Source organism: Podarcis filfolensis (genome assembly GCF_964270895.1).
Source record: "Podarcis filfolensis genome assembly, chromosome: 2".
NCBI lineage: Eukaryota > Metazoa > Chordata > Lepidosauria > Squamata > Lacertidae > Podarcis > Podarcis filfolensis.
Window position 1 is genome coordinate 53,052,879 of NC_139605.1, and position 1,153,433 is coordinate 54,206,311.

The following is a 1,153,433-nucleotide window of genomic DNA, read 5'->3' on the forward strand; positions in this document are numbered from 1 at the left end:
CAGGACATTGTTCCTTCTGGTTCTGGATGCATCTGAAGCCCAGTGCAATGCTAATGGAGAGGTACTTCATGAAATGGGGAAGGACCACAGTAAATATCAACCACTAGTTTGGTTGTCTGCAATGCCAGCCCAAATCTGTGGTCTCTTAACTCTGTTCTCAGAATAAGCAGGAAGACAAAGCCAATTATTTTCTCTGTTTCACCTTCCCCATCTGTTCCACAATATAACTCACACACCTCACTATGAACAAGCAAAGTGGAGAAGCAGCTGAGTTCTGGGGACTTTCTGTGTTGCCAGTAACCTAGTGAAACTACATGTCATGTGGAAAACTTAATTGTCCCAATTCTGTGATTTCCTCAAAAGGAAAATGCAGATGTGGGGACTGCCAGGGAGGTTGTTATTAAACATTTGCCACAGCCAAAACAAACCAGAACAAATCATTTTGAAGAGAAGGGCAGCCTTTGAGAACATTTGTGGATGAGAAACTGTAAATTCTTCTTTACAAACGCCACCTTCACTTGCATCATTTTGGCAAATATGTTTACCCCGGACACAGAGATTTAGCTCTGAAGGCCTTCTGGAGGTCCCACCACTGATAGAAGTGAAGTTACAGGGAACCAGGCAGAGGGCCTTCTCGGTAGTGCCACCCACTCTGTGGAACGTCCTCCAATCAGACGTAAAGGAGATAAATACCGTAACTACACAACTTTTAGAAGACATCTGTAGGCAGCCCTGTATAGGGAAGTTTTTTGTATTTGATATTATTATGCTTTTATATTTGTTGGAAACTGTCCAGAGTTGCTGGGGCAATCCAGTCAGATGGGTGGGGTACATCAATCAATTATTTACTGACAAATGGTGAAGAATCACACTAAAAGCAGGCTGAAGATACCCACTTCATGCTTTGCTTCACTGAATTAGTTCACCCAAAACAAAACAGCAGCATCCTTAGTAACCCTGCTTAGGGATATAGTATGACCATCACAGTGGGGTGCAGTGCAGTCCTGCCTTCAGAAAGTTTACAAGAAGTTGTATATCTAGACCCTAAAGACTTAAGGAAGTCCAGAGTATGACTACAAACAAGAAAAAACATTTTTGTTATGCAAAGACAAATGATTAGGCTCTGTTTACACTGTGGAACTTCCCAGGCAGGAACCAGTGGGGAAGGAAATGCAGATGATGTCCACAGTCTCCATGCATTACTTATGATCCCTGACTTCAGTAGAATGTGAACAGCAAAAATACAATGTTTCCAGATGGCTACTTCTCTGAAAATGTGGCTGTTTGCCCCATCACCAACATCCAAGTGTTGACAGTTAGTTTGTCCGAGGGGGCAGTAAGTGGATAGGGAGGCCCTCACAAACAAGGACAAAAAACAATAATACCCTCTAAATTACATTATGCAATAATGAAAAACACAACTGTGAACATTTACACAGAAAGTCGCATGAAAAAACAGGTAAGCAATTACTTAAGCCAAGAATAGCAAATTATGCTGGCCAACAGGAGGCTGGTCAGACAGATTTCATAAAAATGCGAGCATAAGCAGTACTTGATGTGTATACTGAGAATAAGAGTTGGTTTCCTTGCTAAGTTTATGCTTTACTTGGTTGGAACTAACATTTAGCCATATCCAAACCAATTAGAGGTCTCAAGGAGGTGATCTAGTGCTGAGACATTATGCAGCAGGAATGAGGGGAATGCTCTAACATTTTGATTTCATTAAGGCTGGTATAGCAGCTCGTTTAAACTAAGTCTGTTGCATATTTTTAAAACTGCAAACTATGTTTTGCTTGGCACTGGAAATGTGTTGCAGTGCCTTCTGTAAAAGAACAAAGGAATGGCTTATTTTTAATATCTTGAGATAGCTAAAATGGATAAATAATAGACTCTGTTCAAAGAACAAATGGTACATGCTCACCAGACTTATTGAATGAGCAATTGCGGGGTATTTATTGCATATGGAATGTGTGCATTGTAATCTTGTATCCCTAGACAGATTAATCTAATTTTATGAGGGAAAAGGAAAGATTTAACAGCTTTTTAAAGGTCTAAGATTCTCTGTCCCATGAGCATAGGGGGGGGGGGCAGTTGCCTACCCCAGATCAAGAAAAACAACAGAAATACTTAACAGATCATTCACGTGGGTTCTGTCCCCCCTAACAAAAGTTCTGCCCCCCCCAAAAAAATTGGCTACACCCATGCTCCCTCCTCAGAAAAATAAATGGCAACAGTGCCAGCCTCAGGATTTAATGGGCCCTCAGGCAAGGCAGCCCACACCTAGTAGAGGAGGGATGTGCATATTCAGCATTCTTTCATTCTTTTCTGGGTGTTCCAGGCCTAGAGAAAATGGTGGTTGTCTGAGTGGCAGAGGCCCCTTCCCTATTTGGCACCCTAGCAAACAGCCGCCTTTGGGTGCCACTCCTTGGGGAAGAGGTCCTTTTGCTCTTGCCACCTGCTGATAACCCGAAGAGATTAACCCCGGTCGCAGAAGCCTCCCTTTGAGGGTAGGTGAGCGCTTTGCTGCCGCTCAGACCGAGCCGCGCCGTCTCCCGCCGTGCGCTCCTCCACCTCCCCAGACTTTGACGTCAGGCGCCGGCCTCTCGAAGCGCTGCGGTTGCCCGCTTCAAAAGCAGCAGCAGCAGCAGCATCGCTATAGAAACACAGCTGCAGAAGTAGAGCGCGAGCCCGGGAACCTCGCTGTGAGCGCAGGCGGAGGACCCAGCGCGGGCGAGGAGGGGAGGCGATTTGCTCGAGGTCCTTAAGGAGCCGTGGGGAGCAGCAGCTCCCCTGAAGGGGTCTCCTTTTCTCTGACGCAGCGTTTGGGATTATGAGGGACGGCTTTGCTACTCTCTGGAGCAGGGGTCAGCAAACTTTTGCAGCAGGGGGCCGGTCCACTGTCCCTCAGACCTTGTGGGGGGCCGGACTATATTGGGGGGGGCGTGAACGAATTCCTATGCCCCACAAATAACCCAGAGTTGCATTTTAAATAAAAGCACATATTCTACTCATGTAAAAACACCAGGCAGGCCCCACAAATAACCCAGAGATGCATTTTAAATAAAAGGACACATTCTACTCATGTAAAAACACGCGGATTCCCGGACCCTCAGCGGGCTGGATTTAGAAGGCAATTGGGCCGGATCCGGCCCCCGGGCCTTACTTTGTCTACCCATGCTCTGGAGTCTTAAAACTCCCGCGCCAATTCTCCCCTACTCCCTCACAGCTGTGTTTTTTTCTCCCGCCTTTTTGGCTCCCCCTGCATATCCCCCCCCAACCACACACAGCCTGTCCCACGAAATGATGCTGCGCAGCTGTCGGGGAGTTGGCAACGTGTCCGGCTGCCGCTTCCCTCAAACCTGCTGCGCTTCTTCGGTCTTACTCCGGAGGTGCCTTAATGCGGGAGAAGCGAGGGGCGGAAAGCAAGACGAGCCACAACTTCAAGGCGTACAGAACTAGGCGCCGCCTGTTGGTCTCTTCTCCCCCCCCCCCCCCTTCCTAGTAAGGAGGAAATGCATGAAGGGGAGGGGAGCTGGGACCTTTCCTCTTGCTTGTTCAACAAAAAAAGAAAGAGCAAGCCAGCAACTGGTAGCACTTCAGAGGCAGGACCTAAACTAACGCAACTCTCCCCAGCTTCCTCTCTTATGGAGCACGATTGTAGAACCAAAGGAGGCTGATGCTGTGGAGCCAAGAAAGCTGCCCGCCTGCTCGTGGGGGCGGGAGGCTCTTACTGAGCTCTAATCTTCCCAACAAAGATCGCCTGTGACTTTTTCTGGCTGCTGCTTTAAAGCTAAGGGGTGAAAAGGGGCGGGGGAGAAGACAGGCGGAGAGGAAGAGAAAACAGACAAGAAGTGAACTTTTGACAGACTGGGAAAGGGGTCGAGAGAGGAGTGCGGGTTGCTCCGAACAGCACAGGGACCCCCGAGGAGCGCGGGCGAGATGGGGATGTTTCTGGGCCCCTTGTGACATGTGTTTGCAGGCCCCCTTTCCCGCTCTGCATCCTCAGCCTATGTAGTGGCCATGAACCGGCCGGTGGACCAGGAGATGATCGAGCTGAAGAATTTGGGGCTGGAGAAGCAGCTCGACCTGACGCGGGGCCCGCGAGGCACGTCTGAACGCCCCGTCCGGCTGGAGCGGGCCAACGCCCTGAGGATTTCTCCGGGGAAAGTGCCCGAGATCTTGAGCCGCGTGCGCCAGATCCGACTCCTGGGCGGCCAGAGCGACCCCAAGCTGACCGAGGAGCTGGGCGAGGGGCATGTCTTCAAGCCCTGCGCGCAAAGCCAGTCGACCTGGTGTGATCTGTGCGGGGAATTCATCTGGGGCGTGTACAAGAAGCGTCTGCAGTGCATCCGTGAGTACCGGCCTCCAGCCGCACGTGGCGGCATTTGCCAGGCTGCTTTGCATCCTCGCAGGAGGTTCTGGGAGAAGCAAGAGGGCAAGGTAGCGTTCGGTTCAGGGAGCATAGATTTGAAAAGAAATGGAAGAGAAATAGGAGTAATAAAAGTAAACTAAGTAGTCCAGGATGATGTAGCCCTATCTGGCTTCCGTTACAGGTAGAAATTCAACTGGGATAGCTTCCCCATCACTTCTCTCACTGCTGAAAGAAGCTGTATACTGCTTGTCCTGCAGCTATTAAAAGTCAGAAGAGCTCTTTAATAAGAAAGGCGACAAGCCTATGGCACACAGAGAGAAAGGATAAGTAAAGGACGTATTTTGTATTGGCCCAAGGGCTGCTTGAGAACAATTTGCTTTGGAAAGTTTTTCAGTTTTGGAGGAATTGGGGTTTGGGGCTAAAGAAACATACATAATTATTCTGGTAGCTTGTTTGGATTTGGGTGAAAGTATGCACAGAGTTGCAGCTTTAAGCAAATGGTGGAGCTTAAAGTAGACTGAGGTCACATCCACACCATGCATTTGAAGTATATGGCTTCCCCAAATAAAACTGGGATCTATAGCTTCTTGAGGGTGTGGGGAATTGTAGCTCTGTGAAGGGTGAACTACAGTTCCCAATATTCTTTGGGGAAGCCATGTGCTTTAAATATATGGTTTGGATATGATCTTATAGACAGTGTTCTATGCCAGTGAATGTTCTCACATATTGTATTCCCATACCATTTGAGCATGTGAAGTCCTATGCAGATTTACAGTGTGTTAACTGTGCATGCCATCATGAGTGATGGCTCTCTCAATGTCTGTTATACTGCAACAATACTTGCTTAACAGTAACTGAATGAATCAAAATCTGATTCAGTAATGCCAAGCAACATCCTCATTCTTTTCTACCATTTTGATTACCTGGATCATATTTTGATTTAGGAGTAGGTATGTGCAGACCGTAGGAGAAATTGGAGTCCCCTTCTCTTTCTTCATTTGTTACTGATTAACACAGGCCAGAACTACTTCTGTTTAAGAGCAACTCAGAACATCCCAAATGAATGTTTGCTACAGTCTAATCAGCAGCCCACAATCATCATATTGTGGTGGTACCATCTAAGCTCCGGCTATATAAATTCTCACATGTACTCTGAAGAGCAGGAGTAGTTTTTAAGACTCTCAGAATTCTTCTTTAAAAGGGCACAAGATGGACTAAAAAAAAGAGTAAGGGGGTGGGAATGATTAGAGGTCTCAGACACCAGCAGCTTGCATTTTCCCATGCATGAAAAGGGCTTCCACAATTCTTTCACTTGTTTCTGAAACATTGTTCTACATGGACTTGAACCTGGTTCACGTGTGTGTGTGTGTGTGTGTGTGTGTGTGTGTGTGTGTGTATCACCATCATCTGATTATTTGCACCTAAACACAATAACTCCCACATTGAAAATATTGTTTGTATTGATGTGAGATGATCCACTGTGGATGTTTAACTATAAGCATTACCATGGGTGATAACGAACATAAATATGTGAATGAACATGCTGTCACAGTAGTTACCAGTTGGGGGGCTGAAGAAGACCAAAGGGGTTACGGTCCCAAATTATGACTGTTAAGGATAACATCCAGCCAAGGAAAGCCATCAGATCTTGTGGCATAATTGAAACTATGAATTTAGAAACTTTTCCAATGGCCTAGGGCCTAGCCCTAGGCAATCAACAAGTAGTACCCTGGGGGATCTCCTTAAAGCTATTGCATATTGTTTATCAGAGGACATGTAGGGAAACTAGGTTAACTGAATGAGGTTTGCTTGGGCCACAGATGACTCAGTATCTGTTTCTTCTTCCTCTCTGTCACTGAATCATTCCATGTTGAGAAAATGCATGTGGGAGTATGTGTATGTTCATGAAAGCAGGTGTGGCATGGCCATATCCAATATTCACTTAAATCCCCTATTTTTAAGCCCAGCAGTGAAGTCCTGTTTGGTTTGGTTGGGTTGGATTCTGAGAGAAGGCTACAGGGTGCTTGGGAGACCTTTGGTGTTCTTGTCAATTACATGTGTATTCCATTCCTCTGCTGGCTTATAGTGCCAGAGTTGATTTATTGCTAAGCGGTGACTACTGATGCTCCATGTAAAAGGATGCTCCATGTGAAAAAGAAAACTGGGTCTTTGAAATCAGCTGGGTTCACCAGGTTCCTTTATTCCAATGGATTGGAATTTCTGCCAACCCCATTTTCCAAAAGGATAATTGTGTGAATTGTGTACCAAAGTTGCATGTGTGATAGCCAAGGAAAGCTCTGCTACACCTTTCACTGGGGCATGCACACAGATATTGTGTTTGTGTGTGTGCTTGCAGGATGCTGGACAACAGCTGTTTTATTTCTCTTGTTCTGATAGGCCAGGACCCAGATGATCCTGATTTGTGGCTGCTTATTTTAATGACAGCCTATGTGAATATGTGAAAAACTCAGCCCTTCCTGCCCAAAGTTTGTGCATGTTTGTGGAGCATCAAGGGCTGGGAAGGCTGCCCCTGTTGAATCTCTACCTGATAGGCTCGTTCCAGGGGTGGGGGGGGGAAAGATGGCATAGCTTCTGTCTTGTTAATCTATTGTACATAGTAAGTCTTCTGAGCAGGAACAGTATCATATGTGCAGTCTTCTTAGGACTTGGACTTGCTTCCAAACTTAGTCTGTACCAAGCACAAAGAATGGCTGAGAGTAATTTGATTGGCCTACCCTCAGTGTTCCCACCCTTTCAGCAACTGTAGCTGAAAGGATGTGGCTGCTCTAAACTCAGTGGGTGTGATTTGCAAAGAGCTCCTTAACTGTGCCTCATAGCAGGCTTTGTATCCCTGAGCCTACCTTTGTCTGTATCTTTGTCTCTGGCTGCCATACACCCTGAGAACTTCATTTGTTTTACCCTGTTTGTTCCAGCCACTTTCTAAGATTGCTACCATGTCCTCTGCCTTGTGTCCTTACATTTGGTCTTCCCATAATTTACACTAATCCTGCAAGATTGCCTGTTGACTAACAGTTTTGTATAACGTCTAGCACACTGTTAATGCTGAATAATGTTTAGTTGACTTAGCAAGGGAAACTCCTGTAACAAACTTGTCACATCCTACAAAATGTCATATAAATTGGACCTAAAAACAGAATTGTTACACTCTGAGCGCTTAATTTTTTCTTGCACCTTTGCTAACCTTGATTGCTTTTGTTAAAAACAACAATTGAGTTGAGATGCAGAGGGCTAGAGACAAATTCATAGAAGAATAGTGATGGCATGGAATACTTTGGAGTACTACATCCTAATTGTATAAGGCAGTCCTTCAGTCAAGAGCAGTTCTGATTCTAGAATTCAGGTAGGATTAACAGTTTGGCATTAATTGCTCCCATATAAATTAGAACTCTCATGTTAGTGTTTCATTTTACGTCTAATCTGTTACTGATTACAATTAAAGATATTTACAGTATTGAGAGAAATTATTCCAGAGTAATTAATCCAGAATAAAATTGTGCACCTTAATGAATGGGATACAAGTAGGATAATGGAAGTGCATTCTCCTAATGCCTGTAAAGCAGAGCAGATGTCACTAGAGGGTGTCAGAGTGTTTAAAAGTTCTTTTCCCTGGACAAATCAGAAATAAATCTAACAGTTTGCAGTGTGGAATTGGGCTTCACTGTCTTAAAATAATGAAATTGCTAACGGATTTATTCTGCTGAGGAGCTTCATTTTTTTAAAAAAAATTATCTGAAAAATCATGGTGGCACCTCTTATACTTGCCTGTAAAAGGACTGCTTTCTGTTGCTCAGTACTTGCGCTGGTGCAAGACAATTGGCAACTGCTAGAACCCTGAGATAGAATTACCGTATTTTTCGTCCTATAGGGCGCACCGGCCCATAGGACGCACCTCGTTTTTTGGGGGAGAAATGAATAAAAAAAAATATTCCTGCCGCCCCAAGCCTTGCGCACACCTGCCCGAAGCACAGGGCGCCCTCCGGAGGGCGCCCCGTGCTTCTGGCTGCAGGCTGCCGTCCCAAGCCTCGTGGAGGGCTCCCCGTGCTTCGGGCTGCAGGCTGCTGCCCACAAGCCTTGTGAGCCCACGGGAACTCCTGCCGGGCTTGCAAGGCTTGCGGATAGCTTCCTGAAGCCTGGAGAACGAGAGGGGTCGGTGCGCACCGATGCCTCTCGCTCTCCAGGCTTCAGCGAAAGCCTGCATTTGCCCCATAGGACGCACACACATTTCCCCTTCATTTTTGGAGGGGGAAAAGTGCGTCCTATGGGGCGAAAAATACGGTACCATTTCTCTATGGTTTCGTGTTGTTCAGTATGATTCTTCTTTGTCCTCAGCCCTGCGATGTTTGTGGCTAGTGGCAGGCCCGCTGCTTGATGCTGATACTTTGGGTCAAGGCCCTAAAGTCTAAACTCATTAAATTATATTTGCCTTCTGGCCTAAGAGACTTGAAGACACAGACTGCTTTCACTTTTCATTATTTTCTTCACTATCTTAGAGGCAAAACATAACCACCATTTTATTTTCAGTGGGCAGAATGTATAAAACCTAAGAGTTTACTGTTGTGCAGTAAGAATATGTGCTGCTATAAATTGTGGAAAATAAAGATGGGTTTTGCAAAATATGTAGGTGAGAAAGATATTCATTCACTAATCTTTATGATTTTTAGGTGGAGCCAGTTATTTTCCAGCTCTTGATCTCTGCCATTTTAGTGGTTCATCAAAGAATAAATCTGCCCAGTTACTGCTCCACAGATAAAAGCAGCATTAGATATACTGAAGTAGTTGAACAGGCATATGTATTCAACAGTTGACAGACAGAGTCAGTCTAAAAATGAGTGCATGATGGTTGGTTATGAACTCCAAAGTGATTTGCCTAAGTACAGTACTAAATTCCACAACTGCCATCACCCCTGGCCCTTAGTCATGCTTCCTAGAGCTCTTGGGGGTTGTAGTTCAGCAACTTCTGGAGCGCCAATAATTCCCCAGCCCTGCCCTATCACAGCAAATCCAGTTTGAAAAAGAATGGCTTTTTGCAGTTTGGAAAGTGATGGGATTGAAAAGTGTGGGGTGGGTTAATAATTAATGGGAAGATGTATAAACACCCACAAGCAGATCGGGATGAATGCTTGTTGTACAGCTGCCCTGCAAACAAATCAGAATGAATGTTCAATAAAGACCAGATATACTAATCTGACCTCCATGTGAGCTTTGTGTAATAAGAAAATCAGGAAGATTGCTCAATAAACCAGTTGTCTGGACTGTAGAGATATTCTGCGTTTTTTCTAGAGAAATAATTGCATTTCTCCAGCAACTTGATTGTTTGAATGCTTGGAAAGCACAGTTCCTCTGTAACAAAAGGTTCTTGCTGCAGGAATGAAATTTGGATGGCGCTCAGCTGTTTAGTAAAAGCTGTGCTGTTTCTGCATGAAAACGACATCTGATAATTGTAGCAGACAAAAGGCTCCAATCTACACATAGCATAATGATTAATCAAGTCCTGCTTAAATTGCAGATACAGAAGGGTTTAGCATTTACAATGCTGTATCTTATTACAACAGAGAGAAATCAGTTTTTTTTAAGTCCCCAGGCAGAGACTGGAAATATTTCTGAGGACATGCATTCTCGCAATAAATATATGAGCATGCTTTGTTTGATTGCCAGAAATTTCTGCCATATTTTTTCCTAGTCTGTTTCCATAGTGTTGCTGAACATGTATCTTCTCTGAAAAGTGTGTTGGTCTTTCCATGTTATAACTGAAGACATCTTGCAAATGTGTGTGCTGGCGTCTTTTTTACTTCCTTTTTTTTTTTTTAAGGTAGCATACTTTGAAAGCATATTTAAAACCCCTAATCCTTCTACGATTTTTTGCTTTTGTTGCCTGATGAGGCCACAAGAAAAAAGGGGGATTTGGAGAAGGCCATTTGTGTGGCTGTTCTGTTATCTTTCTGTTTTGCCCAGTACAAGGCCATCCAGATTGTCTGAGGCCTAGGGGAGCAGGGCATTCCCTATGCTGAGGGCGACATTGTGCCTCGACACTATGTGAGTGGCATTAAGCATTCCTCTCACGTGAGCACATATCCTATGCAGCAGATTCAGTCCATCCAAGCAGAAAATAATCAGTGCAGGCTGCCTCTTAAAATGAGGCCTTTATCCTGGCAGGCGGCAGAGTGGCTGCCAGGGAAAGGTGATGCCTTGGGACAGAGGCTCTTTCATGCCTCTTCCTTTGAAGAGAGTGGGGAGGGGAGGGGTAATTTTCTGGTCTGTCTTTCTGCCAAGAGGCTACAATGGCTATGCATTAAAGCAATGCCCTGGAGATAAGAGGCCAGCATTGCGTATTAAGCGCAAAAGACAGAGAAGTTTAAAATGAAGATTCTAGAGATAGTAAAAACGAAGTGTTGACCATGATTCTGGTGTGATCAGGCAAAGGTTAGATAAGCTTTCCTTTTGTAGGGTGAGGGGAGAAGAAAGGCAAGAAAGAAGTCTGCCTTAAATACAGTGGTACCTCGGTTTTCGAGCGTCTCGGAAGCCAAACATTTCAGTTTTTGAACACGCCTCAGAAATCGAACAGCTTCTGCTGAGTTTTTTTTTTCCAATTTTCTCCATTGACTTTGCAGACCACTCTTTGCTCTTCGGTTGTCAAATGTTTCGGAAATCGAACGGTCTTCCAGAACGGATTACTTTTGGCATATGAAGTACAGTGGTACCTCGGGTTAAGAACTTAATTCGTTCTGGAGGTCTGTTCTTAACCTGAAACCATTCTTAACCTGAGGTACCACTTTAGCTAATGGGGCCTCCCGCTGCTGCTGCGCTGCTGCCACTGCATGATTTCTGTTCTCATCCTGAAGCAAAGTTCTTAACCTGAGGTACTATTTCTGGGTTAGCGGAGTCTGTAACCTGAAACGTCTGTAACCTGAAGCACCTGTAACCTGAGGTGCCACTGTACCACTGTACAGTGGTACCTCTGGTTGCAAACAGGATCCGTTCCTGAGGCCCGTTCGCAACATGAGCAGAACGCAACCTGTGTCTGCACATGTGCGGGTTGCAATTCACCACTTCTGTGCATGTGTGTGACGTCATTTTGTGCGTCTGTGCATGTGCGAGCGGTGAAACCCAGAAGTAACCCTTTCTGGTACTTCCAGGTCGCTGCGGGGCGCAACCTAAAAACACTCAGCCTGAAGCAAACGTAACATGAGGTATGACTGTACTAGCCTATCTCACAATATATTTCAGTGCTTATAGAGTAAGCCTTTTCCTGAGAATTAGGAAAAAGGAGGTCCTGAGCAGTTTGAAACCTAATTGACATATTGCTACTGAGATTTGAGTACCATCTCCTCCCACCCCTTCCTGCTTAATAATACCTGCAAAAGTTGTGTGATGTGCAGCAATAGCCTATTTGCTCTCCCCCACACACTGGAGATCTGACATGTGGTGCGTTTCCTTGTGCAGACTAAACCTGTGGGTTCCTTTTCTTCCTGAGCTTTGTCCCCCCTTGCCTTATGGATTGTCTTCTTTTTATTTTCCTTAGACTGTAAGTTCATCTGTCATTACCGATGCCGCACCCTTATCCGGCTTGACTGCAGTGGCCCCAGATATGAAGACAGTGAACAGAATGAAGGCAATGAGCAGACAGTGGAAAAAGACACCAACGTGGTAAGAAAATAGCTGTGAGTCATATACTAGGGTTGCCATATGTCCGGAATTTCCAGGACACGCCTGGGATTTCAAGGGTGAGATCACTGTCCAGGAGGATTTTTTAATTTTAAAAAAAGTCTGGAGTTGTGTTTTTTGTTTTTGGTGCGCCGAGGGCACTGGCTGAGCAGCTGTGCTGTCACGAAAGGAAGGGATAGCCATGGCGCTGTTACTTCTGGCGGCCATGTGTACGACTCTCCTCAGCGGCCTCCAGGCTGGAGCCCCTGCAGGCCCCGCGGCCACTGAAGCACCTGGCCTGCACCACTTCTCCAGAGGCAGTGGAGGCCAGCCACAGCCTGTGGAAGGCTGGCCTGTACTGCTTTTCCAGAGGTGGCAAAGGCCAACCGCAGCCTGAGGAAGGCCGGCCTGGCATTCCAGCAGGAGTGCCCAGGTGAAAAGAGAGCAGGAGGCCAAAGACAGCGAAGGTACAAGAGGGGATGGAAGGAGGGGGCGAGGAGGGGGGCAAAGGAGGGGTCAGCGGCGGGGAGGGGGTGAGCGATGGAGATGCAGAGTGGTGGTGGGGTCCTCCGAATGTGGTGGGGGATCCGGATTTTTGGTCTTTGGAATATGGCAACCCTATCATACATGGGGCTGTAATAATGCAAAGAGCTTCTTTGCACTGAAGAAAATACATCTGGAATAGCCGGAAACACTCCTTTACAATAACTTGAATGCTCACGCAAATTGTGCCAGCCCAACCATTAGGCATTATGAGGTGACTGTCATAGGCAGCTGATATGGGGTGTCATGAAAGAGCAGCAAACATGTATGTATGTATGTATGTATGTATGTATGTATGTATGTTGGAGAGATGGAGAAGTTCAAGAATAACTTGGCTGGCCTTGGTACTATGAACCATGTGGGGGTAGGGGAGACACTATTTGCTGACTTGGCAAGGTGGTTTTTATGTTCATTTGTAACTTTTGTACCAAATTAACACACTAGATGTCATTTTGAGGCTGGAATAGCCAGAACTACTGTACAAACTATACTTCCTTTCTTTTTATAGTGGGTGAGGAACTTTTTTTGGCTCAAGGGCTGCATTCCCTCCTGTGCAGCTTCCCAGGGGCTGTGCACCGCTGGTGGACAGGGCTTAGCAGCAAGAAGTAGGTAGGGCAAGAAATGTGACTTATCCATTGTACAGTAGGTTACATTCCAGCCATGCAAAATTCAGGCACAGGTACACCCCTCTCCATCCAGACAAGCAAGATGCATTATCACACTGCAAGGACACATTCCAGCCTAGCAAAAGCACTCAAAAAGGATGCAGAGCAGTGCCAGTGAAGGGCGTGGCCTGTGGAGGGTATGTGGCCAAGTGAGATTTCCAAGGGTCCTGTATTTGGCCCCTGGGCCTGAAGTTCCCCACCTGTGTTCTATAATACCTTTTGTTCTTGGGACTCATAGATTTGCCAGACTTGGTGCCATATTTGTCTGGTGCTCCCCAAAATGTATATAGGAATATGTCTGAAAGGATAGTGTTTGCAGACAAGCTTATTAAAATCAGGTGTACTTTTTGATGGTTTTCAATTGGTAAGTAAACATGTTGCAGATTACCCTTCAGATTGCATCTGCCTGTAATGAGGCAAGAAGAGACACACACAGAGTGGATTTTTGATGCAATATACAAGTGTGAAAATCCTAAGATGTTCAGGAGCTCCCTACACTCACTCCTGTTCCTTCACATGGCTAGGTTTTCTCTTATCTTCACTCATATTTAGCATTGCATTAGGCATATTATAAATTATGGAGGGTTTATCCCTGGCTGGCTTATCTGCTTAAGAGAATTTTGCTGCTGCCATATGTGGGAAGCCTCTGGTACCTCTCGATAAATGCAGCAATCAGCTTGCATTTTCAAAACAAGACAAGATTTAGCAGAAGAAAGGAGGGGTCCACAGATTTCATCATGGTTCTGACAGATCCAATTCCATCCTGTTATTGGCAGAGCTGCTTGCTGCAGCTGGGGCTAGATGCTGCTATCATGTCCCAGGGGCAGGGAGGGCTGAAAGGGCAAGTACTTAGAGATGCAAGGCCATCAGCCCAGCTGGCATTGCTCGTTGCCAATTAACATTTTGCCACGTGCTGGACTAAACACTTCTGCCATGGAACTACATTGCTTAGCAACAGCTTTTGCAAGCTATTCCCAGGACAGACAGAAACAGACAGACATGCACGTACAAGGGAATTGGGTGGGGGAGGAATCCCTGATTTTTGGCTCAAAGTGTCATCTCCTCAGTGTTCTTCCATCTCGTTGACCTCTTAATACAAACATAGAGTTGGAAAGGACCTTGAGATTCATCTAGTCAACTCCTTGCAATGCATGAATCTCAACTAAAGCATCCATGACAGATGGCAATCCAGCCTCTGCTTAATAACCTCCAATGAAGGAGAATCCACCATCTTCCACTGTTGAACAGCTCTTACCATCAGAAAGTTCTCCCTGATGTTTAGTCAGAATCTTCTTTCTTGTAATTTGGTAAAGGTGTCTTAACATATATTGTTATGAGATTTCCCTCCCTCACTTATCTGTTATAGCCAGAAATGCCTGGAGGTGTGCTATTCATGCTATCTGTTTAGGTCTAGAGCAGCAAAGGGGTGGTGAGAGATTACCACTTACAGAACTAAACACTTTAAGCAACAAAGATTAAAGACTAGATTAACTCGTGTACTAAATGTTATGAGGCAGTGCCCCATCAACCTGAGAGCTCTTCCATAGTGAAAATGATCTGAGAAAGTTCCTAGGTGGAGGCCATAGGCTTGTACTTTGTTTTTTAGAATTCTGCTAAACTCAGTACATAACAGATATGTTCTCTACATGTGACTGTAGTGATGTTTGCACACGTGGCTCTGGGAAATTTAGAATATTTCTAATCTGGCTAGTATAAGGAACATGTGATTGAATTTCTGCCTTTCTCTGTGTCTTGAGGTGGAGAATCTGTGGCCCTCCAGATATTGTTGTACCTGTCATAAATCCTTGAAGGAATACCTTTCTTTAGATAATCCAACGTGCAGTTTACAATCAGAGGAGAGGTCATTCTCATATGCTGTGAAGGTAGCATGGAAGTCCAATGTCAGAGAGGACTTTCTCTGTAAAGCACCCTATCTCTGGGACTCCCTGCTGGGGGAGATCAGACAGTCCTCTTCCCTGGCCATTTTCCAGTGGAATTTGAAGACCTTTTTATTTGCCCATGCCTTTGAAATAAGATAGGTAGTCACTGTAGTCTTTATAATTGTCGTTTTAGTTCTAGTCCTGTCTAGAACTAATAGGAACACTTCACTCCAAAGTCTTTGTGACAGTCATCTCTTACTGTGGCAAATTTCTGTACCCACAAGGCAGAAATCCAGTAAGTTTTATTCTTCCAAGTCTAGAGATCTGTGTGAGGCTTACATGCAGAATTTCTGGCAGCTGCACATCCCTGCCCCTGCGCCCCGCCCCCCAGAAAAGTGGAGCAACGCAACCAAACGGGAAACTGCGTTTTTGCCTTTTAAATGAACCACCCAATTATTAAAATGTTTCTGCGAGACCTACGTCCGAGTAGGTTTACAAATACAGCCGACCAAACCTGCCTATCCTAAACAATATATACAGTATACTTGGAAGGAATTGCCGGGAAAGCATACCGCAACCCTTGAAACTTTTCTCTTTTTTGGCTTTTTTTTTGGGGGGGGGCTGCGTAAGATTAATTTGAGGGCGGCTCTAGGGTGTTGCTATTCCGGGAGGACTCGAAAGGCGCGGGGAGAGGAAAGCCAGTAAGCGTGACTCCACTTCCCGCGTGGCTGGCTTGGGGATGAAATCACTGCGCGGGCCGCTCCCGCAGAAGAGGGAAAGGGCGGGGCCGAGCTTTTAGCCCGCGACGGGAAGGGGGGCTTCTCCCACGTCAGCCTCCCCTGCCTCCGTCCAATGAGGCGCGCGCGTGCGGGGGCTGTATACGTTTCAATCCCAACGGCTGCCAGGAGAGGGAGGGAGAGGAGGCGTCTCCGCCTCCAAAGGGAGCTCGGGAGTCTGTTGCCACTCGAGCAGCCCTCGCCCGGCAGAAGGCGGGGAACTTCCGTGAGGCGGCTCTCGGCCGGCGTGGCTTCAGTGCTTGAAAGAGGGGTTCGCAGGCGACCAACGGACGCGGGCTGCTCCTTCTAGGCGCTGTTTAGGTGTTTATTATCGTTCCCTCCTCCGGTCAAGAGGCAGTTTGTACGGAGAGAAGCCGCGCAGCTCCTCCCCAGCTCTGCCGGGTTTCTGGGCACGCAGACGGCTTGGATTTGTTTGGTCCGCTGGTGTGTGGCGGCGGCGGCGGCGGGGCGGGGATCTTCGGGTCTTCTCGTGAAGAAGCAAAGGGAGCGAGAGGAAGTGGAGGAGAAGCCTAAGCTGGGCATGGGCGAGGGTGACGCGGCGGCCACCACCCCGTCCTTCGAGATGACCTGGAGCAGCACCACTAGCAGCGGCTACTGCAGCCAAGAGGACTCGGACTCCGAGCTAGAGCAGTACTTCACAGCCCGAACCTCCTTCATCCGAAAGCCCCACAAGGAGAAGAAGGTGAGGCAAGCCCCCCCCCCGTCAGTCTCCAGGCGGCTCTAATGCAAAATGCGCGGCGCTTACATCTCGCTGTGTGGATGGGATGGAATCCCACGCGGTGTTAGAATCTCCTTCCCAGGCTCCCAAATCCATAGGGGTTGGCGCGGGGAGAGGAAGGAAGGAAGGCATAGTATTTCCGACCAGCCCACTTCTGTCTCTGTCTCGCGCCCCCCCCCCCAAAAAAAACACACATTAGGTTTTCCATAAACCGAAAGCGGGTGGAAGGTACCTTCGGTCAAACGCGAAACCAGCTGCGGTTAATAACAGTGAGAATGAGTTTCTGTTTGGAACTTCCCTGGAGAGCAGGCTGGAGGGTTGGGAGGAACCGAGCAGGAGAAATCCCTTCATTTTTCTGTCTCCCTGAAGTTAGCTCGAAAACGGAACCAGTTATGTCTGTTCACTGTTTAGGAGCCAAAGACATAGTCGAGAGTACAGGACAGTTGGGGGAGTGGGGGACGATTTAGGTTGCATGCAGTAGCATTTGGGTAGGTAGCTGGTTTATGGGTCCAGGGATTGCGGTGAACAGCAGGGAGCACAATTGTGTTATTTGTAGGGTGGGGCTCCAAACCTGAGCACTAACTTACTTTTGAGCAAGGAAAGGAGAAAGTGCTTATGTAGAGTGTTGATGTAGGCAGAGCTTCACTGAGAGGGCACTGGCTCTCTTAAGTACAGTATGGGATGAGAGCAACATGAATATACAGAGGTGTAGGTTGGCACTGCCTTTGATGGTACTATGCAGTTTGTCCTGCCTGGATGAGTGTGTTGTTTCTCTCTTTTTCTGACTACTTGTATTTTTCACCATATTAGCATGTGTATGACAATAAATTGAAAAGGGGTGAGTTTGGGTTTTTTGCCATTCCATGCTAGCAAAATTGTTCTTCTCTTTCATGTGGTTGCGCCAGATATCATGGGAAAAGAGTCCTTTTGGGAGGAAGACTAATAGTAATGACAGGTGTGGGATTATGTCTTAAAAGGGGTCTGCATCCGGCATCATGGCAGTTTAACAAGCTTTGTTTGAGAATAATGCATGAATGGTCACTTGGGGACAAGATGAGATTACCACATGGTGCTACAATGCGATGACAAGACAGCGGAAATAACTATCATCCATTTTAATTTTACATGGGCCAAGCCCTAGTGTGTGTATCACTGCAAAGACCAACATAGCCAATTGGTCATAAACTTTTCACTCATGTGGGTTTAAGTATGATGAGCTTTGCTTGCGATGATGATATCCTTTATGTGCTGCCACCAAATGAAAGTAACAAAAATGATTCCTCTAGCTTTGGTCTATCAGGGAGCTGCTTTTGGAGCTGCTTTCTTATTCTCTTGAGTGTTTGGATCAAAATATGTGGTGTCTCATACATTTTAGACTAAGCATCCCAGCTTAAGCAAGGAATCATGCAAAAAACCTTGACCTTGGTACTGGCAGTGCATGTGGGGAACTGAAATGTAGCTTTTATCAAATCAATGCCAATAAGTTGTTTGGGACAATATCTGAAATGGGAACCTGCTTGTTTCATCTGGCAAAGAGCATTGTCCAGAGATCTAAATAAGAGAGATCCCAGAACCAGAAGAACCAGTCCTTAATTCCTTAAAGCTAATTCTAGTAGCCTGATATCTTGCTTTTTATAAAAAAGATACAAGCAATTTTGTGATGTTGAAATGCACTTAGCCTTTAGACAAGTCTCTGATAGGATGAAGTGTATACATATGACTGCCTAACAAAGAAGTGAGTGCTCTTGTTAAATTTCCCTTAAAGACATTAGCACTATGAAGATGCAGACTGGCACCATATTAAGAGTGGCTCTCTTTGATTAGTATGGAGGAGGGGTGTTGCAGAAAAAGCAGTTCCGTCAAAGCATTTTCTCTTTCTAGCCTTGCCTTCATGCTACCAGATGCTCCTTCCCAGTTGCCAGTATGCCAAGAAAAAAGGCAGCCTAGTTATTATTGTGTAACCAGGAGCAGCTGAGCCTGCCTGAGGATTCAAAGCAAGTGTGGGGGTGGACACCTAGGTGCAAGTTGCATCCAAAGAGTCTGGGCTTGTTGTCTGCAGGGTGACAACTACTGAGCCTTACATAGAGGGTTGTAGAGCCCAAATATAAAGTGTTCTTTTGTAGATGAGGTGCTGTTTTCATTCTGTCTTAGGTCTGAGTGGAATTTTCTTAATTTCCTTGGACGGTGAGAAAGGAGTCAGTGAGATCAACAGTTAAATAAGCTCTTCTTCTTGAGGTTTTCATGAGCATGACCAACAGATGATGAAGACAAAGTAGAAGCAGACCTGTGATGTGAAATTAGCAACTACAAACCCATTAATATGTGTTAAGCATGATGTGGTTTGCAAGGTCTAATGGGGACTGAAGGCCCTTTACCCTTCCATAGCCTTGGTGTGAAGTTTGGTACAGTATTGTAAAGTTCCACCAGTGAGTTTCCACTCAGGTCCAGGGGGGATATTTGTATCTTTCTGACCTCCACAGGATAGACAAGATGAGTTTAGAAACCCTGCAGTGAGTCCCAAAAGTGCAGCTTGACATGGGATGAATGCACAACTGGAAATGTTCTTTAGCCATGGGTTGTGACTAATACAGAGTTAACTTTTACTGAGATCCAATAACTTTAAAGATCTCAGTATGTAAACAATTCATTCTCTCTCTCGCCCCCTCTCTCCGCCCCCGCCCCCCCATCCAGTGAAAGAGTAAACTATTTTTTTTCTTGTTCCCAACTGGTCTGCTGATGGCTTATGCTGTGTCTGTCTTCATGTTCTCCTGGGACACCAGGGAATGCCCATGTTCATTTATATATGCGGGGAAGGGAGGAGAGACTACCAGGGAGTTGGACAAATAAAAAGTGGCATGTTGACTGTAGCTTATGCTAGTCTTCAAGATAGACATTTGGTATGACCCAACAGGCGTCTTCTTATGCTGCTTATTTCAGTAGGAATTAAGCCCCATGATTCTTTGCTCAACACTGGTATCAACAGGGGCAGAACCCTGGAATTGGCATGGGTTTTATGTTGCTGGCACTTTTTATGGAAATCTGTTGAACCATGAGGACACTAGAGAAGTGTTGAGAATAGCAGTCATCCTTTAGTTCTAAACCTTAAATCCCTTGACCAATACAAGTCCCCCCCCCTTTTCTTTTACTTGAGGTTTTGTCTCTTCTCTCTGGCTCCCTTCCTTTCCTGTTCACATGTGGACTGAGTCACTGAGTGCACAGGCCATCTTCGCTATTGGTTTTTCTTTACATAAAAGCCACATATACCACAAAACTGCTCTAAGAAAAGCACAGCAAAAACAAAAGAACCCTGGCCACAGTAATGCAGCTAAGAGTCCATATTGGACTGGAATCCAGCAGCTATCCTGAGCTAACGTTTCTAGTGTTAGTGTGTAGGGACTCAGAGGGTTCAGTCTTTGCAGGGCATTACGTCTTCATGCTGTGCCCCCTGTTTCAGCAAAGAATGGCACAACCTAGCAGTCCTGCATCACTCACGCTTGGGGGTTTATGTTCTGTTAATTAACTTCTGAGGTTATGGTTTTTTCTTTACTCATATGAGAGCACTCCTGAGGTCAGAACTGATAATGATGATAGCAAAGTCTGCCTTTCTTCATTCTTCATAAAGTAAGCTATTCAGCTGCTTTAACATATGGCACAATCAAGTCCATGAATTCATGTCTTTCTAAATCATGTGTTTTGGAAAGGGTCTAATCTTAAACGGAAGTATGCAGGTGGTAGCAAATCTTATCTAATGAGTCATAATACCAAGCAGAGTGCAGCAGGAGAACTCTCAATACTTATATAAATTTTATAATCATAAAAGTTAATAATTAGTTCCAGAAAAATTCTAGACAATAGACTTCTGAGGCTTCTAGGATTTTAAAAAATTGCATTGTCAGTAGGCTCACAAGTACCGTTAATGGCTACAGACTTGAAATTAATTTTAAATTACGACTTTAATTTCAGCATTGCTCACCACTTCCTGCAGCAAGAGCATATGTTTTTGAAAATACAATTGCAGTTAGGCTATACAAAGGGCCCAATTTCCTTGTGATAGGATCATCCTATTATATCTTTGGTGCTTTTAAATTTTATAATCCTTACTTAATTTATTCTCACAAGAATATGTGGGACAGCTTCTCTGGGGATAACATTCCAAAGATAATGGTGCAGTAACTGAGAATACCTTCTCTTTGGTTATCATCTCCCTTAACTTTAGAGAGAAGAGCACCCGTATAATATCCTGTGGCAAAGACTTCAGTGCATGGGCACATTTTAATATAAAGTGGTATTTAAGGTGCCCACATGTCACAAACCATATAGTGCAGGGGTCAGCAAACTTTTTCAGCAGGGGGCCAGTCCACTGTCCCTCAGACCTTGTGGGGGGGCCGAACTATATTTTTTTGGGGGGGGAATGAATGAATTTCTATGCCCCACAAATAACCCAGAGATGCATTTTAAATAAAAGGGCACATTCTACTCTTGTAAAAACACACTGATTCCCGGACTGTCCGTGGGTCAGATTTAGAAGGCGATTGGGCCGGATCTGGCCCCCGGGCCTTAGTTTGTCTGTTCTTGGTATCTGTGCCTGAGCACACTAGGTCTGAGGTAACACTGCCCATTAGACAGTGTTGGCTCATGTTTATATATAATATAATGATTGTTAAGCAACTCTGAGGTAGTTAATTCTGGATTGCTTCAGTTTCAGTATCCCAGCTGTGATTTATGGCATTTGTACATCATTAGTAAGGTAAAGGGTCAAGGGACCCCTGACCATTAGGTCCAGTCGTGGCTGACTCTGGGATTGCGGCGCTCATCTCGCTTTATTAGCCGAGGGAGCTGGTGTACAGCTTCCGGGTCATGTGGCCAGCATGACCAAGTCGCTTCTGGCGAACCAGAGCAGTGCACGAAAACACTGTTTACCTTCCCGCCAGAGCGGTACCTATTTATCTACTTGCACTTTGACGTGCTTTCGAACTGCTAGGTTGGCAGGAGACATCAAAAAATTGTATACTCTAAATTGTATAATAGGATTGAGTCCTAGAGATGGCTCTTTGTCTTGTAAACAGGATGCCTGTGTCCCAAACTTGACTTGTTTACCTTGTGTGTGTGTTGGGGGAGCAAGAGCTGCCCTTCCCATCCTATCTAGAGCCATCTTCCCCTTTGTTTGTTCCACCCTTGCAGATTTCCTCTTGCTCTTTTCCACAGGATACAGCAACTTCCCATTTTGTTCCTTGGGTCAAAACTTTATCCATAGGAAATGTTCCCCACCCCAATACACCCAGCTTCCCACAATCCAGGCTTTGCTGGATTTGTCAGTTTGCATGTAAGCTCCTGTAGAGTGGTGCATGGCAGGTTTAGACAGATTTTTTTTCTGTAGAACTCACTGCTACTGTAATCTTGTGCCTAGTTAACTGATGAGCAGCAAGAAGAGGGTGGCATTGTTTACTTCCTACGAAACATCTACTTGTTGGAGAGGAAACTAGATTAAATAATTTGCTGGCTATGTCCCATTCCCTGGTAAATATGAAATAAATAAAATCCCAATTTTATTCCTTGGGACTTAGTGTGAATGTAAATGTTTTTCCTGCTGCTGTGGGATGTAGCAGTTGGTATAAGACAGCGGAAGAGTTGATTGGGAGAATGCAAGAACATGTAGAGGGCTTAGGATAATTAGTCGTTCTATTTAATCTGTTCTATCCTCTTGATGCCGCCCTATGTCAACCTAGCAGTTCTAAAGCACGCCAAAAGTGCAAGTAGATAAATAGGTACTGCTCCGGCAGGAAGGTAAACGGCATTTTCGTGCGCTGCTCTTGTTCGCCAGAAGCGGCTTAGTCATGCTGGCCACATGACCCGGAAAAACAGTCTCCGGACAAACGCTGGCTCCCTCGGCCTGTAAAGCGAGATGAGCGCCCCAACCCCAGAGTCGTCTGTGACTGGACTTAACTGTCAGGGGTCCTTTACCTTTTTTATGTCGGAAAGAGCTAATATGGAAGTTTGCTAGGGTCTGTTAAGCAGGATCACAATAACAGAGGGAATAGCATGTTGCCCTTAAGCTGAATATGCTGCAAATCTTTCTATATAGCTAGTATGGCAACTCCTTGTTGAAGGGATATGATAAGCAATTTAGCTCTGAAGGATTCATCTATAGCAGAGCTTTTCAAACCTTTCATGTTGATAACACACTTTTTAGACATGCATAATTTCGTGACACAGTAATTCAGTTTTACTAGCAAGGTAAAGATAAAGGGTACCAACCCTGGGAGGAGCATGGAGAGCATTTGCATGACACATAGTTTGGAAAGCTCTGGTCTTGGAAAACTCTGAAGAAAGTAACTCTTGACCTTGGTTCTCCAGCCATAAAGTGGATTGTGGGGATGGGTTAGAAGCTTTTAAAATGCTTGTAAAATATGAATACTACATAAATGAGTGTGCTGACTAGGCAGATGATTTCAACCATGTAAGTAGAGTATCTCCCCAGGACTCTCTTGAAGAAGTAATTCATACAGATTGTGTTGTGAGGCACACTTGTAGCATGGCGCCGATTCTGTTCTTGATTCTGCTTGGGAAAGGAGGCACCCCATCTCTCTTACTTGTTACAATTATTTATATTACACTTTTCAGGATACAAATCCTTCCAAAATTATTTACAAGTACTATCAATGCATATTAACACTTGCACACAGTAATCAAAATTAACAAATACCAAGCCATAAGAATCCTTCCCACAGGGCACCTAGTAGTGGATGACTCCAGCTGAAGCAGGGGCAGACTTCATTTCACCTTTCTTACTCACTTTCCTGGTATCCTTTCCAAAGGCAGTTGGTAGTTTGCCTTGGCAGGCAAAGAAGAGCAGTTGAAACAGAAGACTGCAAGCACTTCTCCTCTACTGCTTTGTAATATACTACCTATAATAGCTATGGAAGCCATATAAAAGGCATGGATAAAAACAAAACAAAGCAAAATTAAATTGACAGAAAAAATTTATGGTTCCGATGATTCTAGCACGTGGAATATGTGCCCTGTACTTTGAACACATCTAGATTTAGAGGGTACATTGTTGTTTTGCAAGCCATGCATTGTGTGAACCAAGTGGCAATACATTATTCTGTAATTCATAGTGCTCACTAGTTTTATATGGCACAGAAATGGACTTTGTTTCACCACACCTGTGAACATGGCTTAGTGGTATGTGACATTGCTTTAGGAGTAAGAAAATTAATGGAAAGAGCCAGCTAAAAGTGCCTGGGCTACAACTACCTGCCTACAGAGAATGGGATGCTTGGAGCTGAAAGTTCATGGTTTAAATCCAGGGGTGGGAAACCTTTTTGGCCCAGATTCCTATCACTCCCTACTCCCCTGGGCAGAACAACCCATCTGTAAATCACTTGAAGTCATTATAGCACCAAATGATTGGTATGCAGGAGGTCCCACCCACCTGTCAAAGTCCATCACACATTGTTTTTAAAATGTTAGGATGTCAGGCATTGGGAACTGCAGTGCAAGGGTTTTGCCAGCCCTGCGCTTGCCAGTGCCAAACATACACCTGGCAAAGCTGCTTTCTGCAGGAATTTGCTGTGCAGTCAAGTTTCCAATGGGAACTTAGTCACTCAATCAATGCAGCTGTTCTGCAGGGATCAGCTGCATCTCTACCTGCCCCACACTTGACATCACATAGGATGTCAGATGTGGGGCAAGTGGCCATGGTTTGGGAAAATGAAATTGGGACCTCTGCCAGGCCAAATTTGGCTCACGGGCTAGAGGTTCCCCACCTCTGTTTTAAACATTGGAAATCAGAAGGATTTTTCCATTTCAGCTAAATGGTAAAATAAGTTGTCTCTAGATTGACCTGCCAGTAGGCAGGCAAGTTGTAATGTCTTGAGCTATCGCACAGCCAGGTTTTCTAGGCCAAGTACCATTCTTCTGCAAGTATTAACTGTACAACTCTAAATTGTAATGCTGAATTTGGCACATATTCACATGAGGTGTGCCAAAAAAATGCCAGTCTATTTTCCTTTGCAAACAATCTCTCAAGCCACTTAAATTTCAAGTAAAGGTAAAGGGACCCCTGACCATTAGGTCCAGTCGTGACCGACTCTGGGGTTGCAGCGCTCATCTCGCTTTATTGGCCAAGGGAGCCGGCATACAGCTTCCGGGTCATGTGGCTAGCATGACTAAGCCACTTCTGGTGAACCAGAGCAGTGCACAGAAACACCGTTTACCTTCCCACCAGAGCGGTACCTATTTACCTACTTGCACTTTGATGTGCTTTCGAACTGCTAGGTTGGCAGGAGCAGGGACCGAGCAACTGGAGCTCACCCCGTTGCGGGGATTCGAACCGCCGACCTTCTGATCGGCAAGTCCTAGGCTCTGTGGTTTAACCCACAGCGCCACCCGCGTCCCTCAAGCCACTTAAATTTTAAAGGGAGAACTAATTCCTGGGAGTTACTCCTGTGGCTTAAGTATTATCAAGCTATTGCAAAATAGAGCCACAAAGTTGCTAACGGGGCATGTGAAGGGCATGCTGTTGCTTAAAGACCAGCGCTGGCTCATGGTTAATTTCTGTACATGATTCAAAGAGATGGTGCTTTTCTTCCAAAACTCCACACAACATGGGCACAGGTTGCCAACACTATATGACCCCACCAACCTGCCTGTGTGCTGTGCTCTATCTTGGACACCTTCCTTAGGGTCACACCACCAAATGAGGTAAGACTAGTAGTAATGAGAGCCTCTTACCTGGTGCCTTAACTTAATTATTTTTGAAGCACCAGGCTTTTCTCAGGCTGTTAAGATATGATGAAATCTTAGAACTGCTTTTGATAATTTTATCTTCATGCTTCCTTTTCTTGTTATTGTGATTGATGTTTGTGTTCATTTTCTAATTCACAGTATTTTTATGAATATAAATCTTTATCAATAAAAGATGTCCTGGTTTATTTTTTTAGAAGTAGTATACAAGGTCATATAACAAACATTGTCAGTGACTCACAAATGCATTATTATTGCTTGGCTCCCATGTCTCCAGCTAAAATGATTTGTATTATATTTATACTGTGTAGAGGATTGCATATTGCTTTATTCATAGGTCTCCTCTGTGAAGGAGACCCTGGGAGAATAGGAGCTGATCTCTCCCATTTCCTTTTGCTCATGTGGTTACTCATGCAGTGGGAAAGGAAGTGGTTCCCAGTAATCCCTGGAGATTTCTGATTGGTTTTTGGTGAGCTCATCTGGAATTCCCTACAATCTCCCTCCTCCCACTAAAAAGAGTGATGTCAACAGGAAAAGAGGCTGATGCAACCATGAGCAATTCACTTCTTCTGAAAATCTGAAAGAGAAACTGGTTGTGGGTGTGTATGTAGAAGGGTGCTCATTTTGTGCATGTAATTCTAGAGGTATTGTAGAAGGAAGTTTCTCTTCTGTAGAGGAGCTACAATGTACATATTAAAGCAAACTTTTTATTGCACAGATTCCTGGCTTTCAGCGGGTTGAGGGCTATACTGTATTAAGTTACTAATGTCGGGAGTGAATGTCTTTTAAGAAGCTGGCTCTGTTGATCCTTTTGGTTCTGAGAGCCCCATTACCTTTTAATCTCAGTCGGATTCCTGTTTCATGTATTAGCAATGTAAACCATAGTGAGTTTACGTGGAAACCATTTGGAATTACCACCATGGTGCATAATGCCAAAGTACCTATTTGAGGTAGAGCTAGATCCTTGAGATGAAACTGTATCTCAATGTAATTCTCCATAATTCAGTTTGAAGTAAATGTTTGGAAAAGTGTTGCTTCCGTTTCTGCATGTTTGAGAGTAGATGTTTGGCTCTAAATAGAGAACCCTGGTCTCTGCATTAGTAAAGCAAGTACTTCACAAGAAGGGTGGTTGCCTTTTTGGTGTACTGAAGCGGATTTTTTGTATGGTGGCTTCTCTTCATGACAGAGGACCCTCTATGTGTCCTACCAAAAATCAAAAATTATTTTTGCAATACTGTGAAATCCAGTGGATACGGCATTCTATTATTCAAAGGAGGGGGGTTTCATTGTCTGTAAGAATACTTCTTTCATGCCTTCATTTCAGTGCAGGAGGGGACCCAGTGGGTACAAAGAAAGGCCCTTGCAGGCACATGTGTGCCACACTGGTAACTCCTATTGTTCTGAATACCTGTTCTTGCAGCTTCTGGGAATTCAGGGTGTGGTTAGATGCTGCAGTTTGCAGGTACAGCATAAGTCTACTTTGTAGCCTTTTTAATGGTAAGAGAATTCTGATCCTTGGGTGTTGCATATTAATCATGGGTCCAATGTACAGTCATGTTTCTGGGGTGGTGTAACACCAAGCAGGCATGATGTGATTATCAGCCTCTTCTCACACCCACATATGATTTTTTTGCACACAAGGATTTTGTAATCTACCATTCAAAGCTGAGAATGGAAATCAGGAAGTTTTTGTTTCTTGGTATAATGAGTTCATTCAACCCCAAAGCAAGCTAAGGAGTGGTGAGGACTGGCATGTAGAAAGCTTCACCTGAAACCTGTAGTTTCTCTTGACACCACCTCCATAATTTATACAAGGTCTGATCCACTGCACTACTTGATCATTTGTATCTAAACAAATGTTCGTTTAACGTGCCATGAAGGGAAATGAACTATATTTGTGGGATTGCATTGAAAACTAATTCCAGATTACCTGCTCTTCTGCAGGACGAACAGATCGACTGGGACAAGCCAGTTCTGTCCCAAACTGAGATTGAGCAAAGGATAAAAGAATACAACAGTCAGATCAACAGCAACCTCTTCATGAGCTTGGTAAGTTTCAGGAGAGATATAATTCTTAGCCCTTGTATAACTTAGTAAGGTTAAAAGGTAAAGGACCCTTGGATGGTTAAGTCCAGTCGAATTCGACTATGGGGTGCAGTGCTCATCTCCACTTTTAGGCCGAGGGAGCTGGCATTTGTCTGCAGACAGTTTTTTCAAGTCATGTGGCCAGCATGACTAAACCACTTCTGGCACAATGGGACACAGTGACGGAAGCCAGAGTTCATGGAAACAACATGAACTCTATTACCTTCCAGCCGCAGCAGTACCTATTTATTTACTTGCGCTGGTATATTTTTGAACTGCTAGGTTGGCAGTTTTACCTGTATAACTTGGTAGCTGAACTTCGGAAGCCTATGTCTGCATTTGCTGTCCCATCATTGTAATCCTTAAAATGAAAACTACTGTATAGCAATCATCGCAGGCATATTCCATCCCTGTTTTGATGGCATCCTGTATTTGTAGAAAAACCCTGTTCATTCCAAGGTTTGTAAGAATTAACTTTGGCTTCTTTGCCCCTCAGAGACACTGACTTGTAGCCTGTTTTTATTCTTACTTTTACAACCATGTGACCCTCATGCAATGCTTACTGTACTTCTGCTCCTACAGAACAAAGATGGTTCCTACACTGGTTTCATCAAGGTGCAATTAAAGCTGATACGGCCTGTCTCGGTACCTGCCAATAAGAAGGCGCCCTCTATCCAGGACACCAGAAAGTGCTCCTCACGCAGCCAGGCAGTAAAGCGGCGCACCTCATTCTACCTACCCAAGGACACAATCAAGCACCTGCATTTAATTTCTTGTACACGTGCCAGTGAGGTCATTGAAGCTCTGCTGAAGAAATTCATGGTAGTTGACAATCCCCGCAAGTTTGCCCTCTTTGAGAGAACAGAAAAGGATGACCAAGGTACCTGATCTCCCCCTTCCCAGTTTTTTGAGAAGCCAACATGTAACATATTGCAGACTTCTAAACAGCAGCTTGCCTAGTAACCTGCAGCAAATAAAAATTGGTTCCAGTTGGCCAGGAAAGGAAGGTTTTATCAGATGGGAAGAAGTTCATTTCTTTGCTTAGGTTGTTAGAGTGCAGTGAACAACTAACATAAGTGTTAATGAGCAAAGAGGCTAGTAAAATTTTGTGGGCCCTTAATTTTTGCACTTACTTGTGAAGCTGATTTATTAATACATTATCTGAAACCAAGTGATGTAATCTTAGCAATTAGTCCTAGAATAAGAAGAGGTTGAGAGAAAGCAGTCTGTAAATCATACAGAGCAAGTTTGTTCACTTTCTACTGAAGATTCTAAATATAGTTCTGACTTCATTTTTGAAGTTTCTGCTGATGTAGCAGAGAAGCTTTATATAAGACTGTATTCTCATTATTGTTAATTATAGGTCTGTATTAGAGTGTGTCTCATCATTTTATGTTGCTGCTGACTGAGGCAGGCTAGAAGGAAGAAAAGCTGAATCTTCCTTACATCCTCTTTTCCTGACCTGTTCCCTGCAGCACTGCTTACTAAAAGAAATGGAAATTGAAAACTAGTGGATTAACAGCACCCTCTGCTGGCAAAAAATAGACTGCATAAATTAAACAAGGGCCAGTCTGATCTGTCCAGGTGACTGTTATACAGAGTCAGGGTGATTGAGTTCTTCATTTAATCCCGCTTCTAATGTTCTTGTGTGTCAGTATATCTCCGCAAGCTTTCTGATGAGGAGCAGCCCCTGCGTCTCCGGCTACTAGCTGGCCCTAGTGAAAAAGCACTGAGCTTTGTCCTGAAGGAAAATGAAACTGGAGAAGTCAATGTGAGTATTTGTGTTTATGGTTTGTCTGAGGTTCCACATCAAGTTATGTGGAACTGACAAAGCCTATTACATTTCTAAAAATATATTGTTTAACATAATCAGTGAATACAAATTTGTACTCTGTCAGGAAGTTGTACCTTGAACATACATGGTGCACAGCTCTGTGGGTTTGCAAAAATTAGTAACAGCTGCCAGTGCTACGTTATTTTTCTTTTTAAAAAAATTGGGGTGTGTGGGGATGCAATATGTGCTATTTGTCATCTCTTAAAATATTTACATGTGTTCCAGTAAAAAAAAGCCCTTTTGAGTAAAGCTTTCATTCAAACATAGCATTTAAACTGAATTAAATTATTCTAGCCTTTTCCCCAATCAAATAGTTGAGTTTTATGGTTGGAAAAACTTGAAGTCAAACATGCTGAACTGGATGCCAATTAATGCTGGGGATCACAACATCTTTTGATTTAATGTATTTCAGAAAAAAACTACTGCTAATTTATAACTATGAACAAAAGCAGCAGCATACAGGCTATCTGTTCTTGTTTCATGTTGACACATGATACATTCTAATAGATGGGAGCTTGAGGGGTTTTTAAGTTAAGGGCTGAACCTTCATCAAAAAAAGAATATTCTCTAGAGCATGATTTAAAAATTCAAACATTGTGGCTTGATGACACTTTATTGCCCCATTGAAAATGACCCAAGGACTTAATTGTAGAACAAGGCTGACTATAGAGCAGAGCTCTTAAAGGTGATGTTCATGGTAGAAAAAATCTCACATAATGGAATTAATGTGGTAGAACATAGTTCTTGGTCTACTCATAGACGCTGTTGATTAATTAATTCCCTGGGTCTAGAGTGTATAACATGGGAGAATGAATTACAAAAGGATCTGTTCTACACTGTTCATAGGGATGTCTTAGCATTTGCAATAACAAATGCTCACTTTAGGTTAAAATCTTTACTGAAATCTTGAAAATGCTAGTTATCTGTGCAGTCCTGTTTCAGTATTGTTCTTGAATCTTGGAGCATTGTGAAATCCAGATATACCACCCTTATACACACTCTGGCTATTTTTCTGCCTTGTTCTACATGCATACATCATTGACCCCTTGCACCTCTTGCCACAAGTCTAGGTTCCCTCCTTAGCAGTAAAGCTGTGCTTCTATCTGGAGTACCACTGAGCTCATGACTGTAATACTAATACAAGTGCCATCAGCACTGTGGTCACTACTTGCTTTTTCACATTTTTCTGCAGTGGGATGCCTTTAGTATGCCTGAGCTACAGAACTTCCTGCGTATCTTGCAGCGTGAAGAGGAAGAGCATATTCGACAGATCCTGCAGAAATATTCCCATTGCCGCCAAAAGATGCAAGAGGCTCTGGCCACCCGCACACCAGGTTGACGAGGTGCTCCATCCCAGACCCAGCACTCCAGTAAATATAAGATGCCAGATGCAGAGAAGTGGTGAAGCCAAGAAGACTACGAGTGAAGCGATCCTGCGATTGTGTGGGTTGAATGTATCTCTGGAGGGGCGTAGGGTGGGAAAGGGACAACAGGGGTTTGTGAGCCCGTGACTGGTGCATGTGTGTGTGCTCTCCATGGAGTGAGTGGTTAATAGAGATGTTGCATGCATGATGCAATGGGATCAGTTGGGGAAGTAAGGAAGTGCCTGTGGGATGTGTTTGAAGATGAGAATTTGAGTAGCCTTGCTACAGCAGCTACTTTCAAAGTGCCAGGATGCTAATGCCACTTTTATACCTACAGTGTGTCCAAATGAGGTTTATGTGGGCTTGGTGTAAAGATCACTTGAGATTTAACATAAGCAAAATAAATCAAAGTGGCCTCAAATTCTGATGTATTCCCAAGAAGGGAGGTGGCCTTAGCAAGCACCTTCCTTCACAATACCATTTTTGTATTTCTATCAGAATCAAACTTTGAAGGTCCATGGATTGATCTGATATGTTCAATCATGCCTTTATTTGTCGAGATTGATACTGATTCATATAACAGTAAGACTGCTAGCAGAATGGAACTACCTGCCTATATAGACTTTGCTCAGACTATGGTCATACAAAACAATGACGAAAATGTCTGTTGACTCCCATCTCAGATGGATCTGAATGGGATTCAAGAGTAATTGAACCAGAATCAAAAAATGCCAAAGGAAACTCTGATTAGCAGAACCCAAAGAAAAGGTAGAGTTCCTGATTATTTTTCTGATACATAGGAAAGGACATGCAGACCAAAATGCACCATAATTGCAAAACAAATAGTATCTAGAAATGATATTTGGACTATGGTTGATTCCGCAGAAAAAAGGACTATAAAAAACAATATAATATAGAATAGTATGGTAAGAGCAGTGATCAAGGACCCCCAAATAACCCATGAAAGAAGGAACAGAGAGACACTTTTTATTGCCCAGACAGAATTTATTAGTCTCTAGTTATTAAAAATCTGAAAACCAGGGATGTAACATCATCAGGATTCAGGTTTCTCTTCTGCTGAAGGCAACCATAGCTTTGGCCACCTTCCTTTATATGTTGCAATCTCTCATAGACATGCATGAGAGGCATTGGTGTATGTCTTGAAAGGCAACCTTGACTTGGGCACGACCTGGCAGGAAATAAAACCTTCTCTGTGTAGTAGTAGAACTTCATTGGTGGAGGGGGTATTTGTACTGCAATAAGTGTTTTGTTCTTTTTAAAATCCGAAACACTCTGAAACACTCTCCAGACCAGGTATCCAAAGGAAAATGGACCTCCTAGTCTTGGCTGACCCTTCTGGAGAGTAGTTTTTCAAATCAGGACTGTCTTGTTATCTGTCTTGAGAATCCAATGGATTAAAAACCTTGGGGCCTCAAGTTATGAATGGCGCTGCTTGTATACAATTCAATAAAAGATTCAGGGGTGAGAAATGCGTGGTGTAATATGTGTTTGAGAACTACTACTATGTTGGGACAATAAGATCATTCCACAGTCGATAAACTAGAGAAGTATAAGTGGAAAATGCAGTTCTCCCATTAAGACTGTATTCCTGTTCTGTGCTCCTAACTCTGGCCCTTTGCCACCCACCTCTCAGATTTCAACAAGGACATCCAACAGTTGGTATGAAATCAAAATGTAGATATATGATAGATTAGGGTCAAATCAGCGTCCACCACAGCTTTGAATTACAGCATCCTAGGATGGTTTCAGTTTGGTGTAGATGCCAATGAGAGAATTCTAAAATGCAATCCTTATTTTTCAAAACATTTTCTGTTGCTGATTGCCCCTTCTGATACCCAAACTATATTTCAAAGCAAGAAGCAGTTTGTATTAAAAGGTAAAGGACCCCTGACAGTTAAGTCCAGTCGCGATCGACTCTTGGGGTTGCGGCGCTCATCTTGCTTTACTGGCCAAGGGAGCCAATGTTTGTCCACAGACAGTTTTTCCAGGTCATGTGGCCAGCATGAGTAAGCCGCTTCTGGTGAAACCAGAGCAACGCACAGAAATGCTCTTTACCTTCCTGCCGGAGGGATACCTATTTATCTACTTGCATTTTGACGTGCTTTCAAACTGCTAGGTTGACAGGAGCTGGGACCGAGCAACAGGAGCTCACCCCGTCGTGGGGATTCGAACCGCTGACCTTCTGATCGGCAAGCCCTAGGCTCAGTGGTTTAGACCACAGCACCACCCGCATCTCTAGTTTGTATTAAGGTGACTATTGGCTCTGGAATTGAAGCAGAATAGGTGACCCCTAAACAGTTGTTGAGCCCTCAAGACCCCACAGGACATCACATGAAGAAGATGTTGATGCAGTTCTGTAAATCCATGGATTTATTGGTTAATAAGCCTTTTATATCTCCCACAACTGCCTTGGTGCCTGCTTCCAATAATGTTGTCAGGTACATTGGGATCCACAAGCCATTTCATATTACTTATTTCATTTTGCAGATTTATAAACACTTCATAGCCAAAGGTACAATAAGATAAAAAATAAAAAGGCACATTCAAAAAAACAACAAAACTTTCTTTTTCATACCTTGCAGTTCAGGCCTAGGCAGGATAGTGTACTGTACTTAACAAATATCATCTGCAAAACAAAAATCCGATGTGGCCACTGGCTACCAAAGTGGTCTGCTGAAGGCACAGCAAGACTGCACATAAACCCCAGAATATCATAGAGACTCCCTAAGGACCAGAGACAGTGTCATCTGTACCTCAGTGGTGCAAAGTCCTCAGTCCTTGTCAAATTGTGGCCATACAGTTCCTCTGTACTTAATGGATTGCTCTTTGTCAAGCTTGCGGGTTGGGCGCCATCCTGCTGGCAAAATTATTTTTCAGTCCATTAACTTGTGAACTAGATTTTTATAGCCAAAGCATGGGTCCTTTTGCCCTTTTGCATGTGATTCTCACAAAACACTTCAATACGTCTCCATTTTCAACAACAGGAAAATGTATGCTGTAAAAGGACTTAAAAGAGTTACCCAGTTCAAGAACAATTCTGAACTGGATTTGTTTGTCCTTACTAGTGATGTCATAGCCAAATCAGGCTACATAGTGTCTTATGAACGTCATAGGAGCCTGCTGGATGAGGCCAATGGCCCATCTAGTCCAGCATCTTCTGACAGTGGCCAACCAGATCGCTGTGAGAAACCCACAAGCAGGATTTGTGCTCAAGAGTACTTCCCTGACTCCTGTGGTTTCCAGCAGCTGGTTGGTATTCAAAAGCATTACTGCTTCCAAAATGACATCCAGTTCATTATGTGGTTCCCATTTCAGGTTGGTGGTTCATATTATCAAGCTGACAACCCAGTGTAAGAAGGGGAGATGTAAAAGATGAAGGAAAAAATGCCGGTGAATAGGAATTTTTGCATAACTTCGGGTACGAGGGATACATTTTGCCTCTGAAATATAGTGGTACCTCGGGTTACATACGATTCAGGTTACAGACTCCGCTAACCCAGAAATATTACCTCAGGTTAAGAACTTTGCTTCAGGATGAGAACAGAAATCATGCAGCAGCAGCACGGCAGTAGCGGGAGGCCCCATTAGCTAAAGTGGTGCTTAAGGTTAAGAACAGTTTCAGGTTAAGAACAGACCAGAACAAATTAAGTTCTTAACCCAAGGTATCACTGTATACTTTTGGCCTGAAGATCAAAAGAGGTGGATTTTCAGTGCAGCCCTAATAACTGAGGAGAGAGAGAGAGAGGAAGACCGCTGATAATTTTGTTTACGTCTCAGCCTTAAATATATTTTCATGGATGCAGTTTATATTGTTCTGGAAATAGAAATTGGCTTGGATATGCAATTGCTATGAACTTTTAAGTCATTTTTTGCTTCACCTTTCCCCAAACGCTGCATCACACTGCACCTGTTCATTAACATGTTTGTTGGGAATACGTCCCGTTGACTTGAGGTAGGTTTTTCAGCATTGCAGCATAAAAACATATATAAAAATGTAACAGAAATTGGAAGTGTACCAGTGAGGCCATTGAAGCTACAAATAAGTAGGACTGCAAATTTGGGTATTTCTTTGTTAAAATAATTTAATATAGGTAATCTGAATTTCTTGAATGACAGTTTATTTTTACCAGAAAGGTAATTTGTTTGGAAACCAGTTCACATACTGACCTCGCTACTTGCATCAGTCTGCTTGTAGCAGCATTTGCATTAATGGAGGCCAGTCATCCTATTGCCACTTGCTTAGAGGTGTGTCGGAAGTGTAGTTTTTGAGCGCTGGATTCTGATGAAAGTATAATAGCTGTCGGTGTCAATCGTCCTATTGAGAACATGGATCCTGCTTCCCCCACCCACTCTCGCCTATACAGGCAGCCCGCTCTCACCTCCACAGGGGAGCGGAAGTTGCGTCACGCCGCAGCCCCGCTACAGAGCGGCGCTTTCGACCTTCTTTTGGAAGCGGACTTCCGGAGGCGACGGACCTGGAAGTTGCGTAGCCGGGAGAGGGGCGGAGCTTTCCGGTGCGGGGAAGGTGCCGTTGCCAGCAGCCTCCCCGGAGGCACCGGCAGGCTCCTCTCCCTCCCTCCGCTCCCCTTTCCCGGCCATGCGGCCGCTCTGAGCCATGGGCGCCAGCGGCTCCAAGTCCCGGGGCCTCTGGCCCTTCGGCTCGGGCGGGCCGGGCGGCTCCGAGGGGCCGGGCGGAGACCAGGCTCTGGCCCGGGCGCGGGGACTCTGCTCGGCCACCCCCTTCGTCTTCACCCGCCGCGGGTAAGAGCAAAGCCGACTGCTGCTGCCGCCGAGGGAGCCGCGGGAAAGCGAGCGAGGGAGGCCGCCCTGACCTGCCCGTAGACCTTGCAGAGGCGGCGGCGGGGCTCCATCTCAACCCTCCCCGGTGCTCGTCCGCTTTCCTAACCCCTAACCCCTGACCCCGGTGCGACGCAGGGACTGGCCAGGCTGGTTCCTTCTCCTTGCGTCCGCCCCATCCGAGTCTCTGCCTCATCCAGTGGACGGAGATGCGGCGCTGACCTTATGCCAGAGGAAGCAGGCTTTTCTTTCCCGCGGGAGAGGCTCCGCCTGGCGCTTCTGGGGCCGCTTTCTGAAGCCTCCCTTGCGCCCATGGGTCCCTGACATGTGCCGCTTGCAGCTCCCCCCACCCGCAGCGGTGCCCGGAGTCTTCCTCCTCGCTCTCCCCCTTGCAGAAAGCCTCGTGGGCGCATGTTGCAAGTTCGGTAGTTAAAGGGCTCTGCCGGCCTTCTGCTGGTCTCTCTAGGGTTGTGGTGCCCGAAGAGTTTGCCGGGCAAAGGGCGAGATTTTGTTTTCTGCGCGCCATCATGGTGCAAAGAGGTTTCGTGGAGGTAGGGGCAATGTTCAGCTACTGAATATTGGCTTCCAGGTAGTACCTCCTTGTGCATGCCTCCTGGATTTAGATAAGAACGTCTAACGCTCTGTTTTCCTTGTTGCCTGACATTTGGGTATAGTGGTTTATAGTACCTCTTTGCTCCAAAGCTCAGCTGATACTGTTTTTATGTAGATGTTGAATTGCGACCTGAAGTATTTGGCAACAACAGACCATTCTGTAAAACCACCTAGGTGTTTTTTGAGAAATTGAGAAAGTTTTTTGGACCAGTTTGTGGGGATAAGCCTAGATTTATTCCGAGCTTGTAAAGTCACTAGCATAGCAAGAAATGTGACAAGCGCATTCTAGTGGCTGGGAAATAGTGCCTCCATTAGGTCCTTTTGCACTGTTGTTCCCTTGCCAGCTCTTAAATTAGTAAATTTTCAGCTGTGCCAGAATGCCTGCCTTCTTCCAAAGTAATGACTGGCATCTGTATTTCCATTCTAGCTAGGCAACTGGCCAGATGTTGAATCAAATGCCTTTGTTGGCAGACTGGCTGCAAAATTTCTATATCACGGAAACAAAGGTGTCATTTTTCATTTTGAGTTGCACATTTTTGCTATTTTCTATTTTCTCATTCCTCCCCCCCCCCCCCCAATGTATCCTGAGAATTCCTGTGGATTTTCGTACAGTCTGCTATGAATGTGGCAATACAGCAAAGAAATGAAAAAGTTACTGAATTCTGAACACTGCTTTGCTGAAGCAGTTGAGTATGTTAGTGAGGAATGTTCAAATTTAGACTTGACAGAATTCCAGTTTCATAAGCTTTGGGCAGTTGTTTAAAAGTGGCAGAAATACCGTTTTAAACATTCTGTTGTTGGTCAGGAGCTGTTGGCATTTATGTAGCAGGAGTGATTATCCAATCCTGTCAGCATCTTAGCTCCAATAAATATGTTAAGAAATCAATTATGATTAATTATGAATAATTCTAGTTAAATGCCCATTCTGCTTAAGTGCAACCATGACACTTTTCTACGCTTTGGTTTCACCACGCTATAAACTTGTTTTAAATCAAATGCTCTCTCCCTGAGGAGAATCTGACATCTTGTCACTTCAATAGTTCCACCAAGTGTTTTTCTTTTTACTCTTGGCAAAAATTAGTCAGGTTTGTAAGGTAGTCTTCAATATGTGTCTGCACATACTTTGAAATGTTACTGTCTTAGAGCATCTGTTTTGCATACAGAAGGACCCAGAGTCAATTCATAAGATCTCCAAGTAGGGCTGGGAAAGATCTCTACCAGAAGCCTTGGAAAGTTGATGCCCGTCATTGTAGATAATATTGAGCTAGATGATCCGACTTGATAGAACACAGCTTTTTATGTTATTACTGGGATGGAATATGATCTCAAGAATCGCCATCTGTTTGATGGGACAACATTTACTATGAGTTTTGTGGAAAAGTTAATTTGTTCTGTGTAAACTATTAGTGCAAGGGTGGGTGACCTGTGGTAATACTGGTTGGGAGAGTAGGTTGATTAGTAGTAGTATGGTTTCTGCTCATTTTAGGCAACCGCCGTGCAGAATTTCCCCTGCCAGTTAATCTTCTCCTTACTGTAGTGCAAGGGATGAGGAGCTAGCAAATGGGAGGCAGCAACAGCTGCCAGCTAGCTGGCTTGCTACTAGCTCTTAGTCGCAGATTTGAAAAGCAGCTGCTTTTGCTTCTTCTGTCTGAAGCTTTTTCTAAATGTTTTTCATTTCTTCGCAGCTCTATGTATTACGATGAGGATGGTGACCTTGCCCATGAGTTTTATGAGGAGACAATAGTCACCAAAAATGGGAGAAAGCGTGCCAAGCTGAAAAGAATCCACAAGAACCTGATACCTCAGGTAACACAATCAGAAGTAAAAGGGAGGTGTTGCAAAGTGGTTTCAAGCTAACACTTGAGGATACTGAGCAACAAGAGAGTCTCTGAGTTTATACCAAGGGTAGCTAACCTGCTGTCTTCCAGCTATTTCTGGATTCCCATCAACCCCAGCCAGTGTAACCACTGGTCAGGCATGATGGGAGCCGTAGAAATCTGGAGGCCCACACGTTGGTCATTCCCATGTGATTCCTTTGAATTTTCATAGAAGTGGTTTTCTACATTGCCAGCTTTATAGTACAGTAGTACCTTGGGTTACAGACGCTTCAGGTTACAGACTCCGCTAACCCAGAAATAGTACCTTGGGTTAAGAACTTTGCTTCAGGATGAGAACAGAAATCGTGCTCTGGCAGCGCGGCAGCAGCAGGAGGCCCCATTAGCTAAAGTGGTGCTTCAGGTTAAGAACAGTTTCAGGTTAAGAACGGACCTCCAGAATGAATTAAGTTCTTAGCCCGAGGTACCACTGCATTAGTCTACAGCAGGGGTGGAGTGGGGGGGGGGGCTTTAGGCCCTCCAGATGTTGGACTCCAACTCCCATCAGCCCCTGCCAGTGTGGCCAATGCCAGCTTTATAGTACAGTAGTACCTCGGGTTACAGGCGCTGCAGGTTACAGACTCCGCTAACCCAGAAATAGTACCTCGGGTTAAGAACTTTGCTTCAAAATGAGAACAGAAATTGCACAGCGGCAGCGGGAGGCCCCATTAGCTAAAGTGGTACCTCAGGTTAAGAATAGTTTCAGGTTGAGAACGGACCTCCAGAATTAATTAAGTTCTTAACCCAAGGTACCACTGTATTGTCTTCTGAAATACTGGATTTGATTGTTTGTGGGGACACCAGTACCAGCCTTCATCGTGTCCAGCAACAATGGTTGTGTCTGTATTGGCCATCTTGAAATCACTACAGATGCAGTTCTAGGAGTCTTTGTCAACCTTCCCTGGGATTTTTTTTTTAATGGTGACAAAACAACCTAATTTTAAAATGCTTGTTCAAGTTCCTGTATGCAGCAACTGTCACATTCTTGAAAGAACATCAGCCACTTTGAATTTCTGTCTTTTGAGCTAGTGATAAAAGACCCAGATGCCTCATTTCTGGAACTGGATTGTAGTAAATATGAGCACTTTCATAACATTCTATATTGGGTTATTGAGGATTTCGTAATGAATGATGGGAACATAATAAATATTTCATTATTGTTTGAAATGATTTTATCCTGCTGTTTTGCAACCTCATGTCAGCTTAGATCAAATACATTAGTCATATTGAACCAAAGTAATTTAAGACAAAGCAATCCGAGTTTTTAATAATAAGATTACATATCATGGCATAAATTAGCAGGCATATGATTTGCAACGTAGGTGAAATTTGTACCTTGTCGGGATTTAGGAAAGAGCAGCTCCATGCTTCCTTAGGGAAGCAGTTCCACAACCTTGGGGCACTAATTTTTAGGATGAATTACTGTACATCCACACCTGTGTAGGTGGCCCAAATAGATATTAATAGTGCTGTTAGGTACGAATGTTGTTCTTGTAAGATCCCTTCATAGTAGTAAACACCCATGGCCTAGATCCATGGAACTGTGCACTGTGGTCCCAAGAGTTTGAATTTGTGTTTCAAATGGCTTGAGGGAGTATCTGCTGTTGGAAGAGGAAAAATCAAACATTTCATTGGGTATGTCTAAAGTAGCTCATTGAGTCTCAGCCCCTGCTGAAATCATGGGTAGAGTTTGCCCGATCAGTTTACAGTGAGAATGAGAGGAGGCTAAAAAGGCAAGCCTTACTGAACATGAACTGATGTGTTGGGAGGCTTGTGGAACTGCTTCTGGTTAAAATCAGTGCAAAATACTGGTGACTATAGCTGTGTAAATGAGCAGAGGAGAAAATAACAGCTACTAGTGGATAAGAAAGCTGCAGTTGTAATGGACAGTGTTTTGCATCAACAACAAAAATTCAGATTCTTGGGAGTCACAAGGTTCCCTATCATTATAGAGAAGGCAAGGCAGCGCTGCCTCAAATTTTAGTCAGAAAGTAATATGGCTTGTGATGACTTGGTAAAATTGTAGATGACACTGGTTGGTATATGGTAGAATTTCATGCTGGAAACATGATGTGTAAAGTTCTGTTGGTTCTGGGCTCACTTGAATGAAACTCTTAATGATGATCCAGCACTTGAGAAGAGAAGGATAAAGAAGGCTTGTTCTTCTGTTGTCTGTCCTGTATGTGGACACTGCTTCCTTGGAGGTTTTTAAGCAGAAATTGGATGGTCATCTGTCTTGGATGCTTTAGTTGAGATTCCTGCATTGCGGGGGGTTGGACTAGATGACCCTCGGGGTCCCTTCCAACTCTTCAGTTCTATGATTCTGTGCCTATCTCAAGAGCTTCTGACACCTTTTGTTGAGCACTACAATCCCGAAGATAAGGAAAAAGGTAACTTGTTTGTAAAGCAGTAAGTGTAAAATCTTCACTGTAGATGTACCTAAGTATGGGAAGTGTGGAGGGTCAGTTATGGCTGTCATAACCTGGGTTTGATTTTGCCTTGACAAAAGGTTACTCTTCTATCCATCCTGATTGTGGACCTATTGAGCAGCTTGATTCTGTCTTGTAGCTAGCACACCAGGGAATGCATATAGTTCAATTGAAAATACAAGTCTGGTTATCTGGTGCTATTTATAGCCATTAACTATAAAAACCTTCCTGTGGCTACTGTTTCTATAAGCATCTTGGGGGGGGGTGTTCTTTGCTAATGCTTTTATATTATGGACTTCTAGAGGCTTCCATAACATCTTGCATTTGCCATTTTTCAAGTAAAAGTAGTGATGAAATATTTTCACTTCAGCGCTGTGGCTCTCAATATTGCTTGTGGCGCATAATTCTCTTGAGAAGTGCTGGACCAAGTTTGTCAAATACCACTAATGCATGACCAGTTAGTTTTATGAGGCAGTACTTGGAGGTAGCATACCTTCCAATCAATTTATTGTTGGAAGAATCTGAATGCAGCCAGCGTGTCCTAGATTACCACATCTTGACTTAATAAACTGAGATATGAACAAGCGTTTGCATGTTTGCACAAATCTGCTTTGTTCCTCCTTCATGCAAGGAGGCAAACAAGCCAGCAGGCCATTGTTAAACATAGCTTCCTGTTAAATGTCCAAACTGGGAAGTGTTGATTAATGGTTTCCAGTGAAGCCAACTTTAAACCTTCATCTCCTGACCTATCTGTAAGCTATGGTTTACTGCAGCTTCTTGGCTTGTTTGTCTGCTTGTGCATATAGAGGGACAAGGCAGATATATGAAGCTTGTTAGCATCTCCATTTGTTAATCCAAGATGTGATTATCCAAGTTTTTTCACTTGGCCAAATTCATATAAACTCACTTATTAGCCTTGCTTTAATCAGATGAGTTTACTTTCTAGTCCATTGGAAGCTTGGCGACTTTCTCCATTCCATTAGCATTCAGCAAGAATAGAAAACATCTGAATTACTTAAGGCCAAAGTAGATGGCAGCATGAAAGATGATTGGTGGCAGGTTAAGTTGAGTAAATGCCATGATTCTGAGAAGGGGGGATTATTAAAAAAAATCTCCCCTGAATGCTTTTCTGTTCAAATCTCTCCTCTTCCCCCCCTCCCCAGCTGCTATTTAACCTACAGGACAAAACCTATATAGGGACCTAATAACTTTGCAGTGGAAAGGAGGTTCCATTGGAAAATGGCATGGTGGGCAAGAGTTGAACATAAATACCTAATAAAGCAAAACAAAAACAAAAACATTAACTTCCTTCTCACAAACACATTTAAAAGGCCATAGAATGTTTAATTGGCCAAAGGCCTGCTTAAAGAGAAATGTTTTTGCCTGGCGACTGAAGATATGTATTGAAGGTGCCAGGCGAACCTTCCCAGGGAGAGCATTCCAAAAATGGGGAGCCACTGCAGAAAAGGCTGCATTCTCACGTTGCTGCCCTCTGAGCCCCTTGTGGAGGGAGCACACAAAGAAAACCTCAGGTGATGATTGCAGGGTCCAGGTCAGTTCATATGGAGGGAGACGGTCCTTGAGGTATTGAAGTAACTGGCCGTACATTTCCAGCTCATGCAGTTTTCTGATCCTTTATCTCAATTTGTTCCTGTCTAGTTTCTAGGTAGAGTTCATACCCATGACCTAACACAAATAGCCCAGTTGCTTTGGTATGGCTTTTGGGCCAGAAGTCATTAAGCAAGGAACTGTATTAACTCGACTGGCACCATGTCCCTTTATTCCACATCATTTTTAGCCTGATTTCCAAGTGGCATTATCTCATCCTTGTTGCATCTTTCTCTTTACAGGGCATAGTGAAACTGGAGCACCCTCGGATACATGTGGACTTCCCTGTTATCATCTGTGAGGTCTGAGCCATGGAGGGCAGTGTGAACTGTCAGTGTGTGCTATCAAGGCACCTTACCTGCCCAGTTTTACTGTACCTCACGTAAACCAAGCTAGGCAGCCACGTCTCCCTTCAGAGTGATGGATCAAGAGCACAGACGCATGGTTAGCTTTGAAGCTTGTCTGCTAGGATGAGGCGGCAACGGCTACGGCACTGACGGCATCATGGGATCGTATAATCAGGAATAGCATTGGCTAGGGATGTGTGTTGGTAGGACCTGTGTCACGTGAGATGTTTGGCCTTGTTTAGTGACCTGCTCAAAAAAAATCCCCCTTGCTGAATTGAGTAAAATCCCTTTATCAGCCTTAGGTGGCAACAGATTCCAAGTGTCTTGAGACCACGGAGAACCGACCTGCACCTTTTTCTGACCAGGTGGCCTGCTTTCTGAGTTCCCTATCAGTATTCTTTAAATGCTGACAACGAAGTTTCTGTTTATATGCTGTATATGAGAGTAAAGGTGAGCAGTAAGCGGCTTGTGCTTCTCCACCCCTTTCCTCAACGCAACATAACTGAATAATCTAATGCTGTACTGTACTTGGAGGGGTGGAGGATGATAACAGAGCTGTACCTAACAGAGTTGTCTAAGGCAGGGTTCCCTATTGAAACAGACTGATGTGCAAGCCTTGCTCCCCCTCTCTCTAATATCTTCCTAGTGAGTTGCACTATTTCCTTTGCAGGCAGTGTCTTTTTCAACTTCACTGCTTGGAAAATTCCACTGACTTCTTCCTATGCTGTGGCACATCAGTAGAGGCTGTTGGCAGCAGCAGCAGCAGCAGCATCTGAGCTTGCAGTTTTCCTGTGGAGCCTTACCAAACAGGCCACCTCTTAGAAGGCGTTTGTCGACAGGTTCTGGTTTCATTCCAAAGTAGACTTCCTTCTTGTGAATCTGCATCTTGTGACTGGGTTGTATTCAACTGGCTTTTACATGGGAGTATTCCTATTAAAATTAATAGACCATGCTGAATTGGTCATGGTAATTAATTTCAGTGGGTTTACTCTGAGTAAAAAGTGGAGAGTGCAAGGCAGATTCTTACTACTGACATTTCTTTCTCTCTCTCTCTCTCTCTCTCTCTCTCTCTCTCTCTCTCTCTCTCTCATTAAAACAGAAATAGGTAACACTGTCCTTTTAATCCTTAGGTTTTGCTGTTGGCACTAAAGCAACTTATGTTGCTTTGATCAAAATGTTTACCAACCTGATTGTATGCTTCCCCTGCCCCTTTCCTCCAAAGCAAAACAAAACAAAACAATAATGTACTGTGATCTTCCTTTGACAGTCTCCTTGACTCTTTGGATTGGGCCAGGTATTGCCTGATACGGGAGAATGCAGCACACTGTAAAGGAAGGCTACGTGTGTTGGGAGGGCTCTACCCTTTCCCCCAATGTATGAATGTGAAATGTTTGGTTTGTAGGGCCACTTCCCAAACTTGACTTGAAGTGGTACACCTGCCTCTCCTTCCCAAGTTTTTGCTTCTAAGATTTAGAGCTACCTGCTGCTGAAAACTGAACAGGCAAAATCCTGTCAGAGGCACTCTTTATCTTTTGAAGACTGTTTCATATGCAATGCCTGCCTGCCTGCCTGCCTTTTCTGCCAACTCTCAGAATTTATATAAAGCTTTAAAACCGAACTGTGGGCGAGTTAGCTGTAAGAGTTGGTTCATTGCACAGCATATTTTCCTTCCCGGAGCATGTCATTGCCTTTCTGAGCACTTCAGGCATTTGCTACCTCAATGTTTAGTTTAAATTTGCTGGTGCAAAGCTGTGCCTGCCAGCAGCATCAATAAGTTTGTGTCATCTCTTCACCTACATGGGAATCCTTTTTAAGCACTACGAACCAGGTTAGAAGCAGGGTGGAGTTTAAGTGGCAATGTTGACTGAGCTCTCTATTCAGTGACTGTCACATTTGCCTCGCTGTCACCCTTTCAACTGTATGTTGAGGGTTGTATGTTGGGATTGTTCCTTAGTGCACGGTGGCTTCCTGAGTTGCAGCTTCTCTTCCATGCAGAACTTGTGTATTACTATACAGGTGTAGAACTATACAGTTAACCATAAAAGGGTAAGAGCATAAACTATTGGCATTGGCCCCGTGTCATATTTCCATCCTCCATCTTCATGTGTCACTTACCTTTCGGTTGAATCTCGTTTGGGTAATGATGGGAAGCTGGCATCTTTATCCTTCATTGGGGATGGGAGTGTCCACTACCAAAACAAGAGCATCCCGGGGGTGGAGGTGTGTTTGCAACACTCACTGGAAAGCAAAGCTCTGTCTCTGCATTATTGTGCTTAACGAGTTGCAGGCTGAAATCAGTGGGAGGAGACTTCCTTATTCTTGAACAGTATAGTTGACAACAGATATCAAGCCTGCCGTTTAGAAGTTTTGCCCCACAGCTAGTTCAGGAAGAAGCACTTTGCTGTATGTGAGGGTTGTTGCATCTTCACACTAGAGAGTTTTCTCTGTTACATGGGACTTGATAGTCATGAGAGATACTGGGAGTGAAAGGCTCGGTGGTGACACTGTTTGCAATTTCCTAAAATACCCAATTTATGTTATTTCATTAGCTGTCTTGGTTTTGAGCAAGCAAATACCCTGTGGTCAGAAAAGAACTGTGCAATGTTGGCTTTCATTTCCCCCACCACTTCTAGTGCTTATATCCATCCTGCTGGGGACCTCCCTTCTACTGGAACCTAAATGGAGCCCGTCCCCAGAGAAAGCTTCCTTTCTGCCTAGCTTGAAATTTCTCCTAAGATGTAGCAGACTCCCTGGAGCTACCGGCAGCTGCTTTCAATCCATTTCTCTAAAAGGCTGGCTTGCCCACTGAGACTGTAGCTGTGCAGTTAAGACTTCCTGGATTTTATAATCCTACCGATCCTGTCCCTCTCATTGTGCTTTCTGGCAGCCCCATTTCTCTTGAGAGTGGCAGCTGTTGTCAGGCTCGGGGAAGACGGCTTTATACAGGATGCTGATAATGTGAAAGTTGGTGTAAATAAAATATATATATTATCACTATTGTTGGAACAAGCAAAAAGTTCTATTTCCTTTTTTATTACTCTTCTGTGCATATGTGGTTGTGTAGAAGACCCGAACCCACTAGCACTACACTTCCTGCTCCTATAGCATACGGATAGGAACCCTGAAGGCAAATGTGTAAAATATTTATGGTTTGTTTCTCTGCCTTGAAGTGCATTTGTTGAATTTTGTTAAATTTCAATAAAATTATTTGTAAGTCCCAGAACTTTATTTTCTGTTTCTGATTGTCAATTGGTAGCGGATCATCACCCACTAAAATGAAGGGACTGGTAGGCCCTGTTGATTCTAAATGAAAGTAAATATCTTCTGTCTTTGTGCTGCTCTGCTAAGCAAGCTACCTTAAGGCACCCTGCTAATCTTGCCTAATGCTTGACCTTATTTTTCTGAAAACCAGCATTCTTAAATGGTTAGGTTTGTGGCTTGTGGCCTAAATGTATTTCAGACTATGAACTGATTTTTCTAACATTGCCTCTTGACTGTTTTGGAGGTTAAGTTCAAGCCATTGAGTTATGCTTAGAACTCAGTTTGTAAATATAGCAGCCAGCTGTAGCTTAGTCCTCCTACAGCGTCTCTGCAAATTTAAGCTTATCTCCTTATCAAGCTTTACACAACTGTGCTGCCATTGCATAAGGCTGCAAAGCCAAGTGCAGCTGCTTCTACTCTTATTCCAAATACAAATGTCCACCTACAGTCATTCCATTTGGAGTACTGATGGACAAATTTCTGGTGTCTCAATTTTTCAACCATAAACCCATTCTAAATCTGCACATCTATGACTTTAACTCCAAAAAATCATTTTAAAATGTTTTTATCTCAATGTACACATTTCTGAATGTATTTACTCTTAAATTATTATTTTTTACACATTTTAGTACATTTCTTGAGTTGAGAACTGTATCCCAGAGAAATAGGAAATCTGAAGGGATTATTATGTTCCAATAAGTGTATTTGTTTGTGAGGTACAAATTAGGTCAGTTTGCTTAAAAATGAGGACCAAACAATTTTCCTTCCCTGACTTGGAGTAACTAATTACTGATATCAGTTGGAATGATTTTCTATAGAAAGTAATTATTATCAATTGATTATACCAAAACATTGATTAGCTGAAGTCCATTCACAAACCTTGGCTATCACTTGTTGATTGCTGCAGTCTGCAGTTGCTCTCAGTGGTTTGCAGAAAATTGAGTCCCACCACCCAAAATAAAGTAACTTGTCAACCTAAACAGTTCATAGATATATCTGTCTATTTGATCCAAACTTGTCTGTAGGCAGTGGCGTAGCGTGGGGGGTGCAGGGGGGGCCGGCCGCACCGGGCGCAACATCTGGGGGTTAGGGTTAGGGGGCGCAAATCCACGGGTTAGGGGGCGCAAATTACTTGCCTTGCCCCGGGTGCTGACAACCCACGCTACGCCACTGTCTGTAGGATGTAATGGTAGGCATACAGTAAAAAGAGTTATGTGACAAGTATGTATAGTAGAGTCTAGTAGTCTACAAAAGCTTATGTCACAATAAATTTGTTAGTCTTTAAGATGCCACAGGATTCTTTGTGTTTGTTGCAACAGGCAAATACCCTTCTGGAAGTTCTTAGGCACACAGTATATGCAATATAATCAATATGATGTTGAAATATGGGGGCAATCTTATTTTTGATGGAATTGAAAGAGATTATCTGGTTTCAAGGTCTTTCAATCTACTGCTGTAGAAGGTAATTGCTTGGAATTGTAATACGTGGACAAATTCAAAACTTTATTCATGGCAGTGTACAATAGTTTGTACCATTAGAATCGGAATTAGAGTAGGTATGGTGAAAATCAATAAATACTATTATATCAATGATGGGCCCATAACATCCATAAAATGGCACTAAATATCTCTGTAGACATACTGAAATTGAAAACCATGAAATGCTGAAATACAGCTAGATAGAAATTCATCAGTACTTAAACAAAAGGCCTTAACAATTTTAAATAAGGGTTTCAGCTATGTACTCTGAAATTGTGGTTTTGAAATGGGAAGGGAAAAATAATGAGTCATGTTAAAACTATGAGGAATGGATGTTTGATATACACACACAAATATTTTAGGTACCTACTAAGAGCCTAAGAGATAGGGGTAGAAGTTAACATTGACAATGAAAGTTAAGATGTCAGATGTTCATGTTTTTAGCTGTGAGGGTAGTGGGTAATTGGAACTGCTATGTTCTCAGGCCAGGAAGCGTAATATATCAGATAAGCTGCAGCAGTGTAGACTCTGCCACTTCTTTTGTTTTTGCACTGATAAATATTTATGCTGAATTATTTAATTCCTATGACTGATCACATCACAGAAGATAAAAAAACCTACTATGCTAAATCTGGAGACACCTACAGAGCATCTGTCTGTCAAAGCTGCTCCTATAAATGAACCAGAGGGTAGCAGTTCGATATCTTGAAACTAACCAAGCCGGTGCTAATGATTAACTAAAATTCCGAAAGGCCGGAAGTAATAAATTGTGACTTGAAAGCTACATTAAATGCAAGCCTGTGGACCAGGGTGCCCTTTGGCCATTCATATGGTAAATTTCCAGCCACAAGTTGCTTTCACACAATGAAACCACACATATTCCTGGATCTTGACAAATAGGAATGTAATTCCAAACTCTTTCTATTGTATCTCACACCTTAATCATTAGGGTCCCTAGAGCAGCATCTGACCTATTCCAGTAAGGGTTCCTTAGACTTGGTGTCACATTATGACCGTAAGCAGCATGCTAACTTAGAACTGCTTCCAGTATTGTGTGTTGTTTCCTATGGTTCATCTTCGTAATGTCAGTCTGACAGATGGATACACTTACAAGCTAGTATGCCAATCTGTTTTATGAGACACTTCCTCTGGGAATGTGAACTCCGTATAGGAAACCGAATCTTCCATATAGTTCATCATGTGTGGCAAATGCACTTGCCTATTCCAAGTACATACAGAAAAGCAGCTGCGTATTCATTTGTCACCCATCAACTGCACAAGCATTTGTGCAGTTTCCATGCTTATGGGATGTCTGTGCTTTTAATAAATCCCTTCGGGGAGATGATTTGTGAAAGCGTCTGCAAGCATGAAAAATTAAACATTTGAAATGGCAGCGTGTTATGCTCAAATGCTGCTGCTGCCCATAAGGGGGCAGTCTTCAGCTGCTTTGAGTGTCCCCTTCCCACTTCAAACAGCCCTGGCCGCTGTTAGGATTTTTAGTTTAATTTCTGGGTTATGGGAAGGAGTGAGGATTGTGGCTTGGCCCCCATTTAGCCTAGACAATGAGCGATTTGTTCCAACTTTGCTGTGTCCTGTGGTATTTCACCCTCTGCTGAGAGGTTTCCTTGGAATTGTGTAATATGACCAGCTTCTACTAACCAAACCCATCAGTTTCTGGCTGCTGTGGCCATGGCAGCTCTATAATCAAGTTGTGGGCTCTCTTCTCAAGAGCAAAACGCGGTGATGATCAGGAGAGAGCTCTTGTAAAAAAAACTGAAGTGCCTTCTAAGTTACTGCAATGGTGATGGAAAGCTTTTTGCCCGGCACCTCGACTTGGTTTGTTGAGGTTGCTTCCATTCTGCTGTGTCATTAATCATTAGCCAGAGGCCTATTTAGGTTTCAGTAGCCCAGCAAAATGTTCCTTATTTTGGTGTGAGCCAAAGAGACAAAAGTCAGAACTCCTTTTTATTATCATTACTTAAATATTTTTGTGCAAGCGTTTACATTTAAAGAGGATTCTTCTTCAAGCAGATAACACTTGTTTCTTGACAATATAGAAAGCAGTGTTTGGGCAAAGTCAGTTTAAGAGGACAGTCTAACTTCAAAACATTTGCTATGATTTACTATGAGTAAGCTTAACAGCACTCCTCTATCAGCACCATTACTAATACATTAGTGACTCATCTTTCCTCCAAGCTGTTCAAAGTGGCATTTATTATCCATCCATCCCCCCTTCCTATTATATCATCACAATGACCCTGTAAGGTAGGTTAGGCTGAAAGACAGTGACTGGTCCAAAGTAAACCAGGGAGCTTCATGGCTGAGAGGGGATTTGAACCCTGGTCTCTCATGTCCCAGTCCACCACAATAGCCACTGCACCAAACGGGTTTCCTCTATAGCAGGCACGTCCAATTTCCAAGAGACTGCAATCTACTCCCACTATAAAAAAACTATCTGAAGAAGTGTGCATGCACACAAAAGCTTATACCAAGAATAAACTTAGTTGATCTCTAAGGTGCTACTGGACAATTTTTTTATATATTTCGACTGCATCAGACCAACACAGCTACCTACCTGAATATAAAGAAACTGGCAGTGATCTACCCATTGGATTGACCAGAGTTGTTGAGCTTTTGGGGGGAGGAGGTGACCAGGGACATCCCTCAACCAACCTGTAGATCGCTGTTTGGACATCTCTTCTCTATAGAGATGCAATGTTTATCTTAATTTCTTTTGATCAGTTGAAAAGGTGACCCTGGTTGTTATTTAAAAGTATATAACTTAATGCACCATTTACAAGACCATGGGTGACAAAACACTTTTAAGAGGAATTCCTTTCACGTGCCTGCTGGGACATATAAATGCATTATCTAAAAACAAAGGGTGCTTCTTTCTTCAGAACTATTTATATGTAAATATATGCAGATTTAATTGAGGGGTTAAAACTCCTGCTTGAATAAGATTTCTTTAATCAAGTGACAGCTCTATTCCTTTTGTGTTCTTGTAGCTGATAATGTTTGAATTATATACATTTTCTTTGAAGATGCTCATCTCTCCTTCAGATTATGTATACTTGATGTTCATGCAGCTGTGTAAATAGAAGCCTGTTGCTATTTAGCCCAAACCAACCTATTTCCCAAGCCAGGTCAGCACCAGTACATTTCAGTTACAACTATAGGATCAGACTGATACCTTTAGTGTGTAAAATTTCAGATTCATTGTGTTAATCTCCTCGGTAAGTAGTTCTCCACAATGCACTGCCTGGCAATGAAGGTGCTTTCACTCTTATGAGCCTTAGGGATATGATTCTTTTCCTATACTGTATATAGGTTGGCTGGATAGGTCCTATCCATCCTAGGGTTTCAGAGGCAGAAGCTCAGGTAAAACACTGACTTGCAACTTGCTTGGCTCATTTCCTTTAAGACAGTGGTTCCCAGTTAGCTAATTACTGAGGACCCCCTGTTTTCAAAACCTAAGCCCCGGCCCCCTACTTTTGAAAATGTTGATAACTCTCTGGTTAAACCTCTGCAAAGCAGTTTTTAGAACAAAATGTGGGGTAGCCCCTAATATGCCAAAAACGGCAAAAATTTAGTTGGGAGGGAGGCACGGGATGGGGCCGAGCACCCCGCAATTAGTGGTTCCCCTAATTGGGAACCTCTTCCTTAAGACATAATGACACAATGCAAAGTCAAATAGATTTTATTTTTAGTCGTGACAGTTCTATCATTAGCCCAGCATAAATAATGTGACATATATCAGTTTGGATATGGAAGGAATTCTTCACACTCATCCCAAAATGCTTTCTTTGCTTCAGTAATTAAACAAAGGCTTATTGGCATTAGACTCCTGAAGTTTGTAGCTGTCTTTACCCCCAAGGCCTTTTAAACACTTAAAAGGCCGCTGCAGGGCTTGCCAAGGTGAAAGGGCAAGGCATTCCAGGAACCATTAAATAAATTTCAAAATCTCTCCCCCTTAGCTGGGGTCTAGAGAGATGGGAAAGATTTGGCAGGTCTCCTGCTTTGAAGAGTGAAAACCTCCCTTCTCTCCCTTCCTGCCTATCCCCCAACCCTCACTTCAGCGATGATGCACTTTTGGTCTTTCCTGGTGACAAAAGGTTATTCAGTCCCAAAGGGCACATGCTATGCTGTGAGATCAGAGGAAGTGGCTAATTGGGCTCTGAAATATGTTGCCTCTGCAGTGCAAGGTCATATTTTGAGCCTGGAGAGTAACAAAGAAGGGCAGATGATTTGCTCTGAACTGAGACCAGCTGGTGTAGAGTCATCACTGGATCAGATAAATGGCACTGATGAAAGGGTCACTTGGAGACAAATCTGAAGCTGCTGGGGGGGGGGTGTCAGAAAAATAATTCATTGCTGTGAAACCTATTGCCCCAATGACATCTCTCAGCCCTTGCTACTCTCAATGTTCCCTAGAATTTGATTGCCCTGTGTTTTGAGTATAATGTATGGGGCGCTTACCGCTGAGATATTATGTAGCAGCATTAGATATAATTTGGGAATCATGGCTAAAGGGATAGTAGTTAGGACAGGGTTAAAAGGGAGCAGAAGTCCATTTACTCTGCTTCCTTGAAGTTAAGCTGACCCATCCACCCACATGCTGCATAGCCCCATCTTCTGGCCTCCGTAGGACACAGGATTAGGAATGCACAGCATTAATATGCTTGCAAAGCAGTAACTCCAGATTACTCCAGCAACTGAGTGCAGTGTTTGCATGTACACATACTCCGCTATCCAATTTGAATTAAAGGGAAAATATTTTTTGACACAAAATGTGCAGTAATCCTGAATAAAAGTAAATCCCATCAACAGAAACATATTGGGGTAGAGCTCCACGCCGTCCATGTATTTATTTTATTACATTTTTTAATCCCACTCTTCCATTAGGGGCTGAAGGTGGCTTGCAAGTTTCCCCCTCCGTGTCTGGTTTCACCCTCTACCTATTTTATCCTTCCAACAAAATACCCATCTACTGTCCCAGGAAAACCAGGACATCCTGTTTTCTTTTCGTGCAAGAGCACAGCAGCCATTTGAGGTACTGCAATCTTGCCACTGGGGAAACCCAGCCAGATGGGTGGGGTATAAATAAATTATTATTATTATTATTATTATTATTATTATTAGGGGGGAGGATCTCGCACGGGAGCATGGTCTTGGAAGACAGCATCTTGGTTTTTTGGCCCAATGTGTTTGAGGGCATGGCAACAACACTGTGTCGTTGGTTAGGCTGGGAAAAAGCAGCTGGCACTAGGTCATTACTAAGCTTCAGGAATGGGTGGGAATTGGAACCTGGATTGTGTCAGTCTTCATTTGGCGTCTAGCCACCCCCACCCCCAGTAGAGAATGCTTTCCAATTATAATCCTGCTTCTGGTTGTAACAGGCTCTGATGGGACAGAAAGAGAGGAGGGAGAATGGTCCTTCTGCCTTCAATGAGTCACAACACTTAAAATAAAAAGACACCAAAACACACTCACAAAATCGTACAATAATGTGCTTGAGCAGTGTTGTTCCTTCCAAAAACCAAACAATAGATGGCATGGTTTTGTAATTATGATATATGACAGGAACCTAAGTGTAAACGGAGTTGTTGTACAGAGGGAGTGGTTCAGGGGAACACTCTAGACAAATGGACTTGTTATTGTTAAACTATTCTTTGCCTTGCCCTCCTATCTCTGTGAGCATAATTTTTTAAAAATTTCAGCAGCAAATGTTACATAATTGTGATGGGTCAAGCAGTCACGTGCTACATAACCAGAGGACCAGATTTTCTTTCGGAAGAAGTATGATGCTTTCCCAAGTAAAGATATTATCGGTTTGAGTGAAAATGCAGTGCAAACAACTCCACATTCACACGCGTTTGAGGCACGTGCGACTGCGCACACACGCATCACCGCAAACCCGGAAGTGACATGAAAAGGGACAAAAATGGTCCTAAAAGAAGGTGAACACGGGAAATAATGGTGCAGAAACTGCTCCTAGCAATCCCAGGAGCCCTTGCACTGACCTTTGAGGCCTGTGGAGAGTTGAGGTTTGAGCAAGGAGGTTTGGAAGAGTGATTGTGGTGTTTGCAGGCCTTACGGTTGTCATGCGTACAGGATTTCCCAGACATATCCAGAATACAGCTGTCTCTAGCAGTGTCCAGGCGGAAATCAGCCACATGTCCAGGAAAATCCGGACATATGGCAGCCCATGCCAGCTGTTTAAAATATGGCAACCCTAATATACACAATTTCACTTAAACTCGCGGTGCCTTGGAATATCACCACCACATAAATGGGGAGTTGCCTGTAACCGTACAACTAGTTTACAGCCTTGAGAAGAGTCTGTGCAGCAAATGAAAAAACAAATAACTATGGATTGTACCCAAAAAACACACCACTGCCCTGGTAATGTGAAAAGCTACTTAATTACTGTTCTTACCAAGTTGGCTCCAATCAAGTATGCATATGCTATTCAGAGATAAACTCTGAAAGTAGCGTGATGGATTTCACCTGGCTGTGTGCCATCCCTTAGCATAGACCCTGCTTGGTATAAAAGAAAGACTTGTCAACATCAGAGCCTTATCATTTCTATCAAGCTTCAGAGTGGGTGGCATGTATGTGGAATCACAAAAGAGAGGATGTCTACACCCAAGAGAGAATAGAATAGCTCAGGATAATGGTAAATCAAGGCCAAGTTGCTCCAGAGATTCTAGCACAAGATCTTGTGTGGCTACCAGAAAGGAGTTTATATTGAAAGGACAATAATACTGTACTATGATGGTGGCTGTTATATTGTTTTAGGTTTGGTGGTGGTGGTTATAGTGTTATAATATTGATGCAAAGATTATTAGGAAACGAGCACAAAAAAGCATGTTCTTATGGACAGTTAAACTGTTTCATAGAATAACGGCAGAGCTGGAGAGGAATAAAATGTGGTTAGAGAAGTCACAGAGAGCTGCAATTTTCTGGTGTCCCCAGTGCCGAATGAGTGAAGCTGCCTTATGTTGTTGAATGGTCCATCTAGGCCAGTTTTGTCTACTTGGGTTGGCTGTGACTCTTCAACGTTTTCGGCAGAGAAGGCTCTTTTCCTGCCCTGCTACCTAAAATCATAGATATTGAATATAGGGTGCTGATTAAAAATAACAAATAAAAATGCTTTCTTTGGGAGATTAAAGACAGATGCTTAATCACTGCCTTGAGTGACAGCGGTATGTCTGAGGCTCAGATTTCTACCTGCCACCAACACTTCTTTCCCTGACACGATGTTTTTATGATGCCTTTGGGAATGTATTCTGGGAAACGTGGGGTTTATGTAAACCCCTTTTGCAGGGGTACCCCAAGCTTTATTGCTCTTTAACACACCCCATTGCTGTTCTGTTCTTTGTGGGAGGCAAGGGGTGCAGACTCCCAGTGGCCCCTGGTCCCGTGGGCTGATTGGAGAGTGTACTTTGTTACCCTTTGTCTTGGTTCTTTGGACAGAGAGGCTCTATTTATTACGAATTTGGTATAATGAGGCTTCAGTCTTGGGCCAGTGTTCTGCAACAATCATGTTTAACATTCCTTGCGCTGGAGGGGTGCTGTCACTCCCCACCCCACCCTGCCTTTCCTGTGGGGTGGCGTTGCCTCCGCTGCCTCCTGGGTTTCATTGTTCAGCTAGGTCTTCCTGTGACTGAGCTTCTATTTTTCCTCTCCGTGTCATATCCAGCCCAAGCCTCTCCCTTCTGCACTTCCCCTGCTTCTGTGGCATTTACACCCAGAAGGCGCTTGCATCCAGCCACCCTCCCCCAACCCACGCAACCTTTCGGCCCTTCAGCCATTGTTCCAGATGCATTGTTCCCATTCTTGCCTTTTAAGTCAGTCCCGCCAAGCCCCTGCGTGCTTCTGATCCTTTTTTCTTGGAACCCATCCAAAATGTCTGGCTACTGCAGCGGCCAGTGCTGAATCCCTTATTCTCGCCACCGCTCTGTCTCAGTAGCAACTGTAAAAACCTCTCATAACCCAGGAAGTCTCCCCTCCTCCTGTCTTTTCTCAAATACATTTCCAGACTCCTTTTGAGGGCCACACACCTGTTTCCTTTACAAACTCTCCTGAGATTTTGCTCCCCTTTTGTGTATACTATTCTGGTTTTCCAAGGATGGCTCAGGGAAATGGTCTCATCGCTAGTTGTATATCGTATTTTTTGCTCTATAAGACTCACTTTTCCCCTCCTAAAAAGTAAGGGGAAATGTGTGTGCGTCTTATGGAGCGAATGCAGGCTGCGCAGCTATCCCAGAAGCCAGAACAGCAAGAGGGATCACTGCTTTCGCTGCGCAGCGATCCCTCTTGCTGTTCTGGCTTCTGGGATTCAGATTTTTTTTCTTGTTTTCCTTCTCCAAAAACTAGGTGCGTCTTATGGTCTGTTGCGTCTTATAGAGCGAAAAATACGGTAGATACTTTCTTTGCAGAGAGACTGTTAGCCATGACTTTTCTGAGCATATATTAAGCCAATATTTTGGACCATGCTCTCACACAGGGACTAGCCTATTTGAGTGGTATTAATGGAGCAATGAATGTGTTGGCCATGTATTTAGAGGGAGAGCCTGTGTATGGGAGAGATCCTTAGGGAAGTGCAGCGTATACTCTTGCTCACAAAGTCACAGTGTGCACATGGACACACACACACAGTGTGGAGTCCCTGTGTCAAGGATGGTTGGTAAGCAAGTTAACTATCACTGGATTGCCCCCAACTGAAACACTTTTTTCCCCCTTGCAGGAAGAGCGCGCTTTAGGACACAAATGAAGTGTGAGCTATACTGGTTGAGTGTCCCTCAACACTCCAATGCAGCTTTTGCACTTCTAACTGTCTGAAATGGCAAGCCAATTTTGTCCATAAAAATCAGTGAGAGTGATTGAAAGCCGAACTGTGTAGGTGCTGTTTCTTCATCACACAGATAGCTCAATTGGTAGAGCATGAGGATTGTGAGTTCAAGACCCATGTTGGGCAAAAAAATTCCTGCTTCACAGGGGGTTGGACTAGATTACCCTTGTGATCCCATCCAACTCTACAATTCTTTGAGTCAGTGATTCTAAGAATCCAGGAATATGTTTTAATGCATGCTGACAAGACACCGGGAGTGGATTCAGGGCAGCGCGACTGGTTCTGCCACTCTGGATGCCGAGCCTAAGGAGAGCAGCAGGGCATCACAGCTATCATGTAGTGAATGGAGCAGAACGGAAGGTGAAGGGCAGGGGGCGCTGGGTTTTGGCCTTACACGGGGCACCACTGAAATTTGAAAGACCAAAGTCCACCCTGAAGACACTTGATAGGAAGATCACTTTGCAAAAGTGGGATTTGCTTTTACTCTGAGGATCCCACTGTTTATTTAAAGACCATGGAGCCTGTTCCTGCAGGAGTGTTTGAAGCTGTAGGAATACCAAGAGGAGCCTGGCAGCCTGAGTCAGTACAGTCGCACCTTGGAAGCTGAATGGAATCTGTTCTGGAAGTCTGCTCGACTTCCAAAATGTTCGGAAACCAAAACGCGGTTTCTGATTGGCTGCAGGAAGCTCCTGCAGCCAATCGGAAGCCACAGAAGCCCCGTCGGACATTTGGCTTCCAAAAATAGTTCGCAAACCAGAACAGTCACTTCCGGGTTTGCGACGCTCAGGAGCCAAAACGTTTGAGAACTAAGCTGTTCAAAATCAAAGGTACAACTGTAATTTGTGCTGCCTAATGCAGATATCTTGTTTTGAAGTGACTATACCTTGCCAAGCATAGTCACACATGTGACTATAAAAGCTCAGTTTGCCCCTATTCCTAGTTTGCACACTTGCTAGAGTTCCTTGCTCGGGTTATTAATTTTTGCTTCCCTCCCCCTCCCCTGCACTTCTCTATGTGGATTGAGCATTTGGAAGCTAACCCAGGACCCTGTAAAGGAAGAGTAGTGGAAGAAATGAGAAGTGGAACATCCATGATCAGGAGGGGAAAGGTGGGCAGGGGCAGTGCTGGAACATGCCAGGCAAAGATCTGTTTTCCCAACCAATCTCCAATTTGTTCAACTTACATTATTTTCCCCTTTCTGGTTATTCCATCTGTGATGACCCCTGAACAATAAAAGTCACGCCAGGGTTCCCCTGACAGCAGTCCTGCTCCCCATCTGCTCATTTCCTTCCTTCCCCGACTCTCCCTGATGCTTCTCTTCAGGCTATCTTTACTTCACCATCTAAGTTTTTTAAACTTCTAAAAGTTGCACTTGCTCATTGGATATGTGTGATATCACACCTACGTCAATAGCTACTAGCAAATCCAAGGCCTCAACCTGTGTCCACCGCTGCCTCTTGTTGAAGGCACGACTGGTATTTAGTGGCTAGAATGATGCTCTTGGATCAGGGAGGCCTATGTTCAAATCCTGTCACTACCTCTCTACCTCTGTTGCCTCATATAGCTGTTCAGAGAATAAAATGAGGGGGGAGGACGAGGATTCAAAGGTCATAAATAAGATGGATATGCTTAAAGCTGTTGCCATACGAGTTGCAAAGCAGACTGTAAAGGGATTGAAAAACCTGCATTGAAAGCAACGGAGAAATCAAGGAGAATTAATCGAGATATATTCCCTTGTCTCTCTCCTGAAAGAGGTAATCATGCAGGGTGATCAAGGCAGTTTCTGTGCCAAAACAGGGCATTAACTCAGATTAATATGGATCTAGAGAATCGATTTCATCCAAGCATGTCTGGATCTGGCCTGTCACCACCCACCTGAGGACCTTGCCCAAGAAGGGGAGATTAGTGACTGGCTGGTAGTTATTTATATTTTCTGAGTCCAGGGAGGGTTTCTTAAGAAGTGGTTGTAAACACTACCTCCTTTAAGCAGGCAGGGACCACCCCAGGGATCACAAGGAGGCATTAACCACCTCCCTGCCACAGCAGTATCTTCCTTGCAAGTTTTTATCAGCCATGAGGGGCAAGAGCACAGGTATTCGGACCAAGCCAAGCACTTTGTCCATGCCTTACTAACATGAATTCATCCAACACAACAGCACCAGCCATTGTTCTGGACACCTCTTGAGACTCATCTGCTGTAACAGTGGAATCAAGGTCCCGGCAGAGACAAGTGATTTTAGCCTCAAAATGTTTTGCAAACAGGTCACAATGAGCTATTGTTGGTTCTACCACCTCCTTTGGGCCAGAATGCAATTGGCTCAGTACTACCCGGAAAACCTCTATTGAATGCCATAGTGAGGATGCAATGGAGGCAGCACAGCATGCCTTCACCACCACCAAGTAAGCTCTGGCATATACTGATAGCTTCTGCAAATTACCTGTGAGCGCCCAGTTTTCTTCTATCCCAATCTATCTATTCCAAGTACTATATAGTGGTTTGTCTTTCTTTAATAACTGTTTCCTGAACAACCTACTTGTAAGAGCCAAGCTTCAAAAAAAAGGTAATTTGCAGGAAGCGATCTGCAAATTAAACAAACAAGGAAAACAATATCTGGAAGATGTCAATTGCATTTCAGATTCAGACTGGTATCTACAAAGGGGTAGATAAAAAGACACATTTACCTCTTAAAAGGCAGCATCATATGACTTAAACATCCCTGCTTATATGAAGAAATTATTTGAAAATAAAGTAGGGTTTCTTGGGTGGCAGTGGGACATTCAGCATAGTTGAGGTCACCATGATGAAAGGAATAAAAATCAAACCATTTTAGGGGCAGATCAGAGATTTGCTTTGAGCTGAGAAGCATTTTGCAGGCAGTGTCATAGGAAAATTTCCTGTTGACCCGTTTTGAGGGGTGGGATGTTGGGGGCGCAGTGAGTTGGGGGTGTTTCCTTGTCTTCTTTGTGTTCTGTTTTGTTCTGTGCTGTCCTGTCCTGTCCTGTGTGGATGGGAAGGCAAAAATGTCACTTCCTGACTACGTGCCGGAATCAATCTTTCAGCAGCAGAGGAAAGTAGGAAACTTAGAAGACCTGCATAATAGGTTCCCAAAGAAAGGGGCATTATCTCTTGGGAGCCTTGCCTGCTCCAACCACAATGTCAGGGAATTATCAACCCTTACAATGTCCTCACAGTCATTGTCTACGATTGCTTGCCTTGGATGACGCGCACAGGTGAGATTCTGCTGATAAAAGAAGAATGTCATATGAGAACAACACAGTTCAATAAGTTCCTCCATAACCTTCAACTGTCCCAGCAGCAGTTGGAACCTCTGAGGACTGAGAGGAGGCATCTAACACCTTTGCTCCTCCAACACCTGCTTCCAGAGCCCAGGGGCTGGTCTATAAGAGACAACAGAAAACAGTGAGGAAGCCCTGACCTGCAAGGGACTAACACACACCTGGCTGCTTCAAGTCAGTTTCTGGGCAGGAGATTCAACCATTGGTGGAGGAAGGGGGTGCGGTCTGCTCCAGGTGTCATCCCTGGGGGGGGGGGTGACATTGTTGCACCGCCCCCAACTAGCCCTGCCCCCCAGGTGCACAGCATGTGCACTGCTCTGGGTGCCGCAGCAGCTAGCTCTGCCTCTGGATTCAACTGCTACAGACTGGCACTTGCTGGAACATCAGAGAACTAAGAGGAGAAAATTTTATATACCTTTGCCCCGCTCTAGTGCTGTCTATAGAATTGTCTATTTTACTGTATTGGAAGCTGCCTTGATAACTTTTGATTTTTTTTGGTACAGTCTAAATACTCCAAAATAAACAAGACCGACAAAAAAAATCGAAAGCCAGGGCTTAACAACATGCTTTCTGTCTTCCTGCAAAAAAAAAGGTTTTTTAAAAAAATAATAAAATAAAATTCAGGAATTTTATTAAAATTAAGGGAAAGTTTTGTGTAACTCTAAAGCTTACATTTCACATTTTAAAATTTAGTAGGTCCTAATAAATGTGTTGTGATACTGTCCCAGCAGATCTTTGACTCTTTGGCTCCATGCCTTGTTTGAGTATATGTTGTCCAGTGTTGTCTCTCCGCATTACCCACAGAGCTGGCATGGAGCTGAGTTTGAACAGCTGTTCCTTCTATTCCTCCTTGAACCTTCTGGAGGGGTGACTCACTGGCTGTTTCCTTTCCTGAATACAACTCCCGTCCCCATAACCGCCCTGCCATTCAGATACTCTGGCATCGAGCTCGGTCCAAATGTAGGGCAGTTGCCCTTGCACTCTAGATGTTCTTTCTGCAGCGCTGCATCCTCCCGCCTCCCTGTTCTTCCTTCGCCTGCTGTGCCATCCAAAGGCCTGGCCTGCCAAAGAGCCCAGCTGAAACCCTTGAAACTTAAAAGGTGTAAAGGAATAACTGGCTCCCATCGGCACTCATATGTTTGATATATAGTGGGTATGGAGGTATGGAGCTCTGAATGAAATCCACAGGTTTTTACCTAGCCATGCACCTCTTTTTTGGCCTCATTATGCTCCCTCCCCCACAGGTCAAGTTCCAAAAACAATAGCTGTCAAAGAAGGGCAAGGGGGCTGGAATCCCCCCCCCCCGATAATTCAAGCACTGGATTAGATAAATACATGGATGATCAATGGCTAATAGTCATGATGGTTATATGATACCTCCAGGATCAATGACAGCATGCCTCTAAACGCCAATTGCAAGGAAATAGCTGTGGAAGAGTTTTCTTGCCCTCACAATCTACTTGCGGGCTCCCCATTGTCTGCTGTGAGAAACAGGAAGAAGGTCTAGATAAAAGACTTTGGGCTGATGCAGCAAGCCTCTTCTCAAATTCTTTTGACCTTTGCCTGTCTTTCTTTGAACTGCAGACCCTTCTGCCATATCTCAGGCTGCTTTCTAGCCTGCCACTGCAGTTTGAGAAAGCCTCTCACAAGTGTGCAGGACGAGTTGTGTGGTTCTTTGGATCCTGGTAAATCATGTACAAAAGAGATATATGAAGGAAATCTTTCTCCAGCTCCTAGTGGAAAATCCCTAACTCAGCCCTTCCTGGAACAGTCCCTTCCCCTGCCCTGCCAAACCCAGAAGACAAACCTGCCTTTGAACCATGCAGCAAAATCCCCAGTACTGCTCCAGATAGCTGTGCTTTGCTGGCAGTTCCCTCTTCTGCTGATCCAGGTTCTTGAGACGCCAGCCCGGGTCTTGCTCTTCACAGCAGCACTTCCTATACAAGCCAATGGAGTCAAGATCTTCAGTGTAAGGTATGCCCAGTACCATGCCTGAGGCTTTTTCTTTCCTTTCCCTGTAGAGACACCATGTCACCATGTCTACACAAAATTCTAATATTTTGGATCCAAAAATGATATGTTGATGCTGCATCCCTAAATATTGTTGTGAGTTTGTGGATGCCTCAACTCCCCTAAATTCCTTGTTCTGGTGGGTACTGGAGTTTAATTGAGGCTTAACTTCCAGATGCCGGATTTAGCAAAGTGTTAAAATGCAGGCCAAACCAGTTTCCTATTCAGGAAATTGCATGGGAGAAGAGCCATTATGGATAACAAAAGGAAGGTAATGGGTGATTAACAAAGCAAACAATCTGTGCCAGGTGGGTGTGAGCCCCTCCTTTCACAGAAAGATACATGAAGCAGGGTTGCATTTAGGACTGCAGTTGGCTGGGATGTGGCAGAAAATAATGCCAGTCTATAAAACGCAGCAAACTGGAGCAGAGCCTCGGAGAGCCATGGCATGTTTGGATTCAAGGCCACAGCCATGGGAGAAGCAAAACCCTAGAGGAGTGTTAATGCTGTGAGCCCTTCCACCACAGGCTCAGGTTATATATGTGTGTAAATGAACCATATACCATAAAGACACCACAGTCTCTACTGTGCCTCGTTTCCAAAAGGAAACGTGAACCCTGGCTAAGTGTCTGGAATCTCTGGAGTCTCTTCCACCGCTCATGGAGATTGGGGTGGCATGGAATAATATATTCACTAGGGAACCCCAGTGTGACTTACTTCAGAGTAAACAGGCATAGGGTTGTATTTTAAGTTTCTTTTAGTGTAATGGGGAATCTCTGGCCCTCTGTATGTTACTGAACTGCAGTTTCCATCAGCGTCAGCCAGGGAATTATAGTTCAGCAATATCTGGAGGGCCAAAGGTTCCCCACACTGGCCTTAGAGCCTTTAATCCTCTCAGTATAAAGCAGCACAACCTGCTGGTGCTCAGCAGTGTACTAGTTGGGCATCCTGTTGTGCGTCAGAAGGATCTTTATGTCAGCACAAATTCTGGAATTTTCTCATCTGTGTTTGTTTTTTTCTGAGCCCTCTAGAGAATGGGATGTGCTGGTGTAAATCATGAGTCATATCCAGTGTTAGTCATAGAGCAGAACCATCAAAATTAATGGACAGGACCACCTCAGGTAGTAAAACTTTAGCTGGCCTTAACCCAATGTTTCCCATACTCAGTGCAAGCCAGCATGACATCCTCTGTAGGATCCCAATTGAACGAGAGATGTAAACCATATTCCATGCCTCATTCCTTGTTGGAAATCTAGGTAAGGTAAAGGTAAAGGGACCCCTGACCATTAAGTCCAGTCGTGACCGACTCTGGGGTTGCGGCGCTCATCTCGCTTTATTGGCCGAGGGAGCCGGCGTACAGCTTCCGGGTCCTGTGGCCAGCATGACTAAGCTACTTCTGGCGAACCAGAGCAGCACACGGAAACACCGTTTACCTTCCCGCCAGAGCGGTACCTATTTATCTACTTGCACTTTGACGTGCTTTCGAACTGCTAGGTTGGCAGGAGCAGGGACCAAGCAACAGGAGCTCACCCCGTTGCAGAGATTCGAACCGTCAACCTTCTGATCGGCAAGTCCTAGGCTCTGTGGTTTAACCCACAGCGCCACCCGCGTCCCTGGATATCTAGGACTAGGCTCCATATCCCAAACCCACCTTCCTGGATTAAAAATGAAAGACCCAGTCTCTCCTACATTACTCTTTGATTTCCAAGAGTGAAGAGAATAGGCTCTTGATGCCTGAATGCCCACATAGGCAAATTCATACACTCAGCTTTGAGATGGAATATTTCCCTTCAAGATTAAGAATAGGGTCTTACAGGATTGCAGGTCACCTTGCAACAGAGCGGAGTAACCTGCTGCAAGTGGTGTTGTGGGTAGGGAGGGTGGTGCCATATCTTGAAGAATACTGAACCTGCCCTTCCCACTCTCTTTAAAAAATAAATAAATCCATTCTCCAACTTTTCTGTGTGAGTGATTCTGTGATTTTCTTCTCCTGGACTATTCCCCATTCCCCCCTTCCAGCTGCAGTGAGGATTCACTGCTCCTGTACTGCTGAGATTCCTTGTGTGAGTCTATAGCCAAGTAGGTAACTATAGTCAGGAACACTCTGGAAGACTTCATTTCCTTTTAATCTCCTCGTGATCCTGAAAAACACTGCAGAGTTGCATCTTTGGGGCAGGAAGGAACCGAGGCTCAAATGCTGACTCAGTTCTTCTGGCATCGCCATCAGCATTTTGACAAGCAGAGGAAATCCTGCTCTCAGGATACTGAGATGTGTCCTTACCTTCAAACTGAGATCACTGGAATTGCAAGGTCAATTGTAAGTACTGACCAGATATTTCCAAGCGGTGCAGAAGTATTGCAACTGCACTGGCTTGCTGATGTGGTGAATAGGACGTAGGAGATTGGCAGTGATGGTGGGGATATAGATGCGCCAATAGGATCCATTTTATGCCAGGAGTTATTTTAAAATAACAGTACCTTGATTCACTTCAGCTTCTGACTTGTTTGCACTCCCATGGGTGAATGAGAGGCAGAAGGAAGTTGAAGGAGAATCACTAACCTCTGGCAAAAGCATATTCCAGGCCTTTGACTCATCTCTCTTTAATGACAGAAAAATGCTTATTTAAACGGTAGCAGGGGTCTGTCATCATTGGTGTAGAGTGATGCATGAGCTGCAAGAAATGGCTAAGTTAGAGGTTTGCAAGAGAACGTCTAGGGTATCTGCTGAGAAATCCATTGTCCCTTTGAGGTTGAGGCTGAGCAGCTCAAACAGAGGCTCTCAGACTTGTTCTTGGAGCAGTTTTGGTGTTCTGTGGAGACCTGGCAAGAACGTCCCTATTACTCTGGCTTGGGTTCTTTTTCCAGTGGCTAAACCTAATAAAGAAAGCTAATTATATAAATATATTTTCCGCCTTTTGCATGGAAACAAGTTCTTGATGATGCAACACTGAAGCAATGAAAAAAATGTCTACAAGGCAATTTATTATTATTAAGAGGCCGTTAAATGCATATTCAGGATATGGAGAAACTGCAGTGTGGTGTCCTGAGTTGGCTTAAGGAACTTCTGTCCTGAGTTGTTTTTTCTTCTACTCAGTATAAGCAGGAGCAATGCTTGATTCAAAGCTAAATGGGTGGCACCCAGGGCCCACCATCTCAGCTTCCTGCCAACTAAAAAAAAAAAAAAGTGTTATAAGCCAGTTTCCAAAGTTCTAGTTACAGGCAGGTAGCCATGTTGGTCTGCCGTAGTCGAAACAAAATAAAAAAATTCCTTCCAGTAGCACCTTAGACCAACTAAGTTTGTTATTGGTATGAGCTTTCATATCTGAAGAAGTGTGCATGCACACGAAAGCTCATGCCAATAACAAACTTAGTTGGTCTCTAAGGTGCTACTGGAAGGATTTTTTTTATTTCCAAAGTGTTCTCCTGCATTGCCTTCGTTCTTACATCACGGTCTTTTATGTCTGCTATGTCTTATCTGGCACTCTTGCTTCTCTGAATTTCCTGTTCTTGCACAAAGTCTTCACCTGTTTGTTAGGCCCCAGGCAGCTGACTTTGAGTGTCACGGAAAGGCAGCAAATAGTTATCAAAGGTACCTGCCTCAGAATATTTACAGCTGAGACTTAATAGCAAATACTTTCAAACAAAAGCCCCACAATGGCGCCTGTGATCTGCTCAAAGAGTTTAACCAGTTGCTGCAGCTCTCTTAAAAGTAAGCAAGAGTGCTTGACTGGGCTACTTTTAGCTAGTGGGTAAATATTACTGCTTGAGATAAAAGTGCAGTGTACAGTAGTGAGAAATTATAGAGAGAGCAGAAGAGCATCTGTCTGAATGAAAAGGATTCTCATAGACGATTACAATGGAAAAAGGAGAGAGCTTTCTGCATTGATAAAGTCAATCTCCATTTATTGGATAATAAAAGGAGAGTTAAGATGGCACAACATTACATTATTTAGGGAAAGATTCAGTTCTTTCAGTTTCTGAGGTCACACGAAGAAGTTTTCCTTCTGTTTTCTCTAGTCCATAATTTGTGGCTTCAGGTAGAGTCTTTTTTGACACAATCTTAATGCTGGAATCAATTCTCCCTTGAGATTCACCTCATAAATACCATAGAACATTATTATTTAGATGTACATTGAAATGTATGTTTTAAAACTGTAACTGGATTACTGTTTTAATTTGTCCAGATGACCCTCAGGGTCCCTTCCAACTCTACCGTTCTCTCATTCGATGATCGTAAAACAGCCCATTTTAAATTTGGTGGGAATAGTTTTTTAAATAAGCAAACAAAAACAAATAGCTACTGTATGTTGTCTCAAGCATTTACAGCATTCCATTGTTAAAGTTTGGATCCCGGGCTTACATAGATCCAACTCTTTCTGAAAGCTTCTTTAATTGTTCCTTGATCTGGTCATTTGAGAACCAATAGGGAGAACCAATAGGGAGCATCTGGGGACAGCAACAAATAGTGTGCCTAATTAAAAACAAATGACATTTAAACATTGCTTTGGGACTGTCAAGGACAACAGAATACCTTGAATATTCAGAAAAGAATTGGGGAAGACTGTAGTGAAGAAAATATAACTAGTGCAGTATGACTATTGCAAAGTGTTCAATGTGTGTCAGCTGTTAAATACAACTAGGAGACTTTAGCTGGTCTGAAATGGCCACATTACTAATCCAGGTAGCTTCTAGTCCAGGTGGCCTATAAACTCCAACTAGTGAGCATCTTTCCTGCCTTTCTCCCACTTCATTGTGACAGCCTATAAACAAAATTGATCTGAAGAACATGAAAAAGATAGCTTCCCAGGCCTGGGATTCTCCAGCTCTTCCATACAGATAAGGTACACCCCACATATTACATACAACGAATGATTACAGAAACATTTTGCTGTGAAATATTCCTACAACAGCCAATTTTGGTTCCCTTACATTGCATATATGTTTGACACACATCTAGGATCTACATTTACTTTAGTTATTTGTTAAGAATACTTGTACCCCTCATCACATTAGCATGTAAAGCAGACCTAAAACATGTCTGCCAGATGACTGTATACTTGTCCAGATTCTTTCTAATGGCCAGTGAAAATATTTCAATGCCTTATCTGGACCATTTGTTCTAGCCTCTAATGTAAATCATCTCTCCTACCATTTAAACCAGGGATGGAGAACCTATGGCCCTCCAGATGTTGGACAACAACACACATCATCCCTGACTTTTGGCTAAGTTGGTTGGAAGTTGGAGTCCAACAACATCTGAAGAGTCATAGTTCTCCATGGCTGTCAGAATGCTAGTTTTAAACCCTTAAGTCTGACAGCTAGTTGGGGGGGGCTTTAAAAGGGGGGGTTGCATCAGATAGCATTAAATGATGGCAGTTATTACCTCTAGTCTGAAGTGGTAAGGTCCAATAAGAGATTTACCACCTCAATGAGAACTGGGTCTCCAACATGCCAAGGGTCTGGTGCATACATAAGGTGCAGAGCTATGTTCTTCAACCGTGGGTTCCCAGATGCTGTTGGACTACAGCCCCCATCATCCCCTGCCATCTTAGTCAATAGTCAAGGATTATGGAAGTTATAGTCCAGCTGCATCTGGGGCCCATGGTTGAAGAATAGTGGTTTAGAGACCAGCAGTGTAACCCATAGTAGAAGGTGATATAAAGAATACAACAGACACACAGGTGGTGAGATGATTATCGCTTAAAAAACACAGTTTCTCCTATCTGGGATACCTGTCAGCCCAGAGACTATTATCAGCCTCATTTACACCCACCATGAAATGCCTGAAAGCGATCAGAGAAATGTACAAAACGTGCTAAACAGAATTACGTTTCCAGCAGGAGTCAATGCGGGGGTTGTTGTGTGAATGGACATTAAGGAACAGCTCAGGGGGCCCAGAGTGCTGGCTTCGGGGATTAACAGGCACTGTTTCACTCCCTGTTCTGGAATGTCAGCAAGTGTTCTCGTATTTCCTGCTTGTTATGAGCCTGGCTTCCTGCGTTTCTTTGGGATTTTCCTTCGGCTCGGGCGCATGTGGGTTTCCTGTGCTGTCAAGAAGTCAGATGGAACTGTGTGTTATCTCCTCAACATGCTGAGGCTTGTTTGTTGGAAGCAGAGAGGCGCGAAGGGCAGTTTTATTGTGTAACTCAGCCACAGGGGCTGCCACCAGTCACAGGCAGCAAAGACCACACATCTGAGGGGTCGGGGGAAGTTACAATGTCCCTACAAGCCTCCTTCCCTTGGGGAACTGAGCCTTAGGTCATCTGCTTGGCATACGAAACATCCCAGACTTCATTCCTGGCATCTCCAGATATGGCAGGGAGAGACCCCGCTACATGAAACCCTGGAGAGCTGCTGCCAGTCAGTGTAGACAATATTGACCTTGATGGACCAATAGCCTGATTCAGTATAAGGCAGCTTCCTGTCTTCCTACAGTTGGGTGAGGGCACAGTAGGGAACTGACCACTTACATTGAGATGAGAGGAAACACTGACAGCATGATCAACTGCTGCAGGCAGCACATATCTCAGAAATGAGAGATCCTGGGGCTGAGGCCTGCCTGGAGTCGTAGAAAGAATAGATTTCAATGAGAAGGTAAACCAAGCCTTCTCCCTGACCCATGATCAGGAAACACACACAGCTTCTCCCAAATGCCAGAAGGGGCACAGCTGTAGCCACTCAAGGATTAGGAGAGTGAGCCCTGCAGAAACCCAAAAGCTCTTCCTTATTTTACATGTTCCAGGATTCAGATGTAGTACTGAAAACAAGTTCTGGTGATTAATCCTGGTGTACCTAGTGCAAGTTACTCAGACTATAGATGGGAAGAAAACTGAGGTTCTTGGGAGTTTTTTGAAGGATCAAGTGGCAAGAGGAAAGTGAGGGAGACACAGCCACCTTAGGGAGCAGATGTCCGTGGTCAGGGAGAGGTGGTGAGGTGTTGGAGGACAGAACCTGCTCTGCACGTGCATACCCCAGAGCTATCCTGCTGTCATTGGATGCTGTGAATAATGTTGCCCAGTTGCGAGTGCTGAAGGAAGATTCAACTGGCCATGTGATCAGCTTCTGGAATGGGGGAGATGGAGAACTTGTCCTTCACCTCAGGCAGCAAAAAATGTCTTGGGCCGACCTCCTGGAATCAGTGATCTCAAAAGATTGGGCCGACAGGATGCGCTTAAGGGTCCTTCCACTTCCCTGTGCAATCACTGCACATTTCTCTTTTGTTTCACATAGTTCATACACCCTCCAAAGGCTGTTTTTCTGTTTCAGAGATACTGCTTTATCATACAGGCCACAATGTTTTCTCAAGAGGAAATGTAGTATTTCCCTCAGATAATGTATTTATCTCCATTCAGGTTTCCCTGTGGGCTGTGGCTACATGTACACCGCACATTTAAATAATGCGCTCTCTCTCTCTCTCTCTCTCTCTCTCTCTCTCTCTCTCCCACACACACACACCCGCTGCCACAATAAAAGAATCATGGGAACTGTAGTTTACCCTCCACAGAGTTACAATTCCCAGCACCTTTAACAAACTACAGTTGAGAGGGGAAATGTGCTTTAAATGTTTGATGTATATGAGACTGTCCTGGCCCTCATTGCCAGATGAAGAACTCAGACTCCCAGTTCTGCCAAAGACTATCATGCTCAACTCAGATAGGTACATTGGTACAGGTTAGAAGGCTCAGCAGGATTTTCACAGGGCAAAATACAGGCCAAGCAGAAGTGTGGATGAGCTCACAGCCTCTTCCCTGGATCCAGATTTCAGTTAGACCCCTCCCTGGGCTCAGGCAGGTCCTGATTCCACCACCCACATCTTGCTAGGACCCTCGTCAGGGTCCTCCAGCTCCAGCTCCCATTCCTCTGCAGATGCCTTCATGGCACTCATGACAGAGACAAATTCTAGGCCCCACCATGCTTCAATGAACACAACATTTGGGGCATCCCATTTTTTATTTTCAATTCCTTGGTGATCACGTGTGCCCCTGTGTAACAATTGCTCTGTGGGAACAGAGAGCTCATGTGGTCAGTAAGACTATTCTACGCCACGCACACACAAACACAGCAGTGTCTTGCTATTCCGTGACCCTTTTTTTGAGACTTCGTTTTGTTTTAATGCTTTGGAGGCTGTGTAAGCTTCCTAATTTTCCTGAGCAGGAATGTTTCTCTGCCCAGATTATCATTATTTGTTAAGAAAGGGAGGAATGAACAGAAGCATCGTCAGCATTTTGCAGCCCAAGTATGTATCCTCCTTCCACATATTGCAAGAAGATATCACAACAGAGACTTTAAAAAAAGAAGTTTTAGTGTCCGAGGCAAAAGCTGGGCCTAGGGCATACTTGGGTTTAGTTCTCCCTGAGTTGGTAAACATGTGGGATGAAACTCTTCCATCTGTATGTGCTTGCCCAGATGATTAATTGCTCCTCCAAACCAGGATTTATTTCACCCGGGTCAAAAAACCAGTTTGGCCCCCCTCACATGCACATTTGCATACACATGCACACAGGCTAGAAGCATCAATAGCACCCCTCTAGAGGCTTCACCCGGGGCAAAAAACCTGGCTACATTTCACACCCCCACACCCCCAATAGCTACGGCTCTGTCCAAACAATTTAAAAACTACAACAAACCTAGATATAGATAATGAGATATCAGGGTGGTGTGGTCTTGCCAGTCTTCTACATGTGAGGTGTATGTTGAGAAATCCAGCCATGTAAGCCTCTGCCTACACCTTAAGAGGTGGAGAAGAACAGCTTCCTTGGGTAGTGTGTGTAAGAGAGAGTATCCAAATATCACTTAAACTGAGGGCACATTCAGAGATAGTAATGTGTTGCCTTGCATGTTAATGAAAACAGAAGACAGCCAGTTTTTACATTCAAATTTTATGCATGGGAAATGCAAAAAGAAAAGAAAGATTGGTAAGTGTTACATGTGAAAACAGGCTTTCCAAGTTGATGTGGCATTTCTAAATCCCAGATCTGCAGAGGTCCAGTCGGATAACAAAAATCTCCTCTTCCACCTCTTTCCTCAGTGCTTATCAGCCAGGACTTTGAGCCGTCCAGCTCTTTTGTGTGGGGACGAACTTCTGTGCTCCTTCCCAGTCTAGCCATCCCCTTTGAGAGCCCCATTGTGAGGGCAGGCTGTGGCAACTCCTTTATCTGGAGAGATTTGCAGCCTTGCCCAAGTGCATTCATCCAGCCTCTCCCTCCCACTGGGAATTTTATCCTCTGAAGAAGTGGAAAGGACTCAGTCCTTTGAGGAGCCATCTAGCCAGGGCCCCCACTCCTAGAGGGGGGAGGGGGAGCTGTGATCAGATTGCAGATGGGCTGCCTTTGGTTTTCCCTCCCCCATCCCGGATCCGCTATGGAACAAGGCAGAGGAACTGGGGGTCAGACTGAACAGGTGGCTGGGGGTGGGTGGGACAGCAACACTGGTTAGGAAGCCTGTGGTGTCCAACTGAGGCCTCTCAACCAGCAAGCACACTTTGCAAGATCTCTCAGCTTAGGGATTCTTATAAAGATTTCTAGAGGGGTCACCATATTACCCTGTTAACAGCAAAAACAGCAATGGGTCTTGTGGGTCCAGCATATTTATTATGGCATAAGCTTTTGTGGACCAGAATTAACCATCAGACACACACACACACACACACACACACACACACACACACACACTGGGGTGGCGGGGATGATTATAAACAGAGAAGTCAGAAGGAAAGGAAACACAGAAGAATTCAAACACTAGTTTATGTGAGGTTCCAGGTCTGAGTTTTCCTTTATTTTTACCGTTCAGCAGTCCTTTCTCTTTGTGTTTGGTTTACCATCCCACTTACAACCATGAGTGTGTACCTGCAACACACACACTCCCCAGTATGCTTTTTAAAAAACAGAATTTCTACTACTGAATTTTAAGGCAGGAGTTGCCAACTTTTTTTTAAAGCCCATGGGCACATTAGGATTTTTGAGTGCGTGCTGTGGATGCCACCCCTCGGATCGCTTCTCTCCCCTGGATCAGTCAAAACACACACAGGGAGAATGAAATTGTGCACATGCCCGCACTGCTTTTCCAAGGAATCTGTGAAAAAGTCAAAATAATTCATTAGAATTTCAAAAAGCATAAGGTTTAATACAGCAGTGGGAAAGAAAGTCACTTGTCCAAACCTCCTCCTTCAGATGTATCTACTTTCCAAAGGGAAAAAAAAGTTAACCACGCTCACTGCCTCTTGGCCAACAGGACTGTGGGTGGGGAGTCTCAGAGGTTTCGTGGGCATCAAAGGAATGCTGCTCAGGGACCATGGATGCCATGAGCACCACATTGGGGAACCTCAAAATTGAAGGCATTATCGCTAAGTACCAGCGCACTGTTACAGGTGCAGAAGCACTGCCAGAGGGACAGGTGCTAGAAATTTCCAGTTATTTGGATATGCTGTGCCTCTTTGCAGAAATGTCACTGTATCCTGTTGGGATCTAGGAACCTGGAAACCTTATTAGCATTATCATCGTTCTGGACATCACACTGTTTTCTTGGCCACACCTGGTGATGCAGTTTGTTTTTTCGTGTGTGGTGAAAGTATAGCTTTGACGTACAAAATTGAGCCTGTCAGAGGCAAACCCCCTCAGGGGTTTCCTCTAACATGATGCCTGGGTGGAGGAACTTCCTGTGCAGGAAGGAAACGGACGTTCCTGGCGTTATCTGGCTGCTCCAAATAAAAAGTTGGATTTTCCTGCAGTGGTGTGAAACCTAGCAACAAAAAGGCTGCTTTTCTGACAGACTGGCTATACAGTATCTCCAGTCACACACACACACACACACACACACACACACACACACACACAGAAATGTTCTTGAACTGTGTAACAGTCCTGTTCCTCCCGTGGAAGGTGGCAATTGTGAACAAGTCAACTGCCACAAAGAATCTCAGAGGTTAATTAGCACAGAGAAGTCCCCCTCACAATCCGACGGGAGGCTGAGAACACTGTAAGGGACGTGATAAGCAAAAATCAGTGGGTCCTCTCTCTGGTTGTGCCAATATGACACAATGCACCTAACACCGAAGCATGGTTGCTTGCCACCTGTTTCCCTAGCAGGTGAAGGGCCATAGCTCAGGGGAAGAACGTCTACCTTTCAAGGAGAAGGCCACAGGTTCAACCTCCAGAACCTCCAGGAAGGCCTGGGCGAAACTCCAGGAGAGTTGCTTCCAGTCAGTGTAGATAGTACTGAGCTAGATGGACCAATGGTCTGACTGAGTATAAGTCAGCTTCCTATTTTCCTAATCCTGTGCCGTTAACTTGGCCTGCATGCAGCCTCACTGCTATGCATAGGATTGCTTGCTGCAAATCTCACATACTTCCTCTCTTCAGCAGCATCCAGTGCCTGAACACAAGAAGAGCCTGTTGGCTCAGGTCGGTGGCGGCCCATCTAGTTCAGCATCCTGGCCAACCAAATGCCTATGGGAATCCCCAAAGTAGGACCCAAGCTCTCCCTATTTGTGATTCCCAGCAACTGTCATTCGGAGGCTTACTGTTCCCCAACAGTGATGCTAGAACGTAACTGTTGTGCCCAGCAGCCATTGATAGCCTTACCCTCCATAAATTTGTCTAATCCTCTTTTAAAATAATCTAAGTTGGTGGTCATCTCTGCCTCCTGTGGGAGTGAATTCCATAGTATGATTAGGTGCTCTGTGAAGGAGTACATTTTTCTGTCCTGAATCTCCCACTCCCAGCTTCACAGAATGCTCATGAGTTCCAGTGTTACGAAAGAGGAGAAAACCTTTTTGCAATCCAGTTTGTCCACAGCATGGACAACTGGCCTTATGCGCTGCTATTACTTCCCTTTTCTCTAAACTAAAAAGCCCTAAATGTTTCTCGTAGAGATTTCTGTTGATTTAGGGAACTTTTTTATTTCAGATGGAAACTGAGCTGGAATAATTATTTTAAAAAGCACACACACACACACCCCACACATACATACATACATTTTGACTCTAGGATGTCCCAAGCAATTGGTTGGCATCCCTCTGTCTCAGGAGACAATATTATCCAACAAAACGCATAGACTTCATAATCAAAAAAGAAAAATCCCCAAGAAGAGCTTACCACACTCTAAACCCAACCAGTTAAATTTATTCTGCTAGATTTAATAAGCCAAGAGGAACAGAGGGTAAGAAGGCACATAGTCAGATATAAAGGAAAGCTGCAAGCCATGTGTCCACATCGTCTGAAAGTGATTCTACAACGCATCGAAGGTTGTGTCATTGGACACATCCACTGAAACTGAAACTACTGTGGAGTCAAAGTCTCTCCATAGTAAAGTGACTCTCCTCAGTCTTTGAGGACAGACCATTTCAGCAGACCCACCATCGCTACAGGGATGAATTGTCCCCACCAATCCAACTTCTCTAGATGGTGGCCCATCCATGACAAAGGAATGCATTTCGCACATACCCTTACAGTCCATCCCTCACACCACTGAGCAAAGACTACATCGGGAATCAGGATGTGTCCTGCTTGATCTTTCAGACCAACAACCATTCAAGAGAAGCCCATGGTTGTCATAGAGGTCACAAAGTCACAAACTGGCCCAAGAGCAACCTTTGTGTAGATGTTAAAGTCACCCAGAACTATTGGCCATGGTAGAGGCCATCTCTGCCAGTTTGCTCAGGAAGACTGTTAGGAAGCAAGATGATTGACACAGCAGCAGAAGCAGCACAAGACCAGGACACTCGGCAGATAAGCAACCAAAAGCAGTGGAGGTGTCAGAAAAAGAGCATAGAGACCAGCCATTTCCCCAGATGATCATCAGCCTCTCCACTTAAACTGTAGCTCACCCTGCTCACAACCACCAAAACTGAGGTAGTATCATAGTAGCTCCCTGCCACATACCCAACCAAGACATATCTTCACACCATCACCCAATTAAAGTGTGTGCAGCACAGGGATTAGGGTCAAAGATAGCAAATGAAGGACAAACATGACCCACACTGCGAGCCAGAATCTGTTTTCCATACCCATTCAGGGGAACCCCAACAGAACCAGGCTTACCTTCACTGAGGCCACAGGCCTGTTTCTTCCACAGGACCTGGCCACTGGCCAATAATTCCTGTTCCTAACTGACAGTGTCCTTTATCACTTTCCAAGGTAGCAATCCCGCTTTATGTTGTTACTTCAGGATTAACCCCACCACACACAGCCTCGTCAGTACTTATGAGTCAAACCTGAGATAAGTTCTGGGTCCACCATCACGCTCCCAGCTGTAATCACTCAATCAACACAGTGGGTTCCACAAAAATACTCATCTTGCAAGCAGATTAAAAGAAAAAGAAAAACAAAACCCATACACACCTAGTCATACTATCAACTTGAAGCAGTCAGATAATGAAAACTTACTGGCCAGGAAGAGAAGAGTAGATAAGGCACAGGATGGTGCCAGCCACCAGGCTGCTCAGCCCTTCTCTGGTCCACACTCCCAGATGTTAATATCTGTGCCGGTAAAAAACCAGTCAACACAGTGGGAGCACAGAATGCTCTTGGGCCTGATCAGGCTGGTGTCACTTGCAGCATTTTTCCTGGGCTTCCAAAATGAGACACTCTCCATTGACTCCTGGGTATGCTTTCTGGTGAAGTGTGTGTTCTGGTGACAGCATGGGGGGAAAGGAGCCAAACTTCATTGTTGAACAAAACCCAACTATGTGGCATCTTGGCTCTCAAGAGCTGCATTTTCTCCCAATTTCTAGTGGCACTTTGGAAAAGCTCCAAAGCACTGGCCAGTAGGGATGTGCTAATTGTTTGCAATGGCAGCATCCTGCATTGGCATGATGCCCCCTGTTGCCAGGATACTGGGAGCCACCCAGCGAGGCCGACAGGCACATTCCTGGGAAGAAGACTCTCCTTCACAAGACAATGGCTGTTCAGTGAAAGGCAGATTGCTCCTGCGGCAGATGCTTATCTGCAGTCTATAATCAAATGACTGCTCTGAGGGATTCCAAGCTCTGGACATAACAACCGCTTTGTGGTCTTGATAATAGAGCCAGTGCTCCCAAGTCAATCCTTATACCAATTGCCACTGAGAGGGATGGTGTGGGAAGGGGGGTGCCCACAAGTTGTTTGGCCTTCAGAAATTCTTGTTTGGGGCAAAAGCTCTTATAGAACAGTTCCCACTCAAGGCTCCTTGGGAGGCCAGAAATAGAACTTCATTAACTATGAACCCCAGAATTTTGCATTAATGAAGCTCAGTAATAGCCAGCCAGGAGTCTCCATTACCCTCCTCTACAGTTTCTCTTTCTCATGAACTCCAGTCCTACCCCACCTCCATTTCATTATAGCGGCAGTTTTGGGGAAGGGCCGAGCTTAATTGTCTATGCCAAGCCATGCAAACAGGAAAGATGGTTTAAAACAAATAATTTTGATCATATAAAATACTGTCCCTTGCCATTGTTCTGAAACTACATAGAAAGAAAGAAAAACACTTTATTCAGCAGAGAAAGTAAGGCAGAAATGAACGGGGACTCTGATGGGATGGAATAAAGGGGGCAGCTTCAGAAGGTATTGGTACCTCAGGTTACATATGCTTCAGATTACAGACTCTGCTAACCCAGAAATAGTACCTCGGGTTAAGAACTTTGCTTCAGGATAAGAACAGAAATCGTGCTCTGGCGGTGCAGCAGCAGCAGGAGGCCCCATTAGCTAAAGTGGTGCTTCAGGTTAAGAACAGTTTCAGGTTAAGTACAGACCTCCAGAACGAATTAAGTACTTAACCCGAGGTTCCACTGTAAAATGAAGATAGCACTGGTTGCCTACAACATTCCCAGCACTTACCGTAATTGCTAAAAAGAGGGGTGATGGGGTTCAGTCCTGCCTAGAATTAGTGTGGCACAATTCCTGCAACCAAGCTCAGAATCAGAAAAGTCCCCAACTCAAATCTCTCCTCTCCAAGAACTCACTATATGAACATGTCTCAGTCTCTTCACTCTGTGATATGCAAAAATGAGGATAATACTGTATAACAGAGGTAACTTGCCGGGCTGCTGTACACACGATGTATGTAAAGTTTGCTGCACTCTAAACCTTTCATGTAAGTGTACATAAATGATAAGAACCGGGGCAGCCAACATGGGGCTCTCCCGACGTTGGACTACAACTTCTGCCATGCCTGATCATTGGCCGCACGAACTTGCTGAATCTGATGGGAGTTGTAGTCCAACAACATATCAAGTGCACTATGCTGGCTGAGCTTGATATAAATTGTTGCAACCTTTGATCGAGGAGCTTTATTCTCTAATGATATGCACAGTGTGGGGTTGCTGTGAGTGTGTTGAGTTTTGAAGGAAGGGCACTCTGCACATGCCAAGGGGCACTCCTACCAGATTTCTGGTACTGTGCTGGAAATTAGTTCCAGGGCTGAGCCCTGGCAATTTCTACTTTGAATAAAGTCCCGAGCATAGGTGCCAACTCCCAAGGGGCCTGGGTGGGTCCCTGAGTACCCACAAAATTCCCCATGAAGGGGCTGGGCACCCACAAATTTCAGTGCCAGGGCCATGCACACTACATGGCACCCATGGCCCTGGGCACCCTCAGTCGCGGAGCCAAGTTGGCCTTCCTGATCCCGAGTGAGCATCCCCTTGCGAAGAAGAGCTCTGAGTGGCTGGCAACTCAAGCCCCACTCCTCCATAAACCCATCGCCTTTTCCTGTAGAGGCTGGGGGTGGCCGGGGTGGGGGGGTGACTGCAACCGCCTTCGCTCACCGGGGTCTGCGAACTTCCTGGCACCTCGCCTACTACCATATTACATTCCACCCGACTGCTGAGATGTTCGCTTCCCTTTAAGAGGCAAAGCCACACTTGGCATACGGAAAGCAGCTGGATTGTACCAAGTGGCTCCGCTAGGCGGGGGAGCACTCACATCGGACAGTACTGAGGGGGCGGCGGAAACAACGCCATTTGCACCCGAGCGTTGCAAAATCAAAGTGTGCAAGGATATCAGCTCTCAAACGTCTTTCTCGGTTCTTGCTGCTCGCGCAAAAGTCCGCAGAAGGCTTGTTCCATGATGTGCCCCTTCTCCCCCTTTCCTCAAATCGGTAATGGGCTGTCCCTCGCTCTGATCTTTTAAGGGAGAAGCGGACTTGCCGGAGAAGCGGGTGGGTGGTACTGGGCTCATGTGCCCTTTAAGTAGAGGCTGCTCTGCGCCCAGGAGGATATATTGCTTAAGCTGGCAAGGGGGGTGATAAGTTAAGTACCCAGGTGAGTTCGCACAGTGGGGGACCCAGAGAGCTTCCCCGCCCCCAGCCCCAGGACTGTAGGACAATGGAGATGCGGCTCGAGGAGCCCTCAGGGCTGGTTTAGAGTTGGCTGGCAAGGAGTGTCTGAAGTTGAGCAGGGAATCGGAGAGGAGGAGAAGGAGGTGTGTGTGTGTGTTTAGTGTGGTTTTTCCTAAAGTACTTTCTTTCTGCTTAGCTGTTCCTCTCTCGGGTCCCCTAGCGCATCTGTGCAGGGGCAAGTTTTTCTGCAAGACTGCAGATCGCTTTCCCTGCTTGGTTTGGCAAGCCTCCTAGTTGATGAAATGCCCTTTTGAGGAAGCCGAGCCAGTGAATGGAAAATATCTTTTTCTCTCTCGCTTGAACTTATTTCTTCCGGCCCCTTCCTATGTGCACCGCTTGAATATTTTGCGGCGAGTGATTCTGGTTTGCATTTTGGCTGAACATCCCGGTTTCAAGCTACTTGCTTTTTAGTGGGCAGATTTTTTTGCTGGAAAGATCACGCTCGCTCGGAACTCGGAATATTTGACTTGGTGTTTGCGTTAGCACGTGGAAGTGCTCTTGCATCTGTTCTGCTGACCCGGCTTCAGTAACTACTTGGGTCTTGATTTTCTTTTCTTTTCTAGCTAAGTTTTCCCACTTTTTGCTGCTGCCTGTTCTTCTAGCGTTGTCCGATCGCTGCAGTAACAGTCTTTAAAGCGATTTCTTCTTTTTTTCAAAAGTGACTCTGTTAGTTCAGTTGCTGACATCCACATTTCCCCACAACTCTTTCCTCTCAAATGCTATTTGATAGGGGGTTTTTCTTTCCACCAAATAGTTCACCTTGTGAACTTTTCTGTGGGGGGGGACCCCAAAACTTTAGAAGCTATGTTGTTCCTCATCAGCAAGATGTTAAGAGTGTATAATGGGGAAGCAAAATTTTACAAACAGAGGATGACTTTCTTTTTACAAAAATATTAAAATGGTGTTGATTTTAAAATATTAAATATTAAAATGGTGTTGATTTTGACAATACTGAATTTCATGTTAGGAAGGTAGGCATTTTGGTATAAATTTAAAAAAGTGTTCTGATATTGGAGGACCATCTTTTGCTGGGGAAGGCTTTAAATGCAGTTCTTTCAAAGTAGCTCTTGGACTCTCTTTCAGCGGAAGTGATAAGGGTCATCAAAGCTGAGGTCTCACTTGCTTGGCTTCCTTAGTGAAAGGCTTCTGCTGCCAGGGTTGTGATGGGCTAACTTCTCTGTTTACTTGCCCATTTTCCTCCTGAGGCCAATGGTGCTTTTGTACAATCTGTATGCTTGTATAATGGCCCTTTCTCCCTCTAGGTCCACCAGTTAGTCTAGGGTTATGCTGATGACGGGCCTTCAGGGAAAAGAAAGCAGGAAAGTTCTCCTTAAGAACTGCCCTGTCTAGGAAGTATCTCTGCAGTGCTGGCAGGCCTGAAGCCACTAAACAAACAGGCGGCTGGTTTTCTGGACACATGTGTCCCTGCATGCTGATTCTTGAGGCTCTGAGAACCTCTCTGCCAGGTTTTGCTCTGCTCTCCGCTGCTGTTTATTTGATTGTGCCTGCCATGCTTTTGCTAGACTCTGTAGACTTTTCCAACTCTCAGGCCTGTAGCAGATGGTGGGTTACGCCAGATTGCAGACGGAGCTCTGGGAACGGGTATGAAAGTTGGAAAATAAAAGCATGTTGCCTGTTGAGATGCCACAGGTTTTTTTTTAAAGGGGGTTGGGATCATAACAATAATAGCTAAATTCTGAACACTGCCACAGTCATTGTATACCAGACTAGGCCAGCTCTCTGGTGTGTGTGTGTGTGTTTCAATTCCCAATTAGCTCCCACCTTCTGAGTACGATAAAGACTAGTGGAGGGAGGAGTTTTACTGATAGAGATAAAAGTTCTGGTTGAGGAATTCTTTTTTCCTTTGTTTCCAAAGAAGCATTTCAAATGGCCGCCTTTAGCTTATACTGTTGTACCAAGGAGCTTGCGCCTGGTCAAAAAGTGTGATTCTTTTTCCTTACTTTAGCATAACCACACATTTCTCTGCTCTTCTTGTGTCTTCTTTTGCAGGCCTTTGCTCTGCCTGCAACCTTCCACCACCTTGTCCCCAAACCACTTGGAGAGGATGCAGGGAAGCTCTGTGCTGGAAGTGACTTGGTTTGTGTTCCTGGTTGTGGCTGGCGCCCCTGGGCAGGACGAAGAGAAGCCCGCCTTCACCCCCATTCTCACCCGCAGGCCTTTCATTGTTGCTTGGAATGCGCCAACCGAGGAGTGCAAGCCTCGCTATGGTGTCCAGCCAGATCTCAGCATCTTTGACGTTCATGCCTCGACCAATGAACTTTTTGTGGACCAGAACTTGACCATTTTCTATAAAGAGCGCCTGGGCCTCTATCCCTACTATGATGGGGGGAAGGCTGTGAATGGGGGTGTCCCCCAAAACAGCAATTTACAGCAGCATCGGAACCAACTGGAATCTAGTATTAGGAAATACATCCGCACTGAGACAAAGGAGGGGTTGGCTGTGATCGACTGGGAAGAGTGGAGACCCATCTGGGTCCGGAACTGGCAGTCGAAAGACATCTACCGCAATGTCTCCCGTTTACTTGTGAAGGCTCGGCAGCCTCACCTGCTGGAGGACCAGGTGAAGAAGGAGGCTCAGTATGAATTTGAGTCGTATGCCCGTGAGTTTATGAGCGAGACCTTGAGATACGCCAAGTACTATCGCCCCCGGCAGCTGTGGGGCTTCTACCTCTTCCCCGACTGCTACAACCACGACTACAGTAAGAACCAGGACAGCTACACAGGGTGCTGCCCAGATGTGGAGAAGTCACGCAACGACCATCTTTTCTGGCTTTGGAAGGAGAGCACTGCCCTTTACCCTTCCATCTACCTGGAGCAGGTGCTGGCCAACCACACAAATGGCCGCAAGTTTGTGAGGTCTCGGGTAGGAGAGGCCCTTCGCATCTCCCAGCAGCACCATGATAACTATAGCCTACCGGTCTTTGTCTACACCAGGCCCACCTATATACGCACACAGAATGTCCTAAGCGAGGTAAGAAAGCCTTTCCTATCTGGTAAATGTTACTCTGTTGGAATTGGGAAATAGCCAAGAATCCAGGGCCATTGGGGTTGGATTTCTGTCCCATGAAGAGGAGCAGTCTGAAGGACAGGTCAGCCCAGCTTGTGATCCACCCTCCCAAAAGGTAATCCACCTGCAATGTATGGCACTCTCCAGGGGTGTAATAAACTTTCTGGTGTGCTGTCTGCCTGACACTGGAACAATGGGGCTAGGGTGGGAGGCTACTTGGCACTTAGCTGGCCACCAATACCTAGCTGGTGAGCTGCTTTTGCCTTCCTGGGTCAAACGTTGTTCAGACCTGTTATAGCAATAACTGAGATGCATTAGTTTGTGGTAATAACTGATAAGCATGATCAGATAAAGGCTGCTTATCAGAAGCTTTTTTCTGGTCTAATTAGGTCTCCAACCAAAGTTTTGTGGGCTGGGACTGCTCCCAGGAAGCACCTGTGAGCTGTGGTTCCTGTGGAATTGCTGTACAATGGGAGGTGGGAAAGGACTTCTTCTTTATCTTGGTCCTAAGCAAATTGACTTGATGTGTAATGGAAACTTAAGAAGTCTAGGGTGGGGCTGAGGAGGGAAGGAGGCAGCTGCTTCTGTCTGTCTCCCTCATCAGTTGTATGGCTGTGGCAGCACTGCTGCAAGAAAGTGCTGTTCTTTATGGGCATTTAATTCTCCTAGAAAGAATCATTAGTCTGGCATTTTGCCAAGGGCTTTTCTAAAGAATAGGGAGCCATTGGGCTGGATACATGTCCAGCCCACTGGGGACCACTGAGCTGGAGAAGTCGGAAGTTACACTCCAAATTGTTCCTGTGGGTGGGCTTAGTTCTGGAGCACTGAAGCACACAGGGTTGGTAAGGGGATGTAGTCTATTGACCCAAGTTCTGTTGGCTTGAAGAGCATCCAGGCATGCCAACTTCAGAGTAGTCCTTTGCCATGGTGCCACGGCCTTTGGAGTGTAGATCTGTGCTGAAAGCCAAGCTGCATTGCTTCTGCTTCCTGCAGTTTCCCAAGGTAACTTCTGAGGCTACCAGGCACTGTAAGATGCAGCAGGATCATGCAGATGCCCCCAAGGTCTGAGCACCACTGAGGCTAGTGTCAGGATTGATGTGACTGGCTAGTCCATAGGCAAAAATGTACTATCTTCTGTCTTCTGCCTTGGCCCACACAACTTGGGAGCGAAAGCTTTCTGAGATAGTTGGTCCCTGTAACTGTATCGTAATCGGTAATCTATTGCAGTATGATTTCTGTTTCCCTCATATAGGAAAAAACTTCTCTATCCTAGCTGGACTTACAGGAAGCAGCAGGCAGCAATGTAGTGTTAGTGATGTGGGGCCTTGGGGTGGGGGGAATCAAAGGCTCATTACTATTTCTGCAGCAGAGTCTCCAGTGACCTTAAGCCACATGATCAGCATGAAAGGGAAGCTTATTTAGCCACTATGCTCCAAAGCTAAGCATTTTGGAACACCAAAAACACAAGGTGCCTGAGTTTCAAGAGAATGGTGTACAACAGGGGTCAGCAAACTTTTTCAGCAGGGGGCTGGTCCACTGTCCCTCAGACCTTGTGGGGGGGCTGGACTATATTTTTTTGGGGGGAAATAATGAATGAATTCCTACGCCCCACGAATAACCCAGAGATGCATTTTAAATAAAAGGACGCATTCTACTCATGCTGATTCCCGGGCCGCCCGTGGGCTATATTTAGAAGGCAATTGGGCCGGATCCGGCCCCCAGGCCTTAGTTTGTCTACCCATGGTGTACAAGTTATGTTACATGTAATGAGACATTATGAAAAACACAACATAATTTACTCTGAAAGATATTGGAGCACTCCAAATCATTTCCCAAGTATGTGTGCAGAAAACAGTAGATTTAGGTGGAAAGCGTTTTATTGCAACACATCCCCAGTTATTGCTATTTTATCATTATAAGATTGTTGTATAATCTTAGAAGGTGTGTGGCTGGGACTATCCTAAAGGGACCCATCACTTCTGAGTTTGCTACTTACAATAGGAAAGGCACTTAAGCTTCAGGGTGGGGGATTTCCTTCCAGAGTTTCTGACCTTGTACATCACTGGGCTCTGTGATGAGTTTTAAGACTGGACCGCTTCTATATTGCCTTGGCTGGGGTGGGGGAAGTTTCCGAAACAGAATTTTCAGCTGCCCTTACACAACTAGACTTCAGCAATCAGGAGTGCCAGCTTGGCCCCGCAACCGTGGGTGCCCGGGGCCATGGGTGCCATGCAGTGTGCATGGCCCTGGCATTGAAATTTGTGGGTGCCCGGCCCCTTCAAGGGAATTTTTTGGGTACTCGGGCACCCAGGGCCCCAGAGAGTTGGCACCTATGTCAGCAGTTGCAATTACCTTGTAAGTTACTTTAATAAGTTTGCACCTTGCAGATCCGCTGTTTGGAGAAGCAGAGGTGGGCATGATACCTGCACGCACCTTGGGTCTTTCTCTCTTTGAGATCTTGACTTGGTTTCATGCTCTATCTCTAAGCAAAGGCAAGAGCAACTTTACAGCTGAGCATTTTGGAAAAAAATAATAATCTGTGGCCAGTGGTGAGTTCTAGAGCCTCAAAAATGCAACCCTTGCTCGTTATGTGGCTGACTTTGCCCATGGATAGAGTGGAAGTTAGTGAATGGAGGTTTTTATCCCTGCTACTTAGGAATCATTCAGATTAACTAGAGGGTGCTCTGAAAGTAAGCAGTGTAAGTGAAACGCTAATTAAAATGACAAACTTCAGACATGTTTAGGCAAGGGGTAGTAACGCCCAAGTTTTGTATTTTAAAAAAGTTGTTGTTGCTCCTTCTTGCTTGGCAACAGTCACTGATAATAAAATGGCAGCTTTAACCACACATGCCTAAAGGCCTATTCATCCATAGAATACAATTTGCAGTTCCACTCCTCACCCAACCCCTTTGAGCTCTGGGGATGACCTCTGCATTTGGTGTAGCATGATTTGTCCTGGTTGTCTGTACTCTACCAGAGGCATGTTCACAGATCTGCCTGAAAATGTAGATGCTGAAAGTGAGGATGGGGACAAGCCTTCCTCCAAGGACCTTGTGCATGTCTCAATGTGTCCCTGAACTTGCCCATGTTGCATTGGGGAGTGCTCACTGAATGAAGGTAAATCCTCCATGTAATTGGGGCTGTGCTTTACCATTGCTCTGTCTACTATCAGACCATTGCTCAGTCTGGCTCAGTACTACCTTCATGAACTGGCAGCCACTCTCCAGATTTTCGGGTGGCGGGACATTCCCAATCCTTCGTGGAATTTTCTGGCCTACCAACACCAGGTGACACCTGCTTTGTTGTGTGGTGCATGTGCATTGACGGATGGAAAATGTAAGAGGTGGCGATTTTAACTTAAGATAATCTACCACCCTACACTCTTTCTGTATCTTCAGATTCTTGAGAGATTGCATGTAGAGAGGTTCTGACCCTGCCCACTGCAAGTGTGTGACCCTAACAGATTACTTCCATGGAACACGGGTGGCACTGTGGTCTAAACCACTTAGCCTCTTGGGCTTGCCAGTCAGAAGGTTGGTGGTTCAAATCCCTGCAACAGGGTGAGCTCCCGGTGCAATGTCCCAGCTCCTGCCAACCTAGCTGTTTGAAAGCACACCAGTGTGAGTAGATAAATAGGTACTGCTGCAGCAGGAAGGTAAGCGTCGTTTCCGTGCACTCTGGTTTTCGTTACAGTGTTCCGTTTCACCAGAAGCGGTTTAGTCCTGCTGGCCATATGACACGGAAAGCTGTCTGTGGACAAACGTCGGCTCCCTCGGCCCAAAAGTGAGATGAGCGTCACAACCCCATAGTTGCCTTTGACTGAACTTAACCGTCCAGGGGTTCTTTACGTTTTTACCTTTACCTTACTTCCATGGGAATGAAGCCGTCAAGGGCAGGGGGGCTGGGGGGCAGGCAGTCCCTCATCCATTTCCTCCACAGCACCAACAAGAAACTCCCTCACACATGTTGGCCAGGCAAGGCTTTCACCTGTTTCTCTTCGTCAGTCTGAAATGTTGCTTTTATCTGACAGTGCGTATTTTGAAAGGTGAATTATCCTTTCTCTCCACCATAAGGCTGAAACTGGTGTTAAAAGGCACCCCCTTTTACTAAATAATAAGGAACAGTCATAATACAGCAACCTATCCATTCTTGAGCTAGAGAGTATCCTACTAATCTCCTAATATTCTGTATCTGTACTAACTGTGGAACTACCTGGATGTTTCTTTCCAGAAAGATTTGATCTCCACCATCGGAGAGAGTGCTGCTCTGGGGGTAGCTGGTGCGATCTTCTGGGGAGATGCAGAGAACACTAGAAGTCGGGTATGTATGTTTCCGCACCAGCCACAGAGAGACAAGCCAAGAGGGAGCTTCTTTCAGATAAAACGGCTCTTCGATCTCACTTCTGTCAACAGCATGTCGGGTCCTGTCTTAATTCAGCAGGCAGCCCTCTTAGTGGAGCTACTTCTGCAATTTGTTCGGTTTAGCAGCTCAGCATCAGCACAGCCTCTTTTTGGTGGGCTGTCAGAAGAAGAAGAAGAAGAAGAGTTTGGATTTGATATCCCGCCTTTCACTCCCTTTGAGGAGTCTCAAAGCGGCTAACATTCTCCTTTCCCTTCCTCCCCCACAACAAACACTCTGTGAGGTGAGTGGGGCTGAGAGACTTCAGAGAAGTGTGACTAGCCCAAGGTCACCCAGCAGCTGCATGTGGAGGAGCGGAGAATCGAACCCGGTTCCCCAGATTACGAGACTACCGCCCTTAACCACTACACCACACTGGCTCTCACACTTCTCTCTGTCAGGAGAAGTATGGGAAGAGGCATGTGTTGACAAAGGTACTGGCAACGCCTAGAAGTTGCTGAATGTCAGAAGACCCCAGAAAGGCCCTCTAGGGAACGCTGGTGGTCTCAGGTGTGGGACAAATGGGCTTTCTGGACATCTAACATACCACCACAGAGTAGTAAGAGGCATGACAAGACATGATAAATTTGACAGAATTTTGTTTCCCTCTGTAAGTTTTATTAATAGGTCAAGCACAAATTGTGGTCCCCTGGCAACTCATGACTCCCAAGGGAGTGGCTATTTCATGCATCCCTGAAAAGATCTAGCTTGTATTGTATTATGGCTGGTATTGTTTCTCTTTACTGCCATTGCTTTATTTTCAATCCCAGATCCTGTGTTGCCTCTTACATGCTGCACTGTTTATTGTTTTAAGCAATACATAAATACACATACACACGATAGATAGATAGATAGATAGATAGATGATAGATAGATAGATAGATAGATAGATAGATAGATAGATAGATACTGTCAATGCAATGACCATCTGGTACTAGAGGGAGAAGGGTGGCTTTTGACTACTAGTGGCTTTTGGCTTTGAGGGGTACAAAGACACTCTTCCTTGGAGCTTTGCTACTTTGTCCAAGGGAGCATGGTCCCCCCCCCCAAGGCCTCCATAGCACTTCCTTGTATTGAATTCAACTAGTTGCCATTCCAGTGTTGATACCAAGCATATGCATCATTTCCTAAAGAGATGGAACCATAGAGAGATACCCCCTTTGGTGTCCAGAGTACATAATGGGCAATAACTGCTTTCAATGTAAATAGTAGAGACTGAGGCTGTACACAACTCGAGCCTTTCGGTCTTGAGGGAGGCCTCCTTGTGCTGTGAAAGTCCTAGCCTACACCCTAACAGCTGTGGGTAGCCATATTGAGCTGAAAACACTGCCTTCAAGCACCGTGTTTAGCGAAGCTGCTCTGGGAACAGTTCTTCCAAGTTTCCTGCAAGGATGTGAAGCAACCGTACTGACTAGTATGGGGATTGTGTCATCCGGATCTGATGTCTTAAGTCTTTTCAGTGCATCCTCTTGAAAGAGGGAAGTGATAAATTCCCATTACCAAATACAGCCCCATCTGTTCATGCATTATTAATATGTAGGGCATGTCAGCAGAGGGGGCTGGGCTTTTGGCCCTGCCTCCTCCATCGGACCTTCTTCCTCCATGACTGGGTGTCCTGATTGCATGCAGCCCCTTTGCACAAGCAGGTGCTCATGCTCTGAATTTTCTCTGCAGACGAAGTCGGGTGCAAGCTGACGGGGTTGCAGACCTGGGTTCAGGACTTGGAAGCATGGGTCCACACAGAAATGCTCCACACATAAGTAATGTGTTATTAGGGTTTAAGAAAGGGATAAATACTGATCAAGGCAGAAACCCTATGCATGCTTACCAAGAAGTAAGCTCCATGGAAATAAATGGAATTTACTCTCAGATATGTATTTTGGCTCAGAAATCTAAACTGCTGGATTGCAGGATGGATGGATGGATAGAGGCTTCCATTGGACCTTCTTGCATCAGGGATTCAATAAGAGTGAAATCTCACCACCTGGCTATAGCTGCTAGTCTCCCAGTTCCTGTTGCTAATTTTGGATCCTCTCCTCTGCAGGAAACGTGCCAGCTGATTAAAAACTACATAGAGGAAGGCCTTGGCCGTTACATCGTCAACGTGACCACAGCTGCCGAACTCTGCAGCCACGCTCTGTGCAGTGGCCACGGGCGCTGCCGGCGCATTTTCAGCAACACTGACGTCTTCTTGCATCTCAACCCAGCCAGCTTCGAGATCCACCGCAACGCTCCTGGGCAGGGCAAGCAGCTGTTTGAGGCCACGGGGAACTTCTCTCAGGATGACACTGCCTTCCTCAAGGCCCACTTCCAGTGCCACTGTTACCAGGGATGGCACGGGAAAGGATGCAAGGAGCAGCTGAACCCTCCTGGGGGCGGCCCCTATCTTCGCAGTAACCTGGGACTCCAGTTGCTGATAACTCTCTGTCTGCTGGCCTGCTTGCACTAGGCTGCCTCCAACTGGAATCTCTGCGGCCGCAAACTAGTTCCTGGTGCAGCAGGCAGTGGTGATAGGCGGAAAGGGAGAAATAAGAGCCGCCAGCCTCTCGTTTTTATATATATATATTTCTTTAGCAGTGATGTAGCAGACCTACTATTTAAGAGACTGTCCTACCTCTCCCATCTGTGCCACTGGCCCTTTAAGGGGCAAAAAAGTGAAAAAGGACCTTCCCCCCCACTGACAGTATTTCTGTGCGCAGGCGGATGGGTGACTGGAGGTGAGGACTGGCAAAGGTAGGGAGGCTGCCATGAGGCCTCGCCTCTCCTGCCTTTCCCTTGCTGTCCAGAAGTATCTCCAACACAGGAGTCGATTTGGTGCCTTGGGTTAGCTACCCAAACAGAAGCAGGAATTTGAGGGTGGGGAAAGTTGTCGAAGGGTAACCTGGGGGTGGGGAGGAGGGAGGAATACGTGCCCACATTCGGCATTCTTTTGGGAGAGGATTAGGGAGAGGGGTGCTTGGCTCTTCTGTTGTAAGGAGGGAGGGGGGCACGGTTAGAAAATGGGAGTCCTGGAGCCTGCTTAGGCCTCAAGAGAGGTGTGATGGGTTTGGTGGAGCTGCTGTAGTGAGGAGAAAATTGCTGCTGTTTAAAACATGCCTCTTTAGGATAGCCGATAGAGAAGGAGAGAAAGCATTGCCCAGCCAGTGGGGTTTAACCTAGAGAGTAGAAAAGGCTCTGGTGGCGAAAATGCCCTTTGCTGACCGACTGGGTGGGCGGGCAAACAACATTTGTATTGCTCTGAGAAGGGCAGCCGTGGGGTGCGGGAGTGCCATGCCCCCGATCCGTGTGTGGCCGGTGCTGAGTTGGTGCCCTGCATCCGTTACAGGAAAACCAAAAAAGTTTTACCTCAGAATTAAAGACACACCGAGAAAACGTAATTGGCGTTCTGCATTGTGTGTTGGGAGCTTGCTTCGTTGCCCCGAGGGGCCCTTCATGCCAATAAGGAGGCTCCAGCTGTGAGTGGTATTTGCCTTCAGACCCCAATAAAACGTTGGCCGGCTTTTCATTAACACCTCCCCCCATCGTGTGTGGCTTTGTCCTTCTCATCACAGAACTGTGGCTCTGGCTAGTGCTGGTCACCCTCCTGTGACCATCCCTGAGTAGCTGCGCCTAAACCAGATCATTCTTACTTGTCTTAACAATTCCCTCAGCTCTTCCCGTTTTGGGTGCGGCCAGAGAGTTTGGAGACCCCCAATGAAAGAGGCCTGTTGCTGCTGCGGCTGCACCCCCTCCCCTTCTGCTGTTTGTACAGAGGCCATCTGCCAGCCTGGCCTTCAGCTCTCCTTCCCAGTGTTGCTCTTTGTCTCTACTGGAGCAGCAAGGGGCTGCCTCTCCTTGTCCGGACTTCCTGCTCCTTGTAATTAAGTCAACGAGTTTTGGCTGGCAAAGCCAAGCAGTTGCCAAAGTGGAAGGAACACTGGGTGTCTCTGTCAGGGTCATGTGCCCTGCACAGGAGAGCGAGAGGCTGCAGGCCGGGGCGGGGCCTGACTGCCATTGTGTTCCTTTTCTCCCCAAACAGCCGTGTTTCTCCTTGCTTCTCTTACAGCCGTCGGAGGACCTTCTCTGTTTGCCATACAGGGCACACACCCCTCCCCCTAGGCCTTCCACTCCCACTGGTTGTGCTCTGCACCCTCTGTTGTTTTCGCCTGCCTTTTCTTTGAACTCTGATGATACCTCTTGCTTCACTGGATGGAAGACAGAGCAACCTGGTCTTTGGGCTGGTTGAGCTCTCCCACCCCTGATTTTAGGAGTGTATCTAGTTTTCTTTGGCTGCTTGCTTCTTGGCTGATCCTGACTTGTTCATCTCTAAAAGCGATGGAAGAGGCTGGGCATCTGTAGAAAACAAGCTTGGAAATATCGAACCAAATTGTGGTGCTTCATGGGGTTGTCTTCTGTGAGGGGGGATTGCTGCTGGTTTGGAAGGCAGTTAAGAGGCACCTTGGGCTGACTTGGGGAACAGGCAGGTAGAGCTGCGTCAAACTTGCAGCCTCTTTTCTTATCTGCCCTTCAGCTGCCTGTGATCAAATTGGTGTTGAGAACACGGAGCTGCCTCGCACTGAACCAGGTCAGTGGGTTATTTTGCCCAGTACTATTAACCCCAGCTCGTATTGTCAAGCAGTTGGCAGCAGCCAACCTCTTTGTTCTGTTTACCAAAACGTTTTCCAGCAATACATCCAGTTAAGTGATCGAGCTGAGAAATGCTACAATCTGACCCTGGAGCCTCCAGCGCCTGTTTTGTAACTCTGAGCTACAACTCCTCCCTGTTCTCTACCCAGGGGTTGGGCTGCAGATCATCTTCTGCCAAGGGCATGGGGTTTATTGAAATGAAATTCCTGATGTGAGTGGATATTATTTGTTTCACAGTGAAGGAAAAACTTCACTAATCCTCTTGCACATAAAATGCCTCTTGCTACGGTGCCTAAGATGGGTCTCTTGAGAGCAGGCATCTCCCTGTGGCTGCATGCTCTCCTCTGGGATGGCTCTTGGTGGGCTAGTTTTTCTGCCTCCTGTAATTCAGCCTTATGCCTGGCCACTGGCCATGTTGCCTCAGGCTGATTGTTGGGATCCAGCAAAATCTGGAAGGGCATAGGTTCACCATCCCTGGTATAGAAACATAGTGTGTGTTGTCCACGTGCTCTTCTAGGTGAACTGGAAAGTGCTCTGGACTTGCAACCCTACCTAAAACTCCCACCTTAAGACTTCCAGAAATAATGACATCTTGTCCAAAAAACTGAACAGTCCCTGGGCACAGAAGAATGCAAGATGACTCTGGGGTGAGCTGTGGTTCTTGCATTTCCTTGGAGAATGTTTTTTTTAATTGTGAGAAGAGGCACAAGCCAGCTTTAAATCATAGGATTAAGAGGCGTGTACATGTCCAGTGCTATAAATATGAGCATTCCTCTGCTAGCTGAGTTCAGCCAGGGGTACTGCTGTTCACTGCACACACATTTTGATTAGAGACAATCTGGAGGAGCAAGGAGGTACACGGCTCTTCATTTGTTTGTTTTTTTGTCCTTTGAGGTCTTTATTTCATTGCCCCCAGGAGCCTCATAAAACGTGATGCCATATACCTAAGAGCATAAAGGGCAAGTAGGTGCTTGAAAAAAGGCGTAAGATCATGGGTAGACAAACTAAGGCCCGGGGGCCGGACCTGGCCCAATCGCCTTCTCAGTCCGGCCCGCGGACAGTCAGGCGTTTTTACATGAGTAGAATGTATCCTTTTATTTAAAATGCATCTCTGGGTTATTTGTGGGGCATAGGAATTCGTTCATTCCCCCTCCCAAAAAAATAGTTTGGCCCCACAAGGTCTGAGGACAGTGGACCGGCCTCCTGCTGAAAAAGTTTGCTGACCCTTGCATAAGATTAATCTCCACAGATACGGTTCGGATAACTGGGGCAATTAAGCATCTGATTAGACTGCTATTTGGGAAAAGGAAAACAGGACCTATAACAATAGCACAGGAATTTTTCTGGGGGTGGGCACAAAGCAAAATGCTGAAATGGGGGAGCAAGCTAATTCATCCTCCCCCCCAAATGAGAATAGTGTCTGTACACTTTGCCTCATCTCATGTCCTATTAATGCCAGAAACTTTTATTTTTAAAAAAAATCAAAGTGGGTGATAATATTTGTGAGGGTATGCATGAGGACGCTTTGTCCAGAGGCAAATCTAGTCCACTTGTTTCTTTAGACAAATGTGTGAGCTGGGGGATGAGGGAGGTTGGTCTGTTCCATATACCCTTTGCCTGAAAACCAGGAGTGCACAATTTCTCCATCATAGCTTTGGAAAAACAAGGAATATCGCTCCCTTGGGGGTCCCTGTCAAAACATCTACTGTGCGAGGGTCAGTGCTGAACGTCCTCCTGCTTTCCGTTCAGTAGGAGAGCGCCCCCTAGTGCCACAAAGGGCGCCAACAAATCAAAGCTCAGTTCCTATCTCCCTAGGAGGGCAGAGTGTTGCACAACAATTGCCAGTGCTGCTTATGTGGGCAGTTATCTGTAGTTTTTTTCGGAAGCCACAACCAATGCAAGCCTTGGCTTGTCCTTGTGTTTGATTTCTCCAGAGTATATACCAGCCCACGGCTGATCTGATGGCAGGCTGCCATTTCTTTCCCCTCTCTAAATCTTTTTCCCAGGATCAAACATGTTTTCTCCCTTCCTCTTCTTGCTTTTTGATGTGCTCCCTTTCTCAGCCTTTCATGGCTTTCCCCACACACATTTCCATATATTCAAGACACTGGAACAGAAAGCATTTCCCCCGTTTTATTCTCTCTTTTGTCACATTGATTGCACGGTTCCCTCTCTGAGCCTGGAATATGCTTTGTGCTGTCAAGTTCCACCTCTACTTGTCGTAGCCAGGCAGAAACTAGTTGTCTTTTGTTTAAGGCCATGCCAAATTCTTGAGCAGAGACACTTGGAGAAAGGTTACTAAAAGCCATGTGAAATGCTTGGGGATGTGGTGTGCGAATGCTTACAGTTTTAACACTTTGTAGGGAACCAGCCAGTCTATGCACCTACACAAATTCCTAATTCTTACTCTGGATTTATGGATCTAGAATTCTTAATGATTACCCCTGATTCGGTACTCATAGTCACTTAAACGTGAATTGCCACCCGCACTTTGCCCATAGGTATGTATTGAAAAAGCAGAAAACTCCCAGCTTTTATCATTCTTTAACTAGTCATTTTAACCGTCACTCTTTGAAAGAGAACAGTGGCTAAGCATGACAGATATAGATATATATATATCATGAATTACAAAATTATAGGTCACAGTTATGTAGCTAGAAGATGTGTCATTCTGTTTCAAAGGACTAACACAAAACAAATGTGTTCAGTGCACTTTTACGAAATCCGCAATGTGCCGATTCCTGAAGATTTGTTCTGTGGCCAATCCTCTGTATAACACGATCATTTAAAATAAATTCCAATCCCTGTACTTCAAAACAGTTTCTCAAACCCAGCGTGGATACAATCCTGGGTATTTTTAAGTGTGAGCCAGAAGACTTCCTACCCCAGCCCCAAAGCTCTCTTGCTGGGGTGTGTGTGGGTTAATTACAGTGATACCTCGAGTTAAGAACTTAATTCGTTCCGGAGGTCCGTTCTTAACCTGAAACTGTTCTTAACCTGAGGTACCACTTTAGCTAATGGGGCCTCCCACTGCCACCGCATGATTTCTGTTCTCATCCTGAAGCAAAGTTCTTAACCCGAGGTACTATTTCTGGGTTAGCAGAGTCTGTAACCTGAAGTGTCTGTAACCTGAAGCGTCTGTAACCTGAGGTACCACTGTAATTCTTGTTTAAAAGCTTCCTGGCCTGGTCATTAAGAGATCTGTCTCTTAGTTTTGCTCAGTACATGATGACAAAGAACTTCAGGTGGTGGCAATTTTCAAAAGGCGCTTTGATTCAGTCTCCTCAGAGATACTTCAGTTACCCCCCATGAGGTGTGGCAGTGCTGCCTTGGGAGGAGGGAGCAGAAGTAGCAGCCTCTTTTTTTGGGGGGGGGTGTTTGAGAGAAAGGCATACATGGCAGCATCACCATCATCCTGTGAGGTGGGAAGAAGTTATAGCATGGTTAGGAAATTTGTGGCCTTCCAGATATTTTTGGACCTAAACACTTGTTAACCCTGGCCAATGGACGGAGATGTTGTGGCGATACCTGAAAGGCCACGGCTCATCCATCCCTGGTTTAGAGGTCCTTGAAGACAAGCGAGAGCTGATGGTTCACATCCACTGCCTTGAGTTTTCTGAGAGCTAGAGATCAAACCACTGGCACCCCTGATAGCACAATGGCAAATTTCACCCCCTTGTTCTCATGCTGATGTCAATAGCTATGGGAGGTGAATGAAATGCTTTCTCTGTGGGCCATTGGAATCGCCCTCTCCGCTTTCATCATGCTAATGCCACTAAATAATCATCAGCCTTCGCTGCTGTGGCCACTCACAGCCTCGAGTCTGGTACTGAAAAAGGGCTTTGTGTGGCTAATCCTAACCACAGAACAACAGAGAAGGAAGCGAGGGGAAGAGGGGGCCTCTTGCATAGGCATTGCTACCGGGCAGGGGGATGGGAAACCCAACCAGGACTCTTTATGCAGAGCAAAGCAGGTCACCCAGCAGTAAAGCAAATAAATCTTTTCTTCTCACCCACTACCCCACTCACATCCTTGTTTAGGAACATAATATGATCCCTGCTAGATCAGGCTGAAGGTCAGCTATCTGGTCCAGCACCCTGTTCTCACAGTGAGCAACCAGATGCCTAAGGGAAGCCCGCAAACAGGACCTGAGCATCACAGCGCTCTGAACAATTGCAGTTCCCAGCAACTGGCACTCAGAAGCCTATTGCCCCAACAGTGGAGTTGAGTCTTGCTGGCTATCCTACTGACTGCTACCATGCCCACCCACAGTCCCTCCAAGTGTCCCTATTTTCCGGGGACATTCCTGATTTAGAGAAGCTGTCCCAGTTTGATTTGACCCTGGAATGTCCAGCTTTCCCTTAGGGTGTCCCTATTTTCATTGGATAAATGTTGGAGGTATGGAGTTATCCAACCCCCGAGCTGTCTGAAGGCAATCCTGTATAGGGAAGGTTTTTTAAAAAAACGTTTAATGTTTTAGTATGTTTCTATGTATGTTGGAAGCTGCCCAGAGTGGTTGAGGCAACCGAATAAGATGTGTGGCGTATAAACAGTAAAATTATCATTATGGAACGGGATGTCCCTATTTCCATCGGAGAAATGTTGGAGGGTATGCACCCACATTAGCTGCACTGGGTGGGGGGCATTACATGAAGTTGTATATCTGGAGATTTCTTCCCCCACCTTTCTTAAAAAGAAACAGGTGTGAAGGGCCTTCTAAGAGTGCACCTCCAAATCAATGTTTAGTGTGTTACTGAGTGTGCTTGATCCTTATAGATAGTTGAGCAGTCTTGCAGTTCATGTTATTAGGGATCCAGTCGTTCATATGAAAGTGCAAAAGGTCTCCTCGTGCCCCAGTGGAAGACCCCTAAAATGTCATACATGAGGCAACACTGGGTAAGTGGCAGAATGGGTGCTGGAGGGAGTCTTTCTGAGTGCAAACTGGGGAGAAAGGTAGTGGTGTCTGGGGGTTGGGGTGCAATGTGTGGGAGATAGACACAGAGAGACCACATCACTGGGTTAGTAGGTAATGTGCACAACAGCCACCTCCCTCCCTCATATCTAGTTCCAGACAACATACAGTCTGTTTTCTTTAGCAGGTTGTAAAACTGATTCCAAATTACACTTGAAGGTAGAAGCACTACCTACATGGTTTTAAACTTCTTGGGGGTGAGTGGGTTAGTTTTCTACAGATATGCCTCCCTCGATTGCAGCTGCAATCCAATATACAAGGCTGCAACCCTGTATAAACTTACTTTACAATAAACCCCTCTGAACTTAGTGGAACTTCCTTTGGAGTAAAGATGCCTAGGATCAGGCTGTTTAAAATGTTGGTTGAATTAGAGTTTATGGGCTGCCTTAGAAAACAGGAGTCCTGGAGCCTATTTAGGCCTAGGGAGAAGTGTAACTATAGTGGTTTCTCATTTTTTATGTGAGATCCAAATGTCTTTCCTCTACGCCTGCTGCAGGGACATGTTACTCTGCCACTGAGAAAAGCAATACCCTTTCCTGCTCAGTTCATCCCACCTTGCAATTTGATGCAGAAGCTGCACTGCATGCAACCACACCACTGAAACATATATTTCTTTAAAAGTAGTAAAATGCCATGTCTGGACAAAATATAAAGACTTACTGGAGAATAAAACTCCGAGGTGGCTGTCACCCCTGGAGGCTAAGGCTCGGAAAAGAGCCAATATGGAGGCCAACTGGCCAAAATATTGGGAGATAATAGAAAAGGATGGTGACAACTGGAAATTGCAGAGTTTAGAAAAGATGAGAGACAAAGTGCGAGACTGGTTACACTATGCTCAGATTAAAGAAGTGTTTAAAAATGACAAAAAGTTAGGATTCCAAGTGGAAAAGTCAAAGTTAGAAACTGAACTGTTAGAACCTAAGACTAAGGTACTTTCAAGAATGTATAACTTGCTGCTGAAATGGAACACACATGACGAAATGGTAAAATCAACAATGATAAAATGGGCGCAGGATATTGGGTATAATATTATGTTTGAAGATTGGGAAAGGTTGTGGACCTCTGGGCTGAACTTCACTGCATGTAATGCGTTGAAGGAAAATGTGATGAAAATGATGTATAGATGGTACATGACCCCTGTTAAACTGGCTAAAATATACCATTCGTCTGATAGCAAATGTTGGAAATGTAAGGAAAATGAAGGAACATTTTTTCACCTCTGGTGGACCTGCCCTAGAGTGAAGGCCTTTTGGGAGAAGATATATAATGAATTAAAAAAGGTGTTTAAATACACCTTTACTAAGAAACCAGAGGCCTTTCTCCTGGGTATTGTCGGCCAGAGTGTGTTAAAAAAGGACAGAACATTCTTTTTGTACGCAACAACAGCAGCAAGAATATTAATTGCCAAGAATTGGAAAACTCAGGAGCTACCCACTGTGGAAGAATGGCAGATGCAACTGATGGACTATATGCAATTAGCCGAGATGACCGGCAGAATTCGAGACCAGGGAGAAGAAAGGATGGAAGAAGACTGGAGGAAATTTAAGATTTATTTACAAAAATATTGTAATTTGGTTGAGTGTTGAATTGGATGCCAGTGCAGACAATTGTCTACCATTAAATTAGATTTAAGGCTGAATTATATGTCAAACCAAATTAAGATTATTAATTAAGATGAGTTAAATGATAATTTGTTTGAAATTAATTTAATAATGATGTAAGTGTATGCGGGAGGTGTGGGGGAGTCCCATGTAACAATTGAGAGATGTTAAATGGACAATGATAAGTTGTGCTTATCTAATATATGCTTTATTTGAAAACTTCAATAAATATATTATAAAAAAAAAAAAAAATAAAAGTAGTAAAATGCCACCATTCCCATTTGCCCTTTCTAGGTTCTCAGTTATTCTCAGTTATTAAGAAGTGGAAACTTAACTTAGTACAGGGTGTGAACTCCAGCACACATCCTTCCTGTTTCCTTTTTAAAGTGTCAGGCAGGAGAGAGGCTGTTCTTCCCATCCCTAAAAACTGGTAAGAAAGCTACCATGACCCTCTCTCCCTATTTAATGGGAACAGAATACTATACTATTGTTGACATTGGACTGGCACTACTGTGAGTTTAGCAGTGAAAGTGTGTTTATTAAAATTTGTCTGGAAAGCGCAGAGACCAACAGAGTAGGAGGCCTGGAGAGAAACTGAACCCCACGTAGAGTGTTTGCTTTCTTTTTTCCTCTGATCCGCTTGCCAAGAATGTTCGCCGCTCCCCTCTTTCCACCCACCTCCATTTTCAAGCTCTGTCTCATCAAGGGAGATTGCTCTTCACCCACCATAACGTTTATCATTTCAGAAAGGCAAAAATTCCAAGCCCCTTTGTTTTATTGCAGGGGCTGACTGGAATGTTTCCAGCGAGCTGTAGAAGAGAGTCTACTCTACCCACCGAACCCCATACCTAGGTACAGTGGTACCTCTGGTTACAAACTTAACTCGTTCCGGAGGTCCATTCTTAACCTGAAACCGTTCTTAACCTGAGGTACCACTTTAGCTAATGGGGCCTCCCGCTGCGATTTCTGTTCTCATCCTGAGGTAAAGATCTTAACCCGAGGTACTACTTCCAAGTTAGCGGAGTCTGCAAGCCGAGGTGTTTGTAACCCGAGGTACCACTGTATCTTGAAAAATGTCAGGAACCGATCCCTGCAGTTCATTTTTCTGTCAGTTCCCCACCAGGAGAATCTGTGTAGGCCAGCTGTGGAAACACAATAGGGTCACCATTCTGCCTAATTTGTGGGGTTTGTTTGGACAAAAAATTTACAGAAAGTTGTTCTCATAAATCCAACAACTATCGCCTTTCCCAAAGCTCAGTTTCATCATTCTCACTAGAACAGTTCTGAATTGCACAATCTAGGACAAGAATGAGGGAGACATCTACTGGTGACTCCTGTTGCCACAGTCTAGGGATCTTTCCCACATACTCAGTTGGGGTTTTGGGGGTGGGGTGGGGTGGTAGAATAAATGCATATTCATTTATCATTTGCTGCGAAGATACACTGCTGTTGTGTGGACACGTTTCCCCCACCAAATTCTGTTATGATTGCTCAGTCCCTTCTATTACCAGAGTTATGCCACGGACACATGTACTGCAAGCCCAAATGGATCAGATGAAAATGCTATGACCCTTTACATAAAAATATTGGAAGTTTTAGATGCCCCCCTCACCCACCCCACAACTCATCAGAGACTCAAGACAGAGCATGGAAAGTGCCATCATGCTGCCAGGGAATGTTGGTAACAGAGCAGCACCCAGATGTTGGTACTCAGGTGGCTGCAGCTGGGACTTAGGCCAAAAGGAAATCAAACAGCTTATTGCTTGCTTCACTTTAGCCTGGGGCCTGAGGTGGCTGGGGGTGACCGGGCTCCTATTCCTATTTTTGTCCAAATGATTTTTCAGTCCCGCCCATCGCACAAGGTGGAACAGATAGTATCTGTGCGATGCGGTGATCCTGGAATATAAAAGGACAGGAAGTGAAATACATTAGGGTTGGTGCTGTGCATCTAGCGCCTGGAAGTGCTGACATCCTCACAGCCGCAAGAGGTACCTTTGAAGTCGCACTCCAAGGCGGCATCGGGCGGTGCCAGTCTATTCCAGTGCCCTGAAAGGAGAGTGATGATCAGGTGCCCTGAGCAACCTACAGTTCCCAGGACTTTTGCCCAAATCTTCCTGAGAAGGGTAGCTTGTTCAGGGGGTTGTGATTTCCCCCACAGAACTACAGTTCCCAGAGCAGGTTACCAGGATGCTTTGGGGAAGCTATCTTTCTCTATTGTATAACTTGTGTCACATTTTACTGGGGTGAGTAGTTGTTTACAGGACTGCTTCATCCTCCAGTTAGGATGGCATATTCTAATTTAAACTGACATGTTTTAGGGAGCTGGACAAAGGAAAGAAAGAAATCCACTTTGCAAGACTGAATTAGTTCTGGTAATTGAGGTCAGCTCTTCACAGCATAACTGAGCCAACTGGACAATAATTAGCTGGATTGAATCAGTTGTTCCACTTTGCTAATAATTAGAAGCTGATGCTGAGAAACAGGCAGTGTCTAAAGCCGGGATGGGGAACTCAGTGGCCTCCAACTCTCATCCATGCCACCCAATATGGTAAATGGTCAGGGGTGATGGGCAACTGGAGTCCAAAATATTTGGAGGGTGCCAGGCTGAGGAAGGTTGAATTAGTGAGGGATGCGGGTGGTGATGTGGGTTAAACCACAGAGCCTAGGACTAGCCGATCAGAAGGTTGGCGGTTCAAATCCCCGCGTTGCGGTGAGCTCCCGTTGTTCGGTCCCTGCTCCTGCCAACCTAGCAGTTTGAAAGCACATCAAAGTGCAAGTAGATAAATAGGTACCACTCCTGCGGGAAGGTAAACAGCGTTTCCGTGCGCTGCTCTGGTTCGCCAGAAGCGGCTTAGTCATGCTGGCCACATGACTCCCTCGGCCAATAAAGCAAGATGAGCGCCGCAACCCCAGAGTCAGTCATGACTGGACCTAATAGTCAGGGGTCCCTTTAACTTTACTATATTTAGTGTTCACAAACTCTTGTCTTTCTTTTGGGAACACTCTTTTAAAGGATTATGGCAAAGTGGCTCTGAGCATATGCAGAGTGCCTTTCAGTTGTGCACAGAACAACCCTTTTGTTTAAAAGCTGCGAGAGACTGTACCTAAATTATTGCTTTGGGAGGACCTGTCGTTTGATAGCCCAGATGAAATTGGTGGATTGTAGCAACAAGGGAACGTTCTGTATATGTCAAAAGGTACTGCATTCATTTTGTGTAATTGAAGGCTGAGTCCAGCTGTTGGAAAATTTCCAGGGCAGAGTCTGCCTCAAATTAAGCCTCCAGTGGCAGGAAAGACCATCTCAAAGCTTAGACTCAAGTTGCTACTTCTCCACCCCACACTCTTGTAACTAACAGCTACATTAGAAAAAGGAAAATAACAGGTGCTGCTTTCCCCCAACTCCCATCATTTATCACAATGCAGGATGAAGCTGTGCCTGTTGAACTCCTGCCTATCATACAGCTTTTTAGAGTAGAGCAGAAGTTTCTCGGGGATTAGAAAATATATATAGTTAACCCTAGGTGTGTGAACTGAAGTCAGTCTAATATTTGTGGCTTCAAACACAGCACAGTACCCATCAGGTCACTCTCCCCATTGATTGCCTGCGTCTTTTATCACTTTTAAAATGCTGCCTCTTTGAATTGCTCACTTTCGATTGCTCTGCCCCATCCAAGCTCCCGTCGAGCAGCTATCGGTGCAGGTGAGAGATCTGAACGGGAAAGTCATTGGCTTGCCTTTGTGAAATTTAAAATTCTAGTAATTTCTAGGTTTGCATATACAGTAATTGCTTATAAATTAACACACGGATTTTTTTAAAAAAATAAATATCTGGGCTTGGATCTTTTGAATACCCCGTGATGCTCCTGTGCGTAGTATTTTTTTCCTAAAGACCTAGTTTGGCGAGGCTAAACCCCAGCCGGCCATTCTTCTGCTGCTGCGTCGCCCGTCCTGGAGAGGGAAGAGTTAAGCCTCCACGATCCACAGCTGCACAGCCCGGGCTTTTGCCTCCAGAAGCTGCAGAGCTTAATTGTTTCCTTTCGCCGAAACCCCTTCCGCCCCCTCCTCGGAGCCCAAGCAAGCGGGACAGGCTGCATAATAGAAACCAGACTCCGAAGGAAAGAGGGATTTGTTCCCCCGCCTTGCGCCTCGCCCTCCCGGGTTGCCGGCGTGGGATCGCTGCTGCCCTCTGCCGATCAGCGCCCCCCACATGGCCCCGACCTCCAAAACAGCGCACCCGGGAGAGAAAAAGAGAACGATTTCCCTCTCGACCCTCTTCCTGGAAAACAGAAACGGGCGGCGCGGAAGACTCGTATGGCAATATAACTTTACACGTGTACAGTGGTTGCGTCGGAATTCTGAATCCTTCACTTTCGCGGTGAAGGCGGCAGAGCTCCGGTCTCCATGGGGGTGCAGCATAATAGTCGGATCTGCCTGCTAGATTTACAACAAGGGCATCACGAGAAACGCTTGGAGCAACACCCCCGCCCTACCCCGGGTCTCCTACCCTTTCTTCCTCATCCACCCCGCCTGTCCCCGCCAACTTTCCCTTCCCCTCCCGCAAAAAGGCGCCTTTAAATCCCACCCATGAACGCGTATGAAGCTAGCGAGCACCCACGCGCCCCCTCCATCCTGTATTGGAAGTGACGTCCCCCCTCTCCATCCCCATTGGCCGAAAGTTTGGGAAAGGGGCGGGGTTGGGGAATATTCCGCTTCCCCAGGAGCCGGTAAGTCTCTCTTTTTTTAAATGTGCGGTATTTTTTCCTCGCACGTTTCCTGGCGATTAATTCCCATCCCCTCTTCTTCGCGGGAGCCGACCGCCTTCACGGTAATGAAACACTCCCACCCAAAATTTCTGGCCGGTTGCTCCAAGCGTCTGCCAGTGAATTCGGAATTCTGCAAGACCTCTTGTCCTGCGCTGCATGAAACAATATGAGTTGTTTCATAATTCAAGAGGGGAATGGTTTAGCAATCATTTTTAAAAATCTGCTTTAATTTTTTTTTTAATTTAAAAAACCGCACTCTTAATTCTGGCTTCAGTCACCAGTTTCTCCAGCTAACAAGGGTGGGAAAGATTTCTGATCAAACTTGGAAATAACTGTCTGATTACACAGTTCAGGGCTAGATTATTCATGGTACTTAGATTTTAAGAGTTATGCAACATAAATGAGTTTCCATTCCTCAGCCTTTATTCTCTGTCAAAGTTTACATTTGAGCCTTGTTGCTGAAAGCCTGAAATACTTTGCAAAGCCCCCCTGCGCATCTATAAATAAAAATAAGGAAATTGCTGATGCATCACTTTGATCTAATTGGCATCTAAATTAGATTCCTTAAGCTCAGAATTAGAGTGCATAGAAAAAGGCCACCATACCATCTGTCTGCAGTGATATGGGCAGGGAGTGTCAATGCTTTGCTTGATTACATCTCATAAAGTTCCACAAGACACTCATTTTTGCTGCAGCTCTTCCAGAATTTATTACTCTACGAATGTTTCATCGTCATGATCGCCAGGACCAACAGTTCGTAGACTATCTCCCTGCTCTTATGCCTGTGAGTGTCTTCATATTGTAGTGGTATTGTCCTGGGAGCTTGTTTTCTTCCTTCCTACTCTCTTCCCCCTGTGATCCAGCTCTGTCACTGGTGGTCAGTGATTGCTAATGACTGGCAGGCTCAAATGATCTCACATGACTTGGTCTTGCTATAGTGAATGGGATTAAGTGCTTGAACAGCCTCCTAAGTACCAAGGAGGGAAAATGCTTTCAAAGAATGGCAGCTGGGGGTGCAATATTAAGATGAAATACATTCTTAATTATCCATTCCTACATAACCTATTCTTTCTCAGTCACCTGTACTTACTTTTCCTGTCAGTGCTGTACTTTATGCAAACAAGTAGCAAGATGTCCACCTAGCATCTGTAGAAAATGATGTGATTTTCCGCCCCCCATGTTTATCTCAGATTGCTGTTTGAAGTGGGAGGGTGGGTTTCAGAACTGTTTGATTATAGAATCTGTGGCAACATTATTGACTCTTACAATGCAACTAACGGCTCAAAGCTTCACTACAGAGCTGACTGTATTTTTAGGCAGAGAGAGCTGATTGCCTCAATAGAATCATAGAATCATAGAATCATAGAGTTGGAAGAGACCACAAGGGCCATCGAGTCCAACCCCCTGCCAAGCAGGAAACACCATCAGAACACTCCTGACATATGGTTGTCAAGCCTCTGCTTAAAGACCTCCAAAGAAGGAGACTCCACCACACTCCTTGGCAGCAAATTCTACTGTCGAACAGCTCTTACTGTCAGGAAGTTCTTCCTAATGTTTAGGTGGAATCTTCTTTCTTGTAGTTTGGATCCATTGCTCCGTGTCCACTTCTCTGGAGCAGCAGAAAACAACTTTCTCCCTCCTCTATGTGACATCCTTTTATATATTTGAACATGGCTATCATATCACCCCTTAACCTTCTCTTCTCCAGGCTAAACATGCCCAGCTCCCTTAGCCGTTCCTCATAAGGCATCGTTTCCAGGCCTTTGACCATTTTGGTTGCCCTCCTCTGGACACGTTCCAGTTTGTCAGTGTCCTTCTTGAACTGTGGTGCCCAGAACTGGACACAGTACTCCAGGTGAGGTCTGACCAGAGCAGAATACAGTGGCACTATTACTTCCCTTGATCTAGATGCTATACTCCTATTGATGCAGCCCAGAATTGCATTGGCTTTTTTAGCTGCCGCGTCACACTGTTGGCTCATGTCAAGTTTGTGGTCAACCAAGACTCCTAGATCCTTTTCACATGTACTGCTCTCAAGCCAGGTGTCACCCATCTTGTATTTGTGCCTCTCATTTTTTTTGCCCAAGTGCAAGACTTTACATTTCTCCCTGTTAAAATTCATCTTGTTTGTTTTGGCCCAGTTCTCTAATCTGTCAAGGTCGTTTTGAAGTGTGATCCTGTCCTCTGGGGTGTTAGCCACCCCTCCCAGTTTGGTGTCATCTGCAAATTTGATCGGGATGCCCTTGAGTCCATCATCCAAGTCGTTGATAAAGATGTTGAATAAGACCGGGCCCAAGACAGAACCCTGTGGCACCCCACTAGTCACTCTTCTCCAGGATGAAGAGGAACCATTGATGAGCACCCTTTGGGTTCGGTCAGTCAGCCAGTTACAAATCCACTGAGTGGTAGCATAGTCAAGACCGCATTTTACCAGCTTCTTTACAAGAATATCATGGGGCACCTTGTCAAATGCCTTGCTGAAATCAAGGTAGGCTACATCCACTGCGTTCCCTTCATCTACTAGGCTTGTAATTCTGTCAAAAAACAAGATCAGGTTAGTCTGACATGACTTATTTTTCAGAAATCCATGCTGACTATTAGTGATCACAGCATTCCTTTCTAGGTTCTCACAGACTGTTTGCTTAATGATCTGCTCCAGAATCTTCCCTGGTATTGATGTCAGACTGACTGGGCGGTAATTATTTGGGTCCTCTCTTTTCCCCTTTTTGAAAATAGGGACAACATTTGCCCTCCTCCAGTCTGCCGGGACTTCACCTGTTCTCCAGGAATTCTCAAAGATGACTGCCAGTGGTTCTGAGATCACATCTGCCAGTTCTTTTAATACTCTTGGATGCAGTTCATCTGGCCCTGGAGACTTGAATACATCTAAACTAGCCAAGTATTCTTGTACTATCTCCTTAGTTATTCTGGGCTGTGTTTCCTCTGCTGAATCATTTGCTCCAAATTCTTCAGGTCGGGCATTGTTTTCTTTATCGGAGAAGACTGAGGCAAAGAAGGCATTGAGAAGTTCAGCCCTTTTTGTGTCCCCTGTTTGCATTTCACCATCTTCTCCTCTGAGTGACCCTACTGTTTCTTTGTTCTTCCTTTTGCTACGAACATACCCATAAAAGCCTTTTTTGTTGCTTTTAACCTCTCTAGCAAGCCTGAGTTCATTCTGTGCTTTAGCTTTTCTGACTTTGTGTCTACACGTGCTGGCTATTTGTTTGAATTCATCTTTGGTGGTTTCCCCCCTTTTCCATTTTTTGTACACATCCTTTTTAAATCTTAACTCAGTTAAAAGTTTTTTAGATAGCCACCCTGGCTTCTTTAGGTACCTTCCATGTTTCCGTCTCATTGGTATTGCCTGAAGTTCTGCTTTTACTATCTCCCTCTTAACAAACTCCCAGCCATCATGAACTCCCTTTCCTTTTAGTATTACTGTCCATGGGATCTCACCCAGCACTTCCCTAAGTTTTATGAAGTCGGCTTTCTTAGACACATGCAAGGAAGAGGGGACAGGTCCACAGCCCTTTCTCTTATGCCCTCTGGCTGTGCCCTTCCTCTGGGGGACAGTTACCTATGCTAGACATGTCCAAAGTCTGTTTTGGGGGCCTAATTCGGCCCCTGTGGCAGTTTATTTCTTGGGGTCAAATCCTTTGAAAAGCTCAACAACTTTGGTCGGCCCTCACACCGCATGTTCACTTCATCAAATCTGGCCCTCTTTGGAAAAATTTTGGGCACCCCTGACCTATGCCATGTGACTTGTTTTGCATTCCTGTAACTATGCTGCTGTCCCCAGGTGTGCTGGAGGAAGCTCTCCCACTGCTGATACTGAAACAAGACCACGATCTCTCGCTCCATACATTTAAAGCACTCTCATGCCACTTCAAACATTAATGGTTTCCCACAAAAGATCCTGGAAACTAATTTGTTAAGGGAACTGAGAAAGTAATACCGGTACCTTTCAGGGCTGCTGTAAGGATTTCTGAGGTAATGTTTTGTTGAAATGCTCTGAACACTTGAAATGTGCTACATCAGTACTATTATTTGATCCCTGTTTTGCCTTGATGCTTCCCTTTTTCACCATAGGAGATTTAACCTGCATTCAGAGGGTCCTGTCTATTTGCACACATCCAGCCTCCTCATTGTGAGGGCCGCCTCTGTAGAATGACCCTGCAATGATCCAGAAGAGGAAGAACGTGATTCTGCTTGAGGATGGAAACAGAGACATTAGCCAAACCTGCTAACCAAAGAACTGGCAGTCCAAGGGATAAGGATCCCTTTGCCCACTCGGCCGACACTATCAAAATGTTTGTCAAAGTCACTGGATAAGCAAAGACCAAAGGTCAGTCCCAGCAACATTTCCATTGTAGGGCTCTGACATGTATTTTCTGCTTGGTTTGCTTCTGGAAGAATCTGGAAACAGAGGAGGAAAATTATGAAGACCAACAAGCTCTCCTCTGTTATAGCTTCTTCCTCTTGAGAGATGGGGTAAGAAGAGCAAACTGCTGACTCTGATAACTTCTTTCCCTGCTGCCTCTCTGCTGAGGTTACTTCCTCATTTGCTGGAAGGGACATTATTCTGCCAGAAGCAGGTGGTGCTGAAAAGGAGGTGAAAGCCTAGAGCAATTTCCAAAGGTATCTTAGGAAATCGGCTTCAAAATGGCAGTTATTACAGCATACTTGACACTGTGGGTCTGCTTGCTGGATGTTTTCTCAGTGGCTTGGAGCCGTCGAATGGCTGGTGGAGGCCCTATAATACTGGATCACCCATTCATCACTGTCTGGAATGCTCCCAGTCAAGAATGTGAAGAGAAATACAGAGTATCCCTTGACTTGGGGATTTTTGATGTGGTTGCCAACCAGAACGAATCATTCACAGGGAGCGACATTACCCTTTTCTACAGCCACAGGTTAGGATATTATCCATACTACACTGAGAACGGCACAGCAGTCAATGGGGGCAGCCCCCAAAACGCCAGCCTCAATAGTCATCTTTGGAAGACTTGGCAAGATATTGAAAAAACAATTTCGGAGGCAGGTTTCAAAGGTCTGGCGGTCGTGGACTGGGAGAGCTGGCGTCCCTTGTGGGTTCGCAACTGGGGCTCCATGCAGATCTACCGGAATAAATCCATAGAGCTGGTGAAGGAGCAGCACCCCGACTGGCCTGCTGATAAGGTGGCTAGGGAAGCTAAGCGAGAATTCGAGCAAATGAGTCGGGCGTTCATGGAGCTGACTTTGGCGCTTGGCCGAAGCCTGAGGCCGGAGGGTTTCTGGGGCTTCTATGGCTTCCCTGACTGCTATAACAATGAATACAAAAGCACCGATTACACCGGAGAATGTCCAGAGATTGAGAAGCAGAGGAATGACGAATTGCAGTGGCTGTGGAACCAAAGCCGAGTTCTCTATCCCAGCATTTATCTTCACAAAGAGCTCAGATTCCTCAACAAGACTCTTGAGTTTGTCCGTCATCGAGTCCAAGAGGCATTCAGGATAGTGAACCAGACGGGGAATGGAAGCATCCCAGTCTTGCCTTATGCTTCCATTGAATATCAGTTCACACAGACACAGAGCTTCCTGTCACAGGTAAGCTTTCCCAGATGTCCCAATGCAGAATACGATCAATCTTTGCCAATAAGTACTTAACCTGAAAACACAACATGGAAGTGGGAGATACTTCTCTGTCAGGATGCTTGGAGAATCTTGGCTTCAGTGTGTGCAGCTGCCATTAAGAATCTGCTACAGTGATTTTCCTGGGAATGAGTGGTAGCCATGTCAAATATTTCTAATATTAATATTAATATTCTAATATTTCATTTTGAGAAAAACACTTACCCCAACATGTAGATGTTCATAACATTTCTCCTGGTTAAGCAAAAAAGCTGCTGTTGTTCTCCCTTTTGCAACTGTTTCTGGTATATGTCACACTTTTATTTTTGGTGAGAAGTATTATGAAGGCTCTTGTTTTTCAATAAGCCAATGTTGAAAATTCTTGTGTTTTCGAATGTTGTTATGTATTTTAATTTTCCCCCATTTTATAAGTAAATATTATGAAAGAAAAATATCCAACTATTCCTATTTCAGATTTCTTTTAAGAAAATCGGGGTTTTTTTTAAAAAAAAAATTATAAATGTTGATGTTGTGTCAGTAATGAAAATGTACTGCAAAACCTCAAACTAGCACAGTCCCTGCCCAGCAGACTTTAGTTTGTCAGTAATGGGCAGGACTAAGGAGAAGATAAGCTTTGATTTGGGGTGTAGGGAGGTGGGGTGAGGAAGTTTTGGAAGGAAGGCTGTAGAGGAGTTAGCTAGTGATAGGCATGGAACAAGTGAATCTAGGGGAGCCCAGGAGAGCCTTTGCAGAGGGAAGCTATTTTAAGAATGAATTTAAAGGAAGAGATGAAACACTGCCATGGTGACACAAGAGAGGGGGAGAGGTTCTTCCATATACTTAGTAGGGAGCAGCAGGGAAATGAGCCAGAGCTTTATTTCAGATCAGGCTTTTTCAAGACACCATTCCTCCCCCTCCCACTGCTTCTTCTACCCTTTTCTCACCTTGTGCCCCTTTCATAGGGAAGGTTTGGGGTGGGTGGTGACTGCAAAACCCAGGCTCCTCTCACGCTATTTCCACATAGCGAGCATCTCCTCGCAAGCAAGCTCTGAAAAACACTTCTGCTCCCCCTCCCCATGCCTGCACAGAACAAAGTCAGTGTGAAAACAGGCCAGTATAAATATCGTATACTAAGAAATATTCGCGTAATTAAAAACATATGATTCCCTCTTCCTGCTGAGCATACTAAGCATATTGCTGTACAATGTTTCTCGTATTTAAATTTCCTGATCTGTACTTCCAATTTTGTAAAGTGCTTTGAGGTTTTTTTTAATAATCAAGAGGTGTTTACATTTATTAAATAAATAATAATAAATAACATATTCCAAGAGATTAAACCAGTGGCAAATATAGGTTTTTGTTGAATCCTGCATTTTGTTGTTCCGATAAGAGACGAACAAACTTCCCTTCTCAATGAATTTGTGTTCTCGTTGCCTATCCAATTAACTCAATGTGCCAGTGGATGGCTCTGTCATATTGTGAGCCTGGCTGCTGTTAGCAAAGTAATCACCATCTCTAAATCATTTTCTAGTACACTATACTTTACATATCCAAATAATTTTACTACAGGATCTTTAGAGAGAGGGATCGTTTTAGCTGAGGCTTTCTGAATTTGCTGAAATGGAGAGAGGACAAGAGAGTGATGAGCAGCAGGATTTGTAGCAGCGAAGGCAGGATGTGACCAGAGCATGGATGAGAGGAGGAATCAGGTGGTTTCTAAGAATGTTGAAGAGGAAGGAGCATCAGCACTGGGCGATGACTTGACCGTGGAGGAATTTGAAGATGACTCAAAAAGCATTGCATGCCTGGGAGACAGGGGCATGTAATAATAATGCTGGCATGTCCACGAGGAAGTGTCAGATCAGAAAGATATCTTGAGACAAGTGATCCGATAGAAGCAGATGGATTTGAAGGTCATCCACACAAAGGTCAATTAACAAAGGAGCCACTGAGGAGAAGGAGTTAGATCTCCAAAAAAAAGGTTTATTTTTTAAACACTTTGTTAAAGGCAACAGGCTAAATGTTTAATCACTGATCATTTCCTGATTCCTTTCCTAATACATAATCCTAAGTATGGCCAAGATACCCAGAGTGTTGCTGCTTCTGTCCATAACCCATAGTGTCTTAAGGAGGGGTGGGGAACATGTGGCCATCCAGATGTTGCTCAACTATAACTCCCCATCACCCCTGGCCATTGCCATGCTGGCCAGGGCTAATGGGAGCTAGAGTTCAATAAGTCACTGTTTCCTCACCTCTGGTTTTAATGGACCAAGAAGGACCCAATGATGGGCATGCAAATCCAGATGTCAGAGAAGAGACTACTGGTGAACTCACTGTTTTTGCTCTGCTTGTTCTGCAGGAGGACCTGGTCCACACCATTGGTGAGAGTGCTTCTCAAGGTGCTGCTGGGGTCATCTTGTGGGGGAGCACAAAAGACAGTAACAATGAGGTGAGTGACGCAGAGGAGCAGGATTGGGAGTGGGAACCAGTGTGGTTCATTGGTTGGAGTGTCGGGAGCCTGACTGTTGAGTCCCAGGTTCAGATCCTCATTCAGCCATGGAAGTTGCTGGGGGGTCTTGGAGCCAGTCACAGTAACTTGGCCCAACTTACCTTGCAGGGTTCTTGTGAGGATAAATTGGGGGAGGGTGGAAGAACTTTATGTGTTATTCTGGGCTCCTTGAGGAAGCGTGGGATAAAAATGAGGCCAAAAAAGTGAACCAGTCAGGGGACAGCAGCAGGATCCTGTAGCTATGGAGCAGAGTTTTGTTTTGTTTTCTTACAACCAAGCAGTACATACATTTCTCTCTGCTTTTGTACATCAACCTGTGTGTTATGGTAGCAGCCTTGTGGTTGTGAATAAATCTGTGACCATGAGGTGCTCAGACTTGCAAGTCCCTTAAGAGAGAGGTGAAGCATCCTTATCTTTTGACTTGCTTTTCTCCTCCTTTACCAAATGATGGGAAGCCCCAGTTTAGACTGGCGAGTCTACGTTGAAGGGGACAGTCCTGAATGTGCCTTGGAACCTTATTGCCTCTTAGCAAAACTTTTTATATTCACAAATGTATAGGTTAGGATGCTGGGATAGGATGCCGTTATTAGCTTGGATGGGGTTAGTGGTAGTCCTTTTGCATCATCAAGTCAGCTAGCCAGCCAGGCTTCTTTATTTATATTTATAAAAGTCTGCACTGCCACATCACAAATTATCAGGGTGGTATACAAGGTTAAAAACATAAGACACCGTTAAAAAATGAAAATACAGATTAAGGTCATGAAGGCGAATGGCTAATTTTGTTAGTTCTGTGATTAGGTGTGTGTTGATGTTGGTCTCACTTTGTGAGTAACTCATGGGGGACTAAATATGGGGCTTGGAGATCAGGCAGTGGCAGGAGGAATCCTCCCATTCATGCTCTTAAAGGTTTGGTCCTACAACAGCAAGGATGTGTTGAAGGAACTTGGCTGTTGCCCACTTGGAATGGGAAAATGCTAACTTTCTTCCCCTGGACTTGGTTTTGCCCCTTTCAGGAAGCCTGCCTCGATGTGAAGAAGTACGTGGACACTGTCCTTGGTCCGTACATTGTAAACGTGACCAGCAGCACCAGGCTGTGTAGCCAGATTTTGTGTTCAAAGAACGGCCGCTGTGTGCGGCAGGACGGGCACCTCGATGCTTTTCTGCACCTCACTCCGGCCAGCTTCTCTATTCAGAGGCATTCAGAAGAGCCACACTTTGTTGTCAGCGGTCAGATGTCAGCCAAGGAGCAAGTCCAGATGGCCAAAGAATTCGCATGCCAATGCTACAGTGGCTGGGAAGGCTCGCAGTGTGAGAAAAAGTCAACTTAAGAGAGAGAGGCACCTTATCTGTTTGCACAGGCACTTACCGTATTTTTCGCTCCATAAGATGCACCTGACCATAAGACGCACCTAGTTTTTAGAGGAGGAAAACACGGAGAAAAATATTCTGAATCAAATGTTGTACTAAACTATTTAAAGCAGCAAAGCGGGCAGCTCCTGTCCGCTTTGCTGCTTAAAAGCGAGCCTCAAAGGAGGGAAGGAAGGAGAGCCATGGATCCTCCACTTGCAACTGCAGCGGGATCCCGCCGCCGTCCATAGGCATTCACTCCCCTTACTTTTTAGGAGGAAAAAAGTGCGTCTTATGGAGCGAAAAATACGGTAATTGCCAAGGAAAGCTGCAGGAAAGGCACATTGCACCAGCCTGTACTCCTTAGGGATATAAAAATCTCTTCTCTCTCTCTCTTCCCTCACCACTACACACTTATGAGAGGATCTCCACATGTACCTTCTGGTCAACATGTGCTTATACATACTTTCCCCAGAAGCACATACTTGGCTTTCTCCTGAAATATGCAATCTACTCAGAAGTAGACTGAGAGAGGGAATGCTTTTCAGGCATGGCTGCACTATAGGACACCGCTTGTCCTTATAAAAAACTAACAATGTGCATGCGTATCAATAGACCAGTGTGCATGTGTTTAAATCAAACTGTTAAATGCCTATTAGATACATTGCTGGCCTGCCATTGCAATATTTCACAACACTCTGTTCTATCTCACATATGACTTCTGCTCTCCAAGAGCCCTCCTGGATGTCTTCAGGAGTAGACTTTGTGTTTCAAGCAGGAGATCTGAAATTATTCTCAGACTTGTTAGTTGTTAGGACTGTGGAGAAAGGCCCTGATTTGCCCCACCATTTCTCTAAGCCAGTTTGTCAAGTATCTCCTGCCAATTCTCTTCAGTTTTAAGGAGGGTACCTAAGACGCCTACCTGAGAGACTACAGCAGCCTCAACACTGGCCCCCTTGGTCAGCAGTTGTCAGAAGTCACTCCCTCAAGAAGACAAGGGAGAGAGAACCTTTAGGAAAGCTTAGCTGCCTCTGCGTTCCCTCCCACCATCCGGGATTCAGACTGGACTTTATGCAAAGCTGATCATCTTTGTTGTCTATTCATAAGTAAATTAGAATCATATTGTAATGGCTAGACCAGTTTTAGAGCCACAGTGTCCTGGTTTATTTTGTTTTCTGTTTTGACCTTCTGCCTACTTTTCCTTTACCTTTTATAAAGATTTAATAAAGTTTCCTAAGCTGACCACTGAAGTGTGTGTTATTCCCAGCCTCAGAGTTTTAGAATCCCCACGTGTCTTATATTGGCATCTGACTTTCTCAGGAGACCATGAAGGAGTGGAGGTGGAAGGTTATTTTGCCTACCTGGGTTCCACCGTAACCATGTGCCTAGAGATGCTTGGAATTTATGCTACTGAAAGTTTAAGATCAGTGTATAAGAGACCAGCATGCTCTTCCGAGATCTGGGAAGGGCTCAGGGAGTGTGGGCTGTCTTTACACTCTGAGTAACTTACAAGGGAACTGTCTGGGATATGCACAGTGCCCTTGGTCTCAGAGTTCTTGGGTTTGAGGAAGTTAGGGGTGGTCTGCCAGGGAAACAATCAAGTTGCTTTGAGCTTGGACCAGGGTAAGGCAGCTGGAAGCTAGTCCTGATTTCTCTAGCAGTTTGTGAACCAAGGAATGCCAGGTGCAGTGGCTTGGGACCTTTTGAAAAGCAATTGCTTTGGTGCATCTCAGGTTACTACCCATTTGGGCTACAAGAGTAAGTGGGAGGGGGGGGGTTGGCAGGCAGCTACCAGAGAATAAGACCCACTGGCAACACAGCAAGGCTGTTGTGTTGCAGTTGAATAAGGACAACCTTCCTCAAGCTGGTGCTCTCCAGATGTTTTCGATTCATGGGCTGGCTGGGGATGATGGGAGTTGTAGTTCAAAACATCTAGAGGGCATCAGGTTGGGGAAGGCCGAATTAGGACAGCAGATTGAATGTGGTATCCCAGCATATAGTTTTTGATGTATGATCCTGCTTCCTCCCCAAGTCGAGAGGAACTTCAGCTAGAGCCTCTATGATATTGTTAGATGTAGCAATATCATATTTATGAAACTGAGCAGGCACAGTAGTATATGACTCTAACTGGGGGTTTTGGGTAGTAATTCTTAGGCCATTAGTCAGAAGAAGCCACTCTTCATGCTTCCCTGCATGTAGTGCTAGAGGCTGGATCTTTTTTAAAAGTGGTATACTACATGTCTAAACTACTGTCCGTGTTTGCATCTGACATTATCTGTTAGAACCTGTTGCACATAAATACATCTGCAAATGGGCACTTCTGTTCCATGCTGCACCTTCCTCACCCCTCCCAACACTTTTTGGATACGAGGGCCACATTCACCCTTGGCTAACCTTCCATAGGCCACATACGAGTGGTGAGTATGGCCACTTTTGCATGCATGCACCCACAAGACACACCCGCAGCCTCCTCTCCTTAGCTAATCCATGCAGATCAGCTGAGAGGAGGGGTAATGGCCCCCTCTCTGCTCATCAAAAGATCTAATTACCTGGGAAGGAGCAACCTGCACCCCCGTCAAGGTTATGCTCTTGGTTTTCCCCATCCCAGTGTTGTGTCTATTTTTCCTGCTACGCCTAAAATCAGTATGGTCATGGAGGGGGAGTCAGAAACATTTGCTTGTAGAAGCAGATCAGGCTCCCAAACTAGGGTTAGCCACTCTTGCATTACTTATATGGGCAGCCCATTCTCAAATAACTTGTGATGGGAAAGCTCCTGGAAGTGTTTGTTCTCCTGAAAATGCACCTCTTGTACGAAGTGAAGTACCAGGCATTCATTAATGGAGGTAGAGTGACAGCAGGCCCCTCCCGGATATCCTACTGTGGAAGTGCAAGTTCTTCTGAAATTCTTCTGAAATCCTGGAGATCCGAGTAAAAGCATGCACGTCTACACTAACCCTGGGAAACAATGAGAAAAGGTCTTTCCATCCTTCTTAAGAACTGAGTTTGGGAAAGGACATACAATAAACTTAACTATGTATGAGTACTTTCAGTATGTAGCTGAAATACAATGCAGTGCTTTAAATGTGTGCTCCTTTGAGTTAAGTGGGGCTTACTCCCAGGTAAGTTTGCATAGGATTGAAGCCTGTATCACGAAGGAAAACAGAAATGGTGTAACTGATCCTTCAGGAAATGTTCTCCACATCCTGCCATGGTTTTCTTATTCTGTAAGAAAAACTAAAAACTAAGTAATAATATTTATGTTGTACCTAATTTTACTAACGTATGCTTACTAAATCTATTAAGTCTATGCTAAATTGAACAGATGCCTCTTCCAAGCAAAACAAGGGTTTCAAATGGTCTCTCCAACTGCATAGCGGACAGTCGAATTTCATCTCTTCTGGGGATCCCACGCGCACAATATGCATTAATCTCCCCTTCACAAAGCACGCGCGTCTTCCGAGTGCACACATGCTTCTAGTCGCGCGGTTGAAAAAGCCAAGACGCGATTTGCGGGGGGGGGGGGGGGAGCGGGAGGCTCTCCTGAGGAAGAAATTTCTTAGCCGCTACACGGCGCTGTGGCCTCCAGAAGAAGAAGCTGGGCGTCTTTCTTTCCCGCCTCTCCTCGACTTGTGCGTAAAGGAAGGAGCGAGGGCGAAAGCGGGGTAGTTCTGCTCTGCGCAGCCGGAGGAAGCGGGGGGAGCTGAGCGCGCGGCTGAGAGCCCCTGCCGTTCGCTAGCATGTCAGTATCTCTTCCCGCCCCGTCCCCGCTTAAAGCGCTCGCGGAGCCGGGCTCGCCATCATTGCACAGCCGGGGATGCGCCCGGGTCGGAAGAGGTGGTGCCGGGGAGGTTACGCCTGGTTGAAATCCCCTCCAGCGGGAAGCAGGGCTCTCCACGGGGCGACACCCCCCATTCTCTCGGGGCGTGGGGGGGGCAGAATCGCGTGCCCGATTTTAGGGTGGCCCCTACGAGCGGGGGGTGGGGGACCGGCCCGGCGGCGTCTGTCCTGTGGCATCTCGGAGGAAGCAGGAGGCTGTGTCCATAAAAGGGCTTGGACCTCTTCTGGCAAGGAGGAGAGGCTTCTGCGGGAAGCGGGCGAGGACACCCGTCCCTCCCTCCCTCCTGGGATCCAGCTTAGTGACTCAAGTTAAAGACTTGCAAGAGTTTCTTAGTCCAGTACTGTATTTGCGCGCAGGCACGAGTGAGCGAAAAAGAAAGGAAAGGGGGAAATAATATTAGATGCCCGCTTCTCCTTAGGGGGTGCCTCCTGGAGAGCGGCCCCCGGAGAGGAAAGGCCTGCCGTTAAGGAAGGGAGCGCCTTCCCCGGCTGGCCGCCCCTTAGATCGGTGGAGGCGGCGGGTTTCTAGCGCGCTGGCAGGAGCTTTGCTGACACCTCGCGTCGCTTCTTAGAAAGCTCTTTCGAGCTGCGATTCTGCCCTAGGGGAGGCGGACGAGGGACGCCAATCCACCGGTCTAGGAGCCAGAGAAGGGGCTGCTGGCAGTTGCTTGGAGCAGAAAGAGCGAAAGGGAAGGGATGCAGCAGGGCTGACCATCGACCTCAGCTGAGCCACTGCACAATGACTAACATCCGCTCAGAGTTCAAAGGTGGATTCCCCAGGGAACTGAAACAGAATATTCCCGCAGGTGCACACGGGACAAGGCAACTGAAGTGCTTCCTCCCTAATATCTAACCCACCCACCCCATTACTGAAATGGGTCGCTCTTGTAATCTATCCATATTGCGCCAGAGGGGCTGTAGCATCCTTGAATTATAATAATGAGTCTCAGGAGAGAGGAGTACCATGTGTGTTGCCAGTGCAAGGCACACTGCCTCCTCTATCATCCTTGGATTTGCCTTAGGCAGGGCTGGAGGATATTACTTTGGGCATCAGCCATTTATTAACCAGTACCTCTTCCTCTCAGCAGTGAACCCATCCCTAAACCCTGCAATGTGTAGGTGGCTTTTTATTGGAGTTTTTGTGTTCCTTTCACTAGGAGGAGATTGAGAACCAGTGTGCAATTCAGTTCTCTTTATAGATGTACACCTGAGAGGCAGCAACCCTATATACTTACTCGGCAATATTCTGACTAAGCATGCATAGGATTCGAGTGCATGTGTGAATGAATCTGAGTTTAGTTCATGTAGTTCATTTTAAAAAAAATTTAAAGGCAGTGCATGCTAAGGCCTCGAGGAGGACCAGGCATCCATTTGGAAATAAGTGGGATGTGAGAAGCACTGGCATGAACTCACCTTTCCTCAGCATTAAGTTGTTTATAGAAGTGACCTTTGGTCTCGACTCTTCCTGTGGCTGAAAATATTTTATTAGGGTTTCCCTGGGCTTTGGTAATTTTAACTGTGATCTATTGACTGTCCTCTCTTTTGGGTCTAGACAGTGGTTTTTGCAGCATGACTCTTGGGCAGAATAACTAGTAGAGAGGGTTGGGGATGGAAATCCCATAAAGAACACTGATACATCCGTTCACCCATGGGAAAGGATGTGTTGTTGGCTGGCAGATCCCAATTTTACTAAAGAGGGCCAAGCCATCTCTTGAGACTAACCCAACCACAGGTACAGGCATCCAGGACTTGAACTGTTTCTCTCTTGCAGAGACCTAGTTCTGATTCTCCGCTGCCCAGTGCTTTGGATGAAGTGCATGTGAACTGCTTGCATAATCAGGAAAAAATAATAATATGTGAAAGGGACTCATAAGTGCACCAGTACTAAAGCTTTGTATTATTAGGTCCCTTCCAACACTACATTTATATGATTGTATGATTATTATGTATTAAATTTGTATACCACCCTTCCATCTAAAGATCCAAGGGTGGTTCACAACAATAAAAGACAAAATGAAAATACCAAATCATAACAAACCAATGAACTCCCCACCTTCCACAACACTTATAAAAAGCCATAGAATGTTAATCAGCTGAATGCCTGGTTGAAGAGAAACTTTTTTGCCTAGTACCTAAAGATATGTAATGAAGGCGCCAGGCGAGCCTCTCTTGTAGAAGAGGGTAGCCTACTGTGATACCAGTGAGGCCAATGGACACTAACTAGGGAAGGTATGGCCAAATAGCCTGTCTGTTGAAGCTACACAGCCACTATTCCCCACATCCTTAGTGGGCTGTATCCTAGTGAGTGGGTTGCAGGCACACAAATTTAGGTCCATTTGAAAAGGGGTTTGTGAGTGCTCCAAAATAGGATGAACATTTCATTTTATGCTTTTGTAAGATTCTCCCTTACAAAAAAAGGGTAATTGCAGTTCAGTGAAAGCAAATGTAAAGTGGGGCAAATACAGTGGTACCTTGGTTTGCAACCGTTTTGGATTACCACCACGTCAAACCCTGAAGTGTGTGTCCCTTTTTTTGGATTACAACCTTTTTTTTCTCCTTTTTTATTACAACCATTTTTTATTTTTTTTTGAGGCCCCATTGGCGAAAGCACGTCTTGGGTTACAACCTGTTTTGGTTTACAACCGGACCTCCGGAACGGATTATGGTTGTAAACCAAGGTATCACTGTAAATAAATCTTAACTTCACATACATGCTCATGGGATCTGAATTGGGGTTGACTGAGCAGAAGCAAGATTTTGGGGTCATTGCTGTTAGCTCAACTAAGATGTTGAGCCAGCCTGCAGCAGCTATGAAAAAGGTGAATTGCATGCTGGGTTAGGAAAGGGAAATAAAACTGCCAATATTGTAATGTTGTTATACAAATCTGTGGTGCAGCTACACTTTAAATAATACCGTGTACAGTTCCTTCACCTCAAAAAGAGTATCATAGAGCTGGAAAAAGTTAAGAAAATGGAAGCCAAAACTGCTCTACAAGGAAAAGGTATAACATGTGGGGCTTTTTTTTTTTTAGCATAGAGAGAAGGTGAGTAAAGGACAGATGTGATAGAAGTGTATAAAATTATGTATGGGGTAGAGGTAAACTAAGAGAAGCTCTTCTCTCTTTCGTAATACTAGAACTTGGGACTGTCAATGAAGTTTAATACTGGAAGGTTTAGGGAAGATAAAAGAAAGTACTTCTTCACATAACACATGATCCAGTACTGTATTAGAAAATCAGATATAAAAAGCTATGTGCCAAATGTAAAAACCAGGGTTACAGTTGCCAAAACGGAATGTCTAGTTGCCATTTTTGGGCCACATTGGCTTGAAAGACATATCTTTCACCACGACTTTTTGGTTCCTGAAATTCATTCTGATTGTGCAGATAAAATATAATGGGTATAATTCTACAGGATGTGTTGCTATTGTGTGAAAACAGGCAAGACCCAAGGATCCCCAGGCATGCACCTCCAGATGGTGGAGACATCAGGCGCCATTCTGGGGGCTGGACATCTTCACTTGGTCGCATGTGAATTTTGAACACTGGACACGCATCTTTAAACTATGGAATTTGAGCCCCCTAGATATAGTGCTAGCCACCAACTTGGATGGCAGAAGTTCGTTGTAACTCAGCCCCATAGAAAGCACTTAAAGGGGGCTTCATTACGACTGACTTTAAGACTACATTCTTGTACCCAATTTCTTGGGAGTAAACCCCGTTGCTCAATGAATTTACTTCTGAGTAGGCATGTATAGGATTGTGTTGTCAGTGCCTTTTGTCCATTGAGGCATAGTCACGATTCCCTTTTGCTTGGTTATGTTTCCCATCCGACAATGGGTAAACAGCAGTTCCACTTATTCAGAGCTCTATGAATATATGAATGTTTTCTGTGTCCCCAAAAGGAATATGACTGTTTCCCAGAAGTCAGGATCTGGAAGGGAACTGAAACTTAATTGGTATTTTTAATTCCATTGCAGGAAAAGCTGTGTTGGGTACATTAATAGTGGTAGGAAACAGACCACCGCATTGCCTGTGGACAGTCTAACCACCTTGTCTTGTCCCCAGTTTCATGAGTTTTGTGACCTTTTACCAAGGAGTGTTTGTTGGTAGCAGGTGCGTCCCAAAATTACCTGAGACACAGAGCAGGTTTGTTTCCTCCTTGTGTTGCACTATGTGTTGACACTGGAAGACAGCACAGGAGAACAAGGCTCTGTGCTTTGAGACCTTGTAAACAACATCCTTCCTGTCCTTTCTGGAGACCGGGCAGGATGAATGTCTTCATGGCAATGTCCTAGTTCTGCCCAGTGGATTCCCTGGCCTCCTCACCCCACCCCAGTAGGCCTGGTTTCCATCTATTACTCTAGTAACATAAGCTCCGTTTGGCTCTGTAGATCAATCCACTGTTGACATTGAATAAGCCAAAATTTATATGTTCATAGAACTGGTGTGCAGGTATAACAGCTTGGAAACATGCCTCTAATCAAGAAGGTAAAGTACCTGTACTAGCAAAAGGGGTTTTGTGCTGTGGCAAGAAGGCATAGAGAACTGAAAATCAGAGGTGGGGAATTTGTGGTCCTCTAGATATTGCTGGACTCCGACTCCCTTCATCCCTGACCATTGGCCACACTGGCAGGGGCTGATGGGAGTTGAACATCTGGAGGGCCTCAAGCCCCCCCCCCACTCCATCCCTGCTGTAGACTAATGCAGTGGTACCTCAGGTTAAGAACATAATTCGTTCTGGAGGTCCGTTCTTAACCTGAAACTGTTCTTAACCTGAAGCACCACTTTAGCTAATGGGGCCTCCCGTGCTGCTGCTGCACAATTTCTGTTCTCATCCTGAAGCAAAGTTCTTATCCCGAGGTACTATTTCTGGGTTAGCAGAGTCTGTAACCTGAAGCATCTGTAACCCGAGGTACTACTGTGCAAAGGCTAGTCTGGGTTACTACCAGCCTTTTGCTTCAGCAGCCTCATTTTGTGATGTGTGGAGATGGAAGTATTGGGGAGGAGTTAAGGCACGGTAAGCAGCAAGTCTAGTTTGCCTTCCTTGCCCACCTGCTTTCTTTGCTGTTGGATGGTTGCTAGCCCTGCTCCCTTTCCTTTCTACTCATGATAGAATTGCTGTTGCCAAAGTGAGTTGGCTGGATGTTTATTGGGGCTGGCTTCTCAGAATCTAAATGGGTCCATTTCTCCCCACCGCCACCACCCAAAAATAGAGTTCTTTGATACTTCAGCCTGCACTTGGACCTAGGAGCTGTAGTGGTTGAAGGCATCTGTTTGGGAACCCCATAGACGAAGTCTGTGTCTGCTGCTTTGTTGTTGTTGTTGTTTGGATGGGTGCCAGCCTTTGGCTCCTGTCAGGGCTGGGCTGGGCTACTCAGCACACAATTTACATTCCAAGACCTGGGTGTCAAGTAAACAGACAGCTCACTCTTTAAAAGAAGAAATGAGCTGTAGGCGCATCTGTAGCTTCCTGTCATGCTCTTGCGAAAGTAGACGGTTTCCCTTGAGCCTTAGCATTGCAAGCAGAATCTCCAAAGGAGGGAAGCGGCACTTCAGGCAGCTCCCATTTGCCACAGGTATTTGACACTTCTTTTCTTGTGCTGGTGGTCTTATTGTGGAGCAGGGGAGGGGAGCCTGTGACTCTTCAAGTCTAGCTGAACTGCAGCTCCCATCAATCCTGACCACTGGCAATGCGGGCTGGGGCTGATGGGAGATGAAGTCGAACAATGCCTGGAGAGCCATGGGTTTCTCATTCTGTTATAAAGGGATCCTGTAGCAAACATGTATACTGTGCTCAGACAGCTGTACTAGAGGAACAGGCTATATAAAACTGGGATGGACGGGATATAAAGTGTGTAGGTTTGGTGCCTGTTCAGAATTTTGAAAGTTTGGGACCAGGGTATCATATGGGTCAGGCTGTCATGTGGGCCTGGTTCTGAGAGGCAACGGTAGAAATTGAGGAATGAGGGATGCTCTGCTGGCTGTTGTTAAGATGGATAGAATCTTCACCTCACGCAAGGAGCGATTCTCATCTAGTGCTTCTCTAGTAGGTATGGATGAATGGAATTAGTTCAGCCTCTTCTTCTCTTCCTCCAGGATGTGTAGAGTGTGTTGTTGATTTTAGCAGGAGGGGTAGGGAATCCTAGTGCCCAAGTTGGCAGCAGGATGCTTAGAAATGGAAAAAGGAAACACTGTGTGACATTTTTGGGTGGTATTGCTAGTGAAGTGTTGTGATGACACTGCCGGCTTATTTCCAGAGCCAGGATCCTTGAAAACAAGAAATCCCCTGTAGCAGTGCGTGCCTTGGATATAGAGGTTTTTGTCAGAAAAGCTACTTGGACCAGAACTTGCAGGCCTGCCTGGTAACTTGGAATTTAGCACAAGTAGGGCTTATCAGTCTACCTAGGGGTATACTATTTTCTGATTGCCCTGTTCTCTGCTAGAGTGCTTTCCAAAACGGTCTGTGAGTGATGCAACAGAGGTCATTCACGTATGGTGCGTTAATTACTTTTCTCATCTCTTCTTCAAGGGAGTCTTGTATAGTGCACACAAGGCAGGTTGTATGATTTTTATTTATTTTCTGACCTCTGTGTCATTAATTTAGTCATGGAATTCAAGGCAGTACAGTGGTACCTCGGGTTACATACGCTTCAGGTTACATACTCTTCAGGTTACAGACTCCACCAACCCAGAAATAGTACCTTGGGTTAAGAACTTTGCTTCAGGATGAGAACAGAAATCGCGGCAGCAGGAGGCCCCATTAGCTAAAGTGGTGCTTCAGGTTAAGAACAGTTTCAGGTTAAGAACAGACCTCCGGAACGAATTAAGTACTTAACCCGAGGTACCACTGTATGTGCATGGTTTACAGGCAGTCACTCATCCAGGCAACGTGGCAGCCTATATAGCTCCAGCAAGGTGATAGGCTCATGTGCCTTCACACCATACCTCAGGGCTCTTCCCTCCAGGGCGGCTTATGACAAGTGCCTTTTCTGTGTATTCTTGGACACCTGATGCTGAGCAAGCTCCCAAAGCAGTTGAACACCTGGTGCTTAAATCAATTTGTAATGCAGATGCAGAACCTACATGGGCGAGAATGTAAATTCAGGTTCCCTTTAGCAGTCTATCCCTACGTTGGCAATGCTCACAGGTGACAAAGGTAGTCCAGAGCAAAATTAGAGGCGTTTTTGTGTGTGCATATCTGTTGCTTGAAGGCAGCCTTCACCCGGGGCGGAGGAAGGGGGGTGCAGTGGGACCGGGTGTCTTCGCTGAGAGGGGTGACATTTGGTGCGCTGTCCACCTGCAACGCCTAAGCCTACCCTGAGCCGTCAGGGGAAGGGGGGGAGCTGTGCCACTTTGCCGGCGGCATTCCCCCCTTCCCGCTTCATTTTGACACCTTGGGGGAGGCTTGGGAGTCATGGGTGGGTGGCGCGCTGAATGTCTGCCATGGGCGGCTTGCTCCACCCCTGTGAGTGGCTCGCTCCAACCCCGGCTGCAGGGCGCACATGTCACTCCCTGCACCCAAGCGACTATCCCACGCCTGGAAGGGCACCCCCACTCCCCTCGGGAGCGGGCCCACCCTAGGCAGTGCAGGCATATGCTCCGCCGCTGCCTTCACTAACCTAGTGCCCTGCAGATGTTTTTGATCGCAACGCCTGCTAGCTCCAGCCAATGGGGCCATGCTGCGTGGGGCTGATGGGAATCACAGCCTAAAACATCTGGAGGGCAACAGGATGGCAAAGGCGGTGGAAGCTGGCATAGTGCATGGTTAGAGAACGAGCTGTGGTTGGCAAACCAGTGAAAATCTCGCCTTACCAATCATCACCTCTCTCAGTTTATTTGTATGTCCCTTTCCCTCAAGAGCTTCCCTAAATGGCTTAAGATACAGAAGAAAATAGCAAAGACAGCAGTGCATAGCAAAAGGTTAGTATCAGCCTATCAAAAGAGTTCAGCAGTAATTTTACATCAATCTTTATGTCAATCACAAACTCATTAGGTGGCCTTAGGCAGGCCATTGCTTTCTCAGCCTCAGCCACCCCCCATATGCCCCCAATCTGTGATGCTGGGATAATAAAACTGGTCTACCTTACAAGGCTGTTGTAAGGGTTACTTCAGTGGAATTCATGTGAAGCATCTGGAAAAGTGCCTACGTACTTAGTATGCATAATTAGTAATAAGCATGAGTAATTGATGTTTGTGAGAGGTGATTGAAATAGTTTTAGACCGTTGGACTGATTCTCTGCCCTGGTGGGAATGCACTCCTGTGACTTGAGTGGGCTGCAACAACTTTGAAAAGATGTACATTAATTCTTTTTGGTGCACAACCAAATTTTGTCTTGAGGAGCAGTCCTTGCCAGTAACTGGAGGCACAAGTTGTGGTGTTCTTAGCCTTTATTGAGAAAACTCTTTGTACGAGACACTTCCTTCCCCAAACATACGGCTTTTCCAGTAATGTCATAGAGCACCTTTGCAGAAAAGGTAGCACGGGCTGTGTTGAAAACTTGTGTGAGGGGGCTACATCTAGCCTCTGAGATGGAACTGAGTCATCTGCTGTTTGCGGGTAAATGAGAGCAGACATATGCAATCGTGAGGACTTAACTGTTCATGTCTGCAGATGCAACACAGCATTGTCAAAATAGCATTCTCTAAACTCAATGCTGCAGTAACTGGATGATGCTAAGGCTCTAAAGCAATACCCTAGAGTTCCCTCTGCTTACGTGGCTCTAGGATTTGCCCCCAGCTAATGTCCCTGTCGTGAGAATCTCCTCAGCCCACCTTTCGGAGGGCATGTTCTGTTCCTATTTCATAACCTGAGTGCAGTGGCTGCATGGTATAATTTCATAAGCTACTTCATAAAGGGTTGTGAAAGGATGATTTTTTATTGTTGTCTCTTGGGTGTTTTTTTCATCTTCCAGTGTGGCTCCCATTTGGAGGCTGCCTCACGGGTTTAGTGAGAGTCTATATGATAACGTTGAGTCTCACCGTATGGAAGGTATGGAGAGCCAAAGAAGAAAAAGTGAGGGGGAAAAGAATGAATGAGAACATTTTTCTCTCCGCAGTCTCCTCCATTTCCTCCCAGGCAGCCTGGAGAGAATTCTCTGTGCTGTCTGAAACATCGGAGAGATGAAGAGTTAAGGGGACAAAACTGTGTAAATGGAAGCCCACCTTCCCTCTGTCACATGAACACACGAAGATACCTTCATATCATTGCCGTCTGACTCAGTATTTTCTATATTCTCAACTTTCCAGGGTTTCAGGCAGTGGTCTTTACCAGCCCCATCTATGAAGATTCCTGAGTTGAACTTGGGAACTATTTTATGCAAAGTGTGTGCTCTGTCACTGACTTACTATACCCCTTGCACTTGTATGTACCCCACCACCACCTCCAAAAATATATAGAGAAGGATAGAGTTGTGACTAGACTTGCTAACATTCACTGGGGGGTCGGGGTCCTGCTCAACACAGCTGCCTCTCAGCAAATTCATGAGCCAACCAGAGTACAATGAGATTAATACAATGTTTGAACTCTCACTGTGGGCTGACTCTTGAAACCATTTGAGGCTCATCTGTGACATTCTGGACTGGTTAGGGGAACGTTTCAACATACCACCTGCTTGCAATTTGCCAAACCTATAGCTGAGTCCCCTTCTGGGAGATTTTGGAGGAAGTGGCACATTGCATTATGGAGACATGTGGAAACAGTTGCTTGGCCAGTTCCCACGTGCTCCAGATGAGACAAATGTGGTGATGTAAGGTGGTCCTTGGGATCATTGCTTCCATTTTGTGTGGAAGATTACGCTGGATTTTTATTTTTTTAAAGTAAACAGCCTTTCACAGTTTGGGCATGTTATTGGTCGATGCACATTCTATGCAAATATTCACTTGAATGATCTGCAGTGTAGGCAGATGCAAAGAGAAGACAACCTATGTTGCATATTTAGGTGCCATCTCTTGAGAGGAGGTGTGACTGTCCTGAAAGAAGCCACCGAGTACCTAAGCTATATCAGAGTACCTTCAATTTTAAACCACTCTTGAATCAAGGTCCCAACTGGACTGTTGTAAGAAGGGTAAAGAAGCCAAACAGAACCTGAGTTTTCTTCTAAAGTGGATTGCTCTTCACACATAGCTTAAGAAGTCGTATCTGTCTGCAGTCTGGCTGCCCAGGAATCTCCATGGCCATCATCATCTCATGGAGTACAGAGCATACTCCCATAATTGTGAATTAAATGTGGGAACATGTTGGCAGTTTAGAAACTCGTAGAGCTTGAGTGGGCCTTCCAATGGACAAGGGATGAGTTGCATTCAGCCAGACTGCACTTACATGAATATAGTAAGTGAACCATGTTACGTACTTCTGTTCCTTGGGAGGGTGTACACCATATTTCTGTATGACTGAATCCTTTTCAGTCCCCAAGGGAAAAATAAAAGCCGAGTTTCAAACAAGCATTTATAAGAATTGGCTTATAGTCTATACTGATTCCCAGATGTTTTTATAGTAGAACTGGATTGGGAAACTTGTGGCCTTCCAAATGTTGCTGGACTCCCAACTCTGATCAGCCAAAGCCAGCATGGCCAGTCTTCAGGAACTGTGGGAGTTGGGGAGCCACAGTTTCTCCAGCACTGTAGCAGAGGATGCAGACTAGATGTCTTGTTACGCATGCCCCAAACCGGCACTTGGTAAAAGACCAAGTGGAAGGATAGCCAATGCAATGCCCTCCTAATGTTGTTGGACTACAACTTTTCATCAGCTGCAGCCAGCATAACCAATAGGGGTGTTGGGAGTCATGGGCTACAACATTAGAATCACATTGCCTTGGCTATCTGTGCCTTTGTAAGACCAAGAGCTAAGGCTGTCTTGGCATCTGCAGCCCTTTGCTTTATGGGATGATTACAGAGGATGTAATCATCCTTCCGCTTGGGTTTGATCCTGGCAAGGTGAGGTTTCCCTGCGAAAGGGTTAGTAGGTCTCTTGGAACTGATTGTGCACTGCAAACACACTTCATTGTGTTTGTGCTTTCAGGAGTGAGTCAAGCTCCCTGTGTCCCATGTAACGTTTCGCCGCTTGGTCCTCTGGTGGTGAGAAGAATGGGGTCTGTTTCAGAGATGCTCACAGCGGTGCCCCTTCACCAGAGGCCCGATCTCCTAGAGGCCTGTGCCGACCTCATCAATGAAGAGTGGAAAAGGAGCAGGACCTCCCGCATCCACTCCCTGCAGAGATCCAGCAACAGCTTCCCCATGTGCCTGGTGCTGATTAGGACCCAGAGGTCAGTGGAAGACACCGCGGAAGGGAAGACGGCCAAGAGTCAGTGCCAACTCCTGGGGCATGCCAGGCTGTCCCGTGTGGTTGGCCAGCCCAAGAGCTTGTTTGTGGAGACGGTGGTTGTTGCCAAGGCCCTCCGGGGAAAGGGCTATGGCAGGAAGCTGATGGAAGCTGTTGAGCAGTACGCCAAGTCCCGCAGCTATAGGCGCCTGCACCTCACCACCCACGACAAGCAGCAGTTCTACGCCCACCTGGGTTACAACTTGTCCAAGCCAATTCAGTGTGCTGGATTCACGAGTTCCCTTGTACCTATGGAGTTTCTGGAGAGCTTCTCTCCCCTTCAGCAGGACAAGGAACTTCCCACAGGGTCTGGGAAGCGTGAACCAAGTGCATCTTGCAGCAGGAGATGCGGAGCAAGCCTTCCTCCATTGCCACCCTCAGCACACCTTTCCTCATTCACGGTTTGCTCAGCAGCTTCTCCTCCCCCACCACCCCCATTGCTTCCTGTTCATTCTTATCTGCCAGCAGCCGCCACCATTTCTCCCCCTCCCCGCCTGCCAGCTTCTGTAGCTTCCCACAGTTCCTCTTCCCAGGCCATGAATGCTTCTGTTCTGCCCTCGCAATCAGCCACCATGCCTCTTTTTGCTGCAAACCTTCCTCCCCCTCCCCCGCCTCCTCTTCCTCCACCTCTGCCCATGGCCCTTTCGGCAGGCCATCCCAATTCCTGCAAATCTGCCTCTTCTGACCCATCGGGGGACAAAGCCCAGAACCAGCTGTTTCTAGAAACGCCGTATCGTGACCTGAAAGGGCGGCCCATATTCTGGATGGAGAAGGACATCTGACCCTTTCACCATGTGCCTGTGTGAGTGTGATGAAGATGAAATGACGGCTGAAGGAGCAGAGATGCTGAGAAGAAAAGCTCAGCTTCAGATCCAGTGAGATGGGCTATGAGAGAACTATTCTAACACAAACAAAGCCAATAGATTCTATCTTCCACGGTTGTTTTTCCCAGAATTCTTTTCAGACAAGAGCCCATTTTCATGCCATAAAAATGTGAAATTTGCTTAGACAATGATCTATTTTGGATATACTTTCAAGGCCATCCACTGTCCCCCATTGTCTTCCAGTGGTGGTTGCCATAGCTGAGTGGGTGGGCCTGTGCTGAGGCTGCCTTGCCTTCAAGTTTGATGTCATTTTATCAATAAAGCACCTCTGAAATATCTGAACCGTCTCCTCTGACTCTGCAGCGGATGCACAGATAGGTGTATTTCAGAGCCCATGGAATTAATGCTAACAGAAGTCAGTGCAGATGCAGGCATTTGTTGGAGGCAACAGTGTCCCCACAAAGATTAGATAAAACCGAGAGAAAGACGTATTTTGGTAGGATAATGTCAGAACAGGCCGGACCTTCACAAACGCACACGATTCTAATTTGAAACCTCTAGCATTCTTTGGCCTCTTGGTCTGTTCTGGGAAGCCTGCATTCCAGAAATATGAGAAATATGTTTGTAATAGAATGCTTGCTTGATTGCAAAGGTGTTTTTTAATGGTCAGGTTAATGACATGGTCTGAGGCAGAGATCAACTTCATAGCCTAATTTAACTGTCGTGATGCTATCCTCTTAATAGATGAGGTAATGATCACAGTTAAAATGAGCCCGGTGAAATGAGTGTCCCTGATGGTGGGCTGGATTCTGCTAAATAGCTGTGCTGTTGGAAGCCAGCTCAATTAGACCTGCTAGCATAACGGGGTTCTCCTTCCTTAAGCCATGTTCTTAAATCAATGGGGGGGGCAGGATAACCACAGCACAGCATACAGGGGCGGGGGGAGAAGGGAGATTGCTCTGTCAGGGCATTTATGTTTGCCTGATGGAACAATTTCTTTAGCAATACGTTGAATTCCAACCAATGTGTAGTACTTTCCTCTCACTCTTGAGCAACCACTATGAGGCCCAACAATTTGGAATTACAGGATCGGGTTCCTACAGTGAAGGACACATGTTAAAAACTTTTAGGAAAGTCAAGTCTCTCTCCACCCCGCCACCCAATTGTGTGTGTTTAAGTGAAGGTGCTCACTGTTCCTTCTGTGACTATTTGTTCTTAAGCCTGTGGTTTCATTTCATTTCAGTAATTTATCATCATCAATTATTTGTATGCCATCTTGCCATAGTTAAATTTTGCTCAAGGCAGTATCCCACTTCTAAGGCAGTTTCACGCTTTACATGTTAGGAACATCCCTCTATATATTAATTGTGTGCCTTTGCAGACACGTGTTGGTCATGTGCAGATGCCACATATTTGCAGGTAAGGTTGAAATCATTTGCAGACACATGTTAAAACTGTAGTGCGTGAGATGGCCCTAATACTCTTTCTCCTTCAGTCTGCTTGTAGGAAGCATACTTGCTGTTTCTTCTAAACTAGCCTGGCTCAGCTCTTGCTATTATAAAATACATTCTCCATTGAGGGGGACAGTCAAAAGTTTGACATCTGTTCCATGGAGCGCAAAGCTAGAAAATAAATGCCATAATTTTGTGGAGAATTACATCCCATGTCCTATAGTCACAATAGCATAATACAGTAAGAGTAATTAAAGACTTTGTACAACCATGAAACTATTTTATCACAGAAATTTAATAAGTCTCAGTCTGATGCAACTTCGAACTTCTACTATATATAAACAATTATTATTATTATTATTATTATTATTATTATTATTATTATATTATATCATTACATTTACGACTTCAAAATCTTGACAATTCCTTCTTAAGAATGCAGAGCCCAAGCCCATTTGGAATTTCCTCCTTTCCAGCCTTGGAACAGCAGTCCTGTGGATGCAGCTGAGAAAAGGCTGCTGTAGGAGAGAGTGCAACTTTTATGTGTCTGTTATCAAACAACAATTCCACATGCAGGCTATTGGATGCTTGATCACAGATGCTTTCATTTCTGCATTGTGCATTGTATGCTGAGGTTTCCATTAACTGAAAAAAATCTCCAACTCATACCAAGTATTGACTCTTGCAAACCCTTACCCGAAACTGTACAAATGGCATTGCAGGTACAATGCAACACAGCTGCCAGCTTGTGTATTACCATCTACATTGTTCAATACATTTTCCTATGAAGCATTTTCATTTAAGTACATGTGAAGAAGCCTGCTTATATTTTTCCAGTAATAATGCTTGAAACCACACCAGTAGCTTTGTCCCTTGTTTCTTGGAAGAGACAATAGATCTGTGTGGTTTGCAGGATTCCCACATTTTATTTCCAAAAGTCTGGTCACCTTGGGTTGTTTTCCTCTGTACCTACTACTACTACTACTACTACTACTACTACTACTACTAATTGAATTTATATACTGCCCTATACCTGCAGGTCTCAGGGCAGTTCAGAGTTCTAGTTCCTCAAAGGAAAATGAAGTCCCCCCCCCAAAAAAAACCCCTTATACAAAGTTCCTCTGATCATACAAATAAAATCACGAATGTATGCTCTGAACACCTCTCCTTTGTATGTAGGGATTGTTCCTCTTCTGTGAAGGTGTTGTGGAATCTGACACTTTCTGCCAAAGAAATTGACCATGCCACAAGTATTACGCCTTCAATGTTTCATCCTTCTCTGCACATTGTAGGTGATTTATGTGGCATGAAGCAATGGAAATGGACAGCAAGTCAATAGTAGGGTTCATTATTTGCATGCAGATCCAGGAGAGCCACTGCTAGTCTAGAGATGGACAACACTGAGCTTCATAGACCAATTGTCTGATTCTAATTCTAAAGCAGCTTCTTACATTCCTAAGGGGAAGGGATACCCTTGATTGCCTGACAGACAGAGCAGCTTCAGCTCTGCTTCTTAAACCCTTTGCTGGGCCTGTTCACATGAACCGTTCACTATGATGGCTGTTGCACATGCACAGAATTGGCCACATAGCTAGTTCAGCTAGTTCAGTTCACATCTGGCCAAAACATGGTTGATCTGTCTGAATTCTTTATTTATTTATTTATTTATTTAATAAATTTTTATTAATTTACATCAAAAAGCAAAAAGAAAACATATTAGTTTCACATCAAATTTTTCACAACTTATTCCTTTTCTGGACTTCCTTCAGCTTTTCCATAAATCATCCATAGTTATTATTTATATTACACATTTCTTAGTTTTATATTGACATTATTTATATCTTTCTTTCTATTCCCTTTAGACAATATTTCTTAATTTTTCACAGTGCTTCTTTAAATCCCATTAGCGTTATCTGTCCCTCACTTATATATTCCAGGTATTCCACAAATTTCCCCCAGTCCTCGATGAACTTTTGGTCTCTTAAGTATCTAATCTTTCCTGTCAATTTATCCAACTCCGCATAGTCTAACAGCTTCATTCTCCATTCCTCCACAGTCGGTATTTCCTGTTGTTTCCATTTCTGGGCCAGTAGCACTCTTGCTGCTGTTACTGCATATTGCACAAATTTACAATCCTTTCTTTTTATCTCGTTTCCTAATATTCCTAACAGAAAGACTTCTGGCTTCTTTATAAATGTATATTTTAAAATCTTCTTCAATTCATTATATATATTTTCCCAGAAGTCTTTCACTTTCTTACATTCCCACCACATGTGATAAAAAGTACCCTCTTTATCTTTACACTTCCAACACTTGTTACATGTCTTATACATTTTTGCTAATTTTACGGGTGTCATATACCATCTGTAAAACATTTTCATGACATTTTCTTTTATCGTCATACATGCAGTAAATTTTAAACCCTCCTTCCATAGTTTTTCCCAATCCTCAAATTGTATGTTATGACCCACATCTCTGGCCCAGTGAATCATTACCGACTTAACTTCCTCATCCTTTAAATTCCATTCTAATAACAACTTATACATTTTGGATAAAGTTTTTCCATCATTATCTATAATTTCCATCTGAAATTTAGAATCCTTGTCCGCATAACCATGTTCCTTACTATCTTTTCTGAACATTTCGTTAATTTGGAAATAATGCAACCTGTCTGAATTCAGTCCAGTTTGTGTGTGCTGATCTGATTGTATGAGACTTGAGCACAGGCTGAAATAGCAACATGGACTATATAGCAACATGGACTATATAGCTTTAACAAGTTAAATAAGTGTGGGGTTTTTTAAAAAGTCACAACACAACAAGCTGCATTTTAAAAAGGTCAGTCCAGATTACAGACCAGAGTCTTTCTTGGCTTCACACCTTTGCTCTTTCGAACCCATCTCCTACAAAAGTACACATCACTGATGTAGCTGGGAAAGCCTCATGCTTTAAGCACCATACACAGAAGACTGATAAGGAGATTGCTCCAAAAACTAACATATCCAGACCCTGCGAGCATCATCTGAGGCTCTTCTCTGAGTGTCCCCTAAAGACAGGTTCAGAAGGTGGCAATTAGGGAGAGGGCACGCCTATCTATGTAATGCTCTCCCCATTGAAACCCTCCTGGTACTAACTCACGTCTTTGGTGCCAGGTTAAAACCATCGCCTACATCCCAGAATATGAGAAATATTTGATGGAATATAATTAGGCTTATATGTTTGGGGTTGCTTTTTAGTTGTAAATAATGTTATTATTGTTTTCTTTTTAGGGATTGGTTTGGGGGTTGTGTGTGTTATGCTTCTGAATTATTTCAGTTTATTGTTTTATTATTGTTGGGACCGATTGGTTTCAGGTGAAAAACAAGTTAAATAAGTCACAACACAACAAGCTGCATTTTAAAAGGTCAGTCCAAGTCATCAGACTCTGAAGCACGTGAATTGGCCTGTGTAACTACACATTAGCAGCTATTACATGTTCTTCTTCCTCCCACACTTGGTGCCTTCCACAGTGAACTTGGCAAACTGCAAACCATTTTGAGTTCTTGTTTACTTCTACAAAAACCTGTAGATTTAAACCTACCAAGCTGTCTGAACAATCAGGCAAGGAAAAATAATTTTTTGTTATATTTTTATTTTTTTTACTTTCTGGTGCAACGTAAGTCAACAAAACATGATTTAGTTAACCATGACACTTGATTAGGGATCTTTTACCATAAGAGCAGAATCAGCTTTCTAACCATGCTGCCATGAGGTGGCTGCCCTGAGGCAACCATACAGGTAGCAATTGTTTTGAGTCTGGCTCAGTTCTACTGAGTAACTCGTTCTGCCATGATATAGCCGCCCCAGATAGAAATGGGGTGCAGTAGGTGATGATGTCATCAATTTGGGTACTAACAATGCAGCTGGGCTGGTCACATCAGCACTTCTGGCTCAGATGTCCTGTGGAATGAGAAGAGCGGACTGCCAGGTTATGGAGTGAGCGCAATTATTTATTCAGTATACTTCCCTCTCTTCTGCCTGAAGGAGCTGAAGGTGACAAATATTATTCTTATGTTACTTGTGCTATTTGTAAGTCCATAGTTGCAATTTATTCCACTTTTCAGCGTGCAGGAAACTCAGCCTACTAATAATGGGAGGGAGGATTCAGTAAAGTGATCCCTGTTGCCAGCTGTCTGCTCTTAAGACTTCATAGTAGAGAGAAGCAGGATGTTTTCCTGCATGTAGATTAGCACATCAAAATGTTTCGGTATTGTTAGAATGGTGAGACTGTATAATTTGGTTCGTTTCTACTTTTCCTATCCAACTCTCCCATACAAAATTCCTCGATAAACAGATTTTTCTGGTGGGAAGTTGGCTGGGCTATGATTGGTGCTTTTATATTCACCAAATTCAGCAATATGTAATTTAAAAAAACCAGAATAATGCACGCCCTAGCCTTGATCAAATTGTTGCAGTTGTAACATACTAATCTTCAAATCTTCTTCCCCGTGAATGGCGACTCTTGCTTCTACTCCTAGGCTAACATTACCTTCATATATTCTTTAATCCATATTGCTGTACACACCTGGTTCATTAATACATCACTCCTGAGTCGAGGTTATAAAAGCTGGTGAATTATGCAAATCAGCATGCCTGCTGAGAAGGAAATGGTGGAAATGACAAATGAGTTCTTTTGAACTGCACAAAGCCCAAAAATCTGTTTTCAGCATCAGAGCTGAGCTTTGAAATAACATGAAATAAGCATTTGAGAGTCTTGTTCTCACATTACAGTACTGAGTAACCAAAACCAGCATCTATACTTTAGTGATTTAAGAGTTGTAAGGGTAAGGATTCGACTCCAGCACTTCCCATTTTACATATTAATGTTTTAATTATGCAAAGGGGCTTTTTCAAGCCTGGGAGTGTGATTTTGCTGTACAGCAATGTCCAATTCCTGGTTGTCAAGTCCCATCTCTGAGCATGTGAGGCTATTTCTGACAGCTCACTTAATATGATAATTCTTAGCTTGTATGCCCAGGGGTGCACCTATGGGATGGTGAAACTGGCCCCTGCAAAAATCTCCCCAGGTTGCTCTGACCAAGAGAGTTAGTTGTGTGGGTCAAAAGTCGCAAGAGGCAGATTGCCTGGATGACAGAATCACCTCAGAAAAAATTGAGATACTGGAGTAGAGGGGGTGATTTTAGACAAATAATGCGGCTATTGCGGTAAAGTGGGTTTTTCAGGGGGAGTGCATCAATACAGCTCCTTGCCAAGGGCGCAAGAGACCCTTTTTTGTTTCACCCCTTCTGTGCACTGGGCACTTCAATTTCTGAGTAGATTTGCATAGATCTTTTCTGCAATAAGGAACACTTTACACACTTAAGTGAAGCCAAATATCCTTAGTAAATTCAAAACTCTTGAGACATCTAGCAGTAGCTTTACACCAAACTGTGGTTAGAAGAAAAGATGGAGAAAGGAAAATAATGCTATGATTTCTATGCATTACCATAAACATGAAGATCAGAGTGCACATCATAGCAGGAAAGAGGCTAAGAGAAAGGACATTTTGTCACACCTGTTCCACTAAAAGGAAATATTGCAATGCAGAGAGATGATGGCTGGGGTTTTCCATGCTGACTCAGGAAGCAGAATGATCCCAAGATGATGGCATGGCAGTAAGCTTATCTAGTCCCAAGATGATTGCAAAACCAGTCAATGAATTGGCCTGTCTAATAAAGTTTGAGTTTGAACCCTGGTGTTCCTTTGCAGGGAGGGGGTGGCCTGGGGGTTTGTGCATGATGACCTGTTGGCTTCAGAGTGGCCACGTGGTTCTGATCCTAAGCCACACCTGATTCAATGGACAGGCTGGCTCAGACAATATGCCCTATTAATTAATTAGCTTGTCTCTAGTTCAGAGGCTAGCTAGCTAGTCAGTAGTTCAACTAGGGAAGGATCCTGGCATGCAGTTTCTTAGGTGTTATTCTAATCCTCCGTAGTGCAGTGTTAGAGTGGGAAATGAAGCCAGGGGGGATGACACAGAGCAAACAAAACAGAACCAACAAGTGGAAGCAGCCCAGTTGGTGTTTTGGGCTTCTCCATTGTGGAAAAATACCTGGCAGCATAGATGCCTGTGTAATCCAAACAGCTTCTGTTCCCAAGTAAGGTGACTTTAGGTAAGTTTACACATCAGCCAGTACAGCCAGCTCTCCGCTTCCTGGTGTTCAGCCTTTCCCTCTCCTTGGGTTTACCTCATGAATTTATCTTCCTTAAAACTTAGACACATAAGACACTTACCCCAAGATACCTTGATATTCAAGGTAAGCAATCCCATTTGGAATCCATGTCAAGCCCAGATATCCAAGTTAAAAATACAATTTTAAATATTGTGAGGCTAGTTGAATTAATTATATTTATGTTCCGCATTTTCTGAAGGCGCTCCAGGTGACTGGCATGGTTGCCTCATCCCTGTAAAATCCGTGAGACCTTGTTAGGCCTCCTTGTATGGTGGTTTGGGCCAAACCATGGTCACCTGTCACATGATAGCAGGTGCAGCCCCAGTGCCCAATTCAGAAGGAAAAATGAAGAGCGCAATCTTAAGTTTGCAGCTGCAGGTTTAAATTTTAATCACTTCACATAATATGGTTCCAGGTAATTGCTGAATAGCATTCTTGTACACCTGTCAGAGCGGCCTATGGAGGGTGGGCCAGTTCTGGATCCAACCTGAGGGGGCCAGACCCGCCTACCCCACCTCCCTGGGCAGGGGAAGAATGATTTCCAAAGCCACCCAGTGATTTATGGGGAGCATGGATTCAAAACTGCCTTGCTTACCTTGGCACATCATGTCACCTTGGTAAGCAGATTTGAACCTGGCTGTCCCTAGCCATAATCTGAGCCTAACGGCTACACTACCCTGGCCCTGTGTGTCAGATATTGAAATTCAGGGGAAGATCTTACTCTGTCTTTCCCCTCTCCCTGCCAGGGTGCACATTTGTAAACAAAGCAGGAGGGGCCCCAGAAGAGACATTGGCTTCTTACACCCACCATGATCCTGGACAGAACCATTTCAGTCCGCGTCATCTTCCTCCTTGGGGTCATCCAGTGCCTGAGAGGGTATAGCTGGGAGCAGACAACGGCCAGCTCTGTTTTCCAGCAGGAGCCATTTGTGGTGGTGTGGAACTTGCCCACAGCTAAGTGTCGAGAGCAATTTGGGATCACCCTGCCTCTGGAAGCCTATGGCATTGTGGAGAACAAGGACAATGCTTTTCGTGGCCAGAACATAACCATTTTTTACAAGAACAAGTTTGGGCTCTATCCCTACATCTCCCCAGATGGCAAATGGCACAATGGAGGGATACCTCAGAACGTCGATCTGAAGAAGCACCTGGAGACGGTCTCAAGAGATGTTTTGGAAAGCCTGAAGCCTGATTTCCAGGGACTGGCCGTGGTGGACTGGGAGGAGTGGCGGCCTCTCTGGAGGCGGAACTGGGGCCCCAAGATCGTGTATAGGGTGGCCTCTGAAAAATGGGCAAGGAACAGAAGGCCTGATGAACCCCTCACGGAGCAATCCTATGTTGCGGAGATAGAGTTTGAACAGGCAGCTCGGGCCTTCATGGAGAGAACTCTAAAAATGGGGAAGTCTCTGAGGCCACAGGGGTTCTGGGGCTTCTATGGGTTCCCTGACTGTTTCAATTACAACTGGGAGAACGAAGAGAACTACACCGGTCATTGCAACCCCACAGAGGTCCAGTGGAATGATCATCTCATGTGGCTCTGGAAGGTTTCATCTGCCCTCTATCCCAGTATCTACCTCCCACCAAAACTCCCAACATCTTACCACCAGAGTTATGTTCACCACCGCCTCAAAGAAGCATTTCGCGTGGCACAGTTTGGCGTGAAGCAGCCTCTCCCTGTGATCGCATATTCCAGAGTCTCCTACAGACATTCTCCACGGTACCTGACTGAGGTAAGAATTGAGAGGTGCCAACTGCGTACGATAGGCCCAGGCACTTTTCATCAATGGTAGCAAGTGAATAAAGGTTAAGGCTGCAATCCTAAACCCACTGAACCTGGGAGTAAGCCCCACTGAATTCAGTAGGACTTACCTCTGAGTAAACACAGCCAGGACTGAGGTGCAGATCTCTTACCTAGCTGGAAACTTCCTTCTGTGGGGAATATTAGCTGCCACCATACAGTGAGAGGGGAAAGTATTTGATCCCCTGTTGTTATTTTGTCTCTCACAGCTGCAATAAACCTACCATTAAAATTATGGACTGGTCATTTCTTCATCAGAGGGCAAATGGCCAAATTTAGCAGGGGATCAAATACTTTCCCCCCTCACTGTACATTATTCATTTATTATATTTTTATCCTGTCCTTCCAAGGAGCCTGGAGTGTCACAGAAGGGGTATTTCATTACACTGTTCTCATAACAACCCTGTGAGGTAGGCTAGTTAGGCTGAGCGAAAATTATTGGCCCAAGGCCATTCAGTCAATTTAATGCTTCAGATGGAATGTTGCACCATATATATATATATATATATATATATATATATATATATATATAGTTGTTGTTGTTGTTTAGTCATTTAGTCGTGTCCGACTCTTCGTGACCCCATGGACCAGAGCACGCCAGGCACTTCTGTCTTCCACTGCTTCCCGCAGTTTAGTCAAATTCATGCTGGTAGCTTTGAGAACACTATCCAACCATCTTGTCCTCTGTCGTCCCCTTCTCCTTGTGCTGTGCCCTCCATCTTTCCCAACATTAGGGTCTTTTCCAGGGAGTCTTCTCTTCTCATGAGGTGGCCAAAGTATTGGAGCCTCAGCTTCACGATCTGTCCTTCCAGTAAGCACTCAGGGCTGATTTCCTTCAGAATGGATAGGTTTGATCTTCTTGCAGTCCATGGGACTCTCAAGAGTCTCCTCCAGCACCATAATTCAAAAGCATCAATTCTTCGGCGATCAGCCTTCTTTATGGTCCAGCTCTCACTTATATATATATATGTGTGTGTATATGTGTGTGTGCGTGCACGCACGCGCGCAGTCACAGTAACTAATTAATTGAGGCACTTCATTAATGCTGCAGCCAGCTATGAGTGAACAGGAAGCAACTAATTAACTGCTTTAATAGAAAGGTGTTGTCAGGAATGGGGAATCCTTTTGGCCCGGCTGGCAACACCCTCATCTTTCCCCAATTCTGTGCGCCAACTTTGATAGGTGGGTGGAGCAACCCATTTGTCAATCATCTCATAACTATGTTCCTCATGGGGAACTTGGTAACAGACAGTCTGGTAGGCCTGAGCTCACTGCCCATCACTGATGGGTGATGACTTCAACCTTGCTTTCCACAGGAATTGGCTGTATGATCACAAACCCTGTAAGGCACTCAGTCACACAGGTGATCCAGCCCCATGTCAGGTGTGGGGGAATTAGCCTTGCGGGCCAAATGGGGGTCCATCCATCCTGGACCAAATTTGGCCAATGGGCTAGAAGCTGCTGATTAACTGGAATTTCTGGATTTAGGGAGGAGAAAGTGTGGGTGAGCAATAGCTAGAGGAAAATGCTGCATAAACATAGAATAAAATAATGTACAAAAAGGGGTTCACAATCCACATTCCTGTGGTGTCTGGTTAAGCAAATTGGTCAGACTTTTGAAGCATTACAGAAACTACAACTCATGTTTGACCTGAGAACTTAATTGGGCCAGAAAAATTCAGTGAAAATCTATCCGTTGTAACTAGCCAGAAAACCTGCCTAATGCAATGTGCTAATATCACCAAAGTGATACGTTGCACTTCTCATGTAGAAAGCTGGCCAGTGCTAACAGTTCTCTCCTTTTCTCCATTCAGGCTGACCTGGTGTATACAATTGGAGAGAGTGCAGCACTTGGGGCCGCTGGGGTTGTGCTCTGGGGTGACCTCTCCTATTCCCAGTCACCGGTGAGTATCTCTGAAACAATGTCCTATCCATCTATTAATTCATGAACCACCTTTATATGCTTCACAATTACAACATTTCCTGAGAATACTTATAATGTATTCAAATACAGCCATACCGTGAAACAATCATGCAGCAGATTTAAACAATTATATTAAAACTTTTACTATTTAAAGGAAATAAAAAGCTATTTACCTGGCACCAAAACAGGTGCCAGCATCCATGGGGAAAGCATTTGATCGGTGGGATGCCATGGCCAAGAAGGCCCTCTTCCTAGGATATACAGTGGTACTTCAGGTTACATACGCTTCAGGTTACAGACTCCGCTAACCCAGAAATAGTACCTCAGGTTAAGAACTTTGCTTCAGGATGAGGGCAGAAATCGTGCTCCGGCGGCGCAGCGGCAGCAGGAGGCCCCATTAGCTAAAGTGGTGCTTCAGGTTAAGAACAGTTTCAGGTTAAGAATGGACCTCCAGAACGAATTAAGTTCTTAACCCGAGGTACCACTGTACTTCCTAGTTGAGAATCAGCCTGAGAGAGAAAACAGATACCCTCTTTGCCCACCTCATCGGTAGCCCAGCAGCTATTCCCTTACTTTCCAGCTTTGGTGGGGATAGGATAACTTGTTTCTCCCATTCCTCTCCCAATTTTCTTCATACCTTGACTAATGACCATGATCACCTGCCCATGTGGTTGGTTCTGCCTAAACGGAAATGTCTAGAAGCTCCCATCCTCAGTGCCGATGAGTCCAATCCCTAGAATGTTCTGAGCTGTAATCCTAGCTTTCCATCTTCTAGGAGAGCTGCAGGAGCCTCAAGCATTACATCACCACGACGCTGGGCCCATACATCGTCAACGTAACCACGGCAGCACGCATGTGCAGCCGTGAGCTGTGCCACGGGCATGGACGTTGCGTGAGACAGGACCCCGGCGAACTGGAAGCCTTCCTCCACCTGGACCCACAGCAGTGGGAAGAGGAGTCCTCAATGACAGATTTTCCAGATCAAGACATGTTCGCATGGGAACAATTTCAGTGTCACTGCTATCCACAGTGGACTGGAGCCTCGTGTGAGACACCGCTGTGGCTGGAGCCTGTCCTAGGACCGGATTGTAGTCAAGCTCAACAGTATTACAATATATTTCATGCAGGGTATGTCAGCAATGTTGTTGTGAAGTCAAACATCTGTCCTCCTTCCATTTACAATGAAAAGACAGAATTCCAATAACACATCTTTGCAGATCCAGCACTTTACTCCAAGGGCAGTTTTGATGATATCTGTTCTAGACATTTCTCGAATGGGTGACTCCAGTGGCGTAGCGTGGGTTGTCAGCACCCGGGGCAAGGCAAGTAATTTGCGCCCCCTAACCCGTGGATTTGCGCCCCCTAACCCATGGATTTGCCCTAACCCCAGATGTTGCGCCCGGTGCGGCCCGCTCCCCCTGCACCCCCCACGCTACGCCACTGGGTGACTCTTCCGTTTTTCAAACAGAGCAGGGTCTGGATGTAGACAAATAGCAGACACACACATTTTCCTTCTTTGATGGTGCACTATAATTTAAAAATGATCTCAGGTGTAAGCCTAAAGTAAGTGCTTAGGCATTGTTGGGTTTTGAAACTGTAGCCAAACACATCTAGTAAAATAAAGACACACTTGGAAACCCTAAAGAGCTGTAGCATGAGAGCACCTTATACCTTCCGAGTTCGTATGTGATCTGGCAGGTGGAATGCTGGGAAATGGAAGCATTCACTACCACCATGAAAGTCATCCTTGCACACCCTTCCTACACTTGTTAGCACTACAACTTAAAGGAGACAGATGTCTGGAACTTGGTGTCATAACTACCTTTTCATAACCACTCTGTCTCTTTCAGTAAAAGCTATGAGAAAGCAAGTGAGTTAGAAGGCTTCTCTCATTCACTTTTCTCCCTCAGCCTGTTTTTTTAGCACACTTAGCTGAACAACTATTATGCAAGATTCGGGTTCATTTCCTCTCACCTGTGCTACTGCTACAAGGATATTGTGCTTTCCCAGATGAAACTGCAATACTTGGGTGATCTAACTGCCTTTTAAGGTGCTATCAGGGCTGGAAATGACATCTGCCAGAGACCAAGGGGAGCTACTGCCAATTAAAGTGTGGGGCAAGATGGACCAATATAAGGCAGCTACATATGTTTATATGCTGAAGTGTGTGTCTGCCGGTATGTTAGTCTACCCTATGTGAGACCAAAACATCCTGCACCAGATTCACCTAATGAGACCTGCTAGCAGGTGCTTTGGGGCTTACCCCACTCCCCTCCCCTCCCTTCCCCCAATTGGCTTTGGGGGTTGATGAGAACCCAGAACCATGCAGGGAGTGGGGGAGGAGAGGGAAATTGCTGTGTTGGCCAAGCTGCAATGCTTGCACTGGTAGAATGATTGCCATGGTACCATGTTGAATTCTTCCCCTTGACTTTGTGAATTCTCCCAGAATTTCCTGGGAGGCTCTCTTCCAGTTGCCTAACTTTTGAATGCATCTGTGCTGGGTTTTTGACTCCTTAAATAAACCACATGTTTCTTTTTTTCTGTCTCAGCAATTCCAAGTATTGGTGTCACTAAATCTTAAGTTCATAAAAAATGAAGGTTAGAAGACTCAGTGGAGTCCGACATCCTTTGCCAAACATGCTTCCAATAATCCCACAAACAGAGCAAGACATCAACCCACCAACCCAGTTGTTTGTACTTTTGCTATCATGAGATATTCACAAGCACGCTACCCCGGAACGTGGTAGGTTTCAATGCTGAGTTCAATTCCGCTATTATGGCTAATTCCACGAGTTAAAAAGAACCCAGTAAGATCACATCTCAGCCCAGGCTGGCATTCCATCAAGAGAGAAGGGTTTCAGTGCTTCTTCCAAAACAATACATCCAACAGCTTCCAAGAATAATTATAGCATCCCAGCTCCATTAATGCATTTCTTCACAAGACAGGCCACACTGATTGTTGTCCCTTCCCTTCTAATCTTCAAGTAGCTAAAGGAGAAAGTTAAGGATGGTGTTAGAATAACGGTATGAAGATTTAATGGGCTAAAAATGGATTAAACATAACTTCAATAAAAGCATCTTCAAAGCAATTCTTTGTGGTTCTTTAAATAACCATAAAAGCAATGTAAGTTTTGTTTTCTGCTTTATCTCCTTCCAGGATTCTTAGTTTAGGAGCTTTGGATTTTTAAATCTAAATTCTGTCTGTGAAATGCTAAATGATATCAGCATTCGACCGTGCTTGTTTTGGGGGCAAGCCCAACTTGATAGGAACAGTCATTAGTTTAAAAGAGCATTTTCTGGTTGGTTGTGCCTGAAAGGCTACACAATATGTTTCCATATGACTGAATGGGCTTATCTGGATGTTGTAGGGTTGATCATTAACTGGGAAAATGGCAGGCTACTGTACAGCGAGAGCAAGTCATACCACTCCTCTTGTTTTTGCTCTGGGGCTGGGTGTTCTCCTTTTCAGAACTGGAATTGTTCAAGGCTTTTGTAGTGTTTTGCATAATTATTGAATATCATCCACTATACAGTGTCAGCCAGCATATTTTAAGTATCAGATAAATGGCGAGACAACAAATACGGATTCAAATATCAAAGGGTAAACTGAATGCATGACAGTGGGGTTTTATATATATTTGTGGGGTACATTTGTTTTCACACTTGTTTATGTTTGAAACAAGGAGAAAAGTTACCTGAAGACGTTTCTTCTGGTTCTAAGTAGGTAGAATCTGTACAAAATTACATATGGAAATATACAAGTTTGGCTCCCTGGGCAAAAATCTCAGTCTTGCACCGTTCACTGACTCACACTGAAGTGTACTAGTTCAGGTGTTTTAAAATTAGATAAAACATTTGCAATGATAGCTGTGATCGTCCCCTTTGATAGTTTAAGCACTGAAGCCAAGCATCCGGTTTGCAAGCAAACTCAGCCTTCTGCAATGGAGAGCTATGAGCACATCTGTTTAGGGAAGTCTTTAATGTTTGATGTTTTGTTGTGTTTTTAATATTCTGTTGGGAGCTGCCCAGAGTGGCTGGGGAAACCCAGCCAGATGGGTGGGGTATAAATTAATAATAATAGTAATCATCATCATCATCTGCCACTGGCCTATTGCACACAGCTCCCATGGTTGATTGCCTGCTGTTCTGTGAATCAATGTGCAGCCTGCTTCTTTGAGCACATACTTGGGAGATGTCAGATGCCGCTTAGCTGCTTTCTGTTACCATTTTTTTGGGGGGGGGTATCTCTGTTCAGGAGGGAGAATAATCTGATTTTCCATTTCGCTAACCTAAGAGCCGTGGTTGGAATGTTGGGCTAGGACCTGAGTTCAAATCCTCACTCGGCCATGAAGCTGAGTGAGTGACCTTGGGCCAGTCACTCACTCTCAGCCTGATCTAATAATATGGAGACAGGGAGAGCCAGTAACTAAATAAATAAAATAAGGGTTCCATGCTTTCCCTCTTCTCCATACTGACTCCTTCATCCTACCTTCGCTGTTCTTAGGAAACTGTTGCCTTCCTGCCACAGTTGTCTCTCTCTCTCCCCAACACAGTAGCCTTTCTGCATTCTGCCAGTCTGCTCTTTCTTTTCCCAGCACTCACTTAACATAAGCCCCCACTGTATCCTCTCCAGCCCCTCTGTTTGGTCTCTATCTATAGCTCCTCCTTGGGCTCCACTTATTCCTATTTTAAGCTTGAGCAGCTGATATGACAGGCAGAAGCCTGTGTTTACTTCCCCATCAGGTCCCAGGGGGATCTGCACACAGGCCCCTCACAGCTTCTGCAACAGCCACACACAGAGGACTCTGGTTCTAGGGATGTCCAGTGACATTGGAGAAGGTATGGTCTGGGGGTTTTGGGGAGGGGGCGAGAGAGAGTGAGTCGTAGAGAGCGTGTTGAAGTAGGGATAATCTTCTAGTCATTGAGACATGACTCTAGCACCTCTTTGGAGGGCCAGGCTGCAAAACTCGACCAGGAGATCTGATTCTCTTGCCTTCCTGGCGACAGGAGGCCTGGGTCTCAAGCCATGTCACAATGTTCAAAGGACAGAGGACAGCTCGTCTGTCACTGCTGCCGGTGCAGTGAGCAATGAGGGTGGCAGCTGGAAATGAGAGAGAATTTTGGCTGCTCTCGACTTTATGTAGGGGTTGTGGGGGAATTGTTGTCAAGGGACCTGAGCTTATCCTGGCTGGTGGCTGTAGTTGGTGCAGGTCTGAGAAATTCAAAGCAGAGGTTTGAGAGCATATTGCTGTAGCTGAACAGGTTCAAAAGAATGAAACACATTGTGCATAAGAGCCTGATCCTGGCGCAGGCAAGAGGGACGAAAATTATCTTGGTGCAAGCCTATTTGGTTGTGATTTAAGCCACAACTCTCCCCATGCTTGCTAACTCTCTCAGACATGGCTGAAACAAAATTTAAAAAATTCCTTCCAGTAGCACCTTAGAGACCAACTAAGTTTGTTACTGTTATGAGCTTCCGTGTGTATGCACACTTCTTCAGACATGGCTGAGTCACTCCTGCTGCCTTCGGTCCAAGTCATGGAAGCCTGTCATGTGCCGTCCAGTCAGAGTGACCGGCTCCTGACTCAGAGGCAGTGGCTGCTTATTGAAGAGCCTGGTGCAAGCCCCAACACTAAGCCTCCCTCACACCATTTACTCACCGCAGTCCCATTTGCTGCTTCAGGAAAGATTCCACTTTTACCCAACCATGTGGGCCTATTTACTACTATAACCTAGGGGTAGGAGTCACCCTTGTGGCGTGTTGCCTTTGTTGCTTCAGCAATAAAACCTGCTTCAGCTGTAGGACTCTGCCTACGCAGCAGAATATACAGGCCACATAGGGTTTCAAAATAATACAGTTGTGGTGTTTTACAAGACGACCTGCCCTTGAGTTGCCACTATAGGACAATAGGACCTGATTCACACAGACAATTCCTTCTCAATGCCATGCAAATTAAAGCAATTAAAAGTTGCTTCCTGCTCACTCAGCTACAGTGAAGACAGATGTCGCCCTAAAATAGTTCTTTGCGTGCCTATTCAAACACATTGTTGCATGATGATTGAAATGTTGAAAGCAAGACTGCCCTAAATTGTAGTTAGGAACAAAAGCTTTGTTCTGCTTCTTGGTATTCCTGGCATTCCGCACTGTGGAAATGATACATGGGTAATATGGAACTAGCAACCGAAGGGAACATTGGAGAAAGGCCAAAGTTACATTTTAAAATCCTATTTAACTCGATTGCTGCAGGAAATATGATGGGCCCTCAAAATGTAGCTGGATAGTTAATGGGCCCCATCCAGCTCTAGCTGAGCTTGATTGTATGAGAACATCGCTCTCAGATGTGAATGTGTCTCCTTGTCGGAATCAGAAACATCCTCTAAGTTCAATGAGAACCAGATGAACATTTGAACATCAGTCAAATAAACTTGTTACAAACTACTTTTAAAAGCAAAGGAATTGATGTTCAAAGAGAAAAATACTTCCGGAGGCCGAGATGTAAGTTAACTGCATAAAAAGGGCAGTTTGCAACATCCCACCAGAATCTTTCTGCTCAGTCTAGCAGCAAGTGGGCCCAGTTTTCACGCAAACAGCACTGCCTGGACTGTTACCGTTTCAGGAAGGGGTAGCTCACATGGCAGAAGACACATCTGTGGTGGAGAGGGGGCAAGCCTTCCTCCACACAGAAAGCTAGTTATGTCAGTGAAAAGGAGCCCTTCTCCCTCACATCTGGTTTTACCTTTTTCATGGAGTCTTTCTGTATGGAAGGGAACAAGCACATATATGATGCATACATGCACACATACACACACACAGGATGTGCATCATGTCACAAATGCTTTCGCTGAGGCTGGGGTTGGACTAGATGATCCTCAGGGTACCTTCCATCTCTATGGTTCTATGATTCTATGCCCCTTGCATTCAGAAGTGGTACAGCCCAGACATAGGCACTAGTTTTTTACTGCTGAGGTAAATCCAAGTCCCATTAGCTTTGCACAGTGGCAGTATCGTAGCCAATGAGGTTAATCCGAGGCATGATTATTGTTAATTGCCAACTTTTCCCAATACCCTGCCACGACAACTTGGAAAATATATATCACAATCCAAGTCACATTGAAGTATAATCCACAGCTAAATGCTTTATACTCCTTGATTCTGACACAACCAAAGCACTATTCAGAAAATCTTCACATATAGGGTTGAACTGTCCCTCTTGCCATCACATGCCCAACCTACTGGTCCTGCTAACTAGGAATGATGGGAGTTGTAGTCCAAAATTATATTTTGAGTTTTCAAAATACCCATTTTAAACTGTCTTTTATTGACAACCTTAGAATTTTATTTTTTGTAAACCACTTAGACTAGAGGCTCTGTTTACAGCCAAGTAGTACATAAATGCTATTAAATAAATAAATGTTCAACTGTGTGTGACTAGGCATCCCTCTGCAGATGTCTGTTTTCAACTCATGGACATAGGGATCTGGGTTGCTGGGATGTGAGATATTACAGGCAAGATCAGGCAATGTAGCCTGGCTCCTCCTGCCATGCAATTATGTCTACATGTAATAGGCTTCCAACTTTCATAGGAATGCCTCCCATTTCAATCCTCAGTTCAGTTCTTACGGTCATTCACCCTGATTATAATAACCACTCCATTTTACAACCGTATTCATATTATCAATTAACATGGTTGTTTCCTCCCTAACACAATCTAAGGGCCGTGTTATAGCAATTAACATCATGTAGCAATTTGGCCCACGCACAATGTTTTTTTTGAAGGGCTCATTCTTCTCCACTTAACCAAAGCATTTTTATGGTAGCCTTTTACAACTCTACAATTACCCTCTTTTATTTTGATTAATTAACATGGCATTTTCTTTGTCTAGGCACTTGCATAGTGTACAGCCCACCTATTTCACCTATAAAACATGCTTAAAAATGGCAAAAAATCCCACAAAACTAATTTCAGACATGTAATCTCAGCACAACTAATTTTGGGTAAACATATGGAAGGGTAAGAACTTTTCCAGTGCTGCTACTGTGCCTTTAACAGATGGTCAGCAAACAGAAATTCCACAACTGTGGCCTTTTTATTCCAGCAGAGAATCAGAGAGAACATCACATGTTGAATTTCTGTCTTATCCTGTAATTAAAGGTATTTTCCCTGTCTGGGAAAAGGTGACACTGCTGTGCTAAGTGTAATTAGGCCGTCATGTCCTTTGTGTCCTTGAAAGATACGATCCCAAAGTGCCTGTAAATTTGAGCCACGATCTAGCTGGCAACACTTCTGTAATCAGGAAAGCATTCCTGCTAAGGATAAGGTTGCCAACTTAGTCCTCTCCCCACCCTGGCAGGGTGTTGTTCTTTCAGCTACTATTTAACAGGCAGTTGTTCCCCAGGCAAAGTTGTCTATATCTCCAGTTGGTAGAGCATGAGACTCTTATTCTCAAGGTTGTGGATTCAAACCTCACGTTGGGCAAAATATTTTTGCGTTGCAATGGGCTGGACTAGAGATTATCTTCATAGTCCTTTCCAAGTCTACAATTCTCTGATAGGCTTCACCTGTTGAATGTTTACCTGTGTCACCATTAAAGAGTTTGGGGAAGCACAAACACAAGCAAATGAATACAAAGTCAGTAACTTGGAAGATCTATATGCAAAAGCATAAATCTGCTTTTCGAAAGGCAAGGAATGACAGCCAGGTAGCAGTAGCATCAACGTATACAGCTCAGGCTTGCAGTTTCTGCAGCTTGACAAATGAGCCTCTGGGTCATATGGTATGTGTACAATCAGGCCATGGGAAGAGGCCAGTGGTTATATTAAGGTACAGGGGCTTATTACATAGGACAGCGGAGACTGTCCAGGATTCCATCCCTGCTAAAGAGGCACTGGAAATCCTGTCCCTGGATGTGCTGCTAAGCAGTTTAAATGGGGAAGGGCAGAAACACAGCAAGGGTAAGTGGTGCATATTCTCTTAAGTGGCAGAATCTGAAGTATTAAAGTCAGGGGGCTTCAGCTGCCTCAGCCAATTGGGAATGGAAGATGGTCTCAGGCTCACAAGAACCCGAGTGGGTGGGGGGTGTAAGTCTTTGCTAGTTACTGTCTCTGAGGGCCTCGTCTCACACAAAATGGGTAAAGGCAGAGCTGCTGCATCAAACATACCAGCAAGTGTAACAACAGAAAGCACACAGGAGCTCTAGAAAAATGACAATTGTTAAGAGAACAGATAACGGGGAGGGGCTTCTTTGGTATCTACCAAGAGACTTGGTGGGATGGTGGAAAGAGTGAATGGAGACTGGAGAGTGGGGGAAGGGAGGCTCTTATCCTCCTGCACTAGCAGAGCATCAGGTCTTTTCTAGGAAAGCCTTCTTCCTTACTGAAGAAAACAGCAGTGACGCACTTCCACCTCTCATACGCCAAACCACTCTTTCCTGTGCAGACACCATGGCGAAGGATGCTGCTTCCTCCGATAGGGAACTCATTGAAAATGGCATGGCAGAAATAAACTTGCACGCGGTAGAGTCCATCAGTGACCTGCATTATGCATCCGGCGGACGTGAGAGCAGCAGGGTCTCAGAAGGTATGTAGTACCCAGCACCCTGAGTTGAACTCAAGCAACCTCATGCGTGCCCAGAGTAACTAAACAGCAGTTCAGCAGTAGGAAGAAGACCCTAGACCAGCAATGAGCTTTCCCCATGAAAACAGGACACTGTGAGCTGAGGTGGCGCTGGGCTATTACATGGGCTAATATGGGTGGGAAAACTTTTTCAGCCCAAAGGCCACATTTCCTCATGGGCAACTAGCAGGCAGTGAGCAGGGTGAGAGTGGTAGAGGCAGAAGTGGGCAGAGCAGTGGATGCGACTCTAACCTGTATAAAGCAGGCTATATTCCAGTCTTGCAGAAGTCAGAGGTTTCGACACCTCCTCTCACACACATCTCTCTGTCCTTTGATCCAGGTAAGCAAGGCATTGCCAACAGTTCAAGGACACAAGATAAAAGAACTTGAGGGACCAATGAAGGCTGTGGCCTGAGGAAAGCCCCATGTCAGCCAGAAGCCTAAGGGGGCAGTTTGAGGCCCTAGACATGAGCCCCCCTCAGCCTAATACAAATCAACAGTGGCTGCTTCCCCACTCCTGCTCATTCCTCTCTCTCTCTCCCCTTCTTTTCCAGGGGGCAGCCCATCTCAGCCTAACAGCCCATGGACTCCTCACAGCACTTCCTCCAAACATTTCACTTTCCCAAACGAAGAGGACACGTCCTTTCTACCCGTCCAGAATCTCCATCTCCTCCCTGCGTTCACCTGCTGCCCTTGCTTCGGTCCGACATGTTGCCCTTCAAGCTTCTTTGCTCTCCTCGGGGTGCTCGTAGTGGCCAGCCTTGGCCTAGCCACACTGGCCGTGTATCTGAGTGGTAGGTTCAGGGTCTGGTGGGCCATTCTTGACAATAAGGAACTCCTGGTGGGAACTGGTACCTACCACCATGGGGGCCAGGGAAGAGGGTGTCTCTGTGGGACCCAAGTACTTTCATCTGGCCAGTCCCAGGTAACAGACCGTATGCAAGATGAAACGTGGGTGGTAGGAAACTGAGGACCTATCATGCCCCATAGTGGTTCTTCTGGGCAATGCAGGAGAAAGTACCATAAAACAGGTAAGTTATTTGGGCATCCACTGAAAAACATAGGCTTAAAACAGTAGCTCAAACGGCACCCCATTCTGTGGAATCCACAGCACTGTCAAATTTCCAAATGCATATATACACCACAGATCCTGAGCCATTACTTTGTGGGGTACAGAATCCAGCCTGTTCCCCTTGGGCACTTGAATTCTCACCCATCCACTTCTAAGGATGCAACTGTTGTAAACTTATTGTTCTCACATCCAGCTTTTCAGGAAGCTATACCTCAGCTTACATTTTGCGAAGGGTCTGCCACAGATGTGACCTAAGGACATGCTAAAAAGCAGTATCCCCAGACTGAAACAGATTATGCCGAAGTCCAGTGTGAAGTACTCTTGACCAATGCAATAGGAAGTTTTTCCAAACCACCCTTTAGTTACCAGAGGACTGCTGTCCCTCAGCTAGTGGGCCTTAGAATTTGCAAGGGGTTGGACGAGAGGACTCTTGGGGTCCCTTGATGGCACCACAATTGACCATGTAGTCCAGCCCTCAGCTTATGCAGGAAAACCACTACAGCATCCCTACAAAGTGGCTGTTCAGCCCTTGCTTTGATGAAGGAGTCTGTCACCAGATTTATTTATTAAATTTATATACCACCCTTCATCTGAGGATATTAGGGCCATTTACAGATCGCCTGAACGGGAAGTATGGTATTGAGTTATTGAGGTCCAATAATAATATAAACCAAGGTATGTAATCTCCAGCATTAGGATTGTCCTCTGTGGCCTCTGGATTTGGGGGAATCCTCTCTATGTAATGGGGTCCCTCAAACTCAACCAGAGAACGAGTTTGCTCCCTCACCGCTCTGGTGACGGCTCCCATAGTGCTGCTTCATCAACATTCTGTCTGTAAAATATTTCAGACAATTTATATTGGCAGAAGAGCTCCTCAGTTCGCTCCTAGCAAGGCAACGTACGAATCTGATGTGCCTCTTGGTAAACTGCTCTTGAGAATGAGTGTCAAAATGGTGAAAGTTACAGATAGGTAGCCGTGTTGGTCTGCCATAGTCAAAACAAAAAATTTTTTTTTTCCTTCCAGTAGCACCTTAAAGACCAACTAAGTTAGTTCTTGGTATGAGCTTTCGTGTGCATGCACACTTCTTCAGATACACATCTGTGTATCTGAAGAAGTGTGCATGCACACGAAAGCTCATACCAAGAACTAACTTAGTTGGTCTTTAAGGTGCTACTGGAAGGAAAAAAAAATTTTTTGTTTTGAAAATGGTGAAAGTTACAGTGCCTGCGATACACTTCTTCAAATAATAAAACGGAGAGGCTGTTTAGTCACGTGGTTTCTGCTTCTTCTCTCTGCAGTCTTGCAGCGTGAGTCACTGCGTGTCCTTGCCCAGTGGCTGGAGTCCCAGGAGGAGGCCATCCGAGAAATGAGAGCTGTGAGCTTACAGCTATGGAGGCAGCTAAATGCCAGCGATTCAGGATTTCAAACCTGAGAGTCCTACCTTTCAACCCCCCGCAAACATTTTCTTTGGGGAGCCGGATGGGAAAATTGACTCACCGCTTGGCACGCTGAAGACAGACATGTGTTGGTCTAGACTATGCAAACCTTTAAGCAACCTCCCCCACTCACTGGTGGGGTGCTGCCGAGGTTGATGTGCCCTATGGGCAGCACTGGCTGCAGGACTGGAATCTGCCTGAAGAGAGGAGGGACAGGAAGATACTGATGCAGAGGGCCTTTCCTCAGCGCTTCAGATACTCTTTTGCTTTTATTTGAGCACTATTTTCAGTACCTTATTTGCACTATGTTGCTCTACTTTATACCCACCTTTTAATTGTTGCCCATGGGGCACCTTTGCAGAAATGTTTTAATAAATGACGATGAAACCCACAGGCTTCCTTTGCCAAGCTGTGCTTCTCTCTTCAGCTGATCAGCACTAAAATCTGCCCAGGCTCTATCTGGTGAAGAGGGACCGTTGGCCTACAAACTAGGCTTGGAGCAGAGCAGAAGGAACCCTTGTGTTCTATCAGGCTGCTAAAACGGAAGCAGCTCGAATTACCCGTGTCAAACCTCTCTGCAGCCACAACACCTTGCTTTTGTTGAACAATTACATGTAAATGTGACATATGAGCATGCCCTTTCCTTAATTAGTGCCTAATTCCCCCCCCCCCCACTTGACAGTGCACAGGATTCCCGATACTCGTTTTCCAAGACCGTTTCTAAAGGAAAAAATGGGTGTATGGTCCCAATCTGTTCTTCAAGGCAGCTAGATTTTATTTTAAAACAAAAAGGGATAGCTGAAATTATCCGAATTCTACACTCTGATTCTAACTACAGTCATAGCAATGCAGACATATAGACTCCCTGCTTTGATGCACCAGCCCCAAAGTTCACAACTGAACCTGGAGTAAAAAGGATGGCAGGAAGCCAGCAGCAGAATCCCAGGCGGCCCAACCACAAGAGTTAGGACAACCCTTCAGTTTGGCACTAGGCAAGGGCAAATCCTCTTGAGCAATTGCTTTCTGGGAAAAACTACTCAATATGTCTTGCGATATGGGGGTACATATCACATGGTAAGTACTGTAAGTCACTTGGAGACCTTCAGATCGCAAGCGACCAACCAACCTAATAAATAATAATAATAATGCACACATTCATTGTACAGATCTGCACAACTCAGCTGGAGTCGGAGAATGTATGGGAAGGAAAGGCACGGCACAGCTCCTGAGCTGCAAGACGCACAACAGGACACCCCTGGTTAATTCTGCAAATATCTATGAAGCTTGCAACTCTTGAACCCCCAGACGTAAGTTCTATGCCCATACACCACTGCTGATGAGGTCATGTTGATAGGAATATGGCTTTTTACCTACCACTTTATGTTTAATATTTTCTCTCGATTTAAAGCCAAATAGGCCAACGTGGGCATTTTCTGCTGACAACACTATGAAAGTGAGGCAATGTGTTTCAGAGATCAATAGAGCAAGGTACCAGGAGAAAAAGCGTACTTTCCATTAACTTTGCTCTGTGACGATGATGTGCTATGTCTCCAGTCTGGACAGCAAAGGTTTGAAGCTTTACACACACACACACACACACACACACACACACACACACACACACTTATCCTATTTGTGATGACAAAATCCCCAAAAATACATTACAGAGAAGCCAAATGAGGGAAGCAAAATGGTGAGCGGCAGTTCTTCACACTGCCAGATTCCTCCATTTGCTGATTTCCTGGTACTCAAGTGCAAGGCTAGGATTCTGTGCAAGTGAGCACTGCACCAACACAGACTAACTTTAGGCACAGAATTCAACCTCCTAAGAATATGTAGTTGTATGTGAATGAAAGAGAGAGAACAAGCATAGTATATTTTTATACAGGATCTGATCCAAACTAAGTTAGTTTCACCTAAGCCGCGCTGAAATCAATGGAAACATAATACAACTAGCTGGTCCAGATCACTCCTATTATATATTAATCTGGATATCAGTCTTTACAGCTGCTCAAAAGAAGCACGTAGACCATGCTTTGCAAAAAATGATGAGGGATAACAAGAATTGCAGCTGTCAAAGTAATGGGGCCCCTGTATAGCTCACCACCACCACCACATAGCAGACTTAAAATAAATTATGCAATATATGCTTAGAGAATTCAGCTTTCTGAAGGCAGGAGAGCCCACTGAGCAGGGCAAAGCACCACACACCAACTTTACACCAGCCAAATAAGCCACAGGACCCTTCTCCTACAACAGGGGAACATGCCCCACTATAAGGAGGAGCTTTGCCAGGATGGCCAGAGGACAGGCCCTTTCTTTGCCCTGAGGCTTTTCATTCTGCCATCAAAGAAGGAGAAAAGAGAAGCAGCAGCCATGCAAGTGCGGAGCAAAACTGAGCGTTATAATCACGTGAGAGAACAGAATTAAAGACAGTGTTGGGCAGGGTGTCATAGAGAGGCTGCGAAAAATAGCAGCTGCATGAGCAGAGAAGAGGTTCAGCCCCTTTCATGGTGCTGTCAGCCCAGCCTTTAATAAACAACCACACTGATTTTCTAGTGTACATTTCATTCAACCCAAAGGCAAAGTATCTTCAACACCGGAGGGGAAGAACCCAAGGCATCAAACCTCAAGCCGGTACTTTTGCCACCTCCATCCTGGACAACTGCAGTCTTTAGCCTTACAACTAAGCCAGCCTCCTGCACTGGGTACCTCACTGGAAGTTCTCACTGCGGAAGGGGGTGGGAAGATCTAGTCCTTGATTTCACTGCGCACACTGCAATGGCAACTGCAGGATGTGTTCAGCATCAGAGACAGGGGGAAAGATGGGGCTTTTTAAAAAAAAGAATCACTGGCTTAAAAAAGCAGTGGGGAGGAAAAATAAGTCTCCCCACTACCCAACCTCGCTTAGATTTTTTTTTTGTTAAAAAAATAAAAATGGCACCTGCCCATTGCCATCCCGCCACGATTCAAACATTCGAGACATTTAAATATTATTCTGTACATATATAAAAGCCCCCAGACAATGGTGGGGGAGCAGAGGGGGGCATGGCACAAGCCCAGCTTTCGTAAAGAGCGAAGGCAACAGGGCTCCTTTGCCACAGGCTCTCCCTCCACCCACAAGGTTCACAGTGTTCCAGGTCTGTAGCGCATTGGCTTGTATGGAAGGCAGCAGCAGCAGCAGCAAGAGGAGGAGGAGGAAACAAGCCTCCCTCAAAGGACGTCGGCTCGCTTGTCTCGAACACGGCTCCTTGCTTTCGTCCGGGCCTTGAAAGCAGCCGAGTTGTAGAGGTGCTGGTGGGGATGCAGAAAGAGAAAAGAAAGAGATACAGAGGGGGAAATTAGCTGAGGGAACATCAGAAAAACTCTGCCAAATCAGACCAAAAGAGACATGTAGTACAACATTGCATCTGCAGAAGTTGCTAGCCATGCCTCAGGGGCATGGACCCCCTCTCCTTCCCCCCCAGCACCTGGTTTTATTATATTACATTCACACACACCCCTCACCCGCTGCCTAAAACACACACATTTACTGGTTTCCACATGTCACCTCCACACCATCTGAAGACTTGCATTTCAGCCATAATCTGGCTTTGCCACTGCACATTTCTCTAGAGGGCCAAAGTGGTCACATAACCTAAAGGTTGTTACTAGGAAATTGGCTATCTATGGCAAGCTGCCATTGGTGGGGAAAGATGCACACAGGTTTGCTGGTGTTGTAGAGAAGAAAAAAACATTGAAACTTAACAAAGCAAAGCAAGGGAGCTAACGGTAGCAGAAATACTAGGAGCACCGCTGACGTACCTTCTCAAAACGTGATATCTTGCTGGCTTTAATAGCCGCAGCATCCAGCACTAGCGGGGGGCCCAGCTCAAATATCTCACGCAGGAGCTCGTTGTTCTGTGGGCAAGACGACAACACCCATTAAGTAGAAAATCTTGGAGCTGAGAGAGCAGCAGCCCAGGTAGACCAGCACAAAGGCAAGGAATAAACCTTAGGAGCCCCACATGGACTCTTCTGCCCTTACCTGAAGGTGGTGCCTGACCCCAGAGCCAAGAGCCTCTTTGAAAGCATTGTATGTTCTCCTCCTTGCCCAGCTGTCCACATACATACACTCCAGTCCAAACTTGATAGTCTCCTCATGGCACTCCCCATTCTGGAGCAGGGAAGAAAAGGCAGCTGGAGACTCCGTAGAGAAAGAGAAGTTCATCCCACCCCACATCTCACGAGCAAAGCTCAGCACCATGTTGTCTCTCTGAATGCTTCTTAAGAGTGGCGGCTTCATGGACACTACCTCACAGCAGAAGAAAGCTACTCACAGGCATTTCATGCAAGCACCAGCACTACCTCAGTGCCTACTCCAGGGATACTATGCCCTGGAAAGCAGGACAAGAGAGCTGCCCTAAGTGCTCACAGAGAAAACCCTCTACTGAAAGGCTCCCTTCCTCCCTTTCTGGGAACGTGAGGGTAAGCCCATGTGAGACAGATTTTGAAGACCAGGTCATAAGCTTGGAACACATGAAACATTATGGGGGCAAAAAAAAGAGGAGAATGGCTCTGAAACATGCACAGAGTGCATTTTTCCTCAGAATAGTCGCAGTCTGTGCATCACAAAGCTGGAGTTAAAGGAGTGCAATTCTATAAAGGCCCTCAAGTCCCTGCACCTTGTTCTTTTGGGAAATCTAATGGTTGAAGCAATGCGGAGGGAGGAGCCCTCTTCTGAACTAGGCAAGGGCGGCATGAGCCAGGCAAGGCACCTCAATGAAATGCAGCACATCGCGGAAGATGGAGCGCTGCTTGCGCCGGTCGGTCTTGGCTCTGTACTTGTTGCTGTCTGTGGCCAGGGCTTTCAGTTTTGTGCAGAGCAGGTCAGTGTCTTCATAAAAGAAATCCTCCTAGGACCAAAAAAAAAAAAAAAGAGAGAGATGAATGGCGTCAAGCAGAAGCTTCAACTTGCAGGCCACTCAAAAGGCAGCGAGAGGTGCAAAGGTTTTACTTTTTGTATCTGTATCTCACAACTCCTTCGGGAAACTCTCTGTGGCCTGAAATGGGGCTCCCGGCACCTGCTGTCCAGGCATGTACTTTTATCAGTCTTTTATCAGTCCACATCCACTTAAGGAACGGGATCCTATGCCTCCGATCTAGGGATCTGAGGAATTCAATTCCTGTGAATTCCACTGCAACCCAACCTGACTTCCTGGACTAATGTGTAGATTGGAAATTAGTTTACCATTTGGATTTCACACTTATGAATTTTGCAATTCAATGCTCAGTTCAAAAAAACAGCAACAATGTGCTGACATACATTTAGAAAATGTATATTTTAGGATAAAAGGAGTGTTTTGCAATAAAAAGGTGGCTGCAGAAACCAAACGAAACAACTCATGAATATGTACAAAAAGGACAAAGACAAAAAAGTAGACCAATCCACCCCTTCCTCGTATAGACTCACAAGTTTTGAGAGGGACAGCATTTTACTCAAGATTAAATTTTCTAAGGCAGTCTTTTATCAACACAAAGCCAAAGGAGATTGCAGGGTTTGCCTCAAATGATTATCATATCCTAAGACACTAAGAGAGCGTATGTGTGTTCGTGTGCACACAGGGAATGAAACTTGGAAGTTGATAGATTTGGAATTGCTGTGATTATTATTTTCTTCACTGGGTCTTCCAACCAGCTTGCAGGCTTCTCATATGCATCTGGTTGGCTACTGTGGGAACAGGAGGCTGGAGTAGATCAGCCATTGACCTGATCCAGAAGGGATCTTCTTAAGTCCCCCCCCCCAGCTTATTGGCAAAGGCCTCGGGGCCACAAGAAGCCAAGATGAGCCTTGATGGACCAGACCAAAGGCCTATCTAGTCCGGCAACCTGTTTCTCACAATGGGCAATCACAGGGCTCTGTGATACAAAGGCAGCAGACGTTTCTGCTCCCTAGAAGCTGGTGTGCAGTGCAATATTGCCTCCAATAGAGAATGGTCACAAGCAGAAGAGGGACCTCACATGTGTGCATGCAAGTATCAGGAAGTGCTATATCCTACCTCCATGTCTCGAGCCAGTTCAAAGAGCAGTGCAATCGTTTCCCCTGCCACAATCCGAAGGTTGACGTTATCACTGGACAGCATCAGAGGCAACTTGGGTAAGTGACTGTAGAAGGAGAGCACAAGGTAAGAATGTAAGAACAGCCCTGCTTGATCAGGCAAGTGGCCCATCTAGTCCAGCATCCTGGTCTTAGTGGCCAACCAGATGCCCATGGGAAGCTCCTTCCCCATTCTGATGATCATCAAGCCCACGGTGTGGGGAAGCTACTTCCCCACTTCTTTCCCTACACTCAATCTCAACACTCACTTGTCCAGGATCTTCTTGATCTGGGTGCTTGGGCAGATGGTGAGGAGCAGAGACCATGACTGGAGTGCATTGCAATGCAAGGTCTGGAGCAGAGGACTGTGATGAGAGGGCACCAAGCTGGCATCCGTGCTACAGGAACTGCCAAAGATGCCTTCTAGGCAGGCAAGACAGGAAACCAAGTCCTGAAGGGGGTGGGAAGTGATCAGTCAGTTCTCACAGAAACAATAAGAGAAACTAAAAAGGATACAATAAACCAGCAGAGTGTCTAAGTTTCTGGTGAACTACGCTGGGGCTTCAGGGTGGCACACAATCTGGGCTCATTGCTGGCAATCAACTCTGAGGGAGCCAGGTTTGCCAATGCAGGAAAGTTGGGTAGACTGCACCCCCTAAAGTTCTATGATACCCTAAGTGCTTTTTCTTGTTCTCTTAAATTCTAGAAATGAAACGCACACCCCAAAGCACTTACAGTATGTGCTTTCCCCTTGTAAATCTGTTAAGTACTCCTGCGCATGAAGAATGAGTCCATTTTGGTGAATGAAGCCTTAAACAGTTTCAACCTGAATAGATAAGTCCAGCTATGACCATGACCTAATGCAGAGAGCAGCTCATCTTAATCCCACCTCTCTGGGCTGATCCAAAAGGAATTGGCTCTACCAGTAGTGAGGTAGCCAGTCCTCTGTGTAGCTACAAAAGCAATAGCTAAGCGGTATACCAGAGAAGCAGCATGGGATAAAAACTGTGGGTGGAAAAACCAGGAGCTATTTAATCAGAAGGGACTATGGAAGAGTCTCAATAGACTGAGTTATGCAAGGAATCTCTAGTCAAGGGGCTGTTTCTCAATGCAAAATGAATGGCTTCCCTAAAACACTTAAGGGGCTCAATACTTGGCTAACCACTTTTCAGAAAGTAACAAATACTCTCTGAAACAATTTGAGAGCATGGTGGAGTCGGGCACTCTTACAACTAATCTAGACCTGACAAACTCCAAGGATCAGTATTCAAAGACAGGGTGTTGACACTCTAGTCATGAGTAGACAAAAAGGCCCGGGGGCTGGATTGGGCCCAATCGCCTAAATCCGGCCCATGGACGGTCAGGGAATCAGCATGTTTTTACATGAGTAGAATGTGTCCTTTTATTTAAAATGCATCTCTGGGTTTGTGGGGCATGGGAATTCGTTCATCCCCCCCCCCCAAAAAAAAATATAGTCCGGCCCTCCACAAGATCTGAGGGACAGTGGACCGGCCCCCTGCTGAAAAAGTTTGCTGACCCCTACTACTACACCACACCATAGAGGAGGGGAGGGAGATCTAGGTTCTTGCTTCACTGGCTACCGCCTGTCAAGTTAAAGCGTTAGTGTAAGTTACCTCCATGTCTGCAGCAGCGATGTAGCAGCACATCCCAAGAGCAGTGGCACACTACCGGGGGAGACGGAAGAGAAAAAGGAAGACAGGATAAGGCAATGTCAAAGCCATTCCGAGTAGCCATTTTAAGAAACCATTTCCCAGAGTGCCCAGTAACATCTCCCTCCCACAAGGTTTGCTCCGAGGCAGAAGAAAAGAGGTGCTACTCACACTTTGCCGAGCAACTGGGCTGGCCGAGGAGTCTGTGAGGATGGTGGTGAGGAGGGGCTTCAGGCTGCGGAACACCTCCTCCCCCTCGGGCCCCGAGCCCATCTGAAGGCACAGTAGTGTAAGGACAGTAGCAGCAAGGGACTGCTCCTCCCCTTTACCTGAGAGGAGGAAGAGAATAAGCTGTCTTTCCCCCTCATGCAAAATATTCAAAACAGCGCTAGTCATGTGCAAGAAAACAGGGAACACGGGACAGTTATGAAACTTATGAATTGTGGGGGCACAGAGCACCAGAAGCGGCATCTTTTCAGCCCTGGCGCAGTACTGTCTCACAATATTCCAAAGTGGTTTTAAAGGCAAAAGGTTGCCTACAGGATGTAGAACTGGGACAAAGATGCTGTGGCCCTCCAGATGTTGTCTGACTACAACTCCCATCATCCCTGACCATCGGCTATGTTGGCTGAGGCTGATGGGAGTTGTAGCCCAATATCTGGGAGGGTTGCAAAGACTCACCATCTCTGATGCAGAGGGTATTTCAAAGGCAACATCAAGAGGGCAGGCAAGAAGCATGCAAGGTGTTAAAATGAACATAGAGAAGTAAAGCTCTATCCCTTTGCCATATAATAATGGAGATGTCACAGAAACCTACCAGTCCTTCACGGATGGGAGAACGGCAGCACTAACGTGCCTCATTTTGTGAGAGGGCCAGGAAGCCTTGGTTCAAAATTCACAGTAAACCTGCAGCAAGTTGCAGTCGCCCTCTGCTCATACTTGTAACAAGGGGATAATCACACTAGCCTATCTTATAAGGTGGTTGTTAACGATGGATGAAAACTTATGTGGAAATGTTTACATTAGCCGCCCAGAGTGGCTGGGGAAGTCCAGCCAGATGAGAGGGGTATAACTAATAAATTATTATTATTATTATTATTATTATTATTATTATTATTATGCATCAAATATGGTAACTTCACAATCTTTATGCTTAACAGAAGTATCAAATTACAAAAGGACAATAAAAATGACCAGAAGTTACCTTATTTAGAAAAGTATGAAACTGCTAACACAATCCACCCAAACCACTTTCATGCCCAGTTGTTTTCAGTGGGAGAGATTTAATTAAAGCAGGTGCTCCTGCTAAAACCAAATGGGACTTGGAAGTGCTTTGGTTAGGCTGAATCACCTCCGTCTGCATTACATAATGGTGCTGTACTAAAGGTTGCAGAGGCCCACCTTTCTTCAGGCACTTCTCTAAGGAGTCCGTGACGGTGAGCCTGCGTTCCAACAGGAAGTCAAAGAGCGTCTTGGAGGAGAAGGCCAGCCGCAGGCTCTCTAGAGCAACCTGCCGTGTCTTGGCACTGGAAAGATGTCAGAAAGAGAGGGATGGGAGTCATAACAAGAGCCAAGAATGTGCAGTCCTCCTCTCAAGAATCCAAGTTCAGTGCCAAATAAAGTCAGCTCGCTCTGAACGAATTTTGCAGGTTTACTTCATCTTTCTGACCGGTTCAGCAAATTCTTCACCTGCTACAAAACCCATACTGATTCAGTGTGAAGTTAACGGGTACACGGTACGCGCTCTGAACTGCACAAGAGACACACCTTTTTGTGACTGGGGGAGGGCAGTGTGTAGTTCTGAGGCTCAGAACCAACCGCTTCTGCATATCAGGAAATACACCAGAAGTATACATGATATATACCATGTGTGTACCTCCTAATAATTCCATGGTGTGACAGAGATCAGAAGGCACGCTAAGTCAATGACGTTCTGTGGACTGTGCAGACCACCACCCCAGTTCAGAAGTTCACTCTGAATAATCAAGGCTGCATGGCCAGAAGGGCAGCAGTAATTCATACTGTTGTAGTGAGGAGAAGTGCCAAGCACCGTGTGCACTTCTGCCAAGTTCTTCTCAATGGAGCTGCACCCAGCCTATCCCGGTTGGCAGCTTGCCACTGAAGCAGTCTACATGCTAACAGGGAACGCAGTTCTCTGACCGCCGCCTCTTAGGCAGCCAAGTGATGAGTGTTATGTTTCTGTACGTAAGAGCAGCCTTGGAGGAATCAGAACTACTTTCCAGGATTAAAAGTAACTTTTGGGAGGGAAAACTTTAAAGGGGTGGGGGGAAAACAACAACAATCCAGGGAGGACTGAGCATCCTCAGGGGGCATGGAATAAGCTTCCAGAGCCCCGGTTTGGCACAACATCTGAATTTAGCTTAAAAACAGCCTATGAGCCTCACCTCTTGTCCATCACATTGTCAATGCACTCCTTCAGTTTATCTTCCACCTCCTCTTGCTGCGCCTGCTCATCCACTGCTTCACCTCCTGTGGAAAAGCAGAAAAAATGGGAGCAGGGGAGGAAAGCGTCAAAGATTGGAACACCCAGACCCACAGCCTGCAGATCTTGTACCCCTAAAGAAAGGGGAGCAAGGGTTGAAAGTCTGAACAGTGCTGGCAGAAATGCCAGTGGATTCTTTATCGTAGCATTTCAACAGGTTTTATGTTCGAGACGTTTGTTCAACAGGCTTTTGACCAGTCTTGAGTTATGAACTGTCCTGGCAACTGATGTGACATTTAACTGTATCAGCTCAAATGGAATTATACTGTAATTAATGAAGTTTTAGTAACAGCAAAAAAACAACAACACCCACACCCACAACCGTTTTTTTAAACCATCCATGCTTTAAATTGCTTTGTTGAAAGCCACTCTGAGTACCGACTCGGTGGAAAAAATTTCATACAATGCTTACAAAGCGATGTCTCTGGAAGTGTGCCTATTATGTGGTCACATGGTGGGGTATATCACATCCATTACAGCATCCTAAAACTCTTTATGTTGATTCCAAGACACTCCACATACCAGTTTGTTGTGTGAGGTGGTTTTTTTCTTTTCTTTTCTTTTCTTTTGCAAGCTTGTGAATTAGTCTGCAGATGTTATCTGCTAATGTAATTTGCAACCCAAAATAACCAAATTTTGTCACCTTTCCCTGTCTTATGACCTGGAGGAGATTCTAACAAACCTGAACATGTGGTGGAAGTTTTGCTAAAAAGCTCACGTATTCTCCTGTCCCCAATCTTTTTTGTAGAGCAACAAGTCTTCCTTCTCAATGACTCCCCACCCTGTACCCCCAAAATTATCACACACATCCCTCTAAATTCTAATGGGTGAAAAAAAATTCCAGGAAGAAAAAACACTATTGTGCGGAGCTTCCTGAGGTTTGAAAGTAGTGCTTACAAAATCTAAAGTTTTGCTCAATACACAGAAGGCCAGGGTTTCCGTCACTAACTTCTGCCCACCCTCACCTGTCACTTCTTCAGTCACACTGGTCGTCTCACTGGCGCTGCTGTAGTGACTCAGCACATCACTGGCTGCCTCATCATCACTGGCCTGAGACTCCATCTTTGCAATCCGGTGAGCTCCTAAGCGGAAGAGAGGAGAAAGGGTCAGAACAAGTGAGACGTTCACCTGTATGACTTACAGGATGCATGCTGTGTTTCCCTAGAATGCACCCTGTCTGAAGAATGTGGAGCATACCTGTGACCAAGGGGGATTACAGATGACTATTTGCAAAAAAGGAATTTACCATGGTATGAAATCCGCCACTTAACAAGCTAAGTGCCCACTCAAAGTAGACGAGATATTTGCCACACTTCTGCACCTAATCAGAAATCTGGGAAAGCAGGAGCACTCAGACCATTGTCCTATCTAGCTCAGTGTTGTCTGGACTGATTGGCAGCTGCCCTCCAGGGTTTCAGACAGAAATCTTTCCCAGCTGGACACTGAGGTCCAGCTCTGAGGGCTTTCTGGAGGTTCCCTCACAGTGAGAAGTGAGGTTACAGAGAACCAGGCAGAGGGACTTCTCGGTAGTAGTGCCTGCCCTGTGGAACGCCCTCCCATCAGATGCCAAGGAACAACAACTTTTAGAAGACACCTGAAGGCAGCCCTGATTATGGAAGTTTTTAATGTTTGATGTTTTATTGTTTTTAATGTTCTGTTGTGAGCCGCCCAGACGATGATGATGATGATGATTAGATGCCAAGGATTGAACCTGAGACATATATTTTACCATTAAGTTATGGCCCTTGTCTAATCTTCACCATTTGGCAGGACAATGCCGTGGAACCCATATAGATAACCATTTCATTTACTTTGCACTTGTGCAGAAACAGCTTTCTAACCATGTGCCAGGATAACAAAGTCATACCTCGGCTCCCGAACAATGCCTTAGGAGTCGAATGTTCCAGCTCCTGAACGATCGAAAACCAGAAGTGAGTGTTCTGGTTTCCAAACGTGTGTTTTTTTAAGCCAAACGTTTGGCACAGCTTCCGCTATTGTTTCCAGCGCGCCTGCATTTCTGAACGTTTCGGAAGTCGAAGAGACTTCTGGAACAGATTCCGTTCGACTTCCGAGGTATGACTGTACAGACAAACAAGCAACTGCAGAATGGTTTGTTTATATGGGCTCATATGCCCTATCAAGTAGTTCCATGAAGACTGTGATGTGCTGTTGCCTAGTAAGTGATTATCTGTATGCACCCTGACTTGTTAACTGTGTCTGCATTTCCCTTCTAAACAACAACCAAAATGGCACCTTCATTTTAACCAACTATGCTTCTTTTTGTTGTAAAGAACAAGTCTAAGATGCTTCTATGAAACCTCAATCTCACAAGCTCCAGTGAACAATGATACTGTCCAAGACTGTACTGCATAAGCCTTAATGGTAAAGTAAGCTAGGGCAGTTCTGCTGCAGAAAAACTGCAGTCACCTGTCAGGAAAGGAAGGGTGGACAACCCTGTTTTCCCACTCACCTAAAGCAAGACGAGTTGCCCAATCCCTTGACATCCCTGGATAGCTATTAGCCGGCTACTGCCTTTGGTTAAAGTCAGCACTGTCAGCTTTGACACACCCTACTGATAAATGTTCAAGGCCTGGACCAGGAGATAATCAGAACCATATGGAAGGGGATGAAGGGGGCCCCCTTTTAACCCTTTCTGACTTTAAGGGACCAGAGCTTTAAAAAAAATATTTTATTTTCTTGCAGCTTTAACAAGGAACAGAAAAGAGAAAGAAAAAAATAAGCAAACTACTGAAAAAAGAGAAAATAAAAATATACTATTAACAAATTGCCATATGTTCCCATTGCAAATACAATGCCCATCAGCACACAGATTTTAAAATAGACATGCTAGTTAATATAAGTGTTTGATATGTCCAGATAGGTATCTGCATGAGATTGGCACCTATATCAAATATGTTTGAACGTAACCAAGGAAGTAAGGTCTCTAAACCATTGTGTAATAGATAGTGGACAGCAAAAAAGCATAAGTTTCTTAGCCACCATAAGGCTCAAAGTCAACTTTTGTTAATCAGCCATTAATCCCTATATGGTTAAAATCTGGATCTGAAGGAACCATTTGTTCATACAATTTAGGAGAGAGGTATAAAATTCTAATTCACTTCATAAATTCCTGAGGAAATCCAATTTTTTACAAAGTAACAAAATAAAAACTGCCAATATATTTTGTCAAATGATTTTTCAGCACCCAAAGAAATAAGTTGAGTCGGATCCATTCTAGAACTATTTAAAGCTACCAGGAAAAGACGCTTGGGTAAATTCATAGTTATTATTGATTGTTTTCAGAGAGAAATAAACAGAAGTAGCCAAGTTGTGAAGCAAGTGGTTAAGAAAATGGAGTATCGTGGTGAAGGCAAAAACATAATAGCACACTTCAGTCTGTTAGTTTATTTGTTTCACCCATAGGCTATGATAAAATTGCAAAACCAAAACAACCTAGCACTGCCACAATCAATACGCACAGAGCACAACTTCATAAAATGCATGATTAAATTCAGATTGATCCAAATGACTTAGAAGCATAGAGGGGTTAATACTGGGGTTCATTTCAGCCAGGGTTTGACATGACCTTGTTGTAATCTGCAAATAAAATTAATCCTCATCTCTTCTGCAAGTTTAACCAGGGATCTCAATTCTTCAATAAACGGAGGAGGAACTTCCCTCCCCCCCCACCCCACCATTAGTAGGCAGGTAAAGAAATGGCACAGAATAGTCTCAGGTAGCTATTAGCTGGGATTGCTCAGTCGGTAGAGCATGAGACTCTTAATCTCAGGATCGTGAGTTTGAACCCCATGTTAGGCAAATGATTCCTGCATTGCAGGGGGCTGGACTAGATGACCCTTGTGGTTCCTTCCAACTCTAGGATTCTATGATTCTGTCTAGTCTTAAGTTGGGGAAGGAATTGGGTAACCAACTGGGGACTCCAGATTTGCAGACAGAAATACAGGACAGAGAAAAGCTGGACCTGATGCACGTTTACAAGCAATCTATATAGGACCAGAAATGATAGCTATGTAGGAAGCTTGAGGTGATAGTTACATATGCCAAAATCCACCATCAAACCACCTCAGTCCCAAGGGGGATAGGAAACATGCTGAAAATTCAATGTCTATACCAGCATTTTCCAACCTGGTACTCTCTAGCTGTTGCCAACTACAACTCCCATTATTCTGAACACAGGCTGTCTTGGCTAGGGATGATGTGAGTTGTAGTCCAAAACCTCAAGAGGGCACCAGATTGGGGAAAGGTGGTCTACACTATCACCGTTGCTATTTATCATTTGTGTGCAAATTACTTTATTATGCTTCTAAACTTCCTGTCCACCCCCCCATCTTCATCACTGTCATTCAACATTCCTGACAGACTCATGGCAAAAGGAATGACGACTCAGTGCCACAGAGTGTGGCCTTGAATAAACTTGGATTCCAGCAGATGCTTCACAGGTCCAAGTTCACACTCCCAACTGTTGAACTGTATCAGCAGCTAATCAAAATCACACCGGACTGGACCAACAACTGCGTTAATTTCATTCCTGCTGCAGCAGAATGACTTCAAGGGCCGCGTCTGCCCACAGATCGCAGCAGTTGCCTTACCCTGACGGACAGGTGCAAAGGATCCTAGGCAGGGCACCCTGGAGCAGCTGAGCCGCCTGAGAGAGCTCTGTCACCTCAGCTAGCCCCAAGCAGAAGCCAAGGAGGAAGCAGCCTTGGAAGGCAGCCAAGCTGCTACGCTGGGCCACCCGTCCTTCCCCTGCTATGCTCGCAGAAAATGAGATCCATTAGGCTGGATGGAGCCCAAATGTGTTGGTGGGGATTAGCATGGAACAACGAAGATGCTGCCATGATAGTGTCAAATGAGCTACCATAGACAGACAAGCTTTTAATTTATTTATTTTTAAAGCACAGAATGCAAACCCAAAGCAGAACTGTACAGAAAAGCGAGGCTATTGTTACAGCTGGCAGACAATGGCTCAGTCAAACAGCTCAGAACAATTCAACGGCGTTGTTTCAGACGTCATGTTTGTAGAAAAGCACTGCTGTGCCTGATGAAATGTGTTAGGACATCCTGGCTTTTGGGTTGCAGAAGAGACCAAATCTGTTTGCTATCTCCTATTAAAACAGCAGAGTCGTGGAAATGCCGAAGACTGAAAAATACATGGCTAGAAAAGGACAAGGACTGAGGCTTTAGGGTATGGGTCGGCAAACTAAGGTCCGTAGGCCAGATCAGGCCCAAATGCCTTCTAAATCCAGCCCACGGACAGTCTAGGAATCCAGGCAGCCGGCACAGCACATGCACACAATGGTTTTTGCGACGCAGCCAGGCTTGGGGGGTCAAAAGTGAGGCGGGCGGCTGCTTGAGACAAGCCCCTTCTCTGTCCGTCGCGCGCAGCAATCTTTTCTTCTGGGGTGGGAAAAGAGGGAAAAGGAGCCACAGTTTGGATTTCCACCATGGGGCTGCCGGCGGCTGACCTCAGGAAGGGCAGTTGCGGTGGCAGGGGCTTGGAGGCGCCTTGGAAGCAATGCCCGCAGGTGTCTGTGGCGGCGGTGCTCCCCACCAAAGGAAACTCCAAAGCACTTCTGTGCTCTGCTGGGGAGGCCGTTTGTTAGCTACCCAGTGTGAGCCATGGAAAGGTAAATAGCTGCCACCGCCTCGTCTTCCCTCACGTGAGGAAAAGAACGTTTTTGCTTGAGTGGTGCCGGCCTGACTAAGCGTGGCCAACGGCTTTCCCCTTCACCCACACATGCACAAACACTCTCCAGGGCTGACAAGAATGGCATGCTTACCTCATCCCCCCACCCAACCTTACGAGAGAAATAATAACTGTCAACGCATAAAACACAAAGGAAGCAGCGTGGGTGTATGAGGGAACCCCCCCAAAAAAGTCACATTTGGGCAACGTTGGGGTTGGTCCCAATAAGGGTTTTTGCCAAAAATGCAGGTCATAATCATGGCAACATATAGTCCGCCCCCCCCACAAGGTCTGAGGGACAATGGACCGGCCCCCTGCTGAAAAAGTTTGCTGACCCCTGCTTTAGGGCTATGGCAGAACGCAGCAGAAAGAGAGGAGGAAAGGGAATTTGATTCCTGCCCCCTAGCAGCCAGCTAGACTGCAAAATAGCTGGGATGCTAAATGCTACTGAATCATCACCCAAAGCAGCAGGTGTTGCTTGCTGAGCAGGCGTGACATCAAGGGAGCAGCCACTCAAGGGTTAAGAGGCTTCTGGCTCAAAGCCCCATACAAGGAGAGGGCTGCACTGGTGGCACCAGCCAGATGAAAGCAGATTGCTGAGTACACAGCTGGGCCCCACAATGAACAGAGCAGCATGGTGGCACCCAGGAAGGGAGGCTGGAGCAAGCATTCTGCACCGCCAACTCCAGGGGTTGCTAGCTGCCAATAAGGAACGCAGGCACTCCAGCCCCAAAACAGACAACAGGGCAAAGGGTTTCGTCTCACACGGTGTCCCTCGCAAGAACAATAATTTACCAGCAAAACTAGCAAGGGGGGGAGAGATGCATGTGCGAACTTTAACATACTCATCCGGCTGAGGTTGTGTTTATTCAGAGAGGCTGCAAACGCTTTGCTCCGCAGATGCCAAAAAGAACAGTACATTGAGTTCTGCCCAGCTGCAAGCAGAGAGTGGCTTTGCACCATTTGGGGGTTGGGGTGGCTCCTGAAGGCATGTCAGGGCGGTCCTCACCAACACCTTCATGCCACCTAGTGCAGCCTAATCCAATTAAGCCTCAAATCTACTACAGCACAGGACTTCCGCCTTCAGGAGTGTGATTAAAGGCAGCTGTGGCTTCAGACATCAAGCCAGCTTTCCCTCCCTCCCTCCCTCCTTTCCACCCATCCCCATCTGCTTTGTTTAACACCCAGCCTGATGAGGAGTTCTGCATCACTTAAAAGCCACCTCACTATTTTGTGAATCCTAATAAAGTAATTGTCTTCTTACTGGTTTGCAGATTTTTCTAGTGTACCACCACTGCTGCCTCGGCTTTCCCAATGCTAATTGCTGCACTGGGGTTGGGAATTTCACAGAGACTGTTGGCTGGGGAAGAAGAGCTTGCATTTCCCTTTGCTTTGTGCTGATCCTGGTACCTACCTCTTCCTACTATTTAATTTTTAAACACAAACCCCGTGATTACTAATCACATGCATAACATGGTGTGTAGTTAGGTTCTAGTGTAGATCATGTCTAGCACTCTTTTCTTTCACGGCACTCTTCGGCATGTGGTATTTGCCTTGCTAGACCTCTGATATTCCTGTCAAGAGCAGCCCATTGGAAAGCAAAAGGCCAGGATTCTTAGGTGGCAAAGACTTACAAGCTCAGGAGATAAAGATAGACTATGCAAATAGAACAGGCTAAGACTCACAGAACAGAATCCAGCCTATGTTTAACACTCCCACTGAAATCAACAGGATGTAAAAATGCTTAGCACCCACTGTGCCTTGCCCTTGCCTATAGCAAATGTCTTCTGTAAAGCAATACATGGGAGTTAGATAGAGCAGGGATGAGGGACTGCAGGCCTTCAGGTATTGCTGGACTGCAACACCCAACCATTCCTGGCTGCTGGCAATGCAGGATGGAACTGATGGGAATCCAGCATCTCTAGAGGCAGAGAGAGGGAGACTAAAAAATGGATTAGAACCGGCAAGGAAGCCTGTGAGGAAAAGTCACAACAACATTTGGAGAGTGGGAGGGAAACTTACTGAGATGAGTTTGGAAGGCAGCTCCAGTGTAAAAGGCGTACTTGACAAAATACAAGAAGAGACAAAATGGTGGTTTCTAAATGAGGACATTTTTGTAAGGGAACTGGCTTTCTTTTAAGGATACTGCCACAGACCTCTTAAATAGAAAGCATAGAGTACATCTCACCATACAGCCCACCCAGCTAAAATACTGTAATTCAAAGAAATAAAGAGCACTATCCACACGCTGAACTAAAATACCTAGGTGCATAAAAATGTTTTTACCTGGTGTTTAAAACACAACACTGGCCTAGTTTTAAACTAGGACGGGCAACCCACAGGCAGACAGCCACCACCACAGAAAAGGCTTGTCCTCTTAGAAACAAGGGGAGAAAAGAGCAGTTTCAATTATGGCTGAAAACATAAGGAAGCCTGAGATCTGTTTCACGTAGTCCATGCCAGACAGCAGCCTATCTGCTGTATTTTGAACCAAATCAGCCTTCCGAGAGTTCTTTCACCCCACAAACAATGCAAGGCAGTAGCCAAGCCAAAGATGCTACTCGAGCATGGATAACTGTGGCCAGGCTATTGTCGATTGCCACAGTACAAAAAGGCTTCAATTTCCAAAAGGTTTCTAGAACCACAACACATGCTGCAAGCACTGCCTCCACAATAACATTCTAAAAACATTCTAAAAAGACCTACTTGAGCATGGCAGCACCCAGGATACACATGCTTCCAGACTGTTACATAAGCAGTATTAGCTTATATCTGTAGAGAGAGTATTGCATGCTTTCCAGATGACACCACAATCAAGCTGAAAGACAGATGCTGATTCCCAGAGAGTTCCACAGCACACAGGTAAGAAGCAGGTGCTTCTCCCGCTGCTGATGTCAAAAAGTAAACATAAAAGGACTGGGACACTTACAGCTGTGTGTTCTTAGGGACAAACAAATTTGTTTAGTACACCTGTAAAGGTCACAAAGTGCTGTTTCTTTCTCCCTCCCCTACCCACCCACCACATTGTAGGCAATTTTTAAAGCAGCACAGAAAAAAGCACAATGCAAAGCCACCCTTCCACAAATGTATGGTAATTGTTTCCAACCTTCCAGAAAGACTCCGCTAGATAATTTCACTTTATTGTGCCATCCACAACAGAATTTTTTCCTAGATGTCTAGCAATGCTGCTTGGCCCACTGAGCCATACACTGGCCTGGCCTGGGCTATACCAGAAGGTACACAGAAGTCACACAGCGGGTAATTCCAGCCAAGGATTATAATTTTACACAGGGGTTGACCAGCGTGAGATACAGTCAATCCAGGTGTCTACAGACTTTGAAGAATTAAACACAGGATAATAAGGCTACCGTAATGCAAGCCTTCTATAATTGCACACTCTCCCGTATTTGCTCTATTACACCTTATAACTTGAAGATGTCTGGACACAAACAGCTTAGATTGCTTAAAGCAGAGCTTCACTTCTCAAGGTTCTTCCAGTTTCATGTGTAGCAGTAAATAGGAACTACTCAGTGGCGGCCCATGGCTGTAAAATTATTTTCTAGTTGAGCAATGTAAGGTTCCATCACTGGAGGCCCTTAAGAGCCATTTGTTTAAAACTGCCTTCTCTCTATCTCTCTTAAACAGAGGAATTAATTTTAAGCTGCTTATCTGATTTCATAATTTTTACTGGAAATGTTTGTGATTTGAATGACCAACAGTAACACTAATTTGGTAATGTTATTGTATCTAAGTAACAGATTATCGACTACACATTGGAATTTTTTATGCCGGAAGCTGCTTTGGGAGAGTTTGACCCTGAGTTTGAGCCTATTATTTGCTTTAAATAAACACTTCAAAGAACACAGTCGCCAAATGGTTGTTATAAGAAAGCAAAGTATCTGATAAGAGATTTACACCAAGGTATATAACATATGGTTAGCTTCTTTATGGACTTGGAAGCTAGAAAGTTTAACCATCACTCTCTGTAGCCTAGATGTTTCCGAGATACAGTACGAAAACTATGCCAGGACTCTACTATTTCATGCTGTCACCAGACTGAAGGCCCCTCTATGCAGAGCAATTTTAAATTTTTCTCCCTTATTTTCTATGTACAGAGAACTGTCTTACATGTCTGGGGTCACTAACTTTTTAAAGTCCTTGGGCACATTTGGATTTTTGAGCACATGCAATAGGCACCACCCCTAAAGTCACTTCTCTGATCTCCTTCAGATCAGCCTCCCCTCTGCTTCCCCCCCCAGACAAAAAGAGTGCAAACACACACTTTGCTTTTACAAGGGTAAATATCAGATTGAGTAGAATTAATCTGAGCCTTGAAAAGACACAAGCTTGGAAGTAGGTACATAGGAAGCTGCCTTATATACCGAGTCAGGCCAGCTGTCCATCTGGCTCAATATTATCTACACCAGGCATAGGCAAACTCAGCCCTCCAGATGTTTTGAGACGACAATTCCCACCATCCCTGTCCACTGGTCCTGTTAGCTAGGGATGATGGGAGTTGTAGTCCCAAAACATCTGGAAGGCCGAGTTTGCCTATGCCTGATCTACACTGACTGACAGCAGCTTCATCCATCTCATGACCCATCCATGGGGCTATAAGAGAGAGGTGCACCAGGGGAAGATCTCAAGAGCACCATTGCCAGGATAGGTAGGCATCACGCTGGCAACCCCTGATGGGGGTAGTGGTAAATTATGGGATCTCACCCACCTGAAGTGGTATGGACCACAAAACAGGTTTACGACCTCAGTAAGAACTAAGACTGCAACAGCAGTGATCTAACTCTTTGACTTCCATCACAGAACAAACAGGAAAAGCCCAGCATCCAACTGTAAGACAAGCTAGATGAGCATGCAAATGGAGAGAAGGGTGAGCCCACATGCCTGAACTGTTGCTTACAAGTACCCAAGCTATGTTATATAAAAGCAACAAGTCCTAAGCAAGGGCATTCTTTCTTACTAACTGGTCAAAGAAATCAGGAAATTGCAATCAGTTTATCATATGGATTAATCAGATGCATCCCTATTTTCTCCAGGAACTGCTCCAGGGTTAGAAAGTGGCAACCAGAAGATATGGAATAAGCATTTCAGAACAAATGTATGCTATAGGAACATGCAATTACTTCTGTCAAGCTGTGTTTCTTTCCAACCTTCCTCTTATCTGGAAGGCTTAATTTGTGGCTTATTGTTTTCTGTTGCTCAACTGCTATAGGCAGCCCTGTTGGATCATACCAAAGTCCCATAAAGGACAATCTCATGCTACCCAGAGCGGACAACCAGATGCCTCTGTGAAGCCTAGCAGCAAAGGCCAAAGCCACTTCGGGAGTTTCAGGCGCACTTCCACAGCAGGGCAAAACAGGAAGCCTGAACGCATGTGCTTCGCCTCGCACGAAGGGGGATGCATGCACCTGAGACAGAGATACACGTGTCACTTTCGGAAACACCGCCATGGTTTTACGCGTCGGACTAAAGCCCTTTTGGCACTCCGCTCTGAAGTGAAGCGCGGCAGCAGGAAGTGAGAAAGGGAAAGGCGCCTTGGGACGGGATGTGCAACTGGAGAACGAGGAAACAGAAAGCCGGGCGGCTTCTCTGAAAGACCACGTGGTGAGGGGTTGGGGACAGCCGTGCTCCCAATGAGCCCGGAGACCCCCCGGACTCCTCAGAGGGGCCGAGAGCCCCCCGCCCCCTTTGAAATGTCTTCACTGGAGAAGCTCCGCTCGGGCGGCTCCCGCTTCTCTAGTCGAGGCGCGGAGGCTGCCTGGGCAGCTGCCTACTGAGCCCTCCTCGTACCCCGTTCCCACAACAACCCCCGGGTCCTTCCGCCCTGCGGAAGAGAGAGATGGGCAGCAGAGAGACTGGGCGGAGGAGGCGGAGATCTGTCCCGCAGGCGAACGCGCGCCAACCTCGTCCGGACACGCGGCGCAACAGCTGTCCGGGATCCCCGGGCGAAGCAGAAGAAGCAGAAGCGCGCGCGGACCAAGCGCTTGATCCGGATTTCTATTTCTCCTAAGCAGAGTGACTCCGGCGCCCGCCACCCCACCTCCCGGCCAAACCCCGGCCGGAGGGAGGGCGAGAAGCAGCCCCCGACTCCCCGCGCTCACCTCGGCCGCCCCGGCGGGCTCCGTCGCCCCGGCGTGAGCGGGGCATGGCAGGGCAGGCGGTTATCAGGAGGCGACTCTGGGCCGGGAAGAATCTCTGCGCTGCTGCGGGTTGACGGGGCCGGTCGCTGCCTGACGAGGGAACCACGCCGCTTGCTCCACCATCTTCCTTCTCTGGATAGATCACTCGCCCTCTTCCCGCTCCTCCTCCTCCCTCCAAGCGGGTGCCGGTGCCGCCGCCGCCGTGTCCTCTGGGAGCTGGAGTCCTGGCGGGCCCGCCTTGCTGAGCCAGCGCGCTTTGTGACAGCGCTACGGCTGGACTACGAGCCCCATGATGCTCCGCGCAGCTTGCCCCCACCCCCTACAGGGGCTTGCTGGGAAGTGTAGTCCCACGGATCAAGGCGCGCACTAGCAACGCTTGGCGGGGCCCAAACATACTACGACTCCCAGAAGCCTGCGGTCTACGTTTCGGCGCCTGGGCTGGACCTGTGGCTTCGGCGTCGCCCGCGCGCGGCTCGTGCAGAGTTAGGCGCTGGAATGTATTGGCGCTCGCGCTCTCTAGCGGGGAAATGGCGCGAGGGCGGAGGTGGATTAAATTCCACAACTTTATTATGCAGAAGTTCAGGACGGGTTTCTTCCCAACCCGGCGACGGTACGGAGGGAGGGAGAGAGATGCACTTGGCGACCGAGGTGTGGATTTCTCTCAGGTCCCATTTTGTCACCGTACCTTTAGTTTCATTAACTAAAAGGACCGGCATTGCTAAGAAGGAACATTTGTCCTGCCCTGTAATGCAGTGGAATTACAGAGCAGGCTGGCTGCAGAAATCGGAGCACAGCCTCGGCGTGGAGGAGCTGCAAGCATTTGCGTTGCTCCACCCGAAAGAGAGATGTCCGCTTGGATCTTCCTGCGGCAGGAGTCGCACGCCCATTAATGGCAATAGCACTCGTCGTGGTCGCCTTCTGGTGGGTGGCGCCGCTTCGTTTCCTTTCTGAAAATTTCAGCACCTTCCCTTTTAGTAAAGTTGCTACTAGAAGGCTGCTGTCATTTCAGGTCCACCGCACTCTTCAGCCTTTCCGAATATGCCTGTCTTTAATTATATTTCTGTGCCTGTTCCAGCCCGCTCCGTGGCCTCTCTTCCGATGCCCCCACGTCGAGCAGCAGCTCTCCTCCGGATTGACTAAAACTGTTGCAGAATTCTTCTCTTTTTATTCACCATTGGTAAGCACCATTCTCAGTCTGCCCCTCCTCCGCCCATACTGACAACCCTCGGGGGGGGGGATTTCTTTTCAGCTGCTATGTTATGTGAAAGGGCGCTCCGTTGAATTTAGTGGGTCTTTTCAAGTTTGGGTGCTTCCAGACAAGAGTTTGTTGTAGAACTGGCACAGGAACATCTTTGCAGTGTCCGGTGTCACCAAAACGGCAGCCTGTACTTCAATAAATATGTGAACAAATCTGGGGTTCCCTTTACCATGGAAAATCCAATAAATATTTATCACCTGTTACACATCCACAGTCACCGCTGGTGTGAAAAGTCATCATTTCTTTTGTTTCACGGTGGGTGGTTTGTCACAAGTGTGGTGATGTTTCTGGCAGGTGGTCTATACTTCTGTTTTGCTCCTTACCTGGGCACAGGGTTTGTTTCCAATGTGAAACAAAAGACGCTTGTATCCACCTATTGCCACATGCTGAAAGCATGCCTGGATTCAAACAACCTGGTTCGGAAGAGCTATCCTCTCAAGACCTTCACAATGTGCAAGATTACCTTGGAGTCTGTCATCACAGTACATACAACAGACGTACAATAATCCAGTGATCTTGCACAAGACCTCATTATGATAGGTCACAATCCCACAATACATTTAAACTTTTAAAGCACACTGCTTCCCCCAAATAACCCTGGAAACTCTGGTTTGTTAAGGTTGCTGGGAATTGTAGTTCTACAAGGGATAAACTACAATTCTCAGGATTCTTTGGGGGAAGCCATGTGCTTTAAATGAATGGTGTGAGTGCGACAATGATTTCAATACTTCATTGCAGTTGTGCGTTTCCACCTCCTACTTCAACTCCACCAAATCAAATTCCAGATTGATGTAGGTAAATGCCTACATCTTTCACAAAACCTCAGTGTTGTTGTTTTTTTTTAAAAATTAAATGGATATTGCCCCCCCTCCACCCTGCATCCTTTGAAAGTACAAGCCTATTGTGAAGCATGATAACTAAGGACTAGTAACATTTGCTATTGTGTATTTCCGGTGAATTGCATATTTAAAGATGCATGTTTATGGGTACAGAAATAAAGGGCAGGGCTTTCAGAGGGGAGAGACAAAAACCCCAGCCCATGTGTATTCTGTGTGAAGCTCTGCCCATTGGTGTGAATGGCAAGCAGCGTCCATCCCTGGGGTCAGAAGTGCATGCAAGCTAGTGTGTCAATCACACACTGAGAAAAACCAGGCCTGATTGTTTAGACAATTCAACACAGTTCAGTGCCAGATGCATAGCATCCAGTGTCTGTCATGATGGTAAACATATAAAAATGAACTAAATAGTTGGCAACCTAAATGGTGTTCCCATATTCCCAGAAATCTGTATGAAGCCCTTTCTGGAAGTATCCCATGTGTGCATGATAAGATCTAGCTGTTAGGGTGTAACCCCAAACACATTTACTAACTAGAGTGTCTCATTGAACTCAGTAGAACTTGTAAGCAAATACGCTTAGGAACATGCTGTCAGGGTGTACCTCAGGTGTGACATTGACAGTGCCTTTCAACGTTCTACTGCTGCATAACGGAAAGAAACTGAACAGGTTCATGCCCTGTTACTGTTGGAGAAAGTGTTACCTATTGAATTTCTTCTTGTCAGGAGGAAAAGGTGGCTTAAATCTAACTTGGAGTTGCCCTTGTTTTGATTCATGTGTATGCAAATACATTCAAGGAAACAAAATTGGTTGGGATATCTATTTTCCAAATCTACATATTCTCAGCAATAACTTCTCTGTTCCTAGACTGTGTAAATAGCCACACATTTTCTTGGCAGTGCCCCCCTTCGCTTGTTTGTTTTAAAAAGTATTTTTACTTTGCTCTTCTTTTTTAAAGGGCTCTTAGAGCAGCTTGCAACAATCATAAGAAGACAGTCCACGCCCTTGAACTTTCAGTCTAAAAGACGCAGCCCAAAAGGAAAAGGCATTGGGCAGGACAAGGAAAAAAACTAAATTCAGACTATTTCTTACAAGTGTTATTTCAAATAAGTTTGAATAAGAGCTTTCGTCTAGCACGTAAGGTTGAAGCAAGCTCCCTGCAGCTGCTCCCTCTCTGGCCAAGGGTTGGGACCAAGTTGGTCTCCACTTTGGCATGATGTGGGTGTGTAAACAACAGTTTCCCAGTGGACCTTGGTTTCCTGGCCACATGCCTTTAAAGCTGCAAAGTAGGCAGAAAGCAGCAGGTACTGCTTTTCTTCAGATATGGCCTAAAGAACATAGAGCTTTGATCCATTTAAGGTGCGCATCCTCATTCTGTGCCCCCAGGCTGTGCACTTCCTTGTAAGTCTCTCTTTTGCTCTGTTGCCCACTCCTTTAGGGATTCTGCTCTTCTGAAGTGCCTTCTTTTATCCCTTTGTGGATGTGGCTGCCCTCGGCTTGAAGTTCCAGTTATAACCCTGCAAACAGTCTCCATAGGCTCTTGCTCTTCACTCTGTGCTGGCTGTTTCTTCTTTTTTTTTTAGCTTTTTAGCTCCGTTGGGGCTTGTTCACTGGGGAAGGTTTCTGAGAATGTGGGGCGTAGCACCCATCAGGCCACTTACAGGAAGGGGAAGGCTCCTGAGTCAGGGCCAGCTCGGACTGGGTGGGAGCAATTTCCTAACTTGACATTGCATCATACTGATTTTTAAAAAACAAAATAAGTGTTTTGTGTCAGCTGGGACCTGGGGAAGGGGCCAGCCCACTGGTTGAAGAAGCTGGGGGGGAAAGGGTGGAGAGGTACTTAAGGAGGTCCACTCAGATAAGTCTCCCATGAGCGACTGTACCCCAGGCCCTCTAAACTTCTCCCTCCTCCAGAATTATTCCTGACACGTGAGCTCTGGGTAAATATTTGGCCAGTGGGGTCAGGGGGGCTCTGTGCCTTTGCTTCCTGCTGGGATATTCCTGTGTGCACAGCCCAGCCGGCAGATCCATTTAGCCAAGCTGCGAAGGCTGGTCCTGCCGGTGGGAATCATGCAGGCTGTGGGTGCTCTGCTCCTTCTGTTGGTCTGTACCTTCAGCACAGGTAAGAAACTTCTCTCCCATTTCTGAGTATATGCTGACTAGAGGTGGGTAAGAATTCCTGGTGAGGGGCTTCCACTCTGGGCCGCCTCTGAACTGTCAGTATTTTATGGGACAGATTCAGTTGTATACTGAAAATTTAGGTTTGCATGATTACAGTGGATTAAAGTGCTCTAGTGTGACAAATCCCTTGTGGTTTGGAAAGTGATGGGGAAACAGGCTGGAAAGTGTGGAACAAACACTTGATTAACAGGAAGACTTATAAACACTGCAAGCAAATGGTGAATTCTGCGTGTGTGGTTGTATAATTCCCCATGAGCAAATCAAAAACAAATGCGCAGTAAACATTAACCACAGTGTAAGCTTTGTGCATGTGAATTGGAATGGATGTTCAATAAGCAGGCTGTCTGGAAGAGCCTCTAGTCCTGTTGAAGCACACAATCTGAGCAGAGAAAGAGAACTGGCTTGTCTTCCTCCCAACTCTTGCTATCCCAATCTCTCATGTCCCCTCAGAGCTCTAGATAAGCAAGCAAGAAGCAATTGCTAATAGCAAACACAATGGGTGGAACTCAAAATTGTGCTAAGGTGGTTGTTTCATCTGTGCAGGTATTTCTGTTTGCTAGATAGAACAATCTGTCCTCTCCTCCCTCCATGCCCTGCTTTGGGGCTTCTCCAGACTCCCTAACCTCCCAGAGCTGATTTGGAGGGGGCGTGGAGGCACATGGAGGGAGGAGAGAGGGGAACAGCCCCATAGTGCTGGGACTTGTTGCACTGGTTCCGGCTAGAGCAACAACTGAGTTGAATCTGGCCCGACTTCTAGGTAGTGTCTCTGCCTCCCTCTCTCCCCTGGCGGGGCTCAAGAGCCTTTGACAGATTCATCACCAACATTCAGTGGGTCTGAATTTGGCAATGCAGTTCTATAGCTAATGCATGCAAAAAAAATGTACTCAACTAAAATGTGCAAAACCCCCCACATATTAATGAAAAATAACATTAATATTACATCAGGAGAAATTGCTTTCCAAAACTGTGTATATTATGAGAAATTTGCAGATGATTTTTCTTTTTTTTTTTAAAAAAATGCAAAGCAATGTGTAAATGAGGAGAACAGAATTTAAGACTGGGAAAAAATGAGAAATGGAAAGAAACCAAAACTGACAGATTTCTCCATCCCCAGCTCCAAAACTGTCCCTTACTCCTTGGCTTCACAAACTGCTAGAAGATCACATCTTAAGTGTTAGGAGCCCTGCTTGCTTGCTTGTTTCTCTGGATTGTGCCCTGCATCTTCTGAAGCTGGTTGGATTCTCGATTCTTTTCAAGGGGCCAGAGCAATGTGCATTTAAAAAATGTCTTTCCAGGCCAGCGTTCTCCTCTGAATGACTTCCAGAAACTAAAAGCGACTAAGCTAATCCATTTGTCCTACCAGAGGGCGGAGCAGCCCAAGGCCTTAGAAGAGTGTGCACGGGGTTGTGTCTTGTGGCTTGACTGCAGGTAAGAGGCAAAGCCAGAACACTGGGTGCACAAGGGCACAGGAGCTACAGAATCATACCGGGATGAACAGAAGGACCTGTCTTTGGTCCCAGGAGATGGTCTGAAGGCACGCAAGGCCATCACCTTGCTAAAGCTAAGCAGGTCTGGGTCTGGTGGTTAGTGCCTGCATGGGGAGGCCACTTGAGAATCACAGGTAGACTGCCTTAGGTTCCATGGTGGTCGGGGTGGGGAGGCAGGATAGAAATGTAACAAAATTAAAATCTAGGTCTTTGGTTTATCTAGCCTTGGTGGCCTACAGGAAGCTGCTATCTCAGCTTCAGCATCTCTGCCTTCACAGCTGGAATATAGGAATAATATTGACTTACCATACATAGTTGGTGTCAGGACTGCCAAAATAATTTATGAACACAGTAAGACTTTTATGCTTATTATTAGCAGAGGTGTGAGGAGGTGGGCCAGATAGAATTCAAATAATAATGGAAAGCAGAAGCTAGGGTAACTGGGAATCTGTTGTATATGGAAGCAAACGCCAAAATAGGACATGGGATACTCTGATTGCTTTTCTGGGCCAATGAATATTCTGCTGTTGTGTTGCTCCTCCAGAGCCTTCCACTACAACTTGCACAGTAATCGATGCCAGCTGCTGAATTTCACCCAGAATACACCCCACACTCAGTTGCAGAGGAATGTCCACTATGACCTCTACCAGAAAAAAGGTAGGATGGTGCAGACTTGAACTTTGCAAGGAAAGGGAATGTGAGGAATCATCACAAATGTGCAATGGAAGTATGTTCTGAAGTGGCCCTCAGTCAACAGATGTGTTTATTTCAAGACAGAGAAATGACTCTGCTGCAATTTGGAGAATAAAAGTTGTTCAATGATTGGGTGAGCTGTAAGTGAGAGCACTGACTTAAGCAGGTCAAGAGGGAGATGACCGTGGGCAGCAAGGAGCAGGCTAGGGCGGGGGCTGAGAGTTAAAATATCTATTAAGAACCCCCCACTTGTTTTTGTGGAGTATGGGAAAAAGAGGGGGCAACTAACGTTTGCTCTATGCTAATCCGCTTGTGCTATGCCACCTTGGAATTTATCAAAGGACAGAAGTCCATTTACACTGCCCTGCTGTGCTCAGGTGTCCTGTGCCTTTGTGCATGAGCCTTATGAGTATCTCCATCACTTGTCATCTCTCCTTTCCACAGGTTACATAAGGCGCTGCATCATGGGAAATGGGACAAGCTACAGAGGGAACCAGTCAGTGACTGAGAAGGGGAAAACCTGTCAACATTGGGGCAAAAAGACTCCGCACGACCACAGGTAAATCTTTATGAGGGATGAAGTAAGAGTGAAATATCCCTAAAACAACAACATAATACAGGTGCAGTGTAAATAGTGAGAACATGGTCCCACTGTACCCTTTGGTAGTGGCGCCCGTCCTGTGGGAACGCCCTCCCATCAGATGTCAAGGAAATAAACAACTATCTGACTTTTAGAAGACATCTGAAGGCAGCCCTGTTTAGGGAAGTTTTTAACGTTTGATGTTTTGTCGCCTTATTATTATTATTATTATTATTATTATTATTCTGTTGGGAGCCACCCAGAGTGGCTGGGGAAATCCAGCCAGATGGGTGGGGTATAAAAATACATTATTATTATTATTATTATTATTATTATTATTATTATTATTATTTCTTCCCAGGGCTTGTGTGTGTTAGATGAGTTAAGAAATGTCCATTGTTGAACATTGCAGGATCAGGAGCAGGAGTAGGAAACCTGTGGCCCTCCAGATGTTGTTGGACTCCATCTCCCATCAGTCCTAGCCAGTATGATAATCAAAGATGATGGGAGTTGTTTGTTATCCTTCTGTCAGCAGGTTAAGACCTTCATATTCAAACAAGCCTTTGAAAGTGAATGGATTGACTGTGCTGATTGCTGGACTGTTGTCAGGGCAAACTGTATTTTAATTACTTGTACAACTGTGTTTTAACTTTTGTTTTAATTAATTGTGGCTTCAAAATTGAGGTTTCTGTTTGAATAAAACAGAGGGTTGATTTTTGCAGAGAGTTCTAGATTAATTGCTAAAAGGATCCTTTTGGTTTGGAGCATTTGCCTGAGCCTGACAGTTTGCCTCTGTTCTATAAGGTTTTCCCCATCACGATATAATGGTTTGGAAGAAAATTATTGCCGAAATCCTGATGATGATGAGCATGGCCCCTGGTGCTACACAACTGACCCTACAACCCGGCACCAAAGCTGTGGCATCAAGAAATGTGAAAATGGTATGTAGATTGGCTTGAGAAACCTGCATACCACTCACTCGCTGATCCACTGACTAATCTCACAAAATTATTCACAAAGTTACAATTATTGGCAAATATGCATTTGCACTACTGAGGTTTCAGTTTCAAACATCTCAAGGACAAAAAATGTCATTTGAAGCACTGGTATTGCCAGGTTCAATGCTCCAATAATTTTGGAAAAAATAGATCCAATATTGTAGCCTTTCTGGTGAAAGAAGCCAGAGGGATTTTCAAATCAAGTGAAGCCTCTTCCAACATCATTTTTAATTAACTCCATGAACTAGCCCAAGATCTTGTCTCTGACTAGCACTAACCCAGCAGTAGGTAGAATTCCTCAGAGTCAGTAATGAAAACAGCTAGTCTGGACTTTTGTTTCCCCTTTATGCTGAGCCCATGATTGCCATATGGGAACACAATAATGTGGATTAGGAGGACATATTTTCTGGGACAGCGCCAGCTTGCTGTGATTGTGCAAACGATGAGTTGTATTTTACTCAAGAGTGGACCTCCTGAAATCAATGATCATGACTAAGCTAGGTCCATTAATTTTAATGGGCCTGTTCTGCATAAACCTTAGTTGGACACTGCCCAGTTATTTTAATTTGATTGTTTATAACTGAAGATGACCGTGAATTCCCCCTTCGAAATTTAGTCTTGCTACTTGTAAGGTATCTGCTGCAGATTTTGAAGCAACATGCAAGAAGCATTAAGGTTAAATATGGTGCAATGATACTGAGACCTGCTTCTGTCTGATGTCTGGCATTGCCTGGTCTCTCTGCGTGTTTATTTGTGTGAGATGGCGCTGATGGTTATCAACCTACGTCCAGTCTGGTGTCCCCTCTCATCTCACTGCATGCTGGCTCTTGTCAGCTTGCTTTGCTTGTGTTGTCTGATATCTGCTTAGGTCTCAGCAGTCTCATATCTTGTCTCCGTCTGATCCGTCTGCTCAAGTTGCCTGGTGTCTTCTCTTTCTATGTGTACGTTCACATTGCCTTGCATTGGTATCGGTGCTTGCTGACAAGGCTAGCCCAAGACATTTTGCTGCCTAAGGTGGAGCAACAGATCAAGTCAACATGCCTAAGAGCCATGGGTGGCCAACTGATTGTGGCACTTGAGGCAGAAAACCCCACAAGTGCTTTTCCCTTTCCCTGCTGTAGTAAATTAAAGAACTTACCAATCACTTTTGCTGCCTGTTATGTACTGAGCTTGGATCCTAGAACAATAGGCAGGTGGGACCCTAGAACGCAACAACCTGATTGACCTGCAGGAGCAGCCCAATCAGGCCTCAGGAGGAAGTTAATCAGCCAATTAGGTCGGTAGGATTCTAGAATGCAACTACCGATAGGCCTGCAGGAGCAGCCCAATCAGGCTCTAGGAGGGAAGCAGAGTCAGCCAATCACTGGGGACCCATTGTGCAAATAATGTATATAAAGCCTGAGGTTTTGGGTGGAAATTCATTCACTGCAATAAAGAGCATGAAATCACTACGCGACTCCGAGTATATTTCACTGCCCTTTCAGGACACCTCAAACCAGCTGCCTGGGGCAAATTTTCCTTGCTCAGGTTTAGCTCATCTGCTCATGTCTTCTGGGGTTTGCTCGTGCCAGTAACTTTTACAGAATGTGTCCTCTCCTCACCTTTCCAGCTGAGGTGTGAGGTGAGGCTTGAGCAGCTTCATTCTGCAGTGACTCTCTCTGTCTGTCTTTGAATTGCAGTGGCATGTCTGTCATGTAACGGGGAGGACTATCGTGGCTTTGTGGATCACACTGAGTCTGGCAGAGAGTGCCAACGCTGGGACCTGCAGCACCCTCACAGGCACCCATACCAGCCAAACAAGTACTAAGTTCCAGTCCTTGGGAAACATATTAAAGGGCAGGGTAGGGACATTTCACAGCATAAAGTGACTGGGGAGCCCCTCATTATGGAGCTTTTTGGCAGACGTGGGAATCTGCCCATAGGTGTCAACTTTTCCCTTTTCTTGAGAGGAATCCTATTCAGAATAAGGGAATTTCCCTTAAAAAAAGGGAAATGTTGACAGCTATGAATCTGCCCCAAGCTATGTTGGTGCCTCACAGTGAACTACTAGGCTATTATTGTCCGTAAGAGAAATTGGCCAGTGGGTGCATTTGGAATTTTGAGAAAATATTGTTGGTCACAAAATGGCTGCTTTGTAGAGTGTCTGCATAGCACAAAATGGTTCACACATTTAAAAGAGGAGAGGAAAAGGTGTGAGCATGCCCCCCCCAACAATGGAAAAAGGTGCCTACACCAGCCACCGTGGTGCTTGTTGAGAAGGAGAAGCTATTTGCATCTCTCCTTTGTTCTGAGTGGGGGATATCCAGTCCTGACATCCAGTGAAATGTGCGCATATCGGATGGGACATATTCAAATAGGACAGACTGAGACAGAAGCAGGAGCTGCCCTGTTATCTTCCTGCAGGAGGTGCAAATCGAGGTTTGCTGTAGGAGCAAGTGAAAATAGAAACAATGTGCACATGGTTTCACACGCATCCTTCTTCTCTCTCCTGCTGCTTAAAGATACCCCGATAAAGACCTAGATGACAATTACTGCCGTAATCCTGACAGTTCCGAGCGTCCTTGGTGTTACACAACAGATCCAGCTAAGGAGCGAGAATATTGCCACATTCGGAAATGCAGTAAGTCCTCCTGAGATTTCAGGCAGTGGTGGAGCAGGCCGATTGGGCGCCTGGGGCAATGCGTGTGCCCTGCACCCAGGAGCGGGGCCAGCCAGGGCAGGATGCTCCGTGGGGTCTCCAAGGAGTCTGCCTGCCTCCTCCCACTCAGCCGCCCTACAGCTGAGGGGGAGGTGGCAGGCGGACTGCTTGGGGTAGCGTGGAGCCTGCAGGAGCCCAAGCCACCCTGTCATTCCCAGGAGAGACGCGTGGCTCGGGCGCGCTGCAGGCCCTGTGGTGAGTGCCACCCGACATTTTGTCACCTCCCTCAGTGGTGACACCTGGGGGAACCCGCCCCCACTGTACCCCCCTTCTTCCACCCCTGATTTCAGGGTCCACCTGATAGCAACAGTAGGGAGAGTATTGTCTTGAAGGGTATGCTACTGAGTGAAATCTGTTCCTAAGAAAAAATCAGTAGGTTGACCCCTGCCTGCTGGGTTTCCCTCTTCTGCTCACTCTCTGAGGTGGCATTGTCACCACTACTGTTATTAGTGACTTGAGAGCCAAGAAAGTTTGGGCTTGTTTCACCTGCTGATGTGAGAGGACAGGGAGTACAAAGTGTTCTTATGGAATGAAAAGGGAGGAGAGGGCAGAGCAGCCATTTAGCAACACCTTTCAGTTCGATAGAGAAGATTGGCCCCACACAAGGTCCACACAAGAGCCAGTGACAATGAGCTTTGGCAATGATATGTTTGTTCTCAAGGGGAGTTTGCAAATGTCCGTAGAAACTCACACTGAACAATTCTAAATTCACTTAGCAGGGACTCAGCTATAGGTGGTTAAATATGCACAGGTGCCCAAGGTGAAAAATTCCCATTTATCTTCACCTCAGCATCTACCTGATGCATTCAACCTCTGACCCCAAAACTTCCACTCCCAAAACGGGTGATGCACACAAATCTGCATTTTCCTATGAAGTCTGTATAATGCTGTCTTGAAAGTCTAAAAATCAATTCTGAAACTGATCATCATTAATTTAAAAAACATCCAGAATGTAAGCACATGCGTAAAATATCAGTTTTGAAACTTCAGCTGCAACCCTCTCCCACAAATGAGTAACTTGAAATTTTGTTTCACAAGGCCTTTGAAGTGTGTTTAGAATTAGTTTTGTAGCTATGTTTTTTCTGTCTTATTTATGATGTATGCTACTATATTGGTGTGCTAAAATTGGTTTTTGAAATAATTGTGGCTTTGATTTCCTTTTTCCACCCCTGGAAGTAGAGAAGCGCCGACACCTCCCGTCTACAACCAGCTGCTTCAGAATGAAAGGAGAAGACTATCGAGGCAAAGTGAACATCACTGCAACGGGAATCCCCTGCCAACGCTGGGACTCTCAGATGCCTCACCGTCACCATTTCCTGCCTGAGAAATATGAGTGCAAGTAGGTCCTTATTCAGCAACATGGAGGGTCTCTCGAATTTGCCCAGTCCCCAGAAGTTTCAGGTGCAAGTTGAGCCCAGTTAGGAGTCTTTTGGTGCTTCTGTGGGCAGGTGAGGAAGCTGCTGATACTCTGTCTTGCAATATCTAGGGGCCTTAAGGAGAATTATTGCCGGAATCCGGATGGCTCAGAGGCCCCTTGGTGTTTCACTAGCCTCCCCAACATGAGGACGGCCTTTTGCTTGCAGATCAAACGCTGTGCTGAGGATGTGCAGACAGAAGGTGAGAGCTGGATGGACTGGTCTGATGAGCTGGGATCGAGTGGGATCCTTTCAACAGTGATTCTTTCTTTTCTCTTTCTATTCAAGTCTGAGTAGCGCCATTATAGTATAGTATAGTATAGTATAGTATAGTATAGTATAGTATTGTATTGTATTGTATTGTATTGTATTGTATTGTATTGTATTGTATTGTATTGTATTGTATTGTATTGTAATATTGCACCATAAAAAAGCTTTTGTATGTGATTTGGTATTGGAGGGTTTGACAGAGGTTTCCAAGTTTACAGCTACCAAGCATAGAATCACTTAACTATATAAAAGAATAAGTCTTGCTGAAGTCAAACCAACATGGCCTCTGTAAGGCTAAGTCCTGTCTCACGAACCTTTTCGAGTTATTTGGAAATGCCAAGAAGCAAACAGATAGAAGTGGTCCAGCTGACACTTGACTCTCAGTTGCAATTGACTTTCGCAAAGCAACGGCACCGGGGCCCGTGACGCTGAGTCTCCTTTTTAGAGGTCTTCTTGTGGATCAATAACTGGTTCAGAAACAGGAAGCAGTGAGTGGGAATTATGGAAAAGTTCTTCCAATGGAGAAAGTGGAGTCCCTCCAAGATCAGTATCCAGACCTGTGCTTTTTATCTTGTTCATAAATGACCTAGAGTTAGCAGGTAAACAGTGAGGTTGCCAGGTTTGCTGATTAATTGTTCAGGGTGGTTCAACAGCAACAACAACAACAGGGATGGCTTCCTTGGTTCCTCATAGGCATCTGGTTACCCCCTGTGAGAACAGGAGGCTGGACTAGCTGGATAATTGCCCTGATCCACCAGGCTGTTTTTATATCCTTACGGTTTGCTGTGTTAGAGATGATATTGAAGTGTATAGTAGGCAATGGCACTCAGGTGGGTCATTTGTCCTCACAGACTGTTACCATGGAAATGGAGTAGAATATCGAGGCACCGTTAGTAAAACCCGGAAGGGAATCACTTGCCAGAAGTGGAAAGAGCAGTCACCTCACAAACCACAGTGAGTATGTGATGGTCTGTCCTAATGAAAATTTCTCATCCATATGAGTTCTGAAGGTAAAGAGCCTGGTCCCCCCCCCCCCCCGGATTTTGGGGCCTAGCCATCAATTCCTTTCCCAAAAGCTGTAAGCCCTGTACATCCCCAAAATAAATGGGGGGGATAGAATAGAGTAAAATAAAGTGCACTTCTTTGTCATTTTTAATGTTTCAGGTTACCTGAACCTGCCAGCACTGTATTGGTACAGAATCAGTATACTCGGCAGCGTACTACATCCCTGTGTAGCAACAGTGAGGAAGAGGGATTGTCTTATTGTGGGGGGAATCTGTACTAGCACTGGAGAAAGGAGCACACAGCCCTCAAAGAACTGAATTTGAAAAATAAAATAAAATGAGAAGCTCCACAAAATGGGATATTGGAGTGGGATGTTGTAGCCTTGCCAGTGTTTATCACTTTAAAAATTGCGGATAACTACCTGAGTCGCTGCTTCCATATATGAGTGGCTTAGCTTGGCTTTTATTCTAAAGAAAAGAAGAAAACATACAAGAATTAACCCCTTCTGCCTAGTGCACATTATGTTATGTTGCTTGTGCAATTACATTTGAGATGGTATCACTAGCTGTGGGGAAAGAATTGCACAGCCCCCGACAATATAAATATTGTCATTTGTATGCTGGGAAATGCAAATACCTGCTCAATGCATGTGCTCCCAAATGTCTGAATCAACCACAACAAATAACTGAAAGTGGGGTATCTGTTGCATGACAAGGAATTCTTCCAGATAGGCCTTGGGGATTTAGGGAACAAGAGGCAGTCAAGTGTTCATGTGCTGAAGGGATGGTTGTCCTTTCTTTCTCCTAGGGTCTTCCCTGTCATGTTCCCCACTGTGCATCTTGAAGAAAATTATTGCCGCAACCCTGACAATGACAGCCATGGCCCCTGGTGCTACACCATGGATCAGAAAACTCAGTTTGATTACTGTGCTATTAAGCCATGTGGTGAGTCTCTGAGCCAGTGTTGAGAGTTAGGCCAATGTCATGATGAACATGACCCCCCTGTCCTGGTCAGTTCTACCAATAGTGGGCAACTTGTGACCCCTGCCAGCTGTTTTGTGCACTCTATGGAGTGGAGCCTTTGGCTTACCTTGCCTGTTCTGTATTGCTTAGTTTGTAGGTTTGTCTGCAACACAGCAACCCCCTTGGGCATTTTGATATTGGAATAACATTTGACACATACATTCTGTATTTCAGGTTTTAAACCCCAGCTTGACCCCCTACACCTGTTTTGAAGAAGGCCTGTAAAGCACACTGTTGCTCTGTTTCAGCATTCCAAAACATGCAAAAATGATCACATGTGATAGAAGATTGCATGTGGTTGGAGATTAAAATCACCCTGTTAACAGCACTGGGCTGAGAGGAGAGAGTTACACCATTCTTCTCAGTTTAGCATTGAAGCAGGACAATTTCTCCATTACGGAGTTGATCAGCATTAAATCTCTTCCCACAGCTTAGTGCTGTGCTGGACAAATCATCCCATTGCAACAAACAGCAGCAAGGAGAAATTTAACTTCTTCTCTCAGCCCAGTGCTGTGATGGGGATGGATGTGGTCTGTTCCTGAGTATGCGTAGGTTAAAATTGCCCTTTTCTTGCATAGAGTTGAGATGGGGCATCCTGTTTTACTGAGGGCTGGCAGCCACCTGCAGAGACTTGGCAGGATAGATTTGGCCTGCAGGTTCACCAGCCCTGAAGTACATAGTAATCAAATGGTGTACAGAAAGCAAGTGTTGTCTTTGCACATGTAAACCAGCCCTATGTTTCCTCTTTTTAGCCGGTGACAGTAAGCTGTCCAACTTGCTGAACCCGGGTAAGTCTCCTGTGCCTGATGCCTGTGACAGTTGGGAAGGAGGCAGTTCTGATGAGAAGGGAGTGCAGCTGGGCTGGGGAACCTGGACTTTGCCAACAAGCTTTGGAAGCTGAAGTCTCTTGTTTTGCTTTTCACCACTGAGAGCATTGTGCCTGACTTCGCTCTCACATTCCTGGTTGCAGATAACGTGGTCTTTGACCAATGTGGCAGGAGGGACGAACGAGTGCAGCTTCGGGCTCGTATTGTGGGCGGGCGACCTGGGAATTCGCCTTGGACGGTCAGCATCCGCAATCGGTGAGAAATATACGAATGCTGGTGGTAGAGTTCCATAAGGAAGATGAAAAGTTTTCAATGGTCTGGACACCTCTGCTAAGGGGAAGAAATCAGAGTGAATCTGTCCAGCAGGAAGCGCTGATGGGAAAAGAGCCACCTCAGTAATCCAATGGCTTCAAGGGGAGATTTCAGCCCTGTGATACCGCCTCATTTCATTTATCCTTCGTCTTCGTTACTCATCTCTCACTGTGTGTTCCAAGCAATGAAAGCACTGGAAAAGGGAAAGTTCTCAGCAACAGGCTGGCAAGCTGATCGGGTTTTTGTGTATTATATGTCTTACAGGGAATTAGTCCATTTCTGTGGAGGATCGTTGGTGAATGAGCAGTGGGTCATTAGCACACGCCAGTGCTTCTCTTCCTGGTAAGCATTTTATCTGGCTTTTCTCTGACGTTTCCTGCACTATCTCCTTCTGGTGCCCCTTCTGAAAGGCAGTACAGTGGTACCCCGGGTTACATACACTTCAGGTTACATGGTTACAGACGCTTCAGGTTACAGACTCCGCTAACCCAGAAATAGTACCTTGGGTTAAGAACTTTGCTTCAGGATGAGAACAGAAATTGTGCTCTGGCAGCACAGCAACAGTGGGAGGCCCCATTAGCTAAAGTGGTACCTCAGGTTAAGAACAGTTTCAGGTTAAGAATGGACCTCTGGAACGAATTAAGTTCTTAACCCGAGGTACCACTGTACTGTTGTTTTGTGGCAGAGCCTAATTCCTGATACTGCACAGGAAACTGCTGAGGGGCTGCCTTGCTGAAACAATTGACTGTTGGCCAGTCATTTATCCTAGAAGGAAATAGCCTCTGCAAAGGGGGGGGGGGAGGAATGCCATGGGTAAAGAAACACCCTAGCTCAGCTTTCCCCAACTCTTTATGATTCGGACTACAACTCTGGTCAGCCATGCTGGCTAGGGCTGAGGGGAGTGGTAGTCCAAAATATCCAAAGGGCACGTGGTTTGCAGAGGCTGAGCTAGCACAGTTCATTTAAAGCACTCAGTCAACAGCAGCTTCAGTTCCTGTCCCAGAGTTGCATTCAGGAAATGTAAATCCAGTTCAAGCTCACTTTCAAAGGAGGAAGCTGCAAACTGCATTTTTTTTTTTTAAGTATGGCTTGTCTTAATATGCCTTTGCTGTGACCTCTGTTAGCAACAACTAAACCCAAAAAGTAAACTATAAACAAATGTAAAATGTCTGAAAAGACAAGAGCATCGTAACCCAGTACCAGAAAGGCTATACAGATGTACTTTAGAAGTCGAATGGAATCCGTTCCGGAAGTCCATTCAACTTCTGAAAAGTTCGGAAACCAAGGCGCAGCTTCTGATTGGTTCCTGATTGCTCAGGCACGTTGGAAACAATAGTGGAAGCTGCACCGGACGTTCAGCTTCCAAAAAAAAGTTCGAAAACTGGAACACTCACTTCTGGTTTTTGATTGTTTGGGAACCAGAATGTTCGACGCCCAAGGTGTTCAGGAGCCGAGATACGACAGTAATGTCAAAGCCAGTCAAGCCTACCTGAGGAGGGTGTTCCAGAGTTGGGATGCTAACACCAAAGAAGCCCTCTCCTTTGTGCAGTCATAACACACTTATAAAGGAGCTCAAGTAGGGAAGCTGCTACTTAGGATTGCAGTCTTTGGACCCCTATGATAACTGTGTTCCTCTTATTGGCAGTGAAGCTGACTTGTCTGGTTATCAAGTCTGGCTTGGGACACTCTTTAGGAACCCTGGTCCCAACGACCCTGACAAACAGGCCATTCCCATCTCCAAGATTGTGTGTGGCCCCTCCGAGTCTCTTCTGGTGATGCTGAAACTGGAGAGGTGAGTGCCTTTTGGAGATGGGCTCTGTGTCTACTACAGAATGGATGTGGCTTCCATGTTTTGTATCCTAAAACAGGGGTGGGGAATGTTTTTCAGCCTGCATCCCTTTCCTGGCAATGTGCCAATGGTAAACAGTTCCAGAGGCAAAAGTGGGCAGAGCAACAAATGTAAATTCTATCTTTGTACAGCCATCTACTTTCTACACACACCTATCCAGACAAGCAAGAGGCACCCTCAGAATTCAATGACACATTCTAGGCAGGCAAAAACACCTGTGGTGTGATGCAGGGCCAATGAGTGTGTGTGAACTGCAGAGAGGCCAGATAGAGAGGCCTAGATATCATTCCAGGGCCTGAGGTTCCACAGCTCTGTCTGAAGATGTGGATGGATCCTATTTACCCATTGCACTTGCACATTCTTGAATATGTGTACATTGGTTCTTGAGAAGACCACCCTCATTGACACTGGAGAGTCCAACTGGATGCTGTGAAATCTTCAAGTCTTGGAAAGGGAATGATGACCGTCACCCCCCCATAAATGCACACATTCAGCACAGTGAGGTGGGACTGAGCAGTGCATGGAAGACTGAGGGTGTTCCATACCTGCCAGTGCAATTCCACAGCCCAATCTGGGGTTGGGGGACCAGCCAGCCTAGTTGTTCTTATCTTGGGGCCTTGGCATTTAACCTTTATTTTAAATAGGGGCAGGGGCAGGGCCATAGCTTAGTGATGGGCCATCTGTTCTGCATGCATGGTTCAACCCCAGGCATCTCCCTATAGGGCTGGGATGACTCCAGTCTGGAACCCCATTGCCAGTTGAAGCAGACAGAACTGAGCTACATAGGCCAAAGGTCTGGTTCAGTATAAGGCAGCTTCCTATGCTCCTTTTTGTGTTAGGTTAACAGAAAACAGATAATTTTTTATTATTACATCAAAAGCTATATACACACACACTATTATTATAGTAGACGCCAATATTTTTTGTTTGTTTGGCTTGCCTCTTGGCCTAGGTGCATAACACTAAATGATGGCTCAAGTGTAGAGTGCCTCCTACCACCTTGGAAGTTGGGACACCATCTTCTGTTCTTCAGCTAGAATTCTACTCCTGTGGTTCATTCTATGGAGAACTATAGCCTTCAGGGGAGCAGTCTGTGAGGGCAGTGATATGTGCAAGAGGGAGTTGGCAGATGAGAAAGATAGTGATGTGATGTGATGGATGGATTTCAACAGGAGTGTTTAACAGGTGGGACAGGATATCCAGGACAAGGCTAAATTCAGCAGCAGTTTTAGGTTTTGAGGATGTTGTTTCTCCTCTGCCTGATTGACAGGCACCTCCCTTTCCTGGACCTAGCAATGGTGATGTTCTCCTGGAAGCCAAATTCTGAGACTCCTCTTCCCTGGGGAGTTCCAGGGAAATGGGATTGTAATTCTCACCTGTAGTGGATTTCAGTGAGTTGTGTGGTTGTCTCCATATCTCAAAGCTCTTATGCCATGGAATAATGGAAGCACAACAGAAGGAACTTCACTGGTCATCAACAGCCCTTGCCAGAAGTAGGCATCTTACTTACATCACCCTTCTTGAAAGGCTAGCCAACCCTACTTTGCCTCTACTGATAGCTTTTGAATATCCTCCTATCTCAGAAACTGAACCAACCTAAATCAGGAATGGACCTGACCCAGGAATGGCCCTCCAGAAGTGGTCAGACTGTAGTTCCCAGCATCCCTGACCATTGGTCATGCTAGCTGTGGCTAATGGGAGCTGGAGCCCAACGACATCTCCTACAGGATCTGCTCCCTGCTCATAGCTATGTGTAGAAGCTATTGCCACACACACAGAATGACCGTATTTTCCCGTGTATAAGACGCCCCCATGTATAAGACTCCCCCTACTTTTGGGGACCCCAAATTTAGAAAATGGGCATATGCACTATCCGTGTATAAGACGCCCCCAGATTTTTAACCTTATTTTAAAGTAAAAAAAACCTAGCTTATACATGGAAAAGTTCGGTAAGCGTTGCAGTTGCATGAGCAGCCGGCCACAGGCATGACGCTGGCACAGCCAGCAACTTGTAGTGACATTATCTTGGCTCTCTTATTTGAATATTGGTGGTTTTATAGCCTCTTTCTTTCTTCCTGAAGGCCAGCAATTCTGAATCAGCGTGTGGCACTGATCTGTCTCCCCCCTGAGCGTTACATTGTGCCTGCGAACACCGTATGTGAGATTGCAGGATGGGGAGACACCAGAGGTACAGTCTCAGAAAAAGGGCATTGGGGAACAATTGGTGGGTAGATTATTTATTTATTTATTTACTATATTTATACAAAGCCACTCAGTCAGATTGTTATCTGGGTGACTCTGTTTTTTATTTTTATTTTTTATTTTGTATCATTGAAACAAGAGTGGGCAGCATAACAATATTAAAATAATAATAGAAGCAGATAATTACAATGCACAGCACATAAATAGTGGTTCAGGACACTAAAACCTCAGATTTGGGAATTTGTTTTAAGTGTTTATCTGGTGCTTAACTTATCGTATCAAAGGTACCAGGTGAGTCTCTTTGAGAAGGGCACTTCACAACCGAGTGCTACCATTGTGGAGTCCCCTCCCCCAGGCAGTCTACCATCTTGCTTCACTTGGTGGGGGCACCTGAAGAAAGGCCACTGAAGAACATTCAAGGTCCAGGTATATAAATGTGGAAGGAGGCCATCTTTGATCTGACCTGGTCCTAAGACATTAAGCACTTTGAAGGTTAATACTGGCACTTTGAATTGGGACTGGAAATGGACTGAGAACTAGCGCAGCTAATAAAATTCTGGAGTAATATGACTGAATCACTCAGTCCCAGTTAGCAATATTGTAGTCTTGTATTGGGCCAACTAGCAGGGACGCGGGTGGCGCTGTGGGTAAAACCTCAGCGCCTAGGGCTTGCCGATCGCATGGTCGGTGGTTCGAATCCCCGCGGCGGGGTGAGCTCCCGTCTTTCAGTCCCAGCTCCTGCCCACCTAGCAGTTCGAAAGCACGTCCAAGTGCAAGTAGATAAATAGGTACCGCTTTCTAGCGGGAAGGTAAACGGCGTTTCCGTGTGCTGCGCTGGTGCTGGCTTGCCAGAGCAGCTTTGTCACGCTGGGCACGTGACCCGGAAGTGTCTGCGGACAGCGCTGGCCCCCGGCCTCTTAAGTGAGATGGGCGCACAACCCTAGAGTGGGACACGACTGGCCCGTACGGGCAGGGGTACCTTTACCTTTACTATTGGGCCAACTGCAGTTTCTGAACTTTTCTGAAAGGCAACCCCACACACCACACATTTCAATTCTCTGAACAGAACCATGGTCTGGCAGCCACTCACCCTTCCAATTTGCCAGGAACTTCTTTAGTGGCTACTCTCTAATTCAGTCTATTCTCACTTTCCTTCCTTCTGCCACATCAGCTGCAGAGCTTATGTTCCCCAGTCGAATAAAAAGCTTTGATGCATGCTGGACCCACTCACTGGCCCTGCCTCACAGTGTGTGCCCCTTATGACATGGTCCAGCTATACAGGAGGTTGCCTAAGCCAGTTCCTCCTCACCACCATTTGTTGATTTGTATGCCATTTTTCCAGGAGATTGTGCCCAGAGTGGCTCACAGCATATCAAATGAGCAATAAGGATAACAGTTCTAATAATATTATTAGAAACAACCATAATATCAATAAATAAGTACAAAAAGTCAACATTGTATAAAACAATAAGGTAAAGGTAAAGGGACCCCTGACCATTAGGTCCAGTTGTGAACCACTCTGGGGTTGCAGCACTCATCTCACTTTATTGGCCGAGGGAGCCGGCGTGCAGCTTCCGGGTCATGTGGCCAGCATGACCAAGCCACTTCTGGCGAACCAGAGCAGTGCACGAAAACACTGTTTACCTTCCCGCCGGAGCGGTACCTATTTATCTACTTGCACTTTGACGTGCTTTCGAACTGCTAGGTTGGCAGGAGCTGGGACTGAGCAACAGGAGCTCACCCCGTTGCGGGGATTTGAACCGCCAACCTTCTGATCGGCAAGTCCTAGGCTCTTTAACCCACAGCGCCACCCACGTCCCAGTATAAAACAATACAAAAGTTAAAATTAGGCCAACACATTAAAATTAGACTATTGCCAAACACAGAAACAAAAAGTATTGTATAATATACCTGCATCCCATAGCGTGGTTCTGAGACTCTCTTCAAGCATCTAGGGATCCCACCCCCATCTCTCACTTGGGGTAGTTCAGACACTCCTAGACTAGCTCTCACCAACAGGAGCCTTATACCCACCATTATCATAGGTCTGAAGCCAAACAGGCAGCCAATAATTTTCCTTCCACACTAATTTCCCTTCCACACTCCCCCAGCCATCCAGGTTTCAAGCCATAAACAAAGTTTTTTTTTGGGGGGGGTACTGCCCTCACCCTCAGGGCGACCCCCAACCGTTGGTCCTAAGCCTCTGATTCTGCTCCCCATGCAGGCACTGGTAATGAAAATGTCCTCAATGTGGCCAAGCTGCCAATCATGAGCAACCAAGACTGCAATGTGGCTCTTCGAGGCCGTGTGAAGGAGAGTGAATTGTGCACAGCGCCCTTGAACGTACCTGTGGGGGCCTGTGAGGTAAGCAAGGCAGGGTATGTGAGGGGCTGAACTGAGCTGCTTTGAGTGCCCTGATATGTGAGGTGAGACACATATCCTCCTCCTGCTTCTCATGTAGATTCCCAAGAGAAGGAGGGACCTGCAGAGAGGGAAGGAAGACAGGGTTAGGAAAAGGCTATAAAGGTTAAGATCAGTACCAGGAAACAGTCCTCTGAGGGAAGAAGTGGATGAGGGGATCCACAAATAAAGGAACTCATGACAGGGAAAGGGGAGACATAAATACTTGAGCAAATTCTAGGAAGAATTGTGCCTTGTGCCTTGATGGTGTTGCTCTGCCCTACAGGCACTGAGCCATGTTTTGTTTGAACTGAATTTGTCTTTTGTTCTCTGCTTCACACCTGCAGCGTGACTTTGGAGGCCCCTTGGCTTGCTTGACTCATGACTGCTGGGTGTTGGAAGGTGTGATCACCCCCAACCGCGTTTGTGCTCACAAAGAGAAGCCTGCCACCTTCATCCGTGTCTCCCTTTACGTTGACTGGATCAACAAAGTAATGAAGTTGAGCTGAGCTGTGTGGCTGGAACCAACTCATCATGAAGCCTTCCTTCCTCCACAATCACCATCCTTGAGGTCCTTTAATAAGGATCAGTGTTGCCAAATAGGAGGACATTTTCCAAGCCAGGCTGTGAACTTTGGGGGAACATTGTCCTGAGCCTGCCCTTTTGGAACACACAGGCGATGCTTTTGAAACAAATGCTGCCATAACCCAGACACACTTTTCATCTCCTTCTACAGGAATAGCTGTCATCATGGAACCACAGGTATATCAATAGAACAAAACACAACCAAACATATACAGTAGTAATTTGTTTGAATGCAGCACAATCCCATGTATCACAGAATTGTAGAGTCAGAAGGGACTACAAGGATCATCTAGTCCAACCCCTGCAAAGCAGGAATCTTTTTGCCCAATGTGGGGCTCAAACACACAACCCTGAGATTCAGAGTCTCATGCTCTACAACCTGAGCTATCCCAGGTGTATTTAATTTAAAAATCATTTCGAGTCAGGCTTCTACATTGGTTATGTACCTTCCATACAGAAACACACACTTTCAGAAGGTTTGAACAAATAATATTGGTGTCATGCTCTCTCCAGCAGCAACCCCATTGCAGTAGCTCTTTTACACACTTTCCCATCTCTTTGAAGGAAGGTTCCCTCTCTCCCTCCCAGGGACTGTCATATAGGCTGAGGCCACACCGCAGGGTCCATGTCACTGCATCCCCCGCTAAGCAAGGCACCGGGTTTCCTAAGAACTTCCATCTGTCTGTCTTTCTTGTTACAAAATAAGTTTCCATATTGTTGGTATTATTATTATGTCATTAAAAAAGAACTTTGTAATAAATTAATAGTAATAATTCATTCCTTTTTGTCAAAATTCATTGGCTGAAAGAAAGCTTCATTATTCAGGCTTTGTGTAGCCTAATTTTTTTTAACCATTAATGAAATCCTCTTTTTAAGTCCTGACTCCGAAGGGCAACAAACAGTGCGAAGTTGAACAAACAGTTCAAAGTTCCTCTGAAACTATTAATAACAGAGTACAGGCAATACTTAATGCAAAGCATGATGCTCTAACATTGTTGAAGCTCAGTGCATGGCTGACCTTATCAGTGCCTGGGAACTCACAAAGTAACTTACTTTTCCAATGGAAAAGTATACTATACTATACTATACTATACTATACTATACTATACTATACTAATAATATTGCATGCCACCCTAATCTCCAAGTGATGCGAGATTACCAGGGTTCCAGGCACTTACTCAGGATTCATGTTTCCTTTTGTTAATGAGGCACAGTGGAGACTGTGGTGTCTTTATGATATATGGTTATTTACACATACTGTATATTCATAGAATTGTAGAGTTGGAAGGGACTACGTGGGTCATCTAGTCCAACCTCCTGCAATGAAGGAATCTTTTGTCCAATGTGGGGCTCAAGCCCACAACCCCCATTTTATATTTGTGCAGCTGGCTCTTCTTGCCTAAGGGCAGAACCTTACATTTGTCCCTATTGAAATTCATTGTATTAGTTTGGGCTCAGTTCTCCAATACGTTAGGGTCATTTTGAATCTAAATTCTGTCTTTTAGTTTCCCCTCCCAGTTTGGTGTCATCTGCAGATTTGATGAGCACCCCCTCAATGCCTTTCTCCAAGTCATTCATAAAGACATTGAACAACAATAATCGACCCAGGACAGAACCCTGTGGCACCTCATTTGTCACTTTTTCCCCAGGAGGATGAGGAACCTTTGGAGATGGAGAACAGATACAGTTACCACTGTGCTAAATAAAAGACACATCTTTGCATTTCCTGTTTTGGAAAATAGCAACAAGCAAATCTGTGTGCTTTTTTAATACACCAAAGAAACAAAACCCTATCATGATTTGACTGGTAAACTGATCAATCTTATCTGCCCTTGCCTTAGAAAAAGCCCATTGAATATACTAGGATTAAATTCCAAGCATGAATAGGATTGGGCAGTATACATGTGTGTTTCATCAAATATATATACATGTCTGCCATCTCTGGGTAATTGCCTGGCTTTGTGTGTCTTCCATTGTATCAAGATTGTGAACAGCACTGATTTCCACCTCCTCAAAAGTTCAGATCTTTGGAATAGCAGCAACAACCTTGAGCACAGTCAAAAATGTTAATCTGAATGACACAGGCAATGAGGTCTTTTTGCAAAATAAAACAAAGATATTTGACAGTATTAGAAACTCCATTATGAATAAGCTTTGGATGGGTGTAGTGCTGGTGTGGATTTAAGCAGCAGCAGAAAGGCATCCTGTGCAATGAGTAAATGAGTGGTGGTGGATCTCTGAACTAACTTCTATTTTGATTGTCACATGCTGGATTTTGATCTTGTATTAAGAATCTTGCATCTATTTTTAAAGAAGAAATAGTGTGTTGGGGTGGAGAAATGAGCAGCTACAAAAGGAATGACCAACTACAAAGGACTGCATAAGGCTTTTAGTTTGGAGACGCAAACTACGGTAACTTACTGTTAAGGAAATAGAACTTGCTTTTAAAGTGGAACCAATAAAAAGTGGGGGCTGAAGAGAGTCTGAAGGCAAGGTGGTTTCTTCCAGGTGCCAACAGCAGAATTTCCAGCTCCTGCTATTTATTGCCTGAGTAGTAGAGTCTGGGCCACTAACTTTCTTATTCTCAAAACCACCCAAAAGGAGTACCACCCTCACTCAAGACACCTTTGGCAGGAGGCCCTTTGGTATAGTGTATCAACACCACTATGTGAGATAGCAGCAATAAGGAAAGGAGGAGCCTGAAAATCCCATTCATTTACATAGTCCGGCACATGGTTCGTTTGCATGGTCCCCAGCCTATTTAAAAGTATGCTGCAGCCCTGCTAACTCACTCACACTCTCCACTTTAGCTCAACAATTTTGGTTGCTGAAAGTCCTACCTGTACAGCAGTCTGAAAGGATCCGGAGAGATGCCTTCTTCCCAGATCATTACCTTTCTGGTGGCTTTAATTGACTTGGCCCTCGGTGGGCTCGTCTCCAATGGCTTTATAGTTGCAGTGATAGTCATTGAATGGGCTAAATGCAAGACCCTCGCGGCTAGGGAGCAACTTATTCTATCCATGGGTACGTGCAATATCTTCTTCACACTTACTCTGACTGCATTTTTAATTAGATACGGGTTAAAGCCTGAAACCAGCGACGGCGTAATATTTGGCGTATATTACTACTTTTTAGCCTTTGGCCTATTCTCCCGACTCTGGGTCATTGCCTGGCTCTGTGTCTTCTATTGCGTCAAGATAGTGAACAGCACACACTGCCTCTTCCTGTGGTGCAAGCTGAGGATATCACGCCTGGTGCCCTGGCTTCTTGGGGGCTCTCTTGTCATCACGTTTCTTGCGTCCTTCATTGCAATTCAAAATGAGCAATGCAATTCTCTCATGAGCAATGCAACAGTCAACAATGCAAACATGACACAAGGGAAGACAGAAAATAAGCTTGACTGCTTTCTTGAAGGCTTGCTTCTAATTGGTCATACTGTCTGTCCCTTTCTTATACTTTTCCTTTGCTCCATCCTGGTTGTAACCTCGCTCTGTAGGCATGTCTGCCAGATGACAGGTAAAGAATCCAAATTTAGGAGCCCTCAAACAGAAGCCCACGTCAAGGCAGCTGGAACAGTGCTCTTCCTCCTGATTCTTTCCATTTTTTTTTATGTGGCAGAGACCTTGTTTATAACTGGACAAGGTGGAAAAAGCATATTTGCTACTTCAGTGTGTATAACAGTTATAATATCGTATTCCCCTGTGCAGGCTGCCATCCTGGTGTTGGTGAATCCTAAGCTCAAGCAGGCAGCTGCCAGGATGCTTCCAAGACCAAAGCCTTCACAATTCTTAGATGTTGCATTTTGTAAAAAGAGCTGGCTCAGGGGCCCCAAGCCTGGTCAAGTGTAGGGTGTGAAGTGGAGAAAGGACTGTAACACTTGGTTTGCTCTCATGTTTTCAATCAGCATTGTCCTGCTCCTATCATGGCTGCTATTTGCAATGCTGGGAAAGCCCCTTTTGGTTCCAGTCAGTGCTATCCTGCCACTGCGATTCTGATCGGGAAAAGGAAGGATTAATGGTTAAAGCCCCTTGCCCTCCTTGCCACAGTCACAACCAGCCTTCTCTCCCCACCCCCTCCGCAGGGCAGCTACTTTCTTAAAATGAAGCCTGCTACATCTCTTCAGGATCACGGGATAAGGACTCACTGCTGAACAACTTACACCAGGCATTCCTCAAAGTATAAGGCTCATCTAATACAGCAAAACAAAGCAGATGCCACTTACAGCCCCCAAATGAAACCACTCACACATTTCATCAGTTATCGACACCCAAGTCTGGAGAATGACACTTCCCTCTCACACGCCTTGGCTGTTGACTTATACATCCTTACAGACATCTCCTGATCCAAAACAGCTCTTCCCAAGGAACAACATGCCCATGACAGGGCTATGGAGATGGGGAATGGAGACGCTGTCCACAGACTTACTCTGGGAAAACTGTTTCAGGATTAATGATGCCATCCCAAACCTCAGGGGATTGTTCACCTGCTCACCTTCCAACATGATGTCTGCCATCCTCTGCCAGCACTGCCCTTTTGCTTTCTATAGAGGAGGAATGAGCCACAAAATACAAAATGGACAAAAATCTGATGTCAGAAATCTCAATATTCAAAAGGAAGTGGTGGAACACTGAAACCTTCTAGGTCCTAGGACACTGTGTAAATAACCTGAAAATAGCTATCCTGCAGCAAAGGAACTTCAATAGAGACATTGAGACATGAAACCACTGAATTACAATACATCAGGAGTTTTCACCAATATCATTTGTGAACTGAACTGACACAAAGAACTCCTTGCACATTCCATGTGCTTAACGGTGCCATGATATCCACATTTAAAAAAGGGTTTTGGAAATTACCACTGTTAACTATGTAATTATCACTGGCTGAAGTTTTACACTTTTCATTTCCCTCTGACCTTGTTTTTTTTTACGATTGCCCACACCCAGACGTATATTTGTACTGGCAACTGCAGGACAACATGCATAAATGTGCTAGCCTTGAGTCTCTTCACCATTCTTATTTGTTTTTACATGATGTAAAATAAAAGCCTAATTATATCTTGTAGTATGTACCTTATTATGTCAGGAGGCAATAAACATTTTCTGATCCTGAAAAAAAACACCTGTTACTTTATTGCCTCCCTTCTTTCGCCCTTATGAAACAACATATTCATACATTTTCAATACCAGTGGACTATGATGAGTTAAGACTCCCATATACCCTTCCTTCCTTCCTTCCTTCCTTCCTTGAACTCCATTCAGTCTCATCTTCTTCTTTGTAAGGACACTAAAGTCTGTCTCCATCACAGCTTCACCTCCCTCTGAGTTCCTACCATGACCTGCTCCTTCCTCAGAGCCACCTGCTCTCCCTCTGGATCTCAGAAGGGGATTAATGCTTCAGTGAAGGACAGGTCTACCAATGGCTATTAACTGGACAGAATGGGTTGGCTATCACTTTTGTGCACTGTCTGGGGCTGCTAGGAACAGCTGCTTGGCTGCTACTTGATGGAGTCAGAAATTTTTGATCATACGGCACACTTATATTCTTGGGATGGATCAGCCTCTGTGCATCTATGTCTCCCCACAATATTGTGTATGATAGTGTTTCCTGTGTGCCCGAAACACAACATACTGTATTTATTACGTTAGTTTGCTTCCCCCCTCCCTGTCCTTTATGAAGCTTATTGCCTGATCTTGAGGGGCAATTGATGCACAGAGGCAATGTCAGAATTAGATGTTTCAGAAATCAAAGGTATGATCTCTGTAAGTTACTTTCTCCCAAGGATGATATTACTACTACTACTACTACTACTACTACTACTACTACTACTAAACTTGTTAGTCACTTTTATCATACATTTCTATAGGATTTGAAGCCCACTTGCCTGTCTTGGGGTTGTTTTGCCTTTGTATCATGCCTGCCTGCCCACACTGTAAACAGGACAGAACGTAGGTCCTGTTTTCTTATACCTGTTCATTTCATAGGTCCATAAATTTCCTTAGAGCATAAGGCTCTTAATCTCAGGATCATGGGTTCAAGCCCCTCATTGGGTGAAAGATTCCTGCATGGCAGGGGGTTGATCAGAGTTTCCCAAACCTGGGTCTCCAACTGTTTTTGAACTACAATTCCCATCATCCCTGACCATTGGTCCTCCTAGTGAGGGATGATGGGAGTTGTGGTCCAACAACATCTGAACGGCCACAGGTTCCCCATCCCTGTAATAGTGAAATAAGTTAATGTAAAGGTAAAGGGACCCCTGACCATTAGGTCCAGTCGTGGCCGACTCTGGGGTTGCCGGCGCTCATCTCACTTGATTGGCCGAGGGAGCCAGTGTACAGCTTCCGGGTCATGTGGCCAGCATGACTAAGCCACTTCTGGCGAACCAGAGCAGTGCACGGAAACACCGTTTACCTTCCCGCTGGAGTGGTACCTATTTATCTACTTGCACTTTGACGTGCCTTCGAACTGCTAGGTTGGCAGGAGCAGGGACTGAGCAACAGGAGCTCACCCCACTGTGGGGATTCAAACCGCCGACCTTCTGATCGGCAAGCCCTAGGCTTTGTGGTTTAACCCACAGCACCACCCATGTGGTAACCTTATGTCCTGCAGACAGCAGCTGTTGGTGGGATTGGGCAGTCTTGCTTTCCTCACTTCCCAAGTCCGAGGTCCATGCTTATTACTGAGAGGGAGGAGATATGAGTAAGGCAATTCGGGTGAGGAGGTTGGTGCACTCAAGCCACCTGGAGGAGTACACTGAGATCTCTGCTACCTTGCTTCCCTCTCTTGCAGCAACCTAGAGGGACCCTGAGAGGCAGTGCTGTCTTACCCCGCCATATTGTCAGCTCCTGCCTGAAAATATTACTGGAACCAACTTTGATCACTCAAAGCACCACATTTCTCTTAATGTGTTACGTGGCATTTCTCTTCCTCTCTCTGCCCTTTATGAAGATTGAGATCCACAGCTCAAAGTGTGATGGAAGCACAAATGCGGTGCAAGAATTAGACATTTTACAGACCCTAATAAAAGATGCTGTCCTTTGCTATTTGCATTGCTATAATTACAGCTGAGGATCAAATAGGCAAACAGATCCAGTTACCAGTGTGCTAAATTAAATACACATCTTTGCATATCCCGCTCTGGAAAACAGCAACAAGCAAATCTGTGCTTTTTAAGACACTAAAAAACCCACAAGCCTATCATGATTTGCAAGTAAACCTACCAATCAGGAATGCAATCGCAGGTGCACTAACCTTAGAGAAAGGCCACTGAATATAGTAGGATTGGGCTGGACATGTCCCTCTGTTTAAAGATCCAAAAGTTTAGATCTTTGGCATGGCAACAGTGCAGTCAAAATGGTAAGTGAATCACACACACAGTGAGGTCTTTTGAAAAAACTAGGCAGAAGAAACAAAACTACTGGGTAGTATTAAAAATAGGTTCTACATTATAAATATACTGGGTTCATGCAGAACTGGAGTGGAGAATGTGCAGCAGTGCAGAATGTGCAATAGAAAAATGAGTGCAGCTAAGTCTGCTATTGTGATTGTTACACACTGCAATTTGAGCTTGCATTGATCTGTTTTTAAAAGAATAAATACTGTACTGCGGTTAAAGAAATTAGCAGCAGGCAAAGGAAAGGAAAACTTCATTGGAAATAACTGCAGATAGATTTTACTTTGGGGCATGCTGTTGAGGAAGAAGCATTTGCCTATAATCTGGGATCAAATAAAAGAAAAGGCTGCAGAGGCCTGGGAACCAGAAGCAGGAGGGTCTGAGGACAAACAAGCCAGCTGGAATTTCCAGCTCCTCCTATTCTTTACATAAACTCTGGACCACTGCAAAGTGGTTGCCTGTGGCAAGCTTTCTTATTCACGGGGCCAGCAAAATGGAGCAATCCCCCCTCCCCATTTATACAAAGTGGAGTGACAGGCAGCCTCTGATACAGTTTCTGTCCACACTACTATGCCAGATAGAGGCATATGGAAATTATGGAAATGAGCAGCTGGAGAGTCTCATTAATTTATAATTTGGTTCACAGTTCATTTGCATAGTTCCCTGGTCATTCATAAGGATGCTGCAGATGTTCTGTCTCACTTGCACACTGCATCTCAGTGCAGCAACTTTGGATCGGTGAAAGGCCACCTGGTACAGTAATCTGCAAGGATACAGAGAGATGCCTTCTCCTCAACTTATTGCCTTTCTGGTGTCTCTAGCTGTCCTGGCTATCGGTGGGCTCATCTCCAATGGCTTTATTGTTGCAGTGATAGTCACTGAGTGGGCTAAAAGCAGGAAACTTGATGCTAGAGAACAACTTCTTCTGTCTCTAGGTATGTCCAATATCGGCTTCTCGGGTGTTCTGTCCCCATATTTAATTAAGTACTACTTAATCTCTGACTTTAGCAGCCCCTTAATATTACAAATATGCTACTTCATTGGAACCTTTCTCACATTCTCCCGATTCTGGCTTACTGCCTGGCTCTGCCTCTTCTATTATCTCAAGATCGTTAACAACAACTGCTCCCTTTTTCTTTGGTGCAAGCTGAGGATATCACGGATAATACCTTGGCTTCTTGGGGGATCTCAAGCCATCTCCTTGCTTGTTTCCTTCTTTGAACTGCCGAGTACGTATATTAAACCCCAGGGAAGCATTACAAACATGACGCAAGACCAGACAGAGGTTGATTTTGCTACTAATTTCAAAATCTTCTTTTTGATTACTGGTGTTGGCTGCCCGTTCCTGATAGTTTTTCCTTGCTCAATCATGGTTGTAGCCTCACTCTACAGACACGTCTACAAACTGACTGGGAAAGAATCCAATGTTAGGAGCCTTCAAACAGATGCTCACACGAAGGCAGCTGGGACAGTCCTCCTCCTGCTGGTGCTTTCCATTTCTTTTTACGTGGCAAAGATCTTATTTATAACTGGCTGTATTAACAAAGATATAGTTGCCATTTCAGTGTGTATAACAATGATACTAATGTACTCCCCTGTGCAGGCTGCCCTCCTGGTGTTGGTGAATCCCAAGCTGAAGCAGGCAGCTGCCAGGATGCTTCCAAGAAGAAAGCCTTAACCATTCTTAGGTGTTGCCTTTTGTGAAGAGCTAGCTCAGGGGGCCCAAGCCTGGTCAGGAGTAGAGTGTGCATGTTTTCTCCAGCACACAAACTGGAATTGACCCCTCCTATCATGCCTGCCATTTGCCATGGGAAGAAAGGGCCTATTGATGCCAACAGCAGATTTCCTCCCATTGTGGTTCTGATTGGGATGGGGGGGTCATGAGTGGTTAAAGACTCCTGCCCCACCTTGCCCCAGTCACAAGCAGCCTTGCTTCCTCCCCCTAAGTCAGCTACTTCCTTTCTTAAAATGAAACATTAACATCCCTTCAGGCTCATTGGTCAAGACATCTAAGAATTGCCATAGGAGAGACCGAGATTAGAAAACAGCAAAACAAAAACAAAGGAACGTGATGTTTACAGGCACCTCCTGCTCTTGAACAGCCCTTCCCAAGAAACAACATACCTACACCAGGCATCTGTATACCAGCAGCCCCTGTGGCAGACGCAGATGCCATCTCTGTCCACAAATTCACTCTGGCAATACTATTACACAGCCTTAGAATGATGTTCACAACATCAGGAGTTTGTTCACCTCCTCATCTTCCAATGTGATATGTGCGATCTTCTTACATGATATCCACCATCAGAAACTCCTTTCTGCATTCTACACAGGACAAACACACCAGCCTATATGCAAAATAAGAAATGGACAGAAGTCTGACATCAGAGATTGCAATATTCAAAAAGCCTTTGGCAGAATGCTTCTATAACCTTAAAGTTGCCGTCCTACAGCAAAGGAACTTCAAAGGGACACTGCAACGTGTAACCATTGAATCACAATATATCAAGAGTTTCAGTGCTATCATTTGTGGAGTGAACTGAGCCAAATAATTTCTTGTCAATTTGCCTTGTACTTAATGGTGCCATGATATCTGCTTCATAAAAAATTGTTTTGGAAATTACCACTGTTAACCATGTAATTATCACTGTCCAAAGTTTTACATATTTTATTTCCTCTTTTTACTTTTTACGGTCACCACCCCAACATACCCTTGCAACTCAGAATAATTGTATATACATTTTTTCTATAGGGAAAAATGTTTAGGGAAGCTTTTAGTATTTTATGAACTATTGTATCTTCAGGTTTTGTTGGAAGCCACCCAGAGTGGCTGGGGAAACCCAGCCAGATGGGCGGGGTAGAAATTATTATTATTATTATTATTATTATTATTATTATTATTACTACTACTACTACTACTACTAATATTATTACTATTTTTATTTTCTGCCTTACGACTTTTCACTGTTCTTGTTTGTTACAGCATGTCAAATAAAAGTCTTATTATTTACTGATGTGCTTTATTATGCCAACAATCCATAAGCAATTTCTTATCTTGAATAATAAGCCTCTTACTTTTTGCCTCCCTTGTTTCATTTGTATAAATTCATAAGTTTTGCCATTACTGCATATTCCTGCATTTTGAATTCTCACTATGTCATGGTTTTTGCCTTTTCCAAACATTTTGCATACCAGCCTTGAAACTCTACTCACATAAAATTTAAATTCCCTCTGTTATACTTGGACCGTGTGTGTGTGTGTGTGTTTATATGTTAATAAAATATAACAAGGGTAATATGACAAAGGTCAGATTTTGACTTTAGAAATTGTTATACCAAAAATCAGGTACCCTGTAAAGAAAAACAAAGAAAGAAAGAAAGAAAGAAAGAAAGAAAGAAAGAAAGAAAGAAAGAAAGAAGCAAGCAAGCGATCAAGCAAGCACTATTTAATCTGTTTTGGCTGAAGATAATGGCAGAAATCGTAAGTTGCAATCAAATTCTTATTCGTCAACCTTGCCAGCAAGAGCAAGTTCAATAGGCACACCATCCATACATTGGCTTAATGTGGATCATGAAGCCCTATTGTACCTCCTTCAATTCCCCCTTGTCTTCTTCTTCATCTACTTCTGTCCCACACTTTCCCTTCCCTATATCCAGAGTGTCCTATGAAATGGATTTAGCTTCTCCCTCCCTGGAGTTCTCCGATTTCTTCCCACTTCCCCTTGGCAACTGGGCCCCTTCTCCACGATGCCCTCATCTGGGACAGATGACCAACAGTAGAATATTGCATGTCTATAGGAAGGCTAGACCTTTATAATTTCCTTTTACATCAACCACAAGCGTTTCAAACTTTGCTAGGCAATTTGGACGCCTGGAAAGCTACCCTACCACCCACTACTTGCAGATGTTGTTAAACACCAACTACCAGAAGCTTTTGTGGCTCTTTTTTGTGCATCAAATGTCTCCCCTCAACATTTTGTGTGATTGCAGCTCTTGCATGCTCAGAACACAACATATTTCTTACACCTTAGTTTGATTTCTCTCTCTCTCTCTCCCTGCCCTTTATGAAGGTTGTTATGCACATCTCATGGGCCAACAGAAGCACAGAGGCAGTGCAAGAACCAGCTGTTTCAGAAATCTAATAAAAAGTACTGTCCTTTGCCTATTTGATCTTCAGTTGCAAATACAGTGATGCAAATATAGAATGGAATTAGTTACTGCTTTGCTTAATAAAATATATATATTTCCATTTTCTGTTCTGGAAAACAGCACCAAGCAAATCTCTATGCTTTTTAAGACACTGAAGAAACCCAAACCTATCATGTTTTGACAGGTAAACTGATCAATTAGGGCTACAATCTGTGCACGCTTACTTTAGAGTAAGTCCACTAAATACAGTAGGATTAAATTCCATGGTTGCATAGGATTGGGCTGTCTGTGTCCCTTAATTTAAAAACATACTTCAGAAATTAACAACAATCTTGAGCAAAGTGATAAATGTTACTTTGAATGACACGGGCAATGAGGTCTTTTGGCTAAACTAACAGAAGTAACTAAAGCATTTTGCAGTATTACAGCTTTTTCTATGTTATGAATATACTGTGGGTCAGTGGAGAGCCGGAGATACTGTTTATTTTATTTAACAAAATTTATGTGCCCTTGACTGTAAAAAAACCCCACAACCCTTCTAACTGGTTACAAAAATATAAACAAAAAAATTCTCAATAAAAAGTTTAAGAACAAGTATAGTCGTACCTTGGTTCTGGAACGCCTTGGGAGTCAAATGTTTTGGCTCCTGAATGCCACAAACCCGGAAGTGACCGTTCCGGTTTGCGAACGTCCTTTGGAACCTGAACATCCGACGCGGCTTCTGCAGCTTCCAATTGAGTGCAGGAAGCTCCTGCTGCCAATCGGAAGCCGCACCTTGGTTGTCTAACGTTTTTCGAAGTCGAACGGACTTCCAGAACGGATTCCATTTGACAACCAAGGTACGACTGTATGTATTTAAAAGCAGTCAAAATATACTAATTAAAATCGACAGTAGCGAAAAAGAGAAAAACACATGTACAGTGTTACCTCCGGTTGCGGGCGGGATCTGTTCCGGAGGTCCGGTCGGATCCTGAGGTTTCCGCAACCTGAGGACCGCTTCTGTGCATGCACACGCAGTGAAACCCGGTAAAATACTTCCAGGTTTGCCGCGCGCTCATCCCAAAGTTTATGTAACCAGGGGTTACGTAAACGACTGTAACTTCTGTATGTCTGCACAGAACATACAGAACGTTTTAAGCAGGCACCAGAAAGAGCACAGCAAAGGCATATGTCTGATATCAATAGGCAGGGAGTTCCAGTTTAGGTGCTACCACATTAAAAGATCAATTTCTTACAGCTACTGAACAGATATTATGTGGCTTGTGTAACCGTGACAGTTCCACAGATCAAAGCCATCTTGCCAGGATACAAACAAGCTTATTCCCCCTCATCCATCCCAAGTCTGTATCAAGGAATTAGCCCAGGGCCCACATGGCTTCTCCTGATTCAGAACTTCTGGACAAAGAGAGCTGAGGATCAGCATACAAATCACACCTGGCCCCCCAAAGTCCTAATGGCTGCTCCCAGCAATGGGGATAGAATAGTGCCCTGTGATACCCCATATTGTAACCACCAGGGGTGGTCCTTCCATGTTTCAACAGCAGTATTTCCAGTTCCTCCTATTCTTTACCTGAGCAGTAAAATCTAGACCACAAACAGGGTTCTCTTGGGCAAAATTTCTTGTTCCATATAACCACCAAGATGAAGCACCAATTCAATTTATACAAAGCCATTCAATACAGTTTGTCATCAACACCACTATACTATCTAGAAGCATCATGGAAACGGGCAGGCCAAGAATCCCATGAATTTTCATAGTTTGATGCATAGTTCATTTCCATAGTTCCCAACCCATTGAGAAAGTATACTAAATTCAAGCAGGCAGCTGCCAGGATGTTTCCAAAAACAGAGACTTAACAATTCTTAAGGACATTGACACTGGCCACACAGAGAGCATTGTGTTTAAGTTATTGGTTTGGGGTCCCCCCGCCCGTGTTGTTCTGTTAGGCACACAGGTTTCTTATTCCTGTGCTGAAAAATACCAATAACAAGGATTATTTAAGAAAATTCTTAGGGCCAAACTAGAGTGTAATACCTTTCCCCGGCCTGATAATGCCATCAGCAACATAAGGGGTTGATTCTCCTCTTCATGTGATATATGCCATCTGCCAGTTATGCCCTTCTGCATTTTACACAGGGCAGTCTCTATGCAAAATAAGAAATGGACAAAAATCGGACATCAGAAATGGCAATATGCATTTTAACTGTCTGGTACACTGTATACTGTACACTGCAATGTGAATCCACTAGATTACAATACACATCAAGAGTTTTCACTGCTATATTTGTTGACGGAACAGGAAAAGAAAATTCTTAGTACATTGTATTTATTTACCAATGCAACAATATCTGTGACATCAAAAACTGTTTTGTGAACTACACCTGCTGAATACGTAATTCTCATTGTTGGAGGTTTTGCACATTTCATTTCCCTCTAACCTCACATTTTACAATCTCCACACCCAAAATATTTATATATGTACTTGCCACTCAGGATAACATAACATACTTAAATGTGTTAGCTTTTAAACCTATTTGTTGTTCTTTTATCTTGTCAAATAAAAGTGTTATTATCTCCTGAAGTATGTGCTTTATTATGCCAATAATCAACAAACATTTTCCAATCTTAGGGGAAAAACCAGTTAATTTTTGCCCTTCCTTCTTTCATCCTTATAAAACTCATAAGCTTTGCCATTGTTGTATATTCCTACATTTAGGGTTCTCACTGTGACATAGTTGTTGTTGGTATATCAGTGTTTCCCACATATTTTGCATACCACAGTCTTGAAGCTATAATCTTATATGACATTTAATTCCCTCAGGGACCAGTTTGGTAATGTATAGCTTAGTAGATATAACAATAAAAACAAGAAGGTTGAGGGTTTTTTTTTATTTTAGCACCTATTACTCCAAGATCTGGTGTCCTGTAAATAAATAAGAAAGAACTATCCACAAAGCCTTGTAGTTATAAGCAGCAATACAAATTCTTAAGACGTCAGCTTTGCTACGAGAGTTAAGTTCAATTAGACAGTTGACTGTTTGCTGCAGATTTTCTGAAAAGGACCTGCATCGTGGCACAGTGTTGGAACATCTGCCCAGGCAGAAGGTCCCAACCTGAATCCTCAGCATCTTCAGATAGGGCTAGAAACGCCCGCAATCTGACATCCTGGGGAGCAGCTCTCTGTCAACATAGACAGTACTGGGCTGCAGGGATCAAAGGTTTGACTCTGTACAAGGCTGCTTCCAAGGCACCAGCAGCACATCTTTTAAGAATATGCTGAAAGAGGAAAGGGATTCCTGTCAGGGATACAAAGGCTAGATCTATTCCATGGGTAGGCAAGCTAAGGCCCGGGGCCCGGATCCGGCCCAATCGCCTTCTAAATCCGGCCCACGGATGGTCTCGGAATCAGCATGTTTTTACATGAGTAGAATGTGTACTTTTATTTAAAATGCATCTCTGGGTTATTTGTGGGGCATAGGAATTCGTCCCCCCCTTTTTTTCCAAAATATAGTCTGGCCCCCCCCACAAGGTCTGAGGGACAGTGGACTGGCCCCCTGCTGAAAAAGTTTGCTGACCCCTGATCTATTCAATCTGGCAATCTTCATGTGGCATGATGTGTATCTCCACAGGCTGGCTGCTTTTTAATATTTGAGATCCTTTATTTCTCAGCTGGCTGCTGACTTTCAAGGTCTGCTTCCTTAGAAAGGTAATGCATAATCCACTGTGCACTGTTCATAAAGACATCTGCTTCAGCCTCCATTCCACTTACAGCATGATTCTCTTCTGGGTACCACAACAGCCTGCAAAGGGAACAACAAAAAATTATATTTTCGAAGTTCCTGTGGACTACGATGAGCAAAGACTCTCATATATAGCTTCTGTGTACTCCCTTCAGTCCCATCTCCTTCTTTGTAAGGACACTAAGGCCTGTCTCCATCACAGCCACACCTCCCTCTGAAGTCTTGCCATGACCTGCTCCATCCTCAAAGCCGCCTGCTGTCCCCCTTGGATCTTTTTTTTTTTAATAATATTTATTAAGGGTTTAAAGATTACAGAAAAAAAGAAGAATGAAAAAATGAAAAATTAAATACATAAAAAAGAAGAAAAGAAGAAAACAATACAGTAAAACAGAAAAAAGAAAAGCAAGCATTTAAAAACACATCCAATGTTTCCCTATCTTTGTTCCATTTACTTGTTTCATCGACCTCCTCACACCTCCCTTTTTTTGTATTCTAGTTCAATTAGCTGTTTCAGCAAATCCTTTCCATCTTACTCAATTTTTGTTCCATAATTTATCTTAACCCAATCTAACCTTAAATTTTCCACTTTGACCCATTAACAATCTATTTTTACTTAATTCTTTATAACCTTTCTGCTAAAGCCATGTAGCTTCATTCCAGCATCCTTCTAACATTCCTTAATTTTACAGTATTTCTGTAAATAAACTTCCGGGTTAGTGCCATCGGTAATGGCGGAATTCCTCTGAACGAGAGGAATTTGCTCTGTGGGAATCGGGTCTGGCCACGGCGGCGAAGGCGGAGACCCTTCAAAAATCACAGGCGGGTGAAGCCTGTGAACGTGGGATTCGGCGGGCACCTCTTGCGCCTCCCCTACTCGCGGGGAAACCCGTTTTTGGGGATCCGGAGCGAAGTGGGGTGAGCAGCGCGGTGCTTTGAATCGACTGCTTCTTCCACGGAGCGAAGCCGCACAGCCGTTGCCGGAGAGCGCTGACTTTTTCCTGTGGACAATTGGATTTAAAAGTAACTACCCGTGAGTAGAGTGAAGAATTAGAATTTTAAAAGTCTGAATTTGGCAACGAAACGGGGAAGGTTCAAAACAGGAAGTCCGCCTTCCTCTTTTGTAAATAGACTGAAGCAAAGGGCTGCAAGCTAAAGTCTTGGAAAGCCTATTGTAAAGGACTAAATTTCCAGCATTAAAAATAGTGAACTCCCCCTTGGAAGCAGGAGAAGAGGGGGGGAGTTTTGGACTGTATTTGCCTGCAAAAGAGAGGGAAGGAAGCTAAAGCTCCACCGCTCAGAACCTGGAAACGGGCTGCCAAAAAGACTGCCGTACTTTGGAACGTGCATTGACTGTAAATAGATCGTTCGCTGACAGCTAGCAAAATAAGAAAGATACATTGTTTCGACTGTCCTCTTCTGGTTTTAAAAGAAGTAAAAAGTTATTTTTAAAAGAAGTAAAAGTAACGGAAAATTGAAACTAGTTTTATTGTTGCAATTGTGTCTTAAAAGGTGATATTTTGGATTGATACAAATACAATTAGCAACTATTTCCCCCTAGAGGAAGCTTCTGAAACTGTTACAAGAGTTGGACTAGGGGAATTTTCCAACTTTAAGATAAGACTCAGGGACTGTGGGATTGACCTTGAATTACTTAAGTGTTATGGCAGATGGAAAAGAAAAAATAGACCCATCAATCCAAGACAAAACAACAAGGTCTGGGAAGTCTTGGCAGCGAAGAGCGTCAGCATCTGGCCCTTCTGCCTCATCTGCGGCTGTACTAACTCAGTCTAAATCAAGAGGAATGTCATCAGAAGAGGCTTTAGCGCTTGCATTAAGTAAGATAAATGAATCATTGGAACAACTTAACAAGAAAGCAGACGCCACAAATGCAAAAGTGGATGCTGCAGTTACTAAAATTGATTTAAATACAGAAAGCATAAATAGTTTGGGACAAAAGGTGAATACTAACACAGAAACTATTGAGAAACTGATACAGGAATCTAATTCGATACGACAGACCGCAGAGGAAGCCAAGGAAAAAGTTGCTGCTGTGGAATCTAAGGTAATACAATTGGAAACAGAGAGAGTCCCAGACCTACAGAGGCAGCTTCAGGACCATAAGCTGACGCTTTCTATGATCGAGCTCAAGGAAAAACAGACAAATTTGAGGATCAGAGCTGTACCTGAACTGGAGAAGGACAGTTTGATAGACTTTCTCATGCAGGAACTTGCAGAATTTTGGGAGCTGGATTTGGAACAAGAGGAATTTAGAATTGTGAGGGCCTTTAGATTGGGAAGAGGAGGGAAGAAAGAGAAGAACAGAATAAGAGACTGTTTGATTACCCTCCGATCTAAAGAAGAGAGAGACAGAATTTTGGGTTGGCATTACCAGAAGACTTTGGTAATGCAACAGTCAAGAGTGGAAATATTTAAAGATATCCCGAAACATCTTTTGGACCTTAGGTCCAGTTATGGAGATTTGGTTGTCCTGCTGAGAAGGAACAAAATCATCTTCAGGTGGGAATTTCCCCAAGGCCTATCCTTCAGTTTCAAAGGAAGGAAAATAAAAATAAGATCAGTAGAAGATAAAGTAAAGTTTTTGAATAACTACGAAGAAGATCTGCAGAAGGAACTTGGAAAAGAGTCAAGAGCATCGGACAGAAGATCACCAGACAGAGGACTAGAGCAAAGAGGATTGGACAGAAAATCACCAAAAAGAGGAATAGTGGACATTGCAACATTACCTTTTGGACTGGACCGCCTAGTGAATGTGACACCGACACTACTACCAGAAGAAGAGCAGGCATTGGGTGCAGTTGGAGGAAAATTAGAGTAATTACATCATGGCACTGCAAGTACTAAGCTGGAATGTTAATGGACTGAACTCCCCGGAAAAAAGGCGGAGAGTCTTTCATTTACTGAAAAAATAACAATTGGACTTGATTTGTCTGCAAGAAACACATGTGATAAGGCTACACAGGAAGATATTGAGCAACAAAAGATTGGGCCAAGAATTTATTTCATCAGATAAAGTCAAAAAAAGAGGAGTAGTCCTTTATGCAAAGGAGAGCCTATCACCGAAATTTATATTTAAAGATGACCAAGGAAGATTTGTTGCAATTGAAATTCAATCACAAGGAGAGAAATTTTTGATAGTAGGTATTTATGCACCAAATGAAGGAAAATCGGAATTTTTCAAGAAGTTACATGAGATCCTGATGGACTATATGGATTACAATATGATTCTGATGGGAGATATGAATGGAGTGGTGTCTACAAATATGGACAAGGCACTGAGACAGGTAGTCACCAAGGATGGTAGACTACCAAAAACCTTTTTTGACATGACTGAAAATATGGATTTAGTTGACATCTGGAGAACAAAGAATCCTATGGGAAGAGAGGGAACTTTCTTCTCTGAGGCTAAAATGACATGGACAAGAATTGACCAAATTTGGGTAACTAGAGGACTGGTTCCGAAGACTAGTAAAGTGGAAATCTGCCCCAAAACTTGCTCCGACCATAATGCTGTGAAGATGGAAATGAAACTGACGCCAATTGGTTCCTTTAGATGGAGGATGAATGATACTTTGTTTAGGAATGAAGAAGTGACTAAGAAGGCCCAAAAATCTTTGAGAGACTATTTTGAGATAAACATGAATACTACTGTGGAAAAAAGAGTAATCTGGGACGCAAGCAAAGCGGTTATGAGAGGATTTCTGATACAACAGAATGCAATCAAGAAGAGAATTCAAAATGAGAAAAAAAGATAAAATCCTGGAAAAAAATAAAGGAAGGAGAGAAGAAACTGAGAGCGAAACCAAAGTCGTAGGAGATCCTGAAAGAGATAAAGTTATATCAAGTACAATATATGAAAATGATGAATCAGGAAATAGAATGGAAGATTAAACAGATGAGACAAAAGACATTTGAATCAGCAAATAAGTGTGGAAAATTGTTGGCTTGGCAAATGAAAAAAAGACAAAAACTTAATACCATTACGAATCTGGAAGTGGAAGGAAAGAATATACAGAATCCAGTGGAGATTAGAAAGTGCTTCCAGAGGTATTTTAAACAATTATATACACAGGAGACGCAGAAAGAAATGGACATTGATAGATTTTTGGAAACTAATCGACTACAAAAAATCTCTCAGGAAAATAAGTTAATGCTGAATTACAAAATAACGGAACAGGAAGTAGAAGGGGCCATTCAGAACATGCAATTAGGTAAATCCCCAGGACCGGATGGTCTGACTTCAAGATATTACAGATCTCTGAAAGAATGGTTAATACAACCTTTAAAGGAAGTCTGTAATGAAATACTGGAAGGGAAAAGGGCACCAGAGTCGTGGAAGGAAGCTTATATTACACTTATAACGAAAACAGAGACTGAAAAGACACAGCTCAAGAACTACCGCCCCATATCACTGCTTAATGTGGATTATAAAAATTTTGCAGATATTTTGGCTAAAAGATTAAAAAAAGGTGCTAGCAGAAGAAATTCATAAAGATCAAGCGGGCTTTCTCCCGGGCAGACATTTGTCTGACAATATGAGGAACATAATTAATATTTTAGAAAAACTACAAGTGAAGATTAATACTAAAGCAGTTCTGATATTTGTGGACGCGGAGAAAGCCTTTGACAACATTTCTTGGAGTTTTATGAAGAAGAATTTACAGGGGATGGGGGTTGGTCAAGGTTTTGGAAATGGTATAGGTGCAATTTATTCAGAACAAAAGGCTAAATTAATTGTGAATAATGTAGTGACGGAAGAATTTAAGATTGAGAAAGGAACACGACAAGGTTGCCCAATCTCTCCATTGCTTTTTATATCGGTCCTGGAGGTTTTGTTAAATATGATTAGAAGGGACCAATTGGTTAAAGGTATACAAGTGGGAGCTAAACAGTACAAACTGAAAGCATTTGCTGATGATTTAGTATTGACTTTACAGGAGCCAGAATCTAGTACTAAAAGAGTACTGGAACTGATTCAAGAATTTGGTCAGGTAGCAGGCTTTAAGTTGAACAAGATGAAAACTAAGGTCTTAGAGAAAAATTTAACTGTGATTGAGAGAGATAAGCTTCAGAAGGAGACAGGATTAACACTGGTTAAGAAAGTGAAATATTTAGGGGTTAATATGACTGCTAAGAATGTGAACTTATTTAAAGACAACTATGAAAAATGTTGGACGGAAGTGAAAAAGGACCTAGAAATATGGTCAAATTTGAAGTTATCACTGTTAGGCCAAATTCCAAAAAATGAACGTATTGCCAAGGATGCTGTTTCTGTTTCAAACATTGCAAATTTTTGACAAAATGGACTGTTTCAAGAAGTGGCAGAGAGATATTTCTAGATTTGTCTGGCAGGGCAAGAAGCCTCAAATAAAATTTAAGATATTAACTGATGCTAAAGAAAGAGGTGGATTTGCCCTGCCAGACCTTAAACTTTATTATGAATCAGCCACCTTTTGCTGGCTGAGAGAATGGCTGCTTCTTGAAAATACTGATGTGTTGGACTTGGAAGGTTTTAACAATGTATTTGGTTGGCATGCATATCTGTGGTATGATAAGGTTAAAGCACATAAAGCGTTTAAAAACCATATTGTCAGAAAAGCATTGTTTAATGTCTGGATAAGATATAAGGATTTGCTAGAAAATAAAACCCCAAGATGGTTGTCACCAATGGAAGCAAAGGCTCAGAAAAAACTCAATATGGAGGCCAAATGGCCGAAGTATTGGGAAATTCTGGAACAAGAGGGAGATAGATTAAAACTGCAGAGTTTTGAAAAATTAAAAAATAAAGTGCGAGACTGGCTCCATTATTATCAAATAATGGAGGCATATAATTTGGACAAAAAACTAGGCTTCCAGGTGGAAAAATCAAAATTGGAAACAGAATTGTTAGATCCCAAAGTTAAGAATTTGTCAAGAATGTATAACTTGCTGTTGAAATGGAATACGCAGGATGAAACAGTGAAATCTGCTATGATTAAATGGGCACAAGATGTTGGACACAACATCATGATGGCTGACTGGGAACAGTTATGGACCACAGGTATGAAGCTTACAGCATGTAATGCTTTAAAAGAGAATCTAATGAAAATGATCTACAGGTGGTACATAACACCAGTCAAGCTTGCAAAAATCTATCATTTGCCCGACAATAAATGCTGGAAATGTAATGAGACTGAAGGTACATTCTTCCACCTTTGGTGGACATGCCCAAGGATTAAGACTTTCTGGGAGATGATTTATAATGAGATGAAAAAGGTATTTAAATATACCTTCTTGAAGAAACCAGAGGCCTTTCTCCTGGGCATGGTCGGCCAAGTGGTGCCAAAGAAGGATAGAACTTTATTTATGTATGCTACAACAGCAGCAAGAATACTTATCGCAAAGCATTGGAAGACACAAGATTTACCCACCCGGGAAGAATGGCAGATGAAGTTGATGGACTACATGGAACTGGTGGAAATGACTGGCAGAATCCGAGACCAGGGAGAAGAGTCGGTGGAAGAAGTTTGGATCTTAGGAGAGGATTAGATGTACCATGAAGGTCAGGTCTATCAATGGCTATTCATCCGAATAGCTAAATGGAGCCTTCACGTGAAAAGAAACAGACTCAGCATGCTGCAGGTGGAAAGAATGGGTAGGCGATCACTTTTATGTGCTCTCTGTTGACTCGTAGGAACATGTGGTTGGTTGTTATTTATTGGAGTCAGACATTTCTGATCATACTGTGCTCTTATCTACTTTGAATAGTTCGATTTATGTACAACAAGGTCTCACGACAACATGGTGCTATTGCATTTCCCGTGTGTTCTAAGCACAACAAATTTATTACATGCTAGTTTGCATTTTTTGCTCCCCCACTCACTCTTTTGTTATCCACATCCCAAGGGGCAAATGAAGCAAAGAAGCAATGCAAGAATTAGATATATCATGACTCTAATAAAAGATTCTGTCCTATGCCTATTTGATCCTCAGCTGCAATTACAGTGGTACCTCGGGTTAAGAACTTAATTCGTTCTGGAGGTCCATTCTTAACCTGAAACTGTTCTTAACCTGAGGTACCACTTTAGCTAATGGGGCCTCCTGCTGCCTCCGTGACGCTGCTGCACAATTTCTGTTCTCATCCTGAAGCAAAGTTCTTAACCCGAGGTACTATTTCTGGGTTAGTGGAGTCTGTAACCTGAAGTGTCTGTAACCTGAAGCGTCTGTAACCCGAGGTACCACTGTATAATTTTGCAAGAAAAGAGAAATAGTTACCACTAGACTTAGTAAAAGACACTAAATCTTTTTCCATCCTGGAAAACAGCAGTGAACAAATCTGTGTGCTTTTAATACACTAAGGAAACAGAAACCTATAATTATTTGACAGATAAACCTATCATTTAAGGCTGTAATCATATGCACACTGTACATAGAGTAAGCCCATTGAATATAGTATAATTAAATTTCAAGGATGTATAGCTTGGGCTGTTTATGTCCCTTAATGCATATATATACTTTAAAAGTTCAGAGGTTTAGCATGGCAACAACACCCTTGAGTACAATCAAAAACATTACTTTGAATGGTACAGGCAATGAAGTCTTTTGGCTACACTAAATAGAAGAAACAGTAGCATTTGACAGTATTAAAAACTGGCTCTACATTATGAGTATACTGTGTGTCAGTGGAGAGCTGGAGCTGATTTAAGCAGAGCAGCAATTGCAGCATGTGCACTGGAAAAATGATCTCTGAGCTAACTCCATTGCTGTCACTTGCTGAAGTTAGATACTGCGTCATTCAATTGTGTATCTGTTCATAAAGGGGGGGGGGGAAACGACAGATTGATGTCAACAGCTGTATTGGGGTCAGAGAAATAAGCAGCCACCAAAAAATAGTAAACTGTACCGGTGAAGACTTTATGAAACTTTTAAGCTTGGGGCATGAGATAGCTTCCTGTGGTGGAAATAATATTTTTTATGAAGTGGGATAATAGGCTAAAAAGTCATGAGAACCAAAACTAAGAGGGTCTGAGTGTAAGCAAGACGACGAGTATCTTCCAACGCCATTTCTTGATGTTCCTTCCTTGCTTCAAGTGCCATTTCCCCAACTCCTAACACTTTTTCCCTGCAGAGAAAAATCTGGGCCACTGCAGTGGATGCCAGTGGCAAGCTTTCTTATTCATATAACTCCCAAAATGGAGCAACATCCCTGATTCACAAAAGGTTGTGTGACAGGAAGCCCTTCTATACAGTCTGTATCAACACCACTCTCCCAAATAAGAGCCTTGTGGAACTTGGTAGCACATTGATTTACATAGTTTGATGCTCAGTTCATTTGCATAGTTCCCAATGGATTAAAAAGTATGCTGCTGATCTGCTACCATCACACCTGTGCGCTGCATGAACTCAAGAACTTTGGTCAGTCCACCTATACAGCAATCTGCAAGGATCTGGAAATATGCTTTCTTCCAAAATCATTGCATTTCTGGTGGTTGCAAGTGACTGGGTTCTAGGTGGGCTCATCTCCAACGGTTTTATAGTTGCAGTGATGGTCACTGAATGGGCTCAATGCAAGAGTCTTGCAACTTGTGAACAACTACTTCTCTCTCTGGGTACGTCCAATATCTTTGCCACTGCCTGTGAGATTGCAGTCATTACTAATTTCTTAATAACCAACTCAAGCAATGGCTTAGTGTTTCAAACATTCTACTTCTTTGCAACCTTCGTCTCATACACCCGATTTTGTTTCACTGCCTGGCTCTGTGTCTTCTATTGCATCAAGATAGTGAACAGCACCCACACCCTCTTCCTTTGGTGCAAGCTGAGGATATCGCAGCTGCTGCCCTGGCTTCTTGTGGGATCCCAAGTCTTTTCGGTTTTTGTTTCCTTGATTACAATCCCACATATTTCTTTTCAGCTCCAGAGCAACATAGCAACCAACACTTCAAATGTGACTCAAGGAAAGAAAGCAACCCAACTTTCTCGTTCTCTGCAAGGCTTTTTTTTAATGACTGCTTCTGGCTGTCCCCTTCTTGTGGTTTTATTGTGCTCCATTGTGATTGTAGCCTCACTCTACACACATGTCTGCAAGATGACAGGTAAAGGAGCTAGTCTTCAAAGTCTCCAAACAAAAGCTCATATCAGGGCAGCTGGGACAGTGCTCTCCCTCCTGATCGTTTACATTTTTTTTTACGTGGCACATTCCATAATTGTACTTGAAAATATTGAAAGAATCACCCCTGTTTATTCAGTGTGTGTAACAGTGATCCTAATGTACTCCCCTGCACAGGGTGCGATCCTGCTGTTGGCTAATCCCAAGCTCAAGCAGGCAGCAAGGCAGATGCTTCTGAAAACATTCACAAGGAAAAACTAGAAGGTGGGGAGGGGGTTGGCTACTAATCAAGAAACGTTTTCCAATGCTGAACAAATCTGTTAATTTTTTGCCTCCTCCTTTCACCCTTATGCAATGCCTAAGCTTCCTATTACAGTATATTCCTACATTTATGTCGCCCACTTTGCCACAAACCTTTCCCTACCTATTCTGCATAACACAATCTCGCAGCTACAATGATACATGGCATTAAGACCATGGACTCATTTGTACAAGTTAGTATAAATATAATGGATTCTAAAATCCAAATTGTCACAGTGTCATTTTTGTCTGTTATATTCTATATCGATGACCAAAACCTCTTTGCTTCATTACACAGATACCATATGAGAACATAACTTTTAATGTTTTCTTTGACTCTTCCCTTCCTTCTCTAAATTAATCCTTACTCAAGTACAGAGGCTTTTGCTTAATTCCCCTTTAGGTAAAGGTAAAGGGACCCCTGACAGTTAAGTCTAGTTATGAATGACTCTGGGGTTGCTGCGCTCATCTTGCTTTACAGGCCAAGGGAGCCGGCGTTTGTCTGCAGACAGTTTTTCCGGGTCATGTGGCCAGCATGACTAAGCCGCTTCTGGTGAAACCAGAGCAGCGCACGGAAATGCCGTTTACCTTTCCGCCGGAGTGGTACCTATTAATCTACTTGCACTTTGACTTGCTTTCGTACTGCTAGGTTGGCAGGAGCAGGGACTGAGCAAAGGGAGCTCACCCCGTCGCGGGGATTCGAACCACCAACCTTCTGAACGGCAAGCCCAAGAGGCTCAGTGGTTTAGACCACTTTGCCTACTATTGAATGTTCCTAAGTTCCTAACACTTCTGCTCAACCCTAACAATGAGCTCCTTCCTGGTATACCCAAGGCACTAACTGGTTGTCTTGTACCTGGCCATTTTGCATCTCCTGTCATACAAGTTAGATAGAGAAGCTGACCTTTCATTATCTGTAGCTGTGTTGTCAGGTATGACATTGTTGTTGGCATTCCGTCAGTACCAAGAGGCAATGGAGTATGCCTCTGGGATGAAGACAAACCGCTGTGTTAGCAGCACCAAAGTGACCTCTCCGAAGTGCAAGCCTGAGCAGTGTGTAGGGAGGTCCTGGGCTGCCCAGACAACAAGACCCTCTCTCAGCCTTGCTGATGTAGTCTAAAGGAATGCAGAGCAATACCAGTTTGGCTTCAGGAGTTGCTGGAATGGGTAGTACCTCTGATGGGGAATACATTGTGCTCCTTCTAGTGTAGTTTGTCCATGTTTGGGCCCCACCCTGCACTCAGCTCTCACTTGTGGCTTCTGGAAGCTGTCAGCATGCAACTGTGGCCACATCCTGGTAATGGCTTCGAATAGTTGGCTAAACCAGGTGAGGGAAGTCGATGGGTCTCAAGCCCTCAGCGAGTTAGGGACTTTCCCTGCATACGAAGACAGTTATCACAACAGACATGGAAAGAAATGATCATCTAGTACTAATCATGGCAGTGTGTCTACCATTAGGGTTGATCTGTCACCTGACAAACCAAATGTACTCTGAAATATCACCCAACATTTTTTCCAAGGTAAACCGTGCAAATTAGCCCCGCTTCTGAAAAACAGCTAAATCAAACCCAAACACATTACTATCACACATCTCCATATTTAGCATAGATAACTGCATTGATGAGTTGCATCAATGGTGCTATTATTGGTTATTATTTCCTGTACAGAAGCAGTAAAATGTAGGCTGGACAAGGTAACTGTTGGGTTGATTTTTATTTCATTTATTGGATTTATATACCACCCTATACCCACAGGTCTCAGGCCTTTGTAGCTGGTTGACTGACTGAACCCAGAATGCTCACTAATGGTTCCTCATCATCCAAAAAAGAAGTGAGCAGTGGGGTGCCACAGGGTTCTGTCCTAGGTCCGCTGTTGTTCAATGTCTTTATAAAAAGATCTAGATGAAGGAATTGAGGGGATGCTCATCAAATTTACAGGTGACACCAAGCTGGGAAGGATAGCTAATGTCACAAAAAGCAAAATTGGGATTCAGTATGACCTTAACTCACTGAAGAACTGGGCTCAAACTAACACAATGAATTTTAGTAGGGACAAATATAAGGTTCTGCAATTAGGCAGGAATACCAGCTGCACACATATAAGATGAGGAACACCTGGCTTGCCAGTAGTACATGTGAAAAGGATCCAGGGGTCTTAGTAGACCACAAGTGTAACATGAGTCAAGAGTGTGATGCAGCAGCAAAAAAAGCTAATGCTCTTCTAGGCTGCATCAGCAGAAGTATGGTGTCCAGATCAAGGGAAGTCGAGAGTACCGCTCTATTATGATTTGGTCAGATCACACCTGAAGTATTGTTTCCAGTTCTGGGCACAATTTAAGAAGAATGTTGACAAGCTGGAACGTGTGCAGAGGAGGGCTACCAAGATGATCAGGGGTCCGGAAACTAAGCCTTATTGGGAACAGTTGAGGGAACTGGGTATGTTTAGCCTAGAAAAGAGGAGACTGAGAGGTGATATGCTAGCCATCTTCAAATATCTCAACAGCTGTCATATGAAAGATGAAGCAAGCTCCCCCCCCCCACTCCTGCTCCAGAGGCCAGGACTTGAACCAATGGATTCATATAACAAGAAATAAGACTCTGACTAAACATTCCAACTCTACAATTAATAAGGCACAACTATTGTACTAGGTAAGTTCCTTACCAGTTAGGGGCGGGCGGAGTTCCCCAGTAAAGTGGCCATGTTGATGACAGGGCAGCTTTCTGCATGGGCTTTGGGCATCTCTGGGAATCAACCAAATAAGTGGCAGCAAAGTCACCACGAGAACCTTCCAACTCCGCAGCTATCTTCCCCAAAATTGCACTGCACAAAATACAGAAGGGCTACTGAGATGTCTATTTCAGCAGAAAAACTAGGAACTGCGGGGTAACTTCAAATGAACGATTTGTTGCTATAGGCATCTCAACAGCCCTTTTGAGTACCTTGCTGGCAATGTTTATGCCTAGTCGGAATGAGTAAGTAATATGAATGACTAGAAAGAAATTAGGAATCCTATCTATTCATCTGCAGGGCAGTGGGATTATCCTTATGACTGATGTATGAGCTTTAGTTCAGAGCCATTTGATTGGATATTGACCTTCCATATTCACCTATACAAAAAAGAGCAGCTATTCAAAAGTATAGACATGTAGAACCATATTGGTCAAACGAATTGTCTGCATTTCCTTCTGTTCTGTTGTTATCTACATCCCAATGGGCAACTGAAGCAGAGAGGTAATGAAAGAATTAGAAGTTTCATAATTCTAAACAAAGGCATTGTCTCAAGCCTGTTTAATCCTCACCAGCAATCACAGGGATGCAAATACAGAAGGGATATATTTACCACTCTGCTATCTCTGGCACACATCTTTGCATTTTCCTTTCTGTAAACAGCTGCAAACAAATTTATGTCTTTAAAGATACTGATGAAAGAAAAACCTATCCTAATTTGACAGATACAACATATCAATTAAAGCAGCAATCAATCCTGCATTGCAGGGGGTTGGATTAAACAACCTTCTGGGTCCCTTCCAACTCTACAACTCGTAAGTTTATTGTTACCAAGTACAGTGGTACCTCAGGTTTAAGTACTTAATTTGTTCCAGAGGTCCGTACTTAACCTGAAACTGTTCTTACCCTTTAGCTAATGGGGCCTCCTGCTGCCACCGCGCCACCGGAGCCCAATTTCGGTTCTCATCCTGAAGCAAAGTTCTTAACCTGAAGCACTATTTCTGGGTTAGCTGAGTCTGTAACCTGAAGCGTATGTAACCTGAAGCGCATGTAACCTGAGGTACCACTGTACCTCAGTTCAGCTGGAACTTGTTCTGAGGAATGAGGGTGTCCCTGTGGTAAGTCAGGAAAAACCTCTATGGCAGGGATGTCCAACCAGTAGATAGTGATCTACTGATAGATCCCCGGCTGATCCTGGTAGATCGCGGGATCCTTATCGTGTACAAAAAGTCACGGGGGGGGGGAGCAATTCCCTCCAAAAAAAGCTTAACAACTCTGGGGAATTCACCCACCCACCCCACGCACGCTCCTCCTCCCTCCAATGACAATGGGTAGATCACTGCCAGTTTTTTTGTTGTTGTTTTTTTTTGCTGACTGGGAACAGTTGTGGACCACAGGTATGAAATTTACGGCATGTAATGCCCTAAGAGAGAATATTATGAAAATGATATACAGGTGGTACATGACACCAGTCAAGCTTGCAAAAATATATCATTTGCCCGATAATAAATATTGGAAATGTAAAGAAAATGAAGGTACATTCTTTCACCTTTGGTGGACGTGCCCAGGGGTTAAGGCTTTCTGGGAGATGATATATAATGAAATGAAAAAAGTATTTAAATATACCTTCCTGAAGAAGCCAGAGGCCTTTCTCTTGGGCATAGTCGGCCAATTGGTACCAAAGAAGGATAGAACTTTCTTTATGTACGCAACAACAGCAGCAAGAATACTTATCGCAAAGTACTGGAAGACACAAGAGCTACCCACCCTGGAAGAGTGGCAGATGAAGATGATGGACTATATGGAATTGGCGGAAATGACTGGCAGAATCCGAGACCTGGGAGAAGAGGCGGTGGAGGAAGACTGGAAGAAATTTAAAGTTTATCTTCAGAAATATTGTAAAATTAATGAATGTTAAAATTATGTTTGGATTGGCAATAAGTGGTAATTAGCAACAAAAGTTAACAAGAATATGTAAAAAATGAATTGATAAATGGACGAAAATATTGAGTTATAATATGCTATGATATAGAGTTAAGATAGATGAAAAAGGGTAAGGATTTGCTGAATTGATTATGTAAATGGGAATACAAAAGGGGGAGGTGTGAGGAGGTCAAGGAAACAAGCAAATGAACTTAAAGATATCAAAAAATGGATTTGCTTTTTAATTTTTTCCTATCTATTTGTTTTTCGTATTTTGTATTTTTTTTTCTTGTTTGTTTTCTATGAATTTTTGTATTTTTTGTATTCTTTTTCTATTTTTTACTTTTCTCTGTCGTTTTTCCATTCTGTAAATCTCTGTTTTTTGTAAAATCCCAATAAATATTTTTTTTTTTAAAAAAAACAGTTTTTTTTGTACTGGGAGTAGATCATAGTCTCTTGGGAGTTGGAAATGCCTGCTCTATGGTATAAGCCAGTCTTGGTTTCAGCACTTTTCAACCAGAGGCTTGTAGTTTGTTGTTGTTGCTGATCTTCTAAAAACCTAGTGTCACGTCTAATGCAAGCAATGCTTATACTACTACTACTACTGTACCACTGATTATTGCCTGGGGCCTAGGAGCATAACCAAGTGCATCCTTGCATTTCATGGGAGTTTCAAGCTCATCCCTATTTTCAGCAAAGGCAAAAACACCTTGTGAGGATGAGATTTCTGGGATGGTGATGTCCTCATAGCTGAGCTTCAGCCCCGTGGCATGACACTTAACCAATATGACTAATAGTGCTTAGCTTTGGGGGGGGGGGGTTCATGAAAGGGACAGCCAGAACCAGTGACTGAAAAGAAGAGGGTTCAACCCATGTATTTCCTTGGGCAATGTTTGCAACGTTGGCTTTTGGAGAACTGCAGCTGACTTGGTCCTTTGCGGGCTCTTTTGCAATGACTTTATAGTTATAATCACTGAATGGGCTAAACATGGGAGCCTCACTACTAGTTAACATCTTCTGTCCCAAACCAAACCCAATATGTGCAAGACAGTTTTACTGACTACAGTTTTCATTAACTACTGTATAAAGTGTTTAGGAACCACTTGGAGAATTCACAGCATTTTCTATTTGCAGCCTGTCATATTCTCCCCATTTTGGCTCTGCCTCGCTCTGCATCTTCTGTTGTATCAAGATAAGTGAACAATGCCCAATCCTATGCCTGCTTACCCAGAAGAAAATGACCAGAGTAGGGCTTACTTCTGAGTAAACATGCATACGGTTTTTGCCCCTGCTCTGATGTTTCTGTATGATCAGTTCTTTGCATATTGTTTCTCCTTCATTGTACACCAAATGTCTCTCCCTCAACATTGTGTAAAATTGCATTTTCTGTGTGCTCAAATCACACATTCTTTCTTCAACATTAGTGTGCATTTTCTCCTGCTTTATATGAAAGTTGTTATCCAAATCCCAAGGGACAACTGAAGCACAGAGGTAATGCAAGAATTAGACTTTTCAGGCATCTAGATAAAGATACTGCCATCTTTCTTTCTTCTTCTACAGCATTTCACATCCATCTTTGAATATGTTGTTGTTTAGTCGTGTCCGACTCTTCGTGACCCCATGGACCAGAGCACGCCAGGCACTTCTGTCTTCCACTGCCTCCCACAGTTTGGTCAGACTCGTGTTGGTAGCTTCGAGAACACTGTCCAACCATCTCGTCCTCTGTTGTCCCCTTCTCCTTGTGCCCTCAATCTTTCCCAACATCAGGGTCTTTTCCAGGGAGTCTTCTCTTCTCATGAGGTGGCCAAAGTATTGGAGCCTCAGCTTCACGATCTGTCCTTCCAGTGAGCACTCAGGGCTGATTTCCTTAAGAATGGAGAAGTTTGATCTTCTTGCAGTCCATGGGACTCTCAAGAGTCTCCTCCAGCACCATAATTCAAAGGCATCAATTCTTCGGCGATCAGCTTTCTTTATGGTCCAGCTCTCACTTCCATACATCACTACTGAGAAAACCATAGCTTTTACTATACAGACCTTTGTTGGCAAGGTGATGTCTCTGCTTTTTAAGATGCTGTCTAGGTTTGTCATTGCTTTTCTCCCAAAAAGCAGGCATCTTTTAATCTCGTGACTGCGGTCACCATCTGCAGTGATCATGGAACCCAAGAAAGTAAAATCTCTCACTGCCTCCATTTCTTCCCCTTCTATTTGCCAGGAGGTGATGGGACCAGTGGCCATGATCTTCGTTTTTTTGATGTTGAGCTTCAGACCATATTTTGCGCTCTTCTCTTTCACCCTCATTAAAAGGTTCTTTAATTCCTCCTCACTTTCTGCCATCAAGGTTGTGTCATCAGCATATCTGAGGTTGTTGATATTTCTTCTGGCAGTCTTAATTCCGGCTTGGGATTCATCCTGTCCAGCCTTTCGCATTTAACTTAAATAAGGAGGGAGACAATATACAGCCTTGTCGTGCTCTTTTCCCAATTTTGAACCAATCAGTTACCGGTATTCCATATCCAGTAGCTTTTTGTCCCACACAGAGATTTATCAGGACACAGATGAGCTGATCAGGCACTCCCATTTCTTTAAGAACTTGCCATAGTTTGCTGTGGTCGACACAGTCAAATGCTTTTGCATAGTCAATGAAGCAAAAGTAGATGTTTTTCTGGAACTCTCTAGCTTTCTCCATAATCCAGCACATGTTTGCAATTTGGTCTCTGGTTCCTCTGCCCCTTCGAAATCCAGCTTGCACTTCTGGGTGTTCTCAGTCCACATACTGCTTAAGCCTGTCTTGTAGAATTTTAATCCTTAAACCTGTTCCTCACCTCCACTGATCTTTGGATATACCCCTCTTCAAGTTCTCTCCATCACTTTCTGTTGTTTGCTTCCTGCATCCACATAAGCTGTGCTGTTAGTTTTGGATGGTCCAACCATAACATAGGTGATCTTTTTTTAAAAAAATAAATCTTTATTGAGTTTATAAACAAAGAAAATAATAATCAGAAGGAAAATACAAATAGCAAAGGATTTCCCATAAAGGAAAAAGGTAGCATTTAAGTTTACAAACTGCTCAAATCTATGTTCCAGTTCAATTAATCGTAGCTACCTACATATAATTTAACATGCCTATATACAGTGGAACAAACAGAAATTAAAAGAAATGTGAATACTCTTCCTGCTGTAACCATTAGATCCAAACATCGTCTTCCTACTTATATCCATTATTTAATTTCGTCATTATTGTTTTTTTGTATTAATACCATATGTTGTTACTCATTCTTCTAACGTCAGAAAGCCTCTACTATTGCAGTATCCTTGGAGATATTCTCTCACCATTTTCCATTCCTTGTCTACCTCCTTTTCTGAGGCTCCTCTCACTGGTTCCATTTTTTTCGCTAACATTAGATATTTTACCAGTATAGTTTGCCATTCTATCTTGGTTGGTGGTGTTTCCCTTTTCCAGTTTCTGGCTATTAGATTCCTGGCGGTGGTGACTGCATACATGAACTGCCGTCTTATTTTGTTTTTAATATCAGATGTCATTATGCCTAAAATAAATAGTTCTGGTTTCTTAGAGAACATAGGTGGCCTTTTAAAACTGTAGAGTCACCATACTAACACTGCTTTATTCCATTGGCCTGAATCGTCTCCGGCCACATGGCCTGCCCACTTTAGCTTCACGGCCTTTTCCATTACAACCACAACTTTCAGTCTTTCTTGTACCCAATTATTAGTTTTTCTATCTTTTAATGATATTCCTAACATTGTGAGTCCCGTGGCATGTTGTACTATTCTTTAAATTTTCATGTTTCTTTGTGTGTCCAGTTCTTCATAACACATCACAGCTAATATGCACATACAGTGGTACCTCGGGTTACAGGCGCTTCAGGTTACAGACTCCGCTAACCCAGAAATAGTACCTCAGGTTAAGAACTTTGCTTCAGGATGAGAACAGAAATCATGGTGGCGCGGCGGCAGTGGGAGGCCCCATTAGCTAAAGTGGTACCTCAGGTTAAGAACAGTTTCACGTTAAGAATGGACCTCCAGAACGAATTAAGTTCTTAATCTGAGGTACCACTGTATTGAACACTTTAGCTTTTGAATCTAAAGAAATATTTTTATTTTTCATTTGATTCTTCATTCAGTTATTCCAGCATTTCTTGTAGTTCTTGTCGACTTTTTATTATTACAACACCTGCATATCATAGAAAATTTAGATATCTTCTGTTAACACATATTCCTTTTTTTTTTACCACTCCAGCTTTTAATACACCTTCCAAGGTGAATGTAAATAGCTTAGGTGAGTGTAGTTTAGGTGAAAAGCTAACTTCTTGCCTTATGCCTCTTTTTAAAGGTACTGGGTGGGTCTTTACATGGAGATGATATGTTGCTGTTGCCTTATTTCCTATTTTCTTGCAATAACTGGTTATATCTGCTGTCAAATCTGCAGTTTTGTATCACCCACTGTATAGCCCAGGTTTCGATTTTATCGAAGGCTCTCTTTTTTGAAATAGACGAATCCATTGTAAATAGGGATATTATATCCATTACATTTCCCTAACAATATTTTCATAGTTAATAGATGACCTGCTGTCACCTTAAGTCTACTTAATCCTCAGCGGCAATTACAGGAATGCAAATAAAGAATGGATATAGTTACCACTGTGCTTCATCAGGGACCCATATTTACATTTCACTTTCGGTAAATGGTTGTAAACAAACCTAAGTAATTTTTAAGCAGGTGTGGTGGACCTCCAGATATTGCTGCATTACACCTCCCATCACCCCTGAACAAAGCTAGCTGATGGGATCTGTAGCTCAGAAACATCTGGAGGCTATAGGTTTCTCCTTCCTGCACAAAAGAATAAAAAAAGCCTATCGTAATCTGAAAGATAAACACATCAATTACCTAGATGTCTATGTACGCCCACCTAAGAATAAGCCTATATAATGTAATAGGATTAACTTTCAAGTAGACATATTCAGTGAATGGTGGGTGATAAAAACTGCCAATAAATAAACTGAGTTGGACTGTGTCTGTTGACTCAGTATAAGTATAAGATCTTGGAATGGACAGCATCCTTGAGCACTGTAAATTTCTTTACTCAGGATGACAAGTATTGAGGCCCTTTGGGGAAAACTAAAAAGAAGAAATGAAAGTACCTGACAGTATTAAAAGCTTGTTTCACATTTTGCGTGTCCTATGACACAATGCAGGGTTGAGGTTGATTTAAGCATCAATAGGCATTCAGCATAGTAAGTCAGCTGAGAACTGGTCACCAAAATTTATGCTTCCGTAGTTCAACTATACACTACTCCAAATAAGTAGAAATGCTTCTGGTAAAGCTTAAAAAAGTAAAAGAGTGTTTTAACACAGGCCTCTGAGCCAACCCTGCTACTATGACCGTCCCATGCTGGTTTCTAGCTTGCCTCGTCCATTGTGCATCTTTTCATGAAGAAGAAGCAATATTTTGGGGGAGCATGTGAGGAGATGAGCAGCTAGGAACTAGGAAGGTAAAGTGCACTGACAAGGGCTGTACAAGCTTTTGGTTTGGGGCCTGAGAATTTGCTTATGATCTGGGAGCAAATATAAGAATTGGCTGTGAAGTTCCTGGAAACCAAAATGAGGGGGACCTGAGGGCAAGCAAGCCAGCTAACATCTTCTAAATGTGGTTTACAGAGGCGGATTATTCCTTGTTTCAACAGCGGTATTTCCAGCTCCTGTTATTCTTTAAGTGAGCAGTAAAATCTGGGACACAAAGGAGTTGCCTATGGCTAACTTTCTTATTCACATAAACACCAAATTGAAGGAGCAATCCTGATACATACAAAGTTGTGTGACAGGAAGCCCTTCTATATAGTTAGTATCAACACCACTACCCCAGATAAAAGAATTATGGAAATTGGTAGTTTGACACACAGTTCATTTGCATAGTTCCCAATGCATTAAAAAGCATGTCGCTGATCTGCTACCACATTTGCACTCTCCATTTGAACTCAACAATTTTGGCTGGCAAACGACTACCTATACAGCAATTTGCAAGAATCCGGAAATATGCCTTCTTCCCAAATCATTGCCTTTCTGGTGGTTGTAATCGACATGGCCCTCTGTGGGTTCATCTCCAATAGCTTTATAACTGCAGTGATGGTTGTTGAATGGGCTAAATGCAGGACCCTCGATGCCAAGGAACAACTTCTTCTGTCCATGGGAACGTCCAGTATCTGTGCCACAGTTTTGACGATTCCAGCAATAATCATTTACTACTTAAAGTTGGAGTTCAACCACATAACGATGAGAATGATTTATGTCTTTGCAAGCTTTGTCATATTCTTCCGATACTGGCTCCTTGCCTGGTTCTGCGTCTTCTATTGCATCAAGATAGTGAACGGCACCCACTCCCTCTTCCTTTGGTGCAAGCTGAGGATATCACACCTGGTGTCCTGGCTTCTTGCAGTATCTCTAGCTGCCTCCTTGCTCTTTTCTGCCTATGCATTTCATAATATTTCAGTGCAACATCAGAACACCACAACAGCCAACGTAACAAACATGACTCAAGGATACTCATGGATAGAAAGTGGCAGCTCTTTCCAACTCTTCTTTTTAATTACTGGTTCAAGCTGTCCCCTTCTTGTGACTTTACTTTGCTCCACCATGGTTGTAGCCTCGCTCTGCAGACATATCTGCAATATGACAGGTAAAGGAACCAGTTTCAGGAGCCGCCAAACAGAAGCTCATATCAAGGCAGCTGGGACAGTCCTCTCCTTCCTGATCATTTATGTCGCTTTTTACATGGCACACCTATTCATTGTATTTAGATACTTTGAAAAATCAGAACAGAGATTTGGTTCAATAATGTGTTCAGTGGTGCAGGTAATGTGCCCCTCTGCTCACGGTATCCTCCTGGTGTTTGTTAATCCCAAACTCAAGCAGGCAGCTACCCAGATTCTTTCAGGAGCAAAGCCTTAAAAAATATCACAGGTATTTTAAATGTCATAATGGTCATGTAGTTTGCCCTAGGTTGCTTTTTTTGGTGTGTGTGTTTTTTAAGGTAAAGAGCTGACACTGAAGGGCATGGGGAAGCTGGACTGGGACTATGGTATGGTGACAGGTGGCTTCAATCTTTTGCTTCCCGCAGTTTCCAGTCAGCAAGCAAGGAAACCTCAAATTTAATCTGATCCTCAACAGCTCATCCACCTTAAAGAGAACTTTATCCTAGCACTGGTTGACTGAATGATTCTATTATTTTATTTATTATTATTATTATTATTATTATTATTTGAATTTATATACCACCCTACACCTGGGGGTCTCAGTGCGGTTCACAGAATAAAATCAAGATATAAAACCACGAAATACCTAATAAAAATAAAAACAGCAATCCAATAGCGCCCCTCCCCCCATTACCCTGTGAATCTTGATCACTTTGTAATGGCATTTTAAACTAACTAATACTCTATCTTTGAAATGATGCATAGGTAACAACACTGGGTCACTTTTTCAAACCGTGGTTAATGCAAACTCACAACTGTGGACCTTTAAGGTTTTCAGACTATTAGGATATCTACAAATTGTTTTTGAAATACAGGCATTGCAGCAGTTGACACATATGAAAAGAAGAAACAAATGAAATGCTTGTACAGTCGTGATAATTCTATGTATTGCTTTGGACTTTTAAAAATCATTTCTTTAGCGAATGCTGTGCCCACCTACTGCGTCCTTGTGGCATTTGCCCTCCTAGGTGTGTGACATCATACTGGGTTCATAAGGGAAGGGTTAACTAATTGTAAAATGACTAACCAATGGGAACCCAAAGGAAGTGAGTTAGTTAGAGTTAGGGTGGTTGAGAAGACAGTCTGGAGTTAGAAGAGACAGAGAGGATAAGTCTGTGGGTTAGGCTAGTCTGATGTGAGAGAGTGAGAGAATTTGTTAAGAGGAGTCAGTCAAACAGCTGAGATAATCAGTCAGAAGGTATTAGGAAGGTATAGGCCGGTAAAGAAACTAAAGTTAAGATACTGACAGGAATATTATCTGAGAAACCGTAAACTTGTTGATATTTATAAAATAAACTTGTTTATTTGGTTCACTTTTAACAACTGTCTGGACTCAGTGTTTTACCCGAGAGTAATGGGTTGGTAGCAGTGGGGAAGCGAGCACAGTGGTGGCACAGGGATCAATAGACCGTTAAACGTCCAGGGACCCTGTGTGATCGCCACAGTCCTTAACTTTTTATCTGCCTTCTGCTGCTAGCAGTTGCTCCTCCATATAATGCCCCCCGTTCTCTGCCTACACTTCTGTTCCATCATGCTCCAATCACATTTCAGCAACAGTGACATACTCCTACATGTGACACTACATCATATTCAACTTTACAAAATCCTGTCAACATATATGTAAGCGTGTTGTATACTTGGGGATAGCCTTTGCTGTTGTCCACAATTCTGAACAATCAGTATGGTTGAGCAGGGACTGGACCTTTTAGATAGTACTAACTTTTTGCTTTTGGAGTGTGTGTGTGTGTGTATGTGAGAGAGAGAGAGAGAGAGAGAGAGAGAGAGATTACGTTTGGTTCCGCTCAGGCTCTACATTCAGGACCTTTCATGGAATTGAGTCCTCTTAAGAGTACGCAGGTGGCGCTGTGGTCTAAACCACAGAGCCTAGGACTTGGCGATGAGAAGGTCGGCGGTTTGAATCCCCGCGATGGGGTGAGCTCCCATTGCTCAGTCCCTGCTCCTGCCAACCTAGCAATTCAAAAGCATGTCAAAGTGCAAGTAGATAAATAGGTACTGCTCTGGTGGGAAGGTAAACGGCGTTTCCACGTGCTGCTCTGGTTTACCAGAAGCAGCTTAGTCTTGCTGGCCACATGACCCGGAAGCTGTACCACAGCTCCCTCGGCCAGTAAAGCGAGATGAGCGCCGCAACCCCAGAGTCGTCCACGACTGGACCTAATGGTCAGGGGTCCCTTTACCTTTACCTTTAAGAGTATAGATGCATTTTGAGACAATGAGTATGAAAAAAATAAATATGAATAAAAATTGGGCCACCTATGAACCAATAGTGGAAATGGATAACCAATGGAAATTAAAACCTTATGAGGAAGTTGAAGGTTTTGTGAATAATTGGTTGCATTATCAGCAAATTAACAAAATGTTTAAAGATGATAAAAAGAAAAATGGATTTGGATATACAAAATCGAGATTTGAATTAGAACTGTTAAATAACAAGTTAAAATATTATTCAAAATGTATAAATTATTACTGGAGTGACATTTGAAAGATGAAGACGTTAAATCAGTTATGATACACTGGGCTATAGATATTGGTTATAATATACAATTAGAAGATTGGGGGAAATTATGGAAAGAGGGAATAAATTTCACTGCCAGCAGTGCTTTAAAGGAAAATATAATGAAAATGACGTACAGAGATTTACAAGCATGATAAAAAATTGTTTTTATATGCAACAACTGAAGCAAGAATACTATTAGTCCAGCGATGGAAGCAAGAACTACCAACAAAAGAGGAGTGGCAGATGAAACTGATGGACTATGCCAAGTTGGCGAAATTAACTGGGAAAATTCAGAACTAGCAAGACCAGACTTTCCTGAAAGATTGGAAGAAATTTATGATATATTTGGAAGACAATTGCAATCAATTGACATCGCTTGTAGGGTTGCAAAAAGTTTTGTAAGGAGAATTACCGTATTTTTCGCTCTTTAAGACGCACCAGACCACAAGACGCACCTAGATTTTGGAGGAGGAAAACAAGAAAAAAAAATTCTGAATCCCAGAAGCCAGAACAGCAAGAGGGATCGCTGTGCAGTGAAAGCAGCGATCCCTCTTGCTGTTCTGGCTTCTGGGATAGCTGCGCAGCCTGCATTCGCTCCATAAGACGCACACACATTTCCCCTTACTTTTTAGGAGGGAAAAAGTGAGTCTTATAGAGCAAAATATATGGTATATGAATTATTGCGAAAAAGGACTAAGAAGGAATTTATTTAGGATTTGGATTTTATAGCAATAACTATTTAAATAACATGCAAAATCAGAAAGAAAGTTAGAAAACCATTAGTCGCGGTTGACATAAGTCGTAGGCTGTGATAGCCAAAGGTTTGTTATATTAAGATGTTTGGAAAACATGAAAAAGTAGAAGCACAAGGCATTTGTGTGGCTTTCTGTTAGCAATTCTAATGATGTCTGAACTGCCCCTTTGGGGCAAAACTCAGACATCACTTCATCTTCTGGCTACTCCAGGTGATCCTACAGCCTAGCCTAGGCATGGGAAAATAGGTCTGCTAAATCATGGGTGTTCCACAACCTACTTGGCTTTGTAAGAACGAACCATATTGCTCTGCAGGATGAGATGTTAATAGATGTTATGGGACACCAGTTATATTATCTGTGGACCATGTACAGTGGTACCTCGGGCTAAGAACTTAATTCGTTCTGGAGGTCCATTCTTAACCTGAAACTGTTCTTAACCTGAAGCACCACTTTAGCTAATGGGGCCTCCCGCTGCCGCCACACGATTTCTGTTCTCATCCTGAAGCAAAGTTCTTAACCTGAGGTACTATTGCTGGGTTAGCGGAGTCTGTAACCTGAAGCATCTGTACCCTGAAGCGTATGTAACCCGAGGTGCCACTGTACTATATTCTGATGCCTGTGGATATAGGAAACTGATTGTACTAACAGGGGTGCTCTTTGTGCCACCCTCTCCATCGCCCTTCTGTTTCCCTTCGGCTCTTCTGCTATAAAACGGAACACAGTCTTTAAAAAAAGATTTCCTTTAAACAGCTATGTCTGAGAAAGAACATACAAGATTTGAAAGTTTGCAACCTACTTTGTAGGCATAATAGTGCAACCAAAAACGAACTATGGTTTCCGCTGTGTACTGCAGCCGCCATTTGGAATTTACTTAGGAATGCAATACATATGCATTTCAAGTTTAATAACATAACTAGGCTATGCAACACTTCCACGCTATATAGTACATCCATACTATGATTTTGCCCTTCACTACCTGTTTCTTGTTACAGCATGTCAAGTAAAAAAATGTAAAGTTCCTGAAGTATGTGCATTATTATACCAATAAAAAACATACATCTTTTTCCAGTTCTGAACAAGTCTCTTAATCATTTCCTTCCCTTCATTAACCCCTATATAACTTGTAAGCTTCCCCATTACTTCCTATTAATAAATTGTCAATTCCCACTCAGTCATGTTTGGTATCTGAGCCTTTCCCCAATATTTTGCATACCATGATTTTGTAGTAAATTAGCATATAAGACAGGGGTTGCCAACCTCTTTGGACCAGTTGAGCACATTTTGAATTTTGAGAGTGCTGAGGGTGCCTGTCACAAAATGGCTGCCACAAATGTAACACAAAATTAGTGTGTACAGCCATTGCTGCTCCCCTGTCTACCAGAATACCTCAAATTTATAACGGGAAGTCAGTGTGGAGTTACAGATCAAGAACCCTGTTTTATTCCATGCCAATCCTAAACCAAGGCCTAGGCTGCCATCCTGCACCTACTTACCTGGGAGTTAGCCCCATTAAACACAAGGAGAAATACTTCTGAATAAGACATGTACACCATTGTACTTTAAGCTAACTATACAATTAATTCTAAACGAGTGCCTGGACAACAGTTCCCGCACCTACAGAAATGTCTTAAGGTTCATTGCAATGTTTTGCATTTGCTATTTGAGGAGGGGATTCTTTAACACCTAGCTTCGCCTATTGTGTAGTAATATTTGCAGAAAATAACCTGATCTTAGACAAAATCAACACAGGAAAAATGCATCCTGGTTGATATGGAAAAAGAGTAGGGCAAATAGTGGAGATTCCAGGCACTCCAAGGACTCCTAGAAAAACAGAGCAGGAAAGGTACACTAAAAGGGTGAGGGACACAGCAGCTCTTTAGAACCCCAGCAATTCCTGCTGCCTGGTGCTCAAACAACTCACTTATCAATCACAGCTCTAACTTCAATAATTAGAAACAATGACAGGCAGGAGAAGCCAGCCTCACTCATTTTACAGAAATCATTTAGAAGGGTACCTCCCCAGTTGAAGAAGAAGGAGGAGGAGGAGGAGGAGGAGTTTGGATTTGATATCCCGCTTTATCACTACCCGAAGGAGTCTCAAAGCAGCTAACATTCTCCTTTCCCTTCCTTCCCCACAACAAACACTCTGTGAGGTGAGTGGGGCTGAGAGACTTCAGAGAAGTGTGACTAGCCCAAGGTCACCCAGCAGCTGCATGTGGAGGAGCGGAGACGCGAACCCGGTTCCCCAGATTACGAGACTACCGCTCTTAATCACTACACCACACTGGCTCCATAACTTCTTTCTAGGAGGGTTAGAGACATTCATTTTTTAAAAAAGAAGCAGCTCAGAGTCTGGGGACCTTGCTTGCAAGCACCAGTTACAGTCTTTGCAGGCACCATGGTTCCTGTGGGCATTGGGCTGGCAAGACCACTATATGAAATCAATTCATTTAGCTGTACATGGCCTTTTTTACAGGTTAGCAAAAACAGAACAGATTATAAAATGTAGTTTCATCCAAGTCCCACCCCTGCCTTATACTGTTATTTATGACCAAAATGTCCATACAGCTACCATATAGAAAAGTAACCCTGAAATGTTTTCTTTTATCTTCTCTCAGTTCAATCCTTACTTCCCCCTTTGGTACTGATGCCTTGCAACCCAGCCACAGATATTTATTGCTGAAGTCCTCCATAATGTGCTTCTAGCACTAACAGATTATCTTGTACCTGTCCATTTAGCCTCTTTTGTAATGCAAGTTAGATGCTGAAGCTAGTCTTTCCAGATACAGAGTTGTTCAACTTTAGATCTGTTACATATTGCATCATTTTCCTGATACTACAATTTTAAAAGAAACTATGCCACACAGACATGCAAAAAATGATCTTAAGGAGTATCCAAAGTGTGGACAGTTGCTTAACTGAGTGAAAACTGATCAAAGTAGCAATAATATAGTGTACCTAGTACGCTTTGCATAAAGGTAATTTCTCCCCTTCGACTGAAAGGGTAGATACTGAAGCACCAGCACCATCTACTGGTTAGCTTGCTGCTTCTCCTGATAAGAAATCTAATTTAGGCAGGACACAATGGGCAAAAGGAGGCAAGGGTGGCATAGCTCAGGAGTCACCAACCTTTTTGGTCCTCTGGGAACATTTGGAATTATGAGAGAATGCCATCAGCACCACCCCCTCCAGTTGTTCTTTTCTCTTTGTCACCTTCTCAAATCATTTCCCCTCACAACAGATGCACAGACACACACACAGAGAGACTTCGCTTTCCTATGGGGTCCGGGTAAAAATCAGATCCAGAATAATTAAAGCTGATCCTCTAGAATTCCAAGGATGATCTGTGCCTTGGATCCATGGTTTTGTGCCATGGAAGGACTGGAAAGTTCCAGAGCTGTCGTTTTCATGGTTCAGTCAATGCAGACATACACAATGATGCTGGTGATGCTTAAGAATAAATTATGTCATTTCAAGAGGGTCAATTTTACTGTATCCAACTTGCAAATACACGTGTGTGCCTTTGCTCTCTGGCACTTAATTCTCTTTCTCTACTGACTCCTGCAGCACCCAATTTTCCCCTCTCTGCCTCCTCCCTCCACCTGCCACCAGTTGCTCCACTGTCCTCCTCCTAGACTCCCAAATTGCTTTCCTTCCTCTCCTATCCTCTTAGTTATTCTGCTTACCATTCAGCTGCTCAGGTACTGACCTGAGTCTAAGCATATACAGCTGAAGGAGAAAGTGAGAAGCATTACAGTGGTACCTCGGGTTACATACGCTTCAGATTACATACGCTTCAGGTTACAGACTCCGCTAACCCAGAAATAGTACCTCGGGTTAAGAAATTTGCTTCAGGATAAGAACAGAAATTGTGCTCCAGCAGTGCGGCAGCAGCAGGAGGCCCCATTAGCTAAAGTGGTGCTTCAGGTTAAGAACAGTTTCAGGTTAAGAACGGACCTGCGGAACGAATTAAGTACTTAACCCGAGGTACCACTGTACTCTTCTAGCTTCCCCATTCAATTCCATGCACTTTTCCAGAAGGGCACAAAGGTAATCACTCTCACCACCTCAAGATGAATGGGGCAGCAAACCGAGGAAGCTTCACGAACATGAAGTGGAAGTGACTGAGGGTGCTATTCCACCAACAGCAACCAAGCCAGTGATTCCAAGTGTACGGCAGTCAAATATAGAGAAACCTTAATTCCCTGGTGTGTTCACTCTCCATATTTACGAGAAGGCCTCTGTATACCTTTAGCTTTAGGTCAAATGAGAATAAGGAACAACACTGAGGAGAAACCAGAGCAGTTATGCAGATACAATGTGAAAAGCTTGGAAGAAGGGTCCTTAGCATGTTTTGGGAACAGAAGGATTGCACAAGGAACACACACACTCGTCAAAGTATGCATGCTCTCAGATTTGGATTAGTTTTGCGAGAGACTTGTGTTCTACAAACACTGATTGTTTCAATACATTCTGGAAGAGAGAATAGCTCAGCTACCAGGCATGGGATTCCGTTCAAGCAAAAGTGTGAAGATTGCTAACCCAAATATGTGGAAGGCAAAGGATGAGAACTCACTGCACAGGGATACCTCTGGCTCGCAGCACACGGTAATATTCCAGAGCTTGGTACGGAGACACTCGCCGGTCCCTGGCACCCACATACATCAATAATGGCGTGTGCACCTGTAGGAGAAGGAGTGTGTGACTAACAAAAACAAGGCCCTGCTTCTTGCCTGGAGCCAAGTACCAAAATCTGCCTTTTCACTAAAGTAAAAAATAAAAATGCTGTGCCAAGAAAATTAGAACCCTGCAACTATATAGACCATGCAAATGAAGCCAGCGGAACCTAGATGCCTATTTGGCTTCTGCTATTTATAGATATAGTCAAGGGCATCCCTGTTGCCATTAAGGACAATGAAAGGACACACTCCAGAAATCCTATTTCGCTTTTCTTCTGGCTGCTCAAATATCAGGAAGCATTTTTCACGTACAGGCAAGTCTGTCTTTAGCCATAAGGGTTCTCAGGATGCTGAATTCTATACTGCAAATGCAAATTAAGCAGCAGTACAGTTTTGGTGCCAAACTGGGGCAATACACAGAGCCCTACATATGGCACAAAGGGTGGGCTGGGGGATGACCCAACAAAAAACGGCACCTCCTAGAGGGACACATGCTACATCCAATGAACAGTTCCACTAACTGTCTCCTACCTTTGCAGCATGAATTATAGGGGAGCAGAGCAGCATGGCAGTCAGGTCTTCCTCAGTAGGAATCCTCTCAAAGCAGTATGGCAGACCTAGCACTGCATACCTCCTATAGAAACAATGCAGTCCGTTAGCATCATGCCCTCAATCCTGAGCTCTACCAAAGAGCCAAACAAAAAACTATTTTCAGATAGCTGTAGAAGTGACCTTGCTGAGTGGGGCAATGGGGTCAGAGAAGACGAGAGGGTGAATGCAACCTGCATAGTGAGGATTAGTGAGATTGGCTCAAACTGACACAGGAAGGGGACATGGCAGAGAGATGGGTGAATGAAAATGGCTTGGGCAAGGCAGAAAAAAATGACGAAGTTAAGTTCCTTACCAGTCAGGGATGTCAGAGGTCCCCAGTAGAGTGGCCATGTTGATGACAGGGCTTCTGACTACACAGGCTTTGTACATCTCTGGGTATCGAGCAATCAGATGGCAGCAGACAAAGCCACCATGAGACCCTCCCAGCAAAGCAATTCTATCTGGGTCCAGAGGTTCCATCCGTAATGCCAATTTCACTGCCAGCTGCCAGAGCCGAAATAAGTCAAAGTCAGGTATGTTTGCAGGGACTGGTGCAATCCTCTTTCCAAAAAGGCTCAACCAACAGGGGTGGGGAAGGCAGCCCTCAATCCTGAGCCTGTAGCCTATCATATCTACTCTCACATGTGATTCCCCGGCCCCAGCTGACCTCATCCCCCAAAGCTCAGTGAACATCAACTGACTGCACAAGGCAAAGGGTGTCTTCTTGAGGGATGCTGGCAGAGAAATGTCTACAGATTTCTCTGCATGGAGCTGTCCCATTAGCGCCCCTGGGCTCAAGGTCCAGGGGTTTTCTGCTGCTCAAAAATATGTCTCACACTTGACCAAGAAGATCTATGCCATCAGTCAAGCTGGCAGGTATGGCTTTGCCATGACCTCTCACAAGCTGCTGAGATGAAAAGGGGTTGAAGAGAACAGTTTTCATGTGTGCAGAGCCTATAGATAATTTTAGGTGGGCTTTGTGATTACCTCTCCTTCCCACCCCGTAGCATGGTGCACTGTGAGCCCATTCAATGACCCTGCCACTATGCGCTGAACTCCTTACCCCTCAGCCTTCAGTAAGCTGTAGCAGCCCATGGTGTTGGGAAGCCAGGACAGGGACAGAGCCCCACCCATGCAGCCCCACCAGCTGCTAAAGCGGAAATGGGTTGCCTGCTATTATAAGCAGGGCAAACTGATACTCAGTGCCATTATCATCCTTTGTTCTTCTATCATCAAAGCTTGGCCTTACCCCAGGGAATGGGGAAAGAAAGGAAAGGGGCTGACCTGTGTGTCCTCCACATCTTGCACTCCCACATGGGAGATTAGAGACTCGATGCTGGCTTGCCCAAAGCCCAGGGAACCCCTGTAATTCACTGCCCAGAAAAGAAGGCAAAGCAAAGTGTGAGTGGTTGTGGCATCAAGGGACATTCAGGGCTTTCCTGCTCCCCTGAGGTGTGCTTGGCACAGTGAACATGCAGCGCAGGGAACAATTATGTCTGAACATGAAACTATTACAAACCACATGCAAGACAATATCCTGCTTTCAATTTTCTATGGCACACTTACTGGATATTGTTGTCATGTTGGTCCAGTTTACACATAATGTTGCCATTACAATAAACTGATTTGTTGGAATGGAAACAAGCACTCGGCTTGAGTGCTTCTCTACTCCTGGCACATGTCTGGCTTGAGAGCGGATTTCCTGTTTTCCAGGCAAATCACAGTTCACCACAAAATTTGAACCAGGAAACTGGCTTAAGTGCTGCCTAGAAACTGAACTGCAAGCCACTGCCTGGGTTGCAGAGTACAGAAATTTCTGCCTCTGCATACCCTTAGCTTTAGGTCAAATGAGGCTCCATTGTCTTCTCGCACACATAAAACCCCTTCAGGGCCATTTGACAGGGAATTTCTTGTTCTGTTTCCCAACTTCTGCTAGGACACACCAAGACAATCTCACCCTCTTTTTGTCACAATGCATACTAAACTTGCTGAGGTATTTCTCAAGCAGAGTCATTTCTCAAGGAGTAAGAATGAATCAGAAAAAGGCTTGTTTAACCCAGCTCTGCAGAACTGGAAATAACTTCCTGGCTTGTTCATGGCATTTTTTTTCTCAAGGGGGGCAGGTGGGAGGGCTGAGAGGAAATTGGAAATCTGAGGACATCCTTCAAGAAGTCAAATGGCTACTCTTTTTCAGCAAGGCATCCTTCTCCCATCCAATACAAAACTGTACACTGGATTGTTAGACACACAGTAAAATGCATGTGCTGACTCTCTCGCCAAGCCCTCAGGAGTAGCAGCAAGGAGTGTATGTGGGTTTGGGAGACAGGGGTCTTCTGACACTCACCCATGAGCACAGCAAAACCCAACTGGCAGAGACTTGCCATTTTAGGACGCCAACAAGCATCAAAGACAGCATGTGGGCCACCTGGAAACAGAATGTCAGCTTTAAAGGACATCTCCCAATTTGGGGAAAGAGTTCAGAGAAGTCAAGGCACCACCGATCTGTCTTATACCCCCTTCACAATCAGCAGCTGAGAAGTTTATGTTTAGGAAATAAGAAAATAGGCAACAGGTTGGAAATGCCCTCTTTACATTTCAGAATTCAGTCTTAAGATTTCTGCTCTCATAGGAAAAAATGTAAAATGATCACCTTAGATAGGGTCCTAACAGAACGACGAGAAGGAAGCAAAGAAGGATGGGGCCAGCTGTCAGGGCAGGCAGCAGAAAAGAGCTGTGGTGACTTACCATGTGGAGAAACAATAAGGGGAAATGTCTTTTCTCCTCGTTTGTTCCCCTGAGGAGTCATCAACAGGGCTTCAAATGCCTGGCCAGCTGCAAAGAAGGCCACACATTAGCTGTTTGCTGCTGAGTGCCATTTTTCAAACTTCACTACCCTGGGGGAGTCAACCTGCAACCCCAGGGCTTGACAGGCACCCCTCCTCCTCCACCTAGCACCTCCTTCTGCTCAGGGCCCCAAATGCAAAAGAAGACCTTAAGGCAGGCATCCCTAAACTCAGCCCTCCAGTTGTTTTGGGTCTACAGCTCCCATCATCCCTAGCTAACAGGACCAGTGGTCAGGGATGATGGGAATTGTAGTCCCAAAACATCTGGAGGGCTGAGTTTGGGGGTGCCTGCCCTAAGACTTTAACTTACGTTACGAAGGACCATCAGTGCAATATCTTTCCCAATTTTCCTCTGCAGCTCAAACATTACAGTGACATTATCGATGAAGAATCCAGGCTACCCAATGCTGAACTCTTTCATTCCATTTATCTTATTTAACTCTATTTGGGCTGTCCCAGCACTCAGGTCAAGGTGATGAATCTACCCCCCATTTCTACACCAAGCTCAGATTACTCTTTAGTTAGATTTAAAAAACAACAACACACAAAATGAATTAATGAAGAATGCACCTCACCTGTGCAGGAGCCCTGACCATTCCCATAAGCCAGGCTGTTCCCCTACAAACTATACTTATGCCAGACAGCCAAACCTAGTCCCACTTAAGACAAACTTACTGCATAGAACAGAGTAAAGCACAACCAACAGTGTGTGTGAGTCAAGTGCCTGAGGCTCCCTGTTCCTGCATCCTTACTGTACTGGTTATCCTCAGTCGCAGGAGGATGTACTGTGAGAATCTTCCATTCCATATCTGGCAGTACAGAGGCTTCCTCCACACTCGTCCACTGCAGTTCCAGCTCACATCCTGCAGGGGGAAGCACTCCTACCTTCTGCGAAGCAGGTATAATAGTTTGTTACTTAACCTGAAGGACCAAACAGTGTGCTGCACAAGATCTCTTAGCGCTGCAAGTAGCCTATATAGCACTAGCTTTGTCCTCAAATATCTATCTTTGATGGAGTATGCATTTGTTGCAATCCACAAGGGAATTTACACAACTGTTTGTTTCACTAAGGATGCATTCAACTAGCATGCCAAACCATGGTTTGTAAGTGCAAATCATGGCTTGCTTTATGGCTGAACTTATATTATTTCAAAAGTCAGTGTTTGTGATAGGCTGCCAAACCAAGATATCAAACCGTAGTTTGCTGTGTTATGTCAGAATTCATAAACTTCAATTATGGATGTTGCTCTACTGTACCTCTGGAGTCAATTGTTTCAAGGAGAAATGAGTGCTGAGCAAAAGGAAAACTAAAGCAAACAAGCAACTCAAACCCATGGTTTGCCTATGGTGTCTTAACTACAATTAGCACAAACCATGGATGAGCTTTTATTCCAAGCACAAGGTTGATGGGCTCCAGGGCTTAGGCTGAGATTTCTTTCTGAAGGTATTCCCAAGATGACATTGCTTACTGCTTCTGTGTTGCTATATACAGTGACCACATTAAAATGTAATGTTAAACCATAATTTGTATTAGCCACAATTTGTTCAACAACTCACATATCATCTCACATACGAGCAAACAATCCACAGCTTTTTAAAGCTTGGTTTGTTTTCCGGCTGTTCTTCTCTCAATTCCTCTGTAGCCTGTTGAGCATATGGGTGAAGTGGCCAAATAAACCATAGTTAAGTAAGGCTGCTGAATTTGGACATAGCACCAACCACAGATAAAACAAACCATTACTCATAAGCCAGAAATAAACCTTGGTTTCACATTGTGATTTGCTGCTAGCAAACAAACCATGGCTCAGTGTGAACTAGGCCAGTGAAAATCAGGAATGGGAAATCTATGACCCTCCATATGTTGTTGGAGTGCAAATCCCAGCATCCGTGATAACTGGCCATGCTGGCTGGAGTTGGAGTCCAACAAGATCTGGAGGGCTACAGAGGCATATCTGTGGTTTGAACAAAGCTAAATAGTCACACTAAAGAAACATTCACATTGGGTTTTTTGGCTACAGCCTTGCTAAAAATTCACATGCAAGCATTATGAAAAGAGCACAGCATGAAAGCTCACTCTGGCCCCTGTCAATTTTATCAGGTTCCCCTAGAAATAATGGGGAGAGGATTGGAGGGTGAAGCAACCCACACCTTGACCTGCAAGGTAAGTTCCTTACCAGGCTTGGAGGGCAATTGGGAGATGAGCAGCTCACCACCAGGAGGTCCTGCTGAATTCCTAGCAGGGTCCAGCTACCTTCTGGAGTGCCTGGGACGGGTTACAGAGAATACTGCTTAGGAGTTATTGGGGCTGTCAGTGACTCAACAGATCAGCTATGACTTGGGAAGGAGGGGAGAAGGAGGGGGGAAAGAAAGCACCTGGCTTTGAGAGAAAACGTCTCCCTGCTACACTGCTCTTTAAGGGGGAGAAAGAGAATAGAGTGGGTAGGTAGGTAGGCAAATCTAAAAAACTGTAGTATAAACACTGACAACTGGTGAACAGTGGCTTGTGAGTGCTCCATTTGAAGAACAGCCTTTACCAAAGGTGTCATGGGCTTTGAAGACACTTGAACTCAGGACGAAAGGGAGAAACATGCTAAGAGGAAGGCATGTTTGGCAAACTCTCACCATGATCAACTCCTGCCCGGAAACCTATGTCCCCACTGCGGTAGGATGTGTGGATCCAGAATTAGGCTCCACAATCACTTACGGACTCACTGTTAAAACAATGTTAATTGAAAACAATCTTACTCGGCTACGAGTGATCGCCAAAGAAGAAGAAGAAAAGGAGGACGGTGCTCTTTCCCTGGAGAGGGGGTGGGCATAATCCTCAAAAATGAAATAAAATTAAGATATTAAAATGCAAATGTTCACATAGGGAAGGTGGAAAGAGGAGAACTGGTTTTATTGATGAGATTAGATGAGCAGTTGCATACCCAAGTAATACTGGGGAGCAAGGAGCAGCTACTAACATCTAACAGGAACCATGTTCTGAATGGAACAAGTGATGAAAGGCCCAACTCTCCGAAAGAGTCTCCTGGGAGCTGAAGCATAAGCAAAGAAGCCTAGTCATAGGATCACAGAATTCCTTCTCATTCTGAACAGCATAGAAGGATCTGCCAGAGCTTTTTACTGATGTATCTCAGGGCCACATTCGTATCCAATCTCAGTGGGACCCCACAGTGGGATCATAATCTCAATGGAAAACATCTAGGTGCCACACAATTAATGGGTTACAACTACAGATGTAACGCAATGCTGGTTGCCTCATAGGAGAACAAGCAAGCAAGCAACACTCAGGAGGCTTTTTGGCCCCAGCAAGGAAGGATGTGAAATGTAGCTGAGGCCAGTTCTATACACATATAGAAAATATGTACATAGTGAACTAAAGTAGTAGCCTAGCACCAATATTCTAGCGTCATTTGCCTCAAAAAAAAGACCCCTTATAAAGCAAGGGAACTAGATCTGGCACGGATTAGTGGTGGCTGCCTCTTGTTGAGAATGTAAGCCAGCATACAGGAAGTGGAAGAGCTTGGCTGTAGCCTTCTAGCCCCTTCCTTTTCCCTGAGATCTCGGAAATGGGCAGAAACACAGGATATGGGAGACTTCTCAATTAATGTGCCTGGTCTTTGGGACAGATCTCAGCAAACACAATACGGCCCCTGGACTTTGCAAGCTAAGATTTGATTGTACCTTCTGTAACAGTCTTCACACTCCCCACCTCAGTATCCACAACCAGCAGCTCCTGCAAGAGATAATAAAGGAAGGAAAGTGAGGGCTGGAAAAGCGACTGCTCTGTTACAAGAGCCCATGGAAACTTAATAACGTGAAAAGTTTTTTCTCACTTTCCTCCCCCCTACATACATCATCTGAGAGAAGATACAGTGTTCCCCATTTTTGGAACACTGGTAACCTACCACGAAGGCTCCGGTCAGTGGGTGTGCAAGAACCCTCCAAATAACAATGTGTTAACCCAGTCACCAAAGTCAGGGATATGTGATCAAACTTTGCACTAACTAGCAAGGTCCTGAGGCCCCTCCCCAGTTCTGTATCCCGATGGAGAGTCAAAGCACAGAGAACAAGAAAGACAGAGAACATCCTTCTGAGGCAGGAACGACACAGATTGGAACCACAGTATATCCAAAATCTATTGTGTAATCCCGGGGAGAAATGTGCTGTAGCCACTTGAAGAAATGTAACACTCCAAATAGTGTTAACTCCAACTTCCATCAGCCCCAGCCAGCATGGCCAATACAGTGGACACTTGGTTCTCGAACTTAATCCGTTCTGGAAGTTCATTTGACTCCTGAAACCGTTTGAAAACCAAGGCGTAGCTTCCGATTGGCTGCAGGAGCTTCCTGCACTCAAGTGGAATTTGCGTCGGACATTCAGCTTCTGAAAAACGTTAAAAAACCGGAACACATACTTCCGGGTTTTCGGCGTCCGGGAGCCAATTTGCTCGTCAACTAAGCCGTTTGAGAACCAAGGTATGACTGTATTCAGGGATGATGAGAGTCCAGCAGCATCTGGAGGACACAACCTTTGCTGCCTCTGAAGTAATCCAAGACTAGAGAAAGACTACGGGCTCAGTTCCTAGGCAAGGCAGGGAAGAAACTGGGGTAGGAACTGGCAAATTAGTTCCAAGTTTGATCGCATGCTCCTGTCTGTCTAAGGCAGTGAGGGAACTAAAGCCACTGCTGCCTTGAGGCCTCCTGTATGCCAGCCAGCTTCTCAATCACAGTTTCTTCATCTCTGATTTCCAACAGATACTTTTTACACCCTCGTGAGCCTTTTCAGGTTCAGTACACATGGTTCACGTTCCCCAGCTGTAATTAAAGCTTGGCTCTTACATTTCTGAAATGTGTATCAGAGTGGCAAAAGTGCTTTATTAGGACATGGAGAAGCCAAGATCGAATCCCTGTTTAAATACAAAGCTCACTGAGCAGGTCACGACAATATTTAAACCTAACCTACATCATAGGGATTGTTGTGAGTCTTAAAGCTCTGTTCTGAGGTTATTGGTGGAAGACAAACGTATGAAAACACACACACACACACACACACTTTCTCTAAAGCCAATTGTTTTGCATTCACACTACATAAACCTGAACATCTTCCTATACATCCTACAAATTCTCAGGAATGGTGGAAAGCATTAACTGATTTGCAAACTTTCGTTGGCACACCATCTTCACACCCCAAAGTCTTCCCTGCTGGTCTCAACATACCTTTCTACTCCTTTGAGGAGTGCTAAGCAGGACTCGATGGTTGTCAGCAGCCCAACAAAGCAGAGGCAGTGTCCCTGAGTAAATCCCAAAAAACCCTGAAAATGGAGAAAATAGTTAAAGTAAAACATGGCTGAAATCTGGAGCTTTGGAGAAATGTTGGAGAACAGCATCAAACAGATATTATAAAAAGACACTGCGTAGAATACTGTGCATATGGAGATATATGGCTGACTGTAGGACTCTCCATTTTTGGGTAACAAAAGCAAGCCTGAGCATTCTTTTTATATGTGATAGCAGGAGCTGGGTGGTAGGACATGTATGAACTAAAGAGGCAAGGTGATAAAAAAGCAACTCTAATTTTGCATGCTCAGTCTCTGAAATTGAGACTTACCCGATGTGGCAGTCCTGACTACGTCCACCACTGTAGATGTGAGCTTAGTTTGCCAATTGAGCTAAGCAGGAGGGGAAAAAATCAGGTAATGAATACAAAGCAGCAAACTTCACACTCCTCCTCCACTGCATCCCACAGACCAGTTGCTCTGCATCTTTTCAGTAGTCGATTCCAAGCTAATTTCCCTTTCAGCATCTTTCAATAAATGCTAAATTCTACAATGTTTTAATTCTGCAATCAGAATTAGTTGCATTTAAGAACTCTATTATTTTAACGTTTTATAAGAAGGCTATGTTGAACTCAGCTTTTCTACTCTCTAAATGTTTTTTGTTGTTGTTGCATACTCATTTCAAATTCCACAGTTCCTTTGCTATTATGACCTGCCTGCACCCACAGTCCCTTCTCTTCCAATAAACTACCTACCAGAAGTGCCACACTTACCATCTGTAGCTTCAGACACTGGCGATGAGGCCCAAATACAGGGCACTCAAGGTAAAGCAGGCGAGTTCCGTCAGGGCTGAGCCGGGGAGAGGAAACAGCCTCGGAATCTGAGGACAGCAACTCTGCAACCACAGACACAATGCAGTATCAGGACATACAGACCCATCTCATAAAGGCAATTGGCCAGAAGTCCCCAGGTGATGAAATTAGAAAAACATTAACAGTGGACGATCTGAATTCCTTTTCTGAAAAGTCCCTGTAAATTTACCTCTGAGGTTTCTTCTGACAACGCTTCTTTACTCACATTTTGAAAAAAATAAAACATCTAAGAAAGGACAAAAATAGTGACTGAAGAAACTATAGACATCTTTGGAAAGCAAAGTAAGTTTGAAACTAGCAACCTGTAAAAGCAGTGCCAGATTTATGTATAAGGTAACCAAGCTATAGCTTAGGGCCCCACTCTCTTGGGCCCCCCCCCCCAAAAAAAATTAAAGAAAAAAAATCTGGATGTACATTTCCAAAATATAAGATAAAAAACCAAATAAAATAAAACCTACATACAGCAACAGTGTTTTGTGTTGTGTATGGACCTATTAGGTCCATAAATTACCATATAGCATATATTCAACACAAAAAACAGTGACAATTTGTTGTTGACAAAGGACAGCTGGACATATAAAGGGCACCATTACCTTCAGTAGCTTAGGGCCTCATCAAACCTAAATCTGGCCATGCAAACCACATGTCTGATTGCTGAAACATTAGAAGGCCATATCTCTGGACATTTTTAAGTTCCTTTACAAAAGGCAAACTTAAGCTGCAAAACTGAGATTCTGCTGGGCTGCCGAATTCCATGGAAGACTGGGCTCTTCTGGCTTGCACATACACACAGATTGTAAATTTGGCAGTCACTGTTGTTCTTTCTTTGCAGTACTAAGGCAGGAAATGTTTTTGCTGAAATGCTTCCATTTGTGAAGTTACAACAAAGAATCCTTGACATATTTGAATGTGATAGCCCTGACCAACTGTGCAAACATTTGTCACTGTCAGGAAATCCACCCAGGGCTCCAAGTGACTGAGAAGCTACAGGTACACCCCACCACCACCATTGTTGGAGAAATATGGGAAGGAAAGATGCTGCATAGAGAGACAAGAGATAAGCTGCCTCCAAGATGACTTACCACAGCTACTTTCAGAGAGATCGAAGAGAAAAAGGGCTGACCTATGGCAGGGAGAGGGGAATGGGTGAGACGTCTCCAACAGGGACCAGGTTTTTCACCCACCCACCCACCCCATGATGAATTAAATGTTAATCCCTGTAGGATTAAATTTTCACACTCTGCACTTAAAATATAGTGAAGCTGAGGATCTTAAGGCTTTCCCTTCCACCTTCCATTGATTTAGGAAAACCTTCAAGGTTATTTGTTTATATATTTTTCATGGAACAGGCTACTTTAGAGAAGCAGAATGCATTTCCTTGGAGGTTTTCACCAAGGAAAATATGGGCTGGCACCCATCAGGAATCATTTAGATATAGTCTATACTATTTTAGGAAGGTGGACTAACAATTAACCCATTTGGCTCCTTCCAAACCCAAGAATATCACTTCTGCCGATTCTACTTTTTTAGAAATGATCACCGAGATCACTGACTAAGATCTCATCATTGTTCAGGTCATGGTCCCTCCCCCCTTTTGTTTTATTTTCCCCCTCTAAACTGAGCAAAATGCCCTCATAATTTCCCCTGAGGCAGTGGCTGGTCCTGGGAAGGCCAACTGGAGAGCTGAATCCATGGTTTCACACTTAAGAGTCACTGAGACCTTGCCTACCTTCTGTTGGAGCAAGCATTCAAACCCAGTCTGAAGGGCTCGTGCCACCAGCCAACGAACAGGATACCTTTGTCGTCCGGGGACCACAGGGCCTGGTCAGGGAAGCAAAACCAAAATATTAGCCATTCACATCTGGGTGTGCTGCACCATGGGCCAAGCTACGTCTCCATTGTCTCCCCATAAGATTTGCAGAATGTTGCTGCAGCGGCTGAAATGCAACAAGGCTGTTTACTGGGAGATGTTCCAATCTCCAGGGCTCTGCAGGCAGCAGACTACTTTACTGTTACAAGTGTTTGGAAGCAGAAAGCATGGGAGGTATGTATCTGCCTCTGCACATGATGAAGGGTCAGGTGATGGATCTGAGAAAGCAGCATTTTCTCCAGCAGGCTTCTGCTGAGCTCCAGCCTCTAGTGCTTGAACTGATGTTGCACAAATGAATAAACCTCTGTACTCCAGCACCAATTTATTTAAACAGCAACTTTCTACCTTTAAAATTTTAGCAGTATGCATGGTTCCGCCCATTGCAAAGGTGCTTTTTGCATGAAACAGAGAAGATGTGAACTTCTACATTTAAGTGGGGAGCGAATGTGACAGCATCCTGTACCAAACAGATCGTCAACTGCAACAGGCAATGCAATAGGCAACAGGATGGGTTGGGAGATGGTTTGCCTGTTTTTGCCTGTACGTGGAAGCCTCTTTCTGGGCTGAGGGAAAGTTGGCTCTGAAAAAGCACCTTCTAGGAGGATATGGAAAGCCACTGTCGGATTCCTTTGGTCAGTTCAACACTATTCAAAAGCTAAGGGTGCAAAAAGTGCAAGAATCATAAAGAGAAATACAATTTGTGAGCTCAGAACCACCTCTATGACCCAGGACACCTAGTATGACCACTTCATGCATTCTTCTGCAAGCCAAATAAAGCAAATGGGTCAGAGACTTCCTCCTCCCATTTTATTAATTTAAATCTTGCTTCATTATTCTGAAATGCTTGCAATCCATAGTGGCTTGAGGAGTGTCCCATTAAATTCCCATGCTGCATTGCACTAACCTGTCCAGGTGAGATATGCCCTGGGATGCCCTCTAGCACTGAAACTTCACTGGTTTCAACATTCACCACACACAATACAGGGAAGCTTTTATCACTCAGTGCCTCTCCCCAATTGTCATAGTATACAAAGTGCTCCTCCTAGAAAAAAAGCAGAGGGGAAGGTCTTGTGAAGATTCCTGATCCAAATAATAATCAACAACAACAACAGTAATTTATTATTTATACCCCGCCCATCTGGCTGGGTTTCCCCAGCCACTCTGTATGGCTCCCAACAGAATAATAATAATAATAATAATAATAATAATAATAATAATGTGAAAAAACATCAAATATTAAAAACTTCCCTAAACAGGGCTGCCTTCATATGTCCTCTAAAAGTCAGATAGTTGTTTATTTCCTTGACATCTGATGGGAGGGCATTCCACAGGGTGGGTGCCACTACCGAGAAGGCCCTCTGCCTGGTTCCCTGTAACCTCACTTCTCACAGTAAGGGAACAGCCAGAAGGCCCTTGGTGCTGGATCTCAGTGTCTGGGCTGAACACTGGGGGTGGAGACGCTCCTTCAGGAATACACGTATAGAGTTTCCCATGAGAAAGTTAAGGGAGTTGGGTGTGCTTAGCCTGAATAAGAGGAGACTGATAGGAGATATGATAGCCAACTTCAAATGTCTAAAGGGCTGTCACATGAACATGGAGCAAGCTTCTTTTCTCCTGCTCCAAAGGGTAGCAGCCAGCCCAATGGACTCAAGTCACAAGAAAGGAGATTCCAACTAAACATCAGAAAGAACTTTCTGACAGTAAGAGCTCTTCAGCAGCTGAACAGACTCCACTGAGAGGTGTTGGACTCTCCTTCCTTGGAGGTTTTTAAGCAGAGGTTGGATGGCCATCTGTTATGGATGCTGTAGTTGATATTACTGCATTGCAGGGGGTGGACAAGATGACCCTTGGGGCCCCTTCCAGCTCTACAATTCTGATTCTATGACAGAATAAAGATGGTAAAGCATGTGGCATAGTATAAGCATCTCAATGCCGAATAATAAAAAGTAGATACCTTTCTTGCTTCACCTGGCTCCTCTCCTTGGGGGGACCTGCTTTGAGGGAAAAGTGGTTGCCTTTTGGGGCGTCTTCTCTCAGCAACATAAAGGATTTGTGTTTCTGAACTGGACCAGGCAACACACCCAAACTGCTCTGGTGGCATAAGGTCAGATAGGAAAATAAGCAATGATCTTCTTTAAAGGCAAGGGTAAAGGCTGACCCCTCTCACTAAAGCAGAACGCAAGTGGGAAAAGAAGCAGTGCATAATGCTGAACACACAACTATGGGTAACAGGTTGGTTGACTGACTGATCTGATATTTCCCCAAAGCCATTGCAGGGGAATTAGCACTCCTAGTATGAGGCAGCAGCTCCTGCTATTATATAAAAAAGAGAGTGTGTTCTCCTGAGGTCCTAATCAACGGTTAGTGAAGACTAAGGGTGGAATCCAACATCGTGCTAAGGCATTTGCTCTGCCACAGCAAGCATTTCTGCTTGTGCTGATGGAACAATTGCCCCTCTCTCCCCCTTGCACACTATTTTGGGGTTATCCTGACCCCTCAGAGCTGATGGGGGGCATGGGGGGGGAGGAAGCCCCATTGTATTGGTAGGACTTGTTGCATTGCTGATGCAACTATTTGGTTGAGTCTGTCCCAGAGAAAAGCCACAAGTTACTAAACAGTGGTAAATATCAGCCAAAGCTAGTCCTACTCTACTTGTGGGGTTATAATTGTTCACTGTGCCTAAAAAGCAAGCTCCCCCTTTGGGTGGACATTTGATGCTTAAGATGCAAAGAGCTCAGGATTTGCTATCTAAAGGCCAAGCAAAGCAAGTAGGGCAGACAGTAAAATATCAAGTAGCATAGACTGGGTCTCAAATTGTGCTGCATATTTAAATACGAATGTGGCCTCACCAGAATTCTACCTCAGCCTGTTTTCACAGACAGAAACATGTAAAGGCATGTGTGCTTTGTGACCTAGGTGCGTGGCTAGTGTGACATTCACCAAAGCAGTTCAGCCTAGCCTTCTCACTAAGATCTGAAAACCTGGTTCCAGTGAGAGTTAGGGAGGACCTTTTAAGAACACCACCCAGAGATGCCTGAAAGGGCAGTGAAAGAGGAAAGAATATAGCGTAGGATAACCAAATTCTCCTTTGGCGTTAGAGAGAGGATGTTAATAGAAGAAGCATGAGCAAGTGTTGTGCTGGGACAGAGCAGGGCACACAGGACTGAGGGAACATCACTTGCTTTGCCTGCAGAGTAGCAGCATACAGCCAAGCCCACTACTTTTGCCCTTACCATCTGCGTATACTCTGCCATGTTTATCCAGTGCTGTGAGATTAATGCTTCTCACCCTTCCACTCTTGTTCCAGACCTGCTGAGGAACAGAAATCAGAACAGGCCAATACCCACCACTACCATGCAATATCAACAGGCCTGCTACATTTCCTCAAGCACCATAACCACTTTTCCCCTTGACTCTACTGCCAGGACTGAAAAAGATGGGAAAGCTGAAGAGGTGAGGGGGGGCAGTGCCAGATTTTAAGAGACATTTGCCCTGTGATACCAGTCTAAAGGGACTGTGTATGTAATCCCTCACCTTTGGTCTGTTATGTAACCCCATAAAGGCAGATTCCCTAGATGTTTCACACACAATACTGCAGACTTCCTTCCTTCTCATCCGTGTCTGAATCTCAGATTTCATGTTAACAAAAAGGCAATTATCAAGTTATTCTGTTATATCCAGAGGCCTGTAGTAACCAGCTTTGACTATTTATTTCTATTTAAAATATTTATAGATTGCCTTCCTGAGAATTACTCTTTCAAAGCAGTTTACATTATAAAATATAAATAAATAATACAACAGCATCAATTTTAAAATGTAAAATACAAGGTTATTTCTACAAAACACCCCCAGTGAACCAGCAGTTATAAAACAACCCACTCAGCCCACCAAATTCTCCAAACCAAAATTATTATTTTTATTTTAAAACCACAATATTTTATAATGCAGATAATAACAGGCCACAAGCGGATGGCTGTATACAGTACTGTAAAAGTATATTCCTACAAAATTCCAAATACACATACCTGGGTGCAGCAACACTATTCCTACTCTTTCTACACAAAGCATTTAATAAGTCTTTGCAGCACCATCCTTGCTCTGTATTTGTGACGGGTATTGCCTAGCTAGCATGCACTTTACTGTCACACACACCATTTTACCTCTATCACTTCCTGCTTCTGCCCCATTTCCAAGTGATGGGTGAAAACAGCCTTATGCATCCCAGTAGGTGACATTCTGATCAGCAGTCTGTGGCACAGGAGACAGGGACAACATGAGCAGCAGAGCCAGCTCTGAGAGGCATTTTAAACCAAAGGACACCATACTCCCCCCCCCAAAGGCCATCAGTGTTTTTCAGGAGGGATTCAAGCACATGCCAAAACTTTAAGTTTGCACAATTCAAGTAGGTTAAAGCACTTTGTTACCTTAGTGCAACAAATTTTTAAAGAACTTTGAAATTCATTTCCCTGTCACTTTCCTAACATCACAAAGTATGGGATGAGCAAATTGACAGGATGATATATAAACAACCCAAAGTCAATAATAATAATAATAATTTATTATTTATACCCCGCCCATCTGGCTGGGTTTCCCCAGCCTTTCTGGGCGGCTTCCAACACAATATTAAAATACAGTAAAGTCAACTCAGGGTGAGGACTCATTGTTGCATAACTGCCCCCAAAACAAAGCATAAAGTCTGTGCAAGTAAACCAACAGATAGGTCATTTGGTTAAAGCCCATTTATTTCCATCTTCTTTACAGAAAACCCTCCAAGCTGGAAAGGAGCAAAATAGTTTATATGCAGTCCTATGATTCCCATCACTCCCAGTAGAAGACTTTCAGGTTGCACAAGGAAGGATTTTGGCCTGTGACTTGTGGAAACTGATGCCAGTTATAGTTGGCAGTAATAGGGTAGCACAATTTGTCACCAAGGCAAAAAAAGTTATGTTCTCTTAAAGCACCCCCTTGAAAACAACCCATTTTAACCTATCTCGGTTCCTTGGGAAAAGTTGATTATCCTTACTCGGGTTTATATTTTATCTTGTGCCAGGTTATCCCAATCCAAGTCTGGATTGAATTTCTAAAGCATGGTTAGGTATGCTAAGGGCAACTGGATGCTCTACGTACTGGTCCCGGATCTCAGCTGGAACGCCAACAGGAGTAACGGAGACAATTGCTCTGCTATTGTGGTGTAGGATATACTGACGGCTGAAATGCAGCTTCTGACGGCGCCCCAGGTCAGGCTGGCACCACTCTGCAGGAAAGGAGGGAGGTAAGACCGGGTATCTGAGCCTTGGAATCTCCCATCCCAGTGTGTAGTACTGCTGTTTCTGAATTCTATGTGGAAATCTGTGGGAAGCACAAAGTCCAGAAAGCCAGCAAGACACAGACACCGATTCTGCTCCAAGACACCATGATTAAGATAACCAGAGTTCAGAAACGGAGAACTGATCGTAGAGCTACGGGGAGAAAGAGCACCTCATCCAGCAATAAAGGAGTTGAGAATGTGTTATACCAGAATTAATCTTGTGAGAGATGACAGTTAACTGTGTTTAGAGACATTTAGGGAAAGTGCAGCTCATCAGAACTGAAATTGCAAGTAAACAGCACAAGTAACGGGTCTCACTAAAGACTTCTGGAATTGGTAATTTCAAGAGACATTTTTGCTTATCATTGTTTAGAGGTCACACATAATACAGTTATCATCCTCTTTCATGCTGCAAATTCAGCATAAGTGACGTTTTTCTAATTGAGAACAGACACTTGACATTCTACAGATAGCTGGAAATCATTAGCATTAGATACAAATTAGGCTGTGAGATTCTTGGCCAACTTTGCAGCTTCATCTTAACAGCCTCACTGAGTGCGACTGGGACCTAACTTCTACATATGCTCAAGACCCAACTGCCTGGCTTTCCACTCTCACCAACACCAGGCAGAGCAGCAAAAGTGGAAATATACTTATTTTTCTGTGTGACAGAGGAAACTAATGGGAAATATTAAGATAGCAACTTTTTCAATATTTTTGGAGGGTTTGGAGGGCTCTGTTCAAGGCAAGGACACCAGAGCATCATAGCACACTTCACCAGAAGTGCAGCAGCACCTGCCACATTTGGGACCAAGGCTGTCCTAGGGCAGATTTGCAGAGCTGCCACCTCTACCAGAGCTGCCTCTGGGCAAATATGTGTCAGCAAAGGCTTCCTTCAGGTCACAGGGACATAGTTTGCACCCAAACTCATCCTAGACTCCCCTCCTCCACTGAAGGAAAAGAGAATGTTGGACTTTGTGTTAAGCTCTTTTTCTGCAATGAGAAGGGGTGTTGGCCTGCTCTGTTGTAATATTTTGCTACTGCAGGTACTAGGATTAGCCATAGCCAGGTGTATAAAGATGAGTACCGTCAGCATACTTAAAACAGGGGTCCTTATCCTGCACTCTGGAGAGGGGTTTCCCTCTCTCATTTCCCTATCTATATGGCCATCTCTCTTATCTTCATTTCTTACCTACTGTTACAATCCAGCCCATTAAGCTTTCCTCCCTTACAGCTCTTGGTTGCCACATTACTGATCATAGTTCTCAAGAGTTTATTCAGGCTTGAATATTAGCATATTGAAAGAGGTTGCCCAGCCCACTCAGGTAACCCCTCCTGGAGGATTCTACTTCCTGCCAGTAGAGCAAGTGGGCAGTGACAACCCATCCTAAACATCTCTTTCACTGCAGGAAAACTGTCAGTTGCCATGAGATGCTGCAAGGCCTGACAGCACATAGCTTTTTTAACCACAGTCTCAAATCATGTTACTTATAATATTTGGCTCCTAATTTGACATTATTCACAAGTCTCTTACTTTACCATATAAAAAGGGGGCAGCCACTCCCCACCCCCCTTGCATTCAGCATATGTGCTATTTTTTTTTTTCTTTTTATAAATTACACATCATCTTTTAACTTGGAAGTAACTGCAAACTTGAGATGTATGGGCTGGGATGGTGTTATTCTTACACAGTGAAGTCAGCTTTTTGCAGTGCATATGATTACAACACACCTGAGAGTTTCTAAAAGACTGGGCCAACTCCTCTCCTCCGGACCTAAGACAAGGCCCCAATGGAGGCAGGTTGTTGAAAAGGCAACTTAGTTTTCTGACCTCCATGCCATGATACTTCTAATCCCAGAGGTGTAACAGGCAAGAGACGGGGGGGGGGGGGGGAATCCAATATTTTTCTCATCTGCTACCAAGTAAGAGGTGTCCTGGCTGTCTTATGTCAACCTCTCTCTGTGACATAGTTCAAATGGAAGGCCACTGCAACTCCATGTTTAACTTGCTCGGGGTTTGAGATGCCCAAAGCGGACGGCACTGCATATTAATATTTGCTTTTAAAACAATTGATTAACAGCAAAGGACCAGGTATATATATAACCAGACTCAAAAAGCACCAAAAGTCAGATAGTTGTTTGTTTCCTTGACACCTGAAGGGAAGGTGTTCCCACTGGGACGGAGCCACCACAGAAAAGTCCCTGTGTAACTTCACTTCTGGAAGTGAGGAAACCAGCAGAAGACTCTCTGGGTTTATAAACATAGTCTATTCCCCAGCGTGGGCTTGAGTCACTTGCAACATGCTATTCACTACTTTAATTCCATGTGACAGTGTTTTTAATGGAGCAGTGCTGATGCCCGTCGAAAAGAGAACAGGGAGGGAAACTGCCCGCCCATCAACAGCTCAGCCCGACCTCCCACTGGGCTTGTCCACACAACCTCGGCTTTTCTGAAGCGGGGTCCGGGAGAGGAGCGCGCCTAACCCGCGCAACTGGCTCACCCGTGTAGAGGGGCAGGCACTCAGCGGCGCCGCCACAGGCAGCAAACCCGACTCCTACACTGGCATAAGTCACGCGGGGAAACCGGCTCAGCTCCCGGTACAGGGCGCCCAGAGGACCCGACCCCGCTGGAGGCTAGAAGGAGAGAAGAGGCGGCGTTATTCAGGGCAAATGGAGGCGCCTGCCCGGCGGCACCTGCTTCCCCAGCGCTCTCCTCCCCTGCTCCGCAGCCTCACCGCCTCTTCCGCCCGCTCCGCTCTAGAAGCCATCGCCCTGGAAGTTTCCCCGAAGCAGCCCGAGAGGCGCTTGTCCCGGGACAGCAGGGCGGCCACAGCGCACGGGCGGGAAGCGGGCGGTGCCGACAGCCATTGGCCGGGCGGGGAGAGGAGGCGGGGACAGAGCCAGGCCTCTGCTCGCGGTTCCCCCTGGAAATCCCTGCTGGGAAGGCCCAGCCGAAGGGGGGCGGCCTTTCCTGCCCCCGATCCTGCCGCTCCTTTTTTTCCAGGCAGGCAACTAAACTTAAAGATACACGCGAAGGGGAGGCTTGTGTTCGTCACAGCTGAGGGATCGACGGCGCTGTTTCTGATCCCGGTGAGACGCGCAGGATCCCACTGAGAACTGACTGTATCGGGGTCTCCCTCCCTGCCCATAATAAAGGCAACCACAACAACAAAGTTTTGCTTCTTCCTTTTTCTCATAACCATTCACTCACTTCAGCTGACCTGCAGGGTTGCTGGGTACGTGAGAACCACGCTTGCACGCTGCCCTGCCGCAAGCTGCTTGGAAGGGCGAGAGTAAAACAATGTGATGAAGGAAGGGAAACCGCACAGGTGACGAGAACGCAATTACACAGACGCTCGAACACCAGCTACTGTGAATAAAACTCGCTCCTAGCCCCAGACCCCAATCTCCATTCTATAGTCCCCCGCTGTGAACCTGGTGTTATATATATCAGATAAGCTCATGCTGTCTCACCCACAACTGCGCACAATTTAACAAGTCATACTGGTGTGTGCATCTCCCTCAAGACATTTTCTCAACGGAAGGTCAATCCCCTGGAAGCAGCAGCAGAACTAAAGGAAGGTGATGGGATCAGGGTGGTGCTTTCAGCAGCGGTCTCTTGGCAACGTTTCATTTGTTAGAACACTTTCATTTACAGCCTATGGAGAACGCAAAGGATGCAACCAATTACTCTTATGCAGCACTGCTGAAAAAGCAGTGGGATACAGGAGGCAGACTGTGAATATAGGAGATTCAAGTTAAATTGTAGCTCTGTTCACTGGCCTAAGTGGACAATTTAACCAACGGAACACAGCATGAGAATCAACATACATTTTAATCTGACCCAAGCCCTCGGAATAAATATGGCAAAAATACTGGGAAATTGTGGCATGGTTAATCCTACACTATCTTCTATTTAGTAGGAATTCAAAATCTGGTTACTTGGTTCCCAGCACAAATGCAAAGCAGCTATCTTAACAAAGGAATGAGGAACCTTTGGCCCCTACAGGGACACCCTACCTATTGGCCATGATAGATGGGGGTGAGGAGAGCTGGAGTTCAACAACAATGGGAGAGCCACAGGCTCCCAACCCATGACAAAAGTGGTTGTCTTACAAATGGAGGTATTCTTCTTCTTTGGCAATCACTCGTAGTCAAGTAGGATGGTCTTCCATAAACATGGTTTAACAGTGAGTCCGTAAGTGACTGTGGAGGCCAATTCTGGATCCACATGTCCTTCCACAGCGGGGACATAGGTTTCCGGGTGGGAGTTGATCATGGTAAGGGTTTGCCAAACATGCCTTCCTCTTAGTACGTTTCTCCCTTTTGTCGTGAGTTTGAGCATCTTCAAAGCCCAGGAAGTATTAACAATACCCAACTAATCTGTCTTGAAGGCTTTTGGCTACTTCGGGGATTATGTAAAGCAGAACTGAAGGAACAGGTGAACAGGAACTTTAACGGGATGTATTTAAAAAGAATGGTGGTAATTAGTGATACACTCAAGTACATTAATATCAGATGTCCTCCTGTTCCATTTAAGGTTTCTTAAATGGATAGATAAATAAAGAAAAAATACTTGTATTTTCAAGAATTCAAGGCTAATTAGACATTCTATGGCCTTTTAAACTGGGGTGTGTTGTTTTGTTCGTTACTATGTTTTGGGTTTTTATACTGTAAACTGCACTGTGTTTCTTGGATGACGGGTAGTATAGACATTTTAATAATAATAATAATAGGGGAAATTGACAAGGGATAGGACAAAGCCAATGAAAATAACAAGAATGTTAAGTTGGCTATTGATAGTCCACCTCTCAGTTCCCAACAGAAACCAGCCGCAGATAGGGCAATGGGTCTCTGAATTCCCCCTCTACAAGAGAAAGACCAATTGTAGAGTCTACTTCCATGATAATGTATCAGGAAGCACCAGAGAAAAAAGTGCCTGTATATACAAGAGAAAAATGATATAGCAGAGTGTCAAGCAGGAATTTGTCCTGAGACAACACAGCATGAGAGGTTCATATGCACTATGATCAGTTTGGGATTTACTTCCTGGTGACATGTGTACATCTGACATTCCTGGCTCCCAGTACGTTTCCGAGCACAATTCAAAGTGTTGGTGCTGACCTTTAAAGCCCTAAACGGCCTCGGTCCAGTATACCTGAAGGAGCGTCTCCAACCCCATCATTCTGCCCGGACGCTGAGGTCCAGCGCTGAGGGCCTTCCGGCGGTTCCCTCATTGCGAGAAGCAAAGCTGCAGGGAACCAGGCAGAGGGCCTTCTCGGTAGTGGCGCCCGTCTTGTGGAACGCCCTTCCAGCAGATGTCAAAGCGATAAACAACTACCTGACATTCAGAAGACATCTTAAGGCAGCCCTGTTCAGGGAAGTTTTTAACGTGTGATATTTTACTGTACCGTATTTTTCGCACCATAGGACGCACTTTTCCCCTCCTAAAAAGCAAGGGAAAATATGTGTGCGTCCTATGGAGCGAATGCAGGGGGGAGGCAGGCGGGAAAAGCCCCCAAGAGCTGCACACAAGCTCCGTGCGCTCTTGCGGGCTTTTCCACAGGAGGGAGAAGGGACTGACTGGCCGCATCAGTCCCTTCTCCCACCTCCCAGAAAAGCCAGGAGAAGCCGCGATCTCTTTAAAGGAGTTGCGCGGCTTCTGCCGGTTTTGCGGGAGGTGGGTGAATCCCCCCACCTCCCAGTAAAGCCAGGAAAGCCCTGCGCAGCGTCTCCCGGCAAGGAGAGGCTGCACGGGGCTATGGAGTCTTTAGCCCCACACAGCCTCTCCCGGGAGGGAGAGGCTGCACGGGGCTAAAGGGGAAGCCAAAACAGCGAGCGGGATCCATCCTGCTCGCTGCCTTGGCTTGTGCCATAGCCGCGCGCAACCGCTCCGGCAGGGAGAGATTGTGCAGCCTGTACGCTGCTCTTTGGGGCTGGGGGGGAAAAATTTTTTTCTTGATTTCCCCCCCTAAAAACTGGGTGCGCCCTATGGTCCGGTGCGCCCTATGGTGCGAAAAATACGGTATTTTTGGTTTCTATGGAAGCCGCCCAGAGTGGCTGGGGAGGCCCAGCCAGATGGGCGGGGTATAAATAATAAAATAATAATAATAATATTATTATCTGTAGCTATGAGCTGGATGGGAGGAGTTCTGAAGAGCAAATGCAATAGTTGAGCATTACATTCCACAAATCCTCTTTGTGAATTACCTCTTTTTCCTTTGAGTCAAAAAATTGCTAGTCCTGTTATCTCTTCTTCAAAAAAATATCCAGTACTCTCCAATAAAGTTTGTATCTCAGTAGTTGACAAGCCCCAGTTGTTCCCAATCTCTATAAAGAATTACACTTTGCAAGTCAGCCTCTCAAAAGTCAGGAGCGAGCAGTCTTAGACAATCAGGTGTGTTTTATTTACTTTTGCAGCAGGAGTCTTTGTAGTTCACCTGTTGTCCCCAAAGACTAAGGCTAAAGACAGAGATTCAAAAATCAGTACCCAGCACCTGACACCTCCAAATAAGCCACCTGCTATGGTGGAACTACTTATCAGAGGGCAAGATCTGACAAAGTGTGTGATGAAGGTGACCTCTGCCATGTACTTATTCAAGTTCTGGACGACATGAATACCAGAGTAACCAGTCCCTATGGTGGCTGTTTGGAATTGAAGTGCCTTGGATTATGTTGGCTGGCCACGCTGCTTATTAGTGTGGAAGCGGGTTACAAAAGGAGTAGGCCAGCTTCTGTAGTCATCATTTCAGGTGCTGGATCAGCCAGAGTGCAATATTCATGAAACCATCTGCCTCGGCCTCCACACCAGAGAGCGAATGGTTATTGCCTGGATAAAGCAGCATTCTAGAAAGAGACACACACAAATATTAGGTGTAATGCGGTTATTTTTCACACCACTCTCTCTTGCCAGACCTTCTGCCCACACACAATTCTCCCCTCCTGACCCAGTTGCATATATTGCTAGCCTCTTGACCACCACCCCTTTGTCCCTATAGAGCCTACTCTCAGCCAACTCCTTTGCATTATTTGCCAAGTTTGCCTATTATGCTTACCGGGTTGGGACACCCTTGGCCTTGAGAGCACGGTAATACTCCAAGCCTTGCTTGGGGGGTACACGTCTATCTTCCTCTCCTATCACTAAAAGAACAGGTGTCCGAACCTAAGGAGGGAAAAGGGCAAAGATATCAAGGCAGGTGGAAAAACCAAAGCTCTGAAAACAAAGTAGCGAAATCATGGAGTTCTTGGACCAATGGATGTGGAGAGGGAAGGTCAGTGTATATTGTACCTTGTCAACGTATTGCATAGGTGAACAAAGAAGCATCTCTGCCCCTTGCTTGGGATCTGGGAGGGCAGTCTGGTCATACGGTAAGCCAGCCTCCGTCAGGCACCTAGGAGTAGCAGCACAGCAGGTATCAAAACAGAGGGAACGGGAAGCAGAGAGCAGGAATAAATGGAAAGTTCTTCCAGCTGACAGGTGCAGAAAGCGGGGTAAACCCTGTACATTGGGACCAGTGCATTTTATGAAAGTGCAGATTATAAATGGGTAAATAAATAAATAAATTAAAACTATGGAATATAGTGATGGTCACCAACTTGGATGGTTTCAAAGGACAATTCAATTAATTCATGGTATGTGTGTGTTAAGACTATCAATAGCTACTAGCGACGATGGGTGTGTTCACCGTGAGGTGGTACGTCTCTGAATACCAATTGCTTGGAAGTGTTGGGAGAGTGCTCTTGCCCTTGGGTCATGCTTGCAGGCTTCCCATCAACATCTGGTCAGTCATTGGGAGAACAGAATGTGGGAGTGTATGGGCCTTCTTGTGTCCTCATTACAGCAGCCACAGGCATGAAGGAAAAACTGCAGCTGCTCAGGCTGCCTTTGGTACGCACCAGTCAGGGATGTCAGTGCTTCCGACCATGGAGGCCACGTTGACCACGGGATTCCTGGCCACGCAAGCCTTGTAGGTGCCAGGGTATTGGCCGATGAGATGGCAGGATAGGAAGCCTCCATGGGAGCCACCAAACACGGCCACTCTCTGTGGATCCGTCAGTTCCTCCTGTAGCACCTGTTCCACACAGAACTGCAAAGAAGGCAGTGAGTGCAAGGGGGGGAAACAGAACTGCAGCATCTTCCCACCAGTGAAAAAATCTACAGCTCCACCCCCCCCCCCCCGCTTGCCCCGGAAAGGGGGATTGCAACCCTCTTACCTGCACGTCCTTGACATCCTGACTGCCCACTTTCCCTGGAAGGGAGTCCACACTGTCCTGGCCAAAGCCTAGTGATCCTCGGTAATTCACTTAGGGAAGGGAGAAAAACAGGCTCATTGAGATCTCCAGTTCTTTGCTAGAGCTGAGCCTCCTGCTCTCCAAGGAGGTGTCACTCTGCTCAACCAGGTTGCAGAATCACTGGGCAGGAGGATGCTTCCTCTAATCATCATCATCAAACCTTTTATTGGCATCACATACAAACATCCAAAACAAATCAATGCAGAATTACCACTTCCCCAGTGGCACAAAGCATTTGCTAAAAGAAAGGAGGCAGAGCAGTCTATAGTCATAGCTTCCTCTAATGGAAGGATGATACTATGGCAGGAATCTCCAGCTCTCCCTACCTGCTACCTGAACTTGACTACTGTCATTCCTCCTCCAGTGTCATTCCCCTAGCACACCTGTTGAGCAACTGAGACAGACTGGACTAGACAGGAAAAGGCCAAATTATTTGGACCACGCTGCAGTCATTTACCGCTGTCATGGGAGAGGATCCATTGACAGTCCAGTCTCCTAATTGTGATGCCCTATTCAAAGAGAAACTGAGACCCCGGCAGCCCACTGGGTGACTGAGAATGCTCTGGGCCACCACTTACCCAGCAGCACAGCAAACCCCATCCGACAGAGCAGTGCTGGGTACAGCATCCAGCTGGTGGTGAACACCGAGTGTGGGCCTCCTGCAAAGGAGAAGACGGGAGTGCCAGTGAGATGAAGGGCCTGTGCCTTGAATGAGGGGAAGGGAGCGATGAAGACAAAGCACTTACCATGGGGTGACACCAGTAATGGAAACTTGGCCTTCTTTGGCTCCCGAGTGGGCCGGAGTAGGATGGCTTCAAAACTGAGGCCCGCTGTGAGGAAAGACCACAGTTTGCAGATCTGGTGAAAATCAGGCACAAAGGCCTAGATTCAACTAACCCAGTGCACTCACAGAAATCAATGCAAGGGCTCTCACTAGAGCAACAGGCCTTTCCCCCTGTGCTTCCCTCCAATCTGCTGTGGAGGGTCAGGAGAACTTCCCAGAACAATACACAGGGGAAGGAGAGGAGGATAATTCCATCTCCCTGCAATGGCAGATCTAGCGTAAGTGAGTGGTGTCCATTTCCTCCCACAATCTGCATATCACAGCCTCAATGCCCCAATTTCTTCCCCGGCTCAAAGCAGGGAATGAAATTCCTTGATCTCTGGCAATGTCTGTCCAATTCTTTTTCTCTGGCCCCTCACCATACTGGGGGTTGTCCTGTTCTGGAGGAGGCTGCAGGGTACGGACATCCCAAGAGATTTCTTGAATTGGGCTGGCTTCTTCCAGGCACACCCAGTTAACTTCAGCTTCCTTGCCAGCAGGAGGCAGGAAGGCCACCATCTGCAGCAAGAGGACATAGAGAAATCCTCCACCACCACTCGAGCAGATCTCTCTTACTCGGACCGCACCAGGTCACCCAGAACATAAGGAGCAGAGCATGTCCCCTAAATAGCAGCACACGTCAGATATTTGAAAAGAAAAAAAAGAGGCAAGCCCAATGGAAATACCGGGGGGGTGGGGGGAGTCGACGTTGTGTTCTGTCCCTGGACTCTTAATCATCACACATTGCACTGCCGACAATCCTTGACCCTACAGCCTCTGTGCTGTTTCAGCTTTGGCTGTAAAAATCTGTACTATGGGCAACAAAACATGATGCCCAATGCCTCATATTTTGCCCTCATCAGAATTCCCTCCCTCCCCCCAAAAAAGAATCAGTTAAGCATATAATTAACAGGATGCTGCATCCCAGCCACAAAGTTTGTGCAATCACAGCCAAACAAGTTTTTGACATAAGATGAAAAAATAACTTTCCAAGTTGAGGATAAAGGGGCCCCGAATGATTAATTTGATACAGACCAGTTCCTAAGTGAAAGTCTACAGGCTTGGTCTATTTAATATTTGAGTAACCCTAAACAAAACGTAAAGTGATAGAGAGCACAGGAAGTATTATTTTAGAATTACTGCAACAAGCAATTCTGAGGAGTGTCAAGCCCAGGTCCCTCTGCCCAACCTTTGGCCACTGGACACTTACAAGCACGGGAGGGCAGTTTGGAGTGGAGAATCTGGCCACCATCAGATCTCGGTCGACAGTGAGCAGGGCCCAGCTTCCAAGACGGGAACCTAGGTTAGTAAAAGAACAAAGTTTTTCTCTTCTCCTGTATTCTGTGCTCAGGTAGTGTGTGCAGCCCTCACTGCTTTGTTTCTGACCTGGTATGTTAGCATTTGAGCACTGAAGGCCTGGGCAAGCTGGCCTGATACGAGTAAAGCTTTGGGGCAGAGAAAAACCGACTTGATATGCGGAAAAATATATAAAAATGGACGGAATATGCAACAAAATGGGTTGTATCCAGAGAAGTCCTCCTGCTTGTGCAATGGAGGTTCACCTCACTCTCCTCCCCCCATCGGCTCCAGGGCTTGGGGAAACTCCCAGAATAGATTTGGGAGGGGGTTGTCGTCGTGGGGTAAGGAGATAGGGAAAGGTCTGTTGTGCAAACGTAAGTCATTCTGCGAGTGTTATGGCTTTGTTGGATGCATCCAATTTTCCAACTGCTGACGGTTGGAACCTGAACTAAAATTAAGAACGCAGTGTTGGCAGAATTTGGAGGGGGTTGGAGAAGGGGGCAGTGCATGTGAAGCAAAGGTCAGTAGAACAATGGGGGTGTTCACATTGGATGATCAGTGGGCATTAAGAAACTAGGATAAATATATTGGCTTGGGATGCATCTTTCACCCAAATGCTTACAAAGGCAGTATAGCACGATACTAAAAAGGGTGGAGAAAAAGCAAAAGATAAGCAAGTGAGGACACCAGATACAATTATCTCCAACTGTGCTGGCTGATGACAAAGGTCTGAAGAACTCCCTGAACTGCAAGATGGCTTGTCTGTTCTCTTGGAATAGCTTTGCCCCAAACGGATTAAACAAATTAGGACTCACTTCTGCCAGAAGATCAGAGGATTGCAGTGGCAGGACACAGCATAGACTGCTGTTACTGGAAGGAACTAATTATGGAGGGCCAAGTTATGGAGTTTGCTACTTACCCTTGGTCAGAGAGCACACACTGCCGGACACTGTATCAACTACAATCAGCTCCTAGAGGAAAAGACAGCATGAAAGAGATCTACTCTCAGTTGCATCCAGAAAGCACCTTCTCACACAACAAGCTGTCCTGCAATTCATCAATGGGGAGACACACACACACACGAGCAAGGTTCTGCAAGATTTGCACAACAATCACTTCTCCACCGCACTATTTGGAAAGAGCCAAATGTTCAGATAGTGCTATAATCCTTTGCTTTGTTATATGGATCAATGTGAGATCCCCATGAAGCTTAAAGATATTAGATGTGCTGATTCAATTTGCCCGTTGCCAAATAAAGCCTTCGATTGGAGGTGCTCTTTGTGCTTAGTTTGCCCGAACTACCCCTGGCTTCAGTCTGAAGCTCAAGGTACTCTACGCTTCGTTCTTACCTGCCTGCTACGTTGAATTGTGTCCAGCACCACCCTCTGGCTGTCTGCTGCCCAGCAGTGCTCTGACAGTGCTGTGCTATAGATCCCAGTGAATTCACCTGTAAGAGACAAAGCGCCTTCACTGAAACAACAGCTGCCCTTCTGGTGGAAAACACAGGGATGCCCCTGGGCCAGGAAGCCACATGATAAGCCCCTTTCATGGATGCCAGCCAGAAATAGCCCATGAAATTCTGACACCATGGCAAAAAAACAACAAAAAAACCCCAACTGGCATTCCCCAGAGTGGTAAAAATGATAAAAAATAAATTAAATTCTTGTCAATTTCCTGCCCTTTCAGGGTAACAAAAATGATAATAATCTGCCACCTCTAACAAGTGACTTCACCCTGCCTAATGAGAAGGTCAGCCGTGATGCTGTCTCTCTTCATATATATTCCAAGGCCCCCCAATCCCTCTTTGCAGCCAGTCCCCGTGATATTCCACAGCCAGGATCTGCCGACTGGATGTGGATTCTGAATTCCTGAAAAAAACTGGCAAAAGATTCTGCAGAAAAATACTTGCTGAAGACACAGAACCTAATTGCCATTGCTGATTCCAAACTTGAGGCAGGCAAAGAAGCTGCTGCTGTTTCTAATAATAATAATAATAATAATAATAATAATAATAATAATTTTATTATTTATGCTCCACTGGCTGGGTTGCTCCAGCCACCCTGGGCGGCTTCCAACACATATATAAAGATTCCAAGGGGTGCTTCCAGAGACACCCTAACAGAGAAGGTGCCATGAGCAGCCTGAGGTTGGTTTTCATGTTTTCCCAATGCTCAGGTCTTTTCCCTACTGCCCCAGAATCTCCTCTTTTCGTTCCTCCTTAACACCACCTTGTTTCTCCCAAACCATCCACAGCCCTATAGGCAGATTTCACATTCCACACTCCTGTAGTTAACGCAGTGATAAATGTTGGCCATTCTGAACAAGATATGTGACTGTGTGTGATATGCAGTGGTCCTAATATTTGGCTTCGCTTGTTGTTGCACATGGAATGCTTGGCGCACCCACAGGGTTCCATCAGACCCCATCAAACACCCCTGGGAGCTCCAGCACGGTTGTAATACACACCTTGGCTCTGCCGAGGCACAATCTCCACCACGACGGAAGTGAGCTTTGTGTACCAGTCGTACTGGGGGCAAAACAGATCAAAAGGCATCAGAAAAGGTTGTGGCAGTGCACAGCTTCTTGCCCCACAAATATTTTATAGCATCGAGACATGCTTCACGGAGGTGCTGAAGTGGCCTGATGTGATAGTTCTGGGTGGACAATGACAGGCCTTGGTTCTCCTTATGCTCTCACTGAGGAGCTCTGCCTCAATTCCTCTGACCAAGCTCTCCAAGAAGCAACCCTCATAACCCCTGCTAGCAAATATGGATTCCCCACTATGGTTGCCAACAAGGCAGAATTAACTCAGGCTCATCCAGAGCTTTGCCTGATCTCTCACACATCAGTTTGGCAAAGGCCAAAGAGCTCAAGGACTCGTTCACAAAGCTGCCAACAGGACTTTCTGCATGGGGACTGGGCCCACTTCCCTATCTGCAGAAGAGGCCTCCGATTTGCAAAAAAATTGGGCCATATGCAAATACATACAAATTGACATTCTCTTCCACGGGCAGGGAGGAGGACCGAACAATAAATCAGGGGCCACACGCAAGTAATAAGATGTCTGGCAGGCAGAAGGCCAAAAGCTGGAACTTTCCCCATAATTGTGTTTCTGTCTGAGAAATTTGTGACCTGTTGAATTTCTACCTGACACTGCTCTCCCCCAGTGCCAACTCCAAACCAGGCAAAAACCTCAATTTTCATGAGCTGTAACACATTGTGAAGCTGTAATTTGCTTTTCCCTGGTGTGTATGTGACTAATATTCCTCTACAGCGCTCATCAGTCATTCACAACTGTGACTGTACTCCTTCAGCTGCAGCACAGAAAGACAGGAGCCGGCTCATTTCTTACAAAGCAGTGGGTTAGACTGATGCCTCCGCATTTTGCTTCGTAACAACCTTCTTTCTGGAAAGGGCTAGATATTTACATTTTCCAAAATGAAAACTCAAGAGTCTGGGTCCCCTGCTACCTCTGGGCCCAGTTCAGAAGTGTTCCTTGTGCCTTCACCTCCGGAGTCTATATAGAGGGCAGGAGCTTATTCGTCTCTCATGCAAAGACTCAAGGCTTAAAAGCAATACTCACCATGCAGAGACGGCTGCACTGTTGGTGAGGCCCAGAAGCCGGGTTCTCCAGGTACACAATGCGACATTGGTCTGGGCTCAGGCGTGGAGACCAAATGGCTTTGTTGTCGTCTGATAACAGCTCTGCAATGGGAAGGGATACAGTGAATTAAAAGAGGACTGAGAAGTCACTGCCTGGCTGATGATGATGATGATGATGATAAAACAGGAAAACATGTCTCACCACAACGACCACCTGTCAGGTCCACATAGAAGATAGCTGATCTGGAAGGAAAACCACAAAACAGAAGTGGGGCTTACATGGGAGAGCACCATGTGAGACTGGCTAAGGGGGTGGGGACATCTATCTTCTCCCTGCAAGCTAGTGTCTCATTCATCACCCAGACAGGAACATAACAGGAATATTATTATTTTTATACCGACCTTCATCTGAGGATCACAGGGTGGTTTACAATATAAAATCACAAAAATATATAACATAGTAACAAACAAAAACAATTCCCCCCCTGTTTAAAAGGACAGGGTGAAGAACCCTGATGAGGCAGCAGGGTGGTTCCCAAACAGAAAATGGGCAAGTTCTAGAATCGAAAAGGGCCCGAGTCCAATCTGGGCCACACAAGCTCCTCCATAGCCACAAGACCACATCCTCCCTGGCTACAGGTGTGTTTTGCAGGCATACAAAGCACCTCCAACCCCAAAGACTCCAGAATGTTTGTAGGCCCACTCCCCCCCCCAAAAAAAATTGGTCCCTCATCTAATATAGTCAATCCCACTTGGATTCTTACTTGTCCTGGTAGGAAACTTACCTGCGATTGGTGCAGTACCTCAACCCTAGGCGGAAGGGCTCGTGCCACCAGCCTGTGAACACCACCCCAGTGTCGCCTGGAGCCCAGAAGGCCTGGGGGAGAAGGGAATGCCATGTCAGGTGTGGAGAGGCAGGCGGGTGACTCTAGCACATCTCCGGCATGCGGGGTTAAGACAGGTTGGAAGACAAGAGCAGACCCAACTAATATATACCATGGAAACCTGGAATTAAATGGATGGGGAACACTCCCTGGCTCTTGTCTTGGAAGATAATTTTGAAATTATCTTTCCAGGAAGACAGCATCTTGGCTGACAAGCACAGAGTCCTTCCCACTATATCCTAACCATTTTGGCACAGCTATTATAGTATTGGAGTTGGCAAATAACACTTTTGGGGGTGGGGGTAACAGGCAACACCGAGGATGACTCCACATTGTTTCTGTTCCAGATACCAAACATGTGGAAATCTTCTGTAAGTTGCTTTTAGAGACCCTCCTTGGAGCTAGAAGGAAGATTGCAAGTATTTAAAATAAATAAAAATACCCTTATCTAACTGGGTGCCAACCTTCTCCCTCAGTTTATCCTATACTGACCTGCCCAGGGGAGATGTGCTCTGGAACGCTCTCCAGGACCGAAACGTTGTTGCTCTCAATGTCCAATACACACAGCACAGGAGTGCTTTTAGCCACCAGGGTCTCCCCCCAGTCTTCGTAGAACACAAACTGCTCTCCCTAGGAAAAGCAAAGAGAGATCTCTGATGCAGAGGCAGCTCGAGTGACAGCAAAGGGAGTCTCACCTGCCTGGGAGATTGCCAGGGCCTGCATCACTGGTTTTCAACTTGGCGTCAGTCAAGTGCTTCCCACTTCCTGAAGAGTGAGAAGCCCACACACACATTTGCTTACAAACTCTGCAGTCCCACTGCAGGGACATCACCTTTGGAGGCAACTGCTCCCTCAGAGCCAACTGTTCAAGATGCAAGCATTAGCTTTACTGCATTTCAGGTATAAGTGTAATTGGTAGTGCATCGCCTTATGAACAGAGCTGCTTTGAATATGGAAAAAAAATGGCATATGGTGATGATGAAGAGAAACTGAAATAATGGCTCGCAGGACACAAGGCAAAGCAGAAGTTCATTCTACCTTAATGGCTTTATCTCGCCGCTCTGTCTTGGCCAGCTCCTCTTCGCTGCTCAGCTCAGGGGCTTTTGGCTTAAAGAACGACTCAGCCTTGGGGCGCTTCTTCTCCGCCACGTAGAGAAGGTGCGTCTCGGAGTGTGACCAGGCCAAGCAGCCAAATTGGTCTGGGGCAGGGAACAAGATGACAATAGATTTCACTGACTGACCTCAATCAAAAATGCAACGACCAGAAGCATTCCTAGGTTTCCCAAGTCCCCTTTTCAAACAGGACAAAAATGACTTCCCTTATCAGTGCATATCAGGGATATCAGAGAACACCCTACCACCACCAGCACTCCCGAGCTGTAAGGAAAGGATGAATGTTGGGGCCTAGCTATCCTCTTCTCTTGTCTCTTACAAATGGAAACAGAGCTGCAAGGAAATCTCACCGTCCTCGTACACTTGGCCATGCTTCTCCAGGGCTGTCAACTCGATGCTCTTCACCTTGCGGTTCTTTTCCCACACCTGTGGGAGCAGACACATGGCAGATTTAGTCTCTGAACCCCTTTGCTTATGTACCCGGTGTCTTCTCAGAGACCGGACCTATTCTGAGCCACATGAAAGAGCCACAAACTGACCCCTTTCCTTTCAAACAAAAAGAAGCAAAAGCCACTCAAGTCAGAGTGCCATACAACTGCCTCCTGGGTTGGAAGCGTGACGGATAGTTTGAGAATCACTGAGCAAACAGGCCAAATATGAAGCCATGTTGCTCTGGGAATGAAGGGGCAGAGCATCTCTGGAAGGTCTGCCTTACACAGCAGAAACATATTAGAGAGCCAGGGTATAAGTCTCTTCTCTCAGCTTTCTTCAAGCCAGCTATATATACCTCTAGGAACTGTTTCTCTTCGCCTTTGGTGTTGCTAGTCTTTCGTAGAACGGCTTTCTGTGCTCCACTGGGAGAGTCCCGACTGAGCAGCCTAAGAAGGAAAACAGCATGGTTAGCCTAGGAAAGATGGCTTTGGTCAGGCACAGGCCAGGACGAAGAAGGTACCAGAAAGGAAGGCAGCTCAGACTGTGCCCATCCTTCCAGGACAAGCAGGGGACATGTGGCCCTCCAGGTGTTAGGTGTTGTTGGGCTCCCCACTCCCCATCAGTTCAGATCACAGGCCATGCTGGCTATGCCTGAAGGGAGCAGCCCCTCTGTCCTGGGAGAAACAGCCAGTGCTGACACTAAGGAAGGGGTCCTGCCGCTGCAAAGGGTAACAAACAAACACCACACACAAGAGGCTTTGGAAGCACACCAAGCTAGGATATTGAAAGGGATGGATGGGTCGTGTGGATCATCTCCATTGTCATTTGGTAATAAAGTAAACGTATGGCAATACATATAATGTATTAGGAAGAACTACCTCACCTCACGTTTCCCCAGGGCAGGATGACACAAGAGAGAGCCTTTTTAAGTGTGGTGCCACAGCTGTGGAACACGCCTGCCAACCAAGGTCTGCTTATCTTTAGTAAGCAGTAAAAACTGGGATTTTCCAGAAGTTCCTGCTCAGTAAGTGTATGCTGCTGGGCAGGTATGCAGTTTTGTCTTTCCCTGTGGCTTCTGACAGTGCTAGATATTGCAGATTAGGGCACTTAACCATTGTTTTAGTGTTCTGATTTTCAGTCAGCTGCCTTCGAGGCCCCTTCGGTCCAAAATTATGGACTCTCAAATAATTCTGAAAATACAGCAGTCTGATCTCATTAAAGGGTTTGGATTGTTTTGGTGCAGAACATGTATCCCTGGCACTGGAGGTTCAAGGCTGTGCTGATCCTTGGGAGACCCCCTTCAGCACAAGGCTTTGGGTAGTGATCTGCTGTTTCTGCAGAAAGCGTGGTGAAACACAACAAACAAGAGACTTACTCTCCCTTGATTTCTGTGCAATTGCCAGAGGGGCTTGAGTACACGATGGAGTGGCTGTCATGGAAGATGAGGTACTGATGGCAGAATTTTATATTTTCAGCTCTTTCCAAGTCTCGCTGAGACCACTCTGTAAAGGGAGGGAAAGAACTCAGTTTCTGTCCAGCCTACCACAGAAAGAACCAATCTTCCTCTACCACAAAAAAATCCCAACATCACTGTCCCATCCACCTCTTCCCCCAACTATTTCAGGCAAGACCAGGAGCAGACAAGAAGAGTCTCCCCACAAAAGAGACTTGCCTGTCAACCTACCTTAATATATTTCCAACACCAGTCAAATAACTTTATTTCCCCATGTCTAAAGTTATGATTTCATCCTAGTTTGACTTCTGCAGATTTTATTCCATTCCCCCCCCATTTTACATTGATTTGTTGCTGCAAAAAATATTTTATTTACTTTCCTACATTTATATCCCACCCTTCTTCTGTCATGGCTCGCAACGTGGTTGGCAGGTGGTCTCCCATCCAGACACTGACCATACTCAGGCCTGCTTAGCTTCAGCAAAGCAGTGACCTCGTGTGCATTCAGACCATACCCAGGAACCTGTTTTAATGTGATTTGTGACTATGTAATGATGCGGATTGTAGTTTGTTTTACTGTTAATTTTGGTCTCTCTGTGTGTGTTTTAAATCCCATTAAGCTGCCCAGAGAACTTCAGCTATAGGGTCACCTATATATTGAATGTATGTATAAAGGCCCAACATGCCCATTCCTGGTTCAGGGTCAAGAATGCCAACAGCTCTATCTTTGGGCTTTATTTCTTATGATCATCAGAGGAAGATGAAAGTTGGTTTGATGCTGAAGCACAGGAAGCAGCCAGTCAAAGCCACAGAAACCCTGGTGCTGGCAGCTAGTCTCCTGGTTTATCTTGTCATGAGTGATGGTTCAAGGCAAGGCAAAGAAAAATGTACTCATTGCTTCTCATGAGGCATCCCAAAGTGAATCGCAATATAAACACGGGTCCCAACTAATGTTGGCAACTATGAAGGAGAGGGTTTACCTGTGTAAACGTTGCAGTATTTCCCACCATACTGAGTTGTTACCTCTGGCCCAATAGAGGCACTGGAAAGAGATGGGAACTGGCTAAGCTCACGATACAAGGCAGCTATCTCCTCTGCGTCATTCAACAACTGCACAATAAAAAGAAAGCAGCAGCATAATTAGTTGGGACCAACTCCAGGTAAAAACAACACAAACATGCTTGCAATTAGCCCTTTGCTTGTGACAAGTAACAACTGCTTCCGGGTGAGAAGCTGGAACAGAGGGCAGGAAGCATGTAAGGTGGGGACACTTTGGTGAGTTGAAGGAGAGAGAGCACACAGCTAGCTGGAGACATAGCAGTCCTGGCTTTGCACCTTCTGCAGGTTAGAGGAAGGTTGGCTGTAGCAGCTGCTCCTAACTTCTTTTCTTACCTAAGCAGATGTACTGATGTGCATACAGGAAAAATCACATCACTGCTGTAGATAGGAGAGAGAAGCTCATCACCTGCTTCTGAGCAAATTAAGCTGCCACACTGATATAGGGTGTATGTTTCTCCCTGTCTCCTGCTCAGTTTTCCTTTTTCATTCCCCACCACAACCAATACACAATCTATATTACTTATAAGTCCTTTCTCCTGGAACATTTTGGGTTCTTAATCTTTAAGGTGACACACCAGACTTGTTTTGTCCCAAGTTTGCAATCCAAAACAGACAAGAGCTGGATGTTTCTTGTCTACTTGTTTTTGAAACAGACAGAACCAGGAAGTCTGTTCTGTACCAAGTTGCAGGTGCTGCAGCAAAGGTGCTCTTTCAACTACCAATACATTCATCAGCCCAGCAGCCCAAGTTAATGTGTGACACTCTAGGCCCGCAGCAATTGAAACATGGTTTGTAGAAGGACAAAGTTTCAATAGCTACATTTGGCACACTATTTACTTTGGAAAGGCAGGGCAGGCAATCACATGGTAATTAAAGGCCAGTTATCACTCCTACTATCTGAAAAGTTCACAAGCATGTGAGGATCCCGAATCAGCAACTTCCATGCAAAAGAGAGACATCAATTGTTATTGAAGCTAAATAGGAGGAGGGTAAAAACATTCCCAACCTCCCTTGCTCGTTAACATTTCATTTGTGCCATCAGGGAATAACCCTGGGCCACTGGCAACTACAGAATTTTGTTTGGAAAGGTGTCCAGGAAGAACTCTTCCTATATCCTTCCTGCTCCCCCAGCTCCCCCTTTGCATTTTTTTTCTAAACCAAGGATAGGGAACCTATGGCCTTCCAGATGTTGTTGGACTCCACCTCAGCTAACATTACCAATGGTCAGAGATGATAGGAGTTGAGAGTCCAACATCATTTAGGCTGCAAAATCCAAACCCTGAGCAGACAGAAGTGCTGTTTATCAGATTGCCATGGCTGCCATGGGCGCAGTCAGGATTTTTGTTAGGAGGGCAGGGCTTTTGTTAGGGAGGGCAGAACCTCAGTTAGCTATGTATTTTTGCTGGTTTTTATTGATGGGGGACACCCATGCTGTTTAGGCTGGCCAGGGTGGAAGGTGTGGGGATGCCTGGAGCTGGTGCAGCAGTTGGATGGAGACTGGGTCCGGTACCATCAGCAGTGAGGCTGACTTGCAATGCAATGGAGCTCAGGCTGGTTCAGCCCTTCCCTGCCTTCACGTCACCCGCTTTTGGGGCTTTGTGTGGGCCGCTACTGACAGGGATCCTGCCAGTGGCACTTCCATACACTTGTAGGCTCAGCAGGCAGAACAGGGGGGTCCATACTGGCAGACTGATGTGGATGCCACTGTGCAAGGTGGAGGCCAACAGAGCTGAGCAGAGGGACACCTCCACCCAATCTACCTGCCATACTGTGTCCAAGAGCCACAGGTCAGCCACTCCTGCCCTAAAGCAACAGGTCTCCTTTAGTGAAAGAGTTCAAAGTCCAGTTCTCTCTGCTACAACAGCTACTTCATACACTCAGTCCTCCCAAGCAAGCGAGGAACCTTCCCTAATAATCCACTTGATATATGGGAACAACAGTGTGGTGACAAAGAATAAAGATATCCACCCCTCTCTCCGCCACCACCTTAAGACTTTCCCCCTGTAGCAACCTAAATTCATGCCACATCCAGTCACCCATGTGCTCAGGGTTCTTAAACCATGCCAGGTCAACACGCTAAAAAACAAAATGTTTTAGAGCTGTGACGGTTCCCAACTTGCGTGCACGTGGTTTTATTTTTTGAGGGAGGGAGTATTGCGAAAGGAAGAAACTTTTTTTCTTTTGAATTGAGATATAAAGAAGAGTTGCCACATTCTCCCCACCCACCCCCAATTACATCTCCATATTGGCCGGGTGTGCCTGTGGAGAAGAGTTGTTTCACATGTTGCAGTTGTGCTCATCTCGCAGCTCTTAAAAGCGGAGGTTGGGGGAGAGAAAGGGAGCCAGCAGCCTTGGAGCGCGGCCCGCATCCCGCCCCCAGGAACAATCCTATGCGGACAGCTAGAAAGGAGTCCATTCACACATTCGTGCCCCTCCGAAGGGGCTGCTGGGAAACCCAACACACAAACACGCCCGCCCGAAACAGCGCGGAGCATTGTGGGAAGGTCTGCCCAACGAGCAGCAGGAGCTGCTTCACGCGGGCAAAGCCCACCCTCCGCATCCTCTTGGGGGAGGCGGACCCGGGGAACCCCCCTTCCCCCCCGCGTTTCTCACCGGTGGTTCCATCTCCTTTGCCGCTGCGCCCAGTCCCGGAGGTTCGAAGTTCGGTCACCTTCCGCTCGGTATCTCCAGGGTGGGAGGGGCTGTTCCTTTTCGGTCCCGCCTACTTCCATTGGCTGTGGACCTGCCCGTCAAACTCAGTGCGCGCTGCTCAGTGGGAAGCCTGGTCATCGCTTTTATCTGGAGACAGGACTTCCTGTGTTGCAAGGCAAAGTCTCGGTTTGGCATGGACGTCTCTGACCACCCGGCCCGTTGGCGCTCTTTTCTTTCTAAACCGACCCTTTCCCCCACTCTAATGTGAATTTGCAATCACTTAAAAATGTGTTGCAGGCGAAGATCCTCGTGGCGGGGTTTCAAGGACAGTGGCTTAAAATAGGCCACCCCACAACGTTAGCCCCATACTTCTCCTTATTCTCCTCTCATCCTAAATTGTTTCTTTACTTTCCTAAATAAATGTCGTGCTTGTGTTTATTATGAATTTGACTCATATTTTCTGTGTAGGTGGCGGCGGCGGGGAGAGGCAGCAAATTTAAAATCGTTTCTGCAATCATCTGGCTGCCAGGAACTTGGAACGAAAAGCCTGCATTTTTATGAGGGTTGTTCAGCCACCTACTACTTCCAATCTGAATTTTATCTTTGCAAAAGTCAAATGAAGTTCAGCGATTCTGCTGCAACTAGCTTGAATTGTGAATGTACTTTTTAAAAAAAAAAAACACCAGCCCTAATGGAAATGAAAACAGGTTTGTTTTTAAAAGTAGTGACATAGGTTTGGTGTGGTTGATACCTCCAGTTCAGTCACAGTGACATTCAGGCATCTTTGAGTAAAGTCCAGCTGAGTAAAGACCCACATGCCATTCAGTGTGGGACTCACACTAGGCATTCAGGAATAATAGAATTGGACACCAAATCTCGTGCCAGTATAACTGTTTTTGGATCTTATTTACAATTTTAGCAGCTCCACAGGCAAGGTGGCAAGCCAATTATCAAAGCCTCTTCCAATTTGTGTCCATTGCATGTGAAAGTCACTTGTAATTCCTTCACCCTTAGGTTGTGTTTTAGCAATTATGGAGCTGCAGTTTGTCTTGCAACCACTGTTTTCTGCACTGTGTGCTGGTATGAATCCCTGGGCTGCTTCAGCATTTCCAATTGTTTCTGTGAGAGAGTTTTTTTTAAAAAAAAAGCTTGGATGCTCCTTTACCATCACTGATCTTGCTCAATGAAAGTTGTGCCTGTTTCAGCTGTGTCTGTTCTTGTGATGCCTAGCAGATGGTGAAGCATTGCTTAGCTCTGCTGTTTTCATAAAGGGACATGGCCACTGGGAAGAGGGCAAGGTCACTGGGTTCTCCAGTGCCCTACCAAGGACTGAGCATCTGGATCCTGTTCTTATTGATTCTGCTAGACAGCAGTCAAGGGGGAGAGGGAAGGCCCTAGCTGCTCTGTGGTCCACTGTGTTATTTGTGGTGCTATGATAAGCTGATTTTACCACATGAAGTGGAAGGTGACAGAAGGGGTGTCCTTTGAGAAAATAGCAGGCTGCTGGCAGTCAGCGGAGCGAAGGAGGGGTTATAGAAAATGGAATAGGTCCAAAAGTTTGTAGAGTGAGACCGTTGGTTCTTGTGTGTATGGCACTTGAACTATGGATACTCCTGCATCCCATAATTCCTCACAGCCCCCCCCATGAAGTATTTATAATTCAACTATGGAAGATTGTTCATGAGCAGTTCCTCTCTTCTTGCCTTTGCAACAGATCTAGTCATCCATCCTAACCCGCTTGGGTGCCCGGCACCTGCAGGTTTGGAAAGGAAGAGTGATTTGCTTGGTTTTGGCTGTCACTTCATGCACTGTACTTTCATCTCAGAAGGGCACACACGTCGCTTTCATGACTCCAGGGAATCAATGCAGACACCTCTCTTGGCAAACAAGGGGTGCCTCGCACAAGCTCTTGCCAACTCTGGCTGCGTGGGACTAAATGTTCCTGCGCCAGTACTTGAACGGGGAATAGCACATGCCATGTGACTCCCACAGGAAAGCTGTGCAGCTCCTGGGTCTGCAGGCAGCCGCTTGAAAATGTGAATGGATGGGGCTCCTAGCAGGAGGCAGTGTCTGTCGGAGGCAGGCACCAACCCTTTCCCAGCTTGTTAATAATGGCTTAAGGTCTATGGGAGCAGCTTCCCTGCTAATCCAGCCAGCCAATATCTCAGGGTCAGGAGAAAACCTCGCCCTGCAAAGCCGAGTGGGAAGCTGCCCCCACGGCAGGGTGACTGGAGTGGAATGACAAATCACACCTTCCAGATTGGCGCTTCCTGTGTGCTGCTAATCAGCTGAACTGCAACAGGAAGCACTCGGTGGCAGATGGCTCTGCAGGCACTGAGTGGGAGCTGCATCCATATGCGGTGGGTGGGCTGAGAGAGACCCAGGTATGGTAACATGACGGGAGAGGGATAAACAGTTAAAAGAAGAAGAGGGGGCAGGGTAATTGGCTTTCTGAGAGAAGCAATGTCTTTGACAGGCCTTGATGCTTTAAGCCCTTGCAGCCTCAGGGTTGGAGACAGCAGCAGGTGGGCATCTTCTTCCATGCTATTCCTGACATGTAATGTGCTTGTTTAAAGCCTTGGATGTGATATGAACTATGTCTGTACCTGAAGCCGATTTGAGCTCTCTCTGTGTGTGCTGAAAAAGCAGCAGAAGCAATTCTGAGAAGTAAAAGACGCCGTTCTTTTTTATAACACAACCCCGCCTAAAATCATACAAAGACATAGAAACGGGGAGAAATTGGGTCCTTTGGCTGTGGGTTTTTTTTAAAAAAAAACGAACAACACAGGGATTATTTGGGGAGAGTGCTGGACAGCCTTAAACCCACAGTAATTCAGTCCCTGGTTAAAAGAGAGAGAATCAATATTGGGTCCAGGCTCCCCACCCTAGCAAGAACCAAAGTGGTGCCTTCCGAAAATTGTTGAACTTTGAGCTCCCAACACTGCCAGCCAGCATGGCCAGTGGTTAGAGATGTTGGGAACTGTATAGCCCAACATCATCTGTAGGTAGGTAGCATGTTAGCTACTAACCAGTGATGAATTAGTTTTAAACCTTCCCCAAGGAAGGCTCCTTGATTCTGTTTCTTCTGCATTTCCCAATACCATTTATTTTTCTAGACTCTTTAAAAATGTTTCCCTTTTCCTCCCCCAAACTTGGCCCATAGCATTTGTGGTCCTTGTTAGCGATCTTAACCTTGAGGTAGAAACAAACCATTTCCACCTGTTGAGCTCACAAAACCTTTCTGCAGGCTTCCACATTGTTCATCAAATAGTTCATATTGTTTGAGTGACTTTATGATGCCCCTTGCCGCCATTTGTATCCTTTAGAGTGGTCTTACTTTAGAGCTGGTTTGTAGGGCATAGATCTATCTGCTCATGGCATTTCCCCTCTAGGATAGCAGTGTTGTTGAATCACGATTCCCCTCATCCATGATCACTGGCCAAGCTCGCTGAGGCTGATGGGAGTAATAGCCCAACATTTTGCAGGCACTGTGTTGGCGAGTCCTGCTCTAGAATCTTATTAGGTTCCAGCCAAGTATCTCACCTTTTGAAAATAAACATGAAGCCGCTAAATGAGATTGTGAAGTGTTCAGTGTGTGTCACCAGTCTGCTAGGATATAGCCCTTTACATCTTACTTTGATTCTTCAATGAAGGGCTGCATCCATGTGAGACTACTGAAGATTGCTCTTGGCAAGACGGCAATGAAGGAAGCAGATCTTGGGGAAGGGGGACTGCGACTCCTCTAGCTTTTCTGGTTCATAGCCTTATAATGCATCTGGCTACATTTTGGGATACCTTTTTTAATGCTACCCAAACCTAGCAAATATGCTTTTGTGACCTCACGGCTAGACTACTTTAACATGTTCTATCTGGGTTTGCTATTGATGACTACCCAGATGACATCTGAGGGGCTAGACCAGGTACCTTTCTGGCGGAGCACAGATCTCAGCTACCTGTCCTAAAGGATTTGTCTGAAAGACCTGGAACTCTGTCTATTGAATGCGGCAGGGTGATGTGATTAATGGATTAGTAGCAAATCTAGGCACAGCAAGTCTGGATTTACAGGAAGGGCTGTCACTCCATGGAAGTGCAGAAATCCCAGTTTCAATCCCTGGCATCACCAGTTAAGAGAACTCTGCTAGCAGAGCTGGCAAAAACCTTTGCACGAGGCTCAGGTGGGGTGCTGCTGTCTGCCAGAGTAAACAGTATTGGACTAGTGGGACCAGGGGTCAGTGTCTGACAGTGTGAAGCAACTTCATGAGCTCACCTGTTATGAAGATGCAAGTCAGTCCAATCAGGATCCTCAGAAAGTCATTGATGCTTATCAGGGCCCTGGGAATAAGTGATGTAGCAGGGAATCTGGGAATTATGGGAGCAGGCTTTGGGCACTCATGGTGTGACTTGATTTGTGACACCTGCAGCTACAGCAGGTATAAGCTGTCTGCTTTCATCAGTCAGGACTCCACTGGATATATCTCTCTGTGTGTAACTCCTCCCCACCCCTAGAGCTGACTGCTGATGCTTGAGGCACATCCATCTATACTGTTTGTTGGGTTGGCCTGGCACTGCAACATTATGCTTATGGATGCAGTAAAAGAAAGAGACACCAGCCGCAGCCCCCTTCTCTCTGGGATTTTTCAGTAATGCAGGAATGTTATTTAGTGCAAAGAGAGAAACACACTGTACACACAAAGGACCATTCTGGGTTCTCTTCCCTCCCCCCCTTTTTTCTCCCGAGGGGGACTGATCACACAAATTGACCCTGTGGACATACAGATAGATGGTTGACTGTAATACTTGTGTCACATGTTCCTTTGAATACAGTCAGGGTGAGGAGCAAATCCTCTACTGTGCATATTGGATCTCTTGCTGGATGAGTGTGTGTGAAAGGACTCTTGAGACACCTGGAGCCATGGGTGTGTGTGTGCACCTTGCTGTGGCACGTAAAACCACCTCCATTCTGGTACACTGTGGTCAGGATGGCTGGTGCATAGATGGCCCTTTCCAGCTGGTACAGCTCTCCTTTTAGATTTGGGAAAGACCCAGACTAATTTGACCATGGCAGCCTCACGTGCTGACTAGGTCTGTGACAGCTGCAATCTATAAGGCAGCGACTGATGCTCATCAGTTCTGGCTTCGTTATCGGAGTGGTGGTTTTCTGTGTGTCCAGGCCATTTTCAGTTACATTCAGCTACGGGAATTGTCTTCCATAGTCTGATGGAGTGCTGTCCAGATATGGCTGTACCCAGGGCTTTTCCCCTCCCACAACCGGAACTAAGCGGAACTCTGTTCCGGCACCTCAGAGGTGGGCACCATTGCCACTGTAAGAGTTCCAGCACCTCCTTTTCTAGAAAAAATAGCACTGGCTGTACCACCAATCTGAAAACTAGACTCTAGAAGGAAGTGTATGGAGAAGCAAGGAAAGTTTACACCGCTTTCAAATCTAGGTAACCCCCCCCCCCGGGGGGGGACCACCCTAACTTTATGTGCCCCCAGCAGGCAGGGACTCAGCCTTGTGAATCATATTAAGTCCTTTTATTCTGTTTTCCACAGAAATACCTTGTAGGGCAACTTCCCATACGGAATCACAATACATGAGGTGGTACACTGAAATACTACAAGTTCTCACAGAGCACAGCAGGACACACACATCATTTACAATGTTCAGATAAAGGATTTAGGTCATTGCACTTACAACTGTAAACTTCTTCTTTTGTTTGATGGGTGGTGGTTGGTATTTTTTAAAATAATTTTTATACAGAACCCCTCCTGCCTCCAAGATAATAAAAATAAAAAAGAATAAGGGAACAACTCAAGATACATGGGAGGCAGGGCGAGGGCATGAAAGGTACATGTCATGTGACAGCCACAACAACTCTACAAGACTCTGCTATGCTTTGCAAGAAGAGGAACAGTCCAAAGGAGCCAGTCACAAACACCAGGCTTTGTTTGTTGATCTTTTGTACACAAAAGCAAGAGTTGGCAGGTGTGCTGGTTGGTGAGATGGAGCCCCCGAAAAGGGGCCTGTGAGTTGTTGTTTTTCTTTTTTTTTTCTTCATACCACATGAGATTTTTAATTTAGTTTTATTATTTTACACACTGTACAAATATTTACAATGGAAGGGAGGGAGGGAGGTTGTAGCAGCCACTGTTGAGAAAACCTGTAGGGGACACAAATTCAACCTAGAGCCCTGAAGAAGCATCCTCAGATTTTGCACTTGTCATTGTGGGTAATCCTTTGTATATTTTTGGGGGTGGGGGGACAGGGGAGGCCTGAGTGGCAGGGAAGGAGCTGGGTGGAGAAACTTGCAGTTGTTACTATCAAATGCCTTGTTTGACTCAAGTTGGAAGCAAATCTCCATTTTGGGAGTCTCTACCCCAGCTTGCCATCCTAGCTGAAGCAGCTGCCAAGAACATATGCTTACCAACCAAGCCTTCTATCCTGGATGTAGGTCCACTATGAGTAGCTGCCACCCCTTCTACTTGGAATTATTTCCAGTTTGTCTATCATCAGAAAGATCCATGAACACCATAACTGCTATGGTGGCCACAACTCCAAGATGAACCAAACAGGTATGCAGACTGCTGCCAAAACTGGGTCTTTACAATGGGTGATTGCCAACAAGGTGAGTGTGCAGTTTCCTTGCCCATGGAAAACTCAACTAGCCTTCTCTGAAGCTAAGGTGATATTTTCTGGTCTCCTCCAATGAGACAGCACAGTGAGGTAGGGCCCAAGTACCTGCTTATGCTTTTATTAGTAGAGTAACCAATTCAACAGTGCAAGGAATTCAAGAGGCAGCCAGCTTGAAAGCATGGCCTCTGCCTTTATCTCCTAGATGAATTTCCATGTCCTAAGCCAACTGCTATATCAAATGATTGGCCTTTGTTCTACAAAGCATTCCACGCTGGTAAAATACCCTGGCTTGGCTACTTTAGAAGACAGCCTCTAGTCTACATACATATGATAACTTTCCCCACCTTGTAATCCATGGGAAGGAATAACTTAAGGCTTAGAGGTCACTCAATGGTACCAGAGCAGGAGGGGAAGATAGTGCCAAAGGTTGTGTAGGCAGTATATCTGCATCTTCACTGAGAAGCTGGGTTCTTAGCAAACAGCTGAACTACCATCAAGAGACCTTCCTACTAATATTTTTAGACTTGCAACTCAACATCATGTCTGCACCAGACCCATTCGGGTATCAGGTGCAGTTGCATTGCCCGTGTAGCTTCTACCCTGTAGACTTTGACCCTGGTCCCCTTCATCCATCCACACAGCTGGTGGGGATGACTGTGTCTCCCTCAGGCAGACACTGGTTCTCATTGCATAGGTGTCTCAGGCAAAAAGGGACCTGCCTTTTCTAAGGCTTTTGGCCAGATCTCTAGTTGGGCACCATAGTGACAAACTAGGAGCACAGGCAATTGCTGTGTGAATGTGCTCTCTAAGATGACAAGGAGAGGCCACTGCTGGCCAAAGACATTGCAAAGTGTGAGTCTTCCCTAAGTGCACTCCATGGGAACCATGCAAGCATGTCTGCCTTTACAGTTTTTCTTATAGTGTCACAGTCCTCTTTTCTTTTTAGCTAGAAGATGAACCACACTATATGCTAGCTGTTCACATGAGTCTCTTGTAACATTAAGGCTTATATCAAAATAATGCAGACCTGGATTAATTACTGTAGAGAGCTCATGTGATTCCAACCCCCAGCTGCCTAAGGGCCACAGCATACATTCCTTTTTCAGCATGCTCCTTTTTTAGCGCTCACATAAAATAGGAAAGCGTGAAAGCATGAAACACATTTGCAAGTGTGTTTTAAGTATCAAATAGACCAGGAATACGAGTCAGAGAGTCCTGGTGAGCTGCCTCTCCTTGAGTGTCCAGTTGGTACCCAGGTTTGCCTCTGCAAAAGGGGTGACGTGGCCCTTAGACTCACTGATCTGTCAGGTTCTCTTAAAAACATCACAAACTTCTGTGTTTGCAAGAACCTCTCGTGTAAGAGAGGTAGTTGCCTCTTAACCTTTCTCCTTCTCCTCTGTCAGAAAAAGCTCATACAGTTTTGTTCCAATTTTTGCAGAGCTCTGCCTTTGAGTCTAACCATGAGGAAAAGGCCCTGCACCATCATTGCACCAAGGGTGCTCGGTATGGCAGAAGTGAGTTGAAACGGTCTCTATTCTGGAACCTACTTCAGCTTAAACTGCACCGCTCAGTGGCTGTCAGCCTCCCATTGTCAGGAGCTGCTGTTTAGTAGGTCTTTATTCATTAACATTGTGCTTGTGGGAACAGCAAACACCACTGCTGTTTCCCAGGTTCTGAACTTAGGGGAGGGGAATAAGGTGCTTTCTTTGCACTAGCCGATGCCACACTGCTCAAATTGTCCATGCAGAATTTATTGGGGTAACTGAGTCTTGAAACACCTCCCCCAGCCTGTGGTGCTCTCGAACCAAGATAGAATTTGGGCTTAATATTTTTTTGGCCAGGAGGAATGTGCTTCAGGTCTCAAGAAAGCCCAGGAAGCCCCTTGAACTGGACACTAATGGCTACTCCAGGGAAGGATGTGGCAAAGGACCAAGGGTTAATGGAGTTCCACAGGACACATCTGGTGTTACATTCTGCAGGATAATTATGCTTCATGGTGTCACTGACAGGCCTTCAATAACAAGTGCATAAATCTGCTAATGGCATTCAGAAGTGATGATGAACCAACTGGAGAGAGAGAGAGAGAAAAAAAAAAACCTCAAGCAAAGAACGGCAAGCATTCTAAATAGATGAAACCGTGCAGAGAAGTAGCAAGCCATGCTCTACAACAGACAGAGACAGTCACCGGCTCTATGGCTACCCTTTGGCAAAAGTGTCCCTCGGATGGGTCAAGCATGCCACTAATTGAAAACTTCATACGCACAGGTGTTCGATATAAAGATACCTATCCAGTTTCTCAATAGCACATTTGCAATTAAATCCTTATACATAACATTGAACTTATTAAATATTAACAGTTGTTTTTTTAAACTTTTTTTTGTTTTGTTATTTCATTGCATAGAACATTAGACATGAGAATCATTTTGCTGTTACCCACGGTGAATGGAAGCTCCTATGGGTCACACCAATGAATTGTTGCTCTTGAGCATGCTCAGTGTGGACGAGAGACGGGCAGGAAACAGACAGCGCAGACAAATGGGAGCCAGAGCATCCATACACTTGCTGGATTCTTTACAGCAAAGGAAAAGAGGAGCCGTTTCACAGGGTTTTCTATCGGCTCTCACGGGTAACAGTGCCAGGAGGTTCAGCAACATCCTGCCCCCAGGGAGCTCCTCCATCGTTCTGAGCATGCCCACTGGTAATGGCTTAAGAAGGACTTGAATTGCACAGTAGTAGTAGGAAGGAGGATGGCAGAGGCAAGCTCTCCTGATCTCATCACACTGGATTGTGCTCTTTTTTGTAGCCTTCTGCACTCTATTGCTTCTACCGACAACAGTCCATGTGCTAACGCAGGACAAAGCAAAGAGGAAAAACAGTATGTTCGATACAAAGTAAAAAACAAAAACTGAGAACAAAAAAGAACCTCACAAAAAAACAAAATTTAAAATAAATCCAAACCCCCAGTTGCTGGGTGCTGATGAGGTATACGCATAAATAAAAGTGGAATGATTAAGGCTGTTTTTGAAATAAAAATAATCCCCAGGCATACATAAAACAATGCACAACACTAACAACGGAAAGCACTGCCATTTGAATGCTTTAGAATGGCTTCAGGATGGCTTTGGGGTGGCTGATAGACATGCCTGGCCAGCATTTGCTTCAGTCAATAGTCAGCCAGTTTGCACTGCCTTTCAGAGTCCTATGGCCTCTTATCTCAGTGGTGAAACAGTGTTAGGTCCTAGTCGAAGTTCTCTTCATCCCATGCTTTCCATTGCAGGGAGGATGAGAGGGAACAAACACTGTGCAGGCGGAGCGACCGACGGGGCAAACTGGAATGTGAAGAGCAGAGCCTCCAGCTCCCAGCCCTCGACTCAAGCACATCTTGGAGAGTGGGAAAAACCTATGAAGATTCTAGAGTTAAAATTCAGTAAGAGAGAAAACTCTGCGTATAATCTCAAGAAAGGGCCATGGCTCCCAACATTAGACCTTAGGCACAAATGGAACCACCGCAGTGAGTAGTCTCTGGAGCCCCAGACATCCCCTCCAGGATCAGGGAAGTGGCCAGTCTGTGTGACAAGCTGGGACCGGGCCATGTTCTGTAAACGTCTTTTATGTACATCTTCTCAGACTAAGCGTCTGCCTTCACCCCTTGGGGCTCATGCAACGAACACCGTGGAGTTGACAGCAGGCGGCTTCTGAAAGCCTTTTGCGACAGTTGGCTCAGATGTCCTCAAGGAGCTTCTTATGGGATCCAATGGCAAATGTCTCCGTAAAGATCTCTCCCGCCTTCCTTCTCGCAGCCTAGTGGTTTTCCATGGTTTCAAAAGCTTGATGAGACAAAAGAGAGAATCAGAAATATTATATTTACAAGAGGTCATCATTCACAGAAACACAATTTCTTGCCATGCCATAGTTTGGCACAAATTTTCCTGATCCTCTCTGGATATTCACTCACAGCACCACCTGAGAAAGCTCTGCTGTACTGTACTGTTTATGGCTGCAGTGTGCCTCTCTCATTTCTCAAAACCAAAGCACAAAAGCAACCCAAAGAACTAGCCAGAAAAGACCACCAATCAAAGAGCATGAACAGTTTACATAATGACATCAGCTGCCCACGCTTACTGAGATGCAACTGTTTCATACTGGGGTTGTCTAAAACTGAGGATTGAAAGAGCCAGCACTTTCCCCAAAGAGATTTGTTGTTTGTTTTCACCTCGCCACTCAAACCCGGGGGCAGACCTGGCTCACACTGCAATGTACAGACTGAGGCAGCAAGTGTAAGAAGCTACCCACTTACCTCAGCTGGGATAAGTTCAATTTCCCCCTCAAATCAAAAAGCATGCAGTCCTTTCAGTGAGCTCTCTAAAATGGACAAAAACACAGACAGGGCCATGAAAGGAGATAGTGCTGTAAGTGGCAAAGCTCTGAGCACACCCAGGGGATGGAATCAGCTGGACAAAAATATTCTCTCTCTGCTTGTGGCTCAGGGCTGTGGCCCCGGGGCCTAGGCAGGCTTGTGCTGCTACCCACATTCTGAAGCTGCCATGGGTCTCTCTGCCTCTTCCCCTCATTTCAACTCTTCCCAAGGTAAGAGTGTTCTGCATATGGCACACTGGCTTTCCTGGTGGAACTTAGCACAGCAATGCACAAAACAGGCTCTTTCCCCTCCCGCTTCCAGATGAGCTGCTGTGTTCTATTGATAGAGCAAAGAGAAAGGATTGTTGTCTGCTGCCTGCAGTGAGAGGACTGCTAATAACAGCTGCTTTCCCCAAAACAGTCACTGCAATATTGTGCTGAGCGAAGCGGTATTTCTTAGTCAAAATAAGCAGCAAAGAGCAAATATCCTCACTCACGTCTTCTTCTTATGCCCCCCGTTATCCATTTTACATCTGGATTGCTGGTCTGGGGGCTTAATTCTTTAAGGCTGTGGCTGATAGAATAAATTTTATGCCACAGCAAAACCATTTTGATGCCTTACCATTACAGACAACAGAGTTGGGACACATTTCTACAGTTGGTTCCGGACAATCTATTTATTGCCCACTCATCCTGATTTGTTTGCACAGCGTTTGCGGGGACAACACCAGTTATTTATGGAGCACCCATACTGATTTGTTTGCAGGGAGGTTATATGACATTGTGCCAACTACGTGTTATCCCACACCTTAATTTTCTTGCTTCCTCTATCACAGTAGCAGAGTTCACCCAGTGGGGCGCAGCTGCGACATCCTGGCAGGTGTGTCACTGCTGCTTAATGTGAGGAGGAAGAAGGGGAAGGAGGGATGGCGGGGAGGCTGGTGTGGCATGGCTGCCGTGGCAGGAGCAAAGGAATAGCCCCATTGTTGAGCACACACCATCCTGGCCTCCCTCTTGCCTAGTCCCTCTCGCTCCTGGTTAAGCAGCAGAGGCACTGCTGCAAGGAAGTTAGCGTTGCAACTCTGCTGTAGCAGGAGACCTGCTGTTTTGCTCCATCATGCTTTATCATCTCTTTTTCCCTGCCACTGCTGTCCCCAGACATGCTGTCCTCTGTGTCTAGAACATCTTCCCGCTGTATATAAGAGTATTTAGTGCCTCAGCCTGCTTTAAGCCCTTCTTCTTTGGAATCGTAGTGTAGAGTTGGAAGGGGCCCCGAGCGTCATCTAGTCCAATGCAGGAATGTCAGCTAAAGCATCGTGACCAATGGCCACCCAACCTCTGCTTAAAAACCTCTAAGGGAGGAGATTCCTTTAACAAGGCATTTCCCAAACTCAGATGGTTAAGAGCAGGTTTCCTCAACCTTGGCCCTCCAGATGTTTTGAGACTACAATTCCCATCATCCCTGACCACTGGTCCTGCTAGCTAGGGATCATGGGAGTTGTAGGCCAAAAAAACATCTGGAGGGCTGAGTTTGAGAAAGCCTGGTTAAGAGTGTGGTGCTGATAACGCCAATGCTGCAGTTTGGTCCCCCGTTAAGGGCCAGCTGCATATTCCTGCATTCAGGACTAGATGATCCTCAGGATCCCCTCCAACTCTATGATTCTTTGAAACCATCCTAGCCACACCGACCTGCACCTTCATTTCCTCCTCCGTGTCAGTCCCTGCCCTCCCCTGCCCCCACTAGCTATATCCACCTAATACAGACTATAAGAAGTCTGAATGGGGACTGTCTCTTTTCTTTAAGTCTGTACAGTGTGTAGCATGCTGTGGTCATTAAACAAACATTTAGCAGCAACAGGATATACTCTTGACTGGAAGTGGCATGGCTTACCTAAACTATCAGGCAAATTGCCATAAGCTAAGCAGGATATCATATGACTAGGTAAAAGAAATATCTCCTCTGGGCTTTGTATCTTGGGGGCCATCTCTGAGCCTTGATGAAAGCCAAGTATCTGATCTCATCCACACCCTCAGAAGAATGTAGGAATGGAGGCAACGAGGTGACACTCACTGTTATACCCAGAGTCTGGTGCGGCAGACTGAATTCCAATGGATTCTTCATAGGTTTTTCCAGTGCAATGATGAGATCTCCATTTATTCTCCCAAACTCCTGCCGGGGTGATGGAGAGACACACATAAGAAAAAGATATGGCTATTAGGAAAGAATCATATACATGTGCAGAAAAAAAGAAAAATGTCAGAGTAACTGAAGGGGGCGCTTGGATTAACCGAGCACTAGGTTAGCTCTGATGTTAGGGTGCTGCAGCAATGAAAGGTGCCTGTTGAGGAACAGAAGTTGAACCAAGCTATTAAACAGGAAATTATGCCAGGACCTCTCTGGATTGCAATGGCCAGAGAAGATGAAATGTATCAGGAGTTTTGCTTGGCAGCTGTAATGTCATTGGGGGTTGTGTATATATACTTTGTTGGAAGCCACCCAGAGTGGCTGGGACAGCCCAGTCAGATGTGTGGGGTACAAGAAATAAATTATTATTACCACAACAAAAAGCGACTCACCCAGCGATGTTCTCTCACCAAAATGATGTGAATTTCTTGCCAAAAGCTGACACAGCTATGGGAGTAAAGATAAGAGAAATAAATGCCATCAGCATATGTGGTACCGAAGACTGGCTGCATCTTTCCCCCACTCACCTCTTTTCCACTGGATCTTCAGTTTTTAGGGCCCTTCTTCTATTTCACAAGAGCCCCTCCTCCATATTATCAGCCTTCACATTGCCAGCCCTGTTATCACCCTCTGTCCCCACATCTCTGTTTGTGACACAGGAAGGGACTATGGCTACATGCTTTGCATATAGAAGGAAATTCACTTCCTGGCATTTCAAGTAAAAAAGGAACTCCCAAAAGAAGGGTTGGCCTGAGCTGATGGAAAGCTGCTGCTGGCCACTGGGATAAGGCAATTCTATTTTAGCCCTTAGTGATCCTCATCATCAAGTGAGCACTTATGGCCTGCCGTGTTGATGGTCTGCTATGCTAACGTGGCTTTTTCCTTCGGTGTTCTACCACCCAATCCCCATTTTCTTTGTTTTGATTTCGTCTTCACAGCTTTTACTTTTCTTGCTGGCTTCTTATTTCTTGTATTCTCACATAGGTGTAAACTAGAACAAAGGGCTGTGGTACAGCAGCAGAGCATCTGCTGTGAGTGCAGAAGGTACCACGTTCAGATTTCTGCCTGCTCCGGAGAGGCCTGAGGGAGACTCCTGCCTGAAATCCCAGAGAGCCACTACCAGTCAGTGTAGATAATACTGAGCTAGACAGACCAGTGGTCTGAATTAGCAGTTGCCCTGTAGTTCTGCCATTTGTCCTGCAGGAAGTGTTGAACAAATCCACCTGTGCAAGCATGAAGACAGGTGAGATGTCTCCAGGAGCAAATCCCGCGTGCTTTGACACGGGGCATCCAAGAAAGATGCCTCTGAAACCTCTCACCTTCTGTCAATTTGCCTGCTTGTTCTGCTGCCCCTCCTGGCAGGATTTTGGAGAAGACGCTCTCTCCCTCAGCTCCTGGCAGTCCAGTCGCTGCCCCTGCAGAAGTGGGAGCACCTGCTGGTTTGGAACCTATCTTAATGCCTGTTGGAGAGAAAGAAATTGATTTGTATGGATTTATTTAGCTGCATATATGCATTTATTTAAATATATATCCTCCCATATCACCAAGGGTAGGTCCAACTGGCAATTTGCATATACCCCCTGCCCCACATTCATAGGCCATAACCAATCTCTGTCTAACCGCCTTCACCAGAAAATGATGGCCACACTATTTCTAAGTGTGTTAACCAAGATGCACAATGTGTTGGTGAGATATCAGTATGACAGGCAAAAGAAACGACTAAAACTTCTTGGTGAAAAAAGTATTTTAAATTGGAGCTGAATGATGAGACAACTCAACTTACAGTCATTTCCCCAATTGGTTAATGAGACAGGAGTGGGAAGCCTTTTATTTTTGACAGCTATGCAAAGCGAACCTATTGTACCCTACGTGGAATGAAGCTGGAGGCTGCTTTTGGGCATTCTACTTGGGTTTATCTTTTCTATGACATACAGAATACTAGTTTCAAGTGAATTAATTCTACGCTGACTGGCCTACAGTCTGGGTCCAACCATGGCTAAATGACCTAAAGCATTTGCCTTCTTAATCTCGGGTAGGACATTCCCCCCCCCACCCATAGTAAATGGTCTTGGAACTCCCTTTGACTCCAATCTAATCGTCCCTCAGAGAGATCTGAGCCTACTGAACTACTGCCGCTGCCTCCCTTTTTAAGGAAAACACATACAATTGCAGGTGCTGGAAAGGAGCTACTGACCTCCTGCTGCTGCTCCCAGTGGCTGTGTTTGGGGTGCTTTCCCCACCTGTGGCACTTTTGTGGTAGGTTTGGATGCATCCATCTGCTCTGCTTTAGACTGTAATATAGCAAACAGTGATTTGTGTATTTATTTAATGCAAATGAGAATGAATAATGGTAAAATAAAGCCCATCTCCTGGGGTCTTTCTCTTAGCCTTCTTCCTAGAGTTTAACTGCCAGGTCATCCTGGCTGTCTCACAGCAATCCTTATCCACCCACCCTATTCTCCACCAGATACTCCCCACCCTCTAGGATTCCTGAGGTACTGCCTGTGATCTCTATCAAGAAAGCTACATATAAAGCTCCTATAAAGGCCATTCCCTTAAGTGCATTCCTTTCCTTTCCTTTCCTCTCCCCTCTTCTTTGTCTGTGTCCGAACTGCCCCCTCTATAACTTACTGCAGCCTATTGTTAGTTCCATGAACCACTACTCTGCTGGGAAGACTCCATTCTCCACAGCGACCTAGTCAGTCCACAAATGCACATTTCCTTGCTTTGACATTCTAAGGTGAGGCAATCCCAGCGCGACTCCTGTACTACAGAACAGGCCATCGCTTAGCCCAGCCCTCTCACCTGACGTGGGGCAAAACAAGCTGTCGTCAGCTCTGAGGGACCTACTGTATAACTGACCCTGAGCAAAGGCACGTAGGTACTTACTGGTCCCGCTGGATGAGTGCCAGGTTGTGCTTGGAGGGCAGACTGGGGTTTGCCTGCTGGCTGGGCTTGGCCAGGCTGTTGTTGGGCTGGCCGTGAGGAGGGCTGGGCTTGGGTTCCTGCTGGCGGTGGCTGCTGCTGCTGCTGCTGCACCCTAGCTTGCTGTTGCTGTTGCTGAGAAGGTTGTTGCGAGGGAGCTGCTTGCTGCTGCTGCTGCTGCTGCTGTCTGCTCGACGGCTGCTGCTGCCTGGATGACGGCTGCTGCTGCTGCTGCTGCCCAACTTGCTGCTGCCTCGCTTGCTGCTGCTGTTGGTGCGAAAGAGGCTCCGATTTTGGCTGCTGAGATGGCGGCCCATGTTGCACCTGCCTCTGCGATTTTTGGGACTCTGAGGTATGATGGTAGCCCGACGGCTGCCGAGACTGCTGGGAGTACTCTGAGGAGCTGGAAGGATAACCTGGCTGCGCTCTTATATCGGCCTGCTGAGCCTTCTTCTGGGAAGAGGGCTGCCCATGTCCGCGTGACTCGTGGCGGCCAGCATCTCTGGGATGTTGCCTGGATGACCTCTTTGGCAGGTCATCGGTGGAGTGCCGGGAGGAGGACGAATGCCTCCCGTAGTCTCCATGGTGCCTGTGTTCTTTGGAAGAGGAGTGTCGCGGGTGAGAGTAGTCATCGTGATGCCACATGTCTTCATCCGGGGGCTCGTCATAGTCGTGATAGGTGTGCTTAACTGGACCCCTCCTTTGGGAGGATGAGGAGTGGCCACCATAATGCCTCATCCTCTCCGAACGAGGTTCCCTCGGCTTATCAAACCAGTCTGTCTCCTCCTGACCCAAGTGATAGGCTTCAGAAACCAAAAACAAATCACAGTCAATCCCCTCATCCACAGTTGGGAATGTACCCCAGGATGAAGCCATGCAATGGATTAAAAGAAAGCAAGGAACCGATCGCATGCACACAGGATATGCCACAGTAGCCGCTTGGGAAATAGATATCTATAAATAAAGAGGAATCATAGCACAGTATCACACTGAACAAGCAGTGAGCAGAGCACCAGTAGGACATGCAGAGTGCAGCATGCTAACACAGAACCACCAAAACAGAAAGCAAAACGCGGGAGAAAGGCACCTGGCAAGGAAACGGAGGCTGTGGTATTGTCCTTGCAAATATGACCCGCTTGGGCATGCTCTGGGGTTAAGTTACCACAGGTAGCCATTACCTTCACTGTCTGAAACAACACAGTGTGAATCATCCATGATGTAACCTTCCTCATGCTTGTAAGAGTGGGTTCTTGGCACATCTTTGATATGTTCTTGTACATCAGGCAATGAGTGACTGGAGCAGAACTGAGAGCAGCTGTCCCCAGCAGACTGAGGGAGAGGCCCACCCGAGGACCGCGATACGCCCATGGACTTCCCCAAAGGACTGATGGGGCTCTCTTCTTCTGAGGTTTGTGTGCGAATTGGAGGTCGCCCGCGACTTTGACTCATGCTAAGGGAAGAAGGTTTGGAACTGCCTCTCTGAGGCCTCTCCATGCTCTCTCTCTCGTAGGACCTGCTCCTGATCTCGCGGCTCGACATTCTCTCTGACACATAGCCAGACGATCTTGATCGCCCGCCACTGTATGCCCTGTCATCTTCTTCCATCGTATCCCTGGCAGACCCACCATAGTACTTCTGCTGTTCATATACATTCTTTTTGAGGCCGTATGTGATGTCGTCTTGCATCTTCTTTGCTCTGGATGCCACACTGCTGCTGCTGACTGATGTGGTTGCTGGGTAAGAGGCCAGGTCTGATTCCACATCTCTCGCTTCTTCTATAGGGGAGAATTTTGAGATCTTCTGCTCCATACCTTGTTTCCGATGCTTGCTGCGTTTGGAAGAGATGACAGCTGGGGCCAAGTTTTTGGAAGAGTGCTTCTGCACTCCCATGGTGGACCCAGGCTTGTCTGGGCGAGTGGAGTGCCTGTAATCACTGTCCCCATAGTAGTAGGAGCCGGAGCTACCCGACATCCTCCCATTGCTCTCTGGGCCCCTATGGTAGCCTCTCCCACGATGGTCAGGGCCGTGGTGATCATACATGTCCTCCTCTGACTCTTCTCCCTTTGGATAGCAACAAGGCCTGCTGGAGACATCTGTGTCTGTGAAGTCACTCTTTTCTTTCATATATCGCCCATTGCTGCTCTGCAACTGCGAATCTCCTTTTTGGCCCTCTGCTGAGCTGCTTTCTTTGGTTAGTTCACTGATGTCATCAATCATTACATAGTTCCGAGGAATGTTCTGCTCCAGGTTGGTGTAGAGGGAGTCAGAGGAATAGCTGGTCGAGGGACTTTGAGCTACACCGCTCCTGTCCACCAGCCTTCCTTCTGGCGGCTTGTACTGGTCGTAGCTGCTAGTCACAGTTGTGGTGCTGTACGTCACTTCTGGAGTTGCGGCTGAGATGACCACAGTGGGGTTGCCTATTACTTCATAATTGGTGGGCATCTTCTGCTCGAGATCAGCTAGCGATGTCTGCCGCGGTTTCTGGGAGGTGGTGTGTGTGTCCGCGTGGGTCTGGAAAAGAGTGCTCTGTGCTGGCTGCAGAGGTGTCTGACTGGGATAAGTGGTCTGTGCTTGGTAAGGTGGCCGGAAGCCTTGGTGACTTTGCAGAACCTGTTCAGACTGATACCCGGTGCTTGGAGTAAAGCTGTGACTCTGGTATGTCGTTTGGGAAGGGTAGGCCGGCATCTGGCTTGCTTGGAATCCGTTCTGCGCAGGGACATTGCTTGCTGAGGGGTAGTGTGGAGGCTGAAACCTTGCTTGCTGGAATGTGGCTGGGGCTGGTGGGGCAGCTTGTCCTGAGGAGTACTGATATGGGGCGTAAGAGGAGGCTGATGTGTACTGTGCACTGGAAAAGTCAGCGTACTGATTGGAAGGGGCAGTACTAGGCCTGGTCAGACTCTCATAGCCAGAGAGTCGTAGGTTGTTGAGCTCGCTGTCAGACATATAATCCCTGTTTTCCCCCAAGCATCTCAGGTAGGGATAGTCACGGACGTTCCGGTCCTTCAGCAAAGACTCTTTTCTCTGCGTAATCCCCAGTTCCAAGTACTTCAGTTTGGCATCAATCTCCTTTTCTTCTTCATCAAGCTCAGCCTGTTTCTTCCGCAGCTTTGTGGACTCATGCTCCACTAGCTTCAAGTCGCGGTCAATGTCTTTGAGGAGGCTGGCCTTCGTCACCTGAATGGCTGGCCCTGCCACTCCCTTCTGCATGAGGCCCGGCATGTACATCTGTGAGTGAGCTTGGCTGGCCAGAGGGAGATGAGCTTCTTCCGGTGGGGGGCTAGGCAGTGTCCGTTTCACTTTCCGAATGAGGGTGTTTGACTGCAGGGTTGAAATCTAGAAGGTAATGGGAAGCTTAATTTAGATAGCAGGTAACCATGTGTGTGAAAGAACACATTTCCATTTTTAGTTACCAGGTGGGTGTATTACTCAACAGTGGCCCACACTTCTGGGGTTCCTATCTTCTAAGACAGGCCCATTATATATATCTCATATTTTACCTCACCCTTTTCAAGCTCAAAGCGGTATAGATGATTCTCCCCCTCATTTAACCCCCCCCAACAATCCTCTTTGAGGTAGGTGAGGCTGAGAGAGAGTGACTGGCCCAAGTGAGCTTTGCCGAGTGGATAACTGAACGCTGGTCTCCCAGGTCCTAGTCCCACACTTTTAAATACTACACCACACTGGCTCTAATCTTGTGATGGAGACAAAGTGTAACCTTGCACATTAATGGTTGTTAAAACTCACCAGGACTCAGAAGCACTTGAGTCACAAGGATGCCGCATGCAGCCAGACCAATGAGGACAAGCGACAGGAATTTTAGTTCTTTATTAGCAAAGCACTTGGTTACATCAGCCGCTAAGGTGCAAGGGATATGCACACCCCTTCCTGCTAACTAGCTGCCTAGGAAATCTACCTCTGCAGAACGGTGCTCAATCTTGGAGAGTTGGAGCAACAGTGTGGCCCCGCCCCTTCCTGCTTTCTTACCTCTCACCCCTTCTCTGATGTGGTGTGTGGAAGCACCAGTTGCTCCCCTCACTTCAAGCCTCTCCTTGAGCAGAGATACAGCGGAGGTGGGGAGAGAGGGGATCTCAAAGGTCAGCTTCTGAGACCTCTTCCAGCTTTTCCTTCCTCCTTTCCCCGTCTCTGACTCCCCGGTTTCTTCCTCCTAACTCCCCTCGATCTCCTCAGAACCTCACAAATCACTGGCCCCTTCTGAGGGGTCCTCCCCACCACCACCCATAGCTGTCAACTTGCCCCTTTTCTTGTGAGGAATCCTATTCGGAATAAGGGAATTTCTCTTTAAAAAAGGCGAGCAGGGAGGGAGGGAGGCGGGGAGGGGGCCCCCCAGCTTGCTGTGAGCGACTCCTACTGGCGGCGGAGAGATCTCACCGCGTCCGTACAGTGCTCCAGCGGCGCCAGTGGCAAACCGCTATGTACAGCGCATGTGTGGCGTCGGTATGCACAGCAAATGCGTGCGACACAGTGCATGCATTGCATGTAGCGGTTTGCCGCTGTTGCCACCCAAGAGCCGTACGGATGGTGGCGGGATCTTCTGCTCGCGGCTGCAGCTGCAAGTAGAGGATCCTCCACATTTGGCTGCAGCGGCACGATGGCTGCTAGTGCTGACACACCCGGGCCAGGGTGGTAGGGCAAGCACCCCGCGGGGTGCCTTCTTGTCACCCCCTCGACAGGGAACACGGGGTGCACCGCCCCCCGTCCCCACCTTGCAATGCCACTGTTCAAGTGCGGCTTATATTCGGGCCAATATGGTAATGATTCTGCTTAATGATGCTTCACCCTCTCCATTACATTAAATTAAATTAGTTTAAGGAAATTGTATTTCTATGGAGGTTTTGAAATTTGGCAACGCCCTGGATTAGCATGTCCATGGCTCTTTCTGCTAAAGTACTCACTGGATATAGAGTACCAGCACTTCTTTTTATTTTATTCATTTGCAGCACATGGCAGCCATTTTGTGCTGGCACCCACAACGCTTTTATCAATATATGAGTAGAGGCGCCTCATTCTTTTACCCCCTCCCCCAAAAAAACACCCACTGAGAATGTCCAATTCAGGAAGCCTCTGGGTGGTTATCTTCAAAACTAAAATGTACAACTAAAATATACTGTATACAAATTCTCATGATTTGGGGCAGGTGTGTGGGGGACTGCTTCTTAATATTGGAAAGGCTAAATTGAATAATGATGTTAATGGCAATATTATACTATATGAATCACCAGTTACTGACACTGATCAAATGAGTTCTGAAAGAAGCAGGAATCAGCTTGAATATTTTTCTCTAATGAGCCAGAACAAAATCAACTCAGTCTGGTTCACAGATTTTTTTTTAAAAAAAATAAAAAAGTCAAAATAAAAATCTCTGCTTAGATTATCTTGGGAAGATTTCTGCTTTTGCAGGCAAATCAAGTTTCTAATAATGCAAAATTTGTCTGTCTGGGAAAGGCACCCTTATTTAGTCTGAAGGTGTAAATCCACTGTCTTTGAAGTTCAGATGATTCTGATATTTTTTTCTTATTTTGTTCGTTTGTTTGTTTTTTGGTCTTGCTTTTGCGGAAGCCCAAGCCAAACAGTATGTAAAATCCAGGTGGAAGGAAATCTCCCCAAAGGTCTTGCCACCTTGGCAGATCTTACATAACCAGTGGAAATATGAGACCCTAACAATGTTAGAGAACAACATTTTGCAGTGTTAGAGTATCTGAGGTCATGCAAGTAACATATTTTGAAATGACTATACAGAATCAGTAGGGCCCTAGAAAGAGATAGCTATCATGTAGATCTTGGAGGAGGGGTTAACAGCTATTCCATCAGTATCTCTGATTGGTCTCTAAGGGCCATGCAGCCTGCAGGTTTCCACTGGGCCAAGCAGAGAGGGCAAGGATGCCTTGCAGGCAAAATGTCATCTGTCTGACATGAAGACATTCTGATGAGCAGAAATATTAACAATTAGCTTTTGGGCAGTCAGAGATCATTTCATGAGTATTTTCATAGCAGCCAGTTTTCGTTTCTCATTGCTGAAAAATGAGAGCTGCTTTCCCACACAGGGCCTGCTGGCCCTAGGTCACCAGTGATGTCCCTGGGCAAGTGTCTCTAGCCTTCTTAGAAAGAAAGTTATGGGGTAAGATTTGCAGGTACCTTCTAAGTGATTTCTGTAAAATGAGAGTGGTGTGGCTACCTAGTATATTTTTGCTTTTTCCTGGGGAATGCTCCCTGTTGTTATTAGAGAGCAACAGCATCTGTCAGTGTTGGATCTCCATAATCAGGACCAGCAGAATGTAGCTGACTTTCCATGGCAAGAATAAGGTTGTCAGTGGTGGGCATCTAATTTTGTGTTATGGCACCCCTGCCTTCATGGCAGTCATTGTGAGACCTGGAACTCTCTGAAATTTCATAATGTGCCCACTAGTCCAAAAAGGTTGGTGACTTGTGCCCTGGAGGAATGGTGCAGTTTCACAAAAGCACAGTTTCTTGCTTCTCTATTGCTTTCAGCAGTCACCCTTCATTGCAGGGGAAAAACAGAAAGATAAATGATAAGATAGGGGATGCCAGTGTTTTGATGTAGCAGGCTTAACTTTAAACAACAAAAGAGTAGATAGATGCTCACTTTCATTTTTCTGGGATCTCACCAACCTGTTGATCTCCCAAAAATCTTTGTACAGGCACCAGACATAACTTGATCTTCATAAAGTTTCAGTATATATCAGGCTAACGTGGTCTTGCTATGTTTTGAGATTTTCAAGGCAGGTTTTAACCCGTGATTCCTTTATATCCTGAACCATCTAGAAGTATTGCACTTTTAACTAGTATTTTGACTCCCTTAGAGAAAGGGAGCAGAGAGGAAACAAGGGATACAGAGAATGATAAGGAAAGGAAAAAGTGTGAGAAAGGAAGAGAGGCTTACATAGTTCCACTGCTCTCTGCCTCACACCTATTCAATGCATTGGTAGCTTGTGATACTTACAGTGCACTTATAATGCAGCCATATTTAGCCTTCTCCCTTGCACTCCTGCATCGGGAGGACATGTCTCAACAGTCCATTTTGCAGCAACAGGGCTCACGACAAGCAGCATTTGGATTCCTACATCATCTTAGGTAATTGTCTTTTAAAAGCCATGCAACAGCTCCAGCAGCAATTGCAGAAGGGAGATTTCTGCCGCTGAAATTTGGGCAGCAAGTATCAGTGGGTATCAGCTGCTTCTTCCAGATTCTAGAGCTGACAAAGAACACTCTTGGACCCTAGTGTCATTGCTATCTTGGCCTGTCAAAGCAGCTGATTTTCAGGGATTTCTCTCACTCCTCAGCTGCAGGATGTCAATAGAGAAGGAGAGAGAATTGCGGCAGATCCTGCAGTAGCAGCTCCACGAAGAACTGAACAGCACATAAAACAGGCCACAGCTTTGAAGCCACACGCTGAAGAATGGGGAAATTTTTCCCTTTTTTACTGCATACAATTTGTAGTCGCCTAAACAGTAGCAGACTATACCTAGGTGAGTTCCACACATTCTCAGTGCATATGTCAATCAGAAGTGTTTATACTGTAGAGGTAGGTCTAGTGCTGGTGAAATCAACAGAATTTCAGTAGTGACCCAGGATAAATGACAGCGTGGAGGAGTCAAATGAATCTGCCAAGAGTTTGAGTCTGCATCATTTGTAAAATGTGTCATCTCTCATGTGTGTCTAACCCATTAAAGTACATCATGTAGTGCTGAGCTGAAGTGGAGGTGGTGGAGGAGAGCTGTGGAAGAAGCATGAAAATAATCTTGAAATGGAAATAAAGGGGAAGTTGTGGACCCTTTGAAATGATGGTTTTTGCATGAAAATATTTAATATCATGAACATTTTACACATCACTACCACTATGCATCCTCAGCTAGTAGCTGATACACAGAGAGGTACTAATCTTTTATTCTGTCAGCTAACAAACACAAGCTGTTCATCAAACAATAAATAACTATCCTGCAGTACTTGAAGTCCCAAGTGTAAAGCCTGAAGGCAAAAGCAAGATGAGAATAGTGTCAGAATACCAGAATGCCAATCATAATGTTATTGACGGAAGCAACCTAATAAATGAGGGGATTAGTTAAAAGGAAGTTGAAAGGGAGAGTCAGATGTCTTCAGAACACTTGGAAGCTAATGAAACATACTGTACTAGAAGCTCAGATAAAATCTATACAGCAGATTAGAAAGGAATAAACAAAGCCAGGAAGATGCCCACCTAGTTAATGAGCAGACTTCAAGGAAACAGTAAAAGGAAGAAGCTTTCTTTTAGAAAATGGATGCCTTGTCCAAATTGGGAAAACAAAAAGAGCTTAAACTCTGGTAAAACAAATGTAAAATGACAATAAACCAAGTGAATAAAATTTGAGGGAGATATTGTTCAAAACTATACAGCTTTATTTTGATCCTTTAGAATGAGGAAACTAGCCTGGGGAGCTGTCAGACTGTTAAGACAAAAGTGGTGTGAAAGAATTGCTGAATGAGAATAGGAAGATTACTGAGAAGCTGGATGAATTCACTGTGGAAGATACAGGAACTAGTATTCATTAGAGATGGCAAGAGATGAAGGTCTATGGCTAATTGACCACAAAAAAGTCACCAGATGCCACACACCCAATATGAAATCGTTGATCATCCAATTAAAATATGACCTTTGTCATTAAAACTGATTTCCTTAAAATAATGCTGTATCAACTTTTTAAAGCTGGCAGAAAATCAGGAAATTACAAATCTATTAGTCTAACCTTTGTTCATCATGTTCTCATGATAATTGGTTAAAAAAGAGGCATCATAAGACAGGAATAAACAAATTGACAGTATTCACAATGGACAGAAGTAAGCAGTGGAGTCCCTCAAGGATATGTATAGGAACCAATGCGATTTAACTTATTTACATCAGGTCAAGGAGTAAGTCGTAAGGTGGCCAAGTTTTTGGATGATATCAATCAGAATGGGGCTTGATGTAGAATGAAAAAAGCTCCTTAAGCAGGGAAAGGGATCCTACAGCCGACAGGCCAATCTTGGCCTACCAGGGGGTCCAATTTGACCTCCAATTTTCCCCAAAGCACTTCCACCTGCCAATCAGCTGATGGGCGAGGTTGAATTCTGCATTGGCTGTGCCCACCAGGTCCCCACAGGGAACTGGTATACAGTCAAAACAGCAGGATTTAACACCCCTCTCATCAGCTGATGAGCAGAGAGTTCAGTCCTGCTGGGTGGTACTTCCCTAGTGCATTTCCTGCGGGGAGTGTGCTGGCCAAGCTGACCTCTCCCTCACGGTTGAACTCTTGACAGAGTCCCTACTCCTGTCCTGAAGGGTGTCCGCAAACTGAGTGAATGGGCAAAAAATAATAGCAAGTTAGGTTAACTGAAAATGGAAAAGTGATAAACACCGAGAGAAAAAATTCCACCCACATATATGCCGGGTGGAAAACATCACTTCATTGTGAGGCATCAGTGATAAAAACAAATTTCATATAAAGGGTTGTTTACAAGATTCTAAATAATAAAGTGGTCAGTATTGTAATGGTTTGGTACAAAGCTGTAATACAACCGTATTTGAATATGTAAAGAATATTGTAGAGCTGGAGCAAATGCTGAAAGAGGGCACACAATGATGAGTGTATAGCACCTTCCCTACCATGAAAGGTTAAAGCAGTTGAGGCTTTTACAGGTGAACAAGAGGGATATTGTGGAAGTTGTACTGGAGAAAAACATTTTGAATGGTCTAGAGAAAATAACTAAAAAAAGAGATCCCTCCCCCTTCCTAACTAGAATTCAGGGTCACTATTTACATTAATTGGTGATAAGATTCAGGGCAGACAAAAGAAAGTACTTTTTCAAACAGCACGTAATGAGCTTATGGAATTTGTTGCCGCAAGATGTTGTGATGACTTTAAAAGAGGATTAGACAGGTTTACGGAGGATAAGGCTATCAACAGCTATCAGTCATGGTAAATAAATGGAACCTCTGAATACCAGTTCCTGGGGGCAGAGGGAGGAAGCAATGGGGGAGGCTGCAGGCGGGTCTCCTAGAAGCATCTAACAGGATGATAGACTAGAGGGACCCTTCGTCTAACCCAGCTATTGTGCCCTTACTGATGCTGCAATTAGTGCTAGTGTTCTAGGGAAATGCCAAAATTAAAGCAACCGTTATGTAATACAGCCTTCAGCTATTTTTTGTCACCCAGGAGGGCTCCATCTTTTGCTAAGTGGGCTGGAGAGTGGGTGTTCAGGGAATGAGGGCTTTTTGTCAACCTGGGCCCCAGCCTGTTAATCAAGAAACTGAAGATATTAGCACTGTGTACAGGGAGATGCACTGAGAGTGCATCTGTAAATGATTGTGTATGTGCACACACCAAGGCTGTAATCCAAGTCCAGCCTTTTAAAATATTCATTGTTGGAACGTTAATCAAATGGAAATGTCCAAGTCTACCTGCTGGGGAAATTCTCCTGCAGAACAGGTTATTCTACAGCACTGGATATGCAGAGAGGTGTGCAGAGTAACATGGAGAAATAATGGCAAAACTTTGATATCATTGCTTTAGGCAATCCTCCAGTTGCACTGAGGGACACCTCCCAAAGACTGACAAGGGAGGAATATATTAACACGTTATGCTGCATCAAAAATGTAAACAGCACTCATTTCATCAGTAGAATTTGCCCAAGAGCATCATGATCAGTTCACACACTGAGGCAGTATCTTCAAGTCAGGCAAGAAAACACCTTAAAAATCCAAATACAACTCATGGCTGACATATATGCAAGCCTATTCTGGAGAGTTGTCATTCCAGAAGTGTAACTGTCAAATGCTTTTCATGACTATTGCAGGGCACTTCAAACACTACAAAATCCCTACATGGGAAGCATGTAGGAATTAGCATGTAAGCCCTAAGTTTATCAAGCTGTTTCTTCTGGAGAGAGAAAGAGAAAGATTGAAAGCTGAACATTTCTCTCTCTCCAGAAGAAATAAATTGGATTCAAAGAGCTGGATGAAGGACTCTGAATCCAAATCACTTTCTTTGCAGAGGGATAAATCCTCATTTTTTAGTGCTTCCTCCAGCATTTTGAATCCAAGCTGTTTCCTCTAGCCTCCTCAACTGCACTATGGATTTCCCAATAGGGACTTCCCTAGCGCAGCCAATCCCTGCTGCTTGTAAGAGATGTGCTTTGGATTCCCAACAATCAGCTGATTGTTGGCTGTGCACTTCAGGCACCCTCAACCAGTTGATTGTCGATGCTTGTAGAGATCCCTAGGTGGCGATTTGAAGCCCCAACAACCACCTAACAGCTGGTGCTTCAATGTGCCTTGCAAACCCCCACTGCGCTTTTATCTGCCCCACACCTGATGCGATATATATGACATCAGGTGCTGGGCAGGTGGGCATGGCTTGGCCAAAATGGTCTGGCAGGCCTAATTAGATTCACAGTCCAAAAGTCCCCAACTAATATCTCTTTGACCTGTTCAGTGTCTGCTCAGATATATGCAACACTCAAACTTACAGACACAAAAAGCCAAGTAAATACAGCTGGTGTTTCAAAATGACACTGTCTGAGTCTAAAGCATGCAGGAGAGGGAGAAAATGGAGGTACTGGGACATAAGTTGATGGGATAAGTCCTTGGATGTCTGTTATCACTCATCTACTAAGTACTCTGAGGATAAAATTGCTTGCATCTGTGGCAACCTGCACTCTGCATTATTGTAGATCTGCAATGAATACATCCAGAGTGCCATCTATTCCTTTTTTATGAAATGACTTTCAATTGCTGAGACAAGGACCAGAGCCAGTTACCCATTAGGTACGACCATCTTGCTTACTATATCAAGCAGGAGAGGGTTTGACCAGTTGGCTCCAGGAAGTGATAAATGTTCCATGAAAAGAGGGGTGTGTGTGCAATCCTGATTACCTTGAAGACAATGGTCACATGGTCATTCCCTAAGAAGGCTCCTTTGTCTCCACAAGACTCCCCCCCCCCTCTGTTAGCTGGTCACAAACATTCCCATTAGGGGAAAGCTGCTTAAGTGAAACTGCAGACATTCTTGAATGACACAAATTCTTTGGACCCACCCGAATCCTTTTTCTGACCTGGTTTTGTCATTGAAATAGCATTGGTTGTCCTGAGGAATGAACTCTGCTGGGTGTAGGGTTGGGATACTGCAAAACCCTGTCAATTTTCCTGGGCCTCTCAGCAGCTATCAATATAATCAATCATGGTATGTTTCTGGAAAGGCTGTCTGAAGTCAAGATTGGGGGGACTTTTTTCCATACTATTTCAGAAGGTGGTGCTGGGGACTGCAGCTCTGTCTCTGGTGTTCTGCCAGGTTCCATTCTGTGCTGTTAACATCTGAGCAAAGTCACCCATAAATTTGGGGTGTGGTATGTATAGTATTCCCCTTCATGGATCACTGCCTTGCCGTGGCGAAGGGGCTTGAATAACTCAGAGAAGCTATGAACTATGCCGAGCAGGGCACCCAAGATGAACAGGTCATAGTGGAGAGTTTTGACCAAACGTGATCCACCTGGAGGAGGAACCGGCAAGCCACTCCAGTATCCCTGCCAAGAAAACTCCATGGACAAAGACAACAGGCATATAAAAGTTATGACGCTGGAAGATGAGCCCCTCAGGTCAGAAGGTGTCCAACATGCTACTGGGGAAGAGCAGAGGACAAGTACAAGTAGATCCAGAGCTGATGAAGTGGCTGGGCCAAAGCCGAAAGGACGCTCAGTTGCGGATATGCATGGAAGCGAAAGGAAAGTCCAATGCTGTAAAGAAAAATATTGCATAGGAACCTGGAATGTAAGAACCATGAACCTGGGTAAGTTGGATGTGGTCAAAAATGAGATGGCAAGAATAAATATTGACATCCTGGGCATCAGTGAACTAAAATGGACGGGAATGGGCGAATTCAGTTCGGATGACTATCATATCTACTACTGTGGGCAAGAAACTCGTAAAAGAAATGGAGTGGCCCTCATAGTCAACAAAAGAGTGGCGAAAGCTGTACTGGGATGCAATCTCAAAAATGATAGAATGATCTCGATACGAATCCAAGGCAGACCTTTTAACACCACAGTAATCCAAGTTTATGCACCAACTACTGGTGCTGAAGAAACTGAAATTGACCAATTCTATGAAGACTTACAACACCTTATAGAAGTGACACCAAAGAAGGATGTTCTTCTCATTATAGGGGATTGGAATGCTAAAGTAGGGAATCAAGAGATAAAAGGAACAACTGGCAAGTTTGGCCTTGGAGATCAAAACGAAGCAGGGCAAAGGCTAATAAGAGTTCTGTCAAGAGAACAAGCTGGTCATCACAAACACGCTTTTCCAACAACACAAGAGATGACTCTACACATGGACATCACCAGATGGGCAACATCGAAATCAGATTGATTATATTCTCTGCAGCCAAAGATGGAGAAGCTCTATACAGTCAGCAAAAACAAGACCTGAAGCTGACTGTGGCTCAGATCATCAGCTTCTTATAGCAAAATTCAAGCTTAAACTGAAGAAAGTAGGAAAAACCTCTGGGCCGGTAAGATACAATCTAAACCAAATCCCTTATGAATACACAGTGGAAGTGAGGAACAGGTTTAAGGATTTAGATTTGCTGGACAGAGTGCCTGAAGAACTATGGCTGGAGGCTCGCAACATTATACAGGAGGCAGCAACTAAAACCATCCCAATGAAAAAGAAATGCAAGAAAGCAAAGTGGCTGTCTAACGAGGCCTTACAAATAGCGGGGGAGAGAAGGCAAGCAAAATGTGAGGGAGATAGTGAAAGATACAGGAAATTGAATGCAGATTTCCAAAGAATAGCAAGGAGAGACAAGAAGGCCTTCTTAAACGAGCAATGCAAAGAAATAGAGGAAAACAACAGAATGGGAAGAACCAGAGATCTGTTCAAGAAAATCGGAAATATGAAAGGAACATTTTGTACAAAGATTACCATAATAAAGGACAAAAGTGGTAAGGACCTAACAGAAGCAGAAGACATCAAGAAGAGGTGGCAAGAATACACAGAGGAATTATACCAGAAAGATATGGATGTCTCGTACACCCCAGGTAGTGTGGTTGCTGACCTTGAGCCAGACATCCTGGAGAGTGAAGTCAAATGGGCCTTAGAAAGCACTGCAAATAACAAGGCCAGTGGAAGTGATGGTATTCTAGCTGAACTATTTAAAATTGTAAAAGATGATGCTGTTAAGGTGCTACACTCAATATGCCAGCAAGTTTGGAAAACTCAGCAGTGGCCAGAGGATTGGAGAAGATCAGTCTACATCCCAATCCCAAAGAAGGGCAGTGCCAAAGAATGCTCCAACTACCGCACAATTGCACTCATTTCACACGCTAGCAAGGTTATGCTTAAAATTCTACAAGGAAGGCTCAAGCAGTATGTGGACCGAGAACTCCCAGAAGTGCAAGCTGGATTTCGAAGAGGCAGAGGAACCAGAGACCAAATTGCAAACATGCGCTGGATTATGGAGAAAGCTAGAGAGTTCCAGAAAGACATCTACTTCTGCTTCATTGACTATGCAAAAGCCTTTGACTGTGTCGACCACAGCAAACTATGGCAAGTTCTTAAAGAAATGGGAGTGCCTGATCACCTCATCTGTCTCCTAAGAAATCTCTATGTGGGACAAGAAGCTACAGTTAGAACTGGATATGGAACAACTGATTGGTTCAAAATTGGGAAAGGAGTACGACAAGGCTGTATATTGTCTCCCTGCTTATTTAACTTATATGCAGAATTCATCATGCGAAAGGCTAGGCTGGATGAATCCGAAGCCGGAATTAAGATAGCCGGAAGAAATATAAATAACCTCAGATATGCAGATGACACAACCTTGATGGCAGAAAGTGAGGAGGAATTAAAGAACCTTTTATTGAGGGTGAAAGAGGAGAGCGCAAAATATGGTCTGAAGCTCAACATCAAAAAAACGAAGATCATGGCCACTGGTCCCATCACCTCCTGGCAAATAGAAGGGGAAGAAATGGAGGCAGTAAGAGATTTTACTTTCTTGGGCTCCATGATCACTGCAGATGGTGACAGCAGTCACGAAATTAAAAGACGCCTGCTCCTTGGGAGAAAGGCGATGGCAAACCTAGACAACATCTTAAAAAGCAGAGACATCACCTTGCCAACAAAGGTCCGTATAGTAAAAGCTATGGTTTTCCCAGTAGTGATGTATGGAAGTGAGAGCTGGACCATAAAGAAGGCTGATCGCCGAAGAATTTATGCTTTTGAATTACGGTGCTGGAGGAGACTCTTGAGAGTCCCATGGACTGCAAGAAGATCAAACCTATCCATTCTTAAGGAAATCAGCCCTGAGTGCTCACTGGAAGGACAGATCGTGAAGCTGAGGCTCCAATACTTTGGCCACCTCATGAGAAGAGAAGACTCCCTGGAAAAGACCCTGATGTTGGGAAAGATGGAGGGCACAAGGAGAAAGGGACGACAGAGGATGAGATGGTTGGATGGTGTTCTTGAAGCTACCAGCATGAGTTTGATCAAACTGCAGGAGGCAGTGGAGGACAGAAGTGCCTGGCATGCTCTGGTACATGGGGTCACGAAGAGTCGGAAACGACTAAACGACTAAACAACAACAACAATGTATAGTATTCTAGTCTGTCTGCCATGGGAGATGCTATGTTCCCTGTTCTGGATGGGGTTGCACTCCCCCTTAAGAATCAGGCCTGTAGTCTGGAGATGCTATTAGATTTAGTCTTATCCATAGTGGCCCAAGTGGTCTCAGAGAGACAAAGCTAAGCCAGAGATAGTTGTTCTTGATTTTGGCACAGTCTTTTTTTAAACTACTGCAATGTGCTGTACTGGGGACTGCACTTGAAGGTCGTTTAAAAACCGCAACTAGTTCAAAACATAACAGCAGGTTTATTGACTGGGACAACTTTGCAATAGAAAACATTTATTAGCACTTGTACCGGTTTCTTACAGCTGCAAACTGTAATGTTAAGACTGGAAAACCTGTGCTGCCTACCACAATAGCTTGACAGAGCAAGAATACAGATGTACAGCCTGCTAGAGCCAGAAAATTAGAATGCTCCTAGATTAACCCCCCCCCCATGTCTGGAAGCACCTTTCCATTGCAATTTATCTGCTTTCCAAAATATAGATTTCTTATGTCTGTGTAGAAAAGGATATGACTGACGAAGGTGAGTTGATGGACGTTTTAGGGAATGTGATACGATTTTCGCTTGCGCAGCTGTCCTGGCAGGTACTAAAGCGAAAGATCTCATGACAATTCCCACATGGATGTCTTGTTTTCATATGTACTAATGAAGGGAAAGTTCCTCTGAGATGCCACGTAGGAGTTCCTTAGCAGCTAACAACATGTTTTTCCCAAAGCACAAAAGGCTATTTTTCTTTATTGCCACTAGATGGCACAAGAGAGAACACACAGCTTCTCCACTCGCATGGGTTTTTAGGATGCAGAAAAGGGAGCACTTGCTATTTTGGACTTGGGTGTGTTCAGTATCTTGCTGATACTGAACCACACCACAGAGTATCAAACATATATTAAAGACGAAGCAAAAGAGATTGCTGTAAGAGGGTAGACATAATGCAATCCTATATGAGAAGAATTGCTGCAGTTGGTAGGTAGGAAAAGCTGAGAAGTATAATAAAAGCACAAGACTTTATATACAAAATATGTTAGGAATGGAGTTCATTATGTATTTCTTGCACAAATTCAGTAAGGATGCTGTGCAATTCAAAGCTAGACTTTGCTCCTGAAGACCAGCATGTCAATCTGCAATGTTGTATGAGTGAGATGTGATGGCCCCCTCTTTAAGATGTCTGTAGATTGCCTGAAGATGTTCTAGTATCTGATATCATACTGGGAACATAAGGAGTAGCAGTGGATTCTTTCACGCTGTGGGGTATTATAATAATAATAAATGTATTCATACTCTGCCTATTTCCCTGACAGGGACTCAATATGGACAAAATAAAAATAGCCAAAAGCATAGAAAAAAATACAATAATTTAAAACCAATTAAACATTAATAAAACTAAATATCTATCTACCCATCCATCTATCAGAGATCTATTAAAAACATACAGCTAATTATAATAAAAACAGCACCTGCCCTTTCATTAAAAGCTGACTGTTCCCAAAAGCCTGTTGGAATAAGAAGGTATTCACTTGCCAGCGGAAGGACAACATGGAGGGAGGCATAATAACTTCTCCAGGGAGGGATTACCCAAGGCCCTCTCTCGCATACCCACCAAACATAACTATGAGGGTGGCAGGACCAAGAGAAGGGCCTCACCTAAGGATCTCAGAACCTGGAAGGTTCGTATGAGGGAATACAGTTTTTCAGATAGATAGGTGGTTTGGAAGTGCCTTTGCTGTATAGAAAATGCAAATACCTTTCAATGTCTTGAAATGAACTCTGAAAAAGTGGTTCTGGAAATTTTCAGCATGTCAAGTGAAAGCAGGCTGCAGTCAGCGGCAGAGCTAGTCGCTTGGGGACCCGGACCCATGCCGTGCACCCAGGGGCGACTGGCATGGCAGCGATCCGCCCAGGGGGGGGCGATTGCCGTGGTGGTGATCTGCCCAGGGGGGATTTTGATACCCCTGTCAGGGATGACATCCGGGGCAGACCGCCCCCCTTCCTATGCCCCTGGCTGCAGTGGGTACTTACTGGTCAATGTCCACTACCTCACCAATCCTTAAAGCAATTTTATAATTATTTCAGTGTCTTCATGGTTTTGTTTTATTTTAGCAATTTGTTGGGTTTAAAAATGTGGGCACTCTGCTTGAAGGAGAGGAGCATGATTAAGAGCATTATGCATTTGACTTGCATGTCTGTAAAGAAAGTTGCAAAACAAGCTTTACATGGAGAGTGAGGGACCTGCTGTGACCAATAAGCCTGTTGTGTTTTATCTTCACGGGGACTTTAAAGCAGCTCTCCTTCATTCCTGCTGCATACAGCGATTACGTGATAAGCGGGGGCCTTTAAACAGAAAAGCAGAAATATCATCAGACTTCTCTTACTTATCAGACAAGCGGCAATCTTACCTGGCTACCAGGAAGCAACGCGTGCTGATACAAGGAGAACCTGTCTTTTGCAGACTCCTCTGATGTTGGGCTGATGGGCTTGGGGTCAGATAAGGACCGCTGCATGGTTTTGATGGGGCGAGGTAGGGTCTGCTGGCGCTGGGTGGTGTCGGCTGTGAAGTGCTTCTGTGGGGTCACGTGGGCCTTGTTGAGCCTCTCGCTGGTTGTGAAGGAAGACTCTAGCAGCCGATGTGGGGACAGGGGCGAGACTGGGGAGTAGAGCACTTGGGGGGACTTGGGAGGCTGACGGGACACCAGCTGAGACAAGGAATCTGTCGGCAGGTGGGACTGGTAGCCAATTTCAAGTGGGTCGGGCTTCTTCTTCCCCAAGGCCTGCTGTCGGACCGAATGGGGATCCAGGGGGCCTGTGCTTACGATCTGGATGTTGGAGGAGTAAGGCGTAATCGTCGTAGGCACAGTGAGCTGGGGGATCACGATGCCTGGCTGTGGCTGTGCTTCCGGCTCCGTCTGGCAAGCCAGGCTCTCTCCTCGCTGGGTCTTCTCGGGGGCAGAGATGTATTTCACGATCTCCACCTTGGGGTCAGGGGTGGTGATGTGGATGGAAGGGGACACTCGGTGGAGCTGGTCAGGTTCGGTTTGAACAGAGCAGTCACTGATGGTCTGGATCGCTATGCTAGCCGTGCCTTTGGCCGAAGAGTCTGGCTTGCTTTCTGCGTTGGAGTCTGAGTGCCGCGAAAAGCGGGAGCGCCGGCGCCGCACAGGCTGCTCCCACTCGCCGTTGTCTTCCTCGTCCGTCTGCACACTGCAGTCGGTGCTGCGCCGGGTCCGCCGGCGGCGGGATGCATAGAAGCGCTCCTCCCCATCTTCCTCATCCGTCTGCACACTGCTGTCTGTGATCTTCTTCACGGCAACATATGGCTCGTGGCCTGGCTCCTTGTCATAAGCATCCCGGAGACGCGGCATGGAGTTCCTCTTCTTGATCCCCCGACCGGCTTCCCACTGGTCTTCCGTCTGCAGGGACATTTCAGAGGCTGAGTTGGTGAGAGGCCTCTGGAGTCCAGGGTAGCGAGGCTGCCCTTGCCCGTCTTGCCCTGGGGCCGCAGTAGCTATAAATGCTTGGTTCATGGGTGGCCAGTATTGCCCATTTTGAGCAAGGGTCCGCTGCATTTCTATGGTGATCTCTGACGCGGCCTGGGGAGGGAGCCTCCCCGAAGGGTCACAGACGGGAGGGAAGGTGCTCTTCTGCCTCTTCTGCTCCTCCAGTTGGTGCTGCAGCTGCTGCTGCAATTGCTGGATCTGCTCCAGCTGCAAGCGCTGCTGGGCCAGCTGTTCCCGCTGCAGCACAAACTGGACTTGGCGCTCCTCCTGCTGCTGTTGCAGGACCTGGTGCTTTATGGACTGCAGCTCCTGGATCTCCCTGTGCATCAGCAGCTGCTCCTTCTCTCTGTGCCTCTGCAACTCCACTCGCTCCCGCTCCAGCTCCTCATGCAGCCTCATCTGCCTCAGTTTCTCTAGCTCGACTCTCTCCCTTTCAATCTGGAGGATGTGCTCCTGCTGCTTCCTCTGCCTCTCTTCCTCCTTCTCCTTTTCTTCCCTTTCTGTGGCTGCTTTGCTGGCAATGCTGGGCTGGGTAGCTTCGGCTTGTTTCTGGGTTGGTGGTGGTGGTGGTGGTGGAGGCGGTGGTGGCGGTGGCTGCTGCTGCTGTTGCTGCTGCTGTCCTTGGCTGGCATCCCTGACAGTACTCTGCACCCCAGAAGTCACTGCAGCAGCCTCCTCTCTGCCTTTCTGCTCAGGCCTTTGCAAGGGGACAGCAGTCGGAGCCGAGGGCTTGGAAACTGGTGCTGGGCTTACGCTACTGGCAGCAGTGCTGGCTGCAGTGGTGCTAACAGGCTTCCCCAAATACATTGGTGTTTCCATTACTGAAGATGTGGGAGCTGCTGGGAGTCTGCTGGGCACTGGATAACGATACAGACCTTGGGATGCAAGGGGGATCCTGGGAGCAACTAGAGGCACTCTGGTCAAGCTTGCCAGAGGGACAGCTGTGATACTGCCTGGGGCATAGGGTCTATATAGGCCTCGGAGCATGGGGCGCAGCACAGAAGCTGGCTGGGTAGTGATGGGGAGAGTTGATGCGATTGGTGTGTTGATGGTTGAATAAATCATGCCATCAGCAGCTCGTACGGTGGCTGTGGAAGGGAGTCCCTGTCTGACAGCTCCAAGTCTGGAGAGGTTGTACTGGGCTAGGTTTCCATAGCCTTGGCCAGACTCTGGGAAATTTGGCTTGTACATCATGTTTGATTTCATGGCACCCTGCTGGGCCGAGATGCCTCCGCCCCCTCCTGGCCCATACTGTCCATATTGGAGAAGATCTGAGCTGTTTGTATGCCGGCCACCGTACTGGTCCATAGAGTTGAGTGCTGCACACATTCGGCTGATTTCGCGAGCTGTTGTGGCGCTATAATGAGCCAGGCTGGCTTCCTGGAAATTTGCCAGGTCCCCTCTTAGCGAATACCTGTAGTCAGAGTAGATATTGGAGGCTGAGCTATATCTCCGCATTGGGTAGGAATGGCTCAGCAAGTCACTGGGCTGCCTGAGGTCAGAGAAAGAGCCGTACTGCATTCCGTGCCCCATGTAGCCTCCCTCGGTGAAGCTGTGGCTGTACGGAGGTTTCATGGTTGTCAGATCCACAGCGGAATCCCCAGCAGGAGCATTGAAGGGCTGCCCTCCCTTAACTGGGTAATAGTTCAAGCCCATTTCAGAAAGGTTTGTATCTGACATTGAGGAATACAGTCTCCCAAACAGGCCATGATGGTAGAATCTGTGCTCCTCGTACGGATTAGGCCCTGGTGCTGCTTGTTCTCGATAAGGATATGCCTCTGCCACTTCCTGTTCTCTGCCGCCATAGTACTGGCCACTAGGTTTGTCAGCGCTTGCTGCATCCCCAACATTTTTCTCTGGCACCTTGGAAGAAGGGTTAAAAGCCCCAGTGCAGCTGCCTCCAAAGGGAAATTTGTACACTACGTCACAGCATGCTACTTGACTTTCAGGCTTCATCCCTGTGAGATCCAAGGCATTGGGAGGAGGTTCCTCTTTGATGAGTTTGGTGACAGGGCCTGCTGCAATATCATCCATCTGCACCATCATAACCTGGGATTTCTTAGTCCCAATGGTGACTGGGGGTGTCTGAGTTTTCAGTTCCACTGGGATCCCTCTATACACCTCTGAACTTTGGTCCTGAGGAAACGGTCTGGGAATGGCACTCACAATATTCTGTGCATTGTTGGTCTGAGTGATCAGGGCATCTTTTTTCATCAAGGATGTCATCTGGTTGGGCAAATTGTATCTTGCAAATTTCGCTTGCTGGGGACCTGCGGCTTCTGGACGGCCCGCAGAAGCAGAAATTCCAGTGCCGCTACCAACTCCTCTGAAAGTACCAGTCTGAACTGCTTGTTCTACCTGCTTAATGTGTGTCAGGCAGACAGGACTCCCCGTCCCTTGACCAAAGTCCACTCTGTTCTGGAAAGGGTCTCCATAGACCGCAGGATGCTTTGGCTGAGACACAAGCATGGAAGATGCAACAGTGATGCTGACCGTGGTGGCTGTGCTTATGATAGCATGGGGCTGTTCCTGGGCATTAAGGTTGATAATTAAGGGTTGGATGGTGCTGGACTGCCGACTCGGTGACTGGTCCATAGTGAGGCAGTATTTTCTGCTCTCTGTAGCTAGGGATGTGAGATCCATCCCTTGGTCTGTTATAATGATTGGAGCTGACTTTATTGCAGTCCGCAGGTCCACAATATTACTACCAACTGGTCTGGGTCCAGGTTCTACTCTTGATGTCCCAGGTATTGATGATATCCGACACAAAGAAATGTTCTCTGCAGGCAGCGTTCCCCAGCTATACACACCAGGCATGCTGTCAGCAGCAGTTGTTTGCACTTTCTGCATTGCAGCACTAGGAGCAGAGGCTCTTTCGAGAGCTGATTGGGTCTTCGTGTAAGTGGACTGCAGCTGCTCTTGTTGGAGTTGCGCTGCATGGATTACTGTCTGACTGTAGCTATGCTGGCGGCCTTGCCAAGTTGGAGAGGAGGCTGGTGAAATGGAGGAACTTACGCCAATCGGCTTGGTCTGAATGGCTGCATCTGCTGCTAATGTGATGACCATAAAGGGAGATTCTTGTGATGATTGTTGCCGAGCAAGGCGAGGGGAACTCGATCGGTAGGGAGTTTGTGTTCCTTGAGCTACCATTGGAGAAGAGGTTGAAATAGCGGTAGTCGTGGGGGCATCGTAGGCGAGAACCGGGCTATGGGTTTGGGTGGAAAACTCTGCAGTTGATTTAAACCCCATCCCTGAACTGGGTGGCACCCCAGCTCTAGGAACAGAATGAGTGGGGCTCTGAGTAGGAGAAGAAGGGGAAAGCGGTGGGCTTGAGCTTTTGAAGTAGGAATATGTTTTAGGTGTCGACATGGGTCCAGTGGACTTGTCAGTCATGCTTTGGAGTTTCTCTCTTGCTGACGGCCCACTAATCTCTGCAACGCTCCTGACCCTGGAAATATTTTCTGTTTGACAACCATAGCTGGCTGTTACTTTTGTTTGAGTATAACTTCGGCTAGTAGTGGACACGGATGGTGCATCTGAGCCACTCAGAGAAGTCGGAGAGCTGTAGATTCGTGGTGCACTTGCAGGACTGGAAACAACAGTGGTGACGGTGCTAGTTCCTTTAGCATATGTGTAGGGCGTTGTTACGCTCTTTGAAACTGAACTAGGTGCTGTGGGTGAGCTATGAAGCTTTGGCTGCTCCTGACTCTCCTTTGCGAAATGTTGAGTGACTCGAACATCAGGGATTATTCTGCCTGCACTGCTTTCAGTGGAGGAAAAGGAGACAGGAGCAGACAACTGGGTTGGGCTTGTCCCAGGAGTGAGTGGGCCACTTTCATAAGCACTCTCTGCATTCAGAAACTGCTTTTCTTGATAAGCATCTTCTCTCCCTTTCTTCTTTACTTCCTGTTCAAGGGTCAAATCCAGAGAAGAGGATTGATGCATCCTGGAGATATTCTGTGATGTCTGAAGGATTTCTTCATAAACTGCCCCAGATTTGGAAAGTTCGTTCTGATAGTCTGCTTGAGAGGAGTCTAAATTCCGGCCGTCATAGCTGTAGTCGTCTATGTATTGGTATTCGAAATTATTTTGGCCTTCTGAACCACGATAGCCTACTTGCTGGAAGGTGTTGCTGTAGGAGACGCTTTGCTGGGATGGTTGCTGCTTTTGAAACATTTCTGCCTTCCTCATCATCTCTTCATAAGCTTCTTCCGCACTTTTCAGGGGCTTGTTGGAGGGGTAACCAGAGCCAGCAGTTTTTTCTGTTGGAGAATAGAGGGACATAAATGTTGGGAGGTTGTACTCACTGCCAGACTTGTATAGCTTGGAGGCAATGACATCAAACCCCTCTGCCTCAGAGTCAATGGAAGGAGAATATTCCGAACAGGAAGATCTGTGCAGTTCCTCCATCTCTGCAGCCTGACGCAGTTCCTCGGTGGGTGATGCATCTTCAATGGGAGACAGATTGCTGGGTGGCGTTTTAGACCTTTCCCTCCTCCTCTGTGCCCTCAGCTCTTCTTTATCTCTCTTTGTTTTCCGAGCTGTGCTTCGGATGCGCTGCTGTTCTACCTCTCGCATTTTTTCCTGTTCTCGCAAGAGCTCCTCTTCCTCCCGCAGCTCTTCTTCCTCGGAGGAATCTTCTATGGTCGGCAGCAGAGGTCCGTGGGAGCGATGCCGGGCTTTCCTCTGCTGCTTGACCTCTTCCAGCCTCTGCCTGCGACTAGGGCTGCTATCGCTGTCCTCCTCCAGGGAAGAGATGGAGGTGGGGGAGGTTCCTGATGTGTAACTGGGTGTTGTTGCTGGCAAGGTGGAAGAATATTCGCCTCTTGACCTGTCTTCTGGGGATCCCGTCAGGCTTTCCATCTCCAGTTCTGGTTCTCTGTCCAGGCTGATGTCTGCCTCTTGGCTGATCTCCATGTCTCTGCCATAGTTGTTAGTGCTGTTTAACTCAATGGTTTTGAAACGCCGCAAACCTCCCTGAGATGCAGCCATGTCTTCCCCCTCAGTACTTTCCAGCTCTTTTCTTTCCTCCTCGTATATGCTGCCGGAGCTGTGAGGCAGGCGTCTCTTGGATAAGGCGGCCTCCCTGCTTTTCTCCGAGTCAGGCTTGTGCCCGTTTTTTGCAACGCTATATTTTACACGATCGTATTCCTCCTCCTCCTCCAGGTTATCTTCCTCTGCACTCATCTCCAGGAGTTGCCTTCTCATGAACTCTTCGTCAGTCATTGCAGGTTCTTTGCTTTTCTGCCTTGTTGGTACGATGGAGAACTCTCCTTCGCTGCTGTCCTCCACGTAGTCGTGGCGTAGCTTGCTGCCAAAGTCATCTGAAGATTCCATGCTGTCCCTCTGCTCCTTCTGGTTCTCCCATTCTAGAGAGTCTTCATCTTCTTCCATGATATCTTCTAGCTCCTCATCAGAATCAAAGGCTTCCGGGGTGATAGAAAGGGACCGTGGCCTCTGCCTTTCCCTCTGCTCCTCTCGTAATTCGTGGTATGTTTTACCTCTGTCTGTTGGCTCCTGAGCCAGCCCCTTGGACTCCAGTAGGGGCCGCATGCTGCTTTCCAGTTTAGTGAGTTCCGAAGGACTTGGAGGGCTCGGCTCTACAATTCCGGTTTCGTTTAGTTGTTCTCCTTCTTGCTGAACTAAGCCTGTGATCTCACTCTGGGAACTGGATATGCCATCAGATGAGTAGCCAGTGTCACTCAAGCTTTGAGGGCTACGAGACAGGTCTGGTGGATAAGGCTTACTGGATTCCTACAAAAGAAGAGAAAACAAATTCCATTAGATGCCATTAAAAGAGACTTTTATGAGCACAACTCAGTTTATCACACAGGCTTGCAGAAATCCTGAGCTATAATTAACTTGGACATCATGAAGGGACATAAAACCCTCAAAATTTGAAAAAAAACAACCAACTACAACACAATAGCCACAATTTAGCAAGTAACAAAAGTGTTATCCCTAACTTTAATAATAATTTTAAAAATTAAGAAGGGAAGGGCTCCTAAACTCAGGAGTCATAAGCTAGTACCAGTAATTTATTTTTAAGCTTGCACCCCACCCTATCTCTCAATACTCAGATGTCAAAGAATGTAAGCAAAGCTATCAAGTTTAGAAACAAAAATCTGGCACCCTTGCAAATTAAAATGAAAGGAGTATCATTGCATGATGCATTTAATTAAAAATTCCTTCTTGCCAAGTTCATGACAGTAAAGCAAGACGGACAGGACCTTTCACGCAATCCATTTACAATCTAATAAATGAACAGCTCTTAGTCATTTGTTGCAGATGTCATTCTTCCAGGAAGCACTTCTGGTTTTGAGAAACAATATATTTTCCCAGAACCCAAATTGAAACATTTTGCTGCTAGGAAATGTGATTCCCCTCAACTCTGTGTTAACAAAATCAGAATTATTCTGATTGCTCTGATTGCCATTCATTAACTATGATCAGGGCTTTCCCCCCCAGCCAGAACTCGCCAGAACTCAGTTCCAAAACCTCTCAGGTGGGCATGGTGAGTTCCAGCACCTCTTTTTCTAGAAAAACAGCACTGATTATGATCAATTTACATCTCTTTCTTTAAAAAAAATATCTTTATTATTTCATGTTATACACTTAGATATTTCTTTAAAAATTAAATTATGTCTAAGTGTAGCCCAAGTCTTCAACATGCTAAGCCTTACTGCATCTGTTTGCTTCTGACAGGTCTGGATTTCAGCAAGTCCCTAGGAACAAACAAAACATTTGTAAAATCCAAATAGCTGGCTCTGCAGTTTTGTAAATCTGTGCTCTCTTGTTGTCAACCCAGGGGCTAAGATGACAGTGTCTTATTGGCTGGTTCCTTTCCTTTTAAAAAGGACCATCTGGTTTGCCCAAGGCTGGTTGGCTCCAAAGTTGTGTGCTCTAGCATTTTTTTGTAGCCTGAAGTCTAGTGAAAATATAAGTGTTCCTTTTGCAATAAGAAGGAGCACAAACCTTGAAATCCTACAAGTTAAGACTGCAATAATTACCTTGCTGGACCAGGCCAAGGTTTATCTAGTCCAGTAATATATTACCAACAACAGCCAGGAAGGCCCTCTGAAAGCTCACAAGTCAGGTATGATTGTAATGGCCTCAGCACCTGGTCATCAGAGGTACAGGACCTCTGAACGTGGAGTTTCCATACAGCTATCATGGCTAACAGTTGTTAATAAGCACTATTTTCAAAATTAATGCCTAAGTTGACTACTTTTCATGTACAAATCTGCAGATTGGTGAACATTTGTAGGGAAGTTTGGAACACCATTGTTTGTGGCCCCAGCAACTACCCAATTTGTGTGTACAGCTCTATTTCAGCTCTATTTGTTCAAATATTTGCTTGGTGTGTACCTCTGAAAATGTGGGCTGGAAGATTAATTGTCAAGAATATTACTTGTAAAAAAAGAAATCCCAAACTTGACAGCCAGCTGTCAAAAGACCATTATTCTCTGGTGTGGAAGAATGGCTATTAGAGTATTTAAATATCTTTAATATACTATAAAGTGATGTGGCACTGTTAACAACACTGTTAATTTCTTGGTGCAGCAAATAAATTAAGCTGCCATTGTTGGTTCTAGTCCTGTGATTACAATTTCTCCTGCATTTATTTCAACCGTTCTCCATAAAATAATGGGTAAAAGGGAAATTGCATTCAAAACTTTTCAGAGGTTGTTTTTGGTGTTGTTGTTTTTAAAAAGGATGTAATTCTCATGGATAGGGTGCAGAGCATTTGGGCAATGGGGCCTTGATATAATCAGGACAGGATTTGACAATCCTGACTAACTGCAGGCAGTCTGAGGCTTCTTATGCCAAAGAATTAGAGTAATTTGGAAGCAATATACTTTTTTCAAGCAACTACAGAGTTAGGTTTTTTTTAATAGGTGTTTGGCAAAAGCTGCCACAAGCCAGTCATGATCTGACACCTCCTCCCAAAACCAAACAAAACATTTGCCCAAAGAGCTGGAAAAGTAGGCTTCTTCAAAACTAAAAATATGCATCACTCAATATTAGCTTTCCTCTTCCTTTCACACCACCCACCTTTGCTCACTCTCTCTTAAGGGTTTCTTTGCTCATGCCTAGGATAAAATATAATGAGCCTCTTCTGCCCCAGTAATTCAGCAGCTTCCTGCAGGCTGCCAGCCTCTATAAATAGAGCAGAAGTGAGGATCCTGCTCCATATTCTCCCCCCCCTAAAAACACTTACCCTTCTGCTCCTTTGCAGTCTTGCTCTACCTTGTGCTCCACCCATGCAAATACCTGATGGACATTTGTCTTTGTTTGATAAAGAAGGCATTGTGATTGTGTGGCACAAACTCTACCTCCATTCTTTTCTACAAATTCCTTACAGCAAAAATGCGTCGAAAAGGGCATTTCAGAAATGTTGCTGCAGTTCAGCTAAGCGTTATGTTTATTCCCAGGGCTCCAGTAAAGTTTATGGTGACTGAAATCCCACATACAGCAGTGAATATTTTAAATCTTCACACAGAACTTGTGGAACTTATAATTAGAATTTGAGATCAAGAAGGGAATTTTATTCATGCCCCGAATAGCAAGAGGCTGAAGATCTTAATTCCTGCACTTCAGATGCCAAGACCAGGTGACAAAATAACAAGAGAGGACAAAAGACCAGCTAATCAGTGTCTCTGGAGGCAGCAACCGCTCTGTGGAGTTTAATTTCAGGGGTTGACAATTTTGCAGAGAAAGCCCAAGAGATTGAGGCAAGGGACAGTGGCACAAATAAAAGTTTGTTTTTAATCAATACCCCAATCAAAGCATTGGCAGCAGGATTGGTATTGCATAACGGGAGATTCCTACAAAGCCCTAACCAAATTAGTGTTAAATGTCATCTAGGCTAATGCTTACTCCCTACTTGCAGTTCAGGGGGGCTGAGAAGGCAGATCCTTCAACTGTAGCAAACTGAAATTAGTCAATGTGAACAACTGATTAAAAACAGAAGCAAAGAGAGTCTGTATAAAGAACAGCAGAAACACCAGCTTGCTGTAAAGTCCTCTGGGAAGTATCTTTGCCGCCCATCCTGGGAGGAGCCAGGAGAGGGGAAAGAGGAAACTTCAAAATGACATTCTGATGCTGAGTATTGGGGCCTTGCCCTCTGCACTCTCTCTTCCTTCTTTCCACCTTTCTGCTTCTTCTGCTAGCAAGAGCTTTTCACTTATCCCTCAAGCACTCAATTTCACCTTTGTTTTTTCTCTGGAGCATCTCACAATTAGCCTCACACTGTGCAGGTGGCACCTAACACTCCACCTCCTCTGCTCGCACTTTCACTCTCTCTGCTAAACTCTGCTAGATCTCGGTAACCCCTATTATTACCCAATAGCGAATGCTATTAAAAAGGAACAGACACTGACTTCACAGGTGCAAATGTTATTCACAGGTAGCCATTTTGACTCCTACCGGCTTTTGCTGGATAACCCCCGCCACACACCCACACAAAAGCTGCTTTTAAAACATAAAGAGGTATATTAGGATGCAGCTACATACATATGAGTGTAACATGTAGTTTGAACCTAAGGCTGCAAAGGAATTACACTAGGGTCAGAAGGAAGGAAAAAGACTCTCTGAAAGGTCTTCTCTGTAAAACATGCCTTAAATCACTGTGCATAAACAAACACTCTTGTCTTGTCATCATTTCTGCTATTAAAAACCACCCAGCAGGGTCACCGGCCTACTGTGCTTGGCCCCACAAACAAACAGAGCTGTGATAGGTGAAACCTCTCTGTGCATAGGAGGTACACTTATGAAAGATGCTGGAGACAAATAACAAGCACCTTCATGTCCTGCTTGGTCTGATCCAGAAAGGCAGTTCTTGCATTTGGACTAAAGCATTACAACTGGAAGAAACTTCAGCTAGGGTAGAGCCACTACACAAGCTTCTGGCAGATGACCCACTGTGGCTTATTTGGAGGCAGAGGAGGAGGAGGCAGTGGGTAGATGCAAACGCACCAGCAGGAGCACCACATTGGCTCTGCCAATGAGTTTGCACTATGCTGACCTCCCTACCATCTTGGCACCTTCATCTCCACCTCACCTGGTGATGTGCTTCTTTTTACTACACAAAAGCCTATGTTGTTACAGTTACAGTAGCCTATGTTGTTGATGTTAAAGTATAATGTCACCCAAAAATAATCATGCTTTCTGCATTAATTTATTAAGAAGACTCTTGAAATTAACTCCAGACATTTTTGAAACTAGAATATGTTCAATCCAGTTATGCTTGGAGGCATTAGTGTTTCGAAAACCCAGGGATGTTTTTAAAAATAGCAAGCAATGAAGTGGACGAACGAATCTTGGCAAGGGGGAAAACCCCCGAAAAGAGACTTCTGCAAATATGGTGCATTTGTGCGAAGAGGCCTGTTGGATAGCAGACCATGTCTCTATCATCCCCTGCCTGACTGCCAGCTAAAAACACTTTAATCAACTGTCTCCTGTTGGCTTTTAGGTTGGGTATCAGCTACTCAAAAAAACCCTCTTCTAACTAAACCATTGTGTCCAGTGGAGCGATGCTTACCTCCTGTTCTCGTGTTTTCTGAGACTCGGATACGGTCGTGCTATCTTTGATATCCGCTTCTGGTTTTGTGGCCATAGTTTTCCCCTTTGGCAATGGACTTTCAGAAGCTTTGGGAGGCTCTTCGGGTAGTTTGGGCAGTGGCTTTCCTTCTGATGGAGCAGGAGGCTTTCTGTCTTGGACAGTGGTTGGTAATTTACTCGGTTCTGAAGTCCTGAGATGGTTTGCTTGTGAAAGGTGCCTGTCGTGAGGAGCTGACATTTCAGGTTGCTGAGGAGCTCCTCTCTGTTGCTGAACAATTCCTCCGGGTTGGTGTCGAGGGGATCCAGTTGGCTGTTGCTTTGGAGCAGGCAGTGGCATTGGAGCAGGGTCTCCTAGGCTTCCTTCTAGCAGCCTCTGAGTTTGGCAGTTCAAACACAGCCATTCATTTTTCTGAAATAAGATGGAAAAAACAAACAAACCAGGAATGAAATCCACATTTCATTCAAGATCAGCATGAAGATACCTCTCCTATGGAATGCAACATACTTCCTTCTCTCTGAGTTAAACATAATTATTTCCACTTTACATTATGTGGAGGAAAGCAGATTTTGCTGTAACCCCCAAACTGCCATGGTCTAATGGATTGATGTGAATCCTATTGAATTCAGTAGGGCTAACTCCCAGGTCAGTGCACATAAGATTGCAACCTTGGACAGATAGGCCATTGATCCATCTAGCTTAGTTAGCAGCAGTTCTCTAGGGTTTCAGACACGCAACATTCCCAGCCTTACCTGGAGATGCTGGGGAAATGAATGCTGGACCTTCTGCATGCAAACCTACAACCCTTCCCCCAGCCTTAGATGTTCAAATTATAACTCAGTCATGGACAGGAGGCCTTGGGCAAGTCAGAGTGTGGCCGCCTCAATTCACCATCTCTAAAACGGGATTAACATTGACCAGCCTCCCAGGATCGCTGTGAGGACAAACAAGGCTTATTTGGATTCATGATTATTATTAACAACAGCAACTGAAAATGAACATCAGATATATATTTTTCTTATTCTTTTTAGTGCAGAAAAGCCTTTATTACCAAAAGGAAGGGTAATGGCTACAAAGGATGGCCATATAGTGCTCCAGAGACCATGTAAAAAAGAAGAAGAAACAAACAAAATTAGCCAAACAATCTTAAGACAGAATAGCTATTTCTGATGGTGCCATGCCCGAAGTATTTATGGATTCTGAACTATGTGGACATCAACCAGAAGTACAGATATAAATCATGTTCATCAAAGCATTATGGGATGCATTATAGGTCTTGAGTAAAGAGTGTACTCCTTATGAGACAAAAACTTAATAAAGCCTACATTGTGATGAGGATGGGTGGAATAGGAATGCAAAGACTCAGTTCTATTGGTGTAAATTTTGCATGATTTTGTCTAATAAAAGTGCACCAAAAAGTGATGTGTCAGCAACTTGTGAAAATATAAAAATATGTTTGCCTGTGGAATGCTTTGCAGCTACAAAACAACAACACTACAACAAAGTAATTATCAGCTTTCTCTTCTGTGTTCAATTTATGCAAGCTGGGGAGTTTAGGATTTGGGGAAGTGTCCCATGACACCAGATGTTAGACATTTCATACAGGTAAGGACCCTACATCAGCATAACAGCAGATATATGTTGTCATAATATTATACTGGTGCATTTCCAATGGAAGAGCCAAAGATGAGCAGTGTTGTCAGGATGGCATTATGACAACAAAAGAGACAGTGCGTGTTAAAACACATCAAACTCAACTGAGAGCCAAAGCATACCTCCCACAACCTCCTCCATCTCTGCCCGTACCACCAATGCCAAGTTTAAGATTCAGATCAGCTCTGCACCCAGTTACAGCATAGCCACAGCAGTATGAAAAACCCCAACAGGGAAACCTTCCAAAGAAGCTGCCTGGACACTACACTACACTGCACTGACTACCCTTTCCCCACTTTTGATAGATAATTCTATAGGATGGCTATTTGCAGATAGAAGCAAAAGGGCTTTCAAATAGCCATCTATGGGGAACATTGCAGCCTCTCAGTTTCTGGGTTCTTCTTGTCTGCATCACAGTGCTTGCTTCTGTGGAAGGTGCTATCAATGTCCATGTGTCTGGCAGGCTGTGATTTCTCTTTGTATGGAGAAAGGCAGCATTTCACAACTGCTTTATGTCCATCCAATATATATGCATTTGCAAAAGTTATTGTTTGGATATTAGTTGGGGATCCAAATGTTTCCTTAACGTTTTCACCATGTCAAGTTCAAGATGTATCTCAGGATCACACCACAGTGATCAAAGAGATAGTATTAATATGAAATCAGCTCCTTGTCCCTCAAAAGAAACAGCTTAAAATCATGAGGTTCTATGCAATGTCTTTCTCTGAAAACAAGTAGAAGACAAGGCATAATTTTTCAGAATAATACATGGGGGAGGGAACCCCCTCCATGCCCTAAAATTAAGAAAAATTACTTGGTATTGTGTTTCCTGTTGCTAAAGATGCCATTTCAAATGCACAAGTAGCTTCACTTTGATCCATAGTGATTTTATATGGAATGCTTAGTCACTTCAGCGCTGTTAATTGCATTCACTTATTCCACTCATAATGGCTCCCTTGTGTGCAGTGCATCTGCTGCATGCATAACAGCTGAAATTCTTCTCTTGTTCTTTTATTTTTAGCTCTGAAATGCAGAAGCTAAACTGTATTTTACCAAGAGGATGATTCTCTATAATGAGGGCTTTTAAAGTCTGCTGGATGATGGGCTATAGGAGGGGTGGAGAAACATAATGATGTTTGTGTCCCCAACATTAATATTAACATGCCCTTTCCAACCTCAAGATTTCATTTTACAACTATATATTTCTCTCATACATATCTGACTTCATATGACACCTTCTGGCACACCACATACTGAGGTATTCAGTACCAATGACCATAGAAACCTTCTGGACTAGCTTTCAGTAGTTCCACGCTTGCCTGATGGTTCTGGCAGAATGTTGCTCCACACATGGCATGGCATTCTGCAAGGCTCACTTTGGACCCTTGTGCATTTTAGCCCCAGGAAAAGTGTGCAATTAATAGAGAGTACTACATGAACCTGAGGGAAAAAAGAGAGGCCTGAGAAAATGGATTGTGGGACTATGGACTGGGGAGTTAGGTAGCCTATTTTTTTCTGAGTCTAGTCCCTGAGGAGTCTCCAATCCCTTTAATAGTTAGATGGATAATTTTCCAACTGCGGATTCTGTCTTTACATTGTGAGCTGGAAATCCTAAGGAAGCAGTGAAAAGGCAATGGGACAGTGTGTTTATATGTTCACTTTAACCAATAAGCCAGCTCTTTGACTGTGATGTGTGAGGCATATGGAACTACAGAAGGGAAGCCACATCCACCTCATAAGATATGGTGGGCCTCACAAGGAAACACACTGGACTGTAGGATGTTGATCCAGTACAGATACTCTCCTCCTGTTTGTCCTCCCTTATAATCTGTTTGTATCTGTTTCCCCTCCACACAGCGCTTGCCGTACTCCTTTCAGTTTTCTCATACTGAAAAGGCAGCAGTGGACTGGATGCCTGTCATGTTTATTTATGGATATGTATAGGCTTATGCCTTTTGATACGGGGCTTCTGTTCTTTCTTTCATACTCCTGTGATTTAGAAATGGTACACTGAGCATTTTAACTATCCGGATAAATAGATAAAGAGTAGGGCTGAAGCCATGCTTGGATGTCCCTGAGATTCTGTGGCAAATCTGTTGAGAACATAACACAAGCCATTTCCTGCCATCACCCTGTCATGTGGGAAGGTAAACGCACAGTTAAAATGATGAGAGCGTCATTTTGAAAATCCTGCTGCATTCATTCTCCTCGGGGACTATATAATTAATGTAACAGGCTCTTTCCTTTATTCAGGTCAATGCTAAGGCTCAGCTCAAATATCCCAATGCAGCTAAAGGGGTGGGGGTGGAAATAGGAAGAAGACAGGTAACTGGATGGAAGCGTACATTAAGCAAGTGAAGTAACTACACAGGAAACAACATGTTAATGGAATATACCCTAAAACCACCATTGTCACCATATGATACCTTCAGATGTTTGACTGCCCATCTAGCCCTAGGTGACAGGAGAAAACAATTTCCCCTACTTCATTTCGGCTCAACCTCAACTTGCTTACACACATGGAAAATATTTACTGTAGTACCTCGGTTTACAAACTTAATCCATTCCAGGTCCGTTCTTAAACCAAAACCATTCTTAAACCGAGGTGTGCTTTCCCTAATGAGGCCTCCCGCCGCCGGTGCTCTTCCACTATTCTGTTCATAGACTGAGGTAAAGTTCGCAAACCGGGACACTACTTCCGGTTTTGCAGAGTTTGTAAACCGAATAGTTCTTAAACAGGGCTGTTCTTAAACTGATATACCACTGTATTTATTTATCACAGCATAAAAATACAAGATAAAAACACGAAATATTCACAGATGCTTGTTTCTGACTGCTATTGGAAATCTAAACCCAAGCTGCTGATTCTAGCTATGAGAGGAAAACTCCCACAACCCAACATTCCAAGTCTAGTGTGGCTTGGTTTAATTCTTTTATTTTTATTTTTGCAAACATACTTATGAACAATCTTGCACAAAATAAACAATATTTTAAACAACAGCTGAGTTTAAAATAAATAGGATAAAACTAAAACCAGCCATAGGCATGAGGACCCTTCTATAACACACGTGACCAAATATACAGAATAACAAACATTAAACATGACTGTACAAAGAGAGAAATGCCTCAGTTCTAAACTACTCAAAGAAAGGAAGTTAAGCACAAGTTAAAAATGACTACGTAAGCTCAGAACTCAAAGGACTTCTCACTGGAGAAGGGTCATAGTTTGGTGGTATAGCATTTATTTTGAATACAGAAGGTCCCAGGTGCAATCTTTAGCATCTCCAGTTAGGGCATCTGAAACCCTGGATAGCTGCTGCCAGACACTGTAGAAAATATTGAGCTAGATGGACCAGTGATCTGATTCAGTATAAGGCACCTTCCTAGGTTCCCTCCTCACATCTGGAGAGGGGAGTCTATGAGAAAAACAAGCAGTACAGTCAGAGAAATGAGCTTGTTTCCCTTGGGCTTTAGCCATACACACTTGGCAGGTAAGCTTATGTGCTACTATTACTTTTCTAGACCGTGTTCAGTAGCATTTCCTAGCTTCCTTTACTTTGTGTTAGGAGTGCCAGCTATTATTTCAAATATTTATAGACCATTTTTTCCTACCACAAGATAGTACCTAACAATAGAGTGTACAATGTAAAAATAATGAAGTATAAAAGTAAAAGTACAGCATTGATTCACAACTTAAAATAACCCCAGCTCTATAAACTCTAAAACAATACAAAGGTTACCTGTCATGTTTTGAGTTTTGACTATTGACAATATGTCCCATTTTCAGACATCTGAAAATTTGGTACATTATTCAAGATCAGGATGTCATGGACTGTATGTGCTGCACACACAACTTCAGGTTTCTAGGTCATCTGGAAGTATATTACTGAGTCTGATAGTCTGGTTCTGTGCAGGAATCAATCCCAAGTCTCAAAAATGATGCATCCTTCTTACTAGTGGAGAATAGGTTAAAACCAGTTTGGTAGAGATGACCCCGGGCTCCTTCAGGAAGAGCAGGTTATAAACTCAATTAATGCTAATAATAATGGCTGCACATCACTGAAAGGTCACAAGTTCAAATAATTAGGTTGGGGAAAACCCAAAGCTGACTGGAGGGGGGAACATGGGGAGAGCAGTGGATGGGGAAGTTATACTGTGCACCTAAATGTTGTTGCATTACCATAGATATTTATCTGGATACCACCATTGGTCCCAAAATTTGCCAATGAATTTCAAAATTAAAATTTGGCAATAAAATCTGAAAATCGCCTGTTTTGATGGGTACTTCATGTTGATATAAAATGACCTAAGTTCTACTGCAAGCTGCCAATTTCAGTCAAAGACTAACTGCTAGGTGTTAGATACAGTTCAAAAATAACTACTACTGTATGGGAGATGTCACATACTGGCAAATGTTGGCTGCTACGACAAAATGTTTGGATGTCAAATGTTGGTGCTGAACATCAAACAGGCACCAAATATTCACTTATGCAAAGAACATTATTCATCAAAATCCACAGAAGAAAAGTTTGAGGAAAAGTTTTGACTACAAATTCATTTCAGCTCTAAGATTTGTACTACTATGATCACATAAACGCAGCCCACCTTGTCGGTGACACATCAGAAAATGAAAGCTATGATTCATTCAAGAAGGGGAGATAGAAACCTCATACAACTGAGTAATTCGTTGCTGCACTGCGTATACGTATCTTTGTAAATTCACCTAGAAAATCCAGGACTCCCTGTCATTTTAATGCAGCAAGCCACATAATGCCTATGATCCATCTACTGAAGTCATGGTTTCGTGGTGACAGTTGTACAAGTTGCTTGTCCTAGGCACTGATAAAGCATAGAGAATGCCATTAAACATGTAGTTCACCCTGTGGTTTGTCTAGCTACCAGTTCCCCAAGAACTGGGTGCTGGTTTTAACCTTTAACGCCCTATACGGCCTAGGACCCTTGTACCTACGGGACCGCCTCTCCTGGTATGTCCCACAGAGGAACTTATGGTCTTCAAACAAAAACATCTTGGAGGTCCCAGGCCACAGAGAGGTTAGGCTGGCCTCAACCAGAGCCAGGGCCTTTTCGGCTGTGGCTCCGATCTGGTGGAACGCTCTGTCACAAGAGACTAGGGCCCTGCGGAACTTGACATCTTTCTGCAGGGCCTGCAAGACAGAGCTGTTCCACCAGGCCTTTGGCCAGGGCACAGCCTGATTCCCTCCTTTGGCAATCTTCACAGAACTCTAGCCCAATGGTTGCCATTAATTTGATTTGAATTAATGTTATAATGAAATGATTTTAGAATGTTGTATTATTTTATTGTTGTTAGCCACCCTGAGCCCGGCTTCGGCTGGGGAGGGCAGGATATAAATAAAAAATTATTATTATTATTATTATTAAAATAGAATACAGGAAAGTTCAAGCCTAAAGTTCCATAACCGCAGTTCTCTATACTTCAGAATAGGCAGTCAGTCATACATACTCAGTCCCTTTGAAAGTTATTGGCTTCCAAACAATGTTCTATGCACAAGTGGAACACGTGTCTATTTGGGCAAGGCGAAATATAACATGTAATGGTGAAATAAAACATGTAACAGTGAAAATAGCATACAAAAATATATTAGGGTAAATTGCTTTGCAAAAAATGTCTGTATTAGGGGAAATTGCATTAAAATATGTATATTATATTAAAGTCACACTAAAATGCTGATGAACTTTCATAAGGATTTTTTATGCAAACTGATGTGGAAAAGGGGAGGTCTGAACTTTAAGATTGGAGAAATGGAAACTGAGAGAAACTGAAACTGACATATTTGCTGGACCTTATTTGGGGAACCCCCTGGAGCAGATTTAGGGGGAGGAGAGGATGCAGATACAGATTTGGCACTTCAGTGGAAACTTGTGGTACCTGTGTGCTCATTGTTAGACATGCCTCAAAGACATTAAGCTGCTTTCCCTTCAGTTAGCTATGAAACTAAGACTTGCCAAGCCAATCAGTCAAATTAGTATAACAGGAATTGTTGTCAAGAAGAGCACCAAATCATTAAGATGACACTATAAAGAAACATATTACACTGCTGTGTCATAAAATGCATTGGGAATGTTCAAGTATTCAAGCAAAGATCGTACAGAGAATGCTGCTTACCTGAAGGGGTGAGAATGTGTACCATCTATTTTTTGTTTTTGAATTTTTGCGTATTTGTAATATTTGCAATCTACCTTTCCATGCACCATGGGTACACACAGTGACTTACAACAGAGGTAAACGCATGATGCACCATAATACCATATAAAAGCCAATAAACATAAGAAAGGCATCAGCTAAAAGCAACACATTTCTGACAGTAATACTAGAGATTCCTACTGCAAACCAGCACCTAGGGTGAAAGGAAAGCTCTTCTTACGCATGAGCTGTTGTCAAGTGTAATGGCCAGCTGGAATGGAAAGAGCTGAGGGACAGGAGTAACCAAAGGCAGCTAGTTTTTCAGCAAAGCCAATGGAGTAAGCCCTATTTCCCAAGCTTTCTCTGTGCTGCAGCTGGGAGAAATGCTACTAGAAGAGAGTTGAGGGAGAGAGCAAGCAAAATGGAGATGATCCCTGACTGATTGAAGCCAATGGAGATAACCATGCTTCTATCTCCCACTACTGCTTATAGAATTTATCTTCTTAATTCATTTACGTGGTTTATAAAGCCATCCTTCACCCAATGGTCTGAGGGCTGGGTGCATTCTTCACTCGAATAAAATGAAACATCTGTACAAAATCACTGACATAATCACAAGCATTGAAACAACCATCATCACAACATACTTTAAAGCAGGTGATAAAAAGAGATCAAACTAGCTGGTATATCCTCACCACCCTTCCAAAGGCATAGGCAAAGAGGTGGTCTTCAGCTGTCGAGTAAACTCTTTTGGTGTCACCCCTTCAAGAGTTTTCTTGCTGATGGTGACCCACTTCCCAGAGCAGGATCTCCTTTTATGACTAAACATTGTTATACTATGGAGGACACATGCTGGCAGCAGGTCAGCTTTTGCAGATGCTTTTAATAAATTATTTGAAAAGATTAATAAATGGCCTAATCAGAGAGGTTAATATGAAGAATGGCTTTCAATATTAATCCAGTTCGTCTAGGAATCTGCCCTAATGTATTTTTCCATTCTGGCACAAGTGATTCAATGCTGCAATGAATATTTCAATCACATTTACTTTCTGAAACCTTTATTACTGTGCTATATCATAAATACGATATTTCTAGGTCAAGTTCCTGTCTGTACTATCAGACTCCATCAATAAGCAATCAAAATACCTGCTCGCAGTTCATAAAGTATTTTCACAATAATATACCAAGCATAACTCAGAACCTCAAGAAATATTTCAGCATTCAGATTATTGGTGCGCTTGCTGAATAACCAGCTGTTGTCAGAGCTTGCCCGCCCATTAAGCAAACTGGATCAGTTGTCTCACTTGGAGATATAGGCGGTCAGCAAATTGATGCACCCCTGTATCCGCCATATGCATCTGCTAGCCAGCTCTGCTACTATTCCTGCCACCACATCTGGCAACGTGCTTTCCCTCCCTACATCATTCTAGGAAGGGACAAGGGGGTCCTCAGTCCAAATGAGCCATTCTGTGTGCGGTGGCTGTGTGTCACTGCCATGGCTCGCTGCTAAAACAGCTGCCTAAATTGGAGTCTGTGTGGAGCTTAATGTTACTATAAGTTTAAACTTCAAAAAAATGTTTAGGAGCAATTCTGGTCACTGCAGCAAACCACCTCTGAGAGCAAGGCAGGTAGGTAGGTAGGTAGGTAGGAGATGGAGGCAGAAAACCTCACCACCATAAAAGAAAAGTAGGAGGGAAGGAGTGCGAGAGGGGCAGCAGCAGCTGCTGCAGAGGCTCAGGTGGCACAATCTCTTGCACTGGCCCTGACTGCTTCCCTCAGGAAATATGCATCAATAGATGCATTTGTGGATGAAGATACAAAGTTGTTATAGAATGTGTTCTACATGTAGAACCTGGGTGCTGATTTCTGAAATTTAGCATCAGCCATAAAAGCTGTTCACTTCTTTATTTATATTCTGATTTTCCCCACATATTTGAAAGTTGCTTTTCCTTAATCAACTCCTGTTATTTCTTATCATCTGAATGATAATAAGGTCATCCCTCTCAGGTGTTAAGATTGGCAAGGGAGGCCCTCTTAGTAGTTCCAGTTTCCTCAGAATTTTAGCAGACGCCAGTCCAGGAGAGGGCACTCTCTGTGGCAGCCCCTAAAACTCTGGAGTGCCTTCCCCCACAGTCTCACTGGGCCATAGCTGTCAACTTTTCCCTTTTCTTGTGAGGAATCCTATTCGGAATAAGGGAATTTCCCTTAAAAAAAGGGAAAAGTTGACAGCTATGCACTGGGCACCTTCAGCATATAGGTTTTGCCATATGCACATCTTTACCCTGGCCTTTGAGTCCTGAGATATATATTTTAGAACCCACCCTATTATTTTTACTGTATTAGGTTTTAACTTTTTAAATATTAACTTTATTTTACTTATTGTACCTGCCCAGGAACCTCATGGTGACAGATGAGTAAGAAACACAGTAGATGAGGAGGATAATAATGTCAGTGGGCAGCATTTTCAGTTTCTTTCCCATTATAAAAGTTTTCTGAATCAGTGGATCAAGCTGTGGGAGCTATTTTCAGATACATAATGTTCAAATATATGGCTTAGCGAGATGTGCCTTCATATCCTGTGCAAATCCCATTCATATTCTGTTCCCTATAGGCCAAATTAGTTTCCAAACATGCCTTAGTTTCCTAAAAGTTCTGAAAGGATCACTGACAACTGCCATAAATTGATGGATATGCTAACAATGCATCAAGCATTGCTAAGCCATGCTTCTCTTTGGACTGAAAGATTATCCATATAGCCTCCCATAGATTTTATTTAATTACTTCTGAAAATCCTGTTTGCTGTCACCAAGGAACTAGTGTTTGCACTGTTGACTCAGATAAATCCAGATTAGGATTTCAGAATATTTTACATCATAAGAGATCCAGAGTCTGTCTCTGTTCCCAGCTCAGCTGTCTCTCCAGACTTTAGGTCTATCACAGACATTGTTTCACTGTGTGCAAGCTTTTTTTCCTGATTGCCTCAGAATCTGCACAGTGTTTTATGCCCTAAAATTCACTTTCAGTACTGGAACATGTAAATTCCACACATGGAAACCTGAAGTTCCATACATGGCAGTAGACCTCCTCTGAGCAATGCTCAAGAAGACTATACCGCTTCCAGAAATTTCAGTTTCAAGCACGAAGATCCTACAGCATCCTTCTATTAGCTTTCCCCTAAACTGTGTGCTGTTATGCCGTTTGGGGATTTAGCTGGACTCCATCTGGAGCTCATACTCCACAGCTGTTAAACTGCTGCTGGAGTCAGTTAAGTACATGTCCCCTGTAACGCTGGGGTCCTAGAGTGTTGGCAGTAAGGTCTCTTCCCCCCCAGCCCCAAGCTGGAACCACAATTTACTTATGAATTTATTTAGTAGCCTATCCCCTGGTGATCCCAAGGCATATTCCTTCCATGCTGCACCACTTGTGTTCACTATACACTTCAGGTAACGGAGCAATTAACGCTGTTGATGACTCTGACTTTTCAGGAAGATCCATTAGTTCCTGCTGTGTGGTGAAGTTTGTTAGCATGATTATAGCCTTCTCCTGTTGAGAAGAAGCAAGTGCTAATCCTCAGGGAGATGGATGGTACTGCAGGAACTGGGAGTAAAAATAACCCATTGAAATAAAGAGGGTTGCCATGGTGATTGGAAAAATAGAAATGCAGAGATGGACGGGCAGTGGAAAGAAAAGCTACACTTCCTGTAATCAGCCCTGTGCTCTGTGCCATTTTTGTAGCCATACAGTACATGGACTGCCATATGCATACGACTGAACTTGGTCATCACCTGCTGAACCATCTGTACACAGATCCGTCCCACATACTCAAAACTATGCAGCACTGCATGTGATAAACCATTTGGTTCTGGCTTCATTCAATCACACAGCTGATAAGTAACTCTGATAAGTAACTCTTATCAGCTTATCACAGTTGATAAGCAACTCTGGTTGAAAACTGAAAATATCCTGATGAAACACAGCCCACATTTTCTCCCCCACCCCCCACCCCGAAGTAGCAAGGAAAAGATATAGACCAAGATTTTATGCAGAAGCATTGTATTGGACAACATCCCCCTCCCCATTTTTTCTTTAATAGAATAATATTTTATGGACAGTGTAATATATTTTGTAGTCCAGGAGATTCCCTGAGATTCCATTATAGGGATCCTGTGGTACATTGTGTATCAAATAGTCTACTAGGGGTTAAAGGGACTAGAATACAAACAATCTCAGCGTCCAGGTTCTACAATGATCATGATCAAGGGCATGAATAATCAAACTGGAGTAAGGTAGAACTTTTAACCTGCAATAATATACATTTTTACTTTGGAGCAAGTCCGACTGACTCTTCCCCCACCCTTTTTAAATGGGACTTATTTCTCAGTAAAGATGCATAGGATTGCACTATTAGAAGAAGAAGAAGAAGAAGAAGAAGAGTTTGGATTTGATATCCCGCTTTATCACTACCGGAAGGAGTCTCAAAGCGGCTCACAATCTCCTTTCCCTTCCTCCCCCACAACAAACACTCTGTGAGGTAAGTGGGGCTGAGAGACTTCAAAGAAGTGTGACTGGCCCAAGGTCACCCAGCAGCTGCAGGTGGAGGAGCGGAGACGTGAACCCGGTTCCCCAGATTACAAGTCTACCGCTCTTAACCACTACACCACACTGTAGAAACTTGTTTACAAAAAAAGGTAAACCAGAAGAAAAACAGTAAGCCACAAAGGGAGGATTTCAATTGCTTTTCAGCATTCATTTCATTTAAGAAAAAATTCTATGCAAGTCAGGATGGCATATACTAAATACAGCAATTAAAGCAAAATCTAATATGCAGCACAATGGATAAAACCACAGATGTCTTACACTAGCTGCTCAAATGCCGGGACAAATAGAAGTATTTGCCTGGCACCAAAATGACATTAAAGTTGGTATCAGGAAACCTCTCTGGGGATGACAATCCGCAGATGGGTCAACATGACAAAGAAGTCTTTCCCCAGTCACTATGTGCATTAATTCAGATAGTTGGAGAGGTGATCCAAGGAAGACCATGAAGTTCAGGAATGCTTCACATGGTAGAGTATAGTCTGATGAAGTGGAGAGAGGGGTTTCATTTACAAGAAAAAGACAACAACAACAACAACACCACCACCACTTATGGCCAAATTGCACATGAATAGTCTGTTTAAATAGTACGCTTAGGACAGGGCCATGATTCTTTCTTAACAAAAAGCAGTCTTATGGAACCCTAATCCAAATTATTACTGTAGCTGCTATTTGTTAAGAAATATGTGGCCAGTCCCACACAAATAGCATAACATGGAGTATGAAGAAGAAGAAGAGTTTGGATTTGATATCCCACTTTATCACTACCCTAAGGAGTCTCAAAGCGGCCAACCATACCTTTCCCTTCCTCCCCCACAACAAACACTGGGCATAGCTAATATCCACAAATATTACTGAAAAGCATTGAATTGTTTACCCATGATTTCCAACAAAAATCCTGGCTATGCCTATGAAAGATTTATTATCCGCTTGTTAATAGCACTCAACAACTTTAGCCTCCCCCCCCCAAAAAAAACTCAACAAGTTTGACCTCCCTTAAAAAATCTCAACAACTTTGGCCTCCCCCCCTCCAATGACAATGGGTAGATCACTGCCAGTTGTTTTTTACTGGGAGTAGATCGCGGTCTCTAGGGAGTTGGACATGCCTGCACGAAGCTATACAAGATCTTATGAACATTTGATCACAGGCGACTGATGAGGTAGGAAGGGTGTATGTGTCATCCAGTGATGACATCTTTGTGAATGTAGCGAGAGAGGAAATCCATATGCTTACAAGAAGAGAAGAGGAGCTTGGATTTGATATCCTGCTTTATCACTACCCGAAGGAGTCTCAAAAGCGGCTAACATTCTCCTTTCCCTTCCTCCCCCACAACAAACACTCTGTGAGGTGAGTGGGGCTGAGAGACTTCAGAGAAGCTGCATGTGGAGGAGCAGAGACGTGAACCCGGTTCCCCGTACGATCTGCCTCTCTTAACCACTACACCACACTGGCTCTCTTACAAATAATGCAATGGCCTGATGCCATGATACAAGGTCTGTGTTTCTGAACCTGCCTATTAACCCTGGTAAAATATTATTATAAAAAACACAAGGGAAGTTTTTCACTTTCCTTTTTGATTGCTCTGCTTTTGGGTCATTTTTGGTGCTTTGTCCTTTTCACCCGTCTGTTCAGGACTCGTTATTCCATTCACCCTGTGAACCTGTTCTCACCATTAGCACTCCTAAAAGAAGTCAACCTCCTCACTTAACTTCAACCAGAGGATTAGGGCATGCACTTTAGATTTCACATTTGTCAACTGTTGCTAGATTTTGGCTCTGGAGGGCCAGCAAGCCTCACACTAGGACTGTACTCCCTATTCCTATCACAGCAGAGGTTAGTCAGCCCTCCCCATAGGCATGGAAAAGACTTCATCACCTTGACAGAAACTTCCTAAGGATATTGTTGCAATTCTATGTGTCACTTATTATTTTTTAACAAGAGTATCAAAATCTCCATCCAGGAAGGAGCACATGAAGGCAATATGTGTGCCAGTCAGAGAGCTATATAAATAGCCAGCCTCGGCCACCCACTTCCTCTTTAATTAAATTTTAAGCTAGAAATATATCAGAGGGTGACCTAAAAAAAGTTAAGTTTCCAGCAAGTTTCCAGGATGCAGCTGAATGTAAGCCTGATCAAGAGAGAAAGCTTTACCAAAGGAGAAAGACAGGAGGAAGTTATCTCATATAGGCTCCACCGTTTCGCTCTGTGTAAAGGTTCACTCTTGGATCCAAACACCAGAGGTCAGTCTATATGTAGATTCGCCTCCTAGTTCACTCTAAGACTGCTTAATAATAATAATAATAATAATAATGCTATATGCCACCCATCTGACTGGGTTGCCCCAGCCGCTCTGGGTGGCTTCCAACAAAGAATAGTAAAAGCTCAATACAACATTACAGTTAGGGGTGAGTAACTAGACACATTACAGTAGGGGTGAGGAACTTCCGGCCTGTGGGTCAAACTTATGCTTATCTCCATTGCCACCTCACTTTTTTTACAAGATAAACAACCTCTCCAGTCAAGCCATTGCTTTCCTTTCCTCCCATCTGCCCAGCCTCTCCTTGTAGAATAGGATACATAGAAAAGAACACTCTCCAACCAAATCGGTCACCGTAAGGTCTTGCAACGTTTTCTTCCAGTGTATGGCCGCTGCCTGCAGAACAACTTCGGAAGCTGCCCCTTTTCCTCCTGATAAGCAGAGTGACGCAGCTGATAGGAGGCCAGATGCATATCGCTGTCCCTACCCACTGGCTGCCCCTGCCCCAGAGGGGAAAAAGGTCCCCCCCATCCCTAGATGTGCAAGCTTACACTGAAAAGTTTGCATTCAGCCTGCCTCTGCAGTACTCACCATCTAAATGAACCAGAAAAGGTGTGGAAAATCTCCATACTCTCCTGCATGCTTCTGTTTCATATACTCATGAAAGAAAATGCTTTCAGTGCCTAATGGATATGTATTGCATAACCTTAAGGCTCTTTCATGCGACAGGACTACAGAGCGCTTGCCAAAACAAAATGTACCCCCAAGCCAGAAAATAGGTACATGATGGAGGAAATATAAATAGATACATGAAGGCTTCTCATAAATTAGTGGCTAAGATTGCGATCCTAAGCATATTTATTTGAAGGTAAACCCTGCTGAAATCAATGGTGTTACTTCTGAGTAAATGTGCTAATGGTTGAGCTGTAAATTATCAAACATCATTAGTTGGCTTGTTTTTCGCTCACAAGAGCGGAACTGGATGGGATGCATTTGTGCATTATGTCCAATGATTACAGTAACTACATCTTCCTCTTTTCTTCCTTTGCTTGCATGGAAATCAATAAGCACAGAAGGAAAAAGGCACAAACCAGAGGTTTACCTAGATACACACAAATTTTGCAGCTCTTACCAGGAGACTTGAACAAAGGCGGCATGGAAGTAAGAACGGATTCACTGGGAGATTTTTAGTGTTGCATATGACGATTTTGTGTGCACATTTTGTATTGCTGAAAAGTACTGTGGCTGCTGATACCATGCTTGCATGAGCTGTTTTTCCCCAGTTTAATAAATACACCTCAAGGCTGAACCTCTAAACAACTTTCTAGGTACTAAACCCCATTGAACACAGTGGTACTTCCAAGTATTATTACTATTATTTATTAAATTTACATTTCCCCCTTCCTCCCAAAGAGGCAAAACACATACAGAAAACACAGCAATTTGAAATGCATAAAACATGGGTAGGCAAACTAAAGCCCAAGGGGCAGATCCTGCCCAATCGCCTTCTCAATCCGGCCCGTGGATGGTCCAGGAATCAGTGTGATTTTACATGAGTAGAATGTGTCCTTTTATTTAAAATGCATCTCTGGGTTATTTGTGGGGCATAGGAATCTGCCCCCCCAAAATAGTCTGGCCCCCACAAGGTCTGAGGGACAGTGGACCGGCCCCCTGCTGAAAAAGTTTGCTGACGCCTAGCATAAAACATAGTTAAGAACTCTGGGAATATCTCCATGTGATTTTCACTGAATAAGAACAGCACTAAAATGCTTTTGTTCTTGATATGTATGAAGAATACAAAAACAATACTTCTACTAATGTTGTTCAGCAATGTTCATGTGAATGCATCCTGTTAGATAGCAGTATGCCATTGTTTTTCTTTTTTTCTTTTTTGAAGAAATGCCATATGGACATGATGATATCATATGTACTCTTAAGATATATAAATAGAGCTGTTTAAAAATAACCGAGTTATATAACAGCTTTTTCATAGCTTTTGCACGTGAAAATGGTGAATGCCAGGCACCATCTCCCGTCAGCCCCAACCAGCATGGCCAATGATCAGGGATGACACACATTGTACTTCAGCACCATTTTGGAGGGCTACATGTTCCTCACTCTTGATGAATTGCAACTATTGAAAGGGAAGCCAGTACGTCAGTGGATAGGGCAAGTTAACAGGACCTTTTTCAGCATTACTCTGCAACTGGCGTAAAATGAAAAGAACAGCATAATATATAAATATGTTGATCCACTTTTGTACATCTTAAACTCCTTCTGTGAATCTACTTTCCATTCCATATTCCCTGACTTACTTCAACTATACCTAATATATACACTCCGCTGTACAGAGCAGGCTGTAGTATAGTAAATCTACAATGCGCTATTAAGATTCAAGAGAACTGACTGACATGTGACTTCAGCTTCCCATGCACAACAGCAAAGGGTCACTGTTCAGCACAAGTGTTTCCTTCAGGAGCTGTTGCAGAGAATTTCCCAAGGTTGCCTGGGAGCAGAATAATTTCTTCAGTATATACCACTAATACAAGATGGAAGAAAATGTCACTATTCATCCATCATACTACACCTTCTTAGAATAAAGGCTAAAATCTGAAGCACTTTTACAAGTGAGTAAGTCTTATTTTACGTGCACAAGTGTTGAGCTTGTGTTCTCCTCCATCCCTTCTTCCTGCCTCCCAGAGGAGGAGATTGGAAGGTTTGGCTTCCATTTCCAACTAGCCACAGCATTACCAGAGTTGCTTGCATGTTTATACACATGTAACACGTGGACTCATATCCTGCATGCATGTTCACAGAACTATTGATTTGGAGATCTTTTCTGTAGATGATTGTGTGCTGCAGGCAGTACTGCAGTGGAAAAATAAACTTAGGAAACAATCATTATTATGTTGTGTTTAGCAATCACAAATAAATGCCAATATTGCTCAACTTGCTTAAGGCAGCATTTTCCAAACTTGGGTCTCCAGCAGTTTTTTTGACTACAGTTCCCTTCATCTCTGACCACTGGTCTTTCTAGCCAGGAATAATGGGAGTTGTAGTCCATCAAAAAAACTAAGATCATGGCCACTTGTCCCATCACCTCCTGGCAAATAGAAGGGGGAAAATGCAGGCAGTGAGAGATTTTACTTTCTTGGGTTCCATGATCACTGCAGATGTCAACAGCAGTCATGAAATTAAAAGACACCTGCTTCTTGGGAGAAAAGCAATGACAAACCTAGACGGCATCTTAAAAAGCAGAGACATCACCTTGCTGACAAAGGTCCATATAGTTAAAGCCATGGTTTTCCAAGTACTGATGTATGGAAGTGAGAGCTGGACCATAAAGAAGGCTGATCGCCAAATAATTGATGCTTTTGAATTATGGTGCTGGAGGAGACTCTTGAGAGTCCCATGGACTGCAAGAAGATCAAACCTATCCATTCTGAAGGAAATCAGCCCTGAGTGCTCACTGGAAGGACAGATCCTGAAGCTGAGGCTCCAATACTTTGGCCACATCATGAGAAGAGAGGACTCCCTGGAAAAGACCCTGATGTTGGGGAAAGATTGAGGGCACAAGGAGAAAGGGACAACAGAGGACGAGATGGTTGGACAGTGTTCTTGAAGCTACCAACATGAGTTTGACCAAATTGCGGGAGACAGTGGAAGACAGGAGTGCCTGGAGTACTCTGGTCCATGGGGTCACGAAGAGTCGGACACAACTAAACGAAACAACAAAAGTCCAACAACAGCTGGAAACATAAGTTTGGGAATCCTTGGTTTACGGGAATTAGCAAGAATCACACAATTACTTTAAAACACACACACCACACACACACAAAAACACACACATTTACAGTATTTATACAAAACTGCTGACAGAGAGTAAAAATGGCTGTCGCTTGAAGCACCAGTACAAAAATATGAAAAATAAAATAAAATGGTCAAATATAACAAACAATTCAAAGAGCCCTGCATGTAGTTCTGCATGTAGTTCTGAACTAGATGCCTATGGGAAGCCCACAAGCAGGTCAGGAGCACAATAGCACTCTCCTCACATTACACAGTTGACTCACCCCACATTGCTTGAATCATACATTTAAGCAGTTTCAGCAGTTTCCAATAGAGATATAAAGATAAGCAGAGATATGTCTTACATAAGATTCTGGGCAGGGCATTAAAGGGTGAATTCAGAAATAGGGATTGTTATGTTAGTTTCCCCGGTCATAATGCTAGCACTTCTGTTCTGGTTTCTAATGTTTCTTTTATGCTGTATTACGTGTTGCATTATGGAAATGTGGCTTTTTTATCGATATTCCGCCATGTTGCACTAGATTTTGTTCACAACACTGACCATGGTGTGACACAACACCAGATGTCCCTGGACATGTCACTACCCTTTACGTGCACACATGCTTCTGTTCCCCAAAAATTCACCCACAAATATGGTGGGAAAGAACTGTATGCCAGAATACCACCCCAAATTTCATCGCATGGTATGATTCATGACAACGATGGGGAAATTACAGGCCCAAACTCCCATGATTTTTTTGGTTAACAGAGTTGCTAATTGATTTCTTTCTGGAAGCAAGGTACATGGAAATATGCAAGAAGCTTTCACTAGATTCCACTAAATTTCCAGAAGTGGATTTTATATAGTATAAAAGAATTCACAAAACATGGAAATTATCAGGTAAGCAGGTTTTAATCTAAATTTGTGAGGTGATCTTGTTAATGTCTGGGACATCAGTGGCATTTAATAACAAAGGACCCAGTGATGAGTAATAGGAATTAAGTTTCCCGCCACAGAATTATGACGGAGTTACAAGGGATGACTTGGCCAATCAGAGCACCTTTTCAAAGGGTCCACTGAAAGGTCTTTTCAGGAAATGAAAATGAGAGTGCTTGCTTTAATTAGGGTGGAATATACTTGCTGGAGGGAATCCATTACTTGTAAAGGAAATTTAATGGCTGGATTAGAGGCATTACCCATATTAGATATGGCACCTGGTCCCTGAGGATTAATTAGACTTATGCAGACTATCTCATGTCTTGCTTGCAATATCCTGTTTATGGCTGTTGCTTACCAGCATCAGTGTTGGCTCATACTACAACTGCTTTACCAAACTGGTACTTGCAAAATATATATATATATATATATATATATATATATATATATATATATATATACATACAGCTGAGCAGGTACCCAAAAGGGCAGTTCTCATTTTGCTGCTGCTTTTGTGCTTCCCAATCAAGTGGGCAAGAGGGTGAGGCTCCAGGTATCTTGAGGAGGCGATTTCTGAAGCAGTTGGTCACCTTTCCTGATGGGAAAAGTGAAGGGTGAGGAAAATAATCGAGAAGCAGCACTTGAAAATATTCCCAATTCCTTGAGATGGAAGCTCTCAATGGAATCAGCTTCCTGTCAGTATTTGTAAAAGAAAAGGTTCTGACCTCTTTTTTACTCCTTTGCCTAGTCCTCAGACTTTAGTTGGCACAAAGAGTCCTTAAGAAAGAGTACTTTGCAGAATGCTGCTTTTATTCTTAAAAAGTCTCCTTCTCCAACCACGACCGACAGCTTTTACACACACCAAACGCAACCAGCTTTCTACCATCCAACCAACCCACACCACACACTAACATTGACCAGTCTATATATATAGGTATAAGTTGGTGAAAGGTTGCATGAGTTATTGTAGGCCACTGACTCATGCTGACTTAGTTCTTTTAGCATTAAAGAAACAGCAGCCATTTTTTAGCTGTGACACTTCCCTCACATTTCAACCTTCCTTATTGGAAGCTTCAGAAACAACAGCTGAAGCAAGAGGTGGACAGAGCACTGCAAGCATTGGAGGATATTGGGAAACATCAAATGGTTCTCCTGTTCTCCTCAAATTCTTGTAATATCCTGCCCCCACTCTCTTCAGCTATTGTTCAAAGTGGTGGCTCCAGAAAATGGTACTTTTCCAACCTCATTTGGGCTGATGCTGAGGAGGTACAGGGCCAAGAAGAAGAGTGGGGTCTCAAAGGAGAGGCTGGCAGGCTGGATCCAGCCCATTGGTCTTTAGTTCCCTGCAATAAAACATACTCAAGACAAACCACAGTCTGCCCAGGCTCAGCCACAACACTAAAGTGACACAGCAAGTGTGGCATTAAAGGGACAATGCTCAGTTTTTCAGGCGTTTTTTCTTTTAAAAACAACAACAACAACAACAACAACAACAACAACAACAACAACAACACTGCATTTTCTGAATTTCTGATGTATTAATCCGAAAGCTGCAATAGAGGGCTATACCTATTCTGACAAATAGCTGGAAGTGTGTGCTAAAGCTACCATTTAGTAAAATAATTCAACTAGTGTTCCAAGTTCAATAAGCAGAAGTACAATGCATTTAGGAAAAAGATGTTTAACTGTAAATTTCCTCTTCCAGAGCTACCTGCTTAATTATACAAATGGGTGGTCTGCATCCAGCAAGGGCACAATTTCTTATGCTAAGCAAAGCAAAATCTGTTGGGTTAGGACTCCTATTTCTCAACTTTCTGCTGGCAGAAAGGAAATAAGGAACAGAGAGAAGGTCTGTGTCTGGACATGACTACTTTAGGAGAGCTTTGTTTACAGTTAGAAATTTCAGGGAACATAGGAAGCTACCTTATATTGAGTTAGACCATTGAACCATCTGGCTCACTGTTCTCCATTATGGCCTAGTGGCTCTGGGAAGAAGCCTATGACACATATAATACAAGTTTATGGTAGGACTCATCTGATAGTGGAGCCTCTGTCTGCTCTATGTTTTGGTAACTTAACACCAGAAAAAGAAGACTGTAATTCAAGACTTCTCTTCATCTTAAACAAAAGTTGGAGTGTCTGACAAGGACCAAGCCCTTCTTGGCAGCAGAAGATAAAGCCTGAAATCCAATGTGGCTGTCAGAGGGCCTTGTCCATTGGTTGGCATCTCTTCACTGGCTGCTTAGTCAACTTAGCCATTGCCCATACTGCCTACTGAAGACTAGGTGATCTGAAGGATGGTAGAGTCACTACAGGCTCATCTCATCTGAGGCTGGGTCTGCTGCTGACCTCATGTCTGATGCTGAGTGGAAGGGAAAGCAGGTGTTTAAGGAGATAAAATGAGTGGAGGTGAGATTTGAACCAGGGTCATTCTGGTTCAGATGACTTAACCACTGAACTATATCAGCTTTAAAGGGGCAGGATCAGGTGAATTGCTGCATCAAATCTCTTGAGCTTACTCTCTTGCAAATATGCTGAAGCCAATATAATAAAGGCCCTGCATTGTTTAATAGTGTGCAAGAATATGGCTGTTCATAGGCTTCAGACAGTCTATGCAGTCTATTATTATTATGATTATCTTTCATTTTAAGTTCTAGTTTCTTATAACTCCTTAATAGTGATTGGTTAAGCAACTACTGCCTTTTACAAAAGATTAAAACCACTCCTTTGATGGGAGAAAAGAGCCACGACAGAGTCCTTGAATGATAATATTCCTTCAGAGCTTCAGGAGTTGCTTAAAAAAGACAACACTACATTGCAATAAAATTAATTGAGGAGAGAAGTTATAAATAAAGCGAACTGAGAACATCCAAAGAATTTTATTCAATATCCTGTAAAAGAGGTAAGTGCTTGAAATTTTTGTTCAATAATAATCTGAACCCTGAATTAATCTAAGAAGAATAAATCTTCTAGTGTGCTGATAGCCCTTGATGAATAGCTATACACTAATTCCAATATTTCATTGATTTCTACAATTAAACAAATAGCAATCCTAACCCTGGATTTACTTACTCCTAATTCTGCTTGCACTTGTGGAGCCCGAAAGATAAGTCAGTAAACTGGAGCTGGGGTGACATCTACATGGTGCTTTTCTTGTTTCAAGTCACGTCTACAAAACTAGGAGCACAAAAAGGGAGGCGATAAATGAAAGGGCACTTTGTACAAACAACAAAGTTCTAGAAGCTAGGGAGACCAAAAGTGCAGATGAAGCATACTGGAGCATTCTGGGATGAAGTGCAATGTCTCTTGATAACGTATGTGTAAGGAATTCCCTGATGCCAAAGGGAGAAGGGGAGCTAGGCCAAGGTATTCTTTTTCACTTTCTCAGTCAACAAGTGACAAACATCTGGATGTAAGGCCTATATGTTGCAGCTACTGCCCAAGACACCTCAGTGTAGCCATGCTTCTCTCGTTCCCTAAAGGCAACCAGGCAGACATTCATTATGCATACATCAGTAACTTTCCGCAATCTGATAATAATGCAGGGAGAGAGAGAGAGAGAGAGAGATTGTTTTAATGATAAATGATTATAGATTTTGGCGATCTACACACAAACAGATAAAAAAACCTTTGGCATGCAAACTCTACTGCAAAGGCATATCAAACCACCTTTTCAATTATGTATCTATTGCTGCTGGCTAGCAGAAGTTCTGTTGCTGCTGTTGTTTCATCTAAACAAAACCCGGTACCAGCAAGAAACTGCTTCAGCTGCATCCATCTTATGTCCTTATTGGCTGGCCAAGGGTTGCAATATTAATCAACGCAATCCATCCATCAATTAAAATATTATGTCTTGATAAATCACAGCCCTGATTAATCAAGTGCTCTATGCTTCATTTGGCTCAGCACTTCCATCTCTCTCTTTCTCCCTCTCTCCCTCCCTCCCTCTCTTCATTTCTTGGCAGCATTTATTCCAGCATTGAGCTGTGGCTTCCTCATCCTTCCTCCATTCCCATTCCACTCCTGTGCGTGAGTTCCCTCTGCCGCCGCCGCTTCTCCAACACAGTTGGTGTTCAACACGGGCACGTGATCCACTGCTGACACAACTGGGTCCCTTTCAGCACAACCACATGGTGGCCAGGGCAGTCTACATGCTGAGAAGCTGCCACACTGGGAAGGAAGGAGAATGTGGATGGGGGGCGGGGAGTGCAGATAGGAGGGGCTCATGATCTCAGCACTGACTGCTATTCAGGGGAGTCAGAAGGATGAGGGTTGCAGTGCTGCATTTTCTTTCTCTACCCCGCACAGGCAAAGCACAGCAGCTGAATATCAGTAGTGGCGGGGGGGGGGCAGTTAGGCAATGAGGGTTCTGGGCTGTTTACATTTAGGTACAACCCTTGGTTTCTTCCAGGTATGATGGTTGAAAGTAGTATGTCCATGTTCTTCTGGGAATACCAGCTGCTGGGAGAAGCTACAGAGAATGACGCATGCTTGGTATTATAACAGCCTCCATACTTCAAACGTGGAGATGGATGTTAATACCTAGTGTGTTCACTTGGTATCATGGTTACATTTATTTTAATAAAAATGGTTAATTTGTTTTATGACTATGCATATTTAATCTGCAAAACTAAAAACCTGGCAATTGATTAAATGTTCTTTAATCAGATTGCAGCTCCTAATTGCTGCACATGTAAAGGGTTTATATGCCAGTGGTATAGCTGCTCCTCTGGAACAAACTCCATCTCCTGTTGAAGGCATGTCAGATTTCATTTAGACCACAGACAGATAGACAGACATAGGGAATGAGGCTTGCCATGTTTACTTGTAAAACCTATTGTACATCTGTAGCAAAGCAATACATGAACACAGTACAGCAGCATCTACACGTTTCACAAAGAGGGAGCACAAAATTGCTTCCACATTACAAAGGCTTTCCTGCATGGAAGAAATTTCCCACATAAAGTGTTGTGAATGAGTGTGCCCGGTTACCCTAATATGCTTGACAGATAAGTTAACATTCATAATACATATTTTAATGCTCTATGGAGCAGTACAATATACCACTTCCAGGTGAGCTGCTCTTGCTATTAATTTCTGCAGAGTTTTACTGGATGTCTTACTGGCAGCTATTAAACTAACCTATATGCACCCTTGTATATTGACTAAGCTCGAAATCTCTGGCTTTGGCTAAAGACCCAAGGAACTGCTACCTGAATAGCCTTTTTATAGCCAGCCAGCCCTTGCCAAGTCTTGCCAGCTAGCATGAGAGTTCATGAAGCAAAGAAACAGCAAACACGGTAGAGATTTTTTCTGAAGATTTTGCAACACATCAGTAATATGAAGTAGAAACCTTGCATTATGTTACCTTACCTATCTAGAGAGCTATATAATACACCAGGGTGAAATGAAAGAGAGTTATTTGACAATTCATTAGCACCATAAAATGGTGGTCTTGCACAGCTAAAATGCTATTCCAGCTCAGGCCTAGCACTGGGATAAGTTTTAAATGCCCAGGGATGAAAGAAATTTACCCAAGTTTCATATAGCTGCCTAAAATTCAGGGAAATTGCATCTTCCACATTCCATATTTAGATTCAGATAAGTAGGATGCCTGGTTATACCAACTGAAGAATAATCTGGACCAGCACTAGATTTATAATCCTTCTCGCTTTACACCAATCCTTTCCAATCTCATCATCTACTCCCAGTAACCATTAATAACAGCTCATTGCATGGGAACTTGCAAAACACTGCACTTGTGGAATCAAAGAACAAATCTGTATTGCATCACTGACACTGGGGGCAAAGTCCATATGGACCAGGGCACAAAGAGGCACTACAGTGCTTCCAGAGGTCCTTGTATTTGTATTTGCTCCTTGCAGTGTATTTCCTGCCTCCTGCCCACCACAATCACTGTCCTTTCCTTAATCTCTACTGGACAACACAAATATATTTTTCTATAGCTCTATAGAGTCCTGTTCTAGAATGGTAGCTATCTAACATACAGGAATCCACAAGTAGTAACTGGTAATTCAGTTCTTGACGTTTTATAGCAATTTGTAAACTGCTTTGAGTTTATTTGCTTTTTACAATCAAGCAGTGTATAATTTTTATGAAACAGATAATAAATTTGCAAAAAATAAAAATCCTCATGAAAATTCACCAGCGTTTTAGTGGAAATTTCTTCCAATCAGCTATTTTTTACATGCCATTTTGACTAATGTACACATGTTTTGCAAATGATTTCCCCTAATAGAATGCATTTTTGTATGTTATTTCATCTTCGTTTTAATGCACTTTCTCCTAATATATATGCATTCTTATAAACACTGGTTGGTTGAGAAATGCATTGCAAAATTCAGATAGGTGTGACTTTTGAAGGCTAGCTATGCTTTGGTTTGCATATTGTTTTGGAAAGTGCAACTTTGATACTTTCAGATTTGAATCAAAGTTCTCCTCCAACCTTAGGTGATGTTGTCGGGGTGGGGGTGGGGGAGGTACACAAGTAACAGAATAATTGAAGGCGCCCGCTTAATGGCACACTGTATAAACCACATGCAGTAAGAACTGTCGCTTTCTGACCTGGCCTATTAGGAAAGAGCTACTTGCAACTAGGGATGCATGTGGTCAGAAGCCTGCAGGGTTTAAAATGACAGCTCTGAGTTAACAGATCAGAAAACAGCACTGAAAGGGCTATTTTTACCCTCACTGTAGTGTCCAGGAAGAAAGGGCTTGACATTTTATCCCCCTTTGATGTTTCACCATTTAAAATCCTTTCCCTTCTCTGTCAAGTTGAAAGCTATTTTCTGTATAGCTCTCTGTTCTGTGAATCTATTATTTTAGAAGACACTGAACCTGCCACTTAAATGACAGCAATCCAGCACCCCCAAAGTGGGTTTTGCTTCTAGCTTAAAGGTGCTTCTTGTCCTCCTTACCCAGCTGGGATAGCTCAGTCGGTAGAACATGAGGCTCTTCATCTCAGGGTCATGGGTTCAAGCCCCAAGATTTCTACACTGCAGGGAGTTGGGTTAGATGGCCCTCATGATCCCTTCCAACTACAATTTTATGATTCTATGACTGAAAAAAGTTCTACAGTTCCTGAAACCAACCTCCCCCAGTTCCATTCTCTTTACTCTCTATCACAGGCTTCCTCAACCTTGGCCCTCCAGATGTTTTTGGCCTACAACTCCCATGATCCCTAGTCAGCAGGACCAGTGGTCAGGGATGATGGGAATTGTAGTCTCAAAACATCTGGAGGACCAAGGTTGAGGAAGCTTGCTCTATCATAAGATGGACTTTAATGGTAGACTTCCAGACTGATCATGCAACCTGCCCCATCAAAACAGAGGGCTAGTTTATTCAATCAAGATTCAGAGGGTGATAAATTAGTTTCATTATGCCAGCTCCTGACTACCTGATGGCCACAGTCCTAAAAACCTGTGGGTCAGTGGCTGTTATCCCAACATCCAGAGTCATGATTATACCATTCCCACACCCCTTATTATTACATGCAAAGGAAAAGAAACCATTAATAACTCCTCACTTGTATTTATAGACCTCCCTGTTAGGAAGTTCATTCATAAATGAAAGATTACCTGTGACCCAGCTGGAGGTCTACATCCAAGTTATGCTTCACTAACAGAAACTGGCTCCAAGAGTAAATTACACTTTACTTATTTGGGGGGGACACAAACTATGAGCCTGCGTTTGGATGCAATGCTAATCCAAACCATGGTTTTGCTCCCAGGAGCAAAACAAAAGGATGAGTGGAGGAGAAGCAAAATACTCACAAATTTCTAAATGTACCACCATTTGGCTCAGTATTATGTGCAAACAAGGCCAGTATAATTTTACTGAGTCAGGTAGCTGTTAAAACACACACACTTATGGTATGAATGAGGAAGTTTTGTTCCGCTAGATATTGTTGAACTTCCATCATTCCTGACCATTAGCCATGCTGGCTGGCATTGATGACAGCTGGAATCCAACAACATCTGGAGGGCCACATGTTCCCCATCCCTGACATACAGAGAATTGTTCACGGTATAAAGTGATATCCAACAGCTATTAGACCCAACAGCTTAAATATAATTTCTGCACAAACCTGCAGTATACTTTTGATAAACATATGATAAGAAGGGTAACCAACTGGTGATTGTCATTGCACTTTTTTGTGGAGTTTCCCTGTTGCCTTTTACTGGAAACATAATGCAAAACTGGAAAGGGTGGGATATAAATTCATTAAATAAGTAAATGTTGACCTTTGTTTGATACAGTAAGGCAATTTTTATATCTGCACATAAATTAGTCTGATTGCTTTTAAAGAAATGGAATCTATCTACTTCTCCCATCCACTACATAACAGAACTAAATAAAATGGCTTGAATTTTGTTCATAACAATCTATGAATCACACTGGATATAAGCCAGTTCCTTCACTCACCCAGAACAGGACTTATCAAATTTAGATTAGATCCAACACAGCCACTGTGAATAAGCTGAATTCACAACAGCTCTAGAAACAGCAAATTAAAAGTATTTTAAACTATTCAGTGGTAACTGATTTAAATATGTGTCTAAGTAAACGAATAGTCAAATGTGACTCACAAAAATAAAAAGCTGTATTAAGAGTGCACACTGCTTCCTCATCACATAAACATCTTAAGAAGGGCCCTGATTTTGCTGGCCATAAAATCCCTTTCAGCACTGCTATATTTAATTACTGCTTAATCAAAAAGAGTCTAATTAGAGGGCAAATGCAGCCCTTTATATTGCAATGATTGCATTTGCCTCTTTTATTTCAGAACTCATTCTCATCAGCTTGCTTCTGAATCAGATTTCTCTCACACAACAGAAAGCAATGCAATTATTTCAGACTATAAAAGAAAATGTAATTGCTTGTCACAAATTGAATACATTTCTAAGAAAGTGGTGTGACAGTTTCTTAAGAATGTCACTGACAATCCTTTTTCTGCTGAGGTTTGCCATATGGGGATGAATGAGCATGTGGCCGAGTCACTGGGGTCAAGTTCCTTTCTCTGCCACTACAGATGCCCTGTTTATTCTTGGGCTGCAGGGTGCTTTGTGGCATGCTTCCAGTGACTGTGTGGTAAGGCCTTCTGGAACATCATACTACAACCATACCATCCCTCAAGGGTACATGTCAGACCTCATGCTAATTGTTTAGGGACTTAAGCCACTCTCAATTTTAGACCTGCTTTACAGCTGTTGGATACTGATTTCTGTTTTCCTGTATTAGATGCTTAAGATGGCTGCTTCCTTGATGTCTGGGAGGTGGGAGGCTCTTGACAGCCTTTTATCTGCCACTGGGCTCCCACAGTTCAGTTAACTGTTTGCCTGTTGCGGTGACTACAGCAGTTATGAAATCTACTGCCAGATCATTTCAGAGGAATTGTCCCAGAGGAATTCCCTAATAAATCTGTCCTGGTTAAAAGTGTCCCTGAAGTTGACACTGCTGTCCTGTTTCTCAAAACAGAACACTACTGCAAATAATGTGTTCCTGTTGCAGAAGCTCTCTTTTCAGTGCTATGCCCAAAAGGCCATGCCAGCTGTGATATATATTGTGCAGGTTTAATGAACAGCTCATCCAGGCTTCATTTTTGTAAGCAAGATTACTGCTAAAATTAGGGCAAGTTTGCCCAGTCATCTGCTACCACATTTTCTCCATGCAAACAGTCTCTGTGTATATAACTGCTTTGGGAAAAGTTATAGCATGAATTGTAAGTATGGAGTTGGAGGAGGCAGGGGTTGTTGTTTAGGTTTGGTTTTGCAGACGACTGCAGCAACACATATGCAGTAAAAATGCGTCCTTATGCCATAGATTTACATAGGACTTTCTCCACGTACTCACAGAACCTTGTATGCCCAAAGAACAGTTGTGAGGAGACATTTCAGTCACAGAAATGATTGTCACTCAGTAATTTCAACCACTAGGAAAAGAAGATCCATTGGTAGGTGTTCCCCTACACCAAATTGACATAAAAAATGCAGGCTATAACAAATGGTGAAGTGATAAATGGGGCAATTTTTAAATTCTATTTTATCGGCACCATTTCTGGCTTTCTCTTCTGTTGTGCAAGCTTACAAGGCATAAATATCCAAATTGCAAAACTACAAAGAGAAAAAAAATCAAGGTCAAAAAAGCATGCTGGTCAATAATGAAAAAACAAAACAAAACTCCCAAACCCATAAAATGTTGACAGAAATACGCTCCCCACCCCAAAGGTTCATAGTTAGCCAATTTGGACCAACGAAATTGCCACAAAATTGTGGCAAGCTTTCAAATTCCCCAGAACACATCAGCAAACTGCCTTGGTTGCCTTGTACTTGTTGGAAAAGAAACAGAGGGAGTGTGACTATTACGTTGCCGATTCGCCATCTCTCAGAGGCTTTTGATATCATCAGCCATTGTTGGCTGTCCAATCTGGGTCTGAGGGGCAGTGTTTTGCCGTTGTTGTAATCCTATTTATACAGCCATCTCCAGAGAGTGGTGTTTGGAGAATACTGCTCAGTCCCATGAAGCCTTCAATGTGCGGTTCCACAGGAGTCAACCTTACCTGTTCATCCCGAGATTTGGAGTGTGTTGTCACCAATATGCTGATGATACACAGGTGTATAATTATTTTTGGTTTACATTGACAGGTGAGGAAGAGGATGTGCTGGATCAGTTTCTGGCTTTGGTAATAGACTGATGGAACAATCCCCCATCCTTCCCCCCACTCCACTGTTCTGTGGCTTCTCTTGGTTCAGTTTCAGGGAGACAAGAGAAGCGACAGTCCTATGGCACTAGTGGAAGTCCTTGAGCATGGCTTCTCCTGATGGGAGTTGTTAGGTGAATCCCACCTAACTACTACTACTGCTGATTTCACACAGAGCAAGGGGGATGAGAAGAAACAAAAAAAAAGCACAAAAAATAAGTTGTTGTAGTCATGAGGTCAGCTTGTAGACTTGGTTACACGATGTAGATTGCAGACTTTATAAGTCCCTCCCAGATGCTACAGATCAGGCATAGGCAAACTCGGCCCTCCAGATGTTTTGGGACTATAACTCCCATCATCCCTAGCTAACAGGACCAGTGGTCAGGGATGATGGGAGTTGTAGTCCCAGAACATCTGGAGGACTGAGTTTGCCTATGCCTGCTACATAACATATGTATCATGTTACACACACCTATGGTCCCGGGTTAAAGAAGTAGTGGGTGCTTCTGCTTTCTGAGAAATTAAAGCCTGGCTTCTTATAATGCAGATATGCCCAACACTTTAAATGCAAAACACAGGTGGGGTAGGCGGAGGGCAGAAGGAAGGAGTTATTAATTTTGCAGACTCATTCATTACGTTGGTGGTGTACTAGGTAAGAAGCGTCAATTGAAGCCAAATGTCATTGTGGCTGCAGGGGATGTAACTCTCAAAATGCAAAGTCCATCTCTGGGAGGTGAAAAATCATCTTCCTATGTTTTTGGCAAAATTTTATAGATCTTCACCTTATGCAAGAACAACATAAGCTGCTTCAGGGGAAAGTACAAACTGTCCAATTCATTTGCCAGCAGCTAAAACCCACATTAAGATGAAGATCAGATAGCGATAACAATTAGCACTAATTTGTATTTAACATTTTCAAAACATAGCACAAGCATTCATTATTACATTCCCATCACTGCTGGGAGGTAAGTGGCTGGGACATTTGTGCTGAAATTTCTGAAGCTCCACACATATTCACTGAGCTATGATTTTAGCTTGAGATACTATGAAGAAAAGTACCTATAAGAAACAGAAAATTCCCATTTCTCTTAACCCTTTCCAACTTTCCAATGGGAAAGGTAAGCTATCAGGTTTTGGAATCTCTTAAGGATGGATACTGTTTCACATAAAGTAATTTTGGGTTAAATTATATATAAAAATGAGAACACAGCCTAATATGTGAATTCTGACTGGCCTCATTCACAGAGAATACATGACCCCATCCTACCCGTCCTACCCGTCCCATTCATGCATCTGATGATGTATAAGCTTCCTGTCACCTACCCAAACTCCTGCTACACTAACAAACTATTCTTTTCCTACAGGAATATTACCTGGAAAGGAACTTTCGCTTCCAAAATGGAGTTGTTTTATATAGCTTTTTAAAACAATCAAATCAAGGCACAAGGTTTAAAAGAATCCAATGAAGATTCAGAGGAACAAAGGACATTGCACAGGGGTGGAAAATATTTTCTTTATGGAGGGGCCAAAGTCAGTCACCTGATATCATTGTGACATCAGGTGATGCTTCCCTTTCAAGCCCCAACCTCTGGTACCTCAAAGTTAACTGCAGGGCTTTCAAACATCTTTAAATTTAACATGAATGTTTTAAAATAGCAGCGAAGTGGTGGGATATGTGGGATCATTAGTGGGATTACAGCAGATATGGAGTAGAAGTTTAAAGCTTTCTTCCCCTTCTGTGGTATGTTGAATGGTTTCTTTAAATGTAAAGGTTCATCATTGTTCCACCCGATGTGTATGTCTTTAAGGGGCCAGAGCAAGGGCCAGAGCAAGATAACGAGACCCAGCTTTACAGCTGTGAAACATAGCAGGCGCTGCTGAGTTGTATTTGATTAAGGTGTGTCAGCATTTGGGTGTAGTATATAAGGAGCAGCACCTAGCTCTCCCATTACCCTGGGGGATGGGTTGGTGGTTGGGTCTGGTTTGGTTGTTAATGTATTTGGTGTAAAAGGAGTTTTTGTTTTTCTTATTAAAACCTTGTTTAAGTTATTTTTGAGTCCTTTTTTTTTAAATGCATGGTCTCCCCAGCAAGCTCTCTGCAGCGCTACCATACTGCAAACAGCCAACATGGTATTGACAATAATGGTTATTTGACTGTATTTGCAGCACGTTTTTCCTCCCAATGTAGTTCCCCATTTACAGAATGCCCACCCTGGTGTGGTGTATATGTCTTCCTTATTATTCACATCTCTGCTTAACTGAGCCTTTGATGGCTGAAAGATACTGATGGCTGAAAGATACTGATCCTGGCAACCTTGAAATAATAATAATAATAATAATAATAATAATAATAATAATAATAATAATAATATTATTTATTTATACCCCGCCCATCTGGCAGTAAGGATATCTGACCTGTTTTCTATGCTTTAAGGTTTTTTTTAGGGGTTTTCAATATTTTTAGATGCTTTTAATTGTTTTTAGAAACACATTTCTTTTCAATTGTTTTATTATTTGGTGTTTGCTGCCCAGGGCTCCTTTGGAAGGAAGGGATGAAAAATTAATAAAGAAAATAAAATTAAAATAGTAGCTTTTGAGGGGCTATATTCGTCTGGACTACAGTAGGGAAGGATAGTATTGTATAAAACTTCTTCATTGGCTGCTGCAACCCCAGCCTCTACGCCTGCTGTTTGCACTTGAAAAAAACATGCATGTTAAATGCAAATATTTATTTATTATCTAGTCTGGCCTAAAACAGGCAGAGTTGAATGCTATTGTGGCTAACCAGCTGTCAGCAAAGCGAGCTTTGAAGGAAGCCAGTAGGATGGAGGTATGGCAGGTAGGCAGTAATGGTGGTTCAAGGCACTGAAAAAGGATTCCTTTGCAGGAAATTGTGGCCTTGAGAAATTTCTGGCACCATCTTCTCTAAATGGGTTGGGGAGTGGATAGACGGGAAGAAGGCTATTTACATAAAGAATGAATGTGTTTAGGTTCCTATTGATATGTAAATGAAGGGGATCTTCTGTTGTTTAATTAGAGATTATCGAGATTTGCTGGAAATGCATATGCTAAACGAAGCTTCTTTCATTAATGAGCCATTCTGTTCAGGAGCTGGCAGGGCAGCTATTACAAAGGGCAAAAAATAAAGCTGCATTTGAACTGTGACAGAGCTGCTAAGAATATCCCAGGAAATACACAAAGCAGTATTCAACTAAATCATTGTGCAAGCGGAACAACTTTCACTTGTACAATGGGACTTCCCCTTTCTCCTCCCCCCAATGCATGCTCTGCACTGTCTCCAAGTCTGCTTCTGAGCAATGGGGGAACCCCCATAAGAGTTTTAGGGGGCTAAAAGGGGGAGGAGAAGGAATGAAGTCCTTTTGCAAAAGGGGAAGTCGTTTTGCTCAAGCTGTTATTTAGTTGAATACTCCCCATTTTTTCAAGGTGGGTGTGTCCCATTAGATTAATATGAATGATGTCTACATGTTTGATGGCAAATAACTATTCAATTCATTGGTGCATATATATTTTTTGTGGTATTTTGCTCTCATATGTGCCTGCACAGGATTGTCAAGAACTAGAACTTTTCTACATACCATGTACTTTAAATGAAAGGGTATTTTGATAGGATTACATATCCAAATCAGAGCATATAAGATGGTATCTGCAGGAGGCCCTCACATGCAAAGCACAGTGATCAGTTGGGTATATAAGGGATAAGGTGATTGTTAGAAAGTAGTCAGAATTATTTGCATTTTAGATATCAAATCATTTATAAGCAAATATGGACAAAGCAGAATATAGAGGAAGAAATTTTAGCCTGTATTAATGCTAGCTGAGAGAAGTATCTTTTGAAGAGGTACTTTTGGTGAGCTGGGAAGCATTTGCAATTCACAGCCGTAGAAAAGATTTCAGAACGATAGTACAGCTGAAAATAGATAGCTCTGATTGTTTATTGCTGCAGATAGAAACACCTTATCATAGAGCAATGAGACGATACTCCTCCTATGAGTGTATCCAGAAGTCAGCTGCAAAGATTGTGTAAACCTCACTGTATAGTGAAGACACAGTGTGACCTTCTGCTGCTTGCCTCATTTGCTCTCATTTGCAGAAGCTAGTATATTGGACAATAAGAAAAATACACACACTGTTAAAATGTGTGCTCGGAATTACAATCAGAAAGGAAAGACACTAATTTCCACAGTGCTCATAATAACAGGAGGCAAAGTGGAAAAGCAAAGCAGGTAATAATGAGATATTTATTGTACATGAATCTTAATGAGGAGGGACACTACTTTGAGCATACGAATGCTACAAAAATTGCAGCAATGTCTGATAGCAGCTTTTGCAAATAGATTGACGGCAATATGCTCAACTCTGTGTCAGCGGCAGGAAGGAAGGAGGCGAGGCAGGATATATTTTAGAAGCAGCGGAAAACACGCTGCCTGGAACTCTGAATGGCAAGCACACGTGAAAGGAGTTGATGGTCCACCAGGGTGGGGAGAGGAAGAGGACACAATGAGCCCGAGGTGCTTTTGAAGTACCGAAGATGAAATGGAACAAGGCAAAAAAGCCTGAACAAAATTGCACAGGCGCTAGCTGGGGAATAATAGAGCTGTTACAAAGAGTGACGTGGAAGAGAACAAGAGGAAGCCACAAGTGACGCAGAGTAAAGCATGCTTAGCAGGAGCACATGGGAGAAATCACACACGTGTGGGAACCATTTTAAATAGCAAATCTGTGAGTCACTGTGCCAACAAGCAGGTGGTCACAGTGACCTACTTGGTAGCATCCTATGACAATACCAGAGATGACCTGCAGCATATTGGTATAGCTCTGTCTCCTTTATCTCTCAAGAGGATACTGCTGAAGCAGTTCTGGGCACTTGGCAAGCATGCATGTAATGGGGGCCAAAGTAGGCACTAACCTCCTGGCTGGCAGCTATTTCTACCAAAGGATCACTCTAAATGGGATTTAGAAGTGGAGAGCCAAGGGCTCCTCAAAAACAGTATTGCTACCAAACACAAGCAATTAACCCTTCTCACTTGCCCCTTTTTACTTTGTGCTACCTGAAATGGAGAGGGTGTGCCTTTGAGAAGAGGGGACATTCTCTTTTCTCCCAAAGAGAAGAGGCAACTGATGACAAGTGAGTTAACAGGACAGAACTGGAATATACTGCTTTCTGACTAGAAGTATATGTGATCAAAATGAATCACAGTACAGTCTATCACTTACTAAAGAAGAGATATCTTTAGTAAAATAGAAATTGCATTTTTTTTTTTTTTGGATTTTGAACATTTAATATTCTGAGCGAGTACCAGTTATACCTACCAGTGACACCCGATCCCAGAACAGCAGTGTGATGCTGCTTCAGAAGAGTGCCTAGAGAGATGTTCAACTGAGGAAAGCACATTTCTCACCACCTTATTTTCAATTATTCTTCTCTGAAATTAATTTGAAACCAGCTGCCAGTGCCAGGAATAAGCTGTGAAGTGGCAGTTGGGTCATTAGTTACGAGATCTAAGCTATGGTCTGTGGTTGGCTCTTCTTGCATTTAGCCTGTGCAGTAGTAGCCAACAGAGGGTTCTGACTCAGCAATTGTTTCAATTTACTAATGCATGGCAAATAAAATGTGTAATTAATTTTTAAAAAACTGCTTCTGCAGTTTTAAATCAACATCATTGCTCCATTACTTAAATGCTAGATCCAAATGCACTGCCATATTATGGACTGTATTAGCCCTGTATTTTATTTATCCATTTTATCGCCAAAAAACAAACAAACTTGTATTCTGCAATTTCATTTTAAAAAACTGTGGTTTACAACAATTTTGTGTGTGTGTGTGTGTGTGTGTGTGTGTGTGACACACACTCACAAAAGTACAAACCACCTGAGAAATTTAAATAATAGACCAACAGCTATTACAAAATGTGTTTTCTTAACTGTTTACATAAGCCTGGAAGCATAGGAAAGTTTTCAGCAAATGTTTGAAGGTTACCGTAAATAAAAAACACTTGCTGAATCTCGGTTAGAAAAGCGTTCCACAGGATGACACAAAAGGTTCAGTTTTGTGTCAATGTTTTGTGCCTTACCAACTCAGGGGAATTAGATTTTACAAGTGAATCTAATGCATACTACTGCAAACCATACCTCAAAGCCAAAAATACTGAGAGCAAACACTATTAGGTACTTTATTTCCTACTGTACAACTGTACAACCTCTTAAAATCTGACTTGCATCCCTTGCATTATTGGTTTCTACTAAAAGGTTTCCTCTCAACTCCAATCCTCAGTGCTTGTCATTCGTCTCATCAGCTCCCATTCCTGTGGTTTTACTAATGCCCCCATATTCCAATCTGAAGAGTTTCTGACTATTCATCGACTCATGGGAGTGGCAGGTAGAAAGCCTGCTTCAATGATTACGCCTTCCCTACACAATAAAGAATTACTCACAGATTTCATTGTTTGTTCAATTGCTAGGAATTTTTCCTTCATGACAAACATCATCTAGTCTTTCAGAGGCCCAGTCCTATTTGCCGGCCTAGGTGACAGAGTGTCAGCAATGGAACATAGGCACAACCTCTTCCCACGTTGTCATCATCATCATCATCATCATCATCACCATCATTTTATTATTATTTATACCCTGCCCAACTGGCTGGGTTTCCCCAGCCACTCTGGGCAGCATATAACGAAACACAATAATATATCAAACATTAAAAAACACCCTGATACAGGGCTGCCTTCAGATGTCTTCTAAAAGTTATGTAGTTCTTTATCTCCTTGACATCTGATGGGAGGGTGCTCCATAGGGTGGGCACCATTTGCTTCAGTACTGGAACCAAAATCCTCATGCTAGGGATGGTACTACTCAGGGGTGAAACTAAGCTTTATTTCACCCAGGTCAAAGACCCAGTTTGGCACGCACAGCCCACACACTTTTGCGTACACACCACAAAGGTTGGGAACCTCAAGGGCACCCCTCTGGAGGCTTCACAAGGGGCAAAAAACACAGCTAGCCCCCCTATAGCTACAGCTCTGGTGCTACTGAACCAGCACTTCCCACTCCTCCAGCTTTCCATGCACTGGGCAGGACACTAAGGCTGGGATTCAACTAAGTTGTTGCATGTGAGAAACAAGGTCCCCTAACACAATAGTCTTCCTTTCTCTCCTCCCCATGTCTCCAAAATCTGCTCTGGAAGGTTGGAGGAGCTGGGGGGTGGGTCAAGGTGAGGAGGGGAAAAATCTCATTGCATGAACAGACCTCGTTCCCTATGCACACTTGGAACTAAATGAAATTCCACCTTGATGGCTCATTGTTTGGGATCTAAAGCTCAGTGACTCAAGGATTCCCTAAACAGATACAACTTTGCATTGAAATTCCAGAAGATGGTATTGGTGGACTCAGGCATCCATTCTATTGTTCAAAAGTCCTCATGTTATTCAATACTGACATGAAGTCACTGAGTAAGGCTTCGTTTGTCATTTCCAGTCGAGCCAGGTGATGCTGATCAGGTGTTTGAAAGCAGTAATGGGCTGGATGAAGTGTATGCCCAGGGAAGTGGTGTTCAGCCAGCTCTGGAGGGGGCTGCACTCTCCTGGAAGGATCATGTTCACAGTCTTGAAGTGCTATTTCAGTTATCTTTCTCACCCGAGACTCAAGTAGCCTCTGTGGCTCCAAGGGCCTTCTATCAGTTGTGGCTGATACACTGACTGCAACCCCCTCTTGGACATGAGTAGTTTGGCCATAGTTACCAGTGCCTGGTAATGTGTAGACTGGATTACCGCAATGTGTATTTCATGCGGCTGCCACCGAAGACAGAATGGAACCTGTAGCTAGGCTGGAAGGCTGCTGCTGGGTTGCTAATAGGGACCAAATGAAGAGATTGTATCTTGCCTATATTAAAACAACTCCACTGGCTCCTGGTAAATTTTTGAGCACAAATCCAAGTTCTGGTCTTAATCTTTAAGGCCTTGCAATGGATTAGGACCCAAATACCTGTTGGAGTGTCTTCTCCCAACATCAGTCTTCTAATCCACTGAGATTATCAGCTGACACCTTTTATTGTGGTGCGATCTGAAGTGCAGTGTGCTGTTACTGAGAAAGGGAGTCTTTTCAATGTCTACTCCAGAGAGATCTGTTACCTTCACAACCATCATTTTATGTACTGGCCACAAATATTTGTTTTCCGAGACTTGTAAGAGCTGAAGCTTTTAAAATATAGATAGAACACGTTTGACTTTGTTGTCCATTTGAACAGACTGTTGCTGTTTTAGTGTGTTGTTTTACTTTGTATGCTTTACATTTTAAAGGTTTGTTTTTACTGTACATTAATTGTATCTTACAACTCTGTTAGCTATGCTAGTAGCAAAAAAAAAAAGGTATGGCACATAAATTGTGCAAACAAACAAACAAACAAACAAACAAACAAACAAACGGCGTTTGAGGAATCAAAGCATTTTCCAAAGGCAGGTGGGGTGGAGCTGCAAGTTCTGAACCACTTGCCATGTTTAGGATGCTTTCTCAGCATCAGCAGTACAAACCTCTGAAAATGTGATTGCAATATGAACAAGAAGTTGAAAAATACAGAGATGACGATAAATGTTCTGCATTTTAAACAAGCTCCTACATAAATACATTGGAAGCACCAATCAGAGTTCTGATTACCTGCAAGATATATGCAACTCAGAGAGGCTATCTCCTGCTAGGCCATGCAGATGAGCAGGATTAGAAAGGGAGAAAGTGCTGCCATCGAATAAAAATAGCGAGTCACTTCAAACCCCTGTTGCTATCTCCTCTTTAATGAGAGACTTCCGTTGGGCTTCCTGTTTTCCAGATAGCATTGCTGACTGCAGCAATGTTTGGAATTGCATTAAATTATACTTGTCAAGATTAAAATTTCGAACTCATGGAACATTTCAAGTAATTTATTAATAGACACAAGTCTGGTGCTTATTGCAGTGCTAAGTGCCTAGGAAGCACATTTTGTGTCTGAATCAGAAGTTAAGCCAGCATCAGAGACTTCTGAAAATAATGTGTGAGGTGTACATTTATCAAACTTCTCATTCAGTTCAGCTTTCAGGAAAAAACCTCAAAAGCTGTCAACTGCAATACCTTATTATGTTTTTCCAAACATTTTGCACCACCTCTACTTACTCCCACAACATGCAGCATCTTCACCCTGGCTTTTCAGTTTAGTTCATTACTTTTCCTTGTCATTTGTCATTGTCACTCAGGGTTTTGTTGCGTCAATAAATCAGATACTTTTAATCAGCAACTTAGAAGCACTTAGCATTTTTTAACATAAAAAGCAGTGTCCAAAAATGACTTGGCGTGCAGTTCTCTGGGGAAGAAGGGCAACACTTGCCTCCCACCCAAAGTGACTAAGCAGTCTTGATGTGGCAGCAGCTGTGGCCTTATTCCAAGAAAATAGATCTAACAATTTATATTATATCTATATAATACAGAGCAAAGTCTTCCGTGAATAGAAATGAAGCTACACATACAACTGATTTTTCTAATAATAGATAACCATATACCAGCAAATTCTTGGAAATACTTGCTACACTTTGTGATCATGCCAGTTTGTGGAAACAATTTGTGGGCTCCCCACAGGCATCTGGTTGGCCACCTTGAGAACAGGAGGCTGGACTAGATGGGTCCTTAGCCGGTTCCATTAGGGTTTATTTCCTTGATCTATGGTGTCTACTTGGGATATGGGTATGCACACATGTCCGACAGACTAGCATGCCACTGGGAAGTCTGGAATGAAAACAGTATAACAGTTTATGCCACATCAGACTATTTGTCTAACTGGTTTCTCAGTATTGTCTACCTTGACTAGCAACAGTTCTCTAGGGTCTCAGGCAGAGAAGGGTCTTTCCCATCACCTGATGCTTTTGGATTGGAAATGCCAGGAACTGAACCTGGAACCTTCATGCGAAATCCTTGCTATGGTCTCTACTCCCAAAATGCAGTCCTGGTTCTTTCCATGCCTTCGCTCGTATCATATTTGAGAGGTGGAATGTATCAGAAGCAACTTCCAGTGTAGCACAGGGGAAGCTACTGCTGGAAAAAATAAGTTCCATTGTATATGTGCAAGGCTACAGATACATGTAACAAGCCTTGTCAAATCAAGATCTTGTCCACAAGACCCATAAGACTTCCAGTCAAATCATAATAATTGATGGTTTCTCTTGGGTTTAGTAATAATTGTCTCTCAGATGTGAGCAGAGTACAGCCATACCTCGGGTTAAATGTGCTTCAGGTTAAGCGTTTTCAGGTTACGCTCTGCGGCGACCCGGAAGTAACAGAGTGCGTTACTTCCAGGTTTCGCCACTCGCGCATGTGCAGATGCTCAAAATGACATCACGTGCATGTGCAGAAGCAGCGAATCACGACCTGCGCAGACGCAGGTTGCGTTTGCTTCAGGATGCTAACTGGGCTCCAGAACGGATCCTGTTTGCATCCAGAGGTAACACTGTAATTGAAAGGAAATAAACTATGAAGACTCCTATATTTTGGGAAATGACAAGTGCTTGGGCAGCCTGGGTCTCTTGAGCGACAGGGTTCACTGGAAGATATATCAGTTGTCTAAGCTGTGCAAGTGGTTGGCTTGTATCAGGATCCTGCCCAACCCAGAAGAACCACCTCTGAGGAAGAACCATGAGACCCCATAGAGAATCCCAGTACAGCAGAAGTCCCAAGGCAGCCTGAAGTGTCTTAAACTCAGAGAAGGTGGTAGTGTGGATATAAGCTTTTCTCAGTCTTCTCTGAACTCATGCTGGGTTCAGTCCTCTAAACCACTTGCACAGCTCCAGAATGCTGTGGCTCAGTTCCTGCCACCCGAGATGCTTGCAATGGGCACTTTGTCAGAAGAATCAAGTGTATGTGTACATGTATGCGATGAACCTGGATACAGTAGGTGAAATCTAATGCCATGTTTGCCCTTTACATTCAGGGTACTAAACCTTTAGGTTGCTCTTCTATTTTTTTATTAAGCTAAATGATGAAGTTGATGTTAACTGGCCCGACTGAAATTTTGTCAAAGTTTTAGTCATCAGCAAAATGAATAAAATAGCATTGGTTATTATGTTCAGCAAAGAAGAGAATGCAGAAGCTGTAACTTCCTACAACAGGGAAGGAGAGGATGGTGTTAACTTGCCCTAAGAATGCTTCTAAACATGATCCTGTAATAACATATAACAGGGCTAACAGCTAAGCCAATTGGAATTAATTCTCTAAGTCCTTTTTTGAAATCAAGTTACACCTTGCTTATATTCTCTTCTAAGTAGATTTCTGCCAAGATGTGTAAACTATGATTAATCTATTGGTTGATTATTGCTGAAACCAGATTCCCTCCCCCCATTTATTAAATGCAACATTTTCTCTTTGAGAGGAATGAGTCCATCTCTTTCTTTTCTATACTTCTCAACTTATCAGGTTGTATAATCTGAACAATATTTACCATCCTCATAATTAAATTAGCCATGACACAATAATGATCTTAGAAAGTGAATTGACTAGCCTGTGCCAGGGTGCCTCTGCACCCCTGCCAAGATTCAAAGGCAACAGCTCTGACTCTCTGCGTCGACTGTCCAACAGCTTTGTATAGCAGATTAACTAGTGCTTTAGAACTCCTGCTTGGCTTCAGGTGCTTCAACTATTGTTGGCTGCAAGACCTTAACTAGAGGCATGGATCTTAAAATGGTTACACCCTCCCATAGCAGGGTTGAAGACTTTTCTCAATGTGCCATTTCCAAATGATTCCTCAAACAACATTGATAAGTGGCTTTCAGACAAATCAGATAAGCACTGATATGACCCCAATGAAGGAAGATATTAGAGGTTGTATGTGGGGGGGGGGGGAGTACACTGAGTTGGCAAGTTCTTTAAAGAGAAAGCAAGTAGTTAATTATGTACAGCCCCCAGGAATTGAACTCTAGTGTGTTGAGGATCTTCTTTCAAATCAAGAATCCTGCAAAGAATATTTGTGGTTTTCAGCATCTCAGCATTCTGGAGAAAGAGTAGGTAACAATCAGATCTTATCTGTCCTTGAATTATAACAGGGCATGAGTTGCCATGGGATATAATGGTTTCTTTTAAACAATCTTGCCATCATATCCTAGGTCCAGAAGAGCTGGACCTTTCAGGGGCTTTTGCTACTACCACAGGTGCAGACTTTAAAAGAAGGGGAAAGCTGATGACATGTAAAAGCCTTTACAGTGGGAGCTAAATCTCTGGGAGAAATCCAAGCACCTTTAAACCTGTCCTTCCTGTGACTCTTACTATCAACCCGCTTCAGCTGCAAGTTACATTAAACTGCGCAAGAATAAAAGACAATCCATTTCAGACCTAAATGACTTAGACAGATGCTCTGCTGCCTCACTCTCTCTGCTAGGAAACCAATTACTATGTTCTGTGTGAGAAACGTTTTTACTAATACTGCAGGATGTTGATAAAAAAACCCTTTAAAAGAGGGGAGGGGCTGAAAAGGGCAGGCTTCTAGCGTTCAGGTGAAGGCCATGCAAAAGAACTGCATGTAGAGAGTAGGCTGCTGATTATGGCACTTGTACAGAACTAGAAGGAAAACGAGACTGGTGTTATAATTGCAGGCATGCTTATGGAAGTCTTGTTGATGTAACTGGGGCTTACTTCTGAATAAATTTGTGTAGAATAAGGTTGCAAGGGTTTATCTTTTATCTCGCAATAACTTCCTAATAGTTATCTATTTATTTTGCAAGTTCAAGAAAAACAAGGTTGTGTTGCCAACAGAATTTGATTGTTCTGCCGCTTAGAAATAAAAACAGGGCATTCTGTGAAACAATGTAATCTTATATGCTGTTTAAAAGAAAAAGTTTGCATGATGTGATCCAATAAATGTTAGCATATAAGGCAACCGGGTGGCACATCGCTGATGAAATGTATAAATTTTTCAGTCTTATCAATGTCAGTCCATAGTATCTACTAAAGAAGATTAGCAAAGAAAAGGAGTCAATATGTCAATAGGAATCCTGGGTCCCCCCCTCCAATTCACAGTTAGACATATGACTATGAGTTCTAAGGGGCAGCTTGCTCATGCCAATTCCCTTTCAGTGATGAAGTTTACAACCTCTCCAGTTACTATTTAAGATGTGCTAGTGATGTACAACAGGTCTTCACACTACAAGTAATGTGATTAAAAGCACAAGAGCAAGTCCGTAATCTTATTACACTGGAATTATGCTTTGGCAAGAGCTGTTTCATTCTGTTATTTGGTCATTCACTTCCACTGTCTGCTTTGTTTTCTGCTTTACCTTCTCACTCTCCATAGCTATTTACAACTGAAGGTCCCCTTCCTCCTATATAAAAGTACCAAAGAGCTGAGTGATATGGTTGCCACCACCCTCCAAGTCTAAAGCTCTTATACTCTGGTCCCTTCACTCAGCATTTGATATACGGAAGCCTGTCAATGGTGTCAACCATGCAACCATTTGTGTACACTCACAAGAATCAAAGATCTTTAGGAAGTGGAGCAATCTGCCACCTCATGGGATTCACAGGTCTCTTCTTGCCAGTCACCATTCCATTTAAATGTCTATGGGGGCAAGCCATTTGGGGAGCCATGATTCAACCCCCAGATATGGTTGCAGGGTCAGGAAAAGTTTACAGTGATGGCTACAAAGGATCTTACCTTTTCCCTTCTTCTGCCCCTTCATGTGAAAGCTGCTGGGTTCAGCAGTATGGCAGCAACAGCAGAGCTCTGGCCACCCTCCTGCTTCCTTCCCAGAGGGCCAGTTACAGAGTTCTGCTGCTACCAAGCTGTCAAAGATGCTAGCAAGTTTCAGTCATTTTTTTAAAAAAGGAAGAGGAGAAAGGGTAAGAACCCACTACCACCACTGTAAGCCTGTTCCCTCTCACTGAAACTGTGTGAAGAACAGTTATTTATGCTGTCCTGCTTTCCTATCGTGAGATTTGCACAAAATGCCTTCCCACATCAAACAAAGAGAAAGGAAGCAGCTTTAGTCCCTGTCCAAGTTACAGGGTATTTTACACTCTCATACACAAATATACAGATTTTTAATGTTCACAGCAGCACTAACTTGGGTAGCAAGAACACGTGTCGAAGGAAGAATATGTTGGATGGTTGACAAGAGGTCAGTTTTATCTGCTTTACTGCTTTTGGTGCCCCAGCCAGTGATGGATTGCTCTGCAAAGCAGTTGTGGTCTTGTGTCCAATTCTCCCCCCTTCCTGCATACATTTGATTCTTCTGAAGAGGCAAGAAACCACTTCTACAGCTTGGACAACTGATAAACAGTAAACCTGCAACTTACTGTGCTTTCACTTACACGATGGCAGCTTTGCTTGGAGTGGGGGAATGAATGAATGAAGAGCACGGAAAAACCCACCATTCCCTGCTGTCCATTTATTTATTCCTGCCTCCCATGTGTCCAGAAATCCCCCATGAATTTTCCTCATGGCATTGTTGATTTTAAGATTATGAAGTAGGGAAAAACATAAACTGATTGAATTTATCTATTTCTTTGCCATTTATATTTCTTTGCAGTTTCTAGGACAATAAATGAGAGCACCTCTTACTCCCCAGGAAACAAAAATAGAATCACATTGCTAAAAATTCCCGACTGCGTATTTGGGTGTTAAACCAAAACTACAGGAAAGCTGAGCAGAATAAACTGATTTCTCCCCACTGAGACCTGCTGCCAAATTGCACAGATCCTCTTTAAACTGAAGTTAAAAAAATAAATAAATAAAAGACAGGGCTAAGCTTACAGGAGAATTATCATTCCAAGCTATTCTGCTCAGGCATTAGACACTGAAACAAAAGTCAGGCATGAAAGTGGAAATGACAGTCTTATTCCACAAAGCTGATACGATCAGTTTCCCTGGGTACTTTATTCCAGATTATGAAAACAGAATGACAGCTACACCAGCTTCTAGGATGAAAGACAGAAAATTGCTGCATACAGTTCTACTGCTTTGAGAACATTTTCTAAATTGCAAAGGAAAGTGCTCTGAAGAATTTTTGCAGGCCTTTGTACCTTTTCCCTACTCTGACTTAACTGTATCCATAAGACCAAAGGGCAATGGAAGTTTCTTTTCCACCCCAAAATGACAGAAGCTTAAACAGCTCAACGGATCATTTCCATGAGGACTTACGCCACAAAGAATTGAGATTTGCTGTGTTAGATCAGCTTTATAGGAAGAGTCAGCAGAGGCAACAGCTATCAGCTGTCAGAACAGAGCCACAATTGTTGGTTTAGCAAACAACTGGTGATAAGACCTTAGCTGACAAAGATTCAGAATACAGAGATGTACTTTTGCATTTCAGGAATACACTGGTGTGTCTTCCCTATTATCTTTTTTTAAAATAACAACTTGCTGGTAGCAGGGAGGTTGTCTGTGGGTGCATAACGTTCACATAATCTGCCCTGGACATGTACAGTTGCCAACTTTTTTGACTGGTTCCGCTCCTGATACAGTGGTACCTCAGGTTAAGAACTTAATTCGTTCCGGAGGTCCGTTCTTAACCTGAAACTGTTCTTAACCCGAAGTACCACTTTAGCTAATGGGGCCTCCTGCTGCCGCTGCACGATTTCTATTCTCATCCTGAAGCAAAGTTCTTAACCCGAGGTACTATTTCTGGGTTAGCGGAGTCTGTAACCTGAAGCGTCTGTAACCCGAGGTACCACTGTATATACTAAGTCAAGAACTGTAGCTTTTTGCCATAATTTACCTCTGAGAAACACAAAACTTCACCAGATTAATTTCAACATGTCGGGCTGACATGACAGGTACATAAACAAGTTCAGATTCTAAAAGCTAGCAACCATTTGAAAATTACTCGATAATGGAAAGAATGGTATACAGTGGTTATAAACACACATGTAATCAACTAGCAAGTCAATACAGTGCTATAGAAATACAGCTGTGTAAATGGTACCACAAATGTCATTGAATGGGAGATCTAAGAAATTGGTATTATTATTAGTAGCAGTAATATTAAAGCAGGGCCTCTGTGGCCAATCATAATAAATGCATACTGGTAGCCATTTACAGTGGAAGCTTGGTTCTTGAACGCCTTGGTACTCAAACATTTCGGCTCCCGAACGCCGAATACCTGGAAGTACGTGTTCCAGTTTTCAAATGTTTTTTGGAAGCTGAATGTGGCTCCTGGCTATTGTTTCCAGGGCGCCTGCACCAGTCGGAAGCCACGCCTTGGTTTTTGAATGTTTCAGAAGTTGAACGGACTTCCGGAACAGATTACGTTCGAGAACCAAGGAACCACTGTAGTTAAAAAGCTGGGGGGGGGGTGTTCACTCTTTATATTGAGCTGAGCATGTGGGAAAAGAAGCCAAACTTCACCTCCCCTTCTACCATACCTCCTTATCTATAACTGCCTTCAGGCACTTCTTCTCAGCTCTGTTCATTTCCGGTACAGTGGTACCTCAGGTTAAGTACTTAATTCGTTCTGGAGGTCCATTCTTAACCTGAAACTGTTCTTAACCTGAAGCACCACTTCAGCTAATGGGGCCTCCTGCTGCTGCTGCGCCGCCAGAGCACGATTTCTGTTCTCATCCTGAAACAAAGTTCTTAACCCGAGGTATTACTTCTGGGTTAGCGGAGTCTGTAACCTGAAGTGTATGTAACCTGAAGCGTATGTAACCCGAGGTACCACTGTACTGCTGCATGTGTGTGGCGGTATAAGGTTCTGTTCCCTTCCCCCATATGGTTTGATATAAAGTGTGTCCCCCCAATTCCTGCTTTATGGCCAGTGCCTCTGGAAACTTTGCACTACAACTCCCATCCTCCCTGACCATTGGACCTACTGGCTGAGCTGTGGTCCAAGACATTTTGAGAGTACTAGGATAAGGAAAGCTCCCCTAAATTGCTGTGCTCACCAAATGTTCAATAAGCAAAAATAATAATGCTTGGGATTAACCCAATTGACTCTGATGCTGCCAGTGCACAGTGCTCCAATGGCTCATTGAGATGCTCATCCCATTAGCTAGGTTCAAAAGGTTGTGTGAAATCTACTGCATGTTCTTGGGTATTTTAAAGCTTCCTTCCCAGCACTTGCCCTCAAAGCCCCAAAGGCTAGGGGCCCACTGTTGTGGCATTCCATAAACTGTGGGGCACTGCTGCACACAGGGATTCTTGGGATACTGGCCACTATGATAAAGATAAAGATAAAGAAATCTACAAGGCCTCCAAATTAGAAGATATGATTTCTCAACTCTGCTTAAAGATTGGATTTCTGCTGTTGTCCATACATGTTTTCACAGCCCAGACCTTCTTCCCCTCTTTTCTTTTCTCTTCTGTTGTGCTGCTTCCTCATCCATGGTTATGCCACATTTAATTTTACAGTCCTTGCTGTTAACGGCCCATGTTGTTAACTCATTATGACAATCCACTTTCTTTCATCATTGTTCACATAATTCATCTAGAAATCACTGCTGAGGCTGGTCTTCAGTGCCGAATCTCAGTGTTTACAGGCAGGTCTTCTGATAAAAGATTGTACCAGGTAATTATAAGAATTAATGCAAAAATCTGATAGATGGAATGTCAAAATATATGAACCAGTAGGACTTTCATTGAATTCAGAGGACCCCCCAAAAGTGCTTGCATTTAAAGGATAGGAATTTAGGTGTCTGGGGGCGGGGGAGCTTCTGACATAGGCTACTGGGTTTTATTTGTATAGTTTTGTTAACCCACAGCCATGGAAAGGTAGGTGAGCAGATATCTATAACTTGTGAAGACGATTAAATTGTTCTATAACTGTACATGACTGAGGAAGTCATATCTCAAAGCAGTGATAACAGTAAAAGTCATGCTTCTATTTAGCTTCCCTACAAGAATATTACCAAGTAACATTGTTTCACTACACTATTTATAATCAGCATAACATCAACTAAGTAGGCGTTATTGCTAAAAAGAAACGATTGCAACAGTTCATCTCTACCTTGGGTTTACAACATCAAAGTTGAGCTGCCACAGAGTTATGAACTATATCAGTAAATAGGACAGCAGGAATGGTGCATTGGTCGATATATTTATTGCCAGTCTTTAAAACTGTTGGGCTTAACTTGATAAAGACTGGAAACTCCTTCTAAGTAGCTCCATCTTTCAAGCCTTGTTATTAGCAGACGCTAAATGACATCATCTCACAGCTCTCAGACTTGAGATCAATACTGAACGTTTTCACTGTGAAAAAATCTATTTCTTCAAACTTGAATGTTTTGTTATATACTGACTATCTTCTGATGATACACAATTAGAACAGTGGGAAAGTAAATCAGTGTGATATTTTTAATACCTACAACTAGAGATGTTGGAGAATTCCAACAAAAATGGAAATGGGAGTAGAAAGTTTGAATGTGCAGTTATTTGTCCCATGTCCGGAGCAGAAATCGATCCAATGATTGCAACTGGTATTCACTGTCGTTGCTGTCAGTCCCAAACAATATATAATTTATTACATACCACACTCCCAATTTATATTGCATTTCCTTTGCATTGAAATGAGCGGGATCGAATAACATATATTATGAAGTAATATGCATATGGTTAGCCACAGGATGCTCTTGGTCTAATCCAGCAGGGCTTTTGTTATGTACTTTGGCTTCTGGTCTCCCAGTACAGGGTTTATTATCACAAGTGTTTTCAGGAGGATTTACAGCACCAAACAAAGATGATGATCACCATAATCATATATCTCAAAAATACAGGCGATGCAAAACAAAAAACAGTGGGAAGACTGGCTACAGACTTGTACTCTACAGAACTATATTAATCCAGTTCTGTTGCTGTTCTAGAATTTATGGTATTTGTTTTAACATCACAAATTATTCCTGAAGTTCCTCACAAAACTGCTGCTCTCTCAAATAGTTATCAGCATGGAATAATACAGTTTGCCAGGAAAGAAAGGCAACACAGGCAGTATCTTGAATTTCAATTAAGCCTATGCCACTACTAGGGTAAACACAGCAAGGCTGCACACAAGGCCAATCCACAGAAGTGAGAAGATGTTTGTTATGCCGTCATGCACAGTGTTGTGCACCTTGCATTTTAGCGATTTAAAAAACCTGATGGAGCACAACACAGTATCAGTACCTAGGAAGAAAGTAAGTATTTTCTCACACTGCAAAATGAGAAATGCCTTTCTATATCTCTTATGGTAAAAAGAAAGAAAGAAAGAAAGAAGTCAGGGAATTTAGAGCAGTTTTGAAAGCAGAAAAAAACAGGGCAAGGACAAAGATACAATGCCAGCAAGATCCCAGGAGATCATCTTATCTTCTTCTGCTCTGGAAACTTAGAAGGTAAAACAAATACTTCTGTGTGGGGGCTATTGAAGATGATACTAGCAAAGTAGATACAACTTGTCTTCCTTGGGGGGTCTGGCTCATACTTAAAAGAGAGAAAGAGAAAAAGAAACACCACATAGGAGCAGGATGGTGAGAAGTATCAAGAAAGTCTCCCCACCAGCAGCAGCTCACTGAGCTCTTAAATATCTTGTCTTCTTATTTTAACTTCAAGAGAGAACTCAACTGAACATGGCTAAAGAACCTAAGCAGAAAAAGATAACAAATTATGACAATATATTGTTCACAGAGTATGCAGAACGTAGCATCCTATAGGGAGAAAATTATTGCTCTCTTTTGCAAACAGTAACTACAAGTACGTCAAGCGCAATGGAGCATGCCCTAAGTACTCACAGGGAACATTCTGTTGGGGATAGAGATGTTAGGGTTAGCAGCCCAAACACTGGATCACTACTTAATTAGTCCCAGCCATGGCAAAGAGGGGAAGCACTAGCCAGTGGGGAGAGGCTATTTATAAAGCTGAACTGTGAATTCATGAAAGGGAACTGGGGAATTGTAGGAAGACTGGAAACTAAGCTGGTTGAGGGGTGGATGATAGTCCAGGTTCTGAACTTTAATCATCATTCAAACATATTGTTCCTTTGCAATGCTAAATGGCACTTGAGAAGCAATGTTTCGTGTTATTGTACAATGACTCACTAAGACTTTATGCAAAATGTTTATCTTTTATTTTAGAATGCTAGAACATTTCCTTTCCTTAAAAAAATGTTATTGATTTTAAATAGACAAAATGTACAAAACAAAACCCAACAAGTATATAATTTCAGAAACATTAAGTGTACACTTGATTGGAGATATAATCATGTCCTTTTTCTATTATGTCTTTCAGGTCTACAAAGCTTTTCCTATATATCGTTCTTATCTCAAAGTTTGCAAGCAATCATAGAGCTCCAGAACTAGCATCCCTTTCCTAAGGGCCAAACTACACATGATGATGTTCCATGACTAGAGCTCCAGTATATTTTTCTTGTCCAAAAAGCAGTGGGGGGGTACAGCAGGGGGAAAGGGGTGTTGTTGAGGATGATCCATTGATGCAACTTGGCCATGGCTAACAGCCCTGATCCAGACTGGGTTCCCCCTCCTGCTACTTTGTGAACAACAACAACAAAAGTCATTGGGAGCTCTAAACATGGAAAACCCACATCACATCTAGTTTGGCCCTTAATTGCACCTAACATATGCCTTCTTCTGCTTCTGCTGATAACTATTTATCTAAAAATCAATACATATCACACTTCATCACACAGCTTTTGTTTTCTTTTAATATAAAAATAAAATCATAATATTAATTCATGTAACCTGTAATACAAGCTGTGTACTATTTATTTATTTATTTATTGATCATCATCATCATCATCATCACTATGCTGCCCTTCATCCAAAGATCACAGTGTGGTTTACAATATAAAAACATAAACATACCATAGTAGCAAACAAAAACAAGAGCTCCATATTTAAAAAGCCATAGATTGTTTAATTAGTCAAATGCTAACTATTAACCCCCCAGCCCCACAGATCTGTACATTCTTTTCCTAATTTAACCTCCCCTCCTATGAAATTCAAGGGAACTGTGTTTCCTTCTTCTTCACTGTTGAAACTGTGAATCAAATGGGAAAATGCCCAATGAAGTTTATTATTATTTTAAGATATGTGCAACACTTAATCCGATGGTAATACATCACAAGCCAATAATTATTACACTTGTTATCCAGTTTTGATTTTGTTCTTCCTCTTAATCCATTCTCAAAAAATAATTTAAGGATGTAAACCTTCAACCTTATATTGTACATCAGAATATTGAAAAAAAACCTCTATTGATTAAGAAGTTACTATGGATCTATGTACACACCATAACAGAGAATGCTTCAAATCTATGAAAAACTCCTATTGATTTGTCTGCCTTAATTAGGTGGATTCAGGCAATCATGAGAAAAAGACACAAGATTTATAGATTGTCAAATCCTTCCACTTCTTACTGTCCCCTTAGCAGAATTAGGATTCCAACAAACCATTTTATTTCAGCCTAACATAGTAACCCTTATGCCAGAACTGCCCCCAATTTGTCACTGACTCAGACACATTTATGTGAGATAATCCTGCACTGAAGCGAATTATGATGAGGCATAATTTCATGAAGCTCTAGGAACGACTTGGTCTGAACTGGACACAGTATCTGCATGTCATGGTGCTTTCAGAAATATGTGAAGCTGAGGTTGAGGAGTCACAAGTGGGCACAAGGTTACGCAAGTTCACTGAACTGTGAGACCCCTTGGCTCATGCACTGTGTCAAGATGATATAACATCTCCCAAACGAAACGGATTACAATGATTCCTTTTGGCCATTAGGATGAATATGTTCTCATTAATCTTACAGAGGCAGCCAACTGAAGAGTGCACTAATGTGACAAAGCAGGATATTTACAAGAGTTTGTATAGTTATAGGATAGCTTATTCTTTGCTTAATGTACATGGTACCTGCCATGCTACCGGCCACTAGACCAGCACTTACTCCAGCATAATCTAGTTGTGCTTCTGTGTGGTAGTGTCAGCCAAAGTTGGTAATTAAGTGCTTCAGAGTATTAATTTGCTCCACTCATAATGCTTGGATGCATCTGGAATGAGTTCTGGCAGCAGCACAGAAGAATGAGTTTGCTAGCCTTTTTGTTGTTGTGGCATGGCTCCTATGTCTTTGAAAGCTGCAGAAAACAATGCAGTAACAGGTGCAGCATTTCCCCATCACTGCACCTCCATGCTGGATATAGTTGCACCTATTTCATTTCAATCCACCATGTACATTTGAAAGGTACAGGAGCCCTCGGAAGCGGGGACGAATGATTCTGTCCATTTCTGCTTCTCTGACTTTCCAGTTTTTCAAATTTTAAGCTCAGCTGATCACAATATCTGCACAAGTTTGCAAAAAAAAAAGTCATGAAAATTCATCAGTATTTAAGTTCAGATTTCTCCTAATATGTACATTTTAAATGAATTTTTGCCTTTTTCAAGCAATTTCCCCCATTTTATGCACTCCCCCTTCAATATAGTAATTTTTGTGCACATTTTTATTAGAAGAATCGCATCGTAAAATTCAGAGGACAGTTGTGTTTCAGTTCGCATAGTGTGTCAGGAAGTGTGAAGCAGATAGGCTTGCACTAAAATGTGAAGCAAAGCAAATTTCTCCCCCACCCTGCTTGGAGGAAGGAGGTGGCAAAGCTGTTCAGGAGAGCAGCTGGCCTGTGATGATGTGCCATGATTGGCCATGGAACTGATTGCTATCCTGTCTTTGGATGTGACTGGGAAGCAGCATGGGAGAGAGTCACCTGGTGCTCTCCAATGGGAATGGCTTTACTTCTTCTGCAAAGATTGTGTTGGAAGCTAGGAGAAAACCCTAAAAGAACAATGCCAACCCAGCATTGTTCATCCTCATAAGCTTCCCCTTTCACTGACATTTCAGTTTCTAGGAAACGCTGAACTCCTCCCACCAGGTTAAAGTGGTAGTGCGAATTCCAAGGCTTCAGCCTTAAGAATGTATGCTGGTGAAAGAAAGTTATTCGTTACTTATTTTGTTTCCTCTGAAAAGTGATATATGCTCTGTCACTGTGTTCCTTTTCCTATGGGAGATTGCAGTAGTATTTAGACATCATAGTAGCCCACTGTGGACTTACATACTCTCCCCTTCCCTTTCTTCCTCCACAGTGTCCAAAAGGGGGTGTTCTGAAGCTTTCCCTTCCACTTTTGCTTAACTACAGCTTGTTGTGTTGTCAGAACTGACAAGCTGTGATTAATGTTAACTATTTTTAAAAAAAACCCCAAACCAACTTAATTCAATTATGTAAAATCTGTCACTAATTTCCTCAAATGGCAACAACATCTATCCCTATTAATTTAAGAGGAATATGCTTCATTTATACATAGTGCATCCTGCTACTTCTGTGGAATTAAACTTCAGCAGACCCACTCTGCTTTGCTGATGAAAAGAATGTAGCAGTCTTTCCGTATTGCCTTAAATAAAGCTGGAAATTTCTTCCTTTGTAAAAGAAAACCCATGGCCTTGGCCGTAGTGTACTCAAAAGCAACTAATCACAAACGGCTTGCGGGCCTGGGATGCAAATGCATCTGCCATCATCCTTGAATACTGGCTGTGCTGGCTGAGGCTGATGGGAGCCAAATTCCAACAATACCTAGAGGCAGCGGCGGAGGAAGCCGCTTGGGCATCTGGGGCAGCGCAACCAGGGATGGGGCGCACTGCGAGGACTCCGGAGTCTGCCTGCCTCCTCCCACTCAGCCGCCCTACAGCCACTAGCAGAGGAAGAGGAGTGCGGGGGGAGCGTACCACCCCCAGCAGCGCAATCCCGGTGGGGTGCCATCGCAGCTGCCCCTCCGTCTGCGCTGGGCGCCACACCCCCAGGGCGCGTGCCATGCCCCTGTGGGCAGCGCGCCCTGCCCCCAGGACGCACGTCATGCCCCTGTGGGCGGCACGCCCCGCCCCTGGGACGTGCACCATGCCCCTGGGACGTGTGCCAGCCCTGCGCCCGCCTGCTCTTCGCCCCCTACAGCTGTGGGGGAGCACGGTTTGGGCAGCACGGAGCCTGTGCGCGCCCAAACCACTGCATCTTTTCCAGGAGAGATGTGTGGTTTGGGCACACCGCAGGCCCCGCGATGAGTGCTACCTGGCCTCAGTGGTAACACCCAGGGCAGTCTGCACCCACCGCACCCCCTTCCTCTGCCTCTCTCTGGAGGGTACCAGGTTGGTTACCTGCAGTAGGCTGGATGAATAGCATGATGCTGCAGATGGAAATGTACATGGCAACATGCACAGAATGGTGCTTACACACGTGGATCTCTCATGCTGCAGATCTATCCAGGGAGGCACAGCTTGATCTCTAAAACTATCAAAATCTTCAGTATGGCTTTCATATCAGATCCACTGCGAGAACACCACTTATTACTGGTGAAGTGTGAACCCTTAAGTAATGGGGGGGGGATTTTACACATCATTCTGGTGGCATTTCTACAGGAAATGACTAATGCGAACAAGCCTGTATTGTCTTGTGAAACGAAATGCGGTAGAATTTCTCCACATAAGCCATGTCAATGCACTACAAACACATCACTTCAGAATAAAAAATTGAAACCTCTATTACAGTGTTCAAGATCATTTTGCCTGCCAATCCCAATACACTGAACATTTCGAGGTGTTCCTTCAAAGCTGCTGCTACAGAGCCTAGGCTGAAGTCTTATTACCATTTACATTGACTAGAAAATTAATCTTGATGTCAATTACTATTAAAGAAAAGTCCAGCCAGCTGCCATGGATAAATCTTGTTAACCACAAACTGAATTACTGTACAGGGTCTAGGCTGATTCGAGCTAAACTAAACAACACAAGAGGTTTTCTTAATTAATTAAAATATATGCTTAGCTTTAGGGTAAGCTTCCACATTGGTGCTGGTATAGCATTTGTGCCGTGAATGCTCAGCAGCCTGTTAAAAATATGTAGTTTGTCAGTTGTGCAATTGCTAGTACTGTAATAAAAAGGTAAAGGTACCCCTGCCCGTACAGGCCAGTCTTGCCAGACTCTAAGGTTGAGCGCTCATCTCTCTCTATAGGCCAGGAGCCAGCGCTGTCCGCAGACACTTCCTGGTCACGTGGCCAGCATGACAAGCTGCATCTGGCGAGCCAGCGCAGCACACGGAACGCCGTTTACCTTCCCGCTGGTAAGCGGTCCCTATTTATCTACTTGCACCTGGGGGTGCTTTCGAACTGCTAGGTTGGCAAGTACTGTAATACTTGCAGAATAAACATGACCGCCTGGATCTTGAACCGCACTAAAGACCCATTTAGCATTTCCCGGTGACACAGATCATTGCTGCACATCTTGTGCAACTGGGCTCAATTTGAGGTTGAGTCTTGCCAGGCCTCAGCCCCACAACCTCTTTTAAATGCTAGGGAAGTATAATAAAGAGCGTCTCTAAGCATATTCAGAGTGCTTTTCTTTGGGAAGGGAGAAATCAAGGTGCTCAGATTCGTCAGCTGCTAGACTGAGATGAGCCAGAGTTCAATCTTGTTTGTAAATTAAGCATCATGCTTCTAAGTGCAAGAGGTACACCCAAATATTTTGAAGTTATGACACTTGCATAGGAAGAGGGATGGACAACTTGGTTCCCTCAAGATGCCGATGGACTCCAACTCTCATCAGCCCCAGTCAAAGGTCACAGATAATAGCAGTTGTCGTCCAACAACTTCTGAAGAGCACCATGTTGAATGTCCCTGCTGTAGAACTATACACAAGGCTACTTCAGTATAAAAAACACTGTTTCAGATAACTGTTCCACCTCTTTAAGATGAGGGGTTTTTTTAGCTTCCTCTACTAAACTACACACATGCAAATGTTATATCACAAACAGCTGTCCAGGACCCATATTGTGACAATTACTGTCCATGCAGGTGAAGCTGTGAACAGACTGGTATTCTCATAGATGCTGTCAAAATCCTTGGAGTCTAAGGTCTTGTCTGCACCAACACTCTTGTCATTTTCATTTCATTCCATTGTTTCAGTTCAAGTCGTCCTGAAATAATCTTTATGTGTTTCCTTGATATACACTTTCCCCTCCAAGATTTACAAGAGTCAAAAGTGATTTTTTGCTGAATTTGCTCCAGTGGCCATATGGACATATGGACCTCAACAGATATTACTCAATTTACCGAAAAAAAGTAAGAGTGGGTTAAGCAAAATTACATTTGAAATATTCTGTGCTTATTTGGCTCACACACTTTAAATGATGGTAATGTTCTGATCAGACTCACAGTTCAATAGGATAGCAAGAGAAACAGAGGGCTATATCTTTTTTTCTTAAGACTGTGGAGTCTTAAGAAACAAAAAGTTTCAGGAAATTGGATTTGAAACACAGGAGCAGATACAAGAGTTGCAGGAGCAAGCTTCTTTATAAGACTTCTGCCAAGCCAGCCTAATCTTTTAATTAGCTCAGCCACTGATTTTAATCAGAAAGGAATGAGAATTTTAGCACAGCACACAAATATTTGATTTTGGGAGATGTGCAGGGATGGACAGCTTGATCTCCACACTTGTTGCAGTAGATGTGCAATGTGAACTGGTGGCATTTTTTGTTATTATCAGAATTATTCATATTTCTTCTTCTATTTCTTCTTCCCATTCCTTTTTGTGTGTGTTAAATTTTCAAAAATAATAATAAAAGGAAAGTGTCCCAAGGGGAAACGTTTAAGCACTCCTCCATCTTCTCCAAACCAGGCCTTGTTCTGTATGACCTTTAAAGCCCTAAACGGCCTCGGTCCAGTATATCTGAAGGAGCGTCTCCACCCCCATCGTTCTACCCGGACACTGAGGTCCAGCACCAAGGGCCTTCTGGCGGTTCCCTCACTGCGAGAAGCCAAGTTACAGGGAACCAGGCAGAGGGCCTTCTCGGTAGTGGCAACGCCCTCCCACCAGATGTCAAAGAGAACAACAACTACCAGACTTTTAGAAGACATCTGAAGGCAGCCCTGTTTAGGGAAGCTTTTAATGTTTGATGTATTATAGTATTTTAATATTTTTTTGGAAGCCGCCCAGAGTGGCTGGGGAAGCCCAGCCAGATGGGCGGGGTATAAATAATAAAATTATGATGATGATGATGATGATGATGATGATGATGCAACTTCTTCTTTTTAATCATTTGGAGGTGCATATCTTGAGTGTTTCATCTCATTTGGCCCTGAGGCCATAATCCAGAAGGCACGAGCACACATGTTTCTCTTTGAAAAACGAATATACCAGCACTGCCATACACCATGTCACATTATAAAGTGCTTTTTAAACTTCTGGTGTTTTGCAACGTGTATATATTGCAGCTACCGGTTTGCCATTTGCAAAAGCAAAAAAGAAAACCCACCCACATTGGATGTGCTGAGCTATTCATAGGATTCCCTATGGGCTGTGGCCTGAGGGTTTCCTCCTTGTTTGTCTTTCCATCTCTTTTCTCCTCTTACTAAATGAATATCATTCTTTTAGAGCTGCTTCCTACATTTCAATTTTTGTTCGGAAGAATGCTTCCCCATAGGAGACAAAAGTAATGCAAGAAGGATTTATGACTGCATCTACTCATGAATCAGACACAGGTCTGCTGAGACTTCTGCAGGTTATTTACAGAGCTTTCCTGTGATTGAAGACCATAAGAAGGGCTGAAGCTTCCATTTTTCAATGAAAGGGAAGCTGAACACCATTTGAGTTATTTTCTGTTCCGCAGGTCAGACAGCAGGCAACGAAGTGTTAACACCCCTTCAAACCCAGAAAGAAATTATTTCAGCCTGCCAGGAAAGAAGTTGAGGATCATCTCAGTTTAGGGATTAACTTTAGAAGCAAAAAGGGGGAAAAGAATTTGATACATCTCTTAAAAGAACAAGAACAGTAACTGAAGAGAAACCACAGCAATACACCCAAGCAAAAAGCTTATGGAGACCACATACAACAGAGAAAATGCTGATAGTACAGATGTTATTATGGTATGTATATTCGTGTTTTTATATTGCAAACTGCCCTGTGATCATTGGATGAAGGGTGGTATAGAAATTGAATTCATCATCACCACCACCACCAGGTTTCTTTAGTCAGAACTTACACCCTACCCTACCAATGCTAGGCTAAGAAAATTTCATAATAACTTCCTCTACCAACATTCTCTGTAAGCCAAAAGACTGCATGTCCCAGTCTTTTGCAATGTAATGAGCCACTGCTAATAATTGAAAAGAGAAAACAGCAGGGAATTCACATTCTCGCAGCATGAACCCTGATATTTTACTGAATGAATACACTTATTAAATTGATTGGTTAATGGAGCATGTGTGCAGTGTTAGCATATTAAGAACAGGAAGCTGGACAGATATTTCCCTAGTGGTTTGGACCCAAACAGTATATAAATATGCAAAGTATCAGTTATCACATATGGAAGGCAACTACGGGTCTATAAATTTACTTCCAACACACAGTAGAGGAGAATGTTGTATCAAAATGGTTGTATTTCACTAGAATTCTTCTGAAGTGCTTTCTGCTGTCATGGGAAATGTAAGAATTTACCACATAGTAACAGTATTCCCCATGTACATCTTTGCTGATATTACACATAATAAGTAATAAGGCTCCAAAATTCACCTATCCATCAAAGATATACAAAAAAACCCCAATTTAATGTTGCACAGCTGTGAGATTTTAATAGTGCTGTAATATATAGCAAACATAAATTTGTGTGGTTTCATCTATTCAAGATACTCACGCATTCCAATCCATGTCAGTAATGATAAATGCTTCAGATCTCAAGCTATGCCTTTCAGTGGCCCTTGGCTTGCTAAGCTGCTCCACACCGTTCTATGTTGTACTAATGACAAGTTTGTGTAAGGCCAGATATACACCCAGCTTACACGTTGCCAATTATGCTGGAGTTTACCGTTTTTAAACGTGTGAGTGATGGGGGGAACCACTTGAGACAACTGTGGAAATATGGAGCGGACAAGGGATCAAAAAGCTACAGGGAAGGGTGCAAGAGTTGAAACTCTTCTTTGTGACTCTATCTCAAATAGGAGGATGAACCCACAATGAGACTCAATTTGAAAAAATAAAGGAAGAAAAAGCTAAAATGCTTTTATAAAAGTTGAAAAGGAAAGAAGGGATGATGGCGAACATTTATCTGAGTAATTGCTAGCATGAAAGGGGATTTCCCCAAACCTATTTAGTGAGGCATTAAATAAAAATCCAGAAATGAAGCACAAACTGGACAAGACACAGTTGTGAAGAAATCTGTGAGCATCGTTGATAGTAAAACTTGTGTGAAAACTGGTTACTGCAGACATATTGTTAGCTTTGACACAGTAAACTTTCAGCATCAGAGCAGGGAAGCCTAATAAACTAGTTGTCAGAGACATATAAGGGGGTCAGTTCACAAGTAACTCCAAACCAAACAATGGATTGGCATGAACACGTGAGCTCCCACAGAGGAGACTGCAGCTACTTTACTTCTCCTCCAGTCCTGATGTGGGGAGTTAAGTCATGGTTTGGCTTAGCATATCATCTGAACCTGTGCTGGTTGCTTTGTCTGTCTCCTGATAAACACGTTTTGAACGTTTTTTGGGAAGCCAAATGTCTGATGGGGCTTCCACAGCTTCCGATTGGCTGCAGGAGCTTCCTGCAGCCAATCAGAAGCTGTGCTTTGGAAGTCGAATGTTTCAGAAGTCAAACAGACTTCCGGAACAGATTCTGTTTTACTTCCGAGGTACAACTGTACTCTGATCCTAAACCTCTGCTGCCTTGCAGGATATCTTGGGGAGGAGAAAAGGCTAAGGAATAAACCCTACACAATTCTGCAGTGGAGTTCCTATGATGGTTGGATGGCACCTTGTACACCTCCTTCTGGGAACTCCTGCAGCCAAGCTGGTGCCACATCAGCAAAGCTGAGAGGAGGGTCCTTTCATCTGGGCAGTCCAGGACCTCCATACACACTGCCCAGGCTTGTGTCCCCGGGAGGTCACTTAGGTGCTGCTAACACAGTGATCTGACTTCACCCCCAACAGCACAGTACATTGTGTCTCGAGACAGATACCACCAACAGCATATTAGCATTAATAAATGAAAATATTATATTCTACCTGTTGGACAAAACCTATGCACTATTGTATAGAATTTGGATTAATATTTCAAAATGTTCTGATTTAAGAAATTGTCACATAATGTCTACTAAATGGATTAAAAACTGGCTAACTAACAGATCTCAGAACTTCATCTGGATGCCAAAGGGAGAGAGTCTGGATCTCAGCCACATCAGCTTGAACATTAATCCTCTTCTCCTTTGACACTGATACCATGGCAAAAGCCTGCCTTCTAATCTGGCCTAAATGTTTTCCTTAGGAACGAGGAAAAGCCATGGAATAGGCTGCTTCTAAATTTGTCATAGCTACTGTGGCATCCATATCCCACCAATGGATGCATTTAAATTGCCTATGATGTAGCCTTTGAGATTAAACACTATCCCTATAATGCAATAAAAAACATTTACTTGTTTAGTTAACCTAGCTTCAAGAACACCAGGGAAAATCCACCACATTCATTCATTCAGCAGGGAAGGGGTTGAATGAAGCACATGGCTGGTGCAACTGAGAACATGGAAGGGGAACATGGCCTTAGTGGTGTGCTTGCTGGCAGAGATAGTGGGCTGCTGGGGATATACAGTGTCGGTGTGTACATCTTATGTCAGCCAATAACATTTGCCACTCTGGAAACATATACAAGTCATAACCATGTTAACTTGCATCTTTTCTCTGGGAAGAATCATCTTTACTTAGGGAACTGCTATGCTCCCATTAAGTCATCACCAAAACACGTATAACCAATGTGCAATGATGTATTTTGTTATGTGGTGCAAGTTTCATGTTTGTCCTTCTTGTTTGCACATTTAATCTAACCTCAAGAAGCAGGAAACATCATAGTAAAACATCCTGAGTTGGTATTTTGGAAAAGCTATGCATTTATGATTGAATGAACAGTAGTTCCCATTTCAGTTCCCATTACATATTAAATAATCCATGTTTCATACACATTCATTTAAAAGTGGAGGGAAAGGCTGCCCCGAATGTCTGCAGACATAGTATGCTTCTTATCACTTCACTGCACCATCAAACCACCCTTCTGACTGGAAGCAAAACATCCATAAAGTTCTCAGTCACCTGCACTAGGTCACAGACTTCTTTCAGGCACAGTGAGAACAGTTACTTTGTTCTCTACCGGCACGAAATTATCATGGTGTTTTCTACCCTTTGCTTATCACAGTGGGGAACTGCTATACCAAATCTCTGCTTTTCAAACAACATGCAGCATATTCTTGTAGATCTCCAGGTTTAAGGAGTTAACTTGTCCTAGTTTTGGTTAATGGCGCATTTCTTCAGAAGTGTTTATTTCATTCGGAAAAAGAAACCACAGGAAGTACTTGTTGAAAGTGTGCCAGCAGATGGCACCTGAGAGCAAGCAGCCAGAAATGCAGGAAAGAGTCATGCCAGAATGCTATAGCATAGACAATTCATATATTATGCTGGACCCAGCTTTCTTCATGGCAGAGTCATCATGACATGCAAATAATCACAATCCATCAATGAGAGAGTCTGGAAAAAGCTCCATATGAACAAATACACAGGGCATGCTGTTGTCAAGTAAATATCCAGAGTTCAATTCTAGTGTACCCATCAATATCCTATGTTCACTATGTGTATAACTTAGGGGTACAGCCATGCTAAATGGCAAAAATTGTCAGTAACTACTGCAGATGAGGAAATATGTCTATTTCTGTTTCTCTCAGTTTCTCATTTTTCCAACGTTAAATTCAGTTCTCCACATTTCCACTGGAGGAATTCAAGGTAGTGCTAAGAGAATCGCTTGTATGGGCTTCTGCTAGCGGTATTGGTTAGCTGAATCCAGCCCAACAAAATATTTTTATCCTTACGAAAATTAACCAGCATTTTAGCGCTAAGTTCTACTAATTACATTTTCAAAAAACATAGCTTTCCTAATATTTATATTTTCCCTAATATCATGCATGTTTCAGTAGTATATTCATTTTTATGCACATTTGGCCTTAGTATATGCCTTTTTGTATACGTTGCTTGGCTGAAGGACTGCACTAGAAAATGCAGAGTATTGCAAATTTTGAAGGATGGCTATGTCAGCTTGCATATTATTTTAGAAAATGTGAATTAGGTAGGTTGGCCTTTAAATGCAAAGTGAATCAAATTTCACCCCCATCTATAGTAACAACATCCATAGTGAATTACAACATTCTAAAATACAATATAAAGGACAGTTTGAAACAAAACTGCAGTCGCAAGAGTAATATGGCTCTTCAGGTGTCAATGGCCAGGGTAAAGAGGGGCATCATGGCGAGGGAATTCCACAATGTGAGTTGTATTCCATTCAGTTCGCAGGAAAGGTTGTTCTGTTTTCTTACCGGATAGAATGCCTGACAAGGGAAGCAAACAGTTCTCTGGTTCTCCCTGTGCCATTTTGAATTTGAGAGCAGTGAATTCCTTTGCGAGCATCCATGATCAAACGTCAGATCAGATTGGGTTCCTACCCCCACCAATCACTTTAGCACTAGCCTCTGGTGCCAGTGTATTCTCTTTCCTTTGTCTCAGGGACCACTATAATAGACCCCACTGCCAAAGAAATAGTGTGCTCGCCTGTCATGCCACATGTGAGCAGGAGAAAGGATTATCTCTTTTGCCTAGAACACAGGAAAAGGACAACTCCAATCTCTGCTGTCCAGGGTCAAGCCAAGGCTACAGAAACACAGAAGACACACAACAGTACAGGCAGCCCCCCAATTACAAATGTTCAATTTGTGTGTGATCGTGTCTATGCACATCACAGTGGGTCGGCATCTGGGGGTCGAAAGGCCAGCTGGCTAGCCCCCAGCTGGATTGTCTCCTTCCAGCCATGCCACTGCGAAGATCCATCAACATAAAACAGTGACCCAAGCCTTGGGCACACTATACTTAGCAGTGTAACTGCACAACGGAAGAGACTGAGGCTTGTGAATACATACTATTAACTACAGATTTATTAAACATAACTCAAAACAGAGAAACATGTCGTCTCTCCTTGCCGTCTCCTCAGAGAGAAGATTCAAAAGCAAAAGCAATACAGCGGAAGTTCCACTTACACCAGCAAACTGTGCTGGAATGTAAACAGACATGTGACATGTAACAATCTCATGTCTGCAACTAAAGGTGGAATGGAAAATCCCAACACAGTGAACCCAGAAGTGATCTAGAAACGTCACAAAACCATCACTGAATTGTCACTAAAAGGGTGGAACGGGGGTGGGGCGAAGTGGGGAGGGGTGAGGTGTTCAGGCTTTTTCAATTACTTCCAGTTATACATGATTTCAACAATGTACCTCCGAATGTAAACAGGGGTCTGCCTTATCTGTTTGGGATATAAGTGCATGTTTCTGTGCGGAAGGGAGGGAGACCATTAAACTACTATATGCCTTCCTATTTGAGGCTGGGATAGGCCCACCTTGCATCACCAGCATGAACTCTATAGAACTTTTTTGCCTGCACAGACTCTTGGAGCTGTAGTACCTTCAGATGGCCCTATTTATTGTCTCAGATCACATCATGAAGCACCAAAAAAAAAAAGAAAATCTAGTAATTACTCTAATGACACATCCTCACGTTGGTAAATAGCAGCAGCTGCTCCTTTAAAATTATTTCTGTTCCAAAACCACTGGAAAATTGTTTAAGTTGCAAAGTATTATCTGGAGCTTATGAAACAGGTTCTTAATTAGGTGAAACTGTTTGCTTTGTTGTAGACTCATTTCCAGAAGCACCTAAAAGAGCTTTTAATGCTAGCGGCACATTTAGACTGCAAAAATCTCTCTTCGTCGCATCAGCCTACATGCTCTCACTCACCTCCCACTCCAAAAGAAGCTATTTGAATCTTAAAGAACCCATTTAATGTACATTCTTCTTTGCCAGGGAATAGAGAGGTTTCACCATGAAAATGTCAGACTCAAACTTTACCATAGTAAGTTTCCTTTACCTTCCTGTTTAGAGGCCTGCTTTGGGCAGAGTATACTACACATTAACTAACAGAGCACAGCTGGAACTCAGACTTTTTTGTGTTCTTATTATTGGTCTTATTGTTATTTATTAATCACCTTCCACATACATCCCAAGGTGATGTTTAAAACATAATAAAAACAGCTTAAAAACCGTAACAATAATAAGTGATAAATTTGATTACAAAATCCTAAACATTTTTGCTATGAAGCAAATAAGAGAGGGAAAGTCCATGGAAAGAGGTGAGCAACAGAAACTGGAATCATCTTTCAATGTTCAGCCTCTTTTTCAGGTCTAGTATTAAGCCACTTTCCATGTTCAGAGTGCAGGAAACCATTTCACAGTCCTAATGTGGAAAGGATTTATGCTGGATCTATTTGATGGCCATGGAGAGATCATCTTAGAGCAGGCATGGTCAAATTTGACCCTCCAGCTGTTTTGGGACTACAACTCCCATAATCCCTAGCTAACAGGACCAGTGGTCAGGGATGATGGGAATTGTAGTCCCAAAACAGCTGGAGGGCCAAGTTTGGCCATGCCTGTCTTAGAGTCTTGGTACCTTCATGACTGATTTTCCAACAGGCACTAGCATAGTAATCTTTCCCATATAACTGTTTTTCATCAAGTGAGTAATTTAGCAGTCCAAGGAATAGAAACTTGAGGTAAGGATAGGCAAATTGTTTTCTTTCCCCCACAAATCAGAAACAAGTCATTTCACTTCCTGAACAACCCAGTTTTGGAAAATGAAGACCCTCCAAATGCACTCTCCCATCCTTTTCCTTACTTAGTTGGAAGAGAAGGAAGGATGGGGAGGATATAACAGCAGCAAGCAATGAGAACGATCCCCCTTTTTCATTCTGATGTGCTCTGCAGTGTGTCAGAACCAAAAAAAAAAAAAAAAGCACCAGTGCCTTCTCAAAAGCTACTGGCACTGTGGCAGCCTGTGGGAAGCTTCCAATTCCCAATTGTCACTGGGTTTTTCCAGTTCTGATGTTTTGCAGAACATGTCAGGGCAATGAAAAGTAAGATGAAAGGGGGCGAGCTCCCTTTGCCATGCTCTCTACCACTGTCATAGAATCATAGAATCATAGAGTTGGAAGAGACCACAAGGGCCATCAAGTCCAACCCCCTGCCAAGCAGGAAACACCATCAGAGCACTCCTGACATATGGTTGTCAAGCCTCTGCTTAAAGACCTCCAAAGAAGGAGACTCCACCACACTCCTTGGCAGCAAATTCCACTGTCGAACAGCTCTTACTGTCAGGAAGTTCTTCCTAATGTTTAGGTGGAATCTTCTTTCTTGTAGTTTGGATCCATTGCTCCGTGTCCGCTTCTCTGGAGCAGCAGAAAACAACCTTTCTCCCTCCTCTATGTGACATCCTTTTATATATTTGAACATGGCTATCATATCACCCCTTAACCTCCTCTTCTCCAGGCTAAACATGCCCAGCTCCCTTAGCCGTTCCTCATAAGGCATCGTTTCCAGGCCTTTGACCATTTTGGTTGCCCTCCTCTGGACACGTTCCAGTTTGTCAGTGTCCTTCTTGAACTGTGGTGCCCAGAACTGGACACAGTACTCCAGGTGAGGTCTGACCAGAGCAGAATACAGTGGCACTATTACTTCCCTTGATCTAGATGCTATACTCCTATTGATGCAGCCCAGAATTGCATTGGCTTTTTTAGCTGCCGCGTCACACTGTTGGCTCATGTCAAGTTTGTGGTCAACCAAGACTCCTAGATCCTTTTCACATGTACTGTCTCAACACCTCACCTGCAGCTAACTAGCAGGATGACTGAAGAAGGTGAATTTAGGTTTGATGGAGTCAGGTAAGCAAAGGTGAAAGCCCTTTTCTGACTTGGATACTGATGCAAGCTAGACTAGGGTGGGCCCCACAAATTATTTATCACTTTGTTTAGTAGAAGCATTGTATACCACCTTTTCAATTATTTTCCCCAGGTAGTTTACCAAAACAATACAAGTAATGTGATGTGAATTCCATTATAATCAATCCGTCTAAGAATCCCATTAGTTTATGGCACATAAACAAACACTTTCTCTCCATGATATTGGCAAGAATGTGGCAATGTGGGGACATTATATCATTTGTGATGGAGCTGTCCCTGGATTAGCACATTCTAGTCAGAGATTTTTGCTGGAATTATAAACCAACCGGTGGCTCCTGATCCCCTTTTGCTTATTTTTGCAGAACTGCTGTGTCATGCTGATCTAGTAGTATTTATCCTGGCTGTGTTTTACCTGAACATTGCTCACTGATTGCTCTCAGCCCTCCTTTACAAAGAAGGGTTGGCTAGTTAAAGTATGACAGCCTGCATTACCAGAAAAAAGGATGTTCAGAAGAGAGTGGCATAGATTGACCATTTTGTTAACATCTCGTTTCTTTTTGTAACATATATGCATGGGGGACACATGGTGGGAACCCACCTGAGTGTCTGGAAAGATATTCTCCTGCATTAATTTCATGATAGCCCATGATCACTGCAGATGGTGACAGCAGTCACGAAATTAAAAGACGCCAGCTTCTTGGGAGAAAGGCGATGACAAACCTAGACAGCATCTTAAAAAGCAGAGACATCACCTTGCCAACAAAGGTCCGTATAGTTAAAGCCATGGTTTTCCCAGTAGTGATGTATGGAAGTGAGAGCTGGACCATAAAGAAGGCTGGTCGCCGAAGAATTGATACTTTTGAATTATGGTGCTGGAGGAGACTCTTGAGAGTCCCATGGGCTGCAAGAAGATCAAACCTATCCATTCTTCAGGAAATCAGCCCTGAGTGCTCACTGGAAGGACAGATCATGAAGCTGAGGCTCCAATACTTTGGCCACCTCATGAGAAGAGAAGACTCCCTGGAAAAGACCCTGATGTTGGGAAAGATTGAGGGCACAAGGAGAAGGGGACGACAGAGGACGAGATGGTTGGACAGTGTTCTCGAAGCTACAAACATGAGTCTGACCAAACTGCAGGAGGCAGTGGAAGACAGGAGGGCCTGGTGTGCTCTGGTCCATGGAGTCACGAAGAGTTGGACACGACTAAATGACTAAACAACAACAACAGCCCTTAGTTGAGAGTAGAATATGCTTGTTATACCCTGAATTATTGCTCTAAACTATCTGAATTGCTTGAATATTATATACATGTGTACAATGTTAGTTTGGTTAATTGTTTATTTGTACATTTTTTATGAAAGCTACAAAACTATTTTATTTTTATTTCTAAAATCCCAGAAGTTTGTTTCTCTAGTTGAAACCAGCCCACGCAGAGCACTTGAGAGATAACTTGCATCTTGTAATTATACATTAGCATAAATGGTTTGTGCAGTGTCACTAAATTCCATGAAGTATCAAACATGCACCCAAAGGGAAAAAATTCCAGTAATTCACTGACACAAGCAGCAGGTGCTTCCCTGAACCGTGAATTCCATCCAGCTTTGTGTGGCATAAGCATACCAAATGACTGGATGCTAACAACTTTGCTTTTTTTAAAAAAAGGGTTCTTTGTCACTTCATTTTTGCAATAGCTTTTGGGAAGCATCTTCCATGACTAAGATCTGTGAGTACAAAATGCCTTAACTATAATACATGTGAGTCCAGAGATAAGTTCCAGAAGTGATTTTGCAATCACTTTCATCCAAGATAGATGCAGCATAAATTGAAGTCCAGTCCTCTGAATGTGAACCACGGCTCTCAAAAGCAACATGAAAAGCAATCCAAACCCTATCTTCAAGCTTACCACCAGGTCACCTTAAAATAAATATCTGGCATAATGGAACAGAATGGAAATAAAACAACACTTGTAGAACTGATCTCTGCAGTAGATTGTCAAGGACAGACTTTGATTCTTTTGCTTGTGCAAAGGTGAGATGAAAGCAAGCAAGTTGTATCTGTATTATTTTATCCAAAGGCTTGCTGAATACATGCTGCTCTTTAATGTCCTGGAAATGAGCTCTTCTATACTGATCATCCATATTTTTAATCATACCTTCATTGGTTATATCAGTTGCAAAGATAGCCCCTAACCACCATATTATTTATTTATTTATGGGTACCTGGATGACGTGTTAAAATGAATGGTGCTTCCCTTAATAAGTTACTTATTTGAGGTGTTTAAGATTTAACTTCGCACCTTTTCCAACAGCTTTTTCACCTTTTAAGTGTTTATTGCAAGTGTTAACTAGAATCAGTTATCATGTTAAAAATAAACTGCATGTGGAACCCTGTATATGTCAATTTAGCCCAGTAAGAAGCTTTCAAAAGAACTCTTCTCCTTCAAAAAGTAACTTTATTTACCAATGCATCTTATCCCTGTTGTCTAAAGATAAGTTCAGTCCTCATTTTTCATGGGCATTGACTGAATTCATTTAAAGTTCAACACAGAGTTGAACAAAGATTTCTCAGGCAGCTTGACTTTCCCACTCCATTAATGTTACCACTTAAGAATGAGGGCAGTCATCTCAATAAACTATAGTAGCTTGAAGGGACTGAAGTCCATTTTTCCACAGAGTTTGAGGGTTAAGCTTTATATTTAGGAAAAACAAGAAATGTATTCATGCTAAGGGCCATCTATTCATAACAATTTTAAGTGTGCATCTAATTTTTTTTAAGTATACATCTAAATGATTGACACATATGCACTTTTAGAAATACAGGTATCATAATACGTATAACTCAGGGATAATATTTCATGGCTAGCTTTTTATTCCATCTTTGTGTTTAAATTAATATAATTTTATATGACTATAGTGCTGGCCTTTGGAATATTTGAATGTGACTGTAGTTTACTGGAATTGGTTTCAAAAATGTAAGTAGCCCTGAGAGGGCGTGACCTAAAAGGTCTATAAATACCGGTACTTAATAAATAAAATAAAATAAATAGGACTTCCTTTAGCGATGACAGAAACAGACATAGTTTCAAACAGATACCCTTTTTGAAAAAAAAATAAAAAAAAATACTGTATTAAAGAAAAAACCTGGGAGCCATTTTGAAACCAAGAGAGATCCTTCGTTGAATCCATATTTTGATTATTTTCTCATCATATCCATATTAATAATGTTATTTATTTATAATTTATAATGTTATTTATTTAATTTCCTTTCTTTCACCATAATGAAAAAAACAAAGATAAGATTTTATGAGCGGCATGCTGTTAGGGAGATGAAATAATTCAGCCTAATACATAAATTATAGTGATACAATACTATTAATGGAATCTCGTCATTCTCATCATTCTCACAACGCAGATGTGAGGATTGCCTAATTGACATATTAATGAAGGAATGCATACATGGTGGAACAGCTGCAGTGGTCACCTAGAACATTATCAAACAAATGTCCAAGGAAAGAATTCAGGACTCAGGAATTCAGTTTATTGTCACAGAGCTGTAAAATACTGCAGCTTGAATGGATTACCGCAGGGAAGGCCAACTGGTAGCCGACAGGTAGAACCAGGCCTGCTAGATTATTCTACATGCCCCCATAAGTCCGCTGGTCTTTTCCTGCAGACCCCTGGACAGTGTAGCACCAAGCAAAAAGAAGTAAAGAGCTGTAAGACCCACTTGGCTCAGAGAAGAAAGAAAGCAGAAAACCAAGTATTTATATTCAAACTGAATTTCATTATCGCCAGCACTGGTTTCTAGCTTAGAGAATGATAAAACTGATCACTGCAACACCTGTGTTTCTTTCCGAGATGAATGGTGGTAAACAAAAGCCCATCAGCACTGAAAGCAGAAATTTTAAAGTGCAGTAGGAAAGCCATTGGTTAAGTTGCCTCCAAGCTGCTTGCTGGTACATCACAAGGCTTGTTGGCCTGAGAAAAGATGCCTACAGTAGCATAAAACTCACTTTATTTTGTTGGCACTTGCATTTCTATTTAAGCATCCTTTGTTCTTTTGATTAATATTTGCTATACAAAACTTTTACAGGCAGCTTTTGAAGAGACTTATTCCATTCCAGTGCACAAACTCAAGATACAAATTGGTTACGTAACATGGCTCTGAGCAGTCAGTCACATTTATTATTCAGAAGACTAACTAAAAGTCTCAGTGCTTTCTTTCAAATATGCAGTTCTAACTTGTCAATCGTGGACTTACAGCCCTGTACTGCAATGTCAATCTGCATCTTCACCACAACAGTGCCTTTGCAAATACTAAGGAGCTCATTCATACCATTTCATTTCATGCAGTGCTTCCCATGCAGGAATGTTGAATAAAAAAACCAAACAAAGCGAGTTTGTCAACAAGGCTGGGAGAAAGCGAAAGAGGGAATTGTTCTCAAAGTGCTCCAAAAAGTTTATTGTAGTAGTAAATGTCCAATATGTTTCAGAATGGGTTTTTTTTCTGTCTTCAGGAGCAATTCTTTTTGTAGGAACACGGCACACACCCAAACACAATTAATGCTTCCTCCTTGGCAAAATACAGATGTAAACAGTCCTAGGAATTACCGAAGTTTTTCTATCAAAGTTTCCATCTCTGGACTTGTTGGTCTCCTCTTTCCTTCTGACACATCTGCAAAATTCTATTATCAAGGAATTCCCCACATAGGAAATGTTGCTGGTTTGGCTACAGAGTACAGTACAGTCTACCTTTGGATGTTGCATCAGTATGTAGACCTTTTGCGCACTATTTCTGACTGGCCAAAACATGAGGAATATTTTATTGATATTTCCTGTAGAAGCAGCCCTTCCACTAGCACACCCTACCCATTCATCTAGGCTTACTGTTTTCCCCAGGAATTTATTTTTATTTAATATTTACAGGCTGCTTTTCAGAGTAAAACTCTCTCAAAATGGCTTAAATGACAAAAAATTAAATTAGAGGAAGGAGTTAAGCATATGCAGTTTCGACACTATATGTGCCATTAGCTCATCAATATATTTCCTCGGAAAAGCCACATGTTTCAATGTCCAATGCTTCTGATGACTGTAAGGAACTGAATAGGAAGTAGCCTGTGAAAAGACTCCATATTCAGCAAGGATTCCTTGCTGTGCCTAAGCAAATAACAACTTACAAATCACAATAGAGAAATCACAGTGGAGTAGCTTTAGTCTAACACAAGTTAGTGACTTAGTGATAATGGGATGAAAGTAAACAGTATGCTATTCATCAAGTGTTCAGATGAGATACTTTCACCAGGCTCTCCTGATCTTAAGCACTATTAAATGTAACAGTCACAGACTGAAATCTTAAGACTAGGAAATCCATTATCACCATTACACTATTCTCCTACATTTAAAGGCTGCTTCTCTTGCAAGTGGGCAGTCAGAAGCAGTGGTGAGGCAGGGGGAGACACTCCCCACCTTCCCCGCTTCACAGGGGTAGTGCAGGAGCTAAGATTTTGAGAAGGCTTTAATCTCCTCTCATGAGCTGATGAGCAGAAAGTAAATCCTGCTGTCTTGGCTGTGCGATCCTGTTCCCTGCCCCAAACAAGGCACACAGCCAACGCAGGGCTACAATCTAGCCTCCCAACTATAGGCTGACATCACTGGTGATGTCAGCGGATGGGGAGGAGGGCGCGACATGGGGGAAATGGCCTCACATGCCAAAATGGGAGGCCCACGATTGGCCTTGTCTGTATTAAGCTTCCAATCCGTTACATATTGAAAGCTTGAATAGCTTCCTTGGATTTAGAAGGAAATGAGAGATTGGGTGCCATGAACGTATTGTTTATCTTAAACTATTTTTACCCTACTCTTCAGCTGAAAAAAATGCTCACAGGCTTGATTAAAGATCAATAATGATCTCTTCCTTGCTCATAAGCTTACAATCTAACAGACACATTGCCAAATGGAAAAAGAATGGGGACACCAAGCATCAAACCCCTAAAGCAGGCATGGCCAAACTTGGCCCTCCAGCTATTTTGGGATTACAGTTCCCATCATCTCTGACTACTGGTCTTGTTAGCTAGGGATGATGGGAGTTGTACTCCCAAAACAGCTGGAGGGCCAAGTCTGGCCATGCCTGCCCTAAAGGATCTCACCCAGCAGTTTCATGTAGATATTAAGTAGCATGGAGGACAAAATCCATGCACACATTTTTCTATTTCTTCCTTTTCTTGTCACAGAACTTAGTTGCCTACTGATCTAGATCATCAGTGAGAAGCTTCCAAAGGTTTCTACTATATTGTTATTTTTGTCCTCAAAAATTCTTACACACTGACTACTGGCTTTAAGGGGAGCCAAAGAAAGTGGTCTCTTTCAGCATTAAATATTAAGAGACCTGCTTTATCTAGCTGAAGGTTATGAACACTAAGTAAGCGATCAAGTTTCTTCTTCAACTATAAGACATCACATGATTAACTTTACTTACTGCTCCAAGCCATGCTATAGAGGCTGCTTTCAGGGAAGCTAGTAATGGAATATCTGAGAGGGAGTACTTTGAGATTGTATAAAATGAACTGCACTGGGGCTCATATTTGCCCACAAGTCATGATCTCTGCTCTGGAAGCCCTTATCCTATCTCTGACAAGTTGTTTGTAGCTTCCCACTAATGAGGAACAGGAACTGCAGATGCTAAAGCCATCATACTCTCTTCATTATTATTACTTTACACATTCATGGCTGAGCCCTGACATTCATAATAAGTTCTGGGGCTCAAAACCAACTCAAATCAAACCCAGATAGAATCAAGAGAAAATGACTCTGTTTAGACGGTAATCAAAAACATGGTTCAAATTATAACAAACCAACTTTGGTGTATTTGGGTCTCACACACCCCACCCATACTGCTTCGTACATGAGAGATGGAGAGAGAACGCTTCTGCTCTCACTTTTAACTAAACTACAGCTTCCCAGTCTGAATCTGGGGAACCATAGTTTATTCTATGGCTAGCTGTTTAAAACAAACCAGGACCAAACGGGTGTAAAAATGAAATTGAGCATGAAAATGAAAGTGGGTGCCATTAAAAGTGAACTTGCAAGACTATTTGTGGGCCCAGGAGCAGCAAGCCTTTGGCTGTCAAGGTAGAACCAGGGTAGTGGTAATAATGACAGGACTAGCAACTTGGGATCTAATAGGCCACAACTTTATTGATTCTAGATGTCAGTGGGCTTTGGCTCAGGCATTAAGGTTTGTATTCTGAATCAAACAGGTGCTGGTTGATTATTCCTTCAGAGTAGTTCCTGGGTTAATGGCTGCCCTGTGACACACATCAAATCCAAGCGATCCCTACAGGATGCCATTTGTGGGTGCTCTATGGGCCACTATCTCCTGTCTTGGCATTTGGACAGAAGCAGCCCCACTTGGTGGACCATAAAGAAGGCTGATCGCCGAAGAATTGATGCTTTTGAATTATGGTGCTGGAGGAGACTCTTGAGAGTCCCATGGACTGCAAGATCAAACCTATCCATTCTTCAGGAAATCAGCCCTGAGTGCTCACTGGAAGGACAGATCATGAAGCTGAGGCTCCAATACTTTGGCCACATCATGAGAAGAGAGGACTCCCTGGAAAAGACCCTGATGTTGGGAAAGATTGAGGGCACAAGGAGAAGGGGACGGCAGAGGACGAGATGGTTGGACAGTGTTCTCAAAGCTACCAGCATGAGTTTGACCAAACTGTAGGAGGCAGTGGAAGACAGGAGTGCCTGGCGTGCTCTGGTCCATGGGGTCACGAAGAGTGGGAAACGACTAAACGACTAAACAACAACAGCCCCACTTGGACCCCTTTAATTGGGTACCCTAATCCCTAGGAGTGGGGAGGGAATTAGAGCTCCGGCCACCCCCTCCGCTTAGTCTAGGAATCCAACCCAATGCATTAACTGCACGCAAGTTGTGACAGTTGCTATGAGAAATGAAATCTCTCCCCCCCCCCCACAAGCCCAATTTGTCTGCAGGCAAATTCCTCCCTGGTTCTGAATATGGTGCCCAAATAAATCCACCACAAGCTCTAAGCATGCCCTGCTTGCTCACCTTCAAGCAGGGCCAACGATAAGTTAAGGGCGGGGGGGAGGTAGGAAGTCCATCGACAAATGCGCTGCTGAGAGCAGGCACAGCCATCTTTTAAAAGTTATGTAGTGGTGGACCTGAGCGAAGTCAGTCACCTTGCCTGCAACTGACCAGTTTAAATTTAAATTTTGTGGGTGAGTTCTAGCTGCTCCTGTGGCTGACGGAGGACATGATGGATCGCCCTTCCAGCTGTGGCTATTCCACAACTGCTACATACCACCGATGACAGTACGCAGACTTTCTGCTTGTTTTCAATATTGAAAGATTCTGCAGTTGCCTTATGTATTACATTTATACCCTGGCTTTCCTCCAGAGATCTCAAGGTGATATACACACAGAGAAAGGGCAAACATTTCAGTTTACTATCTAGACAAGTACTATCATTTTACTATCCTGACAAGATCTATCTGCAGGTAGATCCTAATGCCTTTTCCCCACTGATTCTATTTAAAGACACTTTTCCATTCCAGTAGATTTTAACAAAAACCAGGGAAGTAGAGAAGGAAGAATCAAAGCAGACTCTCCTCTTGCCCTTCTTCCTGCACATATTGTCAGACCATTACAGTTTTCAGATTTCAGCTGTCTACCTATATTATTGCACCTGTCACCTCATGTACTCTGCGTTCCTACTCCATCTACTAAACTCTTCTATTTACTGTTTCATTTTGTTCTCTCAGCTTTAGAGATGTCATTAAGATGCTATTTCCTAACATTGTATGTAGATACCTTGCTGACCCTGGAAGTTTCTCATTCTGTTGTTAAGCAAATGGGTTCCCTCGGCTGAGTGCAAAAACATCCCTTGTGCCAAAGACGATGAATGTAGCTATTGCTGCACATTCATTCAATATATCACAACCATTGTTCCATTTAGTACATACAACTGTTAATACAACTATGACTGTTCTCCAGTTTTCAGCATACCTCAAGTCTGTAAGAAACCAATACACTAGAGAAATTCAGTGCTCAACAGAGAGGGCAGCTGAACTTTGAGAGCAGTTAGAATTTCTCGCTGCTCTTCATTCGTGGTTCTATAGCTTTAGGGTGATGATGACTCCTTAACCACTGTTAAAGAGGTGGTTTGAGTTTGCACATAACACTAATCTCTGGTTAATATCACCTAAGGTTTATGAACCAACTGTAAACCTTCATTAACAAGCAACCCTAACTATAGTTTAAAAACGGCAGCTGGACTGCATTTACACATAATGCCAAGCCATGGTCTAATAGACCATAGTTTAATAAAACATGGTTTATTGCTATGTGAGAACCAGGCCAGTAAATTGCTCAAGGCCATTCAGAAAATTTGAAAGACAACCAGGGACTTCCTAAACCCAGACCCAACACTCTACCCCTCTCAAACAGGAAACAAATTTAACTAAAATAGGACTAGAATCCTAATTGAAGCTCGAACATCCCCCCCCCCTTTCTGGGTTTAGATGTGGCATTTGAAAAGTCATTCTATAATACCACAACACAAAAAATTATTTAAGATAGGACAACAACAGAGAAGAAACATAAATTTTATTTCAGCCAAAATTAAATTTAATAAAGACATCTGTTGGATGCAAGAATGAAAAAACAAGATCCTTAGAACCATCTTGTCTTAGACCATGCCAATTCTCCTAAGCAGTCTCTCTTGCCAACAAACAGAAACTCTGTATTTTCCATTATGAAGCAGAGCCAACTGACTCTTAATCCAGATCTCTACTCCCACTTGGCAAAAGCTGAGGAGCAGAAAAGCAAGGAGCTAATATAGTGAGGCAAAATGAATTGATCCAGCCAGTTACTCCAGAATTATGGCTGTTCCCCATCTACAAAAAATTGTCATTCCTGGTGAACAATGGAAAAATTACCATTTGCACTGCAGTGTTAATATGCCAGAGATGCCTCCCCATATATCATCAGAGAACACTAAAACTCTATGCAAGCTGTTGAATAATGCACACAACTGCCAGTTAAACTATTAGGGCATGCTTAGAAACAGTGAAGTAAATTGTCACACATGAACAAAGATTATCTACTATCCCTGCTGCTGCCACTAAGCATAGTTTGGAACCCATACAGTTGGCAAATGATGCACAGAAAAGTGGCAGAATCCCTGACCAAAGGATGTACAAAATCTACGTTTGAAAGAGACGAGTTGGAGTGAGAATTCAAGATTGCTTAATAGTGATGACAGGGTAGGATGAGGGGAATTGGTTGGTAGTGGAAGGTTAGGGGTGATTCAATTGAGCCACTATTGAAGAAGTGGGTCTTGGGAAATAATTTAAGGTCAAGGGGAGTAGGCTTGATGAACAGAGATGTTGTTCCAGCAGGCACAGGAAGCACATCACAGAAAGTAAGGTCAGAGTAGAAGGAAGACATAAAAGCAAGTTTGACGGAATATGAAGGATCCTGAGAGAGGTAGCAAGAAGTGGTATTATGAGATAAGAAAGAGATGGTACAAAGAGGCAGTGGATGGGAGTGGGGAGCTTTTAAAGTATGGCCTATAGAAACTTGTCCTTCATGAGGAGTGACAGAGAGTCAATACAAGGTTTAAAGAAATTGGTGGTGTAATGGTTAGCATTAGGTGATAAAGTGGGTGGACAAAGAAAGGAAGAAAAGTGAATTCAAGATGCAGGAGATGGCAAAGATGCAGAGGTTGTTGTGGTACTCCAGTTGTGCTACACCCTTCCCAAGTTATATGGTTGGCACCAACTTTAGAAGTCTTAATTTTCTTAGAAATTCACAGGATATTAGTTGCTTAGTGTGAAGTCACTTTGTGGTTTTGAAACTGTCAGATGTATTTATGTACATTATCAGCTTTCAGTTATTTTGTTACTGAAATTTATTTGTGGCTCTTTTAAACTGAGTTTTATTATACCCCAGTCTGAGATAATCGACGGTGAAGGCGGGGTTTGAAATGTAAGGAAGGAAGGAGGGTATAGGACATGGAATATAAAATTTTCTAGACCCAGAGATGGGGCAAGGTGAGGGAAGAGGGAGAGAGGACATAGGATAAGGGCAGGGTACGTGGAGATGGATGTAAACCTATACTGGATCTTGCTAAGCATCTTGCAGAAGTGTAAGATATTGGACTGTGTGGGAGAAAGATGTGAAAGCTTGAAATACTTACAAAAGAAACAGCAGGGCTACTGTGCAAAGAAGGGACGAGGGGTAGATTAGTTTAACAAGGAGGAGAGAGTAAATTGACAGTGCATAAGGTCAACATGGTCTTTCCTAAGAGGCGTCCAGCAAAGTGGTAACAGAAACAGAAAACAGATGAAGCTTTGGACGTTAGCATGAAACACAGAATTATAATCAGAATGAGGTCAGTTTTCTTGACATTGGCAAGAAAAATCCATAAGAGGCCAGGCTAAGTTAACTAGCCTCTTGAAAAGTCTTCTTTATTTTAACAGCTTTCCTGTAAGTTAAAGGAAACAGAATAATCAACATTCTCTTACACATCTTAACCACCAAATGTTTCATACATGTAACTGAGAAGATCTGAGTCTCCCATCACCCACCTTAAAGGAAGTAACTTCAATACAAGTTCTGCAGAAAACATCAGGGCACTTGAAGATCATAACAACAGGCACCCCCAAATAATAAGCATCTTACCTTCTTATACTGAGGCAAAGCCCCTTGCTTTTGTCTCTCCCTGTCAGGATAGCACCTTCTTTATTGAGAAAAACACTATTATGACTGCCTTAAAAACTCTTCCTTTTAGAAGTAATGGATGCTGCTTAAAAGATAGTCCATAACCTGTGTGTCCTGGGGATGGGTCAGATATTATGGGATGTAAAGGATTTATGTTCAACTCAGAGTGTTTTCTTTGAGAGTCCCTTAGGCATTTCACTGCAAGAAAATGACTACATTCTTTCAGTTCTTGAGCCTTACCTTACCACAGTGCTAACAATGCACATTTTGTCAAGAATGTCCTGATATGCCCCAAGGCACTTTTTCCCCAAATACATTTCTTATTTCTAATGTGATTGGACATGTACTCCCAGCCTTAGGTGACTTGAGATGCAGCATTTTACATTAACAGTGGCTACTTTAGATATAAGCAGAGTACTACAGCATACCTAAGATACTTATTAATGAATCTCTATTATTCAAAATGATTGGGATCTTTAAGTGTTTTATTGTGTCATGGCTTACTACTTATCAACTGATCACTATCACAAGCAATTTATTTATTTAGTTAAAAGCATTTATAAACTGCTTAATATTTTAAAACCTCTAAGTGGTATACACCATGAAAACAACATTATCACTGAAACCAAAGTACAGCATAAAGGCAGTAAAATGATAGTACTAAAGCATATTAAAAACAGGAATTCAAACAAGTGAAAATTAGGTTCTAATCTATGGGTCAGGGAAAACCTGGGCAAAAAGTCTGTCTCTACAAGACGTTTGATGCAACTCACATTTGCCGCTTCTTGTATGGCAGACAGAAGAGTATTTCATAGTATAGAGGCAATAGTGGAAAATGCCCATTTTGGGGTTGCTGCCCTATGATATTCTATACGGTATAGTACCATGAGTAGAATTCCCACAAGTCTATACAGGGGCAGGCTGTCTTTCTCATAAATTTGCCACAAGTTGTTCATGGCTTTATATATTAACAACAAGACTGTGAGCATGGCCCATAGCAGATCGGCAGTCAGTGCAGTTTCCTCAGAACAGATGTAATATGTGCACATGCAGGTGTTGCACTCAACAACCTGGCCACAGCATTCTGCATCAGCTACAGCTTTCAGACTAATCCCAAGGGAAGCCCCAAAAAGAGGGCACCACAGTAGTCCAATCTGATTAAGAGGATGGGCTAGGCATATGCAGCCCCTCACAGTTGTTCCTGTCTCTCACCTAGAAAGCAACCCAATCAACAAGTCAAACTACCAGGGGGCAGCATCCTTGCCTGCAGTGGTGTCCAAACTTTTTTTCAAAGAGGGCCAGATTTGATGAAGTGAAGGGCCGTGGGGGCCAACCAAAGAGCCAAACAAAGTTGTTGACCTTTTTTTAGGACTGAAGTTGTTGAGCTTTTCTTATCTTGTTGGGCATTTTTTAGGATTTTACCCCAGGAAATAAACTGCCACAGGGGGCGGATTAAACCAACCAGCGGGCTGGATCAGGCCCCCGAAACAGACTTTGGGCATAACTGCCCTACTAGAGGTTCCCACAGCAACAACACTAAAAGGGTGTCTTCCCTTTTTGCGTGTTGCCAGGCCTGCTGCCCAAAGCAATGCTCCTTTTAAACCCCAGTGGGGCAGCTAGTAAAGTCAGACATGGGCATCTGCCATCAGGAACTGGCTGGCCCCTCTAGGAAGACAAATTGTCTTGCAGAGCCAAACTGCCCTGCAAGGGTACTACAGGCAGAAACAAGCAGGCAGCAGCTGCTAAGTGCAGTATTCACTTTCCACCTGGGTGAGGCAAGGGGTGGGGGGTAGGGGGTGCTAACACAGTGCTCCTCAGATGGATCAAGAGAGCTTTACCAAGAACCAATAGAACACTTATCAATGCAGTGTAGGGAATTGGACATACCAGGGAATCTGGAAACCCATAATGACAAATGAAACGCCTTCCTCTGCTGCACTGTCCCACTTTCTCCATCACATTCTGATCTGCTTCAGGCAATCACAGTAACTGTCTTGCTTCTGCAGTTCCTGCTGCACATGATGCCTCTGCAGCATTTCTAAATGGATTTTACAAGTACTTTGTAGAGACAACCGACTCCATTCAAAAGACCCCTGAGAAGCAAACAGCCTCTACAGCACTACATCTGCCTGCTCCTTCATAGGTTAAAGCCATCAAACACTGATCGTGCCATTTGGTGATTATATTATTTTGAGTAATTATAGCATCTGACCACAAAATATTTCAGGTTTCTGTATCTGCTCTAGTACATACTGTTGATACTATGCTGCTTCCAAAGATTAAGAAATACAGAATACAGAACATACAGAAATACAGAACAAATAAAGCAATATATATTCACTGCACTAACCAAATAATTCAACACACACAGAGAAAACATCCCAGTGATTACTAGTCACAGGTTTGTTTTCATTTCCTAGTTGAAAAAAAATTCAATTTAATTATTGGTTGGATGTTTGAACTGAAATTAAAACATTAATACACACTTCAACTACAATGTAATTTTGTTAAGAGATTACAGTGATGATTAATGTCACGGACTGACAACTCTGATGAGTTATGTCAAATACTAAGCTCATCTTCAAGAAAGGGCTAGGCCTATACATATTACATCCTCAGATAACCCTGCAACTGAAGACTCTTGATGGGCGCATGCATGCTGTGAAATCATAGTCAGAGCCAAAGAACCATAGTATCAGTCTTGCCAGAATTTACCTTCTGCTTGATTATGTGAATTAACTAATCAGTATTCCAATATAAGAACAAGATGCAGCTTAAGATGAACAAGATGGATTCAAGTTCAGCAACAGAATTGTGCAAAATTACAAGAAGCCTAGAATAATGTAAGCTAATTTTAGTTTTTGTGATGTGATGGTAATTAAAACATAAGTGAAATATAATATAATAAATATTTGCCAGTTTTTACTATGCTGCCATACCTCAAATCTATGTTCACCCAGGGCAAGATTAATCACCTGCTTAACTCTCAAATATCTCCCCTCCCATAATTTCAATTTCTGGGGGAAATATTAATGTCATGTCAGTAGGGAGGAGTTAGTGGCAGAATCCATGTTTGCTTCCAAAAGGTGCTGCTTCAGTCCTTGCTATCTCCAGGTAGGGTTGGGGAAGTTTCCTATCTGAAACCCCAGAGAACCACTGCCAGATGTGTAGACCGGGGTGACTATCCTTTTACTTGGTTCAAGGGCCACTTTCATCCTTCACAAAACCTCTGGGGCCACATGCCAGCAGTGGGTTTGGCCACTCTACACTCTCACATATACTCAGGCACAAATGCCCCTTATTGGGAAGGGTGGGCTATTGCATCTAGTCTACTCATGAAAGTATCATCATGATGACTGGGGAGGGGTGGTTTGCAACCCCATCAGAGTGCTGGGCTCTGTCTACCCCAGTGCTGTGCCCACAATTTTCCCCTCCTTTTTTGTTTCCACCATTAAAATCAGTGATATCATGGCAGAACAGAAAAATTTGCTTTGGGGCTGGATTAGGCCTTCATACCAGTTAGCCACCCCTACTGAACTAGAAGAAGCAGTGGTCTAATTCCACATAAGGCTGCTTCCTTGTACTAGGAAGGGGATCTCCTATTTTGATAATGCAGAACTCCACAGGAAAGAACAGTGATTATCTTAGATGCTTTCACTTATAAATTCAGTGGTCTGGGCATGAATGTTAATTACAGTTATTCAATACATGGAGCACCTTGATGAGGAACAAAGAACCCCCACACTACCCAAATGTTGAATAATGTGCTCAGCTGTTTAAAAATACTAATTTATGCATACTCATAAACAGCAGAATACAGAGCACACATATTTAGGTATTCTAATTCAGTTCCCTCAGGGCTCCAGGGAAATACAGATAACATTTCCATTTTGATAAAATTGCATCATAATTTTGTTTACCTTTCTGCAAATTGCTACAGTGGACATTTAGCCATTAAAGCCATCTACCAAATTTCATGAAATCTGCCTTCTAATGAAGGAGAGGGGGACTTTTCCTGATTTTCAACTAATAATCTTGCCGAACTCAATAAATTTAATATTAACTCATCGTGACTCTAACTTGAAAAGGCTAAATATCTTATAATAGAGGTCAGGAACAGGCAATCATCAGGCTGAATAAAAAAATTGAAGGATTCTGTCTATCCCTCTGTTTGCCACCATTCCTCTGGTACTGGTTAGCAGGGTCTAAACAATAAAAAATAACAACCAGTGGGTCACAATAAATATTATGTCTTGTTATAAATGATCTTAATAACTTTCCTCCAATACTCTTTAGGGTATAATTGACAAGGTAAGTAAGACATATTTTTTAGAAACTTGCATCAGGTAGGGGATGGGGTATATTTTTCCCTGTGCACTTAAAGAACAACCTATTCAAATATTGCTGTTGTCGTGTACATGTAGAGAAATTAGACAATTTTACCATTACTCTGAAATCGTCTTCCCATTTACCATTATGGGTTTGTTTTCATTCTGCAACATTTGATTATATTTAGACAATCTTCCTTTTATTCCCATTTCTGAAAATGTAGCTAACTCCAGTTCTTCATTTCTTCTAATATTCCAAAGACATTAGTATATGATAAAACAATATACCTAACTTCTGTCAGGAAAATATAGCTTTCTTATGCTATAGAATTTGATAGTATTAAATGGGCTTTGGAGCTAGTTTCTTCCAAATCTTTCTACAACTCTCTCAATTGTGACTCAGCAGCTTCATTTGGCACTGTGTTCCATTAATGAATTGTGACAAAGTATTTCTTCTGTTTCAGGTATGCAGACTTTCCCTTTTTGTGAATGATCCTAAGCTCTTACATTCAACAATAGTTCTTGAAATACATTTTCCTAAAACTCGCTCATGTTTTGAATCTTTTGTGCTACCTATTCCTTACATGTCTAATTTTAATGGTATATAATATTGTATTTTTTCATTCTCTTTGTAAGACTTCTTCATGAGCACAAACTTACTAACAATCTCTGAGTCACCTACAGTTTTGCATTCTTCATAAAGTGGTCTTCAGGATAAGAACAGTTTCAGGTTAAGAACGGACCTCTGGAACGAATTAATTACGTAACCAGAGGTACCATTGTATACTCAATACTGGGAGGTTCTGGATGCAAGCTCTCCCCCTCCATTCAAAGAGCCTCATCCCGTTTTGAGTTGAGTCCAGACCCATTTGAGTCCAACTTGAAATAATGTTCAACTCCTGCCAACACTGCCTTCCTTCACAAGCAAATACCTTTAGCTTAGCAGAGGGGGGAAATATAACTGGATTAAGTTCCACAATAATTCATACCAAAGATGGATGCATTTTATTGCCAGCCCAGCAGTAGTATTGGTGTGATACAGGAAGAGTTACAGCTCCTTTGAATAACCAACCTCCTGATGTATGGAATAAATGAAGAAAGTGCCATTGGCAATATTCCCTCACCACTGGCTACATGTAGTAGGGTATTTATCAAAACCTATGAATGAACACTGGCATTTAGTAGCAAACCATGGGGTGAAGGAAGGATATGTAGCCTAGGCTGGCTTTGCTTTCAGCTTGCTCAGTGGGACTTCTATGGCTGCTTTATACCTGCACTGCATGTTGAGCTGCTTTCAGCTGATGAAATGCCAGCTATTTACCTAATTTGATAGAGCAGGGGATTTGTGTGCACGTGCAAGAGTGATAGTGATCTGGGAGTAAGGATAAAGGGTAGTAACTTGACTTCATGAGAGTAGCATGCAGAGGGGACTGCAAATGCAAACACTGACAGATGCAAGGGAGAGAGAATTGTGGACTGACTGATTAGAAGGGAAGCTTTCAGCAGGGGGTGTAAGCACATTTTCAAAAACGTGTACTTTTGTGTACAATAACGGGTTCTTAATTACATCTAAAAAGATCTAACTATTTACATTAGACCATAATATATTTAATTAGAGTGGAGTCCTGCTGAAGTCCTCAATCCAAAATTAAGTTGTTTAAATTTTCTCAAGATGTGTGAGTCATTTATTATTTTGTACCATTCTAAAGGTATCTCGTGTTTCCTTGTATCTGCATATATTGTCATAGCCACATTAATATTTTATATGAGTGGGCAGTTTAGAAATATTTTTTCTAAATATTTTGACAATGATCCTGTGAGCACTATTGCTTTAGGTGCCGCTTCTGAAACTGTTTTGGTATAGTGCCTCTCTGAAAACAAAACTACGCAGTAGTTCGGAGATGTAAAGTATAGGGGAGAGCAGGAAGATGTGCTAAGATGTGCTTGTAAGGAAATATCATGCTACAAATAGAATTGACATACAATCAGTCCTGGAGATGGCTCCCAAGGGAACTCAAAGACTTTGCCACCTGCCAAGGGAAGAGGGGAATTAAATTGGTCTCGTCAAAAAGCTCAAGGAAAATACAGCGTGAGGTTTTAGCATCCGCCCTCACTTTTTCAGGTAGTGCTCCACTGGCATTGGCAGTTTCAAATCCAGAAGGCCTATTTAGGTGGTCAGTTACAAATGCATAGCTGAACTTTTGTTTCTCACTTACAGTGAGGGATTCCAGAATGGGGATTAAGTCCAAAAATGCAAATCGGTAATTTTAATGTAATTACTTACACTCATGTCATGTTGTTCTAGATAATCTATTGAATGACATATAAACTGGATGTCACTAGCAACTGCATATTTATTTTTTAAGTAAATTGCAGGAATGTGGTGGGGGGCAATCTTATCAGGACACTGGCAAGGGACTTTAAGCCTTTGCTCTCCAGTGTGGAACAATACCTGCTATTTGCACTGAAAAGAAAGCTCTGATTTACACTCATGGAAGCTCTTTCCCAATGAAAATAGCAGGCAAAGGGTCAGGAACACCACGGGGTCCAAGTCCTCTAAACCCACCCACAACAGGGTCTTGTTCCAGATTATGCCATCTCTGCGGTTGCTGGTTACTTTAGAAAAGCCATTCACACCGTTGCTAAATGCATGTATGATATGTTGTCTGAACTAGTTTGGCCCTTAGAAAAGCAGGCACAAAGAACAGTCTGAGACATTTGGTCTTGAAACATCTATTTTTAAATCCATGTCTATATTCATGTCTCATTGCAGTGTGACTTCTTGTGGTTTCTTACATTTCTAAATATTGTTATTGTGAGCCTCCATAATGAGTCTGTTATATGGCAGTTCATCAACCCTGTAAGTAAGCAAATAAATTAAATAAATCAGGTAAAATACGGTGAGCATCAATCTTCCTCACCTCAGACATGAAAGCCCAAAATATTCTCATGTTACTGAAAGCTGTTAATTACAGAAGATTCATAACAGGATTTGAAGGATCATGCAGACAAAGGCCAGATTCAAGGAACATGTGTCATTAAAGACTTTGTGATATTGACTTGGGCTTATGCTACCAATTATTTATAACCCCCTGCCACCTGTTTGTGCCTGGAGTACAAACAGCTTTTGAAATAGAAGCCAAGCCTCCAGCTGCATATAACACAGACAACTGAATTCAGAAATCCAGCTCTTTTCAAGTGCTGCTAATTTCTCTGTACTTTCAGCTTGCGACCTAAGTAAATTAAAAATAAAGCACGGATGTGTTATTTAAAAAATAAAGTGTTATCGCTTCGGGAACAAATAAGGTAAGGAAGTGAAAAGCAAAATGGTTATTTCTGAACACTAAAAACATTATGGCACGTATATTTCTGGGACTAAACTGATATTTCAGTGAAAGACATACCAAATGGAACATTAACTTTTCTCCATCAGCCAAAGGCTCCAAAAACCAACAAAAGCCTTTATAAATTAATTACACTTATTTCCCAGATTCTCTGCTCTTTTGTAGCACATACAAGAGATAGCTGAAAGTAACCCCCTGGGTTTTAAAAAATTATTAATTGATATATATATATTACCTCTGCCAGGTTTCTAAAAGACAGCTGGGATATGATTGCACATACTTGTCACTTTGGGTTCCTAATTATTATTCTATATGTGCCCCCTGTCTTATAGGATAGGGGAGGAACAACGTAGAAATGAAATCTTCCAGAAGAATCCGGCTATCCCTTCTTTAGCAAAGCCTAAGCAGTGGGGGGAGGGGGGCTGTGTCAATCCCAAATGGACCTCTGCCTGAGTTTACATCAATTACGTCACAGGATCTCTTTCTGTGTCACTGTCTTGTTAGCCTGCTCAAGTTTAATTTCTGGTACTGCCTTTAACAACTGCATGACAGAACAAACTAACTGGTTCTGTGAATAGCTATTGGGGAAAGTTCACTTGGTTTATCACACAGTTGTTAAGGCTAGACTGTAAAGAATGTAAACGGGTGATCTGTAGTGGATCGCTCAGCGTTTTCTGACTCCTAATCATTTAAAGATAGGAAAAAACAAAGCGCCTTGGGGTGGGGTCTTAAATTAGGATGCTGAAACAAAGAAAGATTAGGGGGGTGGAGATCAGGAGTGTTTTTGTGTGTGAAAAGATTGTGAACTCAGTCATGGCACCACAAATAAAGTAGATGCCACAGGAGTGACACTATTAATCCTTGCTTTTAGGGTGCAGAAGCCTAGCATCAAGTATGTGAAATTTTAAATTTCACCTACTCTCTATTGATATGAGCTGGTAACGCATACTAACTTACTAGCAGACACATGCTATGTTAAGAATGGTTTCTAAGAACTGAGTCAATACAGAGTCTTAAATAATGACTAACTAACCTATATTAAATTCACACCACTAAATACCAATTAACCTAGTTAGAAAGCTCATGTAAATCAGTCTCACAGATTCAGGATGCCTTTCAAAGAATCTTTGTTGATTTAATATTTACTGTAGGATATGCTGGAAAAATCAAATACTATTTCTAGTCTGGCTTCAAATATAAGTATCCCTTAACACCATAATCCCCTCAGAGCTACAATCTATGTTACCCATTCATTTATAGACTTAGCAGCATTCTGCATTTGACCCTTGAAACAGTAACTGGGTAAAATTGCCAGTCTGCATAATCGCAGGAAGAAGAGATTCTTCAAAATTCTGCACAACAGGGACACGTTTGGTAAGGAAAAAAAATACATCTTTCATAAAGAAAGCTCTGAAAAGATGCAAGGATTTTGACTGAGCTTATTTCAGAATTCAAAATGCAGTAAGGCACAAAGCTACCTGCAGCTGCAATTCCCACTAACATAGTACTATCAGAAATCAGCTTGTTAGCAGCCATTCTGTTTGTCTGATTCCACTCAAAATCGATAAACAGGACTGAACTTTAGTTTCTACAAAACTGTGGGGAACTGCAACATTTGGACTAAGAACAGAAACTGAAATTCTAAATGAACCTGATAAATTCAAATGCTGGGTTCAAAACAATAAAATAAAGCCAGCACAGTGTGAGTAAATTACTGTACACTAAGGAACACTGGTAAGGTTCTGATAACATCGACAAAGATTCAGAGGTTATTGGGACGTTGTAAGGACATTATAAGCAAAGTATTCACATTTCTCTCCTGTAACAGCCTTTGTCAGAAAGTGAAGGAGGGATAGGTATGAAGCACTGAATCTTGCCCTGCTCTCCGCAGCAACATAGTCTATCCTCAGCCAGTATGAAGCAAACAGAAGCTACTACAAAATAGTCAGATTTACGTCCCTGAACAATGCATGATCTTGTGCAACAGATGTAGATGGCAAGCCTCTTTGACCCTACTGCTACAACTCATTCCTAGCAGAAATTTGTATTATGCCACACCAGAACTCTCAAAAGTGATAGTACCATAAGCCCTGGGAAACAGAGTAACACTGGGCATTGAACAGTTGTTAGAAACTTCCCGTTTCAAAATTTGGAGATTGTGAGTGGTGTTTGCAGCTGACAGAGAACAGTAAGCCAGCTTTCTTGTTTCTCCTGTTCCTATAAGTTTGGTTTCAAAATGAAGTTAGTTGAGGCCTTATGATATTCAGTCTATACCTTATCACATTCACCCTGGATTTAAGACGGATCAATCTAAATTGTAAGATTATTTTAAAAATCAGATTATAAACAAAAGCTGTAGGAAACTAAGACTGGAGAGCAGTTATGAGATCTGGAATTTAGGGCTGTTCCTCATGGCAAAGACGTTACTGGTCACCTTTCTCTTGAAATTCCTTCTTTGTGCAAAGTTTAGAACCTGAAGGGCTATAATGCAATATCCCCATCCGTACTAGGTTATCTCCACTGACTGTCTTTGTAATGAGAGCAGGAACTAAAGTGATTTACAAACGACCGTATGGAGGGAATCAATTCTGGATGACACCAGCAGGGAGGGGAAGATCTGACTAGTTCCATTTTGTATATAGTTTAGTAGCAGCGTGTTGCTAAGTAAAGTTTGTTCCTTCTAATCCAGCCTCTGTGGCTCATATGTAATCTTGCAAATACTTCAGTCTTCTTTTACTATATAGGCTTTTAAGTGGGGTAGGGCACAGGAATGGGGTTAGTAAAAGATTTTGCAGCCATTTGACTCTTAACGGTTTATTTCCATAATCATTTATCCTAGCGTTAACAACCCTTGAACTTGCTCTGGTCCTGGATCTGTTTGCATGGTTATGTGGCTAAGCGCAGGATGAAGATGAAAATGAACAAAACGGTCAAGGGATGTTATTTTGCCTCTCATTTTGCCTCCAGAAAAGCAATTTTAAAAACAATCTCATAATCTTAATTATCAAGGAGACAAAGTTGAAAATTCACAGTAATATGATATGACAGGAGAGAGTGACCAAGGAGGTTTGTCTACAGGCAACCTGTAAGGGGCAGCCCCACATGTATTTACTCACATTCACATCATCTTGGCTGTGAGTCCTGGAAAACCTGCTCCCTGCCTTGCAGGCCTTTTCCCACCTGGCCTGCTTTCGGTTTTTTGTATCTTTATTTTAGAGCTTGTTGTGATGTAGATGGAAATTGTTCAGTTTGCTTGTGTATTTTTGTGTTATTTGTTATTTATGACTATTTTTATTACATTTCAGTTACATATATTTTCATGTTGTAACCTCCCTTGAGCATGGTTTGAACTGTGGAAAGGTGGCATACAAATAAAATAATGTATATATGTGGGTATTAGCACATAAAACACAATTCACCTGCATATTAGAACCAGGTTGGGAGGAAGCCTGCTTAAAGCTGTAAAGCACAGTGATGAAAGGGAAGGTGGGGTGGTGTTTTGGTTGTTGTTTTTTGTCTTTTTTACTCCTCTGGAATGCTCAGGCACCATTTCTTTAGACTCAGAACAAGCTTATTAAAATAGTCCCCACCTTCTGCCACCCCCTGAAAAATCCTGTTTTGAAAAATCAGACAATTGGTGTCTTATGTTGGTTTTATTAGGTCCCCTTGTTTAAGCTTCTTACATGTCTGGCTAGTTAATTTGGCTACGTTGTAGTCAGGGATGCTAGTACAGTGTGTGTATATATATATATGTATGTATATATATATATATATATATGTATATAAAGAATACAATGTTCTTTAGGTGCTATTTCACATCCTTGGGATCTAATGACAGTTTTTCTAAGCATTTTTGAGACCAGTGGCTTACTTAATTCAGTCTCACAACATCACTGAGATTTCAAAACCCTCATTATCATGATACTTTTCCATCCTTCATGCTGCCACACCCTGCTGGCTCAACCTGATGTAAGAAATGATAGAAGGAACAAAGGGTTTCTGGGAAGTAGTTCCTGGGGCAGCATGTCACACAGAAAAGCAGACTTTTTTCTGTATCTCAGCATACCAGTTCCATGCCCTCCAACATTTGTCTGATGAAAATAGGGACTTCATATTCCATAATGTCAATTTTACTATTTATAACCCACACATCTTACTGGGTTCCCCCAGCCACTCTGGGCAGCTTCCAACATATATAAAAACATAATAAGCATTAAAATTTTTTTTTTAAAAAACCTTTCCTATACAGTATTGCCTTCAGACGACTTGGGGGTCAGCTAACTCCATACCCTCCAACATTTTTTCCAATAAAAATAGGGACATCCTAAAGAAAAGTGGGTCTTTCTGGGATCAAATCAGAAACCGGGATGGCTTCTCTATATCAGGGGTGTCCCTGGAAAATAGGAATACCTGGAGGGTCTGCAGTTCTAAAGTTTCCTCCTCCACCATTGTATCAATATATGTGGAACTAAATAAGTGTGTTATAAAAAATAAAGTGCGAGACTGGCTCCATTATTTTCAGATAATGGAGGCTTACAATTTGGACAAGAAAATTGGCTTCCAGGTGGAAAAATCTAAATTAGAAACAGAAGTGCTAGAACCTAAAACTAAGATTATGTCAAAAATGTATAACTTGCTGCTGAAATGGAATACACAGGATGAAACGGTCAAGTCAGCTATGATTAAATGGGCACAAGATGTTGGACACAACATTATGTTTGCTGACTGGGAACAGTTATGGACCACAGGTATGAAATTTACGGCATGTAATGCCTTAAGAGAGAATATTATGAAAATGATATACAGGTGGTACATGACCCCAGTCAAGCTTGCAAAAATATATCATTTGCCCGATAATAAATGTTGGAAATGTAAGGAGGTTGAAGGTACATTTTTTCACCTTTGGTGGACGTGCCCAAAGATTAAGGCTTTTTGGGAAATGATTTATAATGAAATGAAAAAGGTATTTAAGTATACCTTCTTGAAAAAACCAGAGGCTTTTCTCTTGGGCATAGTCGGCCATTTGGTGCCAAAGAAGGACAGAACTTTTTTATGTATGCTACAACGGCAGCAAGAATACTTATAGCAAAGCACTGGAAGACTCAAGATCTACCCACTCTGGAAGAATGGCAGATGAAGTTGATTGACTGTATGGGACTGGCAGAAATGACTGGCAGAATCCGCGACCAGGGAGAAGAGTCGGCAGAAGAAGATTGGAAGAAATTCAAGGACTATTTACAGAAATACTATAAAATTAATGAACTTTAAAAAGATGCTGGATTGAATTTATGTGGTCTCTAGCTGTAATGATAAAGATAACTGGGATTAAAATTGTTTAAGTCATAAAATTTAAAAAAGTTGATTGGAAAATATTAACATTAGTTAAAAGGAATGTTAAGAGATTAGGATTTGCTGGATTAACAATTTGAACTAGAAAACAAGAAGGGGAGGTATGAGGAAGTCAAAGAAACATGTTACTGAAAAATTGTTATTGAAACTGATTTGTTTTTAATATTTTTCTTTTTCTTTTTCTTTTTGTGTTTGTATAAAATTGGAAAACTTAATAAATATTTATAAAAAATAAATAAATAAGTGTGTTAGGACAGCAGTCATAGAGGGAAGGAACAAGTTAAGGGATCGGAAGTGACTCAGCATAAAACGTATAGTGAGAGAGCAGGATGGTCAGAGAGAGTTAAAAGCTGAAAGAAAGCTGGTTTAAGTTAAGTTATTGGTTTTATAATACTCCTGCTAGATTCTTAATGACAATTAACACCACTTGAAACAACTGTCACACACACCAGCATGTATCTACTATCTTTCATTTGGTTCTATATTTGAGGAGTGCCCAGACTAGCAATTCACTGCTCAGAATGCTGCTTGCTCAGGTCTAACAGCATTTCAGGTTGGTTCCTGTAAATCTTGCATGAAATGTACACCCACTATAGCAAGTATGTTTCTGTAAACATCTCCAAACATTTTAGACAGGGCCCTGGATGGAAACTCTGGATATCTGGGTCAAGGTCTGGTTATCCATTCCTCCATCCCAGTGCTTGACCTCATGAGTTCTCCTCTTCAGGGAAAGGGTAGAAACCACCCGCCCCCCACATTCCCACTTTTATAAGGGAATGGGAAGAAATTGTATGGCAGATAAGGCACTGGGTTGTATCTGTAGTTTATTGAGTACATTGTTAAAAGGGTCTGGGAAGGGGTGTCTGTTCGGAAGTCCACACCCAATGGGCCATAGCACACTTCCAAGTGGTGGCCCTGTTGGGCTCATCTTGATTTGGTGTATGTCATAAGGCGACCCTCTATACAGGGTTGACCCAACCTCTTATCAACCAACAGGTGGGCTGCTTGATACCTGATGCTTACCCAATGCCATCGCCAAAGCCTATTTACATATGTGAACAACAAAAGTTGTAGCCTATTTCAACCTAAGACTGATGTCCTGAGTCTTATTTCTACCTGAGATGGCCCTGCACTGGGCTGCTTGCTTCCTGTGCCTGGGCCCGCAAATATCTAGTCCTCTCTCTTCCTTCTTGAGTCTCCTTGTTCTCAAAAGAACTAATACATACATGTCCCAGAAAGTGGGACTACCTTGCTGGAATTGTCTTAACCTGCTAATCCTCTTTGGCCAAGAATTACTAAATAATTACATTTCCGGGACCAATGTGCCCATCTCCAAGGCAGCAGAAGGTGCTTTGACAAAGGGGAAAAGGCAAACATTCTTAAAAGGGATTCCCCATATAGCTGCTTCCATCTTCAGAAACAATTGTAAAACGGTTAATGTCTGTCTGTCACACAGACACAAATACACCCACCTCATGCACCTAGCACAGACATGCTCAAGAATTGAAAGCATTAGGAAGGGGTCGGATAAATCCCTGTACAGCTGCTTGCTTATGACAGCAGCTTTGAGTTACACACTGATTTTTCAAAAGCACATGTGCAAAAATTAAAAGAACTCAAACTTTAATGCCTCTCTCCCCGCCCCTTTCTTCTGTCTGTTCTTTTGATGCCTGGGGATGTAACATGCTTCTCTCTCAACTGCTGAGCTATCAGAGTGCTTTATATAATTTACAAGCATTATTCATAACAGCCAAATGCAAAAACTGGAAGTAGGACAGACTGTGCTTCAGTCCCCCCCTCCCGCCAATCCCACTTTTCCTTTCATTATAACTTCAAACCTGACTGTTACAGTGCATTTTTCCAGTAGGTGATATAAAGCAGGTCCATTCTCTACATTTTTTATATGACTAATTCTTTTGAACTCTGGTATGAATCATTGGTTTTTGATGGGAAATCAGGACCTTTGTAAGCCTAGATGACACCTGCACAGGGGCGCAAACTCAAAAATCTGTTTGAATGGAATCAACCAGAACTGGCAGACAGGCTGATTAAACAATATATGCTAAGTGGATCAGGAAGGAGCAATTCTTAGTGATAGTCTACCATTAGATCTGTATAATCTCCGCTAATGATAAAAGTCCAGATAATGAGAACTACAATGCCATCCACTACTGCTTCTAAAGATTAAAGGGTTATAGAAAGATTGTTAACTAAAGAACACAGAGCTTTCAATAGGATGAGCATGACGTTCTGGATCCCATGCTCTTTCTCAAACAAAGCACAGAAGGAATATTAGCAATCCAGCAGAGAAGGACTTTGCTAATAAAGGGCTGAACACACTGGAAATGTGAGCTTGTAATGAGAATATAATGCCACAGCAAGAACTTTGCACAATTCTGAGTAATGTGTAGATGTAGAATTATTATGTATTACATTTATAGCTTACCTATCTTTCAAAGAGCTCAAATGTCGTACTTGGTCCCCCTCCAAATTTTATCTTCACAACAACCCTGTGAGGTAGGTTAGGTGGCTCACCTAACTGACTAGTGGATCGGATAATAACTAACCTAAGGTGTCCTGGCAAGCTTCATGACTGTGTGGAAATTCACACTCAAGTATCCAGTCACTACCAGGGAGAATGGGAACTCTAGAATCAATAGGAATTTATTCAGAGAAAAATAAAAACCAAAGTACTTAAGAACATAACAGAAACCTTGCTGGGTTAAACCATAGATTCATCCAGGAATCCATACTGTTTCCCACAATAGCCAACCAGATGTTCATCAGAAGCCGGCAAGCAAGACATAAAGGCAATAGCACTCTTCTACACTCACTTCCCAGCAGTTAGTATTCAGAGGCCTCTACTTAATGTTTCAGAAGCAAGGATGCTATGAAGAAACAGAGACAGAAGGTATAAGTATGCAATACAATAAAATAAATCATAGTTTGCGTATTGGGTCAAACTCCCAATTTTGGTAGCTAAAGCTTGCATCTGCTCTCTGGCATCAGGGGGGCACCGTACATACATGGCTCTCAGTCCCCTCTGATTTTTAGGAGAGAGGTGGCAGTTTTTTTGAGATCATATTTTCCTGTAAGCTTTAGGACTCCTTCCCATCTATAGGAACCTTCTCCAGCCCTGTCACTTATTTCATTTTGTCACCTGAATGCTAAGACTCTCTATTTGAAAATATGGGGAGTGATCATGCAAACATTAGGCTTCTAGAATTGCATATTATTATATTAAGGATGAACAGTGTAAAAACAAACCAATGGTGTTATAAGCTATATACCACAGTAACTATACAGACTTGAATGTCAGTCATTCAACATCACAACTGAGGGCTATTTTGGATGTCAAAGTAGGTGGGGAGGGGAAGAGAAAGTGCAATCTGCCATGTCTGAAGTGAACTTTTGCATTGCCCCACACCCCCACATACAAGCTGTCTCCCCATTTGAAATTTGCATGTCACCCCAAAGGTCACGTCTCTTGGCACTGCTCCGTAAGGCAGTTTAATAGATGCCAGTGCCTATCATATAGGTGCAAACAATTAAACAAGAAAGAGTAATTACAATATTGTGAACTGCCATAAAGATGAAAAATGCCTTTGGGTGTGTTCAGACTGCTGGGATTTTGCATGGTTTGAGAAAACTGCATGGAGCGTGTAAGATATATGGCAGCCATAGGCAACCTCGGCCTGCCAGATGTTTTGGAACTACAACTCCCATGATCCCTAGCTAACAGGACTAATGGTCAGGGATGGTGGGAATTGTAGTCCCAAAATATTTGGCGGGCTGAGGTTGCCTATGCCTGGTATATAGAATTTACAATGATCAATTGCCACATCTTCGTAGCATATGGGATAGGAGGTAGGTTATACAAAAACTTCTACCTCTCTTTTTTAGAAAAAGAAAATCATGTATTTAGTATTAATAGGAATAATATTAATTAAGTGGGAGTCATGTTACCAATATATCAATTTAATAATCAGGTCCAGAATGAGTCCATGTTTGATATTATACTTATGGATTCACAGGTCTTAAGATTGCTTATCCAAAGTTGTCCAGGGATAATTGGTGACTGAATCCATGCTCTGGCATATTTGCATGAGTAATGAAGCAATACTAACCAGCTTGAAAGTTGTCTGATGCACAAGTTTTTCCATCAATGCCATTTTCCATACTTCCTGGTACCAATTATCCAGAAAGGAATTATTGCAAGACCTTCAATTTTTTAGCAATTACAAGTCTAGCTGCTATCAGTAAGAATGTTACGAGTTTTTTGTGCACAGCCCCTCAAATATATGTAATAATGCCAAGTTGTGGGTCTGGAAGCAATGACTGATTACCAATTGTACCATGGAAAACTCCTCCTCATGATGTTGCAATTCTCTCACATTATCACCACATAAGGAAAAATGTTCCTCAGTTCTCACTTTGCCTCCAACATGATGGAGAAACCGTGTTAGTCATTCTATTTTGTATGTGAGGAATAAGGTACCAGCAAAATGCCATCTTTAAAGAGTTCTCTCTGACTCTAGCAGAAATTGTTTCAACAGTGCTTTGCTTCAAATCCTTTTCCACTTAACCTTGCCAATTTCCAGAGTTAATGTTCCCCAATTCTTTTAAGTCTGTCATGCGCTCCCAATGTTTGAGCTAATAAATTTCTCTAGATATTTGACAGTATGCCTTTTCTCTAATTTGTGGTTTGGTTTATTAAATTCTCAAATATCATGAGAGGGGTAGTGACTTGACTCACAATTATGAACATTGTTACGAAACGTTCCTCCTGGTGGAGTTGCTTTCTAATTGATTTTGTAATTGTTGTCCTGATTTGGGTCTGATTCCCTGACTCCTGCAGTTCAAAATATTATCTAAGGTCCAATTCCTGTGCAACTTGGCATCCAGAATCTCAGATTGGGAGATTGAGGTGCAGCTAACTTAAATCATTTGTCTTTAGGGGAAGAGGAGAGTTGGTGGGATGATGTCATCACCTCCTCAACAACTTCAACCTTATTAAAAAGATAAAAAATCTTCCAATGACTGGTGTGAACAGAGCTCTCCCACTATTCCTTTCCTAGCATAGTACAAAGGTGGATGTGTACATTCAAGGTATGTAGATATCTTTAGCAAATGTACAGTATAACACTAAGCATGTTTACTTGAAAGTAAATGCCAGTGAGTTCAACATGGTTTACTCTCAGTAAGTGTCTTTAGGATTGCAATCTTACATTAATTTGTTCCTTTAATTTTTCAACAGAAGATAAATTCAATTTCCCTCCAAGTCTGGAACCAGGTCACTTCGCATGTCCATATCAAAATCCCCACCCACCCCCCAGTTCTGGCAAAGCACATCAAACTGATTTGCATTTATAGCAATAAATGAATGCTACTGCACAAATTCAGTCTGTTATTTTAGGGAAATAAATTAAAATAAATAAATGTCAATCCTGCAATTCCAAGAGGATTCAATCCATGTGTACATACAATATGTAGATATGCGTTTAGCAATGATAATCACTAAAACAACAGTGCTGAACACACCAGTAGTGTCTTGTCTTTCAAACTCTCTTTACTATTTCAGATTCAGATTCTGTTATATTCTCTGCTAGAAGCTTGACACAAATCATATGTCACTTTATCTTATTAGCTGAAGGGCTGTACTGCCACAGATTATTTTTGCATGTTCTTTCATTTACTCTTTAAAACCAAAGGGAAGTTGTCTAAGACTTTAGGCAATGCAGAAGGCAGTGCTAGGCAGTCATCATCCCTAAAACCTCTTCTAAGCACATGTTTATTCTATTGATTTTATTTATCTCTTTGTAGATATCTACAAAGATATGATTTGTTCAGAAAGCTGCTATTCTGGATGATATCTATGTATGGGAATTCAGTCACTCCATTTGCCATGGAAGCCTCCTATTTGCTCAGATTTCCAACAGACTGAACTATGCAGACTGTAGTATGCATTGCAAATGTTGGCTTGAAATGTTCTGTCAACCAAAAGAGAACACCCAATCCATAGTATTCCTCTAGAAACAGTAGGAGTATGGCTGCCTACCTTAAATAAGGATATTTTCCTGGTAAACAGTTTCTGCTGCTTTCCCCACAAAAATGAATATGGCTTTGCCTACTGATATAATAATAATAATAATTTACTATTTATACCCCGCCCAAGCCAGAATACCTATGACATGTATTACCCACTCATTTGCTCCCATTCTGCTATTTGAATATCCAACAAAGACATTAGCCCTACATATGTACTCACCACGAGCAACGTCTTCCTCTTAATGCTCCAATATTTTTGTTTAGATGACATGATATTAAATTCCCTTTAAAGAACCATAATTTTTCTATTTTTGAATAACCTGGACAGCATGTCCATGCTGGGGTCAGCTCTTATCTAAATTGTTCTAATCTCCACATTTCTGGCTTTCGCTCCTGCACATCTTCCATTATTATTATTATTATTATTATTATTATTATTATTATTATTATTTTGTTTCAGGTTGTCATCCCATTGCTATGATCATATTCCTCTCTCTTTACACTTCCACATAACTCCTTCTATAACCCTCCAGTCCCTATTTGCAAAGCTGTTCCACATCTCTGTCCGCATACCATGCCTCACATCTCTCCTTATTTCCCCTGCACTCTTTCAACATCCCAACAAGATTAGCTGCTATTGGTGTGCTTTTTATTCCACTGTGAATCTTGCCATGACACTTTCAGCGACTGTATCATATCCCCTCTCTTTTTCATCAAGTCACTTCCTTCCCTCCTCAAGACTAGCTTCATCACTATGTGTTTCTAGAAACAGCTTAACCTTACCTTGTACTCCAAATTCTTCCTTACCTCATTTCTAGTTCTCTGTCAAACCATGACCTCTCTGTGTATCCCTGTCAGCCAGTTTAATATAGACTATAAGTGCTCTGGGAAGGGACTGTATCAGCACTGCTAACTAAATATTAAATCAATCAGAGCTGGGACACATCTATTTTTTCTTCGATTAATTTTCTATAATAGTTAGGTATGCAAAATTAATAAACAACAATAATGACAGACCTTTTGCCATATATATTAAGAGAGGCATTGCCTCCCATTGGCTGAATAGTGATACACCATGGAGAGAGCTGCAGAGCTATCATGGATTCTCTCTCCAGGGGAAAGGGGTTAGGAAAGCAACCCTGAAATAGGTCTGCTTCTACTGCTTGAAATGGTCTCCCCAGAGATCTGAATAACAGCCAACTTTCTAGCTGTACACAAGAAGCTGTCTAGGGAGGGAGGTTGTGAAATCTCCTTTGGGGCTTGAATATGCATCTGCTGGGGATTTTTCTGCTGTACAGAATATTAGGGCAGGGAGACTTAGATGGCACAATTTCTTTCACACACTATGTAACACTGCATATATCTCCACAACTGTTCCTCCTTCCCCAGGAAGACTGCAACCTTGGCATATATGCACATGTACAGTAGGATCACAACTTGTGCTGATTTAACTTGTGCGACTGCAACCTGACCGCCTGGTGGCTGGCCAGCTGATATCACACTAATATTAAATGTATGCAAGTCGGAGAGTTCCTTGCCTTGCTTACCGGGCTTGGGAAGGTCTCCTGTGGGTTCTGGAGGCCTTCACAAAATCTTGGAAGCCCTTGCAAGATCTCGTGCAGGCTTTGGAAGGTAAAATTGTTTGTGCTGGGGTGGTTCCAGGGGATTGTTTTGAATATACACAACTTTGGCTTTACGTACTACCCCCTCAGAAAGTAAACCCTGAGCAAGACACGATCCTACTGTATGTGTATATCACCACTTTACACATGAAGTCAGAAATTGGGGCTGCTCCTCTTGTAACACTATAACACTGCTTTTCAACAGTGACGGTGGCAGGTACATTATAGACAGGGGTTCATCACCCCTCTGAAACAGGAATCCATCCTCCATTGGGAGCAGAGCATGTATAATCTTTTAACAGCTCAAACTGGGCTCATCTTCCTCAGTAGTTCAGTCCTCTGGAGTGTTTGGAGTTGAATCTGCTGACCTTGGTGACTGCAGAGCTAGAACAGCTAAAGAGGGGGGGAAAGAGCTGCAGTGTAGCACTCCTGCAGAAAAAGTGAGAGCTGCAATCCATGCCTCCACTTCTGGCAAAGCGAGTAAAGGCCTTAGAGGATCTCCTGCAAATCCAATCCAGCTCAGGGAGGCAAAACGTGCTTAAAATCTGTAAAAATGTTTCCTACAGTATAAGATTCAAGAGAAATGGACAACTGAAGTCCTTTGAACAAGGAGATGGCTGCCTCCAAAGAGATTTTGAAAATCAATATTATAAAAAATATAATGGAAATTGACTTGGAGGGGGTAAAAAGCATTATTCAGTTCAATTCAGATGTAACAGATGAACTCCTTATACCAAACGCATCCCTGAACCATCCGTCTAAACAGTGTTTCATAGACGTGTTGCATTTTCATGTTTCCACTATTTTTCAAATTAACACTGGGGTCACATATCAGTCTTACCTAAAGGGGATTATTTCTAGTCATGGGAGTCTCACTGGGAAGAACACAGCTGGGGAGAAGCAGTTTCAGTGGAAGCATTCAGCAACTCCTTCCATCTCCCCATGTTGCCCTTTAAATTGTCCTCCCGCTCTCTGGCTTCATAGGAAGCCAACAGACATCCGAATTTAATATACAGGGCTCCCACTGCCACCATCAGATTTTTTCTCTTCTTTAAAACATTCAGCATGTAATGCTATATACACTGAGTTCAATGAATCTTTCTTCCTTCCGAGCTGAAAAGAGTTACAAGCGCAGCCAGAAAAGAAATGAAAACATTGAGGAAGCAGTGTGTATGTAATGGGGCATAGCACAAGTCTGCTCACCTTCTCTGGTGGGTAGCGTTGTGGCTGGGTCTCAGCCCCTGCAATGATCTGGCTGGGGGTGGAGACTGACGGCCTCCTTGATGCTGTCTGGCCATGTTGTCAGAGTAAGGGCAGGGCCCTGCCCAGGGGTGGCCCCGCCATCCAATCAGTGCCTGCAGGAGGCATGGCCGCAGGTAATTTAAACTGCAGTGTGGCCAGAGACCATCCTCTCGCGCCTTTTGCCATGTAATGGGGTATAGCACAAAGTAACAACAGATCTATTCACCCCAAAACACACAAATTGTATGCAACCCCAAGTGGAACAGCTTGGAGCCCAGTTCCCCCCCACTTACCTGATTGTCCATTGTTGGGTGAACCCAAATTTACTCAACATCGAGATTGGTGTTGTTGGAGGGTAACATCATGTGGACTACACAAATTAAATGTGAAAGCAAACAGCTGCAAACACACAATAAACCTCAGTGTGGAAAAGCCCCATGTATCTGATTAGAGTAGGTGTAGCTCAAAAAAGCTTGTCCCAAAATAAATGAATTAGTCTTGAAGGCGCCATAAGACTCTTTTATGTTTCTCCTGCAACTAATATGACTACCTCTCTTGCAGTTAAAATCAATAGTACGTCCAAGTTTTCTAAGTATAGTTAGGACTGAGCCAGGGGTGCCGACTTGCTCACCACCTTAAGGGGGCGCGGTCATGTGATGCGTCACGTGATGCCGCCCACAAGACCTGTGGAGGGTGATCTCCGCGCTTGCTTGTCCCAGCCACAGCCCAGGAGCCAGGGTATGGCTGGGACAAGTGAAGCAAAGACCACCCACTCTCGTCCCAGCTGTGTGGAGTCTGGGTTGCTGGGCAGAGGCTGGCGCTGGGATGTGCATGCAGCTGCGGCAGTGTGTGGTGGCAGCCCCCTCAATATTGGGGGGGGCGCTACCCCCTGCCAAAAAGTATTGGGAGAGCTGAAGCCCCCTCCGCCCCCTATACCCAGCACCACTGGACTGAGCTGTTAAAATTGTATGGACATGACAGGCAAAATCTAATAGCAAGCATTATTTTGTCTCGCTGTACCTTTCATGAACAATGTGAAGTCTGCTTTTAACAACAAACATTGTTATAGCTATAGAGAACCGATTTAAATAAAAGTTCTCCAGGAGTACAGTACTGCCTTCATTTCTTTCCTTCTTTTTTGGTGCAGAAAACTTACATTGCCTGTAGTCTTTGGTTTATTATTTATCAATCTTTAATTAGCATAATCTTGCAGATATTGAAATAAAAGAAAAATACACAGTGGTGTACCTAACATTCTCTGCTTCTGTTTATATGGCAAGCAGTTACACAAGCAGACAGAACTGTTTGCTGAACATTAATTTTTGATTTTAGCAAGCGGGCAAGTTCACATGCCTAAAGTGAGCTTGCTTCTGAGCACAACTAATTATATAGCGGAAGAGCTCACCACAAGCACAAATCATGGAGTCAGCTGTGTAGATTCTTCTAATCTTCTCCACAGGACAAACAAATAATTTGCACCAATGCTGTAAAGATTTCATCCTATACCTGGCAAGAAGGGCAGAGTCACCCAGAATTAGGGTGGTATAGTGTGGTTAAGAAGATTGCAGTTGGACTCCTATGCTGCTCTGAAAATCACTGGGTGACTCTGGGTCAGCCCCTGGGCCAGCTTTTCTCACAGGATTCTTGTGAGGACAGAATGGGGGCAAACCCTCATTTATGTTTTCCCAAGTTCCTTTGGGAGAGGGTGGGGCATAAATGCAAAGAATAAAATAAGTAAAAGGCAAGTTTAGTGTTGATGACTGTGCTCCAGGTCCACTCAATTGGTCCTTGGGGTGCTGCATAGAAAGGCCAACATCTTCCTTGCTCCCTAACAATTCTAAGTTTGGGCAGCAGCAGGGAACACCGATCTTCTGTCCCAAGGGAATCAAACATGCTCCAACTCTGCAATTGCCATCCTAAGATCTGAGTCTATACATTCTGGCACTACAGCACCATTGTTTTTGCAGGCCAATTGCTACATTTCTATTAAAGAAGGAAAACAATATACAAATGTAAATTTTAATCAATATATGACTGAACAGGTTTTTATTCTACCAGCTTATTCATTAGGAGTTGACGGAGAGAATGGTGAAACGAACACTCCAACGAGCAAGCAGTTTTAATGGTTCCTTACTTTCCCAACCTTGCTAGGTTAGCAAGAGTGATACACAGTTTAACTCCCCACCTCTTTTCTTCAGTGAACCATGCTTATGCATGGCTACAAACTGCCTGTTTGGGCAGACTGCTGCATATCTTTTTGTAGAGCACAGTACTCATCCCTGTTCTCTTGGTGCCAATGGGGAATTTCTTCCCCAAAGCAAATACTAGCTTTAGTAAAAGGATTGTCCTCAGGACTGAAGCAGGGGAGGAAAGCCTTAAATTCTCCCCTCCGCACCTTCTGGTGGAATTTGCATCTTTTAAAAACCTGCATTTTTGTTCAGCATTCATAAATAACTCAGAATTTGGCAGTAGCAGCCTATTTCAAACATTAGGCATGCAGTTCCAGAGTCCTATGGAGTTATTTTGTTTACACAAAACACTGCAGAAGTGGGAATACCCCAAACTTTATAGTGTCAGAGATTTGCTGATTTATTGGCTGTTAGGAGAGCTGGACTGCCCATGAGGCAGGATGAGGGAGCCGCCTGAAGCAGCACCCCTTAAGGGGTGGCACACCCATTCAACTGCCAAGGTGGAGGTGAAGGTAGAGGCATCTTCTACTGTAAGGAGCTAACCATATACATTTGAAACCCTTCCTACTTCCCCTTGCTATTCGTTGCCCCATTTTTAACCAATGGCTCATCCCTTCATCGGAACTTGGCTGTATCTTGCTCCTATGGAATGTTCCAATCTGCACTGTGCTGCTTCAGTCAAGGTTTTACATTCTGTAAAATGTAATATGGCATCCTCTCTTGCTCCTTGTTCATCTCCTCTTACATGCAACATTGAGCTATGTGGGGTTTTAAAAGGGTCCCCCAGTCCCTGACATTACTATTCAAATGCTATGAAGCTGTTGCTGACTTCATTGCACCAATGTTACAAAGTCACTGCTCCGTGCAAAGAAATGTCATTACCCAATTCACATGATTACACTGTTTAAGCCATTTTTTTTATCAGACAAGGAAAACAAGGTGCGAGTTCCCAGAGAAAGCTAGTGTGATGCTTAAAAATAAAAAACACGCTTGCAATTTCATTCTTGTTGTAGATGGCTTGAACTTCCTACTTAGGATTAGTGTATTCTTTTGGGGTCATCTAGGGGTGCAGCTTGGCTTGTTAAAATAAGGGGCCTTTGGGCTTCCTTTGGATAGAGCTATATAATAATGCAGTACACTACTAGTCTTGCAACTTCCGTGGTAGCATCACACCCACACAGGCATTTCAACGCCACCACTAAAATGCAGCACTCTTTTGCTGTGTGGGAGGTGACAGCTGTTTGACAGTAGTAGTTAAAGTAAACCAGAAGCCACTTAAAGTTGTTGTGAGAAACATCTATATACACTTGAAATTTCAAGATAGCTCTTTTCCCCCTTTGGGGAAATGAAGGGTGCAGGGAGGGCTAAATGGTACTTGGATTCGAGCCAGGTAATCACGGACTGGATTTTATGTCCCATCCAAGCAGCATATGTACCCACAGCGGTGCAGCACCCGACAACACAGTCACAGTGTTGCTTCTGTGCTAATTGAGAAGCCATCTGCTGCCCAGGTATCAGTTCCAGTTCTGCACAGATCCCTGACTTTACATTGCTGAAGAAGAATTTTTAAAAAGAGTAAGACTTTTAGGACCAGCCCCCAAAACCATATCCTGAAATAATGCCCTGAAAATCAAAAGGCACTGCTGTGCCATAAACGCTGATCAGATTTTTTACGCGTATGTCACAGTAACTTTTCATCTGATTTAAATAACACCAACTTTAACCCAATTTTATGATTTAGAATGGAATTTTTTTATATCTCCAAAAAGATGTAAAAGTGGTTTAGAAGAAACAAAATTGCTTCCAAATAAATTGCTTTTGTAAAATCCTATAAATCAATCTTCTTAATATTGTGCACTAAGAGGCAGGCTTGTGCTTACTGTGCATTTTCCAAACTCCATTTCCACCAACAAAAAATATACGATCCATACTAGAGACTGGGTGGATAATAGATCCAAGCCATGTGACTCAGTTCTCTGTAGTTATAACCTCTAGTTAGAAGCTCCCTACTATGCTGAGCATTATCAGATAAAGACGGTAAATTAATTGAGTACTCTCAGGTTCTGTGCCTCTGGTCTGGACTCATGAAAGGGCCAACATTGCTCCATGGTGATTTTTGCAATGATCCATTAGATTTTAGCAGAACTGGAGGACTTCACATACATTTCCAATTAGATGTAAAGGGTATGACTACACCATCTTCCTAGGAAATTCACCATTTACAGTTCATGCTGAAACTGATTACCTATGAAAGCAGCATGACATCTTCCAGGTGCAAATCAAAGACTTTTTTTAACAAAATGATGGATGACTCATCTACTATCATATTTCCTTTAAACTTCAGAAACCCAAGACCAGAATATGCATTCGTAACCATTTCCATACTGCAGAACAGGAAAGAGATATCTGTGTGGTGATACAAGGCTTGGGTACCTTAAGACCTTTCCCTACCTACATTCTTCTGCCCTTACCCACAAGGAAAAGGTCCATCAACTCCAGCCTTCGTGTACTCACTAGGCAAGGCCGTTACTCCATCAACTCTTCGGCAATCAAATTATTATCATCAGGATCTATCCCAGCAAGTTGCAAAGCATTCTGTCATTTCAGCTTGGTATCCAAACCAAATGCAACCAAATCCAGAGCAGCTCCTTCTTACCCAGGCTTGATGCTTTTGTGTTCAGAAACTAAACAAAATAAAAAATTACTTCCCCGTTGCTGTCACAGTGCTACTTTCACAGGGACCCTCATCCTCTCACAGGCCAAGAAAACATGATCGCTTTGTTCCCCCCAGTCTCTTCCAAAACCAAATTTTGGAGGAGCAAGAGGGAAACTACGTAAGATTCCTTTATGCATTTGTTTTCATATGAGAATAGTTGCTAATTTCCCCCATCAAACCAATCAAAACATGCACTGCCATTCATATCCTTATCAACCATATCCTTATCTATATTGAAACCAGCCACAGGAAATGCACTGCTTTTCAACACTGTTAAAAATTAAATTAGGAGCCTTACCTCCACCAGATGAGGTGTTGGGTTGAATCCACACATGTTGCAGACCTGCTGCTTACAGGATGTACAGGTATTATAGTTGGAGGGTTCACCGGAGCCCACGTTGATCTCTGCTTTACAGAGGGGGCACAAGACCCTTGCTTTCGGCACTTCCTTTGGCTTAATTACTTGTTCTGCTTTTGCTTGCTTTGCAGCCGGGACAGTTCCAGCCTTACCCTGCATTCCAGGTGTGGTGCCTGGGGCTTTAGGACCAGCTTCTTTGCTGGCATCGCTGAAGACAATTTTCGGAGGCACTTTGCCAGGGGACTGCTGACTTGGTGGGGTGGCCTCTGGCTGGACAGACATGAGTGTGCTTGCCTGGGTCAAGAGGGAAGCCCCAAATCCAAAGAGTTTACCAGTGAGGCCCTCTTGGGGCTGCTCTGGCGCCCCAGCACTGGGGGCAGGGGCCGAAGTCTTAGCTGGAGAGTCTCCCACAGTCTTTCTCTGATCAGTGGACGAAGGCTTTGCTTGCTGATGCTGAGGGGAAGACCTCACCACTTCCTGAGGAGCAGCAGGTTTTGGCTGGGCTTGGCTGGGTGGTTCCCTCTGGGCTGAAGCGGGGGGTGGTTTGGGGGTCTCAGGCTGCATGACACCAGCACTTGGCCTGGGGCCTGGCTGCATAGTTCCTGGTTGTTTCTCTGGTCCTGGTGCCACATGGGGCAGTGGCTGTTTGGCTGGGGAATGGGAAGGGGAAAGTGCCGGGGAATGTAGCTGCTGCTGGCTTTTGGAACGGGGAGCAGTGGTCATGTCCATCCCCAAAGCTCTCTGCATCTGGCAATTTAAACATAACCATTCTTGCACCTAGAAGACAAAAACAAAGAAAAGCCCATAAGGATACATCCACAGCTCGGTCATCAGACAGCTAGACTGGCAACATGAGAACACAGAACCTTTGTCCCTTGTTGAATGTTGCTTTTCTACCCAATGAACAAAACAGACTCAGTACATGTCTAAAAACTCTTTCTCCAGAAAGATATTTTGCTACTCAATAAACATCAGGGGTCCATCTGTCAACTATTTCTTTTCTTTGAAGGCCTCCAGTGAAATCTCTGTCTCTAATACATAAATTTGTCTCTATGACCTAGTTCATGTCTGATGAAGGCCTCGGCCTAAGCATCCGAGGAGAATGTGGGACTGAGGAGCATGTAAGTCCCCCAACATCTTCACAGCCATGCCACACTGTTTGTGTGAACATTTTAAAGCTGGTATGATTAGGCAAATGGCAGTGGCAACATAGCTGGTCTCCATCTGGTGTTATCAGGTCAAGCAGTGGCGGAGGAAGCTGCTCAGCCGCCTGGGGTGCACCGTCCATAGGGGTGAGGCTCACCGCGGGGCCTCCAGAGCCTGCCTGTCTCCTCCCACTCAGCCGCCCTACAGCTGGTGGGGAGGCAGTGGGCGAACCGCTTGGGCAGTGCGGAGCCTGCGTATGCCCAAGCCACCGAATCTCTCCCAGGAGAGGGTCTGCGCGCACTGCAGACCCTGCGGTGAGTGTCGCCTGGCATTTTGTCACCCCCCTCATTGTTGACACCCGGGGCAGACCACCCCTACCACACACCCCTTCCTCCGCCCCTGAGTTCAAGCATGAACACAGCCTAAGCGGGAGCACAGCAGCCCTGTGTGCTGCCAAGGAGGCCACCTACAAGTATGAGTGAGACTTAGTTTAGTGGCACTGTTCAGCTCAGTATTCTCCAATGCACTGGCTTATCTGGGAAAACTTGTTCAATGAATGGCCAACCCTGGCAGTGGCACGTGAAAATCATGTAGTACTATGTATACCCAGACAGCATGACTTGCACACTGCTGCCAGGTTGGTCATTGACTGAAAAGATTAAGCTTTACTACATTCTACAACCTTTCAAAGCTCTGGAAAGCAAACACAGCAGCATCTTAGAGGCAAGATGGAAAGGTTCAGCCTTCCTCACCAGACATATATGGTTGACTGAAAGCAAGACACATTTTCACTCAATACATGTGAAACCCCTAGATACAAAATGAAAACTGTGACATGCCTTGGCTAAGTACTAACAAATGAAACATTCTCCCCATGAGAGAGATACCCAGTGACACAATAATATCTGAATCAAGTTAATTAAAGAGGCTTTATGGGAGCTGCAAATCTTTTGATTCTTTGAAACCCCAGGACACCATGTGACTGTACAAATATTAATATATAACACACTGTTGGATAATCACAGTTCATAAACTGGAGATTTTCTTAGGCAAGCAATTGCAGTCCTAAAAAGCAGCACAGTCAAGAAAGGTTTACAATAGAGGAAAATAATAGCTGAGAATTTCAGAGCAAGGCTGAGACAGTTAGGGCAGCAGCAATGCATATAGTTGCTCTTTTAACTCAAGAAGCCCAAAGCATGTATTAAATCCCACCATTTTAATCCTGTCCTCCCAATCTCCCTGAACTCTTACTGCTTGCCAGCCCCCCTGGTCCCAAACTATTTCCAAACTGAGGATCCTCAGCCCATGATTAAGTACCAGTTCATCTTCTGAGGCTAAAGAGCTGGAGGAGTCACAGATTTGGGCCCTGGCAGTTCTAGAACTGTTGAAATGCTACTGCTGATACTAAAACTTCAAGGGGTGCAAGCGTGACGATCTTTGCAACTGATCACTCCAAAAGAAACGGAATCTACTTTTTCATTTAACCTTGGGAAACTTGCCCTTCTGGTTCTTTACCCACAGACCTAATGCTATGTGAATCAGAGCAGAATGCACAGCCATTTTAGTTTCAACATTTCATAGCTTTGAAAGGCTGTAAGCAGACTTTTCAAAAATGAGGTGAGGTAAAACCTTTCTCACCACTGAGAAAACAAACAAACCAATAAGGCAGTAGCAGAGTCAGGAACAAAGAAGACTGCCATTTTCATCCACCTGCCAGAGACACTTATTCGACAACACCAGTTTGAAAATGGATGAAGAGATACACAAAATAGCTTACAATTACAGATATCCTTCACTTCCTATATAATTTTTCAAAATCAACTATTACAAAAATGCAGTACTGCATTAATAAAATGGTTCATCAGTAGTGAAAAGGCTGCTGCCCAGTAGGAGAGCAATGCTTTGTATGCACAATGGTCCTGAGTTCAATCTTCAGTTAAAATATCAGATAGGAATGCTCAAAAACACCACCGCCTGAGACCCTGAAATGTTGTCTGTAAAAACAGACAACGTTATGCAATACGAACCAATGTCTCAGTGAAAAACAGCTTTGTATGTGCCAGTGAATTATGTGTGTAGAATGTATTAATTTTGCCTGCTTTCTGGGACAATTGCTTCTTGTGTTCACGGTTGCTTCTTGTGTTCCTTTTACACTGGTACAAAAATCACAACAATAAAAATAGGCTGCCTCAGGAAGGGAGAGAGAGAGAGAAGAAAAACGGGAGGAAATGCTTCATAATCAATCAAAACAGCCTCTGCCTTGATATATGCAAAAGGAGAAAGCTAAATTCCTGTGATTTTCAGTACTCAACCAACCACATCTGTGTGTCAAAAAGCATCTGCAAAGCAACTGGTAGCTATATACCAATCTGTGAAATAGCACACTTATCAAAGATGCTTCCAGTGCCGCTGACGCAGCAGTTAGTAATTGCTTTACTTAGCAGGAGAGCTGAAAAGGCTGCACTAAGACAGCAGCACTAGGTGAGATTGAACTAGATGTTCCAGCTCAAAGTGTTGTCATCTCTGCAAGCAACACCCCACCCAACTGTACCTGACAACTGCCCAGTTTGTTTATATTTGAAAAGGAAGCTAGAGATGGATTGGAGAATTTGGTGCAGAAAAAGTGGGGAGGAAAGGGGTAAATACCCCTATTCACCTGCTGCATCTCCAGTCAAACTTTACTGATCACAAACTGACTAACAAGGCTGTATTAAATGCAACTGTCTGTGATGTGTTGTTTACCTTGATAAGGCTTCCAGAAGGAAAAAAATACTGGCCCCTCAACCCACCTCCTGCAAGCCTATTAACTTCATTCATTCTTCATTCTATTGATTTAGTATCTTAAAATGGCACAACTGCAATGAACACAATACAGACATCTTTTGCATGACTGGCAACTCACTCCTATAAATGTTTACTTGGAAGGATCATTGAGTTCAACAGGACTTACTGCCAGGTCAGTATGCATTAAGACTGCAACCTAAACCAGTCTTTAAAACATAATCAAGGCTTTAGGTTTCTGTGCAACCCCATTTGTAGTCCAAAGATGAGAAACTGTGTGACTTATGAAAAAATGCAGGAATTGTCCAATAAATTAAGTCACTATTTACAAAAAAAAAAGTATCCACAGAAAATCATACCTACTAAGCAGTGTTTTTTTTCTTTTTTTAAAAAAAAGTTTAGGGGTACTCTCAGTTTCCTACTCATATTGAAATACTGCCCCTTAATGAGGCCAAACTTAGATTCACAAAATGTTTAGGGGTAGGCGTTTCCCTGCGTATCCCCAGGAAAAAAGCACTGCTACTAACCATGATATACAGTTGTATGTAAGAGGGTTCCATAACTCTGAAAGCAAAATTAAACCCATCCTAGTCCCAGTGATTTTAAAGGCCTGGCTTCCTGCTACAGCTTCCCCATCCTATAATCACTAACCAACAGAAATCAATTTTATAGGGGCTGAACTTTTACAGGGGGAACTTCCAGAAAACAGAGCTAATAAAGAATGCCCCCCCACCTTCACACGCACGCGCACACACACACACACACACATTCAGAAACTAGACAGCACAACACCTCTGTTATCTGAGAGCAGGTCTTCCAATCAAGACACTGAGCTGTCAATTATAACCGGCAAAACGTTCCTCCAGCAACCCAGCCCAAGGCAAAAGGACAACCCTTCCAGTTCATTAAGAAATACTTCTTGTGTGATTTGATGCCTCACTAGATCCCATTTAGATGTTCTTTGTCCTTTGGCTCCTGGAAAAGACCAAAAGGTCTGAGCACGTGCATGCGTACAGGTCTTTCTTCCCTGCTTTGCAAGCAAGAAATGTAGGAAAGTCTGCCCACAGTGAGTGTAGATGTTTTCTCTGCAGTTCTAGGCTTCTTTCCCTTTGCTGTCTTAAAAAAATTGCAGCCAACACAGCACACCTTCAACATCAGCCCTCTCAATCAAGGCAACAGCATCTAGGGTGCTTTTTGGTGCTGTGCTGAAAAGGGCCATGGGACAGGCACGTGAATAAACAAGAAGCCTCAGGGCCCTGGCTAGTCACTCTTTGTCTTTCTCAGAATTAAAATAGCAACTTGAGAGGGAGGAGGGTGGCCTGAAGGCAACAAGGATCACTGGTGCTCAAAATTGTTTTCATTCACTGGTACCTTATGCCTGAAGCAGAAGCAAACACATAAAGACATTGGATTTTTGTACAGGAGGGGGGGGAGGGAGTTTAGCTGGAGGGTACAATACTGATGCTTTACACAATAGATATTATACTAGAAAGAGCAAACCGCTCTGAGTAAACAGACTTAACATTTTATAACCTTAGCGCATGTCGGCATCAAGATATTCACACAAAACAGTGTTAGCCTGTGTGGGTCCACATATTTACACATCGCCCCCAAGCTGAAGGCCGCAGCACAAGTCTCTTCAGGGCCTCCTTTTACAAACAATGCTGCTACTTCTAAGCGTACAGGCAAAAAGACTTCCGGCCTACTGCAGTGCAATGTACTGTACTGACAGAGACTGCTTTGCAGCTCCTTCCTGAAAACTGAATGCATCTTAGAATTTGAACTCATTGCCTCGTCATGGCCGCACTATTGTTTTCACCTTGCTGTACTTCCCCACATAAAGCTGTATACATTAACATAGCTAATATCAGGCTACTGAGAGCTGGAGGCCAACCATTAACTGATTTTGTTAAAATTAAAATTAAATATTGTCCCTCAACTAAGAATCACAGGACAGTTTACAGTATAAAAACGCAAAAATACACAACGTAATAACAAACAAAACAATAGCCATCCCCCCATACAGATTATTATTAACATGAAAAGCACACATTGTAAAACACCTCTCAATTTTCACGGGCAAGCTAAAGGTTGTGGCTTGGGAGCAAACCAGAGGGAAAACCTAGCCTCAGTTCAACGTTGGGATCACGGTATCCCTTTAAAGGGATCCTGGGGGCAGTGCTTTGTCCTGATGTCCAAAAAGGGACTGATGGGCCATAGCTCCCCAAAATGGTGGTCTTAAGGGTGGGGCCACCCTGATTTGATGTACATGATAGGGTGACCCTTAACCTTGTCAAGCTTCTGTCAGCAATTGGGCTGGTCGATGTTAGGATACACACTCAATGCTGATGCCAAAACCTGCTAACAGCTGTAATCAATAAAGTTGTGGCCTGTAAAATCCCAAAACTGTTGTCTTGTGGTTTGTTGCAACTAATATCATAACTGCCTCGTCCCACCCATATCCGCACTGGGTCTGGGCCAGCAAAACATGTCTAGGGCTGAAGCTTCCAGTTTACAGATTATCTCTTCCTCATGCTCATTTACCATATAGAGTTCTTCCAGTTATAAATTCAGGGATAATTATTCCCTTAGAGAATTGTTTTCAGCTTTGAAATTTTATTGGAAGGCTACAGGTAAAGTTCATAACATTGTCTATTGTCTTATTTTTAATATTGCATTGTTATGTTGTTATGTACTCAGTAGTATCTTGGGAAGAGCCAATCTTGGCTGCCATCCAAACAACAGCTTCTGAGGAAGTACTGAAAGAACAATATATGCCAGAGATTTTAAACAAGATTATCTATACTACTGGATAACAACATTAACTGTATTTCTGCATGAAATTTGTACAGTAAATCTATGGATGCATGGGATGCACAGGCAAACTGTGTTATCCAGCATCCTGCTAAAAAAATCATTTTGTGCAAAATGTGCAAAAGAACCTCACAAAAATAATAAAAAATAGAGAGCAGGGAAGAGTTCTTTCTCTATAGGTTGCATTAAAATGCAAGTTTTTCTTTTGGCTATTAACTGAACTTTGGTCAGATCACACAGAGAGGCCCCTGATAACAACAAAAATCTGTTCACATACGACTGAATTAGAAATCTCTCAAAGTTGCCCAAGCATACAAACAAGTTCCTATCTCCCAATGGATTTGTATTTGTAATTTGAATCAAACAGAGAATGTAATTCACTATGTACTAAAATATCCCTCATATGATTGGTCAAGGGGAAATACTTGAGAAATAACCTAGCTTAAACAACCTATTTTGATTAATAAATCATCTGCTTATTAGAGGGTTTGTCAATAATTGTCAGTGCTGCATGCCTTAGCAGCAAGGAAATGTCAAGTGGAAGAAATAGAAAAGATCAGGGCAGTTAATGTAGGGGACTCCTAAGCAGATAAGAAATCTGTTTGGTTCAGTTTAAATTGAGATGTTATTGTTCTAGATCTCCCTCCCTTGTTCACACACGGTTATATTTTAGTATGTTTCCCCTATAATGTAATTTCTGTGATGAAACTTTTATACTGAACCTTTATCTACTTTTATCAACGGCTAGTATAATATGACTGATGAATGAATGACAGGTTGCCGTGCATAATTTTTGCTCCCTGAAACATCCAAAATCTGGAGAAGTGAGTATTCTGACTGGGAGTTGTGTTCCAATCCACAAACAAATTTGGGAATGTCAGATCAAGCTGGTCACCTGCAAAAAGTGGAACAAACAAATTCCTTCTCCATCCCCAGCTGACACATCACCAAAAACCTCCGATGACCTGCTAGTAGTTTCATTCATATATATATATATATATATATATATATATATATATATATATATGGAATAGCATGATGTAAAGAATAGAATCCTGTGGGTCCTCATAAGGCAGTGGCCCCACACCTACCTTCTGGAAACACCCAGTCAAAGCACAGTACTTCCTGACCCTAAACCAGTCAGAAATCCAAGGAGGATGTCATAGCCAATGGTATCAAAGGCCAGAAAAGCCAACAGGGATGCAGTCTCTTTGTCTGGCTCATGGTAGAGGTCTTCCACCAAAGTAAGGCTGCTTCGGTCCCAAGCTAGCCCTGAATCGGATTGGAAAAGATCTAAATAATGTATCATCAATATCATTAAATTTCTTTATTGCTTTCCAAATTGTTCAGGCCTATAAAGGCTGATTGTTAGGTTAGCTTTACCTAAGCAGAACTTGTGTTGACTTATAATAAATCTTATTTTAAGTAAGGTAAAAATCACAATGATACAGGCATCCAAATCTGTGTCACGACTAACAGGTGCTTTGTGTATACACTATACTTTTAAAGCAAATTTGAAACACATTTCCCCTCTCAAAGAATTATGAGCACTGTAATTTGTTAAAGGTTGCTGGGAATTGTAACTCTATGAGGGGTAAACTACAGCCCTCAGAATTCTTTGAGGTGGGAAATGTGCTTTGAAGGTATACTGTGCACGCAGCCATTCTTTATACACAATACAACCAAGCCGTACACCCGTCCCTCCTGAGATCGAAACCTACATATGCTTACGTAACATGAGAACTGGGTCTAAAAAGATTATGTCAGGGGAAACCTATTAATTTGTGTACCAGCTGCCTCACTTGGGCAAGCTGCTTTAGTAAACCCAGGAGTGCCACCATTTTCAGTCTCCTGCAGAGCTTCTTAATGTACTCTGTGTGACATTTCCAAGGATTACAGCCAGCCACTCTGTAGTGGAAATTATTGCATCATATGGACAAACCACACAGCATCTTCTTGTTAAGAATGATTCCTCTCCCAATATGCACATGATAATATGCAAACAAAACTGCAAGGTGGACAAAAACACTGCCTACGTCTGCTACCTGTGTCTATCCTCATTCTCGCCCTCTTTAAAAAGGCTTCCCTCAGGTAATATATTTTATAAATCCTGATTCTTTCTGCAAGGTTGAATTATGTACAGTGACAAGAACTTCTGCTTTATCAGGACAGTGTTTCTAGTAGCTGCCTGGTAGTGACTATTAAATTGGAAGAGCTCTGTAGCTGACTATGATGCAGAGGCCAGAACCGTGACTGATGCAAGCAGTGTCTGCGCCACTCTGATAAGAACATTAGATGTTCCTGAATAATCTCGTCTTTGCTCAACATTAAAGCTGGTATGTTTACTGTTTCTGGCTTGTATGAGAGAGAGAGAGAGAGAGAGAGAGAGAGAGAGAGAGAGAGAGAGAGAGAGAATACCATTCATCATATCCATTAGAAGTGAAGGAATTGCCAAGAAACAGGGTAGGAGAACATTTCTTTCTACTATCCACTGTGCTTCTCTCTGCACATATGCATTGTTGTGGCAGAAAGCCAATGGTAAATTACTTGTCAAACTAGAAGTTACTCATCCTAGTCTTGGGAGGTGAAGGGGTTCAAGCTTAATTTCTTTAATTTTGTTTATACAAGGAGGGAAACTTCAGCTTGGACTTACTTAAAATACCCGCTCTGTGACCCAAGGTTATGGACACACTCTAAAACCAGAAAGAGACATCCTTTGAAAATGCACCAGAAATTGGAAGAAAAAAGACGCACTACTATTAATTCCCCATAGCAGCAGCAAGGCACTAGGAGATTATGCCTCCTCATTGCAGCATTTCTAACTGAGGTGCCTATAAAAGTTTTGTTTTCTGGAAGCACAGAGTGCAAGGACTTAAACAATCAATTTTATTAGATGACCCCAAGTTTTAGTCTTTTGACAGAGGGAGAAATCTGCTCCCAATCAACTTTATTCACACTCTTTCCCCCCCTAAACAGCCTCAGGCAAACACATTAGCCTTTCGTCAGAAACAAGGTGCTCTTTTTATGATGGGGCAGAGAGATCTGCACTCAGTATTTATTTATTTGTCATTTATTATTCAAGATTTATTCCGCTCTCTTCAAGTATCAGGGCATCTTATCATAAAATATTAAAAACAATATGAAGTAAATAATACATAAAATATGTTAAAAATAGCAAATCTATAAAAGCAACATAAAATATAATCCAAGCAAAAGAGATCGCCAGGAATATAAAAGGTCTTTGCCTGGTGACAGAAAGACATCACTGTGGGTGCCAGGTGATCTTCTGGGAGTGTGTTCCAAAGCCAGGGATCCACCACGGAAAACGCCCACTGTCCACCAATGACCCACCAGAGCCCAAATGCCCAAGTACAGACAGACTCATGTGGAGATAGACAATCATTCACAGTATAGAGCCACTCCATGTATGTGCATATTCAGAAGAGATGGCAATTATAGGAGATTTAGAACTCTTGGGGGATGCAGTAGGGAGAAAAAGACCAATGAACAGAGCAAGGGCCATGCACACAGCGATGACTCTACAAAGCACTTCAAATGCCACAGTTACTTTGTTTCATCTGTCACTACAGTCTTATCCATTTACAACCTCTTGTTGCTGCACAAGAATTATCATGCTGGTTAATGAAATTAGGAATGCGAACCATGCCATCTTCATGCCTTAGCACTGCACTTGTCTGAGTTTTTACATTACATATATTGTTTTATTTAAGCCTTCTACGCCCATCTAAACAAAGACTAACAACAGCAGTGAAAGAGTTGATTCAGCTTGCAAGATCACCTCATATATGTCCACTTGACCGCTTTGATCTGTGTAACTGGCACTGTTACAGATGCCACATAATACTCATTCTATGCTTGTAAGAAATTGAAATTGATTTTGAGAGTAGCAGCATCCACACTTTGGAACTCCCTGCCTTTTGACATCCAGACCTTTAGAATGTTGGCATGTGTTTTAATCTGGATTTTAAGCTTATTGTGGATTTTAACTATTTTTGAATGTTTTAAATGATAATTTTATTTCTTTTTTGTAATAAACTTAAATGCAATACAATCAAGTGGTATATAAATCTTGTGAAATATGTAACATACATAAATAAATAAGATGAACACACTGGCTTCATATGGAAATTTGTAGTACAAACCTACATCCTTTAGGCCAGGAGTCAGCAAACCTTTTTCAGCTGTGGGCCGGTCCAGCATCCCTCAGACAATGTGGTGGGCCACTTTTGGGGGGGAAATGAACAAATTCCCACAAATAACCCAGAGATGCATTTTAAATAAAAGCACACATTCCACTCATGTAAAAACACCAGGCAGGCCCCACAAATAACCCAGAGATGCATTTTAAATAAAAGGACACATTCTACTCATGTAAAAACACGCTGATTCCTAGACCGTCCACGGGCTGGATTGAGAAGGTGATTGGGCTGCATCCGGCCCCCAGGCCTTAGGTTGCCTACCCCTGCTTTAGGCTATTTTTGATTCAAAATAGTCACAGGACCTATAAAAGTGACATTTCAAAATCAAAGCTTAAAATTTATTGTTTTTATAGTCCACTTAACACAGCAGCTCCTTTGAAATAAAGGCAGGTGTCTCAGACATGACTAGTGAATACAACTGGAAATGTCATCTGTTTTAGTCTAAGATGCCTAATATAATTCCCGATTTTCTGTTCTCTTATAGCTTTGCTCATTAACACAACTACTTCTGCTGGCTCAACATACTTAATCTCTGCCTGTTTTTTTGAAAGCTTGAAGAAAAACAGCTCAGTTTCGCAGACAAGAAGTAAGGAAAATAAATAGTTCTCTTAATACAATGCCAGAGATGCTTTTAAATCAGTCTAGTGCCCTGGACATGGAGGCACAGGGTAAGACAATTGCCTCTACCTGTAGAATGTATTAATATCTCATTCCTTCTTAATGAAAATATGCTGAGAGTAATAGCTTAACCGAGACTGAATAATGATTTTCAGTGAGAATTCTGGGGAACAAGCTACAGATACATACAACTGCATGTAACAATACTTCAGCAGCTTCTTCTTGTAATGAAAAGCGATTATGGAAAAGGTTTTTCCCCTTATATCCCAAGAAAAAATTATTTACAATGATCAGACTACTTCCTCCTTTCAGGTTGCTGGAACCAATCTGTCTTAATGAGCCATTAGACACCCTACCAGGCTTTGCCCCTCAAATGTTTTCAGCCAAGATGGGTCAGGGCTGGCACACAAGTGGTATGTATCTCCACATAATGTGGAGTGGGGGAACAGATGCATTGTCTAACATTATTCTGCTGCCATTCCCCACTGCAGTTAATTTCCCTGCTATGGGGCTCCAGAATGCTGGAGTTTTGTATGTACATTTTCATGTAATGTGCCCTTTAGAGTATTTTCTTTCTTCCCCAGTGTTTTAAATGAAACATTTCAAGTTACAAACTGTCAAGATTTGCAAAAGCAATACAAACAAATCACTGAAGAGCTACAGTATGTTGGGGGGAAACAAGGAACTTTATCCAGGATTTGAGAATGCAAATAACATGCCCAAAATATAGTAAGCTTTCTTTGCATTTGTAGAAATCAAATTTCATTTCTTAGCATTTTAAGTTATATTGCAGTATGCGTCTGGAGCTCTTTATTTTTTTGCACCTCAGAACACTAGAAATACTGGACGGTGGATTTACAGTGCAAGCAGCTATTTGCAGATCCAAGTATGTATATGGGTATGCCTTGCAGAAACTCTGATTCACACCATTCTACACCAATGTACTTAGTTTGCAGAGGTGCAATGACTAGAGTGTCTAAATGGTGAGTAGATACGTGTATCACTGGCTCACCTGTGAATCCGTCGCTATGGAGTCAGCCTTAAAACAGCTGAACATATTGCGGTTTGTCAGTTAAAGCCACCTAGGTTTCAGTTTTCAAGTCACTAGTGCCAATGGTTGACATCAGGGGTTCTGCTGATACAAATATGAATTTGCTTTTAATTAGAAACAACTGGGATAATTTTAAGGGCAGATATCACAAATGCACGCTTCAACAGCTGCCTAAAACTATGCATTTGGAATCTTGGCACATCTGGCTATCCTTGTTCAAGGCTCTTCCCGCTGCCCTTGGCAAAGCAGCAATTGCAAAGACGAAAGCATGCTGTTTTTAATACATCCAAAGTTGTTGCCTTTGCTACCTGCTGCTTTAATTACTTTTCACCCCCATGTTCTCTCTCCCACACAGAAAGCCACACGCCTACATCCTTTGAAGAAAGCGTAATGTTTCAATCTGAAACGCCCATACTGTTTATCATACCTCTTAAACGTTGCAGAACTCCTGCTTAGTCTTGCTCACTCCTTATATCGGAGGCAGAACATGTGGATGACACAATCTAAAGAGGACTGTCGGTAGAACTAATTGCCTTATTCGTTGTGAATAATGTATCCAACACATTTTTATTAGCACTTGCTTCATCTTTTTGTTTAGTTAAAACACTCCTTTCATTATTCTTCCCCACTCTGCAAATGAGAGGAGGGAACCAGAGCAGGAGAGGAAGAAGCAATTGGAACTGTTTGCACATAAAGCAACCTTAGATGTTATCAAAGGTTCTGAACAATTGTACACTGTGTTAGTGGGGATAACTTGTTATTTCTCTTTAATAGAATGATAGCAGAATCCTATACTTCTCTATTTAGAAATAAGTCCTGCTCTGCTGAAACTTACTGCCAAGTATCTGGGTGTATGGCATTGCAGTCAGAGAAATGAAGTTGAGAAATATGCCATTATGTAAAAGGTTTGTTAGCCTGCAGTTCCTTCTCAATAAAAGAGATGATGAAAATGAGGGGACAGAAAATAAATACCGAATTAGAGAAGACTTAAAAGAACAGGTATATTTAGAAGTCAGATACTGCAGCAGATATAAAAAGAAAACCAGATGCTTATTTATTTCTTGAATAAAAGAGTAAGAAGATGAAAATGCAACAAGATGAAATCTCAATTAGCGGATATTGCCCTCTGGAATTCAAAGCCGCATGGGAAAAGGGTTTAGTATAACTTACAAAACCATTCACAAACATTTTCAGACTGGTTTATAGTTTATAATTACAGCACCGGTAAGGCAAACTATGTCTTACCAAGATGGTGTGAATGGGCGAGCTCCTGCAGAGGAGCTCACTTCAACTTTGCTCATCCTGACCATTTTTTGCTGCCATGCTGAACTAAGCCAAGGGTTGGCTTAATGTGTTGTCCACACCCAGGCTCATGGTAGTCTCCTCATTACCTATGGGCAGCAGTCAAGAAAAAACTTTTAACAAAATGTTTGATAAAGGATGTAAAGAGGGTATAATCAATTTGAAGCAGGGTAGGGCATTATCAAGGTACGCTTAGGCCATAAACCATGCTTTTTAAGGGGATAAAATTCTGCCCACATATATAACATTCTCCTTTGCTGCATTATGTCGGAGTAGGTTAATTCTGAATATAAACAAAAAATAATTACTGGCCAAAGGTCAAATCAAGAGGACAATAGTTTGGATCTAAGCTGCTCCTCCATTCACACAAGGAAATGAGTGATTTCCACCAACCAACCCCCTCTTATCTACAGCCCCACCCCCATAACATCCTTTCCTGAGAGTTCCCTAACCCCCAGCAGCAGATTTCTGTGGAGCACAATGTGCTACAAAGCGAAGCGGGAGGCAGAAAAGCCATTTTGTAAAAGTGAATGGTATTCCATTTACAGAAGGAAAGAGATGTTCCAAACCCATATGAATGAATAAAGAGTTATACAACAACACTTTCAGTTGCATAAAAACCTATCATCGCTGTAGTCAACTGCTATAACACAGAGAAACACAAAAACCCGGCCTAACATCAAAGTTGATGTTTAATCCTTGAAACAAATTTTAACAAGCATGTTTCACATTATTTTTATTATTATTTTAATCACACAAAAAGTGATCTGAAATCAATTTTATAAGAAATTCAGAAAAAATATGCAACTATAGGAATATATGGTTAAAAGAGATCAGGTTCATTCATACTGTTGTTTAATGTGGGTAGCAAGCTTCCTAAATCTCCATTAATTCTCCATTGCCCATATGACATTCTGCCTCTGGACAATGGAGAATTAACGAAGGTACAGAAAGCTGACTAGCCATATTAAACAACAGTATGGGTGGCACCCCTGTTTCTTCTGCTGTTGATGTGGTTTTTATGACTATGTGTGCTGCTTTTGGGTTTCTCCCCCAATTTTATTGTACTTTCCTTCTAAACCAGCTTACATTGATTTTATTATAGAAAAACAGGATATAAACATTCAGATAAAATTTAAAAGCCCTCTTTATACTGAACCAAAAATGTCACTTTTTTTTTTGCAAGAATACTTATTGCAAAGTATTGGAAGACACAAGATTTACCCACCCTGGAAGAGTGGCAGATGAAGGTGATGGACTATATGGAATTGGCGGAAATGACTGGCAGAATCCGAGACCAGGGAGAAGAGTTGGTGGAAGAAGATTGGAAGAAATTTAAAGACTATTTGCAGAAATATTGTAAAATTAATGAATGTTAAAATGATGCTGGATTGAAATTAAGTGGCATTAGCAACAAGGTTAATAAGAATATGTAAAAATGGATTGATAATGGATGAAAAAATATAGCTATAATATGTTAAGATATAGAGTTAAGATAAAGGAAAGAGGGTAAGGATTTGCTGAATTGATTATGTAAATGGGAATACAAAAAGGGGAGGTGTGAGGAGGTAAAGGAAACAAGCAAATGAGTCTAAAGATACCAAAAAATGGATTTGTTTTTAATTTTTCCTTATCTACTTGTTTTTTGTATCTTGTATTTTTTTTCTTTTTTCTTCTCTACGTATTTTTGTATTTTTTCTTATTTCTTTCTTTTTTATGCTTTTTTTATTCTGTAAACCTCTGCTTTTTTGTAAAACCTTAATAAATATTATATAAAAAACAAAACAAAAATGTCACTTTTTGTTCTCTTCCTTTTTTACATTCTGTGGCTGCATCTAAGGCTGATGTTTCATTCACTAACTAGTATGGCTAGCTATAGAATCATAGAGTTGGAAGGGCCCCGGGGGTCATTAGTCCAACCCCCCGCAATGCAGGAATCTCAACTAAATCCTCCATGACAGGTGGCCATCCAACCTCTGCTTAAAAACCTCCAAGGAAGGAGAGTCCACCACCACTCAGAGGAGTCTGTTCCACTGTCAAACAGCTCTTGCTGTCAGAATGCTCTTCCTGATATTTAGTCAGAATATCCTTTCCTGTAACTTGAACCTATTGGTTCGGGTCCTAGCCTCAACTGAACAGATATAAGAGTCAGCAGCACTCTTCTCAAAACTAAAACAATTAAGCCTGACATGATTCAAAAGTGATGCTACCATAGTTGGGGAAACAGATTCTACCTGGGTTCAGAATGAGCAATAGCTTGATTAATCAACTATCTAAGCACAGAGCAATGAAAGAAAATATGGTTCCTCTCATGCAAAGAAAAATTAAATGCCAAGTGGGTGTAAATACCTTGAAGATTGCACTTAATTTGTAGTTCCCTAAATTATCAACATTCCAAGTAGCAAAGTAATGTCAAAGGATGTTCATAACCTTGCTAACACTCCTAAGCAAATCCATGCTCAAGCATCATGATTAATTATCAGGCATTGGAGAACCTGGTAAACACAGCACTTAAAGCATGCACTTGTGGAACAATTTAAATCAACTCATCATACTTCCATGGATGCAAAAAAGTTTGCTAAACTGTGTTTAACACAGACTGGAATACAGAATCTGAGCTTTCAAAAAAGCAGTGAATCAAGTTTGGGAAGGATCCCAATAATTTTCTAGTCCTACCATCAGCTGAAAAAGTAGAGGATGATTTCTCAAACCTCATCTCCTCTTCAAAGATACTCCTATTTGCTTTAGATGGAGCTTCTCCCACCCACCCACCCACCCACCCATGAAAACCACCAGTAAAACTCACTCCCATCTGAATTATTTCTTCCCTGGCAGAAATAATTTAAAACTTTATGCCCCATGTTCTGGATTGGGGGCTCTACGCTGGCAACTTATGTTTTAAAACCCTGCATTTAGGGGCACCGTTGTCTGTTTGGCCATGAGATGCTTCTAGTTTGGCCTTTAGGTGGTTCCAAAAGTATCTAGGAAACTTGTTCTTTCAATTAACCACCTAACTAAAGCAAAGTTGCCACAAAAATCTATGCCTCTAACCCTGTGGATTGTAGCAGTGGATAACAACTGTTCTTTATCATCTTTATGGTCACCTTTAAGGATCTGAAAATGGATTGTTATTAAGTAGTCATTTAACTGCCTTTTCTCACAGCCTAAATAGTCTTGATATCTAAATGTTTCTAAATCTTTTCCACAGTGCCATTTTCTTCAGCTTGTTAGCATGCTTCTTGAATTGGACGTGTTAATCCAGTGTGGCCTAATTAATGGTAAATTTTACAATTACTCCTTGTTACTTCTGCAAACTCATTCTGCAAATGTATAAACTAACTCACATGAAAGGCTCGTACTTTATTTAGAATTATTTTCACCAGAAGACTGAAGATGAGGGGGCAAAGGAAATACAAATTATGGTATTAGAACCACACTAGAGCCTTTTTGGGGAGAAACAAAGTAGAATACAAAACTTCTGCACTCAAGAATCTGGACCAACATGTGTATTTTTAAAAGTATATTATAATCAAAGAGATCCAAACTGACTTTATAAAAGCATAACTGGGATCCTCAAGCATAACAATGCATAAATGATTCAGAGCAAGAAAAAATGTATTTTATATACTGCACTGGTTATTATGGTCTCATCAACACTACACATTTAAAGCACTGCTATACCACATTGAAAAACCATGACTTCCCCCAAATAATCCTAGGAACTGTAGTTACTGTAGTTCAGAGAGTCGTTAGGAGACCCTTCTTGCCCTCACAGAGCTACAATTCCCAGAGTTCCCAAGGGAGAGAGATTGGTTGTTAAAACCACTATTGAGAACTGCAGCTTTCCAAGGGGAACAGGGGTCTTCTAATGATTCTCAGCACCCCTAACAAGCAGTGGTATGGTACTGCTTTAAACATATACTGCAGATGATGCCTTAAGCAGATAAGCAAATGAAATCTATTGAGATATATGTTGAGGGAGGCGGGGGACTAATTCTGTAAATTAGCAACTTTGTTTTATCCACCTAAACGTTCACTGGAATCTAAAAAGCAAAAGAGCCTACAGATTATCTCCACTACAAAAAAAAGGCAGCAATAAATTCAAGAAGCAAAGCTTTCGTCCTGTCAGTCAATCAGAAAGCTAAAGGAATGATAGCACTACTAACGTTCAACAAATGACGTTTAAGGAAAAGAATTTCGTGAAAATAGCCTTCTGGCTTAACACCAAGTCATTCATTTGCAAAGGCGAGAATTATAAGAGGCATCCGAAGAAGATTTGCCCCAAATACATTATATAACAGAAACCACAGAAATATATTACTGTTCAGAAAATGATTTATCCTTCATTGTTAGCCCTTGCATTCTGTCCCTGGATATTAACAGTTAATATTCTTCCACCTTGTAAAGTGACGGAGTAGTAGGGTTGCCATGTGTCCTCTTTTTCCAGGACATGTCCTCTTTTTTTGGGGTAAAATATCTGTCCGGGTGGATTTTTTAAATTTGCCAAAATGTCTCTGGATATACTTTCTGGATGAGACATAGACATAACTGGTGGCTGAAGACTTGCTTTCATCTTCTCTTCTCCTGGCCCCCCTCAGCAATGTATCACAGCTTCTACAGCCTACATATAGAAGGGGTATTTAAAATGAGAGTCGTCATAGCATCCTCTTTTTTTGCTCTTCAAAGTATCGCAACTCTACAGGGTAGTAAACCAGAAGAGACCATTGTTAATAGATCCTCCGTCGGTGACTGTGTTTTTGTGCGCGCGCGTGTGTGTGTGTGTAAAAATTGCATTCATAACAATATATTGTCTCTGGTTTGCCCTATAAATTACTTTGTGGCTTTAAAACTACAATAATAAACACATGTGCTGACATGATGTCAGTTCAACATCCCTACAGTGCTGATGCCTTTTTTGGCATATGGAGGGGTTTTTTGGAGGGGGGGTTATTGGGTTGTTGTTGTTTTTATTATGTATTTTCTAGTTTTATTCTGTGAACTGCCCTGAGACCTGTGGGTAAAAGATGGTATATTTGTTAAACAAACAAACAAACAAACAAACAAACAGGTTTGAAGCATTTTATGATAAAGGCAGCTTAACATACTTATTTGCTTGTACAGTCAAAATATGGAATCAGAGGCCTGCTCAGTGTGGCTGCTCAAAACATCCTCTGTGGCATCAACACTTCACATGATAAACAATAATCAAGCCCTTCAAATTGGTCTCTTTCAAATTCACAAGCATCATATTCCACAATTAGGATTACTTCCTTATCTAAAATAGTCACTCATATAGTTCACCAGCCTGGATTTGCTGGTTTTTTTTTTGTTTTTGTTTTTTTTGCTAATTTTCATTTAAATGGGTGAACCTGTGATTCTCCAGAGGTTGCTGCAGCAACTCTCATCAGCCCCAGTGAGAAAGCCCAATGGTCAGAATCTGGAGGGCCAGAGATTTTTCACCCCTGATATAAATCCTCCTAAATGACAAAGAAAGGAAGCAGAAGTTTTCCAAGCTGATTTGTTTTGTGCCTTGCTAGAACAAAAAGTAAAATGGGCAAATTATGAAATATGCCGACAAATACCGTACTTTTCCATGTATAAAACTAGGTTTTTTTTCTTTAAAAATAATGCCCCCAAAATGGGGGGGGGGTCTTATACATGGGTAGTGCATAGGGTGAACGTTTGACTGATTGCTGCCGCGGCTGTTAGCCGCTATTGTGCATGTTATTGGTTGCTGTGTCAATGGGTGCTGTTGATTTGCTGACACCGCGGCAATTAGGCAGGTAATTGGCAGCTTCTGCCGGCGAGGGGACAGACGGGAGGCGGATTTCACAAGACGTGCAGGTGAGCAACCCCCCTAAAACCTCTGCAAAAAAAGCTCAACAACTCAGGGGTATTCTCCACAAAAAGAGCTTAACAACTCTGTGCCATTTCCCCACATTCTCTTAGAGTCCCCAAAAATAGGGGGCTTCTTATACATGGGGGGAGGGCGTCTTATAGACAGAAAAGTACGGTATGTCATTTGATTTATAGATCCTTTTGTGTATTCCCAACCTTTCCATACTGTTTAATACTATTCAGAAAAGTCAGTTTCATTTATCTAAATGGAAAAGCATAATGAACATTCATTGCAAAATATATTTCACATAAAGTACTCAGGCAAATATGCATTAACAAAATCGGGACATAATTCAAGCGCAGCTGCTGCACAAACTCCATTAATTTCAAACTCCATTGAAATAAATGGAGGTTGAGCAGTAACAGTGGTTAGGGTAATGCATCTTTAATTATATGTAAACAATTTTGAAATGAAAAAGGGCAGATAGCAAAACATTGCAACAAATAATTCATCCAGTTTAAATCACAAATGAAAGGCTGTGAGATGAAGGATAATGTATTATGTTATCTCCCTGCTTGAGAGATGCTCAAGTGAGTTAACATTATATAAGGAACTTGTATAACTAGAGAATCTTGTTAGCTGGGCTATCGTACTCATGTTCAGACCAGTGGGACGTGGGGGCGAACCATACTGAACTAGTTTAACAAAATGGCGTACTCCACCCTGCCTCGATCAACTTACCTCACATTCTCTGCCCACTCTATTATCCCTTGCACCTATTGAAGGATTCAAAGCAATGGAAGGATTTGCTCTGTGGGCTTCACACAATAATATTCAGTTGTACCTCGGGTTAAGTACTTAATTCGTTCCGGAGGTCCGTACTTAACCTGAAACTGTTCTTAACCTGAAGCACCACATTAGCTAATGGGGCCTCCTGCTGCTGCTGCGCCACCGGAGCACGATTTCTGTTCTCATCCTGAAGCAAAGTTCTTAACCTGAAGTACTATTTCTGGGTTAGCGGAGTCTGTAACCTGAAGCGTATGTAACCTGAAGCGTATGTAACCTGAGGTACCACTGTATCAAGGAAATACACCTATGTTTGTGTGACTGCTCTTCATATATTTAGGTATTTTTTAATTAAATAGCAGCCACAGAGGCAATCAAGACAATGTGAAGGGTGGGACCCATGTCCTTCCCCATGTCAAAGCCCACTACCCTAAAAAACCTGCTATTTGGCACAGGAGATGCTAGATTTGTTGGAAGTGCAGCAAAGGGGTTAACTACCCGCATGCTTCCTGCATGCCATAGTTTTAATACTTGTGGCCTCTCTCCTATCACACAATAGGAAAATAATAACATAAAAATGATGATGCAGTTTATTTATATGCTGCTTTTCAATGCAAATGCCCGCCAAGCAGTGAGCAGCGCATTAACGTAGTACATGCAACAGAGTACAATAAAATACCATATATCAGTCAGTAAGCAAAACCATTTAATAACAAAAGCACCACATTGATTTAATAAATAATTATGATGATAAGAGTCAGAGGAGAACCTCCCCAGGCTAGAAAATTAAAGGGCACTCTCACCAACCCTATATCCTATCCCACACATTTAGGCGCTAGAGACCTGAACAAAGAGAAATACTTAATTGGTTTTAAAGTATAGAAGAGTAAGAAGTACCCCAGTTTAAGAGTACCCTAACTTAATCTTATCAAATTTAAGGGGTTAGAATTAAGGAACATGAATTACAATCATGTCGTTCACATACTGTCTAGCTTGGCCCAAAGTCTGGTTATGCAACCCTGATGTATTTTTCATACAAATCAAAGGACTGGTGTCCAGGGAATGTGGCCAAGAACTATTTGGGAGCTGCTACAGTTGGTTAGCCTGTCTGCAAGCTGAAGACAAGTCTTTTGAGTGCCACATACCTAACAAGGAGAAAATCAAAGGTATTTCAGGGGAGGTTTGTCAACACAAGAGATTGTAACCAATTTTCCCCAGTACCAAATATTGCAGAATGAATGCTAGGAAAATGTGATATCACTGCAGCAGAAGAGATAACCTCAGAAAGGGTCTATGGATCCCTCACCATGAATAAGTAACAACTCCAGATTTATTTCACAATAAAGCATAATTTAAAACCACTCTCTAAAAATGTCACATCAGAGGACCAAATCAACCATAACATAACAACCATAACATCTGAGCTCTTCAGATGCTTAGTTTTATTCCCTGTTCTACTCAACAGCCAATGGAAAAATTCTCTTCTGTTGCTCCTGAATTTCACAACCATCAAGCCTCAAAGCTATCTGAGCCCCATTCACACACAAAAATCTGAGTATATCAGGCTTCATGCAAGTGTTAGCAATCTTTAGCTAGTAACAAGCCTGTTGACTGAAGCAAAACTGTATCACATTTTCTCCCTTCCCTTTCATACTTTCACTCTTTCTTTTATTCTTATTGCAAAAGGTAGAAAAAGATTCACCGTAAGAAAACTTAAAAAGAGATTCAAGAAGAGTATCAGATGAAGGAGCTAAAATGTTTTGGTTGACAGAATTCATTTAGAAAAGTTAGTTGCAGTTTAGCCAGGTGTACACAACCAAGCTCTCAACAAAATTGCATATGCACCTATGCTCTATTTGATGACATGACATTACTACAAGCACTATAGTTCCCTAGTCCTCTAAACCATTCTCATCCCAACTTCATCACATACACACATCACTCAGTGTTTCAGATCTCAATAACTATCCTCAAAGGTTGAATTCCAAACTCCCCTTTTCATATCACACAGTGCAAGGAGGCCCTCACCTGAGTTATGACATATTAACAGAAATTGAGTAATGATGCCCCATAACTTGATCAAAATGTTCAGTTTATGTATTACCTCAGTCAGGTGAGGGTTGGGGTTGAATCCACATTGGTTGCAGACCTTGTTGTGACACTGTGTACAGGTGTTGAAGTTTGGCTGGTTGGGAGAGGAGGTGAGTTCTGTTGTCTTGCATATAGGACAGAGTGTGCTGCTAGGAAGGGGTGCAATTTGTGGGACAGAATAAGGTGAGGTAGGGGTGCTGCCTCGATCCGGTGACACAGACGGTGAACGCCCTGTTCTCTGGCTCCTGCTGTCCACTTGGAGTGTCCTCCTTGGCCCATCAGCCTGTTGGGGGGTCTGCCCATGGCTCCTCATCTCTCTTGTGCTTTCGCTGGTCTGAGCAGCCGGTTTTGGGGATGGGGAAGCTGCTCTCTGTCCAAAGGAGGGGTCCGATTGATCTGGTCTTCTTGGTGTGCTGAAACACATTAAATGCAGATGTCAACCAGGTTGCAGAGAATTGAGGTAAGATAATAGGCAAAAATGCCTTGACTATTTCCTCAAGATATACTTTGAAATGCATTTGAGAATCCCCAAGATTCAAAGTTAAAGGGAAGAAAATAAGTGTAAATAGATGTTTAGAGAAAATGATTGCCATCTTTACTTCCACCAATTTCTTAAAACCACAAGACATGGATATTTCTTCAAGATGCAATCTAACAAGTTGTAAATACAAGATTCAATTGTATTTGAAGTCAAAACAACTAAAAACGTGTCCTTTCTTTTCCCCAAAGGCTATAATCTGAAAGGGGTGGGGCTATATGTCAAGTGAGCAGTGCGTAATGGACATGGAGGGTGAGGCATACATTTTTATACAAATAAAAATAAACAAAAATTAGAACCAACAGAAATCAGGCATACTCAGTTCCAGCTGGATATATTCCCACTACTGGAGAAGGCTGTGTGGTCATTTGCAATACCACTCTCAAGTCTTCATGCAAGCAAAGGAACTCATAGCCAGCTAGAAGAAACAAATCCCATCCAATTATGCTGTTTCTATGATAGAGGATAGGTAGACAATTCAACTGCTACATGGCATTATAAAAAGCAGTTTTTCTATTTTGCCAAAAATGGAAAGGCGTTTAAAATAGACTTCAAGAGCTGCTGCTTGTTCTCTATTCTAACTTAAAAATAGGTCAGCCGACTGCAAGAACATCTCTTCTTTAGCACACAAGCATGTATATATATTGTCATTCATTCCGGCTTCCCTTATTAAGGAATATTCCAAACCAGAATATCTAAATTCACCTATCCTCTTCCAAGTTTCTAGGGCAGGATCAAACATAGTCCTGGTCTTTTGGGAATTTAACCTTCTGAGGTTCACCAGGATATTATATTGCAATTTCATATTCTCTCATGTCTGAGTAATATTTATAAACTCCCTATCATACACTGACAGAAAACTCTGCACTATTCATTCAGTGCTCAGTCCTGTAGATCAAATATGTTGGCTTTGTCCCAAATACTTTTTTGAATTCCTGTGTAACCAGAACTACATCAAAAACAGAAATAAATAATGCAGTAATATGTGTGTGCCAAACAATATTTTGTTGTGACTGGTTTTGAACATACTTTCCATAATCCCATCATAAGAGTGTGATGGCCACAAGGGAAGGTGACTCTCTTAGCTGAAACACATTTACCCATCCTCAGGCTCAATCATTCTTTCATTTAAATATACTTTGAATTTTGATACAGCTCAAGTTGCATCTGAGTCATCTGCCGTTTCCCTCTAGTCAGCTCCCCATTGCACTGGTAGCATCTGAGTATGGTTTGACAAAATAATGTGGGTGTTTCCCATGTAAGCATTAGTGGTTTTGATCAAGAGGAAGCAGGATAGGAACGATGTGTTATCTGGACAACTCATATGCTGCCCAAATGATATGTGAACCAACTACAGGAACATCAGCCACCATTGCAACTGTAACGTTTGAATCAGGCTTGATCTTCTCTGAGTCAAGTAGCCAACGATTTATGCCTGGGTGCTCTCTCTTATCCATGGCTAGAGGACAAGTAAGGAAAGGAGCAAAACCACATGGCTCCTCAGCATATTTGAAGATACCTACAGAGAAATCAAAATAAAACCTTGCAAAAACACCACAGTGACACACACACCACCTTTGTCCACCATTTGTACAGGAAGTTGCCACTGCCTATGGATTCCTGCCAGGCATACCTATGGTAAAACAAGCTACCGTCCATGTTGCATGTTCCTGCAGTATAAATTGTTTTTCTGTAGGGAAGCTATTATCAGAGTAGGAATATCACCTTATCCAACCCACAGATATGCAGTGGTTTGTGTCCAAAGGCAAAAATATATTATTTGCTCCTAGCATAGATTTGGCATTGACAAGGCCAAAGTCTTCATGAATGTTTAATAAGCACTATAAATCTTTAGAATACATCAATGACACTGTTTCATACCGTTCAAGTAGATTGCTTTAATGCATGCATGCTGTTCCGACCATACAATTCCTTGTGACTCTCACAGCAGAACTACACATTGTAAGAAACATAAGAAAAGGCAGCCTCATGTCTTCCCCGATAATCTGAAGGATCGTTCACAAAGACTTCTGAGTGATAGTGGCTGGCAGGGAGACAGAGCAGCAGCACACTGCCGTCCTCACAGCAGCAGTGTCACTGCCGCTTACCAGAAAGGCTCAGTGGTGGGGTAGAGGCAGAGGGCCTTTTGGGTAGTGGCTCCTGCCCTATGGAACTCCCTCCCAGCAGATGTCAAACATACAGCTAAGTGATTTTTAAAAGACATCTGAAGGCAGTCCTATTCAGGGAAGTTTTTAGTGTGTGATGCTGTGTTGTGTTTTTACTACTTTTTGTTGGGAACAGCCCAAAGTGGCTGGGTCAACCCAGTAAGATATATAAATAAACTAATAATAATAATAATAATTAGGAACTGTTGATGAAAATGACAAGTTATCTTTTAAAATTGTTTGTGTGGTGTATGTGTGTGCTTGTGCAAAAGATGTTAGAACATACGATAACCCTCTGTTTTATTATGTTGTAAAATGGTCACTACTGAGAAGGCCCTCTGCCTGATTCCCTGTAGCTTTGCTTCTCGCAGTGAGGGAACCACCAGAAGGCCCTCGGCGCTGGACCTCAGTGTCCGGATTGAACGATGGGGGTGGAGATGCTCCTTCAGGTATACTGGGCCGAGGCCATTTAGGGCTTTAAAGGTCAGCACCAACACTTTGAATTGTGCTTGGAAACGTACTGACTGCGATCCCCAGCCACTGATATTCAGAGACATATTGTCTCTGATACTGGAGATAGTATACAGGCATTATGACCAGCAACAGCCTTATCCTCCATAAATTTGTCTAAACTCCTTTTAAACTCTCCAAGTTGATGGCTATTGTTTAATTTTGTGATAGAAAATTCCATGGTTTTAATGATGCAAGTCAAGAAGTACTTTCAGCTTAATTGGATCGCCTGTTTCTAGCATTTTGACAGAGGGAGAAAAGCTTCTCTCTAGCCACTTTCAAAGTGAATCTATCACAGCTCAGAACATATTCATTATAACACTTGTAGCAGGTGCCATTTTAAGGCACTATTTTTGCTATTTTAATTGATCCTTAATTATCACTAAAATATTTTTATGTCTATAAGAGAGGAACAGCACTATAATTGCATAATGCTACAATATTACTGTAGTATAGTTATAGAACTACTGGGTTATGTTGCTATAGAACTATATCTCTTTCATTAAAAAAAAAACACCTGATAAAGTGTAATAAATCACTTGCCTTAGACAAGAATTTCAGTTTGCCTAATAGAAGGGCTAGTCCTGAATAATGGAGGATTTTAATGAGAAGTGTCTATACAGACTTGTGCTTCTAAACCAGTTCAAAAAGCAATTTAACAAGTACAGTACTTTCCTACATTCCACTTTCCAAATCAAAACCCTTTTTAAAAGACAGAAGAGGCACACCAAAGGCATCTATACTTGTGGAGATGACCCTATTGTTCTGTTCTTCTAGAAAAAGTCAGGCTTTCTGGGGTCTGAGTAAAGACAGAAGAACGAGGTGGGCAATAGAAGATGTCAGTGATTGGGAGATGGCATCATGTGCATGTCCATAAAAATGTGTGAAAGAAACATGACCCTGCATATTACAACCAATATGATCTGGGGGCTGGCATAACTTTTATGTGAGGAAACGTTTTAGCTCTGAAAAATATAAGCAAAGGGAAGGACATGATAGAAGTATATGAAATTATTGGTATGATTAAAGTAATATGCTTTATTTATTATCAAAAGCACATTAACATTCAAATCTGAACAAAAAATGCAACATAAATTAATGAACTCAAAATAAAAATTTGCCCATCAATTGCAAGAAATTCAAAACAAAAATTTTTTTTCCTTCCAGTAGCACCTTAAAGACCAACTAAGTTAGTTCTTGGTATGAGCTTTCGTGTGCATGCACACTTCTTCAGATACCTGAATCTGTATCTGAAGAAGTGTGCATGCACACGAAAGCTCATACCAAGAACTAACTTGGTTGGTCTTTAAGGTGCTACTGGAAGGAAAAAAAATTTTTGTTTTGACTATGGCAGACCAACACGGCTACCTATCTGTAACAAGAAATTCAAAGTTACAATTTATGTATGTTTACTAAATTCAAGGAGGGATTACACCCCAAATGTGTACTGAATTGCACTTTAAAATAATAATTTTTGAAAACACGTTTCCCTCTAGCCGTTTAAGAGTCACACAGGTAGTAGGGGAACACTTCCATACTCCACCTTAAACATTAATGCTTCCTCCAGTTTGGCCTATCTAACCCTTATATATTTTAGGTATTAAATTGGAATTTGGATTAAATTATGTTCTTATTATCAGTGTTCATGCAACCACTGAATGGTTCTAATACACTGTAGAGAAGCACTTTAAAGTCTTGATTACTTATCTTCAGTTTGCCAACTATCATTAAGAAGGTAATGTAGTGCTTCTTCTCAACAAGGGTATTTTTCAGATTTAATTATATCACACCAGCTACTATAGATCCACCACACTTAATTCAAGAGTGCGCCAAAACTGCATTTCCATAAGCATTTCAGTATTGGCATAAACTGTGAATTGGCACGAACTGTATTATCTCAAGGGGTTACACTGATTTAAAATCAGTTTTATTATATAAAAATGAGGAAATGTTTTCTGTGGAAACCAAGTTTCAAAGGGACCTCATCACACCCAGATGTTCTGAACACAGCAGAGCATGAAAGGGAAGCAAAATGGAACAACAGCTCTGAGGGGAAGCTCTCTGAAGACTGCCCAGAAGTAATAGTTGCAATATAAGCCAGACGTGACAAGGGCAACGAAGCTGAGTTTCATGGGAATGCTCTAGCAGGAAGGTATGGCTCAAAGCAGGGGATAAAAGAACACAAGAGGATTGCAAAAGAGGAACTCTGTTCTTCCATAAGCCAACTTTTAGGACTCAATATATTGGGGTGTCAGCAAAGTTCTCTGACCTCTGGCTCAAAAATAAACCTCTGAGGCCTTGTTAAAACAAACAAACACCTCAAAGGAGAGGCAAACTTTACTACCCTAGACATTATCATCTGGCTAGGATTAAAATCCAAGCTGAAGAAGAGATTCACACACATCTCTGCCAGTCCTTGTGATCCCTGGAAGCCCTCCCAGCTGGCCTCCACTCTCCCAAATGCACTCCTCCTTCCATCTGCTGCATTCACCTTTCAAGCAGTGATAGGAGCAGGGCGATGGTGCATGGGGAGCGGAGACTATTTCCCCCTTTCCCTCCCTCCTTTTATGCTGCTCCACTGCAACTGCAAAGGCCCATGGGAGAACTACATCTCCCATGATCCCCTGGGATTTGGCACCAGCACACTGCTACCCACCATGTTAGAGCAACAGAAAAGGGAGGAAACTGACTCCTCTCCCCAGGCACGCCACCATTGCTGCTATTGTAGTAGGTTAGTGAGTGGTTTGGGAAGATTGATGGAGAGATGTTTCAGGACTACAAGGGCATTCTTCCATGCCCTTAGAAGACTCGGAGAAATTATGTGAGAGCTTCCAAATGTTTTCTGAAGATTTTGGATAATGCACAAGGTAATTCAAAGTGAGCTTGCAAGAGCTCTAGTGGAGCTCACCAGACATACTGAGGTCAATAGGACAAGCCTAGACTCTTCAAAGAATTTGGGGGAATAAACATGACATATTTCAAAATTACTTCATCGCATTTCTAGGAATCGTCATCATTGATAACTTATTATCAAGAGTGCTTATCATGAACTAAGCACTTTACGAGGAACATAAATTTACAACAATCCAACCCAGCAGGATTACTATCTAACAACAAGGCTTAAAAATATTCAAACTCTTAAAGCACCAATATTAAGTTTCTAGGTGCCTGGATGATTAGGTGTCTGGGATCTCTTCCAGCCTTAATTATATGTATCTAGTCATAGGCATAAAAATATGCACAAAAAAATATGGAAGCAGAAATAGGAAAGAATATATTAGTTAATTACTAATCACTTGATTTCAGGACTGGCTACACAACAAAATAAGTGTTAAGCAAAGGGTGTACTAATCTATATGGCAGCACAATGTCACAACCCATAACATTTCAACAGCATAGCAGGAAACGTGCTCTGGAACTTTAAACAAATTTGCCTGTGAAAATGTTTGGGACTGAGATTTAAATAATTCAGGCTGCAATGCTGCACTCACTTACCTGGAAGTAATTTCCATTGAACTCATTTGGACTTATTTCTAGTCGACATATATAGAATTGTGCTGTCAAGACCTTAAAAATCAACATAAAACTGAATTCACTCAAGTATAAGGAGAACACCAAACTAGGTTTTCCCAATGACAGTAGAGACTGTCCTAGAAGACTGAGGGACTAATTAAAATTAATGCAACGTAAGCCTACAGCTTCATTTTACTGGAGTTACATGGCTGCAACTAAAAACAGCAGCCCTGCATCTCTACCTCCTCTCATAATTTGTCAAACATAAACACAGGATGTGATGCCATGGCTCCCTAAGTTTCCCCATCTCCACTCTACTCTACTGGCTGCTACTTGCAGAACACTCATTGTCCACAAACGTGCTCACATTTTGATAAGCATATGAGCAATGCTTGACAGAGCACTTGTGATTGTCTTTGGTCCAGTGCTGGCTTCTGAAGACACTTCCACACATCAAGCAGTCTCATTTTCAAAGCACCTCCATGTGAGAAGAGAAGGGTCAGACTACATAGGAAGCTGCCTTATAAAAAGTAAGACCAGTAGCCCATCTAACTTAGTTTTACACTTACTGGCAGCAGTTTTACTTCAGAATTTTAAACAGGATCTTATTCAACCTTCCCTGGAGATGCCAGAAACTGAAGCTTGGCCATTGATAGCAGCTCAGCCTGGATAGCTCAGTTTGTTAGAGTGTGGACCTTCCGCATGAAAAACAAGCGCTTTGCTGCTAAGCTACTGTAGTACCAAAACTTCTGGATCATTAGTCATGCCAGCTGGTTTGTTTACTCCAAGCTACTCCCCTGACCTGCTGGGCAGAGAGAATGAGGAGACACAAAGTTGCATTTTTTTGTAGTATCCATGCATTTCCAGTAATATGTCCAAAATTACCTGTGCCATAAAAGATCACCAAAATATATTCCCCCTTTTCAGGTAGTTCCTAAAGGCACTGTCTTGATTCACAAGTAAATATAGCATTTATAGTAATTTACAGCGTAGGCTGGTATACTTAACTACATATTATTTATTAAATCTATAACAATATTCTACTCTCTTAGGAAATAATACACAACACATCTAATAAATAGCTTAACTCTTTGCATACGATTTACATCAAGCAGCATTAAGGCATTTGTTTGAAATCAGTTTCAAGAAAGAATGAAGTGTGGGTTTCCTTCTCTCAAACATAATTTCTGTTTACCTTCCATGCAAGAACCCTTACAGAAGCATTTACTTCCAGGTCAAATGCCCAGCCATTGCTAGTTATCACTGGGTGGATCATTATTTTTCCATAAAACTGGAAGCAAGCCTTAATGGTTCTAATCCTGCTGAAGTTATGGAAAACCAGACAGGCGAATACAAATACTGCATCCAAAGATATATCCAGACAATCCAAATAGTTTGTATGAGTATTGCAATGCAAGGGTGATTGCATATCCAGATGTACATCCCCAGCAGCAATGTATGGAAAAGGCTGCTTGTATGTGCTGATAACTCTTGATGATTGAAGAACATGTTTGTTGTTTGATTGGTATAAATATTCATCAACTGAAAACTGGGGAAACTGCAGCATTTAAATAGTTAGAGGGCATAAAATGGGAATGAAAAAACATTTTGGTGGGCTGAGTGACTGGTCCTGGCAAGATACAATTTGGCATCTTCTTAAGCTAGGAGAAAGGTCCCAACAGATCTGAAGTTCTGCCAGTCCCTGGCTCACAGCATCAAACTAATTTTCTATTGTGTCATATTTCTAATGCTTGTTTCGCAAGGAGGCAAATATTTTACCCATGCTTCATTGTTTACAGAGGACAGTAATATTTAACTCAACGTATATGATACTGAGTCACATGCCAGGTTTTAAAAAAAAATCAGAAGAGATGCATATTATTATTATTATTTTAAAAATCAAATAAAACCTTCCCCTCCTTTTTTTAAAACCAAGAGCATGATTCATCCTGTCCCATCACCAGAACCCTCAAGAGCTGTTTATAGGTACTTCAGTGTAAAACATGGAAGGGCCTCATATTCACACCATCTCAGTACGCATCGAAGGAAAAGTCAGCTTTTGGGGGGGGGAGGACTTATGGATTGCTCTCATACAACCACAAAGAGCAAACTTGGTGGTGGTGTTTGTGTTCTCTCCCCACCACACACACAGAAAGGCTAACAAAAAGCAAATGTCAATTTATCAAAAACCAAAATCAACTTAAACAGACCATGGTGAGGGAAATAGTACAATAGTATAAGTAACGAGCTGCTGAAATATCTAATGAAGGATGAACTTAGGAAATGCCTAAAAGAATAAAGAACAATTAATAAACCCAGGACAAAACAAAGTATATCAGATTAATTTCACTATTTTATCCATACTCCAGAAGTCTATTTTCTTCAGCAAAGTAAGGTGAAGTTCTTGAAACTATGTGTCATGGAAACTAATGAACAAAGAAAACTGCAATGATTAATCTTTTTTAAACTTTAAATGTATTTGAGATATACTGTCATGAACAAAATGGAGACCAAAGGAATAAGTAGAATTCCTTTAAAACAGATACATTAACGCTTAAAATTCTTAACAAAGGAATTATTAATATTGCAGCCAATTAAGAGTGAAGTTTCCTATCAATTATTAATAAAGAGTCAAAGACATATTACAAACACAGGTGAAGTACTCGCTGAGTTTTGGACGAATGCCCAAGTTCTTTTCCACTAACTCCTAAGGTGGCTCTTGAAGTCAATAAATGAACCATTTGAGCCTTCCAAAATGAACTGTGTTTAAGGGAAGATGGTAAGCTGGCAACACTCTTTCTTGTTCTGCTCAAAGGGTTGGTACTGCCTTGAGAGAGAGAGTAAGGTGACAAGACTTTGGGCAGTATGCAGTTATTTTAACAGTGCAATCGTATCATACGTTATGTCCACGGAAGAGAATCGGGTTGCTCCTAAGCCCCTTTGTACAGAAGGTAAGCAAGCCTAGTCAATTCATGCTGGCTGGCATTGCCCTATGGCTGTGCCAGGGTTATCTCATGCTAATGTAGCTGCTGTGAGGTCATGACAGTGTCAGCAGAAGGTGCAATGATATACAGAGTTGGGAGGCATGGCAGAGAAGAGTGAAGCTAAGGAGGTGTACACATTACCCTTACTCTGCACTGGTGCACTCCCACTTCTACTTTTTCAAGCTGCGTACACACAATGCTAGCGAGATTGATCCTGTAATTTCTTGAGAAATACTGTTGCTTGATGTGTCTTTTTTTTCTTAAACCAGCTTCAATCCAATTAGAAAACTTAAGTTGCATTCACTTCATACTTAAATCAGATGTGTACATTTGAAGCAGCTGCCATGGATGCACAGATGAGTACGAGTGCACGTGTGTTTCTGGGTGGTTTTGGGGTTCAGGAAACCAAACAGTTCATGCATGCTTGTCCCTTTCTGATGTGGTTACAACAGTGTGCAAATGTGACTGGAACTTCATTGGGGATTAATGACCTTGCTGTGATTGAAACTGCTAAGGTGAGCTTAGGTGTAGTCTGAGAGTCCTATGTTTGCTTAGAGGTTACTTTTGCCCTGCTGCCAGTGTAACATGCTAGTCAAGGCACATGACACAACACAAACAGAATGCAACCTCTCCAAATAGGTATATTTGCCAAGGAGCTAGTGGGGGGTGGAGCTGTGGAATAGAAGAGCATCTACATCACTTCCCAACATCCACATCACTTTATCAGCCACTTCCCCCCCAAAAAACCCTAATGATCACTTAGTTACAGGCACTATCCATTGCAGCTGCTATCTATTATTTATCACTGTCTTCATGTCTCTCCGCAGGCCACCAGGCAGCCATTCAACATGCACAAAGACAAGGGTTAGAGTTAGCAGTAGTGACCAGCAGAAGCCAGGGCTCCTGAGCCTTTCCAGACAACATGACAGGCAAAAATGTAGTGTGTTTAGTCATGTGCCGCAAGTGGTGTACAGTAGTGGTGAGAGCCATACCTGCTAGTCCTCTAAGGCAAAGCATTGCAGAACTGCAGAGCTGGAAGGAGCCTCAAGAGTCATCTAGTTCAAGTCCCTGCACTGCAGGAATCACAGTCGAAATATATAAAAAAATAATAAAATTGTCCAGTAGCACCTTAGAGACCAACTAAGTTTGTTCTTGGTATAAGCTTTTGTGTGCATGCACACTTCTTCAGATACACTGAAACAGAAGTCACCAGACCCTATCTGAAGTGTGCATGCACGTGAAAGCTTATACCAAGAACAAACTTGGTTGGTCCCTAAGGTGCTACTGGACAATTTAAATTTTTTAATATATATTTCGACTGCGTCAGACCAACACGGCTACCTACCTGAATGCAGGAATTGCAGTTAAAGAAGCCCTGACAGATGGCCACCCAACCATTCTTTAAAGGAGAGTCCACCACCTTCCAACCAGCTCTTACCATCAGAAAGTTCTTCCTAAGTTTCGTCAGAATCTCCTTTCTTGTAAGGAGAACAAAAAGCCTGGCAATCCCATTCCTTTGTAATGCTGATAGAACCTGCTCCACGACTAAATCTGTTCGTGCCTGTTTCAACTAGGTCTCTATGTTTATTTTATCCAGCTTATGGAATGCCCCTCTTCATCTTGTTTTTCACATCAGCAGTATTCATGGAGGGATACACTGACTCAGAGCTTGTCCATACTTCCGTTTGTGCCATGCCTAGAAAGCACGGGTCTGAGCGGTGTCCCCCTTGCCCCACTCCTTTCCAAGGGTAAAAAACCCCCTCTTTAGCAACAGATTGGAACAAATGGCAATCCGGGAAAATCCCAGGCTGGGTGTTAAAGAGCAGTTCCCCCCTCCCCCGGGTGGGGGAGAAGCAGTGGGACAAGAGGAAGTGTGGATAAGCCCTCAGTTCATATACAACACTAAATCAAACCTTGGCTTAGTGCAATTCAACAAGGGTGTGTGTGCAGGTGAGTCCGCAGGCTCCCAGAGAAAAGACTGCAGATGATTTGCTCTTACTCTGGTCTGGCTGCTGCTGCACTGCTATTCTTTGGAGACCACTGTCACTCATAATTGTTGCTGATTGTGCCAAGGATTCAAATCCCTGTCTGAAGGAAGGCCTGGAGAAGTTTGGGCATCAATAGCTTGGGGTACATGGTATCAATAATATTGTACTTCCTGTTTTATGGAAACCACCCATCCAACTACTCTGTATCTGGATGGATAGCTGGGAAACTGTCAGGTGTGCACACAAGCAGCTTGCCCCCAACCCCGTCACTAGCAGAGCTGTTGTCATGTTAGGGAACAGCTGTGTGCAGAAGACAAGGCAGGCAGAGGGCTGAGAAAGAGGTGAAGGATGAGTGTTCACAAATATCAGTATTCCACATTTGGATTACTGTGTAAATTCTAGTTACAGGTAGGTAGCCGTGTTGGTCTGCCATAGTCAAAACAAAAAAATTTTTTTCCTTCCAGTAGCACCTTAAAGACCAACTAAGTTAGTTCTTGGTATGAGCTTGTATCTGAAGAAGTGTGCATGCACACGAAAGCTCATACCAAGAACTAACTTAGTTGGTCTTTAAGGTGCTACTGGAAGGAAAAAAAATTTTGTGTAAATTCTGGTTACATCTCAAAAGAGGTATCGTGGATTTAGAAAAGCTGTAGTAAAGGGCCACCCAAACGATCAGGCATCTGACTGACAATCAAGAAAAACAGGATGCTGCGCCAAACAGGCCTTTGGTCTGATCCAGTACTGTCTTTCTCACTTGCCTTAGGGCCTGAGGAAATCAACCACAGGGGAGATAGGGAGCTAAGGAAATGAGTTACTGAGAAAGAAAAGGAGAAAAACACTCTAACGAAGTTGGAAAGTAGAGGAGAAGCTCTCTCTATGCTGCTGGCAGGAAGAAGCAACACTGGAGTGTTACATATTGAGGAGAACAAGGAAAGCAGGGAAACAAAAGGAGCAGAGAGCCAAATGTGAAGGGAGCTGAGAATCCTGATGTTTGAGGAAAGTAGGACACAGTAGTCAGTGGCCTGAAAAAAACAACAGGAAACTATAAAGAACTGAGGATGGTGAATGCAGAAGTATGGTGCGTGGAGAGGAAGGAATCTGTGGAGGCAAGGAGATGAGAAAATGAGATTGAGATCTAAGCAGAAAGATCTGGGCTATAAAAAACTGCACATGATGCCTGGGGACAGGAGGAGCACTATGGTGTTGACAAGATGGGAGGCTGCAGAACTGTAGTCCAGGGTGCACTGGCTGATGTTAGTTTGAATGAGCCAGACAAATATTTGCAGATCTATAGAACAGAATAGTTTTACTAATGTCATTAAAAAATAATAATCCTCTTTTAATGGGAGCAAAAGCATAAAACAAAAAATCCTAGTGCAGAATGTAACTCAGGAAAGAGTTAAATAATGCTTGATTTCCCCACCACCACCCATCATGTATTTCTTACTAGTCTACATTAAACATAGACATCTTTCAAAGGGTACAAGTAAACTACTACCAATATAGCAAAATGCCACGTAATGACTGACAACAATTGACAGCTATGCTGCCTTTCTCAGAGAATAAAGAGTAGCAGTAAAATTTTAAAAACCGCATCAGCTTGCAGTAGCTGCAGATTATGGCTGCTGTGCAAAGTAGAGCACATAACTAGAATACAGCTAATTTTTTTCCTCCAATTTTTGGCTCATAGAATTCTGTGATTTCTGCCATGTGTATTTTGAGAGTAAAATTTCATGCACCATGGTATTGTAGCAGGACTATTATTGCAGTGCACAACAATTATGGTGTGAGCCATTTTCTCCTCATATAATGAAACTTAAAAACATAAAAAGTCTAAGTCACATGTACATCCACTAGTTGCTCACATACATAGTACATAAACTCCTAAATTTCTAACACCTTTTCAGAACTTCAGAACTTCAGCTCCAGGGGCTCCTCCACCCCTTCCTATATTGTCACCACTACAGCAGGGTGGGAAAAACTTCTCAAAGAGCTCTCACATGTGGAACTACACCCAGGAAGACCCATTTCAAACAGAAGGCTGTGCTGGCAAAAGGGTCCACATTTTGCTTTCTACACAAATTACCAAGCTCATGCTGTTCTGCCCTATGTGAATAATTTGCTACATCTGCATAAATAAAGCCTTAGTAAAAGTCAGATTCAAGCTCATGGGCCTTCTTTTCTCGAGTAATTTTTAGATGCACTCACAGATTAATTATCAATGCCCTCTGGCAGTTTTCTGTAAGAATTAGAGTAACCTGACTGTGAAAATAGAGTAGCTTAGAGATTCTTTAAAAATTAAGTGGTTTATAAATGCTTTTTATATAAATAGGATAGCAAAAAAACATGGTGGGGGGAGAAGGAGAAATAGCAGCTGTTGTAGGGCAGGTGTGGGGAACATTTGGCCCTCCGGATGCTGCTGAACTAAAAGTCCCATCACCCCTGGTCATTGGCTATGCTTGTTGGGGCTGCTGTAAGGGATGTGCATTTGCACTACAAAACCGAATGTACCTCAAGATGGCGAAGCTGGACAATTGTAGCAGGGCTTGATAGTTGCATATTAAAAATCCTTCTAAAATGCTAATTTGCTACAGCAGCTGTTGCTCCTCCCAAATAACAACTAGCCCCCATGAAGGTGCACAACATCCCCAAAGTCTCCATGGCGATTACATTCCTGGTAAGAACCACAGGAACTGCAGACTCCAGTAGAAGCAGGGCAATGCTCCAACATCTTGCATTGTTCACTCCCAGGATCAATTGTTACTTGACACACAACCTATGTTTCTGAGCCCTACTCTGCTTCTTCTTTTTTAACCTGACTACCCCCAAGGGGCTCAGGGTTGCTGACACCACAATAAGAAAATCAGTCTTTAAAACCTCAATTAAAAGAAATACCCACAGCTAGAAAATCCATGCACCATTTACACGTTGGTCCCTTAGGACAAGAAGCTCAAATTAGATTAAGATGGTCATTTATCACATCAACTCTAGTTTTAATACATGTGTGTGCTTATTTTGCAGGCAGTCGATCGGTTTGGTGAAACACAAACACTCAACAGACACTGAAGGTTATGGACTCCACACAAGAAATGGAATATGCAAGGACATAGAAGGCAAGGCCTTCCAAGGGAAAGCGGACAATGAGAGAACCTCAACTGCATGCACAGGCACACTGTATTCCAGTGATTTGTGAGCAGTGGCTCATATCATGCACACCATACATGGCGTCCCTCCAATAATCCTGGGGTGTGTAGTTTCTTAAGCGGAATTGTAGCTCTGCGGAGGTGCAGTATAGTTCCCAGGATTCTTTGGGGGAAGCCGTATGTTTTACATACACACCAAAGAGCTCAAAACTAAAGCCTTCTAGCCCAATGGCTTCTTTAAACCATCACATTTGTTGTACTCTAAATATAATTCTGCTAAATAAGAATTTTTAAATAATACATAAAGTCATTATGTCTATACTAAAGGAGACAAAACATATGCTAAAAACATTCTTGTTTAGACAAGCCTAACCAGAGGCTTAGAAAGTTGGAGTAATTTTATTCCCCCTTTTTTTACTTTTGTACTGTATGTTTTAAAGTAGGGTTGTAATTTTTTCTTTGTTTTATTGTTTTATCTGTTTGTAAACCACTTTGAGGTTTTTTTATTAAACAATCAAGCGGTGTATAAATTATAGGGAATAAAACAGCAAACAAACATGCTAACAATGGTATTAGACAAGGTTTCAGGATAGGGGAAAGGGCATATTTTCCCACACTGTAGTGTGCCCCTGCCCAAACCTGGTCGTTCAGTAAATAATAAAATAAATAGTAGACCCACACTGGATCTCTTTAGTACTATAAAGCACCACCTCACCTTGGCAGCTCCAAATAATGGTAGAACGATCCTTTTCTTCTCAGATTGGGTGAAGCCCTGAACAAGAACACTCATTAGGGACTGCAAATACACTGCAACATTTTGCTGTTGAGTTCACACTTGTGTACAGTGGCACCTTGGGTTACGAACTTAATTCGTTCTAGAGGTCGGTTCTTAACCCAAAACCGTTCTTAACCTGAGGCACGCTTTTGCTAATGGGGCTTCCCGCTGCCGCTGGCATGCGATTTCCGTTCTCATCCTCGGGCAAAGTTCTGAACTCGAGGTACTACTTCCGGGTTAGCAGAGTTTGTAACCCAAAGCGTTTGTAACCCAAAGCGTTTGTAACCCAAGGTACCACTGTACTAGTAATAGGGTTGCCAGACCTCCAGGGCTGACCTGGAGTCTGCAGGTTTGCCTGCCTGCCTCCAGGTGGCAGGTGGAGGGCTTGAATCTCCAGGTAGACTTTGAAGTTGTAGACTGGGAAATTAACTGTACAACAAGAAGCTACTTCTTTGAGTCAGTGTAAACTGTTCAGAGCTGTGCTCAACCTGCACATCAAGCAAGTTTCTAAAGAGCCGTATTTAAAACACTGTCACAAACTTTATCAAACCTTGTCTTCTCCTGCTACAAGGGCCCGAGGTAATCCTTCAAGAAGGCCCTGATTAATGCAAGCGACCCAATAGTATTATGGAGTGGAAGGAAAAACAAGCCTTTAGAAAAGAAGGAAGACAGGAACCATGCATGGCAACACCCAATTAATTTCTAAAGTGAAAAGAATGTTAGCGCCTAGGATTTGAAGAAAATGAAGATAATACAACTAATAGGAAGATGAGCAGCAATTATTGTGTTTCCTTGGACTAACAACATTAATCGACTAATCTGTGCAATTACCTGATTCATTACTTGATCATAGATTAATTGCAGATTCGTTTTAATCTGGTCAGCCATCTGGACCTGACTGATTCTTCTACTGCCACCTTGTACTTTCTGCAACCACCTCTATTTCTGCCTGCTACTGAAGTAGTGCTGCTGCAGCAACTATTTTACATTTATTTAGTGCTACCACACAGAACACAGAAGTGACATGGCCCCTGTCCAGAGGGTTGGCAATCTTAGTGATGTGAAAGGGAATGGAGCTGGCAGCAGAATGCTCAGGAAAAAACAAGAGAAAGCAGTTTTCTAGGAAAGGCACTGAGAGTTTACACATTAAGAATGTTGCTGCATATGCAATGGTATTTGGATCAGCAGACCCTGTAAAACGTGAAGCTGAATGTGCGTTTGTGAATCCACAACAGACATACAGTACAGAGTACTTTAGTCAGTGAGCTGCTCCAATCTGCTGCTCCAAACCATGGCACAAATATGGCAAAATACCCTGCCATGTAAAGAGCATTAAATGGCCTTAGATATTAAGGTGCGAAAGAGAAAGTGTTGGCTTGATGTGCAAAGGGAAGCTGGCTCCAAAATGGTCATGTCATTCACTGTGTCCATGGAAGGAGGAACAAAACCCACTTTTATTATTCTTTATTGGCCTGTATACTGCTCACTGTCCAAATTGGCTTCTAAGCAGTTCACAAAACATGAAAGCAAAATATACAAAACCAATTAAAATCTGTAACTAGCATCAAAAAGCAATACAACAGTAAAAACAGGAGATCTAGACCCACACCAAGTGAAAAATGCCTGTGTAAAGTGGTGCCAATACAGATGGGGGCCTCTCAAATTTCAACAGGGAGAGCTCCACAGACCAGGTACAATCAATGAAAAAGCTTGTCTTCATGTTACCACAAGGTAATAATTACTGGGCAGCAGCAAGGCTAATCGGGTTCCATTTGCTTATCTTACTGCCCTTATAGGGCAAGGGAGGGGAACTTGGTATTTCAGGAAACTTGACCCAGAGTTGTTTAGGGTTTTATATGTAAGTAACATAAAGCTGGCCTGATAGCTAATAGGCAACCTCAACATTGGTATGTTATGTGCCTGATAAGGAGCGCTACTGCACCAGCTGCAACCTCTGGATCAGAAATAAGAAAAACCCCACGCAGAGTACACTGCAGTAGTCTAGATATGTGTCACAGTAACCAAGCTGTCCCTTTCCAGGAAAGTCACCAGCAGAGTGGTTCTCTAGAGAAGACTGCCCTCCAGAAATCTGTGGACTACAATTCCCATAACCCCTGACCACAGACCAAGCTGGCTAGGGTTGATGGGAGTTGCAGTCCACAACACCTAGAAGGACCCACATTGACTACTCTTGGTCCAGACCAGTGCATATTTCCTCCCCCATTGTGATATATGATATATATGGCACAAGCTCTCCAAGTTGCAAAATTACTTTCTGTTTGGAGGGAGGTTGCCTAAGGTTATAAAGGGGCTCTCTGGAACTAGAACAAAAGACAAGCTCCACTTTTAGGGAGCAGGATCTCTGAGGCAAACAGTGAAAAGCATCCTGTATCACAGCAGAACTTCATAAACCACATATTCTACAAGGGCCAGATCCAGGTTTGTGATGAAGCAGGCATCCATTTTCAACTACTTCCAGTTTCGGTCTAGGTATTAGCATGGATGCCTGAAGCATCATGCTTAACACCTACCTGTTAAGTATTTGTTCCGCAAATATGCCTAAACTCTGGTTCTCAAAGCATAAATGATCTTCCAAAAGATGTGCATGTAGCTGCATTGTTTTAAACATCTCAGATCTCAATAACGCTGATTTGGAACTTGAAAACAGCAGCTTAAAGATGCTGGACAGAACTTAACTAATGAACTCAGTCAGGAGAAGCCCTGTCGAGGGGCTTCTGCTTGCACAACATGACTCCCTCTCCCCACCCCCACCCCCTGCACATGCCCCACAATTGGCTATGGGAGGTTCAGGAGAATCTACAGAACAACACTCAAGGGAAGGGTGACTATTCCATCTGGCAAGTCAAAATGCTTGCACAGATGGAACGTTCAACATAGTGTGAGGTTGAATTTTACCCTATGTCTCCCTCCAATCTCTTCTTTACCAGACAGTTTGTCAAATATAACCATAATTGGCATTTTAAAAACACACATATTCTACAAAGTCACTAGCCATGAAGAAAATGAAATTAATAGCCTTCAAAAAGTTACAAAGATTATTGGGGTTATGTAAATTCACATTTCTTATTGGTAATGCAACACTCTTGACACAAAGCACTTTGTTCTTAAGTCTTTTATCCAGCTCTTAAATCTTTTCCTGTCATTAAAACCAATGTGCCTTTAAATGCACATGTATGTTGCTCGGTCCCTGCTCCTGCCAACCTAGCAGTTTGAAAGCACCTCAAAGTGCAAGCAGTTAAATAGGTACCACTCCAGTGGGAAGGTAAACAGCATTTCTGTGCGCTGCTCTGGTTCACCACAAGCGGCTTAGTCATGCTGGCCACATGACCCGGAAGCTGTACACCGGCTCCCTCGGCCGATAAAGCGAGATGAGCACCGCAACCCCAGAGTCGGCCACGACTGGACCTAATGGTCAGGGGTCCCCTTACCTTTACCTATGGCTGAATTGTGTCCAGCATCACTTAGAAAGTTATCTGCTTTCTATTTGCTGTTTTAGCTATAAAGACTAAAACTGCAGCGCACAAAGTTGAATGAGTCCTCTATAATATGCCAAATTCCTTCTTCCACGATGTCTCTCTTCCAACCATCTTCCAAATACTTTCCCCCAAAAAACTGTTTCAAAAGTTTATAAAAACATATTCACGAACTGGTAACTCAACATTTTATATGCAGCTAATTCTACCAACCCATCTTATAGGGCTGTTTTCACTAAGAAGTGCTTTAAACACATGATATGCAGTTTATGCTTGTTAATCATCATCACAGCCTTGTATATTTTATACCTGCATTTCAAAATAAGTATGTTCCAATTTATCCATTACATTTCTGTTCTTCCACCAAGAAAGTACTGGGGTTTCCACTATTTTGTTATGTTAGGTACAGTAAGAGATACAGTGGTACCTCGGGTTAAGTACTTAATTCGTTCCGGAGGTCCGTTCTTAACCTGAAACTGTTCTTAACCTGAAGCACCACTTTAGCTAATAGGGCCTCCTGCTGCCGCAGCGCCGCCAGAGCCCGATTTCTGTTCTTATCCTGAAGCAAAGTTCTTAACCTGAAGCACTATTTCTGGGTTAGCGGAGTGTGTAACCTGAAGCGTATGTAACCTGAAGCGTATGTAACCTGAGGTACCACTGTAGTTAGTGAATGATCAAAAATCACGCATTAACCCTGGTAAGCAGGGATTTCAACAAGACTTCCCATGTTCATCTAACATTTTACACTGCACTTCTCCCCTGCTACCTATAAAAAGTAAGAGGGTTTAGGTTTTTTATATTTGACGGTTTATTTCTTTGTTTTATCTGCACTTTTGTTGCTGTTATTAGTTGTATTTTTATAGTGAAAAGTTCAATAAAAACTAATGCCTAAAAAAGAAAGAGGGCAGAAAAGCATTTGGTTAAAGATTACTGCTGAACGCTACTGAGATGATAGGTTTGATCATGTGGGAAAAGACAGCTTAACAGTAAAACGCATTAAGAAACTGGAAAATGCATTTTAATCCCAGTGACACACTTGAGTTTTATACATAAAGTGCAGTTGTATGTCTTACAAGTGATCTATAACTGAGATTTCAGAAACAGGCAAGACTATGACCCAAACATGTGCTGTATCCATTTCATTGTGAAGTGATATGCATCAACTATTTTTGACTCCTGAATTAGATACTAACTAGAGATTTGCAACCAACCTGGTTTATTCAAATCAAAATATTAAATAGGCACCACACAATCCCATCAGTCTCCTCTGACTCGCTGGCTCCTTTCCCCGCCTATTCCCGGGAGCTTGTAACAGGAGCTTGTTACTCAGCTCTTCTCCCACTCCCACTCCCCCTTTGGCTCCTACTGTTCTTAACTTCCATCTCTCTTGCAGCCACCTCAATTCATCCTTTCCTCAAACCCCTCCCTCTCAGCCCAATGAATTCTGTGTTTCTCTTCCTCCAGCCATCTGCCCTCACACCCCCATTCCATGGCACCAGCTCAAGCTGGGGAGTGTCATTGCCAAGAGGCAGGGGAAAGACATGTTTAGCCCATTATGAAACAATTGATAGATGGATAGATAGACAGATATACAAACAGCCTTAGCTGCTACAGCAGGAGTGACAAGAAGGCTGCAGCTTCCAGAAGGTCAAGGCCGCACCTGTAAGGACAAACAACTTCCAGTTATGCATTACAGTGGTACCTTGGGTTAGATACACTTCAGGTTACATACGCTTCAGGTTACAGACTCTGCTAACCCAGAAATAGTACCTCGGGTTAAGAACTTTGCTTCAGGATGAGAACAGAAATTGTGCAGCGGCCGCACAGCGGCAGCAAGAGGCCCCATTAACTAAAGTGGTGCTTCAGGTTAAGAACAGTATCAGGTTAAGAACGGACCTCCGGAACGACTTAAGTACTTAACCCGAGGTACCACTGTACAGCCACTTCTAAGAAGCTTGGGTCACCAGACTATTATCAGAGGCATGCCAAGGCCTGTTTTTGAACCATGAGCATCCTGTTTGCATTCAAGTTGGTTATTATAATAACCTTGTGATAGTAAGAATTTGGTGCCTGAGTTTGCCTCTTTTCATTCTTCCCTCCTCAACCCTTTTCCTCTTGTGTTGTGTCTTCCCAGATTGTATACTGAGAGTGGGGAAATATATATATTTCGAAAGCTTCACTGATAAAAAGTATTATTATATATTTATTTAGGCTCCACATTTTCCCCAGACTGGGACTCAAGGTGCCTTTTAGATAAAGTAAAGGCAGCTAAGAGATAAAGGAAACATCTGGAAAGCACTTGAGTTAAAAGAAAGTCAGTAAGACCTTTAAAGGTTTATACTGTATGTGACTAGCTTGCTCCCTGATTTTATTTTGTACATCACCTTGAGACATGCATGGGAGGAGATTAATAATAAATAAATATTTACATGTGGCTACATTTTGCCCCACATTAACCGCTGCTATATTTTGTTAAGATGCTGAATTTGAGAATCGTTCAGAAGATCTTGGCCTATAGTCCTATCAAAAGGGAAACAGATATAGCTGAATCCATGGTTCTAAACATATTGAATATTTGGGAGGGGAGAATTAGTACAATTCGGAACTCACAAAGAACCTAACTGAAAGCTTTATGGTGCAATTCTATGCAAGTTTCCTCAGAAGTAAGTCCTACTGAGTTCAATCATGGTGCTTAAAGGTAAAGGGACCCCTGACCATTAGGTCCAGTCATGGATGACTCTGGGGTTGCGGTGCTCATCTCGCTTTATTGGCCAAGGGAGGCAGCGTACAGCTTCCGGTTCATGTGGCCAGCATGACTAAGCCGCTTCTGGCGAACCAGAGCAGCGCATGGAAACCCTGTTTACCTTCCCGCCGGAGCAGTACCTATTTATCTACTTGCACTTTGACGTGCTTTCAAACTGCTAGGTTGGCAGGAGCAGGGATCAAGCAACTTCAAGTAAATACCTGTACCTCCAAGTAAATACACACTGGATTTCAACCCAAGGACCAGTGTGAAACTTCAAACAGGTACACCAAGATGCATCATGCACATGGCAATATAGGAGGTAATATAGGAATCTGTCTTGCACCAAGTAAGACTATTGCTCTATCTAGTACAGTGGTGCCCCGCAAGACGAATGCCTCGCAAGACAGAAAACTCGCTAGACGAAAGGGTTTTCCGTTTTTTGAGCTGCTTCGCAAGACGAATTTCCCTATGGGCTTGCTTCGCAAGACGAAAACGTCTTGCAAGTTTGTTTCCTTTTTCTTGACACCGTTAATACAGTTGCGACTTGACTTCGAGGAGCAACTCATAGAACGCAGTGTACATAGTAGCCTTTTTTGAGGTTTTTAAAGACTTTGGTGATTTTTGAAGCTTTTCCAAAACTTCTTTTGCAGCCATTTGGTAAGTTAAGCTTTTAAAACTTTTTGGGGGGGTTTTGGATTTTGGGTTGGGGTGTTTGGAATTCAAGGACTTGGTGTTGGGGAGGGGTTTGCAAGAATCTGGAAGCTTGTGTGTTTTTTCTGCATTTTTATGATTTTTTTTGTGACCATTGGGCCACTCTGCTGTTTTTTAAAAAAATTTCTGGGTTTGAATTTTGAAATGCTCTTTACAGTATGTGTGACTTTAAAGAGCACTTAATAAACTCTTGTTGTACCAAATTTGGCTTTGTTTGGACTTTTTTTGACCATAGGAACGCATTAATTGATTTTCAATGCATTCCTATGGGATTTCGTGCTTCGCAAGACGAAAAATTCGCTAGATGAAAAAATTCGCGGAACGAATTAATTTCGTCTTGCGAGGCACCACGGTATTGGCTACACTGGCTTCCAGTGATTCTCTAGGTTTTCAGACAAGATTTATTCCCAGCCCTTATTGGATTAAGCCCTGGGACCTCTGGCACGGAAAGCATGTGCTCTAGTACTGAGCTATGGCCCTAGCCTGGTACTGATACCATCCACAGGGATATTACCCAACATTAATAATTCTGAAATAGTATATTTTCCCATTCCTATGTTTTATATGGATTTGGCTCACCTGCTTCTGAAATACTTATAGGTAGTAAACATGTGGAATCTTAATTATACTGTGCAGTAAGTTGACCTAATAGGCTCTATTATTCATTAAGCAAAACAACCTTTCTAAAACTGAAGTCAGGTCCAAACACCTTTTTTTTGCACAGAGAAATTTCTAATATTGGATAAGGTGCTTTTAATTAACATCCTTAGCCTTTGTTGTTTTTGCTGCAACAGACTAACATGGCTACCACTCTGGAAACTGCCCATATTCATGATTACTCCTGCGCATTCCCTAAGCAAAGGACTATAAGGCTGACAGAATAAGCATCTATTAGTCGTGACAGGGATATGATAGGATGCTTGTTTTGAGAGAACAGGGTTGTGCTGATTGTCTGGGTTTGGAAGAGTGTCTAGTACGTTTGCACAGATGTATTAGTACTTGGATAGCTTCCCAGTTCTGTTCTTCGACACACCATGGCAGGAGTGTCACGGAAAAGCCTCAATGCGCAGATGCTTCAAAACACTCAGCTCTCCATCAGTAACACTTTTATGGTGCATAATTGAGCCTGAACTGCAGACTTAAAGAAACCTTCCAGGCCACAGAAACTAAATAATCCTGCTACAGGTCCCAACATAAACACACTTCTTTCCTTTTCATAACAACTAGCTAGCTAGCTTAGCTACAGACTACACACACTCCTTCCAAATCTTACACAAGTTCATTCTGCCTAATTATTTCAACATCCATTAACTCTCATGCCTGTATATACAACTTGCATATGCACCAATGCTTTGCCTACATCCCCCCTAAACTCAGCTGAGGAGTAATGTGCAAAGGCTACCCTGCAAGAGGGAAAGAACTGCCACATCACAATTCCGACACCATTTCCTCTACATGCAAATGACAATTCTACAAACAGATTATGTACATTTTCAGAAGAGATTTAGGATTAAAGATACTATTAAAACATATCTATACCAATTTGAAGATAGGTGATGGATAATTGTTGCCTTTAAAAAATGTAAAGGGATCAATACAGAACATCAATCAGCATAGTTTAACAGATTTCTTCTACAAACTCATGACAAAAATCCAATGATAAGAAAAATCCAAGTTCAGGCAGGACCTAATACTTTTGGCATTAAAGGGCGAAAAAGAAGGTTCCTGCTTCAACATAGCCTTAATACAGAAAAACAAGCAATTTGATTTCTTCCAGAATCTACTATTGCATTCTCCTTGTAATAATGGTGCATTTAACAGCGCAAGCCCTTTTTAAACATATGAACAAGGGTGATACACTTCTTAGTGTATTCTACTCAGCTTTTCAACAAAAATGGCTCAGTACCTATTAGCACATACACAGATATATATCCAATATCTTGCTACAAAACATTGAAAAGATTACTCTCATTTTTTCACTAACTTTTTATTTTTATCTGCTTTCTAACACTAAAGTTCTACATTTATTGGTAGCAAATGTTATTTTTTAAAATTTCTTCTAAATGTAGTGTTCTGCTGCATGATAACTAATCATTATACTACTCTCCACCCTCACCCTATCACGTTTTGTTTTCCTTTTTAGGAGAAACTACACAGAGCACTGATGTTTTTGTTCTATTATTTCTGTACACTGATGTAGAGATTACATAACTACTATTATTATTATTTTTCTTTTTATATATATTTCAAACAGTCTGCAATTAGGACAACCACATGCAGGGTATATAAACTATACTCAACGTAATGGCCTTAAGCACCATCAATTGTATCATTATAAACAAGCATGAGGGCAATGTAACTGGCCAAGATGATCTAGTTGTGAGAAGGGCGACCTGTTTGTCTGTAGATGTTGTAGATGACTTAAGCCAGAAGTCTTGACAACACACACATTGAAAAAGGGTGCTTGCTTAGTTCTTTACCCACAAACCATGATCTTCTGTTTTGCATGTCACTTTTCCCATCCTCTGTGTAATCAACATCCCATTCATGTTTCTCTGCTCCCCTCTCCCTGATACTAGCCTGCACTACGACAGTCTGTGGAAGTGTCTGCATCCTATGCATGTATGTGCCCATGTGCCATCTGGTCCTCCATCCGATGCCTTTTGCAGCACCATCCAGCTAGATGGATCTCATTCGCTGCATCAAATATGTGCAGATTCCTGCATACTCTCTTTTAAAAGATGAGTCTCAAATGGCACCCAACACAGCCTTTCCTCCACTTCAGACACCACCAAAACTATATCACAGAGCTTGGTCAGAGATCAGCATTCCCAAAATAAGGGGTATCAGTATGCAGCATTCTGAAATAAGAGGTATCTATATGCTCTAGGGAGCCTTGACTCTCTGGGATCGAAAGAGTGCCTCTGAAAACAAGGGGCTTCCCTTAACATAATGCACACATGGCAAAGCTACCACCCAGGCCCAACCATCTTTCTGTTTCTCCACATCCACTCATTCCGACAGAGGACTCATGTCCAAAGCCTTCCCCCACAAGAGCTGGCGACCCCTCCGGGTTGCACCCGATCTTTTTCTCCCATCTCTCTTGGCCGTCTCCAGAGGCTGAGCCTTGCCCTCTGCTGCCCCATTCCTCTCTCGCACTCCCAGCTCATGCCCAGCCCCACCGGGCACCCCGCAGCAGAGGGTTCCCCAGCTGCACTTCGCCCTTAATCCCCACTCCCTCCAGCCCTGCTCCTCCTCCTCGGCCCTGACAGACCAAGTTGCCCTCGAGCGACCCCTCCCCTCCAGCCCGGCTCAGCCGGTCTGCGCTTCCCACCTGGCGGAGGGTCCGTGCGGCTGCGCGGGGCCCGGTGCGGCGGCTGGAGCCCTGCCCGGAGGGAGCTGTCCTCCGCTGCCTGGTGCTGAAGGCGGCTTGGCAGCCCCGGGCGACGTGGAGGGGCCGGCGGCGGGGCCGGGGGGCAGCTGCCCCTCGGCTCCACCGCCCTCCAGGCTGGCCTCGTTGCCCATGGCGAGGCGGCGGCGGCCGGGATGGGGACGGGCTCCCGGAGCGTCCTCAGCGCAGCGCCTCCTGCGCCGCCATCAGCCTAGCTCCACCATCGCCGCCTGCCCCATCCGCACTGGGCATGCGCTCGCCGGGGCGCGAGCCAGGCGCCCACCCCTCCCACAGCTGAGGGAAGGAGCGCGCTCCGTGTGGGCGCGCGCGCGCGCGCGCACCCCGAGGCCAATGGAGGCTCGCGCAGAGTTCAAGCCCGCCCACCGCGAGCACGTGCGCGGCCCGACCAATGGAAGCGAGCGAGCCCTGCTCGTTTCCCTCCCCCCTTCCAGCCAGGCGCGTGCACGAGCAGGGCCGGACGACGAAAACCCGGCGACGAGCAACCCTTTTGCGGTCCAGGCGAGGCGGCCGAGAGAAAAACCTTCCCCTTCAGAAGGCGCAAAGCCCCGAACGGAACGCCTCGCCGTCCCTTTATTTCCCGACCAATGGGAATTTGCACCCATTCCCTCCACCGTTTAACTGGCCAATAGGAGCACGCTCTTCCTTACTCCATCCTTCCGCACATGCACGGCTCGCCTAATGGGAGGCCAGCTTCCCTTGCCCCGCCCTGAAGGTTGCTCTCCATCGCCAGCTTCGCCGCCTTTTCCCTCCCTCCGCTCCCGAGCTGACCAATGGGAGGGTACACCTGCTATTTTTGCCCTTGGCCTGACCAGTGCATTGGAACTGCAGCTGCAAGGATATCAAAGGCAGCCTCCTTATCCTGAAGCCTGGCCCCTTTGCCCAGCCAATGCATTCTTAGTAGGGCTGGGCAAAGGCATGTGCCCATCTTATGTGTGTTGAGACATAGACTTGTGTCACTCCCCAGCACAAATAATCAATAAAAGTAGGTAGTAGCATCATTATTTCTATGAGGTCAATATATTTCTTCAGGCCAACTATGCATGCCCACATCCAATTAGCAAGAAAGGAAATGATTATATACCAACTTATGAGCTATATAGAACAAAGCATTCCAGAGAAATTCACTTTCATTGCAACCTCTGAATTACTGGTCTGTAATTGTTTATTAATAGTAAGTAAGCACTGGGTATTCTTACTGGTACATAGAATTGATACCTTTCTGTCAATAACTATCAGAAACTTTTGACACCAGTTCTAGATGACTCCACTAGGATTGCCATTATCCAAAATTACTAGTTGCCAATAACTGCTAACGGCTAAGAAATATTGATAACTCTTATGAAGTAAGTTTCTGATATCAGTGACAAATAACCATCCCATTCATCATGCAACACTAACTTATTTTCAGAAATCCTAAATGTCTCCATTTTAAGAGACTAACACCAATCAATGGAGCTAAGCAAAAAACGGGGGAAACTCAAAAGTTTGGAAAGTATTAAAGAAGCGGCCATATATCAGCCATATATCATAGACCTATATTTTAGCAGAGCATGTTTTAACAATATAATGAAGGAAATTATCAAATGCTTTGTTGAAATCAAGATATATGATACCCAGAACATTCCCATGATCAAAAAGAAGATACTGCTGTTCTGTCCTAACTTTTTTTCTTTATTAATCTGTGCAGGCTCCTGTTCATATTCTGTTGAAAGCTGCTTAGAATGGCTGGGGCAACCCATTCAGATGGGCAGGGTATAATTACAGTAACAATAACACTTTTCTTTTTAGATGCCCCTAGACAGCTTATTAATATGTTTTACATAGAACTTTGGTTGGTACTGACATCAGGCTGACCAGTCCATATTTTATCAGATCTGCCTTTCTCCTCTTTTTGAAGATAAGAGTAATATTTGCCCATCTCCAGTCTTCCAGTACCTCAGCAGTTCTCCAAGAATTTTCAAAGATTATATATTGGCAACAGCACTGATATAATGGCTGCAAGCACCTTTGGGTGTAATTAAGCTGTTTCCAAGTCTTTAATGCATTTAAAGTAGGCTAGGTATTCTCTAATCATATCCTGGCATATCCTGGATTTCAAATTTCTGCTTCCACCTTTTTCCAGGCCAAATACAATCTGCCTTGAAGGAAGAAACCCAACCAAGGCCAAATAAAAGCTGAGTAGTTTCGGCTTCTCTCTGTTGCCTGCTAACACTTCACCATCTTCCACAATGGCGGATTTTCACCACCCTAGAATCCCCTACTAGCTTCCGATGAAGGATTTTCCTAAGTACTGCAAGCAGGGAACCCATGCCTGTTCCAATCCTGTAAATTATCAGCCCCCTGCCAGCTGATGGAATACACATGTCAAAAACCTGTACTGTATTTTAGATGCAAAGACACACTTGTAACCTAATGCTTAGAAGAGGTGTACATGCCTCTCTAGGGTGGCCAGGTAAAAATATGGCAGGGCTCTGTACCTTTAATAGTTGGGTAGATAGAATCATAGAACTGTAGAGTTGGAATGGACCCTGAGGATCATCTAGTCCAACCCCCTGCAATGCAGGAATATGCAGCTGTCCCATATGGGGATCAAACCTGTGATCTTGGTGTTATTGGCACCACGTTCTAACCAACTGAGCTATGATGAGGGAATCTAAGCAGGCGTTCTTTTCTTCTCCCTCATACACAAGGGCCTGCTGTGATTGTCAATGGGTGACAACTGCCAACTGAACATTATCTAAGCAGCAGTAAATAATCCTTTATCATTTTCTAATGCAGATATATGCAGATTTAATTCACTAATCAGTCAGTTAAAACTCTCATGTTTAATCAGTTAAGATTTCTTTAATGGGATGACAGCCCTAGTATTTGATAATCAATTAATTAATTTGGAAACCTGGTGATTCAGTGACTAACATCATTAATCAGGAGAAAGCCACATTTTCACCACATCTAAATATCTTGCCAACAAACTATCCTTCCAATCTCCCGGGATGAAAACTGCCAGCTGAGTATACCTAATGCCACTATTATCAATCATTTTGTCTTTTCTCTAAATTTTCGCTACCTGTATGCATTCAGTGTCAGAAAACTGGATGCTTCTCTGTACTCGAACACTCCTTCTGTGTGAATTGATCCATCTAGCTGCTCTCTTTTCTCATCCAGTTCATTACGGTGTTTTTATTTTTAGCAAAAATAGAAAATCTGGAAGACTGATGATCCAGAGGGAAAGATTGTTCACCAAGGATAATACAGCTCCACTACAAATGAAGATGCTTTGTGTAGTTTAATGCAGAGCTGTTTGTGCTGATTTTTGTGCTGGTACAGCTTCACGGTATCGATTGCTTTTAGTTTGTTGCATTTTCATTTCATTATCTTGTGAACTTCCCAGAGGGAGGACATGGGTCATTTGGGTGGTATCTAAATGCCAATAAATATATATAAATACTAAGCACTGCCACTCCTGCTCGCCAACCCCATCTACCCCCTTTCCAACTCCTCATCCTTTACACCTCACCTGCCCCCTCACTGCTTGCCCAAAGCCCATCCCCTTTAAAAGGAGGGAGGTGCTTCAAACAGCACTGTTTGAAGTGCTTTCCCCTGCCAATAAACCTCGCAGGGGGTGTGTTTAAAGGAGGGGGAGGTCCTTCACAACATCCAACCCCCTCAGTTCAACAACTCACCTGGGCCACCTGCCATTTGACATACTGCAAACGGTGAACTATTGGCAATCATACAAACTGCCATGTGATGACAGCCTTACATTTTTATGCATATAGGAAGAAACAAATGCAAATTTTGTGATGGTATTCATTGGTGCAAAGTACCATCACCTCTATTCTTCCTGCCACTGGTAGCCATTTTGTGCAGGTACCTGTGACACTTTTATCAAGATATGAGCAAAAAAAGCAACAAAAAAGTACACTGCATACAGTCATTGTACAACATTAGTAGGTCTGCCTCAGGATAGCCCTACTAGGTCTGTCTGAATCATAGATATGTGTTCCGGGCATGCACAGAGCCGTTTCCTTGATGATCACACCTCCTGACCCAAAGAAGCAGCAGTGAGCATTCTCTAATTTGAGGTGTTTTTTTTTTCAAATAGTATTAGTTTTGCATGCAATTTCTGCTAAAGAATTAATATCCAGTTTCCCTGTTGTTATTAGGAGGTATTTTTCACAAAAGCTGCAAGGCCTTTTGGGGGGGAGGGGGGATTGGGATAAATCAGGAAGAGCAGTTCAGCAGTGGAACAGACTCAGGAGGTGGTGGATTTACCTTCCTTGGAGGTTTTCAAGCAGAGGTTGGATGGCCATCTGTCATGGATGCTTTAGGTGAGATTCCTGCATTGCAAGGGGTTGGACTAGAAGGTCCTCGATGTCCCTTCCAACTCCACAATTCTATGATTCTAAGTTTTCAGTGGAGAGGGGAAGAAAGAGAAACGGTGGATACAGTTTAAGTCCCTTTCTATAGTAAATATAATAAATACCCACCTATTTCTTATTTAATCATTTTGAATTTATTTTTGTGAATGGGGGGGCAGGAAAAGAAATGGTGGGTGGGTTGTTGCAACAATATCTGTATTAACCATTGGCCTGCATTCACTTATTAAAAGCTGTAGCAGCAGCAATTGTGTTGGGTGGGGTAGGTTTCTCTGAACCATGTGCAATTCAAGTAGAGTATTTGCAAAAAATAGAGATCTGTTTCCAATACTTCATTTCAGTTTAGAGAAAGAAGTGTTTTGGATAATGGAACGTTAGAATGATTTTTTTTTTTAATGGAGTAGGAAAACTGCATGCAATTAGAACAAGTATTCCTTACATCTTAAAAGCTTTTTTGTTTGTTTAGGTTTTTGGCAATGAATGAGTAAACAAAACCTGATTCAAAAATGTATGTTATGTGGTGTAGCTTATTTTTTAAATGAGAAGTATGGAGTCAATCTGGTCTGAAAATCATAAGTGGAAGCTCTTCCCTGGTCCATAGATGTGCAGAGAACAATGGATGTTTTTCAGTGACAAAACAATGGAACTGTGCCTGTGCAATGACACACTTTCCTATGTAAGTGCTGTACAAGTCTTATTGTTAGGGAAACAGCAAGGTTAAAAGATGCAGCCCTACCAAATAAAAATATCACCTGTAGCCACCGCCTCCAGTTGTTGTTGGACTACAACTCCCATCATCCACTGGATAGAGCATGAGGCTCTCAGGGTCATAGATTTGAGCCCCACGTTGGGCAAATGATTCCTGCATTGCAGGGGGTTGGACTAGATGACCCTCACGATCCCTTCCAACTCTCCAATTCTGTGATCCCTGGCTATAAGCCATAGTGGCTCGGGCTGATGCAAGTCCAGCAACTTCTAGAGGACATCACATTGACTATCCCCTGGACATAGCAGCAGGGACACAAGCATTTCTCTACAAAGAGTGTGCAATTTGTGCTTCTTCTTGTATGTTTTCCTTACACTTGCACATATAAGCAGGTGAAATTGGTGCATACCTTATCAGATGTGATATGCAATAATCATACCTAGTAAACCAGTGGTTTTCAACCAGTGTGTAGCTGGAGCATATACTTGAACAGTTCTTATAAAGATCCAGCTGTATTTTGTTACTTAGCACACTCACATTGCCATCTTCTCATCTGAAACAGAGCTAACCCCCCAAACTATAATTACCTTCTTTTCTAAGGACAACTTTCTTTTCGAAGGACATCTTGCAGAACCAATAGATGCAGCTTGCACTAATAAGGTGTGTGCGGGGGGGGGGGGGGGGCGGGCGGACTTTGTTGCTACTAGACCTTTACAGAGTAGTTGCTTTTACAACTTACTGCATTGCTCGGTAACAAAGGATAAAAGTTCCAGACCTCATCAATTTTAAGATTGACTGTATAAGCCTATACTCAAAAGTAAGGTCTTTAAGCCTTATTGAGTTACATGGACAGGCGAGTCCCAGGTAAGGGTGTATATATCAGATTGCAACCACAAGTACTCAACAAATATCCTACAAGACCTAATAGCTAAAATCCAGAAATAAAAATTATAGACCAGCCCTCTTTGCACAGAAGAATCTGTATTTAATTATTTCCCCTTTTTTTCAATCTGACCCAAACAGCCTAAATGGCATCTGGTTCCAAATAAAAATCCACTTGGGGTAAATTGCTATATATTTAACACTTTTGGAAGGCTTCTTTTGTAAATGGCTTCAACTACAACAGAACTGGAACTGATCAGTAGATTCCAACCTATGACTGGGGGCTGCTTCATTGAAAAGGGGAGATCTGAGATATTATTTAAATGGAAGAAATGGCTGGCAGCAACAAATGTTTTCCTGCAGCAGAAGCTAACAAATGTTCTAATTAGCAACCTAGCAGCTCACTGCCCAGGCAGGAAAACATTGATAACTGTGTCTCCAATAATGGCACCCAACAGCACTTAGACATGCCAAAAGATGCATTTTATGCCCTATATGCCTGTTTCATTTATTTATTGCTTTTCTATACTGCCCATCAGCTAAGTCCCCTGGGTGGTTTACAAGCTTATTAAAAATGCAATCAGAAAAATTTAAACACGGTATAAATAAACAATATATACAATCAGCACAAGAACAGAAAACATAACAGCCAAGATAAACACAAGCAGCATAAATAAAATCAATATATAAAACCAGCAAGGGGGGGAGGAGTTAGTGAAAGAATTTACAAAGCATGCAAAACAGCACTGTTATACTTTAAAGTATTGAGGGAATAAGAAATGCCTTTGCCAGGTGCCAAATGTATTTGTGTTTACCAAATGTGTTTACCAGGTGCCACAATGTAGCACCAGGCAGGAGGACACTATGAAAATGGGTTACAACCACCCAAAAGGCCTTCTCCCTAGTGGCCACCTATTGCATTTTGGTAGCAAGGAAACTTGGAGAAGGGGTCAAATGAAGAGCTTGAGGATCAATCATGTAGGTATATATGGAATAAGGTGAGGATACTTTGAGTAAGCCCCAAGCTGTTTAGAGCTTCAGTGGTTAAAAGCAACATTGGGCCAAGAAACTGACCAGCCTCCAATTCATAGCTGTCAACTTTCAGATTTGAAAATAAGGGATCAGCAGCCTCACCTGTCCTGGGGAGCCTTGAAAATAAGGGATCAGCAGCCTCACCTGTCCCGGGGACAGTCTACAGGATATCTAACAATCTGGGATTGCAGCGGGAAGCAGCGGGAAACGACATTGGAATAAGGGAATTCCCCCCCCCCAAAAGGGAAGGTTGACAGCTATGCCAGTTATCTTTGGGTAATGGCTGACTCCCCAGAAGAAGGCTAGGGACACTTTTCCCCTGTGAAAGGAAGTCAGTTATCCTAGCGTATGCCACCTTGAGTGCACTGGCGTTCTTTGCAGGCTACAGATTAACATTAAGGCCGAGATATACAGTATGTGAAGTTATCTTACACTGAATCGCACCTTCTGGCCCATTAGGACACCAGATTCCTCCAAGGGATCAGCACCCTTAACATGCTACACTTTCCAGGATTCTATGGCAGAAACCAAGACTATTTAAAGTGGTATGGTCCTGCTTTGAATGTAGAGTGCAGATAGGGGCTATAACTCACCGAATGGTTAAAACAGGCATGGCCAAACTTGGCCCTCCAGCTGTTTTGGGACTACAATTCCCATCCTCCCTGACTACTGGTCCTGTTAGCTAGGGATGATGGGAGTTGTAGTCCCAAAACAGCTGGAGGGCCAAGTTTGGCCATGCCTAGAAAGGAACACACAGAACCCAGCTGCAAGCATTACCACTTCAAGCTATCTGGCTGGAGCATCTGAATTTCCCCTTTCTCTTGGGGAGTTCTCACCCTCTATAGAAATAGCTGGAGCCAGACTCTTAATGGTAACAGTTCTCATGTGATGGGCTGAGAGTCAAGGCCAAAATATGTTATCATTAAGAGCCTGGCTCCCATCGGCCTACCTGTAAGTGGTGTTGAAACGTAAGTTATTCTATTTTTAGGTTCCCTGATAAGGAAAGGTTAGCTTGTTAATTCTGTTTTTTTGTTTTCTTTTAGAAAGCAGTTCCAACATTTCTTAATCTCTTTTGATCGTTAAATAAATGCACATAATTGAAACCCTGGAGCTGAGCCTGGTTGATATTATCAGCCTAGGTCCTTGTTAGTAGACTTCTGCCTAGGTCCTTGTTAGTAAGCATACTAACATTATTATTATTATTATTATTATTATTATTATTATTATTATACCCCAGCTTTTGCTGGTTGGCAAGTAAAAATATAGGTATAAAAAAGGAGAGTTTCCTAAATGCCAAGATCCAGGTTTGGGGCAAGTCCTCTTTGGTGAGAGAACCCTAGCAGAGATTTAAATCACAGAATATGCAGCAAATCAAAGTATGGAAATATAGGCTGTGCAGTGTCTCCTGTCAAGTGAGTTCCAAAGTTTCTCTCTTCCCCCAGCTCAGGTAAAATACCATACATTTTGTAAGTTAAAAACTGTTTAAAATCTTCACCTCCAGGTTGGTTATGGGGTTTAAACTAGGAAGCCCTGTAAAAAGGCATGTCTTTCTCCAGAAGTGTAAGCTGGAAACCTGAACTGTCTGTGTATTCAGGCAAAGGACTAAAAATGCTCTGCCTTGGAATAGGGAACAAAGGGTGTCACAGCCTGTACTACCTGATAGGGATGGTTGGTGCATTAATCCATTTGTCAAAAAGTCCAGCATTCTGCTATATCACAGTGGCTACCTAGCAGGAGAGAAGTTTCATGCAATAGCTTTCTCAGTGAAACAGAGATCCCCAGGCCTAAATTATGCACCGAATCAGACTAGATTATTTTATCACAGTCCCCAGCAGGGTTGAAAATGCATACTATTCTTCTTTTCATAGTACCAATGCCATTAATCCATTTCCTGAAATATCCTGTCCTCTCCTGTGACTAGATTTTTGCCCTCTTTGTTGCTTCTCAGAATGATGAGTAAAACTGCTCCAAGAAAAATATACTTCTTAAATTTTCAATGAATTAATAAATCTTTCTTCACCGGTCTTACTCAAATGATTAAACTGTGCAATTTAAAATGTTCAGGCTGACTTGTCCCTTCTGAGTGTAAGTCACTTATTAATATTAGTGTTATTTTGCAAGTGGGAAGAAAATTATTAAAGCCACTTGTCCATTTGGATTTGCTTGTGACAGAAGTAATTTTTGCTAATGATCAGAGCAAAGATTCCGTCTATAAATCTGAGGCTAACTTTTTTTTTGTGCTCTGGGAAATCAAAGCAATTTGAATGCAGATGCATGAAAGGAAAGGACATACATTTCAGCAGAGGCATATCTCTAAGCCTGATCGTGAATCTCTGTCCAGAGACTTTTAGTCACTGATGCTTTATCACAAAGTAAAAATAAATAGATAAATGCCTAATGATATTTCCTCCCAATGATTGGCACTCAGTGAGCACATCAGCAAGAGCAGGCACTTAAGACCTGTGGACAACTTACCATATTTTTCGCTCTATAAGACGCACTGTTTTCCTCCTAAAAAATAAGGGGAAATGTGTGTGCATCTTATGGAGCGAATGCAGGCTGCGCAGCTATCGCTGAACTCAGCAGAGCAAGAGGGAGAGCTGCACAGCGCCTCTTGCTGTGCTGGCTTCCCAGCGAAGTGGGAGGAGGAACGGAAGGGGGCCCTTACGGAGCCTCTTCCGTCCCTCATCCTGCTTCGCTGGGAAGCCAGCAGACCAAGAGGCGCTGCGCAGCTCTCCCTCTTGCTCTGCTGGGTTCAGCAGAGCAGCGCAGCGCCTCTTCAGCGAAGCGGGAGGAGGAAAGGAAGGGGCTACGTAAGGGCTCCCTTCCTTTCCTTCTCCCGCTTCGCTGAAGAGTGTCGCTTCGTCTCGCCTGCCTTCTCCGATCCCCCCAGCAGGGACAACGCTGCTAGGCGGCCAGCAGATCCAGCTTCCCCAAAGGGGCAGACGGACCGGCGGCTCCTTAGCCTGATCCTCCCTCCTCCTTCCTCTTCAACATTTGATTCAGAATATTTTTTTTCTTGTTTTCCTCCTCTAAAAACTACGTGCGTCTTATGGTCGGGTCCGTCTTATAGAGCAAAAAATACGGTGCTTGCCGCCTCTTAGGCTGTTGGTATGATTTGCAAAACTGTTGCTACAATCCTGAAAACCCCAGGTTTGATTTCTTGTAAAGTTCTAGTCCTCATCGTTGGAGAGATATGAACTTGTCAGGACATTTCCAGCATGCTCCTCTGTGCTCCTCCCACCATTCCTAAAAAAGATGGATCATGCTAGGAAATTTGGCAAGATTGCTGGTCTCCCTGGTTAGGTAAATTAGAACTCCATGCTTATTACAAATACTCCTGAGTAAGGTAATGTCTTGGTTGGAAACACGAGGCTGATGCAGATCCTTAAGAAAGTACAGCCAGGATTCTGCTTTCCTTTTATGGTCAGAAAGGTGGCTCAAGAACTGGTCATTTCAGAGTATTTTAGAAGTTACACCTCTTTGTGTAAGATGCATCCTGTGGTCCCAAACCCACCTCAGTTTTCATTCATGTAGAGAAGCAAAGCGAAAGTGCAAAGAAAATGAATGAACATGAAAACACAAAAAACCACTCCTGTAGATGTGTTGTGCAGACACACACACTGCACTGCTTTACAAGGGGGGGGGGGCTGAGGTGCCTAATGAGAGCCGAGAGAACGGCCCAAGGAGCCCCAAAGCTCTTGCCTGTAATTAAAGAACAAACCTGTTGCCTTCCTGCCATGTGAGTTCAACTGCCTCATTAACATCTCTACTGCGCAGCAAGAAATCTACCCTTTGATCAGGGACCTAATTATTTATTTATGATTTTAAAAGAATAATTAGCATAATGAAAAAGTAGAGAGCTGGCAAGGCAGGGGGGGAGGGCGGGAACGGGACTGAGCATCTGCTCACGCGTCCAGGGCTTAACACATGTGCAAATGGGGAGCAAAGTCTCTCCATTCTCCAAGCAGTTGGTCTGGACCACGGTCCCTCCGATGTGTGGGTGGGACTGCTCCAGTCAAGCATGTGGGATTCTGCCCCACCTCTGACAGGAGTCAGAGCTTTAAATATGTATGCAAATGCCCATGTTTGATAGACCAGGCTGGCCCAGGATGTTTTGCCACTTGAGGCAAAACGCCCAGCGTCCCCCTCGCCACAGATGCAGGCGCTGCCTGGCCCCATGCACACTGGGTGCATCACAGTGGCCTCAGCACAGAGCAAGAGGCGGCGATGAGCAGAGCACTTCTTGGGTCTGGGTCGGCCACCTGAGGCAACAGCCTTACTTTGCCTCACGGGCGGACCAGCCCTGCAAAGAGACATGCCAGCCTGCTTTCCAAATCTAATTCATTCTATGGGAGAAACAGCTTATGAGGTCCTGAACATGTCTCTGCAGAAAGAAGCCCCATTTCTACTCAGAAGTGAGTCCCACTGAGTTCAATGAGATTTATTCTGAGGTAAGTGCCTATGAGATTTTGTCAGCCCTATAGACTTCTCATCTCAGTCACTGTGCTGCAGATAACCTGCCCCCTGCCTCCTGCTGGGTTGATTTGATTTATTTATTAGATTTTATTTCATAAAAATTATATACTGCTTGAATGCATAAAACCACAAAGTGGTTTACATATAAAAGTACAAGGTATAAAGCTGAAAACTGTGCAAGCAATCAAAAGGTTTTGCTGTTTGCTTGCGCAGAAATATGTGTGTGCATGGCTATTCCTTAACTGCCTTTTAACTGCACATCACGTTGACATTTCCAGTTGATGAACGTTACCGAACCGTTTTAAAATATTGTTATGATTGCTGGCTGTCCAGTAGTTTGGTTACATAAATTGCTCATTCGTAACTCAACATGGGCAGATTGACATATTGCCAATGGGAAATAATTGCTAGGAGATTACTGGAATCCCATCATCATAGAGGCAGACAGCAGTTTTCCAGTTTGGTGGGGCAGGGGGAGGGAGAGAGAGAAAGTATTGGGTAAGCCAAAATCTTACCTTGGGAGTGAAGGCCCTTCTCTGGGAACCTGCAATAAGGCAGCTTCTTTTCTTCTTGTTTATTTACCAAACAGTATATACTAAATACTGCCCTTCATATTTATCCTAGGGCTGTGTGCACACCATACATTTAAACACCCCCCCAAATTGTAGTTTGTTAAGGAGTCTGCCAATTGTGGCTCAGTGAGGGGTAAACTACAGTACTGAGGATTCTCTGATGGTACTCAGTGGAGAAATGCAGGGCTTGGGGGTCAGTGGAAGAGCTGGTTGATAGGGTACTGGCTGCCTTATAGCACTAGTTACTGTTTGCTTCTACACCTGCCCAACTTGCTTATTTGTAACATGCATATTAAAAAGGTGACAAAAAATATCATCCGTCTCTAGTGAAACCAAGAGAAACCAAGCTCCACTCCATCAGGAACCCACCACCCAGGATAGGCTAGTGGGGAACATATTCTAAATACCTTGGGCCTGATTTCCCAGAATATGATTTTGTATGGCCCTTGGCTCTAAACCATCCACCGACCCTAGACCTTGGAAACAAATCCAGCACCAGTGTGGAAACAATTGGTCATTGAACAGACGAATGAGTGGAAGGATGGTTGACAGAAGATTAGGGTGATGGAATGGTGGGTGACACTGGAGTGAGTGATAGGTAAAGAGTGTCTGTTGAGAAGGTCAGTTTGGGAATTATGCAGAGTGTGAGATCAGAGAGCAAAAAGGCTGCTGGTTAGGATACCCGTTGAAGGGAGTCCACCAGAGATCATGTTTCATCTACTTTTATTTATTTGTAGAGCACTTCACAGCGAAAAGTGTAGTGTAGTGCAGTACAGTAAAATAGAATAAAATACCGTATTTTTCCATGTATTAGATGAGGTTTTCTAACTCAAAAATCATGTCAGAAAACTGGGGTTGTCCTATACTCGGATAGTGGCATGGGGGGAAAGCTGTGCGCTGCTAGCCAGTTGGTTGGCGGGCACGCAATTGCCTCCCATGCTGCTACAAGAGGCGTGCGCTCTAGCGACCTCCACTGTGGCATGGAGGGAAAGCTGTGCACGCCAGCCAGCTGGTTGGTGGGTGCACAACTCTCCCCCCCCCCAATGCCACTGTGGGAGGCTCTAGGGAGCGGCTGCCCACTTTGCCAACCCCCAGCAACGGCCCTGCGATGGCGCGAGGAGTGCAATTCCCCTTCTCCCCTCATTTTCTTTAAATTTAGTCCCCCAAAATAGGTGGCGTCTTATACAAGGGGGTGTCTTATACACGGAAAACTACGGTAGTGTGTGTGTTATGTTACATTATATTATTATTAACATAACATTACATAGTGTTATGTTACATTATATTATGAATAGATGCAATATTTGTCATTCTTTACTAAAAGGTTATTTGTTCCAATTGTTGTTTTATCTAAATAAAGATATTTGTGGTTGGCATCCATCTGTGTCAAGAGACAATGGAGTGCACCTCCAGGGGGCTGCAGAAATTGGTATCTCATAACTGCTGCTTCCTACATTGTTTTTGCTGTGGTAGCAGCACCAAAGTGACTTCTCTGGGGCTGGGGCAGTGTTTATGGAGGTCCTGGGCTGCCCTTGACAGGAAGGACTGTATATAGTGATGTCTGCCTGACTGCCATAGTGCTACTAAAGACACAGGAGCCATGTCAGAAACAAGTGTGGCAACCCAGGAGTGATAGACATGATTGGTACAGTATGTCTGGCAAATTATCTAACAGAAGAGCTAAGCATTGCCTAACAGTGTAATGAGATGCCAAATGGCTCACATGATGAGGAACCTTGTAACAGAATGCTGAGAGCCTGTTTGTATAATTTTATCCAGATGCTGCATGCAAATTTTGCCATCCATTATGTGAAAATCCTGTATTAAACACAATTTAGAGACTGTCAGAAATGTCTGCATTGCATAACCCCTTATAAAAAGCTTCTCCTTCAAAGAATGAGTTTAAGGGTGCTTTGTTAGAATTTGGGCCTCTCAAAAGCTTGATTACAAAATCATTGAATGTGATTGCATGAAAACTCAATCAGGGATTTATCACCTCAAACCTGAAACACAAAGGACTTCCGTGCACAGGCCTGCCCATCATCCATTTACTGCTGTATCAACTGATGACTTGGGTGAGCGAATCTGCCATCACAGGTCAGTCACCAAAAAATAATTTGAAATGTGTGACTGTGATCAGAGGAAGTAAACAGTGAAGTGCAAAACCAGCACCAAAAATGAACTATATGTATCTAGTTTCTATCTTACACAATTTTGGAGAAATCACATGTTCTACTTTCCAGGTAAATCTGCCAATAAAACCTGGACAAGATACGAGATTAGGAAGCAGGGGTTTTTGTTTGTTTGTGTAGGTACATTTAGCAGTACGAATATTAAGAGGTTTAGGTGTTATTAGTTGGTTGGCCAGCTGAAAAGGTGGGCAGGGCTCTTGCACCTTTACTTGTTGTGCAGAAGAGAGAATAGCTTGCCATCCCCTCATGCACACAACTACTGTATTAAGCATGAGTCTGGAATTCGTTTGCATCTGGCCACCTTCCTTCTAAGCAGGCATGGCCAAACTTGGCCCTCCAGCTGTTTGGGGACTACAATTCCCACCATCCCTGACCACTGGTCCTGTTAGCTAGGGATGATGGGAGTTGTAGTCCCAAAACAGCTGGAGGGCCAAGTTTGGCTATGCCTGTAACAGTGGCGTAGCGTGGGTTGTCAGCACCCGGGGCAAGGCAAGTAATTTGCGCCCCCTAACCCGTGGATTTGCGCCCCCTAACCCGTGGATTTGCGCCCCCTAACCCATGGATTTGCCCTAACCCCAGATGTTGCGCCCGGTGCGGCCCGCCCCCCCTGCACCCCCACGCTACGCCACTGGCCTGTAAGGGCTGAAGGGCTCTGCCCAGCTTAGGAGTACTGCTGTCTTCAGAGACTGCTATCCAGAACTGAGAGACATACTTTTGCTGTGGGCTGGATGAAAAACAGAAAACAGCATTCACCAGGGAAAAGGAAGCTGTCCTGTCAGGCCTGCCACCAGTGGTCTTGTACCAGAATAATAGGACTTTAAACATCACGGACCAGCAAACAAAAGGTATAATACAGCTATAGTGAAATGTCTTTACATCCACATTTTTTTAAAAAAGGAAATGGATCACACACACAAAAGGAGAACACAGATTTGCATATAATAATGTGTATAGATGCAGAAGCAGCGTACCTGGTGGAGTTAGCTTCCTGGCAGACGGGTCAGTGTTGCTTACTGGGTGGGGCGAGGTAATGGGGATGTCAGTGCAGTACAAGCACAGAAGCAGAGCCATCCCAGCCGCTCCTGCCAGTAGAAGATTGTTATTAGGTGACCTATGTGCTTTCTCAGTCTGCTGTACCCATGCAGACTGTTGACGGATTCTTAGGATTCTGCATCTTTGGGCCTGGACCAGGCAGCCTTAGATGACTCCTTAAAATAGTTGATCCATGGCCTCCTAAGTCTAAATGGGAAAGTCAAGACTATACACATATTTAACTTCCCTGCAGAAACCAGTGGCATGTCACAATCTGGGCCTAAGCATATTTGCTTAGAAATCCCATTGATTTCCCACCGGGATAAAATTTACGGCATGTAATGCCTTAAGAGAAAACATTATGAAAATGATATATAGGTGGTACATAACCCCAGTCAAGCTTGCAAAGATTTACCATGTGCCTGACAATAAATGTTGGAAATGTAAAGAAACTGAAGGTACATTTTTTCATCTTTGGTGGACCTGCCCGAAGATTAAGGCATTCTGGGAAATGATCTATAATGAACTTAAAAAGGTATTTAAATATACTTTCCCCAAGAAACCAGAGGCCTTTCTCTTGGGTATTGTCGGCCAAGGGGTGTTAAAGACGGATATAACTTTCTTTATGTATGCTACAACAGCAGCTAGAATACTCATTGCGAAGTACTGGAAGACGCAAGAACTACCCACACTGGAAGAATGGCAGATGAAGGTGATAGACTATATGGGCTTGGCAGAAATGACGAGCAGAATCCGAAACCAGGGAAGAGAAGCAGCGCAAGAAGAATGGAAAAAATTCAAGGACTATTTAAAGAAATATCATAAAGTTAATGAAAGTTAGAATGATGTTGGACTGGAAAGTAAATGGTTACTATTAGCAATGGTTAAGACAAGGAAAATAAGGAAGAATAGTCTAAATTTAAATTAAAATAAGGGAAGATTTGCTGAACAATCGATAAGAATTTGGAATACAGAAAGGGGAAGCATGAGGAAGTCGGGGAAGATAGGACATGAAATTAGGATATGAAATGATACATGTTTTTTTTGTTTTGTTTTTGTTTTTGTATGTTTATGTTTGTTGTATTGTGTTTATACGGAAAAATAAAAATATTTAAAAAAAAAAAGAAATCCCATTGATTTCTTTCAATTAATATTACAATCGTAAAGATGTTTAAACCTGGCTGGATCATGCCCATTGCACATATTTTATTTTACTTCATAGGTCTATAAATCTCAGCTGAGATGATTTCTTGCATTAATCCAAGTGCCATAAAGTTAATTGCAAATCTGATAAGATCTCATACCCTTTAAAAAATCTACACCACCAGTCTCCTTTTATTAAACATTGAAATTACCTTCCAAGAGCAGCCCAGCACTCGGCTCATTTTATACAGAGTATAAAACACCATAGCTGAATTTAACTGTCTGAAATAAAACCTCCAGCTTATTATTGAGTAGTATGTGTAACAATTCCGTATGAAAGCACTTTTTCAGTTCAACGATCATCCAAGCAGATTCTGTTAAGTGTTGTAATTTAAATGTAAGCACTTTTAATTAGCCATCTGCACTGCTTTTTTGGGCGGGGGAACTTGCTTACCTCAAATTCTTTAGGTTTACAATTTCTAGATCTCTCAATAGCTGCCAGGAAATGGCATAGACAATGAATGTTGGAAGTGCATGATACACATGAGTGCATAATCAGTGTGTGCTTTCCTCCATCACACTATTTCTGCATCCCCCAACATGGTGCCCTCCTGGTGTTTTGGTCTTCTGACTCCCACCAGCTCTAGCTAGCAGAGGGTGATGGAGGTTGTAGTCCAAAATATGGACAGGGCACTTGGTTGGGGAAGACTGTTCTATTTTATATATGTTTTCCTGATCTTCAGGGATCCGTTGTGTTATTCCTTCAGTTCAATGTTGTTCGCATTAGCACCATTCTCCATGAGTGTGTTCAAAGTTATTTAGCCCATTCCTGTAGCTTGTCATTCAACAGAGGTGGTAGGCATGTATAAAGAACAAAGACCAGTCTGTGTTTCCTATCTTTGGCCGCAAGAGAGCAGCACCATTCAAAAAACCCATGCTGTATGTTCAACACCTCAAGAAACACCTTTCAGGTGAGAACCAAAGGTTCCTTTTCCTGCGCTTTGGATTTGTTTGTTTTTGAATATTTATACCCCGTCTTTCAACTACATTATTTCTAAAGCAACTAACTATAGGTTGTAACAGCCACAGCTTTCCAATACACACATAACCAAGGAGCCCTTAGTTGTGGGGTGAGGAGACCTGTGGCCCTCCAGATGTTGCTGGACTACAGCTCCCCACCTTCCTGAGCACTGACCACTGGCCAGTTTTGGCATGGGTTTTTTCAAAGGTGAATTTCCTGTAGTAGAAGAAAGCACTGGAGACTTATGGAACCTCTGTATATATGTATTTCATGGTGTTGAAAGGAGCCTCAAATAGTCCAATCTCCTGCAGGAAACTACATGCCCATGTAGCCTGGGCATTTACATAACATATATTTACCTATAGGGGACACGGGTGGCGCTGTGGGTAAAACCTCAGTGCCTAGGGCTTGCCGATCGCATGGTCGGCGGTTCGAATCCCCACGGCGGGGTGAGCTCCCGTCTTCCGGTCCCAGCTCCTGCCCACCTAGCAGTTCAAAAGCACCCCTAAGTGCAAGTAGATAAATAGGTACCGCTTTATAGCGGGAAGGTAAACAGCGTTTCCGTGTGCTGCGCTGGTGCTGGCTTGCCAGAGCAGCTTCGTCACGCTGGGCACGTGACCCGGAAGTGTCTCCGGACAGCGCTGGCCCCCGGCCTCTTAAGTGAGATGGGCGCACAACCCTAGAGTCGGACACGACTGGCCCGTACGGGCAGGGGTACCTTACCTTATATTTACCTATATTTACAGGTTATGCAGGTATGCACACACAGGCAGACAGCACTTGATTTACAGTAGTAGCAGCCCCTCAGCCCACCTTCTTGTCTTGGAAATCCTGTCTTATCTTGAAATGATTAAAAATATATACATTTTGTATAGTAAGGATAAAGTACACTTTCATTTTTCTTCATACAAACAGTAATATGAATATTAATTTTGTGGCAGTTAATTATCTTGAGAAAAGGCAAAAAAAAATTGAATCAGAAATAGCTGATACCTATTAGAAAATATTTTTCTCTTGTGGGCTTAGACTAAATGATAAATAAAACCACATAAATATCTTTTGTATGTGAGACTGGGTGGGAGTGTGTGTGTGTGTGTGTAAATAATAAAATAAAATAAAAAGGTAAAGGACCCCCTGGATGGTTAAGTCCAGTCTCACTTCAGGCACTTTAGGCTGAGGGAGCCAGTGTTTGTCCACAGACAGCTTTCCGGGTCATATGGCCAGCATGACTAAACCGCTTCTATCCTAGTTATTGAAAGATTTGTGCCACAATATTTTGCTATCCTAAAATTGCTTTCTTCACATAGCAGTTGTACTATGGCAGCTACATTCTCAAAGTATTAAGCAGTTTAAATAAAAATGAAAATGAAAATATAGATAGAATAAAATAAAATAGGGATTTATAACACGGCCATAGTGCTTTTATGCCTCCTAGTGGCTGCTTCCAGTCAACTCAGCTGTTTATTTTGTTTGAATGACTTGTACTTTCATAGACACTTTCACAGGCAAACTATCACTTATACTGCTCATCATTTTGACACTTACAAAGCTAATAAAAGCCTCTGTTTCACAGAAGAAGAAGCAGGAGTTACCAGCAGCCTAATCTTCCCTTTTGATTTCAGGGAACTGGAAGAAGCCAAATGTATTCCATACCAATTTCCTGCCATAATATTTTATAGAGTAATGTTCCTTGCTTAAAGCACTTCACATGATGAGCTCAGGAATCACTACCCTGTACTGTAGGCCACCCAATTTATTTGTGTATTTAAAAATGGGTGAGCTAAGGTTGAGGGATGAGACAGCACAATCCTATCCCCCAGATCCACTGGCTGAGGGGAGCTTCATGGAGGACCACAAGGTGCCTCCTTAAGGACAACTCAATGGAAACAGCTCTATCATGGGTGTTTCTTTAGGCCACAAAATGAAGTTTTCTGAGGGTGGCACAGATGTGGTCCTGGATTGCCCAGATCTTTGTCTTCTTCGTTTCTCAGAACGGCCCCAGGATCAGGATCTCCCACAATCATGCCAGCCTGGAGTTGACGTAACTAATCCCTCTCCCTCCCCCCCCCCCAAGAACTGCTGAGGGGGATTTAGAGAAAGAAAGATCTACCAAGAAAAAAAGGCAATCCCCACACCCTCCTCTCCTGGCTGATACAAGCTAGCTGGTGCTAAAGACTAGCAAAATTACTATGGCATAAGACTTTCATGGACTTCATCTGAGAAAGTGGTATCCTCCGCTGGCAGGTAGGAAGGGGAGGAAATAAACACTGAAGCCAGAAAGAAAGGAAATGTCTGTGACAATGGCATTAATTTGCTGGGAATAATTAACTGTGAAGCCCAAGATAAGTTTCCCCATATGGTGAGCTGTTTGTGTAGACCAAGGTTCATTCCTGACAGCCTGAGGCTGGACTATAGGGAGAGAGAGATGCATTTGAGCAGGATTTTGGCGAACGTGATCACCTGAGGCTATGAACAGGTACATTCCAAACAACAGGCCAGAGGTACCCAAAAAAGGGCCTGCTGGTGCCAGTGCACACTCCAATGCCTCCTATGGCGTCCATGAAAGGTTTCAGTAAATATTTCCTCAAAAATTCACAATGTGTGAGACTGTTCGCTATTACTATTCTGCTCCTGTTTGCACTATCTCATCCTCTCCTGAACCCTCACGAGGCCCCCTTTTGTGTTTTCCCACAGCCTCACGGCAGCCATTTTGTGATGGGCGCTCGACTTCCAAATGCGCCCACTGACCCCAAAAGGTTGGCAAGACCTGTGACAGACTCTTAGTCCTCCAGAAAGATTTTAACAGTTGATCCGGGAAAGGAATACGGCTTCATATGATCCTGAGATGGCACAAAGCTTAATTGGCAATGGTCATGGTCAAGACTGAAGAGCTGTGTAAGCAGTCAAAAGTATTGTTATAGCAAGACTTTTGAGAGCCGTGCTGTTGAACTACATGAAACGAATATAATGAGAGGATGATCTAAAATTTGTGACCATGGGAAGAAGAAGAAGAAAAAAACTTTGTTCAAAATGTATATATAACATGATTATCCAGTTAGAGCTTGGCAATCTCACGATCAAATTAAATAAATGGCAACAAGTTCTCACAGCTGAGATGGTGCTGGAAGAATGAAAACCCCAATCTTTTAAACTCTAAATTGCTGTTATGACTTAATTTAAAGCCAGAGAGGGCAGAACCTTTGCCTCCCCCCCCAACCCCCCTGACTGCATTTTTGAGAATGTCACATATTGCCATCATTGTTTTTAGGGGCCTAACCTGCTAATTAATGGGGTAGCAATATTCCACTGTCTCTCAAGTCATCTCCCCACTTCCCTTCTCCCCCCACCCCCCGTCCCCCCTAGGGAAACTACAAACCTGTCCAGACACTTAAGGCTGCCATTCAGCTAAAGACATCATGGGGAAAGGTAAGGAGCTCCCCCAGATCCCATCCTAAACCCTCCTTGGGTGCATTACCCAAATAGAAAATTTGTGCATATTACCTAGAGTGCACTGCTCCTTTGTCAGTCATGTGACCCAGCTGGTCTTGCCCCTGCCGCCTGATCAAGCAGAAATAAAGCAAACAATGTTTTCTACGTTCACTTTCTCTCCGATTTACCTGCTAAATTTCTGCTTTGCAGAGTGCTGGCAAAGGTACAGGAGGCCCTGTTCCTGGCAATGACCAGATAGGCAGAAATTTAGCAAGTGAAGCAGGAGACCTTAAATACCTCTATAGGCTATCATGTCCTAGGCTTCACTTATCTTAAGTAATACATGACAGCTGGCCTAATTTCCATGACCCCTAGGTGATAGCTTGATGAAACCATGCCCATGGTACTTTGCTGTTTTGGAACCATAAATGAAGAAGGGATTTTGGTCTGCCTCCATAATCATTGCTCTGTTTCTAGAGTGAGGACAACAGGTGATGTTCTGCAAGCACCTAAAAATGTATGCAGTGATCACTTCCATGTTATGGAAACCAGACACACAAAGTTAAAACTGCTTTATTGTGTTAATATATTCCAACCACACTGGATCCAGCACACTCTTGTTGCATGTCGTAAAGTAGACCCAGTCACTACTGAGGCTGGGTTAACTCACCACAGGCCACCTTGGCTGACATCTATGCCTCGAGTCCAGCAACTGCACACTTATTTTCGCTGCTACTATTTCCTTTAGAACTTATCATAGGTTCAACAGATAAGATATATAAGGTAAAACAGTAATTAGTTGCCAAGGTCATTATTCCGATGCCTCTTTCTTCGGTATGGAAACCTTAATGGCCAAAACGCTGAGGTTCCAAATGGGGGTTTTCATGATCAATATATCTTTTCCTCCCGGACACGGGAAGAGAGGAAACAAATGGAAGGAGTGGGGAACAATAAGTTATACCTGCCAAATAGCTGAGTTTCATCCACAAAGTTTCAGGATGGTGACTGATGCTTTTAACTAGGGAAATAATCTAGGTTTAAAAGTAGCTGCCCCCACTGCATCACAAATGGGGAAAGTGCTGTTGATTTCAGGTCTGACTTGCAGACTTCCCACAGGCATTTGGTGGGCCACTGTGAGAAAAGGATGCTGGACTAGGTGGGCTACGGGCCTGATCCAGCAGGATTGTTCTTCTGTTCTTATGCTACTAGCTTATTATGACTACACTTAGACACCCTAAGTTGGGAGGGGGGGAGGTAAAAGGTAAAGGACTCCTGGATGGTTAAGTCTAGTCAAAGGTGATTATGGGGTGTGGCGTTCATCTCGCTTTTCAGGCCAAGGGAGCCGCCGTTTGTCCACAGACAGCTTTCCGGGTCATGTGGCCAGCATGACTAAACCACTTTTGGTGCAACAGAACACCGTTACAGAAGACAGAGCACACGGAAATGCCGTTTACCTTCCCACCACAGCAGTACCTATTTATCTACTTGCACTGGTGTGCTTTCGAACTGCTACGTTGGCAGGAGCTGGAACAGAGCAATGGGAGCTCACCATTGTCAAGCGGATTTGAACCACCAACCTTCCAAGTGGCAAGCCCTAGAGGCTCAAACCACAAGTATGTATGCCATGTAAGCTGAGAAGGGTGTCTCATGTGTGGCTCACTGCACAATAATGGGTCTAACCCCTTTCCCCAAATTATACAAGGGGAAATGGCAAGCTATGCATGCCTGAATCCTTCACAGCTGTCAATCATGCACAAAAGAGAGTAGGAGGCAGAACTCAAAGATGAAGTGTTAGGCATAATTGAATCTCATGACACACTCTCCCTTACACCCCTTAGCTATAGGAAACAGGCTAAGACCTGAGCAGCATACTAAATCACAGCCATTCCCCATAACCAAACAAGGAAGATTACAGTGATGACATTATGTTTTTCTTAATGCCATTTTATTAATGCCGTTTAAAGGCTTCAGAAACCCTGGTCTCCAACAGGGTTCAGTCAGCTGCCTTGGAAAACAAGATGTCGGGGTAGAAGGGGGTTCCCTAAACCTCTTTCTGGCATGCTATTTTTTTATGTGCATGGATATATTTTTTTAAAAAAAAAATATGGGACAGCATTCAACCAAACAGTTCCATATCTGCAGTCTGAAATGATACAGTCTAGGAAAAGTCAGACTATGTGATCAGCTATTTTTCAAGAGAGTCGCTCTGGAAACTCAGGTATGCTCCCAGCTGAAGGCCCAACATGGTCAAATCCCTCCCCTAACCTATCCCCCGGCTGAGCCTTCAAATTCTCTCATTCACCGAAATGTCAACCTCGCTGCTGCTTCTGCAGCTCTGGTAGTGACAAGGGGGGTAGGTCTCTCCTCCTTCCTTCAGCACATGGCATTGGTGCTGCTATCACTCTGAGCCTGGTGCCAGGCATGCCAGGAATTGTCATTTTCTCTGCGCTCTCTGAAAACTACATTTCCAAGTCCATTTTTGGGTAGACCAAAGACTCTGGAATCATGTGATAAGCTTGATTTGCTTCTCCTTTGCCATTTATCCCTCACCACACAGCTCCACACAGTCTGTGGTGTAGCTTACAATGCTGCAAAAAGTGTTCTTAAAACAACCTTAAAAGACCTGTACATGTGGGATATTGTTTCCATTTTAAATCAGCAATTTTGCCTGGTAAAGTGGGGAGGGAGGTGTAGATAGGGCTGCCATATTCTGAAGAGCAAAAAAGAGGACACATTTGCTGACTTCTACTTTTAACTATGGATTGCTGTGACGACACTCATTTTACACAGCCATGAAAAAGAGGATGTGTCCTGGAAAAGGAGGACATATGGCAACCCTAAGTAGAATGACAATGTAGCAGAATCTATTTGTAAAATATCTCTGATTAGTTCTAACGTCCATGTATTATAGAGAAAGTTTTTACCCTACATAGGCAAAAGGGACAGCCTGGTGCCATGGCAGTAGGCTACTCTAAAAGTAAAGGGAAATAAAAGGCAAAACAATGATATTTTTTTTAAAAGAAGCTGTGAAATTCCTCACTGGCAGGACAATTTAGGGGCAGTTTGCACTAAAAAAATGGTACCCAACAGGCTGTTGAGAACTCTGTAAGCCAGTTTTCCTTTTACTGGATGTGAACTGTGAATTTAATAACTAACCATTGGTTCTGCTCTGTTCTTGAAGATGGTGGGCTCCAGTCTCACTTTCTGTTTCATTGGACAGCGACTTTCAGCTTGACTAGGTAGTGCTGATATCACCCCTTTCTAATGTTTCAGACACCACAGAAACAGCTTATATATCTTAAATCAGAGCAGATCTATCTGTCTCAGACCCTTGCTGCCCAAATCATAATCCAAGACAAGACTGCATTACCTCTATCAGGCCAACACCTCCACCTCCCTTCAGACTGAAACCTCCTGTTTTTCTACAGAACAGGAAGCAACACAGAGATCAACACCTCCCCAGAATATCTAAGGGACAGATGAGCTTCATCTGCATGACTACACCTTTCTGGGCACTCCACAGAGGTGCCTCACAAGGCACTCCCAAAATGAAGAATTCAAAATGAGTGTCCTCATTTGGTCTAGCCAAGGCTTTCCCAAGATGGTGCCCTACAAATGGTTTAGACTACAACTCCCATCACCCCCAGTCAACATGGCCAAGAGAAGGTGGAAGATATGGCCCAAAACAGATTGAGAAGGGGAGGTCTGGGCTACTCTTTTAGATATTGCTCCTGATGGGTTGTGGCTGGTGACTTGGGCACCAGAGCAGACCAAAGCAGGGAACAAACCTTGGTTGGCCATCATTCTTCTGGCAATAACCTTCAAAGAAAGGACAGACAGACACCTCCACTGCTCAACATGACCGTACAAACATCCTTGTGTCATGACAGGGCCTCAACTTCAATATTTTACCAGTGTGTTAACTGCCTTTCTGTTACTGCCCTGCCACTTGAGGGGGTCTCAGTCTGATGAAGAATCCCCTAAGGGCCATATAAAATATAGATCTGAGAACGTAGGAGATATGCCACGGTTCCTCATCTCTGTTACCATCATCGTTGCCACATGCACATCCAAAACATTTCAGAAGTGTACCCACAATCCTTTGGGCAACAGGAGCCCTGTCCCTTCAGTCAGAGGCTAAATGCTGGTGGGCCACCTGGTGGTGGATTTACATTCATCAGTTAACAATCTGTTAATAAATACATCAGTGGTTCTGTAGTGTCTCTGGAGGGGGAGAGCACATTGCTACACTTATGCGCACAAGGCAGGTCGGTTTGGTTATGGAAGCGAGAGGAAACGGGGTAGGCACCCTGCCTATCAAGACAGAGGGATGCGTCGGGGGACTGTCCTCTTCAGAGGAAGATTCTGAGCACAAACAGACGCTCCAGAGCTTGAAGGCTCCTCAGCCCCAGAATTACATCTTGACAGTCAGCAGATCCTTGAGGCAAAGAAAAAAGGGACCACAACTCCTGGCGTATCCTGTCTGGTTTACTTCCCACTGCACAGGATATCATAATAACTTGGTTCCTTTGGTCCCCCGAGACTGCTGCCACCATCTTTGGTTGTATGTTACGGAAGAGGCGAGAGCTACAGAAGCCACCCTCTCCTGTCGGGTTCTGTTGCTTCGCACCGAGTTCTGAAGAATGGCAGCTAAGTTGCTATGACGACAACACCCCCCTACAAACTACGTATGAAGCGGCCGCCAGGAGGATGGAAAGGAAGCCCTCTCCACCAAACCATGGTCCTGCATCCTCTCTCCCACCCCTTTCCCTACACGCCCACCCTGCTCCCCAGCATAGAGGTTGGTTGTCCAGCTGCACTCCATGCAGGTCACCAGACGTCAGTGCTCCGGGGCCCCCTCTCTGCACGGGGCACTTCGTGTGTTCTCCGGCTGCGGCCTTTCCGCTTGTCCTCCAGGTGCTTCCACTTGTGGCTCTTGGCCTTGACGCTGAGCGGAGGGGGTAGTGGCGGCTTCTTCTTCGGCTGGTGGCTCTTGCGGCTCCACAGCTGCTCACATACCTGGTCCATGGTACTGAGGTTGGGGTGGTCCACCAGCTGCAAGAAATCTTGGTACCAGAGCTTGCGGTGGAAGGGCTGCGCGGGCTCCTCTTCCCGGGAGACGGAGAGCGAGTCGGCCTGCTGGGCGTGGATCACTTCAAGCTGGAGGTGCAGCAAACTCTGGGTAAAGCCGTGCTCCGTGGCGTGGCAGTGGTAGAGGCCAGCATCTTTGCGCTGCACGTTGCGCAACAGGATCCCCCGCTCCATCTTGATGACCCGGTCATCCAACAGCACCTGCAGGTTAGTAAGGCCAGAGAAAAGGGATAGCATTGGTGAGAGGTCATCAGTAGGGGTGAGGAATTGAGATGGGACAGGCAGGAATAACGATTCAAGAACCAGGAGGGAGGATGGCCCCATCAACAGTAAGGCCTTTCAAACACATAGATGCTTGCATATTTTAATTGCCTTTAATGTTAATTCTAACTGTTTTTAAATGTTTGTAATTGTTTCAAAACTCTCTGATAATTAAAATATTTCTTGCAAACCACTTGCAGGCATGGCCAAACTTGGCCCTCCAGATGTTTTGGGACTACAACTCCCATCATCCCTAGCTAACAGGACCAGTGGTCAGGGCTGATGTTTTACTGTGATCCACAGGCATATAATGGACACGGGTGGCGCTGTGGGTAAAACCTCAGCGCCTAGGGCTTGCCGATCGCATGGTCGGCGGTTCGAATCCCCGCGGTGGGGTGAGCTCCCGTCTTTCGGTCCCAGCTCCTGCCCACCTAGCAGTTCGAAAGCACCCCTAAGTGCAAGTAGATAAATAGGTACCGCTTTATAGCGGGAAGGTAAACGGCGTTTCCGTGTGCGGCGCTGGTGCTAGCTCGCCAGCGGCAGCTTCGTCACGCTGGCCACGTGACCCAGAAGTGTCTCCGGACAGCGCTGGCCCCCGGCCTCTTAAGTGAGATGGGCGCACAACCCTAGAGTCGGACACGACTGGCCCGTACGGGCAGGGGTACCTTTACCTTTACAGGCATATAAATGGTTAAATAAATTAATTAAACAAATCCTAGGTATCTGCTTGGAGACAGGTCCCTGCTATAAGCAGTGGGGCCTGCACTGAAGGAGGAAGAATCTGCTGAAGGGAATGTGCAGAAGTGGAGGCCAGCGTGCCTGCCTTATTAATTAACTGATTGATTGAATGATTACAGAATTCATAGAATCACAGAGGCAAAAAAGATACTTATGATACCAGGAGGTTTAGAACCAAAGGGAGGCTGAGGTAGCTTGAGAAAGTAAAACTGCTACTACTACTACTACTACTACTACTACTACTACTACTACTACTAATTTTAATATTTCTACCCCGCCCATCTGGCTGGGTTTCCCCAGCCACTCTATATTCTGCCAGCTTTGTTTCTCATTCTCTCTTATATTTCTGTATCAAGGGTCACCAACATAGCACCCCCAGGTGCCAGGGTGTTCCTGATGGTACCCTCCTATGATACCCGCGAAAGCTCTCGGCAAAGATCCGCTCAAAATTCCACAATGCATGAGAGGCTGTTTGTTTTTTCCTGCTTAGTTCCTGTTTGCACTGGCTCAGCCACTCCTACGTGGAATACGCCTCTTAAACATGGGCAGGCACCTTTCATTGGATGCCAGGATAGGACACCCTTCCTTCCACTCTGAACAGAGGAGAAGTACAAAGAGCTTCTCTATGTGATTGTGTGTGGCAGTGGCTGATGTGCATGTCTTTTGCCATCAATGGCAGCAGCTGTTTTGTGACTGGAACCCACAACCAAATTCAAAATGTGCCTACTGGCCTAAAACGTTTGGTGCCCCTGGTCTAGGTGCACACAGCAGCCAAGCTCCTACCTCCTTCCGGGGGGCGCTGCTGCTTTTCTGGTACGTCCACACAACCTGGGCCTGCAGTGACTTAGGGAGGCACTCCAGGAAAGCGCTGCTGCCTTCCACTCCATATAACTTCTTTTCTGGGACGCTGCTTCGCTGGGGATCTGCACAGAAGTTGTGAGAGCTCAATACGGTCATATGTTAATCTCAGCACAGAGATATGGGCAGGACAACGAACACACAGGGATGTGCTGAGGCCAGAGCTGCAGCAAGGCATGAAGAAATCGAAACAGAAGTCCAAGCTGGCTACAAAATGGGGTGTGTTTTGAGGGAACAATCTATGGATCCAGGATGCTGTCCTGGCTATATTTAACAGAATCTATTCTTAAGTGAGCAACTAAGCTCTGAAGACAGTTGTAATGAAAGAAAGATTGTATGTGCAGCTGTGCTCAGTGTATTTTGGATAAATGAATGAGCGTGAATTTAGTTTCTTCTAGGGTCCAATTCCCTTTCCATGCAGTAATTTGAAAGTTGAGGAACACTTGCTGCTGAGTGCGCCGTTTCTTTTTCTTTTTTAATCGTGGGGACAGGATAGTAGGGCACTGAGCAGAATTCATGTTTTCTCAGTGCTCCTCTGGTTCTGGCATTCAGTATTGTACGCCAGGTGTGAGAGAAGAGAGTGCATGCGTGCATATGTGCTGAGGGTGGGAAGGCACACGTTCCACTGCATCTAGAACTAATTCAGTGCAGTAGCCTGAGGCCATGCTATGTCTTACATTGTTGGTGATGGTGGACACACCAAATTGGGCATGAATGATGCAGAGTGTAGGGTCCAAGTGCACTCACCTCCAAAGCAGAGCACATTGGGATCCCCATTTCGCACATCCTGACGCCGGAACCGCCTGCAAGAAGAGGGAGAGAGAGAGAGCACAGAAAGGTTGATCAGGATCAAAAGCAGGGTGTGTTGTACCGTATTTTTCGCTCTATAGGATGTACTTTTTCCCCTCCAAAAATTAAGGGGAAATGTGTGTGCGTCCTATGGAGCGAATGCAGGCTCCTTGGCTTCAGTGATAGCAACGCGAAGCCTCCGAAGCGCAGAGGGAGCGCTCCCTCTGCGCTCCGGAGGCTTCGCGTTGCTTTCGCTGAAGCCTGGAGAGCGAGAGGGGTCTGTGTGCACCGACCCCTCTCGCTCTCCAGGCTTCAGGGATAGCCGCCTGAAGCCTTTGGAGCGCAGCGGGAACTCACGCTGTGCTCCAAAGGCTTTGGGTTCCTTTTGCTGAAGCCGGGAGAGCAAGACTCTCCCGGCTTCAGCAGAGAGGGAGAGCTGCACAGCGCCCCTTCAGCAAAGTGGGAGGAGAAATGGAAGGGGCTCTGTTTCTCCTGCTGCTTCGCTGAAGGGGCGCTGAGCAGAGAGGGGGATAATTTTTCCCCCCTGTTCTCCCCCTCCTATGGTCCGGTGCGTCCTATGGTCCAGTGCGTCCTATAGAGCGAAAAATACAGTTACTTCTGAGGTGGGCTGGGATGTGTGGCTTCTCCTGGAGACAAATGTTCTCCTCAGAGGGGCTGTGTAGCAAGATTGCTCTTGTCCTGCTTGGGTTCTAGTCACAACATCTTAGAACTGACATCCTACAGTGCACATCCTGGGCAACCTGGAGAGTACCGCTCCTGGATAGACAGATCCAGCTGAATGTAGTGGCCGGGAGCTATTTCCTTCCCACATCTTGGTATCAGCAGCATCTGTCCTATGGCCTCAGAGGAGAAGCAGGCTCTTAAGCAGGCAAGAGCGGACAGTGGCCATGCCAAGACTGCATACGGGGATGCTGTCAGGATGTAGGTCTGTGTCCCTTTGGGCACTGCTCGAGGCAAGCCAACAGGAGATGGGGGGGAAATCTCCCACCAAACCAGATCACAGCTGGCTGGCAGCAAGAGGGTAGGTGGCCCAAGAGACAACAGGCAGGCTCCATTATCACTCTCTGCCCCACCCTGCCCTCAAGAAAGCCCCGCAGTCATACCATACCTTTTGGTGTTGTGCATGTAGCGAGTGCAGGTAGTCCCATCCCAGGCACAGTATGGATCTCTAGCCAGGCAGCATTCAGCACAAGCTTTGCCGTAGATCCCACAGCGGTGCAAGGGCAGCTGGGAAACAGAAGTCCTGGAGCCAATGTAGAGCTGTTGCTGTTAGGAGACAAAGCCACACAGTCCTATTAAGGCCAAGTCAATGTCTTCTGCCGCTTGCCTTAGTATTACACCTGATTCTGGCCTCTCTGACACCACCACCACAAAAGAGGTGGGTACGAGGCTTTCCCAGAAAGAAAGAAGCCCAGAGCTCTCATTGGGAAAGCATGGGAACTGCTAGCTTCACCATGGAGAAATCTAGAGTGGCCTGACACTTGTTGATGGAAGGAAGAGAACTGAAATAGAAAAATGGCAGCACTGCCGACATCGGCTGCCATATATCCAGATTTTCCCGGACATTTTATCGATTTCCAACCAGACACTGCTGCCGACTGCAGTATTCCGGATATGTCTGGGGAAATCTGGACATGTGGCAACCCTACTTAAACCAACCACAGGGCAGATGGATGGGACAAGGTGTCTTGAAGGAGGTGGGACAGCCTCATCATCAGAGGACCTCTGATAGACTCTCTCTTACTTGGAAACATATATCTGTATGAATACCAGGCCCTGTTCAGATAATCTCCCACTGCTGAGCTCTCTCCCCAACTGCATGCAGAAGTCATCACTGCACTGCCTCCCTGTTCGCATTCCCACGCCATGGCTCCCCAAAGCTCTTCTGCTGCATGACGTACCCGCTTGGAGGAGATCTGCATGCTTGTAACTGGAGAGGAGTCCTGCCAATGAGAAAAAGGAATTGCGGTGTTACTGAGTTGGTGACAGGCAATCAGTATCCCTGTTCTTCTTCTTAAGGGTTGTTCCTATGCAATCGGTAATCCAAGCACTTTCCCAGGGCACCCAGGTTACTGTCTCTGTTTCTCAAGTGAAGCCCTGAAGACTGTCGCCACCATCAGAGTTTTATACAAGACGGGCATAAGAAGAACCCTACTGGGTCAAAGCAAAGGCCCACCTAGTCCAGCATCCTGTTCTCACAGTGGCCAAACTACAGGAAACCTGCAAGCAGGACATGAGCGCCACATCACATTCTAAGCTTCTGTAGCATTCAGGGAAAACTCTGAAATGTTTAGGCCAGATGGAGCCCCTGAGTGGACATCACAGTCCTTTCATTGCACAGCTGTGCTTGGCTTCAGCTGAGACAGCCTTCCCCTTTTGCTCACACTCACCTTAAACACCTGCAGCTCCTCCAGCAGCAACTCCTCCATGTTTTGCCAGCTCTCCTTGGGCACAGAGACGACCTTCAGGACAGTGCCAATGTCTGCCAGGCAAGTGGGACAATTTAGCACAACAAAAGGGGGATTCGCAGGCAGGCAGGCAGATGCTTCCCAAGTTCCAAAGGTAGCTCTGTAGAACTATTATTCGCCTCCCCCTGGAAAGATTTCTCAAAGCCACAGAGACGCCATGCAAGAAGAGCTGAAAGCCAGGCAATTTGGTTCATACAAAAGAGATGAGGTCAACAAAATGTGCCAAGTTTCCAAGGATTTGAGGCACTTAAGCTGGTCCCTTTAGGGATCTTGTTTCCAGTCTCCTTTGATCTTATGCTAAATCAAAGCTTTCAGTGCACCAGCTGAAAGCGGGAATGTGGCCAACAGGATTGGGGGAGGCAAAGGCAACAGGACAAGGGTTCTAGCTGAAAGCATATAACGTTTCACTACACACAGTGACTGTGCAATTAGAAACAAGGCGGGAGAATAATGAACAGCATCTCCTCTGTGTGTATGTACACACATTTTAAAGTTAATAGCAGCTAAAGAAGGCCCTAAATTGAACCATGCCTGTGTAGCCACATCATTTTCTATTGTAAATTATCATCACTCAAGGATATATTCCAGTCAGGGAAAAGAACTCAAGCAGGACAAGAGGTAGGCCAGGGAAAAGTCCTGAGGGCTGTGTAGAGATAGCCAGAGGGCCTGAGGTGCCCCACTGCTGCCCTACATACACATCTGGAGGGAGTGCTCTACAAGGAATGAGCTAAGGGTTACCTAGAGTTGGTCGCCAGAACGCACATTTTGACCCTTGAACTGTGGGCATCCTAGCATGCTGTTTTAAGAAGCAGAAGGGAACTTGGTAGGCATATCAGAAGGGGAGGTGTGCAGACACACCTGTGCCAATGAAGAGGACGTCATAGTGGCCGTCAGCAGCAGCCACTCGGTCTACTGCGATGCGGGTGAAGGTGTAGCCCACGTTGGTCTGCAGGAAGATGGGTCGCTGGCCATGTGGCAACACCGAGTTGTACATTAACGGGTGGTTGCGAGCAAACTGAATCACGTCATCGGGGAAATCCTTGGTGGAACTAAATGTGCCAAAGGTTTTGCTGGGACACTGAAGAGGAGAGGGAGAGGGAGAGGGAGGAAGGGGGACAGAGAGAGAGAGAGAGAGAGAGAGAGAGAGAGAGAGAGAGAGAGAGAGTTGAAGGCCCAGGCATGTAAAAACAATCTACTCCTAGAAACACCACATCACAGGCCTCCATGCACCCCATGTAACTCCCTTTCCAGTCCAATCACACCCTACCTTTAATCCCCCGCTACCCTTCCAGGCAGCTCTGGTGATGCCCAAATTTCCTTAGTTTTCTGAAGCCCTGAAGTTTCATAGAATACTGTCAGTACCCCACAATCCTGGACCAGAAATCCCCATCCTCCCCCAGCCCATTTCCCCATTTCCTCATTTCAGCCCGCTCTTCTCTCCATCTAGCCAAGAGCTCTCCAAACATATTGTTCTGGGTGTTCCCACATCTCTACATCAGCAAGCACCCTTGTTATTTTTTATTATTATCATTACTATTGAATTCTACATACCGCTTGCCTGCCAAATGGTTTCTAAGTAGTTTGAACCTGGCTTCATTTCATCACCCCAAGTCCAAGGCACATACCATTCCTGGGCGGGGGTAAGGGACCCGGCCTTGGTAGGACACCCACTGATAGTTTGGCCCTTCCTTGTGAGCAAAAGGTCCCAAGAAGGCTCTGCGGATGTCACTCATATGGTAGACACAGACAGCAGAGCCCTTGAAGACGGTGCTGTGGGAGCAGACCACAGAGAAGCATTAGGGGAAGGAATAACCAGGTAAATGGTGTCTCCACCCCACACCCTCCAATATGTCTGGGGGGACATTTCCCAGAAGGTCAGACATTACCTTTACAGCCTCTTGGGAAAAGGAAACCCGGCTGAAAGTGGAGGAAACCACCATTATCCTTACCTGGAGGTGGTGAAAACAGCATACAGCAAAGGGTTGCGCTTGTCTCTGGTTGGCAGCAAAAATACATCATCTGAAGAGAGACCAAGCAGAGGAAGAGAGAGAAGGAGAAAAGGAGTCACTGGCCTGCAGTCTTCCACCTGGAGCATGGCAATCCCTTTCCCAGCCACAGGAGAATACTCTAGCTAGAAAGTGAACCTTTCTCTAACCTCCCCCCACCCCCAATAGGGAGAGATAAATTAAGCCTCCTCCACTGCTCTCTGCTGACACACTGGCAGTGATCAGGCACTAACACCAATTAAACAAAACAGAACAGAACACCGCAAGTTGCATGCACGCATAAATAAATAAATAAATACATACATACATACATACATACATACTATTGTTGTCCTCTAAGGACAGCAGTTCAGATTTGTTTTGTTTATCTATTTAGCCATCACACAATGGAGCTCCCCCAAAAGCCCTTTCTAGTTTGCATTTATGATGCGCTTTGCTCACATTGGCATCAGGGCAGTTCTACATGATTCCACTTTCAATACCGTTTGCACCTGCAAACATTTCAAGATGGACATTTCCAATGGGTACAGGTACCGGAGCTTCCTGCTGAACATGGGTGGGTGGGGAGTTGTCTGGCTTTTGTTGTGCCATAATCGCATTATTGTAACCTGACCTGGGACTAGTGTATTACATACGTTGCAGCATACAACTACAAAGAAACCCAAACCAGTCTGGAGGAGCCCAATGTGGATACATTAAGAACATTCAAAACAATCCATGTGCATTTTTTATCCAAATGTATAAAATATGAAAAACATGTATATAAGGGCACAAGTCCATCAGGTGTTAAAACTTGGGATTTGGCTGCAATGGGTCAAAAAACAACCTACGCCTAATTATACAAAGCTGGAATACAAACTGGCACTTTTCAAACGAAATGATGTTCTTTGGTTGAGATTTGGAAGATATAAATGCATGGGACAAAAAATGTAACTAAAAATGTGGAAATCTGTTTTGCTTTAGAACATGAATGGTTGCTTAGGATTTGAACAACGTAATGTCTTCATAGAAATATTATAAGAATCACAAGCTATTCCTTCAAAGTCATGTGTTTTTAAAACTGTCCATGTTTTGGCTGCCTATGTGCACATATGTGGGTGGTAAAGGTAAAGGTAAAGGGACGCCTGACCATTAGGTCCAGTCATGACCAACTCTGAGGTTGGGCGCTCATCTCGCTTTATTGGCCGAGGGAGCCGGCGTACAGCTTCCGGGTCATGTGGCCAGCAAGACTAAGCCGCTTCTGGTGAACCAGAGCAGTGCACGGAAACACTGTTTACCTTCCTGCTGGAGCAGTACCTATTTATCTACTTGAACTTTGATGTGCTTTCGAATTGCTAAGTTTGCAGGAGCAGGGACCGAGCAACGGGAGCTCACCCTGTCACGGGGATTTGAACTGCCGACCTTCTGATTGGCAAGCCCTAGGCTCTGTGATTTAGACCACAGTGCCACCCGCGTCCCTACATGTGTGTGAATGCATCCCTATTCTACATTCTAGAACATGTAGCTTTTGCACAGTTTTCTCTGTCAAGGTGGATCTCCAGTTTCAGGTAGGAGTCTCTTCCAGCCCCACCTGGAGATGCTGGGGATTGAACCTGGGTCCTTCTGCGTGCAAAATGCCTGTGTTCTACCACTTATCCACAGCCCCTCCCCTTGCCAGACCAGACCTCAATCAGCCACAGTCACTCACGGAGCTGGTCAAAGTACGTATCACTCCCATCGCTGCCGGGCACCGAGCACACCAGCCGGGCCTTCAGAAATGTTGTCCATTTATTCACCAGGCTCCTCTGCCCACCCATGTCATTCTGCAGAGAGAGGAAGAGAGGCTTATCAGAGAGGTAGCCAGGGACAGCAGTGCACGTAGAACATTTTAGACTCCGGATTCCCCCCATGGTCTTGTGGGTGAGCACCCTCTTAGATGATAATGTGTATTAGTTCACTTACTTCGAAATGCCTCACTACACTTGCCCCCCTGCTCATTCTGCTGAATGGGGCCCTAGACCTCTGCCCCAAAAACCCTTTTCCCTCACTGCTGCTAGAGCCCCACTCCTGCCATGAAAGACTCCTTCCAGCCAGTGTCCCAGTTCAGCTGGGTCCACATGGAGAGCAAGATCCACATGGAGAACTGACCTAAGGCTCAGCAAGGGGCTCAATTAGCTGAAGTGCAGGAAGGCCTAAGAATGGGGTGGACCCTAATGCTTTCCCACAGGGCAGAGGCAGAGCTGAGAGAGCAGCTCTCTCATACAAGCAGGCTCATGGATGTACGCTGAAACTGGGCCGCCACTCAGCCCAAGCGCTGGGCTGGCACCCAGATGCCCGCCCTAACCTGCCTGACTGGTATCAACCTGACCAGGCCTTGCCCAGTCCTCAGCACTGGACTCGAGAAGGCACAGAGCTCTCACCCGGCAGATCTGGCCAATGCGGGTGAAGGTCTGCTTGCCCAGCCCCTGGGCTCCTTCCACTGCTGTCTCCCGGAAGAAAAAGAAGATCTTGTCGTCATCGGGATTCTCACTCTCCGGGATCCAGAAAACATCAATGAACTTGGGCTCTTGGGGACAGACAAGTGGGAGAACATCAATGCCAAAGCAAAGAGGTGGGAAATTGTACATTATGTCCCCACATAATGGTCTTCCACTTAAGGAAAAAATGCAAAGAGCAGCACTGTGCTGCTTCATGCAAAGTCAGACCACTGATCTATTGTCACCTCCTCCCTTATCTTTTTGGCCATATCTTTAACTCCCCCCTCCATCCCATGGTCCAACATTGACAGTGGATGGATTACCCAGCTGTTAAATAGATGAGTCAAAGTTGGCCCATGGGGCAGGGAAGCAAGCCTGCTTTCTGAAGGCTCCAGGTACACAAGTTCCTAAAGGGAACTCCCTTGCACACCTGACCTTCGATCCTGCTTTCTGCAGGGATTGGCTATGAGCACCCATTTCCCATGGGAGGAGCCAATGCTTGCAGCCAACCCAGCAGAACTGACATCACCAGGCTGACAGGTGGACGTGGTTTAAGTAAAAATGGCTTCCTGGGCCAGTCTGGAACCACCAGACTTGCTGGTGGGCAGGAGGTTCTCCATCTCTGTTTAGCTGCAGATGCTAGGAACTGAATCTGGAACCTTCTGCAGGCGAAAGAATATACTCTGCCCCTTTCCCATGAGTGTAATGGGGAATCTGACTGAGGCACAATGGGGTGGGGGTTGTTAAATCTTCCCCTGCTTTTTTATTGTAATCATCACCACCATCATCCTCTGAAGCTGCTTTTCACTCCCACAGGGTAAAGGAGACAGAAACACAGACGGACCCTCTCTCTCCCCACTGTCCAGAGAAGACTTTGCCACATGACACATTTAAAGCTCATGACTTCCCCTGGAGAATCCTGGGAAATGGTTGTTTAAGGGTGTTGGGAATTACACCTCTGTGAGGATGACCTACAGTTCTCAAGATGGTACAAATGTGCTTTAAATACATGGTGCAGATGTATTTGGGAGAGGTATTCAGGTCATCAAAGGCCACAAGGGGAAAGGGGTAGAGGTCTTCTCCCAGAGTACTGCTTTGCAGCCATGTGGGGCTGCTAATTTGTAAAAGAAAACAAAAGATGAAATCCTAAACACATCTTGTCTACCTTGGTTAGTCAGCAGTTTAATGGTCAGGAAGCTGCCAATCAGGCCCTGGCCACTAGATGGCACCCTCCATTCATAAGTGACAAAACAGCTGGCGATTGAGACCAACAAGAGTCCTAAGGAACTGTAGTTTTCCTTGGCACTTAAAGGAACATGGTCTCCCGCTCCCAACACCAGTGATCCATCAGAGATAGGAAAAGGACAACAGGACGAGTGCAAGGAAATTGCTGTTTATGCAGCCCCAAGCCCGTTTTCCGCATCCCTGGGATGCCCTTCCTCCCTGCCTCCACTGACCGTTGAGCCACCGGGAGTCATGCTGCTCCGTGCGGATAGAGGGTCTTGAGCCAAGGCTGCGGAAGATGGTGAAGTCGCGGCCCATCAGGTCAGTAGCCACCCCAGAATAGAGCTCTTCACCTGGCCACCACAGAATGATAAAAGACAGAGGTTAAAAGGCTTCGTCATGGGATCTGTATGCTGGAACATGTCCCAGGTACTCTTTCTCTGGTACCCTGTGCAGGATTCATCTCCCCTGAAATGTCCTCCACCCTTTAAAGGCAGGAAAGCTCCTGGGCAGGCAGGCAGGCAGGCGGGCCGGGAGGCAGCAGCTGCCATTCCTGGAGCCTTGCTCAGAGGGTGCTTGGAGCCAAAAGAGAATGTGCCGCCAGCCACACCAGCAGTGGCATCCTCAGCACATAGTGCTGGCTGATGCAAGCTGTTCTCACATCAGATGGAGAACAGTCTCCACTTGGCAAATGCTGAAAGAGCTTTAGGGACTCACGAGTCCTTGGATGAGACAACGGCTGCATGCACACCATACATTTAAAGAACTGTAAAGGGTGCTGGGAATTGTAGCTCCATGGGGGGTAAACTACAGTTCCAATTATTCTTTTGGCAGAGAGGATGCTCTTTAAATGCTGTGTCGACTGGAAAGTGCTGACTGTGGTTTTATTGGACATCCCACACAATCACTCGGTTATTCTTATATTCTTATTCTTATATTCTAATATAAGAGCCCTGCTGAATCAGGCCAATGGCCCACCCAGTCCAGCATCCTGCTCTCACAGGAGCCAACCAGATGCCTGTGACAACAGCACTTTCCTCTCCTGTGGTTTCCAGAAAGTGGCATTCATAAGCATTGCTTCCTCCAGCCATCGAATCAGACCATAACCATTGTGGCTGGTAGCCACCAACAGCCCCACCCTCCATGAACTTACCCTCCTCTTTTAAAGCCATCCAAGGTGGAGGGAAGGAGTTATCACTAGCTTTGGGCGGAGGGGCCTGGTCCCTTACCTGCCAGCACTGAAGCGGCCACATGACGTGGGTCGTAGGGGCTTTTGCCTTTGCCATCTTCTAAGTTTTTCAGGTCCAGTTTAAACACAGAGTCCTGGAGAGAGAGGGAGGAGGGATGTGCCAGTAAGAGAGGCCAGAGAGCAGAGCCTGGGGCTCGAGCGATTCTCCTGCCTGCGCCTTCCCTCACCTCAGCTCTCTACCACCCTATGCCTGGCTCACCTCTGCACGCTGCCCAACTTCTACGAAGCCACAAATGGGGTGGAAGGCCCCAGTGCCGCAGGCATACAGGTGCGTCCGGTTGAAGAGGTGCAGGATCTTGACGAAGTTCATGCACTCGGCCTGCAAGACAAGAGCGAGGCCAGTTACGGAGTGGGCCCAGGGGGTGCCTGCAGAAGACCTGGCCCAGCACCCTGTGCTTCCAGTGACCAGCCAGATGCCTGCAGGCTCAAAGGCTTGAGATGCTGCATAAGGAGAGGGATGGGCACAACACAGAGGCACCAGCAGCCCCACTAATAATAATAATAATAACAATAATAATAATAATAATTTATTACTCTGGGCAGCTTTACCACTCTGAGCGACTTCCAACAGGATATTAAAACCACAATAAAACATCAATCATTAAAAACTTCCCTAAAAAGGGCTGCCTTCAGATGTCTTCCTTGACATCTGATGGGAGGGTGTTCCACAGGGCTGGTGCCACTACCGAGAAGGCCCTCTGCCTGGTTCTCTGTAACCTCACTTCTTGCCGTGTGGGAACCGCCAGAAGGCCCTCGGAGCTGGACCTCAAAGAAAGGGAGCTGCTAAGGGCTTTGGACAGCTGTTAGGAATGTAAAAATGATTCTCGCATACCTATCTGCAACTTCCCACCCAGATCCTTATTTCAGATGTGCCTCCTCTGCTGCCAGAAAGAATGTCTTGTGGGGCAGGCCAGGCTGGGAACGGAGGAGGAGGAGAGGCCACAGCAAGGTGTGCGCAGGAAGAGCAGAGCATAGGTTTTGCTGGCCTGTGGTTCAGGCATCTGCAGTGTGGGTCCTTCCCTGACAGCCTCCCTTGACATTGCTGAGATGCCAGAGCATGTGGGAGCCTCTCTTTCCCTCTGGGACTGTGCAGCATTTCCCACACTGGGCGGGAAGAAATGGGGGTGCCATACTGTCCGTGGTAGACTGGGAGTTTCTGCACATTTCACCTCCCAGCAGAGGGTGCTGTAGGAAGCAGCCGTTCCATCACGCTAAGCTTGAGAGGCTTTGTGCCTGTCACCTGCAGACACGAAGACCCCTGTTTGCGCCGCTGCCTCCCTCCTACAAAGCAAGCCTCCCCAGCAGCCCCTCCCTTTCAGGGCCTGTCAGGAGGGGAACATCTGTTTGACTTGCTGCTGAGCACAATTAGCCACTGACGGATCACTCCTGCCCCTTAGAAAGTGGCTGATTATTTAAATGTCTGGAATAACTCAGGCAGAAGTTATGCTCTCTTGTTATATGAGCCCCAGGGGAGTGTCAAGATATTGGGGGGGGGGGGAGAGGAAGTCAGGATCCCATCCAGCACCACCAGGCACCTTGCAGGAAGAGACAGACAAACACTGCAGAGACTTCTCTTGAAGGCTAACTGAGAACAAGCCGACCTAAGCAGGCAAGGCAAAATAATAATAATAATAATAATAAAATGCTAAAAAGAGCCACTCCACAAGTGGCCAAGAGCAGTGGGTGGGGATCAGGGAAGGCTCAGCAAACAAGTAGCAATGGCAGCAAGCAAGGAAACCTACAGGCAAGAGAGGAAGAGGGGAGGAGGAGAAGGGAGCACAGAACCAGGGGGGCACAGGAAGCTCCCTCACTCTGAGTCAGGCCCTTCTAGCTCAGCGTTGCCCACACTGACTGGCAGTGTTTCTCCAGGGTTTCAGGCAGCAGATTGTGCCAGCTCTACATGGAGGAACTAAATTCCAGAGCAATGCTTCATGCAAGGGGAGCAAACATGGTGGCTGCCAGGTGTTCTTGGGCTCCAGCTCCCATCAGCCCCAGGCAGCTTGGTCAATGGTCAAGGATGGTGGGAGTCGTAGCAGGCACCACATGAACTGACCCTGGCTGCAAGGACTGCATTGGGATTGAGTGGGCCAGAGTTCAAGCTACAGTCTGATCACTGGCTCTGTGTTCAGCTTTGGAGTTTCAGTGGTTTGCAAACTTCAAAACCAGGAAAGATGAATTGAGGGGTCCTGCAAGATGTGCTTTACAAGAGAGTGGTTGAGTTGTCACTTTCTTTCCCTTTCCCTTTCCCTTCAGTTTACTCCTCATAGTTTCCTGCCTCCCTTCCCCACCCTCCCAACCCCTCTTTCACACACATGCAACATACACACACTCCTCTGGAATTTGGAAGTGTTTGGTTTTATCAACACCACCACCACCATGGAATTGCCTCCATATACCCATCAATAACTTTGACCCAGAAACTCTCCAAATGTGTGAAGTAGGCATATTAGAATAGACAAAATTCTGCAAGATGGAAAAGAGCTCCCCGTCAGTGGAAAAGTTTTGGCATTTGTGCAAAGTTAGTTTCAAAAGGAAAGAAGGCTGGGATAAGGAAAGGGGAGATAAGATGGAGCAATGGCCATAAAGCAGGATATAGCAAACGCCAGACAAATCATGGGAAGATTTCCAGCAGCTCTTCATGCTATTATCAGTGACTGATCAGGTGTAAAAATGAAAGCCAGGGCCAAGCACAGGCTAATTTGCTTGATAAGATTAAATACTGGAAGTAACTGAAATGCCTGTGAGATAATAATTTGGGGGTGGGGGGGACTATAAAAGCAAATGCATGGCATGAAGCTCCAACAGTCATGCACCTAGAACCACAAGATTCAACCAACCTGGCCTGCTAGCAGAAGCCAGTACAGTGCCATGGGGCTCCCCCTCTCGTGAGTCCCCTCAATCTGCTTTGCAGCGCAGAGCAGAACCCCCAGAACAGGACACAGGGAGAATCATTCTCTCTGGCAAGCAGAAATACTTGCACCAACAGAAGGATCAGACTTCCTCCCACAGACTTTCAGAGTTGGAAAGGACCTTGGCAGTTATCTCATCCTTGGGTGGAGAAGCTCTTGGAACTGTGGCCATGCCTCTTGCTTGCCTACAAGGAGGATGTGGGGCAGTGGCGCACTGAGAAACATCTGTCCTACATTGCTGTAATGCAGCCTGTTGCACAAGGTCACACCTGCTGCTCTGCCTCTCTGCCCCACCCAACACTAGTCCCCAGGTGTGTACCTGGAGGCTGGCTAGGTTGGCCCCAACAAGGGCCCAGGGGAGGTGCAAAAGATTGAGCCTCTCCACACCAGTACATCTCCTTGCAGGGGTGTAGCCAGGATTTTTGTTGGGGGGAGGCAGGTCTTTTGTTAGAGGGGGCATAACCTCAGTTTGCTATGTATTTTAGTGATTTTTATTGATGGGGGGCAGCTGCCCCCCATTGGCTACATCCATGTCTCCTTGCCAAGGGCACAAGGGAGCCTAGGCACTGATTGCCTAATCCACTGATGAGTGGCCTAATCCAACCTCCAGGTCAAATCAGGAAAAAAACAAGAGCCTCAAACACAAACTTACCCCCCAAATCAACAGGCTCAGTCCCTCCTCACCTCTTGCACACAAAACTCTCCTGTTCACTCACCCAGTTTGTTTGCACCAAGGTGACTGTGGCAGAGTTAAATGCTGGGTAACTGGGGGGACCCTCTGCAATCAACGCTATCCCTGCTTAGGAACATAGGGCACTGCCTTATATAGAGTCAGACCATTGGAGCATCTCGCTCAGTATTGCCTACACTGATTGGAAGTGGCTCTCCAGGATTTCAGGCAGGTGTCTCTCCCGACCCTACCTGGAGATGCCTGGGTTGAACCTGGGGTCTTCTGGTTGCAAGGCAGATGCTTTAGCTACGGCCCTTCTATAGAAATCCAGCAGTCTGCAGCCGCAAATGGTGGCATCAGTGTGCCACCTTGCACTTGTGCCTTTTCTATGGTCAAAACCTCCCCATCTGGAAAAGCTATCCAGGTGCATGCCTTTCCCCCTGGGGAAGACAACATCTGAGAGTTTGTTTTCTTATTTGGGCCAAGGAAAACTGAAACTTCAGAATAATACTTGATCTATAGAAAGGGTTTGGCCTCCCTTACCCCCTTTGGGCTGTCCAGCTGTGCAGCTAATGGTTAAGGGAAATGAGCCAGATGCAACACAGATGGATCAATGCATCAGTCACGGACCAGATGTTCCCAGATGTTCCCTGCTTCCCCAACTGCTCTTCCAGAGACTGGACATGTGCCACTGAGTGTCTGCCCATCTTCTTCAAGCCATCTGTCACAGCGATGACGAGTCCTAGGGAGCAATAATGTGGCAAATGGCCCTTGTGGCATGCAACGGGCATACAAGAAGAGGGTTGGGAAGCAGCAGTGGACTCTCAATGCCATGAATTGGGTCAGGCTGGAAGTTCGGCTGGTAGCTCAGCACCAGAGCACATGCTTTGCAATCCCATGGCGCCAGGCACAATCCTGAAATGCTGACTCGCTGCTGCCCCACACTGCAGACGATGCTTAGAAAGAAGGACCAGGGGTTTAACTTGGAAGAAAACTGGTTCTTGAGCAAAAGCCAGCCGCTGACGGAGAGTGACTTTGAAACCACTGTGGTAGAAAAGGACACACTGAAAGCACATTACTTCCTCTGGGAATTGTAGCTTCCTCCTTACTGGGCTACATTTCCCAGCACCATCAACAAACTACTGTTCCTGAGATTCTTAGGTGAATGCCATGTGCTTTGTGGTGCGAACACACCCTGTGTCCTTCAACCCCGCCGCCCCGCTCTCTCTTAGGGCTCATCCAAACTTCCTTTTGTGCTCTGTTTCTAGGTAGAAATCAATGCTTTAAAGCGCCGTGACCTAGTACTTTTTTTTTTGTCCTGGTGCTGTCTCCACGAAAACCCACTGAGTTACCACTGAGTTGGAGCAAACGGGAAATCGCCATTTGTTCTGACTCAGCGTTAAAGTGAAGGTTTTCATGGGGGAAAGTGCCAAAAGGACTTAGACATGGCGCTTTAAAGCCTAGAAACTGTGGGGCAAAAGGTAAATGTGGGTGAGTCCATAATGTTGCCAACCTCTTAGCACCTGCTCTGCTTTCCCCGCTTAACTCCTACTTAGATGGAAAGGCAAGAGTGTGATCTCGCAGCTTATGCTCCGTTAATGCTTAACCTAGACTGCGAACGTCAATCCGTAGCACTGAATTTAAATGAACTTCCAACCATAAAGACAGCTAAGCTCCAATGAGCCCTGGACCCTTTCCCAGACCCATTAAAGCCAGCAAGCTTCTTCTCTGAAGCCTGCGCACCGGACCAAGTCTATTCTTACACATGCTCATTATCACAGCTCAATATATATGGGGATTTTTTGGTGCACTCTGGTGATAATTGCTCTGCCTCTAAAATGATTTGCACAACAAAAGGGGGTGTCTCCCATTATTTACTCCCATTCTCTGAAGATGCCTCCCCCTGTAAGATTTGCTCTCTACTTGGTATATGCTGCTCCTTTTAAATTGGAGAGAGAGAAAAAAAAATCAGTTGGGTCTTCTCACACTTTGCATCTGATTCATTTAATACGAGACTGCCACTGGTTAGGCACATACTCTGCTAAAGGGCACAATTGTGTGTGTGATATTCACACGATTGAAAACCTGCAAATCTGCCAGCATAGAAGAGTAGCTGGAAGTGCTGGGTTTGGTACTTTGAGGATTTATTAGTTGTGATGGAAGTGGGGAATGCTCAAAGTCTCCCTCTCCCTCTCTTCCCCTCTTCCAAACACATGCACACAAATGTCATCTCCAAAGCACTCCTTGGGGTCTAAACCATTTGCAGAGCATCCTACCCACCCACTGCTGGGCTGGTCTTGAGTAAACAAGCCTGGGGCTCTTACAGCCCCTATCATCACTCTTGAGCAAGCCCAGGAAGAAAAACAACCTTGGGACTTTTTGTTTTCCTGCCCTTTTGCCCTGATGGATAAAGCAGCCTGAATATGGAGAGCTGTTGACAGGGAGAGAAAAGGAGACAGGGAACCATCAGATAGAGGAGTGGGGAGAGGGAGGGATGGAGAGAGAGAGAGAGAGAGAGAGAGAGAGAGAGAGAGAGAGAGAGGTGTCTTGCTAATGCCTCTCCTCCTCCCACCAGCTGCTTTTCAGGAAGCCCCACAGCCCACACTTGCTCAGTAGAGCACAGAGGTGCTGATCTCCCCACCCTCTTCAACAGGGTCAGTGGTGCTTGTGTCTGAAACAAAAGCTGGGGAGGAGTGGCTGAATATAGCACTAAGCCTCGGGGGCTCAGCTCTTGGCTTTGCCGATGCGTCTGTGGTGCTGCTACTGCATTGTCACTCGCTCTTCAGCCACAGTGGTTCTGCAACAAATTGCTTCTGCTTTAAACAAGAGTGATGGGACACAGGGCAGCTCTTGTACCAACACTGGTCCTGGTTCCCCCACCGCAACATCTTCCTGACTGTGGCCGTGTTGCTGAAAACTCCTAGCTCCATTCACTTTTGGCAAATGAGCCATCTCTCTAGGCCTCTTTCTCTATGATGAAAAAGGGCCATCGTTCAGTGGGAGACCACATGTTTAGCATGCATAAGGTCCCAAGTTCAAGGTCTGTAATGTAGGTTCAGCTGGGATATAGCCCTGTTCTCAAAGCCTGGACAGCCACTGCCAGTCCCTGCAATCCAACGGTGGATAACCTGTGGTCAGACAGGTGTTACTGGACTCCAACTCAGCCAGCATGGCCAATAGTCAGAGATTATGGGGTTGTAGTCTAGTAATACTTGATGGACCACTGGTTCCCTACCCCTGCTGCAGACCAAACTCAGCTAGAGGGACCAATGGTCTGACTCAGGAAGTTGCTAATCCTTCCTTTGCCTTGTTCAGAGAGTTGCTTTCAGTGTCTGTATGCACTTTTGCCTGATTCCACACTAGGCTATTGTCCATCATGCAAATAATTAACCACAGGAATTAGGTCATCATGACCACATCACACTTTTTCATGGCATTCTGCACCAGGTCAAAGTACCAACAGCACTTCATAACAGTGCATAGTGCCAGAGTTCCCTTAAGGGTGGCAACTTTCCTACCCCACAGCCCTTAACCGGAAGCAAAAGCAAGAGCAGTGGGGAAAGGTACGTCTCACTTCCCCTTGTGGATCTGTGTGATGAATGGAGAAGGCAGTTGCATGAATGACACAGGTCCTATTATTGTCACATCAACCCCATCAGCTGTTGAAATATTTGCATGGATCCTCAACTGTGGGGATCAGAAGGACTGAAACAGCGCACTCAGGGCTCACCCAGCCTTTCTTCTGTGCCACTTTCCAGCCACAGGGCCACGCTTTAAAAAGCTCCATGTTCAAGTGTTTTGTTCTTTCGTCCCAGCACTTTCCCTGGGCAAACCCACATTTTACCAAATGACAACCTGCGGGGAAACCTAATTGCAGTTTGATCCAATTCTGCAGAAAAACACAGGTTTTCCCTGGGAAAGTGCCCCCCCCCAAAAAAACCTACTCGGTAATGGAACTTTAAAACACAGACTGGTGCCTAGAAACATGGCACAAAAGTAAGTCTGGATGAGTCTCCAAAATTACAGTCAGCTGGATGAGCCCAAGGTCTTAGTCCTAAAACCCACAAGCCCTACCTCTCTTTCAACCTTCTTGGATGAGGGCAAACTTTGCTTACATATGCTGTTTCAGGGCTTAGAGCAGTATTCTGAGCAGAGACTGGCAAAATCCAAGGGGGAGACAGGCTGCCCCTTTGTCCTCTCGTGCCCTTCACTGGCAGCTGCACCAAACAGCCTCAATGGGAACTTCCAAGTTGACCAGGCAATCCTGAAAGAAAACGGTGACCCAAGACTGCTCTCCAAAGCTAGGGGAGAGAAACCCAACAGCTCACAAAGCTCACATTGCCAGTGGGCTTGACACAGCACTGCTCCCTCCATGGACAACCTGTAAGAATTATAGCCAAGGTGACCGAGACCCCTTCATGCTGCTGGCCCAATGTTATCAAGGAGCAAAATCTGGCTGTGTCCTGGTTCATCTCTGCTCCTGCCAAAATGGTGGGAACCCTCCTCTTATCTCCTGGGAGGTCAGGATGGGTCACAGCTAAGCAGGAATCTCTTAAGTGCACCAACCGGTCCCTTCACAGCAACATGACTCCCAAGGCCTCCTGGGGCCTCTTCCCAGGGCTGGGGCATGATGGTGCTGTCTGCGGGGCCAGGGAGAGACAGAGAAAACAGCAAGATGCTCAATGAAAACAGCAAGATGCAATGAAGGGTCATGGGTGAATTACTGGGAGGGGGAGGCTGCTATCGCGTATCAGTTTTCCCCCAGCTCATCGTGGTCAGACAACTCAGAGAAGTCTCCATGCCTTGCTTGATGAGGAGTCAATTGAAATGTTCGCTCTGGAAAGCAAGCGACTCACATCGCGTTTCCTGATGTTCCTTATCCTCCTTTGTTTTATGCCCCGACTCACATAGGGGCCGAGCAAAGGATTTCCCCTCCCCATCCAAATGGGTCACTTACATTGATGTCTTTTCCTGCCCAGTTGCATTCTTCCCTCCATTCCACAGGCGCTGGCCAGTAAATCTGTGAGAACAAAGATAAGGCAAAGATCATTTTCCAAAATATTTTTGTATTTTAAGAAATGGGCTCCTAGCATAGTCATTCATCACACTTGAAGTTAGTCAAATGCTGCTAAAAATGCTGATAGTTTTTTTGTTTTGTTTTTAACCAACCCTTAGTTGTAATGCTCCTGGCTTCCTTTACTCACTGTCCATCACCTGTCTCCTTGGTATTTGAGACTTGACACAGGCCTCCATCTTTTCTGTGTTTTGAGCATATTGTAAACATTTGCTTGGTTCAAACTACATTATATTAAGAGAGTTTTAAGTGGCGTTTTAAATTCCTTTAAACTGCCGCTGTTTTAGGGTATACATTTGTCACCAGAGTGCTTTGTTTTGATTTAAAAAAAAATTGTATGGTTTTAATTATCTTTTAAAAGTTGTCTTTGCCTAGAAAGGTGGTGTATGAGGATTTTGAATATATAAACAGCACAAATAAATAAATAAACAGGAGCCATAAGGCCCACCGCTAGCTTTGCACATTTTTCTACGTCCCATTCGGGGGCGGGGGGGCGGGGATTCTGGTGACAAAAGTATACCCTAAAACACCAGCAGTTTAAAGGAATTTAAAATGCCACTTAAAACTCTCTTAATATAATGTAGCTTGAAACAAGCAAGTGTTTACAATCTGCTCAAAACACAGAAAAGATGGAGGCCCATGTACTTCTTCTGGGAGAAAGTCCCAAAGATATTATACCGCTACTGAAAAGGCCCTGACTCTAGTACCTACCAGTCTGCTGGCTCTTCACAGTGGGCAGGGCCTTAGAGGCCGATTTAAAGGCCTGGGTAGGTTCATGTAAGTGATGAACTGCAAGGTTGATATCCCAGGGCTAAGCTGGGGGATACTTTGCATGCCAGGAGTCACTGCAACCGAATTCCTTGGATCTGTGTGTTCCACTGTTCTGGTCCTCATTTCTACTGAATGAGGATAGCTGCCTGAAGCCAGGAGAGCAAGAGGGATCGGTGCGCACCGATCCCTCTTGCTCTCCTGGTTTCGCTTCGCTGGAGAGGTGCTGCGCAGCTTTCCCTCTCTGCGCAGCGACCCTTCAGCAAAGCGGGAGGAGAAATGGAAGGGGCTCTGTTTCTCCTGCCCCTTCGCTGAAGGGGTGCTGCGCAAAGAGGGAGAGAATTTTTTTTTTCTTGTTCTCCCCCTCTAAAACAAGGTGCGTCCTATGGTCTGGTGCGTCCTATAGAGCGAAAAATACGGTAAGTTCGTAACCAGAGGTACCACTGTAGTAAAGGGAAAGACAGCCTGTAAGTCTTTTGCCATGAACTGGCACCGCTTCAGTGGCCACGGTGCAAAGCTTTGTACATGTTGAGGAAACCAAACCTGACCCACAAGATCCGTTAGTTCACTGTGCAAAGAAAACAGACAGCAGAGCAGACAGCCATTATGTGTCATCTAAGGAATATCAAGAACTATCTTGTTCTGAGTCAGACCATTGAGTCATCTACACTAACTGGTAGTAGCAGCTCTCCAGGATGTTAAGACAGGTAACCAGTGTTGCCTGTGGATACTAGGGAATGAACCTGGGGCCTTCTGCATGCCAAGCATGTGCTCTGCCAGTGAATTATGCCCCCTCTTCCAGCCACACCGGCCAAAGAAGTGCAAATGCTCCAGGAGCAGAGGGTTGGCGGTGGCTGTATTGTGCTCCCAAAGAGTTCCCCCTGCTGGGCTAAGAATGCGGCTTTCGTCCACAGCCCAGCGGTAAGGGCGTCAGCAGCCTCAACCCACCCTCTTTCCAACTCCATTAACAGGGAAGTTTATTATAGAAGATTTCACGGAGGAGTCTGGAATGCGGGATCGGTTGTCATGACGAGCGAGCGGGGAAATGGCACTACTAAAGGCTGAGGAGCAGAGGAGGGAGTTGAAGAGAGAACATAATAACTCTATTGATTGCATCCAATATTGGTGTCCTACTCAAAGCAGATCCATTGAAAATACTGGACATCATTATCTTCTGCCCATTAATACCAGTGTAAGGTACAACCCAATGTCATCATTTATTTTAAATGGGTGGCATTCGGCTAAGTTTTACTCATTGAAATGAATGAATGTAACTTAGTAGGTTAATTAACTTCTGAGTAAAGCTTGGTGGAACACCACCCAAAGTTTCCATATTGTCCTTCAGTTCAGAATTTCTGGGGTGGCTTACAATAACAGGTCGGAGTCTGAGAGGGAAAAAGACATGTCCAGATACCCTTGCCCTATTTTTGGTGGGAAGCCCCGGGCAAACAGAGCCAGGCTACCTTCTTGTCCTGCTTGCTGATGTTGTCTAGGCTCAGGGAGGCCAGGTAGTTTTTCCCACCCACGAAGAGCCGTCCCCTCTCTTCATCCAGCAGCAGCGAGTCGTAGCAGCAGGAGCGCTCCAGCTCATAAGTGCGCAGTCCGTGGCGCAGTCGCAAATCTGGAGAGGAAAAAGGAGGGAGATGAACCACAATCGCTTGCGTGTTACGCACAACTCCATCTGCATTCGCAAAGTTAGAGAGAATCAGCTGGAGTCAATGGAATACAACATAAGGCACCTAAGTGAAGTGCAAACAATTATCCCTTGATTTCTGCTTTTTAAATTGGTTTTTATTGTTACAACTGCATTCAGGAATAGAAAGGAGAGGCATAAATGCTGAAATAGACAAACAAAGCTGCACTCTGTTAAACGTGGCCATTTCCCTATTCCAGAGGATGTTTGTGCAGCTTAAAACAGTTATGGCTTCCCCCAATGCCATATTGGGAGCTGTAGCTTGTTGAGAGTGCTGCGAGTTGTTAGGAGACCCTTGTTCCCCTCACAAAGCTACAATTCCCAGAGTTCCCTGGGAAGAAGGATTGACTTAAGCCACTCTGGGAATCACAGCTCTTTGAGAGGGGAAAGGGGTCTCCTAACAATTATCAGCAACCATAACAAGGGATATGACAACAGTTGTACTGGAGATTTAATAGAACTGGATTAACAGAGAAGTTGCAGGAGGAAAGAAGTTAACATAAGGACCCACAAAAGGGAGGAGGGAAGTCCATGGGAATTTATGGAATTCTATTTTTGTTTTGGTTGTTTGACAATTGTTTGTAAACTCAAAAATCTGAAAATTAAATTAATTTATTTTTTAAAAAATTCTCAGCACCCTTAACAAACTGCAGTTCCCAGAGTTATTTGGGGACTGTTTAAAGTGGCATAATGCTGCTTTAAATACAATGCGTGGATATGGCCTGAGTTTATCTGAGAGACGGCATCCTTAAAAGTCCTCTTCCTGACACTCCCTTGTAATCTGAAGGCCTCTGATAGTCAAGGATACTGGGATATCCGTTCTGCTTATGTGATGACATAGTTATTATGACTGTGCAGCCCATAAAAGCCTGCTATATGTGTGCAGCCAGATAAGGGAGTCCTTCTCCTACTCCAAGAAACTTTCAGTCTGAACAAAGAGAAAGGTGTGAAGAGCTCAGAGGCCTAGAGGGAGGGCCTTGTCTTGGGCAAGATCACATAAAGGTCATTTGTAGAGCCAAGACTTGGAACACTGGTCTCCTGTCAGTTATGCTAGTGTCCCAATTACTCTTGTCTGTGTGGGAGATTTCCACACCCATTGCTTAGATGCCAGAGAGCTGTATAGGGTAAATCACAATTAAGCCCCATCTTACTTCTGCATATTTTGGAGGAAATGATAACCATCATTTATCCCTTGAACTTTGTGGCCAAGCAACAACATGGAGCTACTATTAACAGAGACATGATAATGGACCTTCACCCTTATCACACAGATAAAGATGTGCAGCCAGTAGGAAGCTGTGCCTTGGTTTTCGAACGGTTCCAGGAGTCAAACGGACTCCCAGAACAGATTAAGTTTGACAACCAAGGTACCACTGTACTAGGTGGTGGTGGTGGTGAACAGATCTGAAAATGCAGATCTGCAGCCCCAGTGCTCCAGTAGATGCTGCTGACGTCTGGAAATGCAGGTGGTGTCCTGTAGACATTCCCAAGCCTCAAGTTTCTGACGAACCTACTCTGGCTGCGTACCATTCAAACAGTGAGCGGGGAGTAGGCTGGGTGGTGGTCGGGGGGCTTCTGCCGATTTCGTCTTCCCACCCTACCCCCACCCCGCACCCTGTCTGTGGCCTGTGTCCTCTTACACCCACCTTTCAAGCCCGCTCCCTGATCTGTTCCACCAGCTTTAACAGGTTAGCAGCCTCAACAACAGCGTGACGTTAATCTCCCAGCACAACAGGCATCTGCGCAGAGAAAGGGCCCTTTCTCTCTGCAGAGAGCCTAATCTGCTTTCGGCAGCAGGAACAAATAAGCCATTGTGGAGAAGGGGAAGAAAGTGGCTGGCAGGGGAGCAATCCACCCGCTAATGAGCTGCTGTCCATGTCGGGTGCACAGGGTGCTCAGGGTCCAGAGGGAGGTCACGGCCTGATCTGCAACCCCACCCAACCCCCCCCCCCCACTTCATGTTCCTTGGCTTGAGTCTGCTTGAGATATACATATTCTTCTAGTCCAGCAGCACCAGACAAGCAACATGGCCTCCTCTCCATGCCATCTCCCTCCTCTGTGGCTTGGTATTGACCTCTGGCTGGGCCACAGATGGGCATGGAAAAACCTGAACTGGCCTGGCTTAGCACAACTGCTTCCCCTTCCCTAGTTCTAGTCCTGCATGTTCCTTCCTGGTCTATCTGCTTTAAACACAGAACCTCCAAGTGCACCTATTTTCCAGGGACAGTCCCAGATTTACAGAAGCCATCCCCGTTTCTGATTTGATTCCAGAATGCCCCACTTTTCCTTAGGATGTCCCTATTTCATCAGAGAAATGTTGGAGGGTATGGAGTTATGTGACACCCCCCCCCCGAGCCAAGGAGATAAGTAACTATACAGCCTTTGGAAGACATCTGAAGCGAGCTCTATATAGGGAAGTTATTAATGTTCAATGTTTTATTTTGTTTCTATATAATTTGGAAGCTGCTCAGAGTGACTGGGGCAACCCAGTCAGATGGGGTATAATAGTATAATAATAATAATAATAATAATAATAATAATAATAATAATAGAACAGGTTGCCCCTGTTTTCATCAGATAAATGTTGGAGGGTATGTAAACAACGACTACTCAGAGCCAGAGCACAGAACTGGAAAAGACTTGAACACCTACATATCTCACAATGGCAACACAACGTATGGCCTTATCTGAAAAAATGACAATAAGGGTGCATGCCCTGAATAGCGCATCAGATGTGGACAAAGTTGTCATATCAAAATATGGCACCCCTTTGCAAAATATTTGAATGAACACTGGCAGCCACCAACTTCGCACACAGGCTTACGGCAAAAAACGACACGTTCTTTTGATTATAGCTTGTTTTAACTAATTTTAATACAGTGGTACCTCGGGTTAAGAACTTAATTCGTTCTGGAGGTCTGTTCTTAACCTGAAACTGTTCTTAACCTGAGGTACCACTTTAGCCAATGTGGCCTCCTGCTGCTGCCGCACGATTTCTGTTCTCATCCTGAAGCAAAGTTCTTAACCCAAGGTACTATTTCTGGGTTAGCGGAGTCTGTAACCTGAAGCGTTTGTAACCTGAGGTACCACTGTATTGTATTTTTACATTGTTGTAGCCTCCCCTGGGGCTTATGCTGAAGGATGGATAAAAATATCTTACAACAATAACCATGGGTTGCATGTCCCTCCACTGAAATGAATGGGAGTCTCTGCCATCAAGGAGTTCCACGTGTGCAATGAAGCCGCAGAGCCCACACCAAAGTGCTGGGTTTGGTAAGAGAAAAAGCTAATGAGCACAGTCTTCACAGGAGAAAAATCAGGCTATCATGGACTTTTCCTCTTGTTGGTCCTGCTTTGAAAGGAGGCTTCATTCTCATGTCCCTGCATTGATCATTTAAAGTGAAATTGAAATTGTAGTGAGCTTATTGACTGTGACCTTCAAAATCTACACATCTGCTTCTCTTTGCATAGAAACACGGCTCTGCACCTGGCTTGCCAGCAAGGCAGCCAGCCACACACCTGTGTCTTCTACCTGTATGTTTACATTTCACCTCTCCTCCTCATACTCTGCAGAGAAAGAGAATGAGCACACAGAGGAAGAAAGGGAGTGCAGGAGTGTGGCCGGGAGAGGCAAGGAAACACTTTATCTAGCACCTTCTTGAGAATTGGTTTTTAATCACATTAATCCCTGGTGAACTGATAAGCTGGCCAGCTTGCTTTCTCTGTCACTCACAGGAAATTCAGTGGAGGCTTTTTATGAAACAATAGGTTGAAAATAAAGATGTCAAAGAGGACAGAAGAAAAAGAACTTTGTCTTGTCTGCTTGGGAAGCAGAAATAGCCTTTTCCACTGTTTGGCATATTTTTAACTGCAGCACATAGTTATTTTCATATTGTTTTGATGCTAAAAATGCCAGTCTCCAGTTTTAGATATTTTAGGGTGAGGGTGTGGAAATTTATCTGGCTGCTGGGCTGGATCCTCACCTTCCTATCTCACATGGGCCATTTGAACAATTGGCAGGGCCACCCCTCGGACATCAAAGGGGCTTGCTGTCAGCAACAATTGTCTATGTGGTGCTGACAGCCAGCCTTCGCTTTGTTCATTTGCAGGTGTGATTTGGATTCAAACTGCACCTGAAAATAGACATTTCCCTTTCGCACTCCAACAAAGACGTTCACAAAGCTGGTCTGCGGGTGGAAATTGTTCAGTTGCAGGGGCTGTTTGGATCGAAACCACCTGCAAAGAGACAATTTCAAAGGCAGTCCCTGTCAGAATTCATCAGCGGGGGTCACTGCTGCCCGCCCCACTTGCCAAGGAACAATAAGAAGTGCACTTTAAGCTCCCAATTGCTCCTTTGCAGCTGCATATTTATCTGCCGCACACCAGGCATCACATACGATGGCAGGTGGACACAGTTTGCAGGGAACTGTCTCTTGGGGAAGATTAAGACCCAGGCTGGGCCTAATGAACCCTGTCATCTGGAGGTTCCCCAGTGAGTGGTCAATGACAGCAGTTACTGCTGCTTGGGGGCTGAGGGATCAAGGAGGTCTGGTGAGCTTTGCCTGGTTTCGGTTGCACCAAAATCACTAATGTGTCCCCTCTGAGGAGGGTGGTAATGTGAGAATGGGCTTTTACCATGGTTTGCTCTCCTGTTTGTCAACTGCCCTCCCCAGGGGGGAAAAAGCCTGGTGTCATTGCTGTCAGTTTTTAGGCATTCCTACACAGAAACTCCCATTTACCAAGGCCTTTGTTTTTTTCATTGAGGTCATACCGCAGTATGATTTCCATTTGGTTCGTTGTTTACATTCTTTAATTGGGTGGGTAGGACTGATCTTTTTTATAATACTGTTGCATGAGTGACTTTGTTTTTAGATCAAAGTTGGCTTTTATTGCCTTTCTTGATGCATTGCTTGTAAATGTATTGATGCTTTGTGCGTATGTTAAGAAACCATAAGTTGTTTTGAGGATTTTTGTGTGTGGAAAACAACAAATAAATGAGTATAACATTAATAAGAATAATAATAAGAATACAGTGGTACCTTGGGTTACATATGCTTCAGGTTACAGACTCCGCTAACCCAGAAATAGTGCTTCAGGTTAAGAACTTTGCTTCAGGATGAGAACAGAAATTGTGCTCCGGCGGCGCGGCGGCGGCAGGAGGCCCCATTAGCTAAAGTGGTGCTTCAGGTTAAGAACAGTTTCAGGTTAAGAACGGACCTCCAGAACGAATTAAGTACTTAACCTGAGGTACCACTGTAGTAGTAGTAATAATAATAATAATAATAATAATAATAATAATAATAATAATTTTTTATTTATACCCCGCCCTCCCCAGCCAAGGCCGGGCTCAGAGCGGCTTACAAGCAATAATAAAACAAGATTAATGATTACAACTTAAAAACAAAAATAAAATACAACATTAAAATAATGGAACATTAAAATATTAAAATGTAGCCTCATCGCAGGAGGAGAAGGAAAAGAAAAAAGAAAAAGAGTGAGGGAGGGAATCAAATTGGCTCCAAGCCAAAGGCCAGGCGGAACAACTCTGTCTTACAGGCCCTGCGGAAAGAAATCAGGTCCTGCAGGGCCCTGGTCTCATGAGGCAGAGCGTTCCACCAGGCCGGAGCCAGAGTTGAAAAGGCCCTGGCTCTGGTTGAGGCCAATCTAACTTCCTTAGGGCCTGGGACCACTAGGGTGTTGTTAGAGCAAACACTTCCAGAATGCTCCAAAAGGAGTGCCTGCATATCACTCCCTCAAAGCAACCCAACTGCCCTCCATTTTTTCCCTGTCCCACAAACACTAGGGGTGTGAAATGTGTGGCCCTTTATATATTGCTGCGCTGTGGCTCCCATTATCTTTGCTCATTAGTCATGCTGGCTGGGGCTGATGGGAGCTGGGAGTCCAACCACTTCTAGATGGCGACATGTTCCCAACCTCTGCCAAACACGGTGCCCTTCTATTCCCACAAGCAGAACACCCCCTTCGCTTTCCTTCGCAATCCATGTGACGCACTGTTGCAAGGACTTGGCCATGAGCTTTCAAGGACTGACTCCATAAGGGGTAACTCGGCAATTAAAGCTGCAGCCTAGCAACTTTACAAATCATTCAAAAGATGAGATGTTCCAACATGTCATTAGGTTTGGCCAGCTGCCAAAAGATAAGAAAGCGTGGTCGTGTTTGAGAGAGAGAATAAATTTGGGGGGAAATTTCCCTAAAGATTGCACCTGTGCTAGCAACTCTGACTAGTGCCCCACCAACACTGCTGCCATCAGTGGTAGAAAAATCTGATACTAGTCTAGTCTGGCTCTTAATGCATTAGTGCTGCTTTGTCATTGTAAAAGGGGGTGCCAAAAAGAACCCTACCAAAGGATAACACTTTGGTAGAATCCATTCATCACCAGAATAAAATGTACCCAGTGTCAATGGTACTGCACCATGACATCTGCTACATCCTAGGAATCTAATGCTTTATTGAAGGAAACCTTGCATTTGTAAGGAAATGTTTGAAAATTGTGAAGCATGCGGCGTAGGCCCAGAAACTAGCAAAGGTATGATGATTGTACAGCCTCATTACTAGATGTTTCAATAATGAGTGACACAATTTGTCGGATCTGCTTTTCCTTAAAAATCAAGCAAATGAATTAGACAACTTTCTGTGGTCCATTCCAGGGCAACGTTCTATGATATCATCTCTGAGCGCATGAGAGAATTTCTTCCCCTCTTAGCGAGAGATGCTTTTGTATCTTATTTCACATAAGTACAGAGTCTATTTATCATACTAACGGACTATCTAATAGCTAAAACACTTCCAGTTACTTGAAAAGAAGCATTCTCAAACACTAACAGGGTATTTTAATCCCTGCTTATCACTTCCAGCAGACTAATGAATGGGGCATGTTTCACAGAATCATAGAATTGTATAGTTGGAAAAGACTCTGAGGGCCACAGCTGTGTGCACGAGTGTGTGGCGGAAGTTGGATTTTGTCTTCCACCAATAGGCTGCAAGTCCATTTTGCTGTTGACTATCTAGTAGTTTTTGCTGCTTGTTGCGATTCTTGCAAAGACTGCTGACCTATTATTATTACCATATTTTTCCATGTATAAGATGACATTTTTTTTCTGAATTTTTTTGTGATAAATTGAGGGTCTCTTATACATGGGTTAATATGCTAAGTAAGCAAGGGAAATGTTGTCTTATACATGGAGTCGTGTTACACACAGAAAAATACAGTAATATTATTAATTTGTATACCATATATATGTCCAAATGGCTTCTAAGCGGTTTGCAACTATAGAAAATCCACACATGAAATTAAAATATGCCATAACAATTCCATCAGAGCATTAAACCTTCACTAATTAAAATACATAATAAAAAAGTCTGTTTCATTCAGCTAAGGGCTCTATATGTTTTTAAGCAAGAGTACATGCTCAGGATTGCTTAAAGTTTAATTTATATGCCTTAATGTTAAGAAATCCTGATCATGCTGTCTTACTTCATATATTAAAATCCATTGGTGCATCACAGGGGTTCTAGATGAAAACACACAGAGAAATAGTCCACTCCTAAGCTATACAATCTGAGTATTTTGGTTAACAGCCTTTTAATATGTTTGTTAGCCAATAATCGGTCTAGTCCTTTATTTTAAAAAAATGTACTTGTACTGTTGCCCATTATCAAATATTTATCAGATTCTTTCCGGTCATTTAAAACTTGTAAAGTATTAGCACAGCCATTTAATTTGTGGTGTTATATAGACACGAACAAATGTTCTATTTTGGCTTCCCTCCCCCCAAATGTTCATAATTAGACAGTCCTTACGCATCTCTTTCCTAAACTTGAAAGAAACATATCCCCACAACATATGGGATCAGAGCCAGACCTCAATGACACCAGCACATAAATCTGAGGCAGTGTTGCAAACTTAAGGAAACAGAGTCTCTAGCTACACATGAGTGTGAAGAAGAAGAAGAAGAAGAAGAAGAAGAGGATCCATTTTCATCTCACTATTAAAAGAACAGAACTCTTCCTGATTTGATAGTAACAGAGTGTGCCTTTCTAAATGCCCCACACTTCCCACACAGGCTGGACACTGAGTGCACCAGCTACAATTTGGAGCATCAGGATAATAATACACAGCTCTCCATGACCTTGTGTGTCTCTGTAAATATCACTTGTAAATATCACATATAGGAGGCAGGTAGAGCCGTGAAGGAGTGGCAAGGTGGGCATCATAAGATGGAAACGCTCAGAATATAACATATTCGTAGCTGTCACATCAACCCCTTCCCTCCACAAACATAAACTCTGCTTCTCTGCTTACCACCTCAAAACCTGTCTTTCTGAGTTTTGCTCTATGGAAAGACATTGTCCATAACATCCTATTGATGGCCCCATCACCTATGGAGGACTGCCCATTCAAAACCCTAGAGATCCCATGTAACACCCATTCCTGGTTCACACCTCCTCTGAAAATGTTACACGGGTGCAAGCTCACACACACACTTCTCATCCATCCCCTCTGTTGGTTTGATGTCTGCCTTACTATGAAAGGAGAGCTTCAGACGCGGATTGGTGCTGGTAGCCAAGGCTCCATTTCCAGCCAGCAACAGGAGCACCAGTGCCTGGATCATAGCAGCAGCTGCCTCTTCTCCTCTGCAGGCGCTGGACTCTGAACCTCTGGCAGCTGAAAGGCAGAGAAGCAAGAGTGAGATTGTCTGCCAGATCGGGTTACAACAGCAGCCCCCCCCCCAGCCCCTGCAGCATAAGTGGGAGAAGGAGGAGCGGGGGGAAATCCTCAGCCTGCCTTGGAAAGGGAAAGACCCATCTAGCCAGCACTGATCTCCACCCAGACCCACCTGCTGGCTTTCTGCTTGTCAGGTCACATCCAGAAATGCAGCCAAAGTTCTCCACCATGGTGCAGGCCACTGTAGCACAGTGGTTGGAAGGCTAGACTATGGCCCTGGAGGCCTGGGTTCTAATCCCCACTCAGCCATGGTGCTACTGGATAACCTTGGGCCAGTTATTATCTCTACGCTTAATCTACCTCACAGGATTGCTATGGGTATAAAACTAGAGGGGGGGGGAGGGAGGACTTCCATAACTGCTGGCACAACTTATTTTTCTGTATTTTATTTAGCTACTTTATGCAACTCTCAGCCCAAAGCCCTGGTATGCCCCTTCTAATCATAATTTTCAAGATACACTTCCGACCTTCTGGTTTCAGATCTGTACTTCTTGGTACCATTAAGCACAGAACTACATGTCATATTTTGGTGGCGAATCAAGGATATGAATGCCAAAATGGCTGCTAAGAAAGCGCTTAAAAGCCATTTTGGTATGTGAGTGGTGTATTGATTAGTTAATTCATTAATGTGGCCATGACATGAACAGCACAAGGATTTTACAGACAGTAACTCAGTGTGGCACTGAATGTGTGAACACCGTCAGCGGCTCAGGGTCAGGGTCATCAATAGAAGAGAGATGGCGTCCTACTTAGATCTTGGTACAGAATACTATTTCCCTGTTTAGGCACTCCATCAAATGGTCAAAGTAGTGATAAGAATGTAGGGAACTACTTTTCCTAGTGGATAGCAGTAAGATGTCCTTGACTTCAAAACAAAACAGAATCTTGTGGTACCTTAAAGGCTATCAAATGTATTACAGTATAAGCTTTCCTGGACTATGATTCACTTCATCAGAGTTTCCTAGCAAAAACAACAACAGCAACATTAAACTGCCCCCCCCTGGCAATTTGTGCTTAGTGCTGCACTGATCTAAGAAGGCACCCAGTGCCTATAAAACACAATCTGTTTCCTTGTTATAAGATGTTTCCCACACCAAGATAACATATGTGAATATGCCACTGGAAAGCGAGATTGGTCATTTGCTGTCAAGAGAAACCTGGATTTCATAACCTTGCCATTCACAGGATTGCAGAGGTGCTGATCACATGGGATGCATAATCTACTCCTATAATAATCTGGTGAGAGGATTCATGTGCAAATGGTTTGGAAAACTGAATGGATTCAGAAAATCTAAGTAATTACCAGCCAGCTGCTAATCTCCCTTTCCTGGGCAAGGTTCTTGAGTAGGTGATCATGGACCAGATCCAGGCGCTCTTGGAGGAAACTGATTTTCTAGGTGCATTTCAGTCAGGGTTTTGGCCTGGTTTTGGCACAGAAACTGCTTTGGTCGCCCTGTACGATGACCTCTTGTCGGGAGAGAGACAGGGAAAATGTGCCCCTGTTAGTCCTCCTTGACCTCTCAGTGGCTTTTGATACCATCAACCATGGTATTCCTCTGAGAGGATGTCTGAGTTAAGGGTGGGTGGCAGCATTTACACTGGTTCTGGTCCTACTTGGATGGAGGGGTCCAGAAGGTGTTGCTTGGGGAGTGTTCTTTGGCCCTGTGGAGCCTTCAGTGTGGGGTTCCTCGGGGTTCAATTTTATCCTCTATGATGTTTAACATCTACATGAAGCCGCTGGGTGGGGTTATCAAGAAGTGTGCAGTATGTTGTCAGCAATATGCTGATGACACACATCTCCACTTCTCCTTTGCATCTGCAGGTGAGGCAGTGGATGTGCTGGCCCACTGTCTTGTCCTCGTCATGGACTGGTTGAAAGTCAACCAGGCCTTTTGTTCTTATTTTTATTATGTATTTTGTGTTTTTTATATTGCAATTTTATGTTGTGAACTGCCCTGAGATCTACAGGTATAGGGCGGTATACAAAATTTAAAAATAAATAAATGTGAATGGGCCTTTAAGTCCTACATTCTAAACTGATACCTGCATTACACCTGCTTTGAGGTTAATGAATGACACCACTCTGAAGAATGTCTCTCTTGAGTTCCATGTGGTTTACTCCAAGATAAGTGAGTACAGGGTCACATCCTCCAGTCAAACACTAATGAGATTGGAAGTGTGGTCCAATAAATGGCTACAGCGCACTAAACAACAAGTGCTAAATCCTAAACCCTCTTACCTGGGGGTAAGCCCCATTGAACTGAACGGGACTTACTCCTGAGTAGACCTGTTTAGGGCTGCAGCCTTAAGTCTTCCTTATAGCTCATTAGGGTTGGCAACAGGGGACTAGGAAGAGCAGCTTCTACTGTAATACAGTCACACCATATAAAGAAGTGATCTCATACTTGTGGCTTTGGAAATCTGTTGTGCATTTGCTTAGCACCAGCCATGTTGTCTTTGATTTTTCTTTTACTTTCAGAATCTACAGACGTTTAACGTTGTGTTCATAGATGTCCCCTGATGGCCTCTGAAAGGGTGGGAAGATCATCGGCCAGCTCAGCATCCCATGTAGTCCCATCAATACTGCATAAAAGGGTTCTGTGTACAGATTCTATATGAAAGGGAGAAGGGAGCAGGAAAACCATTCCTCATCCCAAACAACAGTGGATGTGGTGACAAAGCAGGAATGAAGAATGAAATGCTCCATTCAGCTTTTCTCTGGGTGCGGAGAGAGGAGAGAAGGGTGAGGCAAAACTACAGGACAGTTGGGCTTCCACTGTGGTAAAGAGGCATATTGTCCTGAGAGGAAAATAGTATGATTCAGATAAGGAGATGCTATGAACAACTATGATTTGTTTTTGCTAACAAAAGGAAACAACATCTCATATTCCAGCAAACTATGACACCCAGGTGTATAAATGAGATTATGGGCACTTCCAGATGACATGTTTATATAACATTCATCCTGATTAGTTTGCTGCAAGGTTAAATGATGTTGCATCAAGCAAGCGTTATCCCACACTTCCCAGTGCATTTCCCTGTCACTTTCTTTATTGCTACAAAAACAAATAAATCAGGTCTTTAGGGGAAACATGTTGTGTTGTGCAGGATTTCCCAATTGCTACAAAAACAAATAAACCAGGTCTTTAGAGGAAATGAGTTGTGTTATGCAAGATCTCCCAATCAATTGCAATTGTGCAGCCTGGATTTTCCAAAATGTAACTGAATCCTGCTGAAACTGTGACAGTCTGAATGTCCACTTAACGGCATCTAACTGTATATAAATTCAGTCAGTCAATCAATCAATCAATCAATCAATCAGTAATCTAAGCAACCAGACACCTATTCGTTTCTTACTAAATAATAAACTTTTTTGTGTTTGCAAAGAGGGCAATTGACCCAGCTTGGGTCTTTATTTGGGATCAATGAACTGTCCAATCCTTTGACCAAGGAGTCTCCCCCACCCCCTCCACCAGGATCTGTACCTCAGTTTTGGGGAAGGCAAAAGTTACTGGCTGCTTTTGTTAACCTGCTTCCAGCTGGAGGGATTGGGCCATTAACATTCTGCCCCAGTTGAAAGTTTAGAGGGGGTGGAGAAACTATTCAGGGCAAGCTGCTCTGAAGGGCATCAAGGCCTCCAAGACACTTGATGCCCAAGCATTTGAGCTTCACACAAAGGGCTCTGGCAACCTATTGTGATGAGCAGCTCATAAACCCAGACAAAAAACCTACTCAACTTTCCACCCATCCCTAAGGGTGAATATGGCTTTTCAGCGAAGAAGAGCTATCTGTTGGCATGACAACCAAGGTCAAAGTATCTCAGGGGCTGTTATTCACATTTGAGGCTAACTTTGGTGCATCTCCCCATCTTTTCCCTTCATTTCGCCTCACCTCAAGCAGATGCAACTTGGATGATTACAACTGCATCATCCATGAAAACAGGGCATCCTAACTCAGAAGCAGAAGAACCCTTGGGGCATTTTATGCCTTAAACAAAATTATGCTGCTTTCATTTCGCATGTTAAAAACTGGTGTGGTTCCCTTCTATTAATCAGATTGCATTGCAGAGGGTTGGACTAGATGGCCCTTAGGGTTCCTTCCAACTCTATGAAAAAAAACTATGAAAAAATAATGCTAAAAATCTCGATTAGGTTGCTCTTAAATAGGAAGAATAGAGATGAGCAGGGATGCTCTTTGCAGTTGGTAGCCCAGGATACCTCTTACCTTACAATCGCTAGGGGTGGGGTAGACCTGGACGCAAACAGGTAAATAAATAAATATGAAAACAAAACCAGGTACAAGTAAACTGCAATTGCTCCACATCTATCTTAATGTATTAGGAGGAATCACTCTGCCCCCAGATATATCTAGACATTACAGAAGCAGAAAACCTTCTAAGTGTATAAGCTACAAGTCACAAGAGTTTTCAAACAGATGTCCTCTCTTTTTGCTCCTATCTGCCTAGTGTCCCTCCCCCCAGAAACACAAACCAAAGCACACTCCTCTCCTACATCCTATCATGACTTCAGTCTTCTTCTCCCAAATGCCTAATTCCTTCTTCATCCTACCAAGGTATACCAAAGAACATTACAGCAGCCTGATGGCCCATCTAGTCCAGCATCCTGTTCTCACATTGGCCACCCAGATGCCTGTGGGAAACCAGAAAGCAGGACCCAAGGCATCATTGCCACTGACCCTGAAGGCAGAGCCGAGCCATAAGGGTCATTAATGCTTTCCTTCAGAAGCCTCAGAGGCAGCCTACCTTGGGCCTGCAGAAAATATTCAGCTGTCATTGTTCCTTATTCCACCTCCTGGGAGAGACTATAGTGATGGAGCACCCATGTTCTTCATGGATCACAGGTTCAACTGCCGGCACCACATTTTATTTTTTTTAAGGGATCAGGGAACCAGTGACTGGGAAGACTGAAAAGCAATGACAAACCTAGACAACATCTTAAAAAGCAGAGACATCACCTTGCCAACAAAGGTCCATATAGTTAAAGCTATGGTTTTCCCAGAAGTGATGTATGGAAGTGAGAGCTGGACCATAAAGAAGGCTGATCACCAAAGAATTGATGCTTTTATGGTGCTGGAGGAGACTCTTGAGAGTCCCATGGACTGCAAGAAGATCAAACCTATCTATTCTGAAGGAAATCGGCCCTGAGTGCTCACTGGAAGGACAGATCCTAAAGATGAGGCTCCAATACTTTGGCCACCTCATGAGAAGAGAAGACTCCCTGGAAAAGAACCTGATGTTGGGAAAGATGGAGGGCACAAGGAAAAGGGGACGACAGAGGACGAGATGGTTGGATAGTGTTCTCAAAGCTACCAGCATGAGTTTGGCCAAACTGCAGGAGGCAGGGGAAGACAGGAGTGCCTGGCGTGCTCTGGTCCATGGGGTCACGAAGAGTCGGACACGACTAAACGACTAAACAACAACAACACAGGGTTCAATTCCTTTTTCATGCAGTAATTTGAAAGATGAGGAACATTTGCTGCTGAGTGCGCCATTTCTTTTTCTTTTTTAATCGCGGGGAGAGGATAGTAGGGCACTGAGCAGAATTCATGTTTTCTCAGTGTTCTTCTGGTTCTGGCATTCAGTACTGTATGCCAGGCGTGAGAGAAGAAAGTGCATGCGTGCATATGTGCTGAGGGTGGGAAGGCACATGTTCCACTGCATCTAGAACTAATTCAGTGCAGTAGTCTGAGGCCAGGCTACGTCTTTTATTGTTGGTGATGATGGACACACCAAATTGGGCATGAATGATGGAGAAAGATGGAGGGCACAAGGAGAAGGGGACGACAGAGGACGAGATGGTTGGATAGTGTTCTTGAAACTACCAGCATGAGTTTGACCAAACTGCGGGAGGCAGTGGAAGACAGGAGTGCCTGGTGTGCTCTGGTCCATGGGGTCACGAAGAGTCGGACACGACTAAACGACTAAACAACAACAACAACAAAGTCTGAGGCTTTAGAAAGCTGCTTCTTATCAGAGCTGACAATACTGAGCTAGATGAACAAATAGCCTGAGCTGATGTTAGGTGGTTTCCTATGGGGGCACGTCAATATATCCTGTGTGTGTGTATGTACTGCTGAAGGGTTTCATCAATGACTGACTTTGGACGCCACACCTTCATCAGCTCCTCCATATTTGTTCCATCTGCAGAGGCAAGCTCTCTGAACCTGTACCAGCCCTTCATTGCACTTGTGTCTGTCATTTCTTCCTGTGATTTTATGTGCAATAGAGCTGTCTGTGTTCTTGGGAAAAGCTCTATTAAACTCTGAGGCTATTGTAGGTCCAGTGCTGGAACAAATTGTTTCAGAGCTGCAATCTAAAGGCGCACCACAAGGCCGGCATTCCTGCCACCTACTTCTCACTGTACAGATGGTCTGATCAGCAGCCTGTAAGGATCTCCTTTCCCTCTCTAGCAGATACCAAAAGGCAATTCTTAGAACAGACCCTCACCCATCCACCTCCAACATCTCCATTTGCCAGACTAAACCTTGGCAGCTCCATGCATTCTGCATACCAATAGACTGGGACAAATAAGCCTCGCTGGGAGATGTTTCTGTGGCTTATTCTGTACTACTTCTGATCTAGTATATCCCTTTGCAGCAACTGTTTCTGATCTGAGAATATTAAGAGATTATGCAGATTCAGTCGCTCTGCATTGTCACTGTCACAGAAGTGGATAGTCCTGTAATGCAATGCGTGGGTTGGGAAGAAGAATGTTTTCATAAATACTTTTGGAATGGCTGAGCTGACTGCTGGAATTAAATATCATGCTAATGTGTGGTAGTTACACAATAATGCAAGTACAATGTGCAGTTCAATACACGTCTAACACGTTTAGGGATAATTCAACTATGATGTAAAGCCAAGAGGAGGGTTTTGCTATAGACAGCCACAGTTTTGCCTAGTGCAGGGGTTTCTGAACTGTGGTCCATGGACCACAAGTGGTCTGCAAGATTTGTTTAGGTGGTCTGCAATTTGTCTGTAAAAATACAGTTAAAAATCATACAGCACCTAGCACAAGGCATGACAATTGCTACAACAGGCAGAAAAATCTATCAAGACCTTCAGCAATTTTCAAGTGGTCCATGGTGAAGAAAGCTTGGTAGCCTATTACAGTGGTACCTCGGGTTACATACGCTTCAGGTTACAGACTCCGCTAACCCAGAAATAGTACTTCGGTTGAGAACTTTGCTTCAGGATGAGAACAGAAATCGTGCGGCGGCGCAGCAGCAGCAGGAGGCCCCATTAGCTAAAGTGGTACCTCAGGTTAAGAACAGTTTCAGGTTAAGAACGGACCTCCAGAACAATTAAGTTCTTAACTCAAGGTACCACTGTATATAAAAGCAAGAAAGCAAGATTCTAAAATGGCCTTCAACTAGCCGCGTTACCTAAAGGATCACCTCCTCCAGTCTAGACCTGCCTGGACTTTGAGATCATCTGTGATTCTTCTTCAGCAGCACCTACCAAATGAGGTTTTGCAGGTACAAAGGACAGCACCTTTTCATTGGTGGCACACCCATTGTGGAATGCCCTCCCTAGAGAGGCTTGCCTGGCACCTATGTATATTATGGTCCTTTTAGTACCAGGCAAAGACTAACAATATTTCCTAGGTTTTCCAATCTTAAAACCTTTTAGGGGGTTTCTAGATCATAGAATTGTAGAGTTGGAAGGGACCCACCAAGGTCATCTAGTTCAACCCCAGCAATGCAGAAATCTCAACTAGATCATACATGACATGACAGAATAGAATGTTTGGGATATTCTTGGCGTCTAAAAGATTTGTGACATTTTAGTATGCTCTGAGCTTTGTTGCACTGATTTGATTTCCTGATGTTTTCTTTTTCATGCATTTATAATCTTGTTTAATACTTACTTGCTGTAATTGTTATGGGAAGCTGCCTAGAGAACTTACGTTATTGGTTAGCATTTAAATAGTGTAAACAAAGAAATGCTGTTGCCGCCCCTGCTGCCAGCTTCCTGTGCTACTCAACACATAGAACTAAAGGTTTGCTTTAAACCCACACATTTACCCGACGCCCACTTAAAGCTAGCCACAAAATACTTCCTGAAGCAGCAAGTTCTGACACTACTTCCAAAAATTTAACAATTGGTCAGTCTAGGATTCTGGTGAGCCTCCAGGAGAAAGGAATCCCACAAAATAGAATATTATCGTAGTGGTTTAAAATAAACTACACCTAACACAGGTAATTAGACAGCCCTCCCTGAAGCTTGACAATCCTAGTCTTGACTGGGGGGAAATGCCAGACAACAGAGATGACAAGGTGTCCTGTTCCAACCAGGTCAGGACACAGTTTTGGGGCATCGGCTGGTGTAAACCACAAACAGGTCAACAGCAGACTAATGTGAGAAACACAACAGAACAGGTCAGGATCAAAGGGAATTCAATAAGGAGAGCCCAGGTGTAGCTGGGCTCAAAGCACATTGAAGCAGTCCGGAGGCAAATGCAATCCAGCAAACAGGGTCTTCAAGAAGAAATCCAGAGGTTAGCAGCACAGGAGGTCATTCAATGGTAGAGCGGAACAGATAACATCAGTGATGGGGAACCTCAGGCCCAGGAGCGAAATGTGGTCACGCAGGCCCTGGAATTCTCTCCCCAAACCATGCCCCTCCCTAGGTCAGCCCCTTCCTATGGGTCCTGCTCTGAGCCCTCCGCAAGAGCTTTCATGTGGTTGGAAGATGCCCCTGGGCTGTGATAACGCCTCTTGCCCACCTGGATAGAGGTAAGTAGACATATAGTCTATGCCTGCGTGGAGAAACCAGAGAATTTGGCATAGCTAGAATGTAGCCTTACAGTAGGTAAGAGTCATATCCATTTCACTGCCCACTTTTGCTTCGAGCCTCACCGGCCACTGGCATATTGCCCCCTGACTGTTCCACACAAGGGCCCTCAAGCAGAAACAAGCAAGGTGCTCCTCATGAACCTGACAACCAAAAGACATGCCAGTCACCTAAGGGCTTACACCAGGCACCCTCAAACTTGGCCCTCCAGCTGTTTTGGGACTACAACTCCCATCATCTCTAGCTTACCGTACCAGTGGTCAGGGATCATGGGAACTGTAGTCCCAAAACAGCCAAGTTTGGGGATGCCTGGCTTACACAGTCTGGCCTCCTAGACCCCACCCAGGACCAACTGCAAGTGCTTAACCCTGCTCTCCAGGAAGAGAAGGGATTACTGCCAAGTACGGTAGACCATTACTCACAAGTAGCTCCAATATTTGGGGCTCTCAGGCACACATTCTCCTTTTCTGGGTAGGCGCCTGGGATTTCTGGGAGGCACTTCAGCCTCTCCTGCTGACTCAGAAGGGGACTCTTCTGCTGCGGTTGTTGGAGACCCACCTCAAGGTTTCTTCCAGGGCAGTCTCTGGAGACAGGCCTGGCCAGGTTCCCACCTGAATACTAAGATCTTTCTGATCAGTGCTGGGACCAGCAGCACTTCTTGGGCTTCCCTTGGGCTATGGATGGTGTTGGGGCTTCATGGGAGGAGTCTAGGGGTCAGGCTGGGGTCCAGAATGGCATAAATGTGCACAGATGATGCATTATGCATAAAGAAGCACTGCTCCTTTGAAAAGCAGAAAATCACTGTTACAAGTTAATGGAATTTTCCGCCTGTGTGCGTCTATGTGTACAAATAAAGCGGAGAAACATTTAAGGCAGGAAGGCAAGCAGAGAAACAAATTAAGAGGCCTTTAAAAGGAGAAAAGAAGAGAAGAGTGCAAGAGAGCAAGGAAAAGAATGCCAAATGTAGGGAGGAGGGTTGGGTGGGAAGCGTACAGTGACAAAGAGAAAAGCAAACAATAGGAAGCCAGTAAATGAAATTAATATCCTGGCCTCTTTCACACACTGCTTTGACAGAGCCATACAAAGGTCAGAGGCAGCACTTTGGGTGGAACGGCTGGCTGTTAAAGAAGCAAGAAAAGGCTGTTCTCCCTTGACTCCTGAGAGCCACCTGCAGTCTTCACCTTCAAGAATAAACTAATCCCTAAGACCTAGCATCCCTCTAGACTGGTGTTTGTCTTTTGTGGGTATATTCTGCAACATGACATGGATGCAGTAAAACTGCTTTAGCGGTTGTGCTGCACCATCTTCACATCATTTAACATTATTTGTTGTTCTGCAATGCTTCCCCCAAGTTACTATATTTTTTGGTTTTTTGGAAGGGCACTCTTGCTCTACACCGCAACAGGAGTGGGACAAAACAACAGCAACCCAATAACATTTGTGGTCTAGAAAGTTACAGGATTTCAGCAGGAAGTTATAGGACATACACTGATTGGAAATGAAGCAGCACATCTGTCCCAAACCTATTGCACAGGCAAACAGTGTTGAAAGTTTGATTATGTATAACTGCCCTGATGCCCTCTTGAGTGCAAATTGTCAAGAACGCACATGAAATTTTTTGGGTCAGATCTTATACCACCCCTGGTCAGAACAATGGTCAGTCCAGTCCAGTAATGCCATAATTCTGTCTAAGAGCAAACTTTGGTGATTGAGTGCCCACCAGATTGGGAGAGAAATGAGGCAACCCCAAGCTAAGACGGTACTTTCTATATACTTGGAGGACTTACCTTACATTAAAAGGTAACTGAACTTTAAACCCCCAGCCAGGAAAGTGACCAGAACAAGTAAGCTTCCATCTCATAAAGATGGTGGTGTGTCAGCTGAAGGGGGGAACAGTTAAGGAAACTGGGGGTGGGGTGGAGATAATTGGTTTGCTCAAGCCCCCAAGTGCTTTGGGAAAGGACCAATGCTCAGTGGTAGTGCATCCTCTTTACATGCAGAAGATCCCGGGTTCAACCCCTGGTGTCTCCAGGAAGGGCTAGAAGAGGCTGCCTGAATCCCTGGACAGTTGCTGTTGTTCCGAGTCAACAGTACAATTAGGAGCTAGACATATACCACAAACTCTTGATTACTGACGTGTCTGGAAACCAGTCTCTCAGAGTCTTGACAGGGATCTTTCCTGCTTTGTGGTGGTTGACGATTTCACATCAGTGAGCCTACTATGTGCAAGGCATGTGCTCTGCTACTGACCTATGAGTGTTAATAGGACACCTATAGAGAGTGCCCTATCTTCCCCCTGCCTTGCTCTGAGCCCCCCAGTAGATGATCAGGATTTCCTAGTTGATCAAAGCCAAAGGAAGCTGCTTGTCTAGAGTCTTGGTAGCTGGTATCTGAATTACTGCTCTGAAAGCAATGGCTACATCAGGGGTGGGAAGCCACTGGACTTCCAGATGTTGTTGGATTCCAGCTCCCACTGGCCCCAGCCAGCATGGCCACTGGTCAGAAGCATGATGGGAGTTGTAGTCCAACAACACCTGGAGGGTCAGAGATTTCCCATCCTTGGGCTATATCTTTTCTAGGCCGTTTTTGATTGAAAGGTTGCAAATGTGTTGTTGCTGTTGGGTCTTTGACTTGAACATATGACTCATCAGCACAACATTTGGGCACAATCTATAGACAGGGTCCAGCTCAGCTGTCTTCTTAGGCCAAGCCCAGTCATTGGAATTGCATAAATGTCTCCAAGGTTAATGTAATCCACTGTGTAAAAGCCAAAAGCAAAACTACAGTGCTTTCCTCCCTGTGTGAAAAGCAAGGCTGCCAGCCAAGCTCCCAGCAAAGAGAGTGAATTCTGCCCCTTCCCTGCTTTTTCCCATGTCTTTCTATTTACTTCAATCCTTTTTTAACATTTTCCCTGAATGAATCTTCCCCAGCCTGTTCTTTTCATCAAGACATGGCCACCTCTGAGCCCATTTGTCTTCTGCAATTATTCCCCTGCATCTCTGGCAATTAAGTGATGCCAGCTTCCTAAAGCAATTATGGAGATGTCGTTTGAGCCCAGCTGTAAGGCAGGGAGGGCGATTTTCTGGTGACTGCTCCATGGTTGGTGGGTCAGCTAGTGAACACCGCTCAGACATCAGGTGAGAGAACAGAGCTCCCTTTCCAGGGAGTTGGTTAAGCTGCATAAGAGAAAGTGAAAAAGAAAAGAAAAGAAGAAAGCTCTATCCCCTCACTAAGTTGTTTGTTCTACTATGGTTTACCTGGGGTGGGGGGTTGCATTAAAATAGGATCTGGCCGTAGCTCCTGCTGAAACTTTGTCGGGGAGATTGTCTTGGAGAACATGCAGTGGGCTCTCCAAAGACTTGCACACTCAGGTAGGATTGCCCAGACTGGATTTGTGGGGCCTGGAAGTGAACCATGTCTTTCCTGTGAGCAAGAATTCCTTGCAGTCCTAGCCAAAGCCAAAACTTTTCCAAACAGAGCATTCTCACCGCCCCAGCAGGGAAGGGCTTTGTTGCAGTGATTGCTGGAGGAGCCAGTCTTCCCTCCCAGCAGATGCCTAATTAGAACATATTAAAGTCACTGCACTGCAGCAAAATAGAAGCAGAGCAAGAAGGGGGGGCATCCCACTCTGTGCCGCTGGGCAAGGGGGCACCTCTTTTTGCTTTGTAGTGAGAATCCCCATATTCACTGGGCTGCAAAAGGCAGCTACCCTTGAAATGGGAAGGCATGCGTAATTATTCCAGGGAAGAGTCCAAAGCAATAGACTCCTATTATCAGTCTGGAAGACCAGTTAGAATGCGTCTTATAACTGGAGTAAATAATGGCAGGATCACTGGGCATTTTTCAGTGGCTGCTGGGATTCTTGCAAAAAAGCTGGGTGGACTTACATGCATAAGCAGGTATGCAAAGGATGCTAGTGGCGGCAGCAGGGAACAAGGGAGAAGGCGTTTGGTGTTACAATTAGTGACTCCTTTGCAGCATCTGAGAGCACCTGACGACACCATATTGCTTTGTAAACTTTAGACATACTGGAGGACCATGGCAATTCTAATTAAACAACAACAATAACAACAACGTAAACCATACAAGTCAACCCACCTCTGCCTTACAGTATGATGGCAGGCAAAACATGTTTATGTGCTCAAAAACATTAACCCAGTAGAGACCAAACTGCAAGACTCCTCTGTTTGATTTGGAAATTTGGCACAATGAATCACAGCTCAGATCAAACGTTTTGCAGAGCTCAATATACATACACCATTTGGTGCAAGTTCTTCCACATCTTTTCATTAACAGAATAAGCAAGTTAGCAAGTTGGTTGTAAGTTGCTAATGAATCAGGAACATCACAGCCCATTTCTCTTGGCCACTTTGCAGCAGCTCTGCAGAGCTGCAGATAAAAACTTGAAAGTAATACAGTATGTGGGGAAACATCATGAGCCAGATCTGTGGCTAAGGCTGCAATCCAGAGCATACTGAACAGAGCTCCCATGAACAAAGTGGGGTTTGCTTTTGAATAAGCTTGTATAGTGCCTAATGATTTGTAGTATAGGGTCAGGACATATGGAATCACAGAATTGTAGAGTTGGAAGGGAACCTGAGTGTCATCAGGTCCACCCCCAATGCAGGAACATGAACTAGATTATACATGACATCATTTCACTCCCTTTTATAAAATAGGCAAAAATCTGCCGAATTTTTATAGATTGCAGAATTTGCTTTTTCTTAGTGGATAGAAAGTGGGTTCCCTTGACACAGAATAGTGATGATTTTAACATGGCTCTGACAATAATAAATCGGTTTTACAGAAGAAGAAAATAACTAATAATATTTACTTCCCTACTTGAACAGAATTCATTTGCTGGTGAAAGAAAGTAAGCAGGAAGGAAAAGACCGCTGAGAAACATTGGTGTTAGCCTTAACAGTCAGAGTCATTCCACTCATTATTAGTAGTAGTAATACACCGCCCATCTGACTAGGCTTCCAACAAACTATAAAACCATAGTAAAACATCAAACATTAAAAACTCCCCTATATAGGGCTGCCTTCAGAGGTCTTCTAAAAGTCACATAGTTGTTAACTCCTTGACATCTTTTGGGAGGGTGTTCCACAGGGCGATTGCCACTACTGAGATGGTCCTCTGCCTAGTTTCCTGTAACTTTACTTCTTGCCTCTCATCTGAACAGCCTCTGCTTCCAACATGTCCTGTGCCTCATCCTCCATCTCTTGACTACTCAGACTCTTCCTGTTCTTCTAGCCCTGGCTCCTGCCTTGTGGGTGGCACAAAACCCCATAAATTGCTGGTGCCCTTTGCTGAGTCAGCCTCTAGCCTCCTTGCCTCTGCCAGAGCCCTGCCAGTCCCTGACAATGGATCCAACTTGCATTTCATTGCAGGGGGTTGAACTAGATGACTCTTGGTGCACCCTGCAACCCTACAATTCTATGATTCTATGGAATTATGCTCCACCCTTCTTCTCCAGTAACCCGTATGTAGCTTTCTTTGTTTCTTGGCTATCTTTGTTACTTTATTAATCAAGATTCATATACACTCAGTTGACAGAAACGCCTCTAAGTTGCCAATTGTTGGCAGTGTACAAATCTCTCCTTACATTGTTCAGCACTCCCTAAACAAGAATGGAAGATATTGGGACAGTTGCATTTGATGTGAAATTCAGTGAAGTCCAGGCCTGTCATACAAATATTGCCTTCCTACACATGCTCCTCTCTTCGTCTTCTTTTACTGCAGCTAGAACAAGGGTGGCCATCTCTTTTGCTGGCTTAGCTGTGCACATCCATAACAGCCATGTCCCATATTGGCAGCTGTTTAGTCATGTTTCTGACATCCATCACTGCCCTCTAGAGGCATTCTATTTATCATGATGGCAAAAAATTTGGACACAGTCTATGTCCCTGTTTATCACTGCCTCTGAAAGAAGGATGGGGAACCTCGGACTCTCCAGGTGTTGCTGGAATTCCCTTCTCCAAACCAGATGTTGCTGAACTAGGGCTACTAGGGCTACAGATTCTCCATCCCTGGTCTAGAGAAGGGAATTGTGACTGCTAAGCAGTACAACTATTTCAGACAGACAGACAGACAGACAGACGGATACAGTGCAACATTCTAGGAATAGTATGTTTTCTTCATATTTACAAGACTTTGACTGGAAGATGTTTTTGGAATAGGGTAGGCTGACATATTTTTGCTTTCTGAACCCTGAAGGCCAAAATATCTACTACAGCCACGTCTCTTCTGTACCAAAAATAAGACACAGTTGCATGCATAAGCAACTCCAGCTTTCAGACTACTGTGATTTGCCCTTCCTTGGACCTTTCTGTGACATTCCTGAGGTCTGTAGAAAGACGGAACTTTGGTATCCTTCCAAGTAACATTCTGACAAATTCAACATGTCCTAATTGGCAGATCTTATGCTGATAACAGAACGACCCCTCCAAAGATATGGCCAAAGGCAAATTTAGGGGAGCAGGACCGGTTCGGCCACTCTGGGCACATAGCCTTGGGAGGGTCAGCAGGGGTCGCTACAACTATGATGTAGAATGGAAAGCAAGAGATCGAGGGTGCCAAATTTTGGCACCACACAAGGCAGCATTGAAATTTGAAACCCTGAGGTCCACCACTGCATTGGCCTGGTTCACATGACACTGTGAGCCAAACCTTGGCTTAGCTCCTATGGGCTCCTGCAGAGCAGCTTGCTGCAGTTTTGCATTTTCCTGGTCCTCATGGCTAAGCCACAATGTTTTTGGCCTGGTGGGTCTGATCTCTAATTCCCATCAACCCTGCTGGCCAACTGTCAATCATATGACATCATGACACCCACCTGACAAAGCTGAGCAGCATGGATGGAACAAGAGTCTGTTTCGCCAGTGCAGTCCTCTCAGGGAGCACTCTCAAAACGCAGCGTCCAGCAGCTGGTGAGTGAAGGGTTCAATTCTGCTGGCTGCAGAGGTCTGCAGCATCTGGCAGAATTGAGCCATGTCCCCACCAATCAGCTGACATCACCCAGTGACATAATCTGATGGACACATGGACATGGTTTGGGGGAAATGGCCTCATGGGCCAGCTAGATCCCCTAGGTGGGCTGCAAGTTTCCCACCTCTGAGCTGTCAAGTTTTAGCCCTGCTCAACACAGGGAGCAGCAAAGCACCTATGAGTTCCTCCCCCAAATCCCACAAGCTTGCATAGTCCTGCTAAACCAAGGTTTTGTTTAACATGCCATGCAAAGCAGCCCTATAGTGCCAGGGCTTACATTTCTATCAGTGATGCTTCTTTTCAAATCACCATCACTAATGGGAAGAGAGATTTATTTTCTCTGCAACTCAGTTTGAAATCTACACACTGCTGTTTTAAAAGACTTGATGCTATGATACTGCCAGGGAAGGGAGCAAAGCCAGAGAAACTGCTTGAAGCCTCTAAAAGTTTATTACTGTACATGGACTGGGTGACAAGGAGAACACAAGTCAGCTGGTAAGGCAATGCTCCCGCCTCCATCCTCTCCACAGATAAAAAGGAGGTGCCCTCCAGCAAAACTTGGGAGCAGAACAAACTATGCAGCACCGACTCAGCTTCTGTTATGCAATGCTCTGCGTTATAAAGGAGCACCCTGTGGACCCCATGAACTTGCCCATATTAGGCATAAGGAGACCGAACTGGAGTTTGCTAGTGCATGAAGAAATCCTGATGCAGGCAGCTTAAACCCATGTTTAGCCTTTTTATACCAGCTGAAATTAAACATGAGTAGATCCTTTAACTGTTTAATTCATAAGGGTAGAAATTTAAAATGCACAAAAAATAAAATAAAACATCCAAACACACAGGAAACCAAAACTAACAAAGCAAAGATCAACAGAGACAAATGAGATGTTCTGCATTTGGGCAGAAACGACAGGAACCCTAAACCCAATTCCAGAGGTACTGGATGGGAGATCCTTGGCTCAGCAGTAGCATATATGAAAAAGATCTCAGAATTGTAGCTGATTCCATGAACTGAACATGTATGCAGTTGCAAATGGAGACTAAGATGACTGCATTAACAGAGCTATAGCCTCCAAGTCACAAGATTTAATATTTCTGCTACATTCTGCATTAGTAGGACCTCACCTGCAAGAATAAGACCTCACCTGGAGTACTGTGTCCATTTCTAAGAAGAATATAGGCAAACTGGAATGGGTTCAAAGGAGGGCAGTGAAGAGACTCAGTGGTATGAAAAAATAAGTCCTAGGAGGAAAAGTTTAAGGAACCAGGTACATTTAGCATCGAGAAGAAAAGACTGAGGGGTGACAGTGTGTGTGTGTGTGTGTGTGTGTGTGTGTGTGTGTGTGTCATGGTACCACTCTTCAAATACTTAAGAGCTCTCAGGCTGTGCATGCACCAGAGTGCTAATGTGCATATAGGCAAGACAGATCTGATTCTTTTATGTGCGCATTTGTGCATATCTGCCCACACATTTTCAATTGAATCAATGTTCCCCATCCACACTAGTGGGCAGTGCTTGGTGGGATATATTTGCACTGTGTGCTGCTATCCCTTCAATTAGTACTTCCTCACATTCTCTAATTTCTAGAAACCTGAAGTCCACTGTGTGCATGACTGCAAGTATTTGTTTACCTGTGCATGCAGTCATTAAAAAAAAAAGAGAGATACATGTTTTCTGATAGACCAGACTTGCACAAATAGCAGGTAAAAAAAAAAAAACTGTGTGTGTTGCGCCCCCACTAGCAGCCCCCAGAGGAGCACCATTGGGAGCAATTTTGACAATGGAACCAATTACAAAGGCTTGGACAAGCCATCTCATGAGGATGTTCTGGTTCTGAATTTCCTGTTTGATGAAATTCCTGAATTGCAGGGCGTTGGACTAGATGATCCTTGGTGTCCCTTCCACTTCTACAGTTCTAAGTTTCTATGAAGATGATCTGGTTCAGAAGAATGTCACACTAGATGGTTTGTTTATTTATTTACATATTTAGTATTACATTTCTTACTAGCCCTTCACCAGGTGGTCCCAGGGTGGGTTATAATAATTTAAAATTCAGTATTTTAAAAAGTTAAAACAACTTGCAGGAATAGGGTGGGTCCCGACTCAAACGCCCCTCAGACTCAACATATCTGTCTTTTCCCAGTAGCTCTATGCGCCAATCACATATGAAAGTTATAACCCAGGAAAGCTACTATAATAACAACTGTAATTGATTTTGACCCAGCAATGCCACATCAGTTTCTAATGCCAGGCCTTCCGAGTTTATAATGATACAGAAAATTAAATATAATGCTAACACAAGGAGAGGAAGGAAGCAAATTCTATATCCCTCCAAACCCCCTTCCCAAAATAATATGCCCGTCTTCTCCCGCAGGGGTCTGGCCTCCTTCCACTGAGGCTGGCTCCAGTGGCTTTGCAGAGAGAAGTGCTGACTCCAGAAATATACAGTCATTCTCCTAAAAAAAGGCTTCTAAGAACTTAGTGCACATTTAGAGCTGCAGTCAGAGACTGATTGCACGAGAATAGTGTGTTCAACTTTGCCTTTTCCATCTTTTCTTCCATGTGATGATAGCCAATGGCTGGTGGTGAGTCACCAGCAGGAGGAGACCTGGTCCTCTTTCTCTCGGCCACAGTGGATACCCAAAAAAATCCCTACTGCTCTTTCAGAAGTAATGCATTAATTTGCAGGGAGAGTATGGCTTTCTAGTTGTGCCTTCTACTGTGCCCCTTTCAGGGCTACAAAATTCAAGAGCCCTGGTTTTAATGCCAGCTCCTTCAAACCTTACATGTTGGGAATGTTTTGTCTGGGTGTAAAGGCGAGGACAATGAATGACCTTAACCTTTCTTCCAGTTCACAACTGTGTAGATTCATAATCACTTTACAAGAGCTGAACTCTCTTCCGGGTCTCATATACAGTGGTACCTCGGGTTACATACGCTTCAGGTTACATATGCTTCAGGTTACGGACTCTGCTAACCCAGAAATAGTACCTCGGGTTAAGAACTTTGCTTCAGGATTAGAACAGAAATCGTACACCGGTGGAGCGGCAGCAGTGGGAGGCCCCATAAGCTAAAGTGGTGCTTCAGGTTAAGAACAGTTTCAGGTTAAAAACGGACCTCCGGAACGAATTAAGTACTTAACCCGAGGTACCACTGTATTCCTTAGAGTCTTCTAAGGAATCAGAGTCTTCTGCATACACTAGCTCACCAAAACCAAACAGGGGCACCCCTTATCACCACCCCTTTGCCTGTGCCATCATTAAATGAGATGATCATTAAAGAGTTCATCAGAGTATGGAGTGATTCTGCTGTGACCTAGCGATGCCTGCCAAGGGCAGAAAGAGGGTCAAAAGACTGTGTCCACACTGTGTGTGTGTACGATTCCGGCAAACTAAACATTTCCTGGCAAGCAACTTGTGGGAACAACTGCCTTTCTCGCCTCCGCTTCTCCTCCATGAGGACTAGGGGGCTGCAGAGAAGATCTTCCGCGAAGCGCAATCTAATGTCACAACACAGGAAAGTCCTCGCTCAAGCTTGGCCCGGATCAGCCCGAACCCGCCTGCAAAGTTGCAAGGGCGCTCTAGTCTAGCGACACATCTCCAACCACAGACGGCGCGGAAGGGAAAACGCAGCGAAACTCACCTGCTTCTCCAGCTCGGGACGACCCTCGCTTTCCTTGCCGCCGCTGCCGCCGAAGGGGGGCGCTCCGAGCCGGGTGCTGGGGAGGGGGAAGCGCCTCTCCGGAGTCTCGCCGCCAGTACCGATGGAGGGTAAGATCCGCCTAAATTCTGGGGGTCAGATCCTCGCAGTCCCCCACGGGGTGTCCGTTCCCTGTGTCTCCCTCTCCCGTGGCTGGCTGAGGAGCGAGGGGCTGCCCGGCTTCTCCTCCCCGCTCTAACTCTCTCCAACCCGCAGCGCCGGCGAGTCAACCCAAAGGGGTGGAGCTGGCTCGAGCGGCGGATCCGAAGTGGCTCCCGCAGGCGTCAAGAGTTGAAGACTCCCTGGGTGGGGCGTCGATCAATGCCGGGAGCCAGCAGAGGAGAAAGGCAGGAGCGGAGCGCGGGGCCCACGCCCGGCAGAAGCAGCAGCAGGCGCGATCGGGAGAAGCGGGCCGCCCGGGGCGGGGAAGGGCCAGCCGCCGCCCTCGGCCACGTGCCCGCGCCCACCCGCTTTGCTCTCCACAACCGCGTGGGCTTGCCCGTCGCCCCTTTCCACGGGAGCGGGCCCCGGAAAACCGGAAGGACACTCACTCTTTTGGATGGCTAGAGCCGGCCATGATACTGGCAGTAACTTCACTGCTCTCCAAGTGAAGTTAGCCAGTCCTTCCATGAGTTGGGGTTGTAGCCTATGCTAGGCCTACGCCAGAGTGGACCCATTGATGTTAACGGACAGGACTAACCAAGGTTCATTAATGTCAATGGGTCTACTCTTGAGTTGCGACCCTGGATGCTCTGACCCCCTCATGCTATGCCCAAGCTTCCTTCTTCAAGGGCTTGCAAAAAAATAAAGAAGAGGTACAGTGGTACCTCTGGTTAAGTACTTAATTCATTCTGGAGGTCCATTCTTAACCTGAAACTGTTCTTAACCTGAAGCACCACTTTAGCTAATGGGGCCTCCTGCTGCCGCTGGAGCACGATTTCTGCCCTCATCCTGAAGCAAAGTTCTTAACCTGAAGCACTATTTCTGGGTTAGCGGAGTCTGTAACCTAAAGCCTATGTAACCAGAAGTGTATGTAACGCGAGGTACCACTGTATTTAGAATTCAAACCGTACTGCAATAAAACATGTATTATAAGAAATAAAAGAAGCAATAAAAACACAAATGTTAAATCAGTATGAATATTTAATACAGGCATGCCATAGACCACCCAAATGAAGCTTGCAGAGGCACCATGGGGGAAGGGGGCTGGATGGGACACACAGGGCACCTGGGGAGTGTTCAGCTCTTCCAGCTTCTCTGGTTGGGATGTTACCCCTCAGGGTTTGGGTTTGTTTTTTGGTCAGGCTGTTTTTATACCAACCCCCTCCCCATACTTGTGATCCTAAGCTCCTGTCTCACACCTGTCCCTATGCTCCACTGCTGGCAGCAGGGGGCTGGAGGAGGTGCACACACCCAAGCAATATTGCTCCCAGAAGGGCCTCCTTTTGCTACAGCTCCATGACCCCAGTATTTGCTATTTCTATTGTCCATTCTTGGGCCTCCTTTGCAAGAGCAAGGCGGGTGGAACAGGCTGCAAGGCCCTTTATGACCTTGCAGTCTGCTAACAGAGGCGCAGTCTTTAGCATGGGGTTCTGGGAAAGTTCATGGCTGCTAGTGCAGCCAGCTCTTACTGTAAGGCATTCTCTCTGCCTCCCACTCTTTCTCGGACAGCGGGGTTGCTCACTTCCCCCACTCCCAGCATCTTGTAGAACAGGTTACTGGCTGGCGATTCCCCCCAAGGGCCTGTGGCTTTCCTTTGCTCAGCTACCAGAATGCAACTTGACTTTAATGTATTGCACTTTAAAAACTGAAGTCTTTCCCAGCTGCTGGGAATCAAGAGGGCTATAGAGTGTATGCTGGCTTGTTTATTAATGAATTGTTGGGCGGTGTGTGTGTCTATATTTCTGTAGGATCTCTACATATACTCTATATATAGTGAGTGTATATACTCTATATATACAGATGTGAGTATGTATAACCCACTTTTATATAGTGTTTCCAGCTATCCTCTTTTATGTAGGGTGGTACATGAGAGAGAGAGAGAGAGAGAGAGAGAGAGAGAGAGAGAGAGAGAGAGAGAAGGTACTCTCCAATGCATAAGGAGGTAACAAAGCCATGCAATTCTTTACTGTCACCTTTTGTTTCTGTTGACTACCCCCTCAGCAGTGAGACATGGAGGGGGGCATTAAAAACCATGCATCTGCTGTAATGTGTACATATGCAGTACATATGCATTGGGAAGCAGCAGATAGTTGTGACTTTGGGGTGTGTGTTTTTAATAAAATAGATGCATATGCAATTCCCAGATGACTCTAAATGTGATTTTGACACGGAAGGGGTCTTATGACTATGGCAGACACCACAGATTCAAGCATGTCATTTGGCATCTATAGTCAAAGTTGCAGGTCATATTGCCTTGTAAAATGCCTAACTTGAGCCTGCTAACTGTGTAATGAGAACTCCCTGTAATAGTCAACTCGGGTGGTGAGTACCGATAGAAATGGAGTGAAAACAGGGCCACTGAGAAATGAGGAAGGCATCAGCTTGTACTTGGGGGTTTGTAGAAGCATATTTAAACAAAAAGCAAAAAATATTCCCTGGTTACTAAGCATGCTCAGTAACCAAAAAATGTTGATTGACGGATGTCAATTGGAAAATAAAAATAGAAAATGGAGCAGGGAGGGAGAGAATGGAATGGCCTGCTGGAGGAGAGCATGACTGGCAGGTTCATGCTTGGAGATGAGATTACATTGCAGCATTTTATTGCAAGTCTCACTTGTAAACATATCATAAAAACAATGACAGTTGGCCTATCCTAAAGACCTACCCTACAGACTCGTGATGGGTTGCAGCATAGCTTTATCTCAGATGCAGCCAAAACTTATGCATGACCCAATGAATTTTATGAATAAATGTGAATAGGAGTGCAGCCTTTATCTATTTATTTAGAAAAACTTGTATACAGCTTACCACAGAAAAAACCCCAAAGCTGTGTACAACATAGAGAAAGACATTGAAGTCATCTTATATTAAAAAGGAATGCCACAGGTGTCATCAGAAATATAGGAGGACTGGAACTAGAACTAATGGGGGAAATGGTTGTGTTTTTAACAAATGTCAGGTGCCCCCTGTGGCTGGTGCCTCCAAAATAACCAAGGGTGGGTATTGCAGAGCATTCCAAAGGGTAGGAGCTACCACAAAGAAAGCCAGGGGCTTTCAGTTGACATAACCTCCATAGTTCTCACTGATGTTGGAAGAAACAGTTGTTGTTGCAAATTGTGCTTCGTTTGAAATCAAACCTATGGTAGGAATTTAAAGACCTGATGAAGTCAAGAATTTTGCCAAAGGAAGACCTGGCAACTATACATACTTAAGTGCCTTCCTCAACTGCAATTCATTCTGACGTGAGTAATGTTTAATCCACGAGAAAACCAATCCACATAGCAGCATTACAGATACTCAATTTACATCTGTTTTATTTAAAGAAAAATATGATCAGATTGCTCAAATGTTTTGTTGCTGTTGTTGCTGCACCCCTATCCTCAGTAACGGATGAAACAGGAGGTAGCATATTACCATCATCAAGACTAGTGGTCACTGATATACAGCATGAGTCTGTCTACTCCACTTCTAAAGCCATCTAAGCTACTGGACATCACTACATCTTCTGGCAGTGAAAACCACAATCATTGTGTGAATAAGTGCTTCCTTTTGTCTGTCCTTTATATAAGCAAACAAACGTTGCTTACTGGGAACTTTTCAAGCAGTGAAAAGTTGCCTCAAGAAATTAAAACTGCCTCTGCTCAAAAGATGCTCCAGCTACTAGCATGTTTTAAAATGGGCTAGTTGCATCAGCAGAAAAGTTAAGACTCCCAAGTCTAGTCTGTATAGCTCCGGGCTGTGGTTAATTTAACCACAGTTTGTTTGTCCAAAACCCTGCCCAGTGGCTATAGTATGTGCATTGCCAACGAACTTTAACCTGAAGGCATGGTGTATTGTTGGCTTATGAACCTTGCTTTGTTTAGCTATGGCTTCCCAACATGTGCACACCTGGCAACCTTCATTAACCCTGATTTGTTTGGCTGTCCCACCCCAGTCACTCATCAAGGTACAAAAGCATGAGGCAAGAGGAGCTAGAAAACAAATAAAGCCTTAAAGAAACAAACTATGGTTTATTTAATTGTGGGACAGTTCATGGTTAATTCATGGTTTGTTAAACAAACTACGGCTTAGTGTTATGTGCGAAACAGGCCTATGTTAAGAAAGCAGTCAACTGGTGCAGCAGAGAGCAAACTATTCTCATAAAATCTGGTAATAAACACATTCATGGGATATCTGTAATACTGGATCGAAATTATGCATTCTTTCACAGTCTGTAAATTGCACAATATGGAGCCTAATTGTGTGCAGGCTTACTCAGAAGTAAGAGTGTATAAACTGAGTAGGACTTGCTCCCAGCTAACTCTGCATAGAATCTTAGTCTTATATATGTAAAATTTTTATTTTGTTGCACAACTCTTTACAAATCCTAATTATGGCCACAATGAACTTAATCAGGCTTGAACACAATCAGTATAATTTGAAGGTGTGCTTCAGAATGGTGTTTAAATTCAGCTACAAATTAGAAATGGCTACACAGTGAGCAGGATAAAGAAACAGGCGCAGTCCAAGTTTATGGGTGAAATGTTAATGTACAAAATTCTTCACTGATTAAAGTGAGATTTCAAAACGACTCTGCCAGAATTGCCAAGTTTACAAAAACTCAGTATTAGAAACTTGGCAAGCAGCAAAACCAACAGAGAATTTTGTGATACCATAAACACTGGCAGATTTATTGTGGCACGAGTGGGTTTCCTTTATTTATGGCTATATCCTATGCTAGCAGCCTTGGCGAGAGCACATAAATCATGTGACATTCCCAACACAACAACAGCTGACATAAAAAAGAGCTATCAGGTATGAATAAAGTAAAGTAGGTATTATTGCAGTGGGTTGGGAGTACAGCTTTTTTTTTTTTTTTTACACCAGTGAGCAGTGGCAGTAGAAATGAGGGAAGAAGAATGACGCTTTCTTTTCAAAAGCTGGCTTTCTTATTTCCGTTCTATAAATTACCACCTGCATATATGATAGGGATAATCTTGTTCGACCGAGGGTAGTGGTGTAGTGGCTAGACTGTTGGGCTCTGGAAACCTAGGTTCAGTTCTCTGCACAGTCATGAAACTCACTGGGTGACTTTGGGCCAGACACTTTCTCAACTTAACCTACCACAAAGGTTAATAGGGTTGCACTGAGGTATAAAGGGGGCATATATTATATACTGCCTAGAGTTCATTGGATAATGATTATTAAGAATATAAGAATGGCCTGCTGGATCAGGCCAGTGACCCATCATCATCATCATCATCAACCATAGCTAAAACAATGCTCAAGGCGGCTTACAACATGACAAGATTTACATAATTACTAACATAACAAAAGTCATAAAAAATAAATAAAACACATCAAAAGGTACACAACCAAATGGAAAACTATTTCCACATAAATCATAAAATCTAAAATGAAAAATACAACATTAATATCAATTACAATTTAAAATGACATAGGTAAAAAAGAAAAACAATTTTAAAAAGGAGCCCTCTCTGTCGAGCAGCAGCAGCAGCAGCAGCAGCAGTCCTTTATGGAGCCTGTCAGGCCCCTGTCCAAGCCAGGTGGAGAGAGGCAGGGCAGGGCCCTTCAGGCTCCCAGCAGGCAGTCCTGGTCAGCAGCAGCAGCAGTCCTTTATGGACTGCTTGTTCTCACAGTGGCCAACCAGATGCTTGTGGGAAACCAGCAAGCAGTACCAGAACACACGAGCAATTTCCCCTCCCGTGGTTCCCAGAATCTGGTATTCAGAAGCATTGCTGCCTCCTGCTGTGGAGGCACAATGTGCAGGCTAGTAGCCATTGACAGACTTATCCTCTATGTAATATTGTAAATACTGTAAATAATAATTAGAATGGTTGGGAGGGTACGCTGCATCTACAGGTACATACAGGTGGGAACTGATGCAGTGTACAGGTCACTAGATGCCCCAAAAAAGGAAAAGAGAGAAAGGGAGATGTGTTGAGGTACAGGAGACAGCACAAGCACACCTTGAAGCTCCAGGCCAAGAGATAGGAAGAGATAGATTGCAACACCTGGAGAAAGCCAGTATGAGATTCATATCTGATAGATAAATAGTAAACTGAACAGGTTTCCCTCCACTTACACTCTTCCTCCTCAGCTGCCTCCCAGATGCTTGGCTGCCTCCCAAACAAATGAAAACAAAATTCTTTTGAAGCTTCCAATTTTCCAGCCAGTGCTGCCAAGAATAGCAAGTGCTGTCCAGCTTCAGGCAACTGGTGCTTCGTGCTCTCCACCTTTCTGCCTGTTATCAGCAGAGCCAAGAGGACACCAGGCAACCTCTGCACTGGCCTCACTTCAGCCAACATCGATGATGTGGTGGCGCAAGGGCATATTATACGGCCAGCTCAGCTGATGATATCACTCTTTATTTGTATTTGTATTATTCATTTGTTTTTGTATTTATTATTTACATCCTATTAATCATAGGTCTTCTGGGCAATAAAAGTTCCAAGCAGATTATAAAAGGCAAAAACACAGTGAACATATCATAATTAAATTTAGAAACAGCATAGATTTTTTAAAGCCCTACAGCTACGCTCAAAATTACCTAGTCAAATGGACAGCTAAAAAGTAGAGCTGAGAGCAACACAACCGCAATAAAAGCAGGGAAAAGATCCGTATCAGTCTGACATAATGTTAATTAAGAATGAAAGAGTGATAAAATAATGTTAAAAAGACCTGGAAGCAGGGGGGAAACTAGGCTTTATTTTAACCGGGTCCAAGACCCAGTTTGGGACACCCCCCCCACACACATTTGTATACACATACAGAGAGGCTGGGAGCCTCAGTGGTGACCCTCTGGAGGCTTTGCCCGGGGCAAAAAACCCCAGCAACCTCCCCTGTAGTTATGGCACTGCTTGGAATAATAGAAAGGCCAGATTCAACTAACTGCAGAAGCCTGCACTAGGACTTCCACTCTACTGCTCCTCTTTTTGAGGGGAGTTGGGAGAAACCCCAGAACATTGTGAGGGGGTAGAAAAGGGGAGATTGTTTCGTTGGGCAAGCAGAAATGTTTGCACTGATGGGACATTTGTAACAGGGTGATGTTGAATTTCTCCTGACGTCTTCGCCTGGCACAAAAAAGGCCATCACTATATGCTTTTTTTTAAAAAAAGTAGACGAGTTTGTTCTTTGTTTTTAAAGTGATTAATAACAACAGCGTAGACACCAGGCAAGCCTCTCTTGGTAGAGATTCCATAAACTGAGGAGAGGGCACCACTGAGAAGGCTCTTCTCAGCTCTTAAATAACAAACTCTAGTCTTCTCTCTGTAAACAGCAAAAGTGACTTTCTCAGCTGTTTGAGATAAAGCTGTGGAAGATGGAAAGTAATGTTATTCTGGGATTTCAAAAGAGAGACTCCCATATCTAAGGTGCTTCCAGATGGATGTTTATTGTGAAATCAGTGCTGCTCATGCATGTAATATTTTTTCATCATCCAAACAACACTGTAATGAATGATCAAATGCTGGCCCCTACTTTTTATATATTTAATCTGGAATTTCCTCTTACCATGGAAAATCTGATGAGTAAAAACAAGTTTGTTATACATTTGCAGTCACTGCTAGCGTGGAAGCTCATTAGCACGTGTGTGTGTATGTGTGTGTGTGTGTGGTTTGTCACACTTATTGTGACATTTTGGTGGTTGGCTCTAATGCCACACCCCTGCTTCCAAGGGCTCGCCTAGGAGCACACCTAGCCATTTGTTTCCAGGAGCCCAAAATATATGAATATGCTTCTTTTCAACAACTGTTGTGTACTAGAGGCATGTTTGAACTCTAGCAACCTGTTCAGAAAGAGCTGCTCTCACAAGTCCTTGGTAAGGTATGCATGGGGGATTACTTCAGGGAGTAGGACTACAGTACGTACAGTGGGACTTAATTTTCGTTAAATTGAAAATACCAAGATGTTGTGCAAGGCCTCTTTATTATTTTTGGGCAAGCCTTGGGAAAATATCACCTTTGTGCAAAACCACAGTATTAAATATTTTTAAAAAGAAAAAAAAGAAAAAAACTAATATGGATATTTCCTCCCTGAAAGCATGGGAAACATAAATACATTTGGTAACATTTGCTCTTGCACTTTTGTGCACGTCCTTTAAAATAAATAAATAAATAAATAAATAAACAAACAAACAAATAAATAAATGTGTGTATGCACTAGTACAGAAATATCTGCAGACATGCATACATGCGTGGTCCAGAAAAAGGCAGTGAAGGACAAAAGAGGAGTGAGTGAGGTATAGGAATAGTCCCACCCTCCACACCTCTGTACACATTCCGTCAGGCTCCTCCCACTGGTGTGGACAGCAGTCAGCAGAATAACAATGAATATCCAAGACTGAAACACAGAAATGTGTTGAAAGCTAATATTCCAATTGCACATACAGCGAAATCAGAACTGAATGAACCATTTGTGATGTCAAAACAAAAAAAAATTTTTTCTTTCCAGTAGCACCTTAAAGACCAACTAAGTTAGTTCTTGGTATGAGCTTTCGTGTGCATGCACACTTCGTCAGATACCATGCACACGAAAGCTCATACCAAGAACTAACTTAGTTGGTCTTTAAGGTGCTACTGGAAAGAAAAAATTTTTTTTGTTTTGACTATGGCAGACCAACACGGCTACCTATCTGTAACTGGAACATTTGTGATGTGAGGCTCTCATCTGGAAGCATCCCTCTCCATTGGGAATCAATCGTACTTAACACTGATTTTATGCTTTCTAGCATGATAAACATAAACAGCATGAACTGTTTTCTACCAGCAGTGCTCTGCAAAAAACTGAAGTGGTAACTGGTCCTCGAGACTGAAACTCCCTTCTGACCAATCTCTTTTAGGATATGAATAAAGATTCACATCTGCCCTGGGAAGGAAAGAAGAGCCCACTGGAGTAGCCTTCATCCCATTGTTATACTTCAGTATTTATTTCCTACTTGTAAAACAGGAGTAATAACGGCTTTCCACACAATACAGTTGTAGGAACAAAATACGTAACTATTATCCGCTATCATTAGTCTTGGTAGTAATGGGAGCTGTAGTTTGTTAAGGGTGCTGGGAATTGTAGCTTGGTAAGGGGCAAGCTAGTTTCCAGGATTCTTGGGGGGAAGCCATGTGTTTTAAATGTGGTGCAGATGTGACGCCAGAGACACAGTGGGCAAGATGTTTATCTTTACTTAATTTCAGTTGTGTATCCTACCTTTCAGCAGGATATTCTCAAGGCAGCTTACATTCACTTCATAAAAACCCGTAGTTTAAGAGCGCATTTGTGAACAAAATAAATGAGCCCTTTTCTAAGCAGCTGAGCCTGTTCTTCAACTTGGCAGTCTGCCTGGGGGATGGGTTTCCGTCATAGCGGTGCTGGTCATCAAACCCACATGCTGGCAGTCAGTCATGTTAGTGGTTTGTTGGGTCATCCTTCCTTGCAGGCCTTGTCATTGGTCGCCTTTGGCAAGCAGCCCGGAGGGATGTTCTTATATGGAAGCTTTTTTTATTATTATTTGGGCACTTGTGGCAGCATTGAAAAGCTCATGGAAGCTGACAGCACTTGAGGAAAATGAGGACAAGTGGGTGGGGGAAACTCTTGAAAGCCAACCTGCTTGTCTTTTCCATTATGAACAATTATTTAAAGCAGCATTTTGGTCTAGTATTCCTGTACCCTTCAAGAAATGCTCTGGTGCCTCATGCACCAGCTTATTTTATCTGAGAGAAGGGTGAGCAACAGCAGCAGTGCCTTATCTCCCGTATTTAGAATAGTTAGTGAGGTCATACTCTCTGGAGCAGGGAGATGTAAACATTTCCCAGCACTTCACCCTCTTGCTGTCTTGGCTCCTGTGTGTTGTTTAGGCTGTGGGTAGCCTGTTCCGGTGTGAAAGTCTCCTGTCTTCTTCTCTGAGCAGAACACACAGCCAAGGTCAGGACCAACTAAAGATAGATAAGTGGAGCTTGGAGAATCTCTCCTCATATAACAGACCTGTGTGCTGATTAGTCCAATTGTAGCATAACCTATGTAGCATAGCCAAATGACATGACAGCATCACAAACTTCCCCATGCTGATGTGCATGTTTGTCGTGGTCATTTAAATAATAATAATAATATGCACAATATGTTGAAGATGGCAAGGATGTAGGAACATCCCATTTCCTCCATGTTTGTTTATTCCTCACTTTCTTCTCTTGACCTATATCCTCACTCACACAGATAACTTCATGTACCCCCATAGCAGAGCAGACCTTGTTGCTCTTCTGTAATATGGCCCCCTGGCCAAAATTTGGTGCCCCCAAGTGGATCTTCTCAATTATGGATCTTCTCAATTTTGCACCATCTCAGCTTGGCCCCCTGTGCAGTGGAGCCGCCCGCACCACACTAAATCTGGTGCTGCCTATAGGCAACAATTTAACAGAGTCTTATAGGCAACAAGGGACACGGGTGGCACTGTGGGTTAAACCACAGAGCCTAGGACTCGCTGATCAGAAGGTCGGCGGTTCAAATCCCTGCGATGGAGTGAGCTCCTGTTGCTCGGTCCCTGCTCCTGCCAACCTAGCATTTCGAAAGCACATCAAAGTGCAAGTAGATAAATAGGTACCGCTCCGGCGGGAAGGTAAACGGCATTTCTGTGCACTGCTCTGGTTCGCCAGAAGTGGCTTAGTCATGCTGGCCACATGACCCGGAAGCTGTACGCCGGCTCCCTCGGCCAATAAAGCGAGATGAGCACCACAACCCCAGAGTCGGTCACGACTGGACCTAATGGTCAGGGGTCCCTTTACCTTTACCTATAGGCAACAAAGGTGTATAGTGTATAGTGAAAGGTTCAGCGGCCTTAGTATGTTTCCATTTCTAAACAGACTTGCAGACAGAATGATTTCTTAGTTCAATGGGGGTTACTCCCAAGTAAGTATCTAGGTGACCTGTTGATTTTATTGCAGGCTAGTGGTTAGCTGCTGTGAAACAAGATAAGTTATTACATCACTGTAATAAGCAGGCTCGAGCATTTACATGGTCAGCCTTCTCCAACTTCAAATAGCACAGATGTTGTATTCCCTTACCACTAACTGCTACAGTTCATGAGTACAAGGCCCTAGAGACAGGATTTGGGCGAGATGGATAATCAGACTGATCCAGCCCTGCAGTTTCCTTTAAACCATGTCCCACTTCATCCAGCTTTGCCAGTTCCCCCTTGGGGGAGGGGGGGGGAAGCCTCGCTAGCCTCCAACCCCTGAATTAAACAATGTACGGTTTCAAAGTATTCCAGATCCTGTTGCGGATCTTCTCTGAGTCTTCAGGGACAGGTCATTTTGTTTATGTACAATTCAAAAAACATATTAGTACACTAAATCTTGTTATGTAGACCACAGTTGTGTATGCTGGCCTCCTCTGTCTGCACAATACATTCCTGCCTCATGATTATTAGTGTCTCTGTGTGGTGATGAAGGAACAGAGATAGGAGACAGACAGATCTTGCCTCTCTTCTCTCAGAAGAGTAGAAAGAAAAAGCATCCCACATGCATCAGCATGTAAAGAAACCGCCTGGAAAGTTTTGTTGTGGGAACCATCATGCTTAGAGTCATTTAGGCACAGATAAAACTCATGCAGAGATAACGCAGGTGAAACAGTTTCACAGACAACTGATGTGAATCCTTTGACGGAGGAATTTCAAGAGGCGGGTCTAAGAGTTCTCCCACAGAATGTTCCCTTGTGCTGGTTTTACCAATGTGGCTCTATGTCCTTCAGCTAGGGTGAAGGCAAATACTTGAGATGCTGTGCCTATGTGGATCCTGCTCAATTACAGTACAATTCTAGACAAGTCTGCTCAGTAGTTTGTCTCTTTGAGTTCAATTGGGCTTACTCCCTGGTAAGTGGGCATAGGATTAGAGCAGAAGTCGAAAGAGGTGCATGCTTTTAGGTTGCACGGCCCTATCCAGAACCAAAGCACTGTCAGATATGGCTGAAGTACGTAAGCTTGAAGCGCAGCCACAGTTTAGAACTTCCAAGTCACATTTATTTAAATAGAAGCATTCAGTGCATGCTTATTTGTATCTCTCCCACTGAAACCAATGGGGGCAACAGTGCTTAATGTTGGTTAGATATTAGGCCATGTGCTCTGCGGATGATCAGTGAGTGGCAGAAACTGTGGTGGTGTTTTTGCACTATTCTAGTTAACTGGTATCCATGCTTTAGAATGCCACATTCAAGTGCTCAGCCCAACAAGGCTAAAAACAGATTCTTTCTGAAACCTGAAATAGCTCCATTCTACAACCTGTATTCCAAAACCACAAAGACTCTTGTGGCACCAGATTTATTGTAGCATAAGCTTTCATGGACGAGTGACCATGCTATTTAGTCCGTGAAAGCTTATGCAACCCAAGACCCTTATCGGTAATGTTTATACGTGGTGCATTTGTGATATTTTTATGGACGTTTTGTATATTTATAATAAAAAATAAGCTTATGATACAATAAATCTGTTACTCTTTAAAGTGCCCACAATATTTGTTTTGCAGCAACAGACTGGAAGTTAAAACATTCTGGAAGTTGTTACTATGGCCCACGTCTCCCCAAAACACAGCAGTTCATCCTTCATTACATTCCAGCACCCTGAAACCCACTAGCAGACATTAATTCTTGAGTACATTCCTGCACTCAATAATCTCTAACACCACCATGACATGAAATAACAATATTGTACACAGTTAAGCTTAGCTGAGAAACTACGCCAAGTAGAAATTTGTAGTTATAGACTACCACTTTAGTTACAAGAAGAAATAACTTTTCTGTTACTGCACAATACTGGCTGGGGAAAGTCCATATTAAAGTTCATATTTTTAAAATTCAGAGAACAGGAACAGAAGTTTTCCCTTTAACATGTGTGGAAAATTAATTTTTGCCACTTCTGCCAGGCAGGTACTGACACAGTTTATTAGTCTGCATAATCTGTGAGACCAGATTTGTCATATCCTGTTTGTGTGGAAGCGATAAACAAAAGTTTGAAAACAGGACTACTTTTCAGGGAGCCAGAACTGATCACAGCTCTCTATCGCATATGTAAAGTGACCCCTGACTGTTAAGTCCAGTCGCGGATGACTCTGGGGTTGCGGCGCTCATCTCACTTTATTGGCTGAGGGAGCCGGCATTTGTCCGCAGACAGCTTCCGGGTCATGAGGCCAGCATGATTAAGCCGCTTCTGGCAAACCAGAGTAGAGCACGGAAACGCCATTTACCTTCCCGCCAGAGCAGTACCTATCTATCTACTTGCATTTTGATGTGCTTTCAAGCTGCTAGGTTTGCAGGAGCTGGGACCGAGCAACGGGAGCTCACCCCATTGCGGGGATTCGAACCGCCGACCTTCTGATCGGCAAGCCCTAGGCTCTGTGGTTTAGACCACAGCGCCACCCGCATATGTACTCTATGTCAAATCTGGTCATGGAGAGATTGTGGAAGTAACTGATAGAATAGGAAACAGAAGCACTCAGACATCAATTGTTTCTTAATGTAATACAGTGGTACCTCAGGTTAAGTATTTAATTCGTTCCAGAGGTCCGTACTTAACCTGAAACTGTTCTTAACCTGAAGCACCACTTTAGCTAATGGGGCCTCCCGCTGCCACCGCACTGCTGGAGCACGATTTCTGTTCTCATCCTGAAGCAAAGTTCTTAACCCTAGGTACTATTTCTGGGTTAACAGAGTGTGTAACCTGAAGCATGTGTAACCTGAAGCGTATGTAACCTGAGGTACCACTGTATCAGAACAGGGACATCTGAGCCTTGAGAACAGAATTTAAGAATTTTTGTACACTGTGCGTCATTCTTTTTAAAATCACTAAAATTTGCTCATTACTGTACTTTGAAGCAGTGCTTTTTCAGGGGGTACTCAAGAGTACTCAGTACCAGCACCTCTTTTTGTTGTTAAAAAGTGTGGCACTTACTGTAACAACTTCATGGTGGGTACCGGCACCTATTTTTCTAGGAAAAAAGCACTGCCTAGAAGTACATCCAGGATTTCCCTTGCTTCCAGATTAGGATACGTTCCCATCTCACAACTTGGACTAGAACCCAAAGTCCAAGCTTTTTGAAGGGTGATTTGAATTTCATATGCATTGCACAACCTACTTAGAAGCAAATTGCTCCCACTTTCCATCCATACACAAAGCTACAAAGAGCAAATGAGCTCGAAGGCATTTCCAGTGTCAGGTGTGAAAACGCTCTTACCTCTCCAAACCAAATCTCATTTATGCACTTTCCTGTTTGGCCTGCTCAGGTTTGTTGATTCCAAGTCAGATGGTGTATTTTAGCATTTTCAACATTCATGGCATACGCAGATCCCTGCAAACTATGTACAGAGAATAGTTTAGAGGTGACATATGCATCTAAAGCTTTCCACACACATATGCCACATCCCAGCAAAGCAAATCAGAAATTAGATCAGCAGAGATTTGGGCTCATTTGCCCTAGACCCACCCACCCTCCGTTGCTCTCCTCTCTCCCTTGGGGTCCATTATTGATTTTGCAGGGACAGGCTTCAGCCTTGGGAAAAAGTGGTTTTCTTCAAGCCACCAACCTGACACAGCTCCTATAAAATCCTTGCTGTTTAACATGTTTGGGCTTCAAGGGTAGAACTAATCAATCAGAGCATCAGAGAGGACTCAAAGCCTAAAATATGGAGAGTGCAATAATTAAAACTGGCCAACCAAGAGGCAATGAAAAGGGAAGAGAGCAAAGGCGGGTGGGCCAAGACCAGCAAGCCCAGATCTCTGTTGATCTAATTTTTCTTTTGCTGCCTAGGAATGCAAGCTGGCTCCCCCACAAGCTCTGGCCTGTTTCTGTTACTGCCTGAGAAATCCTGGTTTATACATTAACACCAGCTCCTTCTGGGCCCTTCTCTGTTGATCACATGCCTGACCTTATTAAGCAAGGCATTTCCAGTACTTAATTCATAAAATGAGACGTTCTGGGGCTAAAGTCTGTTTGCAAATCCTAGCCTCTGACTTGGAAAGTCTTTCTCTCAATCCAAGCTTATGTGGGTGCTGATTCTGAATACCAATCACTGGGTAGGCAAAGAATCTCAGGCTGTGCTAAGAGCCACACCTTTCTATTATTTCATAACTTCCAAGGCTCAGGCCTGGCATAAAGTGAAAGTTCTGGGACTACCCTGACAGCACACAACATCTTTGCTCAGAGACCTGCACTGGTTGCTATTTTGCTACTGGGCCAAGATGATGATGATGATGATGATGATGACTGATTAAATTTATATAGCAACCTTCACCTGAAGTTCTCAGGACAGTTCACAGCATAAAATACAGAATAAAGCCACAAAGAACATAATGCTTACACACCTCCAGCTCTCTACCGCCTCCTATCCCAAGACATTCTGCTTCACTGTGGAACAGCCCTGCTACATGTAGTATCTAGATCCTCCTGCTATTGAACCAAAACCCATTTCCCTGCAATTTCCATTTATTTAGTCTGCTCCATCTTCTGCCTCACAAACTTTCAGATAATTCAAACCCTCAATCAAGTCTCTCCTTAATCTTCAATTAATCTTAATGTTCTGCCTTGGTCAGACCACACCTGGAATACTGTGTCCAGTTCTGGGAACCACAATTTAAGAAGGATATTGACAAGCTGTAATGTGTGCAGATGAGGATAATCAAAATAACCAAGAGTCTGGAAACCAAGGTGGAATCTACACGCATATAAAAAAACACTGTGAAAATCCTTTTTAAAAAAAGTTTTGAAAAAAATATATTGAATTTGCTATAGCTCTCCATCGCCATCTAGTGCCAAATGCATATATTGCACTTTATGACACACTTAAAATGTTGATTTGCAGCTGTATAGCCAAGTCCTCAAGCCTTATGAGCAAACAATGACTGAGGGAGTTCCAGGCAATGCTTTGCCTGGAAAAGAGGAGACTTGAGAGGAGATAGGATAGCAACAGCCATCTTCAAATATCAAAAGAATTCCAGGCTATATAATCTGAAATATAGTGTCCTGATCAAGGGAAGTCATAAGTCCTGCTCTGTTCTGTCTTGGTCAGACCACATCTGGAATACTGGGTCCAGCTCTCGGCACCAGAGTTTAAGAAGGATGTTGACAAGCTGGAACGTGTGCAGAGATGTTTAGTTTGGCTAGGAGGAGATGGAGAGGAGATGTGATAGCCATCTTCAAATATCTAAAGGGCTGTCACATGAAAGGTGGTGCATGCTTGTTTTCTCCTGCTACAGAGGATAGGACTCAACCCAATAGCTCAAGTTGCAAGAAAGAAGAGTCCAACTAAACATCAGGAAGCACTTTCTGACAGTAAGAGCTGTTTGACAGCGGAAAGTACTCCCTCACAAGGTGGTGGACCTGGGGCGCCAACTTCAATAAAACATGGAGGGGGGGGGAGCAGGTAAGCCCTGCACTACATAATCGATCAGAAGATGTGTTGTACACACGCCATTTGAATAGCAACGCCCATTAATCTTTGGTGGCTCAAATATATTTACAAATATTCCTGTGTGGTGGTGGACTCTCCTTCCTTGGAGGTTTTTAAGCAGAGGTTGGAAGGCCACCCGTCATGGCTGCTTCAGTTGAGATTCCTGCATTGCAGGGGGTTGGACTAGATGACCCTCGGGGGTCCCTTCCAGCTCCACAATTCTGTGATTCCACAACTAAACATACCCACACTCTTTCCCCACGATATCAAATCCAATTCAGGACCGTCCCAGGGCTTTAGGGAACGGGCAACCTGTACGTTGTAAGAAAGCCAAAATCCGCGAAGACACGTCCAGACCCTAATGAAGGGGAGAACCGTCTTCAGCCGCTACTTCCTCGCCCTTTTCTCCCGCCGCTGCGTCGTCTGAATGAGACGTTCCCGCCTCTGCGAAGGCCTCGGCCCAGTGCACATGCGCAGTGCGACCGCCTGGGCGACTTTTGCAAACACCTGGCAGTCGGCAACTGCAACAGGGACTCCTTTTCCCGCTCAGTTTCCCTCCTGACGGAGTTTGCCACATCAACCGCTCCGCGGCCAGTTTGTGCCTGATTTCGCGCAGCGGCCGGGGCAGCCAGCTGGCCGGCGAGAGCCAGGCAGGCTGCAGGCAGGAGGCCGAGGGACTGGGGGAGAAAAACAAGCCCATAAACTCCATATGGGAGGAAGGAAATTCCCCGCCTGAGCGAGATTCCAGCCCCCTGGAAAAAAGTAAAATAAAAAAGAGAGAAAAGAGCGCGGATTAAAGAAAGAATGCGGGTGGGTTCCCTACGCGTTGGATGGATAGAATCGAGAGGGTGGGGGGACGTTGCTGTGAGGTCTGCGGCCGTCGTTGGGGGGCCAGACCTCCAGAGCTCAGCCAAGTCCCGGATCCCGAGTGCAATACCAGAATCCTGAGGGAAATAAAAGTTAAAAAGAAGGGCACTTTTCACCACTGCCATGGTCCACGCATGTGGGATTAGGAAGGGTACCTCTGCCAGGTCAGTGGACATGGCCCTCCTCAGAAGTTAGCTTCTTTCCTTATACAATGGTACCTCGGGTTACATACGCTTCAGGTTACAGACTCCGCTCACCCAGAAATATAACATCGGGTTAAGAACTTTGCTTCAAGATGAGAACAGAAATCATGCAGCAGCGGCACAGCAGCAGCGGGATGCCCCATTAGCTAAAGTGGTACCTCAGGTTAAGAATAGTTTCAGGTTAAGAACGGACCTCCAGAACAAATTAAGTTCTTAACACGAGGTACCACTGTATACTTTCCTTCATTATGCACCTTGAGGCGCCAGGCAAAAACGTTCTTCTTCAACCAGGCCTTTGCCTGATAGACATCCAATGTGTTGGGGAGCAGGGTTATTAAGTTGCTTTTGTTCTATTTTTATTACGTATTTTGTATTTATATATTGTGATTTAATGTTGTAACCGTCGCGAGACCTGCAGGTATAGGGAGGTATACTAGTACTACTACTAATAGAATCCTCCTGCCCTCAGCTTGGTGATCCAAACTGCAAATGCTTCTTCCTGGCGCTGACATATATTATGCAACATAAACATCGCCTTTCTCCATAATTCATCCACAGGTAGGGCTAATCCATTACTTTTGGAAATGTGCATTTCTGAGCAGATGTGTGAAAAGTGGAACACAGGAGCAGGGAATCTTTGGCCCTCCAGATGCTGCTGAACTACGACTCCCTCCAACTACAGCTCCCATCAGCCCTAGCAAGCACAGCCAATAGCCTGGGATGATAGGAAATGTAGTTTGGCAATGTCTGGAGGGCCAAAGGTTTCCCACAGCTGGTGCAGCTGTCCAAGAATGAGACGTTTTGTAGTGCCTTTTCATAAACGGAAGGGCAATGCCATACTGTGCTGGCATAATGTCCTGAGTAGGTTGGCAGCACCACATTACACATTGTGACAATGTACTGACATAGCATTCCCTACTCTTGACCTCCCATGATCACCATCCCAGTCAACATGACCAATGGTCAAGGATGATGATGATGATAACAACAACAACAACAACAACAACAACAATTTATACCCCGCCCATCTGGCTGGGTTTCCCCAGCCACTCTGGGTGGCTTCCAACAAAATATTAAAATACAGTGGTCTGTTAAACATTAAAAGCTTCCCTAAACAGAGCTGCCTTCAGATGTCTTCTAAAAGTCTGGTAATTCTTATCTTTGACATCTGGTGGGAGGGCATTCCACAAGGTGGGTGCCACTACTGAGAAGGCCCTCTGCCTGGTTCCCTGTAACTTGCCTTCTCACAGTGAGGGAACCACCAGAAGGCCCTTGGAGCTGGACCTCAGTGTCCGGGGAGAAGGATGGGGGTGGAGATACTCCGTCGGGTATACTGGACCGAGGCTGTTTAAAGCTTTAAAGGTCAGCACCAACACTTTGAATTGTGCTCGGAAACGTACTGTAGCCCCAAAACACCTTGGATGACCACAGTTTAGCTCTCCCAGGGTTGCTAAACAATTGTTTCTGGTGTGACCTTGATCTTTAGAGCACATTCCTTTACATGCTTTTACTCAGTTGTAAGTCTCACTACTGAGTAGCCAGCACAATAGACATGACCACCCCTAGCAAGTGCACTCAGAATTGCAGCCTCAAGGAGCTTCCTGACAAACTGGGGACATAGTATGGAGAAGCTTCCCCCAACACATACTCTACTATCAATGCCAGGAAGTCTGCTCCATGTTAAATGTTAAAGGCACAAGAATGCTGACTGGAAAACAAGCCACTAGCCCTCTGTGTCTGAGTTTTAAAACTGTTTTAGGGACTTGAATTCCTTGGGAAGTAAAAAGAGAGAGAGAGGGAGAGACGGCAATGGATGCAACTTGTCCTGAAGGGCAGCTGTCCCACCAGATGCAGTAGAGGGGTGGGGTTCTGGGACACACTCTGTGCAAGATGACAGCCAGGTCTAGCAGACCAGGCCAGTGCCCTCCATGAACCAAATCAGCACCCTACAACATAAGCCTGAAATCCTGCCATGCACCAAAATTATGTGGCAGGTGCACAGAGGCTGCTCAGCTCAGCAACCTATGTGGAAGACGTTCATGAAAAGAGAAACTTTGCAAACCACAGCTCTCTGTAGGTTTCTCTCTTTGTCTCTCTGCACTTCAGTCCCTCCACCCCTTTGGATCATCTTAAATGTAAGCATTGGCTAGAGTACTTGCCAACCCATGTGTACAATTTTTGTTGGAAAAACACCTGCATTTGAGGAATTAAGGTTGGCTGGCTTTGTTTACATTTTAGAGAACTGCCTTCAGGACAAGCTGCAATTTTCCAGCCCTGGCAGAATGCACAGAAAAGGGAGGAGGTAGTAGTTGAAAGAAGGAAGTGTTCCTGTCCAAGGCCTGGTAGAAAGTGTGCTGTTGCTTTATTTGATGTGACCCTTATCGCACCATTAAGCGAGTAAATGGTCCCAGCTGAGTTTGGCCAATCGGAAATCATTTGCAGGCCTGTTCTGTGTTTGTTATTTTGTGTCTGCATGCAACAGATTTCCAAAGAAAAAGAGGGGCAAGGGCCTTAGACGGAAGTTTTGGGGAGGGTGGAGTACAGAGAACAATGTGTGGGTTCATCCAAAAAGGATTGCCAACTCTCTTGCAACACTGGAATAGCATATCCTTTGCATATAAGCAGATTTACACCAAATTGAATGGACTTGCCATTGGCAGGAGCTCTGTTTTTTGTGTCAAGAAATTATAGGCCTTTCCCCTCTGCCAGAGATTGGGGGCGGGGGGGGGGGGGAGAAACAGCGACTTCTTGAACTGTAATAGGACTGGCTAGCCTCTTTCATAGAGATATATGAAAGCCAGTATGGTGTTTATACAGTATTGAACCCATGACCTCAAACTGAGGTAACAACAGATTTAAATTGCTTCCCAGCCACAGAGTCTACCCAGTAACCTTGGGCTGCATACTCTTGCGACATAACCTACTTTACAGGATTATTGTGATGTGCATTGCTCTTTGGTCTTTGGGGGAAGAGTGTTATCAACCATAAATAATAATGGAAGAGTGGGGTAGAACTTTTGAGAGGGAAGGCAGGTGTGTTCAATATTACTTCCTGTACATTATTCTAAGCAAACGTACTTCTAAGCAAACGTGTAGGCTCCAGCTACCTGAGCTTCCTCTGTAAAACTGTCAGTCGAGAACATTCCCTCTCATTGCCTGAGGAGCGGAACGACAAACTAAAGTTCTTACTACTGCCTCTTTCCTTTTGTAGATAAACCCTCTAGCACTACACCTCCTAGAGGCCTTTGGGCATTTTGGCTCTAAGCCCCCAAGTCCTTTGGCAAGCAGGTGATGGCACATGCTTGTCTTCTAAGCCTCGTTCTAGAGAGTACAAGAGCTTGTGTGCCACAACACAGAGTTGTTTATTACTTCCAAGTGAGAATTGAGCCTCCAGGCCAGGTGACACAGCTCCAAAGCATTTCCCGGCTGCCACTGCTCATGGCAAGGGCTGTCCAGTGCCAACAATGCAATGGAATTTGGAAGGCAGTGGCCAGCCCACAGTAGCTGGAGCTCATGGGCAGATTTAAAATTTGTGTGTTTTTATTCTTTGATGGAGGGAATATCTAGAATGAAGTGAAGAGGTTGTGGTTTGCTCTCAGGGTTCCTGTTGGGTAAATGGGATTGTCAGTTTTGTTTGCTGACATGACTTCTTTGCACTTATCAGCTGTGAACAAAGCTTTTTTTTTAAAAAAATATATATTTTATTAATTTTTCCATACATTCATATCACATTAACAATTCACAATAAATTTTCAGTTTTTTGACTTCCTTCAGCTTCTCTGCCAATCATTCGAATTCTAATTTTTTGATACACATTTCCAAATTTTTATATTACCTTTATGCTTACCCCCCTCTTATATTTTGCTTTTTTGCAATATTTCTTATTCTATTACAGAGCTTCTTTAAATGCCACTAACGTTATTTCGTTATCACTTATACATTCCCAATAATCTGTTAATTTTTTCCAGTCCTCGATAAAACTTTGATCTCGTTGGTATCTAATCTTCCCAGTCAGATTATCAAGTTCTGCATAGTCCATCAGCTTCGTTCTCCATTCCTCCAACGTTGGTATTTGTTCTTGTTTCCAATTCTGGGCCAATAATATTCTTGCCGCTGTCACTGCATATTGGAAAATTTTGTAATCCTTTCTATTTATTTCATTACCAATTATTCCTAAAAGAAAGGCCTCTGGTTTCTTAACAAATGTATATTTCAACATTTTTTTCAACTCATTATATATCAATTCCCAGAAGCTTTTCACTTTCTTACATTCCCACCACATGTGAAAAAATGTACCATCTTTTTCTTTACATTTCCAACATTTCTTACATGTTTTGCTGTGAACAAAGCTTTTACTGGTGTTGAGAAGCAATGGGGTGGGGGGAAGCCCCCCTGCAAAAAATTCAGCATGGCTGGTGTACAAGAAGAGCTCTGTCTCAGGCGGCAAAAAGTTTGCGAAATATATATCCTGCAATTTTTTGCATGAGTGTTCTGAGGGTGACTAGCAAGAAGATAAATGGCAACAATCAAAATAAACCAAGCAGCCAGACAACAAATAAAGCATAATACAGCTATAAAAAGATTACACAGTCAGAATGGCAAACAATATATTTTTAAAGCCAGCACTCCTATAGAGATTTGTAGCTTAGGGTGGGCCTTCTTTATCCAACTTCACAGAATGTTTCTTGTGTACAATACTCAGGTGTGGACTTCTCTGTACCCAAGAACTTTGTTTTGTCTTTACTTCTCCCTACCCCTTTCCCCAATACTCCCTTCTGTTTCCCAGTTCAATGAGTCCTAACTTAACAGTGCAATTTTAACCCTGTGCACTAAGAAACAACTCTTACTGAATCCAATAGGACTTCATGCTCAGATAAGTACTGTACACTTAACTTCAAGGTAAGGGCCACCCACTCAGTGGGACTTGCCTGTTGGTAATCATGGTCAGGACTGGGCTGAATGTTTATTTCCAGTGTAAGTTATCTAGTTATCTATAATACTTGTGCAGCAGCTCACTTTGCTTTAAGTCATGTTCTTTTAAGAATTGGTGGAATCCACATATGCCTTATGTGCTGCTTCAGGATCTAATCTGTTAAAATCTCTTCATGAGCATATCACACAAAGAGAGTTCCCATAATACAGTTCCCAAATATCTCCCTTGGCAGGACGCCTGCAGGGGTCACACACAGCCCTCCGGGATATCACAGCAGTGAACTTCAGTGGCTAACTTAACTCCATAAACCCATCAGGTTCCCTGCCCCTCCATCCCTTACAGTCTCATTCTCTGACCAGCTGAAGCCAGATCCTATTTAGGGCAAAGTAAAAGATTTATTCAGCATCCAGGATGAGACAGATTTAGAAAAGGAAGGACACACCGGGGGAGCTGCTGGCCAGCTGGCCATTCCAGAACTTGGGGCAGTGGTTCTCTGTCTAGTAGCAGGTGCAATGTCCCTAATGGCATCAGCTGTAAGGTAGGAGCAGCTCCTACACTGCCTTTGCTCACATGAGCTTGCCCAGATGTTGGGTCTGCATTAGAGGTCTCTCTCCGAGCGACTGCACCTTTTCAAGTTAGATGAGTTGCAACCAAAGAGAGGACATTTTCAGCATTGTGCTGTCCCAAATAAGGAATGGTTTTTTCTCACCTGGCATCAAAATTGCTATGTTCCGGCACAAAGCAAAGACATTTTGTGTGCTCAGATTTTCCAGGATGTCATCTAACTGGTTTTGTAATTTGGATATTTTTACTGTTCTCTTAGGTGGTTTTTCTTTTTTTTTAAAAAAAAATCTGAATTGTTTTTAATGCTCTGCTTTGGCATTTATTATTGCTGTTTGGATTTTGTTTTATCTTTCTCTGAGCTTCTCTGAGGATATTGAAACTGAAGGGTGGCATACAGACATTTAAATCTATAAATATGGTTGCTTTTGACCAATAGAACATGCCTCCATAAGCCATTTATTTAGGTTAGGGTTTTTAAAGAGGCTAAGGACAGAGGTATTTCAAAAGGTTTTAAAAATCATTCTACCATAGGCAATTGTTGTATTATTTGATTGGAATTCTGAACACCTCTGGTGGGCAAAAAGTCAGGATGTAAATAGGGATATTAGTTGATCAAAGAAATTTTAGTTGAAATTGTATTAGCTTTAATATAAAATCATAATAAATTTTCATAGGAATACAGCAAACCAGAAGAAATAAATATTATTCATTTAATTGTGAACTATTGAGGCAGGTATGGTTCCCTCCCCAGCCACCCAGCCACTCATGTGAGAGAAGGGATATTGTCTTTTCTAAGATGGTGTCTACAGTCTGCAATTTTTTTATAAGTATTTATATTAAAATAGTTTTAATTTTAACTGGGGATGTCTTTTTAGTTAATCCAAAGAGCTTAAACAATTAATTTACATAACTGAGCATTGCAAACTGCATATAAATAAAACATTTTTTCCATTTCCCTTTGGATATTCTGAAGACAATGTTTTTGTCTTGTTCCAAAGCCTGAAAAATATGTAGGGTGGCTTGCTGTGGAGAGCAAGAGAGAGTGACTAAAACCAGATCCAAAATAAAGATACTGCCCCAATCTGACCTTAAGCCACTTTCTAAATTATTGCCAATGACAGATCTTATATAAATAGAAAATAATAGATAACTGCATTGCAAAGGTCAAGAGTTTTGCTCTAAATGGGCAGTTTAGATGGTTACTTGGAAGTCAGTGAGCGTTATTGCATCACATGAAGTCTTGCAGCATTATTCACCTTCCACTTAGACATTCATTAGTAGATAACTGACATGCAGTGATGTTATACAGCCCATAGTTCAGAGCTCCAGCAGTGAGGTTTCCTGAGGTCTATACTCCTCTCTTTTGGTTTGTGGAGGGTGCGTGTGTGCTGATAGCGCCATGTTCCATATTGGATCCTGGGACAGATAACTTTGGATGCTGAAGGCATAACTTGAGAATGGTCAGCAGGGAAATCAGGAATGTGGTGTCTTGCAAATACTGATTGCAGTCTCTATGCACATTTTAACATCTCACTCTGCCTGGAGAAATAATCATTGGCAAGGAGGACCACATTTCCATTTCAGAATAACAAGTTCATTACTCCTCCCTGCCAAAATCTGGCAGGTAGTTCTGTAGGGAATAACTGCTGTAAGTGTTTTCTCTCCTTGCCCTTGTTATATACTTCACACCTCTTTATACAGGAGTGGTAGCATGTGTTTGCTCACTTGCAGCCATAATTGCTGTTGTTTGAGTTTGTAATGAGCACTTGTTTATGACCTTGTATCCCTTGGGATCAAAACCGCCACTATCTTTCTGTAAGCAGTTTATAGCAACAGCAACCTCAGGTAGTAGGTAAGTTTCTTTCCTCCTCAAATTTGCCATAGTTACACTTTTCCATATGTGTTTCTAATGTGTTGAATGTTATGGAGGTAGGGACAGCTGTGCGGTATAGGCCTGGAGAACTCTCTTTTCTGCTTCTGCTTCTGCTTGCATGTGTTTGCATTCTGTTGCTCTGAATTTCACTTCACACCAGGGGCCAGGGCGTTTAGGCGATTAGGGTGAATGGGGCACTGCCCCACCAACCACTTGGCCTTGCCTCCTTTCTTACAACCAGCTGCCTGCTAACTTCCTCCTTCTCCTTAGTTTCAGGGTTGCCTTTGTAGAATTCAGCGGGAAGGAGGAAGGGGTGAAACAAAAATCTCATCCACGCTATAAAATATATCACTTTCCCCAAAGAATCCTCAGAACTGTAGTTCATTTGGGGTTGCTGGGAATTATGGTGCATTAACTATAGTTCCCGGGGACGCAGGTGGCGCTGTGGGTAAAACCTCAGTGCCTAGGACTTGCCGATCGTATGGTGGGCCGATCGTATGAATCCCCGCGGCGGGGTGAGCTCCCGTCTTTCGGTCCCAGCTCCTGCCCACCTAGCAGTTCGAAAGCACCCTTAAGTGCAAGTAGATAAATAGGTACCGCTTTATAGTGGGAAGGTAAACGGCGTTTCCGTGTGCTGCGCTGGTGCTGGCTCGCCAAAGCAGCTTTGTCACGCTGGCCACGTGACCCGGAAGTGTCTGCGGACAGTGCTGGCTCCCGGCCTCTTAAGTAAGATGAGCGCACAACCCTAGAGTCGGACACGACTGGCCCGTACGGGCAGGGGTACCTTTACCTTTACCTTAGCTATAGTCCCCAGGATTATTTGGGAGGAAGCATGTGCTTTAAATGAATCTTAGATGTATGGGAGCAGGAATCAACTAACCTGTCCCATCAGTGGGAGCCCTGTGCAAGGTCCTCTGCTGTTGAAGTGGGGCTTTCCCCCACTGTCCTCCACCTGTGCCTATCCCAAATCCATGCTGGAGGGTTGGGAGAACCCCCAGAACAGTGTGCAAGGGAAGGAGAGGGGAGATCATTGTGTCAGGCAAGCAGAAATGCTTGTGCTGACAGAATGATTTCCTTAGTGAGATGTTGAATTCTACCCTTGGTGTAGAGATGACATTAGGGGGCTCTGGCTACCATTGGTTCTGGTTCTGTCTCCAATTAGTTGTCCTGCTTTCCATTTTGCTACTTCCAATAGGCCTCAGCCACCACTGCCAAGTACATTGCTAGGTGCTTACAGGGCTACGTGGAGTACATGCTCTCCTCACACCCACATTATCCTTAAACAACCCTGTGAGGTAGGGCAGGCTGAGAGACAGTCAGGGAGCTTCATGGCCAGATCCAGGCCCCCTGACAACACCCCCTGCTTCATATATTGCTGTTTAACTCCATGTAAGGGGGAGAGTGCTTATTTTTCCAGGAGTACCCAATGGAAATAAACTTTCTTGTCACATAACAGCAAGAAAAATAAAAGGCAGTCCTTAAAGACTCCCTAGAAAAATTTCTCTATAAAATATTTCATGAACTATGTCCAGGATGGAAGGTCTTCTAACACCTTGACATATGCCCTCTTTTCCATCTTTGGCTGGTTCCTTGGCTGACTTGCCATGGTGTTTCTTGACAGAAGAATGACAGGTTCCTGGATTTCAGTGCTTTTTGGCTGCTAACACTGCTCATCACTAGAGAAACTGGGATAAAATTAGTGTGGATACCAGAGAAAGTGAACAAAAAGCCATAGGTCAGTTATGCAATGATCCATCTATCTCCTGTTGTTTTAATACATGTAGAAGGATACACAGGGGCCAAATGGAAAAGGTCTCTCTCTCTCTCCCATTAACCTTATGGTAAAAGTCCATTTTTTCAAGGCTAAACTATACTGGATAGCAATCTGACAATGTCTTCTCAGTTGCGAATCTTACTATGTGTGTATAGTAATGTACTTGGGGCGTGTGTTTAGCTACCTACCACCCAAGTTGGCACATAAGTAGTAAAACAAGTCTGGGGATAGTGCTGCATGCAACTCCATGGCAGGAAGAAAATGCCCTCACCCCATTCCAGCAAGTATCCTCCATGGACATTCACAGAATGGATTTTCACTTTGTGGATTGTGAAGATGGAGTTCAAAGTGGATTAAAGTGTAGGATTAATGCTTGGCATCATGGTAGAAAGAAGCTGGCAGCTAGCAAATGATGTCCAAGAGGCAATTAGTTCATGTCACAAAACCAAGAGGAGTCAATGTAATGAGCAGTTTCTATGGAGTTGGCTGCTGTGCCTGGAATGCTGTGTTCAGTTCTCGACAGTTACATACTGTGAGAAATATTGGTCTTGTTTTCACTGAACTGATAAACCTAGGTGTGGGATGTGCCATTTCAGCCTGTTGCTGTGTGCAATTATGTTTAAATGCTGCTCTATACAAAATATTCCCTGCAGGTAGAAAGCTAGCATGTCAGCAAGGAGGCTATGCTAGAATCCTTTTTTGCTGACCTCTAGTTTTGAACAGAGGAACATCCAGCCAAGTGAGCTCCTGCCTGCAGTCTGAAGCAGTACAGCCCAAGCATGTACAGCAGTACAGCCCAAGCAAATTCATGACTTCAGTGGGAACTAGACCATTGATGCAACTCCAATAGGGGCACCCCTAATGGTGGGAAAGGAGGACTTTATGAATGCAGCGGAACAGGAGGGCTGGGATGAAATTGAACCATGGATCAATTTGGGGGCAAGCTGCTCTGAATCTGCCTTAAAACAATGAATATTCATAGAAAATGGGGAAGGCTCCTTTATCAAAGCAATTTAAAGCTTGATTGAAGCAGCATTTAAAATGTACCATAACAAACAATCCTGTGCTAACAAAAGACAGGAGATTAGACAGGATTTAACATAGCTTTTCTGCCTTAAACTTTTATGTTCTCCTGGCTGCCAGAGAGGATTAAAGTAACACACACACACACCCAGAATGTACAATGAAGACCTCTGGTTTTTCCTTGAAGGTTCTGACTCTGAACTGAAGAGAGCAGCATGGTTTGGAAATGCAGGCCTGAAACAGGAGATCCTGGATTAGGTTTGAGAGCAGCTGAGAAGAATTTGGAGGTGGCATTTCTCTTTAGGCTGGAGTAGACCCATTGTAGTTATGTAGTTAGAAGGATGGTGATGATGAGCATCAGCAGAACTGTGTTTGGGATTTATCCAAAGCCATAAGGGAAAGGTGCAATGGTTTGGTGCCCTGGGTAGTCCAAGGGTAACTCTCAGGCTGTTCTCAGGAATGCAAATTGATTTCCTTGCAATGGGGTTTGTTCACTTTCTCTAGCCAGCGTGGCTGTTTTCAATCCACACACTAAAGAGCTCCCCCCAAATAGGAAATGGAATCAAAGAAGCCCACACCAAAGAGCTGAGCCCCTGCGTGTGTGGCAGACTGTCGGTCTGGGCTGGGCGGCTGGAAGCATTGGTGTGATTGCCTGGTACCGCACTGAGCGTGGGAATTATTTCTGGCTCACTTCCAGCTCTGCTTAAGGAGAATTTTCCTGATAAATAGTTTTGGAGGCCAGGTACTTTGCAGTGCTTGCATTTAACCCCTCACATGTGCTCATTAATCACATCTGGTTCCTTTCAGAAGTAGGGCCTGATCGACCCACTTTTCCTTTTCCCCTCCCTCCCTCTTTTTTTTTTTTTAATTAAAAAAATCATTTTCCTTTTGTTCCCAGTTTTTTGAGGTGTGTGTGTGCTTGGCTACGGTGGCATTTGTGGGAGCACACTAACTGCACGTCCCTCCATGAAATGCTGTACCAGAGATCCAGCATGGCAGGTACAGGGTTGGATTTTGAGGTGCAAAGCCCTGGTTCAAATTTCCCTAGGGTGTCCTTGGACAAGCCGCCGTCAGTCATCCTCCTAACATGCATAGGGGATAGTTGTGAGACTAAAATGTCAGTGTCAGACTGACTGTAGATCCATGAAGTACCCATATCAGAGACAATCGGAAATGTTCCCCTGGCAGCTTCTTGATACAGTGGTACCTCGGGTTACAGACGCTTCAGGTTACATACGCTTCAGGTTACTGACTCCGCTAACCCAGAAATAGTACCTCGGGTTAAGAACTTTGCTTCAGGATGAGAACAGAAATCGCACAGCAGCGGCGCGGCAGCAGCAGGAGGCCCCATTAGCTAAAGTGGTACCTCAGGTTAAGAACAGTTTCAGGTTAAGAACGGACCTCCAGAACAAATTAAGTTCTAAACCCAAGGTACCACTGTACTGGATGCGATGCCTAAACCTATAGCTCTTTTGGAGTAATTCGTGCCAGTGGAGATTTTCTGCCTTTTGCTTCAGTTAAAAGCAGAGCTTAATTCCTAAAATCATGCGGAGCTCATGTTGGTCTCAAAGTCACGCTGTCTAACACATAGGAAACTGCTTATTGCCGAGTCAGACTATTTGAAATATTTCTGACCCGCACTTCACTGAAATCAATCCCAGAGTTTTAGACAAGCACAATAAATACACTTAAAACAATGAATCCCACAATTTCATTCCACCATACCGTATCAGGAGGAGTAAAAACACAATAAGTAACTATAAAACTGCAGAGTGGCATTATCTTTCATTGTAAGTTACCAACTACAATGGTATCTCGGTTTAAGAACAGCCCTGTTTACGAACTATTTGGTATAAGAACTCGGCAAAACTGGAAGTAGTGTCCCGGTTTGTGAACTTTACCTCAGTCTAAGAATGGAAGCTGAATGGTGGGAGGGCACTGGCAGTGGGAGGCCTCATTAGGGAAAGTGTGCCTCAGTTTAAGAACAGTTTCGGTTTCAGAACGGACTTCTGGAACAGATTAAGGTCGCAAACTGAGGTAGCACTGTAAGGCTATAATCCTAATTTATTGTATTTGGGAGTAAGCCCCCAAAAGAACTTCTGACAGGGGCCAGGGATGTCTTCACCCAATGAATGTTACTTGTTTGTACACACCTGGCTTAACTGCGAAGTGAATGTGGCTTATATTTTCAAATCAATTGGAAGCTGGTTTGAAGGAACACATATAAAACAGCAGTATTTCTCAGAAAACTGCAGGCTCAATGTAGATTGTGGCTGACCTCACGTACGCAGCTTCATGATGGGAGAACACTGAAGCCAAAGTCAATGGTGATGCATATGCAGCCTATATCCACCATGTTTTTGTGTAAATATATGTATTTATTTATTATTCCATTTTGTGTGCTGCTTTTCCATACAAATATGCCCAGAGCATTTCACAGCACAACCAAATGCAAATTGATACATAATTACAATAACTCTCAAATACAGTGGTACCTCGGTTTAAGTATAGTCCGGTTTAAGAACGATTTGGTTTACAAACTCTGCAAAACCAGAAATAGTGTCTTTGCGAACTTTACCTCAGTCTAAGAACGGAATCCGAATGGTGGAAGGGTGGCGGGAGGCCTCATTAGGGAAAGCGCGCCTTGGTTTAAGAACGGTTTTGGTTTAAGGATGGACTTCTGGAATGGATTAAATTTGTAAACCAAGGTACCAGTGTACTAGAGCATTTCAAACAAAATATGGCAATCTGAATAATTCATTTTTGATAAGACAAGCATTATAACTTTTTTAATTGGCTTTTATTTTATTTTTATTTAATTAACTATAGCTACAAATGTTTGAGAGATGTGGAAACAAACAATGGCTTGCCTGTTTGACATCATATGGCCCACAACCTAAGAAAGAAAACAATGCAGGCTAGAGAAATGGATATTGCAGAGAGAAAAACAAATGCTATGAATAATAAGATCATGGTTCTACAACGGAAGCACAACGGAGCAGTTAATAATATCATTTTAAATTGTTATAAAATAAATTATCAGTCATTAAAACATATTGATTAATATCAATCAAATATAATAAACATTTCTAGTACACTTTCACATTAACAATAACAGAACCAGCAGCTGCTGTATGACAGTACTATGCCAAATGTATAAAAGTTAAACAATAACGTGTATAAGATTTTTACCATCAACGCTAAATATTAAAGTAGACTCTGTTTCTAGCCGTTTGATCATATATTATAAAACGCACAGCAATGAAAAAATCTATACTGTAAAATGCATAAAGAGGCTAATAATTAAAGTGCACACATTTCATATCAACTTGAGCATAGACTATAGAGTGCTCAAATAAAAGCCTCTCATTAATCCTCAGGAGCTACTCTCCTGTCAACAGTCAATTTTTGTGTGAGATATATGTTTTACACATGCCTGCCAAGTTCTGTAAAATGGATTGGTTGGCAAGTGGATCTGTGAAGTGGATCTGGTTGACAAAAGCTTATGTCATAGGTTAAGATTCCTCACCCCCCCCCGCCGCTCTCTCCAGACTAAAACAGCTACCTCTCTTGAAGTTCTTAAAATGGGAGGCGCAAGCTTCCATGACTATCCTTAGAGACACCCCCCCCCCTTAAACACAAAATGAAGGAGACTTGAACAAGAGTGAGGTGTGAGTACAGTCTTTTGAAATGAGTGGTGACAGGGTCATTTAACGCAAGAGCTGACTTGTGCACATGTGAGGGGAAATGGAAATACTGTGCAACCTGTTTTATTATAACACAGAAATCATATCTACACAGGAAAATCACCAGATGAAATTGGACCTAAGTGATATTATCTAGTCTTACTGAAAATGCATGTAGAACTATTTGTTAACATCCCTTGGCAATATGTTCCACAGTTTAATAACAAAACATATTTTCTCCTACAGGCTTCAAAATGTGTCACCCTGGGAATGTTTCAGTGTATAACAAAAGGCAGCTCTTAATAGAAGAAGGTTTTTTGGCTCTTTTCTATCCCTTCATTATTTTCTCTCCCTTTATTATGCCTCCTCTTATTCTTTGCCAAATTAAGCTGACATGCCCTTTTCAGACCATCTTCATATGGATGCCTGCCCTGTCCTCTGAGTTCATGGCCTGCCTCTGGTCTTTCTCTACCAGGCGATATCAGTGGGCTGTTAATTATTTGTAACCTTGCTTTTCAGACGAGGGGCTTTGTTCATTAACAAAATTGAGCTATTGCAATGTCAGAATGCAAGGAAGAAAGGGGCTTTTGTCTTAGTTCAGCAACAAGCTAGCTCATCAGGAAAATAGCTAAAACTGCCACAGACATTTTCCTTCTAATGAGACATTATATTTATGGGGTGAATGAGAATGCTAAGAAAACTCTTTCTTGGTGAAGTCTTGCTTTTATATGTTGGGCCGATGCAGTTCTGCTCAGATCAGAATTGCTAGTGTTCTTCTTTTCTACTTTTCCTTGAGCTGTGTGGCTTGAGCCATACAGCCTGTTTAATAAAGCATAGTACTTGTTGTTCAGCATGATGTCTGGTGTACCCTAGTCCCTTGGGTTCCATTTATAAATTTGGCAAGTGGGATCTAGAACAAAATGTTGCAGTGTGTTCCACTTCAGGATAGAATACTCCTTTCCATTCTCTCCTATTTTCCACATAAGCCCCAATACCCAGGCAGCATCCTCTGAACACTGAGCACACTTGGTTCTCATTGGGTTGTTTTTGGGTCCCCCCATATTAGGGCTTTCCCCCTATGGATTTTTTGTACTTTTGTAAATGTTGTTCAGTTTCCTCCAGTCCTTTTGATATGTGTCTCTTGTGTAGGGAGGGTGCTGTTTCGACTACGTGAAGGCTGGTGCTCATTTCTGAACTCCATAAATCAAAGGAATTACTATTATTCCACTACTGGGACTGGCACTCTTAAAACATTAATAAATAATCCAGAGACAGGAATGAATACCGAGGTAGCCAAATTTGAAGATGACACTGAAACACGCAGAATATTTAAATTGAAAGCAGAGTGTGAAAAATCCTAGAATGATCTAACAAAATTAGTGGGGAGCAAAATGGCGGAGGAGATTCAATGTAAGTAAAGTAAGAGATGCCTTGCCAGACTGTGAACTGCCTGCAACTACTCAGGCAAGAGCTCATGATGGTGACATCTTTTACCCTTGAGATTAGTTTTGTGTATGGTCTTTGTGAATGCCTTTTAATCATCCACATAAAAATAAGCAAGTTGGGACTGTTCTGGTTCCAGGGATGTCCTTGGATAACTTTTAGTGTGTAAATAGAAGGTTCTTCCATAGATGGAACATCTTTCACACCCTTTTTTGGACAGAGATCAGTGGAGGCAGACAGAGCATATATTTGCCTGATATTCCCAAAGTGCTGAGTCTTGAGCTTGACACACTTTAGTGGGAAAATGCCACAGTTATCAGATGACAACAAAGTGCTGATCTGGCCCATTGCATGATCCAGGAGATGAAGGATATGAATATGACTCTTTTCCCTGGTCTGTTTTTAATGCTTTTCGGGGTTTTGTTTTAAAATATTATTATTTATACACTACTTGCTGAGAGCCAAAAGTGTGTGTGTGTTTTCATATATAAAAGTTAGCGAAAAATCCATATGAGAATGGCCCCTCCAAATGCACTCCATGCTTTTACAGTTGTGTGCAATTTAGGAACAAACCATGCAGTCCGGTTCTCTGTGCATAAGATTTTATGCATATGGCTGTATTCGGAATAGACCATTCCCCAGATGGTTGGCTTGGAATGGTAGGGATAGTAAGCTGGATCGGCACTTTTAGGCATTGTCCAAACAGGGCCTCTGATAATTCAAGCCAAGCAAACCCATTTGCAGCTAGACAATGGCAGACACTACAGAGACTAGTACAAAAGAAAGGAAGCAATGAGTGAGGAAAGGGGCACCTTTTGGGTTACATCCAGTGCTGAACTAGCCTTGTTCTTCTAGTGCAGGAGGACTTCTACTTCCTATCTTCCTATCTGCTCTGAAAGCTCCACACTCACCCACCCACCCCCTGGAGCTAATTTTGAGGACACATAGGGAGTTGGAGGGAGCAGGAGAGGAAGAGGGATTTGCATTGCACACATGGAAGTCTGTTGTGTCAGCGGAGCTGCAGTGGTGGATATCTAGCTCTTTGCCTTATGGGCAAACCCTTATCTGGAAATCCCTGGAAATGGAATATTTCTTTTTTTAATGAAATAAAAGCTTGGGGTAATGCTTGATTGATTGGTGCATTAGGCTAGGGATGGGGGAGAATTTCAATTATGTTTGCACCAAAAGGCAAACGTACCTTATGCACCATTTCTGAAACAAGGAGAGAACTGAAACACAGTCATCTGTTGAAATTTGCAGTGCCAGGTAATGTGTACAAAAATATAATTACTGGGGTGAGGCGCCCGTAAAAATGTGCATATAAGCGAAAATAACAGAGTAAGCCAGAGTTGTCTACAGGGCTAAAAGGGCCCTGCTTGATAGGCCCACTGCAATGTGGGAAATGAGGATGTAAGTGGTTAGCCCATGCCACTAATTGCCTCCATTGTTGCTGCTTCAACAGAAAGAAAAAGTGCTTGAAGGAAATATGAAAATGTACCACGATTTCTTAACATACACAGAGCCAGGGCGTCTGTTTTGAGGGTTAATATTTGAAACGGCCAGGGCTGTTGTCCTAATCCAGTGCTGGTAAATGAGGGTGGTCAGGGGAGTGAATGTTGACCAACATACTAATCAGGAGAGAGGTGGGGGGAGATTACTTGGCAGCAAAGTCTCTTTGCTGGCTTCTATCAGATCTCATTAGCACGCTCACTTGCTGGGAACGTCACTGGCTGAGAATAATGGAGTTGGCACATTCCTGAGATTCACTCCTCAGCCCCCACATGGTCTCCACCTCCTTGGCATGGTGTCTGTCACCACTCAGCTTTCCATTATGCTGCAGGAGGGTATATTTGGGTCCAAGCTGCAGCAAAAAGAGGAAAAAATGGAAGGAAAGACCAAGAGTGAGATAGGTGATGGTGGACAAGGCTGAGGTAGATGGATGAGGTGCTTGCTTTACTGGAACAGTGCTTGAGAGCAGGGATGGTGGGTTTTGCTCTTGCAGTGTCTATTCAGTGAGCATCTTGGTTTAGGTCTGGAGGAAAGCGATATTCAATAAATGCAGAATTAAAAAAAGTATAGAGGTAGGTGAAAGTAAGCAATGGGCATGTGCTGTAGTAATTGGCATTAATAATACTAAACACAAGGTTAAGAGGGAAGGAGCAAAACAAAGAAGATAATTCCTAACAATAAAATGATTAATCCATGGGCAAGCATGTGAGTCGCACCTCCTGGTGTTGGTTGACATCAATCTGCTTGCTCCTTTCCAGGTGCCCTCTTCTCTAATTAAGCTTTTAAAGCATGGGTGGGGCAGGAAAAAGCAGCCATCACCACAGGGAGTCATTACTGTTACTGCAGTTCTTTGTATTCAGTTCCATACTCAGTTCCATACAGTTTAATCTTTAACCTGTGGATTCACAAGCTGGGTAGGAGATAGGTGCTTGCCTTCCTCAGGGAAAATGGGGGGCAGTGGTTTTTGTGTGTGACAGGCACAACCTAGAGAAATAATTGGGATGTGTGGTCCTCAAGTCAGTCCCCCTCCCCTGTCCACTGTTTAGCTGCCATATAGCTCAGTTCATCCCTGCCATTGTTTCCATTTAATTCAGGGAGAAATAAGGTCGATAGATAGTGGGATGGAACCACACAGACACATGGAAATCTGAAGCCTAACATAGTGATTTAAAGACATCGGGAGAAGGTTGCTTTTGGAAAGATAGACATTTCCATGTTGGTTAGTCTTTTGCAGCAAAAACTACCTAAGGTCCTATTAAAGACTAACACATTCATTGTGGTATAAGCTGTCCTTGTACTAAGAACTGAAGATCACAACCAAGTCTGCTCAGTTCCTCCAGACTCAGAAAGTGGTTGGAATGGCAGCAAAAAGTGATGGGGTGGGGAATGTGATAAGCTCTGAGTATTGCAGACTGAGACTGTATTTGCAAATAAGATGAAGTTGCAGCAGTATCTGACTGCCATAGGTCAGGTCTGATGCTGAATAGGAAACTCTACAGTTCACCTGAGCCCCAGTCCTTATGCTCATATGAATATATTTGACCAGACTTCCAGTGCAGACAGTAGGAAACCATGTTAATTACACACATACAGTATTCAGTGATAAACCTGAACTGTCTATAAATACTAGACAACAACCAGTAAGAGAAGTCTGTTACCCTCGTCTCCAGGAGCATAATAAAAAGACCAAGAATTGTACCCTGCCCTGACTCAAATGAATGAAGATTATAGATGTCTGGAGAGTACAGAAAAAACATCTTCCCTGCTTTCTGTGATGGGAATGTGTGACTTCATTATGACATGTTGGGGACAGAGCAGTGTGCAGACCTTTGAGAAGGGCAAAAGGAGCCAATGTTGTTGTTAGGGTTGACTCAGACCCATCAGAGAGGAGGAAAATCACATTGTTTGCATGCAATAAGACTTGTTGCTGGACGTCAGCATCACAGCACCAACAACTGATCTGAACTATGCGGATGTTTTCAGGGGGTCAGGTTACAAGTGACGCAGGAAGAGAGCTGAATGAGGATCCAAGCTGCCATGCAGGGACGTAGGAAAGTATCTGTAGCCAAGGGGAATGAATAACATTTCACATGAGAAAATAATAGAATCGCCAAAGGGTGTGTATATATGTCTTGCACAATATACTCCACAACACTGCACAATGAATCAGTAGTTTTCATCTGATAAACAGGAACAGCATAATTTTTATTTTTGTCCAAAATTCCAGTGGAATTTGGAAAAATTTGTACTGCCTCTAATTTACTCCTCCACTGTATGTTAGCCAAGATCAAAAAGTCATTATTACATTCATATGTTCATGCTACTAGGGGTTGATGTAAAGCATGCATGTGTCAAGCCAGTAGCCAGACTGAGCAGAACAGGTTCACAGATAATGTCAACTCTTCTGGGTGCCTTTGAGCAAGGATCTATCTACCCAGCTCAGAAATAAACCTTATCCCAGGTAAGTGTGAATAGGTTTGCAGCCTTAGCATTTGTACCAGGGAATCCAGGATTTACTACAATGTACCTAGGGGCTAGGATATATTCTAAGGAACAAGAGCTGCCCAAGACTTGGAGTCTTCTTCAGAACAATAATTCATATCATCATATCCATTGATAGGCAGCAAACAATTTCTACAGAAGTGTTAAATTAGTCTGTTTCAGCAAAAACATCATACTATCTTGTGGCACATTAGCTTTTCTGGACTGAAATCAACTTCAGAAGAAACATGAAGTGTCATTCACTAGTGTGCATATGTTAGATACACATGCTAGCCACCTCATAGTTGGTTTGCCTCGAGAACTCAAGAAACCAAGATATCAGTGCACTTTTGACATCAGTGATTAAAATCTTTGAAAGGTTCAGTCTGCCATCTTGATTCAAACTCCCATCAAACTGCACCCCAGCAGAGAGAAAAACCTTCTCCTCCATCTCAGGAGTCATCCTGCAAAATTTGGTTACTGTCCTGCTTCAGATGAAACTAAATCTAGCAGCCCCAAGTCCACTCTCAGAGGCGATCTGAAAGACAAGGGCTGGTCACTGTCCAAGGTCAAAACACAGGGCAGCCCCATCACCAGCTAGATCACAAAAATAAATTAATGTGGTTGGCACAATGATGTTGTTGCAGCACTCTCTGCCAGGAACTGGAGGTTCTTAACCAAGTCTACAGTACCCCACCTAGAGCACATTTGCTGCCCACCTGGAGTGCCTGAGGAATGTAGTGTACTCATGGTGAGCAGCTTCTCATGAGTAGTTCCTTACTCCCTCGGAGTCCTTGGGTATTCTGGAGAAGACACCAGCCCTTCTTCAGCCTTAGTGGTGGCCTTTGACACTGTTCAGGGGCCTTCTGTGTTTTGTAGAGGAGGTTGGGGTGCCATGACTCTTGAGTGTGCATGTAAAATGAACATTACAATAAAGAGTTTGTAAGCTATCAGACACAATGCAATGAGCAAGACAGAGCTGGCTGCTGGCACCACTGTAACTCATGGGTAATAATACTACAGCGCTGTCTGATAACAGGCTCCCTCGGATAACCCTCACTTGGACTTGCCACAAATATTGACTGTGTTGATCAGCCCTTCGGAGGGAGGATTGTGTATGCAGAGAACCTGATAGTGCAGGGTGTTGTCCAGATTCAGTACTTTATAGAAGATGTAGGTTGGTCTTGGATCAGTCATGTCACCAAAATGCCCCACCCCTTTAGCACAAAGCATGGAGCCAGAAGTATAGTGCAATCTAATATTATAAACTCTGCTCTGGAAAATCGGGACAAAGCTACGTGTGATGACAGATTCATGGCAGATTTTGCCAACTTGTAAAGCATTTCTTTCCTGCATTTCCTGGGCAGTATGCATGGTTCTTCGCCTATTACTTTATCTGTGCAATAGACCTGTAATGCACGTTAGACTGAGAGACAATGACTGGCCCCAAGTGACCCAGGGCCCTTCCAGATATCCTTTTTGTTGCACCTTCACAATGATTTGTGGATGCTCTTGGGCAGGGGTAGGCCCAATTGCCTTCTCAATCCGGCCAGCAGACGGTCTGGGAATCAGCTTGTTTTTACATGAGTAGAAAGTGTCCTTTTATTTAAAATGCATCTCTGGTTTATTTGTGGGGCCTGCCTGGTGTTTTTACATTAGTAGAATGTGAGCTTTTATTTAAAATGCATCTTTGGGTTATTTGTGGGGCATAGGAATTCATTCTCCCCAAAAAAATATAGTCTGGCCCACCACATGTCTGAGGGACGGTGAGAGACTGTCCCTGCTCTTGTGGCAGTCACACATGATCCCACTTTCAACATGACTTGTGCCTGCAGAAGTCATGGCGTGGTCACACTGCTTCACTTCCAATTGGTTCATATCCCATAACTTCCTGCTGAAATCTTGTCACTCATTATACCACAAATGTTCTGGTTTATTTTTGCCCTGCTTTTGTTGTGCTATAGCCCCCCCCCCCAAGCAATAATGTGGTAGCAATGGGGAAAGGTTCACGGAAAAACTAAATGAGATTATATCCACCACTGTTGCACTACTATTGTGTTAAGAATGTGTTGCAAAATGCACCCGCAATAAATGCTAGCTGAGAGGGGCCCTGAGTGATCATAATGGCTGAGAAGCAGTATGAACATAGACCTCTCCTGTCCTAGTCCAACAGTTTTACTGCTATACCATTTTGGCTGTTAATTCCTTTACTGCAGGTGCAAAGGACTCCGTTTTCTTGATTGGTGCAGCACAGGAAGAGGTAATGAACCCTTTCCCTGTGTTGTCTCTCTGATCTAAACTGCCCCTTTAAGATGCTTCGGGGGGAAATACAGATACCAGTTTTCTCTAGTAGAGCTAATAGCTCCTGGGGTCACTACTGACTTCAAATGGGGAAACAGTGTTCAGCAAAAGGTTAAATGTCCCCTCTTCAGTGCTGCTGCTGCTCATCAAATCTGGAACCCTCATTGCCCATTTTAAAGTTTAAAAAGTTGCAAGTTCCAATTGTGGCTCCCTTGTGGTTTGGCCCTTGGATTTTGCTGAATTGGTTTGAGCAATCCTCTGTTCTCCATACCCATTTGTGTTTTTTTTTTTTTTTTAGGCTCCATTTGGTTTGGGGGGGAAATCTCCTTGAATGCAGTTTCTTCAAACAAGATGTATACTTTTAACAGTGAATGCCATGAACCATAATAATAAATTGCCCAGGGGCATGTAACCTTCAAATCAAAAATGGGCTGTTTTAGCTCAACGTCAAGCTGTTTGACTTGGTATGAGGATGGCCAGCTGGAGTTTACTTCAGAACCCACACTATGTGGTCAGAATTCCTTGTTGGCCTTTTAACAGAAGTCTGCAGATGTGGTTGTGGCAAATGTTTCGCTGCCAATTAACTGGGTTGCTCGAGAATTGCATTGCAAAATTTGGAGACATGCCACTTTCGAAGGATGGCTCTGTGTTGGTTTGTGTATTCTTTCAGGAAGTGCAAATTAAGGAGGTTGGCCTTTAAATGCAAACTGAATTGAATTTCTTCCCTATCTCTACCTGTCTCCTAGCTCTATCAAAGATGCTTTGTACCATCTTGTACTTGAAGCCATTTTTTTCCTTTTCTTTTTAGCCATGATTTAAGGTTCCAAACCATGAATTCCAGTTACCCTGGAAGAAAGACAAGCTGTTAAAAACAAAGAGAGCATTTGCCATCCATGGCAAATTTGGTTATGGCGTTTCCTGTTGAGCAAGGGGTTGGGAACCTTTTTTTTCTGTTGAGAGTCACTATCTCTCTGAAGCCATTGCATTTTTCTTTTGTGAACCCTGGAATCTTCGGATGAAGGGCAGTATATATAATAATATAATATATATAAATGTAATAAAGTAAATCTTCGTTCACACAAGCAAGCAGGTACACCCTGGTAGAAATGGTTCAATTTCCTCTGAGTGACAATAGTAGCTTTGTAACACAAAGAGTTGCCCTTTATGCACTGGCAGCAATACTACTACTACTACTACTACTACTACTAATAATAATAATAATAATAATAATTTTAAAAGGGAAAAAGAAGTTAGGTAAAATCACTATAAGTTGTTTTGGTAATTTGGAGGCTTAATCTGAAATCAAGTTAGATTTAAGTTTTTTGATGTTTCTGGTATCTTTTCTCTCTTACATCTTGGATATCAGCTTATATTAACAATGGAGTCTAGCGTGAGCCACATTTTCAAGCCAGAAAACTTAAAGTATTTTGAAAGCTGAACATAGGCAGCTGTCTTATACCAGGTCAAACTATTTATCCATCTAGCCCAGTGCTGTCTGCTCTGGCTGGCAGCAGCTCTCCAGGATCTTGTGCCCATCACCTGCTACCTGATCCTTTCACTTAGAGATGACAGGGGTCTTCTTGTGTGTAAAGCACATGCTCTAGCATTGAGCTATGGTTTCTCTTCCTTTAGCTGAACTGCCTTCCTCCTTCACCCACTGACATTGCAAATAATGTTTCTCGCAGATGACAGAGTTTGTTCAATGCTAAAGGCCTTTCATTAATCCCTTCCCAAGATTGATGTTGCTGGTAAATTTCTGAAAATGTAGCCCATTGAGAAACAGTTTGTCACCACAGAGCATGGTAGTCCTGCCAAAACCACGGAGGAAACTGCACTTAAAAGCAATATTGATACTGGAGGAACAAATCTGAAAACCACGATTGGTTCAAATTTCTGATAGGAGATCCCCTGAGTGATAACAATGTCCCAGCCAAGCAAAATCCAAACCGGAGAATCAAACTGGAAAGGAATCCATTGTAACAGGGTAAGAATCTTTCCAAGCCTCAACGAGGCCTTCCCTGGAAAGCCTGCAGTCCATCAGCTACACACATTTTAAAGGTGCAGGGTCACTGGTGTGCAGTAATTATATGTCCAAATAGTATATCTATTTCCAGATTAACTTGTGGCAATCTGGTCTCTGGAGAAAAAAAGAAAAATTAACCAGAGCTGGCTCATGCCTCTCCTAATTCACCAGTTCTAAAAGTCAGAGCGGGGGGAAAATACATGAAAGAACCGGATTATAGCTAAGCTTTGAAGCCCTGTCTCTGTCCAATGCAGATATCCTTCCCTCTTTTCCAGGGGAGGGGTAGAAGTGCTCCTTGTAGCTTGCTGGCGGGGAAAAGATGAAACAGGCCGTGGTTTTGCACAGCACGGGCTGTGGTTTCTCTTGGCTAGGCTCCCTTTTCATGGCGAATGCGCTGCAAGTTGTGAATGTGGCTGGGTCACGAGATCCTGCTCCCTATGCTGGAGAGCTGCCATGTTGAGGGAAGAGTGACCAGGAATGACACGATCCCCCAGCCCTGCCCCAAAGGCGGTGGCGGTGGGGAGAGAGAGAGAGGCATAGTCTGGATTGAATTAGGGCAAGGAAGCAACGCCAACAAGCTTCATGCATCTGATTTTTTAAAACTTTTTTTGTGCGGGGGGGGGGGGCTTGGGAAAATGGGTCAATAAAGGAAACAGCCTGTTCTATTCTTGCTTATGTTGCCAGCGTGAGGAATTCTAAATCCTTGAATGTGCTGTGGAAGTGTGTATCCTGAGAGGGAGGAAGAGGAGACATTTGTTTGGCTCTGTTCAGGCAAACGTATCTAGTCTAGAAGCAAGTATAGTGAACAGCAGGCTTGCGGAGAAAAAGGTTAAGCTTGCAAGAATCAAGTGAGATAGTTGAGCAAATAGAAGAGATGGGCGGTCTCCATAGTTTTGCAGCAGTGAATGCTTTAGATGCAGAAGCCTACGTTAAGTATGCAAAGAGAAAAAATAACTAGATCTTCTGCATCTGCAGATGGCCACGGAAGAACTGCAGAAGCCTCATGCTTTCCATCCAAACTTTCACACGAAGTCTGCAGCTTCCTGCAGTGTGAAGGTCCTGATTTAAGAACAGAAGAAGAGCCCAGCTGGGTCAGACCAAAGACCCTTATGGTCAGTAATTCTCACTGTGGTCAACCAGATGCCCATGGGAAGCCCTTTCCCCAGCTGTAGTTTCCAGCAACTGGTATTCAGAGCATATACTGCCTCTGACAATGGAGGAAGTACATAGCCACTGTGGCTGGAAGCCATTGACAGCCTTTATTGCCAATGAATTTGACTAGTTCAGGCATAGGAAGACTTGGCCGTCCAGAAGTTTTTGGCTACAACTCCCACCATCCCTAGCTAACAGGACCAGTGGTCAGGAATGATGGGAGTTGTAGTCCCAAAACATCTGGAGGGCCGAATTTGCCTATGCCTGGTCTGATTGGTGGGCCATGATGTATCTATTTGCAAACAAATCTATTTGGAAACGGTGTTTCTGTCAGCTCTGGCACTCATCACGGTGTCCTGTTGCACCAGAAGCAGTTTATTCATGCTGGTCACATGACCTGGAAAGCTGTCTGTGGACAAACGCCAGCTCCCTCGGCCTGAAGCAAGATGAGCGCTGCAACCCCATAGTCGCCTTTGACTGGACCAGGGGTCCTTTACCTTACCTTTTACCTTACTTTTACCTTTTACCTTTTATTTGCCCCAGTAATTGTATTCATCCAGCTTCTTTGGGCCATATATGTGTGTGGGCAGGCCATTAAGTGCTGAGCTTGAGCCAAAGAGAAAGCAGTGTATATATGGGATGCTGTCAAGTCTCCAGTATCTACAAGCTGAGAACTTCTGTTTATGAGGCCTGTGAAGGAGGCTTTAAAAAAAAATAAAAAATTTGTTGTGACACAAAGGGAAAGAACAAGTCAATCAAACACCAAATTATTCATTCAACATTTTTCCACAAGGAAAGCATGCAGGAAAACAACAAACAAACCACAGTGCTCATTACAATAAACCTCATGAAGTCACCATTAATTAAATTTGCTGTTTGGAGTGATATGTGTGCATCTTTGTAGCCAAAGTAGTGCTGCTCCTAAAGCACAGCAAGAATGGAAATAGATGTAAGTAGCTGCCATAAATCTTCAAGGATGTTCTGGTTGGGCACAAGAGTTTTTCAAGCAAAGACACTGGGAAGGGAGTCAGGATGGTAATGAGCTGTTACGTTTCTGGGAAGCAGGTCCAAGTAAGACTCCAGGCAAACAGCTCCAGCTTGCCGGCTGCGCAATATATTGTGGAAAAAGTGGGGGAAGGGAGGGAAGAGGCTGCAGTGGCATGAGAAAGGTAAGACGAGACGAAGCAGAAGGAGTCTACCCCTGATAGGACCTCTTATTATCCCAACAAAAGGACTGAATTGTTTCATTGATACCAGGGAAGCCTTTCATGGTGTGCCAATGGATGCAAATGCCATTTATCATTCAATCCCTCTCCATTAGGTGCACCAGAGCATGCTTGCTGCAAGGTTTTCCATGGGAAGGAGCTGAATTAAATCAGCAGTTGACCTTAGGATTGATGCCTCTTACTCTGGGCACCGCTTAGAATTCTTAAACATCCCAATTGCAGCAGGACATAAGGCAGCTGCGCCATGGAGTGTGCAGTTTGCATGCAAGCTGGCAGTTCTGACATGCAAGGCTGACACTCATTTTGGGATCTTTTGACATGGAGACCTGAGCACCTCCTGAAACTATTACTGTACCTTCATACAGTGTGCCACAAAGTTGTAAGCACCTTACTCTTTCCTTAAAACCAATGTTTTAATATATATATTTATCATCAACCAAAGGGAATCCTCCATATATCTGATGAAGTGGACTCAGGTCTGTGACAGCTTATTCTACACCAGCGCTGGCCCAAAACGTTTTGCTCTATGAACCTCAGTGGTGCTTCCCCCTGTTCTTGCACCAGGTCAACATTTTAGAAGTCCTTGCTGTGCCATTCAGTTACCAGTTCCTGCCTTCAGTTTTCCCTTCCGCCACAACCCCACAACTCCCTGGCGTTGCCTGAAGCAGGTTGGTTTTTTCTGCTGCAAGGCAGTCCAGCCTTTCACCACAATATGTTGTTACGGTGCTATAAGGCTCTGTGTCTTTGCTGCAGATGAGCACAGCTGCCCCTCCAAAACTGGTCCCTGAAGTTTGTAGCCTCTCTGCTCTCTTCAACTCTTCCAGCTTCCAGCTGGCATACCCCCAAGTTTCAAAAATAGCTTTCCTTTGCCTGTGTCCCACCCTGCCATTGGGCTGCTATTTTTAAGCTGGGTGTGCCCATCACTGGAAATCTTTTGAGGCACTTTTATCTGGTCACACACAGAGAGAAGCTAGGATACGTTATTCTTTCCCCGTTTTGCTTCCCACAGGCAGTTTGCCCTTAACCAGGGACATAGCGGGCCAATGCTTGCATCTACTGCTGCTTTGGAGAAAACTCACATGCAGATTATGGAGCTAGTTTGGCCCTTGGCTCCATAATCTCGTTTCATCCCACCCAGAGGGAATAAAGCTGCAGAACTAAGTGTAGCCAACAAAGGAAGTTGAACTGAAAGGACCTTTTTTTGTGTGGAGCATCACTAGGGCTGGAGGATGAATTCAGTTCCGTTTGCGGTTTAAGGGTGAACCTATTCGCAATTCACACTTCCTGACATGCAGTCCTCCTTCAATGCTCTTTTTTCTTTGAATTTTGAAATGCCGTTCTCTAGCCAAGTAACTGGTAAGGTAGGGTATATTTTGCATATACATAGACAAATTGCTGAAAAAGGCATTATATTTAGAGAAATTGCTTGCGGAAATGTGTACATTAGACAAAGTTGCATACAAACAAGTATTTTAGGAAAAAGTTCACACTAAAAGCCTGGTGATTTTTCATGAGATTTCATTTTTGAAAAAAATAATAACAAATGGATATGGAAAGGTGGAAAGGCGAACTTTATATCTGAAAAAAAGAGAAACCAAAATGGGCAGATTTGCCAATCCCTGTCTATCCCTGGAGTGTGTGTGTGTGTGTCCTGGGGCAAATCACATTGTGCCCCCCCATCCGAATTGTCTTCATCTCCCTCCTTGCTGTTCAGCTCCCACCTCTTCCTGCTCATGGCAACAATTTCCCTTCCCACTGCTTCATTTTTGTTGGGGGTGGGGGTTTTGCCACCACTTTAGCAGCAGTGGCCTCTCTCCATGGGTGTAGCCAGGATTTTTATTGGGGGGGGGTCCCAGAACCTCAGATTTGTATTGATTTTTATTGATGGGGGGCAGTTGCCCCCCTGCTCCCCGGCTATGCCCATGCCTCTCTCCTCTTTTTTTGTCTCTTCTGTTCTATTCTTTTGCTGCTGCTTTAGCAGTGGCCGGCCATGCCACTAAGATCCTCTGCTTCTACCTCAGCCTCCTTCCTCCCACCCATGTTCTAGGAAGGAAGGAGTTGGCAGGACCAGGCAGGCAGCAGACCTGCTTGCTGTGGATGCTGGTGCAAGTTTCAGGGCCTCCCAAAGCTATTCCTGCATCCGCCCAAGAGATGACCATGCTTTTGTGGGAAACAAGTAATGGGCCTCCAAGGAGCACACACCTGCCTCCTCCTGTACTTGTCTCCCTCTCCCCCTGCATGTTCTTCTCCACCCTCCTTTTTTCTCCCCCCACCACCTTCAGAGCACTGGGGCTTCCCTGGGCTGCCCCCAGTCACCTTTGGCGGCGGCATCATTTTCTGTTTTGCCTCAAGTGGCCAAACATCTTGGACTGGCTAGCCTTTCCTCCATGTACAGAGGCTAGCGGGACTGTCAGGTGAATATTCAGAGATGAGACATACTACTTCAGGGGTAGGCAACCTAAGGCCCATGGGCCACAAGTGGCCCACAGGGGTCATTTCACTGGCCCATGAGCCGCCCACAAACCAGGCCACCCACTCGGTGAGTCCCCGCACACTGCACTAAACCAACGCAGTGCGGCACTGGGACTCGCTTCGGCAGTGCTGGAAATCGCGTCTGCACATGCTCAGACTCTGGAAATTGTGTCTGCGCGGACGCCAGAAATTGCGGCTGTGCACACTCGCGCACAATCCGGCCCACAGACGGATCTCCACTGGAGTGAACCGACCCAGGCGAGGTAAACCTTGCCGACCCCTGTACTACTTCCTTCATCACCATTTGCTTTAGGCATCTGCCTCCCTCTGCCTAACAACAGGGCCGGATCTAGATGCTGGATGTGGTGACTTTGCAACAGGAGGAACGGATTAAACGCCTTCAACTATAAAAAATACTGCTATATAATGTTTCAAAATAGTACGAGGTCTGATCGTGGACCTTCTGGTGTCATCTTGATAGCTCTCCAGCCACCCTTTCTATTGCTCTTTCACGACTATTTGTGCTCATGCACAATGCCACTTTCATTACTGTATGTTTCTTCAAATATTTGGGGTGGTCATAGCACAGCCAGTAGTTTCCTGCTGAAATCCTGTTACTTCTCAAACCACAAATGATCTGGGGATGTTGTTGTTTTTGTCCCACCTTTGTTGTACTATAGCCCCTCTGATCAGCAATAATGTGGGGAAGCACCACAGAACAACTAATGAAGCAGAACAAACCCACCACTAATGCGCTATTGTGTCAGGAACAGCAATAAAACCCCAGTCTGGAGGGGGCCCCAGTTGCATCCTCGGGCACACTGACTCAGTGAGCATGCCACCAGCAAACACATCAGTCTGGCAGGGCTCTTACTCTCCAAGTAGTAACTAAACTGGTTCTGTTTTCTAGATCAAAGCAAGAGGCCTCGACCTTTGCTCTCCACTTATCCCAAGGTTTGCTCTATCACTTCAGCTTCATAATTGGGTGCTCTCAAAACAGAAAGCAAAAGTTTCTAGCCGAGAAAGGGAAGGCTTCAGAGCTGAGTTAACCCAGGTCTCCTTGTTAGTAAGCCTGTAGAAAAGAACATTCGTTTTTTCGCTGCCAGGTCAGCCAAAGCAGCCAGCGCTCCCTCCACTGCAAGAACATGAGCAGCCAAATAATTTAAGCCAAATGAAAACAACACTATCATTCTCTGACCTAAACATCCCCTTTGCCAGCAACGCAAGCAAGCAAGCAAGCAATCATACCGAACAATTAGGAAATTGCTGGATCAGCAACAAGAACATCCACTAATCATAGCAATAAAAATGAAGAGAGATCCTCACTCAGAACTATTACTCACCCATACAAGCTCTGCAGTGAAATCATAAACAAAAAACAGATTCTCACTAGATTTAAGGTGGTGGGGTGGGGTTGGTTTCATTCCCCTTTCCTGCATGCTTTTTTTGGATATTAAAAAGTAGACCACATTCCTGCTTATAGGTAAATGGGCAAGTGTTTAATCATAGAATTGGAAGGGACCCTTAGAGTCATCTAGTCCAGCTCCCTGCAATGCAGGAAGCACAGCTAAAGAACCCCACACATTTGTCTAGTTTGGCTGTGATTTCTGCCAAATAAAGTTAAATAAATAAATAAACAACACAAGAGAGAGCTGTGTGTGATCTGCTTTGCATGGGAGATGAGAAAGAGAGACGTACTTTTTACTACAACAATCTTATCTGCTCTTCACCATAAGGTCCCAGGGTGATATAAAAATACAATATTAAAATTAATTGAAAACAATTTACAGTTAGGCAACATCACATCAAAAAGCATCCAGGACTCCTGAATGATTACACTAAGGGTGGGTGAGTAATTAATAAATCATAGAGTTGGAAGGGACCCAAGGGTCATCTAGTCCAACCCCCTGCAATGCAGGAATCTCAGCTAAAGCATACCTGAGATTCCTGCATCTGACTACTTCTCCTCTCCCCAACTAACATGGTGGATAGAGGTGAACATAAAAGCAGGCCATTTGCACCAGGCCAAAGACCCATCTAGTCCATAATCCTGTTCTCACACTGGCCAGATGTGAGGGAGCCCCAGATGTTGTAACCTTTCCTCATATGGGAGTTGCTCCAGCCCCTTGATAATATTGGTTGACCTTCTCTGAACCTTTTCCAGCAACATCCCTTTTGATGTGAGGCAGCAGTGACTGTACACATTAAGCCAGGTGTGATCTCACCATAGATTTATATAACAACATTATGATATTGTCAGTGTTCTTTTCAGTTCCTTACCTAATGATTTCCAGCCTGAAATTTACCCTTTCCCTAGCTGCCTGCACAGTGGGGTGACTTTTAGAGTAAACTCTAAAGTTTTGCTTATGATCAATCACTGCCAGATCAGACCCCCCCCCCAAAGCATACATGTGAAATTGGAGGGTGGTGATAGAATTGCCCCAATGTGCATCACGTTGTGCTTGCTGTCTCTGAATCACTTTTGCCATTTTCATGTCTGTTCACCCAGTTTGGAGAGATCTTTTTGAAGCTACCCATAATCCCGTTTTGTTTCAACCACCCAGAACAATTTGGTATCAGGTGAAGAGAAATAAGTGTATACCACTTTCCTGGTTAGATGCTGCCTGCTCATAACCACAGCACATGACTCTTTTGCTTTTGATGGTAACATTTGATGCTCTTTTTGGGCACACTTCTTCCTTGTCAAGAAATATTTATTTAAGAGGCCGAACCAAGTTCAAAGAGCCCCCAGATTGGATTTCTAGACTGCTGACTTAGAATCAACTCCACATGCAGCCTACCAGAACAGAAAAAAAGCACATGGGGTTTTTCTGTTGCTGGTGGGCATGCTTTTTCTATTGTTAGGGGGCGGAAACAATTACTGCAGAAAATACTAATAAATAGTGTCATAAAGATGTGTGAGAGAGAGAGACTTCATCAAACTCTATCACATATGTACAAAGAACAGTTATAGTAATAATACAGTGCTCTTGATTAGTTTATCCTAAAGTCTTAGTATTTATATACATGTAAACAAGACATATTGTTGTGTCCTATCTTGGAAATGTACATTCCAGTAATTCACAGCTGTAGATGCCAGGAGTTCCCAAACACATTCCACCTCTCAAGAAATCTACCTGGTGTAGCTCTCCTTACTTCTCTTATAGGATGTCAGTCTTGTTAATAGTGCCATTTCTTATACTTTTTTTGAATTTGCCTCAAGGTTTTGCAGATTTCCAGTGACTCGGTATAACAATCCTAACAGCAGTTAAAAGAGCTGCTCATAATTCTTAATCCTCTTCATGACTTATTCCTTTCAAATATCCCAAAAGGGGTGATTTAGGAGTTAATGGTAGGCCATGCCCCATTATTTCTTTTATGATGCTTAATATGACCTGCCAGAATATTTTCACTTTTGGGTTGGTTCAGAAGATTGTATGATGTCAGCACCCAAGCTATGGCAACATTTATCTCTAATAAGTTGTAAACTTGTTTCAAGCACGACACAGTAAGCCCATTCTTCCTAGCGGCTGATTCCAGAAGGTTTTCCAGCCTAGCTGTTCATTTTGTACAGCCTTTAAACCTGTACTTTGTCGTTCTGGTACTGCTTTAAACATCATTTTAGCTGCTTTTGAGGATGTGTGTGTGGCTCACCTTGGGATGTATATGTGGAAGGTAATTCACAAATCGGTACAAAATAAAACAACAATAAGTATCCTTTGCAGCTGGCATGCATTTTAACTCTACTTCTGATGTCCTTCCTCCTCATTCATAGGTCCTTGTGTCTTTACAGGCCTACTTTCGGTAGGGAAAACAAGACCTCTCTGAACGTGAAAGTGCCTGCACCAGAAATCAAAGCCTCGCAACAACATTTTCATTTCTAACAGCTTAAGTACACATAATGCACTTAAGTATATCTTGCTTTCTGAAACTGGGCGGCACAACCAGGAGCCTTGTCCACCTCCTTGTTGTCTGAGTTTTGGGACTGAGGCCACTCAAGGGCCATTATTCCTTCCTGTGCTGACGAAAGGCTCCCAAGTAACAATGCTTGTTCTCTTGTGTCGTGTCCCAGCAGGGAACAGGCTAAGGCATTCATCTGAGCCAAGCTGTGATCAAATCTGTCCCTGGGAGCCAAGGAGAATTTACTGCTTGCCTGTGTGAGGGAAACAAAGCTAGGCAGGGGAGGTTTTGTGTGTCTGTGCAAGCAGGGAAGGTGGCGGGAGAGGGGGGTGGCTTCCTTTATCTTTTAGTTCTTTAACAAATACAAGTATCTTGGGGGAATAAAGAAAGGCTGAACTTCACTGGGATGTGGGCTGGAAAGGGAGGGCCCCATAGTGTCTGAAGTACCAGCTCTCAGGCTGAACAAGAATTGCTGTGGGAGGGAGCTTCTTGGCCTTGGCAGCAGGGCAACCACATCATATGGGGTTTTGATCTTCTCTGACTTCACTTGGTAAAGAGGGATGACGCAGGCGGCAGGACAGAATAGCAGGAGAAAAGCAGCGAAGTATCTGTAGGGAATGGTCCTGAGAACAACATCTTGTTTCCTGTGGAGCTGTGTAGTGTAGTTTTTATAACGTTGGACCAAGACAACAACTTAGGTTCAAACCCACCCACCCCATCCTCACTCAGTCACAAGGTTGTTGGGTGACCTTGGGCCAGTACCTCTGAATCTTAACCTGCTATTGGCGGGGGTGGACAGATCAGTCTATTTCTGGTCTGTTTGTCTATTTTGCAATGTTCCTGTTCTATTCTATCCCGTTCCATACACCAATTTATCCTATTTCTGCATTGCAATTGACTTTTCTAATTGCACAAAAATTGGATATTTAGATATGAATGCAAAGACACATTTCATCTCAATGTGTATATTTCTAAATATTTTGTATTCCAAAGTCTTAATTTTATAAATGCAGTTTGGCACATTATTTGACCTGAGAATTGTATTGCAAAATTCAGAACTGTGCCACAAAATTCACCCTACATGATGTTCTCTCCCATCCCTGTTCACAGGGTTGTCATTAATATAGGGGGATGGTAATGATATTGGCCACCCTGGGCTCCCTCGAGGAAAAACGGGGTAAAAATGCAATATGTTTCAGATGCAAACTGTAATGTTAAACTGACTGAATTTAAATTCTTATTCAAAGGTGAACTATGTTAACGCCTTTGGCCAAGGCATAGTCTCATCTGTAAAATGAGACTATAACATACCGTCCAACTTTTTCAGACCCAAAACCAGGATGTGCTTCTTCTGGGATGCACTCCAAGGCATGGCACATAGCACGCACCTCACTCTCACTCCGAAAATGGGTTGTTTTTTTCAGGGTGAGGGCATAGCACAAGAGCATAGTGCGAGAGTGCAGTATGAGAACACAACACGAGAGTGCATGAGATTGTGGCACCCAAAATGGCCACTGCAATCTTGTTCGAAAATAAGGGATGTCCCATTTTTTCTAGGGCATTTGGCAGGTATGTTGTAACAGAGATGCGACACTGGTTTATTGTATGGATGAATTTTGTAGATGTTTATGTAACCCAGAGTGCTCCCTGCTTATTAACGCCTGCTTCCAGAGCTGCAACAGAACTGATGGGTCTGTTATAGGGACCCAGAGTTCAGTTAGCCAGGGACTGCAGCCACAAAAAGGCAGCTTGAATAGCCATAATGTACCAACCCCAGGAGATCCTGCTGGCAGCCCTCCCTGGTAATCGCGCCATCAAATAGAGCATCCTAGCTTCTGGGGGCATAAGAATCTCATGACATTTTCACCCAGATCCACATAGCTGGGCATTTCTTCAGTAGCCCACATGTTAAGAATAATACAGCTATTATCCACATGTCCTGCGAAGCCCAGCTTGCAGCAGACACAATAGGACCTTGTGCGGTGTTATATCGGCCTGAGGATCCAAAGTGGAGGAACAGACATATTTCCCCTTCCTTTCTGAACAGTGATAATTCAAAAGCCAGGGACAGCAGCTGGGGAAAAGGGTCTCCCACATTTAGCTTCCACTTTATAAAACGACGACATTTATTTAAATAGTAATTAATATATGCTACTTAATAGTGTGCTCTGCTGTTGGAAGGAAAGAGACATAAGTGTACCTCCTTTATACACCAACCAAATGACTGTGACTGTCTGACCTTTATCACATATTCATTTACTTTCTATAGAAAGTCAAGCTTTTAGCATAGTGGCACCAGTACTTTGGAATACTCTTCCTGTTGAAATCTGGCAGGCACCTACAAATCTGATATTTTGTCACCTGTTGAAAACATTTGTTTTCCCTGCTTCGAGTGAGGGAGAGCTAGAACACAGTGATAGAGCTACTGCTTTGCTTGCAGAAGGTTCTGGGTTCAATCCCCAGCATCTCCTGGTGGGGCTGAGAGAGACCGCCTGCATGTGTCAGGTGGCAGAGGAACCAACCCCCACGGCAGGTTGCCAGGAACGGATAAGACAAGGAAAAGTCCTTCACAGAGAGAGGCTTGGGAATGCAGCCTCTTTGAATAATGGCGCTGTTCCGAGTGAATCTCCACACCCTCCCCCCCTTCTCTCCCACTTCCTCATTCGTCATCATCATCACCTTCTCTATGGGTGCAGCTAAGTGCCCTCTGTCTTCAAGCTCTTTGTTCTCCTACTTTTAAGGCTCGCAGGGTTCTGGAAGGTGGTGGGTCTAGAATGCTTTCTAGTGATAACATGTCAGCCAGCTGCTCCGGCTCTGCCTAATCCTCGTCTCCCGTTATTTTCCATCTCTCCCCCTCATCTTCCTCTGAGCTGTGACCTCTGTCAAAACCCTGTTGTAATTCTGAACTGTCGTTTTCTTCTCTGGGAGGGTCAGGCTGAGGAGGCAGTCTCCACCATTGCTCCTCTGCCCAGTTCCTGACACCATGAAACCTTGGAGATCGGCTGCCAGTTAGTGTAGACAATTCTGAACTAGATGGACCAACGGTCTGATGCTGTATGAGGCAGCTTCCTGTGTTCCTACATTTGACCTTTTTTGCACAGAGAGCACTGTGTGAAAGTAGCCAATTTTTAAATAATATTACTTTGCTATAGACAGTCAACAGATGAGCAAGGAAGCAGCTCCATGCCAAGGAGATAAGGCTGCCCCACCATGCTTCAGTGCTATTGAAGGCTTCAATAGGCCTTCTGTCCCATTCTCTGTAAACAGTGGCTGAGTCAGGGCGCAGAACTTCCCCTAGATGAGACCCAGGGCCACAGAGGCACTGTCACTTCCAAGTTCTTTATTTAACTTTTGCCTGCTGGCTTTGAGGATGCAGCCAGGGCCAGGAGACTTTCCAGTCATGTTTCTCAGGCAGCAGAGCCAAAAGATGGACTTCTTCCAGGGAAATTAATTGCTGACTGACTTCCTCCTTCCCCACCCTGTTAGTGTATCACGGGCGAAAGGAATTCTCTCATCATAGCATAAAAAAGAAGAAAGTGAACCCGCAGCTTTCGGTCCATCTAGCCTAGTACTGTTGACAATGACTAGCAGTGGTTTCAGACAGTAGACATTCCCAGTCCTATCTGGAGATGCCTGGGACCTTGCGCAAGCAGAGTCAATGCTTCACTGCTGAATTAGGTTTCTGTGAACCCCCAAGTTACCGTCTTCTTTTTTTTAATGCGGACAGGTGACAGCTCTCAGTGTGTGTGCCTTTTGCAGCTGGATTTATAGAATGCCTCATGAACCTTTTTATCAGATCCATGCTCTCACTATACCACACCCTCCAACATTTCTCCAATGAAAATAGGGATATCAATAAAAAAATAAAATAAAGTAATAAAATAAAATTTCTACACCACTCATCTGACTGGGTTGCCCCAGCGACTCTGGGCGGCTTCCAACATATATAAGACATAACAAAACGTTAAATGTTAAAAAACTTCCCTTTACAGGGCTGCCTTCAGATGTCTTCTAAAGGTTGCCTGGTTACTTATCTCCTTGGCTCGGGGGTCGCATAACTCCCTGCTCTCCAACATTTCTCCGAAGAAAAAAGGGACATCTTACCATATTTCTCCAGTATTTCTTTGATGAAAGTAAGGACGTCCTAGGGAAAAGCAGGACATTCTGGGTCAAATCAGAAGCTGGGATGACTTCTGTAATTCTCGGACCGTCCCTGGAAAATAGGGACACTTGGAGGGTCTGCTGTACATCTTGGTAGGACTGCAGCATTCACTGCATGCCGCTCACTTGTTAAAAGGCTATGTCTGAGGAAGATGTAGCTCTTGGTGTGTCGTGGGAAGAATCTCTGCACAGCACCTTCTGAAGCAGACTGGTGCCTAAGGCAGGCCGATACCATGCGATAGTGTGAGGCAGCTGCCGTTTGCATACTATTATAGGGCAGCCAGATATTGGTAGTTGTTTAATGCTGAGGTATATTTGTGAGAGAGGTGGTTCCATTTGGTCCTGGGCTGCATTTGCTGATGCATATCTGTTCCCCATTACATTTCAGCAGATAACTGAGTGCTTGTGAGTGCTGTTTGCCAAGCAAGTTTGTCCTGAGTATGCCTGATCAACCCAGCACAGTCATTGCTGCCTGAGATGATAAGATTTGTGGTGGAAACTAATCCTGAGAAATGTCCCATCCTCATCCTCCTCTGTAAACTCCCCTTTCCCCCTCACCCTGGCACTGTACGCAGATGAAGTGCCCTGTCTGACTCAGCTCCCCCCCCCAGCCCGCCTGCTGTTGCTATGACGTAAATGCCAGCAATTAATTGAAATCGGATAGGCCTGCTTCTAACCTCAGTAATTCTATTAATCATTTCCTCTCCTCCTGTCCCCCAAAGCCTTAGAGAAGATGGCAATTCTTGTGAAATAAAGCGAAACCTAAAGTATAATACCAATTAAAATGTTAACAAATATTGTAGACTACTCAGCCCCCCCACCCCACCCAATAATGCATACTGAACACTTAGCCATTGCACTCTGATGAACGCTCATCAGGTCTCCATCCCAAGAGGCACATCGTGCTGGGACCTTTTGACCGCTCCTGGCTCTGGGCTCTGCTTTGAGGCAGCAGTTCTCCGGAAGAAAAGACCAACTAGGAATGGGCTATGATAGTGCACTGTTCAGATAAACGCAAGGGACAATCTTCCTATCAAAGAACCAGGATGGCAAAAGGAGGTGTTTTGCAATTACTCGCCCAGCTCTGCTTTCAATGGTGAATTCAGGTTTCACAAAGCCTATAATGATGAACTTGCAGAGGAGCTGCTTTTCAAATGGCTTTTTAAAAACTTAATTCTGAGAACAGTCATACCTCGGGTTACGAATGCTGCGGGTTACACATTTTCGGGTTGTGGACTGTGCCGAACCCGGAAGCACCGGAACGGGTTACTTCCAGGTTTCGGCACTCGCACATGTGCAGAAGCACAAAATGACATCACGTGCATGCGCCAAAGAGCGCCAAATCGCATCACGTGTGTGCGCAGATGCAGCGCTGCGGGTTGCGAACGTGCCTCCCGCAGGGAGCACGTTCGCACCCTAAGGTATGACTGTAACTAGGAAACCATACTGAAGCCAAAAGAGGTTGGAACAAAGGCAAAGCTCAGAGATCCGATTTTCTAATTTTGACAGACGGAAGGGTCATGTTTGCTGCTGTGAACTTTTTACACTGATGCCACTGGGGACCTGAGGTTGAGATAGATGTACCTACCCCCTTGCCCCCTGTCATTCCCTCCCCCCTTGCTGTGATTAATTTCCTCCTCTGCAGCCACTCATCTACTGCAGGGGTGGATAACCTTTTTCAGGCTGACACATGGCCAGTCCTCTTAGGGTCACATGTAAAAATGTGTGCCATCAGTGTAAAAGTGTAAAAAGAAAAATCTGAGTGGGTCACAACAATCTTTTGGCATCATAGAATCACAGCAGGGGACCTGTGGGAACAATCAGTCTTTTCTTTAAAAAGAAGTGAGTGGCTACCTCACACCAGATAATACATGAATGATAAAATGCAATTGTTCTAAAGATGATCCTGAGGTGAGGAGACCCCACTGCTGATTTCCATCTACTGTGAGACTGGTCCATTTACTCCTCCATATTGGAAAGAGGATCTGCATTCTTCTCCCATGACAACTAAGTCCACATGTAGATGGGGTGCTGGTCAGTAAATCTTTACCCACAGATGGGTGGGCTGATGTTGGGAAACGGATGATTGCCTAAGACCACCCGCACTTCATTTATGACTTAGGTGACATTTGAATCATAGGTGGTAGCACCCATGTTCAGCAAAGGAAGCCAAATTTAATTTCGTAGTTTTCAAACATGTGCAGCTAATTAACATTCTGTTTAAACAAATATTTGGTTTCTATCTTGTTTGAATCAACCATTCCACTTTATTTTGTTTCTCTTTCACTGTTAACAATTAAAAAGAAAGAAAAAAACTAATTTCATTGTTTTTGGCTTGTATGTGAGACTTTTGAGGCCAGTTCTTCCATAACCACATGAGTCATTTTAACTAATAACAAGTTTTAATGATTTTGCAACAAATTCTACAACAGAAGAAAAAATAGTGGGTTCTGGTGGGTTCAGAGACCCAGTCTTTATGAAGCAACCTTGAGCTTACAAATTGTCACAAGATTATTGGTGGTGATTTGGAGAATCACATGTGGATCTTTGTCATAATCTGCTGGTAGTGTAATAACATTAAACGGTGTTGGAATTTCACGGTAAATACATCAACAATGAAAACAAAATCATTCCTATATGTAAAACCAATTAAAGCAATTTAAAATCCAACATATATAACAGACTGGGATAAATATCTCCATTGAAAAGGCTTGTAGAAAAAGGGTGGTCTTGATTAGTTACTGAAAAGACAGTAGAAAAGACAAATTACTATAAAGTTCTTGTGGATGGCTGTTTATCTAGATGGGTTGGTGGAGGATGTGGATTTAGAAATCGTTATAAAATTGCAAACTGCTGCTAAAGTTGCTATCAAGGCTGGAAGAAGAATACAGCTTTTCCTGTATATCAGAATGATTTCACTAGTCTGGGACATAGCTATAATGTCAAAAACATAGCAGCCTATTTTTTATTGCATTTTTAGTGATAAATTTGAGGGTGATATATTTTCTCTTCATGTCAAGACTAGTTATTCATTATATAGGAATTATACCACATTGGTAGTACTTAATTGTATTTCTAAGAGTCCTATAATATTTGTGAATTCTTACTGTATTTGTGATGTGCATAGGGTAGGCATCCCCAAACTCGGCCCTCCAGATGTTTTGGGACTACAATTCCCATCATCCCTGACCACTGGTCCTGTTAGCTAGGTATGATGGGAGTTGTAGTCCCCAAACATCTGGAGGGCCAAGTTTGGGGGTGCCTGGCGTAGGGTGTGTGTATCTTTGGTTTGGGTAACGAAACCACCTTGTGTTTTGAAGTTGCTGAAACAATCATGGAGGCTGTTGGTACACCATTACGTGGCAGGATGCTGCCACTTTTGTGCGTAACAGGCAGGAGGCCAAGTATTTAGGAAGCTACAGTTTACAGAAGCGAGGTCTAGCTGCTGAACACCCTTATCTTTGTGGGTCTTGCAGTTCAACATGCGCCTGAGCAGTGGAGTTACACAAGTTCAGAAGAATGCCTGTCGGAGACACCGTGGGTGGAACACTATTTGAACAATTTGGAAACGCTGTCTAATCTCACACAAGCTCTCTCTGTCATTATACTAAGAACTCAGAACCCAGCCCTGTGTCATTTCAAGATTCCATTCACAGGCACAGCCTCGCAGCTCCTGACTCTGGTTGCATAGCTGGATGAGAGGCAACGTTCCACACACAATGAATGCGGCAATAGCAGTTTGTTTGTTTGTTTACTCAAAGCATTTGCATTCTGGTTTTCAGTCTTATTTAATACAAAAAATGTGTTAAAAAAACAAAAGAATATGTGAAATAAAATGTATATATATATGGTTAAAGGTAGTAAGAGAAGCCATAGCAAAATGCCATAGAAACAATAAAAACAGAACTGGCACCCAAGGGTGGACTAATGGACAGGTGGGTGACACCCCATAATCAAAATGCCACAACTGAGAAGTCCCTGTCTCCTCTTCTCGCCCACCTTGCTCCTGAAGACGGGGCCACACTGAGTAGGGCCTCTGATGCGGATTGTAATAGTTGGCTGGCTTTGCATAGGAGCAAATGGTTCTTCCAGGACGCAGATCCCAAGTAATGTCAGGCTTCATAGATCAAAGTTAGCACTTTTGAGTTGTGTTTTGAAACAAGCCAGAAGCCCCTCTGTCACCTTTCTTCTCCCATCCTCCTGCTTCACAGGCTTGTGGTTGGAGCCAATTCACACATGCTGCAGCACCTGGTATAGACACGGTCTTTTTGGGTTCATATTACTTCAGGATGCAAACTGATAATTACAGGTTTGAATAATTCCCCATCAAAAAACCAAACCGAACAAAACTCTCATTGTTTCAAAAAGCATAGCAGAAAGAAGAGTAACCTGCAGGATCAGGCCAATTGCCATCTTGTTTAGCATGCTATTCTCACAATGGCTCAATCTAGAATCTTTGACCTGTTAGCTTTCCGTGGACCAGAAGCTGTTTGGGTGAGCAGGGCAGATTCAAATGCGGTATGCACCAAGGAGCCTATATCGTAAGTTATCCCTTAACTTGTAAATCACTTTTTAGTGGAAAAAATAGGTACTGTGATGCCATCATGAAATGATGACCATCCTCAAGAAATGGCTACAGCTCTCCCCATGGCTAGGCTTTATTTATATGTTAATTGACAGCAGCATTTTGATATTATGCAAGAGGATGAACATGAGAGGGCTGAACAGCAGTAAACTCTCTGTGGGTGGGGTACAGTTCATGTCTCTCTGAACGAGAAGGCTTACTCAATACTGTGGTTTCCCTCCCTTGATCATAGCTTTCCTTTCTCCAAGACCGTATTCTTTCTCTTGAGCTGACCTGAAGGAAGCATCCCCTGATAATGATGTTCAGAGTATCCTGGCCCTTATACTGGTTCTCCTCAGCACTACTGGTACCCAGATTTGTTCAGTAGCTCATCCAGAGAGGACTAAGCCTCTTTTGTGTTGTTCTCTTGGCTGTGGTCCAAGAGAAAAAGCATCACAACCCCTGTATCCCATCCTGAGAACTGAACTTGTCCTGTTGGAATCTCCTCATCCTTTGCACAATAAGATTCTTTGTAGGAACTTCTCACAGTCTGGAACACAGCGAGGAGGAAGTCCCTTTCAAATGCCAGCAGGCCTTCCAGCTTGAGGGTTTGTTAGATGGCTTGTGAGAGGCCTTTGACACAGGCATTGATGGGCCCAAGGCCTTTCCTTCCTGTCCAAATGGGCAGGATAGATCACCTTCCCTCCTCTTGCTTTCATGGTTGCAGGAAGCGGCTTAGAAGTACCTATTCCATTCTCCCCAGCGGTGCTCTTGTTAACCTTATCCTCTCTTGCTCTGCCCTCACGCTTGACAGCAGAGCTTTTTCCGGGACCCTGTTGCTCAACAAAAGAAAGGAAGACCTGACCTCTTTTCTCATAGCTCCCAAGTGGCTGGTACATACAAAACAAACACTGGGTAAATATAAAATCACAAAATCCATCCGAAAATACAATGCCCACAAGCATTAATAGTTTGTCAAGCAATCTATATAGCAGATAATGCCAATGCAAAAAACAAACACTGACAAGTCCTGTCTGTATAATAATTTTTTACCTGTTTACTAAAACTCACAGAGTCAGGCTCAGGCAAGGAGGTGTTACTTACAAATGCCTCAGGTTCTGCTTTTTCATAGATTAACAGCAAGGAAGAGTGGGGTCAGGGTTCTGTTGATAAGGTGCTATGACTTTGAGTGCCCAGTGACTTGTGTTTTGGGCTAGGACTGGGTGGGAGGGGAGAATTGTGGAAGAGTGAGCTGCCCAAGGCAATCCTACATGGCAGCAGGGTTGTGACTCTGCTTACAGTAAATCTCTCAAGAGGCCTAGGAACTGGCACAGGATTTGTGTTAGTTGTAGCACTCTATATTGCAGGTGGGGGTGGGAGGCTGAGAAGGAGACAGCTCAGGTCCTCATTCTGCAGCTAGGAGACAAGGCTGAGCTACAGGAAGAGGAGGAAGAAGAACTGGCCACATCTTAACCCCTAACCTCCATTTCTGAAACGAAGGGAAGGGGAATCTAAGGGGACCAAAAGGGGAGCCAGGGCAGAAGCAACATCTAAGCCTCCCCACCCCAACTGGACTAGCCCCAGAGAATCTAGGTCATCCTTGTTAGATAGCACAGCTTCCAGTGTTCACTGGCAGTAGTCTTGACCATGAATGCCCAAAGCCATTGCTTGCTGTTGTTGGCATCCAAGCATCATGTAGGTATTTTTCCTGACTTTATTGGAGAAGTTTAAATTCAAATCAAGAAGCAAAGCGAGTTGCTTTCTCTGAGATGCATCTTTGCACTTAATTAGCGATGAGGCTCTCCCTGTAATTAGGAATGAGACTTTTCCTGTAATATTCCCTTTTGCCCATCTGGTTTGCAAATTTTCAGGAGAGGGGCCATGAGGCACAGGACTGGAATGTGACTCAAAAGAGACGGCCCACTGGGGAATCACTGGCAGGCAGAGGGCCTTATACCATCGGACGTGTTGAAAGGGGAGGAAAATGGAAAGATTCCTTGGAAGAACATTCTGCTTAAGTCTATTCCCAGTAGGTTCCTAGTGCCTTGTGTGCGTGTTTATAGTTTCAAAATGGGACAGAAATCCCCACCTGTGCTTTGTGCTTATTTCATCAAGCATTCCCAGTTAATTCCGTTTTGCTCTTTTTTTGCAAAGTGTCCCCACTTTGAGAATCCTACATGATAAATATCTCTGTACGGGGGTGGGGGAATGTGGAAAACTCTATGTAGATCACACTTGTAGTAAAATAGATGCATGTACAGTTGTCACATATTAACAATCTTCATGCAAACCTTTCGTTTTCTTCATATATGGAAATGCTGAAGCAACAGGAAGAACTCCAGGCTATACAATTTGAAATATAGTGTCCTGATCAAGGGGAGTCATAAGTCCTGCTCTATTCTGCCTTGGTCAGACCACATCTGGGATACTGGTCCAGCTCTCAGCACCAGAGTTTAAGAAGGACATTGACAAGCTCGAATGTGTGCAGAGATGTTTAGCCTGGCTAGGAGTAGATGGAGAGGAGATATGATAGCCATCTTCAAATATTTGAAGGGTTGCCACATGGAGGATGGAGCAAGCTTGTTTTCTCCTGCTCTGGAGGGTAGGATCTGAACCAATATATTCAAGGTACATTTTTTAAAAAATCAAATCTGAATAAACATCAGGAAGAACTTTCTGATGATAAGAGCTGTTCAACAGTGGAATAGACTCCCTTGGGAAGTCATGGACTCTCCTTCCTTGGAGGTTTTTATGCAGAGGTTAGATGACTATCTGACATGTACGATCTAGTTGAGATTCCTACACAGCAGAGGGTTGGACTAGATGACCCTTGGGGTCTCTTCCAACTTTACGATTTGATGAGAAGAAAAAACAGTATGTGAAAACCTAGATGTTATGTAGTTTCTGTCATAGCAGTAAGAAGAGTTTTAAATAAGATTGACTTACACAGGCAAAGTTAACTCATTTTCGCATCATCAAAATTGTTCTGCTGTACCATCAAACCTTTTCTCCAAGAGGAATATATGTTTCTTGAAACCCACATGTCTAGATTAGAAAATGCTCTTGCAATGAGGTGATCAACAAACCAAGAGGTTAGTTCTTATCTGAGCACAAGTTTGTCCATTTGCTTGGGAGTTCAATGAGACTACTCCCAGGGTGTAGGACTGCAGCCTGAGTCACCTCACAGGGAAGTCTCTGCCTCTCAATCTGCAATATTGGAATAGTACTACAGGCCTATGATGTGTGGATAGTGTAATGATTACTGGCAAAGGACATTCACATATTGAAATGCATCATATAAATGTGTCTTACTATTGTCTTAGTCATCATCATCTAATGATGGGGGTTTTTTGGGGGGGCGGGGAGGAAGGACAGAGAAAATGTGTTCTATCCAAGGCACAAGGACAGCTAAAGCTGATCTTTACAAAGAGATTCAATCATTTCCCAGACAGTGGTTTAGGAAGCATCAGAGATTACTGCCTGTGAAAGGGAGATAGCAATTCACTGGCGTTCACCCTGCTATTGAATTCTACGTGGAACCAAACCCTCCTACAAAGCCTTCTAGTGCCACCCTGTGGTCAAGATGTGCTGTTGCAACTTTGCTTAGCAACATAGGAAGCTACCTTATTATATACCAAGTCGTATCCCTTGATCCAACCAACTCAGTATTGTCCACACTGCTTGACAGCAGCTCTCCAGGGTTTCAGGGAGGGGACATTCTCTGTCCTACCTGGAAATGTTGGGGATTGAACCTGGGACCTTCCTGCAATGCAAAGCATGTGCTCTTTATCTCGTTAGGCTAAACTGAATGGTGTTACTAATGCCCTTTTCACAGAATCATAGAATTGTAGAGTTGGGAGGGACCACAAGGGTCATCTAGTCCAACCCCCCTATAATTCAGGAATCCTTTTCCCAATGTGAGGCTCGAACCCACAACCCTGAGGGCAAGAGTCTCATGCTCTATCGACTGAGCGATTCCATCTTAAAAATCAACAGAGACGTAATTAGAGCAGAGAAGCAAGAGAGGGTGAGGAGACGTAAGCCTTTGCCACTTTCCGTTTCCCCCTCAGAATCTCCCAAGTGGCTCCCCCCCCTACCACAGCTTGTAAAATTTCAAGTTCACATTGGCCCTCTCAAACATGAGTTTTAAACTGTGAGGAAAGGGTTAAGCACTCTGCTGCCACTGTTTCCCCATTCTAAATTCCACACTGCTAAAACAGTTTTGACAAGCAAGTATTAGGGCACTGTTACAGATGTTAAGCGTGTTAACTCCTAAGACTCCTGCAGCACATTGCATTTTGAAGGTATATGTACAAGTAAACATTATGATTCAGTTAGCTATATTTTATAATATGCTTTGTAGCTAACGTGGGTCCCCCAGGCAGTTAAAACCCACTGCATGGCTTTAATGTTAGGAATGCATTGGTGTATATAGAAGTGAGCTGGGGGATAGATATTTGCAGCTCATGGATCTTCCTTCAGGTTTTCTGCTTCTTGAATTCGTGTACTGTTCTCACCGTTGGCTGCTTGTTTATTTCTTACTGAAGAAGAAGAAGAAGAAGAAGAAGAAGAGGAGGAGGAGGAGGAGTTTGGATTTGATATCCCGCCTTTCACTCCCTTTAAGGAGTCTCAAAGCGGCTAACAATCTCCTTTCCCTTCCTCCCCCACAACAAACACTCTGTGAGGTGAGTGGGGCTGAGAGACTTCAAAGAAGTGTGACTGGCCCAAGGTCACCCAGCAGCTGCATGTGGAGGAGCAGAGACGCGAACCCGGTTCCCCAGATTACAAGACTACCGCTCTTAACCACTACACCACACTGGCTCTTTTTACTGCACCTTTTTAGCTAAAAGCCAGTGTTTAACTTTTCATTAAGTTATAGGTAGGTAGCCATGTTGGTCTGCCGTAGTCGAAACAAAATAAAAAAAAATCCTTCCAGTAGCACCTTGGAGACCATCTAAGTTTGTTATTGGTATGAGCTTTTGTGTGCATGCACACTTATTCAGATACACTGTTTCAGTGTATCTGAAGAAGTGTGCATGCACACGAAAGCTCATACCAATAACAAACTTAGTTGGTCTCTAAGGTGCTACTGGAAGGAATTTTTATTATTTTGTTTCTTTATTAAGTGTACAGGCTTGTATACAACAAAGTCATTAAGTTCATGTAAGGACTCCAGCTTGTTCAGAAGAACTTCTCCCTCTCCTCTCCTCATGCTCTCCCCACAGATCTGCCCAGAGGGTTGGGGAAACCCGCAGAACAGATTCATACAACCCACAACCAGTATCTGTGATGACTGCACAGCCCTGTGTTTTCAACACAATGATATTTCACTGAGTCTAGCAGAAAACTGAGAAGCTGGTGCGGTTAGTAGATGGGAGTGTGTGTGTGGAGAAGTCCTCGTATGATTTATGTCACTTCTAGGTGACCCACAAGAAAACCAGAATTGCCCCTGTTCTCTGAGTAACGTGTGTACAATGGCAAATATGGTTTTGCCACCACTGAATATATGAAGTGACCCATTCTGGAGGTACTGAATATTCTTCATTTTCAGTAATGCTGCAGGCACCATATAGCCCATGACATCCATGGAACCATTTCACACTAGCACAATGGATGTGCTAACTCAAGAGGAAATTATAATTTCCCAACGACTGTACATTGAGTACTCAGAAAATGCAGCTTTAATTTTCAGCACAGCAGAGCTTCTACAAGGGCAGTTATCTTGATTCTCCATAGCAACCAAGAAGCAACAACAACAGTGCATCTACCTCTCAAAAACAAAATTGAGTATCGGGAGAAACCCCAAGAGCCTGAAGTATTTTGAGCTTAAACATGAACTCTGTCTCAGGGATTAATTTGCTTTATGAATCTGATGTGTGCATTTTAGTGTGTGTGCATGTACATGTTCTTGTGTGTCTGTGTGCACGAGAGAGAGAAAGAGAGAGAGAGAGAGAGAGAGAGAGATCTTAGCAGGTCTCTACTAATAAAAAAAAACTCCTAAGATTGAGTAAACATGCACAGGATTGTTCTGTTTGAGAAAAATCGGGCTATAGTGATATCAAGATATTCAGCTGTGCTTTATTCGACTGAAGTGTTCAGCTGTCACTACCGGTACTTTTTTTTTAACCTTTGGATTTAATGAAGATAATAGAAGATATGACGTGTAAGAGCTCACATTAAGTAGTTTAAGCTAATAGGCACATCAGGAGTGTCCTCCTACATAGAATCATAGAATCATAGAGTTGGAAGAGACCACAAGGGCCATCGAGTCCAACCCCCTGCCAAGCAGGAAACACCATCAGAGCACTCCTGACATATGGTTGTCAAGCCTCTGCTTAAAGACCTCCAAAGAAGGAGACTCCACCACACTCCTTGGCAGCAAATTCCACTGTCGAACAGCTCTTACTGTCAGGAAGTTCTTCCTAATGTTTAGGTGGAATCTTCTTTCTTGTAGTTTGGATCCATTGCTCCGTGTCCGCTTCTCTGGAGCAACAGAAAACAACCTTTCTCCCTCCTCTATGTGACATCCTTTTATATATTTGAACATGGCTATCATATCACCCCTTAACCTCCTCTTCTCCAGGCTAAACATGCCCAGCTCCCTTAGCCGTTCCTCATAAGGCATCGTTTCCAGGCCTTTGACCATTTTGGTTGCCCTCCTCTGGACACGTTCCAGTTTGTCAGTGTCCTTGAACTGTGGTGCCCAGAACTGGACACAGTACTCCAGGTGAGGTCTGACCAGAGCAGAATACAGTGGCACTATTACTTCCCTTGATCTAGATGCTATACTCCTATTGATGCAGCCCAGAATTGCATTGGCTTTTTTAGCTGCCGCGTCACACTGTTGGCTCATGTCAAGTTTGTGGTCAACCAAGACTCCTAGATCCTTTTCACATGTACTGCTCTCAAGCCAGGTGTCACCCATCTTGTATTTGTGCCTCTCATTTTTTTTTGCCCAAGTGCAATACTTTACATTTCTCCCTGTTAAAATTCATCTTGTTTGTTTTGGCCCAGTTCTCTAATCTGTCAAGGTCGTTTGCCAGATAATGAAATTACATGCCAGATAATGAAAAAGAATGATAACTTGCAATACTTTCTGAATAGTATCTCTCTGCTCAGAGCAAACCTCCACGGAGCTACTGTCCAGGGAACAACTGAGGCAACTGTTCTGCTGTTGTTCAGGCAGGTGGCCTGGCAGATCTGTCAGTGGAAGTCAGATCTCTTAATTGAAGCAATGACAAATAAGGAAGTTCTGAAGTGATTAAGAAAGAAATTACTAAGATCTGCTGAGAGCTAGATCTTCTGCTTTCCAGATACCCAGCACAGACTGCCCAAGGGGCTCTATCACAAGCCCACACACTTTCATAATTAGGTCTGAAATATCTGAAGAGAGAGCTTAGGTCACATCTCTTACACTGAACTACAAACAGAGGGTTGTCAAAGTGTGGTGCTGATAGTGCCAAGGTGTCAGGTTTGATCCTTGTATGGGACAGCTGCATATTTTTGCATTGCAGGAGGTTGGACTAGATGATCCTCAGGGTCCCTTCCAACTCTGCAATTCTATGATTCCATGATATAAGAAGGGACTTTGTTAAGTTGGGGGCAAAACCCAGCTCCCAACCCTGACTCTGTTGCCCCAATGGGACAAGGGTTTGGTTTGATCCCATAGCTCACCAATGCCACCAACTGCAGATTCTTTACTTTTTCTCCTACCAGTCAAATGTAAGACATTCACTGTGAATCAAAGAAACTAAACACCAAGAGACACTTTAATAACAGGGTAATATTGCCAGCCATCCTGTTGTAGACTAGGCCTCTGACTTCTGTGCAGTTAACTGGGTTTTCTTTTCAAAGTTGCTTAATCATCTACTTTTTAACCCAATGATGGCATCTGCCCTTTTGAGATATTGAGGAGAATGTGGTATCTGTAACAATTTTGACTTTTATGGGTTCCCTTTTTACAGAAGTTACTTGTGTTCAAGGAAGCTCACAATATACAGAATGAAAAAGCAGTAAAAATGGTACATGAAAAAAATAAACATTTGATTATCAAATTTCTATACTGCTTAATATATTAAAAATATCACTAAGCGGTATACAAAAAAAGAATCCACAACAGACAACTTAAACAAAACACTACCAAATACAGTTACATATAAAAGTGTTACATTAATACAAAGTTAGTAATTACAAAACCACATGTAAGAGTGTTACATTAATACAAAGTTATACATATATATGTACGAACCCAGAGGCTGAGAGGAAGGGTGTGTTAGAAGAAGGAATATCTTTCTATCTATCTGTATCATTTTCCTTCTAACACACCCTCCCTCTCAGCCTTTGGGTTCTTATCAAGGGTCCAAACAATCTCTCAGCTCACCCACAAAAGTATCACAACAAGAATAGTTCCTGGAAACAGTGGACATCGCCCTAGTCTCTCACTCTAGACTTGCTTTTGGGGGCAGGTCCAAGGTGGATGGCACTTCCTCAGGCTGCCCACAGCTGTGTCCCATTCAGCTGCACTCTCCACACCCAGTTCCCGGCTGAGCAGGTTTGTTGAGTTTCCCAGGGGATCCAAAGGATGGGGGAAAGGCCCCCCTCCACTCAAAGTTCTTTCTTCACCCTCTGTCCTCTCCATCTCCTCCAGCTTCTCCAAACATCAAGTTTGGATTACATTAGCATCAGCATAACATTGCATATCAAGACATACTACCAAATCTACAAAACCTACTGGCTTCTGCAAGTCTGCCGATGGCCATTTTTCTTTAGGAAAGTTGTCTCAAATTGGGTGTCGGGGCCTTGCAAGGGTGCGTTCACTTAAGTCAGATCTAATAAACAAAAGAGTTAACTTTAATATTTTCTTACCACCACCACCCCAGTACCCTGTCATAACAACACTCCAGAACATGCAATCGTTACCTTCTAACATTGATAATTAGATGGTGGTGGCTTTGTACTTCGGTAGGATGGCATTGGCTTACCTTGGTGGAAGTCTGCATTGCTACCAGTTCTGGTGTTCATAATTACCATCATCATCATCATCATCATCATCATCATCATCATCATCATCACCATCCAGTCTCCACCAATGATTTGCTTTGAGACTGTGGTCAAGCTGCTTAGATTGTTTGTTCTTCATTTTCTTTTTTTCTTAATGATTCTCTGCCAGGTACTTCCAACCAATCTTTCTGTATTAATTACCCCCTTTCCTCTTTATCCCCCTTCCTTTGTGTGCTGTGTTTTATTAGATTATAAACCTGTTTGTAGGGGCCAAGCCTTTCAAAGTTTTAATATGGTGCCCAGTGTAGTGATCGGCGTGGTATAAGTAATAAATGATGATGATGATGAGCTCAAAGTGCCAATTAATGTTACCCAAGCGTAAGAACCAGAACAAATGCAACAGGACCATGTCTGTCCATTTGCCAGTATCAGAGAAAAGATAAACCAATTACCTTTTCCTTGGTACAGTACATTGAATTACATTTGGTCTCCTTTCATTGGAAGATGTTCTGTAACTACACATCTGAAAGCCTTCAGTGCAGATTCAATTTACTGTAGACTTGCTTTAATGATTGTGCTCTATAAAAAGGAAATGATGAATACTCCTTAAGAGGTTCAACTCATTGAAGAGCTTTGTTATGGAGCACCATGTTTCGGAGAAGGGATAAATGTTAGCATCTTCATTTACACTTTCTTCCGCTTTATTTGCATGAAACTGTTTATCTTCATACAGAAGTGGACTGAAGGTCTTGGCCAAAGTTCATGTGTGAAATTCTCTGCTGGAGTGGAGGAAGGCTAATCCATAGAAAAGAGGGAATTCTTTCTTAATTTGTCATGAGAATTATTATGCTCCCATCTCTACTGTTTTCATGTTATCTTGAAAGAAGGGCCACTTCAGAGTTGCAAACTATATGTGACATTAAAAGCATTTAACATGCACATTTTTAAAAAAAATGCAAACAGCAGCCAGGGGAATAAGAGCTATAGATTGGGATTGCAACAGGGAGAGGGATGCTGGCCTGCTGCAATTGTGCTATTTTCCTCTCAGTGCTTTGCATGAGTTATGTTTGTCAAGAGCTCATCCGGGAGGAAAGAGTTCAATGTCCCTTCCTATTACATCCCTCATAATGATGGGGGGGACCATCACGGTTGCTTTGTTTGAGACAAGATGTTTCAGAGCTTTTGAACTCAATGGGGGAGGGAATTATGCCATCTAATTGTAAATGTAGACATAAAAAGATTACACTTTGGATAAAAGTTAGAATTGGTTGGAGAAATAGTCTCAGATAAAGAGTAGTTTGGGCCATGGAAAAATGTTGTACTTTTTATTAATGTAACATTTAAAGGGAGTTTTAAAATAAATTAAAAATCCAGTTTTGCTAATATCTAATTCCTGTCAGCTAGAAACATGTTTATGTCCTACCTAACAGCTGCTGTTGGAGGCCTCAAGCACCAGATGTGGACATTTCATATTTCATATATTTCATATATATTGGACTTGTCTGATTATTATTTTTTAATTGAGAAGAATATTTTTGAAGATTAAGAACATGACTGGTCATGACTAGTCATCCCCTCAAAATGTACTCTGAGAAATCTCATTTTGGAAGATGACCTGGAATTGTTAACCTTTTTGTTGACTTCTACTAGAATGTACATTGCTTTCATCATCATGGACTAATAGGCTGATATAAACAGTCTTGGACAATTGCACTTTTGATTATTATAGATAAACCAAGGGAAACACACCAACCAACACATAAGTAAAATGTTTCTTTATATTTCATTGGAATGCAAGCTTTCACAATAACATTCAGCCATCTTGTTTATTATCACTTTTGTGATGTTTTCATTGTTTTTAAAAGTGGTTTTACAAATTCCCACACTGCTTCAGGCATTGAAGATGAGTACATTACTCATCATTAGTACTATCCAGTAAGGATCATATTCAACTAAGTTATACTCAGTGCAGGCCCACTGAAATTCAACGGACTAAAGTTAGTCAGGTCTATTGATTTCAATGACTTGGTTAGATACATTCCTAAGAACTTGTGTGAGTCAAAGTAAATGGATATGCACATCAATAGCAGCTATGATGTTTGTCTCACTGGTTGTGAGTTTGGGCTTTTCTCAGGTATTGTTTGAAGAGCTAAATCTCCCAAACTAGGTTGACTGAAGACCACAGCTAGCCAGAAAAATGAATTTGCACAGGACAGAAAACAAGAGCTCTGCAATTCCACCTCCAACTCTCTGGGCAGTTTTAGCTCCCAAAAAAGAATCCTGTCAACTATAATTTTATGCAGATGATGAGAATAATATTATAGCTCTCATTATCCCCTCTACAGAACTCTAGTTCTCAGGCTTCCCTAGGGCAAAGGTGCAACTATTAAGCCAGTTTTAGTGTACAGAAACACCCATTAAAAACAATTGGTTGGGTACAACTGCCTTGTATGGGACAAGGAAGAAGATGCCAGCCACCAGGTGGCCTTCTAGGCCTTCAGGAATGAATAAGCGAGAAACAGCAAGCTGTGTGCTACGGAAGTGCTATGACAAACTCAAGAGAAGCATTACCGGTATGTTTATTTGTGCTCACACTTTTAACATCACAGCTAAAATGACAATTTTCTCAGAAAGAATAACTCAGATGGTCAGCCCTGTTACCGAGGCCTGGGATTTTGACACCTTGGTACTCATACAAGAAGGCTCTTGTTTGCCTTTGAATTTTATAAATGCTTATACAGACATTAAAGCAAGGTTTCCCCTAATCTTGGACAACATATGTACGTATGTATGCAAGTAGTGCAGTCACTGCTGAAAAAGCCAGCAGGGACTCAATGGATTGCAACAACTATAACCTGGGTACAAATACTTCCTTCTGGGAAAATATTTGAGAGGGTCATGAGTAAGACTGGTTATCTGGATCTGTGCCAGTCTGGTTCCAGGCCTAGATTTGGGACCAAATCATCCTTGTTTACTCTGATGGATGACCTTCATGGTGAGAATGACAAGGGGAGTGCAACCCTGCTCCTTCTTGACCTCTCAGTACCATTGACCATGGTAACCTTTTGGGCTGACTTTGCAGGATGGGGGTGGTGGTGGTGTGTTGTGGTTGCTCCATTCCTACCTGCACATTTGTGTCCAGAGAGAATAGGACTGCTCTTGTTTAGACAGGCATTTGTAATATGAGTTTCCCCCCACCAACCAATAGCTACTGGTGCTTTATTGAATTTTTTTTCTGATTTCATTATATTCTATATGCCATATGTCTTTTTTAGGTGACACAGTTCCTCTCTTTGCCACCCTGCCTAATACTTCATGTGTGTCACTCAATTCAAGCTGAAGTTCAAGGTTAAAATGCTAACCCAGATTCAAAGATCCACCCACCTCATAGAACTCTCTCAACCTTTTCTGTAAAATTCTAATGTCCAGGGAAATGTTTACATAGCCATTAATGAGCTTTCGACAAGGTTCTCTTTCTGGCATTTTATTACCCTTGTTACATAGGCAAAGACATAGGGCAGGCTTGGCAGAATGTGTAACCACAGTGCAGTTGTCTTTCACTAGATCAGGCCTGCTTAACTTGTGAGCCACAAAGCTGGTGGACCATAAGGGCCTCAGTTAAGCTTCCTGTCTTGCAGACTGGCTTGCACATACAAAAATTGTGTGTGCGTGTGCATTGTTTCTTGAGTTTTTAGCCCTCTGTCATACAATCCCTGTAAACCTACTTGGTAAATAGGTGTATAAATAGGTGTATAAATGCCCCAGCAAATTGTTTTTAAGGTCAGACTCTCATCTGATCCATATTTAACATTATTTATCACCCAGAAGCCCTACCCCCTGTCCATTTGGTTACCCGCTTTGTGTGTCCGCAGAGATAGTTGTATAAATCAAGCACTGTTAGGAGTTGTTTCTTTTTGTTTCCCAATGCATTTCTTATCAATAAAAAATCTGATGTAGTGTGAGCAAATTTTTGTTCTGAAAGTGTGGCTCAGAGAAAAAAGTTTGAGAACCATTGCCTTTTTCATTTAACTTTGAGTCTCATTAGTTTACCTTCAGCCACTGTCCCTTTCTTGACATGCTTCTAATCTAAGCAGATGAAAGCTAGGGGAACAAATAAATTAAAAGGAGTGAAATACACATTCCAAAGCTAGACGGTAGTTTCATGAAAAACCTAGGAATATTATTAAAATGTTGCATTTTTTTAAAAAAAATATTTTATTACCAGACTATTTGGTTCTGCAGCTGGGATGAATAATGCAGTGCTAGCAAACTTTGGTCCAGTTTTATGGAGGTGTATGTATGATCAAAGAGACATCACCTTGCCAACAAAGGTCCGTATAGTAAAAGCTATGGTTTTCCTAGTAGTGATGTATGGAAGCGAAAGCTGGACCATAAAGAAGGCTGATCGCCAAAGAATTGATGCTTTTGAATTATGGTGCTGGAGGAGACTCTTGAGAGTCCCATGGACTGCAAGAAGATCAAACCTCTCCATTCTTAAGGAAATCAGCCCTGAGTGCTCACTGGAAGTACAGATCGTGAAGCTGAGGCTCCAATACTTTGGCCACCTCATGAGAAGAGAAGACTCCCTGGAAAAGACCCTGATGTTGGGAAAGATGGAGGGCACAAGGAGAAGGGGACGACAGAGGACAAGATGGTTGGATATTGTTCTCGAAGCTACCAGCATGAGTCTGACCAAACTGCGGGAGGCAGTGGAAGACAGAAGTGCCTGGCGTGCTCTGGTCCATGGGGTCACGAAGAGTCGGACACGACTAAACGACTAAACAACAACAACATGTATGATGGAAGGGGGACTAGAAGCACTTGTTCTAGTATGTTTCCGAGCACAATTCAAAGTGTTGGTGTTGACCTTTAAAATCCTAAACGGCCATAGCCCAGTATACCTAAAGGAGCGTCTCCACCCCCATCGTTCAGCTCGGACATTGAGGTCCAGCTCCGAGGGCCTTCTGGCAGTTCCCTCATTGCGAGAAGTGAGGTTACAGGGAACCAGACAGAGGGCCTCCTCGGTAGTGGTGCTGCCCTGTGGAACGCCCTCCCATCAGATGTCAACAACTATCCGACTTTTAGAAGGCATATGAAAGCAGCCCTGTTTAGGGAAGTTTTTAATGTTTGAAATTTTATTCTGTTTTTAATGTTCTGTTGAAAACCACACAGAGTGGCCAGATGGGCAGGGTAGAAATAAATTATTATTACTATTGTTGTTGTTGTTGTCCCATGTTCAACAAGTGTCAGGATCTGCCACAACTGGATTCTCCTGGTCTCACTGGATTCTCCTGCTCACTGGCCCCCCTTACGGTGAACCACTCATTGGCCAAATTATAGGGAATGGAAGAAAAAGGATGAGTTGCTTTCTTAGACTCTAGAATGACTGGGAGATCTACCCTGGTGTTCCATCCTAATCCTTGTCCCATTCCTGGTGCGCTTCCTAGGCAGTTGAAGATAGGACAGGCACACAGTGCAGTAAGGAACAACTTGGTAAACAGTCGTCTGAATTTACCCTTTGCCTAACCCAGGGATGGGGATGCTCAGGCCCAGGGGGCAAATGCAGTCCTTGAACTCTTGATAATGCCTCTTGCTTGCTTGGATGGATGGGTGGATGGAGGACAGAGCGGAATGTGTGTAGAAACTAGCCTGCCATTCCATCCACTTTTGTCTCTGGCCATGACATGTGGCCCTCAGGCTCAGAAGGCGTCCTCATCCCTGGTCTAATAACTCATCTTCTCAACTGGGGTAAAGAAGTGCCCTGCCCACAGGTCAATGTCACTGTATTGGGTAGCTGGTGACAGGAGTTTGCTACAGACCTCAAGGGTAAATGTTATCTTAGCTCCAATTTTCATTCCAGGGATTTCATCTCCATGCCTTCCAGATGCCAACTGGGGACACACACAGGGTAACATTTTATTTATGGTCTATATTTAGAACTACTGTCCTGTTTAAAGCTTTCAGTGGTAATTCCTCATTAAATCCCATTTAGTTACTGCTGGAGATGGCTTGCTGGTGTTGAGAACTCATGCAGAGGCCAAATTAATGATGACAACTTTTAATGGTTGTGTAAGTTCTTCTACCCTACTCCTTTACTGAGAACAGAAGCTGCCTTATACCGGGTCAGTCTGTTTGCCTACTTGGCCCAGTATGGCTTGCTGTGACTGGCAGCAGCTCTCCCGAGCCTCAGACAGAGAGAGGTCTTCCCTATCACTTGATCCCTGCTCCTTTTGACTGGAGATTCCTAGGATGACAGAGGCCATGCTTCCACCAATGAGCTACCATCCCTCTCACAGTGTGAATCGGGGGTAGTCCAGACCCTTTTGTTAACATGAACTGTGCTGGAAAAAAGAGCAACTGGTGAATATTATTGGAATTGTGTGTTCTATGGCCTACTGAATTCTAGTGTGAAGTTTTGTTGTTTTTTAAAGATGTACATCTGGTTTCAGAGACTAAGTAGAATATCCTCTGAGTACTTGAAGGGGTGGGGGAGGTTAGAGACTGGGCAGCCCTCCACCATCCCAGTATTGGTCAAAACTTGCCCCTGTAGTCTTCTCAAAATATGTACTGCTCATAATGAAGGAACTGTCACAAATAGTAAGAAGGTCAGAATCCCTTTGCTGCCCCACCACTTTTTTTTATCAAGGGCATGTCTAAAGCAAGGCTAAGGGATGGAGGGTAATCTCAGACAAGACTCTAAGTCCATGAATTATGTCATCTGAACCCAGGTTTCTCCCAGCACGCCAGAATTCAGTCTGTTCTGGATTTGTAGAAGGGAAAGGAAAGTGCCATTGCTTCTCCCTGAGGAAGTCCAAAGGTGGGAGTCCAGCGAGGCTGCCTCCCTTCCTTCACATTTCACAGCACTCTCCTCCCTCCAACTGTTCACATCTTCAGTTTGTTTTATCTTAGCCACACACCAGGGGGCATTGATGAGGCAGGGATGCCTTTACCCTATGCAAAAGTATTCACACCCTGGCTAGAGACAAATTTGGGAGAGCTTAAAGACTGCAAACGGTGTGAAGCTGGTTAGAGAAAATGACACACCCAACAGTAGTATTTTATAATGAAGTACAGGAGATATGTGCTTTTGGGATAATGTTGTTGTGTGAACACAGATTAAACGCTCAGCACTGGAAATGCAGCGAATGCACAGTAAATGGGAGTGTGAAGACAGCGTTAGAGAAGGAAACCTCAGGAGGGGAAACTGCTCTTGTACTCATCTCCATCTTGCTGGTTTCCCACAGCCATCTGGTTTGCCACTGTGCGGACAGGATGCTGGACCAGATGGGCCAGCAGGTTCTTCTTAGGACAGTAGAATGAAGACTAACATGGTTTCTATTGCTCTTGTGGGTTTCAGCTAAACAGCGACAGCTAAAGCCTTGCTTACAATAGAAATAGAAATATGCATTGAATAGTTTCAGTTCCAGAGGAGGAAACAACGAAATAGGGTAATAAAAACATAGAGAAAAAAAGATAATATGCAAAAAAGCACAGAATAATAAAAACAGGTCCAATAAATAAGAAATCAAAAGTTCCACCATAAAGTAAGCAGTGCTATACTGCAGTGAGAACAATTATAACTTCTAGTTTAACCAAATACCTGAGTAAGGCATGCAAGCAACTGAAACAATTAAGGGGCTGTAGCAGAACTTTTTACCCCATCTCTCACCTGGAGTAATGCATTCATCCCCCGCCCCTTCTCTCAGACAGAGAGGGCTTCACTCTGCATCAATGCAACCTTACCCAATGGCTTCTGATTACCTTAACACCTTTCAGTCCCACTATTCAACCTATCCAGGCTTCCACCTTGAGTAACACAAACCACTGCTCACAACCACCCATACCACACACACAAAACTGTCCCACCCCAATTTCCCCTAATAACAGAGCCAACCTGAACACACATACACATACCACCCTCATAGAAATAGCTCCCAAAGGGGAACGCAGCAGCAGCAGCACTTCTTAAATACTGATATCTGGGCTGAAAGTAAGTCCATAAGCCACAGCTGGTATTTCTCTCCTCCTTTTCCCAAGACTCACAGGCTTCAAGGTCAGTAGAGTTGCTAGGGAGGGTTATGCAGGTGCATTTGCTGACCTCTCCCATCTCTGGGCTCCTCGCCAGCTGAGATAAGTCAGGGTCCTCAAGAAAATGCCTGAATCACATTTGCAAAGAAGATTGTTCTCAGTCACTTCATCAAGGATGAGCATTTGTGTCAAGGAGATGGAACAGTAATTAGCTATGCAACTGAATGGATTTAAATGGAAGAAAAAGACTTAATAATCCTGAGTAAATAATGCTGATAGAATAAAATCCTAAAGAGGTTGACAAAAGCGTCAACCCATTGACTGCTAAGAATCTTTTATAGTTAATTAGGATGTCAAACCCCTAATCCTAAGTAGAGCAATTGCATCCAAAATAATTGCTTTTAACTATTGCATAATAAAGATGGATGGGCTTAAATTGTTACCGGTTAAGGCTGAAGGTATAAATGCAGAATAACTGCTTGAAATGAGTAAGGAACGTGTTTGTACAACACATATAAAAATATCAGGATCTTATTTTAATAATGATGATGATGATGATGTCACCACAAATAACAGAACTGAGAGACTTCTAATTGCTATCAGGGATAACACAGAATCAAATCTGAAAATCTTCTATGACTTCCATGTGGCAGATATCCTTTTAATATCTTTATAATATTTAAATAAGTTAGAATTTATTAATGTGGGTAGTCAAAGACCAGAATACAATTTAAATAATTTAATAGAAATAATGAACAAATCCATAACTGGGGAATATGTAACTAGAGATTAATCACTGAACAGACAAAAGAGATGTGCAATTTGTAAGATGGTCCGTATGATAAAGATTAAAGAAATAAAATCCTTTTAAATGAAGGTAATTCAATCATAAATTTAAATTTTATAATAATGTTAATAAAGACTTCATTTTTAAGAACATCCATCCACCATCAGAATGGACACTATGGTCAGAATGGATCTTCTATCTGCGCACCTTCAAAGTTTATTCTAGAGCAGGGGTCTGCAACCTTTAAGACAAAAAGAGCCACTTGGACCCGTTTCCGAAGAAAAAAAACCCGGGAGCCGCAAAACCATTGCAACATTTAAAACAAATATATCTCCGGAGCCGCAATCTGACAGCGGGCGGGAAGGTGACGTCGGGAGGTTGCATGACTAACACACACACCGCCCCCATGCGACGTCACAGCCAGTACAGCGCCCGCCACAGTGGGGAGTGTCGGGGTGCACAATGCGCCTCCTCCCCTCGCTAGTATCCGCCCTGGAGCCGCGGGAAAGGTGTAAAAGAGCCACATGCGGCTCCGGAGCTGTGGGTTGCAGACCCCTGTTCTAGAGGGTTATGGAGCCTTCCTTGAGCAGGGAGCTACAGGGGGAACAAAAGTAAAATAATTTACTTCCTATTGCCTGGTGTACACAAAATTTACTTCCTATTGCCTGGTCCCCACAAATTCACCACACTGTTTATAGGTTTTGCTCACCCCCTTTATGATTTAGAGGGTCGGGTGGGAACAGTGGGAAAGCCTTGCCCCACTTAATATGGCACTGATCATTCTTTCTGGAGGCATCATTTTATATATTTTAATCGCATGATGCCAGGGTGAGGGGCTAAATGAGGGAGATGTTTCTTCCTTGCCTGTGACTTGGCTTTGCGAGGCCACTACATTGCCAATGAAATTTAGCTGATTATAAAGTCCGAAGCAAAATCCGACTAAGGATGTGTCTCTTGCCTTTACTGGTGTTAATGTGGTTCAAAAACAGAAGCTTTAAAAATGGCAGCGGTGGGGAACATGATCACTGCCCCACCACCACAACCATAAGCAGGCAACAAGAAGGTGGCCAAAAAGGTGGGGAGAATCTTTTGCAAAACCCTTTCCCCATGCAGGTGGTGCTGTGGGTTAAACCACAGAGCCTAGGGCTTGCTGATCAGAAGGTTGGCAGTTCGTAATCCCCACGACGGAGTGAGCTCCCGTTGCTAGTCCCTGCTCCTGCCAACCTAGCAGTTTGAAAGCACGTCAAAGTGCAAGTAGATAAATAGGTACCGCTCCAGCGGGAAGGTAAACGACGTTTCCATGCGCTGCTCTGGTTCGCCAGAAGCGGCTTAGTCCTGCTGGCCACATGACCCGGAAGCTGTACGCCGGCTCCCTCGGCCAATAAAGCGAGATGAGCACCACAACCCCAGAGTCGGTCACGACTGGACATAATGGTCAGGGGCCCCTTTACCTTTACCTTTTCCCCTTAATTGCACTGCTGTAAATCAAATATACCCCCAGGAAAGTCAGTGGAAATATTGGAGGTTTGTGAATATGCTCCCCCCATTTAAGTTACCGGTACTTTACTTTTTTGTGTAAAGGGATCTTTTCCATCTGTTTGCATAATGGGGAGAGAGGAACGGGCCTCAGATGGAGCAAGTTCAGTATCTCCCACTTGCAGATTGGCAGCCAATTGGTAGCTGGTTCCCAGGGGGAGGGTCAAGGTCAGAATCCTGGAGATTTCCATTGATCATTTCCCAAAGCAGCGACTTTTGCAAGGCCTGGCTGGAATCCAGAGAGATGCAGGGAAGCCAGACAGGGCACACTGATAAGAGGAGAACACTGCAGATGGTTGCTTATCTATGTGCTGATCTCTCCCTTTTCTTTTAAAATAATCTACCCCTTCTCGTCACACCTAGCAGAGGTGAATTAAGTGTCTTCCTCTGTCACCACATTTTCTAATAATTTAGCCTTGCCCTGCAAAAAAATAAAATACAATTGTGATGAAGCAAATGGTTGGCACAATCATTTGCTGTCCCACACATGTATTTCTGCTGTCCAGAGGCTTCTGACATATATAGTTCCTCCTATGTCAATGTTGGTTTCTCTCGGTTTCTCATTTTCCCAGTCTTTAGTTCTCCAAATTTCTGCATCAGTTTGTATTTTTTTTTTAAAGTCCTCATGAAAATCCACTAGCATTTTAATGCTCATAACATGCACTTTTTCGTATGCAATTTTGTCTACTATACATGTATTTGCAAGCAGTTTCCCCTGACAGAATGCATTTTTATAGAGCATTTTTATAGCTTGTTTTCATTTTTGTGTACACTCCTTGCAATACATTTTTGTCTAAACTATTTTATTGGAAGAACTGCATAACAAAATGCAGAGAAGTGCAAATTTCAAAAGATATCTGTGTTTCAGTTCATATATTGTTTGAGAAAGTGTGAATTAGTTGGGTTCACCTTAAAATCTATAACAAACTGAATTTCACACTCCATCCCTAATCCTCTAGAATCTCTTTCTTTCTTTCTTTCTTTCTTTTGGAAGAACTGACTTAAGTTAGAGTTCAAGCCTAGTTCTCTGTCTCCTGGACAATAATCATATCTGCACTGCATATAATAGTGTTTATTGGGGCTTTAATCCTAAATCTTGCACCTGGGTGAGATACTATGCCTACTATGTACTTTGGGAAATTGTTTGTTTACTGTGGATCTGGACATGTCTTTAGATATTGTGACTAAATTTACATGATTGTTCCTGAGATCAAGGAGCAAGTTTTCATCTGTATTTAGAATTGGACACCATATTGACTGAAGAAGGCAGACTGAACTATTCAAAACTACACTGATTTTAACTACTGAATTTTTTGGGCTTCTTAGAATTCCTGAGCAATTATTATTATTATTATTATTATTATTATTATTATTATTATTATACATTTGTATACTTCCCTATACCCGTAGATATCAGGGAAGTTCACAAAATTAAATGCTGGGTATGAGGCTGCTTGTGCTCATGTAAATCTGGAAATTAACTTGTGGGGGTTTGTGCCACAAGAAAAACAAATAAACAAGGTATGTCATGCCAGTGGTATTAGGGTCAGCCCAACAATTGAGCAGAGTGAGGTAGCCATCTCAGGCAGCTAATTTTGGGTGTTATGAAAGGACACAGAAAATTTCTAGCTTCTTAATGTACTGTTATTTTACCATTACATCCAGAGTGCAGGGAGGAAGAGAAGCACTTGTGGGATTGATTGTTTGCTTGTTTGTTTATGACCCTCAGTGCCAAAATAACTGTCCTTGAATACCATGCAACTTGACTTGGGTGAGGTGGGAAGGGGGAGGTCCAGCTCTGGCAGCAAAATACCTTGGGTGCACTTGTAAGAGGAATACTGTATTTCTTTCTAAAAAAATACAGATGGCTGGAGGAAGTGAGCCATGCCATTGTTGAAGAATGTAGCTTTATCTGACTGAAGGGGCCGTCCGTCTTCCTCACCCGCAAGTAAGTTTATATGTAAAATCTCAGCCCAGAAGCCCAAAGGCATCATTAAGATTTGACAGCAGAAAGTGGTTCAGAGAGAGCTTCACTGCATTTTGCAGGCTTCCTCAAACTCGGCCCTCCAGATGTTTTGAGACTATAATTCCCATCATCCCTGACCACTGGTCCTGTTAGCTAGGGATCATGGGAGTTGTAGGCCAAAAACATCTGGAGGGCCGAGTTTAAGGAAGCCTGGCATTTCGTCATCAACCAGATCTGGGACTTGGGCTTCAAAGGAAGCCCTGCTCTGAGAAGATGGATGGCACCAGCAGCAGTGAGGAGAAACCATGCTGGGATTGCCCATCTCCTCCCTAACATTTTGGGCAATGGATGAGATGTAAGATGAGAGCTGCCACCAGGGACCATGAAGATAGAACAGTGGAGGCAGGAGTAATGTTTCGAAAGCACCACCCAATCCACCTTTCCAGTTTGGAAGTGATTGTTCCTCTAGTCTGTTGGATCTGCAGACTTTGCAATGATTGTTACAAACAAGTAAATGAACCTATGAACTCAGCAGGTATGCATGCCAAAGAGCCACAAACTCTTCCTCTTTTTAAAGAAAAAGATGGAAGGAGAGATGATGCCTCCTCTATTGAAATGTTTTTATGTCCACACCTGTCAAATCTGAAATGATGCCTATATAAGTAAGTTGGAGGCAGAGAGTTCATGCTAAGGGATTACACAACACTATTTTGCTGTATGGGCAAGGTTGCATGGTATTTAAACTGATGTTTAAGAGAGGCATATGAGTCAAAGACGAGAAGTTTATTGAGCATTCAATCCTGTTTGCACAAAGTGTCTGGAGAAGATTTACAATGGACACCATTTATTGAGCATTTGTTTTGATTTGTTTGCAAGGTAATATGATGTCAAATAAAGCAATTGTTATCCCACACTTTCCAGGGTTCTTTTCTGTCACTGTCCTTAATGCAAGAAGTTAAATTCTTTTTGGCGTGGGAAGTGGGTTTGTTTCACAAAAGCAGGGAAGTGGATGGTGCTATGGTCTAAATCAGTGTTCCCCAACCTTGGGCCTCCAGCTGTTTTTGGACTACAATTCCCATCATCCTTGACCACTGGTCTTGCTAGCGAGGGATGATGGGAGTTGTAGTCCAAAAACAGCTGGAGGCCCAAGGTTGGGGAACACTGGTCTAAATCACTGAGCCTCTTGAGCTTGCTGATTGTAAGGTTAGCAGTTCGAATCCCCACGATGGGGTGAGCTCCCGTTACTCTGTCCCAGCTCCAGCCAACCTAGCAGTTAGCATGACTGTGTGAGTAGATAAATAGGTACCGCTGTGGCGGGAAGGTAAATGGCATTTCTGTGCACTCTGACTTCCGTCACGGTGTTCCGTTGTGCCAGAAATGGTTTAGTCATGCTGGCCATATGACACGGAAAGCTGTCTGTGGACAAACGCCAGCTCGCTCGGCCTGAAAGTGCAGATGAATGCTGCACCCCATAGTCAAATTTGACTGGACTTAACCATCTGGAGGTCCTTTACCTTTACTTACCTGTTTCACAGAAGCACCAAATCTGCTTTAATTGCACAATCAGATATTGCCTGTACATGATTGAATCCCATCCATAAAATAGCATTAGTTTGGAAGCAGCCTCAAATTCAATATTCTACCTAGAGATCTTTGAAAACCTTCTGAGAATATTCAAAGGAAGCTTCACTTACCTGCTAGCCACCTGTGAATTTTCTCTCACCCACTGTTTTATATTATTACAATGATTTTCTTTAAAAAAGAAAAACACAAATGGACAAAGATCCTTCCTCTACTTGCAAGCATCCCTCCCAAGTGGAAACACAAATAATAGGGGTGGGTGGTCACCCTCTGGCTTGCCATGGAAGTGCTTTTGGGCTTTTCTAGTGTTCCAATGAATGCTCAGAAAAGCTTTAGCAGTTTTTGAAGCCATCCAAATAACAAGCATATCTGTAACAAGAGCCAAAGATGTCAGGATCATCAGACGCACAAAGGCATAAGGAAGGGACAGCAAACATAGCTTTAAAGCAAACAACGACCAACGACAGCTTCCCTATACACTTGTCTTTTGTGGAGGTAGGTGGGCTTTCTTTGTAATGTCACTTGCCCCTAGTTTGTTGTTTTGCTTTTGCTGCAAGACTCTCATTCCATTTAGATGCATATTTTGAAACACAGCCGATATCTCTCTCTCCCCCCCCCCGTCTTGTAGAATACAGACAGACCCCTAGGAAATCTTATCAAAACTCCCTTAACTTTCCTTGAAATAATTCACTTAAGAAGGGCCCTCCAGCTTTACTTGAGCTTTCTAAACTTTGACATCTTGGTGGCAATTCTAATTCTAACAAAAAAATGCCCATGCTGTAATCAACAAAACAAGTGTATATATCCAGGCACGGTTTTGTGGTTTGATAGAGACAGATGCCATCAGTGCTATCTTGTATCTGAATTAGCACAATAACGAGCTTTGGCATCCAAGACACAAGCAAAGGAAATAACCTCTATGATATGTGGTAATGGAATTTGCCTTGTAATTGCTGTGGAGCATGTTGACAGTGTGAAGTGGAGGCAGAAAAAAAGATGACCTATCCAAACTAGCTGGAAATAAACAAATTGCTACAGGAATGCTATTAGTCCCTAAATGGTGCACATGCTAACAAAGCAGAAATGGTATAGCCTGCACCAGCAGCCCCTAGTATGTACCGTATGTATTTTTGTATGTGAGTGTATATGCGTGCGCGCATGCACACACACACAATTTCCCAGATTGGAATGGTGACCTATTGCAATTGGCCCCCAAAGAAAAATCCAACAGTGTCAGTAATTTGTCACAGTGCTCAAACATTTTCTCATCAGAGAGGTGACAGTGAGCATTGGCTGGTAAGTGGACTTAGAAAGTAAGTCTGACGCTCTGACGCTCTGTGTGACCTTGGGTAAGTCACTGACCGACTCTTGGCCTTGCCTTCTCTTACATCACTGTGTGTATTCAGACTTTTGAGTTCCTAGGGTGGGGAAACTATTTCATGTTAGTGCAGTGATCAGAACCACAGAAGCTCTGAGTTTGCTAGGATTCTTTGAAAGAAGATTAATCCCTGATGGGTATGGACTGAGATTTCCCTGGTGTACAAAATCCATTTGTTCCTCCATACAGTAGTTCCACTAAAACTTGTACTATTTTCATCCCTCTTGTCCCAGTGTGGCAGGAATCAGAAGGAAGGGCTGCTCCATATCTTGTTACTAGCAATGGCCCAGTACTAGCACTTCCAAAAGCTATCCTTCTAGCACATGGATAGGCAAACTAAGGCCCGGGGGCCAAATCCAGCCCAATTGCCTTCTAAATCCGGCCCACGGATTGTCCAGAAATCAGCGTGTTTTTACATGAGTAGAATGTGTCCTTTTCTTTAAAATGCATCTCTGGGTTATTTGTGGGGCATAGGAATTTGTTCATTCCCCCCCCCCCCCGAAAAAATATAGTCTGGCCCCCCACAAGGTCTAAGGGACAGTGAACTGCCTACCTGCTGAAAAAGTTTGCTGACCCCTGTAATCTAGCAGTTGCTCTGGTCTGCCATTTGGCAGCTACATGTTGCTGGCTCACTGGGATGGAGCGAACTGCAGAGTCGTCACAGGACTCAGCTACATTAGTAAAGAAAAAACATTTAAAATGTGTTATAACACTGTGACACCAGATGGCGCTGTGGAGTTCTGTCTTTCAGCATCGTGATTTCCCATTATGAGGTTTACAACGTGTTTTCCCTGAAATGTTTTTTTGATGTGTCTAGATCTAGCCCCTGTGTGGAAACAATACACATGGAGGGATTCTTATTCTTCTTTATTAAATGTATATACCACTCTTCATCTGACGATCACAGGGCAGTTTGCATTGCTGCAGAGCTGTCCCATTTGTTCATGATTCTCTCATTCATATGTATACACATACGTATAGTACTCTTCTGTTGGGAGAACAACCTGCTCTCCTTAATAATTGTTAGTACCCATTGTGGTCAAAGCAATGTTGCTTTGCCATGGACATTTATGGAAGGTTCCTGGTCTAGCACCATGATTGCTGTACAGTTGTGATCTTGCTGTGCAGTTGTGATGTCACTACATATTTCATGCTCCTCAGCCCGATGAGTCTTGGGTGCCATGTAATGCATCTTAAAAGCTGGTCACATGAGAAGGAAGAATGCTAAAATGTGTGGTCATGTTCTATGAAGCAAATTAGGTATGCAGTGATATGAACAAAACTAGGAAATGAAACATATTGTCAGAAGTAAGCATCTTTTAATACCAGCTTACCTGGCTGCAGTTTGAGATGTTTTCTTTTTAGCACCAGGCAAAGACTTTTCTCTCAGTCCTTTTTTGGGGGGAGGGTAATCTTTTAACATTTTAAAAGATTTCATTTAACTTGGTCCCTATTTAAATTGGATTTATTTTTATTTTTGCTTGTACAGGTGCAGTCTGTAGTTTTGATAATTGTACCAGGTTTTTAATAAGAGCGGTAGACTCGTAATCTGGTGAACTGGGTAGACTCGTAATCTGGTGAACTGGGTTCACATCTCTGCTCCTCCATATGCAGCTGCTGGGTGACCTTGGGCTAGTCACACTTCTCTGAAGTCTCTCAGCCCCACTCACCTCAGAGTGTTTGTTGTGGGGGAGGAAGGGAAAGGAGAATGTTAGCCGCTTTGAGACTCCTTCAGGTAGTGATAAAGCGGGATATCAAATCCAAACTCTTCTTGTTTCATTCATTAGCAGTTTGCATTGGTTGTGCTTTGCGTTTTAATCTGTTTTTATTGTACATCACCTAGAAGCTTCCACATGAGGCAACAGGTGAACAGAAACATATCATTCAACCTCTTCTAGCAGGAAAAAGTAAATCTAACCATGGCACATTTTCAAATTCGGGTTATTTAAAGATCTTCAAATTAAATTGATCCATTAAATAACATTTTGGCTAAGCACTGATTTTAAAATTTGGCTTTAAACGGGAGCTGCCCTAGTAGCAATGGGATAGGCTCTGCACCAATCAAATGATAATGAACTGGAGTCATGGTTTTCCTCAGTGGTAAATACATGTGGTGATATCTTCCATGTGGAGCTTCTTCGGGATGTAGGTCTAGGACTTTATAGCTCAGTGATTTCTTGTGTGACTGATACCACAAACACACATAACACTTGTTGAATTAAACATGAAAACAGGAAAAACACCCTGGTCCAGATTTCAGTATAGCTGATAGAATTTTCAGACCAGGATTTTGTACATTATTCAACCCAATTCCCACCTTTTTGTAAGTAACAGATTCAAGTTAGAGCAGTTGGCTGTGGTGTATCCTTGTGGATGCTGGGTTCCCTGTGCTTCTCTCTGGACTTCCCTGAGGATTCTCAGGGGAGAACTATGATCCCCCCTAAACCCTATCCTACTCGTACAGAACTAGCCCAAATTACATGGAAAATTACTACCTAGTTAATCTGCTTGGGACAGGTTCCAGCACATACATCATCTGCTTCTCCACCAAATTGATCTACTTAGGCTTCTGTCATAGTGTGGCTATTAGCTAAATATTAACCAGCTATGTCCGCAGAAACATGGACCAGAGGTCAGAGAATGACATCTCAGCAAGGTTCCTGGATGTAAGCCTGGTTTGTTTGAATTGATGCCAGTGTGCAGAGCTCTTCTGTAGGAGATTAGAGATGGTACTGGTCCTTCATTTTTGGTCCAGTGACTCAGCAGGAGGGTGTTGTCTCAATGATGAGTTGAGAGAATCACATTCTGACCCACCACTCAAAAGCCAACAGACACTCACATTGTCTAGATACATTTTTCTCTCCCACTGGTCTAGCAAAAGGGGATACAGAGGAAGATTAGATAGATGATAGATAGATAGATAGATAGATAGATAGATAGATGATAGATTAGATTAGATGATAGATAGATAGATGATAGATAGATGATAGATAGATGATAGCTAGATGATAGATAGATATAGATAGATAGATAGATGATAGATAGATAGACAGATGATAGATTAAAAATGGATCCTTCTTAATGGGGAAATGATTGCTGCTTAAAACTTTCTCATATGGCTGCTCTGACTATCTGGAGAGCTGCTCATCTTTAGACTCAAGCCATGTGTTGAGCCAATCATTGGACAATTAGTACTGCTGTCATCGCCACACTTCTGCAGTCACAGGAAGGGATGTGTTAGCCAATCTCATTGTCATTTCTCCCCTCACAACTTGTTGTCATGACCTTACAGTGCGTGGCTAATGAGGTTGAGGCTACTTTCTTAGGAGGTGAATCACCAGTACCTTGGTGAAGGCCCTCCTAGCTAGAGGACACAAGTCTGCCACCATTATCTCGCTCAGAGCTTGAGTTCCATGCCATACCTCTGTCTCCCCAGCCTCACAGAAAGCCACGGACATCAAAATAAGATCAAGGAAGCATCAAGTCAGGAAGTGTGTGGGGACCCGTGAGGAACGGGCCAATCAGGAGAGAGCAGTGATCCATTTCCTAGAAAGCCCTGTTTCATGTGTCCAGCTTCACAGTTGCTGCTGTTCTCTGTTATACCCTTTTTCTTTCCCGCTGAAACGTTGTCAAGAAATCATAACAAATGGAAGCGGATTTGATGTTTCCCCCTCCTTAATCCTGCTCAGCTGTCCTTTCCAATTTCTTGCAAAGTGCAGGTGCCAGCCACCAGCCACGCTTTGCTCCCAATTACAGTCCTTGCTTTTTCTCTGACTTACTTCTGGAATCAAGTCACTTAATGATTATTAACATATTGCATAAAATTCCACCATGCTGCACAAAAATCCAAAGGTTGTGTCTCAGCTTCAATTAATTTTAAGCTAAATGTATCCCCCCCCCCCGAAATTGCAATGTTCCACATGTTTTTTATCCCATAATTGTATAATTAAGTTACCCAAGTATTTACATTGTTGGACGATAGGCCACCTTGCTCATGAGCTCTTTAGACATTAATTCTTTTATTTGTACATTGGAACATTGTTAAAATAAAAAGTTCTGGAGTGAATTCAGTGTTGTTCTGAAAGAGCTAATCCTGGCTCTTTCTACTAGCTTTATGTTATGGGAGCTCTTTGTTTAAACATCCAGAAAGACAGGAGTGTCTTTGTAGATCTTTGAATTCACGGTCTCCTTTCTTTTCTTTTTAAGGAGAACCTCTCCCTCCCTTTGCAATTTCCTATCCTGGTCTCTCTGGGCTTATATAACTACCTCACTCAGTTTTGTAAGAGATCATGAATGGCTACCTTTTAAGTACCCATCCAGTCGACACTGTGCTAGGGAGGCAGAGCAAACTGGTCAATTTTATTATTGTTTCTCATCATGTGATAGATTATCTGAGGCAACATGTGATAGAGCTTGGTCCCCTAGAGGGAACAGGAGTGCAAAGCTGACGTGGTGAGGAGAATTTTAGTAGGTTAAAGTTCTTACAATACAACCCTCCCCTCAAACTCACACATAGCAGCCCATAAGAACATACAGGAAATTGTTTAATACTGAATCAGACCATTGGCCTATCCCAATTACATATTATCTATGGTGACTGGCAGTGGTCCTCTTAACAACCCATCACCTAGGCTGGCCTGGCTATTCCATCAATTGAATCCATGCTGGATCCAGGAAATTTAGAATGGGGTCCAGGCATTCAGCCTAACACCCCCCCAAACCCTCATAAAATATTTTTAGTCTTTCTCTTCCCTAGGCAGTTCTGACTTGTCATGGGAGAATGCGATCTGCTGCCTCCCAGGGGCGTTTGGTGACATGTTGTCATCGCTGTGAAAAACATCCAAAATGAATGGCCTAGATAAATGCGGGGAAATTATTAATTAAGAGCTTCTATCTGGGTATAGATGGTAGTTGCACCAGATATTCTTGAGTTTCGATCAAAGAGGGTGATTTTGGTGAACCAAAAATATTTTGTGGTGTGGGGGTTTACTTTTACCATTTAAAATCTTGTTTGGCAGCATTGGCTGTTCCTACATTGCCACCATTTCCTCTCTGGTTGCTTCTTCCTTCATTAGCTACTCAGGTAATTCTTGTCAGTAAGGGATCATACAGTGATTCGTATGATACCATCAGCGAAATGTTTAAGAGTGTGGAATAGGATGTCCCTATTTTCATTGGAGAAATGTTGGAGAGTATGCTATATTACCAATCAGACCAGCATGGGTTTCTCAAAAATAAGTCATACCAGACAATTATTTTTTTGATGGAGTTACAAACTTGGTGGATCAGGGGGATGCTGTGAACATAGTGTATCTTGATTTCAGTAAGGCTTTTGACAAAGTCTCCCATGATATTCTCTTTAGCTTTCAGGTGGAGCAAATAGCGATAGGGTTTTCTGTGGATTGCTGTTATTTCCAATTTAGAGCTAAAGGCAGGGTTTTCCCTGGGAAAGGAGCAGGGCAAAGCCCCTAGAAAGTGTGGGTCAAGTAAAAGATTCAGATCCATGCTTTCTAGGCATGGGACAAGAAGACATATGGATAAGCCCCAAGTTGAGGTCAAGCAAAATGACCTTTCTCCAACTGCTCCACTCCACTGATGGCATTTCACTTATCTTACCAGAAAAACCTGAAGAATTTGAATTGAGAAATGAGAGGAAACTGGAATGTATCTGGGTGCTACTGTTGATCCGTATTTTCCTCTGGCTCTAACACGGTTATGTTTTGACCTGTCAGTGTACATCCTTGAACCATTTCCTTGCTGAACTGTAAGCTTGGATATTTTGTCAAAGGTTTTAGAAGGGTCTTTCTAGATACTTTATAGTGCAATAATTGCACAATTGTGTATCCTGAGAGAGGGAGAGAGAGAGAGAGGGAGAGAGAGAGAGAGAGAGAGAGAGAGAGAGAGAGAGAGAAGAGAACGAGAGAACGTCTATAGATGTGTTTACAGAATCAGAATGTTATGAACTCATTGTTTGAACTCATTAACCTAATGAGTTTCTGTTGTTCCAGTACGGGGCAAATAGATGCCAAGGTAATCTCTACAATTTTTAACAGGTTTCATCCAGGATGTAAGGTTACCTTTCTCCTTGTTAGCCATGCATGTGACGTACCGTATCTGTAGGGAGGCTTGGTGATGTACTACTCAGATAAAGTGAAACCCTTTCAGGCTGGTTTGTAGCATTTTGCCTCCGGCTTCTGTGAAGCTAATTGATTGAGAACTTCCAGGAATGAATGAGGGGAAAACACACTGTGTGTTCCCTGTACAAGGATCATTCCTTTTTTTATGCACCATTACCATTGCAAACTGTGTTATGAACTACAAAATATGGTTATTATTATACACACACCCTCATTGCATGGCATTTGGTCACATTTTCAATGTTGCAAATTGTGCTCAAGAGCAAATCCAATCTATGCCGAGCTTGTGCACCAGTGACAACAGCTCCTTCTTCTGCAAGGCAACTGGGCAAACCTCTCTACTGCTAGTCCCTATTTCTTCAAACTATGACATATTATCATGCCCCACTGCCATCTTTTTGTATGTGTGACATACTTCATCATGCATGACCAAAGTAACTATTAGTAAATGCTTTAAGAAACATATCACTTGTAACACAGCTTATGGAACTGTTTTTCTAAACAATATAATAAAAAAACAAATATTATATGGTCATGGAGCCGGTAAGAATTGCTTTTCTGTGGAATAATACTGGAAATGGGCTTCAAACATGCACTTGTATGTATTGTTGGAAGCATCATATATAACAAGACTTGCAGATTTTGATGTGATAGGCCCATCTCAAGCCACCTAACTATGTTTTGTGAGTACATTCAAGGACTAAGTTTTAGTCACCTAATTATTTTATGTCTGTCTAACACTGTATAAACACACTAGTTCTGCTGTTATCCAAAATGGTTGACTGGATAATGGGCATATTCAAGCATACACTTTTGAATCAACAGTTGTAGCTCTACCAATCCCAGCAGACAGGAGATACAATCCTACTTTGTGCTAGCTTCTAATGTTCAGTGACACAGATGGACAACTGTGACCCACTAGATGTTGCTGAACTCTAATTCCCATCATCCCTAACTATGCTGGCTGGTACTGATGGGGGTTGGAGTTCAACAACATCTGGATCCAGTTTCTCTACCCTTGTTCTTAGAGCATACATGTTTTAAAATGAATGATCAAGGACATTTCAGCATTTGCAGCAAATTCTGAAATGTAGATGTAGCCTTCACAACAATGGAACCCTTTCTGATGTCCTCTCATGACCTACCCAAAATAGAACAGGTAACATTCTGAATGATACAGGATTCTCCCCACCTGCTGTTCCTTGCTTTGAAGAGAGGTGACAATACAGACATCTGAAAGACTGTGGTTGGCATCTGAGTGATGGAACTAATCAAGTGGTTTACTCTTTGGAGATACGGTTTGAAACACAGCATGACAGTGACACATCAATTACATTCACTTTTCTATTGGGAAAGGAGAGAATGAAATCATTATCTTTCTGCTCATTTGACAACTAAAGTGATTTCCAATAATGCTCAGCAGAAAACACTTGTCTCTGTAATACTGCACACCTGAGTCTCAGTCAGTCAGTCATGCTGCACAGGAAAAGATCATGTTATTCAGAAATGGGGAGAGAAAGATCTTTATAGACTTAAATGATTTATTTGAAAGTGGTTCACCTATATCAGCTGAACAAATAGTGAGAAAAGTGTAAATTGGATTTTTGTTCTTCAAATAGTGTATTTTATATCGAATTCTGAAGTTAAAGCACATGCTGCAAGACCTTTAACATCATTTGAAAAACTGATTTTGCATACAAATGAAAATACCCTATATTCTATCAAATAATTAATGAGTTAACAATTGGAGGATGTAATTCCGTGAAACAGTAAAAGGCATCTGATCTAGGATAGAGATTGAGGAAGTAATTGGAATAATTTTTGTGTTAAAAAACTACCAAAACTCTTATCCAAAAAAAGACATTTAAATTATTACACCGATGGCATTTGACCCCATTACGGTGTAGCTATATTAATAAAACAATCCTAACTTTGTGCTGGAGAGGCTACAATAGTTTAGGTACAACACATCACATGTGGTGGATATCAGCTGCTTCACACAGCTTAATGGAATCAGTTAGGTTTTGTAGCCTATTCCTATGCTTCATTTATCTGCCTAATTATGGTACTTAATACTCTCCTATTTGGGCTTTCTGTGTGCTAGCCCCATATTTTTAAATTAGGCACCAGTCATTTTTTAAAACTTTGCTGTCAGCCCCCACATATAGAGGATTAAATATAGTTCCTATATCCTCTTACCAATTCCCATCAGAAGGGAGTCCTGGAAAGAGCCCTCATGTCTTACCTCACAAACCAACACAATCAAGTCCTGGCCCACATCAACACCATGATGTGAAGGAGGGCAAAGTAGGGAAAGCACAGGATCATGGGACGATCCCCTGTGAAGCAGAAATGGCTATATCAGCTTCTAGACAGAAGTTGCTGCTTGCCAAAGGTGAAGACCCAAAGTACAGAGTTTGCAGCAGACCCACAAGGTGACTGCCTGATCATACATAGCAGGTGCCATTCCAAATGGCCAATGTCTGGAAAAACAAGACAAAAATCTGCTGCAGTTCCTAGAAACTGTAGCAACAAAGTGCACTGTACTGGTTGTTGTCAGTACTTGCCTCGTCGCCAGCCTTTTAGAATTCTCTGAAAGTGTCAACAAACATCTAGATAGGGATGAGATACATCCCCTGGACTTCAGAAAAGCTTTAGGCAAAGTCCCATGACTAGTCCTCCTGAGTAAACTCAGTGGCGCTGCCAGGTTTGGTGAAGGGGTGTCCGGGAAGCGTCCACACAACTCCACCACTTTCTTTCCCTCTCCTCACGTTGTCCTGGTACCAAGCGGTGAGAGAATGGGTTCCTTTCTCTTTAATCGGAAAGAGAAGGGAGGCAGTTCTCACCCCCTTTTAAAAAATGCCCTTGCATGGAACAGGAGGAAAATTAAGTTAATTCTGCTCACCCCTGTAGCAAATGGGGAGGAGAATGGGTCCCTTTTCCTTTCACTCATCGGAAAGATAGAGGGATCCATTCTCTTCTCCACCTGCCAGAGAAGGGGCTCCTCTCTTTCTGAAACCTTTCTTCAAAACTTCTCGCAGAGATGGTTGCTGCCTCCAGTGCACCCAACCACCTCTATGACAAATTTGGAGCAAAGGTTAGGAAAAGGGAGAAAGGTCCTTCCCCATCTCGCCTGCCTGCTTGGTTGTCACCTCCCCTCTCTATCTCCCCGCCTCCTCTCCCCTCCCCATCTTGACCAGGTAGTCCCCAGTTTTTAAAGATAACATTTTGCAGCGAACACACAGCTGCTGGAACAAAGCAATGGACAGCTGTGCGTGCCCCGTTCCATTTCAGAGTGCGTCTGTACCCACATGGGTCCAAAGGCACTCTGAGGAATTCAAGATGGTAGGCACAACTGTTTAGAACTAAATCTTTCTAATGACTTACTTTAAAAAAAATAGGTGAGGTGATTGCCAGTTGTTGTAGCACCATCATTGGGGGAACTCCAGGGGCTACAGGGTCCCAGACCTATACTTGGTAGTTCATCCGTAGCAATGCTGCTGACTAAACTTGTAAGTCATAAGAAGATTAAAAAAAGCCCTGCTGGGCCAGGCCAATGGTCCATCGAGTCCAGCATCCTCTTCTTACAGCAGCCAACCAGATGCCTGTGGGAATCTCGCAAGCAGGACCTGAGCACAACAGCACTCTACCCACCTGTGATTCACAGCAACTGGTATTCAGAGGCATGCTGAATCCCAGTCATGACCTAAGATGGGTCCTTTTACAGTGGCAGTGGGGAATCTCCAGGCTAGGTTAGGTTGGCCTGTTTCAGCCAAACCACATGGGTGTGTCCTCTACATATATGACATCACATGTGCAGGAATTAAAGAAGACAGGTCTTGGTTAATGGGGTTTGCAGGCACCAACGATCAGCTGGTGCTGCAAAGCCCCGTGCATCTGTTTCTGCAGCCACCGATGATCAGCTGTACAACATGCAGATTAGTAACTGGTTGAATAATAGGAAGCAGATGCCGGGATTGAATGGACAGTTCTCACAATGGAAGCAAGTCAGTAGTGGGCTCCTCAAGGGATCTGTATTGTTGTGATCAGCGCTATTTTAAGTATTCAGAAACTAAACACCCCTGGTCTTAATAATGCACATCTCAGGAAGGACCCCAGTACTTCCTTTGCTGTACTTCAAGTTTGGCTCTTTACATAACTGGCAATAAATATGAGGTAAAGTAATGGTGTCCCCCCTCCCAAGTGAGGTGTCAAGTTAGCGTGCTCCTCCTGTTGTTTGTGAAATGTCCACCCCATACTTTGAGCTCAGTTTTTAGTCACTGGGGACATAAGCATCACCCATTCATTATTCTGAAGTTCTCTCAGGCACAGCCATTGATGGTTATATTGTCATATTTGGTGTGGTTTATAATAAATGTTGATTCTGCTTAGCTGAATAAAGCACTACTGGGTCACTGCCACCAGAACTATATGTGGGTGGTGCTGTGGGTTAAACCACAGAGCCGAGGACTTGCCGATCAGAAGGTCGGCGGTTCGATTCCCCGGGACGGGGTGAGCTCCCGTTGCTCAGTCCCTGCTCCTGCCAAGCTAGCAGTTTGAAAGCACGTCAAAGTGCAAGTAGATAACTAGGTACCGCTCTGGCAGGAAGGTAAACGGCGTTTCCGTGCACTGCTCTGGTTCGCCAGAAGCGGCATAGTCATACTGGCCACACGACCTGGAAGCTGTATGCCGGCTCCCTCGGCCAATAAAGCGAGATGAGCACCGCAACCCCAGAGTCGGACACGACTGGACCTAATGGTCAGGGGTCCCTTTACCTTTATATAATAAATGTACCTGGTTTGTCAGGCTTCAGAAGGGACGTGTTTTATTTGTTGAATGCCTGATGAAGAGCCTTTTGAAATTCTGCTGCTGCCTTAAAGAGAATCAAAGCCAATAGTATCCTCTCCGATTGTCATTTGTCATGCTAGAGTATCCTGTAATACAAGACATCGTTCATAATTAGGGAACTCCTCTATTCATGGTGGCTCTAGCTGTGGTCTCCAAACAGTTAATGTCTCTCTAGCACCTTTGGTTTACTTAAAACTGGGTCTTGCACAACCGATCACAAGCGAGGTCTGTGACTCGGCTGTAAAGCTTGCAGCCTACCTTGAACTTGTGAAAAGCTTGGATGAGGCTGATAATCTAGGTATTCTGGATAGTGCCAGTTTGATTGCTGCCACATTGTGCTGTTATTAGGAATTAACAGTTAGTGCACATCTTTTGCCAAAGACACACAGTACAAGAGCAGGGGTAACACGAGACAGAGCTAGGGCAGAGGAGCTCAGGGACAGATCTTATGACTGCAAGTTACTGAATATTTAACACCTTAAGTCTGGGTGGTATTGAGGAGGAACCGCCTGTTGCTCCATAGTTATGCATTTTTTCTTTCTTTTTTAAAGTAAGTATTTCTTTTGCAGTAGCGATGCAGCTCCAAAGGAAGAAAGCAGAACATCCTTGCCAAAACTGCAGCACACTCTTTTGAGCACAGAATGGCTTTTTGGAGAATTTACAAAAAACACATTTATTTGAAGCAAGTCTCATTGATTTCAGTGGGGCACAGTTTCAAATATACAGGAAGAACTGAGCTGCATATCTTGTGTTAAGCTAGCCAAATGCAAATTTAAAATAGGATTTTACATTTTTTTAAAAAAACCATTTTGTTAGAGTTGAGCGGCCTCCTGTTATTTTAAGAATATTTCCTCTAGTAAAAGTAAACAATGTGAACTATGTTCTGTTATGCCAGGTAGTCTTGTGAACCTAAGAACATAAGCAGATCCATAAGCTGGACCAGGCCAATGGCCCATCTAGTCCAGCATCCTGTTGGCCAACCAGGTGCTTATGGAAAACCTGCAAGCAGGATCTGAGCACAATAGCACTTTACCCTCCTATGGTTTCCAGCAAGTAGCATTCAGAAGCATTTCTGCCTCTGACGGCTACTACCTCGTTCTATTCTATGCCGTGATAATGCATTTTTGTGGGACGGGGGAGAATATGCCTCTCCCCTCTATTGTGAATATAGCAAAGTGGCTGACAGATCTTAGGGAATTACAGTACTAGTTTCTACTAAGGAACCATGAGTATGAATCTCTAATAAAGTGTGCTATAGTGGTTAGTGTTCATGCAAGCCATATCCAGGTTCTCTTAGTTTTAACTGATTTTCTAGATCCATTTCAACTGGTGTTTAGGCCCAGTTTTGGCATGGTCACCCCATATGATGACTTCTGTCAGAAGAGATACAGGGAGGATTAATTTTCCTTGATCTCCCAGCTTGCTGCCCAAGTTGGGATGTGTGTGTCGCTGCTCTGCAGAGGTTCCAGTCCTACTTGGATGCTTGTTTTCAGAGGTCGGTGCATAGGGAATCTGCTTTGGTCCCATGTATACCTGAAGGAGCATCTCCACCCCCACTGAGGTCCAGCTCTGAGGGCCTTCTGGTGGTTCCCTCACTGTGAGAAGTGAGGTTACAGGGAACCAGGCAGAGGGCCTTCTTGGTAGTGGCACCCACCCTGTGGAACGCCCTTCCATCAGATGTCAAAAAATAAACAACTATCAGATTTTCAGAAAACATCTGAAAGTAGCCCTGAATCATTGTATTTTAATATTCTGCTGGAAGCCGCCCAGACAGATGGGCAGGGTATAAATAAATTTATTATTATTATTATTATTATTATTATTATTATTATTATTCCTTCTGTGTGAGGTTCCATAGAGTTCAGTTTTATCCTCTAAGCTGCTCTTCATGAAACTGGAGTATGTTGTCACCCGTATGCTGATGACACACAGCTCTGCTTCTCCTTTGCATCTGTAGGTGCAGCAGTGGATGTGCTGGATCAGTGCCTTGTCTTCATAGTGGACTGGATGAGAGCCAATTAACTGAAGCTTAATCTGAACATGACTGAGGCACTGTTAGTGGGTGGTTCCCTAGACCAGATGTGGCCTGCCCTGGATGGGGTTGCACTACTTTTGAATAGCTTGGGGATACTTCTGAACCCATAAGTGTTGCTTGGAGCTCAAGTGGCCTCAGTGGTATGGAGTGCCTTCCATCAGCTTCAGCCGGTGCCCAGCTAAATTCTGTTGCCTATGCTCTGGTATTACTGCAATGTGTTTGTTATATGTGAGGCTGCCTTTGAAGACAGTTTGTAAATGTCAGGTTTCAGCAGCCCAAACACCAATTCTGGCTCAACTACATTGGCAGCCAATTAGTCTCCAGGCTCTATTCAGTGGTGGTTTATACCTATAAAACTAACTTCCATATCTGAAAATTTAACCATGCTGGCAGGGACTGATGGGAGCTTGAGTTCAACAATGTCTAGAGGTCCACAAGTTCCCCAACCCTGATTTAAAAGATTTCTTCAGCAAAGCTTCTATGCAGTTTTTTTTTGGGGGGGGGATGCTGTTTTTTTTAAGAAGTAGAAACATTTGTTTTAAAAATCATTACTCCCCCCCCAAAAAAAGTAGCAATACTCTCTCATCGAAAAATTTAATCCCGCCAAATAATGAGACATGAATTTAAAATCATTTGAATGTAACACAGCCTGCAATATCTCGAGGACTAGGGCGATTTCCAGTTGTAGATTCAGCACTAAATGCAATGAAAAAGCACCATGTGAAAGAGCCACAAGGCATTCTGTTTATCTGAATGCCTCAGAGACACCTCAGATGTTTAGCTAACCCACCAATTGATAAATGGCAGTACATTACTCATTAACTACTTAAGTTTCATGGTCACACTGGGATCTTGACTTTAGATGACAACGATTTTCTGATTAAGGTTCGTTGAAAACCTGGGCTTACCCCATGATATATTGTGTACAATACAAACATCGGTATTTGTATGGGTGACGTGGTAGCTCAATGCAAAAGATTAGTTATATAAGACTATTGTTGCGTATAATTTCACCATGTTCACCTGCACAGCTACACTTTACGACATAGGTTGTCCTCATATGGAATTAAAATTAAAGTCAAGTTTTAACTACTATATTTCAAAAAAAGAAAGTTAGAATTATAAATATACTGTGTTGCCAATGCTGAAAGTTATCACAGTGATCAAATTTGATCAAACCACAAACTATGTTTGCTGGGAATGTGCCTCCTGCTGTTTTGGCTACATTGCAGATTGCAGCATACCAACCACTCATTTGCATTTTTCTTTACAATGAATCTGTAGATTTATCTAGCTTTTTAGACTCTCTACGCATTCCTCTCATGTGTACAGTAAATGTGTTAAGGAGAAGCAGGGCAGTGCCTGCTGAACCAAGTCCCAGTGCTGCTGTAAACTGCAGGCTCCAATCTCATACTATCTAGAAAGTTATGAAAGGGGTGCACATACAACTGCACATCAACAGGCTCTTCATGGCCAACCAGAAGCTTTTTATAAACCCACATGCCAGACCTGAGCACCAAAGCACTCTCCCTTCTTGTGGTTTCCAGACACTGGTGTTTGGAGGCATACTGCAGAGACACTATGGCTAGTAGCTGAATTTCTCAAATCTTCTTTGAATTTATCTAATTATCCAAGATGGTGGTCATCAGTGCCACTCTTTTACTTGTCCTGAATCCTCCTGTTTTCAGCTTCATTAGATGTCCATGAGTTCTAGTGTTATGGGAGAGGGCTATCCACTTTCTCCATGCCACACAGTATAGTTTTATACACTTCCATCATGTTACCCCTTGCCTATCTTTCCTCTAAGCTGAAAACTCCCCAAAACTAAAAATTTGTAGGGGAGTTGCTCCATTCCCATGATCATCCTTACTGCCCTTGTCTGAACCTTTCCCATCTCTGCAATTTCCTTTTTTGAGGTTTGGCGACTAAAATGATACACAGTATTCCAAATGCAGGTCATACCATAGATTTGTATAATGGCATCTCTGGTATAAATGATGTATAAATGCATGAGCTCTGTATAAATGGTAGCTCTTTGGTGGGGAAACTACAGTTCATTGAATATGCTTTAAATGTATAGTGTGGATCACATAAGAGCATGAAATATGAAGTTAAGTGTATGTATGCATTAGCATGTGGTATTTGCATATAACATCCTATATGGGCTACTCTCAGCAGAATTGGACATATAGAAAGCAATATCCAGAAAAACAAAGGCACAAGGCTGAGTTTTTTTGCCTCAACATAATAACATAAAATGTCTTGTTTCTCTAATGCTGCAAAGACATTTAGGGTTTGAAACAATAAAAAAGCAAAATAATTCCAGGTGGACTTTAAAATATTTACAGTGTATTTTGAATCAAATGCCTCTTCTTCAAGAGTAGCTTTATAAAACAGCCAGCTTTTCTGCTTTTTCCTGGCTCCAAACAGGTTATTCTCTAGACTATACCACCTACACTAACCACACTCCTTCTGTGGTAAGCTATTTGGACTGGCAGGGATCTGCACTTTTCTTCTGTGGCTTATGCAAGTGATGTATTTAACCAGGACACCTGACATCCAAGAACATCCGGAAGAACCCACAGAGTTTGTAAACTGTGAATATGATTCAGACAAACCTAAGCATTTTCAGGTCCCACTGACCAACTGGAGATTTAAAGCAGTCTTGCTGAAATCAACTGGACTTAAAAGTGCTTGTATTTTTAACATGTAACTTTATTATGCATATTTCTTGCAAGCCATATGTATGGGGTGTTGGGGGGGGGGTAGCACCTTTGGTGGGGGACACGTCATGCTCCTTCTGAGATAGTTTGTCCATCTTTGCTCCCCACCCTACACTCAATTCTCACCTGTGGCTCCTAGAAGGTGTCAGCATGCGACAGCAGCCACACCCCGAGAACAGCTGGATAGCCAATGGCTTTCAAACCCTCAGTGAGTTAGGGACTTCCCTCGCATGCAACAACAGGCACCAGTGGATTGAGCGTACAATTCCAGTAGTGGACCCAACGGTCAAGAAGGTGGTTTCTGCAAATGCTGTAGAGAGAAGTGAGGGGCAGATGGGGCTCGTCAACCTGGGAAGGTAGCCAGCCCATCCAGGAGAAGGAAACTCTGGTCCTAAACCTCCACTGCCTTGCATCTATACTCATTCAGGAGAAAGACCTTGGGAGTAAATGTCAAGGACAAAATCAGTACCTGCTGCCTTGTGGGACATCTTCGGCAAAAGAAGAGACTGAGGAACCAAACCCTACATAAATCCCTAAGACGGTTAGATGCTGTTTTGTACTACTCTTTCTGGCAACTCCTGGAGCCAAAAGTATTGCTCAGCAAGGGCAGCCTCCATACACACTGCCCAGGCCTGCATCTCGGAGAGCTCACTTCAGTGCTGCTAACACAGCAAAAACAACACATGAGGCAGCAGTTATGAGTGACTGGTCTCTGCAGCCGCAGCAGATGCTGTGATTCTGCAGCGGTTTGACTTCACCCCTGAGGGCACACGCCACTGTTTCTTAAGACAGACAGATGCCAACAATAACAATATATATTTGGAGACATTTTATGTCCATTTGTTTTTAACTTTTGATTTTATCAGTATTTTAATGAATATTTTATATTGTTTTATGTAAGCGGCTTAGGTTTCTGGTCAAGTAAGCAGCATATAAATGATGTTTAAAAAAACCCCAAACCAACTTTGGCTGAATCACACATTATATTTTTAGTTTGTGCCAGCATTGTATATGCTAAATATGAAGTCAATATGGGGTTTGCATTTCTTTCTTTATGAATTAATTATGCATGTGGACATTGAAAATGCCATCTTTGACCTGACTGATATAAGGTGTGTGAGAGAGAAACTCTCTGGTTCTGGCATCTTAAATGCACCTCATTAGGTGTATTTATACTGTTCAGATTATGTCTTAATTGCCATCCATGAGAATAGTATTGAATCCAGAGGAAGCAAATGCCCTTGCAATCTTGCCATCAGAGGGTTGCAATCCTATGTACACAGTGTCCTGGGATTTCAAAGTAAATACGACTACCCTGTTACACAAGTCTATTTATGCAAATCCTTGTTTGCTGGCCTTAGCATGCTTTCTCAACGGCTCTCCTAGATTCAATGGACTTGCATCCGCATTGGGTCCCTTGGATGCACACAGGCCCTAACCACACACTAGCACATGGCCGTTCCCAAAGAATCTTGGGAACTGTAGTTTTTTAAGCATGCTGGGACCGATATATCTGTGTTCCCAGGCCTCTTTGGGAGAAGCCCTGTAAATGCAGGGTCATAGTTGCACTTTAGATCGCACAAAGCCCCCGAGAAGCGCTGCTGTCAGAGACTGCCTCTAGGTCCCGGCTCACAAAGGACCAACGCTAGCCGGTAGAACGGAATAAAGTCTTTATTGAAGTATAGTTTCCATTTCCACATCTTAGCGTGCGTCTCTACGTCTATTCCCTAGATCGGCGAAGTCCCATCTGAATCTCCGCCTCCTGTACACCAGTTCAAGACCCTAGCCTTGCTCCACCTTTTGCGTCTCTCCTTTCGCCTCTGGGTCCTACCACCCCCCGGGGTTCCTTCCTTCCTGGATGCCTCGGATGCGGACCCTTCGGATTCCTCCCCCTCCCTTCGGCGGGCTTTAGGACCTGGCTCCCTTTCCGGGCTGCTCATTGCGCCTCCCTCTGGTACATTTGAACTTGGCGCGCGCGCGCTGTCTCCGACCCTCCTCTCTACCGTTTCCTCGCTCTCTGACGCAGGCGTGGCTGCTGCCGGAGAGCTGCCTGTCGCTGGTGCCTGGAACTCCTCCCCCCTGCTGCTCTCTGGTGGAGTAGCTGGTCCGGATTTCCAGCTGCTGCTCTCTGAATCCCCTCTGGTCCCTTCTTCCTGGGGTGCCCCTCTTGGTAACCCCCCAGCTCTGCCCACGGGAGCCCCTTTCTGTGAATCCTCCGATTCGCTGGACAGACTTAGAGATCTCGGACGGCTATCATCGCTAACCTCTCCTTCCGATTCCTCGCCATCCGTTCCCTCTGCTCCTGAACCCCTGACATCCATCCCCCCCTCGAAGCCCCCCCTTCCCCCCTCCCCTCCTTCCGGTGTGGGTTCTGGGTGCTCCGTCGTGGCAGGGGTGAGTGCCGGATACAGTTCTTCCCTCGTGTCGTACATTACATCGGGCAGGTCTGTCTCGTCCTCCGTGCGCTCGTCGACGTCGATCTCCTCTGCTTCCATCTCCCTGCCTTCGTGTTCAAATCCCACGTCCTCCCCCAACACGTCCATGTCCATCTCTCCCCCGTTCCCCTCTGAGGGTGATGCCTGCCAGGGACCCCCCAGCCACTTCCTGCGCCACTGCTCCTCTGGTTGATTATCCCACCAATAGGAGCGGTCTGAGGCAGAACCCGAGGGTGAACCTTCCGGAGAGCGTATGTGTGGTGCCGTCTCCTCGTCCGAGTCGAACCCCTGGAACGTGCTGCCTGAAAGTGTGGGTGTGAAGAGCCAGTCATCGAAATACTCGGCTGGCATGGGCCTGTGTGGGAAAATGGCATGGAACTCTTCCTTGAGAAGAGGCTCGTCCAAGGCATAGCCCGGCACCCAACTGTTGGCGCTGGCCGGGGTATCCTCTCTGGCAAGAAGGTATTCTACTCCCTCTTCCCCCCATCTCGAGTCTAAAATCTCTGTGGCTTCGTTGATGCGCTCCCCTCTTGGCGACCCCCTTTCCCTGGGTCCTTCTCTGGGCGGATCTGGTGCTGTGCCTGGCTCGTGAAATCTATGCGGTGCTTTGTAGGGCGTGAGCACCGATCTATGGAAGACCGGATGCATTCTGGAACCCTCCGGAAGCGCTAACCGGAAGGCCACTGGATTGACCTGTGCCTGGACTTGGTAAGGCCCTAGCTGCTTATGCCCTAGCTTCTTCTTGGCCAACGATCTGGTCGGCACTGCTTGCGCTGCTAACCAAACCCAGTCTCCCACCTGTATGTCTTCCCCTACTCTCCTGTGTCTGTCAGCCTGCAGTTTGTATGCGTGCTTTGCCAGTTCCAACTGCCTCCTAAGCTGTTCGTGGACTTCCTGCAACTCTGACGCTAATTCTTCCGCTGCCTGCGGCTCCCCCTCCCCCACTCTCTCTAAACCTGGGAAGGTTCTGGGATGCCTCCCGTTGTTGGCGAAGAACGGCGTCACCCCCGTCGACACGTGCTTCGTATTGTTGTAAGCGAACTCTGCGAGGGGCAGGTAGTCCACCCACGTGTTAGGCTGCTGATTGGCGTAGCATCTCAGGTACTGCTGCATGATGGCGTTGACCCTCTCCGCTTGTCCGTTGGTCTGCGGGTGTCTCGCCGACGCTAGATTGATCTTGACGTTCAGGATGCCCATCAACTTTTGCCAGAAGTTCGAGATGAACTGCCGCCCCCGGTCGGATAGAATAGATCGTGGCAGACCGTGGACCTTAAACACGTGGTCTATGAACAGTTTGGCGGTCTGTTCTGCCGTGGCCACCTTCGCACACGGAATGAAGTGTGCCATCTTGGTAAACATGTCCACCACCACAAGCACTGCCGTCTTTCCCCTCGAACTGGGCAGATCCGTGACAAAGTCCAGGGCCACCCGTTCCCACGGCTCAGACGGCGTCTGCAACGGTTCCAGCAATCCCGCCGGCGGTTTGTGCACTGACTTGGCCCTTTGGCAGGTGTCGCATCTCGAGACGTAATCCGCTACTTCCCCCCGCATCTTGGGCCACCAAAAGTCTCTGGTCACTAGTTCTACAGTCTTTTCTCTGCCAAAGTGCCCGGCAGTGGGGGCGTCGTGTAGCTGCTGCAGCACCCTTGCGCGGAGGTCATTCCCCGGCACGTAGAGTGCTCCCTTGCGGATGAGCAAACCGTCTCTGATCTGGAACTCGTCGTCCTTCACCGTGCCCTTGTGCACCTCCTCCATCTTGGCTAGCGCGAAGGGGTCCTCCTGCAACGCTCGACGTACGGCGTCCAGATCCACGGTCGCCGAGGCGCAAGCCCACGCTTCCGGTGCGAAAATGTGCTTGGCTGCCGACGGTGCCTCCTCCTCGAGGTATTGCGGCTTTCTGGACAAGGCATCCGCCATGATGTTGTTGTCACCCGGGATGTACTCTATCTTGAAGTCGAAGTCCGCGAAGAACTCTGCCCATCTAATGTGCCTCTGATTCAGGAACCTCGCCGTGCGCCAGTACTCTAGATTCTTGTGGTCCGTGCGTACCTGCACTGTGTGTCTGGCTCCGATAAGGAAGTGCCGCCACGCTTTGAACGCTGCATGGATGGCTAGCAACTCCCTGTCCCAGATGGTGTAATTCTGCTCCGACTTGCTGAGCTTCCTTGAGTAGAAGGCGCACGGCCTCCAGTCCCCCTGCTGGTCTTGTTGCAACAGTACAGCTCCCACGGCTCTGTCTGAGGCGTCCGTCTCCACCCTCATCGGTCTGCTGGGATTCACATGCAGCAGCTGCTCCTCGGAAGCGAAGAGACGCTTGAGTTTCTGAAAGGACTGCTCCGCTTCCTCCGTCCAGATAAACTTCTTCTTCTTGGAGCTGAGCGTGTCAGTGATGGCCGCCGTTTGCATAGCGAACCCCTTGATGAACTTGCGATAAAAGTTGGCAAAGCCGACAAACCGCTGGACTTCCTTCCTATTGCGCGGGCTTTTCCAGTCCAATACTGAGCGAACCTTGGCGCTGTCCATGGCGAGCCCCTTGTCCGACAGTTTATAGCCCAGGAAATCCACCTCCGTCACGTCGAACTGGCACTTCTCCAGCTTGGCGTACAGCCTGTGCTCCTTTAGTCTCCGCAGAACTTCCCTGACATCCCTCTCGTGCGCTTCTCGCGACTCAGAAAATATCAGGATGTCGTCCAGGAAGCATACGCATTTCTTGTAAAGGAGTCCCGCCAACACGTGATGCATAAAGGCTTGAAAACAGTGAGAGCCATTTTGTAATCCGAAGGGCATAACTCTGTATTCGTAGGTGCCCAGTGGTGTGAACATGGCCGTCTTCCACTCGTCGCCCTCCCGCACACGAATCAGGTTGTACGCGCCTCGCAGATCCAACTTGGTGAAAACGCGTCCTTTCCTTACCGTCGCGAGCAGGTCGTCTATTTTGGGCATGGGGAAGGACGAGGGCTTGGTTTTCGAGTTCAAAATTCGAAAGTCAACTACAAGCCTCTTCTGGGGCGTGTCTCGCTTCTTCACAAAGAATACTGGACTGCCCCCTACAGCTTTCGACTCCCGAATGAACCCGCGCTTCAAATTGTGGTCTATGAACTCCCTAAGTTCCTGCAGTTCGTCCTCAGACATGGAATACAGTTTCCCTGTTGGCAGCGTTGCCCCCGGCAGGAGATCAATCTTGCAGTCATAGGGTCTGTGGGGGGGCAGTTTGTCCGCCTCCTTCTCGCAGAAGACCTCCAAAAACTCCTTGTACTTGTTGGGCACCGCTTGCACCATGCCTAGGTGTAGCTGCGGTGCATCCTCTCGCCCCTCTCCTTCCTGGCAGGTCTGGATGCAGTGCGCTGCGCAGTAGGAAGAGCAGAAGGTCAATTGCCGCTGGTACCACGCTAATGCCGGGCTGTGCCTATCCAGCCAACTCATGCCCAACACTATGGGCGTGTCCGACAATTGGGTGACGTTGAAGCTGATGACTTCTCGGTGATTCCCAATTTGCATCACCATAGGTGGTGTCTGCTGCACCACCTGCCCCCCTAGCAGTTCCCTGCCATCCACTGTGACCACGTTCAGGGGCAGTGTGGCTGGCAGTAGCGCTATGTTGTGTTGTTGAAGGAATTCCAGTGCGATAAAGTCCGCATTACTGCCAGAGTCAATCGTAATCGGCACTTCTAAAGTGAGACCACTGGGCAGCTGGAGCGATGCGGTGAGCTGCACCACTGGTTTGGGCGGGAGGGGATCCGTGGGCTTCAAAATCTCTGGGGACTTCTTCACTGACTCGCCTGGCTGGCCCCCAGTGCTTCCGTTTCCCTGCCGTGGTTCACTTTGCTGAGTTGCTCCCATTACTGTCATTGAAGCTGCAGTGTGCTTGTGGAGCCTCTGGGGACACTCTTTCGCCATGTGCTTCGAACTGTCACAGATGTAACACTTCCTGTTCCCTCTAGGCTGCTTTGTTTTGACTGCTCCCGGTGTTAAGGCTCTGGTGGCTGAATGAGCTCTAGCACCGCCGATCTCCATCGGCTCCTCCCCCCCTGCTTGCGGAGGCGTTGATTGCGCACGCGCGACATCCCTGGGCAAGAGGGAGGGCACTCTGGCTGGTGTGCGTCCCCAACGCCCTTCTCCTCTGTCCCAAGGGCGGTCCTCCAGCCTCACCCCCACTGCAAGCGATCTGTCCACCACTTCCTGGGTGCTTTTGGGTCTCTCCCCCCGCGCTATCTCATCCTTGATTTGGGGGTTCAATCCTTCCCAATAAAGATCTCTAACGGGGGGGGAATCCTTGTCCCACCCCAAGGCATTGACCAATGCAAAAAAGCGGGAGTGATACTGCCTCACGCTGGCTTTCCCTTGTCTCAGCTCAAATATGTCCTTACGGGCAATGTCAATGTCTATTTTCGATAGAAAGCAAGAATCCATCGCTTTAATGAATGCAGCTGAACTCTGGAGCGCTGGGTCCATATCTCTCCACAGATTGCGCAGACATGCTTTCGCCTCTCCATGCAAATGAGACAAGATAAACCCCACTTTTTCTTGCTCATCTCTAAACTCTTTCTCCAGCAGTTTCAGCGCAAACTGCACGTCTGCTCGGAAATTGGGGTACTGCTGCAAATTCCCATCAAAGTGAGATACAATGCTGCCTCCAGTCCTTCCCAACCCGATTCCCTCGGATCTGGAACCCGTTTGTGCCTGCTTAGTAAGCACTTCCAACCTGGCTTGGAGATCTCGGCATGCAGCAGCCGCTTCATCCTCTCTTTTCCTGGAGGCGATTATCTCTGCGCTGAGCTGCGTTACCGCTTCTCGCAGGGAAGCAATTTGCTCTTCAGTAGACATGTCGCTTGACTTTTGTGAGCTCCAAAGGCACCAGTCCTCTTTCCTCCCTGCTTCGCTCCCCACACGCCGCTTGAGTCAAAGAGAACTGATGAAAACTTCTGAGAGATGGGACTTACTGTCAGAGACTGCCTCTAGGTCCCGGCTCACAAAGGACCAACGCTAGCCGGTAGAACGGAATAAAGTCTTTATTGAAGTATAGTTTCCATTTCCACATCTTAGCGTGCGTCTCTACGTCTATTCCCTAGATCGGCGAAGTCCCATCTGAATCTCCGCCTCCTGTACACCAGTTCAAGACCCTAGCCTTGCTCCACCTTTTGCGTCTCTCCTTTCGCCTCTGGGTCCTACCACCCCCCGGGGTTCCTTCCTTCCTGGATGCCTCGGATGCGGACCCTTCGGATTCCTCCCCCTCCCTTCGGCGGGCTTTAGGACCTGGCTCCCTTTCCGGGCTGCTCATTGCGCCTCCCTCTGGTACATTTGAACTTGGCGCGCGCGCGCTGTCTCCGACCCTCCTCTCTACCGTTTCCTCGCTCTCTGACGCAGGCGTGGCTGCTGCCGGAGAGCTGCCTGTCGCTGGTGCCTGGAACTCCTCCCCCCTGCTGCTCTCTGGTGGAGTAGCTGGTCCGGATTTCCAGCTGCTGCTCTCTGAATCCCCTCTGGTCCCTTCTTCCTGGGGTGCCCCTCTTGGTAACCCCCCAGCTCTGCCCACGGGAGCCCCTTTCTGTGAATCCTCCGATTCGCTGGACAGACTTAGAGATCTCGGACGGCTATCATCGCTAACCTCTCCTTCCGATTCCTCGCCATCCGTTCCCTCTGCTCCTGAACCCCTGACAGCTGCGTTCAGGGATCTGATGTCCAGGTAGTCTAACTGCCAAGGTTGGTGCTTCTATGGCCTGGGATCCGGCTCTGGTTTCTCCCACTAAATTTAGATGATTAGAAGACCCAAAATAGGCCAGTGGCATTTAATCTACACTTTTCTTTTTGTAGGGCTTAATGAGCTGCGCCCCTTTAGACTGGGGGGGAGTTAGGGTGTCTACACAGTGGACGATTTATTTACGCACATAGTATCAGGATTAAAAACACAGCATTTCGCCACACCGAGGATGAGCTCATTCCCGGAGTTTAAGAGATTCACTCGGAGGTAAACCCCACGCTTTTCAAAGACGCTTCGTGATGCTGCAATCCTCGACGCGCTCATCTGAAAAATTACGTGTAAGGGTTAGATTGGACTGGGTATAGCGGCCTTTAAAAAAATAAGAGAGGACTGGACTTCCGGGTTAGCGCGAACGGCTAATGGCGGATTCCCTCCGAGCTCCGGAGGGAATCGGCTGCGCAGGAGCTGGGTCTGGCCGCTGCGGCGACGCGGGGACCCTCAGAAATCACAGGCGCGGAAGCCTGTGAACCTGGTGACTCGGCGGGCACCATTTGCGCCCCCCCGACCTGCGAAGGAGCCTTTTTAAAGGCTTCGGAGCGGGGGACGGGGTGAGCGGCGCGGTGCTGAGAGTCAACTGCTTCTCCTGCGGAGTGAAGCCGCATGCCATGGTCGGAGAGCGCTGACTTCTTCTTGTGAACAATTGGACTCTAAAAGTAACAACCCGTGAGTAGTACGGAAATTGGACTTGTAAAGGAAATTTTTCTTGTTGAATTTGGCACGATCAGGGAAGGTGCAAACAGGAAGTCCGCCTCCACGTCTTGTAAATAATTTAAAGCAAGGATTAGTTAACTAAGGTCAAGAGAATCTCTTCTTTTTTATTGGGTAAAAGATATTAATTTCACGATTTGGCAGTATAAGCACAAATAACCTTATCATAGGATAAGAGCTAATTTTGAAAGCTGAAGTGCCACCCCCCCCCCCCGGACCCGGGAGTGATCTGTGAGAGAGCCTGTTGAGGAGATATAGAAGAGTTTGACAGCTGTCAAAATTAGCTGTCAAGAAGGAAAAAGAGAACTTTGTTTCTGCTGTCTCTGCTGGAAATATTTGTTGCAATTTGGTTTTATTTTGTTGAAAACAAGGAAGAACTGATACAAACTAACTTGACTTTTGGATTTGAACTGGAAAGAATACTAAGTTACCAAAATCCCTCTAGAGGGGGATTTGGGACATTACAAGAATGGCTGGAGGAGGGAAAATTCAAGCTGGGCTGGACAGAGCTTTTGTTCTCTTGGGAATGTTACAAGGCCAAATGGATGTTTTGGCTACAAATGTTGCAACTCTGAACTTAACAGTAAATAACATCATTGAATTTGATAAGGATTTGACTCAGGAAGCCCATGCAGCTGGACAAAAAGAGAAACTGGAGAGTTTTGAGAATGTGGAGAAGGAGACATATGTTGTTTCTGAAGAAAAGGAAGGAGGAGCTGTAATTTTGCAGATGACAAAGGAGAGCCAGAGGCCTGACATGATGGTTAAATCGAGCCAGAGGTCTGACATGATGGTTACAAAGGAAAACAAGTACTGGATGATGAAAATCTGGTTTGAATTGGAGATTGAAGAATGGAGAGATCTCCTTATGTGGAGATCTGAAGACCTATGGATTACAAATTTGATCAAGGTGGAAGTTGGAGCTTTCGGGACAATTGGACTTAAAAGGAGTAAGAAACAAGATTCGGGCTCCACTTTTAAGTATGGAGGCCTGGCTGGAAGAAACATGGACTTTATGGGGATAGAGCTTCTCCGAGATCTGGTGTTTAATACTAAAGACTATCAAAAAAAACCGGCAGAGAGGAATTGAGAGAGAATTAAGAGCCTCGGATGTGAGGTCTCCAGGCTGATAGTAGATTAAGACTGCTGGACATCTGTTGGGGATCGAAACCGGGAAAGGGGGTGGTGGGGTTTGGGAATCCAAAGGGTGTATAACTATAATTTGTTTTTTTTTTCATTTTGCTTTGTTATTAGTAAGAAAATTGGGGAATTCGTGGAAGGGAACTTGGGTCGACTTTAGAAAAAGGTTTTAAGAATGAGTATTGATGTATAAATATGGATGTTTATAAGTTAAAATTGGTTTTTTCTTTAAAATGAACTAAATATAAAAAGGTTAAAAATTGGGGATAAGAACAATTTGAATTGGTATATAAGAAGGGGAGGTGTGGGGAAGTCAGGGAAATATGTCATTGAAAATATGGATTGTAAACTTTATGTGTTTTTAATTTTTTTTCCTTTTTTTTCTTTTTTTGATTTTTTTTTCCACTAAGATGGAAAATTTTAATAAACATTTTTTTTAAAAAAAATAAGAGAGGACTGGAAAAGTTGAATCTGTGTGGGTTATGCTCGATATAAAACTACGTGCTCCAAGGAAACCTTTGCAACTCGCCCTAGACTGGGCTGAAAACTTCAAACATTAAACACTCTTCCCTGGGTCTGCGTCGAGACGGACCTTTCGGCCAGGAAACCTTTCTCGGAGCGAAGCGCCACCGCCTGCTCCCCAGCAATGGTCCGGAGTGAAAGCCTTCAGGATCGCAGCCGACTTTGCCGAAGTTCTGGCGCCTCTGCGCTCGACCGAGAGAGGCACGCGGCCCTCCGGGGTAGGAAGCGAGGAGCGCCGTGGCGCGCTGCCCGCCCCTCCCGCCTCGTGCGCCTGTGCCCGGCTCCCTCGGGCGCGCAGGCTCCGGCCGCCCCCCTCGCTCTCTCCCGCCCTCGCCTGTGCCCCGTCCGGGGTGGACGCGGGAGGGGGCAGCGTGACGCTTCTCCGAAAGCCGCGGAGATTGGAGGCCGCCGTGGGGGCGGTCCTGGTGCCTTTAATCTTCCCCTCCATTGGGGATTATTGGCGAAGACTGTAATCTGCCAGCCGTAGGGACGGACGCGCCGGAGCGACAGCCGCGGGATTGCTGAGCGAGCGCTGCAAACCGACAAGTTTGGCCGGCGCTGGACAGGACCTGGACTGCAGGACCGGCACGTAAGTCGCACGGAGCGGATCGGGAGGGACGGGGTGGATCCACAAGCCAAGGGTGCCTCACCTTTCTCCCGTTGCTATTTATAAAAGCCGCTATTCGGCGCACCCGGGGGTCGGGTCGGGTGGGCCAACGCTTCGGCGGTGCGTTTCCAAAGGAACGCTCCAACTTTACGCAGCGGCGCTTTGCGAGCTTCCTCGCCGCTAGTCCCCGGCGGCCCCCGCCAGACCTTCCAGACGTCTTTAAATAGGGTTTCATCCTCGCTTTATTTTACTACAGCGGCTAATACTTGCGTGGGTTGGGCTTACCGTGTCTTTGACGTACTCGCAGGAGTTCAGCGACGGAAGGAATCTTTCTGGACCGGACTGCTGGCAAATGGTATATCGTTGCAACGAGGAGCAAATCTTGCCATCAGCTCGCTCCTTCCCTCTGCCTCGGTTCAGAATAGGGGTTATAGTCTGTGGGGAGCGGATGTCTGGAAGAGCCCCCGCTGGGTCTTCTCTGGTCTCCTTTGGTGACCTTCTGTTGCTGCTTGCCGTGCCAAATAGTTATTTTTATTTCTCTGGGTCTTAAAAAAAATGTTTTAGGTATTCAAATACTGCCTTTCATATGGTATCCCAAGGCAGTGCACAATGGAAAAAAAGTACACTTTCTCTCTACCAAAACTTTTTCTAGTATTACTTTCAGCTTTTCCACCATCTTTTCTCAGCATCACAGACCTGGGCTAAGAAACACCTAACTTTTCTGAGAAAAAGAGACAGTTGTAACTAGCCTCAAACTTAGTTAATAATACAGTGTCTAATATATTTTTGAGGTGTTAGATTACAGTAGAAAATGAAGATGGAAAGAGCCATGCTTGTTTCATCTCTAGCATATGAGATTTGACAACCTGATACTATGACAATGGAAAGGTCCCGATATCAGAGAGTAACAGTACTTTATTCTTTGCATCATCTTGAGACAATTCTGCACCCACACCATTCCTCACACAGGGCATGATCACATCCATCTGCAGCCCAAATCATCAGTGCATCTCTGTTGTGCAGCTTGACCCACAGGCACCATCTGTTTGCACCAGTCCCCCTGTCATCTCCAGGTGGTATAATGCCCTAGGAAGAGAAAAATATCTCAGGGTTCTCAGTTATAAACATTACTACTTAGGCCGCAAACTTTCCAAATTTGTGTTTTCGCTAAGAAATAGAAAACACTCTTGTCCTCTGGGCTCAGAAAGCAGAATGGCCAGTGATGGTTTTGAGGATATTTTCGTGGGTTTTGCCTCTGGTGCCTCTGTAGGAGCAATGGTGGGGCTTCTCTGCAGTCAGAGGAGGATTGCCATTTTACCTTTTCTGGTAGCCGCTTTAGTACAGTTTTTAGAAGGCTGAAGGGGGGAGGCCATAATTTGGCTAAAACTGAAAGGAGTCAGGAGAGAGAATTTCATTAAGGGCCCCCCTACCTCTCTTCCCATTTCATACTGAAGTGACAAGAATTGGACTAGGTTACCTCTGGAGGTTCCTTCCAGGTGTAGCTAAGAGACAGTGCTGGGATATTTTCTTTTTTTATATATATTTATTAAGGTTTAGGAATTTATATAAAACAGAAAAAACAGAACAATAAAAAACAAAAACAATAAAAATACATACAATCCAAACAGAACACATACAAAACAAGTATAATTTCCATCCCTTATATTCATAAAACTTACTTTCCCGACCTCCTCATACCTCCCCTTTCTGTATTCCATTCTCTAATTAAGTCAATTCAGCAAATCCTTTCCCTAATTTCTATATAATTTTTAGCCTTTCTTTTCTTAATCACATAATCATTACAGCTTTTAACCCCTTAATTTCTGAATCAACATCGTTCTAGCCTTCAATAATTTTGCAATGTTTCTTAAGATAGTCCTTAAATTTCTTCCAATCTTCTTCCGCCGTCTCTTTTCCCTGGTCTCGAATTCTGCCAGTCATTTCTGCCAGTCCCATATAGTCTATCACTTTCATCTGCCATTCTTCCACGGTGGGTAGATCTTGTGTCTTCCAATACTTTGCGATGAGTATTCTTGCTGCTGTTGTAGCATACATAAAAAATGTTCTGTCCTTCTTTGGCACCAATTGGCCGACCATACCCAGGAGAAAGGCCTCTGGTTTCTTCAGGAAGGTATATTTAAATACCTTTTTCATTTCATTATAAATCATTTCCCAGAAAGCCTTAATCCTTGGGCATGTCCACCAAAGGTGAAAGAATGTACCTTCAGTCTCTTTACATTTCCAACACTTATTATCAGGCAAGTGGTAAATTTTTGCGAGCTTGACTGGAGTCATGTACCACCTATAAATCATTTTCATAATATTTTCTTTCAAGGCATTACATGCCGTAAATTTCATACCGGTGGTCCACAACCGTTCCCAGTCCTCAAACATAATGTTATGACCAATATCTTGTGCCCACTTGATCATAGCTGATTTAACTATTTCATCCTGTGTATTCCATTCCAACAGCAAGTTATACATTTTTGACAAGTTCTTAGTTTTGGATTCTAGTAATTCTGTCTCCAGTTTTGATTTTTCCACCTGGAAGCCAATTTTCCTGTCTGACTTAAAAACCTCCATAGTGCTGGGATATTTTCAGCAACTCTTGCCAGACTGCCTTTGTCTCAGTATCAGAATAATGGTATCAGTCTGCATTACAGGATTGTTGTACGCAGGGCTTTTTTCCAGCCAGAACTTGCTGGAACTCAGTTCTGGCACGTCTCAGGTGGGCGCCAATGCCATTATAAGAGAACAAGGGAGAAGAATAGCACTGGTTGTAGGGATTACTGAGGTAATGTATGTGGAGCCTTCAGATATTTGGAATACATTATAAGAACGTTGTGTTTATTCTGTAACTGTATTTGGAGAGAAAATATTAAATTCCAACTATTTTGCATATGGAAGGTTGATGATGTATGTTTTATATGCACACACATTTCCCCTCTCATAAAGCCCACTGTAAAGCTGTTTGAATTGTCCCAAGTGGAACAGGACATGCTGATCTCATTACTAAGACTATTTTATTCATATTTGAACATAATTCACTGCTAATGGCAACATCTTGGAAATGCTGAGTACTCAGAGTGGCTGGATTATCCAGGAGGATAAGAACTTGTCTGATGTTTGCTGTGTCCTGTGCATAAAGAAAACCCTCCACTTTTTCCAGCTTTAATTTTTAATTGGGCCGGGGAGTGACATATGTTTCCTAGCTCTGGAAACTGTTGCAGCCTAGATCAAATATCAGGACCTTCTGGTATAGACTTGAGCTGGACCGAGCCATGTGGAACTAGGGTAGTTTGGCATTCCACAGCCCTACGGAGCTTGTGTTTTGTTTGGGAGTATGAAAAGTCTCTGGTTTCAGCTCCTTGTCGTTTGTGGCACAGTTTTACCACTGGCCTGTGAGGCCAAAGCTCTCACTTATGGCTGTAGGCTGTTTGCAGTGCTGTCTGTTTCTAGGAAAGGAGAAGCAGGAGAGCAGTCTGAGTAGAGAGGCTGGCTTTGGTAAGCAGTGGGACATGCCTATAGGAGAGTATTTATAGAGCTTGGCCTATTAGTGCGTTTTTGTGAATGCAGCAAGCACATTGCATTCTCTGGTGGGCTCCTCACTCCCACTCCCCGCTCATTTCTTCACCCGTGCACCCAGAATAAAGGCGTATCTAGATCTCTGTATGCAGAGTCAACAATTAACCGCTCTGTGTGGTCAGGGAGGGCAGAGAAGGACCACTAAATTTACATCTGCAACAGCATCACCTCCCAAAGTGACACACATGGTAGAAAGCAGGCTTTTCTATCGCATTCTGAATGGCTATAAACTTTGCTTTTCAAATTCAAATCTGCCATTCTCTCAGCTTTGAGTACACGTCAAAATTGTGGGCTGAGGCTTTGATTTGGAACAAAACTGTGTTTTTAGCAAGTGAGCTGTTGCAAAGCTATGCTGCAAGCAGCTTTATACTATACAGTGGTACCTTGGGTTACATACGCTTCAGGTTACAGACTCCGCTAACCCAGAAATAGTACCTCTGGTTAAGAACTTTGCTTCAGGATGAGAACAGAAATCGTGTGGCGCAGCGCAGCAGCAGCGGGAGGCCCCATTAGCTAAAGTGGTGCTTCAGGTTAAGAACAATTTCAGGTTAAGAATGGACCTCCGGAATGAATAGCTCAGTTGGTTAGACCATGGTGCTGATAACACCAAGGTTGCAGGTTCGATCCCTGTATGGACCAGCTGCATATTCCTGCATTGCAGGGGGTTGGACTAGATGATCCTTAGGGTCCCTTCCAAGTCTACAGTTCTGTGATTCTGTGATTCTGTGAAGTACGTAACCAGAGGGACCACTGTACATACGTGTGTGTGTGTAGGTTTTCAAGAGGCTTGGGGCAGCTTCTCCTTCTCTTCTGAACCTGGCATACATGTGCCGTTTGCTTTGCTATTTCTTGGTGCAGAGACTGGGACAGCTAAATTCTATGCATAGCTGTCAAATTTCAGATTTGAAAATAAGGGATCAGCAGCCTCACCTGTCCTGGGGACAGTCTACGGGATATCTAACAATCCGGGATAGCAGTGGGAAGCAGCGGGAAACAGCGCTGGAATAAGGGAATTTTCCCCCAAAAAGGGTTAGTGTGGGGTTGTCACTTTGTTACTTTCAGGTTCCCTTGTGCCATTGACAAATGTACAGTTGGCAGAAATTCTGGTACAGGGGTGAAGTGATAGGGATTCAACTAACCTGTTGAATTTCTGCCTTTCATCCACTTGTTCTGTGTGCACACTATATGTTTAAAGCATATTTACAGCACAAAGAGTCTTGGGAGCTAGTTCACCACTTGCAGAGCTGCAATTCCCAGCATGCTTCACAAATGACAGTCACGTGCCTTAATGTGGGGAAGTAATGTGCCTTAGATGTGCTGTAAATGTATGCCACAGGAGCCCTACCAAATCAAATGGTGGCACTCCAAAATAAAAAGGAATCAAGTTTTTTGTTTAAAGAAGAAGCTCCATCCACTGACCTACACACTTTCTGGACTGAAGAGATCTCTTTACAACTTCTTTCAAAGAACACCAGTAAGCAGCAGTTTTATATTGGCAAAGCAAGCTCCCAGTGCTTCTCCATGCCTCAAGCTGATGGTCTGATGATTGCTGTTAGTGGGAAGCCCTGCATTGCGTCTAACATGGGGCCAAGATGCTCTTTATCTTGTCAAGGCTTGCATGGATATTTGTCCACTCTGCACCCAAACAAGGGCAGTGTTTGAAAATCGCATTCTTCTAGGTGCATTTTGCAAAAGGGAATTTCATTAGCACAAACACTTACTAAGCTCTGGGCACAGTACTGCGCCTACGATTTCAGATTAAAACTGCAGAGTGGAAGGAAAGGAGGACTCTTTTCTGTCTCCCCACTTCTAGCTACTCTCTGAAGCAGGCTTCCTCAAACTCAGCCCTCCAGATGTTTTTGGCCTACAACTCTCATGATCCGTAGCTAGCAGGACCAATGGTCAGGATGATGGGAATTGTAGTCTCAAAACATCTGGAGGGCCGAGTTTAAGGAAGCTGTCTCTGAAGACTAGAGAAAAGACCCTCTTAAGAGTATTAGGGGGGTGGGCAGGGGAAAGACCAGACCGTGTGAAAAATGAACATAATATTTTAGCTGCAGTTCATTCATTTTCAGCTTTGTATTCGTGTTATAAAAAAAGCACGCCCAGACATTCCGTTATTGGGCCGATAACCTAGGTTTAAGGTGCCATTTAGCTGCTAGCTTTCATATCTCAGTTTCTAATACTGAACAAGGGCACAGTTGTTTGCTGTTGGAAACAATCAAAGGTTCATGTTGGAGGATAGGACGGTTATGGGTAATTTCAAGCAGCTCTTCCTGTGGCTTTTGTCATCTGATCATCTCAAAGAGCCTTGCGTTCATTCATTCCCTCTCACGTCATCCCGTCCGGCAGGCATTGTTCCATATCCCCATTTCACTGGCAGGTACTGTGGTGTGGTGTGACAGGAACAAGCTAGGCAATGGTACAGGCAGGGCAAGGGACCTAGGCATCCTTGCTGCCTTCAATGTTGTATTCTCATAATCACGAGGAGAAAAATAAAGGCCTTTCTCCACAGTTTAGTTTATGGCATAATAAATGGCACATTTGTTTCTCATTAGTTGCACACAGTCCACATGACACCCCTCAAGGTGACGTATGGCTTAGAGTGAATATGCCACAATATTTTGTACCTGAGAAAATGCAGTGCCTCCCTTTACAGTTAGTGCATTAACTGATGATGTACTTCATCAAGTATTTTGTGAAGCTGCTTCATTCTATGAACTTTCTCTGTGTATTGGGTTAGGTTTTGGAGGCAGTGTGTCTGTTTGTTGTATAACCACAGCACTGTAGCACTTCCCCAGTATTTACAACTCTAGCAGCAAGCATCACCAACAAGTCCATTCCCTCCTCTCCCATTGTTGAAAGTATGACATAATATTTCATAAACCCTTTCTGTGTTTTTAGATGTGATGTGCTTCCCCTCTCTAGCACTAGGGTGCATGTGTAGCCAGATTGTTTGAACATGTGTTGCAGCTGGAGGAGGGGGGGTAGAAGCACAACTTTCTCTGATCTATTAAGTGTATAAGTGAGAATTTAAAAAGAACTTTGACCACCATATGATGACTAAAAAGTCATTGGGATTAATTATTTTCATACATGTATAACATATTTATATGTGTTTCCTTAAATTCTGAGGGTACAAGCTGTTCAATCAGTGAAACAGACTTCCTATACCAATATCAAACTCAGTTGGTCTCTAAGGTGCTCCTGGAAGGAATTTTTTAATTTTGTTTCAACTACGGCAGACCAACACGGTTACCTACCTGTAACTAGACTTCCTTGCAGGGAGTGATGGATTATCCTTCCTTTTGAAGTTTGTAAGTGGGGTTTAGATACCCACCTGTTGCAGTAGTGGGTTTCCTGCATTGGCACGGAGTTGGACTAGATGACCTCTGAGGTCCCTTCCAAACCTGGGATTCTATATTAGGCTGTTAGATACATAAAAATTAAAAATAAAAAGGGGTGTGTTGTTGTGGTGGTTTTTTTTAAAATTGTGACTGAGGCTTGCTTTGACTGTTTTGTGAAAAGGTCCCCTTTTTTACATAACAAAATTTATGTACTGCTTAATTTAAAAACCTCTAGGCAGTTTACATAAAATATTTATAAGAACATACCAGTAAAACCAACAAACATAATAAAGTCTAATGTAATAAAGTTAACAAAATATAAATAAAGCTTACACTTTAAATGCTTTACTACTCAATGAACTCCTCTCCTATTCTGCAGCTTAGCCAAGACCAAGGGGCTTGGATGTACAGCTTAATGCACTGAAAGTAATTTCACTTTCATCACACCAAAGGAATTCAGGACCCAAGTTGGCGTTTTACATAGTACTTCAGAGTACCTTCCAAGGGGGCAGCTGATCCTAGGATCCTCTGATGCTGTGCCGATGCACCAGGTCCAGAACTAACACCAGTATAATGTAATTGAAGTAGAAATCACAATAGCTAGAGGCAACCTAGTGATACCAGCAGACCCTCCCGTGGTATCATTTGCAACTCCTCCACATTAAGCCTGCCTAGAAGGAACCCGTCAGCACGTGGCAGGAAATGTTCTGGTGGCATGACCCTGTTCAGCCCACACCACTCCTACATACAAGGCCCAAGCCCGCTGTCAAGGTGAGCCCACAGCACTTCCCTTCCCAGCTGTCCATAGAGGTATGTTAGCAACTGCTATCTGTAGCCACAAGCACTGCAGTGCTCCCCTCAGACCAAGGAGGCAAGGCAACAGCCTGCTAACAGCACCTTTGCCAGGAAAAAGCCTGGGCCAGGCAGGAAAGGAGAGGTTGTCATTCCAGAAACAAGCGTCAGCCAAGCAAGTGGGTAGGAAGAGGCCCAGACATGGAAGCCAGTTGACCACAGGCTTCTCAGACAAACATTACAAGAGCCCTGATGAGTCAGACCAAAGTTCCATCTAGTCCAGCTTCCCATAGAGGCCAAGCCAATGCCTCTGATAAACCCTAAGCAGGGCACGAATAGCTCTCTGCCTATTGTCTCTCCCCAGAAACTGTCATTCACTGGCATACCTCTGAAACCAGGTGGTTTCATTTTTGGTTTCACCAGAAGCGGCTTGGTCATGCTGGCGACATGACCCGGAAAAACTGTCTGTGGACAAACGCCGGCTCGCTCGGCCAGTAAAGCGAGATGAGCACTGCAACTCCAGAGTTGTTCACGACTGGACTTAACTATTAGAGGTCCTTTACCTTTACCTATCTCCTCCTGAAGCTGCTTTTACTTAGCAGAGGTGACATCTGGGCTCTTGTTCCATGGACTGGCTTGTAAGGTCTGCTTGGAGAATGGGAGAAGCCTTCTCTAACCCACTTGCTCTTTTCCCAGCCGTAACTTGCCTTTGAACTTCAAACAGATCTTCCGATTCCCCATGCTATCTGGGTGAAAAAGGAACAGGTCAGATGGCAACCCTGCTTCCTTCACTATTGCCCTCCAGTCGATAACTCAGCGCATGATGGCCTTGCATCTTCTGCCTCAGTACCCTGGGAAGCCCTGTCATCCTATCGGGAGGTTTGTTTGTTTTCTTACAGCAGACCCTTGGAAATTGCTTCCCTCGCTGCAAGCACTCGTATAATGCTGGCGCAGAAGTAAACAATGCTTCACTTGCACCACACTTGAGCGGCACCTTTAACGGGAAGGAGTGCGCATACACTGAGTAGCCACAGCAGCCCTTGAGGGCAAGGGCTGTCCTTGCATGGCAGAAAGGCAAAATCTCATTGCCCGCAGCATGCAGAATACTGCAGCTGGAAGTACATAAGCTGTGGAGCAAACAAACCAGTTCCCATTTGGACTATTTTCTTTGGCGGATGCATAATAAGTAAACCTCTTAGCTCACAAGATTGGTTTGTTTTCTCGGGGCATTGTTTTCAAAGCTGTATTATGCCTGGCAAGATAGTGAAGCAATGCATTGTACAGAATTGGGTGGCTGTGCGTGCATGTGCCCCCCTCCTTGCTAGCTGTCAATTTTTTACCCAGATATATATTTCCCGTCACCTCCATTTCTTTCACCTCATTTTCTCTGCCAGAGCTCAGTGGGCAATCCAATCAAAGGACATCTTTGGAGAGAACAATAATTTTAAGGCACTTAAAAAAAAAAATCTTTAGGTTATCATAATGCCCCAAAGTGCAGTGCTCATGTTTTGTTTTTAGCACACGGCTGAATACTTTCTGCAAGCTCTGCTCCACTGAGCTCTCCCTCATTGGCATGGGGAGCTACACGCACAGGAAGAGCTCATTTTCCAAAGGAGGAGGAGGTACAGTTTTTAAAAACATCACCAACTGGGAGGGGATGCTGACACACAGAGGAGTGAACAGGATTTGCAGCAAAACTTTTGTGGATCCAGGACTGGGGTGAAAGATTATTTCCATGTTTCGGATGGAGCTTGGGCCTCCATGCAGTAGAAAATTTTGTTGTATCAGGTCTGGGCTTTCCAGGCCAGTGTCTGAGCGCTTTCCCCACAAAAACCTGATTTTTACTGTTGAAAACCCAAAGTGGCATGTGCTCTGATTCAGTGGTGAAGGTCAGGTCTTCCTGGGGGAAGTGGTGGGGAAGGGAGCGCTCAGAGACAGACTGGGAAAGTGTGGACCTGTGCCTAGAAAGTGCAGGGGCAATAGGTAGGTGTGGGAAAGTTCTCCTAAGAAGACCCTGCTGGATCAGGCCAGTGACCTGATCCTAGTCCACTACCCTGTTCTCACAGTGGCCAACCAGATGCCTGTGGGAAGGCCACAAGCAAGACCTGAGTGCAACAGTTCTTTCCCCACTTGTGATTCCCAGTATTCAGAGACATACTGCCTCCTGAAGTGGAGGCAGAACATAGCCACTGTGGCTCATAGCCATTGGTTCCTCATTACTCAAGATAGGAGGCTAGAGACAGCCAGCTTCCCAGACTTTAAGGAACTACCTGGCAAATTGTTGCCTCTATTTGTACTGGTAAAATAAAGAATAGCAGATACTTCTGTTTGCATGCATGCCGTCTTTTATCCCTCCCTGGTTAATAAATGCTGGAGCCATCTTAATGTGGAAGGCATTAAGCTATTTTCTTGGGTGCTTCCATGCTAGGGGTAGGATTCAACTAAGTTGTTGCATGCATGGAAGAAGGTCCACTCAACACAATAGGACTCGCCTCCCTCCCATGGCCTCTGTGCCCCCTGAATGTGCTCTGGAAGGTTGGGCGGAACTCCCAGAACTATGGTGGAACTAAGGTCATCAGTAATTTCAGAAGAGATTTGGAATTAGGGTGCCCCACATTGTAGATCCCTAGTTATGGGGAGCAGTGTTTTGTGTTCTTCCTCTTCTAAAGCCTTGATTTCTGTGCACACCCCAGTTGGTAGATGGCTTGAGCTTCTTCCAAAGGGCAAATTGGGACATGAGGAATGAGTTCCTGTTTCCATCTCGGCTCCCATAACTGGAGATGAACAGCTGAATTGGAGCAACGGTCCTGAGCAAAAGACAGGCCCTTCAGTTGACTTGGTATTTCAGTGTGGAAGTCACGCAACGGCACAGCAGAGTCATTAGCAGCAGACGGACGCCACTGTGGAACTGGGAGTCGGCAGTGCAGGCCAAGGCCTAATTGCGTATTGTTTTCACTGTCAACTGAACATTGAGAATTTGAGTGGTGAAAGAAAGCATTTTGGAATTCTAGTCTTCAGAATAAAACCAGAGGAGGCATGGAAGGATAATGGACATTGAAGGTGGGTGTGGAGGAGACTGAAAAACGGCTGAACTCACTATGTGGGAGTTTACGTGACAGGTTCCATTCAAAAACAATAAATTATGACTCCCTTCCACCAGCAGTATTTTCTTAAACCCTGTGGGCGCATCTATGTGTCTGTGCCACATACAACTTTATTTGACTTCCTTGTGGCTAGCTGCATTCATCATTTGTAGCCTTAAGAAAATGAATATTAACTGTTTTAATAAAGCCATAAGAGGCCCTTTGGTTTTCACTGAGTCTTTATGAGCACAGCTCAGAATTTAATGGGGCTTGTTTCTGATCAAGGCTCCACAGAAATGGTTTTTGATTCCTCTTAGAGACCCTCTTGTCCTGCCCCTTTTTGTTAATCATTGCTGTTGTCCCTTTTTGTTCCCTCTCTGTGGAGTTATACGGCCACTGTGGCTCAGGGTGCCAACACACCTCTTCCAAAGACCACCAGGGGCCTTCTAATAGTTGTGTGCATGACAGGTCCTCATGGCTTCTCCAGTACAACACTTCACTGGTGGGAGAAACTACACCTGCCCAAATGCCTCCCCCCCTGCAGCCAGTGAGCTATTAACAGGTCATAAGTAAGACCAAGCGCTAGCAGTGCTATTGGGGCATCCTCTACCTGAAATCTCCCTTGAAGCCCATGCAAAGATGCCTGCTGGATCAGACCAGTGGCTTATCTAGTCCTGACCCCTGTTTCCCACAGTGGCCAGTCAGACACAGAAGCAGGGCAGTGGAATTTGGATGCATTCAGGTCTGTTCCAAATCACCCCATTTAAGGTGCTTCCTCCCCTTACCCACCTGCCTGCAAACAGGTTTCCAAATGTGTTTTAGCCTCTCCAAAACCAACATTTTAAACTTGGGGATATAAAGGAGTTTGGAAGGTAGTTTTAGAGTGGAACGGTAACAGGTGGGGAAATTGTTGAGCGCACACCCTCCCTCTGCCTTTTTTGCTTCACAATGTACCCTCTTAAAGCTGCTTTTCCCCCTTGGGCTTTTATGTGCTCATGCATGAGATGTGTAGCCCTGTCCTAAAATGGAGATCTGAAGAGATGCATGCTTTCTTCTTTCATACCTCTCAATGGCTCCATGCGGAGGCAAATCATTATAGCCGCAGCAGGCCAAGTGACCTCTGCTTTGAGATCAGGTGGCTGCCCATAAGTTTGTGTGTTAGGTCACTGAATAAGTCAAGAAAGAAGGAAAATATTGTCTTAATAATTTCCTTATTTGAGAGCAGGCTCTTTCTGCAACCTCTCTGATTCCCACCTCGCTTCTACTGAAACTCTTTGAAAACATGCCAAGAACCCCGATTTCTGTGTTTCTTTCTTTCTTTCTTTCTTGGCGCCTACTGACGTCAGCTTTACGCTTGACAAGCAAAGATTTCTGCACCAAGGCACATGCCATCCAAATCACATTCAGGATGCTGGCAGGCCACAGGAGCTTAGCAAGCCATAATGATGGGCCAGCAAGTACCGTATCCCTAGGGCACTGGACTGGAATTCACAACCTTTGATTTCCTTTTCTCCCAAAGGTCACTTATTCAGTCTGCATAGATCCCACCCTTTGTATAATAGGGATTATACAACATCTTCTTTCTCGCCAGTGTTTACTGAGAACTACGAGTCCTTGATGGTCTGGGGACTGACCACCTCCCTCTAGTAATTTATTTATCAAGTCACTAGACAGCAATTTTGAGTCTGCCATCGCTGTGGCTGGCAGTAACTCTTGCTTCTGTCTTCCTGATTGTCTGTGCCTTACTGCCAATCTAGGGGACATCGCATGACTTATTCTAGATTAGCCCATCTGTTTTTCAGTTCTAGGACCCAGTCCTGTAGCACAACAACTGAAGAGAGTGTCCTTGAGCGCACAAAGAGTTATTTTCTCTTGTAAGCCCAGTCAGCCCTCACTTGCTCAGGGCTAGGGAGAAGGGCCCCCAGGCCCCCAATGTGTGGTATATTCAGCCAAATCCTAACTACTTAGAAGAAAACTATAGCTGTTTTCATTGAAGCTTACTACACAGTGAGAAGACATAGGAATGTAGCTGTAGGCAGGCTAGAGCCAACCCTACTCTGCATCTTGCTTTTTAGAAATTAGACCTGCAAGTCATCCATGCCATTCGTTTAAAGCATATGGCTTCCCCCAAAGATTCCTGGGAACTGTCGTTTGTTGATGATTCTGGGAATTGTAGGTCTCAGAGAGATAAACTACAGTAAGTAACTGTAAGGTGTGGCTGTGATGCAACACACAACCATGCAAGTCCTGTTTTCCATCTACCACCACTAGGGGTATGGGAATCTTTCCCACAGTTAAGACTTTGGTGCAGAGACCTCCTTGCATTGAGGGCCACTTTTACAATTTCATAAAGGCATGCTTCTGTGTGAAGAGTTTTGTGAGACTGGCCATACATGTTTGTCCCCCCCCCCCAGTGGCGTAGCGTGGGTTGTCAGAACCCGGGGCAAGGCAAGTAATTTGCACCCCTAACCCGTGGATTTGCGCCCCCTAACCTGTGGATTTGCGCCCCCTAACCCTAACCCCCAGATGTTGCGCCCGGTGCGGCCGGCCCCCCCTGCACCCCCCACGCTACGCCACTGCCCCCCCCAGCCTGTCAGGAACCCAGTCCCTGTGTATATGAAATCATGGTGCGAGAACTAGCCTTCAGGGTCAAGTGTATGGCAGGCATAAACAGAAAAGAGAAAATGCATATATGACAAAGTCCCAAGCGCAGCTTAAATGTTGTCAGACGAAGGCTGCAATCCTGCACACTCTTGGGAACAAGTCCCCTAGTATTCAGTACTGAGTATGGAATCAAAGGATTGAGCTATGCCTGATCAGGGAGAGCCTTTCAAGGGCAGTGAGGGATAGTGGGAATGCACTGGGACAGGCACTGTAGAGGCATAGGAGCAAGTCATCGTGGACTAGGGGTGTTGGAAGACAGCCATTTCTGTTCCACCCTCTATCAGTTGCAATCAGTGCTGCTTCCATTCAGTTTCTGCAAAATACTATATTATTTGTCTGCTATTTAATGTAAGCATACAGCATGAGACTCTTAATCTTAGGGTCGTGGGTTTGAGCCTCACATTGGACAAAATATTTAGGAGATTTTGCAGGGGGTTGGACTAGAGAATGACCCTTATGGTCCCTTCCAACTCTACGATTCTCTGATTCTATTTACATAACTTAAGTCATTAATTACGCTTGCAAATTATGTATCATTTGCAAACTTAAAAACGATGTATTTGCTTACCTGATTTCTGTTCCTGGCCACAGGTGAACATCCAAACTACAGCAAATGCCGCTTCCCTTTCACAGCAATTCTCTGACATCCCTAATACAGTGGTACCTCAGGTTACATACACTTCTGCTAACCCAGAAATATTACCTTGGGTTAAGAACTTTGCTTCAGGATGAGAACAGAAATTGTGCAGCGGCGGCGCAGCGGCAGCAGGAGGCCCCATTAGCTAAAGTGGTGCTTCAGGTTAAGAACAGTTTCAGGTTAAGAACAGACCTCCAGAACGAATTAAGTTCTTAACTCGAGGTACCACTGTATGGACAAATATTGGGTCCAGAAGGATCTCTCTCTCTCACACACACACATATCTCTGCCCCACCAGTATCTCACCTGCTTTCCCTAAGGCAGAAAACATCACTCCTGAAATTTCCATCAGTGAAATGTTTCTCTACTATTTCCATCTACCTCACCATCCATGATTCGACCTTAAGACAATGATAGACTAAGTGCAGGGTACAGCAAGCATACAGCTGGAAGGAAGGACAAAGGGACAGCGTAATTGCAGAGGCCTTGGCAGTGGAGAACTAATCAGTAGGATGTGCCCTGATGACTTGAGGAAGGCAGCCACATGGCCACACACCGTGTGAGAAGGAGTTATGCAGCGCTGAGGAGTGATGCCTCCATTCTAGATGCCAGGTTTGGTTGGTTTTAAATGCCCAGAGGGACTTTCATTCATAAAAAAATTTGATACATAGCCCAATGACCAGACGCAGCAGAGTTTTGGGCCTTGGGAGGGGGAAAACAATTAAACTGACATTGAGCTGCATAGAGGGGTCCGACATAGGAATGGAAAAGAATTAGGCAGTCTCAAATATATAGGCACTTCCACTTGCCCAGCGTGGTACTAGATTAAAATACAAGAACAGTCCAAAGTCAAGGAGCCATTAGGTTCCAGTACGAAAAAGTTCAATGGGGGGAGTAAAGTTTTGTAGTGGGAAGGTTAGAAATTCAGGGAAATCATCTGTGACCTGGTTTTGCATGTATCCTTAAGGGAACTCCGCTTCCAGTGCAGGAGAAGATCTTGAAACAGCAGCATCTCCTCTTCCTCCAGATGGAACTTTTGTGCTATTCTAGCTATATTTTCTAATGGATTCCAAATTCCACAAATATGACCCTTTTGAGAAGGTATGAGGTTTCTAGGGCTGATTATCTAAATAGCTCCCTGTTGATCTGCGTAGTGATGCCAGATACCTGGAGTCGGGGCTGACACAAGAAAAACTTTTATTTCCTTCTAGCAAAAGTTATTTCTGAGACACTTTGTACACAGGATAAAGGACCAGGCTAAAAACAAATACGGTACACTGGCCCTGGACATGGGATGTTCTGGGTTCAAATCCCTGCTGAACCACAAACTCTATAAAGCACTGTGCCAGACTATAACCCAGAGAATGCACATGCAGCTTACATTTCCCAGTGCCCCAGGAAGAGCGGCTGCTGTCTTCCTACCCATCTTCACCTCAATTCTCTTGCCAGCTCTTCTTTCTGCTTGCTGAAATGTACAGGGCTGCAAGAATACTGCACAGCAGGAAGATGACATGGCCAGGGAAGAAAGGGATGGGGAAGGCTGCAGCCGTCTTTCTCCTGCAGCCCTGGGGGAATTTAAAGAGGCTACATAGATGTAAGTTCTCAGTTTTCAGCTTGTCCGCCTTGCTGGTAGTTAGGGGTGCACCGCATTTATGACAGGGTTCCTGTGCTTTTCACAGCTGCATTACAGAAAGACAGACATTCAGCAGTTACTGTAGATCTTGCCAGGGAGAGAAAGTGAATTGGAGTGGCTTTGCCTGTTGAATACTGGCAATTGCACAGCAGCCTTGAAAGAAAGAAAAAATGTGGCAACTTTCCTTGCAGGTTTCAGGCAAGGCACAAGTTTTGTGTTGTCCTGGTAGTATCCATGGCTTCAAGAATAAACTTCCCCAGCAGAAATATTGTTAAAAGGTAATTCATTTATCTTAGCCTTCCTGTCAGAGTATAAATCAGTCTAAGACAGCTTTCAATTAAATTCCATATTTTGAAAATGCATTGGAAGGTAGGCAAAGATCAACATAAAAACACATCAAGATCCTACCTACAGGACAGCTGGTGGTGGGTTGTTCCTTGGAGGGGAGGGGAAAGTGCATCTAGACCAGGACTTGAGGTGGTCTTCATCTGCCTGCCTGCCTCTGCCTCCTGGAGTCCTTCCCATGGGAGGGTTGATGGAGAGGGGTTTTTAAGAGCATTCCCCCTTTTGACTCTGAGGTTTTCCCCAACCTTAGTTTGTGGGAGCCCCCGCTTGGTTTGGCCCCATAGCAGGTAGGGCATGTATCAAATGGGAGATGTTTGATCAGAAGCCATGATATCACTGTGCATATGTGAATTCCACTCCTGTTCCTTTCTTAGTGTTTAATGGGGCTCTATTAAGGAGGGTAAAATACCTTCTCTTGCCCATTACAGTCTCTCACGTGTCTTCTCCTCGGTGGCCCACTGTAGCACACTCACCAATTTCCTTATGCCCCTATTTTCACACCCACCCAAATTTCCCTCCCAGATACACATGGCCTCCATACCAGCCTGTGCCTCATTTGCCAACCACCTCTATTCTTCCCTCCCCTGATGTCCCCTAATTAGCCCCCACACCCACCCACAGTCAACATGGCTTCTCTAACCTTTGCCCAAGACCCTGAGCCACTGCAGAGCTTTCTTCCTGCATTGTCTACCTTACCCGGTCACACTTGGGCAAGGAGACTTGTCTGCCTGTTAATCACTATCAGGGCAATCCAGGCATGCTTAATTCTCTAACAAGCCAGTTGTTAAATACAGTAATAGAGGCTTTAGCAGCTCAATAGCTGGCCTCTTGGGAAGAGCAGACACATGAAATTCTTTGGGGAGATAGAAGGCAGATTTGTTGTATAGGCCAAGTTCTTCCTTGCCCACTGGGCTGGAAGGGAGGAATACAGTCGGATGAATCCACCAACCTAAAGTGTGAATTTGTGACAACAGGGGCAACCTGTCTAATATGGTTGAGAAACAGCACTTTAGAGACAGGGAACATGTATTTTCTCCTTAAAGGTCTTTGTGGACATGTTTATGATGTTGTTTAGCTCCACAGCCCACTCTGTGTGCATCAAATGTGGCAGGTGTTAATATCCAGTTATAGGGAAATTTAGTGACATACTCAAGGTATACCAGGCAGAGAAATGGATGGCAGTTAATAAGAGGTGGGAGAAAAACCAATGTTTTAATTATCCAGTTAGATAATGGCAGGGTGGGCTCTCTCTACATTATCAATAAATGCTTGCGGTCATGCAACCAGAGGTCCACATTGAAGTACACAAACCCTATTCCAGTTGATGTGGAGGGGCTGAGGCAGAGGTGCAAGCCACTGCCTCCATTCTCTGTGCCACGTAGATGGCAACTGGCGTACCTGATTATAAGCACACAGGCAGCAGATGTTGCTGAAGCTGGACTACTGCTGGTTAATTCTCCTTTCGAGATGTACAACTGGCAGGGATTTGCTCCATGAGATTTGCTGCTCCATGAGAAAGAGATGGCCAGTTGTGTCCCTCCACCCACTTCAAGTAGTTTTCATTTCAGTGGCAAGTGACCAGGGAGCCCTGGATATAGCCTTATGTCCTGGGCCAGATGATCCCCATCTTAAGTTTGATATGGGCAAGACTTTCCTTTTGCTAGTGGCTCCCTTTTAATGAGTCAGTCTGGCAGAAGCTCTCCAGGGTTTGGGGCAGAGTGTGTTCCCAGCCCTACCTGGATATGCTGGTGATTGAACAGGGGCTCTTCTGCATGGAAAGCACATGCCCTACCACTGAGCTCTGCCCTTCCCATAGTGTGAGCCAAATTTTGCCTTAGCTGTGAAATCATTTGGTGGTCTGGAGCAAGCTTTTCTCTCTGCCTTAGTGCAGCTCCCTTGCCACCTGCAACACAGGACTGGTCTTCCTTGTAGAGCAGCTGCAAAAAAATAATACTAGACTAACATTCAAAGATATTCCCATGCAGAGCACAGTGCCTTTGCACTGGGAACAATGCAGCTGTAAGGATAGGGCCCTTGGTGACTAGAGACTTAAGGCTCTCGTCGCTTCCCTGAGCTCCTGTCTTTATTTCTAGACACTCAGACTTTCCAAAGCAATGAAATGTTTTAAATTGCACCATTGTACAGAGCCCACCTTTGCTTTTCGTCACCAGCAAATCAGTCACTGAAAGGTAAAATAGGTTATAGCTGCCTTTCCTTTCCTCTCCACTCACCCTGCCTCCAGCATCCCACATGAAAGAGTGTGATGCTTTCTTCATTATATTCAGGCACACAGCCACTGGGGTTTGTTTGTTTTGTTAGGTTGCCTGTCAGCAGGCTCTCTCCTTCCTATTTCCTTTTGTGTAGCCGAAGGGGAAGACACCAGCTCTTCCTGCCTGCCTGCAGGCTTGGGCTTTGAGTCCCCGTTTCTTTGCCAGAACTCCAGGAGAGTGAAGGGTGAGCCAGGAGGCTTTTATCTGGGACCTTTCCTTGTAACTTGAGCTGCTGGGGAACCCTGGAATGAGCATTGCTGGATGAAAACCTAGCTTTGTAGGCTACAGCATATTCTTTTAGGCAACCAAATTCATTTTGCAAAATACCCTTATTGGAAATACTGCAAGGGTGGGATTGGGGGATTTTTATACACACTGACAATTCTTCCCCCTTTTGAGTTTCTTTGCAATTTTTTGACTTATCTATTGTTGGTATAGCCGAAGTCCTCTTCCTGCAAAATCCCTGTTGCAAGGAATGGGAGCTCTGTAATTCCCATTCATTTTGGTTCAATGGTGCTTATGCAAAAGATCTTCTCAGTAGCTTGCATCCTAGATCTCTTTGGCAGACTTATTCACAGGTATTCCATGAACGGTCAGTCAGAAGATTCCCCCTTTTTCTAATTTCTAAGGAACAAATGAAAAGGGACAACAGTGTTATTGTCATTCATTATTCCAATGTACTATAAATGCCTATGTACACTCCATTATAGAACAAGTGTGCAAGGCCTGCATGCAATCTTTTAGCTAAAGATAAAACGGCAAAGGGACCCCTGACCGTTAAGTCCAGTCGCAGATGACTCTGGGGTTGCGACGCTCATCTTGCTTTACTGGCCGAGGGAGCCGGTATTTGTCTGCAGACAGCTTCCGGGTCATGTGACCAGCATGACTAAGCCACTTCTGGCGAACCAGAGCAGCACACGGAAACACCATTTACCTTCCCGCCAGAGTGGTACCTATTTATCTACTTGCACTTTGATGTGCTTTCAAACTGCTAAGTTGGCAGGAGCAGGGACCGAGCAATAGGAGCTCACTCCATTGCGGGGATTCGAACTGCCGACCTTCTGATTGGCAAGACCACAGCGCTACCTGCGTCCCTCACAATCTTTTGGCTAGTCAACAGCAATGCATAAGTCCTGCCATCTATCTACCAAATCAGCTGATCATGGGACAGTCTTTCTCCCCCCTCCCCCCCCCATATGTCTTCCCTAGGGATTTGTGGAGCCTAGGACAAATCACTGTGCCCCCCCCCGTTGGCTCCCCCCCCCGCTTCTACTGCCTCCTCTCTACATAGTGATGGTTTTAGTGGCAGCCCCTCTTCCGCTCCTCCCATCACATGAGTTGTTGTACCTCTCTTCCCTCCCTGGCTTACTTTCTTTTTTATTTTTCAGCTTCTCTAGTGGCGGCACTGCCAGTCAGGTTCTCTTCCACCACCTCCTACCTTTGCCTTTCCCCTGGAAGGGCGGAGGTGGAAAGCCTTGCTGGCTGGGTCGAAGGTGCCAGCTATGGCCACCAGTGCCAGGCATGAGGGCCCCCAAAGTGTGGCAACTCCCCCAGCTATGACCCTCCGCTTCTCCCACCCACCAAAACCTGTTCCAGATGCATACTCATTCTCCCCATCTTCTCACCTTTTTCTCTTCCTTTCCTGTGTTTGTCTCCCTCATGTATGTTCTGTCTAACCCCCTCCCCAGACAGGATACGTTCTGCCTGTGGCAAGGATTCAATTCACCATCACAAGGACAATTCAGTATAGATTTTTATGATGGTTTCCCTGCAACCAAAAAAGGTTTTGCTTTTTTTCTAGGTGAGAAGGCTGACCCATGGAAATAGATTAGGCAACTTTGTTCACCAGAGTTTCACAGCAACATCAGGTGTGAAGTGGGGGTCTTAGCATGCCATTAGCTTCCCTAAATGATGTCAGCATGTGATCTCAAGCTTTGATATCTTTGGGGTGGGGAACCTGTGGCTGTTCATATGTTGTTTGGACTCCAGCTGCCATCTTCCCTGATATTTGGCCATGCTGGCTGGGACTGTGATGAATTGGAGTCCAAGAACACCTGCAGAGCCACAGGTACCCCACCTCTTTCTTATGCTTTTGTATCCAGAATGGTGAAGCCATGGCAAATTCATGCAAGGAAGCCTGCTTCACTTGGTAAATAATATGGCACCAAACAACTGGAACACAGCAGCTGGTATTTTAGTACAAATGAGAGATTTAAATAACCCTGCTCTACTCTAATTGCAGGGATGGTTGGCCTGTAGTGTTAGTCATGGCTTACAGATGGAGAAACAAGCACAACAGAGGTTTGCACTGTCTGCGTAGATCTGTTGACATCAGGTCAGAAACCAAGATCCTGGCAGTAGTGAGAGTTTTGCAATTATTATTATTATTATTATTATTATTATTATTTGTATACCACCCTTCATCCAAAAATCCCAGGGTGGTTTTATGGTCAACGTCTTTTGTTCTACTAAATTTTGGTAGTGGGTTGTGGGGTTTCCGAATTCCTATGTAATTATGCAGCTGTTTGTTAGTAAAGTACAGCCTTGTAGCAGTTTTCCTTAATGACTGTCTGTGTATGCATGAAAGAGAGAGAGAGATGCTGAGATATTTCTGGATCAAAATAATTTTTAGAAAATATAGGAGGCTAACAGCTCAGTCCTAATGTGCCTTGCAAATTTGTTCCTGTAGCCATGGCAAGATAAGATCAATGGTGCTACAGCAGCCACTGGATTAGTAGATAGGTTGACATTTGCAGGACTGACATTGGTTGAGAATTAATTGCATCTTTTACGCTACTCTTATTCTCTTAATAAAATTAAAATGAACTAGAAGATGGTTCTATTTTCATATTTACTGCTTGCAGTGCTGCTGAGCTATTCCTCATATGCTGTCAGGATTTTGCTAGAGAAAACTGTGGGACCGAATTAACATGACATAATTTGGGCAGTCTACAGTTGAGGTTGCTGTGTATAGGAAGAATTCGGATAGGTGAGTGATGCTTGCTTAACAGTGGTGCTTCCAAAACAGCCTCTGTACCATTTTGGAGGTTATGCTTCCAAATTGCTTATCATCCAGACCATTTTGGCTGAATTGCGTGGCTGATTCAGGGTCTTCAAAGAAATTGACAAAATATTGGCCCACTTGCAGACTAAAGTCATACCTCGGGTTGAAGTAGCTTCAGGATAAGTATTTTCGGGTTGCGCACTGCGGCAACCCGGAAGTAACGGTCAAAATGACATCATGCGCAGAAGCGGTGAATCACGACCCGCGCAGACACAGAGGTACCACTGTATAGCAAATACAGAATCTCCTTCTTTTCTTATGCTGCTTAGGAGCAAGGGGTGTAATATGTGTGTGTTTTCTCGGTTGCTCTAGCACCAGACAACACCACATAGCAAAGGGGAGCAGCTCCCATTATTATAGGATTGTAGAGTTAGAAGGGACCCAAAGGGTGGTCTAGTCTTTACTTCTGTAATGCCTACTTAGCTGCGATTCCTGCATTTAAGGTGGGCTTCACTTTGCTTTCTATTTTCAAATCAAGACTGAGCTCCAGGAACTCTTTCCCTATAATTACTAGCATTCAAAGCCAGATTTAGGCAATTGGAGGCATTAGGAACATCCTAGTAACTTTAGCTCTTTCTTTTGTGGTGTATAATCTCAGCTCTATCCAGATGATCAGTGAATGTCGGCCATAACCTTTTGTGTGATAAGTCCTTTATCTCCATCTGTGTGTAATGGAGGGAGATGACTCTAGATAGAGGCGCTCCACTACTGAACTTAAGAGAGGCCCTTCTTGGGCAAAGGAAACTACTGCATTGCAATTTATCAGGAGGTTAGCCTAGAATATTGATAATAAGTTTTTAATGACACTAAATGTGTTAAATCACTTACCAATGACAGGATGTTTGTTATCACCAGCACTGCTTTGTAAATAGTCACTGTTAATTGTCACTTTTTCCATTCCATTTCCCTCTGACTTCACTGCTTACAATACCTCCCCCCCCAAGTGTACGTGCGCGCACGTGCACCCACAAACCCACACCCTGTGTATATTTGTGTGTATATATAATAAATGTGCAGTTGACAACTTAGGATAACACTTAATGCATATGAGACTTAGATGCTAGTCCACAAAAGCTTCTGCCATAATAACCTTTTTAGTCTTTAAGCTTTCTTCCGGCACACAACTGACCCAGTCCATCTCACCCCCACTCCCAGGCCCCTGTTGGTTAAAGAAAAGCTGTGCATCAGCAAACTATGTGGCAAAAGTCTAGTTTGGCCTGAACAACAAGATTTAACAGTGCAGTCTTATACATGGCTATTCAAATGTAAGTCCCATTGAGTGGAATAGAAAATAACGCTAAAATCATCTCTGTTTGAGCAGGTGAATTCGTAACTCTGCTTTGAGCACACACTGTAAAATTGATATCATATTATCTGTATTGATCATGTCTGTTCCTGTTTTACATACCCTTTGAAGAGAGAGATGGAGCATTCATGTGCTCTAAAGGGGTCTTACCAGCACCACCTTTTTCTCTAGTGTTAAATGCTTAAGACACAATTCACACACACCCCCAAATGGAAACCAAGAATTGTGTGTCGCCGTCTCTTTGGAATTGGATTTAAGCTGCTAATTGTGCATGTACTGGTAACCGTTGGACATTTAGGAGAATAAATGGGCAAAAAACCTCAGGGGTTGTTTGTTATTTAACAAAGAAAAGGTAAGAAAACTGAAGGGAAGGTTCAGGGACCTAAGCTCCCTTGAATGTGCCAAATGTGCCTTATTTTACAGGGCTGCAGGCTCCATACCACCATGCCACATTCATTGCTTTGTGGCCCTTCTCCCCCTTATACCTCATTGTACTTCACATGCAGATGCAACAGCCCCAGAGTCTTCCTTGCCTCTGTGGTTGTTGCCTGATTTAAAACTTTCTGGAGATGGAAATATTTACAGGAGCAGAAACAGTGGGGGTGTAGGAAGGGAAGAGAGAGCTCCTATCCATACCCAGTAGAATAAAGCGAGGGTTTCATTCAGCTCAATTACAGTTAAAATCCTGTTGGATTTATCTGATTGGGAACATGCAGTATAGCTAATTCAGATTCTCTCTGTCCACCAGCATCTGCTCTCGTCTCCTGAGGAAGGACAGGACAAGGGAAAGGGGGAGCAGAGCGAAGGCCTCTCTGCTGGCTAGGGCTGCCGGATTAAATGCTCTCAAAGAACTATGGAGCTCGGGTCTGTTGTGTGGATTTGGAAAAACAGGAATAAAGGAATGTTCCACTGGAAATAACAAACGACCCTTTAAAATAAGGGACCTCTGGCAACAGCAGTGCAGTGAGAACAAACAGCAAGAGACCCAAGCACTTGGGTTAATAAGAGTTTAAGCAGCAGGCTACTGGGGATTATCTCCTTGCTACACACCACAACAAACTGTGTGTTCCACAGATCAGCAGTGGTGGGGTGCGGGGGTGGTGGTGGTGAGAGGCAGTCAGGACGCCTGGGTTCTATTTGTGGCTCCAGCTCCGTGTGTGTCCTGGGACCTGCCTCCTAATCCGAGTGATTCAGATACTCCATTTCTAAATAAGGATAATAATGTGGGTCTGTATTGGAGAGAGACAGAGAGAGAAGCCATGCAGAGTAAAATTCTGCAAAGGTGCTTTGAGAGTGCCAGGTGAGAACCACTACTGTAGTGAAATGAGCGAGTATATGTGCTGTTATTGCCTTCTAAGAGGCGGAGAGAGACTTTCCCCAGCATCTGCTGTTATTGGAGGTGGTCTAACAGTAGAACTGTGGCTCACAGCAAGGTAACTCTATTGACAACAAAAGGAATTCCAAAACATTTCAAGCTGCAGACAGCTTTCTTAAAATATAAGTAGTAAAAGGAAAATGGAAGGAAGGGGGAGTATGTATGTACATATGTGTGTGTGTGTGTGTGTGTGTATGTATTTCACACTTTCGTAGAAGTATTTCAAGGCAGTATACAGATTACAAGATTATAATAAAATCAGTAAACACATCCATTATGACTGCCTCCAGCCAAGACAGACAAATCTGTCATCAAGAATCTTGTTGACTCATAGTTATTGGTTAAAAAAATTACTGAGCACTGTCTAGTGTCGAAAGTAAAGGGGTTCTTCCTTCATATGCAAAGTCTGAGAGCCAGTTATCTGGAGCATACTCTTGGAGGCTCCTAATCTCTCTATTTTGTTGGAGACTTGTTTTTAGTTCAATGCCATTGATGAAATCTGCATCGCATTGATTTATACTATAGGTAAGCGCCAGACAGCCACGGGATGGTTCATAAGGGCCTGCATGAGCCTATTGCTGTGGTTCCCCTGATTTCAGCCCCTGCCTGTCCCTTCATTCTTCAATGTGTCTCTTCGAAGGCTAAGAGGCATTGCAGGGTACCCAGGCCTGGGCCAAGGTATCCTTAGGAGAGGTAAACATTTTGGGTGGGATTCATGGAATTAATTCCCTCAGCGGAAGCCCTGTGCCTGCACAATAAGGCTTTCTCACCCTCTCCCTCACTGTGCCCCCACTCCCAAAATTTTGATAGCAGTTGACCAAAGCTTATTTTGAAAACCCAAGTTTCACTTTTTGGTTGCACTATAACAAATTCTTGGATCCTAATATAACTTGTCTCTGATGGCAGTTTCCTCATTTATGTCTAACATCCCATTAGAATCACGGCAGAACTGACGCCATTTAACTCCAGCTGTTGTGACCAACTCAGAATCCCCTAGTAAAGGTAAAGGGACCCCTGACCATTAGGTCCAGTTGTGGCCAACTCGGGGGTTGCGGCACTCATCTCGCTTTATTGGCCAAGGGAGCCGGCGTACAGCTTCCGGGTCATGTGGCCAGCATGACTAAGCCATTTCTAGCGAACCAGAGCAGCGCATGGAAACGCCGTTTACCTTCCCGCCGGAGCGGTACCTATTTATCTACTTGCACTTTGACGTGCTTTCAAACTGCTAGGTTGGCAGGAGCAGGGACTGAGCAACGGGAGCTCACCCCGTTGCGGGGATTCGAACTGCCGACCTTCTGATCGGCAAGTCCTAGGCTCTGTGGTTTAACCCACAGTGCCACCCACATCCCATCAGAATCCCCTACTACCTCTGTAAAAAGGGTGGGAGGGCCGGAACGTACCAGCCCCCTGCTCTTTGGTCTCTCCTCCCCTATTCAAAGAATCAAAACTTACTTTGCCTTGGGAGATTAAGAGGACAGGGAGGGGTTATGTTTACCAAAGCCAGGCATCAGTGGCAGCAGGCCCTATGCGAATGATGGTGGCCAGAATCTCCCCAGGAACATCCTGTGCTGCTGGAGCAAATGACCCCCAGAACAAATCAGTTGTGCTGGGACTAAAAAACATTGTTGTGTACCCTTTAGGCCAAACTAAATGTGACAGGGGGTGGCTATGCTTGTTTATTCATTTGTCGGGCACATTCACATCTACAAATGGGGTGTGAGGTAGGCTGCTTTTTACAACCAAAAATGTGGGTGGGTGAGGGGAACTGAGCCTTTCCCCATCTTACCTCCCCACATTCTAAGAATTCTGCCCTGTCCATGCTGAATTAGTTTTGTATCAGAATGTGGCTGGAGAGAAATGTGCCTGCAGTGTTGGAAAGTGTACATGCTAGGGGTTCATTTCACCCATTTCAGAAAAAGTACATCCTAACACCCATCCACTCCCCATTTTAGATGGGGGCCAGGCATGTGAACAACAAATATGGCTGCTCCCAACATGTCTTGATTTGCCCCTGACTTGCAACACTTGAAGCTACTTCTTGTGACAGCTATCAGCATAAGGGAATTTGATTTGTTGTGTCTTTGGGCCGAAGCCCAAAAACAATAGAGCACTCTACCATAATAATAAATTTGGCTCCAAAATTAAAAATTACCTGGCTTGACATATGTGTTTGTCCAGCTCGTAATGTATTATTATGAATTGAGCACTATTTCCCCCAGGAGTTCTTCCCTGGCTTGGAATATTAAATAGGGTCCTGAGCATGCATGGCCAGTGTTTAGCAGACCATGTGCCCACTGCCTGCTGCTTTAGTAAGTGCATGCACAAAAGTTATTTAATATTAAACCTTTTATTCCCAGCAAAGCTCTTATTAATTGCCATAAACTGTGTAACTGCCTGGATAACTTTTGTTTGGTGAGAATCTTCTTCTCTGTTTTAGTCCATGATTTTGACAGTTTCTTGCAAATGTTTAATGTGGTTGCTTTCTGTCATTTTTAACATGGTCCTGAGTGTGTTGGGGAGGATCTCCAGGAGGATTTCCAACACTACGTGGTGAGTTCTGGGCAGATGAAAGCAGCCCACCGCTTCCAGGGGGCAATATATAATGGTGTGCACGCAAGCATCAGCCTCAGCACACAAGCACCAACATCACAAGCCAGTAGTGAGCTGTCGGAAATTAGATGTGCTCCAGCACATAGTGATGTGCTCCTGAGCGCATGCAGTCTGTTCAGGCCAGTACTTATCTAGCAGACACCATGCACATTATTGCTTGTGTGCACCCAAGAGTAATACATCCATTTCCTAGATGCCTCCAGAAGTCTCCCTTTACAGGCAAAGATAGACTCAAAGTACAGCCACACAGCAGAGAAATGCACAGTACATTTCCATGTAAAAGAAATGCTTACATGCCATGCAAACTCTCAGATACTGTAATTAGGCATACACATACCCCTTTGTACACAAGGTTACTTCTATTTGCTGTTCTGCAAGACCTTATCTCAAAGCAAAGCAAACAGTTTCAGGGAGGGTCTGCCTTCCCATTCTATCGATTTTGTTTAACTCTCCCTATTTCCCGCTGTCAACTCATTAAAATACTTTTCAAATAAGTGTTTAAAAATCATTAGCATCTTGTGCGACCGCCTCATTTCCACATTAATATTGCCAATCAGGTGCCCAGCTGAATTGCATTCTGGGAAGCACGCCAGCTATGGAACAAAATGCTGTTCCTGTCAGACGCTGCCAGCTGTCAGCGGAGGCCTGCTCGATCTGTGGATTTCACACAGAGTCAGGATGGAGGCAGAAACCTTTTCTGTGCATTAAATTAAATAAAGAGCGATGGAAATCAGTCACAGCCATGGCACTTGCCATTCAGAAACAGATTTTCTCAAGTACCTGAGCTGCATAAGGGGGGAAATGCTTATCGCATCACACAATGGTAAGACTTCTGAGCCACAGACCAAGAGGAAGGATTTTCAGTTTCTAGGAGGAAACATATTATGTAGTTTGAATAATACTTGATGATGCCATCTTTTACAGAGGGGTGTGTGTGTGTGATCACTGCTGTCCCATGGAAACGGCCATCCTCCCCACTGGTTTTAATGAGCATTCTATGTAACCCTTAATGTGACTTACCTGCTATGTTCCTTCTCCATTATCAGAGGCAGTGCGTTCCTGAATAACAAGTGAGGAAGAGTACAGTTCCTGCTTGCAGGCTTCCCATAGGTAGCCGATTGGCCACTGTGAGAACAGGATGCTGGACTATATGGGCTTGATTCAGCAGAACTCTTTTTATGTTTTAACTTATCAGATATGGGAAGTCTTTTGGCACCATTGGTTTATCATGTACTGAATTCCCAGTAGGGTGGAACAAAAACCTCATGGTTCACCCTTCATTATTCATCTGTTAATGGGACAGAAGGTGAGGCATGAACTCTTGATCTTATGTAGTAAAGCCTCAGAATGTATGTTGCAGTGAGATCCAGTTCTGTGTGTCAGGAGGAATCTAATCTCTCTCTCTCTTTCTCTCACCCCTGCCCCACCCCTCTTTTAAGAGGAGATAAGCAAACAAAAACAAGGTTTTGAAGTTCCATCTTGCCACATGAGAACTCCGAAGCGCAACCTGCTGGGAATTTTCATCAGAGTATTTGTGTGCCATAGAAAGAAAGGACATGGACTCTGTACTCTTCTGCAAGTCCATGCCAGTCTGAGGTGTTTTTAATGTGTTTCATGCCTGCCTTATCATTGCACAATTACTTTTGTGGTGACATTTACTCCTGACATTTCCCTGGATCATCACATCTGACCATTTATGGAAATCCAAATTATAATAGATGGGCTTTTATAATTAAAGACCACATAGGATGACATAAGTGAAAAAAACAATTAACTCAAAATTACATGCAATTTCCTAGCGGCAAAGCAAACAAGAACTTCTTATCACTGTGGGTGGTAGACTTGCTATCACTTGCCGTTTTCAAAATTACAAGTCACTGTCATTCCAAAAAAAAATCCTTTGAGCCATCAAGAATCCAGCATACTGTAAATTCAGGAAAGAATTACAATGGTTCTTTCTCACATTAAAATTCCTCAACGACAAACTGGTACTGTCTTGTTTCTTCCAGTTTGTGGGTAGCTTAAACCACAGATGATACTTTGGCACCTTAAAAACACAAAAGGCACCTTAAAAACAAATTTATTATGGCATAATGATGTGGCTACAGTCCACTTTCTCAGATGCATGACAAGACTGTAGCACCATGTGGGTGGCTTTCTTGCCCCAGAGCTCTGTCCCTGATGCAAGTGGTCCAGCTGCTTGTCCAGGCATCCTCATCCCTGAAGGAGGAAAAGGTTGGTGGCACAGAAGAAATATTCCAGTGGAACAGTCACATGGCAGATAGCTGGCAGCCTGGAAGTAGGGATTATGCATTTATATGATGCAAGCTTAATGCTAGATAAATAAGATGACTCAGATGACTTGTTTAACAGAGCACTGAAGTGACATGGTGGTCATTTGTAGTTCCTTGCAAATCACTGAAGCAACATTGAGATTAGAATGGTCGGAATTTCACTTACATTCTTCTAGCTGCATTTCTAGGTTTCAAGGGACAACATTACTTTTTCTCTTTATTTAGAGGTTTGCATAGCTGAAGATGGAAGGTGGGCTGACTAGAGAGAGTGCATCTTTGAAGGATGCTGCTTCCAGGCCCATCTTGTGCATCAGGAAACCTAGGGGAATAGTAATAGGATGTGAGAGATTGCTAATAGCTTCCTTTATGTTTACTTTGGAAATGACTGGGTTTTTAAAAAGTTGACTGTAGCAGGATGTGAGAGGTTGCCAATAGGTTCCTGTATGTTTACTGGATGTTTTTTTAATTGGCTATGGAAGAAATGCTAATGGTGGCTTGCTGGGATGAAGGCAAGAATTTGCCACAGTGCCTCATGTTGGATTAGGATTGTTTTCTTTGACAGACACAGCCCTACCATTTGGCAGAGAAAGACAGTGGACATTGGGGTAGGAAGGTTTGGGAGGATAAAGTTCTGTGTGTCACATAGACTACACCTCTTCAGCTGCCCTACCACTCTCAGGTGTGGCAGAGGATGCTGTTCCATCATCAGTGTTGGTAAGATTCAGTTGTATGTTGGAGGAGGATGCAGGTGGCACTTTGTTCTTCAGGCAGCAAAATGTCTTGGGCCAGCCCATATCCTGGAAGTGGTTGCGGGAAGCATTGGAAATGGCCAAGTACATCCCTGTGCTTATCACTGGGTGTAGCATTAGGCTCTGCTATACTGCTTTAGAATACTTCACTGTAGTTCCATACTCCTAATGTGACCACTGGAAGTCATTAGCTTCTATTATTTCAGATACCAGGAAATCTGTTGCTCTGCCTTCTGCTCTCTTGCCAGAGATAAAGCTGTTGTGAAACATTTTGATGCTACTGAAAAGCAATTTCTTCATCTAAACGCCTGAAAATGCCTGTTTCATGATAAACAAACACCCCCCCCATAAAAAACACCATAAACAAACAAAGCAGTTATGGAGCCCTTGGGAGAAAACAAAGACTTATTTGCTGCTGTGTACCTTTTATCGTAGAGTATATGGGTTTAGAACTCATAAACAGTTGCTGCAATTTGCCAGGAGTTTAAACAGTACTTATATTTTGTTATTAGAATAGAGTTTTTTGAATAGAAGAGGAAATGGGACACAGGTATCCAGATATGCATGAAATTCTGCACGTTTAGTGTTGAGAATTAATCTGCATCTCATTCATAAATTGCTATAGATGATTGCCCTCATCTGAGTTTTTTCTTCAGCTGAGTGGTGGAGTTAGACCCCAACACTTGGAGGTATACTGCAAGTGGCAGCAAGACCATAGAGTGGCAGCAGGGAACTTGAGGACCCACAAGTCAAGTGCGGCCCCCAGGACGTTCACCAGCCCTGCTCCACAACCTGCTTTGAGTTCTTTTGCCTGTCTTGAACATGCCCTTGAACTGTGATGGCAACTTTTGCTTGCTTGGATAGAAGAAGGAGTGATATGAGGGTAGGTATATGTGTGTGTATAGAAACTTCTTGCTTTTGTATGGCTGCAGTATAGCCTCCTCTCCAAAGGTGAGAGTCAAAGGTGATGGCCCCACCCATTCTTGCTTACGTTTCCCCCCACTCTTTCATCTGGCCTTGCAGCCCTCTGGCCACAAGGAAGTGGAAAAGACTCTCCATCCCTGCCTTAGAGTCCCTGAGTCCCCTTTTGCCAGCTGTAGTTTCTACACGCTGTACAAAGCCCGGAAAGGGAGCCAGGGAGAATTCTTGCCTGCGGTGCAGAAGGACTCCGAGCAACCTATTCCTGGTCACGGAGCCTGTGGCAAAGTTTGGGAGCTGAGCTCCAAGTTCTTTTGCACATCAGTCCCAGACATTCACCTCAGTGTCATTATCCTCGTCCTGGCACACGAAGTGGCCCATACGTTGTTCCAATAGCAAGATTGTTTTTAAGGCATCACAGCAAACTTCCAAGAGCTGTGGGTGGCGGAGCGGAAGAAAAAAAGTCAGGGGCGGGGGGAGTTGGTAAGGAAAAGAGGCTGGAGGGGGCTGTGGGGGGTGCAGCCCTCCTCATTACTTTGGGCATGAACTGCCTATAAAGATGCTCTGTCTCTTGGAGCCGCTTCCCAGCTATCGACCGGCAAGGGCTATGAGCCCAAACAGAAGGCACTTTGTGCTGACTGCCAACATATCCGGCGCTCGCTGCTTTCACAGCCTGGCAGGCCTCTTATAGTCTCTCCGGCTCCCCTCAGACTTCAGTGTCCTGACTAGCACGGAAGGCAGTCGCTGCCAGGCCCAGGTGGGCAGAACTTTTGTTCCCCCAGGAATGTGTGGCCAAATAACAACCAGGGGAAGTATTTGCTGATATTTCCATCTTCTGGTGAAGCGGGGTGCATTATTTCCCCACTTAAACCCTCATTTTACTCCCCCCCTTTCTCTGCCTAATTGTCCTCTGTGAGCCGTAAGAACCATATATCAAGCTCCATATAGGGCTAGAGGATCTGTTCTTAGGACAATGCAATTGTTGTCACTGTTTTTGTTAGCAATTTGCAGTGATATACCGTTCCTGAAGAGTGTGAAAACGTTGTCTTCCCACACAAGTGCTTGGATCCCAATATCTTGCAGCTGGGCTGAGGGGTTGAAGTACATCTGACCTACAGATGTTGGAGAATTTATTCTATTAAGAGGTTTTAAGGACAGGCTGTATAACCCACCATCTTTTGGGGTGTGGCGGTTGAGTTCTGATCATCATTCTGTTAGCAAAAGATTTTTTTTGACCTTGTTTTGAGACCGCCCTCCAGTCCTGTAATTCTCTGTATCTCAGAATTCCGAAGAGCTCATTCAAGGGCTCTCTGCTTGTGTGCTTGAGGGTGATGTGTGTATATGTAAACAAAAGACTCTTCCCTAAAGTCTTGCACCAGTATAGAAGACATGAGGGGGTAGGACCCACATCTGCCTTGTCGCTTGTGGATTATGTTTTGTTGCATGTTGTGCTGTGAGACATAAGATGTGACTCAAAAAGAGATGTAACCGCTTATGGCAAAGACCCATCACTTCAGTGGTAGAGCATTTGTTTTGCTTGTAGAAGGTCCCAGTTTCAATCCCTGGCATCTCTAGGTAGGGCTGGGGGAGACCCTCACCTGAAACCCTGGAAAGCCACTGCCAGTCAATTGTAGGCAATACTGAGATAGAGGGGCCAATTTGCCTCACTTGGCATAAAACAGCCTCTTCTTGTGTTCCTAAGCCAGGCTAAATAATCTCAGAGCAACTGAACCAGCAACTGTGTCTTCATGCTGAGAGAGAACTCACACTGGGTGAACTTCTCATTCAGCTTTTAAAGGATAGGGTTAGGGATTGGCATCAGCAATCCTCCTTTATATGAGTACTGGGTTATTCCAGGAAGGCAAAATTAAATGCAGCACCTTCTTTGAACCTGCAGTACTAGGAAAAAAACTTCACGAGAATGCATTGGACCCTCTGTTATGGTTTTCTCAAATTTTGTACGAAGAAGCTAATCTCCATCATTAAGGAGGGCCTCTAATTATTAGGGCAAGTGTGTATGTGCCCTGTGTTTGGATTGCCTGTATAGATAGGATTTCCTTCCTAATCACTGCCATTTCCTTATTCACTTGCTGCTGCCAGTATTCTGCATCCTTTTGCAATAAGTTGAGCCCACAGGCTTCTGCCAACACGTTTCTTGTCCTCCTGTCTCCTCCGCCATCACCTTTCCTAGATGTTGAATCCCTCTCTCCTTCCTTTGTGCTCCAGGCACAGGAGTTGGAGATGCTGCCAGGGCATCAGGCCAAGTGCTTTTGTCAGTTTTGGTTCAGTTGTGACTGTGAACTTCCAAGGGCTGAGGCTTGCTCTGCTCACAAGGAGGGATTTCAGGAGCTCAAGTCTGCTTAGCATCTAAAAGGAAGGTTAAGAGGTAACTTGGTTACGGTGAATAAGGAGAAAGCGCTAATGGGCATTGGTGGGGAAACTACAATAGCAGCACCAAACATGAAATCTGCACAGGCCCCTCATGAGGCACACAACTCTTAACAGTGAGCGTGAATTAAGCATTGACACAGATTGCAAGGGGATGGCATCGAGTTTCTGTTGAATGCCCATTGGACACAGGATCCGCCTAGGCTTATTGTCTGTACTAGGCATGCAGTGAGGTTAAGCAATCCTACTATGCTCCTCCCTAGATGCAGCTGCACGATCACAACATCTGACAGCTTCTGTGACTGTAGTGTCATGTTCTTTCAACCCACCCCTCCCAGCAATTCCAGTCCCAATTTCCTGTCACTCAAACTCACCAAAGGCACACCAAATGCCTGAGGTTCATATCTGTATCAGAATGATTGCTTGGAAAGTGTGCGGCAGCTGAAAGAAGCCCAGAAAACGTGTGAGTTCCTGAAAATGCCACACAGAGTTGATGTGTAAATAGGGATGTGTGAGGAATGAAAGGTCTGCTGGGGTCCCTTGTGGAGCATAGTCATGAGACCTACCTGCGCTCAAAATCCACTGTCACCCATGTCAGAGCTGGGAGTTAGGAGTTTGTCCAACTACCTGGAAAAGGAAAGTCTGTCGGTATATCCAGCCAGCAGAGGCATACCTAAGGGTTGTTGAAACCAGTGCCCGCAAAAACCACCTATCAGTCTATGGAGTGTATGATGTATATATGTTTGTGGTGATGCGACACCACTGTTGCAACAAGATCGAGCATGGCAGAAGCTTCCTGTCCTTCTCACACCGCAGCACAAAGACGTGTGAATCCCCCCCTCCTCACCTGACCCTCACTCTCAATGCTTTGAGTAATGGAGTCGTGTAAAAAGGGACTGCAGGTGTGCCTTGGGGTTTTTCTAACCCTGGCAGTATTGTTGCATAGGAACTGGGAGCAGAAAATGGGGTGCCCTACAGAGAATGAAGGGCTGTTTCTTGAAAAGCAATGTGAAAGGGCTTATTTCAGTTCTCCCTTCTGCTAAAACTAGGGGGAACAAAAAGCACAAAAGTTGTTTTCGTTTGCCTCGTTGGGGTGGGTATGTTGACATTTTAGGAGTCTATGTCAGTCACAAACAATCACAGTTGAGGTTGGCTTATTTGTTACCTGTGGGCAGCCAACATTTCCCAAGTCTGATCTCTACAGTGACGAAAGTAGATTAGCAGTGCAATCCTAGACACGTCTACTCAGAATTAAGCCCTGCTGAGTTCAGTGGGACTTGCTCCCGGGTAAGTGTGTGTTTCGGATTGCAGGCTAGATCTTTGGCAGGAATCCCCTTAACATTATACTGATACTCTATTCTGGTGTTCCGTCATGTTTTGCTGCATTTGCTCTCTTTCACTTTCAACCACTGGTTCTCTCATCTCTCTATCAGTTGATTTTGTGCCCTGGAAAAAGTCAAAGGAAGGGATGTGCATGGGAACTCAAGCTTGTCACCCTACTGGATTCTTAAGTACAATGGATTGAATCACAAACTTGGTTTGTTGGAAAGGATGGGGTTGGTGTTTTGCTGCTTAAACTATTGTTAGCATCTATTTGATATGTTACAAGGAGGTTGCAATTAGGACATCTGAAATGAGTAACCGGCGGTGTTGAATAACAAAATAAGCTCAGATTTAATTATTTATTTTGCTTTCTGTTCCATTGGCAAACAAGACCAGGGTTTGGGATGTTTTTGATCATCAGAAGGTGATCCAAGAGCACTTATCTCCCTTGCCCATTCATGCTTTGTTTCTGCTTTTTTCTGGTACTGACACCCTTAAATGAGTATGTGTATGAGACAGAGAGAGACTGTGGAGCAAGAAATAGAACTATTTAACAGCTTGAGAGAGTTGTTTGTTTTGTTTTGTTTTGTTTTGTTTTTTCTTTTTTTTTCTTTTTTCTTTTTTGCAGAGCTCTTACTGTGCCTCTTGCAGAGTTTTCTCAAATGGTACTGATTTTTAAAATTTTATCTTTGTCACCAGGAGATCAGACAAAGATTCCCAGAGTCAAACCACTGGTTTCTCTGCACTCTTAAATGCCCAATAAAGCAGAAATCAGTTTTGCCAAACAAACAAAAAAAGCTTTGTTAGCTCAATTCTTTCAAAAACCTTTGCAGGTAACTATGTCAGATAAGCATAAGAAGAGCTGGTTTCAAATCCCTGCTTAGCCATGAAGCTCACTGAGTGACTTTGGGCCATTCACTGTTTCTCATCCTAAATGTACCCCGCAGGGTTGTTGTGACAAAAGGGCAGAGGTGAGAAAGAACCTGAGGTCCTTGGAATAAGAGTGGGAAATGAATGCAAAACACAGCACATTGTTGTTGTTTAGTCGTTTAGTCGTGTCCAACTCTTACAATGTCTTGAAAAGAAAAGAATTAGGCTAGCATTTCACAGGAATCATTTGGCAACAGAGGGAAGAAAAATGGAAGACCCTGGGGTGCTTCAGGAAGAGATTGGCAATTAATTTTTAATGAAGAATCACCAAGGACTAGGCCTTTGATCAATCTTAAGAGAACGTTGCAGGCGTGTACAGTCTGCTTTTCCTTGATCACTGGTATAACTACACAGTCCTCAAGTATGTGGGGCTACAGTGGGCTGGCCAGGTCAGGGAGCATGACTTTTGCAACACTAATTTTAAAAATTAAACACTAAGGGAAGTGAGCCAAGTATCTTTTCTGCTCCTGAGCCCAGTCAGATGTATGGCTGCGATCAGAGATGAAGTTGCCAGGAGATTTTCTAAGCGTGACATTTAGAGCTACACTTAACTCTATGGGAAGCTTGCAAAGGGGCCATTTAGACAGGCGGGCGTAAGTCTCATGTAAGGACAAGCACAGTGAGGGGAGGAGCAGGAGTCAAAGCGGCAAGGGAAACATCATCACCATTATTATTATTTATTAAAATTTGTATGCCGCCCTTCATCCGAAGATCCCAGAGTGGTTCACTACAGAAAAATACAAAATGAGAATACAGAGTATGTAATAAAACAAAAATAAAAACAAACCAATATTATTATTTATTATAACACTGAGGATGCTTGCAGCTAGGAGGGTGCAAGGAAGGAAGAGGATGTTATTGGGAGTGGGTAGGAGCAACGCCTAAAGGGAGGGGATGGGCGCAAGACAAACAAGGGCAGTACACACTACAAGCTCCGTGGGGTCCTTCGGCAATATGGCATCACTGGGACCCCCGTCTTTCTACTGCCCGTCTGCTTGCTCTCTCCCTCTGGGCCTGAGCTTCATCAGGCAGATGGAGAGTGGTGCTGCTTCTCCTTGCTTTAGTCTCAGCCTTCACTTACTTGGAAGAACAAGAACGAGGAGCAGGACCAGGGATCTCTGGAGATCAGCAGCAGGCCCCCTGGTGGAATATGGGCCTTGGCAAGTGCCTTATCATGCCGGCCTCTGACGCCTTCCCTGAACAAGGGTGTTTGGGCCCGGGGAAGCAGATGGCCTACAAAGAAAATGCAGTGAAAGGCAGCCCCAGGGAAGGAATGACATTTCTTGTGGGCAGGAGGTCCTGACACTCTTACAGTGTCAGGGTACATGCAGTGCAGATTGTATTGCAGTGGGGAATTGTGAGAGCAACGTCACACACATACTTGGGCTGTTTGATGCTCAGGTTTTTGAAGCCTATCTCTTAACTCTGTGATTGGTGGAAAGAGCCCAAATGAATGATATCATGGTTGCGATTAGCATCTCCCAAAGCTGAAGATTATTATCGGGTGTATCTTGAATTTGTTGGTACACTGTGTGCAAAGATAGAAGTAGTGGGATCTCACTGAGATATACCAGCAGGTGGAAGAGTGAGAAGCTAGCCAGGGCTCTGATGCTCCAAAGCTGGGCTATCCTACAAGGTGGCCTACGGAAGCATAAAGGAAGATTTCCCCACTCACATGTTATCTCTCTCATCATCCGCTTGCTACACCCAAACTAGCATCAACAGTACGGAATGCATTCATTTGCTGGTTAGAAAAGAAATTTAAGCGGTTGTCAGCCATTTCTAGCAGGATCGTTCTGGAGTGATCCCAAGTGGACAAATTTTGGACAATGGCTGGTTTTTAGGGAGTACCGTAATTCTCATTAATAATCTTGTGACTGAGACTTTTGCAATCTTACACACATGCCTGCCATCCTTCAATGTATACAGCAATGCCTGATTTTCTTTCCTGTGCTGGACATGTTCAATTCCTCTATGCCAAATCTTTATTAGCATTTTTTCATCGGGTCAAATATCTGATTTGATGGGTGTTTCTTTGCAGACACAGCACTGCTAAGGAGACCACAGCCCTGTGCAGATTCCGTCTCCACGCTGTATAGCTCACTACTTGTCTGAAAGCTCACTGCCAGGGAAGAAGAGAAGGGCGGAAATGAACTCCATGGCTATCCCCATCCAGACGGAGATGGTAGAGCTGGTGCCGAATGGGAAACACTCGTCTTTAAATGCCTCCTCCATCCCCTCCGTGGGGAATGACAGGTGAGCCATAGCAACCTTGGTCTATTAGACTTGAGAGTGAGATTGCTGGGCTGAAGATAATAAAATCTTCCTCAATACAAGTCCACTCTCCTTCCCATGAAATTAGAGCTCTTTCAGTGAGTACAAAGCACTGCCAATGACTCCTGGCCACCATTCAGTAATCAGTCTAGAGTAGAGTAGACAATAATCTGGAGTGCAGGTGAGTGGGTGATGATAGTGTCGCAAGTGTCTCATGAAGGACAGTGATTTTGGACCCTGGTACAGCTGAGCCTTTGGGCCTTCCCACAGATCAGTTTATAAATTCATACTTTTTTCTTGCATTTTCTTATGTTTTCTTACGTTGTTCTGTGCTTACTTCAAGGCTACAACTGGATGTGAAATTGTCAAGACAGCTCCGGTTATTTGTTAAGAGTTTCTGCTGAACTGTTAGCAGTCCAGATCTAGACAAATTTTTAAAAGGAGGGGTAGGGTAGGGAAGAGAAACTTTGCAGCACATAATTCTTCACTAGAGTTTTATTTATCCAATCACATTTGCAGCTGTTTTCGCAGTGTAGATGGGATATTGCAGTACAGCCAATTGGAGAGGGACAAGGGGGCTTAGGACCCTATCGCTCCTGCTTGCTCTCTTGGTGGCTTCTGTGTCACCTCTGTGAGCTGATGGTGCTGTTTTACAGCAGATCCACACTTTCTCATAGAGTTGGTATCAAGGAGTAGCATTGAGTAATTGTGTCTTGCCACCCTGGTGGTTGGAATGTAGGATGCTGCTACTTTCTCTCCAGTGCTATTCAACATACACGCTGGCCCTGCTTTCCAAACACTCACTAGGTGAAAAATCACTTATCCAAACACAAGGAATTAGTACCCAAACCTTGCTATGCACACTGTGGATTCAGATATCTGAAGAGCCAGAGTTTTCCTATGTCCTTACTTGGTAGGCTGCAGTCATTTTAGGAAGAAACCATAGAGGGAAGGGGAGAGACACTGGACAAATCGTGGATTAGAAATGTTCCCATAGGAAGTAATGGAAATCATCAGCTCGTTGTGCGAAGGCTCACCTAACGAATGATTTCCTGGGAACACATTGTGTTGGGTAAGCAGGACCTGCATGTATAAGGAGATTTGGGGCACAGTGTGATCAGTATGCTGGTGATGCCTGTTAGGTTTCTGTTATGCCACTGTGCAGTGCTTGGAGTCACAAGACTCTGTTTACATTCCAGACTGTTGGAAGTCTTACAGGAGATGGGAAACGGATGTTGATGTTGCTAGTTTCCTGTTTCTTTGTTCCAGTTGGTTCACTGACTCTCACAGAGAGCAGATATATATTCTTTTCTGTCCTGCGTAGTTAGAAATAAATGTAGCGATGTAGCTCATATTTCCATCTCCTTCTGCTGTTTGGATACTCTGCATAATGAGGGAACATGCCTGAAACCTCATTAAAGGCTTAGGTCGTTAATCACCATCAGAGGAGATTCCGAAGACTCGACCAGAGGAGTAGCTCGGTCAAACGGAGTTCTAACAATGCCTAGCTCTTTTTCTTCGTAACGTATGAATCGGCAGAGGCTATACATTGACCAACTGCAAGGGAAGACTCTTGAAGATTCTAATATCTGCCCAGTTTGGCTAAGCAAGCAGACAATGGGTATATAAGAGGATACTCTGCAGACCACCATCCCATGTGCCCAAGCTCTTAGTAGGGAAACTTTCAAGAGGAGGGTAATCACTTTAACAAGCATTGTCCTTTCCCACCATCCAGATTTGATGACAACCAGCCAGAGATGGAGGAGTTCCTTCCACACGGTGCTGAAAAGAAACAGACTCATTTCACTGATGTAAGTACAGTACAGTTTCACAATACAGAGGCTCAGGTCTCTTAAATTCGTTTGGTTGGGAGCTAAGGTGTCAAAGCAGTGGGGCATGTGAGGCCGGTATTATTCTGCAAATGGGTTAGATAGCAGCCATGCAACTCCATTCCAGAAAGCCATCCACCATCAATTGCTACCTACCAATATAGGGATTACCAGCCTTTGGGCTAAATCCAACCTCGTCAGAGAGCCATATGGCTCCGTAGTCTTCATCATTTAGTTTGGGGGGGGGTAGAATGGAAGGCAAGAGAACTTGCCTGTAGGAAAGATGGAGAGGAAAGCTAGTTGCAGACATGAATTCTGGGAACTGCACTAAGACATCATTCTAGGGGGAGCAGGATTCCATAGCACCCTTCTCAACATTTCCCCTCCCAAACTTAATGTAAGGAACATATGGGGAGGAATAGGCCAAAGAGGGCTGGGGAAGAGGAGAGAAGACAGCAGCTCCAACTCCTTACCAGCAGACTCTCTTTCTGACTTTCTCTCTGCCTATTTTACTTTCCCTACAGTTTGAAGGAAAGACCTCTTTCGGGATGTCCGTCTTCAACCTCAGCAATGCCATTATGGGCAGCGGGATCCTCGGTCTGGCATATGCCATGGCCAACACTGGTATCCTCCTATTTCTGTAAGTGCCATTTCCAGAAGAGCTATGAATATATGCATACCATCCCCTTATATCTCACTAGTAGCTTGGGCAGTCTGATCTTATCCTGCTCTAAATGCTGTCCTTTTGGATCATTTTGGATTTAGCATTTAAATTGCTTCATCAAACTGGTATTAGTTTTACTGCTGTGATATCCCTTCAGTGCTAGGAAGGCCTCCTTTAGATTAAGATTTTGCCAGCCATCCCTTTCCTGTCCTTTTGCCTCCTCTTCTCCATTCTTCTGCTTGAGCTGGCTCTGCACATGTGGTGGCAGCAGGGAGTCTTTCCTTGCCATAGCTTTGTATGCTTTACCCACCATGTCTCAGGGGATGGTCCAAAAGCACATGAGGCTACCACCTTTCTGAAGCTAAGCAGTTTTGGGTCTGGTCAGTGCCTGGATGAGAGACCTCCAGGGAAACCTGTGTACACCACTTTGGGATCCATGATGGAAGAAAAGGCAAGATATAAATGTAATAAAATAAATGTGGAGAAGCACTACATATGGATTGCTTCAAGCAGCATTCACATGTCACTCATTAATACTCTGCTTAGCCCTTTCTGCTCCATTTTTGAGACTAAAATTCTATCACATAAACATGACTTAAAAAAAAAGATATATCACATAGCTTTCTTTCTAAATTGATATTTCGGGGATTTGCATAGTACAAAAGTGTGAAAATCTTGATATTTTGGGAACTGCAAAAAAGAAAAGAAGACATGCCCAGTGTTTCTAGTGCAGCTTAATGGCTTTGCTATAGTTAAACTGGAGAACATTGATTTACATTTTCCTGGAAATGCGGTAGCAAGAGGTAGCATGCTTCCCAGCATGATTAGAAACCGCTGTGCTGAGGACTGGGGTGCAGTTGGATGTTTCCCCTCATTGAGGTGGTGCGGGGACAGTCTGGACTTATATCCTCTGAATAGAAAAGTTGAGTGTTCCTCCTCTGTTTGGAGCTAAGGTCATTGGCAAGAGTGGTTCCTGAATCAGAAAACAGCTGGGCTTGGGACGGAAGAGACAAAGGAGGCTTGTTAGGCTTATACTGTGTGGGTAGTGGCAGGTGGGTTGGGGCAGGTTGGGGCCTCCTGCCTAGGGGCAAACATGACTATAGCCTATTGATGATTTGAGAAGTGCTGAGGCAGTTGAGTTCCACAACGTGGGCTACTGAAATGGTTCCCATGCCCCTTCCTTCCTCCTTCCTCTGGCTTTTAGAACCAGGAGGGGCAAAGGCCTGGGGAACTACCCAGAATGCACCTCTTCAGAATGGAGAGCCAAGCGAAGAAGTCCAGTCGGGGCAGGAGGAAGGAATATAAGCAAAGTGAGACTCCACTGGTACTGGGAACAGTGGGCTTTTCTCTTTTGCACATCACCTAGAAAGCTGTTGGTGTGAAACAAAGATTTTGTTGGCCGCAGTCATTTTAGGCACATTAACATGCCCTCCAACGGGAGAAAGGAAGTGCCTGTGAAGTGGAAGGAACAGCAGGCAGAAATACATAAAAGGCCCTTGTAGGTGGCTCACTCAGCCCTCTGTGGCACTGGGTAGCCCTTCTTGTCAGGGTCCCTAGAGAAAAGGGAAGGCCCTTCTCCTGCCAGAAGGCGGCACATGACAGCACAGCCTAGCTGAGCACTTTTCCTCTGGCGCTCACTTGAAGTTGGTACACGCAGTGTTGCTATCTTGGGCTTGAAAATATAATGTTCCAACTCCTGACCACCCATGGGGCCTCTTGCTAGGTCAACTAAACATTTGAGGGCACTGCAGGTGTTGACTTTCCCCTCATTTGTTACCAATTTCCCTTTGTCCCTTTCTCTGTCTCCCCCTTTCTGGGATATGACCACCACTCACAACTATGCAAACAAAGCAGCAGGCAGAGGCAGCTACCTTCAGCAGGGGCTGAGAGGAAACTCACTGTCAGTTTGGCTTATAGGCCTTAAGCTGTATCTGGGGCAGGGTGAGGAGGAAGAACCATTCATAGTCAGTAGGAATAGAGAGTGATCAATCTCAATATGCCAATTATCCGGGCATCACCACCCTTGGCAGTCAGCAGGCACAAGCGAGTCATATCTTTGGCCCTGGCACTCAATAATAGAATCCTGGAATCCAAGGAAACGGAGGTGATTTTCTCACAGTATTTATTCATTCATTCATTCATTCATTCATTCATTCATTCATCCCTTTTGAAAGTTTGTATACATCCCTTTGACAATAGACCACAGTGCAGTTTACAACATAGAATATAATAAACAATATACATATATTAATACATAATATGCATTCAATACAAAAAATTAAAAGAGTTACACAGTAACAAATAATACACAATTGTAAATCATGAATGCATACTAAGCAGGAATGCCAAATTATACACAATAACATCTCACAATAAATTCCACAACTCCTATAAAATACAGTCTGTTATCTAACGACAGCCTCCTGAAAAATAAGGGAGAGGTAAATCATCAGCAAGATATTGAAAGTGGGGTAACTGTACAAATGCATATACCATATTTTTCCATGTATAAGATGCCCCATGTATAAGACAACCCCTATTTTTTTTAACCTGAAATTAATAAATCAGTATTTCTTGAGTTGTTTAGCTTTTTGGGAGAAGGTTGCTGCCACTATCGCTCGCCCGCCCGACCCCCTCTGCATTCACTATCCGTGTATAAGATGACCCCCAAATTTTTGCCTAGTTTTTTTTAGCACAAAACTTTAGTCCTATACAGTAATTTTGTCTGTACACAACTAGCTCTTAATTTCCACTCCACAGGAAACGCACATCCTCCTAGCTCTCACCTAGGAGGTTTTCTTTCCCACTCTCCTACCCTGGGAGATCTACATTTCCCTGCCTCTCACTCAGAGTCCTTCTGCCACAGTCTTTGTCCCCTCATGGCACCTCAGAAGGAGAGACACCAAAGGGTAATTCTCTTGTGTCTTATCATTGATGTGACCGCCCCCCCCCCAGTGTCAGCCCATCCCTGAGCAGTCCACTGACAGCAGCATGCCTGCCTTCTCAGCAGCAGCTCAGCAGCCCTGTCCTGTGTACCAAATTGCCTGCCAATTAGTGCCAAAAGTTGAAGGGTCTTGGAGAGCTGCCTCAGCTATAAAGCGCAAGGAGTGAGATGTCTGAAGCTGACTCCACTTTTCTTTCCTTGATAACCCAGCTGCTGGCACCTCTGTCGCTGCTGCCAATATCTTTCCTTGTCGCTGCCCGCGGTGTGCCTGGCTTTATCTCTCCCTGTCCAGAAACACACCCTTGGGATGGGTGAGGCCCAGATGGCCAGACGCTGCACAGCGGCAACTAATTAATAACACAGATTGTTTCAGTTTGATTCTTTCCTGTGCTGCCAGGTAATAGCAACCGTGGTGGTACTGCTATGCCCAAATTGTGGTGGTGGTATTATGCCCAAGTTTAGTCTTGCCACACCTTTCCTCACCTTCATCCATCCAGAATGTGTTCTACCTGCACTGCCCATGGACACACACACACACCCTGTCAAACATGGTATCTAATGGAGCTTCCCTGTCTAGAAAAAGTATACTTCTGAGTAACAGCTGCTGGGAACAAGCAACATGGCTTGATCCCTTCTTCTCAGATTCCCAGAGGCATTTGCATGATGGGCAATATGGAGACAGGTGAAGTGCCCAAGACCACAAAGCAAAAGTGAAGTCTGAGCTCCAAACATAGTATCACAACTCAAAACCCTTCCCACAAAAGTTACAGCCAGGTTGACTCAGCATCATGCTCTTCCAGATTCAGAAAGCCTCATAATAATGCTGCAAACATTGCATCTCCACACAGTGCAATTTTATATATCAGTGCTCCAAGGTTTGGTGGTGGCCACTAACTTGCATATCTTTAAAGATGTATTTAAAAAGAATTACAGAAACTTGTGGGGGATACATTCTATCGACAGCTCTTAGCCATGTAGCTTCCTGGCTATATGAACCTCCATGTTCAGTGGAAGTATACATCTGATTGCCAGGTGCTGGGGACAATAAACAAGGAAAGGCTTCTGCTTTCATGCCCTGCTTCCACAGACATTGGCTGGTTAATCTTAGAAACAGGGAGCTAAATGGGATGAACTCTTCCTCTGATTCAGAAGGGCTCTTATTTATGTCCTTAGCTAACCCAGTTACCACTATTCTGCGCAACGCATCATTTTTTAATTTTAATTTTTGCTTCACAACTTCATTTCCTTCCCAAGTCTCCATCCACCTACCCCGAATAATTTCCCCTTTAGTATATACATTTTAGCCCACGTTGTAATATTTGGTTTCTATTTAAAACAAACAAACAAATAAAAATCTTTTTTTCCCTTAAAAAGAAAACAAAGTGGCTTAACCTCAAGCAGCCAGGTCAAGCAGGAAGGCTATAAAACTCTCACAAAAGATGCTCAGACTTGGAATGAGACTTGGTGACTCTCCAGGAGAGAAGAGTTCCACAACAGTGGAACATTCACAGAAAAAAAATGTCTCCCTACATGCCCTTCTGATCTTAACATTATGGACATTATGAACATGTTTTCCCTGTCATTGCAAAGACCTTCTTATGTCTGCCAGTTTCATTTAATGGCAGTGTTGGCTGGTGCCCATTGGGACTGGTAGGGTGGAAGGCAGGGAGGCCAACAGCAGGGGGAGCCAAGTAATTCTGGTGTTGTCCCCATCCTCCCTGCTGAATTCTACAAAAGCAACTCTGAGACTAAGGAGGAGGAAGCAGAGAGCCAGGACCACCCCTTGTACTGGTTCTAAGTATAAGGAGGCAGGGTGGTGTCTGGCTGAGGGCAGACTAAGGTGGGTGCTCCATTTACCATAATGAACCTGCGTCCCTTCTTGGTGGCTACAGGAAAGGTCTTATTCATGTTAATTCCCAGCCGTGTCAGTATATGCATCCACATTTTGGCCACAGCCTCCCTCCCCACCCCACCCCACGTTCCGATCTAAACCATCAGTCTGTTCCTAGGTAGATTACTTCAAGGAATGTGCTGAAACAAGGGCTTTCCAGCAAGTTTAAGGAACCAATATACCAATATTAAGAACAATGCCTCAGGTAGGGAGAATATGAATGTGGCTATTATCCACAGGAGGCCTCAGAAACAGTGCCATCTTCATTTTTGTCTGGAAGGAGACATCCTGTGCCCTGGCTAAAGAAACTGTGGCTTGACAGGCTGAGGAGAGGCAGACTGGATGCCTCAGCACTGTCCCTGGCTGAACCCTGCCGTACGTAGTCAGGCAACGAAACAGAAACTCTCCACAGGGTAGCTGAGCTCCCCAGGCCTTGGGAAGGCTGCGCAAGCCCAGGCTTTGCCCTTACGGCCAAACAGCTCATACAGGATAGGGAGCTCAGTCTGCCAGCCCTAGGCAGCTTCACAAGGCAGATCACTTCAGCGAAAGTACTCCCTCTAAATGGCACCACGTACAATTTGGTCCTGCCCTTGTAAATACTACACAAATCAGACTGAGGAGCTTAAAAAAAACTTAGTAGAGGGTGGAATGGAAGATCAGCACAGTGCAAAACCTAGTAGCCTGGTGTTGAATGGAGCAGGAGATGCGGAATCCCATGAATCTCAAGTTTCATATATAACAAAAAAGGAAAGCTGTCTAACCCACATTGCACTGCTCCTGTACAAATGGAAGGAAGGTTTGTGGAGCCAGTCTTTGGTGCTTTCTAGTTTTTTGTTCTTCGTAGATGTGGAGATGCTGGCACATCTACCACAGAACCTTGAACCACAATAGATCCCATATATAAATCTACCCACCTACTCCCTGTGCTCTTAAGATCACCTTAGAGAGCTCTATTCTCACTTTCTCAGGTGAGAGAGGTGGCTTCAAGACAAAGCGTCTTCTTGGTGTTTTATTGTAGAATTCACTTGCTGAGGAAGTGCCAAAGTGTCGTCACTGCTGAGTTTTTGGAAGCTGGTTAGGACCCAGTTTTATAAACTGCTTAGTTCTTGCTGCTTAGTTCTGTTTATAAGAATGCTATGGACTGGTTTTGCTGGGCTGTGGCCTATTCCCGGGTTTTATTCCATTTGTTGCAGTTTGTACTGTCTCATTTTATTCGTTAGCCAACTTTTGGGTAGCAAGGCAGGATTTGAAATGAAATGATTTTGTTTGCTTCTGCTTTAGGTGGGGAAAAGTTATCTCTAGGGACACGATGCATTCTCCCCCCCCCCCATTTTGGTCACGCCGGTGTTCCAGTGTGAACACCTGCCCTGCCAGAAAACCGGGAAGCCCAGCATAGCCAAGAAATGGAAGCTGGGACGCATGATAAGTCAGCCTGGATAGCTCGGTTGGTTAGAGTGTGGTGCTGATAATACCAAGGTTGCAGGTTCACAAACGTACACGGGCAGCAAGTGCAAGTAGCATTATGGAAGAACTGGGAGCCTAACGTTCTTAAAGCATATCCAACCATTAATGCTTAAGGTGAGGAAGGAAAGAATCAAAGATATAGGACTCTAAGAAGCTACTGCTATGGGATAACACCACCTAGCAATATTTTTGCACCCAGGAGCCTCTCTAACCTTGGAGATAGATATAGAGAGAGACTGTAGACTGAAACCATGATGGATATATATGCAGAAAGTACAGTGGGCAGAGAGAAAAACACGCAGCTAACCAAAATAAAACAGGCAGCTATTCAGTGTGGCTGTGATTCAGACTATGAACTTGGAAACCTTGAAAGGGCAAAAACACACAGCCAACCACAGGCATCACTGCAGATTTTCATCAAGAAGAGCTACTTCAACAGAGAGGGAAATTGTCAGGCATGAGCCCAATCTATTATTACAATTAGTGCTGTTGTTGTTGTTGCTGCTGCTGCTCTTGCTGCTGTTACCTGCCCTTCTCTGTAAAATCCCAGGACGGGTTACCTAAAAAAAAAGTATTATAGTACAATAAACTAACCCCACCCCAAAATACTACAAAGAGATCACAAGAACTGAAGTGACAATGCCTCCTGCCTCTTTCTGAATTTGAATAAAAAAGGTTGTTGCTTCAGATGAGGAAATGCTGGCTTTGGGGCTATATATATTGACATTGGCATCATTTTCTTCTCTGTCGCTCTTTTCAGGGAATGGGTGCAATTCAGTGTAGAGCTAAGTGGGGAGAACAAGGTCTGCTCATGGAATGGGACCTTCCCATCTGTCCCCACCCCACTCTCTGTGTATGCCCTAATCTTGTTCTGGGGGTTCCCTTGGTCTTCCAGAGCAGATTTATGGAGCACAGGAAACTCCTGTTGCATAAGCACACCTTGTTCCATTCATGCCACAGTTTAGCTGAATCCCACCCATTCCTTCTCTGCCCCATCACCTCTATGTGTTGTGAGACACATAGTGGGGTGTGTGTCTAACAACAACAACAACAACAGTTTTATTCTTTGTACCCCACCCATCTACCTGGGTTGCTCCAGCCAATCTAGGCATCTATATAATCTGAGAAGCAGGATGCTGAAAATTTTAAACACTGAAAAATTAATGTCTATATTACTGGGGATGGCAGAGATTGTTTAACTTGCTCTCATCTGTGCCGTAAACAAAAGTTCCTGGATGTAATTATTGATTGATTTTGTCAGTCTCATGACCCACCCTTTCTCCAAGGAGCTAAAAGTCCTACACGGCTTGGGACCCAAATGCCCGAAGGAGCCCCTCTTCCTTTAGCATCCTATCCATGCCTTAAGATTTGCTCTTAAGTACCTTTGACAAGAAAGAATTTGATGTTTTTGATGTTCCATGGCAGGGTTAGGCTCCTGTTCTGAGCCTCAAGATCTGCCACTTCCTAAATGAATAATAATAATAATTTTATTATTTATACCCCGCCCATCTGGCTGAGTTTCCCAGCATGATCCTGCTGTTCCTTTGTGTGTGTGTGTGTACGTGCCCATGTGTGCATACATGCAACAGCTCTTGCTCTGAATTCTCCTGGCATCCTGCCCAGTACTTGATCCCCTGGACAGGATTGCTCACCTTTTACAAATGAATCGTTACGTAACGGAATGGCATTACAGCCGCAGCTGCTGATTGACAAGAGCCTCTGTGCATCTTCAGGGGAGCCAATGGAGGATAGTTGCCAGCAGGTTAATGCTCTTATGGAGCTGCGCCTTCAGTCTGTTGCCTCTCTCCACCCCCCACTCTGTGAGCTTAGCATCCGCTAAGGGAGGAAGCAACACAAACTGGATGGCAACCTGTTGTGGGGCTTTTCTATGGGATATTTTTGTGAAACCAATGCGTATTTCTTTCTTACTTTGTTGTATTCAGCCTAGGCTATGCTTCTGTTGCAGAGATAGGGCACTTTCCAGGCACTGAAAAAAAGAGATGTTTTGTTCCTATGGAAAATACGATTCATTGCAGCTGCAGTTGATATTTTGGACTGTGATGGCACGAGTGTCATGGACACCCACAGCATATTGCTTGGGATGAGATTAACAGCAAATGGCACAAGTCCCCTGTCCTTAGGACTATTGTCTGTTGATATACTGCTTTCCAGCCCAAAGGCCCCCAAAGCAGCGTGCGGCATGTTAATATAAGAAAAGAAACAATAAAAGGGCAAGATGCAGTAAATCATCACAACAACAATATGCTGGCACTGTGTTGCGAATCTCTCTCTCTCTCTCTTTCTCTCTCTATATATAAACATCTCACATAAATTTGTAAAAGTTTCAGATGTTACAGGGTCCCTTTATATTTGGAGAGGTGGTCGTTCTTCTTCTACCCCATCTCGCCATTTCAAGACAAAGCAAAACAAAACATGGCAACATGGATATCCCCTTTCACGAAGCTGTCTTTCCCCTGCCCACTCCCAAACACACAGGTACCCTCTAATCCATGTGGACGGGATATAGTGCTTTTGGAATTATGGGCCTATTACTAAAACGTTGTTGGGATGTGCTTCAGTTATTCCTGCAGAAAGCCCTCAGAAGATAAATCCTCAGGTGCTTCTGGAGCTGTCTAGCATGCGGCAATAGAAGGATTTGAAGTTCCCACTCCAGTCTGCCTTTCTGGATGGACATGCAATTTAGGTGTCACTGCTTTCCTCTTTTTCTTCTAGATTCCTTTTGACTGCTGTAGCTCTGCTGTCCAGCTACTCTATCCACTTGCTGCTCAAATCCTCAGGGATTGTCGGTAAGTACTACAAACCTTCTGTAAAGCCCACAAAGTGGGCTTAAGTTAAGCCCTGTCTCACGCTTGTTACCTTTTCCTTTGTGCTGTGAACCATTCCATCTCTGGCCTTCAGTGAATTTCCAGGGTTTGTGAGCGGAAGAGAGATCCCTGCCTGGAACCCTGGAGAACCACTGCCAGCCAGTGTGGGCCATGCTGGGCTCGATGAACCAGTGTCCTGATTCAGTGCAAGGCAGCTTCCTGTGTTTCTGTCCAAAGCGAATGTATTGAGCTGCCAAAGAGTGCTCTCCATAAATGCCTTCACTGCCTCTCTGCTCAAGCGATGCCTGAATTCAGAGGGAAGGTTGTCAGCGCCAGAAACCTTCACTGGAATGAAAATCTCTCAAGGCAGAAGGATGATGCAAGCAGAGACGTGGACTTTTCAGACTTCTGCCTGTGCTTTTTAAGATACGTAATTTGCATTTGTTTGATTTGTATGTAAAAATAGAGAAGTTTTCACTCCAGTGCTTTCGTTATGGATGGGCAGGGTTGGGGAGGAGGAAAGTATTAGGGTTTATCGAGCTTTAAAGGACACCAAGCAAACAGGGAAGCAAAATGTTATGAAAAGCATACAGGTTGATCGTATATAGGTTGTAGAGGAACAGCTTAAATGCTCTGATGGTCAGCCATCCCTCTGCTCCCACATCAGATCTCTAGGGAGGCAGTCAGCACCCTCAATTCCTTACACAGCTCTCATTATGTCTCCTAGTCTTTGTCTTTTCTTGGACAGACACTTTTCCATCTACCTGGCTGGGTAGGGAATTCAGATAAATCATCAACTCTGACCATCATTTGGGCTTCTTGGGCTATCTTAGGTCCCAAACAGACATCATCACTCAAAGGTCTCTGGTTAGCAGTACTGTATTGTCAAACCTAGGTACTGTCTTGGGGCAGCCTTCACTGATAGTCACGGAAGTCTTATAGGAAATGCAAATAATTTCCATGGCCCCTTTATGCACTATATTATTCAGCAATAGGAATGCTGTAGTGATTCCACACCTTCTTGGGGCTAATAAGAAGAAGAAGAAGAAGAAGTTCATGCAGACAGTTTGAGTACTTGAATTTTAAAAATGACTCTTAGGTGATCAGTGTAATCCCTGTTACATTGGCCTGAAGTCTCAATTTGTCCAACAGTTGTGTGTCTTGTGCAGATGTGAGTCATTTTGTCTCTCTCTTTCTCTCTTGTCTATTAATTTTTGGTGTTGTCTAGGAATCCGAGCCTACGAACAGCTGGGCTACAGGGCTTTTGGAACACCAGGGAAATTGGCAGCTGCCGTTGCCATCACACTTCAGAATATTGGAGGTAAGGAAGCCATGGAAAGGAAGCAGCTATGGAGATGGCACAGAGGCACACACCAGTTCCCATCCCAGGAAGGCTTTCTGACAGCAAAGTGGGCCACAGCAGTGTTCCCAAGCATCTTTACTCCACTTCATCTGAATGGGACTCTTTTGCACCCTGTTAACTTCTGTCTCCTTCCCTAGCCATGTCCAGCTACCTGTACATTGTGAAGTCTGAAGTGCCTCTCGTCATCCAGACCTTCCTCAACCTGGAGGAGAAAACAACGTAAGTGTCCTCCTCCCTTTGGCTCCTGCCTTTATCACTCCTACTTACCTACCCAGACAATTTCTGCAACCACCATGGGCCATAGCATCACATGGCTGTGCTCAGCAGAAGATGAACAGTTATGGGGTGTCAGTGTTGCTCTGTCTGCCTTCTTCACTCTCTGCCCTTCTTCCCAATGTCCAATGAAAGAGCCTGATTGATGCAGACTGTCAGTGGAGAACAACTGGCAAACCCTGTCCCCCATTTTTACCAAACCCTGATCCAGGTGGCTGCTCTGCTCCTGGATCTTCTGTGGGCTTCCCCTATGGCCCTTGCTGGTTCACATGACATGCGGTAGCAAACACTCACATTTCCACCACATCTGTATGTGGCAAGGAGCCGAGTAGCCAAATCCAGTTCTGTGGCGCATATACTGCTATCAGCCTTGCTGCAGGAGAAGGGCTATAACTCACAGGGAAGGGCACATTCATTGCATGCCAAAGGTCCCAGGACCAGTCCATGGCATCTCCAGGTAAGGCTAGGACTATCCCTTGCCTGAAGCCCTGAAAAGCCACTGCCAGTCTGTGTAGACAGCACTGAGCTAGGTGCCCTCATCGTTTGACTTGGTATAACGGGTCAAGTATACCCAGCACCTAACAGTTTAGAATTGGCTTTCTGTAACTTGGGTTTCCAGCTGTTTTGGGGCTACAACTCCCATCATCCCTAGTTAGCAGGACCAGCGGTCAGGGATGATGGGAGATATAGTCCAAAAACAGCTGGAAACCCAAGTTTGGGAAACTGTGGATTGGACTATAGCCATGAGATTGTGCAGAGGGCGGGAGCCAGGCAGTGGCAGTGCGGAGGCTGCTGAGGAATGAGGCTGCGGTGGCTGCTCAACAGACCTGCCTTGGGCTTTGCTGTGTGGCAAGTTGGTTTGGAGACACATTGTGGTTGTGGCCACAGACAGGCCTGCTGGAGAGGCTGGCCAAGAGGCAAACCTGCGAGGCAAACAGGTTTCCTTTGGGTTATCAGCCCAGGCTGCCCCTTACCAAGGCTACTTCCTACATACACTTACGCATCTTTTCCTCTCTCGCAGCCATCTTCCCCCTTCCTTAATTCATTCTCCTCCCTCCCTGCTTGTGGCTCAGCTCTAGCTAACATCTCTCGCTCTCATAGCAGAGGGATTTGCCTCCTGCTGAGCAGCCTGTCCCAGGGATTTCACAGCATTAAGCCACTACTATTTTTGATTGACGCCAGCGCTGAATAAACCCTCGGCATGGGATTAGACCAGAGTGAACTTCCAATCCTTGCACGATGCATCACTTCCTCCTCCGCCCCTGCCCTGGATGCAGCAGCCTGAATCGTGATTCTGCTCACAGGCTGAGTGGGCTCCAGAAACCCTTTTGCCATGTGTCACATTTAGCCTGTGTGCAAGGCACCAACCTTCTCTGGTTGTGAGGGGTTAATGCAGTTGGTACACCCTAGAGCGTCCTAGGGTGTGATCTGATGGTATGGACGGGGGCCATTTTGTTGAAACTCAGGAGGACTGGGTCTGGTCAGTGCCTGAATGATGGGAGATTACCTGGGAATCCAATGGATACTATCTTGATTTCTTTGATGGAAGAAAGGGTCGGGGATATAAATTTAATAAAGAAATGTGCTGGTTCGCCAGCAGCCATCAGGGAGTCTCTCACTCCCAGGTGTCTTTGGTGCTCACCTGAGACATGTCAAGTGCTGAGCCAACAGCATCCTTCCTTCCCTTGGTGTGATACGCATTCCACTTAGTTCTCAGGGAGGTTTATGCCGAAGTGGCCATGGCTAGTGTAGCTGCAGGCTAGGAAGGGGCTAACCCAGTCAGTCAGAATAGTAACACAGGTGCCTTGATGATCTAATGGTCATCTCTTGCTCTGCCTAGTTTCCCCTCTGGCCGTGCCCATTAAGCCCATGGGAGACTGTGGCAGAAAAAGCTTCCCCCACCCCCTGTACTAGGCCCTGCTTTATCTGCTGACTTACTATTAGGAGAAGCCCCTTGCTGCTGTCACTGCTGCCCCATATTGGGTACATTGGACAAGACTGAATGCACTGCAGTTCTGCCCTCAGACTGTAAAGGTAAAGGTAAAGGTACCCCTGCCCGTACGGGCCAGTCGTGTCCGACTCTAGGGTTGTGCGCCCATCTCACTTAAGAGGCCGGGGGCCAGCGCTGTCCGGAGACACTTCCGGGTCACGTGACCAGTGTGACGAAGCTGCTCTGGCGAGCCAGCACCAGCGCAGCACACGGAAACGCCGTTTACCTTCCCGCTATAAAGCGGTACCTATTTATCTACTTGCACTTAGGGGTGCTTTCGAACTGCTAGGTGGGGAGGAGCTGGGACCGAAAGACGGGAGCTCACCCCGTCGCGGGGATTCGAACCGCCGACCATACGATCGGCAAGTCCTAGGCACTGAGGTTTTACCCACAGCGCCACCCGCAACCCTCGGACTGTACAGTGGGGCAAATAATTGTTTGACCTGGGGGCCCTATACTTTGAGACTCATAGTGCCTGACAGGAAGCAGAATTTCTTTACCCCATGCCATTTTCAGTAGTTCGCCCTACCACCACTACCACTTCTCTTTTGCTTTCTTCTCTCTCTCTCTCTCCCCCCCTCCCCCCTTTCCTTTAAAGACACTCTCCTTTTGCCTTTGTGAATTTCTGTACTCCAGCCCTTTCCCCCCTTAACCTCCTCGCATAGAATAAAATAACCAACACAAACCTCCCTTCCAAAAATCTTAATGCAGATTGGGTAAGCATATTGTTGTACAGATTACCTTGGGAAAGTGTGTTTCTGTTGCATGCTTTATATGAGACGGGGCAGAATTCTGAGTTGCCTGTTGAAAACCTCCTCCGCCTCACAGAAAGATTTGTGAGATCTTGAAATGCCATGGGGTATGTGGGGTAGTGGGGAGGAGAAGGTCAGCAGTGGGTGGGGAGAGGCAGGAGAGATCAGAGACCCAAACCAACCTGCCTTGGAACTGAAAGCAAAGCCAGCATGTTGCTTCACTTTAAGCTCATCTGACTTTATACGTTCTGACAGGGCAAACAGCTATAGGGCTCTGACTTTCACAGGGAAAGGGAAAGATTCAGCAGGATGAGTGGAAGTCAGTGGGGCAAGCTACATGGCTTAGCCTCATGCGCACAGCACAGCCACAGCTGTCCCCTGCAAAGAGCAGCATTATTCATTCATGAGACAGGGAGGTTTGTGTTGCCTGGGCTCTGCTGAGATACAAGGCAGATCAAAGCTTGACGCCGGCTTTCATGTGAACCTCAATGTCCAACGTACAGGGTCATTGCTGCCTGCCCTGCAGGCTCTGTTAGGTTTGGCTTGACCAAACAACACTGCTGTGGCTGGAAGGCTAGGACAACGTTGCAGTATTTTGCTTACATTTACACTGTATTGCTCCCCTTAGAGCACCCAATTCCATGTCCCATTGATTGTGAACTTAGTATGCCAATGTAGTTTTATATTTTCTACTGTTTTGGTACTTTTTTTGATAAGCAGTATACAGATTTGAATAAATGAGAAAATAAAATATTGAATCGCCTTTCCTCCAGGGAGCTCAGACCAACATATTAGGGGTTCTCAGGTAGTCCCTCATCCAAGGAATTTTCAGTTCTGAGTCCATTTTCAGGTTTAGGGAGTAAGATGATGATGATGCTGATTTATATCCAGCCACTCTGGGCGGCTTCCAACAGAATATTCAAAACACAGTAAAACATCAAACATTAAAAACTTCCCTAAACAGGGCTGCCTTCAGATGTCTTTTAAAAGTAAGATAGTTGTTTATTTCCTTGACATCTGATTGGAGGGTGTTACACAGGGCGGGCACCACTACCGAGAAGGCCCTCTGCCTGGTTCCCTGTAACCTCACTTCTCGCAGTGAGGGAACCACCAGAAGGCCCTCGGAGCTGGACCTCAGTGGGGGTGGAGACGCTCCTTCAGGTATACCGGGCCGAGGCCAAGGCCGATCCCATCTGAGATTTTGGTGCTTAGTTGTCCATTATCCACTTCTAAGTAGAGCTGAAATTCTATTTTAGAATGTTAATTCAAGCGGGTCAAGTTTTATAACCTGCAAAACTGCACCAAAGTTCAAGTTTATGAGGTGATGTCGGAAGAAACTCTCCTGCATCTGACACTGTAGTCAGTGTCAGATACTGCAGAGTTTCTTCTGACATTGCCCCACACAAATTTATACTTACAGTGTGAACAAAACTTGCTGTGTGGAAAGCTCAGCGGGGTCTGAGGGCACAGGATGCTGTCACCTTGGTGAAGCTAAGCAGGCCTGGGCCTGGTCAGGGCCTGGGTGGAAGCTCCAAGCCTTGCATCACCTGATGATATAAATGTACTATTAAGAGTTTTCTCATCCAAAGGCCTGCAGAGGATATAATGTTGACCTTTGTCATTCCAGGGACTGGTACATGAATGGGAACTATCTAGTCATCATGGTCTCTGTCAGTATCATCCTCCCGCTGGCCCTCATGAAACAACTGGGTAAGTCTCCCTGAGCAGCGGATGGGAATGATGAGCATAATCTCAGGAATTTGTCTTACCTGCCATTTATGGAGGGTTACCAGCAGCTGCTTCAGTGGGTTTGTTGTGCAAAAGGGTATGTCGATTACATGGGAGAGATCCACACAATTTTCATATATATGCACATATTCCTTAGCAGCCTGAGATCACACCACAGGGAAATGGCTCCCATGCGACGGGGTGGGTGGGGAAGGAGGCCTTGGTTCTGTCTAGTCCTGCCAGAAAGTACCCAGAATCACCCGTTACTCCACAGGTTCCCCATCCAGACCTGAGAGAGTGACACTGGGTGATTCATGAACCCAGAAACCCGCCATTTCTCATGGCAGTTTCTGCACCCTAGGATACTACTGTCCCTGAACAGAGTTGGGGTCTGTAACACCTGAGGAAGTAGAGAATGATCCATTCCAGAAGTATTTCAAGACCCCTGCAACTTTTTGTTTTCTCTCTTCCCAGGTTATCTTGGTTATGCCAGTGGTTTCTCCCTCAGCTGCATGGTGTTCTTCCTTATTTCGGTGAGTTGTTGAATAGGGAGCAGCTGGTTGTATTACTCTCAAGTCCTCTTCTAATTTTGAGTTACTTATTTCTTGATAGCACAACCCTGGGCATATCTACTTAGACATAAGTCTCGTTGAGTTCAACAGGGCTTACTTCCAAATAAGTATAAAATGGTGGTCTTGTTATTAACTGATGGCATTTTTATATTGCCCTGCTACCTCCTAGGAGTTTGGCGCAACATTTCTAGCCCACCCCCACCCCTCCGTCCTCATACCACTTTTATCCTCACAACGCTGTGATGCAGATTTGGCTGAGAGATTGTGAAGGTCACCCAGTGGGCTTCATGGCTGGGTGGAAATTTGAACTCAAGACCCTCCAATTGTAATGCAGGGTCACACCATGTCAGATTTGCAGCCAATTATAGGCCTTTGTCAGCTCCTGTCAGCTCCCTCATTGGCATTAGTTGCTTGGAGATCCAATTAAGAGTCTTCGAAGGGAAGTGGAACAACAATAACAACAACAACAAGCATACTTTTTGTGAAATGTTCATTTCAGAAGAAGAGAGTTTGGTGTAGTAATGAAGTATTGTACTAGGACCAAGATTCAAATCCCTGCTCAGACATGAAGCTCACTGGGTGGCCTTCTCTCAGCCCAACCCACCTCACAGGGTTGTTGTGAGGGTGAAAGCAGGATAGGGGAAAAGGGAACTGTGTCTGCTATCCTGAGCTCCTTGGAGAAAGGCCAAGATGAAAACAAATAAAAATAAGATCCCCACTGGCAAGATTTTGCACTTAGGTTCCATGGGAACAGAGCTTCAGAGCCTGGCACTTGTTGTGAAACCATCGTTCTCTTGCTAGTAGCCAGCAGTCTTAACTGAACCTCGTCCTGCCAGAGCCTGAACCTGCTCTTGAAATGCCCCCGCTTCTGGGCTGCATCCACACCAGTAGAGCAGAATTCTGTATCAGTTCCTGCTGCAAAGCTTGGGTGATGACTCCAGTTTTGCAAGTGCTGTTGAACTGTCAGAGTGGATAGTGAGCAACATGCCCCCAGCCATTTCAGCAACAGCCACCGAGAGAGAAGCGTCACAGCATTCTTGCTTCCTTGTCAGCAACACTGATCTATTTCTGGACAAAGAAGAAGCCTCGTGCCGATGTGCAGGGTGAAGGGAGAAAGCCGAGATCTCAGTGAATGGGTCTGTCCCTGCTCACTCAGTCCCACAGTTCACTGGGAAGGAGATGCAGGCACAGTCAGTGGGGTTTTGTTTCCCTGTTGTCTTTTACACCCTTTTAAGCTGCCATCAGCCCCCCAAGAAAAGCCAAGTCTTAAACTTGAAGACGTCATTTAATCACACAAAATACTGGTGCTTGAAAAAACAGTCGCAGGAAGTATTCAGAGCAAATTAAGTCACATCCTTCACCCTGGCTTCTCATCAGGACAACTACCCTAAAGGAATCTTGCTTTTTCTAACACCTCAGTTCTCTAAATACGCGTAGCTGTGATATCTTGCAGAATATAGCTGCAGCGTGAGTCTCACTTGGGCTACTTTGTCCTGCTTGCACTCGCTGTTATAATGGGTTGCGACCAAACATTAGGGACGAACGGTCGTTCTACACAGCTAGCTAGCATGGTGGTGGCCCATATGTTTTTAGAATGCCTTAAATGGGAGCCCCCTCCATTCCCATTTCCACACCATCTTTTTTTCTGTCAGTGGTTGCACCAGCACATGGCCTTTTCTGATGTGGCCCCTTGGTAGTAGAACTCCCTGTCTAAAGTGGTTTGGTTGGCACTCTTTCTAAGGGCTTGTCCATACTACCATTTGCCTGCCTGCAGGTTACCGCTGAATGGGACCAAACCAATCAGCTTTACCATGGATTTCCATTTGTTCTAATTCAGTAGGTAAGAGTGGGAAAGCTGCAGCCCAAACACAAAACTGCACATTTATATACTGCCTTTTTCTCCAAGGAGTTCACGGTGGTGTCCATGGTTCTTCTCCCCATTTCACCCTCACAACAACCCTGTGAGGTAGGTTAGGCTAAGAGATGGTGACTGGTCCAAGGTCACCCAGCTTCATGGCTGAGTGGGGATTCGAACCTTTCTCTCCCAGGTCATAGTCGAACTCTCTAACCATTACACCACACTGACTCATACAAACACCCACAAACACATTTATTGTCTATTGTTGAGACTGATCTAAGGCAAAATAAGCCCAGGCAATCATTCCTAACAGGGTTTCTTGATCCCATCTCAGGTCATATACAAGAAGTTCAACATTCCCTGTCCTCTTCCTGACCGGGTCAACACCACCGTCAGCCTCAATTACACACCAGTCAGCATGAACAACAATCAGGACGAGCAAGCAGTGGAAGACGGCATCTGCTCTTCGAGCTTGTTCACCCTCAACTCTCAGGTCAGACTAGCAAACAATACATAAATATTCATTGACCTAAGTAACATATCATATCAGATCTGGGAAAACCTGTCTGGCTGAATCTGGTTCTCTGGTTATAGGATCAACACTGAGGCTGGGCACTGTGCAGAGACAGTCTTGCATCCTGTACCACTGGCAGACCATGTGATGGAAGTAGAGGGGACTGATAGAGCTATAGAGAGAATGGGTTAGGGTTACCTACAGGGCAGATAAAGGGAAGACAGGGTGGTTCAGTGGAAAGACTTGGCTAAACAATCAGGTTTTGAGCCGGGTGTTTGAGGGAGGGAGAGGGAAGGAGGCAGCCTGACAGATAGAAGCAGTGAAGTGGTTTGAAGTGCAAGGAGCAACATGGCCAAAGGACTAAAAGTGGGTCATGGAGGGCAGGATTGCAGAGGAGACTGAGAACTGATGAACCTGCATCAGAAGAGCAAGATGTGAGAAAAGTTCAGTTTGTGCCAATGAGAGATTTCCCCCCCACCAATGTAGGCAAGATCAGGAGCCTGGCTGAGGAGGGAAGGGTTGAAGAGTCCTTTTCCCACGTGCTGTGCTTCCAGTGAAAAGTGTAATGTGTAGTTGTACCCCTTACTGGAAGTTGCTACAGGGCTATGACAGCAAAGGTCTTGGAAATGGGAGCATGCCCAGTGGTCAGCTGACATCCTCTTCTTCTCCCTCTCTCTTCCTTGCAGACAGCCTATACTATCCCCATCATGGCATTCGCTTTTGTGTGTCACCCTGAGGTCCTGCCTATCTACACGGAGCTGAAAGAGTGAGTGTTGGATCCACAGTTGCAGCACGTACAATTTGTGCAGATTGCATGCATGCACTGCGCATCAAGGAAAATTCTCAGTGATTCTCTGTTAGACCGCAGCTCCAAGCCAGCAAATGGCCTGTTTGATTCCATTCAGTAAAGGAGCAAGTGCATCCTTTATAGAACTCCGTTGATCAGGCTCCCCTTTCTTTGGTTTGCCTGAACATCAGCTCCAAGCGCTCAAAGGAACTAGGGCCTGTTTGGGAGATGCTAGGCATGTCATCAGATAAGCTGTGGCCTTGTATAGTTTGCTTTGGCAGGATGAACTGGGGCCATCTCAGATCTTGGGCCTTTCATTCTAGCTGGGTACCTCTTTGTCTTCAAGGAGGTGTGTAGAGAAGCAGCTGGGATTAGGAAGGAAGTGCCTTTAAACAGTTAGGAATTCGGTTCTTCTCATGCTGTGTTTCTGCCTGTCGTTTAGCCCAACCAAGAAGAAGATGCAGTGCATCTCCAACATCTCCATCGCTGTCATGTACATCATGTACTTCCTGGCTGCCCTTTTTGGCTACCTCACTTTCTACGGTAAGTCCCTTCCATGGGGTACCCAAGTGGTGGAGGAGAGGTAGGCAGTGGGGTGGTGACAAATGACTTCACTGAGTATATACATACACCTCCCTGGCACCAGAGTGTAAAATTTCCTTGGGTGGGGGGGCCTAACACTTCACTAGGACAGACGCTGAATATTCTTCTGGTGCCCAAATCGTTGATCAGAATCACAAGTGCCAGAGCTCTTTCCACATTTTACAAAACATTTCCCAGTAGTCAGCCATAATAGCTAGTTTAGCCCCATCCCATGCATTTTGCTAAAGGACTTTTAGATAATAATAGTAACTATTATTATTATTATTATTATTATTATTATTTCCTTTGAGTCCTTCCATTGCGAACAAACCAAATTGCTTTGTCTTGTTATTTTAATCTTGTGCAACACAATCCTATGCATGTTTGCTTGGAAGCAAGTAGGAACTTCTGGGGTCCTTTGGGAAGAAGGGCAGTGGTATCAATTTAATACATAGTATTCTGTAGGATTCACTTCCATTGTTCACATGCATAGATTTAAGGCAGAAACACCTACATAGCCTTTTCTTCTAAGAAATAGTTCTGTCGCGCCCCAAACCTGGGATGCAAAGAGACACCTTGCTTAGGTATGCAGCCTGATCAATAATGGATGTGCTGTTCTCGGTTGTCCCCTGCAGGCCAGGTAGAATCAGAGCTGCTACATACCTACAGCAGAGTAGATCCGTTTGATGTGCTGATCCTGTGTGTGCGGGTGGCTGTGCTGACTGCTGTGACACTGACGGTACCCATTGTTCTCTTCCCGGTGAGTCTCCTTTTCATCAAACCGCGTGTGCCTGTGGTTTCCTACACCACATACCAGAAACCAGTCTAATTGTCTACTGTCCCCTTTTTAGACTGCCTGCCCATCCTTGTCTGTAATTGGTAACTGAACCAGAGAACAAATAGGTTACTCCAGAAATGTACAATGCCAGCTGTGGCTGAAAGCAGGAATCATAGGATCATTGCAGAGTTAGAAAGGGCAGTAAGCAATATCTAAGCATCTGTAGAAAACCAAGGGAGAGGGGAAAGAGCATTAATGATTGCTGTGGTGTCTCACGATTGCTGTGGGTGGAACCCAGGTATCAGTTTATATCTTACCACAGTGACATGTTTGTTGCTAGGGATCCAGAGAACCTGGGCACCATCTGCACATTTAGCCCTTTGTATGAAGCAGGGCCCTGTGACTTGGTCCAAATTTAACCACAAAAGTAAAGATCTGAAAAGATCAGCTCCGCCTACCCGGATGCTGCTTAACACAACAAGCTAAACTCAAAAGGGAGGGATCTGCAGAACAAGTTCCCAAGAGCAACCACAATGCTGGGATAAAAGTATTTTTACTCTGGAGCACCCCACCACCACCACCAAACATCAGTGTTGCTGCAGCTTTCCTGGTGGGGTTGTAACACTGCAGCAGTGAGGTCAGGGCTGTGTGGATGCACTGATGTAGCCAATCTGGTGGTTCTGCTGGTGCATCCACACAGTGCTGACAGCCACCCTGCCCTAACACAAGCTAGGTAAGCTGCAGCAACACCGATGGTGGAAGGGTGGCATAACCCCATCAAATTGGCCACTACTGCTTCCATTTAAGTCAAGTCTGTTGGTGGTTGGTTGGGTAGTGGATTGAATTGGCTGGGATATGGACAGAAGCAACCAGAGCCCACCAAAATGCAGGTCACAAATAGGCATTGGAGTCCAAAATCAGAAGAGATCACGTTTATACCCAGTGGAGCGAGGGGACAAATGGGGAATATGGTGTCAGTGCAGGCCTAAGTTCTTGTGCAGTTAAGAATTGTGAATTTTCCCTTAAGAATGGAGTCTGACCATACCTCCCTCCACTCTCCAGGTACGCCGGGCAATTCAGCAGATGCTGTTTCAAGACAAGGAATTCAGCTGGATTCGGCACACCATAATTGCTGTCATACTGCTGACCTCTATCAACTTGCTTGTCATTTTTGCTCCTTCCATCCTGGGCATCTTTGGACTGATTGGTGAGTCCCACTTTCAAGGGTTCTCTTTTTCCTAACCTCAGTCTCTTTGTTTGCCATTGCCACACTCTACCTGCACCTTCCCCTTGGGTGAACCGTGCAAATATGACTTACAATAATACAATAATATAAATTTTGGAAGTTTTAGGAACTGTTGGAAAGGAGATATGTGTCTTGTGTCCTGAGCAGATCACTTTCTTTCCTTGTGGTTCCTGCGTTCTGGTAGCCTTTAACAAAGAGAGATTAAGGAAGTTTAAAAAGCTGGATGCAAGCACTGCATGGATTGCCCTTGCACACTAATACTGTACAGCCAAATAGGAGTCCACTTTTGTCTGTCTTTAAATTATCCTCCTTGCTATTGGGTCATGGTATTCCCATGATACACTTTGGGCCACAGAGAGGAGGATAGATGAGCTGGTTCTTTGGTCGAAAGAGACTAATTCATACCCTGGAGGAAAGCAGACAGCTCTTTCAGCTCTTCTTCCTGTCTCCACTGTGGCTAAGCTTCAGAGCACATGAGGAAAACATAAAATCCTTCATGTAGAAAAAGCAGTCAAGTGACTTTCTCATAACCAATTCCAATATCGTAATTTTTACTTCCCTGTAAAACGGAGTTGCACTCTGACTTGGACTGTATACACAGCATTTAAAGCACACCCACATGGCTTCCCCCAGAGAATCCTGGGAATTGTAATTTACCCTCGCAGAGCTACATACTTTCCCAGCATTCTTTGGGGGAAGCCATGGGCTTTAAATGTATGCTGTGCATTTGTTGTGGGTATTGGTTTACGGGTAGTACTCCACAGAAGGGCAGTTTTTACACAAAAATCACCCCTCCGATACAGCTCTGATGCTGGAAAAGCAATCCAGTCTTCACAGTGATGAAATAAACTCTTGAGTCAGGATGATGATAGAGACTACTTGGGGGAGAATAATTCCTCTCTGCTGCCTTGAGAACATGGATGCAACTCCACCTCCACATCTCCAGTCTCCCATTCTGCTGCCCAAAGGCCCCGTTTTTCCAAGGATCAAGGCTACCGCCAGCAACCTGTTTGTTTGCAGTGTGATTTCAAAGGACTTAATATTTTTCATTCCCAGCTCCCCAACCACTGTTTGAGGAGAGAAAGAAAACACCATTCCTAAGGCAGGAAATCAATAGCTTGTCTGGCCTCTGCCAGGCATGTGGGGCAAGGCCAGGGGCCCGTCAGCACAGCTTGTTTTGCTTTCTCCTAGGAAAAACAAGTGGCGAAGGGTGGGTGGATAGCTTAGTGTTCTCCCTTTCTGGAGGGGTGTGTGTGTGTGTGTGTGTGTGTGTGAGATTGTCACTAGAATTTCTTCTCTTCTGGTCTCTTCCAGGTGCCACGTCGGCCCCCTGCCTGATATTCATCTTCCCAGCAATATTCTACATCCGGATCATGCCCAAGGACAAGGAGCCCACGAAATCCCCTCCCAAGATCCTGGTATGTACTGTTTAGGAACCCAGCTTGGCCTAGAGACCTTTGGGGGTGTCTATAAAGGAGTGGGGTGTGCTGCTGGTTGTGTGAGGTGTGGGCCTCCTGCCCAATGGGCCCTCCTATCTTAGACTGTCCACATGAGGACATCGCCCTGCCGGCACTGCTGTTCTTGAACTGTCCTCTCAGTGAAGGCAGTTGTGGGGATGCTTCTCATCTGGGGAGCTGCTAATTGCTCATGACACCAATAATCTTTTCATCAATCAAGAACGCAAGTCAGGGGTTCAGAGACAATCAGATACCATCATAATTCTGACCGCAGTAACCTCGAGTCCATAGGTTGTAAATTCAGGAGCACAGAAAATCAGTTGGGCCATCCTTGTAGATATACCTCCATCAGGTTCCCGCTCACCTCTTAACAGGAGAAAAATTATGGCTATTTTATATGACCATAAGGCTTTCTCACCTGGGAAGATATCAATAACTCTAGCTTTGGAAAGCAAAGTTTTTGTCATCGTAAACATTATCAGAGCGATGTACAAGGTTGTGAAGGTTATAACTTGTTGTAGATGAGGGATGACCAACTGCAAGGATCACTCTGTCCTACAGACAGTGGCCTGGAAGCTAGGGACAAATTTGGCTGCACAAGACACACTCTTTAAGTAAAGCTGGCGCTATGTAGCAGCCAGGGTTTCATAGTGTGGAACTGCATGCTCTTGGCATGCTTGGCGGCTTCATAGATAAAACCCAGGTAAGAAGCGAAACATTGAATTCTTGGATATATATTCTCTCATGCGGCTTCAGGAGACACTTTCTTTCATGACCAGAAAGTCTGCCTGTGCTTTTACTGAACCAAAAATGGGCAGGATTGCCAGGAACCACTTAAAATTCCTTTGAGAGCCAAATCTGGCCTGTGAGTTACGAGCTGGCTATCCTTGATCTAGGTGATGGGGAGGTTAGAGGAGCAGGGCTGAAGACCCAGGCCAAAAAGCCCCTTTCCTTTTCTGTGAGTGACCCTCCTTTTCTCCCCCCCACAGGCAGCCCTCTTTGCATGCCTTGGCGTGCTCTTCATGATCATGAGCCTCAGCTTCATCATCATCGACTGGGCATCGGGTGGCGGGAAGAGCGGAGGCAGTCACTAGACAAGGCCCGGACCCTCACAACTGTGGATCAACGCCTTGGGAAACTCGGCCAGCTTTGATACATTTCCTGCTCCCCTACCTCTGCTAGTACTGTGCCGTAATTTAGTCCACAGCTCTGCTCTGAGCCAAGGGGGCGCTGTTCCGTTACTCAGTTCCTACACGCGACCCCATTGAGCCAGGGGGGCTGCTGCTGGCTAGACCAAGCCAGAAACCAGTTCCTAAACTTTTTGAGCATTTGTTTTAATCTCACTGTCTGGGATGGGCCAGACCAACAGCGCCTGAGGAACAGGCAAATGAGGGAAATAGGCCAATCCAGAGGGGTGGGAGGGTTGCTGTGGGATGTCTGTCCTTATATGTCCAGTATGTCTAGCCCAGCCTGAGGCAACTGGAGAGTCAAGGGCAGGAACAGGAGGAAATTGGGGGAGGGGACTGTGGCTAAAGAGCCTGAGAGTAGAGCTTTGGCCTGAGGTTCACCACTGACAAGAGAACTGGAGCCAGGCCTTCCTACAGAATTACGGTACTGGGGCCACAAATTGGAAGTAAATGCTTTCAGACAGGGAGAGAGGGGCAGAATGTTTCTGTTTGGTTTTTAAAGTCTTAACAGCCTCAGCCCCCACCAGCTACAGGGCTTTTGTCCCTCTCAGAAGTTGCTTCCTGAGCCCTTGTTGTTCCTTGGTGGGGGAAGTGGGAGTTCTTCCCTCAGACTTGGTCCTGTTCCCTCTGCTAGGGTGTGAGCCTTACGATGAGCCTCATGATCAACGCTCCTCTCTCAGGGCAAGGGGATGCTCAGGGCAGAGGTCACGGAGGCCTTGCTCTCTCCCATCTTTGCGCAGCTACCTGTACCACACAAAACACATGCAAACAAGTATGACCTCATTGCCATCGCTAAGGTGGCCACAGGTCTTGGAACTGACTGGCTGGCGGATGGGAAGCGATTTGGAGATGTCGGCCTTTCTGAACTGTCGGTTGGGGTGCAGGTTTACACTGGCTTTCCTTAGCGCATGCCTGAGCTTCGCTTAGGGAGGTGAAGCAGAGATGGTTGGCATTTTGGGCAAACGGTTAGCTGTGAGCAACAGAGCTCTTCCTCCTTCATACAAGGTGGGATGGGAAGCAAGCCTGTGTCAGCGATATCAAACCCCTGTTTCTGTCTCCTCATTCCATTAGGCAAAGGCAAGAAGTCATCACATTGGGTGGAATTCAATGTTGTGCGATGATGAACGTTCCACCTGCTCAAATACTTTTGGCTTGCGGGGTGAAATGATCCCTTCTCTCCTCCCCACACGTGCCGTTTCGGGGTTTCTCCCGAACCTCCCCTCCAGTCAGTTTCAGGGAGGCGAATCCCAGTTGCGCAAGTAGAAGTCCTTGCACAGGACTTCTGCAGATGGGGCTCCCTAAGTGAATCCCACCCAATGTCTTTTAAGACAGTACGGCATTGAGGCCTCTCTGAGGTTCCTGTGTCCTGAAAGGGTCCACCGCCTGAGGCAATGGAAATGGATCTGTCCATCCTAGAGACTGGTCCCTCCCCACTAACACATCACAGTGGCCTCTCTTCCTATCTGCCAGCAGTTGCTTGAACATGTTGGGAAGTGTAGCCCTGCCACCAAGCTGGTCCACCAGCCTAACTGGTCACTAGGACTTGATTGCTGCTAATTTCGGTAGGCTAGGAGAATTTGCATTCATTTTGTTTTGTACATACTGATGTTGCTTTTCCTCCAATTTGTAGCAGGCATGAGATTCCAATGGAATTGTATTTATATAGCTGCTTTCCCGAATTGGCAAGGATTTGCCCTCCATTGAGTCCCTGCTTTTCCTTCAGTGTAATTTATGAACGATCAGATAAGCATTCAGTGTTCCCCCTGAGCTAGGATATGAGGCCTTGTGTAATAGCAGATCAGGAGGAACAAATGGATCTTCCTCATCTTTACTCTCTGATCTTGTCGTTGTCATATTTTATATATATCTAGGAGAAAATATTCATCATGGCTTCTTCCTAAATCAGAGGTGGCCTCCCAAATATGCACTTGTTTGAAATGCTCTGAAATCTTTCATACCTCATCTTGCTGTAGTCAGCCTGGGCCTCGCAAGCTCAGAAGAAAAAGGAGGAAAAAAGCCGCTGAGAACATATCAAAAGCAGCAGAAGGCCACCTGAGGCCACTTTAGAAGGGAAACTCAAAAGAGTCCAGTAGTTGCCAACGGGGTAGTCATTTGTCCCATAGGGAGCTGCCTTACACCAGGTCCTTCTAGCCTAGCGAAGCCTACTCCCCAGATGCGAGCCAGTGGCTCTCCTGGGGTTGTTGGACTCCATCAGCCCCAGCCAGCATGGCCAATGGTCAAGTTTAGTGGGAGCTGTAGCCCAACATCATCAGGAAAGTCACATGTTCCCTGTCCCTCTTTTACTCTTGACTGCCCTCCAGGGTCTTCAGCAGAAATCTTTCCTGTCACCTGGTCCTTTTAACTATAGATGTGAAGGGTTGCACTTGGCCAGGGGGGTTGCACTTGGTTCTTTCTGTATGCCAAGCACAGGCTCAGTCATTCAGCCACAGACAGGGGCCTTCAGCTGCCACCCATGTGTAAGGGGAAATGTAGGGTTGATGGAGTCAAAGCAGTGATCTTCAAGCTGCACCAGCTGCAGTGCTCTTTACCATCAATGGGTGCCCTGTTGACTTTGCTGATGGTCACGTGTGAGAATGACCAGGTTGGAAATAACAACTCCAGGTCTAAGTTGGAAAGCAAACCTCCGGAACTGGGAGTATTGCATCTAAGAAAAAGCATATCCCTGTATCTGACCCCCTGGTCTAGTCTTCTAGTGAGTAACACTTGTAGGTCTGCATTTCATGTAGGGTGGGATACTTTTCAACCCACCTCTGCATTTATATGGCTTTGGCAGCAGCTCAGAGTGTGAAAATTAGCAGAAAGCTTTTCAAAGCCTGGAGGTATGAGTAGGTCATTGTTTAATATCAAGCCCCTGTTGAAGGCTTGGGCTGTAATCTTAACCCTCACTTACCTGGGAGTAAGCCCCATTGAATTCAATAGGACATGATTAGAAATGTGCTGTAAACTACGGTGGCAGGTTGAAAAATTGAAAACCACGTCTCCCCCCTGGAACACAGGGAACAGTGGACTTCTTTGCTGTGAAGGATTGACTGCTGTCAATAGCTTAGGAAATAAAGGAGTACTTGGACCGGGGTGATGAATACTGGGCCCTTCAGAAGTGGCTGAAGTACAACTCCCATAATCCCTGACCGTTGGCCATTCTGACTGCCAGGCTGATGGGAGTTGGAGTCCAACAAGGAACATTGGTTCCCCACCCCTGAAATATAAGATTCATGTGTAATTTGGGGCAAGGAGTTAATGGAGACCTGAAGAGGAGGTTGTGTGTAGAATGAGTGACACAAGTCAAAGGGTAGCATGTAGGACTTCATGGAGCTGAGCTCATTCCAGAATGAGAAAACCATGGGAGACTGTATGGTAAAATTCAGCATCTCTGAACTGCTGTCATGCTCCTATAGCTTGAAGTCTTCCAAGGGTAGGAGAATTCAATGGAGCATTTCTTCCCATTTAATTAATATCTGGTGTGCAGCCCTCCCACTAGGGAATGAAATCTGAAATATGTAATTGGTTCTTTCTTGAGAAGCACAGGATTATGGGGCTAGTTGTTTAATAGCAAGAACCTTTGGTTGTACTAGGGCGGTAGTTTTCACAGAGGAAGCCCAAGAAGCTTCTGAGGAACTTTGGTGTCCCCACCAGCACTGAATAATATATTTTCTTTCCATTTATATCATAATTTATTTCCAATTGACCTTTTCCAATTGTTATTATGCAGTGGGAAGCTGATGACACTTGTAAAAAATTTCCCCGCTTTTCTCCCATAATATTGAGGAACCTTTCCCAGACCTTTCAGCATTCATCTGACGAAAGTAGATCCACTGAGTTGTGCAGGAAAGCGAAACAGCTTTTTCTTCGTAAAAGGGGGCAGGTGCTGAGTAAGTGAAATGAACAAGCATCTTCCATAGGACCCTGTGACTGGCACACCAAAACAAAAACATTTGGATACTTCAAAGTGCACTTTCCCTTATGAATAACAAAAGCGTATTTCTGGACTTGGAGGTAATAGCCCTGTAAACTTTTCATTATGTTACGCGGCCAGCACCAAATGCTGGTACCTTCAGTATTTCAGAAGCTATTGTGTACCAACAAAATGGCTCGCATTTGATCCATATTGGAGCAAGAAAAGGCATTCTAGGAGCCATCATGAGTACATTTTCAGAATGCATGTGCTCTCTTAATAGGTATGAATTCAATACTCACAACTTTGATTACACAAGTGCTATAACTATTAAATAGGTACAGGTGGAGCCTGGCCTTCCAGCTATTCAGCATCCTGGCCAGGTGACTCTCCCTCCTATCCATCGTACGTCTGATAAGAAGCAGAGTCATCAGGTGAGCTGATATGATGAACCAGCATATATTCCTGGAAATAAAATCTCAGGCAGGAAAGGCGATGCCTACAATCCTGGAGTTCCTGAGATGAAAAACACTGGATCCCTGCTCTTACCATCCCTATGGTACTCACTTCTGCATTCACAGATGGGCGGCTTTGCTCTGCCCATTCACATGGCACTCCTGGCCATGCACAGCAGCATCCCGTGTAGGTTCTGTGCAGGAAAGGGGAAGCATCAGGGCCTCTCATTTTCCACGCGCAGTAAAATTTGGTGTGCAAAACAGCCATTTTGTGAATGCAGCATACCTGCTGTTTGTACAACTGGATTGCAGGGTGGTACAGCTGTTTATAACAATATTTTTTAAATGTAGCGTTTGGCCAGTTTATGAGATACATGTTGAAGCAGTCTGTAAGCTGCTGCCACCATCTGACGTTCCGTTCAGGGTGCTGGGCAGTAGCAGGCACAACACCATGAAGCTACTCTGCCCCCTGCCGTTGTTTGCAATTGTTGGTGCTTCCAGTAATTTGCACCTTAAAAGGCTGCTGTATAGTTTTACTCTTGATTCCCCCCCCCCCATAGCACCTAGTACACATTCTTTTGCATGAATTGTGCAGGAGGGAACACATTTAAATAGTCTGAGGAATGTAGCTAAGGAAGTCACACCTCTGCCAATGAGTGACTGCTGGTACTAGTGGTAGAAATGAACTGCTTTTGCACAGCCCTGATACCCATTGGATGCTGTCCAATCTCCATTGAACCCATCCCTAGGCAAGTTCCATTGAACTTAATGGCAGTTGCCTAGAACCACTTCCCCATTTAGAAAATAGCAGACACAACATAACATTCTGCATTGGTGCAGTGTTATTTGGGGGGGAGTGGGGGAGCCAATTGATGTAATCTGCCATCCTAAACCATTGTTATTGAAGTAAATTTCCATTAAATGAATGAGACTTACTTTCAAGTAAATGGTTTTGGGAATCTGGGCTGAAAAGAGTGTGAATATAATCATTCCCTCTATTCATTTGCACAAGATGAGCTAGCCTCCAATAATCTTTTTGCAATCCTTCTCCATTGTTATATCTGCTGTCTTCTTTGCTCGATATCCCCTCTTGCCAAAAGCCATAAGGAAAGATTCTTCTTTTCCTTCACTAATAAAATGCACCTTATGAAGTTCAGCACTCAGATGGGGTTGGGAGTGGGGAGTACAGGACTAGGAAGCAAAACCAAGATGAATATTTTTGCAGCACTGGTGTTACAAAAATAATTTTAAAGTCCACAAGTAATTATTTCTAGGGTTTAATAAATATAATGGACATAAATAAGAGACACGTATTTTTGTACTGGGATGGTGGCTGGTCAATTTGCTTTTTATAAATACTGTATATAAGAGTAGATCTTTTTTAATGTATTTGTTGTTGCGCTCAGTAACTCTGTATAGTGTATATATTTTATGTCCTCAGCAATGAGGGACTGGATACAAGAAGACCTGCCTGAGCTATGGGGAAAACTTACTGCCATCTGTGAAATTCAGGGTAATTGGGCTGTTTCTGCAGCCTGGTGTTCAGCTGGAAGAGAAATGGAGAGAGGAGAACACATTTGCCGATAAAAGTTTGGCTTGGGTTATTCAAAATGATCTCACTGGCCCTAGCATGTGGGAGGTCATTTGAGACCTTTCGGCTTATTTCAGGAAGTTAATATCAACCAAGGACTTGATCCAAAACTCGGCTGCATTGCACTGGTGCTTATCGAACCGCTACCATGGGCGACCGAGCCCAACCAAACCCAAAACACACATTCGCTGCAGAAACCACATGGCTCACAGACCACAACATACAACCACCGGAGGTGCTTGCAGTGAGTGAGAGTGATCACAAGAGATCTCACGGGCTTGTGCAGGCTGTGAGCTCTTTGTGCCAGCAGTCACCGCAGAGTTGTACTGCCTTTGGGTCACAGCCTCTGGCCTCTTAAGGCTAAACTGCTACATGGCCATGCCTTTCAATGCAAGGGTGTTGGTTTGTTTTTTAACAAATACCCAGCATGGAGGGAGGGGAGGAGGCTTTAACCATTTCCCCCGCCCCCCCGCCCCCCGTGAGTCTAATTTGGGTTGCGTGTGTAATTTGCAGATTTTAAAAGCTGCTGAAGCCAATGGGAGCTTTCCCCACCCCTCAATGCGAGTTGAAACACAGGAGGTTTGACATGGATCAGGACCACAAGGAGAGGGGGTAAGTGGGTGAGAAGGCTTCCTTACCCACATTACTAGGATCCTGACCAGGAACCTGTCCCCAAAGCTGGCAATTTGCATTAAGAAACACACAGATACACCTGCATTTAAACACGCAGCTGTGTAGCTAAAGTAATGTGTAGTTGGGCCCCAAGAAGCAGGGATACGTGAGAGAAAGGTCCCTGTGGCTCACAACCCAGGCTCCCAAGTATGAAACTCAGACAGCAGGAGAGAAGGTAAAATCAGCATAGCGAACATGTGGCTTGTCAGGTGCAACCTAAAATATTACCTTCCTGGTCCTCTTTTACCCCTTAGGCTTAGAGCAGGTTAACAACCCTTTTAATATTTATTTATTTATTTTCTGTAACATAGGCTGCAGGCTAGAGAGCTATATCACCCACTTGCTGCACCCAGATGCTGTCTTGGTTGTTTGGGGTTCCTGGCCAGATAGATGATAATTGGGTCCCAGTGGGGTGGTGGGGACATAGAAGTTGAACAAATAAATGCCCAAGGGGCCATGGTGTTGATGGAAAGCAACTGTGCATCATTTCAGGACCAGCTTTGAGCAAACTTCTCCTCTTTCCTGTTCTTTTCCACGAGGGCACCCTAGTAGGTGACAACTGTCTGCCCTTCCTGTTTCCAAACTACAGGCAGGCTGTGCTGCCTAGCTCAAGGCAGGTCAGGTGTCCGTGTCTCCTCCAAACATTTGTAAGGGAACTCAACTGGATGTATCATAGGAAGGAATTCTGGAGAAGGAAGTTTTATTACTTTGGGTTTTCCCACCTCTTCGTGTAGGACCCCCCTTCCACTTTCCCCAAGGGATTCAGGGTGGGGGTGGGGAGGGGTATATGTGCGTGAATCCTGCTCTGTCCGAAATTCCATCCTGTTTGTTGTTGTGTCCCAAGTCAATCTCTGGAAAGAAGGGAGGAGTCTTGTCTGGAGGAGTTCCTATTTCTGTAACATGTACTAGGGGTCAGTTTTAAATTATATGCTGAAATTAGATCTATATTTGGAAAAGAAAGAAATCTTTTTAAAATAACAATAAAGAAAATGTGAAACTTCACCCAGCACTGTGCCTATGTCTCTCTCTCTCCCTCTCCCTCTCTCCCTCACTGTGTGTGTGTTTAAGACTGAAAATCCAAGATTTGCAAGCCAGGCTGAAATTGGCCAAATGAAAGTAGGCAACTCGAAAGCTTAAACTGAGCACAATGCACACCCTGATCATGACCTTCTTTTCTCTGAAGTAAGGCTCCCAGTGTCGAACAAGTCTTGCTTCTTGGTAACTCTAATTAAGATTGCTGCCAAAACTTCATTGCTGGATCCCTGTAATAAAATTTCTAGCAAGCTTTTCTCTGTTTGCCATAGAGCGTGCACTTCAGTTAATTTATATTCAAACAAAGTTGCATTGCACCTCAATAAAAAAGTCAGAAAGTTAGGTTGATTCGAGGAACTAAACAAAAATATCAAAAAGTACTTAACATCACACATGTCTAAACAACTGGTATCACTGTTACTGTGAACTATGTTTAGCTAGGGGAAGTGTCTGTGCCCAGGCCTTGTTATCTTAGGGCTGTGTCCAAAGTAGAGCCAAGTAAATCCATGCATGAGCAGAACAACTGGACTTCCACCGTGTGCCTCCCCTGCTAAATCTGTACTGTGGGTTCTCCCAACCCTTCAGACCCGTTTTAGGGACAGGCTACAGGGAAAGTCCCACTGCACAAGCCGAAGTCATTCTGGTCACACTATTATTTAGTTTGATACCGCCCTAAATCAGCATGCTGAGAACTGTAGTGTTCTCTTGGCAAAGGCCAGAGATATAGAAACAAACAATCTTTGGCTCACTACGTGTAAAGGATCAAGAATGAGTGAGAGTCTTTAAGAGGTGGGGGGTGGGACCTATGGCCCTCCAGAGGATGTGGGGCTGATGGAAGTTGGAGTCTAAGAACATTTGGAGGGCCAGAGGTTGTTGCCAGATTTTCCCTCCAGAGTAGATGTGCAGATAAGCCAGCAAGCTCAGAAAACAAGGCCCTGGCTTCTTTTTGAAAACCTGGCATCTCTTTGGAAATCTTTCCATAAAAGCAGGCTTATAATAATGTGTTTGAAACTGGCCTGTAGGTGGCACCAGTGCCCTTTTCATATTAAGCGCTTGGCTTTGGCCAAGAGGAAATCTGCCATCTGCTGCCGAGGAAACAGAAAGCAACTCCCCAAAGCTGGGTGAATGGATTGGGAAAGCCACAGCAGTTACGAACATCCAGAGGCCCATTTTGGGGGTGGGGCAGCAGCAAGGGGGGAAACGCTTACTTCAGATTCCGTTATCAGCCAAAAATGGAAAGTCAAGCAAGCAAGCAAGCTTACCCTGTGGGGGATTCCCAGTTTTTTTCCTTCAAAATATTTCAGATTTTCCTTTTAAACATCTATGTTCCCACGCAGTGGCTGGACTGCTGATGGGGGCAGATGGTCGACATCATGTGACACCTCTGCTAAGACGTCTGCACTGGCTGCTCACATGCTGCTGGTCCACGTTCAAGGAACTTGTGTTGGCATACATAGCCCTGAACAACTTGGGTCCAAGATGTCTTGGGAGCTACCTGGGCCCTTATGTCCCAGCTCAGTCTCAGATGTATGTACAGATGCTGTAAGGTGTCTCCTGTGTTTCAGAAGTCTGGCCTCAGCCAGAAGCCAGGCATTTAATGCCACCATTTCCACACTGTGCAACACTCTTCCAGCAGAGATTTGGCAGGCATCCTCACGGCTTAGTTTCAGACATCTCCTAAAGACCTATCTATAGCAACAGGCCTATGTAGCTGTTTAAACTTTCGTGGCTAGTCACTGCCAGTCATTTTCATGATTATTTTGTACTGTTTGTAAGCTGTGTTGTGCCGTACTTATACATTGCTATACACCACCTTAGCATTTTATATGAGCTGGTGGTATACAAATATTTTAAAAAATAAAACAAATTTCATTAATACCTAGTTTATAAACATTTTATAAGAAAAGCTGTTCCGTTTTTTAAAAAACTTAAATTTATTGGGCAGACAAGTCATTGCAACCAAATTTTTAGGGGCTGCAAATATTGCCTGGGTGAGCTCTTCTCTCTCACTGCTTGGAGATCCTAGTTGTCCATCTTTGTTCCACTGACTGGCTTGCTGTGTCCTAGGAAGTGTTTGTGCTTGTGTACCTCTAGGAAGGCCTTCTGAGTCGAAGAAGGTTCTGCTCATGCAGAAAGCAGAATGTGAGGCCTAGAACTGACCATACCTTTGCAGATGGGGAATTACATTTCTGAAAGAAGAAGAAGAGTTTAGATTTGATATCCCGCTTTATCCCTACCCTAAGGAGTCTCAAAGCGGCTAACATTGTCCTTTCCCTTCCTCCCCCACAACAAACACTCTGTGAGGTGAGTGGGGCTGAGAGACTTCAGAGAAGTGTGACTAGCCCAAGGTCACCCAGCAGCTGCATGTGGAGGAGCGGAGACACGCAGTGGCGTAGCGTGGGGGGTGCAGGGGGGGCCGGCCGCACTGGGTGCAACATCTGGGGGGAGCGCGCTCGCCGCCTCCGGAGTCGCTGAAGAGCCTCGGGCGCAGGCTGTAGCAGAGCCCCATGTCTCGTGGAACCGACGAGCTGTGCGCACGTCCGGGCTGAAGGCGTCTGGCAGGCAGCGGCTCTCAGCGCTGGCCGCGGAGGGCGCGCCAGGCAGCCCCTCCTCACAGCCCCGCCGCCGCGCTGCTGCTGCAGCTGCTGGGCCATGTTGCATTTTCCTCGCCTCTCTGCCCTCCTCCTCCTCCGGGCAAGCGGCGTCGTTTGGTCGGCAGCGCCAGCGGCAACTCGCCTCAGATCACCTGACATGGACCCGCCGCCGCAGCCATGGCTACCTTACTGTAAATACCCCAGCCCAGGCAGCAGCAAGAAGAAGCTGGCAGCGGCGGCAGGTTAGGGGGCGCAAATTACTTGCCTTGCCCCGGGTGCTGACAACCCACGCTACGCCGCTGGAGACACGAACCCGGTTCACCAAATTATGAGTCCGCTCTTAACTACTACACCACACTGGCTCTCCAAAATGATCCAGGGAGGAGAAGGGTGGGGGCAAAACTAGCATTCGTTCTCTCTGCCTCTCACTGGCTCTGGCTGCACCTACTGCTGGGACTCTCTGCCTTCTGTCCTAACAGTCCCGAGGAGCAGTGTCTACCACAGCATCATACCCAGTTCAAAATCTGGAGCTTTAAATTTGAATCAGTGCAATTGGTACTCATCATTCCTTTCAATTTCGTTATCTATTTATTTTTTTCATTTACTTTTTTCAGGGTAAGGCATCTTCTGCTCTAGAGGAAAGAGTGCCAATTTTTTTTTTAAATAATTTTTATAAAAACCCAGTTATTTTTTCCTCTGTAAAAGCCAGCTTTTACAGTGATCCCCTTGTATCTTTCTGGGGAACACAGCATCTCTCGCAGAGCTGGCCTGGACTGACCCTGCTAAGTAGAGGAAGTCGAACCATCAAAACCGCAGAGAGATGCAGCAGCTGCTCTGCGAACACAGAGAGCTGGTGTGGCAAGAAACAACCAACCTGTGCCAGCGGGGAGGAAATAAGCTCTTTCTCCTAATCCTTCCTCGCCACAATTCCTCCATTTTTCCTCATCTCTGTTTTCTCCCCCTGTTCCTCTTTCCTCTTCCTCCTCCTCTCCCCCCCTTATCAGTTATTACTCCTTCTTTCCTTATTATTCCTCGATCAAACTCATTGAGCCTTAAACCGTCATTGATGTACTGAGCATCTTATCAACTCTTGCAGTGTTCCAAGCAGACCCCTTTGTTGTCTCTCTCTTGTCTAAGGGTCACTTCTAGTTAGATTTTTTTTTTTGCCTGGCACAGGTACACACCTGGAGAGTCTTGCTCTTCTCAGGAGCAGCAGCTTTATCTGCCCATCACACAATGGAAACAGAACACTTGGACAATTGTTTTATCTGAGAAAGTAACTAAGAGAGTGCACAACCTGAATGATGTAGCCAATAAGGACAGTCTTGCTGAAATATGGTACCCCTTTATATAATATCAAATGAACATGGGAAAATTTCATAGAATCATAAAATAGAGTTGGAAGGGACTTGGGGGTCATCTAGGAAACTCAGCTAAAGCATCCATGACAGATGGCCAGAATCTGACACATTAGTCTTCTATTCTGGGGGGAGGGGAAGAGGGGGGGGACAAAATTGTTTTGCTAATGTTTATGTTCATGGTTATATACTTTCCCCCTTTGAAAATAAATAAAAAATCTTTGGGAGGGAACAATTGTTGCTATGACCCTGCAGTCATTTACCACATATTGTCCCAGTATTGTCCCAAGTGTCCTGATGCTTTAAAGAGGGCATGCTTAATAATCCATTTGAAAGGGGAGCCTACCAGGAAAACTGTACAGACTCATTGCCCCCCAAAATAGAAGAAATAGGCTTTTTTTCAAGTTCTGCTCCCCTTGTAGGCCCAGAACAACAGGTTGTTTTTGAAAAATGGGTTAACACACAGCTGCATAGAAAAATGAAAGTAACTGCAAGAACAAATAAGGGGTGGAGTCTTAGCTAAACCCATAATAATTGGAGACAATGTTTAACTATCATTACACCTTACTACAACTCCCGCTTTTGAGTTTTTGAAATGATAAGGCGTTGCTATGGGGTGAAGGGAATAGCTGGGTATGTACCACCCCTGAAATGCAACAGACACACTAGTTCTGTTGCTTCCTAAAATAAATTACCGAAAACGGCATTTGTTCTGTGTCCTGTGGCGCCACAAGTGCTAGTTTATTGCAGCACAAACTTTCTTGAGCAAGAGCTTCCTTCTTTAGCTGCACAAAGCTCACGCTGCAGTAAATGGGTCTGTCTCCAAAGCTGAGAGCTCTCTGTGTTGGTAAATGCTGAGGCTTGGCTGTCGTGCTTGAGACACGGAATTGTTTTGTACTGAGGAACTGAATTTATTTTGTTCCATGTTTCCGTCATACAAGAATATGAGTATGTACGGCTGACAAAGCCCGGTTGGGTGAAACAAGGTATTATCCTGGAATCCTTGTTGTGCCATACCTTCAAGTTTCCCATCTGATCCGATATCTACAAGGAACGTTAGAATCCTCAAAGCAGCGATATGTGGAACATCATAAGATAAGCACACCGTATTGTGGTTATTGCCAATATGCCAATTTAGGAGCCAAATGGACTTTATCTCCTGACCATCCATTGGACTTTAATTTCTCTTGATATGTTCTGTTTGTATGATGTGTTGGTCTATGGAATTACACTTTGTGAGATATTATATGTTGAATTGTGTTTGAAATAGAAGTTACATAGTCAAAAACAGCCTGTTACGTTGTGTGTGTTGTTACCAGGATTGTATTTACGTAACCTAAGGTTTAATAGTGTTTTGCTTGTACTGAGGAGCAGCAGTCAGTCACATGTCACCACACGCCACTCCACCTGCAGTCTGAAATGGTACAGTCCAGACACTGGCTCATCAATTCAGTGGAAACTAGGCCTCGCTGTCAAAGGAGATATAACAGTGGCAAACCAGCCTCAGCCCTAGGTGTTTTGCTGCCTGAAGCAGACCACAAATGGCCCCATCTACTACTTTCAGACACCTTTTGTTTATTTTTAAGATTTGTACACCACCTAATAACTAGCATTTTGTGGTGGCTGAGCAATACAATTTAAAAGCCACTAATTTTTTAAAAAAGAAACCAACAAAAACAAATGATCACGGTAAAAAGTAGAGCTGCAATCAGCAAACCATATAAAACAGTGTTCAAAAGTACTAAGCGATCTTAAGGATTTTAAATATCTGGGAAAGTGAAGTCTTGACATGGTGACATGAGTTCCAGATGTGCCTCTCTGATGAGGGTTCCACAACCGGGGTGTCACCATCAAAAAGGCCCTCTCTTGAGTACTTGTCCATTGCACCTCATGGGTGGTGGCACCTGGAGAAGGGCCTTTGAATATGGTGTAAGGGTCTGTGTAGGTATATATGTGCAGCTTGAGAGTCCCATGGACTGCAAGAAGATCAAACCTTTCCATTCTTAAGGAAATCCGCCCTGAGTGCTCACTGGAAGGACAGATCCTGAAGCTGAGGCTCCAATACTTTGGCCACCTCATGAGAAGAGAAGACTCCCTGGAAAAGACCCTGATGTTGGGAAAGATTGAGGGCACAAGGAGAAGGGGACAACAGAGGACGAGATGGTTGGACAGTGTTCTCGAAGCTACCAGCATGAGTTTGACCAAACTGCAGGAGGCAGTGGAAGACAGGAGTGCCTGGCGTGCTCTGGTCCATGGGGTCATGAAGAGTGGGACACGACTAAATGACTAAACAACAACAAGGTATATATGGGAGGAGGGGATCCTTCAGACTCCAGTTTCTATCTCACCATATTGGTTCATCTAGCTCAGTATTGTCCACACTGGCTAGAAGCGGCTCCCCAGGTCTGCAGGCAAGGGACTTTCCTAGTCATGGGTGGAAATGCCAGAAATTGAACCTTGGACCCTCTGCATGAAAAGCAGTAAAATATACTCAGAGTCGCAAACTGATTTCATGCTCTTTATTCAGCTCATAGTGGTGAGGAGGAATGAATGAAAGTCCCCTCAAAGTATCTGCTTTATATACATTATTTACACAATGGGCTGCACATGATTGGCTAATTCCGGAATTCTACTGTAAGCCAATCAGGTTGTGGATTCACTTCTATCTGGAGCATGATTGGGTGGTACCTGCCAACCAATCATACTGCTGCCTTGTTCTAGGACCAATCAGACTGCTGCCTTTTGGATCCTATTGTTCTAGGACCAATCAGACTGCTGCAGTTTGGATCCTATTCAACTCAGTACATAACAAGCAGGTACTCTACCACTAAGCTTCCTTGTACATCCACTACCCTTGAAGGAGTTCCCCTGTATTATTCCAGCATGTTTCCTGTATTTCCTCTGTTTCTCTTGCTCTGTACACTGCAGATGGCCTAATCGCTGACTCCTTTCAGTCTTCATTACATTCCTGGAACTGGGAGATACATCAAAAGAAGCCCATTTACATAATTGACAAACCATAGGGAATTATGCCAATGAGGAGGTCCTGTGAGCACAAATGAGGACTGCAAGCCCTTAGCTGCTAGCCTGTTTATTCTGTGGGCATTGTGTTCTTCCAGTTAAGGCTTCTGCCAGTGTCTGGTCAGGCTGCAGAACTGGAGGAAATTCATCGTGGGGAAGCTTTTCCTGACACAGAGAGACAGGGAGGGTTGGGAAAAGCTTCCCCATATGAATTCCCTCCAGGCCATTGTTTAAAAATACAGGAGCAGTTCCAGACAAGGGGCAACTCTACTGAGGAGGATGGGAGGAAAACACTATTATAAATAACTACATGGTTGATAGCCAGGTTTTTAAAAAGGTCTTACTGATTAAAAGAGCTCTAAAGTGCATTTGGAGTTGTGAGAATGGACCAGTTGTTGGGGAACAACAGTGGGAGAGCCACCCCCCGCCCCCGGTTTTCAATGCATTTGTTCTGAAAAGACAATATTGTTTGGGGAAAGTATGTAGGTCAGTTGTTGTGATGAGAATTGCTCACTGGCTGCACTTATTGTCCCATCTTCTGGCTTTGAGCGACGGAGGGCTGCTTGTGAAAGATAATATAATCCATAATCTAGTGCCAACTAGCAATTAACATCTCGTTCTGAGGTCCTTTCCAGGGAACTAATGGTTGATTCCCACCACCACCACCTTTTTGGCCATTCAGTGGAGAATCACTCATTAGCAAGCATAAAGTATGGTGAATGCAAAACGGCTGTTTACCACACCATACATTTAAAGCATATTGCCCCCTCCCCAAAGAATCCTGGGAATTGTAGTTTGCCATGGGCGTTGGGAACTGTAAACTACAGTTCCTAGGATTCTTGGGGGGGGGTGTTGACTTTAAATGTATGCAGCCTAAATGACTTTCCATGATGGTTGTCCCTATGTGATGATGTTTGATGTTTTATCGTGTTTTTAATAGTCTATTGGGAGCTGCCCAGAGTGGTATAAATAACAAATTATTATTATTATTATTATTATTATTATTATTATTATTATTATTATTATCCATTTTGTGCCACAGCTCTGTCACAAGGAAAACTTGCAACATTTGGGGCTACTTGGTTTAGGGGGAAAAGTGAGTAAAGGAGACATGATAGAGTTGTATAAAATCATGTGCGGTGTGGAAAAAGTGGATAGAAACTAACAAGGCCACCCTATACACATCTACGGTACTTAGAAGCCAGCCCCACTGAGTTCAGTGGGATTTACTCCGAGGCAAGTCTGTTTAGAACCACAGCTGATAAGAGACATTTTCTGCAGCTTCCATAATTCTTAGAATCTAGGGTCATCCAATGAAGGTGGGAGATTAAGAACAGACAAAAGGAAGATCGACTTAATAGAACACACGGTTAAAACTATGGAATTTGCTTTCTCAAGATGTGGCAATCAGGGGCATTCCAAGGTGGGGGGCGGGCCGCTCCGGGTGCCATTCCAAAGGAGGGGTGACAAAAGCCAACCCTGGGATGTGCACCACACACCCACCCCCCCGCAGGCAGCACGCCACGCCCCCAGGATGCGCGCCACGCCCCCTGGGATGGAAAATAAGGCTGCCCAATAGCTACTAGTCATAGGGGCTCTACTTTCCTTCCAGGATCAGAGGAGCCATGTCCTCTGAACACCAGTCACCCTCATGCCCTGCCCATATCCTTCCTAAGAGGCATCTAGCTGGAAGCAAGCAGGAAACATTATGCGGGACTAGACAAAGCTTTGGCAGGACTGTTATTACCAGTTCCCATGTGCCACTGAGGGTTGGGGGAGGCACTCCACATTGGCACCACTTCATGTCCCCTGCTTTTTAGAGTGATTGTATTGTGCTTTTTGCAGAGGCATATTTAGGGGAGAGCAACTGGTTTGGTCGCACTGGGCATGGATTCTCAGGGCACTGGAATGGGTGATTTAGAATGGAGCATAAGGGGGGGAGAGAATGAATGTTGGCATCACACAGGAAAGCCATTGAAATTTAAGACTCCCAAATCTGCCACTGATTTTTGCCTAGTTAGGTGCCTTAAGCAAATCAAATCAGCCCCATGGAATAGTCTTCTAATAATGCATGAAAATTATTTCAGCTTACCACATCATTGACTGAGAAAAGCAGGCAAAGAATTATTTGTTAATTGGTGCTGCCTTAAAACATACATTGTTGCCCAAGTTTTTGCATGGAGCAAAGGAAATACTCCACTGAGCTGCTGCAATATTGTCATTTTATTGCTATTTGCTGCATCTTAGCTGATGTTTTAGCTATTTAAAATTTTATTGTATGGTTTTATAGTGTGCAACTCAGTGGATGGAAGGATATAAACTGAAGAGGTGAATGAACTAATAGTGAACAGTAGTATTCCATAGATCATTTATTTCAATCTTCCTCCTGTGCTTAACAGCAATCTATACAGCTGACTTGTGGCTGTAGCTTTTCCTGTCACTAAGGCTCCATTTCTGCAGATTAGGCTGTTGCTAACACAAGGTGTTGGGAAGAAAGAAAGGGGTGGCAACCTTTTATTTTGTTCCAGCTGCGGCAATGTTTTTGGCCTTGAGGCAGGGAAATGTCACATACCAGTAAGCTTGGCTGGCTGTGGGCATGATCAAAACATGCAGGGTCTGAGCTGACAGACACACACATGCATACATACTTTATACAGAGCAAAGTACTGTATCACATTGCGCAACATTTGCTGTCAATGATTCCCATCAGTTCTCAGTTTGGCTTCCATTTGTTAATGCATTTATCATCTGGATTTTTATAAATCTGCTCCGCTCTCTATACAAGCTTGCTTTGAAATAAGTTCTACTGAGGTCAGCTATGCTTATTCCAAGGTAAATATGCCTTGGGTATTTGGAGAGTTTTATGAATGCTGTTCCTACTGGTTTTATTATACTTGCCTTTTTAGCTCAGGCAGAGGTGTGTGTGCAGCACCCGAAGACCTAGCTGTTATGAGAGACTGAACTTACCCAATTTTTCATCATCATCATCATTATTATTAATCCTCACCATAGTTATGAGCAAAGATCCATTTGGAAAACTTTGTTCAGGCAGAGGAATATCTGAAGCCAGTACGTGCAGCATTCCACACACTTCTGCTACTTACATCAAGGGAAGCACCTTAATTCATAGCAAAATAGACCTAGAATGGAAAATGCCTGTATTCTAGGTCCAAGTTAATTCAGTCCTGTCAGTGCCTCAGATTTCCATTGACTAACCAGAAATATTTTCAAAGCACACCATACTTTCAAGGGTTCTTAATTTTACATGGTATTTTGGATTTAGTTTTACAGATACTTTACGATGAGCCACAGAGCGGGATTCAACTAAATAGTTGGGCTAGCAGGAACCGTCCTACTAGCACAGGGCTTGGCAAACTATGGCCCAGGGGCCGGATGTGGCCCACCAGGCTCATAAATCCAGCCCGTGGACCCTGCCACCCACTCAGTCAGTCCCCGCTGAGCTAAACTGGCACGGTGTGGCCTTTCCTTGAAAAGAAGCCGCGGATGCCTCACCATGTGGGGACTGACTTCCGCAATGCTTCACGGCTTCGGATTGGCTGCGCTGAGGTAAACCGAGTGTGGCCATGGATGGAGAGGCTGGCGGGTGGGTGGTCTGGGCCGCTCCATGGGCATCATGACAGGCGTGTCACGGGGCTTCAGCCAGAGCTTGGTGAGCCTGCTGGCCCCGCGCCTGGTGCCTGGCTCAGAGCTGCTGCTGGTGGCATGCTTGACGGCCTTGCTGGAGCAGCTGAAGGGCAAGCTGCATGCTACCTGCCCGGCGCTACGTGTGCGTGGCCTGCCTGCTGATCTGGCCTCAGCCAATGGGCCGCAGTGCATGGTGCACGCCACCTGGGAGCTCTGCAGGAACGGGCCGATGGAATGGCTGCTGCTTGGCAACAACCATTAGCTCTCTTGCGCTTTTCAGCTAGTACATTCCAGCCTATTTTCCACAATGCCTTCTTTTGGGGACTCCCTGTATCCTGGCCTCAGCCCCTCATGAAGGGGGGCTGATGATCTTCAGCGTGAGAAGTTTTCATTGAGACTAGCAGAGCAGGAAAAACATGCTGGTAAAAACCGTCCCAAAGTTGGGTTTTTTAGAAGGCCACCTATTCCAGCGACAAAGAAACACCGTCTACATTCAACAGTGTTTTCACTGTCCTTTGCAACCTAGGGCAGATTGTTTTTCCTCTCCTCTGTGGGAACCTCCTCTCCTGCACATGATTTATGGGCTTCGATTTATGATATTTGCTTTAATGTGTTACTTATTCCATCTGCTGGTATTGTTTGCTAGATGGGAATCTTCCTGTCTCTTCCAGTTCTGTTGAGAGTGGTAGCCTGATTTAGCTACATGAAAGCAACTCCGTCACAGCAAGACAAAGTAGGAATGGATCCAGCTCCCTGCCAGGGACTGAGAGCTGCCTGACACAGGCTTTGCAGAGATGGGTTGCCCAATACTAAACCCTGTAATCCATAGCAGAGAATTTGCTCACTCTTATGCTAATTTGGTTATGTGATCCTCCCCTGCTCCCCACCTAAAAAGATAGGTATGTTGTGGATCAGGCAATGAAAATGCTTATCTCCGCTTAATAGGGTTGTGTTAATCAGCACAGGGAGAAATTAATCCTGTATGCAGTAAAAGGCTCTCTTATTGGTTTTTGCTCTGCATTTTTCTGGGCTGTAGACTGGCACTGAAAACAGGCTCCAGACAAGTTAAAAGGAGAAACATCCAGCTAATAACATGGTATTTTCAGTTAGGTTCTGGGAAAACAACATAGAGCCCAGAGGATGGCTATCGATTTTATTTTCATACTTATGAAATACTGAAAGTAATTGTGGAACGTAGATGGTGAATAATCAGGAGCAAGTATTTCTTATTTGTTGCATTCTTGTGCCATTCTGTAATATATATGGCAAGTTTTCTTGTCATCCTATTAGAATATATTAAAATGATTTAATTACAAAGTAATACTTAAAAGCAACACAAACACAACAAAAAATAAATCACACAGGTATTGCAAACTTGAAACAGAAGCCCAGATTTGACTAATCCAGGCGGAAGGCAACACAAGGGCTCCCTCTAGTGCAATGGGGCTTTCCTCCTCCTCTTCTTGTCCCCCACCCAATTAAGTCTAGGGAGTCAGGCAAGACTCCAGAATATTGTATTGGGGGGGGGGATGAATGATCAGAAGAGCACAACACTGAAATCTTTCCAGTGAGTCCCAGACTACGTAGGCTATGCACATAAGGTATATGGGAGCCATTATTCATCACCATTTTGTCCCCCGTGCTATTGAATATGAATCTGAAACTGCTGAGAACTATCACCAGGAAATTTGGACTGAGGTGTCACCAATAAGCGAATGACACCCAGCTCTATCTCTCTGTTCTGTCTGAATCAGGAGAGGTGATCAAAGTGCTAAACTGGTGCATGGAGGCAGTGATAGGCCGGATGTGGGTCAATAAACTGAAGACGCATCTCTTTACCCCAACCTTTGACAGTTAAGCTGTTTTGATTTAGGGAGCTGTTCCTTCCCCAAGAGGTGTGTCGAGCTCTTACTGTTTTATGGGACCTATCTCTTTTGTTGAATTTAACCTGTTCTTGTCCATTTGAAATGTTTTTACTGATGACATATGCACCGGACTATGCTGTAATTGTCGGGATCAGATAGATGTGCTCTAGTAGCCCTTGAACTCTTAGAATAAAACACTTAATTCTGAAAAACAAGTTCCAGACGTGATCCTTCATCTCAAATTACGCCCTACCTGGCAATACCTGAGATGGCCACAGCCAGAGATGATGTCTGTGAGTCAAGTCTTGTGATGCTGAGGTGGAAGAGCATTTTGCCTGGTGGCTCTGACTCCAGAATATGAACCCAGTTCCCCTGCTTGCCAAATATAACCTGACTCATGCCTCTAGGGAGTTTCTTTGCTTTCCCCTTGTGGCTTGGGAAAGTGGCTTGCTGACATCATTTGGTTCCCAGTCTGTGCCTCTGGTTTCAAGAAGTCCAAAGCCTTCTTTCATATTGCCTCACGCTACTAAACAGAGCTGGACTGTGCATTCACAATTTTAGCGATAAGAAACATGTTTGTTATAAGAAGGATAGAATAGAGTTACAAATAGATGTATGTCACCATAACCCTAATTCCAGAGAAGTATGAAAGCATTTATTTCACAGCACAAATGCTCTCCTGTTTACACACACACAGCAAATCACTTAATTGTCCAAGGACAGTTCCCTTTATAACTTACAGACTTTTATATCACTGCATTTCATTTAGAAGCACAAACATCCTTGATTTCCTTGACAGATTCATTACAGGCCTGCCTTTATTTCCATTTGAGTCAAAAACAAAGATATGCAAAAGGGGGAAAGATCAACCCCGATATATTTAATGGATGGTTAAGGCAGGGGTGGTAGCCATCTTCATAAATAATGGCTCCATAAGAAAACATAATCTTTGTTAAGGATGAAGCTTCCGTTATCAGCAACTCAGCGTTCATGCAGCGTCCTTGACTTGCAACCTGATCCTGTGCATGTCTAATTAGAGGCAAATGCCACTGACTACAAGAGGGTTCAAGCCCACTGTGTATGCAGGGAAAGACTGCAGCCATAGTAATCTAAGTAACTCACATTTCTTGAAACTTCCCACTGTGATACTCAAGACATGATTTTGCAGGAAGGGACTGAAGCTCTGCAGTAATCGCTTGTAAATTGGTTTGGAGACAGTTATGCAAATTCTGAACGGCAGCATTTCCAGTGAGAAGGAGAAAGCTTTCTGATGTCGGGCCCAATGATTTCCTCCACGAAATAAATGCATAATCAATGTCTCTTAGACAGAGTTCAGATGCATTAGATGTAATACCTATAGGAACAGGGCTAGCAAAAGTGTGTTTATTTGTGACACTTGTGAGCTGTTCCTTAACAATTGTTTACAAATGGTTTGTAGCATAAAACATGGCAGCAACAAAAATGCATTCTGTGGGTCAGTAAAACAGATCAAAACAGTACTTCATCAGCTCTCAGTTTCATTTAACAAAGGTACTGCTCTCAAAAGCATGGTGGAATAAAAATGTTTGCACCTGCTTATCCTGGGGAAGGAAGAAATGAGGCCAAATTAGGGTATTTCACAACCCGGGGGCAACCATTGAAAAGGTCCTGCTCCTCCACGCTATGAATATCTGACAGTGGTACCTCAGGTTACAAACGCTTCAGGTTACAGACTCCGCTAACCCAGAAATAGTACCTCGGGTTAAGAACTTTGCTTCAGGATGAGAACAGAAATTCTGTGGCGGTGGTGGGAGGGCCCATTAGCTGAAGTGGTACCTTAGGTGAAGAACAGTTTCAGGTTAAGAATGGACCTCCAGAACGAATTAAGTTCTTAACCCAAGGTACCACTGCATCGGTACCTTCAGAAGAGTCCACTGGGAGATCTTAAAACCGAATGGGAAAAACCACAGTCTGACCAGGTGTCATTGGATGCCAATTCCCATCGGTCCCAGCCAGCACAGCCGCTAGGGATGAGATTCTCCTCTTCTGAAACAATATTCAGTTAGAGATCTTCCAACTTTGTTCTAATAGCAGATAGTCCTTCCCATTTTAATACTTGAACTTTAAATGATATATGTGTTGCATTTCAGGCACACTAAAAATGCGCTGTCTGCAAGTACAACCAAACTTCCTGAGCTTCCTGCCCAGCAGTGCTTCAGATCTGCATTAAGAGCCCTGTCAGGGAGTAATATAGACAGAATTCTTTTAGAAACCCACACAATAACTGTGAGAGGCCCAGATTCCACATCAGGGTTCAACCAGCTTAAAGTATGTAAGAGTTTTGTACTGGAATAACAGATTCTCTAGGAAGCTCTCCTACAGCAACCAGTTTGTGCAAACACAAACTCATCACGTAGAAATTGCCACAGAAGTCTCTAGAATAAAAAAATGTTCTCCGGCTTCCTTTTCTGAGAGACTTCAATTTCTATAACTGAGGAGGGGTGTGTATCAAGAGAGGTTCATGGCTCTCAAACTTATATAGATGTGCAAGTCTATTTTCTCTTTATTCAAATGCTGCTCTGCTTCTGAACATCTTGTGTTTGGCAGTCCTGCTATATTATGACTTCAGGAAACGCTGCTGAGTTGAGGGGAGCACAGCTGCAGATGCTGCTTCTGCTGCTAAGGCAGCAAGCATCCCCAAGCCAGCCCTAGTAGTAGGCAGAGTGATATGACAGCAGCTAGATGATGGGGGTGGGCAGCAGCTGCTGTCCCCGGAGCCCTGAGCTATTGGAAGGTAGCGCTGTGTGCACCATGCACCTGCACCTGCAACCTGCGAAACTAGCCTGCTGCCCTCAGGTGTGCTGGAGGACACTATCCTGTGGCCAGTGTTGCAGTAAGATTGAGCTGCCAATCAAGTCAGCTTTTGCATGTAGAAGAGGAGAGCACCACCTTAGCCTTCACTCCAGTGGCCCTGGTGATATGCCTTTCCGTACGTCCGTAATTTCCCAGACATATCCGGAATACTGCAGTTGGAAGCGGTAAAGAGAAAACAACAAACACTCAACAAATTTTCTGTCCGGATTTTCACTGTTTGAAATATGGCAACCCTATTTCATCAGGCTACCTATGCATCACAGTTCTTAAATCCAAACAAGCAGGATCTCTTATTATATTCCCCAGTCACTTGCAAATTTGAAAGCTTCAGTCTTTAAAATGTCACGTTTCCCACTCATTTCGCTCTTTCCCAAGACTCTTCTTCCATACTCCCCTTTACTGTCCTCCTCTCCGAGTTTTGAATCAGGGATCAACGGTCTCATCTGTGACTAGTGGCCTGTGTAATTGCTGGAATTAACGCTACCTCCCCCTGCACTAGATGGTGGCCCTGGCTTTGTGCTTTGTCTTACAGAGAATTACGAGTGGCTCCAAGCAAGGGAAACAGCTGTGACCTATACCTCTGTTACAACAGACAGCTGGTCACAACCTGTTTCTTGACATGCGTTTGCGTTGCATAAATGTTTAGCGGCAAAGGTCTGCTGCTGTCTGGACCTATTATAAACAGAGTTGAATTTTGGCTTCCTTCTTGCCTTGCTACTTGGAAATGCTGTAAAACCTCTTTTGAGTGGTCTAACTATGCCTAGAACTAATCGCACTTGCTCACCCAGACCAGCTACCTGTTGGATAGACCCATTTAGTGATTGGGATTGTCACCCCAACGTACACTGTGCTCCTGCTCCAAAAGCCAGATATCTGTGAAGCATGCCTCTGTCCAAGCAGACCATTTCCAAAGGGCTTCAGAAGGCAGTGGCTGAACTTAGTAAGGATGCAGCAGAGGGCAGGAACAGATTTGTCTGCAGACCGTGTTGTTTCAGGTCCTTTAAGATATCTGCAGCTTTTAGAAAGGGAATTTGACCTCTCCTGGTAACTTAGCTGAGCATGCTTCATGGCAAAAAAAAAAATATTTTCATTCAAGCTTACCGTCCATCAACTTCTGATTTCTTTGTGGGGAACGTTCATCCACAAAGAACATTCTTCTTTATTTAGTCGTACAGAATTCATATATATCTTCCTGTTAAGCATTTCTTCATCCTACACTTATCAGTTTCCTCTTCACTTTCCTAACCAGAAAAAGTCAGGGATTTTTTAAATAGAAGAAGTGGATACATGGGCGTAGCCAGGAGCTTTGTTGGGGGGGCAGGCCTCTTGTTAAGGGGGGCAGAACTTCAGTTAGCTATGCATTTTTATGGATTTTTATTGATTTTGGGGGCAGATGCCCCTCCCTGCACCCTCACCTTGGCTATGCCCATGAGTGGATATGTTGTACTTGGGGGGGCAGAGGGCTTCAATCTACTAATTTCCCAAACCTAAATTTAAGGTATCTGCTTGAATCCCTCCCACAAAATACTGACCATCTGGAGTCCCCAACCTTGCTGCATATCAGACTGGCATTTAGGGACCTACAGAAAAGCAGATAATGTACAAGAGTGCAAAATAAATCCAATAGGAGCAGGAGCTGGTTTTATTTCCTTGACAGATGCATACTGGGAACTTGGCAGAGGGCGCTGAATTAGGAACAAAAAAAGTTGATCTCCCAAATGTGGCAACCAAATCCCAGAAACAAACTAACCATAATTAGTCTGAAATTAAAACAAACATCAGTTTCTGTTCCTTCCTCCTTTTTCTCATGGCCTGAGGCTCAGTTCACACATAGAAACTGTGATGTAACACAACAGTGCGAAGGCTTGTCATCACAGCATGACTTTATCTGAAACAGCTTGACAGGCAGCAGTGGTAATACAGTATTCAAAACTTCAAAATAGAGGGGTTGTAGAGATGCGATGAATATTTTTGCTTTATTCATGTATATCCTGCCCTTCCTCCCACAGGAGCAAAGAATTTTCCCACCTTCTATCCTTCATACAAGGGCCACACTTGTTTATGCTCCAAGTAAATCCAAAAGCCAACAGAAGCTCACATACACTAGTGCTCTTCCTTTTGGGAAATTGGCATGGGGCCTTCCTGGGAGAAGAGTCTGCATGTACCTTGGGTAGCAGAGCATCCATAGAGCTTTAGATCTGTTATGAAATTGCTAGTTTTGTGCAGAGGTGGAACAAACTGCAAGCAATGCAGATTCAAATGTTTAAGGTCCCAGTTCCTCACTTCTGATACAGCTCCCAAAGCTAGCAGCTGTGTCTGGGCTGGAAGGGAAGCAAACAACAAAAAACTGTACAGGTAGCAACACAACCATTTCAACAATGCATCAGGAAGATTAGAGGATAGATTCTGATGCAGTGTTAAAATACATAGATTCATTCCAAAGTTGATAGACATACCTTGCGTTTGGTTAATCAGGCTCTTACACAGAGGCGGCTAATCTACTGATCACAATAATTTCATGGAGCTGGTAATTAGAAGGAAAATCTCCTGGGGCATCTTGGTGTATGGCTGTTATGCTATTCCTAGCCCTTATGTAAGTGCATGGAACTATAGTCTACCCTCCAGCTATATTTTTATGAAGGATTGCGCATGGTTCTATTACGGAATCACACTCTTTCCACCAGCTCAATTTCATTTTATCTGACAGCTGTGTCACTGTATAACGAGCTATTGCCAATGGCCCTGTATCAATCTCCTTTAGTTTGTCCTGCATGGTGACAAACTAGGTGACTGTTAAATTAGGAAGGAACAATAGGGAAAATTCTAAAATACAGTATAGAGGGGAAATGCTTTAAAAACAAATAAGTAAATCCAACAGTTTGACACTCTTTTCTGCAAAACCAAGACACATTAAACAGTTGCAATCATCCCATTCAAAGTGTTAGGAATCAGAGTGCTTATCTAAAATCTCCAATTTACAAACTACTTGTCTTATTAATACTTATAAACAATATACAAACAGGACATGGGCAGGTCCCTTGCACAGACGCTGCCAACTACTTGCCCTCTTGATTCCCGCCCACCATGGATGGTGAACTTGGCTGTGGGGTGTTGAATGGGTGTGTCCAGGGCATGGTGAAGATTTATTTGAGTGAGGTGGTGGTGCCTGCCACCTTAAAGGAGGCAGTGGTGCAGCCACAACTGAAGAAAGGAGCCCTGGACCCAGTGGGTTGCAAATACTCCCTTTCTGGGAAGGTGACTGAGAGAGCTGTGGCAGAACCACCGGACATTCCTGGATGAGACTGGATCCATACCAGTCTGGGTTAAAGACTGTGTTTGGGACTGAATCAGTCTTGGTCACCCTGTTGACAAGGGGAGCATAACCCTACTTCTTCTGCTTGATCTCTCAGCAGCTTTTGGTACCATTAACCATGGTATCCTTCTGGATTGATTCTGTGGAATGGGTGGTGGTTCTGTTCCAGTGGGAGAGTGTTCTTCACCCCTCCCCCCAGTGTTTATGCTATAGGGAGCATAATGCTCCCCAATGCTGTTCAGCATCTATATGAACCCATTGAGAATTTGGGAGTAAAATATTATCAGTACAGTACTGCTGTTTCTCCTTTACAACTTAGTCAGCGCAAACACTGGACAATAAATTGAGCTTGATTCCTGGTAAAATGGAGGCCTTGTGGGTGGGTGGGTGATAAGTCAATCTTCCATTCTGGATGTTGTTGCCCTCCCTCTGAAGGAGCAATTCTGCAGTCTGGGAGTATTCCTTGACCCATCTCTGTCACTAGAGGCCCAAGTGACCTCTGTGGCTATGAGTGCTTTCTCCTAGCATCAACTGGCTGTAACTGTTCCTCCACCACAATAGCCTAACCACATGGGCCCAATTTGCTTGTGGGGAGTTTACATGTATTCCCATTAACCATTCATTCACCCACTTTCTGATGCATTTCTGATGCATTTCCCCATCACTTTCCTAAACAGGTCAGGGTTTTTGTGTGTGTGTGTGTGTGTTTCAAATGGTTTTGTTGTGGTTGGGTAACAGAGCACTTTAATCCACTTTGATTGCACAAACCAAAATTTCAGCTCTGCACTTGAATCCCTCCCACAAAATAGGGGCAATCATCTTCGTCTCTGGGTGATTCTTACCTGTCGAATGTGAGCAAACTTTTGGGCAATCTATCTGCAGCAGTTTTGAATCACTAACAAAATATTTAGCATTAGTGATGAAAACTTCCAATCAGCCATTCTTCACGAAAAGAAAGCAGCCTAGTACTCAAATACCGACTTGGCTTGAGGAGTCACAGTATTTAGTTTTGTGGCCACTGTTGGCATTCCTTGCAGCTGCAATGAATAAACAGCTTTTTATTATTATTGAGAGCGAGGCTTGGGCTTGTGCCTCGTGAGCAACACACTCCCACACTTGAGGCTAACTTGAGCTGGTCTGGGCAGCTGCAAACACTGGTACTATAAGCACTGACCTTCTTTTCCACCAATCAAGCCAGAGAAAGATCTGGTATACGTCTGTCAGCGCAGTGATGCATGTAAATAGAGGAAAGCATGCTTGAATTGTCAGGCATGCAGTTGTATGAAATTAAAATTGCTAAGCATGAGCCCAATGGTGTGTTTTTTTTTGCCAGTTACAGATGTACAAGCCAAGGGTGGGGGACCCTTTTCAATCCACACATTCCCCTCTAGGTGTGGGCCACATGTGACAGTGGTAGGTGGGGCCAGAGTCAAAAGTGGGCATGCAAATTTTACTTGTGTACCGTAGGCTAGGGCCCAGGTCATTTAGAGCTTCAATGAGAACTCTGAATTCGGCTCAGAAATTTTATCAGCATCTGTTGCTGCCGCTGAACCAAAATCATTGTCATGGGTTCTCTGAGCCTTGAATCCACCAGAAGCTGAAGAGCTATATTTTGGGTAGTTTCTGGGCCACCTTGAATAGTTGCTCCACAAAAAGCACATTGTGGTAATCTAAACAGTTGCTGAAACAGGTTAACAGGGTATGAATGTCAGTGGTTAAATCCATTTTGGAGAAAACAGGTCCCAGCCAGATTCATGAGCTGAAGCCAGAATAAAGTACTTCTGGGCACAGTGGCTGTCTGGGAATCAGCAAAGCTGAGTCCAGGCTGCAAATCTCATTTCGGGTGCAGGGAGTGCAACCCTTTCTAAAATCACTGTTGACATAGCTGTTCAAGATGCCAACCACAATACCTCTCTAGTGTTTGGATTCAGTTTCATTTTTTAATTGTCTTTTAGCCTATTATGATGTATAAGGACCTAAGAGGAGCCTGCTGCATCATGACAGTGGTCCACCTAGTCCAGCATCTTGTTCTCACAGTGGCCCACCAGAAGTCCGAAAACAGGAAATGAGCACACAGCACTCTCTCACTTGCGATTCCCAGCGATTGGCATTTAGGAGCATACTGTCTCTGACAGTGGATATAGGCACTCAATCAAGGAATCACCAGCTTTGTCTTTTTTAAATAAATAAAAAATAAATAAACAAGGTTTTATTTAGTTTCTTTTGTAACATCAATAAAATGAACAATGGCTTTGTCAGTTTTTGAGGGACTATTAGAAGAAAAGCTCCTATACTCCAAAATTCCAGACAATTTCATACTTCCTATTTCCTTGACATCTAAAGCAGAACTTTTACATCTTCATTTGTACCCACACTTGGAAATTTTGCACCTCACCAGCCACAGGGTGAGAGCGAGGATGCAAAAGTTCTACTTCTGACATCACAAAGAGGCGCATGAACAAGGCACTTGCACTTTCCTGTTCCCTCTTCATCTTTTAAGGAAGCCAAGGACACTGAAGAAAACAGTAAAGTTGAGGTCTGTGTGGGGTCATTGCTCCATCGACTTATTGCCCAGACCAATTCTGAGCAAATGTGCTAAAAAAAGTAAATGCATTCCATCTAATAAGTTGGTAGATGTTTACTCTTGGGAGGCCCTAAAACCACAACAACAACAACAACAACAACAAAAGGCCAAAAACTGAATTTCAGTGGGGCATCAATTGGACTTCTGACTTCCAGGCAGGAAATGTAAACCTTGAATACCCTCTAAACTTGATGATTTTAAATATGGAAGGCTAGATCCAGAGGTATCTTACACAATTGAAAAATAATTTTCACTTACTCAAGGCAGCCAATTCCCATCCTTCTTCAGTTCCCTGTGCTTCAATTCCATGCTATCCCAGAGGGTATTATCAGGAGCAACTTGGGGCAGTGTCACAGAATGCTGCAGTAGGAAGGAGACATCCAGAGAGGCCCCTTTATAGAAGCAGAGTTTCCCTTATACTTCTCTGGATCCAACCCTGAAAACTTAAGTGCAAAAGATCCATTGAGAATTCTTCTTCTATTTACATTTCTCTCCCCATTTTTGTCTTTTTAAAGTATAAAATTAGATTGTAAGGGTAGGGACTGCGTATGTCGCCATCCAAAGTGTCATGTATGACACTAGCAATTTATTAATAGTAAAAGGGTTTTTGATTTGTTTTTTACAAACACATGTCTGGCTCTTTTCCCCTTCTCCATCTGTTCCTTCCAAGTTCTTGATTTGACCAGCACAGTGCAAGACCAGCCATAGTTCAGGCCTTCTGCCTTATTGCTTTTCTTTAAAAATTTAATACCCAATCGTATCCCTTTAGGCTCAGGATAGCTTACAACGTAAGACCAATGAAGTAACATGATATTCGTCACTGGAAGGCAATAAAGCACAATCATAATAAAATTACAGCAGTCATAAAACAAAGTAACAACCAGAGCATAAAATCACAGCAACCTATGCCAACGCTTTCAAAGGCTGTGAAACATTTGTGTGTGTGTGTGGGGGGGATGTCTCACTTTGCTGTCCTAAGGCCAAAGACAAGTTGTGTATAAATGCCTCAACAAAGAGTATGTTTTATATTTATGTACTAAATGTATATCCCAACCTTCTTTCAAAGAGCTCAGAGCTCACAATGACCTTGCCCAGTGGGCTGGGCTGAGCGACTGCTGAAAAGGCCTTGCTGCTGTCCACATTAGTTCTTACTTCCTTTACTGATGAGAATATGAGCAGGGCATCTCCAGTGGATTAAAAAGTTTGTGTGAGACAGCATTATTAGCAGAGGGGTTAGAGATATACAAAGCTGATTATATATTTCCAGACCACTAATATTATAGAAGTTTGTTTCAGTAAGTTATTTTGACCATCTTTCCATCCTCCCCTAGCCTTTATCCTTTCTTGCCTCTTGTAGATTCTTCCACAGATCACAGCAGTGCCTGGGCTGAGAGTCTTGCCCAAGTTACGTTCCTGCAGTCTAGCCTGTACACTGGGTGGTCACATGGTTGCTGCTTGTAAACATGATGCAGTGCACATGAAAACATGGCGTGACAGAAGCCTAGGATGTATGGCCATGTGGTGAATTTTTACCCATCTTCCTAGTTCCCTAGATTTCTAGAAGGCTGTCAGAGGTATGTTTAGATGCTATATTTGCCACGGGGATCGCCATCCTCTTGCAGAACTACAACCATTTCTGAACCAATTGTTCAATACAACTCACCATGTGATTTCCCCCGGTCCTGCCAGAGGTGCCATTTGCAGGCTGCGAAACTCACTACGTGATGGTTACAACTCAGGTAGCAGAATACACCGCATGATAAGGCTGTGGGTTGGGAAACTCACCCTGGGGATGCAGATTTCCATGGTGAATATATATCTCACCCTGGTTTGACACACTGGACTCCTGTACACATATGCCACACAGTAAAAGCCAGAGCACACATTGCAGTCACCCTGCACGTGCAGCCAACAAGGCTTCCCTATTGCACAGCTTCCTTGCCTGTTCCCACATCAATTGAGTCTCAACACCACCAGCACATGCGTGCCAGCTTGAGAAGACTAAATTGATGGTGCAGATCCGCACCCACAATAAATGTTGTTCTTGTTGTTTTAAACCAGGAAGGGATGACTCGGACTATGTGGGGAGGCAGCTTTCGGTGGCATCTCTATATACTTTCCGCATACTTCGACCCCCCCCCCCCACGTTTCAACAGGCCATTGGCAGACTTTTACAGCAGCCCCCAGCTCCAGGCTGCCCGAATTCGCAGCCGCTCCGGCGCATACTGCCACGGGTTCCTCTCAATTCTCGTTCAGAGAACGCGGAACGCGCGTCTTGACGCACAAGCCTCCGGCCCTGTTTCGGCTCCTTCCGTTCCCGCCAAACCCGCGCGCGCGGTCCCGCAGCAGCCGCTTCGTCCCCACTGCGCGCTCAGCCCGCTCCTTCGCAAGCTGCCTTCTCGCGCCCAGTCCGGGGCAGAGGCGCGCGCCGCCCTCCACCTCCCTCAGCCTCCGTCTCCACACCGCTCGGAGTTGCGCCCCAGCGCCTCTTCCCTCTCTCCACCCCAGCCCCACACTGCTGCGCGTCGGGGGCCGCCCCTCCTCCTCCTCCTCCCTCGGCTCGCTGACGACAAGCCCGCCCGAATTCCCCTCCTCCTCCCCGCCCGAGCCGAGCTGGGCCTGAGCGGAACGGACCCGCCCCCCGGATCCCCGCCCTCTTCCCCCTCCGCCCCAGCCAGAGGCTGCTCAGAGCCCGCCGCGCCGGCACCCGGAGGGCAACGGAGGAAGCCAGCGAGCAGCACCGCCCTGCCCGACGACGCCTATCCGCCCGCGCGGGGCAGCGACCCCCGGCCCCACCCCCTCGGTTGCCAGCTCCCCTCCGCTCCAAGCCAAGCCAAGCCGAGCCGAGGCAGCCCGGGCTCCGCTCGCGTTTGCTCGCTCTACCCGACAGTCTCTCCGCGGCCGGCACGAGCCCAGCGGCGCCATGGGCTGCACCGTGAGCGCCGAGGACAAAGCGGCCGCCGAGCGCTCCAAGATGATCGACAAGAACCTCCGCGAGGACGGCGAGAAAGCGGCGCGGGAGGTGAAGCTGCTCCTCCTCGGTGAGAGCCGCGCCGTCGTGTCCCTCCCTCCCTCCCCCTGTTTCTCGTGCCCCGGGGATGCGGGGCCCCCTCCCCCCAGTGCGCCGCCTTGCCCCGACGAGGCGCCTTCTGCAGCTCGGAAGGAAGCCTCTCGAAGTTCGACGGCGCTTACTCCCAAGTAAACGGGCGGAGCGCCGCCGCTTTAGAAGAAGCGCCCACCCGTCTAGGTCCGCCGACTCCCCCCCCCCCGCTCTCTCTCCCCCCCCCCGCATTGCGCCCCCTGCCTTTTCCCTTGGACTTGAGGGACTTTCCAGGACCCTCCTCTCCGAATTTCGCCGTGGCTTCTGAACCCGCCGCCCCCTTTCTATCTCTGCGGGCGCCGCCCCACCCCTGGCCCTGCCCGAGCCCCGCTCCTTTTCGCCGAACTCCGAAGCCACTCGTTCTGCTCCTGCGCTCCTTCAGCGGCAAATGGGGATCGGCAGCGCTCTCCTTGGGACCCCCCCTTCTTTTCCAAAAGCCATGTAACGTGGCTCAGTGGAACATACAGTTTCCTCACCCTCTAGGAACTGTAAGGGCTGTGCCCTCGAATCAGCACTGCAATTCCTGTAAAATACGTTGTCACTAAGACTTCCTCTTCTCTCTCTCCCCCCCTTCCTATCCTACTTGCTTTTCCAAATTTAGCATAGGAGTCCTCAGTTGCTTATTTCTTCACAGTAGCTGGCCTTTCTGATTATCTCCCCAAAGTCCACATGCTGTGATGCCCCTGCGTTTTCACGTCCTCAGAATGGTTGTCTTGATGCTCTGTCGGTGGCCGACCCCCACTTTCTGCTCCCTGGTGGTGTTAGGAAAGAATAATCTAAACTGCAAATAAGTAGAGAATGCTTACAGAGAGAGCAGGCAGTTGTCCCAGTAGGAAATGGAAGGGTGGTCTCTGTTCATTTTTAGATGGTGAATCTCCCTTGTCATTCTGCTCTGTAAAAAAAATTAAAGATGTGTTTCTCCCTCTTCAGTGGTTAAGATGGTTTGAACATTTCTCTGTGTCTTTAGTTTCCTTCAGTGCCTAGGGCCGCTTCGTCTATGAAACTTTGCTCTTGCACGCTTTTTCTTCTTTTTTTCTTTTTTGGGAGTTTATCACTGTGCAAGCTTGGAGAAGTAAAACCAAAGTAAAAGATTCATATGTGGACTCTTAGCGTGCTTCTGGGTGATTCTTCACATGAACAATATTTTGTGCATAATATTTTCATATGCTATACAACATCTAAAATTTAGGAGCTCTCTGGACTCGTTTACTGTATTTTCATGCATGAAAGTAGCTGTGGGTTATCTGTATGTTTAGGTTTGAGCAGTTAGCCTGGAAACACAAAAGGAGTGATTGGTTGAACTTACTTTGTCATATGGATCAACATCTTCAATGTCATTTTATTTTCTGCTGCGATCTTACGACGGGGAATCATTTGAAAAAGGAGGGAGTAATGTACATGACATGAACTGACATGTTGAGTGTTTTCATTTTCTAGTTCTCACACCAGTCCAAGCGATGCGTATTGCTGTTTCTAAAACACTTTTCTGTTCTGTTCAATAATGTATGTGGTTTTTAGCAACGTTTCAGTCCAGAATGAAAAGTTCTTTTCTCCTGGAACCTTCAGACAGGATTTTGTAAAGCAACTAATTAATCTTCTGGCACCACAGCTCTTTGTCTCCTGACTTTCGAGAGTAAAAGCAGATTTTGAGTCTCCTAAACAACTTTCCATTGTCTCCTTTGTGTAATATTTCCAAAGAGTGTGAACTGTAGACCACTCCTATACATGTTAACCCAGGGGTAAATTCTGCCTAAGTCAGTGGGATGTACTTCCAGGCAAGTGTTGCAGCCCTAAGATGCAATCTTATACACACTTAGCTGGGAGTAAGCCCCATTGAACTTACTAAGCTTACTTCCGAGTAGAGGTGTAGCTGTCTGTGGACAAACTTGACTGGGCTTAACCGTCCAGGGGTCCTTTACCTTTTACCTTAGAGGTGTATTTGACTGCATCGTTAGTTCTTAAACCCTCAAATTGTGTTCTATAGTGAGTTCCTGGCAGCTGGGACAGTCTGTTATGGTGGTTAACCCAAAAATACAGGAAGTAAAAGATTGTTGCTGGCAGCTTAACAGAAGTTGACTAAAATGAAAGCCATTTTTTTTCAGGAGGGTAAAATGGGGAACAAGACAAGAGAGTTATCACGAAACAATGAAAGGAAGACATCTCTTTCTGTTTAGGCAAACACAAAGCAGCAGGAATAAGTTTAGTGCCTTCAGCATCTAGCAACACAGAGCTTGAAAAGCAAATCAGGCAACCCAATCTCAAGCCCATTTATTTGGCAGAGAGTCCATTTTATTTCAGTGGAACTTATTTCCAGGTAAGCACACATAGGACCACTGTCTATTTTAAATTATTATTTATTGTTGCATTTATATCAGGGGATCTCAAGGTAGCACACATTGTTCTCCCCATCTCCATTTAGCAGCACAACAATCCTGTAATGTAGGTGAGGCTGAAAGACAGCGACTGGCCTAAGGTCACCCATGAGCTTCATGGCTGAAACAGGATTTGAATCTTGGGTCTCAGTTCCTAGTTTAGCACTCTAATCACTGTACCATACTAGCTCCAAAGGTTCTTGCCCCTTTTGAAACTATGCATTAGTAATGCTCAATATGATTGCTTGATTAGTACCTGAGAGCTGCAGCAGTTTTTATCTCCCATTTTACAAATGGTGCTGAGGCTATTGGTTGATTATGGTTTGCTCAGGATTGCAGCTGCACTTAGAAATGACTGTGCTTGTTCTCCCCCCCCCCCCCCGCTGTAAAACAGGACATTCATTATGAGAGATGGTTGCTAATCTAGTATAAACTACTTCATTGTGCAAGTTGATGAACAAAATTGCCTCTGAATAGTATGATAAATCCCTGTGGCAGTGATCTAGATTGTAGGATTTCTTAATAGTTTTCAGGCTTAGAGTTTGTAATGAGGCTAATGTGGATAAACACCCAAAGCAGTTCCATTGAATTTTGTTGGCAGAATCTGTAGAATAGATTACGGGGTTTGGGTCTGTGAGCAGAGGGCAAGTCTGGTCTCCAATCTCTATTTAACCTTTGCATTTTCCTTTCTTTAAAACAAAGAAGGCAATAGCATGTAAATCGTGGCATTCCATGTCATGTATTTAAACAAAAAATGGAAAGGGGAAAAAAACCCCACCTTTTAGCAGTGAATTAGCTGTACTACTTAGAAGATTTAGGGAAACGAAATATTATTTGTTGGTCTGTCACTTAAATATAGCATGCAAATCCACAAGAAACCTCTTTGGGTTTGTCCACACTATAACAAAATTTGGATTTGCACCTGCCTTTTCCCCATTAATGTAGGGGCATCCATATTAACTCCTCCTCATCCCAGTGTTGTCTCAGGTCTGTTCAACCTGGCAACCTGTTTGCAGATGATGCAGCCTTGACAGCACACTCCAAGGAAGCTGTACAGAGACTCATCAGCTGTTTTGCCCAAGCTTGCATGGAGTTCGGCCTCACCATCAACCAGACGAAGACCAACACCCTGGGTCAGGATGCCACCAGCACTCCACATATCAGCATTGGTGACCACACGCTTGAGGTGGTAGATAATTTTGTCCACCTGGACTCCATTGTAACTAGCAACCTTTCCATCAACACTGAGCTGGACAAACGTATTGTCAAGGCAGATAGAGTAGTGGCTTGCCTCTCCCAAAGGGTATGGGAGAATGTGATGTTATTGACCAATACCAAGATGAAGATCTGCCAGGCTTGTTGAATGTGGAGCATACTGATTTTTTGGAAGGGGTGATGGCGCAATGTCTTTTATATCTGTTGTGTCAGGAAGATTTTGGGCATCACGTGGCAAGACAGAGTCTCAAACAAAGATGTGCTCTTCCAAGCCCACATTCCTAGCATGTCTGCACTTCCGTCTCAGTGACGTCTACACTGGCTTGGGTCATGTACACAGAATGGAAGATGGCAGGATCCCCAAGAACATGCTGGCTTCAGGCACCAGGCCCTTTGGCAGAGCAACTATGCATTACAAAGATGTCTGCAAACATGGCATGAAGGTTTGCAACATTAACCCTGCCGTATGGTTGGATGATTCCAGTGACCAGAGGAGGAATGACCGCTGGGAGGAGTGCAGAGAGAAGAAACGCCATTGTGCATCTGTAACAGCAAAACTGAATACTTTCATCTGCCCCAGCTACAATAAAACATGTCTCTCCTGTATGATCTCTAAAACCACAGTAGGCACTGTAACTGTCCAATGGTTTGACTTTACCCCCAATGATGTACTCTTCCATTGTCTCTCCAGACAGATAAATGCCAAAATTTCCAATTCTTGGAAAGTTCAAAACAGCCAGGATTGTAAAACCCCACTTTGGAGGGGGAGGCAGGTCTGGAACAACACTGGGATGAGGAGGGTGTCAATGTGGATTCCCATACATTAATGGAGATAAAGGCAGGTGAAAATCCATATTTTGCTTTGGTAGAGACAAAGGCAGTAATGTATTCACTTGCAAGGGTTAAATATTGGTGTCCTCAAAGGCTGTTTTGTCACCTTATCTTTGGATTGCCACATTCTGCCATTTAGATATAGGGCATGTGATTTTATACTTTTACATTTCGGGTTGAGAGCACTTGTTCAATTAAAGAGAGAGAGATGCACAGCATAGGAACTTTGAGAACGACAATTCTTGTTTGAAATGCTAGCGGTGTAGAAAGAATAGAGACGAAATCTTTGTTTGATTATGATAACTACTTTGGCTTCTTCATTTCTTTCTTTAGGTCCCATAATAGTATCCATTTCTGCTGTGCTGTTAGTAACTGATACTCAGTTGAGCTTATTGCATTGCTCCAAGATCCTGTTCAATATGTGTCTTTTCACTAAAACATAACTGGAGAATAGCTGTGGGTTTTCTTCATGCAGAGTTTCCACTAAGTCCAGCTGAAACAAGATCATGGTAGCTCAGTCTGTAGAGCATGACGCTTGAATCTCAGGGACAAGGATCCGAGTCCCATGTTGGGCGAAATATTCCTGCATTGCAAGGGGTTGGTCTAGATGATCCTTGCGGTACCTAACAACTCTGCAATTCTATGATTCTATAAGATGCCATTGCAAGGATTCATACTCTCCTTGGTAGAGACAGATACATTTTCTGATACTATGCATGTCTACTCAGAAGTAAGTCCCACTGAGTTGCATGAATCTTACCCCCCAAATAAGTGGGAATAGAATTGGAGTCCATATGTTCAATTTAATGGTTCAACTTAACCATTAGACTGAAGCTCATATAACAGTACTTTTTGAAAAGTGCACAGCACTTCAAAAAAGTTGATGGGCATTGTTCTCTCATTAGAAAAGTAAAATGGTGTTGAATCCCTGATTTATTAATAGCCTATTTTTATGCTAAGGCATAACTGGGTAATTGTTGAGATTAACTTGAAATGGTTGTGGGGGGGTGGCAGGGGGAGAGGCTGTAATTCACAGAGAACAGTGGCAAATGATTCAGTCATGCAAGACTCCTTGCTGCCTGGATACTAATTGCGCACTTAATGTTAAAACAAAAACCCTGGGATTGCTTGTTAATTTCAAGTCATTACAAGAAAGCGCAGGAAATATGGCAAGTAAATTTTTTTAAATAGACTTTTAAAACAGCAGCAACAGGGAAGCCGCTAAAGCCTTTGTCATGACTGGAGTGGTGCTCCATTAGTCTGTTTATCAGAACGTCCTTGTTACGAGGCTGGCTTTCTCTGCTGAAAATGATAATTCTGCTCAGCTTTCCAACCAGAACAAAACCATCCAATGAAACCAGAAGCAAATACCATAAAACAGTGGCTTCCCCAACCTGGGCATTTGGACCACAGCCCTAAAGCTTATGAAGAGTTGTCCTAAACATCTGGAGGGCACCAGGTTGGGGGTCTAACCTTTCACTGTTTACAGCAGCACACTGCACAGCAAATGGCCAGAGCCCAAAGACTACTGTAGCTCATCAAAGCAGGAGCTTGATGGACTTCTTTAGGAAACAGGTTCCACAAGAGGAGGGTGGGCTTGTTGGTAAGATAGCAGCAGCCTGCGATCATAATACAGTGGTACCTCGGGTTACATACGCTTCAGGTTACATACACGTCAGGTTATAGACTCCACTAACCCAGAAATAGTACCTTGGGTTAAGAACTTTGCTTCAGGATGAGAACAGAAATCATGCTCTGGCGGTGAGGCAGCAGCGGGAGGTCCCATTAGCTAAAGTGGTGCTTCAGGTTAAGAACGGACCTCCGGAACGAATTAAGTACTTCACCCGAGGTACCACTGTACATACATAATGGAAGGTTTGTATCAGGTATGCCTGAAGAAGTAGACATAACCTATGGCTATTATTATTTTTAACAAAAGCTAGTGGGAGTGGGTAGTGGAACTGCTGTAGTGCAGGGTTTCCCAAACTTGGGTCTCTAGCTGTTTTTGGACTACAATTCCCATCATCCCTGACCATTGGTCCTGTTAGCTAGCAATGATGGGGGTTGTAGTCAAACAACATCTGGAGACCCAAGCTTGGAAAACTCTGCTGTAGTGGAAGATGAGCATCAGCCAGTAATCAGCATTATCAAATGTGAGCCTTCAAACACAATATTGAAGTTTCTTAGGGTGGAGGGAAGTTTCACTTTTTATATAATAATAATAATAGTAGTAATAATAATAATAATAATAATAATAATAATAATAATAATAATAATAATAATAATATCTTTATTGTCATTGCCCCCTCTCAGGGACAACGAAATTACTTGACTGCTCCATAAAAACACTAATTAAAACAATACAGTATAGTACAGCAAGGAAGATTAGATGACTTTCAAAGTCCAGGCTTCCCATTCAGGGCCGAGATCGCTCTGGAGAAGAAGCTGTTCTTAAGACGGCTCGTTCTTGTCTTCATCGTCCTGTATCTCCGTCCCGACGGCAGGAGCTCGAAGAGACAGTGACCAGGATGCGATGGATCTTTTACTATGTCCAGTGCCTTCCTATGGCACCTTGTGGCATAAATCTGCTCTAAGGTGGAAAGTGGGCAGCCAACAATGCTCTCTGCTGCCTTAACAACTCTGCCCAACCCCATCCTGTCCTGGGTAGTACAGCTTCCGTACCACACACATAAGCCATAAGTGAGCACGCTCTCAATGGCACAGTGATAGAAGGCAAGCATACAAAGCAATCGGGTTTCTGGGCAGAGGACGGCAGTAGCTTGCTCAGCACAAGTATTATTTTTCCCTGTCGATGCACCTTGGCTGCTTTCAGGAAAGTAGCTGAAGTATTCAGATACTTGACTACAGCTTTAGTTCCTTATTATCATGCTGGCAACTTTTTTTGTGGTGTTGCTTCAGAGGTGTTCTCAGCATATCCTCTTTCATATTAAAACTTTCCGATTTCTGCTCCTCATGCATATTCAGCAGTCTTTTAAAAGGCTCTTATTGTCTTGATTTTTGCTGTTCTCAGACACGTAGGGGCCCTTGTGCCGCTAAGTAACCAACGTGTGATTTAAACCTCCCATTTCAGGACACTTTCTGCTCATCTGGTTTTAAACTGTTTTTTAAAACAACAACAACCACGCTTCCATTTTTTACTTTGCATTATGCAGAATTCAGGCTTGTTCGTTATTAAACATATATGAAATTTATTAGTTTTGTAATAATCAGTTCCAGCAGGGCCATATGTTAATATCCCCAAACTATTGCGGCTCAATAAATCAAACATTGTCTATTCAAATCGCCTACCTCCAGAATCTGGGGGAATATTGAAATTACCCATTTTTTTTTAAAAAAGGAACACAATGTACAGTAGAATGCTTCCGTTATAAATTACCCCCCTCAATGATTCTGTGTTGGTGTGAAACTTTCCAGCTCTGTTCTGATAGCCTTAAGAAGATGTGTAGAACTGCTGAAGGATGTAATCTTTAAAGCACTTACTTCAAAGTAGTCACCTTGACTTCAGTGCAGTGACTCGTAATAAGTGGGTTGAGAATTGTGACCTTACAAGATAAAAATAACCAATGTCAAGGGTTGTGGGTTTTTTTGTTTTTTTGCCACATCAGAAATTCCTCTCCTGTCTTTCCCCCTCTGTTATTTATAATGTATGTTTGAAACAAAGAAAAGTGTCTATGAATGTCCTGGACCATGAAGCCTGTAGAAGGTTTTTTGCAAACAGCATTTCATAGTAGAAATTTCCTTTCCTTACTTGCTTCTTTCCCCTTGTGGCTTTTGTGTCTGAGCTCTTTTAATTTGGCTTGCCTCTTGGGGGTGAGTAAACAGCTTTTAAAAAATAATTGGCTTAGCCATTTCTGATGTGCTTGGTATGCTTCTATCTCTTGAGGACCCAAGATTTTTATATTGAAAAGAAAAATCTTGAATTCCGCTTAGCAGCCAAAAGAAAAACTACTGATGAGATGGGGAAGGCAAATGCACTGAGTATTCATTTTACTTAAGTTTTTCTTTCCAGATTCATGGAAATCATTTTTCTGGCAACAAACAATGTAGAATCATTTCGGCCAAATTAATTTCTTGGATTGTAATTGAAGTAGTCTTGTGATGGTAGAGGATTTGGCAACTTGTTAGATTATATGTTCTTTTGCAATGCAAAGTGAGCAGCTCTCCAGATTTCTTCTCTCTCTCTCTCTCTCTCTCTCTCTCTCTCTGTATATATATTTATTTCCTGAAACCATCACCCAAAAGATATAGATCAGGCATAGGCAAACTCGGCCCTCCAGATGTTTTGGGACTACAGTTCCCATCATCCCTGACCACTGGTCCTGTTAGCTAGGGATGATGGGAGTTGTCGTCCCAAAACATCTGGAGGGCCAAGTTTGCCTATGCCTGATATAGATATTATTGAAATGGGCTTTAAGGAGCAAAGTATTGAACAAAACTGGTGTTGGAATTGTAAGTACATGAAGGTCCCACTATAGGAATGCTTGTCATCCAAAATCTCAGTTATGTGAACATAAACAATTATACCCAAATCTCACTACGCAAATGGCTGGTTCAGATATCCAAACAGCCAGAGTTTGTCCACATCTTTACTTGTTTGTGTTTTGTTGGTCAGCTGCAACCATTTTGGACAGAAACCATGGTGAGGGAGAAAAAATTGGACAAATTGGAACAGGAGAGATCAAGCAAAGCAGTTTTTCCTTTGTCTTTTGCTGGTTGACTGCAGCAGTTTCAGGCAGAAACAATGGAAGGAAGGGTGGAAAGTGGGAGGGAAGAAAGGAGAGAGATGGGAGAAATAATGGATTAAAAGTTTCCCCATAGGAAGTAATGGAAATCATCAGCTCGTTATGAGAACACTTGCCTAGCATTGTGTTCAAAAAGCAGGACCCGTATGTACAGAGGCTAGGTTCCTGTGTAACACAAGGATGAACCACAGCAAGCTTCAGGGACATGTATTCTGCCTCCCTTCTGTGGTTGTGAGACTGGAATCTTCCATTTTCATTTTAGGTTTGCCACAGTTTAGTGTTACATCTGAGCCCTAAACTGGTTGATTTTATTTTTATTTTTGAAACAAAGCAGTTTCATAAACTATGGTTTCAGTTTGGGTTTTTCCTCTAGCTAAGGCATTCTGCTTCGGTTCATTTAATCTAAAACAGAAAAACTTCCAAATTTCTCATGGCCGCAACAGATCAGGGGTGGAGATTTGAGTATAAACATAGCCACACACTCTGTCTCACAAACATTTCATATAAATAGGTGCTGCCAGTCTCTGCCTTGTTGGTGTTCCTGGAACATCAAACCACAACTTAAGTTTTTCTGAGAGGGTCTGTAGTAATTTTGTGTGCATGATTTTAAGTGGTTGACATGGCATTGACATGATCAAGTTCAATGATATATTAATAGTTCTTCCCAAAATGAATATTATTGTTAAGACTTGGCAGTTATTGATTTATGCACTTTCTTAGTTATACAAGGTTTCTTAGAAACTAGGTCTGTAGCATTTTATTGTCAGTTGAAACATTTCGATTGACAAAAAAGGTGTCTTGTTTAATTGGACACTGACTTTAAAATGTGTTAAATTATTTTTTAATATTCATAAAAACTGTAGATGTGTTGAAGGGAAATAGCTCTTCTAAGACGATTCTTGCTTCATTATCTAAAACCAAAGATGCTAATTCTAATGCTTTTTCATTATAATTATTGTTTCCCCCCCCCCCCATTATTGAGATCTATCAAGTAAAACTCCTGTGACTAAATTTTTAAGGTTGAGTAAAACATGGTTCTCACCAGCTATGCAAATATTAATGAGACGGTGTTGCATTTGGTCAGCTTCCAGATATATACATAATTCTTAGTTGCCACTAAAGTAGGATATTAGTAAGCACCTATGGACCTTTCTCATAAAGACCCAATGTTTTAGGCTACAACCCTATACACACTTCCTCGGGAGAAAGTCCCATTGAGCTTAGCAGAACTTTATTCTGAATAGGCATACATAGGAGCGCAAACTGCTAAGAACACAAGAGCAGCCCTGCTATATCAGACCAGTGGCATATCTAGTCTAGCACCGTCTTCTCACAGTGGCCAGCTAGATGACTGTGGGAAACCTGCAGCAGGACCTGAGCACAAGAGCTCTCTTCTCTCCCCATGGATTCAGGCAACTGGTATTGAGTATACTGCATCCAGCTGTGGGGGGCAGAGCATAGCCATTAGGGTTAGTAGCTATTGAGAGCCTTACACTCCATGAATTTGTCTAATCCTCTTTTAAAGCCCATCCAAGTTGTGGGCCATTACTGCTTTCTGTGGCAGCAAGTCCCATCGTTTGTAATTTGCACACATATCGATCAGACATTCTTAGAAGCTATACAGTGGTACCTCGGGTTACATACGGTTCAGGTTACAGACTCCTCTAACCCAGAAATAGTACCTCGGGTTAAGAACTTTTCTTCAGGATGAGAACAGAAATTGTGCTCCGGTGGCGCTGTGGCAGCAGGAGGCCCCATTAGCTAAAGTGGTGCTTCAAGTTAAGAACAGTTTCAGGTTAAGAACGGACCTCCAGAACAAATTAAGTACTTAACCCGAGGTACCACTGTACAGCTATTTTTCCAATGCCTCAGATCTGTTGCAAATAATAGAGCATGTAATTATCGATGTGATGCTCCAACTTCCTCGAGCACTTACAGGCTTTGTGCATTGGTTTACTAGAAAAATTTTCCTGTTGACCATGGTATCGGTCTAAGCAATCTCTCTCCCTGCCCCATTTCTGAAAGTTTTGTTATAGAAGATAAATTCTTTTTCGGGGTGTGGGGTATGGGACCTTTCCTTGTGTGAAGCAAATACATGTTGACTGCAGCACAGTTATCTTGAGCAGCTGCTTATTGCTTGGTGGAGTCTCTTCCAAAGAAAATAATCAAGAATGTGTTCAGTTAATGCTTTTTGTTTTTATCCAAGGGGAGTAGCGTTGGTTATGAAGCTGTTTTAGTCAGAGGAGAGGGAAGCACAGTCTTGCTCTTGTTTGGCCCCCTCCTTAAACTGCCTTTGTTTCAAGAGGTCTGAGAGTGTGGTGGTTGAAGCCGCCTTTTCCTTTGCTAGGTAGGGGTGTCTTTAGAGGCTAAAACTAGGAGCTTGTAGCTTGCTCAGGCTTCAGGTCCTTGGGTTATAAATTCTTTTTCAGATTCTGGTTTCTTGTAATTAATACATTCAGCGGAGCTACAGATTGCTGTAATAATCAACTTATTCTGAAATAGGCACCTAGTGTATTTCTACAGACAACCCCTCTTTATCTTTTTGTAAGCTGCTTGTTACAAGAATAATTCAATACCATTCTGTTCTGCTTTGGAGGCTTGAGCTCATGTCTGTCTACTGCACCAAAACTCACTTGAGTTGGAGGCTATCCTAATTTCCTAAGCTATGGGAAATGCAGGGATAATACATGTTTTCTGCACAGTGTTTGAGGAGGGTTAATTTTCTGTTTTGGCCCTATGGGCCAAACATACACAAACTGGCAAACTAAGTAATACAAAGCAGGTTCTAAGGCTGGTTTACAAAGCAGAGGAGGAATACACTATTAAAAAATCTATTCCAGTAGTTGTGGTCCCATCATAGCCATTGAGGAGAGTCTAAGGAATGAAGAGATCAGTGTTGAAATTCTTTTCTGCCTTAGAACTCTATTGTTGTTTTCCCTCCAAATCTGATATCTGGGAACACAACAAACCATTTGACCTGTGCATTTGGTTTTGCTGAGTCCAGATGTTGCAACTGTCAGATCAAATTAGGCTTCAAAGTGAGGTTTTAGAAAACTGAAGTGTTTTTATAACCTTAAACCAATAAAAATGTTCCCATTAAAAACATGAAATGTTTCTTTTGAAATTGCTGTTGAACCTGCTGTTCTACATTTGGATGTGGAAAAATAGGAAAGGGGGGGATACATACATACACCCCCCCCAAAAAAACTGCTACTAAAGTAAACTTTTAGAATTCCATTTCCCTAGGATTTATGAAACAAAGTTAGAGAGCAAAATGGAGACACATATGGGCAATTTTTCTCTGCGCCCATGTTGTAAATAGGTAGCTAAGGCTGCTTCCTGATAGCAGCTGCTCCCTGCAACCAGAGCACAAACACAGGAAACACAACCAGAAGTAATTCAAAGAACTTCTTGCTAGCTAGGGGTTTGATGCAGCAGTCGCCGTGACAAGTGCTGATAGTTAATGTGAGTCTTTTGCTTCTAGTCCATCTGGACCAGGAGTAATAAAAATGGCATAATCCTTACCTAATATCTAAGTATTGGTCATGTTGAATTAGTCACTCACAAACTGCTCTGTTGAAAGCATCTTAAGAGCAAATAATCTTGGTGCTCTTGGTTCTATTAAGCAAAGACCTAAACAAAGTGGCTTCTTGGGCATATAATCTGGTGTTGCCCACCAGACCACTTGGAAGCCTAGGAATTGGTTTCATGGAATGTTTAATGAGTTTTCAAAATTCCCATTCAGATCAGGTTTGTGAGATTAATATGCTTTTTTGTTTTTGTTTACCTTGTTTTGTTTTACACTCCTCTTGGATGGTTAAGAATATACCGGGCTAAATTACATTTTACTGCAGTGACACAATAGCATTTTGATAGATCGTAGGAGCTGAAGTCTCTTTGTGGAGGCCAGCAATAATAAATAGATTTGCAGGCATTTCTCTGTTAACCTTTGGCACATGAGGCTTCTTACCAGCAATCATGTTGCACGAAACATTTAGCCACTGTTGTCATTCAGTCCTGTTAGTCTGAAGTACAGTGGTACCTTGGTTTAAGAACTTAATCTGTTCCGGAAGTCTCTTCTTAAACCAAAGCGTTCTTAAACCAAGGTGTGCTTTCCCATAGCAGTGAGGGACTCAGTTTACAAATGGAACACACACAACAGGAAGCGGAACAAGTTCTGCTTCCAAGGCAAAGTTCACAAACCAAAACACCTACTTCTGGGTTTGCAGTGTTCTTAATCCAAGTTCGTAAACTAAGCTGTTCTTAAACCAAGGTACCACTGTATTGGGGAAAAGGAGAAAAAAAAGCTGTCTATACTATCATGTCAAATGACATCCTGTTCTGAGAGGATTGGGCTTCTGTTGCTTGGATTGCCCTGTGTCCCACCTTTCTGGGGCAGGAACTGATCTAAAGTCCTGTTTGGGTGTATGTTCTCCTTGCATGTAAATGAACATGCAAGAGGGAGCAGGAGCACTTTGCCAAGCCCTGCCCAGGCAATCACCTTTACCCAGTTTAGAGACCTCCATGAGTTCTGGAATTCTGAAGCAGGGTGTCCACCTGTGGAGGCTCCCCATGAAAATTAGAAGAACCTCTCCTAACTAGGATTTTCAGTTGATCCAGGAACATTTTGTGAGTCTGTGCCAGACTCATGGGGGCCTCTAAATTGGATAAAGGTGATGTGTTGGAGGAGGCAGGGCTTGACTGTGTGATCTTGCTCCTCTTCCTGTTTTTGTTCTCCTTGCATACAAATAAATATCCAAATGGGGCTTAAAAGAATTCAGCAAGAAATACCTTCATTTAGAGGGTTCATATTGACTGCACAGAATTCCACTTAGTTAGGATCTTCTTTGGGCCAAGCATTTCGGAGGGTCTTCATTATTAGCGTCACGGTAATCGCTAGTATGAGTCTATGTCTGATGCCTCTTCCTTACTCTTGCTGGTGTGATGTATGCTTTTTATTCACAGAAAGTTCTCCCCTCTGGCTCTCTGTGAACTGTCTGAACCAACTGCTGTGGTGATAGGAGTTAATATAATTCATATATATTAACAATGTCAGTAACTATTCCCCAGGAATTGTGTATTTGAGGCCTTGCAGGAATTCTGTGAAGACGTTGACCCTGCCTTCTGGGAACTGTGTAGAGTTTTATCTAAGGAATGGTATTTAATATTAAAACTGTCAAATATAATTGCATTCTAAATATGTTGCAAGCGATGGCTCAAGATCCAAATACCCTTTCTCCCATGCGGTTAAGCAACATACTCTGAAGCCCTGAACGTGTCCCCCCTTCAGTACCTACTAATATTGAATGTAAATATTTTAATTTACTGGGATCTTGTATGCTGTTACCAGATGGCCAGTGGTGATCATAAGTTTCCTTCTGGTATATTATATTCCCCTGGACACTCGCCTCTTTTTTCTCCCCACACGTTGAGAGATTTTATGGGAGGAGGAGTCGTCTCATTTTTAATGCCAGGTCTATGTGAGCTGAAGAATCTTGGGTGAGGTGTGGGCAGCTACCCCCAAAATGTTCATTTGCAAAGCTTTGTAATACAGTCATTCCTTGGATCCCAAACGACTTGCAAGTCGAATGTTTTGGCTCCCGAACACCGCAAACCTGGAAGTGACTATTCTGGTTTGCGAACATTCTTGGGAACCCAAATGTCTGACAGGGCTTCCACAGGAGCTTCCTGCAGCCAATCAGAAGCCACACCTTGGTTTCCGAATGTTTTTGAAGTCGAACAGACTTCCAGAATGGATTCTGTTAAGCTTCCAAAGTGCGACTGTACTGAAAGCAGGGGAAGGGGTAAAACCATGGTCAGCTGGAAATGCCCCCTGCTTTCCTTAGAGTGGCAAATCTTACTTGCAGTTCTCCGGAATCTCCTTCATAGCAGTTATTCATGGCTTGTTATTTCTAGGTTGCTTTTTGCATTTCTGTCCTTCACCTGAAAAAAGGGATTGCATTACTGTCAGCTCAGGGCCTTTTCATTTGCTCTTCTATAAGAGCCCAGCTGAAATCAGGCTTCTCTCTCCACTGGCCTCTTCAGAAGCCATGCCATCAGACTGCAGGAGAGCGAGAGGGGTGGAGCAGCAGGGCCAAACCCACCAGCAACTTTTGACTCCTTGTGGAAAATCCACAATTTTCTTCCATTCCGCCTGTTCATTACAAGATCTCTGTAAGTAAGGATTAGTGCCCCAGCCTGGGTTTTTTCCTTAGTACTTCCCAGCCCCAATTCTCTTGACTTGCGTGAGCCTGAGGGCAAGGAATGTCTTCTCATTGGATTTTGCAAGCTGCTCAGAGAGGCTTTTTTCCAGTTTAATGGCGGGATAAAAATGCTAATGATGACAATTTTATATGTATCATACATAATTATCATGTGCATCATCATTTCCTCCTTTTGATAGCTTCCCAAGTCTCTTCTGCTTTCCTTTTTTTTTTTTTTGCCATGGAGACATGGTAGAGGATGGGCCTGTTTTTGTTTCTGGCTCTTGGCTCAGGTAATGCAACCTCAAGAGAAATGCTCTTTGAAGAATTTTTTGTGCTCTGAAGGGGTTTCTCCTTGAGTTTTTCTTTGTATAGTACTCAGCTGGGAGTGCAAAGAGTTCTCACATGTAGGAACTTCAGTGAACACACAATCAGTTCAGAAAAAAGAAGCATCTCTTTGTAGCTGTTGCAGCATTGTGGAAGAGAAGTAATAGCTGCACTTACTGCCTGGTTTGAGAATTTTGGCAAGCGACAAAATCATTAAAAGCTCCATTGCTAAATATTCTGCTAGATCTCTGCTTTTAGTGGCAGCGTATGCCACCTGGTCCCTGGCTTGTTGGTGGTGACTTTTAATACCTCTCCACCTGCTGCAAAGGCTGGTTCAATCTAGACAGGGCCTAGGCCTCGCATTTCTGAGGGAGCCCTAGTCTTTGGATTCTGTTGGATTGTGTGTGACTCACACCTAGCTTCAGGCTGAGGTCTGGCTTTTGAATGTGCAATTATTAATGCTGATAAGCTACCCCCCCCAGCTTTTATTCAATGAAATGCTGGCTCCATTTCTGTTCAGACATGTTGTAAAAGGGGGAAGTGTTGGCCCATTTCCTCCATCAGAATAAACTGAATAAATTTGTGTGCTTGTGAATAGAATAGGATGGGCAGAACAGGGTGTTCAGCATATGGAACTGGGAGTGAAGACCTGCTTTGCTTTGGTGTTTTGTTTTTTTAAATTGGTTTCAATCAATTTGGCACAGTGGTAGTGTGCATCACCTGTTTCCTGAACTGTAAACATTAAGGGGGTGGAAGAGAGGCGTTGCTACCTGTCTTCTGCATGCATTGGTGGTCAGGATGTCAGATTAAAGGTTGCCTTACATTGATTTGGATCAGTGGTAGCCTTATCCATCAAGGATGGCAATACTGAGCTATAATGCACATAATTTACCTATGCCTGTTGCCTAATACTCTGTAACTGGAAATTGCACTGAATGAACCCAGGGCTTCCTGCCGACAGAACTGGAGCACTTCCCCTTGATAGATGGTCACTTTAAGACAACTGACAGGTGTGTTGCTTTGCTTGCAGGGTCTAGGCACTGTGTGGCTTAAAGCAGCAGCAGAAACACAACCATAGGTAGGCAGTCAGGTGCAAGACTACAGGCAGAAAGAGTTCATAATGTGAAGATGGAGATAGGGATAAAAAAAGGGTGGAGAATGCCAGTTGTTGCTGAAGGCAGGTTGCCTTCTACCAATGGGAAGAGGAAGCTCTGTCTGCCGTCTTGTACTGTGCATCTCAGTGCAGCTATATATTTCCTTGTGGAATTTAAAAAACAAGTCTTGCCTGCATGCACTCTTCCTGCCCTTAATCTCTGCATTCAGCACCTAATGTGTCCTTTTATTAGCACCCCCCACCAATTTTAATTTCATGTTCCCTTCCTGATGGGAAGCAATATTTTACTGCAAAAGAGGAACTTTGACGTTCTGCAAACATACCCAAAAGCATTGCTGGTGAACAGAGTTGTAAAGCAACGGCTCTTTCTTCATTTGTGACTGTGCCATTATTCTACAACAAAGTGTTGAGAGCTGAGCCTGCTGAGCATGACTGAATGGTTTCCTGTCATCAGGCCTCTCATTATTACCCTCTCCGTCAGCTGAATCCGTCTGCAAGGGCAAGAGGCATTCAAATACTTAATAATTTCGCAGCTTGAGAAAACATTTCTCCTGTTGCATCTTGGTCTTTGCTTAATTCATTGTGTAATTCAACTGGGTACAATAATTTTTATAGCGTCACTGAACTAATTCCCCTCCCCCTCCTAGTCCCAATCAGGTGTGTTTTTCAAACCTGATTTGTTTTAACTCTGGGTTAAACCCTGTGGCTCAGTCTATTTTTATTGCTTGGGTCACTCATTCACTCCATGCGCACCATTGATCCTGTGAGAAATGTGCAACATGCTCTTACGAGTGTTGCAGCTTCAGGAAGCACTGGAGGTTTTTGTTGTTGTTCCTTTTGCAGCATACATATGAACCTTTTACCAGAGAATCAGTGGCGTAGCGTGGGTTGTCAGCACCCGGGGCAAGGCAAGTAATTTGCGCCCCCTAACCCGTGGATTTGCCCTAACCCCAGATGTTGCGCCCGGTGCGGCCGGCCCCCCCCTGCACCCCCCACGCTACGCCACTGCAGAGAATGAACATGGTCCCGAAGTACAGCAAAGCTCCCTTTAAACTTCTCAAATGCTCCTCTCAAGAGAGAGGGCTCTGAATATTACGTAGTTTCACACATTTAGGTAAAAATAAGAAACTATTTGTTGTTGGACCACTACTTAGTTATTTTGAGGATTAAAATAATGCTCTTCTTTTTTCTATGAAATGAATGCCTTCTGCTTTATTTTGTAGAACTGGAATACATAAACTTCCAATTGTCTAATCTGATGCTGCTTGCAAAATAATCCTGACTCAAAGGCAGGCAGAGGTTGTCTGGTCTCACATGATCTAACCAGTTTATAGCATCAGATGTGAATGTAACCTGACCCAAACCCTTGTTCAGCAGATCACACCATTACTTGTGTATTGTTTCCAGCTGGAGGAATGGAGTTCATTCAAGCCAATGAGATTACAGTCTCCTTAGCCTCTAAATATCTTTTCCTGCTTGCCTTGGCTCAGCAGTCTCATCAAGAAATGTCGGGACATCACATGCTAAAACACAGTATTTCTCTTACTATAATTTGTAGAAGCAAAATGATCTGCAGCTCCAAAAATGTATAAAACAGCAGTTTACTATGTGTAGAGCAACCCGTAGAATTCAGTTTTTTCAGTAAATCTCCAAAGAGGTTACACTGCACAGTTGTGCAGAAAGGGATGTGTAGTTTAATAAAAGTATAGAACTAATTGTTGGCCACTATATTCTTGTCCCTCAACATGAAATGTGGATCTTCTTGCTGGTGCTGGGGAACTCTCTACCTCCTCTTGCAGCTTGGATTTGCAGGCAGAGGAGCAACTGGAAGAGATTTAGTTTAGTCTTTACAGGCTAAATGCCTGAAGCGAGAATATGTAGGTGGGTGTGCTAATAACAAGTTATGTGGACTGCAAATGGCTGTTGAATTGCCTGCTAGTAACCTTTATTTCCTTTCTTAAGTAAGGGTGGTCAGGAGCAGGAACCAAGTTAAGATATGGTACATCTGAGTTTAGTTTCTATAATGAATCCTGCCATAGCCCTAAATTGCCTGGTGTAATTCTTGCCCTAGCACTGTTGCCTTAATGGTTGTTACTAGAACTTTACATCGCAGTTGCTTGACTAATCTATCCCCCTTTTTTTGTAATTTTCCTTAAAGACTTGTCTTTTATGCATCTCATAAAAATAGCGATTTATTATCATATATCTCAGAGCAATGCAATGTTCTCATCTTTATGTTGCTTATGTTGATCCCTTCCTCTTTGGATAAACAATCCTTTCTCCTCTTAACCCCGTGTTGAACAATGGAGACCTAAAATTGGAAAGGGGTGCTTCTGGGTTAATTGTTTTGTGACTGTTGTGTTATTTGCCCACACACGAGGCCCAGCTCCGTAACCCCACTAGGGCAGAGAGAAATGGAATTACAGTATTACCAACACAAGAAAAAGAACCAGTAGACAAAGATCAACAAATGCAAGAGTCAGTAAAAAGGCAGAGGATGCGAAGGGATGTGACTGAGAGAACAAATCTTGAAAAAAGGAGAGGAGAAAAACTTAGCTGGTGCAAATTAAAGGCAAACACAGGGAAACAATTTTATTGGTATTGCAAAAATCTAAAACAGAAGATGAAACTATGTTAAAAAAACATCCTGCTAATTGAATGATGATTTCTAACTGCATGCTTGGCTGTCCCAGCCCACACTCTGAAGATGTGGTACAGCAACAAAGCTGAAAGCCAGTAGATCTGACTGGGGCTGATGGGGATCCAACAACATAATAGAGGTTTGCAGGTGCCCCATCCTTGCTCCAAACTGTACAACTACACAATAGCAGAATTAATATATGCATGTTGTGTTGGGTTCTCATGTTTTGTTTGCTAAGCGGATTCCCCCCTCTCTGCTCTAGTTCCTTTATGGGGGTTATTTTCCTTTGCCTTCTATTCACATTTATTTCCCAACGTACCGCAGAAGTTGGTTAAGCAATACTTCCTTTGTGGGTCCAGCCAAACACAGTTAACATGAGCTTCAACACTTAAAACAAACCCCACTCCCCCCACCCAAAACCCTGCAGTCATTCTCTTCAAGGTCTTAGTAAGAAGTCACAATAGCCAGACTAGCTCCCCGCAGAATTACGGTAAGTGTTGAGGGGAAGGGATAAAGAGCATCTTCCTCTGGAGAGCCACAACATCAGGGTTGGGCAACCTGTGGCTGTCTAGAAGTTGTTGGGCTGCTCCAGTCGCCCCGACAGTTGGCCTGCTAAATAGATGTTGTATGGTTTCTGTAAGCAAGTAAATAGGAGGGCAACTTCAGTAGCTGCAAGAGCATAAGAAAAGCCTCTAGACCAGTATCCTGTTTTCAATGGTCATCCAGAAGCTTGTGCAAAGTCCACAAGCAGGGCCTGAGCTCAGTAGGACTCTCCCTTCCTGCAGCTTCCAGCAGTGGATGTTCAGAAGCATACCATCCCTGACAGTGGAGAAAGAACAATACCCATCAGGGTTAGTAGCCATTGCAGTAGCCTTAACTATGCAACTTCCTTTCCCTGGAGATGTTCCCGATTTCAGAAGCATTGTGCAGTGCTCTCATGTGGCTTAGCTTTTCCTGAAAGGGGGGGGGTGACTTCTGTTATGGATGGAACATGTCTCTGTTTTGTGGAGTTGGGACTTCATTGTTTGCAGATACCTTTCTCAAAACCTCTTGCTGCGGTTGGAAAGGCATTACTTTACCACAGGAAGAAGAAAAAAGGGAGTTTCCTGCTGAGAGCTGAGCTCTTGCTCTTGACGCAAGCCTGCAGGAAACAGCTTGTGGACTGGCAGCAGTCACAAGATTCATGTCTAGTAACCACGAGCGTAAGTCATTGCAGATGCCTTGCAAGAGGTGGCTGTATATGCCTCACTTAATATTCTTGAAAAGAACATGCCTGACTTTACAGTTTTTTAATAGCATTCTCTCCTAAGAGAAAATCTCCAAAGAGCTAACATGGTTCTCCAGAGAGGCACTTGGTTTGAGCTAATTATTTTTAAACTCATGTACAGTACTGGTTTTTTTGTCTTTATTTCACCAAGTCATTGGTGGAAGATCATTAGGATATCCTGCCCTCACCCCACCCATTCCTAGGCTGTGGCCTATACACACTTATTAGGAAGTAAGGACTCCTAAGTTCATAGGACTGGACTGCTAATCCTTCTCAGTGACCTTTAGTAACCAAAGTATGAAAATGGGCAAGGGGAAAAATTGTGAATACTTATGTCCCTGCCATCTATGAAGATGTTTGCCCTACCGAGGAGGAATTGTCTACTGAAAGCAGCTTTCAGCCATGGGCATTTGTTCATTGATTGCACAGGAAATAATTAATGCAGGAAGCCTGGGTGAGGCAGCGCTTTCTATTCCCCCACCCAAGCTTTAAATGAAGTTGTGCCAAACAGGCAGTACTCTATGTATTTGTCAGAAACTTGAATGTAACCCTTGCAGCCCATTGTTTCCATTATCTGACGCTGAGCTTTTTAATTGCATTCTCTCATTATTTTATTAGTTGGAAATGCAGCTCCGTGTGGAGGAATCCCCTTTATGAAAGCACCATGCAGCCTCCAGCATCAGGACTCCATCTGCATGGAACTTCCATCAAGGGGATCCCATTCCATTGTGCTTTTCACAGTGGAGGGTGACATTTAACTCTGAGACTGAGGTTGGGTGTGGCCTGGGAAGAGGGGATGTGACCTGAAGAGAGAGAGAACAAGGGAGAAAGAGAGAAAGAAAGGGAGTGTGTTGGAGGGTGACATTTGACTCTGAGACTGGGGTTTCCCCTCTCCCCATTAAGTGGGTAAAGTGGTACTGGAGTGCTTTGTGTTTGGGTCGGGGGGGGGGGAGTGACTCAGTTTGATGGATAGACCTGATAGGGCATGAGGAACAGCAACAAGTTTAGAGGAGGCATATAATTCAACACAGATCCTGGGTAAGCACCTGGACCCCTAGAATCTTGCACCACTCAGAGATTGAGAGGGGCATGTATCACTGGTGTGAGAAGTGGGATAAATACAATTCCAGCTATGGCTGAAGTTCTAGTTGGGGTCCTTATACAGACTTGGATGGTCCCAGCATGCACATATTCTGGGCATGTGAGCAGTTAGCCTTCAGTCCATCTTTTCTTTTTCTTCAGCGAGTATTTTTATTTATTTATTTAGAGAGGTTGCTATGGTTTTCTTTTGAAGATGAGCTGATTGGCTCTTTTTTAAAAAGAGAGGAAGAGCAATGACCAAATGCCTCCAATCTGAGACAGGAAATTGTCTAACGGCTTTGCAAGCCTGTACTAGAATTGTTTGGGGTTCTTTTTTATTTCTCATCAGAGGAGGTTTTGTTCATCCTGTCCTCTCAGTTACCACCCCTCCCTGTTTTGTTTTTTGTTCTTGGCATAAGATGAGCATAGGCATCCAAGAACCAGAAAATAACAATAATCGTGGTGCAAACCCTCATGTAACATTTTCATAATTTGCAATCCCATCAGAAAAGGGACCACAATCTACTGGGTACATTTCCTTATTGCTGCCTTGAATAATCTGTGCCAGTTTTGTCTGGTATTTAAATTATTTAGTTGCCCTAGTATTGTTATTGTTCATTCTTTAACTTTCCAAGTTTGTGAAAACATTTATTTTTCATTTGAACAAAACAAAGTGCGTGTCCCTTCCTGAAAAGGAGAAATGTGCATTTTGATGGCTGTAAATATTACTAGTAATGAATGAGTCCCGTGGTTTCATATGTATAAAGATTTAAACTGAAGCAATTATTAACAGGGCAAAAGTTTCCTGCATTGCAGGGGGTTGGACTAGATGACCCTTGTGGTCCCTTCCAACTCTATAATTCTGTGAAAAAAATGGATGGGATCCAGTGGTGGCACAGCCTCCTCCCTTTGCTTTTCAAAGGTGCTTCTCTCATGGCAAATTGAGTAACCTGATAAAATACCAGCCTTAGTAAACAAGGTGAGCAGCACGTGGGTGGCTAATACCAAATTTGGTTGTACATGTATCAGTATATAGTCAAAGTAGTCGTAAAAATAGTGACTTGTAGCCTGCCAGATGGAGTTTGAACTTACTGATGCAGAAATATGGACCCTTAAGTGACACTGATTTGAGTGGCAGGATTGCTCTTAATAAGGGGGTGAAGAAGTCTGTCTTGTAGGATGTAGGGCTTTTCTCTGTGAATTGAGTAAGGTAAAGGGACCCCTGACCATTCGTGGCCGACTCTGGGGTTGTGGCGCTCATCTCGCTTTATTGGCCGAGGGAGCCGGCGTACAGCTTCTGGGTCATGTGGCCAGCATGACTAAGCCGCTTCTGGCGAACCAGAGCAGCGCACGGAAACACCATTTACCTTCCCGCCGGAGCTGTACCTATTTATCTACTTGCACTTTTGACGTGCTTTCGAAATGCTAGGTTGGCAGGAGCAGGGACCGAGCAATGGCAGCTCACCCAATCGCGGGGATTCGAACCGCCGAGCTTCTGATCGGCAAGTTCTAGGCTCTGTGGTTTAGCCCACAGCGCCACCCGCGTCCCTTGTGAATGGAGTAGTCACTGTCTAAAAGTAGTTTGCACAACGTATTTCTTTCCCCATGGTACACAGGCAGTTATGGAAGCTATTCTGTAATTTACTATCCAATAATTGATTTTCTTATGCTAAATACTTGTTTTCCCGGATCAGAAAAAAATGGGCACAATATGCAGTGCAAGTGCTACTTTTGATATTGTCTGCTTTTGTTTAAGAGATGGAATTCAGAAGTCGAAATGGAGGAAACGTCTCTCTCATTGGTACATACAAATGCTAGGGAAACAGAATTGCATAACTGACGCAAGAAGGAAGAGCTGTGGTTAGACTATCTTCACTCCGCCTTAGTTCTCAGTAGTGAGCTCTGTAACAAGCAACACATGTAAATGAGCGGTTTCTCCTTTTTGTGTGGGCTAGGTAATATCTTCTCCAAAGGAGAGCACATTTTAACTGAGAACATTAAGCACAGTTTTAAAAGGAGACATAAAATGATGCTTTCATTTTAGCAGGGCTGTTCTGTATTTGATATGGAAGGTCTGTTACAGGCACTGCATGTAATGGCTCAAGATATATTCTTCCCTTTGTCCTGAGTTAAGACACAGCATGGGAGGAGATGCAGGTTACAGGAGTTTGGCTGTCTGTGATAGGAAAGAGCAGTTTCTGGAAGGGCAGGGCTTCCTGCGTCAGAAACAGGAAGTGATTTGGGGTCTACCTCTTTTCTGGGCGGCCAAACAACCGTTTGTGTTTACTGGTTAGTCCTCCAGTTGTCTGCTTTTAAACTTCCTTTAGTTAGTCAGAGTCTGGTATTTTGGCCGGTTGCATAATACCTTGTCTTTGTGTCAAACGGTTGCAGCTCAGCAGAAACAGATGTTCCATGCGTGTGTACAAATAAGATCCTATGGAGCATAAGCTGTTAAGGAGGGAATTTTGTGCATTTAAACATAACCTTCATCAGCATAACCTCATCTTTTCTGTGAATAATATTTTGGCAAATGCAAAGCACAATACAATTGGTGTCTAAAGTTAGCTGGCTGATTCATTGTAGGTTCCCTGAAGGGGTACTGCCACGAGTACGGGATTTTATTCAGCCAGTGCTGCTCCTATTTCTCCATTTTTTCATCCATTCCAGCTTGGAGGCCAGTAAATGATGACTGTTAAAGTGTTAGCACAGCCGACCATGTCCTATCAACACCCTGTGCTGGTATTTCTCTCCCTCCCTCCCTCCCCGCCACCTCTCTACCAGTTTACACACAGACGTGAGAGACGTTTTCTGATGAGTTTACGTGCTGTCCACATAGGTACTAAAATGCTTTCAGAGCAAACAACTTTGCTTGTCTGTCAGCCTAAAGTAATAGCAGCCCAGGAGCAGCATAATCTACGTGCAACATTTAAAAGAGGTTCTTGGTTTCCTGTAGGTTCCAGATGTTGCTGGATTGCAACCCCCACCAGCCCCAGCCAGCAACATCTGGAGGGCCAGAGGTCTCTCCTTCCCTGCTGCCCACGGTAGAGGCAAAGGTTAATTGAGCTTGACTATATTGCTCATAGCTTGTGATATATATATATAGGTTATATATAACTTGGTTTTACATTAAAGGCAGTGTTGACTGGTGTTGACATTGGGAGCTGTGAGGAAGAGGGAGCGATTTGTTGATTTAGATGGAAATTTACCATGAAACATTTAGCAGTGATGTCTGCTGAGCTTTGGCACATTTCCGTATCTGTTTTTTTAGACTCCAGAAAGTAAAGAAGATAAGAACAATTAGAGGTGGGGGGAGCTCTGGGAGATTCACCTGCAAATTGGTTCAGTGATTGGTATTGTCCATACTCCTAATTCTAAAGAGCTAGAGAGCCAAACATAAGATCCTCTTGGAATCTCCTTCTTTATTACAAGAATGTAAAGGGCCACAGGCACAGTTTTGTGTATTTTTTAAAAGACTAGGCAGCCATTTTCCCCCTCCCACTGGTAGCATTATCAACTTTGCCTGTGTTACCATGGTCTCTTTGTAAACATTTGTGCTGATAATGTGAGAGTAATTTGTGTGGTAACTAGATAGTGATTTTGCTTTTCATTTCCTGAATGTCTCTGAATCCATGAAAGTTTGGGGGTGGCAGAGGTTGGTTTGATGAAATGTTTGGTTCAGTGAAGTTAGGGTATCGTTTTATTATGAGATTTTAGCATATGTATGTTCTCGGAAGATCACTTTTTGCGATATAATGGATGGGAATTATGTATCATGTTTGGTCAATATTTGAGAACAAGAAACTCTCTTTGCTGAATTCTAAGATCAACACTGTTGCAGAGGTTTTTTTTTTGTTTTAAATTCTACAAGAAGGAGAGGGAGCATGTAGCCAGACAGCCAGAGTTTTTATTTGAATTTCCTGCTCTGACTCTTGAAATGGCTACTTTTAAAATCACAGTGATATGAATTTAATGATGGAGAGGGGAAATTAAATAGTGCCTGACTCAGCTGGATCGCTCCAAATGGGTATCCTTGTAGCCTACCTGTTGTTTCTTCTTCAGTCTAGCCCCATAGGAGAAGATTAGCATTATTCTCTATATATGGAGAGAGGGGTATCTTTTTCTAGGCCACTTACTGAGAATTACTTCCCACATGCTTATTTCCTACACAGATACCACCATTTCTGTTCTTTCAATTTTTTTCACTGTTTAAAATAAATCTCAATGTAGACATGCTTCAGTGCATACTTGTTACTGGGGAAAATATGGAAATAACCTTGGAGTTTCTGTGTTGTAACTTTGGTTAGCAAATAAAGACTAATGGATTATCTTTGTGGCCTGATGTAATGGAAATATAAATACTTTATTTGGAGAGATGCACAACGCATCTCTGTCCATATTTACTTGGAAGTAAATACTACTTTTTTTCAGTAGGACACTCACTTAAGTGAATGTGTGTTGGAACTGCAGCCTTGGGGAATAAATATGACTTACAGAAAAGCAATAGTACCTTTTTGTGCTACTGCTGATTATTTTAATAAAGGTGCCATCTTTTTGCATTATTTGTGGTGCTTTTAAATTGGTGGCAGATATTTCAAAGCTTTATAAGTGACTGTAGACATTTGCTGTGTTTTGAAAGGAGTTGAGGGAATATGATGTGTAGAGAACTCTACCCTTCACTTCTCTTTTAGTGGCAAGCTGTATGTTAAATGCAAATTTATATTACAAAACCTTCAATTTTTTAGAAATGAAAAGCAGCCTCAGGCACCTGCTATTTTGAGCAGAGGAGAGAGCGCTCTGCATATGTGAATTTGTTTTCCCATTATAATTTTTCCTGCTCAGATTGTGCCCCCTCTTCCATCTCCCTTGTAGGCTTCTAAGGGTCAGTGTGAACCTGGAACCCTGTGGAGAAAAATGGCTAATGGAAGAATGATTGGCTATGCTTCTCTCCAGCTTCAAAATAACAACCTCCTAAGGCTGCTTCTTGGTTGTTAAAAACAAAACAACTCTCTTGGGGCATCACTATACTCAGTTCCATGTAGTTTGCCCCACAGTCATTTTGGAATATGGTGGTCCTGTCAAACCTATTTCAGTTTTGCTTAATTTTGCTTTGCTTTGTTTTTGTTTAGCGATCCATCTGATATAGGGTGAAAGATTAAAGTAAATTGTAGATACTTTGTAAAAGTTGCCTTAACTCCATGGGACAGGCTTGAACATAAATATTATTATTATTATTATTATTATTATTATTATTATTATTATTCATCTTAACAATAGTCTAAAGGCAGTGTACAACACAACAGCTGAAAAAAGGTTAAAATACAAAGACCAGCCACAAATTTAAAGCAAAACCAAAACAATAGAAAATATTCACGGCAAAGTCCCATTCATCTAGCTGGGACCAAAACGTCTTAATTGTTTCTGGAAAATGCAGATAGTGGGCACCTGTTGTATCTTGACAGGAACGCTATTCCACAAAACAGGAGCAACCCCACTAAAATGTCTGCTCAGAGTTATTGTATGTTTTGGTTATGTATTGTTCCCAACGGGGCAAAGTATTCTTAAGCACAAATCTCTTTTTAAGCACCTCAGAAATTTCCCACACCTTCATACATTTGTATCTGAAATCTTGCTGAGATGTGGGGAATAAGCTGGAGGCGACAATTCCCTGAGAAGGATCTGCCTCCAGTTTCAGTCCAGAGGAAGGCCCTCTCTCCCACCAAACACATTAAGATGGGAGTAAACTACCATGAGACATTCAATTTTATCTGTAACTTTCTGTTGCCATCATAAGCCTACCAAGTTTAGCTAGTAGGAAGTGTGGGTGGCTTGAGCACCCAGAATGTGTGTGCTAGCTATGAAGACAAGTAGTGAGATGGTATTTTCTGTGGTGGCCTCCAGATAGCAGAACGCCCTTCACCCCCAAGGTGTTTTGACCTTGGATCAAGAGACAACTTCTTGCACAGACCTTTGTGCGGGAGAGGGCAGAAGATGTTACTTAGTTCAGTTGTGACCTGCCCTAGAGACAGCATGGTGAAGACTAAGAATGAATGAATGAATGAATGAATGATAGATAGATAGATAGATAGATAGATAGATAATGCATGTAAAACGCTGGCCATTTAAAGACAGAAACTATGGATGCTATACCTGCATAGTTGGAATGTCATCAAACTGGACATGAGTTCATGCTTACAAGTCTACTGCTGTATAAGAGAAATTGGTGCCCATATTAGAGAAGTTAGACTTCCATCAGCAGCTTGTGCTGGTGAATCACATCCCTGAATCTACTGGTAGTTTCCCCCAGTATGCATTGATACCTTCCTAGAGTTGGTCACTGATAACATGGTTGAACTGTTAACTGGTGCTACATGTAAAGACTTGAAAGTGCAGGGAACATTTAATCACTTCAAGGTATGCTCTTGCTTAAATTGGAAGATTGGAATCTTCTTTTAGCTAGGAGACTGGCTAGAACAATTAGCCATATAATAATGGGCACAGCCCTTAGTGGGTGTTAAAATTTCATAGAAGCCCAAAATATATCACAATATATCACAAAATATATCACTCTTCCCTTTAAGTTATTTCATGACATTTCTAAGGACTTTTCAGCCATGAGTAATTGTGTGAATAGGCAAAGGAATTGTCTCCTTCCCCAAACACAACAGTTCTGCATGTATTTGAATGTTTTAGCACCTATAATCTTGTAGAAAAGGAACAACTTTGCTAGGCAACATACCACAAATGCTGAAGCTTTCAATGGCAGTGTTATGCTTTGTACGAATATGCACCCAGAGCTTGTTAGCAGATTAAATTCCAATCCTCTTCTGCAGTTATTTAGATATACAAACTGATTCTTAAGTGCCAAAGAGAACCTCAGATAATACAGAAATATATTTTTGGTAATTCCCTTCTGTCCCCCATCCCACTTAATGGAAACAGATGACTTTCAAAAATGATTAATTGGGGGGGGGGCGTTGTTGTTTTAAGCTTGTTAGCAACCCATGAAGGAATGATGGAAATGTCAGAAACAAACACAAGGAGATCATATCTTAAGCCAGTCATCTGAAATACCCAATATGGAGTTATAACACTGCACTATAACCTGTGCTTGTTGATGATAAATAAGTAGTATTTTCCATCTTTGCATGGCAAGCACTGGCATCTGTGTCTTGATTATGAAGTGGTGTCATGCCAGGGAAAACATGACTGCGCCAGAAGGCAATCCAGAAAATAGTCTTTCCTCGTAGTCTTTCTGTGCGAGCTAACTGTTGCTGCTCCCTTTATTGCCATTAATTTGTTCTGTGACCTGTTACCTTAGCATTGCTGCATGCTCTGTGTTACATAAAAAGCCAATGGGTAGCCTCTATAACCTGTTAAAATGTTTTACAAGACACTGGCAGCCTAACCTTTTAGACAGTCCTCCCTCATTCTCTCCACCGTGCTTTCAGTAGAGAGGAGTTCATCAAATAGCACCAGGGTGGGTTACATAAATAAGTCACAGTCTAAAACAGCAAATAACATAAACTTCAGGCAAAACATCAGTTAATATCAAATCAGCAGCAATAACAATAATAGCAATATAGCAGAAGGGAGGCAGCATGCTTCTCTGCTCCTCCACATGCAGCTGCTGGGTGACCTTGGGCTAGTCACGCGTCTGAAGTCTCTCAGCCCCACTCACCTCAGAGTGTTTGTTGTGGGGGAGGAAGGGAAAGGAGAACGTTAGCCGCTTTGAGGCTCTTTAGGGTAGTGGTAAAGTGGGATATCAAATCCAAAACTCCTCCTCCTCCTCCTCTCCTTGGCTAATTCTTTACTGGCTCATTTCACTGTTAAAATACAATAGGGTGATATCCAGCAGTGCCATCCAGTTGCAGAATGGACTTCTGGTTGTGTATAGGGACTTTCCTTCCTTTGCTCTTTCCTACACCTCCCATGTGCCCAGTGGTTCTGCTTCAGAAGGTTGGAGGACCCCCTGGAGCAGATTTGGTGGCAGAGGTAGGGATGGAAAGAGAATTCCTTTCATGCAGTATTGAGTATCGCTCATTGCCTCTCTCCTACAAATTTATTTGCATCATAGTTTTTAGGTGGTGGCCTTTGATATCCATACTCTTTAGTGCTCTTTAGCCACACGCTGCTTTTCAGAATTGCAGCCCCAAGTAAATCCTATTGGTGTGCTTCCTAACTGTTTGCTGTAAATATCCAAATGTTGCAATTATATTCTGTATCTGTGTTGCACCTTTAAGCACGATTTGCTGAATGTGCATCTAGTTACTTCAGTGTTATACTAGAGGATGTTTTCCCCAAGGTTCTTAACATGTTTTAAAAGTTTCTTATCTATTTCATTAACTCCATTCTTTAAAAAGGCTTGCATGTTTTCTGAAGCATCTGTTTTCCTTGTACATCATACTTCCTGTTCGTGCCTTTCATTGCTCTGTGTAGCCTGTTACACGTTGTTCCCCTTTCTGTACCCTCTCCTGTTGTACTTCTGTATCCTCTTATTGGTCTTCTAAACACTGCTTTCCATCCTGTTTCTGGCTCAAAGAATGGCTGCTCACTTCCTCTTCTGCAGCCATTCTTATTTCATAAACTTGGTGCATTGTTTGTCTTAACATCTTCTTCACAGCTTTTCCATCTTTGATCTGTGACATGCACAGCTGATGTAATTTTGATTGCAAGCAGAGCAAAAACATGCCTGTGTAAAGGAGAGCAAAAGGTGCCATTGGTTCAGTCGAAAATGGCAAGTATGACACTTTTGATTGCAGTAGCTGCAACTTAGATGAGTGAAATCCAGTGTTGCAAGAGTAACTTCCCTGTCCCCTCTTCCTCCCTGCATGTGACCCAGATCTGCGCCAAATATTTCCCCAACCCTCCAGAGCAGATTTTAATTGGGGCTTTTTTAGTTTTAATTTCCCACTTCTTTGCTTTTAATCCTGAACCTTAATTTTGTGAAAAGTTGTTCATACTTTTTTTTTAAGTATACCTAATTTTATATTTGCTTTGTATATTGAACATCACATTGTTGGCACCAAATAATGGCCTAGAATTGTTCCTATGAATAAAACGTGAAGGAATTGGAAGGTCTCTTACCATTCTATGGATTTTTAGAGTTCTATACTGTTCAGCTCCAGGGACAATGGTGCAGGAGATGAGTCCAAGCAGAAGTGTTATATTATGGTCTTCCACATGTTTACCCAGCAGTGAATCCAGATGATTTCAAGCTCCACATGTGTGCAAAGGATTGCATCGCTTGCTGAATTTAGAATTACTGAATTTAGCTGTTTTTTTTTTATTCCTGAAAAAACTGTGTTTGATGAAAAGTTGAAAAAACAATTAATTTGATGTTACAAGCACAAGCTGTTTAGAAGAAGCAAGGAAGCCTCAATGAAGTAGAAGAATCTCTTTAACTTTTTCAAGCAAGCATATGCAACACTTCCTACTATGGTAACAATTAACAGATTGTCTACTGTGTTGCAGTTCCTCTTTAACTTAGGTCAGGTGTATTTGACCGTCTTTCTATAAGCACCAAAGAGGCCTATCAACTATAATTGTAGACTGAGTGCCAAGTTGTTGCGTGGGGTAAAGAAATCAAATTATGAAAACAACCACTGGAAGTTTGGGGAATGCTGTTTAGCATATTGTAGCAAATAGGCAAACCCTAATTCTTTAAGCATGCAAACGTTGATGCACTGAGCTACTAATTAGGAAGCCATAAAGGACTTTGGAAAAGAGCCGCTTTGAACAGTCTGGCCTTCTGCCATAGACTAGTGCTGAGTATACTTTTTAAATATTGCATTGGATGCCATAACTGTACACAGAACTCACTGCAGCTAAATAATTGAATTTGCTTGCAGAATGTTGTTAAAAGATTAGTGTTGCGTTTTAGATCAAACCATCTGTTCTTTCAAAATATACATAATACGGTTCTCATTACACTTTCAAAGGAGTAATGGCATTGGTGGTATTTTGAGGCATTCATGGTGTATGCTCTCCGATTTAGGAGATTGGTGCTTTATTGATGAACCTATGAAAACTAATGCACTATACGGCGATATTTCCTGAACATCATGGAAGCCCCTATGCTGCTTGGTAGTTAGAAGATAACCATAGCAAATAACCATAGCAATGCTGGCCATAAAGTGAGTTAGTAACAGCGGTGAAATGCCTTTAGTATTTCAATCCATGTTGAAATATTCATGTAGCCATTTCATTAATTACGGTATATTCCCTTTGTGGTTAAGTTTGTTCTAACAGCCTTAACGATTTCCATTTCTCCAAGTCTGCTTCTTAATTTAATGAACTGTGCTTTTGCAGCCTAGCTCTGTATTGAATGATGCAGTCAGTAGTGTGCATTTTCTTTGAGAGAGAGACAGACAGACTTGCAGGGGGAAATGCGCTGCTGATCTCTGCGCATGAGCAGTTGGTAATAAGCCCTTACAGGTGTTGACTCTGAAGTCATGAAAAATTTTGCAGTGAAAGATTTTTTTTACTGTGATGGGGATTATCATGCCTACCATTCTTCAGGTGTGTTAACTGTATCAGATTTATTCCTAGCATGCATCTGAGCACTGAAAATAGGTAACGTGTGTGTGTGTGTGTGTGTGTGTGTGTGTGTGAGAGAGAGAGAGAGAGAGAGAGAGAGAGAGAGGTGTGTGTGTGTGACCTTGAATCCAAAGGTCCCTGTTAACTCAATATGCCCATGAATTGGGCCTTCAGTGATGTAAATATTTTCCCTTCCATTGGTACTAATGAGGAAAAGTAGTAAAGTTAAACAACAACAAAATGTTGGGAGGAAAAAGTCACCCACAGCTCCTGGTCAGAGCAAACCAGCAGGACTCTGGATGTAGCTCCAGAGAGGATTTCCCCTCATGTATTCTTAGGATTGCTCTGACCCTCTTGAAAAGGCGAAGAGCCTAGCTCATGTCCAGTTGCTTCAGAGTAGTTCGTTTAGGACATGACTCTCCTCCTGGCTGCCTTTCGTCAAAAATCTTGTGACTCCGGTTGGAGCTGTATAAACAAACTAGCATAAGATCAAAAGTTAAGGCCATTAAGTTGATGCTGAAGGAAGTTGCTGGTGTTCCTTCTTTTTGCAGAACAAGGATAGAAGTACAGTCATACCTCATGTTACGTTTTTTCAGGTTGCGTCCCACGGCAAGCCGGAAGTACCGTAAAGGGTTACTTCTGGGTTTTGCCGCTTGCGCATGCGCACAAGCACCAAATCATGCTACACACCTGTGCAGATACGGCACTTCAGGTTACAGGCTTTTCACATTGCGAACGGGCTTCCAGAATGGACCCCATTCGCAACCAGAGGTACCACTGTATGGAAACTATAGGGAGGGATGATAAAAGAGAGCTTTATATTGCTGCCATTGACCCCATTTTATAGATTTTCCCCATCTTATGGTCTGGATTTCACTGTTTACCTTGACTGTCATCTAAAGAATTGAGTCTGTCCTGCAGTCTGTATGATTAACCCAATGTCTGCATACTTATCATCTCTCAATCCAAGTAATGCAGCTACCAAAAATTACACCAGAGTAAACCAATTGGTCTCCAAGGTTCTTCAACAACCCTATCTTGGGATGGTTCATTCTCACCCTTAAGGTGGACCTTGCTGATGATGGTAGTCAGTAGCTAGCCAGGAAAAAAATGCATTCTTTATGTATTGTGTTTAGGCAGATAGATTCTAGAGATTCTAAATTAGGTTCTTTGAACTTGTAACCTTTTGTCCCCACCCCACACCTGCACATAAAGAAAAATACGCAGGAAAAGGAAAATCCAGCTCAATGCAATTTCACCCTACAGCTGCTTAAAGGTTTTTCATCGGAAGTGTTTGTTTCTTCTTGATTTTAAGCTTCTCCGTATCAGGAAAGGCTCTCCCTTCCTTGCTGTATGGCTAGTTTCCAGGTAATTGTTACATTTGGAGAATGGATGCTGTTTATTACTTTCTGGGGATTTGGGCAGGTTTTATTTTTTTTGCACGTCTTCATGTTTCCCCCTGCATAAAACAGGCCAGACGGTTTGCAGAAGCTTTGGGAATAGTGAAACAGCAGCTGGCCCAATCTCCTCTGTAGCTGGAGTCAGCAGTGGAAGAAAACCAACCTTCATTGTCCCTGATAACTGCAAGCACAATATTTAGCAGTGTAGTCCCCCCAAGCTAGTATGTTTGAATTCTGCCCTCTGTGTAATTAAATGATGAGAAGTCAATATTTTATTACCATTCACAACAGATACAGTATTGAAATTAATGGGGTGGAAATCAGGGTGGCAGCGTTGATAGAGCAAGCGTTGGAATTGGACCTGGTTCAGATTCATGCTTGTTACATTATTGGGTGGTCCATCAACATATCCCACTTTGCAGGATGGTTGTGAGGATAGTGTCAGATAACTCCATGTACACCAGCCTAAGTTTTTTGGGTTTTTTTTGAAGGTGGAGTGACATGCAGATGTGATGGGTAGAATAAGTAATCTCATTGCACAATAAAAGCAAACAAGATTTGCCATTTATAATGGGACACTTGGTTAGGTTAATAGAACAATTGCCCTACTTGCTGTTTCACTTGTAAATCGCTTACCAAAGCGCAATAAATATTTAATGTAACAAATGAATAATGAGTGAGTCTAGTGCTCCATGGCCATGATTATAAGCAAAGTTGCATTGTAGTCATCTGTAGCACCTTCCATGCTATGCTCATGTCTTTCTGTGTTCCTTCTTATTTACAAGCAGTGGGCCTGTTGGTACGGCATGCTGTGTCACTGAGCCTTCCTTTGGTCTGTCCTGCAGAGTCTTGTCCTTGCTTCCTCATCCTCTGACTTCACTTTTGTAATTTCCTCCCTGGCCTTCCGCTATGTCTGCTTTCTCCATATTCTTTGATGCTGTTTCCTGATTAACTCTGGTATCTCAGTGAGCCTTCTTTACCCTTGTAAGTGAACCATGTGCCTCTGAGACATTAAAGGACCTGATAAAGGCCCCAGATTGTTCTGCCCCACCCAACACACACAGTTGCCCAGCTGATACATGAGCTGATGGTTAAGGAATACATGGAAATGTGAGCATTTAATTCCAAGGCCAAGAAGCAACTGTTGCTAAATTAAATATTTTTTTATTCATTTCATTTTTATTCATTTCGTGGAACTTCTTGCATGAAATGGGCAGCGAAGGTCCACAGCAGTGACTCTTATTTTTCATGATGTAAGGCTAATAGCAGGTTGGAGATGGCAGAGGTTGTTAGACTACGACTCCCACAATCTCTGACCATTGACTGTGCTTCCAGGGACTGATGGAAGTTGGGAGCCCAGCAACATCCAGAGAACCACACACAGTTCACCTCCTCCTTGGCTTAGGGGAAAGGGTTATACTCGCCTTCCACCAGCACTGTGCTCAGATTCAAAGCCCTCTGCACTGGTGCTCTTGATTGAAAATAAAAACACACAGAGAAATAACTCTGGCTCCCCTGCATCACTTTCACGTTGGCGTGTTAAAGGCGCACTGCCCATGCTTGTAGGACCACACATTTTGAGGGCTCAAGTTGCTTATTGCTGCTCCTTTTCTTACACAATTTCTTTAGAGAATTCTGAAAGTGAATTCTTCGGGGCCTGAATTGTGAGGGCACAGGTCCCTTGTCAGCTGGGGCTTCTCCTTGCACTTGCAGAGCTGGTCTTCCTGTCATGTCCTATGTACCCACTGGGCTGGATGGGCCTTTTCCAGGGGCGGATTTAGGGCAGCACAGCTGGTTCTGCTGCATTGGGCATCCCAACTATGAATTGAATAGAATGGAAGGCAAGAGGTGGTGTGTGTGTGTGTGTGTGTGTGTGTGTGTGTGTGTGTTTTAGCCTCACACAGGGTGCCACTGAAATTTGAATGACCCATGTTCTCCCCTGCTTTTGCAGGCTCTTTGTATGCTCTCGTGAGGTGTCCGTGCATCACGAGTGCAGAGCTTCAGCACAGAGCAAGAGGAGTGCCTTCCAGCAGTGGCAGCCTCTTCCAGAATTGCCATGCAGAAAGGAATGTGTCGTACTGTTGTTCAGTAGCAAAATGTACCAGATAAATTTATTCTAGGCTTCACAGCTGATTAACATAGATGCCTTAAATCGGGCGGGGGGGGGGGGTCAGATCATACTACTCAGCAAAACAGTCCTCCCATGCAAGTCTTAGTGATGCACACTGGAGTTTTCTGCTGCCGACTTTTCCAATCTGCTGATGTCTAATAGAAAGCCAAAGAGTGATCCGTTGCAGCATCCCCTCCCCTTCCTCAAGGCCCTTACCGAAGCACAGTGTGGCTGATTAAGATGCGAGTGACTTAACGCCTTTGGAATGTTGAGCTTCTCCAGCCTTTCAATGTTAAAGTAATCTCATGTTGCATCTCTCTGTGCAGAGCACATTAGATGCAAAGATGTGGGGTGGGAGAAGCTGTGACAGCTTGCTTTCCTAGAGGAGGAGGGCAATTGGGGAGTGGGAGATGAGTGTGTTGAAGCATTAGTACTAGCTGGGAACCTGATTTAGCCCATCTCTGTTCTGGCTTCTGAAACAATACATTTAACATTTTTAGGCTCACCAAATCAGAATAATACAATCATAGAATTGTGGAGTTGGAAGGGACTTTAAGTGTCATCTACTCCAATCCCTTGCAATGCAAAGTGTGTGTGTGTGTGTGTGTGTGTGTGTGTGTGTGTATGTATGTGTGTATATATATATATATATATATATATATATACACACACACACACACACACACGCCAGAATAGGGCAACCCATTCTCTGCCAAGTGAGCGGACCAAAGGATACTTGCAAACCCTTTCATATTTTGCTTTTACTAGCTTTAGGGTAGAGCAATAAAATACGTACGGTAGGTATGGAAGCACTGGCTGCTGCTAGCATGGCAACAGCCCCCCCCCGTCAATTACCCCCACCTGAAGTGACCTCTGATACAACATACTCGGCTGCTTGGTAAGACTGTGTACAAAATCCTGAACCCTGAAAAAGAAGTCCATGTGTATCCGGCGCAATAGCTTTTCTCTTTTCGCATACTGCTTTGAGGCCCCTTCTTCTTCTTCTTCTTCTTCTGGAAGAAGCCATCTGAAGAAGGGATAGTTGGTGATAATTCCAGATGCATAATTTGAGTGTGGCAGTTTCTCAGGGAAAACTCCAGCAATCTCACTTGCTCACCAAGTAAGCATATGACTGCTTCTGCTGCTGTTATTATCTATGAATAGTGTTTTCAGTTCAGAGATAAGCAGGTCTAGTCTGTTAGAAGGGTGATAAGGAAACAGTGGCCCTTGAGAAAAGTGCTTGGTTCACATTCAGCCAACTACAGACAAAAATAGAACCTGGTCTGCAGATTCCTGATTTTGTATGCTATCCAGTGTAGTAATGTTGCCCTCATGGTGAAGTGCAAGAGTGCTGCATTAGGAATGTTTGTACAGTGGTACCTCTAGTTGCGGACTTAACCCATTTCGGGGTGCCTTTTGCACCCCAAAAAGTCCGCAACCAGAGCGCCTCTTCTGCGCATGTGTGCGGCGCGATTGAGCGCGTCTGTGTGTGTGTGAAGCGTGCAGATTGTTTCTGCGCATGCACGGGTGGCGAACCCGGAAGTAAACACTTCTGGGTTTGCAGCGTTCGTAAGCTGAAAGTCCATAAGAAGAGCGGAATGCAACATGAAGTATGACTGTATAGTTAGGCGTATCAGTCATGTGATGGAATTGCCTTGTTGGAATATTCATAACTCTTTCTGCAACCCCAGCCTATATTTCTAGGGCTCATTTGCACTTCTAACTCCCTTAGCTAGCGAAAGTGTATGTTTGAGCTGCCATTTTCTTAATAGATTTCATCAAAGATTTCAGGATGATTTCCGGAGCTAGATTTCCAGATGGCTCTGGGGGGGTTCCCCGGCTGATTTGACAGACTGCAATCATCATCCGAGGCCCTTTACCATGTGCCTCAGAGGGTGGCAACATGAGAACATTCCTTTTTCTGTGGTAGCTCCCCCTTTGTGCAATGTTCTCTCCAGGGAAGCTTGCCTGGATATCTTTAGGTGCCAGATGAAAATGTTTCTCTTCAACCAGACCTTTGGGTTTGGCTGATTAACAAACATTATATGTCCTTTAAAATGTGTTTGTGGGATGGGGGGGTGTTGTTTTTGTTTTTATTACATATTTTGTGTTCTCATTTTGTATTTTTATGTTGTGAATCACTCTGTGATATTCAGAGAAAGGGCGGTATACAAAGTTAATAATTAAATAACATAAATAAAAACATAATAGTTTTATAAAAACAGCATTTAAATCATAGTTCAAAACAGCAACAAGTCCAAATTCTGAAAAGTTTCAGAAGTTTTAAAAGGCCTGCAAGAGTTCAACTTTGCTTGTTCTGGTTGCTAGTTTGATCCCTCTGGGATTCCAAAATAGTCAGAGGAACGCCTCCGAAAACACCCACCCACTTTTAAAACTCTGGTTTTTTATTTTGATTTGCTGGTTAATCACAACCCACAGTTTAATTCAGATATCATGCCCCAAACCACAGTTAAGCTTTCTTAATCATGGACTGGCATGATGACTGAATAATTAACCTATGGAATTAATTACTAAAAATAATTGTGTTTGGCCTACAACACAAATGGCTTTTAAAAAGGATTACAGAAGGTTGTGTACAATGCATCTAACCATGGCTATTATATAGCCATGATAAAAAAAAGAAGCCTACATGTTCAGAGATACTACTTACTTTGCCAGATGTTAGAGAATTGGGATGATAATCTTCACCACACTCCTTCTGAGCTTGCCAGGGGCATCTGGCTGGTGACTAATGGAGATGCAGAATTCTAGGCTAGACATATCTTGTTGTAATATCTCTTTATGTATTAAATCTTATTTTGCCAGTCATAGCATACTCTGTCCTGATTTTGCAGCTCTTTTCTTCTCCTCTGTTGTGTGGATGGAGATACTGGAGCTGATCAACGAGGGGCATGCAAGAAATGTCCCAGTGTGGGCAGGAGTATTTTGTTCAACCCAAACTAATGCAACTTGATTTATAAGGCAAATGAGACTATTTGAAAGGCAAATCAAAACAAAAGCTGCTTATTCAAACTGTGCTGAAGGTTTATTTTATGCACATGGTCCCTAAAGCAGCAGAATTTGTTAAAACGGTAATAGTTAATTAATTATAGTAGCATCCATAGTCAGCAGGATGATAGAAATTTGCAAACAGAGGGAACTGCCCTGAGGAGTTTACAGCGGTATGATTTAGGAAAAGAGCATGAAGCAGTTACTAAGAGTAACTGCAGAATTGTACACACAATAGCTGATTTATCCTAGCTGTTTATCATTGACTTGTGTTGCCACTTTGGCTTTAATCCCAGTTTTGTAAGAAGGGCTATAAAGCTACCATGGAATGCAGGAGTTGTGGGGCTGTTTGGGGGGCATATGTGTGAGAGTTACTTGGATGAGAATGACATTACTGAGAAGTGGTGTCTCATTTGCAACTGTCATGAATGACAAACTGGTAGGGCCGGTCCTGGCAGAATCTGCCAGAAGAAGAGGAGGAATGGGAGGAGATTACTGAGCAGGTTGATAGTCTGCTAGGTGACATCCCAGCAGAAGAGGCAAAGTCCAGCCTGATCCTGAGAGTGAGGTTGCTTTGGCAACCAGGGTGGTGCATAAGCCTGAGTCAGATAGTGGGCTATCTGAAGCAGACTCAGGCCCTGATATGCTCCACTGGTTGCACTGGCCATAGCAGGTTCACCTTACTCATGGGACACGCTTGCCCAAGTCTCGTCACTTGGGATGAGAACTATGCAAATAACATTGCCTGCCCCAGCCTTCAGAAGGAGAACCAAAGGGCTTGTTGAGTGAACAACCTATTGTGAGTGGCAACCAGGCCACAAGCAGCCAAGTAGTGGAACTGCATTGGCTAACCTCTGAGCTATCAGGTATTGGGTGGGCTGGAAGGAGCAGCTTGCAGGGGTGGGAGCCATTATCATTGGCCACCCATCTATACAGGAAGATACCAAGCTGATCTTGCTGCATTATTTATTTTACAAGATTTGTAGTTTGTTTCTGTTCAAATTATGCTCAAGTCTCATTACAGTATAATGAAATATGCGCATGTGTGCACACATGCATGCATAAACCCTTGATAGACACAAACAAACATTCTTTGAATGGGGCCATAGTGGGCTGTCCTTTAGCTCTGTAGCCTCAGGTCTAAATCACAGGGGGCAAGGAGTGTTTTTGGACACTTTCTTTGGTGGGGGAGCCTTTTAGTAAGAGGCCGTGAACATCATACCTCTTAGTCTTGAACCTTAACATATTACATTGAATCTGAAGTTGCTTTTTATTGGCTCAGATTTTTCACTCTGCTACAAGCGTATCTTTTCCTGCAGTATTGTAGCCATACCTGTTGCTTTCACCCTCTGTTGAGTGCGTGCAAAAGGAACTAAGAAACTAGAATTGAAGAGCAATAATAATGTTTCACTCTGCATGTAATAGAACAGTGTAACGAAAGATCCCAGTGATAATGAAAGCTGTTTTTGGCCACTGCTCGAGAACTTGGAGCTTGCAGTAAATAACAATGTGCAAACATGGATATAAAAATGTGTTACAGTTGTTGTTGGAACAAGTGTTGTCATTTGGAAATGGATTCAAGTGGATCCTGTGACACAGTGCCTTCTGATAACCAGAAGTCTATCATTAAAAGTTAAATGTTATTTTAAATTCCTCTCTAGCACAGTTTCCTCCTGGGGATCTATCAGTTGTGCTAGTAAAAAAAAATCTAGTTTCTAACATTCTGTCCTTGGTTTTCATATGATTTTTTTTTTAGCAATTTTTTTTATCTGTATTCTTTCCTCCTGAATTTATTATATACCTCTTCAGGTTTCTCATCATGGCTCGATTGCAAATGAGATCACTTGGCTAAAAATTGGCTGATGTGCGCTTGATCTGCCAGCTGTAAAGAAATCTGACGGTTGTGGGTGCATGGAGTAGTGTAACACAAAACTCTTATTTCTCCTTGTAGGTGATATAAGGTAGGTAGGCAAGGGTTCAGTCTTTATAACCTTGTGAAAACAGGTTTCCTTCATAATACAAATAACTATAATAGTTGAATGCATTATTTCTCAATTGATGCCTTTTTAATAGTAACAGTGGACAAGCTTGGACTCTAGTTTGGTTTAAAAGAGGTGGATTTGGTGTGTGCATTCATGTTTTAATGGGTGATGGATTTTATATGAGCTAACATTCCTAATGTTATTTTTTTCATTCTGTCACTCAATTCAGAAAACCCACCACAGCTGGAAACAGTGTCTCAGACTTGAAGGATGGAGAAATGTGCAGTGGGTTTGCATCCAGATACCCATCTCCATTTCTGGATAGAAAGCTAGTGTGGTTTAGTGGTTAAAATTTTAGACTAGGACCTGGGAGACCAGGGTTCTAGCCTCTACTTGACCATGAGGCTCGCTGGGTGACCAATCACATTCTCTCTGCTTAAAGTACCTCACAGGGTTGTTGTGAGGATAAAATGGAGGGGGGAGAACTGTGTACCCCAGGTTGAGCTCCTCGGAGGAAGGGTGGGATATAAATGTAATAATATTTTATTAGCAAAACACCTTTCTGTCCCTATTGTGAATGTGTGTTCCCCATCCATACTATTGGTGGATGTTGCACTTCAATTCAACACGCAATCTCCTCAGGGTCACAGAGTCTGCTTAATTGACCTTGGAACACATTGGGCCATTTCAGACACCATGTCCTCAAATGTGAGGGGTGTGGGGAGTGTTTTCTCTCTTGAGAGACACCATCCTCAAACCCCACATGCACACACTCACTCACATGTGCACAACATGCGCACAGAGAGCTGTTTGTTCTCTCCTGCTCAGCTGTTTCCAGTCAACAGGTTAGGGTAGGAGATTACCAGGAGGGAAATATTTAAAACTCTGAAACTGCTGCTTGAAGTGCTCCAGTTGCCTTGAGACATTTTCTCTCAGTGGAGCTGGTTCCCCTCCCCTTCTCCCAAGGAGCACAAGCTCTCCACACCCTTCTTGAGCACATGGCTGGAACGTGTCCTGAAATGATAGTAATGCCCCTTGCTTCCCTATAAGGTGGTTTAGGTGTGTGGTTTATAAACCACTGGCTTTTGTGTGGCTGGAATGTAGCACACTGTGCAAAGAGTAAGAGTCTACCTTCTGCCGATCCTACTGTGTGCAAGAGTCCTTGGCTATTAAAGGTGCCTCCTAGCAACTGACCTTCTGTGTGAGCCAGCTTTTGCCTGGAAGGTTGTCCACAAGGCAACGAGGCCTTGGGCTGAAGAAGAAATCCCATCCCGGCTTGGCAGAATATTCTAATTACTTCCAATACCTCTCTCTGTTTCATCAGTAGGAAGCATTGTGTAATGTCTGCAAGTTGTAATCTGCAAAGATGGTAACTATGAGAAAATAACATGATGGCTTAAGGTTATGTTATTTATATTCTTAAGGTTGTGCTTTGCTCACCTATTTACATCTTGCCTTGATTGGCTGAAATGTTACTTTTCACTAGTGAATAAGACATATTCTAAATGATGATGATGATGATTTAAATCCACTGTTGTCATGGCCTTTAGGAGCCCTATGAAAGTTTAGGAATGAGAGGAAATAGCGAGATTCTAGCTTTTGAATCAATCTATTTTTGTTCCTTTGGGTTAATGCATTTCTTTTCAGCCAAATGGCATCTTTACAGTTCTATTAAAAACATGTGCAATCTCAGTTCACTGGAGAAAGAGTCATATTTGAAGTAAGATGCTGCTTTGCACAAAGTAGTGGAAATAATTTTTGCTGCAGACACTTCTTGCAGTGGTCTGTAGTTGAAAATATATAGGAAGAAGCTGAGAATCCCCATAGAGTACTGGGTTGCCAAATGAAGCCAATATTCTACATCAGGTGCCAGATCTGCAGAACAGCGTCTCCATATCTTTTGCCAAATGAAGGGGTCAGCAAACTTTTTCAGCAGGGGGCCGGTCTACTGTCCCTCAGGAGGGCTGGACTATATTTTGAAAAAAAATAATGAACAAATTCCTATGCCCCACAAATCACCCATAGATGCATTTTAAATAAAAGGTCACATTCTACTCATGTAAAAACAAGCTGATTCCTGGACTGTCCGCAGGCTGGATTTAGAAGGCGATTGGGCCGGATCCGGCCCCCAGGCCTTAGTTTGCCTGCCCATGGAACTTTAATCTGTGGAAGCGCTAGCACAGCTAACGAGCAGCAGTTTTAACCAGTCTGCATGTTATTCTATTTGGAGCCTGCCTAGGTGGTGCTTAAACTGCTCCACATTGCCATTGATATTGGTGTATTCAAGAGGTAAAAGGCAGGTGAAGAAAGAAGGAAATGTAGACCAGTTTAGCCAGTTGCATCTTAAGTAGCATTAAGTCTGCACAATGCAAATCCTGTGGGCTAATTGCAGCCCCCTACCTGTCTGTGTGTGACTGAGTGAATTCCAATTTTCACCCATTTCCCACATGTCAAAAGTGGTAGTAGCATTGCTATTCTGGCATTGCTTTTGCAGTCCCACGGTTAAGAGATGCATGGTGGAGTTTGTGCCAGTTGTTCCAGTATGTCCCAGGTAGAATGCAGAGCCACTTAGGATATACACTGCTTACGCTCTGCCCACGTGAGGGAAGAGGAGGAGTGCCAGCTCCCACACACTGAAGCTCTACAACTTTCTGAAATATTGCTCTGTGCATGCACAGAATCTATATGTGTGACTGTACAGAGACTTCCATAGGAAAGAGGGCTTCAGTGGAAAAATTTTAAAGAAGGGGTGGTGGTGCTGACTTGTAGTGGTGCAGAGAGAGAACTGATTATATGATGGGGAATGCAATGAAAGTAGAAGATAACAGTTAAAGAAACCTCCCAAGTTAGAATTGCATTAAAACCGTGGTTAAAGATTTGATGCAGTCCTCTTGGGTTAGTTACAAAAAAGGGAAAAAGTGGCTTTTAGGATTACAATCTGCAATTACTTTACATTATACATTTTTATGGTTGGGAATAAAAGCATAATTATAAAAATATAAAAGTGGCCCTTGGAGTGATGAGCTGCGTGCTGTGTGCCTTGGGCCTGCAATTGATACAAGTGAATCACTCTCCATGGGAGGAATATTGATCACATGGAATCTTGGAGACGTAGGCTTTTTTCCGACAGTGTTTGGGCCATACCACATCAGACTGGGGGATGGAGGGTTGTATAGTGCTCCTCTATACAAAGAAGGAGGTGTTTCAATCTATCATAGCCTTTCCTGTGTGAGTAGAGGGGCACTTTGTGTGGCCCCCTGCCCTGCAATCTAAAGTGGTATAGCCCCCATTGCTCCCACAGCTTTGTGTGTGTTCAGGGGCAAAGGATAGGAAATGTTCTCTGTTGTCTCTTTTTCACCCACCTCTTTCAACAACCCTTTATAGCTGAAATCTTTCCCAGCCTGCATCTGTGATGGAATTGTTTTCATGATGTTTTAAAAATACATTGTATTGCTTTATCTCTTGTTGTTTGCTGTCCTGGACTCTTTTGGGAGGAAGACGTAAAGGTAATAAGTAAAATGTGAACTGTGGTGGAGAATGTTTTAGAAAGGAGGGCTGGAAATTGACGGAATAGGAAGAAGTGTGTATGAAGAACTCTGGGCATAGAAGATGCTTGGAACGTAGACACGTCTTTCTGAACAGAGGAAGTGTCAAAACCATTTTCAAGTACATGTGGGAAGAAAAGATGGAACAGCTTAACTCAAACATATGCTTCACACACAGTTGTGAAGAGAGTGGAAGTCACTGATAGCTTTTTCCAAAAAAGTGTGGCTTAGATAATGCCATGAAAAGTGTGAAAAGGATAGCTGTCTGAGGTGGTTTTTTTTTTTTTTTTTTTGATGAATAGGTCAGGAATCTTTCAGCAGCTCCAGAATATTTCATGACTAAAGAGTATTTTTTAAAAATGTTGTCTTGCTGAAAAATGTGCTAATTCAGGCTTCCCTTGGTAACAATTTGAGGTAGGAGTGGAATGAATTTCTGCAGGGATGTATTATATTGTGAGTTGGCAACAGTTTTGACTAAAGGTAAAAGTAATTCTAGATCTGTAAATTGCTGTGAAGGTAAGCTGCATATTAGACTTCTGTCAAATAATATGTTGAACCTTTCTAAAAATAATTTGGTTTAGCTTCATACTGACAGCACTGGACAAAATTAATGAAATAGTTCCATGCTTCAAGAAGCTTATAAAATATAAGAGGTAGGGTGGATAAGGATGATATGGGCAAAATATTGCACAGAGAGCCTTTATGTACCAATGGCACTGAAAGGAGTGAAGAGGAACAAAGATCACATTCACCTTAAACAATTGTTTATGTCAAACCATAGTTTACAGTGATGTGTAAACCAGCACACTTACTCTATACTGGCTCCAAGGATGGTTTTGTGGCTTACGTGGTGTTTTGAGCTTGCCTTCCCCTAGCCCTATGCCAACACTCTTAACCACACCTTGTCTTCTTTCCTCTTACATGTCAGAAAATCATACCTCAGTGGACTCCCTCACTGACACATAATAAGCAAATTGCAAAGTAAGATGTGCCCCAACCCTGTCAGATAGGAACCTGATATTGGAGCTTTTGTAATTACACATACCCTTTGTGATAAAGAAATGGTAATAGCTACAGGTGACCCCACAAGCCCTTATATTATGCATTCATTAAGTGTTCTCCAGGATTGATTGTGCTGGTGTGGTTTCATAACACTTCTTGGTGGAGTGGGCGTTCTTTATCAATAGGCCTAAAGTAGAGCTGCCATTAGGAGACTATTACTCTGAAAAAGCCCCAAGTGACAGAATTATTCTTTCTTCCCTTTTTATTATCCACTTTAAAATGAATTCTGAAGATGAGATGATCCACTGAAATTGGGATCTTTCGTTTAGTACAGATTTTCAATAGATTTCTCATTTAGCAGTGTATTAGGGATGAGGTGGGTTATTCACAGTTCGTGGTTTTATCTTATTGCTGCTGCTGTTGGCTTGCCTCTTCTTGCAAGGAGCACTACTGTTGTTCACGGATAGGCAAACTAAGGCCCGGGGGCCGGATCCAGCCCAATCACCTTCTAAATCCGGCCCACGGACGGTCCAGGAATCAGTGTGTTTTTACATGAGTAGAATGTGTGCTTTTATTTAAAATGCATCTCTGGATTATTTGTGGGGCATAGGAATTCGTTCATTCCCCCCCCCCATATAGTCTTGTCCACCACAAGGTCTGAGGGACAGTGGACCGGCCCCCTGCTGAAAAAGTTTGCTGACCCCTGCTGTTGTTTATCTTAATTTTTCAAATTGGAAAGTAGTGGAGCTTTTCTGAGAGGGCTGTGGCAAATCCAGGAGTTTTAATTTATGGATATTTCTTACTGGACCATTTTTTGCTCTCTTTTAGTTACTGTTGTGCACCTCCCTCTGTGCCATGCTCATCTTTATCTCAAAGCACTTACTTGCTTCTCAACTGCAAGTTCGCTTGCATCTTCAAATTCACTTGCTTATACATGCATACATGTTCGTCACTTGACTTAGCATCAATGTTATTTGTGAATGAGCTGTCTCGGGTTCTTCCCCACCATTAGAACTTGTATGTCACTCAGTGTACACCAAAACACAGTTCTTTTCAATGTAGACAGAGCAGCTGAGGAACATATACATGACTACTAGCCCTGAGAGATATTAACTGTAAACACAAAATACAAAGGGCGGCAGTGGGAAGGACTTTTCGGTTTAATAGCTCCAGTGCAGTCATTTCCCCCTCCTGACAAGGCAGTGAACAAAATGGTATCTGCTATTCATGAATAGTAGATCAATTCTAGATCTTGGTTGCTAATTCTCATGCGACCTCTTGCACGTGTGCATGGTTGCAAGATCGTATTTTGGAGCCCAAAGAGAAATTTCAATCCTTGTCCAGGGGTGCAAAAACCTACCAACCAAAGAATCAAAGTCTGGAGGGGCATACATCTGCCAGCCCAGCTCTGAATGGTCCTGTGTATACTCTGGGGGTGGAACAGATGCACAGGGACATTTAAAGGTTGGGTTCACATGCACTCCCTTGTCACTGCCTTCCTCAGTGTGTGCTTTTTGACCACCTGAACGTGCCTTCAGTCATGTGGATAATTGAGCTAGGAAACCAGTGAGGCAGTATTCTGCACTGTGATTCAGAAGGAGCAGCTGAAACTCAGCTTCAAATAGATTTGGTATTGGGGAGCTAGCTTTTTGTGTAAATAGGTCCTATACCATTCCGCTGCCTGGCAAGATGAAAACCACTGTTTTGTGCCTCGGTCTTGATAGCTGCCCAGAAGGCCAGAGAACCAGGCTCTGTGACCAATCCTTTTCCTTGTTTTTTCTCCCTGTCCCCTTTCTTGTGCTTATAACTTGGGTCTGAACAGCTTGTTCTTATTCAAGCAGCATTTAAGAAACAGCAATATTCTTTGTTTCCATCTCAAATTTTCCTTAGTGCTTCTGGTGTTTAGAAAAAGCTGGGCTTTTCACTTAGAATGTATCTAAATTAAAGCGTTTCTGAAGGCATTAAAAGGGATTAGCTTTGTGTATTAGTCATTCCTCAGTCTATGCATGCTGGGAAAATGGAAGATATCCACAAGATTAGTAGTGACCTGCAATCATCTGATAGACTTCAAATGCCAGTGCATGGTTTGGTAAACTGGAACAAGGGGTGGACCAAAGGCTCTAGAGATCCGTTACTTCGTGTGCTTGTTCTATTTATATAGGAAATATATGATAACTACTATGTTGCAGAATGTTCAGATCTTTGAAAAACAGCTGTTGTACTTTCTTTTCCTTTTCTTTCCATGGGGTGGAGGAGGAATGTAGAGTGGTTTTCTTTTTTTCTTTTTTTCCAGTTCTGCAAATATAAGCAAATGAGGCTTGCAGTTTGAACTGCTGTAGTGAAGGCCATCCAAAATGACAATTTGCAAGGGAAACGAAATGCTTCTAATTTGTCACAGCATGCAGATGTCTTCATGAGATGCTGATGGAATGTGGGATCTCAAGAGTGTTGAAATGGACGCTGAATAATAAGCGTCACCATCTAGGAATAAAGTAATCTTTTGAGATGTAAAGTTTTCCTGCATTGGAATCACATATTACCTTATGTAGCAATAAAGAGAAAATTAAATGGTTCAACTCCTTTGTGGCTTGAAATTTTTCAAAGTAGAGCAGCTTTAACTGAATATTCCAGGATGATACAAGTGGCAAAATTTGAAAAGTTAAAAATGAAAAATAAAAAAGCAACTGTTACAAATAATAATAATAATAATAATAATAATAATAATAATAATAATATAATAATATTTATACCCCTACCATCTGGCTGGATTTCCCCAGCCACTCTGGGCGGCTTCGAACAAAGCACTACAATACAATAAAATGGGCACAAAATATATTTCTGTGGAGATTTTGGAAAATCTTGGGAACAAAAATGATAAACTTTCTCTAAATATGGGAGCGGGAACTGTTACAAGGTCATGATGAGATGGTAGATAACTCCACTTATAATAAGTAACAATTATTTAAAAACAATGTGTTGTAAAAACAAACAGGAGTTTTATTTTGTGAGAAAACCCTATGGCAAAAAGGTTGTAAGATTGGAGAATGATTAATAAAATCATTGAAAGAACACCAGAATACATAATCCCCTTCGAGCCCCCCTTTTAGTCTCTTGCTCGTTTATGCAACAAATTAGGGACAGGAAACAAAACCCACCATGAAGGATTAATTAGACGTGGGAGTCTTATTGAAATGTAATACACTATCAGGATAAAAGAAAAAAAGGGACAAATTCATGGAAGATTGGTTTTGCTTTATTGACTATTGTAAACGTAATGCAATATTCCCAGATATATAATATTGTTTTTAATCAATTGTATTTTATAATTTAAAGAAGCTATACCATAAAACAACGTTCATGTTGTTGAAATACTGCTTTAAAAACTGGTTATTTTGTTCATACTTGTAAAATTAATTCAGCTGGCATCTACTAAGCATTGAGAAGGCTCTTCTGGGTTCTGTGGATTTAAAATAGTAGTAACCAGGAACATTGCACTTTGGATCATTAACATTTTTTAAACCCCATGTGCTAAATTCTGCAGCTGCTAGTCATATGCCCTCAGAAGGGTAAGCAGAGCATGAAACTCCAGAAGGCAGATGCTGCCTTTTATGTTCTAAAAGCAAAAGTCACAGGGTGAAGACATATTTCAACTCCCTAGTCTTCCTCAGCAGCATAAAGTTACAGCTGTACAGTGGTACCCTGGGTTACAGACACTTCAGGTTACAGACTCCGCTAACCCAGAAATGGTACCTCGGGTTAAGAACTTTGCTTCAGGATGAGAACAGAAATCGCGCTGTGGCAGCGCTGTGGCAGTGGGAGGCCCCATTAGCTAAGTGTTGCTTCAGGTTAAGAACAGTTTCAGGTTAAGAACGGATCTCCAGAACGAATTAAGTTCTTAACCCCGAGGTACCGCTGTAGAAGAAATGAGTACCGAGTGCAGCAGTTTTTCCATCTTGCATGCACAAATTCACCAGGCACTAGAAAACTCTAGAATTCCCTCTTTCCTCCCAGGGATGAATTTATGCCTAATCTCTCCACCCTTGCAACCCTACAAACTCATACTTTTGAGTACTTACCCCAGAACTTTATGAGCTATATCTTTCCTGCTCTAATTGGACTCATTTCTAGTGTCTTTGAAGTTTATGCTGCTGGGGATGACTAGCAGATTGAAACTCATCTGGCGGCTATGGGTTGTTGTTTTTTTGCTTTTTATATGAAACCTCTGGTTATGAGAGTTGTATGCTCATAATTCTACCTCTGTGTGTTTGCAAAGTGATGAATGTCCACTTCATTCTACATCAGTAGAGCTGTGAACTAAACCCAAAGGTATTTTGGTTTTGTGGATGTGCAACCATTCTGCTGTAGTGTCTCTCTCTCTCTCTCTCTCTCTCTCTCTCTCTCTCTCTCTCTCTCTCTGTCTCTCTCTGTCTCTCTCTCAAATCTATCTTGTATAACTTTGTGTTCTAACTCTGGAGCACAGGTAATTATTATAATTTTTTTCACTAGTATTTATTGCATGGTTGTTGTTTTTTTTAAAAAAATCCTTTTGTAACTGGATCTGTCTCCACAGACAGTTCAGCAGAGGCTGTTGGTGGGTGTGTGGATATTCTGCTCTATCATTACCGTCCTCTATTTAGAGAAAGTGCCCACGTTTTCAACATTTTCCCCCAAAAAAGCACAGGATTTTAACTGATTTTATATCTACTGCTTTTTGTATTTTTACAGCTGCTCTGATAATTGCTTTTGTTTTTGATGTTTTTAATCTGTTTTACATTTGTTTTGTAGTTCTCTTTTGTAGGCTGTCTTGAAAATCTAGAATTAGATTAATATTTTTTTTTTATTTTTTAAAAGTGCCCATGGTTACTAGGCACTATACAACTATAAGGAGCAAAAACACAGGACTTCACCCATAGTCTTACAGTCTTAAAATGACACATGATACTGGTGACCAGTATAGTGAATACAGTGGTACCTCGGATTAAGATTTTAATTTGTTCTGGAGGCCCGTTCTTAACCTGAAACTGTTCTTAACCTGAGGTACCACTTTAGCTAACAGGGCCTTCCACTGCCGTTGCTGCGCGATTTCTGTTCTCATCCTGAAGCAAAGTTCTTAACCCGAGGTACTATTTCTGGGTTAGCGGAGTCTATAACCTGAAGTGTCTGTAACCTGAAGCGTCTGTAACCCGAGGTACCACTGTAGTTCTTGCTCTTGCAGTGGGCGAGTGTTCAGTTTGGGGGAGGCAGTTTTCAGTAGAATCCCTGTGAGGTGCAACCTTTGCATCAACACCAGGGCTCACTTCTCACAAGGTGAGAAGACATAGCTATGCCTCGCTTCCAGCCTTCCTCATCCCTCTCCTAAGAATGAAGTGACTCTCTCTATTGAACTGTGCAACTGGGTGATAGTGCTGCAACACCTTGGCAGGCAGAAAGACAAGGACCTGGGTGAGCTGTGAGATCCAGAATTGTTACCTGGTGGGGGAAAAAATAATCATAGTCTGTTTCCTCCCCTTTGACTGATGTTCACAGTTAAACAACTGCCTGTATTTTGACAGGCTAATGTTAGTGTATTTCTTCTTCTTCCTTGTAATCTCTTCCCCCTCTGGGTGCATGTAAGGGAGAAGCCCTGCCATTAGACATTTGGAATCTATTTTAGAGCAGCACAAGAGCACTTTTAAACACAGGGTGCCAGCTCTGCATTTGACTTCAATCACAGTGCTAGAGGCTGCCATCTGGCAGAGCTGGCATTCCCATCCCTCCAGACTGCGCCACATGAAGTGTATTGCTCTGTGTTTACCTTGTGGCAGCTTTCCCCAAAAGTCAGAGGTGGCCATGAGAAGTTCCCAGAGGGCTTGAGCATCACTTTCAAAGGTGACGTACATCCACACCCTGTTTAACACTACACAGCCCTTCCTTCAAAATATTCAAAGGGTAAGCCCCCTGGAGTCATGCGACCCTGGTTTGAGGACATCCTTACAGTATACCGGAAAGACTCATAGCCGAGTAAGATTGTCTTCCATGAACACGGTCTTAACAGTGAGTCTGTAAGTGACTGTGGAAGCCAATTCTGGATCCACAGGTCCTCCCGCAGTGGGGATATAGGTTTGACCAGAGGATGAATGACTGCTGGGAGGAGAGCAGAGAGAAGAAATGGCATGGTACACTTGCAGCAGCACAATCGGATGGCTTCATCTGCCCCAGCTGCAACAAAACATGTCTCTCCCAAATCTGTCTCTACAGCCACAGCAGGTGCTGTAACTCTCCAACAGTTTGACTTCACCCCCAAAGGTGTCTTCCATTGTCTCCCGAGATAGAGGGATGCCAACCACAACCAGACCTCCTCTTAATCATGTTTTAATTGAATTTAGCTAACCCTGTCTCACAGATCTGGCTTGTCCCATTCTGTCCCAGTACCATTGCAATAGGATTTGATTGAGCAACCCTATCTGCACCCTTCCCTATCATGAACCTCCTGGGGCCTTAAGGAAGATGAGGCTCCCAAGGCTGGCTGACAGGCTTCCAACCTGCTTATGTGACAAAGCAGGAGTGGGCAGTTGGCAGCCCTTGGCCCAATCTCTTGGAGAAACAAGGAGGGGAAATACTGAGGAAAGGGAGGCAGGAGAAAGAGAAAAGGGCTGGCAGAGGGGGATGGGAAGTCACCCTGCACATCGTCAGCCTGTGTCCCCTGACAAAAGCATCCCAGAGGGCATGGTGCTATTGAGAGAGAACCTAAGAAGCTATCTGGTACAGAGTTACACCATTGCTTTATTTACCTCAGTATTGTCTTCACTGACTAGCAGCCATTCAGACGGGACATTTCTAGCCCTACTGGAGATAGCATGGACTGAACCCAGAGGCTTTCTGCATGCAAGACATGTGCTGGGCACCCACTGAGCTACTTCCCTAAGATAAGTTTCCCACCCTAGCAGTGGATTGTTGTAGTTGCTGCTGCAACAGCTTTGCTATACTTTCATCCTACCAGGTTTCCGCCCCATGATTCCGTGTGTCACTGCTGTTGTTTTTTAACCACTATTCTGTTTCCTTTCATGAGTGAATCTATAGCACTACTTCAGCGACAAGGCTGAAACCCTTCCAAACCGAAGGGTAAATCCCAGTTCTTAAGTCTTGGCTACTGGTTAGGGGAATGCTCCTGAAGACATACTACTTCTGTAACCTTTAAATAAGTGGTTCTTATACCTGAATTTAAACCCATGTTTGTTTAAAGAAAACTTGAAAAGTTTATCAGTAGTGCTTTGAAGCAGTACTCCTTTTTTGCAATGGGAGTTGCTGAAATGCTTCATTTAGTTGAAAATGACCTTTTCTCTACCTTTTATATTGCAGCTGCAAGGAGTAAAGTAAACCCTATCGATTTCTGTCATGCATTAGGATAAAGCACAAGAGAGAGAGTTACAATATGGCAGGCATATTAGCAAGTCTCTGTATGCGCATACAGCTTTGGTGCTATTTTTTTATTAACAGGAGCATTCATAAACCACTTAACACTTCAAAAACCTCTAAGCATGCTTATCACTATGCAATCACTACATATAAGGTGTGCCATTGCTGGGCAATACAGGGTTGCCCCATAGCTACCTTTTAACTCGGCTGCATTTTTTTCTCCTACCAAGGTTTTAGTACTGTCTTAACCCTGACTAAATTTATCTATGTACCTGTAAATTAGTGGCGGCAAGTGCCAGTTGTTAGCCAAGAATAATGTCACGTTGGCCTAAAGAACAAGAAGCAGCCACCGTTTTGTGGACAGAGAAAACAACGAGTGGCGAGAAGGAGGGTGTGTACACTTGATGTGGGGATTAATGGATCAGGAACAGAAACCCAAGCACCCTGACCTCCCATTCTTTGCTTATATTATAAAGCTGTTTGCTTGGTGAGTAAACAAGGGATACAGCTTTCTGGATTTTTGATTAAAGGACTGTAAGCCTTAAGGTGCTATGCAAATTTATCCCCGTCTATGTTTGTTTGGCTGGTGGTTCCATGTCACTTGGCTGACTTGAACTTGGGAGCATCTGTCACTCATTTGGTAGAGCATGTGCTTTGCTTGTGGAGGGTCTCAAGTTCAATCCCTGGAAATTCCAGCTAAGAGGATTTTGAAAACTAGAGCTGGGAAGGAACTTTGCTTGAGACCCTGGAGAACTGCTGCCAATTGGAGGCAGTGTGGACAGTGTCGGGCTACTTAGACAAATGGTGTGCTTCAATAGGACAGCTTCTTAACCTTACAGTGTTTTTAACAGCCCCAATTTCAGTGTAGAAGAAGGAGAGTTTGGATTTGATATCCCGCTTTATCACTACCCGAAGGAGTCTCAAAGCGGCTAACATTCTCCTTTTCCTTCCTCCCCCACAACAAACACTCTGTGAGGTGAGGCTGAGAGACTTCAGAGAAGTGTGACCAGCCCAAGGTCACCCAGCAGCTGCATGTGGAGGAGCAGGGAAGCAAACCCGGTTCACCAGATTACGAGTCTACCGCTCTTAACCACACCACCACACTGGCTGTAGAGCTGAAAACATTTTGAGTAGCCATACTCAGAGTGCCCCGTGCAGTATGATAGTGGTAACTGTAAGCTGAATTGCAAGGCCCGAGTTGCAGCTTTGATTGACAAAAGGGAAGGTACTTCTTCATACAGCACATTGTTGAACTGTGGAATTTGCTGGGAATGGAATATAGTGATGGTCACCAACTTGCATGACTTTAAAATGGGTTTAGACAAATTCATGAAGGATAAGTGTAGTCATGCTTGCAGTGTAATACCTCCAATCCCTGAATACCTGCTGGGATCCCTAGCAGGGAAAGTGCTGTTAAGCATGTGTCCTGCTCGTGGGTTTTCCATGGGCATCTGGTTGGCCGCTCTGAGAACAGGATGCTGGAAAGGATGGGCCTTTCTTCTGGTCCAGCAAGGCACTTCTTACAACCTTGACCTGCACTGAGTGATTGCAGTCAGCATTGTGCAGGTAACAGTTTAAAGTTTTGAAGTAACTAATGAGTGTGAGAGAGGAATGGGCATGCATTCCTTTTGCAATTTATACAGGGGTGTTTTTTGGCGGGGGGGGGGAAGGGAAATTGTACCTTTCAGATTATCCCAGTCTCCTCCAGTGGTGCAGGCAGTAAGCAGTAATGACAATGTTTGAAATGTGGTTTCGTGAAGTAGAAGAGGAGAGCCTTTATGTAGGTTTGAAAATGACATTTCTTTTGTGTGTCTGCCACGCATTTGCCGCTATATATTTAAAAGGAAGTATTGCTATAGTAACTGAAAACTAAGTGCTGGAAACGCTCTGATGATCTACTGCTAAAATATTCTGCAACTAGTTTGCTGTCATCTTTCCTTCCGAACCGTTCTCTGGATTTTGAATTGAAAGAATTGCCTATAAATGTCAAAGATTAGCCTTAGGGGATAAATCCTTAAGGCTGCAATCCTGTGCATTCATACCTGAGAGTAAGTCCCATTGAATTCAGTGGGGCTTGCTTCCAAGTAAACATGCAGAGTCTTGCATTGTAAAGCTCCTCTAATTGCAATCCCAGTTCCCATTCCATGTTAGCATATGTTCAAGATTGTAATGAGCTGTGTCACTGGATCTTCAGTCACTGAAGTTGTCTAACTGTTGAATAGACATCACCATAGTGATGTGTGTGATTAGTAAACTATCCTATCTGATCTTCCAGATGCTTAGTACTATTCCAGTTTTTAGAAAGATACACAAATGCAGTGCATGGATTTTTGTTTTTGTTTTTAAAGGTTATAGTAGTTTTACCATCAAGTGGACCAATTTCAAATTTGTAACTAGGGTTACATTCAGAAGCTCAGTTTTTAAAAATGGTATGCATGATATGGAAAGCAGGTTGTTTGCAGGTAGAGAGTGTGTGTGTATTCTGTGGTTTTGTAATCCTAGAAATGGCCTCATGTTTTAAAGGAAAACACCTTGATGGTTTTTAGTTTCTTCTGTTGAAGTTAGCTACCTGCTTCATGAGGGTTTAATCTCCTTGAATCTGGGGAGATTCCAAATAAGTTCAAAATCTCCTGCTTTATGTGTTTTCTTCTCGCTGACAAGTCAGGGTGTTGGGGAGGCAAGACCTGGGTTGATCTTTCTCCATGAAGGAAAACTAGCCCTGAGAGGAGACTTTCTCTGCCCATAGGGTCCCATTCGCAGGCTGCTTTCCCTTTTGACACAATAGACTACATTTTTCAAGGAAGCTACTGAAGGAGCTCAGTAAAATGGATGAAACTTCAATGCTCCAGTTAAACTGGGAGGATATTTTAGTGATTTTTTTTTTTAACTTTTAGCTGGGTTCAGGTAGCAATTAGACACATTGGCGTTTGTGGTCTTATTTGGACAGAGTGGGGAAGTGAACTCTCTCCTCTATTCTCCTCCTTCCTGCTATGCCAGAGGAAATGCTAATGAGAATAAGGCTTCGCTGTGTTTGAAGTGCTGGGATGACATTTGCTTAGTCATGGGACCATTCGGTCACGATCCGTAACTGGTTGCTCCATAAGCAGCCCAAGTGATGGCTAGCTCCTGTTGCTTAAAGCAAAATTTGTATCCATCAAATAGATTCTCAGTTTGGTTTGCACAAGTATTTGTTTTTCATCTCAGCTTCTATTTCCTTCTAATTTCATCCTTTGTAGCCTGTTGTTTTTATCCCTCCCCCAGCCTCCTGTGAGAGCGTTGGCGAAATTGTCAACTGCAAATGCCTGGAAACCATTACAATTAGAAGAACACTCTGTGTTCTGTTTGAATCAGTGGAGTGTGTAATATATAGACTGTTCCCTCCCCCCTCCAGGTTTTTAACTCTACAATTAATACTTCAAGAAATGAAGTTTCTCCAGACTGTATCCCTAATTACTTTAGCAGCTGGTTTAGAGGAATTCCCTTAATGATTGTTTCCTCTACCCCCAATGTTTTTGTATGTTTACATTTTATCTGTAAGCTACTTTGGGGGGGGGAGTGGGATATAAATAAATAAATAAATAAATAAATAAAATGTTCTAATGTGGCAGTTGAACATTGACTCTTTCTTTAAAATGTGTATTTCTGTTTCAAACAGAGCTTCTCTTTGTAAATATGCATGAAATATAAAAGCTTGTGATGGAAGGGAAATAGGTAAAGTTCAACGGGTTTGTGTTACAGCATCTCAGTTTTGTAAACGACTTCCAAGCCTTGTCAGTGCCATCTATAGCACAGATGAGAGGTACTGTCTCTGCCCAAAATTGCCTTCAAGCACTAGCCATGAGGTTTAGCCTGCTCTGGTAACGTTTTTATATGTCCCACCCCCCAAAAAAGGGGGGGGGAGCTGTATGGCATATGGTGGTAAGTTGCAGGCTGCACATGGAAAGAAGAATTGATGCAGGGTAAAGAGCAGTTTTAGAATAAGAAGCCTGTTGCATCATCTCATATGCACTTTTCTTTCTTTCTTTCTTTCTTTCTTTCTTTCTTTCTTTCTTTCTTTCTTTCTTTCTTGCAATGACCTCTTGCACTTTTAGTTTAGTGCTCCAGATGTTCGGAGTGCTTATATGCAGAGACTGGTAAGGAATCCAGCTAGAATTCAGCTTAGCTGTGTAAACTGTACAGTCAGAGCTTGGAAACGATAGAAGGCGTAAACATGCATTTAGACAGAGACTTCATAGAAAGCTGTGCTGTCAGTCACGCCAAGACCTGTGGTCCCTGGAGATGACTCTTGACATTGGTTTACATCTTGGCCTGTTTGATTTTTTGCTCTGTGGTGTATTTGTATATTTATGAGGGTTGCATAGCAGTATTCTTAATTACTGTCTTTGGCTAGGGAGAATGCACTTCCTAATTAGAACCTAGAGATCAGAATGCTGCTGTTATATTGGGAGGTGAAGGGGAAATGGAAGAGTAAAAGTTGGCTATTAAATTCAGATGTGATGATGACCTGTTAATAAATCCAGGTGGTTGGTGCTCTAAGCACGCTGTGCACTTCTAAGCAGCTTCTATGGGAACAAGCTGTATCTTGTCGTCAGAGCAGCCTGGGCTATAATTGGCTGTTTTGGTTTGGGCCAGTTAGCCTTACAAGGGGGAGGCGGATGCACAGGAATAGCAGAAAGGCCTTTCAGTAGGTCTTTGTGGAGGAATAGAATGGAGAGAGAGTTATAAAATGGAGTATTGCTGGAGTCTATTTGGGGTAAGTTGCCACATGGGAGTGCACTAAACTGGTGCCTTCCAAATGTTTGCGACTACAAGCCTCATCGCCCCCAGCATGCACAGCAGCCTCCCCTAACCTGATGTCAATTGTTCTGCTGGCTGAAGCTGGTGAGAGTTGTAATTCAAAACATCTGGAGGGCACCAGGTTGGGAAAGGTTACAGTGAGGAAAATGCAAGAGGATCTTTTCTTCTAACACAGGGCACAAAGCTTTTTAGAGACCTGTGCTCAGTGCTATTATTGGGAAGCTCCACTGTGCTAGGTTGGATGGTACCGTTGTTTACTACCAGTGTTTCTTTTTTTTATTTATAGAAAAAACCCCACAAAAAACATGTGGTTCACCTTAAAGCTAAAAAAGTTTAGTTGATCTTTGCTTGATGAACTGATCCTTTGGAGGAAAATCTTCTTTTAAGTGTACATGTTTGATTTGGTTTTGATTTCTGAAACTTCATTCATTATTTCTGCATTCATTAGGTTGTAAACCAACAGGCACTGAAACAGCAAAAACAAGGTGGGGGAGAAGGATTTCTTCTCCCTTTTCTTGCACCCAATACAAATACCTGGCTGATTGAAAACTGAAGTATAGGGGAAAGGGTGGCAAGTGGGGGGTGGGATGGCAGTTCTTTTGAAAAACACAGCAATCATGATAAATATTTGTGTGTGTTTGTCTATGTCAGTAGGGCAGACATTGTGCAAGCAAACTAGGAACAGAGTGATGTGACTGTTAAGACACACCCATTTAATTTATTCATTCATTTCATTTATACCTCATATTTCCTCCAAGGAGTTCAAGGCGGTGCGCATGATTATCCCTTTCTCAATACTATTCTCACCATATTTTTAACAGTTAAAGATCAATTTGTGCTTCAACAATGTACCCCTTCTGTCACTATGTTCTCCAAAATTATTTTCATTGCCTTCCACCTTGATAAATTTATGCTCCCTCCTTTTCCTATTTCCCCTAATTAATTTAAATGACTACATCAGCCCGTCAATTTATGCTCCATTGAATAGATCAATTTCCCCACATTACCTTTATTTTCTTCTACCATCAAAAACTCCCCCTACTTTCCTTCACATTCATTCAATCTTACATGCATTGCTGGCTGCCTTTTTACTTAACAGCCTTGAGGAAGATCAAATAGCACTTTTGATTATTAAGCTGACTTACTCACTGGTAACCCCACCACCTTTGAAAGTGTGAAGCTGCTTGCTGCAATGCTCCAGCTTGCCCAGGTGCTGCCTGCATGATATTTGCAGCAGCTCCCTGGACAAATTGTGCAGGCTTATCTTTCTCAGGAAAAGCATGACAGCAACTGCTGAGCAGTGGTAGCCGAAACTGCTGAAGAAGTGAGTTATTCATGAGGGCTGTAGAAGCACTCTGAACACTGAAGTAAGCAACACTTAAAAGCAACTCAAATTGCTTTGGGCAGGGGAATGCTGGACAGAATGCACCGTGAATTATCTGAAAATAACAGCAGGGCACTCACAACAGCAGTGGGAATTATGGGAGAAGGTAAAGAAAAGGGGTCAGAAATCAGGGGAGTCCTCCCCAAAGCTGTTGCCACCACCTTTCACATATCAAGGAGGGCCACATAAAGCCTTCAGCTGGTTGTATAAGGTCTACCCGTTAGCCATCACTGCTGCAGAAGATACCATCGGAAAAGGACACCTAAAAGGGTGTTCACTTAGTTTTAGGAAAACTGTTTCCATGGATTCAGGATTGCTTCTTCAGAATAAGGGTGTTATGTTTGAAGGTGTATTTAGTGCCCATTTCTTCTTACAGCCGTTTTCTGAAATTGTGTGTCCATTGTGGCCGGTGCAGCATTGCGTGCATAAGTTGCTTTCGTATGCTAGAGATCAAGTGTAGAAGAACTTGCATTTGGGAAGCGCGGCATGAGTTTGCTCAGGAGAAGGGAGCTAAGTAGCAATATAATTGCTGCAACACAGTTTTCCCTCTGAGTGCTGATCACCTGTATCTTATGTGGTGAACTGCAAGAACTTCAGGATGAATTGTGCAAATTGTAGGCAGTGGCTCAGCAATCGGTCTGTGGAGAGCACCTGCAAAGTACACGGTTGCTGATAAATGCTGTGTGGTCCCAGCGGGATTCCAGTTAGAAGACTTCCCTGTATTTGTCATTGCTGGTGGCAAACTTCAAATGTCGAGAGAGTTTAATTTGTATGTTGTTTAGGAAGCGGCTTTGCTGTTGACTAGATAATTACAATATCAACATAATTATATAGCCAATTTTGTACATAACAAATGAAATATTGTTCAGGCAAGCACCGTCTGGTAATTGAATCAGCACTTAGAAGAGCTCTTCCTTTGTGCAGCAAACAGGCATGTGACCACATCTCCTCTATTAAAAGGAGTAGCCTTACAGCTCATAATTTTATCAGGACTCCACGTAACAGAGGGGAGACATGTTCAGAATCCACCAATCAGGTGATAAATACCCAATAATGTAATAATGTACCCATCCCTATGTCAGAAATGCTTTGAGGCATATATCATTAACTACACGAGAAGCATAGCTGGTGATTAAAGTTTATATTATGATAAATAAATTTTGGGGGTGGGGCTGCTAGATTTCACTGTAAAACATATTAAAATCAATGTGGCCACAGCAGGCAGGATAAATTGATATCTTGCTTTCTGTAGGTACCTCTACAGTTTCTCTGTGCTTAGGACCTAAGACACAATCAATGCTAATTAGATGGTTAGTAGCCGTTGTCCTCTTGTCAGGTAATAGATTGGCAAAGCTAAACTTCCTCCTCCCTTCCTTGCAGTTGGTTCATTTAGAAGCCTTGACCTCTTGGCCTTTTAATTATTGCTCTGGGTGTCTCAAAAATGCGCACATCCTAGGTTATTAATGTGAATCTGGGTGTCTTGCCCACACTAGACACTAATGCAAATAAAAAAGAGGCATTCAACCGCTTCAGTAAATGATTATCTTGCTTCTCAAGTCTGGATGCAATCTTCTCTGTAAACCAGTTTTGTCAGCTTGTTTTCTTATGGTTCTGTGTGCACTGGTAGATCTGTCATTAAAGGATCCAATTTATCGTCTGTGTGTTTGCATGTGTGTCTCCAGATCAAGCACCTGTGATCATCAGACTTAGCTTAAAAATGCATCATTATCCAGTCATTGTGATAGGTCAGCACAATATGGCAGTCTGAATGCCTGTTGGATTTCTGTGATTCTCTGCTGATAGGAGCAATTGCATTTGTTATCATTGGCAAAATCATAGTGAAGAAGTATACTGGGTGCAAGAGTATGAAGAGGGTTCTTAATGCAGAGCAGAAAACGGTGCCTGGCGGTTGCAGAAAACTGAACAGTAATAATGCTATGTGCTTTTCAAAAGAAGCTGTAAATACACTACAGTGTAAGACTGATTTTGATAGTTTATTTTCAGATAGCTTTTCCTGTGTTAATTTCAATTGTAATGATTCGGTGAATGATTCTGAAAAATGGGAAGGCGACATAACATTTACATGAGCAAATTATGTGGGAGTTAAGAATATTACTTCTCTAGAAAGAAGCTTCCATGCTTCTTGTTCCTTCTTCACTGCAGTTTCTTTCCTGAGTATGAATCAGACATTCAGCTGCTGAGACTGTGTGGTTGTCCAACACAGTGATATGACAACAGTGTTCAGGTGGGAAATTACTTGCTTGAAAGTGCCCCCCCCTCCCCTGATTTTATACCACAACAAAATGTGTATGGCTTTTTCATACAGAGGCATTTTCAATCAAATGTGAGAAAACCGTACCATTTAAGGATCCAAAATTTGGATTTGCCCTCAGTTTGAACGGTAGAGGAAGGCAAATAAGCCTCAAGGTTAATGCTCGATGTGAACATAACTTTAGGGAAGTAATTTTTAAAAACACTTTTTACCTTTGTCATATATCATTTTTATTAGTAACAAAATCAGTGGCCCAGCCCCCTTTAGATAACTTTGTTGCCATAGGGAGATAATGGTAATGGATGTAAAGGGAAGCTTAACTCCTATGTGTTTAGGGCTGGAATTCTGTGCACTCCTCCTTGAGATGAACAGCCTTGATAAACTCAATAGGATTTACTTCAGAGTAAATATGCATAGAATTGGGATTGTAAACACGAGCTGACTTTGAGCATATAGCTCCTTAATTGAAACTATAAATAACACATCTTGTCTGGGGGAGGCACTTCAGTCTGTGAGCCTGTGTTCCTCAGGCCATGGATTTGCCTGGTGAGTGATAAGATGCATTATAACTCTGAACACAAGATAAATTTAAATCTGCAATGGATGGAATTTGGTGTCGTTCAGTTACAAATGTTCCATCTGCGCAAACATTTCAGCTTGCCAGGTGCTCCCTGTGCTGTCCCAGGGTTCTCCTGACCTCCCCAGAGCCAATGGGGGGAAATGGGGGGGGGAATTGTACAAGAACCCTGATAGGGTTCATTAGGTATGATTCCTACCAATGTGCTATTGAATGAATCTGTTCCATATCTACATGTGTACATAATTTCTAATGTTCATTCATCAGCCAGTCATCTCTTACAGCCAGTTAAAAAAGAATAATAATAAAAAACCTACAGGAACCCAACATCAATTTGTTCTCATGGTTTGGACAGCTTCTCTGTGCTTCATCACAGATTAGTACTAGTGAACAAACTAATGGAGTGGGAAGGAAAATCAAGAAGGAAAGCATTCTCCAATAATACCATTCCCTGTGTTTGGGGTTGTAGGCCTTGTCTTGCAGACATTTCAATAAAGCTTTCCTGCAACTATTTTCTGTCCTCTTCTGGTTTGGGGCAGGCATCTTTTGGTGGTACAGTAAACATTTTAATGAAGTGTGGTCTTTAAAAGCCTTTTGTCCTATGTGTTTCAAAGCCAGTTGAATATGGTGAAGAGTTAGCTTTTCCACTGGACTCATATTGCAGCTGTCTTACCCCTGGTTCTGCTATTCTTGTTTCTGGCACTTGTTTCCTGGGGGAAAAGCACAACTGCTCTCAACAGCTTCCTCAAAAGATCAGACCAACGAGTTCCAGAATGAAATGGTTGTCTGAAATGGGGAATAGGAGAACGGTGACCTTATGGGTCACTTTGACTTGCGCTCAGCTGGTTTGTATTAGGGGAATGTTTTCCTTTGTTGTACAAAACCTACTGATTTGTGGGCAACCTCAGGTTTCTGTCATTCTCCCTGGTCAGAAATGGCAAGTTCACTGTTCATTTGTGTTGGCTGTATCTTCTTGTTCTTTCATTTTGATTATCTTCCTGCTTGGCCACCCATGAATGAGCATGTGACACTTAGCACCTGGAAACGGACCAGGCAGTCTTAGCTGACCAGGCTCCAGGGCTTCTATTTGTGCTCTGCTTGGATGGAACCAGATGGTCATTTGTGGAATTGCTTGCAAATTCCTGTGATTGAATAAGTTTCATTCATGGTCATTCCTCTCACCAGAAGAACTGCTAGCTTGGTGAGAAGATACAGTTTGCCCGAAGGCTGATTTATAATAATCAAGGGTGGAAAGCAACATCCTTGGGGAAGCAACTTCTATAACATACCTGTTTTCTAGCAAATGCTAGCAAATTAATGTCACAGCCACCTTTGTAGTTCTAAAGCTTCACATCCTTAATCTGGCAAATGTCATAATAAGAAACAAAACATGACAGATTGAGACCAAATGAAACAACTTGGATCTTTTCGCTGCAAATGTTAGGAAGTTTGCTCGCTTTTGTTTTCCTGCAACAGGCATTGCATAGACAGGCCTTCCCTAAGATGGAGGCCTCCAGCTTTTTTGTGCTTCAACTCCCATCAGTCCCAGCCAGCACAGCTGGTGATTGTAGTGCAAAAACATCTGGAGGGCACCAGGTTGGGGAAGGCTAATGTCAGCCAAGGCCTGCAAGTTAATAGTGGTCAGCTCCTGGGGCATGTCCTTTGGAACAGTGGGCAGCCAAGTCCACTGGGATTCCCCTCTTCTCCTCCTGTCATGTGTCCTCTGCACCATCTGCTCTGGAATGTTGGGGAAAACCCTGAGTACATTTTGGAGAATGCAGGGAGAGGAGAAGGGGGGAAGTTCCTTTGCACAAGGAGGAATTTTTCTGCTGATGGTAATGATCTGCTTTAAAGCTATATTGAATACCACCCAGTGTCTCCCTCCCACAAGCACAGTATATATATTACCATTTTGTTTTTGTGTTAGACACTATTCTCTCCTGCTTTGCTTTAAGCTGTTAAATTTTTTGTTTTACAAAAAACAAAATTTTGTTTTGTTTTGTTTTGTTTTAATTGTTCTTAATACATTTTTTTAAAATGTTGTATTTTATTTTCCATTTATGAGCCGCTTTGGGCACAATTTTGTGGTAAAGTGGCATACAAATAAGCTGGCAGCGACTTTTCCATCCACAAAATGGCGTGCAAAGTGACTTGCAGTATATAAAATGAAGGGCAAGAATAACAGTTTTTCAAAAAAACCCACACATGTTGGAAGCAACCCCACTCCTTGTACCAGTCCATTTGACAGCAGGATGCCTGTGGGAGCATCTGGTGACCTTTGGCCTTGGTAGGGGTGAGGAGATTGCCGCTGGGGTGTCTAACCAAGATTAGAGACAATTGCTGTTCTTGAAAGGACTGGAGCAGCTGTGGTTCTGTGCTGGCCCCACTAGCAAGCCAGCTGGCTTGATCTTCAGAGCTGACACAGTGTGGTGGATAGTGTCTGCAGCATGTCCTCTGCTCATTATTTTGTATTGTGACAGGCACCAGTTCTACCCATAGATGCTGCCTGGGGAAGAGAGCACGGGTTCTCGCAAGCCAGCTCTTCATTTATTAAATGTAGTGTTATTGTTTTAGTGCTTGCTGCCTGAGAGACAGCTCTTGGTGCCCTCCGCCCCCACCCACCCTGACCAGGAGAGAGTGACCGCAGGAAATCCTCTGATGTTTATTCCTATGCATAAGTATCACGACGCTCACTTACTTGCAATAACAGGTGAAAGCATGGGAAGCTCTTGTTTTCTAAGGTAAAGGCATGCTATGAATGACAGTTTCCTGCATTTGGTATTGGTTTGTTTCCTAGGCTTGCCAAAATCTTTCCACTTCTGTTCAGCTAGGTCATCCATTCCACTGGACAGGTCTAGGCAAAAATTAGCATAAATTATTTGGGGAGCTGTCATCACAGGCCTTGCTGTCCCAAGGAGGAACAACTCCTCTCCTTAGTGAATAACCTTCCTGAGTTTAAAGAGCACCGTATTTTTCGCTCTATAAGACACACCAGACCACAAGATGCACCTAGTTTTTGGAGGAGGAAAACAAGAAAAAAAATATTCTGAATCTAAGAAGCCAGAACAGCAGGAAGGATTGCTGCACAGTGAAAGCAACAATCCCTCTTGCTGTTCTGGCTTCTGGGATAGCTGCGCAGCCTGCATTCGCTCCATAAGACGCACACAGATTTCCCCTTACTTTTTAGGAGGGAAAAAATGAGTCTTATGGAGCAAAAAATACGGTATTTTCCCCTCTCCAGATCATTGCAGAGTTGGCTCTTGAAGACCTTGTCAGCCTCTGAATAGCATGCTGAGATGCATCTTACAGCTTGGGTGGCCAGGAAGACCCAAGCCAAGAATAAGAACATATGAGTTCCTCTTTTCAAAAAGTCAAAAGATGGCCCCTTTTCATTGGTAGGCATAAATCACATGGCTGAGGGGAATGAATGACCTCACACCCTCTCTTCCACAAGAATCCCTTGGTGTTGGGATGATGCGTAAATTGGATCATGTTGGGGAAAGCCATGCATATTTCAAATTCAGTGAGGTTACTGATGTTCACAGTAGCCCAGGGAGGAACTAGTTTAACATGCATGCCTTCCCCAAAGGAGTGTGTCAGATAATACTGCCCTGGCAGAGAACCTTCAGTTACCAGGCTGTTGGTGCTCATGTGCATTAGTGTTAGTGGGAAATGGACTAAAATAACACACCTTTTCCTACCAACAACAGGTTTTGAGCACAGCCAAGTGGGATGATCTAATTTGACAGTTTTGAACCCATTGCAAACAGTGACCATATGTTTGATAATAATAATAATGTCCAGAATAAACTGCTTTGTATCAAAAAACAGAAATTCAGAGATTGCAAATAAGGAATCATAATTAGTTCTGACACTTGAATCAACTCACAGAGTTCAACTTATTTTAAAAGAAGAATTTGAGGAATGCTTCAATTTACCCTCACCACCTCTTCCCATTGCATTATCTATCCGGCCCGTGTTTTCATCTCTGCAAAGCAAGGGTTAATCTGAAGCATAAATCCCCCTATTTTCTCTTGTGTCTCTGGGCTGTATAGCCAGGCTGCAGCTACCTAGGTTGTCTAAAAGCTTTCTGTTTAATGTTGAGTTCTCATGTGCTGGGCTTTCAGCTCTAAGCCTATTTCCATGGCTGAATGTTAACCCCCAGGGAACAATGCACACTGTGTCGTTGTGCGCTGGTCCTTGTCGCCGCATGTGCTTGTGGGTGCTGGAACGAATTGTCTTCAACAATCCGATTTGTTTGGGGGTTTGGCTGGCAATTGTAAGCGACTGAAGACAAGCAGCATGACTTGCTCATAGACCGAAAGCTGGACATTTTTACACTGTTGGCAAGTGGGAATTCTGGTTCAACTTCATGCTTCGTGTTGCAAAATGGTACCAGGAAATATTTGGAAAGTTGTGCTTGTTGAAGTTGAAATTTGTCACTGGGCTGCCAAAGCATTTCCTCCATCAAGTTTAGAAGTAATTAACTGCAACCTGACCAGCTGGATTACTTCCCGGTCTGAGGGGCTGGGATTGAGAGATCTTGTGAAGCTTCTGAACAGCTGTGCCATTGCAAACACCAGCTTGCAGATCTGAGCTTGTTAGTGAACGTGTTAATAGGATGCACAGTAAGAAGATCCCTCCTGCTAATAGTGAGGCTTAACTGGGGCAGAGAGTGACCCCCCACAGAGCTTTAACGATCCGTACATAATATATGATTGTGTGGATGGATCTTAGTGAAGAAACCTTATCTGCTTTCCCAGATTTTCTTCTCTGAAGGCATCTAAGAATTTTATAGTTGCACAGGCTACATGGGACAGAACAGCGGGTAACTGGCCCAGCTCTTTTCCAGTCATCTTGTGGCATTCTGCTGTATGGGACCAATTTTCTAGAATATTTGCATACCTTCCTGTTGTCAGAAATGTAATTACTGTGGGCATCAGTCCATGCCTGCATTCATGCCTTTTTAAAAAGTGTGTGTGTGTGTGTGTGTGTGTATGTATCATGGAGGACTTCGTCAAAAGCCTTACTGAAAGTATGCTTTGATAGTGTACTTTTATACATACCTACTCAGAAGTAAGACCCATTGAGTTTAATGGGATTTACTCCCACCTGTATATAGGATTGCAGCATAAGTGGCATGCATGAATTCACAGCCCCTATGAAAGAGTACTTGCAGCTGATCATGCATCAATCACCATCTTGTCATGTGACTACCTCATTAAGAGTTTCTTTTTGTCCCTAAGGCATTGAGTGTTGCTCACACTGTCTGTGCTATGTGTACGTTGATACACCAGTCCCTAAAGTTGTGAGCCCTTATTATAAAAACTTTTCACCTTCTGACCTCTGACCCCTTATGGTTGGATTGAAGTTAAGATCTCATTCCTTTCTCCACTTCCATAAGGGCTTAGCATTTTTTAATGAGAAGTAGAGATGAGAATGCAAATATTCAGGCCTGATCATAAAAACTATTAGATTGAAAGCAGCTTGCCAAAACCTTTGTGCCAGATGGGATGTCACTTTTGTACAGGGTGCAGATTTGTGACCTTTCTCCCTCTTGGATGAGAAATGGAATTGCTAATAGATATATTTTAGAAATGGTTACGTATGGACAAAGCAAATCCCTTGAGCTTCTACATTCTCTTCTCAGACTTACATAGGCATGTGGCATTTCCATTTGTGATATTTTTCTCTGCATCAGTAACCACTAGATTTCATAAAAGTCGGGATCCTGGAAAAATGGTTTTGTATTGCTAGAAAGAGCATTTTGTTACATTTCTTAATGGAGGACTGTTTTCTTAAAAGCTTTGTGCCTGTTTAATGCAGCTCTACAAATACCGGTAATTCTTTACTAGCCTACAAAAGTACTCACTAGCTGGTTTGCCCACAGGTTGCTGCTTTTTGCTACGCTGGGGACCTAAAAGGATTAACAACAACAACAACAACACATCTTATTTCTTTCCTGTAAAACAACTTTTCTTCCTGATTACTTGGAAGTGATTTGTAACTTGCCACTAGGTGCCGTGGTTCGAGTGTTGGACCAAGACTTGGGAGAACAGGGTTCAAAACCGCACACAGACATGAACCTAGTCACTGTCTTTTCTCAGCCTAGCCTACCTCACGGGGTTGTTGTGGGGATAAAATGAGGAGGGCGGAAACCGTGTACGCCACCCTGAGCTCCGCTTGGAGGAAAAAGTTGGGATATAAATGGAATCAATAACGTAAATCAATAAAATGCTTACAAGCCTGTATCTAATCTTTCATGGGCCATCTATATTTCTTAGAATTGCAGTTTATCATGCTACTTCTGCTTTCTCTTATGTATTAAATCTTCTGGCTCTCGAGGAACGTGGCTTCAAGCCAGATGGCATGAAACCTACCTGACGCTGCTGAAAGCAAATCTGTGCTGCTGTCTCTTTCTATTTTTCTAGGGGTGGAGGAAACTATAGCACTGCGTATCCCGCCCCCCCCCCCCCCGGGAGCAGTGCACAGCATTGTATTTTAATAGGAGCCTATGAGGTAATTCAAGTAGAATAGTTGTCTGCTAGCCGCCACCAGGCTCTGCTGCCTGCACCAAAGCCAAAGCAGCTCTGTGCAGCACATGTAGCCCTACCTGATGGCTGAGCCTCAGATTTCTGCAGCCTTTGGCGTTGTTGATTATGAGATATTGATACCACGGTGAAGAATCTGGCAGGCATCTACAGAATGGCTCTTGGGTGCCTGCGTGAACTTGGCAGGAATACAAATATTTATCATCTCCCCAGGGACTTTCTCTATCAGTCTCGTGAAGTTTCACACTATTTGGTGTATGTGTGGTCACTGGAAAGTCTCACGGGGGACCCGATGCTCAGTATCACATGTAGCTCTGTGCTTTTCATCTGTTTTAAGTCCTTTTGTCTTGGTTGTTACTCAGGGTTTAGCCAAGGTGGGGACTGGCTGGATCAATTTTTTTTAAAAAATCAAACCTGCTGGTTAAGACTAATGTGGCTTATAGTCACCAGATCTGTGGGATTAGGGATTTCCACTGTTGAAGTCCATCCTCTCCGATATGCAGCATGTAATGCACTTTGTATTTCAGAAATGGATGTGGTGTTCACTTTGTGCAGTAAGTCCAGGAAACTACCTTGGCATTCTTGGTGGCTGTCTCTCATAGCGGATCTCCTGTCCTGAAACTGTGTGCTTTTCCATTTTTTCTTTTTTGGAGCTCCGTAAAATAGTGAAAGCAGCACTAAGGGAATGGCATTTCGCCGTAGGCGTTGCACCACTCCTGTCTTGTGCAAATTTATTTTACTCCACTTCCCCCCCTCCTTGGGTTTGGCAACCATGTGACCATTGTGAACCCTAACTTAAACAAATCCAGGTAACTCTCCTAAACTAAGTGGAAAGCCTCGGTTTAAAACTAGGTTCTCAGAACAAGCCTGCCAGAGCTAGCAATTATCAGACCTAATGTTGAATCTGAGTGCCAGAGTCAAAGGCCTGTTCTCTTACAAGTCTTCTTTATTTTCTACAGGTGCAGGAGAGTCTGGGAAGAGCACAATCGTAAAACAGATGAAGTAAGCATTCTTCTTCGTTCATATATTGTAGGAGTTCTCTATGTTATGTTCACCGCTTTGTTGTGGTGGTATTTCAGCGGCTGCTTCCTGCATTCTTAACGGAATGATAAGCGTCATAATTAGCTGGTGGCCAACTGTAGCTTTGCACCATGCATGAGAAACCTGCGACTCTCCAGATGAGGCTACAGCTCCCATCATTCTTGACTAGTGACCATGTTGACTGTGGGCTGATGGGAGTTGTAGTTGAACAACATCTGGAAGGTCACAGGTTCCCCATTCCTGTGTATACACCCACCCACCCACCAGAATAGACACAGATTTTCGCTGTGCATACATAATACTATTTACTTCTTTCTTGCCATATTGGAATTATATTTTGCCTGATGCAGTCTTATTTTTCTATAGAACAGAGAGAGCGAAGATCCACTCTTAAAAATCAGTAGCAGCTACAAATGTGATCTTTAACTGTAGAGTGTTGTTGTTGTTAAATATTTATACCCCACCTTTTTCCTTGACGGGTCAATGCAACCTATGCAAATAAAAACAAGAGCCACTAAAAACATAGAAAAAACCCAAACAATTATACATGAATAGAATTAAAACTATATACACGTATACAGTCTGTTGAAAACATACAAACATTACAATAGAAACAGCACCAGCCCTTTAATTAAAAGCAGTCATTTCCCAAAAGCCTTTTGGAATAAGAAGGTGGTGGAAGCACACTTTTAGTAGCAGCAGCAGTACAGAATCCTCGTTGCATTTCCATTCAGCCTTTACCAGCTTTCCATTGTGGCACTTATTCTCCATAAGATCAGGAGGTGAGAAAACAAAATGTACTTGCTGCCGTTTACAACTCATTTGCTGTTTAGATTGTGCCTAATTTTGGATATGTGGCACAAACTCCTCAACCTGCTGTATTTTGAGAAATATGTGAACTTTTCAAAGTGAAAATGTAAATCTCCTGGTAGTTGAAGGGCAAGCTGCCTTTTAATATTTCAAGTAGATGACGATATTTTAAAAATGCATGTACCCACATATCTGAATGCCTCCTCCCAAATTGACTTGTCTGGGTGTTAAGATCTGCTGGGGAGACCCTGTTGACAGTGGAGAGACAGCCAACATAGAGAGCTTTGAATTCTGCCCCCTACTGACTTATCCTATAAACCTGGATCCCAGTTGGAACAGTTCCAGCAAGTAGGAAACTAAAGCATTAAGCCAAGGGAAAGATTACCCTTTCAGCCAACTCTCTGGGTGTTCTTGGGCATTGTCTAAAACCTTTCTCTGGCTGCGGAAAGAATAATTATTCTTTTGGCTGTCCATATAGATTAGCAAGAGACAACCCCTAATTTAAAAATTCTCTCTCTGTCTCTCTCTCTCTCCCTCCCTCCTCACTGTAAATGTATAATGCCAGCATATTGGGTCTTTGGCCTTTAGCAGTTACTGGAATTTCAAAAAGATAAACAGTCATCTGAACTGTTACATTTACAACAAACATTTTAATTTATATGATCTGCTCCTGTTGGTCATGGCTGGCAGAGGAATGAGACTAAGTCTATTAAGCTGGCCTCCTGTCATGGAATTGCGCTCAGCGTAGAGCAAGATGACCTGAGTTGTTGTCTTTTCTGTCGCGCTGGGTTTTGCTGGTTTGAAGCATTTCTATGATGCCCATCACAGCAGTATCCTAGAGCTGAGCCGGGCCAGTTGCAACTGGCCCCATTTCCCCGAGTAGATTCAGGCTTTGAACAATGTGGCCAGTTAGAAACTTTCTCTTTCACGCTGATTGAATTGAATTGTTGCCTCTGGCTAAATCGACAAGCAGATGGTCTATTTCTCAGCTGGTGTGCCTTTCAGAGCCTTCCTAGCAGCAGTGCAGCTACAGCAGACCACAAGTCAATTTCAGCTCTGCTATTAGGAAAATAGCCCAGGGAGGCAAAAGCTTGATCTCAATCTGCTGCTATTGTGAAGCCTGGGTTCCTAGCCTGGACTTGTGTGATTGCCATAGTTGATTGTTTTCTGGTTGAGAGAGAGCTGCTCTCTTGTTGTTGCTGCTGCTCACAGCTGTATTCCCATATTTCAGTTACCGTATTTTTCGCTCGATAACACGCACCTGACCATAACACGCACATCGTTTTTAGAGGAGGAAAACAAGGGAAAAAACATTCTGAATGAAACAGTGGATGTATCATTTTTGTGCTTCATGCTGTGGCCACAGACATGTGATCTGATGGTGAATTTGGGGTGACCCAATGCAAAAATCCTGAGAATCCCTGTGGATCCATGCTTTGTAACCACGTTTTTGCACCATTGCAGCCCCAGGCAACAGTGGGTGTGTGATTTTGGGGGGGGCAGGCTGTAGCCATGGACATGCTATGTGCTCTGATGGTGAATTTGGGGTGACCCAATGCAAAGATCCTGAGGATCCATGTTTTGTAACCACGTTTTTGCACCATTGCAGCCCCAGGCAACAGTGGGTGCGTGATTTGGGGGGGGGCAGGCTGTAGCCATGGACATGCTATGTGATCTGATGGTGAATTTGGGGTGACCCAATGCAAAGATCCTGAGGATCCATGTGGATCCATGCTTTTTAACCACATTTTAAGTGGGGAAGGAAGGAAAAATACAGAATGGACAAGGAGCACGAGAGGGGTGTGCAGAGAAGCAGCTGGCTAAGAATGCAGGAGAGGGGTATAACGGGAGGGAGGAAAGGAAGGCAAAAGTTTTCCCTCACCTACCCACCCAAGCCAGCCAGCTCTCTCTCTCTCTCTCTCTCTCTCTCTCTCTCTCTCTCTCTCTCTCTCTCCCTCCTGCATGTTTTCAGCAGCACCGGAGCACAGAGACGACACTCTGCTTGCCTGGAGGGGAGGGGCTTTCCCTGCTCTTTGTTCCGTTTGAGCAAACACAGCAAGGAAACAGAGGAGGGTGGGCAGTAAGACCCTGAGGCAGAATGCAGGAAAGCAGCCACTTCCTCTTTTCAGGTTTCCCTTCTCCGAGACGCGCGATTTGATTTTTGCCTGATTTTTTTTGCCATTTGGCTCCAGGGACCACACATTCGCTCAATAACACGCACAGACATTTCCCCTTCCTTTTTAGGAGAAAAAATCTGCGTGTTATAGAGGGAAAAATACGGTAGTTGTGTCCAGGGCAGCTGGACAGCAGCAATAAATACCAAAATAATCAAATTCAGTAATAAAAAGCAATAAATATAAAGTGAGGTTAAAACACAGCAAAGGAGTAGGTGAAATACTAATAAAACAATACAAATGGTGGTAGAAACAATATGCCGGAAAGAAAGAAAAATATTTATCTCACATGGTTAAGGCCTGTCTGAACATACTCCTGTGAAAAGCCATCAATGGAGGGGCAAGGCAGACATGTCTAGGGAGTGCATTTCACAATCTGGGAGCAGCCACGGAAAATGCCCCCCTCCATCCCCATGAAGCGATACTCAGAAATTGGCTGGCCCATGTGGGTTTTTTTGTAAGGTATTTACTATTGAGCAGACATTCCTTCAGTTATCCTGTTCCTAAGCTTAGAGCTATTTAGGTCATAAACAGCAATTTTAGTTGTGTGTGGAAATGAACCAGAAACTAGTGTAGCTGTTTTAAGAAGGAAATTACAAAATCTGGTTAACTGTCTGGCTTCCGCATTCTCCACCAGCTGAAGTTTCTGGACATTTCAGAGGCAGTTAGCTCTCTGGATGGTTAGTGTGGGTGTGGCAAGCAAGAGCCATTATCACAGTTCAGGGGGCAGTTTCCAGCCAAGGAAAAGCATTCGAGGAGGTTTGGAGCAGGGCCAGTGAGAGGTGTTGCCTGCAGACATGTCCTGCAAAGCGTCCTCTGAGCTCAGGACACTTCTCCTGAGCCTGGGGTTCCCAACCCCTAACTTAACAGTGTAGTTGTCTCTATGCTACTATTAGTGAGCTGTGTCAGATAACCTGCTTGCATTATTTTATCATCACTACCCTCTCCCACAAATAGGGGGAAGTAACCCCCAGAACCCACCCAGACACTTCTACAAATCGAAGGCAAAGCAAGTTTCTGAAATGGGTTGAGTTGGGAATTTGTCACGTAAGCGGAATGTGTCCTTCAGCATATTCTGAATTTAACTGAATTTTTCCTTCTCTCCACTTGCTCTTATGCTGTAGTATTGTCGCATGGGGCACCCACTGCTAGGGCTTCTTTTAGCACAAATATTTTATGAGAAGGAATGCAGCAAAAATTTGAAATCCATTGCAGGCCTCTTGCATTTGACATGCTGACATTTTGGATTGTTCTCTTCTTTTCCAGGATTATCCATGAGGATGGATACTCAGAAGAGGAGTGCCGACAGTACAAAGCAGTGGTTTACAGCAACACCATTCAGTCCATAATGGCTATCATCAAAGCGATGGGGAACCTGCAGATCGATTTTGGGGACCCTGCCAGAGCAGTGAGTTTCCTTCCCTCCCTCCTTCTTGCTAACTGGCTCTCTCTAATCATATTAGTAGACCTCAAAATCCTTCCTGACATCTACACCCAGTACTGAAATTGAAAAGTGTGCTTGTTCCCTTCAAATGGGGCATCCCAGGGGTCCTGAGGTATGAGGCATTCGTCCCCATCATCCCTCCCCTCTGTCTTTTTTTAAAATCAAATCAGAGAATTAGTCAGAAGACACTTACTGTGCGTACACGAATTGACTGCTTCATTTGTGTTGCAGAATTTGACTTTTCACACCCAGACATAGAACTTGGGTGACTTTGATGCAAAGTCCTCTGACAGTGTGCCAACACTTTGTTAAGTTGTTAACGTCTTGAATGAAGCATATTGGTTACAATGAAAATGTAGTCGTGTTCGTCTGTTGCAGCAAGAGCAACAAAGAGTCTTGTGGCACCTTCTAACTCGTTTATTAAGGCTTTTGTGGATTAGACACTACTTCATCAGATGCACAAATTGTCTTATCCTGAGTTCAGGTATATGGACACATGGTTACGCTCCACCCCCCCCCAAACTTTAGATAACATTTTGTGCATCTCATGAAGCTGGTCCACAAAAAAGCTTGTGCCATAATTAACTCATTCATCTTTAAAATGCGACAATACTCTGTTGCTTTTCGCATTTGATTGGGTTCATCTGTCTGTGCTGTCAGAATGGCTCAAGTCAGCAGAGCTACAACAGAAACAATGCTGTTAATCAGCAGAAGGGGAAATGTAGCGAGTGTGGACATCTCATAAATAACTATAGATTACAGATCAGAATGGTGGAAAGCTAAAGTGAGCTTGTAACAACAGGCTGTTGGTCATCACCTCAATCCAGGCAAACTCACATTGGGTGCCCTTTTGCATTTATCTTTGTACACGGACCACTTAGTCAGTCTAAAAGCAGCGAAGGGCAGCAACGTAGCTCTTTGTGGTTCTGGACGACTTCCTAAGTATTAATCATAATGTACACAAACAGAAAGCTGTTCATTGTCTGAATTCTGTTTTTTGCTCTCCCAAGCAATTCCCCACAGAATCCCCCTGGATAAGAACTTGTCCATAAACAATATGGAGGAAGGATGTGATGACACATCCTTTGAAAGGGGTGTGCGCGCACACATGATGTAATGTTGCAATTTTTAAAAGGTTATAGCAGTTTGCAACCGACCTGTAACCTAAGCAACTGAGTGGAGCCATGAGCAGCAGAGGGGAGGGGGGGGATTCGCAGTGTGTTGACTGGAGTAGATGAAAGGAGAGGCCTTGGAATAGGGCTGTGCTGTATATGCAGCTGAACGTTTGTGAGAGGTTGCTGCTGAAAGGGCAGCTCTTTTAGCAATCTGTATATAAGGAGCCTTGAGAATCGGCTTGAATTCCTCTCCACAGTCGTTCTCAGGTCCAAAAAGGTTGCAAGACTCTACTGCTCTAATGTTTCTTCTGAGTATGAAATGTTATATTCTCTCTCTCACCCCACCCCACCAAAAAAAAAAACCCCTGTGGAATCTTGTCACAGTGGAAAACTGTATCTCAGCTCTTCATCAATAGCTGCCTGAGCAGTTTGGATTAAGACTTGCATGTACAGGGAGAAAAGTAAGCCAAATATTTTAATTGCACACTGCTTGTTTTTTAAAATAATTACAACATCTTCAGAGTTTTTGCAAACCTGCTAAGAGGAGCCAGATTTATGCCCATCCAAAAGTGCTTCTGGCTGTTCACTATCAGCAGAAGTGGCATCTGTTTACATAAAATGGAACATACTGTTTGGTTCCTGCTATTCAATGAGGAAGAGCCATTCTGTCCCAGGGTTATTATACTTCGACCAAAAGATGTATTGCATTCAGAGTGCCATATATTTTGCAGATGGCATCTGCCTTTTTTTTTTTTTAGCCCAAATCTGATATGACCCTAGCATCCCGCTGCCCTATCCCCTTTCCCAATGTGCATCCATGACAAATCATAACAGTTGAGAGTGACTTTCAGTTGCAAATGTGGGCTAGGTCTGAGTTTGAAAGAAAGGGAAATTAAACTTTGAGGGGAACTTTCACCACTAAATTTAAAAATGGGAAGAAGGCTGAAGGCATAGGTTTGGGATGTTGCAACCAGGGGGACCAGCTTGACTGATGGCTGCCAATCAGGCACTGATCCAGACATTTGAGAAAAGCAAAACATTCTGGCGGAGGATGGAAATCTCCTGAACTGGTGCAGAGCTGTTGGTGATAGTGGGGTGGGTGAGGTGAACTATTAGTGTTGCTGCTATGAAGGTCGATGAACCCAGAATTTAAGTGTCAGTATAAAAGCTAGACGTATAGAAAGGACCCTTGGAGTAGGCAAAGAGATTAGCCAGTGTGGTATAGTGGTTATAGTTGGGATTAGGACCTGGGAGACCAGGGTTAAAATCGCCATTTGGCCATGAAGCTCACTGAGTGACCTTGGGTCAGTTATAAATTCTTAGATTCATCCCCTTAATAGGAAGGGGACCTGATGGGTCATCTAGTCCAACCCCCCGCAATGCGGGAATCTCAGCTAAGTCTAATTTGCAGGGTTGTTGTGGGGATTAAATGAGGGGGGGGAGAACCGTGGACACTACTTTGAGCTCCTTAGAGAAAAGGTGGGATATAAATGCAATAATAAAAATAAAAGTTTATCAAAGAGAAAAGCGGGAGAAAATGCAGCAGAAGTACTTTTTCTCTAGGTCAATGCTATCTAGCTGCAGAAACTGGCTGGTGCCAGATTTGTTAGAGGGTATAACAATGAGTTGTAAGAGAAATAAGGTTGATCTTTTGCCCAGAAACTAATTGGAGTGGATTGCCTTTAATCTATTGGTAGCAAGTTTCTTGTAGTCAATAAGGTGAATGTCCGTAGCAGCTACTTTCTAAAATACTAGAACAACCATGTTTTTTATTATTAGTAAAATGAGCACGTCCATGCCACTAGTCAAATGGAATAAATATTCACACAGCAGGGAAGTACCTCATATATTCCTTTTCTTCTTTTTAAGAATCATAGAATTGCAGAGTTGGAAGGGACCCCCCACTGCCATGCAGGAATCATGACTAAATAATAATCCCTGGCAACTGGCCATCCAACCTCTGCTTAAAAACCACCTTCCAAGGCAGTCCATTCCGCTGTTGGAACAACTCTTCCTGTCATAAAATTCTTCCTAATATTTAGTCGGAATCTCCTCTATCTTGTAATTTGAATCCATTGGTTTGTGTCCTACCAGAGAAGGAGAAAACAGCCCTTCAGGTACAGTACTTGAATATGGCTATCAATCCTACCTCACTCTTCTGTTCTCCAGACTTATACCCAAGCAAGTCATGTTTATAGAAGAAACCATAGGCTTGTACTGAGCCAGACCACAAGTCCATAAAGCACAGTAATGTCTACACTGAATGGCAGTGGCTCTCCAGGATTTCAGAGAGGGTTTTCTCCCAGCCCAGCCTGGAGATGCTGGGGATTAAACCTGGAGCCTTCTGCGTGGAAGGTGGATGCTATACCACTGAGCTATGGGCTTTCCTCTTAAGGCTAAATTTAAGAGTTTTGGTTCTATGAGCGCCATTCTAGGTTTGATAAGGAGAAACCTTTGTGACTGGGGACAGTGTGAGTGGTGCTTCCACAATGTGCATTTTCTGACCCTTAAAGCAGATGATGTAAAAGTGACCTTTTTACGGCAATAGCAATAGGCAGTATTTGCATTTGCACATCTCCATCAAGCAGAAGTACCTAATTCACACAGCATTCTCTGTTACAGCCTTCCCCATCCTTTGGGCCCATGTGTTGTTCGGCTTCTGCCGCCAAAATGTTGCAGCTACCTTCAGTCAAGTCCATACAATAGTGTTGCCATGTTAGAGTCACGGAAGGCCATTCTGTTGCGGTTGGGCATCCTCAGTGTAAGCACGTTCCAACCTCATGGGATTTCGTCATTCATTTTGTTACTCCTACACCAGCAGCTGGATTTTCGTAAGGAGAGGCAGCGCTGGAGTGGGAATCGGCTGCTTGAACAGAGTGTTTGTGGGTGATCCTATCTTCCATTTGTCGCCATGTCAGCATGTAAACAGGCCACAAGGGAGCAGTTTTTCAGCAGTGCCACACCTCTACAGAGAGATCTGAATTGGGCTTAGACTCACAATAGTTTAATCATGGATACTTCGTCTTTGTAATCAAATGAGCTGTTTTGACAAGTGACACATCTTCAAAATTATTGCTCCTTGCTTTTGCTTTTAATTTTTGATTCTTAGTGTTCCCTGACCATTGCATTAAAGGCATTTGGCACCTTGCCAGTTTGTCTTCCTTTTCTGTTTTGTGTCTTTGAGAAGGGAAAGTGGATAGCACCAAATAAATTTCGCCTTTCCAGAGTAATCCTGCGCAGGTCCACCTGCTGTCAATTTACCAGCGAATTCATGCTTCCACTAGGTGTTCCCTAGAGTTTTTGCAACCGAAGATAAGCTGTAATTGTGTTCCTGTATTGACCATCAAATTGTTTACCTGATGTCAGCTTTGTTTAGTGCTGTTAAATCAATAAAGTCTTTAAGCACTGGCTTCTTGCAGAGATGTTGACACATTCAGCATGGGCAACTGCTTTGCACCTAGGGAATGTTTTACTCCATTGCTCAGCACTAAAGCACACTTCCCCTGGGATGACCCTCTTGGGAGGAGTGTGGGAGTGGAATGTGAGCTTCAGTGTGATGCTCTGCAGATGAGCCAAGGAGAGCTCAAGGGTCTAACTGCCTGGGTTTTGTTTCCCCTGCAGGATGATGCCCGTCAGTTGTTTGCACTCTCTTGCACTGCAGAGGAGCAGGGGATCATGCCAGAGGACTTGTCCAACGTGATCAGGAGGCTGTGGTCAGACAACGGAGTCCAGGCCTGTTTTAATCGTTCCCGAGAGTACCAGCTGAATGACTCTGCTGCATAGTGAGTGACTTTTCCTTGGATATTTTATTTTTGCTGGGGTAAACGTATTCTGAACTTTAAATAGCATTTGAGCAATGCCATTTTGCTCTGTGTGGGGAACCAGTGTGATATAGGGGGCAAGATGTAGCAGACTTGAGTGACCCTCCAAAGCCACTCAATCAGGGCTAAACTAAATGTGACAATTAACAGGCCTATGTACAGTGGTACCTCTAGATACGAACGGGATCTGTTCCGGAGCCCCGTTTGCATCTGGAAGCAAATGTAACTAGCGACGGCACGTCTGCGCACGTGCACGTCGCTTTTCGCCGCTTCTGCGCATGTGCGTGGCGTCATTTTGAGCGCCTGCACATGCGCAAGCGGCGAAACCCAGAAGTAACGCGCTCTGATAATTCCGCGTTGCCATGGAGCGCAACTCGAATGCGCTCAACCCGAAGCGCAGTCAACCCGAGGTATGACTGTATGTCTGTTTTAACTGTCGGCAGTTCTGCAAACATTCTTGCCATAATGGCATTTGTTGTACAGTGGTACCTCGGGATGTGAACGGGATCCGTTCTGGGACCCTGTTTGCATCCAGAAGCAAACGTAACTAGCGACGGCACGTCTGCGCACGCGCACGTCGCTTTTTGCCGCTTCTTCGCATGTGCGTGACATCATTTTGAGCGTCTGCGCACGCGCGAGCGGCGAAGCCTGGAAGTAACGCGCTCCGTTACTTCCGGGTTGCCGCAGAGCGCAACTTGAACGCGCTCAACATGAAGCATATTCAACCTGAGGTATGACTGTATATTGGCTGAACTGCTATTCAAAATGAGCAGTGAGTTAATTATGCCTCCAGGATGTATAGCTCTTTAAAGCATGGTGGTAGCTGTACTTCCAGCTTTTATTTTGTGTGCCGTCATATTCCTCTTTGCTTTGGAAAACCCTCCTGCTAGAAGTCCATGTGCATGCATAAAACTCCCTTCCTAGTATGATAGAAAGCATGGCTGAGCAGGGTGGGTGGCTCATGCATGAGATACCTGGGGGCCTTGTTACAGGGGCAAAGCTCATCCACGTAGTTCCTGTGGGATTGTTGAGGTTGTGTGTTACGAGTTGGAGGCATGCATGCTTTTCCAGGTTGTGGCCTCAGCCTGCAGCTAATGGAGAACGGGAACATTCCATTTATGAAACAGAGAAAGTAGGTGAAACGTTGGCTCTGTGTGGGCCTATTTTATTTTATTTTTTGTTTTCCAGAAATACTGCTGAGCAGTTCAGACTTTGATTATTTGTTGCCTTTTTACTCATTTGGAATGTCCCACATCTGCCCGTGGAATAGTTATTTAGATTTCAGCATCAAATGCCGTTTTGTGGCATACGAAAACATAAATATTGTGTCAAAACACAGATGGGCCCGCAGAAATGAGGGATGTTAAAATGAAGAGAGCTATCCAGGCTTTCTGAACAATATATGTTTTCTAAGGGAAGAAAATTATGTTTTGAAATGTGCTTACGCAGCTCGTTAACTCTATAATGAGGCGCCTTTGCCAGTCTCGCAGCCATTGTTAAACGTGTCTACAATTCACTTGCTAAGTTAGCTATGAGCAATCCACTGTCTCCACAATATGCTGGTATTGTTGCCAGCAGACCACCATGCTAGGAGTCGGAGGCTTCCATCACACATGCATACTTTGAAGGGTTCTTCTGTTCTGGATGTCATGCTTAGTGCTAGGAGAAAACTTACTGGCTTTTTAAGACGAGCCATCTCAGCCGGTGAGGAAAAGTGTCCGTCTTTCCATTTCAATGGATAAAAAAGAGAGAGAGGATAGAGGCAGCTGAAACCAGCACACCTGTTCCTTTAACAGTGTGTTGGTTTTTCCTCTCAGTTCAGCTTGCATTTCCCAAACACATGCTGTGGCACTCTGCTTTCTGCTTGTGAGTAATGTGGTGCTTTTATCCTCGGTCGTAAAGAAAGCCAAGAGGTCTCTTTTCTTGATGCAGGGTAGAGCAGGTCAACTTGTGTTTTTGGAGGGGAGTTTTGCAGAATCCCTGAGGACCTGCCCCTTCAGATAGTCTCTGCTTGCTGTCTAGTAATGCTGCTTAAGGGAAGGCAGTTCGGCAAAGGTCGGAGTATTTATCTGTAGACGAGACTTCTGAGTCAAGTTTCTTAAAAGTCAGGTTAGGAGTAGAAAATAGCATGCTTCTCACCCACTCCCAAGCTAGTTTACGAAGACTGAATGGATCACGCCGTCATGTAGCTCTTGTGACCCAAGCCTTTGCCACTACCTGTCCACACCACAGGCATTCTGCACCTGATTGCACTTTAGCCCCAGGCACAACATGCTTGTTTTAAAGGCCTTTCCACTGATGGAAGTTTCCCTTTGCTTGTTAATTACTTGAGCTTCTGCTCTGCCTTCCTTGGCAAAATGTGGTGTGCTAGAGTGTTGCTCTCTTGCAAAAAAAATGGACAGGGAACTTGAACTCTTGGTTTTTGTATTTATGCACATGCTTTTTGCTAGCGCGATATTTCCAACTGTATGGCTTTGATTACTATTGACTTGCTGCCTCCCCCCCCCCATTAGATTCTGAACTGTTCTTATAAGAAGATCAGGCAAATTTATGGAAGATAGGTTTGTCAATGGGCATCAGTCGTCATAGCTAAATGGAACCCCCAAGTCCAGGTGCAGTTTTAGCTGCCATTAGCATGTAAAGCACATGTGGCCTTAAGAAGAGCCCTGCTAGACCAAGGGGGCTATCTAATCCAGCATTCTGTTTTGGCCTACCCACAATCAGGGTGCGAAGGCAGCAGCCGTCTCTCTTATTTGTTTCCCAGCCTGCTGTTTCTGTTCCTAGGACTGGGGTGCTGCTACCCTGTCACTTAAGGTCTTGTTCGCTAGCAACCTCACTGCTTCTCTCAGTCAATTACCTTGGCCTCACAAGAATGACTATTAGAGGGAGAGCCATAGCCCAGTGGGAGAGCATCCGCCTTGCATGCAGAAGGTCCCAGGTTCAGTCCCCAGCATCTCCTGGTAGGGCTTCATGGGAACCCCTGTTTGAAACCCTGGAGAGTCGTTGCCAGTCAGTGTAGTAAATACTAAGCTAGATGGACCAAATATATCTGACTCATTGTAAGGTAGCTTCCTATGCTCTCTGAGCGCCCCTTGGCAACATCCGAAGGCCCTGATCCACTAGCCGCTGGATTGCACCCTGCACCTTGCAAAGTCAGGCCCAGGCTGCCGCTGGGCCCAGCACTGGCAGCTGCCACAAGCAGCTTTGGCTCGCCCAGCACTTCCCGTTGCCATCCCACCACTGCACGTACCTGACCTGAGAGTTGTGGATCGCGGGCTGTACTGGTCAAAACGGGAGCCTCAGCAATTGCTCTCTCTCACTGGAAACAAACCAGGACTACTACAAGAAAATGTATTTGGCAAAAAGGAGCGTTAGGCCCTGGTGGGCTGCCCCCTTACATGCTTGTGATTGGCCAAGTGGATAGCCAGCCAGTCAGGATTTTTTAAAAACCTGCCCCCCCATTTCATCAGTGGCCCCCTAGTCTCATGTTTTGGCCCCCCATTTACACGATTTTCACCTGTTGCCCCATTGGAATATTCTGGGGCCCCCAGTTGGGAAACACTGGACTCGATGACCCTTGGGGTCCCGTCCAGCTCTACAATCCTATAAAGACAGGCTAAAATTGGACACATGGCCCAAGCATTCTAGCCCAACAGCCAACCCAAGAGCATTCTTATTCTTTTTTTAAGTTGCAGTTTGTAAGGTCAAAAAGGGGTGGGGGTGGAGGAGGTTGACTGCCCTGACCTCACAATGGTCAGCTGCTTAGCTATTGACACTCAGCCAGCTGGGGCTCTGCAAAGGCAAGCGAGAAGCAAGCATGACTGCTTCTTGGAAATCAGGATGTTTGGAGGGTGGGGTTTCCCCTCAAATGTGCCTCGTGCAATGTATCAGACAAAAGGGGACCATTGTAGAGTAAGGAATGGGGACGCAGCCATGCAATCTTGTGGAAGACCGTAGCTCAGTGGTAGATTGCATGCTTAGGTTGCAGAAGGTACCAAGTTCAGTTCTCAGGATTCTAGGTAATCAGGCTGGAAGGACCTGTGTCTGGATCCTTGGAAAGCCATTGCCATTCAGCGTTGACAGAACTGGACCAGGAGCACCTGTGGCCAGACTCTGCCTAAGGCAGATTCCTCTGTTCACCACTGAATGCCAGTTGCCGGATGGAAGCAACCAGAGAAAGTACCATTGCCTTCCTGTCCTACTGTTGGGTTTTTCTGAGATGTCTGGTTGGCACTGTGGGAGGCAGTACGCTAGGCTACCAGTGGACCTTTGAATGGCAGGGCTGCCATTCATGTTCATAAAGTAAAGTTGGCAATCACACCTGATGTTCATAGCTTTGGCCAGTGGTTGCTGGTGCCACTTGGGACTGGTAGGGCAGAAAGCAGTGAAGCCAACAGGATACAGAGCCAGAGCCAATGATGATACGCAGAGACAACTGGATTTGTCCCTCCTTGCTGAGGTCCTACTAAGGAGTAGTAAGCTGGTACCCACTGCCACTCTGTTTTTAAGAAAGAAGGGTAGCGGGGGCGGGGGCTGGTTGAAGTTGGTGGGCTCACCTGCTCACCATTATAGAATCATAGAATCATAGAATCATAGAGTTGGAAGAGACCACAAGGGCCATCAAGTCCAACCCCCTGCCAAGCAGGAAACACCATCAGAGCACTCCTGACATATGGTTGTCAAGCCTCTGCTTAAAGACCTCTAAAGAAGGAGACTCCACCACACTCCTTGGCAGCAAATTCCACTGTTGAACAGCTCTTACTGTCAGGAAGTTCTTCCTAATGTTTAGGTGGAATCTTCTTTCTTGTAGTTTGGATCCATTGCTCCGTGTCTGCTTCTCTGGAGCAGCAGAAAACAACCTTTCTCCCTCCTTTATGTGACATCCTTTTATATATTTGAACATGGCTATCATATCACCCCTTAACCTCCTCTTCTCCAGGCTAAACATGCCCAGCTCCCTTAGCCGTTCCTCATAAGGCATCGTTTCCAGGCCTTTGACCATTTTGGTTGCCCTCCTCTGGACACGTTCCAGTTTGTCAGTGTCCTTCTTGAACTGTGGTGCCCAGAACTGGACACAGTACTCCAGGTGAGGTCTGACCAGAGCAGAATACAGTGGCGCTATTACTTCCCTTGATCTAGATGCTATACTCCTATTGATGCAGCCCAGAATTGCATTGGCTTTTTGAGCTGCCGCGTCACACTGTTGGCTCATGTCAAGTTTGTGGTCAACCAAGACTCCTAGATCCTTTTCACATGTAGTGCTCTCAAGCCAGGTGTCACCCATCTTGTATTTGTGCCTCTCATTTTTTTTTGCCCAGGTGCAATACTTTACATTTCTCCCTGTTAAAATTCATCTTGTTTGTTTTGGCCCAGTTCTCTAATCTGTCAAGGTCGTTTTGAAGTGTGATCCTGTCCTCTGGGGTGTTAGCCACCCCTCCCAGTTTGGTGTCATCTGCAAATTTGATCAGGATGCCCTTGAGTCCATCATCCAAGTCGTTGATAAAGATGTTGAATAAGACCGGGCCCAAGACAGAACCCTGTGGCACCCCACTAGTTACTCTTCTCCAGGATGAAGAGGAACCATTGATGAGCACCCTTTGGGTTCGGTCAGTCAGCCAGTTACAAATCCACTGAGTGTGGCTGTGGCTTTTGGCTTTTAATTTGATCAGATAAGTGGTGTGGCCAAAGGCTAGGATGGACAGGGAGAGAGGGCACAGGATGCCAAGTAAGAATCAGTCAGAGGATATATGTTACTTAAACACTTGCTCTTCTTATTCTCCTTCCCTTCCCTTCCCTTCCCCATGCCCCAGACTCCCCCCTTTACCATATTGTGATGTGTGGATATATTGATCTGAGAAGAGAAAGGGGATTTCCTTATAAAAGATGCATTTGTTTTGCTGGCCTTTGAATCGGGTTTGTCCGCTTATATGTACATATCTTTCTTTTCTCCTTCTACTGTTTTCACCTGAGAAATGGCAGAGCAACAGGATGCCTGCTAGGCTAATCAGATGAGCTAAAAATGGGAAAGTTGCCTGGGCCTGAAGTATCCATGCAACCAAGCTAGAGTCCGTGATCAGCAGGGACTGTATGTGAACAGGAAATGTCAGACAAGGAGCCGGGGCTGATAAACAGTGCTGAGGAAACAACGGGGCTCTGTCTAACATCAGAGCTCTGGCTTCAGAGGTGGCAATACTGGGGACAGGACAAATAGAGACAAGTGAACAAAGCATGCAGATAAATGGCGCTTATCAATGGATTATCCCTAGCAAGGGATCATCTCATGACCTGATCAGAGTTAATCCGTTTTAGGCTGCAATCTTGTACCCACTTTGCCTGGCTTGCAATCTCCACTGTACTCTGTGAGCCTTACTTTTGAGTAGACGGGGTTAGTCTTCCACTGTTAGTTCCCCTTGTTACGGAGTTTTCAGCTGTTTACTTAATGAGCACCTGTATTGATATTTATGTATATCGAAAGAAGGGCAATATTGAGAAGAACTTGCAGAGGCTAAAAATCCGAAAGTGCAAATTGAAGCAATTTCCTCAGCGGGAGACCTCTGGGAATCAGGATCAACCTTGTTAATTCTGTTGATTCTCCTACTTCCGATAAAAATAGAACACCACATGCCTGGGAGTAAATGGAATTTGGGGGAGGCAGGAAGGTGACTTGATCAAGATAAGATCCACAGTTGTATGAAAGGTAGGCTTTCACCATGTCCCTGGGGATAGCTTGGTAGAACGAGGGGCCTCCATTATCCAGATCTTCTTGTTTTGCAAACATGTTTACTTCCAAACTCCACATGTAGCAGAAGGATAATATCTCTTATATTCGCTATCGTTATTCCACATGCCCAATATGCAAAATGATTGAATACTTTTAGATATTTATCATCCACCTACCTACCCCCATGAGGCTGTCAGTGGCATTCCATTTTAAAGATGGGGAGATTGAAGACAGGGGCCTCGTTCACATGTAAAGCTGGGATAGCTCAGTTGGTAGAGCATGAGACTCTTCATTTCAGGGTCATGGGTTCAAGCCCCACATTGGACAGATCATTCTTGCATTGCAGGGCGTTGGACTAGATGACCATTGTGGGCCCTTCCAACTCTACAATTCCACGATTCCTTGAAATGGCATACATTCACACACAGCATCCTTGCTCCTTCATTCTTGTAAGCAAATAAAGCAAGCCTGGGTTTAGCACTTAACCCGGTGCTTCTGTGCAAATTGTGAAATGGAAGCCATTTCCCTTTAAAACCATGGATCCTGGCTTCGTTTGCTGCTTTTGCGTAGAGATGAGCAAACTGGCAGGAAAGGAGAAGCCTGTGGGTGATTGCCACTCATATACGTCCTGGCTTATCAAACCCAGAGATTTGGCTTAGCGTTATATGCAAATGCTGCCAATGACTCACCCAAGACGTTTGAGTTGTCTTCACTGACATCTGTAGAAATAGTAAAAAAAAATAAAAAATAGAAAAACATATCCAAATCTAGTGTAGGCAACATTTCTACAGCATGGTGCTTTTTTGGGGGTGTGTTTGTGCATGTATGGACCTGTGCATGGATGCTTATGTAGGTGGAGATAGTTGAGGAAAAAACAAAACCAAGCCACAACATTTCCTAGGAAGGACAAGGAGGGAGAGCTAGTTCTAAAGCACAGGAGGCTGATAGTGCTGGATGGTTGAAGACGATGCTTCTTCTTGTTTCTCTTATTTCTTCTGCTTAGAGCTGAGCTGAAGTTTCCCAGAAGACATTTTGCTGAGTTTCTGAGATCTCCGCCTCCCCCGTCACAAAAAATCTCTGCAGGATTGTCTTCAAACATTATTTGCCATGTTTCAGTGGCATTTGCCATTCCCGCCCCAAACACACACAGTGTCCCAGAACAACACTAAATTTGAAGCATTGTGCAGGGTGCCACCAGCCACACTTCCAGTGGTGCAAAAACAAAACAAAACAAAAAGAAACCTTGCAGGTGGGAGAAATAGAAAGAAGTTGTGCTGCTGCTGCTAACGTTAACCCTAATGGTGAGCCCCACCCCTGATAAATCTCTCCTCCTGAATAAATTTTGGTGGAGGAGTCCTCGCTGCTTTATCTGTGCGCTAGCAGGTTGACATAGAGAATTTGGAGAGACCTTTTGCTTACTATTCTACTCTGCTTGTCAGGAGGAGGATGATCCCAGAGGGGTGTTCTGTTTGCTTCCCTCTGTTTCCACTTGACTGAAAGAGAAAGTGCATCATTAACATCAGTGATGACATTTAAATATTGTGTGTGTGTGCGCACGTACATGCATGCGCGTGTGCACACACGCACAGATGCATGTGTTAGTCAACTGTTTGCTGCTTTTTAGAACGGCCACTTGGGGCATTTAAAATTTCTCATCGGATCCCTGGAATGAAAACGTCGTAGCTTTAATAAGCTATTATATTTGCTGACATCAGGGGGTACTGCTTTCTTTCCTAGGTGTGCACGTATTTAATAAGTTCGTTCGTTTTCTAACCTGCTTTAGTTTTTGGTTTCAAGAGCTCCCTGTGTAACACGGCGCTGGGGAATCTTTTCCGTGTGCGCACACACTCTGCTTTTGTGATCACAGTGACAGATAGACTAATTTCATAGTAATAATTTGCTTCTTTTTGTGAGCTGGCATTTTGTGGTTCTTTCAGACTGATTGTGGCATGAGCTTTTTGTTCACTACAGACCATTTCTTCTACATCAGGGTGGAGTGGGGACTTTTTCAGCCCAAGGGCCACATTCCTGTCTGGATGGGCTTCTGAGGGCCACATGCAGGGCCAGAGGCAGAAGCAGGCAGTGTAACCAGTGTAAATTATACCTCATACAGTAGACTAGTGTACACACACAACCTTGCTTTTCTCCATCCTGGAAGCCAAGAGCCATTGTCAGAATTCGAGAGCACACATTCCAGGCAGGCACAAGGATGTAAGGAAGGATGTGAAGCAGCCACGGTGAGGGAGTTGGTCTGGGGAGGGGATTTGGTGAGGGGAGATTCCTGAGGTCTAGATAGAGATGTTTGGAGGACCTTATTTGGAGCGTGAGGTTCCCCACCCCTGCTATAGATGTATTAAGTGAATTGGGAAGATGTTATATTTGATAGGCAAGGAAGGTAGAACATGCAGCGGTGGGTAGCACCACATACAGAAAAAGACAGACAGCAGGTTTGCTTCCTTGAAAATGTTGTTCTCCAGATGTGGTTTAAAATCAGTCACACTCTTCACCCACCTTGAAGTTCTCAGCCCTGGTGTACTTTTTACTTCAGCACCTGGCTGTTTGCTTGGGGTTTTTTTGTGGGTTGTTTTTTTTTTGCAAGAAGTTTTAAATTAATACAGAATCAAAAGTGCAAGTAAGAAAGAACATAACCAAAATTACAAAACATGGGAGACATTTGCAAAAGTTGCAGATACAAAACAATAAGAGAGCAGGTAGTATATAAAAGCAAAAACACACCGTGATGCTGCAAATTCACAACTTGCCACGAGGAGAGAGTTTTTGTATATCTGAATTTGACACATAAGAAATAAAATCCCATCAAATGTTTTAAAAATGTTCTGGGTCTTCCTTACCTTTAGAAACACCAAGTGCTAGTTGTTTTCTCTGCAACGGCCACAGTTTCCACATATTTTGGTGCTGCAAAGAAAGGTACAAGTCCTGTGATGTCTTCCTTTTTGTGGGGTTTGAGTTTTGATCTGAGTTCTTGGATGTCTTGTCTCTCTGCCTGCCTATGGAAGGGCCTCTCTACTTCTTAAAATTTTGCACCCAGCTTGACAGCCTAGCCGACCAACCCACATGTGTGTATTACTCTTGAAGAGGGTGTGAGTAAGCGGTTCTCTGTTTTTCTCTACTTTTAGGTTTAGGAAAAAGAGGGCATTTCTACAGAACACCAAAACAAACTCTCTCTGCCCCCCCCCGCTTGCTTAAAACCCTGCTTTGGGGGTACTCTGGCCACAGCTTCCCCAAGATGTTTGTGAGCCAAGACTTAGTCTTTTAATAGGAGACCCGCAATTGCCACCCCCTCAGTTCCTGTTGTTCTGCCTGTGAATAATGTTTCGTGTTCCCTGTTTAGCTGCTTAACAGCCAAATGCTGCCCTTGAAATTGCTGGTGAGAATGTTTTGTGTAGGCATTTCCACAGTCACTTATCTGTTTGTTTTAAAATAGGAGTAGGAAGGATTCGTTGTCTTCATATCCTCTTCCAAAAGAACTTGGATGAACTTACTCTGGCCAACAGCCACCCAGCTGGGCTAAGTTCCTCACAGAGGAAGAAGGGCCGTGAGCATAGAGCTCCTGCTACACACTTGTCAACAAATAAGTTGCTTCTATGATTCTATCCTATGAATCAGTGCCAACTCCAGGGTATCAGGGGCCCTTGGACAAAATGCCCTCAAAGGGCTCTTCGCCATAAGTAACCCATTTCATGGCCGGTTCCTGTTTGCTTGCCTTCTGTGTGTGGGTGCATTCTGCACCATTGCTGATGGGACCAAGACCTACAGGGGTCGGTTTCCTTCCTCTTTTTTCTGGTCCAAGAATAGGCGGTTTTCAGGCTTGTGGGATCTCCTTTGTTTTGGACCAGAAACCTGAGAGCCACCAACCAGAGACAGGAACATAAGTCATACACTTATAATTAAAGAATTTGGGGTCTAGAGGTTTCAGGGTAGCAGGACTGAATAGAACTTGGAGTCCTTCCTCACAGAAATCCACTCCTGGTTATTGCCCCAAGCGTTCTTCATTTTGGCAGTATAGTTGAGGACAGGAGGGAGATATCCTGTTGCTGCTGCTGCTGCTGCTGCTGCTGCTGCTCAGCTGTTTGAATGAGATTCAGAAAGCCTTGCTCATCGACTGCGAATCATCCAGAGATCTACCCATCCCAAAGGGCTCTGGGATTTGGCACTGGCCGTTGTTGGGCATGTGGGCATTGGCTGGTTCCCAGAAGTGCCGGTTCCTGACATGTCCAGAATATCAAAAGTAGAATATGATCTGCCTAGTCCAGTATTTTGTCTTTTGACACTAGCAGACAGTACCAGAAGCTTCATAGAAAAGGTGTTCGAAAGCTAGAAAGAAATGCACAATGCCTTTCTATCTATCTGATGTCTTGAGCAGACCTTTCTATTGGGAGAAATGCTTGGACCCATGGACCTCATTATTTCCATGATATTAATAGGTTGGTATACTTTAATAATATTTGATGCACAATGTCCCCACACCCCACCCCGGCTCCCCAGCTTAGAAACAGATGTTAGAATGCAAAACACAAGTATTGGCTATGTAGGGTCCATACATGTACAAGCCAATGCTTTCTTCCTGTTTGTTCTCCCCCATTCAATATGCGTGTGAGTGGCAATGGGGGGGGGGATTGGTTGTTAATGTTTATGGATTTTTAAAGGGAAATTGGCAACTGTATGCACGATCACCCATTTTAATTGATGATGTCTGCTTGTGTTTTGTAATTGGGCATCTGTATTTGAATGCAGAGCATCTTGTAAGAAGCGGTCCTTCAGAGATGAAGGGGCTGATCTAAATTACTGGCACCCCAGGGGAAGCAAAGCATCTGGCGGCCTCAGCACATAGCTGGTGGGCTGTGTTCAGGTCGGTGCATCACAAGGTCTAGGCTTGTTCCAAGTGCACAAGACTTCAATTTCAATTTATTTATTTACGGCTATTAGCCCATAAAATATGTACAAACATAAAAACACAGGGACATAAAAACAGATATATCCGACAACAGGAGGTGAACACCACGATGCAAGGGTGGGTCAGTGCACAAGACTATTTACATATATCATTTCACTAATCCTTACAAGAATCCTGTAAACTTGGCCTGCATTGTCTCTGCCATGCTACATAATGGAGTGGGCTGGGCTGGGCTGGTAGACTGAAGTTACAGAGCTTTCCTGACCCTTCTTTCGTTGTGACTTCTGCACATTTAACTTGTGCATAACATCTGAATTTGCTCTTTCAGAAGTGAGACTTCTTTGCAGCTCTTCACAATTTGATCAGCCAAACCTTTGATTTAGGGGCCTCTTTATAAATCCAATCTCATTTTGTTTCTTACACTCAGGTAGCCATTTGGTTTCTTGCCAGTTGGAAGTGACCTCATTTGGTTACCTCCGTTCGTGCAGCTTCTTATAAAAGACCACCACGACTTCCATCACAGTTTGAATAGTTAGAAATCAGATCGGCATTACATTGAGGTGCAATCAGGAGCCAATTTCGGTAGTGCGGTATACTAGCAATAATAAACCTTTAAGTACCTTTTCAGCTGCAGTTCTCAAATGTTTCACTTGATTGATTGGAAAGTTTCTTGCCCAGAAGCATGCCTAAGACTAAAAGATATTTGTTACTCTTAGAGTCCTGGAGTTCTTTTCCTCTCTGTTCCTAACCCACCCTCCAAATGAAAAACCCAAGTGCTTTTCAGTTTTGCCGTTCTGTCCTGATAACTGTGAGTGCTTCTGCAAAAGAGCTTTCATTAATCCAGGGTGAAACCAAAACCATGAAAGCTAATTTTATTACTTAAAACAACGGATGGGGAACTTGTGGCCCTCCAGATGCTCCAAATCCCATCATTCCTGAAGACTGGCCATGTTCTAAGGGTGGAAAACCAGACAAATAACATACAAACTTTCAATTCATATGTAGATGAAATATTCATGAGATTGAAGAAAAGTGCATTTTTCTGCCTTCAAAATCCAATTTTCTCACCCCCTTTTTTGACAGAATTGTCTTTTTCAGAGTGTCATTGTGCCTGTGGTACATCTCCCCAAAGTTGTCTTTCTCCTCTCATTCTGATTTTGAAGTGAAATGAAGATTCATTGGTGTGTATAAAGCATGATGGACCAGATTCAGCTAACCAGTCCTCTTGGCAGAAGCCCACCCAATGTGTTCCATTTGCACAGCTGGGTTTCCCCCCTGCCCCCCCCAATGATTCTGGGAAGGTAGGTCAGGAGAACTCCCAGAACAGAGCTAACGGAGGAGATGAGAGATGGTTCCACCAGGCAAGCAAGAAATGCTTCTGCTGATGGAGTGATCTCCTTAGGGCTATGTTGAATTCCTCCCATATTTCCTATACTCTTTCATGTCTCCCAGCTTCATCTTCCAAGACTGTCATAAAAAATGGAGGATCATACAACCCTTAATTGATAGAAATACAGTCATCAAGATGCTTTAACATTCTGTCTAGTTCCCTTGGGCAGAATGAGGGGAGATTCACAGCCAAAACACCATCAGAATCTAACTGGTACATTTTTTTTTAAAGATACACCATCCAGGGTTCCACTTCATAGGATTTAAGAATGTTTGGCATTTTTCTTTCTTTCTGCTTTCCGAAAGACAAGTGGGAAGCACCGATTTCCTAGTTTTCATTTTGTTTGGCGTGTCTTAATTATTCAGATGTGTCAGTGTACGGTTGAATTGCTTTCAAATTTATTTTTTCAAAGCACTCCTCAGTGGAGATAGGGTGCCATTAGCAGTGTTGAATGGGTGGCTTAAGCAGATTGCACGATGTGTTTGATAGTTAACTGCAACATCCTGATTCACCCAACGTTTCTCATCTTCAGCAGCAGAGACCTGACATTTTTGAAGGAAAAGAGATGTAAAAGGAGTATGAAATGTCTTGGTCAAAATCGTTCAAACGATGCAAATAAAAGCTGTGATCAGAAACAACAAACAAACAAACTCACCATTCTCTTTTCAGGATATTTTAATAAATTAAACAGTGGGAAGAGGAGGGGGAGTGTAACCGTTCCATTATTCTGTTGTGTGCTGTGCAGTAATTGAGTGTAGCATCTGCTGCCTGACAGTATCTGCAGTTACAGCAGCTACGTGCAGGGAGAAATCAAGCAAAAGGGCAGCTTGCAGATCACAAACCTCTAGCTCTTCTGCCAAGGAAAGGGAAGTTGGGGGGCTGCCATCCCCCCTTACATCTCTGTAAGAATTCTCAAGAATGGAAGGCTGATAGTCTGACTAATTATGAAAGTTCCCATGCAGCTTATTTTAGTTGTTCAGGTTTCTCTTTCATACCACTATACAAGTCAGAGAAAGTTGACATTTGGCTTTCCTCCCCCTCCATCACCTTTTCCACAGTAAATACATTCAGGTTGTGTGCAGGCCAGAAGTGTTGCATTTGTCCGTACAGAGTCAAAAAGCATTATTTTGCTTATTGCGTGATCTTGAGCTACAGTCTGTTTTACGCCTCTGAGCTCTGCAAGTATAACAGTTTCCTGGGAGAGTTTTATTGTGATGGTGAGTGGCTTCACTGCTGCTCTTAATATCCTGACTAAATTATTCTGTCTGCCTTGGTACATTTGGAGGAAGTGGATCCAGGAGTGTAATGGTTTGGTCAGCTTCATCAAAGCACTGAAATCTTTTTTGAGCTCTTTCTGCACATGCTGCTCAGAGGGTTTGAATGTGGGCAAATCCAGGAAGTGTGTCAATTTATGACGATTCTCTTTCCAGTTTGCTTCCTGAGTTAGCAAAGTCATTGTAACATAATGCTTTAGAAAGTGTGCCTATTCTTGCTCTTGCGTTCTGCAAAAGCTCTCATATTGTGGACCTTTTGAAGATAAGCAGCACAAAGTCATTACTAAGAATCCAAAATCTCTTATGGATTGTGTAGTTTGGTCCTTCAAAATTGGATTTCCCAGCTCTCCCAACAGCTGTTTATAGTTGCTTGGAAATAGTAATTGATTGCATATGTAAAGGTTTGTATGCAAGTTGTTCACAGGTCAGGAGAGTCATAGTTTGTTTTATTTTTGTCTGTTTTATCCACAAAAGTATAACCTGCCTTTCGGTGGAGATTCCTCAAAGCGGAGCATACCAACATAAGCAGAATATTACAGTAAGGTAGAGCTATTTTAAAACCCATTATATTACAGGTGACCCACTGTTCCCTACATAAATGCTTTTATCTATTTTTGCCTATTAGAGATTAAGATTGCTCATTAAATGTAACAATATCTATAAAATAATAAAAAGGGGAAATTTAAAACTCACCAAGAGTTTAGGTAACTTGGGGTTTTTCTTAGCTTTGTTTTGGGAAGATTTGGAGGAATAGGGCTGTTTACTGCACATATTTTTGGGTTACCAATTTTTCACACATTCTCCATTTGTGCCCTTAATAACAGCATAAGATTAGGGAAATTAGCAGGTGAAGGTTTTATCGGCACAGGGATAAAATCATGTGAAAGTGTTCCCTCACTAAGTATCTGCATGTCAGGCCTATGCTAAGCCAGACCATGGACTGCTCTGACCCTGCCTCTGGTCATGCACCCTGTCTGCTCAGACTCTGACCTTGGACTGGCCCTGGACCACATTATCTACATTGGTGTGACTTCTGGCAAGTCCCCTGGTTACTCAGTGAGAGTAGGGCTGGAAGAGAGAAGCACAACTCCAAGAAAATGCGCATGCATGTCTTGTTGTGAAAGCCCATTGAGAAGGGAGCCTACATTGTGCCCTTGCGCTCCAGGTAACCACTTGGGGAGAAGTGTCCATGCGCATGTGTGAAGTGATAACGCACACATACCCCTCTCCTTTGCCTGGCTCTGTGATTTGTAATTGCATGTACTGGAAACTGAGAGAAAGCAGAGGGTTTGTCTGTTAACAGAAGCTTGTAAGCTCATTAGTGTAGACCTCACTGGTTGCCATGAGGTTTACTTGTTGTTGTTCAAAGGGTGTTTCTCTTCCCGCCGCCCCCGGCAACTCGCTTGCTTCATTCTGGATTCTACTGAGCTTAGAGACATTGCTTGCACTAGCTGAGATTTCTGAAGAACCTAAAAATAATCGGGCAGTCAGCTGCCTGATACTTGGCAATTTTCAGTGAGATTTGGCAATGCAAGGAACACCTGAAGTGGGCATGTTTGGAGATGTCAGCTGATAGATCTTACTTACGAAATAGACAGGACAAAGAAGGTGTGGCATAGCAGAAGGCCTGGAATTCAACATCGTGCTGTGATGAAGGTTCTGTCTGCGAAAGCATTCCACTTACCCTGATGGAATTATCCCCATCCTCCAACACCCACAAACTGTTCTGGGGGTTCTCTCAATGCCCCAGAGCCAGTTTCAGGGGGAGGTGCGGAAGCTGCATTCCACAAGTGGAAGTCCTTGAAATGGGGCTTCCATTGATGAGGCTCACTGGGTGAATCTCTCCTAGAGTTTATAATTCCTGGTTTGCCACTTGCAGGTTGCTGTGCTGCAGAATTTTGCAGCTGTTTGGCGTCCCTTTTGAACACTTTTTTCTGGGGGGAGGGGGGAACCAACCTGTCAGAACTAGGGAAGTTAGACCTTAATTTATTTTGGGGGGCATAATTTCATATGCTGGGCAGCTTTGGTGGGAGAAGGAAGAATGAGCTGCCCTTCAGTATGCCTGTAAATGTAAAAAGATAGCCCTGTTTTCCTATTCTATCTTATGACCTCTTTTGTCACCTTTGCTCTCATCGTGAGCTTTTGGGCAGGAACTTGTGCAATTCTTTCTTTAAATAGATATAAATATTAGTAGTAATATTTTTTAAACACTATGGTAATTAGTAACAACATACCCAATTAGTATACATTGTGTCTTACAAAGCTTCAGAATCAAAACAAGGAGGGCAGGTCCCTGTCCAAAGGATAGCATGGTTTCCTCTTCCTTAATGTGACCGTGTATCTTGCTGAGGGCAGCAGGAGACAGATGGCTGTTGTTGTTGTTGTTGTTGTTGTTGTTGTTGTTGTTGTTAAACTGTTATTTTTTAAATTTATATGTCACCCTTCATCCAAAGATCAGAAGATGGTTTACACAAGAAAAACAAATTGCATAACATAATAATAACAACCCGCACACACACATTTAGAAGGTGATAGATTGTTTAATAGCCAAGGCCTGGCTGAAGAGGAGTTTTTTCACCTGGGGCCTTCCTGGGGAGAGCATTTCACAAACAGGGAGCCACTACAGAAAAGGCCCTTTCTCGTGTTGCCACCCGCCAAGGTACACAAAGATGGGCCTCAGATGATGATGATTGTAGGGTCCGGGTCAGTTCATATGGGCAGAGGCCGTCCTTGGAAGGCTACAGTTGCTGAGGTCCACAAGGATCCTCTGTTGAATCCAAACTAGCAAATATATACTTTTGATTCAAAGCGCTATTCAGTTTGAGCATACAAACAACCCCCTATGACCCATCACGGCATGCTTCATAATAATATACAAGACTTTTAAGCTTTGCATATTTATGTTTGTGATTTGCAGAGCTTTGGGAAGCTGTGTTTACATGGAAATTGTCTTGTTGACACTTTAATAGAGCAGAGATTTGTGCTTCATAACATTAGTTAGGAAGCCTTTCTCATCTCTAAGCCATTTGCAAAGTGTTATTTGTCATCTCTTCATTGCTTCTGAGCTAACCAGGATGAGAATTCTCACTGGAATGTAGTCCCGAATTGAAGGGGAGGGGAGAAGGGCTTGTGTTAGCTTGAAATTGAGAGAGACTATACGCATGATCATGTACCCTAGCTGAAGAACTTATGCAATTCTCACTCTGCCTGTGGCTGTTGCTTCCTGTTTTTGCAATATGTGTAATCTCCAGCAGTCATATAACAGATGAATTAATGTGTGTGATACAATCAGATCTTTGGTTTAAAGGGGTTGCAGAATGATCCCAGCGCAGTGAATTTTCTGACCAGAGTCATATTGGCAGAGTTGGGTGTGAAGAACCAGCATCACCCCCCTCCAGCCACGCACCCATCAAATTAAAACCTAGTAGTTAATCAATAAGGCTCCACTGATCTCCTTGCTGACAGAGACACATGGTGTCTTGAAAGCACGTTTATTGTGGCATGAGCTTTCATCATTAAGCGCTTATTCTGCAGCAGAGAATGTGGCCCTTTGTCATAATTGACATATTTCAGGCTTTAAGCCAGGAACCCCCAACTCAGCCCTCCAGATGTTTTGGGACTACAATTCCCATCATTCCTGGCCATGGGTCCTGTTAGCTAGGGATGATGGGAGTTGTATTCCCAAAACATCTGGAGGGCCGAGTTTGGGGATGCCTGCTTTAAGCTATCTCAGTAATGATTATTCCATAAGTTTATTTAAACTGATTAGATTTATATGCCACCTTATACAGAAATCTTGGTTCACAGGATAAAAATAACAAGTTGAAAATACAACGCAAAAGGAGTATAATACATTAAAATACAGCACACAAACCTGTTGTGGCCAGGGTGTTCAGATCCTTTCCTATTCTTCATCTGTACAAAAGGGATCACAAAATGTTTGGCCATGCTCGGAATCAAGGGATTCAGGATCCAGCCAGGAACACACACATACCCCAGGTGGTTTTAAAACCTTAAGATGGTTTCTGTAAGTGTCCCACTTTTCATCATGTAGAACTGCCTCACTTTGTGCATGCACCCCCTTCCCTTCTACTGCATTGCATAGACCCTCATGTGCTCCATTAGTCAACAAAAGAGGTTTAAAGACTCTCTCAAGGCAAATCTTTAAAAAGTAGTATAAACACAGACAACTGGGAAACACTGGTTTGCGAGTGCTCAAGTTGGAGAACAGCCTTTACCGAAGGTGTCGTGGGCTTTGAAGACGCTCAAACTCAGGACGAAAGGTGCTAAGAGGAAGGTACGTTTGGCAAACCCATACCATGATCAACTCCCACCTGGACACCTATGTCCCCACTGTGGAAGGACGTGTGAATCTAGCATTGGCCTCCACAGTCACTTACGGACTCACTGTTAAGACTGTGTTCCTGGAAGACAATTTTACTCTGCTACGAATGATCGCCAAAGAAGAAGAAGATTTGTAGCCTGGATAAATAATGCTAATTAATTCTGTGATTATTCCCATAGTCCCTTTTAACCTTCTGTTTGGATTTTATGGTTGCAGAATTTGGCATTGTCAGTGCATAATTCTAGTCTGATCACTCTGCCGGTCTGCAACAGTAGCTTCAATACAGAGGGCCTTGCTAATGTTTTAAAAGTGGGAGCACCGACTGGTTCACCACACGCAAGATAGTGCTTCTTAAGAGAACCTATGCTCCATATTAACTTGCCAGCAGTTCTCTCCTTGCCAGGCAGACAAACTTGTATATGTAACGTGCTTGCATGTTTCAAAACCTCTGAGGCCTCTGCATTTGAATTTTCACAGAAAACTCAGCAAGTTCAAAGAGCCCATCTTTAAAGCATCCTCTGGTTTTGCAGCACTGGTGCATTGCTTGAGTGCCTTTTCTGGCATGATAAGGAATGAACAAAAAGGATGCTGAAGGCACTCAAATCCATTATATTTACTGGAATGGATTGTCAATATATAATGGTTTGTGCACAAGCACCCTTCATCTGTAGGCACCTAAGGCACATGACAACACTGAAGGTGCATGAGAAAACTGAAGATCCCTGAATTGGACTGCTCTGGATCAAAACAAATCTGGAATGCTTTTCTTCTCATTCAACCTGCATTTGTAAGATACTGACTTATGCTGCAGGGGTCACAGTCATTAGGATCTTTTCCTGCTTTCTTCCTATTAATTCAAGCTGTTGGACCAACAGCCCTCTATTCTTCAGTCTTCAAATTGAAGCTTTAAGGACTAATGTCATAGGAACCCCTTGTTCTGTAGGAAACCTTGTGGTGATCATTCTCTGTAAGTGGTGTTTTGGGTAAAACATCATATAGTAAAGGTGTTGTGGTTGCTCTCAAGATTTCCCAGTTGGTGCTAGCATGCATCTTGGCTGTGGTTTTTCTTCTTCTTTGGAAATGCCATATCTGAAATTCCTAATCGCTTCATGCAGTGCAGATCTTGGTGGATTTCACCACTGCAAATTCCCTGATTTAGCATGGTTGTAATTTGCTTAAAAGATGCCTGTTTGTAATAATCCAATTAAGCAATCTTAACTAGGGGGTAATGCATAGTGTCAGTGGATAGGACACCAGCGTGTCTGTCAGATGCCTCTAGCGTAGTAGTTATGATTCTGCTTTCTTTAAAAAAGTTTAATGCTTTTACTCTGTTTTGCTAAGTCCATAATGGCTGGTGTTTCCAAGACAGGGGAAAGGGGGGGGGGCGGTCAGCATTTAAGTGGTGGTGGAAGATGAAAGTTTGAGAACATTTGAGAGAAGGTGGTTACAGGAAAAGAATGTCAGGTCATTGCACTGCTGTGTATGCAGAATACTTGCTGTGTAGTGCACCAGTGATCCTGCTGAGAAGGGCCAACTCTGACAGCATGCTGCCCAGCAGTACAAACATCCAGAGTCATTACAATGTGCTGAGCAAAGCACCACATCTGTGATTGCAGAAGATTATTTAACATGGATGGATCAAGTTATTTGTACTCAATGAATAGTGATAATGGAATAGCGTCCATTTTTGTAATGTGTGTGTGTGTAGATATATATATGGTCTGAAAAAATATTTGGTTTCAGAAAGAAGAGTTAACTCTTACAAATGCACACATGCCTCAGAAAGTGTAAAATTAGGATTCTGCCTTAACTTTTGCACCATGTAAGCCGTAAACACATTCTAAAATCTTGTATATTGTGCTTCCTTACGACTAAAACTCCATGTACCCACACTTTCCCCTTAGTCTTTCAGTCCCAATGCAAAACGGAATAACTTGAAGGTATGCTGTATGTCTGTAAAAATAATGATTCCAGCCATTTAAAAAAAACAAAAACTTGTAACTCATCCATTTTTCATTCTATTTCACTGAGCACCAAGGTGATTTCCCACCTTAAATTTCATGTGGATAGGATAATCATATTGAATGTACATAAGGAATGTACTTGTGCTTTCTAAGTGTGAAATTCTATACAGCTATTCCCTTTTTTTTATCACACTGTAACCCACATTCAGGATCCAGAGTTAGCCAAAGATACTGAGCTAATCTTTTATAAGTAAATCTCCACTGTAGCTAATAAGACAGCAAGAATTGGCAGGCATAAAAGGTGGTGCTACACATTACATGTAAATCTGTGTGTGACACATACTTCAGCCACTTACTTGTATTAGGGGGAAAATGGCTTCAAGAGGAGAGATTTAGGGAAGAGACACCTTGGAGAAAATGTGTTTAACCCTTCTTCTGCCTAATTCTTTTGCACCTTTCCTCAAGCCTCTTCCTCTTTCCTCCTGTAGAAGTCAGGTTTGGAAGGGTAAACAGACATCTGGAACCCTGAGGCTTTTGTGGGGGGAGGGGAGATCAATCTGCTTCTACACTCCACATCACTTCCTTACAAAACTAATTTTCCCTAATAGAAACAGCCATTGAGACATTGTGTGCATCTGCGTACAGTTACGTACTTAATTTGTTCTGGAGGTCCGTTCTTAACCTGAAACTGTTCTTAACCTGAAGCACCACTTTAGCTAATGGGGCCTCCTGCTGCTGCTGCGCTGCCGGAGCACGATTTCTGTTCTCATCCTGAAACAAAGTTCTTAACCCGAGGTACTATTTCTGGGTTAACGGAGTATGTAACCTGAAGCGTATGTAACCTGAAGCGTATGTAACCCGAGGTACCACTGTAGTTCCATTTTACAATAACGTATGTTGCTTTCCCCATCAGCTGATATAATCTGCACAAATGGACCGTTGCTGGTCAGTCCAATAATTAATTTGCCCGATTAGAATGGAGGACAGTCCTCTGATATACTTGGGGAAGAGGGGGGCAGTCCTTAAATTCTTCTGATGGCTCCTTACTATCCTTAATAATAAATATAATTTTGTTTTAGCCTATAGAACGTATTATGTGCACTGCTTAGGGATTCTTTAAGCCCTTTGTAATTTTTTAAAATAAATACAAGTATGGAAGAAGGATTTCCCCGCCCCCAGCAATAGTTGTTTCTCAGCAGCCTGAGGGCTTCCTGTGCAGTTTGGTGCTGAACGGTGTGACAAGGCTGGAGGACGGAAGCATCCTTGAAATGTGCAGGGTTATCCCACAAGAAGTCGTCCCTAATAATCACTGAGTGAATGGGTGGCAGGTTTTCAGAACGGGTGGTCATAACGGCAGTGCCTGGCAGTGATGCGCCATCCCCGTTTCTAGGTTTGAGTACCTTGTCACAGAAGAACCATGACAGGACATGGCTGCAGCAGCTTCCCTGGAGCTATGGAGACCTCCTGCTTCCCCTATTCTTGATTCCTCTTATTCACAGTGATTATTTTCTATGCTGGGATATCGATCCTTGTGTGCCTGTACAGGAGCTGCTATAATTGATAGCTTGTAGAAGTTGTCGTCTCGATTGTTTTGCCTGTTGCTTTCATGCCTCTGCTGTGAAAATACTGTACCCCAGCTCCGCAGGCAGAGCCTGTGTCCTTGCCAGGCTTTCAATGCTGAATCATCTTGCCGTTGTTAGCTAGCTGTGTAATCCTTCAGCTTGGCTCCCCTTCACTTTGTGGCTTTCTGCTGGAAAGATCAGGACAAAAATACACAAGATTTGCAGAGGAAATGAATGTCATTTGATCAGCCTGGCCTTCTGCTCAGAAATGGCCTTGTCCTCTGGTGACCAACCTCCCTTCTAAGGTAGAAACATGATAGATAGAAATTAGGCAGGCTTTTCTGATGGAGTTGTGAGCCTGCTTTGGGCATAGTTTACCACAGATTTTTTTTTTGGGGGGGGGTTAAAGTATTAAATAATCATTTTGTTAATGTAAAGAATAAGGTTGTAAATTAACATGTGGTCTTGGATCAGATTTGGAGCACTGTTTAGGACAGGGGCCCTTCAGATGTTGCTGGACTCCAGTTCCCAGAATCACTGGATGTGATGGCTAGGCTGATGAGCGTTGGGGTCCATCTGGAGGGCACCTGGCCCCCCACTTCCTGTTTATCAAATATGCAAAGAAATATCAATGGGAAACTTGGTCTAAACCGATGATTTAAATGGGCCTTTTGCCTTCCTAATTAATACCATGGTTTAAATCTTCTTGTGTGCCATCCCCTCTTAAACTTAGAAGGATTAGCAAGGGAAAGAATCGCAGAAGCCAGGTGTGGTGGTTGTCACCTGAAAAGCTGGCCAACAACTTCAGGAAAGGCCAGCTAAATGCTTGAGGATTAATGGAGCGGGTACATAGTAGCTGGTATGCAGCTTGGCAATACTTCTGGATCTTTTGCTGTCTCTAGAGGTTCAGGTGGCCTTGGTGGCTCGGGGTGCCTTCCATCAGCTTCAGCTGGTGGCCCAGCTGTGCCCCTATTTGGAAAGGGATAGCCTAATTGCTGTCATCTATGCTGTCATCTAACCTCTATGGGGCTGCCTCTAAAGGTGGTTCAGAAACTTCAGCTGGTGCAGAATTCAGAAACCAGGTTGCTCACCAGTATAAGATGGTTTGAGCCTATTGCACCGATCCTGGCCCCACTTCACTGGCTGCCAATTTGTTTCTGGGCCCAGTTCAAAGTGCTGGTTTTGACCTATAAGGCCTTAAATGGCTCAGGACCGCAATACCTCAAGGACCGCCTCTTCCTCCTACCCGGACCCTGGAATTGTCATCTGAGGCCCTTATTTGTGTGTCTCCTCCCCAAGAGGTCTGGAGAACAGGCAATACAAGAACAGACCTTTTCTGCAGCGGCTTCCCATTCGTGGGATACTCCCCCTGGGGAAGCTAGCCTGGCACTTCCATTACCTTTCTGTAGGTAACAAGTGAAGACATTTCTCTTTAAGCATGTCTTTGCCTGATTAACTTTCTATGGCTTCTTAAATGTGTTTATGGAAGGGGGGGTTATTGGTTTGTTTTTGTTTTATTATGTATTTGTGTTTTCATTTTTATGTTGTGAACTGCCTTCTGATCTTCAGATTAAGGGTGATATACAAATTTAATTAATAATGGAGGGCTTTTCCCAAAGGTTGCGTTCCATGTGCCAATGTTGTGGCTCCACCTGACTGTTCCTGCAAGGATTTGTGTGTATTTCTCACACTGTAGCTTGCTTGCTTGTTCTAGTAGAAAAGACTCAACTCTCGTTTTTGGAAGGATGCCATTGCCATTCTCTCGATGACTCAATTTCTCACTGCACATTCATGGGTATATTAACTGTAAAGTGTATCCTGTGAGTTCTGCTCTGTGGCTCTGCTTTTCTCTTGACTTTACTGTGAGTTGAAGGAAGGAATCTGGCCAAACTGCAAAGGGTTTTCTGGCGTCTCCAACAGGGCTTGCCTTGTCCTGATGCTTTCTGCCTCAACCAGCACTGCAGACTGTCCCCTCCCTTCCCCCCAAAGGCCTCCCTCTTCCTCCCAGGAAGGAGGGTTTTGTGTTTTGACTATAAATGGCATATCGCCATAAATCGTTTCTGCGCAGGCTCTCTCTGTCTCTGGTTTGTTGCCATAGTGATGAATACTTTCTTCTTCCCTGAGAGCAGCATTGTATTAATGTAACTGTGCAGCCGTGATTAACTTAAAATGACGACAGAGTGGGATACAAACCTGAGTGTGTGTCTCAGTAGCTTATCTGTTAAGAGCCAGGCACTTCATAGCCCTAAACACCACAGATAAAGACGTCTGTGGCTCAGAAGTGCATGATGGTGGCACAGTTCAGCTGTCCTGCATTTTGGGAAACAAGTTTTAAGGCTGTAATACTCTGCTTGTTTACATGGATATAATTCTGAGTGAACACAGTGGGACTTGTTTCCAAGTCAACACAGAGAGGACCAAAATGTGCATCAAATGACTTTTGTTAAAATAACTTCTTCCTTATAAGCTAAAATGATAATTTCTGCTTGGTCTCTCGCAAGCCAGAAACGTATCAGATATATGCTTATAGATTGTTTGTGTTTCATTGATTCATAGAATTGTAGAGTTTGAAGGGGGAATCAAGGGTCATCTAGTCCCCTCCACAGTTTTTACAGGCTTGTTACCCAAAAGGCATGTGTGCGTCCTTGATACTCTATGGAGTATCACAGACATGTTTGTTTCTTGCTTGAGAAACTTTGTTCTATACCAGTAGTCTTCAACTTTTCAGATCCCAGAGCCACCTTTAACCCAAACATTCATTTGGTGACCTATTTCTCACTTTCCTTCCATATATTTTTATGGTGGTTAAGCTTCCGTTATGACCCACCTTACATCAGACCATGACCCGGCATTGAGTCCTGACCCATCAGTTGAAGACAAGTGGTCTAAACCATCTGGACTATTTTCTTCCACTTTACTAGATAGTGTGGGCCTACCTTCATATCAAAATGTTTGGTCTTGAGGATTTTGCTTATTTCCAAGATGGTTGGAAAATATTTGTTTGTGGAACCTACGGTAGCATGAAAGAGGGAAGACTTGTGAACCTCTGGCAAATATACATGCTATATGAATGAGTGTGTCTGTGTGCAACATGAAAAAAGGCACTTTAGCCTTCTTAATCTTCTAAAGCAGGGTAGCCAACATGTTCTCCTTCAGATGTGTTAGACTACATCTCCCATCAACCACAGCCAGCGTAACCAGTGGTCAGGGATGATGGGGGTCCAACAATATTTTGAGGGTACCATATTGACCACCTGTATTCTTAAGCAATTTACAAACTATTACGAGCCTCTTTTCTTACCACCCCCACTCCTTTCTCCCTGCAGCTACCTGAATGATTTGGAGAGGATAGCCAAAGTGGATTACATTCCAACCCAGCAAGATGTGCTGAGAACCAGAGTGAAGACCACAGGCATTGTAGAGACTCATTTTACCTTCAAAGACCTGCATTTCAAGTAAGTACATAAACTATATAGCTTCCTTTAGGGAAATAAGACTCAAGGTGTACCTAATGTTCATTGCAGAACAGATAAAGTTGGATTTTAGCTATCAGTGTATTTGACACCAAGGCAGGCTTAGCAACATTATGCGCACCCTGCAGCAGAGGGCTCTCTTGTAACCTGCCATGGAGATGGGCCCGGACATTCCAGCAGAGGGAGAGGGTGCTGCACGTTCCCCTGATGTCACAGGGAAATGGATGAATCAGCAACAGTTGCATAGTGATCTGGGAAAAGCAATACAATTGAATAATATACATCAAAAAGAAATGCCAAATCAACGTGGGTGCCTGACCTCTGGAATTAGGCATTACATATGTAGCAGTTTCACTTGTGCCATTTTGCATATTTTTTTTATCTCATCCTGCAGATCAGGGCGACTCCTAGGACTATGTGACCATTTGCTAGTAGGGAGACACATAGTTAACCATCAAGTGAAACACAACTGTGTCCATTACCTTCCAACACAGCAAGGATTATTCAGATTGCCTTGTCTTCACTGTCTCATACTGCAATGATAGAAGCTCTGCTTTAAACGCCCTGGATGTGGTTATTCTGAAAAGCTTTGCTTTTCCACAAATCCATTTGCTGAGTTGTCAGAAAGGAATGATGCATCCCAAAGCCATAAGGGAGCCAGATTTACAGTTGGAACCAATTTCTCCTTAATCGGCTTATTTGGTGCCTTGACAAGCACCTGATTTTCTCCCTGGCCTGCATGCAGGAGAGATGTGCTTTTCTTTTCTTCCCTTTTCTTTTTGGCTTTCGAATGTGTTTGACTCTGGGTTGAATTAGAAAGGGAACATGCTGGCTTGCCTTTATCAGAGCATAAATGCATGACTCAGTAAACCAATAGGCCGAGCTGTAGGGTCTGGCATACAAATGTCCAGGCTGAGATGGTGCCAGTGTAATCTCCCCGCAGTTGTCGGCTCTGAATGCAGCATGAAGGCATCACTGTGGAAAGCCTTTGTATTCTAAGGATTAGACCACAAGAAACTAGAATTACAGCTTTCCTTCCGCACAACAGAAAGGCAGGCTGCTATGCCAGTATATGGGCGATCAAAGTGCACATCTTCATGGTATGGGGAAAATGTCTTTGGGTTTTGGGTGTACAAAATTTGACGTTCCAGATTATCTGGTAAGCTGGAAATACAGCTAGCAAAGGCAGGTTGTATTTGTACACCAGCTGGCCAGCACACTGAGTTGCTGGAGCAGTTTAAAGAGTTCACTTCCTTGATGCATGGACCATAGGCAGACTGGCTTATTACAGCAAGTTGGCCGCAGATGACACTTTTTAAAGTGTGTGTACACTGGAAAATTCTAAACATGATGGGGTGTGCTAGTTTAAAACGAAGACTGAAAACCTCCTTTCTGGAGGACTCTTATGATCCAATTGGTATTCAGTTCAAGGTAAGCAGACATTCTGCACAAAGGAAAGATGGACTTTACTGGTCAGTGAACTCCACAGTTTGTGACAAGTTGAGCCAGAAATGTCACTGATTGAGATCCAGTTGAGGATCCCTGCACAGCCTTATCTGGTTACACTGAGCTTCAATGAAAATTTAAATGAAGGCAAGACATGAATTGCAACACCAGCTGGGAGATTTGGGGTGAGAGGAGTCCGTCGTAACGTGGTTCACACATCACATTAAACCAAGGTTAAAAAGTAATGATGGTTTAATGAGAATGGCCAGCATGCTGGTGCACATGGCTAAAAAGTTCTTAGTCTCCTCCTCCCCAACTGCTGCACTCTTGAAACCCACCTGTTGGCTACAATTGAAGGCATCTTTCAAACATCAGTCACCAGTACTAGGGGTTACAAGAATGAATGCCATTTTTCAAAGTTAATGTGATGTTGATGGACAAAACAGACTGCTGTGTTCCACTTCTGAGTCTATCAGTGTTATTTTCTCTCCTTTATTACTGTGAAATAGATGGAGGCAAAGAAGCAAACTTTCTAGTGAAGACTGGCTTGAAAGAGGAAGTGTGTTGTCAGTGACACATACCACAGGGGATGTGATGACAGTTACTTTTGCATCTCAATAGATCTAGTTCTTTCTCTGTAGGATTGAGTGATACGGAATTGGTTTCCATATTCAAATGAATGCAGTGTGATTATAGAAAAAATAACAGATACAAAAAGAAGAAGCTGTATTCTGGCTGTTTTGAGTTGCAACTTCTAGTTGACCATTTTAATCCTGAAAAGTCAGTTGAAAAAGAATGAGTTGTGCCTTGCACTCCTGTGAACAAAAAATGCAACTCATCCAAATGTAAGATTATTCTGTTCAAAAACAGAACAAAACTGTACACATCCCACAGTTGCCATTGCCAACAGTTGTAAGGACCACAGGAGCACACTTGGGCCGCATTTGCATATAATGATAAGGCAGCATTCTGGCTTCATAAACTATGCTGTGCACAAGTTGTGAACTGATGCATGCAGCTGACTTGCTCCTGCTTCACTCCTTCCCTGGCATAAGTGGGCAAACAAACCAGGAAAGGTGCATGTCAATGTTGAGTCCAGACCCAGGATTATGGTTTCTGCCTCCTTATCAAGACATAAACCAACAGGAAAAGATTGATCAGTCCAGCTAGTGCTCATGGTTGAAGGTGTAACACTAAACACTCCCCATTCCAGTTGTTTTGCCCATTTGCACCAGGGAATAGCAAATTGGGAGCGATGGAGCTATTTATACAATATTGTTTCTCTAGACAAGAACCTTGGCTTCCCCTTAAGTGCAATTGAAGCATCTTAGTCAAACACTGCTATACATTGATTTGCATAGCAGTATTCAGACACCAAGTTTCTCCATCAGTGTCATTCATTTGACCAAGTATGTGCTCTCATCTCACCACTGACTAGCAGGGCAGGGGCCCAGTGAGCACCTGAATATAACAGCACTGTTGCTGACAAATAGCAAGTGCTTCTAGTGTTTAAAATACTTCTAGACTTCTCCCTTCATTGGGGCAGCATACTGTTTGAGAGTGGTAGTACCACCTTCACTTGCAGGTATATAGAATTCCTCCTCCCATGTGCTTAGGAGGGTCACAACCTTGCTCCCTAGCATGGGATGACGACACACATAAGTTAACGTGGCTACCTTTTTATTTATGGCATGGCCCTGTTGCTCTAGTGGAGTATCTGGCAACTCAAGTGTGCAGTAAACCAGACTGGCTTAAGCTTCCCATCGCAGCCAAATTCTCTTACTTAAGCGAAGTGGTTCTGTTTCTCCTAGCGCAAGGGCCAGGTGCCCCAGTGATATGAATGCTCTGAGAACCGGAGTGGAGGCAAGTGTGAAGCACCCTGCTGCCCTTAGAGCCCTACATTTGCTGTAATAAAAAGCTCCAATCTCAGTATATTGGATTTTCAGTAACATGGTTCTTTCTGGGTCATTGTTCTCCAGAGGGTAGTCTGCCTTCAAGCCAAATAAGATATTTCCAATCATTTTCCTTAGCACAGTTGCATGTGGAACTCAATTTATATGATTTCCAATAGAGTTTGTGCCCCTTCTTTCCCCTCTAGCTGCTGCTAATGACTTAATGACTATGGGGAGGGGAGGGGAGAGGAGAGAGGCTGCATTTTTCATTCCGTCTACTTTGTCCGTGACAGAAATATACGTCAGCCAGTGTAGCTCAATAAGCTAAGAGTGAATGGTTTGTATGAATGCCTAACTATACTAGGCCTAAAAATAAAGGGAAATTTGGTTCATGTAGTGAAAGGTGAATAAACACAGCAGTTGTTTCTTGATACACCTGTTTGTTATGTTCGTTGGAGGTGGTCTTCTTGTGCTCTTGAGTTCTTAGGGGCCCTGTTGTCGTAGGTCAGAAAAGGATTGTGGCTTCCCATCCCTCCGGCCTGGCCAGTGTGAGGGTTGCCTTTCCTTCCTGAACTTCCCATCCTCATCTGAGAATGTCCTGAGGCTGCTGCCTTGTCATAGAGAAGTATGTCTGCTGCATTAGAAAGCAACCTTGTAAACTACTCCAAAAATGATTAGTCCACGGGCATTTTTACTAGCCCCCAGGTCCACATATCTCTGTGTTAGCTGTTTATGCCGCAAGGAATTTATTGGTTGCTGAAGTTAATGACTGGAATTGGAGGGAAAGGGGAGCTCTCATGTATAAATATTATTACATCGTCATAGCAATACTTAAGAGTTTCCTCATAGTGGTTTGTTGAAATTTAGAAGGAATATCTCCCTCTTGATTATAATGTCATCCAGATCTCTTTCCCAAATGCATATTGACAATTCATAACTAAAAGTGCATCTTGATGAGCCCTCTTGTTAAATTTTATATAGCCCTTCACTATGTTCCGGGACTAATCTTAGCCTTTTTTCTTCCTTGTGCAAGCACAGGCTTGGGTTTCCAACTCCCATTTCTCAATGAAGCAAGTTCTGTAGTATGTTTCTTAGCACCTGAGAATGTGGCCCAGCTTTTCATTGAGCTGCTGAGGCGTGCCTTTTTCTGGGGGTGGAAGGGCAGAGTTTGTTTACATGTCACGTCGGTTTCCTGTCTCCACTTTTCCTTGGGATGGAATTCCCACTCTGTTTCCTCTCATTGTCCAGCCGAGGGCTCAGCCTGCCCCATGCGTTGGCAGCCTGTCTCCACAGCCCTTGTGTGGAAGGCTGGCAGCAAGCCAGGCCTAGAACTCTGCAAAGAATCCCCCCAGAAAGGGCAGGGGGGGGAGAGAGCTCTCCCATAGCACGGCTTCCCTGCCAACTCATAGGGCCACTTTGAATGTGTTTTTCCAGCACTGAGAAATAATCTCTCTGCAAAGTGTGTACTTAGTAGTGCTCGAATCCTATTTATATTCTAACGGCATTTTTATCTTGCCCTTCTTTCAAGGAGACAAGGCAGTGTGCTCACATCTACACACTCACTTTCTTTGCCCCTTGTGAGGTAGGCTAGGCTAAGAGTGTTTTGGCCCAAGGTCACCCAATGAGCCAAGTGCAGATTTCAACCTATGAGTGTGTCCCCAAAGGGTCAGAGTCCCACCACCCAGCCCACCACACCAGCCTCTGCAACATCTCAAATGTTTGGGGAAAGGGGCCTGTTCAGTAGCCCTTAGTTCTGAGCTATCGTTGTATGTCAGCAATGTAGCAGAAGGCTTCGAAAATATAGTTTAATCATTTTACCATGAAGTTTCAAAGTCTTGTCTTGTTCCCAGCAAATACGTAACTGTGTTACCCACAAGATTGTGCAGGCCAAATAAAACATGCAGATTGAAGATGTGCAGTCCTCCTTCAACCACCAGGCAGAATTCAATCCTGAAATTGGGTCTTCCAATCTAGTGTGACAAATTTCCATGGATCTCTTTGGTTTTCAGACAGTCTCCTTTGCTGTAGCTCCCCAAGTTACAGGTTCTGGATGTTTTCAGAAAAGCGTTTGTTTAGAGTTAAACTTTATCTTGGCTTTATAGATTTACGGCTGCATAGACAGTAGTGTAGCATGGCGCTCAGAAATGAGCTGGGAAGCCGCTGTTCAAATCTTACTAAATAACTTGAAGAGAACAATCCGGGGGGGGGGGTGTCCATGGGGGAAGAACAGCCTTATCCCAGGCCAGAGCAGACAGTGGGGTAGGAGTAGCTAGAAGAAAACCTAAGTACAGTGGTACCTTGGTTTAAGAACAGCTTAGTTTATGAACAACTTGGGTTAGGAACGCTGCAAACCCGGAAGCAGGTGTTTTGGTTTGTGAACTTTGCCTTGGAATAAGAACATGTTCCGTTTCCTGTTGAGTGTGTTCCATTTGTAAATTGAGTCCCCCGCTGCTATGGGAAAGTATGCCTTGGTTTAAGAACGTACTTCCAGAACGGATTATGTTTGTAAACCAAGGTACCACTGTACACTGGTTCCAGGGCTAGAGGAACAGGCCTTCCATTTCTGTCTCTAAAAACAGGGAAGATTTATTATACTTATATACATCTTTGTATGTAAAGTCGAGGGCTTTGTGCACTCAGTTGCCTCAAAATGCTTGTTGATGGGGTGAGAGGGGGAGGAAAGCCAGAGGGAGGGGAAATGGGATGGAGTATAGCAGAGGAAAGCAGGGTTGGCTTACTACAAAAGTAAATGGGAGCAGCACTCCACACTGCAACGTTTTGTTGCAGGGCCCACGTGTTCCTTTCTGGGGCCTGGACTGGTGTGAGGGATGGCATGTGGCTCTTTCCTATTCTGTGGCGCCTGATGGTTCATTCATCCTGAACCTATTTCCCATTTCCATTCTCCCTTGAGCTCTTCTATAGGTATCCATGGTAGTTTGGCTTCTCCTAGGATTCACAATGATTTATGTTGGTAGATGCAGTGGCCATGTTTTAGCTGCATTTATTAGTAATTTTTGGAACATGACGATGCCTTCACATGGCCTTTGTTGGGAAGTCACCTGGTGTTTTAGAGCAGTTTCTAAGTACAACTAATGGCCTTGCTCAGGTCCTGCTGGGCAGCTAACCGATTATTATGCACTGCATGGGCCTTCAAATGACTTACGGCTCCATTAGCCAGATCAGATGTTCTTCTCCCCCCCCCCACCTACCCCACATCCCCCAAAGCAGAAAGTATGCCTTAGTTTACAGTCCTGTCCCACTGCGTTGCAGCCCACACACATTTTAGCTCTTCCAGCACAGGCAGAATCATTTTTCTCCTTCCATCTGTCCGCAAATTGAGGCTGCAAGATAACAATCTGAATCCAGAGTGTACTTCAGGAAATTCTTGACTACCACTGCCAGGCAGTGACTAATGCTCATGTTCTCTCCTAGTGATATCAGGGTATATTCTCAGGGGAATGACATTAGAGAAAGTATCTCACTCATATGCAGTGTTATATTAGCATTGTCTTCCTTTTTGCTGTCTTACTATGAATTCCAACCAAGATAATGTGTATATAGTCTAAAATGCATGGGGTTGAACAGATTTCCTCTAGGGACCATCCTAGCCTAAGCCATAATGCTCTATGTTTTCAAATGTTGGTCTAAAACCTGTCCCTTTAAGCTGGACTTAGAGGATTCTGTTGCTCCTCGCCCTTCTGTATCGGTTTTATATTGTGTATTTGAGTTTCTGCTGAGATTAGTGTGTCTGGTTGGGTTCACTACTTTTCAACTCTTGCTTTGGTTTTATTGTACAGTTTGATTTTTTTTGTTGCAATGTTTTTGATGTTAACTGCTTGGAGTAAATTAGTGGCAAGTGCCAGGCAGCGGCTGTCTCCTCTCACTAACTAACCTCTTTGACCTGATATACTCTAAACTCTTAATGCTGGGGAACTGTTTGTGGCTGCCTTCCAGGAACACTTTTTCTTGGGAGCTATGGCTCTTCTGAAACTGCAAAAGTAGTTTTCTCTGTGCTTCAGGGCAGGAAGACACAACCCATGAAGCACATAGGTGTCGTTGAACGCAGCAACTGTGCATGCCATTTATCCTCAGTAACTTGACAGACAACCTCCTATCCTGATGCGGTAGTGCTGTGTTTCCCTACTCACAGGATAGGCAACGCATTGTAGACATGAATAAGGGCAGAAGAGGGAGGATCAGTGATACCATTTTTGTATGTCAGCCATAAGTTTAATACAGTGGTAATAATGATGATGATGATGATGATGGCTTGGCTCCCAAACAAATCGGCTTCTGAACACTGCAAACCTGGAAGTAAGCGTTATGGTTTGGGAAAATTTTTTGGAAGCCAAACATCTGATTGAGTGCAGGAAGCTCCTGCAGCCAATCAGAAGCCAAACTTGGGTTTTCGAACAGTTTTGGGAGTCGAACGGACTCCCGGAACGGATTAAGTTCAAGAACCAAGGTTCCACTGTAGAACATCACATGTAGGTTCAGCCTCAGTGCCTGTTACTTGGATTAGGGAAGATCATTGCCTTGTGCTAAACTGGTTGTACAGAAAACCTTATCCAGTGCTCTGGTTACTGCGGCCATCATGACAGCGTCATCATGGTTGTGTTATTACCCTTTGAGTTCATAGTGTGTGTTCCTTAGTGCCACTGGCTTTGGCTATGCGGTCAGTCGCTTTGTTGATGCTGAGAATAGTGCATTCATCAAGTCCGTTGGTGTGACTCCCTTTCAGACACTTAGCAATTGGGCTCCAGGTTCCAAACAGAAGAAAGCTGTACTTCTTAACCATGCAGCAAATGGCTCTGAGAGATGCGAGAAGTTTCCTTCTTTCTTTACATTTCATACAAGGAAGGGAAAGTCCAAGAATGTTTGTCTGAGGGAATCGGGGCTGGGCAGCAGTCTGCTACTCAGTATACTCATATTTGCAGCATTCAGCAGGCAGGGAGGTTTGCCCTCCAAGCCATCTTGCAGACTTAAATCTCCACATTTTTCCACTGAGCCAGTAAGGAACCAGACTCAGTGACTGCTTCAAAGTTATACTTAGTTTCCAGGTTTGGTTAAGCCCATCTTTTCTTTTGGTTTCCAGCAATATGATGTTGCAATATGATGTTGCTGTAATTGCTGTCATGTCAGACCTCAGTAACATTGTGGGTTTTTCCCCCCTCACAGAATGTTTGATGTGGGGGGACAGAGGTCCGAGAGAAAGAAGTGGATCCACTGCTTTGAAGGAGTGACTGCCATTATCTTCTGTGTTGCTCTTAGCGCATATGACTTGGTTTTGGCTGAAGATGAGGAGATGGTAAGGAAATATTCATGTTTGCAATAAAGCCTTCAAGGTGTCCTGCTTGCTCTTTGGTACAGAAATTGTTCGATTTTGTTTTCTTAGACTTCCATATACTCTTAAGCCTTCAGCTCCTTTGCCCTTCCCCCTTCTTCCTCTGAGCACACTTCTTGGCTCAGCATATTTGTTGCCTTGACAGAATCGGATGCACGAGAGCATGAAGCTGTTTGACAGCATCTGTAACAACAAGTGGTTCACAGACACATCCATCATCCTCTTCCTCAACAAGAAGGATCTCTTTGAGGAGAAGATCATCCACAGCCCCTTGGCCATCTGCTTCCCAGAGTACACAGGTATGTGGCGCCATTTTTTATTTGAGAAATTAACTTGAAATCCCACATGTCCTTAATTACTCCAGTACTCTTTGGTCTGGAAACACTATCCTTGGATTGGCGTTAGTGGCAGGCAAGGAGCAAGTTTCTGTCTCACAATCCCCCCACCCCTTGTGCCCTGCCATCTCCCTTTCTGTATCACTCCCAGTTTAGTTTAGAACTAAAATCTAGTGGGAGGTGGTGTACAGGCCAAATTTATTATAGGATTCTTCTAGGTCAGGGATGGGGAGCCTGTGGCCTTTCAGATGTTGTTGGACTACCACTTCCATCACACCATGCTGCTGAGTCTGAAAAGATTTGAAATGCAACCTTAGAAGGGTAATTTATGCCCTGAAACTTGCACAGACTCACTGCAGAGAAAACTACAATTCAAAGATGGGCAAGACCTATTCAAAAGGTGGTTAAGGAGAAAGTTTCTATCTACAGATGCCTATGAAAGCTGTGTGTCGATTCCCATGCATATAACATAATATGAAATGTAGGCAATGCACACTTTTGCCAAATTCTGACAAAGCTTCCACTTTTAGAAGCAGAGGATTGTGGTGGAAATAATGTGGTTACCAGGTAAATTGCACATTTGACCAGTGCACACATTTTGTAATATATAAGGGACCAGGCATGTAAGGGTGAATATAGGCAGCCAAGTTTTCACATAGGAAATGTGGGGCAGTTTTCCTATTGCTTTATTGTACACTCTGGTCTCTTTTCAACAACATAAGTCGTATTATAAATCTCTGATACACATGCTTTGATTCCAGGGGAACATTTCTATTTCTGTAAGCTAGGGGGCAGTAGCGTGTGGACCTGTGTAAACTTGTGCTTGAAGACCTTGTCATTTATACAGTTCAGATCGTGAAAAGTAACCACAAACAGAAAGGGAAGAGGTAACACCTTAAAAAATTGTAATATTTACCGTGGCATATACAGCTTTGCTACTATAAATATGTTAGTCTTCAGAGTGCCACAAGACTCCCAGTTGAATGAAGTTCCTGTGATAATTAGATTTTTCTTGCAAGAGAGTGGAGCAGTTCAGTGACAGCACAAGCCCTGTGTCTTTAGAACAGTAGAAAGGAAGGGCATGGCCTTCTGGATAGACCCAGGAGGAAAAGAAATTCAGAAGACAACCAGTCTGCAAGTCTACAAGTGTGGCTGTAGCTAATGAGTGAATGGTAAGTGCTGCGTGTTAGGGGCCGAGTTGTAAGACTTTGGCAGTGGAAAAGGCAGGTGTTCAACACTGCTTTTGTGCATGGCAGGACGTGTGGAATTTTCTTTTGCTGATAATCTCATCAGCTGCAGTATGTAGGGAAAGTGAGTAAAGGAACAAGGCCAAGGCAGCTTCTCTGACAAATTTAAGTAACATGTTGCACCCCTGCTCACTCTGCTTGCCATCCCCTTCTTTTCCCCATCCCATGCAGCTTCCTAATCCTATTTCTGAAGCCACTTGCCTGTTCTGTTCTGCAACCCATTTTCACCTTCACTCCCATGTAGACGCCTCCTCCAAACCCTCCTATTGTGCAGCTCCCCTTGCACAGAAACCCACCCCCTGGTAACCCCTTGCATCTTCCTCCTTCCACATATTGCAACTACAAAGCACCCTTTTCATATTCTGCCCGGTTATGAAGCCACCATCTCCTCCCATTCTTCAGACCCTTTCAGGCCCCTTCTTTCTACTCCTTCTTTCTTTCTTTTTTTGCATTTTTTACATTCACTCCCTTCCTTCCCCCTCCATCCTCCTTTTCTCAGTTCTCCCTTGCACACAGATTGCCCCCGTTTCTGTTCTCCCTCCTTTCTTCTATTCTGCAGCCTCTTTACACACACATATCCCATTATATATGTTACTGCATATATAAGACGAGTAGAATCTTAAGAACAAGGTGGTCAGCTAGCTTTTTTAGTTAGAGAAGGTTAAGTTCAGGTAATGCTGTGCACAGCTGGATGTTTGTTCGTTAAGAAAATATCTGTGCTAAATTACTGCATTGAATCTGGAACTTGGCGTCTGGAACACATGGTATCAGAATGAAATGCATTGTATTTAGGGATGGAGGGACACTGAGGGGTTGCTCTTTTTTGAAAGAAAGAAAGAAAGAAAGAAAGAAAGAAAGAAAGAAAGAAAGAAAGATAGAAAGAAAGAAAAAGAAAGGAAACAATTTTAACAAAGAGAAATAGTTGAGATATACACACACAGAAGCAAACATAAAAAACTAACACAACAGAGCCTTTCCCAACTCCTTTCTTACTGTACTCAAACCTTGTTTTAAACTGCTGCTACCCCTCTGGGTTACCCTTCCCCCTGCTTGCTCTACTCAAACCTCTGCCATTGTTCAAAATCGTCAACTTTTTTATTTTTTTACTCTCAGTATCTTTCCATCCCTGCTCCACTCAAACTTCTGCTGTTCAGCTGAACCACCATTCATCTGTGATGAATATATAAAAATGGCCAAGAGTTAGAATCGCTTCTTCGGGAATCTGCAGGGAAGGATCCTTTTTCTTTTCTCAGTTTTTAAGCCTCCTCCTGACCAGAGAGGCATGGTATGTAAAGCACAGCTAGGGATGGAAGAACCTGCAAATTTCAGTTTTGTCTGTTTCTCATGTTTCCAATCTTGCAATAAAAAAAATAAAAATCCTCATGAAAATTCAACAGCATTTTACTTCTAATTTCTCCTAATAAATGCGGTTTTGACTAAGGTGCACATTATTGCAAAGCAATTTTTACTAATAATGCTGGGGAAACCCAGCCAGATGGGCAGGGTATAAATAATAAATAATTGTTGTTGTCCACACAAATTCACCCTAATGCATTTTTTATTTTTTGCATTTTTGTCAACTATGGTTTGAGAACTGCACCACAAAATTCAGATAAGTGTGAATTTCAAAGGATGGCTGTGTTTCAGTTCTCATATTGCTTTGGAAAGTGTGAAACTGATCATTTTGCAAAGTGACTTGAACACCACCACCCCTCCAAAAAATGCACCACTCCATTGCAGTTGCTTGTGTCAGCATTGCAGCTTCCTGGTATGACTAAGCTGTGTGTCTCTTGAGTTTCATGAGGAGGAGCCGGTCAGTCAGTGTATTTCCCTTTGAATTTATTTAGTCAGTTTTGCTGTAAATTCATTCAGTTACTACTCAGTACCAGGCAGATGAGGAAATTGGAGCTCTTTCCGGGCCAGAGTCTTCAGCTCTGCCATACCACATTTCTACTATAAACTGCTCATGGATTAAAATAAGCTCAAGCTGTAGGTATCATGATTGTTCCCAGTATTGTTAGCAGCATATGTTGGCCTCTTTAAGGACTAGAGCAGGAGTTAATGCATTGCTTTTCTGAACTACCAGCATCTGATTCCATGGGTGTCATTTCGGGGGCAGAAATCTACATTGAGTTAGTGCACCTAGTCCTGTCCTGATATCATTCTGTGGATCTCTCTCTCATTCTCTTTCTTTCCTCCTCTTCCTTAGGGGCCAACAAGTATGATGAAGCTGCTGGCTACATCCAGAGCAAGTTTGAGGACCTGAACAAGAGGAAGGACACCAAGGAGATCTACACCCACTTCACCTGTGCCACTGATACCAAGAACGTGCAGTTTGTCTTCGATGCTGTCACTGATGTCATCATCAAAAATAACCTGAAGGACTGTGGGCTCTTCTAGCTCTCCAGGCGGCATCTACTGAGGAACACAGGAAGGTGAGGCATTGCACACACTCATCCATGTGCCCGAAAGGGCATGCACTTCTGTTTCTTCCCAGGAAATAAATGTGTGAGCAAGACAGGGCTGTCAATTCTGTGACATCTCTGTACATCTTAATGCACCATTGTGTGTGGCTGTGTCTCAAAGGTAGTAGCAGAAGCGACTGTTTGAGATGCCAAAGGTGGATGGGCACTGAGAGCTGGCAGGGCGAAGGGGCAGAGGAGTGGTTTTGACATTGCAGAAAGATGAAGCAGAATCATTGATGCCCTGTGAACTTGAGTTGATGGGAGCTGGAGGGCTTGGCTTGCTGGAAGGGAGGAATGCTAGCTTGTTTTCATGTGGGCTCCCTTCAGCCCCAGTGGAGATGAAGCTCTTCAAAATCTGATGGGGATCAGCTTGTTAAACTGCTCTGAACCAATCTTGAAATGCGTCTGGGCCCCTTGACATAATTCCAGGCTCAGGAAGATGGTCCATCAGAGATTAGCTCCCAGGCCTTTGGCTTTGTGTTAAACTATCTCTGGCCTTTCAAACTTGGGGAGGCGGGAGTATTCTTTTTGTTATTGTGTTTTTATATTGTAAACTGCCCTGTGATCCTCTGATGATTGGCAATATACAAATTTAATGAATAATAAGTGGCCTGGTCCAGCAGGGTCTTCTTATGTGTTTAAGAAATGATGGATGAAGCCTTCTTTTTCTGGGTATATTACAAACATTTAGCTCACAGACTGGGGAGGTACGGAATCAATGGTTGCACATGTGGTGCAAGCTGAATGTTGCTTGGGTCCATCATGGCCACTGAAGTGAGCAATGTTTGTATATATCTGTCCACCTCCTTCAGATAATTGACTTCCGTTCTGACAGATGTGCAGAAAATCAGAGGCAGCAGACTCCAAAAGCAGCTCCAGGGGTCCTGCCAATGCCTGTGGCCAATGCACTCTTCTGCCAGCTTGAGCTGATTCACTTTTCTGTGCTCTCTCCTTTTGCAGGATTACTTGAACTGCTCCATATGAGGAAGAGGCTGGTTTTGATGAAGGGAGGACTGCACCATTTAATGACTTCTGCTTCTTACATTTTTGTTCCATTCCTTTTCATTTCCCTAATGATGAGACTTTGGAGTTTCTGCCTGTCCGAGGGACAGTTTCCATTGCTTCCCCTGCTCTGTGCTGTCCCGGGTGCCTCTTGCAGGCTGCTTGTATCCTATCCCTGTGCCCACAAAGCCTTACTGAAGCACCAATGATTGGTGGCCTGCCATAGCTGTAACATTTCCATGTATGTCCATTTTTATTTTTATTTTTTAAAGCTGAAGTGCAGAAGGTAACTGGTCAAGGGGCTTTGGACATGTTTTTAATGATTTTTCCTTTCCTTTTTTTTTTAAAGGCAAATGGTCCAAGCAAACTTCTTGTCTGGCTCTGCCAAAGCAAACCACTGTCCATTTGTTTTTCACCTTCCAACAGGTGGAGCTCTTGCCATGGAGCAAGCTTCTCAGCTCCTAGCTCCATGATTTGCACAGACTGGCAAGAAAATGAAAAAAACATTCCTCCAGAAGCCAACTTGTGCAGGAAAAGTTGACCTTTTTTTTTTTTTAAAGAAAACCTTTTTTTTAAAAAAAGAAACCCTTATTTAAAATGTCATGTAGTAAACAGTTGAGTTGCCCAACATGAGCTCATCTTCTCTAGTAAATTTTGTGCCTTGAGGGTGTCTGTATGTTTACATCTGTTTCTTAGTTTGCTTCAATGTGCATTGTGTTTTAGATTAGCATAAAATGGACTCCCCCTTTCTCTTCCCCCCAGCCCTTTTCTCCCTTTCTGCTGTGGTCCAGGCCAAGCTTTTTACGAGGGGGCAGCGCCCATGGGTTTAAAACACCTTTTCTTCCTGGCCACAGAATTAGGTTCCTAAGGGCTAAGATTCCACTAAGGACTTCTTTCCATTCCTTTGTGCCCCACCCCAGGGCCTGAGGTTGCTGTAATGTCAGGTCTATTTTAATGTATTTTCTTAGCTCTAACTGTAGTATCAGTTGAGGAAACACTGCTGTATGTTAAGCGGTCCTGCCTGCCGGGCAGTCGATGGGCACCGGGGCCATTAGTAACCGTCAAGACGCAGCCTAGCTTTTATCACAATGTTTTACCAAATTGTTCACACGGTTTGAAATAATAAAAAGTAGAAAGAAAGCCCTGTTTACTCTGCATTGCTTCTCTTGCACGCACCAGGGAGGACTTTTGCATTGCCAAATGGATTTCGCCAGACCATTTTGCTTTAAACCGGGGCCACGAAAACACAACACAGCACCGAAGAGCTGGCTTCGCACATGGCTCTGAAAGGCATTCCATCAGTCTGGCATCATCTGCACTTCAAGGTTTGCAAGTGGTTTAGTTTAGATAAAACTCAGGCACGTGGCTTTGTTTAAGTTTATGATCAGCCACAACCCTTGGAAATCGCACTTCCCAGAACAAGCGTGAATGAGTAAAGTTTTAAGATAACACATGGGCTCCTAGCCTTTCTAGCAGTGTCCAATGCAGCGATCACCTGCCATTCCCCACCCCCACAGCTGATTAGGGGCTTTCTGGTGGGGCGTGTATGTAACCATTTGCTGCATGGTGTGGACTACACCACTGGCTTCCTTGCTTGGCTGGGAGGAAGCCAGAGACGTATCATAGACAGCAAAGAAGAACCTTTCCTAACTTGAGCAACTCTGAAAGCCATCTCTCAAGGTTCCCATTAGAGACCTCTGCTTGGAAATACCATGAGGAACTATCTTCTTTTTTCTTGTAGTGCTGGGGTTGGGGCAGGGAGTGTGCACATAGACCAAATGTGCAGGGAAAGCAGCTGTTGTGCATATTCAGATGTGGAAAATGTGCACATAATAGAAAGATGAAAAAGGAATTGTGTCCATTGTGCAGTCAATATGCCTACTCTCTCAGGTTTTGTTCAATGTGTTATATAAATCTATGTTGACCTGCAAATGTTCAGTGTCCAAGTGAACACACTGATCAGAAAATGTGTGGAATTCCCAGTTAATTGAACATGCACATGCCATTACATTATTTATGAACATTGACTGGCTGGGATCTGTGCAGAATCCATGGCTGGTTCTGCCTCCTTTTGCACAGTTCCTGTAGCCTCCAGTTAATGTAGTTAATGTACCATAATTGCCATTTTTAATGTACTTTCCCATTCAGCGTGCTTTAACTAACCACAGCCATATATACATGGGTGTGAAATACGTTGTTTTATAGCACAACTCTATTTTAAAATACACTTTTGTCTTATAGAGGTCTCCCCCTCCCCAACCAAAAGAATTGGGATAGTAATTTCTGAATGACCCAGCAGGTGAATTAGGATCACATAAAATAGCCCTGGATTTTCAAGACAACCTCATGATTTTGTGTGTATCTTTGCTGATGGCTAAAGAGGATCTTGATCTCTTCTTCCAGGATGAAACCATCCTAATTCATGAGTAATGGTTGGTAGTTAACACAAACACGTGGACTTTTGGGTCTAAGAACTAGTAACTAAATACAGATCACACCAAGCTAAAGAAAGAGTAATAGATAAATGATTCTAAGTCCTAGAAATGAAAGATATAAAGTATAAAGAAAAATTGTACTTACTACTTTATTGATAAAACCAGCTATTTGTGATATTGTGAGGTCAGTGTGTTTGGGCACATACTGTTGGTGCTGCTACAGATAATTACAGAGCCCCCCAGTGAAACAAAGAAAAGGCTTCACTAGAGAACCATGCTGAGAAAATGCCATCTAAGCAAAAATTAAAACTGAAATCTTGTATTAAGGATAGCTCTAGGATTTTGACTTGTGCCTTGACCAGGAGTTTGGTTTTCAAGCTTTTGCAACCTTGTGTAAAGGCTCGAATCTCTCTCCATCTACTCGTGCTACTGCAGCACCCTGTGTGCACAGGTGTGTTAGTGCCCTAGTACACCTATAAGAAGCCTAGCAAGTGCCCACTATTTACAAGAGCAGAAATCAAAGGGGACAGAAAGAAAAAGGTTTCCTAAACTGTCAGGACTCCGCAAACAAGCCCAGTATCTGAGGAAACTCCACACATGCTTAACAACTTCCACACCACAGAAAGTGAGTTACCAGAATGAAGCTCTTGCCTGCTTTTCCTGGGTGTCAAGGAAGAGGTAGCGGTCAGCACTCCTGGGGTGTAGTTTGGAAGCTGCCTAGTAATCTCAGAGTTCCAACTCCAGAGGGTCAATTAAACGCCCATGAGGGGATGGAGAATCTTTTGTCTGGCTTAGCTCAGATGAGGGAGAAACGCCTTTCCCCATATGTGGATCACTATAGCCAGCCAGCATGCAAGAAAGAATGCAAATGAGTGCATAAGCTCAGGTGAGGGGAAAGCTTCCCTTTCACACTGCTGAATTTGCAATGCTGCATTTCACCAGAAGGGCCAGGAATACCTAGAGAGAGAAAAGGGGTACAAAGTGAGGAACAAAGATCCCACTTAGCAACTAGTTTTCCTTGAAAGCCACTTTGGCCTACCCTGTCCTACCAACCCTTTGGCCTACCCTATCCTTGCTCTGAGCCAGCAAAGCTATCTAGTCCAACATCCTGCTCTGCTTATTGGCAAACCCAACTCCTCACAGATTCCCACAAGCAGGGCTTGGTCGCTTGCCCTCTGTTGTTAAGGGACCATGGGAATTCGTTGCTTACTAGGCCAAGTTGCTTGTCTAAAACTCATTTGCTCTCCCTGGGAGCAGTTCTTCAGGGCCTCAGACCAGGGTGGTTTCACATCACTTACTACCAAACTGGAGAGGTCAGACACTGAACTGTGATCTTTGACCTTCTATGTGCAAAGTATTTATCCTCCAATTTTGAGATGCAGGCCTCCCACTCCACCCCACCCCCCCGCAAATGGTTCAGTCTGCCTTGCTCTGCTACAGAAGGCTGCTTTACTTCTCATTGCACAATCAAATAATACAACAGGATCCGCCTGACCATTTGCACTAGGAAAGTGGGGTCTTGGCTTACCCACTGCATAGAGTTGACCAACCTGGGAGAAAAACCCACCTGCAGTCAGAAAAGGCCACAATCCTTCAGATTTTCTTTGATGATTATGTCAGTGACAGCATCAAAGACAAACTTGACATTCTGGGTGTCTGTGGCACAGGTCATGTGTGAGTAGATTTCCTTCACATCTTTCCTTATGTTCAGCTCCAGGAACTGCACCTTGATGTAGGCACCAGCATCCTCGTAGGTATTGGACCCTGTATAGACACGGATGCTGGGATGGTATCAGAGAGCAGCTTCACTTAGGAATTGGTTTTTTAAAATCTGCCTCTACACATTTCCACATGATACCTCCTGCCTCGGAATCATCCTCCATCCACAAATGAGGCAGGGCTCTAATTATTTATCGTGATATATGCCTCCTGGGGCAGGTTGAGATTGGACACAACTATGATGTGCCCCCTGTCCACGACGCTAAACCTGACACCTGCTGGACTTCAGGCTGTGAAGAATTCATCCCAATCTCTGCCATGCAGAGCACGGCAGCTGCTGAAGCTTAATCACTTTGTTAGACATGATAGCAATAATTATAGCCAACGTTCCTCTGTGGCAAGTGCTCTGTACCTCACATTTCTGTTGCTCAGAGAACATCCCTTTCGATGTTCTGTAATTCCCCAGGTAACTTCTGGTTCTGCATATATTAGGGACCCTCGTCTTTCATATAAACCTCATCTGACATTTGTAAGAGAGCTTCTTCCTAAAAACTTACTCATTTGGTGAAAGGGGTGTGGGGACTGCTAAGTTTGTGCAGCTTTCCAGGGTTCTCTAAGCTTTCAAATGGTATATTAGAACTTTCTTGGATTCAAATAATCATGCTTTTTTATTAAAAAGTTTGAGATTTTGATAACCCCAGGGTTTTCCAGATATTTTTCTTATTGGAATGACTATTGTGTCATAGTTGGGCCTAAATTAATACAAATTTCACACGAAGGGTAAAACTGGATGTGACATCAGGTCTGTTTGTCTGTTCCAATCACATATACCGTATTTTTCGCCCTATAGGACACACTTTTTCCCCTCCAAAAATGAAGGGGAAATGTGTGTGTGTCCTATGGGGCAAATGCAGGCTTTCGCTGAAGCCTGGAGAGCAAGAGGCATCGGTGCGCACCGACCCCTCTCGCTCTCCAGGCTTCAGGAGAGCCCCAGCGCCAGCCCCACAAGGTCGGGGGACAGCGGGAGGCGGAACGCCACCATCCCACTGTCTCCCGATGTGGTTTGGAGGCTGACGGCGGGGAGACGCGTGCTTCTCCCCGCCGCCAGCCCTGCAAGCTCCGGGGACAACGGGGAGGCGCAGCGCGTCTTCCCGCTGTCCCCGGACCTGGTCTGAAGGCGGGCGGCGGGAAGAAGAGCGCTTCTCCCCGCTGCCGGCCCCGCAAGCACCTGGGGGGGAATAATTTTTTTCTTTATTCCCCCCCCAAAAAACTTGGTGCGTCCTATGGGGCGAAAAATACGGTACCAAGTAGGGAGCCGAGGGACCAGTATTGAAAGCAGAAGTGGTGTGCAGATGAAGGGAGCAAAACCTTCCCTCTAACCACCCAGTACTTCTCTTCCAGCTGAACTCACTGCTGCTACTCACTGCAGTAGCTGAGGAGAAAAGCATCTGTCGGGGAGGTAAGTGGGGCAGGGTTAGCCTAGACACATGCTTCCCTGCTAGGCCAGTGTCCCCTGCTTTAGACAGGATTTGGGCCAGAACCCAAAGTAAAGAAATGCCCTAATTGCTCCTCGTTTGGGCATCAGCCCCGACACTAGACTTTTCCACTGTGGGTGAAAAGGCAGTTTGGGGGCAATTTTGAGCAAGAAAATGGCCAAAGGGGGATTGGTTAAGCCACCCTTCCTCTCCATTCGCAACATCCAATGACTCCTTTTTTTTAAAAAAAAGGAGTTTTGCATGTATTCAGCTTTTTAACCATGACCACACCAAGCACACCACATTTGAAGTGCCTGTATTTGGTAGGAGCTGGAGGAAAGCAATTTTAAAGACTAAAATGAGGAATAATAGGCAAGACAGAAGTGTGAAAACTTAAAAAAAAAAAAGTTCTGTCTGTCACACAGCCCTTGGAAGATCACTGGAGATGCCGGGTTCTGGTTTACGTGGCAGAGGAGTGTCATGTTTCACAGAGCACCGAGGCCCCCTAGTGGCATCTTTCCCAAAACATGTTTGTTTTTGGGTTTTTCCACAAAAGGAACACCCACCTTCTCTCCCTACAAGATAATATCCATAGATCACAGAAAGTAATTTGTTCCTTTTGCCCAAGGGAGTGAATGAAATACTCCCATCTATTTTCTCCCTGTAATAAAAGTTCAAGACAGCACCAAGCACACACAGCGCCAAGCTCTCCACCGGGGGCACAAAGGGCCAACTCTTCCCATTCCCGTGTGCGGCCCTCCCCATCCCCAGTCACATGATTAACGCAGCACCCACCCAAGAAAATAGAGGAGTGTTGTTAACAGCTCCATGAAATAATAGAAGTGGGTGTCATTCAGAAAGTCAACATGGCTGAACTTATGAATTCTAACATGGTTAGGCCAGCTGCAAAAATAATGTGTTCCTTGGGCCATCTTTGTATGGTGTCAGTTGTACCAAATTCATTATTTGACCCTCTAGACTGACAAGAGGGAGCCTTTGTGGAGATAAAGAAATTAAAACTTGCTTCATTGTGATATTATAGTCCTCATCTAGTACCACCATATTTCTTGGAAAGGCGGGTGGGATGATGGTACAGCCCTTGGTAATTTATTTCCTCCTTACTTCATCTAAATGTATGCAATTTTCCATTTCTTGCTTCTTTGATAAAAATACCAGACCAGTCTGAAACAAGTCAACCTTACTGGTGTTCATCTTCTGAAGCCTTTTTCAGAATTAAAAAAGAGAAAACTCTCTTCCTGCATCTACCATGCAAATTCTAGCATTTCCGCTCACTAGGAGACAAGGGATGGGATACCTGTGGCCCTCCAGATGCTCATAGAATCGTAGAGTTGAAAGGGACCCTGAGGATCATCTAGTCCAACCCCCTGCAATGCAGGAATATGCAGCTGGTCCATACAGGGATCGAACCAACAACCTTGGTGTTATCAGCACCACTCTCTAACCAACTGAGCTATCCAAGAGCTAGACTGCAACACCCATAACCCTCCAACACTGGCCATGCTAGCTAGGGTTGATGGGAGTTGGAATCCAACAGAATCTGGGGGGCTGTCAGTGCTCCCCCCCCCGCTAGAAGATGTCTCGGCCACACCAATGTGGATGTTGCACGCAGGGAACTCACCATCATAATCTGGAAAGCAGATGCTCAGGTGTGCCTTCTTGATCTTTTCCTGGAAAACGTCTTTCTTGTTGAGGAAAAGAACAATGGAGGTGGTGGCAAAGTAGCGGTGGTTGCAGATACTGTTGAAGAGGTGCAGGCTCTCATGCATGCGATTCTGGAAGGGAAGGCAGGATTAGAAAGACCTTCAATTTCAACCATAGTCCTAAATCAGATTTTATCAGAAATGTTGCTCCTCTGCCTTTCAGTAGGCAAAAACTGTGTCCTAAATGCACAGAAGGTGCATTCTGTAACACTATCCTAATCCCCTTTAGGTCATTTCACCATGATATGCCACAGCCAGTTCAGTCTTGGCACTACTTACCATATTTTTCTATTTTTTGGGACCCCCAAATGGAGGGAAATTGCCAAGAGTTGTTCAGCTTTTGGGGGGGGGGGATTGCCCAGAGCTGTTGAGCTATTTGGGGGGGGGTTGCTCACACGCTGGACCACCACTGCCAATTACACACCTTGCCGAAGCCACTGATCATCTGGCCGCTGGCCGCCAGCAGCCGCCAATCGCCCGCCCAATTGCCGGGGCAGCAGCCAATCGCCAACAGGCCTTGCCACAGCCACCAATCACCCTACCTATCGCCGCTGACAATCTCCTGTTCGCGGCCGCCCCTAATTGCCCCCTCTGCACTATCCGTGTATAAGACAACCCCCAATTCTAAACATTTAATTATAATAAAAAAAGTCTTAAACACAGGAAAATGTGGCATGTCTTATTTATACACCATGTTTCCTTCTATGAGCTCATGGCAGCTTAGGGCACCATCCCCTTAACACATTTTATTCTCACAACAACCCTTTGAGGTAGGTTAAGCAGAGTGACTTGCCCAGTGAGCTTCATAGCTTAGTGAGGATTTGAACGGTGATCTCCCCAGTCTGACACTGTAACCATTCCACACACTACCTCTGCCGCTAATCCACCACGCCTGTTTACAAATCCTGGCAGCCAAAGTCTAAACAGTCTTACTTACCACATCGTCGTCCTCCACCAGGACCATGTCATAGGCGCTGAGGGCAGCAATGAAGATGATGCAAGTGACTCCTTCAAAGCAGTGGATCCACTTCTTGCGTTCTGAGCGCTGGCCGCCCACGTCAAACATCCTGCCAGGAAGTTAAGACAGGCCCCTTCTGAACAGCCTTCCCCAGCAGTCCCCCAATGTGTTACTGCAAATTGATGGGGAAAGGTCTGCAGTGAGCCATAGGGGCCCCAAAATGTGGTCCTTAACAGCGAGGTGAATGAAGAGCTGACCGTCAAATTGGATGGGTGAGCATTTATTATCTCTGGGACTGAGTGAGAATGGGGAGGGGAGAAGCACAGCAGAGATGGCTTTCCAGAGTTTGAAGTGAGTGAAGTAATACACAGGACCATCTAAAGAGACACCCAACCTCCGCCCCCCCTCTGGTAAGGCCATTGAGCCCAAAATCTAAAATCACCTAACTGCACCATTGTGTACACCTATCAGGATTGTGCTGGATTATCCATTACATGAATAACTGAGGTACAAGATATTTAAATTATGTACCTTTCTCTCTCTCCTTTTTCCCATAAAAGGAAACAGAGTACTTATGGAATGATTTTTCCTAATTGCCCAAAGCCCTTCCATACATTGGCACAGTGCTATAAAGCAGGTCAATATTATCATACTACAGGTGGAAGTGGGGAGGCCAGGAGGGAGCGGCTTGCCTAAAACCAATCGGCCTGTTCATGGCTGAATTGGGAGTTCCAGTGGTGGATTGGGAGGGGGAGTCAAAACTCATGCCTTTCATCACAATGCTGCACCAGTTACTCCATGGCAACTGTTTCCACAGATGCATGATCCACCCTCTTTTGCAATCTTCCTTATTGGTTGGTTGTCCGCCAGCCACAGTCATACAATACCTGAAGTGGAGGTCCTTGAAGGAAAACTGGCTTTCAATTATGCCCGTGGTCTTAACCCTGGAGCGGAGAACATCCTGCTCTGTGGGGACATATCCAGGGGCCACTAGTCGTGGGAGGTCACTCAGGTAACTGTGAATAGAGAAAGGTACCAGGGTTACCATGTGAACTAGACCTGAGAGACCTCTGGTCTTCAGAGTGGGCAGTCACAATGGGGAAGGACCAGGGCTCAGGGGCAGAACACCTGCTCTGCATGCTGGCAGGCTCATACTCTGGCATCTCTCCAAGAAGGCCTGGAAGAGACTCTTGCCTGAAGCCCTGAAGAGGCTCTGCAAGTCAGCGTTGACATTACAAAGGCAGTACTGAGCCCAATGGATCCATGGTCTTAAGTATAAGGCAGCTTCCTGTGTTTCCTGTGGCCATGTGCGTTGGACAAGGTGAGTAGCAGGTTATATCAGGAAAAAATAACATTGTTCTTAAAGAATCAGCAGCAGGAAGGTGGCTGCTAAGTATTCTGCTGTACTGCTCAAATTCAGCAAAACTGAAGTTTCCTGATCTCAACCTTCCTTCTTGAATTACCTTTCAAGTTTCTGCTTCTTAGGGAAGCACCTTGCCAGTTGCAGCGGGTGAAGGCTGCCCAAGAGTGGCTGAGCATAAGGACGTTCTCTCCCCTGGATTTCTATGCTTGCTGGACTTGCCTATGGAGCAGGCATATTCTCAGTCAGAGATGCACAAATACAAATGTCTTAAGAAAGTTCCCAAACATGCAATTATGTTAGTTCAGTGGGAAGAGATGTGTGGCTCCAGGTGCACCCGGTCGTTGCCATCTCTGCTGCTTTTTCAGTGGCTGTTGAAGATGATTTCCTCTTTCAACAAGCCTTCTAAGAGGATTTTTTTTAAAAAGCCTTAGTCATTATATGCATTACATTTTAAATTTTGTCTCTGTGTGTATTGTTTTAACTGTTTTTGTATATGCAGTTGTTTTACTGATGTTTTTATTGCATTGTGAAATCATTTTGAGATGCTTCATAGGAAGCAATTCATAAATGAAATAAATAGAACTGCACTCCTGTGGTAACTTTGCCTCAAGGGACCTTTGCCTCAAGGGGTGTAAGCAATGGGTTCCTACTAGCCAGCTGAGTCATTCAGCTGATACTCTGAGGCCCTCTCAAAGCAGGCTTGGATGCCGGTGTCCTCCCAAAGCCGGCAGATAATGTCAGACATTTCCTTTGACATGCAGCCTTCTTCAACGGTGTCTGCTAAGTGCTGCAGCTTCCGGGAATCATCCTGCAGTTGAGAAAGGAGGCAAAGTTAAGTGCAATAAAGCACCCCAATGCCCTTCCCTTTAAATCAGCCTCTGATTATGATAACAATAAATAGAATAATTAATAGATGACTATTCCCTTTGGGCAGTGTGGGTTAAACCACTGAGCCTAGGGCTTGCCAATCAGAAGGTCGGTGGTTTGAATCCCCGCGATGAGGTGAGCTCCTGTTACTCGGTCCCAGCTCCTGCCAACCTAGCAGTTCGAAAACATGTCAAAGTGCAAGTAAATAAATAGGTACCACTCCGGCAGGAAGGTAAACGGAGTTTCTGTGCACTGCTCTGGTTTCGCCAGAAGCGGCTTAGTCATGCTGGCCACATGACCCGGAAAAACTGTCTGCGGACAAATGTTGGCTCTCTCAGCCAGTAAAGCGAGATGAGCGCCGCAACCCCAGAGTCGTTCATGACCAGACTTAACTGTCAGGGGTCCTTTACCTTTTTTTATTCCCATTGGGAGAAAGTCCACTCCTCAATGACTCACCTGCCTGGCTGAGTCTCCATACTGGATGTTGAGTGTGCCCATGGCCCTCACAATGGCCAACATGGACTGCAAAGTATTGCTGTAAATAATGGAGATGAACTCCAAGCATTCCTCTAATGAGTAACCATCCTGATGGATAATTCTGTGAAAGGTAAGGGCAGAAAATCAATCCAGCAGGTCTTGACTAGTGTGCTAAAGGATGTTGGGCAGGGAGGGAACTGCTGAGAGGCCAGCTAATGGGGTTAGAGGCCAGAGATGACAGACACTTAGCTTGGCATTGTAACCGTTCCAGCACATGACTCTATACTGCAGTGTTTTAATGCTGTAACCTGCCCTGAGACTTTAGAGTGAAGGGTGGGTTGTTAATAACAACAACAACAACAATAATAATTTTTCATTCTGCTGCATGTGTCAGACAGGCCTCTACCAGCTTAGGTCTCTCCAGGGCCATGAAAAGTTTAGCAGTACTGTCTGGTTAGACGGGAGTCAAGCCAAACCACCATGAAGAACAAAGATTTTAGAAATGGCTTCAGAATATTTTGCCAGAAAGAAACCTTTGGAACAGTGTGTGTGGAGGAAATGTCTCTAGGTCTAGGGAAAGCTGCGGGTAGGAAGGTGACCAGCTAATTTTCCCTTCTTCCTCTCCCAACTCTTAGAGGAAATTACCTACCATGGAGATAAAAACAATGCAGAAAGCCAGCCAGCAGTTCTTTCCCAGCATGTTTGACTGCATTCCCCTCCAGCTGCTGGCAACGAGTACACGCTTTATAGGGAGCAGTAATCCGCGCCTTGAAGGATGTACTTGTATGTGCAAACATGTTTGTTGTGTACAAACACTGTGCTTTTAGGTGTTCACTTAAAACACCATGTGTGTGCACCTAAAAACATAGTATGTGAAGTGGCCTTGTAAGAAGGGGGGCGGTCTGCACTTCTGCATTACCATTCTCTTCCAGATGAGAATGCAATTGGGTATGCTAAGGAATTCCTATTAGTACAGTCTCACTATCACTCTTTAAGAGTTATTGTAGTGGGCAAGGAATAGCTGCCTGTGCACACACATACTTCATTTGCTTGACAATGGTGCTTTTCCCTGATTCTCCAGCTCCTGGTGAGGGAAAAATAGAAAGGAAAAGAGATTATAATCTGTATTTGACTCAAAAACTTAATTCCATCTATGACACAAAATCCACAAGAAATGACCTGCTGGGAGGTTTATGGTGAGGTGAAGTGGGTGAGGCTGAGTGAAGGATGGGGGCAGCAGGGATAGTCCCTCGGGTTGTTGCTCCCCACCCCCAGGCCATTGTCCAATGTTGGAGGACAGAGCTATATATGACACACAGCCTGTCCCGGATATGTTTAGAATACACAATCCAAACCTCCTGTGTTTGCCTTAGCAGCTGCAAGATATGGGTTCATGAAGCATGTTAGCGGTTTTGCTTTTAATACACTTTGGGGATGAATACAACATTAAACAACCAGAGGCAGGGAGAGGCCTTGAATCATCTAGAGTTGCCAGTTTCCAACCAGCCATTGTAGCTGTGCCTTTAACAGCTTCTCAATGTGCAGATACTTAAAGCAGGTACCCCACTGCTGTGAAAAGCTTCAATTGCCAATCACTGCAGATTGAAGGGCAGTTACCGGTAAATGCCCAAGAGCAGTCCTGGCTGGGGTTTGGGGTCAGTTGACAAGCCTACCTATCCACCTCTTTTAGATTTTCCAAACTTTGACAGATACATGCCAAGTTTGGGGAAGGGAGGGGAAGAGCATGGTATGGTAGGGGGGGGATAACTATTCCAAGTATGGTGACAGCAGGGCTGTCGTAATAGCTTTGCTGACTTGGGCTGCGAGGTCATGGTGGCCCTGTGAGTGATCCAATTCACACGGCATGTCTTTTCTTTCTTTCCTTATAATGAACGTCCCTCCAGACATGGATCTATGCTGGTGCTGCAGCAAGTGGGCTGTGGAGGATTACCTGGGCCCAAAGGCTTTGGTTAAGATTGCTTTAAGCACTGCTCACCTTTATGGCAGAGATAACATGATCTGGGCCATGGACAGCTTAGCTGCAATGCTTCACAGAAAACAAGCAGTGCAGGTACATGCAATGATGAGGGCATCACAGCTAAGGGCAGGAGAGCGAGAGTGTGTGTGTGTGTGCTGCTACCTCCTTCCCTGTGTTGTGTTTGGACTCAGCCTTGCCTTGCCTCATAAGAACCAGACACTATACCACTGGACAAAGCCTCACACTGAGATGGAAAAGGGGGATGGAGCGGTTGCAATAATGCCTTGGTGGCTCTGTAGCACTGCCATTGGGCAGGTTCCTCAGAATTTGAGGGTCCAAATGGCCACTGTTGGAAAGGTACAGATGCATTCACCACCAACATCTGCAGCACCAGCTTTCAGATGTGCTAAGATGTGCTAAGGGATGTGCTAAGATGTGCTAAGGGAGTATTGGGAGGGGGGTCAGCAAGGGGGGAAAAGTCACAATAAGGGCAAAGCCTTAGTGACTGCCTGTGGGGGTGGACTTACCAAGAAGCAGTAGCTTGACTGTCCTGGCATCCTTCTCAGCATCTTCCTTCAGTTTCTTCTCCAGCTCACGGGAATGTTTTTCCTCTGCACTGGCGCCTGCACCCATCGTCCTTTTCGTTCAGCAAGAGAGGATCCTGACAAGCCCCTGTGGGACCTCCAGCACGTCCTGCTGTGGTTTGGCCTTTCTGTCCAGCCCAGCAGTATTCCACACAGAACCTTCCTAGTCTTGCACCCTTGAGATGTTCCAATATTGATAGCTGCTCCCGCCCCTTTCCAGCACCAGCCACTTTCTGCCTTGCAGATGGGAGGACTTTGCCACCCGGTGGGGGTCAGATGTTCAGTATTGGCCAATGTGAAGTGAGAACAGGTGAATAAGGGCCTGGAGCAATACACCCACAGGACCTGCCTCTTAGTTTAATCTGACTTGCTTTGCTCAGCAGCTGCTCAAATCTATTCCTGAGATAAAGCCCCTCAAATCCCCCCGCATGCTAAACTCAGCAGTTTCCACTTTCTATCTGCTCTTGACCTGGAGGGAAGCATCAACACTGTCAAAGCAGACCCCTCCCTCCAAGTCGCACCTCACTGCTCCTGCTATAGTAGCATAGGGAGAGCTACAGTGGATTGGTTTCCAAATGGCCCTTTTGCTTCCATCTCACTCTAGCTTCTGAGTGAATTTTATCACAGCTTGAAAGAGGACAGTTAGCTTGGTTGGGCCATTCTAACTCCCTAAAAAAAACCCCTCACAACCTCAAGATGGGCTAATAAAAACTACTTGTAACATCACCCCCAAACTATTAATAAATATGACACTTTAATTCTCATGAAAAGCACCCTGCAAATTAGATTTTTTTTGTGATTTACAGAAGTAGAAATGAGTGTGAGGGACAGTGTTATCTACATACAATGAGTTCTTGACTAAGAACAGCATCCAGATCTCACAGATTCGATTGCAGTGCTCTCTTACACCGGCTCTGCTAAAATGTGAGCGCTATTGACCTGTGAATATATACTGAGTGGTGCTGTGGGTTAAACCACAGAGCCTACGACTTGCCAATCAGAAGGTCGGCAGTTCGAATCCCCGCAACGGGGTGAGCTCCCGTTGCTCGGTCCCTGCTCCTGCCAACCTAGCAGTTCAAAAGCACGTCAAAGTGCAAGTAGATTTGGCCTTCCGATGGGAAGGTAAACGGCGTTTCCTGCGCTGCTTTGGTTTGCCAGAAGCGGCTTAGTCATGCTGGCCACATGACCTGGAAGCGGAACGCCGGCTCCTTTGGCCAGTAAAGCGAGATGAGCGCCGTAACCCCAGAGTTGGCCACGACTGGACCTAATGGTCAGGGGTCCCTTTACCATTACGACCCAGTTATTTGTGGAATACTTGCAGGGAGTGCCTGGTGCTGCCTAATTCAAAGAACCATTCCCCCCAACATGGCTTTTAAATGCACTGTTTAATTTGTGAGTTTCTGCAGGTACATATGCACATACGAGATATATACTGATGTACCTGCAATTCAGGAAAGCACTTCATGTATCTAATGAAGTACACCAAAGCTTATGGCATAATACTTTCATTAGTCTTTAAGGTGCCAAAAGACTCTTCTTGTTTCTGCTGCAACACCTCTCTGGAAATAATAATGGAATGTGTTTATAATGGACAGTAATGGTTAATCGTGTTTGCAATAGGATTAACTGTTGAGAGGTGAGATCTATTTAGCCATTGTTCCTGGAACTGTTTGATCTAGATCTGCAAGGGAATATTAAAACTCACCTTCCCTGCTCCCTTTCCTTCTGTTGTTCCTCCTTCCATTCCCCCCATCTTTTGTCACTTGTAAACTTGCTTATTCCCTCTTGGAAGTCTGTATATGTGGTTGAACTATATGTTGAACTATATGTTATAGATGTTGGGTAGGGCAGGATTATTTATTTATAAAAAATATTTACATCATAAAAATATTTAAGTGGTTTACAACTAGACTGTCTATATACAATAAAAACACATTACAAATAAAAATAAGAGACCATCAACTAACTGCTACAGAACAATGTCTTCTTTATCGCCTACAGAAGCTTGGCAGCAAAGGGAAAAAAATCAGTAGGTTTTTAAGGGATAAAACAAAAGGTCATTGTTGAGGCTGAGGAATCTTTATTAGTATTATTTACCTGCTATTTCCATGTTTCAAAAATGCACATGTAAAACTTTAAATAATATGAATTTAAGTAAACAAACTGGTTATACGGGAAGAAAACTTAAACATACTAACTTGCCTTGTTCCTGAGATAAGTTACTAATACTCTTGTAAAAAAAGATGAATGCCTTTGCCAAAAAGCAAAGCTTGGGATCCATCTTTCAAACAAGGACAGACATCTGCAGAAGAAACAGCACCCAGGACGCTGACTAGTGTGCACTGAGGGAAGTGGGACTGGAGTTGACTCTGGAGAATGGGCAGTGAATTGTGAGGTACTGTTCTAGCCAGGAGGCAAGAGTTGGAGGCAGGGGAAACTTCAGAGCTGGAGAGTAGAGGAGAAATAGACAGGCTAAGCAAGGGAAGGGCTGGGTGCTTCCGGGTGCCCCTCCCCTGCACCACTGTCTCCTAGATCCAGGAGAGAATTGAGGTGGGAAGTGCAGAGGCAGCTTCCACACACACACAGCCTCTGCCTGTGTGTGCGTAGCCCACTGGGGGAAAACACATAAGCTAGTGGAGAGTAAGTGGCCCTCTGTTGCTGCAACTGCTCCATAGAGCACAGACCTGGGAAAAGCTGCCTAGATACTAAACATGTTTGTGTGGAATTCAGAGCCAAGAAACTACTGTAAGTGTCAGCTGCGACAATAAAGCACTATCTGCTGTGTGCATTCCTTTGGCTAAGGAGCACCCTTGACACCTGCTGACTCCTGAATAGTTCCATACAGTTATTTTTCTTCATTTCATGCTAAGTTGGAGGTGCTTTTGCTTTTAAATGCAAAAAAACCAAACCAGATTCCTCCTAGGTGGGTATTAGTAGAATATGCCCAATGCATTTTCAGCATGCTCAGTACATACAGAATGTTGAGTGTCAATTGGAAAAGAAATACAGAAAACCACAGTGGGTGGAGTGGGCAGAATACCCTGCTTGAGTTTGTTGCAGCAGAAATTAATATACTGAAGGAGGCCATTAGGGAGGAAACCTGAACAAAAACACTCCTGTTTGGGGGTGAGGATAACAGGTGAAAGGTAAAGGTAAAAGGACCCCTGACCATTAGGTCCAGTCGTGGCCAACTCTGGGGTTGCGGCGCTCATCTCGCTTTATTGGCCTAGGGAGCCGGTGTACAGCTTCCAGGTCATGTGGCCAGCATGACTAAGCCGCTTCTGGCGAACCAGAGCAGCACGGAAATGCCGTTTACCTTCCCGCCGGAGTGGTACCTATTTATCTACTTGCACTTTGACATGCTTTCGAACTGCTAGGTTGGCAGGAGCAGGGACCGAGCAATGGGAGCTCACCCCATCGCGGGGATTCGAACCCCCAAACTTCTGTTGGGGGTTCGAATCCTAGTCCTAGGCTCTGTGGTTTAATCCTAGGCTCTGTGGTTTAATCCTATAACAGGTGAAACTTATCTCTAAATGCCAGATTCTGGGGACAAACAAGGGGATGGGGCTGATGCCATTGTGCCTTCCATGTGGACTTTCTAGAGCATCTGGTTGTCCCATGTTGGAAACGGGATGCTGGGGGAGATGAACACTGAAACTGATCAAACACTATCATCTTGCCAGTTCCAGCAGGATTTGGCTTCAGTCTGAGAGGAGCTGCTGGAAAATGGATTTTAGAACACGCTGAATGAGATGGAATAGCTGACTGGGATCCCCACAAGATATTGCTGCTTAGGAAACTCAAGCATAAAGACAGAGTTTCAGTATCTCATACGTTGACTTCTCCAGAAGAGATTTAGCAAATGACCAGTGCAGAGAGCTTTGAATTCATTTGCCTTCCCAATCATAATAAAATGTCTTCTAGAAACCACAAAAGTCGTCTGCATCATGTCCCCACAGTTGAGACAGAGACAAGAGACCTGTATTGAGGGCAGGACAAACGTACAGTATGTTCTCTTCCTTAACCTCAAGTAACAATGTGACTTTCTGCCACTAGAGGGGGAACCATCACTACAAATGTGCTCCTTGCATGAGACTTTGCAAAATGACTTGTCCATTGCTAGATTACTATTATTTCAGCCATCACAGCTCCCAAAGTGAGCCTTATGTCAGAGTGTTGATCTGTCAAATGCTGCCAACTTAGATAGGAAGGATCTGCTTTGAGATTACCTTCCATAATAACATTGAAGAGGATAAACTTAAAGGCAGTTCTGCTCTTGTCATTAGTTTTTAGTGCAGCAGTGCTCCCCCCATCCCACTCTCTCTCACACACACAACATTTGGTCAGACACAACAATGCCCCCTTAGCCCCTCTTGCTGTGTGACTCTATTTGGGCCCTCTGCCTCGAACTCCACCCCTCATCACCCTCCAACTCATAGCAAGGCAAAGATCTGAAGACAGGAGCCTCCTTTGTGTGTGGAGGGTCCCCAAGTGACTTAGAGCGAGGGCTGCCACCTTTGGTCAGGCAAAATAAAGGACAGGTCAGACAAAATACAGGTAGAATGTGGGGGGGGGGCTAAAAATTACTTTACCTGATGCATAAATGACTTCAAAGCAATCCATTACTGTACAAAGGTACACGGTTTACAAAACCCCGCTCACGCTCTCTGACCCACCAGTCTCTGTCCACGCAAAAACTCGTTCCCAATCTCCCCCGCTCTCCACCAGATGAATGGATGAGGTTTCTGCAAATCGCTTCTCTTGCTCTCCGCCCCCTGCCCATGAAAAAACTCTCTATCTGAAACTCCCCCTCTCATCCCCACCCTCTGCCCACAGAGTTTTGAGGAGGAGGAGTTTGAATACGGGGAGAAAGGTATCTTGCTAGAAGCCCAAACGGGACAGTGGACACTTTTCTAGGGATGGGTAGCAACACTACAGAGCCTCAATAACAGGGTGCTAAATCATGTGGGAGCCTCCACAACATGAGGGTCTCCACTTCAGACCTTTGGCCTACATGAGTTGGAGTTGGAGTACGTGTGTATATGTGCAAGCATAAAATTGCTAGAAGCACTATAATACATAAAAATGAAGAAAATACAGAAATATGTGAGAATCTGCATGAAAATCCATGTTAGAAGGGTTTCTTTCCTAGCTTTCTGTAGGACTTACCTTTCTGATGCCAGATAGCAACAACTCCATAAGAAACTGCTGTTTTCAGCCTATGTAGATTGTCTCTCTGTGTGTTTTAAAGGTTTCAACTCCTAGCCATGAGAGAAGACACCCATTCAAGGTGGTTTCCACAGAAAACCTTTGGCCTGTTCAGTGAGTGCAAAAATTCTTCCTTTTTTAAAAAAGGAACAACCTGGAACTCAAGGGGGGATTCTGAGGTAAATTTCATATCTGAGGCAAGTTCTTCATATAACAAAAGCACACAAGAGATATACCAAAAGCAGTCAACCTAAAAGCACCAAGAAAACAACTCATCCTTTTCAGCCTGGCCTACCTACCTACTACTACCAGTTCAATATCTGTCGTGAAGTTTAGCCAGCTGACAGAATTTGAGTGTGAAGCTGATTATCCCTAAGCAGCCCCAAGAAACCATGCACTTATCCTTGGGCATTATAACTCTTTCTCTCAAACATGTCCCCCTCAGTTACCCTTTTTAGGGTTCAGTTCTGAGGTATCAGTATCCAAGAAAAAAACTTCAGGTGATAAAAGACTGCTAAGGCCCCGAGACCCTCTTCAGGCTTGAGGAAGAACAAGCCCTGGGCCAGCAGTTCAGGACCTGTGTCATCCTTGTTTTAGTGGACACCACTCCACCCACCCACCCCTTAGCAACTTCCTCAGCCTAGGGGGCAGGAAATGAGACCATGACCCTGATCCCCATTTCCCTGTGTGTTTGCTTAACCGGCTGCCTTAGCACGCCCTTGGAGAGGTAGATTTCTCTCTCTTTTATGAAGCCAGCAGAACAAGGGGCCTTTGTTTGTGGGCTGCAGGACAAGGAGGGGCACTGCCAGGTCTAAGGAATCCAACACCTGCCCCCTTTCTCCCCTCCTGACCCGACTGCTCATAAAACAGGAGCAGCAGAAAATAATTTACCTGGTTGCTTCATAAGCAGGGGGATCTATGGCTCTGTAAATTAACAGGGAACAAGCTGTGGATAACTTTACATGCAGTGTCTATACCCCCATCATTATAGCTTCCCCTAAGGCATATGTGGGATGCATGTGGCCATTGTGTGTCTCCCATATTTCTCCTGCCACCGTGTTCCATATCCCCCATGTGTTCCCCCCCTTTTTTGGCTAAAAGGTCCCATTATTCCTATCTTGATAAAAGTGTCTTGGGTGCCAACACTAAATGGCTACCATGCCAAGACACATAAATAAGTCATGGTACGCCATACCAGGTAACACTGTGGTTGTTTTTTTTAAAAAGCACTGTCCCCTGCTAGATTTTCCCAAAGCCTGCCCTTCCTGCCACCCCTGCATGCTGAATTTTAGCACTGATCTGGGCAGCTTCCAGCTGTTTATGGTCAGACATTGATTTACACAGGAACAATGACATGCACAGAGGGTGGCCTCTGCATGCTGGCCTACAAATCACAACCAGGCTCCACCAAGATGTTTGTCAGGCTGGGGGAAGTGCAATAGTGGTGGAGACCATGGCACATAGGGATGGCCCAACTGTGCACTATTATCGCCATGACAATGGGAAAATCCTGCAGAAGAGCCGAGGATATGGTGTTAACCTAGCGCTCTAGTCACAGCACACCACCACCTTTATAGAAGCCCACAGAGAAAGATCTACTAGTAGGGCACCTGTAATAGGGGAATCAATCTTTTAGTGAGTCACTACACTTTGGAGCTCCCTGTCTACTGACATCAATCAAGCGCCTTTTCTGCACCTGCTTTAAATATTTTTGTTTGTGCAGGCCAATCCAGATATGTAAAAGTTAAATGTTTTCTTTTTGCTACTGCCAATTTTAGTAATATTTTGAGTAGGTCATGCACACTTACAAGTTCCCAATGAAGAACTGTGGTGATGGGAAATAGACACACAAAGAGGGTGCCGTGTTCAAAGCAACCTGACTTCAGAACACAAAGAGGACCTTGAGTACTGTATATTGCTAACTCTTCTCTGCCTCAGAACTTGACACACAAACACTCTTGCTCAGGACTTGGGTGCTGCCTAGTTCTTTCCATTTCTGGCATGTTGGGGTCATGATGAGGTGGAGATATCCCAGCTCGATCTGTGAAAACTGGCTGCCTCCAGCTGTGAGTGGCATATGGGTGTTGCTTCCAGCACAATTCCAGATTGGTGGGCACTGGGATATGGAGATGGGGAAAGTATGTGTTATTTTTATGCCACTTCTGTATTGGAATAAATACAGTGAGCAATCCATAGAAGCGGTTGCAATCTGAAGCTGAACCAGTGGAATGTAAAATAGAGTTCATCACTTCAGGAGGGAAATGAGGGCATCCTGAAGAGTGTGAGTCAAGGTGAAGGAGTCTTTGAGTTTTCAAAAACAAAGCCAGTGTTTATTAGCTTGTTCTATCCACAGGAATTTCACATTACAGGTGCGAAATGGCTCTGTGCTTGAATTCATCACAAGGAGCTACTAATCAAAATCTCCAGATCCCCAGTTTTTGTTACATTTTTGATTTACAACTATTTACAAGAGAAAGTACACGTGCATCACTCAGATTGCAAGGGAAAGGGGGTGTGCCTGCAAGGATTTTGTGTGTACAAATGAAGTGGGCTTAGGCTCAGGTGAATGGTGAGCTCTCTTTGTTAACAGCAGGAGGTACAGCACCAGAGACCAGAGGAAACACAGTGCAGGCTTCTGGTCTACTCCATCGAGACTGTCCTCTACTCTGCAGACAGAAGTGAGAAGTCCAAGAAATAACCTACCTTCCATCCTAGCGCACCTAGGCTACACATGTAGAGTGACACAACAGTCTTGGGAATGTTATTTGCTACCCTCCATGACTGCAATCCCTGTGGCAGAGCAGACCTGTTCCTTGCGTCAGCGAACAGGTCACTACAATGGGAGGTCCAAGTGCTGATATCTAGCAGATGTAAATCGGTGTAATTCCACAGGCATTTAGTGATGTGGATTAAGCCAAACTCAGAATTTGATTCTAATTCTTTGGAGGCATTGAACCTAAAAGCCATAACCACACCAGTCTGAAAGAGGCACCCAAGAAACAAGAGAACTAAACCCTCTGCAACAGTAAAACTTAAGGTGGAAGGCACAGTCACACATTTAGGAAATGCCAATCCCTTTAAAAAAATGAAGGGGGAGGCAGAAAAAGGTCATTCAATAGATTTTGTTATAACCAGACAAGCTGAGGTGGGCTCCAGCCTTTCTCAGTCACCCTTTGACCCAGGAGCCCTCTCCAATTCTGGGCATAGATACTCAGTGGTATCTACTGCCCATGCTCAGAGATACTCTGTTCTACCCTTTCATATTCCTGGCTTTCAAAATAGGTTCATGGGTTGACCAAGTCTGGCTCAGGTTAAGACCTGATTATATGTTTTATCATAATCATCTTCTCTGCATGCCCGATCATATTAATCAATTCCCAAGGTCCCCAAATTATAATATCTATGCACAGAACTCTGCCCTGCCCGCACCCCTCCTGGGGATTCAATTTTTTCTCCTGTGGTTCTCAGTTCTCTCATTGTCCCTTGGCTCTGGTTGGTATTCAACTACCGTATCCTATCCCCACAAGGATTTCTGTGTATGCAACAGAACTTTCCCTCTTCTCCTTCCCCTGTGTCTGCCCCATGCCTTCCTCATATCTGTTCCAGAGGGCTGGGGCAGTTCCTAGAACAGATTTAGGGGAGGGGGAGCGAGAGGGAGAGAATGCTTCATTGCACAAGCAGAAATCCTTGCCCTGATGGAAGACTCAACCTCTCCCTCTGTATTATTATTTTTTTACATGGGATTAATTCCTAGAACAATTATTGGTCATATTCCCAATTACACCCATAAATCCTGAAGCCCATCTTAGTAATACAATTGCCTTCTTGACTTCATTTTTGAGCAGTGTTGTTACTACTGCTGTTCTATGCTCACCATTGTTTATCTCAGAACAAAATGGTGGGAGGTAGGTAGGTAATGATCTTTGTCATGGGGGATACTGCATGCACTGAATGTTTACTAGTCCTTACTTCGCCCATGATATGTGGAATCCATCTTGAAATTAAGCAGAAAGATCACTCTTAGTTCGACGTTTCTCTCTTTTTACAAAGGATGCTCCACCCAACCTGCAGCGCATCGAAGTTGCTCATGTGGACTGATGGCAATTCCACAGGAATCCTGATGGGAAAACTCAGGACCAGACTTTCCAACTTCCACATTGTGTGGCTGGGTAGACTGGTATTATTAAACTGAGGAACTGAATTCCTAGCGGGCAAATTAATATTATTTAAATAATAATAAATAACCAGGTTGGATGCTTGCACTGGCCAGCTGAGCAGAAGCCCGGTGTCCTGATGGCTATCCAGCTGATGCCTAACCCTCTCTGCCACCTCCAATCCCATGCTGTCTTTGGCCTTGGAAGTCTCTGACACATGCACTATGGGAGAGTAGCTTTGGTTCATATATACATTACGTCTCCCTGGCATAGCCCACTTGGATGAGGCCTTCACATCCATCAAGTAAACTAGCTCAGAAAAGCCAGGTGCCTATGAGAATAGCCATATCCACCTTCCCAACAGCTCTTTTGGTTGTACCACAACTTTCACAGACAATATCTCTTGCAGATCATCAGCCAAACAGCACAAGCTGAATCATTATCAAATCATAACATTGTTCCTATTGGTGGGATTAACTTTCTTCTGAAAGCAGTAGGAGCACCGCATGGAACCATGCATGGACATCCCTCGGTGAAGCACTTCCTCCTGCCTTAAATGATTCAGGCTCCTCAAGACATGAAGCCTCCATTGTACTTTACACGCAAGAGTGTCCTGCCAGAATATGCTTTGAGGCAGAGAAATGTACAGAGGAGAAGAAAGTGCTCAAGTCTTTGTAGGTGTAGCAGAGGCTTTTATACACTTCAGGGTAGGTATGCTTAGTGTCTGACAACAGACATTTTCCTCTCCTTTTTAACCAGGTAGAAATGTTTTTGGTGACAGTAGCACAACATTCCCAGACTTGCCCATGATGATCCAGTCTTGAAGGCTTCTGCTCCAACATTCTGGACCCACAGATTCCACACAAGACTGCCGTGTCCCACTGAGATCCTCCAGAGTGTCAGCTATTTTACAGTACCGCAGATAAAAGGGGAAAGGAAGAGCAAGCTGCCAGCGGGACGCCTCCAAACTCCTTGCTGTCACACACTGAGGTGAGACTGCATCACCCACATATTATGTACAACCTACAAATAAATATTGTCTTGAGGGGGAGCAGGGCGTGTTTTTGTGTGTGTGTGTGTATATATATATATTTATATATATATTTATAGATATTTTAATATTAAAATGGAGGGGGGAAATATAGCACTGTCATTTCATAGTCCCTTGTCAAGTTTCATGTGTGCTGATCCATCTCTGGCTGGTGGTTCCTGCGGTTTCGAGGCTTTTTCTGATCATGCAGCTCCTTGGCTTTGAGACCAGCCAGAGTCTCCTTATGGTTGGAGGCCACGTGCCGCCAATAGCCCTGGCAGTACTGGTTGATGAGTCCCATCTCGGGCTGGGTGAGCAGCTGCACCAGGTCATGGTAATGGGAGCTGAAAGTGCCTGGCAGGCCGGCTCGCATGGCTGCTGCAGAAGGGGCAGGGGCCTCTGACTGGAAGAGCACAGCATGGACCGTTTCACTGCTCAGTACATGCAGCTGCACTTTGGCCACCGTGTGCTTGAAGTTGTTCTCTGTGGCTGTGCAGGAATAGAGGCCCCCATCCGAGAGCTGCAAGGACCGCAACAGCAGCCCCTGCTCTGTCCTCAGCACCCTTCCTTCAGTGCGCAGCTAATGGAAAGAAACACATCGAGGAGGCATTGTTAGCACAGTTGGGAGTTGCTGGGCAGAGATACATTAGATCACACTGTGGGTGGAAAACAAGCCGCATATTCATTGCCTGAGTGCTTTCTGGCCCTCATCCTCCTAGCTTCTTAGTTCTCATTATTTCCTGTTCTGCAATTCCTAGACTTCTGAGTCCTGGCAAACAGCAAAGCATGATGAACGATCCAGCTTCCCATCCTTTTTCTCAGGAGCTCAGATGGAACTATTGGCTGGATAGAAGCAGGGTTGGGGCTGCTACCAATCAGATGGGCTAAGTAGGAAGGACTTACAGAAAGTAAATCAACAAACTCTAGCTTTAGCTCAAATGGGTCAGGGAGCTTTCAAGAGCTTGGTCATATAAGCTCAGAGATAGTACAGGCATGGGTGTTTCCCTGGGCTGTTTCCAGTGGCCTTGCTCAGGCGCCACAGTTCCTCAAAAAACCTATTTTGTGAGCTTCTGCACAGAGATCCTTCTAGTATCCAGGATGTGGATGAAAAATAGATGAAATGTCAGCAAGGTGGTTGAAAGCAGACCGAGAAACAAGTGCTTTTTAACACGATGAAAATAGAACAAAAGATTGGCCAGCTCAGCTCTCTGTCACTTCCAGATGACCTGCTTATTGAGGAATCATCCTGATTTCTTTGTGCATTGTCTGCAGCTTATTTGAACATTCATTCAGATTTGTTTGTAAGGAGCTTATATAAGTTTCATCAAGCAATTGTTATCCCACACTTTCCAGTCTATTTTCAAGTCGCTTTCCTTACTGCAAAAGGTCTATGTGCTTTTTGTGAGCAGGTTTGATGTGCATAAGTACCAAATCGATTCTAATTGTGCTATCTGAAGCTGTCAGTTTTTGACTGAATCCCACTTGAAAAATAGAGATAGTCTTAGTACTTATTAAAACTTACGGTAGAAGTAAAAGGCAAGTTACTCCTCCTTGCTAAGCCACTAACTTTCATGCTAACTTCCCTCTGGCCTCCATTCCCTCCTTTTCCTCCAAATTCCATTCTGGAAATTCAGGCCTGCCTGTTTGTACCTCTTTCCTTCGATCACTGTTGTCCTTCTGGAGCAGCCATTTGATGGTGGCCTGAGGGGAGCGAGGCTGGCACTCCAGAAAGGCTGTGCTTCCCTCCACTCCATACTGGACAGCCTCTACAGTGTTCTTGCTGGCTGGAGGTGGATACATAGATAAAAGATTATGATTTGCCAAGGGTCGCATTTCAACTAATACATTCCCTGACAAAATATATTCCAAGAAGCTCCTACTCCTTTGCCAGGAGACTAGTCTCATTACTGCCAAGTTTATATAGCCACACTTGGCTAATCTGCCATCCATCATTCAGCATGTGGACCATTCAGGTTCCAGTTCTGGGTGCAGCCTGACCATGTGATTGAAGTATGTGACTGAGTTGGATGACTTATGTAAGAAATGAACTAAAGTGGAACAGTCTCCCTTGTGGACTCTCCTTCCTTGGAGGTTTATAAGCAGAGATTGGATGGCCATCTGTCATGGATGCTTTAGTTGAGATTCCTGCATTGCAGGGATTGGACCATTGGGGTCCCTTCCAGCTCTACAATTCTATGATAACAAAGAGGTACAATAGTACTGATCCTAATTCTTCAATCATGCCCCTTCATGTGCCCAGGGACACCCACCCACCTACCCAGTGAAAAAATGGCCCCTCCTCTTCCATCCAATCCATGGCTACTCTACTTTATGTGCCAAGGAAGTCCATATTCTGCACCACATTGTGTACCAGTTTGTTCACCTACTCTGCTGATCAAAAATCATGGTGTGAAGGGCAGCCAGGTTTTTTTTTAAAGCAGACCTTCCATCTCAACACCCTCACTACACTTTTTTTGGTATGAGCTTTCGTGTGCATGCACACTTCTTCAGAAGTGAAGTGTGTGTGCATGCACACGAAAGCTCATACCAAGAACTAACTTAGTTGGTCTTTAAGGTGCTACTGGAAGGAAAAATTTTTTTTGTTTTGACTATGGCAGACCAACACGGCTACCTATCTGTAACTACACTTTTTTTGTGGGGGCAGAGAGGTGAGTAGGGACCATGAGACCAAGGAGAATGCTACTTCTGATCCTCCCATGCAGTGGGTGAGTATGACACTCACCATTAGAATTGTAGCCTCTACACTGACGGATGGGGTTGCCATGCCGGACATCCTGACGCCTGCTCCGCCTGTGATAAGGAAAGAAGCAACCAGGTGAGTGGTTGGAATTTTGGTCCTTCCAAGGAGCAAGATGATGAGCCATTCATAATCCTTTTGTCTTTCTGGCCAGCCCTTGTCCAGTGAATCCTAGATTAATTCTGAGCCAACTACGGAAGATTCAAATTCCTGCCCAAGATCCATTTCATGTTTTGGAGCAATCATACTCTTTAGCATTACCCAGATGCACTGCCTAGAATTCATTCAACAAAACTTTTTCCTGCATTTCTCCTAGGACACTGTATGAAGTAAACCTTCCTTAGCCCACCTCTGAATTCCACTTTATATCAATAGAACTAGTTTCCTAGAATATTCCCTGTAAGGCACTCCCAGAACTCATGAAAATAACCTGCTTTGAACAATGACCCCACAGTCATTCTTTGAAGTCCCTTTACAGGGCATTCCCGACAAACAACAGTGGAACTCCAGTCCCTTCCATCCTCTCTGCCACACAGTACCTCTTGGAGGAAGCAGAATAGCGAGAGCAGGACTTCCCATCCCAGGCACAATAGGGGTCCCTGGCCAGGCAGCAGTCAGCGCAGGCTTCTCCATACACATCACAGCGGTGAAGAGCCAGGTGTGTTAGGCCAATGGCTGAGGACACGTATAGCTGTTGCTGTTGGGTAAGAGTGACAACCAGATGTCAATGAGAGGATAGGTAATTCTGCCCCCACAGTGTACTGGAGGTGGGAATGGAGTGAGGGATATGATTTCTTGAGGAAGTGTGGACAGAAAAGCCTCCCAAGTGCAACCATTCAGAACAACTCTGCATTCCAACCCACCTCCCAGCCTCTAGAGTGAGCTCCTTGTAGCAGCAGATACTCAAGGGAAATGGGAGAATGACTAGAATGGAAGGAACTCCACATTGCTCCGTGTTCTGCAAAGATGGTACCAGTGACAAGCAGTCAGAGAATACTCTTTTGTTTCCTGAGCCATCGCTATTTCTGGCCTAGTATCTAGCCCAATAAGCAGACATACTTCAACCTTCATTTAGATATACTCACCCTTTTGGAAGATATGGTCATCGTCCTGATGGGAGCTGGAACCTATGAGGAAACCAAATTATGGCAATTAATCTGGTCTAAGAGGGTGGCTGCCCTCCCAAGGTCTTTGGAGTAGTTTAAAGAGAACACAAAGGAAAGACTTAAGAATCACAGTGGACAACACCGTTTTACAAGACAAAACACTTTCATCTGAGGAGCTGGGGTGATGTGACAATCCTGTGAGAGCAATTCTATCACCATCTTCAATTAATTCTCAGCATATAGGTAGATGTATTTTATCCTAACAATCCTTGCAACACTACAGGAAGGTATTTATTTATTTCATATTATTGAACTTCTATCCCACCCCTCCTTTCAAAGGAGCCCAGAATTATTAGCTTTGTACTGCATCTGGCAGGGCTGAGCCTCAGAGAATATTGGTCGGCCTAACACCACATACATGTTCTGCAGCTGAGAGTGAAATACAGTATGAACAAGGAACTTCACTGCTCACACTCTTCACTACTACACCACACCCATTCCCAAGCCATGTGCTTCATGAACAGCAAGTGATCATGTCTTTCGTAGGCTGTGCAGTGAATTACCTTGAACACTTCCACCTCTTCAAGCATCAGTTCTTCTGTTTCCATGTCATCTTTGGGCAGGACTATTACTTTCTGGACAGTGCCACGATCTGCAATATAAGGGAAGCACACAGAGGGGAATTAGCAACACTTGGGTCTTTGCTCTTCCTCCTTTTTCTGGTATGCATCATGCTGTTGAAATGCTAGTATCAACGTTGTGGATACTCTTGAAACAGGATCTATGAAATGATGGTGGCTTGCTCCTGTGAGAGTGTATGGCCCACGTCTGATGCTTCTACTCCAAAAGTTCTCCATAACAGAAATGGTTGGATGAACCTTCTTGGGGAAGACTTCTGTAGTGATGGGGCCACCACTGAGAAAGTCCCATGCTTTGTAAGAATCTACAACTGTTTGTTGTATGCATACTCCACATTAATATTTTATAATTCCCCAACCCACAGTCCTAAGAGGAGTGTGTGTGCATGGGGAGGAAACATAAGAAGCATAACATATAAACACATAAGAGGGGAAACTGAAGGATTGAAGTTAAAGGAAAGATGCTAGTGTAAATGTATTTTCCGTCTATAGTAGTGTGAGCATAACAAACTCAGTACTGTCAGAAATGGGAAATGAAAACAACTACATGGAAACCTCAGGACCACCTGGTGTATAAAAATAGTGTGAAAGGCATATGCTTTATCCATATGTCTTATCCATCTTAGGATGAGTGTTGCACCCAGTTGGGAACAGTATTGCAGCAAAAGCATGGCATTTAATTAACTCCTGTCAGATAACACCCAAAGAAAATAAGCATTTAAAACCCCCTGAATGAAATCTAAAAATTTGCTTAATTTATGTTATAAACGACCTGTCTTTCAATTATTACCTAAAACTTCTCTCTCTCTTTGAACTTATGTGCTGTCTGTGTACTTTTTTAGCCTCTAATGTATCAATCACAGTGTCATGGCCAGTAGTATAAATCCATGAACTTTATAGAGACCAAGCCAGCACCTCTCTGAACCATAGCCCTATCCAGTTTGGATTTGAGAGTGGGTGTATGACAGTGCCTTCAGGGCATGATGCATTTCATATTAGAGACGGTTGCCATATGTCTGAAATTTCCCGGATATGTCCAGGATTTAACCAGCGAAAACAGCATCCAAGGGGATTTTCCTTAAAAAAGCTGAACAACTTTTGTGTCTTGAATTTTACTTCTATAAATATGGCAACCCTACGTTAGAGGCACAGGTGCCATTTTAGGTTCTGAGACAAGTGTGCCTGTGTATAGATTTCACTGTGTGGGGAGGGCAAGAAGAGATTTATAGCAAGGTTCAGAGTCCTGCACTTGCACATGAATAAAGTTTAGGGTATGTGGGGGGGGTGTCTATCTTCGTCTATCTCCAGAGTTATAGGCGCTTCTGAGGAATAAATGCATGTCCTCTGAAACACAGAATGGCAAACCATTCCTTTCTGCTCTTTCTAAATTGCTCCCCAAAAAGCTCATGACTACCTTTTTTGGAATGGTGAGCATGCAGTTTTGTAAAATACCAGTTCATGTGGATGGAGAGGAAAATGAAAATAGGCACCTATTGCCCAGGCCACCACGTCACTCCCCTGTTTACAACTTGAACTGAATGCTGCACAAATTCCTGTGATCACACAAATTTATCTGCTTCTTTATGCAACAGGAAGCAACCAAGACCTAGAGATTTGTTACACCTGTGACCAGAAAGAAAGAGGAAACTCCCTATAGGCAATAACAGGTGGCGGCAGCACTGTGCACAGCTGCCTGGGTGCTGAACAGCTAACTTGGTAGGCCATGAAACAGCTGTGCAGAGACACAGCATTTACCAGCTAATGAGAACTTTCTGGGTCGTTAGCATTCCTGACCACCTGCTTTGAGTGCTGGCTGTGCTCCCTTGGCCTGCTGGGAGACAAGTAACTCGCCTCCAGCAGACTGGACCTAGTGCAGATGCTTTCTATCACCATTAGTTGGCTAGGCATGTTCTCCTCCCTGTGTTAGTTTTTCTACTGTTACACATCACTTCATCTAATCTGTATGCCTCTTTGTTCAAACTACTCAACCAATAATCCTACTGTATTCCAATTCAATGGAGTAAGTTTGCACAGAAGCAGAAAAAAGTGCAGCTGTGTCTGTGTTACCTACAATGGCTTCCTCCTGTGGGAACTGGAGTCATAAGAACATAAGGAGAGCCTGCTGCATCAGACCTATGGCCCATCTAGTCCAGCATCCTGTTCTCACAGCAGCCAGCCAGGTGTCTGCAGAAAACCTGCAAGCACAACATGAGCACAAGAGCACTCTCCCCTCCTGCAGTTTCTAGCAACTAGTATTCAGAAACATATCGCCTCCAGCCATGGAGACACAGCATAACCTTCATCCTGGCTAGTAGCCATTAACAGGCCTATCCTGCATGAATCTGTCTCTCTTTTAAATCCATCCTTGATGGTGGCCATCACTGCCTCCTGCAGGAGCAAGCTGCATAGTTAAAACTATGCGCTGCATGAATCAATGTTACCTTGTGAGGAGTCCATCTGTTCTCAAGGCTGGGGGCGGGGGGTGAATGCTGATTCTACTAAAAGAAAAAGGGTTCTCTTCCACTTATTTGCTTAGAGATATAAAGGCAAGGTTGAGCTTCTGACTGGCTATTGTTGAAAACAAGAGGCTGGACTAGATGACAGTCTATGACAAGGGAGTTCTTATATGTTCCACATCACAAGTGCTCAGGAGAGTTTTATATTTGCTCAGTACCGAGAGACCACCTGGTCCTTGCATCTGGAATGGGTCTGTAGGCACCAATTAATAGGAAAAGAGGAATCAATTTTGGTTCTGGAATGTGACCTGAATCCCTATTTCTCCTCTTGGCATAGATCTTGCACCAAAAGGAATTCCAAATGTGCTCCTGCACTCCTGAAACCGTATCTCATGTGAATGGAACACTGAAAGCTGGACTCTCCAGTTCCCATCATTACCTTCCAACTTGCTGCAAAATCTTATCAGAGCTGAATATCCCTAGAAAGCGAGTCCCAGGTGGTTGCCCCAGTGAACCAACCCAAGTGCTATTTGTCCAGGCTAGGGGAATGTTGGTGGGTGGGAGGTGTTTGTGTATTCTCTTCAGTGCACATCAGTGGGTACCTGTGCCCAGGAAAAGCACCTCATAGCGCCCGTCAGCTGCATCCACCTGGTCCACGGCAATAGTTGTGAACTTGTAGTTGACGTTGGTCCTCACCACTAGTGGCTGGCGGTGTATGGGGTACACGCCATTGTACATCATGGGATGAGTGCGCATAAAGTTGATGACCTCATCTGGGTAGTCCTTGGTTGACTTCATCAAGGGTGTGAACGTCCCTCCTGGGCACTGAAAACCCAAGGGAGAAATACAGAGTCAAATTGTGATATATGTTGCAGTCAACCACCCTACCAATGCATGAATTGCTCTTATATGCCCATGCTACAAAACAGGAATAACTTACTGTCTGCAAACGCAGTCTAGCCCACAGGTGCTTCCCATCAGCCTCCCAATAGAACTTGATCCCAAGGGCCACCCCAATAAATATAAGAGCAGCCCTGCTGGTTCTGGCCAGTGGCCCACCTAGTCCAGCATTCTGTTCTCAAGTGGCCAACCCATGCGAAGGCTGCAGCCTCAAGAAATGTCTTAAGGCTGCTTTTCACAGCTGGATTCTCTCTCATGTGAGTATGGGAGTTGGCTGCTGGGGTGCATCAGGAGACGTCCCTGTCAGTGCCTATGTTGCTTTTCATTCTGTGGAGAAGAGGCACTTAAACAGCCTTCCACTTTTATCTTGTTTGGGGGGCAGATAATGAGTCTTTGGATGGAATCATGGTTGCCCAGTATACAGAATTGGATTGTAAGATCTCCACTCTGTGAACATCTCACCCAAGCTGACTTCAGTTTCTTTAACATGCAGCTCAATACGGTACCCCTTGGATGTTTTCTAGCACTGAGGGATACACTTTTGAAAGTCTGTTACTTTTGCTGAAAGGGACATTATTCCTCGGTGTTTTTAGTAATGCTCACACAAACCTCTGAATCCTATATGACCCAGCTGCTGAGCAGTGAGAGCCAAACACAGCCTGTGCTTTGTGTTTTTGGAGGCCTCTCCATAGCTGTATCTGTACGGCCAAGGCTGTATCTGGCTCTTTTTGGCCCTCCAGGATGTATGAGCAAAAGAGACCAGAGAGCTGAATTCTCCCGGCCAGTAAAATGAAGCAATGAGTTCTCCTTATTTGTAGGTATTTTGCCAACAAGGAAGGGATGCCAGCAAATGAGTCCAGAGACCACCAACCTGGAGAGGAAACACTAATCAGCCACCCACACCGTGGCCAAATGTCAAGCAGTGAGTGGGGCTGAAAAGCTGTTGGCTGCAGTGCACCAAAGGATATAGATACCAAAGGAAGCTGGAGGAGAACAAGGAAGGCAGAACAGTGCAGAGATGGAGAGGGAGAGGGAATCAGAGCAGGAGGAATGAGGAGGGGAATGTTGGGCTAGGGAGAGACTGTGTTAAACAAGAAGCGCAGCCTAAGACTTCTCACCAGCAAGCATCACCAATAAGTTCCTTCACTGCAACCTCCAACAGTGCAGAAGAGGAAGTACTCATGTACATATTGTGTTAATGCCACTGGACAAGCCAGCACAGTATGACGTATACTGGTTGGCAGTGGTCCTCCAAGGCCTCTGGCAGTTGTACACTCTAGTCCTGCTAGCCAGAAATCCTTTTAGCTGGCAATACAAAGGATCCCAGCTTGGCCCTTCTGCATGTGCTCTGCCACCAATCTATGGTTCCTCCCCAGGCCTACCATTCAATAAGTATGTTTTTTCTGAATTATTATTAAATGGCAAATATTACCTTACATGCATTCATTTAAAACTGAACACCTGAAGCTTCTTTCTACAGAATCAGACCATTGTTCCACCAACTGTGGAGCCAAGCCCAACTTTTCTGGCTTAGAATAAATTTTCATTGCATGCAAAATCCCCCAAGGAAGAAGCAATAGGTTTAAAATACACTGAATTTTGTTCTGTATGAATAAGCTCTTCTCTGCATTCAATTATGTTTTGTGACTCATTGGCCTTTCTAAACTGGAACTCTTTGCTTCAACAGGATCAGGTCTCCAGAGTCTCAGATGGAGGTATTTCTCAGCCTTGCTTCTTAACATCCTTTAAGTAGAAATGCCAAGGAATGAACCTTCTGCTCGTAAAGCCTGTGCACTGCCAATGAGCAAGGCTCAATGTGATTCCTTGCACCATACAGGAAGCTCACTAGCCAAAGGTGCATGTAAAAGTGAGCAGTCTGTTTCACATGTACACTCTTCCAAGCATCTTGCCATTGCAACATTGAATGTATGGTATGCAACATTACCAAGGACAGATAAGCATTTACAAAACCTCTGGGCTTTGAATGTTGAAAAACATATTTGCACTGGAGTGGGGACAGTGCCATAGAGTAATAAGTGATCATCTGAAGATCTCCCCCATACTTACTGTGCCTGGACGTGGATAGGGCATTTTGCCTGTGTAAGGCATCCACTGGTAGTTGGGGCCTTCCTTGTGGGCAAAAGGCCCATTGAAGACCATGCGGATGTCAGCCATGGAGTAGACACACACAGCAGATCCTTTAAACACAGACCTGTGCAAGGAAAGGGGTGGGGAGCTGTATTAGTCCAAAGGGTGGCTATGTCCTTCACATATAAAAGCTGGCTGCAATGTTCCATCCTTGCCTTCAGCAGATATTCTCAGGCATCCTGACCTCTTGGCTGTCACAGCTGCAAAGGGGAAACATGTTGTGCATCTCTGCTCAGCCTTGGCTGCTGGCAAGCCCTTGAAATGTCCTTAAACTTTTGTGAACATGTGCAATGACATAGACCCCAGAGAAACAGGGATTTCCTGCCTGGCACAGAGCACCAAGCCAGAAAAGAGGTGGGGGTGGGTAGGATAAGACAATGCAATTTTGGTGCTCTGGGGCCAGCCTCAAGCAGCTGCTGGAGAGTTATCAGGCCACGTCCCCAAGTTATAACATTCCAGGATTAGTTGTTCCAACCACAAGCACTGAGAAAAATGGCATAAGCTGCTGCTGCTTGCTGGTTTAACAAAGGACCTGACGCCCTCTTGACCCGGCAGAGGCGTAAATAGATCCTGATGTGTGTGTATGTACGTACTCCACCTGCCTTCCCCAGGGGATCAAGTCATCAACTACAGCTGCCATAGCTAAGTTTGTGGGAAAACCCCAAGCTTGGCAAGCAAGTGCTTCTGGGCTGTATTCCAGCTCTGCCAGAAAATTCCAAGGTGACCCTGTCTAAGACCACGTTCCCTTCTTGGCTAGAAATGGAACACATCACCACAAGATGGAATGGTGTCTGCTTTTGGAACTTTTTCTGTTTCAGAGTTAAATCTGGGGTTTTGCCTTGTATAGTTGTGAGCGTGAATAGGCATGAGCATGGAAGGAAGGTCTCCAAATTCTGTTCCCAGAGCACTCACCCAGAGGCAGCAAAAACAGCATAAATTATGGGGTTCTTCACATCCTGGGTCTGCTGGATGAAGACGTCCTCTTGAAGAGAAAGGAGAGAGTTAGCAACTCATGGCGTGTCTTTTTGGAGGGGGGCAGGGGTCTGAAAATAAGAACTGAATACAGTATTGCCTTGAGATAGTCAAAACAGAACCAATTCACCGAGGACAGAATTGGGCATGACAAAAGACACATGTCTGCTGCTGCTGCTGCTGTGTCTCTTTCCTCCCATTTTTTGGGTAACGTCTAATAGAACTCACCATGTGGAGTGATGCCATTGCGCTGGGCATTTTCTTTCTGGCTATAGTCATTGAGATGAGGCAGGTGCAGATACACACGTTATGAAGATGCCATGCTATACACTTTATGTTTCACCCGTGCTACTGGGAAGAAGGTGAAAAAACTTCTAACATCTAATTTTGCCTTAAGTGAAGTGAGGCAAATAAATCAGGAAACTTGGAAAGGCAAGCTGGCCCAGCCCAGACCTTGGGTCAGGGTCAAGCAGATATAGGACCACAGTTGACTATGCCAGACATTAGTCAAGCCAGACGGTGGCCATAGTTAAGCCAGGTCAAGTTAATTTGTTATGACGTGCGTTCCAACTAATGTCCTTAATAGTAGCTAATAAAAACTTTTGTTCTTTCTAATAAAAAGAATGGTAAGTCATGTCAGTAGGATTGAATTGCCTATTTATACGACTTTCATATCAGGTAGAGATGTGCTCAGGTTTCTTTCTCATTTAGATTCACATTGCGATTCCACAGTAAGGCCTGCACAAGAGTGTCCCATAGTTGTCACTTCTAATTCAGCGCCAGCTGTGGCAGAAGAGAATACTCTCACTCAGGCAAGAACAATGGCTATGGTGAGGCTCGGAGTTCATTCCCTCTCCAAGAGAAGTCAGGAAATCAAGGTATCCTACAGACCATCTGGTAGTGATTTTGGGAAGTAAAGCAATTGTAGGGAAAGGGACAGTGCTAATTTGCTCTCTAGTAGGAGACAATCCACCAAAGGCCACTGAAGGTGATAAAAGCCTCACTGGGGTTGTTCGCAGAATGACCAGCAGCCATCTGTCTGGCCTGTGTTGAGAGAAAGCTGGATGACAGCCCACTAGGAGGTGGGTCTGCTGCCTTTGCCAAGAATGGGATCCCCAACCTCAACTATGCCAATGTTGGATGCCTTCATTTTCTCCTACCCCCGAAAACAGCAAGACCAAGTCAAGCTGACTCCACACAGCATTTTCACAGTGGGATCTCTCTCCCCATTTTTTGATAGTTGCTGAAAGCTTGTTAATGAAGCATCACAAAAGTACTTGTGATGGACCTCAGCTACAATTTCAAAATTAAGCTGAAAACCTTGTTTGGAATGAGCTTTTACAGCATTGCCTAATATGCAAGGATATATTTTCTGCTTTTGTTTAAAATGTTTGCTTTAAGAAAAGCAAAATTTGTTTGAAGGGCCTTTTTACTGAAGCATACTGCCCGACAAACCCTTACTCAAAAGAAAACGTTAATGAAAAAGACATTGCTGTTTCTTAACCTCTTCCTTTCTTCTTCTATCTCAGCCCTTTCATTTAAGCACATGTGGCTTTCCTCCAAACTGCCTTTTACAATATCTTCAACCTGCTCAGATGCCACTGTTAGTTTTCCTACAGCTTTGGCTAAATGTCAATATTTTACTTATCCGAACAAGTGTATCAAGAAGCATATGGCTTTGAGAGCCTTGGGTATTATTTTCTCTGATTGTGGCACGCTGAAAATTAGCTGAATATTTTTCTATTATAATGGGAAATCTGCTAGGAATGTTAGGGTTGTGGCAGATCCTTAGAGAACTATACTAGATAATTACGAAGATCTCTTCAAGCCATAAAAACCAACTGCCTTCTCCACAAACATTGCAATTTTCCTATATACAGTGATTCGGAGGTCAAGTACTGGGCACCTTGTATTCCTTGTATTCCTTGTTCTCTCAAGCCCCAGGAGACTATTAGTTATAGATTTTTGCCATCAGCACCCCAGTAAGGTAGGTGAAATTTTCAGTGCTACATTTGAGTCAAGTTTCTTCAGAGCTAGTCCCACTTAGGTATCATCAGATTTAATCACATCTGAGTTTAGAGGGTAGGCTATTAGTTTAGAATGGATAACTTGCAGGCATGTATAAGCCCTGGTAATTCTTGGTTTTTTTTTAAAAAAAGCATCGAGTACATTGGCCAACTTCTGTATTCATTGAGGACCACTCTATTCTTCACAGGAAAGCCTGGGTGCCAGAAGTGTAGACTGCTGCACAGACCACCAGAAGTACAGACTGCTGCACAGACCACCAGAAGTACAGACTGATGCACAGATCACCAGTATGGGTATTTGGGCTCTGTAGTAACATTACCATCACTTACCAGGCAGGGCTTCACAATTATGTGCTTAGGAACAGCACTACATAGAAATATGGGCATGCAACATACACAATCCACAGGAAATATGTAATGTTGCTGTGAAGTGTATTTCTATTCCTAACATTTGCGGGGGCAGGGGGATTCAGTGAAAATGGTGTGCAAACTTCTGACTGTACCTTGATTAAAATTTAGGGAGAGCTGATAGGAGCTCTGGAGAGTAGACCCAGCCCACAGGCCATTAGGTGGAGATCATTAAATGTCTATGCCTCCACTAGTCAAGGCCCCTATTAAGATGTCAGGTCACTTAGCATTTAAGAGTCCTGTCTACCATACTCCCCTTCCCCCAAAACGTCCCATTCCTCACTGTACTCACGGAGTTCATCAAAGTGTGTTTCAATCCCATCAGGCCCTGGCACAGAGCAGATGAGCCGTGCTTTCAGGAATGTGCTCCATTTATTCACCAGACAGCAGTGGCCTCCATCATCATTCTAAATAAAAGGAAAGCAGTGTTCTGGGATACAAAAAGTGTTATGAAAGCTACAGTGCTTTTGCCTGCAGCCACATCAGTGTTTGTAGTGTGCACAGCTAGGATTGGGCTATCAGACGCACAACTTTTATTCTGTACACTTCCGTACAGTGGGACACAACAGAAATAGGGCAAAGAGTAATGACCACAAAGGAGTGCCCAATTACTCCAGACTCCCAGCTATTCACAAGCTATACCAAAGAGGACAATATAGGAAGGAGGAAGCAGAAACAGTGGCACTGGAGGAGCTCAGAGCAACAATGGCTTCTGCCATTCACAAGAGATGTTGGTGATCTACTATATATTTTGGAAAGTGGTTTGTCTGTCTATCTGTTCATTCATTCTCTATACATTGACACCTTGTTTATTTGTTCTTTTGTTTATTTGTTCTCTATACATTCAGACACCTCTCAATATATTATTGCCAAACTTGACACAAGGATTTCTGAGGCAGAAGTGGGGGTCTAATTTGATGCCTGGGTGCCATGTGCCATTTTGAACCAAGATGGTGGACTTAAATGGGACTTCAGGGTGACTGTGCTCATTTTTTACATAGGTTTGGCTGCCTCTTGAGATTTCATCATCACACTTGGCACAAAGGTTACTGAGGTTGTTGTTGATTTTGGAGTGCTGGGTGCCAATTTTGATTCAAGATGGTGGGCCAAAACATGACTTTACTCAGTTTTGGGGGGAAAGGAGGCAAATTCACAAATTACACTATTTAAAAATCACAGTATTTATTGGTTTCAAAAAATTCCCAGACAGTGCCAGGAACTCCTTGTTAATGGTATTATAGAGAAGGGGCCAAATACATGGAATTTATAGTAAACTCTCAACCAAACCTATGTTCATTCATCCTCAAGACCTACCAGGCAAATGCGACCAATGCGGGAGTAGACAACAGGACTCTGTGGGGAATCAGTAGATTTCTCTCGGAAGAAGAAATAGAGCTTGTCATCATTTCTCTCTGCGCTGTCTGGAATGAGCTGTGCATGGACAAATGCTGGGTCTGCAAAAAGTAGTTTAAACAGTAACATGGTCTGAAAGGGTGAATGTTCTTTCCAGACTCCAGGACCCAAAGCTTTTGTGCTACATGTGATTCCTCACCAGCCCATGGAATGGGTCACCTGGCCGCTGTTAGAAGAACCCTAACAGCAGCTTATACTTGAATTTGGGGGCTAAGTAACTCAAATCTTTAAAATGTTCCTTAGATGTGTACTCAGGTTAATGTATGCAGTACACTCGTGCAGTCACAATAATTCATCCCCACTGGAAGAGGCAGCACCTCATCTCTAGATGTGAGTGTTTTCTTCCTCATGTCTCCCCTCCAGTACTGCATTGGCAAAGATTTGAACTTATCTTATTGTTGCAGTGAAGAAAGAATATTGCCAGGTGAGGAAATTGGCTCAAGCCCCTATCACCTGACAGATGCTCCTACCACATTACTCTGAAACATGTTGTTTACTTAGCAAAGTGCAGCAATTTGTCTCACACCCTGCACAGCTTTGTCTGAGAGATGTTTGTTTTCATTCAAGAGCAAATTATTCATTGAAAAGTGATATAGGGTAAGGACTGGCTCCATGCACAGGCTTGGGTCCACCCCTTTGGAGCACATATTTACTTCATAGAGCTCTACACTGACATACTATGGCTCCTTCAAACAGCTCAAGTGGGGAGAACAGAATGTAGGTATCTGTCCTAACAACCAAAATTCTGTAGGCTTTTCTATTATAGTGGGTACTGACTCGATACCTAGTCTTCCCCAAAGCTTGGAGAAAGAGAGATTCAAAGAAAACAGTTTTCTGTTCTCAGTTGGTCAAAGAATAGAGCAAGTTTTAATAGCATAACGACAGCAAGATTTGCTAGTACAGTGGTACGTTGGTTCTTGAACAGCTTAGTTGTCGAACAAATCAGCTCCCAGATGTCGCAAACTCGGAAGTGTTCCGGTTTGCAAATGTTTTTTTGTTTTTTTATAAGATATTTATTAAAATTTTTAGAGGTACAAAAAGAAAAAAGAAAAAACATCATTTTAAACAAAAAAAGATAAAATACAAAAAAGAAAAAAGAAAAAGAAAAAAGAAAGAGCAGAGAATTAAAATCCATTAAGCAAAAAGAAAAATCAAGGAAAAATACAGCAAATCTTCCCATTACTTATCTTTCATTAGCTTATTTCCCTGACCTCCTCACACCTCCCTTTTTTGTATTCTAGGTCAATTATCCATTTCAGCAAATCCTTTCCCTCTTTTCAATTTTTGTCCTGTAAATTTATCTTTATATTAATATAACTTTACTTTCCCTCCTTTCACCAATTAACAGTCTGTTTTTTCCTAAATCTTTGTAGCATTTCTGCTAAAATCGCATAAATTCATTCCAACATCATTCCAACATTCATTAATTCTGCAATGTTTCTGTAAATAGTCTTTAAATTTCTTCCAATCTTCCTCCACCGACTCTTCTCCCTGGTCTCGGATTCTGCCAGTCATTTCCGCCAGTTCCATGTAGTCCATCACCTTCATCTGCCATTCTTCCAGGGTGGGTAGATCTTGTGTCTTCCAATACTTTGCAATAAGTATTCTTGCTGCTGTTGTAGCATACATAAAGAAAGTTCTATCCTTCTTTGGCACCAATTGGCCGACCATGCCCAGGAGAAAGGCCTCTGGTTTCTTCAGAAAGGTATATTTAAATACCTTTTTCATTTCATTATAGATCATCTCCCAGAAAGCCTTAATCCTTGGGCATGTCCACCAAAGGTGAAAGAATGTACCTTCAGTCTCTTTACATTTGCAACATTTATTATCGGGCAAATGATAAATTTTTGCAAGCTTGACTGGTGTCATGTACCACCTGTATATCATTTTCATTATATTCTCTCTTAAGGCATTGCATGCCGTGAACTTCATACTTGTGGTCCATAACTGTTCCCAGTCAGCCATCATAATATTGTGTCCAACATCTTGTGCCCATTTAATCATAGCAGATTTCACTGTTTCATCCTGAGTATTCCATTTCAACAGCAAGTTATACATTCTTGACAAATTCTTAGTTTTGGAATCTAACAGTTCTGTTTCCAATTTTGATTTTTCCACCTGGAAGCCAATTTTTTTATCCAAATTATATGCCTCCATTATCTGATAACAGTGAAGCCAATCTCGCACTCGGTTTGCAAATGTTTTTTTGGAAGCCGAATGTCCGACGCAGCTTCTACTTGAGTGCAGGAAGCTCCTTTCCATTATTGTTTACTCACACAGATTTTGCTTTCAAAAGTTGCCATGTAAATTTTTGATGGGACCAACCTCATCCTAAAAGAGAGCTGAAATGTGGGTAGGGTGCAGTGGTATAATGGAGGGGGAACACCCCCTGGTACGTTTTTCAGGGCAGGAGCAACAATGTCATCTGCCAGAGCACCAGGGTAACTGACAGACCTTGCTTGCTCTGGCAAGTGAACGAGGCAATATGTTTGTGAGGCTTTCGAGTTTGTCGTGTATCACCATAAAGGAAGTCAGAGTATGAGGAAACTAATCAAGCAGAGGGCATACACGTATTTTCTTTTCTTTGATGGAGTCCCTGCTTTCCTGTAAGATTGTCTGCATTTCTGGTAAAGCAAAAGATAGCCTTTCAGCTGGCTGAAGATTTTTGCTAAAGCTCAATGCATTTAATAAACTGAAACTATACCATTAGAAGTAATCCTCAGAGTTCAACATAGCTTCCCCCCGAAAATTATGTATAGGACTTTTTGGATTCTCCTTGTGGATGAGCTATAAGGGGTGTCAGGAGCTCCTGAACATTAAAATTCACGACTATGACATTGGTTGAGTGGAAGAGTGAAAATCTGAACACGTGTAGTATGTGCCATGCAACTGTTACTTCACTGTGGGTCTCCGTACTGATGCATCTGACAAAAAAAGGTCTGACCCAGAAAACCTGTATAACAACAACTAAGGCTGCAATCCTATACACACCTACCTGGAAGTAAGTCCCAATGAACTCAATGGGACTTATTTCTGAGTAGACATGTTTAGGCTTACACTGCAAGTTAAGATGCCATAGGCATGTTGTTTTTCCTGCAACAGATTAATTCATCTACCGCTCTCAAACAAGTCCTGATTGTTCAGTTCAGGGCTCACATTTTGCTGTACCTTTCCTGATCAGTTATGGAATCCTTTTGTGGTCACACAAAACAGTGTTAGCCAAGGTTGAAAATGAAGATTTACGGAATGCACTTAAGACGCAATCAAACAGCTTCTAGGCATTTCATCTCTGTCAACATTTGCTCAACTTGTGCATATATTATTCCATTTTATTTATTTTAAAACGTAAGTCCCACCTTACAGCTGAAAAGCAAGTCCAAAGGTGGCTTACAAAAACATTAAACTACATAGTTATAAAAATAACTGTAAGAACAAAAGCTGCTTGTTTCTTCAGTCTATGATGGCTCCTCCTGGCAGGCCAGCAGCTACTGATGTGGTTTATTGTGGCATGCAGACACTGCCACCTTGAATCACGACAAATGAGTCAAATGACCTGTTCAGATCAGAAGACCTGTTGAACGAGTCAGCAAGAAGCACACATGGGCCTAGTGGTTATACAGATTTGTACTAAATCAGCTCTTTGGCTCTCCTCTCTATCCAATCTTTCCAAATTAATTAACTGGTGTCAATCAAGTAGGGTCCGTGTTTTAAACCAGTAAATGTTCTACAACACTAGGGAAAGGACCACTTCTATAGATTAACACTTTCTTGAAATTCTGTTCAATGCCCCAAATAAAAGCTGTTCTGAATAACTTCAGTCAATGCTTCACACTCTAAGGCTTGTTATGATCCAAACTTCAGAAAAGAATTCTGAATCCGTTGCTGCCTTTGGTACTAAGATTCTCTTACTGGATGTGATGGTGGCTTGTCCTGTATCACAGGCCAAAACTAGGGAACCAAATCTTCATGTCAGTGTAGAAAAAAAGTTGACATAAAGCTCAGTGAGTTAAGCAGCTGTTTGCTAGGCTGCTGCAGGAAACATGGCCATGTGATTGATTAACTAAGCCTTCTTACTCTACAGTGCTGGAGTCCTGAGCTCTATTCCTTGTATCACCTCATTTGTAATGCAAAATGAGGTAGTTTAAGAGTTCTTTACTTACACAGCTCAGCTTGAAAAGGGTGAATGGCAATTGAAATCACAGGCAGGGAAAATTGCTTTACTATGGCATCCCAAAACTGAGAGGCAGGTAGTGCTTCTCAACTTTTATGAAATGATACCCTCCCCCAAAAGCGACTAGTTCTTCTGTGTCCCCCAATGGCACAATGATAAATTTTCAAGTGCAGGAGCTCATCATGACAGACTCTGGAGTAACACACCCCACCCCTGAGAGTCCAAAAGTGTGGCTGTGTTGATCCATAGATGCTGGTTGTGAAGACCTGCGTTCACATACCTGATTAGCCGAGAAGTTCACTGGGTGACCTTGGGCAAGTCACTCTTCTCAGCCTAGCCTACCACACAATGGGTGGGATTCATCTTCCCATCAGCAGAAGCCCTGTGCAAGGACTTCTGTTTGCATAGTGGAGCTTCCGTCCCCTGCCTCCCCTGCAATTGGCCCTGGGGGAGTCAGGATAAGCCCCAGAACAGTGAATGAGGAAGGAAAGGAGGATCCTTCCATCAGGCATGCAGAGATGCTTGCTGTAATGGAAGCTCAACACAGCACATTGTTGATTTCTTCCCAGGGCCATTATGAGGAGGAAATGGGATAACTCCCATATTTGCCACCACAAGCTCAGTGGAGGAATGCTTAGTAGCAGTACTACTACTACTACTACTACTACTAGTACCCCTCCCATCTGACTGGGTTGCCCCAGCCACTCTGGGCGGTTTCCAGCATATATAAAAACATAGTAAAACATTAAACTTTAACAACACCAAGCAAAATGTAATGCATAGCCTTTTTATATGGTGCTGAGGTTCATTTTGAACTGTTTGTAACAGGCTGTGGGACAATTATGCTGCTTTCTAACATACGTTTAATGTAAAAAACAGATGCCCATTTTAAAACAGTGCAGGAAAGGCTCTTGCCAGGTAAATAAACGAATACTGCATGTCCTGCCTTCCAACCCCGCAAGCATGCAGCACTGGCAAATCCCAGTCTTATGGATGACATCCTCTCTCCTACTGGGGAAAAAGTACTAGAGAAGTGCTGCCTGCCCCACACTACATGTCCCTCACTCATGTGGAAATCTCACCTGCCCAGCTTCTTTCACATCATTTTGCTTTCCCAGACAACCAGCTCATATTGTGATGGACAGGCCCTGGGTCTGCCTCCTAGTGACCCCCCAACCAGTGAGAACTGGTGAGTCCATCAGAAAATCAGGAAAGAGAGTGTGGAGTTTAAGTTAGATGCTGACAGTTTTAGCAGTGAAATAGAGATTTGACTCTCGGTGAAAGAAAAATTAAAAGCCAGTGTTGGCAGGTGCAGGTGTTAAACTGTCTGAGAGGGGTTAGCCAAGCAGAGCAAACTGGTCTTGATTCCCTGAGGGGAAATAAAATCATAGAAGGGCCTGAGTGGGTGTTGCAGGTTAGAACACTGATAACCATTTTAAGTGGGAAAAGTCTACCTGAGACTTGGCTGAAAAATAATGCTAAAAGTTTCTCTGTAAAGAAACATACAGTTTTGTTCCAGAAGTGCCTTATCCTCATCCTCTAGGTGGGGAGTGAGTAGGGCTGCCATACGTCCGGATTTTCCCAGACATTACCAGGATTTCAAATGCTGAATTGACACCCGGGGGGAACCTCTGAAAGGCGACGGTGTCCTGAATCTTAGGAAAGTCAATTTAAAAACGTTTTCTTGGCATTTTTGTAAAAAAACAAAGAAAAAAACTCAACTTTCAGGGTGTCCTGGTTTTTATTTTTTGAAATACGGCAACCCCAGGAGTAAGTGGACAGTGGGCAGCCTTGACAGAAGTGCAACGCCTTGCTGCTCTACTTAAATATAAACCCTACTATGAATAGTTAAGCCTAGGCCTCTCCTGTGTAAGAACAGGGTGAGTTTCATCTAGTGACACACCCATATTACCGGTCAAGTTACACCCATATTACATTCTGTCACACATACACTAGTGCTTTCTTATACACATACTATCGCTAAATTTTTGCACCCACATAACGTTGGTGTGCTGAGGTAACTGGACCTGTAAGTTGTCAGGAACACAACTCTATGCATCCGCCCAAGAGAAGCTGTGTACCATACTTTGAAAAACTCTGGGCCTGGGCTGTTCATAAGTCTAATGTCAGTAACCTTCATCATTAGTACCAAGAATTCCCTTGCTTGCGGTGGGGGGGGGGAGCTGTAAGATTTATGTGGTTGCAAGCACACCTGTCTGCCTTAAAAGCTTTTGTAAGAATATCTTGGAAGCCCTGCAATTTGGGGATATGTTGGTATTTTCTCTAGAGCCATCACTGCTAAAGAATTGCCATGGAAGGCAAATGGTCACCCTTATAATCCAGCATTTGCTTTCATAGATAGCTCTGTTCAGGTTACTAAAATGACATCTCCCTAAATTTGATTCCCAACCCCAGTTTACTCAGCTGTTTTTGCTGCTTCACAACAGCTGGAGGTGCAACCAAAAAGGAAGCTGAGACCTTCTCTCATTGGATCCCTTTCCATGATGCATGCTGGAGGAGAGAGGGCAGGAGATTAAATGCCCTGGATCAGTTATCAGAAATGACAAAAATACAAACCTGCCCTTCACCACCAACTGTGTGTAGAGAAATAATTCCAGGAGCAAAATGCTTTTGAATGCACAAAAGGGGACATATACCAGAGCCAAGGAATCAAGCAAAAAGAGAAACTAGTCAAATACCAACACACTCCTGAAATGACCAGATGTCTTAACTTAGCACATATATTTTCTTTATGGAAAGAAAATTATAGAAGACAATGACTTCTTCAGTGATGTGCTTTACAAAGCCCAAATGAAGTAGGAACATTTGCAGATTCTGTATTTCGTGTTCCACATAGATGGAGCATTTCATATCGATTAAGGCTGGCAAGGCATGAACAGGGCAGGAGAGCCCTATTCCTGGTGTCTTGGGAGCTAGACAGAAAGTATGGACAAGTGTCAGTGCAAAGGCAAGGCGACAGCAAAATCAAGTATCAAGGACCAAAAACAAGGGAGTACAGAAGAAGGTTATGATAGGTGTCATGGGGACACCATAACAGCAAAGGAGACTCAAAGGGCACCAGGATGAGAAAGGGGGTCCAGAGAGCTAAATTAAGATTCCATCATCCACAACAAAGCCCACTGAGCTGGCTATATATGGACAGATAAAAGAAACCAATTGTAGGCAGCTGGTATGACTTGGCATGAAGCCCTCAGGAAGCCAGACTTGAGAAGTCACCATGGAACAGTGTGCACTCACAGAAGGAACTTGAAGACAAAGGGGAGGGGGGTTGTTGGTTAATGCTCCTGCTAGTATAATGTTTTCTTAACTAAAACCTCTTTTTATTCACATTTTCTTTCTTACAATAATATTCTGAAACAGAGAGAGGAAAGAAGAGAGGGAAACTCTGTGCTCCAAGTCACAATTCCCACCATGTAGCATGGACATTGGACACAAAGATCATGAATGCAGCCTTGCTTTTTGTCCTCTGCACTTCAAACTCTGCAGTCTGCCCCCCTTTCACTCACCATTTAGCCAACGGGAGTTGTATTGGTCAGTCCTCATAGCAGTCTGCTTGCCCATGGTGCGGAAGATGGCGGCATCAGTGCCCATGAAGTCAATGTAGACACCAGCATAGAGTTCTTCATCTGTGGGCAACAGAGGATAGGGGGAAGAAACTTAATGAACTTAATTGAGAGTTTTGTTGAGGCAGGATTCCCAACCACTCACCCCACTGGTTCTGTGAAAGAGAGGGATGGGGGGAAATATATGAATTGCCTGGAATGGTTCACTTCTTAAGTGACACCTGCAGAAACAGGGAAGCTACTCACTGGCACTTTGAACAATGATGTGAAGACAAGTACCTCAACCTTCTTCTTTTCCCACCTCCATCCACCCCCCAAAAAAGTTGTGCATCAGGGGTTTGTACATCTCCATGTGAGAAAAGAATGCAAAGTTTTATTTTGGGCATGGATGGCACAGACAGTATTGCCAGACTATGAAACTGGAACCATTATCTCTCTTAGATCCTCAACATTCATTCATTCATTCATTTGCTCAGAACTCTTAAATGGGTAGGAAAAGGAGAAACTCCCCTCCTTCTGTAGTCCTTTCATTCTCAAACTCATTAAGAAAGCTCTGATTAGAGTTTTCTCTCTCCATCTTCCTCTCTCACACACACAACCTCTGAACACAGTGTTCAGAGGAGGGAGAATTCAACCAAGGCCTTTTTTCTTGTCTAAACTGCAGCCACTTCTACTATTTGCCTGATAGGGGAAAATAGTATACAGGCAGCCATATATATTTTTTCTCAGCTTTGAGGGGAAATGTGATTTAGACTGGGAAATCCATGTGTGTGGGGGGGGGATTAATCCCTCTCCCAGTGCCACTGCCGCATTCCGTTCAAGCCCCCCCCCCCCCGCAGCTGCTTTAAAAAAACCACCACCACCCAAACACCAAGAAACTTCAAGAGAGCCAATCACAGATTTCCTGCATCTCATCTAGTTTGACCCTAGGTGTATCAACTGCCCTTCACACCTAATATAGTTTAAATAGTTTAGGGTTAACCTGTCCTGTGCTGTTTTCCCCATCTTCTCCCTTGCGGAAACATGCAGCCTTTCCATGTCATACCACTCTGGTGGCATCACCCACAATTCTTACAGACAAACTTAGAAGTTAGAGGAAAAGAAGTTCCCCGCCCCTAACTCAGATGCTTTAGGTGCTAATACTCAGGGGAATTCAGAAATTTGTAATTAAAACATGAAATAAAGAGTAAAGGGGGACTGTATCTCCTAATTATTGTATCGAGTAACACTGGCTAAGAGATGTGGGGAAAGGAAAAAGGCAAAGCACCTGCACTTCCTGGTCTCCTGACTTCATTCAGGTCATGCCTGAAGCTGCTGTCAGCATGCAACGGCTATATATTTAAGGATGAATTAATTAAATGCTAGAATTTTTTTGGGGGGTGGTATGGTGATCCTATTTGGTAGTGAGTGTGAGATCAAACTTGGAATCTGTGTGAATTGTTCTTGGAGAGTGGGAATGAAAAGAAACGACAAGGGGAAAGCAGGGTCTCTGTAGAAGGGGCACTTTCTTGTTGCTCTGACCTTTCATTGATAGAAGAAACCTCATAATGATCAAAGGCAGGGGAGAAAAGGATCAAGATTATTAGTCATGCACAACATATGAACTGTTAGGTGCCCTTCCATAGTTTCCCTACCGCTGCACTGAATCTCTTATACAGAAATTAGTAAGGCTTACAGAAATGAACCTAAGTTCATTAGCAAAGCTGCTAATCAGGTCCAGCACTCAGACAGGAACCCACTGGTACAAGGGCACAATTCCTGCCTGTCTCAGGCCAGTGCTGCAGCTGCTTTCAGATTAATTAAGAAGTTTGGGGCTTGTCGTGTAAATGGATACTAATGCTTGGACAAGATCAGAGGCAGCCAGGCCATATCAAGGGGTTGGGGGATTTGCAGGAAGAAAGAACTTTGGCCAGCACTGGAACCGACTCTTAGGGGAGAGTGGTGCAGCTGTTGTGCCAGTAGTAGGCCCAGGGTCAGTAGGACAATGATACCACTCCTAATTATCTCCCTGCTGTGAAATTTTGTAACCCCAGCCCTCCACATAGGGGAAAGCCCTGTGGAGCTTGAGCCACCATTTGAACTGGAGATGGAGGGGCCCTGCGGGAGATGGTATGGCCACACAGGACAAAGTTCAGAGGATGCCCATACTTGAAATCAACCTGGGGTTGAGTGAAAAAAGGTGGGTCTATGTGGTGAGGGAAGGATATAAGAATCCAAGAAGATGAGAACATTCAAAGATATATTTATATACAGATATTAAGGGGGAAGAGTAAAATATACATTGGTAACTCTAGCATGACCAATGGAAAGGACCAGGTTTCTCAAGGGAAGTAGAGGGGTCTGCATGAAATTTGCAGCTGGCTTAAGTCAGAATTTAGCTGGCTTAAGTCAGAATATAGCTGACTATACGTGAATATAACTGGCCAATCAGGCATTGTGTTGTTTTGGAATGCTAGGGCAGTGGGAGGAATAATCATGTATGATGGATAAGTGGAAACGACTGGACCATAACGAAGTGACATAAATGTCATCTGTGAAATTTTGCCAAGGAACCTCTCAGAACTTTGCTATTCGCCAAAGCCCTATTCCTCCTCTTCTCCCACCAGATGGGACACTGCAGTTTAGTGAATAGTATGTCCTTTCTCTTCTTTATCAGGATGCGAGAGGCCATGATCTTTCCCCATTAACTCCGATGACATTTCCAGCTAACTCATCCATGCCTGAGGATGGCCAAAACCATTTCCTGACACAGAGCAGCTGTTGCGCTGCATGCTTATAAGTAGCATAGCTCCCCTCCCCCTTATCAATCCTGATATCGTTTTAGAACTCATAATGAAGGGAAATTTCTCAACAGAGGCTGGATGACCATCTGTCATGGATGTTTTAGTTGAGATTCCTGCATTGCAGGAGGTTGGACTAGATGGCCCTGGGGGTCCCTTCCAACTCTACAATTGTATGCCTATAGAATGACTGATGTTGCACAACCATGGAACTCACTTATTAATGCTGATACGGTGTCCACCTTTGGGTCATACGAGCATTTTCCTTTTCCTGACTCAAGCTTCTCTGGTTCCAGGTAGAATATGTAATCCTGGAAAGTAAGGCAACAGGTAGATCAATGATTTGCTTTACCACACACTATTACCTTAGGCCTTCACAAGTCTTTTTAATCAGAGAGCATCTAAAAGTACATGGAACACAAGATGCTGAATACGTGAATCACACTGTCCAAACCGCATCTCTCTGGAGTGGAATTTTCGTCCAACAAGGTTACAAGAAGTGGAATGTAAGAAATCCTGGCATGTAATATGTCTACCCCATGGAAGCTGCTTTAAATCATTTTTCAATGGTGGCTGACTCACTGGTGAGTTCATTACCTCACCATGCAAAGCTATTTTTCCATGCCACTACAGACTTTATTTTGTTCAGAGACCCTGTGGAGGCATGGAGAAAAATCACCACCAAACCATGTAGAAAGCTGGAGCAAACATCACCCTAGCAACTGCAGTACTGTATACATGCTACTCTTACAAGTTTTATATCAATTTCAAGTCAACCCTAAGAAATGTGGCAGCAGAGCCACTCTCTAAAGTTACTGCATTGACCAATTTACAGGAACATTCACTTTCTAACTCTTTTGTACACCTCCCAAATATGTGTCCCATTTTAAAGTTGCAGAAGTAACATTTCTCCTCCTAAAGAAACCTGTTCTGTAAATGAAAAAAAAACCCACATTAATATAAAAATAGTGTATCCCACCATCTTTATCCGCATGGTGCTACTTTACAAAGCCATTCCCAAAATTCATACTTCTGAACCTCTCCATCTCAAGAAACACTGGATATAACATTCTAGCCAAAGATTCATCGTTTTCCTTGCAATGTTTGCACACAACATTACATTTTCAGACTTTTTCCACTGGGTATGACCATTGGGTGAAGTGAAACAACCGTGTGCTGTAATATGTGAACACTACAGGTAAGTGTCAAGTTACCACATACTATTACTAAGTAGTACCTAGGCACTGATGAACTTCAGATTGCCTTCAGACACCCTGTGCTACAACCTCTTCTGGGTATGAAACAACAATAAATCATGGATGTCACATTTCCCCCCACCCCCTAGAGGACAACCAACAGCTATAAGCAGAGCAGATAGGATGCAGGCATTAAATATTGCTGAGAAATGCAGAGTGAGTGAATGCCATTTGAATCCCTCCTATCATGAAACTAATGACTCATTACTCCAGTGACTCACAAGCGGTACACTGGGATCCACTTCTGGCCTTATAAGAGGGTTGCTAGGATGCTGGCAATGCTTGTAGGTGCCAATGTGGCAGAAGGAGCAGTGGAGAAGAGACTGCCAAGCCAGGGTGGTAGAATCAACATTTGGGAAAGAAATCCCACAAGTGGATCTTTTTAATGAAATGTTTGGAAATCACTGCTTTAGTGGGCTGGAAGCCATTTAGAAATTAAAGAAAAATGTCGTGAAAAGGTTTAAGAGGTTTCCTCTTGTGGTTTGATAAAAACATTAAACCTAATCTGCCAATGTTAAGCACTATTAAATAGTACCAGGTTACCAAATAGGCGGAGAGCAGGCACTGACCTCAGGGCCTTGTGCATTTTAGAGGCCCTGAAACAACGGATCAAAATAATATTGATTTGATCTGAAAGAAAATTACAATCAAGTTTTCTTAGTTCAATATTATCCCATTAGAGTGCATGCACAAGGGGAAGGACAGGATTTCGACTGCCTAGGGGCCTCCACAGGGTTTAATCTGGCACTGCTTTTAATTCCCATTTATTTCGATGGGAGTGGCTTAGGTTGCAGAACTTGACATACTTACTTGAGAGTAGGCCCCTGCTTCCAGACAGGAGTTTAATATGAAAACAGGTCATTGAGCTATTGCAAACAAGATTGTTGGCAACAGGTGGTATATATCAGATTTCCTCTAGAAAGGGTCTATGCATATTAATTTGGAGTGAGGAGGATGTGGGCTAACATTTTGATGCCAACAATGTTATGTGAATGTGGCGATCAATCAATCAATAATCCCACAATAAACATCCAACTGAAAGTACCCTCAGTTGGACCTACTTCTGAGTAGACAAACATTGGCATGAACTGTTAAATAGCTTCTGTTAAATGAGATGTAAATTTTAGCTGGAGCATACTTATTTTTATATTATTGATTTATTGGGAAGTATACATATGTGTTCATATAATTTTACCCAAAATGTTTTTATTAAAATGTCACAAAAATGACTTCAGCATGTTTTTAAAGAAAACAAAAGTCTGTTAAAATATTTTATTATATCTGTATTGGCCATGAAAAAGATTTACTACTGATACTGTCCCTTGTTTTTCTAAGCTAAACATCTTCCTTTGTTGAATAGGGTCCAATTGGCCATTGTGCAGCTACTGTTCTAGAATTGTGGCTATTTATTAACAGATCTTTCCTACAAAAATGTGAGAACTTTTCAGGGCTCCCCCCCTCCATCCAACGAATGGAAAGCAGAGCAGTAGGCTTTGTGTTTTAAGAATGGGGTGGTGTAAGGACTGAAAAGATAGGGAGTGTGAGATACACGGTTCAAATATTTTAAACTCAGACTATTATTGAGTTCATTCTTTTGACAGCATTCACCCTATTGATCTTTGGTAAATGATGCTGATGCTGTCTTCAAGATGGATTGGATTGGACAGAATAAACCCCTTTCTGTAGTTCATCTTTCACCTGAGGAATGGCTAAAGTCAGCTACTTTTAGCAGAATGGGCTGAGTCAGCAGCATAAGGAACTAGAGTTGGGATGAGTGAATGAGATAAAAGAACAGACATGAATATGAGCATAGGGAATTTGTGGTCCCAGCATACAGCTTCGTGGGGGCCAGAAATACCAGCTAATGCCAGCACAGACACATATCCAAAGAGTTCTCACTAGATACAGACACTTGAATAATGACAGGTTTTTGTAAGAAAGTGCAGGGGTCTAACTGGCTTGTGACCAGGGTCCCAAAATAACCCCCTCCCTCCACATAAGCCTACCCAGCCTCTACGCCCTTAGCCAGGGCTCAATTCTAGTCAACTGAGGAGCAGCAGGTGGCTGTGGAGGAAAGGGCATTGATGTGGTGGTGCATCAAACCTGATGACATTTTAATGCCACACAAGCACCCTCTTATTTTGCAATTCCTTTCAATTTGTCTCAGCTCTAAATTTATTTTTTATTTTCACCAAATGATTTGATCCTGCATATATCTTACAGTTAATAAGTACTTTCCCTACTATGCATTTAGGTGGGCATTATGAGCCTCCTGTGTTTGTATCTGGAACCTGAGCTGAGCTAACTTTGTCTGCACCTCTGTCTCTGATTCATAATTTGAGACTCCTGGTTATTTTGCTAAAGCCTGTGGCACTCTTGGGATTTCACGGATGACTTTGAAAAGAGCACTAAATGTTGCAAGGATTCTTTATTAAAGTGGGGATAGGGACACCTGTCCATAGAAGTTCACTTGACTGGAGACAAGTGCAAATGCAGTTTCTTTACATGGTATACAAATAAATGGAACAGGATTGATATGTTTGGGATAAAACAGCTGTTTGAAGTTTAAGCACAACACAGTTTACAAGAGTTGTGCTAATGGGAATGTCACAAATTGTATTATTTGGTGCAGTTATAGGTTCCATCCACAGGTGGTGGTTGGGATCTGCAATTTACCAAAAGATAGAAAAGGGGGCTTGAAGGGTTCCAGGCTGCAGTAGGATGTGACAAGTGTGTTTTCTACTCCATTCCCTTTGCAACTTCTCATCATCTGATACATCCCACTCTCTTCCCCACCTCCTTGTGCTAACAGCTTGGGAGGTCAACAGTGGCAGGATATCAGTGAAGACTTGCTTCCTCTTTCTAATGTATGTCAAACACATGGTGACAATGCCCAAGGGAGTGATGAAAGTAGGATGGCTCCTGACATTGTGCAATGCATTTTAACTGGCTAATAGCAATCAGTGATAATATAAATAGCACATCAAGTAGAAGCTGGAGATTCAAGCTACAAAGAGCAGGAAAATGAAAGCTGGCTTTTGAATGAGACCAAGTGTTGACACACAAAACTATAGTTCTAGTAAATCCTGTAGACAGCAGATGCAGGCTACTAAGCAGTTATACCTACAGATATTACACCTAGTTGTAGTTTAAGGTGTTGCCGTTAGAGGAACATGTCATACCATGCTGTTAAGTCAGCTTGAGAACTTCCTTTCCTACTAATAAATGCAATAAATAATAAAAAACTGGAACGGAAGACTTTCAGTCTCTGTATAGAAACTGAGAATGGTGTGTGTGTGTGGCACATCTTCCCACAAGCAGCGTTGAGTGCCAACCCGTTTAGGAAACCCATAGACATGCATTCTTTCTGGAAAGATGATTTTGCTTAGGAGTTGCATTTCCTTTTTATTTAGAGCTTTGGGCTTATGTGGGCAGACTGCTTTGGTGTCAAATGCCATTGTTCAGCACTGAGAAAAAATGTGCTTCTTGTGGAAAATGCAAAAGTGATTGTGCCACTTGTGAGTTTTCTGTTTTGAAGTGTAAAATGGAACATTCAGTAAAGAAAAGAGAAAAAGAAAACCCAATGTTACTTATACACTGTGTAGTAGTAGTAGTAGTAGTAATAATAATAATAATAATAATAATAATAATAATAATAAATGTCTTTGACAATGACCCCGCTACAGCTCAGCAGCACAGAATAAGGCCCTACAGATTTAGATGAAAACAGCTACCAGGATGACTTCAGGGGTAAGCCAAGGCATTATCAAAACTAGAGAATCCAACAGAAGGAAGAAAATGCTAAGAAATCAGAGCACTACATTTTAGGCTGATTCTCCAATTTACTATCAAGCAACACCAAAACCTTAAGGAAAGTTAAGATTCTCAAGATTAGGTTCAGTTGTTTTCTTGTGAAAGTTTCAAACACTCCAACCAAGACTATTCAGCCTTGACAAGAATAGCATATAGCATTTCCTGTCTTCTTTTTTTGTGCACCATCTTGAACACACATGGGAGAGTACCTACTGCTGAGTGAAAGGAGGCTTTAGTCCCATACAAATCCACATTAGGAGCTCAACCTCTCAATCAATCTAATTATTCAGCACTACCCTGTAAATGGGGAAACATACCATCCTTAATACTATCTGACATAAAAAGGGTTCTGTTAATTAGGACCAATTCCTATGTTCACAGAGCAATGTAGGAATTGCCATATGGCTGGATTCCATGCTGCTTTGATAATGTTTCTTAGAGGGAAACCATACGAGATGAGCAACTGAAATAGTTCACTCCCAGACCAAAGTCTTTAGCCAATTGTAGGACCATGCCCCCAAAGTTTCTACTAATAGAGACTAATGGAAATCTCATAATCTCCTCCCAACTAACGGTCATCCTTATCAATTAAATGACAACAATGAGAAAACTGGAAAGGAAATTAATGGGATGGCTTCCTGCATTGGCTATGACTTGCAATAATCAGTAGAAGAAGCATACATTACATCCGATACACAAGTAAAACACATTTTCTCATCATTTTCTTTTTTTACATGATTTCTCAGCAAACATACTTACAAAAACTGTATGTAATCATTAATGAAGTCCACACTCCTCACAACAACTAAGCATATACAATAGGCCCACCCCACCCCCTGCTCCCACAGTCATCACAACCTTGATTACCCCAATCTAGTTATTCATGCCACCTCACATCAAGCAAACCTTTCTTTGAAACAGCAAGCCCATTTGTCTCAATTTCAAACAGTCAAGGACATGGTTCTATACTATATGTAGTAAGGTCAAACATCCTGAGAGTGTTCTTTCCTGGCACAAACCTTGTGCGAGCCTGGGGAAGAAGGAGTTAGTTCAAGTGAGGAGACGCAAGGAGAGGCGGTACAGGAAGCGCGCTCATTGCTAGATGGGAAGGGGGGTGAATTTAAGGGCCAGTCCTATTCCCATAGGTCTGGCCCCCTTCCCTTGTTAGTTAGTTGTTAGGTACATGCCAGTTGAAAATGAAAGTTAGAGTGCCCAGGCTCAGGCATGCTAAGAAAGGAGCCAGTTGTGTCCTTGGGGAAGAGCATGGCAGGGCAGAGCGCGATTCCCACCTTGCGTTCCACTGGAGACGGGTGGAGGGAGGAGTCAACTGCTCTACTTCCCCGTCCTCCCTGCTGGATGGACTGGTTCAGCTCAAAAGCCTGAGGAGAGGAGGAGCAGAGAGTTAGCGCTGGCAGGGTGACCTGCCAGAGAAGCAGGAATGGCAGGGTATGGCCAGAGAATGCAGCATGCAGAAGTCTTTTGTCTCTCTCAAATATACACACATACTTCTACGGAGATCAAAATCCCCTCGTCAAATATTTATGACCTGTATTTAGTCTGAATGTGTATCTGCTTGTTGGGTTTGACTTTATGTACAACGATGCATTTGCTCCCAAAAACATATTGTCTCTGCTGCTAAAATTAGTGGGATGGGGTTGGGGTTGGGGGTGGGAAGGCAGAAATCAATTTGGGGGCTAGATAAGACCCTGAAATGAGGTTTAGCTACCCCTGCTAAACAAGATACTGTAAGAAGAGCATTTACAAAAGTGGTTTTCAATTGGTTTTCCTATTTTTAAGTTGTTGTCAGAAGATAAAATAAATGTGGAAAATATATTCACACCTATGCAAGCAGATTCTCCTTGTATTATTTTAAAGATTTGATGCTAACACTAGACAGTTTAAGCAAATATAAGGAACACACGATGTTAGAGGTGTTATAACAATAAGGCTGATTTCACACATATTTTGTGTGTGTCCCCCAAGGCATACTGGGTGGAAATGACTATGATAAACAATTCCATTAAAACCAGAGGTTATTTTACTTGTCTGTAGTGAAAGATTCCGTAAACAAGTGCAATTATTAGCTAACTGGGAACATGTTAATGACAGCCAAAAATCTGGTTACCAGTAAATAAAAATCAGATAAGATTCCATAAATTTGGAAATGGTTCAGTAAAATATGGCATACTTCCAAGTTAGAGAACCCGTTAAAGTCTGACAAATTTTATGTGGCATGGAGGGTCTTGCATGACATAATGGTTATCACAAATTAAGGCTACAATTCTATACATTTACTCCCATACTTAGGAGAAAGTCTCATTCTGCACAGTGGGGGATTACTAGGATTAGGCTTTATGTATTTAATGTGATTTAAATAATGCTTAATCATCAAAACCTCTAAGTGGTTTCCATAATATATATATTAAAATTACTGATAATATCAGACGTTTAAAACAATACATTTAAGTAATAACACAGTATGCTTCTTGTGATCTAGTTACAAATTACTTTATATTTGATCCCAACACCTCATCTCTTCCTACCCTATTATTATTAGTTTTTAGGAAACACTATGTCTACATGTTTTATTTTGATATTTTCACTGTCCCCATTACTTTTTTCAAAACCTGGAGCTCCATCTCCTTGTCAGTGTGTGTGTGTGTGTGTGTGTGTGTGTGTGTGTGTGAAGCCCTGTTGTGCAAAGTGGAATTCGTTGTGCAGGACTTCTGCTGATGGGGCTGGTTAGGTGAATCCCTAAGAGCCTAACTTACCTTTCAGAATTGTTGGGATGATAAATGAGAGCCACATAAAGGTGGGAGTGGGGGGTGGGGATTCATGTATGCAGCCTTTGGCTCCCTTTGATGAGAATTGGGATATGAATGGGCTGAACAAACATACAAACATAAGACAGTTGAGAAGATTCCACATCTCATTACCCAAGACTCGAATCTCAATCCCTTATTGCTTGTTGAATGTTGCCAGAGGCTGCTTTCCTAGCATGGTCTAAGAGCAAGCCCATATGCTTCTCCAGCACTGATCTGGCTGCAGTCCCAGCCATATGCTCCTTCAGTACCTCACCTGTGCTTTACGGCCTCGATTGACAAAGGTGCAGACAGGATTGTATGCTCCAGTGCCACAAACATACAAGTGGGTTCGATTCCAGGGCTGGATAAGGCGGATGAAATTCCCACACTCGCCCTGGAAAACAAAGAGAGATGGCAAGTTAGTCCCAGCCTCCTATGAAATTGTATCTACTTTAAGGAGATTAGTCAGTCTATGGTAAATGGAGCAATTCCATCCTCTGTTCAGCATGGCCTAAGCAGTGATTTACACATATTTTGAAGCAATCAGGTAATTGCTTCAGCATTAAATGAAAGCTCCCTGAACACCCAGTAAGTCACAAAATCAGACCACATTGAATGGTCTGTGGATCAAATGGTCCTCTTCAACAACATTTGCTTCCAGTTAAAATTGAGGCAAGCTAGGTCTGGCGCACTTTGAAAATCCACAAATAAACCTTTTGGATCCACCCCTCTAACACCTTTTCCAGCAATGAGTTTTGGATGCACTTCAGAGACAATTTTCCTGCACTCCTTTTAAGTCATGTTCCTGCTGGAAGAGTTTTGAACTAAACCCCCTTCCGGAGCAAACATTCCTTGCTCACATCTTACACTGCAACATCTGTAGCTGAAGCAGATTATAAACTGTGCCGCTCAGAACTCCCAACTCACAGCCAATTTTTCTGAAAACTGAGAAAAGAATAACTGTAAGATTGCAATAATATATCTTGGTGTCAGGGTGGCAAATCCTGGACTCCCAACCCATTCCTGCTTGTTTTCAAAAGCCAGAAAATAGTGCCCTGAATAACCAAAGCATAACCAACTAAGCAGAAGGGGAATCTCTGGACTTATCTATGCCAGGAAAGAAAATATATTAAGGTCAGCCTTTAGATTCCCACTCATTAAGAGGTACTAAGAACTGATTGGCTACAGAAGGGTGGACTGAAAATCTAATAGGTAAATGATAGCAGTGAGGCCCAGAGGGCAAGAAGAGCAATTCCCAGAATGTATGCAGGCCTGTGTTGTCAAGACCCGAGTTCATTTACTGACTGGATTCTAGACCAGGCATGGAGCTCCATGCAGTGTGTCTGACTGCAGAGTCCAGTTTCCTTCTCACATCTCATGTTTCCTCTTTACCTCAAACCTCCAGTTAGGCAAATCAAAACAGTACTGGGCTGGGGCCATGATAACAGAGTTCAGTAGGATGGGAAAAATGCAAGCAAACAGTTTCCTTTACTAAGCCAGCTTAGCTGCTCTAAGACTGAGCCCCAAACAGTAGCAGCAGAGAAATCCCAAGAGGACAGAGTTCAAGGTCAGCTGGCCAAAGGCTGACTGTGCCTTGTAGGAAACAGCTTGGTAACCCTTTGACCTCTTGCTTCCTCCTACTGAAATTTAGTACACAATACTGCTGATAGACTTAACTGGGGTTGGGCAAAACCCCCAGTTCCTTTAAAGTACTGCTGACAAGGCATCTTCACTTTCATGTCCCATACATCAATATTCCATAAACCTCTAGAAGTGTTAGCAGCCCTTGCCTTTAGAAAGCTTGCACAAGACGGAAGAGTTGGCTAACTTGGCCATGATTATATCCTCTTGTAACAGAGGTTGGGAAGTGCAAGTTTACAGCTGCACTCAATTCCAGTGCTAAGCAGAACCCTGTGACCAAAAGATAACTTCATCACCAACTGCACTGCACTTTAGCTTCCAGAAACTAGCAAAGTTTTACAATGGTGATGTCATTTTCTTCAAAATCTTTCTATTTAATTCCGTCTTTGCTATCTTAGCTTTTCCAACTACAAACAGAGCACTGTCACTTCATCACATACTAAAACTTGTGTTGTATTTTAGGGTTTCTGAAACACCCACACAGACACAAATGTTTCTGCTCAAATGCTGGAAACTTTTGTACAGGTACTCAAGGAATTATGACCATGGCTTTAGCTTATGTACATGAATGTGCAGCACAAGGAACCAGGGTTATTGTGACTCAATTACCTGAAAAGATAGGAATAAACAGGAAGTGAGGAGGGCAGTCATAGGCAATAGGGCATCATCATTTGCTCATAGCATGGTATCCCTGAGGTGGTGTGAGCAATACAAATTGGCACTGCTTGGTGGCTTTCAGTCTTAAATATCTTGAGAGGAAGGAAGCTTCAGAAGGACAGCTTTCATCATCCTACCACGTTACTAGCATTCCTTCGCCTCCACTCTTTCCCCACATCCTCTATAAACCTGAAGACCATACAAGAAGTACTTACATTACTGTTCTTCCCTGAAAGAACGCACTCTTCTATCCTTTGTTGAGACGCAGGCCAGTGGATCTGCCAAAACAATACAAAACTTTCAGCCTTTTAATTATAATTCTCCACAGAATCATGCTAAGAGAAATATTAAAAAGGGGTGGATGTATCTATCCCACTCCTAAATCTAATCTCAAACCATCAAGTTTTCTGGGAAGGTGGATTTTAATTTAAAGCACTGATCACTAAGGACCTTTCAAAATTATCAATTTGTATGGCATCAAGCGTTCACTTGTCAGGTTCATGTGTGTTTTCTAAAGGTAACACTTTGGGTGAAGGGAGTATCACATTTCCCACAATATTTGTGGGAAACTAATTCTTTTTATATATATATATAGATTTTTATTGGTTTTTCAACACATATTAAAGGACAATACAAAACAATACATAAACAAACAAACATATAAACACGTATAATTTCTTAACCTTTTTTTCTTTAAACCTTCTTTCAGCGACTTCCCCATACCTCCCTTTTCTGCATCCCTGTTTTGAATCTTTCCAGCAACCCCTAATTTCAATTTCTTATAGCACTTTCTTTATATCCTTTTTCTCATATCCAATTGTTTGTCCCTGCAATTCTATTTTGCCTTACCCATGACATTTTAACACTCGTGTGCTGGTGCACACTCCCACGAGTGTGGGAAACTAATTCACCCACCCTTTGATGTGACAAAAATGCACCAATTTTGTTACAAGATGCTGCGTGGAAGTGTCACAGACACCTAGTGGATTGTTGCTTTGTAGCAACAACAGTGATAGTGACTCCTTTTGCACCTTCATCATCTTGTTACTTTTAAGAAGATTAATTTTAATCTTTTTATAAATAAAACTTTATAAAAATGCTCTTTAGAAATTAAGCACTCACTCTCAGATATGTTCATGTAGCCCTACAACCCACTGCTCATGCTGACGACGTCTCTGCATTTTATTAATTTGTTGCTAAAGAGAAGTTATTTGAAGAGTGTTGTGTGCTTTCCCCTCTCCAGGACTGAACTGTATTTCTCCCATGAGATGAAAACAGAAGTGGCCATGATTCTCCCCAACAAGGCTATCCCACTGCAGCATGGCTACTTCCACCCAACAATTACATGTGGACTCTGCATATCACACTTTTGCCTTTCCGCTGTGCCTTGCATAAATAGTGTTACATAGCATGGTGTTATAAGTTGCTTGGAGGCCTTTGGGTAGCAAGCAACTAAAATGTCTAATGAAGAATGTTTATTCTGTAAAACTAACAGTTCTGTAAGAACTTTTAACTATTTTGTGAGACCAAAATATAGTCAGGGTACACTTTGACTAATCACCTGGATCAGCCCTAAAAAGAAATAGCAAGAGCATTTAATGTCTTCCATGAGAATCAGTGATGGGTCTGTCTACCCTGTTTCTAGCTCTGGAGGGCATTGTGGGGGGCAAGCAGAGAAAAGACAACCGGGATGCCATCCCCACTTGCTTCATTGACTGCCTTCCTGCTGTTCCTTGCATTTGATTTAGAGTGGGGGAGGCGGTGGCAAAGGGGATACTTTCCCCACTTGCCTTGAGACTTGTCTTGTTGTTTTTCTTGCTAATATTCCCTAGGCAGCTCAAGGTGGCATACATAGTTCTACCCTTCATCATTATATCCTCACAGCAATCCTGTGAGGTAGGGTTAGTCTGAGTGACTGGCCCAAAATCGCCCAGTGGACTTCATGACTGAGTGGTGATTTGAACCCTGGTCTCCCAGGTCAACAGTTGATGCTTTGATATGTAGGAATATTCCCAGTATTCCCAATGTTGTGTCAAACCACTCCCCCTGGCAGCAGCCATTTTATGACTGGTACCCATAGCATTCTCTCAAAATTAGAAATGTGCCCCTGAACCCACTCTACTAATCCATACGCATCATATGGAAATAGTTGGTCATTTTGCAGCCCTCCACCCCACAAAGCCTCCCAGATGTTCCTTGTCTGCTCCTGGTACAAAATGAGAAAAACCCTTACAATCAGGGGCTCCCGGTTGATATCGTGAAGATCCAAGGAGAGGATGTAGTCTTTGCTCCCCACATACATGCGGTCGTGATCTTCATCTTTCAGTAGAATACGATAATCGGTTGAGTTGAGCAGGAAATTGAAGAAATGGGCAGTGCTGGTGGCTTTGAGCTCTGGTGGGAGGAAAAAGACCAGGAAAGAGTTATATTAGATGGCTCCTCCTGTGTTTCCTGGTGCAACATATACATCTCTATAAGTAACATGCATGATTTGGAACTAACCATCAGGTTCCCCAAACACTGGAGCACATTTAGCTCTTAGATGCAATTAAATACTTGCAATCCATGTCAATAAATTACACACCTGGCAACTATCCTATTCCATCTTGGAAATGCAACAGTCTATAATAAACCTTTTGGTGAACAGAGACGGGAACACAAAGCATTCACCTGTAGCCAAGCAATCTTTAACCTACGTAACAGGAACTACCACTTGACTACACCAAACAGTAAGCTTTCCTACGGATCAGGAGACTGGGCAGGGATTTGGGAATAATGGGTTCTGTTCTGATGTTTTGTGTATTACTCTCCTCCTCCATATCTTAATTCTGTCTGAGATACTTTAGGGGAAAAGTGGTCTCTCTAAATCACACTGATCCTTTATATAGTAGTACAGCAATGTTATCAACAACTGTCATTGCCCCATGCCTTGTTTGTTTTTCTGTTAATGTGTTTACAAAACATTTGTTTTGAAACTAATAGGTTTTTTAAATTAAAAAAGAAAGTAGTATCTCTGTCCATGCACAGAGCCCACAAGATATTCACAAATAAGCACTCTTCGAGTAATACTGCATATATCTTAAATCTGCAGTGTCCAAGAATTAGCCAGGCGGCACCTGACCTGCATATGGCACTGATCTCACACCTTCACTTTCAGCTGACATTCCGCCATGCCTTTGGGGGGAGGCTCTCTTTCAACCAAAGCCAAAGTTCAGATGAAAGCAGATTGATCATTAACAACAATTGTTACAGTATAACTGCACTGAGTTCCAACTGATGGGTGTAAGGGCAGACTGATCAACACAGTATGGGGATAAACAAATTTATTCCATCTGAAAAGGCCCTTTCCTGAAATAAATAATCCAAAAAGTTGGCCTCCCTCCCAGCGAAGAAGAGAAGTGGGAGCAGCCTCACATACAAAGTGCCTTGAATTTTTTATCTAGCATATACATACAGGGTGAGTCTTTTAAAAGAGGCTCCGTGGAACATGTGTATTCTGTATTCATGGGGCCTCTTTTAAAGGACTCACCCTGTACAACAGGTCATTATAATTTTCCTGTTTTCTTTGATATTGCATAAATTTACTACTATTACTACTACTACTACTACTACTACTAATAATAATAATAATAATAAAGAATTAAATACATTATTTGTGGTAACAATTTTTCTAAGCCACTGATGCGTCAATGACATTGCAAGGCCTAGGTTCCACCAAATCCTTAGACCCAGGTCCAACACATTACACACTAGCCCACATGCCCTTTTGCTTGTGCAGGAGTGATGCCACTAGAGTGGCCACTTGCATGTTGCCAAAAAAGAGGAAATGCTTTATCTAAAAAGAGGGCAGAAAGGACACAGATTTGCAGGGGGAAATGTGTATGCTAATTTTTATGTATCTATGCAATTTTACAAACAACCACTCTAATTTAAACAGACCGTGACCATGTGATCTTTGTGCCTGCTCAGTAAGCTATGCAGAGACATAAATGTAGCTGGGGAACTTCAAGGTTACTATTTTTTTACCTTAAAACTGGACTTGGACCACAACAGGCTCTAATATAGAACACATGTCCGCCATCCTAGCATTTTCACTGGGAGGGGGGCATGCAGTAGGGCTGGAATCATTTCTTGCCACTGTGAACTTCACAGGCAGGGAATATATACTTGTAGGAGATCTATTCACATTAAATATAACAAGAGCTTGAACTGTTGCTTACTCAGACCTCTGTTTCCCCTTCCTCTTTGAGGATAAGGGAGTATATTGACATTAACATCATCATCATCATCCTTATCCTCATCTTCCAGTCGTTGCCTTCCTTGCTCACTACTACAGAAAGTTGGGACTCAAAGGATAAAAGGATTTTAAAACAAATTCTAGACCAGCTATTAGTATCATCATCATCATCATCATCATCATCATCATGTACATCAGAAGAAAGAGTCTTCTGCTTGGTTTTTGAAACTGCTTGCTCATCTACAGCAACAAGGATTACTTGGAAACCCATAGTGTTTCCTGGCAATCATTACGTGATTTAATTTAACAATAGTTTATTAGGGAAATTCCCTAATCCTGTTAATCCCCAAAACAGCTCAGCTGCTTAGGCTGCAGATGCCAGGCCTCTCTCTGACATCAGACCAGCTAAGTAGTGGCTGCCAACAGGCCATGACTCTTTAGCCTACAAAGCTATCCTGTAGCATCAGAACAGATCAGCCAGTGACATAAAGAGAAGGAGCTGAAAAGACACTATAAGAGTAAAAAGATCAGAGGACAAAGAAGGAAGTGTAGGACCGCAGGGGAAAATTCCAGAGTCTCAAAGGTGCACTTTGTAGGTTTCATCACTATGAGATTTCATGCACATGGTTACTATGACCTGTTCAGTACAAAACAGATTTGGACAACAAAAACAATCTGTTTATTGGAAGGATTTATTCGTGTATATTCAATAAGATTTATTTTAGGATATATTGAGGATGTGGGTTTCTACAGTAAAATTCAGCCACTGCCAAAAGAAACCCTCCATCCTCCATCCAAGCAAGGAAGAGGCATTGTCACAGTTCACAAATGCAGGTCAACCAGGCAAAAGCACCCAAGGTAGAGTGTGGAGAGAGGGGCCTGGGTCAGAGTGAGTCATGAAGGGCAGATAAAGAGGCCTGGAGAGAGACACTTGGCTCTCCAGACCTGCTATATACAGTGAAATAAACCACAATGGGATAAACAGGGAGGATAGCAAACAGACAACAAAAACCAGCTGTAATAAACCAATCAGAAAAGTTGTCATTATTAAAGTAACTTATCACTAAAGTAGACAGGAGATAAAAATCCTTCCCAGAGAGTATATTTTCCACCAATCTGCAGAAAGATTCAAAATATGTGCTTACAGATATGTCCTTTGGTCAGAAGTTCCAAAATCTGATGCCACTACTTAAAATTCCTTGCTCTGGATTCATGCAAATATGTCCCATAGTGAGAGGAAAGAGAGCAGGGATGCCAAGTTGAATGGCTCCTTTGAGAGAGGCATCTTGAGTCTATGCAAACTTATGTCATTATAAATTTGTTGGACTTTAAGGTGGTATAAGAGTTTCAGTTCTTTCTTCTATAATAGACTAACATAGCTATTTCTCTGGAAATTGCTCTATAAAGTATCTTCAGGTGGCAGGAGAAAAGCCGGAAAAGTGGGGGGGGGGGAGGAAGAGATATAACTATTATTGTTATTACCTAGCATCTAAGTTATTACCACATCTAAGTAAACAGCACCTTTTTAAGCCATGCCCTGGATGCATTGAAAACCTGCAGGGTCCCACCAGACACTACTGGCCTTCAACCCAAACCTCCCCAAAACTACTCATCTCTACCCCAGGCCAGGAGCCCTATTCCTATGTCCTGTCAATGCACTAGAAAATTTCATTTTAAAAGTTGAAGACTATCTGGGCTTAGAAGACAGACCAGAAGAACCCCATTACAAATGACAGGGGAAATAAGGTACAAAGTATATAAAAAACCAAGAGGGGAAAACTGACAGCAGACTTGACACAAACCTCCAGATATGCAGGCTGGCCCTGGTAAGGGAGTCTGCTTTGGATTGCCAAAGAGTGTGACTGAGGACAGACTACATATTACACTTACATGTGTATAATAAATGCCCGACAGCTGTTTTTTTCTAAGGTGATTTTTGAGGAGATGCTTAACTTTTTCCCACCTGTTGCTTCTTCACTCCAAATAGTCACCCCTCCAAATGGGTCTTTGTGAACATAAACATACATGTGTGTGTGTTTAGCTCCATTCTCAAGTGTCCTGACAGAAGGAACTCGTATTCTCCCTGCCTCTGGCCTCAAAAGAAAAGCAGAGGTGTGTGGCTCTTAGCCAATCTGTAGAACTAATCAAAAGCGATACCTTCTGTGCTGGGTGATTCCAGAGAAGCTGGCAAAGCTGCTTAAGAAGAGGTCTGGCTCCAGTTGTAACAAAAAAGGACTTTGTGAGGAAGTTAGGCAGCTACTGAGGGAATAGTTATGCAGCTGCTCTGTGCAGGGAGAAGAATATACTAACAATTAACCATCACTTACACAATTTAAATTACTGTATTGTGTCTATTTAATACAAGGCAGGTATTCAAAACTGGCCGCAACTGTTTGGTGCATGTCCCTAAAAATGTGTATGTTCCAGAATCTGCCCTGCAGAATCACAGGGTTGTATCGAACTACAGTGGTACCTTGGGTTACATATGCTTCAGGTTACAGACTCCGCTAACCCAGAAATAGTACCTCGGGTCAAGAACTTTGCTTCAGGATGAGAACAGAAATTGTGCTCCGGCGGCGCAGCGGCAGCAGGAGGCCCCATTAGCTAAAGTGGTGTCTCAGGTTAAGAACAGTTTCAGGTTAAGAACGGACCTCCGGAACTAATTAAGTTCTTAACCCGAGGTACAGTATACTCAGAGAAGAACCACTGAAATCAATAGTTTAAAATTAGTCATTTCCATTAATTTCAAAGGTTCTACTCTGAGTAGGACTCTCATTGGCTACTACCCACAGTAATATTTTAATTTGTTAAAACGGCTATGTGACAAAGAAGGTTAATTCTTCATAAGCAAGGGCAGATTAACTCATTGTGTATTTAAGGATGTGCTTGGCTGTCTTTGTAGAAGTTCTGGAATGTGTCTCTATCAGCAACACATGCTGCAGGTACATAGTTGAACTAAATTCAAATGAACTAAATAAAATAAATATTTAACAAATCTACAGACAAGATTATGGCACGTATCGGCTGAAGTCCCCTTCATTGCTACCTCATGCATGCATAAAGCCAAACAATTCATAAAGTCTCATCTGCTGAAGAAAACAATTCCCTTAGCTTTAGGGGGATGGGGAGGTGAATCGGGGCAGGATGCTTATGTTTGGAAACACGGAGCTGAAGTTGGCCTCATACATTATTAATGAGTCCACAAAGCAGCGGCGGCTAAAGGGGAATTATGGGGCACCATTTTATTTGCACTTTCAAAAAAGCCTTTGACAGAATCCCTCATAAGAGGCTGTGAAAAGAAGCTTAGTTGCCATGAGAGGGAACTAAGATTTGGTCATGGACCAGAGGTTGGCTATGGAAGGGGGAACAAAAAGCCGGATTAGCCCTGTGGCTTTCAGCAATGCATTGTTTCCAAAATGGCCTTGAATTCTGTGAACAGGTTCATTCACCAGATAAACTTCAGCATTTGTTGGCTTAACTAGTTTGCTTCTTCCTGGTGTCACCATCACCTCTGGAGCTGTATGATATCGTTTTTGCTGCTTGACTGAACTGCAAACTTTTTAAAGGCATGAGATATACACTGCAAAAAGTACCAATTATCCCATCAGTTCTAACCATTATTGTATCAATGCCACCCCTTCTTTGTTGCACATTGACCAACAAAATCGCCCAAAGAGGGAAACCATCTTCACAGGGCAGAATTTCATACCTTCACTGCAACCAGCCACTAGCTGGAGACACAATTCCATGCTAAGCTATTTATAATTTCTTTCTCCCTTGAATCTATCCACCATAGCTGGAGGTTGCTGGAAACTTAGACTAGTGTAAACAAGCTCAAGTTTTCAGGTGTATCTAAGGAATGCTCTTACTCTCCCTGCACCTGAGACTCTCCCAATGTTACATCCATATTTGTGTTTTCAAATTCCCAAAGACATCAGAAGGGTAAGATTTGATTATCAGAGTAGTATTTTGCAAATGTCCCAGAACCTTCTCTGATGTTCATGTGGCCTGATTCATGATTCACCTTTGCAGCATTACAAGGATGCCTGATTTTCATACTGTAAACAGGGAAATGGGACACTGATATGTTCATTCGGACTGGGAGAGGTCTGTCTATATAGTCAGTGAACAAACTATGAAGAGCTCTGGGTTCATGACAGGGCATTGCTGTGTTTTCCCTGGGACTAGAGACATGGCTGGTAAAAGCCTTGATTATCATAAGCCTCATGGAGACTTTCTGGCAAGGTTGGTCCAAGGAGAAGGAGGATTGGGAATAGCGTGTGGAGCCTGACGCTGAGAATGCTTGGATGCTTGGTAGGAGCTCAGTGGTTTGTCAAGAGAAAGCACGGCCCTAGAGCCATCTGACACGGGTGGCGCTGTGGTCTAAACCACTGAGCCTCTTTGGCTTGCTGATCAGAAGGTCGGCAGGTTTGAATCCCCGCGACGTGGTGAGCTCCCGTTGCTCGGTCCCAGCTCCTGCCAACCTACCAGTTTGAAAACACACCAGAAAGTGGAAGTAGACAAATAGGTACTGCTCCAGCGGGAAAGTAAACGGTGTTTCCATGCGCTGCTCTGGTTTCGGTGTTCCGCAGCGCCAGAAGCAGCTTAGTCATGCTGGCCACATGACCCAGAAAAAATGCGGACAAACGCCGACTCCCTCGGCCTGTAAAGTGAGATGAGTCGTCTGCGACTGGACTTAACTGTCAGGGGTCCTTTACCTTTACCTTTAGAGCCATCTGACCTTGTCTCTGTTGAGAGAGTCAGAACTTACAGGGTTAAGAAGTTCTGAGTGACGCTTCACATTCCTAGAGGTGTGTTTAGAACACGGAAGTGGGAGTGGTCAGTATCTCTGAGAGAGAGAGAGAGACACGCAGTTTGCGAAGCTCCGGGAAGATGAGCTGTATGTCACCGGGAGATTAACGATCTGTTGTTTTTGTACGAGATTAAAGCTACATGTAAGATAAGGAAGAAACCGAGCGTCTGCCTGAGTTATTGAGCACACAAGGCTGCTTGCTTCTGACGCTGTGCTAATCTCTGCTAACTGGAGCTGGGGCCCGGAAGGTGCAGAGTCACGCCACGGAAGCGTGTGGACTCCATGGGGCAAGCTGCCAGCAAAGGTTCCCAAAAGGTTATGGGTGTCAGCTGATGCTGTGAAGCAAGCCAGGTTCGTGCCGGTGTGTGCTGTGTGATCTCCTGCCAAGGAAGAGGGCAGTGGAGAAAAAGCTGAAAAGCCGAGACGCTGAGAGGAAAGCCAGCCAGCTGGGGAGCTGTGCCTTTGATCGTGAGGCAAGGAGCTCGCTGGGAGGAGCTGTGCTGATACCGGGTGCCGGGAGAGGCTACTACTGCTGTAAGTAAGCTGGGCCCCGGGGGAGAAGATGGCAGACAGCCATGAATCGCGTGCAGTCCTTTTTGAAGAGCTGGACGGGAAGGAGCCCTGGGCCAAGAGCTGCACAGAAGCTGGGGAACGCCCAGAGAGTCAAGGAGGGGCTGTGGGACGCCCTGGAAGCCCAATGGGGGCTGGAGCCGTGTCAGGAAGCTGCTGCGATGCTTTGACACGCCAACGTGACAGGCAGCCGTGTGCTGGAAAGCTGCTGAAAGCTGGGAAGAGGAAAGCAGAGGCTAGCTGTTCCTCTGGAGGCTGTGCACCTAAGTTTGGGGGTGCAGGCCAGAAAGGCCAGTCCAAGGGTCTTGAGAGTGCCAAGGCTGTTTGGCAGGAGCTGGAGAAGGTTTGCAGAGAAACCACAGAGCTGGAAGCCAAAAGCCACGTCCCCAAGCCTCAATGCAGAGAAGCCTCAAGAAGAGCTGCTGGCAAGAGTGGGGGGGCACTGCAGTCCAAAGGCAAGTTTGAAAAGTTTTCCATTCGTCGCTGTTTTGTTTGCGGTTCTCCGGAGCACCTGCGCCGAAGCTGCCCACAAAGAGAGAAAGGGCAGGAAAGTCCCAAGGACATTTCCCATGGGAACCAGCCCGGGAGAAGAGGCCAGCGTGGAAAGTCCCAGGGTCGGCCGGAAGGGGAAGGAGGCGCTTATCAGATGTTTGCGTCGATGGCTGTTTTGAAAGACGCCTGTAAAGGCCCTAAGGAGGGGGGCAGAAGGAACTCTGTTGCAAAGGCAACGAAGGACAATGTGTTACGTTGGGTCATTGACTCTGCTGCAAATAGACATCTTGTGCCTGAGTCACCTGATGTCCAGTTAAAAAACTGCAGAGCTGTTTCAGCTGGGAAAACAGTGTGTTTTGCTGATGGGTCACAAAGGCTTGTAAAAAAGTCTGGGAATGTTTACCTTGTTTTCCTACAGGCGCAGCTGGAAGTCTACGTGACGCTGGGACTGAATTGTTGTCTTTTGTCTGTACCGTGTCTTTTACAGGAGGGGTACATGGTTTGTTTTGAGAACAATGTCTGTACAATTTCCAGAGGGGGGAAGCAACTGGTACGTGTTGAGAAAAATCAGAACAACCTCTTTGTTCTGGAATCACCTCTGGAGGGAAAGGGAGTGGGGAACACTCATGTTTCATGTGCATGCGTGTGGCACAAGAGGATTGCACATGGGTCTTGTGATGACTTGCAGATGTTATCAGAATGCACCAAAGGGTGCAAGGTAAGAGAATGTGGTGCAACCCTAAATTGCAGGGCTTGCAGGAAAGCCAAGAGCAAGGGATGCAGTTATCCCAGGGTGGAGAGGGTAACCACAAAGCCTTTTGAGCTTGTGCACGCAGACCTGTTTGGGCCTATGCCTCAGCCAAGTCTGGGCAAAGCCAGGCATCTGCTGATTGTGATCGATGATTATACTAGGAACTCCTGGGCTTTTTCGCTGCAATCGCAGGAGGAAGCAACGCAACTGATCAAAGATTGGGTTGCGGCGGTGGAACAGAGGTTCTCCACCAAGGTGCAAGGTTTCCAGTGTGACCGTGGTTCAGAGGTCACTGGGTCTGCTCTAAAGAGTTTCTTTCGCCAGAGGGGGATACGTCACAAGGTGACTTCGCCTCAGAAGAGTGGCGTGGCAGAGCTGAGGAGTAGAGCGCTGGTTCAAGTTTCAGAAGTCCTATTGAGTGACTCTGGGTTGCCTCACAGTTTCTGGGGGGAGGCAGTAAAAACGGCCAATTTCACGATGAACAGGTGCTACAATGCAGTGGTAGGTGACACCCCATATTTCTTGCTCAACGGACAGAAGCCACAGGTGCATTTCTTCCGTTCGTTTGGTTGCAGGGCCATGGTGCCTGTACCAAAGTGGTTGCAGCAAGAGGGTGGTCCAAGGTACCAGGAAATGATCTTCTGTGGGTATGAGCCCGCGACAAAGGGGTGGAGATTTGCGTACCCAGAAGGTGATCAGACCAAGCTTCTGGTCAGTAAGCATGCTGAGTTCAAAGAGCAGCAGGGAAATAGTCCAAGGCGCAAAGTCAGCCATGACACTGTCTCAGATTGTTTGTCTGAATCCGAATCTGAGCAGGAGGGAGAGCCAGGTAATGGTGATCTGGTCGATGATCAGGATCAGCATCAGGGGGAGGCGTCTCCACAGGTTGTGAAAGGAGTGTCCAAGAGTGAGCCCTCATCTCCTGTTAGAGTGATGGAGAAAGCTCACAGACGGGTCAAGTCAGAGGGGGAGTCTGATGAAGAAGACGCACTTGCTGGCCCCAGTGGGTCAGAAGAAGAACCCCAGTTTGTGCCCAGGCGGTCTTCACGGGCAACAAAGGGAATTCCACCTGAGAGGTTTCGAGTCACAAATGCGTGGGTTGGTCTCGCACAGTGCGAACCAGAGATTTGTGAGGAAACTCAACAGGCAGGTGGGAAGGTGTGGGACACACAGAGGTCTGTAAAGGTGTGCTCACAAGTCCTCTCAGAATGTGATGCGAGAGGGGGTGTTGAGAGAGTCAGAACTTACAGGGTTAAGAAGTTCTGAGTGACGCTTCACATTCCTAGAGGTGTGTTTAGAACACGGAAGTGGGAGTGGTCAGTATCTCTGAGAGAGAGAGAGAGAGACACACGCAGTTTGCGAAGCTCCGGGAAGATGAGCTGTATGTCACCGGGAGATTAACAATCTGTTGTTTTTGTACGAGATTAAAGCTACATGTAAGATAAGGAAGAAACCGAGCGTCTGCCTGAGTTATTGAGCACACAAGGCTGCTTGCTTCTGACGCTGTGCTAATCTCTGCTAACTGGAGCTGGGGCCCGGAAGGTGCAGAGTCACGCCACGGAAGCGTGTGGACTCCATGGGGCAAGCTGCCAGCAAAGGTTCCCAAAAGTCTCCACCCCACCTTTGACTAGTGAAACACTTCCAGCTCCAGGTGAGGCATTTGAGCCTAGGTTGGTCAGTGAACCAGCTGCACCAACCCTGACAACATCCTCTAAGGGTTCACTGTCGGCTGGGCCACTGTAAGCAGACCCAGCCGACTTGCAGTAGTGCCCATTTGTTTGCCCACCCATCCAAATGATTGCACCCACCCTGCTCTTCAAAAGGAGAGCCAAGAGTGTGTGTCAAGTGTTGAGACAACATCTCAGCTTGCACCTAGTTATGTATCTTCGAGACCTGTGCAGCTATAACTTGATCTATGTTTAGACTGTGTAGTGAACTTTGGAATAAAGCTTTTGACAATAATTGAGCTGAGAGTCCGAGTACTGCATCTACAAATCGGAGCCAGGAGACTGGGAGGAACTTACTTGCAACTCAGTGGTTAGCTGGGTTAGACTGCTCAAGGTTAGAAAACATGAGAAAGAGTACAAACAGAAACTCACTCGTGCCAAAAGGAGTGAGGGGTAAGCAGAGCTGACCTGGTGTACCACAGGGGCACATAATATGTACCACCTGTTGTATCCAATTGGGCACAAAACGGCTTTTCTAACGTATTCCAGTATCTTAGACTTGTTGTTTGCAGAACAGCACTGATGAAAATTCCCAAATGGTATTATCTAGGCAGAGACATACCCTTTTTGGCAAAGCTGTGCAGGAAATTGTGCACTTGTCCTGTCTCTTTAACAGTGCTGGGCTCCGAAGCTGGTGAATATGTGATCTCCTTGGAATGTGCCCAAGCTGCTCACACCTCTCTCCCTTCCTTACTACCTGTCCCCTGCTTGGATCCTTGCCTGCTGTTGTCCTTGGCTTCAGGCCATTTAATAAAGACTCCTAGTATAAGGTTCCTGCTGAGAGCTCTTAGAAGGAAAGTATCCAAAAGAACACTCTCCACACATAACCCCTGCAAGGCTCTCGTGCCTCTCTGGCACTGTGAGCCAGCTGCGTGTGCCTCACATAATTTAACAACATGTTTGACATGGGGATACAGCAAATGACATTGGCAACAAGCTAGGAACCCTCCCTGATCCTAACAGCAGCTGGGGAATGACACAATTCATGATAAAATGACACATGCAGTTGGTGTGCAAGGAGTACTGCCACACACAGTTTAACCTGTTATTAATTTAGAGGAGGAGGTTGACACTCTAGCTGACAAGTGCTGCAAATCTGAACTCTTATAAGTATGGACACATAGTTGGTGGTGCTGGTCACGTATGTGTTTTTGTGTGCACATGCGCATCACAGGGATATAATCCCTCTGTTTCTGAGCCTCTAGCGCACAGATGACAAATTCCCAAGGCTGTTGCATCCTGCTATAATTTGAACCTTCTGGTGTTAGATATTTATATTGAAAGGTGGCATATAACTTCTTTAAACAAATAAATTATACTAACAGTTTTTGGGACAATACACAGTTCTTAAAAACACATCTGCTCCACCAATCTCAAAGGGTACGAACTTCACCACATTACTGCTTTCTTCTAGTTAACTCTGCTTTTGAGACAGAATGGAAGAACAGAAAAAATCAGATGGTACAGTGAACCACACCAGAGTATTATTTTTTAGTGTGACGCTCTTCAAGAGTGATGTACCCATCCAACAGCTAAGATAGCTAAGAGTTAAGTGCCCTTCTCTTACATTATAAGAAACAGCTCATTGGGTCTAGTTGAATACAGTTTGATGCTTGGAACATAATATTCTAAGTGGTTCCTTCACCTTCAAGAAAATAACAATACTTATAGTTATTACAGCTTATAATTTCTTGTCCTGTAACAGCATCCAAAATTTTCTACTTGAGTAGGGTAGTTATATATCCTACTTTACAGAGGATACTCTTTCAGAATACATTTATTTCAGGAATGGGGAACCTGTGTCCCTCCTGATGTTGTTGGACTCCAGTTCATTATAATGGGATGCATTGCATTTCTATTTAAATTAGAGTGGTCGTTTCTAGATTTGCACCAATACATATGAATCAGCATGTGCAATTGTTATGCAAATCTGCGTCTCCTTTTCTGGTGATGTACACAAGTGGCCATCCTACACCTGAGGTAGATGCCCCAATCTTGCATCATGGAAAGGACTACAACTCATAAAGTTTCAGGGGCCTCGAATTAGTCTACTTGAACGGAGTTGCATTGAAATTAGTATTTTAACGTTTTGGGCAGAAGCACAACTGAATAGTTTAAAAGTGCGTGTGAAGAAGCAATCACAGAAAGAAACATTTTTTCGTTTAGAGGCCCTGAGACTGCATGCTCAGTGCTTCTGCTATTGCATTTGTCTTCTTGAAAAAATGAACAATGCAGATGTCATTCCTCAGGAATCCCCATAAGATATGCGACATTAGTTGCTTCACTGCTTGAGATGGCAGCTAGCCAACTCTATCAATCCACTCCTGCCGTCTGTCAGCTCTTACCTTACATGTATGTATCTTCCATTCTGTTACGTGCATTTCTCCCATCTCAAATCTGATTGGGAAAAATCAGGGGTTTGGGGGAGGGAGGGAATTGCTTTCAGCCCCTCTACAACATTATCAGTAATAGTAAGAGTTATGGGTGCAGTTAGAGGTAAAGGATTGATGGGGGAAACAAGGTAGAAAAGAAATTAACTAGGCAACACTATTGCCTAAAAAATAACCATAACTGACAGGGTTTTCTTTTAAAGGAAGTATCTAATTCAAATTCTGAATGAAAATTTAAATAATTATGGTTATTCAACAACAAATATATAAGTTCAGGAGTTTTGCCAAATTTAAATTTTGTGCAAAATTTTATTTCAAGTCTGAACATCTTTCCTATACTTGCAGGAAGTTCCTAGAGACCACATGGTTCCCCTCATATCTGTAACAAGCTATAGCAGTCTCTAACCACAGCCTCTTAAGAGACAGGCAAGTGTCCTTAATACAGCCTCTCTGAATGCTTGGAAGCTCAGTCAGGAAAGGAAGAAGAGGCAGAAAAAGGAGTGAATGCACACAGAGCCAGGATGAGAAGGACCATGTTGCCACTTGGACATTGTGGAGTGGTGGTAATACTTTTCATTTTGCAGACTCATTTGGGAGCCAAGGCTAGTAAGAAAAGTCTGCTTGTGATAACTAGAGGCTCCTATCTTAACCAGATTCTGGGTGCTTTATAGAATATAAAGGGGGCGACCCTCCCCCTTCCCCAAGTTATTTTTAGCTCCTCTGCTGGGGAAGTATTTGAAAGAGTTTAATGAGGGTCATGAATATTCAGTCACTAAATGAGGCACACAGATGGCAGCCAGGAGTGCTACAGATGCCTTGGGTGCAAGCCGGGGTTTCATTATCACCCTCAGTGTCACCAGAAATATAACAGGCTTTACTCTGTCTAGTTATACTCTCCATCTACTCCTGTTCTTACTCACCCTGCACTATCTTATCCCTCTTTCACCTGCCAGGCTCACTGAGGTCCCTCCTTTTTTTCCCCTGAAGCAAAAATTCAACAGGATTAGGGGTGGCTGCTGAATGATTAGGGGTGACATCAGAATTAAGACAGCTAATGTAGGGTAGACTGTTCAACCTGGACTGATATCATTGAAGATCACTAGATGACCCTGAGCAAATCACTGCTTCTTTCAATGATAAAAGAGTATAACCCTAGATATATGTTGCTGTGAGCTCCTTAAAGGTAAGGCTTTAATATCATTCATGTAGTCCATCCCTCAGGGGTACATTATTCATCTACAAGGGAAATGGCTCTCTTAATAATGGCATCCTGGTTGTGCTGGGGGGGGGGGGGTTGCCTGGCACCAACTATGCAATAGTTTCAGTGCCAAGCAAAAAACATTTCTGTTTATCCAGGCATTTTAATCTGTGCATATCTTAGTTTATTTTTAAGGATTTTAATTGTTATTTTGTAACTGCCATTCCAAATATGATGAACGGCAGCAATACATGTTTTAATGAATACAGAAATAAAATCTGACCAGATACAAACATGACAATAATATTTTATATTATGAAGGCAGGCTACATCCTCTTGGGGGGGGATACAGGGTGCACAATTGGGTTAACAGCTGGCACACATTTCATGTGTCGGCAATACTCAAAGCTACCTAATCATTCTCTTCTGAGAAAAACAGGGCTCTCAACAGCTGGCATGGTATTCTTATTCAATCTGGTGGAGGGCATACACTGGTTGATTTGACCACCTACCATCACCAGCCACACAGACTTTGCCTCCAAAATACTGGACTGGGTTGAGACACTCTCATCTTTGAAAGTCTAACTCCCCTCTGCAGACATTTTTTTGTGGGGGTGGGGGGGGCAGCCCAATGGAATGTGCCTATTTTGATTTCTCTGCTGAGTTGCTGTAATCTCAGCTATGCCAGTTATTGCTGAAATAATAAGCCTTTCAAGGTCATTCAAGTGCTTCCAGCAAGGAAGGGGGGGGGGAATCTCCAGAATATGCCCTAAGAGACTTTTGCTGTGCAGAATTCTTTCCATCTCCAGTTCCAGACCTTCCTGACAGAGGATATTACAGTGGTACCTCTGGTTAAGAACTTAATTCGTTCCAGAGGTCCATTCTTAACCTGAAACTGTTCTTAACCTGAGGTAGCACTTTAGCTAATGGGGCCTCCCACTGCTGCTGCGCGATTTCTGTTTTCATCCTGAAGTAAAGTTCTTAACCTGAGGTACTATTTCTGGGTTAGCGGAGTCTGTAACCCGAAGCGTTTGTAACCCGAGGTACCACTGTAGACGAAGTGGCAGGCAGGAGATCTATATATATCACTGTTTCTGTTCACTGCAGTGAACCAGGCAGGAGATCTATATAACTCCTTGGGAACTTCTTCATAATACCCTTCCCACCTTCTCACAGAAGGGGATATTTGTGCTGCAGGAGGACCATGTAAATGACATCTTTAAAAGACATACTGAGTAAGAAAAAGTTTTCCCAACATTTGGGAGCGGCCCAGGAAAGGACAGCCTGGTTTCAGCCAACAGAACTTTTGCAAGGATCAATAATTCATCACTACCACATCACCTATCACAAGAATGTGCTTTTAGTCCATGAAGTCTTCTACAAAATAGCAACGAAGTTTCTTCAGAATTGGATTCAGCTGAGACCAAGACACTCAAGCTACACACAATATTAACCACATGCAGCTTGCTACTCCAAACTCCAGTTGTGTGTGTGTGTCCTAAATATATTTTGTCCTGTGGTGCTAACCTGAGGGGCGGGAGGAATTCGATAGTAGAAAACTAGCAGAGAGGAAAGTGTTAGTGGGTGTGCATACATGGGTAAATATACTAGCCTACCATTGTAGACTGCAGAAAATAAACATCTACAAGTGAAGAGGAACCACACATGGTTAATGTAATGTGTACTTTGATCTAACGGGAATAAAAATATCCATCAACATCCTTCTTCACTCAGTCAAAATCTGTCTACCTGTAGGCAGCCCCACAGCCTTTATAATCAACATGTTTGCCAGAGGTACATTTTCCAATCCAAACAAGCTTCCTCTGTTAAGATACAGTGTTATCTCATTACAGTACTTAGAATGTGACTGACTAAAAATATGGGGGGAGGAATAAGGAATTCCTGATAGAGCCTTTCATGGGTGTACAGTACACAATCAATCGAGGAGAGTGGGTCTGTATATGGCAGTGTGTGAACTTCACTGTATCAAAGACTATGTTAACATCAATCCTCAGGCTGCTCCATCCATACAAGCCCTATTTATTTCAACATGGGTGAAACTGGCACAGCATTTTGAAGACTGGTAGTTATGTCATTTCAGTGGTCTTTGTTGGAACTATATCAGCATAGAATATAAATGAGATCACTAGTATTATAAGTGGCAGTACATGCAACATGTGTGTATTCTAATTCAAGACTGTGGATCAGAGGCTTTTCCAATAAAACATTTCTAAAACAATAAATGCGGCATTCTAAATTTGTTGCAGGAGATACAAATATCTTTCCTTTAAGTAGCATTTCTATTGCAGGGAATATCTCATTTCTACGGGACTCAAATGACAGAACACTGCCTCTGGAACAATGCAGCTTTCACTCCAGTTAGGGAATCTACTACAATTTAGGCCAGCTCTGCCATACAGAACAGTGAGATGGCTGTCACAGGTGGTTGATGCTGGGGAGTGATTAAGGCAGCCCCTCTGCCAACAAGCTAACCTCCTGAGTCCTTTGGCCATTCCCATCTGAATGAGCTCGTACTGATTATGTTTGCTTGTTGCTGGTCTGTTTGTCTGTATTGCCTAGCTGCCTTTTCTCAGTGTGACACAGAAAGCACCACTGGGAAAGGACCCTGATTAAGCAAGCAAGCAAGCAAGCAAGCAAGCAAGCAAGCAAGCAAGCGGAGAGGCAGACAAATATAAGCATGCACTCCAAGAGTTATCATGTGTTGCTTGTCAGACCACTACTGGCACCACTGTTGCTGAACCATAACATTCGTTTGAATAGACCAGAGCTTTCCAAACTTTTCAAGTTGGTGACACACTTTTTGGACATGCATAATTTCTCGACACGGTAATGCAGTTTTATGAGCAAACAGGAGGTTAAACGAGCCCTTTCCAGCCACAGGAGGAGTGCGGGGAGCGTTAGTGCAACATACCTACACACTGCAGCCAACACACTAATGTGCCGCAACACACAGTTTGAAAAGCTCTGGATAGACAGTGATCAGACACCAAGAGGAGCAGTAAGCAAGTGGCATCAAGCTGCTGATAGGGACAGATCTCTGGGTGTCATATGCCTAGCTTGTTGTTGTCGTCAGGTACAGTGCAGGATTCAGCTGCCAGAGAGTCAGCTTCTATACATGAAATGGGAGGGATGTAACTTGTCCTTAGCCTCAGGCAACACGATGCCTTAAGCCAGTCCTTGTGACTCCAGTATGGAATATGATTACGTGAATGATAAAGGTCCTTATTCGGTAGTTAAATGTACTCAGTTAGTTGTTTTAGTTTTCAAGCAATTTTCAAAACACCACCTTTAGAAGCCTTGTGCTTCTCTGTCATACCACTGCAGTGAAGAAGTCTGTATCTAACCTTTCAACCAACCACCTCCCTTCCCACCCCACTCGCCAAAAGTACCCTGACCTGCTATTTCATTAATCTAGTGCTAAATTTGTCTGTTATGTCTGCAATTACTGCATGTTTCCTCTTTCCAGTATTGGAGTGCACGTTTCTCTTTTTCTGTTTTAAATATATTTTTATTTTCAGTTTTTACAAATATCTTTTGTATTCAAATATAATCAATTTTATACATATACAGGATTCCCTGAATCCTTGGACTTCCCTCCACCGCCCACCTCTGTAGTTTCCATAATGCTTATTTTTATACTGCATCTTATAATATTATCCAAATTTATATTCAAATTTCCATTTATAACCACAGAATTATTACATTACAAATGTTATATTAATCCTGCTAACGTTTTTAACTGTGTACAGTGTTTGTTAAGGTAATATATATATATAAAAGTCCTTTCTCACATTGCTCTTTTTCTGTAGCAGTGAAAGAAAAAGACTAACCTTCAGACCTACCAAAGGGGGGGGGGGGATATAGTTTTAAAGTATTTTGAAATAGCCTCATGTAATTATGGGTGTTTGTCTATGTGTTTGTTTGCTTGCATGCCTGTTGCGAATGCCCATGCATCACCAAATCTATGAAAAGAAGTATATGTGATGGTCACTAAACAAAACACGAACGAGTCAATGCAAATCTTCTCATTTTCTGAGACTCTGTGTGGCAGAAAATGTATGTGCAACCTTCAAGCAGCGTGGATGTTCAAATGTCAGCACAGGGGTGAGTCTGTATTTGTGTCTACACTCAACACAAACAAACATCTGGATGAAGCATCTGGCAGCAGCTCAAACATCTGTTTCTTCCTCAATTTGCTTGTCAGAACACTGAAGCTGGGCAGCAGTTTGGAGGGCCTCCCATACAGCAAGCAGGGGGGTTAATAGGGAAAGGGTGAGTAAGGCCAAAGCAGTATTAAACCTTGTTTAGGTTCTGCCTTTTTTGCCTCATCCCCAGCTGCTGCTGGGGAGGCAGAGGCCCCAGCGTTCTTCACATGCTTCTCCCTGCCCCCTGCCACTGGGCCTGCCTAATTTCATTTGTATCAGTGAATAAATTGGATTTGCTGCTGGCCCTGTAGCTCTCATTTGGCACACCAGTCCCCAATAGTGGCATGGCACCAGGATGTGGTTCACTGATGCACTTCCATGACATAACCTCTGCCTTCTGAGACAGGCTTGCATTGCAGCAAGAGATGGGAATTGAGTTCAAGATTGCTATATGGCCCTAAATAGGCCTCCCTTATCCCAGTAAAACATTAAAGAGGTAGCATAGTTGAACCTGTCAGGCTCTGGCTACTAATCACAATGACTAGAGCTCAAACAAGGATGGGAGTAGAGGCTGCTGTCATGGCTTGGATACAAGCCAGATCTTTAAGCAAGAAGCAAGAAGCGAATATTTTTGTTTGTTCAGAAATGCCAACACTATGTGTAAAAGCTAGGGAACCAAAATATGATTTAAAGCATTCATAACACAACCTTCATAGAACCAACCAACCAACCAAATACAAAAGCATTTTTCCTAGGTGAGTTTTTTAAAACTTGCCCAGTGCCCATAGTTTATCTAAACAAATCCCTACTTGGGTAGGGGGTCCATATTGTCTGAGCATTTTCTGCCCTTTTGCTGCAAAGTGCTTAAAGAGTCAACATGAAGCAAACTGCTTTGGTGTGTTGGAGCTGTGTCCATCTCCCCACCCCCACCTTTCAAACTCATGCACATGCAAGTGGATGGCTAGCCAGTGTATGCTTCTCTTCCCCGCCACAAATTTGGAAAATGAATAATGGAAATTCTCTTGACTACACTCCCAAATTACAGTGATCAAGGAGGATGACTGACAGCATACCCATGTGACTTGTCAATCCACTGAATGGCAGCAGCTCACTGCATATTTTTTTTCCTGAGACAGGCATAGTTCCTCACGCACAGTTACAGCTAAAAGTATTATGGTGGTTATATTTATATAGGTCCATCAATACACATGGTACCTTACAGAGTTATACAGCCAAAAAAAACCCAGAACAATTTATTTAATCAACAGCTATGCCCTTCTGCAGCATTGTCATAAGTTGGAAGATACTTAACTATTCACTTGAGTGAAATAAATAGGTCTCAGTAGTGGCACCCTTCGTAAGCAAATTACTTTTGTAATCACATTTACAAACTCTACACTGGTTATCCTGCCTCATTAGCAGGGAAATATACAATCAAAACCCTCAGGGCTCATCCAAACTTACTTTTGCTCTGCATTTCTAGGCATAGGTCTAGGCTGTCCAGGTCCCACAGCTTTTTTTTTGCGCTCTGGTGTTTCCCCCATGAAAACCTGCTCTTTGCTGCTGAATCTGAGCAAGCAGCAATCCACGGAAAACTGGAATTGCTGTTTGTTCTGATTCAGCAGTAAAGATTTTGTTTTCCAGGGGAATGCGGTGGGGCAAAAAAACATGGACTGGGAAAGTGTGGACCTGTGCCTAGAAAACACATGGCAAAAGGTATATGTGGATGAGCCCTCAGACAGTTATTTGTATCAGTGGCATCCATTGGTCTGATGAACCCCAAAGTCTTAGAGCCACAGGCTAAATTATGAGATTATTTGATAGTTTATTGATTCACTGAATCTATGTTAGGATGGAACAACCTTTGTACAGCTCTATTCTGGAAAATATGTTTCAGGAGAATTCATATAGTTTGTATTTTCAGAAATCTGACTCCAATTGCTGTTTCAGAAGCACAGCACAAATGATACACAACATTATTAATGAGCACCTTTTTCATCTGAAAGCCAAGCCTCTAAGAGCTTAACATTTAGGAGGCACATGCTGCTTGCTCATAGCGGCAACTCTCCAGTGGAGGTAAAAATGGAAAGAAGGAAACAACACACTCTCACAACAAAAAATGAATCTTGTCTTGAATAACTGTGCCTCTCTTGATTAAATCTCAGATACGGCCACAACAGAACAGGGATGAAAAAGCTCCCATCTCATAGAAGTTGTTAAACCAGTGTTTTTTCTATAAGTAGCCAACATGTTTTGAAAAGTATATAACATAGACAAACCTGGAGACACAGCATAGATAATTAAATCTTTTACTACAAAGCAGGGAAATAAAACTTGTATGGAGCAAATTTATTGCATCGTTTAGCCAAAGTTAGTCAATTAGATACAAGCATACGTTTGATGTTCAATTATGATGAGTACCAAGACTAATATTACTAGGAACATTTGCTGTAAAATGCTTAAGAAGTTTTATTACAATCAAGTAATTCGTTAGATAAAAATAAACGTTACTAGCATTATATATTCTTCTTCTTAAACTAAACTAGTATGCACACTATTCAGTCATGGCATTTACACTCAACAGTTCTGGGCTGTACATCCAAACATATAATAATGAAAAGTCACTATATATCGTTAAACAAAAAAAGTCATTCAAAGCTGTGCAAAACCCATTTAAGATGTAGGGGGATGGTGCTGCTCTACAGTTCAGTCACTCATATCTAGACAAGAAATAATTAGAGAAATTAGCAGTAGCACAGAAACACAGATTGTTCTGCTCTCAAGTGAGCACTGTGTCAGTCAGTCTTTTCCCCATTTGCTGTAGGCCTGTCAGGGGCCTTGTGCAGGCTGCTGTCTCTTTGCATTAAAAATCCCATCAAGCAAAAAAAGAACACAGCAAAAAAAGGTAGCACCCAGTGCCTTGCAAATAACCCCAATGAAAGATATGGCAGGTTCTCATTAACTTTGGCGTCACAGCTGAACAATCTGTGTGTGAGCACAGAAAAGAAGGCAAGCCCAGACTGAGGGGGACTGAGCAACTGCTGGATAAGATATTGAGGAGTGTGTCTTCCTAGACAAGAGGAACAGGGCAAGGGCTGCAAGAAAGGTGAAACTCATTTCTCCACAAGCTTAAATGTTTTCTTGAATAACTTAAATGGGCAGGAAGAATGGATAAAAGTACCCAACTCAGCTCCAGCATGGCCTCTGATTCATGCACAGATTTGTTTTAGGCTAGCAAGTCAAGGGACGCGGGTGGCACTCTGGGTTAAACCGCTGAGCCCCTTGAGCTTGCCGATCAGAAGGTCAGCGGTTCGAATCCCCGCGACAGGGTGAGCTCCTGTTGCTCGGTCCCTGCTCCTGCCAACCTAGCAGTTCGAAAGCACGTCAAAGCGCAAGTAGATAAATAGGTACTGCTCTGGTGGGAAGGTAAACGGCGTTTCTGTGCGCTGCTCTGGTTTGCCAGAAGCGGCTTAGTCATACTGGCCACATGACCTGGAAGCTGCATGCTGGCTCCCTTGGCCAATAAAGCAAGATGAGCCCCGCAACCCCAGAGTCGGTCATGACTGGACCTAATGGTCAGGGGTCCCTTTACCTTTAGCAAGTCAAGAGCTGACTTTGTGAAGGAGTCACCCAATTAAGTCCTAGGTATGGTAGCTTTGATCTTATGTTTCTGACTTTGGGTTCATCCATACTTCCGCTTCTTCCATGCCTAGAAAGCACAGATCCAAGTGGTTTTCTGCTTGTTTCATGCTTTCTGGGCATGGGTTCAAGCAGTGTTGCCTTTGCCCCACCACTTCACCCTGGAAAACCTGCTCTTTAGTGCTAAATTAGAGCAATCATCAATCTGGAGAAAACCCAATTGCCATTCACTCTGATTCAGCGGTATGTAGTGGGTTTTCCATGGGAGGAAACAGCAGGGAAAGTAGAACTGTGGATGAGCCCTATCTGAAATGAGGTTGCTGCTTTAGAAAAGAGATGAGTACACACCCTACTCTGAATTAGTTTTGGATGCTCAAAGCAGCTGAGTAGCAAATGCTTTCATATCTACCTAGGCGAGCTAGAAGACAACTTTATTATCATTGAAGTATACCACATCTAAAACTCTGAAGAGCTCCATGAGCTTATCTCAGAGATAGAGAACCCAAGGCCCTTCAGATGTTGCTGGACTCCAAATCCTATCACCCCAGCCAGCATGGCCATCAGTCAGTGATGATGGGAGTTGTAAGTCCAGTAACATCTGGAGGACCACAAGTGCCCCATCCCCACCCTCTGTGATATGTGGCCCATTTCATAATCTAACTCTCAGTAAAACTCCCCTATAATACTAAGCACACAGGTTTTAGGATGCCACTGAGGAGAGGGAGGCTAATGCATGCACCACCAACTCATTTAACTGTCCATAAGAGATTAAATAAACATATAAAAGACAAAATGCAATATATGTTCCTGGATAAAATGCTGGTAGGCTTGATACGGTATACATCTGAAGAAAGTGGATGCCCCTTCTCAGGGAGATGAGCACAGGATGCCCATTCAAATATAAAGCAGTTATAGTGCTTGCTCAGATGTATCAGCTGTTGTGCCAAGAGCAACAATCCTGCAGGTAAACAGGTGCTGTGTGACTCAGAAGGAAGATCAGAACCAGGTAAAGAGATACGGCTGGGATATTTTCAGTCAAGAATAGAGTGTTTTCAGAGTAAGCTGCAGAACAGAACTACACAGTCCACAGAATTGTCCAGGTACAATTTTATAGAAGGAAAATGTCTAGGATAAAGTTTACTATATGAAGTTTAGTTTGCTATATGACATTGTATTGGTTCACATGTAATTATGCCTTAGCATTAATGAGCAAGTGCGTTATCATGCCATTAGAAAATCATAACTGCTTCACTCCTCTCTCATTCCTGTTGCACTAACGGGAGCTAAACCATGGTTTGGCTTAGACTACAGACTAACCCAAGCTTGCAGTTTGTCCTGCTCTAAACAAACCATGAGCAGTAACAATGACTTCACTCCAAATAGTGTGGCATCTACAGGAGCAGGGCAGAAGGAAGGCAGGCCTGGTGTTTGAACTGTGTACCAGCACGCTTGCTTTTTCATGATTAGTCATGGTTTGGTTTAGTGTTACAAGTGAATGAGGCCATTGTATATTCTCTTCTGTATCTTCCATCTGGAAGGATTCAAGCATGAATCAGAACATGGAACTTTCAAAGATATGACACAACAGCCTTGTTAGCTGTTGGGATTACTGTAAACACACACACACACACACACACACACACACACACGAGATACCAACCGTGTAACCCACCCAGGGGGTCCGTGGCACCATTCACATAACAACAACTACCATGGAGCTATCAAAATTTTCAAAAGTAGGGGGTCCATGGCTTGATTTTTGAAAAACAGAGGGTCCATAGTACTTAACTAATTGATAACCACTACTCTAGACAACGATGATATAGACTCAACTGGCAGCCAATGGATAAGCAAGAGTCTCAACTAGTTCTGTTTGGAGTTGTTGTCCATACCTATCATAGCATAAGCCTAAGCCAAAGCATTAGTGAGGTGGTGCTTAAATCATTTACCAGGAACTGACTTGTTACCAGGAAGGGCTGAGTGGGAAATGAAGATGCTACAATACCACAACAATAAGTGTTGCTTCTTGGGTGACACCACTGCCAATGACACCTGCCCCCAGAGTTGCCTTCCTCGTTCCCCTGCACCACATGAACATACAAAAAGCATTCACCAATGAATCTTATAATTGCCTGGCCAATTCCCAAAGGTTCCAATGAGAGTTTGCCCATCACTAATTGTAGTACTGTGTGCTAGCTCAAATCAGCGGAGTTTAATGAAGCTTTAGTAAATTCAAGTTGCAATCCCATACTGACTAACTTAGAAGTGACTGTCACAGACATCATCAGCAGGGCCTTCTTGCGCATGAGGTGGAGTGAAGCAACTGCCTCAGGTGGCAGAATCCTGCAGGGCAGTACCCCCATGGGTGCCCCACTCTCCCCCCGCTGCCACTGGGATGGTGCAGCTTCCAGGAAGATCTCACGAACTTTCTGTGAGATCTCACTGGAAGCCACCACCATACAACCCTAGTAAGCAAGGCTTCAGTGTGGGGGTGGGGTGGGGCCAGATTCTCATTTAGCCTCAGTAAGAGAAATGTGACGAGTAAGAGAAATGTGACGAGACTTACTAGAAAACATATCTGTTGATCCCTCAAGAACACATCACTTTAAAAAAAGAAAAGAAAAAGAACTGGGATGGAGAGGAATTCCTGCTCACTGCAAGTCATCACCAGTACATTTCTTGGGAGTATCCCTTCCTGATACAGCCCAGGCAGCGGGTGACTAGGCAAGTCCAGGAAGCAAGTACCCAGTAGCTCTTCTGTCATCTTTCTGGGTGACTCATCCCTCCTTTCAGCTTTTGATAATAAAGGAAAAGGTGGAGGGACAAAGGAGTAAGGTGAAGGCTGCAATCTCACAATGGAGCAGTGCCCAGGGAGTGCCTCAAACGGATGGAAATGGATTTGCGTATTGCTGGCTGAAATTCATCATGGAAGTGATTCACGGTTAGCTGGAAAATGGGTAGCAAAGCATAAGGTCTTACTGGGCAGCTTCCATGCATTACACGGTCAAGGGCATGGGATACTTCCTGCTCCCCCTGCCATGCCAAGACTAACCTAGCTACAGGATGTGATGTCTCAGGATGTGAGATCAACAACCACCTTTGGCCTTGAACATCTCTCCCCCCATCTCCTCCCTCCTCAGTTTCTCTGTGATTAGGTGATTTGTTTGCTTTCCCAAGAGTTCATGTTGCCCTAAAATGAGAAAAGGCTTTTTTCCCCTGACCTGGGGCAGAACGGCTCAGCTTCGGAGGATGATGTGTTCTCCAGAGGCCTTGGTGATGTATAGCTCAGTAATTAATGAATCTACATTTGGTTTATTCAGTGCAGCTGGCCAAGGAAACACAACTGATGGCAGCACACACACAGAGTGAGGGAGATCCGGAGGCCAGGCTGGGATTGTTTATGCCTTTATGATCTGTTTCCAATAAGGATGATGGATTGTTTGTTTGGGACAGATTTGTTGATATTGTTTGGGAGCTCAATGGATAATTATTTGATGAAGCAGGCCCCAGGTCAGCTGCCCCAAGAGTCCAGATAGCATCTCAAAATGTCCAGGGGCAAACTAAGGGGCAAACCCAAGAGACCTCCAAAAAAGAGCCAACCTCGCAATATGATAATGGATAAGAATGGACAATAGCAAATTCTTATAGCAGCTGTGAACTTTTCCAGTGATGCTCTTTTCCTAATACTACTGTCAGGCTAGGGATGGGTTGCTGAATCTGAACACAGAGGAAGAAGTTCATGTTAGGAAGTCATCTTAAGTCCTAGAAAATTTCTTCAAAGCAGTACTAGTTGCACAAAGCCTAAAATGCATACTTTTAACATATTAAGGCTATATGGTGTTGATCAGGGCCAAATTCCTTAGTCCCATCTATCAGGTACAGAAATTGGAGTGGTTGTATTATGGAATTCCACCCGTTCGAGCATCCTATGCAATGCAGTAATAAATAAAATAAATAATGCTTCTATCAGAAAAAGAGCCTAATTATCTAGCCTGTGCCAAGATTGATGTTCTTTACATAAACTTGCTCACTCCCACAAACTTCACTGCACTGAGAACAGTTTCCATCAGTATCACACTCATATAATCTGAGGGAAAGGGAATACAACACTTGTTAATTTTTAACTGCACCAAGAAGTCTATGAACTGAAGGGAGGTATTTAAGTGTGTGTGTGAAATACACAAACTCAAGAAACTATGGAAATGCAAAGCAAGAAACTCTTAGGAACACAACTGCTGCAAAACATCAGCTTCCAAACACAATTTAAAATGTTGGCCCTGACCTTGAAAATTGAAAACTCTATACAACTTAAGTCCCGTGCCCTTTAAGGACCACTTGCTTCTATCAGTGGTGTCCAAACTTTTTTCAAAGAGGGCCAGATTTGATGAAGTTGTTGACCTTTTTTGGGACTGAAGTTGTTGAGCTTTTTAAAGGATTTTTATCCCAGGAAATAAACTGCCACAGGGGCCAGATTAAACCACCCAGTGGGGCGGATTAGGCCCCCAAAACATGCCTGTACTACATGAAGCTGCTCAGACATCATTGTAATACTCTTCAGACACTCTCCTTTAGGTCCTCCTATCTTTTGAATTGAGGAGGGTAGTGGCCCACAAGAGGGTGTTTTCAGGGGTGGTGCTCCATCTTTGGAATACCCTTCATACAGAGGTTTTCCTGGTGCCAGTTTTGATGTCTTTTTGGCTATAGACAAACACTTTCCATTTAACCAAGCTTTTAAGATACTGTTCTAATGTATATTCATATCTTGCTGGTTTTTGCTTATATGATTCACTGTTGTTTGCTCTGCTATTTTAATTATGTTACTCACTACTTGATTTTGGTTGTTTTAAATGTTGTTAGCCAATCTGGGAACATTTTGAGATTAAAAAGCAGGGTATAAATCTCTAAGTAAACAGGTAGAATATGTATGTACATAATTATACTCTTGAGCTTCATCTATGTTTCCAATGACCAGTATGGTATATTGGCTCATATGCTGTGATCTGTCTCTGCAAATAGACCCTTCTAGGAGATCATAGATGCACAAGGGTTTGGATATCTTACTGATCTATGAAAAGGTTCATATAGCCAAAAGGAGGCCACATTAGGCTAAGTGGAAACAAAAGGAGGGGAGGTTCACACACTATGTTTACAACCCATACATATAGTGCACACTCTAAAATGTAACATGTTTATGAGACAGGTGGGTGTTTTGGAAGATGTAGAAAATGCACACATACCAGTGACTGGTTAGGGCTTCCTGACATATATTCACATCTTTTAAAAAATCTATCAATCAATCCAGTTGTCTCTCATAATGTATGAAGTCTTCTAAGCCAGAGGTGACATAGAGGATACCACAATCAGCAGGGGTGGAGAGGATGGAGTCACTCCTCCCTTATCTGGAATTCTTCCTTCCCCCAGGCTTTGTTTTTTTCAGGCTAATTCCTAGACAGGGAATTGTAATCTATGTAGCTCAGCGAGGTCTCTTATCACCCCTGCTGTTTTCTATCAGCTCATAGATTAAAACCTTTTGCAAGGAAATAACAACTGCACAACCCCTAGAAGCCAGGGGGGGTTGCTAATTACATCATTACTATCCTCTCCCACACACCAAAGCCACTTGCCTTGTAACAAGGTGGCATCTGCCTTGTAGGGGATCCTAAGCAAGAGACAAAGGAGTTGGCACTAAACCTAGGATGGAATTGTTTTAAAAATCACATGCATTATAAACAAACACTTCTCCCCAATATCAACCCTCCTCGGAAGCTCTTTATAATGACTTACACTGTGATCTCAAGTTTGCGCTTGAGCTATGAAAACAAGAGAAAGCCAAGTGCAGGTGTTGAATATCTTGAAGTGGATGGGCAGATGGATGGATGGGTAGATGGGATGGGAGGAAAGAATAGTGCACACATACCCATGAGGGAATAAAATGTTCCATGTGCCTAAACAAGTGGCAAGGTCCTAAAAAGACATTAACGCTGAAGCATTTTGCACAGAGAAATATATATGCTAGGCTACTGCTGCTGCAATAGGCATTTGGTCTACTATTAAGATTAACTGGGCTGATTTTTATGCCACTATGGCAGGTCCGATCCTCAACCTAGGGATAGGTGTCCACAAAGGAATATGGTAGACTCTGATCTGCAGCTAAACTACCCCACTATTCTTGGGATATCAGCTCAGACTTGCTTTGGATTTTTCAGTCAGCCCAAACTCCAGCAGAGGAGCAAGGGACACTCTGCCTGGCTAATCCAATCTCAAAGCGAGATTAAATGAAAGAGAGACAGACGGGCTCCTCCTATCAGCCTGTCCTATCACCCCTTTTGCTCCTCAAGTCCATCTGGTGGCTTCCCAGGGTGCCGGCAGAAACCCTCCTCACCAGACTGGGTGGAGGCCAATCCTTTGTTTCATTTGGTTGATCTAATAGGATTATAAAACCTCTTCATAAACTCAGAAGAGGTTCAAGTTCCTAGCTGTTTTTCCATCCGTCTGTTTATCCCCATAAATGCCCCTCCATCAGTCATTACTTTGTGCCATTTCCTTGTGCTTGTTGAAGACTCATTGCTGTAGCACTTGAATCTATTTTTGTAGCAAATCTCCTTGAAAGTTTTCAACCTGCTAGACAGGGATCATTGCTGACGAGTCTCTTTGGAGAAGGGATAATGTCTTCCCTGTAATAGTTCTGCACACATTCTACCAGTTTCCCACCCACGCCCTCTTCTTCCTGCTGAGCTGAGATTTGAGCTAACCTTTCCATTTTCCCTGTAGTGCTTAGAGGACTTTAATATATTAGCAGTCACCTTTTCTCCTTTTAGTGGATTTGGGCCTGGAGTGCAGGGTCTTCTTGCAATATAAAACAAAATGTTCAGGGCCAAAAGAACAAGCACCTTAAAACCAAAGTGTAATGATGTTCAGAAATTGGGGTACTTAGTTGGGATGTCTATGACTGCAGTCCATGTTTTTTTCTATGTCACTTTATACAAGTGCATCTGAGGATGTGTCTATAGGTGTCCTTGAATGTGAGATGTGTGGGGAGCTTCACTATGGGTCAACTTCCAGAGCATCTCAGAAACTGCTTTGCCCTTTCTTTTCCCTACTAAATATTTTTTTTCTAGGGCTATTACTTTATTTTTAATGCCACTATCTATATTTATTTGTAGCTGCTTTTCAGAACAGACAAAAGAACATATCTGATATATGAGGCTAATCCATAAAGCTGTTTAATGCATTTTGCATCTGTTGCACTTACTGAGCTGCCTTGTGCTTGTCTGGGGAAAGCAAAGTCCTATTCTCTCCTTAAAGGCCTCTGTTATGTGGGCTTTAATGGAACATAAATACAGTGGTACTCGGGTTAAGTACTTAATTTGTTCTGGAGGTCCCTTCTTAACCTGAAATTGTTCTTAAACTGAAGCACCACTTTAGCTAATGGGGCTTCTGGTGCTGCTGCCGTGCTGCCAGAGCACGATTTCTTTTCTCATCCTGAAGCAAAGTTCTTAGCCCGAGGTACTATTTCTGGGTTAGCAGAGTCTGTAACCTGAAGCGTATGTAACCTGAAGCATATGTAACCCGAGGTACCACTATATGCTGAAACAACTACGTCCAAGACCTTCACTGGACTTATTCAAGTGTCTTTGTTGTGTGATGATGGGGGGTTGGACCATGTATTATAATATTTCCTTAATATCTTCGGCGTGTCTGAGAAGGAAAAGGAGAGTTCATCATTCTTTTTGTTATGTTAGGATGTGCTGAAGCAGAACAGAAAACCCTTGCAAACCAACCCACTGAATATGGCTTGCTCTGATCCACTACTACCTGCCTGGCAGAGGAGGGGCCAATGCAGGGGGTTTCAGATGTGGTGCTCCCTAAGAAATGTCAGTGCAGCAGGATTCCTCCATGGCACATGAGGGAGAGGCTACAACTCAGTGGCAGAGCCACTGCATGTAAAGTTTCCTAAGTTCAATACAGTGGTACCTCAGGTTAAGAACTTAATTTGTTCTGGAGGTCCATTCTTAACTTGAAACTGTTCTTAACCTGAAGCACCACTTTAGCTAATGGGGCCTCCTGCTGCCACCGCACTGCTGCTGCGTGATTTCTGTTCTCATCCTGAAGCAAAGTTCTTAACCCAAGGTACTATTTCTGGATTAGCGGAGTCTGTAACCTGAAGCGTATGTAACCTGAAGCATCTGTAACCCGAGGTACCATTGTACCTGGTATCACAGAATGATTATTTGCAGATGATTTGAGAGAACTTTGTCTGAGACCCTGGAGGGATGCTGCCATTCAGAGATAATGCTGGGCTACATAGGTGAATGACTTCACTTGGTATAAGGCAGTTTCCTGTATTGCACATTGGACTTTAGTAGGTATGGAAAATCACTGGGTCTTACACTGCTGGTTTAGTCATTATTTGAGGACTATCCCTGCCTCTAGGTCTGGTCTTGTCCAGACGGATACTGGAATCAGCAAGGGATACCCACATAACCTGAAGATGCTGCTGTGCAATGCCAGGTCAATGATGAATAAGACAACTGCCATCCATGACTTGATTGTGGATGAAGGACTTGACCTGGCATGTGTAACAGAGACTTGGTTGGATGAAGCAGATGGGCCTGTCCTTGCTGCTGCTTGTCCACCAGCTTTCTCTTACACACAGCAACCCAGGCCTTGTGGGCGGGAAGGGGGGTTGCAGTGATTTTTAGGAAGTCACTAGTTTGCACCAGGCGTCCTATTAGGAAGACCCAGTTCTCTGAGTGCATGTTCTGGAAGTTGGGCAATAGGGGCAGTACAGGATTCCTTTTGGTGTACTGACCTCCCCACTGCACCAAGGATTCCCTGCCTGAGCTGCTTCAGGTCATGGCAGATGTTTTCCTGGAGACACCAAATTTGGTTGTCCTAGGGGATTTTAACTTCCACGCCGACACAAACTTACAAGGGGGCCGCCAGACTCGCTGAAAGAGGTGGTCAATAAACTGCTTCTTAAAAAAAACATCTTTAGACTCAGCCAATATGGCCAACTATCGCCCAGTCTCAAATCTTCCATTCTTGGGCAAGGTGATTGAGCGAGTGGTTGCAGCCCATTAGCCACACTGAAATTGTTGCCTTACGTGGTACAATAGGAAGGATTTGCTTGCCCTTGCCTGGCCAGACACCACCATTTTACACTCATTTCAAGTCATCAGTAGCACTCATTTTTCAATTGCCCTGCTGTTATGTTATTTGGTTAGATGTTTTGGCCTACTGGTGTTTATACTGGAATTGTTTTAAATGTGAACTGTATTCGGAACCTGTATGACTGAAAGCTAGTTTATAAATATAGTAAGTAGGTAATTTTAAAAAAAAAATACTTCTAGTTTCAAAGCTTATCTGGGGTGTGTGTGTTTGTGGGGAAAGAAAGGGAGGGAGAGAGAGAACACAGATGCCAGTGCTGATCCTACACTCAATGAATGTGTGTAAAATACTGTAAGCACAGATTGTAGAATAACATTATCAAAGCAAAGTTATATCAATTATTGAATTATGAGCTGATTCAGACTGCACCTTGCTGGGCATGGCTCAGGATGCCAGAAACTAAGGAGAAGCCTCATTCCAATTGCTGAGCAGAAGCAAACTGCAGTATTAAAAAAACCAGACTGATTTGGAGTATCATAATTTAAAGTGCAATAACTGTAAGGGGATGTAGCAACTTGAACACACTTGAGGCTGACGTATGTTGCACTCACCACAGCACCCCACAGAATCAGGGCTCCAACAGGAACCAAATCCAACTACGTGAGGGGGAAATGAGCTCAAGGTGGAGAGACAATAGACACCAATTTTCCTCCCGGCAAACCTGGAAAGAATTTAAACCTGGTGAAAGGCAAAAATTCCCACAATTTAGAATGCCCAAATCTGCAGAGAGACCGTCTAATGCTTATGCAAGTCAGCCCCACAAAGAGAACAGAGAAAGGAATGGTTCTGTTAAAAATTGCAGTTAATTTTGAAAATGCAATAGAAATGCTGGAAATGGGAAGATGTGCAGTCTGCATAACTGGCAGGGTTGAAAAGCAGGGTTGTGTTTTGGGGTATGATGTCAAGGGTGGAGGAGAGATGCCTGCCTTTTCCCAGAGTATTTCCTTAACACCCTAACTTACAAGTTCTGAATATGACCTACACTAAGGGGTGCAAACCCTGCATGTGCGCATGCGCACACCCACCCACACCCAGCACTGAATATTCAAGAATAAACCAAACTGCATAAACTAACTCTATTTTCATAACACTTCTTAGAAGCAGTGACAGGGAGAAACAGTTCCCAACCACAAATACATGCTTTGCTTTTTCTCACTTCCAAACAATGATAGTATACACTGGAGCAATGTCAGCAAATTGTTGCACAGCAGCCACCTTTAAAACAGCATGCAGTGTACCTGAACAATGTGCACAAAAGCAAATTGGATACTGCCCAGAAGAACCAACTACTAAGCACATCTTTACTCTACAGATGTTCATTAACAAACCAGAACAGAAAAAGCGGAAGATATTTGTCTGTTTTTATAGACATTTAGAGAGCTACTTAAATAGCTGCAGAATGGAATCAATGGAAAAAGTTACAACATCATTAAAACTATGCATCAAAGGAGGCAGGATAAAAATAAGCAAAACACAAACAGAGAACATCAGGGGAAAATGAGAGATCAGGATTACAGTTAACCACAGTTGGAGCCTTTCAACATATTGTTAAGGATACCATCACCCAAAGGCACTGAGAACTATTTTGATATTATACTTCCCTGCTCAACTGTATCAAAAAATAATACATGTAAGAAAGCAGAGTGAAAATATCTGCAGACACCACAGCTTTGTAATGCCAGAAAAAGCAGTTCTGAGTTTGAAATGTTGATTCTTGCAAGCTTCCAAACAATCATGGCAGCATTTTTCTTATTCTGGTCTTTCCAGCACTGCATAATGTGCATCTAAAGCCCTGTGGTGGTCTCATCCATCCCTACAGGTGCTTCCAAAACCATAATGTGGATTGGTGAATGGAACCTTTTAAATAAAGTAGCCTTACTAGATCTTTGCTCATCCTTTGTAATTGCATAAAGAATTTGGTGTGTGAGTGGTAAGATGTTTGGATTCCTGAAAATCTTGGCTTGTTTTAAGTTTCCAGCCCTCTTGGTTTTAGAGACACATGCTGCAAATTTTTAAGCACAAAGATACTGACAGTGGGACTCAATAATGAGTCCAACAGTGGAAACCAGTGCAAGTGTTCCCACTAGGACAACAGGGCTTCCTCCTCCTGTAACTGGCTCAGAGGGTTAGGAGAACCCCCAGAACTGGGGACAGGGTGAGCAGAGAGAGGACTGCTCCATCTGGCAAAATGAAAACCTTGTGCTGACAATATGATTGCCATGTTGAATTCCTGCATAATTCTACCTGGCTTTCCTTCATAAGCTTGCCCCCTATCTGTAAACCCTCAATTCTCCAAGTTTTCATACCACAACTCTTGCCTGCTTGCTAATTCACCATAAAAACATTGTACAGAATCATGAATATTGGGTACAAAATGAAGCATGCACATTAAGAAGATTCTATAAGTGTGTGCATCATTTATTTTGCATCTCAAATTTGGACTTCTGAAACACAATATTATGGACCATGGATACATTCAGATATACATCTCTAATTATGCAAGGTTCAGATAAAGGTTCGCTCATGGGGGGCGATGCTGAAGGATCCCCCCCCCCATTTTATTATTCTTGAGGGAGGAATAGTGTCGAATAGTATGACTATAATCAGTTCAGGGGACCAAACTGTTTCCTTGGAACCAGTCGGTATTAGACTCTCAGTCTGTATGAAATTTATGGTGCATCTATGTAAGGTCTGGTGTGCACGTTACAAAAACAAACATGTTACAATATTAAAGCACATAAGTTTGCATCACTGATTTCTCCCTCGTCCACCCAGGAAGACTTACATAGAGAGGTACCTACCACACTTCATTACATGGAGGAACCTGGAGAAGGGATTGCAATGACAATCTCAAGAACCAAGCAGCACACATGACAGAATATACACCAGGTCACCTGGTTTTAAGCCATTTAGGGCATTAGAGGTTAAAGCCAACACTTTTAATTGGACACAGAAATAGACTGGGAGCACTGGTGTGATATAATCATATTTATCAGTTCCCAATAATAATCTAGCTGCTCTGTTTTGGACCAGGTGAAGTTTCCAGATCATTTTCAAAGACAACCTCATGTATAATGCATTGCAATAATGAGTAGCCCAACTAGGATATTACTAGAGCGTGGATAATTGTTACAAGTTTAACTCTGTTCATGTATGGTCATAGTTGGTAGATCAGCCAAACCTGATAAAAGGCCCTCTGAGCCACTACAGCCAACTGAGCCAACTGCTGGATCTGCAAACACCCCCAGATTATAAACATATTTGTTTAGGGGATTACAACCTCATCCAAAGTAGATTAATCACCACCTAAATGGGCAGATGAACCACCAACAATCCTCTCCCAGTGGCTGTAGAAGTTAAATAGCATGGACAACAAAATACAGACATGAGGCAGCCCACAGCATAAGTGCCAAAGGGCAAGGCAAGAGTCATCCTGCACCCAGCCAGGAAGGGAAAATGGTATTCACCTAATGCTGAAAAGACAAAAGTGTATGGGCCAGGTATGCCTTACTTGAGAAGAATTTCACAGGTGGAGCACTACAACCAAGAAAGCCCTTTCCCCAGTTGCTGTCAGACACCTTGAGAAGAGCTTCCTAAGATGCACAGAGGCACAGGTGGAAGTGGGTTCAGGTGTTCCTTCACATCCCTGCTAAAGGTCTAGCACTTGGTGAAGACCTTTTTTTTTTATTTCAGCAAGCATTTTAAGTAAATTTTCCAGTTTTATGGTTAGTTTTAACTGATTTTATCTTTATTGTATCCCTTCAACCTTACTGTACACCACTTATAGAGACAATGGTGTTAAGCGGTATATATACAGCTGAAGTAAATAATAAAGGAAGCACTGGCACTTTGACCTGTGCCCCAAATCAGACCAGGAGCCAATGAAACACTGCTGTAACAACTTCTCAGAGACCAGTCCCAGTTAGTAATCAAGCTAATCAAAGGCACCATGTAAAACATATAATGGCATATAGGTAACTGTGGTCAAAGGGACGCGGGTGGCGCTGTGGGTAAAACCTCAGCGCCTAGGACTTGCCGATCGTCAGGTCGGCGGTTCGAATCCCCGCGGCGGGGTGCGCTCCCGTTGCTCGGTCCCAGCGCCTGCCAACCTAGCAGTTCGAAAGCACCCTCGGGTGCATGTAGATAAATAGGGACCGCTTACTAGTGTTTCCGTGTGCTGCGCTGGCTTGCCAGATGCAGCTTGTCACGCTGGCCACGTGACCCGAAAGTGTCTTCGGACAGCGCTGACCCCCGGCCTCTTAAGCGAGATGGGCGAGCAACCCCAGAGTCGGACACGACTGGCCCGTACGGGCAGGGGTACCTTTACCTTTACCTTTAACTGTGGTCAAACTATCTCTATCCAGAAGAAGACACAGGTGGCGCCCCAACTTATGGAATACGTTCTGTGCCACTGAAGCCACTTGAGCTTTTAATGACAGAGCTAGATCTAGGAGCTTCCCAAGCCACAAGTCACATCTTTCAGGGGTGCAAACCCATCCAGAACAAATTAAGCTCCATTTTATTTAACAGATGAACCACCTACTCACAAACCTTAATCTTGTTCCAGAAAATGGGAACATAATTGTTATGACAAACAGAAAGTAAATGAATCAAATGTAATATACATTTCTTCCTCGTGATGTAAATGTAGTGTGGGTGACTTCTCCCCGCTTGTAATGCCACTCAGACATAGGTTCCTGTGCTGTCTCTGGGCACTACAGTGCTCAGCCAGAAACACAAAAAACACATCAGGGAAAGGAAGGTGAATGTTCCACTGGAACATATTTGTTTTTGCTGAAAGAAGTCAGCCATGCATGTGGCAGACCCACACTGGTCCACACCAATCCCCATCAGCTGCAAGGACTAGTACACAGTAAAGTATCACAGTCGGCTTGTGGATATCTGATGCAATGAAACGGTGCACGCCTAAGCCCTGAAATCAGAGCCATCTGGATATATACCCTTGGTATTCATTTTCTTGAGTTGGGAATTCTTCCACAGCTTTTGTTCTCATCACATTAATAATACAACACCCTCATAATTTGCAAGGAAGAGCAGCCAACATGTCTTCAGCCCAAATTTTACTACTGATTCTTGTAAGCTGTTCCAGGAGCCTTTTCAGCTAGCATATGTGTGGGTAAAAATGCTTTAGACAGATAGGCAGATCCTGGCTAAGCAATTGATCCCCTTTGTGCTGCCCTTGCCTGTGCCAGCACTAGACCTTTGCTGAAAAGGACTTTGCAGGAATCTAGAAACTTGTTAAACCTCTTGCCACCTGTCTTTAAACCTCACACTCACTCTCCCCAGGACTCTTCTGTGAAAGGTTTGTTTGTCTCCAAAGCAGCTTTTCTAGGTTCTGTAAAATGTATTTCTTTCTGGTGACTGAATGAAACGAAGACACCATATAAAGGGCTCAATGGAACTGCAGCCCCTGCTGCTCCATGCAATTCACAGTTAAGCTTTTCAATGCACCCTCCTGCACTGAAAGTCAAACGTCAACCAGCAGACAAAGCAAGCCTGAAAAGGCATCATGCCTGAGTGATCAGAGGTGGGTGAACACACCCACCCAGTTAACGAGTCCACAAAGTTTAGGGGGTGGGGGGGAGAGACATAGCCTGGTAAATTCTGATAGACAGTTGTCACTCCCCCAGATTGCATGCCTAATTCACAGTGACAGCCACGGGATTGCTAATCGGACTTTTGAAAAGGTGATGGACAGGCAGCTGAGTCTACACAATGACCTCTGACCCCGCCTCCCAAGCCTAAATTCCCACAAAATGCTGACATCAGTGAGTAACACAGGAGGAGCAGTCACTGCCTAATCCATGCCTTTCAGTCAAATTGGAGGCAAGGGAAAGGAGGAGGAGCATGTGAGGATCTCATTATGGCCCAGAGAACCCACAACAGATACCTTGCATTCTTGCTGTTTTAAAAGGCCCTCTCAGGCTAGGTGGTGCGGGTTGGAAGGATATCTAAGCATGGGGCAATTTTCTGGCAACTTGCTAGGCTGACAAACTATATGGTAAAACTCTGGATGCTGTGCAACAAAATGTTACAGTGTGGTCCTCTTCAGGGTTTCACAAGTTAATCACACACTCTTATGTAATACTCCGTTCTATTTTCCCTCTCCTGATTTTCCATTCCCCTGCCCCTGATCACCACCAACAGTCAGTTAATATTCCATTATTGTTTACCATGCTTAGCCCACAAAGAACTGTTCTGGGATTCTTCCCCATTAGAGTTTCCTCCTTGCAGTTCCCCCAGGCCTCCCTCTTGTGTATATATAGTGCTATTTTGGATACACAAGGATAGGAAATCGGAGAATTAAATTCACTTTAAGTATATGTGATACTTGTAAAGTTAATAAGAGAACAGAATACACCAAGAGGCTAGGCTACGGCACATACTCCCATCTAGAAAACCTGTCACTTCTTCTAAAACTCCACTTGTTTCCCCTCCTCATCTTTTTCTCATGTTAATAGTCCACCTTTGCCTCATCCCCTTTCCCATAAACAGTAACAAATGTGGAGTCTATTTGATATCACAACTGTCCTTGGAGGATGTTGGAAATGTAGACTGACAGCAGAAATCTAAAATCAAAATGCCAGAAGGACATTCTCTTAACTTGCGCTTGGGGCGCCAGTCATAGGGGGCAGAAGGGGCTTCAGCGCCCTCAATATTTTGAGGCAGGGGCCTGAGCCCCCCCCCATGCATGCTGGCAGCTCTGGAGAGATAATGTTTTTCCTTCCTGAGAAAGTCAGAATTGACTTGGTCTCAATTCCGCTCCCAGGGTTTAAGAAATGCCTCTGTGCTCTCCCTGGAATCCTCGCTTTGAGAGAGATCCAGAGACTTGGTATCTCCACAGCACCCATGTTTCCAAATGAAACAAATTATTCAGCAGATAACAACTAATTAGAGAGACTGGTTTCCTAACAAAGTATCTTATCTTGCAATAGAGCAAGCAGCCCTTCACCAAAGCAGACCAACAAAACCACATTGCCATGGCTGGCTGACAGCCTAATCCTCTTTTAATTGGCTGTGGCTAGAAAATAATTCCGGAACTCCCAGACACTCTTGGCCAATCAATGAACACTCAGAACTCTGTTCTGGGCTAGAGAAAAAGATGGGGACTTCTCACCGATACCAAAAATGTTTTTCCCCAAAGAAAAAGGAATAGGTTTTTCAATTCACAAACCTTTTAAACACTGCCTTGCCTTTACCAAAGTGTAATGGAATGAGATAAAGACTGAAGTAATTGGTTAAAGATAAGAGATAAAGACAGGGACACCTACACAAAAGCATCTATAGTTACCACTTCCCAGAGACCCTGGTAGCTGCAACACCAGAAAACAAGAAGAGCCTTGCTGGATCATTTCCCAGGTCCACCAGTCCAGCACTCTGTTCTCACAGTGGTCAACCAGATGCCCTTGGGAAGACCACAAGTGGAACCTGGATGCAATAGTGCTCTCTCCACCTGTGATCACTTGCAACTAGTACTCAAAGGCAGACTGCTTCCAACAGTGGAGATAGTAAAATATACCTATGGTCGGTCTTTTACTTTAACTTGATGAAGCTTAAAACAAAAAAAGAGTCTATGGAAGAAGTAGACTAGTTCTTAGGAAAGTTGACTGACTGCTGAAACGTAGGTCTCCAAAACCATGAGCAACTTTTGAAAGCTGTGTAGGGAAATTGCTAAGTAAAATCTACCTTCCAGCAGTACAACATGGAAGTCTTTAGCCTTTACACAATGCTTCGACTTCCTCCCTACAGAAAATTCACCTTACTGAATCAAACATATCAGCCAACCCAATCTACTCATCTCACCTGGAAACCTATTTTAGGATTAGCCCAAGTCTTCAATCTAAAACCCGCTAACTCCAAAATAGACCAGTTGAATTTATTAAGCTTTACAAAATATACACTGTGGGTTAAGCCAAAACGTCCATTAAATCTCTGCATTCAAAGCCCTACCCTCCTGGCTCATTCTTCTCTTAAATTCTCTATTTTTACCTCCAAGGAAAGGCAGCTTCTACTCTCCTCCCACCCAACTCATAGCCAGTCCACACCTGCCCATATGTGCACAGCATACAGATAACTCTGTGCTGCTCACACACAGCCAGGTGTGGACTTTCCAGTCTGAACTTCTGGAGCAGATCATGTTTCACCCCACAGCACAAAATTAAATTACCTTTCTTATCTTTTCTCCACCAGCTATAAAAGACGCCAGTGATCATGAAAATATCCAGTCCTTTAGCCATGTTCCCCACAGTGTTTGGGCTCAGTACTCGGTGCTGGCATGACATTCCACAGGCTGATTATAGGCTTCATAAAGCAGATCCTCCTATATCAATCCTAAAAATTTACAGCCTTTTAATTGCTTTTGGTGACTCTCTGTTATCGGGTTATGGGGAGAAATAACAGCTGGTTCACTTCCAGTGTTGTTTTTAGTTCAGAACAGCTCAGCCCAGCCTTGCTTTTCTATGGCCATTTTAACACAACAATACTAAAACTGGCTTTTGCATTTCCCACATGCAAAGTCTATAATGATTAGAATGTACTGTCAAAATAAACCAGTTTCTACTGGACATTGAAAACATTCATATTCCAGTTGTTCTGAACATCATTTGAGCATAATTCAGCCAGTCAATAATTCAGCCAGTTTGTATTATGTTGATTTTTAAAAAAACACACATGCACACACAGACACACACAGAGAGATACAGAGACACTCACCCACAGAGAGACAGACCAGCTTATATAGGCAGTTGTGCTCTTTTGTTTTTAAAGGTATCTGCACACAGGAGACTGACACAGCAGACAACAGGAATTAATTCCCCCTTTGGACTATGAAGACTTCCCAGGTGCATCATGAGAATGTCCGCTATGCCAGCAAAACCAATTACATGTGCTCTCACCCAATTAGTTTCTAATTACGGCCTTGTAGCACATTCAACATAATTAACATGTAAATTACACAGTGTGTTTATATTCAATAACCACTTCCCAGTGTTCCTGTCAGCAGGAACTGTGCTGATTTGTGTGCGTGTGTGGGATGGGGTCGGCTTTCCTTTCCTTGTCTTTTCTTTTCTTTTCTAACCTGAGTGACTGAATTTAATTGAAATGCCAACAGAGTAAACCAGTGCCATACTTCACAACCTGGAAGGCACACGTCCTTAATGGCAACTTTCTCCTGAGGATTGGTTCAGATTATTGTTCCTATTTGAGTATCTTGCAGGGAAGTAAGGGGAAGTGCCAGACAGAGGTGAATAACTAAAGAAGAGACAAAAGATAATCAGCTTCATTAGGAAAGGCAGAAGATGCCTGAGAATGAATGAGAGAAACCAGAGGAAGGAACTAAGGGTCAGGTAGAGTGAGGCTGATAGAAGTCAAGAAATAAAACACTGAGATTATAGCAATTCTATGAATCTGCCCCAATATTTTATTTGCAATATGAAAGGTATCTAAAATTTGCCTGTAGCACATTCCTCCTCCCGCCCCTCACCCCAAATCCCAGGTGTATGGGAACTGCCAGTCATTTAACAACGTGCTTAAGTTTCTAAGCCAGGAAAGTACCATGGTGATACTGGGCCTTCATATACTATGTTTCTCTCAGAGTTCTATGCTGAAGATCAGCAGATGTGGCATGTTTCCTGAAAAAGCTCCTCAGGGCAGCAGGTTTTTTGCAGGGCATAGCAAGTCCCTGTGTATTTCTTTGTTGGGAGGCTGGAGTGTACACATGGAAATGTTAATCACAGGGATTAACAGTCTATACTTTCTTGGGCTTTCAAGAAAGCAGTTTCTGTAATTGGAAAATATGAGTCTCTTTGTCCAGTGGAAACACCTGCTCTTAGTGCAAAACCATGCTACCTACCTACCTAATGTTATTTATCCCTCAACTTCAGTGTTAGAACACTTTATCATAATGGGCGAGAGGAGAGAAAACACACACACACACACACACACACAGAGAGAGAGAGAGAGAGAGAGAGAGAGCGCACTCTGCCCCCCACAAGTGCAATTCTCATTGACTTTGCAAGATAAGCATTGCAAAGTAGAATAGGGCCACAGGATAGGAAACTGAACGCGCTAAGCATCTGTAGTTTGAATGCTCTGTGTATTCAGTGTTGAGCCTTTTCATATAAAAACTGCAGCCACAGTAGCTGCATGCTGGGATCATGTGAGGGAGGCCAGACTGGGGCCTGCCAAGTTGTTGGGGGGGGGGGTTCAGCAGACAGGAAATGTGTCTCTTTCCGTTGAGATAGCAAGTTTGCCACATAATGGGGATGAATGGACTGAAGCAGCTACTCTGTTATTGCAATCAAGAGTCCATCACCTCCCCCAGCTGAGGTTGATTAGGAGTCTCCTGAAGACAGGAAGACCTACAAGGGGGAAATGCTAAGGAAAGTCTTACAGGGAGGGAAATATTAAGAAGAACATGACAAATGAAGCCTGCCAAGACATGGACAGGAAAGAAAGCTGAAGATATGTCAACCGAAAGGAGAAGAGAAAGCAACTACTAAGCCACAGAATTATGGAATGGGCAAGGAATTATGACTTCCCTTAGGAAAGCTGCATAACTGAGAATATTTCATCACATTCTAAAGATGTAAGAATGACAAAGATCCCTGTGATACCTATAAGACTCTTTGTTGTGGGAAGCTCACTTGGATTCTTGAGAATAATTTTTTCCCAATGCCTAGTAATATATGTTTAAAATTCTGCTTCATGCTTTCTAGATCTTTCACTCCATGGCAGGTGTGTAGAAGAGAAGAGTATAGTTAATGTTTCACATCTAAGTGGCTAACTGCACTTAAAAGCACAGAATTGTGGAATAGGAAGGGACCACAAGGATAGTCTTATCCATCCCATGCAACGCAGGAATCTTTCACCCAAAGTGAGGCTCAAACCCATGACCCTGAGATTAAGAGTCTCATGCTCTGTCAGCTGAGCATAAACTTCCAATTCCTTTAAAATAAAATAAAAAACTGCTTCAAGAGGAGGTCATTTAAAAAAAAACAAGCAAGAAAATGGTTAAGTGACATGCCCTTCCCTCAAGACCTTCACTCCAAATTTCCCGCTCCTGAAGTGGTTTTTAAAAACCATGTGCTTGGGGCTCACTCACATGTGCCTTTGTGTCACGTCTAGTTAGCCTCTGGCTACTACAGTGATTGAGAACCAGATTCTGCTGAGGACCACATTCCATTGGGGTAATCTGTCGTGGGCCATGGCCACAACCCAAAGTGGATGGGACCACCATTTTCCTCTTTTTCCCATCCCCTTTTCTCTCTCCCTCTACTACCCAGAGGGCTGTCACTGGAGGAAAGATCTCTCTTGCAACCAAAGGAATCATAACAATATCCATCCCTGGTCACAGGCCAAAGTAACAGACACTAAAAACTGGGGCTTTGTTTTACAATTGGCATGCTATAATAGCTGCACCCTATTACAGACTGAACAAAGGCTGCCATTTCAAAATTACTGGATAATGCTGAAGTGGTTTACCTGGGCTATAGACAAATTGTTCAGACACTAAGGGCAGTCTATTAAAAATTCAGAAGAATACTAATAATAGTAGATAATACTCAAACAGAACAATAAGATGCTTCCTCCATGTTCATCCAATAGTGTAAGGCAGATGATTTTAACTCTTCTCTGGATACAGTGCACCTGATCTTTCTAGTATTCCTAAATATAGCAAGAGCCAAGAGTTCATAATTCTATAATGATATTGTAGCTACCGTAACTGCAAAGTGCTGTACTCAAGCGGCTTTACTCATGACACTGTTTCAATATGGGTATTTCTGGACACATACATAGGTGACTCAGCTTGCAGATCCATTACAAGTTCAACTTCAAGCCTATAGGCTACCTAAAGGCTGGACTTTGCAGAGCTTTGCATATCCATGTAGCATAAAGATTTCTATGTCCAATACACTAGAATTAGCTCAGAAAATGGAGGGTCAGTCATATTTTGCCCTATTTCATTTAGGTTCTGGCAGATAGCATGACTCAGCCAAGGCTACACAAAATAATCAAACAGAAGAATTAGAGTCCAGAATCAGCGCTGTGTGGGGTAGGATCTTCACTGCTACACTAGCCCACTTACTGCTTGTCTATAGTGCAAAATTAGTAGGCACTGCCAGGAACAGCCCAACCAATGGACCAACACAATCCAAGTATGAAAAGTAATAATCTTGGATTGGGGGAGCAGTATCATTCAGTCTTGACCGATGTGCAGTCCAGTCTGCATTTCCCAATGGCGACATTTGTCATGGCAATGTAAAGGCAAGCAGTGCAATGCTCTTGTGGCATGATGGGCTTAAGGGGAACCTCAGTGTGCACTTCCTTTCTCAGGAAACAAAAATGCATGCAATGGTTTTTAGAGTGGGAAAACGAATGCAAAGGTTTCTATCAAGTCTCAGTCTAGCAGTACACAAGGATCTTCAATAGTCTGTTTTGCGGTAAATGAGTAGCACTGATACTCAGTTTGTCCCACAGAGACCTTGGCAACGATTCAGCAAGGAGGTCAACCTCTGCCCTTTGGTTTTGAGGATGGTTTGGGATATGGCAGCTTTTCTGAGAATATGGTCAGGCCCCCATGGTTCAAAAACTCATTTGCTGTTTTAGTTGCTAACTCTTGGCTTTTAAACCTGGTATAAATTCACGGTTTGATGAGCAAAAGTGTACCAAGACTATAAAAACAAGAGGTCTATCAGCTGAAGAATGGTAGCTGTGTTGGTAATGCTGATGTGCGTGCGTTTTGCAAAGTATCTATAATCCTCTGCACTGGATTATATCTATTTGACCTTCTGATAGCAGATCAGTTTCTGTTTTTCCTAAAGAATCTAAGACTAGTCCTCACAAAAGAGTAGACGAAGTGTGTCCCGTGCCAGGCAGTCCCGTGCCTGGACTGTATCACTTCAGATTGCATGTGAGGGCTCATACAATGGAATGCTCCTTCATCTTCATAGAAAACTAGATGCCAGGCAGGAAGAAACTAACTTACTCTTCTCTTGACATGCTGTAGGTGAGGATATATTTATTTTATATGGAGGGACATTATGCAGTCAGACAATATGCTGTCATGAGCCAGAGGATGAAAGATTGATGGGTGGTTGCTCCATCTCCGTTCAGGGCTGCCACTATAATAAGACAAGCTCAAACTGTCTTGGGCAGCAGTTGCCTAATTGCCTGCCTGCTTGCCAGCTACCAGCTGAACACCCAACCAGTGATGTTATTTCCCCTCTCCCCTGCCTCTCTCTGAGCAAGGGGTTCCTTCCTCATAGCAAGATGTGGTGTGAGGTGTCCAGGAGAACACCTATTTAGCCACCATGATTAGACACCAAGGATAGAAGCCCATTAAAGGCATTAAAGGTAGTGCAAGCACTCTCCTGGCCACCCCATCCAAAACCTATTTATTATTTAAGCAGGCTGTATACACTATTTAATCACAATTGAACCAACCTGCACCCCAGACCAATGAGGACAAGTGGCTAGCTTTCATAATTCTTTATTGATGAAGGCACTTGGTTACATCAGCTCCTAACATGAAAGTGATATACAATAAAGCTCCTCACTAATTAGCTGTCTAAGCAAACTACAACTGGGGATCTGTGCCAGTCTCAGAAAGTTGGAGCAACAGAGTATTCATGCCCCCCATCTCTCCTTAAAACCCCTTGGCTGAAGGAGCTACAGCATGGGTAGCCAAACTAAGGCCTAGGGGCAGGATCCGGCCCAATAGCCTTCTAAATCCAGCCCGCAGACAGTCCAGGAATCAGCATGTTTTTACATGAGTAGAATGTGTCCTTTTATTTAAAATGCATCTCTGGGTTATTTGTGGGGCATAGGAATTTGCTTATCCCCCCCCAAAAAAATATAGTCTGGTCCCCCACAAGGTCTGAGGGACAGGGGAGCAGCCCCCGCTGAAAAAGTTTGCTGACCCCTGATCTACAGATTCCAGGATCCCTTGCAGCTCTTCCCTCAGCTCCTGCTCCTTTCCCCCTTGCTCCTGATGACCAGTCTCCTGCTCTCATTCCCCTTTTTCCACCACTGCTGGCAACTGCCTCATGGGTGGCACAGAACCCCACAAATCACTGGCCCCTTCCCCCAGATCGTTCTCCTCTCTCTCTCTCTCTCTTCTCTGTCCGCACATCCCACCACTCCTCTGGGCTCCTGCCAGTCTCTTACGAAAAATTACATAACAAATGCCTCCTTCTGAAAAAGAACCCTTTGGCCCTTCGAAATAAATAAGAAATTGTCCAGTAGCACCTTAGAGACCATGTTTGTTCTGGGTATAAGCTTTCATGTGCATGCACACTTCTTAAGATACTTTGGCCCTTCCTTATACTGAGGTAGGGAGGGTAGAAATAAACCCCTGATGCTGATATGGCTAATGGAGCAGGAGCAAAGAATTAAATAAAAATAATCGATTCATGATGGCATTGTCCAGTTGTTCTCCCTTCTTTGCCTTTTCCCTCCACTCTCTTTCTCTTGTTTATACATTGTTTCAGATTGTAAACCTGGGAGCCTTAGTTCTTTATTTTGATTTACCCACAGCAGGGGTCAGCAAACTTTTTCAGCAGGGGGCTGGTCCACTGTCCCTCAGACCTTGTGGGAGGCCGGACTATATTTTGGAAAAAAATATGAACGAATTCCTATGCCCCACAAATAACCCAGAGATGCATTTTAAATAAAAGCACACATTCTATTCATGTAAAAACACATTGATTCCTGCACTGTCTGCAGACCAGATTAAGAAGGGGATTGGGCCGGATCCAGCCACTGGGCCTTAGTTTGCCTACTCATGACCTACAGTATCTAGCAGATGTAGATGCTCTAGAAAGGAAGCATAGATAGAAATTACAGTGGTACCTCGGGTTAAGTACTTAATTCGTTCCGGAGGTCCGTTCTTAACCTGAAGCACTTTAGCTAATGGGGGCTCCCGCTGCTGCCATGCCGCCGGAGCACGATTTCTGTTCTCATCCTGAGGCAAAGTTCTTAACCTGAGGTACTATTTCTGGGTTAGCGGAGTCTGTAATCTGAAGCATATGTAACCTGAAGCATATGTATCCCGAGGTACCACTGTATAGCTAACAATTCATACTTTATTGTTAGGATTATAAGAGGAAAAATGTCACTCGGCTTCAAAATGCATTCAAACTGTGCAGCTTCCCAGAATACTTTTGTGTGTGTGTGTATCCATAATTATGCAATTACATCATTCAGATTTTGCATGGGCCACAATCCAGCATCACGATTGTGCTGGTCTTCCACAGTTCAGCACAGATTTCAAACTGCTGCTGTACTGTGAAATAAGTCAGTTTTCAAAATGACAAAAACGTTTAGGTATTTTACAGCCTTAGTGTTTTAGTAATTTTCTAAAAACAACCAACCTTCAGTAATTTCAAGAGGGTTTGGATCATTATAAAGTGTTGAGATCCAATCTTGATCATTTGGGACTGACTTTTTAAAAATGTTAGAAATAAAGAGTCATGTGTGTGCTCCTGAACTTGGTGTTAACTGGGCATGCTTGTGGTAGCAGTGGCCAGGGATGCTTTTCGTAATTCTGGTGACTATGCAATCTCAGTCTGTGAAACACATCTCTTTCAGTCATCTTCCAGGTATTTCAACAGTTACCAAAAACCAAGCACACTTTTGGTATCAGTTTACGTAAGTAAGTACCATTATAGATATTTATTAAAAGCATATTTTCTTGAAACTTACAGAAGTGTCTTGCCAGACCTCCAGCCACTAGGTTTATATTGAAATGCTCCATAAGCAACCAAAGATGACCTCAGCAAACACTTCGGCTTGTCAATCAGACTACACAGAAGAAGGCTGGGCTACTTTCTTAGCTGACAACTAATCAAGTACAAGGTAAATTCAGATATAAAATGTCTGTAGGGAGGGAAGAGAAACAAATGAAGGAGTGATCAAAACCTAGTAATTTTGTTCTCTTTCAATCTGACACAAGGATGCCAATAACATTTTTTTAAAAAATCAATAGACAAATAGTTTTTAATTTGTCACTCTCATAGAAGAGGTGTATTGTTACTGCTGTAAAAAGTGAAAAAATGTAAGTTTTTAAAATTTACTTATAAATTTGCCTCCGCCAAGGATTTTACCAGCAGATGTTAAACCTTCATCAATGACAATTAGCCATTCATACAACTTCACTTGATGCCCACCTACAGTTATTGCAGAGTGGCTGAGATGCAAAAAATGTTTTTTAGAAATTGTTCAAAAACAACAAACAAAATTGGTGCACAAAATTGCAGGTGGCCTCAATGATCTCAAAATTAGCAACAGAAGGCCCAGCTAGCATCTGCTTGGAAACCCACTTTTGTGAATGTGATTACAAACCTGGAAATGCAAGGAATCTTGATCCATCAGGGAATCCTGCAGCATGTACCCATATCAAAATAGCAAACATGTTAAATGATTTGTTTTTAGATCCTAAACATTATAGAATGTAAGGTATGCTAAAAATGTGATGTGTAAAGCAAGTATTAGTGATCCACCATGTAGAAAACACACACATAGAGTGAGTGTGTGTTTAGCCCAATGAAAATATTGCTTGTGTTGAAATACGAATGCATGGAAGACTTCCTGCAGTTCATGGTCACATATAGGTTTCCTATGCATGAGCCATACACTTTTAAAAATAGAGAGTACAGATCATATGAAAAGTGTCTATGCAAGTTTGTGTGTGCATGCAGGCCCCTGTGTCAACAGGAACTTGAATATGTGGAATTCAGGACCACTGGGCATGATGCCAATTCCAACTCTTCATGCATTATTTTTTACATGAAATTGAATGTCTTAATAAGGCTCATGTGTACTCTACATAGAGTATGTCTCTCACACAGAGAGTGATCTGATTTTATTATTATTGTTTGCATTGTAGATCCCTTCCCGGAAGCTTTTAAACAGAAAAGCAGGATTTAAAATAAATATGCCTATTATACAGTTTGGTATATAGGTAACTGTTTATTTATAACCATGCACAGACAGATGCTACAAGACCAAAATATAAATGAAAAAGGGTTTTGAAAAATGTTGAATTTTGTGAATGTTTTATATATACTAGTCTATGATCTGGGGTCGGATATATCAGTATTTCAAAGAGCATAGGACTTTGGAAAATAATACAGGGGATTATGGATTAAAAAACTTAGGGGGGTGCCTTTTTAAATGAGTGTGATATGAAGGACAGGGAGATTTAACCTGCACAGGCTATAGTTGAATGAAACATTTCAATAACTAAGGCAAGGAGGGAAATTGTGATGTTTACTCAAATCTTACAATTCCCACTCCTCATGCAACAAGATAAAAAGCGCCACCAGCTGTTAGCATTGCTTGCATGTGCACATAATGCTAAACCATAGTTTATTGTTATTAGGGCAAACCACAGTGAGCCTTTTGACTTACAATACTCCTCCTCCTCCAGCACAGCTTTGATGTGGCATTCAGAAGCTTTGCTTCCACTTCAGATTTTTTCACAGCTTGTCATGATTTCTGAACCCAGATAAACTGTGGTTAATCTTAATTATGGTTAGTGGAAACAAGCAAACTTCAAACCATTTTTTATGAAGTTGGCTTGTTTTCACTGCCCATAGTTAAGATTAACCATAGTTTTGTATTGAGACACAGCGTTAAATGGTGATAATCTAAAATGGAAGAAATTTTCTGTCTCCTCCTTGCGGTTTCTCCAAAGAAGGGAAGGGAGAGTGTGTGAGCCTGCGGTTTGCTGTGGTTATGTTTATGTATTTATATACTGCTTAATATTTCAAAAATCGCTAAGCAGTACAGAGTCTTTAAAAATATATATTAAAACATAACAAAAACACAACCTAAAACCAGAACAGCAATATAAAACCAAATAAAACAGAAATTTAGACATATAAAACTGTCCAGTCTTATAGGTCAGGGAAAGCCTCACAACATTAAGCTATAGTTCTGCATTACAAACTAAGCCAATTATGGGCACATGAAGTCAGTAGCCAAGGTGAACATAGGCATTTATATACTTGTATATATTACGTCTTTCCTTCTCTTTGGAAACATACCATCTCCTTTACAGTCCAATAAATGTTTATAAATCATCTTATGGTTATAACACTGTTACATAGAGTATTCTGACTCGTAGAAATATTTACAGTAAACATGCACAGAGATGCAAGAGACAATTATTGATTTAAAGAAAGGGGTTTTCTGAAGGATTCCATTGCTGACTAGAGCATTTATTTAGTTGCTTGTTTCTTTAAAAATGTAGAGCTTCACAGATTTCCAGTTTTAGTATATGTACTGCAGAAGGGAGCACAGACTAGATTATTTACTGCCAAAAGGTCAGTCTATACTTCAGAGCCACAAACTCAAAAGAGTCTTTAAACCTGGAGGAAATGCATAATGTGTGAAATACAAATGAGCCCGTGAAAACGCTTGCAGGGGGACATGCTGAGGGGCCATAAAGGGATGTATCAACTTTGTGTTTGGAAATACGTGTACCCTATTTAAACTTTTATTGTTTCTCATAATGCAAATGGGTTCTTAAACATGGTAAGAATGAAGAAAATCCAATGTACAGCACAGAAAAGACCCAGTTAGATCATACCAATGGTTCACCAATATTAACATTCTCAGTCTCTATAGGAATAGCCACTACCAGGTAAGAAAAGAAAAGAAAAATTAATTCCCATTCAGCAAGTGATTTCTTGCTCCAATAATTAGGTATTTTTAAAAGGCTGGCAACAATTTCTGGAAATCTACACATAAATTAACTCCAGCACCTATGAATCGGGTGTTGTGCGAAGACACAATACTTTTAAAAATATTGTTTTCTTGGAATCACCTTACCTTTCACTCTGGAACAACAGTTCCTCTCTAAAGCAAAAACCATCACTTCAAGAATGTACTGAAGCTAATGGAATACTTCCATCAGACTAAAGAGAGGCACCTCCAGCATGAAGCAAAGGTAGGGACTAGGAGACGCACGCTGCGACAGAGACAAAGGCCCATGCTGTGGGGTTGTCTCTTGCCCCATTTAGCTCATTTGTTGTTATTGGTTTGATCAAAGTGCCATGTGGGTTGCCTTATAAAAGCAGAATTGCTGATTTGTTTGAGCTTGGCTTCCTATCCCTTGATGGGCTATTTATGATGTAATTAAGCTAATTACAAGTAATGAGAGACCCACTGGCCCTGAGCCAAGCTCTTTTCCTATTTAACTAATTCACAGGTGGTAGGAAACCAAAGAACCTATTTGACTCTTTGCTCAAGTGTTTTCGAATGCAAACCACTTCTTATTCAAATAGAGGAACACTTTCTTCTGTGATCACCCAGCTCCCTCAAGGAAATTCAGAACAAATCAAGTCAGAGGTTGATTTTGAATCACAGTAGGAGCCAAATAGCTTATACTGCTTGAGGAAAACTGGAGGAAGCTCTTTGCAGTGTCCTCAGGCGCATTTAGGGGTCTTTAAAACACACATATTCTAGATGTTTAGCTTGTTTAAGATAAGAACTCACCTTCATAAAACTCAAGTTCAGTGAGAAATGCGAAGAAAACACAGAGCACATTATTTCCTGAAAAACTTCAGACTAAAGATGCAAAAACTATCTAGACTCATAATCATCTTCATCCATCATGGAACTCTGAACTCTCTAGGGCAAAGCACACTACCATGGCCCAAACACTTCAGTGCCTTCTTACCAAATGAATAATCTTTGAAAAGGAAACCTTCATAAACTAATAGAATGCAATGCCACAAAAACAACTTTAACATTCTATCTAGCATGAGTGTAATTAGACTGCTGGAGCAGGAAAATTAAATATGAAAGAGGACTAGTTTCTAAAGCTAGGTTTCTGAAGAGATATTAGGTTAACAACGAAATCATATGCATTTTACTCAGGAGTAAGTTACACTGTTTCAACGGAGCTTACTCCCAGTAAGTGTGTATAGGACTGCAGAAGTGATTTTGAACTAGCAAGCCAATGGAATTCATTGCTGGGAAATCCAGTTGTTTGGGCCTAAGTTGTTTTGATTTTTGTTTCAGTGGGGTTGCAAAAAACAAATAAGCAAAGGTTTGCACCTTATGAGGATGAACAAAGCAGAAAAATGCTTACAATATGAGCCTACAGAAAGAGATCCCCTGGAAGCTCAACGTGAATATACCAGTGAATAATTTTTACACAATTTACACAACATCCCACACTCCACATTTTATTATCCAGCCTGCCTTGATTACTGTGCTTTTCAGTTTCTTCATGTGAAGGTTTGTACCTCATTAATCAAGCACTAATCTTTCCAGAGTGTTCCTTCACTATTGTGTGAATAAATGTCTGTTGTGTTGGCCACTGTCTCACCCCTCCTCCTTCATTATCAGAGCCTTTTTCCTTTTAAAAATATGGGCTGATTATGCGCATATTTACCCACTCACCATGGACACCTTGCTAATTTCTTTTGCTGATTTCTTTTGGATTGGGGGAGAGTGGAAGGGGTTGCTTTTATTTTTGCAAAATCCTTGCCATTTCAAAATCTCAGACTTATCATGAGTTCCCAATCACTTTTAAATCACACACTGAATGACAGTTTCTTCAGGGATGCACAGCTGCCTGCCATCTTAACATAAAAGACAAACAGTCCTGATCCCAGGATGTCTGTATGTACTGAAAGTAAGCAGTCAGCAGCATGGGAACATATCCAAACCAAACCCTGCAGGACCAAAACAAAGTTACTGTGGTCAGGTTATGCTCTTGATCCCATAAGGACAAAGTGCATTTTGATGACAGGTGGACGTGTGAAAATGCACAAACCGCCTTCTCTGTTCTAAGCTCTCTCAATGGGAGAGCCCTATGCAGTCATTGCACCTAAGCTAAACAACCTGGCTACCTCAGACCAGTGCTGTTTTTCAGGCCGAGTGCACCAAACCCAGTTCCAGCACTTCTCAGGTGGGTACCATTGTGGGCCGGCACTCCCTCCACTTCTTAATAACTGCCTTTAATTACTTCTGAGAAGCCCAAAACGAGCATTTCAAGTCAAAATGGAAGCTGGCCAGGTTGTGCGAGTCTACACTTTCTTTAGATCTATGACTCCACGTAGCTCCTAGCCACTCCTAGCCGTGATTGGTCAAGCAATGGCGTGGGGCCAGTTCATATTTCCTTTTCTTCAGTCTGTCTCCTATGTAATGGTGGAAGGCTTTAAGCTTTCCATACAGGCCTCTACCATTGCATGCGCGCGCACACGTTTGCGCAAGGGCCTTCCAACCTGCCCTAGCCACCTTTCTGAATCTAAGAAAATAAGGGAGGTGGGGCACATTAATTTGACTTGCACCAGAACCAGGGGTGACCTCCAAACCAGCTAGGGAGACAGCTTGCCATGTTTTTTAGCACCTCCATGAGCGATGAACGCAGCTGTTGTCAAATGGGCACCTGTTCAGGGCTGCCCCAAGTCGCCCGGCAACTTACTGTAACAACTTCATGGTGAGTTCTTGCACCTTTTTTATTTTTATTTTTAAGCACTGCTCCAGACTGTTTAAGACCAGCTTTCCAGACATCTCTCTCCACAACACCCAATACATATTAAAGCACACTTGGATGGTTTTGCATTTAAACCTTAGTGCTACAAACTTAGTAGGGGTGCTGCTGGGTAATTAAAATACTTGGGGCACTGGTCTATGGCCAAAATTTGCCTCGGGGCACATTAAGATGATGGATGGAGTCTTATTGACACAGCCCTTTCGAGAACACCTAGCCAAACTATAAGAAAAAAATTGTTGAAAAATGAAGGGACAGAAGAACCAGGTCCCAGTGCAAAAGACCAGGGCTCAAACCCCCTGAGTCATATGTATGTCAAGTGGCACAGGGCTGGTGTTCAGCAGCTATTTATTTTGAATCACTATGACCTTGTACTGAATCAGATAAATGGATGAATGTGTGTTTTGTTTTGCTTTTTATTTATAGAAAGTTTTTCATATTTTAGTGTAAATTTTCAATGCTATGGTGATTATTGTGAGCCTCTTTGAGCTCAACATTTGTTGTTGGAAAAGCAAAAAACAAATATTAAAATAAATCAAATAAAAATATCAGAGTTCAAGGACACATTCCTGACAGGAAAAAACACTGAAGGTTGATGTGGAAATACTCAAGGAAGGTATGGCTGGGAAGAGTTCCAAGAGCCACAAACAGAGCCAATTTTTGTGAGCCCTTTCCAAGTAACCTGCTTTTTTGGGGGTAATATTGTATGATACATAATGAGTCAAAGAGATGGCACTCTTGAAAGGATCTTTGGCTGCAAATCCTAATCTGTATACAGTCATATCTCTTGTTATGTCAGTCTCCAGTTGCGTTTTTTCAGCATACGAACATGGAACATGAACACTTCCGGATTTCACCACACACGCACGCATGCGCAGAAGCAGCGCTCTAGTTGTGGACTTTTTAGAGTGCAAACGGCACCCCGGAACGGATCGAGTCCGTAACTAGAGGTACCACTGTATTGAGGCCTTCCTCTTTTCATACGTTGTCCATTGGCCCCTTCAGGAAGGAACTCCTCACTGCGTATACACTATTATTTTGCCTAGAGAAAACAAATTCTCCATGCTTAATTGCCTTCAATAAATCACTCAGACATTTCCAGTATTTTCCACCAGTTTCTTCCCCTCCCAAATTTCCTTTCAACCCTTGAAAGCAAAAAAGAAACTGGCTTCCAGATAAACATGTCGTTCACTTCAGTCCCATGAGGAATTCAGATCCTGCAGAGTTTTTTGTTTGTTTTCTTGCTTGTTCCTAGCTTTAAGGCATATCCTTACAGATTTGACAAAAGTCAGGCTGGGAGGAAACACTCTTTCCCTAATATGGCACTTGAAAGACCATGAGAGAAGTAGGGCTTAAACTTCGGATTTTAAATTCCCTCCACTACAAATTGTTCTCATTGCTGTGGCTTATTACACTTGTACCCCACTCGTCCTCCAAAGATCCCAAAATAATATATTCGGGGTTCTTACTTCTTCATTACAGCAACCAGGTCAAGTAGGTAAGATTCAGTGGTTTCTCAAATAGGCTACAGAATGAGCTTCATGGATAACTAGGGATTTTAACGTATGTTTCCCTAATACAAATCCAACACTAGCTGTCTTCCCCCATGCATTCAGTTAAGAGTAGGAGCACATCCTCTGTGCCTTTAGGCAGAATGTGAGAACAGGTTTTACGCCCACACAGTTGAACAAGTGGAGAGCCCATTCTCATGTTCTGCCCAATGCACAGAGGTCAGGGTGGAGCCAATGGGTGCAGCCCCATTCCTTCTGTGCAGCACATGATCCAAAAGCACAAGAAGAGGGCTTCTATACATTTACACTACATTGGTTCCTTAGGTGCAGTATTTAAAAGGTAAAGGACAGTTAAGTTCAGTTGCAGCCGACTCTGGGGTTGTGGCGCTCATCTCGCTTTACAGGCCGAGGGAGCCAGCATTTGTCCACGGACAGTTTTTCCAGGTCATGTGGCCAGCATTACTAAGCTGCTTCTGGCGCAATGGAACACTGACACCCAAGCAGCGCACAGAAATGCCATTTACCTTCCTGCTTGCACTTTTTGGGGTGCTTTCAAACTGGCTATAAGCTCTGCAGGCGAACTGTGCCTCTGGGAGGCACCTCTCTTTGGGGCGTGGGGTGGCGCAGCTCAGAAACTAGGGATGGCAGCAGCAGCTGCCTGGAGGAGAGGGGAGAGGAGACTGAGGGAACACTCCAGAAGGGAGGGTGTTCGAAAAAGGGTGAGAGGCTGCAACTCTGCAGACAAGGGGTGACATAACTGGGCTCCTGAGCCCCACAGGGGTGCCGCAGAAAGCATGCAGTTGGTTAAGAGAGCCGTGGACTCAAAAAGGTTGAAAACCTCTGACGTAGAGGAAGATATGATGACTACTTCTATTTCTACATTTCCAGGTTTCAGTGATAAAGAAAAGTTGCTGTAGTGTTGTTGTGATGGTGCAATGTTGTAAACCACATCATACACCTCTTTGCATGGTGGGAGTCATGCAGAAAATGTGAATGTGCAAAAGACACAGTCAGATTGCCAGGGAGATAACAACAAGAGGACAATCTGACCTCTAGTTCTATAGTGTGCAGATCTGTCTGGAGCCTGCCTCTTTCTGGCATTGCAAAATGTGCATTTGTGGCCTTTGGCTCTTAAGTTTAAGCAAAGAAAGTATCTTCAAACAAACAAACATTTTCCAAAATACTTAGCTGTCAATATTTGAAAAATGCCTTTTAAGGCTGCAAGAATCAGTGAAATATAAACTCCAGCTGTTCCCAATGAATAGATACTAATTTAAAAGGGCAGGGCAGGCATTTCTGCATTCAATCTCTAGAAGAGTAGGGATGGACAGATAGCACAAAACTGGTTTGTTAACACTTCTGTGCATGAAGTTACCAGGATCAGCAGTTTAGCATTCACCACAACATGGGGGATTAAGACTATTGTTGGTGAATATTGGGCAGTGCTACAGAATACAGTGCATATGTTATGCAAAAAAACACACTATCCTACTTGCTACTCTGTTTTCACACCTAGCCTACCGCACGGGGCTGTTGTGAATACTAAAAGGGAGCGAGGGAGGGGAAGACAATGTATGCTGCCTTGAGCTCCTGAGAAGAAAAGCAAGATACAAATATTTTTACAATTCATGTACAGTAAAAATAAATATGCACCCCACTCCACCCTGCTTTAGCTACAACACTGCACAATCTTGATATTTTACAAGAAAATACCAAAGCAAAACGAAGCAAGAAGCTTGCCAACACTGGAGTTATAATATACATATATATCACATAAAATATTTTATTGTCAAAACTAGTTGGTCCTTGCAAAATAATGTTTTACAAATCAATATTAGTTTCCTGCCAAATAACAACAGTGATACCCAAGTAAGCCTTTCCTAATTGCTTTAAAAAATAGGGTTTTTTTGGGGGGGGGTAGATTAACAACATAATCCTGTATCTACACAAAATTAAGTACCACTGATTTACAGCTCAAGTTTAACAATGTCTACTCAAAAGGAAATCCTATTGGATTCAATGGGGTTCACTCCCAGGTAAATAGGATTAGCACTGCAGCCTTTTTGTCAAGGACGTGAGCAAAGGAGGGTGGGAAGGACTAGATTCATAACAGGCTATGAATTACAGAAATAAATTGCCCTATTCAGAGACCCAGGAAAAATGAAACTTGCATAGCTCTTTATATTTTGAAAATAAGCATCAGCACATTTTAATGGCATCCTAAGCTCCATGTACACTTTTATATTTCTATTCAAAAATTATTTGATAGATAAAATGTATAATATGCTCTTCTTTGCTAATAAAAATTACTATTTTTAATGCTGCATGTACGCTTTTATTATCAACATAATTGAAATTGTTTAATCATGTGTATGCCAACCAAGATCCTGATACAACTGTGCTGCCTGTCCGTGCTTTGATTTTCTGGACTGTGTGCTAGACGTGCACAGAGAAAGAACAGTAGGCTGACAGGCAACTATATGAGCTGCTGCTGAACACCATAGATTCACTCAATTCAAGTGACGTGAAACACAAACACCTTTATATGCATATAGGCTATGACTTCATTCAATGGCTAAAAAATCTATAAGGTGCCGACTACCAAACAGGCTAGTTCGTTTTACAGAAATTCCGGGGCGGAAGGAGCTTACATTTCTGCTTATAACTTTTGATCTAGGGCAGCCTTCCCAAGCACTGTGCTCTTCACCTGTTTTAGATTACAACCCCTGCAACAACAGCCAATGATGAGGAATAATCAGGAATTATGGGAACTGCAGTCTAAAACGTTTGGGCACCACTAGGTTGGAGAAGGCTGATGTAGAAACCTGATGCAGAAACCTGTGTTTGAATGGAAGCTAAGAGTTCTGGGCCAAGCTGGCCTTGGGGGCCCCCAAACTCAAACTCTTTCTACACTTCTCAAGAAACATTATTCTCAGAATAATGCCCATTTGTGAGCTTCCCATAAGCATCTGACTGGCCCCTTTGAGAGCTGGACGAGATGGACCTTTAGTTTGCTCCAGAAAGGCTCACCATATGCTCTTAATGTTATCAAGAAAGCAACCCATCAAACAGTTATTTGGATTTAAAATACAGTAGACACAATCCTACATTTATTATTTACTGAAATCTTTTCATTTTTTCTCTTCTAAGCTACTGGATCATTTAAAAAATACAACTAGTCACAACTTTCAGACTATTACATGGCAGAAATGGGAAAAGCGATGAGTAGGGAGAAGGAAAAAAGGAAACTCAGATATCATTTCTTAAACTTCTCCTGGGATAGAAACAATTCAAGTAGCCTGACAGAATGGCTGCAAGCTAGGTGACAACACGCATATATGCATAATCAGTCTTTTTGTGAAGCATCATACCACAGTCATTTCAGGCAGCAGATTCCAGGGGAGGTAACATTTTTCTGGGCTCAACCTCCATACTGTGTAACATTAAAAAAAAAAAAGAGCATGGAAAGTATACTGTAAGTTTTTGCTTCAAGTGCTAAAAAGGAATGCCAAGTCTCGTACTGAAGCCCAGTGATTTAAATGAAGGTAAGCATGCCCAACTCTGTGAGGGATTGTGGCCAGTTTTCCTACATTGAAAATCACTTATTTGCTTTACTATAGCAGCATGCTGTATCAAAAAATGTCAAAATTCATTGTTTTGAGACAGAAATCTCTGCATCATGCTTTTATTTCAAATGAACTGCATTTGTCAAAGAGCCAAGGCACCAACAAGAGATAATCAAGATATTTTCACATACATAGCTGTCTCCATCCAGCCATGGGAGAGATTCCACAGTTTTTAAAAGGCTTTTTTAAAAAAAGCCACACTGTTTAAGAATGTCTTTATCAAAAGAAGGCATGCCAGAAAGCACTTTGTAGGATTCCTAAACCTATTCCACAAATGCAGTGTGTTGTTTTATTAAATTTGCATGCTGTAATGCAGAGTGACATATTACTTTTAACAAAAAGTAAACAACTTGTACCAAAGTTGTACGCCCTGGTTTTTTAAAGCTAAAATTCTGATTTTTCCCATGTCTTCCAGTGAGCTATTTCCCAAGAATAACAAATACATATATAGGAAAACTGGCTGGCGTTATGAAGTATTTCCAGAGGACTCTTATATTAAGGGCATATAACTAACAACAGCAGAAGGAGAAACTCTAACTCAGCCTTTACCAACCTGGTGCCCGTCAGAAATTTTGGACTGTAACTCTGATAAGCCTCTGTCAGCACATTATAGTCCAAAACATCTGGAGGTTGGTGCTGGGTTGGCAAAAGCAGCTATAGCAAAGTCATGATACAATGGAGGGTGGGGTGGAATACATTGCGTAGAATAAAAATTAATGCAAGGGTATAATTGTGTAATAAAACTAAGGAGGACACAGGAAATTATTTCTGAAAACTCAGCAAGAGAATGAATGGTAATGGTTAAGAATGACCCCCTAGAATATATCATTATGAATCTTCATCAGTGCTTGCAAGCTCTTCAGAAGCAATGATGAAGACGATCAGTTTGTGCTTAAACGGCAATGGGCTAGGTGATGATAAATAGCAATCCTCCCCTTTCAAATATAAGCGCTTCCCAGCCCATACAGTGCCACAGAACTCTTTGCTATTTTTACTGCAACAGACTCACACAGCTATTCTTTGAGAATTTATCCCTGTCTAACTCAATTTATTTCCTAAACAGGATAACAAGCTTAGTAGATAAAGGGAATAGACTTGCATTAGTGTATCTTGTGTTAGGTGAGGCATTTTGGAAATGGGATGGCTTTGGGAGTTAGTAAGTAATGAGATTACAGAGCCTTTCAGCTCTTGGTTATCACTTCCAGACAAGCTCAGAGCAGAGTGATTGACACCTGCTCCCATCTGTAGATAACCAGCAACTCTGGCAACTAATGGCTTGGAGGACCGAAACACACTGTGGATGTCTCTGTCCAGTTAAGAGACAGAGTCCAAGGAAAGTATGAATGTGTTCATGAACAATAAAATGTGTGTGAACAATAAAAAGTGGGTTACAAATAAATAAAGTACTGTGCTCTTGTCCTTTTAACTCAACAGTTTTCCAGAATCCCCTAGGTCTTATGAAGATCACGTAACTGTCTGTGTGTGATACTTTGGAGTGTTCCCATCCAAAAGCAGCTTGTTTGTGCATGAGAACCTAACAGTCTTTGTCTCTGGTTTCCTGGGACACTTTGCCAACATTTTAAGTAGGCAATTATAATACTCAGTCATCATGCATTCCTTACTTTGATGCCGGATAACAACATTTAAGCAATGATTTTCTTTGACTTATACTGTCTGTCCCAAGATGCCCTGTCCTAGCTGTCTCATTGGCTGTATTTCTTTCCTTTTTTTCTTGCAGAATTTCCTCAACTTTAGTAGAAAAATATGCCAAAATAAAAATCATTCCTAGGCAAAAATGCAATTCTGAGTCTAAAGGCAACTTAGATTTTCTTATTTATCAAATTATACAGCCTGATGCACTGCTAAGGTCCGTAGTGAGTAACCACTTCATACTTTCATTCTATAGGCACACACTTTACAGCCGAGAGGTAGGTTCTTGCCCTGTAATCCTATGATTGACTTGGCCTTTGAACTCAGACCTCTCAAGTGGTCTAGGTCAAGCGTTATGTTCACTGGGTGGAAACCACAATATATAACTCACACATTATGAAAGATGACCGCACGTTATTAAAGACATGGACCTGTGACAGGGAACCTTCGCCAATGATGGCTTTTTAGCACAAATAAGCACTTATGTAAAATACTCATATGTTTTCAAAGTATTTCCCCCCTTCATACACCTGTTTTTAGAATGTCTAGAAATTGAAAGAGTTTGGCCTCTGAAATAACTTGTAGTCCAATCCTAACCATGAATGTTCAGAAATAAGTGCTATTCAATTCAATGAGGCTTATTCTCAAGGAAGTCAAGTTAGGGTGGCAGCCTTTGAGATCATGCTGTTGTTTATGTTTGATTATCTTTAATATCAACCAAGAATCCCTCTTGATTGTTCTAACAATGAAATATGTCTGTACAGCAAGAACTGCTTCCCCACAGTAGTGGAGGAGTGGAGAATCTGTGGCCCTTCAGATGTTCCTTGACTCCTAATTGCCATCAGCCCCAAACAACATGAACAATGGTCTGGGATGATGGGAGTTGCAGTCCCACAGCAGTGTGAAGGTGTCACGGGTTCCCTACCCTAGTCTACAAATACATCTAATTCTGAGCTAGCATGAGAGATCTTTTGGATTAGAATGAGTAGTTAATGAAGTTAAGCAACAGCAAGATAATTTTAAATACATTGCATCCAGTTTGTGTGCTTCTGTTCTCATAAGTCTCTTTAATTCAGCAAATGTTTCTGTGCATGGAAGAGGAGAAAGTTATTTTTGATAATTATTCCCCTTTACCTCTGCAGGTCCCCATACCACAACCCAAATCTGCTCCAGAGGATTGGGGAACTCTCTGGAATAGTATGGGAGGTACCTCAGGGGTCTGCAGGAAAAAAGGATTAATGAATATAATCTTCCCTGCCCTTCTGTTCACAAAAGTCTAGGCTAGACCAAACATTATTCCATAAGCAGAGGGCTATCAGGGCTGGTTACAGGGAGCATAGGACTCTTTTTACAACAGCTGCACTGGCTACCATTCTGTTTCCAGACACAATTCAAAGTGCTAGTTTTGACCTACATGGCTTCGGTCCAACATATCTGAAAGACCTATTTCCCTCATATGAAACTGCCTGGGCTCTGAAATCTTTGAGGGAGGCCCTTCTCTCAGTCTTGCCACTCCCAAAGGCACGCGTGCTGGGGACATGGGAGACAGCCCTCTCAGTGCCTGCTCCCAGACTTTGGCACTCCCTTCCTAGAGAAGGTAGACTGGCTTTCTTCTTCTATCACAGGTGAAGACTTTCCTGCTCCATCCAGTTTTGGGGAACTGATTGTTTCTAAGGAAAGGGCTGGCACTATTTTTATTGTAATTATCTGTATCTCATATCTGTTGGTGTTTAATTGCTTTTAAGTTATTGCTTTTTCTGTTTTTAGCTGTTTCTATTTTATCTGTACACTGCCTTGAGTCCTGGTCTGGGAAAACGGTAGACTATAAAAAAATGTCATCATCTTTGGTTTCTCACCACATATGTATTTATTATATTCCTCCATAAATTACTAGGGATGGGATGGACCACATGTCAAATACATTTTGATATTAAGATTCCACCAGGCAGCCATGGAGTTTTAAAAGCTCCAGGCAACTAACCACAATACAAGTACAGCATGGTCAGTGGCAGCTTTAGTATCTTCCATCTTTCCGTCTGAATGGCATTACACCATCATTTCAATTTGCATAATCTTTTCTGGGACACCCCAGAGAAAGACAGCAGAGGCACACAAAGAGATTGTGACACATTAGGAGCCAGGTTAATTTAAGACCACCAACTTGCTCTGCTCAGGACCTAAACCTCCCTGCTGGTAATGACTGCCTTGCTCTGTTGACCTTGAGGTGAAAGGTTCCATCTCCTTTTTCCAGGTCCCTGGGGCTAACTGTTCTACCCCTTCTATGGATTGCTTCGGCCATGGTCACATTTTTATGCATTTTCTTTTAGCGGACACACTGTGGCACAGAATAATTTGAACAGTGAAACAAATTCCAACTTAATGTTAACAGCTCAATCCTACAGTTGTTGTCATTTACCTCTTTCAGCACTTTAAAATTTAGCTGCTGCTTCATTACTTGTTTTTAAGATTATTATCACTAGTGGTCGCCTTCCCTGTTTCTAATGTGGCAACAAGAATAAATAAGGGCAGTAATCACTCCACACATATAGGTTATATGCATGTCCTCCTGACTAGAAGAGTCAATGAACTCTACTTATCAGAGTCAGTGGAAACTTTGCTTTAAAAGTCATCAGGACTGCACTGGAGCAAAAAAACCCTAGCATAATCCCAGGTGTTCCGTCATGGAGGTACAGACAGCTGTATTGTTATTTTGATATGAAGTTGTCTTATATTATCATTGTCCATCCAACCTACTATTGCATAATCTTCTCCAGGCCTTCCTCCAGAGATCTTTTTAGGTGGAGATGGTTAAGAAATGAACCCAGGACCTTCTAAATACACAAAGTGAGGTTATTCTACTATTTATATTCTGCCTTCCTATAAAACACAGTATACATGACAGCATGTGGTCAAGCTTTCACATGCCTCCTATGCCCAGCCATAAAAGTGACAGGTGTTCGAACAGCAGCAGTGAAATAATACTAGTCGTAAGTATTTTCTAATAAGTCACAAGTCACAGCCCTGTAAACACTTGAGAAATGGTAAAGAGGTTGCACAACTGCCCAGGATGTTCTTTTGCTTTGAGGACATACTGAAGGAAAGCATATCAGAATTCACTCCCTGTCCTCCATGTGTGCTGGCTCTCCTAGCCCCACACAGTATACATTCAGACTTTGTGCTGGAGTTACACTGTAGATATAGACGTAAATTAGTGGTTTTTCCAGTCCAGGTCTGAAATCAGTGGTTCACAGAATACAGGCTATATTCTTGTTTTTACTATGCTTAATTTCATTCAAGCCAACAACAGAAATTATCAAACATGCACACTCCTAACAAGCATACCACCCATAGATATCATGCTTATCTGTAAATATGGGGTTGTCAATCAGTCCCAACCTGCCAAATAAACAAAATAACATGATGTTCATACATAAGGAGAAGATTTTTAATAACTTTGTTAAGAATAGCCACCCTGTTTTTTCCTGAGAAGAATACTGAAAAAGATATATGCCTGTATGTGGGAAGTCACCAGCAAATGTCCAGGTTATATAAATAGATCTTCTCCCCCACCTCATCCTTCCTTGGGAAACAAGGATTGACAGCAAATGGAGGATTCAGGATGCTGCTTTCATTTTTCACCACTGCTCATTTCCCTCCTGGGAACATGTTCCCAACTCTTAGCACTGAGGGTAGGGAGTGGAGTAGAGAGGTTTTGACGCAGAATGCTAAATGGAGAACTACAACCCATCATGGCTTAGTTTTGCTCTCCTAACTTGGAAAAACTCCCACAAATATCAGTGCTACACAATGCAAACATAAGGTCCAAGCACAGGGGTTAACCAAAAACACCTGCTGTTCATGGAGAAGCAGAATAGGCTAGTCAAAGACTGAGCAATGAATGATACCCATAGCAAAGCCATTGTTCCAGAACATCACAATGACAATTGGAGTTCTATCACTAAGGAAGAAAGGCAAGACTTTGCCCTCCTGCAAAGCCTACAGACTTATCCACATTGACAACACACACAATTTTGATAAATCTTGTAGCACTTGCAGGGGTGGTGATTCTTGATGCTCTTGGAATGGAATGAACTCTCTGAACCAGAGAAAATTGTATTTTCCAAAAATGGTATAATGATGTATGCCAAGATCATGGTGCCATTTCCATGTGATGAGGCCAATACAGAACTGCTAAAGAGAGCAGCAGATGAGAGGTTCTAATTATTATTCAGCAACAGTGGTCTGGGTGTTCCCACTGAATGTGAACATAAACACTGATACAAGCAGAACAATGGGCTTTGAACTGGCTGCAGCAGGAAGTGAATGGGGAAGCTGTTCATGGCTCTCTGGGTACTGCATTGTCTTACTGTCTATATGCAGAGACTAAGCAACACTACCCAGCTGGTGATCCATGTGAACTTCTCTGCTGGCAGCACTGCCACATCAGAGGCAATGCAGTCTGCTCTGTCATCAAACTGTTAACTCTGGGTAAGGGAACATAGGATTTGCCTTGTTGCATTATATGCAGATACATCTGAAAACTGAAAGACTGAATCATTGAATTGGTCATTCTATATCTAGAAGAGGTGTAGTGTGTGATGGAGTGAGCTCCCGTTGCTCGGTCCCTGCTCCTGCCAACCTAGCAGTTCAAAAGCACGTCAAAGTGCAAGTAAATAGGTACCGCTCCAGCGGGAAGGTAAACGCCGTTTCCATGCGCTGCTCTGGTTCGCCAGAAGCAGCTTAGTCATGCTGGCCACATGACCCGGAAGCTGTCTGCGGAGAAAAGCCGGCTCCCTCGGCCAGTAAAGCGAGACAAGCGCTGCAACCCCAGAGTCGTCCGCGACTGGACTTAACGGTCAAGGGTCCCTTTTCCTTTACTTTGAAATAAGTGGGGGGTGCTTTGTCCCTGTCCTCTCCTGCTCCACTATATTAATATCTGGAGCCTAAGGTAAGAAAGTTAGTGCTGCTACTTCTTGAAGATGGATAAATTAGTGCTGCTCCTTTGAAGAACTCCAAAGCCAAAAGCAATAGAAGTCCATCATTGCTGGCTTCCTAATGTCTTCAGGGACAATCCAACTGCCTGCTCCTCCACTGCCTGCTTAATAAAATCCATCAGTGCTATTTTCTTTTAACCTCCAAGGACTAAGAGGAGTGGTGGTGGGAACACAACTTAGTGCTAGAATGAAACAGTTTATATGCAGCCTTGAAAAAGAATGTTTACCCTCACATGAATGCCCTATAGAAAAGCCTATATAAGTGAATGGCTCTACCCCACACATGCCCTCCACACAGAAGCTCATAATCTGCAACGACGTATAAACAGTGTACATGAGCCATGACACTTTTCTCTGAGGCTTCAATGCCCCTGGGCACATGGGTTTGTCTGTTTTTAAATGTGATGCTAGAGCATTCTTTCTGTATGCCCCTGCAGTAAAAAAATCATGCATGAATCCTCAGTCTAGAACCTTGCACGCCTGTCCCCAACCTCTTTCCTTCCTGCTCAAATATAGAATTATGGTCTGTTCCTGCTGTTTAATCTGCCAAGTAGAATGTGGGCCAAGTGGGAGGAGGTGTCAGGCGCATTAAATCTCTCACCTTTCTCTAAGCCCTGGCTGCAGTTTATTGGCAGAGTTGGTGGCCTGGGCCATGTTAACAGCCCACATTGATTAACTCTTCCTCCTCATGTTTCCCACTTTCCTGGCTGTGCTCTTCCCCACCCCCTCCCTTTCTATTCACCCACCACCTCACTAGAAAGAGAGGCACATAAAGACATAGAAATTATCGACTCAGGGAAAAAACCTAATTAAAGACAGCTCAGTTTACAGCTCTGGTTTCCCAGCTGGCTTTTAGGCAAGGCTAGAGGTTAATTCTCATTAACTGGGAATAACTGAAATAGGGGTTCAAGGGAAAGAAATGCATTGCAGAATAAAAAGAGAAACGCCAGTGATGGGCTGCAGAGGCTTGCTGGTGTTTTGCCAGCACCTTGCCCTTTAAGTAGCCCCCAGTCGCTACCACCAGGCAACAACCAGGCAATGACTACTGTTTGGACATTGCCTGGAAGCTCCACCTGTGCTAGAAGAAGCAGGACAGAGTCCTCTCACTCATCTGTCTCTGTCTATAATCTCTGATGTGGGAAAATCTTGTCCCCGTCAAAAGGGGGGGGGGGAGACCACCCAAGTAACTAACCACAAGGTATAACACAGTCAGTCAGTCAGGTGAATTGATATTTCCTCTAGAAGTTGTTAACCCACATGGTTTTATCTGCTGTCATCCATTGTCTCAAGAGACAACTGAGTGCTCCTTCGGGGGTGAAGTCAAACCTGCATTAGCAGCACCAAAGTATCCTCCCTGCGATGCAAGCCTGGGCAGTGTGTATGGAGGTTCCAGGCTACCCAGACGGCAAGACCTCGCTGATGTGGTGCAAAGGAAAGCAGAGCTGCAGGAGTTGCTAGGAGGCAGCATACAAAGGACCATCCAATAGTCTTAGGGCCTCCACTCCAAATTTGTGTATGGTTCACGCCTTCACCTTCGCCTTTTCTTGTCCCAAAGATATCCCACAAGAGAGCAGAGATTTGAGATCAGAGTTTTCCTTCTCCTAGATGAAAAACTCAGGTTTTTCCATCTAGCCCAGGTTGATGAGCCCCGCCTGCCCCCACTTCCCTTTACAGCATGTGCAGAAACTGCCTTCTTAACCATTAGACCCACAATTGTTCTCACTCACTCAGTCCACTGGTGCCTGCCATTGTATGCAGGGGAAGACCCAAACTCACTGAGGGTTTGAGACCCATTGGCTCTCCTCACCTGGTTTAGCTGGGCAGTTGAAGCCATTCCCAGGGTGTGGCCGCTGTCGCATGCTGACAGCTTCTAGGAGCCACATGTGAGAACTAAGTGCAGGGTGGAGATCAAAGATGGACAAACTATCCCAGAAGAAGCATGAAATGTCCCCCACCAGAGGTACTACTCCTCTGCTAACACCCCACATGGTTTTATCACCTATCATATATTTACAGTGTTCTGAATTTTAAAAAAGTCTAATTTTTGCCTTGCTCATTAAAAAGGATCTATTCCATTCCTTTTAGATTTATAGAGAAAACCTCATAGACCATGTAATCTAAGAGCTAACAAATATAGGTAAATATATGCATTTATTTATTATTAATGCGTAACAGTTGCTTGCTTTCTTCCGAATATACTTCAGCATCTAAAATAATTGAATTTAACATTTAAAAAACCAACAATAAGTTAAAATATCAGTTTCATCCAAAACAGCAACAGCAGACCAACAGTGCAAAACCTACACAGTATTTCACAACAAAGTCAGTCTAAAACTTATTTCCAATATAAAAATGTTTTCACGAGCTGCTCAGAGAGAATCAGGAAGAACTATCCATTTAAAACTGACTTTCTAAATCATGCACAGATTTGCAAAAGAAAGCATTAACCAATATATGTAGCTTTCAGTAAACAGAATTAAAAATGAGATGAATGCCAGCCCATGAATCATAACCACCTAAGTGCTAGAAGATCAGACTTTTTTTAGATGCTGTTCCATAATGCAAATACTCTAGCTGCTGGCAGATCAGCTGCAAATACAGGTCAATGGACTTCATAAAGAAGAAAGTGAGTGAAAATGTAAGATTATTGCTATAAGCAATAGCTTAATTTTAATTTTACTTGTGGAAAGTCAACTTCCATTGAGGGGCATTCATAATACATCTCATGCTGTGATAGCGCCAGTATGTACTCAGCCCCTCCTTACTTTTGACTATGCTGTTGAACACTGAGGCATGCAACTGCCAACTCCTATACACATAATTATGTGCACATCAGATTGTATACCTGATTACAACTAATGCAACCGAAAACAAATTCTAGAGAACAAATCTGCAAACATGTTAAGGGCATTAAGCCCAGGGCAAAGGAGGACAGCGTGGCTGGAACAAGAATTCAGTGAAAGGAGGAAGCGATTCCTTGGAAACACATACTGTGGGGTGGATAGAAGTGCTGAATGCAGGGGAGAATGATCTCTTCAGTAGGAGGAATTGCAGGTAGTCTTATCTGGAATTGTGGGAAGCAGTTACCTGCTTACTGAGAAAGATTTGATTTAATTTCCTTGGCTTTACGAATCAGGAAGCATTGTTTCCATGTTTATGTGCATAACTGTCAGCAAACTGCAGGTAAGGTCTTCCATCCCTTTCAATGCCTTCACCATTCAATTCGTTTCCAAGCTGCTTTCCATTTCATTGCCAAGTCCCATGATTCATTATTATTTCTGCTTTTGTCAAAGCTTCAGGACCCCAGAGTCAAGTGATATGGGGCTGGGCGGGGGGGGGGGGGAGGGGAGAAACCTTACTGGCAAAGGTAGAACTTTCCCAGCTTTTTTTTATTGTAGAGTAACAGGAAACCAAATCCTCTTATAAAAAGACTCAAAGACATTATCAAAGTGATTCATTTGAAACCCCCACCCCCAATTTCTAAGATACAGAAATCTTTCAATAGGCCCAAAGGAGGAACTCAAATGAGTACTTATACCATTAAAACATAAAGGTGGGATAGATTATATTTCTGTCTACCGCTTGTTCTCTGTTCATATTCCAAAGTTCTTGCTTGTAAAAGAGAAGGGCACTCAGGAGTGCAGTTCTAGCCAATCCAGAGCTCGAAGTAAAAAATGCATTGTGCTGGAGGAGAGAGGCTAAACCAGACTTGTTACTAAAAAGACTCAACATAGACAAATCCTATGACCTTCCATGTTCTTGACAACCTTACATTTTTCAGTCCCAGGCGGGCAGCAAAAGCAAAAAGAAGAGGTTTGTCAAGCCATAGGTAGGTCCCCACACATGGTCTGTGGCCTATGTTCAGTTTGGTGCATCACAGAAGTTGTGCAGAATCAATACTGGATAATTAACTCCAACTGCTGCCACAACAACCCTTACTATAACAGGGGCAGAGCTGGGCTAGACTTCCCCTGACAGTTTACTGAATGTGGTTAAGAAGCTTTACAGAATGAAGTACACCAAAATACAGAAGAGCTAGGAAGAGGATATTATAATATCTGTATGAGTCTCTAGTATCACACTGAGTCAACATAACTGATTTCGTACCTGAGGTCAAGCATATCTCACCCAGTGGCGTATCAACTAGTCTAAATTGCCTCCAAAATCAATTAATCTATTTGTTACAGCTAAAAAATAATTCAAAGGAACAGGAGTAAAAGAGGACAGGGTGTCACAAGATGATTCACCCCTGCATGACAAACTGCACCTACCAAAAGTTCTTCCATGAAACTATTAGAGCACACAGTTCTTCCTTTTAACTTTGGCTACCCTTCATACAGTGAGTGCAGAACAAGTCGTTTACATTCGTAATTTAGCACTGTAAATTCCTAAATAAATGCTTGCTTAGAAAAATAATAAGATCTGAACATCAATGTCAAGTGTTCAGAGAGCCTCAAGTGTCCTATCAAGGTGTAATCCTAACAGCCACCCTGTAAAGATATATCAGTATCAGTACCCCCTATATTGCAGATATCAGTGGTACGGTTATTTCTGTTGATTTCTCTGCTAGAGAGAAGTATAAGACATGCAGGTGTAGTGTTCTAGACATACTTAGCAATCATTTTCATGCATCCCTATGCTTGCAGGGCCAATGTGACTCTCAAACATCCTGCAGATTAGCTGCAATTACAGCTCATAAAGGCCAGAGGATGTTTCCTATTGAATCTAATAGCACCTCTGTGCTCCTATCACCACTGTTACCAAATCTGTGCTCCCATCACCACTATTACCAATCTCCTCCTGCCACTGCCAGTCCCCAAATCCTGCCAGTACAGTATGTGAATGTAACAGAAGCCTACTTACAAAAACATTGAAAACACAAAAATAGTCATACGGTTGCAGGGTAAGTGTCCACCTATCACCTCATGACTCACATCAATAAATATTCAAAAGATGATGGCTCTTATAATGTGCAAACATGTTAAGCACAAGGTTCAGACTTACTGGTGATGAGCTACTGTGGGCTCCACACAACCTGCAATAAATACTCAAAGCTAGACACAAATGATATTTTTGTCATTAAAATGACAATGTAATAAAACACATTTATTGACAGATCTTAAAAAGCAAACTTTTAAACATACACTATTCATCACATTCCCTGATCACCTCCCCTTGATCTGCAAATCTCTCACATTTTGTCATGTGCCCAACACATGCAATTTCATGCTGCAGAAATCTGAAGAGTAAAGGAGCAGCACAGTATGAAAATAGAGGCCTTCATGTCATATCCTGGCAAGAAGAACTTGCAATCTATAAATACACCAGCCCTGAGATACACATTGATTCATTTCCCCTGATTATGGAAAAGGAAGAAACATTTGCAGGAAATTTGTACCTAAGATACAGGCTTCCTTTGCTTTTAGTGGATAGTTACCTATAGATGCTACCCTGACCAGAGTCATACTCTTTCATTTTTGAGGCAGCACTTTGTATTTTGCACACTGTATGAAATACAGTGCTGTATTCCCCTTGTTTATAATGCAATTTCATGCTACATGCAACTTGAAAGTACAATGAAAAGTTCAAGTATCTTAAGTCATGTGTAGTGTATTGTCTTTTATATCACATCACTATAATTAGCTGCAAGCGCACAGGAAGTAGACACACTCACGCAAGGCGACAGTCATGTGCACACAGAATTTGCTTTGCCTATTAGAGATCTTTTCTGCTATCTTTTAAGGTTTTTGTGAGTATGGTAAGTTGGAGAGCTTCTCAATTGACTTAAAACTAAAACATAACCCCCATGTCTGGATCTTGATACTCTCCAAGACACATTCCAGATACAGAACTTTTAACAAAACATTAATTGCCAGAAACTGTGTGATGGTGACAAAAGGCATGGGGACAAGTCGGCGTTGCCAAGCCAAGTGTAGAAACAAAGGCAGGCAGCTATCTGAGACTTACAAGGTCTCCATCACACGCACCACCACATCTCCTTTCCCACCGCTGGTCCTCCACCTCCTGCAGTACATAACATTCCCTGTCAACTCCCTCTTTCTTCTCTTCCCTTTAATGGGCTCTGCCTAATTTCCCCCTTACCAGTGCTATCCCCAGCAAGGTGAGCACTTCAGCCCTGCAACCAGCATCAATTCAGTGATACAGCACAGAGAGAACACTATTTTCTAACCACTTATATTTGAAAGACAGAATTCGAACAAAGCAGTAGCATAAACAGATTTGTCCCTACCCACCAGAGGTTAAACATAGGATGGGAGAGGAAGGTGGGAGAAGGAGGTGCCAATCCCGTTCTGCAAGATTTAAGCCACTCTCACGGACAACCATAATAGCAGCACACAGTTAGTTCACTTGGAAATTCTCAGCAAAAGAAAAATGCATTAAGTTAAAAAGTCATCATAAAGTAGTCTGAAAAAAAATCACAGGATGAAAAGGTTTTACTACAAGTTGGCTCATGTGCTGCTCTTCATTGAGCATGCAAGCAGAAGCAGTATGAGGACAAAAAGGCTAATGTACATCAGATTCATAAGAGGCATCCTCCTCCCTGTGAGGTCAATTAATTAATTCAATGCAGTATCCTTCACAGGCAATCATTGCCGCATGCCAACTAGCCCTGAAGATTTACAGACAGTCATCCCAACACCTGTCTCCTCCTCGGCATGGAAGATCCACATGCAGCACTGCAGTCCCTTCCTAGGAAGCTCATATGTGACTTGCTGCCAACTTCTCAGCACACATAGCAGCTTGGGTTCACTGAGCTGTCAATCTGCTGTCTGTACTGCCAGCTATGGTGCTTGACTCTAAAAAAATCTAAGGAAACTCCACAAGCTGCAAGGCCAGTTATCTCCAGATGGAGAGAGACACTGAAGTGCAATGCACTACATGTGTGATTGACGTAGGCTGCTAGCCCAGGGGCTTCTCAGAACCTATTCCAGAAAAAAGTGTTGCTCATTATCGTGGCTAGGATCCCAAGAAAATCTGCTGCTGGAAATAGCATTCTTGGAAAGATAGAGTGGCCACTCTAGCAAACCTGAAATTAAAACAGAACCTCCAGGTCTGGATCTTGGTGCCCTCAAGAGACACATTCTGGATGCAGAACTTTTATCAAGCCATTAATTGCCAGAAAACAACACAAGGAAGACCACAACTATGCTATAACACTGATTTAACATAATGTCTGTGCCTTACCTTTGAAAGTGAGCTGCACTCTTGGAGTAGCAAAGAGGTAATCCTTGGAGTAGGATGGCCACCAGCCTACAATTAGTAAGGTTGCCCAAAGCAAAAAGCCAACGAGGGGCATAGTGGGAAGAGGTGTGAATCCAAAATCCAGGAAGAATTCTTAGGGAATCTATAAGAGATGGGAAAGTGAAGACAGAAACATTATTTCCCAGAACAGGTTATGAGACAGGAACTGAACTAAAATTCTCTGGTTAAAAGTCATTCTATTATTCTGCTCAACTCCACCCTTGGGAGGAGAAACTTGCAGGTTTAACAATTCACCAGTCTGTCCTTCAGAAGGCTAGCCCATTTCCCCAGTGCACAGTCTTTGTCAATCAACTTAATTGCAATTCTGAAACTAAGATTAGGTGAGAGAACATCTAATTTTGGAGTGGAGAGAAGAATACTGTTGCAGCAGTGAATACTGTAAGACCCAATCAAAATGGGCTCATAATACGTTGTGCCTCCCCCATACCCATTATATAGTGCAAGATGGCTATACTAGATCCAAAACGCAAAACTATGGCTGTGATTACCTATGTCAAGTTATATTACTCATTGTGAGAGAAAATAGTGAGAGAATCAGCCCCGCCCTATGACTAAGAGCTAAACTTTGGGGGTTCCTGGAGCACACAGGAACCTGAACTTCAACTTTCTTGTTCTGCATTCCTTTAACATTATAGTTTTAGCTGGCCTTATACACTCCCCTATATTGAGGATACTCTGGCACATGTCACACTTCAGGGCATCTTCTACATAATTATTTGGATTAACTTTGCCTCTGTGTGTGTTTTGTGAACTTTTCCTTTTAGGTTTCATGGAGCCTCCAGGCCTGAACCATTCTTAGCCTTTGATAAATATTTTTTGTCTTCAAAGTAACAGATAAAGAAAGAAAACAACAACTGCAGCACATGCAATAAAGAACTCATATATATTTGGAATGGAAAATTCTCCCTTCCTCTTCTGCCCACCTCTTCTCTTGAATGAAAGGGGAGGGGGAATCCAGACACTGCTAGTGTCTGGTTCCCAGAGGCATTTGTTACAGCAACTTTCTGTATTTAAATGCATAGAGAATAATTAATTACATAACACAAAGAATCCATCAATAACATTATCAGTATTTATGATTTAAGTAAGATTAATGTAAGCTTTTTGGGTTAGTTGCGGTACTCTTACGCACACTTTGACCGTGTGTGCCTTTTCACTGACTGAACTCTTAACCAGGGTCACTGTCTTTACCACCAGAACATCAGCTTTTCACAGTGTGGCTGGAGCAGTCTCCAGAAAGAATGAATACCAGACCGTATGAGCCCAACTACAATTAACAAGCTCACATGCTGCTCTCATTTGGTAAAGTAAACAAGGTTTGATTGAGGGGCAGTAATCAAGTCCTCTCCTCTCAGGAATGAAAAGAGTACTTATAGGCCTATCCTATGGCAGTCAGAGCCAGCAGCCCACCCACTGGGGGCTTCTCCACCCCCACAAGAGTGCCCCTTCCCTACAGAGAGAAAGAGAGGAGGATGGGGCTGCAGTCTTTATGATGTACTACCTCTGTACCCTCCTGCTGAGCACAGAAATGCAGTGAACCAGGGGGGAAGAGGACTTGTATGGTGCATTCTCCACTTTCTAGTCAGGAGAAATCTGGACTTAATTATTTAAAACACACACACAAAGACAAAATGCATTTTTCTTAATAGTAGAATTAAAAAAAAAAAGTTTATGTGTACCACCAGCTGGGTTCCATTGGGCCTCTGAGCTGGAAAAGATTTGACAGACTTGCCTAAATAGAGTGCCAGGGGCCCCGTGAAACTGGCTAACCAGAAATCAGATGGGACAGTGTATATGTGAAATTTGCAATATTACCTTTATTCATCACAAAGTGTAAGTTACATACAGCTTTCTCCACTTCAGCTGACACCCCGCCCCCAAAATACACATAAGGTAAAGGTAAAGGTAGCCCTGCCCGTACGAGCCAGTCGTGTCCGACTCTGGGGTTGTGCGCCCATCTCACTTAAGAGGCCGGGGGCCAGCGCTGTCCGAAGACACTTCCGGGTCACGTGGCCAGCGTGACAAGCTGCATCTGGCGAGCCAGCGCAGCACACGGAAACGCCGTTTACCTTCCCGCTAGTAAGCGGTCCCTATTTATCTACTTGCACCCGGGGGTGCTTTTGAACTGCTAGGTTGGCAGGCGCTGGGACCAAGCAACGGGAGCGCACCCTGCCGCGGGGATTCGAACCGCCAACCTGACGATCAGCAAGTCCTAGGCGCTGAGGTTTTACCACTTTCTAATACACAATGCACCTTTGCTGAGTCCCTCTGCATATGAACCAAAGATAGCTTCCTGGCCCTCTGTTTCTCTGGAGGAACTGTCTTTTATACCACTGGATAATGTCTATTCAGTCACACGATACAGCAACTGAACAGTTTTGATTTGTCTGCTTTCTGCACTTTCAGTTGGTGTATGCTTACAAAAGCAGTTACTCTAGGGCATGGGTAGGTAAACTAAGGCCCGGGGGCTGGATCCGGTCCAAACGCCTTCTAAATCCGGCCTGTGGACGGTCCGGGAATTAGCGTGTTTTTACACGAGTAGAATGTGTCCTTTTATTTAAAATGCATCTCTGGGTTATTTGTGGGGCATAGGAATTTGTTTGTTGTTGTTTTTTCAAAATATAGTCCGGCCCCCCATAAGGTCTGAGGGACAGTGGACCGGCCCCCTGCTGAAAAAGTTTGCTGACCCCTGCTCTAGGACAACTGCAAACCATTCCTGCGCCGTTTTAGCATACTTAACTATATTCAGAGTAAATTAATTAACACTTCACAACAATTAGTTCACTGTTTGTTACACCAGAGAAATGGACAAAACACATACAGAGCCCTAGATTGGCAATCAGAAGAACTGTTTCATCAGTGGAACTGCAGGCTTTTGGTGCAAACTACTTTCCCCAGAAGTCAATGTTAAAAGCTCTCATTAATTTTAATACAACGAGATATATATATTTTTAATGTCATTGAGAGGCATCCAGCTGGAAGACTTATTGTGTTGGGAAGCTGAATAAATATAGGGCAAATCGCAGGAGTTGGCAGTCTACAGAGATGGAACAGGTGGAAAAGGCTAACAAGCAGAATAGAACAACAGAAATACTGTAATATTGAGTGCAAAAGCTCCAACACACTATGCCATAGTGACTATGATGATAAGGTCTAGTCCATGCTCTCTTGGTGGTGTAGTGTAGTTGAAAGGCATCCCTACATGCACATGGGTTTGTACTCATGAATGAACCACTCAGAATGTGCTTCCAGTCGTTGCAACAAATATCTGTTGGCTCTACCATCTCTTTTGGGCAACTGCATAGTGTTATCACAGGCAAGAGTTCAAATGACTACTAGGCATGGTTATATTCTACCTCCAGTTCTGGAAGCAGCTTGTCTCTGATTACCAGCTACTGAGAATCTCAAATGGAGAGTTCCTTGTTGCATTCAAAAATAGATGGGCCTTTGATCTGATCCAGGGGGACTTTTCATATATTTTTAAATTTGGATCTTCTTCCCCTCCACCCAGACAGGAGGTAACATTTTGTTTTTCTGAGCAGCTGAACCTGTGAAGTTTGCAAGATCCCTTGGATTCAGTATGTGGCATTCAACCACAGCCCTTGGAGTGGTACTGGACCCCCCCACCCCAAAAAAATCCCTTTATTCTTGTTCAGTAAGAAGGAACCTGTGCTTTCCCAGCTCTTAAAATGGTCATTTGAATGGATCACAAGGATTTGAGTCCTTATTCCCTTACCACATCAGGAATATGATGGTAAGAGGCATGCATCAAAGGTCTCCTTCTCTTGTTCTGTTTCTATTGTACTAAGAGTACATATGGATGCAGTTATAAAGCATGCTAAAATTATTCAAACAATGTGTGTACATGTGAGCAGGCAAAACCCCTTTAAATATTTAGAGTTTCTCACTTGCAATCAAGGTAACTGAAAACCTCAAACCTAATGTACTGCATACACATTATTAGCACTTCAGCCAGTTTCTTAAGAAATTCTTAAGAACAATTTGCAGTAAAATGTACATACACATACCACAACCAGGGAAAGGAAAACCGACCAAATGGCTCCCTATGGAAGCACTTCCCAGTGTGCTCCAAATTGATGAATGCTTGAGGTGGGGGGGTCAGGGAAGGTGGGGGCATAATTGCTACCAACACTGCCCCCTCTGGTTCGCTGGTGAGATGCAGGGAAGTGGTAGTTAATGATAGAAAGAAACTTCAGGGATTTCACAGGAAAATCCTTGGAATCAGTCAAACAAATCCAGACTGGCTCTATGGACGTTTAGGGTAATTGATGGGCCCCCAGGAGAACACAGCTTTCTTCGGCTGTGGGCAATGCACCACAATTGCAGGAGTTAAAATTTCCCCAAGGGCAATATATCATAGCAATTTCCTTTGCACTAGGTAAATATTTGTATTATTTGCCTGTCTTTCCACACGCATTCACACTTCACAATTCACACTTCACAATTCAGGCTTGCTAGAGAGGTTAAAAGCAACAAAAAAGGCTTTTATGGGTATGTTCATAGCAAAAGGAAGAACAAAGAAACAGTGGGGTCACTCAGAGGAGAAGATGGTGAAATGCAAACAGGGGACACAGAAAGGGCTGAACTCCTCAATGCCTTCTTTGCCTCAGTCTTCTCCGATAAAGAAAACAATGCCTGACCTGAAGAATTTGGAGCAAATGATTCAGCAGAGGAAACACAGCCCAGAATAACTAAGGAGATAGTACAAGAATACTTGGCTAGTCTAGATGTATTCAAGTCTCCAGGGCCAGATGAACTGCATCCAAGAGTATTAAAAGAACTGGCAGATGTGCTTTCAGAACCACTGGCGGTCATCTTTGAGAATTCCTGGAGAACAGGCGAAGTCCCGGCAGACTGGAGGAGGGCAAATGTTGTCCCTATTTTCAAAAAGGGGAAAAGAGAGGACCCAAATAATTACCGCCCAGTCAGTCTGACATCAATACCAGGGAAGATTCTGGAGCAGATCATTAAGCAAACCGTCTGTGAGCACCTAGAAAGGAATGCTGTGATCACCAATAGTCAGCATGGATTTCTGAAAAATAAGTCATGTCAGACTAACCTGATCTCGTTTTTTGACAGAATTACAAGCCTGGTAGATGAAGGGAACGCAGTGGATGTAGCCTACCTTGATTTCAGCAAGGCATTTGACAAGGTGCCCCATGATATTCTTGTAAAGAAGCTGGTAAAATGCAGTCTTGACTATGCTACCACTCAGTGGATTTGTAACTAGCTGACTGACCGAACCCAAAGGGTGCTCATCAATGGTTCCTCTTCATCCTGGAGAAGAGTGACTAGTGGGGTGCCACAGGGTTCTGTCTTGGGCCCGGTCTTATTCAACATCTTTATCAACGACTTGGATGATGGACTCAAGGGCATCCTGATCAAATTTGCAGATGACACCAAACTGGGAGGGGTGGCTAACACCCCAGAGGACAGGATCACACTTCAAAACGACCTTGACAGATTAGAGAACTGGGCCAAAACAAACAAGATGAATTTTAACAGGGAGAAATGTAAAGTATTGCACTTGGGCAAAAAAAATGAGAGGCACAAATACAAGATGGGTGACACCTGGCTTGAGAGCAGTACATGTGAAAAGGATCTAGGAGTCTTGGTTGACCACAAACTTGACATGAGCCAACAGTGTGACGCGGCAGCTAAAAAAGCCAATGCAATTCTGGGCTGCATCAATAGGAATATAGCATCTAGATCAAGGGAAGTAATAGTGCCACTGTATTCTGCTCTGGTCAGACCTCACCTGGAGTACTGTGTCCAGTTCTGGGCACCACAGTTCAAGAAGGACACTGACAAAGTGGAACGTGTCCAGAGGAGGGCAACCAAAATGGTCAAAGGCCTGGAGGCGATGCCTTATGAGGAACGGCTAAGGGAGCTGGGCATGTTTAGCCTGGAGAAGAGGAGGTTAAGGGGTGATATGATAGCCATGTTCAAATATATAAAAGGATGTCACATAGAGGAGGGAGAAAGGTTGTTTTCTGCTGCTCCAGAGAAGCGGACACGGAGCAATGGATCCAAACTACAAGAAAGAAGATTCCACCTAAACATTAGGAAGAACTTCCTGACAGTAAGAGCTGTTCGACAGTGGAATTTGCTGCCAAGGAGTGTGGTGGAGTCTCCTTCTTTGGAGGTCTTTAAGCAGAGGCTTGACAACCATATGTCAGGAGTGCTCTGATGGTGTTTCCTGCTTGGCAGGGGGTTGGACTCGATGGCCCTTGTGGTCTCTTCCAACTCTATAATTCTATGATTCTATGATTCTATGATTCCCCTTTCGGAGATTCTTCACTCAGCGCACACATCAGTTCTTTTTGGAACCAGAATGTCTAAAATCCAAATTACCCTGTGAAATAAAAGCTACAATCGGCTGCATTTAAATCAAACCCCCGCCGGCCTTGGGAAATAGTTCTGGCAAATACCAATATTGCATTTGGATGGTGCTGTGCGTGCCATTGAGAGTGAGTGAGATGGCAAACAAAGGAAAAGAGCAGAGAAGGGGGGAGGGAGCGGGAGAATGTAAGAAAAAGAAAGCAGAAAGGAGAAACAGAAAGCTGGGAGAGAAAATCAAAGCGATCAGGAAAATACTGTACTGTTCTTGAGAAGTGTTCCCTGGCTCTAAAGTGTCAGTCTGTCTCCTGATGGAATGTGTCACTGTGCGGACTTTAGGGAAAAGATAGTGTGTCATGCTTGGAGACCAGCGGTCCTTTTGCATATGAAGCTCAGCCACTTTTCAGTCGCCATAAATAAACAAGAGATTATTCCAGCCACTTCTGAGCCGAGATCATAATGGAAAGGAAAGGAAGATTGGGGACCCCTTCTGCTGGCTCCTAGTGCATCTGTTCAGGAAGAGAGGGGTCTCCGATCAGTTTCAGTTTATAAATGTCAGTGCATGCATCTGAGCCTCCTGAGAAAGGAGCTTAAAGAACAGGAAATGTTTGGAGAAAGGCAGAAAGAAGAAGAAAAAAATCAGGAGTACAACAGAAATGACTAATGTGTGCATGCACACAACTGGACAATGATGCCAGCAAAAGCTTCCATATCTGCTTGTCAGGGCACAGGGCTAATAACTTTACCAAACTACACTAAGCTGCGACTCTCTGATCCCCTCTGTGGCACCATAGCCCAATTTCTGTGTCTCCCTGAACCAGGCATAGGCAAACCCGGCCCTCCAAATGCTTTTGGGACTACAACTCCCATCATCCCTGACCACTGGTCCGGTAAGCTAGGGGATGAGGGGAGTTGTAGCCCCAAAACATCTGGAGGGCTGAGTTTGCCTATGCCTGCCCTGGACTATGTGGAGACAGGCAGAATCCACTTGGAATGTTTTATTCCTTCTAGCCCATTGTTGGGTTAGTATTCACAAGGAGCAGCAATCTAAGTACTTCCTCTTTTTCATGTTCACTTTCCCTTACCAAATTCATGTATAATTATGAGAATTCCAACAATTGTAGTAGACACAAAAGAGGGTCTATTAGACACCTATTCTTAAATTGCTGATTATAAAGCATGCAGACTTGTTTCATACTGAATCAGTCAATCAGTCCATTTAACCCAGTATTCTCTATTCTGACTGACAGCAGCTCTCCAAGTTCTCAGAAGGGGTCTTTCCTAGCCTTGTTAATTGAGATCATTTTAAGTCAGGGATGAGGAACCTGTGGCCCTTTAGTTGTTGTTGGATTCCAATTCCCATTAGTCCCAGCCAACATGACTGGTCACAGTCTCACAACATCTGAAGGGCTGAAGGTTTCCCATCCCTGCTTTAACTGGGGATATACTGCTGGATTACCGTAAATTGAGGACTAGTTAGAAGTGGAAAAGGGAGCAAATTTCTCTTTCTTGTCTCTTTTTGCCTACATTAACGGTATTTTTCTCACCCAATATTAAATTATTCTCAACTGTACAAGGAAATAGTAAAAATGTGAGAATAGTCCACTAGTTTAAAGTCAGACACACATTCCTGCCTGCTTACATATGCATGTAGTACTTTCTTACATTGCCAAGCTCATCATGAATAAAGTAGCAGAAATGTGTTAGGAGCAAGGCCACCTAGTTTTAGTTTTATGCTTTTAGTTTTGCTTTTAAGAGAACAATAAAAAGGGATTCACAATTAATAGGGGTTAAAATACTTGCTGATATATCTGGCTATATAAAAATCAAAATCTTATAAACTAGTCTGTGACTGTTATAGTATATAGAAAAGTACATTTGTTTGCTGTGCCTGTACTGCTCTACAAAAAAACCTCACACACACACTTTGAAATGCAGGACAAAATAATATCAAATTGCATGATTACAGCCATATGATTAATAGTATTCTGAGGGACCCTCACGTCTCAAATTTACTGGTCAGCAAGATACCCTTGGCTGATCTGCAAATCGGACAACACAATGCCATCTGTACATCTCTATTCCTGAAGACATGTGCAATAAAAAAAGCTAGACATACTGCAAAAACCAATTCTATAAGTTTAGTACCTTCTCCAACTGCAAATCCTTTCATAGACAAAATAGCACCACCTACCACAAGAGGGAGGTAGCAGCAGACTCAGGGGAACCTCAATGTTTGCAGAAGTACAAAAACCCTTTGGGCAGGAAAAATCATAAAGGGGTAACTCAAAACAGTCTAGTGAGGACTGAGCATGCTCAATGACCACAAAATGTCGAACGAATATTGAAGGGGGAGGGAAGAGAGACAAGCAAGGTGAATGGAGTATCCTGGAATGTAAGACTGGCTGAAAAGGAGCACTCCACACTGCAACACTTGGTTGCAAACTCCACTTATCAGTATAACTCAGTGCATTTTCTCTGACATAATTCAAATGCTTTTAGAATATACACATAAAAAACAATAGCATTATAGGATGGCCTATCATTTAGTGTTTGTTTCCTAAGTTATGTACTGGGAAGCAAAGTACACTCCATGACCATCTTGGCTTGTAGCTGTTTCTGGTCCTTGCATCTTCTATCTGACTAAACTTTCCTTGGAGACTGATTTATTCAAATGGCTGGCTCTCTAAGTATTATATCACAATAAGTTCCACAGGTTAACTGTACATTGTGCAGAAAAGTACTTCCTTTAAGTTCACATTCTGACACGTGACACAAAAAAATTTGCTCAAGCATTTCTTTCCTTATTTTTGCCAGATGTGAATGTTGTTAACATAGGATCTACTGCGTGAGAGAAATTGACAGTATAGTCAAACTGATGCAGGTTTTACATTTGCATTATAATAGAGCAATTTAAGAGCACACCAATTTAAGCCTCCCAAGTGAAAATACCCTGAATGTTGTTTGTGCAAGACAGAAAGCATAAGAGAACCAATTTTTCTTCAATTGCATGTTCTCGCTTTTGTAGGTTTTGAATTGCAGACCCAAGGAAATGCAAAATATACACACATAACAACAACCCCTGCCCTCCACTTAAGTCTTATTTGTCTTCCACCCAAACCACAGCGAGAAGTGAGGCTGCTCAAGACAAGGGCAGAGCCAGACAGCAGACACCTGCCTGGTTTCTCAAGTTTCCTTATTTGATTAGAGCTATACTGTTTAATTGATTTGATTGGCTGGATCAACCGATATATATATATATATATATATACCTTTTGACTAAAAAGGTACCCTTGGTTATCCGGCAACAGACTGCTATGTATTGCTTTTTGTGACACCTGGCAAACACCATCTTTAAAAGAGATACGTCCACTCTTCTCACATGCAGGAGAGGATGCCTCTTTCGTGATAGTACCTCCTAGGGCATATTCATCAGCTAAACACAAAGAACATAAGCTGCCTTCTTTTTTTCCTTTTCTTTTTTTGCTTCAGAGCTGTTTTTCACCATATGCAAATTATGCCCATTTAATCAATTCACCAATCAACAGATAGCCTAAAAACTGCTAAGCTGGGTGGGCAGTCCCACTTTCCACAAGTAAAGCTTCAGAAAGCAACTCTGCTCTAGTCGGTCCTGAAAGGTGGATATATAAAGCCTACGCTTGCCCAGAATGCTCATTCGCAGTACAAAAGCCGCCACCACCCCCCACCTTCCACACGAGCTACTATCGCGTGCCAAGCGCGAGAGGCCCGAGACTCACTCGCGACTTGTGAAAAGCGCTCCTCTTCTCGCACTTGCTGGCCCGGCGAAGGCGCGGGCGCTTGAAGCCGCGGGAAGTCATCGGTCCCCAAAAAATGAAGAGCGGAGCGTGTGTACCTTGGCTCCCTAGGAACGCGCGGGCCTCGAGCTCATTAATTAATTGCCCGCCAGTTGCGCGCTTTACGCAGGCACAAGAAGAAGCCGAGCGACGCTCAAGCGGACGCGAGGCTGGCAGAAGAGAGGGCCGAGCGAGGGAAGGAAGGAGGGGCAGGCCGGCCGGCCCACCGAACAACCTCGACGGCGGCCGCCTTCCAGTCTTCGCCCAGCGTTTTTACCTCAGGGAGAGTTGGCAGGAGCGGCGCGAGGCTTAGGGCCACGCCTACCGCCCTCCCAGCGGAGCTTCTGGTGCACCGGGAGGAGAGAAAAAGAAACCACCACGCGGCGGGAGGGGAGAGGGAGAAATAAAGGCGGGCCCGGGAGCGGAGCGCGCGCGTGAGCTTTCACCTCAGCAGTCCGTGCTGGGACGAGGGAGCGAGCGAGCGAGCGAGCGAGCGAGAGAGAGCGAGAGAGAGAGAGAGAGAGAGAGAGACAGACCTTGGCTCGCAGACCGCTGGCGCGGCTGAGGAGCCGACTTTTCCTCTCCCAGTCTGGAGCCAAGGAAAACGTTTCCTCCCTCAAGTTTATGCCCTGCTAACCTCTCCAGCCCTGTGGTACACTAAGCAAAACAAAAGACTTTTAACCGCATGTTCACACGCGAGGCTGAAATCGGTCTGGGTCAGCATAAAAAGCCTCGCCCCAGCGCACAGCCTTCATTTCTCACCTGCCGTTTCTTGTCCCACACGAACAGTATTCCCACGGAGCACACAAATAAAAAGCAGTGACTTGGGCTGGGGGCGGGGCTCAATGGCGCGTTTATGGAGCCCGACCCTGCGGGGTTACTCTTAAGGAAAACCTGGGGGGGGGGGTTCCGCGTGTGTCTTACTCCCAGGTAACTGTGCGCGTCACACGTGAAAACCACCCAAGTCTCTCCTCCCTTCCTCTGCACCCATCCCACAGGCGCCAGCCGGACGACTGTGCTGGAGCGCCGCGTTAATCCTTCCCTGGGACAACAACGAAGGCAGTGGCAACTTGGAGCACATCTAGGGATCCGGCCCCGGGCTGAGGCGGTGGGCTCAGAATTAACGCGCGATTCACTAACCACCACCACAATTTCAACCAGTTTTGTAACATTTTTATACCAAATCGGCTGAACTTTGAAGCTTAAGATCCAGCCGCCTGGCTTGCACGCAAGCCGTTTTTAAACACGCGCAAACATACCAAGCATGCTTCCAGCGCTTTGTGAAAGGCAAAGAGAGGGGTTCCGTGAAGACCGTCGGCTCCCATATCTGCTCTGGAGGAGGTTGGCGCCGCTTCTTCTCCAGGCGTCTCCCTGTACTTGCTCTGCCGCCCTCGGCTCCGGGCCTTTAAACCTGCCCGGCTCCCGACCCGTCCTCGAGGGCTGCCAGGCCGAGAGCAGACGCGAAGGCAGCAGCAGAAGCGCCCTCTGGAAAGAGACTCGCGCCTGCTTCGGCGAGTCGCGAAGTCGGGAGCACCTTGGAGACCTCGCTCCCCGCAGACAACAGGGTTATTATAACGGGGGATTTTGTGCAAGGGGGGGTGGGGAATAAGAAGCACGAACCAGACCCGGGCATTTCTCCCTGGCGAAAGATAATTTCACCCGCATAAAAGCGGGCAGGGTTTTCCATTTTTCCCCTCCCTGCCCCCACCAACTCCCACTTTTCCGGATTACTGCTCAACTTTCCCATCACAGTGATGGAAAAAAGGATTGGACCGGCCGGCCGCTGTCACTTTCCGGATGCAGCGAGTGTGAAGTAGCCGCTGAAAGTTTGCTGCTTCCAACAGCTCCCCACCTCCGTCAGCTTTGATCATTAGCCTCCGTCCGTCCGTCCCCTTCTAACTGTACACACAATATCACCCCCTTCTACGCTCCATAGGTACCAACTCCCTGGGGCCCTGAGCACCCATAAAATTCCCCATGAAGGGGCCTGGCACCCACAGATTTTGCACGCTGCATAGCACCCCCGGCCCCGGGCACCCATGGTCGTGGGGCCAAGTTGGCACTCCTGCTACGCTCCCATCAACAGGGAGGAAGCAGAGCAGCGCAGCAACTGCATGGAAAGTGGAACCTGCGCCCGCCGCCCCGTGGGGCAAACCGACCTTCTCTCCACCCGTTCATCTAGGCTCGATCCCTTCCATAGACGGGGCGACGTGACACCTTTGCTAGAGCAGAGACCCAGAGGAGGTTGGCAGCTCCATTGACAGAATCGAACTCTCTCCATTAATTCGGAGGCGCGTGGGCAAACGGGGAGGGGGGGATGAACTCGCGTTGCGCACACGGACGTACCTTTCTGGATGGAGGCAGAGCAGTTTAGACGGTTCCCCAGAAAGGTTACGTCGCTGCTCGCCAGTAGGACCCGAGGACTTGCTTCCAGATCCAGAGTAAAAAAAAATGGGGTGGGGAAGGTTGGGGGGGAATGGGAAGGAGCGAAAACCCTATCTATTGACACCAAAGAGGCATTTTCTCACCAGCTGTCCTGGTAGCGGCGTCCCACCGCCATCCCTCTCTCTCTTTCTTTGGTCAAAGTAAGCGGGCGGCCGCCGCCGCTCCTCCAATGTGGTCGGCAGCACCTTCCGGAATCCTGGACTTGGAATTCAGGACTCGAGTGGATCTCTCCGCCAATCCATAGAGACGCTCGACCCAAACCGGTTTCCAGAGGCAGCAGGCAAGCCGGATGGGACTCCCTTCGCACCCGCGGAGCGCAGCGGGCTCGACTTTTCGCGGCGCCTCTCGCCGCTTGTTCCGAGCGTAAATGCGCGGCTGTGCGCCCGCCCGCCCCCTGTCCGCACTCACTCGGTCCTTAAGTTCTCATTGCAGGCCCGGAGAGCAGGAGGCAGGAGGAGGAGGAAAGGAGGAAAGAAAGAAAAATAAATAATAATAATGAAAGTGGCCTCCTGCCCGCCCGCTTGGCAAAAAGAAAATAAAGAAAATAAACCACCACCCTCCCCCTCCACACACACACGCTCGAAACCCGCTCCTCTCACATTGAGCACCCAGACCCTATTCAGTCAATTGGCTTCTACCGCCTTTCATTTGCATAGCCCCGCCTCCCCGTCCCCACCTCCCCGGGCAGGGAAGCGGGGGCCGGACCCGCCGCGGTTCTCTCCTCCCCACCGCCACCTCTTTTTCCACCTGTGCTGCCCCGCCCCTCCCTCTCTCCCTCCTCCACCCCGCCTCCAGCCTCGCTGCCCCGCTCGGCTGGGCTTGGCAAGGCAAAGGCGGGCGAGGGAGCGAGCCGCGGGATTCCTGCGCTCTCTCCGGGTATCCGACGAGTCCGGCTCGCGCGACTGTTGACTTTCTCTCCTCCCTCCGGCTAAGGCTGAGTTTCAGCAAGTCCCCCCGCGGCTTCCCTATTCCATCAACGGAAAGAGAATTGGCGGGTGGGGGGGGAGAGCTTTATCCGAAACAAGACTCATCACGCACCCCCCAAATTCGTGTATACATACACCTCTTGCCACCTAACTCTGTGCTTTTGTGGACGGGGATTCCCCTCTCCCCCCCCCCGTCCCCACACTTAAAAAACCCAGAAAGAGGCAGACGAAACAGGCGCGGGGGGGGAGGAATGGGAAAGACAAATAAATAAATAAACCGACTCCTTTGTCTCTCTCTCTCTCTCTGGCTGAGTTATTCGGTGGATTGCAAGGGAGTGTCTCGCATCCCGGGAGTGGAGGGCTGATGGGGGCGAGAGACAGAAGGGTGGGGTGGGGGGGTTAGAGTGAGAGAAGGAGAGGGGAAAGATAGAAAAAAAGCAAGAGAAGAAAGAAGATCGGGGTGAGGGTGAATTGAATGGTGGGGAGCGAGCGGGGTGGGGAGAGGTGGAGAGGGGCCTTGCTTTGTAACGTTGCAAAATCCAACCAGACAGATCCTTCAACAAATATCCTGCAACAAAGAAAACTCGGGCGTAACTGACAGCGGGAGAGAGTGTTATCTCTCTCTCCCACCCCGCCCCACGTCTTCCCATCCCAGCGCCTTAGTCGTTTCAGCAGCTTAGGCAAACCAGGTTAACCCTTTGGTGGATGGGATTAGGCGGAAGACCTACCTCTTAGGTCTGTAGGTGGAGGGAAGTATTGGGGGCGGGGGGCAGCTGGGCTGAGGTTAAGATGCAGAAAGTGTAGAAATTCTGCAAATGGATCCCATTTCAAGTAGCGACCTCCTAACACGCTGTTCTGCATCAGATGGAAGTGTGAGCAGGTTCAAGCCAAGATCAATACCCCATCCTCAGTTAAGGTTTGCTCCACCTTTGAGTCAAAACAGTGGGAAACATGTTTGTATGGGGGGTGGAGTTTTATGAATTTAAAGTATATAAAGATCAATAAGGTCTGGCTTCACCGAAAGGAGATCCCTCTTTCTCAGGTCTGGCTGTATATCCTAGTGAGTGAGGGGGCTGCTGTGCCCTTTAAAAAGGCGGAAAAATATTCAACAGAATGATTTACAAATGTATAGGTATATGCTTATTGCTTTGTGCACATACTGAAGGCTGTTTAGCAAATTACATTTTCCCCCCTACACAGAGGTAATCTGCACACTGCACATGTTGGCTTTCTGACCTGTGCGCTCCTGGCAAAACAGATACTTGCATTCCATTTAGAAGTGCCAGCATACACATCCCCCCTACACTGGAGAGATTACTTCTATGCGGGGGGGGGGGGGGTATGTGAATGCCCCTAAGAGTGAGCAAGTTTTGATGAGGTTGGGCATAGCTATGAGAGTCAGGAAACCTGACATTCATCACTTTAAGGACATACAATGATTGACCAGCCAAAAGTTCTGCACTGAAATCCAAATGACAGGTTCTGGCCTAAGGCTAAGCAAGGAAGGATGCATAATTCCTCTGCCGCCTCCACCTAGCCCCCCACCCCCCGCAATCCCTTGTGTCTTTCACATTTATGTATAATTCATGAATGCATGTTTGGCACAAGGTATCTTCTTCTGTTGCACACAGGGAAAGCAAAAACCGGAGTAACTTTTAGCAGCTGCTCTGTTTTGGGCTCTGTTAAGCAGCTGGAACATCACGCCACCAAAAAAAACCCTTAAAATATAGTATCCTTATTGCTTTCAAAGCAATTGGGATGCATCCCTGAATCAAAAACGTCTCAGGTAACTTATGTTTATAATCAGGAGGAATACTATCACTTCTCACTGCAGTCAAATGCTGTTTCAGATCTTCATAAAGTAAGCCTCTAGTGCAGTGACCAGATGGAGAACTTGGCTAAGTTGTTTGGCTAGGTGGTCTCAATATTTTTAGGAAACTGACCCCGTACCTAATGGAATCAGCATGGTAGGATTTGTTTAAAAATGTGTGCAAATCAGAATACTTGTGATTTTCTACACAAGCAGTAGATTTAATAAAAAGCAGTAGATTTAAAAGGTTAAGTGACTGACATTGCAACCTCACAACAGTTACAGAAAACAAATACTGGGCCACTTCAAAATTTGATTATCACCTCTGACTTGCACAAATGATGATAAACCATGTAGACAACAATGTGTGACTGGCAGTACAGGTCTTTTTCACTTTGGGTATGCTGTGTGTGAGTTAGCTAATGCTCATCAGACAATTCCAAACTCCAAACCCCCAAACTCTCATAGCACTATTTATTTTTTGCAGGATGGTCAGCTGATCAAAGAACATCTAGTTCATGAAACACCTGACTTTTACCTGATCAATTAATTGTTCTGGAAACTAAGCCTTATGAAGAATGGTTGAAGAAGTTGGGTGAGTTTACCCTAGAAAAGAGAAGAATGAGGGCTCTTCTCTGCACTTTCGTTTCTCAAATGATTGCTAGGCACGGGCCTGAGAGGTTTTTCTTTTGTCCCGCCACTTTCCCCATGGTAAACCCGCAGGTTATTGCTGAATTGGAACGTCAGTCGGGTTTTCAAATATCTTCAAAAATCTAAGGGGCTGTCACACGGAAGATGCAGCAAGCTTGCTTCCTGCTGCTCCAGAGGGCAGGACCTGAACCAATGGATTCAAATTCCAAGAAAGGAGATTCCAACTAAACATCAGGAAAAACTTTCTGATTGTAAGAGCTGTTTGACAGTGGAACTGGCTACCTTCGAAGGTTGTGGACTCTGCTTGAATGGAGGTTTTTAAACAGAGGTAAGCTGGCCACCTGTCAGTAAATTTTAGGCTTAACTGGGCTCACCTTTTAGTTTTTAAAAAATTATTAGGCATGTCTATTAATTGTACATTTCAGTCTTAGTTATAACAATTTCCAGAGGGGTAGCCATGTTAGTCGTTGTTGCAAAACCAACAAAAACTTTTGCTGCACCTTAAAGGCTGACACATGTTATTACAGTATAAGCTTCCATGGGCTAGAGTCCACCGTACAATTTGTAGCCACAAGAAGAAAGAATGCAAGAAGAGACCTAATGCTTTCCAGCTGTATTCTTCTTTATGATTTGGCCCCACCAACAGAATTGTTCTTTCTTCAAGAACTTCTTGTTGGCTTCAACCCCCTGAAATCCTGTCCCTCCATTTGGGAACTAAGGATGTAACTCTATACCCACTCACCAAGGTGTAAGCCCCACTGAACTCAATGGGACTCAATACTGCGCAGGCATGTATGCGATTGTGCCGTGAGAGGTGTTCCTGATATGTATTGTGTTTGTTTCGAAACACAAGTGCACAAACACATGTTTTAAGGTGCACAGAGCCATCACATAGGACAAAGAACTTCTTATTTTGCAGCAAAAAATTGCTTATCTTTCCAAACAGCTTTAGAGCTTTTGCAAAACACTTATCTAATATTTGCCGTATAATAGACACACATAAAGCTCTTCCTAAGTGTACAGCCTTCTCGAGATACAAGCTTGCACAGACACGCTTCAAAAAATAATCCTTAAAGCATAAACTTTGATATCACCAAAAGTTGTCTTTTATCAAATGAGATCACTGGCGCATCTAGCTCAATACACTCAATTGCAGTAGCTCCTCTTTCCTAGGGATTGAACCTGGAATCTTTTGCATACAAGATACGTAAACGTGTGCTCTAGTCTGAGCTGCAGCTCTTTTCCTATTTTTTGGTTGCATATTTTTAACTTTACTGGCCATAGTTTTAGGAACAGACAATGATATGAAGCTGCCTTATTTGGGGTCAGACCAGTGGTCCATCTAGCTCAATATTGTCTGCACTGACTGATTGGGACTTTCCAGGAGTTAAAAAAGGGTTCCCTCCCCTGGTCCTACCTGGAGATGTCAGGGGCTGAACCTGAGATGTACAGCATGAAAAGCAGGTGCTCTAACACTGAGCTGCAATCCTCCTCCTTATGTGGTCATTCACCTTACGTCGTTGTGGATATTTGCCTTTATTTGATAATGTTCAGGTGTTTGATTTACAGTATTTTATGCTAAGGATTGTTGTTTCGTTCAACTATTCTGATGACCCTTCGGGGTTGAAGAGCAGGCTATATATGTGTCATATGAATATCCTGAATGCTTGTAATGCATAAAATGGGCAAACATTTTCTAAACAGCATTATTCACGTTGAATAATTTCCATCCTGTACAAATCAAAAGCTTAAAGATCTTGGTGCCACATTTATCACGACATTTCATAGGCCAGTGCCTACTCAGTGGCGTAGCGTGGGTTGTCAGCACCCGGGGCAAGGCAAGTAATTTGCGCCCCCTAACCCGTGGATTTGCGCCCCCTAACCCTAACCCCCAGATGTTGCGCCCGGTGCGACCGGCCCCCCCTGCACCCCCCACGCTACGCCACTGTGCCTACTTCATCAGAAGTGGTTCCCTAAGTGGATAAGATAAGCATACCCTGAATTTGATTTGATTCTATATTATTTTGGGCTCAACTATCCCTTGCACTACTTGATCATTTAGCCTGACTAGGAAAAACATACCAGCAAAACAATTGTGTCTTTTTATCTTCTCTGTGCTCAGGACAAATTGAGGTGACCATACATCTGATAAAGTGGGCTGACCCATAAAAGTTTATGTTACAATACATATTTTTAGCTTCTACAGTGCCACAATATTCTTTGTTGCAACAAATTAACATGCTCAACCCTCTGGAATCCAAAATAATTTTTGCAGTCATGTCACATCCATAGGATAGCATTTTCTAATACTCCTTTTTTTCCGTGGGTGAGAATACACTAGCCTTTCAGCAAGAACATAGTTCCTTTAAATTAAAAGCAATGTTTTTCACTCTAAATCCCAGTGGGAATTTCAAGTAAACATTGGAAGATTATGGGCATACTATATAAAATACAAGTAGCTTTGCTGTGCACATGTAAAACATTGCCCATATAAATTGATACTATGCATTAGCAGCAAGTCCCTTAGAGTTCCAAGAGTGCATAAGATTGTAGTTGTTTAGCACAATCCCAAGTATCAGTGGGATATACCTTCCCTAGGAAGTCCACTTTTGTTTACAGAAGTATTAGTAAGATTCCAGTGTGGCTTATCCTATGTGTTGGGTTGTTAACACCAAAACAGTTTGTTTCCAATGCATATCATCACAAAAGTTTTCTGTGTGCAGCTTTTTGCTTTGAGAACTTTGGAATAAAGACCCCATTGAAGTTTAGAGAACTATGAAACAAACTTTTCATTTTTTTTAAAAATATTTTTATTCGAGAATTTTTTCCATATAAACATAACATACATAAACATACAAAGACAAAAACAAAACAAAAAAAACATGTACCATTTCATATCCTAATTTCTTGTACCTTTCTTCCCCGACTTCCTCATGCCTCCCTTTTCTGTATTCCAAATTCTTATCGATTACTCAGCAAATCTTCCCTTATTTTAATTTAGATTTAAACTAATCTTCCTTATTCTCCTTGTCTTAACCATTGCTAATAGTAAACATTTACTTTCCAGTCCAACATCATTCTAACTTTCATTAACTTTGTAATATTTCTTTAAATAGTCCTTGAATTTTTTCCATTCTTCTTGCGCTGCTTCTCTTCCCTGGTTTCGGATTCTGCTCGTCATTTCTGCCAAGCCCATGTAGTCTATCACCTTCATCTGCCATTCTTCCAGTGTGGGTAGCTCTTGCGTCTTCCAGTACTTCGCAATGAGTATTCTAGCTGCTGTTGTAGCATACATAAAGAAAGTTATATCCGTCTTTAACACCCCTTGGCCGATAATACCCAAGAGAAAGGCCTCTGGTTTCTTGGAGAAAGTATATTTAAATACCTTTTTAAGTTCATTATAGATCATTTCCCAGAATGCCTTAATCTTCGGGCAAGTCCACCAAAGATGAAAAAATGTACCTTCAGTTTCTTTACATTTCCAACATTTATTGTCAGGCAAATGGTAAATCTTTGCAAGCTTGACTGGGGTTATGTACCACCTATATATCATTTTCATAATATTTTCTCTTAAGGCATTACATGCCGTAAATTTCATCCCGGTGGTCCACAACTTTTCCCAATCAGCAAACAAAATATTATGACCAATGTCCTGAGCCCATTTAATCATGGCTGATTTAACCGTTTCATCTTGTGTATTCCATTTCAGCAGCAAATTGTACATTTTTGACGAGTTCTTAGTACTGGGTTCTAACAGTTCTGTCTCCAGTTTTGATTTTTCCACCTGGAAGCCAATTTTACTGTCCAGTTTAAACGCTTCATTTATTTGATGATAGTGCAACCAATCTCTCACCTTCCCTTTTAATTTCTCAAAGCTCTGCAATCTCAGTTTGTCCCCTTCCTTTTCCAAAATTTCCCAGTATCTTGGCCACTTGGACTCCATATTTAACTTTTTAACTGCCTTAGCTTCCATTGGCGACAGCCACCTTGGAGTTTTATTTTCCAGCAAGTCTTTATATCTAACCCAGACATTTAATAGTGCTTTTCTGACAATATGATTTTTAAAACTTTTGTGTGCTTTAACCTTGTCATACCACAAATATGCATGCCACCCAAAAATATTGTTAAAACCTTCCAGATCCAAAATGTCTGTGTTTTCAAGAAGCAGCCATTCTTTCAGCCAGCAGAAAGCTGCCGCTTCATAGTACAATTTAAAGTCTGGCAGGGCAAACCCCCCTCTTTCCTTTGAATCCGTTAATATCTTAAATTTAATTCTGGGCTTTTTGCCCTGCCAGACAAATTTAGATATGTCTTTTTGCCACTTCTTGAAACAATCCATTTTATCCATTATTTGCAATGCTTGGAACAAAAACAACATTCTTGGCAATACATTCATTTTTATAACTGCAATTCGGCCTAACAAGGAAAGCTTTAAATTGGACCAAATCTCCAAATCTTTTTTCACTTCTCTCCAAGTTTTTTCATAATTATCTTTAAACAGATTCACATTTTTAGCTGTCATATTTATACCCAAATATTTCACTTTTTTAACCACAGTCAACCCTGTCTCGTTCTGAAACCTTTCTTTTTCTACCTGTGTCAAGTTTTTCTCCAAAACCTTTGTCTTTGACTTATTCAATTTAAATCCTGCCATTTGACCAAACTCTTGAATTATTTCCAAAACTCTTTTCGTGCTAGCTTCTGGCTCTTGCAATGTAAGTACTAAATCATCTGCAAATGCTCTCAATTTATATTGTTTAGCTCCGACCTGAATCCCTTTAACCAACTGGTCCCTCCTAATCATATTAAGCAAAACCTCCAGGACCGATATAAAAAGTAGTGGGGAGATAGGGCACCCCTGACGTGTCCCTTTTTCAATCTTGAACTCTTCTGTAACCACATTATTTACAATTAATTTTGCTTTCTGTTCAGAGTATATTGCACCTATACCATTCTCAAACCCTTGGCCTACCCCCATCCCCCGGAGGTTCTTCAACATAAAACTCCAAGAAATGTTATCAAAGGCTTTCTCGGCATCCACAAAAATCAAAACCGCCTTAGTGTTTATATTCACTTCCAACTTTTCCAAAATGTCAATTATATTCCTTACATTGTCCGACAAATGCCTTTTCGGGAGAAAGCCCGCTTGGTCCCCATGAATCTCCTCCATCAAAACTCTTTTCAGTCTCTTTGCTAAAATATCAGCAAAGATTTTATAATCCACATTCAATAACGAGATGGGTCGGTAGTTTTTAAGTTGAGTCTTTTCAGTCTCTGTCTTTGGTATAAGTGTGATATAGGCCTCACTCCACGTATCAGGTGCCCTTCTCCCCTCCATAATCTCATTACAGACTTCCTTCAAAGGTTGTATCAGTCCTTCCTTCAAAACTTTATAATATTTAGAAGTCAGTCCATCCGGCCTGGGGGATTTGCCCAGCGTCATGCCTTGAATGGCATCTTCTATTTCTTGTGCTGATATCTCCTGGTTCAAAATTGTTTTACTTTCCTGCGAAACCTTTTTCAGCCCATTTTTCTCGAGGAATTGTTGTATATCCATTTTTTTCTGCGGCCCTTGTGTGTAGAGTTGTCTAAAGTAGTTCTGAAAACAGTTCCTAATTTCCGCTGGGTTGCTTATATTCTTTCCTTCCACCTCTATATTTGTTACCGTGTTGAGTTTTTGTCTCTTCTTTATTTGCCAAGCCAATAACTTACCACATTTATCAGCAGATTCAAAAGTCTTTTGTCTCATTTGTTTAATTTTCCACTCTAATTCTTGATTCATCAGTTCCATATATTGTGTTTGATGAAATTTAATTTCTCTTAAAATCTCTTGGGATTTTGGCTTCGATCTTAATTGTTTTTCCCCTTCTTTTATCTTTTCCAAAATTCTCTCCTTCCTCTCGTTTTGCTTTCTTTTCTTTAATGTATTTTGCTGAATCAAAAACCCTCTCATCACGGCTTTGCTTGCGTCCCATACTATTCTTTTTTCTACTTTAGACCTTAAGTTGATTTCAAAGTAGTCTTTCAAAGTTTTTTGGGCCTTCTTGCAAATCTCCTCATCTCTGAATAAGGTGTCATTCATTCTCCATCTGAAGGAACCAGTTGTTGTTTGCCTCATCACCATCTTTACTGCATTGTGGTCGGAGAAAGTTTTTGGGCAGATTTCTACTTTCTTTATGTTCGGCGCCATACTGCTAGTCACCCAAATTTGGTCAATCCTTGTCCATGTCATTTTGGCTTCAGAAAAGAAGGTTCCCTCTCTTTCTAATGGGTGTTTTGTTCTCCAGATGTCAATCAAGTCCATATTGTCAGTCATTTCGAAAAAAGTCTTTGGTAGTCTTCCATCTTTTGTTATGAAACAAACTTTTCAATGGCAATGATTTATGAAGTATCAGGGAAGCAAGCAGAGAAATAGGCGCATAGTACCTTTTGGGTACATGCCAGTGGGTACCAGGATGGTTATTCACATGAAAGAGTGCCATCTATTGGCTCCCAACACTATTTCTTGTTATCTTTTCCACAGCTGTCCTGTTGTGGCACAGACCAGCTCTCAGTTAGGTTTCAAAACTTGGGTTGGGAAGGGGAAGGGAAGGATTAGGCAGCATTACAAGAACGACTTCTTAAATACTGCAGCACCAAAGCTCTGCCCCAGTCTATCTTGCACCTTCTTTGTGCCTTCATTAGTATGTTCACCGTGTCTCTAGAACAGATAACGGTTGGGGGAAATATATATATATAAGTTCTAGGGAAGGGCAATGAAAAGCTTTGGTGACATGAAAAGATTCCATAGAAGGAGAGATTAAAAATGTGAGGGCTAGGAAACAGGCAGCAGGAAAGATGAGAGAAGAATACCAAGTAAGAAGTGAGATAAGGAAGGCCAATCAGACATTCCAGTTTACCTTCCCCATAGCAGAAGTATTCAAAGGTGTCCCGGCAGGTGTCCATTCATGTTTTACCAATGATGAGAAGGAGGAGGTGGAAGGAATAATAATGAGCACAGTCATGCATGTGCCGAATGCCGCAGAGTACAGTGTGGTGATGCGTAAGGACCAAGAAACCTGAGCCCTTGGGGTCTGGCTGCTCCAAAGTAACAGAAGGCTAAGAGTTTACATGATCAGTTTACATGAGGATGAGGATGGATGGCAATCTGTTTTGCTTTACCATGCTTCTTATGTACCAATAGCATACAGGTGTTTTCTTAGGCAACATATTAAAACAATGTTCTCCATTTCAAAAAGAAACAGCTACCGGTATTTTAGCAGATACTAACAGGAGCATGTACAAAAAAACCCTGAATGTATTGTTGCAATGCATATAATTTGTGCATGGGATGCTTTAAAAATAAGAATGGCTAAGACCTGGGGCTTGTCAACACTGGAGTTTAATGTGGTTTTGAAGCTGCTTCAGTCTTGTGGAAGAGGCAGCTTTTCACATGAGTGACTCCTGATTCTTGACTTGGAGTAGCACACTTTAAAAAGCCTGCACTTTTGTGAAAATATGGTATATTTTATTTTATTATTTTTAAAATTTCTATACCACTTTATATTTTTAATAAAAACCTCAAAGCGATATACAGCATATTAAATCAATCAATCAATAAAACAATAGCTGGGAAATATTCCTCCGGCCTCTTGAGAAGTCTCTTCAGTAGGGCTGCCCCCTAGGCCAGGTGGAAAGGGCCTTGCAGGGAGCAGCCTTCATGCCTCATAGGCGGGTGATGTATTTTGATTATGATTATGATGATAGTTTTTAAAGGTAGACAGGCACAGGTAAACAAATACATATATGCATGTCCACAAAGGACCTGAGATTTCCTGGCTTGCAGCAGCAGACATATTTAAAAATTATTATTTCTTACTCCTCTTTTGTGCAAATCTGGTATATTGAAAAGCATGTCTTTAAGTTTCTAGATCTTATGGTGGAGATGATACATAGCATGGATACATCTCATCAAGCACTGCTCACCATTTTGAGCAGCAGTAGTTCACACACAAACACATGCATCAGCCTCCATGTATTGCATGATGAAGCAAAGGAATGCTCTTTCAGTTTCACTTCTGATTAAACAAGATATTAACACACAAAATCAATGGAGCAAAAGCACTTTATACAGTATCATCAGCACACTGCCCTATTACGAAGTGGACCCATACAATAGGTAGAGATGGAGCTAGATGGTTTAGGAATAGTCTGGATATTCAGAGCAGCTCAGGCTTAGGAAGCCACTCAAAATAGTTCACTGGCTTAACTGATGCTTAAATCCTTCAGATAGTTGGAGCTCATTCCACGCTGCAAGGCATTAAACTGTCTTACATTTAAAACTGCCCAAGAGACCAGCTCAAGAGCTTAAACTTCCAGCCCAACTCTGTTGAGGCTTCAAGGCATTATGGTAGTTTAAGAGTTAATGACAGCAGCTCCCCTTAAATTTCTTATGAGATTAGGCTGCGATGAGTCAAGCTATGTGCCACACATTATTGCTCAGGTTCCTTTCTGGGATCCAGTTCTTTTGTTAGCACTGAGCTTCTGATTCCAAAAATAGTGAGAAAGAGTCCCCTGCCTTTCCACCTTTGCACCATTGTAAAGTCACCCTCTTCTTTCATCTACATCTCCCTGGCTGCCAAGCAAGCCCATTATATCCTGTCCCAATTCACTAATGAGATGAATCGGTCCCTGTCCCTTTTCTTTCAAGCTCTTGAGTTTACAGAACTGAAGAGTTTGTCCACCCCCTTGTCCTCTTCTGTTTCCTTTCTCTGCCTTACTTTCCAAAGTTTGCACAGATACCAGAGCTGTGCTGGATGTAAGGTAGGTTGAGGGGCATTCTTGGTGGCATTGGTGGGCGTTTGTGTGCATGTGTGAGTGAGTTAATGTGGTGGTAGGGAACCTACAGGCATCCAGCTGTATGGTTGCATCAAGTATATGCCCTTCCCTACTTAAGACTATAAGGAAAGCTGGCTAAGTCAGGCCAATGCACCTTCTACTCCACCCTGTTCTCACAGTGGCCAACAGCACAACAGCACTCTGCCCACCTACAGTTCCCAGCAGACTCTGGTTTTAGAAACAGTGTACCAGTTCTGGGGAGCCTGAGTGGGAGGGTGCTATTGTGCTCATGTCCTGCTTGTGGGCTTCTCATCACACTTGGGTGGCCGATGGGAGAACAGGATGCTGGAGTAGATGCGCCTTTCAGGCTCTTCTTATGACTTGGTCATGCAGAGACAATGGAGCTTGTGCTTGCCTGGCTGCTTTCCCTGCCCATCATGGGCTTTAGTCTGAACTTGTCTAAGAGAGCCTGCAGCCTCTAGGGATGTGTGGCTTGCTGACTGGGTGCATGTGATGCCTTAAAAATGCCATTATCTACAGAGGAACACCAGAGTGAAGAAAGCCTAGCATCTTCTTCTGTTCCACCTCTAGTGCTAATAAAAGAATAGCCCATCCCACAGGGGTTCAATGCAAGGTCTTTTTTTTGCAGATGGAGATAGATTTCCCCCCACCTTCTTATCCAGTCTTCTCGCCTTATTTTTGTGCCTGCTTGAGCCATATGCCCATGTAACGGCATCTTTGGTACTAGGAAATGTCAAACGGAAAAGGCATTAGAGTGGAGGCTGTTTTAGAGCGAACACATTCCTGTGGGAGATTCTCTCATGTAGTTCAAGAGACTTGTATGAGATATTATATTGCTTTTCTGCATTATTTTCGAAGACCTCCTCACGGTAGGATTTCTGAGCACAGGTATAACTATAACCATGAGAGCCAGTGTGGTATAGTGGATACAGAGAGAGCTGAGCTCTGGAATGACCTAGCTTCAAAGCCCTGCCCAGCTATTTTATTTATTTACTTACTTAATGAATGAATAAAATTTACCGTATTTTTCGCCCCATAGGACACACCGCCCTATAGGACGCACCTAGTTTTTTTTTGGGGGGGGGGAAATAAAGAAAAAAGAATTATTTCCCCCCCAGGCACGGGGCTGGTGCGGGGGAAGCACGAGATAGAACAGCCTGCTATCTGCAAGCCTAGGGAGCTGCGCCGGTCTCCCCAGGCTTGCGGAGAGCTGTGCGAAGCCCGGGCGCGCTCTTCAGCGCGCCCCAGGCTTCGGAATGCAGGCAGCTCTGCGCAACCTTTGGGAGCCCAGCGCGGCTTGGCGCCGGGCTCCCGAGGGTTGCTCAGACCCGCACGGAGCCCGGGAGCGCAGGCAGCTCTGCGCAACCCTCTGGAGCTTTGTGCCGGGCTCCTGAGGGTTGCGCAGAGCTTCCTGAAGCCTGGAGAGCGAGAGGGGTCGGTGCGCACTGACCCCTCTCGCTCTCCAGGCTTCAGCGAAAGCCTGTATTCGCCCCATAGGACGCACACACATTTTCCCTTCATTTTTGGAGGGGGAAAAGTGTGTCCTATAGGGCGAAAAATACGGTATATACTGCTTGCTTGCTTGCTTGCTTGCAAAAAAAAAAGCCCCCTAAGAGGGTTGCAACAATCTAACATAAAACATCAAAATTTTTGATGTGAACAGGTATTAAATATATTCAAAAGCTGATTAAAATCAACAGCAGCCAAGTAGAGCAGCTTTGGATCAGTCACTATGTATTCCCATGCAGAATCAGTCTGTGGATTAAATGAGGAAAAGCCCCATGTCTGACATCCTTTAGGGTAGGATAAGAATCAAACCTATTAAACTGTACAGGACTGGCAACATGAGCACAAATGGGTCTGCCTGCAACGAAATGTTGCATTATGGAATGGTCCATGTTCAGTATTCCAACCACTCCACTTCATTCCCGGCTCCATTTTCCATTCTCAGCCTCTGCCACTCCCCTGCCGCCAGTCAGTATTCCGTGACTGCTATACACACTCAGTCCTTATTTAACTGTGATTATTGTTTGCTTTGTTTGTTTTGGTGAGGTCCCTCTGTTAGGGTTCCCTCGCCCCCAGTTTTTAAAAAAACTTCTGCTGCAAAGCTTGGGGTTCACCCAAGAGGCCTGTTCTTCTGGATGGGTGCTGCTGCTGTGACTACATAGAGAATAGGGTACCCCCAGTCTAAAGATTGGAAACAGAAGAAATTATGCACAAAGGAAGTGATTGCACACGCGCACACATGCACACAGAGGTTCCATGCTATTCTCAGTTTTATAGACAGTAAAATGATCTTTAAAATAACGTTATCTTTTCTGCAAGGCTCTTATACAGCTTTTTTTTAAAAAAAAATCATTGTGTAATATGTGTAGCATGAAGAAGAAAGTGATATCAGGGGAGTGTAGTAATGAAGGGACTGGGAACAAGGCCAGGGATCTCTTTCATCAGCTGGTGCCTTTCCAGGGTTTTTCTTTGGGTGGTGGGGAGTGTTTCTTGCTGTTTGATGTTAGGCAGACAGCAACTGGAAGCAGTTCTACCTCCCACCAAGCATTGTTGTGGAATGCAAATGGCACTAACAAACAAAGGGCTAAGTGTTCTTAAGCCTGTAGCACTGGAGACAGAATGATAGCCTCCCCCACCCCACCCCAAATGGAAGGTAGTATGATAGGGACATGGTTTCTTGTAGTAGGCATCCTACCGTTATCTCTATTTCCATTTTATGCAAGCCTTTCTAGTGTTTCCAAAGTCTTCCATATTTGCTTGACCTGAGATGACAGTGGGAGAAAAGGAATGGGTTTGCACAATATGGGAAATGATCCTTTTATCACACTACGTACGTTAATTTTCTTCAAATCTGAGAGAGTCTATGTTGAACCTAGGACTTCCTAGCTCACACAATATGCAGTTAGGGTTGTGGGAAATTGCCGTCAGACTTAACTATGCATAAGTGCTAGATAGTGCACAAAGGGGTTAAGACCAGAGACCTAGACTGAGCTAGGTCACACACCCTTACCTCCATGAGGGTCTCTCACCCTCTTCTAGCTGTGTAACCAACCAGGAAGGATGTGTCTAAACTTGTTCCAAAGTAAGACTGCATATTTGAAACTATAACCTGTATTTGCACCCAAGAGTATTCTACCTGTGTTCTCCTTGCTGCTACATGGAGTAATGCATGAACCAGACCTTTGGATTTAGTAAGCAAAACTTTGTAAACTCACTTAACAGCGTGTGGCATGTTCATTGCTAGAGGGGTAGAGAAAGCGGGCAAGCATTTTAAGGCCCAAGAAACAGGATATGCAAAAGGCTTTAATAACCTATATTCCACGCTATTCTACTGGTTAACTATGAGCATGTTTTAAACTCTGCTGGGGGCTCTCTTCGACTGGAGAGTGTTCAAAGCCCCATGTTTTGAACCTAGGTGCCCAGCTGATAGACACATCTATTATCCCCACACAAGGATATTGGTCTATCTATCATTTCCAAATTTTGTAGCCCACTTTTCTATAAAAATACCCAAAGTGTCAAGGCACAATTTTACAAAAACACATGTGTTTTAAACCTGTTTTCAAAGTGGCTAAGTTAAAAATTAGTCCAAAAAGTCAGCGCCTGCTATAATACATCAGTTTTAGCTGCCCATCAGAAAACAAACAAATCCAGGCAGACTTTCTTTTACAATGTGTTCCAGTATCTTGGTGCCACAACAAAAAAGGCCCTGTTCTTTCTATGCACCCACTGTACTTCAGATAGCAGGGGAATCTGGAGTAGGGCCTTAGAAGTGGGTTACAGAGTTGGCTAGGCCTGGAAGTGAAGCTTGAGACCCTGTCTCAGGCCAATTACAGCTCTGAAGATCAAAACCATCACTGAATTGAGCACAGAAATGAATTGTTAATCAGTGTAATGCAATATGGGTGGCACTATATGTTTTGAACTGCTTATTCCAGTTAACATCCCACAAGTCAGGTTCTGAACCAATTGGAGTATTCAAAGGCAGCCCCACTGCCATAATCTAACCTGGAAGTGGCAAGGCCAAATCTTTGGCACTCCAGGTGTTGTTAGACTCTAACTCCCACATGATCAGGGCAGATGGAAGTCGTAATCCAACATTTGGAGAGCCACAGGTTCTCAGCCCTAGCCACTAGGGTAGAAATGGGAAACTGGGTATGGCCAATGGACTGGCTCCTTCAAAGCAGGTGGCCCTGAGCCCTGATCAGCTAATGGGTGCTGGGAGTCATCCCCTTGGAAGTCAATTTATAAGTGTTTTGCAGCCATGTTTTTACTTGCTCACCCTTGATGTTACATGTGATACCAGGGGCAGGTGGGTGTGGTTTTGGGGAAAAGGCATCACAGAACTAATTAGACCTGTGGGCTGGAGTCTGGAGGTTCTTCACTGCTGCACTAGGGCATAAATGACCAGGTCCAACTTCTTGGGGAAAGGGTGCAGCAAACATGCACACCAAGGCTCGTAAAAGGCACTCCCAGCCAACGCTACTACACGAGCATCCAGAAACTCCTCTAAACTGTGAACCTGATTTTCTAGGGAGGGCACAATTCCATCCAAGCAGATTTAACACCTACTGTTAAGAATGCCAGATATGGCCCCAACCAACAGTACCTCTATTTTATCCGCCTGCCAGTGGCATCACAGCTACCCTCCAGTGTGGTTTCCAAAGTGGCAACTAACCTAGTCAGGGAGTGTACAGAAGGAGTCTGCTAGTTTGCACTCTGCTGGGTCTGAGCTTTTTCATGCCTCCGAGGCACAAATGGCATTGTGCTGTCATGCACATGGCGAAAGCAATATTGTGCAACGATATTAGTCTGAGCGCTCCCTGCTCTGTAGCTTGCAATTTTCTCCCTACTTGACTGCAGTTAGGAACAGGACTATTAGAGTCAGCTACTAAGAAATCAAGCTTTCTTTGATGCAGAATAGTGGGGTGTGGGGTGCAATACCCTCCCAATGCTGCCCAGATGACCATTGTCCAAAATAGAACCTCTTCTAAATACTTTGCTTGATCTCTGTTTGAGGACTTCATCAGAATTGCACAGAAAGCTTTTCTTTTTAGAACAACAATTACTGTCTGCTCTTCCAAGGTTAAACTGAAATCAAATAACATTCAGATCTTGCTCGGGGCCCTGCTCTCCAGAGGTAGGAAAATCATTAACTGCCTCGGCTCCCGGCAGCTTCCAGTATCTTGTGATTGCTCCACACCAGCAATTCAAAGGGGGAGCAAAGTAAATGCTGCATGCAGCTCCCCTCCTGATTTCCCCATCCTCTTCTGCTGTGTTATTATTACAGCTGGAAAGGAAATGACGCCATCCCTCCATTTCTTGGTGGTTGGTGTTTTCTGTTTCGCTTCTTTTAAAAAAGGAAAGAGCATGTGTGAACTTTCAAAGAGTAACAGACTTAGGAGGCAGCAGCAAGGAACATGAGGTTAACACATCTGAGCTTGCCTAAGCCTGCCTTGAAAAGCTCTGATTATATTGCATTCTGCCTTCCATTAATGTTGGACTCCAGCCCCAGACAACCACATTTCCCTTAGGACTTGTCCATTCTGGGCAGAGACACACCAGTTATTACACGGTGCCATTCCACTGACCATCTGCTGAGCATCCACATATGCGGTGTTAGAAACTGAGATATGAAAGCTAGGAGCTATATGGCACCTTAAACCTAGGTTTTGGGCGCAACAACAGAATGTCTAGGCGTGCTTTTTTTAATAACACAAATACAAAGCTGACAATGAATGAACTGCAGCTAAATATGTTCATTTTTCACATGGTCTAGTCTTTCCCCTGCCCACCCCCTTAATATTCTTAAGAGGGTCTCTTCTCCAGTCTTCAAAGAATAGCTGGAAGTGGGGAGGTAGAAAAAGGTCCTCCTTTCCTTCCACTGCAGTTTTAATCTGAAATCTTGGACGCAGTACTGCGTCCAGAGCTCAGAAACTGCTCACACTAATGAAATTCCCTGTCACAAAATGCACCCAGAATAATGGGAGTTTCAAACACTGCACATATGCATTAGGTTGTAGCCAATCATTAGGCAAACGCCAGGGTCCCAGCACAGTGGCAAAGCACATCACCTATGCTTGCTTTGGGACCCCTTAAACACATTTTTCTGTCCCAGTACTTTGAGCAATACCAGGTGGCTGCATCTAGTTGCCATTTCAATTTCCTCCAATGCCCCAATTGTAGCATCACTCTGGGGCATTATGAGACATTGAAATGGTCAATAGAGCCAGTCTTATGGCACTGCTCATAGCCATACCACAGCTACCCACCGCCACCAGGTAACCCCACTGACAAAGAAGGGGGCCCACTGGAGAGTATTTTGCCCAGGGCCTGTTCAGAACTGGAGCTGGCCCTGCACACTTTGTATGTGTGATCATGTCTAAGAGTGTTGTTGTTGTTTTGTTTCTCTTGGTAGGGCAAGGCTGATGTAGGGCAAGGGGCATTTCTACATACAGAGTACCAAGGCTACTTCACATGTTAGACTGCGGTGTATCCAACGTTCTATGGTTCCCCAGCTATGTGGAAACAACAGGGTATCAACCACTGGTATCCTATAAAACATGGATGACTTGAGATACTTGCAGCACTGCTACAAAGTTCCACTCATCAGGGATATGTAAGGCTAGGGGTTGCCTTCCTTGCTCACTCCAACCGCAGTTCCCTTACACTTCACTACACCACACTGTTATAAGAATTCTATGGTCTCAAATATAAATTAAATGTTCATAAATGTACAAGGCAAACACATACATAATTACATAAGCCACGTGTCTGAAGTGGTACAGGAGAGCAACCCAGAAGCCATTTTGACTTTCCCAAATTGACCTCAAACATTTCTCTGCAAGGAGGAAGGAAATGGGAAAGCCTCCCCATTGTCTTTCGCTTACAAATCCTGTCTTGTGTATGAATGGGGTGAGCCTGTGACCTGGATTCAGAAACTAAAGTATTAACCATCACAAAAGAATGGCCAGACTGTCTAGGTAATGCAATCAGTGACCATTATTAGGTATCCTGGCAGACAGGATTTCTGCTGTAGACCGCCTCCTCTGCTGTAGACTGCCTCCTTCTGTGATGTATGTATGATGTTATGGGGGGGTGGTCTTGGGATACAGGGCGGGCAATTTCAAAAATTTATATAAGGGCTTGCCCACCATTGTTCAAGGTTCTCCTCCCTCCTGCGTGTGGGACCCTGTTGCAACAGCTTAATAAAGGTCAGGCTTACTAGCTACTTTTCTTCTCAATATACTCTGGCTGGCCTCTGGCATTTTCTCCTATCGAAAGGGGACCCACTTAAGGTCTCTATATGGGCTCTTGGATACCCCATGAGGGAAAAGGAGCAGTTTCTTCTTATAACAAAACCTTTCCTATTTCCTCACAGCTTTGCCAAGCCTCCCTTCTCTGCTCACCCCACCCCTTCCTTTAGAGCTTGCACCAAACCCCTTCTCATCCCCTCACAGCTCACCCCAAACTACACCTCCCTCACAGCTCACCTACTCTCCTTTAATCACCACTCCAGTGATATTTGGTGGAGCGGGGCAGGCGTTCCAGAGAGTAGTTTGCCAAACAAGTGCCTCTCACTTTCCTTTAAGCAGCTTGCCTGAGCTTCCTGCTACCCACACTGCTTTCTTGCTCACCTGCCTGCTGTTCTGTTGTCATGCTGGAGTTGTTATTATATGTTCGCTTGTGTTGGCTACCACATTAAAAGCACTTTTTGTCATGGATAAAGGTATCTTGGCTGATACGCTATGCCATCATCCGGTTATACTGTCTTGTTGAGTTGAAAGTAGGGTGTACAATTCCCCCTTGGTAACAGAAGACAGTCAACAGTTGGCCTTACACACATGTGCTTTGTTACCTGTGGGAGCTTTTGGGTGGAGCAGCGTCGCTAGGGGTACAACTCTAGAGAGGCTTGGTAGGCCTAATGGTGAAATGTGTGCTCTTCATCAATGCTCTTACTACTCAGTGCTCTTACTACTGGAAAAATGGGGGTGCCAGCTGCAGCAGGAAAAGTGCAGAAGTGTGATGACCCTCACAGGGGATGCAACAGTGATTACCAAACCAACCCCAGGAGGTGGCACAACCGCAATAACAAGAGTTCTAAGACTTGCCCCTGCCTGCTTCCCTCAGGGCGGATGTCTGGCAAGCATTAACCTTGCAATAATAGGAAAGTGCCTGCTTTGCTTTTGTTTATAAAATAAACAGTTTTCCCTCTGCTGTTTTCCCAAGTGCCCTTGGGGGAGAGGTGCCCAAAAAGCCAGTGGGACTCGTTGTCCTGACATGGTACAGAAAGCGCAAGCTGAGGTGAGGAGCCCCAGAAACAGGATGCTTGGGAATGCAATAGAACCATTTCCAGCAAGCTAGGAGTGACAACGGTCCAGAAATCAGGTTTAAGTAAACTGTCACCATCTTCCCTAGGCAGCTTTCCTGAGCGGAGTGAGCCTTGGAAATTAGCATGGGGCATTTTCTAACAAACCTCTTCCCCAAGCACTGTAGCAATAGAACCTCCTTGAGCATTTTTGCCTGGATGGAGTGTGTCCTTCATGCCTCTTGCTTCTCCAAATGGAGGACAATAAGTGTGTGTGTGTAGCAACTAGCCACTAGCTCTGCCCACTTTGGCTTCTGGCCCTGCCTACCATTATCATGTGGCCCTTGGAAAATTGTCCAGAAGGGAATGAGGCTCTTGGGTTGAAGGTTCTGGACCCCCTTGCTGATGTAAATTTAGCAGGCTAGTTGGAACCTGACATTCAAGATGGCCCCGGCCTTGCTAATATACTTACAGCACATCCTTGTGCATGTTTTCTCATCAATAATCTCCATTGAGTTCAATGGACCTACATAGGTAAGCATGTAAAGCACAAGCATATCCTCTATGAGGAAGGCCAGTCACTGGCTCTGGAGCTTTGGGGTTAAGGCAGCAATGTTTTAAATTATCAGCAGCCATTTCTATTCCAGGGGCAGGTTCCCATAATTTCTGGCTTCCCCTGGTGCTCAGGCCTGAGCTTTGCTTTGCCTCTTGCTGCTTCTTAGATTAGCTTTCCTGGAGACAGGCTCAGGGGAACTAAAGGGGTTTAAAAAAAAATATTACAAGGCATCTCAGCTTATCTCAATAGGTGATTGCTATTCAGCGCTTAGAGCCAATCTGAGGCTTACTTCCGCACACTTGCAGAGCAAACTGTCTCTATAATTCTGACAGGGCAACGTAGTTTAGAACGAAGCCCCTGCTGTCAGAGTTTACTCTCTGGATTCATTAGAATGGGCCGAGTAGTTTTGCAGGAAGACTTCTAGCCATGCTCTTCTGCTGAGATTGTGCCGCTATGCAATTGCTTGATCAGAATCCTGCAGGAATGTTATCAGGCTGGTCTTTAAGTTCTGGATTTTATTGCTAGAGCGCCGTGTTCACATCGTCACAGTACTTGGGCCTCCTGCTGGTTTGCAGGAATTGCCTTCAACCTCTTGCTGCTCTCAGAAACATTCCTGCTTTATTGCCCGGCTGCATCCAGATGACTCACAATTCTCTGCCTGTGGTTCTGGGTTGATTTCCCCTCAATCGTCTTTACTTCACATTTATTTGCTTTTGTGTTTCTGGTAAGCCCATCTGACCAACCTAGGATCAGCAGAGTGTCAGGTCTGTCAGGGACGGAGAGGTGCAAGAGTGGGGAATTTTTTTCAGGGCCGCATTCTCTCGTAGGCAAACTTCTTGGGACCACATCAGTGGTAGGTGGGGTGACAGGCAGCAGACCTAACTGTACAGTGTAAGTGACACAAAAGTCAGAGAATGCTACGCGTGCACACACACACCTCTTTCCCCATTCTCTATCCAGACAGGGAAAGGTGTTATCATAGTTCAAGAACACATTACGGCAGGTAAAAGTATTGGAAGAGGCTAGTGAGAGGTGGCATGGCCTGAGGAGACAGAGGCCTGGACGGCCAAAAATTCCCCCCCTGGGCCTGAGTTTCTCCATTCCTGGTGTATACCTCAATAAACTGCCAATAAATGCACTGTTTCTTGTATCTTACAATCTCTAGTTTCCTCTATTGTCCAGGCCAGATTTGTGACCCACTTCTGTTAGAACCGCTAGGCTTCTTAACTTTTCTATCAAAACTAGGATTATGTTCAAGCCACATGGACGTAAACTTGTTATATTCCTCCAAGGAGCTCGAGGCAGTCTCCATTTTATCTTCACATCAGGTAGCTCAGGTTGAGAGACAATACTTAGTTGAGAGATAAAGCAGGTTAAGTCAAGAGATAAAGTAGGTTAAGTCGAGAGATAATTCTGGCCCAAGGTCAGTCAGTGAACTTCATAGCTGACTGGGGAGTTGAACTTGGGTCTCCCTAGTCCTGGTCTGATGCTCTAACCAGTACACAGCATGTATGGAGTAACCAAAACAGTACTTGTATGGATGTAGTTGGTGAATTTGTCCCATTTTCTCTCCAGGTACAATTCTATGATTCTGTGATAAGTGTCCCTATCTGTGGATACTGGGTGGGTTGATGGAGCAGATACCTTTAAACCTTGCACCATGCCCTCTTCTTCCTGTTATTTCTTCTAGCATAATAATCCTTATCAGTGTGTGCCTTATGGCAATTGGAGCCGTTCCAAGCAAAAAAATCTGATTTTCCTTCCAACTTGTGCAGTAATTGGTTGTTGTGGATAGTATCCAATTAAGTTTTACTTAAAGTAGAACCATTAAAATTAATGAACATGACTAAGTCCATTAATTTCAATAGGTCTACTCTGAGTAAAACTTAGTTGAATAACACTGTGACCCAAATAGACAAGAGGATCTACCGTAATTGCTTCAGAATCCAGTTCACTAACAGGCAAGGTATCTTCTTTCTAGAGCTGCTATCTTCTAACAGTATAAGGTTGCTTTTAGTCATTCTGCAGATGGGGGAATTTCAGCAGGTACATTTTCCAGTTCTGTTCAACGCTATTATTTCCACTGCTGCTTCGGTGCTATCTATCCACACAGCTGCTTTTTCTTTCCCCTTCCTGCATTAATTATATGGGTTAAGCCACACTATCAGAGATCTTGTGGCATAAACCGGATGGCATCATGGATGATAGATAGCCCATCAGAGCTACAATTTCCAGAGTTCTTTGGGAAGAGGGATTGATTGTTAAACTATGGCTCTGCGAGGGGAATAGAACTTTTCTAATAAGCAATGACTGTGTTTTAAATGTATGATGTGAATGTGGCCACGGCCATATTTTATGTAGGATGCACATGACAAAATGGCAGCTTGGAAGTGACCACACAGTGGATTTTTGGGCAAGGAATGTCAACCTTGAAATAATCTATGAAATTTGTCTTTTTTGGCACAGGTTCATTGTTCAGTTTGTAGAATAACATGAAACACCTTTTATTTGAAACCAGTTGTCTTTAGCCCTATTCAGATGTTTGAGGGTTAAAAAGTGTGTAGAGGAGCACACAGGCAAGCCCTATCTCCTCCACCCAGACCCAGACTCACTGGATCAGTAACCAACCAGTCATGGGTCTCGTTCCAAGCTCCTTTCCTGTTCTCTCCCTCCCCTCCCTTCCCTGAATCTTCTCTGTGCTGTCTGCCATCTGCAGCAATTGCATAAGAGATGCTTCTCCTGGGTGCCACTTGCTTGAGTGGGGCCTTTTATTACAAGGTGAAGAGTAGTGTAATCCCAGATCTCTTTGGGCGTCCTTCATTCCAGGAGTGATGACAGGCCTGTAACTCTGCACTGCATCGCTCAGGCTTGGAACCTGAATTTCTGATACACGTTTTTCTTCACTGGCCTTGAGAAGTGCCATAGCAGGAGGGCAGAGGGAATGTCAGACAGTTAATTGCAAACATCTGGCTCTTTTACACTGTAGTTTTCCTTGGCGTGGAAGCAGCGTTTTAACCAAGGCAGCAGGAAGGTGAAGGTTTGGTGTCTCACAGCTAGTATTTGAAAGCTTTCTTTTCCACTTAGCAGCAAGGAAACAAGAAAAGCACCAGTGGGTTGCTCAAAGAGAAATTGCTGTGACAGTGGCTCATTTCTGTGTGGTTAGGATCCTTCTTGGCTAACGTGAAATAATTAGACAAGTGAAGGGATCACTTTGAAAACTGAAATAAAGTCTGCATTCATAGTTAGTACAACAAGATTTTCAATTTTCTGTTTGAACTGCAGAGGCTGCTTCGTTAGAGCAAGTGGGGCACTACCCCGCCATCCTCAATCTGCCCTCAGCCAGTCTCTACTTGCCTGCCTTATTACTTACAAACAGTCTGGGGGATGTGGGGTGGTATTGCCTGTCAGTTTCCCTTCCTTAGCCTCAGTTTTACCTTTGAAGAGCTCTATAGGGAAGAGCTTTGAAGAGCTCTATAGGAATTAAAGAACCTTTTATTGAGGGTGAAAGAGGAGAGCGCAAAATATGGTCTGAAGCTCAACATCAAAAAACGAAGATCATGGCCACTGGTCCCATCACCTCCTGGCAAATAGAAGGGGAAGAAATGGAGGCAGTGAGAGATTTTACTTTCTTGGGCTCTATGATCACTGCAGATGGTGACAGCAGTCACGAAATTAAAAGACGCCTGCTTCTTGGGAGAAAAGCAATGACAAACCTAGACAGCATCTTAAAAAGTAGAGACATCACCTTGCCAACAAAGGTCCGTATAGTAAAAGCTATGGTTTTCCCAGTAGTGATGTATGGAAGTGAAAGCTGGACCATAAAGATCGCTGAAGAATTGATGCTTTTGAATTACCGGTATGGTACTGGAGGAGACTCTTGAGAGTCCCATGGACTGCAAGAAGATCAACCTATCCATTCTGAAGGAAATCAGCCCTGAGTGCTCACTGGAAGGACAGATCCTGAAGCTGAGGCTCCAATACTTTGGCCACCTCATGAGAAGAGAAGCCTCCCTGGAAAAGACCCTAATGCTGGGAAAGATGGAGGGCACAAGGAGAAGGGGGCGACAGAGGACGAGATGGTTGGATAGTGTTCTTGAAGCTACCAGCACGAGTTTGACCAAACTGCGGGAGGCAGTGGAAGACCGGAGTGCCTGGCATGCTCTGGTCCATGGGGTCACGAAGAGTCGGACACGACTAAACGACTAAACACCAACAACATAGGGAAGAGGATGGGGTCAAAACTAGAATTCATTGGCTCTGCCTGTCATTGTCTCTGGCTCTACCTACCATTTGCCTCCCTAATTTATGCCCCACCAGTTCAAATGGGCACCAGTCATCACTATGTTTAATAGCACTCCTGTTGAGGCTAGAGGAGGAAAGATGCAAAATTGATTGTAATGAGGTATCTGCTAGGGCAGAGGCCTCTTGGAATACTGTTCTTCACTAGTATAGTATGCAAAGAGGTATTAACAGGGATGCTAAACAATGTTGTGTATGCAGTGGAGACTCTAAAGGGTGTTCATGGGTCTTTCTTGGGACATCATGGTCATTCTTCATGGTGGAAGGATGCAAAGAATGCTCTTGGCAACACCTCACATCCAAATACAGATGGATTCAAAGCCACTCAACGTGGAGCTTTAACCTCTTTGAATAGTATTCAGAAAGAGAGAGCACTTGAAAAGTCTGGCTCAGTTAATATATAATCTGGAAGCAGGTATGAACCATGCAGTTATTCATAGGAAAAGAATTAGGAGAGATAGCAAGGCAGGCAGAGTAATTCGAAAAGAGAAAGGGGCATCTAGAGAGTAGAATTGGCCAGGAAATAGAGCTTTTCTATTCTCATTCCCCTGATCAGGTAGGTAGGCTCCTGAGAAATGTTAGGCCTCAGGGAAAGTAGTGTCCATGGCACCTATTTATTAGCTCCCTTTATCCCAGTAGTGGATAGCATGGTGGGGCAGTGGCGTTTCCTGACCTTCTGACCACTGAGTCACTTATACTTACTAAAAAGGAAAGGGGAGAGGTGGTGGAGTGATCGCACTGCACCATCCTCTTTTATTATTGTTTCTTTTATTAGTTTACAATGTTAATTTATATTACCTTATCGGTATTGTTTTCTCCAATGTCATATGGTTTGGGTTTTGTTTACTTATTGATATTATGATGGTTTCTATTTTTTCTAATTTAAAAAAATTGTTTAACTTATTGTTCCTTGGATATGTTGTGAGCCACTTACGGCAAAATTTTGTGGGAAAGTGGCATATAAATAGATGATGATCTGTTTCTGAGCTTTCCAGAAGTGTTTGGCTGACTGGGCACTGTTGGGAGAGGGGTAGTGAACTAGAACTTCATAATTAACAGTTTTGCTATGGTCTGATCAAACAAAGCAGTTCTGATTTTTGTATAGAGTACATGTACATTTTAAAAAATTGCCCCTACTTTAATTTGTGAGAGATGCAAGTATTGGAGGCCAATCATCCTTCATCCACCTCCTTACTATGCCTGAAAAATTTATCAACTCTGGAAAAAATAAAAAGTGATAAGTGGTTTATTATTTTTTTCTATTGTTGTCAATGGAAAAGACAATTGCTTCAGCGAAGGCTTTGAGGTGACTCAGATCCAATTCAAGTGTGATGCTGTTCGAAGTCTCTGAGCAAAGGTAACTGCCTATTCAAGTCTCTAAGGCAAGTATTATTATTATTTTTCCTGTGCATAGTCCTGTTCCCAGTGTCAGGTGTGGGGAACCTTTGACCCTCCATATGTTGCTGAACTACAACTCTTGTCAGCCCTAATAATAATAATAATAATAATAATAATAATAATAATAATAATTTATTTGTACCCCACCATCTGGCTGGGTTACCCAACCACGCTGGGTGGCTTCTAGCATATATAAAAACACAGTAAAACATTAAACCTAAAAAAGCTTCCCTATACTGGTCTGCCTTCAGGTGTTTCCTAAATGTTATATAATTACTCATCTCCTTAACATCTGATGGGAGGGCCTTCCACAGGGTGGGTGCCACTACCGAGAAGGCCCTCTGCCTGATTTCCTGTAGCTTCACTTCTTGCAGTGTGGGAACCGCCAGAAGGCCCTTCATGCTGGATCTCGGTGTCCAGGCTGAACAATGGGAGTGGAGAAGCTCCTTCAGGTATACATTACTGAGGCCATTTAGGGCTTTAAAGCACCAACACTTTGAATTGTGCTCAGAAACATACTGGGAGCCAATGTAGGTCTTTCAAGACCAGTGTTATATGGTCTTGGCGGCTGCTCCCAGTCACCAGTCTAGCTGCTGCTTTCTGGATTACCGGTAATTGTAATTTCTGAGTCACCTTCAAAGGTAGCCCCACATAGAGCACATTGCAGTAGTCCAAGCGGGAGATAACCAGTGCATGTGGCCACTGGCCACGGATGATGAAAGTTGCAGCAACATCGGGAGCACCAAAGGTTCCCTACACCTTCCCTATGTTGGGACAATCATAGTGATTAACTTTCCCCACCCACCAAATTAACAATCAGTTAAGGACACTTTCCAGTTTAGAAACGATACTGAGGTACTTTCCAAAATGCATTCTTATCTCTCTTTGAATTATATACAGTAGCATCATATCATTTTTGCTAGTACAAATCCCCTCCAGCCTTATTCACATTTCACTTTTTAATTTTACCCCTTTGTTCCTGGGATGCTCCCTAACAAACTTTCCCACTCCCCCGAGGCTTCCTGAGATCACAGCTTGAAGATAGCGATGGGGAGTTTACCAGTTCCCATTAAGGCAATGCTAGATTAACCTCCTTAGTTGAACCCATTCTTTTTATCCAGTCTTATCCTCCTCCCTTCTCCCAATTCTCAGTCAACATCAAATCCATCAGTTCTGTCAAGGAGTAGTTTCGGTGTTAGCTTCACAACAACATCCTGTAGGTTTCCAATCCCTTCCTGGCAGAGATGGCTGATGGGTCAACATCAAACAGCAGCCAAGACAAACACTGCAGTCAGAAGGACCTGACATGCCTGTTTAGCTGTCCAACCACCTCACGACATCCCCAGGTGATGGGCCAGTTTCAGTGCTAGGATTAAAGTGGATATAGAGTTTGGTAAAATAAGAGAATGTGAAGAGATAATTATGTTTTTGGGGAGTTGGGGAACTTGGCAGCAGCCCAGTACAAGGATTACGGGCTGATAAGGTCTCCTTCATTCTCACTCTCAAGCAATACATGAATCAGAAGTGGGAAAGTCTGTCTTTTCCATAGCAAGATATGGAGGAATGCATGATGATGTGGAAAGGCGAAGGTGGAAGTCAAGAATTCCCAGCACTTCAGTGGTCTGCTTGCAGGAAAATCACAATAACAATAAGGACTGTTAAGTGTCAGCTTTCCACTGGAGAGGCATGTGGAGACAGTCTAGTGATATGCGCTGGAAGCTGAAATACTTTGCATATATCCACCACATATTGTCATGCAGAGATTCCAAAGCATAGCCTCTACAAAAGCAGACATGTTCCATGGCCTCTGCGTTCCAGATTGTGAGGGTCCTGGACAGGGCTGGCCCACCTATTAGGTGCAGTGAAGCTACCTCTTCAGGCAGCAGAAGCCCCTGAGGCAACACCAATTTCTCCTAAGATCTCACAAGATCTTGCTGAAATCATGTGAAACCTTGCAGAGGGCATGAGAGTTCACTGGAAATTGGCACCAATGCCAGTGCTGTTTCCCTGCCAGAGGTGGAGATGGCAGAGTGAGTAATGTTATGGCAGCAGTGGCAGGGCAGGGCAGCACTTTCTGTTTCTGGGTCACACAGCCCCTAGTCCTAGACAGAAATATCACATCAATACAGTAGAGAAGGGATAATCAGCATAAAAAACTATGCTTTTCCAAAAGCTTTGGCAAACAGGTGTGTCTTGACCTGCCGATGAAAGAAATCTGATTGTGTCCAACTTCAGCACAATTCCTTTTAAAATATGCTCTTTCTGGGATTAGCAACATTGTTATGTAGCCAATCAGATTGGACTATGTGAAGATGGTACTACCGTCAAAGAAGTCTAACAACAACAACAACAACAACAGCATTAACAATAATAATAGAGGAAGAAATGTTTTTATTAAAGTTTTCACAATGTAATTGAGAAATTGAGAAATTGAGAAATTTATTTCACAATGTAATTGAGAAATTGAGAAATTTATTACGGCCATAGGCCCATACAGGTAAAAACAACACCTAAATAACAGCTTGTGCCGTAGGGAAATAAAAAAACAATCGCTAAAACACCACTACAACAATAAAATACTATAAAATGGAAAGGCATACTACGCCTTTCACAATGTAATTAAAAGAACAAACTAATCTACAAAAAACAAATAAAAGAAAGAAACTAAAGAAAGAAGAAGCAGAAACTACAAAATCCTCTTTCACCACTATATCTTAACTTTCATCCCCTACACAGGGAGGTGTGCCCTCCTAGCTCCCACCTAGGTTCATCCCTCTCTTCTCACAGCCTCTCACCTTGTGAGATCTCCCCATACCCGCCTTTCACCCGGGTCCTCAAACTGTCCTTCCACTTCATCTATATTCAGTCCTTACCAAAATACAACGGGAGAAGCCAAGTTAGAGTGGGGATAAAACTTCACTTTAAGCATGCAAATAATTTCATACTCTTTTGGATCAGCCCTGCGCAACAATCAATCCTTAGCAACAGCCTGAATTTTCTTCCTAAGCATATTAAGAATCAGAATAAGGTTTAAAGGGATTTGTAAAGTCCGCTTTCAGCTTCCTGATCTGGCTGTGACTGAGGACACATCCAAACACATCCAAAAGATCCTTTTCATTTCCTATGTTGCTTTCTGTCTTCTTCGGTCATTAAATTGAAATGCATCACCCCTTCCCCATGGCTCCCAGTTTCTGTGCTTCTCAGTGTTTATTATGTCTAAGCCATTATTATTAAATTCCTGGGTAGGGGATAGGGGGATGGGGTGGTGGTATAACCAGACTGTATAAAATAAGATACATTTATGGGAAATATAATCTAAGTAATACAAACAAGATTTCCATTCTAAAACCTGAATTTTCTTGTAACAGGATTTCTGATATTTACGTGTGGTTAAGAATTCTTAGGCCTTTAGAGAGCAATGTCATAAGGGCTGGGTAAAAAACACAGCAGATCCTGGAGTGGCAGCTGGGGTGAGAGTCCTGGGTCTTTTCATGGTTCTGTTATAATAAACTCCTTTAAATTTGGGGTGCTGAGCCTTGTCAAAGCCTCACAATCTAAGATGATAGTAATGCTCATGTCAGATCTCAGGGCTCTATATGACTTGGCTTTAAACCCATACATGATGGCCGAGAAGGCAGGGCAAGGAATGGGTGCTGCTGCTTTAGCAGCTTGGCTTGGGATAGCTGACCTTGGCTCTCGGGAACCAGTTATTAATGATGTTTCCACCCTCCCCATTTGGGCATAAACATTAGAAAGCTGGGTAGAAATGCTTTCTGACTCTTACAATACAAACACTTATTATGAAGGCATTTGTCATTGCAGTGAAGAAGTGCTGGTCAGAAGAGAGCCAGTGTGGTGCAGCGGTTAGGGTAATGGACTTGCGTCCTGGGAGACAAGAGTTCAAACTCCTGTTCAACCAGGAAGCTTGGGCCAGTTACCGTCTCTCAGTTTAACTTACTTCATAGGGTTGTTCTGAGGGTAAAATGGGAAACAGGAGAACCATGTACATTGAGATCCTTGGGGGAAAGATAGGATATAAATGTAAAAATAAAATATAAACAAACAAATAAAAGACACATGAGGCCGCCATGTTACTGAAGCCAAACAGGTCTGGGCTGTGCCTGGGTGGGTGACCTCCTGGGGACTACATGGGAACATTGGGTTTCATAACAGATGAAAGATGGGGATATATATGAAACAAATATAGATACTGTATGACTGGGATTGCTATGGGTTTTTTTAACTTGATTTTTAATCAACGCTACAAGGAATAGGCCATCAAGCAATAATAAAAGCTTGGGCATTTAGCTAAATAAGTAAAAAGAACTGGGCGGGTGGCAGACTGTGATGTGGAGCTGTCAACTTTTCAGGGAGCAAAACCCTGGTTACCTGAAAGAAAAGTTTCTAACAACAACAACAACTGATTTGTACCCCGCCCATCTGACTGGGTTGCCCCAGCCACTCTGGGCCAGCAGAGGTTTCTTATTTTACAAAGAGAGGTACAATTGCTGGGGATCTAAAGCAACACTTTCATTCTCTTTTGCCTGAGGGCCAGCTCTTAAGTGGAAACACTGATACATGAAATTCATAGCAGACAAAGCTCCCCCGCCCCCAACAGAACAGAGAAAAGGCTAATTGTCAAGCCTTCTTGTGGTAGGTTCTGTGAATGACATAATCACAAGGTTTCAAACAAATGCCTGCCTCTTACATCACAAAACAGAGGTGACACAGATGGGTTGCCACCTCAGCCACCCAAAGATCAGCTGGGGCTGATGGGATTTGTAATCCAAACTTCCTAAGGGCACTAGGACGGGGAAGGCTGTCATAGAAGAACTGTCTCACTTTATCCTGGGGAAAACACTTCATTTGTACTGAGAAACATTACATTCCCCAAAGCCTGTTTCTGAATTCAATTTTTGTGCAATCGCTTTGCTGGACAAATAATCTGACGCTGGGTTTATGATTATTTAACACATCAAAATCCCCAGTGCTGCTTCTTTACTCTCCCTCTCCCGGAAAAGAGCTATTTGATAGTGCCTATTTACACATTCCCATTTTTCTTTTTTCCGGCGTGGAAGGAGCAACCAAATCTCTGTTTCCTTCTCTTATGCTGCAGCAGTCAGGAGGGAAGAAATATTTAGGAACTTGCCATACACAACCAGCAACATGATCCTGTCCCCCTGCTCCTCAAGTATGACTCTCCTGTAGATAAATATCATTGCTCCAGCAGGACATATAATTAAAGCTCTGGGTCTGACTCCAAACACCATGGACTGTCAAAAAAGAAAACCCACAGAGGCTACTTTGGCACAAGAGTTGTCCTGTAAAGCCTTTTCTTCAATGGGAATACCATTCTGAGAAAAACTTCACCTGTTGAAGTTTCCATTCCAACTGCAAAGCATGTAGATTTATATGTGACACAAAGCTAAGCACATGCAGATTTGTCTCCACTTTTGCAAGTGGGGCAGAGGCGAATCCAGATGCAGTGTACTTGGACACAGAAAATCCTGCTGGCAATCCACCCCCTTAAAATGCTATTGATTGAATAAGGACTTACTTCCTAATAAGAATGGTTAACTGTTCAGATCCAAATGTCCTGACTTACTGAGTTCAAGTCAAAACTCTGGCGAGAGATTTAGAATTAATCTGCTATAGGATCCAGGCGATCTATATTAAAATTAATTTTCTACCTTTGACTCAAACCTACCTAATTAAATGGCCCATGGTAGTTCTATTAGGACAGCATAAAGGCAATAATTTCTGCAATTAAAATACAGTGGTACCTCGGGTTAAGAACTTAATTCGTTTTGGAGATCTGTTCTTAACCTGAAACTGTTCTTAACCTGAAGCACCATTTTAGCTAATGGGGCCTCCCGCTGCTGCTACACCGCCGGAGCACAATTTCTGTTCTCATCCTGAAGCAAAGTTCTTAACCCGAGGTACCATTTCTGGGTTAGCGGAGTCTGTAACCTGAAGCGTATATAACCTGAAGCGTATGTAACCTGAGGTACTACTGTACCTGCTTTAGAAGAATTAACTTTTTACACAAAATCTTTCAATTTATACAATATCAATTAATGAATGGCAAAACTTGTGGATAAATTTGACTGGAACAACAAAAAAGCAGGAATCTCCAAGAAGGAGGCACTGCTCTGCCTGGTTCATTGAGCTGTTGTTGCTGCTGCTGTTATGCTTTTCAACATAATGCTCTTTAAACCAGCCTTTAGGAAAAAGAAAATTTTTTAATTGGGAAGATTTAAAACCTGAACATACTTTAATCCCTTTGCAGATTAAAAAGAAAGAAAGATTACAGGGAATTAAGAAACATGTTATCATAAATTAGATTTTTAAAGTTTGGGATAAATATTTAAGTATGTACTAAGATCAAGCTTTGTTGAAAAAGCCTCAGCTATACATAATGCATATGCATAAATCCACTATTGTTGAACATAATATCTTTAAAGAATGGGAAACAAGAGATATAATTCGATTCAGGGATTTAATTAAAAATAATAAGTTTCTTCCCTATGAGGAACTAATAAAATGAATAGACGTATATCAGCTTCAATTGTGCAATGTGTAGATATCAGATAATTATTTCTATATTATTGGTTGAGACCACCCACTTGATTTTAAAATGTACTCATACACTCGGAGGCAAAGGACGTTTTGATGAATATCTCCTGATATTTCTATGTAAGTATGAGTCCTACACTTGCATTGATAAATGGAAAAAAAGATGGAACAAAGCACAGACCAAGGGATTTCTCTGGCAGCAGGGCCTTCTTATGCGTACTACGTACTTATCTTCTGCTTTGTCTGTGGGAGGGCTTGTTATAATCTGCTGATGGAGTGTTCCCATATTTCAGGGTGCCGCTCTGCTCCCCGTCCCCATGTTTGAGAGTTCTTTGTGCATCTTAGAGTCATACTTTGAAATACGGTCTCCTATTTGGTAACCTTGCTCTGCTTCTGTGTGTATAGTGCCATGTCCTTGCAGCTCCAGTTACAGGAATGGAACTGAATTTGGAGACGGTTGGCTTATCTACACTTAACTTTTGCCCTGCACTTTCCAGGCACAGATTGGCACTTTAAAGCCCCATGTCTGAGCACTCTCTTTCTCTCTCTTCTTTGGCTTTGGAGCTTTCCCTGTGAAAACTTGCTCTTTAAAGCTAAAGTACAACAAACAGCAATTTGGGGTTTAGGTGGACTGCAGTTTGCTCTGATTCAGTGGTAAAGAGCGTATTTTCATAGGAAAAGCTCCAGAACTTTATATGATTTATGCTGCGTGTGTGATGTTCTATTATGTTCTATCATATTATTATTAGTTATTGTTTGTAAGCCACTTTGGGATTCAGTTGAATGAAAAGTGGCATAAAAATATAACAAATCAAATCAACCAATTTCATATTTTGCTGCTAGCCTTGGTTCTCTGTTGCTTGTGCAAGGTGTTCTGTTTGTGCTGAGTTCCCCATCACCAAATTTCCCCTTATATCCCCTTTAAGAACATAAAGAGGAGCTTGCTGAATCAGGTCAATGGCCCCACTAGTCCAGAATCCTGTTCTCACAGTGGCCAGCCAGATGCCTATGGAAAGCCCTTCTGCAGGGGTGAAACTAGGCTTTATTTCACCTGGGTCAAAGACCCAGTTTGGCATTCCCCATGTGCATTTGCAAACACACACACACACAAGCTGGAAATGTCAATGGCGCCCCTCTGGAGGCTTTACCCAGGGCAAAAAACCCGGCTAGCCCTCCCCTCCCAGTTATAGCACTGCTTTCTGTAGACCTAAGAACAGCTCTATGTGTTTGTGTTCTCTTGCCAAGGCTATATATTTTGAGTGGTGTGCTGTGATTAGGTTCTTCTTAAGTTTAAATACCGCAACTCATTGTGTATTGATGGGGAGGAGGGGGTGCGTAGCTGAGGTCCAGCTGGGGCACTTGACGTGCTTCATCAATGATTTCTATGGCTATGCATTTAGTTAGTGGTAGTGATTTGGTTAGCAAAACGTATGCCAGCTGGGGAGAATGAATTTTGGATAGAATTCAGACTAAACTGGACATTTCCCTGATTCTTAATCTCCATCTCTGCCCACATTTTATGTGCATCTCAGACCTAAACAGGTGTAAATAGATAATTAGCTGGTAATCCTAAAGTTGGGGGGGGGGGGGAGCAGCAAGGAGCAGTTCATGAGAAAGTTGCTTGTTTTCCTTTGTCTTTGCATTTTTTTGCAATTCAAATCAGTGTGTGGGGTGTGTGCGCATGTGAATCAAAATCCATCAGTTGCCTCTCTCTCTCTCTCTCTCTCTCTCTCTATATATATATATATATGATGCTTTTGTTACTCTTTGTTCAGTTACTGGGACAACTAATAGCTCATCGTGTTCTTGTTTAATGGCAAGAACTGTATTTCCACCTTCTAATTATACACTGCACTATCTGAAATATACTAATCTTGAGAAAAATTCACTAGACCAGAAAATTTCACCATTGCAGTATCTTACAATGTTTAGTGGTTTTTTTAATGTACTGCAAAAGTATACAAAATGTGATTTATGTTTTTACCACAAGTGTCAGTATTCTTATGAATGAAGATTGATAGATTTCCAGACCTGTTATATAAATCACCTGATAAAACTATGCTGAAGAGTCCTGACTATAAGTCATTTCCAATACTCAACCACTAAACCATTCAAAATAAAGTGCTTGTCTCCTGACCTTCAGATGGGGGGTGGCGGTGGGGGCTATTCTGTTCCCCACTCCCATCTTCTTTCTCATTCATTTACCTTGTTTACTTCTTTCTTAAAACATTAGTTTTGTACATTTTGAAACCTTCTCCACCCTCTATAGTCCAATGTTCTAATCTTTTTTCTTGCAGTTTCTAATCCTCACTAAACCCTTTATTTGTGCTTCAGTTCTAACTCCCTTACCACATTCAACAATGCCAATCTCTCTTCATTCCTTTTCTTAATCAGGAATGAAATTTTTATTAATGAATAACCCCTGAACAAAAGCTTTAGTCATATTCCACACAGCCATTAAATGTACCTCCTCTGTTTTATGTATTTGGGGTGGATGATGGTTGGGTAGCAGCCCTCACTTACAACAACCTTTCTCTTCCAGTAAAGTAAAATTAATGGAATATCCACACATTCCCATTTGGAGAGAAAGCATATTTAAAAATTGACAGATGTCTGCTCCTACGGCCAGGTAACCAACCACAGACATATTGATTGCATGAACTCACTCTCAGACTAGATATACACTGTCCCTCAAGACCAATGACCTTCACCAAACTGGAGACTTAGGACTTATCCAGACATATAAGCCCCAAACCTTCAAAGTATTTAACTGGTACAGCACAGCATGCAACCCAAAAGGGAAAGTGTTTTAAAGGCTTTTGGGCTTTGTGACTTCAAAGCAACCCCCTTCCTGCTGGGCCCCTGCTAAACTGTCAGCTACAATTCAGCACTTGGCTATACTTCCTCTACCTTGATTTTTTTAAAAAAAAAATTTTAGAAGTGCAACTTCACCAAGGGCAGCTTTCTGTATTTCTGTTTTCTGCCTGGCTCCAATCTGCACCGGTAATCTTCAAACCCCAAACCAGGGGGTAGGTGTGAGAATTGCAGGAGGCCACAAATGGAAGTGAGGAAAGCCAGCCCTGTCAGGATTGTGCCCCGATCCCTTTTGCAGGGATTTCCAATCAAATGTGGAAATACAGCTGAATGTTCCCAAAAGGCATGCAGAATGAAAAGAGACTGGCTTTTCCAGGAAGAATAGTTGTTTTGTGGGAGGACCACATACTTACTGACTCCTTTAATACAGGGTATGTGCTGAGAAGATCTAAATGCTGGGGCAGGCCAGATTTTGATCCTCTTGAAACAAATGGGTTAATTTGGAGACAGTGATCTGGTTCTTACACAGGCACTGATTTAGCAGGTACACAGATGTTCATTGTAGGAAAGGGGCCAGAAATAGAGCCCCTCAGAGGAGCCTGTTCAGTCTAGTGATGGTGCTGTCACATACACAAGTAAGGTAAAGGTAAAGGACCCCTGGATGGTTAAGTCCAGTCAAAGGTGACTATGGGGTGCGGCACTCATCTTGCTTCAGGCCAAGAGAGCCGGCATTCGTCCATAAACAGCTTCCCAGATCATGTAGCCAGCATGACTAAACTGCTTCTGGTGTAATGGAACACCGTAACGGAAGCCAGGTCCACGGAAACGCCATTTACAGAAGTGTCTTCCCAGTAAAGGTAGCACAATCAGCAGCTTATAGCTTATGTCACAGACAAGTCCCATTCGGGACATCCAACCCATTTTAAACTAAGCTTGTGCCCTTAGCTTCTGCATCAGAACTTCTGAATATAGCCTACATAGATACGAATTGCACGCACAGAGGCTCTGGGTTGTATCCAGCAAAGTTCTACTCATTGAGAGACAATGGAGTGCACCCTTGGGGGTGAAGTCAAACCACTGCATTAGCAGCACCAAAATGACCTCCCCATGACACAAGCCTGGGCAGTGTGTATGGAGGTCCTGGGCTGCCCAGACAACAACACCCCCTCTTGGCTTCACTGATGTGGTCCAAAGGAAAGCAGAACAATATGTTTGGCAGCAGCATGGCTGCAAGAGTTGCCAAAAGAGGCGTACAAAGTGCCATCCAAATTGTCTTAGGGACTCCAATCCTGATTTGTGTAGGGTTTAGTCCTTAGCCTTTTCTTCTCCCAAAGATATCCTGCAATGCAGCAGAGGTTTAGGGTCAGAGTTTTCCTTCTCTGAGATGGGCTACCTTCTCAGGTTGACGAGCCCCATCTGCCCTCACTTCCCTCTGCAGCATGTGCAGAAACTGCCTTCTTGATGGTTGGACCCACTATTGGTGTTGTCCACTCAATCTACTGGAGCCTCTCTTTGCATGCAGGGGAAGTCCCTAACTCACCAAGGGTGTGAGACCTATCGGCTGCCCTCACCTGGTTTATCTGGCCAGTTGAAGCCATTTCCTGGTGTGTGGCCACTGTCACATGCTGACAGTTTCTAGGAGCCACAGATGAGAGCTGAGTGCAGGGTGGGGACCAACTACCCCAGAAGGAGCATGGCGTGTCTCCCGCCAGAATTACTACCACTCCCCTAACAACCCATACAGACAGTATACCCACTGAAATGAATGGGCCTAAGTTAATCACATTCATTTATACCAGACCAAGAAAGGGCTCATTGTAGTCCTTCTTTGTGAAGTATAAATACCGTGAAAAATATAGGAAGCACCTGACACAGCTGACAGCAATTCCTAAGGCGTAAGAGTCTGTCCCGGATGAACATTAAATACACAAACGATTACCCTGGGTGAGGAAAATGTGGTAGCTGCCTATGCAAGGGGAGGGTTGGGGAGCCAGGCTTTTCAACCTCACTGTTTCCCATGGGCTGAGAACCTGTATCAGCAGCTAAAACACTTATGGTAAAACTACATTTGTCCTCTAGGCAGGGTTTAGTAATAAAAATAAGATGAGAAACTTCTCCTCTGACTCAATCACTCATGCTATTTGTTTTATCTCATACACACCCTCACTTTTTGCTGATTATGGAGAGAACCAAAGAACAAAACAAACAGATTAGGAGAATCAGTGCAACAGAATGGAAGTGGGCTTGCTAAACTGAGAGAAACACAGTTTGTTTGCCCTTATCCAGCCAGGCACCAATTTAAGCTGCCATTTTGAATGCAATGAGGCAGTGGTGGGCGCTCAAATTTCAGCAGCGCCCTGTGCAACGCCAAATCCCCCCCCCCCGGCTCTCATGCTCAATTCTACAGCAGTGTTGCGGTGCCTCCTGCAGCGCAGTAACCAGTGCGGCCGCCCCACTTGCACTACCCTAAAACTGCCTCTGAATGAGGGCCAAATCACAACCGATGCCTGTATGATGGTGGTGATTATTTTTTTAAAACCTGCCCCTCTTCCCCAGAGCAGCTCAAGATGGCAGACAGCACCATGATAAAAGCAATAAACATTTTTTTTAAAAAAATAAAAACCAAACACCCTCACAACAAGTAATTTGAAAGTTGCCAGAAACAATATATTCCACTCTTTTCCATGACATATTTTTCTCTTTAAAATGTAGCTATGGAGGCTGAAACATAAAGTGGAAAACCCACGTGAGACACTTCTTAACTTTTCTCCCTCTGGCATTTTTCTCCCTCCTCCATGCAGATCTTCTGGTTTTGAAGGCACTCTTTGTAAAAGGTGTGGGGGAGTCATTAGCAAACTACCTGCAACTGAGTATATCACATGTAGTGTGGTCGCTTGCTAGTGGAAGTAATCACCATTGAAATCAATGGGGATTTAGGATTGCATTTAGGACAAAAGTGCTAGATTAACTGCTGTTCGCTAGCACGGCTGAGTTCCCTGAATAAGCACTTGCAATGGGCTAAGTAACCTCACCAGGTGGCTTTGTCTCTATATAGGTAGTGAGACAGAGCCATATTGATCTGTGTCAAAGGAACCTGCTGCAAATGAACAGTCATTTCAGCATGTCCTGAGTCACTCAGGCATATGTGAAAAAGCAAATTGGTTCAAGAATGAGGACACAGGGGTGCAGTGTGAATCGTTTTGCAATTAATGGCTTGCTCACACTGTCCACCCACAGCGCCCCATGTGATAATGATCCTATTTTGGTTTTCAATAGACTCTTTCAAATCCTCACCTATATAAGATTTTTTTCTCACCTCATGTTCCTAAGACTTAGGATATATTTACCCCTTTTCATCCCTCCCCCCCACCCCTCCATGTTCTACTTACCACTTTCTAATTTCAGTGCCATTTGCACAATACCTTTAAAAAGCCGAAGAGAATTGTGGAATCTCTTTGACTCTCCCCAAATCCACCACTGCCTGCAGTTCTATGCTGAGCAGGGAGGGCTCATCACCTCTTGTTGTTCGCTTGTCTAGATGCATTAGCTTCATCTTGGTGCTTTGTGTAGAGGAGGAGCTGTAGAAAGAGCATGAAGGGGGTCTAATGAGCTCTTAATCACTTTACTTCACTTTACTTCACTCTGGCAGCAAAGGTGCTCTTTCATCTTGCTTTATTGGACAGGGGGTTGTTGCACTGTGAAAGACAGCCTCTGGGGCAATGAGATTTTTCCATTCCCACCCTGTGACTTGTTCCTTGAGGATGAAGACTGTGCTGCCAAATTTCAAATATCCAAAGTAAATAAACATTGTTTGGCTCCGGGGGCCTGCTTTGTGAAGTCCTACGCCCCAGAAATAAAGGATCTTCTCCTTTATGTTCTACTTTCCTAGAGAATGAGACACCCCTTAAAATAGGGAACTTCTGGCAACCTCACCAAAAGGTAACCAGAGAATATGACACAGATAGCCTGAATTCAGCAAACATCATTGATGGGAATTCAGAATGTGTGGGAGGGGAATCAGAATCTGCAATCTATGCTGTGAAGCGATATGAAGCACAGTTATAGAAAATAGTGATCAATGTAACAAAAATATATTATTATTTAATTATTTCTATCATGGCCCACAAAAAAACAACTTTTCAAAGGTTGTTGGCAAGAAAAAAAAATCACAGAAAGTTCAAACAAAATAAATTTAAAATCCAAACAGCAGCACAGGAGTAGATAAAGCAGCCTGTCTTTCCCCTCTTCCCATAGGGAAGACCAAAATTGCTACTTGTTTAGAATTCTACAATGTGTCTCCCTTGTTCCCTGAGTAAAGGGCATCACAGCAAGAAAATAACAAACGTTTTTCACAGGTATATGCAAGATCATGCCAACAAGGATGGGAATGGGGTATTACTACAGCATATCAGTGGTGAAATTAAAATTTTATTGCCACCGTGTAACCAGTTCAGATGGTTACAAACTTAGGAAGGATTTATAATTATATATTTATCCTTTTCCCCTGACAGGGACTCAAGGTGACTGACAGATATAACAGAAACAGCTAAAAATACAGGTTTACAATAGATTATTATTATTTTTTTTTTTAAAAAAAATGGATTATGGATTAAGAAAGATCCCATTTTTAACCTGAGAAAATGGAAACTTATTTAAATGAGTGTAATATACCTAAGGTATCTAATGAGGATTTTAAATGCACCCATATCCATGTTGGAATAGCAGCTGGCAATAAGTCGAATGAAGTCGGCTAAGGCACCAGGCCCAGATGGGATTACAGCAATTTATTATAAAAAAATTCAAGATGCATTGATTTGACTACTCAAGGACACTACGAATAGAATTTTGGTGACAGGAGTGGTCCCAGCATTGTGGAAAAATGCATATATCACCCTGATAAACAAGACTGTGACTTAATGAGGACTAAGAACTATAGACCAATTTCTCTACTTAATTGTGATTACAAATTATTTGTTGCAATTTTAGCTAATAGATTGAAAATAGTTTTGAGTGAGAATACAAAGAGATCAAGCAGGTTTTCTTCCAGGTCATCAACTGAAGGACAATGTAATAAATTTGATTGAATACCTGGAAGTAAGAATCAAAAAACAAGCAGCTTTAATTTTCTTAGATGTTGAGAACATTTTGATAAATACTGAAGAAAGAGGGGACTTTGCATTGCCAGACCTTCAATTATATTATGAGGTGGCTTGTTTGTGTTGGCTAAGGGAATGAATTGTATTGAAAAATGCTCACGTTTTAGATTTGGAAGGCCATGATATTAAATTTGGTTGGCATGCATGACTTTGGTATGGGAAAGCTAAAACCTGTAAGAATTTTATGAACCATGTTATTAGGAGAAATTTGTGCAGAGTCTGGGAGAAATATAAAAACTTGCTGGAAAGAAAAACACCCCTATGGTTATCACCAACTGAAGCAATTACAATGAAGAGAATCAACATGGATAGACAGTGGGTGACCTATAGAAACTTGCTAGACTGCTCAGGGAGTGAACCCAGACTGAAACCTATGGACGAATTAAGGAAACAAGTTACTGAGTGGTTACAGTATTATCAGCCTTATGACATGTTTAAGCTAGATGAGAAAAATGGTTTCTTAGACCAAAGTTCACAATTTGAAAGAGAGTTATTGCAGAATAAGGAAAAACTATTGTCTAAAATGTACAAACTTTTATTGGAATGGGAAACAAAAGACGAGCTGGTTAAAGCTTCAATGACCAACTGGCCAACTGATATAGGGTATAATATAGAACTAAAGCTCTGGGAGAATCTTTGGAAGAAAGACCTGAAATTCACAGTATGTTACACATTGAAAGAGAACTACATGAAAATTATTCATAGATGGTATCTAACCCTGAGTAGATTAGCTAAAATGTATAAATCGAAATCGGATTTGTGTTGGAAATGTAAAGAAGTGGAAGGAACCTTTTTTCATATGTGGTGGGCATGCAAAATAGTTAAAGAATATTGGGGAATGATATATAATGAGATTTAAAAATGTTTAAAACAACATTCCCCTCCAAAAAGAAGCATTCTTGTTAGGAATGGTGCAGACAGAGATACCCAGGTCTTAAAAAAACTTAATTATGTATGCAACAACATTGGCTCGGATCTTGTTAGCCAAAAAATGGAAGGTGAGGGAGGTTCCTAGGAAGGAGGATTGATAACTTAAGACAGAATATGCAGTTAGTAAAATAAGAGCGCAAGAAGAGCAAGTATTTAAGGAGTGGATTTCTTTTGCTGAGTGTAGAAAATAATTGTACACAGTTGAAAATGTTCCCAGTATTAAGGTAAATTCAACAGTATAATATATTGCAGAGGGATGTAAGATTGGAGAATTGAATTAGACGGATATATAAAATATGCAGGAATGGTGGGTAAATTAAAAGAACTTTGGAAGGGGAAGGAGGGAAGTCACTGAATGTATGGCTATAATGAAATATGTTTATTTTGAAACGTATAATCTTAAAATTTAACATAAAAATACTTTAAAAAACAGAAAGATCCTATTTTTGTTAATTTGTTAATTTGCGTCAAAAAAAAGTCAAATTGTGAATGAATATCAGGACTGAACCTGCAAAGCAAATGGGTGAAGTAGCCTGATTCAGGCACCATGAGACTGTGCCATAATGGATGAAAGCATGAGACTCTTCATTTCAGGGCCATGGGTTCAAGCCCCATATTGGGCAAAAGATTCCTACACTGCAGGGGGTTGGACTAGATGACCCTTGGGATCCCCTCCAATTCTACAGTACAGTGACTCTAACTGGGGTTGGAATGGTGCACCCAGGCTTTTAGCCCTGGCATGGGTTGTGTGTTTGTCACATCTAGGCTCTGACACAGGTAACAATCTGTCTTGGGCTGCCACTGGTTAATACTGGCCCTTAAGTATTTGCAAGAGAAAGAGGACTCCACATACTTTTAAGAGCAGAAGCAGAAGTCTGCAAGCAGAAATTTGGGTGCAGTGCACAACCATAACAGAACATTATCTTTGGAATCGGGGGGGGGGGGGCGGCAGTGGCGGAACAGAGTGAAAAAAGAGAAATCGGGAATGAAGACATTGTGAAGAGAGAGACAGTATCTGGAGGTGTTAAGTTAGTTTCTAGAAAAAATAGCGTAGGAGAGACGAATTGCTCTAACTAGAAAGCTAGTCTATAATTTTTTTCTGAAGTCCCATGATGTATCGAATATCAACGTATTATTAGATTTCAAGAAGATGATTTCGCAGGTACAGCGGTACCTTGGGTTAAGAACTTAATTCGTTCTGGAGGTCTGTTCTTAACTTGAAACTGTTCTTAACCTGAAGCACCACTTTAGCTAATAGGGCCTCCTGCTGCTGCTGTGCCGCCGCTGCATGATTTGTGTTCTCATCCTGAAGCAAAGTTCTTAGCGGAGTCTGTAACCTGAAGCGTATGTAACCCGAGGTACCACTGTACAGTGTATGTGTAGAAGACTCCCCTGCCCTTAGCTTTTGCACTAGTATCCCCATTCCATGGCAATTACCCCTTAGTGTTTCTGACACTAAAAAAACCTAGTTGGAACTTTCAGGGGCTGGGGAATTCTAAAAGACGTGTTGTGAGTTGTATTGATTTGTGCAGATAATGTACTACCTGAGGGAGAAGATGGTAGGATAACTTCAAAACAAGAAAAGAGAGTGACTTCTGTTAAGTTGCATTTCCCCCAAGCATTAGTATCATGTGTAAATCCAGCCTGATAAAATCAATAAGACGTTCCCTGAAAGTTAAATATGACAGTGCTGGATGATTCTTGAGCATAGATTGATGAACATGTATTTTGCTGGAATGTGTTCTAGTGTTCTGGCCTGAGGCTCAGTCCCGTCTTCTTCATCAAGGTTGCACTAGTTCAATCTGGTTGAAATGCTTGCACTATAAAACTGCAAAGCACGATAGGAAGCTAAGTAAAGGCATTCCCCCTTAACTGACCATCAGGGTCAAAATGCTCCTGAGCATGTTTATGAGCTATAAACACAGTTAGATATGAGTGTCTGGCACAAAATACTCTTGCTGGTGAACCTGTCCTGAGGGGACCTACATAAACTCTTTTGACTATTTGGTAAACTGCTTATTTTTAGTCTCTTCTCTCATAATTTATTTTCCCTTGATTTTGAGCAGGCTTCTGGCCTACATTTAAACAAACAATTCTAGTTAGGGTAGCAAATTATGGATTTTGCCACTATGTGTATTGAGAACCCCTGATGGAAACTGTTGGGAAGAAATGGCTTGTGATGGGGGAGGACAGACCCATAAGCCCCCTCCCCAGCACATAGGTCTAGAGAAGGTCTGGGGTGTGCTGATGTGGGCCAATGATGCTATTATCTCATATCAGTGCAGCAGATCTCATTGATTTTGGCCTAGAAATAATCTGGATCTGCTGCAGTATTTTCAGATGTTCAGCAGACATTCAGAAAAATAATCTGACAAATCTGGATTACCTCTGCACCAAAGCCAATGGGGTTTGCCTTTCGCTAAATGTCAGAGAATGCTCCCAAAGAGAACTCATGTAGAAATAGAGATAATATCTTAATTATCTTTGGTTTGCTTTGTATCTATTTGAGACACAACCTTCCATTGGAATGACAGTGCTTACCAAATAGTCCTTGTAGGAAGAAGAACAAGAAAAATTCAGCTTGTTTAGAAAACTGTTTGACAGGTATACATGTCATAGGATTGTATTCAATGCTAGTGCTACTCAGAGTAGTAGACCCATTGAAGCTAATGGACATGACTAACTTAGGTTCATTAATTCAGTTTAGTCTACTCTGAATAGAAACTTGTTGAGTACAACCCATTATTTTTGTCCCATGAAAAACTTTTGGGAGAAATACCCTGTGAGTATTTCCTTACTACCGGTACATTGAATGGATTCAACAAAGAGTTTATTGTCTTCAGCAGAACAACCTAATATAGTTCTAGCTTGAAAGCTAAGCAAATCTGGTTTTGGCTAGTGCTTTGCAATAGGAAAGAGTAGGAGTGCCATGTTGCAAAATGGAAGTTCTCCCAGCGCTGCTAAATCGGGGCATGAGGCAGCCGTGGCTTCTAATTGCCCCCCACTTCCCGTCTCCCACTTGTTGTAGTAGGCACATGCCCAGCAAGGAATGTGACCACTGTAAGGTTATTTGGTCCTCATTTTAAGGAAATGGATGAAACTGGAGCTGGTAGTTAGGGAAACAAACGCACAGAAGTAGCTGATTCTTCAGCCCCACTCTATCTTGTTGCTGTTATCACTGTCTAATGACACAGACAACAAAAAAGAGGAGTAGCTGTAGGGTCCAGACCATGCACAATTCCCCAATAACTCTTCTACCTAGTTTATTTGTGGGAAAATAGGCATTCAAGAACGATGCAGTTTCATAAGCAGTAACTAGTTGCCTTCAGAAAGGAACAGAATATAAGATTAATTCCTCATTCATGCCCAGCTACCAGGTGAAACACTTTGTTTGTTGATCGATACAGAACTTAAAAGGCAAGCTGTGAGTCTCACAAGCAGCTTTCCTCTCTTGCTAGAGGGGGTTGTTTATTGGATCAATAACTTTACTTTGAGGAAATGATAAGAGACTCAGGCTTAATATTAACCGAAGAGATACCAAAAGTACTCTGGAAGCTATTGGGTCATCTGGAAACACTCTGATAGAGATGTCATTATCAGAACGGTGGTTGTGAGGCAGATACAGAAGGTGACAGTTTTATTATTAGCATCCCTTTCTACGTCCAAGTCTACAGAATTGGTCTTGACAATTTTTTATAGTTTGCCCAAAGTCATGAGTTGTTTTTCTCAGGCATTGATGATATGGTAACTTCCCTCTAGCTACATAACTGCAAATCATAACCCACCTTATCCAGATGTATTAATCGTGTCCCGATAGCTGCTGTACAAAACGACGGCTCCCTCGGCCTATAGAGCGAGATGAGCGCCACAACCCCAGAGTTGTTCGCTACTGGACTTAACTGTCAGGGGTCCTTTACTTTTTTTTTAGCATTATGAAACAATGCAGGAACTGTTGCATGCTAACAACAAATAGTTTCCTTTCCACATCATACATTTAAAGCACATGACTCCCCCCAAAGAATAATCGGAACTGTAGTTTACTCCTCACAGAGCTACAATTTCCAGCACCTTTAACAAACTACAGTTTCCATGTTTCTTTTGGGGAAGCTATGTGCATTTAATGCATAGTGTGGATGTGACAGTGTAATGGCTCTAGGGGTTGCTCGTGCGTAAGTTGTCGCCACTCCTGGCTGGGTTACCTGGGTGAACCCTTTCTGTCCGGACAGCCACCCATTCGTGGCTGTCTCAATCGCTGGCAGAATCTGTCAGTGGGCGTTTCTTGAACTTCTTCCAGCAAATAAGTTCTTTGACGCCTAGTCTCCTCCTACTCTCCCTGCGCGGAAGTCTTCTGCGCAGGGAGGGTGTGGGCAGCGGAGGACCCGTGCTGGAGCCCCCTCGCCGATTCCCCCATCTGCCCCCCCTTCTCCACTGGTGCTATGCTGATTTCCTTCCCCAACAGATGGGCTGCCTCTCTTCCTACTGGGACCCTCTCTGGCATCCCTCTGGAGCCTTCCCTCCACCTCTGGCTCCGATGGCAGTTCCCTGACAGACAGCCTCCAGTTAGCGTGGCCAGAAGAAAAGAAGCACTGGGTTCCTGCACTTTTTAATAGTTGTGTAGAACAGAGAACTTCAACTTCTTATGCAAACTACAGTTATTGAAATTTCTTCTTAAAGGTGCAGCAGCCTCCTTTCCTCTTCCATGTGACAGTCCTTAAGATGTTTGAAGATGGCTATCATATCTCCTCTCAGACCTATTTTATCCAGACTAATCTACTCTTGGATCTATTTTATTCAGGCTAAACATACCCACCTCCTAAACCAGATTGGGCCGCATCTGGCCCACAGGCCTTAGGTTGCTTATCCCTGTCCTAAACCATTCCTCATAAGGCTTCGTTCCCAGGCCCTTGATCATCTTGGTTGCCCTTCTCTGCACACGTTCCAACTTGTCAACATCCTTCTTGAATTGTGGGGCCCAGATTTGGACACAGTATTCCAGGTGTGATCTGACCAAGGCTGAATAGAGAGGTACTATTACTTCCTTTGATCTGGACACTATACCTTTAAAGGGCTGTGATACTAACACACACATCTGCAAGTGATGGCTTGGGGTAGGATGGGTACAATGGAGGTACCAGCTCCACTCAAGTGGGCAATAAACTACCTCCAGTGGTCCTCCCGCCTACAGTAGGGAGCAAAAAGTTCCCGAAACAAGCCATTTTGGAAGGTGGAGGTGGCAGGGCACTGGAGACTTGTGATCGACTGGCTCCTAAATCCCATGAACCACCTGAGAGATGCCCATGATAGCTTGGAGAGTGCAGCTGGTGTAGCAGAAAAAGAAAGAAAAACCCCACCAACACTTCTTTCAGCCTGGCTTGCAGAAGCCAGAAAGTCTTCAGATGCTGCAAAGGATTCCCAACTTTGCACTTCCCCAGCCCTTCTGCAAACCCATCTTCTTGAGGGAAAGAAATTTATGTAATAGGAAACACTAACCTGTCGAGCTACATGATGTCAATAGGAGGGGAAAACTTTGTTTGGAGTAGATGTAATAAAGCACTTGAAGAAGTTTGACCCATCTCAGCATCTATTTCCTTTCACAATGCTGTTTTTCCATTTCTGAGTACAATTGGCTAAGGCATACTTTTATATTAAAAATCTGATACTAAAGTTTAGACTTTAGTTTCTAAAGTGTGAGCCAGTTTCTGTCAGATTTTATCTGAATGACAGTAGCACTAATAATCTCATTTTCTGGGGCTATTGTGCTACATAATCCTATGTATGTTTACTTAGAAGTAGATTCTACTGAGCTCAGTGGGATTATGACGTAGTAAACATATTTAGGATTGCAAACATGCAGCCTGAACCAGTATATGTAGCATAGCATTAAATCCCATTAAATTCAATGGCGCTTACTCTGAAGGAAGCACATAGGACTGCTGCCTTAATCAACATGTCCATTTCTGAGACTCAACAAAGGAAGGAATTGCTTCCCCCCTCAACGTGTTCATATGGGCATTAACACAGGCACTTTTAATTTCAAAGGTTTGTAGCTATAGCAAACTGTGAGAGTCTCTCAGGATCTCCTCTGTGGGTCTGAATTTCAAATATTCAGCACTGGTTGCTGGCCTGAGTTCACAGGATTCTTGGGTATGAATTATATTTTCTTAAGGAATAAAAATGTACCTCTGTTGTCTGAATTCCCAAGTAAAAATAGAGACTCATGAGATCGCTAGGTAGAGTTCTGGTTTCTGTACATTTGGAAGCTAATCCAGAATGAAAAGCAGAGGGCAGGAAAGGAACCCCATATTCCCACTTTAAATTTGGATTTGTGTCTCTGTTCCTCACAGACACAGGCAATCATATGCAGACCATACCATAATGAAGCAAACTCTGCAGTGCGGCCTAGTACGTTGCTATAGTAACCATGCAGTAGTAGTGATAACGAAAACCAGACCTGGTATTACCGCTCTCTTGGTCCCATCAGAGGCAAACTGACAAACGTGATGGAGCTTCCCACATCTCAAAGTAGTAACAACCTCAAATCCTGAAGGGCCTAAAATTATTGACCTGGTCAGATTATAATCTGTTTACAAGCTATGCATGGCTTGGGTCTGGCCCCTGTAGGTTCAAATCTGTCACATCTTGCAGTATGCAAGTTGATCCATGCTCTTTGTCTTTGGTTCTGCCAAGTTCTTAATGAGTATCACTTTACTGTCTAAAAACAAGGCAGGAGTGAGACTGAAGATCAGAGGCTTAAAAAGGGTTCTTCCACCTGCAGAGCATTTGGCCTGCGCCAAAGGCCCTCGGAGACTTATAAAATATTTGCTCAAATGTTTCCTGCTCGAAAGCAATGGCTTGTTAACTAACTAATTAGTTCAAGCCAAGGTATTGTTTGAATAGTTCCCCAAGGAAAGCATGTTGATGATCTAGTATTTTATTTCCCGGTCTGTTTTCACACAGCAATGGAACCTGGCTTGTTTAGAAGAAAACTATGAAACTAAGAATTACTTGTATCACATTAGAAACTGAGCCAGTTCAAACACCTAGACTATCTCTCCAGATTGAATCATGTGAAACAAGTTGCCTTGGAATATAGGTTTAAGAGTTCAGTTAGCTAATATGTTAATCCAAGTTAATCCAAGCACCAAATTTATAAGGAATATCTCCCCATATGTAAGAAAAAAGTAATGTAATACCTGGCTTCTAGCTTCTTCTGCAACAGACTAACATGACTATCCTGGAAGTTTTCCCTGTGTTTAAACAACTCAGGAAAACAATCATAGTGTTAATCAGAGTTAATTCCCTCTCCTTTGTAATCATAGAGGCACTTATTTATGTTTAATACTCATATAGTCAGTGCTTATTTTCTAAAAAATGTTTAGGGGTACTCTCATTTTGACTCAAGAAAATCACCATTTAATAGTTAAAATCGGAGAAAATAAATACAGTAAATGGACAAAAGTACAAAGATTCACAAAACGTTTAGGGGTATGTGTACCCCTTCGTACCCCTAGAAAAAAGCACCGCTTATAGTTGAGAGGAAGGTTAATCAATTAGGTCTTTTCTATCTAGGAACGGCAGATGCAAATAATAGCTGAAGGGTTATTAAAGAAGTAGTTTCCTTCCAGTTCCAGAAAGAAATTAGTGACCTCATTGATGATTTGCCTTGGAAGGTGGATTTCACAGGGACTCTTCTAAAAAGGCAGCTCATTGCTCATACATTTGTACTAGAGAAGCCACATCTAGTACATTTGTACTAGAAAAAAAGACTTCTATGGAGTGTAAGGCTAGTTCTAGGCTTGCCATATGTCAGGAAAATTCCTGACATGTCCTAGTTTTGGGGTGCAAAAATGGCATCAGGGGATTTTTGCTGAAAACCCGGATCTATGGAAACAGCTCTGAAAGTTTAAAATCACTATTTTTGGGTTAGATTTCCCCAAAGACGCTCAACAATTTTTGTGGTTTCCTAAAAATAACAACTTTTCTGGTGTCAGGAATTTTACTTTCTGAAAGATGGCAACTCTACTAGTTCTGAAATGCATTATGTCAGCTACCGGATTTCCGGGCCTATTGTATTATGCAATTTCTTAAGACACAAGAAATACTGGCTTGATGTATAACAAATAATTGTATCACTAATCTACCTGAAGCTAAGGAATCAGGAAAAATGTTCAGAACTGGATAGAAATAACAAAGCAATAGCTTCCACACCCTTCCTGGCAAGCTTTTAAGCTGAGGCATGACACACTCATTCATGAGACTTGCTCACCTTGCAAGAATGCCCATCTGCGAGGTCGTGCTTAGTTATAGGTGACAATGCCACACCCTCTTGTTCAGGCTTCTGATCAGCTGCTGCTGCTCATGGGCATAGCCAAGAGGGGGGCAGGGAGGGGCAGCTCCCCCCTCCAATAAATAAAAATAAATAAAAATACACAGCTAACTTTGGTTCTGCCCCCACCACAAAAGGCCTGCCCCCCCTAACAAAAACCCTAGCTATGCCCATGCTACCGCCTCCTGAGTGCCTCTCTGCCTGGCAGCCTGCAGTTCTCCCTAGCCTCCACTGAGGCTCTCCACTCTGCTGAGAGGTCAGAGCTGGCATCCTTACGCCCCTTTCCGAAGCAACTGAAGTTGAGGCATAATGGGACAACTCACCTCCTCTGACCTCATTTCCCAACAACTGGCCTCCTCTGTTTTCCTTTCTTCTCCTCCTGGGACGGAGCCCACCAACCTAAGTTTGATCCCAATAATGCTGCAGAGTTAATGACAACCAAAGTGGTGAGCATGGGCGTAGCCAGGATTGTTAGGGGTGCAGACTTTATGTTGGGGTGGGGCAGAACTGAGCTATCTGTGATGTGATTGTTCAGTTAGGTGTTTTTATTTACTTGATGGAGGGGCAGCTGCCCCCGCCCCCGCCCCCCCTTGACTACCCCCATCGTGGTGACATGTGTTATTTTTCTAGTTGTTGTTGTTGTTTCGTCGTTTAGTCGTGTCCGGCTCTTCATGACCCCATGGGCCAGAGCACGCCAGGCACTCCCGCAGTTTGGTCAAACTCATGAGCCGGAACTGGCAAGCCACTCCAGTATCCCTACCAAGAAAACTCCATGGACAAGAACAAAAGGCATATTTTTCTATTAAACTATACTAAACATTTCTCTATTCTAAATCAGCTTATACAGTTTTTATATAAATCAAGTGTCTTATTTGTCTTTTTTTGGTGATGCATAATGCATAAGTAGTGATACACCTGGTAGCTGATCAACATATGCTGATTAGACAAATAGTTTTAATTACAATTCACGTAATCCCTTAACAGTGCTGTCATGTTGGCTGGGGCTGATTGGAGTTTGTAGATGAAAGCATCTGGAGGCATCAGGCTGGGGAAAGCTGCTCTATGGTTTGCAAGATGCTACCACACATTCAGCAGTTGACACAACCTTATGTGCACACACAGTGAAAGTAAGAGCATCACTCCAAATATATTCAGGTTCTCCCACATGTGCATTCCTTGAATGTGAATATAGTTTTATGCCATGTGTGAATGTGTGTACAATGCAACATTTGTACGGTGCTAGAATTAACATAGAACCAATTCCAGCCATTGTGAGCCAGGAGAGCTAGGAGAAAGAGTGCTATGTTAGCAAGAACTAGACGAAAAAGGAACAGATTGGTATTTGTTATACAACTAATGATGTTCAAGATGGCCAATCTGTTGAAGTGGATGGGATGCACACTAAAGACTTTACAGCAGTTGTGCCAGCAACCCCATGCTATAGGTGGAAATAAATACAGATTTATTTTAGTGTATTTTAATACATTTTATACATTGCCTTTTAAAAACCAATGTTATTAACCAAATCTCAGGAATATGGTTATTATTTTAATAAATCCAATGTATATATACATATAGCCTGTTGAGTTTAAATCTCACATTACTTTGGTTGGGCTTTCCTAAGCTTGCTGGGAACTTCAGGTCCCATAACCTTAAGAAGTAACTTCCCTTTGCCTCTATTTTCAATGGCTCTGTGCCAGAATCAGCTACGCATCTAGTGACTTTAATCTCTGCATTAGTTGGGGCTATGTGAGGGATAATTTCCCTCTAGATACAAATAAACTCAGACTAACGTAACTTGTGAAGAAGATTAAAATGATTTCAACCAAGCAATGTGTAAATAATACTGAACTGCAGCCTAATCCCACAAATGTTTACTCAGATGTAAAGCTCATAATGTCCAATGGCAGGGCTGGTCAGACTGAGGCTACTGCCTCAGGTAGAAATGTTGAGGGGCAGCAGCAGCTCCCTGCAAACTGTTCTTCCTGAGCCCCCTAACTGTGCCGTGTGGCCTGTCCTGCACCCCCTAAACTAGTTTGCATCCCTATGGTGTAGTGGCGAACACTGCCCCATTGCCAATGGTGAAGTAAGATTCAGCTGCCCAGTCGGTTTCCGTGCATGGAATGCCTCACCTCAGGTAGCAAAATGTATTGGACAGGCCCTGTTCCATAGGCCCCTGGGTAAGTGTTCTTAGGACTGTAATCTTCAGGCCAAACTACATGTTATGATAAACACACTTTTAAAAAAAGCATGCTCCAACTGGCCACTTTTATTTTGAAGAAAAAGCAGCCTCTTGGCTACAATTTGGAATGTGCTCTCAATCCAGACTGAGGCCTCATACCAGTTATCTGCTGAACTCCCTCAGCTGCTTTTTGCCCATGAAATTGCTCTTTGCTGTTTTTATTTCAAAACAGAGCTGACCAGTTTAGCACCGGCGTAGCAACCCATACTCCCCCTGAGGGAGATAGATTGCCCCCCCCGCCCGCCTGCTCTTGCCTTCCTACGCTACTGCAGTTTAGGCATTTTTTTTAAAAAAGCATTTTACTTTAGACACAGAAAATTGGACAAAAATAAATTTAATTCTGCTAGCCTCTCTTCCAGTGCTGTTAATCTGAAATCATTTGAACAGTAACACTTGGCCTCACAGAAAGTCATAGACATAGAGGTATTTATTAATATGCGACAGATTTTTCAGAAAACCCTTTGATGTATCCAAGTGGCAGTGGCCATGTGATTATGGGGGCCGAGACAAATGTGGCCTCTTAAAATTACAAGTCATCATGGTAATATTGATCTGATCACAGTAGCTTTAGTATGTCATAAGCAAAGGTCTCAGATGAAGAGAGAAGAGTGAGAATTAAGATTTTTCAACATCTGTGTAGAGTTGGCATAATCAACTCCATGTTTGTATGTGGGTTTGTGGGTTTTTTGCTTTAGGTTCAGGGGCAAGGCCAGTTTTATTTTTTTGTAGCCAGTGATTCCCCCCCCTCCCATACTTCTTTGGGGAAGACCCCTCTTGTTTCCTGGGTTCTGCCCTGACCTGCACTTCCTCTGTGGGCCACACCCCATTACCAGAGTTTTTGATTTCAAGACTTGGCAGTCTTGTGTTGATTTATTCTGAGTCATAAGATCAGGGTAATTTCTGATGCACCTTCACTTCCTCCCCCCACCATTCACAACCACCTCCCATGTTTCTTGCGGTTTTGTCTCAGCTTTTCCTGCTCAACTGACAGGAGACTAAATTGCACGCCAGAAAGAGGCGTGTCACAGCGAGTAGCAACTGCCACCAGCAACGGCGGCACCAGGAGGAGAGGGCTCATGGCAAAGGGACAGGTGTCAACGAATTCACATCCATTAGCGTAATTTTAGGCTGGTAATTTTAGCTAGGCTGCATTGTGGGTGGGTTACAGCAGGGCAGGAAGAGTAACAGGAGCTGTTTTGGAGCAACGTATACTGCTTTCTCCACACTGTCAAGAAAATCACATGACTCATTTATTTCTATTCAGGTTTTTAACTAATTCTTGTGCTGAATCTGTAATCAGGAAAAGAAAAAACTAAGGAAAGGGAGGCACGGTGGGGCAACTGCCCTTGCCAAATAGTATTCACCTTTGGGGCTGAATTCCTTGTTGGGCTTCCTGGATTCTTATCCCGTATGTTTTCTTCCAAAGTTTAAAGGGTTTTCTTCCCAAAGCGACTCATTAAAGAGTTTAAGTATGATGATTTGGTTTAGTTTTGCTCATTCTTCTTTTCCTGATCAGTGTGCCCCCCTCTCCCTGCTGACTGCCCCCCTCAAAGCTGACAGGAATCACTCCGTACCTGGTGCATGTTATTGCACTGGGCCTCAGTGCTGTTCCACTGGGTCATTCATCAAACACATCCTTTCTCAGCTCATCCATTATTAGGATAGCTCAGGGAGGGAGGGAGGGAAAGAAACTGCTGCTGTTCTGTATCTTTAACTTACACCTGTTTAAGCCGCAGGGAGCCAACTCCATTAACTGTAACTGAGCTGGGTTATTTGCTGTTACTGTTTGTGTTTTGTGTTCTGTTTTGTTTTTTAAATGGTTGGTTGGGATTATCTTGTGCACTCAAGGAAGGCTTCTGCCAGGAGTTGTTTGTTCAGAGACACAGTCCTTCTAGTACCATACTTATCCACATTCTCTTGCCAGTGTGACACTTTTAAACTCCACTTTGTTGCTGCAGCCAGATGTTCAATAAATCATCGTCATCAAGAATTTTGAGGCCAAAGACAAGAGAGGAGGAAAATGTATGAACACCAGGAGGAATAAGAACTTAATTGTCATGGGGAGAATGAAAAATTTTACAAGTCCAATGCAAACCATTTCAAAGAGTATCAGACATTAGGTTTGATTATGAATATTTGTGCCCAGGCTGATCATCTATTATAGTTCCTATGGCCTTCCAGATGTTGCTGGACTACAACTGTTGTCATCCCTGTCCATTGACATTGCTGGCTGGAGCTGAAGGGAGTTGGAGTCCAACAAACATTATTTATTTATTTCATTTATATCTCACATTTTTCTTCAAGGAAAAAACACGTGGTGCACATGGTTCTCTCGCTCCTCATTTTAATGTCACAACAACCTTGCGAGGTAGGCTAGGCCAAGAGATTATGACTTGTCCAAGGTTATCATCCAGTGAGCTTCACAGCTGAGTGAGGATTTGAACTCTGGTCTCCCAGGTCTTGGTCCAACACTCCAACCACTACACTATCACTGTACACTACATCTGGAGGGCATCACACTGAGAACCTCGACCTACATCTTTGCCCAAATCTGGATTAAAATAATTACCTAAGACCCGTCTCTGGTTGTTGGTTTCTTGGTTGGTTGGTTTTTTTGGTAGAACCCCGACTGTTGAACATTCGCCTCAGGCAGGCCCACCTGGTAGTGCTTTCATACTGGCACCATGAAAAGAAAAAGAAACACACACACAATGTTACTTTGATTTTACCTACTGTCACTCTTTCATGTTTTAATATTTTAAACATTGTTATATATGTTTAATTGTTTTTAATTTGGGTTGTTAGCTGCTCTTGGAGTTGGAATACTGAAAGGAGGGGTAGACAACATTTCTAACAAACAAATAAGGGCCAGAAACAATCCAGAGAAATGAGTTTCAAACTTCCTATCACTAGGGAACTGTTTCTAAACTAGTAGACCACAATGTACAGTACAAGAATCCTCACTTCACAATTGTACTGAAATACAGTAACCTCCTTTATTTTATTTTTAAAAAACACGAGAGCATATGGTTACTATGGAAGAAGGTCCTGCTGCTGGTCCTGCTCCGAGGAATTGGGTGCACTGTCGGTCCTGCACTCAGATGTCCACACATTGGCATGGACATCTGCACTGACAATTCCTATATAGCTTAATTTTAACACTGGGGAAAGGTGACAGGAGGACCTCCTGAATTTATTGCCTGTTTCCATTAAAGTTAATTAATTTCCCAGACATTATCAATGTATTTTCCTTCTCTTTTTGTCAATGCTTTTCCTACTAACATTTATAGCTTTGCTAGATTCTGACTTTTGAAATCACCTGAAGCATCTTTAGAAATCGTAGTCATTTGTCCTTAAAGTGTTCCAATGTAGCATCCTTCCCTTGCGATCTATTATACATTTGTCAACTCCCATAGTCACAGCTCACAGCTGAATACTGTCCTTTTCAGATGATTGATGACACTTTAATTTATCATGTTGATCCAGCACTGCTTTATTTCATTCACTCCCCGAGAACTCTCACAATCAAGAGTAGCCCCAGGGTAGATATTTCTGTATGAAAACTGATGCAAATAAATCACCAATTTTCTCTGCAATCTCCTGTTCATCTTTGCTTTTCTCCTCACAAGCAGACAGCCTTTCACTGACTGGAATACATTTAGTAGGAATACCCTTGACTGTGAAGTCATCAAAATTCCATATTGTCATATTACAGGAAATTTGTCCGAAGAAACAAGAAGATTTCAATTCCTGGTAGGATTGCTACTAGGGCTATGCCTTTTTTCTTCTTCCAAAAAATGGTTTGTAACCTGCTGCACTGCTTTGGAAAGCAAGTCGCCTCAGTTTAGAAATTTGTACTGAAATCCCATTTTGGTTTGGAGCACTTTAAACCTTAGTTGCTTCGGATTCCAAAGTGGCCCAGATATCTCAGAAGTGGGACACTGTAGCCCACCCCCTTGATGGAGGTTATGTTCCTTTTAACAGCTGCACAACAGGCAGAAGTTAAGCAGAAGGTACTGGGTAAAACTAACCTGGTGTTCTAGTGGAAGCCAGCAGAAGGACTCCTCCTAGTACAGTGAGGTTTCCTCCCTCTCCTGCCCCCCCACCTGCACTTCCTATAAATCCATTCTGGAGAGTTGAGAGTACACCCCAGAACAGCACACAGGGGTAGGAGCAGGGAGATGGTTCCATTGGAGAGCAGAAATGCTTGCACTGGTGGAATGCTCATATCTGAATTCCTTGCATGGTGTTGTCCCCATGATATGCCATGGCAAGTGACATATGTTGATTTCCTGCGTATCACTTCTTGCTACCCAAATTGCAGGGCCTCCCTCAATAAAAGGTGTTTACCCTATTTCATCTGCCCCAGCTGCCACAAAATATGTCTCTCCTGCATTGGTCTCTACAGCCACAGCAGGCACTGCAACCTTCCAGCAGTTTGACTTCACCCGCAAAGGCGTACTCCTCTATTGTCTCCTAAGACACATGGATGCCAGCACCAGCAACAATTACTGGCTGATGTGGTACAAAGAGCAATTAGCTCAGTTTTGTAGAAACATAGGATTTTAGTTGGAATAAATTGGATCCAAATTCATTTTTTTCTGGGGAGATGCAACAGATAGATTTTCTGCTTAGTTCTAACTAAGGGTCAAATTATAAAACTGTTTTCTTCAGTGGGCCTTTTAAAGCACCCAAAGATCAGTTGTGCTCCCTTGCTTCGCTCTCCTTGTTGAATAGCTGGCCATTTCCATGCCTTTCCAAAGAACATTTTCACCCCTGGCGCTTTGCCCAATGTCATCCATATTTGACTGTACAGATTAATGCAAACAATTTCTTTAACACAAACAATTCCTAGTCTTCTCTGCCCTTCCCCTTCCCTAGTCTGCTGCCACTGATTAGATATTTTTAGTTGACAAATGGGGAAAGAGAAGGAAACAAGGAGAGAAATCCTCTTTTTGTGTGTGTTTTGGAATGTAAATCATGCTGCAAAGAAGCAAGCAAAGGGGTCTTCAAAGCTAAGAACAAAGGGGACAAGCTAGGTGCCCTTCGATTGGTTTTGAAGTTCAGAAGGAACCTGTTAAAGATTCCTTTGAAGGGAGAGGCGGCGTGGAGAGAAACAGTGCCAAGATAGGAAGATGTGAGAAAATCTCTCTCAAAGAATAGATGGAATGATGATCACCGACTACATCAACTGCTATGCAATGAGCTGTTCTGCAGCACTGGGTCTCACAGAAAATGTGTGGAATAAGCTTTCTGGAAAGATACACAGAGCTTTCCTCTCTGCTCATAACATTGGAGCTGAGAGGTACATACATTGCATCAGCTCTGAGTAGGTCTATTTAACATACATGTTGTTCTGTGGCTCAATGGTAAATGAATGGTTGTTCAGCGTAGAACAGCAGGGAACAGAAGGAAACTACAGAGTGGCCACAGTATATCAATGGCTAGTGTATAAATAATGTACAACAAGATGCAGAATAGAAATACAATCAGCACTGTTGATTGACAGCAGAGGGTGACAACACTCAAAGAAGAATGGAAGTAAGGCGTACTGTGCAAATCATTGCTGGAGAATGGGGCAGCAATCCAAATTTAGTTCTATTTGGGACATGTTGAAAGGCAGAAAACCAAATAACAGTTCCAATAGTGGAGTATTTATAATGATGATTGCAAAAATCAGGAAAGAGCATGAAGGAAGGCAGAGGGAGGAGAAATTGTGAGTTAAGGTTCTTATAAGTCTCTTCAAGGGTGAAAACCCAAGAGATCGTAAAGGAAAGGCTATAAACACATTAATTTATTTAAAAGATTTATAGGACACAGACACACATCAATACTTAACCGGGGGGGGGGGGGGTACAACATAAAATTATTTGTTAACCACCAAATCAATCAAAACAGTAAACATATTCATAAAAAGATCAACAAACAAAAGCAGCTAAAACAACCAGCTAAACACAGTGAAGGTTTAAAAAAGTCACTTGTTCAAAAACCTAAAAAGCCTAGGTAGACAGGTACATCTTTACTTGGCACAGAAATGACAGCAATACTGATGCTTAATATACCTGTTGAAGGATGGAATGCAACAAATTGGGAATTTGAACTGTGAAAAAGGTTCTAGCAGTGGAACGTGAAGGAAAGCGTGGCATGGGCAGGCTGATATGGGAAGTGCCAGAAACAATTTGAATAAGGTACAAAAAAAAAGGAGAGGCAGCATAGATACAGGTTTAAGTACAGAGCAGGTGGTCTGAAAGCCCAGTGGGCCCAACAATTCTAGGTGCTCAGACAGAAGGATTAGCAGGAAAGGAAGATTACAGCCAAACAGAAGGCATTTGGAAGTCAGCAGCAAGCCACCTGTCCTGCTTGACAAAGAAGAGTAAGCAGTTATTTTCTGGACTGCTCTGTAAACCGGGATCTCTTGTGCGGTTCCTGATACCTAAATTACCAGATGCTTAAAATGTTCAACAGAACTGGTAAACAGAGGCAGAGTTTGAAAATTCTGCTGCTAAGTGATGTACTCTTTACCAAAACATGCAAGTTGTGCGGGCTGTGTACACAACATACATTTAAAGCACCCCTCCCAAGTGTCCTGGGAACTGCAGGTTACCCTTCAAAAAGCTACAATTCCCAGGAAAATTCCCTTAACAAATTACAGTTCCAGTGATTCTTTTTTGGTGTGTGTGTGTGTGTGTGCTTTAAATGCATGGTATGTAGGCAGCCTGCACAGAACCGCAATCACCTCAAGCTTATTCTGCGGCTTTGCCACACAGCACCCCCCACCCCCCAATTTCCTTTAGCACAGCACTTATTAGCAGGAAGTCTTGTAGGAGCATAGAAGCAATAGGAAAGAAAATAAAAAATGATGGTGATTGGAGAAAAGAACTGAAGCAATGGGTATGAAGAATTCATGCCAGCAGAGAAGGAATTGATTAAATGGACTAACTGGAAATGAGGTCTTCCCAACCCAAGGGAATTTGTATTAGGAATATTTTATGGAGTATATTGTAGGGAGGAGGATATCAGCAAATGAGGTTCATATTCTGGGAAGAAGCAATTTTTTTTTTTTTTACTTAAGGGTCATTAATGTATCCTGGCAGGAGTTTTCAAATAATAGTATAACAGATGCTCCTTGGGTTCTCAGGAAAAGGCTTTTAAGTGATGCAAGTGTTTTCCCTGGATTAAAACATAGCTAATATATATACTCTGTATTTTATAGGGCTCCTTTCTGAGTTAACTCTCCCCAGGCGGCTTACATGGTAACAGTTCAGAAATACATGAGCAGCAGTACAAAAATCTAAAAATGCAATACAGTGGATGCTCAGGTTGCAAATGTGATCCGTGCGAGAGGCACGTTTGCAACCCGCAGCACAGTGCCGCGTCTGCGCACACGTGGGTTGTGATTCGGCGCTTCTGCGCATGTGCAAAGCGCAATTTAGTGATTCTGCGCATGCGTGAGCGCTGAAACCTGGAAGTAACCTGTTCCGGTACTTCCTGGTTTTGGCACGTCCGTAACCCGGAAACGCGCAACCTGAAGCGTCTCTAACCCGAGGTATGACTGTACTACAGAACACTCCCAACGTTAAATGAACCAGTGAGAATAAAACACCTAGCCACCCTATAATGCAGAACACAATTTTCACAAATCTGTCCATTACAAAGAGCAGGACAGCTATAGAAAAATAGCATTGGTGGCCATATACCTCTGAATACTGTTTGTTGGGCAGCACACATGGGGTGAGTGCTTTTGTACTAGGGTCCTGCTTGAAAGAACAGACCACGGAAAGAACAGACACAGAATGGATGGGTCTTTGGTCTGATCCAGCAGGAGTCTTCTTATGTTTTTAGGTTCTTAGCAATAGGTCATCTGAAACAAATAGTTCTTCAAAACCCTTCTAAAGGATTACTAAGCATGTCCAGGACAGGGGACAGTGATTAGCCAGAGATGGTAGAGGAGTATGCTTATGTTCAAGGTGAGGGAAAAGACCAGGAGAGATGTGATGGTACACATAATGCTTTCACTTCTTGAAGACAAGGGAGAATTCTGAAGTGTCCCAAAAGAATGGGCTAGGTGAAAATAAAGAACACATAAAAAGCATGTATAAAGTGAAGAAGCAATGCATTTGGAAAAAGTACTTGGTGCTGTAGCTAGCATGGTCTTTTTCTCCTCCATGAACTATATATTTAGAGCCAGTACGCTAAAAATAATTAAAATTAAGGTTCTGTTGTTGCTGTTTCATTAGGCACATGGAATATGCTGTTCTTCACTGTGATTTTATCTTCTGCTGCTCGTTATGTAATGCAATTGTATGTAAGTAGGTCTGTGTATCTATATTGTCTTATATTTTAATGACTGCCACTTACCTTAAATTCTGTATGAAAGGTAGAATATAATTAAAAACAAAATAAAAACAAAGATCCAGGTCTCTACCTTTGCTCAAGTTCAAATGAACTGAAACTGAATGCTGTCCCCCTCCTGCACAGAATTACAGATCCCAAGGATTATTTTTTAAAAACTCCCTCAACAAAGGCTATTTGCCTTTCCTTATAATGGATGGACTGGATATTCTACGTACATGGAAGACATGTGAAAGTATTGTGCTAAAGATAGGATACAATTGAATCATACATAGATGGATCATCCGAGAGGAAAAAACTTTTGGAGCTTAGGGACTTCCAACATCCTTTTCGAGTAGTGTGACTATGTTGGGATTACTGAGAATTTGAAGGGAGCATGATGCTAAAGAGAGGCATCCTTTAGTATAGTAAAATTGCCACCAACCCCCCTTCAGGCATCCCTTGAAGTTAGCTTATGGGAATGCAAAGAAATCCTTTCCCATGTAGACTAACATTGCCTCCCTAAGTGGATCTGAGCACCGGCAAGTGATTTATTATGGAAGGATTAGGAGCTCTGCTTGGGAATCGATATAAAAATTGTTTGCGGAGGATAGAGAAAAGGCACTTTGGGGCCTGTGTTGATGGACATAACATAGCGGGGTCTCCCAAGAGAGGGCTAGAAGGTGAGACCCAAGAAGAGAGTGGAGAAAATCAAGGAGATGGGAGAGTCTTATTTGCCCATTGAAAAAACTGACAGGGCTTTCCAGATTTGCTTTGTTTACAAAGTAATAAAAATAGATATATTAAAAATGAGATGAAATGTCTTAGTATCTTAGTGTCTGCTTTATCAGGGCATACAAAAAATGGAGATTGTCTCCCCAATCCTAAACACAATATAACATTAGCCTTTGTAGTGTCCTATGTTGCCAGTCTATTGTGTGGTATTTCACTGGGGGAATAGTCTTTGGTATTCCCCATCCTAAATAGTTTTGTGGCTTCCTAAGTTTTGGAAGGAGGCAGTTATGCATGCATAATATTATGCTTAATTTTAGTCCTGCTGATTCTTTTTATCTGGCTCTCAAGATCTACTGCCTTTTTAGTTGGTTTGTGTTTGTTTTTACAGGTTTAAGGTAAAGGTACCCCTGCCCGTACGGGGCAGTCGTGTCCGACTCTAGGGTTGCGTGCTCATCTCGCTTAAGAGGCCGGGAACCAGCGCCGTCTGAAGACACTTCCGGGTCACGTGGCCAGTGTGACGAAGCTGCAGCTGGCGAGCCAGCACCAGCGCCGCACACGGAAACGCCGTTACCTTCCCCCTATAAAGTGGTACCTATTTATCTACTTGCACTTAAGGGTGCTTTCAAACTGCTAGGTGGTCAGGAGCTGGGACCGAACGATGGGAGCTCACCCCGCCGCGGGGATTCGAACTGCCGACCTTACGATCAGCGAGTCCTAGGCACTGAGGTTTTACCCACAGCGCCACCCGCGTCCCTTTTTACAGGTTTACCTTTATATTAATTGTTTTTTTTATTTTCCTTTTATGTAAACTGTCCTGGGAATTACTACTGGAGGGTGGTATAGGTGTTTTTATAATAAATATAAATGTGTTGTCTTGCATTCAGCTAACTTTTACTCAGGGTAGATCCACTGAAATGAATGGCCACAAGTTAGTCATGGTCATTAATTTCAGTGGGTCTACTCTCAATAAACATTTGTTGAATACCAGCCAGTATGTATTAAAAAATTAAAATCTACTGGGCTGTTGTTAGGTTCAGATAGATAGCCATTTGCTTACTCAGCAAATTGGCCACAATTGTTGTCATAATCATTTGCCACAATTGTTTAAGATGTCCTTAAAAAGTTTGTGTATGACAGCAAAAGTGGTCAACTTACAGGTACTAGGGATCTGGCCACCTGACTGTATCTCTAAAACAGTTTCAGTAAAAAAAATGGGACTAATTGAGATTGGAACATTTTATAAAAGATGCCTGTATAACTGTCCAAGACTGGAGACTTGGGCTGGATCCAGATGCATCAAAGAAGCGTTTCAGTTAAATGCGATGTAAACTCTGTATGAGAAATCGGGTTGGCAAAAACGGAACTCCACAGCACCATCTGGTGTCACAGTGTTATAATGCATATACAACACATAAAGCCAATGCGGCTGAGTCCTTGGAGGATTTTAGACCCTTCATTTCTTCTTGAATTTTTTAAGCAGAGGTCGGATGGCCATCTGTCATGTATGGTCTCGCTGAGATTCCTGCATTGTAGGAGGTTGGACTAGATGACCCTTGGGGTTATTTCCAGCTCTACAATTCTATGATTCTACAGAATTCTCAGTGCCCTGGAGTGAAGGTGGACAATGGGATATGACTTAAATATTGTTGGATTCAGTTAGGTCCAAACCTTCAATGGTACACAGTGTTCTATAAAAAGATTTAAATTGCTGTAAAGTGTCTTTATTATCACATGTAGTCTCTCCTTCTCGAGTTTTAAGGGTGGGTATCTGCTGCTTCTGAATTAGTCATTGTGCATTATAGTAACTTTAAATGAAAAACTCAATTTGCAACATATTCCTGCCTTCTGCAGCAAAGTCAAATACTGTATAGACCAAAGTCTCTTTGTCTTTGAAGAATTTTTGGACACAGATCTTGATAAATTGAAATGTCTTTCCCTTCACATTTGATAGAATCAGCATTTCTAAGAAGTTGTGTTACTGGGTTTTTAACAGAAAAATAAGCAAACCAAATGTTTTGTGGATTTCCCCCCTGCTTTGATTTGGGATGGAAAGCATGGGGAACCCTCAATGTTTCCCGTGCTTGAAGATTAGCATTGACCCATGTGACAAATGCTACGGAGAGATTTGCCTTGTCAAAAGTCTCAGGAATTCCTCTTGCTCTAATATATAATGGTGTTCCCTATCTTTAAAGTAAAGGTAGAGCTTGTGAGTGTTTATTATTTTTAACAATCATCTCATCTTGTTATGTAAAATTTTGATCCATAGCTGTGTTAGCTGTACCAGTGTACTGGAAGAAGCAAAGATCACCATTGTCAAAGCAATGATTCTTCAACAGCAAATTCATGTTGTTCAGATGCCTGATTATCATCTTCCAAAGCAACTACCCTATTCCGAACTTAAAAATGGAAAGCGTAATGCTGGTGGTCAACAAAAGAGGTTTAAAGACTCTCTCAAGGCAAATCTAAAAAAAATGTAGTATAAACACCGACAATTGGGAAACACTGGTCTGCAAGCACTCAAATTGGAGAACAGCCTTTACCAAAGGTGTCATGGTCTTTGAAGATGCTCAAACTCAGGACGAAAGGGAGAAACATGCTAAGAGGAAGGCACGTTTGGCAAACCCTCACCATGATCAACTCCCACCCGGAAACCTATGTCCTCACTGTGGAAGGACATGTAGATCCAGAATTGGCCTCCACAGTCACTTCCGGACTCTCTGTTAAGACTGTGTTCATGGAAGACAATCTTACTTTGCTACAAGTGATCACCAAAGAAGAAGCCATTGTGGAGGAGACTTTAGCTATTTCCTCTTAGAAAGGTTGGTTGCTTTATTCCATTACTGTGCTCAGTTAGTGCAAAGTTGCTGTACCAAATGAACCATGGCTCAGTATTCATCTTGAGGCTTGCCTTGGTCTCTTTTAGAGGGTCAGATGGCCATATTAGAAGGAAGTCTTCTTTCTTGGATCAATCAAAGTTTTGGTAAGTAAATAAGAATCCAGAGTAAGATTCTTACTTACCACCCAAATCTACTAGAGTTTGAGAGTCTGGATAACTAATGAAGCAGTTTAGAACTAAACTTATCCCGGGATGGGTGGAGAGAGCCAAGTTAAGGTGCCATCTTGAATGGATGACATCACCTTCCCCAGAGAGGTCTTCTTGAGGAGACGATGCACCACTGCCTCATTCAATGTGAATGGTACTTCCCTCTCCTCCATTGAAGAATTAATGTACATCTGGCTTCCCTCGCAAAACTTGCAAAATCATGGGATTTTGTTTGTTTTTTGGACTACAGTCATGGACAGGAATAAGCACATTTTAAATTAACATGGTGGTGCTACTTCCATCCTAGTCCTGCTACTCTGCTATACATGTTTATCGACTTTCTAAATGTTGCTTCCTGTTCCACATCTTCCTGCTTGATCTCCTTGTCTTTGGCTACACCCACTTTTCTGACTCCAGCCTGAAACATTTGCAGTCAGTTCCTGGTGCCAAATACGGGGACTAAAGTCAGTGGACCATGGACATAGGAAGCCACCTTTTAATGAGCCAGACTACTGGCCCATCATCTAGCTCAGTACTCCAGGTGACAGTGGCTCTCCAAGATACTGGGGATTGAACCTGGATGTGTTTACCTGCAAAGCATTTACTATTACCTATGACCTAAGACCTCAAGACTGTGCAAAGTAAGACAGAGCTCCAAAGAGAAGACAGGCCACTATCTTAAACTGGATTTACCTATGGATTCAGGGTTAAAATATAACAAGAGTCCGCTTGTTGGGAGCAGATAATGGTGGCTGTTTTCTTACCTGTTAGACAAGTCAATTATCGTCATTCTTACTGACAGTAATGGCCAGAATGATACGGAGCCTGGGGCGTGCTGGTGGCAAACTGGTGGAAACATGTCACCAACACAGACAAGAGCTCCAGGGCACCCCTGCCATGCCATCCCCTGCCTGAGACAGAGGTCATCAAAAGGAAGGAAGCACTGACCTGGAGAGGGAAGGTGGACGTCAGGACATTTCCATGCAGAAAGTTTTCCACTGTCAAGCCCAGACTGGTCCCTCCCAGTTCTTTGTGGGGAGGGGCCACTTCAGAACAAGAGGCTTTCAGTGTTCCCATGGGAAAGATCTACCTCAAAGCAGTTGGCTTGAGCTGGTACTTAATCCCATGAGCGTTTCAATTTGATTTGCATGTAAAATGTCAATTGAGCTGTTATATTTATCATCAAAATCTATGCAGAAGTGACATTTTTACAATGGACTTTAGATCCCCGTGCCTTAGTTTCATTCTCCGGGGGGGGGGGGGTCCTGGTGGAATCTTCCCCACTTGAAAACATTTGGGAAGTTGCTGCTGTTCTAGGTTTGTAAAACAAAATATGTTTATTTTATTTATTTATTTTAAAAAAAACTTTCCAAAGAGAGAGTTTAAGATTACCCCAGGATCACGGCCCACTGCCAGAAAAGCATTGCTAGTGAGCTTCAGAGGGGGGAAAGCCTGCGGAGGTGGGTGAACAGGATTGGCACCGCCTGAGCTTCTGCTGTCTCATAATAGCCGAAGAATAAAATGGATTAAAAGCCTTTTAATACTTATTATTCCACTCTAGGAACAGGCAGTTAGACTAGCAGATGCCAGTTACGAGTCCCAAGAGAGCACTCGCATGACATCCATTCCACATTCTGTTCTACGAGCCCCATATCAAGAGACCAGGCCAGCAGAATCCCCCTAGCTCTCATCTCCCTCCTTTCTCCCACCACCGCAAAGTACACTCAGTATGCAAGCAACCCCAAACTTGGTGTTTGATGACAATAACAAATAAGTAATAATAAATGAGACATTTTCTTTACCTAGAGAGTATTTGAGATTTCACTTTTCCTTCCGCGTTGGAATTTCCCACCGGCTATAAATTCAGTTTCTTAGAGCAGCTGTAGAAACAGGTTAAGAGATTGTGGCGGGCTCAGAAACTGTCTTGATGAAGGCCAGACAAACAGGCTAACTAATGGGGTGCCTTGCTATACTGCTTTCCTCCCCCCACCCCAACCGCCCCATTATACTCTGGGTCTGTTCTGACACTGCAAACTGGGGAAAGGAAACAGGTGGAGGAGACTGGGCCAAGCTGTGATTGATTACACAGGACTAGGGACCCAGAGAGAACACGTGCAGTTTCAGGTTTTCACCTTCCTAATAATAATAATCGTGTGTGTGTGTGTGTGCGCGCTCAGAGCACTATTTTATACACACACTTTGGGAATCAAATTGCAATAAAGGCTTTTTGCTTCACAGTTCCCCTGGTAGACGAGAGAGCTGGGTTTGGCTCCAAGTTGCTCTTTCTGCCTGGAGAAAAAGCCAATAAAACAAAATTCAAGGCCCAATTACTAGAGTCCAGTGATGAATATCACCCTCTTGTTCCACCAGGCAGCCAGAGGCCTGCAAGCTTATGTGGGATAGGAATTCCTTCTCTTGATCGACTTTGAAACTTTCCTTTCAGGTAACATACTCAGATTTATGTGAGACTTATTCTCACATTGGCCATGTTTAGAGGTACCACTTCTATAAAACATAGCTCAGGAAAATTAGGATGTGCACTAAATACTGCATTATCAGAACACAAATGATTACAAGTATCACCAGTTTTGCACCTCTCTTCCTGGAGCAAGGAAGTAAACCACAGAACGGCTGGTTTAGTGTCATGTCTGAAGCAGCATTCATGCTTTGTTTCCCCCAAACAATGACTGGAAAGCCAAAGTTCAGTTTGCAAGCTATGGTTTATGGCCAGCGTTACACCTGAATGTAGCCATTATAATAAACCCCAGACAATGTACTTATTGAGCACCCATTCTGATTTGTTTTGGAAATTGCCTCACAGACTTACAATTCCTACAGTGGTTTAACAGTCAATCTCTCCCCCCAGGGAATTCTGGGAATTGCAGCTGTCTCTGAGGGGAATTGGGGTCTCCTAACAACTCTCAGCACCTGTAACACACTATAGTTCCCAGAATGCTTGTGTGTGTGTGAAGCCATGGCTGCTTAAAGTAGGATGATACTGCTTTAAATATCTAGTACAGAGGAGGCCTGTCCAATTGACAGAGTGGGGAGACGCAGTTCACTGGTGGTCTTAGGCTAATCATTTTATCAGCTTAATCTACATCATGGGATTGTGAGGATAAAATGAAGTGCTGGGTTAGAACCGCATACACTACTCTGAGCTCTTTGGAGGAGGTGAAGGATAAACATGACTTGAGGAGAGTGTTCTGGAATTTTCCACTTAGAAATAGGGTTGGCTGAGAAAATTTCCAAAATGATCTCATCCCTTTTATTTGCAATCAAAATGTTACTTCCTAATGACATTAAAAATGTTTACATCAATCCACCCCCCCAATAGGTTTTCTGCTTAATTTTTCTACTTCGGGGAGTGGCTGACCAGAGCAGAAGGGTGAGGAAGTTGTTCCTGACATTTCAATATTAGGCACCTCCCTCAGAAATAAGCCTGCATTGGGTAGGGTAGATCAATTGCTAGCTCTACTGCCACCCGCCATAGCACTGTTTTTGGCCTTACGATGCGTACCACTGGTACCCAAGTGTGCACTCTACTACACTTTCTGGAGGTGCTGCAGAGCAGGGGCCTCTGCAGTACAAAAAGCGCCCACCCCCTGCCACATGAACCCAGTGAATCTAGGCAGTGGGACAAATCTGCCTCACCCTAACCCCCTTTGACAATGTGGGTCTGGAGTTAGGATTGCTCTTTTTCCTTGGGGATTTTTCCCTCCCCGCACCCGGAAACAAATTAAACCCAAAGGACTAGTAACAACAATAAACCACACTGCTATACTAGTTTATTTACACATACACAGTAACAGATAATGAAAAGTGCAACAGACCAAGTTTCATGTGGTCTTAAAATCTTCTAAAAATCGCTACTGCAAGGAATAGAAACTAATGTAATTGGTCCATGTACCAGCTGAACATATTTTGAAACTCATCTATGTGTAAATAATTCTGACTTTTTGACCTTAATGCTGCACTTGCACAGACTCAGTCTCCCACTTCCCCCCTCCCTCTGGGAGAAAACTGTTATTTTTGGTTTTGGGTGGGGAACCAAATGATACCAAAATGCAATGCACTTGAGTAAAGTTCCCCTCTTAACTCTACAGTTCTATGCTTCCCTGAAACACCTACCCTCAAACTTTTCTCAGTTTTGAACATCCCTCTATTTCCTGAATGAGTTTTTTTGGTTTTTTTAAAAGCAAGTTTCAATACTGCAATGTTCTGATTTTAACCATCTGTTTCCATCCACAACTGCTGGATTTTTTGTTTGTTTGTTTGTTTGGAATCCTTCTTTTAGTTTGCAAAACCTCAATCTGTCTCATCGTTCCTTGTTCATTCAGCCATTCTGACTACTTTCCCTCCCCCGCTCCCAAGTTTTGTTTTTATTAAATCCATTTTACGAATGCCTGCAAGTTTAGAAGTGACTCACACAAAATCATTTGTGAAAAAGTGCCAAGGTCACAGAGCGAGCTTGAGCCAAGAATAGAGAGCCGGCTCTCCTGACTTTCAACCACATGTGCATGTGCTTAAGCCACCAGGGATGGGCGTGAATCCCCCTTCCGATGTCAAGAGGGTGCCATGGAACTGTTATGGATGGGCTTAGACAAGGTCAAGGGTTCAAGACTCAGTGGCCCTAAATCAACAGTAACCTTCTACATGACAGCTTTACAAGACTAGTTCCTTTCACTCGGCTAATCCTGGAGCATGTGAAGGATGAATTTTGATTGGTTGCCAAGATCCAGCTTCTATCAGGGTCTTGAAGCATAAGTGTCAGCTGTTCATATTTAGGGCTATGGAAAATCTAATCGGCCTGTTAATGAAAAGGACTCCGAGCTGTGTAAGTTCCCTTTATTAGGCTGCCTTTCTCTTCTAAGATTTGAGGACGCCGCATGCCACATTAACACTCCTTCACTCGGCATCAGGGCTATGCAACCAGGAGTCTGTCCTTTTGCGTTGCAAACAAGCCAACGCAGCTGTGATATCAATCACCATCACTCAGATGGGCAAATGAGACTGTGGTTTTCCAGCTCCAACATCCACCAGCTTCTTCAGATTCTGCTAATGAGGAGTCTTAACTGGCAGACGCAATTGGGTCAGGTATACCTAATTGGCTCCACATCCAGAAATTAAAGATGTTTGGCAAGGAACACCACATTCAGTTCTGCAGGTGACAGAATGAGCATTGGGGGGAAAAATTATCACCGACTGCTCCATTGTCTTTACAGTAGCTTGAAATAATGCTTACGTCTATACCATGAAATGCCTCACCTGCCGATTTCTTCCAATTAAGCTCTGTTAAAGGCATGGAAACTGGCTAGGCCTTTTTGTGTGGTCCATTGGCAACTCTGGACAAAGTTGTTCACTCAGTTTCAGTTCATCTACAGTTCTTTTGCCTGGCTGCTTTCCCCCAGGGAAAACAACTCTTTAGTGCTCAATTGGAGCAAATGGCAATTTGGGGTTTCTCCGGATTGATGCTTGCTTTGATTTAGCACTCAAGACCTGTGCTTTCTAGGCATGGGACAAGCAGGAATGTGGACGAGCCCTTTGTTCCCAAGGACAATACTCCATGATTGGTTCATCTGAAACAAATCATTGCTCATTTTGGGCACTGCAAAACTTTGATCTGCTTTAAAGTCTTAAACAAGAAATACACCTGCACACTCAGCAGTTTCAGAGTTTTCTCTAGCAATAGCTCCCAACTACGTATATATTTTTTTATTCCAAAGCATGTAGGGTGTTCAAAAGTAGTTTCACAACCAGAAAAGTCTCTGGATAATGCTCCACATTTGAGGCCATGTTTTGTCGTGTGGATGTGGAATCACAAGCTCACAATTATGGGTATAGCTCCTGACGACTGTACAGAAGGTAACATTCACATTTGTTGCTCTGCCCACTTTTGCCTCTGACCCTTCCCCCAACTGGCATGTGGTTCCCCTATAAGATTGTCTAGAAGGGAGTGCATCCCTTGGGCTGAAAAGGGCCCCCCATGCTTGGTTTAGAAGCACTTTAGACCCCACCATTCCTGAGTGCAAACCACCACAGAGCCTTTACTCTACATGAGGAAGCAGCAACTCCCTGCTCCATCCAGCACCTGCATTTTGAAGCAGTATAGTCCTGAATTCTACTGCCTTGTCCTTCATAATGTGTACATTGACTCACTCTCTCCCCTTGTTCTGAATAACTTAGACCGTAGAGTGGCTCTCTGTCTGCTCCTTGTCAATGCATCAATTCCACCTGCTAATAATCAATGGCTTATTATGTGCTGCTACCCAGAGCAATGCATCCTTACCTACACCTCTACACCCCCCTCCAAGCTGCAGGTTTATCACTTTCACCTCCACACAGCATCCCTCTGACCTAGCAGCTTAAAGGGCAGAGCAGGTAGATTGAGATGCCTTGAAATCAGACATTCTCTTTCATCCACAGCCAGGCAGAATCTCACTTTCATTTCACCTTCCTGCCCCTCAGGAATAGCAAAAGCACTTGAAAGATAGATCTGAATCTGTAATGCAGGCAACTTAGCTGCTCCTTTCATCCCCTTTCTGTTCTTTCATCCCAGGCATTCCTGTCCCTCAGGTTTAATTTTGGGCTGGGGCAAATGCAGACCCCAAAAGTTGAAGAAAAGATCCTCTAATGATGCAAACTATGTTGCCTGCTTAGCTTGAAGGTTTAGCAAGCTGAGATTAGCTGGGCCAGACTTCTTGGTATTCCATTGATTCCAGATCATATTTAGGCATCAGAATTCTCGGAGCTCTGGGTTTAGGCCGTCTGCAAACTCATGCTGACATTTTTATATTCCGTTACATGTAACCCATGACGTTTTCAGTAGCTATGGCAAGGCTTAGATTTCGTATTGTGTGCCTTTGCCTCTTATCATACACTTGTCGCATACAAAAACTAGAAACACTTTCTTGACGTAAAGGAAATCTCTGGGGCAATGGGTGGGGGAGATCTCATTGCTATAGGCAGGTTGTTAAATGGGACAGGTCTGAGTACTGTGTTCCTTTGAAGCAGAGAGAGAGAGAGAGAGAGAGAGAGAGAGAGAGAGAGAGAGAGGGAGAGAGGGAGGGAGAGAGAGAACACCTGTAGCCTTCCAAATGTTGCTGAATTACAACTCTCATCACCACTCACAATTGGCCATGCTGGCTGGGACTGATGGTAGTTGGAGTCCATCAGTCTCTAGAGGACCACAGTTTCCCTAACCCTACACTGGAGAGACTTGGTGGGTTCTTTTTCTGCATTTGTTTTCTGTAAGCTCATGGTTTAATTGATCAGGGAGGAGTCCCTATCTGCCCTCATTTAATACCGCTTCATTTAGAAAAGGGCTGTAGCTGTAGCTCAGTGGCACAACATGCTTCCTTTTGCATACAAAAAGTTCAATCCTCAGCATCTCCAGGTAGAGTAGGGAAAGACTCCTTCTTGAGATGCTAGTGAGCCTCTGTCCGCCAGTATAAACAGGACTGAGCTAGATAGTAAGAGGCAGTGTCCGGTGTTCCTAATGGCTAGGGTTGGCAGCTTGTTTTCTAACAGGGTTCTTGTGCCTTTAACAACTGCATGAAACTAGCAGAAATATTCAAATGACACTTTTTGGGGTGTACAGATGCTGGCTAATTTCCTGGAAGAATATATTAGCCCTGTCCTTTGTTATTATTATCATTATAGATTTTCTTGATTTACAAAAGTATGTGCAATGTCTCTCGTATTTTTTTTCATGTAACATTTTTACAAATCAGTTTCATTTGTTGAGACATTAGGAAGAAAATGGGGAAAGAGGTGGAGGGGGGAAAGATGGGTGGGGGTGGGGTCAGGTGGCAATGTTTCTATTTTGCTGAATATATGTAGGGTTTGGTGTCAGCGTTGCTTGTGCAGGTTCTCTGCTGTTCACTTGTGTTCCTTTGGTGGTGAGAGAAGGTTTGGCTAAGTCCCTGGAGTCCAACTAGAGCTACGTGCTCAACAAGCATCTTGTTGGTTTGGTGCACACACACAACTAGGCCCTGCTGTCTCAAAGCCTGAATCTGGTTACAAAGTAATTAAAAGGCAATTACATGCCAGGCACCAAAAAACCTCATATAAAGATCTAAAGGCAGAATTAAACAGTAAACCGCAGCAATTAAAATCCAATCAAGCCTTCCAGCCACAGAAAAGCCTGCTGAAACATGAAGGCCTTGCCCTTTCCTCTAAATGTAAACAAGAATAGGCACATATGAATATCACCAGCAAGGATGTCCAAAAGGCTTTAGGCTGCCACAGAGAAAGCTCCACTCCACTCACTCTGCTCCTATCCATTTTTACCATTAGCTTCATGGAGAGTACTGTAGCCAGAGCACCCCCCAGAGCACCTTAATCGGAGGAACTTGGTGCTTAGCCATAGACAGTGAGCGCATAGAGCAGTGGTGTCCAAACTTTTTTCAAAAAGGGCCAGATTTGATGAAGTGAACATGCGTGAGGGCGGGCCAAATTTGTTGAGCATTTTTTTGCATTGAAGCTGAGCTTTTTAAAGGATTTTGCCCCAGTGTTGGTTGCTGAGCTTTTTTTAGGATTGCTCCCCACAGAAATTGTTGGGTTTAACTTACATTTACACTTAGGTGTTGAGGAGACAGAAGAGAACAGTGACTGTGGTCAAACTTCAAGCTCTCCATTATTATGGCATCTCCTTTCCTGGGCTGCTTCAACTCCTGCAGCCTTTGTCAACCTGTTGCCCCAGATGATGGAGGGCTGCAGATCACAGGCCTTCCTGTTATATACCTGCTGGGACTGACAAGGCATCTGACCCTCACCTGAATCTCATAGCTCTGCTGACAAGTGCTTTGGTTTGCCCACCAGATACCAGGCACTCTACTATTCAAATTAGGCCCCAGTGTTTTTGTTACAACCCCCTTCTCAATTAAGTAATCAATTTTAATCTAGAATTAAAATTCTCAAAACTTGCTTATTTGTTAATTTGAGCAAGTAACTACTGCTCTCACTTACAAACAATATTTCTACCTGCAACACACTTGAGCAAACCTGCTGCTCTTTCTTTCACAGATATTTTGTTGCCATTTGCAACTGTAGCTGCCTCTAATTAGTTATCATTTAACTCTTTGGAGAGATCATTAGCATCACACGTCATGTGCATGCAAGTTGCTGAACCAATTAACCAACTAGAAGGATTACTGTTAATAGCACCAGTTTTCCTATAACTTGATATTGCTGGATAGTTTTGATGAACTGCAAAAGCATTTTTAGTTTGCTTTCTGTTGCCACCCTGGAACTTTTCTTTATAAGTGCCACTTGAGTCTGTACTCTGAATGGTGACACCAGGGACCTAGAAGGTGCAGGGCTTGTCAATCCAACCCCTGCACAGTCTCATCAGGGCTGACCTTAAGGCAATTGGAGCAACTGGGCCAAATTGGGCCCCTAGGCCACTCCTAAAGGGGCCCCCCACACCAGGGCAATCTAGATGGATTTTGTGCATGTGCAACTACAGAAAAGGACCCTGCTTCCTACTTTGCTGCTTTAGAACACCCTAATGATTGGTGGTCCTAATGATTAGTTGAGAACTATATCAGCATTTTTCAAATTGTGTTCCAGAGGACTCTGGTGTTCTTCAGATACTTATTCATGGGTTCTCCAGTAAAAATAATAAGTCAGCTGGCCTGCCACTAGTGACCTTCTCTCCATATGCACAGAGGCAGGGAGTATTCTAAGGGAAACTCAAAAGGACTATGCATCACTAGATTGCACCAATTGTGTTTGTTTCATAGGACACTTTCCAGACCTCTGCAATATGCAGAGGATGCTCAAGAGAAAAGACAAGGAAAGGGTTCTCTGAAGACAAAGTCTGAAAAGCTCTGATCTGCATAAATCAGTTGATCCAGATGCCTGGAGCGTCTGGTTTGTTTCTCTTTAGCCCTTGGATTCCAGGGCTTAATGGAAACCAAGAGCTTGGTTTTTAACTTTATTATTATTATTTATTTAAAACATTTAAAACATTTCATTCAGAATCTTTAAAAAAGACAATAAAAAAGCTACAACTACATTTCTGCTGGAGGTCAATTAAAAGTTGGCATCAATGGCCTGGGAATGCCTGATCAAAAAGATACACCCACCCACACCCATATTATTTTAAAAGAGATAATATAGTAATCATGAAAAGTATAGTTGGAGTGTGTCAAAAGTGATGTGCAGTGGCCCAGTGTCTCTTCCTAGCTCCATGTGAATGTGTGGATACTCTCTAAAGCCTCTCTTCACATGGATTCTCACAGTATGCAGCAGCCAAACAAAAAACACAATATAATAGATATGGGGATAAATGCAGGCAAGAAAGGGAGAGCTACTCCCCAAAGAGGATAAGAAATCCTAGCTCCATTTTCCACCCCCTCCCAGCCTCTCTGTGATGAATGATTATGTCCCATCAGAGAAATTTGGACCATTTGACTCCATTTTGGAGAAGGCCATTGAGAAATAACCTTTACAAGCTCACCTGACACACACTATGCTGCCTGCCACCAGATACTGCTGAGCTCTCGGCTCATTAGTGAGTTCATCCGGGAACATGAATCACTCCATGAAGTGCACCCCTGCTTGCCCAGATGAATAAATCTCCATGTCCCAAACAGAGCACAGCCTGTGCAGATTGAATGAGATATCAGTCCAGAGACCGTCTAGGCTGATTTCTAAACCCCCCTAGGCATTTAGGAAGCCATGGCTGTCTTCTGATTAGGAACATTCAGCTCGTTTTAATGAAGGATCTGTTTTAATTCTCTTTTCTTTCTAATGACAGTGTAACCTGTCTCTTAACTCTTTTTTTCTTTTTCAATACCCTCAGATTTCTTTCAGGAAATGTTACACAACAAATGTTACTCCAAGGACCACTGGAGCTCTGCCTGGATATTTGTAGAAATGGGTCTATACGTCTCGCACCAAACAACAGAGGCCTACTTCATCCTACGCCTCCCATTTGCTCTGGAAGCCAGCAGACCCACAAGCAGATCTGGCAGCTTACAAGGCCCACCATTGCCAATGGCAGCCTTCCTTCCCAAGCCAGGACTCCTCAGATGTTCTGGACTCCAACTTCCCACTGCCCAGGGCTGATGCGGAGCAGTCCAATATAGCTGGCCTATGGTATGAAAGAGGTACACCTGGAAGATGCTATTAGACATAAAAATTTGTATATGGAAGTATGCTAGGAAAGAGCCACAGCTCAGTGGCAGAGCTCAGAAACTCCCAAGTTCAATCCCTGATATCATCAAGTAGGGCTGGGAATGTCCCCTGTCGGAAACCATGGAGAGCTGCTGCGAGATGAATCCATGGTCTGACTTAGTATAAACCAGCTTTCTTTGCTCCTTCAAAATCAGATATACAGGACTAAAAAGGATCAGGTGAGGGGAATTGGGGTGCTTGTTTGCCTGGAAAGAGGAAAAGGGACTTTGATGGCCTGCTTGCACTTTGCAGTATGGACAGAAGGTCCACAGGAGAAAAGTGGCTATTTGGCGCCCAGGAAGTTGAAACATGGAGTTCCTCCAGACTGATGGGTTTTTTTTGTGAGTGTATTCTCCAACATGTCATTAACACAATAATAGTGCATTAGTGGCGGATGTGTTTATACTGGGCTGCCCGCTTTGTTAGTTCTGTGATGCTTACTGCATTGTTGCCATCTGGAGGGTTAAACACATGCTAAAGTGCAACAAAAGTGGAGCAAAAAAGGAGAGTCGCAACATGCGTGGTATGAAAAATTGCAGGATTTCAGCAGGAAACTATGGGGTGTGCACCTATTGCTAGAGGCGGATTTTGGGAGTTATGACTGGTTCAGTTGCACTGGGCATGGAGCTGCTGCAGGGGGCACCACAACTATGATATAGAATGGAAGGTGAGAGGCAGGGGGTGCCAAATTTTGGCATTATACAGGGTGCCACTGAAATTTGCCATTGCTATGGCAAACAAAGCAGTTACGACACTTCCAAGCACAAGTAGTATTGAAAGAGCAGATGTACATAACCACCCTGGGAACATTATGAGCACAGGCCATGGTGAATGCTTAACATAGCTGTCAACTTTTCCCTTTTCTTGCGAGGAATCCTATTTGGAATAACGGAATTTCCCTTTAAAAAAAAGGAAACGTTGACAGCTATGATGCTCAATATAAAGGGCGTGTGGAGGGGCCCACTGAAGAGGTTTTAGTTGGAGTAGGACTAACCTGACTGGAGAGCCAATGCGCCTGCAGGAGAGCAATCTGTACCAGAAAATATTGCAATGGGTGAAGCGCAACACAAAGTGTTTTCCATTCAGGGAAGACAACCCAAACATTATATAAGCCATGGGGATGGGGACAATTTACAAATTACTGAGGACTAGGAAAATAATCACCTGTGAAATGGACCTTAAAGAAACCCTCTGAGTCAGCTTCTACCAGTTTGAGTAGGTTGAGGATAGGATGTGATGAAAAATAATATCTTTTGACATCTTAGGAGAAGTTCTGAACACTAAAAAACCTAATATGATTACTTCAGACAGTTCATTGTGCTCTTTAGTGCTTACTTCCTCTGCAAAAGTCATATAGGACTATAGTACCGTTGGCTTCCTTCCCAGGAATTTTTTTAAGAGATCAAACCTGTCTTTCTTCTTCTCTGAGCAGGAGGACTACTTTTTGGCCATGTTGCAGGAGTCTGTATAAAACGATCCCACATATTTCCTTCTGCAGCAAATCTAGACCTAGTTACCCCTTCATAGGAGCAATAAAAGCTGAAAGTCATGGCTCCCAGACAACCTGTTCAATGAGCATTCACCTTGGTTTGTTTGCAGGAAGATTAGTTGACTATTTATTCAGCATTCATTCTGATCTGTTTGCAGGTTAGACAATGCTACACCAAACAAATGTTACCCTTCACTTTCCAGTGCATTTTTCTGTCACTTTCTTTTTTTGCAAAAAGTCTGATTTGGAGGCAAAGAAGGGTTGTTGCACAAGAGTTCTAAATCAACTTTAATTGCACATCCTGAATTTGCCAGTAGGTGTTTGAATTCCACCTGAAAACAGTAACCGTCTAGAAGCACATATTAGAGTTCATCATGAATGGGACTGGTTATCGGGAAGACATACAAGCTAGCAGAAGAAAAGGTCATCTCAAAAGAGAGTTCAAATCGTAACTAGTGTGCCCCTTGCTCTGCAATGTCAGGTTGCATTGAGAAGAAGAGAGCAGAGCCTCTGGGCCAACTTTACTGGAGACTCTTTAGATCAGGTGTGTTTGTTTAGGTGTTGGTGCCCATTACTGGTAACATAAGCCAGATCTGTAAAAACTAGGGTTGCCATATTTCAAAAAGTAAAATTGTTGAGCTTTTTAAAGGAAACCACCAAAATTGTGGAGCTTAAGCTTTTTAAGGGAACTAACCCAAATTATTGAACTTGGGGGGGGGACCTAACCCCAAAATAGTGATTTTAAGCTTTTTGAGCTGTCTCCGCTGCTTTTTCTATCGTATTGCCCTACATCAGGGTTTCCCCTGACATTTTGCCCCCCTGACGCCATTTTTACACCCGAAAACCAGGACTTGTCAATAATTTTTCTGATGTATGGCAAGCCTATAAAAACTGAAAGCATGAAGGTGGATTAAGGGAAGCAGCCAGTTGGGCTAGTCAGCCCTGGCAATTGAAAAATGAGGTTCACCTGCTACCCAGCCAGACCACAAGGATTCTCACGGTCTGGACCATTTTGCATGTGCACATGTGCAAATGCGTGGAGCTCTGTCTTGAGAACAAGCCTGAGATCAATTACAATGTCATATAAATACACTTCACGTCTCAGCGTGCACCTGTGAATATCTTTGGATAAACACAGGTGCACCTATGGGCTCTTATGCATCTGAGTGTCTTTGTGCATATGAAAGCCATCTCTCAATGCTTATGCATTCATGTTGCAAAAACTGAGCCTCTTGCCAAGGGCGCAAGGGAGCCTAGGTGTGCCTCTGTCAATATGTGTATCCCTGATTACTTTCTGCCCCAGCTGGTCAACTGTCTGGCTCCCTCACCTCACACATTTACAAACACCTTTGTCCAGTTTTTGAAAGTGGTGTGGGGAAAACCTGTCCTAAAAGTGGGGAAAACATTTCATGGGTCATGAAAATGTTTCTGAAACACCAAACCCCCTCCCATGTGGGATAAACACTGATAAAGCACATATATGTACAGTCAGTGTATAGGGTCAATTTGTTTTAGACTTGGCTCTTGTCTCTTTAAATCCTGATAAAGCAACAGAAATATATGATAGTGTGGGACCTGAGCATTGCTCCCCCACCCCTCCAATTATTGATATTTTGCTTCAAAAATTGTTCTGTCAGGTCCAGATTCAGATTTCAGGTATGCTACTGAAAACTGTAAGCAGCCAGTTAAACCACTCTGGGATTACACCGTCAAATTAATCAGATGCCACTGGATCCAGGCTGCCTTTGGCTGCTGACCCCAGCTTTTCTCTGCATGTTTCCACAAAAAACCTGCCTCCTTCCTTGCAAGAGCAGAGCCCTTCCTGAACAAGCCATGCTGTTGCTGCTGTGTGAGTCTGCTGGTTCCCTTTGCTAGTGAATCGAAGCTGTGCTTTCCCCCTGCCTCCTTGCATTGTCAAAAAAAACCCCCCGCATGAGTGCCAGCTGTGCTGCTGCCTAAACAAGGGACCCTGGGATGGCTTTCTTCTCCTGCTTCTACACCCAAACAGAGAAAGAGTTCCTCTGATCACTTCATCAAGCCACCCAGTGCAACTAGCCCACAAAACAGAATCACCGCTTAGCTGACAGCAGGGAATGAGGATAAAGGAAGGAGCAGGTGGGATGTTGCTTCCCTCCCCATGTAAGCAGTGGGAGGGCAAAAAGGCTGAACAATTGGATCAGGGTAAGCTAATCCCCCATGTTACAGATGTAGGCACACAGCAGTGTTTTTCAGCTCTAGCCTCCAGCTGAAGGGCAAGGCCCACAGGGCAGGCAGGCGAGCAGGCAAAAGTCTGACATGGGGAGCAGACAAACATGCAGCCCCCCACCTGCTCTTTGATAGGGCTGCACCTTTTCAGTATATCCACATCAGCTAAGAAATGTGCCACATGGAGAGCACCACCAAAGGAGGCATTATTAACCAGCCGTCTGTTTCCCCCAAGTGATTAAAAGCAATACCTAGCAAACTCAAGAGGACTTGCTGGACTAAGTGCAATTGGATCTCAGCTTTTCTTTCTTTGAGCCCGGTGTTTTACCTGTGTAGTCCATTGTATTCCCAAATGCATGTAGCAGAAAGCTACTTGGTTCATCGGTCTATAAATGGCTATTAGCTGCAATAACTGAATGGAACTTTCAGATTTGGAGGTTCCATTTCAATCTGGCTTGTAGCCAGAGTCCAAGATGAAAATACTTAGGCCTCCCTGGAAAATGATCTGTATCAGGAGGAGAGATGCAGGGGGAGTGTGAGCCTATTGATCCTACTGTTGTTGTCGTCATCATTATTTTGGGTTTGTAGCTTACTAAATCATACTCAGTGGGTCAGTAGATCCACTGGAATCAATGGACTTAAGTTAGTCAGTGGGTCTACTGTGCATAAGATTTAGCCCAATACAGCCTGCTTTTATTTATTATGTATGGACCCACCACTTGTCAAAGTACAAGAAGGCAGCTGTTCGCCTGAGAAGCTTGCATCCTAAAATTCAATACATTCTGGAAGGTGGCAGAGGGGAAGGAAGGAGACAGGTATCAACAGGAAAAGAGCATGTGCTATTTATATAGAGTTGCAAGCGATCTCCAAGGTAATCTAATCCAACCTGCTGCTCAGTGCAGAATCTGCAATGCAGGATACAACTACAGCATCCCTGAGACACAGCCATCCAGCTTCTGCTTCAGTATTTCCAGCAAAGGAGAGCCATAGGCACCTGGTTTGCCACTGTCAGAACAGGATGCTGTATGAGATGGGTTTTTGGGCTGATCCAGTGGGTCTGTTGTTCTGTTCTGTTCTTATAAAAGAGCTCTCAAAGGCTGAACCTGTTGCATGGTTTGGGAGAATGGGGCACTGCTCTGCAGTAGTTCTGCTCCTACCTCATAGCATTGCAGTTTCAGATTCAGGTTATGGGGAACTCATACAAAAAATCATAGAATTGTAGAGTTGGAAGGGACCCCAAGGGTTATCTAGTTCAACCTTTTGCAATACAGGAATCTCAACAAAAGTATCCATGACAGGTGGCCACCTAACCTTTACTTAAAAACCTCCAATAAAGGAAAGTCCACAACCTCCTAGGGAGACCATGCGACTATCAAACAGCTCTTACTGAGCTTCAGCAAGACCTCAGTGTTGACCCCATCTTTGAGTGAATACAACTCTTCCTCATTTCTTTCCCACTGCGCATTCACTTGCCCTCTCCTTTTGGTCCCAATCTGTACAACCACAAAATAATATGGCAAATGAAGGAACCTGTGCCATCTCCTCCCTCTTGCCACTGTTTGCATGCACAGAGCAGGAAGGCAAACAAACAGACAGTGAGAACAAAGAGGAGGAGGAACAGGAAGCTCTGTGGAGAGTGTGTTGATCTTGATAGGCACCCAAGGATACAGACCCAAGTAGAATAGTTCCAGGTGTAGGTGGGACATGGGGAATCCTGCTCTTTCCTATGGATCCCACAGAGCCCCATCTTTCCTTACATGCCTTAGGAAGGGTGACATCATTCAAAGTTAGGGAACCCAGTTGTCAGTATGATGCAAACAGAAAATTATTCTCCTTTCTTTCAGTATCAAGTGAAGAAAGGCCCTCCAAATGATTGCCTGAGGTTAATAGCGCACTGGATGATAGAGAATACACTAAAAGCTGAGTTCAGACAAGATAGCTATGCTGATGGTGGGTGGGCCTGCTGACCATGGAAAGACACTAAAGAGGTCTAAAATCGCAGTGAATGCATAATTGGAATAAAGGGCAAAGCTAGTCTCCATGTGGGTTTAGTTTTGGCTCTCTTCGTGTTTTTTTCCATTCATCCTGGACCTCCCAAGCTACTCTGTGAACAAAGCCTGCTGGCAATATGACCAAAAGATTCAAGCTGAAATTTCTAATAATCATCAAGCTACAACTTCTAGGGTTGTGGAAACAATCATTTTTCGTTCTTTATTTTTGCCGTCTGGTGTCCTCTGCCTGCCACAGCCTCCCACCGCCTCACTGCAAATGGCTGCATGAGAACGAGATGGGGAAGCATTTGTTATATTTTTGTTTTTATTATTGTGTTGTCCAAATGTAGACAACAATAAAATACAACATGGGGAAAGCATGTGGAAGAATATTGAAGTCTTACTTTCTGGCACCCTTGCCTTCTTTCTGGCACCCTTGCGATCACTGTCATGGGGAATATTTTGTACGCTTCCCAGGTGAAGGAAGGTCATTTCCAGAAGAAGCACATATTGAGCAATGATCCTGATTTGTTTGCACAAGATTTCCACAGACGTGATACAACATCACCACCAAGGGGTTGTTATCTGGTGCTTTCTACTGTAGTTTCCCATTACTTTTCTCAAAAAAATTGTCAGTTTTTGCCTTCTTTGGCAGTAGATTCTCTTCCTGGACTCTGAGTTTATCTGCCCCAAAATTCCCATTACTTATGATTGCCTCCCCCCCCAAAAAAAGGCCACATGGTTGGCTAAGCCAGGCATAGCCTCACTCTTTGTGCCAGGTGCCTTTGCCACATAAAGGGCTTTATTGCTCCCACTCAGGCAGGAAAGGAACTGGCCACCCAGCCTGGGCCCTCTCTCTAGGCCTGCTTTCAGACTGTCTAATATTGTCATAGAAGGTGGGCCTCGGAAACAATTAATCATTGTAACGTTATGGCCCACATCTCTCACAGTCAAAGAGGAAAGCTTAGTCATCCTAAAAGACGGAAGTAGTAGTCGGTGAAAATCTATTGTCAGGTAGCTGAACAAAAAGATGACTTCTTAGCCTCTTCATTTAGCAAAAGCTAAATGTGCTGAATGCTGAGGGTCATCACAACACTCTACAGAAACAAAACAAAACAAAAAAGAGGAGGGAAAGGTGTAAAAGGGTGCGAATGCATCTAGCCCCCAGCCCCAGCTTGTGTGCTTAATAGGCTATAATTCAATTCATATGATACTCAGAAATTGTGGTTTTTCACTCGTTAAGACTTTAGTTATTGCATCAGTGAATTTGGTTTGTTTTCTTCTTATAGGAAGATAGTCCCAGAATTCCCACACCTGAAAAACTGTGACTAGGTGTACACATTGCCATTGACTATGGCTCCAACACACTCTTACTGCTTGTGTTTGAAGCCGCTTACACATGATGTTGGATACAAGCCATATCTATCCTGTACTGTAGTTTCTTGAGAAACACTGCTGCTCGGTACGTTTCCCCTCAAACTGTAAGCCACCATCACTTTGGAGTTAAGCTGAGGTGAGTACATTTGAGACAGCCATTGCCCATGGGCAGATGACAGCTTTAGGAATTGGGGGTGCTGCAAGCACGGGGAAACCAAACAGGTGCCACGCACCAGGTGAAGACATCCCCACCCTCTCTTTGCAAATGCAACTTGAAATGCAATGCAAGAAACAACCTTACTGTGTTTTAAGCCTCCAATGGGTACATAGCCTTGCCGTCTGCTTGTTTCTGATGGGAAGTTCATATAATCCTCCCCATTCGTTGAGATGGGGAACTTCATATGCAATTCACTACTGATAAGCATACAATAAGCTGATGCAGTCCTGTTCTACCTGAAGATGGAAACCTGCCCTAGTAGGACTGGTAAAGTGGAAGGCAGGGAGGCCAAGAGCATTGACAGGCAGAGCTGACTAACTCTGCTTTCATTGGCTTCCTCCTTCCTGTTGGGTTCTACAAAGGCAACCCTGTGAGTAAGGAGGAGAATGCTCAACAGCCATTGCCACCCTCTTGGCTGGTTGTAAGTAAGAAGACAGGAAGGCAGGGCTTGGCTGAGGGCTGGCTGATGTTGGTGTCACAGTGCACGATTGGCTCTAGTGGGCTAAAAACCTTGCTTCTCATAAAAAAGGAAGAAACTTGACTACGATTCTTCTGGGACTAGATCCCTGTTCAAAGCTACTGTCCACCCTCATTCCTCCTCCATTATCAGAGCCCTTTCTTTTGTTGTGATTTGGTGAATTTGCACCAGTCCGTCCATCTGCCACACACACGTAGGCAAAACTCATCTAATATGTTTTATCTGCTTCAGGATTCTAGAATTCAGCTACCTCACAGTCTCATCTTACAGCTGTTCCTTCCTTCGGCCAATTCCCCCCTGCCTAATTTATTAGGGTGCATGTAGGTACGCAGAACACAGATGCAACTGCACAAACTCAACATGACTTTTAAAAGAAAATGAAGCCAAATCTGAAATTTTGGAAGGATGTATGAAGTTATGAAGACAAAGACCAGGAAAGCAAGGGACCAGGGTATCATGAATTGAAATATAACAAGAGTCTGGGCACACTTTGCTAGTAGTTGTCAAAGTGATTCTAATAAGAGGAGTGGCACAACGGATTTCTCTGTAGCACCCCAAAGTATGGCGTATCAGCGTGATCATCTGGAACAAAGAACACAAGCGGTTCTGCTAACACAAAACAGATGTTTTATCCCTTTCTTCCTCCCTCTCGTTTTTGGTGCAGATGCAGTTCTGCCTGTACTGCTATACATTTGAGTGTGACTCTACTTCTTACACTTCAGGATGCTTTATGTATTAATAAGCAGTCAAAGGAAAACAACTGAGGGGGGGGGGGTGAAACTGCCTCATATTGTCCTCTTTGCTTTGGGATTTATTTTTCATACTCCTCCTGCTCACCAGATACATTTATTTTTGGTAACATAGTTTCTATACATTTTTATCTTTAGACTGTTTAACGTGGTTGCACTGAGATATATCTTTGTTTACGTTAGAGCATATGACATGCAACAATGACATAAAATTAAAAAAACAAAACAACAATAAACACTCAGATAAATGTTTCTGAATATATTAACAAAGTTGTGTCAAAGGGTATATGCCAAAATTATTACAATTATTACAGATATGAAATGATGTATAGTAACATGTATTGCCTAGATTGGTGACCATAAGGAAAAGGTACCTTGTATTGATAACAATTAGACTTTATAGGAATTTATAGGAATTAATTTTGTTAATAATGTCAGCATTTCAGGAGCTGCACTCCTATCCATAAAGGCTACACCAACTAGAACAGAAAGGACAATTCTGGGGGTGAATTTTGAGTTCATGGTGGGGGGAACTACCTCACTCTGGTTATGTTAAAAGCCCACGGGCATACACAAACATGCAAATAGTTTAAGAAGTTAAAAGTGCATGCATGTTTATTATAGACCCTCACGCTTTCCACTGTTCTCTCTCTCTCTCTCTCTCTCTCTCTCTCTCTATCTCTCTCTCTCCTACCAAATACTAATTAAAAAACCAAGCTCAAACTAGCAACCACTCTCTTCTGTTGGCCCAAAAATTCTTGAAGGAACAGCTCTGAGCATGTTAGTTAACTGGTCTACTCAAAGTCAGCCTTGTTAACTTTCACTATATGCTAGCTGGTTCGAGAGAATGAAAGGAAGAAACAGGGAGAAACTGCACAACTAGGGCCTAGTAAAGTATAACATTGGGGTTTTTTTCCACCTGGAGACAGATGGGTGGGACCTGTCAGGAGCTTGTCCTACTCTCAAGTAGGACCCTGACGGAGACATATGCCCAACTGGCATGTTCCCTCCCTCCTGGTTGATTGTTCGGGAGCTTCAAAAGCTTTCTTCTGCCTGAACATCACAGCGACCGATGCCAACAGACATCGGCACACTTAGGGATCTGCAGAGTCTTCGCAGCTTGCGTAACAGACCTCAGCAACTCAGCATTTTGGCTAATTTACTACATTTACATATAAACACACACGGAGCACTGCAACGTGGCTCCCTCTCTCTCTAGCATCAGATAGCAAAGACAAAAACCAAAGGACAATAGTCCCACTTCACGGAACACAGTAACACAAACATCCTGTCTCCATCACTTCCCACTCTGTGGAGTCAAAACATACACCGTCGTGTGAAAGACAACAATCCCATGACTGCAATCATGGAGCAGGAATCTTGGCCATAACACTACTTTTGAATTGAGATAGGCTAAGTGGTGCAGAGAGCTGATTGGCCAGTGAATGGGAGATTGACTGAAAAGTATCCAAGACCTTTCTCTACATTGAAATAAATGGATTGTGGAAGGGTATGTAGGACTGGAAAATTTTGGCTTTGAGATTTTTGCAGATAACTTTTTTTTAGAAAAAAAATGCTGGCTAATTCACTTGGTAGTGCTGAGCAATGGTTGCCCCAATAGACCAGCCTCTGCGGACTCAAGACATTATGAACTTGAAATTAATCATACATTTTATTCTTCCATGTATGAGAAAGGGTTTTCTCAAGTGCAGAGATCTTTGAAGAGACAATAGGAATTCCCTTACTGCCAGAAAATATAAACCTCATGTTTATGGGCAAATGAAATCCTTTCTCCTCAGTGAATGATTTTATGGGACTTTTATGGAAAAACCAAAATGAACACACTTTAAATCATAAGCATTAAGTGAATTAGAATCACATTACGTATATTTAAGAGGGCTGAATAAACAGCGTATTAAGGATCTGAGCAAGTGGGGTTTCTGTGTTTTATTTTTAACTGGAATATTTCATTTAAAAGAGGATCTCTTTAGGTAGGAAGTTGACAACCATAAAAAAGCATTCTGTACATTTCTTAACGTTCTACAGATTTCATCTTCTTGCAGTAAAACAGCACCTGCCAGTCTATAATAGCCACCCTCATAAATCTTGCAGTGCTGTTAGCCCCCTTCTCCAGGCAGGAACTGAGGCACAATATTGAGTGACTTATTCAAAGTAATCCAGGGATTACATAGACTATTGTACAGATGATTATTTTTGTAGAGAAATGGGATGACTTTCCTCCTTAGTGTTATGCCCGTAGTTGTCGTGCTCTAGCAGTAGCAAATCGATAATGGTACCAACTCAGGGAAGGAAGGGAGGGAGGGAAGGAAGGGGAGGATAGAAAGTGTACCCACTTTCTACCTACTCTGGAAGCTGCTTCCCTAATCCCATATGTGACAATGGAATGGACTAACCCATATCACAAAGCAGACTTCTAAATGAGGCACTGCTAAGAGAAACACATAGGCTGATTTGGGCGTAACTCTAAACCATAGTTATAGCACTCTGGGAATGAGCTTGAGCAAACCTTGAGTGAGTATGCTCACTCCTCAGATCTCTGGCATCCCTGCAAGGAGATTAGAAGCATACATTTCAACTATGGTTTTAGGAAACAAGTCAGGATTGAAAGACACAGTCTGATGTTGGCCTGTTTTCATAATTATAGCTAAGGCTAAACACAGTTTGTCCGGGTTTGGACATAACAAGGAAACACAGTTAGCTGAAAGTAAAAGCAAAATAGCTTCTGACCTCTTCAAGGCATACCAGAGTCTCATGCATGTAACGCTAAACCATAGAGCAGCCTTCTCCAACCTGGTGCCCTCCAGATGTTTTTTATGACAAATCCCATAAGCGGTAATCAGGATGGGCAATGAATTACCAGAGCTACAATCCAAACTATTTGGAGGGCATCAGATTTGGTAAGGCTGGTTTGGTACACCTGCTGAGTAGTGCCTATGATATTAGCGGCACTTCTAATATCATAGGCACTACTCAGAAGGCGCCTGTAACTTGTAAATATTTCAATGGCAGCAACATAGCTTTTGCAATGGGACATATTTAACTGGTGACCAACTAAAACTGTGCCAAGACTGCACTGCTTCAGTGTGTAGATAAGGCACTGCAAGACTGAATGATCACTCATGAAAAATAGCACCCATGCACATAAAAAACTAATATGTAAGTCTGAAGACTAGGCAAGAATGCAACTCTTTGTTCCTGACATTTAGTTTTCTTATGTGCAGGGAGGAGGGTTGTTTTTTTTACATGTCACAAATTTCATCATGGGTTTCTCCACCAGCCGTCTGAACAGTCCAATCATGTGACAAGCTTTTTGTCTAGATCAAGTTGGCTGGGGCTGATGGGAGTTGTAGTCCAACAACATCTGAAAGGCACCAGGTTTGGAAAGGCTAGTCTAGCATGAGCCTTCTGCTCTATGGTTCTGGTCAACCCTCTTTCAGGCAGTGTATGTGTGGGAGCCCTGGGTGGAGTCCATAGCAGAGGGATGTGTGGCTTCTTAGAAATATCAACCACCTCCAGCCCTGCCACTGGTATGGAAAGAACTGGACAAGGAGAAGATAAGTCTGTTGGAGCTTCCTAAGGTGTCCCAAGGCTAAGTAGGCCCATAAAAGATAAATCTGTGCGGCTCTCCCTTACAACCCCTGTGCCACAGCTCGTTAGCATGGAGAAGGCGGTAATGAATTTCTTTATGAACACCGTCTCATGGCTAACGCACAAGCTGAGCCCCCAGTGAAGAACCGTGAGTGACAGAGAGACTGGGGAGGCCTAAGGAGTGATCTTGTTCAAAAGCCCCAGCGAAGCTCCAATGGGATGTAATTAAAAATGATTAAACCATCCTCCCCCTCCAGCGCTGTGTGATGTCACATAAATTCTTCCCTAACAAGTCCCAGGCTACCTTTGCCTGAGCCGCACAGTTCACAGGGGCTCCAGGAAGGAATTAAAGACACATTTGTGTTCATTTCATAAGAAGGTAATAAAGTTTCTGCAAAGCACTCTTGGCGGTCAGAGGTCAGCAGCAGTGTGTAGATTTTTATTTAAGCTTCTTATTACCAAAGGCAAATGCTCAGCCGTGTTAATCTTCCCGGGCTCTTCCTGTCCTCAAGTGCTTTTGAGGAATGAGTGGGCCTTCTTGGCTGCAAGAGAATGGAGCAGGATCTCTCAGATACAGAGCAGACGGGAGGCCTGGACTTAAAGACCCATGTGAGGCATGGGGAATATCACCACAACGCCCTCCTTTATCTCATAAACATCACCAGACACCCCCAGAGTACCATCTCTCAGAACTGTCATAGGATCGGTCACTGACCTTTCATAACCCCAGTTCATGTCAATTGACTTGGGCTGGGCAATAAACATTAGTCTCTCAGCAATGCTCCCCCGTGACACGCCTGCTTCAACATTCACCTATTCAAGGAGAGACTGATTATACAAGCGACAAATATTGAGCTTCTATCACACCTAAGCCACCAATGTGAGTCAGTTATTAGCTGCTACAGCCAGTTGGCAACTGCTGCTGAAAATGCTGAGGGTGAATAGAAAATATTTGCACACCCAGAGACTTCTGTAGATTTTTGTTGGGTGGATTTGTTTCTGCTGTAACCTGGCAATGAAGCAGCTGACGCCAACGGCAGGGGTCTGTGGCATGGTGGGTATCTGCACTTTCAGAAGATAATGATCCCACCATGACAGTAGTGTAGTTTTCACACCTCCAATCACTTAATTATCAGGTTTGGGGCTAGTCAAAAATGGTAATTGCAGAATGTGCAAACAACCTAGGACAGGAGGAGGTGCAACAATGGGGCAGGTACCACTTGCTTCACTGCAGCTCCCATGCAGCATGGGGTGGTGGTGGTGGGAGTCCAATGGTTTCATGATCAGTAGGGGGAGGTATAGCAGGGAGGAGGAGGAATCTAACAAGGCTATAGAGTGAAGCTAGTAGAACCTGCCCTATTGAGGCACCTCCACCTGTCCGAAGGATGTTTGGAAGCTGATCTCATTGGTGCTGCCAATCTTTCACTGCTGTTGTTTAATGAAAAGGAACATCTCTGTGTGTAGTAGCTTACATTCAGTTTATGAAATATCAAGATGTGCCAAGGGTTGTGGGTGGTTAAGCCATCCCTGACGTTTTTGGCCTAACACAAAGCTAGTTAGATAGGGCTGGCCCTACCATGAGGTAGCAGATGCTGAGGGAAGGGGAATTGACAGAGCTGTGCATGCAGTGTGGTTTACCTTGAGCTCCTTTAGTTAGCCTGCTGCCACCAGGTGCAGTGGAATATGCTGCCCCATCATTAGCATCAAAGTAAGATTGAGCTGCCAGCCTGGTCAGCTCGTGTACATGGAATGGGGGAAGGTGCCATCTTTTGTCACTCCCCTAGATAGGTGCTTGGCATTTGCACACATTATTCCTCTCCTCCACCTCCTCCTCTAACTCCTCCCTAATAAGAAAATGCTCATCTCCTTCCGATCAACTCTTCTCTCCAATCCACTCCCAATCTTCACTCTCACGTTTCCACCTTGATTAATATTTTTGCTTAAATGAGCATTCTCAAGCAAAATACTCAATTTCAACGATATATATATATATATATGTATGTATATATATATGTGTGTGTGTGTGTGTGTATATATATATATATACACATATATATATAAAAGACACTATCTAGAATTAGAAATTGTTCTCAGATTGATCTGTATTTCAAATATCAGTTTCCCCCTGCTGGCTTTTAAATGAGAAACGTTTTGGCAGAGTTTGTTCTGCAACATTAAGCATGATACAATGCGTGTGCGTGCGTGTAAGCACATTTGCGCGCACACACACGTGCGCACACACACACATTTCCTCTTCTAATCCAGCACAGACAAGATTTTCAGCATCTCTGCATTTTCAGCTGAATAGAAAACACATTTTCTGAACGACTCCCAGCCTCTTACATGGGGTCCGCACGAGTAGGGTTTAATTATTCAGCCGTAAGCCAGAACTCATTTGTGAACAATTAAAGAGGCCAAACAAAAATGAGATCAGGAGAAAAAGTTCTTTGTGAAATTGTTATTTTCCCCGAGTTCGTCCTCCATCCCACAGAAATCCATGGACAAACTTAAAAGTCCTCCTCCTCCAGTTCTGTTCATGTTATTATAACTTACAGTACGGTGTGCAGTTAATTCTCATATACTGTGCTATCAGGAAGGTCAAAAACAGTGGAGTGCATAGATTTCAGCTGTCCCAGCAGGGACCTCCATGATGGCAAAGCCTCTATCCGCAGCAGCAGAAAGCAGAGGTGGGTGGAGGGGCATTTCACCCCAACTTCTTTCAGTGTAGTGGATTGCAAGGGTTTGGACTGGTCTGCTTGAGACTGAGCTATCAGCCAATATGTCCTCATTCAAATCTTGCCTCTGTCATAAACTCACTATTTATTTATTTGTTTGTTTGTTCATTACAAGCAGTTATAGCCAGGCTTTATTTCATTCTTCAAATTCAAGGCAGCAAACATGAGGTTCCCAGACAGCCTCCCATCCAGGCCTAATCAGACCCTGACCAGCTTACCTTCAGTCAGGTGGCTGTATCATGTGCCCTCATACCATGGGCCTTGGGGCTGTAATTTAGGCAAGTCACTCTCTCTGAGGCTCAGCCCCACTCCCCAACTGCAATATCAAGGATAATAATAACCTTATAAGGTTGTTGTAAGGATTACAATTAGATAATGCACTTTGAACAACTCATGAGTGCTATCTTGATGTGTGTGTGTGTGTGTGTGTGTGTGTGTGTGTGTGTGTGAAATATATTATGCCATTGACAATTACCGGTATGTGACACTTATGGAGTAGGAGTTTTGCATACGTTTTTAAAGCTGATAGATTCAGAATTGGAAGTCTTTTTCTTTTCTTCTTTTTCTTTCTTTTAGTTTTCATGTTTAAAATGCTTGATATTTGATGTTGACTCCTGTATATTGTTTCTTCTTTGCCTTTCAATCTTTAATAAAAATAGTCTTTCTTAAAAAAAAGAGACACTTATGTGATGCAACTGTCTCAGTGTCCAGAATTCAGTCTTTTTTCACTCCCACAGTTTCCAGGAGTGCAATTTTCATTCATTTGAATAGGGTACAACATTTCACAATTGATCTCTTCAGATGAAAATGAACATCCCCATTCACCTTATAAATTAACACTAATTATCCTAATTTATCTTATAAAAGGGAAAACGCATTCCCAATTATGGTAATTCAGATGCCAGGTAATGTTCCACGGAACCACACTTGCCAATTTTGACATATGCCTGCAGGTGGGGAGAACCTGGAAGAGAACCTCAAGGACTCCCATTCCTGCCACCTGCTCACCTCCGGCTTACAGAAGTTTACATCTGTCTGCTTCATAATGCGCTTTACAGTGCCTTGGGTATATGACAGTATATGACAAAATAATGATGCATACCTTTGTTTGAACTTGGCCACAGCCAGACACCAAGCTAGTATGCGCTCTATTCTGCAATACATTATCTCTTTCTGCAGACTAATCTTTCACCAAGTTTATTCATGGAAACTGTACAAACACACACACACACACAGAGAGAGAGAGAGAGAGAGAGAGCAGATTCAGGATCTGCCTCCTGTGAAGTGATGATGCTTCACTATGGGATGCTGAGTGATATACGCTAGTTCTAGATCAGGCCCCTTGTTCGAAATAATGAGCACAGGATGTCCGCGTCCGTTTCCAAATCGCCGGGAGAGGATAATAAAGAGTTCCAAATTAGGATAAACCCTTGATGTGGCATTATGAAGAGGTAAGAGTCTCAAGGGATTCAAGGTCAGGATTTATCAGTAAGCTTGGACTACGCAGAGCAGAAAAGCCGAACACAGCAGAATTCAGAGAATCCCTACCAGATGTGGGGATGGCATGCACAGGACTCAAGAATTCCACATTTTGGCTTCCTTATGACTTGTGCAGTGAATAACTTCTGCAGGGCCTGGGAGACAGAAAGAGAACTTGGTATTAAAGGAGATTCCTATCACCTTTCCCACTCACCCACTGTTATTTAAACAAAAACTCTTAGCATTTTTATATTTCATTGCCTTCACATACATTATCCGGGCAATCCTGAAAACAGCCCTGCAAGATGTATTGGTATTTTTACCCTTATACTGCAGAAGAGGAATGGAGGCTAAGACACCAAGGCTGCAATCGTAATAGTAGTAGTAGTAGTAGTAGTAGTAGTAGTAGTAGTAGTAGTGTTTATATGCTGCCCATTTGACTGGGTTGCCCCTCTAGTACAGCTCAATGAATTAAATAGGACTTACTTTTGAGTCATATATCTATGGCTAAAGTTGGATTTGAACAAGCAACTTCCTGGTGCACAGCTTACATTATTAAACACTCCATCACACCACGCCACCTCCCCCTGTCCTTTTAAACACCTCTTTCTCTTTTGCACAAGTCCACCCCCCACCCCCTGGAATGACAGTGAATGACAAATCCACATTATTTTGTCACATTTCAGTGAGCTGATGCTAGCAACTCAAACAGTTTAAAGAAGCAGCGCCATGCAGATGGACTCTAGTATGGTAACAGTGAAGGGCTATCAGGATAATCGGGAAGCAGAGTGTTTAGCTGGCTCTTTAGTCACTGTGGTTTATTAGAAGGCAACATGGTATTTTAATAGATATTTCTTTGTGCGCATAATAGCCTCCACAGACAACTCTCAGACAAAGCTGCTTCCTGTCACCTCTGACATCAGCAATATAGCTACCTCCTTATCTCTGGCATTTAATATGGTTCATTATACTCATTCTAGTTCCGATGGCCCTGATAACTGACCTGTGTATTCAACCCACCTCCTTCAAGTTCTCTCCTTGGACTGACAATGAACCAATTAAGTCTTGGATGCAGGCCCACTAATGCAAGCAGACAGGGCTGCTTGCTGGCCCTCTTCCCGCTCGTACAGTGACAAAGCACCTCTCCGACAGCAAGGCGGGCTTGTTAGTGTGGAATCTGGGGCCCCTGAAAGACAGGCTGCAGCAGCCCTGCCTCTGAACATGGCCATGTAATTATATGTTGCCATTTCTGGTTCATCTCCTCAGCATTCATCACTGTATATGCATGTTCAATTAATGAGTAAGAGCCAGGGGGCCACTGGTAACAGAGTCATTACTCTGTGCAGGCCAAGGCAGTTTCAGCCAGCTCCATGGGAAAGTTTAATGGAAGGCGGAATCCACCTTCAGAGAGAGACAAGGGCATCCGTTTCAAGCAACCACAAACTCTATTCAGTTAGATTCAGGTTGAAATAAATTAAAAAATTAAAAAAATGTCCAGTAGCACCTTAGAGACCACCTAAGTTTATTCTGGGTATAAGCTTTCGTGTGTATGCACACTTCTTCAGTTAGATTGCCACAATAAATGCTTTGCTGGGAATAGGCCAGAAATATTTCAACATGTCATGCCATGATCCTCTTCCTGCAGCAGTTGCATAATGATGGGCAAATGGAAAGCAACTTCCTGGCGCAGGATAACTGTTCTGCTGAGCCCCCAACCCCACATCAGTTAGGAGCAGCACTGCTTGCAAGCCCTGCCCCCATTAGGGAAAGGAGAGGTATTTGGTTCAGTTTGCATTTAGAGATAAACTTACTTAATTCACACTTCCTGAAAAGATTGAAAAGGCGACACATCCTTTTGCACTTGCAATTTGCACTTCTCCGAATTTTGCAGTGCACTTCTCCAGCCGTGTAATGTGTGCAAAAATGCATTTACTAGGGTAACATACACATAAAATGGCATATATTGGTGAAGATGGATTATATCAGGTGGGACTGCTGGGGGGGGGGCAATGGCAAAATTGTAAATAAATATGTGTACATTAGGAGACATGTACAGTAAAATGCTAGTGAATTTTCACAAGGACTTAGGGGAAAAACTGATTTGGAAATGTAGAGACCTGAACACAAGACTGAAAAATGAGAGATTATGGGAAACTGAAATGGATAGATTCACCCATCCCTAGGCCCCATATGTCTGGGGAACACAGGGCCCCTTTGCTTTGCTTTACTAGGCATCCTGAAACTGCTTTTACATCTACTTTTCTGCAAGGCATGGCATGGCATGCATGGGAGGAACCTATTCTGACAAAGAGAACAGAGAGATGGAGAAGAGATGCAGGTACCCATCTTTAATATATGCCATCAGGTTGGAGGAAAGTAGCAGACGCTTAGTAAAGAGCTGCTAGCAGGATCTTCTGGGGGCACTCTTTGTATTCAGGCCCACCTCGGGGGTATGGTTTTTGTCCGCATGAGAGACTTCTGAGTAATTCTCCCTGCCACACACAGCAGGTTAATCTGTGCCACCCTGCTTGTGTCCCTAATACAATGACACAGAGAAACAATGTAATAATGTGCCTTGTGAGTCATGAATGACCCATCACCCTGTTTATAGTACAAACCAAGGTCATTGCTCTTGTGGAAAACTCACAAACCTGGATAATCCTTCTCAATGAGAAGAGATTCTCACAGGCTGCTGTATCGCAGCAAGAGAGGGAAATTACCATGATTGCTATGAATTGCTCCTGTCTTGGTTGTTGCTAGCTAGATGACTGACTTGACTCCCATTATTAATATACAAGGTGCTAGGGCAGGAAAATAAGATGATGGGAATCTGAGTCTAATTAAATGTGGATCTTGTAGGAATTAAAATGCAGGAAGATCAGGAGACATCTGTGCTGCGTTTTTTTGCTTTTTAATGACTCATTTCAAAAGACAAAGACAAAGGCAGCTGTGTTGGTCCATAAGGGCGGGGGGGGGGACCTCCATAGAAAGCCCACAATTGAGCAATACATTTATTAGGACCAACTAAAACAAAGCAAAAAGCGTGCAAGTTTTCAGATTCTGATTCTGAGGAACTCTTTCAGATTCTTAAGAACTGTTCATCGGGCTGGGTGGGGGAGGTATGTGTGAGGAAACCTCATTATAAAAAGATTAGACTGGATGTTGAGACCTACATTTAGACTTGGGTCACACCCACTCCATACATTTAAAGCACATTTATATCACTTTAACAGTCATGGCTTCCTGCAGAGAATGCTGGGAACTGTAGTCTACCCCTCACAGAAGAACAATTCCCAGCACCCTTAAACTACAATTCCCATGATTCTTTGGGGGAAAGCCACATGCTTTAAACATATGATTGGGATGTGGGCTCAATCAGAAGATGGAGATTGCAAACTGTATTAGTCTCGCTACTAGATGCTTTCATGTATCAGGTGACACCTAGGATTCTGAAATGAAGAAGCTATGGCAGTTCCCCATTTTTGAAAGTATAACTTCCAGCTGTTACCCAAACCAGCCTCATTTCAAAAACACGCCTTCTCGTAGCACAGCATTTTACAAACTTAATTGTTAATGCAGTGGTTCCAAAATATTTGACTGGAAGAACCCATCAGATGAATTATGTCTTTGTTCTACCCTTTGACTTGGAAATTAAACATCCTCCAGCCAGCATTTGTGCTCCAACCAAGTGCCTATTTTCTGACAACCCATTAAGGAGCCTGTTGTGACCTACGGGTTGAGCTGTGACTCTGCTTGTCAGCATCGCCTGCACATCTGTATCTGACCCCTCTTGTTTGCACACGTACATTGAAGATTCCCTCCCCTTCTCGTATCTGTCTGCACATTTGCCTTGCTCCCGATTCTACTATCTGTCTGCCCTGTGCATCAAGTCTACTGCTGGCTTCTAACCTCCTGACTCCCCTCCCCCATATTAAAGTACACTGTAGTCTTAACTAATGACCCTGGGGAAGTGCCCAGCAGAATCTGCCCCGGAGACCACTGTGGATCACTTCATGGAACAAAAGGCTTTGTATTTCCAACACAGGCCTTTTCATGCTTCCCATAGTTCTGGACTTTTAACCTTGTGGCGGAGGCTGTTTTCCTAACCCCAACAGGAACTCAGCTCTCCAAACCTTAACATTAGCCTTGCCTTCCCCTCTTGACCTGAGCCTCGGTTTCTGGATTCCTTAACGCTGTCAACACGAGCTCCTGAGCTAATGCACTGACAGCCTTTTTAATGGTTTTTTTCACCCAGACGTCAGGCCCATTCCATACCACAACTGAATTGATCCCATTTCTCCACAGGCAGACCAGTCATATTAATTAGGGGCTTCATTCCTCCCCTCAGGCAAATACCATGCAGCAATAAGGTAGCCTAGCATGTCCTCAACTAGTATTAATTATCCGTTTTACTTCAACATAGCACATTACTATTTTTGTTTTGTTTTCCTCACTGCAACCCTATGAAGTAGGATCGCTGTTATGTGGCAGATAGTGGGGGAGGGGAAGAGTATGATAGATATTAATTTGCTCAAGAAACCACATGAGCAGGGCTAGAATCATGAGCCTTCTCAGCTTTTAGCCACATGTCCACAGAGTGATCTGGCAACTATACAAAGGCATGCATTTCCCATAAAAACAGAGGAGAGAGAGGGACTGTGTGTGTGTTGCTTTTTCAAAACAACGAGGACAAAGGAAAGTCAACACTATCCTGTGGAACTGTTATTACCAGTGCTTTTTTTCTGGGGGTACGCAGGGGTACGCATACCCCTAAACATTTTGTGAATCTTTGTACTTTTGTCAATTTACTGTATTTATTTTCCCTGATTTGAACTATAAAATGGTGATTTTCTTGAGTCAAAATGAGAGTACCCCTAAACATTTTTTAAAGAAAAAAAGCACTGGTTATTACCCTATTGCAGGGGTGGAGAAGCCCCAAAGCAGCCCTCTAGGCCTCTCTATCTGGCCCTCCAGCCCAAACCCTTCGCCAGCCATACCTCCTCTCTTCGGGTCACATTATGCATTGGTTCTGCTTGGCATCCTCCTCCCCTGGCATTTTTGCCTAGCTGGAACATGCCGTTGTAATGCCTCTAGCTTGCCTGGATTCAGGATGGACATGGGTGGGTGAATGTGAGTAGAACAAGCCATCTGTACAAAGGCAGAATTTACATTCCTTCCAGTGGCCTGTGGCCTCAGAAGGCTGTGCCAAAGAGACAGCATCTCCACCCCTCCCCTATTGTCAGCCCGCCATGGTGTGAACCAGGCCAGCATCAAGCATCGGCATCATCTCACAAGGCATGTGTAACCCACAGCAGAGCAGCCGTGGCAAACCCCTGGCCTAGCTCCTCCTCCTCCTTGCTGCCCAATCACCTGAACAATCTGAGCCAATCAGGAGGAGACCGGTGCGAGCAGCAAGAGTAGCAGCTCCAGCTCCTCTTGCCCTTTCCCTCCAGGCAGCCATGTGGATTGGCCCCAGAGGAAGAGAGTAAGGTGGTGAAGGTGGCAAGGAGCAAGCAGAGCACCCCAAGGCCCTTCCCCCAAACCGCAGTAGCTCAGTAGTAGAGCATCTGTTGTGGGTCCCAGGTCTCATCCATGACATCTCCTGGTATGACTGGGCTGCAACCCTGGGGGACCACCGCTAGTCAGTGTAGACAGTCCTGAGCTAGATGGACCAATGGCGTGACTCAGTATGCGACTGCTCCCTATGTTTCAAAACCTGGAGTTGACCCTGGCTAAGTAGCAGTGTCTGACTGCAGATGAGTGGTGGCTTCACAATGTGGCTGGCACCCAGTGGGTAAGTTTGCATGGTGATGACTGATGGGCTGAGGGCTGATGTGGTGCTTTAGCATTTCCCAGTTTCATGGAGCACAACCAAGTCCCCCCTCTACCTTGGCTTGCTCTGCTTCAACAGGTCTCTTTCTCTTGCAGGGATGGGGGGGGGAGGCTTCCCTCCCCATTCCATGCGGTGGGATCAACTCCAGCCTTCCCTAAGCCAAGCCCATCCCTGCGGTGCTGACATGGCAGAGGCTCGTTATCTCCACCATCCCACCTTGCCTACGGCGCAGTGAGAGGGCGGCACGTCCCCTGGGGAAAGCGATAAGAAAGAAATTAGTGTAAAGAAAGTGGGGGGGGGGGGGGAGAAGAGAAATTACCTTTCCTGAATTTAAAAAACCACCCTGGGTTGCTGTAGCAACTGAAAGGTGTATCATGTTGCCATGGCAACTAGGAAACATCCTCATTTGCCTTGCTTAGCTTAGCGGACTGCAAATGATTAGATGCAAAGTAACAGGGAGAAACTCTGATTTGGGATGGATCAAAACCACCCTGGAGGTGCTTTTCTTCAATTTAAAGGATGTGCACTACAAACCATGTACTTTGCGACCTCCTCATCCTCTCTGCCCACAATTTATCTCCTCTCCCCTTTTCTTGCTGAAGATAGGCTGCTGCCCCTGGCAAGTGACCTCTAAACCCCTGTCGGCATCACCCATCACCCCCAAAGGTCACCTTGCTCCTTTCTGAGACTAAGCAGCTATGTAATGGACAGCCAGATAGTGATGGGGCAGGGGTCTAGGCTGGAGTGTGGGAGAGGGCTTGGCAACCATGCAAATGATTCTCTCCTACTGAATTCCTCCATCCATTTTTCCCCCAGTGCAACTGAAGGACCGTTGTCCCAGCAGATGATGATCAAGGGATCACATGCCCCTAACAGCAACTAATGGTGACTGTTTTACTTGTCACTGTTACCGTTAGCTGCTTTGGTCTCTTGCAAAGAGAATGTAGGACATATATTTAAATACAGACAATAAGTAAGCACGAGCATTTGACACTTTGTGACTATGTACTAAACAGGGCCAAGGCTGCAACAGGTTCTCCTCTATGACCAAATGTCCCCTGGATTTGCGCTCATTGACCCAAAAGGATCCTGCACTGACCATCACACCCAACTGTTCTTGTATTTGGGCCTGTATTCAGCTCAAAGTAATATGCACTGGAAATGGGGCATAGGCACATCCTTTAGGTCTGATGCACATCAAAACACACAAGGAGTGCATTGAACGTGTGCAGATACACTTCTATGCCAAAGGAGAAAACTCATAGTTGGGTCTCTTGAGTATATAATCCTGATCAGAAACTGCTTTTCTCCAGTATTAAAATATCTTTCTAGTCCCCCTTCTAACAGGTGCACGGTCATGCAGGTATCCTCATAGAGAAGAGGTAAGACTGCTTCCCTTGCAGAAAGACATTGCTGTTCTTTTCCACTTCCCAGGATACGCTACTAGGGTGCTATTAAGGGTTTGTGGGATGATCATGCAAAGGAAATAATGTGGCTGGGGTGTGCTTTGCAGGATTGGTAAGTATTAAGGCACCAATTCTCTTTTTTAGCACCTTAGCTAGTTTTTGAAAACTGAGTGAAAGCTCCTGGAATGCTAGCTAGCACCTTACACAAATAGCCTTGGCTAAGTCCCATGAAACTTCTATGTCCCTTTGGTAACGGCTGGAATTCCCTTCCCAGACCAGCTGGCGGACCTCCCAAATCTCTCCGCATTACATGGAGATAGGTCAACCTCTCTGTGGTGGCCAGGGCAGCCAAGAATAACCTGTTGAAGCCTATTTCCAACCTATCTAAAACCCTTAAGGAACGCCTGCCATTCTGAGGCTGGGAACAACCTCACCCAAACAGGCAAGTATCATTTGCACTGCAAAGAAGGGCTTTAAAATCAAAGAAAGAAAGAGCCCTATATAATGTGATAGGCTGTGCCAAAGCAATGTCATTATTACCATTTTTAAAAGGTGAGAAGAATCCAAGTAGCCCCCGAAGTAGTACAATGTTAGGAAGTCTTATTTAAATCCATGTTAATTAAGAACAACAAAAGCACAAAATGCTATGTATTGTAAAGTTGCTCTTCAGGCATACATACTAAGTCAACATATGGTAATCAATCAGCATAGCTGATGATTACAGTAGCTAGAGTGCTCATTTTTACAATTTGTTTTACATGCTTAAACTATTTTGCTTCTTTCTTTCTAAATAAAAGCTGCTTCTGTTTAGAGTCTGATTATGACTTGACTAGAGAGTCAAGAAACTCTACGTTCATTCATTCACACTTTAAAAGGAGCTTCAGTCTCACATTTGGGCAACCCTGTTAGGTGTTTAATGAGTTCTGGCCTGGAAACGACATCAGTTTATTCAGAGGCTCAATTAATCCCTCCCACTGCATATTTCATAAGGGTCTCCAGAGATCTCTTGGTGGTGGTGGCAGAGACATTCTCATTCAGGAATTCCAACAGATTGGAAGTCTGTGCTTGTCCTGGTCCGCACTGCCAGACGAAGAACCCCAACTCCCATAAATCAGATTGGTATATAAATGTAATGGTTATAGGGGTTGCTCGTGCGTAAGTTGCTGCCACTCCTGGCTAGGTTGCCTGGTTAAACCTTTTCTGTCTGGACAGCCCTTCACTTCGTGGCTGTTTCAGTCGCTAGCAGAATCCGTCAGTGGGCGTTTCTTGAACTTCTTCCAGCAAAGAAGTTCTTTGACGCCAAGTCTACGCCTACTTTCCCTGCGCGGAAGTCTTTTGCGCAGGGTGGGTGTGGGTAGCGGAGGACCCGTGCTCTCCTCGCTGGTCTCCTGCAAGGAGTCCTGGAGCCCCCTCGCCGATTCCCCCATCAGCCCCCCTTTATCCCTGGTGTTACGTTGATTTCCTTCCCCAGCCGATGAGTTGCCTCTCTCCCTGCTGGGCCCTTCTCCAGCATCGCTTGGGAGCCTTGCCTCCGCCTCTCGCTCCGATGTCAGTTCCCTGACAATAAAGATAAAAGGTAAAGGACCCCTGGATGGTTAAGTCCAGTCAAAGGTGACTATGGGGTTGCAGTGCTCATCTCGCTTCAGGCCGAGGGACCCGGTGTTTGTCCATAGACAGCTTGCCAGGTCATGTGGCCAGCATGACTAAACTGCTTCTGGCGCAACGGGACACCATGATGGAAACCAGAGCGCACAGAGACGCCATTTACCTTCCCACCGCAGCGGTACCTATTTATCTACTTGCCCTGGTATGCTTTCATACTGCTAGGTTGACAGAAGCTGGGACAGAGCAACAGGAGCATACCCCATTGCAGGGATTCGAACTGCCAAACTTCTGATCAGCAAGCCCAAGAGGCCACAGCGCTACCCGCATCCCTTAGATTGGTATATAGGCAAAGCACAGGCTGCAACAGTGTTTCTCGTACTTGGGTCTCCAGCTGTTGTTGGACTACAACTCCCAACATCCCTAGCTAGCCAGACCAGTGCTCAAGGATGATGGAATTTGTAGTTCAACAACATCTGGAGACCCAAATTTGAGATACACTGGGCTACAAGGGTGTGGCAGGTGCATAAGAGATTTAGATAGCAGGCTAAGCACAAGCTAAGATGTTTATCTAACAAGCAACATGTCCCCTGCACCTTCCTTTTGAAGAGTAGGGCGGGCACAGCACTTAGCACACCAAACAGCATTTCACTGGGTGGGTTGGGCTTGAGAAGTTTGTTTGCGCTGGTGTCTCTGTGTCCTTGGAGATGGAGATGGGGTTTGTGCCAGCTCAGCATCTGATTTATTCTGAGCTGTTTCCTCTGGAGGAGAAGTTTCCTCACTGGTAGCAGGAGGCACCAGGGATGACTCCACAGAAGGAGGTATCTGACTAGGGGTGTCCAGTGTCACAGGGGCAGAAGACTCCTTGGTATCTCCCCTGGATTCAGCTCTCCATTCTCTGGACTACTGGTCTCCTCCCTGTACTCAACACTTCTTGGGGGCCCTGATTTCACCTCCTCCATCCCTCTTGGACCCTCGCCAGGGTCCTTCAGATCCAACTCCCTGAGCTCCTCCTAGTCCTCCTTCGGTAGGATGCAGCCACCCCCTCCACAACATCTCCATATGTCAGTGCACAGCTCACGAGAGGGGTTCTCCTGAAATGTGGTGGCAGCCCTATAATATCTGGCAGCCGCTGTGTAATGGTCTGCAATTAGAATGAAACGTATTTTAATCATCTGTGAGCAATTTCGTACTGGAATGAGATCTATAAATTGGCAGCACTGGAAATAACTTTCTCATCAAAGAAATAGTCCCTGAAGAGACGTAGTAGACAATTTTATGGAAAAAGTTTCAAAATATATCCAATGGGTCATGACTTAAAATTAGCTCTCTCTATAAGTTACTGCTGGTTAGTTTGTTAGCAGTTATTGAACAACACTGTTCACTGCTATAACTTGGTGAAATGCTGCAGTCCTGGACTTCTGCCACTCAATCCCACTGTTTGTTTGTTTTTAAATGCACTTTATTTCATTCCCCCACTCCCATGAAAAACACAAAATCAACAATAACAACAAAGAGCAGTGATGTACACATGTTTATGTTGTAAATTAGCCATACGGTATCCATGATTATCATAATATTTTTCATAACATTGCATGCGGAAATGTCAGTCAGTCTTCTGGGATTCATCCATCATGTTAACTCTCTTCATGCGCTAGTCAAGTGGAGGAGACCCATGCACAGAAGAGGGAGTGAGGGCCTTGCCATTGCCCCTGCCCTGGATACCACACCCTTGGGCTAGCTTCACTCCTATTGGCCACCCATGAAGTGCATGCATCTGAGGTAAAATGGTGATGTGTGAGCAGCTTCCAGGGAAGGTCCTTCACTTCTGATACCAGTACTCAACATGCAGATGTGCACTTCCTCATGAATAGCATGTGAATAAGACAATTGAATAAGAAGGGTCCATTCTTCCCCATCCCAAAAATGGATGGACTGTAACATCTAGTTCAGACATAGGCAAACTTGGCTCTCAAGATGTTTTGGGACTACAACTCCCATCATCCCTAGCTAACAGGGCCAGTGGTTAGGGATGATGGGAAATGTAGTATCAAAACATCTGGCGGGCTGAGTTTGCCTATGCCTGATCTAGTTGAACCAACAGCAGAAATGACTTAAGGAGTTGTTTTGATTTGAAATTCACGGCCTAGTAGTATTATTGCTAGGTGTGCTGGGTTCTTGGCATGACTGGGAAAGGAAATTTTCTGTGGCAGTCCCTAAGCTGTAGAACTCCCTCCCCACAGATGTTCATGTGGTATTTTCATTATACAGTGGAACCTCGGTTCTTGAACGTCTATGGAAAGATTTTTCTCCAAGGGGTGAAGTTCAAATGGAGAAGGGGTCAACTCAGAGCATGGGATATTTCCCCATACTGTTTCAATAGACAAATGTAGCTATAGTGAGAGAAAGAATCATGTACAGTGGTACCTCGGGATGCGAATGGGATCCCTCAGGTTCAGCATCCGAGTCTGAATCCCAGGCCATCACACAAGTGTTATTAAAATCCTGCTAAGGTTTTCATCTGCTTACAGTGGTCTCCTAGATAAATTATACATTTTTCCCATTCTTCGTTGAAGTTTTGGTCTTCTTGGTTCCTTAGCCTTCTGGTCAGTTTTGTTATTTTGGCACAGTCCAACAGCTTGGTTTGCCATTCCTCTCTGTCTTCTTTCCATCTCTGGGCTAGTAGCATCCGCATTGCTGTTGTCACATACATGAAAAGTCTTTTCTGTTCCTTTGGAATGTTGGTACCTACAATTCCTAATAAAAGGCTTCTGGGTTTGTTTGTTTTTACAAAAGTTATTTTAAACATTTTTTAAATTCATCACACCATATTTTTCGCTCCATAAGACGCACCTGACCATAAGACGCACCTAGTTTTTAGAGGAGGAAAACAAGAAAAAAAAATATTCTGAACGAAACAGTGGATGTATGATTTTTGTGGTTCATGCTGTGGCCACAGACATGATATGTGATTTGATGGTGAGTTTGGGGTAGCCCAATGCAAAAATCCTGAGAATCCATGTGGATCCGTGCTTTGTAACCACGTTTTTGCACTATTGTGGCCCCACGAAACAGTGGGTGCATTTTTTTTTTGGTGCAGGCTGTAGCCATGGACATGCTATGTGATCTGATGGTGAATTTGGGGTGACCCAGTGCAAAAATCCTGAGGATCCATGTGCTTTTACCTTCCCCCTCCCAGGCAGCCTCCTTTATCTCTCGAATCCCTTATCTCCCTCCCGATCCCTTGCCGATCAGCTGCTCAGTGGCTTTGTTTCAACACCCCCTTCCCTCTTTTTAAAAGAAAAAAAAGCACAATCTGCTTTTTGCGCCTGGGCAATTCGGCTCCAGGGACCACGCATTTGCTCCATAAGACGCACAGACATTTCCCCAGAGCAGCGCATGGAAATGCCGTTTACCTTCCCACCGGAGCGGTACCTATTTATCTACTTGCACTTTTAAATATAAATATGTATGTCCTGGATAGTATAAAGAAAGCATTTTGAGAATTGTACAGGATCCAGAGGAAAATCAGTATTTTATCACACATTATGTAAACAGTCTGTGGAACTCACTACAACAGAATCTGCCTAGATCAGTAAGTTCAGCTCCAATTAAAATATGCCAGCAGAGATAATAAGATTTAGAGGTGGTGTTCATATTGGACAAAATGCTTAGAAATGATAACTAGATTTTCCATTGGCTCCCCTCCAAATGGAACAATTGTACTATGACTAGGGCAAGTTATTTTCTGGAGTGGGTTTGATCCTCCAGAGTTCCTTGAATGAAGAGTTTAGAAACAAATGACCAAAATCCAAGATCAGACACAGGCAACGACTTCCCTCCCCACGCAGTGTAGACAATGCAAGCAGGATGGAGTCCTATGTTCAGATAGGGAGTCAAATGTCACAGGCCTGCATTGAACTATTCCAAGTGCCCACCACACCTGGTTTGGAGAACTTTCCCCAGCACAGCCAATCTACACCAGTTGCCCTCTCTTCTGTGTTCGGTTTTTAGTGGGCAATAGTCCCTTATGGTAAACCTGCAACAACCAAGTGCCGCAAAGGCAAGGAAGGTGAAGCGCACAATCTGGGAACGGCAAACAAAAGCTTGCACCATCCTCTCTATGCGGCACTTATAGAATAAGGACATCAGCTTCCAGGGGCTGTCAGTCTGGGGGAAGATTTCAGCAGCATGAAATCCATTAATTTAAAAACTCCCCTCCACACACACACACACACACACACCACAAAAGCACCCTCCATTGCAGTTTTCCCAGGCTCTGTAATTAATCTCACTCAGCATCTACGACTGACTAACCCTGTGCTTAGGTAAATTATTCAAGCTCAGCTACACCTGTCCAAATAGAACTCCCTTCAAAGGCTGCGCAGAGCCGGCTTCTGCAGCTCAACACCGTCTCCCTGATGACAAGAGCAGTTTAGCTCCCTTGGTATCACGCAGCGATCAGCCGTGGCGGGGATAAGTTTGTGTGGAGACATTCTCAACGCTTCATTCAGATCAGGTGTTTTCCAGAGATACCAGTTCTCCATAGATGCCGGCTCCCTAATAACAACTTTTCCTCACAGAGCTTCTATATCCCCAAGCGGAGCGCAATCTGCATTAGGTCACCGCTCTGCAAATTCCATTTCTTTCCCATCAATCTCAGTCAAGAATGTGTCAGGATGGAAATATCTTACATTCTTTATTCTTGGGAGGGGGAGGGGGAGGGTTTTGACAGGCACCGTCGCTTCTCTCTGGCGCGCACGCGAGGGACACTGGAAAGCCACTGTTCTTTGCCTAACCCAATTCTCCCAGGACTTTTTCTTTTATTTTCTTCTTTTTTACCAATACCTAGTTAATTAGAAGAGGGAAATGAATAATTCTTTTTTATAACCATCTCTTCCAGCAGACTCTCTGTCTAGCTCTGCTGAGCAGAAGGCAGAAGGAGCCTCTCTCTGCAGAGCTATTTATACTCTGAGACAGATTTCAAAGTGCTGCTTTGATGTTCTTCCACCATCTCTGAGAAAAAAAGTAGTCCATCACCAAAATAAACTAAAATAAAAAGTAGCAGCATTTCATTATCAACACGATCCCACCAGGGGAATTTTGACATGAAGGATAAAACAAAAGTCCTTTCGTTTATCCCATCAAATAGTCTTCTTTTAAGTGTATTTCAAATTAGTTCAAACTGAGGCTCTCTGGGTAGGAAAATGATGAAATGCTGAACAGCCTCCACGCTCTGGGGCTGTTTCCACACAAGGTGAACCTCCTACCCGGAAATCACTTTCCTTCGAAGAAATTGCATGAATCCAGGGCATGAATGTCTGGGCCATGAAAGATCATACATGAAGGACACCTGGCCTTTGTGTGACTACCTCTCCCAGAAGTGGAAAGTCTTGTCTTCTGTAAAACCTTAGGAAGCAGTACTAAGTATGGGAAGTCAGTCTAATTCACATGGGTTTAAATTAAGCCAGCATGAAATACACCAGACCCAAACTCCGTTCAGGAGCAGGACTGCTGCTTGCTGAGCCAGCCTAAGCCTTGCACAGAGAAAACAAGCTTTTAAAATAGAGTTTGACTTCTATCGCCATTTTTGCTGGCGTAAGTTCTCCTGGGTTGCCAAGTCACATGACTGAGCTGAACGGAGTTTGAGTCCAGTGTAGGTCTCTCCTGTCTTCGGCCCACCTCCCCACACAGTAGAACATCCATTTTGGGTGGCTAACCCCAGTATCACATTCTCCAGCCTTGGCTCAGCCAACTGAGATGAGCTAAGGGAATTGCAATGGTATTATCTCCATCTGAAGCAGGATAAGGCTGTGCCAGGAATGGACCAGATGAGTAGGAGAGCCACTGGATACTAACTCACTCATCCTGACAGATCTTTGATTTGGATTGATCCCTTAGATGTGGAAACTACAAAATGAGGTCCTTTACATTTTATATTAGTTTTAAGGGCAGGAACCCATGCTTTTGGAAAAGATCTTTACCTTTAAATGCAAACAGGATCCAATATCTGCCCAATCCTTAACCATCATTGGTTTAGTGAGTATCAACACAAACAATCCATCCTGTAAAATGACTAAACAAGCAAACCCCTTAAATATTCCCCAGAAAATTCTAATATTTGGAACCCTGATACTGTACAAATTCTATTTTTCGCTTAAGTTTTATCACCCAACTTCTCTGAAGCTGCTGAAAAGAAACTGGGTTAGAGCGGGATTTAAAAAGAAATCCTTTCTATCTCTGACTGAATCTTCCTCCTCCACTCTTAGTATCTGCACTCCCAGCTCAGTTAAGAATTCCGCTGCTTCTGTAGTTGACCTGCATACTGTTGGCAGGGCTAAACTTACCCCCATGGTTCCCTTACTAATCATAACTGTGGCTGACACATTCCTGGCTTTTGCTCTGAGAAGGAGACTGCAAGCAACTGAACAAAGTTGAGACATGTTAGAGATGTTTGTTTCTCTGCGTCTCTTAAACTCAAAGCGTAGGACGTCATCTTTCTCTCTCATGGTACTAACTAATGACCAGGGTTGCATTGCATAAACTCACTCAATGCATTCCTTGTGCTCCTAGTAATTCAGTCTGCTAAATCCAATGCAATCCAGTAAGATTGTTACATTCTGCAGACCCAAGCATTTCCCAAGGGATATCAATAGTAAAAGGCCAGGCTCCGTGACTGGTTTGCTGAGAGACTAACACATGGAATAAAACTGAACTTGCCCCAACATCATCATGATTTCAGCTGCTACCCAGTTTACCAGGGTATGGCACGGCAGGGCATTTATTTTTGTGGGGACAATCAGACGCCAGCTGTACTGCACCACTGTGTCAAGCTTCTAATTAGAAGGGAAGAAAACTATTGTTCTATCCACCTATCAAAACATGGAAACCTTCCTTCTCACATATTGTTCTGGTTCGGAAATAACACTAAACTATGGGCTGCGGGTGGCGCTGTGGGTTAAACCACAGAGCCTAGGACTTGCCGATCAGAAGGTTGGCAGTTCAAATCCCCACGACGGGGTGAGCTCCCGTTGCTCAGTCCCAGCTCCTGCCAACCTAGCAGTTCGAAAGCACGTCAAAGTGCAAGTAGATAAATAGGTACCGACCGCTCCAGCGGGAAGGTAAATGGCGTTTCCATGCGCTGCTCTGGTTCGCCAGAAGTGGCTTAGTCATGCTGGCCACATGACCCGGAAACTGTACACCAGCTCCCTCGGCCAATAAAGCAAGATGAGCGCTGCAACCCCAGAGTCGGTCACGACTGGACCTAATGGTCAGGGGTCCCTTTACCTTTATGGTTTAGAATTGCATGGATGAGCCTCAGGTTCATATGCTCCTCCCCTTTCCAATGTGGTCCTCATGGTCATTGGAAGCAGAGGGTAGAAAGCAGGGGTGAAAAGGGGTGGGGCCTAAGGGCAAAGGGGTGAGGCTTGAAGAGAGTCCATGACCTGGGGAGAGTCTCGAGGGCCCAATAGAGAGACTTGGAGGGCAGCATTCAGCCACCCTCACAACTGAAGTTTTCCCCCCATAGAATCACAGAATTGTAGAGTTGGAAGGGACCCTGAGGTGAGTCCAACCCCCTGCAATGCAGGAATATTTTGCCCAACGTGGGGCTTGAACCAACTGAGCTGTCCTATTCACCACCCCTGGAGCGTAGGTATACCTTAATGAGGCTGAAGGTCTTGATGACTGCACTTCCCTATCCTTTCACACTGTCCCTGTATTCACTCATTCATTTAAACATTTGTAAAAATGCTACATGAGCATAGCTGCACCCATGCAGAGCTCTCTCCCTAGGATCAAGGCCCTTCTTTGCCAGGGTTCTTGATCCCACTGGCAGAGAACACATGACAGGGTTGCTGAGCTGTGCAGGCTCGTCCTGTCTCCCACAATCTCTGGTGCCCCCCCCACTACCACTTGGTGTGCGTGAGGACAGGTTCTATGCACATACCAATGTACATGTGTAGAGTTTTTCTGTGTGAGGGGAAGGAATATCCTGGGCCATTCTGGATTCTCGCCCGTCATGGGGATGCTCTACACACATGTTGATCCTGTTATAAGCACACACAAATATGCTCTTCCACATGTTCGGTGCAATGCATGCAAAGGGATATGTTTTGCTCTGGGGAACATCAGTCTCCTAAAAATGATTTTGAAAGGATATTATTGACAAAATGGTAGCCTGTACCTGCTACAGATTCAGCCCCTGCCAAAAGCTCTGCCCTTCTTCTGGTCTCTTAGCTGTATCAGTGCAAATGAAAGTCAACGAGATAAGTTAACGCAGACCGCAGAAGGACCCCACACATGACTTATTGGCATCTGGAACTAATCTACACTCTCGTTGCCCTTGAACCAGCCTGGCAAAGAAACCCCTCCCTTGCTACGCCAGGTAATCCTACGAATTAGAAAATTGAAAAGCTCTTAGAAATCCCTCTGCAGAGACATCTCCCACCCTACCCTGGGGCTATTTGCTAAAAGACGTGGGGGATTAGGCCACAGATCAATGACAGGAAACAGCTTCACGATCCTGGAGTCAATGTTTGGCAACAAATGGAGCCAAAGGAGAATTTTAGATACAGATAGGTAGCCGTGTTGGTCTGCCATAGTCAAAACAAAAAAATTTTTTTCTTCCAGTAGCACCTTAAAGACCAACTAAGTTAGTTCTTGGTATGAGCTTTCGTGTGCATGCACACTTCTTCAGATACACTGAAACAGAAGTTGCCAGATCCTTCTATATAGTGAGAAGGTGGGGAGGGGTATTACTCAGAAGGGTGGTGGGAATGGGTGATTGGCAAATTTAAAACCATGGAGAGACCTGGTCTGAACAAAGACATTGGATTCTTATCTCATTATACATGACAAAGCCATTTTTCACCTTCTCACCCCTTGCTTTTTCCTGTAAGACCTATTGCAGTCGTTAAGAGTAGTCAACAGGCTCATCACAGCTATCTGCCAACCACCCATTCCCACCACCCTTCTGAGTAATACCCCTCCCCACCTTCTCACTATATAGAAGGATCTGGCAACTTCTGTTTCAGTGTATCTGAAGAAGTGTGCATGCACACGAAAGCTCATACCAAGAACTAACTTAGTTGGTCTTTAAGGTGCTACTGGAAGAATTTTTTTTTTTTTGTTTTGAGAATTTTAGAGCCATTGAAGCAGGGCAAATGGGTGCTACTTTGAGCAAACAGCCATCAACAGCAGCTCCTGCATGGCTAATGGGACCAGGGAACTCAGTAGTTCAACACCATCTGGAGGGCACCAGGTTGGTGAAGGCTGCTCTATGTGTGTTCCATTAGCAATTGAAAACATTCCCTTTTACAGAAGCTTTTGATTCTTGCTGCTGCTTAAGGTACTGGTTTGTGAGGGGTGCTCTTTGTGTTCTGTTTACTTTGGCTGCTGCTTTTAGTTTGAGAGCATTCGTGTTTAGTTGGTTGGGATTAGAGTCTGTGGTTTTTATAAAATGTTTTCGCTTTTCCCCTGTAAACTGATTCAGACTTTGTGAATGGGGAAAGCAGGGTATACCTGTATTTCAAAAGTAAATTAAAATATGTCTGCCTCATTCACATAGAAAACAGGTTGGAAGGATCAAAGGAACATGTGGGTGAGGTGCCTTCCACTTTCCCACCTCCTCTGTTTCTCATTTCTTGAGTCACTTGATCCAAACACTTCTCTTTGTACCCAGCTCACATTCTGGCATCAGACCTGGGCCTGAAGAACAGTGACTTGCTTGGAAGAGCAGACTGAGGGGAGGTCAGGAACAGGAAGTGAAATGGCTCAATGTCCCTCTGTCTACCATACTCTTCTTCTATGGTTAAAGTGCTGGGACCTGACTGGAGTCCAAATCCAGTGCATTACAGCACCAGTAAGGGCTTATCTGCACTTATCTTTCCTCTGCTCTTTCCAGACGCAGTCCACACTTTAAAGTTCCATGTCCAAGCCCCCTTTTATTTTGCCACAAAGCTTTCCCCATGAAAACTGGCTCTTTATAGCTCAACTGGAGCAAACAGCAAGTCAAAGAAAACCCAAACTGGTGTTTGCTCCAGATGAACACTAATGAGTGGGTTTTCCCAGGAAAATATCCAGGGCAAAAAACAAAAGGAAACACGCTCGGACATGGAGCTTTAAAGCTTGGACCTGTGCCTGGAATGAGCTGGGCAAAAAGGTAAGTGTGGATAAGCTCTAAGAGCCAGGTGAGAAGTTTCATAGTGCAAAAAGTACATGTAGCCTGCATTCCTCAATACAGGCTTTGAGCCAAACTAGATGGGATGACAAATAAATGAGTTTTTGCACTTAATGTATACATCCTTTTCTTTTTTTAAAATACAAATTGCAGCTGCTGGTGACTATTGGGATTGCAGCAAGTTGGGAGGGGAGTTTAGCCCTTCCTTTTATTGCTGTGGTCCTGACAAAAGTTGCTCCTCTGAACCTGTTATTTGCCTAGGGGAATAATAATAATAATAATAATAATAATAATAATAATAATAATACTTTGCCCATCTGGCTGGGTTTCCCCAGCCACTCTGGGAGGCTTACAGCATATATAAAACATAGTAAAATATCAAACATTAAAAACTTCCTGACACAGGGCTGTCTTCAGATGTCTTCTAAAAGTTGTGTAATTCTTTATTTCTTTGACATCTGAAGGAAGGGTGTTCCTCAGGGACGGTGTCATACTGAGATGGCCTTCTGCCTGGTTCTCTGTAACTTTGCTTCTTGCAGTGAGGGAACCAGCAGAAGACCCTCAGAGGACGATCTCAGTGTCCAGGCTGAATGATGGGGGGTGGAGACGCTCCTTCAGGTATACTGAGCTGAGGCCATTTAGAGCTTTAAAGGTCAGCACCAACAATCTGAATCGTGCTTGGAAACGTTCTGGAAGCCTGTGAAGATCCCTTAGGATTGGTGTTGTGTGGTCCCGGTGGTCACTCCCAGTCGCCAGCCTAGCTGCTGCATTCTGGATTAGTTGTAGTTTCCGAATCACCTTCAAAGGTAGCCCCATGTAGAGTGCATTGCAGTAGTCCAAGTACAGTGGTACCTCGGGTTAAGAACTTAATTCGTTCTGGAGGCCTGTTCTTAACATGAAACTGTTCTTAACCTGGAGCACCGCTTTAGCTAATGGGGCCTCCTGCTGCCGCCGCACCGCCAGAGCACAATTTCTGTTTTTATCATGAAGCAAAGTTCTTAACCCGAGGTACTATTTCTGGGTTAGCGGAGTCTGTAACCTGAAGCGTATGTAACCTGAAGTGTATGTAACCCGAGGTACCACTGTATAGTAGTCCAACCTCTAGGAGTGCCAATGAGAGCTTTCTCCCAGTGCAAATGGCATCTTAGAAGGAGGGATTTTTGTCAGGGCTGCACCAGGCAGAAAAGGATTCCCCTTCCATTGGTTATCAGGCCCACGGGGGCTTTGTATATTTAAAAAGTACACACTTACTGCAATGACACATTTAACAACAACACGTCTAGCTTGGTTCTCAGTTTCTGACGGAGAGAACTCTTCATAACAAGTGGGACAGAGCCAGACAGCTCTGCCCCTCCTTCCTTGCTAAATTGTAGCAATGAGGAAATCTTCATTAGCAGGGCAGCAGCTCAATTAGCTCCTAAATCTGCAACCCATTTCAGGATCACATCACTCATTACCATGTCATTTGAGGGGAATGCTCACCCAAGTGGTTCCTCTGACAGCAACAGTAAATTGGGAAGGAATCATATCCTGCCAACAAGTCAGACATGAATCTGCCAACTGAGTTTTGCTGTATAGCTTCCGGATTCAAGATTCAGGTGGAAACTCTTTCAACATTATAATTTTTAACATAAGATGGGAAGCAATTCTCTGCCAGTTTAACTTCTGCAAACACAAAGGCCACCCTCCTTTGATTCAGCACAGTTATTTGAAAGGACAGCTAATGAGCATTGTGAAAATGTTTACAGACATGGATTACCTTCATTCATACACGTGAGTCATTAAGCATATACAAGTCTATCTATACAGTCAGCTATCAATTTTTACAAGCAAGTCAGTAAGTGCTTTAGGTGCAATGAAGTCTGTCAATACAGACCCAGTTAAAATAAATTGTGCCGCGTTTTTGGAACATTTTTCTTCTTTAGCTCTGTGCTACATTTGCTATATATAATTTTGATGTCATACATCAGAAATGTATGGTCAGAGGTCAACTCATAATTCATCCTATTCTGTATACGGGCAGCTGTGAATCCGGCTGCAATCTGATGTGGATCTAAACATGCTTAAGCCCACTGACTGAAATATACATCAGCATACGAAAGTCCACGTTGAGAATGGGATTGTGGCCTCTGTCTGAGAACACAAGCAGAACTTGGCATCCTGCTAGAGGGCTCCAGGGAAATCTTCATCTGCTCCATCAGCATGACCTTGACTCGAGCCTTGGTAACTGCAGTGTCAGGAAAGGCACATTGTACCAATTTGCAAATAATCTGTAACCTAATAAGGCATATCAATACTTGGGCATGAAGTAATTTGGAAAAGAAGAACACACAGAGGTTTGCATGAACATTTTATAAGATCAAGGTGAAAAATACTGGGCAATAAGAGCAGATCTGTGGCTCTGGCTCAGACCAAAGGTCCATCAGGATGAGGGCTCTGGTTCAAAGAGAGACCAGACAGATGCTTCCAGGAAACCCAGGACTGAGGCAGCCCCCCCCCCATATTTGTAACCTGTATCCAGAGTCTACTGCCTCTAAGATATACAGAGGAGCGTTGCCTCCATCTAGCTGTCATGGCTAATAGCCATTGATAGATCTGCCCTCCATTAATGTCTCTATTACAAAAACAAAAAAAAGCCATCTGTGCCAGTGCTGCCTCCTCACTTCAGCTGCCATATGGTAGTGGTGGCAGTGACAGCTTGGAAGTGCAGTGTGCACCCCACACAGGCCACAACCAATTATGAAGACTCATTCCCATGAATAAGCAGTGACTGAGTGGCTGCTTTAATACAACCCTGGCTGCTCTCCATGGGAAGTTTGCCTCCATGTCCTCACATACACTTCAGCTGGCAACCATGCTTGCCATGAGTAAGTACACTGGAATGACACTGGTGTTTTCTGCAGCAAACCTGAGAATGCCAACAAGAGGTCCATGTCCTTAAATCTCATGTCCGTGTCCATGTGCTTGGAAATTCTGATTGGTTCAGGTCTCCCAAATATAGGTGCTTTAATGTACACTTTATCTCCCTGTGGCAGGAAGTGCAGCTGTGATTGCTGCAGAAAGCATGGAGCCAGTTAGATTTCTCAAAGCTTTGGCATCTCATTTAGGGAAGCCAGCATAAGATTTCTTCACAGGAGCACTCTCACCCATCAACCCTATGGTAAAACCAACCAACCAACCAACACATAGGTGTATAGGAAATTGCCACTGGGCCATCTAGCTCACCAGGATTGACTAGGGTTTCTGACAGGAATTGTTCCCATCCCTACCTGGAAATGTTCAGCCAGTGACCTTCTGGATGCAAAATGTGTGCTCCACAACCATTGAGTGACAGCCCTTCCTCTTACCCTTTGAGAAAGATTTATTCAGGCCTGTTTGCTGAAACAGAGAGAGGATCCACACCAGAGCCATATTCACACCATACTTTGAAAGCGCTATGATATCACATCTTCCAAAATTATGGCTTACCCCAAAGAATTCTGAGAGCTGTTGTTTCCTCAGGGCGCTGAGAGTGATCAGGAGAGACCCTGTTACCCTCACAGAGCTACAATTCCTGAGGTGGTTTAATGGTCTATCACTCTTCCCAAGGAACTCTGGGAATTGTAGCTCTGGAAGGGGAATAGGGATGTCTTAACAACTCCCAGGAATCCTTGAGGGAAGCCGTAACCATTTAAATTGGCATCATAATGCTTTAAATGTTTGGCGTGAGCGTGTATCTAGAGGGAGATACATGTGTGTATTGCTTATGCGCACATATAACTGGAAACACTTCTCTCATGCCCATTCTGGCGCTTCTCTCGTTAGCTGAACTACAGCTCTTTCTAAGTCGGAATGCAGGAGGGAGGCCAATATCAACAGAGGAAGTGCAAAGATGCCTTGTACACTGAAGGAAAGCAGCGGGGTGGGGTGGGGAAACAGGAGAGGCAGCCTTATGCCCATAGCCAGCGTCTCCTCCTGCTGTAACTGAGTCAGTAGAAGGTGGCAGCCAATGTGCTTCAAGGGGGCTCTGCAGGCTGTTGTTTTTTGGGGAGGGGTGTCGGGAGAAATGCAGTCCCACTGCTGTCAGCACCGTGGTGGCAAGAGAGAAAGGCCCAGCATGCGCTCATAGGAACCATGGCTCTTTCAAACAAAGAGCATTGCCTCCCGCTTCCCCACCCGGAGGATGTATGTTATTATTGGGATGTCAGGGCTGGGCAATTAAAATGGAATCAGTGGCAAAGCCCAAAGGGAGACGTTGAGCAGCATATTAAACACAAGGAAAGAAGTGGCAGCTCTCTCTCTCCCCCACCCTCCTTTGTCCTATTGTGGGGCTAGGCAGGGCTTTTTGGAGCTGGGCGGCAGCCTGCTCCGTGAAAGGAAAAAGCCCACAAGCTCAGCTTACACAGAGAGAAGGCTGTGCAGAGATGCAGGCTGCAGCTCAGGTGCATCTGCGTTATAGGAAAGAAGGACAATGAGCATTTGCAGTAGGAACACGGACTGGGTGTCCCACAATTTTAGCTTTACTACTTTGGCCCTGCTCCCTGCAAGTTCTTAACCCTCGGTCTGTGATTTCCCAGCTATAATCACATTCACAGGACGCTTCCAGCCTGTTGCAGTTTTGTGGGTGGGATTCAATTGCATGCTGGAAAATTCAGATTGAAGAATTGAAATGGGTTCTTGCAAGACAAGGCCTGCATCTTTCACCCCATTGGGTTGTTTGTTTTGTTTCTTGCAATAAGGGAAGTGATGGGGAAATGCACTGGAAGGTGTGTGCTTGACACAATGTTGCATCACCAAGCAAATCAGAGCAAATGCTCAATTGGCAGGTCATCCGGGAGCAATGGACATCTGCCCAGAAGTACCCCTTCAACAGAGATTAGGGAGAAATTTGATGCAGTTCACATTTAAAGGCAAATCTACCTAATTTACACTTTCTGAAACAATGTGAAAACTAAAACACAACCCTCCTTTTAAATTCACAGGTCTCTGGATTTTTGCAATCCAAGTTCTCCAGTCATGTAACATTTACAGAAATGTCTATACTAGAAGAAACTGCATAAAAATGCATACATTATCAAAGATAACATGTCAAAAGCGATCATACTAGGAAACAAACAAACCCACATTGTAAATCGCTGTGGAAGTGAGGAGAACTGAATTTAAGACTGCAGACCCCTTCCATGGTTCTTTCATCAGAACTAGCCTGCTGCAGATCACTCTGTGCCAGTCCCATATAATGAGCCAATCAGCTTTGATTCTTCACAGAGATCAGCCAATAGGAGCCCATTGCTTGCTCTTTTCTCCATAGTGCATTGCAGGCCATGGATTTCACAACAGCACAAGGAATTCAGCCAAATGCCTCTGTATTTCAGCCTTTTGTGTAAAACAAGCTCTGGGGCCTCCATATCTCACAGTCATCCAAGGTAATAAAGCAAACTGACAAGTATCAAAAAGCAGATCTTCCTTAAAAAGGAGCTGCCACAGGGGGCTGGCTGAGCAGAAAGTGACATAAGAATCTAAGATGAGCCAGCTGGGTCAGGCCAATGGCCCATCTAGTCCAGCACCCTCTTCAGTGGCTGACCAGATGCCTGTGGGAAGCCTGCAAGCCAGACATGAACACAACAGCACTTGCCCACCTGTGATTCCCAGAAACTGATGTTCAGAGACTCGATGCCTCTGATGATGGGAGTGGCATATAGCCATTGCAGCTACTGGGCCTTTCTACGGAGCCTGATTTAGCAGAGAATTGGGTGTGTCCATCTGTTCTCCCCCAGCCACCAAAAAATGGAAAAGTAAAATGAATGGTCACAGACAGAGAAGCAATCAAGGTTCCAGCAACACAGTGGGGGAAACACAGACCAGAAACCCTCAATACATCAGCCACACACAACATTCCCCTGTAGACTCCCCACCTTCCCTAGCATGGGGTTTCCCATCTCATCACTCTTTCCAATGGCCGTGGACTGCTGGAAACACTTCTTGGGCAGGTGGTGGTGACCAGTGCATTGTTCTTCTTGCCTAGCTGAAATGTCAGCTCTTGCAATAGTCAGGCTGCAGCAAAAATGACAAAGAACCTTGTAGCACCTTTAAGAGTACCATTTTTTTATTTTTTTACATTTATGTCATAATTTCATTCTGGAAGCAAAGAGAAAACTGGCCACTCTAACTTTGTGCTACATGCAGAGCCAACTATTCCTAGATTAGAAAACGCCATCCTTCTAGGTTATGTGTTGATCTATCCCGTTCCAGATCAGATATGTCCATCCTCTCAGTGAATTCATTATCGTGCCAATAACATCTGAGTTGTTAATAAATTCAAACACCCATCAGCTCTCTTGACACATACTTGTCATTCATTCCCCACATCTGTTTGTGAAGTGGAGGGAGAGAGAGAAGCCCTCCAGGCTCAAGTGCCTCTCCACATTCTGACTCAGCACACGGCAATGTGTGCTCAAGTTGAGCCTTGTTTGGTTGTTGAAAAGCAGGAGTGCTCGGCTTGTGTGTCAATTACCCATCACAGAGTGATCAGGGCCTTCCTGATCTCCAATCAGTCATTCCACCAGAGGTTCTTAAGGAGCTGCTGTGTCCTTCATTAGCTAGGAAGAGAAGCTAGATTCCGGCCCTTTCACTGCCACGGTTAAATGCCAGCAAAACATGCCTTATGTTTGCTGAACCAATAGCCTACCCCCTAAAAAACAACAACACCCAGCTCATGATGTCATGCCAGTGGTAGATAACCAGAGGGGCAGATGCTGTATGGTTGGCACAAGAGACAGGCCAGAAGGGTCAGTTTTTTCCTGCTGCTCTGTATAAATGTGCTATGCCCTGTTCCTTCTTCTGGGCTCATCAGCAATTTAAGCAAGGAGAAGATGCGCAGGAAAAGGAGTTGAAGTGTATTGACACCCAGTTAGCTGCATAGCAAATGAAAGGCAGTGCTGATGACATCTCATGCATCAGGATGGGTGTGATGCCCAGGGAATCTCTCTCCAAAGTGTGAACATTTCCTCCGCTTCAAAGTTCCAGCTGTCCTGGTGTCCCAAAGAGATGCTTCTCACATATGGCACCACCAGTGGGCTATGGCAAAACTCCCAATTCATCTTGTCATCTTTCTGGGAGAAGAAGTGGCACTCTCGCTCTTTGAAGGAGACATTACAGGACTGCAGTCTCAGAATCTCCCCCACCCCCTTCCAAACTTGCAAACATCCCCTCTCCTTATTTTAACACACACACACACACACACACACATACACACACACGCTGGTATGCAAAATTCCACGCTGCAGACATTAAGATGTTTGCTGCATGTTAAAAGCAGAAACACTTTCCTTTTCCAAATTTCACAATGTGGTTCTCTGACCAAGCAATGCATACAATTATATATCAAGGGAAGTGTGTATAAAAATGCATATATTGGTGAAGAAAACACACAAAAATGCATTATATTAGGGACAATTGTTCGTAAAAATGTGCATATTATGCAAGATTGCATACAAAAAATGTATGCAAAACTTATATACAAAACTGTATATGTTAGGAGAAATAGCCACTAAAATGCTGGCATGTTCTTTAATTTTTATTGATTTTCAAAATATACAATGTATGAGAATGCAAGAAAAAGATGAATAAAACTGCTCCTATTCCCAGTAACTCTCCCTCCCACCTTCATTCTGGCATTAAGGAAAATGACAAGAAAAGAAAAAGGGTGATATTAACTGAGAACATAAAAAGTTTATGTGAGAAAGAAATGACCTGTACATTGAGATTTTAAAAAGAAGAAACAAATATAGCATGAAGGAATGAATAATTATTATGCATTCCAAATTCCTGCATAATGTGGCTGAGGACTCTTGTTGTTTCCCTTTTATGTTTACAAATGTTATGAAATTATGCCATACTTTAATACATTTGTTCAATTTTGAGATCCCATGTAATGGTCTGATTTTACGCTGACACATTTTCATGATGCATGAAATATGCAAATATGGAAACTGATTGGAATTATGAGAAAGTGAACCCGACAGAGCTGTCGATTCAGACTCCCCAAGCACCACAGACTTTTCCTTTCTCCTAGCTGTCAGAAAGCCTCTCAGTTCTTCCACAACTGCCCAGCTTTGGATGGAAAGAAAGAAAGAAATACTCTTCCCACTTTGTACCACTCAGTACAACTTTCCCTCTGTACTGGAACTGGGTGGAAGGGAAGTATGTATTGTGTCTGGCTTGGTGAGGAATCTGTACATACCTCCTCCTTCTTTGTGAGGGTACCTAGAAATTTAGATCCAAACAGGAGACTGTGGCACTCCACAAATTCTTCTCAAAGTGAATAAGGGCACTTTCAGGGAGGTGCTTCCCACAGTGCAATTAGAAAACATAGGGGAGGGAGAGGAGAGGTACTCCAAGGAAGAGTGACCAGCTAATGTGGGGCTCTCTGGAGACAACACTGCAGGATTTGTGAGCTGGTGTCACACATGCTTTTCCTGCTGAACTCTTTGGACCAGCAGCTGGGGACCTGTGAAGATGTTTCCCATGGAATTATGAGTTCAGAGCACCTGACACTGCAGAAAAAAACCAAGTGTCTATCTGTAACTCCCCCCGAAGTCATGAATGTAAGCAGCAATGTCAAGAAATTACTTATTTCTTTCTGCAGAGCATGACTTAGTCATTGGGGGGGGGGAGATGAAGAGAAGGGGGGAGACAGAAATCAACCTTTTTGTCTCTCATCCCTTCAGTGCCCTCTTTCTCTCCTCCCCCGCCCTCCCCCCTGGATGTGCACCTGGTTGTTGCAAATATATAGGCTGCTTTCAGGGTTCCCCATGTCACTTATGGATTGCCAGGCCTTTGATCATTTGTCCTAGCCCTGAAGAAGAAAAAAAGATGCTTCTTTTGTCCCCCACCCACAGCACCTGGGCTCTTGGGATTTCCCCTCCCCATCGGATACAAAGACATGTTCTGCACAGGATGTGCAGCCTTCGTTGCTGCTGACACTCTCATTCGCTCATGCTGAGTGTAGAAAGCCTGTGGGAGCAACAAACAAGAGATGTGGATCACCAATGAGAACTGTCCATCACAGGCTGGATGCATTGCCTCTGTAGCATTCACTGCTGTGATCAGCAGGTGCCATTTTCCATTCTGAGAATGCACAGTGGTCCTCCCACCATGTCTTTGGAAGAGGTACCATGTGGGCGGACAAGCATGCCTTAGGCCATATTGATGGGGCATAACAAATTGTGCCAGTTGTGTTTGCTGACATGCTTCCCACAACCTCTCTCTTGATGGGAGTGGGAAACTTCTCCATCCTCCCCCACCCACCCACCACTTTCCTCTCTCTGCATCATCTTCTTTCATAACTCACTTTACAGCCAATCCCATCTACAGGACCCTTGTCTGCGTGTTTCACAGTGGGCCTACTAGGGAAAAAAGAGACTTGGATGGAGTGAGGTAGATATACCTGCCCCCATTACCAGGCACACTATCATCACTGCTGGGGCTCAAACACAGCATGGAAGAGTGAAGGATCTCCAGGTATGTAGAAAAATGTCGTCAATTTGATTGATTGACTGATTGGATTGCTCTGGGGCTGTTCCTGGGAGCCTCAAAGCAGCATTCAGGATGATCGGTTTATAGGACAATAAATGCACAGTTGTTAATAATTTGTTACACAGAATCCAGATGTCTTCCCTCAAAGATGTGTTTCTGTTGTGGGAATATCACATTTTTCCAACACTCAAACCAGAATATTTGGTCACTGGGGAAATGCTATTTCCCCCCAGCTAGCTCATCCATTTCTATTGCAAACGCTGTGCAAGTTGCACTTCCATAACTGTCACGGGCAGCACATGGATCACATCTGTGACATCACTCAGATGATGAGCGTCAAGTCCCCTGCCCAATTACTATTTTGAGAACCTTTGAAATCTTTCTTGTGCCTTAAAAAGCAAACAAACTTCTCTGGATCTGTGCTCTTCTGTTATGTTGTCAAAACACTGGAACACTCATCCAGTTCTGGTTTCAAAACTAAAAGTCACAAATGCAGCAAGGCTACCTCCACTCCTCTGCTCTTCATTGCCCTGCTAGCTCAAGCATCTTCTAAAGATATATATATATTACTGGCTATTTGTTCTTCAACTGCAGAGTAAGAAAGGAAACGAACCAAACCTAACCACATGTTCAGCAACCAGGTTGCCCCCATTACGTAGAGACAGAATGCTCTGTGGATTGAGGCCAGTATTATTGCATATATGGCAATACAGATTGACAGGGCAATCCCACTGTGTTCAATGGGGTTTATTCCCTTGCACAGGGGTGGGGAACCTCTGGCCCAGGGGCCAAATGCAGCCCTCCCCAAGCATCTCTGTCTAGTCCTTGGGACTCTACCTATACCATTCTCTCTCTTCAGCCACACCCCATCTTCCCAGGCCACAGCTCTCACCAGTCTGGCTTCCCCATTGCAACCAATGAGTTCTGCTCCGAGTAGGACTAAAATTGGCTGTTGCTCTCCAGCAGAGTGGTTCATTCATGCCTAGATCATTCCACTTGTCAGTTGTCAGTTTTTATAGCAATCTGTTAGGAATTTGTGGGGTGTTTCTGCTGGTGGCTGCAAGGATGATAATGACGAAGGAGTAGAATTGGACTAGAATAATTATGCCAACGCCTGTCATTTTAAGTCACAAGTGCATACTTACACATTCCTACATGATGATGCCGCATATCTTTCTGCCACTGTTGCTTTTTAGTGATAAACAAAACAAAGCTAGTTCTCCAGCTTCAGCAGCTGCCTTAAAAATGTGTCAAATGTGCTGTTAGCAAAATGTTTGAGAAATCATGATGACATCAGCAGAAAAAGAACTACGCCCCACCCCCCACCCCCAAGCTAGGAACAGGGGTTTAAAGAGTTGCATCATATTCTATCGACTTTGAATTGAATCCTTGAAATATCACCTAGTTAAAAACCCCTGGAAGTTATAATGCATGTTCTGTACAAACTATTTTAGCTGGCATGCTTCCATTGAAGCTTCGGTTGATTGCGTACAAATAACTCACCTTCAGTTGTTTGTGGATTGCCCGCCCCTAACTCTGTGTTGATGTTCACGCAGCAGTGTCCAGATTGCCAGAACTGCTGCCAGAAACCCTGATTAAGCACACTTTTTGTATGCTGAAGTACCACTGGTGCGCACAGAATGGGTGTTGAATAATCAAGGCATTGCAGCAAATTGCCATGAGCGTGTATGGTGGATGAGTTAGATATGGGAACACAACATCCTGCTACAGCACTGAAGAGGCAATAGCTGCACAAGTGCTATCTTAACAATGACACAGGAAGCCTCATTGGCCAAAGCATGGCCCCAAACCAAGCTCCAATGAAATTAATGGGATCTATGTGCACACCACTTGTAGAGCTAGGAAGAAATGTATCTGAACCAAACTACATGTTAATGCGGGTGGCGCTGTGGGTTAAACCACAGAGCCTAGGACTAGCCGATCAGAAGGTCGGTGGTTCGAATCCCTGCGACGGGGTGAGCTCCCGTTGCTTGGTCCCTGCTCCTGCCCACCTAGCAGTTTGAAAGCACGTCAAAGTGCAAGTAAATAAATAGGTACCACTCCGGCGGGAAGGTAAACGGCATTTCCGTGCGCTGCTCTGGTTCGCCAGAAGCGGCTTAGTCATGCTGGCACATGACCCGGAAGCTGTACACCGGCTCCCTCGGCCAATAAAGCGAGATGAGCACCGCAACCCCAGAGTTGGTCACGACTGGACCTAATGGTCAAGGGTCCCTTTACCTTTACATGTTAACACTTTTTTAAAAGCATGGTTAAAATCACATTTGTTTTGTTATGTTTTGAAGGAAATGTAGCCAGAAAACTCAAATTCCAGGATTCTTCTGGGAAAACATGTATGATGTGGATCTGCCCTTACCTAACAAACATGTAACTAGATTCAAAGTGCCATCTTTTTAGTTCAGTCTTGTATCAATAAAGGTAAAAGGTAAAGGTAAAGGACCCATGGATGGTTAAGTCCAGTCAAAGGTGACTATGGGGTGCAGCTCTCATATCGCTCTTGTCCAGGGCCCCAAACTGTCCATAGTGGGTAAATAACCCTGGGGGTCGTCCCCCCCGCCGTTGATCATGTAAACACAAAAGTATTCCTTATCCACATCTAGTGGTGGGAAGTTATAGTAGCTAAGTAGTCATTGACTCATGTTGGTTGTGGAAAAGTTTGCTGCTTGTGGTATTCTGTATTCTGTATATTGTGTTAGTGTAGAATATTTAAAAATGAGGGATGCTACAGAAATCTAGCATCCAAAAAATAAAGATGCTAGATTTCTGTAGCATCCCTCATTTTTTATTATTTCACACTAGCGCAATATACAGAAACACATGCTCTATAGTCTATAACATACCTAACCCATCTGCTTCACTGAGGCCAACACCTCCATAACAAACCTGTGGTATTGCTAGTAATGCAGTTTGAAAGGTGGTGTAAAGTTTGCTGTACAAACCACATTCACTGGTTTCTTGGATGATTGCCTTTAAGTGTCTGTTCAATGCATATTGTAAAATTGTCTGGGGAAGATAGGAAAAGTACATTTTTTTTGCATATTTCAAGTGCAACATGTAGCAATAAAACCACTGTCTCATCCATATTATTATTTTCAAGCTTTTCTGAGCAGTAGATAGTTTGGGGGCAGATTTTTAGAGTCTGTGAGGAGAAAGTTCAGGAGTTTTGTGAGTGTGCGTGGCTTTTTATTATTGGAACATGTGTTTGTTTGTGTATTTACATATTTAGCAATAGAAAGAAAGCATAAAGCCAGATAAATCCAGCACCCGGATATCATAGAACATGCTTTTGAGGAGTGTAAATTTCAAAGCCTAATGTCTGGGATGCTCTCAAAACCTCAGCCATCTTTGTGCCACAAACCTTCAGTTTCGTGCCGCCTCCTACAAGTGTGTCCCTCACATATCAATCCGGGTTCCTAGTTAACACCCCAAAAACCAACGTTGCCATATCCTTTCAAACATCGGCCAAATATTTGTGCTAGTTTTGTGTCACAAACCCTGAGGGGATATACAAAACCCATTGCTTTGGCGGTGTTAACCCAGACCAGCCAAAAGTATTGTTTTGGGCTGAAGTTTTTGAGAGGATACCAGAGTTCACTTTGCTGCTCACACTTCCATACATTTGCCAACAGAAGCCTCTTAGCGACCTCCTCCAACCAGCTCCAAACTATATATATATAAAAGAATTCTCTCCAGCCAGATCCAAGACTCAGCTCCCACCCAGGCTGATGAGGTGTGACACAAATTCCAGTGGCTTGGAACAGGCTCTAGCAAACAAAGGCCATTCATTAATCAAAGGCTCGTTTTGCAATACAGCACATTTACAGCCGCTCTATATGCTGTTATAATGTAACATACTGAGTACATGGCCATGCAACAATTGTTTTTTTGCACTTTAAAACAAAGTGCCTTTTGCACTGCCTTGATAAAAGTGGGGATGATGATGATGATGATGATGATGATTCCAATCCACCTAGAAGTAATGTTTGTTTATTTATTAAAATACTTATAACTCAACATTCATCATAATGACCTCAGGAAAGGGTACCATAAAATTCAATTTAAAACACATCAACAGAACAATAAATTAACAGAGCAGCTGAAACAATAAATACAGTCAATGATATTAAATGGCAGAGCATCAACGATGAGGCTGCTGTCTTGGATTCACATCCGTTGTCTGGAATTACAAACACAAATATCTACTACTGTATCTCTGGATGAAGGGAAATAATATCTGAGGGGTTTGTGTGCATTTTAGAGATGAGATAACTGAGGCCTCAAGCAGTGCAGGCTACTCCATGGAGTCTTAGGCCTCGTTCAGGAGAAGCAGGCTGGCAACCCTGTCACTACTCATTAAAAGTAATAGGCATGGGGATTGGGGACTCCATACAGCCAGCCAGGAGGATGTCTGCCCCATTCACACAGTTCTCCTTTCCCCCCATTTAAGGGAGAGACTAAGGTTCAAATCCCCACTCTGCTATGAAGCTTAGTGAGACCTTGAGCCTAACCTACCTCACATGGTTGTGGATTATTCATTCAATATCCACCCATCACTCCCAGAGGAACCTAGGGTGACAAACATCAAAACAGTACAATTTTGAAGACCCTGGATATAATGTATTAAGCAAACGGATATGCTATTCTAGCTTCCAGAGGAAGGAAAGGTATCAATTTGCTCCACTCCCATGTGAGCTGAACTTCCACTGGAGCAACTATTTGAACTAGGTTCCATTTTCTCTCGGAGGCCTCAGCAGCCATTCCTGTGGAGGGTCCTTTGGTGTGCAGAATTTTCTCCTCCCATTCAGTTCCACCAGACCTTCACTGCTGACTTCAGGCTTGCGATTCTCCAATGATCTGAGATGGAGGCAAAAAGCAGTTACCCAGAGTACTATTTTGCGATCCTCTGATTCTTCAGCATGCCGGGGGCTATTGAAAGTTTGAGCAAGGCTTCGTTTTAGAGCAAACTATGTTATTCTTCTTTCTGGGGAGGGAGAAGCAGTAGATAAAAATGCCATCTTGCCCCGGTGACGTCACTGCCCCGCCAAACACTGTTTGATCTCCCTGGCACTCTTTTTAGTTTTGACCCTGCCATAGATGTCTGCTGCTCTGCCCCTTTCGCAGCTTCTTTATGTAACAGAGTTTCTGCTCTGCTGTGATTGGGTTTCTACTTCTTTATGTTACACACTTAGCCCTGAAGTTGTTCCATTTTGAACCAGAGCAGCGGTACAGAAGCGTTCTTGAGAAGACAAAGGCATAAAGGTGATCTCATTTGTTTTCTTTCAGTTTTCAAAAGGTACCTTGTAAAGATGCATAGGACTGGGATGACAGAAAGCACCATAGTGCTTTGCAGTTCGCCCTTACATTAAGATGTATGCGTCCCATTACTCTGGAGAAGTCTTTTACTGACCTCCTCCTTACTTTTTCCTTTACAGCTGAGTGGCAAATAGATATTTTACCACATACCCTTCTAAATAAAGACCTACTTTACTCTGCATCAACATGCATATCACACACACATATGTTCATGCCCACACACATGCTCCCGTGGTCTTTGCTCACTGCCTTCTGCAACCTGCCTGGGGGCTGACTGAATTAAGCATTCCTTTCCCAGAAAGCAAGAGAGTGGCGCACAGCAACCAACTCTCCTTGACAGGTGACTGGCAGCTCCAGGGAGGGAAGGGGAGGGGGAAACTGTTGGGGCTTGTTTTTTGAAAGCAAATAATGAGAAGAGCCAGCAGGAGCGTCTGTGTTGTTGTGCAAGAGGTTGGGCTCCGGAACTCTTGCATTGGAGGAATTAAGGGAGGATGGGACACCCCTGCCCAGCTGCAATGGCCAAGAGCACTCAAAAGGCAGAATGAGACCCCATATCCTTGGGTAACAGTATCCCCAAGATGAAATGCATTCCACAGTCTGGGGCAGTCGTGCTTCTGGATGCCAGTTGCCGGAAACCGCAGAAGCGGAGAGTGATCTTGTGCTCAGGTCCTGCTTGCTGGGTTCCCAAAGACTTCTGCTAGATCTCGGTGAGGATATGATGCTGGGCCAGAGGGGCCATTGGCCTGATCCAGCAGCCTCTTCTTATGTTCTTGTGGCCATCGCCTTCAGATACAACAAATGTCCCGCACCCTGTGAGAGCAAACCAGTTCCCTTTCTCACCCTTTGCCTACCAGACATGCTCCAGATGTTTTGGACTTCCACACTCACCAGTCATTTTGCGGTATTTTGTGTTTTACGGTGTCCATATCTATTACTGGAGAGAGATGTTTTGTTGCAGCTGGGGCAGATGATGGTGTCTGGTTGTGCTGCTGCAGATGCAGCATGGCGTTTCTTCTCTCTTGCGCTCCTCCCAGAGGTCATTTCTCTTCTGGCTACTGCTATGGAAACACAACTCGACTGCCCGTCTCCTGGCACTGTGGTTGTATGCAAGGGATCCCCACATGGCAGGACTGATGCTGCCAGCCTTCACACCACATTTGCAGACATCTTTGTAGCACAGAGTTGGTCTGCCAATGGGCCTGGTGCCGGAAGCCAGCTCCCCATAGACCTCACCCTCAAAGGCACACTCCTCCATTGACTCCTGAGACAGATGGGTGCCAATCACCATGTTGTGCACTGCCTTGATATTTCATATGTGTGGGTGGCAAATAAATACTGTCGTAGAATAAAATATTTATATTTTAAAAAATCATCCCTGACCATTAGCTATACAGTCTGGGCTTGATGGGAATTGGAGTCCAATGACATCTGGAGAACACTGGAATGTCCCCTGCCTGAAACTCTGAAGAGCCACTGCCAGTCAGTGTAGACAGTTCTGAACTAGATGGGCCAGGAGTTTGACTCAATAGAAGGCAGCTTCCTATGTTTACCAGATTGTGCAAAGTCTGGAGTGGGGAATCTATCTACTCCTCCAGATGTTGCTGATGTCCAACTCCCAACAGCCCCAGCAAGTATGGCCAATGGCTGGTAGGAGTTGTAGGACAAAACATCTGGAGGGCACTAGGTGGGTGAAGGCTACCTATAGGAACAGAAGAAGTGGCTCTGTGCCAGAGGGCAAATGGGTGGGTCCCCCTTCCTCAGTGGTCTGAGAGTTAGAAGGACAAAGGCTAGAATTCAGTTGTGTGTGAGAGCTAGAAGCTGCAGGCTGGGCAACTAAGAGACAGAGCCATGCCTAATTTCTCCTTGAATCCAAGGCTGTGGCTATGGGAGAAGCAAGGCCCTCTTGGGGTGTTAATGCTGTGAACCCCTCCCTCATAGGCTCAGGTTGTAAATATGTGTAAATAAACCATACACCACAGCCTCCACTGTCCCTCATACCAAAGAAAACTGAACCCTAGATAAGTGCCTGGAACACCTGGAATCTCAAACCACTCAGAGATTGGGGTGGTGTGTAACAATGTTATATTTAATGAAGGAGCAACATTAAGAACTTCAGAAGAAGGCAAAATGACGGGAAAGCTGTTGATGCCAAAATAGGGTGGGTGGGACTGATGCAGCAATTCTTATGTTTTACACTAGATATTGTAAATGCAGTGCCATTTGCGTTCTGTCGCAACCATGATTTCAAATGAGAAGCCAGTTGTCCTCTTGAGGCCACTTGATAGATGAATTGAGACTCAGGAACCAGCTGCCCTTGACTGTGCATTTGCTGACATCAATGTTGGTGAGCTCTCCCCAGTGTTTTGGGGAGCTGCCAGACAAATTACTGTAAAAAGCTTAGCAAGATGAATGGCGGTGATCCGTTGCTTTCAACAGGGCAGTTACTTCATCAGTAAACAAGACATACCCTGAACAAGACAATAGGGTAGTCTTAAGTTGCTGTGCATTCCTGGAGCTGAATTAAGACAACCTTCCCATTTTGCTGCAGTGATGCGGAGCAACAGCATCAAACGGATTTCTAATGAATGCATGAGTGTCTAATGGAGATAGCCATATTCTTAGGCTGCACAATGCAAGCAATGTTTTTCATACTGTGAATGGTAATGCAGTGAATAAGGTAGCTGCTTGATATGAGCTCATGGAAAGTTAAAATGCTGACTCATTCACTACCTTCCTTGCGTCGTCATGTACCTCACCAAATAACAATGTCGGGAGCGCTAGTGACACTGATGTACCAGTCATTCTTCTGGGAAGTGCTTCACACTTACAAGATGAAGTGAATACTACTTGGCTAGAAGCTGGTCTGCTGCAGTCTCATGTGACAAAGCTTGATGCCATTTTGGGGTCATCACTGTGCAAATCTTTACCTTGACTGCTTCACCAGATGTGGCTAGTGGGAAGGACCATTCTCCCAAGATTCTGGAAAGAAACAAGAAGACATTTTCATCCTAAGGCTATTCAGAGCTAGTAAATAAAGCAACCATATAGAACACTGGCGTATTTGTTTGCCAGATG

At 43.9% G+C, this 1,153,433-nt stretch overlaps 19 protein-coding genes and 7 long non-coding RNA genes across 68 annotated transcripts; 16 read left to right on the forward strand and 10 right to left on the reverse strand.

Annotated features, from left to right (window-relative positions):
* Positions 1–3,284: 3,284 nt before the first annotated feature.
* Positions 3,285–32,158, forward strand: RASSF1 (Ras association domain family member 1). 6 transcript variants are annotated; one of them, XM_083603516.1, is made up of 6 exons: positions 3,285–4,351; positions 11,913–12,037; positions 27,330–27,434; positions 28,053–28,350; positions 29,126–29,241; positions 30,497–32,158. In XM_083603516.1, the coding sequence occupies exons 1-6, from the start codon at positions 4,021–4,023 to the stop codon at positions 30,641–30,643; spliced, it is 1,122 nt and encodes a 373-aa protein (XP_083459642.1). In that variant the 5' UTR covers positions 3,285–4,020; the 3' UTR covers positions 30,644–32,158. The 6 variants fall into 6 exon arrangements, with proteins under 6 accessions (XP_083459642.1, XP_083459644.1, XP_083459647.1 ...); XM_083603518.1 differs by having other exon boundaries at positions 3,557–4,351; positions 11,913–12,501; XM_083603521.1 differs by lacking the exon at positions 3,285–4,351 and adding an exon at positions 4,437–4,699 and having other exon boundaries at positions 11,913–12,501.
* A 2,959-nt stretch (positions 32,159–35,117) lies between these two features.
* TUSC2 (tumor suppressor 2, mitochondrial calcium regulator) lies at positions 35,118–45,579 on the forward strand. The gene is made up of 3 exons (XM_083603600.1): positions 35,118–35,450; positions 37,784–37,904; positions 42,252–45,579. Exons 1-3 carry the CDS (start codon positions 35,305–35,307, stop codon positions 42,315–42,317), a joined length of 333 nt encoding a protein of 110 aa, XP_083459726.1. The 5' UTR covers positions 35,118–35,304; the 3' UTR covers positions 42,318–45,579.
* Positions 45,580–77,190: 31,611 nt separating this feature from the next.
* Positions 77,191–88,503, forward strand: HYAL2 (hyaluronidase 2). 3 transcript variants are annotated; one of them, XM_083603464.1, is made up of 4 exons: positions 77,191–77,491; positions 79,579–80,560; positions 84,827–84,916; positions 87,039–88,503. In XM_083603464.1, the coding sequence occupies exons 2-4, from the start codon at positions 79,634–79,636 to the stop codon at positions 87,441–87,443; spliced, it is 1,422 nt and encodes a 473-aa protein (XP_083459590.1). In that variant the 5' UTR covers positions 77,191–77,491; positions 79,579–79,633; the 3' UTR covers positions 87,444–88,503. The 3 variants fall into 3 exon arrangements, with proteins under 3 accessions (XP_083459590.1, XP_083459592.1, XP_083459591.1); XM_083603466.1 differs by having other exon boundaries at positions 77,337–77,491; positions 84,827–85,116; positions 85,396–88,503; XM_083603465.1 differs by having other exon boundaries at positions 77,382–77,651.
* Positions 88,504–100,387: 11,884 nt separating this feature from the next.
* On the forward strand, positions 100,388–111,661 carry HYAL1 (hyaluronidase 1). 3 transcript variants are annotated; one of them, XR_014545473.1, is made up of 5 exons: positions 100,908–101,018; positions 105,046–106,542; positions 108,926–109,015; positions 110,089–111,189; positions 111,222–111,661. XR_014545473.1 is itself a non-coding variant. In XM_083603479.1 (4 exons), exons 2-4 carry the CDS (start codon positions 105,619–105,621, stop codon positions 110,401–110,403), a joined length of 1,329 nt encoding a protein of 442 aa, XP_083459605.1. In that variant the 5' UTR covers positions 100,388–100,917; positions 105,046–105,618; the 3' UTR covers positions 110,404–111,661. The 3 variants fall into 3 exon arrangements, 2 of the variants coding, with proteins under 2 accessions (XP_083459605.1, XP_083459606.1); XM_083603479.1 differs by having other exon boundaries at positions 100,388–100,917; positions 110,089–111,661; XM_083603480.1 differs by having other exon boundaries at positions 100,884–101,018; positions 110,089–111,661.
* A 2,357-nt stretch (positions 111,662–114,018) lies between these two features.
* HYAL3 (hyaluronidase 3) lies at positions 114,019–139,017 on the forward strand. Of its 3 annotated transcripts, XM_083603458.1 has the most exons (5): positions 130,636–130,691; positions 131,257–131,885; positions 134,812–135,795; positions 137,678–137,767; positions 138,563–139,017. In XM_083603458.1, the coding sequence occupies exons 3-5, from the start codon at positions 134,875–134,877 to the stop codon at positions 138,989–138,991; spliced, it is 1,440 nt and encodes a 479-aa protein (XP_083459584.1). In that variant the 5' UTR covers positions 130,636–130,691; positions 131,257–131,885; positions 134,812–134,874; the 3' UTR covers positions 138,992–139,017. The 3 variants fall into 3 exon arrangements, with proteins under 3 accessions (XP_083459583.1, XP_083459582.1, XP_083459584.1); XM_083603457.1 differs by lacking the exons at positions 130,636–130,691; positions 131,257–131,885 and adding an exon at positions 114,019–114,161; XM_083603456.1 differs by lacking the exons at positions 130,636–130,691; positions 131,257–131,885 and adding an exon at positions 119,698–119,837.
* NAA80 (N-alpha-acetyltransferase 80, NatH catalytic subunit) lies at positions 114,072–126,740 on the forward strand. Its single transcript, XM_083603539.1, has 2 exons — positions 114,072–116,163; positions 121,016–126,740. The coding sequence occupies exon 2, from the start codon at positions 125,143–125,145 to the stop codon at positions 126,358–126,360; it is 1,218 nt and encodes a 405-aa protein (XP_083459665.1). The 5' UTR covers positions 114,072–116,163; positions 121,016–125,142; the 3' UTR covers positions 126,361–126,740.
* Positions 115,584–119,577, reverse strand: LOC310757903. Its single transcript, XR_014545558.1, has 2 exons — positions 119,506–119,577; positions 115,584–118,192 (listed from the first exon to the last, which is right to left on the reverse strand). It is a non-coding gene; the product is annotated as an uncharacterized lncRNA (long non-coding RNA).
* On the reverse strand, positions 126,854–131,222 carry LOC310757870. Its single transcript, XR_014545522.1, has 3 exons — positions 130,711–131,222; positions 130,521–130,623; positions 126,854–129,489 (listed from the first exon to the last, which is right to left on the reverse strand). It is a non-coding gene; the product is annotated as an uncharacterized lncRNA (long non-coding RNA).
* Positions 139,018–142,495: 3,478 nt separating the features above from the next.
* On the forward strand, positions 142,496–150,301 carry LSMEM2 (leucine rich single-pass membrane protein 2). Its single transcript, XM_083603584.1, has 4 exons — positions 142,496–142,626; positions 147,225–147,365; positions 147,956–148,195; positions 149,773–150,301. Exons 1-4 carry the CDS (start codon positions 142,605–142,607, stop codon positions 149,904–149,906), a joined length of 537 nt encoding a protein of 178 aa, XP_083459710.1. The 5' UTR covers positions 142,496–142,604; the 3' UTR covers positions 149,907–150,301.
* Positions 150,302–150,662: 361 nt separating this feature from the next.
* On the reverse strand, positions 150,663–172,307 carry IFRD2 (interferon related developmental regulator 2). 2 transcript variants are annotated; one of them, XM_083603490.1, is made up of 12 exons: positions 171,983–172,307; positions 161,125–161,241; positions 160,062–160,146; positions 159,058–159,182; positions 157,828–157,985; positions 157,621–157,671; positions 156,256–156,437; positions 155,949–156,054; positions 154,668–154,805; positions 153,938–154,066; positions 153,715–153,810; positions 150,663–153,204 (listed from the first exon to the last, which is right to left on the reverse strand). In XM_083603490.1, exons 1-12 carry the CDS (start codon positions 172,026–172,028, stop codon positions 153,124–153,126), a joined length of 1,314 nt encoding a protein of 437 aa, XP_083459616.1. In that variant the 5' UTR covers positions 172,029–172,307; the 3' UTR covers positions 150,663–153,123. The 2 variants fall into 2 exon arrangements, with proteins under 2 accessions (XP_083459616.1, XP_083459617.1); XM_083603491.1 differs by lacking the exon at positions 171,983–172,307 and adding an exon at positions 162,630–162,701.
* A 120-nt stretch (positions 172,308–172,427) lies between these two features.
* MST1 (macrophage stimulating 1) lies at positions 172,428–195,415 on the forward strand. Of its 8 annotated transcripts, none has more exons than XM_083603348.1 (21): positions 172,428–172,942; positions 173,097–173,198; positions 174,018–174,070; positions 175,073–176,236; positions 177,591–177,723; positions 178,327–178,439; positions 178,920–179,034; positions 179,860–179,996; positions 181,733–181,853; positions 182,555–182,673; positions 183,928–184,090; positions 184,238–184,368; positions 185,288–185,390; positions 186,249–186,385; positions 187,216–187,251; positions 187,434–187,545; positions 187,867–187,944; positions 189,248–189,394; positions 191,533–191,639; positions 193,878–194,017; positions 194,401–195,415. In XM_083603348.1, exons 4-21 carry the CDS (start codon positions 176,185–176,187, stop codon positions 194,560–194,562), a joined length of 2,106 nt encoding a protein of 701 aa, XP_083459474.1. In that variant the 5' UTR covers positions 172,428–172,942; positions 173,097–173,198; positions 174,018–174,070; positions 175,073–176,184; the 3' UTR covers positions 194,563–195,415. The 8 variants fall into 8 exon arrangements, with proteins under 8 accessions (XP_083459474.1, XP_083459476.1, XP_083459477.1 ...); XM_083603350.1 differs by having other exon boundaries at positions 183,931–184,090; XM_083603351.1 differs by having other exon boundaries at positions 174,018–176,236; positions 183,931–184,090.
* Positions 195,416–198,474: 3,059 nt separating this feature from the next.
* APEH (acylaminoacyl-peptide hydrolase) lies at positions 198,475–277,395 on the reverse strand. The gene is made up of 48 exons (XM_083604136.1): positions 277,030–277,395; positions 274,338–274,467; positions 273,280–273,406; positions 272,260–272,350; positions 271,823–271,898; positions 271,398–271,558; positions 270,852–270,989; positions 270,261–270,352; positions 269,678–269,718; positions 269,456–269,577; positions 268,339–268,399; positions 267,222–267,319; positions 266,792–266,843; positions 265,784–265,872; positions 264,954–265,092; positions 264,497–264,580; positions 264,329–264,409; positions 263,673–263,761; positions 263,355–263,545; positions 262,747–262,849; positions 262,514–262,620; positions 262,205–262,304; positions 258,194–258,475; positions 257,960–258,092; positions 255,279–255,405; positions 254,312–254,399; positions 253,385–253,460; positions 252,106–252,242; positions 251,056–251,193; positions 250,011–250,102; positions 249,364–249,404; positions 248,183–248,304; positions 247,742–247,802; positions 247,351–247,445; positions 245,816–245,867; positions 244,303–244,391; positions 242,881–243,016; positions 242,031–242,117; positions 241,630–241,710; positions 240,570–240,658; positions 239,599–239,789; positions 239,226–239,328; positions 238,592–238,698; positions 209,951–209,981; positions 204,286–204,380; positions 199,712–199,747; positions 199,131–199,179; positions 198,475–198,630 (listed from the first exon to the last, which is right to left on the reverse strand). Exons 1-48 carry the CDS (start codon positions 277,039–277,041, stop codon positions 198,478–198,480), a joined length of 4,875 nt encoding a protein of 1,624 aa, XP_083460262.1. The 5' UTR covers positions 277,042–277,395; the 3' UTR covers positions 198,475–198,477.
* On the forward strand, positions 202,045–204,136 carry LOC310757826 (taste receptor type 2 member 8-like). The gene has a single exon (XM_083603562.1). It carries the CDS (start codon positions 202,814–202,816, stop codon positions 203,708–203,710), a length of 897 nt encoding a protein of 298 aa, XP_083459688.1. The 5' UTR covers positions 202,045–202,813; the 3' UTR covers positions 203,711–204,136.
* LOC310757823 (taste receptor type 2 member 1-like) lies at positions 217,194–219,955 on the forward strand. Its single transcript, XM_083603558.1, has one exon. It carries the CDS (start codon positions 218,374–218,376, stop codon positions 219,286–219,288), a length of 915 nt encoding a protein of 304 aa, XP_083459684.1. The 5' UTR covers positions 217,194–218,373; the 3' UTR covers positions 219,289–219,955.
* Positions 226,934–231,208, forward strand: LOC310757824 (taste receptor type 2 member 8-like). The gene has a single exon (XM_083603559.1). It carries the CDS (start codon positions 230,030–230,032, stop codon positions 230,939–230,941), a length of 912 nt encoding a protein of 303 aa, XP_083459685.1. The 5' UTR covers positions 226,934–230,029; the 3' UTR covers positions 230,942–231,208.
* Positions 277,396–282,588: 5,193 nt separating the features above from the next.
* On the reverse strand, positions 282,589–476,638 carry BSN (bassoon presynaptic cytomatrix protein). 4 transcript variants are annotated; one of them, XM_083603186.1, is made up of 13 exons: positions 476,336–476,638; positions 450,448–450,847; positions 427,727–428,563; positions 322,875–323,303; positions 311,234–318,085; positions 294,347–296,501; positions 293,133–293,971; positions 292,438–292,534; positions 291,563–291,703; positions 290,636–290,690; positions 290,130–290,225; positions 288,000–288,064; positions 282,589–287,529 (listed from the first exon to the last, which is right to left on the reverse strand). In XM_083603186.1, the coding sequence occupies exons 1-10, from the start codon at positions 476,524–476,526 to the stop codon at positions 290,650–290,652; spliced, it is 11,982 nt and encodes a 3,993-aa protein (XP_083459312.1). In that variant the 5' UTR covers positions 476,527–476,638; the 3' UTR covers positions 282,589–287,529; positions 288,000–288,064; positions 290,130–290,225; positions 290,636–290,649. The 4 variants fall into 4 exon arrangements, with proteins under 4 accessions (XP_083459312.1, XP_083459310.1, XP_083459311.1 ...); XM_083603184.1 differs by having other exon boundaries at positions 290,130–290,228; XM_083603185.1 differs by lacking the exon at positions 288,000–288,064.
* A 21,199-nt stretch (positions 476,639–497,837) lies between these two features.
* SEMA3B (semaphorin 3B) lies at positions 497,838–570,821 on the reverse strand. Of its 3 annotated transcripts, none has more exons than XR_014545450.1 (19): positions 553,751–554,537; positions 534,102–534,242; positions 525,326–525,483; positions 522,978–523,040; positions 514,641–514,760; positions 514,422–514,515; positions 513,426–513,545; positions 511,912–512,057; positions 511,200–511,314; positions 509,456–509,525; positions 509,132–509,276; positions 508,365–508,584; positions 507,429–507,520; positions 506,940–506,981; positions 506,147–506,304; positions 504,976–505,031; positions 504,154–504,293; positions 499,505–502,572; positions 497,838–498,643 (listed from the first exon to the last, which is right to left on the reverse strand). XR_014545450.1 is itself a non-coding variant. In XM_083603339.1 (19 exons), exons 3-19 carry the CDS (start codon positions 534,187–534,189, stop codon positions 502,111–502,113), a joined length of 2,289 nt encoding a protein of 762 aa, XP_083459465.1. In that variant the 5' UTR covers positions 534,190–534,242; positions 568,174–568,294; positions 570,631–570,821; the 3' UTR covers positions 499,363–502,110. The 3 variants fall into 3 exon arrangements, 2 of the variants coding, with proteins under 2 accessions (XP_083459465.1, XP_083459464.1); XM_083603339.1 differs by lacking the exons at positions 497,838–498,643; positions 553,751–554,537 and adding exons at positions 568,174–568,294; positions 570,631–570,821 and having other exon boundaries at positions 499,363–502,572; XM_083603338.1 differs by lacking the exon at positions 497,838–498,643 and having other exon boundaries at positions 499,363–502,572.
* A 229-nt stretch (positions 570,822–571,050) lies between these two features.
* Positions 571,051–735,650, forward strand: SLC38A3 (solute carrier family 38 member 3). Of its 4 annotated transcripts, none has more exons than XM_083603439.1 (17): positions 571,051–571,147; positions 571,925–572,013; positions 701,081–701,295; positions 703,049–703,124; positions 703,667–703,782; positions 712,839–712,912; positions 714,159–714,251; positions 714,431–714,512; positions 718,936–719,018; positions 719,511–719,569; positions 721,801–721,959; positions 722,667–722,746; positions 723,210–723,310; positions 723,985–724,109; positions 725,190–725,334; positions 726,688–726,791; positions 727,820–735,650. In XM_083603439.1, the coding sequence occupies exons 3-17, from the start codon at positions 701,189–701,191 to the stop codon at positions 727,922–727,924; spliced, it is 1,509 nt and encodes a 502-aa protein (XP_083459565.1). In that variant the 5' UTR covers positions 571,051–571,147; positions 571,925–572,013; positions 701,081–701,188; the 3' UTR covers positions 727,925–735,650. The 4 variants fall into 4 exon arrangements, with proteins under 4 accessions (XP_083459565.1, XP_083459563.1, XP_083459564.1 ...); XM_083603437.1 differs by lacking the exon at positions 571,051–571,147 and adding an exon at positions 571,158–571,195; XM_083603438.1 differs by lacking the exon at positions 571,051–571,147 and adding an exon at positions 571,221–571,416.
* A 23,189-nt stretch (positions 735,651–758,839) lies between these two features.
* Positions 758,840–879,306, forward strand: GNAI2 (G protein subunit alpha i2). Of its 3 annotated transcripts, XM_083603523.1 has the most exons (9): positions 759,242–759,954; positions 829,346–829,388; positions 833,678–833,819; positions 838,592–838,752; positions 864,289–864,417; positions 872,952–873,081; positions 873,263–873,416; positions 876,909–877,134; positions 878,125–879,306. In XM_083603523.1, exons 1-8 carry the CDS (start codon positions 759,837–759,839, stop codon positions 877,097–877,099), a joined length of 1,068 nt encoding a protein of 355 aa, XP_083459649.1. In that variant the 5' UTR covers positions 759,242–759,836; the 3' UTR covers positions 877,100–877,134; positions 878,125–879,306. The 3 variants fall into 3 exon arrangements, 2 of the variants coding, with proteins under 2 accessions (XP_083459649.1, XP_083459650.1); XM_083603524.1 differs by lacking the exon at positions 878,125–879,306 and having other exon boundaries at positions 759,570–759,954; positions 876,909–877,135; XR_014545480.1 differs by lacking the exons at positions 833,678–833,819; positions 838,592–838,752; positions 864,289–864,417; ... (2 more) ...; positions 876,909–877,134; positions 878,125–879,306 and adding an exon at positions 832,522–832,688 and having other exon boundaries at positions 758,840–759,954; positions 829,346–831,473.
* LOC310757908 lies at positions 775,059–781,565 on the forward strand. The gene is made up of 2 exons (XR_014545563.1): positions 775,059–777,711; positions 777,850–781,565. It is a non-coding gene; the product is annotated as an uncharacterized lncRNA (long non-coding RNA).
* Positions 865,438–898,032, reverse strand: GNAT1 (G protein subunit alpha transducin 1). Of its 6 annotated transcripts, XM_083603532.1 has the most exons (12): positions 895,424–895,506; positions 893,449–894,045; positions 891,687–892,212; positions 890,223–890,265; positions 889,161–889,302; positions 888,488–888,645; positions 887,362–887,490; positions 886,454–886,583; positions 885,435–885,588; positions 882,169–882,365; positions 881,236–881,558; positions 865,438–869,819 (listed from the first exon to the last, which is right to left on the reverse strand). In XM_083603532.1, exons 3-10 carry the CDS (start codon positions 891,790–891,792, stop codon positions 882,175–882,177), a joined length of 1,053 nt encoding a protein of 350 aa, XP_083459658.1. In that variant the 5' UTR covers positions 891,793–892,212; positions 893,449–894,045; positions 895,424–895,506; the 3' UTR covers positions 865,438–869,819; positions 881,236–881,558; positions 882,169–882,174. The 6 variants fall into 6 exon arrangements, with proteins under 6 accessions (XP_083459658.1, XP_083459659.1, XP_083459657.1 ...); XM_083603533.1 differs by lacking the exons at positions 865,438–869,819; positions 881,236–881,558 and having other exon boundaries at positions 882,175–882,382; XM_083603531.1 differs by lacking the exons at positions 865,438–869,819; positions 881,236–881,558; positions 882,169–882,365; positions 895,424–895,506 and adding an exon at positions 896,913–898,032 and having other exon boundaries at positions 883,628–885,588; positions 893,449–893,536.
* LOC310757863 lies at positions 887,350–895,678 on the forward strand. Its single transcript, XR_014545510.1, has 2 exons — positions 887,350–887,486; positions 895,427–895,678. It is a non-coding gene; the product is annotated as an uncharacterized lncRNA (long non-coding RNA).
* LOC310757875 lies at positions 892,211–893,705 on the forward strand. Its single transcript, XR_014545530.1, has 2 exons — positions 892,211–892,711; positions 893,044–893,705. It is a non-coding gene; the product is annotated as an uncharacterized lncRNA (long non-coding RNA).
* A 1,227-nt stretch (positions 898,033–899,259) lies between the features above and the next one.
* Positions 899,260–1,024,761, reverse strand: SEMA3F (semaphorin 3F). Of its 7 annotated transcripts, none has more exons than XM_083603329.1 (19): positions 1,024,119–1,024,761; positions 1,011,338–1,011,497; positions 939,901–940,061; positions 937,883–937,945; positions 935,644–935,763; positions 933,855–933,944; positions 927,714–927,807; positions 924,660–924,779; positions 916,863–917,002; positions 915,841–915,955; positions 913,054–913,123; positions 912,061–912,205; positions 909,696–909,918; positions 906,563–906,651; positions 905,979–906,020; positions 905,433–905,590; positions 904,879–904,946; positions 903,786–903,919; positions 899,260–902,715 (listed from the first exon to the last, which is right to left on the reverse strand). In XM_083603329.1, the coding sequence occupies exons 2-19, from the start codon at positions 1,011,447–1,011,449 to the stop codon at positions 902,281–902,283; spliced, it is 2,379 nt and encodes a 792-aa protein (XP_083459455.1). In that variant the 5' UTR covers positions 1,011,450–1,011,497; positions 1,024,119–1,024,761; the 3' UTR covers positions 899,260–902,280. The 7 variants fall into 7 exon arrangements, with proteins under 7 accessions (XP_083459455.1, XP_083459457.1, XP_083459458.1 ...); XM_083603331.1 differs by lacking the exon at positions 1,024,119–1,024,761 and adding an exon at positions 1,023,937–1,024,051; XM_083603332.1 differs by lacking the exon at positions 1,024,119–1,024,761 and adding an exon at positions 1,022,850–1,023,395.
* Positions 1,024,762–1,024,832: 71 nt separating this feature from the next.
* Positions 1,024,833–1,091,869, reverse strand: LOC310757868. 3 transcript variants are annotated; one of them, XR_014545518.1, is made up of 6 exons: positions 1,091,795–1,091,869; positions 1,090,783–1,090,860; positions 1,089,745–1,089,928; positions 1,063,640–1,063,795; positions 1,038,962–1,041,616; positions 1,024,833–1,025,888 (listed from the first exon to the last, which is right to left on the reverse strand). It is a non-coding gene; the product is annotated as an uncharacterized lncRNA (long non-coding RNA). The 3 variants fall into 3 exon arrangements; XR_014545519.1 differs by lacking the exon at positions 1,024,833–1,025,888 and having other exon boundaries at positions 1,037,894–1,039,028; XR_014545520.1 differs by lacking the exon at positions 1,024,833–1,025,888 and having other exon boundaries at positions 1,037,894–1,041,616.
* Positions 1,064,814–1,074,671, reverse strand: LOC310757901. Its single transcript, XR_014545556.1, has 2 exons — positions 1,074,570–1,074,671; positions 1,064,814–1,065,305 (listed from the first exon to the last, which is right to left on the reverse strand). It is a non-coding gene; the product is annotated as an uncharacterized lncRNA (long non-coding RNA).
* Positions 1,091,870–1,153,433: the final 61,564 nt, after the last annotated feature.

Coding starts and splice junctions, on each gene's coding strand:
- RASSF1 (XM_083603516.1), top strand. CDS start 4,021: ATGAACCGGCCGGTGGACCAGGAGATGATCGAGCTGAAGAATTTGGGG. Junction 4,352..11,912: donor GAAGCGTCTGCAGTGCATCC/GTGAGTACCGGC, acceptor TATTTTCCTTAG/ACTGTAAGTTCATCTGTCAT. Junction 28,351..29,125: donor AACAGAAAAGGATGACCAAG/GTACCTGATCTC, acceptor CTTGTGTGTCAG/TATATCTCCGCAAGCTTTCT.
- TUSC2 (XM_083603600.1), top strand. CDS start 35,305: ATGGGCGCCAGCGGCTCCAAGTCCCGGGGCCTCTGGCCCTTCGGCTCG. Junction 35,451..37,783: donor TTCGTCTTCACCCGCCGCGG/GTAAGAGCAAAG, acceptor ATTTCTTCGCAG/CTCTATGTATTACGATGAGG. Junction 37,905..42,251: donor ACAAGAACCTGATACCTCAG/GTAACACAATCA, acceptor TTCTCTTTACAG/GGCATAGTGAAACTGGAGCA.
- HYAL2 (XM_083603464.1), top strand. CDS start 79,634: ATGCAGGGAAGCTCTGTGCTGGAAGTGACTTGGTTTGTGTTCCTGGTT. Junction 80,561..84,826: donor CACAGAATGTCCTAAGCGAG/GTAAGAAAGCCT, acceptor GTTTCTTTCCAG/AAAGATTTGATCTCCACCAT. Junction 84,917..87,038: donor CAGAGAACACTAGAAGTCGG/GTATGTATGTTT, acceptor TCTCCTCTGCAG/GAAACGTGCCAGCTGATTAA.
- HYAL1 (XM_083603479.1), top strand. CDS start 105,619: ATGGCAGTTATTACAGCATACTTGACACTGTGGGTCTGCTTGCTGGAT. Junction 106,543..108,925: donor CACAGAGCTTCCTGTCACAG/GTAAGCTTTCCC, acceptor CTTGTTCTGCAG/GAGGACCTGGTCCACACCAT. Junction 109,016..110,088: donor CAAAAGACAGTAACAATGAG/GTGAGTGACGCA, acceptor TGCCCCTTTCAG/GAAGCCTGCCTCGATGTGAA.
- NAA80 (XM_083603539.1), top strand. CDS start 125,143: ATGATTACAGAGGATGTAATCATCCTTCCGCTTGGGTTTGATCCTGGC.
- HYAL3 (XM_083603457.1), top strand. CDS start 134,875: ATGATCCTGGACAGAACCATTTCAGTCCGCGTCATCTTCCTCCTTGGG. Junction 135,796..137,677: donor CTCCACGGTACCTGACTGAG/GTAAGAATTGAG, acceptor TTCTCCATTCAG/GCTGACCTGGTGTATACAAT. Junction 137,768..138,562: donor TCTCCTATTCCCAGTCACCG/GTGAGTATCTCT, acceptor TCCATCTTCTAG/GAGAGCTGCAGGAGCCTCAA.
- LSMEM2 (XM_083603584.1), top strand. CDS start 142,605: ATGTCCAGTGACATTGGAGAAG. Junction 147,366..147,955: donor GAGCAGCAGGGTCTCAGAAG/GTATGTAGTACC, acceptor CTTCTTTTCCAG/GGGGCAGCCCATCTCAGCCT. Junction 148,196..149,772: donor ACTGGCCGTGTATCTGAGTG/GTAGGTTCAGGG, acceptor TTCTCTCTGCAG/TCTTGCAGCGTGAGTCACTG.
- IFRD2 (XM_083603490.1), bottom strand. CDS start 172,028: ATGCCCCGCTCACGCCGGGGCGACGGAGCCCGCCGGGGCGGCCGAG. Junction 160,147..161,124: donor TGTGACTGAAGAAGTGACAG/GTGAGGGTGGGC, acceptor GCTTTTCCACAG/GAGGTGAAGCAGTGGATGAG. Junction 153,811..153,937: donor GGGTCAGGCACCACCTTCAG/GTAAGGGCAGAA, acceptor TCTTGCCCACAG/AACAACGAGCTCCTGCGTGA.
- MST1 (XM_083603346.1), top strand. CDS start 176,185: ATGCAGGCTGTGGGTGCTCTGCTCCTTCTGTTGGTCTGTACCTTCAGC. Junction 179,035..179,859: donor AAGACTCCGCACGACCACAG/GTAAATCTTTAT, acceptor CTGTTCTATAAG/GTTTTCCCCATCACGATATA. Junction 185,391..186,248: donor CAGTCACCTCACAAACCACA/GTGAGTATGTGA, acceptor TCTTTCTCCTAG/GGTCTTCCCTGTCATGTTCC.
- LOC310757826 (XM_083603562.1), top strand. CDS start 202,814: ATGCCTTCTCCTCAACTTATTGCCTTTCTGGTGTCTCTAGCTGTCCTG.
- LOC310757823 (XM_083603558.1), top strand. CDS start 218,374: ATGCTTTCTTCCAAAATCATTGCATTTCTGGTGGTTGCAAGTGACTGG.
- LOC310757824 (XM_083603559.1), top strand. CDS start 230,030: ATGCCTTCTTCCCAAATCATTGCCTTTCTGGTGGTTGTAATCGACATG.
- APEH (XM_083604136.1), bottom strand. Junction 258,093..258,193: donor CGGAGCGGGCGGAAGAGGCG/GTGAGGCTGCGG, acceptor CTCTCCTTCTAG/CCTCCAGCGGGGTCGGGTCC. Junction 250,103..251,055: donor GGCATATCTCACCTGGACAG/GTTAGTGCAATG, acceptor TTCCCTGACCAG/GCCCTGTGGTCCCCGGACGA.
- BSN (XM_083603185.1), bottom strand. CDS start 476,526: ATGGGCAACGAGGCCAGCCTGGAGGGCGGTGGAGCCGAGGGGCAGCTG. Junction 450,848..476,335: donor CCGCACGGACCCTCCGCCAG/GTGGGAAGCGCA, acceptor AATGTGTTTCAG/CACACCAAGAAGACCAGATC. Junction 291,704..292,437: donor ACTGGGAGCAGCAGCAGGAG/GTCAGTAGCTCC, acceptor TCTCTCCAACAG/GCATTAAGATAGGTTCCAAA.
- SEMA3B (XM_083603339.1), bottom strand. CDS start 534,189: ATGATCCAGGCACTGGTGCTCCTGTTGCTGGCTGGAAATGGAGCCTTG. Junction 513,546..514,421: donor GGCCGCTTCAGTGCTGGCAG/GTAAGGGACCAG, acceptor TGTGGTGGCCAG/GTGAAGAGCTCTATTCTGGG. Junction 509,526..511,199: donor TACGTACTTTGACCAGCTCC/GTGAGTGACTGT, acceptor GTCTCTCTTCAG/ATGATGTATTTTTGCTGCCA.
- SLC38A3 (XM_083603439.1), top strand. CDS start 701,189: ATGAACTCCATGGCTATCCCCATCCAGACGGAGATGGTAGAGCTGGTG. Junction 719,019..719,510: donor GGCCCTCATGAAACAACTGG/GTAAGTCTCCCT, acceptor CTCTCTTCCCAG/GTTATCTTGGTTATGCCAGT. Junction 721,960..722,666: donor TGTTCACCCTCAACTCTCAG/GTCAGACTAGCA, acceptor TCTTCCTTGCAG/ACAGCCTATACTATCCCCAT.
- GNAI2 (XM_083603523.1), top strand. CDS start 759,837: ATGGGCTGCACCGTGAGCGCCGAGGACAAAGCGGCCGCCGAGCGCTCC. Junction 838,753..864,288: donor CTGAATGACTCTGCTGCATA/GTGAGTGACTTT, acceptor TTCTCCCTGCAG/CTACCTGAATGATTTGGAGA. Junction 864,418..872,951: donor TTCAAAGACCTGCATTTCAA/GTAAGTACATAA, acceptor CCCCCCTCACAG/AATGTTTGATGTGGGGGGAC.
- GNAT1 (XM_083603531.1), bottom strand. CDS start 891,792: ATGGGTGCAGGCGCCAGTGCAGAGGAAAAACATTCCCGTGAGCTGGAG. Junction 890,266..891,686: donor AGTCAAGCTACTGCTTCTTG/GTAAGTCCACCC, acceptor TTCCCTCACCAG/GAGCTGGAGAATCAGGGAAA. Junction 889,303..890,222: donor ACCATTGTCAAGCAAATGAA/GTATGTGTGTGC, acceptor TACCTTTCACAG/AATTATCCATCAGGATGGTT.
- SEMA3F (XM_083603329.1), bottom strand. CDS start 1,011,449: ATGCCCCTCGTTGGCTTTTTGCTTTGGGCAACCTTACTAATTGTAGGC. Junction 935,764..937,882: donor TTTCAGGGAAGAACAGTAAT/GTAAGTACTTCT, acceptor TTTGTTTTCCAG/GGCGAGTGTGGGAATTTCAT. Junction 902,716..903,785: donor ACAGTGATCGAAGGAAAGAG/GTACAAACAGGC, acceptor TCTTTCCATTAG/CTGCGCACTGAAGGAAGGGT.